Consider the following 1,153,433-nt stretch of genomic DNA (forward strand, 5'->3'; position numbering starts at 1 on the left):
GCAAATAGTACTCGAGAAGTATTTAACCTGAGTCAGTCTATCTCAGAGATATACTGGGTTTATATTCCGTAAGCATTTCTTTCATCTATTCAGGACCTAAATACTTTTGTGATTTAAAGACGAGTCGTAGAACTTTAAAATCTATTCTAAAGTTGATTGGAAGACTTTAGAATTGGAGTTATCGGCTTGACCACTTTGTCCTGGTCAGAACCCAATCTGCAGCATTCCGAATGAGCATCAGCTCTTTAATGTTCTTTTTGGGGAGCCTAGCCAGAAGACCATTACAATAATCAAGTCTACTTGAGATAAAAGCATGGATGAGCGTTTCCTTGACTGTTTGGCACATGCAAGTTTTCACTCTGGATATGTTCTTCAGGTGGTTGAAGCCTGTTTTTATGATTGATTTGATATGACTTGAAAGTCAGGTCGCAGTCTCTCAGATTTTAAACTTGGTGTTTGGTTTGATAGATAGTTAGTTCAGGTATTTACTAACAGCAATTCTCTTTTCTTTATTCACAAAAACTATTGCATCAGTTTTGTTGTAGTTTAGTTGAAGATAATTTTGGCTCCTCCAGTTATTTATCTGCTCCACGCCTGTTTCCCGACCAAACTCGTAAGCCTGCCGCTACTGCTACTTCTGCTTGTTTGGACTGACTCACTGATTACTGACCTTGGAATGAATAAAGGCTTCCTCTGTACTGCCTGCTTGCCTCTGGAGTCATGCATTTGGGTCCGCCCTCGAGCCTTGTTCGTGACAGAACGATCTGGCCACAACATGGATCCAGCCGACTCGGAAGTCATCTGTCGTTTGCTGCAAGTTCAGGGCAGACGCCTGGTCGAGCAGGAGGCTGCTCTCCAGGTTACTAATCAGAGGCTCCATGAGATTTGTGCCTGGCTGGAGCCTTGGCCAGCCTTCCAAGCTAGCGCGGCTGCCACGCCGACGGTGGCCACTCTGCCTGTTGTTCCGGTTCCTCCCATTCCGCCCGCCAAAGTGTTCCCCTGTGCCAGCATAACTCCGCTCTCCCGACCGGAACGATTCTCAGGCGACTCAGGGAACGTCACGCCCTTCCTCGCCCAGTACGACCTCCATTTTGAACTGCAGGCGTCCGCCTTCCCCAGGGGCCGCTCCCGGATCGCCTTCGTCATTTCCCACATGACAGGAAGGGCGGAGGCAGGGGCCACGGCAAAATGGAGTCGTAACTTGGAGACGTGTCGTTCCTGGACGGTATTCGTCTCTGCTCTTACCCAATTGTTCCAGTATGCGACGCCGGCACGCAAGGCGGCGGCTTTGCTCATGACGCTTCGCCAAGGACGTCGTCGGGTCTCGGAATGTGCAATCAAGTTTCAGATCCGGGCTGCCGAGAACCGATGGAACGAGGAAGCCCTCCACGTCGCCTTCTTCCAGGGACTCTCTCCACAGATCCGCGGCCTCCTCATCGCCGTGGACCTCCCTCCTTCGCTGGACGCACTCATTGCGTTGGCCCTCAAGGTCGACCAACGTCTGGTCATGCAGGGGCAAATGGACGCAATGACTGAGGGAGAGAGGGAGGTGCCCAGTCTGCCCACTCTTCCCTCCATGGCAGAACCCATGCAGGTGGAGCGTCTCGACGGGCCAGCGGAGGAGCGTCTGCGCCGCCGACGGGAGGGGCGCTGTTTCTACTGTGGTCATCTAGGTCACTTAATTGCCCACTGCCTGGTTCGACTGAGGTGCCCTGACCTCGGGATCTCCACTCGGGTGAGTGTGCGGTATACCGTGGTAGAGTCAGGGTGGTCGCTTCTTCACCTCACCTTGGGAACAGACTCCCGCCCATGTATTGTGACTGCGTTTGTCGACTCCGGTTCGAATGCAAACCTGATTAATCCCCGCGTGGTCAAGGCATTGGGTGCAGTGACCTTCCCTACGCAGCGGCTCCGTAACGCCTACGCCGCTAACGGCAAGTTCCTCTGCCAGGTAATGCACCGCACACAAACTTTGCGAATGGGCTTTCCGGACGCTCACACGGAGCACATTAGCTTTCACGTTTTCAATGCACATAGCAGTGACATTATCTTGGGGAGCCTGTGGCTCAAAGATCACAATCCGCACATTGATTGGGCCACGGGTCGGATAAAGGCACTGGGCAAAGATTGCTGCAGGCAGCGCTTCGCTGCCCAGGAGGACGGGAGGTTCCAAGTCGCGCCGGTACGGCTAGAAGAACTAAGTACCATCTCGAAGCTAACCGCAGTGCCCTCCTGCTATCATGACTTGAAGGAGGTGTTCTCGGAAACTAAGGCGAAATCCCTGCTGCCGCATCGGCTGTATGATTGTGTCATTGAGCTTCTCCCAGGCACTTCACCTCCTAGAGGGAAGTTATTTTCGTTAACGGGACCGGAGCACCAGGCCATTAGGGAGTACGTCGAGAAATCGTTGGCCACCGGTCTCATTCGCTCGTCGTCCTCTCCAGCCGGTGCAGGGTTCTTCTTCGTCAAGAAAAATCACACTACGCTAGGCCCTGCATCGACTACCGAGGACTTAATGACATCACAGTTAAAAACAGGTATCCTCTGCCTCTGATAGCTACGGCATTTGAACTTCTTCAGGGAGCCCGGATCTTCACCAAGTTGGACCTGCGCAGTGCTTACCATCTGGTGCGGATCCAGGAGGGAGACGAATGGAAGACAGCGTTCAACACCCCCACTGGACACTATGGGAATCTGGAGATGCCATTCGGACTAACGAATGCCCCAGCCGTCTTTCTTAACGTACTTCGGGAGTTTCTGAATAAAAATGTATTTGTGTACCTCCATGACATCCTGATCTTTTCGTCAGACCTGACCTCCCACATCCGACAGGTTAGAGAGGTGCTCCAGCGTCGGTTGCAGCATCAGCTGTTTGTTAAAATAGAAAAATGCGAATTCCATTGAGCTTCCGTGTCCTTCCTGGGCTTCATCCTGGCGGAGGGGGAGATACGAATGGATCCTGGGAAGGTCGACGCGGTGCTGCGGTGGCTCACTCCCGCCAGCAGGAAGGACGTGCAGAGGTTCATCGGCTTCGTGAACTTCTACAGGAAGTTTATACGAAACTTTAGTTCCATTGCCGCCCCTCTGCACGCTCTTACATCCCCACACAACACCTTCAAGTGGACCAGGACCTGCCAGGTGGCTTTCGACAAGCTCAAGGCAAGTTTCACCGCTGCGCCTATCCTCGTAGTGCCGGACCCGGATCACCAGTTCGTGGTCGAGGTAGACGCATCGGACTCAGGGATCGGAGCCATCTTATCGCAAAGGAGCCCTAAGGATGGAAGGATTCACCCGTGCGCCTTCCTGTCAAGGAAGCTAACCCCGGCAGAACTGAACTACGACGTAGGAGACTGAGAGCTGCTGCCGGTCAAGACGGCAATGGAGGAGTGGCAACACTGGCTGGAGGGTTCGCAACTCCCATTCGTGGTCCTCACCGATCATAAGAACCTCAAATACCTGAGGACCACGAAGCGGCTAAACGCCCGTCAGGCCAGGTGGGCCCTATTCTTCACGCGTTTCAATTTCATCTTGTCTTTCCACCTAGCCTCCAAGAATTGCAAGTCGGACGCCCACGAGGGGGATCGCACGGCATCTGCGGCCGCCTCGGTCCTACCAGAGGCGTGCTTCATGTCCGGCTTCACCTGAGCGGTCGAGACTCGGGTGAAGGAGGCCCTGAGGGAGACGCCGGGCCCCGCTCATTGTCGGTCCGATCGCCTCTTTGTCGTGCCGTCACTGCGGGGAGACATCAACTGGGCTCACGCCAACAAGGCGAAGACGAACTCTGTAGTCGAACAACGGTTCTGGTGGCCCAACCTAAGTAAGAACATGAGAGAGTTCGTCAACGCCTGCGGCCTTTTGGAGAGCTGTGGCCTCTGTCCATTCCCTCCTGCCCGTGGTCGCATATCGCACTGAACTTCGTCACCGGATTACCGCCCTCCCAAGGGAACACTGTGGTTCCGTCCATAGTTAACTGGATCTCGATAATGGTCCACTTCGTGCCGGTCCTGAAGATCCCATCGGCTAACCAGACTGCCCAGTTGTTGCTAGACGAGGTCGTTCGCTACCACGGGTTCCCACGGGACATCGTTTCGGACAGAGGTCCGCAATTCGTCACCCGGTTCTGGAAAGAATTCTGCGCCCTCATCGGCACCTCGGCGAGTCTGACATCTGGCCATCACCCGGAGTTCAACGGCCAGACAGAGAGGGTCAATCAAGACCTGGAGACTGGGCTTTGCTGCTTGGCATCCAGAGACAGACTGAAGTGAGCAATTAATTATTTGCTGCAAATCAACTAGCACTGACTTTACAATAGTTTTGAGAAAGTGAGATGGTATTGAGTCAAGACAACTCATTGATGGTTTCACCTGCTTCTCTGTTTTCTGTAGTTTTTTGGTCAACTGTATCAAATTCCGACATGGTAATAGTTTTCCCTGGGTGACTTCAGATGTAACATGTTATCATTTTGCTGATTTGTGCTATTTAACCTAATGGATTGTATTTAATGACTAAAATAACAGGCAAACTCATTGCAGCTATTTGAAATTGCGGAGCTATTTGATTTGGGAGGTTGTGAGCTGGTCAATAACAGCAACCAGAATGCAAGTATTATTGAAGTTCTTACTGATGATTTCTGAAAAGTCTTGCTGTCTTGCCCTGACTAACTCTTGATCAAAATTACAAAGAGGATGGTGTTAGTTTGAAGAGCAGCATGACATTTGAGATTTTTGAGGTGAAATTGACCAAAAGTTCTTCAACTGGCTCAGCATTCATAGTCTGTTGCACAGCTACAGTTTCCATAAACGTACTCTTATTTGTGTATCTTTTCTTAATAGACACTGAGGTTTTCTGAGCTTTTGGAAGAATCTGTAATTAAAAAAAAATACACAAAAAGGATCTTTTCTGGTTTGGATTAGGCCAAAATTTGAACTATGGAAACACATTCTTGGTTGTCAACATACTCTTGACACTCTCCAGTATATGTGCTTTGTGACAGCAGACACAAAAAGGAAAATTTCAAACATTTCCCACAAAAAGTGCGTTGCATCCTCAGTGGATTTGTGCGTCCATGCGCAGAGCTGTCAAGTGCGCAGGCCAGGATGAGTTCTTGGATCTATAAAAGATGCTCAGTGGGCGTCCACACATCTGCGCTACCCACGTAATGAGGGTCATACTGGGTGTGTAAATGTGTGTGTGTGTGTGTGTTTGTGAGAATGTGGCTCTGAGCCAACACGGAGTCAAGCAGGTGCTTTGATTAAACACATGACTAACACCTCGTCTGCGGGGAAGCATGTCTGGGAGACAAAGTTAAGGGGAAACTTTACCTCCTTAAAAGTTCATCCATTCATCCATTCTCTGTCACATTTGTATGCTGGCTGTATTTGTCCTCCTTACGAATGCAGTGAGCTGAAGCTTCTCCCAGCTGACTTTGAACGAGGAGGCCGGTACACCCTGGACTGGTCGCAAAATAAATGCAGTGGAGATTATAGCACGATAGCAACCTTGTGAAGTCTTTTCAAGTGTGGGTGTTTGAGACTTTTTTTTTGTGAGTTTACTCATAATAGACATACCCAACAAATTTCATGTTGCCAACTTACACTTGCTTGTGGGCTGAATTTTCAAAACTGTCAAAGAAACATTACAATGGTCAGATTCACTCCAAAATGGTTATTTCTAAGTAAAATAACAGCATTTCTGTGTATTTCCGGGAGCTGCTTCTTTGGCTTTTTTTTTTTTTTTTTTTGCAGTTCACCAAAATGTAATGTTGCTTGGTTCAACTACATTTGGCCACTGAATTTTGAAAACATTCAAAGAAACCCGATAGTGACACTAAAATGGAGGCTTAAATAAATAATCTGGTGTGTTTTTGAGCATAGAAAACTTTGGTTGTCTGCACAAAATCTACTTTTAGTGTGATGAAAACCATTTTTTTAATACTGAAAAGAAAGAAAAGCGATAAAGTACAAATGTACTATTACATTAAAAGTTACAGCTTTAATTTTTTTAGTAATGACATTGCCAGAAGTGATAATTTGATGAGAAAGTTTTAATTTTCTGATATTAAAAAATCATAATTTTACATTAAATCAAATCCATCCATCCATACATTTTCTACTGTTTTTCCGGGAAGGGTCGTGGGGAAGTAGCTTCAGCAGGGATACCCAGACTTCCCTTTCTGCAGCCAATTATTCAAGCTCTTCTGGAGTGATCCCGAGGGGTTCCCAAGCCAGCCGAGAGACATAGTCTCTCCAGTATGTCCTGGGTCATCCCCGGTGGGACATGCAGGGAACACCTCTCCCTGGAGACGTCTGGGGGCATCCGAATCAGATGCCCCAGCCACCTCATCTGGCTCCTTTCAATGTGGAGGAGTAGCAGGTCGACACTGAGTCCCTCCCGGATGACCGAGCTTCTCACCCTATCTCTCATTTTGGCCGCTTGTAAGGTAGATTGACTGGTAAGGGTTGAGAGCTCCACCTTTCGATATCGGTCCCTCATTACCACAACGGACCGACACAAAGTCCGCATCACTGCAGACGCTGCACCGATCCATCTGTCGATCTCCCGCTCCATTCTTCCCTCACTCGTGAACAAGACCCCAAGATACTTGAACTCCTCCACTTGGGGCAGGATCTCATCCTCAACACAAAGAGGGCACACCACCCTTTACCTACTGAGGACCGTGGTCTCAGATTTGGAGGTGCTGATTCTCATCCCAGCCGCTTCACACTCGGGTGTGAACCGCTCCAGCAAGAGTTGGAGATCACGGCTTGATGAAGCCAACAGAACTACATCATCTGCAAAGAGCAGAGATACGATGCTGAGGCCACCAAACAGGACACACTCAATGCCTCAGCTGCACATAGAAATTCTGTCCATAAAAGTTATGAACAAAATCAGTGACAATGGGCAGCCTTTGCAGAGTCCAAGTCTCACTGGAAATAAGTCCGACTGATTGCCGGCAATGTGGACCAAACTCTGACAAAGGTCGTACAGGAACCGAACAGCTCGTATCAGGAGGTTCGGCACCTTATAGTTCCGAAGAACCCCCCACAGGACTCCCCGAGGGACATGGTCAAACGCCTTCTCCAAGTCCACAAAACATGCACACTGTTTGGGGGAACTTCCTCGAGGATCCTGCCGAGGGTGCAGAGCTGGTCAATTGTTCCACGGCCAGGACGAAACCACATTGCTCCTCCTGAATCCGAGATTCGACTTCCTGATGGACCCTCCTCTTCAGTACCTCTGAATAGACCTTACCAGGGAGGCTGAGGAGTGTGATCCCCCTATAGTTGGAACACACCCTTCTGTCACCCTTCTTAAAAAGGGGGACACCACCCTAATCTTCCAATCCAGATGCACTGTCCCCGATGTTGCAGAGGCATGTCAACCAAGACAGACCCACAACATCCAGAACCTTCAGGAACTCCAGGCAAATCTCATAGAATCCCGGGGCCCTACCACCAAGGTGCCCTCAACTCCAGAGATAGAAGAGCCCGCCTCAGAGCACCCAGACTCAGCTTCCTCAAGGGGAGGCATGTTGGTGGAATTGAAGAGGTCTTCGAAGTATTCTCCTCACCGACTCACAACCTCCTGAGTTGTGGTCCGCATTGCCCATCCCCACTGTACACAGTGTTGGCAGTGCACTGCTTCTCCCTCCTGAGATGCTGGACGGTGGACCAGAATTTCCTCAAAGCCGTCTTGAAGTCCTTCTCCATGGCCTCACGGAACTCCTCCCACACCTGGGTTTTTGCCTCAGTGACCACCGAAGCTGCATTACACTTGGCCAGTCGGTACCTCTCAGCTTCCTTGGGTGTCCCACAGACCAAAAATGCCTGATAGGACTCCTTCTTCAACTTGAGAGCATCCCTCACTGTTGGTGTCCATCATGTTCGCGAGTTGAAGCCATGACAGGCACCGACCACCTTACGGCCACAACTCCGGTCGGCCACCTCATAAATGGAGGCGCGGAAAATCGTCCACTCGGACTCAATGTCCGCTGCCTCCTCTGGGACGTGAGCGAAGTTCTTTCAGAAGTGGGAGTTAAAATTCCTTCTGACAGGGGAATCTGCCATCCATTCCCAGCAGACCCTCATAATACGTTTGGGCCTGCCACATCAGACCGTTATCTTGCCCCAAATTGGAGCCAACCAGGTGGTTGTCTGTTGACACCTCTGCCCCTCTCTTCACCCGAGTGTCCTAGACATGCGGTTGCAAATCCAATGGCACCACCACAAAGTTGATCATCGAACTGCGACCTAGGGTGTCCTGGTGCCAGGAGGACATGTGGACACCCTTATGCCTGAACATGGTGCTCGTTATGGACAATCTTTGATGAGCACAGAAGTCCAGTAACAGAAGACCACTCGGGTTCTGATCGGGGGGAGGGGGGGGGGGCGTTCTTCCCAATCACACCCTTCCAGGGCTCACTGTCATTGCGAACATTGGCATTGAAGTCCCCAGCAGAATGATGGTGTCCCCAGAGGGGACGCTCTCCAGCACTCACTCTAAGGTCTCCAAAACGGTGGGTACTCTGAACTGTTGTTTGGTGCAGAAGCACAAACAACAGTCAGGATCAGTCCCACTACCTGAAGGCAGAGGGAGGCTAGCCTGTCATCCACTGGGGTAAAACAGGCCCCGAGCGCAGGAGCAATCAGTATACCCACACCTGCTCGGCGTCTCTCACCATGGGCAACTCCAGAGTGGAACAGAGTCCAACCCCTCTCAAGAGGAGTGGTGCCAGAGCCCAAGCGATGCATAGAGGAGAGTGTGACTCGTCGGAACTTCTCGAGCTCACGCACCAACTCGGGCTCCTTCCCTGCCAAAGAGGTGACATTCCATGTCCCTAGAGCTAGTTTCTGTAGCCGGGGTTTGGATCGCCTTTGGCCACCGCCCAGCTCACATCGCACTCGACCCCTATGGCCCCTCTCACAGGTGGTGAGCCCACAGGAAGAGTGACCAATGTTACCATTTTGGGCTGTGCCCAGCTGAGCCCCATGGGTGCAGCCCCGGCCACCAGGTGCTTGCCTTCGAGCCCCACCTCTAGGTCTGGTTCCAGCGGGGGTCCCGGTGACCCGCGTCCGGGCAAGGGAAACCAAAATCATATTTTTGTACTCATCATAGGGGTTTTGGAGTTGTATTTTGTCTGGTCCCTCACCTAGGACCTTTTTGACAGCTCGAGACAACTTAGCCCCGAGGATCATCGGGACACACAAACCCCTCCACCACAATAAGGTAACGGCTCGAGGAGGCGTAAATCAAAATCTAAGTAGAAAAAAAATCTTAATTTTAAGAGGAAGCTATAATTTTAAGTTGAAAAATGCAGTCATATCAGGAAAAGAAGAAGGAAAAAAGTTGTTCTATCACTAAAAAATTTCAACAGTAAAAGTCGGTTTTACGAGGAGAGCTTGAAAAATACAAGTCGTAGTTTGATAGAAAAAATTATGAGAAAACAATTGTAATTGTTGCTATATAAATATTTAAATTTGAAGTCATTATTAAATGTGGAAGTAATCTTAAGAGAATCAAAGAATATTACTTCACAAGAAGTGAAGGTAGAACAAAGCTGTCCATGGGTATTTTGGTAAAGGGTTATCATTCAGACACCTGTGAGTTGTTTTAAATTGTAAAAAAGGAAAAAAAAACAAGCATAAAATGCCTCCTTTAGTAAAAGCGTGTTCATGTGGACACTGAGACAGAGCAAGGACGTTGTTTATTAAAGGGCAGCGTAACATTGGAAATACACATTACACATTTTTATATACGTTCCCCTTTTGAGTGGAAGACTTGTCGATATAATAGTGATGGCAAAAAAATTGGCTGACTTAAAATAATTTTAGAAAAGTAAAAGAAAAACAAATGTTAAGTTATATAAAGTGTGTAAGGAAAGTATTCTGATCCCCTTACTTTTTTTTACAGTTATATTGGAGCCATTTGCTAAAATCATCTAAGTTAATTTTTTTCCTCATTAATGTACACACTGCACCCCATATTGGCAGAATAAAACTGAATTTTTGAAAATTTTGCAGATTTATTTAAAAAGAAAAACAGGAACTATCACACCGCCATAAATATTCAGCCCCTTAGCTCTGACATTCATATTTAACTCAGGTCCTTCTCCATTTCTTCTGGTCATCCTTGAGATGGTTCCACACCTTAATTGGGGTCCAGTTGTGTTTGATTATACTGATTGGACTTGATTAGGAAAGCCACACCCCTTTCTATGTAGGTCACAGAGCATATTAGAGCGAAAGAGAATCAGGAGATCAAGGAACTGCCTCAAGAGCTCAGTGACAAGATTGTGGTAAGGCACAGATCTCGCCAAGGTTATAATTCTGCTGCACATTTAGGTTTCCCAAGAGTACAGTGGCCTCCATCATACTTAAATGGAAGATGTATGGGATGACCAGAACCCTTCCTAGACTTGGCCGTCCAGCAAAACTGAGCAATTGGGGGGAATAGAGACGTAAAAGAATAATCCAAAGATCACCGTGGCTGAGCTCCACATTTGCAGTCGGGAGATGGGAGAAAGTTCTAGAAGATACTTCTCGGGCCGGATCTCCAATTCCAGGTGTGGAAAACGTATTGCATCATTCCCAAAAAAGCTCATGGCTGTATTAGCTAGAAAAGTTGGTTTTACAAAGTAATGAGCAAAGGGTCTGAAAAGTAGGAAATTTAGTTTTTCTTTTTAAATAAAGCTGCAAACATTTCCAAGTTTTTACATTGACCCTCCTTCTTTTTCTTTCAGCTTGTCCCATCAGGGGTCGCCACAGTGTGTCATCTTAGATGAACGCTCATATTTGTTTGGCACAGTTTCACACCAGATGCCCTTCCTGACCCAACCCCTCTGTATTTAGCCAGGGAGAGAAGCTTACAGTACACTGTATTCCCCTGGAGTCTCCCATCCAAGTACTAACCGGGCCAAACCCGCTTAGCTTACGAGATCTGCCGAGATCGGGCGTTCGCAGGGTAGCATGGCTGAAAGCCTAGTTTTTACATTGACCCTAACCCTTTGTTTATATTGATGAGTGTTAAAAAAAACTGACCTTAAATGCTTTTATCATATAGCTGAAACAACACAAAGAGTAAAAATTTTAAGGGGATCTGAATACTTTTCGTACCCACTGCATATTTATGTCCATCTATATATATATATATATATATATTTAAGTTTGTTTGTGTGTGTATATATATATATATATATATATATATATATATATATATATATACGCACACACACGCACACACACATATACACAGTGGTACCTTGACTTACTAGTTTCGTTGAATTCATAACTTACTTTGATATCAACTCAATTTTCTCCATTGAAATTCACATTCCATTAATTTTAACAAAGAAAGATAGCACTATTGCATAAATGCATACCAAAACATAATAATGTAAAGAAAGTGTGTTTATAAAAAAGTGTTATTTTTATTCGTACTATCGTATTTGTTTGTTGTCACTGTGGCTTTAAGGAGCGTGGCCTAATGTGTGACATCAGGAACTTTGGTCGGTTTTACATGTGAGCGTCAGGCTGTCACTCGTGGCCTGCAGTAGCGCCGTGTAGGCTTGTTTCATTCTGTATTTGACTGTCCCATTCAAGGAAAGTTTGTCATCAGCTGTGGACCTTAACTGCAAAAACAATTCCACCAGGCAAGTTTTTATAACCTGAAAAACATCTTCTGTCAGTCAAGGTACCACTGTGTCAGCATTTAAAAATGACAGAGGTTAACTTGTTGAATGCTTTTAAAGAGTTTGTTCCTGGTTTCTCCCAGTAGTGAGTCAATGTCTTGTGTTTTTATTGCACTGAGATCGGAGAGGCAACCTCTCAAAATACACTGGTGGTGGTCACTTTTATTCATTTTGTTTTTTTTCTTCACACCTCCGATTCCAGGCTAGAGACCCTCCCCCAGGGTTTTGGCACAAACGGACTGTTCACCCGGCGCGCAACCAACACCTGACGTCGTTCCCTGCCTGCCAAAATAGGCTCCTCCCGCTCGACCCCAAACATACTGTTCTGGTAAGCCACGGGCCGTGCAATGGCATGTTCCGGGCAGTGGGTGGCGCACGGGAACAGGTGGCACATGTCTTTGGGGCTGTTGTAGAACTGGGTCGGGGGCGGTGCAACGTAGACCGGAAGGTCTGAGTAAGAGTTCAGGTAGGTGGAGTATTGTCTGTGCACCAACGTGGACGATGACCGGCGCAAGCCGGCAGTGTTCTGCAGTATGGCCTCCCGATATGACGGCAGCCGGGTGGTGTCGGAGTACTTGAGTTTCTGCTTGTAAGGGTATGACCCCATGTGAGCCGGGTCCAAGTAGGCAGGTTCAGCAGCCAGAGGGTAGCAGGACAGGTTGTGCCCCAGGCTGCCATACAGCTTGTGGGACTTGGCATTGGCCGGCACCACTACCCGAGGAAATAGGTCGGGCATGTCGGTGCGGGGTGACGTGGAAGTGGACGGTTTGGTCTCATCCACCTGCCGGATGCGTTCATTGCCCCAGGTGGCTTTGAGGAAAGAGGCTCTGCGGTTGAGTTTATCTTTGCCCAACAGAGGAACGTCATCCATCTCGGGTTCAGGATATGACTTCATGCAGGAGTTACAGCTGGCAGCGGCACTTGGGTAATGTCCCGGTGTAGCACCCGGGTAGTGTCCTGTTGCTGCACAAGGATAGTGTCCCTGGGTGGTGTCTGGGGCATGGTTTTTCATTAGCTGGTTGGCCCGCAGCTCAGCCAGACAGGATCGCGGCTCATCATAGTCGGCCCTTGATCTCAGGTCCGGTGCGTCGAACACATAGCTGTGCCTCCTACGGCCCCCACAGTCAGGGGGGTAACTCAGCTTCCTCCTCAGGGGGAATTTATGCTCCATGTAGACATTGGGGACCTGGATTTCCCGGTAGGTGACAAACGGGGATGCTGGGTGCCGAACCGGGTTTCCCACGTAGAGACGATTAGCTTGGTGGGGCTGGACGGAAGGGCTGGGTGACACATCGGGAATGGCGAGGTGGGGGCTACTGAGGCTGGAGATAGGCAGTGTCCTCTCTAAGAGGTTATGGCGGGCGGGGAGTGTATAGCGCAGTGGCGTGGGCCGGGTGATCACCCGCGGTTTGTCCAATAGGGGCTGGGCAACAGCGTCTCCATAATGGACGGGGAACGTAGGAGTGCGGCTTCTGACAGGGTATGGGGAGTGGTTGTCGGTGATGCTGGCTATGTAGGGCAGGCGGCAGTGTGCCACATCTGCATTGGTGCCCACGCGGGGTGGGAGGCCTCCCCGGGTGTTGTCGGCTGTCCCCCGGCGGCTCCAGCTCTCCAAGGTCTTGGTGGCGCTGTCCAGAGAGTTCTCCACTCGGGCGGACGACACCATATCCTTGGCTGTCTTTAGCATCTTTAGCATGTTAGCCTGTGAGTAGTTGCTGGTGACGTCGGGACTCTGGATGCTGCCATTGCGATCTGTCTGCTCCACACCGTTGAAACAGCTGTAGATGCCCTGCATACACACAAAAACACACGACGCAGGAAAAACAAATCAATGACGTGCAGCGTCTGATATGAAATGAGCAGGATTGGGCAGGACAAGTTGATTAGATTACGTAAGTCACTCGTGGATAAGATTTAATAGGACAGAAAGGAGTGAAGAGGACTCGATAAAACGGGCATGGCGAGGATGGGTCAGGAAAGGATTGGGTAGGACTTTATTTGACAGGACAGCTAGGACAGGATTGGACAGTACAGAAAAGGGCAGGAGAGACCGGACAAGACTGTACAGATAGATGGAATCCGAACTAACGTCTGGTGAAACACGGACGGGACAGGATAGTATAGGACTTGACTTGGTTGGTACAGGAAAAAACTGGGCAGAAGAGCACAGAATGACACTGGGAAATAATACAGAAGGACTTCAAGGAATTGGATGGGACAGGACAGGAGTGATTTTAGGAAAGGATATACTTCAGATGTCATTTTCTATCCAGTCCTGTCTTGCAGTCTTTTATTGATTCATCCAAACTAGTGATGCAAAATGAAAATTCTTGACAGAAACCAAAAATCAAATTTGCAAAACCCAAGGCCCAAAACTAAAAACTGTAACACCGAAAGTTGTTAATCGATCTTTATTTGTCAGCACTTTTCATACAAAAAGACACAGCAGTTTACACGCATAGCAGAGCGGAAGTCTCTCTGTGACGAAAGCCGTCTTGGAAGAACACCTGAAAAATTCCTGCACAGATGACCGCTGTCATGAAGAAGTTATGCTCCCACCGGATATACCACCAATCGATCCATCAGAGCACGAGCTGGACATCAGTTCACCCAGGTGGTGTGAGGTAATCCATATTCTGCGTAGAGCAAGGTCTGCATCAGATCCTATTCCCAATGGACTTCCATATAGGCTGTACAAAAACACACCAGATGTCCTGCGATGCCTCTGGAAGCTGATGAGGGTCGTGTGGCAGAAGAGGGAGATACCAACTGCCTGGCGTTGAGCTGGAGAAATTCTTATCCCAAAGGAGAAGCACTCATCAGAGATTGGGCAGTTTCGACAGATCAGCCTCCTAAATGTCGGAGGGAAAATTTTCTTCAGTGTGCTTGCTCATAGGCTAGCAGAATACCTGCAAGGTAACAACCATATTGTCACGTCGATCCATAACGCAGGAATACCTGGCTTCTCCGGATGCATAGAATACACAAGTGTCATCTGGCATCAGATCCAAGTTGCTAAAAATGAGGGAAGAGAACGTCATGTGGTGTTCTGAGACCTAGCAAACACCTTTGGCTGAGTCCCTCATAATCTTCTATAGACAGTGCTTGACTATTTGAAGATACCAGCGGTGTTTACAACCTTGGTTAGGGCCGACTCCAAGGATATCCAGCTCTGTTTCACAACAGCAGGGTACACCACTGCATGGCAGGACCTGGAGATGGGAATCATGGCTGGGTGTACCATCTCCCCGCTGCTATTCACCCTGGCCATGGAGACCCTCCTCTGACCCTCTCGCTGGGTGGTTGGTCGGCAACGAATAAGACCTGGGGTGAGGCTGGTTCCAGTCAGAGGTCAGGTGAATGACCTCACCACACTTACCACAACCAAAGTCTATACTGCACGATTGTTAAAAAAGCTCCAGGAAAACATCGAGTTGGCTCGCATGAAGATCAAGCCGAGTAAATCTAGAAGCATCTCCATCATCAAGAGAAAACTGTCAAACCACCACTTTCACATTGGTGAGGAACCAATTCCAACTGTCTCCGAGAAGCCTGTGAAGACCTTGGGCGGGTGGTATTATGCCTCTCTTAAAGCCCAAGTGTCATCCCTATAAACATTCTAAAATCGATATTGTAATGAAAAATACATATAACATTATTCACTTCTATGTCTATACGAAAAAATAAATGTGAGCGGAGAGCATCCATGCGCAAAGTTGCAGAAGTGTCATTCTACGATATCCAAGTGGTCGCCATATTGGCTGCATCCTCCGTCGATGACGTCACCCGGACATTCGCCAATGAAAACACGCGGTGCACCATAACTATGGGAGACAAACACGCCCCTTCTGACACGGAAGCTCTTTTCGAAAAGGAGAACACCACACAACCGAGTGAAGTTACTGGGGCAATATTACACTATTGTTTTGAGCCCTCGGTGCAGTATTACACTATTGTTTCAAGCCATATTCAGATGATATGCAATCACGGCCAAAGTGCATCCCCGTCCGATCCATTTCCGCGGCGGAGATGAGCCATTGTGGCTCACCGCAGCTGGCCGGTGTGGCTTATGACAGAGCCGAGCCGTCCTGCTTTAGGGGGGTGTTCATAGACGCTGCAGTACGCGATGAACAACACAGTCGAGCCTTACTGTGCGCACACTGCTTAGTGAGGCATTCTCGGCTGGGTTCTTCAGAGCCGCCCCTGTCCGCAAACCCGACGGGCCTCTTTCGCAGAATATGTGACCGCCAAACGTGGTGCCTCAGCCAGTGTGGCTAATTTTCGGCGCTGTGGGGGATGTTCAAAGCCGCCGCAGTACTTGATGAACACCGTCGAGCCACAGCGCATTACTGCGCGCACGCGGCTGAGTGAGGCATTCTCGGCTGGGTTCTTCAGATTCGCCGCCGTCCGCGCAGCAAATACCAGTTATTTGGAACACACGAAGCTCTCGTTCTCTGCACCCGTACAATCCATTTTCCACAATGAACCGAGTCTCTTGCAAACTTATGAAGGTTAAATCCATTCTCCCAAGTGTTCAAGCAATGTCCAGCAATGCAATGAGCCGGCATTTTGGCTAACACGAAGGAAGAACGAGCTACCTTCCCGGAGGTAAAACTAATTGAAACAAACGAGTCCACTTGGGGGTGCCGCTGTCCTTTACGTCACTTCCTGCTTCTTCTCAAAAACAAATCCCTCGAGAGGATTTTCATGGCGGAGTGATAGGTCAAAATCATGTTTTGTGGTGAAAAAACCCATGGGCCCATATTGGCTGATGTTTTTTCATTAATAACATACTAAAAATCATCCATCATGACAGGAGCCCTTTAAGGACAAAGTACAAGTAGAGCAGCTCAGAAAGGACGTGGCCAGTGGCTTCGAAAGAATTGACAGAACCCTGCTTCCTGGGAATTTAAAGCTCTGGTGCTTGGAGTATGGGTTACTTCCTCGACTCCTCTGGCCACTAACCCTCTATGAGATCCCACTTTCAAAGGTAGAAAATCTGGAGAGACTGATCAGCTCATTTGTGAGGAAGTGGCTTGGACTTCCCAGGTGCCTCAGCAGCATTGGACTCTTTGGTAAAGGGATGTTACACCTGCCCATTTCCAGCCTGGCAGAGGAGTACAAATGTGCCAAAGTAAGACTGGAAATGAGGCTACTGGATTCCAGCGATCTGCTGGTATCCCAGACTACTCCCATTTTGGCCACTGGGAGGAAATGGACTCCCCTGGCTGCAACTGAACAGGAAAAGGCAGCACTTGGGCACAAGGACATCCTTGGCCGAGTGCAGGATGGGTGGAGTGGTCTTGGGCTCGGGGCCAGTAGACCATTGTGGAGCAAGGCCACTATTGCTAAGCGGCGCAAGCTGGTGGTCCAAGAGGTACGTCGGAAGCACAAAGGTGCGCCCAAGCTGTGTCGCAGGCCAAGCAATGGCCTGGCAGTGGTTGGCCTGGGAAGGAGTGGAGGCAAAAGATCACCTGTCATCTTGCCTTCTCCCTCAAACCTAAACCAATGGTATGCCAAAGATCCCAAATGCCTGTTATGGCCAAGTCTTGCAACACTGAAGCACATCCTGGTTGGTAGTAAGACCAGCCTTACTCAAGGCCGTTACACTTGGCGGCACAACCAAGTGCTGAAGTGTCTCACTGCTGTTCTGGAGAACCAGCGGATGAGGGTGAAAGCCCTCCCACCCTTGTCAGCCAACTGGTTCGGGAGGGGGTGAGTCAAACCAGCCACACCAACAAGCCACCAGACAACGGACAGCTGGGCAGTGCGCGAGTCTGGAAGCTGCTGCCAGACCTGGACAAGAAGCTCAGCTTTCCATCTGAAATTGCAGCTACCACCCTACGACCAGATCTAGTGTTTTGGTCCGCCTTTCTCAAGCTCATCTACATCATCGAGCTCACAGTGCCCTGGGATGGGGCAGTCGAGGTGGTGTATGAGCGGAAGTGGCTGAGGTATGCAGGACTTGCCAAAGTGCAACAGCAGGTTTTGAGAGCAAAGGTACGCCTGGTGGAAGTTGGCTGCAGAGGGTTTATAGCCTCCTCAAGATCCAGGCTCCTCAGAGAGTTTGGAGTCCAAGGGAAGGCCCATCGTCAGGCAGTCAGAGATCTCTCCAAGGCGGTGGAAAAGGCCAGCCAGTGGCTGTGGATAAAGAGGAAAGACCCCAGTTGACTCTTCAAGAGAATTGATGGCACCTAGGGGGTGAACCTTGGACGCTGGGATTCACTCCTGAACCCTCTTGAGAGTGTCGTGGGCCTATCAGCGAAACGCCTGATAATGGAAGGAAGCCCACTTGACAACCCGTAGGGTGCCATCACCTATTTGAACATCCCACAGAGCCTCATCGGAACCGAAATATGCATGAATAGAGCGATATTAACATCTAGTCCTACATAATACTTCTCTCATACAAAAATGAATCACCCCGATGATTGATTATCTGGACTTGGTCAATTATTAGGAAAATCACATTTTTGGTGAGGACTGCTAAACCTCCAACCTGTAGACATTCGCTTCCAGAAAAATTTTAATTTTCGTATTCTTATAATTATGTCAAGACATTGCTGCAGGACAGTTATTGCAATATATTATATAATGGGATAGAAGAAAACAGCACTTTAATTACTCTATACTACTTTAATTTCTCATAAATGTTGCTAAATTATGGCTCCAATATTTGTTATTTCAAAAGTATTTTTACATCAACATGGTAGAAGCATTTGCAGCCAACGTCTTCTCTTAAATGCTATTTTTGTATTTCCTATATCCACTAATGCGACTAAAATGTTTTCATCATTGTGCAACTCATAACCTTAATTTTATATCATAAATATTTATTATATAAAGCTAATGTTACAGTACACTATAGGTTAATTTTTGACATTCCAGCGGTACAAATTTTTCTTCTGGTATCCGATCCCTGTTATGGCTTTTTAACATTGTATAGTAGAGTATTTTCCTCTATTAACACATACTAATTTGCTTTCTATTTTGCCCTTCATACTTGGCTAATCTTTTCCATATTGCAGTTTCAACCAGACCAACATGACAAGTGTCCTGTACTACCCAATCATTTATTTCGGTGACTTGCAATTTTGTGTGATAGCTTAGCGTTTAGCACGATGCCCTCCCCGTGCCTGCGTGGGTTTTCTCCGGGCACTCCGGTTTCCTCCCACAACCCCAAAGACATCCATTCATTGGAGACTGTAAATTGCTTTTAGGTGTGACGTGCTCTGTGATTGGACGGCAACCAGTTCCGGGTGTACCTTTCTTTCTGCCTAAAGATCATAACCCTTATGAAGATAAGCGGCTCAGAGAATGGATCTGAATGGACCATCCAAGCGTGAGTTGACTTAGGCAATATCAGTATCCAGCTTGTGTGGGACAAAGTGAATTATTCAACTCTCACAGACATGATGTAAAAAGTAGTCAGGTTGAGCCATCAAAACACTAAAACAGAAAATGACAAAAAAGACGCTGTCAGGTGCTGATGGTTGCACTTCCTCCTATGAGCTCCTGGCTGCCTCGCGCGTAAACTCTCACACACACCCACACACACACGAGTCTGTTAATGGGGCAATTTAAATGCAGGTGCTGCTGGATCACAAGCGCACGCAATATTTCAGTTCAAGTTATTTTATTGCTTTCATCTGGCCTTACTCCACTTTGTTTGCTTTTTTTTTTTTTTGAGCATTGTTTGGCCTGCTATCAACTGCACTGCAACGCTCTAACCCTCTCAGTTGTGTTTTCTCCAACGAATAATTCATCACACATTTCATTTTACACTCTAAACGGTACCTACAATGATAAAGTTGCTTTTTGTCTCGTATACAAATAATGTCTGGAGTGCATTTCCACGGGAAGTGAAAAATTAAACCAGCAAATCTAGAGTTATCTCACTATTTCAGTTTATTTGCACAAGGCCTAAAATTTGATTGTTATGTGACAATTCAATGAATTTATACCATAAACATCCCCACAAAGTGTCTCCTCCCGTGACCTGGAAGCTAGGCTGGCCAAACACTCAGACCCACTTTCAAGCCAGAGCTGGATTGCACTGCATGAAACACAATTGTGTCAAAGCCAAAAGGTAAGCTGAGATGCATTCTGGGATGCCTACATTAGAATTCCAGGGTATTTTTTTTTTATACATCAATAATAATAATAATGTAATAAGTGTTTCCTCTATTTATATAAAGTCAAAGTACCTTAATTATCTTTGGAGGTGCTCAATTTTTTTTCACCACCTTCTTTATGGGGCTGTCATTCATTTGAATGAGGGTTGACAACCCCATTTAAGTTTTCCACCCAAATCATGAAAATAAAGATCAAAACATACCCTGCTGATGGCCAGGAGAAAGTCGAGGCGGTCAGACTTTCGCACCGAGTGTCGCAGCCTCCAGTAGAGCAGATGCTCCCAGGCAAAGACCAAGAGGCTGAGGCCCATGGCCACCAGCAGCATGTAGAATACGCCCGCCATGTTGTCGATGTCCAGCTTGCTGCTCATAACTTCCTTCTTCTCGTTGCGGCAGATGCCTGTCAGCCACACGGTCTGCAGCTTCTGAGTGTCGCCTGACAGACAAAACCACGGTCACACTCACAATTATCAAAATTGGCCAGGTACTTTTACAAAAGGAGGGATGCAACAGTTAAGAATTGACCAATTTTCATTCCATTATCAATAATGCTTAACATTCCCATTCCATATCGATTATCATACAGATTCTCATTGATTAAAAAATATTTGATAGCATCATATGTTCTGATGTGGTATTCCATGAAAATAATGACAATTTTCTCAAATCTTTTCCGTCTATTCATAACACATTTAATATAGAAAAGCAATGAAATGGACAGAAGAGTGATAAAAACAATACACGTGTATGACATCCCTCATTTCTGACTTAAGAGGAGTCGATAAGTGGAATCATGTGCCAAACAAATGATCGTTAGAAATTGAATTACAGGGATTTTTGACTCCCAGGGTTAGGGTTAGGGTTAACCCTAAAACCCTAACCCCTAACCTCCTAACCCTAACCCTATGAATTCACATTCACCATTGTTTCTAATCCTTCAAAGGGATCAAAAATGTAAATGGTTAGCACAGAATCAGTTGTCATTTTGGTTGCTGCTTTTTTAAGGATCCCTGTTTACTCCATTGGAACCAACCTCAGGAAAGTATTCCTCACAGAACCTGCTGACCGTGTAAAACTCGTGTTTTACGTTCACTTTCAAGCACAATGAAAGCTTAATTAACACCAATTAACGAGAAACTGTGCGACGTGTAATGATGTAAATAATTACGAGCTGGTGATTGGCTTCAATGGAGATGTTCCAAAATGCAGTAAAATGCATATGGCACTTAGCGGTTTCTGAAAAAAAAATTTTTCATCGTCTAAACAGCGCATGATGGCTTTGCGCTTGAACTCTTCAAATGCCTTTATTCAGAGATACCCCAATGACATTTTTTTTCCCTCAAGTCCGAGTCCAAGTCAGTTGATCTTGAGTGTCTGCTGAAAATGAGTCCTGATTCCCAAACTTGGAAATTCATTAAAAAGAAGAAGAAGAAAAAAGAGCGCATCCAGCTGTTGCAGCAATCTACCAGATGGATTAGGCGTGGCTTGATTGGTCATGCCTGCAGTGCAAGCCCCAAGGATGACATAATAGAAAAGCGACTTTGTTATGTTACACTCATGGAACAATCTTCAGCAACAGCTAAATCTGAAGGATCGGATCTCATTGAACACTTTCAAAGGATTTCTAAGCATCTTGAAGGCTGAAACCCAGGGCCATTGATTTGGTTTTAAAGAGTTTGAATGAGGTCACAGAAAACTGCTGATGGTTGTGTGATGAGATTGTCTTAATATTTTGGAATGTTTCTTGTAAAAGAGTCGTTTAAGCTCAATGAGTCCCCCCCCCCCCCCCTGGATAAATGAAGGTAACCTACTGTAAATTCTAAAGAAAACGCCATCCAAATAATGATGACATGGGGATATACTATACAACAGATATTTTTATGTTGCACCACATTATATGCTGTTCTAAAGTGTATGAGACCTTGAAAATGAAGATAATTAAAAAAAAAATTGGAATTTTCCAGAATCTCCAGATTCTGGATTTTACCGTCAGCCAGGAACTGTAGCAGGGCCAGGTCGATGGGTCTTTTCCATCGCGAGTCCTTCTGCAGGGCGATGCCGTATCCGGTGGTGGCGAACACTTTGCCGCTGCCAATGGTCACCAGTTTACAGCCCTCGTCTTTACCCGCCATGTAATTGAGCACTGCGGCGTCATAGATGAAGGCGTCCAGCTTCCTGCCAGGCACCAAATGAAAAATTTCAGTGCAGTTTTAGGGTTTCGCAGAGATTCTTTCGTGGGATGCCTACCCGGTCTTGAGGCTGTTTAGCGCATCCTCGACACCTTTCTGGTTGTATTTGACCATGTGCGAGTGCATCTCGGGGTAGTTGCTGCGGATGTTTCGCTCCGTGCTGCCGTTGGGCACCGTTCCGAAGCGAAATGGAGGGTATTGCTCTTGAGGCTTTTGGAACTGGAAGACAGAAGAGGTTGGATACACCTAACACGTGTCGGGTTACGGTTTCAAAGTAGGATTTCAAACAAGGGTTGAGTTTCAAAATAGACTTCCAAGCCAGGATAGGATTTAAAAGATAAGTCAGGGTTTTGAAACTGGAACCGTTGTTTGAAACCCTATCCCCAGTCACCTGAAATCCTGATTTAAAACCCAAACCCAGAACTGAAGCTGTAACCATTGCTTGAAACCCAGTATTGTAACACCAACCAGTGTTTAAAACTGCAATCCGTACTTAAAACCCTAATTTGAAAACTTAACCCTGGCTTGAACTGCAACTTTGAAACGATATCCCTTTTTTGCAATTGGATCCCAACCCTAGAGCAGTCTTTAAAATGTGATTCAAATTAGGATTTCAAACAGTAAGGGTTTGAGTTTTTAATATCAGGCAACAAAGGATTTCAAAGGTTAAAAGCTTTATGACAGCTGCAGTTTGGGAAAAAAATGTTAGTGCTCATCATTCCTTGAGGAAATCAGTCTGTCCGACAAAGAGTGGGTGAAAATGACTATTCCTATTCCCAAGATATTAGGGTGTTGATGTCATCCTCTCCTGTGATGATACAAGGTCAAATTGGCATAGATGATACCTGCACACACACACACACACACACACACACACACACACACACACCACACACACACACACACACACACACACACACACACACACACACACACACACACAGGTAAGGGGGCTGGCACAGGGGGAGAAATGGGTGAGGGGTGGGTGGGTTTGTGGTTGGGGGAGAACACAGCTGGAAAAACAGCTGCTCAGCCGTCTCCATTTCACGTCCAGCCTCAGACGAACAGGCTGCTCAAGTCTAAAACAGGTTCCAGAACTACTTTATCGGAACGCTAATGAGATGCGGTGGCCTGTTTGATCGCTGAAGTCTGCTAAGCTTGTTGGCGGTTGGGAAAACCTTTCACATGCATCATAGACTCAATCCACCAAGAAACGATTTCCTCAGGCCAATAAGCGTCAGCTTTTGCCTTCTTTTTGTATTCGTACAGTTTGTTTGTGCTTTTGTCTTCCAGTTGGAGGAATTTCTGCCTTACAAATACATGACAAACCAAAGTACAACAGTGCATGCTTAAAAACTCCACTGTGACACTGTGTTCCAGCATAGAAGGGATACAGATCTTCCTTCCTGTTTGACCAAACAGCCCAAGAGGACAAAAAAAGAATCCTAACCCTTATTTAAAATCAAAATTTTAAACACTAACCCTAACTATAAGACTCTGCAGAAACCTTGACCATTGTTCGAAACCCTAACCTCTGTTTTAAACTGTATCTGAAACCCCAACCTCGGCTTGAAATCCCAATTAGAATATCGAATCCTTACTCAAAACTTCTGTTTTCAACCCTGACCCACCCTCGGAAAACCTCAGCCTTGCTTCGAACCCTCCACTTTGATACTCGTGTAACAGGCGCGCTACCTTCTTGTCGCTCAGTCCGGACACGGTGTCAATGTACTGCTCCTGGATCATGAAGGCGGCCAGGTTGGCCGTGTAGGATGCCAGGAAGATGACGGCGAAGAAGGCCCACACCAGTACCATGATCTTACTGGTGGTCCCCTTGGGGTTTTCGATGGGTACTGAGTTGTTGAACACGATTCCCCACAGAAGCCAGACCGACTTCCCAATGGTGAAGGTGGGACCTCCGGGGTCTATGGAGGAGATTTAAACAAGAGCGAAATAGCCTGAGAAAGGTTTAGGCCTGAGATTATTAATGACTGGAGTGAAGGCTCCCTTAGTAGTATATGAAAGAATAACTGAATTAAATACAAAATACGAAAAGAATATTTCATCAAACAACTGCAAGAAAATGTACAAAAAAATGCATATTAAGTTAAGTCAACGTTTACAAGTGTGTTTAAAAACTGTAGATGCAGTTAAAGGAAGCTACCCAAGTCTAGTTCATAGTATTTTTAATGTTTGTTTTCAAACATTTATTTAGGTCTATTTTTATTCAACTTTTATGTGCAATGCATTTAAAATTTAATCCATATTTAAGTTCTGTACACTTGGCTTAATTCCAACATTTACATCCGTTTCACATGATTAAAATGAGCTAAATTGACATTTATTATTTCATTTTTTAGGGGTTTTGAGGAGAAGAGAGTTAAGTTCCATCATTTTGCCATATTTTAATCATGTGCAACTCATGTAAATGATCAAATTAAGGACTTGTATTTTTTTTTTTTTTTTTAGTTTTGTACATTTACTGGGAAGCATAATATTCATGTTCAAACTTGTCATATTGTCCCAATGAATTGCAAATTTTTTAAATATACTTTTGTGGTTGTTAAGCCCGACTTCCATTTTGATAAAGACTTAGGGTTACTGTGCTAATGTATTTTAATATTGGTCATGATTGTTGATACTTTGAGAATTACTATAAGTTATAAAAAGTTCCAAAACCTGTATTTAGGCCACTCAGAGCCAAGATTAAACTCGATTTCTTTTCTATTGATTTCCTATGTGACCTTGATTATTTGATAAAGAGGACGAAGAGGAAGAATAGGAGAAGGAGGAGGAGGGCCGTGCCCTACCTTTAGCCGTCACCAGACTGCGGTTGTACCCCACTGGGCTGCAGTATTCGAAGACGAATACGGTAATAGCCACCACGGTGAGACACATGACGAACATCATCACCCACACGGCCGGACTGTAGGGCTCTAGAAACGCACACAAAAACAACATCCATATGTATATGTGTTTAAAAAAAAATACCATGAGTTAAGCACTTAAGTATTCATTTAAAAACACTATCTATCTATCTATCTATCTATCTATCTATCTATCTATCTATCTATCTCTATCTATCTATCTATCTATCTATCTATCTATCTATCTATCTATCTATCTATCTATCTATCTATCTATCTATCTATCTATCTATCTATCTATCTATCTATCTATCTATCTATCTATCTATCTATCTATCTATCGCTTTATTAACAGCCAATAAAAAAAATCATCCATCTATTCTCGATACAGTATATCATCACTAGGATTGGTTAATACCAATACAATACAAATTATGTCTAAAATATTCAAAGGTGAACATTACACAAATGTATTTCTTGAAAAGTCTCCAAAGTATCTACTCAGGATTACATTGACATATACACGAAATGGATCCTTTATGTAAAATTATGGCGAAATGCATTGGAAAAATATCCCACAGTACATGCAATTTCCCTGACCTAGGAAGGCAGACGGCGAGACGGTGCCGTTACTCCTGGCCACCATGACACTGATGCCGGTCTCCACAAATGGCACTGAGAAGTCAATAATCTCTGAGCGTTCTTCGTTTATGGTCAGCGAGCCGATGGCCATGTCGGCACGTTTGTAGAAGACCTGTGGGAAAAAACAAAAACAAAAAAAAAAAAACAGAAAACAAGATTGTCCTCTTGACATGGATAAAATCATTCTTTGTGAGGCCCCATAGTGGTCCTGGAAGTCACTTTGGGTCCGGACCAACCTTTCTATCCTCATAGTTTTACTTTTTAACTTCTCCATTGTAAAGCAGCACTTATTCCCTAATCCAGGTTTTACAGGATGTGTCATATGTCATGTGTCACACTTTTGTCTTGGTTGCATAAAGCGTCTGACAGGCAAGTGTTAACACACAGGAAGTAGAAACTAATCATGTGCTTAGGAGGAGACAATGTCAAAGTAAGTAATTCCATCCATCTATCCATCCATTTTTAAAGCTGCCTATCCTCACAAGGGTTGCGCGAGTGCTGGAGCCAAGCCCAGCTGTCAACGGGCAGGAAGTGGGGTACACCCTGTACTGGTTGCCAACCAATCGCAGGGCACCTGGAGACAGACAACAGTCTCACTCACATTCACACCTAGTGGCAATGTAGACTGTCCAATTAACGCACGTTCTACAATACAACATTGTAAAATACTGTAAATCTTTTGTCCAAAATGTATTTGGGTTTAATTAATAGTACTTTCAGTGGTGGCAGGAATGTGCTGACTCCCATTTAACACAATGAATGTGATTGGTTCATTCTGAACATCCCTAATTAAGCGGGTACACACATTTCCTGTATTGTTTATTTTGATTGCCACTGTTGAAAAGTAAAAAAACAAACAAAAAAAAAAAACAAAAAAAAAAAGACTGGCCTTTGAGTTTTACAGGCGAGTTGTCAATTTAATGGTGGAAAAAGTTTTGAAATGATGAATTTGAAATGAAGGAGCTTTGTTTTGACAACATTGTACTTTGCCACCATCTTGTGGTATCTTGTGACCAAGCGGCTGTGTTAAAGTGAATAGAGGAGCTTCATTTAGAAAAAAGTAGTGCTTTGCCACTATATGGTGGGAGGATGGTGCCAAGGAACTCATTTAGAGCTTAATTTAGACAAAACTAGTGCTTTGACAACTGGATGTGGCATCTTGTCACCAAGAGACTACGGTGGAGTGAATTAAGGAAATTAATTTAGACAAAAGTGAAAGTGGCAAAGCACTATTTTGTGGTATGTTAATACCAAGAAACTATATTGGAGTGCAATGATTTTTATTTACACAAAGTAGCGCTTTGGCTCTATCTTGTAGCACGATTGGTTCCTAGGAACTTTGTTGAAGTGACTTGAGGAGTTTCATTTTGACAACATTTGGTTGCAATCATAGAACTTTTTTTGGAGTGGAGACATCAATTACTTGGCTCTTTTCACTCTTGGAAATGTTTATTAATAGATTTTGAAACGTTTAAAAAATAGTTTAATTAAAAAAAAAGTTAGAGGAAAAATCATCCTGACAAGCACACCAGAAGGAATGACTAAAATGACTGACTTGTGGGGCCCGAGTGGAAGGTGCCACTTACCTCGCCAATCATGCCATTCCAGATGCCACGCACCAGCTTGCCGTGCTTGCCGTTGGTGACCAGGTAGAGATCGTAGGAGAACTTGATATTGCGCGACAGCTTTTTGAGGATGTCGATGCAGAAGCCTTTGCAGCACAGCTTAGTGTACGGCTCGGTGTGGCCCACGATGCTGTGGCGGCACAACGGCTTAACGTGAGTGCCACTTGGGATGAATGGCGCTCGTTACAAGCGGGGGAAATCTTTATTTTCCGATCGATTGATTGCGGCACGTGCGGGTGGTTGGAATTATTGACCTCTGCTGGTCCCGGATCTCTCTTTTACTACTTTTGAAGTCCACATGGTGCATTTAGCTGACAAGCTAACAAATACAAACGTGAAACCCTAATGTTATGTCCTAACAATGGCTTGAAGACTTAAACCTGCCTTATGAATTATAACCCTACTTCAAAACACTAGACCCGTCTTGAAACACTATTTTGAAACCCTAATCCTGCCTTGAAACTGTGATTTCAAACGGATTGAAATCGAAATACATTACACATTCTGCTGTGAAACTTTCCTTTGAAACTCTTTCCCTGGCTTGAACTCTTTTCTAAAACTCCAAGCATGATTTGGAACCATAATTTCAAACCCAAAACTTGGATTGAAAACCTAATCCTGGCTCGCAACTCTACTTTGGAACTGTAACAAAAGATTGAAATCCTAACATTAGCTTGACATGGGTCAAAACCCAAACCGTGCCTTGAAACCCAAAACGTTAGCCCTTGGTTGAAACCTACTTAAAAACCTTAATCTTGAAACTGTACTTTAAAACATTAACACAAGAACCTTTGGGTCCAACTCTCAATTGAAACTCAAACTTTGACCTCAAACCTCAATTTTACAACTCTTACCCTGTTTGAAATCCCATTTCAGAACCCTAACCTGAAACCTTAATTTAAAACCCAAACCCTGCCTTAAAATCCCAATTTCAGTTCGAAAACCCGATCTCAAAACTAACCCTGACTTGAAAAACTAATTAGACACCCTTAGTCAGGTTTGAAATCCAAATTGTAAATGATAACTAGTTTGGCAACATAACAATCCCTCAGAACCCACCAGATTTTTGGGGGGAAAATTCATCCCTCAAATTGATTTTCACTTAGCTACGTGAAATATAGTTTGCATATCCATCTTGGGTAGACCCACATAAAAGTCCTGAGAAGACACGCTTGAAACGACATGTCTTCCATATTTATTCGAAGCAGCCATTTTGGCCATTTCCAGGGGGTCCCTTGATATTCAACTTTTCGAGATTTTGTCTCATTGTGACTAAATTTGAAGCTCTAATGCACAATGAATGAACAATTTAATTTTGCCTCCATTTAGATGAAAACAAGTTGACTTGCACCATGAAAAAAGGTGCTTGAAGCCTAAAGGTGTCTTTTTCGCAGATTGTTTGCATGAGCCACACGTCCTCGGAAATGACTCTTCAAACATGGACGCTTGGCCGGCGGCCCAAAAACTGCAGGCGCCTTCCCGCTTAGCGCCAGTCCTCCCAGAAAGCCATTTTAGCCTTCACCGCTCAGACCTTCTTCTCAAATGCATACACGCAAACCGCTCCACTGAGTCCTATCTACATCAGGCTTGTTTGACACGATATTGCCATTTTAAACCAGCGACCGCCTTCCAGAACAGTTCAGGAATGTGATCCCATTAATGGATAAAACCCCCTATGTTAATAAACAGTTGATCCTGTGATGCTCTGCGTGTGGCTGACAAATCTCACACATTTACGTTAATGATATGACACCAACGGCAGGGGTGGCGGTGCTTCATTTCGCACCCAATTGCACCTTCACATAGGATAAGAAATCAATTAAGATGGACATGTTAATGCACCGCAAAACTCGCGGGACCATGCGGTGATGCTCAAGAGCGATTTCATTTGGGCTTTTAATTAACTGACTGGCTCAAACAGCGGTTCATCATCACATTTCCCTTTTGGCGTTTTTGTCATCTGTTAGAGGATGTTGATCAGCATGTATCCAAACATCCCAAATTCTTCTGTGATCATTAAAGAATGTATTCCCTCTAGTTCCATCTCTTTGAGCGGGGGTATCACTAGGGTCCGGATAAACAAAACAATTGTGTTTTTCCATTTTATTATTTTATAGTCATGACCTAGAAGAATTTTCCCTTCCAATGCTTACTTTAATTTAGGGCTGGAACTAACAATTATTTTAATTTCCACCCCATTAAAAAACAGGACTTTCTTTTAAATTGACAATCATGAAAATCCACTAACATTTATTGACTTTAAAGGGACTGGTTTGATTTGTAACATGTCAAAAATTGACAAAAATGTTTATAAATGTTTTCCATCCATCCATTTTCTTAGCCGCTTATCCTCATGAGGGTCGTGGGAGTGCTGGAGTCTATCCCAGCTGTCAAAGGGCAGGAGGCAGGGTACACCCTGAACTGGTTGCCAGCCAATTGTAGGGCATGTGGAGACAGACAACAGTCACACTCACAATCACACATAGGGACAATTGAGAGTGTCCAATTAATGTTGCATGTTTTTGGGATGTGGGACGAAACCGGAGTGCCCGAAAAAAACCCACACAGGCACGGGGAGAACATGCCAACTCCACACAGGCAGGGCCGGGATTGAACTTGGGTCCTCAGAACTATGATGTCAACGCTTTACCAGCTGCTCCACCGTGCCACTAAATGTTTTCCAAAGTTTCCAAATCCTCAACATTTCTACCTCTCAAGAGAAACTATTCTCTGATTTCTGTGGTCCTCCATGAAAGCAGAAGTAGGCTGAAACTGTGAGGATTTGGACCACTTTAACCTAAACGCATTCTCAAAACCTGGGTGCCCACACTTTTTTGCCCCAAGATCTACTTTTCAAGTAGTCAGGCTCTCACATTTTCTCAATGGGAGGTTGCGCATCGCAGGGATTACAGTGACGAACACAAGGGAAAGAGTGTAAACCGGAAGCCATCTTGGTAGATCCCGGCTTTCTGTCCCATGAGCAATGACACATGTCAGAAGAGGCCAAGATTGGTGAAACCAAATGTCAATCAATCTACCCGTGCCATTGACGTACAGTATTGGCCACACCTGAATCAAGTGACGAATGAGATGGACTATGGGCTAACGTCTTTTCTTTTTTTTTTTGGCATGAGGTCACGCGATCGATTAAAACTGCTTCAGCGATCGACTGGTCAATCAATCAGTCAATCAAACCTTTATATCAGTAGCACCTTTCATATCTAAAAAGACATACACAGTGCTTCAGAAATTAAAGGATAACAGATACAAACCAAGATACCAGTCTCAGAAATTGAAATCTTGTGGGTACTTGTGGAATCCATGTGCAATGACAAACTCATTTTGGGTGCGGTACCAGTTATTTGTAGATTTTTGATTTTCAGGGTGTGGTCCCTACCCTCTATGAATCCCTACATAGTGATAAGGGAGTATGGAATGATTGAATGATTACGAACACAGTCACTGCATTTACAATCACTGACTCATTCCATCCTCCCTAAGATGTGTCGAGCATCGGTACTTACGCCTCGGTCTTGTTGGACTGTCGTCGGCACGGCACCGTGTTGCTGACGCAGGTTCCTGTCAGGGGGTCCACGGCTTCTACGATGACAAAGGGGCGCTCCTCCAGCGTGGCCACTGTCAGGTGCCTGTAGTCTGAAACGGGCTCCAGGTAGGAACCATAGCGGGGCCACACTGGGTACCTCATCTGGAGTATGCTCATCTCGTAAGTCCCCACCTGAAAAGGAACATGCTGGCTTGAAATCCTCATTTCAAACCACGCTTTAAAACCCAAATCCTGGCTTTTGAAAAGTACAACTTCAAACACTATTTCTGTCTGGAAACCCCAATTTGAAACTCTAATACCAAGTCAGAACCAGAGTTTGAAACCACAACGTTTGTATAAAATCACAACCCTATCTTCAAATTTCAATTTGAAGTGCTTACCCTGGATTTAAAAACTAGTTAGAAAGCTGAACCCTGCCAATGACACAAACCCTACGTTGAAACCTTAACTTAATTCCTTAAAGATGGCTATAGGCATTTTTTTCCAACTAGGAGTACAGCACCTCCTAAGAAAAAAAAGGGTGGTGGAGGGTGTACACTGTAAACTGACTTGTAAGGCAAATATTCACATTTTGACTAATTTTCACTGGATTACTGCTAAATACTTTGGAGGCCCCATAGCTCAGTGGTTAGAGCACTGGTTTGGTAAACCAGGGGTTGTTGGTTCGTATCCCACTGGGGCCTCCACTCCCTGAGATGGGTTGCGTCAGGAAGGGCATTCGGTGTAAAAATTGTGCCAAACGTATATATGCTGAGATGACACGCTGTGGGGACCCCGAAAGGGACAAGCCGAAAGAAACACACACACTGCTAAATACTTTGAAAATGAATGCAGTAACGACAGTTGTAAATTCACATTTAACTGTCCAATGTACGTCACACATGAACATTTATTCAGCTTAAATACTAAATACGTAAAGTTAATGACTAAGGGCAGCAGTGTCAGAATAGAGTTCAGGAACCGCTTTGCATTGTGGACTGTGGCAGCCATGACTGATGATACCCAGAATGTAAATAAAAGGCTTTGCAGACGCAGCTCTGGTGAAAGACATTATAATAAAAAAAAGAAGAGAATTTACAGACAAAAATTATAATGTGAAGGCAGAGATCGATACTTGGGAAAAGTAAACTTTATAACGGTTTAAATCTGTACCAAATAGAATAGAGTGAAGCAGTGATCCCAATCTCCTGTCTCCAATGTGAACAGTGAATATTTTCGCTTATTTTCTCTGCCTCCCCTGGCTCTCACCTCCACATTGCTTCGCCTCCATTTTTGGTGTGCATCTCCTTTCTTCTTGACTTCTTTGAGATCATAACCATAAATTGAAACCGTAACATGAAGCAATAATTATTGTTAGCAACCCCAAACAGGTAAGGTGATTTTCAACCTCCACTCAAATTTTAAATCCTTAGATAACTGCTCTGAACTCTTTATTTTAAAAGCTAACGCTTATTTGACACTCCATTACAGACTGGAAACCCAAATTCTGTTAAGAAACATTAACTTAACAACCAGGAACTGTGTTTTGAAACCATAACACTGGGTTTAAACCTCACTTTGAAACCCTGACACCGGGTTTTACCACTAGCGCTGTGTAAAAGTATTGTCTCTTTGGAAAAGGCCGCATCCAAATAGATAGATACAATCAATCTTTTTTTTTTAGTGCATTTTAGAGTCCAAATATAGTGGAGACACATGTGAGCAATGACGCCTTTTTGACCAGAATGCGCTAAATGAAACTGCTGACTATGCACCTGCATAACGGCGTTTTATCACAATCTCCCATCTTAGAGCTCCCGTCCACAATTTTCCGCCGTTATCGCTCATCGTAGCAAGGCTTGTGAGTCATGACCTAGCCACCCTTTGTGGACACTTCAGAGGAAATTGATCTTTGGGTCAGGCCGGAAGGCGACGTAGTAACAACCATTTAGCTAATTCTAATTGCTCGCAGTGGGGGAATTGAGCAGAATATCATATTTTAGTGCCCTCCCTCCCACCCACAATCCAAATTGAAATCAAACATTACAATGCATACACCTAAATGCTATAGGAAAAACTATTCAATCAACAAAATAGCCTAATCTTATCTGCTACTTGGATTTTACCTGAACATCTTGTAAACTGGGGAACTCAAGGTACCACTGTATTCTGATGAAACCCAGACCTTTTAATTAGCCAAAAGAAATTGGTCAATTGTCAAGAGCCAATGTGGAGGTATCCAATTTTGTAAATAATTCAACAATAATTTCTTACAAATAATTTTATTTACCCGCAAGCTAGGGGTCGTGGGACCCTATTTTGAGAACCAGCACACTGAAACAGTCTCGACGTGCCAGGCAGCGAGTAACCGAATGCCGTCACATTGAATTTAGTACTGAATAAGATGTCAACATGATGAATGTTGCAGTCTTAATTTAACCGTCTATTACATTTTTTTTTTTTTTCGCAAAGAGGGAAAGGGAGTGCTCAACCAACTCGATGAAGAGAAATCACGAGTAAGCTGCAGCAAAAGGGCGAGCAAACATGCGATTGTCTCTGGATGTTAGCCGTGAGTCAAGCCGATCGTCTCCGCTATTTACCTACGGGCCTCTCAATCGAGTGCAGCCGAATTTCAAACGACTGCAAAATACACTAAGATGAAGATAACAGCGTCCCTATGGTTTTTCCTCAGACATGTATCTGAATTGTGGATTCATCTTTGAAAAAGAAACCCTTGTGATAAGACTGAGCGACAACCAGAGCAGAAAGCCAGTCTAGCTATTGAAACGCTGCTGATGTATGAATTATATGGAATCCGTAGGGAATTTTTGTCTTTGGCAGAAAGGCTGAGTCTGTGCCTGGCTGGTTCTTTGGTTTCACTCTTTTTCTCGACTACCCCTGGTCAATTTAAAGCAGGACAAGTTGAGTCTTTAATACTGCATGGAACCAACACATTTTGCAGGTTACTGTTCACACAGGACAGGAAACCCTGCTTTGAAATCCAAATTTGTAATCTTATAACCCTTGTTGGGAACACTAACACAGACTTGAAACCATATTTTCAAACACTAACCTTGGCATTAAACTCTATTTTGAAAGTCTAACACGGGCTTGGGACCTGAATTTGACCCCTTCCCTCTATGACTTGTAACACTAACTTGAAGGTAAACAAGGTGTGAAACTTCATTTTGGAACACGAGCCATGGTTTGAAACCCTCATTTTAAAGCTAACTTGAAACCCTGATACGAAACCCAATCTTTCAGCAATAATCTGAAACTCTAACCCATCTCCTCCTAATTTGAAAGCCTAAATGAAATCCAAACCCTTGAGACCCTAATTTGAAAGCCTAACTCTTGCTTGACACCTTAACTTGCAACCCTAGTGTCAACACCACTTCCTGTAATCAAAGTTTAGAAACTTTGCTCCTCGTGTCAACTAAAAAATCTACTGCATTTCTCAACTTTTTATCAGTGATTTAAAGCCAAATATTGCATCAGTCGCCATAAGGGGCAATGCAATGATAGACCAGGACAGAGTAATTGAGCGAGGACTTTAACTTTTCCCTTTCTTCCTCCTGCAGGGTTTCCTTGTCTTCTCTTGTTCTTTCGTGTCCATATTCCCAAGTGTTTTTTTTCTACATGCCTGCTGAACGATGAGCGCTGTAACAAAGACATTCCGCTGATTTAAGGTTCATTAAAAAATGATGAACTATTCAACTCGGGATGGATCAGTCCATATTGTGTTAGGAACAGAGAGGTAACACTGCAACACTGTCCACACTGAAAGATAATCACTAAAATAAGTCAAGAAAAGGCAATCAAAAGGCACAGTCATGAAATACGTTACGAAAGAGGCGACCAAAAGGCCAAATCAATGTTCAGGTCTGAGAATAAAGAAGGCCTGAGGCAAGAAAGATAAGCTCATTAAGATGAGCCAACATTTGGTGAAAGTGGCGTTAAACTTTTGTTGAGAATCTTTGTGAACTCTTTCGCTGCCATGTGAGGTTAATGTAAAACGTCTTCATTGTGTGGCAGAAAGTTGAGCTTTTTCTTTTTAGACTTGGCTTGTGAGAAAATTGCGAAACGCAGCAATGCTGCTGACAGCAGGCAAATTTCGACAGTGCTAAAACCTGCTCGTAAATGTCGGGTAATTAATGTTACGATTAATGCAAATGTTGAACATTACTCGAATGTTAAGGAGAGGAACAAACAGATGGAGGATAGATAGATAGATAGATAGATAGATAGATAGATAGATAGATAGATAGATAGATAGATAGATAGATAGATAGATAGATAGATAGATAGATAGATAGATAGATAGATAGATAGATAGATAGATAGATAGATAGATAGATAGATAGATAGATAGATAGATAGATAGATAGATAGATAGATAGATAGACTATGGGACTATGACAGGAAAAGCTCAGGAGTTGGTTGACATGATGATTAGGAGAAAGGTTGATATTCTGTGCATCCAAGAGAGCAGGTGGAAAGGTAGTAAGGCTAGAAGTTTGGGAGCAGGGTTTAAATTATTCTACCACGGAGTAGATGGGAAGAGAAATGGAGTAGGGGTTATTTTAAAGGAAGAGCTGGCTAAGAATGTCTTGGAGGTGAAAAGAGTATCAGATCGAGTGATGAGACTAAAATTTGAAATTGAGGGTGTTATGTATAATGTGGTTAGCGGCTATGCACCACAGGTAGGATGTGACCTAGAGTTGAAAGAGAAATTCTGGAAGGAACTAGATGAAGTAGTTCTGAGCATCCCAGACAGCGAGAGAGTTGTGATTGGTGCAGATTGTAATGGACATATTGGTAAAGGAAACAGGGGCGATGAAGAAGTGATGGGTAAGTACGGCATCCATGAAAGGAACTTTGAAGGGCAGATGGTGGTGGACTTTGCAAAAAGGATGGAGATGGCTGTAGTGAACACTTATTTCCAGAAGAGGGAGGAACATATAGTGACCTACAAGAGCGGAGGTAGAACCACGCAGGTAGATTATATTTTGTGCAGACGATGTAATCTGAAGGAGGTTACTGACTGTAAAGTAGTGGTAGGAGAGAGTGTAGCTCGACAGCATAGGATGGTAGTATGTAGGATGATTTTGGTGGTGGGTAGGAAGATTAAGAAGACAAAGGTAGAGCAGAGAACCATGTGGTGGAAGCTGAGAAAGGAAGAATGTTGTGCGGCCTTCCGGAAAGAGGTGAGACAGGCCCTCGATGGACAACCGAAGCTCCCGGAAGACTGGACGACGACAGCCAAGGTGATCAGAGAGACAGGCAGGAGAGTACTTGGTGTGTCATCTGGTAGGAAAGGGGAGAAGGAGACTTGGTGGTGGAACCCCAAATACAGGGAGTTATACAAGGAAAGAGATTAGCGAAGAAGAAGTGGGATACTGAGAGGACTGAGGAGAGGCGAAAGGAGTACATCAAGATGCGACGTAGGGCAAAGGTAGAGGTGGCAAAGGCTAAACACGAGGCATATGAAGACATGTACACCAGGTTGGACACGAAAGAAGGAGAAAAGGATCTCTACAGGTTGGCCAGACAGAGGGATAGAGATGGGAAGGATGTGCAGAAGGTTAGGGTGATTAAGGATAGAGATGGAAATGTGTTGACTGGTGCCGGTAGTGTGCTAAATAGATGGAAAGAATACTTTGAGAAGTTGATGAATGAAGAAAATGAGAGAGAAGGAAGAGTTGAAGAGGCAAGAGTGAAGGACCAGGAAGTGGAAATGATTACTAAGGGGGAAGTCAGAAAGGCATTACAAAGGATGAAAAATGGGAAGGCAGTTGGTCCTGATGACATACCGGTAGAGGTATGGAAGCAATTTGGAGAGATGGCTGTGGAGTTTTTGACCAACTTATTCAACAGAATACTAGCGGGCGAAAAGATGCCTGAAGAATGGAGGAAAAGTGTTCTAGTTCCCATTTTTAAGAACAAAGGGGATGTTCAGAGCTGTGGGAACTACCGAGGAATAAAGTTGATGAGCCACACAATGAAGTTATGGGAATGAGTAGTGGAGGCTAGACTCAGGACAGAAGTAAGTATCTGCGAGCAACAGTATGGTTTCATGCCTAGAAAGAGTACCACAGATGCATTATTTGCCTTGAGGATGCTCGTGGAAAAGTACAGAGAAGGTCAGAAGGAGCTACATTGTGTCTTTGTGGATCTAGAGAAAGCCTCTGACAGAGTACCAAGAGAGGAACTGTGGTACTGCATGCGTAAGTCTGGTGTGGCAGAGAAGTATGTTAAAATAGTACAGGACATGTACGATGGCAGCAGAACAATGGTGAGGTGTGCCTTAGGTGTGACAGAGGAATTTAAGGTGGAGGTGGGACTGCATCAGAGATCAGCTCTGAGCCCCTTCCTATTTGCAGTGGTAATGGATAGGCTGACAGATGAGGTTAGACTGGAATCCCCTTGGACCATGATGTTCGCAGATGATATTGTGATATGCAGTGAAAGCAGGGAGGATGCAGAGGAACAATTAGAAAGATGGAGACATGCACTGGAAAGGAGAGGAATGAAGATTAGCCGAAGTAAAACAGTGTATATGTGCGTGAATGAGAAAAGTGGAGGGGGAAGAGTGAGGCTACAGGGAGAAGAGATAGCGAGGGTGGACGACTTCAAATACTTGGGGTCAACAATACAGAGCAATGGAGAGTGTGGTCAGGAAGTGAAGAAACGGGTCCAAGCAGGTTGGAACAGCTGGTGAAAGGTGTCTGGTGTGTTACGTGACAGAAGAGTCTCTGCTAGGATGAAGGGCAAAGTTTACAAAAGAGTGGTGAGGCCGGCCATGATGTACGGATTAGAGACGGTGGCACTGAAGAAACAACAGGAAGCAGAACTGGAGGTGGCAGAAATGAAGATGTTGAGGTTCTCGCTCGGAGTGACCAGGTTGGATAGGATTAGAAATGAGCTCATTAGAGGGACAGCCAAAGTTGGATGTTTTGCTGACAAGGTTCGAGAGAGCAGACTTCGATGATTTGGACATGTTCAGAGGCGAGAGAGTGAGTATATTGGTAGTAGGGTGCTGAGAATGGAGCTGCCAGGCAAAAGGGCGAGAGGAAGACCAAAGAGAAGGTTTATGGATGTGATGAGGAAAGACATGAGGGCAGTTGGGGTTAGAGAGGAAGATGCAGGAGATAGGCTAAGATGGCAAAAGATGACACGCTGTGGCGACCCCTAACGGGACAAGCCGAAAGGGAAAGAAGAAGAAGAACCTGTTTTCCATTTTTTTCTGAGTTCAATGCATTTTGTGTGTACAGTTCAGTTGAATTTAACTTTTATGTAAAGTATCCAATATTTACATTTAATCTTTAAGGTACAGTGTTGATACAACTTTAACGTGCAATACAATACAATTGGGGCGGCACGGTGGAGCAGCTGGAAAGCATTGGCCTCACAGTTCTGAGGTCCTGGGTTCAATCCCAGCCCTCCCTGTGTGGAGTTTGCATGTTCTCCCCGTGCCTGTGTGGGTTTTCTCCAGGCACTCCGGTTTCCTCCCACATCCCCAAAACATGCAACGTTAATTGAACACACTAAAATTGCCCTTAGGTGTGATTGTGTGTGCGACTGTTGTCTGTCTCCACATGCCCTACAATTGGCTGGCAACCAGTTCAGGATGTACCCCGCCTCCTGCCCGTTGACAGCTGGGATAGGCTCCAGCTCTCTCCGTGACCCGTGTGAGGATAAGCCGCTAAGAAAATGGATGGGTGGATGGATGGATGGACAATACAACTGAGTCATTATTTGAGATGCAGTGTTAATATTCAAACTGCATTATGCTACAGTGGCTTGTATTAATACATTATTCATGATACAGCATATATAATAATTTTCAGGAATGGAACTCCACCTGATTTTTGATGAATACTTAGGCCGGCTACAACTAATGTAGGTCTTTGCTGTGGTACTTGGAGTGCTAAGTATTTTTGAAGCGGTACTTGGTCTGAGATCCCTTGAGGCGCTGTAGCTCAGTGGTTAGAGCACTGGTTTGATAAACGAGGGGTTGTGGGTTCGTATCCCACTGGGGCCTCCACTCCCTGAGAAGGCTTGCGTCAGGAAGGGCATCCGGCGTAAAAATTGTGCCAAACATATGTGCGTTCATCTGAGATGACACGCTGTGGCGACGCTGAAAGAAACTTACTTACTTGGTTTGCGATCCCTGTTGATACTGGCCCATACCTAGTTTGTACTGTAGAGCTCAAAAACACAAGTAAAGGTGATGAGAAGCAAATATTGAATTGGTCGTGATTTAGCAAGATTTTATGACTTGACTTATTATTTGGTTAACCCAAGTCATGGCTTGACTTTAAATTTCTTCAGGCCTCGACTTGACTTGCTTGATTTTCACCACAGTAACTTAGGACTTGAATGTTAAGACTCGAGTTTTACTTATGACTTGCAAATACTGTATAGGATGTACTAACCCCACCTCTAAAAAGTTGGGATGGTGTTCCGAGGTGGAGTTGTGCGCGTGTCAGACGATCTTTCATTAAGTGCTTCAATGGCCTCTAACTAGCTTCAATAACGAGATTGCTGATGGATGAAATCACCGCCACAGCGGCTCACAAAAAAAAAAAAACCTCAGCAGACGTCGACTTGTTCTGAACTCGCCGGCCGTGAACAATCATTACCTTGTCCCACTGCCTCTCTCGGTCCAGAGTGATGATGTTCATTGCTGGGTTCACCAAGTAGCCGTTGGCGTTGAAGGAGAAGTCATTGTGCTCCCAGGTGACGTTCAGCATGTGCCTGCAAAATGACCGAAGAAAGCCCACAAGGGGAAGCCAAGTCAGTGACCCAAAAACTAAAGGAGTAATATTAGCTGCTTCATGTTTAGCATGCAGGAGGGGAGTAAGTGTCAGTCTTGTAAACCCGAGTTTAGGCCAAGGTTGGCCAAAGTATGACAATCTATTTTACAATCAGAACCACAGAGCACTTACATTATAGATATATAAAAACTATCTCAGTATATAGTGTTTATGCCACTGACAAATACATTTTATCAAGTAAATTTTTCAATTGGAAAGCATGGAAGAAGGTTTCAGCCAGCTTGTCTTGGAACGCTAATGTTCACAAGTGTGAAATGTAAATGTTCAGCTTCACTTCACTTTATTGTGATAAGTGTTGATCACTTTTGTGGAACTTTTCTAGAAATAAATCCGGAATCAGCACTTTGAATGCGTAAAAATTACCTCCATAAAAAATTAATTCATCAAAATAAAAAAAGATTACTGAAGTAGATTCCTTATTCTACCTCTCACTCTTTCCTTCTGATGAATAATGTTCCATTCGAGCTATTTAAGTTTTGAGAGCAAATGACGTTTGTCATGGTAATTTTGACGCATCGTCTTCAAAAGCCCCTGAAAATTTTGGCCTGCGAGAGCTTGTGGGTGGATAATTTTAACAGGGACAGAGATGAGTTTAAAAATAATTCAGTTAGACTCTTTTACTTGAGCAGATTTTCTCTGTGATATCACACAAACAAGGGCAATTAATTTCTGTGCTAAGAAACACCCCAAAATATGTTTAGTGAGCTTCTTACAAATGACAAGACGCATTAAACTGTGTAATTTCTGTGCTGTTATTTCTGCTAAGTCATTATTAAAAGAAATGAATCAGGCATTGACTAAATATATAGATAATCTAAAATTGAAAATACAGGAGCTGTTTAAACCTTGAGAACTCCGGACGAGATGGACCAGGGTCGCTTCAAAAAAATATTTTTTTGTCTATTCTGACATAAGGTTGTGCCAGTTATTTCCATCTGGATTCGGCAACAATATTGTGTTTTTTAATAACTTCACTTCCTCCGTTTCGTTAGCCTCCTTTGATCGCTTTTTTTCATCACTTCCATGGCCGTAAAATCAGACCCCCGGCGCTGCTCCTCCCATCCCTAAGCGTCGCTCCAGCGGAGGTGATGAAAGTGCGCATGCTTGGGTGAAAAATCGGATAATCTGTGATCATCCAATTGACAGGTTAACTGATTCATTATCCAAACAGGAATGGCGCCAGCACAATTGGGATTGCTACTGTTTGATGTGCAAGAATGCAAAGGCAGTAGCGAGAGCGTCCTTTTTTATGCTCAACCTTCAGTATGTAGCAGCCCAAATTGTGCCCGCGGGGTTATTTCAAAAGGGGATTGGTGCATAATCAAAGCCCGAGATAATGTTCTGTCGTTTCCACCCCCCCCCCCCCCACTGACACTTTGGCCTCACACAAGATCAAGTCGTCTCCCCTATGGAGATGACATCAGAGAAATGGCCCATTAGCAACATAACCCACCCCCAGTGTCCCCCAACAACCTTGTTTGAATACAAAATATGCTTTCTGCCGCATATGGTGACAACTGCTCGAGGCTGAAGAGCAAACATTCGCACATTGAAATATTCACATCAGTTGGGATTTCTGGGCAAGTGTCTTGTACACATTCACAGAATTATTGCTGTTCCAGAACTCATCCATCCGTTAAACTTTCCTTACCACTTACCCTCATTAGAAGAAAAAAATAAAAATAAATTCACTTCACATTCAACATTTCTCAAATTATTCAAAACCTTGATATTCAAAATATGAAGCATTCCGAGTATTTCAAATAACAATAAGAAAGACAAATTTACATTATTCCCTAGGGAAAAAAACACTGACAATTACTGGATAAATATTCATATTCAATAATTCAATATTTCTCCCATTCATGTCACATCAGTGTTGTAAATGCTAAACATTCCTAATTTTTCATTTCCACAATATTCAAATGATTTTCACTGATAAAATCCCCCAATTCAATTTTTTTAAATCAAATTCACCTCAAATATGCAATTTCACAGAAAATTCAAATCACTACATCTTAAAATGTTCAACAATATAAAGTACCTCTTTTTAACAAAAAAAAAATACTGTGCTGGAATTCCATGAGAAAATTCCAGAACAAACATTTCCCACAAGAAAATTCCCTCATCAATTGATTGGCTATATTTTTTAATCCCTCAAATTTAACATTTCTTTACTAAAAAAAATTCAGTTAAAAAATTTCAATATTAAAAGAATAAATGGACATGAATGGAGATTTTTTTCAAGAAAATTAATCTCAAATTCATGACTTCTTAACCGATTAAAATGTGTAAAAAAAAAATCTGTAGAAATTTATTCATCTAGCCAACATTTAATTTTCCACATCACAGTGGTATTACTGCAGCTTTATTTCTTTATGGTCAATCTTCTAACCAAAACTGGCTGTACTGCTACAATTATGTCTTTGCTACATACAAATTCCAACATCTTTTTTTAGGATTTCCAAGGACAGGCCACACCTGTCTGTCACCAGTGACACCCCGCCCCCTCACCACTCAACACTCAATCCCCCACCGCCTCAGACGTATAAAGGCGTGATGAGATGGATGGCAGCGGGTGAGGACACAGTTTAAGGGACACCAAACACGCGGCAAGAAGTGGTGGATAAGTAAAGGTAGCTCTTAGAATATGAAATTCTATTTCAAAAAATGTACTATGTACTGTAGTTACATTTGAACCATCTCAGACACAGTTGATGGGTTCCAAAACTGTGTGTTGATTACTGTATGCTGTAATATCATGATACCAGTATAAATATATATCATTTATAACAGTATAAAAGAGAAAAAAAATTGCAAAAATAATCTGCAGTGAAGGGAGACTGCGAAGCAAGAACTGTCATACAGCAGAGGGTTAGAGCATCTGTATTCCATTATGATAAATTGTTCCAGGATTGGGACTCATTGTTTCTATGAGATGTGCATCCCAGCACTCACATAATTTCAAGTGTAAAATGATTTATGTCAGAGTAGAGAATGGCAGACTCATGATGGGGACCCCAAGTAGTAAAAAAAAACAAAAAAACTTTACCCCCCCCCCACATATTACATACACATCTCCATATTCTGTAGTGGTATTGTTGTTAAATGAAGTGAAATACATTTTTATCCAACTACTCAACTAATAAATGGGATACTCGGGAGAATAATTTAAGATTATTTTATAGCTGCACCTCTACAAATGACTTCGCTTTTGTTGTCTAATTCTTAGTGGGGATCAACTTCCTAGTCACTTTTTTTAAAATAATTGTCACTTGAGCGGGAAAAACAGCTTTTGGTGTCACGACAGCTGAACACAAAAATGGCAGACCACCAAAAATAACGTAAGTAGATTTATCTCCTGCAATGTATGAAGAGCATGTCTGAGCAAATATAATTCCAACGAGGATTCCTCGTGGAGTTAATCAATTTCCTCTGTCCCTCCTTGACCCTTTCCAGGCCCCGATCCGTATCCCACAAACCAATTGGATGAGATTCTCACGCGCTCTGTGTGTGTGTGTGTGGGTGTGCACAGACCGACGCAATCCAAACATGCATATGAATGAGCCCTTGGCTGAGAGCATTCTTCACTAGAGCCTCACTTTCAAATTCATGAATGACTTGCCACATAAATAAACATCCTGACACAATTTCATTGGAAATTTATGATTTGGAGTTTGCACCCATTCACAGATAGTCCTTAGGTTTACCGCAGTCGAACAGTTTTAATGCTGCTGCACTCTTGACAATGAAAAGAGCACAGTAGTGTGTTTTCACTGCAGTTGGTGTTGATTTTATCAAGGCTTCTGTTGGCAAGTTAAGTGCAGTAGTGGAATTGGAATTACTGTGTCAGGGAGTCGGGAGAGACGAAACTGTGCAACTAGCGGGGAACGGATGTCTTTGAGGGGAACCTTAACATCCACTACTTTGTGCCGGCAATTGCTCGTCATATCCAGCCAAGGAAATGTCTTTACGACAAACTGTGAGTGTGTGACCAGGGGCAACAAGGGAGCAATCCAATGATAAATTGCAATATTTTTGCTGAAGACTTTTTTGGAATATTGTTAAATCTTTCTCACCAGCAATTATTTGATGTTGTATCATTCAATCGTGCTTAAAGTAATGCACAAAATTGGGGGTAAATCGAATGTTAACCTGCTGCTGAAACCGAAATGATGCATTTGTTATTATATTATTATTTGTTTAAATGGATGCAATTTTCATATATGTCTTTTTAAATGGATGCCATTTTTGGATAGCTGGATAATTAATATGGAACAAATGAAGGTTGGTCATCAGAACATAGTAAAACTAGTAAAAAACACAGCCCTGTCCAAATTCAAGGTTTTTGTGATATAAAAAAAATTACCAAGATAAATCATTTAAAAAAACGGTTTCAACCACTACTGTGACCAATCACCTGTAAAATTTAGTTGAGTACTTTCACGAATTTTGTTTCAAGACTGGAAATAAAATAAAACCACTGAAATAATATATCCGCAGAAGTGTGCACGTCTGGAAACTATATAATATAATGTAATATAATATCCATCCATCCATTTTCTTCGCCGCTTATCCTCACGGGGGTCACGGGGAGTGCTGAAGTTTATCCCAGCTGTCAATGGGCAGGAGATGCAGTACACACTGAACTGGTTGGCAGCCAATCGCAGGACACATTGAGACAAACATGCGCACTCACAATCACACCTCAGGGTAATTTAGTGTTAATGTTGCATGTTTTTGGAATGTGGGAGGAAACCGGACTGCTCGGAGGAAACCCATCCAGGCACGGGGAGAACATGCAAACTCCACACAGGTGGGTCCAGGATTGAACCCGGGACCTCAGAACTGAACTGTGTGGCCAATGCTTTACCAGCTGCTTCACCGTGCCACCATAATCTAATCTAATCTAATCTAATCTAATCTAATCTAATCTAATCTAATCTAATCTAATCTAATCTAATCTAATCTAATCTAATCTAATCTAATCTAATCATTATAATTGGGATGTGGTTGTGTTCAAATCAGAACTGACCAATCACATTCAAAGTCATGTTAAATATGAGTCACTGTTTTCGATGGTCTCTCAAAATTGCAGATGGGTGTGGTTATTCTAATGTTACTATTAATAATGAGCACAAGCCTGAAGGAGCGCTTTGCTGGCATCATCATGCTTCAGTAATGTTTTTCTTCAGATGGATATAGGGTGTTAGACAAGGTGGAAGGAATTATGGAACCGTTCCAAACAGCAAACAGCGTGAGCAGAAAAACCTCAAGGTTTCTGCCAAGTCTATTCCTTTTATTCGATCACACGTGGCAGCCTTTTCTGATATATTCCCATGGCACAATTCCGTCTTGTGCTTACCTGAAGAGCGTCTCATTGGTAGACATAGTCTTGACGGGATTGTGGCAGTCGTTTTGTCCCTCTGGAGAGAAGCCCCTCTGCTTGCGGTAACTCTGCACGCCTTTCACAACAATGGCCACGCCATCCCGTACTCTCTTTCTCAGGCTCATCCTCCAGCGGTCAGTGATGATGCTGATGAGCCCCACTGGGAAACTGTCGGGTGGCGACATGTCCGGGTTGCCCAGGGCCAAACTGGGAATAATCCAGATGTAGCCCGGCCCCACCAGTCCAGCATCGGCCGCCATGGTGAAGAGATACTGGGCCTCTTCATGGGAACAATAAACCAGGAGCACCTGGGCGTCGATCTGCTGCAGCAGACGTCGCGCTCGGATGTCATTGGTGGCGTCGGCTGACATATCGAATGTCAGAACATCCTGGAGCTCCCATATGAAGTAGCTGCTATCGATATAGGCCTTAACATAATCCACGTAGGTCTCGTAGCCTGGATACAGGCTGGTGATGACTACGAAGCTGTCCCAGTTGTATTCCTCCATTACCTTGAACATGCCATTTATTTGCTGCTCTATGGATGAGCCTAGCTGCAGGAAGTTGGAGCCCTCCGCCTGCGGGAAGAAAAACATGTTCAGTTCAGTGGTCACACTCAGTGACTCGATGGTATGTGGAATATGTGCAGCTACAAGGTGGTTAGGGTTCGGGTTTGTAAAGACATGCTACATGAAATGATTTTCTGTTGGCATCGTGACAGGTAACTCTTTAGAGTGTGTATGAGGAATGTGTGCCCCCTTTTGGAGACATTATAAAGGCTCTTCAAGGATTTTGCTTGTTTTAATAAATGAAGTGAAAGGAATTGAGGACAAGGAAGTATGACACTGCCTCGAATCATTGGGACGCACAAACCCTTCCACCACAATAGGGTAATGGCTTCCAGGAGGGGTTGTGGTGAACCCAAGATTGACAAACACAAAAACATAGAGAAAAACTCAGGTGGAGTACAGATATTTGAAAATCTACTTGGGTAAAGTAAGGAAGTATGTGTAGTTTATTATTTCCAATCAATAGTCTTGATAAAATGTAGTTGATCAGAGAGACAGGCAGGACAGTACTTGGTGTATTCTCTGGTAGTAACGGCGAGGAGACTTGGTGGTGGAACCGCAAAGTACAGGAAGACATACAAGGAAAGAGGTTAGTTAAGAAGTGGGACAATGAGAGGACCGAGGTGAGGAGAAAGGATTACATTGAGATGCAACGTAGGGTACAGGTAGAGGAGGCGAAGGCTAAATAAGAGGCATATGAGGACATGTACACCAGGCTGGACACGACAGAAGGAGAAAATGATCTCTGCAGATTCCCCAGATAGAGGGATGTAGATGGGAAGGATTTGCTGCAGGTAAGACTGATTAAGGATATAGATGGAAATGTGTTAACTGATGCAAGTAGTGTGCTAAATAGAATACTTTAGGGAGTTAACAAATGAAGAAAATGAGGCTAAAAGAGCCAGGTGTAGTGGACCACTAAGTGGCAATGATTAGTAAGGAGGTAGTTTGAAAGGCACTAAAGGATGAAAAACGCTCAGGCTGTTGGTACTGTTGACAATTGGACAAATGGCTGAGTTTTTCACCAACTTGATCAACACAATACTAGTGCATGAAAAGATGCCTTAAGAACAAAGGCGATGTGCAGAGCCGTGGGAACTATAGAGGAATAAAGTTTATGATCCATAAAATAAATCATGGGAAAGAGTAGACTCAGGACAGAAGTGAGTGTTTGTGAGCAACAGAAGAAAGAGAACCACAGACTCAGTACAGAAAAGATCAGAAGGAGCTACCTATGACTTTGTGTATCTAGAGAAAGCCTATGACAGAGAGTTGAGCGGAACTGTGGTACTTCATTCGGAAGTCTTAAAGTGGCAGAAAAGTACAGTAAAGCCTCAGTTCTCGAATGTCCCCGTTTTTGAACAAAACTTTGAGATTTTTTTGCTTCTGTTTTCGAATGAAAATCGGTACTCGATCGCCCCTGACAAAACCCGGAAATAACATATTGCGTGAGGCCAGAGCAGCTGACCCACGACGCACTTTTTGTGAATTCTTACGCCGCCGAAAAACACGGAAATAACATAATGCGTACGGCGCAAGCAGCCGACCCAACCACGATGCACTTTGTTATTGTTAATTCAAACACCCCGCCACCCAAAAGAACTGGAAATGACATCACGCGCACGGCGCAACCTGAGCACTTTTGTTATTCTGTATTCAACACATCCTCTGTACACAGACATGACCCGGTAGTGACTGTTGTTTTTCTTCTTATCGAGGACTACTGTATTAACCCCCAATCATTGCTCCAAAGAAGGCAAGTTGCTTGTTTAAAGTTATTCTGCATGTTTGTTCATAAAAATGAGTTTAGAAGACTGGGGGCTGAGTTGCTACAGATACGGCAATGCCTTCCCAGCCTAGCATACTCTACTACTAAAGCATACATTTAAAAAATAAAAAAATCTCAAATTATTTTATTATATAAAGTATTGAAACTATACAAGTATTTCTATGCAGTTTATCATCAGGAAAAGCTAAAAAAATGCTTTAAAAAGCCAAATGTTTTCGACTTGGAACACATTATTTCTTTTTCCATTCATTGTAATGAGAAACATTGATTCGGTTTTCGAACAAATCACTTCTCGAACCGTTTTCTGGAGCGATTGTGGTCCAGAACCGAGGCATCACTGTATGTTAAAATAGTACAGGACATGTATGAGGGCACCACAGTAGTGAGGTGTGTCGTAGGTGTGAAAAAAGAATTTAAGGTGGACGTGGGATTGCATTAGGGATCAGCTCAGAGCCCCCCCACATATGAGGTTAGATCTGAATCCCCTTGGACCATGATGTTAGCAGATGACATTGTGATCTGTAGAGAAAGCTTCGAGCAGGTGGAGGAACAGCTGTAAAGGTGGAGTCATGCATTGGAAAGGAGAAGAATGAAGATTAGCTGAAGTAAAACATAATATATGTGTGTGAATGAGAGGGGTGGAGGGGAAACAGTGAAGCTCCAGGGAGAAGAGATAGTGAGGGTGGATGACTTCAAATACTTGGGGTCAACAATACAGAGCAATGGTGAGTGTGGTCAGGAAGTGAAGAAACGGGTCTGAGCAGGTTGGAACAACTGGCAGAAGGTGTCTGGTGTGTTATATGACAGACGAGTCTCTGCTAGGATGGAGGACAAAGTTTATAAAACAGTAGTGAGGCTGGCCATGATGTATGGATTAGAGATGTTGGCACTGAAGAGACAACAGGAAGCAGAACTGGCGGTGGCAGACATGAAGATGTTGAGGTTCTGACTCGGAGTGACCAGGTTGGATAGGATTAGAAATGAGCTCATTAGAGGGACAGCCAAAGTTGGATGTTTTGCTGACAAGGTGAGAGAGAGCAGACTTTGATGTTTTGGACATGTCCAGACGCGAGAGAGTTAGTATCTTGGTAGAAGGGTGCTGAGGATGGAGCTGATTGGTAAAAGAGTTTGAGGAAGACCAAAGAGAATGTTGATAGATGTTGTGAGGGAAGACATGAGGGCAGTTTGTGTTAGAGAGGAAGATGCAGAAGAAATTCTCACATGGAAAAAGGTGATGTGCAGTGGTGACCCCTAACGGAACAAGTCGAAAGGAAAAAAAGAAGATTGATAAAATATTCATCCAGTAGTTATTGAAATTTCTGTTTCCCAACAAGCCAAATAAACACTCAATTTCTGCTCAGTAATGTTCAGCGAGAACCTCTCCGTCATCTTGTAAGTGACTCTTGGCCGTCCAGACATGGCTAAGTGCTCATGGAGCTCCAGACTTATTCATCACCTAAAGCACGTGTCTCTCTTTTGCCAGGACAACAAGAAGCAAAGTCCATATATTAGCAAATACAGAGGAAATACAAACCATCTCTTTGACAGGCTGTAGTTTTTTTTTCATCTGTGATCTTACGGTTTGACGATAATGTTATATTTTTTGCTGAAAATTATTTGACCGAAAACACAGAGACCGTCACGATCTGGAAGTCATGGTCTGATGCATGCAGTCATATGACTAATACAAATGCATTCTTTGCTGTATTCACAGTCCAAAGTGGCGGTAAATCGCCTAAACTGTTTGGCACCTGTGGAAACATGTCAAAGATGCTAATGCATACAAGGCGTCATCTAGATGTCCCGGTCAACACAGCCAGGCTATAGCCAGCACTTTGAAGACCATTGTTTCAACCTGGCCAGAAATCACCCCTGATTTGAAGCAGAAGTTGAAAGACAAACTGTTTGTCTACAGGGGAAAGGAGAACAATTCTTCCAAATCTGAAATTTTTGCCTGGCGGAAGGCTCATTATGTCTGGATATTCTAATCTGGCCATGTTGGTATCATGTTCACTGGTTATACTTTCCACCTAAGTACCCAGCAAGAAGGTTTTCTCAACAGTCCTGGATGACGTTAGATATCATAGTTGTGTTGGATCTTATCTTGTAAGTTTTATTCAGCTTTCTGGTTGAAAACAGACAGGATTTGTCAAGTTACGTAGCTCAAGTCAAAGTCAAGTCGAGACTCATGAATTCTCAGTTAAAGGCAAGTCAAGTCTTACAGTATTTTTGGTCAAGCAAGTCCCAAGTCCCACCTTTGGTAATGTCGGCAAAAAAATCCATCACCAATTTATATCACACCTATTTTGAGTAACAGAAATGCCACCACATCGGAAGTTGGACAAGATTAGAAACATCAAATAAATGAAAAAAAATAAATTTTGCCATCAAAAACAAGCATGCATTGTCTGAGGTCAAAGTCACTTGTGCTTGACATGTTTCATGTCACAAAAAGCAAATTTTCTCCCCTTTTGGAACAGACACCAGCATTTGTGTGTGTGTGAGTTTGTCTGTGTGCGTGTGTGTGTGTGTGTGTGTGTAAATCCAATCTATTTGTTTTCTAGTTAAAGAAGAGAGTCTTTCTTTTGGTAAGTTCTGTGCTTATATTGTCAGAGAACACAATAATCTGTTAGTCTTGAAAGGTAAATCGAATAACTCAAAAATATCTGCAATTGAAAAGCAAACCTGCCTTTTAAAAAATATCTACGTACATATGAATGTAGCCTAGGGACAGAAGATCAATTGTCTAAAGGAAGAGACTCGAGTTTCTGATTAAAAAAATAGCAGGCATGTACTATGAGTTATGAGTAGATTCCATGCACATCTTTCTCTTTAGTGTAAGACTTTCCTCACATCTCTTGAATGGTCGTGTTCTAAAAGCTACTGGCTGATCTTGACCTTCTCCTCTCTGGTGGGATAAAAGCACTCTGGTGAGCGGGAGTCCTCACAACTCAGGCGAGAGTGGGGTCAAGTACCCCGAGACCGTGAGTGGGTCTGTGATCTTGTTCCGCCTGGCTCCTCTGTGTCCTTGAGAGGCCGCTCGGTGATGTATGAGCATCTTATGAGTACCGACGTCACCGCTAAATCCACCCACTTTCTCGACTCTGCTCGGTCGCGGGAAAAAACGCTTATTTCCCCTTTCGCTCCCTTTCAATCACCATGAGAGGAAAATAGAAATAGAAATGTCTTCCAAGTACTATATACAGTACAGTGCTCCCTTGACTTGTGATTTTGAGTCAATCTGTAACTAAGTTGGCAACTTAAATGAATTGAGAATTGAAACCCTCTGGTGTGGCTGTTCTCGGTCCGTGTTTGAAGTTTTTATATCAGTTGGGTTTGAAAACCAAAATATTTTATTTTCCCTGGCCAAATAAGTGTAAAAGGGGACAATTTCCAAAAGTCAAGGTACCATGATATTCCAAAGTTCCTTTGTGTCTTAAAAGTTACAGCAAACTACAAAGTGGTTACAATACTTCATCTTTTCTTTCGAAAAGACTACATTTATATCTTTTAGGCATGCCAGTACAGTAAATTAATTTCAGTTATCAGTGAAATAGTTGAGTGCAAGTGTAAGGGAGGTGTCACTGGAGGCTGACTTGTGTCAGCGAGACTGCCACAGTCCACAATGCACTTTATTAGCCTCACAGGTCAGAAGACGACTCTTTGTCAGAGTCAAGCTTCTCACGCAGTCAGTCAGACTCAGTTAACACAGAGTTGACTGATGGCGCGTTACACAACAGCCCCGTGGCATCGCTGCAAGCTACACAATGTGCTTTTAATTTGACCGAAGATGTGTCACTAGCCACTTTTATGATGGCCATTTCGATTCAATTCATTCCAAATTTTTCATTATACGTTACAAACCCACAAAATGTAGATTACATCCAACAAAAAATGCATAATCAGTAATACAAACTTAATTACCGTAACATACTGTACAATATATACAGTGTGTGTAGGCATGAGATTGTATATAAATATATAAATGTATTTCCACAGGCACGGCTCTGTGTAACTAATTTTCATTGTTGCTGTGACAGTGACAGAAAAGCTATATTCTATTCTATTCTATTCTATTCTATTCTATTCTATTCTATTCTATTCTATTCTATTCTATATTGATGCCTATACAATATGATCACTATATATTTATATGTTTTAATTTATACAGTAGGTGGCACATGGCTGACTAGTTAGAAGAGGGGTGCTCAATGCGTCGATTGCGATCGACCAGTCAATCACGAGGCAGTTTTGGTCGATCGCAACGGCGTGCCATGAGGAGGAAAAAAAAAAAAAACGGGCATTTTTTCTGACCTTTAGCTCACCGTGCATGTGCAAACAACGACAGCCCTTGGTTAAGAAATCTCATCAAACATGAGTATGTTTACCTACTCTCCACCCCGTCTATCTTGTGGTAAAAAGTCTGGGGACCCCTGAGTTAGAACATCTGCCTCGCAGCTCTGACGACCGGTGTTTAAATCCTGGTCCCATTTGAATGGAGTTTGCATGTTCTCCTGTGCCACTGTGAGTTTTCAGCGTGTAGTGCTAGTTTCCTCCTACATCCCACAAACATGCATGGCAACTTAATTGTAGACTCTAAATTGCCCGTGGGTGGGAATGTGAGTGCTAGTAGTTGTTTCTTTATATGTCCTGCGGTTGACTGACAAACAGTTGAGTGTACCCCACCTCCTGCCCAAAGATAGCTGGGATAGGCTCCAGCACTCCTGTGATACTTGTGAGGCTAACAGGCTCAGAAAAGGGTGGATGGATTTATACCGTAGTGGGTCAATTTACAGTATGTACACAATTGCAGTATTCTTCTTCTTTTTCTTTCGGCTTGTCCCGTTAGGGGTCGCCACAGCGTGTCATCTTTTTCCATCTAAGACTGTCTCGTGCATCCTCCTCTCTAACACCCACTGTCCTCATGTCCTCCCTCACAACATCCATCAACCTTTTCTTTGGTCTTCCTCTCACTCTTTTGCCTAGCAGCTCCATCCTCAGCACACCTCTACCAACATACTCACTCTCACTCACTCACCTCTGAACATATCCAAACCATCGAAGTCTGCTCTCTCTCACCTTGTCTCCAAAACATTCAACTTTGGCTGTCCCTCTAATGAGCTCATTTCTAATCCCATCCAACCTGTTCACACCAAGCGAGAACCTCAACATCTTTATTTCCGTCATATTAATGATGAGCATTTCCCAGTTTGGTATCTTGCGTGCTAGGTACTGCTACGTAGTAGAGAATCGAAGATTATCACAAATTTCCAATTTCTCATCTTGTACCAGAGGCGGAATAGCCTGTGTTTTAGGGGATGTTGGGAAGCTGCAAGCAGGGTGTGAAGTTAACACCCGCTAATTATCTGAATGCGTGAAGTCGCAATGACTGCTGGACCACATACTACGGAAACTAGTTTTGTGTGACAGTCATAGATACTTCAAATATATGCTTTTCCTGTTATGCCTTCGTTGCACCAATCTGGCAGCAGTTTGAAAGAGTTGACTGATCACCCAGTTTTAGGAAGCAGATTCACCTAGTCCACATATAACAGCAAATTATAGTACAATGTTGATTACGGTACGATAGTTGGATTTTAGTCAAGCACATGTAATTTGCCAGACTCCATAACTACACTACGCAAATGCATGGTAAAGTCTTTATTGTTGTATGCAAAACAGGACATAAATAACAATAAAGAACAATCCCATGAAAAACAATAAATGCGCCACTAACTCTTAGCCTTTTTATGAGGCCGATGCGCATAATCTTGAATATACCAATGTATTCAGTGGTCTCAAAAGCTAGTTGGTATCTTTTTCCAGTGTGCTGTTCGACTATAATCAAACCCATCAGGATTCCCCTCGTAGTACGCATAAAAAATGCTACATTCTGAAGTCCAGTACAGCGTGATGGACTTCCACAGAAGCTCACAGTAATAGTCTACAGTCCTAAAGAAGATTAAACCCACTGAGTGGAGAGCTTAGTTCCTCCATGCTCAGATTACATTCAGAGGGGCAAAAATGTTCACAAGAACTCTTTACGTCCAATGGGCAAACTCAGCTCGTGCCCCACAGGAGACTTCTTCAGAGCCCACCTCTCGACATTTAGGGTGACTACTCCGTTTAGGAGCATCTGCTTGCGTGCCAAGTTCTGCCGGACTGAAGATTAGCGACCCTTGGACCTGATCAGGGTTAGACAAGAGCGGTGAAGCGGCGATTATCTGCAAACAGCTGTTTGTGGGGGAGCGAAACAGCGCTTTTATAAATCTTAACAGGGGCCATATGGAGTCACTACCTGAACTGAAACTTTAATTTGGCTGAAGGTGACTGCAATGACTCAGGTTGCTCTATTAATAGACTTGGGATTGCATCCAAAAGAGATAAAGGAAAGCGGAGATTGATATCAGTTAGCTTGGAGAGGCTTATAAGCACAATGAAAAAAAAAAAAACAGTGCAATGATTTGATGAAGCTATGACAACATGACTGAACCATCTCCATCCCTGCCTTGTTTTCTGTGAATTGGAACTTCTGGCTGCCGCTCTTTTGCCGTGACATATGGACCAACACCGGTGTCCTACTCGGCCCATGTCAGATAGATCCCGCCCGGCAACCAGGAGCAGACACATGATTCACTGATCCCTTGCAATGGCTGGAGCCAATCCAGACACCCTCGGAATTGGATGACAACAAGTTTATGTCATGACAATAAACACCGCAAAGGGTTTTAAAAATAACCATTTGTGTGCATTGAAATCATCCCTCTAGTGGGCCCCTTCTTGGCCTTACACAATGCCCGTGTATGCCTAATAATGTCATTAAAGATGATGTATTATTCACTGATAAATTAAGAAAAAAGGGTCCAAAAAGGTCCATTTTGCAAGGTTAACAAAAACCGTAAAAAAAGTTCCTCATGAAAATTTACTGGCTTCTTCTCCGGCCTGTGCCTCACCCTGGACAACCTTCTTTGGGAATCACTACAGAATCTAAGACGAATAAAAACATGGCCTGCGTGCAGGAAATAATCTTAAAAGTGTAACAATAAAAAAATTAAACTGGCAGACAGACTCATGACTCAGTGCCAGTTCTGCAACATCAATATCACAATTCTGCCACAATCTCGGCTTGTTTTTCAGGATTTTGCGTGGGACACGTTGCCCCTGGTACAAATATGAGCAAAAAAACCCATGAGAAATTCCTGCATAAATTGCAGAAGGGCTCAAGTGAGTGTCTCAAACTCAATTGTGAGAAATATTGGTGGGACACTGACAAGACCTAACCAGAAAAGACAGTCAGTGTGGGCAATCTTTCCTTAAGAAAGTGTGTGCAAAGATGGTGCCAAAACTTTTGCCATTTCCTCTTCCCAATCTTTGGATCAGAAGGTTTTAGATACTGGAAACGGGAATTCCAAGTGCATTCTTTTGTGAATGTTCCTCATAAAAGGCCTAAAAAGAGCACAAAGCAAGCCAAGTGAACAATTCAGGTGGAACTCAATAAATTCAAATGTCATGCCTTTGCTTATGGCTTGCTGATTGAAAAGAAGCAGTGCTGAAAAATTTCCTGCTAGCAAGAAATTTTTCTGCCCACGTTCTGTCCAGTTCAGCGTTAGTTCGAGAAGCTTAATAGCCATCACACTGCTCCAACATGCGGTGTCTACGGCAAATATCTTGAAATAGGATCTAGTCTTGAAAAAGAGAAGGGCCGCTACTGCCACCACGGACAAATACGCTAAACCCCGACAGCAGGCATTTGTGCAAAGATAGGTAAAATCTATCTGTAAAGCTGCACCGAGAATTCGGCATCAAGAAATCTTTAATACAACAAAATGATTCAAATAGTAATAATGCTCTACCCGTACCGACTTCATGCTCAGTCGGTGTGGCCTTCATGTTTAGCGCCAGGCAGCAATTTTGCACCACAGCTCTGCTGTCAATTGGTGTGCAATGAGCAAGCAAATGACGACTATGATTGTTTTATGTGTGAAAAGAGGCAGGTCTTGAGGTTATTGCTTAAACCTACAGATTTCCCATAACTCTTGTAAACAATGAACATGGAGAAATGGACAGTCACCTCCTACTCACTCCCCAACAATTCTAGAGTGCCTGAGGAGACAACCGTAAAAATGAGTCCCCCTCATCGTAATGACCTGCAAATTGTGCTGTCGATACCCACAACATGAAGGAACACGAAATTAGCTGATAATACTGACATTGCTGGCTTAATCATTAACTTGACACCTTTAGTATTACAACTTGTTGGGTGTGATTCAAAACTTGCACTGCAAAATGTGAATGTCAAACGTTGTAGTTTCTTCCTTGATTGTGGAAGTATTAATAAGTAAGAATGAAAATTAATGTAAATGATGTGATTATTTAATACAGTTTACAGTGTACTACATTTTCTACTTGCACACTTGACATTTTAATGTTAGGGCAGCGTCCTGCAGGGGCGCGGGGTTGAAGGGGTGGTGGCCCTTGGTGCCCATTTCTGGAGAGGATCCAAAGAAGTTTTGGTGTGCATCCCTGACCCCCCCCCCCCCCACACACACACACACACTTCACACTTCCCTTTACCCAATGTATTTTGATCAGGAAAATCTACCGCCGCCATAGAGTACACATTCCCCCCTTGGCGATTGGATTTCGAAGGGCATCCCATTTTTGCATGGCACTACACCAATGAGTTGGAGTCATACTGCTGTAAGGGATCCCTACACCCAAAACCTTTGACAAGTCACTTTAAATTTTCTGCTTGTGTCTCCAAAAAAAAAAATCTAATTAGTGGCCAGTGTGCTGCTATTCAAATACTTTGGACTCTTCTCCATGTAAGTCATCTGAAGGCCCAAAAAGTTTGGTAACTCGTGGTTTAATAAATGAAAAACCAGTAGAAGTAATGAAAATAAAAGGAACTTTTCTGCAATATCTGAGTTCATTGAGAGACACCTGAACATCAGCGAAAAGTCGCACAACACTACTGCAGTCTACACCTGAGTCAAACATGACACCTGCATTTCCACTCTGTTAGGAGCTCTTAAAATCTCACGACATGATGTATACACCCACAGATAGCGTTTCTCTCTGGGTAATTACTGCTGAACGCTCCTATTTCATCTTAACAGCCACCTTTCTCACAGCGTCCCCATTTCTTAATATGACCGTTTGCGCTAATGTATTCCACTGGGTCGCACCTGGAAGAGAGGCGTTAAGGACGGATGTGAGGAACGGGAGGCATTAGAGGCTACCTGGCATCACCTCCCCGAGGCCAGCGCGAGGACAAGGTCAACCCAATGTCAAACAGATTCACTGCTCCGTTCTGTGCGAAATAGATCGGCCAAGTGGTAATTGTATTTTTGTTAGAGAGGGACTCGCAACCTCACACTCTGAAAATGAGGTATTCTTGTTGAACGAGAGCGTACAAATGTGCATATCGGGGGTCCTGCACGGGTGAAGCAAACGCGAGCAAATCCGATCAGGACAATTTTATTCAAGCAAAGCAAGCAGATGCAGAAGTCTACAGCCATGCTTTACTTTTGCTTTACTTTTAATTATTCACTAGCTCATTTAACGCTTGAGTCGTAAATATGATGAGACTCAACAACACGACGACGACTCCACAGCCACAGGCGGCTCATTTCAGTGTGTGTGTGTGTGTTGCATTTAATGTACAATTAATTTGGGTTAGTAGCTTGTTTATGGAATGAATTCAACTCACAAGTCAAGATAAGACTGTAATGAGGATTTTGACTATTAATAAAGGCGGTTTGAGGGTCAATTACTTGCAGATTTCAAATATAAATAAGTACAAACTGGACGTACAAAAATTAATTTTTAAAGCAGATAGAGTGCTATACTGGGTTGACTCATAAATTAGAAGCACATTTTCCCCAGTGAAATGGCTTCAAATGCCATTAATCCATTCCACCAGAAAAAAGCTCTTTTAAAAAAATAATTATTTTATTTTTCATAAAGAAAATAGTCCTGTAATATTAAAATATGTAAAACCACTTTATTTATTTTTATTGTTTAGTTTTTTTTGTGCAATTACTGTATGTACAGCAGTATTCATGTGTAGCTGTATAACTTTAAGGGGTGTACCCAAGAGTCAGGAGCTGGAGTTAGGTTGGCCTATTTGTCTGTATGTGAGCGTCTGTACTTGAGTTGTGGCACACAGTAGCTCCTGGGGAGTCTTTTCGTGTTGTTGAATGTTTGCACTGTTCAATAAGCAGCTGAAAGTGCATCAACGATGGATTATTTTCACGTCACTTAAACAGCGGGTACCACATAGGCAGTGGCCGGAATTCAAACCCCAGTCCTCAGAACTGTGGGAAAGACGCTCTTGCTGCCATTTTTTAAAATATTTTTTTTCTTTTAAATTAAGTAAGTACAGTTTCTTGTACAATAAAGTACAAGAGGTACCACTATAGTGTATTTGTCATCAATTCTCAACCCCAAAACCACTTTAGGGGATGTGTTGAGAACCAGAAATGTTAGCAACACAGACGCCATTTTGAAAGGATTACATGTGAGTTGTGGTGCTGAGCCGCCTCACCTTTCCATCTAAACTTTAATAATTGCCAGTTTTTTGCACCTCTTAAAAGCATGATCCCAAGACTACATACAATATTTTTGGTGTTATTAAATTTATAAAGCAGGGTTTTGCAAAGTTTTGGTTTAGGGACCCCGTACAGAAGAAAACTTTTTCCAAGAACCTTCTCATAATCTAATATAATGTGTGTACCCCTTAAATGTCAAAGGAATTAAAAAGTTGTTCATGTTTGAAAAACAAGTTGTAATCACAATAATTATAACAATAACATATATGCTTTATTTTAAAGCTAAATAATTGTAATGTTATGAGAATAAAGTCTTAAAAGGATATTCTATTTTTCCAATGAAATATTATGACATTTAAATCAAAGAATATAATATTTAAAGAAGTTTATTTGAAATGAAAACTTTGTTTGCAATATTCCACCTGTTGATTTGAAAAAGATGAAGAAAGGACTTTATTCTAAAATAAATAAAATTTTGGTGTCTAATTAAACATATGACTTTACTCCTGTCATAGTACCCCTGTTTTATAAAAATAATTTTAATCATGCAAGATTTTTTCTTTATGTAAAAATAAATAAAATACATCGCAATCATATCAACTTTAATTTTAGCACAAAGGTAAGGACAGACAGTCAGTATGTCTGTTTTATTGGCGCATACGTAGTTTTTCACATTCAAATGATTTTGCTGACAATGCCACAGGTCGCAGAGCCCCAAAGGTGAGTAAACATCACCGTAGAGCACGTTGGTCCAAGAAACTTACTATATCGACTCTATAAAGTCAAGTGGTGTAACAAAGTCATGTAAAGATGACAGATTGTACTGGTCCAATGGCCATTTTGGCTGAGCTAATTAGCAATCAGAGCACTTGCCATGAGATAATTAGCTATTATTTCATCCTGTGTGAAGTTGATGTAATTATCCTTGACCGAGTCTTAAAGTACATCAAGAGAACACTGACTTTTACTTTCTTTGAGATTAAAAATGTCAATTTGAGAGATGTTTTTAATAGTTTTGCTCTCCAGAATCCCTGTGTTACGTAAAATGAATGTCGCCGATTGAACCACGATAGAGGAAACGAGCTTGACAGCGAGATTAATGGGACTTAGGTCTCGTCTGACAAAACAAAGGTCACAAGAACCTCAGCAAGCTTGTTCAGACCAAATAAACAGACCGCCAATCCACTGATGGGTGTCATGATGTGTCATTCAAGTTGAGTTTGCTTGGTTTTGCGTCAGAAAGGTCTTTGGTTTTGGTGATGAAAGGACGGCAGAGGATTGTAGGTTCAAACTTGGGCCTGGATCGAAAAGGACACAATCAGATGGGTTTTCAATAAGCCGAGGGTTAGCTTGATACTCTTAAAGTGGGCTTTCTACATTCTGTTGGGAATTTTGGAGAAGGTTCTTTATAGGCAGCACTGGAATTTACGTTCAAATTGGGCCTTGGACCCAAGCAGCATTAGTTTGACCCAAATATAACTATTCTAGTAGTTGTTATGGGTTGTTTCACTGATGTCACATTTTTTGCTGAACCACTGCAGGCCGCCATTTACCTAATGCGCACTTTTTGCGTTTCACGGGCGTCTCAGGACTCAAGTACACATGAGAGAACTTGCTAACCATCAGAGAGCCTTCTTCTGACTTTTCCTCTGACTTCTCGCCAATTTGCTGAAGCCTCGCGATCCGGTTCACAAGTCCGGTTGCATAAGCGGGGACATTGTCTAATGCTTCCGACGAAAGACTTTGGACGTTCTGGGGTTCTGTGCTTCACAGAAATTTGTCTTTGTGGACGATTGGCCGATGCTGCTATCCCGCTGCCCGGTCTCAACCTCCATCGCGCTGATCTGTCGCCGAACTAACCTAACAAGCTTAATCGATACTCTTTTCAGAAGGGCAACATTACAGTTAGGATCGTTTTTTGTTAGTCACTTGAAAGATTCGAGAATTTTGTGAAATACTGGATTTCTTTATTCTTTTGTGTTTCTGCCAGTATCAAATTTTAAACAAATAAACATTTTGCTTTGCTTGTGGTGAACTGATATACAGGTTTTACTTTTTGAAAAAAAAATGGAATAAATGGAGTTTGCCTCGATATTGAAAAAATAATATTCCACCGTTTCCCGTGTTAGCATAGAGGTAAGTGATCCTCCTTCATGATTTCTGTCACATAGAGTAAAAAATCAAGGGTACAATACTGCGCTTTTGTTACGCAGTCCTGAGTCCCATGATGTGTGTATGCCAGGTAGCCTAACAGTCAGTCTGGGCTTGATGTGCTGTTGGTCGTGTCGTCAATAAATGCGGTTTGAAACATAATGTCCTTCACCTTGCCTATGTATGAGTAACGGTAGCTCGGGGATCGAAAATGGCCACCGTTCGAGGCAGCCCAACGTGTGACGTCATGTGAAAACAACCCAATGTCATTTTAGGTTACAGTGATCAAAGGACAGCATTGGCACTGGTTTGAATATTTTTGGTGATAAAAGTTGGGTTTTGACATGGACACAAGACACAGTGTAGATAGTAGCTTGATTTTAACCTTGTACGGGAGGACGACGGCGGAGCCCCCGCTGATCCCCACGATGGGCACGCCGGTCTGAGTGGAAATGAAGTCCAGGATCTGGGCCACGGCCTCTGAGCCCACATTGTCCTCGAACACCACGCCGTGGACACGGTTGGTGGAGAGCGTGTCGCAAATCCGAGTGAGCAGCGCTCTGGGGTTGGTGTTGTTCACCAGCACAGTGATGGGGTTCACCTCCAGAGGCAGGTCCATGAAGTTCTCGCGACTGAGTCGCCCCTTAATCTCCGCCTGGTAAGCCGAGCCGCTGAAGACTACCGCCACGTTCACAGCGGGCGCCGGGATCCCGAAGGGCCGGCCGGAGCAGCAGGAGGTGGCGCTGTAAAGCAGCAGCAGCAGCAGCGGCCACCAGAGGGAGGCGCTCAGATGAACGCCCATCTCACTCACCTACAGCCTGCAGGAAAGGGTCAGCAAAGGGCACTGAATTTAGATATGCTATTTTTATGTATGCGTGTGTGTGTGTGTATTTAGTTCAGTGGTCCCCAAAATGCCGTCACACAAGGGTCTTAGCTTGGGGGTAAAAGTATAGTCTTATTTAAGATGTCATTTTCACAACTAAAAGGTAGACCGTTCTGAGAATGAAGTTTTATTTTTGCAATTTACTTCTTCAAAAATACGGTAACCTTTGTTACCTTTATTCTAATGTTAAACCACTTAAACAACAAGAAAAAAAAACACCCAACTATTTTCACAAGATTGACTTTTTATCCTGAAAAGATCTAACTTTTTAGATGTATTTTTTAAATTTTCCTTTGGGGTGGCACCCTGGTGGCAACTTTATTCACATGACATTACAACAGAAATCCTTGGGATTTCTTTAAAATGCAAAAATAGGCTAATTTTCATTATTGTGGCATTAAGAAGTACACAATATTTTTGAAATTGGCATTAGGATTATGAGGAGATCCTTGGAAAATTTTTCTCCCATCAGGGCTTCCTGGATCCATGAAGTTTGCGAAGAGCTGATTCAGTTTATTTGATAGAAGTTTCCATTCGTAGCCTCTCTTCCCCAAACTAGAAATGACGAGAAAAACACACAAGACTTCATACAAAGTTTTTTTGTCACAGCCCACTCAGAAATTTACCTTCGGACCCCAGTAATCATAAATGTCGTGTCTGATTTTTTTGGGGAAAAAATGTGTATTTTCCTTTTAACCTTTTTTTTTCTGTGCAGGTTTGGCATCCATTTGGGAGTTTGAATGAAAAATCTGTTTTTTGTTTTTTTTTGCACACTACCCGCTGGACGGAGTTGCCCTGCACACTAAAGTCAGTTTCACAGTAAAGCGGTCATTTCTTTGTTGGTGTTGTGCAAATACGCAGTAATCCACATCAGTGCTCTTGTCTTATTTTATCGGTCCGGCGCTGCTCGTTGCGCCGTAACCGAGAGGCCATTAACGGCAGCTCAAAGGGGGTATTTTTAGAGCGCCGGCCGGCATGCCGCGTGGGGCAGACGACCGGGCCTCTTAGGGTGGCATCTGCCGCCTCGGTGCTGTTGTGTTGTGCGCTCCAACACAACAGATGGTGGCCAGTGTTTAATGCAACAAATGGAGAACAAGAGGATTTGTCAACCCCCACCCGGCCTGCCCGCACCCCAGCACACTCTCTCTCGTGACATTACGCTAGAGGCTGTTGCTTAATTTTTCAGACTTAATCTGCCAACGGTCAACTTGGCACTTGTCATGAACTGACATCATTACCTCAAAATTTTTGGGTCCGGGGGAGAAATTCTTTCCAACGATACCCTGAGAATCAAAAGTCCAATCAGATATCATTCACATGTGTACCCCTAAATGCCATATGAATTAAAAAAGTTGTCTATTTTCAAGAAGAAAAAAATGTCATGTTGAAACTATTTCTTTATTTCTTTAAACTTTTCTCAAGGGAAAAAAAGTTGGAGCCTGTAATTAAATAAAATTCAATAAAAAATTAAACATGAAATAGTTGTATTTTTTTACAAGTGAAATTAAAATATTTACAAGGGTAAGTTTGTTTGTTTGTTGGGGTACAAAATTCTAACTGCATTTATTGCTTCCAAAACCTCCGATTCCTTCCCTCGCCACCCTCTGGAAGGTGACGGAAATGACGACCCCGGCAGAATGCCGACGTTGTGATGTTGTCACAGCCCTTTTGTCAAAAGTGTCAAAGTGCCGTTGGGAGGGAACTGGGGAGCATGGCACAGCGGTTCCCCTGTCAGCGAGATCTGATCCAGCATGTGATGAAGTCCCAGTGGGGTGAATATATTGTAATCCCTTGGTAATCCCGGTCAGGCACCGCAGTCCCTACGGCTTGATTGTAGCATATAAACTTATCAGGAGATTTGACGTGCGCATGAGACTCCATGGAGGCCACATGGTGTAGTTTCAAATTGTCTTAACATGCCGGACAGCACTATTGGAAGAGATGCAGCATAATTAAGAGCAAGAAGAAGGAGCGGAGAAGGTCTCCAACTAAACTCCAGTAATCGCTGATAAAATATACACTTTTGCCAGTGACTATTGTTTTATCTTCTGTTCGTGTTGCTGCTGTGTATTTGTGAAAGAAGCAGTTGTTTGAAGTTTGAGTTCTAATTTCCTTTCACTTGTCCGTGGTGTTAAAGCATGCGGAAGAGGTAAAACTATTTTAAAAACAAGTTTTATATGGTCTCTCTAAACTGCAGATGGGTGTGGAAAGTATCCTCCACGATAAACTGTAAGCGCCAATCTGTCAGTTATAGCCCAGCCCTCACCATCGAAAAAAATTGTCAACTAATTAGTCGACAGCATGTGCATCGCGACAATGAGCTCTTGTCACTGAGTTATTGATGACTCATTCCCTGTTTGGTTTAATCCCGCATCCACTGTCGTATTCGACCTTCACACATCTGCCCCAGCTGTTTGGCCGTCTTGATTGAGCATGTGCAAGGTCGGGAGCCTTTTCAGCATTTGGACCACGTACCAAAGGAATTAACCCCCGCACTATCCTGGTGCTGTTGCAATTGAAACATGGATAATGTCATCGCACAGAACCTTCTTGTTTCCTGCTGGTTCCACGTGGTCGCCAGAATGCTCATCTTCAAAAGCCAGAATGGCTAAAACACAGCAGACAAAAAAAAAAAAGTCTCAAGAGCCATGCCCACAACCAATGTTTAATATATATATAAATCTTGCATTCATTCACAATTGCTAAATCCCTTGACAACATGAAACTTGGCATTGACACAGTGAGTGACTTGTTAGCACATCTGCCTCACAGTCCTCAAGAACTGGGTTCAGATCCAGCTTCGTATGCCCAAAAAGGTTTCGGGTAGAAGTTTTATTTATTTAAAAAAAAAAAAGCAACAAAACTTTCATTTATAATCTGTCAACTAACATTGGCTCATTAGCTCTCCTGGGATGATGAGAAAATTCAGCCTCACAAACCAGTTTCACTGAGCAACGTAAAATTTAGCAAATAAAAATTCAGTCATAGACTGTCAACCAAATAGGTCTCATTATCAAATGTAGTTTTTATAACTACATTCTTGCATCTGCCTCAGCCGTTTTACACCGAGCAAGGTCACAGCATTTTATGCATTTTGACCACGCACATCATATTTCTTTCTTCTCGCCAAAGGCATTAACCCCAAACCATTCCAGTGCTGTCGCAGCTGAAACACGGTCTAATGTCATTGCGCTCGCTCGCTTGCTCTTGGTGGATTAATCATGTTAGCAGATAATTTAAGGGGTGACTTGGAGAATCACGTGTAAGGTGAGACACGTGTGACAGCTTTTATGTGGATGCGAGCATGTGACATGACTGCAAAGACAGAGATGGGAATTCTTGGGGTCACACTGACCAAAATGGTCTGGAATATTTTGGTAAACTGTCTTTTGCACTAAACTGGGGTGAATCATTTACTAGATTGCAGATTTTTAAAGTGATAGTCTTTAAAAGTTTACAAGCAAGTCCAACTTGAGAGTTGCACGCCGTCAGTGTAGGACTAGATTATGCTGCAACATGCAGGGCAGCACTGAGCACTAATGGATAAATTGCAATGGAATTAAGAGCAAGAAGGGGTGGCAGAGAAGGCCCCCAACTAAAAAAAAAATATATTCCCATGACTATTGTTGTATGCGCTGTATGTGTGCAACCTCCATATGTGTCAAAGTTGCAGTTGATTTCCAGCCTTGTATCCCCATCCTTCCAGTCTTCACACATATCTACAATAGTTCTCGAGAACTGAGTAAAGTACCATCCTGTTTCAAACACTCCACCATCATCCCAGTCCAAAAGAAACCTGCAACCTTGGGTCCGAATGACCACAGGCTTGTTGAGATTGGTGGTCATGAAATCCTTTGAACAGATCATGCCGGACCGTTTACACTTTGCCTTCGAGCAAACAGGTTTGTGAATGATGCAATCAACATGGGATGGCACTTCATCCTTGAACACCTTGATGACAATGGGGACCTACACAAGGATCCTGATCCTGGACTTCAGCACTGCCTCCAACATCGTCATCACTGAATTCCTCCCCTCCATGTTTTTTGTCGACATGGCTGTCTACTGCCATACTCGAGAGACAAATTCCTTGTGTGTTTTTGACAGACCTGCCAAATAAAGGGAATTCTGATTCTGACTTTCTTTTTAATAAAAAAAAGATGCAATCTTCACAAGAACAAAGACATTTTTTTAATAAATGAATGAATAAATACATAAAAATCTGTAATCTTATGAGAATAAAATTAGATTTTTAAAAAAAATCTTTGCATAATCAAAGATTTATTTTGTCAGTATAAGAAGTCATAATTTTACAAGAATAACTGTTGTACTTTTCTGATATTTATTTTGCTGGGCTAAAAAAAAACCCTAATCTTATGAGGATTGAGCATTTTTTAAGAAAAAAAATTGAATCTTTACATCAGCAAAGATATGCTGTATCACTTTAGGAACAAGTCATCTTTTTAAAAGAATAAAGTAATATTTTTCTCAGAAAAAAATATAGATTTTTTGCCAGGAACAAAGACATATTTTGTTGGGTTTGAAAATAATTGTATTGACAAAAACTCCAAATTAAGGTAAATTAGAAAAAGCAAACTCACTTGTAATAGTGTGCCTTTTTCTGGAAGACGCTTTATTGGCTAAAGAAATAGGATGACGTACTTGAAAAAAAAAGTATTTTGCTCTAAGAAAAAAGATTGGACTTCGTTGCTGAAATAATGTGCCTTTTGTCCTAAAGGAACCGCCAGACTTCATCATGGAGGCATGTCAGACAAGGTATGTTAATATTCCTATCATACCAGATTTTGTTTTAATTGTTTCAAAGCTAAAGTAGGAAAGAGTCACTGGTTTATTGTGTTTGTTTTATTAATGCAAAATAATTGTATTGGTAGTCTTTGGGGCTGATGCTAGCGCATCCCCAGTTGGAGAACCGCTGGCCTAAAAAACATTCATGAAGCCTGACGAGGGGATCAAAAGTCAGCAGGGACATCCCTTTTTAAAAAGCCAAGATGCATGACCACTGCCGGGCCGGCACGGACTCGCTATTTTGTCGAGCATGAACTCGGGACGGAAATAGATGGAAGTCGGCGTGTGCTTTCATCTAGTTCGCCCGACGCCGAAATTTCATGCTTTGACAGCAAGTGACACTTCATAAAAGTCAGCGCTGTTAAATGTACAAATTGGGGGGCAGTTCGGGTGAGGGAACATATTTGCTATTTATTTCCGCATTGAAGCCGTATTGGCAGTGACGCTGAAAACTGAAAAACAACAAGCTTGTGTCTCTTTCATAATGATAAAATAGTAAGGACAAAAGGTTATTTCCTTGAAGAGATGGAATCACTTGTAAGTTTCCTGTCACTTAACTGACACAAATGCAAATTTTTCTCTTCCCCCCCCCCATTAAATGATCTAATCCTTCTTGGTTGTAATTATATTTGGCTTATTTGATGTTGATCCAATCTGTCCTACAGGCAAAGTTAAACTGAGCGACAAGGGGGGAAAAAAGCAGACTTAGAAACAGCGTTTAAAAAAATGTTTTCAAGAAGTATATTTGGATGTCATATCAGTAATCAACATGTTCTTTTAAGGTCAAGTCCAAATCAAGGTCAAATTGGTACTCGTAACTCATCTTTAATTTTGATTATATCCAATCTAATACATTACATATTTCAAGTCTTATTTTGCCTCAGACTTTTATTGTCTGAAATTGTCACCCAGAAATACAACTTGGGAGCAATCAGACAAAATTTCGTTAAGTCAATTATTTTGTTATTTATTGTTTTGTATTGTGAATTGTTCATGTAATTTGTTAATTGTTAATCTAAGTTCAATTGCTGGAAATGGCTAAAATAACCCCGAAGTGGTTGCTTTGTACCAAAATGGCAGACTTGTGTCTTTTCGGGCGTGACTTTTTTTTTTTTATAGCCATGATATCCATTTATCCATTTTCTTAGCCCCTTTTCTTCACAAGGGTTGAGGAGAGTGCTGGAGCCTATCCCAGCTGTCAACGGGCAGGAGGCGGGGTACACCCTGAACTGGTTACCACCCAAACGCAGACAACAGACAACAGTCGCACTGACAATCAAACCTAGGTGCAATTTAGAGTGCCCAATTAATGTTCATGTTTTTGGGATGTGGGAGGAAACCAGAGTGCCCGGAGAAAACCCACACAGGCACGGGGAGAACGTGCAAACCCCACACAGGCAGGGCTGGGATTGAACCTGGGTCCTCAGAACTGTGAGGCCAACGCTTTCCAGCTGCTCCACCGTGCTGTTGCCATGATATACATGTCTACCAAATTTCATGTTGCTTAAGGAAACAAGCTTCTGTGACTGAATTATAAAGAATACCCTGGCGGTTGTACAGTGAAATTATTCCATTATCCAAATTTTCACCTGGATGAACAGTTTTAATATTATTTGTCCAAAACTACTAATGTTGCAGAAATTAAGCATTTTCAAGAATTAACCCAATAGTTGATTTTTTAAAAACTAAACGCACATTGCTATCGTTAATGTGTCTCCTGTGCACAAAATTACGACTATCTTAAGTCTTTGTTCAAATAACGCTTACATGTATCACATTGGCCACAGATTGGATGCTTTCCCCTGAGGTTGAAAAGTGACACGGGAAAGGTGCTTTGTGACATATCAGATTGAGTGCACTCCCGCTCCATTGGTGTGAATAAAAAAGGGGTGGGGGGAGAAATTGTAATCACAGGACATATTTCCTCACAATGCTTCCATTTAATGTCAGAGCGAGAGAGCAGCGATATCGTCTGGTCCATTCAAAGCGTGTCTATAAAGACTGAAGGGAAAATGACTCCAGGGATTTTATGCTGTTATTTATATTTATTGAGTTGGAGCGACTGAGCTACTGATACCTGGACCGTTTGATAAACTGGACAGGTGAAGTATCAGCTTGCATGTTATCTGCGAGCATGAATTGAATAATGTTGATAAGCAGGATGGAGTTTCATATGGAGAAAAGCTCGGCTATTTCCTCTGAAATGCAAGGAGATGATCAAAACGTAGCCTTCAGAATTGTCTTGCAACCTCAAACATGTTCATTTGGATTTGAGCACCAGGCAGTTTAAAGGTCATATATCAAACAGACACACATCCATTTCAGTTTGAAGCAGTCATTTTGAGCCAAATTGTATGGACAGAGTTGTTTTTGTCCTATACCATGAGCTATAACTGTGGGCATATTGTAGTGTGAACGTTTCAGGAATCATTTTGAGGATTCTCGGAATGTTTGAGACCCAAGATTCAGCATTAAGCATGAGATTGGTTGGGTGTATCAATCACAGCAGGGCACATGAAAAATCCTTAAGTATCCGTGCAGGAAATTCAACAAAAGATTGGTAGTTTTACTTTGAAGCAGCTTTTTATGTCGATATCCGAGCCAAACTCTTAGACAGATGGTTGATGCTATATTTCACAGATTACTTGACTATGCCATTTACTTTGACTACAATTTCCAAGATTGGGCAAAAAAAAAAAAAAAAATTGCTTTGCTTCAGTTCCCCTATTTGACAGAAGAGTACACGACTACTACCAGATATTCCGCTGTTACCCCACAGAGCTCAGCCCTCTATCATTGCGACTCACTCCATTCAGTTTGTCTATTTCATTATCTCACGCCGGCTACAAAACACAAGTGCCATCAGTCAAATCCCGATTCCAGATCGTTAAAGTGAAGCTACGGCGAGAAAGCAGGGTTTTTGCCGAGAACCCACATGTCATCACTGAAGCCCAGTGTTTAATGGCGTCTTTTATATTCCGGGCACCGGGCCTGCAGCACAGTTGTTTTAACAAAGCACACCTGTCGCCCCTTCTGCTACATGATCAATACGCCTGAGCATGAATCGGCAGCTGCTGGCGTTGTTCGTCGTCGATATCTCGTTGCCTTTTCATGATAACAACAACAAAACATCTTTACAACTAGCGCTTAAAAATGCCAGTTTACTACGGAATGCCGGTCAAGTCCAATTTGTTCAGATTTAAATTCAGTGTAATGGAGAATTAATAAACGGACCCTTGTTTCAAGGAAATCGGTTACTGCAAGTGTACATTTTTTTGCCATTTTGCGTTTTAGGACAAGTCATCAAACTTTGCTGCCATGCGTTCTGATAAAAACTCAAATTTCTCACAATTTAGCATGGCTCATCTGTTTATATCTAATTCAAATGAATATAAATTGGACACCATCTCTCTGAAGAGTTGCAGCTTTCATTGAAATGGTGTATGTTTTTTCAAATGAAGAATTAAAACAAAAGCAGGACTCCGTCTTAGATGTGCAAACAAAACACGGAACACAGTATGACAGGAACGACGGTGAAACCACATTAAAAACTTTGCATTCCTGGAAGCTCTGGCTGACTATATTGACAATATTTGATCTTATCTGTAAAAAACAAGTGTGATCCTACAGAGTTTTAACTAAAGTATTCTGAGACAAACAATTGTGAGCGTGTTCTCAGTTTAGGGACCCAAATAAAAAAAAAAGATACTAAAAGAAATATCTAAAATTGTATATATATATATATATATATATATATATATATATATAAACCTGTGCCAAATGGCATTTCTAGGCAAACTGTGACAAAATGCGTTTTTGGTGCAAAATATGCTGAGTCATGTGGAATCTTGTCTTGAGGCTCTTTATTGGCAATTTCTAAATAAATGTTCACATCAAGCATGTCAAGTTAGCCACAAACAACTAATAGTAAAAAACAATATGAACACCACATCAGCTTTCAAAAAACATTAGATGCCCTGCTTGTGATAAGATACAAAGCAACGATTGCTTGACTTCAGACAGAGGAACATCTTGCATTTTTCACACTTCCATCTGCTCTGACCCTTTAAACAGACCTCATACACCGACCTCTGGCATCACTGTGAACTGGCGAATGTCCCGTGTTGTCATATAACGGACATCCTGCAGTGCACGAGCGACTGCTTCTCCAGACTCCAGACATCTTCTCTTCAGTGGTGGTGGTGAGAGGGAGGAAGGTCGTCCAAACTTTACTGTTTTTTTAGCATTCAGGAAACAGTGAGGAACCTGAAGACTGAACTTTTTCAGAGGCATTGGCTTCTCTTTCAGCAGGCTGCAGTCTCTCTTGTACACCAGCCATGCGTTTGAGACAGACAGGTGCAGGGCATACCCCAAGAGTGGCCAGTACCACCGTTTTGATCTTGCAGGAGTCAAGAAGAGGTGGACAAGCATGTCTGACATGTCAATGCCACCCATGTGGTCATTGTAGGTTTGTGATCACGGCTGGACATGGTACATCTCCCGTCACTTTGGCGTCCTTGTCCCGGTGCTTGAACATTGTTAGAGGTTAAACTCCCACTGTCTTGCTAATTAGGGTCACATGCTTGATGTCATTCCATTTGACCCTGAAAATCTCCTCTGAAGATCTGAAGTCAAATGCTCCTCGGCCTTTCTTGTTCAGCTTATTTCCTGCCATCAAAGAATCTCCACCAGTGCGGTTTTCACGAGCTGTGCCCAATACAGTTTATGCCAAAATGTGAGTCCAGATCATTGAGCGGGCTGTTGCTGGAGAAGAAGTTGTTGCATAAGACGACAGACAGTCTTGGCTCAGGAATGGATTTGCAGATGGTCCGCACCACTTCTCTTCTTCCTCACTTAAGAGTGACATTAAAGAACATGGAGGCTCCTTGGTAGAGTAGCAGGTCATGGATGATTCCAGAGGTACTGGCCCATCTGTAGATTTTGAAGCCAAAACGATGAGGTTTGTTTTGAATAAACTGACGCAGATTTCCTTCTTTGCCACTCCTACTCTTCCATTAAATTGAATGGTGCAACAATCATGTCGCAATGTCTCTATTTTGCTAGTTTTGCATATTATTCAACAAGCTCCATCATCTTTTCTTTGTCTATCGAAAACAGTAGAGAGACAGTGCTGATTTACCAATGCCGGTCTGGTTACACAGGACGGTAAGGCTTTGCCCAAGGATGTATGATTGGTGTAAGAGAAGGTTTAATGAGTTAAAGTTCACTTCCAAGCAAATTTGTAAAATATAAAAGATTCTACAGTAAGTGTGCCAAACAAATAAAGTGGTTGTTAAAGGGTTAATGAAGTTTTGTTCATTAAACTCAATCAGCTACAACACTACAGTATGTAGGACTGATGGGAGGCACTCGAACCATGTAGGGAGTCAACGACAATCATGGCCCGTTTCTTAGTTTGTACATATATCTGTAAGTAAATGATCCTTTTGCAATCAAAAGACCTTTATCAGTCTTGTTTGTGCTGCTCTTTAGTTTAAGGAGTCACAAAAGCAAAGATAAAAATACTCACATCAAAGTCATAATTCTGCTTGACGTTTCTTTTGACAATAGTTTGTTTTATGGTCTATGGAAAACCAACCCATGTTCCCCTGCTGATTGCAAATGACTGAAAAAAAAATAGAAACAAACTTTCTTTTCTGGTGAACGAACGGGATGAACTCTTTCATTTGGCCGGTTTGGTTCTTCTATTGTCACGGAAAGCAATATTTTACGTGTGCTCAAAGATCTTTGAAAATACTCCCAAAAGGCTGGCAATATGGGGAAATCTGGCAGTGAATGATTGAATTGCTTCATTTTGTTTTTCTACTTCACTGAGGGGTGAAGCAGAAAGCCCTGGTCATTAACCAAATACCCCTCTTACACGTAACGGCAATCAAGTGCCCTTCATTCAGCCTGTGTTTACATGTTTAACTCTGCTCCTAATCTGTTTCAATCCGGACATAATTACCTAATCTGTGGAGCGCCTTGAGTACACGAGCGTGTGTTGCCACATATGCACAGCTGCGGCTTTTCTACCAGTGTAAATGTCCCCCAAAAAGTGTTGGTGGTGTCGTGCCATTGACTTCCAGTCACTTTGCCGTTTAACATGAGATCAACTGTCTTTACAAAGACCGCAAAAATCCTGCTGGGTTTGCCCCTGCGTCTCTCACTATGCTAATCATGGCCATTTAATCTTGTGCGTTCTTAATTCATTAGAACACCTCCTAACAGCAGCGAGGGTCCACTTTGCGCGTTTAATCAAACACATTAAGACGTCAACGGGGGTGCCTCGCCTGTGTGACATGGAAACGAGGACGTTTATTCGCCGTGCCTCTTCATTAACGAGACAAGACGCGATTTAGTGTTATTGGATGAAAGCCTGCCCTGGCGGAAATATCACCAAATATGATCTTTATGAGCACCAATAAAGGTTCGCGATGTGTGCATGTGCGGCGGTGGGGGTTTGCCCCTATAAATATTTATTTCATTCCTTTGAAGGGTGCTCTGGCCATTGCAGGGCTCCACAAGGTGTGTGTGTGTTTGGGGGCGGGGCGGGGGGGGGGGGTCGTTCTACATTTTCCACTGAAAGTAGCCACATGCTAAATGAGTTTAATAACGAATGCCACCAAAAAGGAAGGATCGTTTTTCTTCTTTTTTTTAAAAAAAGAAGTTAATATATATCTCTATCCCAGACATGATAGTGTTGATTTCTTTTTCTTGAAAAAAAAAACTGTAAATTTTTTTCATGGGTTCAAGAAACGTATATATTAGTCTTAACGAGGTAGCATTTGCTCAATCTTTTCAATCTTCTGCCCTCAATGACAGGAACACACCATCAGGGGCACTGAGCAGGGGTAAAAGAATGGTAGACAGTAACTGTCCATGGTCCCTGGGTGCATATGCGCTGGTATGTTCATGTGTGAAGATATTAAATCTCTGTAAAGCACTTTGTGTTGCATTCGAATCTATGAAAAATGCTATGTAAATACATTACACTTGAATAAACCTGATTTAATATATCAAAATCAAAATCCTCTTTATTATTATTATTTAGTATGGCATAAACATACGAGGAATTTGTCTCCGGTAGTTGGAGTAGGACAGTCAACAGCCATTTTGACTAAAAATACTCTTGAGACATAAAAACATGAAAAAAAAAAAACAACTACAGAGTCACTGAACCTCTCACAATTCAATGGCAGGAAGGAAGAAGCTGTTGAAGATCCACTTGTTTTAGTTTGCATTGATCAATAGCACCTACCACTTACTTTGTAAAGGTCATTTATTTGTATTTGTATTTTTTTGTATTTTTGGTTGTGGTTGGAGGGCGTCGTGGTCTATACTTTATGAGCCACAAATTTGCCATGACTAATCATTTATTTTTGCTTGGTAATACTTTTTTCTTGTTTTGTAAAAATGAGTGTGGACTGAATTATCTAAAAATGTTCCTACTTTGGCCACTAAAGAGATGCTTCTAGATATTTTAATGCACATGTATTCTATGTTAGGCTCCAAGTTTAATTTGTCGTGTTATCACCTCAAGGAAGATCTGCACCCATGCAGGGTTATTTTTTCTTGTTACCATAATGTCATAATTTTTGTCTTTGTCACATTCAATCCTATTTCTGTGAAACAAGTTTTGATTTTGATGAGTTTGAAATTAATCCTACCCAAGAATTCCCTAACCAGAGTTCCCAGAGAAAACCCACGCAGGCACGGGGATAACATGCAGACTCTACACAGCCAGTGCAGGGATTTCAACTTCAATCGTCAGAATTGTAAGGTACATGCTCTAACCAGTCTTCCACCAGGCTGCCACATTATTTTCAATATCATGAAATATACGTACAGTATATTTAAACATAGTTACTACCAGGTAATTCTTTTTAATGATACTTCTGATCGCGCATTTTGTTTCCAGGTGTGTACGTGTGTCCAGAGTCATGAGAATTGTTTCACGTATCAGTTTATTTGCCTTTTTTTTGTGTGAACGCCAAAAGCTCATTTTGTCTTCTGCCAGGTAAGCAATGCAAATGAGAATCTGTTCTCAATTGCCTTTCCTGAATAAATAAATTTTTCATGAACGCCCCCCCCCCCAATACTCTTAACATTCAAAATGGGTCATTTTGACTGGCAATGTAACAGGAAAGATAATTCCATGTTTTGCCTTCCTTGTACGAAGATTTTTATTTCTTTTATTTTAGTCACATACTTTGGAGTGTGGGTGTACAGTCTTGACACAATCAGCATCTTTTGAATGCCATGGCAGTTTGAGGGCTGTCATTCGGGTTTTCATTGTGATTCTGTCTCTGGAATCCCAATGGCATACCATCACACTACACATCTCAGTGGAGGAAGCCAAACATTATTAAACGTCTTCAATCAGGAACGTTGATTGTGTCACGTCGGCCATGTTTGTTTGGTCACCAATCGAACAGATTGCGCATCGACCCGTTTGTTGGCTGCAGATTACCACAATGTAATCATTTTTTTTCCCCCATAACACATTGGTTTGATGTTTACCTTAGGTTTAGAGGCCTCCACATGCCCGTCGTAACATGAATATTTCAACTTTGACCCCCCCCAGCCCCGACTGACAGGTGACTGGCGGATGGGCGGCCTCGGAGTGTCCCACTGTCAGCCATGTTGTCTATATGGAGCAGAGATAAGTGTAAGGCCACAGTTAATCTGATACGGTGGACGCTTGTGCGGAACCAGACCACCTCCCCACCCTGCCGTGCCTCCACCCCAGTTGCCGGTCCAGATGTCACTGTGTACTGGACGGCTTCCCACACACATGCAGCTGACCCCTGACACGCACACATGCATACACGGCCTGTAATCCACATATGAGCAGACCACTTTGGTCCTAATCTGTCTTGGAGGGGGGAAAGTGTATTTTTTTTTTTTTTACAATATTTCCCTGCAGCCACTGTTCATACAGCAGCCTGTGAAAATTTATTTTAATACGTAGCTCCTGTCTGAGGGATTTCCTCTCAAAATTTCAAAGCCGATTTCCACCTGACTTGGTGGAGTTGAATTTATTTTGGGACGAATCTGGTTGACGTCATACCATTTAAATATACGCTTTTCACACTTCGAAAAGGTAATTATGTGTTTGGAAAAAAATCTCTCAACAGCGAACCATAATTTACTTTGAAGGACTACTTGAGACATTTAGTCGTTGGCTGATGTGGTCGCAGTTCTTGTCAAAAAAAGTCAACAATAGACCTTTGCAGCCGATTGAATTTGGGAGCTGCACAATGGCTGAATGGCTCAAATTATAAAGTTGTCTGCCAACTCTGTTGGTGTTGGTGTAAAGCCTTATAATATTATACTTATAATAGTTGAGTTATTGTATTTATCATCCCACCCAAGACATTTGCTCAAACTCTGACTTATTAGTTTCATAGTTTATGGCAAGTACACTACATCATTATTGGGGGGTCCATCTAACTAATGAAAACAATTCCATCTGCCTTTGTGAAACTGGTTTCTGGGGTTGACATTTCCAAATGGCAGCCCCCCCCTCCAGTCCTGGCATCTTGACACTTTTATGTGGGTCTACTCACGATGGACATCCCTACCAAATTTCCAGTTGCTCAACGAAACTGCCTTCAAGGGGGTGCATTACACCCCCCCCCCAAAAAAAAGTTGACTTGTAATTAGGAAAGTTCTAGAAATAGCTACTTAATGAAGGAAAAAAATGAATCTTTTGAGGTTATCAAATATAAACAAAATCATCATGAGGCTTTCTGTTTGTCAAAGAACATTCTTCTCTAAACGTATTAAGGGACACACGCCATAAACCTGTTCCTGTGGGTTCCTATTCCATGTCGATCGGAGTATGTGTGAAACATTCCACCTTTCCACATCTCATAGCAATTAAGCTTGTCCGTTTCTCCCCAGTACAAAGCTCACATGGACCGAGCCGTGCCGCATGTGCACACATGCTTGCCTTCCAGAACAATGACAAGGAGGAAGATGCCTGCTGCCCCTGATCCTTCTCCTCCCTCTCCTTCCTTAGCCTGCGGCGTGTCAGTTTTCCTTCTCAGTAGGGACGATGCATTTGAGAGGTGCGAGCGATGCTGTGCTATGAATTTAAATGGGCCTGGTACTCTGCCGTGCCCGTGAGTGCAGCCATAAACTCTGGACTGGGGCCTGTGAGGAAGCTCAGCCTGAGACCTGACAACATAAGTTTTAGTGTCCCCCGACTCGTGATTTCATCAGCTCCTAACTCTAAACCTGCCCCCAACCGGCTAAACTATGGCAACATCCCAACTTGATAACATGTAATCTTCCACCTTCAGGTGTCCATAAATTATGGGAATACGCTTCATATGGCGACGTCTGCTGATTTAGCGTCCCCTGGTACCCTCTGACCTTGCAGAGATTGCACCGGGGTTCTCGCTCCCAACCATCCTCTGTAGATGTTTATTGTCTTGTTTGTTTATGACAGTCTTTCAGTCGTCCAAGTATCCAATTGAAGTGGAGCATTTGGAAGCGCTCATGTATTTGTGTTTTTATGTTTTTATGTTTTCCCTCTTGCGTCTTCCCTTCTGGCCTGCAAGTAGGTTCGTTATTGTTAACGTTTGATGGCGCATGCTCTGAAGATATCATCAGCACACTTGTTTTACAAACTGAATGTTATCCGGAGTTTAATTGACTAATCACCAACCCATCAGTTATCAAATGACAAAAAAACTACTATGTGAGCTAATGCTGTTGATCGCTCACCATCTTACTCATTAAACAAATTTTCTCCTCCTGAGTGATAAACACGGTAATATGGCCGCATGGGCGCAGTATGTGCGTGTGCTTGAAAATAAAGTTGTCTGCCAACTCTGTTGGTGTTGGTGTTAAGCCTTGTAAAATATGTGTTTGTGTTTGCACATCCACATTGCACAACATCTATTTACTCAAACAGCGACATGGTTGAAATAGCGTAATGAAGAGCCATTCATCACCTGCCGGACTGCCGTGCCACTGTTTACACGCCCCCTTCATACTCAGGTGAAAGAAGTCCCATTTTATTCCCATTCCATTATCATGGTGTCATTTAAGAGTTGTTGTTTCAGCAGTGTCCTCCTCGCTCCCCAAGTTCTCCTTTTATTTTTACTTGCAACCCAATTCCATGGAGGCCAGGGAGAATTTAGTTAATAATCCGTGCGGATTCTGCCAGGTCAATGATTTCAGGATTGAATATAGGACGTTAAATTGTTTCATAAACGGAAGGAAAAGGCTGCCAGCTTGAATTATTTTCCTTCTCACGTTTCTTAAAGCTTTTGGGGCATTGACCCCCGCGCCGGCCTTTAAAAATGTGTCTGCATTAAATTATATGATTAAAGCGGCTCGCGTTGCACTTGCAAACTTTGCATCAAATACTACAATGACACCTGAAATCCTCATATACCCGAAACAACTGCAACAAGTATGCTGAGGGGACAAAAGTGTTTGAATCCTTGAGTTCACTTTCCTTGAAACTAAATTTACAACTCAGTTTTTGTTTGTTGGATGAACTGAACTTTAATGTCCTATCTAATCCAAAGGCGTTGTTTCATAGCATCTGTCCAAAAACTACCGCGTACTCTTCTTCTTCTTCTTTTCCTTTCGGCTTGTCCCGTTAGGGGTCGCCACAGCGTGTCATCTTTTGCCATCTTAGCCTATCTCCTGCATCTTCCTCTGTAACCCCAACTGCCCTCATGTCTTCCCTCACCACATCCATAAACCTTCTCTTTGGTCTTCCTCTCGCTCTTTTGCCTGGGAGCTCCATCCTCAGCATCCTTCTACCAATATACTCACTCTCACGCCTCTGAACATGTCCAAACCATCGAAGTCTGCTCTCTCGAATCTTGTCTCCAAAACATCCAGCTTTGGCTGTCCCTCGAATGAGCTCATTTCTAATCCTATCCAACCTGGTCACTCCGAGCGAGAACCTCAACATCTTCATTTCTGCCACCTCCAGTTCAGCTTCCTGTTGTTTCTTCAGTGCCACCGTCTCTAATCCGTACATCATGGCCGGCCTCACCACTGTTTTGTAAACTTTGCCCTTCATCCTAGCAGAACTAAAAAACTACCGCGTACTCTATATCTACCATATATGCATATACACCTCTCTTTGAATTGATTAGCACATCTAATTAGTAATCAAATTCTAGTTTACTTTGTAGCAATCATTTGTTGTGACTTGTTTTTTTTTATATTCTTTTAGTTAGTACTCGAATTTATATTGAAACCCTTGCCTCTTATTTCTTTTGTGTTTAATAACACATTTGATTGAAAGATGACTTAAGCTGGTTCTCGACTAAATCAGTTCAAAGCCCGATTTCAAGTTGCACTTTTATTTCAGGCGATGTCGGTGGTAGTTAACTGTGCGATTGGTGGCTCCCGGGTCTTGACTTATTGTACGATTTTCAGAGGATTTTCTGGTCTGTTAGAAATTCAGTTGGTCGCCACAGCACAGTCAAAGCAAGACTTATGGCTGGATTTTCCTGATCTCGCAATGAAAAATTCTATCCCGTGTTTTATGGTCTGTCCCTTTTTCCTTGTTGCTAGCGTTGATTTTAGCAGTAGCATTCCCAATCCACAGATATATGTTTTTGTGCTTCAGTCGTCAGCAACCGTGGAAAACAGGCGCTGCCAACATATACAGGAGTTAAGTGCCACGGCAATTACTAAAATGCACAGTGTTAACGTGGAACTTGTGTTTTTGAGTCGGTTTCCCGAGTATGAACACTTGTTTGCCCTGACTTTTTGACGCAAGGGACTTATTTGTAAATTCCTACTCTGATCTTTGGAAGTTAGTTAACAAGTTGGGTCAGTCAATGTGATTTCTTTTTTCCTCCTTCACTTAGCCTTTAGTGTTTGGAGCGATCAGTCTGGTGACCAACAGGGCGACTTTAATATAAATTGCGGCTGCGTGCGCGTCAGCAGCTACAAGTGCTGGAGTGAAGCCTCCAGGATCCACGGGACACTCTCGCATCCTGTCAAAGTGCCTCTTGGCGGCGAGTGTGTGGACATCAACAAGCTGCTCCAACTGTTTACAATGAGTCATTGATCTACTGCCCCTCCTGCCTCACTGACAGCCCCACCGCCGAGCCCCCTGCCGAGTTAAAGCAACAGTTCTCGCGCGCATTTGAACACAGTCAGCGGGATATCTGACTCCTTTGTCAGGACTTGAATTCCTCTGGCAACTATTCGAATCAAACAACTGCAGAATTTCCAAGTGGCTGCCCAGCTCCTTTGTGAAATGCATCTTTCATACAGTAGTATAATGTACAAATTCCAAAAATCTTACCTGTGTTGGCGAGCCACGTCCAGTCCAGAACTATCAGCACTCATTCCTGTCCTTGATCCTCCTCTTCTCCCCTCTCTACTTCCCCCTTTTGTGCCTCCCCCCTTCTTCTTCTTCCTCTTTCTCCCCTTACACTTGTTTGAGTCTATTTCAGTAGCAGCAACAGAGGAGCCCGCTGCGACGGTGGCATGGTTTCCAGCGCTTTGGCAGAAGGTCACATTATCACTGGCTGGTGAGGAGGAGGGAAGGAGGTGGGAGAGGAGGAGGTGGGGGTTGATGATGCGACGTGATGGAGTGATATCAGAGCGAGCAAATTAACACATGGTGGCTCTTCACTCTTACTTTTGGCTAAATGTTACGCTTGGGAAGGTGAGACATTTGGCTCACGAAAGGGATTTCAGGTAAAATGTCTCGGGGTACTTTGAGCGCGCAAAGATCCCCCCCTCCTCCCCCTTTTTAAAGATGTTTGCTACCTCGCGGAGAATAATTATTCCAGTCTTGGCTTTGGCTCGATGCTTGGAAGGTAAACAACCCTCCAAAGAGCTGCCAGAAACTTAGCAAAACAAATCACTCTCCAAGTGGTACTCCATTATTTAGTGGGGACACCTGTCCTTCTGAGGCTGATCCTTCAGGGTGACCCCATTTTTTTTTTCCCCCAGTGTCTGCTCTTCACCTTGCCCGGCGCTCTTGTTCCATCAAAGCAAGAATTGGCGAGCGAGCTGGACAGATGGCAACGGCGCAGGGGACAGATGTGAGCAAGACCGCCGTTGCAGTTTGAAAGATTCCTCTTGACTGATTTTTTCTTTTTAATGTCTCGATGTTTCAGTCAATAACACTCACTTCCTGTCCTGTCTTTGGTCTCTCCCCTCGTCCCACCTGAGCCCGGCTGTCCACCATCACCGGGGCTCTCGCTGGCTGGTCGTAATCCCGACTGCAACACGGCGTGTCACAGGAAGGGCTTGTGAGCTCCAATGATTATGTAGTAAGGATTTATTCTTCGCCCTCCCTCCTCTACGCTTGCCTCCCTCCTTTCCGTGCATCAAACCTCCCTCCCTCCCGGACGCTGTGCAACTCCACTTTTTTTCCTCTTTTTTTTCTCCCCTCCCGTCCCCGTCTGATGCGTCATCACAATCTCTGAGTGGCATTCTGCTACAGGTCTCACTGTAGCACACATCAACAGGTTTGCCCTTGAGTCACTCTCTCCTGGGACTCTCTCAGAATTGTTCTCTCGGTCTGCGATCCATCAAGGTTGAACCGAAGGTAACTGTACTTATTCTGTCCGGTCGATTTTAACTGTCTGGCTAAGAATCTCAGATTTTGACCCACAAGGTTGGTGTGGTACTTTGCAGGGTGTCTGGTAAGTGATGTGCAGCCATCGACAAGAAACAAAAGGCTGGTTAGCGATCACATGAATCAAGAGAATAGTTCAAATACAGCAAAATATGTTAACACTAAGAACAGCGAGGATGTTTATTCGCTGCTTCCTAGAAGCATTGATGAGGAAAGGAAGTCTCAGGTTAAAATTTATCAGCCTGGTCTCGGCCTCCCACTATCCACTATGTCCTTCCTCTGCCAAGCCACTGACCAAATTATCCGGTCCACTTCACCACCCAGAAATCGAATGATGAAAAAGCCTCCTTTAAGTGACCTCATGAATTGGGCACTAAACCACACCCTGTGTGTTTTGCCTTCGGGAACCAGAAGGCCAGAGTTTAAAAAAACAAAAACAAAGTGTAAATGAAGTGTGAATACCCAAAATACCAGACAACTCACCATGGAAATATGACAGAAATATGGACAACTGACTATGAAACAAAGTAACTACATATAAACCTAAACTTAAACTGACTCCAAACATGAAATGAAATTAACTTCCAGCATAAAGTCAAACTCACCCTAAATATAAATTTAAAGTTATTCTAAAGCTAAAAGCAAAATCTAAAGGTAAACCTCATCCTTGCTGTAATTTCTAACAATTTTTTTTTCATTCTTCCCTTACACCGTCTTAGAGACATGGTTGTTCTGAAGCGATTGCCACTTGTCATCAAAATGAAAAGACCTACAAGTGCGTAACTGACAAAATGTGTGGCTTTTCATATTATGGGTTTGTCATTTTAGAGTTTCAGTCAAAGGCATCGAGGCCTTTTTAATCAAAGGCTTGACTGGTTTATTGACTTGCTTAAAAACATTGAACCCACAGGCTGTTGTTTGATTTCTTATTAGAAGGTGCATTCATGTGACTTGAAGACTCTAAACCAGTTTATAAATTTCTGTCACTTCACTGTCAATGAATGGAACAAGACTACATCGACTCCTAGTCCTCAAATCAAGTGTCAAGTCCTTGAAGAGTGTTATTGCCTGATAGTGAGAGCGAAAGTCGTAATGATGTGAGGCTCTCAAATATCTCAATGTCTTGATTGGTTTCTTCAACGGACCTGACCGTGGGCCATGCATCGGTCAACTGGGCCATCAGTGAGGACTTACACCATTTAATCCAACTCCAGGGGTCAAATCTGATCAAAAGTCAAAAAGTCCAACATGCACTGAAAGCAGAGCACCAAGGACTACTAAATGAGGAGAATAGACAGTTAATACAATTTCGCGGTGCACATCTTGTATAATTTAGACTGATGGACTGCAGGTCATTCCTTCACCTGCCGCTGAGTACACTTCACGTGAGACCTGACACTTCATTCTTCTCTCGACCAAGGTGCCAATTTAGGGTTTTCCATTTAAGTCGGAAAACAAACGGTGACTAAGTGATTCTCTCCTCGTTTCCACAAGGACTCGTTGAGTCTCCAAATGTCGTTAAGCCGCTTGTCTTCATAAGTGGAGGAGCTGGAAGCGTTCCAGCGGCTGGCCATCTTTGACAAAAATGATGACTAAAGGGAATTTCATCATGCTTCAAACAGCAGAGGACATCTAGTTGTCCACTATGAGGATGTTGTATTTGTTGAGACGTACAGTGAAGAAACTCACGAAACCCTTTAAGGGACCATTAAAAATCGTACTGTTTTTCATTCTGTTAGTTAGTGAACCACAGTCTACTTGTAGATCGTTTTTTACTGAATAATTTTGAATCATTATCGTGGGGGGTTCGTTCGAGACCCAAAGGGTGAAAAGCAGACTTTTTAAGTATTCCTTTGAACCAGGTCCCGCTCTCTTGCCATTTTAGTATTCAGTTGTTGCCACTTTACTAACAGTACTCAGTTGAGTATTGTCATACGATGTTTGTTTTGAGTTAAAGGTCAAGTGTCATGAAATGGATGATTTTTAGTATGTAATTAATGAAAAAACGGCAGCCGGTATGGACCCATCCGTTTTTTCACCACAAAACATGATTTTGACGTATATGACTTCTTGTAACTCCGGCCATGAAAATCCTCTCAAGGGATTTATTTTCGACAAGAAGCAGGAAATGATGTTGGAGGCAGGAGCGTGCTCAAGCGGACTTGTTTGTTTGTATTAGTTTTAGCTGCGGGAAGATAGCTCATTGTTCCTTCATGTTAGCCAAAATGCCGGCTTGTTGCATTGCTAGATATTGCTCGAACACTTGGGAGGATGGATTTACCCTTCATAAGTTTCCAAGAGACCTGATTCGTCGTGAAAAATGGATCCGTCTCTCATAACGTAACAAAATATCCACGTACGTATGACAGGGTGCTAAATGTGTCGATGAACGCGTTGAACGGCTGCCACTCGGACTCGGGGATGGCAACGGCTATGAACAACATTGCCGGCAATGGCACACTCAGCCGCGTGCGACGACAATGCTGTAAAGCGGTCCGGCTTGGTGGTGTTGTTCATCATGTTCGGCAGCTATGAACAACTCTGCAGATGGTGGCGGCTATGAACAACACTGCCGGCAATGCCGGACTCAGCCGCGTGCGACGACAACGCTGTAAAGCGGCCCGGCTCGACAAGGCCGGGGTGGCTCATTTTCGGCGCTGAGGTGGCTTATCTCGGCACCGAGCCGCTTTACGGCGTTGTCGTCGCACGCGGCTGAGTCCACCATTGCCGGCAGCGTTGTTCATAGCCGCCACCATCTGCGGCGTTGTTCATAGTTGCGCCGGGCAGCGATGGCTCATCTCTGCCGCAGAAGTGGATCGGACGGGGAGGCGGTTTGGCAGGTGATCCGCGCATCATCTAAATATGGCTCGAAACAATAGGGTAATATTGCCCCGGTAACTTCATTCGGTTGTGAGATGTTTTCTTCTTCGAAAAGAGCTCCCGTGTCAGAAGGGGCATGTTTGTCTCCCACAGTAGGGGCCACAGCGTGTTTTCTATGGTGAATGTCCGGGGTGACAGGAGATGCAGCCAGTGTGGCGACCACTTGGATGTCGAATGACACCTCCGCAACTTTGCGCATGGATGATGCACCCTCTGCTAATATTTATTTTTTCGTACAAACATTGAAGTGAATTAATGGTATTTGTATTTTTCATTACAATATCTATTTTATAGGGATGATACTTGACCTTTAAGGTAGGAGTTATTTGAAGGTGTAGAATTATTGTAACAGCCATGTCAATTTCTGTTCATCCATTGGCCATAGTTAGCCACGTTTAAACCAGCCACCTGTTAGTTGGTCCGGTTTTTGTTGTTGTCTGGTTCTTAAAGCTTTTCTTGTGTGTCCTGAAGGAACATATTTTATTTTTATTCACATTACTGTATATGTTAGCATTAAGTGAGCAGACTTTCTACACAATAAGATGTGGTTGGGTTGAACATTTTGGTGTCTGAGTATAGAATCATTAATTTTTTTCTGTCAGTTTACAGTAAACTGGCAAACAGCTTGAAGCAAGGACACTTGTCCCTTATTTGGAGTATCGTGAGAGAGTGCGAAAAGGTGCTACGGAGCACTTTAAAAAATATATATTAATGAATTAAAGTGTGTTTGATCAATTTAAATCTTGAAACGGATGCGAGGAATATACAAAAGATTGTTTATCAACCATCGACCAATAGCACAGGTTTTCACCTCTTGCGGGTAAGTCTGGAATGATAAACAGGGCTTTCACTGTACTGCATTCTCTTTACTCTATGCAATTTCTCCCCTCACTTGCACTTACGACAGATATACCAAAAGTCGCAAAGAGCTGTCTGAAAATCCTCCTGACATTTACTACCTGGTAATTGTCATTGTGCCATTCTGTCCTGCTCACCCAGAGCATCAATCCTCATTACTCCCCACACCTTGAGCGACCTTGCGGCACTTGTAGTTTTGACTCAGCACAACGTGTCAAGCGTATGTGTTGCGAAAGGTGGCGCAGATATTTTCGAGCAATATTCTGGTGCCTCTTTCATGCCTTTTTCCCTCAGAGGAGCAGTTTATTGCGTCTGCCGCTTCAGGTAGGTCAAGGCTTGAGCACCCTCTACACTTTGTCAAGAGATATACTGTACACTGGCTGCTCGCTAAACTGAGAAGAGATGATAAGATCATTCTGTAGAACAATAACTGACTGGACCTCTTTACTTAAAAAAAGTTAAAAAAAAACAACTCAAACTTTTTTGTCAATTACTGTCTATGCTTATACTTATTTATACTTACTATACCCCAAAGTCAGGCTTGTGAACCACTACAGCATCAGTGAAACGTCAGACCAAAAAAAAAAAGAAAAAAGTAAACATACCTAAAAATTTTTTAACTTGTTCACTTCCCACCACTCATTATGAGTTATGATGTTCTTCCGTGATTTTTTGTGTTTCTTTTTGTTTGTAATTTTGTCATAATTTTGTCACTGATGGCAAAATTATTTGATGAGTCAGTTTCTGCACGCCCCGCTTATGTTTGCATACGTTGTAATGTCAAAACCAAAAGACAATTTCAAACTGTAGCAGAGCACAAAAAGTCATTAATCTTCATTTTGTTTCTGCGGATAAGTGTGGGGTCGGGGGGGGGGCTCTTTCTTGGAAAGATGGAGGACATCAGGGCGCTCTGTGGATGCACCATGTGATCTGTATTGATCACGTGGCGTAATACATGCCCACAAAACCTCAGCATCTGATCAACGGCTTGCTGAGCTCTTCCATCCAAGAGGTGATCAATGCAGCAAACAAGTGGAGCTTCGAAATGCAAGATTAGGTATTGGCTTGCTGTCACGAATGCTGTCTTCCGTTTGCTGCTTTAAATGTAACGCTCTTTGGGTTTTGTTAAAAAAAAAAAATCATTGACTTGTTCTGCCTGCAAAGTTTTTATGTCGGTAAACACATTAAAATTTTTACTTGGAAATGAATCATTCACCATTCAAGAAAGGACACTTGTTTTCCCACACAAAAAGTTGGATTTGTACTGGACGGAGTTTGGAAGTACAGTAATCCGAGCAGATTTATTGCGTCTATAAATTTCCGCTAGTAGGAGGAGCCGATGAACTTTTTTAGGATGGGATCTCCATCACATACAAGATGCATGGTCAAGATCTGACTGAGCTGTCCGTGTTTTATGAGGAATCATTCAACTTTACTTCCATACTAGTGCTACACACAATGACAAAAAACCCAATTTTTTGCAGATCAGCGTCTGTCCATCTTTTTATGCGGTTCACATGGGAACTCTACAACAATTGAGCAAAATCTGAAGGAAAAGTTTGTGAAGGACTGCTCCAATTGACTAAAAATACACTACATACGACTTCAAACCAAAGTAGCAGACTTCTGTCTTTTCAGGCATAGCTTCATGAGACTGTCTATTCATGATTGACTTGCTGAACAAATTTCATTTTGCTTCGTCAAACTGGCTTATGGGGTGGAATTTTTAATCAATCCTGAACTGAGTTGTTAGTTTGTTGCTTCATGACAAATCAGGAAACTTTCCACCATACCACACCCACACGTGCTGACAAAACCTCAAATTATTCAAAGTTTAGTATCGCCCATTTTTCAAGTATATGGATTAAGTCAGGGGTACTCAATATGTCGATCGTGATGGACTGGTCGATCTGGAACTCTAGTTTTGGTCAATTGCGTGGCGGCATGCAAAAGACGTCAGCCTATCATGCATCGTGTCGCTTGATTCAGGGGTGGCCAATACGTCGATTGCACGTACATAACCCCGCGTTCTAACATGCTGGCCTCCTATTTACGGTCTCTCTTTGGTAGACATTCATACTACATTTCATACTGCTAAGTGAAACTGACTTGGAAACTACTTTTTTCCCAAAACAGACACTTTTGGGGTTGCAACCAAGATCATTTTTCCTGGATTATATCTGCCATTGGGCAACACGGAAAGCGATGGCCTCACAGCTCTGAGGACCTGGGTTCAATCCCAGCCCTCCCTGTGTGGAGTTTGCATGTTCTCCCCGTGTCTGTGTGGGTTTTCTCCAGCCACTCCGGTTTGCTCCCACATCACAAAAACATGCAACATTAATTGAACACACTAAAATTTCCCCTAGTTGTGATTGTGAGTGCGACTGTTTGTCTCAATGTGCCCTGCGATTGGCTGGAAACCAGTTCAGGGTGTACCCTGCCTCCTGCTCATTGACAGTTGGGATAGGCTCCAGCACTCTGCGACCCTTATGAGGATAAGCGGCTAAGAAAATGGATAGATGGCTATCTGCCATCAGCTACCAAATGTACATGTTCACCTGGAAGTGGGTGATCAATTTGGCTAGGTTGTGATCCTCTATGAATTTCAAGTTCCAAGCATTTCTGATACAAAGTACATTACATCAAACCCTCGTATGATATAGATGTGACAGTCACATGTCCGCTGCTCTGGTGGTCTGGCATTGCGCGTAATCTGCAAGTCTTGGGTCTGCACAGGTGGGCCGGTAGGAGAGGAAGTAACACATGTGAGTACCAGCAGCAGAAGGAAAGGCAAAAGGCAAACATATGCTCTCCCCTCTGTGGCCTGGCCTTCCTGTCGCTTCACAGGACAATATGGTAGAAGCGGGAGAAGGGAAAAAAAAAAAAAAACAGCTCCAGAATGAAAACCTCCTGCGCTGCGGTGGCCTTTGTGAACACCATTTGCTTCTTTTTATCTGGGTTTGCCCAGAGCTATTTTCAGAGGCAGTCCTGCGACTGAGGCGGTAGAGGATAAAAAAGGAGAGGTGATATTGGCCGTCATACATCCCGTGAGGGAGGCTGAATTTATCTCGGCCGTCTCGCAGCATTGAGCTGTCGCATCTCAGCTTTCACCTACGTAACTTCACGGTGACGCTAGAAAACGTGCTGGGTCTGAGATTTTCAGATGAGAAAACCTTGAATTTGAAGGACAGCAGTGATGTCAAATGTATGGCCTGAAAGCCAGAACTGGCTCGTCGGGGTGGTCCAATGAAGCCCCTGGGGTTAAATAACACATTAAGTGCAATTTTTCACACCACATGAGTAGTGACCAAATAAACGACATTCAGAAATCGACTGTTACTCAGGATTTCGTGTGAAGGTTAAAGATTAAAGTTTCAGGAGTGAAGAAATGCCCAAATTATTCAAAATGCTGTGCCGCCTTTGCAATACAGTTCTGTGAAAATGAATACCTCCTGTAAAAATATTTTAAAAAAATTCAATATTGCAAAATGTCACTCGCTACCTTCACTTCAAAGGAGATTGGTTTGGTGCAACCCTTCTGTGTCTTCTTTTTTATGCACTCCTATAAATGATATTTTCATTTATACATTAATAAGGCAGAGGGACAATGGAAACCTCTTTTTGAAAATTTACCACTTATGTTTGTGTGTTTCGATGAGACAGTCAATGTTGTCAAGATTTCCAGACAGATGAAGAAATTGATATAAATCTAAAATGAATTCTAGATTTTAATCAGTATTTATTTTTAAACATCACATCAGTACTACAGATCCAGAAGTTCCACATGTGTAAATGAAACAATGGACTCATTTTAAAAAAAAAATGAAATTACAATCATTTTTTTTCAGAAATTTTTGTATCGATCACATGATTTGCAACATTTGATAAATTTGATTTGATTCAATATAATAATCAATAAATGGGAATATTTTCTGAATATACTTGTAATAATTGGAACTAAAACATTGGGAACATATTTGTATTTTATCAAGCCATAAGTATACAGAATAGTTTTCTGGGTTAGGATTTGGGCAGGGTTATGGTTAGGGTTAGGGTAAAAGAAACGTGAGGGGTGGGGTTAAATTTAGGGATTATGGGGTAGTTAGGTCGAACTGGTGGACAGGTTTAAAATTAGTGTAAACAGTACTGTGTAGGATTATGTGTTAGGTAGTGTTAACAATTTTAATTTGAAATAGGTATTACAACTATGATAGGGTAAGGTTAGGTCAGGTGGTGATGCTCAACATTTGAATTACAAATGTAGGGGTGTCATTGGTCTTCCACTGCTTTTAAAAACCCTTCTGGATAAAAACATGAAGAAAAGACAGGAGAGAAAAAAAAACACTGATTGAAACAAAAGTTAAAAAAAAAAAACAATTTAAAAATACTTATAAGAGGATGACATATTCAAAACATAGGCGGGTTAATTAAGGTTATACAGGTTAGTGGAGTGGGGATGTTAAAGTAAGAGGGGTGATTAGGATAGTGGAGTGAGTGCACCTTTGAAAAGTTGGTAAGTAAGGTGGCGGGAGTACTCCCCCCCCAGATTTAGATAGCGTTAGGGTAATTCTTACAATTAAGGTTTGGTTCAGTCTGTGGGTTAGAGGTTAGGCTAGTGTCATAAGGAAGGTTAGGTTTTGGATTAAGGTAGGATAAATTTTAAGTTAAGGTTCAAACGGTTCCATTATTTGTTGAAGGCTAAGGTGGTTTTAGGTTATGTTGTAAGATTCAGCAATACAATCAGGACACTGCAGCATCACAGAGATGTTTGGCTAAAGGAGGGCGTGCTCCAGGAGCATGTAGAGGTCGCCCTCTACAGGCCACATACAGGCAAAGCAAGGGCTCTTTGGATGGAGAAGACAAGTGCAAATTGAAAGTGAGGCGAGGTGTCACCAATGATGAACTCGCATCACAGTTATTTATTTAGGCTTCTATCCCACCGTGGCAGCCTGGCCATAATCCTCAGGGTGAACAAAAAATGGATTTGGTCAGAGTAAACAACACTTGGTAAGCTGCCTTAAACCAACACGCAGGATTTTCCAAAGCGCAGTCTCACAGGCCAGCATACAAGCATGCAAACCCGGAGTCTAAATCTCTCTTGTCATGCAAACAAAAGGCAGCACAAGCTCTTGTCAGCCCTGAGGTCAGAGTGAAAACATCAGTTAACCGTCATCCGGCTCCAAAAGCTCACATTCTTCCATCCGGTGCACGTCACATAAATTTGTACTCGAAAAAAAAATATATAAAAAACACAGAGCAGAGGGAGAGCATGCAAACTCCACAAAGGTCAACCTGGATTTCAACCCAGATCCTCAGAACTGTGAGGCAGATGTGCTGACCAGCAAAATCACTTGTCCAACTTGTTTCATAGAGGACACTAAAAATTATGAAAATAAGCCGAAAATGGCCACTTCGTGCCAAAATAGCCAAGTTCCAGTTTTTCAGCAGGGTTGTGCTCGAGACAACACTATCACAGACCAAGACTTGCTCAAGGTCAGAACTGACCTAGACTAGAAAGTTCAGACTGAGTCAAGACCTCAAAAAAGGGTGAACAGTGAAGAAGAAAAAATTGAGTTTGTTTTAAAGATATTTGACAGCCAAAACAGTTTGCAACTCCTTCAAAGCAAAGCAAAGCAAAGCAAAGCAAAGCAAAGCAAAGCAAAGCAAAGCAAAGCAAAGCAAAGCATTCAAAAATCTCCAATTGTAATTTTTTCCCCCAAACTATATACTAACTTAAAATGGAATTAAATGTTTCTCCTTTCAGAAATATTAATCTCAGAAAGACAAAATTAGATTCACTGGCATTACTTACAGTAACAGTAACATTCGCGTACGTGTTTAAGTTTTCTGTCAAGATGGCGGTTGAAGTTCGAACCTGTCCCTCTGTTTCACTGAGTTCTAGATGGCATCATTTGTGTACCACCGAGTGTTTTGCGTCGCATGTTGTTTTCCATATGACGTCTTTGTGGTTGAGGAACGTTGCAGTCATTAGAGAGATGCTGGCGTTTAGTAACACATGAATTGAAGGTATTTGTTATTTTATCAGTTTCATATCAGCGAAGTTGAAGAAAAGCTGGTTTTGACCGGTCTTGCCAGAAAATCCCTAGTCCGCCTGACTGACACTGAAACGAAAGCAAGACATTTGGGAGGCAAGACTGAGACAAGTGGTGGTCTTGAGTGTTTACAACATTACTTTTCAGGCATGGCTTCTTGAGGCTTTGCTACCGAGCCAATTCTTTGCTCATCCTGCAAATGAAAAGCTCTCGCTTGGCCTTGTGACTTTTAGGTCAGACTTAAAACATCAGTTAGCGATGTCACTTGGCTCAAAAAGGTTACATTTTTTTTCCTGATCCACATTATCAGAGGCTGCCAAAATATTTCCTGTCCTGGCATGGACCTGTACTCCCCACCCCCGTCGCATCTCCAGAGGCTCCGGACAACAGACGGGTCGCAGCGAAGCCACATTTCAAATCCGGTGTGCAGATGGACACCAGTGGCGGTTCTGCTAAATCCCATGCCTTTTGGCAACCCGACGGCCACAGGCTGAGAGCACCGATGTATCATCATCATCATCATCATCATCATCATCTTCATCAATATCATAGGCCGCTATCAATCACACATTGGAGGTGAGTGCGACCTGCCGAGGTACCAGGTGACGGGGTTTGGTCTTTAGTAATGCGAACGTACTTGACAAATGAGTATTCATACAACATGATATTCTTGGGAAGAAAATGGAGGGATGAAAGATACAATATGAGGCATAGGAGGTTATGTTTGGGTTAAGTTCAGGTTTAGGTTGGTTTAGGATTTAGGAGTTGAAGTAGATTTAGAGTTAGTGCTTAATAATTTGGTGAAGGGGAACGGGTCCAGTGTCACAATAATGTGATCTGAGGAAGTAATCCACTTTCACTGAAGGAGTCTGAAAATTATTATTGAAAACCAACGAAAACAATAATGGCTTTTGTGTCCAACTAAAAGTGCATAGATTTCACCCTGAGTAAGTAAATTTATGTAAATTTATAGATCGTCATAATTTTAGTATGAGTATAGTGCCACCAATGTGTGAAGGCCGAGTGGACTAATTTTTGAGTGCTATGTAACTAGACTTATAATTAAAACAGCAAAGGGAAATGGAGACAATCATAAAGAGAAGTCTCCGTGTCCTGAGCTGTAGAAAAATAAAAATTAAAGAAAATACAGAGGTATATCTGCAGGAGGCTTCCAACTGCTCCCTGCTCTGCCTGAAATGCATCTTAAAGTGCTCTTTATGGGTCTGTAGTTAACAAACGGGCTTTAACTCTGTGCTTGTAGTCACGGTAGGGTATAGGCTTGGGTTTGATGCTGCCTAGAAATCAGCAAAAGATGAACTCATTCCCTTTTAACTGCTGCTCGTCTCCTCCTTGAAATAAGCAAAGAGCGCTTTTGTTTGCAAAAATGACAAATACATACAATTTGCTGAGGTGTGGTTTACTCATCTCCCAGTGAGGAAAGCCTCCCGACTCCCATGTAGGCGACCTTGTGAGGACTTTCAAATATGGACATGCTTACACTGGTGTCCTGTCATCCTTGTGCACTCCCATGTGGACCTTTCATACATGTGGAGTAACAAACCCTTTGGAGGTTAGATTAGCCCCAGTCAGGGTTGCGGTACGGATTTACGGCCATGCTACCCTGAGAACGCCCGATCTCGTCAGATCTCGGAAGCTAAGCGGGCTTGGCCCTGGTTAGTACTTGGATGGCAGACCGTTTGGAAATACCAGGTCCTGTAAGCTTCTCTCCCCGGCTAAATGCAGAGGGGTTGTGTCAGGAAAGGCATCTGGCATAAAAAAAAAAAAAACTGCCAAACAAATATGCGTTCATCTAAAATGACACGCTGTGGCGACCCCTAACGGGACAAGCCGAAAGGAAAAGAAGAAGAAAGCTTGCGGTATGGTAAGGTTGGGGTTAGGGTTAGGCGATAACGTAGGGTTTTGGGCTTGGGTTATAACAGGTTAGGATGAAAGGAGTTATTATTTTATGGTTAAGGTAGAGAATTAGGATAAAGTTAGGTTAGGTTTAAGGTAATACCAAAGGAGGGGAGTCATGGTGGCACGATCTAGCATGTTCCAAACTATAATTTAATATTTATAAGAATTCCAATTAAAAGTATGCCAATATCTAAAAAAGGGAACATCTACTGGATTAGTTGGATGAACTCTTTTTGGAACACACTTTTTTTCCATTGAAAGAAAAAAAAATTAAAACAAGTTCTAAGGGTTAAAGAACTAGGGATTAGGGTATGGTTATGTTAGGATTAGAGGTTTGCATGTTGGGGTTCAAGTCGGGTTGGTTAATCGATCTTGAATGAAGCTAGCTTCCATGTTCATCGCTCCACAAATCAGAGGTTTTTCCACCTGCCGGATGCCGCAAGAGGCCCCTCTCGTCACCCTGCCCTTGCGTTACCCTCAGAGTGATGCCCATAAACGGGAGCTCACCTCATTGCGCAAATGGCCATCCAACCATTCTGCCCACTCAGCATTTCGGCTTCTATTCTTAGCTCCTCTCAAGGCTCCTTATCATTATTTTACCTGATGCCCCAGTGACGGCAGCGAGGTGAACTCGAGGCCAGCTGCGAACTCCGATCACATGGAGCCGACACGTGACACACTTTGACCTTGCGGGGTGTGTGTATGGACTCCCCTTTTAAATGGGTGGCTTCTTTTTGGGCAGCATGGTGAGCCGGCGGTTAGCATGTGTGCTTCATAGTTCCACGGTTTGAATCCTTGAGTCAGGTCACCAGAAAACTCAACATGGAAACTCCACATGGAAATTAAAGTACAGCTTTTAGAACATTTTTCTTGTGGTTAACAAGCCTCACAGAGGAATGGCTCTGTATTTGAATGTGGGCTTTGGTCTTCCTGTCTGGCATTATGTGAATTTACTCTAAATTGTTCATAGGTGTGAATACTTATTTGTGTGCTCTGATGAGGCCAAGTCTGTAAGTGTTTGTCTGTAAGTGCCCTAGTATTTACCCGGGACCAATTAATTGTTTGTTTATAAAGTATGGACTCTGTAATTAACTAGCGACTAGTCTGTCTGGAATAGCCCTGCTAGTCTTTCATTGTCTATATTTGCACTGACAGTGACTGGCAACCAGAGTCCATTGTTTGTCTATAAATCAGATGGGAAAGTCCGCGCGCTTCATTGTGTCGTATAAAAACAATCACCATCGAAAATGCATCTGCGCTTATTTTTGCCTTTTGTTTGTGTTTGTCACCATCTGTTGCTCAGTCAAGGGATTACATCTTCTAAAATTCAAAAAGTAGAGGGTCACGTCCAGTGTTAACGTCAGCACCGTAATTAATCCACACAGTTTGAGCCCATCGATTAACAGATCAAATCCTTATGATGAAAAGCTTTTATACATGTTCCTCACTTTTCCTCCCAGAAGAGTGATAAAATCAGCAGTTTTTTTTAACGGACTATTGTATTCCTTAACCCTTTCCGGGCAGGGGTTGCAAATTTGCAACAGGTTTAATATAATCGAAAATTTCAAGTCCAAAGTATCATTTTGGGAAAGTAGCAGATTTTTTTCTTTGCAAAAATTTAATTTGGTCCAGAGAGGGTTAAAAAAAGAAAAGGAAAAAAAAAAAAGAAAATGAAAAAGCCTTATTTCAAGTAAAACTTCTCGGAGCGTTGTGACGTATTGTGGGGAGGGAAAGTGTGCTGCAGATGGCGCTAAGCAGGGCTGAGCGGGACGGGCGGCCGCCGCAGTAGAGCAGCAGATGGTGGAGCTGCGCACTGATGGATGTTCTGTCCAAAGCAGTCGACAAGGAACCTGCTGCTCTCACAAGCACACACACATACGCACACCCACACACGCACACACACGTACACACACACGCACACTGTGATGAATACCACGTAGGATGATTTATCCAGCTTCTTTTTTTTTTTCCTCTCAAGATTTTTTCCGTTTGTACTGGGAAAAATAATGTGGTTTCATCAATCAGGAAAATGTTCATCAATTAAAAAGTCTATGTAATCAAACTACAATCGCTGACTCCCACATTTAAGTCCTAGCTAATTCATCAAGTTTTATCCAAAAGTTTTGCAGAGTTATCGTGTACATAAAATGTGATGGTTCACAAAAAAAAAAAAAAAAAAAAAAGAGCCACAGTCTGGGTCAATTTGTGTCTGATTTAAGGCACTTCACTTGTGGGCCAACAATTCTAGCATGCCTGGGCCCTTCCTCAGTAGCTTCTCTGATCATCATGTAAGATTTGAAACTGCATTTGTCACACCATAACCTTCACACTAAAAATTAGACATAAACAGATTGGTTGAAATAATCCATAGAATTAATAATAGAGAGCAAAAAAAAAAAAAAAAAACAAATAACTCTCTTGGCATGTTTGTGAAATGTTACACATTAATCACAACACAATCATTCCATCACTATCGCATTTTCCTGGTATTTTACGGTTCATTATTGTTTTGTAATGATCTATCTGGGTTTTTGACTTAGTTTTTGATTAGATTAGACAGAAGGTTGGATCATTATGTTGCGTTGCATGGTATTGGAGGAAAAAAAAGGTGGATGAGACTGCAGAGACAATCAAGCAGTGTACGTCGGGAAAAAAGGATTTATTTTTTAAAGGGCAAAAAAGGCACACTGAGGAATGTAAACATTAAACACTAGAAAGAAAATTTAAAAAATGGAAAAAATAACATGGTTTAAAGTACCAAAGAAACTCAAGGTTACAAGAAATTTAACATGACGGTAAAAATACAAAATAAACACAACAACTCAAAATATGCCACACAGTCACAAAAGGTGACAGAAGGCACGTCATTATTTAACACAATCCATCCTCTCCAGTTTGACATAATGACTGTCTCTATGCAAAAAGTAAACACAATGAATCAAAATACAGTAATCCACATTTATTAGAGCGTATATGTTCTAGAGCTTCCCCACAAAGATCTGTTATCTGCACACAGTTGACGTCAGTATTTTACATACACTGTAAGAAAACACTAAACATTTCCTGTTTCAGGTCAGTTAGGATCACCAAAATGATTTTATTTTGTTATATACCACAATAATGACAGTGAGAATTTCTTAGAGAATTTAAAAATAAATCTTCGCGGTCAAAAGTTTACATACACAAAAGTACGATGACCTTAAAGAACACAGGGAAGCCCAGATCATTGTCGTTATGTCTTTCGTAGCCCCAAATAGGTCAACTGACAACATGTGAGTTAATTGAAGGCACACATGGGGAGCTGTATAAGGTCACAATCCAAACACTGTGCTTCCTTGTTTGAGATCATAAGAAAATCCAAAGAAATTGGCCAGGAAATTAGAGAAAGAATTGTGAAGCTCCACAAGTCTGGATCATCCATGGGTGGAATTTCCAAATGTTTGAAGGTCGCACGTTCATCTGTTCAAACAATTACACACAAGTATAAACACCATGGGAATGTCCAGCCATCACACACCTGAGGAAGGAGATGGGCTCAGTGTTCCAGAGATGGATGTGTTTCGGTCCAAAATATGCAAATCAACACCAGAACAAAAGCTAAAGACCTTGAAGATCCTATAAGAACCTGGAAAGAAAGTGTCATTGTCCACTGTGAAACAAGTCTTGTATCAACATGGACTGAAAAGCCACTCACTGAGAATGAAGCCATCACTCCTAAAGAAAAAAAGTTTGCAAAAAGACACCAAGACAAAGATCTTACCTTCTGGTTAAAGGTCTAATCCAGAGGAAATATATTTTATTTGTCTATCATACAAATATAGCTAAAATTTCAGTTTCAAAGTCAGTCTCAAGATTTTGTTTGAAATGTCACTGAGATTCGGCAAGTTCCATAATTTCCCAGAATGTGACGTCATGTTAAGGCATCATTTAGCCAGAGAGTGAAAAAGCTAGTATAGATGGCGAGGAAGTGTGTCGTATACAGCTGTTCTGCGTCAACTGCTGAGGGAGTCATTTTACATGAATGGCCCAAAAATGAACAGATAGGCAGGTTATGGACCACGTTTGAGAAGATAAAGTGGGCGCATTAGACATACAAATGAAAGTGGACAGTACTTTGTTCCAAGCATTTCACGGAGGACTGCTCTGAAAACCCGGTACAGCATTCACTTGGCTTTGGTAGCAAGTAAGTATATACGTGTTCAATTGTTTAGTACTGACAAGTATCTACCTCGTTTTAAATGTAAGTAAATACCGATACAGAGATATAAGTCAGCTAATAGCCGTATCCATGTAATGTTTAGGAGGTGATGAAATTTGGACACTGTATAAAGTTAGTGTACTGTTGATGCTGAGATCTTCCTGAAATTCGACTACGGCAGTGTGTGCTCTAAAGAGTTTGGTACATTATTTACAATACGGGCTAAATCTTTAAACGCAGAACGATACCGAATGTTTCGATTTTTGTTTTACGCCGACTCAGTTGCTAGTACAACAACAACAACAAACGACCCACTGTTGTGTGCAAGCAGCATCAGACGTTTAAACGTGTTTGAAATAGATTATTTCTTCCACAAGGTGTACGTATATTTCTTGAGGCACCTACCAGTTTTTGTTTTGGGTGCGAAGTTCCACGTCAACTTTGTCAGGTCTCCCCGAATCCTGTCCTTGTGTTACATTAGTCAACTCCGGTTGGGACATATATGGTTGAATTACACCTGCATGGGATGATTTTTGAACAATGGAAGAACAAGAAAATTCCTCCTCTTTAGTTCCTATCTCTTCCACAGAGCATTTCATAAAAACGTCTACATCATTGCTGTCCATCTCCTTGAGATCCCACTCTCAACATGTATGATTGTATGTGTAGGTGTGACGTCACATAGCAGCAGCTTCAACACAGCCTCGGTTTCAAACAGACAACATAGGCATTCGGATTACAAAAAAAAAGGGCACTTTGGCGCTAATTTATTTCATTTCTGTTGTGTTAAAAATGTTTAAAATATATTTTTTTAATGAAAAATTAGCTATGTTTGTGTGATATATACATACAATATAAATCCTCTGGATTAGACCTTTAAGATTCTGTGGTCTGATGAAACTAAAGTGGAGGTGTTTGGCCAAAATGACCAATGTTACATCTGGAGAAAAAAAGGGGGAACCTTGTAGACCTGAGAAAACTATACCAGCTGTGAAGCATGGAGGTGGAAGCATCATCTTGTGGGGTTGTATTATATCCATCCATCCATTTTCTTAGCCGCCTGTCCTCACAAGGGTCGTGGGGAGTGCTGGATCCCATCTCAGCTGTCAACGGGCAGGAGGCAGGGTACACCCTGAACTGGTTGTCAGCCAATCGCAGGGCACATGGAGACAAACTGCCACACTCACAATCATACCTAGGGAAAATTCAGAGTGTCCAATTAATGTTGTATGTTTTTGGGATGTGGGAGGAAATCGGTGAGCCCAGAGAAAACCCACGCAGGCACAGGGAGAACATGCAAACTCCATACAGGGAGGGCTGGGATTTAACCCGGGTCCTCAGAACTGTGAGGCCAACGCTTTCCAGCTGCTCCACCGTGCGCACACAGACACAAACACACACACACATTGCTCCTTGTCATCTTTTGTAAATAGGAAATGACCACAAACGTTACACGCTCTCTATCTTTTTGCAGTCTTTGTTTTGCATGCTTAGTGCTGGGTATAAATCTGCAAAAAACATTCCATGAGGATAAAATGTTCTCAACGAAATCCCACGTTATAGCGCCAAATCTGCGATCTAAATTTAGATATGCACAGTTTAAAAATCTGCATCCCGTGAAAAAGTCAACTTCCATATGGTGAGGGACAACCGTAACCATGAAAGACAGAAAAGTAGCCATAATGCAGTGTTGCATAATGATGTGAGCGCTGCCTTCAGTGGTCTAGCAGCATTTATTATGTAAGCGAGAGTACTGTTGTTCATATTTGCTCCACCAGAGGTCTCACGTTAAACCTGGAAATCAATCATCTCTCTCATCTCCTTTTTTTTCTGTTTCTCAAAGGGTCTCATTTTGTGACAATTAATCCAATTAGTGCAATTTCAACAAGTCAAAACAGACAAATGGATAATCAGCATTAGCAGCCTCTTATTCATCTTTTTCTACTTCCTTGCCTTCTCATGACTGGTAAGTGTGGCCTTTGAGAAAGCCTGCTCAGCTATTTTTTTCTCCCTCCGGCAGTGGCGGCTGAGATTAATTACGGTCGTATAAATACTTGAGTGAACTGACAAGCAAACTGGGTTGTAACCGGGTCGGATCCGCTCGTAATTTGCCTCATGAATCATCCACGTTCATTTTATTTGCTGCCAAAAAATGGACACTGGGGGAGTATGGAATATTTGCGCCGCTGCCGTTGGTTCCTTCCACATGCTGGTGCTTTTTGTCGGCCGGTGATGGGGTGATGTGATGATATAGGGTGTCTCTCTGCTTTGGCTCTTATCCAAGGCCCACATGAACTTGAAGTAATCCACAGAGTCGAAAAGAAGTCCACTGGCCCATTTAGGCAGACATATCATAGATTTGTCATAATCCTCCTCATTTCCTGTAATGCAATTGTTTCTTACCAACGGTTCCTTGCCATTCATTCTTGAGAACTGCCACTTTGCGAAATACAAATACAACCTTCACCCTACAACCACTGTAATGCCATGGTACTTTGCCAGTTATGCGTGGTAACTGCCACCTTGCATGGTATAAATATCCATCATGGCTAGAAATAATACACATAGTAAAATAAATAAATCAATAGCACACTGAGGGACTTTATGGGTGTCATTTCAATTATATAATGGTATGATTTCTTGCCAGTTATGCGGTCAGTCAACTTGTGCAGTAGAAATAAGCAGTATGACTAGAAATATTACATCTTTCCATCCATCCATTTTCCAAACAGTTTATTCTCACTAGGATCGTGGCCGTGCTGGCGCCTATCCCAGCGATCTTCGGGCAAGAGGCGGGGTACACCCTAAATTGGTCATCAGCTCATCGCAGGGCACAAACCGTATGAGCAAACCACCATTTGCACTCACATTCATATCTATGGGTAATTTAGAGTCTTCAATTTACCTACTTTGGATGTTTTGGGGATGTTGGAGGAAACCGGAGTGACAAGAGAAAACCCACGTAGGTACAAGGAGAACATGCAAACTGCACAAGCGGGGCTGGAATTTGAACCCTGGTCCTCGGAACTGTGACGCAGATGTGCTAGTCATCCTTCTAATGTTCTACCTATAAACAATCCACAGAGTAAAAAAAAAAAAAGTCCAAGAGCGCTGCGTCACACAGATTATTGTAATGTTGCAGTTCATGACCAGAAACCATCATGAGTCCCACGCTATGCAATAGAAAAACAGAATGACTAGAAATAATCCACAGCATAAAAAAAGACCAGTGAATGCTTGGCTATGCATCAACATGTCAAATAATTCCTATAATAAAACCATCCATCCATCTTCTTAGCTATTTATCCCCACAAGGGTCGTGGGGAGTACTGGAGCCTATCCCAGCTGACAACGGGCAGGAGGCAGGATACACCCTGAACTGGTTGCCAGCCAATCGCAGGGCACATAGAGACAAACAGCCACACTCACAAAGACACCAAGGGGCAATTTAGAGTGTCCAATTAATGTTGCATGTTTTTGGGATGTGGAAGGAAACCACAGAGCCTGGAGAAACCCTACGCAGGCATGGGGAGAACATGCAAACGCCACACAGGCAGATCCAAGATCAAACCTCAGAACTGTGAGGCACACGCTTCCTAGCTGATCCACCGGGCCGCTCTATAATCAAACCATTCTTTGTAAAATAATTAATGATATCATAACTACCACCATGCATCAAATAAATAAGCAGAATGACTAGAAATAATCCACAGTCTCCAAAATCTCCTTTGCACACTTCATCATGGATGTGTAAATACAGATTTTTACTGTCGCAATCAGTGTTTTATCAGTCTGCTCACTTTCCTCCACTTGATGCCATTCACTATTCATGATAACTGCACAATAGAAATGAACAAAAAAACTTGCAATTCATAAAATTAAAAAAAAAAACATGTCATGAATGTGTGCTTTTAAGCAGATGTGCACAGTGTCACATGATACATAAAAGTGCTCCCATCACCAAATTTTTCTGACAACCTCCACCTTGCCCAGTGAAAATAAACAAAAGGGAATTGAAATAATCCACAGATGTGAGGATGTATGGCATCCCATAGCCCCTGATTTTGGATCTCATCCAAGGCCCAGATGGACTTTTTTTTTTAAAACGCAAAGTACCCTCCCTATAAAGTCAGAGTGTCTCATGGCTTCATAATTGCGCGATTATGCTCGCCGGGGTGACACATTTTACAGGAGCTCGCCACATGCTTTCATCCCTTTTACATCCCCGCTTGACCTCAATAGATCAGTGAAGGTGGCGGTTGGAGAAATACTGCATATTTCACCCCAAACTGATGAGCGTCGCTTGTAGGGTAGTGGTTCACACGGTTGACATGATCGATAACTGTAAGCAGGAAGACGGTGACAATGAGAATTCCTGGACTTATAGACTATGATGTTGATATCATTTTATTATCTACTGTTAATGCCGAATCCCAAGTGTGAAATATGTGACTCACTGTCATTGATAACGTAGGGGTTCACATGACTGACTTTATCAGAATCAGAATTTGAATCAGCTTTAATGGTCAAGTATGTAACAACACATGAGGAATTTGTCTCCAGCAGTCAGTGCCGCCCTGGTATGACATTCGAAAGAAAAAACAAACAAAGTAACAAGAACAAAGAACAAGACATCCAGTTGCAGATGTTCAAAATGCTTTTCAGAATGATTTTTCATTTAGAACAATTAAGAGTGCGTCAGCACCCCACATTATGTTACGCTGGTACAGAGTGCCCTTACCCGTTAGCGGTTCCTGTTATAGACCAGTGCAATGACAATTGTGCAAAGGAAGCAGTTCAAAGTGACGAGTTGCTTGATAGTCTACAGAATATATAACTAATATTAATACCGATTGGACTAGCAGCATGTGAGGGTGTGTCCGAACAACGACACAAGGCAGAAAATAACAGGGTTGCTGATCAAGAATTTAATGACTTAATAGCCAGAGGGAAAAAAATGTTTGAATGCTTGCTAGTTTTGACTTGCATTGATTGGGAGTGATTACTTGCTGGAAGAAGCTAGAAGAGCTGGTGACCAGGATGTGGAGGGTCCAAAAGGATCCTGCCCACTATGGACCGAGTTCGAGTGGTGTGCAAGTCTTCAAGGGTGGTGCCGACAATCCATTCAGCAGTTTTGATTGCCTATTGCAGTTGGAGTTTGTCCTCTTTTGTGGCAGCCCCAAACCAGACTGTGATAGAGGTGCACAGTCCTTATTGGATGATTAGGAGTCATTAGCGCCAAGATGAATTTTCCAGGATGGTTGCATAGGCCCTCTTTGCAATGTTCATTTCTTTACTCAACTGGTTCTAGTGCGATTCTAGAGGGGCCTATCCCCACAACAATATGCAACTTGTGGCCTGGCGAAGTTGGGTTAGGGTTAGGGCGAAGTACGGCTGTAAACCACAGCTTGTTGTTATTGAACGTACGAAACGATTTTGTTGGTACACAGACTTCCTCACAGAAATTGACATACGATGTAGCAGCATCCATATATTCATCTACGCTGCTCACTGAATTTTTTTTTTTTTTTTTAACTTTCAGACAGTCCAATCTAATTTTGCCTTATTGGTCCATTTTTTAAATGATTTTACCAAAGGGCTTCACGCACTTAAGCGTTTGCCTGTATGTAGACATTAAGTAGATTAAGCACTGAAACGAGGAACCGAGGGGAATGCAATGAATTGCGTGATATTCATCATTGCAGCCAGTCCACAAACAGTACAGGAGACGAAGGTGATTCTTTTAAAGGTCAAGTGTCATCCCTATAACAATTCTAAAATAGATATTGTAATGAAAAATACATATAACATTATTCACTTCAATGTCTATATGAAAAAATAAATATGAGCGGAGAGCGCATCATCCATGCACAAAGTTGCAGAATTGTCATCCGACATCCAAGTGGTTGCCATATTGGCTGCATTTACTGTCCGTGACGTCACCCCGGACATTCGCCATTGAAAACACGCTGTAGCCCCTACTATGGGACACGCTCCATCAGACACAGAAGCTCTTTTCAAAGAAGAGAACACATCACAATCGAGTGAAATGACCAGGGCAATATTACCCTATTGTTTCCAAGCTATATTTAGATGATATGTGTACTACTTCTAACAAAAGATTCCCAGACAGTATATATGAGCCACCCCAGCCGAAGCCGTGGTCGTCCGCGTGGCACACGGCTTAGCCACCGGCTCCTCCGCAAGGCACACGTTCCACGGGGCACATGGCTTGGCCGCCGGTTCCTCCACTAAGCACACAGCTTGGTGCCGGCTCGTCCGCGAGGCACGGCTTTGGCGGCGGCTCGTGGTACACGGAAGCTCGGATGAAGCCGTGATCAGCGTGTCACCCTGTCATACGTACGTGGATCTTTTATTACATTATGAGAGACGGATCACTCCCCCCCCCAAAAAAAAAAAAAAAACAATTTAATTATTTATTTTTTTAGTCACTCTATACACACCTACCTGACATTTGGAACCCACAAACCTCTCGTCCTTTGGACCCGTGAAATTCATTTTTCATGACAAACCGGGTCTCTTGCAAACTTATAATGGATAAATCCATCCTCCTGAGTTTTCAAGCAATATGCAGCAATGCAACGAACCTGCATTTGGCTAACACCAAGGAAGAACGAGCTACCTTCTCGGAGTTAAAACTAATAGAAACAAACAAGTCCACTTGAGGGCGTTCCTGCCCTGTACGTCACTTCCAGATTTTCATGGCGGGAGTTACAAAACGTTATATACGTCAAACTCATGTTTTGTGGTGAAAAAAACGCATGGGTCCATATCGTCTGCCATTTTTTCATTAATAACATACTAAAAATCATACATTTCATGACAGTGGCCCTTTAAAGATGGTGTAAATTTTCTCACACAATAAGTACTATTACTATCTGAATGCAGGATTTGGAGACTACGCACACAGTCGCAAATAGTTGTGAATAATGTGTTGGTTGACATCGCTCACCTTAGGGTAGAAAGCTGTCACTGGTTTCATGGCTTTTTTAAGAAAAGCCGTTGACATCTAATTATCTTATTTGTGGGATTCTAAAATATCTATTAGTCTGATGTGGAAATTAATACATCACTTCCCTTCTTTCTTAAAGTAGTAGAATAACTGGTGAGGTTTCTTTGGCTCTTCAGGTCCTGGTTCAAACTCTCTGGGCACGTAAGCGCTGCCTCCTCTGAACCTACTTCTATCAGCTGAGAGATCTCAACTTCCCCGAGGTGATGCAGACCCATTGGAGAATAGTCTCAAAGGCCAGCATCCTTGCACCAGCTCTTTGCCGGCCTTTGTGGTGCTCCCAAAAAAATTAGATTTACAATGCTTAATCCAAAAGAAATGTGCCAAACTGGAAGTGACGCTGGCATCCCTCCCCGTGTAACTTCTAACCCTTCTAAATGAATAATATTTTTATTAAATCTGGTTTCATCGCTAAATCAGTAAGATGAAAATGGATTTTGAAGCTTACTTTGACACTAGGAAGCCGTCATACTCTCGGAGATATGCTAATACTGTGGCGAGGATTTCCAGGATCATGCGGGCTTTTGTGCAGGTGATGTTGTTGGCTGATTGATGACAGGTCCGGAGCCGAGGTGGAGCAGATTACAGAGAAGGGTGGGGAGTGGGGGGTGTAAAGCGCCACCCCCAGCTCCAACAAAAGACTGCAGGGCGCAACTCATGACATCTGTTCCCCTAAGTAATTGATAGTGTAGTGGTACACACGGCTGAGAGCCAGCATGGGCTTGGAAAACATAAGGGTAAAGTGAGGCATGACGCCCTCACTGAGATTCACAAGCCTCTGGTGGTATTAGTCGGAGCTACAGCTGTGTGAAAGTCACACTATACACAGATTAGCTGTATCAGTGAGTGATAGGGAAGTGGTACAGCTATTAACCATCCATTCTTCCATTTTTCGACACCCGCTTCCTCAGAAGGGGAAGTGCACTGTTGCGGGTCACTTATAGACACCATCACTGAGGGGAAACTGAACCCATGCTGCCTGCACCAACTGGTGTACCACCACGCTGTCAGTGACTATTTGCAGTATCTATTTAAATAATTCCAACTTTTCCAGTCTTTTGTTGCGCTTGTAAAGCTTTTTGGGTAGTATTGTGTGTGTGTTTCTTTCGGGGTCACCACAGCGTATCATCTCAGATGAACGCATATATACGTTTGGCACAATTTTTACGCCGGATGCCCTTCCTGACGCAACCCTCCTGAGGGAGTGGAGGCCCCAGTGGGATACCAACCCACAACCCCTGGTTTACCAAACCAGTGCTCTAACCACTGAGCTACGGGGCCTCCTTTTTGGGTAGTATTGCATGTACCAAATATTCAAATGAGAGAAAAAAAAAAAGTTCAGCTCTTTCAAGATTAAACATCTTGTCATTGTCGTGTTTTAAATGGAGTGTAGGTTGAAGACCCTTTGTTAGTGTAGTGGTTCATGCGGCTCTTTTGAACCCAGTCAGTAAAGGAGTGGACACGATTTTTTTTCAATTATAAACCAGTAAAGTCATTACAAATGGTTGTTTTGTTCAGTTAATCCAAAATTATGTACAATGCTTTTGTCCATTCACTATGTAAGCCCGAGGACATCATGTTGACATTTGTATGCGACATATTCCATCTTCTTGTTTTGTTTGCGTAGGCAGCGAGTCAACACGCAGGATGATCTTTTTTCTTTGGCGACTATTTACATTTGTGATTTTCTCTTTTTCCTCCTGTCTGGCAGTTTGTGTAAATGCCGGCTGACACGAAAGACAGACATCCTCCATCCCGAGAACCAGGGGGGAGTGGGTCTGAAGATAAATGGCTCGTAGACCACCTGGACACGCTTTCACCCCCGTAGTTAAGCGCAAAATGTCTACCTCAAATAAAAACGCCTGACTCCCTGTTCAATTTTGGGGATGGGTTATGACAGACATGTTCAGACAGAATGAGTGAAAATGGGGTCTGGAGCTATTTTTCAGTGGTCACAAATGAGTGATTTTGTCACAAATGGCTGACTTTCCCTTCAATTTCAGGCAAGAATCCTTGGCACTTTCCCATGCATCCTGTCACTATTGACATCTCCACCAAATTTCATGTGGATTTGAGAAACTGGTGTCGGGGGTCATTTTTTCCCAAATTTCCCATGGGTACTTTGAAATGAATGTATCCAAAATGGCCAACTTCCTGTTCAAGTTTCAGGCATGGGTTGTTGAGACTGTTCTGGGTCTCTTTTTGGACTCCATATGAATACCAAATGTCATGCTAATTGGTGAAACTTGTGCTGGGGGCTATTTTTTCTCTTTTTGCAGAGAACCCTATAAATAAAGTAAAGTAAAAAGTAAAGTAAGTAAATTTATCCCAAATGGCTGAGCTCCTCTTTAATATCAGGCATGGATCCTTGAGACTTTTTCATGTCTCCTGCCGTATTTGACATGTCTACCAAATTTCGAGTCCATTTTTTCCCCTAACTTTTCTATTGGGTAGTATTAGTTTTGGGGGGTTGGTGATATTTGTGGATGCCGAAATTACATGATTTTTTTTACCAGAATACACAAGTTTACAAAAATTGGCAAATTTCTGGCCGTTTAATTGAATGAATGCTAACTGCTAGCATGCTAAAGCAGACATAGCGTTCACCTCTACTGTTATTGCAAAAGCGCTACATGACAGACAGCAGCAGACATCGCCTTTAAGTAGACAAGTTTATTCATGGTCATAATGAATGATGATGATATTAATAATTAGCCATAATTATAATCATAATGTTAATGTCATAATAAATAGAACTCTTCATTTGAAGCACGTAAAGAGAAGCATACAGAAAGAGAAAGAAACAAAAACACAAGTAGAAGAAGAAGAAATACGGGCATAGGAAGGAAGGAAGGAAGGGAGTGGGAGACATTTTTTCAACCTTTCAATATACCCATTTAACATTTTTAAAACATTTTTTTACCTTGAACATTTACAAAACGCAGAAAGAGATAAAGTCTTTAAAAAATCCTTATAAATAAATTTGCTGTTTTTGAACAAAATACACCTTTGTTGGAGGAGGAAGTTTTGTTTTTTTCCCTTATGATGAAATGAGGTGGGGGCTAAGTATGTACAGAACAGCAGGAGTACAAAAACGGGGGCACACATACTGGGGTGGTGGTTTGGGGGAGGGGCCGGGCAGCGGTCATTTTGGGAAGGGGGCCCCACTTGTGTTCGGGATCAGCCACCCGGGGGCTGCGGAGATGAACAACCACCGGTTTGTTGTCGTGCTTGGTAAGTGGAGCAAGCTCGCTTGCGTGGCTACGAAAGGAGCGGAAGACCAGTCATCGTGGTTTTTATTTACAACCGTTACCATGTAAACAAACAGCAGAGGTGCTGCAATCGGAACGAGGGAAGACGAGGTCGACCCTCTTCAGCCCTGGAAGATGAACTTCCCGTCTTTTCCCAGTCAAAGACGAACCACTGGAGACAGAGTAATGGATTTTCTGACATCTAGTAAGTCTAGATTTAGCGAGCGTTAGACGATAATACTAATGACTGCGATTTGGATTTCAGGGCTTAAGAGGCTGTGAAATTGCTAAAAAGAATTAAAGCTGCTTTACCACCTAAAATTAAATTATGTACAACACAAAGAAGTCGGCATCACTTCACTTTTATATCAAATAAAGGGCTCTACGATGAAAACAGAACATTAATAATGGCATTTTGTCAAAAAAAGGTAGACCTACAACAGATTCTTTTTGTATTTTAACACCAGATAAATTTAATGAGATTTTTTTCATTTTATGTTCCTTTATTCAAAGCGGAACATTATTTCATTTGACACTGACAGAAAAGGCAACAATTAATAGATTCTAACTCAGTTGCTGTCTGACATCTGTCAGAAGAGGACTACAGAAATCTGTGAATAGTTATAGTTGAGATTTGACAATGGCAATTTTAAGTCTAATGAGATATCAAAATGATTATGCGACAACTAAAATAATTGTTGATTAATTAATCAATTCATTGTCGATCAATCAATTCACTGTTGCACCATGAAAAAAGGTACATCTAGATGCTTTTAATAAATGTTAGATAGAGATTTTAATACTGAGATTTACAGCATGTCAAAATTTTTATATGGATGCTATATGATACTATGGTACTCACATTTGAATTTCAGGGTTTACAAGGTTATGGAACAATAGAAAAAACTTAAAGATGCTTTACCCCCTTAAATTAAAGTATATTCTATTCAGTTCACTTGTATATGAATCAAAGGCTAAACAATGAAAAAAAACCAAGATTTTGATGCTATTTTTTTTCCATCACAAAAGGGTACATCTAGATGCTTTCAGTATTCATGCTGATGCAAAAACATACATCTATGCTATGCCCATGGCTAAGATTTGGATTTCAGGTGTGGTTTCAAGTGATTAAGAAATCATTAAAGCTGCATTACCATCTGAAATGAAAAACATAAACCAAAAAAAAAAAAAAATCTAGAACAGTGTGAAGCCATGCGTTGGTTACGCGGCTTTATTAGAAATCTTCGCGTCTACGCCACTCAAAGGCTAACTAGTGAAAAACGGCTGCTAAATTTCTGCTATAAAATGGTACGTTTCAACACTAATACTGTACAATAGTAAGTCATTTACGTCTCTGTAAAAGCACCGACATTTACACAATAAAGTACACACTTTTTTTTGTTTTTAATACATTTGCTACGTGAACACCTAGCTTAGCCTCGCAAATGCAGATTTTCGCGTGTTTTAATTTGATCAAGCATCATTGTTTGGTCTTTTGCTTTCTTTTTTTTTAAAAACAAAAACAACGGTACATTTTGTATCAGTTGCTAACAGTCTTGCTAACGTGAGCTTATGAGTGACATCATGGCGGTTGCGGGTTGTGCATAGATCTTTGTCAGAGGACGCACACGACAAGGAGGAGGGTGGCGGTTGTTCATCTCTGCCTGCCCCGTTTGTCACGCGATTGGAGGCCACACAGGAAGTCTTTGTACTTTACAGGCAGCATCAAAGGGGGGGATCCCTGCTTTTTGCTTAACCAATGGAAATCCATCAAGAGGAATCATGAGATTTTCCTGAACGGGGAAGCTGTGCCCATGGACTGAAACCTTTTGAAGCAATCATTCCGGCAGACTCATACCAAGGCATTTTTTTTCATTGAATCCTCAGCTTCTTAGATTGTTTATAATTGTTGTCTATCTGTAATGTGAAACATGGAAGTTATTGTGAATGACTTGAGGCAGAGAATTTACGTTAATTGTGAAATATGCATTGCACACATACCCAACTTTTTTTCAATTTATTTTTTGACTGTGTAGTATTTGTAGTCATTGTGTTGATTTCTATTGTACAGGTGGCGGTGATCATCAGTAATGGCCAGAGGCTCCCCTACGTTAATTATGCAATAAGGAAAACGCGATCTTGAGAGTGCTGTAGACTATTTATTTTAAACTGTATGAATTATTTGTCGTCCTTTTGTTGTTGTCTACTGTGCAATGTTGTTGATTTGTGTTGTGCAAACTGGCAAGAAGAACAATATGACATTATGACATGCTCACTAAACACATCAGCGTGTTATTTGACTGTGGATTATGTGAAAACATTTGCAAAATAGTACATTTAGTATTGGAACAATAATTTTATGTCAAACGCTTGACTATAGACGTGCCATGTATGAGGTTTTGGACTTGATGATTTCTGGTAGTTTATGTTCATTTCTATTGTGCAAGGTGTCGACTCCGATGAATAATTGTCACAGAATGTTGTAGGTTTTGGGCTTCACGTGGCCTGAAGCACATTTGGAAAAGCCTAGTGTGAGTCTACCTTGAGCCGGTTATCTCTACTCTGCTCCCCACCACTGTAAAATGCCTGGGGACTAGAATTAGCATTTGTGAGAAAAGCACCCCCCCCCCCACTGGTTCCTGATCAAAGACCTACGAGGCCGTGCGTTCACATCCCACAAAGGACAGACGGACGGGAGAAGCCATAAATTGGATGTAATTAATTCCAAAAGGAGGTGAGGTGGATGATTGTGTTGAGGAAGGAGGGGGCTAGGAGGTTAGGGGGCGGGGGTGAATTCACACAATCACCATCACACGTTGAATCATATAACACATGATCACATGTTACAGTAAATATCAGGGGCATATTTAGTCAGAGGCTGGGGGTAGGGTGGGCGAGGACTGAAATCTAAAGAGGGGCTCGCCTGGTGGCCCCCTCTACTCCCTGACATCAGCACAGCCCATAGAATAGATATGTCTATATATTTATGTACAGCAAAAAAAAAAAAGAAAATACACGCAGAGAAGAGTACATTCAAAGAACGCAACCGACATTCTCCTGTTTCAACACATTTGACAGCCACTCCTCATAGAAATAGTCAAAGTTTATAATCCTCCACCGCTAAAAACCAATTAAAGACCCGCTGGAAAAAAAAACAAAAAAAAGAGAAGCACGCAGATCAAAACTGGCGGGCCACGTCCACATGTATGCACCAAATATTTTTACAAGCGACAAATATTCACAGGTAAACAAAATAGAGAAGTATCAACACTGAAAAGAAAAATATACTTGAAGGTGTATATATGAGAAATATTTCTTATATTTTCGAGAAATTACGATAGGATAGTTTTGTTTCGATGTCTTTTTCAAAAAATAGAAAAATGTGTTACTTTCACTGAAAAAAAACTGCTTAAAAATGTTTAAATAAGTACTAACTTTGAAAAACAAGTCAAAATTTTCCTGTGAATGTAATCATTAAATCATTAACTATAATTTTTCCCAAATTATATTTTTCTTGAAACAAAAACATTTCTGTCAATAAAATCATAATTTTACTTCAAAAAATCTGTTTTGCCAACTGCTGTCCTCACAAATAATGACATTTTGTTTGTAATATTAAGACAATAAAGTCATAGTTTCATTCCCCCAAAAAATATCGTTTCAAAAAATACGTTGTCTAGCTTTGAGCATTTTCAGCTTTTTTGTAGAAAACATATTTTTTCAAGAAATGAAACATACTTTTCAAAAAAGATTTGAGAAGTAATTTATCCTGAAATATTTTGAATCAATAAGGTGAAGGAAGTCGTACTTTCAGTTGCTAAAACAAATTAAAAAAGAAAACTTGAAAAAAAATTATTAAAAAGAGGAGGAAAAACCCTTATTCGCCAAGACACAATTTGTACTTTTCAAAAAGTATATATTTTTCTTGGAAATTAAAAAAAAGAAAATTTAAAGAAAAATTATACTTTGTTCAGTGAAAATTTTTTTTTCAAGACAAGTTAATTTTTTTCAGGGTTTTGAAAATTAAAAATTTTTCAAAACAAGTTATGTTTTCAAGAAAACAAACATACTTTTTTCAAGACAATAATTTGTAATTTTACAAAAAAAACCATCACATTTTGAGAGCGGAAATGTTATGAGAATCAAGTAAAATTTAGTTTGTGACTGTTATCCGTTTTTTCTCGAAGAGGCTTACTTTTTGAGGAAATGTTTCATTTTTAAGCCAAAAAACCCAAGTGTGTATGCATGTGTAGGATCATATAAAATTTTTTTATTTTTTTTCCCTTAACATACGTGCGTGCGTGTGGACGTGGCCTTGGACTACGCGAGGGCGCCGCCAGTCAAGATGTCCTCCAGGTCCCAAGCGCCAGCCGACGGTGACAGCCGCCGACAGACTTTCCGGTCCTCGGTCCACCGAGGGGCGCTGTAAACCAAGGGGGGAGGGCACGGGGGCTGCTGCCAGCAGGAAGTGACATCACGACAGCGTCCACGGGGAGGAAGGAAGTAAAGGAGGAAGAAGAGGAGGAGGAGGAGAACGAGGAGGCCCGGGTTATCCCTCCTCCACCTGTTCTGAACTCGCCCGGAAAACATAAAAAGACATATTTGTACATATATATATTTATACGCCTTTATACACACGTGACAAAAGTATAAAAAAATAAAATGTTTTATAATAATGGGACGCCGCTCATCCTTTTGCTTTTCTTTCTGTCTTTTCTCCTCGCTGCTCCAAAGAAGACGGTCGGTCGGTCGGTCGGTCCCGGGTGGGGGAGGCGGCTGTGGATGCCGCCTGCCATTTTGTACACCTCCCTCCCATCTTGCGGCACTTCTTGTTGTTTGCTAAAGTTGCTCCGCCTCTTGTCTGTCCAACCGTGCCGAACGCTACTTCCTCTTCCTGACGTTTCTAATTTACTGGAAACGACACACAAGTCGGGACATGAAGAAGGTGAAGGCTAATAAAAGGTCAAATATGGACCATATATATATATATATATATATATATAAATATTTGTATATATATATCAGTGATGAAAGTCCTCCGAATTTTCCCGGAATTCCGGATTTAAAAATTTTCATGAAAATTGCTCCTGAAGATTGAGGAAAAGTTGCCTAAAATTAATCTGGATATTAGCTGACAACATTGAATGAACATGCGTTTGAGTTCGTTGTTTTCCTTTCACAGGCGTAGCCATGTTGAGGCACTAGCACTCGTAACAGTAACGCCGCTCCCCTCGAATTCTCTCAAGATGTCGCTTATTTTGTGTAGTCTTGACATTGATTTACGTGTTTATTTCATAAACGTTGTTAACTAAACAAGGCTGCTCCAAAACAACCGGTATTCACCTGGAAACAGGAAATGCAAGTTAACCGTACTGAGCATGCACGGAGCATGTACAAAAGCGCATGTTCAGAACTGCTTCATGTAATGTGAGCATCAACATCATGAGCCATGTCACAGGAAATTCAGTTACACCAGGGGTGCTCATTGGGTCGATTGCGAGGCAGTGTGAAGGTGTAAAAAACAAAACAAAAAAAACAAAACATTAGACTATCATCCACCTCGTCGCTTGATTCAGGTGTGGCCAATACGTTGATGTATATGCACATAAAGGCGCGTTCTAGCAAGCCAGCCTCCTATTTACGGCAGTCCAGTGGTGCTGATTGGGAGGCGCACACCTGCGCCTCATGCGGGCTGATTATCCTGTGTATTTATATGACCCCGATGACGACTGGTCCGCGCCAGATCGTTGAGGTTCATGTCCCGTTCGAGTACTCCCGTATCCCTGATCGACAACCTATGTGTACCGACCTTTGCCTGTTCTCCGACCAACCCCGTAAGCCTGACTCCTTTGATACTTCTGCCTGCTTTGATCGTTCTCCTGTGTACCGACTCCTGCCTGCCTGCTTACCTGCTCTCTTCGCCCGACGTCCCAACTACCGCTGCTGGACCTGACTGCCTGCCCGATCCGTGACCACTGAATAATAAATGTTTCTCCACGAACTACCTTCATCGTCCGAGTCCTGCATTTGGGTTCTACTCCTGTTCCGATGGGTCGGGACATTATTTAAACTTCAGAAAAATATAACAAATGTAAGATTTCATCTTAAAATTTCATATGGATAAAATACAATCAACCAAGATTTACATTTCAATCAGAAAAAGTTTGTTTCACTCAAATATTTAAAAAAATATTTAGGCATTTTTTTGGATCAACCATTGCAGGCTATTTTGTAAAAAGAAAAAGTCTCAAGTTTAAAAGAACAATTGTATTATTCCCCCCCACCCCAAAATGTCATGAAGTGATGTAGAGTGTCAAAGATACTTTTAGGAGTTGTGAGTCATGAGGAGTGCGCGACTCCAAGCCCCGAGTTCCCATCGTAGCTTTTTGCGCGTGTTGTCACGTGACCCACTTTTACAAGTTTTTGCGTGCGCAAACTGAAAAGTCTGCCACGTGGCTGCTAATTGGCGACGACAGGTGAGACACGTCTCTGTGCACCTCCCGTCTGGAACTAAATCAACACTTGGAAGTTTGGAGCTGATTTCTAGTGCCAACTTTCCACCACACCCACCAATTCTCTCTACCCGGAGCGAACGTGACACATTCAGTCAAGACACTCATATCTGCCCGTGAGTATCCCATAGCCTGCGGTGGGGAGTGTATTATATACAGTAAAAGAATTTTTGAAAAAAAAAAATATATATTTTTTTTAAACCGCCTGTTTGGCTGCTTGGTCCATCAAAATGGAACATTTGTCTTCTTTTTGTGCCAAAACAGTTTCTGTGTTACAGTCATTTTATGTTTTTTTTTTTTTTTTAATAATACTGCCAGTGCAGTTCTTTGTATTAATATATTAGGAATTAGAAATTTCCGTCGGACGGAATACGATTTTAAAGAGTGACAGTAAAGAAAAAAGTACAGTCTTCTTTGTTTTCTTCTTTTCCTTTCAGCTTGTCCCGTTAGGGGTCGCCACAGCGTGCCATCTTTTTTCCATCTAAGCCTATCTCCTGCATCTTCCTCTCTAACACCAAATGCCCTGATGTCTTCCCACCCAACATCCATCAACCTTTTTCTTGGTCTTTCATGTGCTCTTTTGCCTGGCAGCTCCATCCTCAACACCTTTCTACCAATATACTCACTCTTTCGCCTCTGGACATGTCCAAACCATCGAAGTCTACTCTCTCTAACCTTGTCTCCAAAACATTCAATTTTGGCTGTCCCTCAAAAGAGCTAATTTCTAATCCGATCCAACCTGCTCACTCCTAGCGAGAACCTCAACATATTAATTTCTGCCACCTCAAATTCTTCTTCCTGTTGTCTCTTCAGTGCCATCGTTTCTAATCCGTACATCATGGCTGGATTCACCACTTTTATAAACTTTGCCTTTCATCCTAGCAGAGACTCTTCTGTCACATAACAAAGCAGACACCTTCCGCCAGCTGTTCCAACCTGCTTGGACCCGTTTCTTCATTTCCTCACCACACTCACCATGCCTCTCCATTGTTGACCCCAGGTATTTGAAGTTGTCCACCCTCGCTATCTCTTCTCCCTGGAGCCTCACTGTTTCCCTTCCACCCCTCTCATTCACACACACACACACACACACACACACACACACACACCACACACACACACACACACACACACATATTCTATTTTACTTCGGCTAATCTTCATTCCTCTCCTTTCCAGTAGATGCCTCCATCTTTTTAATTGTTCCTCCACCTGCTCCCTGCTTTCACGGCATATCACAATATCATCTGCGAACATCATGGTCCAAGGGGATTCCATTCTAACCTCATCTGTCAGCCTATCCATTACCACAGCAAACAGGAAGAGGCTCAGAGCTGATCCCTGATGCAGTCCCACCTCCACCTTAAATTCTTCTGTCACACCTATGGCACCCTGCTCCATTGTTCTGCAGCCCTTGTACATGTCCTGTACTATTCTAACATATTTCTCCACCACACCAGACTTGCGCATGCAGTTCGAGAGTTCCTCCCTTAGTACTCTGTTATTGGCTTTCTCAAGATCCACAAAGACACAATCTAGCTCCTTTAGACCTTCTTTGTACTTTTCCACCCACATCCTCAAGGCAAATAACTCATCTGCAGTACTTTTTCTAGGCATGAACCCATACTGTTGCTTGCAGATACTTACTTCTGTCCTGAGTCTAGCCTCCATTACTCTTTCCCATAACTTCATTGTGTGGCTCATCAACTTTATTCCTTTGTAGTTCCCACAGCGCTGCACATCGCTTAATCCTATGATGTCGCATTGGGTTCAGGTTTTAATGTAAGGGACAGTAATGTGAGTAGTAGTAGTTGTTTTCTTCCCTGACACCATCTCCTACCGACTGGAATTGAAGTGGCAGCATGCTGGGGACGGAGGCGTTATGCGCTACATTAACTGGCAAAGCTAGAAATAAACTAAGAAGTGGTGATTAAATAAGTGTCAACATTTGGTCACAATTTAAAATCAGTTTCATAAAATTAAAAAACAAAAAAAAACACAACAAAAAATTAAAAAACGATGAACTTGAGTTAGCATGGTTAGCCAAGGTTAGCGAGCTAGCCGACAGTGCTAATAGATGGAAGTTTCCAATCAAGCTCATCTGGAAACAAATAATGTAAAGTGAATTTTGCAGATACAAACCCTGTCAGTGGAAAAAAATATACAAAAACCATATTAACGTTGAAACTAATCCTATGGATTAGCAGCACGTTTTTGAAAATTAACAATATGTATATCAACATTTCTTTGAACAAAAACCTGTTGAAACACTTCGCAAAAACTTCTTATAACTGCTTTATTCTAACACACTTTACTTTGTCATACTGTATATTGACAACAAAATATGAATAACGTAATTCTTTTTTAAAACTTGAAAATAAAATGTGACAGTATCTTCTCCTTGATGTACACACATACTTGTAAGCACACTTTATATAGGAATACATATATAAAACACGTCTCTGTGTATGTATTGTTTATATACAATTGTAGCTACATTGCTGTACATTGTAGCTGTTTTGCAAGTTATACATATTTTTTAATAAATACAAATCTTTAAGGTGGATTCATAAATGTTATCAGCTTATCAGGGCTGTGGAACACTGATCATAAATCAACGTGTGTACATGTAAACCATTGGGAACTAGATTGGGCCCCCTCTTTTTGTCATTAAGCTTTAGTTCTAACTTTGACATAGAGGGGTAGTCCTTTATTGCACTTTTACTGAAGCATCAGTGCAATACTGGACGACGCGCCTGAAAGAAGACTTCACCTTACGCAAATGCATCACAGAAAATAAACTTCAAATCAAAGACTTGGGCCAGCAATGCACCTAACACTAAAAAAAAAAAGGAAAATGTAGATTTAGAATGGCCAGGACACAACCTATAAAAGTAAAGATAACGAAAATACTTTAATTGTGGATAAAACTGCAAGTCATATTAACCAACATGAATATACAATATGGTCCAAGTCCAAAATCCATCCATCCATCCATTTTCTTTGCCACTTATCCTCACGAGTGTCGCGGTGAGTGCTGGAGCCTATCCCAGCTGTCAACGGGCAGGAGGCGGGGTAAACCCTAAACTGGTTGCCAGTCAATCGCAAGGCACATGGAGACAAACAGCCGCACTCACAATCACACCTAGGGGCAATTTAGGGTGTCCAATTAATGTTGGATGTTTTGGGATGTGGGAGGAAACCGAAGTGCCCGGAGAAAACCCACACAGGCACGGGGAGAACATGCAAACTCTACACAGGTGGGATTGGGATCGAAACCGGGACCTCAGAACTGTGAGGCCAACGTTTTACCAGCTTATCCACTGTGCCGCCTAAGTCCAAAATCATTCAATTTAACATATAAAATTTGTCTGTAAAAAGTATCCAGATGAGTTCATCATTGGCATAGCAGCCATAAAACTGAAAATCATGTTTCTGCAAAATGACAAAAATTAAATTAGTCCACTCCAGTTCTCAGTGGCAGATCTTTGCATATTAATTTACAAATGCAAAAGAAAGACAAAAAAATCTTTGTTCCATCATACATTATTCCAAGCACAATAAAAATGATCATTTATAGTCAAGCTATGTAGCGAACACTAGAATGTAAGCATTGTAAACAAAGAGCAACAACAATAAATAAAAAAACAGACAATAACTAATTCAGACAAGCGTGTGTTAAAAAGAAGGCGGTGGTAGAAAAGCCAGCTCATTTACGTTTGTCTCCTTTAAAAACATTTTTTGTAAGAGTTCTTTTTTGTGTGTTTGCGTGTTCTTTGGTTGTTTTAGTAGGGCGTGAAGCGACTGTAGCCTCCTCTGTAAAGGCTAGCCTGCAACATCAAAGATGAAAAAGGACCAATCAGTATTCACGTCAAGATTTGAATGATTTTTACTGACTTTTATGTTCTTCGTCCTCAAATTTCCTTCCAGGGAGTCCACTTGACAACATCGCGACACAACACGGAATTTGCCAGAGACGATGGATGGGAAAATCGTTGTGGGGGGGTAATTTAATGAATTTTATTTGGAGAAAAAGAGGACTTTGATCCAGGGAGAAAATTATATATTTTTTCAGGGTTCTTTTTCTCCTTTGTCTTTCTCGCTGTTTCTATTGTTCCTTCTCATATTTTCTTTATTTTACGATTTCTTGTCTTCCCTTCTGTCATTTTCCCGTTTTCTTTTCGTGTGATCCCTTTTTCTCTCTCTCACTTTCTATATTACCTCATCTTTCTGTCTTCATTGCCCTTTCACTCCATCTTTTCATTTTTTTCTTAAATGCTCTCTTTTAGTTTATCTCTTTCCCTCAATCATTCTCTCACTTTTCTTTGTCTTTCTCTGTTCTTTTCTCATTTCCTTCTTATTTTCCCTTTTTTGTTTGTCACTGTCTACTTCTCTATTGTTTCTTTCTCTACCTCTGACTTTGTGTCTGCCTTTCTTTATTTTGTTTTGTTTCTTTGTTATCTTTTTTCTTAGTCTTTTCTCGCCTATTTCTCCTCATTTTCCTCCTTTCTTTCTGTCATTCTTTGTACTTCTTTAGTTGTTTCTTAGTCCTTCTGTCTCTTTCTGTCTGTCGTTCTCTCTTTCAGGGCAGGAAGAAGCGAAGATGTCGGTGGAGTTTAACTGCGGATGCCTTTCATGTGGAAAAAAGCGGCGGAATCTTCCAGGAGCGCCGCGGGACCTCAGCCCCGAGTCGGGCTCACATTATCTAGGACACACACTCACACACACACACACACACACACACACACACACACACACACTTACACGAATGCGTGCACACACACACAAGAGTAGTCCTGCCGCAATTAGGAATCCAAAGCCAATGTCTTCAAAGGCTCCTTTCGCCGTGTGAAACTATCACGCGAAGTATTTTTCAAACCTCAGACGTAGTCATTATTATTAAAATGATCATTATTATTATTATTATTGCAGGAGCTTTTATATATATATAAAAAGTCGCCATTGTGATTAAAAAAAATGAAGCTCGCATGGATATTTTTAGTTGGGGATTAAAGCGTCATGGAAGGAAATTTGGAGGAAAAAGGACCCCAAAAAAAAAAAAAAATCACATGAGCAGCACATTTTTAATTAAATCAATGAAGAGAAAAAAATGTAATTAATGAAAGCTTTTAGCTAGCAGCTGCACTGGGGGAACCCCACGCTTTTACATTTTGGGAATAATGCATGCATGCAGTATGCCGCCGACCCCAACTAAAATCCCCCGCCAGAAAGCCCGTTTTTTTTTTTCCGTCCCTGAGCGCACCTGGTTTGATGAGCGCACAACCAAAAAAAGAAAGTCTCCACTTTTTCAAATGAAAAGAATATTTTGCTTTCATTTTGTTTTTGTGTGTATAACTTTTCATCTTTGATGTTTCAGGATAGCTGCAAACGCTAGCTAAAAACAGACATTAACGCTACAGCTTTGGTCAGCACGCCCTCAAAGGGCAAAAAGGCTGCCACAGTTTAGTACTGCTTGCACCAATAAATACCATGTTGGTCTTTATTAGTGTGTGTTTGTGTGTATGCTTTTACATGTAAGTTTATGGTAGTGTGATTGTGTGAATGTGTTTCATCCTTCTGTGAATAAGTAAGTGTGTGAATATACTGTATATGTATTTATGTTTGTGTGACAAAAACATTTGTATCAAGTATCTTATGTTTGCTCACAAAAATGCTTTGTGTGTGTGAATGAGTCTGTGAGTGTGAGATAGAGAGAAAGAAAAACAAAAATAAGTGTATAAAAGAAGTGGACTTAAAGTTCAGAAGGGTTGAAATATACTCAAATACAAAAAACATTTTTTTACTGGATTAATGCCGATTGCTTTCTAAATAAACGTAACCAGGAAAAGGAATTGCTTTAAATATGAGGATTTATTTTTTACCAAGTCCACATACCACAATGTTACGCCCACTTCTTTCACAGCGCATGTGTGTGTGTGTCTAATGCAGAGACACACAAAAGGCGGTGAGTCGGCACGTACGGTGGCGGTTTTGAGGGACTCACCATGGTTCCCACGCTGTACGTGGCGGCGGGGCCGATCGTGTGGTGGTAGGGGTCGGCCGTTGCATAGACTCTGCCGTAGCTGCATGTGAAAAGGGAAGATTTGGTTCAGGCTCGGTCAAGCTGCATCTCAACAATCGTATACGTGTCCTTACTAGGCAGGTAAATGATTTATTTACGGTGAGACAACACTCTAGCGGCTGTACTGGAAATTTTACCAGTACTCCATTTTACGTCTAATTAGGTAATGTTGTGGTGAAGCAGCATGTGGCTAAAAAATGTTTAGGTTTAGGTAGGTGGAACAACAGACAAGCTGCTGAAATAGAAATTTCTCAGAACCGGCTTTTACATGTGATATCTTGGTGAAGCAGCATTTGGCTCCAGATTATTAGACACAGTTCCAGGAGGGTAAAAGATGAGTTTAAGTGTGACAAGAGCTTCTGTAATTGATATTCATACCAACAGGACCCAAAAAGTGATCAGATAATGTCTTGGAGAAGCAGCATGTGGCTCCATGTTTGAGTGTCACAGTAACTGCCAACAATTGTACATTTGTGAAAATGAGCCAGCTTATGTTTACTGTCGTGGAACATCAGCTCCCATGTTAGAAGACTACTGGTTCACGCAGTTTCTCTTCCAGCTCATTGTAAAACAGAACAGGGAAGATTGGTCGCTTCCATTGATCTTTCTATCATTTTTGTGTTCTTGTTTAACTCTGACGCGTGGAAGACATGCCGCAGTTGTACTTGTGACGGGAGACAAAAGACGAGAGCGAGAGAACACAGTCACACCCGGAGGGGCACGCCGGACGTACGCCTCCCTCCCTCCCCGCGGCTTTTCATCATTGCCGGTTTGGAACTAATCCTCACGATTTCCCTGGCAGGCGGGACAGGATGCGTATTTATTTATTTACGTCACGTGTTTTCTCCTCCCGGTCTGCAGCGAGAAGATAAGACGGCTGAGGACCGAGGGCAGCAAATCATGCAAAACAAAACGGGGGAAGTCATCCTCAAGGAGACGACTTAAAGGAGGAGCTGGCCCTTTAAGAGCGTCAGGAGTGAAGGTCAGTGAGTCAGGAAGGCTATCAGGAGGACCGCTAGATGCTCTGCTGCTCTGCTCCTCTTATATCTTCAGAGAGAAGCCAAGACCCTCAGGCACTCTCACACCAAAACGTCTTTCGCGCAAGTTTGAGAGACATCCACCAGGGGGTCCCCTAGAGTGTCGGCGACCCGCAAGGAGTGAAACTCCTCAGTACGTCCTCACTGTGTCCTCATTGTTGATGGATTGCGTTTCACAACCTTAGTGATTGTATCCCTGCACACTTACAAGCATAGAATGTTCTCTAGACCAGCTCATGCGATGATTGCAGAAGAAGTAGTGGAAAGAAAATGTCAAAGGAAAGTGAGAACAACAACTGGAAAATGAAGTTTTGCTAGTGAATACTGACAATCTGAATTGAAATGATGTGGAATAAAACTTAGAATGGTTTGACTCAGTTGAGAAATGTAGAAGGGGAGATAATGCTCTAAAATAGCTCTTAAATTAGGACATTTTCATGTGAACATTAATGAATTTGGGAACGTGATAAATAGTTCGCAAGATGTCTTGAATGAGCTGAGAATTTTAAAAGTAAAATTCAATCATTCAAGAAACCTGGAAAGGGGATGAAAATTTGAAAAATAGTGTCTAATTGTTGAAGTATTGTTGGACTATTGTTGGAATGGTTTAAATTGATGGAGAAATGTGGAATGTGGGCATGAATATATAAAATATCTTAAAATTTGGGAATTTTGAAATGATGAACAGTAGTAATTTAATATTTTTATGTTGGAAGGGTTTGAATTTGTTAAGTGATGTGCAATTTCTTTTGTGGAAATGTGGAATTTCAGGAATCTAGAAACTAATGGAACATGGACAATATTTGCCCAGATGTTCTGAATGAGGTGAACATCTTGATGCTGAAATGATTTGACTTGGTGGAGGACAGTGGAAAGAGTAGATTGTTGAAAACTGATGGATTAATAGGAATAATAACAAGAATAATAATTTTTTTTGGGTGCCAAACTAACATATTTGCTCTTCCACATACATGGAATAAGAAGCGAGTCCTGTAGAAAAAAGATGAGCAGTAAAAAAAATTTGATTTAGGGAAGAAAAAGTAAAAAGGATAAAATCCTGCAAACGAGAATAATGAATATCTACTTCTACTTCTTGTTCTCTCACATGATTGGTTCATTTAGATTTTTGTGAATTTTGTTTGGATTTTTGGAAGCTCATTTCTCAGAAAATCTAGAAAACAAATGAGGGTGTTGGGAAGAAAAAGTCAATCCCCGAGAAATAAAGAGAGGAGGAAGAGAATAACCGAGTCCTAAATGTAATTCAGACCCTTATGTGCTACCCATGTCAAGAAAGCAAAGAGTATCTGTTGCAGAAAAGCACAGGTGCAGTCAGTGAATCGGGCGATCGGTCCTTGCCAACAGCCACGCTAACTGATGTGGTACAGCATACTGAATCTGGAGCCTTAAAAGCAGATAAAGAAGAGCAAAAAAGAACCAGTCTTGCAAAAGAAGAGTGAGAGGGAAAGAAGTACACCTGAGTTCCACAGAAGAAGAAGTCTTACGTTGTTCCTCAACACAAAAACGTGGTAGACTACTTATCATATTTTTTCATCTACCAAGCGGAATCAGACTGAGGTCAGATACTTTGTGGTCATTTGAATTTCTAGCTGTTTTCCTATCAGCTGCAAATCAAACAAAATAATCCAAACAAGCAAAGTACTCTGTAACAATTACAGAAAACATGCAGGAAAAGTCTGAAGAAAATTGAAAGAGGGAAAAAAAGCAGCAGTTGCACTCGTGTCCAATTTGTGATTTCTGCTTCCCCGTCTGATAAATGTTGACATTGTGGATATGATCTTCATCCTCTCAGGTGCAAACACACGGACACACACTTTATCAGCAAACACCGAGTGCATTCGAAACTTCAGCCTTCATGAACATCGACTCAAGTCCAGCAAGGTGACGGGTTTGCCCTTTTTTTCAACTCCAAAGTCAGAAAAGTTCAAAGAGCAAGTTGACATTGATCGCATTCATCCACTTGCAATCTTCTGCGGCCCGCGAGGCAGAAAAATGCCCTATCGCGCATTCACTATGTCGTCCAGCATGAAGTGAATTTGATCGTCTCTTGTGAGCAACATGATGAGGATGCCCCCCCCCCCCCCAAAAAAAGGAAAATGTGCTTTTCCTTTCAGCAGTTTATTTTTGTTCTCACCCAGTGCTTGGAGCATTATGTGATTTTATGGAATTAAAACTACAATTGGTTAGAGCCTTAGCCTCACAGTTCTGAGGACCAGGGTTGAAATCTCGTTACCGCCTGTGTGGAGTTTCAAGCCTGGTTTACAAATTCAGACAATCAGAATCAGCTTTATTGGCCAAGGGTGTGACGACACACAAGGAATTTGTGTACCACATACAGTACATGTTGAGTACAAAAAACAATAGACGGTCAATTGACATTTATTTTCTAATAAAAGTTGGGTTAATGTTGCAAAATGTTACTTGAAAGTGGTAATCAAGCAGCTTTGCTGTAAGTACATTTGACCCGCTTTGGGATGCAAGAGTGCTACGTTAGTTCGGCTACCCGTCATACCGTCGTCGACCAGGGAGAAGATGGCGGTGCTCACCTGTCACTGTAAGCGGCTGTGGTGGCGGGCTGGGCAAATCTGTATGTTGCATATCCCCCCTGAAAAGCACAAAAAACAAAACAAGAAAGCATTCACCATGAACATTGGCAGAGGGCGTATTTCGACATTTGGGGCCATTTGTACGTTTGCTGACTAGAACTTCTGCTGCAGTAAACACAATGCCACAAATCACCATCGGGTGAACATATTGTTGGTGGAGATGTTAGGAGGGTGACCCAAATAATGACATTTGTTTTTTGTACCTCCATATTTGGTTGCAATTTGTCCAGACAAAATGCAAAATGTTCTTTTAAATAAGGATTATAAATTTAGGACATTTCACAGGTGAAAAACCCAGATATGACAAGCCAGGCTGGGGCCACATTTGCTGTCCCTAATCAAGTGGCTAGCCCTTGCAGATCCAAATGTGAAAGAAAATTTTTGCTACTCTTTCTTCCTGGCTTGCGCTCATTGCTACTTGTGTTTGCAGTAACAGTCCTAGAGGAAAAATGACCACCGCGAAATCCTGGGAAATACAAGTAGTGACAAATCTCCAGCTCTGCAGACCAGCTCCACTTTGCAGTCAACACATTGCGATAAATCTTCTTTTATTAAGTGTGTAATGATCCCAAACTCCGGATATTCTCTGTCTTTAACACACTCTTTCCTGCGATTTAGTGTAACATCTGTGCTACTGTGACACTGGGAAAGTGCGTGTTTGTCTGTGGGGGTTGTGTTTGGGCTTCATCTGTGAGTCTGGGAGGGTCGAGAATCACTTTAAACTGACTGAGCTCCCAAATTCACTGCATTCTGAGAGAGAAACGGCACCTGCTGCATTATTAAACATCCTTTTCCTTTCCGCGACATGCCGCCGGCTGGCCAATCAAGTACAACGGGAGAAAGCGGCGGTGGCGGGGCGTGGTGGCGGCAGGCGAGTGTTCATTTGCCAGAGTGCGGAAGGAATTAAGGAGCTCATTGTTGGGGCGCCGTGCTAACTCTGTGAAAAATGGAGTGGGCCAACTTCTTTTTCTATTAGCCATCTGGGTCTCGCTCAGGTGCCGTTTAATAATGCAGCGACTGTTCATTTTCAAACTCACAGGGAGGTGGCATGAGAATTCAGGTCAGAGGTTCACAAAGGCCCATAACCACCCCACTGCCCACCCTTCCCTGCTTTCCCTTCGGGTTTGTTAGTTTTCCCGCAAGGGACAGGAAGTGGCGGACGGATGACTTCCTGTGGGACTGCCACGCCTCGGGACTGATTACAACTGTGGTCGGCGCAAACGTGGGGGCCATAAATCACCGCCGCCCATGTTGTCAAATCCTGCATACGACAGCGCAGCACATTTGTTATTGTGTCGCGGCAGGCGTGTACGTGAACGCTCATTAGCATAAGTGACATATGTGTGGCATATTTGCGCTAATTTGCTCGCAGGTCAGTAAAGGGAGACGATTGCAAGGATAGCGGGTGGCGATGATGTGATGGTGGGGTGCGATGGGTGATGGGGTTTGTATTCATGTGACTGAAGGTGGTGATGATGGCTGGCGGTAATGATTATGTTCACTCGTTCACTGCTGTGGACGCTGATATGCATCAAGTATATCCCACTGCTACCCACATACAGTATATATTCTTTAAGATATGTTTTCCAACAAGGTAGCTGTGGAAGAGAAGTCTATGAATATCAAGTTTGTAATCCACTTTAATGACAAACAGATCCTTGTAGATGGCGCCGTTGAATCGCTTAAAGAGGTGACTCTCGGCTTGTCACGTCAGAAATGTGGGAGAGAAATCCCAACACAATGGAAAACGGATAAGTTTGGGCACCTCACAGTCAAACAGATGAATGTTTTTAACCATTAAATTTTAACAAATTTTATTTATCATAAAAAATGCAAATACTCGTCATCTTAAATCCAACAAAAATATTTTTGGGCATAAAATTTTGAAATTCTGTGTAAAATGTGCCAATTTAAGTTGAAATTTTAAATTAAGATGGTGAATTTTTATTACCATTTTTTTTTTTTACAAAGAAATGTCTTATGGTAATTATAGAAAAATAGGATCTTTCAACTACCTAAACAACAACTTGAACCAGCAAATTTCTAAAATACAACACACCATTTCAATTAAAAAAATATTTTTTTTTTAACAACACATTTCAGCAATTCATTGTTAAAGTTCAAGCGCTTAAATTCAGTCAAATGATGTTAAAAAAAATCCTGTGTTATGTTGTGCTGTTTTTAAACCATCTGCATTTGAATTTGAATTTATGACAATTTTTCAAATTTCAAATTTTTAATTCTTCAAATCTTACATTTAATATTTGTAACTCAAATTTGACCTTTTTCATCACCCAAAAACTCTGTGTAAAACATTTCTAAATTAGATGGCACAGATCTGATCGTATTTTTGAATTTAAATGTAAGATATTCATTTGAAGACAATGATTTTTTTTTACTTTGATAGTAAGAAGAAATGGTTAGAAAATTGCTGGTAAAAAAAAATTGAGAGAAATTGTACTTTAAATTTGACAATGATTCTGAGAGATGTCCGGGTCTTGATCAAGTGAAAGCTTAACTTTTGGTATCTGAACAAGCCGGACAAAAATCCGTCATTCGCGGTGGGTGTCTCAGCAATAAACATTGGTGACATCTCAGCCCCATCACGATGGGCGGTCTGTGCGGGTGGAAGGTGGGGAGGGGGTCATAAATCTCTTTGGGGGAGGTGGGGTCATATAATTCTGGCTCTTCTCTATCAGACGCTTCCAGCATGAGTGAGTGAGAGCCGACTGTGTTATCTTGCGATCTTAACGAACGTGCTTGCTCGTGCATCCCTTCCCTGAAGTGGGGCATGGTGCTAATTTGGCTATTATTTCTCCCTACCCCCGTCAACGGTGGTGTTCGCCCCTGAAGCTACCCCTGCCTGCACGAACATCAGTGAGGGGACGGCTAATCCCCTTATCTGCCGCCCCCCCTCTTATCTCCGGGTAGCTCGTGTCAGCCAGGCTCCACACAGGTCTGCGCGAAACCCCCCCTGCCATAGGGACTGGACTTGGATACCCCATCTGGGCCCTCGGAAGTGCACAAAACAGGAGAATGAAGGACAGGAAGTTTAGGCGGTTGGAGCTGAGGGGGTTTTAAGTGTTCTTGTCAGGTTTCTTGGCGGAGGCAACCTGTGCCTAATTGACAACGAATTGGCAAGGAGACCGGGACACCGCCCAATGCTGCGGGGGATCACATTGTTCCCCGAGAGACACCCCCCCCACCCCCCCGGTTTACTCACGTAGATTTCAGCACCATAGAAGCCATCTTGGTACACCACCCTGTAAGGGATGAAAGGGGAAAGCATTAGAAAGCCTTTTGGAATTTAACTTCAATTCTTTAGACACCCTAAACTTGATCCATCAATCAACGATATCTTCTTTTCATATACAGCATAGTACAGTTTTTGAGAAAACACCTCACATCACATCACACCTTTCTGTTAAAGGTGCTAAGGCAGGAGTTGTCATTCCCACAGAACTCAAGGGACATACACAGGCTCGGTAGTGATACACTGAATTAAATTACACTGAAATAAACTACATTGTGTTAAATTATCTAAAACGTTTGTCTCTCTTTCTGGCTTAAAACTAGCACATTGTATTTGCAGTTTACAGTTAATTTGTATTCAACTTTGAGGACCAATACATTTTCACGTAATCTTTTGGAGCTATTAGTTATCAAAAAGTTACTGTACTTTGAGCCAATTTCTATTGAACTTATGTGGATAAGCTGCTTGCAATATGGATGGGTGAATGGAACATATTTTCATTAAGCAATTGTTTAAGTGCAGTTTTCCCATATTTAAGGGCACATCTTCACTTTTGATGGACAAGTGGCCGCCCTCAACAGGGAGGCAGGAGCTCTGTGGGAACTCTCCCTAGGCCACAAGCGATAAGAGTCCAGAGTGAGTGCAGGCGAGGCCACACAAAGCCAAGAGATCGCTACGTGGTGGGCGCTAATGCTAACGCTATCTCGGCTTCCTGAGGCTTTGTTAGCGCATGCACGTGCACGCACTTATGATAGCGGCAAGGACGCAGCATCCACTCAAGGACTCCTCAGCACTCACCCAACACACAACGTGAATGTTTTTGTACAGTACAGGCAAACAAAGACTACCTCAACTAAATCATTACAACATTTATTTTTATAAATTACAATAGTGCAGGTACAGTAGGAAGACCAAAATTAATAATTATAGAAAAAAACAAGTGGATGCTCTAAGAATTATAATAAATAAAATGCATATTGCACTGAAAAAAATACATAAAATTACATGTTTATAAAACTGTAAAGAATTAGTTTGGCATCCTATAACTATGAAATACATTATTTTTCCAATAATGAAATGAATATTGCTCTCACTTTTAAAAAGATAAATAAATTACAACACCAATGCTTGTTTCAGTAGCCCATCTATGGCGTTTTGTAATGTGTGTTGCAAAATTTTGTTGGGCTATGTTTTGTTGTTTGGATAAATATGTAACATTCTTTGTTTACTTTTCCAGTAAGCTTCAATTGGGAGTGAAAAACTTGAAGCAGGTATGCTTGGTCTCATTTTTTCAAGATCTTTTGGCTATCTGGTGGTGTTGTGACGTGAGTAGTCAAAAACCGATTAAGACATAGTACCACTCCACATAACTAGTTTTACGGTTACATAGTTCTTGTTGACAACACAATTAAAACACCAATTCATTAAAAACAACTTAGAATACGCAATTGAGATACTCACGCTCCGTAAGCCGGGATGGGCGGCGGCGGCGGGGCCGTGCGGAACGTGTTGTAAACCGCCCGCCCCCGACCTCGCAAGTGGGCACCCCTGTAGGCAACGGTGGCGCCTGTGGCGGGATATGGGAAACCTGTGACTACGGAAAGACAAAAAAAGAAAAAGGAGGTTAGAGAGAGAAAGAGAGAGAGAGGGGGACTTTCCTTAGCCACTAACAGACTGGAGGCATGCAGGGACACAAAATGAGGGATTTCGACTTTTTCCCCAGGTGTTCCTAAATGAGCACTCGTGTCGCCGCTTTGTCAGCAAGCGTCCACATTTTTGCGATTCACACTTGCCAGGGCAAAGGATGCGACGGCGCCACCAGGCTGGAAAGAAGGTGAAAGTGACGGGATGATCGGCAGCTCCCCGTGGGGGAAAAATGCAACATTTTATATTTCAGTCAACCATTCGGTCTTTAAAGAGTTTTTTTTACTATTGCAAATGACGTGAACAACAAATTTCGTTTGTTTAAAAGTGCCTTTTATATTGACTTTTTCATAGTCTAGGGCAATATTAATTTTATTAAGATGAATATTTATTTCAATGCACTTTTAAACAATTAATTTTATTGCCATACACATTAATTTTCTTTTTTGACTTTATTTCATTTATTGCATTTTAGTCTTTTTTCTGGATGTTTTATTCTTTTTCATTATAAATTTGGAGTTCCTTCATGGGGGTTGTTTTATTTGATCGTATTTTAATAGATTATTTTGGTTGGCTTTATTCAGTTTTTAATTGCATTTTGGGGGGGTTTATTACATAAAATTGTAGTTTTTATCATGTTTTTGGGTTGTTTCATTTTACTTTCAAGCATTTTATTTGCTTTGTTGTACCCTCTGTGATTGTATTTTTCTTTGGGGTTTTTGTTTATTTTTGGGTATGTTTTATTCTATTGCATTGTATTGGATTTTTTTGTGGTCTATTTATGTATTTGTATTTATTTTCATTTACAATTTATTTTGTATTGACTCATTTTATTGTGTACCACCTTTTAAATTTGTGCCATACAAATAAAGCTACAATTTTTCTGGTGATTGTTCTTATTATTAATATTTATTATTATACTTGTTGACTTTTGAGGCCCATGGCAGGGAGGAGTATGGAGCAACATTGGGCTGTCTGCACCCTCACAGGTAAGGGACGCAACGATACCACCGAAAAAGGTGAAGGTGACGAGATGTTCACAAGCTCCCTGCGGGGGAAATGAAGCAGATGGGCCGGGACGGCCGAGGCACCCCCCCCCCCCCCGGCCTCGTCGTGACCCTCATCTCCAAACCATCTGGGAGTGGCTTGGGCCAATGGCAAGCGGTCGGTAGCTATGTCGTTGCTCGGGGTGAAGGTCGAGGGACGGTCGCGTGCGAAGTGACGCTCAACGTTTGTAGTTAACCTTCAATCTGGGCGGCAGTCGTGTGCTTCAACTGGTACAAAATGAGAACTGCAACATATCTGACGGCAGCATCAGCGTGTATGAGCGTTAATAACGTTGTGGTGTAGAGCTGAGGTATACGGGCCTCTTGCGGGCACAAAAGCTTAAAATAAATAATAAATGAGTACGTTTTAGAAAGTATAGTTATTAAAATTAAAAAAAACAACATTCAAAAAGTTTTTTTTTATTGCATGAATTGTCACTGTAAGAAACGACAAATTATAATTAAACAATCTTCAAGTTTTTCAAAATCAAACATAAAAATTTAAAAAACATATTTCAGTACTTGGGAAAAATAAACTTAAGAACAAAAAATATATTTAAAAAAAATAAATTACATACGTAGCACAGCACAGTAATAATCCATCCATCGATTTTCTTTACTGCTTATCCTCACTATTCATGGACGTGTTGGCCAAGAGGCGGGCCATGTACAGATTGCCAGCCAATCGCAGGGAGAATGTAAACAAACAACAATTCACATCTCAGGACAATTTAGAGCAACTGTCTCAAGCCCAAGGCCTGCGGGCCAAATCTGGTCTACCACATCATTTCATGTGGCCCACGAAAGATTACACTGCAATGTCCATTACTCTTGCTAAAAATCCAAATTTAAAGCACTTTTTGCTTGCCAAACCCCTCTTTACTTGAATAGCTGAACAAACAATTATCCTTGAATTTTGATTTCAAAACTAGTTATCCATCAATTTGTGGACCTATGTAATAATATGAGGAGGTGCTCAAACATTTATATGGTTTCTAAGCGAAACTGTAACTAAAATATGGCCTGCAAGAAAAAAGAGTTTGACACAGATTTAGAGTATTCAATAAACCTTCCATGTATGTTTTTGGAATGTGGGAGGAAACTAACTAACTGGAGAAAACCCACGCAGGCATAGGGAGCACAGCCGAATTCCAGACAGGGGAGGCCATATTTGAACCCGGGCCCTAAGAACAAGTGAAGTAGAGGGTTGCCCCACATTAATAATAATAATAGTAATAATAATCATAATAACTGAATGAAATAAAATGAAATGAATGAAATATAAAAATTACTTATTTAACACCACTAAGAACAAACCATTTTAGTGTTTAGTGTTTTTTTCTCAATGTATTCAACAAGTACAGAAAAACATTTGATTCTATCTATCTATCTATCTATCTATCTATCTATCTATCTATCTATCTATCTATCTATCTATCTATCTATCTATCTATCTATCTATCTATCTATCTATCTATCTATCTATCTATCTATCTATCTATCTATCTATCTATCTATCCATTTTCTGAGACGCTCATGCTCACGATAATTTGCTTTTGTCCCATTATTATAAAAATGTAACTGTGAAGGGCTCCATTTGATGCACATGTACCAAATGCCTGACCCGCCACCGCAATCCCCAACCACTGCACCCTCGGTATCGCTCATCCTCCCACTCTATCGGTGTCGTTCCGCCACGTTCACTTTCTTAGTGAATTCTCAATGGGCCACTCAGGTGGCAGTAGTCCGGCACAGCGAGCGGGATCCGTGTTGGCTGACTTAATAACGTGTAACTGATGCATTTGGGATGAAGCGTCCGCTCGCTGTCCACGGTAAATGCTACTGTGATCAAGATCCATGGTGGGCCTCGAAGCAGTTCCTGTCAGGCAGGGACGCAGTCTTCACCTCCTCAGGTACTCTACCGATTAAAGGCAGTTTGAAAAACAAAAGAATGAGTTTTTTTGATGGCCATTAGCACTATGTCCCATTAGCTGATCCTTTGGCTAGTGTTAGCAGTTTCCCTAGCAACATACTGTATTGCAAACAGTCTGTTATGATTTTTGCTGACACCCATATCAGATTAAAGACAAGAGATCATAGCTGTAAAATGACGTGCTAATCCTAAAACTGTGGTTCTCTGAATCACTCACTGAGTTTTGGTAGACAGAACACATTGTTTTTTTGTTAGCATGTTGACACTAAAATTGCTGCATTAGCAAGTCTGCGCAATTTCACTCAGCTAAGGCGACTCCCACCTATTAATGTCTTTCCTGACAAGCCACAATCACTGTGAGATTTTTCTCACCATATCCACAACGTGTGCATTGTAATGCTCATGCTAACACATTTTCAACTCTGTGTACCACTGACTGAAGATTTGTTAGATAGCTCGAGTTAGTTTCTTTGCTTATTTGCTGTTCAGTTAGCAGGGTTTTCATGGATATTGACGTGTTATTTTGCTCAGGTGACACCAACACATTAGTGCGTGGGCTAAAAAAAAAAGCACCATGTCAAAGTTTTTGGTCAGCTCAACGTTGTATTTGTTCAGCAACATTGAGTGAGATGCAAACTAATATTTATGGTAATCCTAAAACTATCTCAGTTTGAGACTTTTTAGCTTGTCAAAATTGTGTTTATTTGCACGTTAAAAAGATTCTTCCTAAAGTGCAACATTAGCTGGTCTTCACACATGTTCACATTTTATCTGGGTCAAGCTACGTCTGCTAAGGTGTTCTGGCTAGCACAGTGCTAGCATCCTGAGGTGGTTGAGGTGAATCTCAGCATAACATTAGTGACATTGTGCGAGTTGTCCACTAATGCAAATACTGCCTCAGCTTTGTGAGGGTTTGTCAGCTTGCTGAAATGTTGTTGTTGTTGTTCTTTGTGTGTCAGCAGGGTTGAGCAACAACTGCTACATTGCACACACATTGCCTCATAGCTAACAAACAACTAGCAGCCTGTGGTGATTCATCCCAGCCTGGACACAGTGTTAGTCTTGTTGGTATTTGTAAGCGTGGTCTGAAAGAGGCTCTTGTTCTTTTATGTATTTGTTTACATCGATATGCGACATGCGTGCGCTGATGTATGCGAAGGTAAACTCATAACGAGGCGGCGATAGGCTACGCTGCCTCAATAATAAGCCATAAATCACGGCCAGTGCTGTCACACTTCGCTAGGCAACGATGGCCAGCGTGGACGTGGAGCAGACGCGAGAGTCAAGCATTCTCTGTTAACAAAGCAACGGGGAAAGACTGTACAAATGGACAGCAAAATTTGTGAATAGATATTTTTTTCACATTCAAAAAAATCAATTCACATAATTTCATAGTCATTTTCTGACATTCTCAAAAATAAATATCTTAAAAACGATTTAAGTTAGAAAAATGCACAATTTAAAAAAGAGATTTCATTTAATTAAAGATAATAATTACATTGTTGTCAAATAAAATCAGCCTTTTTACATTTAAATGTATTAGTACTTCAATTTGTAATTTTTGTTGTTATTGGTCCAATTAAATTATTACAATTTCACATTCATTTTAAATTAGAATCAGAAATGGCTTAATGTATTGAAACTCAGAAAAAAATTAATTTTTTTAATTGTTTTAATACATTTTTAAACTATATTTGGACTGTTTTTTTAAAATCAAAATGTTATTTTTTTATTTTAAGTAAGCAATCATTTTATGTAATTTCTATTATTTTTTTGTTTTGACAAGTTTTTAATTGTTAGTTGAAATGTCTGGGTTTGGGCCCTGGTGAACTGTTGTAAAATCTGAATTTTTTTTAAAATCATGTAATTTAACAACTTAAATGAAATAATTCATCAACTTAAATTACATTTTATATTAGTATTTTTTTTTCATCAGTCCAAATAAGTTTAACTTCAAAATCACCTTACATTATTAATACGTATACTAAGTAGGTTACAGATTGATTTAAAAAAATACAAATTAATCAATAAATACATTAAAAAAATATTTTGTTTTAATACATCCATCCATCCATTTTCTTTGCCGCTTATCCTCACACGGATCACGAGGAGTGCTGAAGCCTATTCCTGCTGTCAACAGGCAGGAGGCGGGGTACACTCTGAACTGGTTGCCAGCCAATCACAGGGCACATAAATTTGAATTAACTGAATGCAATGAACACTCGACGAATGTGGGGATTCACATCCAAGAACTTTCACCATTGCAATTAGCGACCCAGACCTTTTTTGGATCCGCTTTCCGTGGAATTTCCGATTTCTCTCCCCCCCCCTCCCCCCACCGCAAAAATGCATGGATCTGTGTGAATAACTTTAATTCTGAAGCAATAATTTTAGTTATGTTCTGGAGAAAAATTTACAAGTCAGTGAAAGTTGACTCTGAGTTTTATAGGGTAATAAGCGGCGGCTGGTGATGTTTTACAGAATCGATGCGGCCAACGCAAGCGTTTAATCCATGCTGAGACCCCAAACAGCTACATCTCATCAAGAGTTTGACGCTTAATTAGCCCCCAAACGTGCATGCTGACAATGAGTGGATCTGTCTACATTTATTAAGAGGCCAATTAGTCTTCTCTTCTTCTTTTCACAAGTCCTTCGGATGTATAAAAAAATAAATAAAAATAAAGGAGCCGCTCTCTGAGTTTTCCTTTTTGATAACGAGCCGAAAGGGAACAGCCGGTTCTGCATGGCAGCTGTCCGTGGTTCTGAAACACCACAAGCAGTATCCATGGATAGATTCCATTTTGCAAAGACTGAAGTACGACATGCAAGATTTTCATCCACCTGTTAAGATAGATGTGTCTATCCCATTTTGTGCTGATTGATGCTTTTTTTTTCTTTCTAGGGGGCGCTACTGAAGGACAAACAAAATTAGCAAACTTTCAGTTCAATTTCCGCCATTGGTTCATGAGACTTATTTGTGCATTTATTTATGATAGACCTGTCCACCCAATTTCATGATGATTGGTGAAATTGCTGTTGGGGGCGATTCATTTCTAACTTTTCCCATCTTCAAATAAAAATGGCCAACTTCCTGCTCAATTATGGCATGGGTCCATGAGACTTTTTCATGCGTTTTGTTATGATAAACAAGTTCACCCAAATTTGTGTTGACTGGTCGAACTGGTGTCAGAGCAGTTCTTTTTGCCCAAACTTTCCAGGGGGCAGTACTGAGGGCGATTTGTACTGGACAGGAGCGGTCGCTGCACTCTCATCTGTCATTCTCCGCAATGGCTTTTGAGGACAATAAACCTGTAGCGGCATCGTGGCTGCCGAATGGAGATGAAGTGCGCTGTCAGCCGGCAGCGATTTATGGTCCCCAATTTAGGTGATCTCCCGCCCGGAAATGAGCGCTGATAAAGCGTGATTAATCGCCATTGCCGACCCCGCAATGCACCCCAAAACTGCATCCGACCTCCTTTTTCAAAACATTTTTTTTAGGGAGTTGGGGCTGGGGGTGAGTTCCAGAAGCCCGTTGCTTTTACTTGCCCCTCGTAAAAAGCAGCTTCGTCATTTTTACACCACGTCCACCCCGGCGGGCGGAGTTGAGGGCACTTGAAAAATGATCCGCAAATAAATCAGACGGCCCCGCCTGGCTGGAGTAGAGGAGGGCACTCTTGTTGATTTATTACATCATTTGGGCATATGTGTGTGTGTGTGTCTGTGGGAATGTGTGTTTGATGCTGTGTCAACGGACGCTTCATTAAGTACATGGTCCAATCACATCCAATACAAGAGCTTCATCCCAAAGTCCACTCTAATGATTTAAGACCTCTCCTTTATTAAGTATGACCACTCTGCTCTGGAAATATTGGTTTAATATTGTATCGCCACATTTCGAAAATATTTTGTGATTACAGTGGTGTCTTGAAATACAAGTTTAGGGTTAGGGTTTTTAATTAATTACATGAATTAGTTCTGTGACAATCGTAAAAACACAAAATGTTTGTATCTTAAATGATAGTTTGTCATTGAAATGAATGGAAACACCACAAATCTGTTCCAGCCTCACCACACAAATGGGACAAAAACTTTTGGAAAGACTGCCAGCTATTTTCAAAGCAGAGTTCCGCTTATTGCCATCTGTTTTCCAATATTTTGACCTTCAAAGAAGACACACACGCACACACATATATATCCAAAACTGTGACAATGTCGGTAACAACTCTCCCAAATTAAGGTGTAGACTCTCTTCTTTCCACAGAAAAAAGTTAGTTTCTAGCTTTACGTAATCAGGAGAAGAATAACAGTTGGCTATCAAAAGGTAACTATACAACAGAAACAAGACTGAGATATGCCTTTTGATGGCAAAATAATCATGTATTTACAGATGTAGAACTAAGAAAGGCGCCATGAGCGACATTGACTCATCTCATGGCTTCAGTTGAATGTCAATGGCTTTTTTTTTTTCATGCCATTTTCCTTTCACTCCATTAAATGTGTCATCGTTTTTCATGATGGTGACACACACTTGCCCCTGTCTACTGTGAGAATACTCTTTTTGTGACATGTGAGAGCTTGAGGTGTCTAATCTTGTTGGACTCTCAACGTGTTGGCATTTGACTCCCTCATATTTGATGTGAGTAGACGAGATTCACCACTTAATCACTATTTCTTATTCCAAAGCTGTGTTGAGCTCAAATCATCTACTATGCTTGTTGCAGGCTGGCAAACTACTACACGTGAAGTTCACAGACAACAGCCAAACAGGCCCCTCCCCATCCAACACCGACTAGTTTGACTAGTTTTTTGATGTTTGTGGATTTTCATTATCAATCACCAAAATATTAGCAAAGGCATAGTAAAAGCACAATAATGTGAGATCAATGAAGCTAGCTTTGCATTGGATGTCATTAAATAGAGCACCTAAAAGAAGTGTCCGGTGTTTGTGTGGAATTGTCATTGTGCGATGGAGAGGCGGGACGGGTCAGGCAGATGTGGAGTGGGACATAAAAATGAGGGACGGGCTTGTTCCCGTCATACCCGCATATTTAGCGTAAGTGTAAAGCTGCGGAGGGAATGTACAGATTTTAGTCTAATGAGCAGAAAGAAAAGGAAGGTCATTAAAAAGCGCCCGCCACCGCTGACGCTGTCGCCATTGTGTGCTCAGCAGTTCCTGCAAATAAAATGGCGGTGTTTGGCCCTCATATAAATGCAAAGGCCTCATATAACGTACAGTCATAAAGATGGCGCCGGTGGAGTTGGGGGTGGGTGCTAGATAAGGGAAAGCCCACTGAGCTTATCCCACTTTCTTCACTTCCATGCTATCACTCACTGCATCTTTTGCCTTTCTAAAAATCAATCTTCCGCTCTGGGCCAATCTGTACGCAAGGGTTAGGGCTCCAAAAAGGGTGAGGAGTTCAAGTTGTAGTTGCAAACTAGGGTTCCATGTAAGGGTGACAGTTCTAAACAATGGTTATGGTTTCAAATTAGGGTTTTAAACCTTTGGTCACAGTTCTAACGGAGGATTTCAAGAGGTGATTAAAGTTTGAGTTGCTGGCCTTCATGTGGGTGGGTAGTAGGGGTTTCCAATTGGGTTTTAAGTGTTGGGGTTTCAAAGACACGTAAGATTAGGCTTTTAAATTAGGGCTTCAGCCTTGATTAGGTTTAAAAAACAGGGTTGCGGGTCAGCACTTCTTTGGTTAGATACAGTACTTATCAGAACAGTTCAGTTTGGGTCGATTCATTGCACTGGGAATGAAATGAACTGGATAAATGGGAATATTGTGTTTCTTTTCACTTGTCCCTTTTGGGGTTGCCACAGCGTGTAATCTCAGATGAAGGCACATATATGTTTGGCACTTTTTTTTTTTTTTAAAACACCTTCCTTCCTGACGCAACCCTTCTCAGGGAGTGGGGGCCCCAGTGGGATACGAACCCACAACCCCTGGCTTACCAAACCAGTGCTCTAACCACTGAGGTATGGGGCCTCAAGTGAAATTACTTGGCCTTCATTAAAATCCAAAAAGTCATGAAGCTTTAAGGTGGGATGGTTTTGGAGGGGGGGGGGTAGATAGGAAACTCCCCTCTCTGCCCCCGTTGCGCTGGTCCCAGCTCGTGTCGTTTTCCGTTCATCCAAACAGAATCTCGGTGTCGATCTCTCTCGTCTACTTGCTGTGTAAAAGTCAATCTGCCGCTGTGGGCAAATCCGTCCACATGCTCATCGTCGTCTGATAACACTCGCAAGTGCTCCTTCAATCTACTTTTTTCCCTCTTCCTCCTCTATGCTCGCAAACAACGACGCGGTGGCAGAGAGTCGGAGGGAGTTGGGGATCATCCGCGGCCGCTTATCGGGACACCACTCGTGTCTGCTTTGATTGTCGTGCAGCTTGATGTGGGATTGACTTTTGTGGGTGATTGATGGGAGCGAGTGAGCGAGCGGACTTACCAGCGTACAGTTCGGGACCGTAGACGGCGCCCACCACCGGGTTCAACTTCCACCCTGGTGAGAGCAGAACAAGTCAACAACTACAACTACAGCGCAAGATGCTATTTAGTCACAAAAATGAACCTGACTGGATTAGGTTTTAAACAAAGGGTAACGGTTTCAAATTCGGATTTCAAGATTCATATTGGGTTTTCAAAATAGGACCTGACCACCATTGTTTTGCCAATTAAAAGAAATACTGTATTATACATTACAAAATTATACATAGAATAATATTCAAACAAGGTAAAAACAAAATTTTTAAAAATAAATCTGACATTTTTTTTACATTTTTTTTCAGGTTGAACGTATAAAAAACAAAGTATTGTAAAAAAGTCAAGTGTTCTTCCTGTGATTCAAATAGTAATTGTTATAGGCCTTAAGCAGACAGAAAAGTTATTTTATTCATCATATATTTCTTTAAAAGAATCAAACGATTTGTCGGTTATAGGAAAATATATTCTGCAAATATCGGAATCGGCACTGACTTAAAACCCTTATTGGTCAGGCCCGAGTTGAAAACGAGCGTTCGGGTTTTAAAAATCTGTTTATGGTTTTAAATTTTAATTTCCATTAATTGTTGTTTCAAATTAGTGTTTGGACTTGGATTATTGGTTCAAACATGTGTTAGGGTTTCAAATGAGGGTTTTAAACAGAGTTTCCAATTTCCAATTAGGGTTTTAGGACTTGGATTAAGGTTTTAAACCAATGCTTGGGTTTCAACCTAGTTTTTAAAAAAATGCTTAGGTTTTCCAGTAAGGGTTCAAACAAGGGTTACTGTTTTAAACAATGTGGGTGAAATAAACGTTTGGGTTTTAAGATTCGGATTAATTTTTCAAAGAAGGGTTTTAAACAAGAGTTTAGGGTCTGAAATTGTGGTTTTCAAAAAGGTGTATGGTTTCCAACTAAGGTTTTAAGGTTTCAAGACTTAGTTATGGTTTAAAATTAAAGTTTCAAACAAGGGATGTGGTTAGAGTTAGTTTGACGTTTTGGTTTAGGATTACAAAATTGTGTTTAAAACTAAGGTTACAGTTTTACATTCCTCATTTCAACACTGAAAGCAGGGTTTTCACAAGGGTTGTCTTAAAAGCATGTTCATGGTTCCAAACTGGGTTAGGATTTCAAATTAGAGTTTTAGTTAAGCAATATGGTTTCAAACTAGCATTTGAAGTGTACATCAGGCTTTTCAATTTGGGTTTAAAACAAGGCTGAGAGTTTCCAACGAGGGTTTATAGACTGGTATTTGGGTTTAAAAAAAGATTGATGGTTAAAAACATGTTTTGAGTTTCAAGATGGGGTTGGGGTTTCAATTTAGAGTTTCATACAATGGTAACGGCTTCAAAATAGTAAAAAAAAATAGTTTTAAAAAAGGATTAAAGTTTCCATACAAGTTTTAAAAGCTGAATTTGGGTTTAAATCACGAGTTAAGGCTTCTAATTGTGCTTGTTTTAGGCCCTTAAATTTAAACTCTAAAATTTAGGGTTCCTAAATAGGGTTTTAAGACTAAGATTTGGATTTCGAACCAGGGATAGGGTTTCAAATAAGAGATTCCAACAAGAGTTGTTTAAATTTAGAGTTTGATGACTTCGATTAGCGTCTCAAACAAGAGTTACTGTTCAAAGTGAGGGTTAAAAACCTGGGCTAGTGTTTCAAAGGGTTTTGAAGGACGCATAATCTTTGAAATGATAGCTTTAAGCTTCAAGTTTAGGTTTCTAACGTGTGGTAGGGTTTCAAAGGAGGGAGCGCACATGACTATTAGGTTGGTATTGGTACTCACCGTTCGTGTACGGGTTTGCCACTTTCTTGTTTGTCATCACTCGCGCAGTGGCGTTGTTCACCTGAAGAACAACAAAAACAGAGGCCATTACACGAAAAGAAAAAAATGAAAAACACAAACACACCAATGAAAACAATAAAAAGTTTGTGGATGCAAAAGTGATGTGAAAAGAAGTTTCACCATGCACTAATTAGGAGCAAGCGGCGTACTGGAGGGAAAATATGACGAGCAAACAAAGATTTGATCAGGGCTGGGAAAACGAAACTGCCATGTACATTTGGAGCAACACTTCTGGAATTGATTGATTCATTTCATTTTTACTTTGCTCATTCAATATTTTTTACAATTGGTTTTACAATACTCTAGTACATATACATTTAACATTGAGTTTATCCTAATATGTTGATGCAATTACATTAATTGCAACTAACAAGCTTGAAAATTTTAATTATTTATTATGTTAAAATAAACTACTTTATTTGTTGCATTGATGAGAGCAAGTCGTTTTTGTAAATAAATAATTTTGCATTTGTTTTATTAAATAATTGATAAAATTATGTCAACAAGTGTACTTAACATGAAAACGTATGAATATTTATTATCAAAATAAGGAGTTATTTTTTTTTATTTTGTCATTTTAAAATTTGTTAAATAATATTTTATTTGAATTGAATTAAGAATTATTCGTAAAACAATTACAATAGAATTATTCAAATTAGGTACATTATAAATAATTTTAAAAATTCAAATCAGGAAACATAATTTATTTAAAAACACTTGTTTTAATTTAAATAATTAGTAAAAATGATCATGAAAAATAACTTGTTCATCATATACACATCATTATATTTTTAAACGTTGATACATTTTCAAATAACCTCCAAATGACCTGGCCGATCTGTCTGATTTAAAGAAACATTGCCAAAATATCGCCGTTTTCCCCAACCCCGAACTGTATGCACAAACCACAACAACTATCAACGTGCTTTGATTGACGGAGGATTTTCCCGCCAGGACCGGAGACGCCAACAAGCTCGCATCTGACGGCTGATAGCATGCACTCATCATGCACACCGCCATCGTCATCATCATCAGGATGCTGTCGCGCTGCGAAAAACAAGACCAGAAGGAAAAGAGAAAGCACCTCGATCTTGCGGCCCTCTACGATTGTACCGTTTAGTTTCTCCCGTGCACGGTCGGCATCTGTGCTCGTTTCAAAAGTTACAAAGCCAAAACCCTGATGGCGACGGAGGCAGCGAAGAAGAAAAGAAGAAGACACACAGAATAAGAGAACGTGAACAGCGATGATGGGAAATTGGGAGATTAATTTGCAGCAGTTAGCAATGAGCAAAACACGGAGAAAGGAGAACCCGGCTGACAAAACGGATCCGGCACGGCCCAATTAAAGAGGCGGAATGTCAGGAAAACAAGCGTAACGCTTGGCTAATTAACGACACCCCATAGTGGCAGGAAGAGGAGAAGAAGAAGAAGACGTCTCAAAGCGTTAAGTGTAAACATTGCGCTAGTGGAGGTGTTGCGCTCATTAACGTCAGCTTAAAGTCAACAAGGTGAAGTTTGTGTCGGGCAATGAGAATTCAGTTTGAGGTTACGACTTTTGGGTTTTACGGTCAATTGTCAAATTTTACCCACAGGCAATTATGAAAAACTGGAAACATTCCCAGTATAGTGTCAGACATTTCTTGGATGCACAACCAAGATCAAGAAAAAAACTTCACTAACATCCTCCACACACACAATGGAAAAAAAAACCTCTCCTTCTAAATGTCATCCGTTTGTCGAGTATATGCGTTAAAGTTGGTAGCAATCAGAAAAACATCTAGAATTACTCTAAAATCATTGTTTCAGTCATAAATCACAACTTATGTCCATGGTTGAGAGTAGAAACGTAGATTGACTTATAAATTAAGAGCTTTGCCTTTTGGCTTTGCTCCATCTTTAGCACAACGGACCAATACAAAGTCCGCATCACAGCAGACGCTGCACTGATTCGCCTGTCGATCTCACGTTCCATTCAGCCTTCACTTGTGAACAAGACCCCAAGATACTTGAACTCCTCCACTTGGGGCAGGATCTCATCCGCGACCCAGAGAGAGCATGCCACCCTTTTCCGACTGAGGACCATGGTCTCAGATTTGGAGGTGCTGATTCTCATCCCAGGCGCTTCACACTCGGGTGCGAAGCGCTTCAGTGAGCGTTGCAGATCACAACTTTATGAGGCCAACAGAACCACATCATCTACAAAGAACAGATATGCGATACTGAGGCCACCAAACCGGACACCCTCTATGCTTCGATTGCTCCAAGAGATTCTGTCCGTAGAAGTTAGGAACAAAATCGGTGACAAAGTCCAGCCTTGGCGGAGTCCAACTCTCACCAGAAACAATTCCGACTTATTGCCGGCAATGCGGACCAAACTCTGACAGTGGCCATACAGGGACCGTATAGCCTGTATCAGGGGGATCGGTAACCAATACTCCTGAAGAGCCCCCCGCAAGACTCCCTGAAGGACACAGTCGAACGCCCTCACAAAGTCAACAAAACACGTGTAGACTGGTTGGGTGAACTCCCATGCACCATCGAGGATCCTGCCGGGGGTGTAGACCTGGTCAACTGTTCCATGGCCAGGACGAAAACCACATTGCTCCTCCTGAATCTGAGATACGACTTCCCGACGGACCCTCGTCTCCAGCACCCCTGAATAGACTTTTACCAGGGAGGCTGAGGAATGTGATCCCCCTATTGTTGGAACACACCCTCCGGGGACCACTACCCCAGTCTACCAATCCAGAGCAACTGTCCCCAATGTCCATGCGATGTTGCATTGCCATGTCAAACACGACTGCCCCACAATATCCAGAGGAGGTTTGATTATCTGAAACCTTTTTGTGAGATAGATATGCTAAAACAAAAAAAAGATCAGGAAGTACTTTACACTCTATGTATGTATGCAAGTATATATATATATATATATATATATATATATATATATATATATATATATATATAATATATATATATTTATCTATATCTATATATAGATAGATATATATATAATTTTTTTTCACAAATGTCGTAGATCCAATTTCTAGTTGGCTGATATTTTCTGAGGAACGTAATACATGAGAATCGGCGAAAGGCACAATCTGCTACCTGTTGGCGAGTATACGCCATTACTACGATTGAGCACAAATAATGTGGCCCTGTCCTTGAGGGCTGGGGGTGAGGGGGCGGTGGGGGGGTGTGTCATGGATAAAGAAATGAATTCAAAAAGGAATTGAGGGCAAAAATGAATCCTTTGGACATCCACCCGACTGCTGTTATCCTCTCCATCTTTTTTCCCCCTTTCACACGCACACACACACGTGCACACGTGCACACACACACACACACACACACGTGCAAGCACGCACACGCGCACATGCACACACACACACACACACACACACACACACACACACACACACACAACAGGAATAATTAGCTTACAACAGGCCCAAGACGAGCGTCCATTTTTCAAAGCTGACAAACATATTGAATGCAAATGGCTTCATAGGAAATAGATTGTTTATTAATGTCCTGCTCAGTTCGTTATATCAGCGACCAAAGCATGTTGGGTAATGTGCTTTGTAGGCCACCAGTCATAAAAAAAACAAAACAAAACAAAAAAATCGTTATGACAGGTTGATGCTTGTACTCTGTCTTTTTGTCGGGATCGGATTGAGCCCAGAATGCAAGTCCTTATGTTCCCCAAAGAATGGAAAACGTTCACAATGCTAAAGGGCAAAAGTATTGGGACAATGAGAGAAAGTTAAGAAGGAAAAAACCTATTTGAAACATACTATTTGATTTTCTCATGTCTTTTTTTGTAAGCAAATAGAACATTTCATTATTGTATCCATTAGCCAAGCCGCTTATCCTCACAAGTGTCACGGGAAAGCTGGAGCCAATCCCAGCTAGGTTCGGGCGATAGGCGGACTGCACCCTGAAGTTCTCGCCAGTCAGTCGCAGGGCAGATATCAAGACCACCACTGAGCGGGAATCAATCCCATGCTGCCCGCACCAAAAGTAGACGTCTGTACCACTCCACCATCGGTGACAATCAAATAGAACATTTTAATGGAAAAATGTTCCGTTTCCGTGGATAGTACCACTTTCCTGGCGAAACGTTTTAATTTTTCCAGAAAAGTATTGTAGCTTTTCATAAAGTCCAATTATTGGAACGTGATTTAAGGCTAAATATAACACTTCCAAAGCTAAATGTAGTGTTTTTGTGAGCATTTATAATATTTCATGGCAAAATGTGGTAATTGTGTGGGGAGTTACCACTTCCCAAGCCAAACTCTTTCATTTCTGCCGCAAAGTATATAATATTTGTGACCAAATATAGCTGTTCAATCCGAAACTCAATGTTTAAATGTACATTTCTATCGGATACTACCACCTTCATGGCCAAATCTGGTACAAGCCGTTTTACAAGATGTCGATAATATTTTGGGGGATTTAGTTTACATTTATAGCTCATTTTATCATAAGCAAACATTTTGTGACATTGTACATTTTTCAAGTGGAATGTGTAAACCATTGTGTCAAAATAATATTTTTTGTTGCCCATTTCGGAACAAATAAACGAACAACAGCCACCGGCCTTCTTGCGCTTGACGGTAATAAACACAACGTGATCATGAGACCGTGAAGTACCTTGCGTTACGGAGGACTCACCTTGGACCCTCTTTCGTTAAAGATGATCTCCACGTCTAAGATCTTCCCAAATTGCTGCGAAAGAAAGAGGGTGCGGAGTTAGGAGATGGGTTGAACATTCAAATTTAAAACAAGCATTATAAACAAAAACATTATTTTACTTCATGTGCTACTGCATCCCAATTTGTGACCCAGCTTTGTCAACCTATCAACTCTTTCCGACCACTCATGTCTTGTCCAGGTGTTCCTCCTTGTCTTGTCACTTTGCTAAGATTCAGTGTCGGTTTGAATCTTGTTTTTTTTTTTTTTAACTATTTTTGAGTATTCCACACACTTTGTTTGCTTTATTTTTTCATTTTTTATTTTTTAAATACATACAAGTTTGAGATTCTCACACTCTGGCCATGTGTCCATGCTTCCCCGCAATTGGGTCCTCTAACTTCTCACCTTCAACGCCATAAAAAAAAAAATAAATAAATGAATAAAAATAAAAAACAAGACAAGATCATTCGGGGCGGCACACAGTTCTGAAGTTCCGGGTTTGATCCTGGCCCCGCCTGTGTTGAGTTTGCATGTTCTCCCCGAGTCTGCGTGGGTTTTCTCTGGGCACTCCAGTTTCCTCCCACATCCATAAAACGTGCAACATTAATTGGACACTAAATTTCCCCTAGATATGCCCTGCGGTTGGCTGGCCACCAGATCAGGGTGTAGTTCCCCTCCTGGCCGTTGACAGCTGGGAATAGGCTCCAGCACGCCCTGTGACCCTTGTGAGGATAAGTGGCAAAGAAAATGGATGAATGGAAGATTATTCCCTTGTCTTGCTCGTTTGTGGTCTGCAATGTGTCTCACTTAAATATGGGATAGTTCTTGGAGTTGAATGTATTTTGTGTGCCATAGTTTTCCTGTAAATTCTGGCATTTTCTTGGTATTCTTCCTTTCCTGTATTCCTGCCTCATTTAGTAGCTGTGTGTTTATACTTTGTTGAGTACTACTCTCCCCAGTTGTTAGTAGCTCTCTATGTTTACCTGTCATGTATTTTTGTACATTATGGAACATACTATACCTCCTTTTGGGGAGCACCTTTGTTTGTACTGTATTGGCATAAAGACTAGGGTTAGGCATCGGTGTCACAGTTCAGAGGACCGGGGTTCAAATCTCAAGTTTGCATGCCCTCCCCGTGCCTGCATGGGTTTTCTCCAGGCACTCTGGTTTCCTCCCACATCCCAAAAACGCGTGTTAATTGGACGTCCTAAATTGCCCCTAGGTGCGATTCTGAAAGCCCTATGATTGGCTGCCAACAAGTTCAAGGCGGACCCTGCCTCCTACCCGAAGGCAGCTGGGATAGGCTCCAGCACTCTCACGACCCTCGTGAGGATATGCGGCTCAGAAAATGAATGGATGGATGGATAATTGCAACTGTTTCATCGTGTAAAGTGGTTTATATTTACACATTTTAACTTGACTTCCTGTTTTAAGCTTGTTGCCTTTTACCTTGAAGGGTTCTGATTTTGTGACCGGCATGAATGACAGGTGGCATAAATCTGTGCAAAATCAGATTATACTGGGTTTAAGATGTCATTGTCTTAAAAGTTGGTGCAATGAGTCTTGCATGGCGAAATCTGTACAGAAAAGGGCGGAGAATGCATGACCGAAGCAGCCAATGTTCTTGGACAGTGCGGCACCGGGCAATATGAGCAGGTGGCCTTATTAAATATAGAATGAGCTGGTGATAACTGCTGGTGACTTAAATGTTCATGGACCTCATGTATCGATCCCCAGGCCTACTGCCATAGCCGAATGCCGGCCAGTGGGATGATCTAAAAAAAATGATGATAACCAGTTAAATGAATTTATTTCCACAATAATTCAGAGGGTTTAATGTGCGCTGTTCGCATGGAAACAAATTGAATACATCTGACACCTGTCCCTGGAGCTCACAAGACTGTATGTGCCTGGATCAAATTCACCAAAAATGAGTTAGACCAGCGGTCTACTTACTGTGCTGGGCTTAAACGCAGGACTGAAAATTCAGTTTCAAGCGACTTTCAGCCACCAAATTGTCACATGTGCTGGGTCAATGTCAACAGACATACTACAAAAATAGATCCCACAGTGTTCTGGTAACATTCTATTGCAAATATGTCGGGCTACCAATGTAGCACTGTTTCTAATGTCTGCTTGGTTACACTGCTAAAGCTAGCATTGTATTGCTAGTGCCGCTATGTTGTTGAAGCTGGATAGTGTCTTTTGTGAATATTGATCACACTTACACACCTTCATTATGCTTTTAAGACAGCAAATTTCCCCATATAAGTTGGACTCGACTCAAATCAGTGTTTGTGGTTACTTCGTAGAGTTCACCTGCACTGCAGCATTTTTGCTTGTCGAGTCGAGGAGAAGGCAAAAAAGACTGAAAGATTGTTCTTTTTATTCTTCTGAGCCTGTGGCAGACCTTGGACTTGTGAAGCGGCAACTACCTTTTCTCCGCTGTCATGTAGCCCCCCTCCCTGCTACCCCCTATTCTTGATCCTCTTTGTTGGGCGCCCGCACAGTCAACAGGGCCCGAGGCGCAGCCCCCCAGGGAGGGCTTTTTCCTCCGGCACGGCTCTTTCCGGCCTCACATGCTTAAAGAGGAGATGAATGAAAGTAAAGTGAGTTGCTATAATGAGGGGAGTCAGAGTGACTTTTAATTGCTGTCTGCGGCCCACTGAGTTACTTGCTTCTAAGTAATTATGCACGTCAAACTCGCCATCCCTGATGTTGCAACACATGGTGAGTTCATATCAAGTGACGCAAAAGGGTCATTGAAGTCGCAAATCCTTCTTGCTACACTCTTAGGTTTGTTTCAAGTGTGCGTTATGGAAGTTTATGGATGTGTACGGTTGATTGTGGAAGCGAATCATTTCCAGAAATGATAATTAACAAGGAACAAATAATTATCATGGACATAGAATATTTTGATATGGGTGGAATGTTGAATGACAGGTTAGCACATGTGCCTCAGTTTTGAGGACCGTGGTTAAAATCTGGCCTTGCCTGTGTGGAATTTGCATCATTTCTATATGCCCACCTGGGTTTTCTTCAGGTATTCCGGTTTCCTCCCACATCCCAAAAACATGCATGAGGACATTCTGAGGACCTAAAATTGTACAAAGGTGCAACTGTGATTGTTTATTTGTGCCCTGCGAATGGTGGTGACCAGTTCAGGGTGGAACCCATCAATAGAGAAAAACATGTAATAAAAGATAAAGCGTGATATCTTTTAGTTATTTTTGAGAAAACAACTTGTATTATCTAATTGAAGTCATGTTTTTCTGAAAAGAATTGCAAAATTACTTTGGGAAATAAAGATAGTTTTATTACTTTTACATATGTTATTGTTTACATATATTGTTTAAAGGAAAAGTTATGTTAGACAAAGTAGTATATTTTTCTTTTTTTTACATTACAAGATTACATTTATTTTTACAGAATTTAAAAAAATATATAATAAAATCATAATGTTGGAGTACATTTTAATCAAAGATAAAATATTACAATATATAAATGGTCATATTCCAAACAGAATACATCCTTAAAGTATGAGATTAAAATTACTAGGAAAAATCATTTTAATATTAGATTATAGTCAGAAAAAAACCTTTTGTGAGGTAAGGAAGGTTGTGGAATAGCAAAATTCTTTCATCTGGCTCCTCTGAAATGATCCAAACGTGGTAATATTGGTGTGTCCGTGATTTGGTATTCAGCTCCATTTTATCCTTTTGGCGTTTATGTGTAAGGATGACCCCCTCAACAACTCACACCATCTTTCACCGTGAAATGCTAACAGATGCTAATTGTTTGAGTTGAGCCTAAAAATATACGAGATCTATTAATTACTTGCACAGGAACTCGTCTTGTTGACTTTCCACACGGGACCGGCCCCACAAGTGCCCAACCACATATCTAACGTCTCGGGATTTTTGGAGAATAAACATCGATAGTTAGTGCCAAATGTTCAAAGAAATTCGCAAATGAGTCTTTGATTAATGAAAGAAGCTCAAAATAAATATTTGATTTTAATTGGTGCCAAAATACAACTTTTTGTGCCCAGCCTCATCTTGCATTTTGTGGCCAAATCTTTTGGTCGAATGGACCTATTCCTTAAGAATTCAGAGCCCCCCTTTTTTTTTCTTTATCTTTGCCATTCTCTGATTTTCTTCTTAAAATAAAGTTTAGTCTCTCAATTTCACGAGTTTTGCCTCAAATCCAAATTTAATCTGTAATATTAAGAATTTTTATCGTTTTTTTTTTTTCCTGGAATGGTTTACGTATGTATGTCTGTATGTATGTATTTATTTATTTATTAACTCTTAAAACAGTTTTTTCAAAGGAACTAAAAGACTTAAATCTGTAACATGAATAATTTTATTTTTAATTTCTAAAAACTATTTTTTCCTTGGGAACAATTTTTCCATTTGCTATTTAATTCTGATAGTTTTAAGACTTTTTGCAAACAAAAATGTTGCTTTAATCTAAGTATAAAAATATGAAGGCATTATTTAATTTTCATAAGACTTGAAAAAATACAATACTGGTAAATCATATTCAACCTAAAAATACGTTTAGTAGTTTTCCCGTCAAACGAATTAAATGTCATATTTCAACTTTTTTTCCTCCCGTCATTTTTATCTCATCTGATCTTTGTCTTTAACAATGTGACTTCAATCTTGTAATATTACAACTTCCTTCTTGAAAAAACCCCAATAAGTTTTCTTTCTTTAAAAATACACTACGGTATTTTGATGAAAAACACAACTTTTACATTTGTATTATTATACTTTTTTTTTCTCTTTTACTGCCATTGCCCATGAACGTTACATTCACAACAACATGTTTTTCTCCGCCTGATGGCGCAACATGGAGAGTAGATGCTAATAGTCAAAATTCAAATCTAGGTAGCCTAAGAAGAAAATCAAATGTTATCAATTGTATTATTCACAAAGAAGTGGAACAGTGTGACAGCTGTAAAGCGTTGCCCTCACAGTTCTGAGGACCCAGGTTCAATCCCAGCCCTGCCTGTGTGGGGTTTGCACGTTCTCCCCGTGCCTGTGTGGGTTTTCTCCGGGCACTCTGGTTTCCTCCCACATCCCAAAAACATGCAACATTAATTGGACACACTAAATTTCCCCTAGGTGTGATTGTGAGTGCGATTGTTGTCTCAATGTGCCTTGCAATTGGCTGGCAACCAGTTCAGGGTGTACCTCGTCTCCTGCCTGATAGCTGGGATAGGCTCCAGCACTCCCTGCAACCCTTGTGAGGATAAGCGGCTAAGAAAATGGATGGATGGATGGATATCCACAAACATGTGAGTAGTGTTCAAGCACCAGCTCCTCGGAAGGCTGTCAGGCGGGTCACGAGGTGAAGGATGAAGGATGTCGTGACTTAGTAGAGACATTGAATGAAGGCCTTGTTAAAATGACCTTAATCACTCATTAGGGACCAGGTTCTCGGAGAGTGACCACGTCCAAGTTGGCTAACTGGAGGCTGTGGGCCGCGTGCTCATGAACAGCGCCGTACCTTACCTTCTTACCCACTACCCCTACCCCGCTGTGACATAAGCAAGGCTGCTATTATGTCATTATCGAGCACTCAAGGGTGCTAAGATAGTGTAGCTAAGTCATTTCGTGGTTTCACAACAAGAAATCCTCTGTAAATGATCACCTTAATCTGCTGTTGAACATTAACATTAACATGTCGCTAAAATGGTTGTTTCTCAATAGAAATAATCATATCCCCACCCCCCAGCCCCAAAGGTGTTTTTCACTATTCCTTTCCAGATTGTTTAGGAAAAGGTTAAATTAGACCACAAAAAAAACCTACATTTTGTCATGATTCGTTTTAGCAATGATTTGATTTTGTATCAATATAGAAAAATATGATTGGAAACAATTTAGTGGCTGGAAATCAACTTAGTAACTTTTTAGCCCAAAGTTCATCATATGTTACTGTGAAATAAATATACGAATACTGGTCAGTCCAAGGGAATTTTCTCTTAAGGGAATCAAGTCAAAATAATTATGGTCATTAAATATAGAGATTTTCCGATGTACTTTCTTTTCGTGTCTTATTGTGTTCCATACTGTATGTATTTTCTAAAGGACTGTGAGTTGGCTTAATAAACGTTGATTGATTGTATTGCTCTGTAACAAAACAAAGGGGTAAACAGCAACTTATTATTTATATTATTTCAGCTATGATTTTACTTACTCGGCCTTTTGCTTTTCCTGGAAAAAATAAGATGTTTAATGGGTGTTAGAATTATGAGGGTGTTGTTGGAAAAATGTCTCCACTGTAAAGGAGTCTGTTACTGGAACCAGTTTGAAACCCTCGTTAAAACAGTTCAACATTAATGACCAAAAGAAAGTGCTGAAGTAGTCATGAAAAAACTATTTCAGGAATCAAGTTACTAATACATAGAGAGCTAAATAAATGAAGAAACCCACTCTTTCTAGCACAAACCTGTGTGTCGGGAAGGTTCAATTTGCCAAGCATAGATCAATCTAGTCTTTCAAAGGCTATGTTTGCTACAAAAACATGTTACATTTGACCATAAGGGCAAGATTTGGTTATGTGGTTGTCCGCGAAAATATGCTACAGTATTCTGCTCGATGCTCAATATTGTCAGTAAAATGCTGTACAAATTTCCCTTTGGAATACAAAATTTTTTTTTTATTAAAAGCCGATGGCGTTGAACTATTTATGCGGATACCGACCAGGCATGAGGGCCAAGGACGAAAATATGTGGGGCGTCGTGTTTGAATGAATAAAAAACAAACAAACAAAAAACAACTGAATGAATAACTGGGGTTTCCACGAAAAACAGGGAATAGGTTCTAAAAAAAACCCAATATAAGAATAGCTGAATCCACAAATGCGAATAAAACTGCATTGGGCTGTGGCATGAAATGCTTTAACAAAAATGAATGTAACACTAACCTTAACCATTTCTAATAAATAAATAAATAGAAGTTAGTAATAATAATAATCCTCCCAACATCCCAAAAACATGCCTTATTGGAGACTCTAAACTGCCCTTAGCTGTGATTATGAGTGCGACAGTTGTCTGCCTCCTTGTGCACTGCAACCAGTTGAGGGTGTACTTCACCTCTCATCCAAAGATAGCTGGGCTCTAGAACCCCTGTGAGCCTCGTGAGGATAAGCAGGAAGGAAACTGAATGAGAATAAAGTCATACTTCCCTTCCAGTTTCAGATGCCCATCGTGGCCTGCTGGTTAGCAGTGAGGCTGGATTCCCGAGTCTTGGCATACATAAGCGGTGTCAGGAGCCGCTGACAAGGAACTACAAGGGCCTTTTGTCATGGCTGTGTCACAAGGCAGTGGGGGCCCCTGTGGGGCTAATCAATCCGGGAATGAGAGGAACAGGGAAATTGGATTTCCGAATCAGTAAAGGTGATGCAAGAAGCGGGAGAGCAGTAATGTCGTCGGGTATTTAGATGGATAAATATAGCTTGTTCATGACAAAATATGGTGGGCTGATGTAGCTTTTGACTATGTATTTTGTCACCTCATGTAGCCTTATATAGCTATTTTTTAAAATGTTTTTTGTGACTGAATGTAGAGGGCAAAATGTGTTTTTTTGTGTCCTAATAGAGCATTTTGATAACCAAATGTATCCTATTAAGAAGAAATAGATTAATTGTGTGTGTGAGGGGGGGACAAAACATTACCATTTCACATTTCTTTTTGAGATAAAATACAGCCTATAAAACTTCTTTTTTTTTTTTGTCGGCCAAATATAGTCCAGACATCATTTTTCTGAAGCAAGATCTCAGGCGGGAGGCACTGTACAACCAGAACTGGTCCCCAGCCACCCACAGAGCACATACCGTACAGTATATATACACTGTACATACAACCATTCAACACTCACACTCACACCTTTGAACATTTTAGAGTCTGGGGAGAATATCCAAACTCAACGGGGGGCCTGGATTTGAATCCGGAACCTCAGAATGGTTTGGGAGATGTGTGAACCAGCCAGGTGTCTCCAAATATAAGAGGTGGAAGTAAGTAATGTATGTGCAAGTTACAAGCAAGTCAAGTCATAACCTTCAAGTCTCAGTCACTGTGAGAAAGAATCAAGTCAACTCAAGTTACAGCAACTCGCATTCACAACAAATGTATTGGAGTGGTCATAAAATGTTTTTTTTTTTTTTAAACAACCCCCCCAACACAAATCATAGCACTAAAAAAAGTATTCACACCTTAAAAAAGTAAAATGAACAAAAACTGAGACTTTGATTGATTGAATTTATTTATGTAGATTAGAAGTTGTATTTTGGCTGGAGTGGCTGGCAACCAGTTCAGGGTGTACCCCGCTCCTGCCTGTTGACATCTGAGATAGGCTCCAGCACACCCGCGACCCTAATGAGGATAAGCGGCTTAGAAAATGGATGTCTGGATGAAGTTGTATTTCAAACTGTATTTCATTTTCACTCAACTTTAGTTTCGAACAAACTATGCCGTGTACTTTCTGGTGACAACCTTGTAACTTATACAGTTCTTATGAGAACGAAAAAGCAAATGTTTTTTTTCATCCCTCCTGTGTCCTCTGCTTTAATTACTCAGTCAGGTTTTTTTAATTTATTTAGAAGAACTGACTCTGGACAATTGTCATGGTGATTAGACTACAGGTTAATTTTCATATCCTGTGTTCTCAACTTTAAAAACAGTCCAGACAGCTTAATCATAGAGCCGACACAACAGGTGACATTTTAATGGTGACAGTTCAATAAACAGGCAAATTGTATTCGCACGCACTTTTCTAATCGCCGTGATCGTTATGCAAAGTGATCTGATACAGCCGACGTATAATACAACTCAAGCACCGACTCTTTCTTCATGGCTCCAAATGCCTCGACACCTTTTTTTTTTTTTATCCACAATTGATCGCTAGCCGCTTAATTTCTTCTGCATTCAGTGGTTGCCGTATTATATTTTAGGCAGTACTTTCTTCTCTTCTCTCACCTCATTAGTAAAAGAGAGAGACTGATAGAGAAATAAAAAGTTTTGCATGACTATGAAATTAAATGAAAGCTTCGGGCAGTTATCATAAACCGTGCCACCCCTAGCTGTACTAAAACATTCACAATCACATCATTTTTATTTTTACTCATCTCAAGTAAACATAATGTTTGACCAGGTAGCTAAACTGTTAAATTAGATTACCCGCTGTCTTTGAGTTTTGCAGTGACAGATGAAGTCTGATGTCATTGTTATTGTGTCTTTAATGCCCGAGTTACAAAGCTTGCTGGTTGCTATCCTCTTTTTCCTTACTTCATTGACGACATAATCCTGGAATCCAAATTTGAATATTCATGGAGCTCCTTCCATCATTTTTCATGCAGTTGGCTACTTCAAACTGGAAAGTGTGCAAAAATGCATACCTTCTCAAGTCATGTAGTTCAAGTCAAAGTCAGGTCAAGTCTTTCTTAAATATTTGCCAAGCAAGTCAGAAATCAGCAAATTGGCAACTCCATTCAACTTGAGCTTGAGTCAGGCTATTAGACTCAAGCCACCTCATTTTTGCCAAATATAGCCTTTTAATGTAAGTTGTGTTTTATTGTGACCTACGACCTTGTGACGCCATATAGAGTCATCAAGGCAAAATACATTTTTTTGTGGTCTTGGTGACTGAATATAGCTTTTAAAAATAAAATTAGATTTTCTTTTAGCAAATGTGACCTATTTTGCAACCAAATACATTATAGCCTTTCAAAGAGAAATATTTTTTTTATATTTTCTAATTATAGCTTCTTCAGGTGAAATTTTTTTTTAAACTAAATTAATACTTTTTTTTAAAATACACAAAATTTCAAGGCAAAATGTGTTTTTTTTTTTTCCAGTTCTAGTGTTGACTTTTGTGAAAAAATATAACATTATAAAGTAAATTGCTCCTAATGTGACCAAATGTAGCCTCTCAAAGCAAAATATGGCCTTTTAATGTAAAATGTATTTTTCATCACCTCATGTAACCTTATGGTGACCAAATGTAGCCTTTTCCGGTACAATGTTTCAAATTACCCTCCTTGCAACTTATACATATATAGGGAGTTCTTGGGTTAAGATGGTCTCGACCTGAAACATTTTTACTTCACAACACTCGAGTCTTGTTCGCCATTGTGGCCACAGCACCATCGTGTTTCAGCTTTGCTCATGCATATTGCTTATCTGTGTTTGTGCGCTGGGAGTTTATATGCCCTTTTCGACCACCTTTTTACAGATTATGGCCCAAAAGAAGAAAGCTGTTTTTTTTCTTTTCTTTTTAGCAATGCTGATCCAGCCGTAGAAAATCAATGACCGGGGAACCAAAGCTTAACATCATAAATAAAAACGGAGAAAGGATTAACACCGACAGATATGACGCACATAAAGACTTGGGCTTCAGTTAGATGACCATGGCGATTATTAATTATTATTATTCAGGACAAAGCCTGTATTTTAGCGCACATGAAGGGTTTTACCCCTATGAGGGAGACAGTGATCGTGAAGCAACTTTTTCTGTGAAGAAAAAAAAACAAAGCAACATTCTTCGACCGTTGCTGAAATAGAAAGATTACTTACGTCATGGATCGAGGATTCGAATCAATGTAGGGTTAATATCAGCCACATGTTCATGAAGGGAAAAGGCACAGGGTATTTTCCTAGCTTTGAAAGAGCCGAGGAGGAATTTACCGCTAGCAACGGCTACCTGCACTTGCTTCCTTAGCAATAGCTGAGCGTAGCCTCCCTTCATTCTTCACCATCCCAGCCTCCCTTCCCTAATAGTAAGTGAAGCATATTTTTTACTTTAATCTGTCCATTTTTGAGCCAGTTATCCTCGCGAGGGTCATGGGAATACTGAAGCCAATCCTAGCGGTCATCGTAAATTTTGACTTTAACGGTGAAATCCGACTTAGGTCGAACTTCGAGTTCAGTCGCTACTGTATGAACGGATCACAGTCGTAGACCAAGGACTCCCTGTATTTATGCCAAAATCTAACTTTTTTTTTGTCTATCTTATGAATAAATCTGGAACTTTGTGGGGTAATGTGACATTTCCTTTCACCTAATGTAGCATTTTTATGAGCAAATATAATGTTTTTGGAGGTGGCACACAAAACACCTCCGAGCTTATTATGGAACCCATTTGGATTTGGGAAACAATAAAGATAACGTGAGAGGCGAGAGTTCGACCAGGTTGTCAACCATTTACAGTAAAAACCACAGACGGGGTCCCGGCCACGACCCAAAGCCGTCTTCTCCAGCACCTCAGCCCGCTAAAAGTCCAATTAGCTCTCGGCGCTTAAACGTCCATTTTTGGCTCCATTTGGAGCCGTCAGATGTTACCGTTCCATTCTTATGACAGTGTTTATCCAGGCATAAGATCATTTGCCTCATTAGCAGCCAGACAGACAGACATGGAACTGCTCGGATGTGAAATGAAACTTGCACGTGCAGGTAGGTGAACGCTTCTTCCACTTTTTGTAATTTCTCTCTAAAGTTGGAATCAATTCGCTTTTATTCTCATCTCTAATCGGGCCCAACCATCTCAGGTAACTCTTCGTGGCGCAAACATTTACAATAGGCACAGACCGATTATCAGTGCTCATATTCGGCATTTTGACATGTAGTGATCTGTTTGTTTATATCTTTATAATCTGACGCGTGATAAGAAATCCATTTAAAACTGGGTAGACGTCTTATTATTCATTCATGTCATGCCATTCATTAATGGCAATATATGATATTTTTATGTTCTCAGTTTTGGTTAGGTTGTTTTTGTTTTTCCCCGTGTTTCATAGCTTGTGTGCTGATTTTGTTGATTGTGTCCACCTGTTGGTGTTTGCCCTCCCTTGCATTGACCAATCAGCTCCCTCGAGCCACTCGTGAATTGTCCAGGTGTTTCTGGTTGTCTTGCAAAGCTCTGTGTATTTAAAGTGGAACTGTCATCCGTACAAACATTCTAAAATAGATATTGTAATGAAAAATACATATAACAGTATTCAGTTCAATGTCTATATGAAAAAAAAAGTGAGCGGAGAACGCATCATCCATTCACAAAGTTGCGCAATTGAGTGTCCCTCGATCATCCAAGTGGTTGCCATATTAGTCGCGTCCTCTGTCCGTGACGTCATCGTCACTTCCGCCGTTGAAAAAATGCAGTGCCTGCTACTACGGAAGCCGGACAACAGAGATATTCAGATTTTTCCGACACCCCTTCTGACACCGAAGCTCTTTTCGAAAAGGACAACATCACACAACCGAGTGAAGTTACCGGGGCAATATTACACTATTGTTATGAGTCATATTTAGATGATATCTGATCATGGCCAAACCACTTCCCGTCCCATCCATTTCCGCAGCGGAGATGAGCCATCGTGGCTCATCGCAGCCGGCCGGTGTGGCTTATGACAGAGCCGAGCGGTGCTGCTTTGGGGGGTGTTCACAGTCGAGCCGGGGTGCTTTATGCATGCACGCGACTGAGTAACGCATTCTCGGCTGGGTTCTTCAGAGCCGCCCCCGTAGCAAAGCCCGACGCGCAGCCTTCGCAGAAGCTGTGACCGCCGAACGCGGCGCCTCAGCTGGTGTGGCTGAGTTTCAGCGCCCGTGGTGGCATATAAGGAGGAGGTGGAGCTGAGCTATGCTGCTTTTAGGGGTATGTTCAAAGTCGCCGCAGTACGCGATGAACATATCGAGACGACGCTGAGTCCTTCCTGCTTCTTCTCGAAAACAAATCCCTGAGAGGATTTTCATGGCGGGAGTTACAAAAAGCTGTGCTTTGTGGTGAAAAAACATATGGGACCATATTGGCTGTGGGGTTTTCCTTAATAATATACCAAAAATCATCCGTTTGACGACACTTGACCTTTAACTCCCTGTTGTCTTTCATTTCTTGTCAATCTATTGTCCTTGTCACGGCTTGCTTGTTGCTTTGTTGAGTTTTTAAACTCATGTCAAGTTTGTAGTTTAGTTTTAAGTCATACTTTACTTTGAGTAGTTTTGGTTGTTATTTTGAATTGTTTTTAGAATGAAAGAGTTTTGAGATTCCTCTACTACTGCATTTGGGTCCTCCATGCCTTGCCGTGCCTTCCTCGCTCTTCATTAGCTTCGTCCGTGACAAATTTTATGTGAACTAATGTAGCCTTTTTCTGAAAAATCCCATTTTTTTTGTAGCCTTGTTGTGAGCAAGAATTGCCTTTAAATTGCAAAATATAGCATTTCAAAAAGGAAAATACAGTTTTTAGGCAAAATAGAAATAAAGGTTCAGCTTGGGGGCTTATTGACTTTGACTGTGGGGTGTCGTGGCAGTTCACCTTGGTCAGTAGAGAGTGTCGAGTTCCTTTCTTGTACTCACCCCAAACATTTGCCGAAGGTCGGGGTCCCGGAAGCGGAAGGGAATGTTGGACACGTGTAACCGTTTTGGCTGCTGCTTCTCCGATGAGTCCGAGTGCTGCGAGGTGTCCGTGTGCGTCACGTCGTCCGTCTGCTGGGGAAAATAAAAAACAGGAAAACATGCTCAATAGCCGTTGTGCTGTAGATCAGAGGATCTCAAAATCTGTGGGCGCGTGGACCTGCTACATTAAAACAAAAACAAAAATTCCCACCAGACCCTCACAATCTGATACCATTTCTTTGTGTATTTATAAATTCCAGAGGAATTTTTGAGAAAAAAAAATCTTAAAATAACAAATTCAGAAATATATTTTTCAAGAAAAAAAATTAATGCTATAGACAAGTCATAATCTGTGAGAACAAATAATTTTAAGAAGTTGTATTTGCATTTAAAAATTCACATTTATTTTGAGAAAAAAAATTATGAGAATGTTATATTATGGGAGTACTTTGTCAGGATAAAAAGTTTGTGACAAAGTTGTCTATTTCCAATAAAAAAAAGTCAGAGGTAATTTAAAAATTTGAACTTGTCACATAATGTTTGCCTTTGATTCTGCAACAGATTCTTTTATTCTCTAAAAAACGAAAAAACAGCAGCACAGTAATCACCCACAACTTCAGGAGATAGGCAAATCGTGAAAAACTGTCATTAGTTGACACCTAAATACATTTTATAAATTTTTTTAAAATGGTAAATATATCTCAAACTATGACCCTAAAACAGTTTTAAAGTCATCTTACATCATTATCCTTGAAAATATATGCATTTCAGATTTAGCTATTGCATTGTATTGTATATTGATTTAGCAAAACAGATTTATCTTCTACTAACAACCCGGGTTAAATTTAGCTCCTCCCCAGCATACATAGCTTGTCTTTTAGTGAAGATGAATCACTTCAATAAACTTTCTTTCACACAACAATATAATTCTGCTTTGTATTTTGCACCATCTTCTGGCATCTTGGAGCATTTCAGAGAGCACAAAAAACACAAATAGGCAAGAATAGCTCAGGAACGGTGCAACAGGAAAAACCCGTGAATAGCTGAATTTTTATATGTTGGTCCGCACTTAAAAAAAAGAAAATACAACAATCTTTTTTGAAAGTTACACTGCAGAAGCGCAAAGATAAGTCTCGGAGACCTCATGGAGTAGTAAACCTTCGTTTGAGAAGCACTCCTTTCCAGCGTCAGTCATTTTTCAGTCCAACGAGAAAAGCCCCTGCGATAAACAGCCGATGAGTTATAATGTCAATGTGGAGGTTGTGCGTCACAAATCCGCATATTAATCTCTCGCACTTAGCTCTTGAGCTACGGGGGAAGATTGAAGGCGCTGACAAAACACCGTGGATATAGATCCCAGAGCGGCTCTACACGGCCAGACCGGAGAAACATTAGCAGCGCCGTTTGCACGTGAGGGGACCCCAAGCCCGAAGCGTTGTTGTTTCCATCACTATGCGAATGCTATTCTGACATTTCTATATAAACGACGTGTCTGCCGTGGCTGACAAATCCCGCTCATTCCCCACCGTGACACCGCTGATGGATGTCAGCTGGCGTTCAGGTGGCCCTGCTTTCAGAGGATTTTACGCTTGGCTTTTTCTGAGATGAAAGTTGTTGGTCAAATATTTCAGGCTTTACTAATATACACCCGATACTACCAACATCTTGTTGAAGAATTTTTCCAGTTAGACTGTAAACTGACAGCACATATTTTTGGTTTGTGTAATGGGCACACTTTAGAGGTAAACGCCAGCACCCAAGTGAAGTAATAAAAAATAAATTATATTATATATATATATATATATATATATATATATATATAATAAGAAATAAAATCGTTTTTCATGTATTTATGGCAGCACAGATGATGACTGGTGAGCCGTGCCTGTATGACCTTTCTCCGGGTACTCCAGTTTCATCCCACATCCTCAAAACATGCATCAATTGGAGACCCGAAATTGCCCCTTGGTGTTATTGTGAGTGTGACTGTTGTCTTTCTCCATCTACCCTGCGATTGGCTGGCAACCAGTTCAGGATGTACCACGCCTCCCGCCCAATGACAGCTCACAGCACTCCCACAACATTTGTGAGGATAAGCGACTCAGAAAATAGATGGATGGATGGATCAATAAATAAATGCAATACAATAAAATAAAATAACATTGTGTAGGACATTTTTATTTTCTGCCCCCTTTCTTGTTCCTCAGTCAGGGTGTTTTCAGATTGATTACTTTCCGTTTCTAGTCACAGTTTACATCGCCATAACTCGGGGAGAAATTGGCTTTCCCCTTACACGGAGAAGTTTCGGTCATGACTATTAAATATTCACTTTCATAATTTAACATTGTTGGCTCAGACCTGTTTTTGACCCCATTATTGAGATAAATGCACTCTTTACACACCTCATACCAAAGGATAATGTTATAGAATCTCACATGACATAAGAATGTCAGCTGTTTGATGTCCTTAGCTGGGAAGAGGCAAAATCCAGGCAAAAACCGCCCTGATCACTGATCACCACCACCGACTTCAAGTCAAATAAAAATGTATTGCAGCTGTCAGTCGACAAGTTTACATACAGTAAGATCGAGTAACACCATACCAAATTGACAAGTTGACCTAAGAAATGATTGTACATTCATTCCTCATTCAGTTCAATGCTCCCCACCCCCTTGTCTACACATTTATTAAACAACTGATTACTTGGCCCTGTCGATACTTTTGGCCAACAACTGATCGAACCCCAATCTAGGAGCTCAAAAAAATGATTACACAGTTCCTTGACGACTTTGCGTAACTACTTTCGCACACCCCCACCTGTCTTGAGACCCCACAAAGACAATAAATTGACTCCTGTGAACAGCTGAGCTAGACAATGTGTTGACGTGCTTTTTGACTTCTCGTTTCTAGGTTTGCATATTAAAGATGCAAAGTGTCAAACTAGGCGGGGAGTTCCCAGTTATTTAAAAAAAAAAAAAACTTTCATCATAAATACATTTGCTCTCTTGAATCATTTTAACGTTCCATTTAGCTCTTCCTCGATTGTGGGTGGTTTGAGAGGTGCAAAGGTACACACCTAATGAGCTTGTGAAAGCAACACAAGCCAAAACAACAACACAGGCTGCTAATTAGCAGAGCCTTTGTAATTATAGCATTTAGTTGACTAAACGAGGCTGCGAGCACTGACTCACTTTTTCACACTCACTAATCGGTACACAATGAACATCCTGGCTCAGTGGTTGCTCTCCAAAGGTGTCTTGTTGGGCGGCAAACTGGCAACCTTAAGATGCCCCCTCAAGCACCAGCTGCACAGTGGGAACTGGTGTGTCCACTTTTGGAGTAGCTCTGAAAATGGGGTCCACAAACCCTAACTTGGGGGTCCACAACATAATTAGCAAAATGTGCATAGCTTCATATGATGACTGGCACACCAATATAAAACTGATACGATTGTGACAGTGGGCATGGTGACACGACTGGTTAGAGCAGGGGTCGGGAACCTATGGCTCGCGAGCCATACCTGGCTCTTTTGGTGGTTGCATATGGCTTGCCGAGCCCTCATAACGACATGCTGTCCATGTGATTTTTGTCGTGCAGAGAAGGTTTGTCCTAGTGGTGTTGCCGTAGTTATGTGTTGGAGGCAACGCAAATGATGTAGAGACAGTTTGCCATAGTTGGTTGCTGTAGTTTTTGCGTGGTAGTCGAAGTCCAGGAGTGCAGAAGGGTCTAATGGTGATCTTAACGAAAAAACTATTTATGGAAACGCTTTTGACAAAGGTCGCTCAAAGAAAAGAGTACCACCAAAGTTTTCAATAAGATTGGACAGCCATTGTGGAGATGGAGGGTTCTGCTGTGTGTTTAAATCCACAGATGGGGAGTATGCCAAAGCGTTCGTATTCGACGTTGCCAATCAACATTTTGCCAAGTTCGCATCAAGACAAGATAATCAAACGAATAAAAGACATACCTTTGTTGGCAAGAACTGTTCACCATCCTACCAGAATGATAAAAAATCAAATTGAATTACGTTCACGATTAATGGATGGAAATATCAACACCTGCGTGAAGATTAATCTGACACTGTATGAAACAGACTGTCAAGCCATTAGCAAAACCAGCAAGCACCTGAAGTCGGATTAATGGTAAGAAGTGGTTTTGTCATCATTGGTTAGCAACATCATAATGTTATTTAAAAGAATTCAGAGACTGTATTGTACTCTAAAAGTGTTGGTTCGACATAAATGTGCAAATACACCTGTATTTAGTTTTTTAAATATTGCATGGGTCTTTTGAAATTACGTTTTAAAATATTTGGCATTTATGGCTCTCTCAGTCAAAAAGGTTCCTGGCCGCTGGGTTAGAGCATCAGTCTTACAGGTCTGAGGACCCGGGTTCAATCCCGGCCTCGCCTGTGTGGAGTTTGGATGTGCTCCCCGTGCATGCGTGGTTTTTCTCTGGGCACTCTGGTTTCCTCTCCCATCCCAAAAACGTGCATTAAATGGAGACTCTAAATTGCCCTTATGTGTGATTGTGAGTGCAACTGGTTGTTTGTTTGTACGTGCCCTGCAATTGGTTGGCAACCAGACCAGAGTGTACTCCGCCCCCTGGGTGATGATTGCTGGGATAGGCTCCAGCACTGCTGCGATATTTGTGAGGATAAGGGGCTCAGATTATGGATGGATGGATGGGTGGATGGATGGATGATTTTGATGAAATCAAGCATGGATTAAAAAATTATTTTCATGTTTTTAGGGGGGAATGAAAGGCCTATTTAGTACAGGAATAAAGCCCATCCATCCAAGCCACTTATCCTCACAGGGGTCACAGGGGACCTGGAGCCTAAGTCAACCAGTTTTGGATGAAATGCAGACCACACCATGAACTGGTCACCAGTCAGTTGCAGGGCAGATATCAACACCATCACTGAGCAGGAATCGATCCCACACTCCCTCCACCAATGTCAGGCGCCTGTACCACTACACCATCAGTGGGAAAGAAGTCCCATTGTTTTAAAAAAACCCACAAGATTTCTTTCAAAAAAATACTGTGTACCCTTGCATCTTCACAATTTGTGGATTTAATGAAATGATTACTTCGGTGCTGTTTTTTGTTGTTGTTGCTGTCTTATTTGGTTGTTAGTTCAAGCAGAAAGTAGGATGCATTTCCTTCTATGACGGAAAAGCTTTGCCGTCCCAGATAGGTGTTTTTAAGATGCCACCGTGCTTTTTATTGAAAATTTTAGACAGAGAGAACAAAGTTTAAAAGGAGAGGGAAAGAAAGAACAAAAGAGAGAGATAACAAAATAATATATAAAAAGAAGAAAACGTAAAACATGACATTAAACATGAAAAGGTTAAATCATAAAAAGCCTTGTACAACGACACATTAGATTCAAGTGTTGTATGGGGAGGTAGTGCTACACCATGTGAAGGAAGGACAGGACAATATAGGATAGGACTGGACAGGACAAGTACAGGAGGGGAAGCATGTACCACAGAGGTAGTGAATCCAGATGTCCAATTGATGTGTTTGGGGAACATAAGTTCAAAACAAGTGAGGGGATACTCAGGAAATTCACATAGTTACAGCCAACTAACACTTCCCCACTTCCCCACTGCCCCACGCACTGCACCACTGCTGCTACACAACCTCCCACTTCCAGAAGAGCATGACGCTCCCCATCAACCCACATGGCCCGCCAATCTAGCCAGTCAAAGCCTAGCAAGAGGACAAGACAATGACCCCTATTTGGTGGAAATGAGAGTGGAAGAGGGACCCAACAGGGGGAATGATAAGCCGCTCACCCCAGAGTGCAGCCACAGGGCATGAGCAGGGAGCCCCTCACCCAAGGTTTAGGCTTAGGGTGCCCTCTTGTAACATTTTGTTGTCATAGAACTATGTTGAAGTGAGAAGAGGAAGTTAATTCAACCCTTTCGTATGGCTTTGCCACCATCTTGTGGCATTCAATAGGCAAATGTAAGTCATTTTATTGGTGCATCAATAATGCACAGATTTATGGGGAACACTGTAGTCATCTTTTAAAAGAGTAAATGCATCTTTTCAGAATAAAAGATTAATATTACTTGGATAAAAATGGAGCTTTGAATGTATAAAAATGTGACTTTCTACACTTGTTCAACTTTGATTCAATTTTATCTTGGAACAATACAACTATTCTTGGAAGATTACAACTTTTAAACCTAGATATATATATTTTTTATTCTTGTTAAATTTAAAACCATATGAGTTTGTTATGGTTGCGCAACTGGTTAGAGCGTTGGCACACAGTTCACATACTAGGGTTCAAATCCCGGCCCTACCTGTGTGGGTTTTTTTCCGGGCTCTCTGGTTTCCTCTCATATCCCAAAAGTATTAATTTATTTGAGACTAGATTTCTCTGAGATGTGATTGTGAGTTTGAATAGTTGGTTGCTTATAGCATATGTACCCTGCAAGTTCAGGGTGTACCCCGCCTCCTGCCCAATGAGATCTGCGATGGGCTCCAGGACTCCCGTGACCCTCGTGAGGATAAACAGCTCAGGGGTTCATTTAGGCGTTCATGTGATCGTTCCAAACAGTTATTGTTACGATTATGAGGAGGTCCTTGAAAAAAAAATCCTCCGCTGCATTCAAAACATGGAAGAACCAATGTGCTAGGGGGCACTAATCAGGAAGGATTTAGAGCTAGTTGTAAGTGTCGAACACTGGACCACTGAAGGTAAAGTGCAAAGCCTCCTGGGAGATTGCCATGTGAAATTCAAGTTACACTAAGGACACTCTCAGTGATACATTTCCAAGCATTGCAGAAATGAGCTGAGCGAAGTATTCATTCCAATTCATCATGGCAGTACCATCATTATCACGCTGATGGTGATGATGATCTCCTTTATTATTCTCATTATCATAATCACAATCTCCACGGCAATAGCTGTCATTTATTTGCCGTTTATGGCCCATTTCCAGTCGTTACCGACATCTATTGTGAGCATTGACAGCAGTTTGATTCAAGGTCCCACTCTGTCAATGTCCCCACCTCCCGCTACCAGGTGGGACACACCCCAGGCGTGAGTGTGCTGAACAAAGGATGGCAGAGGGCCTGTAGTGGATTTGTGTGCGAGAGAGTTGGCTGGTAGGGGTCTTAACTCTGCCGTTGAGGTTAATAACCTGAGTGGTCATGTTGGGCCCTGGGGGTGACACTGCAGACAGATGTCAGAATGGCAGAGGGCGGCGAGAATCTGGAGTACCCCGCCATTCACTCACACCACCAAGCCTTTAGCAGGCCACCGAGCGAATAGCATTCTACTGTGTTTGATCACACCGAGGCACCGTGTTTGCAAACATCCAGATTAACTTCTAGACTCGTTTGCAGCTTGTCACGCAGATCACCAATGATGAGGACACAGAAAGAACACAGTGACCTTATTTGACTACACGTTTATCAGGTCATTATATAAGATCCTGGTTGCTACCTAACTATTCATTTACTTCTCTGCTGAGCTGTTTATCTGGTCGCCATCCTCTCACATGTGTTAGTCTGGCTTCCTTCCCAAACCCTCGCACTTAACTGTTAATGGGATGTTCATAAACCAGCTTCCTAACTTACTGACAGACCAGTTTTCCATGGTCATAAACTGGCTTCCTAACTTGCCTACTGACCACTTTTCCTATGTCACTGCCTGGTGGCCTGCGCCCCTAACCCTGCTTACACACTGACCTGGTCCCCATCTTTTCTAAGAGCCTAGACACCCATAGTCCTGTCTACTAATATGCTTGAAATTCAAATTTCCAGCCTCTCTAATTTCACTCTTGTAAGGATTTCCACCAGCCTGTCTTCCTGTTTGCCTGGCTTGTCATATTCCTGTTAAATATCCTGGTTAACACTTAATGGTTGGTTGCTATACTTGCTGATCGGTTGCCAGCTGGACACATATTAGATTGCTTACCTACTCATGTGAATTCTTGCTCCCTTCCCTCCCTGACATGCTTACCCGTTTCATCAACATCTTCTCTGCTGGCCTGCGTTGGGATGAGACTAAAACAATAGTGCCTTCCTGCAAACCCTTTACCCTAGTTGCCCTCCACCTGCTTGCCCAGACACATATCATCCTGCCTAAGATCCGACTTTACTTACTGGTTGTTTCCCTCCATTTAAAATATCCACCTGTTGAGTTGTCATCCTCCATGATATCCTCCCTGCCCATTCATTGTCTCTCCATTGCTTCCCAGGCTCCCTGTTACCCTGGACATCGCAGCCCGTGTACAAATCCACATATTTGTTCACCATCCTCCCTTGTAGCCTTTCCCTTTTAACCTCTCCTACCTGCCAGCTCAACTTCCTGATTTCTGACCAGCCTGATCTACTTCGTTTGGTCCCTATCTTCTGCACTAGCTCGCACAGGGACTGACAGTCTATCAGCCTTCCAATGTGCCCGACTTCCCTGCTTGTTTGTTTTCTATCCTCCCTACCTGTGCAGACCTCTGGTTGTCTGCTCCCCTGACTTACCAAATTGTTTTCTTCCTACACTCCTTGACTTCCCCGTGAACTGGATGTTGATCAGGAATTGCCTCCCTACTTGCTTAACGTCCTGCTTACCTATTTATCTACCTCACCTTCCTCCCTGGTAACCAGCTAGCCTGCCTGCCTCGTAGAGGGTCTTCCTGATTTCCTAGCTCCCTGACTTCCCCACTCTTTTGGTTGTCATCCTCCTCATAAGCATGCCCGTTGTTCGGACATCCATCAGCTCACGTACCCACTTGCTTGCTTGTCTCCCTGCCTTTTCTACCAGTTTGTTTGCGATCCTCTTGACCCACTTTTCTTCTGTTCATGTTCAGCCATCCACATCCCCACTTTTCTGGGTAAGTAGCTACCTAGTTGAGAAATGGCATCGCCACAGAGGAAACTAATGACCTGCACAGCTCCGGGACGGGAGGCCACCATCAGCGCCACTTTGCTGTCCCGACAGCTGCTGTCAGAGGGAAGCGGTAGGAGGAGGAAGAGGAAGGAGGAGGCGGGATGCTGAATGCGGCGTCCGTGCCAACGCGAGCTGTCATCTCCGGCAGCTCGCTGGCTTCCTCTTCCGCCAGTTCTCTCAAAAGACTCCCTTCTCTGTTTTTTGCAAATCACCTGCAAAGTGCTGGCCTCAGCACTTTTCCCCACTCCTTGCAGATTGGCATTACAAGAGCATAATTGAAACTATCTGACTGGAACGTGGCCAGGCAGGTACAGTAGATTACATCTGATTAAAGAGTGTCAGCGCACATAGGGAGATTTAATTTATTCTTTTTTGTTTACTGTTGCTTGGACTGTTTGTTTGCTCTTTCGAAATAAGTTGTATCTACAGTGAGAGACTGTCAGGTGTGAACTGCGATACTGAACTAGATGCGTGCTAGAAGCTCAGAAAACAATGGCGTATTGCAACGAGAAGGCTAGCCAGGTGCTACCTGATATTTCCTGCTACAAACTAAAGAAATATTATGGGTTTAAAGGGGACATATTGTGTAAAAGTGAGTTCACGATGTAAATCCTTATTCTCAATAGCACTTATTCTCTGGGTTCTCTAGGGTTTTGGGTGATCTGCTGCCTATGCCAGCTGACTTTCGCCAAGAGGAGAAGTACGCCATGGAATGTCTGCCAGGCAATCACTTGGCACAAACGCACGCACACACATTCACACTTACATTAACATGTGAACAATTTAGAGTGCTAAATGAATCTATGATGCTTGTTTTGGGGATTTAGGAGGAAGCTGGAGTAGTTGGAGAAAACCCATGAAAATATGGCAAGATGTGGTAGTAACACATCCAACTAGCTGCCACTTTTTAATGTCTTGTGTACAGACTGTGTGTGTGGAGTTATATACTGTGAAATTAAACAAACTAGATCTTTTGTTATGTATTTCTAAAAATGTTTGTGTGACGAAGCCCTTCTGTATTTAGCTAAAATGTGACATTTCTAGTTGACAAATTCACTTAATGCTATTCCCACTGTTTGCTTCTCCAGCCATGACTTTGTAGGTAGGCTTAGGCCAAGATGCCTGAAGAATGGAGGAAATTTGTGCTAGTTCCCATTTTTAAGAACAAATGCAATGTGCAAAGCTGTGGGAACTATAGAGGAATAAAGTTTATGAGCCACACAATGAAGCTATGGGAAAGAGTAGTGGAGGCTAGACTCAGGACAGAAATAAGTATCTGCGAGGAACAGTATCGTTTCATGCCAGAAAGATGACCACAGATGCATTATTTGCCTTGAAGATGCTAGTGGAAAAGTACAGAAAAGGTCAGAAAGAGCTACATTGTGTCTTTGTGGCTCTAGAGAAAGCCTATGACAGAGTACCAAGATACGAACTGTGGTACTGCATGCGGAAGTCTGGTGTGGCGGAGAAATATGTTGGAATAGTACGGGGCATGTATGATGGCAGCAGAACAACGGTGAGGTGTGCCGTAGGTGTGACAGAAGAATTTATGGTGGAGGTGGGACTGCATCAAGGGTCAGCTCTGACCCCCTTCCTGTTTGCTGTGGTAATGGGCAGGCTGACAGATGAGATTAGACTTGAATCCCCTTGGACCATGATGTTTGCAGATGATATCGTGATTTGCAGTTGAAACCAGGGAGCTGGTTGAGGAACAATTAAAAAGATGGAGGCATGCACTGGAAAGGAGAGGAATGAAGATAAACTGAAATAAAACAGAATATATGTACATGAATGAGAGAGGTGGAGGGGGAAGAGTGAGGCTCCAGTGAGAAGAGATAGTGAGGGTGGATGACTTCAAATACTTAGGGTCAGCAATCCAGAGCAATGGTGAGTGTGGTAAGGAAGTGAAGAAACGGATCCAAGCAGGTTGGAACAGCTGGAGGAAGGTATCTGCTGTGTTGTGACAGAAGAGTCTCTGCTAGGATGAAAAGGAAAGTTTATAAAACAGTGGTGAGGCCATGACGTACGAATTAGAGATGGTGGCACTGAAGAGACAACAGGAAGCAGAACTGGAGTTGGCAGAAATGAATATGTTGAGGTTCTCGCTCGGAGTGAGTAGGTTGGATAAGATTAGAAATGAGCTCATTAGAGGGACAGCCAAAGTTGGATATTTTGGAGACAAGGTTTGAGAGTGCAGACTTCGATGGTTTGGACATGAGAGAGTGAGTATATTGATAGAAGGGTGCTAGGGATGGAGCTGCCAGGCAAAAGAGCGAGAGGAAGGCCAAAGAGAAGGTTGATGGCTGTTGTGAGGGAAGACATGAGGGCAGTTGGGGTTAGGGAGGAAGATGCAGGAGATAGGTTAAGATGGAAAAAGATGACACGCTGTGGCAACCCCTAATGGGACAAACCAAAAGGAAAAGAAGATTTATTTTTTTTATGAAGGCCCCTTTGGAACTCTAATGCCAATTCGACCTCACTACCATTCATACCCCTAAATGCCAATGGAATGAAACATTTTTTTTTTTTAAATAAGATTGCTCTCATATCATTATACTGATAGTACAAGTCATATATTTTTTTTTAAAACAAAAAATCTTAATGACAAGAATAATAATATTGGCTGGGGACCAGTTTAGGGTGTACCCTGCCTCCTGACTGAAGATAGCTGGAATAGGGTCCACCACTCCCGTGACCCTAATGAGGATTACAGATCTGGAAAAGGTTAAAGAATAACAATATATTTATCTTGGTCAAGTTAAAAAAAAAAAATAGAAATCGGACAACGGGATAAGTAAAAATAAAGTTAATAAGTAAAGTAAACCAGAATTGTAGGAAAATAAAGCCATATTTTTTTCAATAAAGAGCTGTGATATTATGACGTGAAAGTCATGGGAAGTACACACGTCTTTTTTAACAAGTACTTTCTAAAAAGCACAAGTTCATTTATGTAATATTACCAGTTTTATTCTCGGAAAGAATTGCTGCTTTGTTTAAAACGAGATTTTTTCCCCTGTAATACTACCCAAATTTCTCTCAACTGTACTCTTGAGAACCTCGTCCCAAAAACTGATCTCAAACAGTCTCAAAAATGTGCTGTCATTCTTTGTCCTTTTTTTTTTTTTTACAGAAAAAAGTTAGAGAAAGTAAGAATATTTTCTAAAGTGAAAATGTGAAGACTAGATAGCCTTGAAAATAACTCCTCCTTTCAAAAGTTCATCTCTCCTTTTTAGCCAAGCATCCATCTCTTCCACATCCTTCGTCTCATTTGCTCATTATTTTTGTCGTCCAGTGAGTCATCCTTGGCCGCTTTCTTTCAAGCATCTGGGGCCCCGTTGTTCCGTCATGTCACAACAAGAAGGTCGGATCAGAGGCTAAATGGTCCTTTTCAGCCGCTCTTCTTCAGACATTCAAGGATTTCTCTGTCTGTTTCCTAAAGAAATTAGAATCGATGAACTATCAGCGTGTCTTTCCACACGTCCACATCGAGCGTCCTTGGCGGCGCAGACGGAGAATTCTGCCGTTTGCATCGGAAGCCGACGGCTGATACAAACAAAGAGGCGAGGGAGCACCTCGGTTTGGACATCGCTGCATATTTTTCCTTTTCTCTTTTTTTTTTTTTGCGTTATCTCAGTCACCCAGAATCCCCTTTGGAGAGTCTTCTCGCTGCGGAAAAAAATGTGGAATTGAGTGCTGCCCTCATGCCGGCCGCCTTAATTTGTTATCTGAACACAGAGTGATTACTCATGAAATTCATGCCGACTTCGGACTATTTGAAGCCGGCCAGATAACGAGCCTGTCGCCGCTCGCTCGGCAGCCCCCTCTCTCTGCGACATCTCCCGGGATTGTCGCACAAGTGTCCCATCCCACCCCCACATGGAACACTGCTTTGCACCCTTTTTTGAGCCAAGGCACATATCTAACATTTGAAAAATCTCACCAGAAAACAATATTTTTTTTTTCATGGAAAACAATTGAAATGCCATTAATCCATTCAAGTCTCCCCCAACCCCAGCCCCTCCAAACACCACCGAATGGACCACTTTTTTATTACTACATGTTTGTCATGTAGAAAAGACACTGTATTGTATAAAAACAAAGACAAAAAAGACAATGTAAATGAACCAGTTTATGAAACTACAGAGTGACATGAGAAGCTGGAGAAGGTTTGTCTCTGTGTGATTGTCTGGGTGTGAGTTGTGTCCTAGAGCAGCTCCTTGTAACACTCCTTACTTCACAGTAAAGAAAATAAGTATTTGAACACCCTGCTATATTGCAAGTTCTCCCACTAAGAAATCATGGAGGGGTCTGAAATTTTCATCGTAGGTGCCTGTTCACTGTGGGAGAGATAATCTAAAAAAGAAATATCCAGAAATCACAATGTTTTATTTTTTTAACAATTTTTGTGATACAGCTGCAAATAAGTATTTGAACACCTGCTTATGAGCTACAATTTTGATCCTCAAAGACCTTTTAGTCCGCCTTTCAAAGTCCACCTCCACTCCATGTATTATCCTGAATCGGATGCGGATCGGTTTCCAAGGTGACTGTTGTTAATACACTAAGACATCATGGTTTGAAATCATGCAAGGCACGGAAGGCTCCCCTGCTTAAACCAGCAGATCCGTCTTAAGTCTGCCAATGACCATTTGGATGATACAGATGAGTCATGGGGAAACTTTTGTCATCATATGAGACCAAAATGAAAGTCCAAGTGTCATCCATATGAACATTCTAAAATAGATATTGTAATGAAAAATACATATAACATTATTCACTTCAATGTCTATACGAAAAAATAAATGTGAGCGGAGAGCGCAACATCCATGCGCAAAGTTGCAGAACTGTCATTCTACGATATCCAAGTGGTCGCCATATAGGCTGCATACTCCGTCCGTGACGTCACCCGGACATTCGGTAATGAAAACACGCAGTGCACCCGAACTATGGGAGACGAACGTGCCTCTTCTGACACGGAAGCTCTTTTCGAAAAGGAGAACAGCACACAACCGAGTGAAGTTACCGGGGCAATATTACACTATTGTTTTGAGCCCTTGGGGCAATATTACACAATTGTTTCAAGCCATATTGAGATGATATACGATCACGGCTAAACCGCATCCCCGTCAGATCCACTTTCGCAGCGGAGCTGATCCATCGCGGCACATCGCAGCCGGCGGGTGTGACTTATGAAGGAGTCGAGCTGTGCTGTTTAGGGGGTTGTTCACAGACGCTGCAGTTCGCGATGAGCAACACAGTCGAGCTGGGGCACTTTACTGCACCCACGCGGCTGAGTGAGGCATTCTCGGCTGGGTTCTTCAGAGCCACCCCTGTCCGCAAAGCCGGACGCGCGGTCTTCGCAGAAGCCGTGACCGCCAAACGCGGCACCTCAGCCGGTGTGGCTGATTTTTGGCGCCGTGGTGACATATAATAGAGGCGAGCCGTGCTGCTTTTAGGGGCATGTTCATAGCTGCCGCAGTACTCGATGAACACCGTTGAGCCGGGGCGCATTACTGCGCGGATGCGGCTGAGTGAAGCATTCTTGGCTGGGTTCTTCAGATTCGCTGCCGTCCGCGCAGCAGCCCGACGCCGTCCAACACGCACATCGACATATTTCGTACGCGGATCTTTTGTTATGTTATGAGAGACCGATTAAATGGTCCGCCCCAAACTATTATTTTTTTTAGTAGCTCTATACACACCTACCTGTCATTCGGAACCCACGAAGCTCTCGTCCTCTGCACCCGTGCAATCCATTTTTCACAACGAACCGGGTCTCTTGCAAACTTATGAAGGGTAAATCCATTCTCCCGAGTGTTCAAGCAATGTCCAGCAATGCAATGAGCCAGCATTTTGGCTAACACAAAGGAACAACGAGCTAGCTTCCTGGAGTTAAAACCAATGGAAACAAATGAGTTCACTGGGGGGTGCTTCTGTCCTTTACGTCACTTCCTGCTTCTTCTCGAAAACAAATCCCTCAAGAGGATTTTCATGGTGAGAGTTACAAAAAGCTGTATACGTCAAAATCATGTTTTGCGGTGAAAAAACACATAAGAACATACTAAAAATCATTCTTTTCATGACAGTAGCCCTTTAAATTTGCCAATGACCATTTGGATGATACAGAGGAGTCATGGGAGAAAGTTTTGCGGTCAGATGAGAGCAAAATTTAACTTTTTAGTCATAATTCCACTAACGGTATTTGAAGGATCACAAATGATGAGTTCCATCCCAAGAACCCTAACCCTACTGTGAAGGATGGAGTGGTAGCATCATGCTTTGGGGGTGTTTTTCTGCACATGGGAGAGGACGATTGCACTGTATTAAGGAGAGGATGACCACGGCCACGTATTGTGAAATTTTGGGGAACAACCTCTTTCCCTCTGTCAGAGCATTGAAGATGGGTCGTGGCTGGCTCTTTCAACATTACAATGACCCGAAGCACACAGCCAGGAAAACCAAGGAGTGGCTCCTTAAAGTGGGACTGTCATCCCTATAAACATTCTGAAAGAGATATTGTCATGAAAAATACATATAACAGTATTCACTTCAATGTCTATACGAAGAAAAATGTGAGCAGATTGTGCGTCATCCATGCGTAAAGTTGCGCAATTGAGTGTCCCTCGACATCCAAGTGGTCGCCATATTAGTCGCGTCCTCTGTCCTTGACGCCATCATCACTTCTGCCGTTGAAAACGCGCAGTGCCTGCTACTATGGAAGCCGAACAACAGAGATATTCGGATTTTTCCGACGCCCCTTGTGACACCGAAGCTCTTTCAGGGTTCATACTCAGTCTGACCAAAAAATTTAAGGGCTTTTTAGGGGCATTCTTAGGGGCTGACACGAAAAATTTAGGGCCGACACAGAAAAAATTTAGGGCCGACACGAAAAATTTAGGGCCATCGTGGGAAATCAAGAGTCAGGAAAAAAGACTCACCCAATGGTGCCATCAACCGTTCTTGGTTCATCAAAGGTTCCAGTACCTCAGTACCTGTGACAGTGATCACCTGTCGCCCCTTGTGGTAGTTCTCATTGATATGAGCATTGTCAACGTCCTCACATAACAGTATACAGAAAAACAGCTTCTAACTACAATTGCAACTATATATACAAATGTCTTCTACTGATGTTTGTTTCAGCACCCCTACTCTAGCTCCTTGAGCCTACCCAGTGCCTCCTATATTTGTTGCTGCAGAGGTGCTAAAGTGGCTCTCTTGTCCTTTGCTCTGCCTCTGAGTGCATTGGCCTCGGTGATAAACCTCAGATTCCTCTTTTCTTCTGCCTCCTCACACAGCCTGTCAGCCTTCTCAATAAGCGTAGATATGTCAGTCTCTATTCTGGCTTTTTTGGCTTTGAGGCAGTAGAGATGAAAAGTGGGTAGGTACGAAGTCTTCCTTTCCCCACAGTGGTAGTTTTTAGCAATGTCACTGTCTAGGAACATGACTGCAAACACTTTTGAATTATTTTCACAAGATTTGTAACTGTAATGGCTGCAGATCACTTTTAAAGTCCACAAGATCCCTGCCTTTAACGAGTCCGTCTTCGTGTATTGAACTACGTTCATGGAGCCTGACTTCTGGCTGGACAACTGTAGGTGCGCATTAGGGATCGCAACCGGTTACAAATAACCAGTTATAATCGGTTTTCGAAAACCAAAACTGTAATCGGACTTTCGAAATCGGTTAAAATTTCCAATCATTTCTTCCGGTTCCTGTACTCCACATTGCGCAATTTTTTCAACATCATTCCCACTTTTTTCAGGTTTCGCTGTTAGAGTAAAGTTGGACTCAAAAGAACATTCAGTTAAATCAAAGAAACATCAAACATGTCATTGAGGAAACGCTCGGTATACTTTCATGCCCTTTCTGAAAGTCCGAAAGAAGAATGTTAACATTAAAACATTTTTACAAAAAAAAATAACAAAAATTTAACTTACACGAGTGCGTTGTTGAAAGCCACATTCAACAAGCTTGTTTGTCAATATTGTATACAAACTACCCCATTACCGCGGAGCAAATTAACGATCGATGGTGTAGGGCCGGGGAAAAGGAGTCGGACACAGGAACAAAACTTGTTTTATTGGCAGACATCAAAACACTACTCGCATAACAGGGGGAACTCTGTGAACTCGTCACTCCAGAAGAGCAACAACAAAAACAGTCCGTGCGGAACCCCGCACCCCAACTGCTGATCTTTTGGATCTCGATGAACCCAGCTCCCAAACTCCTTACTTTCAACCCAAGCTTCTTGAAAAATGCACTTCCCCGTGATACAAGTTGGATCGATGAAAGAACAACGCTACGTCATAACGAAGACGAAGTGAAATGCCTACTCACGGAAACAAACAATGGAATATCGACAAGATGGCGACTAGTTGTAAACACAGTGACTTCCGTTGACAATTTCCGGCTGATTTGGACGCCAGACGGATCGCTATTTTTTTTTTTTTTTTTACATAAAAAATTAATTTATTTTTTAGGAAGAATTTTGACGGTAGAGGTCCTTCCTTTGATATTTTTTTAATTTAAGGCTTGACCGGTTTTCGCGGATTTTAAAGACTTTTAGCAGCCCCTAAATGTACCTTCGAAAATTTAGGGTTTTTTAGGGACTTTTAGGGCCGCTGCAAACCCTGTCTTTTCGAAAAGGACAACACCACACAACTGAATGAAGTTACCGGGGCAATATTACACTATTGTTTCAAGCCCTCAGGGCAATATTACACTATTGTTTCGAGCCATATTCAGATGATATGCGATCACGGCCAAACCGCATCGCTGTCCGATCCACTTCCGCGGTGGAGATAAGCCATCACGGCTCATCGCAGCCGGCCGGTGTGGCTTATGACAGAGCCGAGCGGTGCTGCTTTCGGGGGGTGCTCACAGATGTCGCTTTATGCGTGGATTCTCGGCTGGGTTCTTCATTTGCATTTTGGCTAACACGAAGGAACAACGAGCTCCCTTCCCGGAGGTAAAACTAATGGAAACAAATGAGTCCACTAGGGGGCACCACTGTCCTTTACATCACTTCCTGCTTCTTCTCGAAAACAAATCCCTGAGAAGATTTTCATGGCGAGAGTTACAAAAAGCTGGATACGTCAAAATCATGTTTTGTAGTGAAAAAACACATGTGATAAGATTGGATGTGGGTTTTTCATGAATAATATACCAAAAATCATCCATTTCATGACAAGCCCACTTTAAGAAGCATATCAAGGTTCTAAACCTAAACCAACTAGAAAATATTTGGAGGGAGTTGAAACTCCATGTTTCTCAGTCACAGCCCAAAAACCTGTCTGATCTAGAGAAAATTTGTGTGGAGGAGTGGGCCAAAATCCCTCCTGCAGTGTGTGCAAATCCGGTGAACAACTACAGGAAACGTTTGATCTCTGTAATTGGAAACAAAGGCTACTGTACCAAATATTAACATTAGTTTTCTAATAAATTGTTAAAAAAAATCAAACATTGTGATTTCTGGATTTTTCTTTTTAGATTATCTCTTTCACAGTGGACATGTACCTACGATGAAAATTTCAGACCCCTCCATAATGCCTAAGTGGGAGAAATTGCAATATAGCAGGGTGTTCAAATACTTGTTTACTTCATTGTATGTTTGGTGTGTTTGTCTGTCCCATTCAACAAACTGATAATAGTACATCCTTCCCCACACATGAGGACATTACAGTACCTTGGTACATTGGTGCATTTGTTTTAACTTAATACAAACTGCCGTGTATCTGTAACTCACGTAATTCAGCTTTTAGCAAAAAAGAGCAAAAAAAAAAATAAGTAAAGTGACTGAAATAGGTTTACTCAATCTTTTAGCTCATCTACGCTTCTGTATTTTGGCATTTGTCATTGCTGAGCCAAGTATTGTTTGAGGTGCTGCTTGGTGTAAAAAGTTTGAGAACAACTGACTTAAAACACCACAACATGCTGCTACTTAGCATCTCTGTCATTATGCTTTTTATTTTTTAAAATTTTAAACGACTGGACTTGTAAGGCAAAGCCATTCGTTGTTTTAAATATACAATCTCTAATACTGTTTCTTTTATTAATGGTTTGAACCTCTTTTTTTTTTTTAAAGAATTATGCACTAATGCTGTATCACAAATCTATTGCAGAGGGGTTGCGACAGGAAGGTCATCCGGCGTAAAACTGTGCCAAACAACTGTGCGTTCATCTGAAATGACACGCTGTGGCGACCCCTAACGGGACAAGCAAAAAGAAAGCTATATGACAAACTTATATATTGTGAAGTGAATTAAGTTAACTGCCACCATTCAACGCTTGTTCCTCAAATTCATGCTGGCAAGTAAAAGCATTAAATAAATAAATAATCATCCAAAAAAACGGCTTAAGCCTGTACAGTGCCATGCAAAGTATTGGCCCTAATCTCAAATTCTTAGATTTGTGCATAGTTTCCCCATTTTAATATTTAACATTACCCAACAAATGTAAATATCACACAATAACAACCAAAGAATACTTGAAATGTTGTTTTTAAATGGAAATTACATTCATTAAGGACAACAAAAATATTCAACAGACACTGATGGTGTAGCGGCACACATGCCTGAATTTGGTGCAGGCAGCGTGGGATTGATTCCTGCTCAGTGGTGGTGTTTCGATGTGGCCTGTGACTGACAGGCGACCAGTTCAGGGTGTAGTTTGCCTTTAGCTTGAACTTGGTTGGGATAGGTTCCAGCAGACCCGCGACCCTTGTGATGATAAGTCGCTAGGAAAGTGGATGGATTGTAAAAATATCAAAGTTACCTGACCATGTGTCAAAAAAGTAATTGCCGCCTTAACCTTATAGGGCCAACTTCAGCAGCAACAAACAAAATCAAGCATTTCTCTATCTGCCAATTAGATATTCACATCTCTTTGGAGATATTGTGGCAGACTCTTTTTCAAAGAATTGCTAGAAATGTGGCGGCACAGTGGAGCAAATGGTTAGAGCGTTGGCCTCACAGTTCTGAGGACCAGGGTTCAAATCCCTGCCCCGCCTCTATGTCGTTTGCATATTCCCCTCATACCTGCATGGGTTTCCTCTGGGCCCTATGGTTTCCTCCCACTTCCCCAAAAAAACATGCATTCATTGGAGACTAAATTGCCCCTAGGTGTGATTGTGAGTGCAGCTATTTGTCTCTATGTGCCCTGTGATTGGCTGGCAACCAGTTCAGGGTGTACCCTACCTCCTGCCCATTGATAGCCGGGATAGGCTCCAGCACTCCCATGACCCTTGTGAGGATAAGCAGCTAAAAAAAAATCAATGGCTGGAGTGTCTTTCAGTACTTTTTTTGTCGGAATTTGATACAGCTGACCAAAAAAACTGCAGCAAAAACTGTTCAGCAGTTGAAACCATCAAGAAGCTGTCTCGACTCAATACCATCTGACTTATCCAAAAGTATTGTGAAGTCAGTGCTACCCGATTTTCAGCAAATAAGCAATTGCTTACTTCAGTCTGGTGAGTTTCCCAAAGCTCTTAAAGTCGTTGCTGTTAAGCCACTTCTCAAATACAGAGCAATAGAAGAATCCATGTTAACAAGCTATAGACCCATCTCAAATCTCCCGTTCGTAGCCAAGATTCTTGAGAAAGTTAATTTTAATGAACTCAGCAATTTCTTGAATTTAAATGGACTTTTTGACAAATTTCAATCAGGTTTCTGAACTCATCAAAGTACAGAATCTGCTCTTATCAAAGTGCAAAATGATATAAGGTTGAATAATGACTCCAGAAAGGTGGCAATTTTGGTCTTGTTGGATCATAGCATGGCTTTTGATACGGTAGATCAAAATATAATGCTAAATAGGTGGGAAACGTGGGTAGGACGAAATGGAATGGTCCTTAAATGGTTTAGGTCCTACCTGGAGGAAAGGAGCTACTTTGTGACCTTTGGAGGTGCTCAGTCTGAGGAAATGGCAATGACCTGCAGGTCAAGGGCTCAAGGGTCAGTTCTTGGACCTCTCGGGTTCAGCCTGTATATGCTACCCTTGTGTCAAATTCTTCAAAACTTTAATTTTGCCTACCAGAGCTATGCAGATGACACACAGTTATATTTAGCAGTGTCTCCAGATGACTACAGTTCAATTGAGGTATTCTGCCACTGTCTAAATCAGATACAGTAAATAACTGGATGAGCCAAAATTTTCTTCAACTAAATCACAACAAAACGGAGACAATTGTTTTTGGTAATATAGAAGAGAGAATTGCTGTTAGTAAACACCTGGACTCTCTATCTTTAAAAACCAAGGACCAAGTCTAAAACCTTTTTATTCTGATTGATTCCGACCTAACTTTCAACAATCATATCAAATCAATCACAAAAACTGCCTTCAACCATCTGAAAAACATATCTAGAGTGAAGTCTTGTATGTGTCAAGCAGACCAGGAAAAGCTCATCCATGCTTTTATCTCAAGTAGACTTGATTACTGTAATGGTCTTCTGACTGGACTCCCCCCCCAAAAAAAATAGTATGAAACAGCTGCAGTTCATTCAGAATGCTGCCGGTCGCGTTCCGACCACAACAAGGCGGTTAGAATATATAACTCCAATCCTAAAGTCCTTGCACTGGCTTCCAGTTAGTTTTAGAATAGATTTTAAAGTTCTGCTACTAGTCTATCTATCTAATTGTCTTTTTTTAAAATATTTTGTCATTTTTATTGTTTTTATTCCATTTTAAATGTTTTATCTCTTTTTTTTTCAAATGCCTTTAATCATGTAAAGCACATTGGGTTACCTCGTGTATGAAATGCGCTATCCAAATAAATTTGCTTTGCTTTGCTTTTAGTTTTTCACAGCACTGTACATCAGGTCCCTTCTATCTCTCAGCACCATGGTAAAGTTAATATTTGTTCATCTATGCCAGTGATGTACAATGACGGGCAGAACAATTAAATAATATTCTGTGAAGTGGCAGAAGATGCAATTAACTGACTGTATGTATGTAGCTACTTGTTACCATTTATACAATGTCAAGTACTAATGTTGTGTATACACTGGCACAGATAAATGAAAGAAAATAATATTTTCCTTGGCACAGTGGTTGCAAATGACTGCCATCGGGGTCTGGTTCTGGAGGGCAAAGGAAGATATGCTGGTGGACGGCCAAGCAGCCAGGGAGGCAGGGAAGGGGGACTTGTTAAAACAAACGTCACAGAACCTTCTTGCTTCTTTTTAAGTCTTTATGTCGGGGAGCTGTGCAGAGTAAAGTGGCGTCAAGGGAGCAGCGAAGAGGGGAGGTGGTGGTGGTGGTGATGGGGGGGTCTCCATTGAGAATCTGCTCTTTCAATCTGTGCTTCGGCAATCAAAAGGCAGTTGGGCCTGTGCGGCGGCGGTGTTACCCGAGGCAAATGGGCAGCTTGTGCCATTAAAGCTGGTGCTACTCAGCGGTGGGTGACACCATGTCACCAGCCCCTGAGGATTAGACTCTCTGTTTACACCCCGATAATGTCACCCCCTCACCCCCGCCTCACTCTTGTGGGTGGATGTGTAGATGGAAGAGGAGGAGGAGGAGGAGGAAGGCCACCACCTCAAGGCTCTTTTCCCAGCAGGGACGCACAGGAATGGCTGCGCGACGGCGAAGGCGAGAGAGGACGTGTCCGGGTGGGGTGGGGGTTTAGGGGTCGATTTTGCCAGCTTTAAACTCGCTGGTGTAAACCAAACCGAGAAGGGGCTGCTGCTCTATGGAGATGTGCTGTATTAAAATGCACCATTAGCCTTGAAGCGTAAATGAGGATAGTTGAGGGATTTTTTAGTTTTTTTTTGTTTTGCTGTTTTATTGTCGTTTTGAGCATTTGTATTCCTAGATGGGTGAAATGTCATTTTGGGGCAATGGTGTACAGTATGTATTTATCATCAGAAGTCAAACAATTGTGGGATACACTTTCCAAAAATGAAAAAAAAAATGTTATGTCAAGAGGAGTGCAATTAATCTGATTTTGGTTTAAAAAATAACCTGTGATCATGATAGCATGATTTCAGAGGGTCTCATCAAAATGCAGATTTTTAGGTTTTGCAGGTTGGTCAAGAACGAATCGCTTGCAAACAATGGGATTTCACTGCATTCGCATTCTCATTTCGTCTTGAATTTCTTTGTATCATGGGATGATGCTTTGGTTCTTGAGCTCTTGCAGCCTACTTCACGTTCTCTGACAGATTCTATTTAAATGATTTCGTGATTCAGCAAGTAGGGTGGTAATTAGGTTTGTGTGTGGCTTGTGAAATTAAACTCGCTTTTCCCAAATTTGTGGTCAGTCATGGCGACTTTGTGATGTAACAACGTGGGGCAATCACTTTTTAACAGAGGGTCAGAAAGTTTTTTTTTTTTTTTTTTTTTTTTTTTTTAGAGCCACAATAAATCAGACATTAATTTGAAAACTGCATTTTGTATTTCTGTCATGGTCCAGCCCTGACTGTGCGGGCTCCCGCATGGCCATGCTGATTAGGAGGCGCACTCCTGCGCCTCATGCTGGCTGATTGGCCCCGGTTAATATAGGACCATGGGAACGACTGGTCCGGCGCCAGATCAGTGCGGTTCATGCCCCTTTCCAGCACTCCCGTATCTCCGATCGACAACCCGTGTGTACCTACCTCCGCCTGTTTGTTAACCGTAAGCCTGACTCCTTTGACACTTCTTCCGTGTACCGACTCCTGCCTGCCCGAGGACCTGCCCTCCATGCCCGACGTCCCAACTACCGCTGTTACACCTGACTGCCTGCCCGATCTCCGAACTTGGAATAGTAAACGTTTTTCCCGAATTACCTCTGGGTCTCGCGACACCTGCATTTGGGTCCTACCTCCGTTTCGATGGGTCGTGACAATTTCCCTGGTTTGTCTCTGAGTGAGATTAAAATTGGTTAGATGATTTGAACCTTGGTGCATCATAGATATGCAAAAAAAAAAAACTTTTTCACGGCATGGTATATACAGTGTGCGTGTGTGTGTGTGTATGTGAATTTAAGAGTACAGAATAAGCTTTAGCGCACCAAGCAACTGCGATTGCGTGAGAGGGCAGTTTATAGTTAACAATTTATAGTGTGTGTGGGGGGGAAGAGGGGTGGGTGACCCAGATAAAGGCAGCAGGCGAGCATTGACCTCTCCCGGCAGGTGTTTTCCCGCTATGAGAGAGACAAGAGCGGCCCGGAAGTCTTAGGTTCTCATCTCTGACGGCATTACTGGTCTTTACAGATGCATTGCTGAGCTTTAGCGGAGTGAAACATCTCAGCTTTTATCTCCATCTCTTCGCCATCTTCCTGCCATTGGGGGTGAGCCCAGGGTCAAAAGTATTTGAGAATGAAAATGCAGAATTGGAACTAATATGTTAACCCGGCAAGGAGTGCTTTTTTGTGGAAGCCCTGGGGTTCCACCACTGCTTAAAAAGGCAAGGGGGGGGGGGCACCATATGGCCCGCTATGTTTTTTAAACCAACCCACTGACCGTTAACATTATCAAGACTCTTGAAATACAGCAGTGCCTTAAGATAGGAGTAACCTAACTTGGGAGTTTTGAGACTTTCTGTGTTTTTGTATTTTTATATAACACAACCGCATTAGTCAGCATTGCAATCACCCAACTTCATGCTAACACAGCTTGGGAAATGCCAATGACGGGCTAACAAAACTTACATTTATCATTCAGTGCTCTAATCCTATAAACATACATGGTACTTTAACAAACTGTATGTACAGTAGCTATAAATACTCATTCAATATCAACAATTTTAATTTTTTTCCCAAGATACTGATCTTAAACTATTGGTGTATTTTATTATTAATTATATAATATATAGATAAAAAAATATTTAGCTAAAAAAAGTTACAAAAATTTACATTTGCTTAAATATTTACATACTGTAATTATTGTACAATTAATTCATTACACTGTTAATTACACTGTCTATTAATAAAAACAGTAAAGTAAATAATGAGAATTAATTACTAAATCCCTTAAAATGATGCAATATAGAATATATATCTAAAAAATAAGAAAAATATTATACAGTACATATTGTGTGTATCGCTAATTTATCATAGATAGACAGGTTGTCTGTCTCCAAAATGTATAAAAAATAATGTATATATGTATGATATATAATAACGTATATATATATATATAAATTATTGCTTTATCAATAAAAATATATATACAGTGTATAAAAATGTATTTATCATATATATAGTACTGTAAACATTATTCATTTTAAAAATCTAAAGTCAGTGCCGCTACCAAGCCCAAGATCCCAATAACGTCCGATGTTTGATAATATTTGCACACACAGAAACCCCCACCCTCCACCCGACCCCAGGCCCATGACGAGAAAGATAAGGTCTAAATCGTTAATGTGAACTGCAACACCCCCAATAACGCGGATGCACTCTTTAGTGTAACTCGCATTAATTCATATTTCTGCTTTATCATGCAAAAATCACAAGTCATGGAATTGCTGCAAGTAGTCATGTATGAATGCATAAGTGTGGTTCTGTTGCATACTGTTTATATATTGTACATACCGTTAAATGTTTAATGAACTGCTGCACTGGTGCAGGACAGTACACTTGGCATACTCGACGCAAAACAAGACCTGACGCAGCTCTTAGAAACTGCTGACGTAGACTGTTTTGCAGCTGTTGTGCCTCCCCGCATTCAAATAACGAGGAACGTAACGAGTAGCCGTCGCATATCTGTACCTTAAACTGACCCTGGGTTGGGAGTGCTGGTTGGCTGCTTATACAGATCTGTCTTAATTTATGAGTTTAAATTGCTCTGTGACCAAGTTCGTAACTTAAGTTACTTGCATAAGAAAATCAATCTTCTCCATTTAAATGAATTGAAAGGTAATCAATTTGTTGTCGCTCCTCCCTGAAATAATGTTGAAAATCAGTGCGAATATTAAAACAAACACAAATGTACACAAATGTGCAAATAAGCCAAAAGTCACACTGTCGTACACTTTAAGGGACTGATGCCGGGAAGCTGGATTCAGTCAATGTTAACATCTCATGCATGCTCTTTGGGAGTGATTTAATTTTTTTATTCATGTATTTGGCTCTTTGTCCTGTACAACAAACTCCTCAAATTGCGTCAATGACTGGAACTGTCCATTTTTATTCCTTCACTTGAGTATGTCTGAAGCCCCCCGTAAATTGAAAGCCTTGTATATTGAACCACTCGTAAGTCAAGGTACCACTGAAGTTTTTATAGTTCTCTCCCGTGGTGCGCATTAGTACAAGATCATTGCCCACTACAAGTCAAATGGAAACTACAGTCTAAGGAAGAAGCAGGAGTGAAAAATGACTTGGTTAAAGGTGGAGAAAGAAGAGTGAAAGGTGTTTACTTGCTGGCGGCCTGTGGAGAAGAGTGTTTGCAGGTGCTGAGCAACACTGACCGGTGCGGACGCAGGGGCGGCGATGCTGGGCGTGCTGCTATCGGTGCCCGGCGCCGGCTCACTGTGGGTGGGCGTGGGCGTGTACAGCGTCATGGCGTGCTCGGCCACGCGGCTCTGTCCACTGTAGTCAGGCGTGGAGAGCGGGTGAGGTGCGGCGAACTCAGCAGGGATGCCGTTCTGTGGGGGTGGGGGATACTGGGCCGCAGTGTAGGGCTGGGTCATGGCGTCCGCGGGGTTGGCGGCCTCTTGGTTACCCTGGGAGACACATACAGAAATGAATGAGTTAAAACAGCAATTCCCCACCCTGATTAAACCACAGAGCACACATTTAACCTACAAATCTAATCCCACGATTATAAGTGAATATACTTGTATAGTATTTCCTTGTTTATCGCAGAGGTTACATTCCACACCGACATGGAGATGAGTAACTACTGTAATGTACTTTGAAATAAGTAGCAATAAGTAAACCTTGATATAGCGAGGGATGACTTTGTATCAAATCAACCTTCCCAATTGAAATGACTGGAATGCCAAATGGATTCACCTTTGAATTTTAAGCAAGCAAAACAAAGACAGATAGATACATAAATGTCTGGAGTAGAAAAAAAAAATCTGACCAATTAAGTGAAATTGGATCGTTCCCGTGGCGGTTGGAAATCAAAGTGTCCACCATTAGAGATGTGCCAAGGCGACCCCGGGGCATCACGGGGGCACCGATGCAGCGGCAGCCGTCACGGTGCATCAGGCCTGCCGTTAGCGATCGCCTTGATCAGCACTAATGAACACGGAGGGTGTTGTAGATCACACAGTCCCCAAAGGGCCCCAAACCCTCCCCCCACCCCACTGAGTCTACAGTGATCGTTACAAAGCACCAGAAGAAAAAGAAGGCGATCAATTCATTGATCAGTCTCTGATAATTACAAACTTTGACCTCAACACTGGAGCTGATTCTTCTCGCGGTTACATTTTTTACTTGGCATATGTCACCTGCTGATTGAATGTCAACAGACCAAACAGCAACTTAGTTTACACTTGGAAGATAAAGTGGTAGGAGTCTAAAACAGCAGTAGGAATCTAAAGTACAGTTGTCCCTCCCCATACAGTGGTTCACTTTTCTCAGGCTCACTGTATCACTGATTTTTAAACTGTGTCTAATTTTATTTCACGGATATTTCACTATATCATGGGATTTTCAGATGTTCGTATTTCCACACGGACCAAGGTTATGGCAGAGTCACAAAGGAATAAGCATACACACATAGTTTCATTTTATTGAATAAGCAGTAAGGAGAAAGACGCGTAATAAGCACATTGATATGTTAGCTGCATAGAACCTGGGGCACTCAACCCGCAAACTGGATAAAAGTTAACTACTAGCCACTACACTGAGCAACAACAGATGACTTTCATTTGCTAACTCCCCAAGTCAATCACCAGGCCAGGCATGCTTTTTAAAGCCATACACATTGAAAGTCAGAGATACTGATCTGTAGAACTGGCGACCCAAAAATTACCTGCAATTCACACGAATATTTTGTGGTGGTATTGTTGTAAAATCAATTTTTCATACAATTAAACCAATCATTACTAGTATTATCGGTAGAATGATTGATTAAAAAAATATTTGATAGCCCTAGCCCAATCCTTAAAAGAACATGGGAAAGGTTTATAAGATTGCGGGTGTGTTTTAAATGTTTAAAATATTCAAAAACAAATATATGGTCTCTGCTTCATGGATTTTCATCTGTCGCGGGGGTTCTGGGATCTAACCCCACAATTATCTGTTTATTTCCATAACTTTAACTGTTCCTTTACATTTGTGTTGCATGGAGTCCATCACCTGTAAACTGCTATTCCAGCCAAGAAAATGTAAACTAAATTAGTGTCGTAAATCACTCTAAGAAACATAGATGTAAAGCAGTTCTCAGTAACAGTGGTTGTAAACTGAAAATGATTGCCAGTGAAACATCCATCCGTCCATTTTCTGAGCTGCTTATCCTCACAACCGTCGCAGGAGTAATGGTGCCTATCCCAGCTATCAACGGGCAGGAGACGGGGTACACCCTGAACTGGTTTGCAGGGCACATAGAGACAGAGAACAGTGAGACTCGCAATCACACCTATGGGCAATTTAGAGTCATCAATTAATGCATGTTTTTGGAATGTGGGAGGAAACCGCAGTGCCTGGAGAAAAGCCACGCAGGCATGGGGAAAACATGCAAACTCCACACGGGCAAGGCTGGAATTTGAACCCTGGTCCTCAGAACTGTGAGGCCAATTCTGTAACAACTTTGCATCATTCTGCCTCCCTCTGAAATACTGACCAAAAATTTTGGAACCACTGTTCTGAATAACTGCTTCACATGTCTGTTGAATGGAGTCCACCATTTGTAAACTGCCATCCCAGCCCAAAGATCCTACATTACATTCAACAAAATCACTGTTATTGCTCTGAACACACGCGTCTGTTTGTGGGATCTCATTCCTCTTCAAATATTGTACATGACATTGTCCATTCTAGCCATGTAGCAGTGCTGGATAAAAGAAGCGTATTTTGGGCTTCTCTTGCCTCGAATCTGGAGGCATCTTGTAGCTTTTAAAGTCAATAGTGTTCTGGCTCTAACAGATTGCTGCAGATGGACTAAGGTTGAGTTTTGCAAGTGTGCCTTTTAAGAGCTGACAAACAAGCAGACTCCAGACGAACATCATCTGCAAACATGCAGCCTGGCTCCCTGGTGCCAGGCCATGATGAGCCGCGTCGCTAATGCACTCGCGCAGCTTAACTGTTAGCGGGTGTGCCGTTGTTGCTGTTAGCGCTCGTGCTAACGAGCTGCCGGAGCGGACATCCAACTGTGCGAAGGTGGAACAATAACGGTGGATTCCAATAACAAGCAGACGCAATTTAAAGAAAGGAGTGTCGGACGTAACTCTTTGGACTAAGAGAGAAAAAGGCAGGCAAGCAGCTTTATGACAGCAGAGAAACAATAATGAGAGAAGCTGGCCTGCTTTACAAGGCGAGTGGGGACGGCGAGGCGGTAGATAAACGTGTTTTATTCCTCGCTGCAGCACGGCCAGTCAGGGAAGGTGCGTTAGCTTTAATGAGCGTGTGGAGGAACGCTGCGCTGTAAACGTAGTGGAAATAATTTCACGCAGACGTGTCTGCAAACAAAAGTCAGTTGGAAAAAAAAGCCCGCATTTGGCCAATTAAGGCGATGCTCCATTATGGAAATGAAAGGAGGGAAGCCTTGAGTGGTTGAAGCTACCATGCAGCCTGACCCCCCCTTCACACCACCCTTACCACCCCCCCTCTCTTTATGCAGGAACTTGTTTTTAATCTACCCCTGCGCTCTACTTTGCAGCTCCCTCCAGTCATGGCATTATATAAGACGCCTTCTTCATTTTAAGGAAGCTCTTGATGTTGGCAAATTTCCCGACTTGTTCTTTTCTTCAAGCACAAACGTGGTCGGAAAAAGGCCATCCTGCTCTGCTGGTCTGACAGCTTCTGGATTTTTTAAAGCAGCCTAATCATCATCATAATCATCATCATCATCAACAACAACAATAACAAGGCACAAGAAACAAAAAGCTCAGCAACACAAAAACAAGAAAACTTCTAATGCGCAAGGGGTGCTTTAGTTTACAAACAGATTCTTTTGCAAACTAACTGGGAAACGGATGATCAGCGAAAACCAACCCCCAGAAAGCTTAAAAAAATCGAAACGATATCATTTGTGGCCCGCAGTGACGTCTCTTAAAACCATGCATAATTTTAACAGGATCTGTATAAAACTGTCACCTGAGTAACATGGACAAAATAATCTTCTAGGCAGCAAACATGGTGGAAGGACGATATCAATCTGTAGTACCCCCTGGTGGTTTAAAATAATTGTCAAGGTCTTGGACATGCTGAAAGGACCATTTCTCAAAGTTTGTCTGCTAGAACTGGAGGAAGTCCAGAGACGAGACTGGGAAGTCTGGGCTTTCCTCACAACCTGAACCTAGAGGAGGACAAATGGAGTGGAGGAGGGGAGGACAATGTAGTATCAGAGGCAGGGACATCATAACTCCAGGGGAGATTTTTCACCCCCCCCCCTCCCCACCACCACCACCACACACACACACACACACACACACCTTTCCCACTGTTATCATCATCCCATTCCTGTTCTCCCCCTGGCAATTGACAGCTTGATGCCTTGTCCACAAATGCAGAATTTTCTGGTACAACTCCAAGTATCCTTCCACACTATTGCACAGCTTGTATTGCATCTGATTAGAAGCTGGATGACAGCTGCGTGAAAGGGAATAGCAGAAGGTTTGACCGCCCAACACTCTCTTCTCTTGTATTGAAAGCAACTGTAAAAATTTGTGAACAATCTTTTATGTTACAACAGGGATTGTCACTGCTTATTATTTTAATTATCTAAATGCAGGATGAGTCATAACAAATTCACATTTGGTCTGATGTAATTTAAAAAGTGTAAATTTTAAGAGATATTTAAGCATTTTATGATCAATCGATTTAATCATTTTCAGGCTTAATGTCCCGGGATCCAAACACAAACATTTTGAGGCTTGCTGGGCTAAAACTTATGAAAGACGCAACTTGACTTTGACTTGAACTTCATGACTTCACAAGTCTTGCCTTTGACATTGTTTACAAGCCCGTGTGCCATCTGTCTTGTTTTTGGAAAGAAGAGGTATTTTTTGAGCTGTGCAGAAAAAAAAAATGAGAAAAGAGAATGGCAAAAAGCAAGGCTTGCAATCCAAAGATAAGCGACATGGGAAGTATGACATAAATTCATCCGTCACAATAAAAATCATAAAGAAAAGTAAGCTTTATTAACTGGAGAGTTTAGTTCATCAATGCCCTTTCAAACATGAACAAAGCTTCATGTTTGATATCGATTTCATCAAGAATACACAACAATGTGTGTAAATAAACAATTGAGATTGGTTTGGAACTATTAAGCAAAAATAAATAACGTATGACTGTGTGTGTTAAACTAATGCAAGCACAGCTACATATGGCAAACTGACTAATCTACGGTTACATATTGTGACAAGGCAAGATAGTATGACTTGCTTAACCCAGGTAAAGTCTTGACTCTACTTGAAGGAAATTTCGCCGGACGTTGTCTATTTTTTTCCCCCAACAGCAAGTTGGTTTAAAATTTGAAAGACTTGAGACTTTATCACATGCACATTCGGTATTTGACCTACACCCACCTCTGGCCTTCACTTTTTCATCGTTAATAGTAGCGAGTTGCGCGTCTTCTCCTAAAGCAGCTACTGGTGCAAAAGAGGAACAGAAAATAAACGTTTGCTGACAGAGTGCCCAGGATGGCCTTGGGTGGCAGCTTTCTTTTGAATCAGACCCTCGAAGTGAGAACAATGCTTGGAGGAGGACGGGGAGGAGGAGGAGGAATTCCACTCAAGCAAGTCGGGAGCGACTTTTTAAGAGGGCAGCGAGGCAAAAGTGGCGAGGATGAAAAAAGGGGGGCACAACACTTGTTAGCTAAACACAAAGTAAGCGGAGGCTTTCGTGTGATCTTGGCTGTCCTCTGATGTACATGACAAACAAGTCATCCAACTGGAAGAAGAAGAAGGAAAAGGAGGCCGGTAGACTCGGACATGGGGGAGTTGCACTCATCCTCGCAGTTGTCAAGATAATAGAGCGCCCTGAAAACAATCCTGGCACAACTGATTATGTTGTATCACTGTTTGTAAAGCCACAACTAGCCAACTATACAATTGTGAATAAATTACAGTTGCTGCCTAACAGCCCTACCTCGTTATTGCAAAAAAAAAACAACAAACTGTGACCCCTAGCTTTTCTGGAAACAGCAGGGAACCTGGGTGCCAATCACAAAAAACCCCCCAAAAAACATACTGTACAGTAATTGATGCCCCCTCAAAATGTGTATAATTGCATATATTGATCCCTTAAACCATAAATATACAACAAACTATGGACAAAAACAGTTCTGTTTGTCAGATGACATTCTTTTATTATGTTGTCATAAGAATGTTTTTTTAAGTACATTTTTGGGGGGACTGGAAAGCATTCATGGCATTTCAATTAATGGGGGAAATTCATTTGAGATGAGTCACATGGACCGTATAAAGCTCATTAAGGTACCTTGGTAAGATATAGTATGTAGACTAGAATGTCCTTAATAGACTTGGAACTGACTGGATTTGTGTCCAGCTCAAAACTCAAATTCAAAACTTCCCCTTGCAACAGACAATGTTTGTTAGTTCCGGAATTGTTTACAGGCACCAAACTGGTGCAATCAACACACAGAGACTGGTACCCATGTTTCCAGTAATTGACACTGTTGTTTACTTGAGGTGTTCATCATGTAAATGTTTCTCCAACAAGCTACATTGATTTTGGTGTTGTATACAGCCCTTCATTATGACATCTAATTGTAACAAAGGTAAGAAAAGGAAGTGCACCATCCTCCTGGCTCCTGAAAGGGACACTGACTCTCTACGGTGCACTTGAAACCCGTTTCTCTCCCTCCTTCATTTTTCCGAGGTCCACCGTACAAACGCTCCCTCCAATCTTAGCAAGTGTAGCTTTTATCGATCTCGGATGAGGAGCAGGTATCAACCGGCGTCTCCTTGGCACATGGCCGGTGTCAAATTGGATTGGCAAGTGTTACTTAAGGAGATCACTTACAGAGTGGACTTTTTGTTCCTAGTGAGAGCCACAACATAGGTCAGGCGGGCACTGGGAGCTGCACGCAGGGAGGCTCCGCTAGTCGCTAACCCCCAGGTCCCTACACTAAACGCTCGTCTATCTCTCCAGGTGCGAGCGCTTGGCTGCCCGCCAGCCATTGGTGATCCTCTTTAGTGGCATCAGAAGGCCAAGAGGAGACGGGCAGCACAAATAGAGAAGCTCTTAGGGGGAACTCATATCGACAGAGTGCTGCTCTGACTCATGCGTGCAGTGGCGGGTCAGCGGTGAGGCGAAATACAGCGGGCGACTAATTGCGCCGCTTTGGATCCAGAGGGAAATCACTCAAATGGGAGCGCGCTGATCAATCTGCGGTGTTGCAGCAGGAGGGAAGGGATGAGGGAGGGCGGTAGAGGGTAAGGAGGGTGGCTCCTGATGGAGTGGGCAGCTTTATGGCTCGGGCTCCGCATTTCTCAGCAGAGCTTCTTTTGCCTGGTGTGCAGGAAGTGCTGCCGCAGATTGGATCTAATTCATGCAGATCTATGCCTTTACTTAATGGCCAAGCTGGTGTGCACTGGCAAACTGCTGTTCCTCAAGTAAAAGCTTCAAGTTTGTCGAAGCTAGAGGTTTTCATTGGGTGCACGTTGGAATTTTATTGTGAGGTCAGGTGTGTTCAATTGATTGCTGCCAACATTTTCTACTGGGGGTGGGATGTTTTTTTTCCAGGTACTTATCGACACAGTTGTTATTTAATATTGGGTCAGGTTTGCAGGGCCTTCAACAGTAAATCGAACCCTGTATGCTCTGTTCCAAAGCTTTCTGTGTGAATCCAGACTGAAATTTGCAGGCTAATCGAGTGGGCTGCTTTGCAAAATTTTCGATCTGGAGGCATGGTGGCTGATTGTTTGACATAAAGTTATTGTATTTAAGCTCTTTATGGGATCTTTGGTGTTTTTAGTGTGGGCTCCCAGTGGCTCCGACACAACTTGAATCCTCATTGATCATTTCCAAAGTGTTTCCTCTGTGAGTTCAAACCTGGCAGGGAGAGAATTGCAGGCTGATAGAGCAGCCAGCTTTGCATATAATTCACGCCGATCTATGCCTTTAACAGCCTGACTGGCATGCACTAACAGTTACCCGTGAACAAGGAAGAACTTTTGTTTCTTTCAGATGCGCTCTTATGATCAGTCTTTCACTGAAATCTTGTGGTGCCTCTGTCAGGTGTTGAATGGAGGATTTGTTTAGTTGATACAAAGTTGTCAACACCGTGGATATTTCATCTATTTGTGGGTGCCCGGGTGTGGTCCATGGGGGCTTCATCTGGCTCCAATGTAATGGATTGTTGGTCTTTGTGTTGAAGGCTTACCAAATCATCCAGGCTAAGAACCACAACACATTGGAATGGACAACTTTTAAGTGCCACGAATTGCCTCTATTCTATGCAGTTGTGCGTTGACTTAGCGGTCAGGCTGGCATGAACCAGCAAACTGGATTTTATAATCCAGATACGGTTACAATTTGTTTGCCTTTTGAGGGGGATACAATTGATTGTTCGTTATTGATTGCTCAGGTGCTTTTTGTGGGGGATCCCATTTGGCTCCCACTTTGGTTACTGTCCTCCAAAGTGTTCCTTTCTAAATCTGAACCTGACAGTTAAAGTGTGTTGTTGACACAACACAAGTGCAATGTGAAATTGTGTGAAAGCATCTTTTTGTTTTGCTTGGCTAATTGTTGCAGCGAGGAGTCCGTGGGTTAATTTCCATTGGCAAGCGGAGTTCATTCGGTCTCAAATAAAGACGCTCTGGCCTGTTGTAATTAGGCAAGCCGCGTGATCCTTTTGCAACTCACCCCCTGATAGCCACCAGAGGCAGCAGCTAATTACAAATGCCGTCGTTCCAAGGTGAGCCAGGACTGGAGTGGTAGTAAACAACAACAGAACACCTCAGGCGGGCTCTTCCTCATCCCCCATGCCCGCCAATTACAGCCCAGCGGGAAAAGGAGACGTGTAGAAAAAAAACAATTTGATGCAAATTCACAGCAGCGAAGAAGGAGCGAGGCTTCCGGCGAACATTCATGCTCAAAGGAGGAGCCCGTTATTGTTTGGTCTCGCGTTTCCTGCCTTCAAAAAAGTCCCGTCTTTCCATTTTCCACCTCATTTGTGTAGAAATCAATTCACGAAAAGAAACGCCGACTGTCTTTTCAGTCAATTTAGGCCGCTGCTGCTTGCCCTGCCACCGCCCTTCTCCTCGAGGCTTAATCGTTTTCACGTGTCACACGCGCTCCTTTCCCTCTAACCTGATTTGTCCTCGTTATGGCGAGCACTTATTTGCGCGCTGGCTTCAGACTGAGAGGTATTAGAAAGAGTTCATTTTCTCCCATCCCTTGCTGATTCCTTCATTACATGGCTTGCACGGAGACACGAGAGGCGCTCTTAGTGATGGGCCCTAGTCGCTTAATAAAGACTGGATCACTTTGAACCTGCATGACACACGTAATGAAGGCCCAGTGCATCACAGGGTGAAAAAATGAGGTGCATAATGAAATGAAACAAATACGCAAATAAGGCTGCCGACCTTGTGAGGAAGCCATCAGTTCCACGCCATCAGACCGTCGCAGCCCGAAGAGCTGATAATTGTCTCTTTTGTTGCATAGCGCATATTTACATCTGGGACTAATTAGCGCAGAGCCAGTGTTCACGTCTCAGCCAACATGCAGCTTGTTGTTTTTATTATTATTAGACAATACAGCTTGCTGTCAGACTAAGAATCTTTTATTTACTTTTTTTAAAAAATCAACTCACCCACATGTGGGAAAACATGTCGAGATCAAGGACTGACCAAGATAATTTTTTCCCTTTAGCAAAATATACTAGCCTTAAAATCATCAAATTTTACATCAAATTACATGGCAAAAAAGATACACAATTAAATATCATGTGGCTCATTTGTCTACAATACCTATGTCCGATTGTAGCTAATGTGGATGAATTCTAGTTCATCAAAGTAAAAGACTAAAAAACAGGATACTTTCAAAAAAAGAAAAATGAATTGCAGTGTAATTTCAGGCTTGGTCCTTGATACTTTTGTGTGTCCTGTTATGATCGAGACATCCACTACTCTTCGAACAATCGGTGAAACTGGTGTCAAAATTCGCCCTTAAATAGTTGCCCCCAATCAAAATTTCAGTTCAATATTGACCATGTCTCCTTGAGGCTTTTTTTGTATCACTGTTCACATGGCTGAATAAATATTGCAGGAAGTTGTATTGGAGGAGCCCAAACATACTTCACTAAGATTACATAGTGTACTGGTTAGCACATCTGCGTCACAGAAAAGGACAAGGGTTCAAATCCGCTCATCCCCATGTGCAGTTTACCTTTTCGCGCTGTGTGTTTTATCCAAGTACTCCGGTTGCCTCTCCCATTTCAAAAACTATTTATTTGTAGACTCCAAATTGGCTGCAGGTAAGACTTTGAGTGTGAATGGTTGTTTGTTGTTGTGTTCCCTGAAATTAGCTGGCAACCAGTTTAGAGAGTGTCCCACCTCTTAGCCAAAGCCAGCTGGGATAGGCTTGAGCATGGCTGCCACTTTAGTGAGGATAAGCAGTACAGAAAATAGGTGGATATTTTTCTAAAGAAAATACATTGGGATATTGGGTGAGCATGATGCAAATTGTGGCTCCCATTGGCAAGAACTTTATGAATTAATGAAATAATTTACCAACAGCTGTTGGTAAATTTAAGTGTTTGGAAAACTTTAAGGTTAAGTGTAAGTTTAACTTTAAACTTTAAGTGTTTGAAAAACTCATAAAGAAACAAAAAATAATTTATTGTTTGATTGTTAGTGCAAGGAAATGAGCATTACGCTTAATAGAAGGAACCAAAATAAAAAGATGCAGTGGATAACGTCACAGTTGTTACTTCGCCACTTGTCTAATATTATGCTGGGGACACCTAAAATACAGGACAAACACTTACAAGATTGGTTGAGTTTTTGGAAAAATGTGGGCCCCCCCAAAATGTGATTCTAATAATAATGTTTAGAAAAAAAGCCTGTGGGAGAATGGAAATGCTGGAACCACACACTACTGGCGATCTAAGATGTCTTCATATCGGAAATCGGATGGCATAATGCTAAATCGGAGTGGCTAGTTTCAGCACAATATTTGTGAGGAATTTCTTTTACGAACAGTTTTACACCTTTCGGAGAAAAAAATCTCATTAGAACAGATAGATTCATAAGATTAGCAACTTAACTTGCACTGAATAACAATGCCAACAAAAATACAAACGTGTTTCTGTTTTAACTGAAGTTATTTCTTCAGCATGCAAGATTCCCGACAGGACATCGTGTGCAAATGAGGGTGATGCCCCCATCATACCCAGCCACCCAACACGCCTGCCACCGCCAACGCGAGCATCCAGGATGGAGAACAGGTGCAACGGTTCATCATTCCTAACTATTGTGAGATGGGCGTTTTTTTTTTTTTTTTTTTTGCTGCGCCATCTGAACCGCATCTAATCAAATCTTGATTCCACTTATGAAGATTGGGGAGATAACTTTTGATTCATCATGATGGCTTAATCACTGTCGCCGGGCTCTCTCCCTACCGTCTTCCTCTTGTTTCAACTTCAGAGCCGCGAGATGGACGGGAAAGACGGAGAGAAGATATTAACAATATTAATGACCCGTAGTCCTCGTCTCCTTAATGAGAAGGGTTATTAACTGTGATTATCCGTGATGGAGGGCCGGTAATTCCCTGAAAGCTCAGGGAAAACTGGCGCGTAAATCGTCCCGTCTTGACGATCTGACGACGTTTGAAGAGATGGGAGTGGAGGGTAAGACGCCAAAAAGAGACAGAGGCGAAGGAAGGAAGTAAGCTCGTCAACCAAACTCTGGCAGGAAACAAGTGAGCTAACGCATTGATACTGCTGAAATCCTGAGGCAGCACTACTGCACACCTACGTCTGAATGCTGCAATTACAGGAAGAAGTAGCGGGATGGCTGAGTCCATGGTGTGTCCTGTGATTTTTGCAACACTTTGCCCCTACCACATACCGGTAGTACTGCCTAATTCAGAAACTCAGTACAGTCAAGTCCTGTCCCATCATGTCCTATTTGCTTTTTTTCCCACATTCCTACCACCCAGCAATAGCACTACTCCAGTCCTGTCCTGTCCTATTTTCTACGAGTCACATATTTAACATACACCGGTAACACTGTTTTGTACTCTACTTCCTTCCTATTCAATCCCGTCCAATCTTGGCTTATCCCATTGTGTACTCATTAGATCCCTACCCCATAGGGTGTAGCACTGCCAGACTCCGGTCCTCTCCCCTGTACTGTCCTGTCCTATGTGCTACTTGTCACATTGGTACCACCTGACTGATTACCCTTTTCCTGTCCAATTTTCTACTTGTCACTTCCCTAAATCACACTGGTAGCACTGCCCTGCTCACTATTTTATTCCAATCCTGTCCTCTCTTGGCATGTCACATTATGTGCACATTGTTTGCTTACCTCATAGAATGTACTACAACTGAGCTCATTACCCCTGTCCTTTACTGTGCCTGCCTCCTGGCGACTCGAAAGAGGCTGTCTGGTGACTCATTTACCGTATATGTGTGCACCTCAGTCCTGGTGTGTCCTTTTTGCTACTTGTGGTATCCCCAACACAGATTCATGCCTGACTGTCTCCCTCAGTCCCACGCAGTCGTATTACATCCTGTCTTGTCTATCCCTGTTTGGTACTTACCACATTCCAACCACACATCAGCACTGACTTGCTCTCTATCTCAGAACTGTCCTGTCATCTCATGTCGCATGCTACTTCATATCTCTATTCAACACACTGGTAATAGTACCTTGCTAACTAGCCATGTGTGACCTGTCTAATCCTGTTCTGTCCTGTCCTATTTACTATTCTTCATGTCCTAACCGCATGTCGACACTACTGCTTACCTTATTTGCCAAGTCTTGTCCTGTCCTGTATTACTTGTTCATATATGTTGTGCAGGGTATAGCACTAGTGTCTGGCTCGCAATCAGGAGTTGAAGGAATTTAGATTTTTCATTGTCAATGTTAAGATGATTATAGTTGGGTTAATGTCGAGTTGTCTGTTGCCAGTTTGTGACATTGAGCACCTATTCATTTCACCAAAGTGTCCTTGTTATTAATGCAGACATATGATGTCAGTAATCAAATTCAAGCAACTGTTATTGTAGAGTGTAAAACCGAAGGGTCACACGGTCCCACTAACTGGTTTAATTCCTACTCGTTGCCTCTGTCCTGTTCCATCCTGTACTGTCATTAGTTATGCTGCTTTAGTGGAAGTTGAAAACGTGAAACCGGTGCATAAAAGTCAGTCGCAGCAAGATGAATGACTCCCGACTGGAAGTTAAGGTGCCGATGACGCTAACGGGGCCATTTGCTCGTTAGATTCTGGCTTTAAAAGCATCTTTGGGAGTTGAGGCACCCCCGTCTGCTCTTCCTCCTTCTTCCATTTTTTTGAGATGACACTGTATCACGGCAACACCTGCCGGGCCCATTCCAGATAATAATCCCGTTCCAACATGCCGCCGCAGCGCTCACAGCGGCCAAATTGGATTGTTTGCATTAGTGGCCCCCTGAGCGCCGCTCACTCACTTGCTTTCTCTCTCTCTCTCTCACACACACACACGCGCTCTCTCCTTCTGCTTTTTCTCGGTCTCCTGCCTTGGGGGATTTATTAGATTCAAGTGCTCCTTCATAAACAAGCGCTCCTTGTGCCAAAAAAGGTAAACAAGAAAAGAGAAATAAGCTAAATGCGAACAGGCTGCCGCTTTGTGGTCACACTCCATTTATTTCCTCCAATCAAAGACCTTTAATTGGATTGAGGGCCGGCACCTGCTTTAGATGCTGTCGAGCACTCCATTGATGTTTGTGCGTGTGTGTAACACTAGGGGGAGGGGTTAAAAGCATGTCTGCAATGTCTCGATTTTTCACTGTGATCCATTTCAGATCAATAAGTGGATTCATCAGTGCCTCCTGCGGAGTTTCAAATTAAGATTTTACACTTCAAGATGTTTTGCCTTAATTTTGCTGTCCAAAAGGTCTTAAAAAATGACACAATCAAATAGTCTTTGGAAAGCTGCAATCATTATAAAATGTTTTATATGTATTTTATAGACTGCCGTGTGCAGGAAGGGCACCCGGTGTAAAAACTGTGCCTAACAAATATGAACGTTCATCTGAGACGACACACTGTGGCAAAAACCACTTTTTTTGCAGAAAAGCCGTTCAAGTTTTATTATATATATATATATATATATATATATATATATATATATATATATATATATATATATATGTTTTGTTTTTGATTAAAATTTGAAATTACATTTGAAAATGATTGCAGATCCAGATACAAATTGTGAAATTGTGTGAAATACAAGACAGTGATAGTTGAGGAATACTCAGAAATACCAATTTTGAAGATTTAACAGGTTAGCAGGTGCTGTGAATTAATAGGTGTTATGTGGAAAACAAGTGAGCCCCATAACTATGTAGAAAGGAGCATCCCTGAAAGCCTCAGTTGTTCACAAGCAAGGATGGGGTGAGTTTCATCATTTTGCGGACAACTGTGTAAGCCAATAGGCCAATATTTTAAGCAATGTTACTCAATGTACAACCGGAAGGAATATATAATATTTCCTCATCTATGGTCCATTATCCGGACATTAGATTCCGAGGATTTGGAGAGACCTTTGAATGTAAAGGGGAAACTTTGAAAATTAAAAGCCGTCGACATTGTGTAAATTATGTGGGCTAAATAACATCAGAAAACCACTGTAAAAAAGTACTTTGTCGCTCTATCTGCAAATGAGAGTTAAAACAGACGTTCAAAGGAAAACCCATGACTGCCCAAGCTCATCTGAGATGGACTGACACAAAGTGGAAAGGTGTCCCGTTGTTTGACAAGTCCACATTTAAATTTTTTTATTTATTTATTTTTTTAAATCATGTACATTATATACCTTAGGCCAAAGTGTTAAAAGTCCATCCATATTGTTATCGGTGCAAATTTCAACAGGTAGCATCTCTGATTGTATGGGTATGTGTGAGTACCCATGGCATACTGTAGGTAACATCTATGAAGGCACCATTAATGCGACATATGCTGGCATCAAACCAATGCATGTTTCAGGAAGATCTCCGCATATTTCAGCAAAACAATGCCAGGCCACACTCTGCACAAGATACAACCCAACCTCATCCCTTCATCGTACAATGGTGTGAGCGCTACACTGGCCTGCCAGCAGTCCAAACCTGTTTCTCATTGAAAATGTGCGGCATAATAGAACCCCCACCCCCCCACCCGTGCCACCCAGACTATTGAGAAACTTAATTTGTAAAGCTGCAAAAGTTCAACAATGTTTGTTCGGTTCCCAAATGGTTAAAGAGAGTTGGGAAAAGGGAAAGTGATGTAACATAGTTGTAAACATCCCCCTGTCCAATTTTTTTCTAAGGCATCAAAGTGTGTAGTGTACTCAGTTGAATATATGTTGAAAAGTACTATTTTTTTAATTCTATTTACATTTAATGCAATACCACTACTACTACTACGACAACAACCAACAATAATAATGGTAATAATAATAATAAGTAATAATAGAATACTGCGTGAGGAGAATTTTTTAAAATGTATTTTGGCATTTAAAAAGCTTCTGCAATGTCCCTTTTCCAATTTAAATTTGATAAAATACAAAAATATAAACCTACAGATACCCTCTATTGGTGTTCATGAACACTTAGCAGAATATTGAATTTATTATTCATTTCCTGGAACCTCACCTCGGTAGAATATTGCTTTCAAATAACCTTGTGCATAACCTGAAATATTTTGCATGATTTGAAAAATATTGAATTTTTCCATTTTTAATAATACTAATACAAATTCCTACAGAATTTTATTTAAAATATATATTTTAAAAATTTATCATTTTTGAAATTTAGATAAAAAGCACATTTACCCTTCAATATTCTACACCACCTCGAGTACTATTGTCAGAATATTAGGCCTGACCACTTTCAATATAAACATCATGAGTGCTTCTACAGTAACCTTCTTGCCCCAGTTATGTTTTCCATCACATGTGAGATGAATGTGAATCTGCAGCCCACTAGGGAATACAAATGCCCAGTGGGTGTACATTAAAAAAAAAAATAAAACCTTGAAAAAAAAAAAAAAGAAACAGCACAGCCACTGCACATGGAAGCGTGTGGCAATACAAACGCAGGAGATCCATCACGGTGCCGCTAGACAGCACCTTTAGGATGGCGGCAATGTAGGAGGGAGGCATGGAGGCCTGACATAGTAAATAAAAATACAATTTCCTCCAGTGACATGGCCATTCTGCTGCAACCCGGGCTCTAATTATTGCCGGCACTTTGAGCTATGGCTCCGCAATGGCTTCTCGTGATGCACGCGCCTGATATGCTTTTAACGAGGTGGCGGAGCCCCTGAACGAGTCCTCACCCAAACGTTCCCATGACAAGTGGCTTGACATCAGCCTAACTGTATGTGTACAACATTCCGGAAGATTCATAAACTCTTCTCATTTAAGGTATACAGTATGTGCATGTTATTGTATGCTTTTTTTATCCTTTGTAATTTGGCTTGAAAGGTAAGATGAAGTTGCAATGTTAAACAGAGCCCTTTATTTGATGAATCAATCAGCCAGGAACAACGTAAAACAATTAAGTCCACAAGCAGTCAGTAATCAGTTAAACAGGAGTTACAACCCAAGTAAAGAAACTATTCATAGTCTAAAATGAGTTTGAAAAGGGAAAAAATAAAAACAAATCAAGAACCATCAGTGCAGAACCAGGTCAAAAATCAAGTCAAGAATCCGGTCAAAAAAACATAAAAACTGTTAAATGTCATAAACAAAGTCTACAACCAAGTCAATATCCCATGTTGATCCCCCCCCTCAAAAAAAAAAAAAAAGTCACTAATAAGTCCCAAAACCAAGAATCATATTGAAAATACCATAGAACCAAGTCTAGAATCAAGTCAAGAACAGTCAGTGGTCAGGTCAAAAATGAATCAAAATCAAAGTACTTACTCAATAACCAGTTCAGAAGACATTTTAAAAAAAGTAAAAAAACAGGTAAAAAACAAGTCAAGGACAATTTAAAATACAACTCAAGAACCATGTCAAAATAAAGCGAAGAATAAATCAGTCAAAAACAAGTCAAAAACCAAGTAAAAAAATCAGGCAACTATCAGTCCGCAAAAGTTGAGAACCAGGTCAACAGCGAGTGATAAAACAACCACAGAACCATGTTGAGAACCACATTAAAAAATAATCAAACAGCAAGCCAAGAAAAAGTACACGCCCCCCCCAAAAAAAAACAACAACAACAAAACAAGAGCAAAGCAATGTCAAAAAACTCAATGTATGGCCACCAAAACAAACTATTTGTGAATCAAGAGAGAACTGATCAGTCAATAAATCAATGAGCCTCAGATGCCAGAGGCCAACTTGGCCGAGCCGCAGGTCAGAGGCAAATGGGCTTTAACATGATAGATGGCCACCAAACACCACAATTGATGCTGTTAGCACGTTGACAGAAGAACCCAACCCAAAAAGATAGTTTAAAAAAATAAAATAATAATAACTAATAACTCCTGTATTTTGCACAAACTTACTTAAGCAAAAAGTTCACATTTATGTTTTTTTATTTTGTATTTATTATTCATTTTTAAACTTATTTTAAACAAAAAAGTTGAAATTGTATTTCATTTAAAAACAAAATCAAAATTACATCGTTTTTATTGAATGTTACTTAATTGTCTCTTCCATATTTTGAGTCAGAAATTGTCACCCAAGCAGAAAAACCCGTTTTAAAGGTCCATTTTAAAGGACACTCTGTGCGGGCCGAGCACATCAGTCATGTCCAAGGGGAATATGATGAAAAGTCACGAGCAATCGCAAAGATTGAAAGTAGAGCCGCGACTAAACGCCTGTTCATCAGGGCTTCTTAATCACTGGGCCACAAATATCAATTGTCTCTTTTGATAGGCTCTTCACATCCTCCCGTCACACAACAAAGTAAGCAATTGCTCTGTGAATCATGCGAAAATGCCAGTCAAAAATCACTTGAACAATCAAGTCCATGCCCAACTGGGTCAAGTGAAAGTGAATTTAAAACTAAATCAAAATCAGTCCAGAACTCGAAGTCAATAATTAAGTCAAGAATCAAAAAAAAAAGTCAAGAACTACTTCACCAGTCATCAAATCTTCATTCTTGCCTTGCTTCCTATCTACCTTCCTTATTCCCCTCCTGTCTTTCTTCTATGCTTATTTCCTTTCTGTTTCAAGCCTTCCTCACTAACTTCCTCATCTTCCTTCCTGTCTTCCTTCCTTCCTGGTTTCGTTTTTGCGTTGCTAATGAGTGCGGTGGGATGTGAACAGGCCAAAACAATCGTCGGCGAAGCAATTGAGTGACCCCATCATTCGTCACACAAGCACTGACCTGTGAATATTGTATTACACCCAAGGCAGGAGGCTCATAGCAATCGGGGCAGAGTTGTGTGTGTGTGTGTGTGTGTGTGGGGGGGGGGGGTGTTTAAGCGTCAAGACGAAGAGGGCAGCCGAGGGCCAAACTTCTTGTCACATTGACATATTCGACAACAGGGATTCCCAAAGTCAAACTGGGTTTGCGCTACATGAAAGATCATTTACAGTTTGTCCCCGAAGCCTGGTTCTTTTTTCACATCAGAACGTTGAGTAAAAACCAAAATAAATTCTTGATCTCATTCCAGTCAGTCTGCTGCTGTCATTTTCTCTTCAATAAAATCAACGAGGGTTTTTGTCTCAAAATAAAAAATACACTATTAAATATGAGAAAGAGTAAAATTAACATGAAAAAATAAACAAGTACAAAATGTCTATTTTGGAGTAAAGTTTTTTTTAACTTTTTATTGTCATATATTTTTCCAACCAATTGGGGTGTTTTAGGCAATTTCATTTGATGATGATGTTTTGATGTTTATTTTTTCAATTATTTTTAATTAAACAGAAATTGTGTTGGTTAGTTTTTTTCTTATCATTTTGGGTAGATGTATCCTTTTTAACATTCCTTGAAATGTAATAAAATGAGGCTGTCTAGTGTGGAGCTATTCTCTTTTAGCTCAGCGTAACATCGGTCGGACACGGCAGAGCGGCAGAGCGGGAGAAAGAGAAGATCAGCAAAATGAAAGAAAATCAATCCTTCGGCAACCCTGATTGATGGGCGGAGTTTTGGACAATTTCACGCCGACAGCGACCTAAGCAGAGATGACAGCGGCCATATTGGCCGTCGCAGATTGATACCTGCATTAGAGGCATCAGGCTGGATCAAGGTGGTGGCCATCGCAGTAAATACCCCAACTGTGACCGCTTAATGCTAAACAAATCCCTGCCTGACGCACTTTTTACCAAACCAGACGGAATAATTGAGTCAATTAGGAGCGCTGTAATCCGCCAAAAGGATCATCAATTGAGGTTTCAGATGAAGTTTTTAGGGTGGAAAGAAAAAGATGCCAGCGATTGCCAGTGTTTGTCCCAAGACTGCAGGAAAAAGAGTGGCTGGATTAGTTGAGATTACAACACACGTTATGGTTAGGCAATAAAACAACAGTAAAGTATCACTCGGAAAAGTTAGAAAGAATTGTAATAATACTATAAGATCAATTATGATAATAAGTCATTTCAAAGCCAGGATACAGAACAGTTCCAATCACAGTGGAGAGGATCACGCTCTGAAGGCACGGAATTGTTGTCGTCGAAAGTGATGCAGTGTTCCATAATCCAGAGTGACCACGGCAGGAAATGCTGATACTTGACTGATGTTTTAGTGGACATTTCACAGAGAAAAACCTAAATCGGGAAGTGTAGCTGTCTGTGGCTGGTTTTCATGGAAGACTGTGATTGGCTGACAGATTGATTGTCTTTAATGGAAGACTGTGACAATGTCAGGAAGTATTCATTCATTCATCTTGCTTTACAGTTCTCTTCACTAGGTTCGCGGGCTTGCTTGAGCCTTTCCCAGCTATCTTCTGGTACGTCAATAAAAATTAAAAAAAAAAAAAAAACAAGTCAAGAACCATCCAAAAACAACCCCTCGAGAGCCACGTTAACATTTCCAGAACCAAGTTAAGAAACAATCAAAAAAGCTAAGAACCACAAAAACAAACACATCAATGAATTGAAAGCAAGTCAAGAACAGTTGAAAAAGGTCAAAACCAGTCCAAAACCGATCTAAGAACTATTCAAGAGTAAGCCAGAACCATGACAATAGCCAAGTCAAGCAACATGTGATAACTAGTAATTCAAGAACTACAGCATAGAAAAAAATCTGTCAAAATAACAACCCAAGAACCAATTGTGAAAGCAACTCAAGAAACAAGGTGGTCCAAATCCAAATTAAGACCCAGTCAAGAGTAAGTCAGAATGGCAAAAAAATTGTCCCAAATTATATAAGAAATCACATTCAAAACAAGAAAACAGGTAGGCAACACTTGAAAATGCACACATAGTCAAAAAAACAAGCCAAGAACTTGTGAAGTCCAAAACAAGAGTGAGTCAGAAAACATACAAACATTGTTTAAAATCCTTTGGAGCATTAAGAAGTACTTTGAAAACATTCAAATATCAAATCTAGAACCATGAAGCAAGTCCAGAATGAATCAGGAGCAAGTCAGAACCGTGTCAAACACCAGTGAAGAAACAAAATAATTACTCAAGTTGCAGTACAATAAATACATTGATTTAGTTAGCTTAAGGCACTACAAAATGATGCAATTTTGTGAACAAATTATGGGTTGCTTTCTAATATCACACATACTAGAACGTCTTTGAAGGGAGCGGCAACGCGTGCTCGATCCGAAGGCCCTGACCCCATGAGCCGTTCCGCTTTCTTTTTTACGGCACGTTTTCGTAGTTGTTGTCGTGGCAACAAGGCCGTCAGCTCGAGAGCGCGAGGGAGGTCACGCTTGTTGGCGGCAGATAGAAAAAGACGACGCCCTCGGAGTGGCGGCGCTGCGTTATCGAGTCATGCCAGACGCCGGGTCAGGGGACGTTAATGGACCAAATACGAGCGCCCCCGCTTTTTCGTCTTCTTCTTGGCTTTAATCAAAAACATAAACAGCTGAATGGGATTCGGGACCTTACACCGCACAAAAACATGAATATTAAAGATTCTGCTTGTACCGAGATACTGTAGCTGGAATACTAGCTGAAAAGAAATATTTGTACATGAATTATGGCATACCCAAATACAAGTCAAGACACACTCAAAAAAAGAAGTAAGAAAAAAAAAAAGCAAGAAACCAAGATAAGAACCTTGTCTAAAAATAGGCAAGAACAAGCAAAAAAATATATATACTTTTTTTTTCTAAGACAAAAAGTTAGTAGAAGTAGAAGTACGTATTTTCCAAAATGATTACATTGTACAAGAAAAGTCAAAACAACACAACATTCATTCATTTTTTTTAAGGAAGCAGTTATGTTATTATTTATCTTCTGATAAAAATAAGTTATGAGATTCAATTCGTATTTCTTTAAGGACAAAATCATAATTTCATGATGAAACGTGAGGGACAAGGGGGAAATAAAAGAAAAAAAACTAAGCCACAAGAGTTATACTCTTATGATATAATGTCAGATTTTTGTGAAAAATTGGCAACATAACTAAATTAGTTGAATTTATCAAGAAAAAAATGGTTATATCACAAAATCTGTTTTGCTAACAATAAATCCATAACTTTTCAGGAGAAAAATTGTATTTTTCAGGCAAAAAATATGTAGGATTTAAAGAAAAATAGATATACAAGTCTCAATATCACGTGATAAAAATTGTACTTTTTTCTAGGCAAGTCAGAATGTTACAAAAAATTGAAAAAAGGGGTGAATTATTAGTCATATTGTATAGAAAAAGTCAGAATATTAGTCAGATTTTTTTCTGTGACACGTAGTGTGTGATTGTGTATGGCAACAATCCAATTATTTTCAAGGAAAAAAAATCATTTTGTTTTTAGAAACTAGAGAAACTGTTGCTGCAACTTTATAAAATAAAAAAGTCAAAATATTACAAGGAAGTGAGCTAACAAATGACAAATGTAGAACTTGAAACACAATTCTGACCCAATTCGCAGCTAACCACTGATCATGCGAAAATCCCACAAACATTTGCGTCTTCGTTGTCATCCGACACGCACACAAACGTCAACATCACTCATTCATGGAGACGTTTTGTCACATCAGCGCAAGCAACTCGCCATTGTCGCTTTTTTCCGCTCACTGCTAATCACCGCGTGAATGGAAAGGAAGGTAAGAAGTAAAGCAGAGCGACTTATTGAGGGAGTGCCCTTCTCCAAATAGCCGGAGGCAGCCTGAGTGCGTCTTTGTTAGCGCGCCGCCGCCGAAACAAAACACTTGTTCTTAGTGGCCTCATCTGATTCCACTTCACAGGAATACAGCCACAATGCGCACGCACGCACACCTACACACACACACACACACAGACAAAAACAAGACACAGAATCAAACGTGGGGTTCATCACTGTCCAAGAGACTGCAGAAAGGCCAGGGCCCTTGCGTGATGTTTAACCTGGGATCTTGTTTCATACGGCTGAATCCATAGATTTCACAATGTGAGATTAAAGTCAGATTTTTTTTCCCCACAGAACCAAAAATGATAATTTTAAAAGAAAGAAAGCCCTTTTGGGCGGCTTGGTGGCTAACTGATCAGAACGTCTGCCTCAGGGTACTCCGGTTTCCTCCCACATAACAAAAAGATGCATGGTATGTTAATTAAGGACTCAAAATTGCCCGTAGGTGTGAATGTGAGTGCGTTTACTTGTGTGTGCCCTGCGATTAGCTGCCAACCAGTTCAGGGTGTCCCCTGCCCGATGATAGCTGGGACAGGGTCCACAGTACACCCCGACCCTTGTAAGGGGAAGAGGCTCACAAAATGGAAGGATGGATATTCCTGTAATCTTACAACTTGTATTTATTGTAATTGATATTATGATATAATTGATAATTGATGTGTTTAAAAAGATGACAGAAACCATCACATCAGACCCATTTTTATTACATTTGCATTAAACTGCTTTAAATAAATTAAATTAAAAAGCCAGCATGTAGCCCACGGCGTTAAAATTCCAGCTGTTTCAGGGGCAAAGCAAAAACTCACACAGTGCTTTTCTAGAAAAATCTAAATCTTACATTAATCTTTTTTCTGCGGAAAAATCAAATGTTAATTTAAAAACAGTGCCTGAATGCTGTGAAAGTGAGAACTTGAACTTGGTGCGGGTATCTTTGGGGCTTTTTGAGCAGATTTCTCTCTAATCAGCATTCATGTTCCCTCCCCTCCGGCCCGACATCAGTTGAGCTGCAGTGAGGCAGGATTGGGAAAAGAAAGGGGGGGGGACCCCAAAACATCATGGACTACAGTTTCATTTCATCTGACAAACGTCTGCCAGTTCCTGTTGTTGTAAAAATAATGCCATTCTTTCGTGTCTTTGTACATCTGGTGGCTGGATCATTTTAAAGTATAACGGGGGCAGTGGAAGGGAGCATGGCAAGTGCAGCGATGTTTACAACATCCACGTGATTTGACCAACCAGGAGCACAAAAGGAGCCTAAAGGAGTGCACATGATGATGCTCCCACCCCTTCCGCCATCATAGTCTAATTGCCACACCACGCCAAGTCAAAAGACACACATACTCAAGCCCATTAGACACACGTGACCGCACCACAAGCCCATGGCTAAGCTTGGCAAAAAAAACAAAAAACAAGAAAAAAAGCAACAACAACCGGGGGAGCGGCAACAGGAAAAAAAAAGGGTGTATAGTGAGTGGATAGATATAGTCGAAGCACAACTTTTCAAATGCCTGCTATTTGTGGAGACCAAGATGAAATAGCGCAAAAGCTTTTTGCCACCTTTTACATTCCTAATAAGGATATATTTTAACGTGTTAGTATAATGTCCACACCCTCTTGTGTCTTGGTATTAGGTGTGTTCAGAATTAACGTATCACATTCTAACTCAACCTAAATGGGAGTCAGCACACCTTCCACCTACTGAGGCACATCTGCTAAAAGTTCAGCTGTTGTAGTATTACAACTATTTATTTTCAAGAAAAAAATATCTTTTAATTTTTTCCCACTGGAATTACAATTACAATAAATATTATTAAATGTGTATTATTATTCTGAGAGAAAAATGTAATGAGAATAAGAAAAGTATGTTGTAACAAATGTCAATCATTCAATAATTTATTAAGAATAATATCAAGAAGTCTTTTTTTCAGGAATGAAGTCATTTTATAAGATCAAAGTGGTCGTTTTTGAGAGAGGAGTTGCAATCAGTGACATAACAATATTCTGTTAAATTTATAAGAAAAGATCAAAAGTGGTATTTTTTATTGAAAATTTGTAAACCTAAACTAATTCAAATTTTTTATCATGATAAAAATTCTTAACATAACGATACTGTATTTAAATGAGAAAAACAAAAATCAATTTTGTAAAATGAGCCCAGAGCGTGCCAGCCAGCGAAGGTTGGCAGGAACAAGCTGGGGCCCATTTGCAGCGGGAAGTAGGAACTCGGGAAGTGGCTCAGATGATCACTACCTTCACCGCAACAGCAAACACACCTGAGATCAGTGGCGAGGACAAATAGTAGATGAAGAAAAAGGAGTTGGGGTTGGTTGTGTGGGAGACGGGGCGGTCTTGGATATCACGGCAGTCCCCGACGAGGAAGCTAACGGTGGTGAGCTCCCACTTAACTGATGAGGAAACACGAGAGTCACTCGGGAAGACCAAGGACAGCTCGAGGATGTAAGGCTCTTACGCCTTTTATATCGTCAGCTTTCAGGCCATCCCAACTGTGCAACTGTTCTCATACAACAGTTCTCCAGAAATTCAAACGTGTACTAGGTCATTCCAACCATACTCAAGTATTAAACCTGGCTGTTCTAACAGTGCACTGCAATTCCAACTGTGCTCACTCAAATCCACCAACAGGTCATTCTAACAACGCTCAAACACACTTAACACTAAAAGTTAATTGTTGCTAGTATCAGTGTCATACACATAACCACAATCACGTATGATAGAATTAATACAACAACCTGACATAATTGAGTTAAAAAAACAAAACAACCCTTTGTACACCGGGTCTCATGCGCGATGTATGATAATGCAACGTCTCCTTGCAGCACTGCTGACTTGTCCCCCGCAAGTGGGACATGTTTTTTTAATCAATGTCTCAAGACGGACAATGCTGACGTGTCCCGCAGGTTTTCTCCCGCCTATTGGGAAACATTCCCGCTGCGTAAACAAGACAGAGAGACGAGCTGGACGCACTCCAGCCTCACGTCCACCACATTTTCACTGACCAAAGCTTTTTCTTTTACTCGCCTTTTAGCCGATTCAGCCACAAATATCGATCAGGCGGGAGAAGAGTGACAAGGGGAAAGAAAAAGGACTAAAATATTGGGCTGTAAAATGTGGAGTTTAGAAAAAATATTGCGACACCTATGGGAACACAGAGGGAGAAAATTTGATTTGGGAACGATAAACCGATGCGACCCCAATGTCCATGTATGTAGATGAGGCATATGACTATATTGGTAGTAGACTTCATTATCTATACAAAATGTGGCAAACATTCTTATGTACATCAGTTGTAGGGCTGTGTGAGGCTAGGGATCGGTTGCCTGAAGGTTAATGTTTTTCATCTCGTAAAACAAGCATAGGGGGTGTCCATCTGACAAAAGTCTGCCAGTTCCTGTTCTTGTAAAAATAATACCACTCTTTTGTGTCTTTGTACATCTGGTGGCTGGATCATTCCAAAGTATAACAGGGGCCGTGAAAGGGAGCATGGCAAGTGCAGTGATGTTTACAACATCCACGTTATGTTTATTGGATATTAGCGACTTTACTAGCTTAACTACATTTATCTGTAGCGTAATTATTTCAACATCAAATAGCTTTTCAGCAGTTAAGCTACTTTCACGGTCACGGCAATAACAAAGTAGCATTCGCCCAGGAATTGTAAACATTTCATGAAATGTCACGTTACCTACCTTATCTCAAGTCCGGCATTGATACCCAGGCCGGAAGTGAAATGAGTGCCGCAGGTTGTAAACCTCCAGAAAATAATGCAAAGGTAGATACATCTCGGCAATGTCCTGGGGCTGTAACTCAGGAAACGAATGTTTCTTCTCGAGTCCTCGTGGTGCACATATATGTTTGCAGCTTGAATTGAATGGTCTGCAGAGTTTATGCAGAGAAAATCTTCAAAATGTATTCTTGTATTGTTGTGGTCTAATTCCATCAGACAACATTTCAGTCTCTCAGTTGCTTTCATTGTCATTTTTATTTCCAGTTACCGCTGAAGTTGTCCTGTTCTCCTCATGTTGCAATCCAGCCTTTTAATCTGTTGGTGATAGTATATGCTTTCAGTCTGCTCCAAGCGTTTAAAATCCGCTGTCAGACTGCGGAAAAGTACGACTTTCACATGGGGCCACTTTTGGTGGAAGATTTTAAATACATCAATTTCAAAATATATATTTTTCATAAATGCATGTTATGCTCTCCTCCTCTTTTTGAGGGAACCAAAAATTAGAACCGTCTTCTTCTACACACGCTCGAGGGTGCTTTGTCTTCTTCTACGAGGAATTGAGATAGATTCTTCTTTCTCTATGCACAATTGAGGTAGATTCTTCTTCGACCCACAATTAAGGTAGACTGTTCTTTTTCCAGACATTCGATGCACCTATGCATGCCCGAAGCTGAGTGCATTATAGGGTACGGCCATGTTTTAACCATTTCGTTCAAACAAGTTTTTGTTGTACTTTTAAACTCATAGCCGCCAGAGAAAAAAATACTTTTAGCCGTAGCGTTGAATATACCACAGGGTTCACAGCGCTTGAAACAAGTGTGAGCTGTCAATCTGAAAATATGGTGTATAAGTTTTGCTTTTATACAGTCCCATAAAGCAACAATGCTTGGTGTTCAGTGGTCTTTAACTGTACGTTTGAAAATAAATTTAGACAGATGTCATTTTATAGAATTGAGTTACAGTGAAGAAAATAAGTATTTGAACACCCTGTTGTATTGCAAGTTCTCCCACTAAGAAATCATGGAAGGGTCTGAAATTTTAATCGTAGGGGCATGTCCACTGTGAGAGAGATAATCGAAAAAGAAAAATCCAGAAATCAAAATGAATGATTTTTTTAAAAATTTATTTGTGTGATACAGCTGCAAATAAGTATTTGAACACCTGAGAAAACCCATGTTAATATTTGGTACAATAGCCTTTGTTTGCATTTACAGAGGTCAAACATTTCCTGTGGTTGTTCACCAGGTTTGCACACACTGCAGGAGGGATTTTGGCCAACTCCTCCACACAGATGTTTTCCAAATCAGACAGGTTTCTGGGCTGTGGCTGAGAAAAATGGAGTTTCAGCTCTCTCCAAAGATTTTTTATTGGGTTTAGGTCTGGAGACTGGCTAGGCCACGCCAAAACCTTGATATACTTTTTACAGAGCCACTCCTTGGTTTTCCTAGCTGTGTGCTTCAGGTCATTGCCATGTTGAAAGATTCAGCCACGACCCATCTTCAATGCTCTGACTGAGGAAAAGAGGTTGTTCCCCAAAATCTCACAATACATGGCCGCGGTCATCCTCTCCTTAATACAGTGCAGTCGTCCTGTCCCATGTGAAAAAAAAAGTTCCCCAAAGCATGATGGTACCATCCCTATCCTTCACAGTAGGAATGCTGTTCTTGGGGTGGAACTCATCATTTTCCTCCAAACACGGTTAGTGGAATTATGACCAAAAAGTTCCATTTTGTTCTCATCTGATCACAAAACTTTCCCAATGACTCATCTGTATCATCCAAATGGTCATTGGCAGACTTAAGACGGGCCTTGTCATGTGCTGGTTTAAGCAGTGGAACCTTAAATGCCATGCATGATATCAAACCATGACATCTTAGTGTATTACCAACAGTCACCTTGGAAACGGTGGTCTCAGCTCTTTTCAGGTCATTGACCAAGTCCGGTCGTGTAGTCCTGGGCTGATTCCTCACCTTTATAAGGATCATTGAGACCCCACGAGGTGATATCTTGGATTGGGGCTCCACTCCAATTGAGATTGACTGTCATGTTTAGCTTCATCCATTTTCTAATGATTGCTCCAACAGTGGAGCTTTTTTCCACCAAGCTGCTTGGCAATTTCTCCATAGCCCTTTCCATCCATGTGGAGTTGTACAATTTTGTCTCTGGCGTCTTTGGACAGCTTTTTGGTCTCAAGTTTGAGTATTAATGATTGTATGGGGTGGACAGGTGTCTTTAATGCAGCTAAAAACCTCACACAGGTGCATCTGATTCAGGATAATACATGGAGTGGAGGTGGACTTTTAAAGGCGGACTAACAGGTCATTGAGGGTCAGAATTCTAACTGATACATGGGTGTTTAAATACTTATTTGGAGCTGTATCACACAAATAAATCATACATTGTGATTTCTAGATTTTTCTTTTGAGATTATCTCTCTCACAGTGGACATGCCTCGACGATGAAAAGTTCAGCCCATGATTTGTGAGTGGGAGAACTTGCAGTATAGCAGGATGATCAAATAATTATTTTCTTCACTGTAGATCAATTCAAGGTGCTTTAGGATTCACATATGTGCAAATGTTAATTATTAAATTATTTCTGCACTGAATCAAATGAATCCACTGCATTGAATCGTGAATCATTCCACGAGAAAAGATATCATTGTTGAATCCACTCACAGGATATGTATTTAGATCTTTATTGAATCGGCCTTGTGCCAAAGATTCCCAGCCCGAGAGTAAATGAGGTATTTCCAGAGAAGTACTGAGACACACAAAAGAGGTGAAAAGTTGAGCTGGGTCAAAGTATTGGAACACATTCCAGAAAATGATTCATCAAGGAAATGAGTTAGTCCAAAAGTATAAGCACACGAAATAAAAAATGCGTAATTTGGACAAAAGTACGGGGCCACCTAAAGGGTGTAGTAAGTGGAGAAAATGCAAGACACCAAAGTATTGGGATACTAACAAGAAGTGAACATTTGGAATTTGGTATTGGGACAGCTACAGAAAGAAAATGTGGAATTGGGTCAAAATTATGAATAAAAGGGGTGTGTGGCTAAAATGTAAAAGGCGCCTCCTGATTTCCTTTGTAGATGTCCTCCAGTACAAGAGTTCACAGGGAGGACAGTGTTTGATCTTCTTCTCTGTTAGCGCCACTCTAATGCTAATGCTAATGCTAAGGGAGGAGGACTTGATAGCAAAGCAGCCGCTGCGTCGTAATCAGATCATTAGCCCAAAGTTCAGTGACCTCACCAGGAAGCTCAACGATCCTTGAGCAAAAGGCGAAGCATTAAGGAAGCTTCCAGATGATTGCCTCGGAAGCATGGGAGCCACAATTCCAAGACACGTCACTCTCGGAAGACTCGGGAAGAGACGCCATCGCAAAATTAGAGCATGGAGTGGACAGGAGATGAACTATTACTGGGCAGGATTTGTCATCGGTATGAATTTACAAAAAAGTTTAAAAATTGTATTTCAAATATTTAAAGGCATATATGCATTTGGGTTCAAATCCCTGGCCTGCCTGTGTGGAGTTTGTATGTTCTCCCCATGCCTGTGTGGGTTTTCTCGGGGCACTCCGGTTTCCTCCCACATCCCAAAAACATGTACTGATTGGAGACCCTAAATTGTGCCCTGCGATTGGCTGGCAACCAGTTCAGGGTGTACCCCGCCTCCTGCTCGTTGACAGCTTGGATAGGCTCTGGCACTCCCCGCAACCCTTATGAGGATAAGCGGCTAAGAAAATGGATAGATGGATGGAATTATCACAATCGATCTGATTTTCTAAATATGCAAAATACTTTTAATATGATTCTTCATTCTCATTTTTAAATATAGTACACCAGAAATGTATTACGGATTTAATAGACTCAAAATATGTTATTACCAACAAATCAATTAATCTATTACTTATTAAAATCTAATTGGTACAGGTAGAACTGTTGATTTTCCACATTTCTATGTGACTAATTACAATAGGGACGGCACAGTGGCTCAGCTGGTAAACCGTTGGCCTCATAGTTCTGAGGTCCCCTGTTCAATCTCTGACCCGCCTGTGTGGAGTTTGCATGTTCTCCCTGTGCCTGCGTGGGTTACCTCCGGTCACTCCTGTTTCCTCCCACATCCGAAAAACATGCATTGATTGGAGGCTATAAATTGTGCCCTGCGATTGGCTGGCAACCAGTTCAGGGTGTACCCCACTTCCTACCCATTGAAAGCTGGGATACGCTCCAGCATTCCCCGTCACCCTTGTGAGGATACGCGGCGAAGAAAATGGATGGATAATTATAATAGACCAATCAAGAATCTGAGACAAATAGTAAATAAATCAAATATAATCTAAAAAATGCGTCCAATGAATAAGAGGGGAAAAAACAGACAAACCCTTTTTGGTAACGTGTATATGCTCTGTGGGCTGGATTGAAGCCCGCAGTTCATACTTTGCACACCACTGGTTTACATGCTATAAAATATTCATCTGCTAAGTGGCGCAGCCGTTTGCCATAGAGAGCTTCATGCATTGTTTAAACTGAACAGAGGAGGAAGAGGAGGAGAATGAAGAGGAGGCGGAGAAGGAGGAATATTGGGAGAAATCAAAGTAGGTGGAGGAGGAAAAAGAAAAAGAGCAATATGAGGATGAAGATGAAGAGGACAAGATGGTGTAAGGGAAGATGATGAGGAGGACTAGAATGAGGGAAAGAGGAAGAGAAACATTGGAGGAAAAAAACAGGAGGGGAAAAGTTGAGGAGGAACAGGAGGTGGGGGATAAACCAAAGGAAAGATTGAAGGAGGAGGAAGTTTAGAATGAGGAAGAGGAAGATGAGGGTTAGAAAGAAGGAGAATAATGAAGAGGGGGGAAGAGGAAGAAAGTATGAGGAAGAGAAGGAAGAGGACAATGAAGTGGAGGAGCGAGCGAGTATGAGAAAGAGGAGCCAGAGGTAGAGGGAGGAAGGAGAAAGAAAGAGGAGCATGAGGAAGACAGATTGGGAAAAGAGGAGGAAGATGAGGAGAAAGAAAGAGGAGCGGGACAAAGAGGATGATGATAAAGAGAGTTTCAGTTCGCAGGTTTGATTTATGTGCTGCCTCTCACTCACGTGGTTAAAAATGAGAACGTGGGCAAAGAAAAGAGGCCAAGCGGGCCAGCCAGAGTTGAGGCGCAACCCGCGCCAACAACAAGGCTGCTAAACTTTACCTGTTCTATTTTTTTAAATGTATTTTTAATTGCAAGCTGTAAATGACTTGTGGAACATACCTCTGGAGCTTCCTCTGGGAGGGAGCGCCGCTTTTAGCCAATGTGGCAGATGGCGAGCAGAATGCGATACCTCCTTCCAGGGATTTGCCAATGACAAGTGCACTCTTTTAAGAGACATGTTCAGGGGGAAATATTTTGCCGTGCTACTGTATTCGCCTTCAACTGAGTTTTAACACGATGTGGAGACGGTTGCTGTAAAATGCCGGTTTGTTGGCCCCTCCACTACAAAATGCAAACTAACATCCATGAAATGACAAATGTACTCTTTTTATCGTCTTAAGGGATTTTTGATTGTTTTTGTTCACGCCACCACTGTTTTCTTTTATTTTCACTTAGCTTTAGCAAAATGACAGCATTGCTAACAATAACCAAACTACAAGTGTACTCTTTTTACTTTGCTCGGGAAAAAAACTATTAGTGTTAAAAAAAAGTTGGATTAGATTTACTCATGGTTTAGCATTTTATTTTTTCCCCCATGTTTACTTCAGTCGTTTTCGCAAAATGTTAACATAAACCAAACAAGTTCATTTTTTTTACACAACCTAAGGGGTGTAAAAGTACATACGTTTTTACTATAAATAAATTGGTTAAAAAAACCCACCCCCGTTTTCATCAAGTTACACTTTGATAGTTTTCCCAAAATGCTTCTTAACTACAATGTTATGCAACACATCTGTGTTCAATTTACAGTTGGTTTGTTAACGTCTCCTCCTTTTGGGAAGGAAAAGATTTGTTTAAATAATTGTAAATAAATGTTTGAAATGTCCCACCACTATTTTCCTTCAAGTTAATTTTGGTCATTTTAACAACTTAGTAACACCGCGACCATTAACCAATTTACTATTGCTGATTGATTCATCCATATATGCATCCATCCATCCATTTTCTTTGCCGCTTATCCTCACGAGGTTCACAGGGGATGCTGGACCCTATCCCAGCTGACAACGGGTAGGAGGCGGGGTACACCCTGAACTGGTTGCCAGCCCTCGCATGGCACTTTGAGACAAACAGCCACACTCACAATCACACCTAGGGGCAATTTAGAGTGTCCAATTAATGTTGCATGTTTTTTGGGATCTGGGAGTAAACTGGAGTGCCCGGAGAAAACCCACGCAGACACGGGGATAACGTGCAAACTCCACACAGGTGGGGCTGGGATCGAACCCAGGTTCTCAGAACTGTGAGGCCAATGCTTTACCAGCTGTGCTGCCCTAATTGATTCAACTATTCAAAATTATGTTATGTTAAGTTTCTTTCTTTCTTTTTTATATGCTAACGTCCATCATATTCAATGCACAAAACGAGCTGTTCAATCTTTTCAACATCGAATATGTACTGTATGGAACGTCGTATAACGATGCTCTCTATGTCTCGCCATCGCCGTTTTGACCTTTTTACTGCATGCATGATATGGTTTTGCTAGAAGGGCGTGGCATGTCCACATGCATAATAAAGGCGACCAATATAACTGCAGGCATTATCAATGTATGAGCTTTAAGAAACACATGCCTCTGCTTCTTTCTCTACCACAAACTCACCACTTTCCGCGACCACACCCGGATCTGTCCACCTTCCTCTGATCGGGCGCATTCGTGTTTTCGAGGCGAGCCCACTGTAACTTTAATGACGCGAGGAAAACGTATGGATCTCATTGTATACGTCTGACATGAAGCCGTCACTTCAGCTCAAGATAAAGATTGTAAGTCAAACTCGCTGTACTCGCTTGTTAAGTTCTTCAAACATCGTCAGCCTTTGTTTCATCAAAGGCGCCCGCTCTGAGTCCACGGCCTTCATGTGTTCCCCCTCGGAGGATCACCTGCTGGGGGGACAACACGATTACAGAACTTCCCCGTGGAGCAGCGCGCTAGCAGCGAGGTTCACTGTGGGGCTTGGGAAAATCCACTCTGGCCCAGCACAAAGTCACTGAGCACAACACTCGGGGTTTCTAAACTGTTAAAAAATCTGGAGTGGACGCAATGTTATTTGTAGCATTCACAAAATAGCATCACAAAGACTATCCATCCATCCATTTTCAGAGCCACCTAGCCTCACGAGGGTGCGGGATTGCTGGAGCCAATCTCAGGTGTCTTCGGGAAGGCGTCAGCGCACACCCTGAACTGGTTGCCAGCCAATCGCAGATCAGAAAAACTAGTTTACTAATATTACCATCATGTACAAAATTGTAAACAGCAGGGGAAATTTGAATCCCCCCCCCCCCCATGATGCCTCGATGTACAAGTGCACTCATTTTAGCGCAACATATCTAAAACATTTTCGTTACAGTGAACAAACCAGCATTAAATTGATGGTAGGTTCTCTCTGACAATATTTTTTTTCATGTTGTTTTCTACCAAGCCACAAGTTTACGGATTTTACTGTAATAATATGTAAAAACCTGACTGTTTTGTTGTCATGGAGAAAATTCATACAAAACGCTAAGATCCAAAGTAAAAGTCTATTTTCTGTGCAAAGGAGAAAGACTTTTTATTACTGTCAAAAAAAAAATCTGCATTGTTTTGACAGTTTGTTTGTCTCTCGAATATTCTCTTTCATGTAAAAAGTAGTTTTCACAAAATGCTAATATTGCCACTAAACTACAAATGTATTGTTTTTTGAGAAAGTTGTGATAGAAACTTTTGTTACTGTTAATGAATCAGCGTTTAATTGACAGTTGGTAAATACCTCCGATATTCTCTTCGGTCTTTTTAAAATTGCTAACACAGCTAAGATCCACAGAAAATTTTGACTGTTTTTAGGACTATGTCAGAGCTCAACGTTTTTCTACTGTTTACAGTTCTTCAATAAACTGATGGTGTGTTGTACCAATTTATTCTTTACTCGTTTCTGAAAGACTACTCTTCTTTTTTGCAATGTCAAGGGAAAAAACTTTTTTTGTTAGTTGACAAATCTGCATTAAATTGACAGTTTGTGCCTTCGATTATTCTTTCTCATGTTGTGACAAAATGGTAACATCACTAGCATCTATTAAATCCAATGCAGTAAAGAAACACTGTATGTTGCACCACATTCTTTATTCTTACAAAAAATGCCTTCACAGTGGACAATAAAAAAAAAAAAATCCTCTGCACTTGTGGTCAGAAAGCGATTAAAGCCGTGGAGTGCTTCGTTCACGTTCAAAAGGAAATGAACACACACTGTCCAGCTTCGGCGAGCGAAGAATACAGCCCTCCCGGGCGGCAGCTATTATGACCGGAAGCGTCCACCGTGGGGGGGCGCTGTAAGGGGAGTCGGAAATCAATGGCGGGCCAATTGTTACGCGCCTCTGATCCGTGTGAGTGCAGAGAATCAGCGGCCCCCGTCGCTGTATCGGTTTCACAGCCCGAGAGGAAAAGGGGCCTCGAAAAGCTGAAATGTGAGGCAACTCATTCTGCTTGATAAGTAAATTGGCCAAATGCATTTTTATTTATGGGTCGTGTTCTTCCCTTCCAAAGCGAGTCAAATGCTCGTAGGCGGCGAGAGAATGAAGGGGGTTAAGGGGAGTGGGGGGGGGGGGGTTGGAGGCTGCGGGCTCCATTATTCCGTCTTCTCGCATGTGTCTGAGATGAAAAAAAAACGCTCCTCACACTCTCCTATTTCCCTCTCTCACACTAAGATTTCGCTCTAATGAACATTCAACTTCACCTAGCGTAGCAGCTATCAAACATTCTTGCAACAATTACCACCTCAAAAAATAATTAGCTCTTCAAGTATCATCATTATGATCAAAATAATAATACTGCATAGTATGGGTGTAAGTGTTCATCAAACACAAGATCGAGGTTTTAGTCTTACAAGTATTTGTATGTAAATGTATGTGACTGTACATAAAGCACATTTTGACAATTCACATTATGCCTTAATATGGGGGGGAAATGATTTAATTAAATGTATTGCAAACAGAAGTTGAACACAAATTTCACCTCAATTTTTACCGTCTTAAAAGAATGAATGCAAATGTATTGTAAATGTGAAAGACAACTGCGCTGTATTTATGCAGCGATTTTGTCTGACCACTCTTTGAGAATCACCGACCTAATGCACAGAAGCTTTACTGCGAGTGGTTGGGCCTGAACATAATGCCACTGAACTGCATATTGCATCTTCCTTTTAGGAAAAATGTGAGTGGTGAAATTAAAAATAGCGCGTAAGATTGACAATTGGTTCTTTTCCCACAAAACTCAACATCTAGCAAGGAATTGGGGAGTTTTAATGTTTTTTTACTGTAAACAAATCTGTAAAATTGGCAGGTTCATAATGCCAATCAAATTACATGTTTGGAGTCAGAACAATGACTTTTGTTATGGTCAGGTTGATGGTTTGCTTTGTCCTGCCAATAGTTTCATTCATTTAGTTTTCATAAAATGTTAATATTGCTAACATAAACCAACAAGACACCTACAAGAGTACTCATTTGAGTCACACATTTTTTTTATCTGTTAAATGGCTCAATGGTTTGCTGCTCCAATATAGTTTTTGCTCACAAACAAATATTTGTAAAAATCTTTTTGTTTTTTGGTATTAGCTAGCTGTTAGGTTGGCTCTACCACAGTTTGCTTTTAAGTACACTTTGGTAGTTTGCACAAAATGTTAACATCCACCAAACTTCAGTATGCTCATTCCATTTTGAATGGTAGGGAAAATAAAATGTTTGACTGTTATCAATTGATTGGTTCATTCTCCCATCCACTGTTTTTCCTAAACATTAACTTTGGTAGTTTGGGGAAAATGCTAGCATCCACAAAAAACTACAATGCTAAAGAAAAAAAAAAAGTTTCACTTTTATTCTTTACTTAACTACTAAACTGAGCATGGTGGTGTTAGCCTCACAGTTCTGAAGTTTAGAATATTAGCCTCACAGTTCTGAAGAACGAGGTTCAAATCCCGGCCCCGCCTGTGCAGAGTTTGCGAGTTCTCCCGTGCCTGCGTCCCTTTTCTCTGGGCACTCCGATTTCCTCGCACATCCCAAAAACATGAAACAATAATTGGGCACTCTAAATTGATTGTGAGGATAAGCGGCTCAGGAAATGGCTGACTGAATGAAGCGATGTTAAACTGACAAATGAACTAACAAATTGACAAAATGCTATTATTTCGCACAAAAGCATTAATCTCACACTGAGATTTCTCTCTAAAGAACGTTAAACTTCATGTATCACAAACACAAACACACACACACACACACACAAACTCCTGTCTCATCCAATCATGGTGTAGCTGTGGTGTAAAAATGGTGTCGGTGCTGCTCGGCCGGGCCTGAACACACTGGCACTGAGCGCACAGCTGCGTATGGCAACTTCCATTCGGATTAAATGGGAACAGAAGAGCCCATTAAAGTCATTTACATACATCGTTGGTGCATGTGGGGGGTAGAGGGCTGAGGCGGGTGCGCATGTGGTGCATACATTAGCACTTAAAAGTGCACATCCCCTTGCAGCCCGGGTATGTATTATGATATATTATTTATTAGATGCACATCAAAAGAGAGACTTTGAATGACGACGCAACGCTGGAAGCAGGAAGTCCGACAACTTTCCAGCGGATCCTCCCTGGCGACCATGTTGCGATCCTGGCCCATTTAGATGTACAAAAACAACAAAATGCACATTTAAAAACTGGAGCAACACATTTGCAGCCTACCATGTGAATGCCAAAGCAACAGGTGGCACTCGGGCCCTTAATTCTGTTGGGACTGATCTAGCCAATCAGAAAAGACTTGAAAATGACAATGGCCTTTTGAATAAATATAAAAGTCCAGAAGTACCTTGACTCATTACAGATTTTTCAAGTTATGATGTCGTAAGACAATATTTGACTTCCAAAACTATACAAAGAAAAGTAATGAATTTATAGTGTTCCAGGAGTGTACCAATTCCCAGATTCTTTGTGTGTGTGTGTGTGTGTGTGTGCGTGCGTGGGGGAAATCAATAAATCCAGAAATCAATAAATCGTTGTGTGAAGACAGACAAATATTTTCAATATTTTTGAAAGTGTAAAAAAGGTGAAATGTGTGTAACATTAGACTATTAGTATGGTAAAAAAAAAAAATGGAGGAATTCGTTGATGGTGATCAAAATGGTTGCATACACAGATCCACACACTAACTTGCAGAGTGCAATGTAGTGATGAAGTGCTGCTTCCACAAGTGAAAATTCAATCATGCTGTCACTGTGGCACTACATAGTTTGCATTGACCTTTTTAAACAAGGGGTTGAACATGCAACCATCTTAAGGCATCTTTATACCCTTGTGCGCGGCAACTGCGCTGACATCACTGCAGCTATCTCACGTGGAGTTTCTCTTTACACTCCAGCGCAACCCACACGTGCAGTTTTGAAAATTTGCTGCAATTCTTCTCCAAGTCAGACCTGTCTCTTCGGCCTTTACTGTTTGGGCTCACACAAGATGCAGTTTCCTTTGCACATTTTGGTCATTTCCGGTAGCCGTTTTTACTTTCCTTTCCGTAACAAAGAACAAAACAAGAAAAAATGGCCACCGTGGAAGAGTGTCTTCTTCAACAAATGACCATATGATATGTTTAATTATGTTGTGAAATTGATTGAGAAGGTGGCGGCATAGGTACTGTGTGGAGCAGTGAGGGTCAGTGAGTACGTCATCACAACATGTCATCAAAACGGGCCAATCCCGATGGATGACTGCTTCGGCTTTCCCCGTGCAGCAAATTATTTTGACGTGTGCGTGGTAAGCTATGCACAAGCTATGCAGAGGTGCTGCGTGGGGCAATGCGCAGGTCACTTGATGCAATGCGGGCATTGTCAACCGCAAGACCACCGGAGTATAAAGTGGCCTTCCCCTAAGCGTCATGGTAACGAAATCTGTTATCAGCTTTGTCCGTGCAGGAGATGGGGCGGGGTAAGTAGTCACTTGCACGAGACATGAGCAAATGAGAGAGACATAGAGAGAGAGAGAGAATGTAAAAGTAAAACAGTTGTGGGGGTGTAAGATGAAGACGTTCCTTAATCATCGTTGCCTCGCGTGTGCTGACACTTAGCTGCGGCGGGAGCCGGTGTGTCATTTGGAAATCAACGTGACATACCCAGCAAGGCATTCAGGTCGAACCCCACGCTGTGCATTTCTGTGTGTGGTTGTGTGTGTGTGTATAAGGGCGTTTTGTCACCAGTGATCCCCACGGACATTTTGGGTGTTTCATAAATTTAAAATATTTTAATCGCACGCTGCCCTTGATGGAACAAGCCCCTGTCTTTATCAATTAGGTGGGCCTAAAAAAAGTGCCTCAGACTGGATTTCCCCCTTTTTTTCCTCCCCCCACTTTATGGAACCCAATCACATTGAAAATAAGGCCTCTGGTCCTCCAATGGCAAAATCCAGTCAAGGACGTTTGCTCCATTATACGCACCTGTCCCAATATATAGCTTTAGCTTGTGTTCTATTTTATTGCGTATTTTTAAATGAACATATTTTATGGGGTTTCCTAGCATTCAGGCAAGTCCCAATTTGGAGTTGCGTACCTTCAGTGTAGTACCCCATTGCACCACAACATGCCGGGCAGCAATGAGCTCTCCTGTATCTAGATGCAACGTAATTACCAGTAACACAAGAGTTGAGAAAATGGGGGTTGTTTTTATCTAATCTGATTAATAATAGTAGAGACACTTAAAAAATATGCCTCTTTAGTTTTGACATAGACAAATATATCCACATACTGAAAAAGCCACAGATATAATACCATTTTAAAAATCTTATAGATTAAAAAAATTACGCCATCATAGTCATGCAATATTTTTGACAGAGTAAATGGCGGTGACCCATTGAAATACACTTTCTTAACATAGTGGCACGGGCAGACAGCTTTATCGAAATTATGTGATTTGCACAATTTACATGGGTTGTCAATCAAACACTATGGACAGAAGTGATGATCCTAATGACTCAATAAATCCATTCCACTTATTTTAATACAATCATAATAACAGTAAAGATATGCAATAATTACCACCTGGTCACACATGAATACATATTCATTCATATCTCAGAAATAACACCATTTGCTATGCTGTCTCCTGTTGTGTGAATTCAAAACAAATCCCTCTGGTGTATTGCAACACCATAATGAGGGTTTCGCTAGTGGCATTAGTGGTAAAGACAGTTTCGGTGACAAAAAAGCCCCCACCCAACATTAAATAAATAAATAAAGCCACTAAGGTGCATTTGTGTTAGTTATATTAGGCAATACGAAATAAAATTTTATAGATACAAAAATTAATTAGAATCTTCAGAAAACATGGAGCAAGTCATGAAACTTCATTTGGGATACTTAACGGTAAAGACGTCTAGGCATAAAAAGAAAAATGAAAAATATGATCGAGAATATTTGTTTTCATCAAGAAATATTTTTAAATGATACATAAATAAAATTGAGAGTTGAGTTGAACTCCAAAATGTTCAACTAAACCATATGTAGTAATGACTAAAGGCTGCAAGCAAAATGCTAATATATACTGTAATGGGAAATGCCATAGAAAGGTTCACAAATCTTACGATAAATACAACTTTAATACATACTTAATACACACACAGCAACAACACATCCAAACAGAGCATGCAAAATAATTACGGGAAGACATTTTCTGCTCTGTGGGAATAATAGCTGAAATTTATTAGAGGACCTTCTCTGCCTCTTCTTCTTGCTGTTAATTACATTGCACGGCTTCTCGTTTAGCTCAGGCATGTTGTGGCAAAATGTTGTTCTACATTGCATATTAAAAAAAAAATAATTAAAATCAGCAATATGGGAGGGATGCAAACCGTGAATTGAGATATAGCGGGGTTTCTCTGTAATAGGAATGATGGCACAACCAAACGGCGGTATAACGGGGGAGGAAGAGGATCTGAGGACGAAGGTGGATTTTCCCATCCATCTTTTCCACCATCCATAACCATTTTTGCCCAATCAATCCATAGAGAAACTAATCCCTCCCTTCTGCTGCTTGCCAAGTCAAACATTCCAAAGGTAGTGTAAACAAGTGTCTGACCGCTAATCTGGACGTGGGCGTCGCGTGTTTTGCTATTCACCGCGCCAGCATCGCATCCTGACAAGAATACGGCCGCCGCCACGGGATGCGGCGTCGGGGGATTTGGGGCTCGGCGGAAGAGATTTACAGACACCCTATTGTCAGCCAGGCGGGGATCTTAAAGGCGCTTGTTAATGTTTTACACAGTGGGTTTTAGTCGTAAAAAGACGCCGCAGTCGCCACTCCAGAGTGGGAGACGAGATGAGCGACGATACCTTGTTATGAGGGTGACAAGCCAAAGAAAAAGCAGGAGCTTGGTGGATATTAACAATTTGTCAAATCATGAAAAAAAATATTAAAATTCCTCAACCATGTGTCAATTTAACAGATTTGTAAAGACTAACAAAAGAGGTTTCCCTAAAGTTCTGTGAAAAATAGCACAAAAAAGAAAATATGCGCGCAATTCAACCGTCAAACAAAGATTTGACAGAAACTAGATGTTTTGAGGATGTGACTGATATTAGCATGGAGTGAAAAGAAAATGTTGTAAATATGACATTTAAGTCAAATTCATTAACTCTTTTTTTTTGACATTCCGGTGAAAATAAAACACTTTCCGTTTCCTAGATTTTACCAATATTAGCGTTTTGTGAAAACAAGAACAACTGTTGACGTTATGTAAAAATGTTATGGGGCAGATCTTTTGTGAATTTAAAACACATTTCAAGCACAAAAAACTGATATTTTATTTACAGTATTGTTGCGGGAGAAATAGTTCGTCCTACACTTTTATTGCTGGATTTAATCAATGTTATCATTTTGTTAAAATTACCAAACCAATGTTGAAGAAAAAATTGATGCAAAGGTCTCCAACTCATTTTTGTCACAGGACACAATGTAAAATACGGTTTCCCTGAGAGGGGCGTTATCATTGAAACCATAAAAATCTTTAATCGCCTAATCATATTTAAATATGAAATCTCGTTTTGGAATCAGAAGTCAAGGGTAAAGTGTTTTTCAACAGGTTTTTGGTAACATGAAAATGCTTTTAATATTTCAATGTTACAATTTATGAAATGACAATATGGAATTTTGTTGCAGATTTTCACAAGAATCATTGAAGTTGACACATGTGATTTCCCTTCGCTGGCAACATAAAATCATGTAGCGGGCCGGAATTGGCCCCCAGACCTTGACTTTGACACCGGTTATTTAGGGTGAAAAAAAAAAATCATCTACCATCCTGAAACAAGTTCACGTGTAGTCAGGTGGATGTAAGTGATTTTAGGATTTTGTGAAAACTAGAAGTGAACGTTAAGGACAGACTACATGTCCATTTCAATGAAGATTTTCCAACAGCAATGAAACTACACTTGTAGTTTGATGGATGTTTTATGACTGAATGTTAAGCGAACATCGTTTTACAATCTAATGTAGTAACAAAAATGTCTCTTCCCCAGCGCTGTGCTAAGAAGAGTACACTGGTAGTTTTGTGGTTATTTAAGTGAAGGCCACATTTTAATGTAATGCAGTTTTGTCCACATTTTAAAAAAACGAAACACAGTGCTAAAAAGACTACACTTTGAATTCTGGATGATATGAGTGATTTCAGGATTTGAAGAAAACCGTTTCTCCTTAATCAGGCCACCGCCGACCTTTAGGAGCAGTGCTCTTCAAACACCGGACCGTAGATTGACTTCGCCGTCAGCGACTACTCATGAGAGCGACCGCTCATGTGTGAACGCCGCCCGTCGCCACCACGGTGGGGGGCCCTCACCAGATCCTCCCAACCCCCCTTTCCCCTATCCCTGCAGCATTTTACAGTCTGTTTAACATCAAAAATCGCAATGTCCCACTTTTTCAGACCCCCCGCAAAGACATTTCCAACGCTTTGTGCCGATCTAGCTCGTTTTTTCATTTTTCATGTGGGCCTGCCGGAATGCAAACAGCTCAATGGGAAGTGGTGTCAAAATTACTCATACCCAGTACTTGAGTAAAAATAAAGATACTTGGGTAATATGACTGGTTAAATGGTAAAAGTGGATGTGCAGTGAACTCCCGGATACTGGTGGTTGGCTATATGTGAATTGGCCTATTCACCTATTTTCAGATTTGATTTGGAAAAACTTTTGCTCAGGCAAAACACATCGCTCATATAATAAGATTACTTGGGTACCATATGTGGTATCTTGGGAGCAAGGTATTATGATGACTTGAGGAGAGGAGCATCACTTAGTCAGGCCATAGCCTAGTCTAATTTTGTATAAAAAGCACTTGCTGCCAGTTTTTGTAGCATCAATAGGTAATTATAAACCTTTTTCAGGGGAGCCACCAGTTAAATGCAGAGTTTCGTTTGGTTTCACTGTATGGAATGAACAGGAGAACAAAAGTACAAATGCCCCCCCCCATAAATTAGATACAATACCATTGTGATAAGATGGCAGGATTATTTTTTTTCCAAAGGAGAAAGCTTGGCTTGACTGATGATTTCATGCTATTAAAACGTGTCTACGTACAATGATACAACCAATGGCATTTGAAATCATACTGATAATAGTAATAATAACATTATTTTCCTTATAAGTTTGGACATTTGGCTAAAATGAGTACACTTGTAGTTTGTTTGCTATTAGTAATTTTAGAAATTTAGTGGTAATTACTAAATTGAATGTGAAATAAAATGGAAGAAAGAATTTGTGCTTGGTTACTTCCCACCACTATCAATAGGCAGTGTTTCAACTCACTTCTTGGAGGAAGGGGGGATACTAGCTCGTCTCACTTTGGGAATCCGATTAAGCTATTCATTCTGACGGCGTGAGGCTAATCTTTGATGTGCTGATCTCACTGAGGTCTTATCGTTACAATGCGACAACAAAAACTGACTTTGGGAACACTGGGGGCGAAAAAAAGCTTCAGATTAAATGGCGTTTGAGTTGGAGGTGCACAGGGCAGATTGGTTGGAAAGACCTGAGGAGTCAGTGTCGGCGGTGTGCCGCCCCACCCCGCACCATGCCGCTCCTGCTCCCCACTACCCCACCCCCACCGCTTGGTACCGCAAATGTAACTGGCCGCAAAGTGCTGACTGGCTCACAGTCCATTGAGTTTGTGCTCCTTATCAAATTACAGCCACCTCAATAACCCGCGAGCTGCAGCACGCCGCCAGAAATGAGGTTTTCTCCACAGCCGCCCCGCTCCTTCTTTCTACTCTCGCATTTTTCTTTCCCAAAAAAATCAAGCGGGGGAGGGTTTGCGGATGTGAACCTTTTATAATTTTGAGCGGTGGAAGGGCAGTGGGTTTGGGTGGAAGAAGACGGTGGTGAGCTATACAACCAAGGAAATGGAAGGGTGGAGCCGAGCAAGGAATGGATAGGCTTCCAATGACGTCACCACCACCCTTAGACCAATCGGATAAATTAACGATAGAAAAAAACTTTACGCTTCATCTATCACCTGTGTTCTCTGACCTCTATGACACACGAGATGGCGTAATTGGAAACCTATCCATTTGCTAGATTCCGATGTAGTGTAAGGGCAGAGGCATAGCGCCCGTTTCGAAAGCAAATACAGAATATTTTGGTCCAAAAAGAACATTTTAACATCTGGCACTCACTGGCCACATCCTAATTATATCAAAAGCAGTTCCTGCTGTCCCAGACGCTGACGTCGTAACACACCCAAATATTAGGAAGCACACATTTGCAATGTCATATTTTATGTCGAAAGGAGTTGTCACTATGCCAGACACTTACGGCATCATGCATCTAATTAACTGAATGGGCAAAGTTGGAATCACTGTTTTAAAAAAGCATTTGTTTTTTTTCTGAGAAAGATGAGATTTAAAATAAAATAATTTTCTTTCATCTTTTCAAAAAGTACACTAAGAGGACAAAAGAGAATTCAAGTAAAATGCTACAAGACCAAAGTTCAATTTATGTACAGTATTGTCATGTCATGTCAGTTGCAAAAACTGTTTTAGAAGATTTTCTCTGAGCAAAGAAATAAGTACATCAGAGTAGTGGAAAAACAAACTATAGGATTTTACTTTTTGGGGAGAAAAGAGTTCTTGGAACCTTGCACTATGAAATTAAAGTCACATTTTTAAAGAAAGTAATCTTGAGAAAAAAAATCTTAAATTGTATTTACTTGTAAATTACAAATGTATTTTTGATTGAAATAATACATTTGAAAGGATAACATTCTAGTGTTGTTCTGAGTAGAAAAAAAATCGAACATTTTAGATTTAAAATATATTTTTGGGATGGGGAGGGGGTGATTAGAAGGGCGAAAGAGTTAATTTATTTTCAATGCTGTTCTATGAAATCACCCTGGAACTACCCTGGGAATGCCCCATCTCGGACGGCCAGGAGGGTCGGTCAGGCAGGCAGAGGAGCAATTAGAAAGATGGAGGCACGCACTGGAAAGGAGAGGAATGAAGTTTAGTCGAAGTAAAACAGTATATGTGCATGAACGAGAGGGGCGGTGGGGGAAGAGTGAAGCTCCAGGGAGAAGTGATAGCGAGGGTGGACGACTTCAAATACATGGGGTCCATAATCCAGAGCAATGGTGAGTGTGGTAAGTGGAGAAGCGGGGTGGAACAGTTGGCAGAAGGTGTCTGATGTTCAATGTAACACAATAGTCTCTGTTAAGATGAATGGCAAAGTTTATAAATCAGTGATGAGGCCGGCCATGATGTACGGATTAGAGACGGTGGCACTGAAGAAACAGGAAGCAGAACCTGAGGTAGCAGAAATGAAGATGTTGAGTTTCTCGCTTGGAGTGAGCAAGTTGGATAGGATTAGAAATTAGCTCTTTAAAGCGACAGCCAAAGTTGGATGTTTTGGAGACAAGGTTAGAGAGAAAAGACTTCGATGGTTTGGACATGTCCAGTGGCGAGAGAGTGAGTATATTGGTAGAAGCATGCTGAGGATGGAGCTGCCAGGCAAAAGAGTGAGAGGAAGACCAAATAAAAGGTTGATGGATGTTGGGAGGAAGGAAATGAGTACAGTGCATGTTAGAGAGGAAGATGCACAAGATAGGCTTAGATGGAAAAAGATGATCGGGACAATCCGAACAGATAAGAAGAAGAAGAATTGTTGACACATCTGCCCCATGACGCAGAAAGTTCTGAGAAAAAAAAATGCAAATTAAAATTCCGGGTCATTTTAGGAGAAACAAGTCTTGAAAAGATGAAGATCAAACCCATTTTTGAACAATTAAAGCAAATTTTTTGGGGGTGAAACAAGTTGTCATTTTTCAATTATAAACGAGCGTTTTTAAAGTAAAAATCAATATGTAATTTGAGATTGAAGATCAAATTTTGGGGGGGAAAAAGTTGCTGTATGACAAAAGCTTACTGTGTAATATTTTGTCATGAACTTTTTTGTGATTTAGTTTTGGGGGGGGGAATTTTTCAGCCACTAAATTAAACCAATCTGTGACCTTTAATCACCGAGTTGATTTAAACTGACCAACCAATTGGTTTATCCTACTTCTCTCACTGAAATTCAGCAGGGAAAGACTCCAGCTCACCCTTGACCGTCATGAGCATGGGCACCAGGGGAATGCGCCGGGGGGTGGGGGTGGGGGGTCGCACATTCCGATTTTACGGACACGGACTGACATCCAGATGGCCGTCATCTTCCGGGAGCATTTTTTCTTTTACTTCCAGTCCAGCAATTGCTCAGCCACCCGAGTCCACCTGGACCCGAGTCAACCGCGCCCCATCATGTGCCGCTGTCATCTTCCACTGCCACAGAAAATCACACTACCCCTTGCCCCCTCAGTCACCAGTGAAGCCCCCTACCCACGCCAGGTCATCCGTCTCATTTTGTTGCCGTTATTACACAGTCTGAATGAGAAGGCTCATCGCGAGTCATCCGGCCAGACGGCTGATGGATGTCACGTCGCTTTCCCAGTGGAACCCGCGCTCACTGAGGTTCCCAAGTGAATAACCCCTCCCCAATATATAAGTAATCTGTTTTCTCCTGGCAGGTAAGTTTACTCCCCTTTCAACGACTAATTGATTCATTTTCAGTTCTGCCTTTCAGGCCCAAGATACATAAGGGAAATATTGGCAGGGGGAATCAACCTTCAGTTATTTTTTTATGCAGATCTTTTTCCATAAAAAAGTTGAAGTTTACTGGATTTTAGTAATTTCTTAAAACAAACAAACCCAAAAAAAAAAGTACCACGGCGGTGAAACAACCACACATTTAAACAAAATTTTGTAACTGTAAAAAAAAAAATGTTTTTCCAGGATGATGTCCTAAAATGAGTCCAATTGTAAATTGGCGGATTTTTTGTGATCAAAGTATTTTCCCCAAAATTAATGGGTTAAGCCTCCAAAGTGAATGAGAACCCCAACCCCACCCCACCTCCCACATCTGCCACCATTCTTCCTGATGTGACGTTTCTAATTGCACCCCCATGAATGTATACAAATGCCTACTCGGGATGTCTTTAGGGAACTTGTACAAACGACCCTCACCCTCACCTCCCGTCACCTTCACCTCTCTCGCACTCTGCCCCCCTCGCGCACCTAGTGTGGAATAACAACTATATTTATCTTACTTCTACTATCCAATTCCTGCTTCATTGGCATGCTAAGTGCTGGAATTAGCATTAAATGTGGGTGTGGGCGGTGGGAAAGAAGCCGCTGCTGAGCACCCAAGTGGGCAGCATGTCACCTCGGTGCCCATACCAGGCACACAAGGGTTACGGCAGTGGAAGCATGGCAACAGCAAACCAAGATCGCCCTTGATTGGAAGTACATTTACAGCTAAGTGTCATTTGAACCCACGGCAATTCTGCTTCTGTTGCTCCCTGGTGGCCATTTGATTTTTTTTCCCCAGAATGATCGAGGAGTATGTTTGACATAAAATATTATTTTCCCTGAGTTTAGTGAGAAGATTAAGTCGAACATCATAAAAATAAATCACATTTAAAATACATTAATATTGAAATGTTTAATCAATTATTTTCAGATTAACAAAACTTCTGATTGTGTCACAAAAGGTTTAAAGAAGTAAATCATAGAACATACATTAATTATTTCTAAGAAATTAATTGTTAAAAATAACCGAGAATAGTTAAATATAAATTGAAAAATGTAAAAGTATTGTTAATGTACCAGTCGTATGTAACTATGTAATTAATATATTACCCTTGTATTTTTAAGGCTTTAAATCAAGCATACAACCTACTACTCATAGGACATCAATCAAATGTCAACTCCCCCCCACCCACCCCCAGGACTGCATTGCAAACTTCATTGGGTGCACTGTATGCCTTTTGTTTTTACAAGGCTATGGTTTTCCTGAAAACATAAAAGCAGGCTTCTTGCGGTCAACAGGAGAAACATTTTGCTCGTAAAGTGTCCAACATGCTTCATCCCATTTTTTTCTTTTATGTTCCAGAAAATACGGAAAAACAACAAAGTGGAAGAAGAATGGTGATTCCAGTAGAGGCTCTGGGAAGGAAGAAAACACTCCGATGGGAAAACAGAGAAGCTCTGCTGCAGTGGATTATATTGAACAAGAGTAAGAGCAATAGTAATAATTAAAGCTTGGACTTTTGTGTCAACACCTCCGTGCTTCCAACTTCCTCAAAACCTGCAGTCCTCCGTTAAGTAAACTAATTGTAAGAATAATAGTTGTTCAATAATAAGTAAAGCTGGTGTTTCATTATCGTTATCAGAGCGGTGTAGCAAACGTCCAATGTGTACAAAACTTCCTTATAATGCTGCTGAAATACACTAGTTATGATAATAATTTTAATGCTGTATTATAATACAGATTAAAGATGATGTTTGAGTTATAAGCAAGCGATCAAAGAACCCACGTGCACAAAACTTTCATTTAAATCATTTTGACTTCTGCTCCCAATAACAATCCATCAATCCATTTTCTTAGCCGCTTATCCTCTCGCGGGTTGCGGGAGTGCTGGAGCCTATCCCAACTGTCAACGGGCAGGAGGCAGGGTACAGCCTGAACTGGTTGGTAGACAATCGCAGGGCACATCGAGAAACAGCCGCACTCACAATCACACCTAGCGGCAATTTAGAGTGTTCAATTAAAGTTGTATGTTTTTGGTATTTGGGAGGAAACCGGAGTGTTCAGAGAAAACCCACGCAGGCACGGGGAGAACATGCAAACTCCACTCAGGCGGGTCTGGAATTGAACCCAGGACCTCAGAACTGTGAAGCCACCGCTTTCCAGCTGATCCACCGTGCCGCCTCCAATAACAATAATAATACCAATAATGAAATCCACTGGAACATTTGTTGTCCGAGATAACAGGTCAAAAACATGTACACAAATTTATTGTAAATAATAATTTACTGCAGTGCTTTTTGTACAATAATAATAAACATGACATTGATTACAAAATAGGAACTTGTACGCTTAAAAACAACACTGGTGAGGATTAGCGGAACGGAACATGAATTACCCATTCTTGAGCCATCATGGTGGGGGGGGGGGTGTCCCAATGATCTTCGGAGCCAAATTGTCGAGGGCCTCACACCCCTGGCAGGGCCACCGATGGTAAACAGGTCCTCGGTGAGAGACCAGACAAGGCATGGCTCCATAAACCCTTATGGTGATTAAGAACAGCAGATTTAGGTTTCCCTGCATCACTGGTAAAGTCTTTTCAGGGAGTGCTTTAGAGGAAGGTCCGTCAGGAAGTCGAATCTCAGATTCAGGAGGAGCAATATGGTTTTTGTCCTGGCCGTGGAACAGTGAAGCAGCTCCACACCCTTGCCAGGGTCCTCGAGGGTGCATGGGAGTTCATTGAACCAGTGTACATGTTTTTCGTAGACATGGAGAAGGTGTTCAACCGTATCCATCAAGGAGTCCTGAGGGGGGTCCTTCGGGAGTAGAGGGTACCGAATCCCATATACGAGCTGTTCGGCTCCTGTAAAACTGGTGTCAGTTTGGTCCAAAAAGTCGGACTCGTTTCTAGTGAGAGTTGGATTCTACTAAGGCTGGCCTTTGTCACTGATTATGTTCAAAATTTTTACGGACAGAATTTCTAGGCACAGCTGAATTGAAGAGGAGGTCGGTTTGGTAGCCACAGCATTGTATTGCTTTTTGCAATTGATGTGGTTCTGTTGGCTTCATCAAGACCTCCAGCACTTACTGGAGCAGTTCGCAGGCGAGTGTGAACCAGTCGGGATGACAATCAGCACCTCCAAATCTCGGAAAAGGGTGTTGTCCCCTCTCCAGGTCAGGGATGAGATCCTGCCCCAAGTGGAGGAGGTCAAATATTTTGGGGTGTTGCTCACGAGTGAGGGAAGGATGGAGCAGGAGATCAACAGGTAGATTGGTGCAGCATTTGCTGTATTTTGGACTCTGTATCGATTGATGATGGTAAAGAGGGAGCTAAGCCAAAAGGCGAAGCTTTCAATTTACCCGTCGATCTCCATTCCCACCCTCACCTATGGTTACGAGCTGTGGGTCGTGAATGAAAGAACAAGATCAAGGATACAAACGACCACAATGAGATCACTCCGCAGGTTGTCTGGGCTCTCCCTTAGAGACTGAGTGAGAAGCTTGGTCAGACCCAGATGAGGTAGCTGGGCATTTGATTCGTGACACCTGGTGAGGTGTTCCAGGCATTTTCTACCGAAAAGAAACCCTGGGGCGACCCAGGAAATGCTGGAGAGACTGAATTTCTTGGCTGGCCTGGGAATGCCTCAGGATCCCTCTGAAAGAGCTGGATGAAGTGGCTGGGAAACGGAATTCTGGTATCCCTGCTAAAGCTACTGCCCCCTGCTACCCAACCTAGAAAAGTGGTAGAAGATGGATGGATGGATGGATGGATGATGGAAGATGAATTACAAAAATAATAATCAAAGCTTGGTATTTGTCTTATCAGGTGTTAGAGAGCAAAACACCGATGTGCATGTAACTTCATTATGAATAAGATCTTGACTGATTGCGTTATATATGAAAAACAAGCAACAAAAGCAATAATAATAGTAATAATAATAATAAAAGTCCTGCAATTGGCTGGCAAACAATTCAGGGTGTACCCCGCCTCCTTCCTGTTGACAACTGAGATAGGCTCCAGCGCTCCTGAGACCTTTGTGAGGATAAGCAGCTAAGAAAATGGATGGATAATAAAAGTCAGTGTGACGTTTCTGGAATTGCCAACAGAGTGAAGCATATTTCTTGTAAATAATTTGATGCAGTGCATTATGTATAACAATAACTAACATTAAAACAATTACAGTAAACATTGTCATGATAACAAAAATAATGATTAAAGTATTTGTGTGTGTTGTCAGGTGAACAGAATCAAGCACCTGACTGACAAACACAAACATATTAATCCATTTGTTTGTGTATGACGATGAGAGGAGTGTTTGTGTGTGTGTTTATTAATTAGCATGCATTAATTGGTGTGTCTTAAAGAGAGTTAATTAATGAACAACATGACAGTGTGTGTTCATTAAAGAGTGTGTACTAAATGTGATTGTGTGTGTTAATTAATGAACAATGTGTGACATTGTGCAAGTGTCATGTCGTTCATGTTGAAATGTTTTAAAAGGGTTAGTGTATGGATAAATCAAAATTCTCAGTTTCTCATTTTTTTCTACATTGCAAGCTTGTACGTTAACACTTCTTTCCTCATTGAAAAGAAAGGAAATTTAATTCTTTTCCAGCCTCCCCCCAAAAATACAAAAAACTTTTTAAAAATTACATTCTATCATCTTAAATATATGAAATGCAAGAATTTTTCCTCACACCTTTTTCATTCAGATTCTGCTGTCTCCAGCCAGATCGGCATTGCAAATGAGAATATTTTCTCAATTGCCTAACCTGGATAAAGAAAGGCCCAATAAGCCAAATAAATACAATTTCAGGAGCATTTTTGTTCCAGGGTGTCGATCAGATAAATTTCAAGGTTGAAAATCTCACCCTTGAAAGTTTCAGGACATCTAAAAGTGCTCCCTGCTACTGGCAGGATTTTCTTTTGGCCTCCTGGAAATTCCACCTGAACTAAATTTGCATTTTAAATGTTTTTTTTTGGGGTTGTCAAAGAAAACCCATATGCTGTCTTCTGGGTAAGTGGTTAAACGCACTAATAACAGTCATTAAAAAAAAAGTGAGTCATTGGTGTGGTGTAAAGACACCCCCCCACCCAAATCCATTCCCCCCGTCGAGTGGCGAGCTCTTGAAGGACGGTGACGCCACATTCCAAACATAATCTTCACAGCTGTGCTGCCCAAGCAATAATTGGTCTCACGCTGTTCACGCCGCGCATTACCAATAGTAGCCTGCCGTTCCGCGAAATAGAAAACCTCAGGACGTGTCGTACTAAAAAGCGAGGGATGGACAAAAAAAACGTGTGAGGTTTCACTGTAAGTGTGTTTGTGAGCGTGTTGTCGTCGCGGTGTTGCCAATCCCGTCCCTCGCTACCTCGCCCGCGGCCCGCGAGGTACATTCAACCGCGACAAGGAAGAGGAGGATGAGGAAGAGGTGGACGTCCCCTGAGTTGCGTGAAATGAGCCGTAGGGGGGAAACAAATAAAACCAAAGCTGCGAGTGTTGATCGACGGGCCCTCGCGCCACATTTTTTCACAGCCAACAACAAACTTTGACGCTATGGTCCACCCACATGAGATAAAGCAGTCAAGAAAATTGGGGCTCATTTGGGTGAATGTTATAATCTGAAGGTACAAGATCTGGAATTTACCGCTTTTTACAAAAATATCTGACTTTCTGTTCAATTCCAGGCATGTAATTCTTTAGGCTTTTTTGTGCATGATAAATGTGTTCACCCAATTACATGTTAATTGGTTAAACTGGTGTCGAGGCAAAATGTATTTTTTGCAACTCTTCTAGGGAAGCCACCAAGTTCAGTTGAAATGGATGCTACAAACCAAAATGGCTGACTTCATACTTGTTCATGTCCATTAGTGAAATTGGTGTGTAGTGCAATTTATTTAAACACTGTATCTGGTGCGAATGACTGAATTTGCACTAACTGGACTACTTTCAACCAAAATGGCTGACTTCCTGTTCAATGGATATGTTTTCCAATGACGTCGTTACCACCCTTAGACCATTTGGATAAATTAACGCTTCACCTATCACCTCTGTTCTCTGACCTCTATGACACTCAAGATGGCATAATTGGAAACCTATCCATATCAGATAAATGTCCTTCAGACCTTTCCTGCATCCTGTTCAGATTGACTTTAGAATTGCAAGATATTGGAAAAAAAATGACATTGCTATTTTCTTGAACCTTGCGATATGTGTTGCACTATTAAAAAAGGATAACGTACACAGAACCTGAAAACCAGCACACATTAGTAAAACGATGCTGAGAAGAGCTCAAATTATATTATGTAGATCAAATAGATATGATCACCAAATTTTACTTTGGTAAAACTGGTGTTGGAATTTTTTTCAACTTTCCACGGACATTACATAATGAATTCACCCAAAATAAATTATTTAAACCAAAATAACCTACTTATTGTTCAATTCATAACTTTTAAGTTATGGGGCATAATATCGTAGATGCCTAAAATGAATAAATTCACATATATAAACTCACAGCAAGATACATACACTTGCAACAAGTCTTATATACAGTGTATTGATTGGGGCCTAAATAGAAATAAAACACAAGAGAACTGTAACTAGTTATCGATGATCCCATGCTGACAAGCCTTTTGTTGTTCACAAAGCCGGTTAAAGATGCGGCGCCGTCGCTGAATAAACAGTGAGGCATTTGCCGCTAATTGCCGCCTGGCGTGCACCAGTTTAGCAGGCATGCTAATTAAAACCTGGGCCAAGTGGAGGAAAAAGTCATTAAAGACGGAGGTGAGGACATTTGCACGAGTGGAAGTGTATTAGCGCGTCGCATGCTAATTGAGGCGATACCAGGCAGTTGGTGCAGCGCTCCAGGGGCTAGCGCACTATGGAGATGTTTAGCATTATCGGGTAAATGGAGATATACATGCATCGATGCGCCGAGTTGAGTCGCAACGTGGACGGATTGTAAAGTGAGCAGCCTTACGTTTACATCAGTTGTATCCCAAATGTGGCCCAGCGCAAATTTTTCCGCTGCTTATTATAATAAGAAAATGAAACAAGGCCCTTATCTGTAGGTTACAAGCACACTCTTTTTTGTGTACTAAAAATATAAAATAAAATAAAAAAATTATCATACTTTTTAGTGTAAATGTTTTAATATAAATATTTCCATGTTTTTATTTACATTGTAGACAAAGCTGAATGTCACACGATATTTTTCTACTACTTACAAGATAAAGCTTTATTAAAAATATTTTTTTAATGTGAAAAACATTATCCACGGTTAGCCAATTTTTTTTTCAAGTTGTGAATGTTCCAAGATACATCACCTATTTTAGTTGAATGTTGCAGCTATTTTCGATATGAAATTTCTTTCAATTAAAATTGTCAATGTATTTCATTGTGAAAAATATGTTCTTATTTCAGGAGATCACACTTTGGTTTTAATGTTAAAACAGGTTTAATGAAGATTTGTCACTCCTTTTTTAAAATTAAAATCCTAAATAAATTGTATTGTTACAAGCTATGATGTTTCATCTGTTGAACTTTACAAAATGGTTGAATGAAGAATTATTATAATTTTTCTTAATAAAAACTGTCATCAAATGTGAATGTTACATTATCACAATTATTTAAATTAAAAGTTTGAGGCCCCATAGCTCAGTGGTTAGAGCACTGGTTTGATAAACCAGGGGTTGTGGGTTCGTATCCCACTGGGGCCTCCACTCCCTGAGAAGGGTTGCGTCAGGAAGGGCATCCGGCGTAAAAATTGTGCCAAACATATGTGCGTTCATCTGAGATGACACGCTGTGGCGACCCCGAAAGGGACAAGCCGAAAGAAAGAATGAATGATTTAAATTAAAAGTTTCAGGGTTATTATCCCGGCTGTCAACGGGCAGGAGGCAGGGTACACTCTGAAATGGTGGCCAGTCAATCACAGGGCACATAGAGACAAACAGCCGCACTCACAAACACACCTAGAGGCAATTTAGAGTGTCCAACTAATGTCGCATGTTTTTGGGACGTGGGAGGAAACCAGAGTGCCCGGAGAGAACCCACGAAGTCACTGGGAGAACATGCACTCCACACAGGCAGGGCCGAGATTAAACCCGGGACCTCAGAACTGTAAGGCCAACGCTTTCTCGTTGATCCACCGTGCCGCCATACTGGCAAATACATTAGAAATTTATAAAAGACTAACACTTAATAACACTTTTTAGTATTTAAAGTAACACTTTTTATTCACAATGTTTTGTGAAGTTTAACAAATATGTATCATGATTTTTTTGAAAATTTGAATGTTGTAAAAAAAAGTAAAAAAAATAGTTTGGCATTATGCCAATTATTATTATTTTAATATAAATCATTAAATGAGAATCAGATTTTACTTTTTTTTATCTACATATTATGAACCGCTTGGTAATTTGCCCTTTATTAAATTACTTGTAGCACATTTCCGAAACTGAAGGTGAAGTGAGTGTCTTTTGCTTTTGTAATTTTAACATCCACCACCTACACACACAAATACAAATGTGTTTGTGGCATGGTCGTGCACAGGCAACTAATGTAATTCTGTTCAATTTGTAAAGATCTAGTGGGGTAAGACGGTGGTGGCGGCTGCAGAGGTGGCGGGTAGCCTTCGGGAACAAAAATAGAAAAAAAGGAACTCCGCTCACTCGCTTGCTCGCCCGCTCGCTCACATACCAAATGAAATTTCAAAATCCAAACGACTGAGCTGTGATTTACAATTCTCCCTCCGGGACGGCGACAAGCGAGAAAACATTTCAATCAGGCACACCGTTGCCTTTGTTGCACCGCTGCCGTGAATCAGCTGTTTAAGAGCACAAACTTAGTCAACCTGGTCTAAATACTTGATACAAGGTTTTCAAGGGGGATAAAATGTGTGAAAAAAATGTTCGAAAAGCTTATCCATGTTTTCAGACATTTAGGCTCAAGTAAAGCATCCTTCCATCCATCCATCCCTCCATCCATCCATCCATCCATTATCTGAGTCACTTATTCTCACAAGGATCACGGGAGTGCTGGAGCCAATCCCAACTGACAGCGGCCAGGAGTTGGGGTACACCCTGAACTGATTGCCAACCAATTGCAAGGCACATCAAGACAAACAACAGTCACTCTCACAATCGCACTTTAAAGCATTTTAGAGTTTCCAACGAATGCATGTTTTTGGGATGTGGGAGTTAACCGGAGAGCCCAGAGAAAACCCACGCAGGCACGTGGGGAACATACAAACTACACACAGGCAGGGCCAGGATTTGAACTATAGTCCTAAGAATTGCGAGGCCAACAGTCCAATCAGTTGCGCCACTGTGATGCTTCAAGTAAGGAAGATTCTTTTAAAGCTCTACTAAAAATGGCCTTTTGTTTGCTTTGGTCAAACAGGATGAAATCATTTTTCGGTGGTAGTAACAGTTAAGTGTTGCCCGTTTTGTATCTTTTTGGACAACAATATCTTTTAAAATTGAATTCATCGTGCTCGTTCAACAGCTATGCTCAGAATTTACTTTTTAATTTGGATTTATTTGCTTTTGTCAAATGACGGACAATAGAAGGGGAGCAGATTCACTTCTAAAAACAGTTATCAGGTTAGTTTTAAATGTTTGTTTTTATTTTAAAATTGTGTCTCACTCAAAGATACTCTTGGGTATAAGAATAATTGGTAAATCTCTTATTTAAAGCTCTTTCGAGAGGAATGCAATCAATCTTAATGCAGAAGTGTGTACTAGCTGGTATCTTAGCTTTAAAGTTGATCTATATTTTGGTAATTGGCTTCATAATGTGTTGTACTTTTACTCGTGTTTTACTGCTTTTTTTTAAATGATGCTGAAAACAAGGGATTTTTTTTTTTTTACTGTCAGCAACTGTTACCATGTTAGCTAGCGAAACAACAGTTAAAAAAGTACAAATGTTATTTTATGTGCACAAAACATTCCTACAGTTTTGCTAGAGGATGCTAAACTGAAGAAAACTATTTTCACTGCTAACACTTGTTAGCATGTCAGCTAGTGCAACAGAGCAGGTCATGTTTTCAAAGATTAGTTGTACAATTCTGAGCAGTGTGTCAAACTTCTCTAAAGGGATATTATTTCTCTACAATAGTTGGATGTAGAAATTTGACACATGGTTACGATAAAGGTTTTTTAGGTAATCTTAGTGTACATTTAGGAATTCACCTCATTCCAACAGTTAGTTTTTGTTGGCTGCTTTCTAAGCTTCTAAGGCTTAAAATTTGAACCAATTCTTACAGCTTGAATGTTATAAATGGTTTTTCATTCGCGCTAAACACTGCTCCATCATTGTTGGCGAGAAGGTAACGATTTTAAACAGCATCTCAGCTGGAGCAATGGAGCTTTTCAAAGATAATTGCTGGAATTATGAGAAGTGTGTCGAAAGCATCGAATGTATAGTCTGTCTCTATCTCCTGTGAGAATTTGACCGATGGTCATGGTTGAAGCTAATGCTATTAACCACCTTAGCATGCTTGTATAGAGAGATTCTAAAAGGCTCTATTAAGAATACACCTAATTGGAATGCAGAATGTTTGTTGCTTGCTTAAGTGACGTCTCTGCGCTGCTTTATCGGTATTTTCAGAAGTGAGAGTAGTGAGCGGGGACTTGCGCAGGGAGCAGGGGGTGGGTTGTGTATAGTGGTTAGGGTGGCGGCGGTGCGGTGCGCCTTTATTTGACACGTGGGCCTTTTGTTCAATAAGTAAAGTGTGCCACGTCTCGGCCGAGAATTGGACTCTCTGGCGGTAGATTGAAACAGAATCAACTGCAATGCGTTAACCCTTTTCCCAGGGGTCTGGTGAGAGGGTGGGGATGGGGGGCAGCCAGTCCCATTTGAGGGGCCAGCAAGGCTCGGGCTCATTCCTCAAACTCATCTCCAGCTCGGCCGGGCGACACTAACGAGAGCCTGCGTAACGACAAAAACCCATTAGGCCTCCCCCCGGATGCCGTGGCCATTTACTGCTGTCAGTAACCTAGCTTGGGCTGCTGTAATTACCCCCCAGGAAAGAAAGGATGCTGTGATTAGCGTTACCACGCCCTCACAAGACCGGCAACCCTTCCTCCTTTGGTATCTGAAGTCACCCTCTTCTCCTGGGGAAAGTGTGATCGTGGTCAGAACTCAATCAATAGATGCAGCGATGCAAATTCTGAATAGATAGATAAATAGAAAGAAGGCAAACCGACGATATGGATGTTTGGCAGGTTGTGTTACTGGTGACGGACATTTTTGATTTTGGATGTTACAAATTTAGGCTACAGAAAGAACAATTTCATGTTCTTGTTCATGTGCGCATTTGGGCAGGATAATGTATTTCCATGTCATGGTTTGTTAACGGATGTTGCAGATTACAGACGTTACGGTTAGAGACTACAAGCACAACGGTTTCACATCCTCAGCGTGTGCAGGATGACAACATATTTCTGCATCATGATTTGTAACACCAATGGATGTTTAGCAGGGTGCATAGGGGATCATACAACTTAAAGACGTAACACATGTTACACATCAAACATCCATCCGTCCATTTTCTTCGCCGCTTATCATCACGAGGGTCGTAGGGAGTGCTGGAGCCTATCCCAGCTGTCAACGGAAATGAGGCGGGGTACACCCTAAACTGGTTGCCAGCCAATTGCAGGGCACATAGACACAGACAACAGCCACACTCACAATCACACCTAGGGGCAATTTAGAGTGTCCAATTAATGTTGCATCTTTTTTGGATGTGGGAAGAAGTCGGAGTGCCCGGAAGAAACCCACGCAGGCACTGGGAGAGCATGCAAACTCCACATAGGCGGGTCCGGGATTGAACCCGGGACCTCAGAACTGTGAGGCTAACTCTTTACCAGCTGATGCACCGTGCCACACATCAAACAGTTTTATATTATGGATTTCCACTGTATGGCATCACATTTCCATGTCATGATTTGTTCAGGCACTAAATATTTGGTGGGAGTGTTCTAGATTACGTCTTTTACGGTTTGGAAACTCTGGATGCACGATGCAGATGGAAGTCTTCAACTTGTGCAGGACGACATCACCAGATCTTTGGCAGAGCCAATTACGATCTGTGAGGGCAAAAGATGCCTGTTGGGGCATGTGTTGTGGTTTATGAGAAAATACACATTACAGGTAATACGAACAACAAACTATGGATAAAGCCGAGATGTAACAGTTTGTGTTTTTCACCAGATGTTTGGTAGGTCACGTTAGATATTTACAGATGCATACTGTTAGTATAGGATACAGATTGAACATTTCCATGCCCTCGACTTGCATAGAATGACATCAAATTTGTGTGTCGTGGAGTGTTCATTACGGTTTATGATTGTTATGGATTATAAACACTTTAGGCTGTAGACTGAACAGTTTCACATCTTTGACATCCAATTGATAATGTCACATTTCCATATCATGGTTTGTCACGGCACTTAATGTTTAGCAAGGAATGTTTTGCATCATCTACTCTTGATGTTTGGTGGGCCATGTTTAGATTGGAGGTGTTCCACATTCTGGATGTTACCGTCATTAAATAATGGAGATAATGGTTTTAGGTAAGATTGTGGTTTTTTTTATGGCGGCATATTTTTTTGCTAGGGTGAGCACTTTACGGATTCCTCTAGTTACCAATTCTAGACAGTAATGATTCTGGATGTTATGGATTACAATTGAGATAAACATTAACAATAGTTCCTTCAAGGTAGAAGTAAACCCTCAATTTCCCACCAACATTTTCGTGAGTTATATGAGTGTCACCATATGTCAGCCCCACGCCTGCCAAACAGAAAATGCTACACGACTCACAGACAGCATCGAACTCCCAGCTGCAAAATTCCCATGCTGTCCTTTTTGTTACCGGTCAGCTCACAAAAAACATACCCAACGTGCAGAATTCCGGAAGAAGCTTACCACTCCAGAATCCGTAACATCTGTAACTTCTGTAATCTGTTATACTCCACAGCAAACTGGTAACAAACCATGACGTGGGAAAGCTGCACATGTCAAAAACATGTCTGGAGCCTCTTTCACCCAGTGTGTGCGAAATTGCCTTTCACAGTGAACCCACTGAGGTGGAATATTACAATATAGTTTCACACATCAACGAGATCACAGGTCAACAGATCAGTGACTGGTATGATGAATAAAATGATGACTGTGTGAAAGGTACAGGCAGGCAGTACACTTACAAACATTCTGACTCACCATTTTTACAAAATCTCTCTCTCTCTCTTCCTCTTTCTCTCTCTCTTGCTCTTTCACATAGTGTCCTGAAAAATGGTAACTTGAGAGGGGTAGACCAATATGTGTTTACTTGTGCCTTTCATATAGAAACCAACCAAGGCAGAAAAGTTTACACACCACAAACAACTTCAACCTTCCATAACGTTGGTACCGTTCAGACAGAAAATCAATCTCGCAAACGCCGGGAATAAGGTGCCTTAGAGTGACAGTGTGAACATACCAAGCAGTGTTAGCCAGAAAATTGTGCCCGCCCCCCAACACAGAAGGGTTGGTCCCTTTCACACAGAACACTGCAAGGTGTAATGTTACTGTACCCTTTCACGCACAAAGGACGACTTCAGCATTCCTTTGGTTTGGTAGCTTTCACACAGAAAAGTGACTCCCAATTGGTAATGCAAACTACTAGGCAGTGTTAGTAATTGTCCCTCCATTCTCTGTGAATACCTTTTACACAGAACCTAGCGACACTGCTTTTTCAGAGGGGGACAATTAGGCAGAGATTTGTGTTTTGGGTGTTAAACTTCATACCCCTACCAACGCATTCCTTTATTACTGTGTTTCTGATACTACCTCCAAAGCCAAAAAAATACCATCCCAAAATTCAGGGTTGGAGCCTTTCGTAAAAAACAGAATCACAGAGAGAAACCTAGGAAAATGCCACCTTGAGGAGTCGTCTGAAACATTTTATGGCCCTTAAACAAATAAAGCTGCATGAGCAGCATGAGCTGCCTTCGAAGACACAAAATTGTTGTCTTCTCCTTCTATGTTGGCATCTTGCACAAAGCCAGCTACAAAGAACATCAAAGATCATGCGATTAACCCAGTCCGGCCACCACATTTACACTAATAGAAACAGTAAGACATATACAGTAAATAGGCCTACTTCACACAAGGACGCATTTGGAATGAAAACAAACTGTGACGCAGCCAGGCTAGATAATGACAGAACCCCCCCCCCTTGTTACTGTACATTCTCCATGGATTCACGCCATTACATCGAGTGAGGGAGGGAGGGCAGTAGGGTGGGGGTTGGAGGGAGAGAGGAGGCGGTGGGGTTTGCACAGCAGACGGCATCCCAGGAATGAAAAGCGGTGAGGGTGGGGAGCGGTTGGGGAACGCCGAGTGTGACTCATAGGGTCGTTTCCCGTTTTGTGGTGCAGCAAGGATTCTCCGCTAGGAAAAAAAAAAAGAGAGGCGCCGCTAAAGAAGATGACGCATTGGAAGTTGGAGCTTTATTTCTTTTAAAAGGAAAAAGAAGGAAGGTGAACAGGGAATGATGATGTCAAAGAATTTTTTTGGTTTGCACATTTGATGCTGCTTTTAGAGTGCCATGAAAAAGTACATGCCCCCTCCTGATATAATTTTTTCTTTTGCATATCCATCCCACACAAAGGTTTCAAATCATCAAACCAATTTTAATATCACCCAGAGACAACACAAGTAAATACAAAATGTAGTTTTCAAATGACAATTCAATTAAGGCACAAAACAAATTATAAACATTTTCTGACCCTCTATGAAAAGGTAATTGCTCCCCCCCCTCCTCTTTGTCAAAGTCACTTGACTAACCACAAATTTGGGAAAGGTGAATGAATTTCATAACCCACACCCTAACCTGATTATCACCATACTTGTTGAATCAAGAAATCACTTAAATAGAATCTGTCAGAGAACATGAAGAAGGCTACAAGAGCTTAAGAACCAGCACATCATGCCACGATCCAAAGAAATTAAAGAGGAAATCAGAAAAAAAGTGATTGAAATCTATCAGTCTAAAAGAGGTTACAAAGCCTTTTACAAAGCTTTGGGTCTCCAGTGAACCACTGTAAGAATCATTATCCACAAATGGAGAAAACTGTAAACAGTGGTAAATCTTCCCAGGAGTTGACTGTCAATTGTGAAATGTGAAAGACTCATCACCTATTACCGCAAACACTTGATTTCAGTTATTGCTGCCCAGGACGGCACAACCCCTTATTAGGCAATTACATTTTCACAGAGGATCAGAAAGGTTTGGATTGTGTGCGTGCATTAATAAATTGTATTGTCATTTGAAAACTACATTTTGTATTTTCTTGGGTTATCTCTGAGTGATGTGAAAATTCGTTTGATGATTTGAAACGTTTGTGTGTGAGAGATATGCCAAAAATAAAAACAAAACAAAAAGCCTGAAAATAGGAATTGGCGAATACTTTTTCACAGCCCTGTAGCTAAATTTCATCAATGGAGAAAATGAAGATAGGGTGTGGTGGGCAGGGACAGCTCCCTGTTATGCCACTTTTGGGAACCTCCTGCAAAAAATAAATAAATAAAACATTGGATGGATATTGAGGAAGGTCGTGGGGTACACGGAGGAGGATAATCACAAATAACGAAGTAGCAACACAACCAGACAATAAGGCAACAATTCCAGGGCACCAAACTCCTTGATTGGTCAAACGAGGGGTTTAGTTTAGTCAAACACACAAAACACCCTGTGACAACACTTTTGGGAGTCTCCCAGTTCTATGAAACTAAAAGATTAGGTGAGAAATTAGGAACCAGAATGAACCAGAATCTCGAAATAGTGGAATAACAGTTGGAGAAATCAAAATTATGATTCAAACAAACTCCCCATTATATAATTTCTGGCAATTAACAAGTTAAGTAAAACTGAAAGTTTAGGTCCAAAATTAAGAATGAAAGCTGCTGCAGAATTACACACTGATCAAAAGCACGAAACTCCATGCTCGTTATGCTACTTTTGGGACTCTCCAGATTACACAAAACAAAAAGATTAGGCAGGGAAATTGAGAAATGAAGTGAGAGGGAAAACACTTTCATCTCTATAAGGCAATGACTCAAACAAATCAAACTTCCCGTTATCCATCGATGGAAATCTCATGGTTATAAAAAACTAAAAGATTAGGTGGGAAATTAAGAAAGTAGATGGGGCCAGAACAGAGGGAGAGAAGGAGACTTTCAAAATGAGGAAGTAGCAATGCACACTATCCACAGGGCTCCAATCAAAAGCGGCAAACTCTTCATCATATCAATTTTGGTATCTTCAAGTCACTCAAAGCCAAGAGATTAATTAGAGAATTGACAAAGTGGAAGGTTTGGAATGAGGAGATTGAGAGGACAAATTGCAAATGTTGAAACAGAAATGCATAATGTCAACAATCCAATAAATCAACCAAACTCCTAATCTGCCACCTTTGGGAATCGCAGTGTTATGGAAAACCAGAAAATACGATGGGAAACTATGAACCAAAGCAGGAGGAAAAATGTTTACAAGACAACAAATCAAAGACAGCAAATTCCCCATTATACTACCGTTGGGAAGGAGGAGGAGAATTCCAAATGAAGAAGAAGTAACAACACTCCGAGCCAATGAATCAAATGCAACAAACTTCCCATTATGTTATGTTACCTTTGAGAATCACCATGTTATGCAATACTCAAAAATTAAGTACGGAATCGAGAAAAACGGCCAGGAATTCCAACTGAGAAATCAACAACACGTCTTTATGGCAGAAAATCAAATCCCCTAAACTCCCTGTGATGCCAGCTTCAGTAATCCCGCCGACGCACAACTAAATGTTTTGGTGGGAAACCTGGAGGAGGAGGAGTTGGAGGTTGACTATTACAAATGATGACGCAGGAACGCACATGTCAACATACCAGCAAATGAAATGCATCAGACTCCCTTATATGGCACCTTTCCGAGTCTCCAGGTTGCATAAAATACTAATAATTACTACGAAATTCCGAAGCCCGAACCAGTGGAAGAAGGAGGAGAACTCCAAAATTAGGAAACAATGACGCATACAGACCTGCCAACAAACAGAACTCCTCATTATACCATCTTTGGGAATCTCCTGGTCACACAAAACTAAAAGATTAGGCAGGTAACTAAAAAAGGGGTTAAAGTGGAGAATTCCAAACGATGTACCAGCAACACATACTGTACATCGCCACCTTCACAGCTACCAACAATGTAACCAATGGAACACACCAAACTTCTCTTCTCATTGCACAACCCTAAAAGAATAAGCGGAACAAATGTGGACGACAAGGAGAAGGAGGAGCAAAACGATTATGAATGATGAATCCGCAATGCACAAGGACTACAAGGCAACCAATCAAAGCAAACTCCTCGTTGTGCCACCTTTTTGAATCTCCTGGTAACACAAAACTGAAAGATTGGGTAGGAAATTAAGGAGGGCGAAAGGTATATAACTGCATGGTTGAGGAGGAGGAGGAGGAGTCGCAGGAGCACAATGAAAAATGACAACGCCGGAGCATACACACAAAACCCAGAAATTAAACGCCGCAAACATCTCTTTATGACACTTTGAGGAACATCTCAGTTGCACAAAACGAAAAAATAATGTGGGAAATTCAAAACTAAAGCTGAAAACCCAAAACACACCCTCTCCTCAAGCCAATGAATCAAAGCATACAAAACTCCCTGCTATGCCGCCTTTGGGAATATAGTTGTCACACAAAACAAAAAAGATTAGGCAGGACATTCAGAAAGGTGAAAGTATGGAAAGATGACAAGAATCCCAAATGACAAAGGAGCAACGCATGTTATCTTTGTAATGCACCAAAACTCCACATTACGCCACCTTTGGGAATCGCCTTCTTACAAAATTAAAAAAAAAGACTGGAAATTTAGACCCAAAGCAGGGGGATGAAGTCAAATGTCTATATTTGTCAGTTTGTGAAGTCCTAACATGAGATATAAAGAATTTCGCCTTGCGGCGCCGACGGTATCAAAGCGAGAGCCTAAAGAGTTTTATCACTGGTGGGGTGTCCACTTGTAATTTAGCACAGGTGACGGGATCCCCGCTTGTAAATCCCTTGGAGGAGGTGTGTCATGTGAGGTAATGCAAAAACATCTCAACCTCACTCCGGGCAAGTTGGGGAAAAGTCTCCTGTCAGGATGACTTATGTGATAGATCTGATGTAATGATTCTTGCTGTCCCGCTACGCAGTTAAAGATTGGACGGGACAAAACCAGAGACTGGCTCCAAAAGGAAGGGTAAGGGAATCCTAGAGGGAATAGGAGGAAGAATTCTTACCTCTGGCAGGTAGAGGAAGGCGGGGGGACACTGAAGTGAGTGTGGTAGCATCCCGGAGCCGGAGAGCAGCAGACAGCCGGAGTTGGCCATGGAGCTCAGCGTGGGGTAACGGGATGCTTTGCGCATTTACACAGGAGATCCTTTGGCTCTCGTTCTCGCTCTGTGTCCTCAGATCACTTGCTTCTCGCCTTTTTCAATTTCCCTAGCCTGGCTTTTGTGCGTCTAGCGGAGCAGGACGACAATGTGCACTTACGTTCCGCCTTTATCGCCCGATCTCTCGCTTGCTCTCTTACTCACTGTGTCTTCTCTAGCTGGCTCGCTCGCTCTATTCCGTGCCGCGACTCTGTTTACTTTGAGTGCGATAAAAGGCAACAAAAGCATCGAGACACAGAAGGGGAGGCTCTGGCCGAGGAGGAGGGGTTGCCGTGCCGACAGGGGGTTGGCTCATTTGTGGGGAGGGGGTTGTAAGGGGTGGGGGGTGGTCTTACTGATGAAGTCCCTGGTGGATTCCAACATCAAACGGTCGGGGAATGGGAATGACATTAGAACAGCTGATCCAAGGCATGAGCTGCTCGCGAGACGCCACACGCTGCTTTTTAATTGCAGCCCTTCCCCCCACCCCCGATAACCCCAACACCGACAGCACCCCCAAAATACACACCTCTCATTGGATGCTATCAGCAGTTATTCCGCTGCTGCTCATAACATATGCGTGAAAATGTAAGCATAATGCCACAGCTGCCCTCTATGGACGGCATTCAAATGCTACTGAGAGCTGTACAGTATGGAAACGTGCTTGACAATTTGTGATACTTTGAAAATGCACAAGGGACATTATTACTGCTAGTAGTGCATTTTTAAATGAAGTGTTGAGAAAAAAAATGTTAATAGTAAAGAACGCTGTTTTTCAATGAATTTGTCAAGTGATAGTTATGCATCCATCCATCCATTATCTACCTCTCTTCCAGGTAGGGTCGCGGGGGAAGTAGCTTCAGCAGAGATACCCAGACTTTCCTTTCCCCAGCCACTTCTTTCAGCTCTTCCAGAGGGATCCCGAGGCGTTCCCAAGCCAGCCGAGAGACGTAGTCTCTCGAGCGTGTCCTGGGTCGTCCTCGGGCTTTCTTTCCGGTTGGACATGCCCGGAATACCTCACCAGGGAAGCGACCATGAGGCATCTGAATAAGATGCCTCAGCCACCTCATCTGGCTCCTCTCAATGCGGAGGAGTAGCGGCTCGACACTGAGTCCCTCCCGGATGACCGAGCTTCTCACCCTGTCTCTAAGGGAGAGCCCGGACACCCTGTGGAGGAAACTCATTTCGGATAGTGATACTGATAGTTATTAAGTTTACATTTATCTGTACATTTATTGTATTTTTTTTTTTTTTTTTTGGGGGGGAGTACAATTTTTAAGAGGAGGGCTTTCTTTGTAACACCAATACAAGCTTTTGTCTCATTGATTCTTTGGATCACTTTTTTTTCCCCTCGACAAATGTAGATTGTTTTTGTGTTGCAAAATTAATTTAACATCTTCCTTTTTGTGGGAATCCTACAATGACGATCAAAAATTATGACAAGTAATACATTTAAAATTCTGTTTTTCTTATAAAAATGTGTTCTTTTAACTTTTTGTTACATCCATCCCTTAATGTACAATTAAAATTCTTTCCCCTGGAATGTGTGACTGCAGATTAGATTAGATGCTCTCAGAAAGTTGCGAGGTTTTCTTATTTTGACTACATTTTCCTCACAAAAGTACAACTTTGTTCCTGTAAAATGAATTATTATTTGACTTTTTAGTAAACTTTGAAATTCCTGTTTTTGTCTGTCCTTTTTCATATAAAATGTTGGTATTTATTTCGTAAAACTCTGACTCCTATGAAATTTTGGTTTTTAAGGCTTGCTAAATTTAGACTTTTTTTCTTTTCATTTCTTGTCCTTCAGTAAAATTTCCTGTAAATTGGGATTTTTTTTTTCGAAATTGTGTTCTCTTACAATATGTTAATATTAGGTAATTATGACTTTCTGGATATCAATATTTTCCTGAAATAATTTTAAATTACAACAAATTGTCATATTTTCTCTGGTCAAATGCTGCCTTCATTCTAGTAAAATTTCACTTTTATTTTGCAAAATTCAGACTTTTGGGGAATTTATTTCCAATGACTTTTTTGTGGTTAATTAGTTTACAAGTTTTCAGACGAGCCCACTTATCAGCCTTGAACTGGATTATAAAAAAGGCAAATTCTGTTTAAAATTCCCCATTTTAAAACAGCAAAAGATGGAGAGCTCAGTGAAATTAGAAGCGTCTGTATCAAAGCACTTCACAACAATGGATAATCTATTTAATGGCAGTTAGTTTAATGAACGTGCTAATCAGTGGCCAATAGGCCACACATATACCACCAGCGAGTCATTGCAAAAACATAAAAAATTCCACCTGCATTTCTGTTGAGCAGCGCGCGCGCCATCGCCAAAACCCACCGGCAGTTTCCTTTGAGTGTGTCTCTTTCCTCATTCATTCCGTTTGATAGCGCTTTAAAGGCGGCACGCTGACAAAGAGAATGCACAAAGACATGCGCTTCCATCACACTTTTATGACCTCCAACATTGCAATCGGGTGACAACTTGGACTTGATTACGACCACGGCTCGCTTTAACTGGACCGTGCGTTCTCCGCCGACAGGAAGTGCTGGGAGATGGAAGCAAGGATCAGGATGGAGTCAAATAAAATATGATGCCCGCACAAATGTATAAGTGCAGTCATTGTGATCCAAGGCAGACAATAATTGTGTTAAACATGCCAAAGAATAACTAAAAAAAATAATAATAAAAAACATTGTCCGGCCATGTCTTTTGGGTTCACAAGTAATTCTTACTGGTGTTATTGAAGAACATTGAACGTTTCCATCTACGCCAAACAAGAATTGTTAAAAAATTATGCCCCCAGAGTCAACTTTACTTGGCAACATGGAATCCGATCGACATCAGTCATGAGTAGACACCAAAATGATGACTCAAAGGAGCCATGCCTGAGAACTGCCTGCCATTTTGGTTTGAAGTGGCCATTTTATGGCCATTTTGAGCATTTCTTTAATGTTTATTTGAATGCTTTGAAAATTCAGGCCCCAAATCCATTTCCCCTTGTCAAAATGAAATTTGGGCGGCATACCTCTTTTGAGTTGTCAGACAAAAAATCTTAGCAGAAAATCAAAGAAGAAGTTAGAATTTTGGTTTGGGGCAGCCATTTTATTCATTTAGAGGGCTTCTTTGAACGTTTTGAAAGTACAGTGTTATGAAATTTGGTATGGCTATCATGAGCAGACACAAAAAAAGTCTCAAAAAGACATAACTGACGAGACAGGAAGTCTTCCATTTTGCTTCGGATCAAATATTTTATAATCATTTTGACAATTTCAAGGGTTTCTTTGAAAGTTTTGAAAACTCAGCACTCAAAGCTAGTTCAATTTAGTAACATGAAATTTGTTGTACCTGTCATGAGCAAAGTCTCAAGAGATCATAACCCAAAAGTCTCAGGAAAATGTGCCATTTCCTTTGAAACAAGCATTTTAGGCTCATTGTTGTGACTTCCAGGAGTCCTTCAAGGATCAAACTCCTGCAGTTTGATTTAGTTGTTATTTCATTCACCCCCCCAAACAAAAATAATAAAACAAGTACAAAACATTACAATATATAAAAATAATCTGAAAGGGTGTTGGGGTGGTGGAGTATCGAAGCTGGATGTGCATTTTAATGTCGGACCATTTGGACTTTGGGGGTCTACATGTTTATATTTGTGGCTTGACATTGGATGAAACAAAGATCTGACGCGACTGCTGAAGATGACCCCTCCCGCGGCAAGCACGTGGCTGCCAAGCGTAACCAAGGCAACGCTTTTTGTGTGTCATAAACATGAGATCAATAAGTCGTAAAAATGTTGTTGCCAGTAAAACGTGGCATGGGAGTGCGCACTCAGTGGGGCCGCTCGGCCTTCAAGGACCCCCCCCCCCAAAAGAGGAGGTCAACGAAGAAGATAATAGCAATGAAAATGACTCGGTGAAGCAGCACGTGCTTCATTAAACTAGGATATTCTTGTCCGCTCGGTTACAAGTGCGGCAGTGCAACCTTCAAGTGAAAAAAATTAATTGAGCAAATTAAGGAATTACGATGGTGTCGCATTGGAAGCGGTTCTCGGAGCACTTTCGCCCATGAACTCAACAGTACTGTACACAAACACACAAGTACAAAATGAAAACATAAGGAGCGACTCCGACTCTGGATGTCACTCACTCGGCCACGACGTCCAACATGTAAATGCCGCAGTACATATAGCAGTTACACTTCATAAAACCAGATTTTGTAATATAGAATTGAATTCCTTGAAAATAAAAGAAAAAATAGAAATCCTGGAAATTCTGTTGTCTCTCAGACACATATGCTGTAGCCTTTTTGTCATATTAATGGATCTTTTGCTTATATAATTTCGCCTTTTTGTGAAAATGTGGAACTTTTGGTGGTAAAAATTCACATTTTACCTACTAAAATTGATTCTTTTTGTAAAATGAAAGTTTTTTCCTCAGTAATTTTTCACTGTTGATCAGATTTTTTTTAATTCTCCATTTTTTTCTTTAAAAATGTCTTTAAAACACACATACAAACAAAATACACATTTTGGTGAGTAAATCAGAGGCGTGTTTGCCATCAGAAGATTCACCACATTGCATTCTCTCTCCTCTGGCAGCCATGTTCTCCCCAATCCCATCGCTACCGTCTCGCCACCTCGCCGCCTTTTTCCCGCTCTTTTGCGTCTTGTCGGTGCAGTTAATAATTCAAATGAGCACAGCGAGATCGCCCGCTTCAAAGAGGGCTGCCGGCATGTTCTCCAAGCTGGCTTTTTTTTCTCCGCTCTCTTTTTGTCATGTGAAATCAAAGCCATCACACACACACACGCACACACACACACTGAAGCATCGCCAATTTAAAAATACGATCAACGACTGCTGGGCTTATCAGCACAACAAGTCCTCCGGTGAGCGCCACGGTAATATACCGATGATCCGCATCATCGTTATTGGCGTATGACTTACACGTCGCTGAATCCGTGGTAACAACACACGCACAAAACGTTGTCAATTAAAGAACAATTAACGACCGCTAGGTTCATCAGCACAGCAAGTCCTCATATTTAATACAGCACTTGTGATTGGCATGATAACCCTGTAATAAGGGGCATCGCTGCTTTTTGGGTCCGATTTAAACATCCCCAAATGTGTTACAATGACACACACACATGACTTTCACACATGCACATGTATTGGTAGTTAAACAACAAAAATTCAAATTCTTCATGTTTGTCATTCCTGGTGATTGCCATGGTGATCTGGCAATAATTGTCATCGCTGTTATTGGCACATGACTTCAACTTTGCTGATTGCATTTCCTGAATACACACGCACACATGCAAACGCAGTTTCGTGACCATTTCAAAAATGTTCAATAACCACTTGTGTTTATCGGGACAACAAGTCCTTCGCGATATTATGGTCCGAGATTGCCAACCATGGGATGATCGGCATTGCTGTTTTTGGCCTCCGACTCAAACGTGACAGATTGCGTTACAACAACACATACACACCGGTGTCTCAGCAATTAAAAAAATCAAATAATAACCACTGGTTTTAGCTTCATCTCTAATGTTGCTGGTGATCATCATGACAATTTTTCGAGATACAACTTGAACATTACTGATGATGTTGTGATGACCCACACAAACTGGTGCAAACCAAACGATTGTTTGGTTTATTGGCACAAGACCTTATCTCCATTAATTCAGTTCTTCGCCATGGAAAGGATCAGCCTTGCTGTAATTGGGGTTCGACTTTGTTGTTTGCGTTACGATGAATGCTTTTTCACTCCGCGTGATAGCGAATGTTTAGACTTTGTCAGCGATAACCCAAGCGACCCCGACTACTGTCAGCGTTTTACTGGTCAACGATGACTGGCATCGCTTCATTGGGGTGCTACAGTTTTGCTGATTGTGTCGCGATGACAGTTTTTGCAATTCCTGTGCCAGGAAGTGTTAAAATATTGTCAGCAATAATCCAAGTGACCTTAACATTGGCGGAACAATCCCAGTCAACGATCGATATGGTCCTTATCACCGTAAGTGACAACACTTCATCGACTCCTTTTGGGTTCTGAAACCACGCTGGAAAGATCACAGATAAAACATGCACCATGCCTTTGTATCCTAATTGGTATGGCAGCTTTTGTCTTCAATGTCTAAACTCACGCATTGCGTTACATAGATGTGAAATCCATACCAAGCAATTTATTTTTAATAAAGACGCGCCTCTATGAAAGAGCCTAAAGAGACTACTCTTAAATTCGACTGCCATAAATAATAATCACTAAGAATGGCTGAGCACAATAACACAAAAACAACAAAGTTCAGCAGTTTAAATGCATTTATTTATTTGTTTTCACCCTCTAAAGTATTGAAGTCAGTAGTTAATGTTGTTTAATTTTCTTGTTTCTTATTGACTTGTTCGTTTATGGTGCAAAGATGCGATAAGATACATTTACGAACCACTTAGTTAGGTACTAGGTACACAACATAATGAGATCCAATACACGATGCAATCAAACCTTATGCCTTTCCAAAACAATACAACTGCTATCTTTCTATTCCTAACTCAATGTTTATCATTGCAGTTGTAGTTTGTGGTGTACAACTTCACTGTCATACTGACAACTGCAAACATTTTGAACCACAAAACAAAGAAAATGGTTTTGAAATTGTGGTATTATTGTTAACTCATGCTAATTTGATCGATTACATTTTTTATCATACTATTACAAGATTTTTCTCTTATGGCTTGATATTCTTTTTCCATAACAAAACAACACAAATGTGTCTTACTGTCTTCAGAGTTTCTTCTTGCAGATGTTCCTTCTTTGTCCCTCAAGCTGTCTTCACCATTAATGCTAATAGAGTGCCTTATTATGTTGTTGCAATACATCAAAGGGATCTGAAATTCCAGGATGAGGCAGCCATTTTGCTTTCATAAAAATAAATGTATAATAAACAAAAATACAAAAATGTAGAAAACAAAAAATAAGTTATTTCTGAGATATCAATATTAATGAGTTTGTGAAAGTGTCAGAAGTAACGCGCGTTTTTCCCGTAATAATGGTATAAATAGAGGCGTGTCATGGGTTTAATAAGTAGTTAGTATCATTTTTGCCCATGTATCCAAAGACTTCGAAGGGCAACACGTGTAAATTGTGTAACTGAAATTATTTTATCGGTTGTCTATACATTATGCACTTTTGTCTTGACTATGATAAAATGCTTAAAACAATGTTACTTCTACAGGCCATCAATATTGCTTGTTTTTCTTTCCTATGAACGCACCAAATTTTAGCTTCATAACTTTTTGAAAATAGGACTGGCTGTTTCTGCAAGGGAGACATTTACCCATATAAAACCAAGTTAGCATAAATGTCTGTCTTCACTTTTATGCATTCAATTATGAAAACATTTATTTAGTTACCATTTTTAGGATGAGTCAAAATTTCAGAATTAGCTTATTAAAGATTTATACACAAAGGTTTAATTCCACAATCAATGATCTGGCAGGCACTGTAGACAAAAAAATTAAATGCAAGACATTAAAAAGTAAAATTTACATGTCTCCTTTTAAGATGTTTTTCAACATGTTGTCTTTTAGATGAAAATGTGTCGGTGAGTTTCCGAGGGGAGGGGCTTTGATTTTTCCAAAGTTTTCCAAGGAATCCCCAGACGTCGGTGTCGGGGAGAAGTAGAAGAAGATGGCGGTCTAGCGGAGTTGTGACATTAAAGTTGCACTCCCCCCCATCTGACAAGCCTGCTCATTATCTAGCATTTCAGCGGTGCCAAGAGGGGGCACTAGGATGCCCAGGGGTGGGGTGTAGCGGGTTGAGAGGCTACGTTTGAAAAGGGGAGGTTACGTTCTCGTTAAAGGTCCACTGATGAGATGTCACGGTGGACCCCTAATTAAAGCTTATGTCGTATTTCTTGCAGAGAACTAAGCTACACATGCGTGAGGACGTGAGTGAGGGGGGTAGGGCTTTTTAAATGTAGCTTGATACATTGCAGGATGGGGGACCATGACCCTGAGGACGACGTGAGGCACTGGGGATGTTTGTCTGAAGGAATAATAATTAAAGCTTCACTTTCTTTCTTTCTTCACTTTGAGCTCACGGGCAGAATAAGGAGGCAGCACGGTGGGCACCACGGGAAAGGGGTGGAAAGGGGTTACCATCATGAAAGCAAAAAGGAAAGCAAACCGTGTACATATTTAGACCCTCAATTTAACAATACAACCCCTAAAACAGCACTGCTTGTAATATTACTGTCTTACGACAATAGAACACATTACAAGCATTTTGTCCTCATTTCAGAAAATCCCAATAAGTGGGTGCAAAATTGCATGTTCACGCTGACAGATCGCGGGCATAGGTTTAAAAATAGTTGATTACTATATATTTAAGGGTTTTGAGCTTAAGGTTGTACTGATGGTTTTCAGGAAGGAACATTCTTTGATGAGCGCCACATGCGAAAAATTAAGTTTTAAATGATGGAACTGGAGGTGCTTGTGGACGCCAAACATGACTGACGGTTAAAAAAAATAAAATAATAATGTTGCGGTAATATTAGGGAACTGTTCAATCTGTTTCACATACCATGTCAAGAACACATAGAAATTGGATGCACTTTCAATTGTCACAGTGTGCTGAAATGACCCAAATTCAGAAAAACGCAGTGTTGATGCTGAGCTTTGTAAAAGTTGACATTGCATCCATCGCTCCTTCTTCTGGCTGGCTCCATTTCAGCCCTTTAGTTTTTTTCAAAAACTTGAAAATTGCATACCTGAATAGATGATATGTCGGTGTTGTTTTGTTTTTTCTTTCTGGCATTTATAAAATATTTGCATAACTGGAAAGGTTCTCCCTGCTTCCTCTCACCACATTCTGTGCTGATTCACTCCTGACTTTCAGATGCACTAATAAATAATGCAAAATCAGCAGTAATAATTTGTATAATGTTTGATAAATTTCATTGTGCCTGATACATTAATGCATTTGCATGAACTCTTTTCAAAATGTACAAAATAAATCATGCAACAATTTATTGTGTTTGGCAGACCTAATCCTGTGCATGCCTGGTATGGGTCCCGTTTTTGCGAGTGAAATCCTTTTGTAAATCAGGTTTTTAATGCACAAGGAGCTTACAGTCTCAATCCCATGATGCAGTGCAGTAGCCAGTTGTTGTTAAAACAAAATGTCAAACACATAAATGCAAGATGACAAAACAACACTCTCAAAGAACTGTTGTAGGCCCCAACTCATGCAACCCAACTCACTAGTCCACACCCCTTAAAGGTACACAGGCAACACACAAATACTGCGTTATGTACGGTAATTACATCTTTTAAAACAATTTTATTTTTCAAGCATTAACATTGTGTTTTTTCATAATTCATTCTGTTTTTGTAAAATACAGTGATTTAAAAAAACGTAGTTTTGAGGGGGCTGGAAAGCATAAGTAATTGTATTTCATCTCATTCAAATATAGAAAATTAATTTAATAAACAAATAAATAGAGTTAAAAGTTTGGTAACTGAACCAATTAATCACAAGTATAACTATTTGCTCATTTCAGCATCCGGTGGACTTCATTTTGTGATGAGCGGGAGAGTGCGTCTGAAGTTGAGATCATAAACAATGTGTACACAAAATGGCGGTGGCGTGGTTCGAGGTGCATTCATCTGCTCTTGCCAAAAGGAGGTGGGCGAGCTCCCTCATCGTCTGCTCCATTGATTAAAAATGTTGATTAAATGGACAACACAGGCAGGAAGTGCGAGCACAAGCCGGTATCCATTCCTCGCCTCAATGTCTCTCTTTTTCAGTATATGTCAGTGTCTCTCGCCCCACCGCTAATGGCTTTGGAAACAGAGCGTGGCTTTTATGTGGCGTCATTCATTCTCATATGTTTGATCCCGCCCCCGTCCCGCAATAGCGACTCCTTTTATGGCCGACTAATGCGACCACTGCTGCGATCAGCATCTCAGCCGTGGCCATCGCTCAACACCGCCAGGCCGCTAGTGTGTTAGGATGTTTTCAAATGCTTACAGCGTGATGCTCAAGCATCAGTGCACGGCCAAGTCAAGCTAGCACTGTTAGCATTAACCTCGCCAAGCTCGAGTTTAGTTGACTCAACATGGTTAGCATTTTACCAAAGTCGCTAACAGGTTCAGACTACACTGGAATTATGATTTTTTTTTTCATCCATTCATATTCTGAGCTGCTTATCCTCACAAAGGTCGTGGGAGTGCTAGAGCCTATCCCAGCTATCATCGAGCAGGGGGCGGGGTACACCCTGAACTAGTTGCCAGCCAATTGCTTGTGTGGACCACTGGAAGAGTGAATTACCTTTATGAAAAAATAAGCTATCCATACATTAATTCATCCATCCAGTCATCCATTCATCCATCCATGGCAAGCATCCTTGTCAGACGTTATGGCACCTAACAGAATGTTCCATTACACTCCAATAGTACAAACAAGTGATGATGTCAGCAGTAGATTCTATCTTGGCATCAAGCCCAAGTTCACTGCTGGTTGTTCCTACCTTGTGGGGGTAAATTACCTTCACATCAGCGGGAGCATAGTGTTGTAACATTCAAGACTGGTGTTGAGACTTGTCTTGAGACCACATTATTAATTTAACATCTTGGTCTTGCTTCAGATTTGGATATGGACTGACAAGACCCGTTAAGATGAGCACTGATTTGGTATTCTTCAACTTCATTAATGTGATAACACGGACTTTCAATTCATATATAAGTACTTTCAATTCATATATAAATGTCATTCCCAACCTACCCGCCATCCTTAGCCTTGTGACAGTGACATTATATAGGCTTTACATATTTCCACGTCAGGCAGAGCCAGAACCTTATTGGCCTTGACAGAACATTCCAGAACGCTCTATCAATACCAGCTATGATGTCATCAGATCTTGCTAGTAATCCCTCCATGTAGATCACGTGACTCGCGAATATGTCAGCGCCCCTGAAAATTCGTTATTGTTGATAAAAATCTTCTCAAAACACTGTTAAATGAGAGAGGATTTAACATCACATTGTCAAAATGGGGTACATATTACATAACCTATTGGATACACTGTTCATGCAAACCACTGGATTCCTCCTTTAAACAACAACAACAAAAATTCAAATTCTTCATGTTTGTCATTCCTGGTGATTGCCATGGTGATCTGGCAATAACTGTCATCGCTGTTATTGGCACATGACTTGAACTTCGCTGATTGCGTTTCCAGTATACACACGCACTTACACACACGCACACGCAGTTTTGTGACCAATTAAAAAATGTTCAATGACCACTTGCGTTTATCTGGGTAACAAGTCCTTCGCGGTATTATGTTCCGCGAATGCCAACCAAGAGATGATCGGCATTGCTGTTTTTGGCCTCCGACTCAAACGTGACAGATTGCGTTACAACAACACATACACACCGGTGTCTGAGCAATTAAAAAAATCAAATAATAATCACTGGTTTTAGCTTCATCTCTAATGTTGCTGGTGATCATCATGACAATTTTCGAGATACAACTTGAACATTACTGATGATGTTGTGATGACCCACACAAACTGGTGGAACACCAATTTCAAAAACACAATGAACGATTGTTTGGTTTATTGGCACAAGACCTTATCTCCATTATTTCAGTTCTTCACCATGGAAAGGATCAGTGTTGCCCGTGATTGGGGTTCGACTTTGTTGTTTGTGTTAGGATTAATGCTTTTTCACTCCGCATGACACCAAGTGTTTAGACTTTGTCAGCGATAACCCAAGCGACCCCAACTACTGTCAGCGTTATACTGGTCAACGATAACTGTAGTAATCCCTCCTGTATTGACTATCAATCATAAAGCTCGATTTTTCACTGATTCTTCAAACTTTAGGAAGGCTTAAAATATTCTCCATCGGAAGGAGCCTGAACGGTACAGTGCCAGAGAGAAAGCTTTGGAAGATGTCATCAAACTTTATATTAAGACCATGTTGTGAATCCTCCAGAGGTTCCTCCTAACTATGTGGGGCTAAAATGCTTTCAAATTGGTCTGAGTTTAAATGTTTGGGAACCTGACTAAATGCTCCAAAAAACTCTATCAACATAAATAGATGCTGTCATCAACTCAAGCCCATTTTCTCAAGAGACCATAAACTCCTAGTACCATGGGGCTAAAATGCTTCCACTCTAGAACATTCTCTCAACATGAATCGGTGACGATGTCATCAAAGTTTAACTCTATTCCGCAATAGTCAATCTTCCACTGGTTCTCCCTACCTGACGTGAAGCTACGACACTTCCACTTCGGGCGAAGCCATAACGTTCCAGCACCTGACAGAACGTTCCGGTTTAATGAGCACATGTCATGCTCATTCTTTACGGCCTAACTGCCCTACAATTCAAATCTATCGGCAGCAATCACCCTTTCATTCTGGCCACTGTGTGCATTTTAGATTTGAGTGACATTTTGTGAGGGAAAAAAAAAAGACAAAAAAATCAGCCTTAATCACGATGGTCGCGGTGGATGCCGCGAGCGAATTCCACTTCCTCCGATGGTCACCACTGACAAAGTATATTCCATTTGGGACTAGATTGGTCCTGGCCAGTAATGTTCCCTCACAGCAGCCCCCGCGTCCCACCATTAATCCAAACAGCAGTCGGAGGGAGGTGGGGTAGACACCATAGCGCTTCCGCCTCATACCCACTCGGCAGGGCTGTCCCTAGAGGGGTTGCGAGTTCAAGCTGCGGACCTTAGGAGAGGAATGGAACGTCGATTACAGGCGAGCAAGGCCGGCAGGTGTCAGCCGATGAGTGAGCGAAGGCGATGGCGGAGTTGCGCCAACAAGCGACATGGGAGTTGGCCAAGGTGTGGATGAGAACTTGAGAGGATGGACCAGAGTCTCAGGAGGGAAACACTTAGCGCCAAACAAGACAAATACGATCAACACAGCAAGATTGTTCGTCGTCTCACATAAAATGGTGGAAGTAAAAATACTTTGCACGTTCATGCTTTATTTATAGTGATTTCATATGTTTTTTTGACGCACGGGCAATACAGCTGTAAAGCGTTAGCCTCACAGTTCTGAGGACCAGGTGTCAAATCCCAGCCCTCCCTGTGTGGAGTTTGTGTGTTCTCCCCGTACCTGTGTGGGTTTCCTGCCACTTCCCAAAATCATTCAGACTCTAAATTGCCCCTAGGTGTGATTGTGAATACGACGGTTGTCTGTCTCCATGTGCCATGGAACTGGTTAGCAACCAGTTCAGGGTGTACCCTGCTTCCTGTCTGTTGAGAGCTGGTCAAGGCTCAAACACTCCCATGACCCTCAGAAGGATATGTGGCTCAGAAAATGGATGGATAGATTACATATTCTTTCAGTTCCAATATACTATCTCTGAATATTGATGAAATAATGAAATAAAGGATTTTTGTTGTTTGCATGAAAATATTTCTTACATTTTAGGTATTTTTTGTTTTTCACAGCTAAATAATACATTTAACAATTATTTTTGTTCATTAATAACAATCATAATTTCATTTTTTTTAAGAAAAAGATGGATTTTTAGTGAATTTAAGTTAGAGTCCCTTTCTATATTCTCATTTTATCAATAGAAAATGTATGTAAACATGAAATTATTGTCCGTGCATTTTGGATGAAGATTATTATTATTATTCTTATGAGGAGCAATTGTGATATTTAATGAAGACTATTTGTTTTAAAATACAATTGCTGAGATGGAGGCTATTTACATCATATCAACTTTATTTGTATAGCAACTTCACAACCACAGCTGTTAAAGTGCTTTGCACAAAAGATAAAAGACAATAACCAAAATCATACAATCATAAATTACTAAACAAAACAATTTGTCTAGTGAAAATATGCCACAGCTCACTTTAATTTAATTTACACATTTAATGATATATTAGATATTATAGGGCATGGTATGAGCATATTTCATTGACAAAATGTGAAAAATATTTGTGTTTTTGTGATGATCTATGGTATAATTTGCACCTTAAAAGTGTCATGAGAGGAGGGCCCATTCAAACCCGTGTCTTGTTCTTCTGCTTCTTCTCCTTCTTGTAAAAGTTTGTTTGGCCGGCAGTGTGCGCTGGCGTAAGCTAAGCTACGACCCTAACCGCGGGACCATGCCCCCCGCGGCTAGTAACAGCCACCTTTCTGCCGCCGCTTTCAATTCCGCGCGCCATCAAAACGTAGCCGGTGGGGACCACCGGCGCTCCGATACACAGCTACACATTTTCCACGGACATCTGCCCCCGGAACGACGACGAATACAGCGGCGGCCGTGGTGGCTTTGAGTGATTCCGCCCCAAGGGTGGTGGGAGAAATGTGAGCATAATTTTGCAGAGTACTCGTCATGAATGGAAAATGATGCGCTCAATATTTTAGAAGACGTCTGCTTTTAACACCGGCGGGTGCTTAAGGGAGGCAGTGAAGGGGGTTAGCGGATGTTGCGCAATTTCTGCGAGGAGATACCTGGTGAAATTTAAGGGATTGTGTAACAGCAAGAGTTACACAATACTGTAACTTATGCAATGCAATGGAATGATACATTGGTACGTTACGATGTCGCCTCACACTGAGAGACGTAATGGCGTGTTGTGCCAGAGTATTGTTGTTACGCATAAGGATATTAACTCTAATGTATGATTTTGTCACATTGTGGATGTAGTGTTAACAATTTATGTTATAGTACAGTATGTTTGTACATTGCAGTTCAGTGTTATATTGTTATATGGTATTTAGGGTTACATACATACATTATGTAAGCTGTGTAACCGAAAGTGTTATTTTACCATGGAGTAAGTAATGTTACGCTGTTATCAATGTTTTATGCAAAAGGATATTGTACTACCATAATGTATATAATAGCCCATTGAAACATTTCGGTAAGTTCAGTCAGTCTACATTAAGCATTACCTTACTGTAAAGTAATTAAGGTTATGCTTGATCAACCCCCCCCCCTCCCCATAAGTTCTGTAACTATGTTGTACTTGTACAATCTACGTAATTATGCACTAAATAATTATATCAGATCACAGTAAGTCTATGCAACGGTACATATATGGCATGTTATAGTAAGTAATGTGACACTGTGTTACAAAAACTGGCATTTCTGTCAGTTTGTTATGTTACCATAATATATGTAACAGTACTTCATTAGGTTGGGTAACGTCTTAGTAATGTTCATCATATAATAGGGTGTTTTGTTTCATTAAGTATTACATAAAAGATGTAACGCTATGCTGCGTAAGGTCAGTGTTCGTAATTAAGTTCCCGGTAGACATGCGGAGGCATCAAGCGGGAACGCCAGCTCGGCGGAGCACCCTCGGCTGAGCGCATCGGCGGTCATCCGTCATGCTAACGTCGCTGTGTTACTTCGTGTGACGTTCCTCCGCCGTTTTAATACATCTGCTCACTGCGGCCCGTAAACGTGGCGTGAAGGCTCATCTGTTGACTTCCTCATTAAAGCCGAAACCCCAGCGAGTGCCGTCACCTTTCACGGAGACAGGTGAGGGGGTATGGGGGTGGATGGTGAGGGGGCGGAGGGGTTTATTCACCCGGAGCCAGCACCTTCGTCTACTTGACACCGGCCCATTACCGCCTCCTTAATTTGTTGCGGCAGCGTGACAAGTCGCAGTCAAAGAAGCGCTTACAAGAAGGAGTGAACAAAAGCTGCATTGCATTATGGGGGAGGGTGGTTAGGTAGGGTATATAGCCATATTGGATCATCAGCATAGATCATCTGGAGGCAGGCTCCTGTTTTTCCTCGATGTGATTGATATTCAATACAGGGGGGAGTACAGTTAAAAAATAAAAATACAGCATACAGTAATACTATATGTAACAGTATGTTGCCTTAGGGATGTTCTTACCCTGTTTTTTTCCCACCAGATCAATACCAGTACAAATAGTCGGTCATGAGTACACACCAATCTTGCGTCCCAATGCCGCTAGTACTTTTGATCCATAAAAATTTAATTAACGCAAAAGCAGATAATTTTGCACAAAGGTATTCCTTTCTGGGGTACGTTGTGATTTGCTGATTTGTCAAATCGCTGCAGGGAAAGCATCAAAAATTGGCAAGTAGGACATAATGTTAGCAGCCTTCATTAATACTTGGAATGTTGCTATAAAACATCTGGAATTGGAACGCACCGGCACCTAGTTAACAATGTATTTAGAATTATAATTTGTACATTATTACAGAATGTTGAGGTCAACTTATGGAGTGCATAGTTTACAATAGTGCACATTACACACGAGAAATTATAAAGGTTGAAAATTCTGGAAATTCAATGACATTCTTTCCCTTCTCAGTTGCTGGAGGTGTATCCCGTGAATGCTCTGAAACCACGACCCACTCAATTGTTACCTGTCAATAAGATATCAATACTACAACCTAGAAAAAAAGATGCTGTCTTGGATGTTTGTCACTCCTTTACATAACTGGGGCTCAAGACTGCGACCAAATTGGTTGGATATATGACCTTTTTTCAGTGTGTGCGATTATAAATTTCGTCTTGTCGCACTTGCCTGATTGCATGTTTTAATGCTTGAAAGCAATCTCCTCCTCCAGCTCCAGCACACTCTCCGAGAGAGAGAGAGAGAGAGAGAGAGAGAGAGAGAGAGAGAGAGAGAGAGAGAGAGAGAGAGAGAGACCTCTCAATCATCATGAATTCCATTTGAGTTAAAATTGACCTGCTTCAATATGATTGGCTGCCTGCTGCAAAATAATTGACCGCTTCCTCCACATAGGGCATACTATTATCAAAAGCACTGTCACGTATATGTGCAGCATGTATTTGCATCAGAGACAGGCTAGTACATCTGTGAATCTGGCCAGTGGGCGTCATGTACATATCCTGACTGCTACTTATTGATTGTAAATGACAAGTGTGAGCCTTCAACGCTTCTCGACTACTGGTGAACAAGTAGCTCACTCGTACTTACCTTGTAAAGCATGATAAGACGCAAGTCACCTACAGGTTTTCCTTTTACACTCGAAAATGCTGCTACATTTGTTTCAGGAATAAAACCAAAAGTTGTTTCCACGAGTTACATCATGGATGTATGTCTCAAATTTATGAGGGTGTGTGCATACGCAAAGATTGGCCACCTAATTCATCTTTTGTTTTCATTTCACTCATAACAAACGAAGTCATGAGCAAACATTTTATTAACTTTGTTATAAGATAGCAAAGCAAAGAAATCTCTTTCTCTCTCTCTCTCTCTCTCTCTCTCTCTCTCTCTCTCTCTCTCTGGAGAGGGAGAACGATACAAAAAACATGATGTCGTGACGATGTTTAATATTTGCTCAAAAGTGGCTATGCTAGCTCCTGTCCACATGCTGGTTGTCACATCAGACATTTTTTCCCCCACTCTCTCTGTTGCTTGATCCTCTGCATGACAATAACACACTCACGGCTAACAATGAGGCACTCTAATGTGAGCACACAAGCAGATTAATCGAGGGGAAGTCGCGATTGCGACAAATAGCTGCTGATCCGTATGTAGGCGCTGCAGTTTTCATATATCGTGCTGGAGTAGTGACTCATGCCCGACATCCAAGTGCATCATTGGGTGTCGTTTGAGGAAAAATCAGAAAATACTCAAATGGTGGAAAACAGTTAATTACTCTATTCTCTACAATTCAGAACTCCATAGCTCAGAACGAACAATTCTATTCAAACATGTACAATGTATTTTGAAACTAATCTATGGACACAATCTTTACGTCACAATGAGATGTTACATCACGTTGTAATGTGGGTATTACATAACATTATGCTGTTTCAAAAACTGATATTTCTGTATGTAACATATCAAAATAAATGTAATGGGTCATTCGTGAATTTAGGTAAGTAATGAAATCATGTATAAATGATGTCATAATATGATTTGTTCTATAAATGATGCAACACTATGCTTTGTCAGGTCAGAGTAAGTAATTAAAGTGCTGGTTTATTCACCTGGAGCCAGTGCTACGGTCTACTTGACACCAGCCCATTACCGCCTCCTTAATTTGTTGCAGCACCACGATAAGTCGCAGACAAAAGCTGCATTGCATTACGGGCGAGGAAAGGCGGGATTCACAGCGATGCAGTCAGGATCATCAACACATAACGTCTGAAGGCGGGCCACTACTCTTGTTTTTCCTCCACGTGATTGACAGCCATTGGAGCAGGGGCAGCGGGGGGCGTCCATCCCCTCGGTTCCCGTCATGAGCAACCAGAGGGCATTTCTTACAAATTTGACACAGGCGTCCACGAGGAGCGGCGAATGATTTGACGTGATTGCGCCAGACAAAAAAGGTTCGAGTCGCTCTGACCTCACGTCATTCCCGAGCCAGTATCACCGGAACAATTTGGTCACGTCTCTCACACCCGGTCCAGCCAGGGACCGACACATTTGTCGACGACCTCACCTCAACAACACCCATCATTTCTGCAACCTTTTGATTTGACTCAACTTTTTTTCTTTTTTTTTAAGTCTCTGACTGCTCAAAAGAAGCTGAAACCACCGAAAAAGTTTATAACCTTTGAGGAAGATATTTTTGGTCGAATCTTGGAATTACCGTAACCAGCACACAAAATTCTAACCAAATCAAACTTTGACCCAGTTTGTTAGTACAATAAATCCAATGTTAGGTAATAGCACATTGTGGCAATCAATGTCACCGTAAGAAACAATATTTTGCATAAAAGTGTTACTCTTAGTTAAGTCAGATATGTAACAGTACATTGAAATACTACACTCTTGTAATATTTCACTTATACAGGACTGTAAGGTGCCAGTAAGCGTCAGTACTGTATATAACAGTAAGTTTTATGTTCCTGTTAAGTATGTCATGTTACGTTGTGTTACAAAAAAATTTATATTATATAATTATATTCACTCATGTAGTAGTATGTGACCATAATGTATCAAAGTTCAATGGCACATTACAGTAAAATTAAACTGTGACCTAGGTCCAAACAAAATAAATACACTTAAAAACACCCATTATATAGCTAAACTACAATGAACACATGAATAGTAAAATAGTATGGATATCGGCCATATTTAAGTTGTATTTGACATTGAATATGATGGAAAAACAATATGGAGATGTACCAATATAATACATTTTTGAGGCCCTGTAGCTCAGTGGTTAGAGCACTGGTTTGATAAACCAGGGGTTGTGGGTTCGTATCCCACTGGGGCCTCCACTCCCTGAGAAGGGTTGCGTCAGGAAGGGCATCCGGCATAAAAATTGTGCCAAATATATATGTGCGTTCATCTGAGATGACACGCTGTGGCGACCCCGAAAGGGACAAGCCGAAAGAAACTTACTTTTACCAATATAATACATTTTTGGTAAACATGCTACATAATGTGTACCCAACACTAAATATCTTCTTCTTTTCCTTTCGGCTTGTCCCCTTAGGGGTCACCAATGCATGTCATCTTTTTCCATCTAAGCCTATCTCGTGCATCTTCCTCTCTAACACCCACTGTCCTCATGTCCTCCCTCACAACATCCATCAACCTTTTCTTTGGTCTTCCTCTCGCTCTTTTGCCTTATCCAACACTAAATATAATGAACAATATTTTCCAGACGACAGCGTGGACATGTTAATAAGATGTGCCCACTCCGTGTAGCTTTTTTTAACCCCTCCATCCACTAGATTCAGAAAGACTTTGTAAATGTTATTTACATACCTTGTTTCCAAACAGGAAAACAAACAACACAAACAAATACAGTAATCCCTCATTTTTCACAGTTAATTGGTACCAGACCCAATGGCAAAAAATGAAAAATCGCAAAGTATGGGTAAATGGCATTTCTTTTTTTTTGTCCATGTCGTCATGCCAGGGATGGTGCATTGGCTTTCCCCGTAATATACAGTACAGTAGTGTACTCATGTATGCTGGCATTTTTTTTTTTTTTTTTTTTGTTTCTTTTGCTCCATTGGTCCATGTTGTCGTGCCGGGGATGTTGCATTAGTACGTAGCGGTCTGGGTTTTTTGGGGGGAGTGGGGGTGGGGTCCAGAAATCCGCGATGCACTGAATCCGCAATGCACTGAATCCGCGATAGGTGATCCATGATGTAGAGAGGGATTACTGTATATATCACCGTAAATAGGAACCAGGAAGTGTTGTGTGCTTACATGTATATATCCATCCATACATTTTCTCAGCCACACGCTAGTCGCAGGAATGCTGGAGCCTATCCCAACTGTCAACGGGCAGGAGGCAGGTTTACACACACACAGACATGGGGAGAACATGCAAACTCCACACACGGAAGTCCGGGTTTGAACAGCTGTGCCTCATAACGTATATTGTTGCTTTACCGTACCAGCACAAGAGGCTATTAACCAGTAATGATTAAATGCGTGAAAATTTCCTCGCTGATGAATGAGTCCTAACTCTGACAACCACAGCTTTATCCTGTCCGGATGACCCCACGGGAGGTTAAAGAAGGACTAATTTGGGTGTGTTTTCTCAGTTTTGGTGCAGAACAAGTCGCCATCTCGGCTTACCTAGACCGAATGGTCTGTAATGCTTAGCACCGGAGACGTCAAGGGCGGAGTCAAGGATGTTTCTTCCGCGTTTGGCTCTGAAAGCTGGCACATATCCAGATTTCAAATATGTTCTTTATTTTAAATTTTTATTTTCAATTAATGTCCAAAATATATGTAATAATAATATTACTTCATGTTTCTTGTACATATGATTATTGGGGAGAGTCTTCCTTTAAGTCAAAATGAAATGGCAGAGCTACTGTGAGTGAAAAGATGTCTGAGGGAGACTTTCTGAGGCTCTTTAACTCCGATACTGAAGATGACGACGACTTTAGTGGTATGAGTGAACTCGAGGAGGGGGGAAAATCCAATGACTTTTCTGTAATATTTGAGCCATTTAATTGCCAATGTTTTGCTATGAGCAATTGCTTCTACACACAATTGAAGTAGATTCTTCTTTTTCTGCACGTGCATGACGTAGTGTTCTTCTTGGCATGCTAAAGGTACAACCTTCTTCTTCTACTACACATTGGAGGGATCTATGCACGCCCAAACCCGAGTGCAATGCCCATGTTTTAACCATTATGTTTGAATGAGTTTTTATTGTACGGTTAAACTGACAGCCATCAGCCCCCCCCCCCACTCCCCCACAAAAATATTCCAGCCGTGCCATTAAATACGGCGCAGAGTTCACATCGCCGGAAAAGAGACGCAGCTTGTCATCTGGAAAATATGGTAAATATATGTTTATACTTAAGGTGTATAGAACATTAAATTGTATTGGTTTCTCCATTATGACTACTTCCATGTTGATGCTTATGTAATGTGCATTTATATAAATGAATTGAGGCAGTATTTCATGCATGTAAATATTAGATATGTCATTCAAAAATGTACGCAGAAATACACATTGGATTGAGGCATTAACTCAGAATTGAGTGTGTGGACTTGCAGTGTAAATCAGATTTAAAAGCAGTTGTATGCCTCATGCCATGTTTTGTCACCTCATGATCTTAGCTCTCTCTAAAATCTAAACACAAAATAAAGCTTCTCTGCATGAATAGCGTTGCTTAACTTTAACACTTCCACAAGTCAACAACGATATCATCACAGTGAGTAAAAACTCTCAGAGTTAATTAGCTCACAACAGAAGAAAAATCACATTTATTCCCAACTTAGGTTGCTGCCTGGTTGAATATGCACAAAGAGAGAGAAGAGAGAACAGGTTTGTTCTTCTTCTTTGTTTGATCAAAGCGTCGCCACCGGAGTGACTAAATGGCGGCAGCCGCGGTGAGCGGCAGCGTCAAAATGGCTGATAATGAGCACGGCGCACGTGCGAGCTGACTTGATGACAAACCTGACACTAAATCCGCTTGAGTAAACCCACACCAACTGAAAAACAAAAAAACAATAAGCAAAAGCTTTTGTGCACAAATTCCTTTGTTGTTGATTTCGGCAGCGTGACACACCTCATTCCAAGTGGAAAGATGTTTACATTTTAAAGCGGTTGACGGTCAAGAACACATGGTGGGATTTCTACAAGAAAGATTTCAGATTTTTCCTCAGCTGCCATTGCTTTTTTTCCAATACATGTAGAACAACGGATCTCCTTGGATCATAGATGGGATTTATGCTATCAATGCAAGTGTCAGGTTGATTGAATAAACCCATTGGTGAAACGTGTCCAATTTGCAAAATTTACATTACATCCAACCCTTTTCCAAGCTGCTTATCCTCACAAGGATCACTGGAGTGAGTTTTACTTGTGAGAGTTCACAGTTCAAGCGACATTTCAACATTGTGATTCCTTCATCTCTACAACCCCCCCACCCCCGACATTATTTTAAACGCTTATACATCTATCTGACAGCCTCATGAACATGCATGAGCACCGCTAGATCGATATGGTCGCTTTAATCCATCTACGGCTCCCACACGTTCTTCCCGTGGCTTCCGCTGTCAGGGTAAGAGTTCGGCATGTGAGCTCAGTCGCTGCCTGGTGGGTCATAGACTGCATGGTGACCCTGCCCACTGGCCCCCCCGGGGTGTCTACTGCAAGAGGCGCCAAAGCTCTCCAGTTTTGCCATATTGCTACACTGTCAGAGCCTACTGGACTGCGGCTAGACAGGGGGGGGGGAAATATTGTCAAGGAAATAGTGGCCTAATGTTCCTTTAAACTAGTCACCATTGTTCATTTGTTTCCATTGACTCATACCACTAGCCACTTTCACGCAGGCCATCCAAGCAGGCTTTTTCACGTCTCTCTCTCCTTTGTGGAAAGCCCGCCGCACAATCCACGACAAGCTCAAATCTGACTGGACCACAACATTGTATAAAAACAAGAGTTGCTGACACATCACTGCACATTGAGTGATTGTACATCTGGACACCTTGAGCAGCGATTCTGTATTGCCATTTGATGCTGCATTGACAGTAAATCAACATTTGATAATTTATCCATGCCGATTATTTGACTTAGAGCGGGGTGGCGAATTTTTGATGTCTCATTTGGACCAAAATCTAAAAATGTATTTTCAGCGTGAGGGGAAGCTTGTGTGCATTTTGATTGTTTGCACCAGAAATTCAAATTTTTTATTGCAGCAAAAACTCCGGCCGACTGATTGGCCACTCATGAAGCCAGTTGCCAAACTAAGCACGCTGCGCTTTGATTTCTCGACTTCAGATGTAGTATCAGATATGTATACAGTATGTGTACAAGGATGGTCATTGAACCAGTGTGTGAAATTCCCTAAAGTTATGTCACAGTATGTTGTGTTGTGTAAGACAAGTGATAGTATGTTCTGCTTTGCTGTATTATGGAAAAAAAAAAAAACATATTACCATTTGTTGTGTTATAATAATACATTAACAGTAACTGATGGAGTAGTTGTACACACGCCTGCCTTTGGTGTGGGCAGCGTGGGATTGATTCCAGCTCAGTCATGGTGTGGATATGTGCCCCGCGACTGACTGGTGACCAGTTCAGGGCATGCCCCGCCTTTCGCCCCAAGTTAGCTGGGATAGGCTCTAGCTCTCCCATAAGCTTTGTGAGGATGAGCAGCTTGAAAAAAAGATGGATGCATGGATAATGCATTAAGTACTGCTCCCTCGTTTTACCTTGAGATACCGTATGTAATAAAATGTCAACTTACAGTATGTGACATTACGCTGTGTTCCCCAAAAATATTTTTCCCAAACTTTTAAAAAGATTGTTGTGTTATAGCCAATTAAATTGCGCTGTATTACAAAAAACTATCTTACTACTGGTTCTAAAACAGTATGTTGTAGTTACAGCAGGCTGAATGAAGCTGTGTTACTACGAGTGTAATAGAATGTTGTATTACACCAAGTTCTGTCACACTATGTTGCGAAAACCTTATTTGGTTCCTTTGGATCAAATCATTCTCGGCTTGATGACAACTGTGGAAGGTACATATTTGCAAAACTTAACATTGACAACACAGATTTAGCAGCTTCCGCTGTCCTAACAGAGCAGGAAGGCCACATTAAAAAAAAAAAAAAAAAAAAAAGAACCCTTGTATGCGAAGAGGGGTGTTCTTGAGCTAACACATTTAGTTATGTTCTACCTACTCACAAAACGGCAGCGATTTAACTGTAATCCGACTTTTATACCTGCGATCCTCTGTGGACCGTCAACTCTGCTTGCATGCTGGCGGCAAGGTGCTGACGGTGAACTTGAAATGTGCAAAAACAAGAAGAAGGCGGGAGAATGGCTAATAGCGGGAGCAGGAGAATTCCCAAGCAGCATGTGAATTATTTAACATGTATGGTAAGAGTGCAGAGAATGAAGCCACGCTGCTTCACCTAGCGCCAGCCAGACTGGATGAGGAGAAGATTGGTCGCACAACAAACACTCAAAGTGTGAAAAAGAGCGAGCCGGGCTGGTGCTGTGCTTGCTCCTCAGAGCAAACTTTGCATCCCAGCGAGAATGAGAACCTTTCCTATTTACAACACTATGGTGCGCCCACAACCCATTTGTTCTTCTTTTCCTTTTGGCTTATCCCGTTAGGGGTCACCACACCGTGTCATCTCAGATGAATGCATATTTGTTTGGCACAGCTTTACACCCCCATTTAACGATCTAAATTTTCAAATCTGGTTGCTACAACACTATAAGTTACAGTTTACATAATTACAGTACATACTGTACATTGGTTTACCATGATATATGACAGAGTATGTTTTGTTACATTATCGTAACTTCAGCAATGTACTGTTAAAAAAACTGAAGTTACCACCAGTTATGTAACGGTACGCTGTTACAGTAAGATACGGTATATTACACTGTTACAAAAACCCACATTATCATCATATTATCAATACATATATATATATTATATCATGTAAGTTGTTCGCTACAGTACGTTACATTATATTGCTTTACAAAACCAATGCCAAACAGTTTGTTAGTGTATGGTAATGCATGTAATGATCTGCATGTAATTGTGCATTCATGCAAGAAGTAACATATCATGCAAGGTTGTTAAAGTGAATGTGACTTATTTGGGATTTGAACCCTGGTCCTCAGAACTGTAAGGCCAACCCTTGACAGCTGTGCCACCGTACCCGGCCTTTAAGATTATATTCTGATACAAATTCTGGTTGCCAGTTAAAAAAGTAATCAAGTACCACCATACTGAAGTAAAATATTTTGATTACTTTCAATTCCTTTTGGATTACTCCACCCATCTATGAGCTGAGCTGCTTATCCCCAAAAGGGTCGCAAGAGTGCTGGAGCCCATCTCAAATATCTTTGGCAAAATCAGATATGACAAAAGTAAATTCAATAATAATAAAATATATTCTTCTGTGTTCTGTAAATGTTTAATATGGAGGAGGAAGGTCTGGTCTGGTCTGAAGCCAAAGTAGAAAGTACAGGATGAGATGGTGTATATTGTTAAAATTCCACCTTGGCACAGCCTGATTGAGGATGAAAGCACAGACAATACAGTATACAAGAAGCTAATTCTGGATTTTAAATTTAGGAGGCAACATAACATTAACCTTAAATCTGTTTGGAAGCATCATTGAGCTTTCAACATGCATTGCTAAAGATATTCTGCAAGCAATAATTCAGTTTTACACCAAGAAAAACAGACAAGGATATCATTGTGGGTTAAAAAAAGAAAACCTTTCAAATTCATAGTTCATAGTTGGCTTGGTTTAGTTAGCCATGTATTTTTTTGTTTTTTGACATTTTCATTGTAAGTTTGCAAAAACACAAAATTGTTCTTTGAAATTTTCTGATGGGAATCTAAATGCTGTAATATGAATCTTTGAATGAGTACGTAACTTCAATGGATGACACTGATCTGACCACAGTGCACACGTCTGATGTTGCTCACAGTGGTCAAGGGCTTAGTGTGTTTGCTCAGGCACGTAAAAAATTAGAGGGAACGTTGGTCTTGACATTAATGTACGTGTTCATTTCATAAGTGTTGCTAACAAAAGAAGCCTGCTCCTAAACAATCAGTATTCACCTGGAAACAGGAAATGCTAGTTACTACTGAGCATCTTCCGAAGTGATGCCAGAAGCACACGTTCCGAGCTGCTTCACGTACTTTCACCGCATTTACGTCGAAAGTCAACAACACCATGAGCCATGCCAAAGAAAATTCAGGTACACTGAAAACATTTCTGGGGTATAACACAGATAATGTTTCAGTGTCTAACTATAATAAGTATGGGGTTGTGATTTACTTTGACTTGATCTAAACTCTAACATTAGACTAGTCTGTCCGTATATCTAAATGCGAACGGTGGTACCGTGGTACCACGCTATCTTGATGTTGAAAACGTTCCATGATTTAGGAAGATATAATCTATTGCTATCTTTTAATGGATTCACAATAGATAGTGCCATAAATTACGCGAGATAATACATTCTGATGAAATAAAATGATTTGATTATATGAATACTTAGTTTTCAAATCGAATGTCTATGGACCATCTCTAAAAATGTTTATCTGTAATGTCAATAAATTATGATTTTGGTATTAGGTAACAACCACATACTAGGGCATAACAACTCAATAAGTTATTTTAAGGTCCTGAAATTCCATCCCTAATCACACCCGCAACTTTATCTGCGGGCGTGACTGACCACACCCATACATTTTTCAAACGTGAATGACTGCTCTTCTTCACCAGGCTGCGTATCTTCATAACACACGTTTCAAAATCTATCGACATGACTCAGGGTGTGCGATTTATCGAGTGCAATGGAAAAACAGAGGTTTTATGAAATTTACGGAGGCAGCCTTTGCAGTTCGCGGTAGCTTAGTTTTCCCCTCACTGCCACACACATCTACCACTTTATGAGAGAATGATGCGCCGGTAACTCTGGAAAAGGGTGGGACTTCAAATCAACAACCCTATACATTTACCTTTTTTTTGTATTCTGGTTACAAAATCCTACATGTATGCTGTTACTCCCCACACAAGGCAATAGCATCCATCCATCCATTTTCTGAGCTGCTCATCCTCACAAGGGTCACGGGAGCCTGGCAATAACATAATACATTGTATCTCTGCTTGATAAATGTAACGTGTAACATTAGGCAAAAGCAACAAAGTAAATCGATGACTAACTCAGTTTTGACAAATGTGTGTTGTAATGCTTTGATACTATTATTTGATATTTCAGTGTGAGTCATCGTGTATAGATGACATCCCCATAGTGCGTATGCCGCGTATTGTAAAGAAGAAAACAGCATTTAAGTCTTCCTGTACACAAGCTTGATCTCGTTAATCTCCAAATGGCTTCCAGTTATTAAAGTGCTAATTCAGCGGATTAAAGGATCCATGAAAACACAATCCCCTTTTCCTTCCTCTGCCGGACACACTGAAGGTGGCGTAAATATTAATTAAGCACGTGTTGTGCGTATAGACGCGCATGTACTGTACTTTCCTGCCTTCTATCTCTGTTGTCTCCTAGCGTCCCCTCGGCATCCCCATGTGACATCCACGCCATTCGCACATTTGCTCTATGCGGAAGCTCATTCGCCATTCACAACAACACTCAATGTCGGTAAACAAACGTTAACGAACACAAAATTTCCATTTTTGCCGAGGAATAACAGCGTGGATCTTGTTTCCCAGGTTTAGATGTGTGTCCACTGAGCGATGTTTCCCGGCGTCTCTCGTTTAATCGTCTGATTCCGTCTTTTCATTTCCACCGTGTTGCGTGCTGCGCATCCGGCATTCTCCATACAACATTAAGTTTGCCGCTAATAACACTGGAGGCCGTGCAAACTGCTGATGGCAGGAGTTTGTTGCCGCGTCCTGCGCTCAGTGAAAACTTAAACGATGAAGCCGTCTATTCTCCATTTTAATAACATCCGGCCCCATATTTTAAGTCTTTAAAAAAGGAAGGAGCCATTAGGAAAATGAACCAATCATAACCAGAAATAGGAGATTGACACTGAGGATCACGTACTCACATAGTGTAACATACATAAATAAAACGTTTATTAAAATGAGATAGCATAATGTTACAATAATGTGCACTACATTACTGTGAGTTTTGGTGTCATAATGTAAGTAACAGTACATTTCGTTAAGTAAGGTCACATGTTCATATGTAGTTACAGTATGCTGTGTCATGAATTAAGTGAAGTTAAAATTCGTTATAAAAATGTATGTTACATTGAGTTTTGTCACAATATGTTGTTGCTGTTGCGATTATGCATGTAGTAGTAAATCATTGGATGTATGATTAAGGAGTACCGCATTTTCGACCAAAAGGTGCATTGTATTAAAAGGCGCAAAACCCGGAGTCTCTGCTGTGGTTGCAATTTCAGTATTTAACATGTATATAGTTATTATTATTGGGCGCAGACATAGTGGCACTCAGGAGACAGTGAGGCACAATTGTACTGTTATTTTTGTAAGCACAAGAGCAAGCTTATCCTTATTGTCCCTGCTACAACTGGTGCAAGGAAGTCACCAGTCAATATGCCATCCCCACCCATGGTGTCACACCAAACCAAAATCGTGACACCACAGCAAATAGAACAGCACAACCAGCAGCCAACAATAGAACCAAAATGATGACCGAAGAAATAATTGGCGCAAAACATGAACTTCAAACACTAATAACGTAAATGCTTAGCGCCGCAAAGCATATAGCTATATAGTGACACCATCTTAAAACATATGGTAGCTTGCATGCCGGGAGCAAAACTGAGTTTGGCTGTATATTATTGAAGTATCTTGTCATGTTATAATAAAGCCCACAGATGAAAACCATGTCATTGTTTTATAAATTGTTGTCAGTTATGTTACAGTTTGTTGTGTTATCATACGTTATATTAGCATCAATGATGTCACGTTAAGCTGTTACAAAAAAATCGACACTATCATAGGTGATGTAACAGTATTTTGTGTTAAAATTGGTTGTATAACAGAAAGTCACATTGTGATAGTCAACAATTGAGAACGTTTAAAACGTGGTTGGGCACTTGTAAAATAAATTCATGTTGTTTCCCATATGGACAGCCAATTTTGAACATAATATATGAATAATGTACATCTAAAGTGACAATATTGATTTGATTTTTCTGCCAAGTGATAGTCCAGAATGCACTTGCAAGGAGAAGGGGCGGAGTGAGGCCATTTGAGCGGGGACAAGTGTTGCAGGATTACAATTTAATTCCGGATAGCTTCTCTGGTAACGCTTTAATTCACTACCTGCGCCACATTGCTTCCATTCTAATCTCATTACACTGTGATGCTGGATGCCGTTCTCTAATTGAGCAATACCTCGCATTCATTATTGTGCCCATTATTAAATTAATGAACTTAATGGACTTCTTTTGCAAATTGCAAAAGACCCCAGGCAACACCTTTTTAAAGATGAAGAAAAGAGAAAAAAAAATCAGGAGAAAGCATGCGGCCAATTAAGACGACTGCTGCGACGCTTCATCAGCCGCTCGTCGTCATCGTTTTCCTACGAAAATCTCCAACAGGGCCGCACGCTGAAATGCTCTTTTCAATCAGCTCAGCATTAACAACATAATACAGGACGTAAAGATGGGGAAATTACATCAATGTAACAGAAATATGTGCTTGTAATCTGTATTACTCTAAATTTTAATTTTCATCCATCCATTTTATTTGCCGCTTATCCTCACAAGGGTCACGAGAGTGCTGGAGCCTATCCCAGCTATCAACGGGCAGGAGGTGGGGTACACCCTGAACTGGTTGCCAGCCAATCGCTGGGCACATAGAGACAAACAGTCGCACTCACAATCACACCTACGGGCAATTTAGAGTGTCCAATTAATGTTGGACATTTTTTAGGATGTGGGAGGAAATTGGAGTGCCAGAGAGGACCCACGCAGGCACGGAAAGAACATGCAAATTCCACACAGGGACGGCCAGGATTGAACCCAGAACTGTGAGGCCAACACTTTCCAACTGCGCCACAGAGCCGGCACCGTGCTGCCTAAAACTTAATCTACCTGAAATAATCATACACTTAAAATAAAGTGTAACATTTAAGTTATGTAATACAGCATTATGTATTACAATGGAACGGAATGACATATGGGAGTACATTACGGTAAGATATTTCAGTGTGTTGGGTTCAGTTACAGTCCATTTTAATGCTACGTGTTGCAACAGTTTTGTCAGTGATGTAACAGCATGCTCCATAACCATAATGTATGCAAAAGTACAGTGGTCAGTTACATTAAGCATAGCATAATGATGTTCTTTGGTTGTGTTATTGTAAATGATTTCACGCAAGTCTTCAGTATTTTTGTTCAATGTAAGATACTTAACAGGATGGTGTCAGAGTCACTGTTACATTAAGGTAAATACTGTCACGTTACCAAGTGAGCCCCATTATTACCATAATGCCATATTTGAGCAGTATAAAATATGTAATAGCACGTTATGTTACTGGAAGTGTCACGTTTCGCAAAATACGTCATTCCATAAATTGTTACAATACAGTAACGGTCTGTTACAGCAAGTGTTACAAGTGCATATCATATTATGCTGTTTCACAATCGTACATTTTTGTCCACTACGTAACAAAATGTAGTGTTAACATAATGCAGTGGATATTGCATATTTCACAAATTCCGTTTCATTTCGTTTCGTTTCAGTATTTTCTTTTTTTTCTCTGAACCTATCTACTATTATTGGAGGAGACCCGTACTTAATAGCTTTTTTTCTTCAGTGTATATCCAGGGAAGGCATTTAAGAAAAGATTGCAGACCTGGCTATAGATAAAATTGTGTAACAGTTATGTAACAGTGTGTTTTGTTAATTTATGTGATAGCATATTGGAACATTACGTTAAGTAAGGGTATGATCCTAAGTATGTGTTCCTTTTTACAGAAGAAGATAGGAAGGATGGGAACCACCTCGCCGTCACTGTCACCTTCGCATGAAAAGAAGCTAAAGGCTCCCATTTGAATGTGAAGTGAACCCTGGCTGAATAATATATGACATAGATTTGGTGAAAGCAGATCTTTGGCGCGGCACGCTTGCTCACTCACTCGCTCGCTCACAGATGAAAGCGCGGCATCTGCATAAGCGAGCGAGCCAGCGGCCGATCGATACGTCTCCGAGCTCAAATGGCGAGTCCTGATAAGGCTATTGAGTTTTCTTTTAATTAAAAAGCACACGAGAGCGCGCGCTGTCAAATAGTGTGAGCTCACTGAGGACCGAGACGAGGAAGACCAGCCCCCGCAGTTTTTTTTTTTTTTTTTGCATCGCAATGGCAGAAAACGCTTTGCATTTATCATACGCGCCATGACATTTATTTTCTTGTTGGGAGGTTTTTCTCTTTTTTCTTTTGCTTATAAAACCTGTAATTACGCGTCGTTAATCAGCTATAAACCTATCAGAAGCACCCGAGCAAGTGCATGAATATTTGATGGTCATCAATAAACAATGAGTTTGTTTTGCAAACTAACTTTCATCCTGACATTTAGCCAGTGCGCATCCGTAGGCGCTGGGGGGAGAGCGGAAGAAAAGTAGTTCCCACAGGACAGAAGGCGCAAGAGCGTTTTAACGTCATGGTGTGGCAGGCCAGATTATAAAAATGTTTTGTCACTTAGGCTGAATGACAGCTAAGCTTTGTCACTTTGTCTCTTTGACCACTCTGGATGTTCAAGCATGTTAAACCCTGAAGTGCAAAACCTTTAAACCCTTTTTAAAACCTCTACCCTTGTTCTAAATCTTAATGTGACCCTAATCCAGCCTTGAATCCCTAATTAAAAAAAAAAAAAAAAAACATCTAGTCTTTAAACACTATTTTGACACCCAAACTGTTGATTGAAACCTGTAAGGGTTGAACATCTAATTTGAAACACCAACTCTTGTTTGATGCTGTCATTTAAAAGTACAGTTTGAAACCCTAGCCCTGGATTGAAACTCTGAAAAACTCTTGAAATGCCAAACCTAGCCAGAAATCCTAATTAGAAACACTAAACCCTTGAAGCAGGCTTGAAACACTAACCCATGCTGGAAACCATAACATAATCTTGAAACTTTGCTTTGAAACCAAAACCTAGACTTTAAAACCCTAACCCTCACGTAAAAGCATAAACTAGGCTTGAAACACTACTTTGAATCCCTAAACCTTTCTTAAAACAATGTTTTAAAACAGGGGTGCTTAATGCGTCGAACACGATCAACCGATCGTGAGGCAGTCTTGGTCGACGGATGCGGGACAACGTGCCAAAAAAAAAAAAGACATCAGCCAATGTTCCCTCTAAATTGCGCACGTGTGCAATCGTGCACCGCTGATGCAGTTTCACAGATATTCTGTGTTGCGCGAAAAAAAAATTCAATGTAAATTGTAAGTATAATAAACAGCTATTCAGTTTGTGGCATTTTGCAATGTGATTTAATGAGTGAGGGATGATTGGTTGTTACAGCCAATGGCACAATTCACATACGTGCTGTAAAGGATGAAAAGAAGCCACAACATCTCGTGAGAGGCTGGCTGCTGGAAAAGTAGATCTTGGGGTAAAAAAAATCTGGGCACCCCTGTTCTAAAATCTTAGCCCCAGGCTTATAACACATATTTGTAACCACAACCAAGACTTTAAACCTTAACCCTGGTTTGAAACCATACAAAGAAAGCTCCCCCCATCTTAACTACTACTTACTTAACTTAATTTACGACTTATTTACCCACTACTTCAGGCTTGTACCCCTCATTTAAAACCCTTATGTTTGTGTGAATTGTTCATTTTAAACCCTAATCAAGATAAAATCCAAATATGACAGTCCAATCCTGGGTTGAAACCCCAACCCAGGGTTTCATGCCAGGGTTCACTTTCCAAATTGTAATTTCAAGACTCGGCTACTCTTTCAAAATGGGGCTTTAATCAAGGGGTAGATTAAATTTAGGATTCAGGCCAGTTTTATAAAGAACACATTTAGTGTTTGACTGTATTAGTTTGTTTGTTTGTTTGTTTTTTTCTAAAAGAGGAGTCAATGTCTTTTCTGATGTAATGAAGAATCAGTGACAAACATCAATCAGATAACAGGCCTGGATAACCTTAGATTGTCTTGTTGGATGGGGTTTTGGGAGGGCACAAGTCACGAAGGGGCACATTCCCCCAGCCCACCCCGGCCCCTCCATCCCGTGGATCAATCAGAGGCAGGCGTTGCATATGATGAGGAGGAACGTTGCACGTTTGTTATTGGGGGGCGCGCTGTTTGCTCTCATGCATGTTTCATGCTCAACCTGCTGCATGTTTGCCGGCGACCAGTCGGTCAGAGGGTCCTCTTGAAGGACAACTAGAAAGAGAAATATTCATCACAGGACCACTGAGGTCTGCTGTTAAATAATTCCCAGTGAAAAGGACGCAGAATGTCACTCTTGTCATTTTACACTCAAACACAGAAAAAAAGGGAAATACCAAAAGTTTTTGCTTTTTAACAAAAAGTAATGTGTTTTATTATTGCTTTTTGACAAACAAACAAAAACAAAATCAGCAAAGTATTGCCATTTTTTTTTCATTTTTAGCTACAAACAGGCACCCCGATGAAGAGAGTTCAGTAAATACAAATGCAACCAAATAAATATAAAATGTCACTGCTATTGTAATGTACTCTACGTCCATTCGGTCATTGCAGTTCCAATTATTCCAACGTGTTCTCTAAATACAAAGAAGAGGAAGTAGTTTTGAACTTCAAACAAGTGTGACCAAGGCATTGGTTTGATGTTTAATCCAAGTAAAGATGGCTGAGATAAGAAAACGCTCATTTAAAACACTAACGGAGGCTTGAAATGTATGTGTGAAACAATAACCCTGGCTTGAAACATTAACTTTAAACCTGAACCGAACTTGAAACATAGAGCATTGGAGACTCAAAACCAAGTTTTAAACCCAAATTGAATCCCCCAGGTGTTATTTAAACACCAACCTTATCTTGAAACTTGAATCAACCAGCCAGTGAGTCAGTTTGTCATTTTGTCTGACGGACTGTCAGTTAGTCAAACCGTCTGTCTGTCAATGGATGACTCAACGTCCATTTATCCATCTGCCAGTCAGTCCATCAGTCCATCCATTGATGTATAACATGCACCATCAGGCTATCCGTCTGTCAGTCAGTCGGACCGTCAATCCATCTGTCTTTTCTTCCACTCACGTGAACCATCCATCAGTCCGTCAATGTCCATGTGATTTATCCATCAACGTAAAGGCTAAAACCAAGCTTTAACCTCACTTTGAAACATCTAAGAAGATAGGAAGTAGCACAGCAGAATGTTCAACATAGCTGTTGGAGTGCTTCAAAACCAAACAACCAACAATCCAAACAAGAACCAACAAACGGAATAGACCACAATGAATCAAAACCTGTCTCCAAAACTGTGCAATCAATCACCATGCTCCCGTTCAGTCTATCTGATCCGAGGCTATGGTATCAAACACTCTGGTCCCGTTTAGTCTCTTTGATCTGAAGGTACGGCATCAAACTTCACTGTCCCATTCGGTCTATCTGATCTTTTCTGCCTGCTGCATTGGGATGCTCCAGTCATGTTAAGTTGGGACAGGAAGTATGTGAAATGAGCAAGAGCTGAGGCCAGCTGCTTGTTGTCTTGCGTCAGCTGAAGAAGAAGAAGATGAAGGACATTTTTAGGCCAGCACGGCTAAATTACAAACAAAACCAAAAACGTCTTTTCCAGCTTCGCAACACATACACCCACAAAAAATAAATAAAGAAAAAAGAAAAAAAAGCCTTGTCTTGTTTTTAGCTCTCAAAGGGCTATTTTTAGATGCCAGGCGTCAGGAATTCTGGGACAAAAAGTCTTGCTGCTCCACTTGAAGAGAGAGATATCCGTCACGGAACGCTGATGAAACAAAACAATCCAAAAAGATTTAAAACGATCATTTGAAATGATGGCTAATGCTAGCAATGCTCAAGGTCAACTTGAAACTGTAATTTAAAACTCAACTCCGTCTTTAAACCCCAATTGGAAAAACAACTTCAGGCTTCAAATCCAATCTTAAAACCCCACTTAAAAATGCTAACCCTGTCTTCAAACCCTCATTTGAAACATGAACTCAGCCTTGGTGCATTATTTCGAAACCCTAAATTAAAACCCAACCCTGGCATGAAAGCTTGGTTGTAGAACCAAAAGACTTCAGTCAGTGAATTCATCGAGTAGTTTCAAAATACATAGTACATAGTACAGGTCAAGATAATGACTAAAAAATATCAAAAGACTGAGAACGATGTAAGTAGCACTCAGTTAAAGGTAAAGCACAAAGAGGTAAAGCACAAAACCACTGCCTCTTTGTCAGCTGTGAGTGTATGCATATCAAACAGAGAACAGCTGTTGAGCAGAATTAAAAAAAAATAATAATAGTGAAATAATACGGAAAATCCCCATGATTGGCAGGTAGGAAATACCAGCCAGGCGTTGTAGTCATGTGCAGGTGTACGAAAGCTGATGGACGAACTACAGATAGCACCCATTTCTTTCAGGTTGTAGCAGTGGTCTTTGACTGACATTTGACAGCTGAACGGGGCATACTTTGACCCCATTTAGCAGACACTTCCACAGCGTTTAAAAGCGGCAACATTGACATGAATTTTGAATGATTTTGAAGACTCATTTCAATCATTAAAATTTGGCAGAAATGGTAACAACACCCTTTTCTGTTGTGTGTTAAATTACAGAAAACACCAAATGTGGTTTGATGCAGTTATTTACAAGCTTAAAAGATATTGTTAATCTTGTTAAAACCTTGATTTGAAAATATCAGCCCTGTTTGAATAAATTCTCGCTTTATACTATAGTACCACTTAAAAGCAAAGTCAGTCAGTCTTGAAACAAATCCATCTTGAAACCCGCACACCTGTTTGAAACCTGAATTGTGCTTCCGCAAAACAAACCAAAATACTAACCATAGCACGGATAAACTTTTCCTGCTGTAATGCTCTCGCTCTCTTTCTCTCTCTCTCTCTCTCTCTCTCTCTCTTTTTCTAGCTCCCGTCTCGCTACGTTTCACAGCACCGGGAACCCAGAACTTTGCTCAGCGGCGGTGGCAAACCGTCGGCCGTTAATGGCTCAGGAGCCCCGTGGACACGCTGCAGCGGTGCGGCTATTCAATCCCACATCATGATGGCGCAAAGGCCGTCCGAGCCAGCGTGATTACGGCACCGAGGCCTTTATTGTGTGGGAGGCGTTAAACGGCGGCCCTCAAGTCACATTTGGATAATGACTTCAGTCTGCAGGACTTTACGATGACTTTCCCCACCAGGCTGACCGTGTGTACACAGGCGCTAATGATAGCAGGTGCAATAAGCCTTTTACTGCTGGCGGACATGCACACACATACACACACACACACATTTCCCTGCGACAAACACATCCATGATTTCCCAAGCGGAAGTGTTGTTGTCCTTCTTGGCCCCAAACATAACCCAGGCTCGAAACTGTCCTTTCCTTCATTTAAAATCTTCATCCTGCTTTGGAAACCAAACCCTGACTTAAAACTGTAATTTGAAACCTTAACTTTGATCTCAGCCCCCAGACCAGGCATCAAACCCTAATTTGAAACTCTAAGACCCACCCTCTTGACTGAAACTACAATTTGAGACCTGAACCCTTTATGTGAAACCATAAACCACACTTCAAACCGTAAATTGAAGCGCTAATGTTTTTGTAAAACAATCAGTTGAAATCTCAACTCTACTTGAAACCTTAACCCTGGATTGAAACCCCAACCCTTAATGGAGCCTCAGCTTTGAAATCCTAAAGGAAAAGCTTTTCAAAAGTGAGTTTGAAACCCTGAGCTTTGGAATCCTATTTTCCAAGATACGAACACAGGACACCAATTATAATCTTTTATTTGCGCAACACAAACATTTATCAGTGAAACATCCCACGCGGGTTGTTCAAAGATTATCTGTACAAACGTTGAACATGAAACAATTAAAAAGATAAAATGAATAAAAGCATCAAAGATTTTAGACGGTGGATGTGAGGGTCACGCCTGCATCTGCGTAATTATGCATGCTTGTTTTTTTTTGTGTGTGTGTGTGATTTGCCAGGTTGCAAAATGTAATATTTACTCGAGAAAACTTCAAGCGTTAATATTTTACGACTGCCTTTGTTCATGTTAGCTTTGCACAATACCATCAATGCAATGTCTAAAAAACATAATACCATATACTGTACATGATGCAAAAATAAGAAGTTTGCTAAAATCAATAAAATTAAAACAAATATCTTGTAAATGCGGTTTAGCGATCGTTGCCGTGGTAACAGGAGCCCCACAGTTTGCCTGAAGGAAGTCGGGGAGTCACCATTAATGTGCCGTCATTTCCATTTTATTACGCAACACGAGATCAAACCTTGGTTTGAAACCCTAATTTCAAAACGATAAGCCTCGTTTTGAAAACTTAAACAAGGATTAAAACCCTAACCCCTTTTTGTAAAAATCTTGATACTTATTCAAAACGATACTTATTCACCAGCATACCAGCGTACCCGCGACCATAATGACGATTAGCATTCTGTAAAATTTATGAATGTCTATGTACGGTATGTGATGATACGTCACAATCATATCGGGGCTTTTAATTTATCCACAGCTAAGGTATAGGTACTGTATTTTCCGCACTATAAGGCCCACCTACAAGTCTTTAATTTTCTCAAAAACCGACAATGCGCCTTATAATCCGGTGCGCCTTATATATGGATCAATATTGAGCCTGTAGTGCAGATCCATCTTATAGATGCATAACGTAACCCCGGCCTCTACTGTAGCGTCTATTCTATCCGCCTTGTATATGAATAAATTTTTAAAATAGGCTATTCATTGAAGGTGCACTTTATAATCTGGTGCGCCTTATAGTGTGGAAAATACACTATGTACTTTTTAAAATTAGTAAGACATAATAATTGCAAATTGCAAAATTATCTTTTAGACCCTTAAACTATATTTTATAGGCCCAAGAGATTTGGGGATCCCAGCTTCTGCTCCACTGAACCATATGTTTGATGACGCGTCGGCCCGAAGCGACGTCCGCTAACGACCGCCACACCACTGCCGCCCTCAAAGTGGTAACTTCCTGTTCACCAACGGCTGCCAGTTTATGTCTTTCTAGCAACGAAACATTAACGCAGGTCCAAAGCGCTACACGACAGCCGCCCCGGGCAGACTGGCCATAAAAACCACCACTCCTCGCCACGCTGCTTGCATCCCGGTTCCCCATTACCCGCGGCTCCGCCACACTGCCTGCACCCAGCGCTCTTCAATTATTCATGACGCCGAGGACAGAGGCGCGTACTCTACTCTAAGCCTCTTCTTCTTCTTCCGTTGCGGTGATGATGTCCACAGACACACTGCCTGCACTTCCAACAATTACCACAAGGCCCTCTGGGTCAGGGAAGACCTGGGGGGAGGGCCACAGCCCATGTGAGTAACCTGTGATGTCTTCAAATGCTCATCCATCTCCATCAGCCAGCAACGGGGGGTCTTGTAAGCTAAAGCTAATGGCCCTGTGGAAGAACATCTGCTTGCTAAATAAATGTTCTAATGGGGTCCAGGTGATGCTAGCCACCTGCAGGAAACTCATATTTGTGTCTGTGGGTTAAAAATTAGCTCGATACAACTTCCTATAGTTTAATATTTAGTCGAGGAATCAACGTGTTATAAAGAAAAACACTTTGCCTGGGTTTTGGCTTTTCTTGGGGCCCCTTGACACTAACTCACGTTTTAGCTTAGCTCAAATTCTAAAGCCAATTGAAGTTAACAGGCCTCCTGGCTTGTCTTAAGAATCATCCATCCACCCATTTTCTTTTGCCGCTTATCCTCACACGGGTCGCGGGAAGTGCTGGAGCCTATCCCAGCTGTCAAACGACAGGAGCCGAGATACACCCTAAACTGGTTGCCAGCCAATTGCAGGGCACATACAGACAAACAGCTGCACTCACAATCACACCTAGGGGCAATTTAGTGTCCAATTAATGTTGCATGTTTTTGGGATGTGGGAGGAAACCGGAGTGCCCAGAGAAAACCCACACAGGCACAAGCAGAACATGCAAACACTGCGCAGGCGTAGCTGGCATCGAACCCAGGTCCTCAGAACTGTGAGGCCACTGCTTAACCAGCTGATCCACCGTGCCGCCTCTTAAGAATCAGTAATTTCAAAACTAGTTCAAGAATTGCATTTTGGAAGAAAAAAAAACCACATACACTTCCTCCGTTTACCTGTTTGTCTTTTAGCCCATTAGTGCTAACTGGCTTAACTACCTAAGGCAAATTCTAAGTGGTCAGAAGGTTCATGTTTGTATTACAAAATAGCCACTTAGTGTATCTTGGGCAAAATTTTAAATGATCAGAATATGTTTGATTTTTGATTGGATTAAAAAAAAATGCAATTTCTTGCATGACTGGAAAGTTTGATTTGCATTCCCACAACCCATTTGGATTGACTAGTGTGCCATATTGACTTGCATGCCGATTGAACAAAAAGTGATTTAAGTAATTTCCTTCGCCGTCACAAAAGAATGATGGAATTCTACTCAGGAAAGGCATGTTTGGTCCCCAGATTCCCCTGAACATTTGGAATCACTGGTGTAAAGAACTCACAAGCATGCCAGATTGGGCAGCAACCACTTTGGATTCAGTAAAACCCATTTAGACACCCAGAGAAGATAGTTTTAGGTATTTGTACATCCCCGATAAGGTCCAAATCCAGAATTTCTGTGGCTATGTTTAAGTGTATCTATGGAACACTTTGTTCCTGATCCAAATGGAGATTATTGGGCCTCGGTGGAGGCTTAAAAGTACATCGACAGGCCCACTTTGCAGGTACACAACCTACTACCAAAGGAGTCTAGGAAAAAAAAAATGCCTTTATCAACCTTCAAACAGTAACTTGGGAACACCATACAATCCTGGACTTGCCAATTTTAATATTACCACTGGCAAAATTCTTATAAACAACCATGACATGACATTACTTCAAGTCTTCACTGGCCTTAAATGCAAATACGTTTTGGAATTAAAAAGGTGTGGATCCAGAATTGTTGTGTATGCTGGAGTTTATATACTGCATAAGCAATTTGCTACTGATCCAAATAAAGAGTGGCTGTGCCTTGGTGGAGGCCAAACAGCACAACCCACAACCAACTTCTTTACATAGACATCAAATATTACCAGTCTTTACACTGCAGGAAGCTGCAAACAGTAACTTGGAATCGTGATTGGAGAAGGGTGCAGAGGTTCAATTTTAATGACTATATTAAAATGCACAGATAAAAGAGTTTGGTTCTGATCACGTTCTAGGCAGTTGTAGCTTTGTGGAGCCCTACAACTACAATGGCCGACTTATGAAGGTACACCACTTAATGCAAGAGCTGTATACCAAATTCTCCCTGTAAGAATCTTTACATTGCAGGAAACTGCTGACTGTAACTTGTGAGGAGGATCCACCAGGAAATTGCAGTGGTAAAGTTCTTATGAACAAATTTGATCACTTCAAGTTTCAACCGACTCAGAATGGCGTGCCACCCTTACTCGGAGTTGCCGTAAACGACTACTGATGCAGTCAGTGATGGTGCAAAACAACGATGATTAAAAACCAAGACAAGGAACCACAGAAGCAAATGGCGAACAGATCATCAAGCAGTTATCATACGTCTAATTAGCTGACAATAACGAAGTGAGGTGATCGGGGTGGTACGCCATCACATACACACTGCATGCTGGGGAAGTGTCCGCTATCATTGCGAGGCCTCATCACTCACCCAAAAGTACATCATCATGGCGAGCGGGATGGCAGATGCAGACGAGCAAGGGCCAAGCGGAAAGACCGGTGGTGCGGCCGGCGCGGCGCCTTGTTTTCAACTGGCGCTGATCCACTGAGGCAGCCCTCCCTCTCCCCGGCTCAGGGGGGGCTTGACTCAAGCTGTCCCCCTCTCCACCCCACCTCCTGCAAACTAACACTTCACCCCCCACCACCACCTAACTCTTCGACTGTTTCTCTCACTGCTTCTTCTTCACTTTTTAAGACCCCCTCCTCCCTGGCAGCTTCTTCTGAGGAGAAGGCATTGGAACCCCTTTTTTCTTTTGACGCTCCCCCCACCCGCCGCTACTATTCCCTCCTGGGCCGTCTCTTATTGAGGCTCAACCGGAGCACCCGCTTGACAGCTGCCTGCGAGCATCTCCGCCGCCTGCCGCCAAGAGCGCCTGACGAGCTAGAGAGACGGCGCTGAGAAATTTAACGTCCTGGGAAGGATTGAGAACGGTTGGGTTAGGAGATGGGTGGGGGGACTCTTTGAGGGGTAAGGTATATGTTGATGTTGGAGGATTAAGTTGAAGGAAAGAAGACGGCAGGGTCCCACGCGGTTGCCACAATCAGAGCCCAACAATGTGTTTGGGTATGCCATGATTCCAACACCGTACGCTTTGCCATCTTTTCCATTTACTCAGGAACAAGGGAGGGGGGTGCTTCTTCTTCTTGGCTGGAACAATACGCCTGCCTCAGCGATTCTCCAAACGTATCATCAATACACCACTGCGAAGGGGGTGGGGGCGGCAGAGCATTAACCCCGCGGCGAGCTCCAGCGGTTTCTGCGGCGTCCTCCCCACCTTCCCCCCTTCTCTCGTTCCTCCCACTTCCTCCAATCAGAGGCCTCCTGTAGGATGACCTCATTTTATCCCGGGAGGACGCCCCGACAACATTGGCCACCTTCGTTGAGAATGTGATGCCAGCTCAACGCTAATTTCTGCGTCAGAAGCAAAATCCCATGAAAAAGGGGGCAGGCCACTTGGGGGGTTGGTGGTTTGAAGTGTCATCGGGATCGTTCATACCCCTGAGTAGGCAACAAATGGTTGGCGGGCCACATACAGAGAGTTCCACTCTTCAAGAGTCCAAGATTATTTGTTGCATTTATTTAGTTCCGCCTGCCCTTGATGTGGTAAATTAAAATTTATGTATATTTGTTTTTTCTTCTTGTATCAAATAAAAAAAGGCTAATATACTGAATAAATAGGTTAAAAATTTGATTGTAGTGTATATTCCAATTTTTTAAAATGTTAAACTCTAAACATGATTTGATTAGTGTTCCATTCTTGTTACCAAAATATTTAACAAATTTACTTTAGATAATGAAACTAAAATATTTGTAAAACAAATAATGTTGTGTTGTTAATGAATTTTTTTTTCCAAAATATTTGGTTGAATAATTGACTGGAACTTGTAGATATATTGCGCATTGTACAACATTTCTTAATTATTTGCTCTAAATAAAATTGAATAACTTTTAGGTCAAATTAAACCCACCCATTCACTCATTTTCCACACTGCTTATCCTCACAAGGGTCACAGGAGTGCTGGAGCCTATTCCAGCTGACATCGGGCGAAATGTAATCTACACCCTGAACTGGTCACGAGTCAGTCAGAGGGCACATAGACACCATCACTAAGTGGGAATTGATCCCATGCTGCCTACACCAAAGTCAAGTTACATTGTTTCTCCCGTATTTTACAGATTATACGTCGCTCCGGAGTACAAGTCGCACCAGCCATAAAATGCTTAAAAAAGAAAAGTCGCATTTTTGGGGGAAATTTATTTGATAAAATCCAACACCAAAAACAGTTTAAATGATGAACAATTTAAAAGGAAAATAGAATAGAGGCAACAATATGCTGAACGGTACACTTACGTTACATGACACCACTGAGAACGTGGCTGGTATGGTGACATAACATAGTAAGAGTTATTCCAATAACTATAGCATAAATAACTTACGAAGAAGTTTACCAAAACCATCCGTGTCACTGCAAATACCCAGTAACTAAAATCCAATAAAATCTTCATCCTCTGTGTCACTTGTCATCAAATCTGCTAACTCCGGAGATTGAAGATACGTTGCTTACATCAGACTCATCATCAGTTGCAATTACAACTGGCCTATTCCAGCCTATCTGAATCCCGACAGGACGGTTTTGGCTGTTACGGAAGCCCATACTTTGTCGAGCCATCCAATCACTTCCTGGAAAGTTGCATGGCAGAGTCACCTGGAAGCTGTGCTCTTCATCCATCATCCACTGCCCCCACAGCAAGTGTTGGGAACCTATGGCTCCCGAGCAATACCTGGCACTTTTGGTGGTTGCATATGGCTCACGGAGCCCTCATACCAACATACTGTACATGTGATTTCTATCGTGCGGGCAACACAAATGATGCAGAGACGGTTTGTCCTAGTGTGGTTGCTGTAGTTCGGGGGAGGCAGAGAACGTAAGTGACGCAGAGACAGTTTGTCCTACTGGGGTTGTCATAATCCACAGGCTTCGGGTCGAACGCCAATAATGTCATAATTATGGAAATTCTTTTGACAAAGGTCGCTCAAAGAAAAAAATATGAGTACCACCAAAGTTTTCAAGAAAAATGGACAGCCTTTGTGAAGAGGGAGGGTTCTCCTGTGTCTACATTCACTGATGGGGAGTATGCCAAAACATTTGTCATCGATGTTTCCAATAAACATTTTGCCAACTTCGCATAAAAACAAGATAAACGAATAAAAGACATGCCTTTGTCGGTTAAAACTGTTCACCATCGCACTATCATGATAGCAAATCAAATTGAATTACGTTCACGATAAACAGACGGAAGTCTCAACACCTGCATGAAGCTTAATCTAACGACGTAAGAACCACCACAACTGGCATTCATGATTAGAAGTACTTTTGTCATCATTTGGTTAGCAACGTCATAATGTTATTTAAAATAATCACCAGAGTATGACTTTCTCTTCAATGGCATTTTTGTTCAGTCCTTCCCAGTTGTTATAAGTTACAGCAATGTTGAAATGCTGAATTTTCAGAAGTAAGAGGTACAGATGCATGGGCCTAGAGCCCCCTCTTACGGTTGTCAGTGTGAAAATAACCGATAAGCGACTCAGAAAATGGATGGGTGTATGTAATAATATGTTAATAATTCCACATATAAGTCGCTCTGGAGAATAAGTCGCACCCCCGGCCAAACTATCAAAAAAACTGTGACTTATAGTCCGAAAAATATGTTAAATATTTTTTGGGGGGAATAATGTTATTTTGTTGTTGAAATTATAATATGGTAATATTATAACAATTTAATGTAATATTTCCTCAAATACAAAAAATCATTTTAATGAGTAATTATTTAATTACATTATAATAAATTATAAAAATTTAAAAAGCATATTATAAGAGACAGTACATATTTATTCAATATTATTTTTAATTTTTTTAAATCAAATTATTCTGAATCATAAAATACAATCGGCAAACTAGGAAGGTTTAAGTGAAATGCAAATTTTCTTAGAAACTGATTTTCTTAAAAAATGAGACAAGTTATTGTAAAAAATATTTTAGTAAAATAAACAATTCCATAAATGTATTTATTTAATAAAACCTACTTTTAAAATACTTGTATTAAATAATTGGTTCTTCAAATTATGGTAAATAATGCAATACAAAATATTGCAAAATCAACAAATTTATGCATGCATTGGACATTTTTAAAATGTATTTCAATAAATAAGTAATTTATTGCAAATAACAAATGGAAAACTATTAGTAAAGTAAAGTAAAACATTTTACATGTACAGTATGTTTCATATTTTTATTTATTGCAATCAAATGAGTTAGTTGATGACAATTTTACTATCTTTTATGATTACAATTAAAATGAATAGCAATTATTTATGTACTGCATATTTTTATTAATTTATCTACCACACTTACAAATATTTGTTTTCAAAATCAAATATGGCCTTGAAGAACTAAAGTCTGGGCCATTGAACTCCAAAATGATGTCTGGAGAAAAAATAAATATCACAGTAATCTACTACGTTTGCAAAGATGATCATGTTTGGTTGGTTCCTGTCATTGTGAAAATCAATGTTAGCATTTGGATCTGAGGACTGATGGGCCTGTGCAGCACCACAACAATTCCACAAAGGGAAGCGCAACCGGGATGACATAACTCTCCTCAGCGCATCACAATGCCGCTTTAACATTTCATCCACAAAACGCACACAAACACACACATTCTGGTGCGAGTCCAGCCTGGATTTACATGAGCAATCAGCGAGTGGGAAGCGGCAGCGGGCGGCGTCGCGCCACCATCAATCTCTGATGGGAAAGAAAAATGAAATGCACTTTCTCGGGCACGCCAGATTAAGGTTGGCGCTTTTATCAAACACTGAAGTCTATTTCAAGTCGTGCTCATAAATAAGTGAGGCCGTGAAAGGGCGTGTGTTGAAAGGGGGGTTGGAAAACACGACAAGGTCTCGACACCGAGGACACTCCACACCGCGCAGGGATTAGGAAAAAATATCAATGTGAATATTGTACAGTCTCTGGGAATCGCCCTCAAATAAAGGAAATCTAATTCCATGTTGGAGTCAGTACATTCCCGGACTGTTTGGACTCAATAGGACAGTCTCGACTTTCTCTTGAGAGCAGCACATCCATTATGAAGAAAAAGCTTTCAAGCAGGAAGTGAGCTCTTCCTGCCTAAAATGTCCAACTGTCCCACAGGGGGGGCCCACACCGGATCATATTTTTCCTCGACATTTCACCACAATCTTCCGTCTACGTGGAAAACCACCTGCCAGTCGAGAATAAACTTTTACTAAAAGAGCCCTTGGAATCACACTGTAGTCGTAGTCCAGAAAAAAATAAAAAAGTTTTGAGTATGGTTTATATGTTCACATACACAGATGGGAAAGATTAATAAATCATAGGCTGCAGAACATTTTCGTAAAAATCCTAAACATGCACATCTACCAAAGGGATTTAAGAGCCATGACTGCTGGGAAGCCAGATACAAATCCTATTCCATAATTCCTGACAATATTCCATGTTTGTCTACAATGTCCGGTCATTTTGCTGTAGACGTGGCAAACTCACGTAATAGTCCTTGTATGCCAAGAGAACCAACTTCTCTTTTTCAAACATTTAAACTGCTCCTGGAGTTGAGGAGCCTAGTAACACACAAGTCCTTAATACCTAACGGTATAAACATATCCTGGGAGTATGAACACATTTAAATTCCATCTCTGATATCTGACACCAATCTTGACTTGTGATGGAATATTTCTGAACCTTTTTCCAACTGTAGTTGGAGTCGTCGACCAGGAAATGTTGCATTTTCACAGTTAGACATTCAGGAATGGCTTAAACAGGTTTGCAGGTAGGAATTAAGACTAATTTCTGTTGAGGAATCATCTGAAATCCTAATTCCTAATTATAACACTAGATTTGACCAAGAGGTGAACTCTTCCTGCCAGAAATGAATCTTCTGTCATCCCATACAGGATCTTTTTATTCTTTTTTTTTCACCTAAAATTTCATCTGGCTTCTCCTAATGAGCACTCTTATCATTCTAGCTACCTGCAGTAACAGCTGACTGTAAACTGTAAAGTCTGTAAATTTTTTTGGGGGGCGAAGCGAACTCTGTGTATCATGTATGCTACTGGAAAAAAAAACAAACAACATATTGCTTTTTACGCACTACCCCTGCAAGACATGATTAAACATCATTTGTAAGCATATCACTAAGCTATACGCAGCAAATTGCCCATCTGCTGATTTTTGGGCGGAGCGGCGCATAAATGTAGTGTATAGCTACGCAGCTCAGTGCCTGCCTGTGTGTATCTCTCACACACAAACATGAACACATATGCAAATGTGCAGTTAATAATGCAGGGTTTACATCTGGGCGATCTGAGCACCCAGCACGTGCTGCGCAACCACCCTCGGGTACCGAAGCGACGAGGTTGTTCGGTAATTAGCGGGTGGCGGGTGTGACACCACCAAAGGGTGCACCTGGTGTGCTAACATGAGGACTCAGCTCCTTCACGTTGGGGTGGTACCCTTTTCAGGGGCTCTGGTTTGTCTTCAATTTTAGCTGAGCAACTTCACAGCATATCAGGGGTGATCGCAACCTCACTAGCTTTCATTCGTAAGGCCTGTGATTTAAATTGACTTCATTTCACCCAGCATGAGCACTGTTTTGGGCTACATTGTATGAAACTATGACCACGGGAGTGAAAAGTTGAAGAATTGGAAACCCTCATCATAGCTTGGAAGAAATATTTTGAAATAACATCAACATGTCATTGAAGCGTACCATTTTGAGTGGAACCTAAATTGTATCCAAAATACTCAGTTCCAACATCTTTTACAGTTCAAAGAATCTTCCAGCAAATGGCCATAGCCTAACCATTTCAGCCTGTGTCATCCATGTTTTTTCTTACTTATTACTTGTTTTTATGGGACGTGAAAGGGACCAAAAAGTTGTACCGTTCATAGCTCAAGCTTAATTTTCATCAAAAACATGCCACCATGTTCAAAGAGTCAAAACAAGCCTGATATCGGTACAATTCACAGGACGTCATTTCATCTCGCATGATTTGCATCTACCCTTTGTTTTTTATTGAGACATTTTCTGAAAGTACGATGTTTGCAAATATATTTTTTTAATCAAAAACAAACGCTCTGGCGACCCCTAACGAGACAGGCCAAAAGAAACTTACTTACCCACTTTTAATCAAAAAGAAGGTACAGTTTTTGACATTGAAAGGCTTAATTTTCACCAGCATCATTTGCCTGTTCATGCTTTTTGAGATGTTTTCTCAGATAAATAAAATAAAGGGTTTAAAGTTGTAAAATGTAAGTTCAACCTAAATTTCTGATAAAAAATACAGCACAATTTTTAAGTTAAACGCATCAAGAAGCGTGACATGAGTTTCATCAGATCTCACTAGACTTTTTTTCAGTCAGCACCATCAGGTTTCAATCATTGACTTTATGAGGCACTTTCTGAAAGTACAACATTGGGCCACGAAACCTTTAATCCAAAATATGCCACATTTTTTTTTTTTTTTAGGTTAAAATCATCAGCCAGAAAAATGTCAGCGCACCTTGCTGGACTTTATTTCAGCCAGCACCATTTGCATTTTACCCCTTGGCTTTTTCAGACATTTCCGGAAAGAATAACCACTGGCACTTCCATCAAAAAATGTCATCATTTTTTGAATGATGTCAGATCATCACAATCCAATTCATTTTACCCAGCATCTAAGAATTCCTCTTTGTGAGACATTTCCTCAAAGTACAAGACAAGATCTGGAAGAATATCTAGTGGTAGGTTGGCCAGCCATTGTGAACAAATGACTCTGATTCCTATCATTGTGCATGTAGCTACTTGTGTATCCTCATGTTTGGGTGTTGACAGGGTGAAGACGTTGGCACCCTCTGACATGAAGTGCTCATCAAACAAGACTTCACATTGGACATTTATGTGATCACGGGAATGACCTGTTTAACATAACCCAATTAGATGCGACCCCAGCGCACCAATCAGCCTAATTCCCGCCTCGTAAACGTTCAAATCGATCGTAAACATTGATGCAAACGAGAGAGAGTGAGGGGAGGGTGTCGCAATTAACAGCTCTGGAAGCCATCCTAATCCGGAACCTTCTCTGCCACAGAAGCGTTATTTCTTCCAATGCTCCGGTTCTTAATTAGAACCTTGTCATCTTTTTCAGTGCTAAGCAACATTTAAATGTCAGCAATTATTGAGTCCCAACCACCGTGACGGTGTAACATGAGTTTTCCAAAGCACAGAGTTTCCTTCTCCTAAACATCGCAATTAGATCTCTGGCCTGCACATGCCACCGCTTCCCAGGGGCTGTTAGAAAATAAGGAAGGCGACTCACCAGTCTCGTGAAGAGCGGCACTCCCAGATGCCACAGGTGGTCGTTGAGCAGTCCGCTGTACACCACGTTCCCGAAGACGCCGATACTTCCCGACTTGCACAACGCGTTACCTGGCCACACAAAATACAAACATTTGGTGTCACAGACTCGGCATGGCTACACAATAAGCTTTGATTTCAACAATGTTCAGGGTTGAGAGTTTGGGTTTAGATCATTTTAAGGGATTGGTTCATTATTGGGATACCACAAAATTAGCGTATTATCACAGTCTTGGCAGGGCTACATCAGGAGTTCTACCAATGATGTAGTATGGTCAAGAATTGTGATTTTGATTGTCGCACAAAATACATCATAATAATTACACAAAGACAGGATTGTCTCAAAGATTTGTGATGGCTAATCATGAGTTCAGATTCACAGGCTGTGTCAGATTCGGGACTTGGTATTGATTGTCATTTGTAGGTGTTTTTTTTTTTTTTTTTCCACATGAAATTGAATGGTGCCAGAGATTTAGTGCAGGTGCACCATGAAATTTGATTTAAATGATATGCCAGGGCAAAAAAAATTATGATTTTGATTGTGGTCTGTTTGTTGTAAGGGTTACACAAAAATATAATTGTGCCACAGAAATTATTTGGCTACATCAGGAGTTTTGGTTTCTTAGATGCGCCTGGGGTGACAGTCATGTGTTTGATTGTTGTTCATGGGATTGTTTTTTTCTGGAGATTACAAAAAAAGGATGGTGCCACGTGTCTTCACCATAAATTCAGATTTTACTGACGCAGAAGGTTCAATATATATATATAGATTTTTTTTTTTTTTTTTTTTGGGGGGGGGGGTTGAGTGTGGTTCATGAGGTTGGATTATTGTGGAAATTACCCAAAAATAAGATGGTGCCAAAGACCTGCTTTGGGTTCATCAGGACAGTTTGTTTCAATGTTTGACAGGATCAAGAGTTGTGGTTTGTATTGTCATATTTGGGTTGATATATTGTTGGGATTGTCCCAAAACAAAGGACATCATGGACTACACTTTGAGTTCTGATTTCTGTATCAGGCAGGGCCAAGAGTTGTGATTTTGATCGTTGTACAGTATATGGGTTGATTTGTTCGGATTATACAAAAACGGGACAGTGCCACAGACTTGCCATGGTTATACATTCAGTTTTAATTTCCACAATGCAGCATGGTTGTGGGTCATGCTTTTTGTAATTGTCGTTTTTGTGTCAGTTTGTTGTTAGGACAATACAAAGTAGGATGGCATCATAAACATGGTGTGGCTGCATCCTGAGTTCTAATTTCCCATTGTAGAAATGTATTTCTCACTTTCAAATGGGAGCAAGTGAAGTGGGATGATCATGTTTCTGTTTGCAGTTCCACACAATTGATGTGAATTCCCACAATCAGATTAGAGGACGTCAGCGCCTACAGTCAAACAACTGCTTTCAACACAACTGGGCAGGAGAGGGGAGTGGAGTGTGTGCAATTTCACAATACAGTCTCGGCTTTTCCGCTATCCTCTTTCACACAGGCAGCACTCTCCCTTGGTTACACAAGAACACACAACTCATGCACACATAAACAGACACAAACTCACAGACTGACACACGTAAACACTAGAACACACACACACACGTAAACACTAGAACACACACACACACACACACACACACACCTACACTCACACGCACGCACACACAGAGCAGCACGTATGTGATGTAGTAAGCAGTTCAGCAGTCGAGACAAGGTATCGTAATTTGTGCACAAAGGCGCACAGAGGGGGGAGGAGCTAACAAGCAGCACATGCATTATTTACCAAGAAAAAAAGAAGAAGAGGGAAAGCGAAAGCCACCATTAAAATGTCAGCACTGCTGCGGGCAGAAGAGCCGAGGAGGCCGGGGTGTAGTGCTGCCGTTATTAATGGGCTAGACGGGCGCGGCGGAACCACGCGGCTGCCGCGCTGCTCGAGTGCGTGTCAAAGCAGGAGCCGGCGCCCCCTACTGGAACAAAGAAGACCGCGAAGGAAGGAACGGTGCAGAGATGAAGCACAAAAACGTGCAAATGTAGTAACCTCCAGGGCCCGCATATACAGTACATCTTACGAGTACAATTTCAAGCCTGGGAAAAAGTTGCAAACAATGATGAATAATAAAAGACCTCAAATTCAGGTTTAATGAACAAGAGTTGGTGATTGAAATAAAAATTTTGAACCAGGGTTAGGATTTGAAATTGGAGTTTAAACCCTGGGATTAGGTTTTAAGACATGGTTTTGTGTTTCAAATGATGGTTTCAAATAAGGGTTAGGATTCAAATTAAGATTTAGAGGCAGATTTAGGGTTTTAAAATGGGTGGCTTGGCACAGATGGTTAATGTACGCCCTGAAACCAGAGGGCCAACAGTTTGCTCATGTTGTTGGTGTGTCCCTGGGCAAGACACCTGCAGTGTCTACAGTGCCTATGAATTAATGAATGTGATTGGATGTTTGCTGGTGGTTGGAGGGACCGTAGGCTCAAAATGGCAGCTACACTTCATAAATTTACCCAGGGCAACACAATGAGTTTACCACCACGACAGCATGACTTTGAAGTGAATTAATAGTGTGTGGGACTGTAAAGTGTTTTTGAGCGGTTTGAACACTGCTATATAAGTAGTATACATTATTATTATTGCTATTATTATAATTATTATTATGAGTAGTAGTTGTTGTAGTAGTAACACTAGTAGTAATATTAGTAATATTATTATAATTATAATATAATATAATATAATATAATATAATATAATTATTATTAAGGTATGGTTTCTAGACAGGGTTAATGTTTAAAATTAGGTTTTCAAATTAGGGGTTCAATCCAGGGTTAGGCTTTCAAACTCAGGTTATTATCTCAAAATCAAGGTTAAAGCCTTAAAAAAATGGAAAAAAAAAAAAAAAAACGAGTGAATGATGTTCCATGCCTCTATTGCTGAGGCCACTGACCGAAGCTGTTGGCTGTAAGGTGCCTGTCAAGGCGGCAACCCCTGAACACGTTCCTGGTCACCAACAGTGAGGGATGCCGTCAAGCTAAAGTAGGATTTATCGGGGATTTCCGGCCTGTGGGACTCCTGAGGCAGCTGATAGGTACCAGCTGGTCATGCAGAATGCAGCGTTGGTGGTCACTGAGGCAAAACCCGCACATGGGAGAAGTTCATTGAGGCCATAGAGAACGACTTCAAGACAGCTTCAAGGAAATTTTCTTCAACCGTCCGCCGTCTCAGCAGGGTTCAAGAGGCTGTTGGCTTCATCAAGATCTTTAGCGTTCACTGGAGCAGTTCACAGCCAAAGTATGTAGCAGCTGGGATGAGAATCAGCACCTCCAAATCTGAGACCTTGGTCCCCAGTCGGAAAAGGGTTGCATGCCCTCTCCAGGTCAGGGATGAGATCTTGCCCCAAGTGGAGGAATTAAAGTATCTGGAGGCCTTGTTCACGAATGAGGGAAGAATGGAGCAGGAGATCGACAGGGAGATCGGTGCATCATCTGCAGTATCAGTCCGTTATGTTAAAGAGGGAATTGAACCCTCCGTAGAAATTCCGTCATCCGCGTCGCTGACCAATCAGAGCCCAGAGATCTGCATAAACCATGCCCCTTTTTTGCACCCGCCGTTCCCTCAGACAACGTTGCATGGTCCAGTATAGCTTTTGTTAGCGTTTTATCGTGTATTTGGGTTGTTTAACAATGGTTAAGAGGTGTAGTCACGGACTTTGTAATAGTGATGACAGGTATCCTGAAAGGCTAGCTGGTGGAGTTCAATTTGTACCCTTTCCAAAACCGAAGACCCAGTACGAAAAATGTCTTCGATGGATCAAACTTTGTGGAAGACCGCATGATCAACTGAATCCATCAACTGGAACAGATATGTTTGCACGAAGGTAAGCCCTATATTTGATTTTCAATACATGTCTCATATAAATGAATTAGCAGTTCTTCGCTTGCATAACATAGCTACGTGTGAATGATTGACACACTTGATCTGTGTTGAGCGATATTTTGCGATGATCTGACTGCACAAACGTGTCTCTGTTCGGCGCTCCTGAGCTAAGCTAAACTGGACTTTGTTTGCACGAAGGTATGCCCTATATTTGATTTTCAATACATGTCTCATATAAATGAATTAGCAGTTCTTCGCTTGCATAACATAGCTACGTGTGAATGATTGACACACTTGATCTGTGTTGAGCGATATTTTGCGATGATCTGACTGCACAAACGTGTCTCTGTTCGGCGCTCCTGAGCTAAGCTAAGATGAGAAATCTGATCTGGATACCTCCCGGACGCTCTCCTGGTGAGATGTTCTCGGCACATCCCACCGGAGAGAGACCTCAAGGACAACCCAGCACATCCTGGAAAGACTTTGTCTTTCAGCTGCCCTGGGAATGCTTCAGGATCCCTCCGTAAAAGATGGATTACGTGGCTAGGGAAAGGGAACTCTGGGCATCCCTCCTATGGCTACTGGCTATAGATAGGCTTTCAAATTATGGTTTTAAGATTGGGTTAAACATCCAGGGTAGGATTAGTGTTTCAAATTTCCATTTCAAGACAGAATTGAGGCATCACAATAATTTTTCAATATTATCTAATTAATTGGTACTTCAAGCAAAGTTTGGAATTTCAAACAAGAGTTTCAATCTTATTTTAGGGTTCAAAGTAGGGTTTTAAAACCAGATTACAGTTATGTTTAGTTTTGCAAATTAGGGTTTCCGCCTTAGGTTAGGGTTTCCACCAAATGTTGGGTTTTGAAATTTGGGTGTCAAAATAAGTTTAGGGTTTCAAATTGGTGCATTTAACAAAGCTTAGTGTTTTAAATTATGGTTTCAATCCACTAGCAAAAGTACGGTTCTAGCAAGGCTGAGAATTTCAACATAGTGTTTCAAACCTTAGTGATGAGCTTCAACCATGTTTTACATTTCAAAGTAGACTCTCAAGTCATGGTTACAGTTTTGAAGTTGGATTTCAACCTAAGTTAACATTTATGAACTTTTTTCTGCTGTCAGTTGTTCTCTTGTCTGCACACTTGACATCACCCAGCAGTTCAGCGCATTCATTATTCATTGTGTGATTAAAGTGTGCCTAAGTGCATATGTGTGTGTGTGTGTGTGTGTGGTGTGTGTGTGTGTGTGTGTGTGTGTGTGGTGTGTGTGTGTGTGGTTGTTGTAGAGTTGTAGACTGCAGTGGAACACGACCTGCTATACATAATCTAAACCCTTTGCTCTTTTTCTTTTTGTGTTCTCTTGGTCTGACCATTTTTTATTTGATAGGTAGGTTTCAATCAAGATGTCTACCCATCAAATTTTAGATTGCATTTAGCACATATATGAGCGCTCATCAAACGAATTCCATAACGGATAGGTCGTGGCCCGGGCTAACTATGCCCGCCCCCTCACTGTTAATCCGCAATGGATAGGTAGGAATTCAGATAATGTAGGTCGAAGACAAAAAAAGAGGGGGAAAGCATCTGAAACGGCAGAAGAAAAAGAGGCATGCACAGACCCTACAACTGTGTGTAGGGACTTTGAATGTTGGGACTATGACAGGAAACACTCAGGAGTTAGTTGACATGATGATTAGGAGAAAGGTTGATACATTGTGCATCAAAGAGAGCAAGTGGAAACGGAGTAAGGCTAGAATCTTAGGAGCAGGGTTTAAATTATTTTACCATGGAGTAGATGGGAAGAGAAATGGAGTAGGGGTTATTATAAAGGGAGAGCTGGCTAAGAATGTCATGGAGGTGAAAAGAGTGTCAGATCGAGTGATGAGGCTGAAATTTGAAATTGAGGGTATTGTAATTAATGTGATTAGTGGCTATGACCCACAGGTAGGATGTGACCAAGAGTTGAAAGAGAAATTCTGGAAGGAACTAGAGGAAGTAGTCCTGAGCATCCCAGAGAGAGAGAGTTGTGATTGGTGCAGATTTCAATGGAGATGTTGGCGAAGGAAACTGGGGCGATGAGGAAGTGATGGGTAAGTACGGCATTCAGCAAAGAAATTTTGAGGGTCAGATGATGGTGGACTACGCAAAAAGGATGGAAATGACTGTGGTGAACACTTATTTCCAGAAGAGAAAGGAACATATAGTGACTTACAAGAGCGGAGGTAGAAGCACGCAGGTGGATTATATTTTGTGCAGACGATGTTATCTGAAGGAGGCTACTGATTGTAAGGTAGTGGTGGGGGAGAGTGTAGCTCGATGGCATAGAATGGTGGTGTGTAGGGTGACTCTGCTAGTGGGTAACAAGATTAAGACGACAAAGGCAGAGCAGAGAATCAGGTGGTAGTATTTGAGAAAGGTAGATTGTTGTGTGGCCTTTCAGAAAAAGGTGTGACAGGCTCTAGATGGACAGGAAGAGCTCCCGGAAGACCGGAATACTACTGCCAAGGTTCTCAGAGAGGCAAGTAGGAGAGTACTTAGGGTGTCTTCTGGTGGGAAATGGGAGAAGGAAACTTTGTGATGGAACCCCAAAATAAAGGTAGTCATTTAAGGTAAGAGATTAGCAAAGAGGAAGTGGGACATGGAGAGGACAGAGGAGAGGCGTAAAGAATACATTGAGATGCATCATAGGACAAAGGTAGAGGTGGCAAAGGCTAAAAAAGAGTCATTTGATGACATGTACACCAGGTTGGATACAAAAGAAGGAGAAAAGGATCTCAACAGGTTGTCCAGACAGAGGGGTGGAGATGGGAAGGATGTGCAGCAAGTAAAGTTGATTAAGGATAACGATGGAAATGCATTGGCTAATGCCAGTCGTGCGCTAAGTAGATGGAAAGAGTACTTTGAAAAGTTGATGAATGAAGAAAATGAGAGAGTTGGAAGAGTAGAAGAGGGAAATATGATGGACCAAGAAGTGGCAATGATTAGTAAGATGGAAGTTAGAAAGGCGCTGAACAGGATGAAAAATGGAAAGACAATTGGTGCTGATGACATACCAGAGGATGTATGTAAGCAATTTGGAGAGGTGGCTGTGGAGTTTTTGACCAACTTATTCAATAGAATACTAGCGGGAGAGAAGATTCCAGAAGAATGGAGGAAAAGTGTACTAGTTCCCATTTTTAAGAACAAAGGAGATGTTCAGAACTATGGAAACTACAGACGAATAAAGATAATGAGCCACACAATGAAGTTATGTGAAAGGGAAGTGGAGGCTAGACTCAAGTCAGAAAAAAGTATATGCGAGCAACATATGGTTTCATGCCTAGAAAGAGTACCACAGATGCATTATTTGCCTTGAGGATGCTCGTGGGAAAGTACTGAGAAGATCAGAAGGAGCTACATTGTCTCTTTGTAGACCTAGAGAAAGCCTATGACAAGAGAGGAACTGTGGTACTGCGTGCGCAAGTCTGGTGTGGTGAGAAATATGTTAGAATAGTACAGGATATGTACAAGGGCAGCAGAACAGCAATGAGATGTGCCATAGGTGTGTCAGAAGAATTCAAGGTGAAGGTGGGAGTGCATCAAGGATCCGGGCTGAGCCCCTTGCTTTTTGCGGTAATAATGGATAGGCTAAAAATGAGGTTAGATTGGAATCCCCTTGGACCATAATGTTCACAGATGATATTGTGATCTGCAGTGAAAGCAGGGAGCAGCCAGAGGAACAATTAGAAAGATGGAGGGACTCACTGGAAAGGAGAGGAATGAAGATGAGAAGTAAAACAGAATATATGTGCATGAATGTGAGGGGCGGAGGCAGAAGCGTGAAGCGCCAGGGAGAAGAGATAGTGAGGGTGGACGACTTCAAATATTTAGGGTCAACAATCCAGAGCAATGGCGAGTGTGGTAAGGAAGTGAAGAAACCGGTCCAAGCGGGGTGGAACAGTTGGCGGAAGGTGTCTGGTGTTCTATGTGACACAATATTCTCTGTTAAGATGAATGGCAAAGTTTATAAATCAGTGGTGAGGCCGGCCATGATGTACGGATTAGAGACGGTGGCACTGAAGAAACAACAGGAAGCAGAACTGGAGGTAGCAAAAATGAAGATGCTGAGATTCACACTTGGAGTGAACAGGTTGGATAGGATTAGAAATGAGCTCATTAGAGGGACAGCCAAAGCTGGATGTTTTGGAGACAAGATTCGAGAGAGCAGACTTCGATGGTTTGGACATGTTCAGAGGCGAGAGAGTGAGTATATTGGTAGAAGGGTGGTGAGGATGGAGCTACCAGGCAAAAGAGCGAGAGGAAGACCAAAGAAAAGGTTGATAGATGTTGTGAGAGAGGACATGAGGACAGTGGGTGTTCGAGAGGAAGATGCACGAGATAGGCTTAGACGGAAAAAGATGACACACTGTGGCGACCCCTAACGGGACAAGCCAAAACGAAAAGAAAAATATTTAGCACAAGAAAAATGCTTACATGAGTACCTTTTGTCAAGTAAAAGCTTGGCCTGTCAAAAACACCATGCTATGAAAAAGAATTGGTATTATATTTCCTGAATTCAGATTAACAGTTTTGTTTATTTTATTCTATTTATTTTTTTGCAGTTTTACTACTTTAATTTTAAACCTAATCAAAAAATGTCAGAATCAGACAACCGTAAGTAAACATCAAATGTACCTTTTAAATTGTAATTTTATTCATTAAGGAGAAAAATAATAGCTACAGGTAAAAGCTACCTGGCCTGTGTGGAAAAAGTAATGACCCGTGTTAAAATTGTGAATTAACAGTGAGTCGTCATATATTTTGGAAAGCTCTGTTCATTTTCACTGATCACACACAAGCTTAATTACCACTACACTACAATTTACAAAAAAAAAAAAAAAAAACCCTAAGAGGACAGCAATGACTCAAAATGGAACCCAGTACAACATCTCAAGAAGTATAGGCCTCCCTTGCCCTACTTTAGGTCAGTGTTCATTTCAAGATTGGATAATAACATTTCAAAATAGCTTTTTCTGACTGGGTTAGGATTTCCAAAAGTGTTTACTGACTGTTTCAAATAAGAGCTGCTGTTCAAATTTAACGAGACAATGATTCACTTTTCAACATGAGTTAGGTTTTCAAATTAGGATTTCAGGACAGGGTTATGGTCTCATAGTAACGTTTTGAGTGTTGTTTGTTGGTGTTTATGGCCAAAAATGTTTAATGAATTCAACAGTGATTCCATCCGGACCAGGGGCCCAATCTAATTGCATATTTTTCAATCCGTCCATTATCTACCGCTTTTCCGGGTCGGGTCGTGGGGGAAGTAGCTTCAGCAGGGATTCTCAGTCTTCCCTTTCCCCAGCCACTTCTTCCAGCTCTTCCGCAGGGATGCCGAGCCATTCCCAAGCCAGCCGAGGGTCGTTCTTGGGGTGTCTTTCCGACATGCCCGGAACACCTCACCAGGAAGGCATTCAGGAGGCATCCAAATCAGATGCCCCAGGAGGGGCAGAGGAGTAGCGGCTCAACACTAAGGCCCTCCCGGATGACAGAGCTTCTCACCATGTCTTATATAATTCTGTGATGGTTAAAGGAGCATCACAGCTTTCTCTTGTACTTTTAATCAGAATCTGAAACAGCTTTAATGGCCAAGTGTGAAAAAACGCACAAGGAATATTTCAGTCGGTGGTGCCCTGGTATGACATTCAGAACAAAGAACAACAAAGTAACAACAACAAAAGAACAAGAGACATTTCTGTTTAAAGGAACTTAATGAAACTTTCTATTACTTTTTGATCTGGGTTGTATGAAGTTGTGTATAAACTGCTATAAAAATTGTAATTTCTAGCAGTGACTCTGTACAGTTTCCGTTGAATAACTGTAATAAATTACTTTTCTTTATTGATCTGAAGTTGATTCGCAACGAATTTTCCAAATTCATCTTCGTGCTCAAAGTTAGTGTACCTTAAATGTTGTTATCGAAAATCTAATTAGAGATAAAATGGTGCCTAATTGATGTTTTGCCTTTTGAAGTTGTTTTTCAGGTGAATCTGTTGGATGACTTGAATACTCTTCTGTGATGTATTTAATTTTTTCCTCAATTCCACTTTTGAGTTTGTTCTTGATTTTTCTTATAGGAAGAATTTGTTATCAAACATCTCAAAATAGATTTCCTGGTTTCCCACCACAGAGATGGGGATAAGGTTCGAGACTCGTTGAATTTCAGAAACTTATCCCATTCCTTGTACATGAAAGAATCAAAATCTGGGTCCTTATAGGGATGTGTTTTAAGTTTAGTGATATAATTCATAATCTTAATTCTGTTTGCCTGTGATTGAATGCTAATAACATTCTTTGGTGTTGGTTTTGTGACAGCTTTTCTGGAAATTTTTGTTATTGAATTTACAAATTTTATTTTGAGAAGGTGCTAAAGATGCTCCCTTAAAGTCCTGCGATGCCAGGGTACATTGGAGAATAACAAACGCTGAATATATTAAAAAAAAAAAAAAGTAACGAGGATAATACGATGTAACGTGGGGTGATGATGAAACGTGTTGCGCAAGGAACATTTTCACACACAAATACATAATACACATTCAACAGTTATTTCAAGAAAATATGTAGTCTTTGGTTGAAAGAGAACCTTGGGTAACAACCAACACAGTTTACACCCAATTCGGGTTACGTGGTCCGCTATGGGACCATAGAGGACAACAGGTTAGCACTTCTGCCTCACAGTTGTGAGGATCTGGGTTCAAAGCTGGCCTTGCCTGTGTGGAGTTTGCAGGCTCTCGCCATGTCTAGTTGAGTTTTCTCCTTGCACTCTGGTCTCCTTCCATATTACAAAAAGATTTGTGAGGAGAAGCGGCTAAGAAAATGGATGGCTATATACATAGATATCCCCATCCATTTTCTGAGACCCTTATCCTCATGAGGGTCGCAGGAGTGCTGGAGCCAATCCCAAGTGTCAATGGGCAGGAGTCAGTTTACACTCTGAACTGGTTGCCAGCCAATTGCAGGGCACATCGAGACAAATAGCTGTGCTCAAAATCACAACTAGGGACTATTTAGAGTGTCCAATTAATGTTGCATGTTTTTTGATGTGGGAGGAAACCAAACTGCCTGGAGAAAACCCACGCAGGCATGGGGAGAACATGCAAACTCCTCACAGGCGGGGCTGGTATCGAACCCTGGACCTCAGAACTGTGAGGTCAACGCTTTACAGCTGCTCCACCATGGCCCGCCCTATGTGTGCATGTGTGTGTGTTTATATCTTATATATATATATATATATAATATAGATAGATAGAGAGAGAGAGAGAGAGAGAGAGAGAGAGAGAGAGAGAGAGAGAGAGAGAGAGAAAATACATAGAAAATACATAATCTTATACACATGCATATACAAAATATACATATTACCGTACTACTTGACTGTTCTTTCAGCTTCTGTTTAAATTTTTTCTGTTGTATAAATAGCATCAATTTTATATATCGCTTTCATAGATTCGTTATTGATAGATGTAGAGTTGATGTTGCGGCAGTGCTGCTGAGTATTCTTGCGTGTTTTCATTCGCTTTCAAAAAAACCAAGAAAGTTTGATTTTTTTGCAACGAAAGAACAAATGTTTGTATGTGAAGCTGTGTTACTTTGCTGTAATGAAATCTACTTTTCAGTGGATGCTTGCAGAACTTTTTCTTTTTTTTTTATACAGCCGGTGGCGAGAACTTTTATCATAATTTATGATTCTTGCTTAGCTTGCACAATACGACAGAAATTGTAAAGTCCTATTAAAATGTCCATTAGGATACACAGTATATAAACCACAGTCGACAGTTTAAATGAAAGCTCAGGTCATAAAGAAACAAAGCTGATCATTTCAGATGACGCGATGGGCTCTGGTTGGCTCCTACTGTACACGATCAGATAACATCACAGCACAAAAAAGCTATTGTCAACAAGTAAAGGGCAACGTGAGCCAAAAATTGCCACTTCAAAAATGAATGCCAAACCATCTCTGTTTTTGGACATGGGTTCTGGAGAGTTTTTGTCCGCCTACTCATGAATGCATACCATAATACATATTGCTGAATCAAAGTGGCTTCAGGGGTTGATTTTTTTTTTTTGAATCCAAATGAACCAATTGTCACGTAAACGGGCACTTTAAACAAAAATCGCAGACTTTCTATTCAGGCTTTACTTCCCGACACATTTTTGTGGGTTTTTGCAAGGCAGACATGTCTACAAAATCTTAAGTCAAACAGTGAAGCTGGTTTCAGGGGTTGAATTTTCAAAAACTGCAGGATGTGTCTTTGTCAGTGTGTTCTTGAATGTTACACTACAGCACATTGTCTTCTCTTTTCAGTGGGTTTCGGTGATGTCGCTGCTGAGCCTGCAGGACGATTATAAGCAATTTCTTTGTGGCAAGAGTCAGCGCCGCAGCGTACACAACGGAGCGTTTCACACTCTCGGCGGTCTTCGTTTTCTAATAACGCTGTGGTGCTTTAATGGATCGCTCGTCGGATTTAACGTGAACACAAAGTGTATTTCTCTGCATTAACAATATGAAAGGATAAAAAAAGAGGGTGGGGAGATAATGACACTTGTGCTGCAAGGTGGATTTTTTTTTTTTACTTTTGTACTTTTTCCCCAAGTGTTTTCGTGGCTTTTTTAATAATAAAAGCTCATAAAAGAAATACAAGGAGGAGTGGTGGCTTCGAGGTAAGGCGTCAAACTGCAGACATGACCAAGGTGAGCTCATCATGGTGATAATGTCGCCACCAGGGAGTCGAGCTAAATAAAACATTCCATCTTATTGTCATTATCTCTTCGTTATCATTATCGACGCTACATACAGCCTCGGTGTTATTATGCTAATTGAGTGATGGTCTTGGATGCGTCCAATAACAACAATTGCATGCAACTAGAAAAACGACACTCCACTTTTGTCTTCTCACACTCTTGCAAACTACATTACTTTTCATCCATCTACAGTATTTTCTTGACTGCCCATTCTCAGTGAGATAAAATGTCCTCGGCAATAAACTTGAAGTAACTTAAACTAATCAATAAAATGGATTAATCGTCCACTCCTTGTGGTTAACTTAACCCTTAAGAACTCAAGAATATTTTTCTTCTGTGGAAAATTATGAAATATGCATTAAATGACTGCTATGAGTTCACCGAACACAAAAATATCCAATTTTTGAATTTCAACACTTGATTCCCTCTTTTATTTGATCCGTTGTAGTTGAGGTGTATAATTTCAAAGAATCACAAGAACAAACACAGTCAATGCAAGCTGATTTATGTTTAGGAAAATAATCCATCCATCGATCCATCCATTTTCTTCACCGCTTATCCTCACGAGGGTCGCGGGGAGTGCTGGAGCCTATCCCAGCTGTCAACGGGCAGGAGGTGGGGTGCACCCTCAACTGGTTGCCAACCAATCGTAGGGTACATTGGGACAAACAGTTGCACTCACAATCACACCTAGGGGCAATTTAGAGTATCCATCTAATGTTGGATGTTTTTGGAATGTGGGAGGAAACTGGAGTGCCCGGAGGAAACCCACACAGGCACGGGGAGAACATGCAAACTCCACACAGGCGGGTCCGGGATTGAACCCGGGACCTCAGAAATGTGAGGCCAACGCTTTACCAGCTGAACCACCATCCCGCCCCCAGGAAAATAATCAGTCTACAATTTTGTTGTTGTTGTTGAAATTGTTGAAAAACAATTACCTTTGATTTCTGATTCTCAAACTAGTTTATAAATTTGATGTGTAAATATCATGAGGCGATTAAAAAATGTTGGAGATTCAGTCAGAATGTCCCTCTGCAGTAAACTGTAATCAGAATGTGGCCCGTGACAAAAATGAATTTGACACCGCTGATCTACATGGTCCCTCAAAGAACCAAACGGTTATTTTTTCCCCCCATACAACTAGAGGATAATTCTTGGCCCATCATTTTTTTAACTGGCTTAGACTTGTTAATTTGTCCAAAAACAACATAAAACATACTTCTCGGCATTCCGCTAGCTAACTTTAATAAATTATCCAAAAATACACAATTTTACCAATCGCTGATTTGCCGACAAGATGATTTTGTTTGGCTGAGTTTCCAGCTCAACAGACAAAATGTGGTCAGCCATCTTATCACTACTACTCTGGTTCCTGCCAGTTCAATATTTCTCCACTAGCTGTTTCTATGAGGGAATAGAAGTGGCATGGTGTTTTTTTGTTTTTTTTTTTAAACTGAAATTACAATTTAGTTACTTCATTTTGGTTAACATCATATTATGGGTAGCAGAATTTAACAGCAGCTAAATTTTATTTTTTGGGGTTTCTAGGGTTTTCTTCCCATTAGAGGTGCAACAATAAGTACATTTATCCATCAATCAATTTTCTTCACCGCTCATCCTCACGAGAGTCGCATGGAGTGCTGGAGACTATCCCAGCTGGTAACAGGCACGAGGCGGGGTACACCCTGAACTGGTTGCCAGCCAATTGCAGGGCACATTGAGACAAACAGCCACTCTCACAATCATACCTAGGGGCAATTTAGAGTGTCCAATTAATGTTGCATGTTTTTGGAATGTGGGGGGAAACCGGAGTGCCTGGAGGAAACCCACGCAAGCACAGGGAGAACATCCAAACTCCACCCAGGCGCGTCCGGGATTGAACCTGAGACCTCAGAACTGTGAGGCCACCGCTTTTACCAGCTGAGCCACCATGCCGCCAAGTACATTTATTGAAAAGTAATTATCAATTTAACAGACAACTATTTGAAAATAATAATTTAGTGATCTTGTTTAACTTAAAAGTGTCTATTTTTTGCCTCTCTGTAAAAATTCTCGTATTTCTATGTCCTCCATTAAAGCAAACTTCTTGTTTAATCTCCAATTAATAATGTTTTGGATGATGACAATTTGACTTCCTAACAGATTGTTTCCATTATTTCCAGTTGGCCAAATATTCAAGTGCGAACAAACAGGTTTATGCTATTCACTTTTGCTGTTTCTCTGGTACAAGCAGCAGCTTTCCAAAACATCTCCAGGATAGTCGTTTCGTGCCTGACGAGTGCGCTGCCCCGTTCCGTAACGGGCCAGAGGGCTGTCAAATGCCCTCCTGGAGGCCGCCACCCACTGCTAAGTGGAGGGTAAAAGCAGGTCAAGCAGAATTGTTCTCGTTAATGTGCACATGTGAGTGTGTGCAGAGTTTTACAAAGCAATAAAGATAGTTCAAATTATTATTATTATCATGTAATGCTTGGAATTGATATAACTAATACATATCATTCAATATATTATTAATTTACTTAAATGTTATGTAATTACACAGTCACACATGCACTTTCAGACATCTACTGACAAACAGTCAAACAACAAATAGCAAAGGAGAACATTCGAAAGGTGCTCCTGTAGACCACGACTCACACCCAGATGCTCACACACAAAATAACTACAGCTCCTGATGTCACTCACTAGGCCACGCCCCTTAAAGGCACACATATTACACAGAAATGCTGCACAGACATATGAAACCTAATTATAAAACATAAAACCAGTATTATCATAGCATTCATTTTTTTTTTGTTTCTGTAACTTCCTGCAAAACACAGGTAATAGGAAATGAGCCTTGCTGCAGCTCAGCGAGTAATCTGTACTCTATTCCTAAGGGTTTCTAAATGCCTCTAAATATCACAAGATACCAGCAAAGCAATGCCTTTTCCAAAATGAGATTCCTCAACTCATTTGAACATTTTAGCACACTTTGTTTTTTTTTTTTGTGTGACTCAGATACGACTATATGGCGTAAAAGCAATATTTTTCATTCATTAATTTTTAAACTCCAACATCGTTCCTTGGCACCAAAAAGGCAGAAGATATCAAGAAATTACTATTTTTGTTGATATGAAGCTCCTCGGTTCATTTAACCACACTTCCTTGGTACCAAGCTGCCACAATATGCCCAAAAAGCACTGCTTCTGTTGAAATGAAATTCCTCAACTCACTTCAATGCCGTTTCTTGGCAACAAGACGCCAAGTATGGCATCCAAGTATGTACTACTTTCATCGAAATAAAAATGATTAAGTTCACTTCACTATAGTTCTTTCCCACTAATATGCTACAAGAAGACAGCAAAGGACAACTGTGATTTTGTCTAAATTGATTGACAGACTGAAGTCAAATAGTGGAGCACAGAGTCCAAAGCAAACATGGTGAAGCAACATTTGGCAAATATGCAGCAGATAAGTTCCCAACGAGAGGTGACATAGCCCCAAGTCTGAATGTTTTTAATTCCAGGTTAAAAACTTTTTTCTCATGCTTTTTAGAGTCCTTAATTTTTACATATTTTTTTAACTTCATGCTTTTAAATTCGATTTTTCTTGAATTATTTTGCTCTGTTTTAAATGTTTGTTTCTTTGTTTTTAAATGCTTTTAATCATGTGAAACAAATCGTGTTCCATTGTGTATGAAATGCGCTATATAAATACATTTGCTTTCCTTTGCTGAAATAAAGGTCCTCTCTTCACTCTAACATATTCCCTTTACACAAAAAAAAATACAATCCACCAGGTCAAATCTCAGCACAAATCAGCAAAAAGATAGAACGATCTCACATCTGAAGCCACCCAGAGAAAACTCTATTAACTTGTCAGAATTTGATACAGTTGACAAAAAAACTAGAGAAAACTGTTCAGCAGTTGAAACCATCAACGTGGTGTCTCGACTCAATACCATCTGACTTTTTCAAAACTATTATGAAGTCAGTCCTACCTGATTTGCAGCAAATAATCAATTGCTCACTTTGGTCTGGCGACTTTCCCATTGCTCTTAAAGTAGCTGCTGCTAAGCCTCTTCAAAAAAAAAAAACATTAAAAAAAAGATCACTGGATAATTCCATGTTAGCTAGCTAACCCTATTCTTGAGAAAGTTATTTTGAATCAACTCAGCAATTTCTTGAATTTAAATGGATTTTTGACAAATTTCAATCAGGTTTCTGAACTCATCACACTATAGAATCTGCTCAGATCAAAGTGGTAAATGATACAAAGTTGAATACTGACTCAGGGAAGGTGTCAATTTTGGTCTTGTTGGATCTCAGTGTGGCTTTTGATACGATAGATCACAATATACTGCTAAACAGGTTGGAAATGTAGGTAGGACTACATGGAACGGTCCTTAAAAGGTTTAGGTCCTACCTGGAGGAAAGGAGCTACTTTGTCACCACTGGAGGTGCTCGGTCTCAGTGAATAGCAATGACCTATGGGGTCCCTCAAGGGTCAGTTTTTGGACCTCTCCTGTTCTGCCTGTGTATGCTACCCTTGGGTCAAATTCTTCAAAACTTTAATTTTGACTACCACAGCTATGCAGATGACACACAGTTATATTTAGCAGTGTCTCCAGATGACTGCAGTTCAATTGAGGTATTGTGCCACGGTCTAAATCAGATAAATAAGTGGATGAGCCAAATTTTCTTCAACTAAATCACAACAAAACTGAGACAATTGTTTTTGGCAATAAAGCAAAGACATTTGCTGTTAGTAAACACCTGGACTCTCCATCTTTAAAAACCAAAGACCAAGTCCAAACCTTGGTGTTCTGATTGATTCTGACCTGACTTTCAACAATCATGTCAAATCAATCACAAAAACTGCCTTCTACCATCTGAAGAACATATCTAGAGTGAAATCTTGTATGTGTCAAGCAGACCAGGAAAAGCTCATCCATACTTTTATCTCAAGTAGACTTGACTACTTAAAGAGCTGCAGCTCATTCAGAATGCTCCAGCTCCCGTTCTGACCAAAGCAAACCGATCAGAGCATATCATTCCAATCCTTAAGTCCTTACTCTGGCTTCCAGTCAGCTTTAGAATAGATTTTAAAGTTCTGCTACTGGTCTATAAATCACTAAATCATTTAGGTCCTGAATACATGAAAGAAAGGCTTACGGAATACAAACCCAGTAGTGGTCTGAGATCGACTGACTCAGGTCAAATAGTGGAGCGCAGAGTCCAAAACAAACATGGTGAAGCAACATTTAGCCACTATGCAGCACAAAAATTGAATAAGTTGCCAACAGAGGTGAGGTCAGCAGTGTGAATGTTTTAAAATCCAGGTTGACAACACTTCTTTTTTCTCATGCTTTTTAGAATATATCCACTTTTTGATCATATTACTTGCACTGTATGAGGTTTTAATTGTCTTTTTTTTAAATATTTTGTTTGTCATTTTTATTGTTTTTATCCCATTTTAAATGTTTTATCTCTTTGTTTTCAAATGCCATTAATCATGTAAAGCACATTGAGTTACCTTGTGTACAAAATGCACTTTACAAATAAATGTGCTTTGCTTTGCTACACAGGGAGACAACAAGACTGTGCCAAATACTTTCATTTCTTGTTGCGAACTCGGTCACAGAATATGTTAAACTCGTAAGTCAAGGTTTTGCTGTGTAGAATTTTTTTTTTTTTTAGTTTTTTGTTTAAATGGTATCTAAGGCTTTTCTAATGTAAAAAAAAATGTGCCTGTGCTCAACAATGATGTGGAAACACATCCACACTAGACTACGTTCATCCATGCCGTGTTTACTAATGAGCTATCGGTAGCGGCGTGGCGCGGGCTGGCGAGATTTCATCTAGGAGGAAGTGAAAATGCCCCAGTCGACTTGACATCCCATTTAATTGTGTGTATGCGTTCACGTGTCAGCGTCGCACACTGTGTGTGTTATGCGTCCATCAGCAGGCGACAGATCGATACCCAACACAAAAGCTCATTGATGACGGACAGCTCCTGACAAACATACAGCATTTTTTTCTGTCGAGTTTAGCAATAATCTCCAAGGTCAGCGCCAGTCATTCCACCGCCTTCTCATTCCTCAACAGTCTGCTTGCCCCCCCACATCCCTCCCCACAAAAGGTCCCATGCATTTTAAAGTGCCAGTTTTATTGTTAGTGGTACAAATACTTAAGAAGAATTGGGGGGCGGGGGGGGGTGTTGACAAGAGGCCAGAGACGTCTTGACGGGATGTTGATTGGCAGCAGGAAAACTCCCTTATACCCCCCCCCTGTGTGGCTAACATGTTGCTAAGAAACTTGCTCTGCACCATTTACTGTATTCCGATGGTTCCTTCTTTGTTGTCCAACAGAGTCACATTGTACAATCATGGGAAACAACTTGAAATAACACATGCTTAAAACAGTGCAATACAGGTTTGCACATGCATCTGCAGTTGCAGTTGTGAAAGGAATTTATCATAACGAAACAAGTGGCATGTAGAAAAAAAATGGAAGTAATCCACAGAGTTTAAACAATGTCATTTGTTCATGGTAATGGCTGCCGTGCAAATAGAAATAAAAATAATGAATAGGGGAAAAAAAGTCTGCGTCATCCTTGGGTACATGCTTGGAGAATGAATGTATTGTAGTATAATTAATGACATGGGCGCAATGAACTATCACTTGGAATAACTGCCACCTGGCACAAAAATAACTGCAATCAATAGAAATAATCCTCAGAGATAAATATAGATAAAAGTGTGATACACTCAATCACAAACATGTCCGAGTCATATAAATATATTATACAAACTCAATTCCAATTAAGTGAGGAGATTGTATTACACAAAAAAACAGAATCCAAAGATTTGAAAATCATGTTCAACCTATATTTAATTGAACACACTACAAAGACAAGATATGTAATGTTAACTGATAAGATTTGCTTGTAGCAAATAATCAACTTTGAATTTTATGGCTCCAACGCATTCCAAAAAACCTGGGTGTGGTGGCAAAAAAGAATGAGAAAGTTGAGGAATGCTGATCAAATCCCTGTCTGAAACATTCCACAGGGTAACAGGCTAATTGGGAACAGAATGGCTACTCAAAAGCAAAGATTGGCCGAGGTGCTTCGTGAAGAAGTGCGTGAGAAAATAATCCAACAGTTGAAGGACAATGTTCCTAAACAGACAACTGACAGAAATTTAGGGATTTCATCATGTACGGTCTATAATATCATCAAAAGGTTCAGAGAATCTGGAGAAATCACTGCATGTAAGTGGCTGGAAGGCCAAAAACCAACATTAAATACCAGTGACCTTTCGATCGGAAATGCACTGCATCAAAAACCGAAATCATTGTGTAAAGTATATCACCACATGGGCTCAGTAAGAACTAAGAAAACCAATGTTCGTAGATACAGTTTGGCTCTAAATGTGTAAGTGCAAACTAAAACTCTACTATAAAGAGCAAAATCCATTTATCAAAACCACCCACAAATGCCGCCAGCTTCTCTGGGGCCAAGTACATCTAGGATGTACTGATGCAAAATGGAAAAGTGTTCTGTGGGCCAACGAGTCCACATTTCAAATTGTTTTTGGAAATTGGAGACGTTATGTCCTCTGGGCTGAAGAGGGAAACAACCATCCGGATGGACAGCGATGGATGCAAAGTTCAAGAGCCAGCACCTGTGATTGCATGGGGCTGTGTTAGCACCAATGGCATGGGTAACTTACACATCTGTGAAGGTCCCATTAATGCTGGAAGGAACATACAGATTTTGGAGGAATATATGCTGGCATCCAAGCAATGTCCTCTTCATGGACACCACTGCTTTTTCAGCAAGACGATGCCAAACCACATTCTGCACGGGTGACAACAGTGTACCTTTGTAGTAAGAGAGGGTGGGTACTACACTGGCCTCCCTGCGGTCCAGACCTGTCTCCCATTGAAAATGTGTGATGTATTAGAAATGTAAAATATGACAACGGAGACCCCGGACTGCTGAACAGCCAAAGCTATACATCAAGCAAGAATAGGAAAGAATTCCACCTACAAAGTTTCAACAATTAGTGTCCGACGTTCCCAAACATTTATTGAATGCTTTTAAAAGAAAATGTGGCAGTGGTAAACATAACCCTATCCCATATTTTTGGAACCTGGTGCAGCCATAAAATTCGACGTTAATGATTATTTGCATTTCTCCAAAATGGAGAGCACACTTTAAATGCACAGCAAGTTCCATAATCTGTAAAGGTTTTGTGACTAATGCTAACTAGTGCTCATATTAAAGTTCACTTTAACACACCGGTTCCATTATTGGCATGCCTGTTAGCATGTGTTTCAATGTATATGTAAACTACCATATGATAATGCTCTCTAAGAAGTGAAGAACAATTGAGCGTAAGAAGCTTCCATTGCCCCACACTGACAGTGTTGGCCGGTCATCACGATGTTGTACATACTCACGGTGTCACATCAAAACTAAAATCATCACCATAGCAAACAGAATATCATAATAAGCAAATAAAACAAAAAGGAATTAAGTAAAAATTGGAACAAAACATCCACTTTAAACGCTATTCACATCCTCCCAGAACAATCCCAGCATGCTTTGCAACACAGCAGACTTCCTTAGCACCTAAGACACACCACCTTATAATCTATCATCTATTTAGGAGAGCGTTTAAGACTTCTAAATGGACTGTAAGGTCATGAAAATACAGTACATTATGAAAAAACCTTTGAGAGCAAAATCCACGAATACGCGGGTCCTCGAACGGTGAACCATAAATGGGCAAGGGCAGACTGTATATGTGATTATAGTTGTGATGACTCCACTTTCAAATTACAGTTAAAAAAAATGTCCATTGGACGCTTGATAAAATGCACAATGCCTGATTATGTAATGGTTCCACACATCAATTATTCATGATAATTGCTACCTTTCACAATAATAATTAAAAACTACAACCACTAGCAATAACCCACAGAGCTCCCAAAATTAAGTCCCTCTCATGCAGAAACACAAGTAGAAGCTACTTGTTCTATATGATTTTGATGGCTTATCTGGCCATTTGTTAGATGGATTCCACTTGACACACTCGAAAAAAAAAACAAGAAAAAAAATAGTAGTCTGGTCTTGATGACTAGAAAAAAATCCACAAATCAGGAAAATTGCATTAATCCAGGGTCATATAATAAATACCGAATGGCCTCATGTGAGTAGCCCCTTGGTGACACGATGTCTACAGGTCTGAGTGAGTTATGACAAGGGGTGCAGATCCCCCTCCCTTACCAGGTCCCCAGTCGCCCTACCCCGCCCACTCTCCCCGCCCCACCTGAGGAGGCCGTGGTGCCAGCTGGCAGCGTGAGTGATGCGCCATTAGGGAAGTGCTGCTGGTGAGTGCAGGATCGCTCAGGTAATTAAAGGCAAAGCAAAACAGGCAGCCGGGCCGTGCATGCGGGTGGACGGCGGCTGCTCGTGGGGGTGTCGGGCAGGGGAGGGTGGGTGTTAGAGGTCGGCACCCAGATTTATGGGGCTGAGTAATGCACACTGCGAAGCCATTTTGCCATCCAGAGGCCTCATTCACTTCCAAATAGTCTCAGGAGGCGAAGGTTTCCTCTCCACTCGGATGCATCCTATTACCCGACCTCCCTCGCTTTCACTTCTTTTTCTTCCTCCTCTGTTTTGTTTTTCTACTTTCACCCTGCAGCATCACAACATAAATCAACCATATTAGCATATTAGCATATGGATGAAGAGCTCCACTCTGATTGGTCCTCGAGGCTCTTATGAGAGACACTTCTACGAATACTACAACAGGACAAAAACATGAGCCATGCATTTTGAATAGCTTATTCTATTGGAGGCCACAGAGTTTGGGCGGGTGCGTGTGTGTGTGAATATGCGTGTGTGTGTGTGCATGTGTGTGGTGCGGGTAATCTGGAATGGATCCCAGCAGACTTTTAGCGAGAGAAGTGGGGTTCAACAGATTTCCCCCACAAAGAGTACCAGAGCCTAAAAAACAATCTCAGCCTGAGGAGGCAACTCTGAACATCATGGGACAGGGAGACTACCAAATTTTAACATTTTACATATTTTCCGCCACATTTCTTGTAATTTTTTCGGGATTTGCCACTTGTTTGGATTCAAAGTGCTTCTCCGCCAGTTCACAGAATCTACTTCTACCCAGAAAGGTGCACCAGAAAAGTCACATGATCCAGAAAGATCTGACTGGAATGGCAGAAATTGTAAAAATACACCTGTTCATCAGATGAGACTCTCGTATTTTGCTGTGCTTACCATGTCAGTTCAGTTGACCTGATTTCTCTCCTGATTTGTGTAGATTTGCCAGTGTACCACTGTTTTCCATCTCAGACATCTTGAGGCTAAGACGTCATAGCATTCTGAAAGATCCAATTCAAACTATGATATGATTAAAATTAAAAGTTTTAAAACGCACCCCACAAAATCCCTCTGAAAACCGCCACTCAAATAACACCACTCAACCAACCCTGGCTTTTGCAAGTACCTCTGACCATACTTCTGGTTAGCCTGAGAAAATTACCATATTTTACTGTACTTTCACGGCGTCCCATTTCCCACGTATTTCACCATTTTTTTTTGGTAACCAGTAATTTGCATTTTAAATATAGCTACGTCAATGCGGAGCTACAATTTCTACCTAGAAAGCTTCACTAGATACGATTTAATGAGATCCCAGGAAATCCAATCTAATTCATACTGTGGAAATTATAGAACTACCATAATTTCTGGACTATAAACCGTACCTGATTATAAACCTCATCCAATACATTTTTAAAGGAAAAACCATTTTGTATGTACATATGCCGCACCTGTCTATAAGCCGCATGCACCCACATTGAAACATGAAATATATACAAAGACGGTACACAGAAAGAGTTTTCAAAGTTTCAATAATATAACCTTAGCTTTTCTTTCCAAACTGTGCCTGTGGCGTGGCAGTAACACAGCAGCAATACGGGAGTAACATAGCACTAACAGGGCTGGATAAAAAAACATACCGTTAAAAGTCACTGAGACGCGGCAGTAGCACAGCAGCAACACAGTTCAGGGTACCTGCTTTTATTACTTCTGAAAGTTTTTTCATCTTTTCGCATTGCTCTAGTTCTTCCCGCTACTGTTTCCAACATCTCGCCATCGATTTATTTATGCCAAGTTCATGTGCAGCAGCTCTGTTTCCTTCTTTATCAGCCAGCTCGATCATGTGCATTTCTTCTTCCATTTTCCATGGTGAGGGTCTGTTCATGCTAATTTTATTCATGCTCAAAACGCGACGTTACACTAAACTTGCGTCTTCCTCGACATATAGATTCCACCTGTCTCACTCTTGCCTTTTCTGCTTGAGCGTCCTGGGTAGCCGTTTGAAAAAAATCCATAATTTAGCCGCATCAGTGCATAAGGAGCAGGGTTGAAAGCATGTGACAAAAGTCACGGTTTATAGTCCAGAAATTACGGTAATTTTTCTTTTGTATTTGGCTGTTAAGATTTCAACCGATTCTCCACTACTTCGCCAGTATCTTTCTCCACACTCATAAAACAGCTAAGTCGAAAACATAACAAAATGGATCATTTGGGTTACCCAATGTGTTCCTACTATTGGACCAACCCAATAAGTGGTTATTTTAGACCATCGGCTCTGGCTTAGTGAGGACATCTCTCACTCAACAGATGGGTTAATCATTTACTCTAATTTTATCCAGTGATGGTTCAAATTGACCAAACTTTGGATCCAACTATGCCAAATAAATAGTTGAGTTACAAGTTTGACCAATAATTTTGTATGTGTATATCTATGAGATTTGATGTCACAGAATTCTGATCGGATCGTTCAAATTGTACAAGTCAATTTCATCAGAACAGAAAATTGGTAAGAATAGATAGATAGAATCAGTCTATCTAGTCTGGAGAAAAGCAAACAGGAGAGAGGCCGAAATGCTCCCAACTTTGAATATAATTTAGCTAACCAATTACAATATTTTATCAAATGGTCATATCACAATGAGGAGTGCAATTCTTGGCTAGAATTGGAACAAATATACTGTAAAAACATTCAACCCTCAACACCCTTGTTTATTTCTACTCGCCTTGAATGCCAACAATGTTTAACGAATCCAATCGTCACATCATTTGTTTGGTGGCAAAGTGTAAAATCGACAGAATCACAATTAGTTCCTAATATGTGCAACCCAATCTGTCATAATCCAGATTTAGAAATTAATAATATACTTCATTTTAGCATCTGGGAACAATATGGAATAGACCACCTACAACAGCTATTTAAAAACAATGCTTATAGGACGTGTGATGAACTGCTCCCTGAATTCCAAATAACAGACTGGAATTTTCTTCAATACGATCAATTGAAAGAAGTGTTAAAAAAATATAAATACCAACACTTCAGAGTACTCTTGAACAGCTGTAGTTTGTTAAGCAAATAGTAAAGATTCTCACGCAAAGTAACGGAAATCTTACAAGAGTTTATAAATTAATTTTATATACGAAATTAATACACCCACCAATCACCGATTGGGAAGATCTTTCCATGTCTGCAGACCGTAACTACTGGATACACATATGTAATAATACATTTAGAAGGGGAAAAAAAATAATACAAATCTACAGCTCATACAATATAAACTACTCCATGAAGTACACTTTAGTCAGTACACGATGCATAATTCTCATATTTTGAACTTTAGGATTCCACTTTCTCCTAGAGTATGTACACTTGGCGATTAAAGCTTAATCAACCTTCTTCATATCTACAATCATTACTTGTCACTTTAACTATTGGTAATAAAGTAATTCTATTCAATTGGAAAAGCAAACAAACAACAAACAATATTGATGACTGGCTAAAACTCATCATAGAATATATTGAGTAAGAACAAATGTCAGCAGAATGAAAAAAATCAATTACATATATTGATAGACAACTGGTCCTTAACATGTTAAATCTTGATTTCTTGGCCTGGGTAGGGTGCCTTCTAACTATACTAAGAATATTCTCCTCAGGGTGATTATAGACTTTTGACTTCTGTATTCTTTGTTATTATGGTTGTTGTCATTATCTGATTGTTTATTGTATTAGTTTATCTAGGTGGGTTCCTGTCCTCATCATTCTTTTGTTGGGGGCTCCTGTCGGCCCAGTTTCCAAACAAATAAGGGAATTCTCCCATCTCGGGCTGGGCTGGGACTGGCTGCATTCCGGGCCCTTCGGGTTGTGTGTGGGGGGGATTCATGTTCTCCTGGGGGTAGTGGGGCAGGTGGGGTGGGGGTGGAGCGTGTGGGCTTGTGGTGGAGGCAGCGTGGCCAGGGGGTTGCCTGCCCAGTGGCCAGTTACCGGTGGCACCTTGGAAGGGCTGGCGGATGACCCTGGGTCTCTCGGCGTAGGACGTGTCCTGTCCACAGGGTCGTTCTCAGGCGAATCACTGGTCCCGGTTTCTGTCCTCGATGATTAGGCAAGGTCCTTCGCCTCTGGGTTGCTTTTTGCATGCGAAATGGTGTAAATTCACTTGCATGTGCCTGTGCCACGCACCCCTCGGATTCTTTCATCGGGTGTGGGACTTCTCACTTACTGCAACAAATAACTCATGTATACATGAAGAGCGTATGTATCACGTCACTAATATTCTCGTTCTATAGACATCTATAATTGTGTTTGTCCCACCCCATTCTAGTGCATGATTCTTCTCCCGTCCTTTCCCTCTACTATCTTGTTTTGTTCTTCCTTCACAGGGTGTAGCACTACAGTCTAACACAACATCCAAATTAATTGTGTCTTTGTTGTAGATAGTGGTAGATCATTCTGCTTACAGTTAGCGCTATGTCTTTATTTTTTTTTTTTCTCTCTCTCACAGAAATTCTGTTCTGTTTGACTGATCGACCCTGATCCTCAATAAAACTTCAATTAAAACATGAAGAAATCCCAGAGGAAGCTTTCACTGTGACACAGTAAAACTGTTCTGGCATAAAGCGGATGCAAATTCACTATTTTGCTTGATTTAACAGAGGAGCAGGAGACAGGGAAAAAAAGAGGACGAGACTGGACAAAAATGCCATCCAGAATCAGAATAATCTTCATTGGCCAAGTACATTAAAAGACACACCAGGAATATATCTTCATGGATTATATGGTAGAGATCCATTTATCCATTTTCCTAGCCACTTATACTCACCGAGGTGAAAACCACTGCAGACCCCAAATGAAATAATAGTGACGGTGCGTCTTACTTTTGGGGGAAAAAAGAATTAAGTGATGTAAACTTTGATTATTTCTGCTTAATTACAAGAGAAAAGTGTCTGACGCTTAACTTTTAAATAAAGGAAATGTCAAAGTGTAAGAAACCCTTAGGGAGTCCCTTTAATTAAAACTTTGATGGTCCCTCATGTTAATCGTTTTACAATATGGGATAGGTCACTTGGATGTTGCCACAAAGGAAGTGATGTAAAACACAAAATCCCATGCCACATTGCTTGAGTAAACTATTCCGCTATTTTGCGAGCCGTGCCAGTGTCGTTTGTTTTGCTAATGGCTATTTTTTCCCTGCAGCCCACTTGGTGGGGAACATGAGCTAATAAGCTGCCCACCCGGAGAGGCCAGACAGGATGGATAGTTGGGTTGTGTGTCCGGGGTGTCCGTGCACCTGATCAATGAACGGAACTACACAAAAGCAGATGACCTCAAATCTTTAGCGACTCATATTAAAAACACACATGGTTTTAATATGTAGCCTCTTCACAGGTTAGCACACAATTTATCTGTTGTAATACAAAGAGAAATGGAGCGGAAAGTCAAGCTAAGATACGTTAGCGTTGCTTGGCTGCGCTCTGTCAGTTGTGCTAGTCTCAGTCTGATTAGCATTATCTTAGCAGGCTTAAGCAGAGTAAAGGAATGCCTGACACCAATACGTTTAGATTAGTGCGAAATGCTATAACATGTTTTGTGATTTGCTAACCATCTGCAGCAGGCAGTTACTGAATGTTACTTACAGACAAATTTCATTCATCAATTTAAACAAAATATTCTAGCTTTTGTAGTAGCTTTGAATTTTATTTTTTTTTTAGTTTTATAACCATCAACCAACTTCTGCATTTATCCATCTTGGTAACAAACCACACCCTACACATTAACCTACCACTGTAAATACTCTGCCTGCCTACCTACCTAACTACCTTCCTAATTTCAAGAGATGGGAAGATAATTTTCCCAAGTTTCAAAATAGAGATTACAAAGTCTATAAAGTAGAAGTAAAATGTCAACATGCACGTGCACCCAAGGAAAGGTTAATAAAAGTCATGAAGTCCTTTCATCACAACCACTGACTCTTCTTTTAGCTGGAAGCACAAATTAAATGGCGACCGTAAGTGCAACGTCCAACAACTAACAGTATACACCATCCAACCTACAGGATCCATTCTACACACTTCCATCCTCTATATTAATCCATCCACATCCGTCAAGTGAGAAGACATCAGAAGCTCATCAGCAAGCCAAGCTATGTGAAACCAAATGGCCTTTACGTCCTACGTGTCACGACCCATCGGAACGGAGGTAGGACCCAAATGCAGGAGGACACGGAAGATGCAAGGTAGTTCGGGGAAAAACGTTTATTATTAAATGGTCGGGGATCGGGCAGACAGTCAGGTGCAGCAGCGGTAGTTGGGACGTCGGGCGAAGAGAGCAGGTGAGCGGGCAGGCAGGAGTCGGTACATGGGAGATTGATCAAGGCAGGCAGAAGTCTCAAAGGAGTCAGGCTTACGGGGTCGGTCGGAGAACAGGCAAAGGTCGGTACACACGAGTTGACGATCAGGGATACGAGAGTGCTGGAACGGGACATGAACCTCAACGATCTGGCGGGCACCAGTCGTCATCGTGGTCCTATATATAAACAGGATAATCAGCCCGCATGGGGCGCAGGTGTGTGCCTCCCAATTAGCACGAGCGCGCAGGCACCCGTACAGCCCGGGCTGGAGCGGCAGGATCATGACACTATGAACCTGAGAGCTCTTCTACTCCGATACATGGGAGGGAAACAGGACCACCGTGAAAGGGACGGTTAACAAACAAACCTCCAAAACAACCAGGTGTAAAACTGCACAACAGATTTGCTCCACTATTGACGGAATCAGGCTTTCGATCGGATAACCATCGATCCCAATGTAGCAAGACAAGGACTGAAAACCTACGTATTAAAAAGTAAAAGGCCACAGGGAAAGCTAAAGGCTGGGCCTGAGACTCTTATTGTAGGTGACTGCGCTGTAAATGAAGTACAAAGGATGTGTGGTAAGAACACTAAAGTTTTCTCTGTTCCTCGGGACATGGTCACCAATCTCAAGGAGAACATTCTTAAAATTGCAGATGAATGGTGACAGTTGACAAACATCGTTTTGCATACAGGGTCAAATGATGTATCCAAGAAACAATCTCAATTATTCAGCGCACACAAACGTCTAAACAGGAGTGATCACAAAATGGTGTTTAACTGAAAACACCAGTGAGATCTTTAGATGTCATTAACACCTGCCCTGTCCAGGTGTTCAGTCAATGAGCGCGTCAGTAGGTTCAATGGTAAAATGATAAATATTATGGACACTATTAAGGTGAAGGGTACCTCTGGAAGGAAGAAGAGTCTTTGGTAAAATTCTACACTCACGAAAAATGGAAAAAGAGATTGTCGGAAGGCTGTACACAGATGGGAAAAAAAGAGACTGTCGGAAGGCTGAACGCAGATGGAGGAAAACAAATCTCCAGGTTCATCATGATAACGGCAAAGAAAAACTTCACTCTTATAATTTACAAATGCGAGGAAGTCTTACTTCTCTGATATCATCACCAAAAACAGTCATGACGCTCGAGCCTTATTTGCCCCAATTGACAGACTAACGAACCCTCACGTGTCAGTGGCAATTGAACTTCATTCCAACAAAGACCTGGAATGACTTTGCCACATTCTTTACAGACAAAATCCAAAACATTCGATAAGCAGTTGGTACACTAGTAGCAGGGTCAGTGGCGTGTCCACCAAAAACAGTTTAAACATCATTACACAGTTTCAACCCATTAACGGCAAAGACCTGGAGGACACTTTACATCAATAGGAGTCCCTATTTTGCTGTCTAGACATCCTGCTGATGACTTTTTTCAAAAATATCTCAAAGATTTTAAAGTCAGATTTGTTCCTGATTGTGAACATGTCCTTAATGTCAGCTGTGTTTCCAGAGCCACTGTAAACAGCTCAAATTAAACCTCAGCTGAAAGACAACAACCTTGATAAGAAGCAAATGAACAACTACAGGCCAACCTCAAATTTCCCATTTAAAAAAAAAAGATAGTTGAAAAAGTATTTTTTCAACAGATGTGAGTGCACCATATCACCGAGACTGCTCTGACCAAAGTGTTCAAAGATGTATGTGTAAATACAGATGATGGAAAAATAGTTTTACTAGATCTTAGATCCACATTTGATACAGTTGACCACAATATACTCCACAAATGACTGGAGAACTGGGCAGGTATTTCTATAACTGCACAAAACTGGTTCAAAACATACATGGAGAACAGGAAGTACTTTGTAACTTCACATGCGAGCAAACAAGAATGACGTGTGGAGTTCCCCAAGGTTCCATTCTGGAACCTCTTCTGTTAAACATCTACATGCTCTCACTGGTACCATAGCGCTATGTATATATATATATATATATGTATGTACAATGTTGAGCGAGGCCCTGTAAAGGCTCTTGGTAAATGCACTGGAGAGATCAATGACTGGACGTGTCACAACTTTCTCCAACTAGAGTATACAAAAACAAAACTGAGGTCATTGTTTTTGGAGCCAAAGGGAAACACATGATCACTGGTTACCACAGAGCTCCAATCTATACACCTTAGTACTACCAACCATGCCAGAAATCTGTCTGCAGTGATGGACCGAGATCTAAATTTCGAAAAACACATCATAGTTATAAGTCAGCCTACTTACATCTTAAGAACATATCAAAGTTAAAATACTTAATGTCTCAGCAGGACCTGGAAAAACTAGTCCATGCATTCATGTTCAATAGGTTTGAGTACTGTAACAGCATTTTACAGGTCTACCAAAAAAATCAATTAAACAACTGCAGCTCATTCAGAACTCTGCTGCTCGAGTCCTCACTAAGACCAAAAAAGTGGAAAACATTAGTCCAGCTCTGAGGTCTTTACACTGGCTGTCTGTCCATCATCGGATAGACTTCAAAGTTTTGATGCTGGTCTATATAGCTCTAAATGGTCTGGGACCAAAATACGTCAGTGACTTTCTGACCCATTATGAACCCTCCAGACCCCTCAGGTCATCTGGATCAATTTTCTTTTCTTTTTTTTTTTTTTTTTTTATCAGTTCGCAGAGTCAGAAGCATACATGGAGTAACTGCATTCAGTTTCTATGCCCCACAAGTCTGGAACAAACTCCCATAAAGTCTTAGATCATCTGAAATAATGCATTTAAATCCAGGTTGAAGACACACCTGTTCTCAGCTGCTTTTTAATAAAGATCCAAATCTATTCTACATTTAATCATATTTTAACTAGTGATTTTATCGATTGTTCTTCTCTTTTTGTATTAATCTTAAATCTTGTTTGTATTTATTTTTTGACGTCTTCGTAAAGCAATTTAAATCACTTTGCTGAATTGTGCCATACAAATAAACTTGCCTTGGCTTGCATCCTACAGTGGCTACCCAAGATGGTTCGCTCGTACAATTAAAATATAAAAGATCAAGTACCTTCATTATAACTTTATTGTAATTAACACACCTTTCCCTTTTGTAAGACAATGAATGTTAATTAAAGACTAATCACTAATTATGCAAAAAAAAAAAAAGAGTTTCCAAATTTCACAAAGTACTTTTTGTTGCATTTTGCTTTTGTCTTTCATCATTAAAATTCTAAGACTGTTTCTTTTGATCTTGGTAATATTAACAGTGGTTAACTGAACACTTGTAAGAGAGTCAAAAGTCTTAAAAAGTGAAAATCTTTGTTTGTATGACAGTACGCACCATTCACCATTAAATCCAAAAGAGTCACAGATTACTCTTTTACACACCATTTTGCATAATTTTCATTGTTTGACATCTATAAATAGTGTTTCATTTCTTTTCACATTATGTATATTTTTGTATGTCACTTCAAAGATTTATTGCACTGTTAATTGAGGTTCTGATTCTGATTTCCATTATTCTTATGGTGAAAAAAAGGATGTAAAGTCATCTATTGTACAGCTGTTGCATAGTGATAAATTCAAGTGGTTATTTCCTACTTCCTGTTAGATAAACCATGAGCAGAAGCAGGAGCGCGGTCATCGTTATCAAGATGTGCCCACGGTCTGGCCCGGTTTGGCCGAGATTAATGTGCGAGGGAAATCGGAGAAGGATGAACCACAAAAAAAGGAGGAAGAAAAAGAAGAAGATCAAGGTCGGCGGCCGCCTTATCGCTCGCCTCATTACGTGAAGGTGCCATCGTCAGCAAGCTGGCCAGGATCTTCCAGCAGAGAGGAAATGACTGAACGAGGAAGAGGAGGAGGAGGAGGAGGAGGAAGCCAAATCAAATAGCTGCCTTCATTGAGATCAATCAGCGATAAGTAGCTGCTAGTGCGGAGAAGACAACGTTTGTGTCTACAACAGCAAACTCTAGGACCACCTCGGACCTCAACTTTGTCCACATTTACATGCATTAATATTGGATGTCGTGTCAAGTTCAATTCATCAGTGCCAGAGTCAAACTAGCATCATCATAAAACTGTTCACTGTCAGTGAAGGTAGTCTGCAAAATGAGTTGAACTGGACTCTTCTTTTTGTTGAAATCCAAAAAAGTAAAAGTAAAAAAATCTTACACAATTCTGCTACGAGACTCCAAGGGTTGCGGGACTGCTGGAGCCTATCTCAGTTGTCAACAGGCAGGACCCTGAATTGGTTGCCAGCCAATCACCGGCACATAGAGACAAACAGCCACACTCACAATCGGAGTGCCCGGAGAAAACCCACACAGGCAAGGGGAGAACATGTAAACTCCACACAGGGAGGGCTGGGATTGAACCCAGGTTCTCAGAAGTGTGAGGCCAACACTTTCCAGCTGCGTCACCGTCCCACCGCTACTAGACTCAGGAATCCAAAAATCAATCAATCAAAAAATGTTTGCGATAAACTACAGTAGAAGTATTATCATTATTTTTTTCCCCCCCAGTTCTGTGGGAGGTCTCAAGGTCTGCAAAATAATATGACATGACCTTTTAACTTGCAGGAAAAAACACAAAGAACAAATTTGAGGATGAAGACGGTGAAGATGGAGCAACAAAAGTTTGTGGGGTGGAGTTGACACTGTGACTGGACAGGATGTTGCGAGCAAAAGGGAGAGAAACGTGACCTCAAGGCAAAGGGCTTCAACGTAGTTTACGTATGTACACACGATTGCTCATTAATAACTCCAAGGAGTGCAGGAGGAGGGGATGAGGGGGAAAAAAAGGAGATACAGAAACCAAGCCCGTCAGTCACGGTCAAACTAGAAAAAGAGGGAGAGTCATAATGGCAGCACATTTCACACCAAAAGCGCAACTGTCGTGAAATCAATATGTCATTATCTTTAATGGCATAAGCACCTCAAAAACTAATTGAAAACAGCTCCATTGACTGCAATGGAAGAAAAAAACTGACCACTACTCATGTTGTTGTTGTTGTAGCAAAGAAAACAACAACAACAACAACAAAGAAATGACCAGCATAAGCTAGCGTTTGTCTTGGAAATTCGCCACAATAGACATGTCAGCCTAAAAATGTCTTCGGGCTTTAGACTGGATGAAGCAGCATGTGACTCAATAGTGAAAGCTATACTTTTTTTATGCCTTGTTCCGAGTATACGGTAGTCACAGATTCAATAAATACCATATTTATTGGTTTACACAGATTTATACAGTATATCTAAATTATTTATATTCAGATACATGTACAGTTTTTTATATACATATAAACATACTATTATCCACTGCAATGTAAAGGTAAAACAACTTTATTGGTATTCATATCATATGAATATATAAATTAGACACATGGACTGATCAATATACAGATAGAGAAATTACACACATATTCAAGTTAGACCAAACCTTCAGAAAGTATTGGCAAACAATATTTTAAATATTCATGTAAACATGTACTCAGTATTTATTTCCCCCCAAAAAACACAGTAAGAACGGTGAGTGAAATGTGTTCCAGGAGACATAAGAAGACGGCGACCAAAGTCAATCTGGCAGGACTTCAGCTTGTTGACACTCGTCAAGCGTTGCGTTGGTAACATATTGATTTATGTTAGCCCAAAGTAGAAAAAAAAGAACACGCATCGTGACCAATCTCATTAAAAAAAAAAAAAAAGTCTGACTGGCCCTCAGCCAGTGTCTGTGTTAGCAGGTGAAGGAGTCGTTATTAAACACAAGGAAAATTGAATGCGCAAAAGCCAAATAGAACATTGGCACGCACGCTGGGCCACTAATCAGAGATGGATGAGATGGATTCTTATTGGTGCACAATGGAAAAGAGGACACGTCAGTGCTTCTTATCATATTACAAACACAAGGCACACGTTTTCATCTTAAGTCATCAATAACACCGAACAGATATAATATGGACTGCACTTTCCGCGGCCTTTAACATGAAAATGAATTAGTTGTTTCATGCTGGATGGTAACATTGCTAAGGTACAGCTAGTGTTAGCGGATAGCGAGTGAAAAAGCTTTTTTTCTGTTTTTGTTTGATCAACATCCTGAGGTAATGTAGGAATGTTTTCTATGAAGATCAAGAAGAAACTGAAAACTCCTGAAGGTTTGTTTGTTTGCTTTGGACATCTTTGGATAGATGGGAGCCTGTTATTTCACAAAAAACGTGTATGTAACTGTATTCCATTACATCATTGAGAGAAAATGTGTAATTGCAGTAAATCCTTGGTTTTGGAAATTTCTATGACTACAATTTTAGTCACATTTAAAAAAATAATTCCCGCAAAAGATCTTTTTTTTTTTTTACACATCACTTCCTCCCTCTGAAATCGGCATTGTGATTGGCTTGTGCTGGTCAAGTGCCATTATAGTGTAGTCTAAAACGTGAGATCCATCCATCCATCCATCCATCCAATTTTCAGAGTGGCTTATCCTCACGAGGGTCGTGGGAGTGCTGGACCCTATCCCAGAACTATCCATACCTCCATCCATCCATTCTCTTTGCCGCTTAGCCTCATAAGGGTTGCAGGGAGTGCTGGAGCCTATCCCAGCTGTCAAATGGCAGGAGGCAGGGTACACCCTGAACTGGTTGCCAGCCGCACTCACAATCACACCTAGGGGCAATTTAGAGTGTCCAATTAATGTTGCATGTTTTTGGAATGTGGGTGGAAACCGGAGTGCCCGGAGGAAACTCACGCAGACACGGGGAGAACATGCAAACTCCACACAGGCGGGTCCAGGATTGAACCCGGGACCTCAGAACTGAGGGCAACGCTTTACCAGCTGAACCACCGTGCTGCCCACCATGAACTACTTTTCAAAATATGACATCAAAGTCCCACCATATTGTGGGTCAATATATTAGCTTGTCTGAGATTTTGAAAAGGTTAGACGCAAAATTACATGTTTCAACATATAACTGTACAGTGAGTTTAGAACAGTTTGAGCTTGACAATGTTTTAATGGAATATTCACTGATCTTGGTTGACATATTCTATATTATATTTGTCTAAATTGTACACATTTGTCATAAGGTCAACATGGTATAGTATGGTAGCGTAATAAATTTTGAACATATAATGCAACAAACTAACTTTTCATTTTATTAATGTTATTTTTGTTATCTATGCATTTAATCCATTTTTTTTTTTTGGGGGGGGGCATCCAAGTTGAAGTTGTAACTGAATACATTTCTCGAGTAATCTTCCAAACACTAATGCTAAACTACAATAAATGACAGCAGCAACAAAGAAGAAGCTGAAATGTTCTTCTACATGTACGGTAGATACGGATTAGTCAGGAATGTTAAATGTTAAATTTTATCGTGTATCCTGCACTCACAATCAACACCCAGGGGCAATTTAAAGTGTCCAATTAAGTTTGGATGTGTTAGGAAACCGGAATGTCCGGAGAAACCCCACGCAGACAGGCCAGGAAAGAAACCCTGGATCTCAGAACAGTGAGGCCAACACTTTAAAGCTGTGCCACTGTGTCACCATGTTTAATTTAATATTTTATTTATTTAGACTATTTCAATGGTGAGAAAAAGTCTGCTAAAAATCAACATCTAAAAAAACTGTGTAAAAAGAAAGAAAAGAATCCAGTGTAAACAATAAGATTATTTTTTCATGTTGATTTTTTTCAAAAACTGAATATATCAAATGTTTGACTTCCAGACATCATGTCTGGAAAATCAAAAGTTTATTTTTCAGCCCATTCCCGTGATATCGCCAATATGGTGACTTTCCTGTGGATGAAATTCAAGTTGTAGTCAATGTCAGGGTGAAGTGGAACTCTAGTGAAAGCCGATTGTGAACACCCTGGAAAAAAAAATCTCACCCGGTGTCTTTTTGGCAATGATGAAGGGGTGGTCCGCCATTAAACACCCAACGGTGTTTACTCAATTTGGTGCTGCAATCAATCCGCTGGTTGCCACATTCACTGAGACGCTCACCATGGATTTTTTTTTTTTCTCGGGTGCCATGGGTGCTTCATCACAAAGTATCCAATCTTGAACTGTTGTACTAAGAAGGCTAATTAGCAATGTTGCGAACACATGTGGAAGCATTCATGAGGCTCAAACTTTTAAACACACACGACGACAAAGTGATGCAAAATGGCTCTTTCTTCGCCATTAAGTTGGAACGCCCTGATTAATTTCCATTCAGTTCTAAAAACATTTTGGCACTTCCTCACTGCCAAATAAGGGGTTCTTGTTTTTTATTTGTTCAAAGCAGAAATATTGAGTTTCTTCTGAATGGCATTATGAGATACATGCTGTCTTAAGCCCCCCACCCCATTTCTTTCCACCTTTACCTAAATGGCCTCTCTGACTCCTCTTTCAAACCATCACCCCAAAAGCTGGCACTGACATCATTTAATTATCTAATCTTGGCTATTTGACCGTGCACACACAGTCGTGGTAAAATGCCACCTTTGCCGTACTCTGCGGGAAAGGCTGAATCAATGATGGGTAAAAGTTGAAATTTTTCAAGGTAACATCTCTGAAGAGACCACAGGTGATCCGCCAAGGTGCTTTGCGTAAAGTGTGCCACTTTTTCCCGAAGACCTACCTGCCGGTCTTTCTGCAGCGCTAATTTGATTAGCAACTGATTAAGGCATCCCTAATGCAGTCAGCGCCACGCCACGCTAATGTAATCGAATCACTTACAGCTAAAACAGGTTAGCTTAATTGGCGGGAGGCGTGATGTAGGGATTTGCATTCAATTATTTATTTGCGACACGCGTGGGGTGGCTCGCAATACCATTACATGCATTAGCCTCTCCCGCACACAATTTAGCCGCCACACATTGTTCAAGGATACTAAAATAAGACACAAGTAACTCACATTTTTAGATATAGTAGTAGGAATGAATTTAAATCCAAATATCTTAAAGCACCAATACTTATTGCCCTTGCAGATGCTCAGAAGAGTTGGTCTGCTGTTTCTCATGTCACATTGGAAATACTGAAGTGTCTTAGTAGAAGGTCAACGTTGGCCTATTTTCAGTGTTACTATCATACTACAAACATGAAGCAGTAATTATATACTGGGAATTAAATATCCCAAAAATATTGGAAATAAATAACTGAACTAGAAAACAATGTGGGGAAAAATACACAAATATTGGACAAAAATACCTAATAAAATAAAAGACTTGACTGGAAAATCGAAAAACTTCATGAAAATTTCTAGAAATATGACAAAAAATAAAGATTATGAAAACAAATATCCATCCATCCATTTTCCTCTGCTTGGCTGAATTTGGGTTGCAGGGGCAGTAACTCTCCACAACCACTTCGTCCAGTTCTTCCTAAGGGATACCCGGGCATTCCCAGGTCAGGTGAGAGATGTAGTAGTGTGTTCCGGGTCATTCCCGGGGCTTCCTCACGGTGGGACGTGCCCAAAACAGTGCCCAGGTGCCCGTGCCCCAGTGCCGGAGGCATCTGGCTCCTCTTGAAATGGAGGCGAGGTAGCATGACTGTTTGCCCTTCCCAGATGACTGAGCTCTTCACCCTCTCTCTGCAGGAGACCCTGGCCACCTGTGTAGTAGGTAACTGGAATCTTGCTCTTTCAGTCATGACTCACAATTGTTAACCACAGGTGAAGGTAGAAATGTAGATCGACCGGTAAATTGAGAGCTGTCCCTTTCAATTGAGCTCCTTCTTCATACTGACAAACTGATACAGAGTCCTCATCACTGTAGACGCTGCAAAGATTTGCCTTTCAATCTCCCACTCTATTCGTCTCTCACTTATGAACAAGATCTGAGGATATTTGAATGCCTCCACTTAGGGCAGGATCCTCTCCCAGACCCAGAGAGGGCACTCATCCCAGCTGCCTGACACTCGGTTGTGAACCATTCCAGTGAGAATTGGAAATGATGGGTTGATGAAGCCAACAGAACCAGATCGTTTCCAAAAAGCAGCGATGTCATACTGCGCCCACAAATGCTGTCCATAAAAGTAATGAAGAGTATCTGTGACAAATGATAGCCTTGGGGGAGTCTAATTCTCACTGGAAATTCATCTGGCTTAATGCTAACAATGTGGACTAAACACTGGTCATGCAGGGATCTAATAGCCCATACCAGGGAGTCTGGTGCCCCATACAGTATTCCCAGAACAGCCCTACAGGACTCTTCAAGGGAGGAATACCTTCTCAATGTACACAAAATACATGTAGACTGTCTTGTTGGTCGAACTCCCATGCACTCTGGAGGACCCAGCTGATGGTGAAGGGCTTGTCTGCTATTTCACAGCCAGGAAGAAAAATCTCAAATCTGAGATTTGATGTCCTGATGGACCCACCACATTAGAACCCCTGAATGAAACTTACCAGGCATGTTGTGGTGTACTTGGAACAAACCCTCTGGTCCCCCTTCTAATAAAGGTCGTCTGGCCAATCCAAAGGCATTGTGTCAAGTTTCCACACAGTGTAACAGAGGTGCGTTAACTAGGCCTGCCCCACAACACCCAGGACGTTTATGAACTTAGAGCAGATCTCATCCTTTCCTGGGGCCATGCCACAGAGGAGGTTTTAGAAGAAACTGCCTTCCTCATGGGAAGGCATGTCGGTGGAATTGAGGAGGTATTCTGCCCAGTGACCCACAATACCCTGAGCTGAGTTCAGCAGTGCGCCCTCCTCACTATACACACTGCTGATGTGACGGGTGTTCCACTCCTGAGGCGCCAGATGGTGGACCATAATTTCGTCAAAGCCATTCAGAAGCATTCTCTATAGCTTCACCAGACTCCTTCCATGCACACGTTTTTATCAAGTTTCCACCAAAGTTGTGTTCTGTTTGGCCAGTTTGTACTCATCAGCTGCAGCTGCAGTCACACAGGTGATCAAAGGATCGATAGATTGAAAAGACCAGAAGTATTTGGTGTTCTTGCAGAAACTGAGAAATTTTACTTATCCCACATCACATCGGAAACACTGAAGTGTTTCAGCAGAAGCACCACATTAGCATTTTTTCATGGATGTTATCGTACTTATATCAGGAACCAGTATCGTACAGATAAGACAGATATCAAACATCTGCCAACATTGTCAAGCACTTTGCACTCAGGATCCTGAGGGATGCAGTGTGCTAGCTACTCAAACTAAAATAAAATAAAATAAAAAATAATAAAATAAAGAACAAAAATGTGTGTGTGTGAGGAATATTAAATTTTTGGAAAAAAAATATGGAAAAATACAATTATTTGTGAAAACCTAGCTAAGTGTTGAAAAAGAAAACTTTAAAAATGTTACGAGAATTAGATCTAAAAATATTGGGAAGAATACTTAAATAATTCTGAAATAAAATGTTTAAATAATTACAATTTTTATTAATTAAAAATTAATTACTTGGAAACAAAAATATTAAGGCAAATATTATGACTGAATAAAAACATTAGATGAAAATGAAATTATGAAAGCTACACAGACAAACAAACAGAATAATAAACATAATCATAATACCAACAGATTTAAAATAGCAAAATTATCAAAATATTTGGCAAATAAAAAAACAATGTTTAGGCAATAATTAAATATTTACAAGAAAATAAGAAAACCATTAAAAAATATTTGAATGGCAATTGAATATTAGGGTAAAACCAGGTTATTAGAAAATTATATTATATATTTTTACAAATAGTATTTGATTTTATAACAGATAAAATTACACAATAATAATTCTCAGATTATATATTTAGTACAAAGGTATAGCTTTAAAACACCAATTAATATTCATTAAAAATAGAAATAAGAAATAGGGAAAAGTACAAAAATATTCAATTAAATTTGTGAAAACCATTTTCACCATTAGTTATCAATAGGCCACATTCTTCCCTTCAGCCATTCATTTGTTCATTCACGAATGTTTTTGTTTCCCATTCATTCATTCATTCATTCATTCATTTATTCATGCATTCATTCATTGATATTAGTTACATAGCGGAGGGAGGACTGCAACCTGTTCACTAATCTTTGGCAGTGTCCTGTCAGCACGCATCTCCACCAGAGAAGCTAATGGCAAACTTCGTTATCAGACGCCACTGACACGCATCTACACTTAAATTAATGAATTCCTCCAGGTAGGAACCAGCGCTGTTTCCAGCACAAATGCCAGCACAACTCCTACCACTTTTTTTTTTTTTTTTGACAACACAAATGGTTTTAGGTGTCCCAAAAAACTTTACAGTATATCCAGTTGAGTTATTTTGCATTTGTGTTCTTTGTGCTAATTCAGTTTTGTTTTTGATGGGGTAAGTGTCTTCATCACATGAAACCAGTAAGAGTACATTTCAAACTGACTTTAATTTGCTCATCAAAAAGAACCCATTATTTAGCCCATATTCATGCACAGATGTAACATTTGCTTGTTAGTAATTCACCTCAAAGGTTTTCTTTTGTAACTCTACAACCAACAATTACTCCTATCGGGTACATAAGTGTAGATTGTGTTATCACAATCTGACAACTGTTGTTACTTTTGCTTCTGATAGATGCAGTCCCTACAATTAACTACAAGGCTCCTTTGGGGGCAGTGACAAATTATGCTCTCAAAAAGTGAACAGATGTTCTTATTGTTATTATTACTAATCCACTAATGGAGCTACCCACATATTTTGTACCGTAAGTGTGAACAGGGTTGGCAATGATTTGACAATACAAAGAGATGTAAGAATCATGAGGATTGAGGCGGCTTGACAGACAAGTAAAGCAAGTTGATCATTTCCATTGGACATCCTCCTCGCAGCGATATCTCATCTTCAAGCACAAGGTAATACTTCAGTTCAGATCAGATCAACCTGTGCAGGCTACCAAAACATATCACAGGACCGCAAGCTTTGTGAACTTCCACTGTTGGATACCAGGAGCCGCAATCGGGTTCCCTGCGCTTAAGATAGACAAGTCAAAGGTAAGGGTTCAGGGCAAAGGGTTAGGGTATCAAGTTAGGGTTTCAAGTAGGGTACAAAGCCAGGGTCAGGGCTGTGTTTATTTACTTTTTCTACATTTCATTTTCCACGATGTCTAACATTTCTGCTCTGTTTCTACTGTTTATTTACAATTGTTTCTGTTTCTATTTTTAGTTTTAATCACTTCAGGTGTTTCTGATGCAGATTTTTCTGATTCTACCCTGTTATTACATTTTCTTTCAATTATTTCTGTTTGTACCATTTCTGTTTGTATTTCTTTGTTTCTAAAGTTGCGATTGATTCTGCTTCTACTTATTACAGATTCTACATTTTGTGCTTCTACTGTTTCATGTGCAACGATTTTGAATTTTTCCCATTTCGGCTGTTTATGGGACTGTGAATAGTTGTTTATATGTGCCCTGCGATGGAACTTTCCGACTGGCGATCTTCAGCTCCGCCGCCCTTAGCTACTGTTGCCATGCCCCACAATCTTACAAAATGGCGACTGAACATAAGAGGTTTGAACTGGATCCTCTATCGCGTATTCCAGATAATACTGGGGTATATTTTTTTGCCAATTGCGACGGACTTGTCCAAGAGAGTTCTACAGAGAGGTCTCAACTATTTCACGCAAGGAAATGTACACGGAATTAAGATTTTGGACAGAGCACCGCGCAAAGTCAGAGTTACAGCGAAACGTTAGCGATCCATGCAAAAAAGTTTGACGCCTCACAAAGGTCATGTTGAAATCCATCAGGGTACAATTGTGGAATCGTGCTGAGCATGTAAAGCAGTGAGTACTTTTTACTTTTTAAAGATCACCAGTAATATAATTGTAGTCTTTATAAGTGAGTGGGTTTATTCATTTGACTTGGCTCATAATGGAACCCACTTTTCTGTCTTAAAAGTCCGATGTGATACAAATAGCCAAGTAAACTTTTGTCTTGCATTACACTGCGTATTTACGTATTACGACCCCAACTTGTCGGCATAAAATATTACACACTTCATTCAGCAGGTCAGTGATACACAAACAAAGTGGAAGTGGTTCTCCTGCAATGTATAAAGCACTGTTAATAATGAAATCAAAATCAGAGATGATACTTCTCCCTCACTTACAGTACCTTCAAACATACAGCCTTGTGTTTGTTATTGTCCACACACAAGTTGCACGCGCGCTCTTCCGCGAGCCTTAATCCATCGTAGACACTTCCTAAATTGTGTTTTAGGCTTTGGAAAATTAATCAACGGGCCCCTTGTAATATAATATCTTATCATCATCATCATCATCATCCATCATTACGGATATCTTTCATCAGAATTGCACGTTCCCCAAGTGCATCTGAGGACCATTTTATTCGTAACATTAACTTTTCCAACCGATAACCAGCATTGCTTGTGGGACATGATGACAAGAGGGGCGGGTCAAGCCAAGACAATGCGGCTATCTGATTGGCTATTATTGTACGAGTGATTGACAGGTCAGAAAGGTCCATTGGGTGCCAACCATAATGAATGTGTACTCCGCCTCTCACATGATTTCAGCTAAGTGAGCCGCCAGCACACCTACAACCGTAGTGAGGATAAATGATTCAGAAAATGGATGGATGGTTCTAGATTTTTTAAACAGTCATTGTTACTATTGTTTGCATTTCTATTACTACCATTTCATTTTTAATTGGGCGTTTCTCAGTAGCTACAGCGGGTAGTCCAGAAACCTAAGGGTATCCGTTTCAAATGGGGGCTCTGACTGTCCGCATGTCGATGTGTCCTTGGGCAAGGCACTGAAACCGAAATTGGTCCCAGTGGGCATGGCAGCACCTTTTATGGTAGCAGTCGCCCAATGTGTGCGTGAGTAGGTGAATGTGAGAGAATGTCAAGCTCTGGGCACTGTGATAGTGTAGATAAAGTGGTATATAAATGCAGTCCATTTGCCATTTCTTCTGTTTGTGTTGCTACCATCTCCTAATAGCTGTCAGCTTATTGCACTCACAATGGATGCCGGCCATGAGTGCACTTTCTCGCAGTGTCAGGAAAGCAAGCTGAGGTAGTCCAATCAAACATTCCCAAAGACGTAATGGAATAAGGGTGTGGCGGGGAGACTATCGAGGGAAGAAGGAAGAGAAATTTTGCACAGCTCGGATGTTCCCGGCAACCATCTGATTATTTACATACACCTAGTAAAGATTAAGCTTCATCTTCATCATTTCAGGAAATGAATTCATCACTCAAGCATCCCTTCAATGCATCTCAAAAATGTATATCATCACTGAATATTAACAGATATCATCAATGTATATTTCTTTGCAGCTCTCCTGCTTTGCAAATAAATATTTACATTTGTTTGGCTGTTTGTCCAGATGATGGAACTTAAATTAACATTTCTGTCACTTAGTTGCTGAATTATTAACTATATCATTGATTGCATCCATAAATACGCCACAGCTATACAGTATAAACCATTTTATATACATCAGGAATTTTGCCAGTAAGAGTGCCCATAAGTCTAAACAAAAGATATCCTAAAGTATTGGAAAAAAACATCTCAAAATACTAAACTACTTGTCAGAGAATGTCATGTGCATGGCCAAGCCCTGGGCGGTGCTGCCTGCGAAGGGGCCGGGCCAAACCACTGCCCTGGGCGGTACCGCCTCTGGCTGCTGGCACACAGCTCTTTTCCATTTGACTCTAATTAGAGCATGCATTTAAGTTTGGAATGTGTCATTGGCCTTTGCCAGTTCACTGCGTTGTTACTGTGTGTGGACACTGCTTTATAGTGTGTGAGTACGCAAGCGTTTTGTAGTGTTTCCTATAGTTACAGCGTGTCTGAGCCATCCAAGCCTAGTCTTGTTTTTGTTCTCTTGTTGCACTCTTAATATTATGTCCTCATCTTGGAGTCCTGCATTTGGGTCCGCAGGGTATGACAGAGAAAACAAAATACATTTAAAATATTTGACCAATACATATTCTAAATAAAGAGAATCTGAGAGAAGGGAACTATTAGAAAATCTGCTGTAAATTATCCATCCATCTATCCATTCATTTTCTGAGCAGTTTATCCTCACAAGGGTCGTAGGGGTGCTGGAGACTATCACAGCTGTCATCAGGCAGGAGGTGGGGTACAATTGGAACTGGTTGCCAGCCAATTGCAGGGCACATGGAGATAGACAGTCACTCACAATCACACCGAGAACATGCAAACGCCACACAGGCGGGGTCGGGATTTGAACCCCAGTCCTCAGAACTGTGAGGCCAACATTCCGCTGAATCACCGTGCCGCCCATTATTATTAGGATTTCTGTCATGGAAGCTGTGGAACCAAACCGATTTCAATCCCAATTTCATTTGTCAGAATTTTAACTCAACATTTTCAGATGTTTATCAGTTTGGATTTTTGTTTTGCTTCTACTGTATTATAAAACTGGATTGAATCAGACTTGATCCAGATTAGACATTTATTGAAGATAAATTTGGGGGTAAGTATTTATTTATTTATTCATATTTCACAGGTCGGTGATAATTTGAAAAATATCAAAAGTATTTATCATTATTTAAACACCAAAATTTTCAACCAAAACATGCTTTTTTGACAAAAGGTCAGCTAGCTTCATGCTAACATATAAGTCTAAATATGATAGACATGGTAATGTAAATTAGAAAGTAAAAGAAAGAAAAGAAAGTATAAACCCTCAAGCAACTATTACTTTAATACACTCAGAGCACAAGATCATACAAACGAAACATATTGAAATACGCTCAGCCATATATACTCTCTGTGGGAAAACCAACCAAACAAAAAAAATATTAAATATGCATATTATGTAATTTAGACCAGGGGGCCATACAAACTATATATCTGTATACAGTTGAGACGAAACACCGGTAATACTTCACAAAAACAAACAACTGCAGTCATGAGTGAATTAAAACTAGAAATTTGTACGTAGCCTATCTTCGTGGCTGACTAGTTCCTTTTGCACAGAAGCGTTTCAGCTATTTTTAACAAAAGGTCATACTCAAATGCATTTACCATAGCTATTTTCACAAGTTATTTATACTTAAAACACATCTAGACTTTCAATCTTGAGGCAACATAATGTGTAAAAATAACAGAAGATGTAGGATCAGACCAATACTATTGATTTATTAAAAGAAATTTACCATATTTAGATTTAGACAAGGTTTCTATCCCACAGCAACGATATTCCATAAAGTCGTTATCAAACCAATTCACACGTAGTAGTGGTCGTTTTAGCTGGAGTAAATGTCAAAGGCTGCAGACCAGTTTTTGACACTGACACTTTTCAGGCCGCGGGCTTCCAAAACCTTATTTATTTTTCATATCCATCCATCCATTTTCTTTGCCGCTTATTTTCACGAGGGTCGCGGGGAGTGCTGGAGCCTATCCCAGCTGTCAACGGGCAGGAGGGAGGGTTCAACCTGAACTGGTTGCCACCCAATTGCAGGGCACATGGAGACAAACAGCCATACTCACAATCATACCTAGGGGCAATTTAGACTGTCCAATGAATGTAATTTGTTGTAGTTGTGTCAAATGTTATTAAAAAAAATGCCCAGTGGCCCATAACTACGTATAAACTCTGTGAAACATAAAAAAAAATCAAATAAAATATTCTTTTGCCTCCATCTTCTTTACCTCCTGTAACCTGAACCAGGCTGGCACCCCAATGCACCCCTCAGTAATCACCCCACCCCCACCCGTCGCTGCTTCCTCGCCTGGCTGGCTGCGTCTCACCCAGCCAGAGTGCATAAATCCGCCCCTCTTGACACTTGCAATCAACAAGGGCCGAAGTGAAGCGTGCGTAATGGCCGCTTAAGACGGTGGCGCGGGTGTGCCACGATTTACGGCAACAATTATAGCCCCCACGCGAGGAGATGCCCAGAGGTGCCTGGGAGTTGATCAGGAAGACGAGTGAAACGAGAGGGGGTGCGGCACAGGTACGCTCCGGCTTCCATACGCTCCGTAAGGCGAAATGTGAGGGGCTACTCGGAGGGTTCAGTGGATGCAAAAAGAGTGTTGACAAATGAGGCTAAGGTATCCCCAGCCGTGTTACCAGTATATACGGGATGACGCCAGCATATCTTAATACCCTCCCTCCACATAGAGTATTGGCCTAACCGCTGACACGGATCCTGCTGCAGGACAGCCATAAAGTAATTTTAATCAACACGTGACCTTTTAAAACTCGTTAATTCTAGCTCCAGGAATGATAAATTCTCGTGATTTCCCTTCCCCAACAATTTTAAACATTTTGACCAATTAAATTCCTCATCATTGTATCATGATTCAAAACTTTGTTCAATCCCCCAATTTCAGCCAAATGTTTTAACCAATAGATTGTGTCCAAGAGTAGCACGAAGTTTAACTTCTCAAATGCTAATATCAAGTGACAATGTCTCTCATTTACCAACAATATAAAAAAAAATAAAAAATGATATTCCAATTCTTGCAACTTTCTCCAATCTCCCAAATAGCCCAGCAATGTTTCCAGTCACCATTTTGAAAGAGCTTCACCAATTAAATCAACAGTCTAGACAAAAGCTAAGCGTAAATGAGAATTGCCCCCCCCCAAAAAAAAATAATAATTCTGGGTGTTCTCAAAACTGTATACTCCCCAAACTTTCCCACAATAACCAGCAAACGTCACCATGTGCAACATGTTCAACCTATTAAATGTTTGCCAGAGTAGTAGCACAAATCAACAGTCCAACCAACCAAAGGGTAACAACAAATGAAACAAAAATCACCACAAAACAATTTTGGCCAATCTGGCAACTTCGTCCAATGCCCAAACTTTCCCACAATATTGAAATATGAAATGTTTTCAACCCGAGTAGAGTTCAAAAAGCCTATGGCAACTGTCTAGCCAGTCAAAAGCAAATTGAAAAGTTTTTTAGAAATAGAAATGGCCATAAATCAGTGTGAGTGATACTGCAACTGTGTCTGATACCCCCAACCCCCTGTCATTTTTGCTTGATTTAATTTCTCTACATAATTTGCCAATCAATTGTGGCCTTACTCAAAGATGATATTCAAAGACCATCAAATGATAATGTACATCTTTTACTGCACCACATTAATTGTATGAGATCACAAGTTTGTCCAAGTCCCCAAACTTTCCTAGTTTTGTCAACCAAATGCAGCTTTGCCAATAACTATTTACATTCTCTTATTGGCTTATCTGAATAGCCAAACAAAATTAACATTTATGACACTTGGGAAGCTGACTTGTTAATGACATGATTGCTTATTTGCTTGCAACCAAGCTTGACTGCCATAAATACGCCATCAAAACACATTTTATATGCATTTGGAAATTGCTAAAGGAAGGGGCACAAGTCAAAATATGAAGTCCACTTCTAGCCAAAGCCAAAGAATGCTAAAATATTCTTAAATAAATTGATTAAAAAAACAGCAATTGCCATACATGTATAATATGTATATGTAGATGTATAATGTATAAAATATGTAAATAAAACAAAAATAATTACAAAAATACACCTCTAAAATATGTAAGTATATTTGGGTAAAACACAAAATTAGGCAAAATATATATATCAATGTTGTATTGTACGAGAATGCTCCAAATATTCCAGAAAATCTAAATCTATAAAATGTAATCTATAAAAACTAAAATATATATACCTGTATTTGAAAAAACAATGCATGCCTTGTGATGTGAAAATATTGGGGTGGGGGTGGTTAATTAATTAATTATTCAGAACTAATGCAAATTATTACGAGCATTGTCATGTAAGAATTGAACCAAGGATGCACAAAAATAAATTTATACATTCAACTAATAAAAATCCAACATTACTAAAACAGACAAACAATATATAAATAATGGGGAGAAATTGTGCAAAATACACAACAATTTTAGATATTTTTATACTGTATTATATGAAAAATAAAAACTTTAAATCTTTCAAAATACAGTTCTAGACTTAGACAGTGGAATCTCATTTAATGATTTGAAATGTTGCCCATATATATCGTAACTCACAGCAAGTTAGCCCAATCAAATGTGTCCACTTGAAATGCCCAACTAATCAAATGATAGTATCTCTTATTTGGCCACAATTATCATCAGCAAACATCCCTGCACTGAGGGTCTGATTTGCAATTTGCGGCAAAGTGAAATCAAATTCCTTCCAATTAGCATTTCAATGAGCAAATTAATTTAGCGTCAATGAGAGCAAAAACAATATCACAGTTTCATAGCTCACCTATTTTTTTTTTAATTCCCTCATGCTACAAATTGAATTACTGCCCTGAAAGGTGTGCGTGCAAAGAGTCGACCATTAGTTCTTTCATCAGGATTCTCTGAAAGGAAAGTTAAGAAAACTTTACGGTGGTGAAGGGAAAGTGTAATTAGACATGAAAAATATTCCCAATAATCAAATCACATTTTGTACACCAGGCTTTGAAATTATATTAATTCAGTTCATATTCTCCAATATTCTCTCTTTCGCTCTCTTATGTGTGTGTGAAATGTGTTGCCGAAACACAGGTCCCCAGAGAGCGGATAGGAATCTAATTAAGTAAGATCAATACCAGTGTGAATTTTCTCTGTCTTTTGCAGCACTGCGGCGTCTCCCCATCTCATTTGTCTGACTCTTCAAATCTCTGCAAATGTTTCTCTTAGAAGATCGTTCGCTTCACTAAATACGCACTAAAAAAGAAAAATATACATGCTCGGTATGATGAGACCCCGACAAGCCTGGTTGAAGGCTTAGTGGCTAATTAATGCAAACCTATTTCGGGTGGTCATGTTTAACGTGCTGTCAACTTACAAGTTACCAGCTTTCCGGCAATTTTTTAATGTATTTATATATATATAATTTTTTTTAATATGATCACTACGCGTACACATTTGTAACAATAGCAACAGCAACATTGCTGACAAAAGGCTGACATTTTTGGACTGTCACGCCATGCTGCGCCTATGTTAGACAGTGTAGGAAACAAACATTCACCATTAAGCATCCCCCATCTGTTTAGGATACCTGCTTACGATTGGGGCCTTTGGAAAGGTTCCCTAATTGGGTTTTATTAAAGTAGGAGCCCTGGATTTCTAACTGTTTTTCAACAACTTTCACTAATTCGCTGAGTTTTTTCCCTGAGTTACTCACTGGGGCAGTGACTGCTGTGATCTTTGGTGAACCGTAGGCAATGTCACATAGGGCCACATGCAGGGATCCAAGTGAGGCTTTCCAAGAGAGGACACAGTTTGGCGTTCCTGTTGTCTCACCTCACGAATCTTTGCTACCTTCCCAATAAAATGGACAAGCTTCATTTTCTGATAAAGACCAGCAAACATTTCAGACATGCTGCTTCATGGAGACGTGGCTCTGTGCGACTGTACCCGACAGAACTGTTATACTCCCCGGCTTTGAACTTTAGAAGGCGGACTGCATCACGGAGTTGTCAGAAAAAACATAAGTCGGTGGGATATGCTTCTATATCAATGAAAAATGCTGCGTGGATGTCACACAACTCAGCAGACACTGAAGCCCGCTTTTAGAGTCACAGTTTATGAACTGTAAATCTAGTCATTGCCCGAGTTTGCCTCCTTTATTCTTGTAGGCGTGTATATTCCACCCCAAACTAACATGAACGCAGCACTGCAAACGATCATCAAACAAGTAAACGAGTGAGAAAAAAAACAACCAGACTCACCCCTCATGATTTTCGGAGACCTTAACAAAGCTAAACTCAACCGCGAACTCCCGAAATACAAGCAGCACATAAACTATCCGACCTGGGAAAATAACACTTTAAACCAAGGGTGCTCAATGCGTCGCTCGACTGGTCGATCGCGAGACGGCGTGGGGAAAAAAAAGAAAAACGTCAGCCAATGTTCCTTCTAAACTGTGGCTGTACGCAATTGTGCACCGCTGATTCAGTCTCTTCGCTGATGTTCTGCGTTGCACGCCAAAAAAAAAAAAGCCAATGCGAATTGAAAGTATAACATACAACTATTCAGTTTGTGGCATTTTGCAATGTGATTCAAAGAGTGAGGGATGACTGGTTGTTATATCCAATGGCACACTAGACATACGTATTGTAAAAAATGAAAAGAAGCAACTGGTTTCTTTTAGGCAGCAAAGGGGGCTTTCTCTAACAACGACTGCTGTTCCGCCACACATTCTTTTTCCTAGTTTACCTTACACCCGCTCCTCATCCCCGCTCTTAAAGACTTACACTCATAATTACAAATGTTAGAGTACTTACACAACCCACATATGTGTTTCATAATGACAGTGTCCACCACCGCTGCTTTAGTTCGCAACACAGTTTGGACAACGAAGAGCAAAGACGAGTTAGACATGCTGCTTATGTTTACGATATTACAATATTAATGGAGAAAGTTAAAGAAGAAATGCTGTTGTTTTAAGATGCAATGACTGTCTGTTAATAATTGAACAAAAAGTGGTTAAACTGGACGAGATTTTCTCTTTTCTGAGTGCGAAAGGTCTGGTCTGAAGCCAAAGTAGAAAGTGCAGAATGACATGGTGTGTAATTTTAAAATTTCACCTTGGCACAGCCTGTTCCAGGATGAAAGCACAGATAATACAGTGCACAAAAAGCTAATTCTGTATTTTAAATATATAATTTTATATATAGTATATTATATCACATAACATTATTAACATAATATTCGGAGCATCATCCCATCCACCCCCCAAGTCGTCGGTAGCTCGCGAGAGGCTGGCTGCTTGAAAAGTAGATCTTCGGGTAAAAACGTCTGGGCACCCCTGCTTTAAACCACTGCTACACCACAGTAGATAACACACATCATCCCATTCCCTGCACTGATCTAGGTTGCTCCAACTACTGCAAAAGCTGAAAAAAAATACCTGTCCAACCCATACAATCAGTAAGACTCAAACTTGTAACATGGCCAAGACCAAAGAGATGTCCAAAGACACCAGAGATGAAATTGTACAACTCCACATGGCTAGAAAGGGCTACCGAGAAATTGCCAGGCAGCTTGGTGAACAAAGGACCACTTTTGGAGCAATCATTACAAAATGGAAGAAGATAAACATGACGGTCAATCTCAATCGGAGTGGAGTCCCATGCAAGATCTCACCTCGTGGGGTCTCAATGATCCTTAGAAAGGTGTGGAATCGGCCCAGGACTACACGACAAGACTTGGTCAATGACCTGAAAAGAGCTGGGACCACCGTTTCCAAGGTGACTGTTGGTAATACAATAAGACGTCATAGTTTGAAATCATGGATGGCAAGGAAGGTTCCCCTGCTTAGTCCAGTGCATGTCAAGGCCTATCTTAAGTTTGCCAATGACCATCTGGATGATACAGAGGAGTCATGGCAGAAAGTTTTGTGGCCAGATGAGACCAAAATAGAACTTTTTGGTCATAATCCCACTAATCATATTTGGAGGAAGAGGAATGATGAATTCCATCTCAAGAACACCAGGCCTACTGTGAAGCATGGGAGTGGTAGCATCATGCTTTTGGGGTGTTTTTCTGCACATGGGACAGGACGACTGCAATGTATTAAGGAGAGAATGACCGCAGCTATGTATTGTGAGATTTTGGGGAACAACCTCTTTCCCTCAGTCAGAGTATTGAAATTGGGTCATGCCTGGGTCGTTCAACCACAATGACCCGAAGCACACAGTCATGAGAACCAAGGAGTGCCTCCTTAAGAATTACTACACGCCTCTCGTCTTGATGACTTTGTTCATGAAGTCCTTCGTAAATCTTCGTACACAGCGTGGGGCCCCAAACATGGATTCTGTTCGTGGACTTCAGATCTCCATTCAACACCATCATCTCTGAATTCCTCTCCTCCAAGCTTCTCCAGGTCACCGCATCCTCTGGCATCAGCCAGTGGATCTACATCTTCCTCATGGGCAGGACACAGCAGGAGAGCCTGGGGGAGATCACCTCATCCACAGACACCATCAGCACTGGGGCACCCAAAGGTTGTCTTCTCCCTCCTACCATTTTTTTTTTTTTTTAAACATGGCAGCACATTGCCTCTCACAAAGAGCTGCTGCTTGGCCACACCGGGCCACACACCCTACTTCCTAATTTACCTGACACCGCCCCCCCCTCCATTTTAAAGGGGTACGCTCATAATTACTAACCCCGGGCTATGTGAATAATTGAAAAAAAAGTGGGGAAACTGGACAAGATTCTCTTTTTTGAGTAAAAAAAGGTCTGGTCTGAAGCCAAAGTAGAAAGTGCAGGATGAGATTGTGTATAATGTTAAAATTCTACCTTGGCACAGCCTGACTGAGGACAAAAGCACAGACGATACATTCCCTAAAAAGCCAATTCTGGATTTTAAATATAGGAGCCAACATAACATTTACCCCAAAACTGTTTGGGAGCATCATTCAGGATTCAACATGCATTGTGAAAGATATTCTGCAAGCAATAACTCAGTTTTACACCAAGAAAAACAGACGGGGATATTATTGTGGGTTAAAAAAAATGAAACAAAGTTGGAAGTGACATTTCAAATTTATAGTTAAAGGGGAAATCCAGTGCTTTGCATGAATATTGTATCCAATAGGTCATGTAATATGTACCCTATTTTGATAATGTGATGTTAAATCCTCTCTCATTTAATAGTGTTTTGAGAAGATTTTTCTTGACAATTACGAATTTTCGGGGGCGCTGCCATTTTCGCGAGTCACATGACCTACATGCCCAGATGTGATGTGTACCATGCCGCAACAGAGGCTCGATTAAATGGGACACCATTTACGCCCAGCGCTGATTTCTCATATTTATCCTCATCTGATGAAGAAATCGCAGTATCGGTTGATCGGGAAGAGAGAGGAATACTTCCTTACAGATTTGAACTTGTGGCTGTAATTAATATTGAATACTTAGATGGTTCTTCGGGCGGAATGATGTAGAGTCTGACTACTCTGAGGCCTACGCGTAACCTAAGTACGTAAATAAAGGCCCCCGGAAGTTCCGGGCTGGCAACCGCGGATGGTTCTTCGGATGGGAATGATGCGGAGTCTGACGAGCGAGACCCGGCGGCGGGCTGCAAGCCGAGCTTCCAGGCGGCTCTGGACGCCAAAGCTGGGCTAAAGGCCTCCGCCGCCACCGAAGCCCGGCTAAAGGCCTCTGCTGCCGCAGAAGCCCGGCTAAAGGCCTCTGCTTCCGCCGAATCTCGGCTAAAGGCCACCGCCGCCACCGAAGGCGGCCCACAAGCTCCGGCGGACGGCCGCGAGCTGACCTTCGACATCCGGGGAGGCCATTAGCTGAGCTGCGGCAGCGGAGGCCTTTAGCTAATTTTATATTGACCACTAAAACAGGTGTTTGAGGCTACTTTTTTCCATACAGGAATGAATTTTCCCAAAATACCGCGCTGCACCTAAATTTCCCAATTCCTGTTCAATTTTGGATATGGTTCTTTCAGACTTTTTTGTGTATCCTCTCATGATTGACATGTGCATCAAATTTCACATTCATTGGTGAAATTGGAGGTGGTGGCTGATTTTTTTGCTTCTCTAATTTTCCACGAAGCACTATGACAGAATTTTCTCCAAATAGCCAATTCAAACCAAAATTGCCAGAGCTCTGCTTCGTTCCTGACATGTTCCCTTGAGATATTTTTGTACATGTTGTTAAACTTCACTATTTGTTACTCACTTTTTCATCAAGCATTTTTTGGAGTTTGCATGGATAGTGTCAGAGAAAGAAAGTACTAACACTCCAGTAATCAACGAGATTCCGGCTTGACTCACAGCCGGGAAATGTTGACTCTGCAAAAAGATGAAGATGAGCCAAATCTCCTACGTTTTTCCCACTACAGAGTTTTACATTAATTAGCACCATCACAGGTCGTAAATTCATCTGGCTTTAAAATAATGTACTAAAATCCTATTGGCATGTGCGATAAAACGATTCCTTGATGAAGTAACCTGTCATGTGAGGAGAGAGTGAAACAGGGACAATGTGAGTAAATCCTGCAGCACCTGAAGGCATTGCTGTCGTCTATCAGTCTGATGTGTTCAGGTCCCTGGACACAAATTCTCAGCGTCATAAATTTACACCAGGTGGGACAGCGCTACCACCCTTCCATCAAGAGTTGGTGACCGTGGCCTTCTACAGGTGGGACTCTGGGACTCATCTTAGCCACTAAGTCCACAGGGTTCTTACCGGTTTCGCTCTGGGATTTTAATGCTGAAATTTTATTGACGGCAGGCGCCACGCCAACTAAATTACAGTGGCCCCAAAGTCCCACAACATATATGTTGTTTTAATTCCGTATGTGCATGTGTGCTTCTCTTTGGCAGGGGGAACGCCACCCACCTGTTTCCCAAGGCTCCTGCCTGAGATCAAATATCTTTGGACGGTTATACTGTACCTGCCACAACACACACTCTCTTGGCAAATTCCAGCAGGCATATTGACAATAATCTGCACCTTTAAAATTTACATCAAGAACCCTAAATTTCCCGCAATTTTGGCCAATCAAAGTCATTTCGCCTGAATTGTGTTGAAATGTCAACTGTCTAAAAGGTACCAAATGATAAATATAATTCACCTATAAAGAGGGAGGGATAACAATTTTTTCCAGTTACTCCATATTTTCAGAATTCATTATCGAAAAATTTCCAAATTGCCAGATCAGGCCGGTTGACACATTCAATTTGGCGCACCAAAGATTGGTACAGAATTGTCCAAATCATCATCAGAATACTTTCTCACTGCACTATATACTTAGTAGATTGACAGGGCTCGGGAGATGATAGTTAAATCTACAATGCACAATGATGGGGCAATACTTTGAAAATGTACAGAAATGTGCAATTAAAATAAAAACAAATAAAAGTGTTTTTTTTTGTTAATTTTTTTAATCTACAAAATTTGTCAAATTTCAAACTTCAATCTGGCCCCTGAACCAAAATGTTTGCCCTCCCCTGGTCTAATGGCAATAAAATTATACCATCTGTTATTCAACAGAAAATCAGTCCTCCAACTTTGCCACAAATTTGTCAACCCCAAGCCTTTTCCTTCAGTTTCACAAATCGATCGTATCCTAGAGCAGGGGTGCCCAAACTTTTTCACCCAAAGATCTACTTTTCAAGACGCCAGCCTCTCCCGATCGACGAGGAGGTGTCTTTTTTTTTTTTTTTTTTTTAGAATGACCAATAATGACATAGAAAGACCGAGTCACAAAGATCTACCCACTACAAAAATACAAAGCATATTTATTTTAGAGTATATTGAGGATTCTTTATGTGTAAATGTATGTTTGTGTGCCTTGCATAACCGCATTAGCCAAAATTACACAACATAATTAACTTTAAACATTTTTTTGTAACTATCTGAGTTCACGTTGATGATCACTAAACACCATACGAATGAAAATGTACACCTGGCTGTGTCACTCACGTCAGTGGGTTCGTCCAACTGCAGTGAGAAACACTCACAATCTCCGATGTCCTTCCATACATCAGCCATGGCTTCACAGCGCCGTGTAACAGTTTTCCTTGACAGCAGTAGAGCTTGTTTTAAAGGTAATATTCCCGCCTTATTTTTAAAAGATCGGAACAATGAGTCAGCTATGCCTCTTTTACCACCTCTCCGTCTTGGAAGGACTTCTTGTTATTAACGATGATGTGACGAACCTGGAAAGATGCTTGTATGGTGGCTTTTGCTGTTGTTCTCTGATGTGTGAAAAGTGACTGCTGTGCGGCCAATTGGGATTTTAGTTTGTTCAGTTTTCTCATTCTCACCTCACTTTTTGGGGGAATGTCGGTGTCGTATTTGCCATAAAGTTAAAATAGTGGGGGAACTCGCTGAAGAGTGCGCTTTGCTGTACTCACTGTCATTGTTTGCACATGTGCAGTGAGCAACAGGTCAGAAAAATATGGCTGACGTCTCTTTTTTTTTTTTTTTTTGTCAGCACACGGTTGCGATCGACCAAGACTGTCTCACGATCGCGACGCATCGAGCACCCCTGTCCTAGAGTAGCACCCCAACGTATATGTCCAAACATGTCCAACTTTCCCTAACTTTTCCTGTTGCCATCATTTTCCCTGTGTTTCACCAATCAACGTAATCCCTTCATAATGCTCAAATAGGTTTGTCAAGTTTTTACCAACAAAAATGACCAAATTCTCAGAGAACTTCACAACCCCCCCTCCCCCCTCACACACACACACACACACACACACCTCTCTCTTCCCACCATCCATTGCCGTGGCCAACTGTCCCCACCTCCATTAAGAGGCTCTTGAGCAAGCGCTCGTGTAGATTCAGCACATTTGGGGCTGGGTGGATATTGGAAATGTCAGGACATTTACTCTTGCTTATGCGCACTGCCACTAAGCCACCGTAACATCGTAGCTCCTGGAACCCCGCATGTATTATTCATGGTGGGTGTACGTGGATGGGCCAAACTTGACATGGCCAGTGTTGCATAAACATGTGTTAAATTGCCACAATGCAGTGAACTGCACTCCCCTAAAGTCCTTCATAATGTTACCCAATCAACGTCTATTCCCACGAGTTTCCAGGCAAGGAAATGTGTCCTTGAGTAGGACTCAAGATGTGAGACAACTGTCGAAATGTTCTCAAATTATTGTTTTCTTAAGTTACATTCCACCAATTAACAACATGTTCAGCGACTCATACAAATTAAACATATCCCCCCGATTATGGAGAAAACACATCTAGGCTGTTTAAATACTAGCAAATAATAATGTCTTCAACGAAGATCACTCAATATATTTGCACTATATGAGCTGGGAACTTGGTCAAGCTTCCCAATTTTCCCCAAGTTTAATTTTAAATCATCATTCTCCCCAGGTTTTGCAGATCAAATCTCAAACAGGACTCAAACATCATCAGTCTAAATGCTATCAAAAGATAACATCTCTAATTTACCAACAAAAATCGTTCATTTCCTTCAACATATACATCTGGATGTATTATTCATGCGGGGCATTAAATTATGGAGATGTGTATCACTAAGATGCTGTGCAGGCTTGCAAGGGGCAGCCGACTATGTTGGTGTTAGTGGGTTAGGGAGAAGGGTTAAGGATTATGTTGGGTTAATTATTAGGCCTCAAAATTGGAATTTATAGTTTATGGTTCTGGGTTAAGGTTTCAAAGTAAGGGTTACGATTGGAGGTCAGGGTTAGAGAGTTGGGGTTCGGTAGTCTAAGCGCTATGATAGAGGCCTTGCGGTGTTTGCGTTAAAGGTGGTGTGACGTTTAATTTAGCTTGTCCTATCCTGCAATTAGTGTTTACCAACAGCATTTATTTAGGATAGGTAGAGGCTTTATAGAGCTAGGAGGGTTAGGGTTGTACCTGCATAATAGGGAATACCATAGGGAATACCAATAGTTGAGAGTAGTGTACCAACCCTTTGGCACGGTGGGGTAGCTGTAGCACACAGTTCTGAGGACCCAGGTTCAATCGCAGCTCTCTCGGTGTGGGCACTCCGGTTTCCTCTCACATCACAAAATATATGCAACATTAATTGGACACTCTAAATAGCCCCTAAGTGTGATTGTGAGTGCGATTGTTTATCTCGATGTGCCCTGCAATTGGCTGGCAACCAGTTCAGGGTGTACCCTGCCCGTTGACATCTGGGATAGGGTCCTCCTCTCCCATGAACCTTGTGAGAAAGAAAATGGATGGATGGATACAAGGTCAAGAGAATGTTTTGTTGCTATAGACAGAGATGTTGGTGAGGTCACAGGTATGCCTAAAGGTCTTGATGTGGCAGTTGATCCTGAGAAGGCAGAGATGAAGTGTCAGAGGGTGCCAAAAACAATATTTTGAGCAGGTCTTTTTAATCAACCAATTGATTGATTATTAAAATAATTACGAGTTCCACCCCTAAATTCAATAGAACAAAAACAGAAACTGGGGGTGTGAAGTTCACACCAGAACTCCATTATCCCACGCTGTCTCACAGTTGTTGCTTGCTGACAACTAGTTCATATATCATCCCCAATTGGTGGCAAAGGACTGCTGGATTCTGTGTTGGCTGAGTGAACCTACACTCGTGGTGTAATATGCCACCTGAGTGGTTTCTTTGTGAAAAGGAATTAACACTAGATTCGGAATTTGTATGTGAATCCTCTTATCCTTTTCATGTCAAAGTCAAGTGCCACTAGCTGTGGTCTTCAAGCAGAAGGCCCCCTTTCAGCCCCTAAGTAGCCCACCTCGGTGGCGTTGCAGGAAATGGGAGGACAACATCACAACAATGAGGAAAGCACATCCTTGACCTCCACAGCCAGCTACTAATAAAACACTATAGAATTTTCAAAGGACCAGTGAAGAGGCTGATATGTTGAAAGACAGCATACTGTACCTTCCATCCGCCTTCTGCTAACCCTAACGCGGAGTTCAGGTGGCACTGTTTGACTAGAAGTCACTATTGGGCTTAAAGAGTGAAGACATTTGCCTCTCAGACCCTTGCAAGCCAAAAGCAATTTGATGGATATCCATCAGAGTTAAGGGGCAGATGATCCATAGCCCATAAGGATGAGTCTCCAGGAGCTTTAAAGTCTGCTGGCAGAATAACGAAAACCTTAACATTCCACATGTAATATTAAGATGTCACACAAAATTTAAATATGCCAGATGTAACTCCCGTTTGTCACACTCAACTTTAAAATGCCTCACGTAGGCTTAAGATCTGTAATGTAACAAGTATGTTCACATATTTAGTTGATTTAGGTCCCGAATACATGAAAGAAATGCTTACGGAATACAAACCCAGGAGGGCTCTGAGATCGACTGACTCAGGTCAAATAGTGGAGAGCAGAGTCCAAAGCAAACATGGTGAAGCAGCATTTAGCTAATATGGAATAAGTTGCCAACAAAGGTGAGGTCAGCCCAAGTGTGAATGTTTTTAAATCCAGGTTGAAAACTCTTCTTTTTTCTCATGCTTTTTAGAATTTTTTGATCATTGATCATCACTTATTGATCATATTACTTATAATGTATGCGGTTTTAACTCTTTTTTAAAAAATATTTTGTTTGTCATTGGTATTGTTTTTATCCCATTTTAAATGTTTTATCTCTTTCTTTTTAAATGCCTTTAATCATGTAAAGCACATTGAGTTACCTTATGTATGAAGTGCGCTACACAAATAAATTAGCTTTGCTTTAATATTAATACCTTGAAAATAATATTCCATTCATCACCGTAATGTGACATGGTAACCTTAATATGGCACATGTAACATCTAATTTAACCATAATATTCCAGACATAACCTTAAAATGCTTCACAAGACAAACATGACACCATTAATATTAATACACCATTCTATATGGCACATATTGCCTTGACATATCACACAAAACTTTAATTCCAAATTTAAAGTCTTAATAAGTCTTGTGCATCCTTAATATGCCACAAGTAACATTATGTTCGTCATGTGACTGTCATATGCCAGACATAGCCTTAATATACCACCAATATTCTTCATATGCTGCACGTTGCTTGGAATAGCACCCAAAAGTTTAATATGCCACATGCAACAAAATGACTCACCCATCTTTAATATCCATCATGTAACCTTAATATGCCACAAGTAACAGCCCTAATGTTACCGTAATATTCCAGACATAACCTTAATATGCCACATGTAACTTGAGTATGTCACACATAAACTTAAAATGGGTCACTTAACCTTTATATGCCTCATGTTACCTTAATATGCCACATATAATATACCTCTTGCAATGGTAATATGCCTGACAACTTTAATATATCTCACACAAAGATTTGACACAGCACACAGAACTTTAATATGCCACACATAAAATTAAGATGCCACACATAGTCTCGACATGCCACGAGCATCTTTAATAGGCCGCACATACAGAATATTTAATATGCATCACATAACTAATATCCCATCCATAATTTTAATATGCCACATTTGGCCTTGACAAGCCTCAGAAAACCTTAATACACCACCCACAATCTCTGCCGATAGGTGGAGTGCAAAGTGTGCAGTCCCGGAGCGCAAGCATTTCCCAATCGCAGTGACGCTCGTCACATTAATGGAGAAATATGATGAACGGTGCCCATTTCGGCAAGATTTCGCCGAGTCAGGACTCCGAGATGAGGATCGGAGGCGGAGACCGGAGAAAATGTTTGAGGTCAACGGCGTTAACAAATGTCTTCTCATCAGAATTAAAAACCTTGCTGATGATTTCATTAGTGTGAAGTAGAGACACCGCATTTTTTATCTATTTTTGGGAGGCAGCACAGGATAGTTTTGGGATTTTTTTGTTGTTGTGAATTGTAATTCGTTTGACTTTTAATTAGCAGAACAAATACACCATAACAAACTCAAAGTACATCTGACAGGCACATTGATGAAAATCTCACTGTTCACATGTTCGTACTGTACTAAAATGCTTCATTCCTGTATGAAGTGCACCAAGGTTAAAAGGAACTCTGCACAAAGTTTTGTGTTCAAGCTGGCCCACAGAACAACCCACGTGGCTCCTTATGGAACCCTAATTTGAAAATGTAGCCCAGGCTTGAAACTCCCATTTGAAACCTGAACTATGGTTTGAAATCCTATCTTTAAACACCAACTCGAAACCCGAATTTGAAATGCTAGCACAAAGTTGAAACCAAATTTGAACTCTTCACACTAATTTGAAATCCGAATTTGAAACCATAATAAAAACCGAGAAACAAGCCTCAAACCCTACTTAAAATCTAAACAAACCTTAAAAACAACTAGTTGACTTTCCAACGCTGTCTTGAAATCCTAATTCAAAATCTGAAGTTAGTCTTGAAATTGTACTCTGAAAGCCTGACTTGAAACCTTAATTTGTAAATTATAAACATTGCTTGAAACCCAAATTTGAAACCCTAAACCTCTCTACAGATTTTGCATTGAAACCCTAACCCGGTCTTGAAATCCTAATTTGAAACCATAACCAAGGTCCAAAATCGAAAGAAAATAAGAAACACCATAACTTTATACTGCACTCTGAAGCTCTAAAAGAGGGTTGAAACCCTATTTTCTGAAACCCTAAACCTGGTTTCAGGTTAAATCCTCACCTCAAACCCTAACTTGGAACAAAAACCTGTGTTTCTAAACCCAAATTACAACTTTAACAAGAAACAGCTAGCTTTGACTTCCAAACTTGACTCGATACCCTAACCTGGGCATTCAATTCCATGAAGCCTCAATTTGAAACCCCAACAAGAAAAGTCTCTTGAAGGTCTAACCCACCCTTCTGTGACTTGAAACCCCGCTTAAAATTCTCAAACTTGTAACCCTACTTTGACACCCTAAAGTACTAAACAACATCACTTCCAATGTAAAAATCTTCCTCAAATCTTCGTTTGTTTTTCTTTTTGACAAGTGGCATCCGGGTCTTGATGAAGTTATCTCATGAAATTCCCCCTCCCACTCACGCGCAAGTCAGTGGTCCCATGAGCGACCCCGGCGGCATTCGCCGGGAGTTTGAAGCGTGTCGCTGCTAAGCGAGGCTGACACGCCAGCAGATGAAAGTCATTCATTTCCCACTGACAATCTGCGTATGCTAATGTCCGAGCACCTTTAGCTCAATTTGGAGGGCCGACGTGCATGTACGCACTCAAAGACCCGAGGGTCCATTTATTGGAGGTCTGGGAAGGAGGGAGAGGGTCTAGAGGTGCCCCGAGTCAGGCACCGAGCTCCAGGCTGGGCTTCCATGGTAATGTCTAATATTGAGCACAGATAGAAAGACCCAAAATAAAGTTGAACCTTATGCCTTAATATGGCGCACATAACCTTAATATGGTAAGCCCCAAAAGTAGTAGAATGTAGTATTCAAAATTTAAAAAGTCACAATCTGTCGGAAACCAATGGTGCGGGGGCGGACCCAAATGCAGGACTTCAAGGCAGAGGCATAATGTTCAATGTGGTTTATTCCGGAAACTGGGTCATACACAGTACAGCAGTGCGACAAGGCAGAGGCACAGAAACACTAGGCTAGGCGGGATCCAAAAGACATACAACAAGGGTTCGATGACTCTGAAGCAAACTAACTACTCAACAGGACAGGATCAAACAAAAGGGCACAGAATAGCTGTGACTAGGGTTACTCTAACTTACGCATAGAAGCGCAGCGTCCCACTGGCAGTGAATGCAACTCACTAACGCAAGGCAATGAACTGGCAAATGCCAGTGACAAAAAGTCCAACTTAAATGCCTAATTACAGTCCCAATGTGAAACAGCTGTGAGTGGTGAGAGGTGCCACGCCCCTCTTGACGGCCAAGCCTTGTTCATGGCACACATGACTTGAACATACCAAATGTAACCTTATTATGACACACATAGTAGCATATATGCCAAACATAACTTATACTGTATTGTATGTTATTACCCAAAAATGGTACAGTTTGGTGTTCAAACTTTGTCGCAAATAATCTTCAGATGCCATATATATAACCTTATTATGCCACATACAGTACAAGTATGCCCTGTGTATATGTCAGGTTCCAAAGTGTACTTGGTTTAGTGTTGAAATCTTAATCAGCTGCATGTAATCTTAGTATGGCAGAGTTAACCCTGTTGTCCCAAATAAAGCATCAATATGCCGCATATAACCTTGGTATGACACACATAACTGTAATTTCCTACCCCCCTCAAAATTGGTACTGTTCAAAGATTGGTAAAACAACATCTAACGTAAATATGCCATGGGTATTTTAACACATACAGCCTCAGCCCTTCTAAGCTTATCATGCCATATGTAGTATTACAACGCCACATGTACCCATGATTTGGCCATAGTCTAAAAGTGCTTAGTTTCCCGTTCAAACCTTCATTGATAAACCACATGTAATCTTGATATGGCACATTCAACTTTAACCTCATAGTGCATATGCCACATACACTATGACCCTAATGTGCCACTTCTCCAGAAGTGGTGGTGCTTGTCTTTCAAACCTTAATAAGCTACACGTAATATTAATATGCCCAGCTCCAAAAGTGGTATTGTTTAACATTCAAACTACGGTTTCTGGAAACATTTACCACAAAACATGGTGAATCACATGTGATTTTGAAAACATAAATGAGACTTTAGTTTTGTGAGCAACGACCATCACCAAGTTTCACCCAATGGAGAGAGAGAGTGTGCTGACAACCATAACCATAGAACAGTAAAATGAAACATATCAAGACAAATGAGAAGGTCGTGCAGGTAAGTTCAGTATGAGCAATACGAGCATGAAGAGCATGTAGCATAGCATATACATTAAACACTCTTAAAGTTATGAAAATACTAAATATTTGAAATATATTTGAAGACAAGAATAGAATGTATAGAAAGCACTGTACATGTCTGTGTACAGGCATGTACCTGTAAAAGTTGAGGCCTGGTGGGGGGGTATGTGAGTGTCTGAGCGTGAGTTGTGGGCGGCAGCTGGTCTGTGTGAGTACGTTCATGGTGTTGATGCATTTAACAGTTGTATCAACCATTGCTTTTCTTTCCCCAGACGTCTCGGCATTACAGCAAGTCTGTTGTAAAAATGCAATAAAACTGTAATCAAGTTTTTCTATCAACTGTTATTTTCTCATTGTTCTTCAAAAAGTTTCTATCCACTTGGTGAATCTTTTTTATGATGGTGAACCAACTTAGCGCTGAGGTTTGTATGGCGGCGGCGGTGGCGAGCATTGAATGCTGCCGCCAAGGTCGAGTGTGCGTCACCAGGCAACCAAGCGAAAAGTAGGAAACTCTTGAAATGCACCGCGTCAATAGAATCTGTCTGTAAGCGCTAGAGACATACCGTTAGCTTCTCAAGTATTCGCAGAGGCTCACCTTAGATGGATTTCACCGGGGTGATCCATACATTCAACAGTGGATGCGTTCATAAATCAATGCCAAATCAATCCAGCTCTGCATTTGGCTTATTAGTTGTTTTTTGTTGTTGTTTGTTTTTCAGCAAGAAGGGGAGAAAACATAGGGAACATCTGTTCGACCAAAATGACTCTCAACAGCAGAAACCTACCAAATATTGATAAAATTTGAACAAAACAAGGTCAGAAAATGTGTATGGACACAAGCAAAGCTGGCAAAGAACATAGTGATCAGGATAGACTGCAGCTAAAAAAAAAAAAAAAAAAAAGGATGTTTATTTCATTGATGACCAGTACTTGGAACAATCGAAATGTCCAAGGACCTTATTCAAGATCAAAAAGAGACAATTGTAGAATTGCATCATTTAAGAGTCTTTTCATCAATACAGCTTTGAACATCTACTTTAAAGTCCTTGTAAAGTGAAAATGAATGTCTTAAAATTTTCCACACCACAGAGAACAGTTTTGTTCACAACCCTCCCAAAATAGAATGTTTTTAAAAGGATGCAAAATGAGGCTTGAAAAACTGAGCCATTCTCTCTTCTCTCAGTGTGGATGTAATACGTTGACACCACGCCCTGCTCAAGTTTCAATCAAACACCTCTTTCATGACCTGGAAAATGGATGATCCTTCATCTAGCATTACATACGTGACCTGGAGAAAATATATCCACTAAAAATCTACAGCGGCTGGAATATATCCCACTGGGTCATCGCAACATGCTTTTCATACCGGGAAAATGAAGGACTCTAAAGGATCCAAGCCCTACAGAAGCATTGGTCCACAAAAAAAAAAGAGGCCTCCCTCCCTACTCTTCTGCCTTCCTCCCTGTCTCCCTGTGTCATGCAAACACTTACAGCCAACTACACAGCACTCTCAAGTAGCCATGTGACCAGAAAATCCGAAGGGGAGATGGATTTTTATGGTGTAGGCATAGCAAGCTAACTGCACATCACAAGTATGCCAGATGATCACTGATGAGACGGAAATGCTCGGGTTTTTATCCAGTGGAGAAGGGCAATACATGGTGGGGCCTAAGTGCATCAATGACCACTGTTTAAGCTACGCGCTAGGAAAAAAAAATCTGGGAAAGGGTGAAAAATAGTTTAATCCTATATATGCATAAGTACTACATTGATCTAAGCCATTTACAACAAATATTAAAATAAATAAATGGGATTTGCCCCATAGAGTGGATACCCAGGACCACAGCTCTGTTCCCCTACACCTAATCAGATCAAAGGAGCAACAATCGACCAATCAGCCAGCTTCACAAAAACCTGCAATGAAGCTGACGATGTGATCTACTGATGTAGTGTTTGGACATGACATTTGCATTATACCACCATAGAAGACACCAAACATGATGGATCACCATCTTGACTGGCAGCCACTTTGCATTTGATCGCTCACTGATGTTGGTGTGTCCTAGCAAACGAGCTAGCATGGATGTCAGACGTCACAGAGTGCCAGATAAAATTTTGCATGAAAATCACAGGTTGGACAGATGCCTCGCTGTAATAAAACTAATGCCTCTTAGATGCCTTTTATTTATGCCAGGATAGACTGACATCATGGCCGATGAAACTTTTTGGTGTGCTGGAAAAAGATCAGGAGAAAGGAACTGGCTAAAGCTCCAGAAGATGCAAAAGGATGGTGCCATGATGGCTGAAAGATGCTGTATTGTTTTGCCTCATTATTCTTTTCCACCCTCATTGGATGTAATGCAGATTTTCTCATCCGTGGTCTTCGTATTTGCTGCTGTGTAGTTTAGATTTAGTGTTTGTTTCTGGTTCAGTCTTCTAAACTTGATTGGTTTACAATAGAATTTACACTGATCTGAGTGGTAACGACCAATAATTTTACGCTGATCGGCTTTAATGTCACAATTTGCCGATCCGATCAATGATGGCATTGATCAGCTCCGCAAAAGACATTTTATTTTAGTGTATTTAAATCCAAAAGCTGGTTTATTTGTAGACTTCCCGCGTGTGGTCAAAATAGTGGAAAGATGCCAGAAAAAAAGAATAGTACTAGAAAGATGGTGGAATGATGGCAGAAAAAATGGGGTTATTATGGCAAAGATCTCAAGGAAATGTGGTGGGAAGTGAAAAGAATAGTGAAGCCGTCCGATAGAATTCCGAAAGCAGACTTAAAAACCAATTTTATAAAAAATGAAAAAAATGGAATTGATTAGATAAAGGAGAACATAGTGTGGATACAAATAAGAAGCACAAGTACAATGCTAGAAGATTTTTTAAAAATAATTAAAAAAAGCAATACAACAAATAAGGTTAGTGAAAAAATACATAATGGTAATCTAGAAACAAAAAGAACTCGAAAATTGAAACCAAACAAGATGAACTAAGAAAGTTGCTTACCGTTACAGGACACTAGAAAAAGAAAGCAAATAAATATCTGAAAAGAAAAATCGGACGAATAGCGAGAAGGAATCAGACAGCTATCAAGTGCATGGACATAGGCAAATAAATAGCCTGACGCCAGCACTCTGCAGTGACTGCACCTGTGAAGCTGTTGACTGAGATTTACAAGAGGTGTGTCAATTACAGCACCACCCACCAACACTCACCCAGACACTGAAACAGAAAAATAAGTACTGAAAACAGCGACATGTCACAAAGATGGTAAAAAGGGCGTGCTCAATGTGGGTAAGATGGCATTTTGATGATGGTATTTCACCGTGTCGCCGTTCCCTCCCCGCTGCCCTTTAAAACATTGACCCTCTCCGCACTACTGCCGCCTCGTCTGATTAATACCAGTAGACGCTTATTGGCACGTGCGACACTTTCACGATAGGTCGCCTGTTTGACCCCCACCATCTACACGCGCACACAATGCAAACTAACACACACCAGGATCGAAAAAGCCCTGCGGACAGGAAGTGTCACGCCTCAGGAGAAAGGAACTACTATGAAACACACACAATACGAGAAAAATACAATTCCACGACCTAAACCTGCAAAACCTCATACAACCCAGCCCAATGTCAAGACGCATTTCTACACACACAACATATCACAACTCATAAAACATAAACAATACAACACATTTAACACTCTGACAAAACCACATACGAGCACAAATACAAGACAACCACACACACAGACAACATACAGATGTGGCTTAGTTCCTCATGAAAGTTGTCAACTGACCAAAGGATCAACTGTCCAGATCCCAGCTTTGAATGTTGCCTCCAGGTCAGCATTGTAAATAAACTTTTCTTAATTTACTCATCTGGTTAAATATGAAATTTGAAACCCTAACATCGTTGTAACCAGAGTGGGCTGACTCCATCCATCCATCCATTTTTCTTCTTTTCCGCTTATCCTCACGAGGGTCACAGCAAGTCCTGGAGCCTATCCCAGCTGTCAACAGGCAGGAGGCGGGGTACACTGTGAACTGGTTGCCAGACAATCGCAGGGCACATTGAGACAAACAGTCTCACTCACAACCACACCTAGAGGCAATTTAGAGTGTCCAATTAATGTTGCATGTTTTTGGGATGTGGGCGGAAACCGGAGTGCCCGGAGAAAACCCACGCAGGCACGGGGAGAGCATGCAAACTCCACACAGGCGGGTCCAGGACTGAACCCGGGACCTCAGAACTGTGAGGCCAGCTTTACCAGCTGCTTCACCATGCCCCCCTCCATTTGGTCATTTTATTTTTAGTACAGAAAGAAATGGAAAAAAAGTTGATTTTTCAAGTTAAGTTTTGTATAAATAAGTTCAAATTTTGACGTAAAAAGGTGGTTCTGTATTGTACTATGCATTTTTCCAGATTAATCAATGCAAAACAAGGCACCCTCCCATTTCCATCCCTGAAAATGAAGTTCAGAGATTAATAGAAGACCAAAAAAAAGTGATACATCAAATACTAACAGATTTGACAGATTTTGGACTTGGACAAATATTGAATGAAACAAAATTTTCCAATTTGAGTTTCTTCTCTTTCAGGCAACCTGGATGATATTAACCTTTTATCTAACCTTTGAAAGAAAAGATGATGATGGTATCTCTGCTGAGAATAATGTGCATGCAATTTCAATATAAACTATGACCCGAGTCCAAAATCATGACATTTGGCCAAATGTCCAAATCTGAGGAAAAACGCATTTTCTCTATTAACAAGTATCCAGAAGAAGTAATTGGTGCATTATAAATGACCAAGCTATACATCCCCCTGACTTTATTGCACCCATAAAACTTGAAATCACTCTCCTGCAAAATGACAAAAACAGAGGTAGACCATTGTAGTTCTCAGGGGCTCAATTACAGCGCTGAAAAATATGAATGATGTCATCAGAGACATCAACATGACTTTAATCACATTATTGTTTACTTGTAAAAAACACCATCAAAAGTCAGATTACATGTGCAAGGGTGTGCGAAAACAAAAATATACACAGCAGTCTGGACTGTGGCTCACATTAAACAACACATATAGCCCAGGGCACAAAAGGCCACAACACAAACAAACTCATTTGTAACCCATCATGACACACACACACCCATACACATACAAACACACACACCTGCAAGGATAACACAACCCCTGGTTTGTTTATCGTTGTCCCTCCGGGAGAAGGATCATAATGTCAGTCGTGTAGTGTGCCGCGATCTATACGCATCCCCATTCAGATATCTATTGATGCCATTTAGCAGCCGTATTAGCTGCAGTTGAGGCTGGACCAGGTAAATGTCACGAATGGCGCTCTGTCGTTTCCGGGGCATAATTGGACACAAAGGTGTTGCCGTGCCATCGAACGCCGGCAGTGCCGTTCAATTCAAAACGGTGAAAAGCAAGTCTCCGGTGTGAACGTGACAATATCTAACAAATACAGTAAATCTACGCTGAGTCGAGCATTTACCGACATACTTTTTTCTTTTCTGTTGAAAATAACAAAAAAATATCAGTGGAAAGAAGCTCCAAGAGATGACTTTTTCCTCCAGAAATAAATAAAAAAAAAAAAACACATTTCCCAGAAATGTGACTTTTTCAGAAATGAAACACTTAAAAAAATAAGACTTTTTGAGAAACAGCTTTTGTCAGAAATATAGTACATATATGACTTTCTGAAATATATGACTCTTTCCAGAAATATGAATTTGTTTTAAACAAAAGGAACAACAACAACTTTTTCAGAACTATGTTTGACAGAAATATATCGCTTATTTTCAGTAGCATGTACATTCAGTCTCTCATATATGAAAAATGTACAGGTGTGGTCAGTCATGCTCGCAGATAAAATTGAGGGTGCGATTCGGGATGGAATCTCAAGACCTTAAAATAACTTACTGGATTAATATAACATAACTGTAAATTGAAAATAAAATAAATACATACCTGTAACTAAAATAGAAGAAAAAATATTAAAACTCAGAAATGATCACCGTCACACCGTCACACTGCCTCGCGGTCGACGCAATGAGCACCCCTGGTGTAACTGAATTTCCTTTGACACGGCTCATTATGTTGATGACTTTGAACGATAATGCGCTCGCAGTACGTGAAGAAGCTCTGAACATGCGCTGTTGGCATCATTTCCATACATTCTCAGTACGGTTAACTTGGATTTCCTGTTTCCGGGTCAAGACTGATAGGACTGTCTAGGAGTAGGCTTGTTTAGTTAACAACGTTTATGAAATAAACACGTGAATTAACGTCAAGACGACAAAAAATAAGAGACGGTCTTTCAATATCTATTTTTTCTACTCATAACAAATTTTACGCCCGTGATTTTTCGTGCTCGACTGTGCAGATTTGCAAGCGCAAAGGCAAATTGCCCATAAGTGCAAATGGTTGTTTCTATGTGCCCTATGATTGTTTCATAACCACTTTATGGTGTGCAACACCTTTCGCCTAAAGATAGCTGGGATAGGCTCCAGCACGCCCGCGACCCACGGAAGGATAAGCGGTTACAAAAATGGGAGCGGCTTTTTTTTGTAATTGTGAGGGGTTTCTTTGAGGGGGTGGGAAGCGGAGGGAATATGACTTTTACTGAGGCCGCACAGTGGAGGAAGTGGTTAAACTGTTGAGCTCAGAGTTCTGAGGACCGGAGGTTCAAATCCCGGCCCCATCTGTTCATCCATCATATGTTCTCCCCGTGCCTGCGTGGGTTTTCTCCAAGAACTCCGGTTTCCTCCCACATCCATAAAAACATGCAACATTGTTTGGACACTCTAAATTGCCCCTAGATGTGATTGTGAGTGCAGCTGTTTGTCTCTATGTGTCCTGCGATTGGCTGGCAACCAGTTCAGATTGCACTCTGCCTTCTGCCCATTGACAGCTGGGATACTCTCCAGTACTCCCAATAGTCTTGTGAGGATAGGCGGCTCAAAAAATGGATGGATGGAAGGATGGACTTTGCTGAAATAGAATGTTTTTTCTTGAATTATACAATCTTTTTCCATTTTTCAGAAATATGACCTTTTCGGAAATGTTGCTCATACATAAATAGTTCCTTTCTCAGAAATCAGACCTTTTTTTAAAAAAAGTTATTTTCCAGATAAATATGTTATTATTTTCGCCCAGAGTTTTACTATTTAATACCTCAAATTTACAGCTTGTTTTCCTCTGCATGACATTTTCTGGAACACGACTTTAAAGCCAATATCCTTTTTTATTTTCTTTCTGAAATTTGCAGCAAAATTAGATCACATTATTTGGAAAAGTGACTTTTACGAAAAACATTTTTCAAAATTGAATACTTTTTTCTGAAATGTGTCATTTTTTAAAACAGAATTATCTTACTTATTTTCTGAAATAAAAATTACTTTATGAAATACAACCTTCTTAGAAATAATGCTGTTCTAAAACATGACATGTTCAGAAATGTGACTTTTCAGACATTTTTTTTTCCAGAAATGTTCAACTTATTTTCAGACATTGTTGCAAATATGACTTTTAAGCCAATGTAGATTTCTTTCCCAAACATGTAAGACTTATTTAGAACTATGATTATTTTTTACTCTGTTAATGGTGTCAATAATAAACATTTTGATGGCATCCATTATTTGTGAAGTTTTGCTTCCCCCCCAAACCCACTCCTCCCACCGCAAATAATAAGGCTCTACTGGAACAAGAACACGCTTGGCTTTATTGCTAGAAAAGAGCTAACAGGCACACATACAGATAAACATACACACACACACATTCTATTGTGTACTTTGAAAGCTGAGGAAGCGCTGACTGCGACATTTTTCTACGTCTTCCAAAAAAATGTAGCCGCTGTCAGGATGACAAATGAGAGGAGGGCATGCATGCTCGGTCTCGACTGTGCGGTGGCGTTACTACAGTCCAATGTTGTATGCGGCCACTTACTCCCACCTTGCCAGCTAGCAACATACTAATCGCGCGATATTGATTATTGTCATCCAATCACTAGCGAAAACATTCGATCAGCCGTTAGTCCAATTCCTTATTCAAGTGTTCTCTGCCAAAAGACGTCGACGGTTAATTTCCAGCAAGTGAGCTCACAGATATGTGCTAACATTCACTGCTAATGCTAATGGAGTCGTCGCACTCTGGTTATTGAAAAAAAATTACCTCGCCTCTTTTTTGTGCTAAAATACTGTTAACAATATGATTGATATACTTTAGCTTGAAAACGTAATCATACCTTGAAACCCTAGCCTAACCTTAAAATCCTACATTGAAACCCGAGCCCAGGTTTTAAACTTAAAGGAAAAGAAAAAGATTAACCAAAAATGAATCCTCGAGGACACTTTTGGTGCGAGCAACGGCTTTAGAAGTCAAATATCCAAGTTAACTGGGAAGGCAGGCCATGAATGAGTTGTTTTTTTTAGAACAATATGTTTCTTTTTTATTGTCCATGTCTGAGTTTGAAGTTAGTTCATTCTGTGTTGTACAGATGGACAATTTTGTTCTGTGAAAATATGACCTTTTTAAAAGTATTATTTTTAATCTTTTTTTTAATTATATATACTTTTTGGGAACAACATTTGTATATATGCCTTTCTGGCAGAAATACAACTTTTTATCCAGAAATGTATGATTTTATTTTTCTTACAGGATATTTTTTTTCCCAGAACATATGTGACCTTAAAGAAAAAGTAATGGTAAAAAAGTTATATATTTCTTTTTCTTTTTACAGAAATATGGCCTTCTCCCTCCTCCCCACACACAGAGTAATATAAGACTTAGTGTTGCAGAAATGTGTTTTTCATAAATGTAGAACATTTTCAGAAATATGACTGGTGGAAATTCAGTTTTCATGAAAATGTACAACTTTTTCTCAGAAAACTGACTCTTTAAATCTGTTAAATCTGTAATAACGAGCATTATTTTGGGATGGGTGGACCACTGTACGTGAATTTTGGAATATACGACTTTTAGTAGTTTAATGTTGTAGAGTAATGAACCAATGTGACCAACGATGTGGTTATAGAAATTATGGCAGTATAGGTGGCTGTATTGTTGTTTGAATGGATCTTGTTTCTTTTTGTGTTTGAACTCTTCTTTTATTTGCCTTATATTTGTGATTTGTAGAAATTGTGGTGTGTGAAACTACTTCTACAACATAACTTAGTCATCACTGGCGACACCTGACAATGGACTTTGGCATTTTTGTCCTTCACGCGCTCACTTTCTCGTCCACTTTTGTTGCTCTTGAAGTTTTTGTTGACTTCTGCTAACGGCAATAATTCCCGCAGGCATCTGGCAGATAAGAGTTGCAAAAAGCCAGCGGGTAGGCGTCCAGTAAAGTTTACTCCATGTGCGGGATCAATTATAATGCAATTACAAAAGGACAGAAATACAAGCCAGGCAGAGTTTCTGTCTGCACCGATCCCAAAAGATAAGACATTGAGGGATGCACCCCCGTGAACGTCTCCCGTGTGTCAACAAACTGAGTCAGGGCAGGGCGACACCATCACACAGAACTGGAGGTGAAAGACAATTCAGTCGGTGGGGAAAAAGACAATCGGCAGTATCGAATTTCACGAAAAAGAAGTCAATCATTTCATAGGAAAACAACCAATTGAAACCTTAATTTGACAACCTAATCCTTGTTTGCAACACTAATCTGCGCTGTACACCAGAATTTGAGACTACACCCTGACCTTGAAACATTTACTTGAAACCTAAACCCTTATTTTAAACCCTAACATGGCCAATCTGGGCTCTAAACCCTGATTTAAATCCTCATCCCTCACTTGAAAGTGTAGCCCTTGTTTGAAACTCTAACTGAAACTTGAAACCCGACTCTCCCCCTGTGTAAAGTGAGCTCATGTGGCAAGAGGAAACAAAGAGATCTGGGGTAGTAGCGTGACGGCGGCATCGACTGCTGTCAGTTAGCACCATGCTAAAGAGTGTATTAGGGATTAGAGGGGATTAGTGATATCAGATCATTGGAGGGTTATCAGCAGTGGCGCCAACATAGACCTGGCAAACCTGTCCTCCACGACTTATCCTCCTTAGCACTTCACAACCGACTCCATATTTTCCTCCTTTGAGTTCACTTATTAACCAATTAAGATGTGCGATTTACGAGTTTGGAGAAACAATTAAAGCCTGTGATCTTTATTAGCGGCATCATCGAGTGCCTCCTCCCTCAACACTACCGACGTTAAACGCAGCCCCTACCAAACCCTCCCAAAAAGGCGGCTTCATTTGGAATATTACAATGATTTAGCACAGAAAAGCAGCACATATTAAAACAGCTCACAGCTATTGTTCTAAACGTACCTCTACACAAAACCAATTTAGCTGCCATTGATCGTTTTTTAAAGCAATTACATTTCCATTGATGGAAAAAAGTATAGGTCTGCTTGGATGAGTGTCCTAGATAATTTTTTTGAATTGTGGAATATTCCCTGTTTCTGAGTCCCACCACGTGAGTTGGACCCATGTCCAATCTGCCACCAAAGGAAGGTCGAGGGGCGCTTTCGTCTAAGTACGCTTGAGTCTCTTTTGATGGATCTCGACTTTGTTCCCTGCCTTGGTGTGGCTCGTTTGGAAAAGGGTCAACATGGAAAACCAATTCCAGTGCCAATCAAATATAGCGGAATTCCCAAAAAATGATGAAAACAGACTGCAGTGTGATTTGAATGTGACTAAAAAAAATCAACTAAGCCCAGCCTAAAAGCAGGTTATCAATATAGCTCACATTTTAACCTTAACTTGCCCTACAGGGTCTGTGGTAGGAAACTGGTATTCAAACCCCGGTCCTCAGAACTGTGAGGCCAACACTCTACAGCTGCTCCACCATGCCGCCTGATGCATTTTAATATGCTTGCAATTTTATCAAACCAGACATTACTTACATACATCAAATGAGGTATAGGAGCACCCTTCAGGCTATAGCCAAATGGTTCGATAACTAAAGTGTCAATCAATGGGCCGGAGCTGGCCCTTGCTTTTAAAGCCTGCTTTGATTCCCCCACATTCTCCAAGCAACTACTTCATTATTCTGAGTATGCGGCTTGGGTGAAAGGGCAGCAAGTGGATTCAAGGCATAAAAGGGGAACACGGAATGCCATTAATGCCAAAGTAGGGAGTAATTCTCACCGCGCTCCCCGAGGAAATCCACCGTGCGCCCAAAGCCTGAGGATTTTGACAAATGCCTTCCTCAACAGCGGCAAAGGAGACAAATGTTACATTTAAAGAGAAATACTTAATTTCCGCTTTTGGTGACTCACAGCAGATATCATTAATCAGTGAGGGTGGAAGGGTGGGAGTGCACGGCGAAGGGTTGGGTTGGGGTGCGTGGGTGGGGTGGCGGAGTATACTCAGTGAGCTCGCTAAGCGCCAGATGATCGCTTCCTTCCACTCAATCCATCAAGTGTGATTGGAGAACGAAAAGGTTCAAAAAAAGAGTAATTACTCGGGCGGCGGTGGCCCGTCGAAGGTGTTCCTAGGACAAGTTGAATCCCGTTTATCACAAGGGACTTGACTCCAGCCGTTCCGCGTATTCAAAAAAAGTGACATGAGAGCATCACTGATGCAAACTTGATTCTGAAATTAACAATTTAGATCTTGTCAAGAATGTGTTGTGCTAGGGCTTGATATTATTAATAGCAAGGATGAAAAAAAAAAGTGAACGTGTGGGGGTGTGGCCGCCATTCAAGGTGATGTATGATCCCCGTTGGCCCAGCCAGTTTGAAGCGTGACGGGTGATTGGAATGTGACGCCTCTTTAAATGGCGTAATGAGCCAGAGAGGACGCCACCCTATGGAAAAAAAAAAACGCCATCTCGACGCTCCACCACCCACCTCGGAACTCAATTGTCGCTACTTTGTTGAAGAACTCTAATGTAATGGCCTCAGAGTGACGAAGGTGGCAGCAATAATATATAACGAAATCTACAGTACTGTGCATAACCTAGACCTAGTGTAGGGTTGATCTACAGTGTTCGCAATGCCTTAATGTTTTCTGTATCTACATTAACCTTAATGCTACCAAGTAGAACACAGAATGTTTAAAAATTTGGGGGAAAAAAAATCTGTTTTGTATTTGGCCCATTCCACTGATTCAGTGCCATTTGCATCATAGGAAATAAAATGTAGAAATGCATGAGAATGCTAGCTGTATAGTAGAGCTACTCAATTCATGGAATTTTAATTGTGATCACTATTTTGGCTGTCACGATTAAAAGAGTTAAAAAAAAAAAAAAACACCCAGCATAAAAATAGAGGGAAATCCTTTAAGGACGACAACGGGAGATTTTACTGTCATTGAAAATTCACTGCATTGATGAGGAAATTACGGATGAAAAGTCGGTGGTAACCCCATAATGCTTTTGAATTTTATGCACAAAGTCCATCTTCTATTTCTATTTCTATTTGTTGCAATTTGTGATTGCTCTTTGTAATTGAATATTCATTAATTTAGCAACGCAAAGCAATATTATTTGTATAGCGCATTTCATCCACAAGGTAACACAATGTGCTTTACATGATGAAAAGCATTTGAATAGAAATAATTAAACATTTGAAAAACAGAAGGAAAAAAAATTAAAACCGGGAAGAAATGAAAGTGACTAAAAATCAATAAAAAATGAAAATATATTAAAAACAACGTATGGTATGAGAAATATTTAAAAGTGAAAATACTCTAAAAAGCATGACAAAAAAGAAGAGTTCTCAACCTGGATTAGTTAGCACAGAGTAAAGTAGAATTATTTGGGGACTTTCCATAAGCGTACAGAAAATACCACTTTGTGAGACCTTCCTGTTCAACCACATGCTCTCTTTCTTTCCTTCTTTTCTTGACCATCTCATTGTGTGTCTTTATAGTACAGTACGTGGCTCAATCAGCTCATTTCACATTGGAATGTACAGCATATAACTACAGCTTTGAGACACCCAGTTGCGATGGTGCACATTGAATCGTCTTACCCATTTCCAAAGATAATAAACTGCGCAAATTACATTGTCTGCAGGTATTTACTTTGGGTGTTCTCTCTCGAAACGAGTCATTTTTGGGGGCATCCATGAAGGAGCCTAGTCTCCACTTATCGTCAAACATCAACACTAATAGGCTCCATCTCACTTGCAACCCAAATCACGACAAGGCCAAAAGAAAATTGATGGCTACTTGATATCTGAAGTGGTCACATAAGGGATTGTGGTTGCCCTCGGAGGTACGTCTGTATTTGAGAAGAAAGACTGCACAGTCTTTGATATTTGGGGTGTTAAATCAAAGGCAAGGGGTCGCCAAGGGGTGGCCGCCATGTCAGTGACACGTTGGAGTGCAGCGGCATCGCAAGCAGGCTTCCGGCAAGGAGACCAAGACAATTAAATAGCGGCTCGCCAGCTCTCTCTTTCTTCTCGGTGGCGTTTAAAATCAATTCATTCAGCGGACTGCTGACACAGCCTGGCCCGGAGAGCCCAGGATTTATGGCTCCCTCTAATGGGCATGCTCCGAAGCAAAGCCCTGCCGTCAGCACTTTCCCACCAGCGCGACCAGCCAGCGAGCGGGCGACCGATAGTCCGCCTCGCTCCTCCGCTTCAAACGTCGCCGCATCCTGCTCTTAAAGGCACATGTGCATGTTTATGTCTGTTGAGAAGCTTACGAACACAGAAGTAGTTGACACAATGTGAAGCAAAACAACAAGAGAATGCAGCAATGTACCTCATTAAATTTCACTGCCGTGCACTGGCTGCAGTTTTTGAATGTTTTGTGTCATTGTTTAGGAAATATACATCCAATTTGTTGCAATTGGACTAAATCTCTCGGACAAGTCCAACTCTTGCAAGTACAGTATACCTGGAAATGAACCAAATTATGTTAAAATGGACACTTGAAACCAAGATTTCCGACTTTCTGTGTCTTTTTGGGCAGGGCTTTTTGAGACTTTTTGTGGAGGGTTTTCATTATAGTCAAGCTTTCAAATTGGTAAATTAAACTGGCTGAGGTGACTGGATTTTCAAAACAAAACAATGAGCTGAATTATTATATTATATTGAATTATTATAGTTTCATGTTTTATGGAAACTCTTCAAATGCAATGTCGAAATCTTCACAATCCCCCCCCCCAAAAAAATGAAAATAAAATAAAATAAACTGTGCTGTATGTTTCAAATCTGAGAGCAATCATACAAAATCTTGAAGGATCTCGATAATCACAATTTGGACTAAAACAGTCACTTCTGACTGAAAGGCTTCGAGAGTCTTTTTTGTAGGTCTACTTATGAAAGATATCCATCCATCCGTTACCTGAGCTGCTTATCCTCACAAAGGTTGCAGGAGTGCCGGAGCCAATCCCAGCTATCTTCGGGCATAAGACGGGTTACACCGTGAACGCCAGCCAATCGCAGAGCACATAGAAACAACCAATCATGCTCACAATCACATCTGCGGGCAATTTAGAGTCTTCAAATAATGCACGTTTTAGGGATTTAGGGAAACTGTAGTGTCCAAAGAAAGCTCACACAGTATGGGGAGAACATGCAAACTCCACACAGGGGGGGCTGGGATTTGAAGTCTGGTCCTCAGAACTGTGAGGCAGACGCTTTAACCAGTCACCCACTGTTCCCCCTCATGAAACTTATATCGACCAAATTTCATCTTGCAAAGTGAAACTTGCTTTGAGGCGTGAATTTTCTCCCCAAAATGAGCTGGATTACAGTTGAATGTTTTATGGCAGTTCTATTACACTTTTCCACAATGCTCAATACACACACAAAAAAGACTAATATTCAAATATTTCACAGTTAAGTGTCATCCATCTTCCCGGTTTGTGCGCTTCATATTTAGAAGCACTCAGACAAACTCTCCTTTATCTTTTAAGGAACCCTTGAAATGGCTGAATTGATCTTAAGACTGCAAGTTCAAACTGAAATTGCAGACTTCATCTTTCCTTTTATTTTTTTATTTTAACCCAAATTTTTATGTTGCATTAAAACTAGTACTGGGGACAGAATTTTCAAAACATTGCAATCAAGCTGTTACAGCTTACAGTACATCTTCCATTTTTGTTTTGCATTTAAAATAAAAATAAGGGGGAGGGGGGAAACTTTGACATTAAATCTTCATTCTCTTGAATATTTAAAGAAAACTTTGTCATAAAAATGCAAGAAAAATACGAAAATACTGTCGGGAGAATCAATAAACACTGGTCATATTTTTGTGAGGGGTCACAAAGAAATAACGTGACAACTTATAATGAGCGCATAAAATCAAAAAGAAAATATGCAAAATGTTTCGATTGATTTTAACTTGATGAAATGGTTATTCATGATGTCTTGACATTCAGGGTTGATGAGTGTGAATTTTACTTCAAAATATTACCATACATTTTATAGACTTTCAAACAGAGGACTTTTGAAGGTATAGTGCATTTCAGTGAGAAAAATGTGTGTGTGTGTGTTTTAACAGGTGTGACTAGATTGTGGCAGGAGCTCGTATTAAATGTAATCTACTATTCGTTGCATATGATGCAAAAACAGCTAATACTGTAAATGTGGTTGTTTCTCAACGTTCAGCAGTAAAAGGGAAAATGCGGGTGTTGAACCCTTGAACTGGTAAAAGTATGGGTGTGAAAAACCCAGGTGCAATGGGGTTATAATGGAGCTGATATTAAAGGCATGGTGTAAAATATGCAAAAATAAATAAATAAATAAAAATGGGGGTGTTGAATCGTTTCACTGGAATACATTTGGGTGTTGAATCTTTTCATGTTGAACTGTGTACTGTACTGATTGTTGATCAATGTACAATAACCATCAGTAAAACTTTGGTATTGAATCTTTGAAACATGTGGGCATGGAACTTTCACCAGGAAAAGTGTTGGTGTTTAACCCTTTCACAGGGGAAAAAAAGGGTACAAATGAAATGATTTTTGTGTAAGGCTTCCCTTTCTTCAAAGCAATAACATCGAAACAAGTGTGGGTGTTAAACAGTTTTACTGTTTTTTTTTTTTAAATTGACGTTACACAAAGTTAGTGTATTTTTAAAATTGTTAATTAGTGTTAAAAAAATAACTGCCTTGAAATTTCACTCAAGCAGGATTTATATCAGATGAACAAACTCACTCTATCAAGATTTTGATTGTGAAATGAACATTTTATTCTGTTATTTAAATAACAATATGCAAATATTTTATTTGACAATTATCTGTGATAACACAAAATAGTGGCGGCAACAAATACTGACCTATGTTTGAAAACAGCAGCATTGTGACTGTACATAGTTCCCATCATGCACTGCGCTATGCAATATTGAACCGCTACTGTAATAGCAACATTAACGCTTCATGTTCACGAAAAATAAGTATTAGTGTGATATGAATCGTGTGTTTACATGGTTTTTAATGTCTAATTTAACTGTCTGCAAGTTGCTGAAAAAAAAAAGTCTAACTGTGCAATAACGGTCACATAAATGTGGGTGTTGAAGTTAAAACCTTTCATTGGGAAAAGTGTGGGTGATGAACTCATTGGTGTTGAAAAGTGTAGGACACAGCTTTTCTTTTTATTTGTGCAATTACAGCAGGTAAGACGTAGGTTTCAAAATGTTTCACAAATGTAAATATGGGTTTTGAACTTTCATCCAGGACAAGTGTGAGCGTTCAAGCCTTTCACTTGGAAATGTCCAGGCTTTGATATTAAAGGTGTACCATAGTGCACTTTGTCTAATAAAACCCGGAAAATTGTGGGTGCTCAACCTTTTCATCAGGAAAAGTGCAGGTGTTGAAAGACCCAATAATTGTCAGGAAAGAAACATGGGGTAATTCTCCTAACACCTTAGAATGAAAGTGAACCCTCTTACTTGATGTAAGGATGTAAACGCGAGTGGGAGGAACTCAGCATACCGTAATTAGCATTTAATAGCTGAGTGATCTAATTTTCCCATTGGTTACTACGCAAACTCATTTCACAAGCACAGAAGCAGACAGGTTGTTGCAACTGGGCCTTGCATCGGCCATTTTGGAGCTAATTGACTGTTCAAATTAGCAGCACCTGTGGCGCTTGTGGAATAACCCCTTCCAAGTTTTACTTGGACAGTCCGAGTCAGATTGTTTATGTTTATCACCACACAAAATCTACTCACAATTTAAGATTTATCCCCTCTTGAAGTTTGTTAGAAAACATTAGAAATCCACTAGCAATTTTGGATTCACAAGTGCCCAAATCCCATTTAAAATTCATTACAGATCACAATCCACTCACAAGTTTAGATTAATCGCAGAGCAAAATTCAGTCACAATTTTAAACTGATAAATGATAAAGTCCTTTGGGAATTTGAGATTCTTCACAAACCAAAATCAAATTTTTTCAATTTTTTTTAAATCACCAGCAATACAACGGTCACAATTTAAAATTCAGTCCTGATCAAAACCCATTCACAATTTTCAATTAATCACCAGCCAAAGTCCAATCACATCAAAATTTAAGATTCATGACAGCCAAAATCCACTCCGTTTGAAATGAATCATGAAATAAAATTTACAAACAAATTTTGATTCTGCCTAAATCAATATACAATCACACATTTTTCCCCAGCCATAAGACGCTCACGATTTCAAATTCATCATTGACCGAAGTACAATCAGAATTCGAGCTTCATTACCAAACCAAAAGTGGCCCACCATCTATATGTGGTGCTGGTTGTCTGCCATTAGGGAGCCGCGGTGGTGACGGCGGCAATAACAGATAATTAGACTCATTTAAAATCGCTGTTCTGACCCGCTCCATCAGAGAAAGCGAGGAAATGGCAGTGGGCCCCTTCAACCTCGGCGCCACCTGGTCCATGGCTCCGTAGAGGCCTGGCAGCAGCAAGGTAGTGTTGCCAGCTGAGGGGAGTGTATGAGGGCACACCGCACATTAGCGACAATATGGGTGCAAGTGGAGGACGGCGAAGCGCAGCCGTAATGAGAGGAGAGAGCGAGCGCCTCCCACTTCTGAGAACGGGCAATGCCGTTTTGTCTACGTATGCGGCAAAAAAAAAAAAAAAAAAAAAATGCCACAGCAACATAAAAATTGGGATTTGTAACAATTTTGGATTCATCAATTTCAACTATGATCTATGGAACAAAGTCCACTCATAGTTTTGGATTTTCACAGAGCAAAATCCATGAATTGCTTACCCAAATGCGTTGAGAATTTTAGATTATTCCCCACTATTTCCATCATGTTGAAGAGTTCAAATGTAGCTTAGTGTGCTAATATTCAGTTTTGGATCCCTACCTGCCCAGCTGGGGGTCTCCATGTACGGGGAAAGATGGTCGGGCTAAGGCTGTTTCACGGGACTATCTGCTGATGCTTCAAATGGAATGAAGAAACCTGAGAAGAGGAAGGAGACTGCTTTAGTCAAGTTCACTTTTCAAAAACATGTTAGCGTACTAGCTTATTGAGCATTAGCGGCATGTGGCTCAGTACCCATGTTATCTTGCATTGTAAATGCATTGGTTGTTACAGTACTATCAGAATTATAGACACAAATGGCAGCCTTTCAAAAAAATTGAAAAATTAAAGTTAAGGAAGCTATTTTAAAGAAATTACTACTCAAAATTAAGAGTTAAATTTACTTAAAATCAGAATTCACTTAGAGTTGGTCGGATTAAAGAAAATCTAAAATCCGGCACAATTTTAGATCCATCACTGATCAAAATACGGTCATAATCAAACTCCACTCATAGTTTTGGAATCGTCACCAATCAAAATTCACTCACAACTTTGATCACCAATCAAAATCCACACAAAATAAGTTATTTCCGACCAATCAAAATCTGCTTAAACATTAAGAGTCAACAGCAACCAAAATACAATAAAAATTTTAGCGTCCTGATCGATCAAAATTCAGTGGCAATTTTAAAATAATCATTGGCCAAAACTCAAGAATTTAAATGGTTCACCAACCAAAGTCTACTCACAATTTTGTTGCTTTGTTTTGTTCTGCTTTCCTCATTAGGCTTCATGTGATTTTTGTTCTCAAGTGAAGATTCGATGAGGATATTATGAAATTGGAATTAGAGGGAAAAATCAAGTAAAATCAGATGTGGGTCTGTTAAAGATTCTATGTTGCTAGTTGTAGCACACGTTAATGTTCACGTGCATTCATGTGCACTCTGCTGGTGGTGTGTTTGTTTTTTTCTGCTGACTCGGGATATCAGCGGTCCGCAGCCTGGCTCCGGCCCAGAAGTCCGGCAGATGAACCACGACTAAAAGAGCAAGCGAGCGAGCATCGATTTCATCTCGCCAAAACTATATGCCACAAAAAAAGGTCCTGCGTGTACCACCAAAGCAGTTTGTCATTTATCAAAAGTAATGGAAAGCAATTTCTCTGCCTCTGGTTGATTGGGGATTGACTAATTGTCAAGTAGGCATGAGGGATAAATAAAAGAGGACCAGGATGAATTTTGCAGGAGGAGAAGCTATGTAAAAGGGGGGGGGCAGACATCTGCCTCAACATGATTAGCAAACACGTGTGCATACACCGAGCCGTGGGCGCTAAATAATATATTACCGCTAGCATATTGACTGGACCACTTAAAAGACTGCGTCAACATCAGAATGCAAGAAGAAGTCAGGAGCGGCGGGTGTGAGCAGATGCTCTGACCATGTGTCCCAAAAAAAGGAGCTCACCGCGCTTAAATACCATCAAAACCGCCTGGGAACGACCGATGTGAAGTCAGCGTCCAATGAAACCCGTCGGCAACGCATTCATTTTGTGGCCACTAACGAACTCCGGAATGCCCCACTGGCTTCCATGCGATGGGAATGAAAATGTCAGGATTGATTCTGAGGGGGTAAGTTGAAGTACACATGGTTTCACTTCTCTATATGTGATTCCACGTAATTGTTAGTGGATGCGGAATAAAAAGCAAGATGGAGGCGGCAGTCACTAGCGGGCGCGGTCCCATTTAGAGTTCTGCACAGACGGGATTTTGAACTCCATGATTAACTAGACTTTGATCTGCTGCTTCTGAATGACCCAAGGACAAATGGATGACCTTCAAACACAAACACCAAATGTAATTCAAATCCTTTCAAAACGTGTTAAAAATGTCCTCGTAACTAGGTTTAACTTGTGGGCAAGATCAGATAACAAGAAATGTCATCGACATGCCTCCAAAACCTTATCAATGTCCTCCTCACAAAAATGGTGTTCATAGATTCCAATGCATTGTGGTGTATCAGTTCCAGAACTTTCACCAACATTTCTTCAAAACTTACATTATGTCTTTGATGCTTAATTGTTCTGTATTTAACGATAAACTGTCAAAATGTTCCAGAATGTAAACAGATTCAATTTTTTTTCTTTTGGAATGGCCTGATGCATTCAATTTTAATTCCAAAGAAATTTATTTCACATCCCTTTTAACAATAATGAACCTGTAAAGTACATTTGTTTTGACTTGCTGAAAATGAGCAGTCTGAGAACTGTGCTGGACTCAAGGTGCCATTACTTTAACGGTCCCATATTTTAGTTATTGAAGACCTCCAGAGAGTGACTAACATGGATTTAGGATAAAAGTGTCACTTTCATTTCAAAACACATCTTGGTTTTGTCATTTCAATGTCCATAAAAACCCCTTCTGACAGTTTCTTGTTTGACCCAGTTTTGTGTCCACTTTGTCTACATTTGGCTAAGACCGCTTGCTTTTGTCTGAATACTGTAGTTACCTTTGTGTAGAAGACCTATTTGTGAGAGCATACATTTGTGATGTTAACAGCGCGGAATCAGAAGCGGAAAGGGGAAGGTGGAGATCATCTCTAGTGGCGTAGATAAGCTTGAGAATTTCAAATTACCTGATTACCGGCCTCTTCGCAAAAAACAAAAAACAAAAAAACATCTGGACGTCAGAAACGTTGAGACAATTCTAATTCATATTTCATGTTTACTGAGGCACCATAGGGACCATATAACACTCCAAACACTGGAAAAAGTTTTTCAAAATATGAATACAGGTTCTGTTAACTGTTTTTTACCATTTCAGCTTTCCTGATATTTTTGTGGTGCATGCGTGCACGTCACACACAAAGGTGGCAGAGGGAGGATTGCAAAAAATCATTTTTTTTTTAAAGCAGGACCTAACACACTGCCGTGTGGACAAAGGCTTTGGGTTAGTATGGCTGTTTTAGAGTGCCATGTTGTTGGCCGTGAGTGAGTGCACTTCATGCAGAGAAGAGAAGTAAGGGGGAAAAAAATACAATAAAGTCTTGGCTGACAGCAAACACGTGGAACGGGGCTTCAGGCTGGCGCCTTGTTGGCGGACTGGACAACAACAACAACCTGCTGGGACAGTTTATTCCAGCCAATGGAAAAAGTAGATTTGTTTGCTGGACTCAGTTATGTGTAAGCATAAAAAAAGATGATTGATGAAGAAGCATCCATTTCTTGAAGTTGTGCAAATATATAAGTGACAGTTGACATTTGAGCAGGGTGTGGTCAAAGCGCATTCAGCCTTTAAAAGTGAAGAGAATGGATTGATTTTTTTTCATCTTTCACCTTTGGCAAGGTCTTTAGCAACATTCTTCTCTGGTGTGGCAAATTTACAAGATATACAGTATTTATTTTCACTATGCTACAAAAACCAATTGATTTAAAAAAATGCAAAATTGGTCCAATCCAACAACAGATGAAATTAATTAATGTTCATTCCGAAGCCACACACAAATTTCCAACATAGTAGGGCCCTTTTGAAAGGCATTCCATCATATTTAAGTCCTTCTCTTTAATAAAGCCATAGAATATCTTAATCTTTTCCTTTCGACTTGTCCCATTAGGGGTCACCACAGTGTGTCATCTTTTGGCATCTTAGCCTATCTCATGCATCTTCCTCTCTAACCCCAACTGCCCTCATGTCTTCCCTCACCACATCCATAAACCTTCTCTTTGGTCTTCCTCTCGCTCTTTTGCCTGGGAGATCCATCCTCAGCATCCTTCTACCAATATACTCACTCTCTCGCCTCTGAACATGTCCAAACCATCGAAGTCTGCTCTCTCGAATCTTGTCTCCAAAACATCCAGCTTTGGCTGTCCCTCGAATGAGCTCATTTCTAATCCTATCCAACCTGGTCACTCCGAGCGAGAACCTCAACATCTTCATTTCTGCCACCTCCAGTTCAGCTTCCAGTTGTTTCTTCAGTGCCACCGTCTCTAATCCGTACATCATGGCCAGCCTCACCACTGTTTTGTAAACTTTGCCCTTCATCCTAGCAGACACTCTTCTGTCACATAACACACCAGACACCTTTCGCCAGCTGTTCCAACCTGCTTGGACCCGTTTCTTCACTTCCTGACCACACTCTCCATTGCTCTGTATTGTTGACCCCAAGTATTTGAAGTCGTCCACCCTCGCTATCTCTTCTCCCTGTAGCCTCACTCTTCCCCCTCTACTTTTCTCATTCACGCACATATATTCTGTTTTACTTTGGCTAATCTTCATTCCTCTCCTTTCCAGTGCGTACCTCCACCTTTCTAATTGTTCCTCTGCATGCTCCCTGCTTTCACTGCAGATCACAATATCATCTGCGAACATTATGGTCCAAGGGGATTCCAGTCTAACCTCATCTGTCAGCCTATACATTACTACCGGAAACAGGAAGGGGCTCAGAGGGGATCCCTGATGCAGTCCCACAACCACCTTGAATTCTTCTGACACACACACACACATATATGTATATATATATATATATATATATATATATGATTGGACTAGAAATGAATTATGTTTATTTTGTGTGTGTGGGGCATTTGAAGACCTTTGAACACTAGATTTAAGGTGTCACTTTTAAGAATAGTTAGGGCCCCGTTTTAAGGCAAGACAAATAAAAACTATTCAAAGATCAGCAGACACCCTGGTCCATATTTGCTGGCAACATTTGGCCTTGTGCAGGTAACAAACAAAAATAAGAAATATCATGTGTTAAATTGCAGCCCTTAGCCGAGGCCAACAAATGAGGAAAAAATCTGAAAAGGTTTGCGTAATGTCGAGGTATTTTAAGTAATGATGCTATAATTCAGGTAATTTTTGCTTCAAATAAGATAATTGTTCATTCATATTTCTACTTTATTTTTCATTGATTCATTTTATTAGTGTTTTGTGCTTGCTGTTGCGTGACTTCAGCTTGTAATGTTTTTGATTCTGCTTAATTTATAACTCTATAATTGTTTTTCACATGCTTTAATGCTGTTTCCAATTGAGTAAATACAGATTTTTAATGGGGAAATTGCGCTTATTGGTGCTGCTTTAATTCAGGTTATTAATGCTGATGATCTGCAATTTGCTTTTAATTCATTAAATCAATTTATAATGTAATTATGCTTATTAATGTTTTCATTCTGCTTATTACTTCATTTCAACTTGTAAAAGTTTGTAGTTCTGCTTATTAATGTTTTGGTTACCTTCTTAGATCTTTAATTTATCTTAATAATGGTTTATTTTTCCTTTATACTTTGTGCTTATTAATGATTTAATTGAAATTTTTATTGCTTTAATACAGTTTATGATGTAATTATGCTTAGTAATCCATCAGATGAAGTTATTAATGTTCTAATTCATCTTCTTAATGCTTCACCTGCACTTATTAATGAGCTAGTTCCGCTTATTGATGTTTCAATTCTTCTTATTGATTTGTTAATAACACCAATTAGCCCTTTATTTCTGATGATTAATGTGATAATTATTGATGATGATGAACATGACATTCATTTTGCCAATTAATGCTTTATTTCAACGTCAAATCATTTTGGATCAGTTCATTAAGTGGGCTTTTTGAGAATTTTATTGTGCATATTATGCCGCCCGTTATCGTTTCCACATGCGCGGGCGGTTTCATAGAGCCTTGAGGAGGCCCCGCAGAGCTCTGAGTGTTCCCTAAGACTCCTCAAAACCCCATCGGCACAAATGAAGTAAGTCGCTGAATGGCAGTGGTGGAGTGCATTGGTGAAACAGCCGCGAATGTGCCTCTTTTCCCAAACATTTACAGGGCCTCAAATATCCGATACCCCTTGTACCTTTTAATCTTTAATGTGCGAAATTAATCATCCCATTCATTATTTTAATAGCTGTCATTTTGGGTCCCCTATCCTCCTGAAGTGCTGATTTATGACAGCGGCGAGTGGTGAGTGCACGAGATTTATCGTAATGTTTGCACCAGGTACCCCGCTGCCATATTTCACCCTTTCACTGACACGCTATTAAAACGCACCGCTGATTAAACGACGACGAGGCGCTCGGTTGTCCAAAAAACTCACAACGCGTGTACAGGTGTGTGTGTTTAAGAATGGACACACACAATTATGTTTTTCACTGGTCCAAGTCGATTCGACCCATAATTTCATATGGATGCATTATGGATTACATTTTAAAATGTTGATGCGAAAAACAAAACAATGAAGCACAGATTTCTAACTTAACTTTTAGCTGGACTTTTCAAAAACCCCAAAATATCTTCATCAAAGTCATAATGTCAATTAAAAATCCTGTCTAGTCCCAGATGCCACACTCCGTAGTGGCCTGGCAGACTTCCTTTCGTGTAGTGTGACTGCAGTATTTCTGTCTTGCAGTTGGTTTGGCATTTGTGCGTATTTCAGTGTGTTTGAGCATTTTGCGGTGTGTTTTTTTTTCCCCAATTCCAACATTTTTTATCTTGCAACATTTTTCTTCTGCTGTTGTTTTCTGAAATTGCAGCCTTTTTTAAATCTTGCAGTATATTTCTTTTGCAGTTGTTCTACGTGCTTGTGTGATTTTCATCTTGCATTATGTATTCCTGCTCTGCAGCACATAGCTGTTGGCAGCTAGATTATTTGCCCTTATTGGCCACTGTACATGTGAGATCTTCCAATGGTTGTATAAGCAGGAGACTGAAGAGCCACTCACATCACATTTAAAATATTGGCGCTATATTAAGAGCCAATCTCAATTATACCCTATACCACTTCCACTTCATTGTACCCCTTACCCTTAGCTCTGTGTTTGGAGGACCAAAGTGAAGGGGTAAGATATGGATTTATCGGGACATCCAACAATGGTCCCCTGCTGGCTGTATCGTAGGCAAACGTACAGCTTTTTAAATTTCCGAGATGCCATCTTGTGTTAAATGAATGTTAATATTATAAATAGCTTGTCGTTGTCTGGCAATTCACATAGTTTCAATAGGTCACTGTTGTTTTGAAATTCTTTCTAATAAATTTTTCCAACCACATCCTGCCATGCATACATTTTTATATTTCATCTTTATCTTCTCTGGAATAAATAATAGCAAAAACAACAAGCACAAAACACACTAACCTCATCTCAAACAGAATAGAAGACAAAAAAAAACTTAATTGTCACTGTCAAAGCAACAAAAACAAATCCATTCAAAATCTCACATTTGGCAGTGTTGTACACAAAGTACACAATTAAATATCTTCATGTGTCTTGACTCAAACCTTGACAATGAAACCTTTTTGTGGACCATCAATTAGGACTGAATTATCTGATACTCATTTGCACTGACAACGGGCTGGATTGCCGTTTGATTATTGATAGATTTTTCAGTTTTCTTGGCTTTCTATGCTGTTTTTGCACCTCCCTTTCTTCATGTGTTAAATACTTTTTCCCTGTCATTTTACATTATTACATACAACTTAATTTCTACGTTTATTTGTTCTACTTTTTTTGTATCGTTGGATTATTTGGGTTGATCCCACATCTGGTGAAATTTTCTGTCAAAACCACCTCTGGGAACATATTTGAGAAAAATGGTGATGTGTGAAATACTTATATATAGCTACTCACTTATTTACACAGCATTTGGTGTGGTGATCATGTGATTATTTAAATTGAGGTATTATAGATTTTTTTTCTATAAATGTACAATAACGTACAATATGCATAAACTGGAAATGTATCAAACACATGTAATGTTTAGAGCCAACATAAATTAAATATACCGTCGACATTTTTGATGGAAAGTTCACTCTCAAGTTTTTTTTTTTTGTTCAGATTCCTTTACAAGGAACTCTAGAATTCGATTTTGTTTCCGTTTTTGGCCCTGGGCTTGTTGTTACAGAGTGTTGTGTGCTGTTGTAGAAGGCGCTTGTCGAGTCATTTCTCTGTGGAGGAAATGTGTCTGGTTATTTAGTGAGGTGACATCAAGTGTGTTTAGTAAAGCCCATGTCAGACGAGCATATTCACAGCGAATCAAAGCTAACAGCTTCACGACAATGAAATACAGCATTACATGAGTAATCATAGGCCGTAACAGAAAGTGAACGTCGCAGGATACTCGGAAGCGACACTACTGCAATGCTACATTAGCTATGTAGCTCCTGAATGTGACTTAGCTGTCTTAATGTTATCCGTATAATCATTCATAGAATGCACTACATTGTAGTGAAGTGTGTTTCCTGTTTATATTGCCGTCATCTCTCACTGTGACGAGCGCTCTGTGAGCTTGTTATTCAAAACACCATTTATGTATATAGATAAAAACTTGTCTCTCATTTTTATGACTATCAATAACTATGCTCACTTACTTTTATGTACATCCTTGTCCGTCCCGTCGTGTTATAAGCAAGCTTTTCGTCTTGTCAGGGAGGGCAGTTTCCCATTCCCTTTCCCTTTCAAGTGAGCTCTCGGACCTCACTTCGTTTCAAGGGCTATAAACCCCTTCGATTTAACTCTTCCTCTAGGAATTGGGATACCCCTCCATTCTTAGCCTCGTGCAAAACCATGGGCTGAGATGAAAGGGGAAGGGCTAAAGGGTAGAATTGGGATTAGCCCTTTGGGTCTGAGTACATCGCAATAATTGGCCCCCCTATCCCAGACGCTAGCTAGCAGTAGGATACTATTTTTTCTTGCAAGCAATAAACACCATTTTCCCCACATACGTTTAATTTTGCATTTGAATCTTAGATTACTATGGAACTTTGTATATTTTCATCAGAAAATGCATTCAGCCTGGGAGGATTAGAAACCCACACAGTATACAGGTTCATCCTGTGTGACGCCCAATCGGTACGATTGATCGAGTGACAGTGACGGACAGCGGGCGTAATTGCAAATGCTCGCCCCGGGAACGCCGCCAAATGACAACCCCCATGAACTTTTCTCAACCGCCCAACACACCACTCCTGAGCATTGACATCATCTGTTAATAGCATCATCACTGCTTCTTCAGCTGTTGACTGCACAAAATGAAATTAGGGAATTGTTCACATTTGATTTTTTTAAGATGGTAGATGGACCAAATCTTTGCAAGAAGAGGTAAATGTTCAAGTGTTATTTTAAAAATACTATAGCTAACAATTTTAATCATACTATTTATAATCAATTTAATTATAATTACTCATTTAATATTTTTTCATTTACAAAAATTGTATTTACTTTTATTCTTTGTCATGTTTAATAAAGCGCAGTCTATATTATTTTTATTAACATCACTATTGGGGGCACAGAATGGAATTAAATCAAAATTAAAGCACCACAATAGTGTATGTTTACGTGAACATTATATTTTATCTAATAAGAATTCAACTTTTTTTGTATAAAAGTAGTGCTCATTTGTTCCTGGCTCCATCAGCTGTGAATTGACGTTTTATGAGAAGAATCCAAACAAAAATCTGTTCTGCTTTCCACGGCGATAGCTAGTCCAAAAGGTTCATTAAAATGAATCCGATGAAATGTCGGTTGTTTTTGGCACCCGCCGTTTAGCATCCAGCGGCACGTCTTGATGCAAAACATTGGCGCCACTTCTAATTCACACTTTTGCTCTTTATTTATTTATTGCAACTTGGGAAGTTTTCACATTCATGGCCCGGCAGCGCATTAAATCTTAACTGGTTGTTGCGCACACGCCCGATGCTCACTTGTAAATGTGAGATTAAACAGTCCACTAGTGGCAATTAAATATACATGTGTGCACGTGAATAAACGCTGTATCATAATAAATACAGAGAAGTATATGGTATAAAATAAAAAAAAGTTTTAAGGAATATAGGGTTCCCTCACTACTTCGCATTTCACTTATTGCGGCCTCAGTTCTTCCAGTTTTGTTTTTCACCCCCCGACCACTCCAAAAAAAACCCTTGGAAAAATACAGCCATATTGGCATATTACGGGAAGATGCACTGATACAAGGTGCGTGATTGGTCCTTGTCACAACATCAACCAATGAGAGCATGTGTGGATTTACCTCATGAGCTAAAAATGTTAATGTGCAGCACAAGGGTTTAATAAATAAAGATTTAACTAGATACTTGTACAGTTGAAAATGTTTGTCTCAAAATTCAAAGTCTAAATACGTACTATAGACATATTTTAAACATTTTGGTACCCACATATACACACACACACATAAAATGACTCCTCATCTCAAAGGTAAAAAAAAACTCAGTTATGCACACCACCAGTCCCTCCAGCAAAAGATTTTCCAAGTGAGGAATGCTGTACTGCAATAAAAATGTAATTTGTTTAATTGTTATTGTTTAGCTCGTAGTTTAGCTAAGTAAGTGTTTTCTATTTGATATTTATATTAGAAATGTATAATACTGTATATATTATATGTATAAGTTTTTATAATAAATGATTTGCCTAAATACCTCTTTTTGTCTCAAATATGCAAAGTACAAATACTGTTTACACATTTTAAATATCCTGGTACCCACATAAACATAGATTCCCTCCCTACTTTGTCTATTTTTTTACTTTGCGCACGTGGTTCCGGGCCCAATTAACTGTGAAAAATTCAGGATTACTGTACTATTATTATTATTATAGCGCATACGTGAGAAACAACAGATGCACAGTCATGCATCTGTTTTCACACAGACCAATGATCGGGGCTATTTTTCATATTTTTACTTTCTTCCAATCAAAGTCAGCAATGATCAATTATCGGATGATCCTGAAAAAATATCCTAAAAGGCAGAATCTATTTGGAGTCATTTTTCCTTCCTAATCTTCTCGGAAAACAGGTGGTGCCGACAACCATGTTATTAAACCTGGAAAATATTTACAATACAAAAAACCAAATCATGTTCTACGACTGATTGCTGAAGAATGGAAAAAACCATAGAAACACTTTCCACAAGTGAAAATAGAGTATCTTTTCTTACTTTTGGTAGGTTAGTTGCATATATTGTCACAGAATGCAACATTTTGTGGGTCTTGAAAGATCAGTCAAAATGCTCACAAACGGCTGGCAATATGGGACATTATGCTTTGAAAATGGTTATCCTGAGTCATTATCCTGTGGTGTATTTAATGATATAGCAATCGTGATATACCGTATATAAACCGATATAGCTGGGGAACACTGTACCCTGCTTTAATGATGCACACCAAATGTTGCAGTTTCACTGCCAGAGTTTCGCAACCATGTTTCACCGAGTTAGTGCAAACCCCTACGAGAGGGTGCAGGACGTCTTTTTTTTTTTAATTTCAAAAAACACGCTGGAATTGAAGCGAGCTCGCCAGATGACTAATTGCAGCGATTTGAAACAAAGTCTCTGGCAGCAACAGAGATCGGTTGCCTCGCTCGTGGAGCTCAGCGGGGACCTGCGGGCTCGGCGCCGATTGGCCACTGGCTCTCCGAGGCTCTAATTGAGATGTTTTATGAGGCCGCATGCAATTGGACGAGTTCGCATCAGTCGGCGCATCAACCTCTGCTGCTCTGACGACCATTCTGCTTGCGTTTAATTGCTCGTGCTGCTAACAGTTGGCGGTCAGAATGCTCGCAGCAGCTGCGGTACGAGTCTTAAAAGCAAAAAATTACTAGGCTTTCTACTTCTTGGACTGGGAGGAAAGACAGAATTTCTTGCGTGTAGGGGGCATCTAGGAATCCCTTAAGCACAGGAACTTCATTACACGCACAGACGCGACGTTGAGATTTTTATTTTGTGACGTATGAAAACCTACCTTTATGCTCCACCCACACAAAGTGACAAAATTACAAAAAATATGCCATTCATGATGGTATATGTACAACCTACTTCCGCATTCAGCAAACCAGATAACTGGGGAAGGGAAGAATTTAGGACTTCACACGTCTACAATGGTGTTTTTTTAAACAAGAGGCTACCACAGAGGCGCCAAAGCTAATCGGTGGTATTTGGGCTTCGTTTATGTTTGTATTAATAAATAATATACATGTATTGAACATTTGTCTGAAGACACTATCCATAAAGAAAACAACATTTTCACAGGTTCTGCTTGCAATAACTGTCCTTGTAATCAGTCCTAGCTTTGCTTGTTAGCATAGCATGAACAGGAAGTCAGTTATACCTCTGTTCCGCGATGGTCATGTGACATTCTGCACACAGCGGGTACAGAAAGTATTCAGCCCCCTTTAAATTCTTCACTGTTATATTGCAGTCATTTCGTGAACACATTTCAGTTCTTTTTTTTTTTTGTTGATTTTATCATCAAAAACAATCAAAATGTGTAATGATTGATGGTCATTTAATGACCAAAAAAAGCATTCATTCATTCATTCATTTTCTGAGCTGCCTATCTGCACAGGGGTCACGGGAGTCTATCCCGGCTGTCAACGTGCAGGAGGCAGGGTACACCCCGAACTGGTTTCTAGCCAATCGCAGGGCACATGGAGACAGACAAGAGTCACACTCACAATCACAGACCTTGGGGCAATTTAGAGTGTCCAATTAATGTTGCACATTATTGGGATGTGGGAGGAAACTGGAGTGACCGGAGAAAAGACACGCAGGCATGGGGAGAACATGCAAACTCCACACAGGCAGGACTGGGATTTCAACCCCAGACTGCAGAACTGTGAGGCCAATGGTCTAACCAGTTGCTTCACCGTGCTTCACATAATAAGCATTTTAACCTATTTCTAATTACGCCATTCTTCCTTTAAAAAAAAATTATTAAAAAAACAAAACCCTTCTTTTGTAAAGAAAGGCTTTTAATTAAAAAAAATCTTAAAAAAAGTTTTCCTTAAAATTGCACTTCTTAATGTTGAGTATATTTTGATATATTTAATACATATAATATTTTTGTTTATTAAATATGAATTCTTTTCTCTTAAAAAATTGTAAAATTTCTTAAAAATATTACAATTTTCTTTCAAGATTATAATTTGGTTCAAAAGCCACCATGATGGGACTTTCCAGAAAAAAAAAAGCGCGTAATTTACATGTACAGGTATTTCAGCACTAAAGTCTCTTTTTATCAAAGTTTAAAATACCATCATAAAGCAAAATGTGGTATATTTGGCGCCTGTGATAAATGAATCAAAATGAATGAATCCAAATTTAAAAGGCCGATTATTCTGATAAGAAAATGTATCGATTGGCAGCCCTAATTTTCACCTAATCTGTATGACCCATAATTTATTACACCTATTTTTCTTGAAAAAAAAATGACTTTTTCATTTACACAAAAACACAAATTTATTTACAAAGGTTTGTCGTATATGGAGTATTTTTATGAAATAATTGACAATGAACGGTACAAGAGAGAAACGAGACTATAAATCCAATGGAACATGTTTTTGCTGCCATTATAAAAAAAATATACATACAACTGTCATATATTGCAAATATGGTGTAAATAAATATGGTGCCAAGCCAAAATCACCGTGCATCAACATGACATCTTTTCATGTCGTCCGCTTGTCGAATAAAAAGGCCACATCAGACAAGGCGGGTGAGGGGTGGAGAGCATCAAGAGCGGCATCGGCAAGCGGACGGTCAGCGAGAGCGATGGCGTTCCGACCGGCGTCGATACGGAAAGTCGGGCGTGAAAAAGTCTTTCATCAATTGGAATCATATTAACATGATAAAGGGCACATTGCAACGCTGGCTGGCACATTGATTCCGGCAGTGCCTTCGACATGTTAATGAATTGTACTACTCCTCCTTCCAACCCAGGACTTCATTCTGAGAAAATTACTCATAATATTGACATCATTCTTTCCTTGAAAACTAGCATTTTTTTGGTCAAAATAGAACAAATATTTTTTAATCATGATCATGTTGTACTTTTTAATTATTTTGACTCCTTTTCTTTGAAATATAACTTTATTCTTATACCAATATTTGCTTCTGAAAGAAAAAATACTACTCATGTTTAAAGAAGACTTTTTTTATTTTAAAAGTTTTTTTCTCATAAGATTACCATTGATATAAAAAGAATAAAAAAATAATGACTATTTCTTATTGGATTAACTATTTTTTTTATTTAAAAATAGACCATTGGATCTCTCACAAATAACGAATGGGAATTTAGAAGGCAAGTCTGAGCTTTAACCTTTAACAGAAAAAATATTTTTTTGGGAAAGTATTTTTTTTAAAGAAAATAGTCCACTATTACAATAAAACAAGGTGCAATCAAGTAATCAAGGAGGTACTTTTGAAGAATAAAGTTGATTTATTCATATCAATAAAAGTTTTATTTTGTAACTATTAAGGTGCTTATTAAAATGTGTTGGTATGTCAAACTTTCCAAAACTCTATTTCGTGTTTTGGTGCAAGAGACATGATACAAAGGAATAAACACACTTGTATTAAAGCAACTAATCACCTTGAAATTCCAGTAAGATGTAAAATGTAAGATACTGGGCATTTAAAAAAAAAAAAAAACAGAATGGTGCGCCGCACCTTGCTTAAATATGAACTAATTAGGTTGCAAAATGAAGGCGTTTCATCTTCATTAGCGTCCGACAAGCGGCCGACGAGGGAACATAATTGAGAAGAGCTGCGAGCTAATACAAGGAACACGTATTGCTCGCTATTCAAACGTGAAAACGCCGTTTAGGCTGAAGATAGTGTCTGATTATAGTTAATAGAAGACTGCAGCACGTGGCCAATGTCGGCGGTTGAATGCCTTCTGACCGCTGGGGTGCGATGGCGGCCCGGACTCAACTGCATCGGAACGACATCGATTCCGACGAGATGAAGCGTTTTTCACAACCGGATGTTTAGTCATAACAGCAACATGCAAACATCCTAACTAATGATGGTCATACTGAGAGTTATTTCCATATGCAGTATGACATTAAAAATGAGAAAATCTCAAATGTTTTCACAACCTCAAGTATCCACTTTATGTTGCCATACGAGGCATCAACTACTCATAATGGATTTCTATTCCTCAATTCAATCTCTGTAGGGTAGCTATTAAGTAGATAAGGTAGTTATGTGCTAGGTCGGTAAGAAGATAGATTTGAAATTTGAGTTGATAAAATTGGCGGGGAGGTATAGGTATATTTGGTATATTTGCTAGGTATGTACTTAAGGTTTGTAGAAAGATTATGTACAGTAAATCCAGCAGATTACATAAATTCAATAGATTAGGTTGGGAGGTAGGTAACTAGGAAGGAAGGAATGTAAATTACTTGAAGTCGACCTCGGGTCTCAGACTGATTTTAGTTTGTGGGCCACATTCACACCAATTAGATCTCAAATTGAGTGGACCACCATAGTTTTATCTTAGAAATCCTTAAATAACTGTTAAAAATTTTCCCAATTGATTTTATGCAAATGATTTTAAGTACTTTCAGAAAATATTCACATTTATTCATTATTATCTTGTTGCAAATTGTTACAAAACATGAGGAGTCTGTAATTTCAACAGTGATGAGTCAGTGAGCGTGCACCATTCAGTTATGGATCCTCTGGAAATATGTGCATTAAAAAAATTAAAGGGGAAATCCAGTGCTTGCATTAACACTGAAGTGAAAATAAATACCTCTCAAAGAAATGTTTTAAACGTTGTCTAGTCAAAAGCTTCACTTGAAGACATTTTTTTTTCATGCACTCCAGCAACTCAAAAGAAAATTCAGTGCTTTGGATAAACAGTGTATCCAGTAGGTCATGTAATATGTACCCTATTTTGACAATGTGATGTTAAATCCTCTCTCATTTAATAGTGTTTTGAGAAGATTTTTATCGACAATTATGAATTTTCAGGTGCGCTGGCCTTTTGAGAGTCACATGATCTATGTGGGCGTATGTGTACCGTGCCGTTCCAAATGCTGGATTACATGGGACACCATTATGACCACCGCTGATTTTTCAGATTTATCCTCATCCGATGAAGAAATAGTAGTATCGGTTGATCGGGAAGACAGAGGAATACTTCCAAACAGATTTGAACCTGTGGCTGTAATTAATGTTGAATATTCGGATGGTTCTTCGGGTGGAATGATGTGGGGTATGACTACTCGGAGGCCTACGCGTGACATAAGTGCGTAAGCAAAGGCCCAAGGGAGCTCCGGGTCGGGAGCCGCGGATGGTTCTTCGGGCTGCTAAGACGCGGAGTCTGATGAGTGAGCCACCGAAGGCGGGCCATGAGCTCCGGCGGCGGGCCGCGAGTCAAGCTTCAACGTCCGGGGAGGCCTTTAGCCGAGTTTCAGTGGCAGCGGAGGCCTTTAGCCTAGCTTCAGCGTCCGGGGCTAACGAAGCGGGCGGCAGCAGGCCACGAGCCAAGCTTCCAACCGATACTACTATTTCTTCATCAGATGAGGCTAAATCCGAGAAATCAGGGCTGGGCATAATGGTGTCCCATAAAATTGAGCGTTTGGAACGGCACAGTACACATCACATATGCCCACGTACATCATGTGACTCTCAAAATTGCAGCGGCCCTGAAAATTCGTAATTGTTCCCAAAAAAAATTCTCAAAACACTATTAAATGAGAGAGGATTTAGCATCACATTGTCAAAATAGGGTACATATTACCTGTCCTATTGGATACAATGTTCATGCAAAGCACTGAATTTCTCTTTTTAGTTGCTGGAGTGCATGAAAAAAAAAACGTCTTCAAGTGAAGCTTTTGACTGAAATTTTAGAATAGACAACGTTTAAAAAAATTCTATGAGAGGTATTTATTTTCACTCAATTGTAGTGTGAAGATAGCACACCTTTTTATATTAGTACACAGGTGTCAAACTCAAGGCCAGGGGGCCAGATCCGGCCCACCACAGGAGTTTATGTGGCCTGCGACTGCAAATCGTGTATCAACTTTCATGATTTTTGTTAAAATATGTAGCAAAATTTCAAACTATCTTATCGTAAATGATAACTGAGATATTGCAGGCATTTTTGTGTTACCAAACATCTGCAATCCTTGAAAAAAAAACATTACCCTTGAGTTCTGATTCCAAAACTAGTTTGTAAATATGATGAGGCAAAAGATTTTCATGGTTTCACAGTCATAACATCCCTGTGAGGGAAACTGTAACTACAATGTGGCCAGCGACAAAAATGAGTTTGACACCATCTATATCAAGTGCATCTGTCATTTAAGTGTTGTCAGTGCAGCCTCCAGTGGACAAAATTAGCAAAAGTTACTTTTTATTTAAAAATGGCAGGGAATGTGTTCTCGGTGGATTTGGTAGGTAAATTAGGGAGAGTAGAGCAGATCGGTCAATCATTCAATTTCATAAATTCAATTGATCAGGTATCTTGGTCGGCATGTAGGCAACTAGGTATGTTGGGTTGGTAGATTGTGTGAATTAGACACATAAAGTAGGTATGTTAGCAGGTAGGTAAATTAGGTAAACTGAGTATCTAGTTAGAATGTAAAATTAGAAAATCTAAAGAATCAAATTAGGTCAAATAAGTCAATCTGGTTGCCTAGAAATCATGAAATTAATTATCTCTCACATATTTGAATAAATTATTCATAAATGGCTAAAAAGGATGATTAACAGCAAAAGCAATCACATAATAACATACGCATTCAGTTACGAGCTGCACTCGAAGAACAACTATCATGAAAATGCTATATACAACATGGTCAGGACTTCATTTAACCCCAAAGTAAAGCATGCGCACATTTTATTGTTTATATCAGCAGGTGCTTATTTTGATTACGATTGACACACCTGCTGACCTACTCATTTGCAACTTGGACATTTTTCACTTTTTACCTCAAAACAATTTGAAAAAGAGCTGATAAGAGGACAAAAATATTGCAAGCAGCGAAAACCTGTGCCACTCAGCAGCCATCTTAAGGGAGACCCTCAGGGCACTGTATTAGGTCCCAACAATGTCAACAGAAAAAACATCATCATCAGCTTTTTTATACACAAACAATTTCAAGGGATGAGTTGGTCATTCCTCAACCAATTGGATGACAACTCAAATCTTCCGACTGAATCAAAAATTATAAACATACACTCGAAAAAGATGAATCGACTTTTTGACACACTAGAAAAACTGCAAAGTTGCATAGTTTGTGATTTGGTTCATTGACTTGAGTAAACATCCATTCATTATCTGAGCCCTCATGAGTCTCACGGGAGTGCTGGACCCCATCGCAGATATTCCCAGGCAGGAGGCAAGGTACATCCTGAACTGGTTTGCCAGCCAATCGCAAGGCACATAGAATCAAAATCATACCCAAGGGCAATTTAGAGTCTCCAGTTAATACATGTTTTTGGGATGTGGGAGGAAACCAGAGTGGCTGGAGAAAACCCACGCAGGCATGGGGAGGACATGCAAACTCTACACAGGCGGGGCCAGCATTTGAAACCTTGAACTGTGAGGTAGACACCCTAACCAGTCGATTACTATGCTGCCCTCGAGTAAACAGTTCACCAGAAACAGTGTAGACTTAATTGAGTCTCTTGACTCAGTGACTCAAGATCTAAAACTCTCTGGAAAAACTGTAGATTCTAATCATTTGTTTGGATCAGTTCATTCACTATCTCACACACAAGAAGATTAAACAGAAACTGCAGACTTGGAATTTTTTAGGCTGACTCAAATTAGCATTGACTGGAACAATGCAGACTTCCATCCATCGATTTTCTGAGCCACTTGTCCTCACAAGGGTCAAGGAAGTGCTGGAGCCTATCCCAGCTGTCATCAGCAGGAGGCGGGGTACACCCTGAACTGGTTTCCAGCCAATCACAGGGTACATGGAGACCAACAGGCGTACTCACAATCACAATTTAGAGTCTCAAATTAATGCATGTTTCTGGGATGTGGGAGGAAACTGAAGTGCCCAGAGAAAAGCCACGGAGCACCGGGAGAACATGCAAATTCCTCACAGCCGGAGCCGAATTTGAACCCCGATATTCAGAACTCTGAGGCCAATGCTCCAACCACTTATTCCAATGTTTCACCCAGTGTAGACTTGTTTCAGTGATTCAAGTTCAGAGATAGATAATTTGGTTTAAGTTAGCAGACTCCCAGGAAACACAGGAAACTCAGATAATTGAGTTGAATCAGTCCCCGGAATGGCTTGTTTGAAAGAGTGCAGATTTATATTTTTTGATTCACTAATTCAAGGTTATCGTATACACCAAACACCTTACAGACCCTGATCATTCTGATACACACACTTCTAAACAGAAGAACACCAGAACATTGTTAACTCCAGTGAGTCACCATTAACTTTCGCTAATTCATTTGAAACTCTCAACTCACCAACGCAAGCAGACACACTGAAATAAACGCAGAGTCGTTTTGGTTCACCGATTTGTGTTAGAGGACTGATTGGAAACGCCAAAGATTCAGATAATACAGTTGAATCAATTCAGTAATGACTCAAGTTAATAGACTCAGCACCAACAGCTCGAATTTAGATCATTTGGATGAATCGATTCACTTTCACACTCAATTTAGTAGACTGACTAGCTAAAAATACTATGGACTTGGATGTTTCTATTGAAGTGGTTGACTGACTGACGAAATTTAGTCAAATTTAGGCAAATGACAATCATAGTTCATCAGGTAATCAGATGATTCAGTTGAATCAGTTAATATACTAATTCAATTTAGTGGGCTGTTTTGCCACAAATGCCACACACTCAGATGATTCAGTTAAATACATTCACTCTGCCTCACTTTAGTGAACTGACTTAACAGAAATGCCATGGATGGGATGATTCAGTTGAAACCATTCAATCAATGACTCAAGTTAGACATTTAAGAAGATATGATAAACGGACTAAAGAGATAATCCATAAAACAAGTTCAGCAGGCCTTTTCAAGAGTCGAATTCACTTTAACCTAAATGCACACATGCTGCAGTGAGCACTTCACAAAGCATCAACACTTGTATCATTTCTATGTGTCTAACTAAAAGCAACACACAGAAAAAAAAAACATCACTTTTTGGCCTGTCGTTTATATCTCATGAATGCTGGAATCCAAAGAATTTCAAGCACAAAACAACAACACAGAGAGATGTTTTTGAAAGGCACTTTTCAGGCTTCAAAGGCCAACGAGCCCAGGGGCCACTCGGCTAAAACTCGGCCTGCCAAGTCCACGGCATAGAAAAACCAGCCACAACATTATCGCTCGACACGCAAACACAACACACATATGCGCTATTTTACATATTTAACGCCTCACTTTTTGGGGAAAGCAATACATTATGCATCCTCTCTCTGCTATTGAGGAAGGCATCACAAGCTCCACACTTAGGAAATAACATCAAAGACATAAAAAACATGGAGGGCTTTTATTGTTTGTTTGCCTGCTGCCATACATATACATGCACATTTTACACAGCATTTAGTCACTTCAACCTTGAAAGTGGAGGGCTTTTTTTTTATTTAGAAAACAACAAGTGAAAACAGATTAGATGAATTTCAGAAAGTCCATTTTGTTGAAAATAGTTCGCCGAAATGTGTGGGGGGGAGACTGAACTGCTATAAGACAAAACTAAATGCGTGTAGATTCATTTCTGACTCTAAATGGCTTAGTTAGTTCAACGGTTTGTATATTGCATCACTCATGGTTCTAAGACCATTTAGAAAGAGTTTGAGAAGATGACATAACTACAGTCATTGGTTTTCTTGATGTATTAAAGTCTCCTACAATTTGAATTTTTTAACACATTATTGATTAAATATGATTTTTTTGTTTTCAGTTGTGTTGATTCTGCTCTGTAATGGTTTTTGCAATAGAAGGTAAAATACAAGCTTGAATGGTGAAATCTTTATTAACTCAAACAAAAGGTTTTTTTTTTTATTTCTTGAAAAGTAGCCATTTTGGAGATTTCCTTGACTGTAAAAATACACATTTTGCTTTGAAATTAAATAAATCGTTTTAAATGTTTCATGAGAAAAAACTATACTGAGCTAAATGATAGGGTTAAAATATCAGATACAACCCCCCCACACGCACACACAAAATAAAATAAAGTAAACAGTAAATGAAGGCAAGCGTGGTGCACATTTGTAACCCCGTGCTGACTAAAATCACAATAATAATTGAAGCCACTAAGTAATGATAATCAGAAATAGAGTAATTGGCGAGTAAATAAAGTATGATTGCCGTGAAACTGTACACCACTGAAAACTACCACCACCAAGATATTAAAGCTGCACCCTCATCCCCAAATTACTTTCCTTTCAAGAATAAAGAGTCAATATATTTTGGGTCCATAAGCAAGAAAAAAAACGTAATCTATAAACCTTGTCCAGCAGGAGGCGCAATTAATGAGTTCCTCTATCATCTGTCTGCCCCGTACCTGCACGAACCCCACAACCCGGCACGGCCCCCTCCGGGCTACCTTCTCGGAGCGGCTAATGACGCGTATGATGGCCTAGCCCGCCGTCGTTTGGGCTACATTAGTGGGACAACAATCATTGGCGGTGTCACTTGATAATGGCCCCCCGAAAAAAAAAAAAAATGCATCTTGCAGACCCTTTGCTCTCGGCTTGGGTAATTAATTGGGGGCGCTCTGCCCCAAAGATTTCCAATGGCGGTGCGGACGATGGCTGCGGAAGCCCTACGACACCATCGATCGCTCCCAAAGTGAGAAATGCATCTGGGTCCGGCTTCACATCTTGATGGCGGCACTATTGATGCTACCTGCCAGAATGGTCACCTATTGATACCCGTGCACATCCACAATGAGCTCCGCGGGGGATAGCGCCCACCCTGTGTCGTAAATAACTGTGGCCGCCGGCAGGCAGGGGCGGGCGGGGTGCCCCTCATTCTGTGATGGCAGAGCGAGTCAGGGTCGGATCCATAATCCTCAGGGCCGCAGCACGTTGCAATTACGACGAGCGATTAGCTAAACGGGCCCGATTGGAGAAATTGGATTAGGCGTTGATGAAAAGCGGAACTGGCGAGGCTGCGGACCGGACCCGCGCCGGGGGTCATTAAAGCGATAAATCTGGTGACCCTCACTTTCATGCTGCAACAAAGTGGGAATTAGTCATGCATCAACCTATGCAGGTTGAGCGCAATCCTCAAAACCATCAAAACACTCCCCCAAAATAAAATTGTCAAAAAGAAAAAGTACAGCAAACAAACAAAAGGCAAAATTAATAGTAAAAGCCCATTTACCGGACTCGTAGTCTAATGACTTCTTCTTTTCCTTTCGGCTTAACCCTCTTTTACCATCTTAGCCTATCTCCTGCATCTTCCTCTCTAACCCCAACTGCCCTCATGTCTTCCCTCACCACATCCATAAACCTTCTCTTTGGTCTTCCTCTCGCTCTTTTGCCTGGGAGCTCCATCCTCAGCATCCTTCTACCAATATACTCACTCTCTCGCCTCTGAACATGTCCAAACCATCGAAGTCTGCTCTCTCGAACCTTGTCAGCAAAACATCCAACTTTGGCTGTCTCTCTAATGAGCTCATTTCTAATCCTATCCAACCTGGTCACTCTGAGCGAGAACCTCAACATCTTCATTTCTGCCACCTCCAGTTCTGCTTCCTGTTGTTTCTTCAGTGCCACCGTCTCTAATCCGTACATCATGGCCGGCCTCACCACTGTTTTGTAAACTTTGCCCTTCATCCTAGCAGACACTCTTCTGTCACATAACACACCAGACACCTTTCGCCAGCTGTTCCAACCTGCTTTGACCCGTTTCTTCACTTCCTGACCACACTCACCATTGCTCTGGATTGTTGACCCTAAATATTTGAAGTCGTCCACCCTCGCTATCTCTTCCTCCCTGTAGCTTCATTCTTCCCCTTCTGCCCCTCTCATTCACGCACATATATTCTGTTTTACTTTGGCTAATCTTCATTCCTCTCCTTTCCAGTGCATGTCTCCATCTTTCCAATTGTTCCTCTGCATGCTCCCTGCTTTCACTGCATATGACAATATCATCTGCGAACATCATGGTCCAAGGGGATTCCAGTCTAACCTCATCTGTCAGCCTATCCATTACCACTGCAAACAGGAAGGGGCTCAGAGCTGATCCCTGATGCAGTCCCACCTCCACCTTAAATTCCTCTGTCACACCTAAGGCACACCTCACCATTGTTCTGCTGCCATCATACATGTCCGGTACTATTTTAACATACTTCTCTGCCACACCAGACTTACGCATGCAGTACCACAGTTCCTCTCTTGGTACTCTGTCGTAGGCTTTCTCTATATCCACAAGGACACAATGTAGCTCCTTCTGACCTTCTCTGTACTTTTCCACTAGCATCCTCAAGGCAAATAATGTATCTGTGGTACTCTTTCTAGGCATGAAACCATACTGTTGCTCGCAGATACTTACTTCTGTCCTGAGTCTAGCCTCCACTACTCTTTCCCATAACTTCATTGTGTGGGTCATCAACTTTATTCCTCTATAGTTCCCACAGCTCTGAACATCCCCTTTGTTCTTAAAAATGGGAACTACAACACTTTTCCTTCATTCTTCAGGCATCTTTTCGCCCGCTAGTATACTGTTGAATAAGTTGGTCAAAAACTCCACAGCCATCTCTCCAAATTGCCTCCATACCTCTACCGGTATGTCATCAGGACCAACTGCCTTTCCATTTTTCATCCTTTGTAGTGCCTTTCTGACTTCCCCCTTAGTAATCATTGCCACTTCCTGGTCCTTCACACTTGCCACTTCAACTCTTCCTTCTCTCTCATTTTCTTCATTCATCAACTTCTCAAAGTATTCTTTCCATCTATTTAGCACACTACTGGCACCAGTCAACACATTTCCATTTCTATCCTTAATCACCCTTATCTGCTGCACATCCTTCCCATCACTATCCCTCTGTCTGGCCAACCTGTAGGGATCCTTTTCTCCTTCTTTCGTGTCCAACCTGGTGTACATATCTTCATATGCCTCTTGTTTAGCCTTTGCCACCTCTACCTTTCCCCTACGTCGCATCTCGATGTACTCCTTTCGCCTCTCCTCAATCCTCTCAGTATCCCAGTTCTTCTTCGCTAATCTCTTTCCTTGAATGACTCCTTGTATTTTGGGGTTCCAACACCAAGTCTCCTTCTCCCCTTTCCTACCAAAAGACACACCAAGTACTCTCCTGCCTGTCTCTCTGATTACCTTGGCTGTCGTTGTCCAGTCTTCCGGGAGCTTCTGCTGTCCATCGAGAGCCTGTCTCACCTCTTTCCGGAAGGCCGCACAACATTCTTCCTTTCTCAGCTTCCACCACATGGTTCTCTGCTCTACCTTTGTCTTCTTAATCTTCCTACCCACCACCAGAGTCATCCTACACACTACCATCCTATGCTGTCGAGCTACACTCTCCTCTACCACTACTTTACAGTCAGTAACCTCCTTCAGATTACATCGTCTGCACAAAATATAATCTACCTGCGTGGTTCTACCTCCGGTCTTGTAGTTCCTCCCTCTTCTGGAAATAAGTGTTCACTACAGCCATCTCCATCCTTTTTGCAAAGTCCACCACCATCTGTCCCTCAAAGTTCATTTCCTGGATGCCGTACTTAGCCATCCCTTCTTCATCGCCCATGTTTCCTTTACCAATATGTCCACTACAATCTGCACCAATCACAACTCTCTCGCTGTCTGGGATGCTCAGAACTACTTCATCTAGTTCCTTCCAGAATTTGTCTTTCAACTCTAGGTCACATCCTACCTGTGGGGCATAGCCGCTAACCACATTATACATAACACCCTCAATTTCAAATTTTAGTTTCATCACTCGATCTGATACTCTTTTCACCTCCAAGACATTCTTAGCCAGCTCTTCCTTTAAAATAACCCTTACTCCATTTCTTTTCCCATCTACTCCGTGGTAGAATAATTTAAACCCTGCTCCCAAACTTCTAGCCTTACTACCTTTCCACCTGCTCTCTTGGATGCACAGAATATCAACCTTTCTCCTAATCATCATGTCAACCAACTCCTGAGCTTTTCCTGTCATAGTCGCAACATTCAAAGTCCCTACACTCAGTTGTAGGCTCTGTGCATTCCTCTTTTTCTCTGATGATGGATCCGGTTTCTTCCTCTTCTTTCTCTTCGACCCACAGTAGCTGAATTTCCACCGACGCCCTGCAGGTTAGCAGTGCCGGAGGCGGGTGTTGTTAACCCGGGCCACGACCGATCCGGTATGGGATTCTTTAGATGAACACTCATTTTTGTTTGGCACAGTTTTTACGCCGGATGCCCTTCCTGACGCAACCCTCTGCATTTATCCGGGCTTGGGACCGGCCTACAGATTGCACTGGTTTGTGCCCCCAGAGGGCTGCATGAAGAAGAAGTAGAAGAAGAAGAAGTCTCATGACAATATACGTGAGACTGTGTAATTTGCACCACGTGGAAGTGGGTCCCTCCAAACTTGTCTGTGAAATTTAGGCCGGAATTGACTAACAGATCCCTGTAGATGGGAGCGTTGCATTACTTTGATTTTAAATCAGCACAATTTTTGAGTAAAGGATTAAACAGGGAAAGGGAAAGGGAGGGAAATTTTCAATTTGTTGGAAGTTGGACAAGTTTAGGCAATTGACAGAGTGTATACACTATATAAGGCTTGATCATAGTATGTGTGTGTATATGGTGGAAAGTGTGTGTCACTATCATTAGTTAAGATGATGCAGTTCATGGAGAGAATGAGTAACACCATGTATAAAAACTGTTCAGCAGAACCTAATCTAAAAAGCTCAACAACTGAAAAGAATGTGGTTTACACATATACCAAGCACACTAAAAGCGGAACCAAATTTATAAGAAATAGTAAGCTATAAATAGAAATGTGTCTTGTTCTTTGTTCTTGCTGCTTTGTTGTTCTTTGTTCTGTATGTCGTACCAGGGCAGCATTGTCTGCGGGAGAAAAAAATTCTTGGGTGTTTTTTTACTCACTTGGCCAAGTAAAGCTGATTCTGATTCTGAAATACTAGATGTCAAACCTTCCCGTCATAATGACAGTGTGCACAATTTCTTTAAATGTATCTGTGTCTGTTTTTTTTTTTTTAATTACATGTACTGAATTATGGCGGTCACCATTTTTAGTTCATTATGTGCTCAAAAATCATGAGAGCGTAATATGAATTTGTCCCTCCTTCTGGTGGAAGGGATGAGTGATGCCACAGCTAATTTAACTGCGAGCTCATTCCCTCATATTTGATCAATGATAGTTTGTTAAAAATGGATTGGTAAAAACTGTGAGGATCAATTTGTGGTGATTAATTTTCAACTATTAAACTTCTTTGGAAAAGTAGTCCACCAGCTGACACAAGCCTACCGGGCAGTCACCGAACAACTCCCTGGCAGCTGCTAACTCGCTTGTAAGCTAGCACCATATTCTAACATTTAATCAATGACAACGCAATAATTTAGCAATTTTTTTAACACATTAAAATTGCAAATAAACATGATTTTGAACGGTGTTGTGTTGATTTTTGGTAGCAACAGTGTTTGATGCTAATATGAACTGTGATAATGCCAGCCTCCTGTCAAAAACTCAAGAAGCCACAACAATTGTAAGCATTGTGGTAATACTGTCATGGTCATGGTCCAGCCCTGGCTGTGCGGGTTCCCGCACGGCCGCGCTGATTGGGAGACACACACCTGCGCCTCATGCTGGCTGATTGGCCCCGGTGTGTATAGGACCATGGGGACGACTGGTCCGGCGCCAGATCATTGCAACTATACCCCGTTCCAGCACTCCCATATCCCAGATCGTCAACCCTTGTGTACCGACCTCCGCCTGTTCTCCGACTGACCCCGTAAGCCTGACTCCTTTGAGACTCCTGGCTGCTTTGATCGATCTCCCGTGTACCGACCCCTGCCCGCGGACCTGCTCTCTACGCCCGACGTCCCAACTACCGCTGCTGTACCTGACTGCCTGCCCGATCCCCGACCGGAATAATAAACGTTTTTCCCGAATTACCTCTGCGTTTCCCGACTCCTGCATTTGGGTCCTACCTCCTTATCGATTGGTCGTGACAAATACAGACGCAACCTCACCAGTAATACATTGGACATCAATGCCCTTTATTTTGAAGCGGGAGGTCGACCTCTCCAACATTAACTAGTCATGTCAAGTTACAGCACTGTGGAGGGTAGTTGCAGCTACAGCGCAATTGTGGACTGCGACATGGAGTTATTGGGGAAAACATACCGTAGTGGTATGTACTTCTGTATCAATGAAAAAAATTGTGTACTGATGTCACGGAGCTAAGCACACATTGCAGTTTGATTTGGAGTTGTTTTTTTAACTATAAGCCATTCTACTGACCTTGTGAGTTTGAATCTTTCATTCTCACCAGTTTACATTTTTCAGGCTAACTTTCTCAATCTAACCTCGACTGCTTGCAATTGCTGAACAAGTAAACACAATGGGGTTATAAAAAAAACGGCAGACTCACCATTAATCTTGGAGACTGTAACAAAGTTAAACTCAGCCACAATCTTGAACACCTTTTACTGCAAATTTGAAAAGGACAATTACCAGTTAACTTACCGTTCCATTGCAATATGCTGTCAATTGTTGTCTTGAGTTTGTTGTCATATCTCTGTCAGGCCAATTATACATTACTCGTGAATTAATTGTTACCATATCGCCATGCTGCACTACAGTATTTGCATATCTGTTGTTGACCATATGAGCCATTCATGGGCCTAAATAGCATCTGTAACATTTGAACAATTGACAATGTCCCAGTTTGTTGCAGTACCAGTCACTTTAACTTGTGTAGATTTCTTGAAGTCTCTGCGCCCTTTGCACAATGGAAATTGTATTGTTCTGTTAGTTATTCAAACTCTAATTGAAGAGTTTGTTTTCAAAACGAGACATAGGCATTTTTTTCAGATTCACGAAACTCGCGCCAAAATTATCCAGCTCCGAATGGATAATTTTGGCGCGAGTTTCGTAAATCTGAAAAAAAATGGCCATGTCTCGTTTTGAAAACAAACTCTTCAATTGCTAGAGGATTCTGCATCTCTCTCCAAATTTGTCAATAATTAAATTGTACCAGCACGACCACATTACTGGTAACTCTTTATTGCTCAGTGACGGTCTTTTTTTAATGTCATTGTGTACTGAAAGTATTCTCTTTCAATTGGTTGTCTTGTCGTAGAGTGACTCAGACTACTAGCAACAAACTCCTTGTGTTTTTTTTCCATACTCCATACAAATATTCTGATCCTCCAAAGCTAAAACAATTTTAGTGTGATGCCATTTGTTGTACAACACAGCTAACAACAAAAAAAGATAATGGAAAAACTTCAAAAGCAATAAGGTATTAAGTAATATGTAAAAGATTTTCTATAATAATCACAATAATACAAAAAAAGGAAATGGTAAAGTATGTTGGCATCTGCACTCATTTAACCGATAAATATTGTGACTCTCACTTTCCCACCGCAACAAACTGAGTTAGTCATAGAGCAACCTTGCCAGCTTTTTCTCTCCCAACGGAGCCGGAAACGTGGAGCCCCCACCATCCACAGACCCACTACCCCGTCCTCGTCGCAAAGTTAGCAATAAATGAATGATCTCTGTGCCGGGCTATAACGGCCCCAGACAAGACAAATGCTTCAACATGAGAGTAGCTGAGCGCACCAATAACGCGATCAATGCTAACCCCATCCCAGCGGCCTCGCAGGCGCTGGCTTACCCTCTCTTGGGTCTGCAATGAAGAGGAGAAGGAGAAGAAGAAGAAGAGGAAGAAGAGGCTGCATGGCATAAATAAATAAACCTCAAAGCCGCCAGGATGGACGCCACGCGCTGGCAAAACTCTAAAACTGAAAATTTGGTTAAGGGAGCCAAGGATGACTCATCCCTGGAGAGTCACTGCCTGACATCCCAGAAGGGAGGACTTGGTCTTGGCATCTAAAGCTTTCAGGTTTGGATGTAGAGAGAAAATGTGGAAATCAAAACGTGGATGGTCAAAACTTTGTGTTGCCACATGAGTACCAAAAACTACCTGTTAAATCTCTGGGGATATGCTCAAGAGCCACCCACAGAAGGTGAAAATGTTCAACCAAATCATACATCATCTAACAAAAGATAACTCGCTTAATGCTAACATAGGATCTGAATGGCTACAGACAGAAAAAGGGAAATTAGCATTGATGTTCTGATAATTATGAACCTTTGAACAACTGCGATATTAATACAGAGATTAGCAACTCAACGATTGCAACATTCTCAACCCCCATAAGAATTCTACAAATCTGGAAAGATTTAAGATACCAAGAGCACTGAGTCGAAAAAGGGGTAACTAGTGTGTCCAAAGCAGCTCCCACCTACAACTAAAAGCTCGAACTGACACTTAAAAACACTCACACACAGCACGGTCCAGCCACAGTTCAGCCTCCGTAGTTCCAGTTCCACTAATACCCACTCAAATATAAACCAGTGCAACATCTTAATCTCTAGTGTGAAAAGGGGGCAGGGTACTTGAGTCCTTGTTGTCCCCCACGGATGTTATGGAAAGAATGTAGAAGAGTGAAGGGGGGAAAAATCCACTGGTAGATTATAAATTATAAATATCAGTAAGTATCATGGTAATCAACATAACATGTATACTTAATATAGTGTACCAACAGGGAATCACTAGCTCAAACAATGTGTAAAAGTTTATGTGCATTTTGATTGGCTGTAATTTTCAAGATGCTACATTGCACAACTGCGAGTCAAATTAATCCTGCGGAAAACAGTTGCCAAGTGATCAGCCACTAATGAAAATTGTTATTGAATCCCACACACTGCGTGAGAGTTTAGTAGGATTTGGCCGTATCACCCAATGTGCAGCAGGCTTTCGAGCGCCTTGTTGTCACACCATGGAAAAGGCTCGTGAAAACCTGTTGGGATATATTCCAACCACCAGACTTTAAACGGATAGATTTTTGTGGCTCAAACATGTACAGTGGGTGTGTGTAGATGTGGAAAAAAGAGAGAAAGATCTCAAACAAAGTAGCAGCCATTTTTCCAGGTTGTAGTTAATGATTTGATGGACAGTTGAAACTTGAGTGCGACTTCGCTTCAGTGGACGCGCTCACACGATTTGGTGGACACAGTACAATTTTGGTGCCTCATACTATTGACTTGGCGATTTTTTTCAAACATTCAAAAGTCAATACTAAAATTACCACCCAACGCTAGGTTACAATTTCATTAGTGTGTCGCTCAAATGTCAATGATTGCAGTCCTAATCTCTCGAGTGAATTTTGGTAGGGAATGGGGGAACCGTACATGGCTCAAACGAGGGGTGCCGCATGCTGAGGAATACATTACACTGGAGGAGTCTTGCTGAACTTTACATCTTTCTTGAATGCGTCACGTGACACGCTGCCATTTTGAACGATGCGCTGTGCCAACCCGCCCTCCCGCCAGCCTAAAAGGCTTACATGAAACTGAGGGGGTGGGGGAGAAAATAAATAAAGAACAACCCCCTCCTCCCTAGAAGGAACCCAAACTCCACTCAGTGGCACAACGTCACCAGCGGGAAGAAGCGGCGGACAGAGAAGTGCTGCATTTGGACGTTTTTAGTGAGTCCCGTTCAAACTTGATGACGCATTGGGCACCCTTTGCCTGCTCAATGGTCGTCACTGTCAAGAACTCTTGGGTCGAACGCAACTGCAGTGCTCAACGCGACCCGAAAGTTATTGGCAAAAACTTTCCAACAGATTCTGGACTGCTGTACGCCAAACACCTTCTAGTCGGTTTCACTATAGCATGTGCCCCTGAAGACACAGGTCTTCTGGTCACATATGGGGTCAAAGCTTTTGATGACGTTGCAATTGGGGACCAAACATCTTGAAGTACCTGCAATATCACTCTAAATTAGTTTTTGATAACTGAAGACATGTTCACCTAATTTTGTGTTGATCAGTGAAAATTCTGCCTGGGGCTGATATTTTTTCATTTCGTTTGATTCATTTTTGTATAACTTTCTAGAGGCCATGTTATGAGTAAGTTTTTGCTGAAAATAATGGGTTCAAAGCATAATGGCTGACATCCAGCTCTAATTCATGCATGGGCTTTCCTAACTTTTTCCTGTGATTGATTAATTCGACACGTATAACCAATTTGGTGAAGGTTACATGAAATACCTGCTCCAAACCAAAACAGCTGACTTCCTCTTGAGTATTCATTATGTCCCACTTTTGCTGCGTCCTTTTATGATGGAGACATCCACTCAATTTCATGATTATCGGTGAAACTGGTGTTGAGAGCTACTTTTGTAGGGATACATATGTTCCGGTGCAGTTATAAGATGGACCCGCCTTCATTTAACTGTCACTCAAGCTGACAATTACTTTTTAAACAGGGGCGTTGTATCCCGAATAAAAGAACTCACTTGCCGGGGTCATTGAGGCCCATTGTCCCCCTCTAGTCTTCTACAAGAGTGTTAATAAGGACCACTTCAGAAGTCCATTTTCTGTCTTTGATGAGGGAACAAACTGAGCGATTGCGCGGTCAAATCAAATTAGCCTCCGCCAAATGCTTTTTTTTTCCCCTGGAAGAAGTGCGTCCAGTGGAACACTTTGCACTCACAATGAGGCTAATACGATGGAAAGACTCCCTCACTCCCAGACAACTGTCACCGCACTTTGACGCTCATTTGTGCAGTCAATTCAAGTCAGTGTGTCATGAAGTCGAAAGAGACACGAACAAAGGATGTGTCACAAAGCTAAACTTTATTAATATTGTGGCTGTGTAGTAAAAACCTTATAATATATCACCAAAGATATCACACTGTATTCATTTTATTAAAATATTCAACAGAGCTATATTTTTAATTGAACAAAAATCCCCCCCTCTCTCGCTCTCTCTCTCTCCCTATATATATATATATATATATATATATATATATATATATATATATATTTATTATTTTGTGTGGACAGCGTGGGATCGATAACCGCTCAGTGATGGCGACCAGTTCAGGGTGTAGTCGGACTTTCGACTTTCTCCCTAGCTGGGATAGGCTCCGGCTCTCCCATGACCCTTGTGAGAATAATGGGCTTGGTGGAGGAACTGGTTAGAGCATTGGGCTCGCATAATTCTGAAGACCAGGGTTCAAATCCCAGCCCTGCCTGTGTGGCGTTTGGATGTCTGCATCAGTTTTCTCCAGGCATTCTGGTTTCCTCCCACATCCCAAAATGCATTGATTGGAGACTCATTGCCCATTGGTGTGATTGTGATTGCGAATGTTGTCTGTCTCTGTGTGCCCTACGATTGGAAGGCAATCAGTTCAGGGTGTACCCTGCCTCCTGACCCATGACAGCTTGGATACTCCTCTGACCATTGTGAGGATACGCGGCTAAGAAAATGGATGGATGGATGGATGGATGGATGGATGGATGGATGGATGGATGGATGGATGTCGTGTTTCTTTGTCACCCAAACTTGGAAAGAAAAAAAAAACATTATTCCATTGATAGTTCATTCTGTATTTTCTGGCATTGTTCTAATAAACTACCAGTAGATCAAATTGTCTTATCTTCACATTTCTGTTGCTTTATATACTTTTTTTTTTTTTTTAACAGGAAACCAAATGAGCACCTGGCAAGCTTTTATTTATTTTATTAAAGTGCTGTGTGCTGTTATCGGTATTATGATTATTGACATAACACACATGCCTTTACATGAAATGATGCGAGGGTCAAAACGTGCCACAGGATGTGTACTTGCACTCTCTTGATAGTAATATAAATAAAACATTTTGGTACGTAATTGTGCTTTTTTACTGGCAGTTTAATTCAAGTGTTTCCTGTTTTTGTCCCACTTGAATGTTGTTGTGCCTTCTACATAAAAACACTCGGCTCAACAATTTGCATTCAAATAAGATATTGTCGCTTGTCGAGGGGAAGCAAGCAAAATGTTTTATGAGTAAAAAATGTGGCACTGGGAGTAAATAAACGCTCATTGAAAGGAGGCAAAAAAAGCTGCTGGAAGGGAGGGAGGGGTGACACTGGGAAAATAAAAAATAAAAAGAGTCCATTGTCGTGTTTGCAGCAAGCAAGCAGTGTGAGAAGTGATAATTAACCGGTAATTAATTTGCAGGTCTTTATCTGAGAAAAATGTGTGCTACGCAAATGAGTACTACAGCTATTTAATAAGCGGCAGCAATAGAGGACGGGTTTGATTTTTCCTGTTTCCGCTCATAACAAATAAGACTGCTTGTTTATTCCATGAATGCAGCACTTCATCCAAATTACTGTCCAAATGAAATTAAGTACAATTTTGAGGGATTTTTCCGCACTCAAAAAAGCTCATCAAATTCCACAGCGGTGTTCCATCAACTTGTGGGCGTGTCATCAGGCATGTGGACATGACTTGGATATTTCAGTGAAGAGAGTGATAACCTGGTGGCGTGTTGGCTCCGATTGTGGTGGCAGTTGCCAGTCCGACCTGGCAGGCGCAAACATATAGTGAGGGTCTGCTGGAAACATCTGGGAGAATCCCCTGCCAGAAGAAGTTTCAACTCCTACCTCTGGCAGACCTTTAAAGACATCCCAGGGGGGAGGCGGGACATTGTCTCGGAGTGAACCATGTTCGGCATCTCCATTGTTGAAGCAGCCAATCAAACCTGTGGCCTTAAGGTGGTTGGTGCCTGTCATGGCAGCATGCCCTGAACTCATGTGAGAACACCAATGATAAGTGATGCCGTCGACCTGATAATGGGGTCCTATCAAGGCTTTTGTCCAGTGTGACTCTGGAGGCAGCTGACGGGTATCAGGTAGCCAGACAGAATGCAGCTCTGGTGCTTGCTGAGGGAAAAACCTGGGTGTGGGAGTTCTGTGAGATTTGGACAACTTCAAGGAAATTCTGGTCCACCCTCCGTCATCTCAGTGGTGGGAAGCAGTGGATCGACAACAGTGTATATAGTGGGGATGGGGTGCTGCTGACCTCAACTCGGAATGTTGTGAGTCGGGGGCTGGTTCAATTTCACCGATACACCTTCCTAAGAGGAAGCACAGTCAAAGGACTCTGAGGCATCTCTGGGGTTAAAGTCACCGAGGTGGTTAAAAAGCACCTCGGTGGCTTGGCCACGGGGGTGGATGACATCCGCCCAGAGTTCCTAAAGTTTCTAGATATTGTGGGGCTTTCTTGGCTAACACACCTCTGCAACATTGACCTCAAGGAGAGTGCTTTTGGATTGGCAGACCGGGGTGGTGTTTGCAGGGTGTGTTTCAACTATAGGGGGAATCACACACCTCAGCCTCCCTGCTAATCTCTATTCAGAGATTCTGGAAAGGAGGGTCCATCTGGAAGTCGAACGTCAGATTCAGAAGGAAAAGTATAGTTTTCGTCCTGGACGTGGAACAGTGGACCAGCTTAAACCCTCAACGTGATCCTCAAGGGGACATGAGAATTGGCCCACTTTGCACCTGCTTTGTGGACTTGGAAAAGGCATTGGATCAGGTCTCTGGGGGAGATCTTGGGGAGGTGACATTCTGGTTCCCTTGAAAAAGGCTGTTTTGTCCCTGCATAACCACTGTCAAAGTTTGGTTTGTATAGCCGTCAGATTAGTTTCCAGTTGAGCATTGGACATAACTGTCTTTTGTCACCAATTCTGTTCATTACCTTGATGTGTCCAGTTTGATGGCCACAGCTTTGCATAGCTGCTTTGTCCAGATGATGTAGTTCTGATAGCTTCATTAAACTGTGATCTTCAACCCTCACTGTAGCACTTTGCAGCTGAGTGTGATGTGGGAGAATGAAAAATAGCACCTCCAAATCTGAGGCCATGGTCCTCAGTTCCTAAAGGGTAGAATGCCATCCCTGGGTCAAGGAAGAGAACCTCCCTAAAGTTGGGGAGTTCAAGTTTCTTGTGGTGTTGCCCATGAGAGAAGTAAGAATGGAGAAGGAGATCAACAGGTGGATCGGTACTGTGTCTGCAGTGATGTGGGTAAGGAGGCATTAAAAAGGTCTGGGTTTACTGCTTGATATACATTTCTACTCTCACCAATGGGCACAAGAGGTGGGTTGTGATCGAAAGAACAAGATCATGGATACAAGAGGCCAAAATGTGTTTCTTCCATAGAGCGTTCAGGGTCTCCCTTAAAGATAGAGTGAGAAGCTTGGTCATCCAGGAGGCGCTCAGACTCGAGCAGATTTTCGTCTGCATCAAGAGGAATAGATATGCATGCGCTCTGAATGACTCCTTGGTGAGGTTTGTTGGTCCCATCCCACTGGGAAGATGACCCAGGACATGCTGGAGAGACTACGTCTATTGGACAAATTAGCTAGGGTGAGGGAAATCTGGACTTCACGACTTTGGCTGCCACCTGTGCTCCTTGACTCTTGATAAGCGGAAGAAATTAGATGGAAACAACAGTCCAAATGTTTTGTCATCACATTCGAAAGTCTCTGATTAGGGGAAAAAATAATCACACTGTCAGCATTCAGTTAAATTATGCTTCTGTTATAAGATGCTTGTGCCTTTCATGATCAAATTAGTAAATTTTCCAACAAAGATGCTAATCTGGGAGAGTGACTCATTTCATGGACTGCAAAGCCTCTCGGCCATCCACTCTGATTAAGAGAGGATGTGATCCCCCCCATTAAGTGTGTGACTGCCTTCCCAAGATTCTCACTCATGTATTTGTGTGTGCATTTGTGAGCGCACATGCATGTGATTAACTATCAAGTACAAATACATTTGAGCACGCACAAAAAAAGGCTTCAAACCAAAATGGCTGACTTTCTGCATGTTTTATAGCATGGCCACATGGCCACTTTTTTTATTTATTTTTTTTCAATTCTTCCAGTCACAATGAATATGCATGACGGATTTGGTGGCAAGCGGACGCATGGGTGGAGGGGGCTGATATTTCTTTTATACCTCCCGAGGGGGCACTTCTAAAGGTGCTTTGGAGATAAAATGCATGAATGTTAAACCCTTAAGAAGAAGCATTTCATTCTCCCACACACACAAACACACTTTTCTGCCGAAAAGTAATCTAGATCACTGCTCCCATCTTGTGGCCACTGATGAAAGCGCTGCACAGAGTGAAGGGAAAAAACAGTTTTTTGTTTTCTTTTCTTTTTGTTTGTTTGGTCTACTAGTTATTTATTGTGCAGACAGAACTAGTGGGTGGCAGGCATGTGAATGGGAAGAAAAAGGAAGGAGGAAGCTAAGAAAAAATGTAAAATTTTAGATTCAAAGGGGAGCATTATCAGACATTTTAAGACCCATTGAAATTTCAGACACCCATTGATAAGCTACAAGGAGTGGGCCATAAACCAATATACTTAAAGTATCGTAAGACATTTTTCAGAAATATGTGTGTATATATGTGTGTGTATATATATATATGTATATATGTGTATATATATATATATATATATATATATATATATATGTATATATATATATATATATATATATATATATATATATATATATATATATATATATATAGTAGTATATATATATATATATATATATATATAGAGAGAGAGAGAGAGCGATTTAGCAATGTTTAGTGATACTTAAGTGAAGTTCACCAATATTTATTGGTTTGGCAACATTTATTAAGTTTTAAACGATGTTTTGTTACATTTAGTAATGTCATAAAACATGCATTTAACTGTTTTTTGACATTTAGCGAGATTAAGCGATGTTGAGGGACTTATTTCGGACTATTGTCATTGTTGGGGATATGCAATGTAGTTACACTAAAAGATGTTAGTGACATCTAGTATCATTAATATTAATTATTTAACAATTATTATATTATTAATTTATATATATATATATATACATTTTTACACAGTGTGTGTGTATATATACAAACTCACCTCAAATTGGTGAACTTGTTTTTTTCTTTATTAATAAATAACTTTACATTTACTATTTAAAAAAAATTGGTTAGCTAATGATGGAATAATCAATCATTTGTAATCAAATTAAACTATTAGGATGAATCATCTTTCCATTTACATCCACAATTTTACATGAGTACTTTTTTTTCATCATCCATCCACTATAAAATGCAAACGTGTGTTTTATCGTTCTTGTTGATTTCATTTCATTTGGTCCAGAAATAATTTTTGATTACAACCAAATAATGCATCTTTGTTCATCATTGTCATCGACATAGAGTAATAGGCAAACTAATTTAATTCCCGTCCAATGTATGGCAAAGGATCCAATTAATCTATGGATCCACCGTTTGACATTCATTCAAAAGAGTAATAACTTTGTCTTACACACAACTCAATATTTCACACCAAATATATAAATATGAGTAAACTGAGATGAGATTATTATTTGGTAGTGTGTTGTGAGATTGTTTTGATGCAAAATATGGGCCTTGGCTAAAAAAAAATAAAAGGTTAGGAAGCCCCGGCCTGATAACTTTAGAGCCATTTGTTTCAATTGACATATAGTTGCGTATGCGTCCACTAGATGTCGCTGAACAGAAAGAAATGTCACGGGGCCTCCCTTTGTCCTCAGCCGAACCCATTTTCGACTGCCAGCCACCTACATACACACAACCACGCACACATGCAAGCGCGTGGCAGGCAAACGCACAAGCCAAGCACAGCCATCAGGCGTTCTATCAGCGGCAGCACCATGGCCACTTGGAATCCTGTAAATGGGCACCCCCTGGCGGCTTGAAATGGACTGAAAAGGCGGATTACTTGCGTGCTTTGTAAGGATAGTGAGGTTTGGTGACGTTTAGTAACGTTTTGTGACATTAAGTGGGGTTTAGTGACGCTTACCAATGTGACATTAGAGGGGTTTAGTGACGTTTACAAAGATGTTTAACAACATTTAATGTTTAGCAACACATCAAGCACCGTTTCATACCATCAACAACACTTAGCTATTCTTTTTACATCATTTAGCGACATCTAGATTTACTTTTACCCACGTTTTTAGTGTCATATATAGCAATGTTTAGTGATACTTAAGTGAAGTTCACCAATATTTATTGGTTTGGCAACATTTATTAAGTTTTAAATAATGTTTAGTAACATTTAGTAACGTCATAAGACATGGATTCAACTGTTTTTTTACATTTAGTGAGATTAAATGATGTTGAGGGACTTATTTAGGACTATTTGTCGTTGCAAAATGTGGCGATGTTCAGTGATGATACTTAGTGACATTTAGCAATTTTTAGTGCCAATGAGCATGTTTAGTAATGTTTGGCTGTGTTTGGTTGCATTTAGTGATGTCACATTTTAGTTTAGTGTCATGCCATTATACGTTAAATAAGTTAGTTTAGCGATAGTTATCAAAGTTTGTCAATTAAAACTTTTTTTGTCATGAACTGGCAAAGATTTTTAGTAATGTTTGATACTTAGTGACATTTAGCAGTTCTAGGTTTAGCAATGTAGTGACGTTTATTTATGCTTAGTCACATTTTGGTAACTTTTATGAAATTTACTGACATTTAGTAACCTTTAGTGATGCATAGCGACATTAGCCGTGTTCAGCAAGATTTAGAGAATGACGTTTAGCAATATCTACCAACATTTAGTGATATTTGTCCTCTTTTAGTTAATGTTCAACAATGCATACCATTTATTGACATTTGGCAACAGAATAGTGACACTGAAATAATAATTGATGTCATGTTAACATGGCGCGCCCCCTGACGGCATAAAGTTGAACGCCAAGGTGGAGGTTGGCGAAAATGTCATGGAGCGTCCTTCAGCAGCTGACCTACATCCATTGTCACGTCTCACCATAGGGGTGATAGCGCCCCCCGCTGGAGACTGACCTTAACACAAAAATGCTGGGGGGAAAACCCCAGCCACATGCATGCTGAATAATGAATTGATGTGTTCAACAATAAGGGCCCCCGAGGCCCCTGTGCAGCTGTTCATACGGCTCCCAGCAAGCAACTCACTCCTCCTGGGCAGGCGCCACTCACCATTTTTTACACACACACACCTGCTATCCCATGGCTACAGCACCACACACACAGCCAATAAAAGAAACATGAGCAGGATGGAGTGGGAGGGCGCGCACAAACACACGCACACAAACAAAATGACACAAGTGCACACAACTCCCACTTGCACGGTGAAGAAGAATGAGGATGTCCTGACGCGCAAAATCCAACTCTATTTGTCTCTACCGGGCCTACCACACACACACATACACACACACACACACACACATGCATGTTTCTAATGGAGCAGCCAAGCCAGCAGCAGGCTTGTACCATATCCACATAATTACAAGGTGTATCCAAAGACACAAAGACAACGACACAAAAATGCACACAGTGTCGGCGTCATGGAGGGGACATGCACGGGCAAGCCCCCCAAATGAGTGACTGTGCCACCCCTGCCGGGCTGCTCCCGCCCCCCATGTAACCTTTTTGTGGTAACCTTTAAATATATTAATCTGTGTAAGTCGACTTATTCTGCCCATGAACTCTCAGCTAAAGATAAAAAAACAAAAGACTAAACAAAATCAACATAAGGAATCCAGTGTTGATCACTTGTATATGAACACGTCACTTGCAGTCGAAGGACCGTTTATATGCATTTGATGGCCATTCCGAGTGTTCGGTGAGCCGCCTGCATTCAAACCCAGCCTGGCGTTTGGTCCCTCCGGGACTATCTGCGAGAATTCATTCACCGCTCTGAGCAATGCATGTACTGACCACAGGTGTACAATGCTCCAAAAAATAAAGGGCTCATTGATTCCGCTGATGTTTGAGAGGCATAACCAAAAAATACACAAACTCGTAGAAGGTAACTGTTGTAGGATGCAGAAAAATGAACATAAACCACCTCAACTCAATGAAAGCTAAACCATACGGTATGTTTAATTGACCCAATGCCTGCCTGCTTTTGAGGGGGAAATGTCTTGTGTGCGTGTGCATCTGTGTATTGCATTGAATGAGCAGTAAAATGTGACCCTAATGCCTCCCCGCCGGGTACATGAATACAGACACTCCACACAAGATATGAAGCAACCAAAATATCCATCACTCCATTTTCTCTACTGCATATAGCCACTCGGATCAACTGCAACCTATCCCAGAAAACTTCAGGCAAGAGCAGAGAGGAGAGAAACTAGTGACCAGCCAATCACAGGCCACACAGACAAGCGTTCACACTCATTTTCACACCAACTGACAATTTAGTCTATCATGCATGTTTTTGGAATGTGGGAGGAAACCGGAGCAACCCCGTACCAGGCAGGTACGGGGAGAACATGCAAACTCCACACAGGCAAGGCCAGATTTGAACTCGGGCCCTCAGAACTGGCAGATGTGCTAATGAGTCGGTCACTCTGCTGCCACAACCAAAATATCCATAAATTAAGGAGGTGTGCTGTGAAAGGGTTGGTCTGCAAAAATATAGAAAAACTCGAAAAACAAAACACTTTCTTTCGTAGAAATAACTGGTTGTACCACAAAAAGATAGACAGACTGGTAGATTATTTTGTTGTGTGGACTAGCCATAATGTCTTCACTCAGAAAGGTGGAATGTCAAGCATTATGTTGCACAAAACAAGAACCAACCACACATCCTCAACGAAATTCAGCATGACTTTCATCTGGGGGCCGAAGCTTGCTTAGCCACTTTAGACACCTGAAGTAACACTTTGGATAAATTGGAATTGTCAGACAAGTAATATTTGACATGTTTTTGAGTGTTTTTGTTGAGAAGAAACTCTACTTTTACTCTGTTAAATTGAGCTCTATTCCATTTGCCACTTGTGTTTTTATCTACTGTAGTCTATTTTAGTTTGTTGAAGAGACTTCCTGTCACGACTCTGCTGCACCAATAAGACATCTAGTGACGTTTAGCTATTTTGGCCAATTAGAATGAGCCAAGCAGTCACGTTACTTACTTTATTTCAGACAGTATATGTGAAAAAATGTGTGGAATAAAGTGATACTAATGGGCAAGAGGTTAAGGTGTTATATATATTGTAATGTTATTTTTGGGATGCTGTATTTGATGTTCATATGCTAATGATATTAATAAATCAGAAGTGAGCACTTGAGTAGTTTTTTTCACTGAATACATTACTATTCATATGGATATTTATTGGAGCCTTATCATTTGAAAGTAACAATGCTCTTTTTATTCCAAGTGTGGTTCTGCTTGTTTGATGGAAATTCCACCAACAGGAAAACGCCCCGAGAGCCGCGCTGCATGCCGGAGAAGATCTTTGTGTTGCTTTTGGAGTCCGGTGCGACTTTGTGGCGAGCGGAACTCGGCGCTACTATCGGGCGTGAAGAGGAACAGAAGGTCCGCAGGCGTCACGCTGATCCTGCTCGCTGCGGGCCGCAACTTCTTCTTCTCCAACCCCTCCCCCGATTCTATGGAAAGCCCTCTGATTATTTATTCAAGATCAGCTGAAGGTCCATAAACTAATATGCTCTATGTCCACTAATAACAAAATTCAGTGCACTAAGTAACTAAGGTTACTAGTACTGTAGAATGGCAGTCTTAGTAGTAATTTATGTTCCGCTACTAGTACACAGTTAAACCTTACTATTAAACTACTGTGCTGTACTAGTAAACACTGCTAGACCCAACAAGTAATTATGTGTCATGCACTAGTATTCTCCTTAATAAGGATATCAAAGAAATGCTTCAATGGCTTCTGCAGCCACCTTAAACTCCATGTATTAGTACCTCTTCAACCTCTCTAGGCAGTCATAGTAAAGTCAGGTTCAACTAGTATGCTGACTTCACCTTGATAACATCCTAGACATGTTTTTGTTTTGGCTAGTTGGACAACTTTGGAATACCAGTAGGACAAAATTGTGTCACTAGTCGACAACTGTGTGCTCCAAGTGCTACTTGTGACATTATGGGATTCTACTAGTTAAGAGCTACTGGTTCACTAGTAGTGCTATTGGCATGCAGATGTTAACTGGTGGACAGTTTTGCCCCACTACTAACATCTAGTTGTCCAACTAGTATGACTGACAGGTCCTACTTGTGTGCAGAAATGAGGGTGGGGGGATTACTATTAAGACACAGTTGCTCTAGTAGTACAGTTACAAGTGAGAACAAAGAGTGCACTAGACAGACCTGCAAAGTATCAGATTTTACAAAAGCAACCTTATCTAGTACTGTATGTGGGATGTAATATTGGTCCTATGATTCAGTAAATATCCATCCATCCACCCATCCATTTTCTTCACCACTTATCCTCACAAGGGTCACGGGGAGTGCTGGAGCCTATCCCAGTTGTCAACGGGCAAGAGGGAGGGGGGTGTGCACCCTGAACTGGTTGCCAGCCACTCGCAGGGCACCTTGAGACAATCACAATCATGAATCACACCAATGGGCAATTTAGAGTGTCAAATTAATGTTGCATGTCTTTGGAATGTGGTAGGAAACCGGAGTGCTCGTAGGTACGGGGAGAACATGCAAACTCCACACAGGCGGGTCTGGGATTGACCCGGGATCTCACAACTGTGAGGCCAACGCTTTACTAGCTGAGTCACTGTGCCACGTATCAGTAAATATGTAAAATTTCACTTCAAATCCTCCAAACGTTCCTTGAATTCCAGACATTTTTATCCCAAGAGGCTTGAAATCAGATCATTTGAATTTCTCAATTTTATCTACGTGACAAGAGAATATGTCCCAGCCAAGCTGGCAACAAAACAAACAACCAATCAGAGGAAAGGGTGCAGTCTTAGCCAAATATGGACAAAGCAGATCCAAAAATGGGTCAAACAGAAATAGGTCTCAGATGGGCTTTTTTTGGACACACATATGACGAAACCATGTTTGAGAATCACTCTACGGAAATTTAAATAGCAAAACTTCGGGAGCTTTAAATTGGCTGAATGAGGAATAAATGGTAAAAGCGTTTTCTTTCTATAGAATTTCTGGCACGCAACTTCATGACCTTCTCCCCATTGAGGTGAGCACGCCCGTCGTGCCCGTTCGGACGTTCAGCTGGCGGGGGGCGGGGGGCGTGGGCGAAGACGGAAGCTGAGAGGAAGAGGAAGAGCAGAGGACATTCCTTTGGCCTCGGGCGAAAGCTGCGCAGACGCCACACACTCCGAGAGCGGGAATGTTCGCACACGCTGACACGCAAGCTGCGTCTGCTGGCACGCACACACACAAACACACGCACACACAGCACACACAGCACATGAACACACAAACACGGGCCAACACAAATGCCCAGCATATTTTTACAGTATGGATCCAAGCAACACATATGAACACGCACACAAACACACACGGTCACTTGGACACAAACAGCGCACACACACAAACGCAGGCGCACTCTTATGCACATTCACACAAACTTTCGAAACAGTTTTCTAAGACTACAAGAGAATTTTAAAATTATGCAATGATGATGTTTAGTCACATCGCAGGTCATACTAATTTCGCTCAGAAGTGGTATGAGCGCTTGTGTCTTGCGGCAACAATGTCTTGTTTCAAATGCGAACATTTTCAGCGAGAGCGGCTATCAAAGAATCTAATTGTCGTGATATAATAGCTATGGTGGGGTTGTCTCACTTTCCCTTTTGTAAGCTTCACAGCAACAATCACAACCGCAAAAAAGGAAGCAGTGTTGATATTTTCCATCAACCAAATCAAGAGTGAAGGCAACACAGACTTTTTTTTTTTTTCCTTTTTCCTTCCTGGACAGGCTGCTGTTGACGGAACGGAGTGAATTATTCAGGGTTGCGGCAGAGACGTGGTGTGCATTTGCTTCGGGGCTCCGAGGAACAAGTTGGATGAGGAGTCTAGGAAACTCGAACACAAACTTGTTTTGTATTGATTTTTTTGACGCCAACACCAACGGCAATAGCATGTCATATAAAAAATAAATCACAGCTTTTACATAAAGACCATATAGGCAAGTCCTAGTAGGAATCTCTGTGTTCTGTTGTGAAGGAATTTGAATGCAAAGATAACCTGTAATGTGAACAAAACATCCTGCACTGACTTGATGAGACAAGCTCCTTGAAGCTGCTCAGAGCGCTACCAAAATAGCGACTTTTTAAAATAACATTTTTATACAACACGCACACACACAGGAGTCGGCCTCACAAAAGGTAACCTCTCCATGACCTGTCACCCAAATTGCGGCTGCGCTAACAGAGTCACTGCAGACGGAGACGCCGCTTTGATGCTTCGTGGCCTCGGGCAGGCAGGAATACGTCAGCGTACGCGCACACGCACACACACACACACACACTCACATACGCAGAAACATTGCAGCATGGCTGAGATAAAGATCGCAGCACTCGGGAATGAAAAGACGCTTTTAATCCCAAACTGTCGTCAGTTGAAATTAAATTTCCTCATCTTCCGCGACACTGTTCATCTTCCCGAGAGGCTGCTACATGTGATCAGATAATGGCTTTGGCTTGGTGAAGCAGCGTGTGGCTCCAGTGGAAACAAACTGTTCCGAGAAATGGTGAACATTTATATATTTGTCAGAGGGAGTGCGGCAACATTCCTGAATGAGCAAAAAGGTTGGAAATAATGTATAATACAATATTTTGAATAGAATGATTGTATTGCTCCCCCCCAAAAAAAAATATTTCCTTCAATATTGTGCACCAAAAATCACAAGTATGGTATAATCACACTACATTATATCATTTCTTACATGTCAAAAGTCTGTAGTGATTTGTGTATACATATTATTAAAACATTATGCAGTCTGGTTATAACCATACAGTATCCATATTACAGCATCATACTAACATACTGTACTATTTAAATATTACTTGGAACCTATACACTAGGTGACTTGGGCTAATCGATGCCCTCATTAGTGTTAGGAGATGCCTTTTCAGATGCGTGTTCATAGCACTTGTGCCTTTGTTACATTTTAGGATAGAGTTGCATATTTTGCAAGAGAGAGTCCAGCCGCTCTAATTTTTTTGTAAAATATTTCCACGTGCTTGAGGGGCCGCTACTATTATGCTGCGTCAACCAACCGTCTGTTGTCATCAGTGAGGCATCCTTAATGCAAAAACTTTGTCATTGTCAATTCGTTTTAACTGTAATTGTGGAGTGGTAAAGTCCTAATATAGACCCAATATTTACCTCTCCTTTCTATATACAGCACAAAAGGTTAAGTAATAAGTAATACTATCACCTATTTACTAGTATAAAAGTACATTTATTCTTCACATATATACAGTACAATCGTAAACTCAATTTGTGTACAAACATACTATTTATTCATATCATATACTATTTATTTACTATCTGCATATGACACTGTAAATAACACCTACTTTTTTACTTGTATGTACAAGAAAAACCATAACTGTTGACACAATATACAGCATTCATATATTTCTACAACGGAAGAAGTGCGTCTTGCCTATCTTTTTCATTGGTAAACAAAAAAAGCATGTTTGTGCAGATATGGCCTGTTTATTTACAGAGTCCGTTACAGTAACCATGGCGACCAATGGCCTTGGCGCTTGTTTTGTTCACAATCTAAGTGGTAAAATACATCAAGAGTGCCACGTCAAACAATGTTGATGATTAAAAAAAAAGGAGTCATCGTGTTCAAAGTGGCAGCGGGTCATGAGTGCATCATCTCACACGCACGCACACACATATGCATGCACACACACTAACACACACGCAGACACATGCGCACACACATATATATGCAGCCCGAATGCTATGATTGCAAGTTAATGTGAAGAAATATTAGATTTTCCTGGCGGCCAGGTTAAATCCTTCAGGCAGTCTGCTGGGTCACCCAAAAAAAAAAGTCCTGAGAGCAAATCTTCTTAAATTCAACAAAGCCGTGCTCCAACTCTCTCGGAAGGAGTTTGACCGTCGGCCTCACTAATCCACACGGATGCAGTTTTTCAAAAATGTTCACCACCAGATTCACTGACTGACCGAAAATATGCACTTTTTGTTTGGACTGCTGAGACATTTAGAAAGTAGTCAAAATGAGCACTACCGTGTAATTTTTTTTGGTGCAACTTTGTCGCCGGGATGCTCCCACAGACATTGAGGTTTTGATTAAAATGAAAAAATGTGTGCTATTAATTGTCTTTGAGCATCTGCCTGAACTCAGTTTCATTAACTCAACAGCGTACAGTCTCCAGAGCTCGCCTACACTGAAGAAAGGCTTCTAAAGTGACTAATTTATATGAAGCATGGACCAAACAACAGAATAAAGTCACAGCATTCTTGCCCCCACATTCCATGTATACATATATACTTTACAGACTATAAAAAAGACCAGCTACTGTTTGTCATGCGCTGTTATCTCTGTCTGCCTTAAAACGTCCACATTTAATTTTACAAGAACTCCACTTCCAATTTAAAGAAAATATGTTGTGGTTTTCTGTGTGATCTTTTTGATTTGCTGCCTGAGTGGAAAGAGACAAAAACATATTTTAACATGAGTTCTTGGATCTGACTTTCTCTTTATATAAGTTGTTATAAAGAGGTCATGTATTTCTTCACCCATCCATTTTCTACACCGCTTATGCTCCCGTGGGTCACAGGTATGTTGGAGACTATACCAGCTAACTGCTGGAAGCAAGCAGGGTACACCCTGAACTGGTTGCGAACCAATCGCAGGGCACATAAAAACATTTACATCTCGGGACAATTTACTGTATATTCTTCAATTAACCTACCATGAACATTTGTGGGATGTGAGAGGAAACCGAAGTACCCAGAAAAAATTCACACCGGCATTGGAGCACATGAAAACTCCACACCGTTAAGGCTAGATTTGAACCCGGGTCCTCAGAACTGTGAGTGATTCTTAAAAGGCCATGACAAACACAACTGTCAGATTTGCTGTGTCTATTCAGGCTTGGCTTCTTAACACTTTTATTCATGGGTCTTATCAGAATGTACATGTCTACCAGAACTTCATGCTGGTAAGTGAAAACGGATTCAGGGCTGAAGTTTCCAAACATTTTTACTGGAGATTTGTGTTGAATGATGAGCCATCAAAGTTCTGTGTCATGCTCCAGGTACACATTTTGACATCTGCGTTTTGTACAATATGCAAATTTAGTGGCAATCCGACAAAATTGAGTCCGCATTTAAAGGACACCTAGAAATGTTCAAATTGACCCATTGTTTGCCATCCAACTGACTGACTGACTGACTGAAAATGTGTACTTTTTATTGTTTTGTACTGGTGAGATAATTAGACAGTACTCGTAATGAGCACTCATTGTGCACCACTTTGTCCCAGGATAAAGCCTCAGCACGCTCCCACAGACCTTAAATCTTTAATTAAAATGAACGGATTTGTGCTATTTAACGTTTTTTTATTTAGGAAGGGGGGTGTTTTGGGGGTGGGGGGTTCCTTCACACAATCTTTCTGCTCATATGCAGACAGGAATTCAAATGGAAACAAAGCGCAGCACGGTCGAGTTAATCGTCTGAAGACGCTTTTGCGTGGTTCATTGACGCCGTCACTCTCCAGCAGTTGGCCCGGAACTTTCTTAGCTGATAACGCTTTTTGTTTTCATCCATTCATGTTGGGGGAGGAAAAAAACAAACAAACAAACTGGTGACAGTCATGTTTGTCCTGGAAAAAGACAACAAAGTATTTAAATATTTAAAATCTGCCGATAGCGCTTGCTAGAGCCTAGCCCAGTTATCTTTGGGCAAGACGCGGGGTACACCCTGAACAGGTTGACAGCCAATCGCAGGGCACATAAAAAACAGTCAACCACTCACCTTAGAGTCCTCAATCAACCTCCCACACATTGTTTTAAAGATAACGTACACAGGCCTGTCTAGAACATGGAAACTCCACACAGGTGAGGCAGGATGTGAACTTATTTGACCTAAGAGCTGTGAGGCGGATGTGCAAATAGTCTTTCACCGTGCTGCCCCTTCTCTAGTTGTGTCTGATTGCTGCCGGGTTTGGAGCATGTATACACTAATCAACACAACAAACACTACGCTGACAGCTGACATGCAGTTCCACAAGAATTAGCCATGTACCAGAGCCAGTGATTATATTCTGTTCTTACCATTATCAGTACCACTATTGCTTTTTGCATACTTCTCTCATCCCTGTACCCCTTCATTGCCAATAAAAGCTGAAGTTCCCCCAACTTTTTGGCTAGTGTAAAAGGGAATGACATGGAGTGGGGTCACAAAGTCAACCTGGCAAGTTCCCTGCTTCAGTAAAAGGAAGCATCAAGTGGCGGGAGAGAAGTTGTACGTAAACAAATTCCTTGTGTCCGATACAGTAGCATAACGTTTATCACCTGACGCTCACTTCCCCCCACGCACAGCTTCATGGTGCCCGCTTCCTCCTCCTTCTTTATGTTTAACAATCACACTAATAAAAAGCTTCCACATGCACCCCCCCTTCCTTCCACCCCTTTTTTTTTTCCTACAGGCTCTTCTAATGAGGTAAATTAGCAGCTTGCAACAGATGCATGGAATATACACTAATGGCCACCATCTGTCACTCAAGTCAGCACTGAATGGGGATGGCAAGCCCCCAACAGAGCCTCAGAAGACAAACAACGACTGTAAAAAGGTATGAACGATGGTAACAAAGGCAGAAATCTCCTATTTACTACGTTGAATACCCATAACTTATTTGTGATGGTCTGAGGGTTATTCTGACTGATACTTCAAATCTGATCACTATGGAAAAATTGAAGTGACGCGCCTCTGTTGCCTTTCAATCATCGTTTAATGACGTTGACATAAAAGGGTCTTTAAATATGATATTCAATTGAAGATGAAATAAAAAGCAACAGCCTTCATTCGTTCCTTGATACCAGAGAAAAAGCTGTCACAAAATGTTATAGCTGCTTGATAGCAAAAATGAACAAATCTCTGACAAGTTATTTGAAGGATCCCAAGAAATGGACAAAATGACCCTAAAATTGCCACTCTGAAACAAAATCGCAGACTTCCTGTATCTTTTTGGCACGGCTTTTTGGGACTGACAGTATCTGCGTTTACTCATGATAGATATTTCGACTGAATTTCACATTTCACCTAGAAAGTGCCTACAGGCGATATAGTTATTAAAGTTTCTTATTTTATAGCAAGTCCAACTTCGAGAGCTCAGCCAACATGCCATAACCTAAGCTAAAAATGATCACACTGTTGCATCAGACATCTGTCTAGTATACATCTATCAAATTTGATACATAAGCAATCAGACAAAATCATGTTGAAGGACACCTGGAATTGGGTAAAATGGGCTCGAGACGGGCCACTTCAAACCAAAAAGGCCAATGTTTTTAATATTCGGCTAGTGCGGGACGACTCATGATGGACACGTCTACCAAATTTCATGCTCCATGTTTTATAGCGATATTGTCAAAATTTGCCACTCTGTGCAGCACACAGACAATAATAAAGTTTCAAAATATTAATAATTAGTCCATTATCTGTGGTTCAAACTTGCTTGCAATGGGACAAAATCTCAAAGAGTACTGGGTAGTTTCTTTTTAAAGGACGTCTTGAAATGGCGAAAATTAAAACGGACTCTTCTTGATGAAACAAACATTCTTTTAATCGTTATTTACTACGGGTTGATTGCCACAAAACAAAACAGTACATATGAGAAATGAAAAAAAAAAGTAGTACATATAGTTCTTTTTTTAAATATCACAACAGCTTGTTTAAATTAGATTAGACCAGGACTACATATTCCAAACCATTGTGATATATAGGGGGCAGTCCAATAAGGCAAAACTCAAAATAATCAGGTCATGAAAACTTTCACAAGTAAAATCTGAGAAATTTACTACACTGAATTTACGGAAACTGAAATACACTGAAAACAAGCAGAGCCCATCTATCATTGTTGCATTGCATTCCGTTTCACTTTCATGAGCTTCCCAGCATTTGAAATATCTCCTGGCATTTATTTAAAAAAAAAAAATGACAGAACAAATTCCCAAACCTGCCTGTATGCATTTTCAGTAGTCACAAAGCATCCCTTGAAGCATATGTCAACAGCTCCAAGAAGTGATGGCTGCTACAAAGTGGTCCCAATAATGACCACAAAAGCTTTGGAACAGTCACACTCAAAAAACACAAAAGAAAGTGGATACCAGATAGTGTACATGAAGCACATGTAACCCATAATGTTGACCTAGGGCTCAAGACATACAGTACCCCTAGCAACTAATTTATCCAGAAATTTAGCCCCCCCTGTCCCTTATTCCCAACAAGGTGGATGAAAGATCCCAAGAAGTTTTCATCCAGCAGATCTGTTGAGCTGCAAGATACAACATGGCAGACACCTAAAATAGAGGGGGGGGGGGGTCTTAAACAAGACGCAAAATGAAAATATAGAATATATATAATATATAAACTTCTATGTGGGTCACAGATGGTGTGGTGGTACACACAACTGATTTCAGTGTGTGCAGTGTGGAATCAATTCCCGCTCAGTGATGGGTGAATAAATATATATATAAAAAAATAATTAGAATAAAAATGAGTAATTCCTGTTTTATTTAATTTATCAGTTCATTCAGTCAATAAAAAGAAAAAAAAACATGATGCCACTGATGAAAAAGACAGTGCCTGCTATTTTCAGACCATTTGCAATTACATTTAATGTGACAAGAAATTGTTCAAATCAAACTTACCAGAAAGTCATAACAGAAATATACTTTGCCCACTATTCTCCACGCAAAAAGGCAAATCAGCAATCCGGGCGTGGGGTGGGGGGGCTGAAGACATAGGTCTAAAAGTGGGCAACACAGTTCTGAGGACCAGCGTTCAAATCCTGGCCCCACCTATGTGGAGTTAGCATGTTCTCCCCCAAAACGACTGCGAACCTTGTGAGGAATGGCTCAGATGATGGATGGATAGCTGGATGGTCTGCCATACTTTTGACCTTATAGCACGAGTGTAAAACTGCCCTGCCACATGATTTTATGTGCCCCATGAAGGCAAATTATGTGTTCATTACCCTAACTCTTGTTAAAATCAGTACCAAAATTTCAAATTGTCATGTATAAATGATAACGAGATATTGCAAGCATTTTTGTAACCAAACATGAACAATAGTTGAAAAACCCATTAACCTTGATTTCTGATTCTGGAACTAGTTTATAAATTTCAACTGTAAATATGATGACGCAATTACAGATTTTGATGGTTTAAGAACAAAGTTATTTCCCATTTATAAACCTGTTATATGTGTTGACTGTCTCGTAGCATGGCTTTTGTAACACATGTAATGTACCACCAAAGCACTTATTATACAGTTTCGCTACACCTGCAACCCTTGTAAGGATAAGCAGCTCAGAAAATTAATGGATGGACGGATGGATGGATGGAAAGTCTTCAAGTGAAGTAAGCGAAGTATATGTTTTTTTAAGATAACCACAGCCGCAACCGCGACACAACCTACTGGGTACATTAACTTTTCAAACAGATGCAATAGATCTTCAACATGTTTTTTTCGTACCTTTTTTTACTTAATTCTCTGGAGAAGGACCTGCTGGGTCCAACCAGCTTCAACTGTTCAGCCTGCCCAAATCCAATCTTTAACCCAATCTGCTGCGAAAAAATAATGAACCCAACTATGGGTGATGGTATGTAACCCAATCTGCTCAAAATTCACAAACTGTCAAAGAGTGGGGTAGGAAAAAAAAATCTGCATTTTTGAGTGTGGGAAGGTGGTATGTTCATCTGATCAAACAAGATCTCAAGACATCAGCCAGGAAGTTAAAGATTGGATGCAAGTGGGGTCTTCCAAATGGACAATGATCCTGCAAAACTGGTAACAAAGTGTCTTAAGGACAGCAATGCCAATGTTTTGGAGGGGCCATCACAAAGCCCTGATCTCAATCCTACTGAAAATTTATGAACAGGCATATGTGAGCAAGGTGGCTTACAAACTTGGCTAAATTACACTGGTTCTGTCGGAAGTAATCAGTCAAAAATCCTTTCATGGATTGTGAGAAGCTTTCGGAAGAACATCCAGAACATTTGACACGTCTCGAGGTTTAAATGCAGTAGTAAGAAATACAAATGAAATGTATGTAAATTTGTGCCTTTGAACAAAGTCACGAAAAATTGTCTAAATTCATTCTCTCATTCTTGTGGTATTTAACATATAGAAATAATTGTGGTAATCCTAATGTACCTAAAAAAGGAAAGGTTTAGTCTCATTTCATGCCAGACAGTGACAAAAAAATGCAAATGTGTCTTTTTATCTAGTATATGCAAATGATTTGGTTTCAACTTGATATCAAATGGCTATGGGGGCTTAGTGTTCAAACATTTCATGAACAATTACTAGTTTTGTGTTTTATGGCAAGTCAAACTCAATAGGGAAAAGTCTTTATTTAAAGGACCAATGTCCAAATATGACTCAAAACTCAAATCAAAGTGGCTGACTTCCGTGTATTTTCAACCCCGGGCTTCATAAGACAATTTTGGATCTATTCATGTCTGGCGCTGCCATTTGTGCACCAACTCTCCTCAAATTGCGACGGCTGGGCGGAGCCGGAAGGGACCCGGCATGGCGGCAGGACGATGCGACATGATTCAGCCGGGCAGAACTTCCATTAGAACAAATGGAGCGCAGCCAGCCACAATTCATCACTATTTGCATCCAGATGAACCATAATTCTTCTTAACGGCTTTGGCTAATGACAAGCACAGCAAATTAATCACTTCGGGAGAGCCACGACCGGCCCGCCGCTGACAACAATAACTCACAACACAACAACCTGGGCCGGGGATGGAACCGACAAATGTGTAACACAACTTGGTCATGGGGAATATAACATTGCCTCAAACATAGCACATGGAGTCATAAAAAAATAATGGAAGCGTATAATAAAGCTTAATGCAACTGAAATAAAGTAGAAGTACCGCCTTATTAGCCTACTCTGAGATTGTTGGCGAGCTTACTGCTCATTTTCATGCTAATTGTTAGCTATTATGCTTTCAGCTACATGCTATTTATGTTAGCATCTGCTGGGAACAATCAATTAGTGTATTTAATTAAATAGAGTAATTGTGTTCTTGTCTCGCAGCCAGAAGGTCTTCTGATGTCAATGAAGCATTTTCATGTCAATATCACTGAAGTTTGTCAGTCATCCAGGTCATGGTAATCAACAAAGGTTGAATCAAGGCAACTGGACTATTCTTGTTCTTAAGGTATTACATGTTAAGAGCTTCCATCCAAGCTTCCAGGAATATTTAGCTCCTACTAGTATTTACGTATTTAGTTTTACAAAAAGGGTCCAGTCACATACTTTATGTTCAAGAACTGCCAAATGACTTCACACCAAATGTTCCTGGACCTCAAAAAAAAAAAAAAAAAAATATATATATATATATATATATATATAAAGGGTTAGTTATTCCAGTAGTCTCATTTCCCTCTAAAGTTCCAGAAAGTTTTAGTTTTTTGCAGTTGGATTTCATTTGCTTTTTCTTTGCAAAAACAAAGACAAAATAGATTCATATTTGGAAATATAATTTTTCATAAGGCCATATTGCCGAACTCTAGTGTAAATGATGTTTTATTTATTTTTGATCCTGGTGTGATCAGTATATCCGAGTGACTCCATTTTGCTAATCCCCACAACATTTAATCGTTGACCTAAAGGATCGCACTGTACTTGAATACATGTAAAGCATCCACTGCGTTATCATGGGGACGACAATTCCGCTACATCGTAACGGGTCCCCAGGCGACGGTCGGCGCGGCAAAATCTCGAGCACCAGCCGTGTCAACCGCTAACTCAGAGGCCAGCTGTTCGATCACAACCGCAGGCCCCAAGGATGCATGCGCCGCCTTAACTGAGAGGTGACGCCACCCCTGCACGCGCGCTAACACGCAAACAACTGCTGTCGGCATGTCTGAGAGCACAGATCTAAAAAATGATGGCTGATAAAAAATTCAGCTTGTAGAAAAGTTCTTCACAGGTAAAGACCTCCAAACTTGTTTTACTCTCAATTTCAACAACGAAGGAAATGACTACTGACGGCAGCTAAGTTCAGCAAGCATCAAAAGATTAACTGTGTATGCGGATTTAACATTTTCTGTGGCTTTTTCACTCAACTCATTTCAAAACAGGAAGACCAGCAATATGAAAATCAACCAAATAATCCCCCAAATTTACAGCATATACAACATATGTAAATTGGTTTGACTGGAATTCTGTCAAAATATAACAACACTGCTCATTGACAATATTACTTCTCACTCAATGTTAAAATTAGGTCAAACAGTCATCCGCCTCCCTGCTTTCCAGGATTGCAGAGAAATACCGGGCAACATCTAGCTCAGAACTGTTCCCGGATAGCAACCACAAGCTCAACACTGTCCTTCCATACTGGAGAGTCGCTCCTCTAAGTCACAAAGTTGCACTTCGATGGTGGAGCAAGAAGGAAGAGCTAGAAGGAGAATGCGGAGAAGCCATGTTAACCCTAAAGACATTGTTAAATGTTGAGTAGCGAAACTGTAGAATAAGTGCTTTGATTGTACAGTACATCGAATCTTGCTGGAGCCGCATCACAGCAGAGTGAAGTCATGTGAATAGAAAATAGGCAGCTACATTCAGAAGTGTCTAGAGTGAAAATAAAACAACATCGATACAGTCAGCACGTATAACAAGTCAGTAAATGGAAAATAACTTTGTAGGTAATCACGAACATCAGCATTGGGAAGGTTTCTATAAGGTCAAAACTATAGCATATACTCCATCCATCCATTATCTGAGCCACTGATCCTCACAATGGTCGCAGGAGTATTGGAGGCAGCTAACCTCAGTCAGGAGGCAGGGTACACCATGAAATGGTCGCCAGCCAGTCACAGGTCAAATAGAGACAAATAAAAGTCACATTCACAATCACACCTCGGGGCAATTTAGAGTATCCAATGAATGCATGTTTTTGGCATGTGGGAGGGAAGTGGAATACCTGGAGAAAACCCATGTGGGCATGGGGAGAATATGCAAATTCCACACAGGCGGGGCTGGTATTTGAACCCCGGTACTCAGAACAGTGAGGCTAATGCGCTACAGCTGCATCAATGTGCTGCCACTTTTATTGTGTATTTAGTTAAAAAAAAACTCAGGACCTCCATAGTGCCGAAAAGAATGCTGGGAGCATTTAAATAGGGTTTAAAGTGCATGTTTAGTGTCAATTATTTCGTGAGTCATTCTTTTATTTGTTTTACTATTTGCTAGTTATGCTATTCTGTTTATTGTTGTGTGAAAATTTTAGTTTCAATGTGACACCATGAGTGTGTACAACCTCCTCAGTAATGACCTGCCTACACAGGCAGCGTGTGGGCCAGTGCAAGTTTGTTCTGCTTCCAGATGTCAAATGCACTTGTGCTTCACTGACTTGTGGCACACTTCCTAGGGTGCATGCCAACAGTGTAACCAGTATGTTTAGGTGTACTTAGTTAAACAAGGGACCCAACAACATTTGTGAATGTCGCAATTCAATGTGTGCACCACATTGTCAGGTATCATATCTAATGTGGTGCCTTGTCTACTTAGAAGAGAATTTAAGACCTTTAAGGCTGTGAAAATAGCAAAGCAGATCTTGAGGTACCAGAAATGAAGATGCTGAGGTTCTCGCTTGGTATTAATAGCTCGGATAGGATTAGAAATCACCTCATTAGAGGGACAGCCAAAGTTGGATGTTTTGGAGACATGTTCAGAGGCGAGACAGTGAGAATGTTGGTAGAAGGGTTCTGAGGATGGCGCTGCCAGGCAAACGAGCGAGAGGAAGACCAAAGAAAAGGTTGATGGAAGTTGTGAGGGAGGACATGAGGACAGTGAGTGTTACAGAGGAGGTTGGCAAGATAGGCTTGGATGGAAACAGATGACACACTGTGGCGACAGCTGCGAAAATATGGTAAAAAAAGAAAACAAAATGGCCAAAATGTGGGAATATGTGGGCCCGCAAACAGTGAACTGCGAATGGGCAAGGGCAGACTATACACCAGCGGTCACCAACGCGGTGCCCGCGGGCGAATGGTAGCCCGCGAGGACCATATCAGGCGCCCGCGAGTTATGTTCTAAAAATACCATAGGCCACAAATTGTTACTATTATTTGTGCTTTAAATTCTGAATCTGACTTGCTTACGTGAATTAAAATTTTAAAATACCTGTAATGTGATTTACTACAATAAATTAAAACAAAAATATTTTATGTACGTGTAATGAACTGAGTCTGAAATTTGCCACAAACAGAGGTCACATAGACTTTCATACGATCGGTGCTCACGAAGTAGCCCTCAGCCTCAAAAAGGTTGATGAGCCATGGTATACACGAACAGGATTTTGTGTGTTTTGGCCTTTCTTTGACTTGGTAAAATGGATCCAATTTATTTTGAACTCTTCCAAAGTTTGCAGTAAAATTCCCCAAAAAGTAATGTCAACCCAAAATTTCTTTGGCTTTTGAGCCGCGTTTATTTCAAAGCAATCGGAAGCCTCAACAAAGGCAAAAAAAAACCTGCTTAAAATGTTGTATAGAACATAGAACACTAAATAATTTCTAAAGAACTATAGAACTTCAGGACCCAAGTCCTATAGAATTTCGAAATTCTATTGTTCTGGAGAAATTCTATTGAAAATCACACCCAAAATGCTATAGAACAAGTTGTTCTATACAAATTCTATGGAATTCTATAGATTCCTATAGAATTTCTATAGAATTTTTTTTAGCAGGGAACTGGAATTCAACCAAATTTCCTGCTATAAAAATACACCGAATCACCTCAAATCATCAAAAGATTAGCACATATTCTTTGTTTTGAGGTGTTTTTTTGGCGTTGAGTTCTTCTCGATGGCGATCTCGCAAGCCTACGGTTCGTAACGTTAACAAATATTTGTGATTAACTCAAACCAAAATGTGATCAACAAGATTCACCATATTTGGCTTGCCCCCCTTTGTTCCAAAAGGAGCAGCCACCTCAAAGGTTGTTAGCAAAGAATACAAAATGTGAGCACTCTTCCCGACTTCACGAGAGCGGAATTTGTAAACGTTAATTATTCCCAAAGTGCGACTGTAAGAAATAAATTTGTTAATTTAGTTCCTGTCTTTATTTCCCACTAGCTGCGGAAGGAAAACAAAAGGCCGCCGAGTGCAAAGAGCTGCGCGCGGGGCGTGGGTGGAAGGATGTGCAGCACTGGCGTAGCATCGGCCGGTTGTCACGGCAACATTCTGTCAGGGCAGCCATTTTGCCCTTCCGTCATCTCATCAACACCTCAACTACAAACTCAAACTCCAAACATTTTTTTTTCTGTTGGACTATTTCTGTGTGGGAGTCACTGATGGTGTAGCTTCCCGCTCAGTGATGATGTCGATATCTGCCCGACGACTGACAGGCTTTCGCCCAAAGCTACCTGGGATAGGCGCCCGCTCTCCTGTGACCCTTGTGAGGATAAGTGCCTCGGATAACGGATGGATGTTTGCGTGTGGTAATGAAAATGCTGGCTCATCAGCATGTTGGACACATCAGCATAATCACAAGCAGGTGTCAGACTCGATCAAATGATCAATACGACGTTTGCATGAATTCTTCATCTGAGAATGAGCTGTAGGATTTCTTGATGGGAACAGGAGCTCTTCGTGAGAATGTTGATGTGCAATCAATGCTGGTTTTCCCCAACCGGAGGGACAGCTTATGAATTGGCAGCAGGTTAAGGAGCACTACAATAAGACAATACAAATGTGATGGTAAGAATTAAAGGTACAGAAGTTAATACAAGGGGTCTAAAAATGGCAAGAATGGCTCCATGAAACATTTTTGTGTGTCTACACACCATAGAAATTTTATGTTTCTCAGTGATACTTTGGGGAGTGAATTTTCAAAAATATGGCCAAATAAATCCTTGGGTCTTTTGAACATAAAATGGCTGTTTCACATCAAAATAACTGACTTTTTTTGTCTTCTACGATATACTGTAACAATCAGATACTATCTGTTGTTATCTACTCATGATAGCCGTCTATCTATTTCCGTACTGCTTATCCTCACTAAGAGCCTGACTCTGGGAGAAAGACTGGTCGCTAGGCAGTCACAGGGAAAGTATAGACAAATAACCATTCACCCTCAGATTCACACCAACGGGCAATTTAGAGTGTCCAATTATTGTTGCATGCTTTTGGGATGTGGGATGAAACCAGAGTACCGCACAGCCACAGGGAGAACACAGCAACTCCACAGAGGTGAGGCCAAATTTGAATGAAAGTCCTCAGAACTGTGCAGTACAGATACGCTAACAAGAAAGCAGCCTTTCTGCCGCATGATAGACATCAAATTTTTTGGTGCCGAGCAAAACTCATGAAAGGCCTATCTACCAAATTTTACTATGCCAAGGAAGGCTCGGCTGAATTGTTAATTACAATATTGAATAGAGTTCCATTTTTATTTTGAGTCATCAAAATTGCCTGGCATGCTCCGTTTACAAACAGCAGCATAAACGTAGTGGTGTTCGTAATTCTAGCATATGTGCTTCAAGTTTGGAAGCAATGGGGAAAAGAAAAATCTCTAGGATATTCGGCTTTGAAGAACCCCTCGAAACCGCATAGGTGACCCAGACAGTGCTGATACAAAGCAACATTGGAGACTTCCTGTGTGTTTTTCGGGATAAGTTCTTGAGAAGTTTTTGTTGGTCTGCTCATTCTAGACAAGAACCAAATTTTATGCTGGTAACTTAAATTGGGCTTAGAAGGTGGATTTCTTTCTGAGCTACTTTAAACTTAGTTAATTACGAGAGGTGGGTAGTCATATCTTTACATTTACACTCTTATGTTCGCAACAAATAACACTTTTGATCAATTGTACTTGTCGGAGTACTTTAAATGCACTGCACTTTTTCTTTTTGATGTAGATGGGTTGATACTTTTCCTCTGTGACAATGATCGACATGCCGTTCTCTCCTTTTATTTATTCATCTAACCATTGTGTGCGCATCTATTTTTAGACTCCATCTCTGACTTCCAGATTGGGTACTTGTCAGTCCAATCCAACATTAGCACAGTGAAATGCCCACCAATCAAAAGACACAAAGCAGTCACTTGACGTTGCCATCCCGTACCAATCAAAAAGGACTCTATTTTTGTGGTGTGGGGGGTTGGGGTGGGGTTCAGTGTGTTTACTTTACAGCCTGCACAAACTAAAAGCTTTATCGTGGACCGCTTAAATTGTGACTGCCCAAATGTTGATATTTCAGTCCACCTCTATCTTGAGAAAACAACTCACGGTAAGTCGCAGATGTTTCTATTGTTTTTTTTCTTATTAGATACGGCAACATTTAGCCCTATCCAATGAAGTCGCTGTGTGTGTACAATATTTTGCTACTTTACTCACTCCTGTTTATTACTAGTATTTTGTATACACTACTCTTTGATTTATTCAACCATGAAAAAGTTTCATTCAGTTTGTGAAGGACCCCTGTAAATTAAACCTAAAATGGCTGCTTCAAACCAAACCACTTCCTCTAAATGTTCAACCATGGGTTCTCGGAAATTTTTTTGGCAGGACCAACTCATCATAGACAGGGCAACAAAATTTCATGCTGCTGCGTTAAACTGGTTTTGGGGAATGATTAAAAAAAAAAAATCTGGGGTGCGCTAGATGCTGTTGCCCCAAACAGAATAACGCTATGAGGACAATTAGCATGTGAGGAAAAGTATCACTGCTCGCTAATAAAAGGAGGACAAATCATCCGTGGCCGCTCAGAAAAAAAAAAAAAATGAAAAGGATTTAGCGTCTCAGGGGGAACATGTCTGGAAAATGAGGACAACATCTGCCAGACGCAAACTGCATCAAAGCAGAGGAGCAGCCAGGAAGTCGCCAGGCGCCATGTGAAAAAGGCAACGTGTCTGCTTTGCAACAATGATGCCGATGAGTTTCACGCCATTATCCGGATGCAAACTTTTTGTTCGCAATGGAGAGCAACCAACTAATCCCAGTCCAAGAATTGGTGAGAGGAGAGCACCAAAGGAAAAACTCTTGGCAATTTCAAACAAGATGCAGCAAAACTGGCAGACCGCAGCTGGAATGTATCAGTCTCAGTCTTTCAAACAATGAAACACGACAACACTGTCACCTCTTTCACGCAGTCACTTGGGTGTTTCAAACAGAGATCCTGCAAAATTGGCAGCAAGCTTTTAGAAGTCTGTCATTCACATAAAATTTAACAAAGCAGGACAACTTTTACAAATTTCAAACAGAGATTATGCAAAAAGTCATGCATTGAATCCAATATTTATCCGCCTGTCTCTTTCACACAAAACACATAGAACCCAAGAGAAGCCGGAAAATGACTGGAATCTTTTTCTCACTGAGATCCACCAAAATCAGTGCACTAGATGTAGGGTCAGCATTTACCTGTCTATCACACAGAACACAATGGAGCTGGAAAGTTGTTTTGTTGTTTCACAGGGAGATCCAATGAATTTTGTTAATTAATTATTATTTTTCTATTATTATATTATTTTTAATCACCTGATAATTTGAGGAATTTAGCCTTAGAAAATATAGAATTTTATATATTTTTGTAATTAATGGAAATGAATGGCATTCTGGCATACTTGGTTATATTGAGGGAATTCTGGAAATGTTTTGAAAAATGTAAATTTTCATGTGATTCAAAGGGAGTTTAACCGAGTTGAAATCCCTTAAAATTAAGCAATTTACTGGAAGGTGTTTTGAGTGCAGAGTTCCACATATTTTTCAGCCTTTTTGGGCCATTTTGACTGATCTTTAAAGACCTACGGAATATTGTCTTCTGTCACAATAAAAGCACCAACCCAAATAGACTCTCTTCTCCTAGTAAAAAAAAACCAAAAAACTTTGTAGCTTTTTTGTTCTTTAATAATCACCCTTAGAGCTTGGGTCACTTTCACCAGAAAGCTGAGACTTTTTGTGTAAAGAAACATCTTTGAGAAATGATTGAATTTTTTTTTTTCTCTTTCAAAATCTGAAAAACCCGCAGGTGGATCAGCATTTGTGAACAGATTCTGTTCGACCTTATGGTTTCACGCTGGAAGTCATTACGGTCAAGTATCCTGCCCCCTGGAGGATTGGAGGGGATGTAACAGCGAAAAGCTCCATCTGGAAGCCGCTTCCAAAATGTCTCCGTCAGACAAAAGGCGTCAGTGACAGTCACCTGGAATCTCGGCGACAACAACAATTAAGAAGAGAGGTCGCACATAAACGAACATATGTGCTGCTGAAGATGAGGAGACGACAGTAATTAGAGTACAGTAATTAAATCACCAGCAGACGGCGGAGAAGCACACAGCTCCGTTACGGACGCCGCGGACAAGCGGCGATGGCACTCGTGGGAGAGACACGCAAGCAAACGCGTGGACACACAAACTCACGCTAACAAATACACACAGACCCCCCCCAAAAAAACACACAAGCAACATAAAGTACACACAGATACATGCATGCACACAGAAGTATGTCACACATGGATGTACACACATTTTCAGACGAACCCTACACTTCCACAATCACACGCACACACACGCAGTCACACACATGCATGCAAACACACACAAGGACCTACATAGTGACAAATACCCACTTCCACACATGTACACAGGTACAAACACAAAAACACACTGGCAGCGAGGCATATACACACACCCACACAATCACAGATACACGATGTTGCAAGCGCAGACATGTACAAATGGATACAGACAGGCATGTGAACACACAAAAAGTGACACAAACGAACACCCACTCCCAATCAGACAGACATATACGTACACATACATCATGCTACAAGTTGCTCAACAAATGACTTCCCAGCCTCTGTTAAAGCGACACACTTAGTTGGTGTTTTTATTCATTTTTGATCCCAGCAGCTCCTCTCGCTCCACCTGAGGGACACACATGCGTTTGCCACCAAGGCCAACAAAGAAGATTTCCTGTGGTCACACGGCGGGGTTGGTCGTCTCATCTGAGGAACAGCATTGTCAGCTTTCGTGTTGCACGTTTGAAGGCCAAAGTTCGCACAGTTGAGCGCCAAAGCTTGCAAAAGGCCGCAAAATGGACATCGCTAACTTTTTACGAGGTATCATAACAGAACAACGAGTTTTACTTTTTTTCATGAGCTTTTAAACCTTTTTTTTCTTTTATCTAGTGTTTTTATTTATGTAATGGGAATTACCTGGATATTCAGTGAAATGTAATTTTGCAATTTTGTCAACAAGGAAAACCTTGAAATTCTAGCAACGTTTTTGTTTTTGTAGTCAGTATAGGAATGGAATCAATGAAAATTGAGCAGAAAGATATATTTTTTCCATAGTAAATGGACATTTAGGAAATAGACACCCTGCACTTTATCCAAACAACAAGAGACATGAAAACTAAGAAAATGTTCAAAAACGGCAATCTTGCACTTTGATTTCTAGTAGCTTTTAATTTGCAATCCAATTTTATTTACTTTGAGCATATTTAAAGCAGGAGAGCATTCCGCTTCCTGGGGGTTAAAACACAAATCAATGAACAAATATAACTAAAAAGCACAAATATGAATCTTAGCTAAGGCAGAAGCGGAACGAGGAAGCAATAAAAGAATCTAAAATACAGGAGGCTTAAAACAGTAACAAATTAACACTACAATACCAATATGAAAAAAGACAAGATCCTTCCTCAACTAAACTTAACCTTCCTGTTCCACTTACACACATTCCTTGTTAATCTCCTAAATTCCTGCCATTTCCCATTAATTCGAGTTGGCAGGTTCCCATGGAAACTTGCCAACATTTCCAGAAAACACAACATCCTGCTAATTTGTCCCACAGCTTCAACACACAACAACACAACAGCTTGCTGGAACATTCCACCTAAACTGAGAGGAAAGTGTGATTGCGGCACTTTTTAGGGGATGAAAACATGAAAAGCTAATCCAAAGGGCTGTTAATCCACCTGCTAATTCCATTTTTAGGAAAACAACCACAACAGTTGTGGGCAGCCTCTTTATAAGCATAATGTAATGAAACACTATGTTGATTGAGCTGGGGTGTTACAGCGTACCAAATGCACCAATTGAACAAATTAGTCACAGTAAATTAACATTAAATCCATTCACAAAAACTCCAGAGTGTATTTGTGATTATGTTATCACTCTATAATGTGACATATTAGCCTCACTAATCAATTACAGAAGACGTTTGTCATTGAAAGACTTCCGTAGCTTTGCCTCAGTTGAGCTCGTTGAAGTGAAAGAAAGGAAAAGCAGACAAAAGAATTGGGACACCTACAACAAGTGAGAATTTTAATTTTAGACCAAAGTGTTGGGACATTCTGTATTAAGAAAAGTGTGAATCTGGACAAAAGTATTGAGACACGAGTGCAGTAAAAATGGGGAATGGACCTTTCCAACTGGCGTTCTTAAACTCCACCCCCCGTAGCTACATTTGTCATGTCCCACAAGCTTCCAAAATGGTGACTGAACATATCAGGTTCGAAGTGGATTCTCTATTGCGTATTCCAGATAATATTGCGGTATGTTTTTTGCCAAATGCGTTAGACTTGTCCAAGAGAGTTCTACAGAGAGGTCTCAAGTATTTCACACAAGGATATGCACACAGAGTTAAGATTTTGGATGGAGCAGGACGCAATGTCAAGAGTTACAGCGAAATGTTGGCAATCAATGCAAAAAAGTTTGACACCTCACAAACATTATATTGAAATCCAACTGGATAAAATAGTGGAATCGTACTACACATGTAAAGCAGGGGGAGTACTTTTTACTTGAAAAGATCACAAGGAAAATCATTGTCCTCTTTATCAGTGAGTTTGGCTCGATTTTCTACAAGTGTATTTAAACAATGGTGATTAACTCAGTACCGTAGTCACCAAATGAAAAACTTTGATTCGGCTCGTAATGGAACCCAGTGCTCTGTCTTAAAAGTCTGATGTGATACAAATAGGCAAATAGACATCGCACATTTACGCATCACTAACCCGACTCTGCGGCATAAAACATTACACACTTCATTCAGCAGGTCAGTGATATACTAACAAAGTGAAAGTTGTTCTCCTGCAATGTATAGAGTACTGATAATAGGCACTGATAATAATAAAATCAAACTTACTTCTCCCTCACTTACCTTCGAATATACAGCCTTGTGTTTGTTGATATTGTTCACATTTAGTTGTATGTGCGGTCTTCTGCAACCTTAATCCGTCGTAGACACTTCGTCAACTGTGTTTTAGGCTATGGAAAATGATTCAACCGGGCCCCTTGTTACCTGGCAGGATATCTTTTGTCAGAATTGCACATTCCCCAAGCGCATCTGAGGATCATTTTCTTCATAACATTAACTTTTCCAAGCGCACACAGCTGACAACCAGCATTGTTTATGGGACAATATGACGAGAGAGGCGTGTCAAGCCAGAATTAAGACAATGTGACTATCTGATTGGCTATTATTGTATGAGTGATTGACAGGTCGGAAAGGTACATTTGGCCTCGGGTATTGGGATGTCTACAGGAAGTAAAATGAAGAGAAATGAGGCCACCGTTCCAAAATGTTCTGAGAAGACATTCACCAAGATATCAACGTGTGTCTGTGGCAACGGTTATCCATTTCTTCTGCACCAAACTCGTTGATCCTGGTATCTTGAACCATGACTTTGTGTTCCCTCAAATTTAATGCACATCTTGATAAAATGAAACAACATTCAAAAATAACTTGACCATAGAGAACTAGAGTGGCCTAATTCCATCCATTTAAACAACCATCCATCCATTTTCTGTCCTACTTATCCTCACTAGGTGTGCTTTTCTTCCACAGAATAAAATATGCAGTACATGGGGTGTACTTCAGGCCTGGTACACACGTTTTTGGGCCAAGTTTGCACCTTCCCGACCAGCACGTCAAACACCAGAAAATATATTGTTTTATAAGATTATCTTCCAAGATTATCTCAAAGACTGGGGTATGTTCGGGGTGGATTTGTCTATATTTTAAGACAATTGGAGCCGACAATATCAAATCATTAACGTGTTCATTATTTACAACCAAAGTCTTTATTTGTGTGAGGATAGCCGATGTCTCCTGAGTCATGATGATGCAGTCACTTGTGACGTGGAACGGAATCTAGAACTGAATAAAGACTCAGCAAAATGAAAAGACCATGAATAAAAATAAATGTGTTTTAGCCAATGTATTTTTTGTTGGAAAATAAGTTCCGCAGATGGCAAGAAGTATTTTCTAAAGCAAGTTCTTTTTGAGGTCAAACCCATTTTACAAGGTTCCTTCCTGACTCCAGCAACCTTCCGGAATGTACAGCAAAGATCGGGGCATATCTGGGGGGAAAGGTTGGGAGAAGGATTCTGCAAAACTTTGAGCTGTGGGAGGGAGCTGGAGCCAAAATCCACTATTGTTTCACCGTGTCTCTGAACCTCACATTGTGGGATGTACAGTACTTGTGGGAGCTGAAGCCAGGATGGAGTTGGCCCAGTGTTAAACTGAGGAATCAGGAAAAGTACCGAGAGCAATAAAGGGGTGCCCCTGTGAGTGAAAATTGTTACTAAACCTTAATTTTCGAATCTTGGTCATTTGAAAGAATCGCCATTTTTCTTATGCTTCAAAATGGCAAAAATGGAGTTATCCCACTCTAGGTCCCTGTACCCTCGACTAATCCAATTGAAATGATTGATTGTTGGGTCTCAATACGTTGAGGCGAAAAGTCCCAGCGATCTGGTGTCCCCCTTCCTCCAATGAGTCGTAAAGGACAGGGCGTCCTACTGGAGGATTTGCTTCCATCAAGTGAAGACTGATGCGGGCAACTTTTGACATTCCGTTTTCAGACGAGCACGCCAAAGGTCACCGGCAGAACGTCCTTCTCTCTTTCTCTCTGGTTTGCAAGGTTAAAAAAAAAAATCTCTTCAAAGCACCCCAATATTCACCCAAGCTTCTGCGACCCGCCGGCCGCGGCCTTCCTGAGCCCAATCAAAACATTTTGCACCAGGACTTGTTCTTGACATTTAAAAGACAGCTGGGATGAAAATGGGTCCCAATTAAACGACGAGGGGGACAAGACCTCCCTGCGTTCTTCTCGTTAGCAGCCACATTCCACGTTTGCCTCCCAGGAATGGCGGCAAAATTGACCTTCAGGCCCCACAGTGACCTCTGAACTTTGCTTGAGTGTTCAAGCTTGGAAATGTGAACGTGGGAGTGGTATGAGAAGAACACAGTGTGCCCTTGATAATTTTAATAATAAAAATTTTAAAATGAGCAAAATACTGCCCAAAAAACATCAGGTTGAAATTAATCTAAACTGCGTGTGTGTGTGTTTCTTTCGGCTTGTCCCTTTCGGGGTCGCCACAGCGTGTCATCTCAGATGAACGCACATATGTTTGGCACAATTTTTACGCCGGATGCCCTTCCTGACGCAACCCTTCTCAGGGATCTAAACTGCGTGTGCTTCTTAGAAAATCACAGTCATTTTCAGTATCTGCTTTAAAATCCTACATTTAGACTAATCCCGCCTTCAACCCCAAGGATTAAAACCCTAACCTTTGTTTGAAACAGTAAATTAGGGTTTCTAACTGAACCCTAAACCCAAACATTGAACCTGAACACCAATTTAAAAAAACACTTGCTAGAAATTCAACACTGTAAGACTATCTTGAAACCCTAATTTTAAACTCTAAAACATGTCTGAAACTCCAGTATGAAACCCTAGCACTAATTTAAACACCCTTGTTTACAATCAGACATTAGAAATATTAAGCCTGGCAACCCTAATACAAGCTTGAAACCCAAACTTCAAACTCCTGTACCACCAATTAAGATAAATTAGAAATTCTATCCCTGGTTTGAAACCCTGATTTGAGACTCCAAGCATAATTTGTAACCAAGTGGCCTGAAACCCTAATTTGCAACCCTAATAAAGGTTTGAAATCCTCATTTGCAACCCCAATACTGTGTGAACACTCTTGGCCTACGTGAGCTGTGGGTTAGTAAGCACTGAGTCAGAAGAAGTCCAAACGGCCGCCAGCGCCGCCACCGCCGGGCAGGGCACTCCCCTGCTTGTCAATCAAGATAGGTGACCTTTGCTCCGCTGTTGAAAGCAGCGCTCCACAACAGGTGACCTCAAGTTTAAATATAGCATGCACTGACAGCGGGCCATCGCTCGGCGGGGCGCCGGCTACCTGACACACCAGCATAGCGTGGCAAGGCCCAGGGGGCAAATCAGAACAATTGTGCCCCCAACCAACCATGAGCTAGCACATTCCTGGTATTTTAAAAAAATGTGGCTGAGTCATGAGTTTCCTCTTTTATAGCGCGGCATGAAAGTTCATCGCCATGCGCCGGCCACACACTATTGATGAAAACTCAAATGTTTAGCATCTGCCTGGTAGTGGTATGGTGGCTCTCTCTAGTGGCAGATTAAACAATCACCGAATGAAATGTTCAAATCATGCACAATGTTTGTTTTGTTGTTTAAATTCCAGTATACATGTCATTTGTGCAGTTGTATTTATCTTCAGTTTGCATTTGCTATTTAATAATCATTTGTTTATACGATTTCCATATTTTTTAATGTCTCTTTAATGTTAAATACATATGGAGTTATTACCCTTGCCTATATACGAATACAATGCAAATGTTCAGCCTGTGCGTATGGAACAGTGCCTTACAATAATATTACATGTAATTAATTATGGTACTGTGTTACTTAATTTAATATTGGTCACGGTGGCAATAAATGAGAGCCAAGTAATTGTTGGAAGTGGTATAAAAAGTTTGAGAACCGCTGGGCATTTATGTGGACTTCACATTTGCTAACCAGCTAAGAAAATCTCAAGGACAGTAAAAACACATTTTTTTTTTGTTTTTGTTTTTTTTAATACTCAACGTTTTACATGCAACATAAAACATAATTTTTTGGTAGCTTAATTTTTTTTTTAATTTATTAGAAAACCTTTTTATTTAGGGGTGTTGTGTGGAAAGGTTTACTTGTAAAATGTGAATTTAATCAATTTGAAATAAGGCTGTAGCAGTGCTGTTGTTGTACTGTGCATCAGGTTATTATTCTTAGTGCTGTGCTTTTGACACATGCATTTTTTTCAATGAAAACAAATTTTGAACACATGAAAGAAAATATTTTCACATTGTCATTATGGGGTGTCTTTGTGGTGGTGGGGGGAGCCACTCATTTCAGAATATGTGCAGTGAGGTTCGTGGCTGGTGAGTCATTAATACTGGATGAGTCCAAATTTAAAAATTTATGAGCCAAACAGAGTGCATATTTGTCATTAAATTAGGAGCCAGATATTTTTTTAAAAAAGCATGAAAAAAATCACACAATATTTGGTTATGAAGAATATTATTTCCAGCTGTTTAGAGAGTGTACAACTTATTGTAGTTTCTAACTTAGTATAGTGGTGCAATAAACTCTCCTTTATCACGGGGGTTATGATCCAAAAAAAAAAAATGTAATAAATGAAATCCAAAGTAGTGACCAATTATTGACTATATTATTATATAACATGATCAATTTATTTTCTTGGCATTAGCTATGTTACTTTCCTGTAAAAGAATTTCCCTTTTTGAGCTTCAAAAGTCCCTCCGTCTAAACAGAGGTTTTTCGCAATGAAGAAAGCTTTCCTTGGTTAGTCCTATTCCGAACAAATATTTTGAGAATTTTTAGAGGGAGAATGATCACTCCACATAAACTGTTGATTGCTGGACCAAGCTAGAATGACTATCTCACCTCTGGTAGAGTTTAGTAAACAAATGCTGTTTTGGGCCAGAAAAATGAGAAACTGACCAGGTATTCCGTCCTCACAGTATTCTGAGCCACCACAAAATCACCCTTCAGTCTCACAAAGTCAAACAACAGGTTCAATAGTTAGACGGAAATGCAGATTGGCACCAATATGAACCTATGTCCTCTCGTACGTTCCCTTGAATGTGGCCACCCCCACCCACACCGAAGGAGGCTGCTTGCTAAAGTATGGAAGCACAATCCTGTAGTCTTTAGTATTCTGCCTCATCTCACCCTATATCTGCGGTTTTGTGGAATCAGCAAAATTAAATACTGTATGTATCATCCATTTTCTTTGCCGCTTATGCTCACTACAGTCGCAGGGAGTACTGGAGCCTATCCCAGCTGTCAACGGGCTGGAGACGGTGTACACCCTCAACTGGTTGCCAACCAATCGCAGACTGTGTGTATCACACAAATATTAATTACCATGACAATGTACAATCTCAATATGATTTTTTTTTATTATTTTAACTTCACATGCAGGTGAGGCTCTGCTCTCCGTCCCTCCCCTGTCCATAACATCCTTTCTTGGGTGTGACATAAAATGTTAAAGTGTTGTGAATACTTTCTCACATTTACTGTAGATATTTAAGTACACAAAAAAAAAACATTTTTGGGGTGTTGTATAGAATATTCATGATTTTTTAAAATACATTTTGAAAGATGCTGTAACATAAAATGTGGAAAAAGCCCAGCGAAGTACATCTGGAAGTGCTAACGTCATTTTAGTTTTCCACTTCAGTTTCTTGAAATCTGGACAAGTTGCACAATGGTCATTGCACCAAATTATTATTCCATTATTTATTTTAAATGGTCTGTATCATTTTGCACAATTTAAAAAAAAATAAAATAAATTGTGCCAGCATTACCATTCTATTTGTAAACTTTTATTGCTCAGTGACTGTGTTCTTCTGTTATGTCTCAAAAGTGTCAATTGCTCTCTGTCTGTTGTCGTATTAGAGCAGCTCAAACTACCAGAGACAAATTCCCGGTGAGTTTTTGACATACTTGACAAATAAAGATGACTCTGATTTTATAATTATTATTTTTGTAATTAAAATATTTTTTTTTAATAAAGAAAAACGTTTCAGTTTTGTATGAAGAATGTCGATGAAAAAATCCATTTTGAAATCAGGCTGATGCACTGACTCAACATGAGGACAAAGTAAAGTGCTGTGAATACCTTTGGTGCACTTTTCTCATTAGTCCGTGCACGAACGAGTCTATGAGGCCCCATTGCTGATGCCAGCGTGTCTGCAGACCAACCTTTGAACGTGGCTTTTAGCTGGCAGGCAGATGCTCCGCGCCACACACAAACACACGCACGCACGGGCACTGACGACCACGTGCACACGCCACCCCCTCACACCGCATTGTGTGTGACGGCTGCATGTGAAATTGCTTCTCTTTCAAATTTCCCGGCGGTGAGGCAAGCAGGCAAGGCAGGTCGCGGCCAAACGTTCCAAACGTTCCGCCTCGTAATGATGGCTTATTGTTGTGCTTTCATCGTGCCGCTTTGACTCCTACACATCTTTCTCATCAATCCTTCTCTTCTTTTATTTTGTCTTCCTTGACATCTGTTAACCTTCCCCAAAAATGCATCAGTTCCTCATACTTATTAGCCAGGATGAAATCTTATAGGTACCTTATTTTAAACCTGAACCCGGGCTGAAAACCCCAGACTGAAATCCTAATACAGGCTTGGAAAGATAATTCTGAAACCCCAGACATTGTTTGAAACCTTAACTCTGTCTTGAAACCTGCCTTAAGGACTTGGAAACCCCTAAACCACGTTGAATCCCTACTTCAAAATCATAACTATAACAAACCCTCATTTGAAACAGAATCCTTGGTTTGACGCAAAACGTCAGAACCTTAATCCTGCACAGTAAATCAAGGGTCAGGGTTTCAAATATGGATTTCAAGACTTGTTTACTGTTTCAAAGTTGAGTTTCAAGCCATGCTTCATGTTTTAAAGTAGGGTTTTATACAAATGTTAGGGTTTCATATTAGAATTTTAACCTAGGTGTTCAAGAACTTGGGGGGAGGGGGTGGATTTTTAATCAGGCTTTGTTTCAAAGTTTTATGCCAGGGTTACGGTTTCAAAGTAGGGCTTCAAGTGTGAGTTATGATATCAAACAAGCTAAAATTTCAAATTTGGGTTTCAAACAAGTTTTGGTTTCAATTTAGGGATTTAAATTAAAGTTTGGATTTCCAAACTGAGTTTCAAACCTGAAGTTGCATTTCAAGCCATGCTTAGTGTGTCAAAAAAGGATTTTAAACACAGATTGAGCTTTAAATATTTGGGTTTCAAAGACTGATTTGGGTTTCAGAGCTGGGTTGCCAACAAAGTTTAGTGTTTTGAGACAAAATAAGGATTTCAAATAAGGTTGACAGTTTGAAGTTGGGTTTCAAGCCAGGGTTAACATTAAAATCAGGTCATAAACTTGGTTTAGGGTTTCAAGCCCACTGGCATTTAAAGTTATTTGAATGGGGGGAATGGCTTTGATATAATAATAAATTGATTTCCAACCTTAGACATGGAACCAAGTAAACTACATGGAACCAAGAAAACTTACAAGGCAAGGTACAACTGGACTTTTTGTACCATGTACTCTATTTAATAACTTCCCTTGCACTATTATCTACTGAAGGTGCCAAGCCAGTCCAGACAACAAGGAAATGCGTTCTAAAAATAACTAAACGCCTTATTTTTCACTCAGTTCTTGTCCCAGAAACATGCTGCTGCTTCTTCTTCTTCTTCTTCTTCTTGAAGTGCGTTAAGGACCAAATAAACTCCTTTTATAACAGCCCAGCTAATTAACGCACAGCCCCTTCTTGCCAAACTTGTTTTATTTTTCCTCCAGCCTGAAGCGGATTGAAGTGCTAACATTGGCGAAGGGGATGTTAATTGCCACCTAATTGGCCAACACTCATTATTGATGCCAGGACACTTTTAAGGCAATTTGAGCCACTGACAACTACCTTGGGCTAACTCAATTTTTGTAATTTGAATTGTAAAAGCAGAAACGTATCGACAAAAAGATAATCAGATCAACCAGCTCAGGGTGTCCCCGAGCTCCTGCTTGATGACAGCTGGGATTGGTTGCAACACACTGAAACCCTTGTGAGGATAAACGACGCAGAAAAGGGATGGATGGATGAATGTTTGAAATTACACCACTATTTTACTACATTATTTGTTATCCTGTTTTTTTTTTTGTTTGTTTTTTTTGTTAAGGCTACCTAGATGATACAATGATCCCACGCATGAAAATGAAGATAATGACAGTACAGGAGTTGCAGCTAAAACTACAAGCAATAAAATCAAATATGATCTGTGTTCAAAATGCCAAAAAACTGAGTGGGGAAAAATTTATTTCCTGTAAAAGGTTTATATATACATAAAGGATGTGTAGCATGTATGGAAGACAGGAGAAGGTGTCCCTCAATTTCAGTCATCATGATCTTTAATATTCGTAACTGCTTTAAAATGTTAAAAATAAGTACATGATTGAGTAGTAAAACTTGGTGTAGTATGAAGCACAAGTGAGGAAAAAGTGTGCCTTTCTTTTTAACATATAAATAAAACCATCAAAAGAAGTCAGGAGTCAAACTAAAGCATATGATGCATTTTTTTTAAGTTTTGTGACAGAGATGTAGCATATATGGAAAGTGCAGGAAAGGCTAGTCGACATCACCTGTCTTCTTTTTACATACAGTAATCCCTCTCTACTTCTCGGATCACCTATCGCGGATTGAGTGCATCGTGGATTTCCAGATCACCCCCCCACCGACCCAAAAAAGCCAGATCGCTACATACAAATGCGCTATCCCCGTCGCGATGACATCGACCAATGAAGCAATAAATAAATAAACGCCAGCATACATTAGTACAGTACTGTAGCGGGAAGCTGCATTGTTAGGGTTTTATGCAACATCTCTAGCAAGATGAAATGGACCAATGAAGCAAAAATAGATAGATAGATAGATAGATAGATAGATAGATAGATAGATAGATAGATAGATAGATAGATAGATAGATAGATAGATAGATAGATAGATAGATAGATAGATAGATAGATAGATAGATAGATAAAAACTGGGATACATTAGTACAGTACTGTACTGTATGTACAGTATATATTACGAGGGAAGGCAATGCGACAACATGGACCATAAATCCATAAATTAATTAATTTAAAAAAACGGCAGCATACATTAGTACAGTGCTGTAGCGGGAAGCCACATTGATATAATGTGCCATCATCAGCAAGACAACAAGGACCTATGAAACAAAAAAAAAAACATAAAAATTAAAATTAAAAAATGCTGGCATACATTAGTACAGTACTCTACTGTATTTTACGATGGAAGGCAATGTGCCATCCCTGGTGTGATGACATGGACCAATGGAGCAAAATAAATAAATAAATAACAATAACAAATACATTTTAAAAAATGGCAGCCTACATTAGGACAGTGCTGTCGCGGGAAGCCACATTGATAGGGTATAATGCGGCATCACCAGCAAGATGACAAGGACCTATGAAGCAAAAAAAAAAAAAAAATGCCATTTACCCTTACTTTGCGGTTTTTCACTTTTCTCAGATGGCTCTGGTACCAAATAACCATGAAAAACGAGGGATTTATGTTTTCTAACTTTCTTAAACGTGTGAAAAGAAGTTAAAGTGCTGTACAATATTACTGAAAGGAAGCAATACCACATACTTTGAAGAGTCATGACAGGGATTTAGCATGTGTGAAAAGGCAGACAGTAACTTAATGTCATACTTTGTAACTTTTTTAGATTAAAATAAATATAATTGCTGTAAATCAAAACTGAAAAAATGCAGAATCACAGAGTACCTTGATATGTGATGGACGTCATTTGTACGAGGAACGAAGATGAGTCAATTACATCTTGCTTTTTAACATTCTTACAATCGATCATACATGTGTAAAAAGAAGGTAACAACTCTGCAATAAAACTAAAGAAGAAAAACTTATTGTTCAAAATCCGCGACAAACATTTAGTGTGCCCAAAAAGTGCAGACAATATTGTGCTTTTCCTTTAAAAGAGTAACAACTGAAAAAATATGAAAATGAAGCAAAAAAATCCCATGTCGATGTGTGATGGACGTGAAGTGAGTACAGAAAGTGAATAAAAAGTGTCACCTTCTATTTAACTTGCTTCCGATCATTGAGTACAGTGGTACCTCTACTTACAAACATCTTTAGTAATGAAAAAGTCAGGTTATGAAACACCTCCTCGGAAAATTGTCTCTGATTCCGGAGGAAAATTCAGGATACGAAAGGAAAAAATAGCCACTGGAATTGCGGCCCCCAAGTTCCACCGAATATAAACAACCTGTAGCTTGGGTTTTGTAGCGCGATAGAGATGCTCTCCCATTGCCTATCACCATAGCACCTTCCTGGCACCCCACTGGCTAGGAGGGACGTTAATCTTTATCCATGGTGCACATTCTGTATCTTGCTTTGCGTGGCGCGATAGAGCTGCTCTTCCATTGGCTATCACGACAGAATCTTCCTGGCATCCCATTGGCTAGGGGGGATGTCAATCTTTACCCATAATGCTTTTTGTTTCCCTTTGACACAACTGTCACCAAATCCCGCTAGCGCTGTCACATGCTAGCACACATTGGTAAAGTACAACTTTTTCGCGTTTTTTTCATTTGCTTTTTGCAAGTTTATTCATCTTTATTGTCCTTGGGCCCCAAGAAACTTAAGTGGAATTAAGTGGTGTGTGTGTGTGTACTTTCGTACGTATGTTTTCACTCAGCTGTCAAACGTTAGTCTCCTCCTCTGTCCCCCACGTTGCTTTTTGCTTGTCACTCACCCTTCTCTTCGCATAGTCGCCCAATGCCATTTTTATTACACTTTTCATTATCCACGTAGAATGCTTATTTTTCATTTTTGGTGGGCGGTGGTCTTGGAACGGCTTCGGCTATTTACATGTAAAAAGCACTTCTACTTATGAAAAAGTCACATTACGAAACAACTCCCGGAACAGAAAAATTTTGTAAGTAGAGGTACCAGTGTATAAGAATGGTAATCACTGCAGACGAGAACCAAAATAAATGAACACCTTTTGATGACACGTGACAGCGGCGTAACATGTACGGAAAGTTAAAATAAGGCGAGTCGTCTTGATTCTTTGCATTTTTTTTCAACATCCTAGAGTTTCATTGAAATGTAAAAAGTGAAATAAAACAAAAATAAAGCAAAAGTGCACCTTTTGACGTCACAAGAGGTGTGTAGCCTTTACAGAAATCACAGACCATCTCAACCTTTCCCGATATTGATTATGAAACTCAAATAGCTCTGTTTGCCCTCTACCATTTGCGCCCATGTTTGTGTGTGTGTGCATGCGTTTGTGGATGTACAAGTATTTTGTCACGCTTCCTGACGTGTGAGGGTTCTTGTTTTGGCAACTGGGGGCACAGAGAGCGAAGGAGGTTGCGGTCGGGGTGACATATCAGTAACTTGCTGTGCCCACACACTCACGAAAACACGCACACACACACGGCACACAGACACATCGTGGGCGGGATAAACGAGGCCTTTTGACGGGGTCGCTGTGTGGGTCCGCGATGACTGCTGTCTGAACACGCACACACATATGAATGTATACACACACACACACATGCATCACTACACACATGAACACAAATCGTGCTGCCTTTTAAACGACACGCACACTGTGGTCGATGTTTGGCTACGACATTGTGCCACTAAATGAAACCCTTTTTTGGCATTCGAAGGAAAATATGCTGGTTTCAAGGGGGGTGTCTTGTTTTTAAATTTGCAATTTCAAAAATGTTATTAATTTTTTATTAGGGCCCGACCCATACTGACATTTTTAGATCGATGCCAATATTTTGCAGAATAATGCACTGACAACAGATTGTCAGATCGTTTAAAAAATGAAGAGCATAACTTGTTTTTGGTCCCTTTATGCTTACAACAGTAAAAATATGATTACAGACAGAACATTTGACTCCTTTACAATACCTTCTTCTTTAGTATTTAACTTCACAAAAAATAAAAATAAAAAATTGATTTTGTTTGATTGCTTGAATGTCATTATGTCTAACATTTGTAATATACAAAAGAAAAAATGGCCTAAAATACGCAAAGTAATGGGCAATTGTCAATTTGAAAAAAGCTCATAGTAAAGTAAAAGGACTGGTCAGGTCCTGATATTTCCATCCATCCATTATCCATACTGCTTATCCTCAATAGGCTCACAGGCATGCTGGAACCGATCCCAGTTGCCTCTGGGCAAGAGGAGGGATACATCCTGAACTGGTTACCAGCCAATCCCAGCGCTCATGGAAACAAACAAGCATTGGCACTCACATTCACGACTAGGGCCAATTTAGAGTTCTCAATTAATGTACCTTTCATGTTGCTGGGATGTGGAGGGAAAACCGGAGTAGTGTACTCAGAGAAAGGGCAGGCAGGCAACGGGAGAATACATAAAGTCGACACAGGTGAGAACTGTGAACCCTCGTCCTAAGAACTGTGAGGCAGATGTGCCCCCATCCCAATATTTATTAAATAAAAATAAACATTTGTTACATATTTTTAGATTGTTATTCAGTTTTTAAAGAATATCATGAGAATACTGCTCACAGAAATATGACTGTCATATGTTTTTTTCATACTGTTTAAATCAATTAAGTCCATTTTCACATCCAACAACATTGCCTCATGTCAAGCCTTTGTCTTGGAATTTACAGTTGTGCCTTGAGATTCGAGTGCCACAATCTATGAGTTGTTCGAAATACATTAAGTAGAGACATTTTGTTCAGTACAAGATTTTTATACTAAAAACTGTCAAAAATAATTGTTGGTCTTATTTTGTGGTGGCTGGCACAGATTAATGGCATTTTCATTAATTTCAATGCTTAATGATGATTTTCCAATGAGAGTGTGGTCCTGGGATGAATGTAACTTGTATCCTAAAACACCATTCCACATTTTCTTAACCAGAAAAAAATGCATTTTTTGCATCTATAGCTGGGTGGAGAAAATCAACATGGGGGCATGATTATGTAAATTAGCTCAACTGTGACATCACAGTATAGCACCATAAGGAATCTCTTTCACACACACATCAACAAAAAAATGCCCCCTTTAACACTAACACTGTCTTGGGGTTCATGATGGGAAAAAGCCAAATTGAGGTGGAAGAATGGGAAGCTGCAACACAAACTAACATTTATCACAACATCACTTGGCAAAATTGGATACAACTACACGCACGCACACACACAACACAACACAACACAACACAACACCGCTCTCAAACCCTCATAAAGAGAAATAAATAAATCACTTGAGGGCGGGATTATGTAAATGAACCCAACAGCGACATCGCAGCAGGGCCAAAATGTGAACGTCTGATTTACAGACACCGTGGCATACATTTCTCCACATCCAAAACGAGCAAAATATTCACATATTTGTCGATAGGAAGTGGTGTCATGACAAGCCAAAAAAAAAAAAAAAAAAAAAACTAGACGGTGCGACTGTGGGATTATGTAAATTAGTCTATTTATAATGTAATTTTAGGTCTATCATAGGAACAACTCATTCAAGGTACATTTTCATTCATAATTTCACAAACAGCGTAGGTAACATCCATATAATAAATTCAAACAGTAATTTTTCCATCAAATGACCTCTTAATCCACAAATTCCTCTTTCTAGATTCAGCTCCCCGGTGGGCAGGAAGTGATGTCATGATGGGAAAAAACTGAGCAAATCCATTTGGAGGATGGCGCAAGGGTGGGGTTATGCAAATCACCCCCACTGTGACATCACAGCAGTGCCCACAACTAATTCTTATTCATTATTATGACTTTTTGTGACTTTTGCACTAAATATCCTGTTAAGAGCAAACAGACACGTGGGATTCCGCTCCCAGGTGGACAGGAAGTGATGTCATGAGGCAGAAAAAGCCAATCGTGTGGAAAAAGTGGCGGATGAATGAACGAGAAGTTGGGCCACACACACGCCACTTGTCAACACCACAGCGCTTGTCACGGTCGCGCAACTACTCGCATAACGCCCCCTACATTCACACAGCGGCCGGAACAACAACAACAAATTTCCTGCGCCTACTCCTCTTGTTATTCCTTTTTTCCTTTCTTTTTTTTTCTTTTTTGTCTTCCCCGAGCTGCTGCGGCAAGAGAATCGACCGGGAAAAGAACATTGCCGCTCGATTAGCGCTGAGGATACTCACGGTGTCGGAGGGTCGCGGCACCGACGTGGAGACTCCCTCGCAAAAGAGATGCTGCGCACCCGATGGGAAGACGGGAGGAAAAAAAAAAGGGAAAGTCGGCAGAGAGAGAGCGAGAGAGCGAGAGAGAAAAGAGAGGAGGAGACAAGCTGGAGGAGGAGGATGAGGAGGAGGGAGCATCCAAAGCAGCACAAATAAAAAAATGAAGGAATCCTCCAGGAATGTGCGCGTGTGTAAGAATGGTGTGCGCTTGTGTTGGATGGGAAGGGAAGGAGATAGGCAACACGCGGACACACAAAGACACACCGCTATTATGTACACGTGGCTATTACACACACATAAACATCACTTTTGCAACACACACATGGAGACACCTGTCACCCCCATACAAACAAGCTATAGAATAGAATACACACTGTTGGTGTCCCTATCACTGGATAGATATCAATAGATCACAACTCCTTCAAACACACTATCACGCACACACGGCGAAGTGCGGTGTTGTGTGTTAGTTTCATACTGCTGACAGATTCCGACGCTGCAGGGTAGCAATCGCCCTACGAGTAACATGGAGGAGGGTGTGTTCACACGTATGTGTGTGTGTGTGTGTGTGTGTGTGTGGTGTGTGTGTGTGTGTGTGTGTGTGTGTGTGTGTTCAGTGACGGATCTCCCGTCCGCCCACACCAGCACCCCCCTCCCATCTCCTCTCAGCTCTTCACTTCTCCCCTCCCTCCATCCATGCTTTCACTCCACTGTAGCGAGAAAGAGCGAGTGAGAAGGTCTGAATTGAATGAAATAAGAAATCCCACAAGCATTCAGGAAATTACACAAGCTGCTCAAACTCCCCCCTCCCCCACCGACCCCCATCATCCAATCGTCTCTTACCCTCCCTCAGGCTAACAACTAGCGCAAGAACCCCACCCTCCCCATGAAGCCTTTCACCCCCTACACCTGAACATACACAATATTCATGCAGCGTTCATTCACATCACGCCTTGCTGCGCTAGGATGACAGAACCTTCCTCTGGTTTCCTGACAATGTGGTCACCTTCCATCCCAGTGGTGACATCTGAAACTGGTCGTGCACAAGTACACATTGCTCATGAGCTCTAAAGTTGGGAAGTACTGGTACGATGACTGGTTGCAATGGAGGGGTCACACACAGAAGAAGTTGACCTTATTTCCCCATTTGAAATCGATGAGTCCACATAAAATATGTAAATCAGCAACTTAACCCAAGTTAGAAAGGGGTGTGATGTTCAATACCCAATACTTTATTTGGCTAGTCTTTGACAATGTAAGCCTGCGATACACACAAGGATTTTAGAAAAAAAATATTTCAAAATATATATTCTTTTATTGAGCTACAGACATCTAAAGCATAAAAAAAATAGATAAAAATCTGACATTTAACACTTGTGATCGTATTGTGTGCGGCGGGCTCATAATTTTAACACAACCCACCACACACAAAGATTTTGTTCCACCACTGATCTAGAATCAAGAAATCTCACATGATCAAATGTGGTCCGGGCCTGGGAAACACAAGATGCAAAATGGAAGAGGGAATGGGTGTCTTGGGAATTTAAAGGAAAATCCCAAGCTAAAAATAAGAAATCACGGTGGAATTATGTCTAGCGACAGCACAATCGCAGACATTCTTGTTGAAACGTTAAATAAGCACCGAGGTGCTTCCCACAGATCTTACATTTCTGTGGTCAGGACATTTTTATTTTTATTTTCCCACCCCCTTCATTGTTCCTCAGTCAGGTCACTTCTTGATTGGCTACATTCAATTTCATGTCACAATTCACAGAGTCATGACTCACGTTGGCTTTATCCACCTGTGAGGATTTTTGATAGTAAATCAACAGATTTAGTAGGTGAGATTATTTGGACCCTATTTTCCAGACAAACGCCATCTTAGTATAATAGCAGATCATTTTAGAAGATGCAGCAGAATCTAGGCTTTGCTGTTCTTGGTTAAAAACTGGCAATATCAGGATCAAATTTGCACAAATACCATTGTCTGTACCAGGTCTTAAAAATAGAACTTCTTCCAGTATGCGCCCATTTTAGTAATACAATCAGACTTTGTTTCTGGGTAGACATTTCTTTCAACTCTGGGTAATGTCTGGATGACGTAATGAAACAAACTTGATTTTGAATCGAGGACATCGCGAAGGTTCTTCACTTAACTTTTCAATGTCAAACCACCTCATTCACTTTCAGACTTTTTCAAAAGAACAGCGAAAATCTTCTCGCGTGTTTCATCTTCATCTTCTCACCAGGCGCATTTGATGCGTGGCGTTCTAGTACTTTCCGCCTCGTCGTTTCAAAGCCCGGCGAGGGATTTATCAGCTGTCGTAATGCTGAAATGGAAGTCAAATACCTTCACTTCTAATCAGGTAGTCCACTCCAACTCCCCCTGCTCTTTATTGCCCCTCAATTAACATCTAACATGAACAAGGGGATATCAGAAAGTTAGAATTCTGTGTGTCAGGTTGGGTAAAAAAACTGAAAACCTTGGATTTAACACACTGCACTTGGCGTGTTGTGTGGAACACAATCATTCCTGTCCCACTATTATACAAATGTCACATCAGACAGTGACACTGATGTAATGGAAGCTGCCTCGATGTCCTCCTTCAATGAAGTCTGAGATATCTTCTTCATCTTGATTTATTTAGACAGTCTTCCCTTGCTTCTAAAGTACTAACAGAGCTGGGATGATGGCTGTGTGAAAGGGAATAGTGATCCCAACAAACTATCCTAATGAGGGAATCCATATCTGTTGTCTACGTACAAAGGAGATACAGTAACACTACGTTTACTGTCATGCCAATTTTGTAAAACTATGAAATATGTTGACAAGTTCAGTGAGTTGGTTTTGTTTTCAGCCCACAGGAGGTCAAAGGTGTATTTTGTTCTTGTTGGAATTGACAGTCACCAAATGATTGAATTGTGAACTTATGACAGCTGCGAAGATAAACAGCAACATCTCATTAGCATTCTATTCAACAACTCTGATGGGTTGTAGTACTTACGCTAGTATTAGCGGTGGAGTTGATGGGCCTCTCATTCTTCCATTGAATGAACATGGCAAACACGGGTGTGAGTTAAGGACAACGGGAAGCTTCCTTGCTCAACTTTTTCAGTAAGTGACTTCCGGACCCCAAAACCAACAAAAAACTTTCCGTGTGCTTCATCTTCGGCTCCTCGTCTGTCGTGTTTGACGGAACTTTTGAGCTCAGTGGTGGATTTATCAGCCGTCATGACTCTGAGATGGAAGCCAAACACCGCCTTTAATCAGGTTAGTCCACCCCCCACCCCCACTCCCAAGCCCCCACCGCCCTTTATCTTCCCTCAATTAACATCTACCTTGGCACCCTCTATTATCTTAACTGTGCAGAGCAAGGGGTCCTCAGAGGTGTGGCAGATCTGCGGACCGCCTGCGCCTAGCCCTCTTCAATCCGCTACCCTAATTAAAGCCCACGCCTGATGTGACAAACATTGCAGCAGGGGAAGGCGTCCGCCAACGTGCAAGGCGGGCACCCTGAAGGATCGTCTTTGTGCGGGATTATCTGGTGGAAAACAGCCACCCCAGCGTCACCTGGATGTCGTCTAAATCTCTCTCGCTTGCCAGTTTATCTGCCGACGTGTCCGCTATGACGGCGTCCTCATGGAGGATGGGTGGGGAAACAACCTCAGTGTGGCGATAAAGTACCTGCACTCTGATGCTTATTTATAGATCATTCCTGCATTTAATGCCTCCTGTGCCGGGTTTCATCTGTTTGCTTGCCCCGCCGGCTTCATGCTCGCCCCAAGAAGCCATCAAAGTGGCCATTAAGTCATCCGCGCGCTCTCTTTGTCCTTGCTTCCTGACAACAACAGCATCCCCAGCACACCGCTACTAAACCACTTGAAATGTACTTTAAGGTAATCATTTACCTCAAAGCTTTTGAATTACATGGGCAAGTAATCATCGGCATGACACAAATCTTTATTTGCAAACTTCTTTTAAGATGTCAAAATTGGGCTAAAAGGTCCCAGGGAGAAAACGGTTACTGTATCTTTGAAACTGGAAGATGGAGTTTCAGGACACAAACCAAAGAAACATAGGTTGCAAAGCTCAAGACAATTTCCTGACAAAAGCTACAGCTACAGAAAGAGGAAACAAAGCGGAAGTCTTGATTCTTGATTGCTGGACACTACAGGTTACCTTGGTTTGTGGAGCAGCATGTCAACAGCAGAGTGTACCCTACAGGGGGCAACGTATTGACTAAAAGCACAGAGAGCTGTCAGCCGATCGATCAGGAAAGAAGGGTGTCCTGCTCCAACCAATATCAGGGGAGTGGGAGTGTGCCTGCTTCTGGCGCTGCCAGACTTGACCAAAGTGCAAACTAAGCCCCCTAAGGTACCACTGCAGGTTTGGCGGGGTGTAGAATTGGACCCTGGAATTTGCAAACTGATGAATTCTTATCAAAGGCATCACGGAGGCGCAATGCCACCTAATTGTGAACAGATTGTAAAACTGAGCACCCCACACTAGCCAGCAATGATCCTCTTTGCATAGAAAGCCATTGTGGCTGTGGGTAGCCATGTTATTATGTTAAAATGAACGTCCTCACTAGTCTGCCAACCAAATGGGCGACTGTAGAAAAATAAATATAAGCAGAGAGTCAAGTGTGGAGCATCTTGAACAGAGGAAACACGTTGTTGTCAGTGTAAAAATACATTGTGTACAAGACAACGTGATGTAAAGTGAATGGCATGAGGTCCCCCTGGGCGGGTAAAGTTGGCACATGAATTTTTTTCTGTCTTGCGAGCATTTGTTTTCTTGCTGTAGATAAGAAGTCAGTCATGTTAACATATTTGTTTACAAAAACTAATACATTTAACCAAAGTATCTCAAATTCTGGGAACATATGATCATTTTCGGTAATATCTTCACTTTTACCTTTTCCAAAAAAATCTTAATCCAGTGGAAGAATTTATTGATATGACAAATTCTGAGTCTGTTTGATAATAGTTTTAAATTATAATAGGAAATTCACTCAAGAAAAAAAATTCTCTAAGTGCAGGTGGTGCTGTAACATTATATTAGATTTTGCAGGTTTTTGCAGCTAGCTATGCTGACTTGTTTTGAGAAATCTTGCCAAGTCAAATGTTTCCATTTCTATTGACAGGTCAACGTGCTTTGATTGGGTAATATATTAATGATTTCTTTACGTTCATTTCTTGCTTTCTTTAAGACCAGTTTCTCCCATGTGACGATGATCAGTGCCAAATAGGGATCGCAAAAAACACTTACTTTCATAATCGGTTTTAACCGAACACCTGTAGCAAAAAAACAATTAACCGGTTTAAAAGCCGGTACCATTGTGGTGTTTACATAATTCACCCGCGCGACCTCGAGTTAGGGTGCGGGGTTCCGCACGGACTGTTTTTGTTGTTGCTCTTCCGGAGTGACGAGTTCACAGAGTTCCCCCTTTTATGCGAGTAGTGTTTTGATGTCTGCCAATAAAACAAGTTTTGATCCTGTGTCCGACTCCTTTTCCCCGGCGCTACACCATCGATTGTTAATTTGCTCCGCGGTAATGGGGTAGTTTGTATACAATATTGACAAACAAGCTTATTGAATGTGGCTTTCAACAACGCACTCGCGTAAGTTAAATTTTTGTTCTTTTTTTTGTAAAAATGTTTTAATGTTAACATTCTTGAAAAAAGTGGAAATGATATTGAAAAAATAGCGCAATGTGGAATACCGGAACCGGAAGAAATTATTGGAAATTTTAACCGATTTCGAAAGTCCGATTATGGTTTCGGTTTTAAACAATCGAAAACCGGTTATAACCGATTAATTGTAACCGTTTGCGATCCCTAGTCCCAAACCTTAGACCTTTGTATTAAGTATATGATTCAGCTAATTAACTGCAATGTAAAAGCAAGGACCTGGTATGATAAATCAGTTATGCTCAATCCGGGCCCTCACCTCCTCCTACGAGCAGCAAACAGAAAATACGTCAAGGGAGGAGCGCAATTAAGTGCCTAATTTGATTAGGAGATAACGTGAGTGCCACATAATGGGAAGGACAAGGACTTCACAATGCCAGCAGATTAGTTTGCTGGACGCCCGATTATTAATTAAGACATTCTCCGTCACACTCACAGGAAGTCATGCACGGTATTCGTGTACAGTATTCATGCATGTGGACTATCACACGTGTTGATCATGGAGAACATGTACATTTGGACTCACAAATATGTCTGCAATGCCTGAAAATATACAGAAAATCTGACATTTTGGTTTGAAGTGCTCATTTTAGGGTCAATAGACCATTAGCCCCAATAATTGGCCAGGTAGGACCCCTGGAATTTATCTCCATCATGACTCAGTCCACAAAAAGGTCTCAAGAAACCCTGCATGACAGCGTGGCATCTTGCTTTAAAGAGAAAATTTTAGGATGGTTTGTCCATTTCCGAGTGTCTTTCAACTACAAATTACTGTAATTTCTCTAGTATAATGTGTCCTAAAGTATAATGCACACCCCCAAAGTTGACCTAAAAAAAAATCAGGAAAACCCTTCTATCAATGTACTATGCACACCACCAATTCGGTGCTACCCATATGCTCAAAATATTGGGAATTATCTGTATTTATATTTTGTTAGGTTTGTACTTGTATTTTTTTTTCTGTACAATAATCATTAATAATAATGATTGTGCACGTGCTGATGTAGGTATAATATAATCTCAGGACATGCCACATGACACACTTGTCCTGGACCCTGTAATTGTTAGAACAGAATCCCTCAACCAACTAAAATAAATGCTCAATGATGGCATAACATTTTATTAATACTGTTGAAAACATGTAATACAGTCTGAAATAATTTTTTAACACTGTCTGACTTAAACATTTTTTGCATGAAATATTTGTGCATAGCGCAGTTTATCCTCTACATTACACTTCCTCGGCCAAGACTTCAAAAGCAACATCTGGCTCATCTCCAATCTGAAAAATATCCATTGTAGCCACTTTTGGTAGACTTGGTCCAGTTCTGGTGCCTCCTGAATTCATGTACAGCGATCCCATTTTGCTCCCACAGCGTGTCATCCTCGGTGCCATCCATGGCCTTTGTGGGGAAATATTTTTTGAATCCCAAGAGATTTGATTCCGCAGCGCAGCCTCTCGTCCACCTGATGTCCTAGCTATTCTATGGCTTTAGGTGGGTACAAAAACAATGTGAGCTCCAACTACGTAGAAACGAGGGTAATGGGCACATTTAAAAAAAACAAACAAAAAAAACACAATTTCAATTGTGTACATGCTCCCGTTTTTTTTAATGTGCCCACGTTGTTTTTATACCCACCTAAAGCCATTGAGGCAAGATATCTTGTTTCGGACTGCAGCGCTACTTCCAGGTTGGCGGCGTCTCGGCACGAGTGATGACACATTTCTTTTAAACGCAGCTGCACAACTTGCCGTTGTAGACAACATTTTTTTGTCTTGGTATAAGTTAAAACAAACTCACGGGCAGTCTTTCCTGAACCTTGGTCCAGTAGCAACAAACATGCTATGCTAATGATCGTAAAATGCAAGCTCCCCGAGGAGGTCGAAGAGTTCAGGTTGGGGGCGCACATTACCGTAATAAATATAAATGTGTAACAAGACACCAAATATCATAGCGAAATGTATAGCTTTTTTTAACCACTCTACGTACCTGTATACAACTATACAATGTGATTGTATTTTTCATCCATGCCTAAATATAATGCACTCTATTAACCTTTTGAAAATATTTTGGGAAAAATTTGCACATTATTTTTGAGAAATTACAGTACTATTATTAGATTTTGCCTCATTGGTACGACATTTGAAGCACACTAACCAGATGGACCAAAGCTACATTGAAAAACAAAGTTTGATTTTGTGTAGGTAGAGCAAGGAGGCAAAGTCTGATGTCTTGATGATAAAAAATTAAACTAATCTGCTCATGATGTTAAAAAAAAAAAAAAAAAAAAAAAACTCCCGAGAGCAATGTTTGAAAAGAAGAGGCCATTTTAGAGTCATTGGACCATTACAACCCAAAGTTGGGACAGTGGTAGGTATCTTGGAACTCGAAAATTTTGATAACCCAAAGCCTGTTTCTCTTAGCAACATGAAATTTGGTAGGCATGTCTGTCAAGAGTAAATCCAAAAATAAGATGTCTGAAAAAACAAAGGGCTGCCATATTGCTTCGGAGTGGGAAATCAAGGGTCATTTTAATTTCCATGCGTGCTTCAAAGACAAATTTCTAAATATCTTGTCCAATTGCTATCAAATTTGAATATTGTATACTATACAGATGACCAATGAAATACGGGTTCTCATCATTATATGTGAGGAGAGCATGTCATCAAAATTTAATGACACCTAAGTCTCACATTTCCTTGTAACGCTATTGTCACATCAAGTCACCCATCTGATTTACTTCAAAGATTTTGTACAGACTATGGCCACAGCTGTGTGAGGGACCATTTGCCCAACCTAGGAGCATTAGTATCTCAATTTGTTTGTGTTTGTTAGCCAAAGGAGAACCAAGCAATCAGATTTTGCTTGCCATATTTGAATTGTGGCTGCCATTGTCATCCCACTCCACTCCACAAAGTTCTCTCTATTTAGGACTGCCCCGACTCGGAACGCAAAGGGTACAAAATCTCCCAGCGGCATTCCGGATGGTGCAGCCGCTGTTCTTCTGCATGCATACCAATGGCAACCTCACCTCTAGCAAAGCAGTTGTGATCTTTAAAGGGAAAAGAGCAGCCGCTGGATAATCCGCCAAGAGGATGGCAGGGAAGAGCCCCTCAGAGGAGAAATGGGAAGTCACATGACAACACCCACAGTGCATGCTTGCCAAATTTTTCGGGGAAGTGCCACTTGAATGGCGGCAGCTTAATCGCATGCACACGCTTGGACTCAATTCGCCATCAGGTGCTTGCCTGAAAGCTGTCTTGATGTTTCTTTGCCACGCTGACATTCGCATCAGACGCCACTTTTCACCTTTGAAACGCACACCAGATGATGCAGCTTAGACGCGCCCTGGCCGGGAGAGATTAGGTCGACTATATTCTCTGCAAATATCCAACATAGAGTCAACACACTGCAGAATGAAACCAACTTTGATTCTTTTAAGTCAGACTAAACCCTGGAAGGCTCATGGCAATGATTCCCAACAACATGCAAATGCCGAAGACATTCAAAATGGGAACATCTCAAGCGTGAGGGAGTTGTATTAACCACTATTCCATAGTTACAGGATGCCAACATCAATCAACATATAGAATATATAGACATCAGCCAGGAGGCTAAAACCTGGGCGCAAATGGGTCTTCCAAATGTACAATGACCCGAAGCATACTGCGCAAATGTTGCAAAAGTGGCTTCAGGATAACAGAGTCTTGCAGTGGACATCACAAACCTTTGATCTGAATCCTGTCGAAAATTTGTGGCCAGATCCGAAAAGCCATGTGAAAACAATGGAACTGGCAAAACCTGATTCAGTTACACCATTTCTGTCATGAGTCATGCGCCAGGATTGTCAGAACCTTGTGGAGGGTTATGCAAAATGTTTGACATGCAGTCGTGCAGTTCAAAGGAAATGCTACTCGATACTAAGGATATGTATGTAAACTTTTGACCTTGAAGAAAGTCAAATAAAATTCTCTAAGAAAGTCTCTCATTTTGTGGCATTTAATAAAATTAATTTGGGTGACCCTGACAGACCTGAAACAGGAGAGATTTAGTATGATTTGACTTCAGACAGTGAGACAAAAAAAATAAATGTGAGCTTTTGCACAGTGTATGTAAACTTCAGGCTCTAACTAGCTATCTAACTTAAAAACGTATCATTACTACGTGCCATTGGACGGGCACATTAGCGTATCCGTGCAGCAAGCTGGGCCAAAGCCTCGAGGAAGAAACTGAAGGCAAGCTTCCGAGGAGGGTCGCGTTTTCACAGCGGGGGGCATCCCAGATCATTTAGCGCCTCATGCAGATCAGCGCTAGTAGCAACTCAGCCCCGTGGGGCCGTGGCGGAATTAATGTAGCGAGCCAGGGAACGAGTGATTTATGGGAATACCGGCGGCTGATGAGAGCTGCGATCCTGACATCCCCGATGGAAGCAAAGCGGACAGCGCTGACACCAAAAGTGTCACTGCTTATTTATTTTGGCCGCCCTCCGCACGGGCCTCGCTATTAAACTGATCCCCGCCTCCGCGCTCGGCCTTGTCCAACAAGCGCAAAACCCCGTTAAGCGTCTGTGAAAGGCGGCTGATTGTGTTTGCCACCCGCCTGCCTCTATCTTTCCTGGACAGGCAGGATTAGAGGAGGGCAGAGTGGGCGCAACGACCCTCCGGGGGCAATGGAGGGACATAAAAAACCTCCCGACAAATGCCGGAACATTGCAACAAGCTCCAGCTACCAGAGCCCCCAGATGGATCTTCACTTACGAGCAAACCTACACTTGCTCTTATCCACTGGTTGTTATATCGTATTGCTGTATATTTGCATGACATGAGCAGCAAGGTGTAGGATTGCTTTACAAATGAGCAGTAAGGTACATACTGTAGTTGCTTTCAGTTAACGGTAAGGTGTATAGTTGTTTTACAGGATCTGTATTAAATGAAACATTAAGATGCATGTTTGCCCTTTGTACAGAGAAATAAGCTAAAAGGTTCTCAGTTGTTGCATGTTATGCAATAAAATATATAGTGTATCTGCGGTTTACATTAAGTCACAAGAAGCAGCAAGTACGTTAAACAAGACAACTCTTCTTTTTTTTTCGGCTTGTCCCGTTAGGGGTCGCCACAGCGTGTCATCTTCAATGAACGCATAAAACAACACTGCGTATATTTTCTTTGCAGTAGCCATAACAACCACTGTCCACGCGATTTACATTGCACAATAAGTTTTGTAGTTGTTTTATTTGAAGTCATAGCAACCAGTAATGTGTATTATTACTTTGCATTCAGTCACAAGCAGTAAGGTGAATAGCTGCTTTCCATTTGGTCATTACATTCAGGAAGGTGAGATTATGTTAGCCCATAATAAGATATAATGTACATAGTTGTATGATGTCACGTCATCGCAAGCTGCAAAATGTATGGTTGCTTTCAATTGGTCCAAAAACAAGCAGTCAGTATTTTTAGATTATGTCATGGCTTAACAAGAAGTGAGATTTGTACGTACTTCACATTAGGCTATCAGATACGTATTGCTTTATATTAGGTCATAATAAGTAACATGATGTGTTGTTGCCTGCCATTACACAATAGGTTCTTTACATTAAGTCGTAACAAGCAATATTGATGTGTAGTTGTAGCTTTACATTAGGCAATAAGGTGTGTAGTTGCTTTGTGTTAAGCCAAAGCAAGCAATGATCTTTCATTTCTCATCCAAAAGTCAGAACAAGGTAGTCAGGGTTACAGTGGCTTTACATTAAGAAGTGAGGTCTGTACAGTAGTTGCTTTGTGTTCAACCACACTAAGCAGAAGCTACACAGTTCTGAGTAGTTGCTTCACATCAAGGCAAAACAAGTCGCAAAGTCTCTTGTTGCCTGTCACTAAGCAATTCATTGGGAAGTTGATTTACATTCAGTTATAACAATGGGGTGTGCCGTTGCTTTACATTAAATAAGTGGTATACTGTAGTTGGTTTGTGTTGGGCTATAACAAGCAGAGCCTGAGCAGTTGCTTTGTGCTGCCACGTCCCAAGCTGTAAGCTGTGCATTGCTTCATGTGCGGTTGCATGACATCCATCCATCCATTCATTTTCTGAGCCGCTTATGCTCACAATGGTCGTGGGAGTCCTGGAGTCAACCCAGCTGTCAACAGGCAAGAGGCAGAGTACACCCTGAACTGGTTGCCAGCTAATCATAGGCCACATGAAGACAGAGAACTTACACTCACAATCACACCTACGGGCAATTTAGAGTCTCCAATGAATGCATGTCATTGGGATGTGGGAGGAAACCGCCATGCCTGGAGAAAACCCACGCAAACACGGGGAGAACATGGAAACTCCACACAACTGTGAAGCCAACGCTTTATAGCTGCGCAACCGTGACGCCCAGTTGCATGACATGAAGGCATGTGAAGCAATGAGATAGAGTGTGGCTTTCAGTAATGTTCTGTGAACCATAAGCCAGCACGTTATATTTATTTACGAGTTCTACAGGATAAATCGAAGGTCCTCACTGGAGATAATGCGCCACCAGACGTGAGGAAGCAAGTTTCCATTTACATAGTGTATATTTCCATCTTAGACATTTATCTAACGCTCTTATCCAGTGGCTTAAATTACATTATGAGCATGCCATCCTTTTCAGCCTTTGTAAACACGTCAAGCCCACGGTGAGGAAAAAAGACGAATGCACAAAGACATTTTTTTTTCCCCTTCAGGGGGGAATGGACCTGCAATAACGAGACGGGCTCTGCATCTCTGATCGTTTCCCAGTCAGCGGCCAACAAACCAAACTGGCGACGTGGCGTACATGCATGCAAAGGATTACACTGGGGTGCCACTCAGATGGGATGATTACGAGCACCTGGCTCGGAGCACTGATAAGAGGATTGGTTGCCGAATCACATTCTGCCTGTTTTTGGCCAAGTCAGTTTTCCAACCTTGCAGAAATGGAAAAATTTTGTTGATGTAGTACGACAGTTGATTACAACAAATAACTTGGTTGTTGTAAAGTTATTCAAAAACTAATACTAGAGTTTCATACATGGGTTTCCAAAAAGTGCCTCAGGTCAGAGTTGGTATTTCAAAAAAAGGGTTTAAAGACAAGGTTAGGGTGTGATTTCTTTTTTTTCAAAGTAGAAGTTTAAATAATGCTTAGGGTTCCAAATGAGGATTCAAAGCATGATTTATGGTTATTAGTACTGTAGTTCCAAACCAAGGTTAGTTGAGTTTTCAAAGTAGGGATTAAAGTTCAAATTGGAATCCTGATTTAGTGCTTTGAATTCAGGTTTCAAACTAAAGTGTAAGAATGTGTCATGAACAGGGCTCGAGGGTGGACTCAAGTGCACGACTCCAGAGACAAGCAGACAGTGCAGAGGAAACCTTTATTCGGTCCAAGGTCTGGGATCAGGCAGACAGTCCAAACAATCAGAAGTAATAGTACGGCAGGCTTACGAGGGTGGTCAGTGGACAGGCGTGGGTCGGTAAATGAAGAGCAGAAGTCAGGCAAACAGGATTGCGGGAACGAGGCATCAAGGACGACGATCTGGTGGAGGACAATTCGTCCCCCGGGTCCTATATATACTGGGAGGCATCAGCTGGGACAAGGTGCAGGTATGCGCTGACTAATTGGCTAGCCACGCCCAGCCTGGGCAGGAAGCCAGGAGCATGACAGAATGGTTAAGTCTTGAAATTAAGGTTTGAAGCCAGAGTTAGCATTTCAAGACAAAAAAAAAAGTGCAGTCGTCAAGCTTTTTTTTATTTTTAGCGTACTCTTTATTTGCCACCACTTAGCATCACTTCTGTGTGTGTGTGTGTGTGTGTTTGTGTATGCATGTCACAGCTGCCTTTAGTTTGAACTCAGTTGGCACAGATAAAAATGAGATAACGGGTTGCCATGGCAATAAAATAACTGTAGTATGAGAAATGGGTAACATCTCGTGGGGGATGGAGGGATCAGGGTGGGGGGGGCTATGTGTGTGTGTGTGTGTGTGGTGGTGGAGGGTGTATCTTTTTATGTGTCAGTCGCCATCCTGAGGCATCAAAGCTCTTCTCCACTTCGGGTGTGGCGACGACGGGAAAGTAAGAAAGACAGCCGTGTATCATTAGTCTCCAACAAGGAAATCGTTTATCTGTGTGGGGATCTCTTTCCAAAAGTTTTATTTCCACTATTAACGAAAAGTTTGAAATATTTGGCTGCGGGATCAAATTTTAAAATAAAATGCTGGACCTTGATTTTTTGAAACTTTTGAATGTACATCATATTCAAAATTTTATTTTCTGTGCTTTTTGCATTGCTTGTTGGCAAAGAGATGACTGGCAAAATTCACAACAAGTGTTTGATACATGTACATTTCCACCTATGCTTTTGTTTGAGTCTTACAGTCTCTCTGTATATCTGTTACCTGGTCTTCAAAGTTGTAGGTGTTAGTGGGAGATTTGCCCCTGTCCCTCAAACACCTTAAACCATTGAAGGCCCCATACTTTCAAAGTCCTGAGACTTAGGGTTAGTCCTCAGTCCTGGTCCTCAGTGACTTGAAAAATTGTCTCTCCAATAGCTGCAATGTGGCCCTCAAAGACACCAGACGGGTAATTACATCTGATTTTGAAATTATTTCGATTTGGGCTTAAAGACCTGAAAATTGGCTTTCGGAGAAGTTTTTACCAACACCTGACACATGACTGGATGTTGACTTCCGCTCCTTCTCATTCCTAAAGAGACTGATCCCACTCTCTCCCAATACAGAGTTTAAAAAAAAAAATTCTCCCAAACCTGCATGTTTAAAAAAGAAAAAAAAAAATACCACCCAGCGACCAAGGTTTAGCTCGATGCTCAAATGTTCAAATAACGAGTTGACTATAGTTAGAATAAAATAACTGCATCGCATTTTTCAATTCGGTCATGATTTCCACTCCCGTCAATTCTCAGTGACTTCACATTTTCCAAGACGTGACATTTTTACCCACTTCTTAAGCAGAAATTGCAAAGTTCAACATTGCGTGATTATGTGGTGGAAGCTGAGAAAGGAAGAATGTTGTGCGGCCTTCCGGAAAGAGGTGAGACAGGCTCTCGATGGACAACCGAAGCTCCCGGAAGACTGGACGACGACAGCCAAGGTGATCAGAGAGACAGGCAGGAGAGTATTGGTGTGTCATCTGGTAGGAAAGGGGAGAAGGAGACTTGGTGGTGGAACCCCAAAATACAGGGAGTCATACAAGGAAAGAGATTAGCGAAGAAGAAGTGGGATACTGAGAGGACTGAGGAGAGGCGAAAGGAGTACATCGAGATGCGACGTAGGGCAAAGGTAGAGATGGCAAAGGCTAAACAAGAGGCATATGAAGACATGTACACCAGGTTGGACACGAAAGAAGGAGAAAAGGATCTCTACAGGTTGGCCAGACAGAGGGATAGAGATGGGAAGGATGTGCAGAAGGTTAGGGTGATTAAGGATAGAGATGGAAATGTGTTGACTGGTGCCGGTAGTGTGCTAAATAGATGGAAAGAATACTTTGAGAAGTTGATGAATGAAGAAAATGAGAGAGAAGGAAGAGTTGAAGAGGCAAGAGTGAAGGACCAGGAAGTGGAAATGATTACTAAGGGGGAAGTCAGAAAGGCACTACAAAGGATGAAAACTGGGAAGGCAGTTGGTCCTGATGACATACCGGTAGAGGTATGGAAGCAATTTGGAGAGATGGCTGTGGAGTTTTTGACCAACTTATTCAACAGAATACTAGCGGGCGAAAAGATGCCTGAAGAATGGAGGAAAAGTGTTCTAGTTCCCATTTTTAAGAACAAAGGGGATGTTCAGAGCTGTGGGAACTATAGAGGAATAAAGTTGATGAGCCACACAATGAAGTTATGGGAAAGAGTAGTGGAGGCTAGACTCAGGACAGAAGTAAGTATCTGCGAGCAACAGTATGGTTTCATGCCTAGAAAGAGTACCACAGATGCATTATTTGCCTTGAGGATGCTCGTGGAAAAGTACAGAGAAGGTCAGAAGGAGCTACATTGTGTCTTTGTGGATCTAGAGAAAGCCTATGACAGAGTACCAAGAGAGGAACTGTGGTACTGCATGCGTAAGTCTGGTGTGGCAGAGAAGTATGTTAAAATAGTACAGGACATGTATGATGGTAGCAGAACAATGGTGAGGTGTGCCTTAGGTGTGACAGAGGAATTTAAGGTGGAGGTGGGACTGCATCAGGGATCAGCTCTGAGCCCCTTCCTGTTTGCAGTGGTAATGGATAGGCTGACAGATGAGGTTAGACTGGAATCCCCTTGGACCATGATGTTCGCAGATGATATTGTCATATGCAGTGAAAGCAGGGAGCATGCAGAGGAACAATTGGAAAGATGGAGACATGCACTGGAAAGGAGAGGAATGAAGATTAGCCGAAGTAAAACAGAATATATGTGCGTGAATGAGAAAAGTAGAGGGGGAAGAGTGAGGCTACAGGGAGAAGAGATAGCGAGGGTGGACGACTTCAAATACTTGGGGTCAACAATACAGAGCAATGGAGAGTGTGGTCAGGAAGTGAAGAAACGGGTCCAAGCAGGTTGGAACAGCTGGCGAAAGGTGTCAGGTGGTGTGTGTATGTGACAGAAGAGTGTCTGCTAGGATGAAGGGCAAAGTTTACAAAACAGTGGTGAGGCCGGCCATGATGTACGGATTAGAGACGGTGGCACTGAAGAAACAACTGGAAGCTGAACTGGAGGTGGCAGAAATGAAGATGTTGAGGTTCTCGCTCGGAGTGACCAGGTTGGATAGGATTAGAAATGAGCTCATTCGAGGGACGGCCAAAGCTGGATGTTTTGGAGACAAGATTCGAGAGAGCAGACTTCGATGGTTTGGACATGTTCAGAGGCGAGAGAGTGAGTATATTGGTAGAAGGATGCTGAGGATGGAGCTCCCAGGCAAAAGAGCGAGAGGAAGACCAAAGAGAAGGTTTATGGATGTGGTGAGGGAAGACATGAGGGCAGTTGGGGTTAGAGAGGAAGATGCAGGAGATAGGCTAAGATGGCAAAAGATGACACGCTGTGGCGACCCCTAACGGGACAAGCCGAAAGGAAAAGAAGAAGTTCATTTTATACCCGGAACTTGGTACTGACCTTGAAGTCTAAATACATTACATGTATTTCCTGGTATTCAAAATTGTGAGGCTTGCAAAGAGACTTGGAAAGGCATTTTCAAGAACCAAAGACCTGAAATGTGGCCCTAAAAGACCTGTAATCGGTTGAAACTTTTAATGTTGTTAGACTTCTCGTTTATCAAGCATGTTTACACACCTCAGTGAACATGAAGTATGCATATCAACACTCCTATACAAAAGATGAGATTTATGAAGTTTGACTAGAGATGACTGATGTGCATAAATTTAGGCAAATCTTCGACCATGTGCAAAGACAAAATCTCAAGGTAGAACAGTGAAACTACACCTAGAACGCATTAGGATGGTCACCAAAGCTATCTGAGTGCAGATCCAGCTTGTGTCTTCCCTGGGATTTTTCCCCGACAGGACATTTTAACAGGAGATTTTAAACATATATAATCATAAATCATACCGGCAGACTGTGTAGGACGCAATTATTTCCCTTTCCCCAACCTCCATCCAGTTCCCACACAGACATCACCAACAACCTAAAATTAAACAAAGGTTTCCCAAACAAGTGGAGCCATGGATTGCACCCACAACAAATTCAGGAAAATATTTCATTCAATCAGTGCACAGATAATCTGTGATCCACATGGCTTGGAGGAAAACATGATTCATTCATTCTACAGAATCGCTTGGTGGGTGTTCGCCTCCAAGCAGGAGCTGCGGAAGGCTGGCTGAGCATATACAGAAGTGACACGTCTCCAATAATGCTCCGTGTAACTTGTTTGTCCTCCTCGAGTTAATTAACGACAACTCTCGTCTGTGGGCCGTGACATGTTTTTTGGCATTGAATTTGTCTTGTTTTTTTTTTTTTTAATTATTATTACTGTGACTGCTCTTTTATTTAATCCAACAAAATTCATCCATCCAGCAGTGGTTCAATTCTCCCATGTCATCTTTTTCTTTTCTTTTGCATTAATTATTCCACAGTATTCTTTCCCCTCACACTTCTCAATGTCAATCGCAATGTCAGTCTGACATATTCCTTTTCTACACCATCTTCGTTATGATTTCATAGAGGGAGGGATTTCTGCCACAATACATGGTCAATTGGATGAGCTTCCCAATGGAAACAAAGCTAGATGGGTGTGAGCGTGGCAGTTTAGAACAAGTGGGATGTATCCACAAACATTACTTACAGGTATGTGTATGATAAGTGTCTACACTTTTGATATACTGTATACAGATTATTGTACTTGCATTTTATGTTTTCACTCCGACAACCAAACAAGCTGTTGTACACACTGAGATAAATGAGTCCCCAGAAACATGGCCTTTTGTCAGGTTTGTACTTTTGCGACCTCAATTTTGTATGGACCTGAGACAGACACTAGACTTTCACATGTCCTTAATAAAACAGAAACCTGGCCTATGAAATCTTTCAACATGGGCATCAAAGACAACAGACCAGTAATCACACAAGACCTGTTGATAAGTTAGATTAAGTCTTTGGCCTCACAGACTGGAAACCTGACCTTCATGAGGGTTTTTAGTCAGCCCTCAGACACACAATACTGGGGAGTACAATTTTTGTGGAGTTTGGTATGATAGATGTTATGAATTAAGTTTTGGATGCAGAATCCAAACTTTATCAGAGTTTTTCTGTATCAAGTCGAGTTTTTAATGAAGTGAGAACAAATTGGAAGAATATATACCCATGAAAATAAAACACATATGGAATAGTCAGATGTTTGAAAACAACAAAAACAGCACAAGACAAAATAAAATTTACAACCGTATGCCCATGGTTACGAGGTTAAGAGAAAAGCTAGCGAAAATCCTCTTAATTCCAACTGTACTAGCTTTCTGTTTGCAGATATTTCAACTGTGACTGCTCAAACAATTTTGTAAGTGGCTGTACATGAGTCCAATCATAATCAGCGGGCAAGTTCTACAACATCTAATCAATTGAATTTCGCTCACCTGGAGAAAAAGCTCTGGAGAAAAAAAAACCTTGACATGCTCGAAAAAAAAGTGGCTAGAATTTTGGAATCAGGGTGCCAATTTTAGTTCTAATCAGCAGGAAAATCTAACTAAAATGTTCCTTAGTGTAATTGCCCGAGACTTCTAAAGATTGTATATTTATAGTTGAATTTAAATACCAGACACTTGGCTTTTGTGAGGTTTGGACTTGGCCCTGTGAGACCCCAGTTTTGTAAACACCTGAGACATATTTTAGACCTCCATTTGTCTTTTGTCATTTGTCTCAGTAAAGATATTTTTATATCACAATTAGCGCAAAGCAGTAGCCCATCAACCAACCATTCATAGTGTACATTCTGTCGTGGCTGGGTGCCATGACACTGAGTTCCGCACCCCTTCAAAAAATGTTCGCGTCGGGCGCTCTGGTGACATCACAATACATCCACAAAAAGACATGGAGGTGGGCTGATTTCAAAGTGACAACAGGAAGAGGTCCACAATGAAAAAAAAATCTAAGAAAACTTGAGTCATGTTTTTTCATATTTGAATTTATAAGTGAACACTCCACCCCTAGGTAAATTTTAACTCTTGTGGCTTGGTGCCAACTCTCTCTAACATTGTCAAACTTATTCCTGCTCGGGATGAAGTCCACCTAGAAGGGGTTTTCATGGAGCTGTAGCTCACAGATGAGCCTAAACTCCCCTTGTTGCATCATCAGATAAACCATTCGTTTTTTTTTTTTTTAAGGTACTGATTATTTCCTCCCACCGACTCATTATCATGAGAAAAGCCTACTTTTCCCACCTACCTGTGGGAAAAGGCACCAGGCTACTTCCTGTTCAGTCGCTTAGCAACCGGCGCCAAGCATGCACAAACTTGCGCTGTGCCGCCGTTGTCCCTGTGCTGTCCTCTGCCGGACTCATCACCCAAACCACTTTGCAAGGCCTCAAGACCATGTCCGACTTCAGACTTGCCTCGGCCTTCACAGATCAGACAAGCAAGCACACGTTAGCCGCTGTGATGTATGATTGTGTGCGTCTGTGTTTAGTAAACAGGCCATCTATCATGCAGGGAGACGTGGCGCATGATGAGGGTCGTGAGGCAGGGGGATTGTTGGGCATCATTTAACGTTCCAAAATCCGCTGTCGCTGCTAGCTGAAACGTTTGACTGGTGACCGGTGGTCAAACTGAGAGAGCGCCACCTGTCTGCGTGATGGATAACCAGCTACTGGTGCAGCAACTTCATACGATTGGCAGTATTTAAAGCCGGGCAATGCCTTTCTGGACTTTAATTTTCACTGACTAGAAAACAAGAGAAAATGTTGTCTAACACATTGCCGTACATTCAAATTCATATGCAGTACATGAGTATACAACACATTGTTTGACTTGATTAAGATTTCAATTAAGTGTTTCAAGAAAGGTTTAGGTTTTACGTTATTGTTCTATGTCGGGGTCTGAAACAACAATTGAGTTCAAGATTTCAAGCCAGGGTTATGGTTTCAAAGCTTTTAGGTCTGAAAATTGGGTTTTATGCCTCACTTAGGGTTTTAAAATGGGCTTTGGTGCTTGGGTTGGCTTTCAAAATAGGGTTTCAAGAACAATTTGATGTTTCTAAGTACTGCTTGCACAAAGAGTTTCAAGAGAAGATTAGGTTTTCACGTTAGGGTGTCAAAAAGAGGTTAATGTTCCAAATTATGTTAGCGTTTCAAATACAACATTTTTCAGCTATTCTCAGTAAATATGAGCGTGATGAAATAAAGCACCGTACAGGCACATTGACTTGTTTGACATTGTCATTGATTTCTCATGATTTGATTTAGTGCAAATGAGCGTGTTTTTTTTACTGCAGCCATCAGCTTGATGATAAAATGTAACAGCTTCAGCTTCAAGATACACTTTTACACCAATTATCCTTCACAAGCTCTCGTCTTGGAAAAAAAGTGTTTGGAGTACACACACAGACACACATGCACACAAACACGCACACAACTTGTTAGCAGGATGAAGTGAGTGTTGACTGTGGCCTCAGTGGGGGATTTATTTACGAGGCATGATCCTTTAAAGCTGCAGTGTGTGTGTTTGTGTGTGTTATGCATGGATGTGCGTCACCTCATTAAATCCAAAGCAGGAAATGAGGCAGAAACAAAAACCTGCTCGCCTCCTAATTGCAAGGCAGCCAGCGAAGGCCCAAGACCCCAAACATGCAGCTTCGGTCTCAAAGTGCTTGCTAAACCGTAAAACGAGGCGTTCGCTGACCTGTTCCAAGTGTGGGAATTTTCAACTATATGGTGGAGACACCTGCTTCAAAAAACAGCTTACTGCTTGTTTTGAATTAACGTGAAGATTACCTTACAGCTTAATGTAATGGGAAACTACTGCTAAACAAACCAATAATACACCTTTGTGGTAACTGAAAGAAACAGTATAACTGACATGTCTTTACATGGAGCAACTACTGGACATACACTACTCCTTATGACATAATGTCAAGCAAAAATTTAACTTTATTGCTTGTTATGGCTTAACGTAAAGCAACCCTACACCGTACTGTTGACATAAAGTGACCATTCGGCATATTCTTAAAATAAAGCCAACAACACAACTAGCTCCTTAAGGTCAAGTGTCGTCAAACGGATGATTTTTGGTATATTATTAAGGAAAAACCCACAGCCAATATGGTCCCATGTGTTTTTTCGCCACAAAACATGATTTTGACGTATACAGCTTTTTGTAACTCCCGCCATGAATATCCTCTCAGGGATTTGTTTTCGAGAAGAAGCAGGAAGTGACGTAAAGGACAGCAGGGCCCCCTGATGGTCTCGTTTGTTTCCATTAGTTTTACCTCCGGGAAGGTAGCTCGTTGTTCCTTCGTATTAGCCAAAATGCCGGCTCATTGCATTGCTGGACATTGCTTGAACACTCTGGAGAATGCAATTACCCTTCATAAGTTTGAAAGAGACCCGGTTCATCGTGAAAAATGGATTGCACGGGTGCAGAGGACGAGAGCTTCATGGGTTCCAAATAACAGTGTGTATACAGCTACTAAGAAAAAAACAATAGTTTGGGGCGGACCACGTAATCGGTCTCTCTCATAACATAAAAGATCCACGTATGAAATGTGTCGATGTGCGCATATTGGTACTAAAAAAAATAGTTTGAGGCGGACCACGTAATCGGTCTCTCTCATAACGTAACAAAATATCCGTGTATGAAATGTGTCGACGTGCGCGTCGCCCAGCCAACAATGTCTCGATAGTGTTCATCGCGTACTGCGGCGAGTTTGATCATACCCCTAAAAGCAACATATCTCGGATCCACCTCCTTATATGCCACCACTGGGCGCAGAAACTCAGCCACACCGGCTGAGGCGCTGCGTTCGGTGGTCACAGCTTCTGCGAAGGCTGCGCGTCGGGCTTTGCAATGGCGGCGGCTCTGATGAACCCAGCCGAGAATGCGTTACTCAGACGCGTGCGTGCATAAACCACCCCGGCTCGACTGCGAGCACCCCCCTAAAGCAGCACCGCTCGGCTCTGTCATAAGACATACCGGCCGGCTGGGATGAGCCGCGATGGCTCATCTCCGCCGCGGGAGTGGATCGGACGGGATGCGGTTTAGCTGTGATCGGATATCATCTGAATATGGCTCGAAACAATAGTGTAATATTCCATTGAGGGCTCGAAACAATAGTGTAATATTGCCCCGGTAACTTCACTCGGTTGTGTGGTGTTGTCCTTTTCGAAAAGAGCTTCGGTGTCAGAAGGGGCGTCGGAAAAATGCGAATATCTCTGTTGTTCGGCTCCCATAGCAGCAGCCACTGCGCATTTTCAACGGCGGAAGTGACACTGCCGTCAAGGACAGATGACGCGGCTAATATGGCGACCACTTGGATGTCGAGGGACACTCAATTGTGCAACTTTGTGCATGGATGACGCGCTCTCCGCTCACTTTTTTTTTTCCGTATAGACATTGAAATGAATACTGTTATATGTATTTTTCATTACAATATCTATTTTAGAATGTTTATAGGGATGTCAGTCCCACTATTTATGACCCAATGTAAAGCAACCATATACGGTACCTTTAAGGCTTATTTATCCATATAAGGCAACCGTATGCCATATTCCTGACGTGAAGCAACTACAAAGCATGCTACTTAAGACGTAATGTAAAACAACTCCTCACAGCTTGTTATGGCTTAAAGGAGAGCAACACTACACTTTACAGCTAGTAAAGCAAATAAACACCTTATTGTTAACGTAAAGCGACTATATACTTTACTGCTTTTTATGACTTGACATGACGCATCTGCGGGAGGGAAGGAAGGATGGCAAGACACAGATGGAGGAGACGGAAATAGAGGAGCACTGATGAAGAGGAGGAGAGGATGAAGAGGTGGAGGAGGGGATGCAGCCAGCGGGACGTTGAAGGATGAGGCGGTCCTGCAAGTAGATGCCAGGCCTTAAAGAGTGTTCTCCTCAAATCCGAGACTCTCGGCACTCCTCACCGATAACATGGCTGACACCCGCCCATCCACACAGTTAATGTAAAGCAAATACGCATCTCACTGATGACTAAATGTAAATCAACTATATTCCCACCCTAGTATTTCAACTTAAAACACTTACACACCTTTCTGCTTTTTATGGCCTAATATACATAAACTTTACACAATACTATGAATGTAAATCAAATGTGCAACACGTGGTTAATGTAAAAAAAAAAAAAAAAACTGTACAACTTAGTGCTTATGCCTTAAACTAAAGCAAGTAAAGCTGGGAGGATGTAAATAGTTTAAAGTGCATGCTTTGTGTCAATTATTTTCTGAGTCATTCTTTTCTGTTTTATTATTTGCTTGTTATTCTGTTCTGTTTGTTGTCATATGATAATTTTAGTTTTAATGTGACACCGTGAGTGTGTACAACATCATCAGTATTGCCGGTGCGGGGAAATGTAAGCTTCTTCTGCTTACCAATGTGAAATGCAATTCTTCCTCACTGCCTCATGAGCACCATCATATGGTACCTTACGTGAACGCAAAAACATGCGCTAGCATACATTTTGAAAAGGTAACCAGTTTATTTAAGTGTTCTTTGTAGGACACGTCAGACAACAACATTTGCAAATATTACAACACTGTGTGCATAAGGTGCAATACATTGTCTAATGTGGCACCTTGTCTATTTAGAAGAGAATTTAAGACCTCTACGAGAGTGAAAATCTATTACATTAAAAAAAAAAAAAATACTTGGAGCGCAAAATCCGCAAATATGCGGGGCCGCGAATGGTGAACCGCAAATGGGCAAGGCACACTGTATACACTTTACTGTTTGTTCTGAACAGGCATAAACCCAACTCTGATGCAAAGAAATTACAGTATTTGCCATACTGCTTGTCATGACTGAGTATAAAACGAAAGATATAGCTTAAAATAAAGCAACTACACACCCTATGGCTTGTTATGACTTAAGGGGATCCTGCCATTATCATTGTGAAAATAGGGTGGTCATATCATGAGCATTGATTGAAGACTTTAAATTGCCCATAAGTGTGATTGTGTGTGCAAATTGCTGTTTCTATGTGCCCTGCGATTGGCTGGCAATCAGTTCATGGTGTAGCCCATCTCCCACCTGTAGATCGGTGGGATAGGCTCCAGCAGTCCTGCGACACTTGTGAGGATAAGCTGCTCAGATAGTGGACGGAAGGATGATATCGTGAGTTACTGGACGTTTCCCACCCGTGGTGATAATGACCCACAACTGTAGGTCATTTTTCTCGCTGCGTGCCCTTGATTCCCACCCGCTTATCAACTACCACGGACAAGGGAGGTGAATGCTTTGTGTAGAAACACCTCAATCCCCCTTAAGCAAAAACAGACCCTTTATTCGTCATCCCAGAGGGGGCCAGCCAGACGACAAGGTGTCCTGAGTTATGGCTGCCGAGTGTGCGGGCCTGAAAAATTGAAAAATGATGAACAACGGAACAAAAAAAAAAAAATCAAATCCGAGGCAAGGGAGTCTCGGCTGTAAATCTGCCGGCAGGTCGGTGCATGTGGGGGATGAGTGCGCACCGCGCCGGATTGTTTGCACAGCTTGTGTCTGCCACCACCAGAGGTTATACTATATACCTTAAAACTCAGTGGCAGGGCCATGAATATGGTACCCACACCCTTCAGTGGGGACTTTAGTCCAGCTTTTAATACTTGCACTCACTTCACAATTATAGAAATCATCAATACTAAACAAAAAAAACACAATATAGCCAACCTGTACCTACCACTGATAGATTTGTGAAGTAGGTTTTTCAACAGTTAGGTGAGGAAGAGGATCAGCTCTGTAAACCACTGTAATGAGTAACAACTCCATTTAGATAGTAATGTTGCTTTGTTTTGGACTTACCTGCCCAATCTCCTGCGCGTTGACAGCTGGGATAGGCTCTAGCACTCATGCACCCCTTGTGAGGATAAGTGGCTCAGAAAAATGGATGGATGGTTTGTCTCTCTAAGTCTTATTTTAGTTGTTTTATAGTATGAGGAGTCCGAAAGAATGTGTCTATTAATTTTATGGATGCTGTGTATGGAGCAGGAAGGGGAACAGAAAAAAATATTTACTGATCATTTGTAAGAAAGGTACATCCCCAATTGGACTCCTAACAACAGGTTAGCCTGTCACTGGCTTGGATTAGATTTTCTTCTCGGCTTTTCTTTTCTTTCCTTTCCAAACTCAATTTCAAAACAGCAAAGTACAGCTACTTTATCCAGAAGCATGTCAGGAGTGCGGCAAAGTGTGGACAGGAAGCATCCCCCGCGACCGCCATTATCTGATTCCGCTTGGGTGAATCTCATAGCAGGAGAGGTCTCTCTAATGACCAGTCGTCGACCCGATTGGGCCCGTAGGAGGCGACGGGGAAGCGGTAGAAAAGTCATGCAGCTCCCTCCTACTCGCTGATCCAACTTGCGGAGGAATGCCACCATGCAATCTTTCAGTACTTCTTGTGTAACACTGCTTTCAGCTTCACTCGGGCGAGCTGATTCGAGGGAAAAAAGTGTTTCCCACAGATTGGAACTTTTGACCTGAAAAATGTGGTCACCATGCCAAAGATTGAGGGCCTGTTTGGAAAATCCCAGTCTTCATTGCTGGCTCTCATGAAATTCAAGCGGTCAAAAAAGAAAATGTATGTTTGATTTAAGAAAAATATTTTTAATGTTGATGAAAAAGTAAATTAGGCTGGCGAAGAACTTCAAGATGTCTAAGGATTACAAAAAGAATCCATTCGACTCGTTTACGACACTAAATAGTCAAATATTTACCCAAAATGTGCTTTGTTGAATACTCCAAATAGTCATTCAAGTCTTCAAAATGCTTACCTGTCTTTATTGTTTCTAAAAAGTTGGGCTATATTTTAGTCAACAGCAAATCTGTAATAGGGGGAAAATGTTAAGGAATCTTGATTTTTTTCATGCAAGTGCTCAGCTAACTGCGCAGAACGATCTGCGACAAGTCCTTTGAGATAAGCCTGGTGGATGGACAATAATGTGGCAGAAAGTCGGTCTAAATTTATAGCTGCTTGGACAGTCTACGGTAAATCCATCAGAGCAGGGGTAATTTTGGTGAATTTGATCGGGGCAGGCAGCCTGGTTATGAATTGGTTAGAACGTTTGCCTCGCAGTTCTGAAGACCGGGATAAAACCCCATCCTCGCCTCTGTGGAGTTTTCATGTTCTCCTGTTGCCAGCGTGGGTTTGCTCCGGGTACTTCGGTTTCCTCTCGCATCCCAAAAACATGTATGGTAGGCTGTTTGGAGACTAAATTGCCTCTTGGTGTGTATGTGTGTGCCAATGGTTGTTTGTATCTATGTGCCCTGCAATTGGCTGGCAACCAGTTCAGGCTGTACCCCGTTTCCTGCCCGAAGATACTGTAGCTGGGATAGGCTCCAGCACTCTTGTGAGACCTTTGTGAGGACAAATGGCTCAGACAGCAGATGGATGGATGATCAGGGTACAGGCAGAAAAATAGTGAACTCCGCAGACGTGTGGTGGGTATCGAACATTTTCCATTTATAAATACATGAACAGCAAGCATCAAACCTTCATCGAGTCTCGGGATCAATACGCTATGTCCGCGGGCATATTTAAGTCACCACAAGTTATCACTAGTTCATTCTGCATTTATTGAGGGTCCGCTCACAATGTAAATAAATGACCACACCGGCTAGGAGTAGTTCATTGCTCCACTCATGCATGGATCGCTGCGATTACGCATTGTCCTCTTCCGCACACAGATATCGCCATGTAATACTGTGAGTGTGCTACATTTAAAGCGAATGAGAGGAGCTACTTAGATTAGATATTAGATAAAATTGACAGCGCAACCTCTCTTTTTTTTTTAATATGCTGATTTTGTGCGCATCTGTGAAAATTAAGAATACCCATTCTAAAACCTCCCAGAAGATTTACATCACCTACCTTGCCAGATTTATGCTGGTCATGAACATTCAGCCTTTTATGTTTGTTACTTACTCTTTAATGTTCCCAAATTGATGCATTTGGTTCAGTTAAGACTAAATTCCAATTGTTAACAAAAGCCTACGTACAAAAAGATTGTCAATGGTGTTCACAAAAAATTACATAGATTTGTTGGTGACTCTCAATTGTTGTTTATGTTTTCAAAAAGGTATTAGGATAGTTTGTAATTTTGAAAATGTAAATGCTTTATCTTGAAGGGACACTGTCATGAAATACATGATTTTTAGTATGTTATTAATGAAAAAAAACGGCAGCCGACATGGACCCATGCGTTTTTTCACCACAAAACATCATTTTGATGTATACAGCTTTTTGTTACTCCCGCCATGAAAATCCTCTCGAGGGATTGTTTTTGGGAACAAGCAGGAAGTGACGTACAGGACAGGACCGCCCTCATGTCGACTCGTTAGCTTCCATTAGTTTTACCTACGGCAAGGTAGCTCGTTGTTCCTTCGTGTTAGCCAAAATGCCGGCTCCTTGCATTGCTGGACATTGCTTGAACACTCGGGAGGATGGATTTACCCTTCATAAGTTTGCAAGAGACCCGGTTCATCGTGAAAAATGGATTGCACGGGTGCAGAGGACGAGAGCTTTGTGGGTTCCAAATGACAGGTAGATGTGTATACAGCTACTAAAAAAATAATAGTTTGGGGCGGACCACGTAATTGGTCTCTCATAACGTAACAAAAGATCCCGTATGTATGACAGGCGTGCTAAATGTGTCAATGTGCGCGTCGGACGGTGTCGGGCTGCTGCGCAGCTTCGCCAGCGAAGACTCCGCGTCACCATCTGAAGAGCGCAGCCGACAATGCCTCACTCTGCCGCGTGCGACGAATCGGCTTGACGGTGTTGTTCAACGCGTACTGCGGCGGCTCAGAACAACCCCCTAAAGCAGCCCGGCTCGGCTCCACGATAAGCCACCTCGGCGCCGAAAATGAGCCACACTGGCCGGCTGCGATGAGCCGCGATGGCTCATCTCCGCCGCGGAAGTGGATCGGACGGGGAGGCGGTTTGGCCGTGATTGCATATCATCTGAATATGGCTCGAAAAAATCGTGTAATATTGCCCTGGTAACTTAACTTGGTTGTGTGATGTTCTCCTTTTCGAAAAGAGGTTCCGTGTCAGAAGGGGCGTGTTTGTCTCCCATAGTAGGGTCCAACGCGTGTTTTCATTGGCGAATGTCCGGTGACGTCATGGACAGACGATGCAGCCAATATGGCGACCACTTGGATGTCGTTGAATGACACTTCTGCAACTTTGCGCATGGATGACGCGCTCTCCGCTCACATTTATTTTTTCGTATAAACATGTATGTATTTTTCATTACAATATCTATTTTAGAATATTTATAGGGATGACACTTGACCTTTAATTCTGTACATTGTTTTTTCAAGGGGCGGCACGCTGGTGCAACAGATTAGAGCATTGGCTTCATAGTTCTGAGGACCGGGTTCAAATCCCATCCCCACCTCTGTCGAGTTTGCGTGTTTTCCCCGTGCCTGCATGGGTTTTCTCTGGGCACTCCGGTTTCCTCCCACATTGCAAAAACATCCATTAATTGGAGACTCTACATTGCCCCTTAGGTGTGATTATGAGTGCGACTGTTGTCTGTCAATATGTGCCCTGCAATTGGCTGGCAACCTGTTCAGGGTGTACCCTGATTCCTGCACTCCCCCGACCCCTGTGAGGATAAGCGGTTCAGAAAATGGATGGATCGATGTTTGTTCAAGGTTAAATTGCAATTAAATTTACAAAATCCTGCAATTCCCTGGCAACCAGTTCAGGGTGTACCCCGCCACCTGCCAGAATATAGCCGGGATAGGCTCCAGTACTCCTTCGACCCTTGTGAGGATAAGCAGCTCAGGAAATGGATGGAGGGTTTACAAAAAACAAACAGTCTTTGTTTTATGTTAACATTATTCTCAGTACACTTCTCTAAAGACCCCAAAACAGATAGACGGACGGATGGACCAATACCAATTGTGCTCCATGAGGGCATCTGTGTGCATGCGTGAACAAAAACATGAAAGGAAGTGGCCGTTTGATATTGGGAGCATACAAACAGACATATACACATCGTTGCACTCACCAGCGTAAGTTTGATGTGAAGACCAAGTAAAAGTGACAAGATTACACAACTCTGTAACTACCAATACTGTGGGTGATTGAAGGTGGGGAGAAGCGTTTACCGAGGTGACATCAGCCATGCAGCGCATTACACCAGCTCATAGTCAGGACTGCAATGAAGTTGAAAGTTCTCACTTTGAATTGTAAATATTATTTAAGTACTGTAACTCCTACAGTGAGAAGGTCCTAAACCTGCATGACTAATATATGAGAGCACACATCGGGATGACAAACAATGCATTGCGGCCTTTAGTTAAATTTTATTTTTGGAAAAAAAGAAAGGAATATAAAAATCGTCTGGTGATCGTGAAATTGTGCATTTCTCTACACGTTCAATGTATTGCACAGTCACTGTGCATTGCAGATTTGAAAATCCCATACTTCCACAATACACAAAGTTTTAATGATTTGTGAGTGGTAGGGAAATGAATCTTTGTATCAGCAGCCTACTACCACGCTTGGCTGAACAAAACAACAACTGGTTACTCTGTCAAGGAAATAAATGCAATACTTTACTTGTTTCTTAAAATAGTAGAATCACGGCCTTGGATTCACTGTTGACATTTATTTTTCATCTACAACTAGTGGTAGAAGTGTTCAGAGCGGAAGCAGAGTAAGCAAAGCCAAGCAAAGTTATTTTTCATACACAAGGTAACTCAATGTGCTTTACGTGATTGAAAGCATTGAAACTGAACACCCAAGGTCAACTCAATGAACCACTGGACCAGACAAGGTCCAATGATTGTAGTCATGCTTTTGGTATGATTCAGGCAATTTTGTACCAATCTTTGGCAAGCTGAATTGAAATGTCAACAGCCGGATGTGGGCCACGGGCCATATTTTGCCCAAACCTGTTCTATACAATGCTTGTATGACATTCTGTAGAAAAACGATTTCTAATTGTAGCCTTCCACTGACTACCAAAACGATCAAAATTCTTCCCAATGTCGTATAATGACTCGGGTGAAAGTAAGCTCACCCCTACAAATGGTTGGGTAGAAGTTCAATTCCTCCTTCTGTTCAACGGTCATTCATAATGGCCCCAAGACCACCAAAATGGCCAAAATCCTGACCTTGTACAAGGATGAACTTCTAGGATCACATAATTGATACAGATGAATAGTCACCTCTCGGAATTTGGGGATTGAATTGTATCCATCCATGCATTATCTAAACTGCCTATCCTCACAAGTGTCGTGGGAGTGCTCAAGCCTATCTCCGATATCTTCGGGCATTTAGCAGGGTACACCCTAAACTTGTTGCGAGCAATCACAGGGCACATAGAAACATCCATTCACACTCACAATCAGGTCTAAGTGGAATTTCGATTCTCCAATCAATGCATGATTTGGGAATGTGGGAGGAAACTGGAGTGGAAAGGGACAACCTGCACAGGCACGGGGAGAACATAAAAACTCCACACAGGCAGGGCTGGGATTTGAAACATTGTCCTCAGAACTCAGACATAGAATTTAATTTTATCCTTTAATTACATTTGGTTTTAAAAGTCAGTTTACAACTGAAATAATCCCGAAATGGCTGAAATACTCAAAATCATTAAATTCCCAAGCGCTGGACTAATGAAATGAGTGAAATTCTGGCCCTGACACTTTGATCTCATTGAAGGACAAGGTTCATTGCAAAGCACACTCCTACAATTCAGCAGAAATTCAATACATCCTTGTTTGAACTTCTGATCTAAAGTAACTGTAATTGTAATTGTAATGATCACTGAACTGCCAAAAGCTGAAATCCCAACTCTTTTAGAAGGACGCCTGCGGTCCCGTCATGACAACATTAGCCTGGCGGCATGGGAAATGAGGGAGGAGTCGCTCTGTCGCAGGGTGAAAGCGACGGGACCGCAGAATTATTCAGTGAGTGTTGGTGTCAGGCTAGAAGTGATCGGCGCGGGCAGCTGGCGTTCAAGCTTTTGGGCGGGAATTAAAATGTTCCGCAGCTGTTTGGCCCAGCTTCCTACCTTCACTAATGAGTTGCAGAGCAGACCGACATCCCGACACTCGCTGCGACCGCTCGTCCATCGTTTCAAAATGTTCTCCTGCTTAGCGAGCAGCTGCGGCGCTCAGCTGTCGCGACACGCACTAGCGACATGTGGACTGCACTGTGCAATTATTCTCTGTGTACCTGCCAGCCCATTTTACCACTACCTTGTTTGAATGAACAAATTTAACTCGGCGAATGACTACTTTTTGTCTTGGTCTGTTTGCGGATGATGGAGCTGTTACACAGGCCTCTTAGTGGCCATGTTTAGTACTGCTAGCAAGATGATCTTACACCTGAATGTTCTTCCTACATTCAAGGTCAGTGGACAAAGGTGAGAATCATTTTCTTGACAAGTCCCTTTACAAACCACATCTGCCAATTATATAAAAGATTTACGGTAGCCATCCGGTGAGCACATCAACCTCACATTTTGTAGGTTGAAATCCGGGCTCGTCTGTGTGGAGGTGGCATGTTCTCCCGTTGCCAGCGTGGGTTTGCTCCAGGTACTTCGGTTTCCTCCCGCATCCCAAAAACATGCATGGTAGGCTGTTTGGAGACTAAATTGCCTCTTGGTGTGTATGTGTGTGCCAATGGTTGTCTGTCTCCATGTGCCCTGCGATTGGCTGGCAACCAGTTCAGGGTGTACCCCGACTCTTGCCTGATAAAAGCTGGGATTGGCTCCAGCAATCCTGTGACCGTTGTCAGGATAAGCGGGTCAGAAAATGGATGGATGAATGACTAGCAGATGGTGTAGGATTCTCTGTTTGAATTACGTGAACAACAGCCCATTGGCAATAGCATGAATGGGAAGTCTCCTGGCTTAAGCATTGGATCCATTCCTCACACTGTTGATCCTGGGAATTTGTCAGCTAAAAGCATTGTTGGAACCCAGAATTCATTGTGGTGATTTTTAACAACAGTACAATAGTTGTAGAAAATAGTAAGCTTAATGTTGCTCTTTACTTCCATTTGTTCCTGTCCAGTAGCAGTTCATCCGGCTAACAAGGTTTTTGTGAATTAGAAAAAAGCAAACTGACTGTGGTTTAAGTTTTGAAACACTGGCACGCTCAGCATTTTTTGTATCCTCAAGCAATTTTGTGTCTTACCAATTGTATGATTTGACAATCTGCAAAGTTTCCTTTTCTGCTAAGTATAAGAGGCCACTTGACCTTATGTGAGTCATTGGTGCTACATTAAAATTATGTAGCCAATAAAGCTAACTGTATCAGAGATGTGCAGGCGAGTAACTGCACGACACTGACCTATAAAAATGTGAATACGGTGAGGGATTACTGTAGTTAAATGGAAAACAGAATGAGTGAGAACAATTTAGAAGTCAACCAGGTCATTTCATCCTTTACATTTTGTCAATGGTTTTCTCCAATTCTCAAATTTTGAACAAAATGACGACTGGTTGGCCTTGGCTTAGGTCTGATCTCATTATTTAATCCTTTATTAAGATTTACTGGAAAGCGTGAACGAACACAGGAAACAATAAAATAGGAATAAAAGACAATGTTGAGTGTCAGCTCAATCACTTCCCCAATTAAAAGTGAGCATCCAGGCCCAACAGAAGACCTGTCTGACAGTTGAAGGTACTTGCCATTGCCAGACAACATCTTGACGCCACATTGACTGTCACGGATGACACTGATGCGTCGCATGGATCAACAAGTTCACCAGGATAATGTCACACGCAAAAATAAAGTTCTAATTTGCCCAATCTGCCCTCGTGTCTCGTTAACACTTACATGCTACGCTAGGCGTTGCATGATGTATGAGCTTTAACATTAGCGTTAGCTTCTATGATCGTCTCATAAGCAGATCTTAGTGCATTTCTTTGCTGAAGTATAGTATGGGGTGTAGGTCTCCTGTGTACATGATTGATGTGTTGTGGATAAGTAATGGAGACGCAAGGGTGATGGATTGGCTTAATATCGTCTTTGAACACACACACACACACACACACAGACATCGGTGTGTGCAGCTTAAGTAGCATTCATCATGGAATTTGTCAAAATAAGATATACTGTATTTTTACCCCCCCTTCTCTCCCATGTGGTAATCTGATTACTGAGAGATTTCTTTTATAACTTTCATATTTCCGAAAATTGTCTTCCCATGATGCCTGTCACACAAGCCAAGGAGGCAGGAGGTGGATGTTGGCATGGCAACCAACGCAGCAACGGTGCTTTTTTACAGGCTTGCTACAACACTGCAGAGGAACAATGTCAATGAGTTACAGTTTTTAAACATACTATTTGTGGAAATATTCAAGATAATGTTGTCATGTGCAGGGAGTGGGGGGAATCTGTTTCGGCTTTCTGAAGCAGAACACGGCTGGAAAAAGAGATGTTAAGTCTACCATAATTTCTTGTGTATAATGCGGACCCATGTATAATATGCACCCCCAAAGTTCACCTCAAAATTCTGGAAAACCCTTCAAGCTGTATAATGCATTTTCACAACAAGTGATTTTGCTTCTGGTAGCACTGTGACCCTCTGGTTACCACATACGCCTCAGAGTTCTGAGTACCGTAGTTCAAATCCCTGTCCCGCCTATGTAGAGTTTGCATGTCCTCCCTTTACCAGCTTCCTCACACATTTCAAGAACACATGGTAGGTTCAACGTTGTCTTCGGTGTGAATGTGAGTGTGAATAATTATTTGTTGATATGTGCCCAGCGATTGCCTGGCAACCAGTTCAGGGTGTACCCCGCCTCTTGCCCAAAGATAGCTAGGATAGGCTTTAGCACACCCACGACACTAGTTAGCGTAAGTGGAACAGAAAATGGATGAATGCTTGCACCATCAACTCCCATCACAACTCTGACTACTTCTCCTGCATTGACCATCCATAAACAGGATGTGAGACATATCTTCAAACAACAAAACATACCTTGTGTCCCCATCCTATCTTAAAGTCTGTGAAGTCCAGTCTTCATACAGATCTTCGATAGAGCTTCTAATCCGTGCGAGACATTATCCTGTTTCAAACACTTCACCATTATCCCAGCCTCCAAGTCCCTTGCAATCTCAGGTCTGAATGACTACAGGACTGTCGCCATGACATCTGTAGTCAGGAAGTCCTTTGAAGGCTTTGTGCTGGACCACATCAAGAGTCTCACACATCCCATGTGTGACCCCTGGAGTTTCAGTACAGAGCAGCGAGCCAGGATTTTCGTGTTCTTCTATGTTAGGACATGTTCAAGATTTAGGGGATTTAGGATCTGTTTGTTTTGGCATTCCTTGGATTGTTGTGATTGTAAATAATCAGCAGTCCTAATTAAAGTGTTTGTTTTGGCTGCCCTAGCATGTTTTGTCTGTTTGCGTAGGGGTCGATCCCAGAGAATTACGGAGGGCCAAAGCTCGTGTGAACTTTGAATGTAATCATGCTTCCCACGTCTGCGTTTGCCGGTGTCACTCTCGCCCTAATGAGGCCCCAGTCTGAGCGGCGGCCATTAGCAGGACTCAGCGGTGCTGGGATCTGAGCTGGGAGCTGCCTCCGCGCAACCTAATCCCCGGGCGCTCCCTGCGGACCTGCTGCCATGAAGCTGCTTGTAAAACCTCCAGCTGTGCCGAACACAGAGAAACATTTGAAAACAGACAGTCGGGATGAAAATGTTTCATTTAAACGAGCAGCAGGTGCAGCGGTGACATTTTCATGCATGTAACATTGCATCATATATTTATGGACCCCCAGATATCACATGGGAAAAATACTCACCAAATTATAAGATAGATATAAAGTGTACAAAAAATACTAACTTGAGATCATGAAATTCAATTGTTTTAAGATAACACTAATTTGTGGTCATGAAACAAACATTAATTTGTGTTAAATTAGGTATGACAAGAATAGGCTTCATTTAGAAAAAAAATGTGATGTGCTGCCACTTGTGTTGTCTCTGTGTTGTGAGCCAAATAACTTTGTTAAAGGGGAAATCCAGTACTTGCATGAACAGTGTATCCAATATGTCATGTAATATGTACCCTATTTTGACAATGCTTTGTTAAATCCTCTCTCATTTAATAGTGTTTTGAGAAGATTTTTATCGACAATTACGAACTTTAAAGGGCGCTGCGATTTTCGTGAGTCACATGATCTACGTGGGAATATGTGATGTGTACCGTGCCGTTCCAAGTGCTGGATTAGATGGGACACCATTATGCCCAGCTCTGATTTCTCGGATTTATCCTCATCTGATGAAGAAATAGCAGTATTGGTTGATCGGGAAGATGGAGGAATACTTCCATACAGATTTGAACCTGTGGCTGCAATTAATGTTGAATATTCGGATGGTTCTTCGGGCGGAAGATGCGCAGTCTGACTACTCGGAGGCCTACGCGCAACATAAGCCCGTAAACAAAGGCCCCCGGGAGCTAAGGGCCGGCAACCACGGATGGTTCTTCGGACGGGAATGACGCGGAGTCTGACGAGTGAGCTCCGGCGGCCGCCGTGTGCCGAGGTTCCAGGCAATCGCAGGGCACATAAAGACAGAACAGTCACTCTCACAATCACACTTGGAGGCAATTTAGAGTGTCCAATTAATGTTGCATGTTTTTGGGATGTAGGAGGAAACCAGAGTGCTCGGGGGAAACCCAGGCAGTCACGGGAAGAACATACAAACTCCACAGAGCCGGGGACGGGATTTGAAGCCAATCCTCGGAACTGTGATGCCAACGTTCTAACCAGTTGCATCCCTGTGTCACCTACAAATCATATGAAACCCCTAAATTAGTAATTCTTGTGCATGACAAACGCATTTCATGGCTACAAATTCACATTTCTGGCCATGAAATGAGTATATTGAATGTATGTTATTTATTTGGTGGCTACGGTGGATATTTGGTGGATACAGTGAAGAAAATTAGTATTTGAACACCCTGGTATATTGCAAGTTCTCCCACTTATGGAGCGGTCTGAAATTTCCATTGTAGGTGCATATCCACTGTGAGAGACAGATTTTTTTAACGATTTCTTTGTGTGATCCAGCTGCAAATAAGTATTTGAACACCTGAGAAAACCAATGTTAATATTTGGTACAGTAGCCCAATTACAGAAGTCAAACGTTTCTTGTATTTGTTCACCAGGTTTGCACACACTACATGAGGGATTTTGGCCCACTCCTCCACACAGATCTTCTCAAGATCAGATATGTTTCTGGGCTGTTCCTGAGAAACACGGAGTTTCAGCTCCCTCCAAAGATTTTCTAATGGTTTAGGTCTGGATACTGGCTAGAACCTTGATATGCTTGTTACGGAACCATTCCTTGGTTTTCCTGGCTGTGTAATTTGGGTCATTGTCATGTCGAAAGAACCAGCCACGACCCATCTTCAATGCTCTGACTGAGGGAAAGAGGTTGTTCCCCAGAAGAGGTTTTTCCCCAAAATCACACAATACATGGCCGCGGTCATCCTCTCCTTAATACAGTGGAGTCGTCCTGTCCCACGTGCAGAAAAACACCCCCAAAGCCTGACGCTACACCCCCATGCTTCACAGTAGGGATGATGTTCTTGGGGTGGAACTCATGATTCGTCTTCCTCCATACACAGTTAGTGGTAAAGTTCAATTTTGGTCTCATCTGACCACAAAAACCTTCTCCCATGACTCCTCTGTATAATCCAAATGGTCATTGGCAAACTTAAGACAGACCTTGGCATGTGGTGGTTTAAGCAGTGTAACCTTCCATGCCATACATGATTTCAAACCATGACATCTTAGTGTATTAGCAACAGTCACCTTGGAAACGATGGTCCTAGCTCTTTTCAGGTCATTGACAGTCCTGTCATGTAGTCCTGGGATTATTCCTCACCTTTCTAAGGATCATTGAGACCACACGAGAGGATATCTTGCATGGGGCTCCACTCCGATTGAGGTTGACCGTCATGTTTAGCTTCTTCCATTTTCTAATGATTGCATCAACAATGGACCTTTTTTCACCAAGCTGCTTGGCAATTTCTCCGTAGCCCTTTCCAGCCGTGTGGAGTTGTACAATTTTGTCTCTGGTGTCTTTGGACAGCTCTTTGGTCTTGGCCATGTTACAAGTTTGAGTCTTACTGATTGTACGGGGTAGACAAGTGTCTTTATGCAGCTAAGGACCTCACACAGGTGCATGTGATTCAGGATACCTGTAACACATGGAGTGGAGGTGGACTTTTAAAGGCGGACTAACAGGTCTTTGAGGGTCAGAATTCTAGCTGATAGACAGGTGTTCAAATACGTATTTGCAGCTGTATCACACAAATAAATCATTAAAAAAATCATACATTGTGATTTACTACTACTTTTTAGATTATCTCTCTCACAGTGGACATGCACCTACGATGAAAATTTCAGACCCCTCCAATATTTCTAAGTGGGAGAACTTGCAATATAGCAGGGTGTTCAAATACTTATTTTCTTCACTGTAATTTCCCCCCCCCCCTCATGTCAGGGACCATAATATAATGTATCCAACATTTAAAATTGTTTAATTGCAATTTAATTGTTTAATTTAATTATAATTACACCCCACAAACTATCCAGCAGCCGTAATAAGCACAGTGTTTGCACAAATGAGAAATCCTCTGAATTAAGATTTTTACTGTGTTCTGATGATTTGGCACATTAGACAAAACTGTCATTTGAACTCGAGTAAAAACAGAATGAAAGGATCATGTAAACAACAACAGTAATCATTCTGCACTCAGCAAACCATGATTACGATGATAAAAAGATCAGCAGGGCAGTAACTATTTTAGTTGACTAAATGTGAGTAAAACAAAACGGAATATATATTTTGTCCTAAATATAATTCAATCTGGAGTTACATACAGCAACAAAAGGAAGATTTTCACAAGGAGATAGGAGAGTTTAGCAGCTGTAGCCAATGAGTGTTTTCGTTAAAGCTATCCTTCCATGTTTTTAGAATGTGGGAGGAAAATGCTAAACTTCACAAAGAAAGTCATTAGAACCCTGAACCTCAGAACTGTGAGGCAGACATAACCACTCACTCATCATGCTGCCCCCTCTGCGCTTCCAGTTTTTTTTTTAATTCCGATGGAATTTAATACACATTTTTCCCCTCCCCATTTCCAGTTTCAAGTGCTTTGAATTCCACTCACTGTGTCATCAGCACACTCTGTGCCTGAATAATTCATAACAATATTTATTAGCACTCTGAGGTACAATTAGATGAATTGGGATTAGGAATTGGCTTGTCTGCGAGGAGGAAGCGGAGCAAAAAAAAAAAAAAATCAAAATAAAGAAGCCAAGCGGATTAATTCCCTTTTTGCTGTGCTTTTTTCCCTCCTTTTGAAAAAGAACATACTTAATATTCCATCTGCGCCAGTAAATTGTCGATGACAAGTTAAAATGGGGGCTGAACGCAGGTCTCATGCTTTAGCACACAAATCGGCTTCTTTTTCGTTTTTTTCCTCACTCCCTAAAGTACAAATGGATCTTTTCATTCCCGACAGAACCTTCACTTGTGTTGACCCGCTGCCCTCCGCAAAACTGATGAATAACAACCGCTTTTTTTCCCCTTCACATTTAGACTCAGGTTTTCTTCCCCCCGACAAAAAAAAAATCCTACCAGCTATAGAAAGAGCCAAAAGTGCACTTATCTTGACGTCAAAGTTGAGCATCAGTCACTACGGTAGACAACTGTACCGCTGCCATCCTATACTGTGCTGTTTAAGTGTAAAAGATGTAATGAAAATCTAAGGGAAAGACAAAACTTTTAGCCGTTATGTGCAGCTCGTCAGCAGTTATAAATGTAGATAATAAAAAAAAATCACCAAAAACACGATAGCAACTGGAAGTGTAAGTCTTGATGTCCAGGTTGCACATCAGTCACTACAGCGATCTAAGTGCAACAAAGTCTTGAAGTAAAAGATGCTACTTTAGCTGTCTACTGCAGTGATTGATAGGTAATGTTGACTCATGCATATAAAAGATATAAAGGAAAACATTTTAATGACTGCCCACTGTAGTGATTGATGCAAAACTTTTCATCATTCATATTGAAGAAATGAATTTGAATAGCTGTCATTTATAGTGACTGATGCACAACTTTGGCTCAAAAAAAATAGCTGTGCAGTGTAGTAACTGATGTGAAACTGATCCTTGCATGACAATTTTTTACTAGCTCCACAGTAGTGACTGATGTGCAACTTTTTCTTATTTGTATAGGAGCAAATTATTATGAATAGCTGAACACTGAGGAGGCCCATTTGAAACTTTGACTCATGCTTATGAGAGAAAAATTTGAATAGCTGTTCTCTGTAGTAACTGAGACACTACTTTGACTAAAGCGTTTACAAATGTTTGTAGAACAAAGCAGATTTTTTAATTGCTGTCCACTGTAGTGACTGATGCATTAATTTTATTCATGCACGGAGAAGAAACTGCATGGTGTCCCATAAGTCTCCATACAGGTAAAATAAAAAAGACTGATAGGACATCCTGTACTTTTGAATGCCTGTCGTCTGTTGTGATTGATGCACAGCATTAAATTCATTCAAATGGAAGAAAATACTCTTAAATAGCTGTAGTGTACTCCGTAGTGACTGATGCAAAACCTCAACATCAAGACCTGTTGGAGAAAAACGTTTTTGAAGAGCTGTCCACTGAAATGACTGATGACCATTCGAGTATCAGTTGATCCATGCTCCATTCATTTTCCCCGTTTTCTCGCCTCGTTATCTTGCCGCCAGGTATTCACGGTTTCTCCCGTGAAAAATGTGAACCTCATCACAACACCCACCTGCGAAACTCAATTGTCCCCCACCACACTCTACTCTCCACACCCACAAGAGCACCCAAGCTCGCCCACCATACCAATTAAGGGAGCTCCTGTCGGACTATCTCACTAACGGATGAAGCTGGCCTGCGCTTCTTGAAGCGTCCATTAATTAAACATAAGTGCACGTCTGGAGAAGAGCTTGTTGTTGCACTCGTCGTCTTCCTTACTCCGCTGGGTGAGCTTGTCATCTTAGCCGGACAATACTTTTCACACAACTCTTATTCCCCAAAAACATTTTGCTTCAATGAACAAATGTGAAGCTCAAAAGAAAGCCAGGAGGACATGAATATTATGTGGCTATTATTGAATTCATGGAAATGTCTATTCCAACTAGAAATAACTAACTGAAAATAAATAAATAAAACTAAACAATGGAATTAAACTGCCCACCAATAGCTGAAATATGCTCCAGCACTCCTCCGAACTTGTGAGGATAAGCAGCTCAGAAAATGGATGGATGATTTAAAGTTTGTGTGTTATAATTTATTGCGACTCCTATGTTTTTCAGTCATACAGACAAATGAAGATTGGAAGATGAAGACAACTGTGACTCATTAAGTGGCACTAATACAATTTGTTTTCTTCTGTTTACAGCTTGCTGCAGTGTTTGTGTTCAAATAGTTCTAATTTGAGGAGAGGAGGTATATTGTAAAAATCTAAGATAAGAACAAATGTAGGCGTGTCTCCCTCAGGAGTTAACTTGAAGATTATTACCAAACTGAAAATGTGCAGCTCCCGTATTCTGTTGAAAAAAAAAAAAAAGATGTTTAAAACAGGACGGCACGATGGATAAAGCGTTGGCCTCACAGTTCTGAGGTCCCGGGTTCAATCCCAGACCCGCCTGCATGTCCTCCCCGTGCCTGCGCGGGTTTCCTCCGGGTACTCCGGTTTCCTCCCAGATTCCAAAAACATTCAACATTAATTGGACACTCTAAATTGGTGCTAGGTGTGATTTTGAGTTTGTGAGTGTGACTGTTGTCTGTCTCCATGTTCCCTACAATTGGCTGGCAACCAGTTCAGGGTGGAGCCCGCTTCCTGCCCGTTGACAGCTGGGATAGGCTCCAGCACTCCCCGCGACCCTTGTGAGGATACAGTGGCTCAGAAAATGGATGGATGGATGTTTAAAACAAGAGGCATAAACAAAAAATGTCTATGGTGTTTTTCATTGTCTATGACCATTAAGCTTGAAGGCAAAGTTGAGAAATGGTTTTAAACACACAATGTGCAATCCTCGGTTTTTTGTTTATTTTTTTGGTTTGGTTTGCAGTGAACTTCAATGAAGTGGCAATACCCATCTTGAAGTCTCTATTTTGAAAAATTGTTGACTAATACCAGACAAGTGGAATTTCACTCAGTAATTTGTGTATTTGGTAAAGCAGTAAGTTGGGATTCGAGCTTAGGGCAAATAAACTCGCAAGACAAGGTACCACTGTACCTACCAAAATGTACTCTAGTAAACTAAGACGTATTGGAGCTTTAGTACTTCCCAACGCTGGAAAAATGGCTGCCGCAATGGAGGTTTGGGTGGCGCTCGTCAACACTGGCGTATGCTATGCGAGAGGCCCAGCGAGAGGAAAAAAACAATCATCGGCTGTTGTTACGGATGACACAATGAAGTGCTTTTGATTGCTTTGTTAAGGATGCTGTCTACAGCTGCCCTTTCCAACACGGGAAATATTTTACTCTGTGAAAGTCATCACTGGGGACACTCGTTTTGTTCGCCTGCACAATTGGTGGTTATGAGCCAAATCGCCCTCACCGCGACATCACAAATCGCACAAAAGAAGTTACATTCACAGGAAACAGAGGAGCATTCGTTCCCTGTAAAGTTATATACTGAACAGCACCAGAGTAACCTTGGCAGAGGTCAGAGAGCGGAGAGGGATTTAAGCGAGGCGCTGTTTATGGAGTGATATAATGACAGCATAATAGAGAGGATTCAATATTACTGTCATGAAATTGCACTGAAATGACTGCATGCTATAAATCAAGTTTTGTAAGTCATGTAACACCATTTCAAAGTTTAAAGCAAGTGGAAAAGTTGGCAACCGTTTTATTATAACCATTACTGCCACCTACAGGACTGGAAGCATTAAGCTGTAGTTGTGAAATTACCCCACATTTTTAAGAAAAATGCAATCCCCAATGCTAGTTTGACTGAGCAACTTGAAATTAGATTCAATATAGATTCTATCATGAGTAAATTCACAAAAAGGTTCTGCAAAAGCCGTGCCCTAAAATACTCAAAAAGGCCAATATTTTGGTTTGAAGCAAAATTTTAAGGTGTGTGTTTTTGGGCCCTCTGAAGACGAGAATATAAAACCCATAAAACAACTCGGGATTTTTGGCAGGTCAGCTCAGCAACATGAAATTTGGCACACATCTATCATGATTATACCTAGAAAAAAAATCTTGAGATACAACACAGATGACATATTCTGAATGCCAGAATGTTTTGTTTCCATCATGACGTGTAGGTGGAGGATAGCAGTGAAGTTAGATAGCAGGTACGAGCCTCAGAGCTCACCATGTTGCCACGGAGACACCTCCCCTCCCCCCATGACTCCCATGAGGCTCCTGTACTCAGTTGCGCTTTACAGCTAAAATCTTTCACCGCACCGTGACGAATGAAAAGAATGACAAACAGGGACTTTTAATCGGCAAAACAATCGAGGATAGGTCACCTCTCTGATTCGGGACACGTTTCCTCACTTTTTCAATCTGCCTTGTGAGCGGGGGACCCCGGCTGCCGACCCTCAGGGAAAATGTAATTTCCTTCCTACATTGGGTCTGGAGCATCCTGAGTGCTAGACGAGGAAACCACCAAGCTGATCAGCGAGGTGTGGTGCATGAAGCCAACGATATTAGCAAATGAGAAGTCGGAGATACAGTAAAGCAAACATCAAACAACACAAATACCCCAGCCTGGACTCCTGTCACCAGTTTGGGGGGGGGGAGTATGCCTTGCGTGATGGAGAAGGCGAGTTAAGGAAGAGTAAGCCCTAGCCCATTACTCACACATGTCCCGGTGTTTCCAATCGTCCTTCACAACAGGAAGTCGCCGGGATCACACACAACAACACTCGGGGCGCACACACAATTGATTATAGCTCTCCACCGGGGGTGATGGGAGACAGGTAGCGCAGCATCGCGCTAACCTTTCAAGTCACACTTTCCTGTCTGCCAGCTCAAAATACAACACACCCTCTGAGGTTGAACACAATCATTTCCAATCATTAGGCTATTGCAAAGAAATTTCATCAACGTACCCTCATACTCAAAGAACAGCTGTTAAAGAACCACATGCTGCTTCACCAAGTTGCAGGACAAGGATTATTTGACCGGCACAGTGATTTCTCGGGGGAAGTCCAACACAGTGTTGACAACCATAAGGATTTGAAAATGCTCAAATTATGATCACTGCAGCTCATTAATTAGCTATCGTTCAATCAGTGTATCAATATTGGACAGGTTTAACAATTACAATTGCTCCCCCGTGACGGCTATTGTAGCAGATTGGACAAGAAACATGACCCTGAACACACTACCCACTACAGGGTTAGGCTAATCCTCAGGATTGTCAGTACAGACATCTGATGATAGGGCTGTTGCTAACTGTGATCACGACGGCTAGAACATGCTTACATTGAGCCTTAATATTTGTATGTGTGCCCAACCTTATAATTTCAAAATAATTATCAACAAAAACTAAACAAGAACAGGCACTGATAAATATCAAAATGCCACACTTTATTTCTAGAAACCTGCATGAATTGTGTTTACATACTCAAATGATCGCATCTATGAAATCGTATTGCCTGTAGTTAACCACTGGTGAAGTATTTTTTTTTTTTAGAATAATACATTTTACAAAGGTTGGGAGAATGTCTTTTTATTCGAATGGGTTTTTCCTGCTGTAGTGTATTCATTTCTGGATAACAGTGTATTGTGTGCTTATGTGCATTTTATCAGAAACTCTGGGCTAATCTGGTCATCCACAAACACTGCAGCTCTAATTAGCCATGGACTTTCATGTTATTTTGTGTAGTCCAGACATGGGTTGTGAAAAAAGAAGATATCACATTACAAATTTGATTGTTACTATGTTATGGTTTGTATTGTTTATCAGAAGCTAATAGTATAATATCATTGATTCATTCATCCATTTTTCTTATCGCTGAGCCTGACTTGGCTTTCCCACACACACGCCTTTCCCAGCTATCTTCAGCGGGGTGTAGCCCGAACTGGTCTCCATGCAATTGCAGGGTACCTCTAAACAATACTTCACACTTACACCTACGGACAATTTAGAGTTCTCAATGAACCACCCATTTTTGGCATGTGGGTGGAAACCGGAATACCCAGATAAAACCCACACAGGCGCCAGGAAGAACACACAAACTCAACAAAGCCAAGGGCGCGTTTGAACCCAGGTCCTCAGAGCTGTGCAACATATGTGCTAACCCATCCATCCATTTTATGCACTGCTTATCCTCATGAGGGTCACGGGAGTGCTGGAGCCAATCCCAGCTGTCATCGGGCAGAAGGTGGGGTACACAATGAACTAGTTGCCAGCCAATCGCAGGGCACATGGAGACAGACAGTCACATTCACAATCACACCTAGGGGCAATTTAGAGTCTCCAATTAATGCATGTTTTGGGGATATGGGAGGAAACCGGAGTGGCCAGAGAAAACCCACGCAGGCACGGGGTGAACATGCAAATGCCAAACAGGCGGGGCCGAGATTTGAACCCCGCCCTCAGAACTGTGAGGCCAACACTCTACAGCTGCACCACTGTGCCACCAGATGTGCAAACCAATAAACCTAATGTAGAAAGCATTTTTCCTGAACCTTAAATTTACAATTTTTCATAAATACACTGCAGCACCTCATAGGTGTTAACTGTTAACACATGATGTTTTAGATTGTCTTCATCTGCCAATTATCAGAAACTATAGACACTGTGTGCGTGCGATTACATTCTGGTTCTGCTTCGTTTATAGCTTTGACATGAGAATGCTAACTGTACACTCACATTCGCCAGTTATTTCATGATTATTGGCACATAACAGCTACTTCTGCAATTATTTTAGGACAAAATTGATCAAATCCACAATGATGTCAACTTCTTAAACGTAGTGGCCAGCAGTCACGTCTCGGCATGTTCTTCCGCGCGGGATTCCCGGGAGGGCCAACGGCCGATTAATCCGACAGATTGCGCTTTAATACGGGGTGGCGGCAATACATTCTAATGCTGGCTAAAAAGTCCTTTTCTCCCTGAAGGCACGAAGCAAGGGGGCTCTTCTCCTTTCGTGCTGTAATTGAAAAAGATGGATCTGGCCGAGTGTTCCGGTGACGCAGTGGGGCAGGTGGGAGGGGAATTGGATACAGAAACCTGTGTCGGGGATGGTATCGCCTGTCGCACGCGGCGGGAAAACATTGGAGGGAGGCATTTGCAATTTTATGACTGCTTTAATGGCTTTCTCCATCATTCAGGGATTGCTCTGGCTAATGCACGATTCCCATAAACATGAGCTTCGGAGGACAGATGCTCGTTTTTCACGCCTTTGCGCCAATTACATCGCTGGGGCCGATCGAGCACAGTGTTCAATCGCGATGTGATATGCAGTCACGCGTCGACTTGCAAAACCTGCTCATTTATTGCACAAATGCGGTGGATATAGTGGACATTTTATATTGGAAACTGGACATAATATTGAATGGGCAATAGGTGTGATACATGATGATTAGTTTCTCTAGGGAGTCTGACCGTTTCGCACCCCCAACTAACCTTTGGTTTGATGTCCATTATTGTGTAAAGAATCCCTGTTGCCATTGCTAAACAAGGTATACAAACAAGCTTGATGAATATGTTCATCTGTGACAGTAAACAGTAAAGTTGGATTCAGATGAGTATGAATGACAAGAAATCCATTAATGTAGTGTCCGCCCTCGCAGGTTGGCGAGGAGAGCCACAGTCATGATGCACTTTCAGCCATTTGCTGAACACTAACAATCAAACACAAAAATATGAAATAAGAATACCGTTGAAGTTGGGAGGAACGCACTCCAAGAAACTCCCATGCAGACTAACCGGCTAATGTCACACCAGCTTTTGATATCACCTGCGAGGCTATGCCCCTTAAAGGCACACATCCAACACACTAATACTGCAGTACATATAGGAATTACATTTTTAAAAAGTTTCTTTCTGTTCTCTTATATTTTAATACCACACAGGACATGTCACAAATATCAAAAATCTGAATGAAATTGATGCCTCCCAAAAGGTTTACAACTGCTTACAGATGCCACAAAATCTCTTAATCTTCTATATTATGGCAAGGTACCACTGTGATCCTCTTTGGATAACTGTAACGTTTCAATGGCAACGAGGCACCAGAGTTTGAGATAGTTCCACAAAAGCCCCTTCCATACATTAAAATGTCATTCTGGGTTGTTGCTCGAAACAAGCTGATGGCCAAAGTCAACAAAGATGCCGCTAGTGGAACGCTGCTGTCTGTGTCAATGTTTTTTATATGACAATCTTATTTGACCAAAGAGCCTGGAAACACAGCCAAATGCAAATCAATGTTGTCTGACTTCAGATCTCCTGAGACGGAACCTGACCAAAACGTTACCAACCAAAATCGAAGCAACCAGTGGACAGTTTGACAGACTCTCAACTCTCACTTCATCTCAAGTATAACTAATTAGTTAGGCCTAACAACGTATGTCAACATTCATTCTAGGTGAAAATGTGCTTTCAGGCTGATATTGGCCTGCCACGGTTAGGTTTTCATGGACCCTGATCAATTTTGCCGCATTATATTTAGATTTTGCCTTACAACAGTAACATTTTGGCATGTCAGTCAGATTACAGCCCACCACAGTCGGGCCACAGATCATTCTGTCACAAAATGTGTCTTTTAATAAGTACTTCCAAATTCAACCCACCATACCAGATGTTGGCCAGTGACTGAGGCATCACAGTCAAAAGTGCTGTCAAAGAATTTGTCCTTACAGCAAGATGATTATGGTCACCATCAGATTACAGTCCACCCATCTATTTTGGTCTGTCACAATCAGATTTTGACCCTTCACAGTCAGGCTATAGTTCATCCTGTCATAAAATGTCTTTTAAGCAAGCTATTCAGATTTCAGCCTCTCACAGTCATCGGATTTTGGCCCATAATATCCAGATTTTTGCTTGTCACAAAGATTTTGAAGCATCACAGTTGCATTTCTCCTCAGGGTCAGATTTTGGCTTGTCACAGTTGAACCACAGTTCATTCTTTCAGAAAATGTGTCTTTAGGCAAGCTATTCAAATTTCAGGCTGTCATAGCAGACTTTGACCAGTCAGTCAGATTATGGTCTGTCACAGTCAGATTTTGGCCCATTACAGTTGAGAATTTCTGTCAGTGAATGTGTCCATCTCCAGGCTGATCAAATTTGGGCCCATAATGGTCAGATTTAGTTTCATCACAGGCTAATTTTAGTCGCCATAAGACTACAGTTAATTCTGTCAGAAAATGTGCCCTTAAGGAAGGTGTTCAGATTTTGGCCCATCACATTCAGGCCAGACAATGTGTGTCTAAAGGTATTTCAGACTTTAACCTGTCACAGCAAGACTTTGGACCATTGGGGTCTGAATTTTACCAATCACAGTCAGAACTTTTCCTGTCACAGTAAGATTCTGGCCTGTCACAGTCGGGTTATAGTTCATAAATACATTCCATAATCTATGTCCCGCCAGCTTCTCAAGAGTGTTGCGCTGGCTGTGGGAGTGGGAAAAGGGGAATCGTTACCTAATGAAATGACCAACCAATATGGCCTCCTTTCAAGTCAGAAGCCTTCTCTCCAAGAAGGAGAAGAAAAGGGAAAAGAGACTCGACAAGCATGAGGGATGTCAGAAGGGTAGCGGGGAAAAAACAGCAGGGATGTGGTGATAAAAGGGAAAAAGATCAAGTGCGGATGAAAGAGATCAGCATCTCGGTGAGACGGGAGAGCGAGAGGATACGAGGAAGGACGGGCCGTCAACAAAACAAATCTCAGTGTGGGCTCCATAAAAGATGGATGACACTTTGAACGACTCGGAGCGGAGTCGTAGTGCCTCTGCCACGGCTGCTGCATAAAATCTCGTTTTGGAATGAGGACATTTGCTCATTTAACTCTTTCATCTGCAGCTCCATGTCGGGAACGACGCTTTTTAGGGCCGAGGTGGTGCGATGGGACATGCTAATCAGATGACAAAGCCCACGTTTAATTATTCATTCGTCGCTCGGTAGTCAGTCTGCAAGTGAAACAATCGCAGAGAGTGTGCGGAGAACAGTTGGAGCATAAGGCAGCAACCTTTTTGAAAGAAAGCTATTGCTTGGTTACTGATTAATGCAAAAGACGACCGGTTTGATAAGTCATATGACCTTTAATCATATGCTATTGTTAATAATTAATATTCATTTATGTAAGGACTTTAATAACTCATGTTGAAAATACTCAAGATAGTCAGTTTTAATTGGCTGCAGCGGTAAGTTTGGCTGTTGATTTGTCAGTCAATTTGGGTTGTGGACATTGTCACAATCAATGATGTCTTTCCAGTGATAATCAAATTCCCTTTTCGTTTTGATAATGCATCAAGTTCTTCTAATGATATGTAAAATTATTGTAATAACACATTAAGTTGTTCGATGAGTTCTTTGCTACCTCCGACAGCGTTGTTGATGCACGACACTGGCAGCGTCTCAGCGCTGACACGCGTAGTCACAAGCAGTCTGAGCACAGCGGGAGATCATTACAGCAAACGTCTCGGCACTCTTTAGCATGTGTTGAGCGTGTTTGTCAGAAAAAGAGCAAGGACTTACACGACAATTTTCAAAACAAGAGGTGTGGCTTTATTTTTTTTCACCATGTTCTCGCCACTATATATTGGAGACTTATAATTGATTTTGAGTGGTGCCTTGACATACAAATTTAACTCATTCGGCGGTCACGCTATCTCAAAACATTTCTCAAATCATATTTCCCCATTGAAATGAATTGAAATCCAAGTAATCCACTCCAGCCCACTGGAAAAAAACACAATATACACTTTGTTTTAACATAAGAACATTGGCACTCAGCTTTTCACTGTCTGTATAATGAATTAATAAATATTCATATATCGAACGTCGATTTGAAATTAGTTAACGAGAGTCTCTTGCAGAGTTGTTAAAGGTTTATTCTGAATTACAACATCAAATTTAGGTTTATACTTCCTGAATGGTATCCTAGGATAGTCTCATACCTCACAGAAGTAGAATAGCTGAGAGATTGAGTCTTTTTTTTTTTTTTTGTTTTGTTCACATCAGTCAGAAATCAGGGGCAATGCCAGTAACATACTGTAAATTTATTTATATTTAGGTATTTTATTCCGAAATGTGACATCTGAGTTGAAATAAACTACCTGAGTGGGAGCCAGGGATTCTTTTTTTTTATTGTAGTGGACCTGTCTAGAGTCCCATTTTCTGTCAAGGGGGAGCTGCTATCATTACATCAACCATATCTTCAGACATGAAAGCTTGAAAAATAACATTACAAAACATGCAAATTATTATTGACTGTTTCTTCCCGTAAGGTACCAGAAACAGCTGTCACCATGATACGCCAGAGAGCAGCCATCCAAAGTGAAGCTGTTCATAACCTTTTTTCCAATTAAAAATAACTCATTAGCACAATGGTGTATTGGAATATGCTGTATACACTAGTATATTAGATCTCTTGGGGCAAAATTACAAAAAAATATATGGATAATTTCCTGTGTGCAATTACATCTATTATTAGCTATAAGTACTCATATTTCTGATGAACTTCAAGGACACATTTTAGAGAAACAGAAATGTATGTCAGATCAGTACTGTCTTTGACTTGGAGGTGAAGCATTGTGCAATCGAACAAAAAATTAACGATGAATTTAAATCTGGAAATATAGGATTAAACTAACTCTGCAATGCTGGCGTGCAAACGTTGTCATGGAAACAAAGGTGATTAAGATTAATGCCGTCGAGTTGGCACGCATGTTTTGCCACAGAGCAATTTAGCACAATATTTCTGTGCATTTGTGGCAAAAACGCTAATGCATAGACAAATAATATTTATAGTAATAACAATAATGCCATCATGCTCGCGCGGAAATAAACAGTGTTAAAGTAATGGAAGCGAAATAAAAGCACAAACACATTTGCCATCACACTGGGCAACAAAAATCTCGGATGGGTTACCACGGTAACAGCTTAACAGGAAGCGGGCATGATCAGAAGAGTCGCTGACCGCTCCCCATATCGTACCCGCTGACAAGGAGTCGCCGATTGATCATCGGTTGTCGTCACGTGACGGCAGCGAGCGTCTCATTTCCATCCGGCCACTCGGCTCATTTTGGAAAATAAAGCACTGCCACACATCCCCCACGCCCACCCCCGTCGGTGCCCTCATCATTCACACTGTTTACGGCGTAAATATTTTAGTGAGGCGCAGTGACCCCGCCGTGCTGTAAACGGCAATTAATAATCATGAAGAAAAGGAAAATGCCCCCACTATGATTAATTGCGAGCTTTTTGCATTAAGTTTTTCTTTTCTGTGCTAAATTTGAAGCGAGCAAGTCACGCATGGTAAGCGACCAATCACATGATCCCTCAGGCACTAATTAACACGCGGGAAGTTCTTTCTTAGGACGCTGGGATGAAGGAGCTCTATAACTGTAATTTAACTGCATTTTCAGAGTCACATTAAAAATAATCACAGTTTTATTCATGTCAAGTAATGAATACTGTAATCCTGGTATGACAAATGGGAGTATTCTGATGGAGTATTCCAAATTTAAAGCCCTTGTATGACTGTCATTATCCCCCTCCACCCACCCAATTGTCATTAAAAATAATCCCTGTTCTTCAAATATTTGACTTCTGTCAGGTATTAGACCATCTCATAATGTCAACTAGGAAGTTTCATAAAAATCAGTCATATGGTATCCGGACAAAACACTTTTGTGACTATCATTACCTCTTTTTTCCCCCCATTTGACATTAAAAAAAAATCCGAATTATGCTAACACTCCACTCCTACCAGGTACTAGTTCATCCTACAATGCTACCTAGGAAGTTTACAAAAAAAATGATGTGTAACATACAGTATAACAATAAAAGCTATTGTGTGACTCAAACGTTCAACTTTTTCCTGGTACTAGACCAGGGGTGTCAAACTAATTTTGTTCATGGGTTACATTAAAATGTTGCATGTTTTTGGAACGTGGGATGAAACCAGAGTGCCCAAAGAAAACCCACCCAGGCACAGGGAGAACATCCAAACCTCCACACAGGTGGGGCTGGGATTGAGCCCCAGGCCTCAGAACTGTGAGGCCAATACTTTACAGTTGCTCCACCGTGGAGCATTTAGGTTTCATACAGATGGAAATGATCCAAAGGACCAACACATCACTCCTTTATTTTTTTTTATAAATACTTCTTGTGTCTAAATGTTATAAAGTGGGGTTAATTAGAATTTTTGCTACAAAAGAACATCAAATACACACCATTTGTTTATGCGGGCCACATGAAATGATATGGCCAGCCAGATCAGACCCCCAGGTCTTGAGTTTGACACCTGTGTACTAGATGATCCCAACCTGCTGCCTAGGAAATTTCAGCTGCACAGTACCAGAACAAAAGTCTTTTTTTTTTTTTTTTTTTTTTTTTTACTGGCACTAGCTCTGATTTGAGTGAAGATGAAAATCCCCATAATTACTCAAATAGACCCATTCTTTTAAATACCAGATGATCAAAGGATGACAAGGCTGTAAGTCTAAAATCTGATGTACCTTTTCAGAATGACAACAGCTTTGTGACCGTCATTACATCTGATTTTATTTATTTATTTTTTTTAAATATCTTCATCATCACTCAAAAATTCAATTTCTGTCACGTACTAGATGATCAGACGATGCCACCCAGGAAGCTTCATGAAGATCTGATGTTGTATATTAGAATTAAACCCACTAATGCTGAAAGTCCTTTCTTCTGATTTCAGATGAACCATTACATTTCCATCAGGTGCCAGACTATCATTGATGACACTCGGGATTGGTCATGATCAAAATGTCAACCTGGAGCTAAACGAAACTATGCTGAAGAACATAAAGATGATTGAGGACTTCATGAAGCATTCTTCATCACAACTGCCCCTCACACTGTCTTACTGTATTGTGTCAACTGTCAAGACTTAACTTCTTGGGAATTACATTGTCTTAGGACCTTAAAGCCGGTGTAATGCCTATAAACATTCTAAAATAGATATTGTAATGAAAAATACATATCACATTATTTACTTTAATATCTATACAAAAAAATAAATATGAGCGGAGAGCACATCATTCATGCGCAAAGTTACGGATGTCTCATTCGACATCCAAGTGGTCACCAAATTGGCTGCATCTTCTGTCCGTGACATCACACTGGGACATTCGCCATTGAAAACACGCTGTGACCCCTACTATGGGAGACGAAGACGCCCCTTCTGACATGGCAGCTCTTTTCGAAGAAGAGAACATCTCACAACTGAGTGAAGTGACCGTGGCAATATTAACCTATCGTTTCGAGCCATATTTAGTGAATATGCGGAGCACAGCCAAACCGCATGCGGTCAAACCACCTCCTCGCCTGATCCACCTCCATGGAAATGATTAAAACAACGCCGCCTGCAAGCAACGACGACGCCACAGCCAAACCGCCTCCCCGCCCAATCCACCTCTGCGATGGAGATGGGCTACCATGGCCCGGCAGGGCAACGAGCCACCTGCCCGAAGACGTGTTTTCAAGGCCTGCAGCGATCCAAAAGACCTGCAGAGGCCGTCCTTCAGCGGCTGCTGCACGGAAGCCTTCCGATATACACATTTACACATTTAGCACCTCTGATTTACGGATTACGCCCCCCCCCAACTATTGTTTTTTTTACTAGCTGCATACACACCTACCTGTAATTTGGAACCCACAAAGGTCTCGTCCTTTGCACCTGTGCAATCCATTTTTCACGAAGAACCGGGTCTTTTGGTAACATATGAAGAGTGAATCCTTCCTCGCAAGTGTCCGAGCAACATCCAGCAATAAAACAAGCCGGCATTTTGGCTAACACGAAGGAAGACCGAGCCACCTTCCAGCTGGTAAAACTAGTACAAACATACGAGACCACTTGAGTGCACTACTGCCCTGTACATCACTTCTTGCTTGTTCTCTAAAACAAATCCCTCGAGGGACTCCTACACAGTCGTAATCGAATCAGTACTGTGTACCCCCATCACACGTCTGGTTTGGTGATGCCACAAAAATGGACATATTTCAACTTGCAATGGACAAAACTCCTGAAAGGATTGCCGGTACTCCTGCCCCCACCCACAAGGAATTGCAAGCTACCCAAACTAAGACAACCGAGTAGCATCTGCACGATTTGCACAATCAACATTTTCTCAGATTATCCCATGACTAGTCACTTTAAACTGCATACATTCCTTGAGATCTTGATCCCCTTTGCCCAATGGTCATTGTACTGGACTACTGCTCTATTAGGCATTCTAACGGCTCAAAATGCTCGAGGACATCCTTTACACAATTGTCCAAAAAATAAAAAAATCCATTATTGCCAGATTACTAACAACCTTGATTGCAGCTCCAACTACACGAGACAAATTCCTTTTATGTTTCTGACATACTAGGCGAATAAATGTCATTCTGACGACACTATTATTCTCATGCTCCTGGCTTCCTGCCCAGTCTGGGGGTGGCCAGCCAATTAGTCAGCGGACACCTGCATTTTGTCCCGGCTGATTACTCTCAGTATATATAGGACCCGGGGGACGACTAGTCCTCCGCCAGATCGTTGCCTTTGATGCCTCGTTCCTGCACTCCCGTTTGACTGACTTCTGCTCTCCGTGTAACGACCCACGCCTGTTCCTTGACTACCCTCGTAAGCCTGCCGTTACTATTACCTCTGCTTGTTTGGAATGTCTGCCTGATCCCTGACCTTGTACCGAAAAAAGGTTACCTCTGTACTGCCCACTTATCTCTGGAGTTGTGCATTTGGGTCTGCCCTCGAGCCCCATTCATGACAGAACGATCTGGTCAAAACATGGACGACTCAGAAGCTATCCGTTGCTCCCTGCAAGTCCAGGGCAAACGCCTGGTGTAGCAGGACACTGCTCTCCAGGTAACCAACCAGAGGCTCCATGAGATCTGCGCCCGACTGTAGCAGTGGCTAGCCTCCCAGGCTAGCGCAGCTGCCACGCCAACAGTGGCCACTCCGCCGGTGCTACCGGTTCCGGCCGCACCACTCTCCACGGAGCTCCCCCGTGCCAGTGTAACCCCGCTCTCCCGATGGGAACGATTCTCAGGCGACTCAGGGAACGTCAAGCCTTTCCTCGCTCAGTGCGATCTCCATTTTGAACTGCAGGGTTCAGCCTTTCCCACGGACCCCTCCAGGATTGCCTTTGTCATTTCTCACTTGACAGGAAGGGTGGAGGCATGGGCCACGGCTGAATGGAGTCGTAACTCAGAGACTTCCGTTCCTGGACATCATTCGTCTGTGCACTCACCCAACTGTTCCAGTATGCGGCGCCTAAGCGTAAAGCGGCGGCCTCTCTCATGACACTTTGCCAGGGCCGTGGTCGGACTACCCGATCGAGTTCCGGATCTGCGCCGCCGAAAGTCGATGGAACGAGGACGCCCTGCACAACGCCTTTTTCTAGGGACTCTCTCCCCAAATCCATGGTCTTCTCATCGCCGTGGATCTCCCTCCTTCCCTGGACGCGCTCATCGCGTTGGCCCTCAAAGTCAACCAGCAACTTGTAATGCAGGGGCAACTGGCCGCGATGACTGAAGGAGAGAGGGAGGGGTCCAGTCCGACTGCCACCCGGTTGCCCACACTGCCCCCCACGGCTGAACCCATGCAGGTGGAGGGTCTCGACAGGCCAGCGGGGAGCGTCTGTGCCGCCGACGGGAGGGTCGCTGTTTCTACTGTGGGTGTCTGGGACACTTGATTGCCCGCTGCCCGGTTCGACCAAAACACCCCGACATCAGGATCTCCACTCCGGTGAGTGTGCGGTATACCGCGGCAGGAGTCAGGGAGGTCACTTCTTCACATTCACCTTGGGAACGGACTCCCGTTCATGCACTGTGACTCCGTTCATTGACTCCGGGTCAGATGCAAACCTGATAAATCCCTGCGTTGCAACCTTCCCCATGCAACGGCTTTGTAACGCCTATGCCGCTAACGGCGAACTCCGTTGTTGGACTTTCCGGACGCTCACTCGGAGCGTATTAGCTTTCATGTCTTCGACGCACGTACCAGCGACATCATCTTGGGCAGCCCGTGGCTCAAAGAACATAACCCGCACATAGATTGGGCCACGGGTTGGATCAAGACATGGGGAGAGGACTGTCGCAGACGTTGTTTCGCTGTTCAGGAAAACTGGAAGATTCAAGTCGTGCCGGTATGGCTAACAGAACCTAGTACCGCCTCGGAGCTGACCGCGGTGCTCTCCTGCTACCACGATTTGCGGGAGGTTTTCTTTGAATCTAAGGCAAAATCTCTGCCGCCGCATCGGTCATACGACTGTGCGATTGAACTCCTGCCAGGCACCTCACCTCCCAGAGGGAGAATGTTACTAGAGCACCACACCATGAGGGACTACATCAAGGAGTCGCTGGCAGCCGGACTCATTAATGACGTACTCCGGGAGTTTCTGAACAAGAACGTATTTGTGTATCTCGACGATATTCTAATCTTTTCATCAGACCTGAACTCTCACATCCGACAGGTCAGAGAGGTGGTCCGGCATCTGTTGCAGCACCAGCTGTTCATAAAAATGGAAAATTGCGAGTTCCACTGAGTGTCCGTGTCCTTCCTGGGCTTCGTCCTGGCAGAGGGGGAGATACAAATGGATCCTGGGAAGGTCAACGTGGTGCTGTGGTGGCCCACCCCCGCCAGCAGGAAGGACGTACAGAGGTTCTTAGGATTCGCTAATTTCTACAGGAAGTTCATGTGGAACTTCAGCTCCGTGGCCGCTCCTCTGCACGCTCTCACCTCACCACACAATGTCTTCGAGTGGTCCAGGACCTCCCAGGAGGCCTTCGACAAGCTTAAGGCGAGTTTCACAGCTGCACCCGTCCTCATTGTTCCGGACCCAAATCACCAGTTCATGGTGGAGGTTGACGCATCAGACTCGGGAATCGGAGCCATCTTGTCTCAGAGGAGTCTCAAGGACGGAAGGATCCACCCGTGTGCGTTCCTGTCTAGGAACCTGACCCCGGCAGAGAGGAACTACGATGTAGGAGATCGCGAACTGCTGGCGGTCAAGACGGCGATGGAAGAGTGGCGGGACTGGCTGGAGGGCTCACAAGTCCCGTTCGTGGTCTTCACTGACCACAAGAACCTAGAGTACCTGAAGACCGCGAAGCGGCTGAATACCCGCCAAGTCAGGTATGCCCTATTCTTCACCCGCTTCCACTTTACTCTGTCCTTCCGCCCAGGCTCCAAGAACGGCAACCCGGACGCACTCTCACGGATCCACGACGGGGAGCACACGGAATCAGTGGCCGCTCCGATCCTGCCAGAGGCGTGCTTCGTGTCCGGCTTCCTGGGCAGTCAAGTCGCGGGTGAAGGACACCCTGGGAGAGACGCCGCCACCCGCGGGATGTCCGTCTGACCGCCTTTTCGTCGTTCCATCTCTGCGGGGAGACGTCGTCAACTGGGCACATACCAACAAAACGGTCTGCCACCCGGGTATGGCAAAAAGACATTCAGTGGTCGAACAAAGGTTCTGGTGGCCCAACCTCAGCAAGGACGTGAGGGAGTTCATCAACGCCTGCCCGGTGTGTGCGGCCAATAAGACTTCCCACCTACGGCCTGTTGGAGAATTGCGACCTCTGTCCATCCCCTTCCCCCCGTGGTCACACATCGCTCTGGACTTCGTCACCGCCCTGCCGCCCTCCCAAGGGAACACAGTGGTGCTGTCTGTAGTGGACCGATTCTCCAAGATGCTCCACTTCGTGCCGCTTCTGAAGATCCTGTCGGCCAAGCAGACAGCCCAGCTGGTGTTAGATGAGGACGTCAGTTACCATGGGCTACCCTGGGACATCGTTTCTGAGGAAGGTCCGCAATTCAGCGCCCGCTTCTGGAAGGAATTCTGCACCCTCATCGGCACTTCAGCTAGTCTGACATAGGGCCATCACCTGGAGTCTAACGGCCAGATGGAGAGGGTAAATTAGAATATGGAGACCGGACTTCGATGCCTAGCATCCAGGGACCAGAGCACGTGGAGCCAGCACATCAAGTGGGTAGAGTACGCCCACAATTCTCTACCCTCAGCCTCAACAAGTATGGCTCCACTCCACGTCGTGCATGGCTATCCTCCGTCCTTGTTTCCTTAACTGGCCACAGACTCCACGGTCCCGTCGGCCCTGGCGGTGGTACGACGGTGCAAACGAACCTGGGAGGCAGCTCGGTGGACACTGCTGTGCATGAGCAGCGCCTACAAGTCCGCAGAGGACCGCAAGAGGAGGGCTGCACCAGAACTCGGGGTGGGACAGCGAGTGTGGCTCTCCACCAAAGATCTCTCGCTGCGGACGGAATCCCGCAAACTTCCTCCCAGGTTCGTTGGCCCGTTTCCGATTACCAAGATCATTAACCCGGTCGCCGTCTCACTGAAGCTGCACAGGTCAATGAGGGTGCACCCTACGTTCCACGTCAGCAGACTATGCCCGAATCGCCCTTCACCGCTCTCTCCTCCGGTCAAGCCCCCCACCACCACCACCCCGCATGGTGGTAGGCGGGCCGGTGTATACTCTGCGCCGGCTGCTGTCTTCCTGCTGCAGGGGAAGGGGGGTCCAGTACCTGGTGGACTGGGAGGAATATGGACCAGAGGAGCGCTCCTGGATCCCCTCCTGTTCCATCGTCTGCCGCTCCCCCATCCTGATGCTCCGGGGCTGTCCGGAGCCGACCGTTGAGGGGGGGGATACAGTCATGCATCTGGCTCCCTGCCCAGGCTGGGCGTGGCCAGCCAATTAGTCAGCGGACACCTGCACCTTGTCCCGGCTGATTACTCTCAGTATATATAGTCCTCCGCCAGATACTCGCCTTTGATGCCTCGTTCCCGCACTCCCATTTGCCTGGCTTCTACTCTCCGAGTACCGACCCATGCCTGTTCCATGACTACCCTCGTAAGCCTGCCGTTACTATTACCGTTGCTTGTTTGGACCGTCTGCCTGATCCCTGACCTTGGACCAAATAAAGGTTACCTCTATACTGCCCGCTTGTCTCTGGAGTTGTGCATTTGGGTCCGCCCTCGAGCCCCATTCGTGACAATTATGACCTGTGATTTCAGTATGATATGAAAAACAGTTCCTGGTATCACTTTTCACTTGTGTCAAGTCCTAAACCATCCAAGTACAGCACTTGGGATGTTTCATGCAGATCTGAATAAAATCTGTGATGTGACTTTCATTACCTTTGATTTCAGCGTGACCGTTACAGAAGTGACACAAGGATTGGACTATCCCAGGGTAATGCCCAAAAGTCTTATGTCAAATATTCAACCATTCCTGGATGCCACCCAGGATATTTCTTAAGTTTAATGATATTCATTTAGTAGTTGTATTTTCCCCAACAAATACAAAAATGACAGGAACAAAAATTTCCGGATGGTTGCATTTGTACAAAAAATAAATAATCCATGTCCTTATTGTCCATTGGTGATGGTGGTGTCCTCTCCTTGTTTCCTATATTCAGTCCACTTGTCGTATTTATTTTCAAGTTGTGGCTCTTTTAGGTCTTATTTTATGTTTCTTGTTCCATTATGCACACCCATCGCTCCTTGGTCGATGGTCCCACTTCATACAAGTACTATAATTTTGTAGTTACTTTTTTGCTATCTGATAGCAGCACCAAAATACTCATTCTGTCACTCGGGAAGTTTAATAAAAATCTATAGAGTATATATAAATAAATACTGTGGCTTTTCATTACCTTTGAGTGACCGCTACACTAATGGCCAGTACTAGACTACCCCAGAATTCCGCCCAGTATGTTCTGTAACCAAAAAGCGTTTTCCCTCACAATAAAAGCCCTGCCTCCTGATTTAAAAGTTGTATTAACAAGTAATCTCCATTACTTAAACATTCCACTTCTATAAAATGTACTATCCTATGATGCCACCTAAGATTTTTTTTTTAATCAACATATGTGACAGTCATTATCTTTCATTTGAGAGACAAAATGTTGGAAAAGAGTTCCTAGAAGCTCTTGGAAGTGAGGATGAGCATATGCTTGGTGCAAAGAAGCACCTGAATGAAAGAAAATGAAACAAGATGTTTTTGAAAATGGAAATCATCCCCAGTGTTCGTTTTTGTTTGGATGAATTCATTTTGAAGGTGAATAGATGCTGCTGTTCCATATCCTTCATTGGCGAGAAAACCATCAGAACAGCGCAAAAAAGACAGGACGCTACCGCCTGTTGTTCCCCAACCTTGCCAAGCTCACGTTCGGCACGCCAGACACCATGCGGGGGAGCAGGCCGGCCGGAAAAGACGGAGTTTTTGGAAGCTTCGGCCCCGGCCGGAGCCAAAACAGTGCCAGTGCCAGTGCCAGGTGGGCAGTGTACCCCGGGGGCGGAGGGAAGGATGGGGACCGGCAGGGGTGTGCCGGTCCTTTCCTGCCCAGCTGGAGGATGGCGGCTATGTGATGAGATTTGAATTTAAATGTGCCGTTTGCCTCCAATTACACCTGGTGCGTGTTAGTCAGAGGGAGTCTTTTGGCGAATGAAGCGGGAGGCACCCTGGATTGGTCACTAGGAAATAGCAATGGCACAAATAGACAAAAGCATTCACACTCACATACTATATCAATTCATTTGGGTCACTGATGAGCTGAAGTGTATCCATATGAATTTAGGCAAGAGAAGTCGGCTACACCCAGTAGTAGTTGCCAGTCAATCACAAAACACATGTAGACAATCATTTACACTCACAGACATATTGAATAACAATGTTGACCTTATTATGGTTGTGGGGGAGCTGGAGTGTATCCCAGTTGACTTTTGGCAAGAGAAGCGGGTGACACTCTGCACAGCTCGCCTGTCAATGAGAGGGCCGACTAGACAACCAATCACATTTCCATTCATGCCTAAGGACAATTAAACTAAAATCCGCTAAAGTTGTGAGAAGTCTATGGTCATTACACTGCGATTGGATTGGTCTCTGTTATCGAGCACACTGCCTTTGTGAACCTCTGTGATGAACGAGAGCCTTAAACGAAGGAGGATTAAATTACAAGCAGGATTGATACGAACAGTCATTGTGGGCTCAGTGGTGTGAGGAAATCGCTTTGGCGTTCAATACATGCGTTTGTGCTCTTTGCTGTAGCGACTGATGCACAACCTTTGAAAATGACAGCTTGTGAATAGATGCCCACTTGTGTAGTCACTGATGAAAAACTCATGAAGAAAGAATTTATGAATTAGCCACTGCAGTTACTGATGCACGACAGTGAATCACGAACAACGGTAACCAGGTTTAAATTATCATTCAGTGTACTGACATTTTTGAACAAGTGTCCTCTGTAATGACTGATGTGCAATTTAGGTTTGAGCATCTAGAACATAAACATCTTATGAATAGTAATCCAATCTGGTGACTGATGCACAAATTTGACTTGTGTATATAGAGCTTTTGTATACCTCTCCACTGTAGTGACTGATTTTCAACTTCGAGTCTCACATACAGAAAAGCTTTTAATCATCATCCACTTTTGTGACTGATGTGCAACTTTGACTCACACAGAGAAATAAATTGCAATTGGAATAGTCACTCAATGTAGTGATTGTTGCTAATCTTTGGTTGCGGATTATAAGAATGTGCTTTTGAATAGTTTTCACTGCGTGATGCAACAAGACAGGAAGTCGTTCGCTGAGTTTCTGCTTGTGTTGATGGCGTCAGGTGCAGAGAGTCATTCGGTGCGATGATGGCAGCTGTTGATGCAAGCGTGGGATCAAGGCCTCGCCGGTGTGGGCGCTTGACAATTAGCATAACGGCTCGCTCGCCAACTACTGTCTGGACGTTTTAGCAAGCAGGTGCGTACAGCCTCTTACAGACCGTTTTGTTTGTCTGCATAATAGTTTCGGGAGCAGGTGAGTTCCAAGTCTGGTACGATTGCCAAGTCAAATGGTGTTTACGAACGCATCTACAGCACCAATGTCCATATTCACTTGTCAAATAGGTTGACACACTAGCGTCTACTGTAGTGACTGATGTGCAACTATTTTTACTAACTCAGCTGTAGTGATGGTTCCACTGTAGCAACTGATTTTGCCTCTTCTTCTTCTTCTTATCCTTCCGGCTTGTCCGATTAGGGGTTGCCACATCGTATCATATTTTTCCATGTGCACCGATCTCCTACATCTTCCTCTCTACCGACTGCCTTCATGTCTTCCCTCACAACATCCATCAACCTTCTCTTTGGTCTTCCTCTTACTCTTTAGCCTGGCAGCTCCATCCTCATCATCCTTCTACCAATATACTTACTCTCTCTACTGTGGATGTACCCAAACCTTCAAAGTCTGCTCTCTCTAAATTTGTCTCCAAAACACCAAACCTCGGCCATCCCTCTCATGAGCTCATTTGTAATTTTATCTAAACTGCTCACTACGAGAGAGAACCTAAACATCTTCATTTCCACCAACTTCAGCTCTGCTTCCTGTTGTCCCTTCAGTGCCATCCATCCACGGCGGAGTCCAACTCTCACTGGAAACGAGTCCAACTTATTGCCGGCAATGTGGACCAATCTCTGAAACAAGTCATACAGGGACCGAACAGCCCGTATCAGGGGGTTCGGTAGCCCATACTCCCGAAGAACTCCCCATGGGGACACGGTCGAACACTTTCTACAAGTCCACAAAGGACTGGTTGCGCGAACTCCTATGCAACCTTGATGATCCTGCTGAGGGTATAGAGCTGGTCCACTGTTCCACGGCCAGGACGAAAACCACAGTGCTCCTTTTGAATCCGAGATTCAATTTCAAAAACTTTTCAATAGCTCTTCACTGTGGTGACTAATAAGACCTAATGAATATAGAAAAATAGAGGGTTTAAAATAGTTGGCAACAATAACATCCGAATGACTGATGTACAATTTTGGCTCATACATCTAAAAAAAAAAAAAAAAATATATATATATATATATAATATATATATATATATATACACACACACACACACACACACACGCACGCACGCGTAATAAATCCATCAATTTTCTTTGGCACTTATCCTTACTAAGGTCATGCTGGAGGCTATCCCAGCTATCTTTGATGGGGTACACCATGAACTAGTCGCAAGTAAAGTGAAGGGCACCACTGTACCCAATGAAGCACAATTTTGACTCATGTATATACTGTATATTTAAAAGGGGAAAAAACAGCAAACACCGGAACTCGAACTTGTTAGTACGTTTGCAAAACAGTGTGAGGAGCAGGTGTTATACTAGTCCAGCATGGTTGCCAAAATAAACGTCATTTAAGAGCGCATCTGCAACACCAATCTCCATATTCAAATATCTCAAGCATTCGTGAGCCACCTTGCCAAAGACAGCTGTACAGTCTTGAATTTTTGTTTTTTGGGGGGTTGCGGGTTTATTCAGTTAAATAAGTCCAGCGAACCAAAGCGTTTAAAACCCTTCTCATGACTTTTCTCTGCTGCTTGTCCAGTGTACAACATCTTGTAATGTAAAATGTTATATTGTTTACCTAAATTCAGAGTTTTTTGTCCCTTCAATGGTGAATTACAAGACTTTGGGACACTCTACAAGATCAACTTCAAGAACAACAAAAATATGTGTGAGATCTCCCTTGAATCCAATGAAGCTGTTTTTCATCTAATCAACTGTCTGTCTGTCTTTGTTTTTTTTTTTTTTTTCATATGTTTTGCCTGTTTTTTTTGTATGAACGTTTTACAAATGAAAAGGTAGACACGTGTTTGAAACCCACGATTGGCCAAAAATACTGCATGTCTGTGTTGAATTGTCAGACTTGTCGCCAGAGATTAAAAACTGTCCTCAAATATTTATTGTTTCTGTATTGTTATAATATTGCAATTACTGTAAAACAATCAAAATGTTCGATCTGCAATTCATATCTTCATTGTTGTAAGAATTAAGATACCAAAATAGAAGTGATTTCTTTCATTATATATTTTTTAAATTAATAATACGATTAATCGGTTGTTTGAATTTTATTCTGCCATATCTTGGAATCAACTTATTCTTCTTCTTTTCCTTTCGGCTTGTCCCGTTAGGGGTCGCCACAGCGTGTCATCTTTTACCATCTTAGCCTATCTCCTGCATCTTCCTCTCTAACCCCAACTGCCCTCATGTCTTCCCTCACCACATCCATAAACCTTCTCTTTGGTCTTCCTCTCGCTCTGTTGCCTGGGAGCTCCATCCTCAGCACGCTTCTACCAATATACTCACTCTCTCTCTAGATCCACAAAGACACAATGTAGCTCCTTCTGACCTTCTCTGTACTTTTCCACTAGCATCCTCAAGGCAAATAATGCATCTGTGGTACTCTTTCTAGGCATGAAACCATACTGTTGCTCGCAGATACTTACTTCTGTCCTGAGTCTAGCCTCCACTACTCTTTCCCATAACTTCATTGTGTGGCTCATCAACTTAATTCCTCTATAGTTCCCACAGCTCTGAACATCCCCTTTGTTCTTAAAAATGGGAACTAGAAGACTTTTCCTCCATTCTTAAGGCATCTTTTCGCCCGCTAGTATTCTGTTGAATAAGTTGGTCAAAAACTCCGCAGCCATCTCTCCAAATTGCTTCCATACCTCTATTTGTATGTCATCAGGACCAACTGCCTTTCCATTTTTCATCCTTTGTAATGCCTTTCTGACTTCCCCCTTAGTAATCATTTCCACTTCCTGGTCCTTCACTCTTGCCTCTTCAACTCTTCCTTCTCTCTCATTTTCTTCATTCATCAACTTCTCAAAGTATTCTTTCCATCTATTTAGCACACTACCGGCACCAGTCAACACATTTCCATCTCTATCCCTAATCACCCTTACCTATTGCACATCCTTCCCATCTCTATCCCTCTGTCTGGCCAACCTGTAGAGATCCTTTTCTCCTTCTTTCATGTCCAACCTGGTGTACGTGTCTTCATATGCCTCTTGCTTAGCCTGTGCCACCTCTACCTTTGCCCTACGCCGCATCTCGATGTACTCCTTTGGCCTCTCCTCAGTCCTCCCTGTGTCCCACTCCTTCTTTGCTAATCTCTTTTCTTGTATGACTCCCTGTATTTTGGGGTTCCACCACCAAGTCTCCTTCCCCCCTTTCCCACCAGAAGACACACCAAGTACTCTCCTGCCTGTCTCTCTGATCACCTTGGCTGTCGTCGTCCAGTCTTCCGGGAGCTTCGGTTGTCCATCGAGAGCCTGTCTCACCTCTTTCCGGAAGGCCGCACAACATTCTTCCTTTCTCAGCTTCCACCACCTGGTTCTCTGCTCTACCTTGGTCTTCTTAATCTTCCTACCCACCACCAGAATCATCCTACATACTACCATCCTATGCTACACTCTCCTCTACCACTACTTTACAGTCAGTAACCTCCTTCAGATTACATCGTCTGCACAAAATATAATCTACCTGCGTGGTTCTACCTCCGGTCTTGTAGGTCACTATATGTTCCTCCCTCTTCTGGAAATAAGTGTTCACTACAGCAATCTCCATCCTTTTTGCAAAGTCCACCACCATCTGTCCCTCAAAGTTCATTTCCTGGATGCCGTACTTACCCATCACTTCTTCATCGCCCCTGTTTCCTTTACCAATATGTCCATTACAATCTGCACCAATCACAACTCTCTCGCTGTCTGGGATGCTCAGAACTACTTCATCTAGTTCCTTCCAGAATTTCTCTTTCAACTCTAGGTCACATCCTACCTGTGGGGCATAGCCGCTAACCACATTATACATAACACCCTCAATTTCAAATTTTAGTTTCATCACTCGATCTGATACTCTTTTCACCTCCAAGACATTCTTAGCCAGCTCTTCCTTTAAAATAACCCCTACTCCATTTCTCTTCCCATCTACTCCGTGGTAGAATAATTTAAACCCTGTTCCCAAACTTCTCGCCTTACTACCTTTCCACCTGCTCTCTTGGATGCACAGAATATCAACCTTTCTCCTAATCATCATGTCAACCAACTCCTGAGCTTTTCCTGTCATAGTCCCAACATTCAAAGTCCCTGCACTCAGTTGTAGGCTCTGTGCATTCCTCTTTTTCTTCTGACGCTGGATCCGGTTTCCTCCTCTTCTTTGTCTTCGACCCACAGTAGTTGAATTTCCACCGACGCCCTGCAGGTTAGCAGTGCCGGGGGCGGGAGTTGTTAACCCGGGCCACGACCGATCCGGTATGGGATTCTTTAGATGAACGCTCATATTTGTTTGGCACAGTTTTTACTCCGGATGCCCTTCCTGACGCAACCCTCTGCATTTATCCAGGCTTGGGACCGGCCTACAGATTGCACTGGTTTGTGCCCCCATAGGGCTGCATTTATCTTATATCTGGGAATCAACATCATCTTAAAAAAAATCCACATCAATTGGGCCAGATTTTAAAGTAGCAATACATAGTGGGGGATCAAAGATGACAAATTTCCCATCCTCTAAGGTATTTTCAGGGGCGCAAGAAAGGTTACACGACAGCTGTGGAAAAGGCGATCGTAAAAATCCACACACAGGGGTGTGACGTTTTATGCAGTTGCCGCTGTTGGACCATTTTATCTAGCTATCGAATTCACCCAAACATGGCAGTGTCCCGCTTTGCATAGTTGTGTGTAAAAGATCGAGACAAATACATTCCGGCTTTACTTTTATAGCTCTCATACGAAAACTGTGTGAAACTCTGTGAAAGAGGCAATCCAGGAATGAGCTAACTGGCAGTCTCGCAGGCTTGACTTGTGCGTGAGGAGATAATTAGTCGGGCCGGCCGCGTGGAGGGAAGCCTAATGACTTCCGATAAGAGCTCTCCACTGTGGAGGATGACCATCACGTGGAAAAACACACAGATTAGCAAACACCCCACAGGTTACACAGCGCCAATGAGTATAACGGGCCCACCAGTGGGTGGCAGTCCATTAGATGTGTTGTGACTGATGTGCAAATTGGACTTACGTATCTATCAAAAAATGCTTTTGAAACCCTCAACTGTTATAGATTGATGTGGAAAAACAGCTTTTGAGTAGCTGTTCAAGTGTAGTGAGTAATTCAGATGGACAACTTTTTGGTGCACAAATTTAAAACATATAGATCACAGGTTTCAAACTCAAGGCCCGGGTGCCAGATCTCGCCGTCCACAAGAAGTGAGGTCAAATCGTATGATCATGATTTTTGTTCAAATCAGTACCAAAATTTCAAATTGTCATATCATAAATGATAACGTTGAGATATTGAAAGCATTTGTGTTACCAAGCATCAACAATAGTTGAAAAACCACGACCGTTCATTCCAAAACTAGTTCATAAATTTCATGTGTTAATACATTTTCATGGTTTCACAATCTTAATGGCCCTTTGAAGAAAACCATAACTACAATGTGGCTCGCAACAAAAAATGAGTTTGACACCCTTGATAGAGGTGATAAATATCTTTGAATAGCTGTCCACTGTTTTGAATGATGCAGACCTTTTTGAATACTGGTCCAATGTGACTGCCCTGGCACTTTCACTCATTCCTAAAAAGAAAACTACTTTTGAATAATTTTGCACTGTCGTGACTAATATGCAATTGCATTCGGAGGAAAACTGATTTTGATTACGTATCCTTGTGTTGACTGATGCACAGCTGTAACTCATGCAAAGGGAAGCAAATAGCTTTTGAATAGCTGTCCACTGAACTCAACTCTGGCTGACACATACGCAGGACAACTACTGTTACTGATTCACAACTTTGACATGTTTATAGAAATACAAAGCTTTTGAATGATTCCCATCATAGTTATTGATTCATTCGCTAAATATCAACCAAGCTCTGACTAACACAAAAAGAAATGTGGAAAGTGAGCCTTTTCTCCTCCACCATGCGGATGAATGTTCGTCGTTTCCCACTGCTAAAGGCGATCGGGTATGAGTATTAGCCTCTCCCTCAAGAGACGTGAAGCTAATACCGACACTCATTAGCATGCACAGTCAACAACAACAACACGGCGCCGATATTTACAGTTACACGCCGGGGGAGCGAATAAATGGTATGATTAACAAGTTTTCCTGACGCCCGGTGCACGCAGAACGCCAGGCGCCACCTCGCCGATTTAATGGCTCTTAATGGGTTCTTAATGACTTCTTAACGACTTCATCAGGAAGATCCTACAACAGCACATTCTGACATGTGGGGGCCTCCCCTCTGTCCCTTCTCACCACAAAATAATATGCTCATCTGACACGGAACTCAACAAAAAGTGTATCACAAAGGCAAAATGGCAGCTTTGTGAAAGGGAAGACAGCAATCCCCCGCTATACTCTATCCTATACTCTAAAGCCTGTAGAGATGATTGTGGAATTCAGGAGGCATCCTTCACCACAGCTGCCCCTGAGGCTGCCAAACTGTCTTGTGTCAACTGTCGAGACCTTCAAGTTCTTAGGAATTACACTCTCAGAGGACCGGAAGTGAGGGACGAACATCAACTCCATCCTCAAAAAAGCCCAGCAAAGGATGTATTTCTTGCGGGTTCTGAGGAAGCTCGGCCTGACATAAGAGCTGCTGAGACAGTTCTACACAGCGGTCATCCCATCAGTATTGTGTACCTCCATCACAGTCTGGTTTGGGCCCACCATAAAAAAGGATAAACTCAGACTGCAATGGACAATAAAAACTGCTGAACGGATCGTCAGTACCACGCTACCCACACTTGAGGACTTGCAAGCAACGCTAGGTCCAGAGCAGGCAGGATTCTTTCGGATCCTCCACATCCTGGCCACCAGCTCGTCCAACTCCTTCCGTCAGGAAAGCGATAAAGATCAATGAACGTCAAAAGTACCAGGCATTGGAACAGTTTTTTCTCTCTAGCAATTAAGTCATTGACCCTGCTATTTTTCTGCCTTATGCCATGTTAGGACACTCACATCCTTCCAGTCCAACCAGTATTAGTATTATATATCTTCTTCTTCTTTTCCTTTCGGCTTGTCCCGTTAGGGGTCGCCACAGCGTGTCATCTTTTGCCATCTTAGCCTATCTCCTGCATCTTCCTCTCTAACCCCAACTGCCCTCATGTCTTCCCTCACCACATCCATAAACCTTCTCTTTGGTCTTCCTCTCGCTCTTTTGCCTGGCAGCTCCATCCTCAGCATCCTTCTACCAATATACTCACTCTCTCGCCTCTGAACATGTCCAAACCATCCAAGTCTGTTCTCTCGAATCTTGTCTCCAAAACATCCAGCTTTGGCTGTCCCTCTAATGAGCTCATTTCTAATCCTATCCAACCTGGTCACTCCGAGCGAGAACCTCAACATCTTCATTTCTGCCACCTCCAGTTCAGCTTCCTGTTGTTTCTTCAGTGCCACCGTCTCTAATCCGTACATCATGGCCGGCCTCACCACTGTTTTGTAAACTTTGCCCTTCATCCTAGCAGACACTCTTCTGTCACATGACACACCAGACACCTTTCGCCAGCTGTTCCAACCTGCTTGGACCCGTTTCTTCACTTCCTGACCACACTCTCCATTGCTCTGTATTGTTGACCCCAAGTATTTGAAGTCGTCCACCCTCGCTATCTCTTCTCCCTGTAGCCTCACTCTTCCCCCTCTACTTTTCTCATTCACGCACATATATTCTGTTTTACTTCGGCTAATCTTCATTCCTCTCCTTTCCAGTGCATGTCTCCATCTTTCCAATTGTTCCTCTGCATGCTCCCTGCTTTCACTGCATATGACAATATCATCTGCGAACATCATGGTCCAAGGGGATTCCAGTCTAACCTCATCTGTCAGCCTATCCATTACCACTGCAAACAGGAAGGGGCTCAGAGCTGATCCCTGATGCAGTCCCACCTCCACCTTAAATTCCTCTGTCACACCTAAGGCACACCTCACCATTGTTCTGCTGCCATCATACATGTCCTGTACTATTTTAACATACTTCTCTGCCACACCAGACCTACGCATGCAGTACCACAGTTCCTCTCTTGGTACTCTGTCATAGGCTTTCTCTAGATCCACAAAGACACAATGTAGCTCCTTCTGACCTTCTCTGTACTTTTCCACGAGCATCCTCAAGGCAAATAATGCATCTGTGGTACTCTTTCTAGGCATGAAACCATACTGTTGCTCGCAGATACTTACTTCTGTCCTGAGTCTAGCCTCCACTACTCTTTCCCATAACTTCATTGTGTGGCTCATCAACTTTATTCCTCTATAGTTCCCACAGCTCTGAACATCCCCTTTGTTCTTAAAAATGGGAACTAGAACACTTTTCCTCCATTCTTCAGGCATCTTTTCACCCGCTAGTATTCTGTTGAATAAGTTGGTCAAAAACTCCACAGCCATCTCTCCAAATTGCTTCCATACCTCTACCGGTATGTCATCAGGACCAACTGCCTTCCCATTTTTCATCCTTTGTAATGCCTTTCTGACTTCCCCCTTAGTAATCATTTCCACTTCCTGGTCCTTCACTCTTGCCTCTTCAACTCTTCCTTCTCTCTCATTTTCTTCATTCATCAACTTCTCAAAGTATTCTTTCCATCTATTTAGCACACTACCGGCACCAGTCAACACATTTCCATCTCTATCCCTAATCACCCTTACCTATTGCACATCCTTCCCATCTCTATCCCTCTGTCTGGCCAACCTGTAGAGATCCTTTTCTCCTTCTTTCATGTCCAACCTGGTGTACGTGTCTTCATATGCCTCTTGCTTAGCCTGTGCCACCTCTACCTTTGCCCTACGCCGCATTTCGATGTACTCCTTTGGCCTCTCCTCAGTCCTCTCAGTATCCCACTCCTTCTTTGCTAATCTCTTTTCTTGTATGACTCCCTGTATTTTGGGGTTCCACCACCAAGACTCCTTCCCCCCTTTCCCACCAGAAGACACACCAAGTACTCTCCTGCCTGTCTCTCTGATCACCTTGGCTGTCGTCGTCCAGTCTTCCGGGAGCTTCGGTTGTCCATCGAGAGCCTGTCTCACCTCTTTCCGGAAGGCCGCACAACATTCTTCCTTTCTCAGCTTCCACCACCTGGTTCTCTGCTCTACCTTGGTCTTCTTAATCTTCCTACCCACCACCAGAATCATCCTACATACTACCATCCTATGCTGTCGAGCTACACTCTCCCCTATTATTATATATATATATATAGTTATATATATATATATATATATATATATATATATATATATATATATAATATATATATATATATATATATATAGTTATATTTTATTTTTATTTTGTAGACCGCACGATTTGTCTCTTTAAACTGCTCCCTTTGCACAATTGACAACCGCAAATGGGCAAAGGCACTCTGTACAAGCTTAACACAATGTGGGACGTTAACACACTTAGCTCTTACCTGTTCTAAATGGAGGTTTTACATCTTATAAGGAATAGTTCCTATAAACATAATTTTTTCTTGTTCTTTGTTCTTGTTGTTATGTTGTTCTTTGTACTTTGTTCTGAATGAATGTCTTACCAGGGCAGAACTGACTGCCGGACAAAAATTCCTTATGTATTTTTATACACTTGGCCAATAAAGCTGATTCTGATATCACAGTTTATCATTGGCACACCAGCTACAGCAAAGATATTAAAGAGAAAGCTTTTATGGGGTTTCACAGTAAACATGGAAGTCAAAATTTAAAATTGTGTGCTGGTGATTTCTACAGACCAGAAAGAATATATCCCTGAGAGTATTTTTATATCCTCCATTTGTACATGTTTCCATTCAGTGTGTTTTAAAGGATCAGTCATTTGACAGATTAGAATTATCATAACATCTATGCTAGTTTCTACTCGTGCATCTATGGTATTCCACATTACATATTAGCATTAAGCTAGCAGAACAGTTAAAGACCCCAAGTGAATTTAGAACTTTGTTCCTAAATATATGATACATGTTACATGTACATGAGCAAAGATTGAGACTTGTGTTGTAATGAATTTGGGATATATAGCATCAAACTGTTTTTCGCCATTTCAGTTTTCCTGGTATTTGGGTGCTCCTTGTTCAGGTGGCACATCCAAGAAAGAGGGCAACAATGCTAAAAAAAAATAAACACACATCACTGATTTTCAATGACAGGAATGGGTGAATGTAAAATAAAGAAAACTTCACTCAGTACTATTTTTACTAGGCCAACGGTGGTGGTGGACGCATGATGTTAAAGTGAGAAAACATCTTAAAAGAAAATGCCTTTTTAAAGTATTGTTGCTCATGTTACTCTTTGATGTTTGCTCCATGAAATTGTGGTACTAATAAGCAACACCTGCTCAAATGGGCACCACACAGTGCAATAAATATGCGGTGTGAAAATAAGGCACAAAGGAGCAGATACAAGGCAAAAATGTGGGTGCCGCCATGGCTCAGCAGAGTCTGTGCGCAACCCTGACTCATCCTTACAAAGACGAACAACTTCATAAATAGCTGTACATGGTAGTGAATGATCCACTAATTTGACTTAATCGTATATGCAAGGGAACTGGTTAGCAAATGTGCCTCGCAATTCTGAGGACTTGGGTTCAACTTTGGCCTCTCCTTGTGTGGACCTTGCGTGTTCTCCCTGTGCCTGTGTGGGTTTTCTCTGAGTATTGTGCTTTCCTCCCACATCCCAAAAACATGAAAGGTAGGTTGATTGGAGACTAAATTGCCCGTAGGTGTGTATAGGAATATGAATGGTTGTCTGTTTATATGTGCAACCAGTTAAGGATGTACTATCCTCTGGCCCACAATTAGCTGAGACAGGCTCCAGCATACCTGCAACCTCGGTGAGAATAAACTGTGTAGAAAATGGATGGATGTGTATATTCAGAAAATGTAAATTGGTATCTACTCATGTGAATGAAGCATAACTTAGACTCCGACATTTTGAAGTAAACAGCTTTTGAATAGCTGTTCATTGCAGGGACTGATGCAGAACTGACTTAGAAAAATGGAAGAAAACTACTTGTGAATACCGGTTTAACATTAGCTCTCGCCTTCAGAAGAATATAGGATTTGCACAGCTGTCTATTGTATTGAATGAAGGAAAAACTCATCCATATGAACAGGAAAAATCCTTTTCAGTTGTTCACTGTAAAAACGGATGCACACCTTTTGTGAACTGCTGTCTACTGCAGTAACTGATGCAGAAAATTTGACTACTGCATATCAAAGAAAAGACCACTGTACTGACTGATTGACAACTCTTTTTAAAAGGAATTCTCTATAGTGACGGACGCAGAAGAGCTTATGGAGTATTTGCCCACTACAGAACACATGCTATGTGTCTAATGTTGTCCTGCAACAGCACATTCTGACATGTGAGGGGCCACCCCACTCAAAGGGGTTGGCATAATCCCACAGAAATCAGCTTGTTTGACAGTAGCAGTAAAAAAATGGAGCAGTAAAAATGTTGAACGGTGGTCGACGTCGGGCGAACGCGGCGGTGTCACGCTCCGGTGAGAACATCAGAGTGACACAGTGGTGCTGTTGCATAACCAGAAAGAGCAAGAGAGCTTGGAGGAAAACCCACTCTGAGCTGACGTAAGCGGGGAAGCACGCAGAGTTCAACGGCTCATTACAGACCTTTCCACAAGCGGCAAACGAAGCGGAACCTTCCGGGTCGTCTGGGTGTCACAGATGGTGTCGGGTTCAGCCGGTCACAAACAATCTCCGCGTCTGCACTGGTCCAAAAGCTCTTTTCATCTCTGCCTTGCTCGGATTAACACAAGGAGCTTTGAAGACATTTCTTAATTATGTGGATAACAAAATAAAGTTGATTAGGCAGCCAGACGAGCGATGGCGTCACTGAACTAAAATTAAACATTCTGATGAGAAAATGGAGCAAAGAGAGGAAGAGTTTGTTTATCAGACTAGAGACACAACGGCGGATGGATGTCTCCTTCCATGTCTCTTAAAACACCCAGTGGGGGATCACCGAGACCTACTTTAATTAAAAAAAAAAAAGACTAATCTTATAGTCCAACCTTAACTCCATAATCCTAAACTTGACCATACTCACCAACAAAAAAAGGTCTCTCTGCACACGTGCGATCTACGACCACACTGAAATCACTGCAGCACTTCCATGCGTAGTTTACCTTTACACTTGAACACAACCCACGTGTGGAGTTATGAAAATGTGCAGCAGTTCTTCTCCAAGTCAGCGGTGTCGCTATGGCTGGTATTGGCTAAAACAACGCAGCGTACATTTTCCTCAGCACATTTTGGTCATTTTCACAACCCGTTTTTACTTTCCTTTCTGTAACAAGGAAGAAAGCAACTATAATGGCAACTGTGGAAGTGCGTCTCGTGGAACAACTGGACCGAAATGACCAGATGATATGTTCAATTATGCTGAAAAAGGCGCCGGCGTAGGTGGTATGTGGAGCCGGGACAAGCGGTGATTATGTCATCACAACATGTGTCTAAAATGGGCCAATCATAAGAGATTAGCTCTGCAGCTCTGAGCACCAACTTTTTTTTTTTTTTTTTTTTTACGTGTGCACGCCAGGCTGCGCACAAACTACACAGAGGTGTTACACGGGGCAATGGGGAGGTCACGTGATGCAATTCGACCATTGTCAATTGTGTGACGGCGTGAGTATAAAGTGGCCTAAAAATACCAAATCCCCTAACCACTAATCTAACCTAACCTATAACACATTTATTATTAACCATTTAAAACTAACCCAGAATAAAATCTTCACCCTAACCCCCATAACCCTAAAAATCCAACTCCTCTACCTGCCACCATAACCCAAATTCCCTTGAATCCAATAAAACCCAATTGATCGTAACCATAGAACTAGCCATACCCCTTACTCCCCAACCTGAAACATTTACTCAAATCGCCCTAACAATAACCTAAAACCCTCATCCTACCCCATTAATACCAAGTATCACCACTCCATCCCAAGAAAAAGAACCCTAAACATGTTAACCCCAACTAGAGCTCTCTTAAAGATAACTCTACAACCTAAACACCATAACCCTCTTACCCCTATATGGCCCAAGTATAATCCATCAGAGCTAACGATAACAAGCCAAATTCAAACCCCAAAGATCCCCCAAATGGCTCATAACTAAAGAACCAAACCGAACCTTCCAAAATCAGAAGGAACCTTTAAGGAGCTGCAATGGAATATCCTAAAACTGCCTGGAATATTTTTACACAGACAAAGTGACTGGTCCATGTTTACCTATAAAATGCTCAATGAAAAGACCTTCGATCTCTGCTCACCATACCTAAACACTACCTGCATGTCCTGAATTGTCATGTGTGAGTAGGAGCATATCCCAGGAGCCTATTGGCCAGAGGCAGGGTATACCCTAAACTGGTCACCATCCTATCCCAGGACACATACATACAATCATTCATACTCACTTTTACATCTAAGAAGAATTTAGAGGCTTCAATGACCCTAACATGCATGATTTTAGAATGTGGGATGAAACATATAGGATCTGGAGAAAAAAAACACAAGCACAGGTCCCCGTGATTGCGTGGGTTTTCTTCAGATACTCCAAAAATCGTGCCAACTCCACACAGAAAGCCTGAGACTAGATTCGAACCATGAACCTTGGAATTATGAGGCTCGAATAGTAAAGCAAAGGGAAGCAACTTTATTTGTATAGCGCATTACATACACAAGGTAACAATGTGTTTGACGTGATTTAATGCGCTACATAAAAACATTTGAAAAACTACAAGAGCTCCATTATTAGACCTGAGTCAGTCAATCTCAGAACCCTACTGGCTTTGTATCCCATTAGCATTTCTTTCATGTATTCAGGACCTAAACCATTTAGTGATTTATAGACCAGTAGCAGAACTTTAAAATATATTATAAAACTGAATGGTAGCCAGTAAAAGTACTTTAGAATTGGAGTTATATCCTTTGATCGCTGTGTTCTGGTCACAACCCGAGCTGCAGCATTCTGAATGAGCTGCGTCTGTTTAATGCTCTTTTTGGAGAACCCAGTCAGAAGATCAGTACAACAGTCAAGTCTCGTTGAGATAAAAGCATAGATGAGTTTCTCCTGGCCAACTTAACACATGCAAGTCTTCAGTCTAGATATGGTCTTCAGATGGTAAAATGCAGTTTTAGTAATTGATTTGATATGACTGTTGAAGGTCAGGTCAGAATCCATCAGAACACCAAGGTTTCAGACTTGGTCTTTGGTTTTGAAAGACAGTGATTCCAGGTATTTGCGAACAGCAATGGCAGGTTTTCTCAAATAGCCACTTACTTTCACATTTTCATACACACATGCACAAACACATGGAGCACCATCAGCATCCATCTATGTAATGTATCCATCTATGAGTTAAGAGTCTTTAGAGAAGTATATTGCGAATAGTGTCTTTGTTTATATTTAGGTAATTACTGTACTTTGTTGTCATGTTAATTCTGCACTTAGTTCCTGCTTTAAACCCAAAATTTAAGTTACTGTTTCATATTGATATAGCTAACTTGTGAGGTGTACATTAGGTTTAGGGTTAATGGATACGGTTAACCTTATGCTTTTTGTTTGTAGTGGAGAAGTGATATTCCTGCCACAATAAAACTAATACCAAACTAATGCACTGGCAAAAAAAAAAAAAAAAAAAAAGTGATCAACAAAACAACACAGTTCACTTTATACTGTATTGTAAATCCAAGTACAAACTCTGCAATGTTCTTTTGGTTGCTTATTTTTTTATATGCAAGCATTTGCTTGTGACCGGATGTGCCTCTCAAATTTTAATTAATTTAATTTTAATTGTCAAGTTTGCCCACCCGAGATTTTGAGTTTTGGAATAAAATGTGGAAGAAAGTCAGAGTATTCAGAGAAATCTACTTCAACAAAACACAGGAAGGTGAAAGTTGAAGTTGGTGAAATTCATAGATGTGCTAACAACTAGCTCCCTGTGTTCTCAAAAATGATACAATGGTAAAAAAAAACAAAAAACTTTTTACTGAGAATGACAGAAGTTATGAGGAAAAGATTTCCTCAAAACAGTCTAATGATATTGGGGACATGATTGATGGCCCAATTGTTAAAAAAAAGAAACTGCAAATAAAATCTGATTCAGGGAACAGATTGTGGCTGGAGCTGTGCCGCAATTGCTGCAGTCCTGGCTTTCCTTGATGTGCAAATGAAATCTCCCCAAGCGGGACAATTATGGGATTTGTGACCCAAACACTTGTGCTAAATTTAGCTCCCCCGGGCGACCGTATTTTACTTGCTATGTTGCGGACGGATTTGTTTTGCTTTCTTTTGTCTGCTTCGGTCGTGTGCGCTTACATAACGTTGAAGCTTCCAGGCTTCCGCTGCGAGCGTGGGCTTGCGGGAAAAACTGCCAGTAGGAGCGAATGGAAGAACTACAGAGGAAGACAAAGCGACCCCCTCCCCTCTCCGCAACCTCCCCACAATGCTGCCCCCCTGCTCATTAGCTTAAGCGTGGTGTGCATTCGGCATGATAACATTTGAAGTTATAAAAAAAAAAAAAAAAACTCCACTCTTCCTTTCCCGCCATCTGTTCCACTTGGAGAGGAGTTTGCCATTTTAACAACAGTCTACCCCTATCCCTCCCTCCCGGAGCGTCACATTTCCCGCCTCTACATTCAGGAGCGCACCTTCTCCTGGATGTGTTTGCTTAGCATATCTAAATCCGGGGCACCAAACACAATGTGACACATCACAATTTGAGGTCGGAGTGGATACAAGAAAAAAAAAAAGGATTATGGCTGCGGTGATTGTCAGCACAGCATGGCATAATCGTTTCCCTGCTCGCAACTTGACCGCCGTGATTATCTCGTCTCTGGCTAAATAATACTGAGTAAAGAAATAAGAGCCTAAAGATGACTGTAACAAGTAAATCAAAGCTTGAAAAGAATTTTCTTTATTGAAGCGATAAAGGGTGCGGCAAATATCAGCTCATAACAGTAGTAACTGTTTTATAGACTGAAGGCCATGGATGATTAGCATAGCATTCTAGGGAAACCTTAATTTTTAACCATTAACCCCCCCCTTCCCTAAGTGTTAATAATATTTTGGAACCCATAATCCCTAACTAGAGCTTTCTCCCATTTAACCCTAACCTTAACACTAAACTTAAAACCTTGCCCACAGCCTTAACATGATTCATCACCTCACTAATCCCAGTGCGAAACCTAACCCCAAAGCCCTAACCACCATAAATCTGCCTTGAATTTACTTCCATCCCTATCACCCCAATCCTAAATGATACCCTTGAACCCTAATGAAACCCCTCCAACCCAACCTTAACTCTACCCATCAACATTATCCCTTAACCTTACCTTAATCGATAGTCATCCTATTGGTAAAACGTACCCCTAATACCCTAACTGCCCTAAAATAACTAATCCTACCCCTCAACCCTAATCTGAAACTGCTACCCTTCATCCAATTGGGCATTCATACACCAACTGTCCTGTCATCCAGAGAGAAATCATTCCTCACCAAAGCTGGCTTCCAGACAGTATGAGGTATTTTAACTGTTCAACATTGTTGTTCACTGTGGACTCTCCACCTCCCCAAAGGAAGCGGCCAAACTGATCCGCATATGTCCAACTAGCAAGCGTCACAAATGGAAGTCTCCCGGAGTAATTATTTATGCAGGAACGCCCTTGGGGAGTCCTTGCACTTGTTTGCAGAGTCTGCGAGTAAATGAGCCGCTTGCTTCCAATTTGTCCTGGACCAGCAACCCACCCTTCCTCCTTGTCCATGTGTCTTGATGTTTGTGTGTAAGAGAGTACTGTTAGGAATCCACCCAGAACTGAAGACACTGAGGTCCTCAGGGTGTTAGCAGGCAGAGACACAACTGCGAGGACGAAGACATTGTTACCAAGCAGTAACTTCACAATGGATGACAAATAGCACTGTCATCCCCGGTATAAAAAAATATATATATTGTGCATTTCCACTTCATGAATTTAACCCTGGAACCTTCGGAGGACTGCAGAGTGTTTAGAATGTAGGGAGTAGTATGTAAATGTATAGTAGGGTAATTAATCAGGGAAGAGCACTCATTTCTAAAGTGAAAAAGGCTGGAAAATGGTAAATAATGAGCCACAGATTTTGTTTCTGGGAATACAAGTTCCAAGAATTAAAGGTTCCTGTAATTTAAGGTGCCAAAGCAGCTGTGATGCAAAATAAAATCAAAACAAACTTTGTTTGGTAACCCTGTAACCCGAGCCCATACTTCCAACCCTCTAATCCTCTTATCCCAGGAAAATGATACACACAATGATCCACAGGTTTAGCTCAAGAAACAACAACTACCATGAACAAAATGTTTCTAGACATTTCAATGAGAGAACTTTTGAATGTGAAGTCAACTTTATTGGATGCTAACCCGAAACCAAATTCTTTACTCAAACACTAGCAATTAAAGACACCAGGGCTCGAAGTTTAGTTCCAGAAACTGAAAGTTCCAAGTAAAGAAATTTCCTGATAATTTAATTGAAAAGTCATGTTTAACACAAAATAACATTTAAATAAGGTCACTTTAATGGCTTTTAACCATAAACTATTTTCCCTAACGCAAACCATTAAAAAATGACAAAAAGGGCCAGACGTTCTAGTTCTAGGAACTACAAATACCGAGAGCTAAAAGTTCCTGGACAATTAGATGGAAAAGCAGGTTTATTGTAAAAATATTCAAATAAAAGTTGTTTCGTTAGACTAACCCAAAAAGATGACACGCTGTGGCGACCCCCAACGGGACATGCTGAAAGGAAAAGAAGAAGAAGACTGACCCATCAATTTTTTCAACCCATTTATCCTCACAAGGGTATGGGAATACTGCAGCCCATCACAGCTAAATTTGGACATATGGTGGACTGCACCCAGAACCAGTCGCAGGACACATAACTACACTGAGCGGGAAGTTAACCCACGTTGCCTGCACCAAAGTCAGACATGGAATCTAACCCTAGAGCCCAAAATTTCCCTAACCCCTGGCCCCTAATACCTCACCAAACAGTGCTCAAAATTGTCCACAAGTTTATTCAACTTAATAAAAAAAAGATTCCTGAAAATTTAAATGGAAGTTCATGTTCATGTGAATTAAAATTCTAATTCAATGTATAAAGTGGGCACAGGTTTAGTTCCTGGAACCACAAGTATCAAGGACTTAAGGTTCCTGGTAACCCCAAAACCTAACCCTCCAAAACCATAAGAAACAGGCACAATAGACCATTGGTTAAGCTCCAGAAACTAACAACAATGTACCAAGAATTTAATGAAGAGTTGAGACGCAAAGACAGCTAAATGACATAATTGAGATAGCAGACCCGAGCCTCTTCATAACATTTACAAGCTGGTCAAATCAAACCGCCCAAAAAACCCTATAGACCATGTATGACAAAACAGAATTTTTCATCAGAGTGGAATCACCAGCATTCTAGGATTTCCTCAAACGGTGTTACTTCCACTGCACCAATAGGAAATGCATTCCAGGTTACGTGCTAACAAAAGCCGCACTGCCGAGAAAGCGATCATCTACAACTCGTAACCCTTTGCTGCTTTGTTGTTCGTTTTGTGCTTCTTTGCTCCAAAGTCACGGAAATGTTCGATGAAATGAATGAATCAATCTTGGAAAGACAGACGTCCACCCATTTTAAGGAAAAACAAGCTCAATATAGCGGGTATGCTAAAACTCCCGAGGATTGCTTGTCGACAAGAAGACATCGTGTGCGGGCAAAACCTTGGCTGAAAAAGCAACAGATTTATTCAACAAAAGATAACGTGGAGCAGGATGCGAGAGTTTTATTGCATCTCATCATAATAAAAGTCAAGCTTCGTCGGGCAGAAGTTGCGGATGTATACCAACAACAAGAGAGGGGTCTCGTTGTGTGCGGGCGAAACCTTGACCGAAAAAGCAGCAGCTTTATTCAACAAACGAGGAGCAAGATGCGAGAATTTTTTTCCATCTCAACATAACAAAAGTCAAGCATTGTCGTGCAGAAGTTGCGGATGTGTACAAACAACGAGAGAGGGATCTCACGATCAAGTACGGTATGCTAAAGGAAGACAAGACAAAGGTTACATTTTTCTCGGCAACCTTCCCCAGAATTTTCTGTATTATGTTATGAGCACTTTCTATCATTCAATTATTATGCTCTTATTATGAAAGCTGGATATTTTGAAATCATCTCGATGTGAGCGATGATTTTCATCCCCCCAACAACTATTGTATCTTTGTAAAAAATCATTAACATTCTTGTATGTTGTTGAAAAAAAAAAAGCTATTACGATTAATAATAGGTCCGAAAATTGTGGTAGAGCTCGCAACACAGAACAACAGAATGCTAGAAAGGAAGCTGTGAGAAGTCACATCAAATCTTTTACGTTTCCCGGTCGGAGATCTCTCTCTTCGGACTTGAGCATTGCAAAAATACATAATTTGTTTGAGGGTGGCATGGTGTCCCACTGGTTAGAGCATCTGCTTTACAAGTCCCAGCCCCGCCAATGTGGAGTTTACATGTTCTCACCATGGATGCGTGGGTTTTCTCCCACATCCCAACTCTAAATTGCCCTTAGGGGTCATAGTGAGTGTGACCCATGGCCCTTCGACTGGATGGCAACCAGTTCAGGGTGTGTCCTGCCTCCTGCCCAATGACAGCTTGAATAGGCTCCAGCAATCCTGTGAACCTTGTGAGGATAAGCGACTCGGAAGATGGATAGATTTTTAAAGAGCAAAACCCTGTTGATATCTTGAACTTGCACAACTTTTCAAAACACAATGGACGAACTCAACTGGACATCTTTTTTTTTTTACGATTATTGGGTTTTCTTATTTCGCTGAACTTTAAAGTTGTACAGGGTATATTTCACCTTATTTGAATGTCTTCAACATAATTCATAGCCATCCATCCATTTTCTTAGGCTCTTATTCTCACAAGGATCGTGGTAGTGCTGGAACCTATCCTAGTTGTCAATGGGCAGAAGTCAGGGTACACCCTGAACTGGTTGCTAGCCAATCGCAGGCCACATAGAGACAAACAGCCACACTCACAATCACAACTAGGGGCAATTTAGAGTGTCTAATTAATGTTGCATGTTTTTGGGAGAATACCCACGCTGGCACAAGGAGAACATGCAAACTCCACACAGGCGGGGCCGGGATTGAACCCCGGACCTCAGAACTGTGAGGCCAGCAGGTAACAGCTGATCCACCGTGTTGCTGCTCAGTAGATTATTTACGCTAATTTGATGCAACAACACCATTTTTATTTTTAATTGTGATTTAGAGGTTTTTGTTAAATGGCAAAGATGGGATTAAGCAGATTTTGCACGTAAAAATGATACATTTGTTGGAAAATTGATTTCAGTATTAAATTTTGATTTGTGAAAATCTCATTTTATTCCCTGGCTCATCAGCTTCCATGAGTACTGAAATAGGAACCTCTTTGTACATCTCTCCAAATAAAAAAAATAATGATTTACCACAAAAGAACTCAATGGATTTAGCTGGTGTTGCATCTGAGCCCTTCAAATATTCCTTGAACCGTTGGTGGAAACACAGCTTTAGTTCATCTTTAACACGAAATAAAAAATAAAATAAAGTGTCTTTCATGGAGCTCTTTGGCCCAAGACAAAAGGTGGTGAAAAGTTTAATATATGTATGTAACATGGTTAGCAATGGCATTACTACTGTGTTGCACTGAACTAAGGTGGAAGAGTTTTGTAGGGCAAGTGAGTGACGAGACAGAATAAAAGGGAAGCTGTGCGATTAAGATGGAGGAAAAAACGACGAGATCCTCTAACGAGCTCTCCTGCTAAAGCGCACTAACACCTCTGGGGCTTAATTGCCTGGCAGGGAAAATTATCAGGTCTGCCCCTGTGCCAGGATTGGCCGACTACACCTGCCGGATGCGCTCACTCGCTTTCCTACATTGATCCGTGTAATCCCCTTGGGCCCGCCTCCTGCAGAGAACTTGGTCCTTCATCTTCTCTGGGAATGTCTCCCACTCGTTGAAGCTGTGCACCACAAATCCTCCAACTCAAAACTCGGGTCCAATCAGAAAAAGACAGTGCCATTGGGGGTTGAATGAAAAGATTTGATGCCCTACTTTCTGTAGGGGCTACCCCAGAGCCGGGCTTTTTTTTCTCAAGCGCTGAGTCATCACAACAGAAGAATAAATGCCTCCTTAAAATGCATCGAAGTCCCAAATTACATCATAGTTTTCAAAAATCATCATCATCATGATCACACTTGTCATTATCACCACTCATCACTGTCATCATGATCGTCCTTATCCAGTCATTGTGATTTCATGGGCACGATCGCGCTCGCATGCCATCGCACTCACAAATCTGCACAGTCGAGCACGAAAAATCGCGCGCATGAAATTAGTTACGAATAGAAAAACATAGACATTCTCAGCGCACATGAAAACCAATCCAGTGCAGTGAACCACAACCTGACTTTTTTTTTTTTCATCACGGAAGCACACCGTCTCCTGGTAGTTTACCTGACTCCGCCCTCCCTCGGATCTTAAAGGGTTACACTCATAATTACAAACATCATTCACAGTCTGGGCAATGTAGAGCAAAGAGTTAGACATGCTGCTTGTGTTTTCTCTCGATAATAATGGTAAAAGTAAAGAAAAAAAGAAGTGCTATTGGTTTAATGAATGTCGGGGTATGTGAATAATAGAAGAAGAAGTGGCAAAACTGGATGATCTTTTTTCTTCTTTGAGTAAAAAAGGTCTGGTATGAAGCCAAAGTAGAAAGTACAGTTTTACACCAAGAAAAACAGACAGGGATATCATTATGTGTTAAAAAAAAATGAAACAAAGTTGCAAGTGACCTTTTAAACTTATAGTTCATAGTTGGCTTGGTTTAGTGAGCAATGTATTTTTTTGTTTATTGACATTTTCATTGTAAGTTTGCAAAAACACAAAATTGTTCTTAGAAATGTTCTGATGGGAATGTAAATGCTCCAATCTGAATCTTTGAATGATGCATGTACAGTGAAGAAAATATGTATTTGAACACCCTGCTGTATTGCAAGTTCTCTCACTTATAAATCATGGAGGGGTCTGAAATTTCCATCATAGGTGCACATCCACTGTGAAAAAAGAAAAATCCAAAAATCACGATGTATGATATTTTAAACAATTTATTTGTGTGATACACCTGCAAATAAGTGTTTGATCACCTGAGAAAACCAATGTTAATATTTGGTACAGTAGATCTTTGCTTGCAATTACAGAGGTCAAAGTTTCCTTTAGTTGTTCACCAGGTTTGCACACACTGCAGGAGGGATTTTGGCCCACTCTTCCACACAGATCTTCTCTCGATCAGACAGGTTTCTGGCCTATCACTGAGAAACACAGCTCTAACCCTAACCCTTTCATTGTAGGTGCTGATCTAAAAAGAAAAATCCAGAAATCACAATCTATGATTTTTTTAATGATTTATTTGTGTAATATAGCTGCAAAAAAAGTATTTGAACACCTGTCCATCAGCTAGTTCTCTGACCCTCAAAGACCTGTTAGTCCGCCTTTAAAAGTCCACCTCCACTCAATGTATTATCCTGAACCAGATGCACTTGTGTGAGGTCATTAGCTGCATAAAGACACCTGTCCACCCCATACAATCAGTAAGACTCAAACTTGTAACATGGCCAAGACCAAACAGCTGTCCAAAGACACAAGAGACAAAATTGTACAACTCCCCACAGCTGGAAAGGGCTACGGAGAAATTTTCAAGCAGCTTGATGAAAAAATCTCCACTATTGGAGCAATCATTAGAAAATGGAGGAAGCTAAACATGATGGTCAATCTCAATCGGAGTGGAGCCAAATGCAAGATATAACCTCTTGATCCTTAGAAAGGTGAGGAATCAGCCCAGGACTACATGACAAGACTTGGTCAATGACCTGAAAAGAGCTGGGATCACCGTTTCCAAGGTGACTGTTGGTAATTCACTAAGACGTCATGGTTTGAAATCATGCATGGCACCGAAGGTTCCCCTGTTTAAACCAGGACATGTCAAGGCCCATCTAAAGTTTGGCAAGGACCATTTGGATGTTACAGAGGAGTCATGGGAGAAAGGTTTGTGGTCAGATGAGACCAAAATTGAACTTTTTGGTCATCATTGGCGGAAGATGAATGATGACTTTCATCCCAGAAACACCATCTCTACTGTGAAGCATGGGGGTGGTAGCATCATGCTTTGGGGGTCTTTTTCTTCACATGGAACAGGGCGACTGCACTGTATTAAGGAGAGGATGACCGCGGCCACTGCACTGTATTAAGGACAGGATGACCGCGGCCATGTATTGTGAGATTTTGGGGAACAACCTCTTTCCCTCAGTCAGAGCATTGAAGATGGGTCGTGGCTGGGTCTTTCAACATGACAATGACCCGAAGCACACAGCCATAAAAACCAAGGAGTGGCTTCGTAAGAAGCATATCAAGGCCTCGACAGTCTCCAGACCTAAACCCAATAGAAAATCTTTGGAGGGAGCTGAAACTCTGTGTTTCTCAGCGACAGCCCAGAAATCTGTCTGATCTAGAGAAGATCTGTGTGGAGGAGTGGGCCAAAATCCCTCCTGTCGTGTGTGTAAATCTGGTGAACAACTACAGGAAATGTTTGATTTCTGTAATTGCAAACAAAGGCTACTGTACCAAATAACATTGGTTTTCTCAGGTGTTCAAATACTTATTTGCAGCTGAATCACACAAATAAATTGTTAAAAAAAATCATACATTGTGATTTCGGGATTTTTCTTTTTTTAGATCACCTCTCTCACAGTGGACATGCACCTACGATGAAAATTTCAGACCCCTCCATGATTTCTTAATGGGAGAACTTCCAATATAGCAAGGTGTTCAAATATTTATTTTCTTCACTGTAACTTCAATGTATGACACTGATCTGACCACAGTGCATACATCTGATGTTGCTCACAATGGTCAAAGGGGCCGCTCACGGGCTGAGTGTGTTTGCTCAGACAGGTAAAAAATTAGAGGGAACATTGATCTTGACATTAATTTACGTGTTTATTTCATAAACCTTGGTAACAAAAGAAGCCTGATCGTAAACAATCAGTACTCACCCGAAAACAGGAAATGCAAGTTAACTGTACTGAGCCTCTTCCGAAGTGATGCCAAAAGCACAGTTTCCGAGCTCCTTCACTTACTTCATTTACTTTGAAAGTCATCAACATCATGAGCCATGTCAAAGGAAATTCAGTTACACTGAAAAGATTTCTGGGATATAACACAGGTAATTTTTCAGTATCTAACTATAATAAGTATGAGATTGTGATTTACTTTGACTGGTTCTAAATTCTAACGTTAGACTAGTCTGTCCATATATCTAAATGTGAATGGTCATTTTCTCCCGTAGTACCGTGTTATCTTGAAGTTGAAAACTTTTCCCCTCTCCATGCTTTTGGAAGATATAGATCATTTACTGCTAGCTTTCATCAATGGATTACAATGGATACCACCGTAATCTATCGTATCGTACCTGCGGGCATGACTGATAGACCACACCCATAACTTTATATCTGCGGGCATGACTGACCACACCCATACATTTTTCAAATGTGAGTGACTGCTTATCTCATTCTTGTCAATATCATCCCATACATGGTCATAATGTCATTTATTCTTGATCCAGACAGATTCTGATTGTCATTTTCCTCATCATTGTCATGGTCAGCTCCATCATCGTTATCATGATTTTCATCATCCCTATCATCATCATCGTCATCACCACATTCGTCATTATCATCTCCATAATTTCCATCTTTCAAATCATTGTCCTTATAATCGTCATTTCTGGCATCGGCATAATCGTCAGGTTTATCACCATTATCGTCAACATTTTCATAGATGTTGCTATCGTCATTATCTTGAGCTTCATAATTATTTGCTCCTATTGCTCCCAGAATTGTCATTATCATCATCAATGTTATCCTTCTAACAGTTATCATTATTTTGATCATCATTGTCTTTTTCATCAACTTCATCATCATCATCATCATCATCATTTCTATCGTCAACATCGTGGTACCCATCATCAACATGATCATGGTAACATTGCCATTATTATCTCCATCAACATCATCATCATCATCATGATTTTCAGCCTTATGCCAATCATCAGCACCGTAACCATTAACTGTGTTTTCATCACCTCCATCTGCATTCATCATCATTATTAGCACTTCTCTAAACACTTGATTTGACTTCCTACCTGTCTGAAGGTCCTCCTCTCAAATGTGTGGGACAGTACAGGAAGCAAGAAGTCGAATGCAGTTCTTTCTGTGAAGCACAAGATGATCAGATGGTAGCATTGTTGACGAAATGCACGGTGCTGCATGAAATGTTTTACTTGCGTGTGTAAGACCATCATGGATGTTATTCAAAAACATTTGTGCTCAGAACCATAATAGTTCCTCAAAGTTTACATCATCTGATTAAATGACATCTTAAAACCAACATATGACAACTTGTGATATTTTACCTCAGATATCTCAAGCATCGCATGGATAATGGGCAAAAATCAAGTGTTCTGGACAAAATGTTCGAAAACTAAAAAAAATGGTACAGTAGTTGTGACTTACGCACTTTTTTTTTACCTTTGGATTGTTTTTTTTCACCTCATCTCTCAAGTATCTCTTGTATAACATTTAAAAATCGATATGTTTCCTTCTCAGATATTACCTTACAAGCAATCCATATTTTTATTCATTTGTTGATGTGGTGAGGCTTTTTCAAGGTGACAGACCATTACAACCGCTCGCCTAGTGCTAAACAACACGCAGCACACTTATGCTTGTAAAAATTGTCAATAGCCATGTGTGTGTGCGTGTGGGTGTGTGAGACACAGAGGTTGAGAGGAAACATGGTGCGTAGACGCCTCGTAAAACATCCTGAGTGCGACTTAACGACCTTAACATGAGCAGGTACCCGAGGAAAGGGCCGTGAGGTTACGCGCACACACATGCACACAAGAAAGATGAGTAACAGGAAATGCGGACAGCTTACCGAGTACTACTGATAGACTGGAGATGTGCAAACAAATGCGGAAACACGCAAATACACACAAAACCAATGTAGACGTACATACACTAACAGATGCATACATGGACACACGCACACTAATGCATAGAATTGTACAAATAGAAACGTGTATACTGCACTGATGTATACACACAGAAGAATGTACAAAACAGGCACGCAGGCACAAAAATGTACTCACAGATGCACATATGTACAAACACACAAATGTACAGTCACACAGACCTAGACACATGGTCACATACACAAAAATGTATGCATACAAATGTACAAGTAGCAAGGACACACACACACACAAATGTACAGACACAAGCCCACGAAAACTGACACTAGGACAATTATGCCTTTTCATAGACAGATGCAAATAGTGACACATGCACACACTCGTATAGACAAACACACATTAACTCCAAGCATAAGAATATATACCGCATTACATATCCCAACATATCAAGATAACAAATAAAACTATGCCAGAACGGATTGATGAGGATTTTACATTACCCTCTAGTCAGACAATATTTTCGGTTTTCAAATGGTAAAGTACTAACATTCTGAACACTCGAACGCAGATTGCTAAAAAGTTTCCATGTTATGGTTCTGTGCGAGGACAAATGCTTGGCGACAGCTTGAATAGCACCATCATTAAGGGCATGTCTTCTGCCAGCTGCCGCCGACTCACCCTGCCAGATACAGACGCCCACCACTCCTTTGCACCTCCCCCACGTGGCATCATAACGGCATGTTTGTACTCCTGTGACATAATCCAGGTCCATTTATAGTTTAACAACCCTCTCATTGAGTTCTGCTCATTTTATTTCAGACTCCATACTCTCCATTTTGCTGCCGTATTCCCCTTTGCTCACTGCCCTCAGTCTCCTCATGAATAAAATGGGCTTCCACATGCCAAAAAGTAACTACGGGAGACTCTAGGTCTTAGCCTCTCTCTGGGCAGGTGCTGCAGTATGAACTCCAAAGTCTCCACTTGGCTGCAATGCTCTCTCTCTCTCTTTTTTTTTTTTTTTTTTTTTTACTGCCCTGAGTTTCCTTGTGCCTACAATGTGTCCTCTGTTGACCTATTCACCCGGTATGCGAACTGGTGGGAGTCGAAGTCGAGGAGGAGAAAGTCTCTGATGTGTTTGAGAACCAGCCTCTCAAAGCACTTCATGATGAAAGGTGTGAGAGCAACAGGGCGGTAGTCATTAAGGCGGGTTAACGATTTATTTTGGGGAATCGGAATGATTGTTCAAGATTTCAAGCAAGTGGTGATGACTGCTTGGGCCAATAAGAGGTTGAAGATCTTGCAGAAGATGATGCACAGCTCGGTGGGCACATGCTCCGAGCACCTTGCCTGGTACTCCATCCGGGTCAGCAGCCTTCCTGGAATTCATAGCCAGGAGCCTACTCCTCACACCGTGCTCCTATCCAGTTAGTGGAGAGCTACTGGAGCCTGGTGGGGAAGGGGGTGGGGGTTACTGCGGCAGCTGAGTGTCACTGGGGTGATTCAACGAAGAAGCTGTTGAGCTCCTCTACCGAAGATACGCTTTACTCCTGGTGTCACACCACAGGCTTTTAAGATTGTGAGGGTCTGCAGACCCTGCCAGAGCTCCCAATGTCTGTTGTTGGCAAAATGGGACTCCATCCTTCTCTTGTATGCCTTTTTGGCATTGTTGATCCCTTTTTAAAGTTCAGCTCGAGACATGTTGAAACAGCTCTATAACCTGACCTGAAGGCAGTGGTGCGTCCCTGAGGATTAAATGGACCTGGCTGGTCACCCAGGATTTCTGATTTGAGAAGCCCCTGATGCGTTTCTTCATACACACTGTTTCCAATATAATATATATAATCCATTACAGCCCCTGTGTCTCTGTCTGAGTCCTCGTGTTCAAATATGTTCCAGTCTTTGTCTTGGAAGCTGTCCTCAAGTTCACTGAGTAAAGACTTTGTAGAGGTTATTACATTGCTTGTGATGGGCCTGGATCTGCATTTGAGGGAGATGTAAGAAGGAATAAGCAACAGGGAAATGTGGGGGAGGGGTGGGGTTCTGTCGCTGTGCTTAATGTTAGTGGACACGTTGTCTAAAGTGTTTTGACCTCTTGTTGGACATTTAACATGCTGGTGGACCTTTGGGAGTACAGTATACAGTGTATAATATGAATGAACACTTTCGGGGTGGGCCCGCTGCTGTTCAATGACATTCACCAATACAGAAAGTGCAGCTTTAGCATTACCATCTGACGGAATGTTAACAACTCTGAGGATGGTTAATATTAGCTTAGGGTCTGGACACTGCAATGTTACACTTCACATTCACCATTTTTTTGCAGTGTTCCCTTTTTTTTACTGCCCTCAATCTACACATGAATACAATTTGCCACAAAACAGCAACAACTCTCCTTGTGATGCTAATACTAATGTTAGCTCAGGGGTGTTCAATGTGTTGTTGATGATCGATCAGTTGATGGCCGAGGCAGTTTTGGTCGATTGCGTGTCGCCAAAAAAAAAAAAAAAAGACATCCTATCATTCATCTCGTCGCTTGATTTAGCTGTGGCAGATACGTCGATTGCACACATATAAAGGCATGTTCTAGCAAGCTGGCCTCCTATTTACGGTCTTTCGCTTTCTCCACGGCAGTCACAGCAATGCGCATAAGACCCCCACCCCCCTGTCGGTAACCCTAAAAAAGCCTGGGCTACCCTGTGGTACGTCATCCTCTGGACACTGTAGTACAATCCACAATCTCCACTCTGTTGCAGTGATCCCCTTTTGCTGTTGTCCTTATAATACTCATGTATAAAAGATGCCCAACAGTAAGTCTAAAAAATACAACAAGGTTGCTGGTGATCAGTCTCTACTTTCATGCATCCTTTAGTCTCCTTGTGAAGAAAAAAAAAATATCTGTACATGCCATTAATCAAATCTGGCAGACCCTCTTCGGCTTCCAAACAATGCGTGCAACTACAAATTTTTTAATTTATTTTTTTAAAAATAGCGTCCTTGGGTCTTGCTTCCTTGTCACCTGCACAGGTGCACCATAAAAACCAGTTTGCTCACTTCCATGGTGACAAGGCTGGTAAGTGAACATTGAGGGATTACCATATTGTTTGCACCTCATCTTGTAGTGAGAACTTTTATGCAAATGAGACAATGAAATAGCTAAGAATTGTGTCCTTGTGTGTGTGCGTTTATGTGCGTGTGGGTGTGTTGTGTTTTCGTAGAGGAGACACAAATGCTAGATAAAGTCTGTGGATGGAAAAGTCAACCAAAGTGAGGCTTATGTGTGTGTCTGTGTCCATGCATATTAGAAACTCATTCTATCCCCTTTATTAGCATATCGAATGCTGACAATTAGTGAGCGCAAATGTAACTAGATAAACAAGATACATAAATGAAACCAGACCTTTGGCCATCTTAATGAGACAGAAGATAACCACCACCATCATCATCATCCGCATTATTTTTTATATAACTCGAATAGAGCCCAGTGGAAGGCAATCACGGCATCAATTTCCAGAGAGATTGTGCCTTATTATTGTTTTTACATGTCTGACGTACATTTTTCCAAGAGGAATATTCCACTCCTGAAAAAAATATTTTGGAAAAGAGCAACTATAGTTTAACAGACAGAAACAAATGGAAACTAAAAAAACAAAGTATAAATGAAATGGCTCAAGGAACTGAATTTTGACCCAACGTACATGTTTATGTAAACCAGTACTTAATTTGTTTTCAACCTTCCCACCCATAGGCCCGGAGAGTACGGCTTGATATACCGTTGTCTGTCTATTGTCCAAACCGCTTAGCCTCACAATGGTCTCAGGAGTGCCAAACTAACATTGGGCGAAAGGCGGGTTACACCCTGAACTGGTGGCCAGTTAGTCACAGGGCACATATCACCACCATCACCAAGCAGGGATTGATCCCACCCTGCCAGCACCACCAAAGACAGGCCACTACCACATCAGTGATGCTATATATCATTCTATATAAAGGATATTCTAATTTAATCCTGATAAACACTGAATATAAAAGAAAGATTGACTTACAATAAGGAATACTTGTATTATTTTTTCAGTCTTTAACAAAAGTGCATCAGAATCCCTGAAATGGAAAAAAATGGAAAATAGAAATGAATAAATAAATGATTTGCTTAGACTGTAAACCTTCTTGCCCGATGTATAAGAGCAACACACACTTTGTCAAACTTCCTTGTCTTAGCTTTCAAGTGACTTTCATGTGTTATACAGTCTTCATCTCTCTGCCTTTCTTTCCTTTCTTCTTCCGTGTTAAAAAAAATCCATGGTATTCTCCAAGTATGTTAATTGCCTTTAATGTTACAATAAACACTACTATGCCATAGAGGCAATACTCCGAGGGCAACATGAGCACCCCTGCAGCGGATGTGTAACTACAGTTCATTCTTGTACAGCAAATCATATTCTTCTGGGTCCCATCCCTACATTCCCTTGTATTCCTCTTTTTTATTGAATGCCTTGTTTGTTATACACAAAATGCCAAATTTAAACTGAAATCGTTAATTTTATATTTATTCATGCCTTGTCATATTATAAACAATATATAAAAATCTGGGACTGACTGGCAACCAGTTCAGGGTGTAGTCCGCCTAACGCCTGAAGTCAGATGGGATAGGTTCAAGCCTAGTGACCCTTGTGAGGATAAGTGGCTTGGAAAAGGAATGAATATATTTATTAAATTACTCAAAAGGACTGGAAATTTAAAGTGTAGGACTTGCCTGTTTTCAGCACAGTGGAGCAGCTGGAAAGTGTTGGCCTCACAGTTCTGAGGTCCCAGGTTCAATCCCGAAACCGCCTGTGTGGAGTTTGCATGTTCTCCCTGTGCCTGCATGGGTTTTCTCCTGGCACTCCGGTTTCCTCTCACATCCCAAAAACATGCAACCTTATTTGGACACTCTATATTATAATAGGTGTGATTGTGAGTGCAGTTGTTTGTCTCTATGTACCGTGCGATTGGCTGGCAATCAGTTCAGAAGTCCCCTGCCTTTGCCTGTTGATAGATGAGATAGGCTCCAGCACTCATGCGACCCTCGTGAGGATAAGCGGCTAAGAAAATGGATGGATGGATGGATGATGGATGGATGGATGGATGGATGGATGGATGGATGGACAGACGGACTTGCCTGTCTTAATTTAGGACTTGACATGCGACTTGAAGGCAAAGACTTGATTGCACCTCTGGTTTATGCTGTAGCTAAGCAGGAAATTAAAGTATGTTGTTCGGTCATCTGCTTCCCGTACACTATGTTTGCGCTCAATTCCAAGAAATCAGTGGTAAAAGCCAACGACAAAGCAAATAAGTTTGATTTGGACTATTTTAAAACTAACAATAACTCTGTGGATGTACAGAAAACTTTAAAGTTATGGCAATAAAAAGAGAAAGAAAACCAAACCTTATGAAACCTGGGGCATAAGAATACTGAGATTCTACTGTACTTCTGTGGAAGTTGATACAAGCCAAGGCTGAGGGGGTAAAAAAAAAAAAAAACTTGAAGATTGTTGGTATCAAGAGAAATACAGCAAATCCAAGGGAAAACAAAACTCAACTTGTCTGGTAAAATAAATTATTGAGCAATTGATACACAGCAAATGAAAAGTCAATTAAATCGGACTTTTTTGGACCTCCCATGATCTATTCCTGTTGCAGAAGCCTCGTGGCAACTCTCACTCACACTAACAACTTTATGCTTTGTGGCCGTTGCTGTGGCAATGAGCACCGAACACCATCACTTTCATTGCTGAGGTGAAAGGTCGCAGTGAGAATAACAACAATGAGCTATTTTAGCACTTGTCTACTTGGACGACAAACTTATTACCACACACACTCTCACGCCGTTGAATCCACCCAGCAATTAGCCTTCCCCCTCCAGAGAAAAGCAGCTCATATGCGCAGTTCTAAAGATGCTCTCATTAGATACATATATAGTTATAGAGGAGACAAAAAAAGGAAGTGAACAGTCAGTAATTCTAGCTCCAACTTCCACAAGCATATGGAAACATGCCAAATAGAACCAAAGCATACCACCACTGGCACTGAAACCCTGACAAAATGGTCATGAAAAATATACTATATGTCATCAGGTATTTACAGCAAAAACAAGTTCAAAAGTAAGGCGTACCAACCCAAACTAAACTGTACTGCTTGCTAGAAACTGCTACAAGATTTGGTGCAGTGGGGTAGCTCAAGATTGTCGTTAGCTCTATTGGCTGGTGTTTGTCAGTCTTAAACAGCATCATTAGGATAATTAGTTACCCTTCTTTGTTTTAAACAACACCGGAAAGCCCCGAGCGACAAAGCGACAGCAGAAAATGAGACAACGGGATTGGCTGTTAATTGTCTGCCTGCTGCGGCGCACACCCACGTAATGACACACATTAGTTAGTGTATGTTAGCACATGTTGACATCACGGGGTGGGGGGAGGGGCTCGAACAAATATCTATGGAGAACTGAAATCCATTATGATTTATTCTGAAATATTAGTGAGGAAAAGTGCTATTAAATCTCATGTATGCAGTGAAAGTATCTGGTATAAGTGATGTGTGGTCGCACAGGGCGGTTTTGGCAGGTGAGTGGGTGTCAAAGGGGAGCTTGGATGCCACAAGCAACACTGTGTACACATACACATTGACATGCACACACAAACACACACACACAGCCCAAAGAGGCGAGCGGGTTCAGTTCTATTCCTCCTGAAGTCCACAATGATCTCTCTCGATTGTTTTAGTGTTAAGTTTCAGATTGTTGTCTGAACACTAGGTCGTAAGCTTCTGTACATCTTCTCTGCAGGCTGCCTCATCTCCATTTCCAAATCAGCCAATTCATGTCATGTCATCAGCGAATTTGACAATATTATTTTTGTGGACATGGGTTGCAGGAGAAGCTATGAAGACAGTATGTAAATGGGCTGAGCACGCAGCCTTGTGGTGAGCCAATACTAAGCATAGGGATGGAGGAGCCATTTCTCACAGTCTGGGGTCTATTAGTCAAGGAGTCCTTGATCCCAAGATGTCCAGTTTAATCATCTGAATGATTGTGTTAAAAGGCCGAGCTATAATCCACAAAGAGCATCCGAGTGCAGCTCTGCGGGCGTTCCAGGTGACTCAACACAGCATGCGGAGCTATGCCGATGACGTCACTCTGTTGATGTATTCGCCTGGTACACAAACTGGCAAGAGTCGAAGTTTGGGTGGGTGGATGTTTGGGGGTGGGGCGGTAGTCTTTGATGTACTTGAGAACCAGCCTCTCAATGCACTTAATGATGACGCGTATGAGGCAACAGAGTGACAAGTCATTGACGCTAGATAAGGATTTCTTTTTGGGGATGGGACCGATTGTCGTGGATTTCAAGCAAATGGTGATGACTGCTTGGGCCAGTGAGAGGTTGAAGATCTTCTAGAAAATGCTGGACAGCTGGTGGACACAGGCTCTGAGCACCAGGTTGTTACAGTCTTTGTGGTGGGCCTGGTTTCGTGTCTGACACAAATATATGAAGGGATGAGGAGCAGGGAGATGTGATCTGACTCACCTATCTGGGAAAGGGGTGAGTTTCTCTAGTCATTCTTGATGTTGGAGTGCATATGGTCCTAAGACTTAGGACCCAAGTATTTCCACCCATGTTGGACATTTAACATGCTGGTGGAACTTCGAGAGTACAGTCTTCAGGTTGCTCATTTATCACGTTCAACAATACAGAGGGCGCAACTAGCGTTAGAGTCTGGTGGGATGTAAACAAACTGTGATGATGACTACAGTTAGCTCCCTCAGGATGTAAAAGGGTCAGCATTAAAAAGACGTACTCAATGACAGGTGAACAGTGTCTCTCAATAACCACGCTGTTGTTGCACCAGCCTTCATGCATGTACAAGGAGAGCTCCACACCTCTGCTTTTACCGGGGTTTTCAGCCTGATCCCAGTGGTGCAGGGTAAGGCCTGCTAGTTCAACGCTAGCATCGTGAATTTTTGGGGGGAAGCCTGGTCTCTGTTAAGGAGACAGTAGTCACCAACAAAGCCATTAGCTGCAAGTTGTAATTCAAGCTCGTCCACTTTGTTGCCAATGAATTGGCCATTGGTAAGGTACATGGTTGGAAGAGGTGCCCTGTGAGGGTCATTCGTAAGCCTGAAAAGGTAGCTAAACCAATGGCCCTGCTTTTTTTTCCTCTCCCTTTCCTGATGCACCACTTTGCTGGCCCGACAACAATCTACAGTGAGCCTGGCGGTCTCACTATCTTGTCTGGAATGTGTTTGTGGTGAAAGCGCTTGAATCTGCTTTGTGTTGGTATCCCAAGTCCAAATGTTCCTGGCAGGTGTAGCAGTGTAGCGGTGAGGCATACGTGAGCAAAGTGTAAAAAAAAAAAAAAAAAAAAAAAACAGGACAAAATACGAATACAAGCACTGATAGGGAGAGCCAAAAGTCGACGCATTTGTGCACACCATCATCATTGTGACGATCATCACCGGTTACCAGTTGTTACGGATCTTGGTAACTAGTAACATATGGCTAAGTAGACTAGCCTAAAGAATAAAAATGTAACAAAAAGCAGCTAGTGTGCCTAAAGGAATGACTAGCGTTACAAAGCAAAGGCCACAGATAGAAGAAATAGAGACGCTAGTGGAGAATTATTTAGCTGTGATTTCGGCACAAGACGACTTCTTCCTTCCCTCTCGAGTCCCTCTGATGCCATTGTCCCACAACCAAAAAGGGCAAATGATACACTTTAAAGTGTATGCATTTTTTAAATTGCTTAAATACAGGTTGTACATGTTATTACATAAATAGGAATTCAAATGTGAATTTACTGGGAAAGGATTAAACTCATTTACATTATTTCCTATGAAAAACATTTTTGAGGTTGAACAAATAAAAACTGAACACAGAATGAATTATGTTCGAACTCAGTGGTTCCACTTTGTGTGTGTGTGTGTGTGTGTGGTGTGTGTGTGTGTTTGTGCATGCTATAACAGAAAAAGGACATAGATGCAGAAATATATAAATACACTACACACACACAAAACATCCATTGAAATATAAACTTATGACACCATCTCGTAACATCAATGCAGTGTGTGTGCGCGAGTGTGTGCATGTGCGCGCGTGTATATTATAAATAATTGTCTTGGCCCACTAAAGCATGACAGGAACGGAATGGGCTGGCGGCTGGCGGCGACCATTCATCATGTGGCAGTGGCGTCATGCAAATGGCGCTAAGTGATTTTCTGTCTAATGACAAGTGGGCGTCACCTCAAACATTCCGACACCCGCCGTCAACCTGCGTTAGCTGCAAACATAGACGCGGGTCGCCAACACTTACAACCACAAATGTCAACAAGGCAGGGGGGGTGTTGTTCTGCTAAGCTAAATAGCATCAGCAGTACCATCGGGGCGTAATAATAGCAACTCTCCCACTGGTCCCCTGACTCTGACTAGCAACAACTCTTTGTCTACATTTGCTCTAATATCGAGTCAGTAGTTGCCATTTACAGGGAAGATCCAGTTAGTGAAGTAGAATTAGGATTTCACATTGGTACCCAGCCATTTTCAGTCTGTCACTTGTCAGTCTGCACAGACACCACGGGGCATTGCCAGCAGCGACGTACACTTGATTGACAGCTGTGTCTCGACAGGTATCAACATCATCTGCAACGGAGGTGATTCCACCCCTGCGACACTCCATAGTCTCCACTTTGCTGCAGAGCTCCCGTTTTCTCACTGGGTTATGAATAAAATGTGGCTTCACATGGAGTAAGTAAATCAACAAAAATAACTTCTCCTGTTGCCTCTGGATGCTGCATTTTTCTCCATAGTCAGCAATTTGCTGCTGTTTTGTTGCTGTGCTTAATTTCCTCATGAAAATCATCTACCCCTATGTTGTCCTATCACATTAAATTTTTGTGCAGAGCAATTTAAAGTCTGCAATTAATCCATGTTTTTGGGATGTGGGAGGAAACCGGAGTGCCCAGAGAAAACCCACACAGGCACGGGGAGAACATGGAAACTTCACACAGGCGGGGTCGGGATTTGAACCCCACTCCTCAGAACTGTGAGGGAGAGACTCTAACCTTTGGTTCCACTGTGCAAGCCCACATCAAATTTAGATGGCAAACTTGGACTTACAGCAATAGAGATCATTAACATGATACAGTATATATACGTTCTATATGGTGTATTTTATTCATTTCATGTATATTATATACATTTTGTTATATAGTTTATATATTGAACACATCTGGTATGATATACTGATATGCTGTATACTGATGTATTTTGAATATTTGATTTATTGGGCTGTTGTGGCAAAATCTTTTTCTGACCCCATAAGCACAGAGATCTTGTCTGTGGATTTTATTACAAAAACAAAGTAAAGGCTTTGTAAAGAGAGGAAAATGTACATCTTACGAGTTGTCACCCCTTCCTTAAGATCAGACTAAAATTGCTCTTATTTTATTAAAGTGAGTGAGAAAGATAAAGAAAAACATATGTCCAGCTGTATCCACACGGAGCAGTTAGGAACAATATCACATGAGGAACAGCCGGACCGGGAGAACTAGAATTCCACAACAGGACAAAACCTGTGAAAATTCTAGGTAGAACTCATATTAGGTAAATATGTAAAAGAAATCTGCCAACGCATGACATTCATTCATTTTCCGTACCAGTTACCCTCACTAGGGTCACAGGTGTGCTGGCAGCTATTCCAGCTGACTACGTGGGAGAGGCAGAGTACACCCCAAAATGGTCACCAGGCAATTACAGGGGACACAGACAACCATTCAAACTAACATTCACACCTACGGCCAAATTAAATTTTAGTTAAACTATCACACGTTTTTGGATGTGGGAAGAAACCAGAGCACCTGGAGAAAAGCCAGACTGACACGAGGAGAACATCCAAACTCCACACAAGTGAGGGCAGATTTGAACATTTACCTCACAGTTCTGAGGATCCATCTTCAAATCCAGCTTCGCCTGTGTGGAGTTTGTATCTTCATCGAGTGCCAGCGTGTGTTTTCTCTGGGTACTCCGGTTTCATTTTAAATAAATAACATCTTTTACATTTTGGATCTGATGCATATGAATGTTTATTTGACTTAATGTATTTAACTAATTGAACAATTTGTACAGTATATTTTTGTGTTGAACATTTGATTGACTGGATATCGTGGATGCTTCCACAAGGAGGTCAAGATGTTGGAACGCCAGGGACATGGCAGCTAAAACCAAACCCGCCAGAGCAATGCCCAACGGCGCCCTCTCTGATGGGACTTACGACGAGGGAACCACGCTCCGATATGGGGCGGGCAAATCTCAGCGCAGCACTGGCAGACAGGAAGACAAGCGCACGGCGAGAACCCGGAGGGCTCTCTCACTGTGTAGTTACCATGGAAACAGATGTGTGACCTACAGTATCAGTAACTTTAATTCCTTAACTGGTCTGATACACAAGGTGTATCACATCAAATATGAACTATATTTGAGCTGCTTCTGTGCTCCGGGCATGTCACTACAACAATTTATTTGCCTGTACCTTTTAAGCAGAAGTCGACCAAGTGAAAAATTGTCATGTTTCTCATATGCACTCTAATGACTTCTTTGTAGTCTATTTTCTGTATGAAAAAGAGAAAAAAAATGTACTGAGCACAGATGCACTAAATGTAGTAAACGTCATCTGACTTAAATGGCCACACGAAAGTTTCATTTTCATGGAAAGCAGAAGAAAGGTCAATTTGAAAGACCGGTCTGTGCCAAGATGGGCGTACCAGAGCAACAAGGGTGTGTCCTTCGACATCCGACCAGTGTATGTGACAATTTTGTGACTCATTTCAATTTATATGGCGAATCCTGTATGTAGACCACCATGGGGATGATGATACTAATAATAAATCATCAACATAGTAATAATACAGCCAATGAATTGATTTCAACAATGGTAATGGGGTACTGAACCCTCTGATCCAGGCTGTTCGGCCCCTGTATGACCTGTGTCAGAGGTTGGTCTGCATTGCCTGCAGTAAGTCGGACTTGTTCCCAGTGAGAGTTGGACTTCGCTAATGCTTCCTTTTGTCACAAATTCTGTTCATAACTTTTATGGACAGATTTTCTTGGTGGAGCTGAGGCATAGGGGGGTCGGGTTAATTGGCCTCAGATTGCATCTCTGCTCTTTGCATATGATGTGGTTCTCCTGGCTTCATCAAGCTGTGATCTCCAACTCCCACTGGAGTGTTTCGCAGCAGAGTCTGAAGCCGCAACAAGTGGATCGATGCAGCGTTTGCATTGATGCAGGCTTTGTATGGGTTCATTGTGGTGATAAAGGAGAGGAGTCGAAAGGAGAAGCTCTCAATTTATCGGTCAAGCTACATTCTTACCTTTATCTATAAGGTCACGAGCGATGGGTCATGACCGAAAGAACAAGATTCTGGATACAAACGGCTGAAATGAGATTCCTCAGTAGGGTATCCTGGCACTCTCTTAGTGATAGGGTGAGGAGCTTTTTCATTCGGGATGGGCTCAGAGTCGAGCCACTTGTCCTCCACATTGAGAGGAGCCAGATGAGGTGGCTGGGAAACTGATTCAGATGCCTTCCGAGACAACCCCGGAAACTCTGGAGAGACTGAGCCTCTAGGCTGTACTGGGAATGCCCCAGGATCCTTCGTGGAGAGTTGGATGAAGTGGCTGGGGAAAGAGAAGTTCAGGCGTTGCTGCTAAAGCTGTAACCTGACTCGGATAAGCAGTAGAAGACGGATGGATGGACGGATGGACAGATGGATGGCAAATGCTCTGAATCATTTCATTGAATGTATTACTCCTACTATGGTAATTATTTTTAGAAGGATCACCCCCCCCCCATGGTGGTTCGCTTGCAATTCTTTATAAACGTAATTTGCATATTTCGGCCTATTAGACTCATCTTTCAACTGCTCAAAGACTATCACTGCACCTTAACTACTCTACACCACAACACATCACGATAGACCATGACATATCCCAATACACAACCATACACTAAAACACTATATTTCACAATAAACCAGTGTTGACCGCAATAGACCGTGATAGACCACAATGCTCAACAGCAGACCATGTTACTCTAGGCTTCAAGCAGATGCTGGACCATGTGTATCACTGTATGAAATCCTCTGGTATCTCATTAAAATTGAAGTTGCTTTTTGATAAAATCAGATGGACCAGTGGACCAGTCTGATATACAATAAACCATTTGCCTCACAACCACAAGCACCAAGAGTCAATGAAATACCACCCTGCAACTAAGACATAGTAATAGTATCTCGCGCTTGGCTGTACTTGGAAGACAGCATCTTGGAATGAAGACATTTGTAGGACTCCCTCTGAAAGGGTTGGTGGATCCATACGACTGTTCTTGCTTACCATGATGCAAAAATTACTTGCGTGTGAGGAGCGCGTCATCAGTGACAGCGGATCAGAACACTCGCAGTGCCTGAGGTACCTGCCGGAATTTTGACACCCCCTCACCAGCACCCGCCTCCTCCTTCTCGCTCCTTCCATCTACCGCCTTGGCTCCTTCCCAAGCAACAGATTGGTGCTGTCGCTGGAGTAACGGCTCACAGATGGAGCGGCGCGGCTCGCCGAGGACGCCTGACAGGATCAATCCCGGGGCTCGTTCGCTCGCAGTCAATTAAGCCGTGTTAGTTTTGACAGGAGCCACGGGCCAAATAACAGCCGTCAGCGTCAGCATGCGAAAATATTGTGACCAAACACTGCGAGAAGGAGGGAAAAAAATAAAAACAGATGCTCCCATGTAGCGTTTGTGAGGAGGACGAGGAGGGAGGTTGATGCGGAGTGACTGGCCGACCTGTCCAACACTTTAATTAGTTGAACATAACGCGCCCTCAGGCCATTTTGTCCGAGCCCAAATGAGCTCTAATCACCAACTTCATCGATTGTGAAAGCCATATTTAGTCCATCTGCTGCCACATCAGGGGTGTGGAAACTTTTGGGCTCAAGGGTCATATCTGGTGTTCAACACTGGTGGAATGTAATTAAGAGCTAAAGTCTTATTAAACAAGGACATGCCTTGACTTACCAGTTAAAATTTGTTCTGTATTTGTTCTGTGACTGCACTCTTTCCTTGGTGTGATGTCAGTGCGGCTGAGTGTCTCTAGGTGCCCTGCGATTGGCTGGCAACCGGTTCAGGGTGTACCCCACCTGCTGCCCGCTGACAGCACTCTCCACGACCCTCATGAGAATAAGAGGCAAATAAAATGTATATATATATATTATATATATATATATATATATATATATATATATACACACATTCATGCATGATGTGACTTTTTTTTAACAGAAAAGTATACTTTTGTATTGTATTTTAGAAAAAATATACAGCTCTACCATTTATAGATAAATTACAGTAATCCCTCAGTGCATCGCATATTTCCGATATTTTCTTTTGGTAGCCAGTGCTTATATCACAGAACACTGTTTGTCATCGATGGTCAGTCAAAATACTCTATTATTCAGTATAGGTAACTCTACTTTTTAAAACAGGTGGTGAATGACCGAAACATAAATACTGGACAAAAGTATTTGGACAATTCTGATTCTTGTTTCCCCTAAGGTCTTTCATGTACCCTTTTATCAGTCTGCTCACTTGAACGTAAAACACATACAAATGGGTCCAAGACCATAAAGGAAGAGGACTTTTCAAAGAACAAAAGCTCAAGGCAAAGTCTGGGTTACAAAAACGAAGCACGGTTAACGCGCTGTGAGCAGCCCTAGTGTGTTTTCCTAATAAGACAAATGACTGTGAAGTGAAGACAATAGAAGCGTGGCGCCACCTACTGAGAGGAGAGGTGGAGACGAGTGGCTTTGAAGCCTTCGGAAAGACAACGTAACTCTTTGATTAGGATGCGAAGGTAGGATGCCGTGGGCGATGGACTGAAAACGCTTGGCATCTGCTCCCAGCACACACACGCACAAGACACATACGCACACACGCTTGTGTGTATCATTACACACGTTACACGTCCTGCTTTGAAGGGTTATCAAGGCCGCTCATTAATGATGTCTCGGGCTTTCTTAGCGACGAGCGCCTCCACGGGGCGGAATGGATCCCTTTAATTAGTTTGCAAACAGGGCAATTAAATGTTCTTCCTTACCAATCATTCGCAGCGGGACAAAAGCATCCTAAGGGCCAGTCCAGAGATGGCAGCGAAATCCACCATCATTGCCTCACAAAAATAGTTAAAGTTTTGCTGCTTTATTTCATATCTGCAGCCACAAATGATGTCATTTATCATCACTCTCGTGGGTGTGATTGAGTGGTTGGTCTGACACAGAATACAAAAGCAATACGCAGTTGGTGCATAAAATCTACAACATTGTGTAAGAAGCACCGCTGGAATTTAAAAAAAAAAAAAAAAACTGAAAACTAACCCTAACCCCTGAACGCAATTGGATTGCGCAAAATGATATTTGGTCGACAAGTCTAGAAAGGGTACATGTAGGGGGGAAAAGGACGTTGTACAATTTTGGTTTGAACCAGCAATTTTAAAGCCACAAAAATCTAAGTAATGATGACTGAATTTTCAATAATGCAGCACATGATGTCAATCATGTGTGGCATGGTGAAAAACTGGGTAAGACATCTGCCTGTTTTAAGGTACCGAGGTTCAAGTGCAGCCCTCCTGTGTGGAGTTTGTTTGTTGTCCCTGTGTGCTGTTGCGACCCCTAACGGGACAACCCAAAAGGAAAAGAAGAACTTAGGTTCCACATTCCAAAAAAATCCATGATTGTTCAATTGTTAAATGTTGTTTGTATATATGTAAGTGCCCTATGATTGGCTGACTCACCCACTCTGTTTGCTTCTATGCTTTTAAAGTGCATTGTTGTCATTATGATGAAGTCAAGAGTGTCTTTGAATCCATTTCATCATTTAGTTCCACGCTAGCAACTCGTTAGCAAAGAGCCGGCAGGACTCTCCGCATTGTGGCACTTTCCCCAAGCACAAAGAAGTCAATTTGTCATCCAGTGAAGAGGTTGAACCTTTAATTAAAGTGGAGAGCCACCACCCTAGCCACAGCTAGCTCCTCACCCCAACCACCACCGCCGCCACCACCACCACCACCGCCACCATCGGGGCCCAAGTTAAATGTCAGCTGATAAATAACGACGGTGTGAAGAGGAGCTCCCTTCACTCGGGGTATAAAGGTCACGCACATTAGCAGAGTAAGTGCATATCAATATGTTAAATAGGTTCAATTGTGTACATTGATGAAATGAGCTGATTATGTGCCGGACTGTTGAGGCTGGTAAGAATGTGACATCATTAAGCTGCCACGTGATTGGCTAAATCGATAGGAGTGACACTTTGCAACGGATGCTATATACCGTAAGTGGCTACTAGCGGCGACTGGCTAATGAGCAAACCACTGTGCCGTGCATTCCAGAAGCTTCCCATCAAGCGGACCTCCCTCTTTCGATCATACGTTTGTGTGCTCTCACCTCAACACAACTGAATGACAGTCAAGACAAAAAATGGCTTTTATTTGGATTCTGATAAGCAGTTCGCAGGTGACTCCATGCAACACAAATGTGAAGCAAATAAACAACTCCTATTCCTGCACAGGAACATTGGACTGAACCCAGGGTGAAGCATTAATGTGTCCAATTAGGGTTTCAAGATACGGTTGGGATGACCAATGAGTGCTTTAAACTTGGGTTAGGAAGTCAAAATTAGGCTTTCAAGTCAAACTAACAGTTCCAAAGTTGAGTTTCAAAACATGGTTTTGGTTACAAATTGTGATTAGGATTTAAAATTAAGATTTCTACCCAATGTTTGTTTCTCAAACTTTGATTGAGGTGCCAAATTGGGATTTAAAGGCATGGTTAGGAGTCAAAAGTTGGGAGTCAAGCCTGGGTTCATGTTTCAAATTAGTTTTTCAAGCTATGGTAAATGTAAGATAGGGGGGTAAAGATGGGGTTATGGCACAAGTGTCAAACTCAAGGGCAGCCCACCACATGATTTTATGTGGCCTGCAAAGGCAAATCATGTGTATCAACTCTCATGAGTTTTGTTAAAATATGTACCAAATTTCAAAGTTTCATATCATAAATGATAACTGAGATATTGCAAGCATTTTTGTGTTATCAAACATCAGCATGTCTTGACTTCCACTTCCTTTTTGCTTCAGTTTACTTCCTTTTGACTTCCAATTTATTTTGGGTTTGCTTTCAGTTTCCATCCAACTGATTTCTGTTTACAGACTTTAGGAAAGTGTGTCATTTGTTATTCACAGCATCTGTGTGGCGGCCATGTTTGCCACAGACCCCCGCTAAAGATGACGCTCAAAAGGAGGAGGAAAGCCGACTCCATCAATCTGCTCTCTTCCAGCAACGTTAATCAGTGCCATTAATTAGCGATAATTACTCAGGGCTGCCCCGGAGAGACCAAAGAGCCCCTCCCCACCCCCACATACACGGCCCCCTACCTAAAAGTATTACATCACCCTTTTTGTTCACTTGATTTAAGTTTAACGTGTTATTGGAGTCCACATGATTGATTTCTTTGTTATTGTCAGAGGTAGGTAGAGTTGCCAAAAAAATTGGACTCAAATAAGAGTAACATTACAACAATTTGAATCAAGTCCAAGTAAAAAGTAAACTTCCAAACAATTACTTGTGTAATTGAGTTCCCAGTGAAAAAACAAGTACTGCGTAGTAGTGAGATACTAATGAGGTTTTTATTTTTAATCGGGACATGAGTGGCAAAAGAAATAAAAATGTAATAAAATATCCTTCCATTTTCTGAGCCGCTTATCCTCACAAGGGTCGGAGGAGTGCTGGAGCCTATCCCTGCTGTCATCAGGCAGGAGGTGTGGTACACCATGAACTGGTTGCCAGCCAATCGCAGGGCACATGGAGACAAACGGACATGCAAACAAACCAAATGAATGACATCTAAAAAAATTTATAAAATAACTAATGAAATGCTACTTCAGCTCCCAAGAAATCCACGTACTATATATTTTTTTTATATTAAATAAAATAGACCCAAGCACATTACAAAAGCAGGAACAAGGGTGTAGTGAATATTAAAAAATGTATACACACTAAAATAATTCTGACCAAGATAAATCTTTTAAATACTTTTTTGCACCATTTATGTGATCGAGAATTTGAGGCCCCGTAGCTCAGTGGTTAGAGGTGGTTGTGGGTTCGTATCCCACTGGGGCCTCCACTCCCTGAGAAGGGTTGCGTCAGGAAGGGCATCCGGCGTAAAAATTGTGCCAAACATATATATGCGTTCATCTGAGATGATACGCTGTGGCGACGCCGAAAGGAAAACAACAACAACATGTGATCGAGAATTTGCACAACTAAATCTTTTTGGCAGTGGAGCTGAAAACAAATAACTGAAATAAACTTGAATGTGACTGACTGGCGACCAGTCACAGTGTTGTCCACCTTTCCCCCAAAGTTGGATGGGATAGGTTCCAGCACTCGGTGACCCTTGTGAGGATAAGCTGTTTGGAAAATGGATGGATGGATAAATGTGACGGACATGGACTTGACCTTTACCCTGCTGCCCACTTGGGCAGGTCACCATTTTAAAAGAGAAGTTCTGTTTAAATTGGTATTTTCCCTGGTTCTTTTGTAGCGCCGAAGAAAAGGAGTCAGAGGCGGAGTGTTGAACACAGGAGCAAACCTCGTTTTAATGCAGATATCAACAGAGTGAACCCATTACGGCGGGAACTCTCTAACCCCCTAACACCAGAAGTGTAACCACCAATCACGTCCATGCGGAACCTCGTAACCTAACTCAAGGTCCCATAGGTGAATTATGTAAAGGACCAAACAAGCCCCCGAGAGCACTGATGCAGGTGCAGGGAGGTGGCGCAAAGGGGGAGGGCGAACCCCAAAGGATGAGGAGATCAGTCCTTCCTTGGGGGCGCACCTGAGGCCGAGCATGACCCACAGAAGCTTATCCAACCAGTTGCCGTCCGTCAAGCTGGTGCGCGGGGCTGCTTTCATGGAGCGGTGGAACCGCTCGCAGAGACCGTTCGCCTGGGGGTGATAGGCGGTAGTGCGGTGCAGCTTGACCCCCAAATTGTCAGCGACTGCGTTCCAGAGTTCGGAGGTAAACTGAGGGCCAGGGTTGGAAGAGAGGTCGGACGGGGTCCCGAAGCGCGCAACCCACGTGCTGATGAACGCCCGAGCCACGTCCGACGACGTCGTCGAGGAGAGGGGAATGGCTTCGGCCCAGCGGGTCGTCCTGTCCACCATGGTGAGCAAGTAGGTAAAACCGTGCGAGGGAGGAAACAGACCCACCAAGTCGACGTTGACGTGGTCGAACCTCCTGTGAAGGACTCCAAGGGGCTTTTGCGTGGCGATGCACCTTAGCACGCTAACAGGCCACACACGAGTCGACCCAGGTCTGCACTCCGTGGTCCGAGACCTGGTCCGCGCTCATGCGGGAGTAGTCAAGATCCAGATGCACAATACCAATGACTGCCCTGGAGAAGCGGTCCGCGACCACATTGGATTTATCGGCGATGTGTTGGATGTCCATAGTGTACTCCGAGATGAACGACCGTTGGCGTTGCTGGCGGGCAGACCACGGCTCGGCCACCTTGGACATGGTGAAAGTGAGGGGTTCGTGGTCCACATATGCTATGAACACACAGCCTTCCAGTAGGGAACGGAAGTGGCGGATTGCCAGACCCAGACCGAGGAGCTCCCTAACGAATATGCTGTATTTGCGTTCCCTGAGGACCATCTGACGGCTGAAAAAGGCAAGCAATTGCCAAGCACCGCCGACCCACTGTTCGAATACAGCCCCAACGGCGTAGTCCGACGCGTCGGTGGTATGAGTGACCGGGGACCCCGGAGGACGGGTGGGCCAGCATAGCGGCCTGGCTCAGCACGGTCTTTGTGGCCCTGAAGGCTTCCACCCTCTCAGCCGTCCATTCAATGTCCTGGTTGGGGGCCTTGCCCTTAAGAGCCTCATACCGTGGGCGCATGGTGTGGGCCGCCCGGCGGATGAACCGGTGATAGAAAGTCACCATCCCCAGAAACTCCCGGAGCCCCCGAGCTGTGCGAGGTCAGGGAAAAGCGGAGATGGGCTCCACCTATGATGGAAAAGGGGGCGGCGCCGTTTTTGTCGATGAGGTGCCCGAGGAACTGGATGGAGGGCACCCCAAAAATACACTTCGCCGGGTTGATGATCAGGCCATGCCGCTCGAGTCTCGTGAAGCGGTCCCGGAGGTGCTTCAGATGTTTTTCCTCTGAGGAGCTGGCGACGAGTATGTCGTCCAAATAGACGAACACGAAGGGCAAATCTCTGAGCACCGAATCCATTAAACGTTGGAAAGACTGGGCCGCGTTTTTGAGTTCAAACGGTATCCTCAGAAACTCGAACAGGCCAAACGGTGTGACTACAGCCATCTTGGGAACGTCTGAGGGGTGAATGGCAACCTGGTGACAACCAGGTTGACCTTGGAGAACAGGATTTTGGCCGTCAGGTGGGCTGAGAAGTCCTGAATGTGGGGGACAGGGCTATCTGAGCGGCCAGGCGCTCAATGTTGGCAAACTCGGACTCAGCGACTGCTCGCGCCTCGGGGTCGAGCTGTCGGGCTCTAGCATGAATCGGGGGGCCCTTGGTCTCGATGTGGTGCTCGACCCCATGTTTAGTAGCAGCAGAGGAGAAAGTGGGCCGTGTCAAGCCAGGGAACTCACCAATGAGGAGCTGATACTTGGTGCCATCTGAGAGTGAACTGGAGAGACCGCCATAAGTCGCCTCGTTGCGGACACAGGCAACCGAGGAGAAAGTCAGTGCATCTGCCAGACAGCCCTTCTTCACGTCCACCAGCAGCCCGTGGGCACAAAAAAATCAGCACCGAGGAGAGAGAATGAGACATCGGCAGTGACAAAGTCCCATGTAAAGCGCCGACCCCCAAAATATAACTCCACAGTCTTTATGGCATACGTGCGGATAGGGGAGCCATTAGCGGCCCCTGAGTCCCGCCAACAGCGTCATCCACAGTGGCAGTCAGGACACTCCTCTGGGCGCCGGTGTCGCAAAGGAATTTGCACCCGGAAAGGGTGTCCATGACGAAGAGCAGCCGGTTCTTCCCGCCCACACTCACGGCGGGTACGGACCGCGGGCTTTGGCGTTTCCCCACCACGTCGTAGTTGCGAGGGGCACGGCACCGCTTCGCTTCCACCCCCTGCTGGATGGCACCCCTGCACCCGGGGGCGAGTAACTGCGCGCCGGGGCCAACACCTCAGGGGAGAAGCGCTGGGTGGCCAGGAAGAAACGGTTGGCCTCCTCAGCCAGGGCACAGGGATAGAAGTGTTATCGAGCGCAGTCTGAACATGCGGCGGCAAGTGTCTGAGAAACAGTTCCATGAAAAGGAAGTTGGGCTCCTCCGCGCCCAGCAGGTTTAGCATCATTTCCATGTGTTCGGAAGGTTTGCTGTCCCCTAGTCCATTAATAGCGAAAAGATGTCGGGCTCGCTCTGGCCGTGAAAGCTCGAAAACCTTGAGGAGGTGAGCCTTGAGCCCAGCATATTTATCTCGGGCCGGGGTAGATGTGATGTAACTCATTGCTTTCACCGCCATTGAGCTCCCAAGGGCTGAGACAACGTGGTAATAGCGGACGGTATCATCCGAGATCCCGTGGAGGGCGAATTGAGCCTCCGTCTGCACGAACCACACTGTCGCATCTCCCAAAACTCTGGCAATTTGAGGATGGCGGTTGCCATGTTCGGTTTAGTCTTCGAAACGCCGGGACTGACGTCGGGATCACCAGTGTAGCGCCGAAGAAAAGGAGTCGGAGGCAGAGTGTTGAACACAGGAGCAAACCTCGTAAATTTTTAAGTGGTAAAAAACAACACATGCATAGAGCCTTACATTAAAAATGCTTGAGCCACTAAGACAATTGAATGAAGAAGATGTTTGCTGAACAGACTTACTGACAGTGAGTGAGAGAGAGAACGGAATGTACTCCAGAAGATGCATGTTTAACAAGTAGTTGTGACTATAAAATAGTGACAACAGCAGCGAAGAAAAAAAAAAATCTGCAACTCACTGCAAGGTGTTTTCCCAAGTTTGAAGTGGGCTGAAATATCCAGGTTTTGGCAATGGTGACTTTCACAGTCGGAAATGTAATCACGAGTCGTTTGCAGGTGTTCTGACTCACGTTGATTGCGTGGACGTGACTTCCTTGGGTCTTTGGATTGGTGAATTTGAGTCAAACGTCACTCTGGTAATCACAATGAATTGGAGCAAGGGTGGCTGAAGCGGAAGTCAAAACCAAAAGTCTAAAAATAGATCAGGCGGACAAATATTGAAAGTAGTGGGCGGCATGTCAATTGTTAAAACAGAGTAAAAGTACCCTTTCTTTAGAACATAAATACTCAAGTAAGAGTGAATTTTATGCTTCATTATGAGTATTCTAACCAATACAATATACAGTGGTAATTCTGTTTTCGACGGTCTTGGTTTTCGTACAAATCAGAGGTTTTTTTTTTTTTTCTTTGGTTTAGAACAAAAATCGATATTCGAACACCCCGACCAGCTGATCCATGACGATGTGTTATTGTGGTTTTAAACGGACCCCCGAAAAAAAAAAACAGAAAAGAGTTAATGCCACATGCCGCAACCAAGTCACTCACACTTTCCTCTGCTCGTGGACGTTTCCCAGTACTGTAGTGATTTTGTTTTTGTTTTTGTTGTGTTTTTTTCTTCAAATTGAGCAACATTAACCCCGATCATGGCTCCAAAGAAGGCAAGTGCAACTGCTGGTGCTGAAAAAGGAAAGTGGTGCATAAAACTGTCGACTTGAAGGATTTGATAGCCGAGCACGAATCTGGTGTGCATGTTTTTGAGCTATTGAAGAAGTATGACATGGCGAAATCGACTATCAGCACCATTCTGAAACACAAGGATGCCCTCAAAGCAAGTGATGTAGCTAAAGGAACAACCGTGTTGACCAAAAAGAGGTCACAGATCTTGGAGGAAGTCAAAAAGTTGCTTCTTATTTACGTGAACGAGCAGCAGTTAGCTGGGGATAGTGTTGGCGAGGAAAGGAGATGTTGTCGGATGAGGCTGAAGGCAGGAAGGATGTCTCAAGTGCCGATATAAAAGCTATCTGCGTTAAATGGAACGACATCCATAATTTTGTACAACTTCATCACCCGAATAAAGCTGAATGCTGCAGAGCACTGCAAAATTTTAATGATGTTGTTATGAGCCATTTCAGAAAAGTGCTTAAAAGACGGCAGAAACAAACGACATTAGATTTCTTCTTTATGAAAAAGGGGCGAGTCACCCCCACCGAAGACATCTGAAACTGTGGTTTTGCATTGCTTTTTTCTTTTGTTCCATTAAACCTACTTCTAGTTGCAAGTTAAGATTCATTTTATGTTATGTACTTTCTGTTCAAATAAAAAACAATTTGTCTGCTCAGTTTTCAAATGCCTCGTTCAAAAACACACACTGGTTTGAAATCCTAATTTGATCTCTAACCTATGTTTGAAATTGTAACCATGTCTTGAAGTCCTAATTTGAACAGGTAACCCTTTTTGAAACACCAACCCCAATTTGAAACTGTACCCTGGAAACCACATTTTAAAAACCCCAACCTTGGCTTGAAACCCAAATTTGACCTCCTGATGCTTGACAGAAATCCAAACTTTTGCTTGAAAAGACATTTTAAAACCCTAACACTGGATGGAATCCATCATTTGAAACCCCGACCCGAGTTTCCAAATGCCACCCTGGCTTGAAACAATTCTTGTTGGAAACCTTAACCCCTGTTTGATACCCTAATTTGAGCAAATACAATTTTTTTTTTCTCATTTTGTGAAGGGCATTAAAAAAACAGTTTGAAAGAATTGGAATTGATCAATTATTTTAATAGCGCGAGTTACAGTTAAGGGTTTTGCCAGCCCCTGAAGCTTTGGCATGTACACGACACCCCCTTTTCGGCATTAAAATTCCATCCCCTCCCTCGTGTGTTGCCGTATGTTAATGCAGCTCATTAGCATCCGTGCTACATCAAAGCCACCTGTGTAGATTGCATGCATTAGCTGCTTGGCTCTGTCAGGCTTAATGAGGCAGTGCCTTGTTGCCCCATTTTAAATTTAATTTGCTTTTCATTGATTGGCTGCCTGTGTTTAGTCTGCTCAAGCATGGGAAGCGTTGTTAATATCTTTTCTCACCCAAAAAGTAAATTACTTTTGCTATTGACTGACTTATTATTTAAAACAAAAAAAAAAGGCATGAGGAACAACACTGACAACGTAGCTTAGCAGTTTCAAGCCACTCACTGAAACCCTAACTCTGGTTTCATACATTACTTCAAAACCATAACCTTTGTTTGGAAATTTAAACATTGCTTGAAACCATAATTTAAAGCCCTAATCGTTGTTTGAAACCCAATTGTGATTTGAAACCAAAAGCTTGAGTTGAAATCTACTAACTCGATTGACCTAAACCTGATTCCAAATAATTCTTTAAAACCTGTATTTGTCTTTGAAAGCCTATTAATGGCTTGAAACCATAATTTGAACACAATAGTTGTCATGATCTGTGCTTTTGTTGACTTGGCTCTGATTTGTTTTAGTTTGTTTCATGGCCCACATTGAGAGGAGACAGATGAGGTGGCTGGGGCATCTGATCTGGGTTCCTCCTGGACGCCTCCCTGTCTCCCCTCACTGTTGAACATTTATCACACCCGCCTCACCCGTAAGGCCACCAGAATGGCAGGTGACCCCATTCACCCATCCCACTGCCTCTTCAGACTGCTGCCAACAGGGAGGAGACTGCAGAGCCTTTAGGCCAAAACTTGCAGGCTCAAGGACTGTTTCTTCCACCAGGCAGTCAGGATGCTCAACTCCCTCTCTGCTTTGCCCAATTACCCATCCCTGGCACCTACCACCACACACCACCACTGACTCTAAGCCTATAAATTCAGCTCATGCACAAATCCCACTTTAAGCACTGTAATCTGTGTACATTACCCAACTCATTATTCTGCTACACTGTGTATAAATTATTTTATTTTTTATTTTAGTATTTTAATGTATTGTCCACGACACTCAACCGGGAACATATCTGCTCATCATGTCAATACCACAGGTATGTATATATGGGAAATGCCTTTCCTTTTGTTAACTTGGACAGATTGATCATATTGTATGTATTGTTTATAAGGTTTATAGTATAATGCATAATACAGAATGTGTTTTAACCTGAGCAGTAGTTTTAGACAGGACAGTATGTTTATTTATTCATTTATTTATTGAACCGTTTTAGTTATTTTATGGGCGGCACGATGGAGCGATTGGTTAGACTGTCTACCTCTCAGTTCTGAGGACCGGGGTTCAAATCCCGGCCACGCCTATGTGTAGTTTGCATGTTCTCCCCGTGCCTATGTGGGTTTTATCCGGGCACTCCGGTTTGCTTCCATATCCCCAAAACATACATTAATTGGAGACTCTAAATTGTCTTTAGGTGTGATTGCGAGGGCGACTGGTGACTGGTTTGTTTCTGTGCGCTCTACGATTGGCTGGCGACCACTCCAGAGTGTACCCTGCCTCCTGCCCAAAGATTGCTGGAATAGTATACAGCACTCACGCGACCTTTGTGAGCATAGGCGGCTCAGATAATGGATGGATGGATGGATAGTTATTTGTATTGCAGAACCGCGGGTCTGAGAGAAATGCTATTTCAGGTATGTTGCACATACATATATATGTATAAAAGATCTGACAATAATGTTACTTCAACTTGAACTTTCAGCTCCCTCCAGCTACTCGTGTCTTGTCCAGGTGTTCGTCGTTCTCTTTTTAGTATGCTTGTATTAGCTTCCCGGTTTCTTTCACCCGTCAATGGATCATGGTTGTATATTTTCTGTTGCTGTAAGTCGTTTCCCATGTCATGATTTTAGTTTTGGTGAGTTTATCCTGCTTGTTTCTTTGTTCGTCTGAACCTTGAATTTTGGACTTTGTTACTTTGTATTTTTTTGGCCTCCATGATACTTGTTTGCCTTTGCCTTGTTTGTGAAATTAAATATCTTGTTGACCTTCTTCCACTCCTGCCTTGTCTCCCTGCTTCTCTTCATTCCAGACCCCCTTTGTGCCACCAACACCACCAAACTTGAAAATAGCTTGATACACTACTATTTAAAACCCTAACCTCGACCAGAAATTTTTACCTTGATTTGAAGTACTTACTGAAGTATTTGAAGTGATATCAAACGGGTACACAAAAACTTAAAAAAAAATTCAATTCCCACATTTCTGAAACAAAAGCACAATAGTTTTGAGGAAAGTCTTGTGACCAATGTTCCCTCTAATTTTTCATGTGTCTGAGCAAACTCACTAACAGGCCTCAATGTAAGGCCCGCTGCTGTTTGTGGGTTCCATGTAAATTTGTGAGATTACGGAACAATGTTCTCTAAAATATTCTCTAAAATACAATACAGTTGACTCCATTCTTTTTCTGCAATTCAATCAGGTATTTGTAATCGGACATTGAATTCTCATGCATGACCACAGCTAAAGCTGTAGTCATATGATTCCTATAGTGTTTCTTGCTTGCTTTATCGAACATCCGTTGATTGGAGTTCTGTTTGCGAAAACCATGTGGTTATGTGGGGCCAGTTCTTGCTGTCACTGTACAGTTGGAATCTCCATTTCAAGGTTGGTCACTTGATGAGGACCCTTGATGACCAGTTTCAGGAGAGGGTTGTGAAAACTTTTTTTTTTGCCCATCATGGATGGAACCTGACTGTACATGTCTTGTTACATTGCTCTTGTGAATATACTTGACATAGGCCAACATTCCCTTCAGAACCTACAAATGAAAAGATAATTTCCTGTTTATTTTTAACAAATTATATGTACTAAATTAATTATGACATCCATTTTCATTAAACTGAAATTAGATCTCACAAATATCATTTATGTAATATAAATAATCCCCCAAATGTCAATGCAGTAAAAAGAAACAGAAAGCCATCAAATAATTATCAAATTGATTGGAAAGTTACGAAACTATTAAATTTATATCATTAAATCAATGCACTTATACTTAGAAATATTCAGTGAACATACATTGGGCTATCAGTCATACAGCAATTATTATTGATTCTTGAATAAATTAGATCTACTTAAAATCATTGTAATTAAAAATGATATAACAACTAGCCCTTTTAATTTCATATTTTATTTGACAGTTGATAAAATTAAACATTTTAACTGTTGCACTTATACTTTAACACAAAAAACGAAACATGTCGATGTCATGCTCGGAATCAGATTCACATACCCGACCAGACAATCCTCTCATTTTGACTTCTTTTCGTATTTCCGTAACATGATTTGAACATATTTTACACTGAAGTAGTTTTTATCGACCCCCTTCATTATCTGTCTCAGACACAAAATCTTCGTGAAAGTCCCATGATTGAAACGTTTTAACAGTAACAGTTTCCCCGTGTACAACATTTGAAACCGCGCCTTCTTACTGGGAGCTGCCATGTTTGTTTGATAATCGAGAAGTCTCGCGATATGGCCCTCGCGATATCGCGTGACATGAAACAACACGACATTAACCTGTTAATAACCATTTGTGAGTCGTCTGTCGTAAATTTCTATGGAGATGTACAAATTATTCGTATTAGTTTTCGTATGTCAACTGTCTGCACAACTTTTCATCGCGAACGGTCATTCGTTCGCGTTTTTTTTGCTATTGCGTAACCGATGCGTAACCTTCACGATCGTTCGCGGCTTACGTTGAGGCCTGCACGAAGGCCGTGAGCGCCCCCTTTGACCACTGTGAGCAACATCAGACGTATGCACTGTAGTCAATCAGTGTCATCCATTGAAGTTATATGGTTCATTACAAGGTTCAAATTACATTCCCATCAGAACATTTTTAAGAACAATTTTGTGTTTTTGCAGACTTACACTGAAAATGTCAACAAACAAAAAAATACATTACAATACAAATACATACAAACCCAACTATTAACTATAAATTTGAAATGTCGCTTCCAACTTTGTTCAATTTTTTTTTTTTAACCCACAATGACATCCCCGTCTGTTTTCCTTGGAGTAAAACTGAATTATTGCTTTCAGAATATCTTTGCTTGTTGAAAGCTGATTGATGCTCACAAGCAGTTTTGGGGTAATGTTATGTTGCCTCCTACATTTAAAATACAGAATTAGCTATTTGGGCAATGTATCGTCTGTGCTTTCATCTTCAATCAGGCTGTGCCAAGGTGGAAATTTAACATACACTGTCTTATCGTGTACTTTCTACTTTGGCTTCAGACCAGACCTTTTTTACTCAAAAAAGAGAAAATCTCATCCAGTTTCACCACTTTTTATTCACATACCCCGGTGTTAGTAATTATGAGTGTACATCTTTAAAATAGAGTGGTGCGGTGTCAGGTGAACTAGGAAGTAGAGTGTGTGTCTGAGCAGCAGGTCTTTGTGAGAGGCAGTTTGGTGCCATATTTAAAAAAAAAAAAGACGTCAGGCTGTAGCTCGCTGCGCTGGATCTGTTTTCCTCTGCGCTGAGAGAGTGCGACAAGTGCGCAAATGCGCAGTTGCGCAGTTTAGAGGAAGCATTGCTTGTGACTAAATCATGAAGTCTGATATTGGCCAGGGAAAATGAGGAATCGATTGGACTCGTAAAACAAACATATTGTAACCCTGGAAATTTCACATTAACAGATCTTGATTTGTGAATAGCTTGAATACTAATGTTTAACTACTAATTTATATGCTCCTCCCTGTGTCCAAATCAGTTCTCTCATACCGTCACTTGGCTTTAAGATATGACAACAAATGCACATGGCACAAGAGGTCAATTCTCTTATTCCAATTTACACAGAGGACAGTGGTGCTGTCTTTGACCACCTGCATTTTTTCTTACTCCAAAAACACTGCAGCTAACTCCGACCAAACAAAATAAACTGTGAGCTATGAATAAAGCTAGTAAAAAATCAATTATGCTAATGATAATAGTTTGTTGGTATTGAGTAATAGAAGTTGGGGCATGTTTCACATATGTAGTCTTAAAACAGGGACTTAAATAATGATTCTATATGCTTGTTACACAGTGTATTTATCTCTGCATATAGTTAACTCAGTTCCAGAGAGATGGAAGAGATCGGGTGGAACATTTTTAGGTTAAGTATTATGTTTCACGTAAGTACAGAATGGTTATGGTTTGTTTAAAAAGGAAAACCAGTAAAAAAAAAAAAAAAATGGGGTGGTGGGATTCAATTGAGAAGTCCTTGAGCACCCCCAAAAGTCCTCATGTTTCAAACCCTAATTTGAAATCCTAACCCTTCAACTTTAAAAATCTCACCTTTATCTGAAATCTAAACCCTGTTTTAAGAATCTAGTTGGAAACACAAAGCCTGATTTGAAATCCCATTTCAAAACCATATCCCTTATTTGAAACCCTAATCATAGACTGAAACCCTGAGTTGAAATGCTGGTCTTCATTTCAAAATTGATTGAAAGTGTCATTTAAAGCCATAACCCTGATTTGAAAACGGAATTAGGGTTTCGAGTCAGGGTATGGGTTTTAAATCTTGTCACTGTTTAAAACTGTTACCCTGATATGAAACCCTGCCTTAAAAACTGAACCCTGATTTCAAAGGCTACTTTAAAACCCTCACTTGAGTTTAAATTCTACTTCAAAAGTTCATTGAAACCTTAACCATGGCTTGAAACCATAATCACTTTTGAAATCCTAATTTTGATTTGAAAACCTACCATAAAACCATAACCCTGATTTCAAACCCTACTTCAAAGCCGTTGAAACCCTAACTCTTGAAATGCTAACGCAAGATCCCCATCATAATTTGAAACCTTAAAGCCTTGTTTGAAACCCTCATTTGAAACCCTACCAATGATTTGAAACTCTGATTTCAACAAGCAGGCATATACGATCATTCGATGCCCTGTAAGATTAGTCCTGCCTCACATTCCTCCGAGTTCCTCCAACATGACCCGCAACTGTCGCGTCCGTTTCAGGGTTTTGTGTTCCGATGCTATCGGCGGTGGCGGATTAGTGTTTGGCGATAAGACGATCCGCTGCAGTAATCGAGTGAGCGAGGCTCAGTAAAGAGCCAATGAGCTGAAGGGAGGATATGAAGACAAATGAAATTAGTGGCGAATGCTTTGAGGATGAGCATTACCTCGTTAACCCTGTTGCTGTCTTTAATCGGCAACCGAATTGCATCAACCCCTTAAAAGTAGGGAGGGAGTTTGACACAGGGGACACATGTGTGGTAGGGAAGGGTCATCAGGAGGGTCAGCATTTGATTCCTGGATGAGTTACTGAGCTGTTTTACTATCTTTATTTGAATCCTGTACATTTTTGTTTTGTTGACTTCAATGTTGTACCTTGTGTGGCTTGAATTGTGTTTATTATCTGAATCCTATATGTTTTAATAATGTTTATGTTGAAATACTTTACAACTTGTTGTGATGCTTTGATTTGAGTCCTGTATGTTCAAGTTCTCTTTATTTGAATCCTGCACCTGATACACTTTTCATTTTATTTGAATCCTGTACATTTTGGTCCTATCTTTATTTGAATCCTATTTTATTTTGATAAGTTTTTATATGGATTCTGTAACTTCCAGTTATATTTTTATCAGAATGTTCTACCTTTTAGTTTTCTTTTTATATGAATCATACAAATTATTAACTGTTCTGTTCTGGCTGCCTGCCTGTCTATCAGTAGCTAGACTTCAAAGTTTTGATGCTGGTACACAATTGTCATTTAAAAGATTAATTTCTCTAGTGGCCAGTTTAAACATTAACATCTAACACATAAACATTTCTTTTAATAGTTTTTATCATTTCTTGGCTTTGCCCCGCTCATGCCATCACAAGCAAGCACTTTCTCATTCTTTTGTCAGCCAAATAAAGAGCAAAAATACAAGAACAAGAACAACAAAAGATACAGTAGCCAAACCTGACTTGCTTTGTGTGACATGGCCAATGATGGTTCCTCAACGTGAGAAGAACAGCAGAGATATCCTGACCCCTTCCCCCTACCGCCAACCAATCTATGACAAGTGCTTCTTAATGTTATCTTTGGGATTTTCCATTTTCCCTTTCCCCATTCTGACTGTTTGGTCCTTTGTTGAATTGTTTAGCAAGTGTTCTGTGTGCCTACATTACACCTACATGATGGTCATTTTTTGACTCTGTGAGCCAGAAAGAAGTCTGCAGTCTTTCGGGTCTCTTTCTGTCTGGGGTCCAGTCATGTGGAATGCCCTAGCAATGGATATTTTAGCTGCAACCTTAGTAGAAATTTCTAAATCTCAACTTATTTTTATTCTTTAGCATTTAGTTAAAATAAGTAGGCCTGTTGTTATGACTGCTTCTTCTCTCTCATGCTTGGAGGTGGGACAACAGGCAGCATGGATTCTGCACCAACCAAGTGGCACAAAATGGATCAGTTCACAGGAGGCTTTGCTGTGGAGGATTCTGCTCCGATCAACCGGGCCAGGTCCTGAGACAGAACCACTTTCCTGAGGTATCCACTAATGGCACTTTATCTCTTTAAATGGATTATTCCATCTTAATTGACCCTTCCGTACAGGGCACTTAACCACGCCCCCTGAAGTGACGTCACGCCACGTGCGCTGACGTAAGACAAAGAGTAAAAATGGCTAATACAATACAATACATTCTGAACTGAGACAGACTCCATGCTTTTGATTTCATTCAAATCAACGATATATTATAGATTCTAAATACAATACATTCTTAACTGAGAGAGACGCCATGCTTCTGATTTCATTCAATCATTCACACGTAGCAATGTTATGCGAGCAGAGAACGTCTCAGTCATTTATACGAGACGTGGATTAAAAATCAAATTTAGGGCATATCTTCGTGCAAACACAGTCTGGTTAAGCTTCTGGCCGCGAGCCAGCAAGAAATCAATACGTTTGTACAGTGCGATCATCGCTAAATATCGCTCAACAAAGAATAAGTGTGTCAATCGTTCACAAGTTGCAGTTATATGCTAACGGCGAACGGCTCATTCATTTATATGAGACGTGGATTAAAAATCAAATTTAGGGCATATCTTCGTGCAAACACAGTCTGGTTATACTTCGGTCGCGAGCCAGCAAGAAATCAATACGTTTGTGCAGTCCGATCATCGCTAAATATCGCTCAACAAAGAACAAGTGTGTCAATCGTTCACACGCAGCAGTGTTATGCTAGCAAAGAACTTCGAATTCATTTATACAAGACATGTATTGAAAATCAAATATAGGGCATACCTTCGTGCAAACATATGTGTTCCGGTTGATATTAGATGGATTTAGTTGATGATGCGGTCTTCCACAAAGTTTGATCCATCGAAGGCATTTTTCGTACTGGGTCTTCGGTTTTGGAAAGGGTACGAATCGAACTCCACCAACTAGCCTTTCAGGATACCTGTCGTCACTATTACAAAGTCCGTGACTACACCTCTTAACCATATTTTTTGTTAAATAACCCAAATACGCGATAAAACGCTAACTAAACCTATACTGGACCATTCAATGTTGTCAGAGAAAATGGCGGGAGCAAAAACGGGCTTTGGTCTATGCAGATCTCTGGCCTCTGATTGGTCAGTGACACGGATTGCGCAATATCCACGGCGGGGTCAATTAACATTGTACAGCACCAGACTATGTGATAAATATTAAATACGAGACATCCATTGCAGCCTGGTGATCCTGAAAGGGGAATCTCTCAATCTGTGGTCCCTTCGCAAGGTTTCTTCCTTTCTCCCCAAATATTGTTTTGTTTTTTCCTTTCCTGATGGAAGGGTTTGTGATTAAGGGCTGGACATTGGTGTAGATGTAGGTAGAACATCCATGTAATAACAACTAGGGATGGAAATTGAGAATCAAGAACCAATTGTAACTTGGTCTAATGTTTCTTTTATCCTGGAATAATTAAAAAAAAAAAAGTCAGGTCCAAGTTTGGATACCTAGTCCGCCGACCCCGAAGAAGTAGCGAAAATCAATGAAGAAGCAGTGACAACCAGCAAAGAAGAACACGCACAAAGACTTGCTTGCTTGTGCCCAACAGCAGTGGCAGGGAACAAAAGCGTCTTAACTTTGTTAAAATTCACACACGACACCAACACACCATAGTTACTTTTGCATCATCAATGTCTCTCACCAAACAGTAATTTGTAGCTGGTAATTCAAACAAATTGCAGTTTATAATGTGCAGAAGCACTTAACCGAGACCTCCTTTTTTCCCAATATATGGAAGACAGCACCATAAAATTGCAAAGAAAGCCATGTTTTCACTGTTTTTAATTTCACTAGTAAAAAGTGTATTTGATATGTCTTCTTAGAACAGAGTTTTACTGACATGTTAGATTCACAACATTGTGGAGAAATTATTTGTACTCAGTGCATAATCATTAATTGGTCATGGAGGGTAAAGACTGACTCACTGCAGGACTTGCAATCCATCCATCCATCTTCTGAGCCGCTTATACTCACAAAGGTCGCGGGAGTGCTGGAGCCTATCCCAGCTATCTGCAGGCAGGAGCCGGCATACAGCCCGACCAGTGGCCGTAGTGATCTTAAAGGGAGACAGGGCACCCTACAGAGAGGAGGTCCAGAAGCTCACAACCTGGTGCACAGACAACAATCTGGCACTGAACACTATAAAAACAAAGGAGATCATTGTGGACTTCAGGGGAAACAGAAGTGAACCAGCTCCTCTCTTCATCAATGGCGAGCGTGTGGAGAGAGTCTACACATTCAGATTCCAGTGAGTCCTCATCTCTGAGGACCTCTCCTGGAGAATGTCAACAGCGTCTCCAACTCCTGAAACCTCAAGAAGAATAACCTGGACACAAAGTTGTGGCTGGCCTTCTACCGCTCATCTATCGAGAGGTTGCAGAGGACAATCAAAGCAGCACAGTCGATCATTAGCCCCCCACGCCCCGCCCCTCATAGCAGACATTTATTCCTCTCGGTGCTTCAGCGGAGCTCAGAACATCATTAAAGACATGAAAACTCATAACTTCGTCTGAGAGCTAGTTGAACGTGTTGCATGGCTGATGTCACATAGTAAGAAAAATGTTTTCTCGTTCTTGGCATCAACATTACTCTGGTGTGTTTGTGTGTGTGTGTGTGTGGTGTGTGTGTGTGTGTGTGTGTGTGTGTGTGTGAGAGAGAGACACACACACTTTCTTGTTCACGTACACACATGGACAAAGGCATGCACACTCACGCAATTCTTTTCATGGACCACAATCGTCAGTGTACTGAGAATGGTGTACTTCTTTATGTTTAGGAACTTACTGTACTGTGTTGGCATGTCAGGACTGCACTAAGTTACTGATTTAATGTGGCTTTAGCTAGACTCATGTTGATGACCTCATTCTGTAACTTGTGTGGTATTCCCATGTAATCGGTATGGTTAAGCTAACACTTTTTTTTTATACTGTGGAAAAGTGTTATTTGTGTGACTTGGTAGCTTCTGAAAGTAACTGGCTTCTTTTTTCAAACTTAGTTCTTTTTGAAATTGACAAATTAGCAAAGTAATTACATTACTTTAAGATCAAGTCGTCTGTGAGATAACTTGGCTACTTTTTCAAGGTAATTGTGGCAACATTGGGTGTATGTGGTATGTGCGCTTTAGTAGCTGAGTAACCCTGAGTAAGTGAGATTGTGTTGAAGTGTATCTTCCTCCACGGAGGCCAACAATGATGATGAATTATGACAGCTTATCACAAAATTTGCATACATTCCTATATAGCCAATCAGACTGGTAGAAGTACTTACAGGTGTCTCAAATATTTTTTTTCCATTGATTCCTGCACCTCTTCGCTATTTATTTTTTGTTTAAATCATGCATATATTCATATAACCATTTAATGAGGTTTTCATGAACATTGTAAATTTACGTTGTTTTTAATTGAATCTTGCATTTTTTAATCATGTTTATATTTGAATCCTGTACATTTTCTAAATTTTTGTTGTTGTTGGAATCCTGTGCATTCGATTCATGTCGGCCTTCTTCTTCTTTCTTTCCCTCAGGCGTACCGCTGAGCTCGCCAGGAGCGTTGCATTCACTCCATTTGAAGCCTTGACGTCTCGACTCCATTGCCACGACGACAAGCTCAACAAAGATTTCACTCACAGCTTTTCAAGCGCGCTCCACGCAAGGTCACGCAGAGATGCTTTTATTTTATTAGAATTTTTGCTTTTTTTTTGCTGTCATCTTTTGTGATGGTTCTCTGACGGTGCTACGTGTGGCGAACTCAATTATGAATGGTTGCTGTACCTCTCAGGTGTCGAAATGTGACTAGGACTCAAGGTCAGAAAGCTTCCTCAAGGGCGTTGCGTCGTCGTCGCGAAGTCATGGCGAACTTTGATAACGAGTCACAATGCTCTTGCTGTTCCTCTTGGAGTCTTCTTTTTTGAATGGCCCACTTTGAAGCTGCAGATGTTTAGTCAGGTTTATGCTTTACATTTTATTTAAATTCGGAGCATTTTGTTTTTATTTGAATACTGTACATTTTATGTGAATTTTGTATTTCATTTGCATTCCAGATATTGTTTTTTATTTTTATTTTAGACATTTTAAACAAACCGTATGTTTTACTCACGCTTAAACAAAATTTGAATGCTGTATTTGAATCCTGGCAGCACAGTGACGCGACTGACTGAAGTGTGGGCTTCACAGTTCTGAGGACCAGGGTTCAGATTCCGGCCCACCTGTGTGGAGTTTGCATGTTCTCCCCGTGCCTGTGTGGGTTTTCTCCGGGCACTCCGGTTTCCTCCCATACGCCTCCTGTCCGATGATAGCTGTGATAGGCTCCAGGACTCCCACGACCCTTGTGAGGATAAGCAGCTCAGAAAATGGATGGACGGATGGACGGATAGTTCAATCTTTTACATGTTGGTCAATGTTTTATTTGCACCGTGCACATTTTATTCAAATGCTAAAAATTTTATTCCTGTATTAGAATGCTGGACGTTATTAGAATCATCAAAACATTTTTTTAACCTTATACATTCTATCCATTTTCGTTTTTAATCCTGTATGTTTTGGTTGTTTTTATTTCAATCAGGGTTTGGTGTTTTATTTTAATTTAATTAAATAATTTAATGTAATTAATTTATTTTAATCACGTACCCATTTTACTCCTGAATCTGTATACACTTTGTTATGTTCTTTCTTGGAATATTTTTTCATGTTTTCAACTCTATGTTTTTGTTTGAATCATATGTTTTAATCCTGTTTGTTGTGGGATGCTGTAACAATATTGCACACATATGCCTGTGGAGTTTCCTGGCGATGAAGCCAGCAGGGCGTCACTTTGTCTGCTGAGTGTTTAATCAGCGAGAGCAAACACACAAAGTGGTGAAAAAAAGTGTGTTACCATGGAGACTAATATCCTCACAACTAAAGATGTGGCAAGTGGCATTTAGGAACAAGTCGGCCTCATTGTGGGGGCACCCAACACAACGAGCCGGGATATAACGAGATTCAGTGTCAACAAGGCGGCGTGAGTGTCAGCGACAAGTATTTAAGCCATCTCATGTGACGTAATGCCATTGTCGGAGGAAGACTTCCAGGGCTTCCATGGCCATCTGAGGCAGGAGCCTTCCTGGGATCAGGAAAACATCAAGCTGAACATAAGGGAATGACTCGAGATGTTTTTAAAATATTTTTCAAGATCCACTTCAAAGCAAAATGACAGAGTTCCTGTTTTTTCATAGATAGGCGTCCATCCCGGTGGAACAGTGGAGCATCTGCATCACAGTTCTGAGGTCCCAGCCTTGCCTGTGTGGACTTTGCATGCTCTCCCCGTGACTGCTTTGGTTTTCTCCGGGCATCCATCTATCAAATATCTGGGTATACCCTGAACTGGTCACCATCCAATCACACGACACGTACAGTAAAAACACCTACAGACAATTTAGAGTCTTCAATTAACCTACCACAGATGTTTTTAGCACGTGGGAGGAAACCGCAGAATATAGAAAAAAAACCCAGACACGTGAAGAACACACATACTCCAAACAGGTGGGACTGGGATTGGAACACATTTCTCAGAACTATCAGGCAGATGTGCTAATCAAATCAGTACTTGATCATTCCATCACGTCTACCAAATTTAATGTGCCTATGTCAAACTGGTTTTGCTGTAACAACACGGGTTCCCTGTGCAATGCCACGTCCAATCCAAAATACTGATCTGCACCTTCAGGGCCATCATTAACCTCGCCCCGCCATATCTTGTTGACCTTCACGTTGCCTTACCCCTCCACACTCTCTCAGATCTTCACCCTCCATCCACTTAACTGTCCTTTCTGCCGTCTGTCCACCCTGGGGGACAGCCTTTCAGACCCCCCCCCCCCCCCCCCGTCCCCCATCCCCCATCCCTCCTGTCTTTGGAGCTCACTGTCACCTGACCTCCAAAACACAGACTCATTAACCTTCTTCAAATACAAACTCGTCTCACACCTATTCTAGACTGCCTACTAACATTTAACATGTCCCATGTCATTTGCAATTTTAATTGATGTTTTTATTGTCTATAATTGTTATTGTATTGCTTGTGTTTTCATCTGCTTCCCGTGTATAAAGGACTCAAGTTTTTAAATCATTTACTGAACACCTGGCTAAATGTAGCCTGAAATGACTGCTTCAAACCAAAATGGCTGACTTCCTGTGCCTTTCCAGATATAGATTCTTGAGACATTTTTCGTGCTACTCATAATATAAATGTCTCCCAAATTTTCAACTATTGACTTTTTTTTTCTTTTTTTTTTTTTTTTTTTTAAACATTGAATAAACTCCAGAAAATGTCCAACAAACTAATAATAGTTGCTCTAAACCGGGATGGCTGACTGCTTTGGACTTTTCACATCCAGCTTTTTGAGACTTTTTTTTTTTTTATCAGTCTAGCTGTGTCATGTCAAATTTGTTTTTTGAAAGTGACTTCAAAGGCTGTATGTACATTCCTGAAAGTTTTTGTGTTTTGTGGGGAAACGCGAACTGTATGCTTTTGCTGTAATTGACCTGCACGTTTTATGTTCATGTTGAAACTTCCTGCAGAGAAGTGGCTATACTTGAGCAGCCTTCCTTTCCATCCCGCTGGTTGAAGGTGATGAACTTTATGTGACGAGGTTACTCTGCCATCTGATAATGTGTGGCAGTGAATCTGCAGTGTGGGCCGTAAACGCGAAATAAGCCGTAAAGCGCTGCTCAGAGGTGACCTTTTATTTTTGTGATGCCGCAAATTAGCCAACATCAACACTCTGAGAATTTACGCCGGCGGGTTCTCCGCTTGGAGGTCAAGCGGCTGCTCGTACGGTGAGCAGACGCTTGCCGGACTCGATGTGTATCGGGGAGCTTGGCTGCCGGCATCATTGAATGGCAGGTGACGCCCCCTCGTGCACCCGAGGGGGGCATCGATGGGATCGAGTGAGTATTCGTGCTTATCACCACAACATCGAGTCACCTTGTTCTCCTACTTTTGTTCTCATCAAGAGTCATCGAAAGCTATCTCGCCTGATATGCAGCCAATGAAAGTTTCCATCTATGGCACAGTGTCCAGCATGCTGATTAGCATCGCAACATAGACTGCTTCGGTGACCAAGTTCAGTCAAATTACATCGGATTACAATTTCAGGGCATCATAATTTGAGTGCATTATATCAGTAAATGCCACATATCATTTTCCAATGAGATGGATCATACCATATTTGTAGGGAATAATATTGTAATTGGTTAGCATTCGTATCGCATTGGAACTGGAGTGAATTAAATTGTATGTGGTGAATCGTTTTGCATCGTAATTGTCGTGATTCAGACTGTAATTGTTGTTCTTATTCTTGTAATTGTATTGCATGGTACTGTAATGCATCGTAATTGGAGTGAGTCATATTGTAACTGGAGTGAAGCATATAATAATTTGATAAAATCTTATTTAAAGTGAGAAGTATCTTAATTTGTGAAAATCACATCATCCATGATTGGAATAAATTATATACTCGTTTGGGTGATTTATATCCTAATTCAGTTTAGTCCGAGGTGAATTCTATCGGATCGTAATTCCAGTGAACCTTATCGTAGTTTGAGTGAATTTTATCAGATGGTAATTGAATTGAATCGGAGGAATTGTATCCTGGTTTCAGTGCTTAATATCATAATTCTGTTGAACCGTAGGTGAATCATATCAGATCATAATTCCAGTGAACTTTATTGTAATCTAAGTTAATTTTATCAGATGGTACTTGAATTGAATCATATTTTTACTCACTAACTCACACATGAATCGTATCATATCGTAATCACAGTGATAATGGCAGGAGGTTATTGTACATCACAACTGGAGTGAATCATATACTGTAGCAGGTGAAGTGCATCTTATCTGAACTGTGTCACATTCTCTCTAGAGTGAATTACAACCCCAATTGCAAAGAATTTGAGATGTGTTAAAAACAGAATAGAATGATTTTCAAATCATGTTCAACCTGTATGTAATTGAATACACTACAAAGACAAGATATCTAATGTTCAAACTGATAAATGTTAGTGTTTTTAGCAAATAATTATTTATTTGGAATTTTATGGCTGCAATACATTCCAAACAAGCTGGGAATAAAGGTAGCTTAAAAGACTAAGAAAGTTGAAGAATGCTCATCAACCACCTGTTTGGAACATCCCACAGGTGAACAGGCTAATTGGGAATAAGTGGATGCCATTGGTGGGTATAAAAATGCGTTTCCCTGAATTGTTCGGTCATTCACAAGCAAAGATGGGGTGAGATTCACCTCATTGTGAACAAGTGAGTAAGAAAATAGTCCAACAGTTCATGGACAATGTTCATCAACGTACAATTTCGAGGAATTTAGAAATTTCATCATCTTCGGTCCATAGTATCATCAAAAGGTTCAGATAATCTGGAGAAATCACTGCATGTAAGCGGGAAGGCCGAAAATCAACATTGAATAGCTATGACCTTCGATCCCGCAGGCAGCACTGCATCAAAAACTGACATCAATGTGTAAATGATATCATCACATGAGCTCACGAACACTCCAGAATACCAATGTCAGTAAAAACAGCTTAGGCGCTACATACGTAAGTGCAACTTAAAAGTACTCTGCAAAGAAATATCCATTTACGTATCAAAAACACTCAAAAAGGCACCCTGCTTTCCTGGGCCCGAGGTCATCTAAAATGGACTGATGCAAAGTGAAAAGTGTTCTTTGATCCAACGAGTCCACATTTCAAATTGTTTTTGGAAATTGCAGAGGTTGGGCCCTCCAGGCCAAAGTGGAAAAGAACCTGATAGATATGGATGCTAAGTTCATGGATGGCGATGGAATAGGGCTGTTTTAGTGGCAATGGGATGTGTAATTTATCGACGAAGGCACAATTAACATTGAAATTTACATACGGGTTTTGGATAAACATATGCTGCCATCCAAGCAATGTTTTTTGCATGGCGGCTCCTGCTCATTTCAGCAACACAATGCCAAACCAAATTCTGCGCGTTACAACAGCGTGGCTTCATAGTAAAAGCGTGTGGGTACTATACTGTCCTGACTGCAGTCCAGACCCATCTCCCATTGAAAATGTGTGGCGTAATATGAAGCATAAAATACGAGAACCCCGAACTGTTGAACAGCTGAAGATGTATATTAAGCCAGAATGTGAAAGAATTCTACCTACTAAGCGTCAACAATTTGTGTCCTCAATTCCAAAACATTTATTGAAAGTTGTAAAAAGAAAAGGTGATTGTATAGTGGTAAACATGACCCTGCCGCAGCTTTTTTGGAATGTGTGGCAGCCATAAAATAGAAATTTAAAGGGCCATTGTCATGAAATGCATGATTTTAAGTGTGTTATAAAGGAAAAAAACGGCAGCCAGCATGGACCCATGCGTTTTTTCACCACAAAACATGATTTTGAGGGATACAGCTTTTTGTAACTCCTGCCATAAAATCCTCTCGAGGGATTTGTTTTTTAGAAGAAGCAAGAAGTGACGTACATGGCAGGACCACCCTCAAGAGGACTCATTTGTTTCTATTAGTTTTACCTCCGGGAAGGTAGCTCGTTGTTCTGTCGTGTTAGCCAAAATACCAGCTCGTTGGATTGCTGGACATTGCTTGAACACTCAAGAGGATGGATTTACCCTTCATAAGTTTGCAAGAAACCTGGTTCGTCGTAAAAAATGGATTGCACAGGTGCAAAGGACGAGAGCTTCGTGGGTTCCAAATGACAGGTAGGTGTGTATGCAGCTACTAAAAAAAAAACAAAAGTTGTGGTGGGGTGTAATCCATAAATCAGGGATGCTAAATGTGTCGATGTGCGCATCAGAAGGCTTCCATGCCACTGAAGGACAGCCTCCGCAGGCCTTGTGGATTGCTACCGGCCTCGTCGACAAGGCCGAGCTGGCTGCGGCCTCGTTGACAAGGCCGAGCCAACCGCCGGGGTGGCTCGTCGCCGCGGTTACTCATGTCTGCCGCGGAAGTAGGCGCTTATATCCGCCGCGCGGAGGTGGATAGGGCAGGGAGGTGGTTTGGCCGTGATCCGCATGTCATCTAAATATGTCTCGAAACAATAGGGTAATATTGCCCCGGACACCTCACTCAGTTGTGAGATGTTTTCTTCGAAAAGAGCTTCCGTGTCTGAAGGGGCGTGTCCTACAGTAGACAGCGTCCTACAGCGTGTTTTCAGTGGTGAATGTCCGGGGTGACGTCACGGACAGTAAATGCAGCCAAGATGGCAACCACTTGGATGTCGAATGAGACTTCTGGAACTTTGCGTTTTCCGCTCATATTTATTTTTTTGTGTAGATGAAGTGAATAATCTTATATGTATTTTTCATTTCAATATCTATTTTAGAATATTTATAGGATGACACTAGACCTTTAAAGATTGCTAGAAACAAAGTTCATCAGTTTGACCATTAAATATGTTGTCTTTGTAGTGTGTTCACTTAAATATAGGTTGAGTGTGCAAAATCATTATATTCTGTTTTTATTTATGTTTAACACAACGTCCCAACTACATTGAAATTGAGAATGTATAAGTCAAATTGGATCACATCATAAATGGAAAAAATTGCATTGTTCAGTTTGCATTTGAAGTGAGCCATATTGGAAGTGTAAAGTCTTGTAATGTCTGAATCTAAAATGAGCTGTATTGCATGGAATTGGAACTGTAGTGAATGAGTTCAATTGGATAATTATGTAATTGTCGTGAAATGTAAGTGAATCATATCACATTTCAATTGACTCATGTTGGACTTAATTGTAATGGCCATCATAATTGTCATTGCAACCAATACCTGCAGTGAACGGCTTCCTGTTTGGTCAGAGAAGACAAATGACAAATGTGGACAGAAGGTAAGAACACAAGCTGGTGTGCGTGTGCGCGTCTAATCAGTTTGGAGTGAAAAGGTGATGCTATTGACACTGGGCTAAGCCACTTGACGCTACGATCGATAGCGGCTGCACTTCGGCTGTAAGAGCCTTGGTCCTGCCTGTGCTCCCGCTTGTGCTTACTTTCTGGGTCCAGACACCCGAGTGGACTTCATTTCATCTTCTTCAGTCCAAACGGCTCAACAAAACAATGAAATTCACCACCGCCAACTCAGCAAATAGGAGAAAAAAAAAAAAGAAAAAAAAAACCTCAAACTGACATTTAGGGGCTTTGTAGAGAAACAGCGTGAGGGGACACATGAGAAACCAAGAACAATTTTAAGTTTATCTTAATCAATTCTGAAGTGCAGTAAAAAAAAGCCACCCCCGCCCAAAAAAATAAATAATAATTTGGCCTATGACAGAACTAGTCTTGTCAACAAGCTGGACAATGAATGAATGGATAAAAATGTATGTGAAACAAGACTTCAAATGCTGAAGAAGTGAAACATTCGTGCAGCTTTTAGACGCTGAGCGAGTGCCGTTAAATGCTCTAAAAATCTTACCTCCCCAGGACTTTTAGCTGTCAATCAAACTCGTACCTCGTCTCACGGAGCCTCCTAAGCAAGGAGAAAAGAATTTGCAGCAATTGCACATGCTCTCACAGGCTGCAGAAAGACATTTTTTGTCGCCATTGAAATTCAACGGGCTGTGTAAAGGGTCATCAGAGGAAAATGAAAAAAGCGGACAAAAGTAATACAGGCAGGGAAATACGTGCGCACACACTGGATTTTTTCTCTTTCCATGTTGATGGCCCAAACCCCATTGTGCCAAATTTCTGGTGGCTTCTCCAGCCAGTGCCAGGCTTGCAAGGGGCCATGGAGCCCGTCTGGTTTTCCGCTGCCTTGCTACGTGCTTGGTGCTCGGTGGCAGAGACAATGTAGCCCATATAACACAAAACATTACACTTCACGGAAGATGTAATTTTTATTTCGAGTTGTGGGCATAGTTTAATGGCCAATTGGATGCTTTACTCGTGACAATGGGTCAAGTTAATGAATGAGGAAGTGTCAATTCAGATGAACGGCTACAAGATGGAATAAGAGGGATTGGTGTTTATAGACTGCGAGAGGGCCTCATGCTAGAAAGCAGAATGTCCCAGGCCATTCACTCCATGAGGATACTGTCATTTTTGGCCTCACTCAAAAAAATCGAGCCAAAATAGATGAAAAAAACTAAAATTATAGCTCAACAATTCCATACTAAATTGTTCCCAGTCTTTGCACATTTTAACCACTTACCTTTAACTACTATATGTAATGTATTTAGAAAGTATATGAGTTTGGTTGCAACTTAAATGAGCATTTTAGTTTGGCTTTGGGCTTGAGCCATGATTGCAAAACTTGACGAAGTAGATTTGCTGTTTATGCATTTTTCTTGAAAGGACTCATTCGGTCATTTAGCAAGACCATTTAGTTGTTTGTTCCACTGAATCATGTCATAATAGGACTGAATCATATCATAATTTGAGTGAACTGCAAGGTATTAAATTGACTGGTAATTGTGGTGAATAACATGATAACTCAAATCATACTACAATTGCTGTGAATCATTTTGTAATCTGAGTGAATGTGAAGCAATTTAAATTTACTGTATTGTTGCAGGTGTTGGCTCAACTGGAAAGAGTTGGCCTCACAGCTCTGATGTCCCGAGTTTAATCCCGGACCCGCCTGTGTGGAGTTTGTATGTTCTCGCCGTGTCTCCGTGGGTTTCCTCCGAGCACTCCGGTTTCCTTCCACATCCCAAAAACATGTGACATTAATTGGACACGCCAAATTGCCCCTAGGTGTGAGTGTACGTGTGGCTGGTTGTCTCTATGTGCCCTGTGATTGGCTGGCAACCAGTTCAGAGTGTACCCTGCCTCCTGCCCATTGACAGTTGGGATAGGCTCCAGCACTCCCCGCAACCCTTGTGAGGATAAGCGGCTAAGAAAATGGATGGATGGATTGTTGCATGGCATATAATCAGTCACATCACACTAGGTCGCAGTTTGATGATCGACTGTGGTCATGGTCGTGTCATTGGACTTGCAGCCGTATGTCTTGTGAAGAGAGGGGCGGAGCTGTCGACTGACCACTACCTGGTGTTGAGTTGACTCTGATTGTAGGGGAAAATGCCGGTCCGCCGTGGCAGGCACAAACGTATTATAAGGGTCTGCTGGGAAGACGAGGCAATCTGAAGGAGGTTACTGACTGTAAGGTTGTGGCGGGAGAGGGTGTAGCATAGGATGGTGGTGTGTAGGATGACTCTTGTAGCGGGTAGGAAGATTAAAAAGACAAAGGTGGAGCAGAGAACCATGTGGTGGAAGCTGAAAAAGGAAGAATGTTCTGAGGCCTTTCGGAAAGAGATGAGACAGGCTCTCGATGGACAGCAGAAGCTCCCGGAAGACTGGACAACGACAGCCAAGGTGATTGAGAAACAGGCAGGAGAGTACTTGGTGTGTCTGCTGGTAGGAAAGGGGAGAAAGGACTTTATGCTTGAACCCCAAAATACAGGAAGTCATCCAAGGAAAGATATTTGTGAAAAAGAAGTGGGACACTGAGTGGACGAAGGAGAAGCGAACGGAATATGTTGATATGCAACGTAGGCCAAAGGTGGGGGGGGGGGACGAAGGTTAAACAAGAGACATATGATGACATGTAAACCAGGTCAGACATGAAAGAACCAGAAAAGGATCTCTGTAGGTTGGCCACACAGAGGGATAGAAATGGGAAGGATGTGCAGCAGGTAAGGGGGATTAAGGATAGAGATGGAAATGTGTTAACTGGTGCCAGTAGTGTAGTGAATAGATCGAAAGAATACTTTGAGATGTGGATGAATGATGAAAATGAGAGAGAAGGAAGAGAGAAGAGGCAAGTGTGATGGACCAGGAAGTGACAATAATTAGTAAGAGGGAAGTTAGAAAGACACTAAAGAGGATGAAAAATGGAAAGGCAGTTGGTCCTGATGACATACCTGTGGAGGTATGGAAACAATTAGGAGAGGTGGCTGTGGAGTTTTTGTTATTCATCAGAATACTAGTGGGTGAGAAGATGCCTGAAGAATGGAGAAAAGTGTGCTAGTTCCCACTTTTAAAAACAAAATTGATGTTCAGAGCTGTGGGAATTATAGAGGAATAAAGTTGATGAGCCACACAATGAAGTTATGGGAAAAAGTAGTGGAGGCTAGACTCGGGACAGAAGTAAGTATCTGGGAGCAACAGTATGGTTTCATGCCAAGAAAGAGATGCCTTATTTACCTTGAGGATGCTAGTGGAAAAGTAGAAGGTCAGAAGGAGCTACATTGTGCCTTTGTGGATCTAGAGAAAGCCTATGACAGAGTACAAAGAGAGGAACTGTGGTACTGCATGCGTAAGTCTGCAGTGGCAGAGAAGTATGTTAAAATAGTACAGGACATGTATGATGGCAGCAGAACAATGGTGAGGTTTGCCTTAGGTGTGACAGAATAATTTAAGGTGGAGGTGGGACTGCATCAGGGATCACCTCTGAGCCCCTTCCTGTTTTCTGTGGTAATGGATAGGTGACAGATTGGTTAGACTGGAATCCCCTTAGACCATGATGTTCGCAGATTATATCGTGATATGCAGTGAAAGCAGGGAGCAGGTGGAGGAGCAATTAGAAAGATGGAGGCATGCACTGGAAAGGTGAGGAATAAAGATTAGCTGAAGTGAAACAGAATATATATGTGTGAATGAGAGGGGTGGTGGGGGAAGAGTGAGACTCCAGGGAGAAGAGATAGCGAGGGTGGACGACTTCAAATATTTAGGGTCAACAATCCAGAGCAATGGTGAGTGGAATAAGGAAGTGAAGAAACGGGTCCAAGCAGGTTGGAACAGCTGGCGGAAGGTGTCTGGTGTGTTATGTGACAGAAGAGTCTCTGCTAGGATAATGGGCAAAGTTTATAAAACAGTGGTGAGGCCGGCCATGATGTACGGTTTAGAGAGGGTGGCACTGAAGAAACAACAGGAAGCAGAACTGGAGGTACCAGAAATGAAGATGTTGAGGTTCTGTCTAGGGGTGAAGAGGATGGATAGGATGAGAAATGAGCTCATTAGAGGGACAGCCACAATGGGATGTTGTGGAGACAAGGTTAGAGAGAGCAGACTTTGACAGTTTGGGCATGTCCAGAGGCAAGAGAGTGGGTATATTGGTTGAAGGGTGCTGAGGATGGAGCTGCCAGGCAAAAGACCAAGAGGAAGACCAAGAAGAAGGTTGATGGATGTTGTGAGGGAAGACATGAGGGCAGTTGGTCTTAGAGAGGTAGATCCATGAGATAGGTTTAGATGGATAGAGATGACACACTGTCATGACCCCTAATGGGACAAGCCAAAAGAAAAAGAAGTCTAAAAAGTTTCACTACATGTCATCCTTTGTGTGTTTGAGTTTTATTGTGAAACTGCTATCATCTAGCACTCACATCTTGTAGCAGCCTTCTAAATTATTGGGATTAAAGGAAGACTTTCCCAAAAATTCATATGTGCAATAAACCCTCCAATGTGAAGTAATATTATTATTACATATATTTTGGACATTAATTGAAAAACAAATTGAAATTAAAGATCATTTTTGAAATCCAAGCAAAATCTGGATATGTGCCAACTTTCACAGCTAGACCCGGAAGTAACATCCTTGACCCCGCCCCTAATGTCACCAGTGCTTAGCATTACAGAGCATTCGTTCTAGCTAAGACAAGATGCCAACGTGTTGTGCACCAAAACTGAGAAAATGCACCCAAATTTGTCCTTCTTTAACCTCCTGTGCGGTCAACCGGCAGGATAAAGCTGTGGCTGTCACAGCTGAGGCTTGTTCATCAGGCGGGGAAATTTGCATACATCTAACCATTACTGGTTATTAGCCACTTAGTGATAGCCTCTCGTGCCGGTACTGTATAAGCAACAACATACTTTTTGTGGCGGCACGGTGGAGGTGTGTGGAGTTTGCATGTTCTATTCATGTCTGCATGTGTGTAACCTGCCTCCTGCCTGTTGACAGCTGGGATAGGCTCCAGCACACCCGCGACCCTCGTGCAGCTAAGAATATGGACGGATGGATATATACGTGTAATCACTTTAGGGAAGTCCCAATTTTTTTGCATTCTATTCTATTCCAGATATAAATAAACCATTAGATAATCCTATGCCGTACTCAGAAAATAAGATCACATTTTTGATAAACTTTGGACATAGCCCATAGCATTCATATAGCTCACATGGCATTCATGTAGCATTCACGTAGCATTTCAAGACCATTAAAACTGTGTACTCACTGATTTTCCACTGGATGTACAAGTGGTCCTTTCATCAAACAGTTCTGGATCATAAGTAAATTGATATGTAACGTGTCTTCGTCCAAACAAACAACTTCATATCTATTATCTAGTATCCAGTATCTATGTTGTGCAGACAAGTTGATTGTGATCCAAGTTCATTCCGATACGCTCCATTCTTTTGTTCGACCAATTCAAACTCACGACAACGCTGGTATTCCGCCACAGTTGGCATTAGGTCACAAAGAGAACACGAACACCAGTCTTTTGAAACAAGCCTGTCTGGAACATCTCCGAGGTCCATGTTATGTGAGTGTTGTGTTCCTTCTTCAGCATCATGCCCCCTCTCCAACACGTCAAGTTCCGCCTCTGTGTATTCTGGCTCAAATGCTTGAACATTGTACTTTGTTATTTTTGTTTTGTCTGCTCAATGGCGGAAGTAGTAATAACATGGAGCATCGACTCGCTGTCATTCTCGCTTTATTGGTTCTCAGCACACAACACATCCCGGCTCGTATTTACGGCAATGCCCGCATGCAAAAGTAGATCTTGGGGTTAAAAAAAAGTCTGGCTACCCTTGCTGTATATTCTCTACATCTAAATTAACTTCTCAGAAAAGCATCCAACAAATCTCTGCGGTCCATATAATGAGATTATTGTTCGTTGTCAGTGCTACACCCCTCTCCAACACGTCAAGTTCCGCCTGTGTGTATTCTGGCTCAAACCCACAGGCTTGAATATTGTACATTATACTATTTTTGTCTTGTCTGTTTGTAACTATTTTTCCCCAAAAATTGGCCACAAAATAACAGATAGTGGTTGTGATAGTTCTTTGTTCGGTGAAACGTATCCACGAGCAATGGGGGGACAGAACAAGATGCACGGCAGGCGTGTCAAACGCTGATTGGCTGTCAGTTTTCGAGCCAGGCTCATTGAAATGTCTGAGCGAGAGAGGAATTTCGATAATACTTTTCTAATTTCGAGATGTTTCTTGGTGAAATCTGTGGATAACTCTGGCATTAAAACAAACACTGAACCCTCATCTAGTAACTTTTAATGTGTGCTCCCATTCCTATATTTTTGGGGAGTCTTCCTTTAATCAAGATTTTTCATTAGTTTTCCTAAATTGTAGAGATATAAAAGAGAAAGCGACGTGGTGCGTGTTTTCGAGACAAAGATAGCTTGATTATAATGTTCAACGTACGGCGAACTAAACCAGAGGGAATGCAGGCATTCACTTCCGGTGTATCCTCTGTCCAAAATGTATTTTGTTTTTATCCAGAACTAGTATACGCTGCACGTTGCTTTTTGAGAGGGTACTGTGAGAGTTTCAATTCAGGTGAATTGTATTGAAATTCAACTGCATTATATCATGATATATTTGAGTGAATTGTAATGTGAGTGAACTATATCTTGTTGTTTGGCAGACGTTGTTTGTGTTTTGACGCTCTGTACGGCTTTACCTTTTTACCTTTTCTGGAGGAATTAATGGTATGCCGGAGTACCATCTTTCAGCAAGGCACTGAGCATTCCGCTCGCACCAGGTTGCGGTGTCACCAGGGGTGATGCGATCAGGACGTCCCGCATGACCATAGGTGGCCTATTAAAAATGCTCCTTCTAAAAGCCGTCAGCATCCATCCCGAAATCCATCTTTTCTTCCTTCTAAGTCAACCACACAAGTTGCAGTCAACGCAGATTCAAGGGCAAAATCAATCAGCCAGATATCCCTGAGACACCCCCTGTGGGGGTGATCACATGAACAGCCAGACTCATTACAGTAACAGCTGCCTGACAACATGAATCACTACTATGTCACACATCAATTCTTACAGTAACAGGACCAAATGCCAGCATGTAACGCTAGCATTGGCTAATGTTATCAGTTACTTTTTGCTTAATTAACGTACTACAAAAAGTTGCTCGAAAAAGTAGGCGTATAAAGCTAGTGGTTGTTAATATTACTTGGCAGGATTTGCTTTGTTAACATTAGGGCTGCAATGATGATTCACATCACTCAAACAATTTCATTATAAAATAAACTCAAAGCAAAATTATTTTCCAACACAGACTAAAGTTCTGCAATTGTACACATCACTTCTGTTTAGAAATAAATTGTTACTATAAGACACGTGAAGAGAGTGCGTAGACAAACTTTAGAATTTAATTTAAGATTAAGTGCAAAGAGAAGTGCAACAGCATGTCTACAATAACCAGCACAGAAGGTATTTGTGAATATATTAGCTCATTTAATACATACTACCATCACTAAATTGAATATAACAATGGCCAGCAATTTGTCAAAAAAAAAAACAAAAAACATTGCACTCCAAAAAGTTGATTAACGCTTCCCAGTAAGGGTTTGTTTGGTTACCGTATTAGAAATAACCTCTTGGGAAAAAGTTAGCATACAAAGATAGCATTGAATAATGCTGCCAGTCAGAGTATGCTCAATTAATGAAAATTAAAGAAAAAGGTTTGCAGGTGAGCTGGAGTGCAATACTACCACTGCCTATATTAAAGCTCAGGGTAGACAAGATCAGAGAACATTGTATATAACATGGGTGTAAAGTTAGGAAATAAATCTTTTGATTTGAACACTATATTGTTACCACTCAGGGTTTTCTTAATTAATATACAGTGTACTCCAAAATTCTTTAATAAAAAAATAATAATAATGAAGCTAATTTAGTCCAATGTCACTCAACAATGCAGGCTAGATTCATTAAGAGAAAATATTAGTGTTGAAAACAATGTCGGGATTTTCAACTCACATACTACAAAAAAATCAGGGTAGAAAGCGAGTGTTGGCTAATATTTCTGGTCATGATGCACAACACCAACATACAAAATAAACTGTAGAAAAGGCTAACAGGGGACTGTTACTCGTGTTGGATAAGTGAACAAACGAGAAAACATTGGTGAACAGCGCTAGCAAAAGCTAATGCGACAAGTCAGGAGAGGTAGTGAATGTGGTAGGCTCTGTGGGGGATAAAGACTTTTGTGGAGTTTCTCTTTCGCTCCCTCTCTCTCTGTCTCACACACACACACACCCAAACACACATAGACACACACATCTTGAATCTCAGTCTGTCCGCTGACCCTATGACTTCTGTTCTTCTCTTGTCAAATAAAGCAAAAATATAATCCACCCCTCGCTCCAGCCAGCCCTCCCAAAAAAAGTGTCTAAACCGCAAATGCGTCATGGCTACATGTCCTCCATTCTTTTGAGTTGCTGAGCCAGCTCTCACTGAATCAGCACTATTTGGAGATTCGCGAAAAGCTGAATATCGTCTATCTGACCTGCACCCCACGGTAACCTCCATCACACTGGGACCAGAGAATTCTCGAACTGTCCAATAATTTGGGAGATTCTCTAAACATTCTTTAAAAGATGAATCGCGTTTAATCCTTCATCCACTAACCATACCTGACACCCCTTTCCCACCAACACCTTACCCAACAAAATGCAAAACCTGGTGCACATTTCTCCCAAATCTCTTTCACCACACAGCCAGCACCGTCCCTAAACTAGCCTGACACCTCAGACGCCTTTCCAAAACCAGCAACCACCTCTCCACCACACAGGAACCTTTACCGAACTAGCACAGATTAGGAGAGATTTTTTGTTCAATCCTTTAAAACCTAAATCTCTCAAATATCCTCCCACCAAGATAACACCTCCACTTAAGCAATGTACAGGTATACCACAATGGCAAGAATTTGAAGTCTTGAAAAGACAAAACTATTCCACCAAGCCTTTTCACAAACCATCTCCTATGATTTCCCCATCAGGGACCTTTACCCCAACCACCCTCAATCCAGAAAGCAAGCACCTCACAGCTCCCATGCACCCATACCTAAGGCACCTTCCTCTAACCATCCCCCAGTTTGCTATCAAAATTTGGACATTCTATCAATATATTCTAGTATCTGAATTTGCTCTAAACTCTCGGCTGACACATTCTCCATACCAAATTTCCATACACTCACCCGAAAGGTATCTTAATCCAATCATTCCCTTGGTGGTAAGAATTTTTGAGATTCTCAAAAAGCCAGATCTCCTCTAACCTTTACCACACAGCTTGCACCTTCCACCATCCAAATTCCCACGCCCCAATCCCTCAAGCACCTTGCGCCAAGTAGCCCCCACCACATTGACACCAAGAGAATCCTTTCCAGTCTCGTACGGGAAGGTCAATAAAAGCAAACCATCCTGCATTCTGACTGACATCTAAATTTAGCAATTTGGACATGTCCTAGGGGTGCCCCCCACCCCCCACCTCCAGGCTAATCCCAGCCTTCAAGAGTGAGTTTGATGAAGCTTTGATTAGCAGGGATGTAGTGCAGCACCTTATCCTATCACCAGCATTCCACATTTGATGTCCCACCTGAAAAGTTGGTTCACTGTGACTTTTTTTTTTCCCTTTATATGTCTTTGTGCTGCTGTTGTTTTTGTGAATGTGGTCCCCCTGGCATCCAGAAAGGAATTAAACATCCCTATCTTGGAAGGAAGGGAGGAAGGAAGCGCATAGTGCCTCCTGTAAACTTTGAAGGCTGTAAAGCAGACTCGGGGGCTCTTTTGCTCTTTGCCAAGGACGAATAATCCAAGGAGCACTTGGACCGCTGTCATCTGATCCATGCACACTTGTTTCTTTAAACTTCAAGAGCACTTTAGCTAATCAGAAACCCATGGGAGTTATATGTGAAAAAGACATAAATAGCGGCACGCTACGGCAGCTGTAGAACGTTGGCCTCACAGTTCTCGAGGACCAGGTTACAAATCCCGGCCCCATCTCTGTGGAGTTTGCATGTTCTCTCCGTGCCTGCGTGGGTTTTCTCTGGGCACTGCGGTTTCCTCCCAGATCCCAAAAACATGCATTAATTGGAGTCTCTAAATTGCCCCTAGGTGTGATTGTGAGTTAGACTGTTGTCTGTCTCCATGTGCCCTGTGATTGACTGACAACCAGTTCAGGATGTACCCTGCCTCCTGCCTGTTGACAGCTGGGATAGGCTCCAGCTCTCTCGTGACCCTTGTGAGAATAAGTGGCTCATAAAATTAATGGATTGATGGATGGACATGATAAATGGTGAAAGGGGGAAATGAGGAAACAAAACGGTGAATTGAAATGAACCATACGTGATTGTAAAACTTACTTTCCAAAGTCAGTATTGGGTAATTTTACCTTGTTTGGGTTAGGTACCATACTAGAAAAAGCTAGCATTGGTTAATGACCACTTTAGCCAATCAGAAGCCCGCAAAAAAATGTTGAAACACCACACTGGTGAATGTGGACCAAAGTGAGCAATCTGGCTGGATTGAATCAAGAGGCAATTTATTAGGAACCCCGACGGAGCAACACTGCTCGCTTATCTGTGGCTGCCTTGTCGCCGGATGCCCTTTGGCTGAGCCAATCAGGATGAAGGTTGCGCATGGTCTTACTTTGTCAAAAGTAGACGAGCCGTTACAAACGGACGCCATCCATCCTTGGGCTCTCGCCTCGGCCTCCTCAGAGCGCACCCACCCAGAAGCGGGAGGGGAGCTTGTTATCCCGCTTTGTTATCCCGCAATCGCTCCATCACATCTGCTGTTATTTGCCACTTTGATCCATGGAGGAAAAAGCTGCAAAGGCAGCCCAGAAGGAAGGAGGCAGTGCATTTCTTCATGGTGGCGTCAAGGCCGCTATCGACTTTAGATCACTCTTATTTCACCTCGGTGGACCCCTGCAATTTACTGCTCCCTACTGGATGAACTACTAGCAACCATTACAACTGTGGTTCTCAAACTGGGGTTCCTGAGCTGCAGTGGCGGGGGTTCACTGGGGATTTTCTCAACTTAATCCACCACTTCATACCGCCACCACATGCTGACGTTTTTACCTCCGTGAGGAAAATTTGAAATGTGACGTGTAACATACAAAAGTCGGTAGTAACACACTACATTTACTGAGATTTCTTTTACTCAAGTAACATCCATTTTCTGAGCTGCTTATCCTCACACGGGTCACGGGAGTGCTGGAGCCTATCCCAGCTGTCAACGGGCAGGAGGCGGGGTACACCCTGAACTGGTTTTCAGCCAATCGCAGGGCACAGGAAACAGACAACAGCCGCACTCACAATCACACCTAGGGGCAATTCAGAGTGTCCAATTAATGTATGTCTTTGGGATGTGGGAGGAAACCGGAGTGCCCGGAGAATACTCACCCAGGCACAGGGAGAATATGCAAACTCCATACAGGCAGGGTCAGCATTTGAACTCCGGTCCTCAGTACTGTGAGGCCAACGTACTGCACCTGCGGCAGCATGCCGCCCACTCAAGTAACATGTTGGATAAATTAGACTTGTCACAGAAGTTTTAATGAAGCATACTTTTTACACTTTTTGTCTTTATATCAAGAAGTATCTGTACTTTTACATTACTTTGTAGACTTCTGTTTTCAACATTTGCATCAGATACCGGTGCTCCAATCCATTGTGATTACCACAGCGATGTTTGATTCAAGATGAACAATCAAACAACATAAGAAATTCACGTGTCTGCATAGAAACTCTTCTATTTAGCTTTGTGGGCAAACAAATGAAGTCATGATAGCCACACGAGACTCGTGTTTACGATAGAGACTATGAAAAACAGGTTTAACATGCAGAGAATTTTTATCATTGCCCAAATTTGGACATTTCACCTCACTCCTAACTTGAGAAAGCACCTAGAGGTACGTTACAAATGTTTTTACAGTTGTTTTGGCTGTGCATATGGCAACATTACCATTAGTTTAAAGGTATCTGGTCAGCAGGTTCTTTATTCAGCCATCTTACTGGGTAGAGCAAATGTCTGTGCTTTTTCTCCAAATCAATCACATTCAAGTTTATTTCAGTTGTTTATTTTTACTTCCCGGCAGCACAGTGACGCAGCTGTAGAACGTTGTTCTGAAGACCTGGGTTCAGTCCCGGCCCTCCCGGTGTGAAGTTTGTATGTTCTCCCCATGCCTGCGTGGGTTTTCTCTGGGTACTCCAGTTTCCTCCCACATCCCAAAAACATGCGTTAATTGGACACTCTAAAATGTCCTTAGGTGTGATTGTGAGTGTGACTGTTGTCTGACATGTGCCCTGCGATTGGCTGAAAACCATTTCAGGATGTACCCCGCCTACTGCCTGTTGACAGCTGGGGTTGGCTCCAGCTGTTCTGCAACCCTTGTGAGGATAAGCGGCTCAGAAAATTAATGGATGAATGGATGGATTTTCTTTCACTGAAGTAATAATTTGGAGCACTCCTTTTAACTTTTATGTGTCATATTATTCAAAAGTAACTCGTACATGAATACAATATTTAACTACTTTACACACCACTGGTATATGCAGGACTTGAAAAAGTCACTAATTTGACAATAATAACAATGCTTTTATAAACGAGCTTTCCCTTGTTCACAACCATGTTGGTCGTGGAAGCTATGCACATGAGGATTAAATCAAAGGGTCCTTGGAAAATATTTTTTCCTTAGACTCAGAAAGTTTGAAAACCTCAAATTTATTTTGCTATTCCAACCTCTTTTTGGAACGTCTTTTTAATATTCTCTTTCACTTTATACATCCAAAGTTTTGTACATTGTTCCTACTCATCCAGGAGGCATTAAGGATCCCTGGAATAAAGTTACATGAACATCTCAACATTATCTGAAGTCCTGATCTAAGAGCATTTGACAGATGGAATTCAGGTTGCTGCCAAATGTCGCAAAGTGGATGGGATCCAGAAGACAAAACAATAAAAAACGGACTTCACAATACTGCTTCTGAGCAGGTCTTTTTTTTACAGAGATTATTTTTGACTGGTGGACACCATCATGAATTATTATTCCCATTATGTGGGAACAAACATTGCCTTGGAATTATGATTAAAAACGTACTGTAGATTTAAAAAGTATAAGCAATGGGTTTCACACAAACAAGCCGAACATATAAAAATTCCTTGTTGAATGGAATGATAAAGATCCCCCATGTTATTGACCAACTTCCACCATAGGTTCATTGACTAAAAAAAGTCATGCCATATGAACAGCGGCCCGGTAATAGAGTGGTGAGCACGTCAGCCTCACAGATCCAAAGTTTGGGTTTGAACCTGGGCTCAGAATCGAATCAATCACATTAAATTGCCAACTTGTATCAGAAGGGAGGGAATCAGGCTCAAAATCTGACAGTTTATCGGGACGTGTGTACCCCTCCTAAGGGGCTCTCACTCCATTTTACATTTCAGTCTGTGTTGAAGCCTTGTAATTCCACAAGGAAGCGGATGGTGTTCCCCTTTGAACACCGTCCCCACTGTCTCATATGAACATAATTACTGTAGACTTTGTCTTTTTACTGTTTCAAAGCGGTACGGAAAATGGATGGATGGAGGATTCCTCCATGAACCTTCCCAGACCAGCAGGTGCATGTTTATCTCAGGATTTGTACTAGCATTTCAAGACTGTTTTAAGGTCCCTCTTTAAATATGTTTTAAAAGCTGAATCTCATCTTGCCACCCAATTGGCACCTTCCATCTTAATTTCTGATTGTCTCCACCTAAAGACATCTCAATCATATCAGTCCCCAATTTGAATCTGAATCGCTTCTGAACTCCAGCACACGCTGCACCTTCCACCAACTAAGCTCCCACGCCCCCACACCACAGCCACGTTTCCCTCAACCAGCCCCCACCACACAGAGATCCAAGGCTTCTTTGCGGATCAAGGCATGGGGAGGTCCCATAAAAAATACACACATTTACAGCATGTACAGTTTCTTAGTTTCAAGATTATTTACGGGTGAAAAAATGGCATTTAAGATATTTATATTGCTGTCAAATCCCACAGCTGGCCAAACAGTATGTCAGGTTTGAATTGTGCAGAACCTTAAACCTTTTTTTCTGCTTAGCAACGCAAGCACATATAAAGGCGGATATCAGCCTTGCGTCGTTCCCTAGAGAGGAAAGTCGGCGACGGGGGAGCGTCAAAAAGTGTCTCTGTATTTATTGGGGATGACGGCAGTGGGATTTAGAAGCCTTACCTTCACAATTCCATTCTTTTATGCCGCGTGCTTTATCCGCCATGATTTAACGCGGCTTGGGCAGCGCACGTGTGATGAATGAGCCCTCTCGGTGAAGTGTCAGGGCCAGGGCAGCGGCAGTGGGAGGCGACCACTCCTCCCCACTACCACTACTACTCTCACCACCCCCACATTCCATTCTTTACCTTCCTGCTCCTGCGTCACTGATTTATTAAGACTAGCCTTATTTATGAGGACCTAGCGGCTGGGAAGCTGAAACATAGCAACAATCGAACCTGTGACCAGATCGGATGCTCAGAAGTGGGGATTACTGGGGAAACGTCTCTCGTGGATCTTATTTTAACATACTGTGCAAGGCCCTTTGAGACTGCCAATTAAAGTAAAATGTCTCATTTCTGTGTCAAAGGTGCCAAATTTCCTAACCTCCTACTTTCCTAACCCTATCCCTAACCCTACTATCAAAAGTAGAATGATGGCTGTGTGAAAGTGTGCAATGCAAAGCTGAGCGAGAGGTATGACACCTGAAACTTACTTCTCTCGCCCTGTTGTGTTGAAAGCACTTATCCCCCTACCGAAACTGAAGAGGGGCTTGACCAGCAAATTTGATTTGAAACTAACAGCAAGAGGTTTGGGGATGGTGATCTGCTCCTCTACTCAGCACCCAGACTTTTATAAGTGCAAAGGACACAAACAATTCCAAGAAGTCCATTCTGATTTTTGGAAGTGTGAGAACAATTTTAAAAATGGCAGGAGATATTCCCTTAAAAGGAACTCACTGGTGTAAATATGTTTTAGTACAGTTGCACAGTGGGTTCTCTTTACTATGGGTATACTCTACCAAGTACTCTATTCCACCCTTTAGGGGTCACTGACCCCAAGCAAAACTACTGTTTCATGTTTCGTCACTCTGCCAATCTGAAAAAATAGTTGAGGTCGCATTTGATCGGTGGCTTGAATAAAGCCCAAAAAGATTCTTTCTTGCATTGCCGACAACATCAACGTGTCCAAGAAACTGTGTGATAAGTAATGCCGGAAAGCCGGGATGGTGGTGGAAGTTTTAAAACGCGAAACTAACTTTTGTGTTGCGTTTGAACTCTTCATTGGATTTTTTTTTCAAGTTGAGAACAAAGTCTCATCATAAAATGAAGAAAAAAGACAAACTGTAGGAAGTTATGTAAAAAAAAAAAAAAAAAACAACTCTGTCCTAAACTGCTCCAATCAAATGCTTGAAATATGAATATTTGATCAGAAATGTGCCTGTGGGCCTGCTAACAATATGCACTGTTGAACAACACCGAACTTTATTTAGGTTATGAAAAAGAGAATTAGCATTTTGTCTTTATTCTAGCAAATGTGACTGAGAGCAGTTGTCAGGCTGATTGCAGAAATCGTGTCACATATTTCCGGAAACGCCACGACAAGGCCTCAGGGGCTCGGGCGACTGACGACTAACATGGAAATCCCACTACAGTTTTTTACTAGCAAATATATGGAAAGCCATTTGAGCATTTAGTCAGTATGCTTTTTATCCAGCTTTAGGTCCATGTACTAGTAGGCTGTTTTTCCCCACTGTTAAAACAATAAAGTGCAATAGTACAAGTAATTTTCTAATTCCTAATGTATGACATTTCTACACACATGTAGGAATGAATGACATTTCTGCACACATGTAGGACAACTTTGGCATACTAGTAGGACAACTACATGTTACTAGAGAGGCAAATCTGTGCAATGCTAGCAGGTAGCTAGGGCCCTGTTTTTCTTCACTAGGAACATGTACTTGTTCTACTCGTATGCCGACATGGTCCTTCAGCTCACAGGTTAGACAAAAATAATAATACTACTAATAATAATAACAATAATAACAACAACAATAATCATAGACTAGCACTATTAGAAAGCAAAGCAAAGCAAATTTATTTGTATAGCGCATTTCATACATGAGGTAACTCAATGTGCTTTACATGATTAAAAGCATTTGAAAAGAAAAAGATAAAACATTTAAAATGGGATAAAACAATAAAAATGACAAAATATATATTAAAAAAATGACAAACCCGCGTACAGTGCAATTAACATGATCAAAAAGTGGATATGCTCTAAAAAGCATGAGAAAAAAAACAAGAATTTTCAACCCGGATTTAAAAACATTCCCACTTGGGGTTGACCTCACCTCTGTTGGCAACTTATTCCATTTGTGTGTAGCATAGTAGTTAAATCCTGCTTCACCATGTTTGCTTTGGACTCTGCACTCCACTATTTGACCTGAGTCAGTCGATCTCAGAGCTCTACTGGCTTTGTATTCCGTAAGCATTTCTTTCATGTATTCAGGACCTAAATCATTGAGTGATTTATAGACCAGTAGCAGGACTTTAAAATCTATTCTAAAGATGACTAGAAGCCAGTGCAAGGACTTTAGGATTGGCGTTATATGCCCTGACCGCTTTGTTTTGGTCAGAACGTGAGCTGCAGCATTCTGAATTAGCTGCAGGTGTTTAAAACTCTTTTTGGGGAGTCCAGTCACATCATTACAGTAGTCGAGTCTACTTGAGATAAAAGCATGGATGACCTTTTCCCTGTCTGCTTGACACATACAAGCCTCCACTCTAGATATGTTCTTCAGATGGTAGAAGGCAGTTTTTGTGATTGATTTGATATGATTGTTGAAAGTCAGGTCGTAATCAATCAGAACCCAAAGGTTTCGGACTTGGTCTTTGGTTTTTAAAGATAGAGAGTCCAGGGGTTTACTGTCAGCAATTCTCTTTTCTTTATTACCAAAAACAATTGTCTCAGTTTTGTTGTGATTTAGTTGAAGAAAGACTGTGCTACATGAGTAACACTACCAAGCACAACTATTAGCTACTGTCCATTACACTCCTAATAGCACAAAAATGCTCACTTCCAGTTTTGCTTAATGAGTAATATGCAGTGTACTAGTAGCACGTACTGCAGTTTTATCTCACTAGTATCATGCATTTGTCCTTCTAGTATACTATAGTTGTTCTTCAACTCACTAGGAAGCCAATTCAATGTACTAGTAGAACATAATTTGTAACAATATTCCCCCAATCAGCAACCTCTAAGATGCTTCAGACTTTGTATCCCCATCCTGCCTCAAAGTCTGGGAAGATCTCTATAGCTGTGCTAAGTACCATCCTGCTTCAAACACTCCACCATCATCCCAGTCCCCAAGAAACCTGCTATCTCGGGCCTGAATGACTACAGGCTTCTCACCTTGACATCTGTGGTCATGAAGTCCCTTGAACACCTCATGCTGGACAACATCAATAGGGTTACAGGTCCCCACCTGGACCAACTGCAGTTTGGCTACCAAGGATACATGTCAGCAGATGATCCAGTGAACATGGAACTCCACTTCACACTAGAACACCTCGACAGCACGGGCACCTATGTGAGGGTCTTGTTCATGAAGTTCAGCTCTGCGTTCAACACCAACATCCCCGAAACCTTCTCCTCCAAGCTTCTTCAGCTTGGCATCTTGCTTGCCATCTGCCAGTGGATTTACAACTTCCGAACAGGTAGGACAGAGCAAGTGAGGCTGGGGGAGACAACTTCATCCACACACCCTATCAGCACTGGGGCACGTCAAGGTTATGACCTCTCCCTGCTGCTCTTCTCTGTCTACACAAACGACTGCACCTCAACGTACCGGACTGTGAAACTCCTGAAGTTTGTAGATGACACCACAGTCATCGGTTTCATCAAAGACAGTGAAGAGTCTCCGTATTAACAGGGAGTGGAGAGGCTGGAGCTTTGATAGGGATCTAGAGCTGAATGTGAATTTCAGGAGGCATCCTTCCTTCACCACAGCTGCCCCTCATGCAGTCCAACTGTACTGTGTCAACAATCGAGACCTTTAAGTTCCTTGGAATTACAGTCTCGCAGGACCTGAAGTGGGAGACAAACATCAACTCCATCCTCAAAAAGTCCCAGGAGATGATGTACTTCCTGGGGTTCCAACTGAAGCACGGCCTGCTAAGACACTTCTACAAACTGGTAATCAAATCAGTACTGTGGACCTCTATCCCAAGTCTGGTTTGGTGCTGCCACAAGAAAGGACAAACTCTGACAGCAACGGAAAATCAAAACTGCTGAAAGGATTGTCAGTACCCCCCTTCCCAACCTTGGGGACTTGCATGCCACCTGAACTAGGGAAAGAGCAAATAAAATCCTGAAACATGCTGACAATTCTTTTTATTATTTATTTATTTTTTTAATTAATGTATGTCATACATTACTCGTCCACTCACTGCAGTAGTCTAATCACACTGCACCATTTACAAATCTGTTGTTGACCAGTACGTGTACCAGCCTCTCGCACCCGAATAGCATCTGGACCACTTGCACATCAATTGAGGAATGTCTGAAACACTTCCAGAATCAACATTGTCCCAGATAAGTGCACAACTAGTCCCTTTGAACTGCATACATTCCTCGAGGTCTTGACACCCTTTGCACAATGGTCATTGCACAGGACTATTGCTCTATTAGGCACTCTAACTGGTCTAAATGCTAGAGGACTCAACATCCTTTGCACAATTTAAAAAAATAAATAAATAAATTCCATCATCGCCAGATTATTACCAGCATTTATGTTACTGCAATGCCTTTATGTCTCAATTTACTGCCTGTCTGTTGTCGTCAAATTCCTTGTATGTTTCAGACGTACTTGGAAAATAAAGATGATTCTGATTCTAAAGGCAATTCATCACACTAGTAGGACGACTAGGGTGCACTACGAGAAAGACAAGTTGGGGACACTAGTAGCATGACTGTCTCCCTTAAAGCATTTATGCTACTAAGGCCACTTTTGGCCAATTTGTACATAAATTAAAATTATTGGTAAACTACTGTACTGCACAAGTAATTGCTAGGCCAGACTAGTCAGCATTTATCCAACACAAGGAGGGATCTTAACAAAGACATCAACTAATTGCTCAAATAATTTTCCATTAAGCCATTTGACCATTTATTTGACAAATTTGATATCCAATTTAGCGCACTAGTACTAAAGGACTAGGACAGTGCTCTAGTAGAACAACTGTGTCTTTCTAATAATGTTTTTTTCCACCACTGCCTTCCACTCCTCTATGAGATTTCGGAAGACTACTAAGAAAAAAAAATAGGATCCCAGTAGTGCAACTAATATTAACAACCACTACCTAATAGTGGGCAATTTAGTCCTACAATCAAGCTCCAGGATGCTACTAGTGCATGACATGTACAAGCTGAGCTGAGCTGAATTGTCTTTACTTGTTAGGACAAAATGTATGCTAGTCCATGGATGTTAAACTATATTGTAAGAATATGGTATAAATGATCAAAGGTCTTTCCATACAAACACGGCCCCGGAGACGGGTTTTAGGGCGTCGGCGAAGGACGTGTGAGAAGTGCTGCTGCTAAGTCGCGCCTCACTGCCTCTCCAAGTTTGTCCATTAAGACGAGATCAGTCGTGTGCAAACGCGCGCGAAGGACAAACGCGCCAAGGTCGCCTTGGCTTCACATTTTCTCTTTTTCAATTAGTTTTTTTCTTCTTCTTGGCAGTGACAAACCGTCCATTTAAAGTTTGGCTTGAATGCCAACATCAGCACACATCAACATCGCACATTCACACAAACCATGCTTTTAGTGACTAGTCCATTAGGCACAGCAATCTGGACGTGAAGAGCGGTAGGACGTGTCTGCAATATGAGTTGATTGTGTGAGTGGGAATATTCAGACTGGTGTTTACATGACGTGTATGTTAAAGGACACACTTAAAACTGCTGGGTCACTTTTGTAATTCAAACAACATCCATCAGAAAACTGTTGAGTTGACACGATGAGTTAGATATTACATATATTTCATCAAATATTGATTTGAATTATAAAAACATCTGATGGGAAAGAGATCCCCCTCCCACAACATAGACCAAAACACTGATTTCATAACCCAACTTCTGGTACAGGCAGAGATGATCCTGAACCGGGTGGCACATTGACTGATTTTGAAAGAATGCATCAACCGGACTTTTTTTTCTCTAGAAAATAAAAAATGGATTAAAACTATAGATTATTATTTTAAATGAACCACATATTTGTTCGCTATATCCATATATCCATTTTCTGAGCCGCTTATCCTCATATGGGTCGTGGGGGTGCTGGAGCCAATTCCAGCTATCATTGGGCAGGAACCCTGAACCGGTTGCCAGCCATTCACAGGGCACATATACATAAACAACAGCCACACTCACAATCCCACCTAAGAGCAATTTAGAGTCCAAAAGGAATGCATGTTTTTGGGGATGTGGGAGGAAATGAGAGCGCTTGGAGAAAACCCACACAGGCATGGGGAAAACAAGCAAACTCCATACAAGCGGGGCTGGGATTTGAACCCTGGTCCTCAGAACTGTGAGGCCAACACCCTGACCATTTGCTCCACTGTTCCTGTTCTTTCGAGAAATAGTAAATTGATGACAAACATACTGGAATCTGAACACTAAATACCACTGTGTACAGCATGTGGAAAACCACTCCATAGTACCACCTTGACCTAATGACAAATCAACAACAACTTAGACAATACTCGTCCTTGACAAATCATAAAAGTGACTTTTCCGTAAAATGTTTATGAATATAAAACTGTTCAAAAAGTTAATGTTGTTTTATGTGTAACACTAAGTAGGAATCAAACCTTTAAAAAAAAAAATCTCAGATAAACTAACAGATTGCACCACAAGGTGGCACTTTGAGGTTATATTTGAAGAAAAACAGAAAATTTTTCGCAGTATCCATCCATCTATTTTCTTTGCCGCTTATCCTCACGAGGGTCGCGGTGAGTGCTGGAGCCTATCCCAGCTGTCAACGGGTAGGAGGCAGGGTACACCCTGAACTGGTTGCCAGCCAATCGCAGGGCACATACAGACGAACAACCATTCCCACTCACAATCACACCTAGGGGCAATTTAGAGTGTCCAATTAATGTTGCATGTTTTTGGGATGTGGGAGGAAACTGGAGTGCCCGGAGAAAACCCACACAGGCATGGGGAGAACACGCAAACTCCACACAGGCGGCGCGGAGATTGAACCCGGGTCCTCAGAACTGTGAGGCCAGCGCTTTACCAGCTGACCCACCATGCCGCCTGTTTCGCTGTTATCTAATGAATTACAATTACATAAAATTTTTAACTTTAAAATTATTTACATATGACTAGTTGCTCTGCAACACTATGTATATAGTATATCTATATGGACAGACTTGTGGGAATGTGTTGTGTGTATGCAAATGAGGATAGTTGTTTACATGTGTTCATGAAAAGAGATGTTTATATCACATGTTTATGTCAATAAACTGGGAGCTTTTTCCTTTATTTGTCTTATGTGCATGGACAGGCTGATGTCTAAATATTGTTCAAGACAGATGTCTGCTGTTTATTGGTTAACATCTGTTGTGTCTGTTTATGATTATGTGACTGGACATACTGGTAATACATGGTAGTGTATGCAAATTAGTATATGCAAAAATTTTTTACGTGTATATGAAATAACATAGGCGGCACAGTGGATCAGCTGGTAAAGCGTTGGCCTCACAGTTCTGAGGACCCGGTTTCGATCCCGGTCCCACCTGTGTGGCGTTTGCATGTTCTCCCCGTGCCTGAGTGGGTTTCCTCCGGGGACTCCGGTTTCCTCCCACATTCCAAAAACATGCAACATAAATTGGATACTCTAAATTGCCCTTAGGTGTGATTGTAAGTGCGGCTGTTTGTCTCAATGTGCCCTGCGATTGGTTGGCAACCAGTTCAGGGTGCACCCCGCCTCCTTCCCGTTGACAGCTGGGATAGGCTCCAGCACTCCCCGCGACCCTCGTGAGGATAAGCAGCAAAGAAAATGGATGGACGGATTAAATAACATTCATGTGCATGTGAAAAGAAAGACAGAAAATATAAAGCACGTCCATGAAACCATTTGCTACCAGGGAATTCCAAATTTGTTCAAAGCTGATTCAACAGTGGAAAGGGAGTGGATCTAAAAGTGGGTTAAAAGTTGAATCAAAATTGAGTCAAGGCAGATTGCCCAGTTGATTCAAAATTGCTTCAATGCTGATTCAATAGTGGATTAAAATTGGAATGGTATTCGATTAAAAAAAAGACTCCGAAATTAATTAAAAATGGATACAAAGTGGAGTAAGACTGCATCAGAAGGGGATACAAAGTAGTTCAGGAAATGATTAAATAGAGGAATCAAATGATTTGAAAGATTGAAATTGGATTAAAAGTGCACAGGAGGGCAGAAGAAAGAACTATTTTTGTCTTCGAATTACTTTTTGCTAAACTAAGTAGCTAATCCATATTCTGGTTGAAAACTGTAAAATGTGGAGAGCTCACAGAAATCTAAAGAATCGACCAAAGTGCCTAAAATTGGTAGATGCTCTCTAGCAACCTTTGGTGCAAGTTTAGTGGTGCTGGAGAGTGTTCACATGGTTCTGCATAAAATGACATAACCACAAATATTCCAACAAAAAAGTCCAAATCTAAATACAAAGTTTAGTACCATCATTTCAGATCCACTATCGACATGGTACTGAAATTGCACAATAATTAATTGAACCAGCTGCAACACGTTCTGAAAGCAATGTCACTAAATAAAGGAAACATTCGTCTTGCACATCAAGCTTACAAAATATGGTATGATATTATTCCGCGTGTATAGGTACCATCTGATTAGAGAATCAGACACGTCGTGATACCGATTACTTCATAACCAGAAAGCAGCCGAGCTGACGTCCGCGCCAGGTCTTGCCGGGATTGACGGTAATGTGGAAGTAATCAGCCTGTTCTGACCCACCTTGTCCTCTGCCGGGATTTATAGCAGCCAATTACTGATCTCTATTACCCGCCGTGCCCAGGGGGATGGAAATCAGACACACGCTTTGTCCGTCTGTCTGTCAGGCCTTCGGTCCGTCCATCTGTGCCTCTCTCCTTCAGACTGACCAATGGACCAGATGAACTGTAAATCATTAAGTCATTCTGTCAGTCTGTCTGTGTCTGAGCAATGGACCAACAGACAGACTGTCAGTCAGTTAGTCTGACTGTTCATCCATCCATCCGTCAGTCAATCTGATTTACTGCAGATAGACAGTCTGTGTTTACGTCTGTCTTGCCATGTCTCCATCAGACCGACTAAAAGAGCAGACGCACTGTCAGTCACTGAATCATTTTGTCACTCTGTTTGTCCATGTCTGTCCGTGTTTGTGATCGAGGAATAGACAGTCTGTGCGATTGTCCTTCTTTCCATCTTCGTATCAATCGCATAAATATCAGTTTGTCTTTCTGTATCGCTTCATTATATCCTTCGACGGACTGAACCGTTATTTCCTTTGTCCATCTGTCCATCAATCAGTCCATCCATTGACTGTTAATCAATAAATCAGAGTGTCTGTGTGACAGTCTGTCTGTCCTTCTGTAAGTCCGTCTATCTGACAGACCCAATGGGCCAAGTGATAGATCAGTCTGACTATCCGTCTGTCTGTCTGTCAATAAGATGAAGATGGACTGACAAACAGGAAATCAGTCAGGGGTCTATCTATTCATCAGTCACGCCATCCGTCAGATTGACTATTAAGCATACTTGTAGTTTGAGAAACTAAAAAATATTTTAACAGGGACTCAAATGCTCCAAAAATGTAAAATAATGTCCTCCAAGTGGACCAAAATGTCCCCAAAGTAGACCAAAATGTTGTCGTGAGAACTAGAATGTTCCCAAAGGGTACCATTATTTTCTCAAAGTTGACGAGAATCTTCACAAAGTATTGGACGTCAGATATAAGCATCTGTGTTTACCGTAGCCAAGAAATATAAAGAATAAAGAAGACCGTTGACAAGTTGAATTCGTTCCCGTGAATCAAAGCGCTACCCTTTTGATGTTGGCATCACGTGAGTCACTGCTGCTAATTCCCAGGAAGATCACATGTTCCATGAGGGACTAAAAATAGCACAGTAATAGATCAGAGGGTTCTTCAAGACAGAAACAAGACGATGCTCTCCTCTGAAGCGCTTCTTTTCATACACACCCTCACCGACCATCAATAATTATTCACAATCATTTATGTGCACATTACTGTGTTGAGGGGAAGCCTTAAAACGTGTTTTTAGCCCCAAATGATAAAAAAACTGGAGAGAAATCCCATCACCGTTCACTAGAATGATCCCAAACTTGACCAGAACCTCCAAAAGTAGACCGTAATTTTCCAAAAATGTTCTCAATGTGGACAAGAATGCTTAACTTGGACTACACCTACTACAGTGGACCAGAGTGTTCCCAAAAAGGACTTCAATGGTTTCCAACATGGACTACAATGTTTCCAAAGTGGAAAATAATTCATAAAAGTGGAAAACGATTTTCCCAAAGCAGGCCATCTTGTTCAGAAAATACAGTGGATTACATGGTTTCCAAAATTGGAGAGGAAACCTCGACAGTGAACAACAGTGGAATAGAATACTCTAAGGTGGACTACAGCCTTCTCATATTGAAACAGAATGGAGTGAAGTAATATACATTTCACAAAATGGAATACAATGTACCCATGTTGGACATACTTTTTTTCAACATGGATAACAATGTTACAAAGCTGAATAAAATCTCCCTAAAGTGTACTCGAGAGTTTCTAAATTGGACCAGAATGCTCTAATGCGGATTGCAGTCGGCCCAAAGAAGAATAGAAAGCGCTTAAGTGGACTACAATGTTGATGAAGCAAATCATAATCATCTTTAACTGCCAACATTTCCAAACACAAACAAGAAATTTGTTTACGGTAGTTGGAGCAGATTCTGTTGATATATGAAAGACATAGACCAATAAAAGGTGACCAGTAATGCCGATACATTTTTTTTCACTATTGTGTAAAATGATGCAGACTCTTCTAGCAATTTAGAGCAGTTTGAAAGGGCACGGAAACTTTAAGAACTGTATACTCTTTAAAGTGACTACTCGTGTGATAATCTGGAACAATGTCAATTGTGCAAATGTAGCTACTTCTCAAGTAGATCGGTGGACAGTATTCGTCAACAACAGATATGGAAGTAATGCAGAGTGGCGAGACTATTACAGTGAGTCCACGAATAATGGATAATTGGCCTGACAGACATGTGATGATAATCTCAAAACAAAATTGGCGGCATGTTACAATGGAATTATAAATTAAGTGTTTAAGAAGTTAATGGTAGGGTTGAATATGCCAACAATTTCCTTTTACTGGACCAGATCGTTCATTAACTGGACCAGAGTGTTTCCAAAGTGGACTACAGTGTTCCCAAAGTGGACCCAAATGCTGTTAAATGGAATAGAAGGCCCCCAAAGTGGGCCACAATTATGGTTGGCCCCTAGGACTTACTTTCCATCTTTTTTTATTATAATTATTCAAATTTAAAAATTTCAGTTCTCAGTTTCGATGCATAATCCACCAAACCCGAAGAAGTGACTAAAACCAACAAAGAAGTGGTGAAAACCAATGAAGAAGAACCCTTGCAATCAGATTATATTGTGCAAAGGAAACTTTCACAGTGTAGCATCTGATGCCCTCCAAGCCTCGGCCTACAGTGCAAGGGGCTTCAGTGATGTCAACTGTCAACTGGATGAGTGAAACAAATACTGTATGTCTATGCCAACATTGAGACAGCTAACAAAGTAAACGGTTGGTTGCACTTTTGCATTTATTTTAGTCGTGGACACCACTGTATGAGCCTATGACAGAAAAAAGTGATGAACATTGAGCTAAAACTTCATAACTTTACATCAATGAATTGGGACAAAATTCTCATGAACGTCTCACAGTATCACAAACTAACGTTTTCCTCATCGGTGGTTCAGGAAAGGAATTAACCTATAATAGCATTTGGTTCCATCTATTAAAAAAAAAAAAAAGAGAAAAATAATCAATGGTGCCATGGCAAAATGCTGATTTCTTTAGCAGTCTTAAAGATAAAAGACTACACACTTAAATTTTGAAGTTAAGTAAAAACTTGCTCTTATAAACCATTTGACATAATAAAATAGTCCAAAATAATGATTTTAACAATGCTCTATTTAACTTTTAACTGATCATTAATAAATATTAAATCGATTGGGTTAGTTCCACACACATTGCCTTTTAGCTCATAGGTTTGATATTAATACTATTTGGAAAGAACCCCAAGTCAAATGTTCATTTCAGTCTAGGCTGAGGGCTATTTAGAAAATGCATGTTCATAATTGGGATACCCTTTATGAATATACTTTTTGCACCCTAAAAAAAAAAGAATCAAGAATCGTTTGGAACACAACCAAAATAAGGAAGCGGAATCACTCTAACTCAAATCATGCCCAACCCTTGCCACAATCTTACAAAAGAAGACCAGAATGCTCTAAAGTGGATTAAAAAAATTTCCAAAGTCGAAAATGCTCTAAAGGACCAATATAATGTTGATGATGTTGTGACGTTCCAGAATTAGTCCAAAATGGATCCAAATGTTCCCAACCAAGGTGGCCCAAAATGTAGCAAAGTGGTCTAGAATGCTCCCCAAATGAGTGAAAAAACATTGTGAAAGTCTGACATTGAATTGTACCAAACATGAGCAAAATCATAGTTAAAAATTTAGTTAATTATTTACAGTATTTGTCACTGCTGGATGTACTGAAAACATACAAATGCTCCACAATCTTCCATGTTTCTGCTTTGCCAAGGCCCTTTTTGCTGGAAAACCTGGCGTTTCTTTATGCCACGCAATCTTTATTTATGGCCAAGGCATCAGCGCCTCCTTGCCAATTTGCTTCCCTCTCGAAAGCGGAGCAGGGGTCTAAACAAGGGGGCTTTTGGATGGCCTCACTCAGGTTTCCGGGCGGCTGGGTCAGACGGGTTCATCGGCGCAATCACAACAGACTGCAGCATCTCATTGCAACGATATCCCATTCCGATGTGGTTCCGTCTGGACGGGAGAGATCTCACTACGCGTATTAGTTCCGAAAGGAGGCGGTTCGTTCGAATGGAGGCACAGAAGCACAGTCGGCAGCTTTGCCCAGAACATTACCTCTCGTGCCCCCCAGCCCCACCCTCCAACCTGCCGACAACAAAATGAAAGAAGATAATACATCATCATTCAGTTGTAATCTACTTAAACAGAGCACACAAACTCATATGTGGATAAAAGTGGACAACATTGGTCATTTGTGCACTTTCCAAAGCAACAGTAACAGACCGAGCAATATTGATGATTAAAATGCACTTAAATTGTTCACACATATGTCTTAAATGTCTTCAAAATGAACCAGAATGTCCAATAGCAGACTGAAATAATGTGGAAAACAAGACTGGAATATTTCCACAGTTAAATAGTTTTCCTGAAGTGGACAAAAATATACAAATGTAAACTACAGTCTACAATAAGTGGATGAGAAGATTTTAAAATGACAATTTTCCCAACATGCCCTCCAAAAAGCCTAGGATATTCTAAATTGGACTAGAACGATCCCAAAAATGGATATCTCCTAAAAAAGAAATTCATTTTTTACCAAGTGGCACAGGGTTTTTCTTTGTGAACCAAAATGCTCCAATAGTGGAGTAGATTACTGCAAAGTTGGACCAAAATGCCCCGAGCGTGGACAAGAGTGGGCTCAAAGTGGATTACAATCTTCCCCAATTTCACCATATTTCTCTAAAATGGAACAATCCAAAAGTGAACTAAATGGCCAAAGATTTTTTCAGTTTCAAAGTAGATTAAAATGACCACACCATGGACCAGGATGTTCCTGAAGTGAACCATAGTGTTATAAAGTGACAAGAAGGTTTCCAATGTAAAAACAGACAGAGAGAGAACAAAAACAACATGGTCGCCATCCCTTCAAGCTTGAAAAGACAGCCTGACCACACTTCCCATGGGCTTACCACCTGTGGCAGGGGCCATAGGGGCCGGTGCAGTGTGAGCTGGGTGGTGGCCAAAGGCAGGGATCTTGGGGATGTGATCCTTGGCTACAGAAACTGCCTCTCGGGATGTGGAATGCCACCTCTCTGGCATGGTAGGAGCCTGAGCCGGAGTGTGACGTTGAGAAATTCTGACTAGATATAACTTAGAGTGAGAGTTGGACTCTGTCAAGACTGGCCTGTCTCCTCACTTCTATGGACAAAATTTGTAGGCGTAGCCGAGGCCTAGAGGGACTCCAATTTGGAGGCCTCAGTATTGCATCTTTGCTTTTTGCATATGATGTGGTTCTGTTGGTTTCATTAAGCTGGGAACTCCAACTCTAACCGGAGCGCTTCGCTGCCGAGTGTTAAGCGGCTGGGTTGAGAATCAACACCTTCAAATTTTGGTACATGGTCCTCAGTTGCAAAAGGGTGGCGTGCCCTTTCCAAGTCGTGGATGAGATCCTGCCCCAAGTGGATAAGTTCAAATATATTAGGGCCGTGTCCACGAGTGAAGGAAGGACGGAACGGGATATCGATAGGCGGATCGATGCAGCGTCTGCAGTCATGTGGATTTTGTATCGGTTCATTGTAGTGAAGAACCTATTAAGCCGAAGGTTCCTACTCTTACCTATGGTTATGAGGAGTAGGTTGTGATTGAAAGAACAAAATCCCGGATACAAGCAGCCGAAATTAGTTTCCTCCCCAGGGTGTCTGGTGTATCTCCCTTGGACATATGGTCAAAGCACAGCCGCTACTCTTGATGAGGTGTCTGGTGCATCTGATTTGGATGCCTCCCTAATGAGGTGTTACAAGCACATCCCACCAGGGGCAGACCCCAGGGACAACCCCAGACACACTGCAGAGACACAACTCTCTCGGCTAGCCTTGGAACGCCTTTGTATCTCTCCAGAAGAGCTGGATGAAGTGGGTGGGGAGAGGGAAGTCTGGTCATCCGTACTAAAGCTACTGCCCCGGTTACCCGACCGAAATCATAGCAAATGGATGGATAGATTGATGGAAGTAAAACTACTTAGATGAGGTCTGGGAGAAATGTGATGAAGAGGGAACAGGAATAAAGACGTTCAGCAGGAGGTAGTGGAGCAGAATGTTTTTAAAGTGGACCAAAATGCCTAAAAATTATTCTGAAAAAAAATCCAGGGTGTTTAAAAATTTACCAAAATTTCTCCAACAGTGGACTAATATTTTCCCAAAGTATTACAGAGTCCTCTCAAAGCTGTCAAGAATGCTAAAGTTATAAATTGTTCTCGAAGTGGATCAAAATGCCCCCATACACACACACACACACACACACATACTCGCCCAGAGTTAGCTGAGATAGACCTCAAGCACACCCATGACCCAAGTGAGGATAAGTATGGAAAATGGATAATGGATGTTATAAAGTGACCTATCATGTTCAAAGAAGGGTGAAAAAGCCAAATGCACACAACATAGATTAGAATGTTCTCAAAGTGTCCAGAATCCTCTCAGTATTCTACAATGGTCTTGGGGGGGACTAGAATGTTCTGCTGTAATGTTTCCAGGGCAACGGCAATGCAAAGGCAAAGGTTGGACAGGATAGAGAAACAGTAAAGTCTGTGAGGAAGGTGAAGAAGGCCATAAAGAAAGATTTTATGCAAGGCAGCTCGAACGTCTTTTGTTCAGTCGTCTGCCACTTTGCTGCTTGGCTGCCTCGCCTACTTGGCGGCGTCATGAGTGGCCGCCTTCTCTGAATGAATAATGATGATTCATCAATAACACGGTCACCATACGGCATTTCAACACAGATGCTGACTTTGATTGACTCCAGAACTGTGGCGACTACAGCCTGAAAGAAAAATTGTGATATCATTGGTTCACACCAGGAATAGAAGCATGGACACTAAAAATAGAGACAATATACACTTTTTGACACCTGCATCAGAAAGTGGATAGGAATATCTAAAATGTAGGGCTGCATGTACTAAAAGTGTACCAATTTTTAGAACATGTGGACTATAATATTCTCAAAGCAGACTGGGATATTTCTAAAACAGACCACAATGTTTTCAAAGTGAACTAAAATGTTGTAGAATGGATATGAATTATAAATTTTAGAAATGCAGCCGTATTTGGGGCGGGGGTGGTCCCAAGTTGGGATGAATGCAGAGGGTTGCCTCAAGAAGGTCATATGGACTCTTCAGTTTTTAATACACTACACCACTCAGGGGGTTGTAACTGATACACGGGGTAGGGCCAATGATCGACAAATCTAGATATGTGAATTGCTTTGGTATCCCCTCACTCACACTCCCGTCCTATAGACTTTCAGAATTTACATAGTCAAACCCACCCTTGTCTTGCATGCGTCTACTCCTGTCCTTGTCCTGTTCTATATTGTCCTGTCCTACCCTCACTGTCAGGGGCGTTGTCATGCCACTTCCTCATGCACTTTTTCCTCTGGCTGGCACAGGACAGGGAAGAACATTGTGTAAGGATTGCTTGAGGTATGTTCACTTACTTTTCATATTATGCAGCTTGCCAGCAGACAACAAAACGTTACATACCCTAGAAAGATAGTGCTAGGATTAGTGGCTGTGTGTAAACATGATGACAACATGAATGGTTCACGCTGACTGTATTATAAGAAGAAAATTGGGAATAAAAGGTGTATTGGTGGTCACCGGTGCTCAGAACAGGAGAGGAATTTGTGTAAAGCTTGCTTGAGGTATGTTCACGTTCATTTAATACAATTCAGCTCGCAAGTAGGTAACAATACGTTATATAGCCTAGCAAGCTAGTGCTAGCACTAATGGCTGTGTGTAAACATGCTGCCATTCTGTTCAATAAATTATCTGACCAGAGCAGTACTTTTTGGAGCCATTGCAGAACTGGAAGTGGCAGAAATGAAGAGGCTGAAGTTCTCGCTCGGAGTGAGCAGGTTGGATAGGATTAGAAATGAGCTCATTAGAGGGACAGCCAAAGTTGGATGTTTCCGAGATAAGGTTCGAGAGTGCAGACTTTGATGGTTTTGACATGTCCTGAGGCGAGAGAGTGAGTATATTTGTAGAGGGTGGTGAGGATGGAGCTGCCAGGCAAACGAGCGAGAGGAAGACCAAAGAAAAGGTTGATGGATGTTGTGAGGGAAGACATGAGGACAGTTGGTGTTAGGGTTAGGGTGAATGTAGATGAAGCAACATTTCCAAAAAGGATTACGTTTTTCTTAGTGGACTGAGATGTTCTTAAGTGTTCTCAAAGTAGATCAAAATGTTCTGTACGTGGACAAAAGTGATGTCAATGTGGAGTAGAATGTCCTCAAAGTAGATGAAGGACTTCCTTCAAGTTGTAAAATTTTGGTAAAAGCCCTAGAAGCCTTTAATTAGTACAAATATCAGTTGATGAAAAAGGATCAGGTAATTAGACCATAAAACATAAAGTCATTAGACTGAAATGACATAAAACATTAAATTATGAGGGGAAAAATATCTAAAAATGAGTTGAATATGCAGTTTTAGTAAGAAGGTGAAGGCTATAAAATTAAACGCATCGACACTTTCAATCAGCTAACGAAGATGAAAGAAAAATAGCCATAAATTTGTTGGTCTGCTATTTGTTTTTAATCTCATTTTTCCAGATTTTTGTAGCCAAGTGTTTGCCAAGTCAAATTATGCCTGTCACACTTGAGTTTCTGGGCTCCTCTTTGGAGACAGCGGGAAGAGAAATACCTTTAAAACGTACTCAAGATGGACCAGAATGTTCCCAACATGTACTAAAATGTCCTCAAAGCAGAACAGAATGCTCTAAAGTTGATTGAAATGTCCTTAGATTGTTCCCAAAATGAACTATAATATCCTCAAAGTGAAGTGCAATGCTCCAAAATTGGATTAAGATGTCCATAAAGCAGGCCAGGATGTGCTAAAGTGGATTAGAATCCTCAAAGTGTGTGTTAACGTTCCCAAAATAAACTGAAATGCCCCCGAAGTGGGTCAGAACATTCACAGAGTGAATCCAAATGTCCCAGATGTGGACCGGAATGTTCCAAATTGAACTCGAATTTCTTCAAAATAGAAAAGAATGATGGTCTGTAAAAGTGCACCAAAATATCCAAAAGATGGGTTATCTTCAAAACAAAATTGACTTGAAATGTCCTCAACTTTGAACAAAATTTTTCAAAATGAAATTAATATCCCTGAAGTCAACCAGAATGTTCCTGAAGAAGACTGTTTTAAAAGTGAACCTAATGTCCAAAAAAAGTCATCATAAGGGACCAAAGAAACCAGCCTTGCGAAAATAGAGTAAAATGTTGTTGACGTCGACCAAAATGTTGTCCAAAGGGAACAAATATAGCAAAAATATAATCAGCATGTCCTTAAAGTGGATCAGAATGTTCTCCAAATCGGCTAAAATAAATACATTGTACAATGATTGCAATTAGTTTCTAATTCTATTCATTTGAATTTTGTTTGTCTCGTTAAAGGTCAAGTGTCATTAAATTGATGATTTTTAATACGTTATTAATGAAAACACAGCAGCCGGTATGGACCCACGCGTTTTTTCACCACAAAACATGATTTTGACGTATATGGCTTTTTGTAACTCCCGCCATGAAAATCCTATCGAGGGATTTGTTTTCGAGAAGAAGCAGGAAGTAACGTATGGGGCAGGAGCGCGCTCTAGCGTTCTCGTTTGTTTTTATTAGTTTTAGACGCAGGAAGGTACCTCGTTGTTCCTTCGTGTTAGCGTAAATGGCGGCTCGTTGCATTGCTGGACATTGCTTGAACACTCTGGAGATTGGATGTACCGGGCTCGGCGTTGTTGTTCATTGCAGACGGCGGCTATGAACAACGCTGCCGGCAACGGCGCACTCAGCTGCGTGTGACGACAATGCCGTAAATCATTTTCGACGCTGATGTGACTTATCATGGCACAGAGACCGACTGCTTTACGGGATTCTCGTCGCACGCAGCTGAGTGCGCCATTGCCGGCAGCGTTGTTCATAGCCGCCGATGCGGCGCTGGGCCACAATGGCTCATCTCCGCCGCAGAAGTGGATCAGACGGGGAGAATGTTTGGCTGTGATCCACACATCATCTAAATATAGCTCGAAACAATAGGATATTGACCCGTTAACTTCACTCGGTTATGAGATGTTTTCTTCTCCGAAAAGAGCTTCGTGTCAGAAGGGGCGTGTTTGTCTCCCACAGTAGGGGCCATAGCATGTTTTCAAAGACGAATGTCGAGGATGACGTCACGGACAGGAGATGCAGCCAATATGGCGACCACTTGGATGTCGAATGACACTTTCGCAACTTTGCGCATGGATCATATTGCAAAAGATAAATTAGCCATAAAATTAAATTGCTGTGTAGATTATGTTGGGTTGAAGATGATTTTTAATTAGTTACTTTCGTTTAACCTGGTAAGGCAATTGAGAGCAGTTTGCATGGATGATGCGCTCTCCGCTCATATTTATTTTTTCATATAGACATTGAAGTGAATAATATTATATGTATTTTTCATTTCACTATCTATTTTAGAATGTTCATAGGGATGACACTTGACCTTTAAGTGAACTTGTGGACTTTGTTCTTTTTTGTTTCTTGTCATGATTTCTTTTTTTTGTTGTTGCATTTTTTGACATCTCATGTGGTAAATTGTCTGTATTACACGAACATCAAACTGCCACCTCCCGTGTTAACACTGAGAATCTCTGATGAAAGTCCACTCTGTGACAATTAAAAAGACAAAATCAGGACTTAGACCTCAGAGTTAGTGGCCGGCGTGTTAGTGACAGGCTTGTCCAATCAGTGACGGGGATCAAACAAAGGACTTTTCAAGGAGAATGAAACACCCCCATTGATTGGTTGCACTACTTTAAACCACGGACCAACACACATATGGCGTGAGGACACGCATGCACACACCTACACACAGACAGACATGACGTCCAATCGATAGCCGCCAGATAAGCAGCTGTTGTGATAACTGGATGCTCTCACCTGAGCAGCTCACTTGGTCCAAAGCCATCCAGAAAGGAAGACGAAGAGACAGAAGAGAAGGAAGTGGAAAAAAGGAATGAAGAAGTGGAAGATGAAGAAAAAAAGGGATAAATAAAGAGCAAGTTGGAGAGGGGGACCAAGTGGAACACAAGTGAAAGACAAGACAACAGGATGGAGGAAAAAGAACAAGGGGAAGAAGAGAATAGAAAAAGAGGAGGAATACAAGAGGGGAAACAGAAGAGGAGGTGCAAGAGAATAAAGGAGGGTGAAGAGAGGATAAAGATGTTTTGATATTTAGAAAAGCGAAAAGGAGGAAAAGAAGAAATTAGCAGAAAGTGCTGGAAGAATATTAGAGGATAAGTAGAAAAATGAGAAAAAGAAGACAAGGAGAAAAGACAAGGAATAAAAAGAACAAAGAAAATGTAAGGTGGAGAAGAGGAGGCAAAGGAAATTAATATTTAGAAAACACCTTATTAACAAAAGAACAAGAAGATTAAGAAGAACAGAAAGCGTGGGCTCCTTATTATCTTGGCTTCTCTGAAGCCAGTCACGAAAGAGACCAAGAAAATGTTGCCGAGCATGGTTGTCGTGAAAACGCTTGCTGTCACAGCAAGAAAAAAATTCCAAAAAAGAAAACATCTCCGATGCGCGTGAAGCTAAAAATAAGTCACTTAGCGTGACAAGTGATGCTCATTAAGACATGTAAACAACAAACACAGTCAGGGAGGCAACAGATAATTGAGTCAATTAATAGTGTTTTATCACTCGTAAACAACTGTGCTATTAGTCCCTGGTCCATGCATCTATTTGTAAGTTTTATTATTTTTTTATTTTATTTATTAAAGTCAAAATAAATTTTAATTGTTCAAGTTTTTACTTTGGATGAGTCACTTAATGGTGTTTTATTCCTCATAAACAACTCTTGATTTTTACTTTTGTTATCTGTGCTATTACTCCCTGGTCCAGGGATCTATTTGTCATTTTTATTCTTGGTATTTTTTTCAGTTTATTTATTAAAGTCAAAATAAATGTTAATTGTTTAAGTTTTTACTTTTGACTGTCTTCAAGTCATCATAATAATTGGCCCCTTTTTTCTTTTTTACTCAATTTTAATTAAAACAACTGTGCATGTTTTTTCCTCATTTATATAACAATTATGCTGGTTTTCTTGTACACCAGGACCCTAATGTTCACCACAATCTGCTGTTGACCGAAATGCTCAAATAATTTTTTCAACCTTTACCAAGATGGAGCAAATGTTCTCAAAATAGACCAAAATGTCCCGCAATCTAGACCAGGATGTTATCAAAGTGGAGCAGAATTTCATCAAAGTAGATAAGAGGTCCACTTTGAGTACGTTTCTGCTTTGAAGCTGGCCAGAATTAACTCAAAGTGGGCCAGAATATTCGCTAAGTATTTCAAAATAGTCCAAAAGTGGACAAAAATAGATCCACAGTGGAAAAAAAATATGTCCTCATAGTGGACTAAATTGTTGTCTAAGTGGCCCAAAATTTACACTTAATTTTCTTTAAAAGAACCAGAATGTAAAAAGGGGAACAAAATGTCCACATGTAGACCATAATTTTCCAAAAGTGGTCCGAAATGTGGACTAATTTGACCTAAAAGTTGGACCAGGATGTTTCAAAATGGACCAGAATGTCAACGTGGAACAAAATGGTTTCAAAGAGAAGCCCGATATCTCCAAAGTGGATTAGCTGTGTACAGGAATGCCAAAATCAACCATAATTTCTAATAAAATATCCTTGAAATTAACACAAATGCTCTCATGTTGGATTAAAAAATAAACATAATCCTCAAATTAGACCTTAATGGCCCCAAACTAGACGAAAATGTTTTTAAAATGTAAGAGAATGCTATCAAATTTTACCAGAGTGTCCTCAAAGATAATTACAAGTGTGGCACGCAAGAATGTCAAAATCGACTAGAATGTCTTCAAATGTTCTCAAAATTGATAAGAATATCCCAAAAGTAGAGCAAAATATTTAAAAAAGTGGATTGAAATATCCTCAAAATTGATAATTTTCCCGAAATTGACCCAAATGCTGCTAAAATGAATGAAAATGTATTCAAAAAGGACCAGAACATTCTCAAATATTAGCATGATGCCCACAAAGACGAACATAAAACTGGATTAGAAGTGAACAAGAATCTGAAAGTGAATGAGAGAGTCAGAAAATGTCTTCAGAGCGGGACCAGAATATCCCTAAAGTGCAAAAGAATGTCCAGAATGTTCCCAAAATGTCCTGAAATTGGAGCAGAATGTTCTTTAAAGGGCTACTGTCATGAAATGGATGCTTTTTAGAATGTTATTCATGAAAAAAACGGCAGCCAATATGGGCCCATCCGTTTTTTGACCACAAAACATGATTTTGGCGCAAACAGCTTTTTGTAACTCCCCCCACGAAAATCCTCTCGAGGGATTTGTTTTTGAGAAGAAGCAGGAAGTGACATAAAGGACAGAGGCGCCCCCAAGTGGACTCGTTTGTTTCCATTAGTTTTACCTCCGGGAAGGTAGCTCGTTGTTCTTTCGTGTCAGCCAAAATGCCGGCTCGTTGCATTGCTGGACATTGCCTCAACACTCGGCAGAATGGATTTACCCTTCATAAGTTTGCAAGAGACACGGTTCGTCGTAAAAAAATGGATTGCACGGGTGCAGAGGACGAGGGCTTCGTGGGTTCCAAATAACAGGTAGATGTGTATACAGCTACTAAAAAAATAATAGTTTGGGCCAGACCACGTAATTGGTCTTTCATAATGTAACAAAAGATCCACGTACGAAATATGTTGATGTGCGCGAGGGATGGTGTCAGGCTGCTGCGTCGCTTCACCAGCGAAGGCTGCGCTTTGGGCTTGCGGATGGCGGTGGCTCTGAAGAACCCAGCCAAGAATGCCTCACTCAGCTGCGTGCACGCAGTAAAGCGCCCCGGCTTGACAGTGTTGTTCATCGCATTCTGCGGCGGCTATGAACAACTCCTTAAAACAGCATGGCTCGGCTCCATTATAAGCTACCATGGCGCCGAAAATGAGCCACACTGGCTGAGGCGCCGCATTCGGCGGTCACGACTCATGCGAAGACTGCGTGTCGGGCTTTGCGGACGGCGGCGGCTATGAACAACCCCCTAAAGCAGCACGGCTCGGCTCTGCCTCACTCAGACGCTTGTGACGACAATGCAGTAAAGCGCCCCGGCTCCACGGTGTTGTTCATCGCGTACTGCGGCGGCTCTGAACAACCCCCTAAAGCAGCACGGCTCCGCTCCGTCATTAGCCAGACTGGCCGGCTGCGATGAGCCGCGATGGCTCATCTCCGCCGCGGAAGTGGATCGGACAGGGATGCAGTTTGGCTGAGATCGCATATCATCTTAATATGGCTCGGAACAATAGTGTAATAATACCCCGAGGGCTGGAAACAATAGTGTAATATTGTCCCGGTAACTTCACTCAGTTCTGTGGTGTTCTCATTTTCGAAAAGAGCTTCCGCGTCAGAAGGGATGTGTTTGTCTCCCATAGTTACGGTGCACCACGGGTTTTCATTGCCAAATGTTCGGGTGATGTCACGTACAGAGGATGCAGCCAATATGGCGACCACTTGGATGTCGTAGAGTGACACTTCTGCAACTTTGTGCATGGATGACGCGCTCTCCACTCACATTTATTTTTTCATATAGACATTGAAGTGAACAATATTATATATACTTTTCATTACAATATCTATTTTAGAATGTTTATAGGGATGACTCTTGGGCTTTAAGTGAATCCAAATGCTTCCCCCATGGACGAGAATGTCTTCAATGTGATCCAAAATGTTTCCAAAGTGCACTAAAATGTCACCACAATGAAAAAAAATGTCGCTACAGTGGTGCAGTGATAAATTGAACTTTTTGTTATCTTTGTTAGACTAAGTGGTACAAAATTAAGAAAGATGACATGTGTTGGGACAGGAACTGAGCATCCATGCCTCTTCAAGCACTTCCTGAGTAAGGCGCAATGAGATATGCTGCATGGTCACTCCCTGGTCTATCATCTCACATCAGTCGTTCTCAAAGGCTGTTTTTTTTGTTTGTTTTTGTTTTTTTGTTTTTTTTTTTGGGGGGGGGGTGAAAGCAAACCGTACACTTGGATAGCTGTATTAGGCCATAAATAGTTGCGCAGCGAACAGCATTGAAATAATACGAGGCGGAGGCGCTTACCTATTTTGTATTGGTGAGCTTAAAGTGGCAGACAGGCTTACACACAAATGGACTTTGGGTACAAAATGGAGAGGCAAATGAAGCACAAATATCAGCCGCGATGTGCTAACGGATGCTTTAGACTTGAAAGAAATCTCCCAGCTTCTGCCAATGACTTGAAACATCTGAATGATTATATACACAAACGAAAACAAGATTTGAAACAGAAAGGTAACTACTTTCTAGGAACATAAGTTTCAGAAACAAACATCATGGGGAGGGGGGGACTTTTGGTCAGTCGGTCAAGCAGGTTGTAATGACCGAAGAGTGGACGGTTTGAATCCTGGCTTCAATTATCCACTATTTCTTTGGGAAAGACTACTCCCCAAGAAGGGTTGCGTCAAGAAGGGCAAGCGGCGTAAAAACTGTGCCAAACAGATATGAGCGTTCATCTGAGATGTCACACTGTGGTGACCCCTAACGGGACAAGTCAAGAGAAACTTACTTTTTCTTTGGGAGAGACTCTAAATCCTGAATTACGTCCAGTTCGGTATTGTAAACAAACTGCTCTCAATTGCCTTACCTGGTTAAACGAAAGTAACTAATTAAAAATCATCTTCAACCCAACATAATCTACACACCAATTTAATTTTATGGCTAATTTATCTTCTGCAATATGATAAAGTCCTGATATTTTTCACAAGAAAGTTTACACTTGAAAGAAAGCTCCCAGCTTCTGCAGTTAATTTGAAACATCTGAATAATTATCTAAAGACACAAAAGCAAGAATTGGAACAGAAAAGTAACTACTTTTTAGCAGCCTATGATCAAGTCCAGACATCTCTCACCCAAAAGTTCACTTCATTCAATGGAAAGGAAGAGTGGCTCCACACCTAAATATTTGAACTAAAGAAGCCTTTTGGGTTCAAGTTGAAGCAGCTGCAGCCAACAAGAAAAGCACAGATGCATTGATTCAATCTTTCCGGACTACCATGAGCAGGACAATTGAGCGTCTTCACAGATGGAAATTTTAAAGATAAGATTGTAATGTAGTTTTCAGGCGAACAAACTTTTTGATGCCTGGGTAAGGTATTTTTGAAGCTAACATGAGCTTCAGGCAAATATCTTCAAAGTAATATCACCTTCTCTCGAGCATAATGCTATAGATAACATCTAGATAATGTGAGGATTCAGATAATATTCTCATTAGCATCTTTGAGCTAATACAATTCAGAATACAGGTATACAAGCAAACATCTTCCAATCAACATAATCTTGAAACTATCATGCTGTTCAGGATAACAACTTCAAGCTAAAATAATCTCTGAAACAATGCTCTCGATAACATATTTCGAACAAATGTTTCCATCTAGTGGACATCTTCATGCTAAAAATCACCTTGTAGCCACCATAATTTTTCCGTACATATTTTCGAGCTAACATCTTCAGGCTGATGTAATGGTCATTCTCTTCCACCTGACATCACTTACTTATCCATTCATCCATTTTCTGCACCACTTATACTCACTGGGGTCTATCTTCGGGCGAGAGGCGGGGTACACCCTGAACTGTTTGCCAGTTGATCACAGGGCCATTTATTTATGTTATTAGGTTAACGATCCATCCATCCATTTTCTGAGGCGCTTATCCTCGCGAGGGTCGCGGGAGTGCTGGAGCCTAGCCCAGCTGTTATCGGTACACCCTGGACTGGTTGCCAGCCAATCGCAGGGGACATAAAGACAGACAACAATCAGACTCACAATCACATCTCGAGGCAATTTAGAAACTCCATTAATGCATGATTTTGGGACGTGGGGGGAAACCGGAGTGCCCGGAGAAAACCCACGCAGGCACGAAGAATATGCAAACTCCACGCAAGTGGGGCCGGGATTTGAACTCTGGTCCTCTAAACTGTGAGGTCAACACTCTAAAGTGGCAACACCTACATTAATGATGATAAATGTTTTCTTGTTTTTAAATCATTATCACGGTATTTTTATTGAGCTACTTATGGTATTTGTTATTTTATAAAATCCCACAATTAGAGGAAAAGCACGTTAAAATATATATATACATGCAGTAGATGCAATCATAAAATCTCAATTTTATTGCTGCTATAAAAATGCAAATTGCTGTCGTACAAAATGAAAAAAGTGGAGAGCCCACTCTATTTTGCATCATATAACTAAATGTAATCTCAGGCAAACTTCTAGGGAACATCTTTTATCTTTTTTCATCTTCTAGCTAATATAATCATTAGGCTAACATGAATTTATAGCAAACTTAATCTTATCATTAATATCGAGCCAACATCATTTTCAGGCTCACAATCTGTAAGATAAGGTGATTTTTTTTTTTTTTTTTTGGTGAATATCTTGGAGCTCAAGTCTTTCAGCCCAGGCAAGCGGTTCCCATCAGTAGACCTACACGAGCTTTTTCTCCTTCATGAACTGAGTGGTTATCCACAAGCGCCGTCATTAAACATTTAGCAGCCGTGTTAGCTCGCGAAAAAAAAAAAATATGTGAAGCCGACACCGTAGTTGACCTTGAGAAGGGCGTATAGAACGCGGCTGCTGTAATTGAGCCGGAGGGGACAGCGGCGGCCCGGCCTCGTCTCTTAAGCCGCTGTATTGATAATCAGCGCCGGTTACCCGCCGCCGCCCGATCGATTATGGCAGACAAGTAACTGGGGCTCGTGACTGCGTTGACATGAATAAAAAAAACCCTGCAAGAAACCATTGAAATTCCTCTAATTTCGCCTGAACAGAGTGCAAGACGCCCAACAAATTTGAGGACGAGTTGAGTTTGGAAAGATGTTTAATTTATGAAGCCTGAGCCAATCTTACCAACAAATGTTGCAGGGATGTTGTTTCCTTGCTTTATTATTGGTTTTGTATGGAGTGTCTTGAGCATTTAGACAAGTGCTATACATATCAAATTGCCATAGCACAATGATGTCATTGAGTAATTAGGTATAGAAGTGATTCCCAAACTAAAGTATTTTGAAATATTCCAAAATTGGGAAAAAATTGTCTCAGAGTACAACAATAATGACCAACGTAGAAATTAAGCAGCGTAGCAGGCTTAAGTGTAGATATTTGAATATTTGATACTGGAAGCCACTGTAACAGAGTTTGAAGATTAATTCTGCACTTAAATCTAGATAAAGATTTAGATAAAGAAAGTGCACTTTTTTAAAATTAAAATGTAACGTTAAAAAAAAACACTTCTTCATCCCCAAAGACCCTTGCATTTTCTTTTAGCATTAAATTTCACCTATCCACAATTTTTGTCCTCAGCTCATTCAAAAAAAATTACTAAATAAACTTTGATGACATACATTGTCACCATGGTGTCAAGGAAGTATTTTGAAGTGAGTTGAAGAGTTTCATTTAGACAAAGGTATCTTGTGGCATCTCAATCTACTCATCATGTCATTTGATGACACAAAAAATCTTTTCCATCGACTTTCCTCCAGTTATGCCTGAACGCAACAAAAGAAGACCAACATACCTGAGGTCAAGCTCGATAAGTACGCATGTTTGGGAAATGCAAGTTGAGCAAAAACGGACACCACGTGGCTCAGGGTGAGAAAGTGAAACCATGCCATTGCTACCACTTAATCACTAATAGTTTTAGGTAAACAAATGCTGATTATTATGACAAACAGATCGGTGGAAGCTGTAGCTGAAACTGCTGAAACGCAAAAGAATTGCAATGATAACAACAACGCAAATAAAAAATGTAAGAAAAAGAAAAAACGTTTTTCAAAATTATGCATATGATTATTTTACAAAAATAAAGTCGCCTAATTAAAATGGAATTAAATTGAAAAATAAAGGAAAATTTAAAAAAAACATTAAAATTTTAAATGCAATTGTTTTAATTAAAAAATAAAAACAGACACTAATAAATAATTAAAACATTTAACAATTAAATATGTAACACTTCAAAAATAAAAAATAATCAAAATAACATAATTTAGAAAATAAATGTCCATAAAGACATTTTAAATGAATAACAAAACCATCAGAATTCAATATTCAAACATTTATCTATTTATTCAATAATTAAAAAGAAAAAATATACTTTTTTAAATTGAAATATTTACTACAAAATGCAAAACAAGTGAACTTGAAAACATCCAAATAATAAGTAACAACTTGAAAAAAATAATGTAAATGTGATTTTAAAAAAAAGGCCCTGTCCACACAAAACCATTTGTGGAGACTCTGCAAAACAGATTTCAAACATCACCACCACTGTGTCATTTTATAGAAGTTGTGAGGCCCCCCCCCCCCCCCCAAAGCCCCCACCCCCCCCACCCCAAAAAAAAAAATGTTCCCAAAGTTAGCGAAAACAAATTTGGAAGACACTCCTGAGGGGTTTCATCTTCTCAAATAGGTGTTTGTGAAACAAAGATCACACGGTCACTGAGGGTATGTTCAGAAATTCTATTTGAGACTCTCACTGCGCTCTGGGAGTGCAGTGTTCAGAGAGGCACAGTGTGATCCATTTTCCATGACTTTACGATTGAGTGTGTTGGCCATTGGCACGGATACTGAATGTGTCAATTCTGCTTGTAAACATCTCGTCCTGCCTGACGCTCCAGCCACTCTGTCTCCTTAGTCAGAGAGTGGTGGGAGTGCGCTCCAACACTCCCAGAGTGTGGCGCTCTGAATATCCTAACAGGACACTCCAACAACACTCTGAATTTCCGAACGTACCCAAAAACACACCGTGTTCACCTCAATCATGGGAATGTCGGGAAAAATGTAATATTCCTTATTCTCAACTCCATTGCTAATCTGAAAAGTGATGTTGGACAAAATTATTGTAACAAAACTGTCTGAACATTAGAGGTCTTCATTCAACTTTGTTTGTAAACAAGTTTGACGTCACGATGCACCAAACTTGGCAACAAGCACATCCTTCACAACTTCAAAACACAATGCAGGGTATGTGCTCATGTGTGTATGTCCATGTATTTTCTACTCACAGTTGATTCTGGGAACTCGCCCGCGGTCACACTTCTTATATCTCCACGTTGCTCCCGCAAGAAAAGAAGTCCTCCTTGGACCACACGGTGTGAAGAAGAAGAGAAGTACGATGAGGGGATGCGCTGGTGGAATGTGAGAGAGAGAGAGAGAGAGAGAGAGAGAGCAAAAGAGCAGAGGAAGAGCAATGCGAACGTTGTCCTGTGATTGGTCAGTCAGTGACGTTGTACAGGGAGCATCCGTCTGGGCCCAGTCATTCCTTCACACTAGTTGGATGGAGACCGGAGAAATGGACGAACAAGAGGAGCTCACATTCCGACGTTTGCTCACTGGCGGACAGAGAGCAGGAGAGAGAGAGTGGGAGTGAGTGTGATGGACAAAAAAAGACGAGTACAGCTATAGAGAGACAGATAGAAAGAGGGGAAGTGGGAGAGAGAGAGAGAGAGAGATGCACAGTATACTATAGAGATATATGCAGAGGTGGAAATATATATACTGTACACAGAGCAATAGAAAAATATAAATAGATTTAAGGAGATTCAAAGAGAAACAAACGAGGGAACTAGAGGTGGAAACAAAGTCTGAAAGTGAGAAATATAAATTTGATATGAGATAGATTGGGAACTCCAGAAATAGAGACTGAAAGGGACTCATATGTCAAGCTAAAAAAAGGAGAGCAAAATGGATTGAAACCATGAGAGTTAAAAAGAAAGATAAAATTTGAAAGAGAAAGAAATAGAGATTGAAAGAGTATGAGGTAGAAAGAGATGCTACAAATATAACTTGATGGAGCAATACTGTAAAATAGAGATTGAAATAGAGGGACAGAGAGGTGGAAATAAAGACCAAGAGATTGAAAGAGGGGATAAGAGAACTAGAAACAGAGAAAATAAAAACAGAGACAAGAGGAACAGAGACAAATTGAGAGAAAATTGACTGAAAGATGGAATGAGACCAAGAGATAGTGAAAGGAAAAAAATCAAAAGTGTAAGAGTTACAATGAGAAATATCAATTGAAAGTGATATGGGGAAATAATGACATTGGAAGAGAAAGATGGAGCAAAATGGAAAAATAGTCAAAGGTTGAGAGAGACTGATGGATTGAAAGATAAACAGAAAAATAGAGTGAGAAGAAAGATGGAAAGCAGGGCAAGAGATTGTGAAATCGAGAGGAAAATAGATAGAGCAAGTGAAAAATTGAGAGATGACAAATAAGACGTACTTGGTTCTTCATCAATTACACTCCCTCCCACAAACACACACACACATAACAGAGACAAAACACAAGATTCCTGTCTGTGCCTGTCACACCGAACCCAGCAAAGTGAGATATTGGCATTACTATGCATTTTAAATTTTAAATCTTGGGACCCATCCAGGAACAGCCTGAAAGGATAATGTGGGTCCCACTTCCCATGGGCTCACCACCTGCGAGAGGGGCCAAAGCTGTAAGGTGCAGTATGGCGGTGGTCGAAGGCGGGGACCATAGCGGCTATCCCTAAAAGCAGAAGTTGGCTCAAGGAACATGGAACGTCTCCTCTCTGGCTCTAGCAGGTCAGTGAGGTCGAAAAGTTCCGACTAGAAATAATCAAGCTCGCAACCACACACAGCTGGTACCAATTCTCTCGAGAGGGGATCGACTCTCTTCTCTCGCAGGTGACTACCCTCTGGCTCTGCGCCTATATATTGAGGTTCACCGTGGTGGAAGAGAGGGTAGCCTATGCCGATCACCCAATCAGCATTTAATGCTTATTATCATCCAATACCAATCAAGCCGATTAGATTGGTGTAGAGTCTAATGGAGACCAGCGGTGAAGGATGCAATCAAGGTGAAGAAGGAGTCCTACTGAGCCTTTTAGGCCCAAACTCCTGAGGCAGCTGATGCGTACCGGCCGGATAAACGAGATGCAACCTCAGCAGTAGGAGGAGTTTGGTGAGGCCATGAAGAATGACTGTCATATGGCTTCAAGGAAATCCTGGTCCACCATCCACCGTCTCAGGAGGGGGAAGCAACCAACCACTATAATCACTGTGTACAGTGGGGATGGGGCGCTGCTGACCTCAACTGAACGGTGTGAGTTGGTGGAGAAAATATGTCAAAGACCTCCTTAATTCCATAATGAGAAAACACAGTTTGGCATCTCTGAGGCGAGGTCTCCCATCTCTGTGGTTGAGGTCCCTGGATGATATCCCTCTGTAACTATGCATGGCATTCAGGGACAGTGCCTCTAGCTTGGCAGACCTGAATGGTGGCCTCCCTTTTTAAAAAAGGGGGTCTGGAGGATGTGTTTCAACTACAGGGAGATCACACTCCTCAGGCTCCTTGGTAAAGTCTATTCAGCACCCCTGAAGAGACTATAAAAGAGGGTCTATTAGGAAGTCAAATCTCAGTGTAGTTTTCATCCTTGCCATGGAACAGTGAACCAGTTAAACACCCTGGGGAGGATCCTTGATGAAGTATGGGAGTTCCCCCACCCAATCTGTATGTGTTTACATGTATAGTCTACTTGTGTCTACATAAACAATCTACATGTGACAGTGTTTTGATTGTCTCCCTCTGGGGAGGTGCTTCAGGAGAATGGGGTACCCAATTCCCCGATACAGGCTCTTCTGTCCCTGTATGACCAGAATAAGAGTTTGGGCTGGAGCCCACAATGAGTTGTATTTGTTTCTTGGAAGGGTTTGACTGCGCCAAGGCAGATCTTTCTCAGCGATTCTTTACACAACTTTAATGGACAGAATTTCGAGGGACAGTCGAGCTGCACAGGGGTTTTGGTTCAGTGGCCTCAGTATTGCATCTCTGCTTTGTACACGCGATCTGGTTCTATTGGCTTCATCAAGCTGTGATCTTCAACTCTCACTGGAGAGCTTCACAACTGAGTGTGAAGCAGAACTCTGAGACCCTTGTCCTCAGTTTGAAAAGGTTGAAGGGTCATCTCTAATTCAGGAATCAGATCCTGTTCCAAGTGGAGGAGAAGAATCCAACAGGAGCCACATAGATGCAGTCTCTGCAGTGATGCAGACTTTGTATCAGTCCACGATAGTGAAGAAGGAAATAAGCCAATGGTGAAGCCTTCAATTTACTATTAAATCTATGTGCCTACCCTCACTGATGGTCAACAGCTGTGGGTTGTGACTGAAAGAACAAACCCAGTGCTCTCCTTTAGATTTAGGCTGAGAGTCTCTGTAATCTGGGAGTGGCTCAAAGTAGTGCGTCACTCCTCCACATTGAGAGGAGCCAGAGGAGCTGGCTCCCACATATGCTCTGGACACCCTCCTGGTGAGATGTTCCGTGCTTGACCCAACAGAATAGATGCAGGGGACAACCCAGGACAAGCTTGAGAGACTTTGTCTCCTGGAAAGCTGTAAACACAACAACACATTCTAAGCAAGGAAGTAAGACCAGAGTTTAAATGAAAGAAAATATTCTCATAGGCCATCTGTCTCATATTCAAGGTTTGAATTAATCGAGTCACATTCGGACAAAATCTCGAGGATGGGTTTATCGCCGATGAACTTTGGAAGTGTTCAATTTGGCTGCTTCAACCTAAAATAACTGAATCCTGAGTCTTTTCAGGGTCGGGGTTCCCAGACTTTGGGGGTATACTCATGCGCGACATGCCAAATTTCATGTAGCTAAGTGACAATGGCTTCATGAAATTACTTTTCAAAACACTCTGGCTGCAAAATCACTGGAACTTGCTTCTGTGTCAAGTGTTTACATTTTAGGATGAGATTTAAGGTGAGACAACAACATTTTATCAGAGGTGGCAAAATTACTTACACTGTGCTTAAGTAGAAGACACCAAGATCTCAATCAATCAAGATCCCAACTGCAGTTGACTTTCACTCTATTTAGATCTTTTTTCTTTGTTTAGTCATCCGCGAGGTAAAAAAAAAAAAAAAAGGAACAAGCTTATTTTTACAATGCAAGAAGAAACAGATACCAGTGTTCATATGTAGGGAGTACCAATTAAAAGTCAGCAGAAAAAGAAATGCAGTGGAACCTCAATTTCCTGGACTAATGAGGGGAAGAGGGGCAGAGGATTCATTCTACAGCCAATTGTCCGTCATATTGAAGCATTTTTTGTGGCCTAAAACTCACAATATACTACAGTATATAGTAATTGTTTGGGTTTTTTTTAAAAAAAAGCTTGAAAATACTTGAGCATTGCACCCAAACTTAACTCCTCCCACAGGTATTTGAACTCAGGCTTGCTATGTTCAACAGCACAGTGAGCCGATAACCACATAAGTGATTTGCATCCGTCCTGGAGAATGAGCACCAGTTCTTAAACAATATCTGTTAAGTTGGGGATCAATTAAAATGATATTCCACTGTAAAATGCCTTGAGATACAAGTTTAATTTGTTCCGTGACCAGGCTCGAAAAAAAAAATATGAACTCAAATCATCTTTCCATATTGAAATGAATGAGAAAGGTATTCATCCATTCCAGCCTGGCAAAAGCTGCAATTTGTTTTTAATGATGAAATGTTTGATGTTGTTATATATTACTTCATTCAAATTTATAAAACTCAAAAAATAAGTAGAAACTAAAAAATTGTTTTTGTCATTTTTTTTTTTGCTTCATTTCAGTGGCAATTGAGTGTAATGTTGGTCATTATGCGTAGAAGAAGATTTTCTGCTTGTGAATATTGTTGTATTATATTTTCACGTGTTGCATCACTGTCTGTGTTCAAATATCCATTGCATAAAGGGTTAGTAGTTGCTACATGCTACTTGTTATTGCAGCTATTGTGTTTCCCATTATGTGTTAGCATGAAGCTTGCAAACTTAAATGTGGTTGTAGTGTAATTCTCTTTGTTTACTTTAGAATAACAGGAATCTTCAACCAGGACTGTCAATAACTAGCATGAAGCCTCTTTTTTGAAGAATTGTTCACTATCTGCCAAGCCGCTGCTTGTTGTGAAAAGAGATTAGTCAGTCACGCCCACCTTACAGCACTTGTATCCCATGTTTACGCTCGCAAGTCAAAGCAAAACGAAATTTAAAAATAGGTAGAACAAACTCGACAAACTTGCATCGCAATCCACCTCTGAACTCAAATAAAAACTGATACATGAAAATCCACTAAAGTATAGAAACGAGGTGCTGTACTTGTGCTTCGTGAGTTCCTATCAATGCATTTTATCAAGATTGTAGCACCGTAATGATGCTCGGCCATGTCAAGATCTCCACCCTCAAAATGTCCTGAGAGGAAGTTTAGTTGGTGTGGGGAGGATGTCACGTGTCTGCAGACAACACCCAGTGTCATAGTTTCCCTTCATTAAGGGTCCTGCCCGGTCAACAGCTATCAACACACACACATGCACACACCCACCCACACACACACACACACACACACACACACACCACACACACACACAACCGCATACACACTCGCACACACGCGCAAACACACACAGTGGCAGGAATCCCATCTCTGTCCTCTTCACTCCAGCAAATTCAATTAAAAAGAGAAATTGCCAATTAGATGAGCATTATGATGGTGTAACAATCATTCATTGCTGATTCACTGGCTCTCCTTCCCCCGAGTGGGGTCTTTAGTGTGTGTGTGTGGGGGGGGGTGTTGGAGGTCGGAGGTGGCGGGGACGGGTGGGCTTGTTCTTCTTGACATTGGTCACGAAGTCATGTGACACACGTTAAATATGACAAACACTGTGCCTTTTTGATTGAATGAAGTCAATGCCATTTGGTTAATGAAGTGTTTGAAGAGGGCGGAGTTAAGATGAAAGTGACACGTGTCACACTGACAGAAGAGTTGGTGGTCAGGGTCACTTTGGCAGAATGTTAATGTAAATTAGTCACTGTACTAGACCTGGAATGTGGTAGGTGGTGCTAGAATAAAGACTGGCCAAAAGTGATTCCAATAAAGCCACAGATAACGCAGTATTCCATGACAACCATGCATCCATCTATTTTCTTAACCGCTTATCCTCACAAGAGTCACAGGTGTGCTGGAGCCTCACCCAGCTGTCAAAACTCAGCTGGTTGCCAGCCAATCGCAGGGCATATGGAGACAGACAAGAGTCACACTCACAATTACACCTTGGGGCAATTTAGAGTCCAATTAATTTGGCATGATTTGGGGATGTGGGAGGAAACTGAAGTGCCCGGAGGAAATCCACGCAGGCACGGTGAGAACATGCAAACTCCACAAAGGCGGGGCTGAGATTTGAACCGCGGCCCTCAGAACTGTGAGGCGAACACTTTCCAGCTGCAGCACCGTGCTGCCAGAAAATATATAGTTTGAACAGAAATATTGCGAAACAACAGGAAGTGGCACAAGAAAATATGACATTTAGACAAAAGTATTAAGTGACCTGAAAGGGAGGGGGGCATTTAAAGATGCCCAAAGTTATGAAGACACCCACGACACAGGAATTAAAAACTGAAATCAAAATGATTTCAACACGGAAGAAATATGAATTGTGGACAGAAATATTGGAATGTGGAAATAAGATGAAAAGTATTGTGACGCCTATTGGAACAGAAAATGTGGTGTTTGGACAAAAGTATTGAAATGCCTAAAGGAACATTAAAAAGTGAAGAAAATGCGTATCCTGGAGAAAATAAAAAGACAAAACAACAGGCTAAAAATGAAAGACTAAAATAATCTCTCGCGAGTTTGAGGTGTGCTTTTGTTAGTGAATCTTGCTCACACATATTCTAACTTCACTCGTCTCTTCACTTTAGGATTTTTGTCGTCTTTTGCGGAATTCTTACTCCTGCTGCGTCACCACATCTCTTTGTATTCATCTGCAAGTCTTGAGGCAAATGACCTCAGCAGGACTTCCTCCTCATCTTCATTGCTTGCACATCAAAGTTTCGTCTCACCTTTCTGAGATTCTACGTTAGTCACGCACAGAAGAGGTTTTTTTTTTTTATCATGAGCCTCTTTTTCCACATAATTGATTTGCACATTGACTTCCATGCGAGGATCCAGTGGCTTGAAAGCATCCTAGTGAGCCATCAGGTATGATTTTCCACTTCAAACATCTTTTTGGGGGGCAGGAATGGCCTAAAATTAGCCAGCTTGGCAGCTGGCAGCTCAACTCCCCAAAAATGAACAAAATGGAGCCCATCATTCTGGCAAGGGTTGGGACAAAAGGTTTGGGACCAATAGGAAGTGACGATGTGCAGTTTGAAGTAGAGTATTGGGACAAATGAAATACAGAGTGTGGAAAAAATGTGGAATTTGTCCGACAAAAGCATTGGACAGCTAAAAGAAGAGGAAAAAAATGGGGGACAAAAGAAGGAATTTTGGTCAAAAGCTTTGAGATGAAAAATACTGCCACGTACATAAGGTTGACGAGATTCGATGTAAGTATTGGAATGCGGAGGACGTGACCATGTGGATTGTGGACATAAATATTATATCTACAGATTGATTAACAGATTGACATGTTTCTTGATCGGTTGGATGATTGATTTCCACTAATCAGAGCCTCGGATAAAAGAGAACCCGCAACATTACTAACCATAGTCATCCTCTACCAATAAGTCCCATTTTTCTACATTTGTTGAAAATCTACAATGCAATATTTAAGTAATTTTGAGCGTTAATGGGAAGTCTTTGTACTCAGAAGATGTTTGTGGCAGAGGAAGTCAAATCGGAAGCCAGTGTGAAAGATTGAACAGTCTCTTTGTGTATTTTCTTTTAATTATCTGCCGTTCATTATGCTGCAAAGTCGCTCAACACCCTTTTGATATTCAAACATTTAAACGGGTGCAGCGTCACCACGGCAACCCCGCCGCCGAAGCGCGAAACCTTGACATCGCGCCGAGCAAAGAGGGCGCCGCGACACGTGAAAAGCATCTTTTGTTGCTCCTGCTCCCTCAGAATTACTTCAATTATTCACACTTTTCAAAACGGCCACTTCACTAACCTACTTAGCTGCAAAGTCGCGCCAACTTTTTATAATAAAATACAAAATTGCACAGTCACGCTTGCAGACAAGTTTTTAATTTATTTTTGTGCTTTTGAAAAAGTCAGGCCCAAAAGCTGACATTAAATTTAGTGTGCATATCTAGCAAGACAAAAAACATAAGTCTGCCGTTTTGGTTTGAAGTGACCATTTTAGCGTAATTTTGTCCTCCAAATATGAACTTGTCCTAAAGATTTTAGATAAGGTTAAGAAACGTACATTCGAGAACAGGGATGCTCAATGTCTCCATGGTCGATTATGAAGGAAGTGTTGATCGATCGTGTGACAAAAAGAAAAAAAAAAGACATCAGCCCATATCATCCATCCCTGTCGCTTGATTGACGGTTGGTTTGACCGATTCTGATCTTCTCTGACGTGTCACTGCACATGTACATAATGCTGCGATCTAGCAACCGAGCGAGTTGGTCTCTAATTTATGTCTCCTAAACTTAAGGGTATAAAAATGAATGGGAAAGCTGGATGAAGTAAAAAGACCTAAACTTATAATATGAGCTATAAGGAACTACTGAAACACAACGCAGTGAAGCCATGGTTGAGGATTTGACCAAGCAACTTTGGAAGCACATCGCAGACTTGCAAATGCATCTCACTGCAGCTGGATGAGTCTAAAGACAAGTGACACAGCCCAGTTGTCCAGTTTTACTGAATTAATATCTCTGTGCTTGACAAAGCAACACGGTGGCGCAGCTGTAGCGCATTGGCCTCATAGCTCTGAAGAGTGGCAATCAAATCCCGACCCTGCCTGTGTGGAGTTTGCATGTTCTCCCCATGCCTGTGTGGGTTTTTTCCGGGCACCCTGGTTTCCTCTCACATCCCCAAAACATGCATTAATTGGAGACTCTAAATTGCCCCGAGGTGTGATTGTGAGTGTGACTGTGGTCTGTCTCCATGTGCCTCGCGATTGGCTGACAACCAGTTCAGGGTGTACTTCGCCTCCTGCCCGATGACAGCTATGATTGGCTTTAGTACTCCCCCGACCCTCATGCGAATAAGCGGCTCAGAAAATGGATGTCCTTGACAAGCAGCTGGGAAAACAATATAAAGCGTGGAAGATAAATTATAGACCCACCCCACACCTCCGGTAGGTAGATCATGGGAGATTGGCTGATCGAAAGGTAGATCTTGGGCCAAAAAACGTTCGGGCAACCCTGGCCTACTGTAGACAAATTGTCTCTAAATTGCAGGAGGGCAAAAAAAAAAATGCAAAAATTAAAAAAGAAAAACGTTTTTAAGTTTTCATTATTGTGTGTGGACTGAGCATGCCACTAGAAATTGAGAACTCACCATAAGTCAGAATTTGTTACGGTGCATTTTTTCCATTGTACATCTGTAACTAAATCATTTTGCCTTTTGTCATTTTTGTTTTGGTTGTTTGTTTGAGGTGGCACAAAAGCAAAACAATATGAGCATCAAAGTCCCTGTTCTGCTTGATGTTTTTTTTTTTTTTTTTTTTAACTAAAATTTAATTTCCTTCCTTCTTTGGTCAGAAACAGATGTTTTTGGTGAAACAACCCGCGTTCTACCGCTGATTACCAAAGAACAGGACACACTAGAAACTGGTGAGTCTACTCTTTCTTTTTATAGGTTTGGTACTTTTCTTGTCACATAACATAATATTCTGTGGGTCTTGAAAGATCAGTCAAAATCGTCTAAAAAGCTGCATGTTGGAGAACTACTTTGAAAACAGCTGGCAGTGAATAAATTAAGGACAGATTTATCCAAACAACATTGTCTAACTGGTACCAAATTTGAACCACGAAATGATCGCAAAGTGATGCAAAACCGAAAATGCAGTTCATGGAAGACTGATGATTTGGTTTGAAGTGGACATTTTTCATGTCCTTGAGATTTTGTCCAATTGCAACCAGATCCATAGAATGTGAGAGATTACTTCTTTTACGTCATTGACACTTCTCATTTTCATTCCTGTTTGGTTTGTTATAATAGAACGGATGAGGAATGTTTTTTTGTTTTTTTTTTTATAACTACAAATGGACCGTAAAAAAGATTTACTGTGTGTTCAATTACATTTCTAATCAATCATTGTGCTTCTTTTCAGCTCATAAGAAACCCAAAGCTCCCACCGTTTCACTTTTGGATTACTTTGGCTTGGCCATTTCACACGCTTTACCCGCCAGAGAATTATTGATCAGGCTGTGGACCCTAACAAAAACAAGCAGGCCGAGTGTATGTAAAAGACAATGAGCGCATTTGATGGCCTTTGGATGGAATGCAACGTATTGTGAGGGCCATCAATCACTGTCAGCACTCCAAAGCCTCCACACGGGAGCCCCAGTCAACGTCAGATACAAGAAAAGTGGACTTCCCGTCCCAATGTCGGGAAGTGGACTGAAGGGTCTTGTCTTGGCTTATTATTTTCTTGAGTTGAACAATAGTGAGAGTCTTCAAACATAAGAAATGATATGCGAATTTATAGTCTGCATTATTGAAATCCGGGATCACAAAGTGTGGCTATTTCTTCACAATCCCCAAGCTGAGTGATGCTTAAAGGGCCACTGTCATGAAATGCACGATTTTTAGTATGTTATTCATGAAAAAACGGCAGCCGACATGCAACCATGCGTTTTTCCCACCAGAAAACATGATTTTGACGTATACAGCTTTTTGTCACTCCCGGCATGAAAATCCTCTTGAGGGATTTGTTTTCAAGAAGAAGCAGGAAGTAACGTACTTGTCAGGACCGCCCTCTAGTCGACTCGTTTGTTTTTATTAGTTTTACCTCTGGGAAGGTAACTCGTTGTTCCTTCGTGTTAGCCAAAATGCCGGCTCGTTGGATTGCTGGACATTGCTTGAACACACTCCCTCTAGTGGTGCATGAATGAATCACTGAATGAAATGCAAAAAAATTTACATGTGTATTTATATAATAAAGGTGGAATGAAAATATCATCCGATGATGAGAAAATCAAAAAATGCAGAAATTGAGATTTAGAAAGTTTGTAATTGAATTTAAAAGGTAGTGGATGAACCACAGCAGATGAAGCAGCGAGTTACAGTTTAGTTGTATTTAAGCAAAATACATTTGCATTTAACAAGTTTAATATAAATAATAGTGATAAGACAAGATATTGTGAAATGAAGATTCATATTTTATGGTATGGCATAGGCTTAACTGTATGTGTGGATGGATATATACGACTGTATTAAAATGTGGGTTATACACGCTGATAAAGTTGCCCAAGGTTTATAAAGGTTTCTGAAAACAAGAAAACAATTTTAAGTTAGCTCATTTGTATTTGTATGGATTTATTAACAGTCAGTTACAAATTACTTTGGCAGTTTTGGTTTTAGGCAAATAATATGTAGTTAGGTAGGGGTGAGCCAGAACCTCCTGTGTCCAAATTTGGTCAAATTTATATTTTAGACAAACTATTGATCAATCCCCAATCTTGTGTGTTGTTTTTACAAATTATAGACCAAACTTAAGTGTTGAAAATGCCATCTCTCTTGATGATGCAGTAGTATTGGCTCAACATTTCATGCAATGCCTCTGAATAGTAGGCACTATTATACAAATAATGGTGCCATACTTAAATGTATGGCACCATTATTTGTATATCTTTAATTTTTTGTTTTATTCTATTCATAAGTTTATGAACTTGTATGTTTATTGTAAAAGCTATTATTATATTAATGGCATCATAAGTCAAAAAGTTATTTCGAGACGACTGCTATTTACCCATGAGATGGGAAAGATCACTTGGCCTCATGTCTCTCGCTTGCATTTGATCGCATGACACCTTTGGACATGTTTCAGGCAAAGAAGGCATATTTGCGTGTGCCCGGTCTCATTTGGACCGCACGCTCAGATTTCTTCTATCTGCACAAACTGCATAGAATTTCAATGTAATCACGCTGCATGAAACAGCCATATTATACTTATTTTTATTCATGAATATTGCTTTTTTTCCATCATTTTTATTTACATTAAATTTAGCATTTTTTTACATGTTCAAATACAGCAAGCAATTATTAAGAACTGTTCACATACAGCAATAAATCTAAGAACATCCAGGGACAATATCTAATGCAAAGGCAAAGCATTTAAAAAAATGAGTCATTATTAAAATAGTTTTAATTTTATGTTTCTTGACTTTTGATGGTGACCACTCCATTATTTGTATTATGTGCCCTGACAGTGTTTGATAACCAGTGCAGGACGTATTCTACCTGTTGTCCAAAGACAGCTGGCATAGACTTCAGCCCCCCTGGGGCCCAACTGCATTAGCACCATAAAATTCCACTGAATGTTACAGCACTGTTGTTGTTCTTTGTTAGCGTTTGTTGCCTCTTTGGCCTCTTTTCACTCTTGCTGATGAAGTTTCCTGACGCTCCTCACAGGAAACAGAAGGAGGAGGAAGAGGGGGAGCACAGGGAGGTGTTGGGGGGCAAACAGACGACAGCCAGGAAGAGAAAGCTCTCATTATTTCTCTGTAATTGCCCACAAGTGACCCTCCTGATGCGGCCCTCTGCAAGCAGGTACGGCACCTCATTATGCTGCAGCCTTCTCTTCCTCCTCTTCTTCCATCTTTTCCTCTTCTTCCTCCTCTTCCCATGAGAACACCATGAAAAGGCCATGAAAGGCCTAGGCTGACAGCGGCCGACCAGACCGCACCAATTAACAGACGTTTCCTGGGCTGCCGTGCGCCAAACGGCCACACTGAACACGGCCCTTCACTGAGATTTGGCCAAAACACTGGCAAAAGCGATTCACGACAATATCACGGAATTGAAGCATTTGTTTTTCTTGTGTTCCGTATGCAGTACAGGCAAATCCCAATTTCAAGTTGCACACCTTTAGTGTAGTACCACGTTGTGCTACAACATGTCAAGCAGCACTGAGCTCGACTGGAAGTGATTTGGCTCAATTAAGAGAAAGAGAAGAGGCAGAGAAGGTCTCAAACTAAATTATGGCAACAGAGAATATATGCCTTTGTGTATGGTGTTTTCAGAATCACAAACAGAATTACTTGTATCTATCGAGTATGTCAAAAACACAAAGAATTTGTTATTGGTAGTTGGAACTGCTCTAATACGACAACAGGCAAACAGAAAATACTTTTGACGCATAAAAACATGAAACCCAGTAGGGAGAGTCACTGAGCATTGAAAGGTTACCGGTAATTGCTGTTTGATGTGTGTATGTGTTATATATATATATCTCCATCCATCCATCTTCTTTGCCGCTTATCCTCACAAGGGTCACGTCGCGGGGAGTGCTGGAGCCTATCCCAGCTGTCAAACGTCAGGAGGTGGGGTACACCCTGAACTGGTTGCCAGCCAATCGCGGGGCACATAGAGACAAACAGAAGCACTCTCAATCACACCTGGGGGCAATTTAGAGTGCCCAATTAATGTTGCATGTTTTTGGGATGTGGGAGGAAACCGGAATGCCCGGAGGAAACCCATACAGGCACAGGGAGAACTTGCAAACTCCACACAGGCGGGTCCGGGATTGAACCCGGGACCTCAGAACTGTGAGGCCAACGCTTTACCAGCTGATCTACCGTTCCGCCTATTTTGTATAATATTTAATTTAAATCATTTCACAGTCATATACGCCCTCTTAGGGAAACCATCTAGTAACTACAGTGCGGCTTGTCACAAAAATAAGTTTGAAATCCCAGGAAAATGGTTTTTAATGTGATGTTTTTAAGTTGGGCCATTCATTTCAGATTGTTTCATATTAGATTAAATTTAAAAAATGGATTTTATTGTCTGCCTTTTAGTTGAGAGAGAGCGAGACTATACTTTGTATTTTTTTCAAAACATACATATATATTTCTTTGTGCCGACAGTAAACGCTTTCCATAAGTACACGTGCACTGAACATAAAGTACTGTTAAGAACTTCATTCTTATCAGGACATCTCTATTCGAATCTCTTTTGATTTCAATATTGGTCCTAAAAAAGTTCAGTGTCCCAGTAGCCACCAACTCAAATTGTCACATGAAATAAAAAAAAGAGCCTTTCAAGCAGTCTGGTTAAAAAACTCAACATTTCTCTCTCTCTCCTCAAAAAATTCTGTTTTGAGTTTCATATGTTGGGTCTTTGCCAAGAGTGTCAAATATAATGCATTAATTTATGATGGAGTCAGTGATGCCTAGATCACACAAAAGGATTTTATCCCCGATAGTGGCTTGATAAGCTATCGCGAGCGATATCCCAGATCATGCCCGACGTATTTTGTCAGGAACGACAAAACGTCTTGCAGCGTTAGATAGTCCACACACAATGACTTGGCCTTACGATAGCCCTGCGACGCCAAAATTAAAAGTCTCAAATTTTATGTTTTTGGGATAGCTTTCATGTAGTGTGACATATCAAACAAAATTCTCCGACACCACCACTGGATATTGATCAATAGAATTGCGTATTGTAACCAGTGCTTGGCCTTCCATGCTTGCCGTTGTCAACATAGTTGTTCGTGTTTGTCAACATGTACTCTCACACACAAACCAATGTTTACAGAAGCTATAGTGCATGATTTGGCGGGTTGTTTACATACAAACACTAGCACTAGTTGGTTAGCCTACATTATGTTATGTTGCCTGCTCGTGAGCTGTATTGTATTAAAAGTATGTGAACAAAACACAAATACTTATTCAATGGACAGCCCATTTCCCAGCACCGGTGACAACAGCAAACTTTTCCATTTTTTCTTCTTGTTTCCACCCAAGACAATACAATACATCGGCATGATCCATTATGGTTATCATCACCATGATAACAGGTGTATCTTGTCACGCTGATCAGTGACATAGTTTCGGCTTCCGCCTCTCCGACAATCTTTGATGTGACAAGATAAAGCCCAATGGTTGTAAAAACAGGATACAGCGCTATCACAAATGTGGTATGGTCTTGCCACTGTCTGCCCGAGATATGGCAAGATTTTAATGGCAGTAATCTGACATACTGTAATCGTGAAAGACTGAATTTGTCTTGTAGTCTGATTCTAGCGCACCTGGTAAAGGAAATTAGGGTTATAATTGAATTTAAAATTACAATCCATTGCTCTTTTGCTGTGTTTCATCATTTAAATAACCTCTTAAACATGATGGTTACGTCATAGACTTCTCCCAAAAAATGATCATGCTCTGTGTTTGTCTTGACTTGGTTTTAATTAGCGGCACGGTGACTTAGCTGGTAAAGCGTTGGCCTCGCAGTTCTGAGGTGCCGGGTTCAATCCCGGACCCGCCTGTGTGGAGTGTGCATGTTCTCCCCGTGCCTGCGTGGGTTCCCTCCAGGCACTCTGGTTTCCTCCCACATTCCAAAAACCTGCAACATTAATTGAACACTCTAAATTGCCCCTTGGTGTGATTGTGAGTGTGGCTGTTGTCTCGATGTGCCCTGCGACTGGCTGGCAACCAGTTCACGGTGTACCCCGCCTCCTGCCCATTGACAGCTGGGATAGGCTCCAGCACTCCCCACTACTCTCGTGAGGATAAGCGGGGAAGAAAATGGATGGATGGATGGAAATGGGTGATTTTAATTACATTCACATAGTACATTCCATATTTTTTTGTTAATTTTCCTGTGGCACATCTTGATCTTATCTCATTTGATTTTCATCTCCACTTGTTCTCATCAACCAATCAGGTCCCTCTATTCACTCGTGTTTGTCCAGGTATGTCTCTGTCATGTCAGTATGCTTGTATTTAGTTGCCTGGTCCTTTAAGTGGTTGTCAGCTCATTGTTGCTCAAAGTCACATCTAGTTTTGTCACGTTTCCCATTGTTTTGAGTACTTTGTTTCATAGTGTTTCTTTGTTACTTCGTGTCTGTTTTTCGAGGTGGGGTTGGGGAAATTATTTATTCATCCATATGCCATGTTTGCATTTTGTGTTCTGCAAAATAGATCTTAAAAGCCATGACTTCCTGCTTCCACCAACTTATCAGGTGACAAAAATTCTGTTTCGGAAGCAAACCCAAGAAATATAAATGAAGTGTGGAACAGTTGAAAGGTGCCAGAAGTTGGTTGACTCCATGCCACATAAATGTGAAGCACTTATTGAAAAAAAAAAAGTGGTCATACAACCGAATTGTTTAATGATTCAAAGGATTGGTCAATACTAGAAACAAAAATGTTTGTACAAAGTAGTTTTGAGTTTGTAAAGTCAACAGCAGACTGCTATTTTTTTAACATATCCCTCTCAAGAAATTGCCCAATCGCACAGCCTTAAGAGTGTGCATATTATGAATGAATATGTCTTGTTTGTTTTCTGAAAATGTACTTCACCTATTGGTAACTTGTTTGACATGTAGCAATAAAAAATATTTTGAAAACATGGTTAGTCACATTGCACTGCTATCATTTTGCACACTACTGTAATGTACAACAGTTCAGTTTGTGCGATTTTCAATGAGTGAAGAGTGACTGGCTGCTACATCCAATGGCACATTTCACATGCAGTCTTGTTGACAATGACAGCGTCCTGATAAGCCGCCCACCCCGGGTGTTTAGATAGCAAAACGGTTTGGGCATGGTAGAGTGAAGACAAGCTAGACACACTGCTAATGTTTACCCTCAACAATAAATGCAAAAGTAAAAAAAGTAAATTAAAAAAAATGAAATACCGGTATGTTATGATTACAATATAAGTTTGTTGACCTTTTCAATGTAAGTTGGCAAAAACAAAACTTCATAAAAGTGTTCTGATGGGAATGTAAATGTTTTAATCTGATTCTTTTATAACACCAGGTAACTTCAATTGATGACACGACTGATGTTGCTCACAATGGACAGAGGGACCACTCACGGGCTTGGAGGGAGGGGGATGACTGTCGCAACCCCCCTGTCATGATGCCATTTTCCCCAGTTTGAAAACCACTGTCTTAACCTCTAATCCTCTAGAATCACCCCTGATGGGCTTTCAGAGGCTTCTCCCATGGTGCACTCAAGGTCACACTTTTGATTTGAGCAATTTATACTAATGACAATATAAAGAGTTCCACAAGGTTCCCACCATAGGACTACCATTATTCACCTGGGCTAAGTATGTTTAAAAATATATATATGGATCGGAATAATCTGGATTTCATTATTTTCCCTGGAGCTGGTGGTCCAAAACCATTATAAATGATGAAAGATGACAATCATTCAATTTGTACTACTAAAGGTAAAAGTTAAAAAAAATTGGATCCACAAGGTTGTGTCTCAAGACTTCTATGATTTATCTGGAAACAATTTTTGAAACAAGGACTGATGCGCTCAAGTCCAGTTGGATGGTTGGAACGTGCAGATTTAAAAAAAAAAAGGTAAGAAATACAAGAGTGCATTGAAAGGAATCGCTTGCCATATTGACTGATACTGCAACAAATATGGAAGATGCATTCTGCATTTGCCTCTGTGTGTGTGTGTGTAAGGGGGGTGGCGGGGAGTTAGTGGGGACAGGTGGGGGGCGTCCAGGGACCCCAGAAGCTGAGGACAGTGTCTCTGCTTACACTTTGTTACTTTAGTGACCTTTCGCAGTCGGGAGACTGTGAACCCCTCGAGAAAACAGACCAATCAGCTCGCTTTCTCACGTCGCGGCCGTCCTGGCTTAGTGGTTTCATCTTTATCGTTGTCCTCATCTTGCTTCAGCAAGCAGATTTGGGACTTTTGCATTTTAGTTTGCTGAAATCAAAGGCCTGACCTTGAATTCACACCTGAAAAGGAGTTTTAAAAGAACTGAAAAATGGAAGTCTTTGAACATCGCGTCTTTTACTTTTATATTCAACAGGATCTTTGTTCTTTCCTCTTTCACTCTTACAAAACAAAGCCAGAAGGTTTTGAAATTTTGGGGTAATTTTGATTAACCCTGTATGGTTCTGAGGAAAATGTATTTATAAAGCAATTTACACACAAGGATTTTTTTTCAGGGAAAATTTTCAGAAATAGACAAACTTGTCAAGAAAAATAACTTAGTTTAAATATTAAAATATTCCTAGGAAATATCGGGTTTTTCAAAAATTTTCTTCCATCCATTTTCTGAAGCACTTATCCTCACATGGGTTGCGGGAGTGATTGAACCTATACCAGCTATCATCAGGTAGGAGGCGGGGTACACCCTGAACTGGTTCCCAGCCAATTGCAGGGCACATCTAAATATACAACTATTTGCAGTCACATTCACACCTGTGGGTAATTAAAATTCTTCAGTAACCGTAATTTCTTGAAAATAATCCGCAATTTTTTCCAAAAATATTTTCAAAAAGTCAATAGAGTGCATCACAATTTACAGGTACATAGAGTGGTAAAAAAAAAGGTATACATATAAATGTCAATAAATTAAATGTCTCATATTACACATATATATTTGTTATAGTAATGTACGCCACCAACTTGTACTCTGAATTCTAACCTCCAGAGGGGGGAGAGTTTTGCGTTTAACGATCGTTAACGTAACATATTTGTTACAACTGGACCAAACATAAGAAACGACTGCCCGTGAGTTTGTTTTAGCTTAAACGAAGACAAAAAATGTCGACAAGGGCTAATTGTGCAGCCGCTTTTAAAAGAAGTGTTTCACCCCCTCCGTCTGATGACCCAGCCAAACCAGAAGGAGTGATGCACCGAAGGTAGCTACGATGGATATTTTTCAAATTGGCGATGAATCATATGCTTTTTTTTGAAGGCTTGGTCAAGGATGTGTAATGTAGTAGATAAACTGCACTCTGCACAAACGTTTTATGCACAAATATTTTATTTAGGACTGTAATATGTGTTAAGTATTAACACTACAGTTACAGTATTAATAAAATGTTATGCCATCTCTGAGCATTTTTTTAGTTCGTTGAGGGATGTTCTGACAGTTGCAGGGACCAGGACAAGCGGGTCCTGTGGCCTGTCCCAAGATATATATTACCGCTGCATCAGTACATGCACAAAGATTATTATTAATGATTGTTGTACAGACGATTTTTTTTGAAAAACATTACAAGTACAAAACAATAAAAGTTCAAACCTAGCAAAATAAAAAATACAGATTATTCCTAAATAATAATAATAGCAGCAAATTGGTGGTGCGCATTGTACATTGGAAGAAGGGTTTTCCTGATGTTTTGGGTCAACTTTGGTGGTGCGCATTATACTGGAGAAATTCCAGTAACCTACCATGCATGTTTTTGAGATGTGGGAAGAAAACAGAGTGCCCAGAGAAAGGCCATGCAGGCACATGGAGAACATGCAAACTCCACACAGCCGGGGCCAGGATTTGAATCCTCATTCCTCAGAACTCCGAGGCAGACACTAACCAGTCGTTCACCGCGTCACCCCAAAAAATTGTCTTTTTTGAAAAAAACATTTTTTTATCTGATCATTGCAATTATTTCCCCAAAATATTAGTTAAGAAATATATGCCTTTAGTTGAAAATTTACTTTTTTCTTGAAAATGCAGTGCTGTGAATAAGAACTTATATTTTTTGATAGTTTCGCCGCCGATGTTAGAGAGCCCCAAATAAATGTAAATATCAGACCAATATAACTCAAGTGAACTCAAAACTGTCTTTTAATTTGGTGGTTTCATTCAAGGGAAAAAAAAGTGTTCAAATTTACCTGGCCTTGTGTGAAAAAAATAATTAGCTCCTTTGTTAAATCCTTAAATAATTACGGATAATCACAATTTTTAGTTAATTTTCACTGATCACACTCAAGCCTGATTACCTCCAGACCTGCTCAGTCAAGAAATCATTTAAAGAGAGATTGTTCCAATAGAATCTAGTCGGACAAAAAGCTGCAAAAAAATGACACTGTTCAAGGAAATTCCAGAATAGTTGAGAACTAAAGTAACTGACATCTATCAGTCTGGAAAGGGCTGCAAAAGCCATTTTCAAAGCTCCAGGACTCAAGCGTAGCAAAGGGAAAGCCATTATCCTCCCATAGAGAAAACATGGGCAAGTGGTGAATTTACCTCGGAGTGGGCAGCCTACAAAGATTACCCCAAGAGACGACCAAAAACTCATCCAGGAGGCCACAAAGGAATCCAGGACAACTATTCAATATTTTTTTTCCAAAAACCATGTGGTAGGTTGATTGAAGACTCTAAATTTTCTCCTGGACAATGTGCAGCGGTTGATGAAACCATAAATTCTGCTCTATACCAGAAACACCTGAAGGAGAATGTTCAGCAATTAGTTTGTGACCTCAAGGTGAAGGGCATTGGGTTCTACAGCAGGATAATGATTCAAAACACACTAGCAAGGCAACTTCTGAATGGCTTAATAAAAACAAAATGAAGGCTTAAGAGGCCTAGTCAAAGTCCAGACTTGATTCCAATAGAAATGCTGTGGTATGACCTTACAAGGTTCATTCATGCTCGAAAAACCTCAATTTTTACTGAATTCAAACAGTTCTGCAAGGAAGAGTGCGGCAACATATATCCACAGAGATGTCAAATATTCATTGCCAGTTATTAAAAACGCTTGATTTCCGTGGTTGTTGCTGTTAACGACCCGACTACTTATTAGAACCAGAGGGCCATTACTTTTTCATGCAGGGCCAGGTAATTTTGAATTTCTTTTTTTCCTTAATAAATGAAATCAATTAAAAACAGCATTTTAAGTTCACGTTGGTAATATTTGTATAACGTACATTTGTTGGATGATCTTAAAGTGGGGAAGTTATGAAAAAAATATATAATTTGAGAAGGCGGACAATACTTCAGGCAGCACGGTGATTGAGTGGTTTGAGCATCGGCCTCACAGTTCTGAAAAACGGGGTTCAAATCCCGGATCGCCTCTGTGGAGTATGCATGTTCTCACCATGCCTACATGAGTTTTCTCCAGGCACTCCAGTTCCCTCTTCCATCCCCAAACTTGCATGGTAGGTTAATTGAAGACTTTAAACTACCCATAGATGTAAATGTGACTGCAAATGGTTGTATATTTAGATGTGCCCTGCGACTGGGTGGCAACCAGTTCAGGGTGTACCCCCCATCCTGCCCAAAGATAGCTGGGAAAGGTTACAGAACTCCTGTGACCCTTGTGACAATTAGTAGCTCAGATAAGTGGTACATCCGAATCCTAACTAGAGTCATGGGTGTGTTGGAGCCCAGCCACCCAATTAAGGGTCCACACAGACAACCATTCACAATTACGCTTACATTTACACCTACAGAAAATGTATTTTTCAATAAATGTTTTGGTAATGTGTTTGTTAAAAAAATATATTTTATTTCCAAATTATACAACTTTTTTTTCCCAAAACGTTATTAGTAGGGAGAAATATACAACGATATCTAAATTTGCAAAAAGCAGTCAAAGACATCATATGGAGCAAAATGTGACAATCGATGTGTTGTTCATAAAGGCGAGTGAGTGGCATCTTCCTGTTGTCATCCTCAGCACATTTGACAATGGAACAACGTATTTGTTAGTATAACAATTATTGTACTGTACGGTAAAGTGCTGCAAATGATCACCCTGAACACATTTAAATTGAACAGACTTGCTGAGCTGATTAAAGTTTTACCATTTAATAACATTCTGAGCTGTTGGGATTCTCCTTAATTGATGATGGAAGTTTTTTTACACATCGCTGAGGATGGAGTTTATTTTCTAGAAAAATTATGATTATTTGATCACACTTTTTAAAGCACATTTAAGAACTTTTGGGAAGTTATTAGGGCTTTTAAAAGATTTGACAACAGTATGAAGATCATTTCTGACTTTTTAGATTTATTAGGGCAATTTAAGACTTTGGGGGACAAGGCTCTTAAAGGAGGACTTCTTCCAAAATTTCCATGTACAATAAACCCTCCAATCTGAAGTAATATTATTATTACATATATTTTGGACATTAATTAAAAATAAAGACAATTTTTTAAATCCGAGCAAAATCTGGATATGTGCCAGCTTTCACAGCCAGACTTGGAAAAAACGTCCTTGACTCCACCCCCGTGATGTCACCGGTGTTTAGCATCTGTCTGCCTCAGAATATCCCGGAGAACATTGCATCAAACGAGTGACCAGAAAAGCACCTTGTTGTGCAAAACCATTTGTCCCAGTTCACTGAGAAAAATCAGTAATAGAACTAGCTTCTACTATTCTTTTCTTTCTTGTAACACAATAATGTTGTGACTTTTGGGGGTTGTTCCAACACAGACTTTATTTCACTCTCCCCCATTCATATACAATCTCAAATTAGGAAATGAAAAATGTAGTCCAGATAATGTGTCAAATTATTTCCGAAGTAGTCATGTGGTTGAAGAAGTGTTGAATGTTGGCCCCTAATGTAAATGTCATTATGTTGCCTCTGTACTTGTTTTTCACCAAACCAGCAAAGTATGGCAGTCATGCATGTCATGCCAATATTGTTTGGACATGAGTTGCATGTATGTAAAAGTTGGTTCATTCTAAATAAACTTCAGTCACGAGTGTATGAGTGTACAAATATCTAACTGGGTATTATTTTTCATGTTAATACATTATCAATATATGTGTTAACCGTTCCTGCTCCGGTCGCCTGACCGTGGTCGGGAGATGCAGGGAAAACTTCTTCTGCTTGGCCGAGGTTATCCTCCTCGGGGTTAACTCCCTTCTCGCGTTGCAACTCCAAAGCTCAAAGGCAGGAGTATTAATAACACGGAGCATCAAGTCACTGTTACACTCGCTTTATTGGCTCTTAGCACACAACACTTCCCGGTCGTCATTAATCAAACTTTTTTTCTCTCACACAAACCCATCTCCTCAAAGCCCGCAACATGTAGCTTCGTGATATCATTCGTAAACACCTTCTTCTTCAGGGAACCTTTTTTTTAATGCTATTCACCACACTAGATGGGATATACATTGTATATAAGGGGTGCTCAATGCCTGGAGCTTTGGTCGATTGGATGACGGGGTGCCAAAAAAAAAAAGACTTTAGACCAGGGGTCACCAACATGGTGCCTGCGGGCAAATGGTAGCCCATGAGGACCATATAAGGTGCCCGCGAGGTATGTTCTAAAAATACCATAGGCCACAAATTGTTACTATTATTTGTGCTTTAAATTCTGAATCTGACTTGCTTGCGTGGATTAAAATTTGATAATATCTGTAATGTCATTTACTACAATAAATTAAAAACAAAAATATTTTATGTACGTGTAATGAACTGAGTCTGAAGTTTGCCGCAAACAAGTCACATAGCCCTTCATACGATCGGTGTTCACAAAGTAGCCCTCAGCCTCATAAAGGTTGTTGAGACCTGCGTTAGACTATCATCTACCTCGTCGCTTGATTCAGGTGTGGCCAATATGTCAAGCGCACGCACATAAAGGTGCGTTCTAGCAAGCTGACCTCCTGTTAACGGCAGTCGGGGCGATGCACGCGTGCACCCCAGGGTGATTTAATTCAGGCAGAGGTTAAGCAGTCCAAAAAGGCAGAAGCACAAAAACATGTGGCAAAAAGGCATGGTCCAAAAATCGTGAAACAAGGGTGGACAGTGACAAGGAAAAAACTTGGAACATCAACAAATCAAGACTTTACTAAAATGGCACAGGGACACTGTAACAAGGGAAATACATTCACAAGACGTACTGCTTTTTACACCGTGATGCCCTCGTAGCCAATAACTTACCAGCAGACCCACTTCCTGTGTTGGATGATGTTGTGCACATGATGAACTTTGTAAAATCACGACCCATGAAAAGTCTCATATTTGCATGTTTATGTGAGGAAATGGGCCTTCTTGTTTCATACGGAGGTCTGTTTTTTTTCCCGTGTTTATGAACTGCTGAAGGAAACAAGTGTTTCTGACAAATGAGAGGCCTGATTACGCAAAACTGCTTGCAACTGATGAGTGGTGTGCAAACCTGGCATACCTGGCAGATATTTTTCATCACTTGAATGAATTGAACACAGCTAGGCTGAAATGAAAACCTGGTCACAAGCACAGATCAAATAAATGGATTCCGCTCAAAGCCGCATCTCTGGAAATAACATGGAAAATGAAAATCTTGAAATGTTCATACTCACCAAGCAATGGCAAAATGTCAACACAGCAGCACAGCAAAACAAACATTTAAAACCACTTGAGGAGAAGATATTTTATTTTTCTTCAGCCTCCATTCAATCCCGTGACTGGGTGAGGGACCCATATAGTTCAGCATCAGTTGGTGGAAAGGACATGACTTTACAGGAAGAGAAGGAACTAACTCAACCGAGACAAGATTGTAGCGTAAACCTATGCTTTGCTGATATACCTTTGGACAGTATTTGGTTGGCTACTGCCAAGGAGTACCATATTCTGTCAAACAAAGCTATTTTGACCTTGCTCCTATTTTTCCACAACATATTTCGGCGAGGTCGACTTTTTAAGACGGACTACTATAAAAAATAAAACCAGAGAGAGACTGAGAGCTTTGGAGGAAGAGCTTTGTGTTTGTTTTTCATCGATTCCTGCCAGAATATCAGATTTATGTTCATCCAAACAGGCTCGGGTGTCACATTGAGTGAGTAAAATATGATTATTAAATGTATTTTGTTAGATTTTTATTCTCTCTGCTTTGGCGAGAACGACTGTATGTCATGCTCCTGGTTTCCTGCCCAGGCTGGCGTGGCCAGCCAATCAGTCAGAGCACACCTGCACCGTGTTACAGTTGATGACGCCCAGTATAGATAGGACGTGGGGGACGACTTGTCCTTCGCTAGATCGTCGTCCTTGATGCCTCGTTCCCGCACTCCTGTTTGCCTGACTTCTGCTCTCCGTGCACCGACCCACGCCTGTCCACTGACCACCCTCGTAAGCCTGCCGTACTATTACTTCTGATTGTTTGGACTGTCTGCCTGATCTCAGACCTTGGACCGAATAAAGGTTTCCTCTGTACTGTCTGCTGTCTCTGGAGTCGTGCATTTGGGTCCACCCTCGAGCCCCGTTTCGTGACACTCTAGGCAACCAGAGATTCATTTCTATATTCTCTGCTGGTGGTGTGTGGTGGGATTTTTTTTGAATGAATAAAGTGTGCCTTGGCTCAAAAAAAGGTTGAAAAAAACTGCAGATTTAATGGCCAAATACCCCAATTTCTCAATTATAATGCGTCCTGAAGGATAATACGCACCCCCAAAGTTGACCTAAGAAAATCTGGAAAACTCATCTACCAATGTATGTAAGCACCAATTTGCTACTATCCATATGCTCATAACATTTATTAATACTATTGATAACATATATTACAGTCTTAAATAAATGAACTATTTAACACTGTGTAACTTTTAAAAAAATGTGCATTCAATATTTGTGCATACACGTTTGTGTATAGTGCAGTTTATCCAAGTTCAAGTTCAAATTAAAAAAGGAGATCCACTACATTACATATCCTTGGCCAAGACTTCAAAAGAAGCATCTGACTCATCTTCAATCTGAAAAATATCATTCATAGCTAACTTTGGTGTTTCACTGTCAAACTCATCATTGAGGACTTGTTCCAGTTCTGGTGCCTCCTGCATTCATGAACAGTGATCCCATCTTGCTCCCACAGCATGTCATCCTCTGTGCCATCCATGGTGTTTGTGAGGACATTTTTTTGGAAATCTTAAAAGTCTTGGTTCCCTTAATTCCTCATTATTGTCAGTGCTTTGAGGGGAAGGTCCACCGTGCTAACAGCCCAAGAGTCACAGTTGTGCAGAGATCCAGTCTTCTAGCATTTAGAGCAGGCAGAGTGGATGAAGCCCCACATTATGTTCAACCTTTTTTTACTGCAGCCTCTCCAAAAGGTTTGCTGCAAATGTCCTTTGTCGCAGGCAAAATCAGTTCTTCCTCAATAGTAGAGGGCTTCTTACATTAAGCAAAAACTTTCTATCCCTCGTGTTCCCATTTTCTTCTTTCAAAATATTTTAAGGTCTTTTCTTTCAACCCTGGGTCTTTTGTCTCCATCTGGCAGCACACATTTGATGGTTTCATGGTTTCATTAGTAAGTTGGTCACCATATATCACAAAGAGTGGGTGTGGGACTTGTGAATCACCTGCAGCGACGAATCAGTAACAAATAGGAATATTGGTATTTTCTTTCCTTTTGCAAGCAGTCTGTGACCCCACTGCTGTCTCATTGTTGTCTTGTTTACCCTTTCCAAAGAAACTCTCCAGTGAACTGTTTCTGTTTAATTTTATGAGGGCTAGCTTGGATTGCTGATGCAAGAAAAAGACATGGCAAAGAGTCAAGCAGGAAATGAGGCAAGGGCGGAAGTGGGTGTTTTCAAAATAAGACAGCAGGAAGAAAAAAAAAACATAGTTTAATCATTTATTATTCATTCTTTGCAGCCCGGTACAAAATGATCTACAGACGGGTACCAGTCTGGGCCCAGTAGTTGGGAAAACCCGCTTATTTTAGACATTTAAAATTGCTTAAGAAACTATATAGGCCATATAAGAGTTTCTAGGTTTCATTAAGGCAACTTTAACAACACCCTGCTATATTGCAAGTTCTCCCACTTAGAAATGATTTTGACTCTCAAAGACCTGTTAGTTCGCTTTTAAAAGTCTACCTCCACTCCATGTATTATCCTGAAACTATATAGGCCATATAAGAGTTTTTAGTTTTCATTAATGCAACTTTACGCTTGTAGGACATACAGTGAAGAAAATAAATATTTGAACACCCTGCTATATTGCAAGTTCTCCCACTTAGAAATGATTTTGACTCTCAAAGACCTGTTAGTCCGCCTTTAAAAGTCCACCTCCACTCCATGTATTATCCTGAATCAGATGTACCTGTGTGAGGTCGTTAGTTGCATAAAGACACCTGTCCACACCTTACAATCAGTAAGACTCAAACTTGTAACATGGCCAAGACCAAAGAGCTGTCCAAAGACACCAGAGACAAAATTGTACACCTCCACACGGCTGGAAAGGGCTACGGAGAAATTGCCAAGCAGGTTGGTGAAAAAAGGTCCACTGTTGGAGCAATCATTAGATTGCCCCTCCATGATTTCTAAGTGCGAGAACTTGCAATATAGCGCAGGGTGTTCAAATACTTATTTTCTTCACTGTACTTGGGGCCATTTTAAAAGGTTTTAGGAGATCTTTCGTTCTGAACAAAGACGTATAGACCCACTAAGTCACCTTCAGACTGGGTCTTGGCGAAGTCTCCTTGAGGAAGATCACAGAACCCCCTGTCCCATCTGTGCCACAATGAAAACAGTCAATGAATATACAGTATTTGATACATAATGAGGGGGGCACGTGGTCCATGTGCAGAGTGACGTCACTGGGAAGGTGCTTGCGTTGAAACATCAGACAGAAAATTATGATATGCGTTAAAGATTATGTTAGATTGCATGTTAAATCCTTCAGGCTCATGACCAGCATTATCAGAATGTGAATGTCCGTTTGTTAAACCATTTATTTTTGGGGTGTTATTCAAGCTCCAAAAAAAAAAAAAAAAACCTGCTCAATATTCAACAATATTTATTTTTGTATTTGTTTACTATGCGGTTAAATATGCAGAAGGTCACTTTGAACAGTTTGTGTGTAACAAAGAAAACAATACAACAGGAAGGTTAAGGTTTGAAAAGTTTGTTTTCAAGATTAAAAATATCTCATGTGGAATGTCATAACGACCGGTTAATATTTTACAAATATAAAAAAAGACAATGGACTTTTTCATTCATATTTTCTTTCATATATGTATTTTTAGTGTAGCACGGTGGGTCAGCTGGTAAAGCATTGCCCTCTGGCATTAAGTCATGAAGTAAACATATTTACACAATATCATCCAGGTGAATTTGACTCCACAATAATCCTCACGCTTGCTTCCATTTATCCCTGTCATACGTGGAAGTCAAACCCCCCACCCTCCATTGTCATCCATCTTTGACGCTAATAAAGATTTTATTCAAAGTCACACACATTTGTAGGAGATGCAGTCATAGATAAAACTCCTGCTGGTGTTAAAAAAAAGTGTTCCTCTCAGAAACAGCTCTGGTGCGGAATGCTTGTCATACCGCCGCAAAAGATGTTTGCCCTTGGACATTGGTCTTAATCTCCACATTTTTGCAAGCGCCACATGCGCAGAATTAGGCCGAGCCGAGTCTACGCACTGCGCTTCTCCATGCTAATATTGACCTGAAGGGGGCGCGGCAGTGGAGGGGTGGAACCTCCGGGAGTCGGAAGAGGACCAGAGAATATGTTTGATATGTGTCCTTTGTCTTGAAAGTCACAACTCTCACAGAATTTCAGTGTAGCTCAAGGAGCTCATTCGTCACGCTCTTATGCCCACCATCTTTACCGATCCAGGTACTTTTGGGACATCACTAAGATAATTTAAGAATTTTTGGGACATAAGGAAGGTTATCTATCCAAGATTTTTGGGACATGACCTTTTAGGACCTTGTTAAAGACAGTCAAGACATTTTGCGTCATAATTAAAGGGTAAGTAAACCAACAAAGTTTGGGGGGCAAAAAAATGTGGTATGTGCCACTGGTTAATATTGCATGAGTGGAATAAGAAATAAACAGAATAATTCATCTATTTCAAGCAATCTCATGATCTGGCCATTTCAAGAAATGTGACCTTCAGCTGACAACCTGAAATTAACACAACCATTACTTACTTACTATTAAACTAATACAACTACCCCCACGAACGTTTGACACGTGTCCAAACCTGGACGTATACACAACTCCTTCAAGATAACTGAAGACTTTTTAAAATATTATTAAGACATCTACATCCTCTTGATACAAAAACTAGCGAGCACCTAGCACAGAGAGAAGGAGCTGGAAGAGGTGGTGGTATTGGGACATGGAAGTATAAAAAGTGCTATTTGTCCAAAAGTATGGGCACTCCGACACGGCAAGAAAAGAGCAGGAACTTATTGACTTTGGTCAAAAGTATTGGGACACGTCAAAAGTGACAATGTATAAAAGTATTGGGACACATATTGGTCTTAAAAATGTCTTTTTTGCAGAGAAAAAAAAAGCGTCTTGTTGAAAGCTCCACAATGCTGATGTTACACTTTGCCCGGCGCCAAAGTTCACCAGCTTTACAAGCAGTGAAAACATCGTCAGACAGGAAGTGCAACTATGGAAACAACAATAAGGTCACGGGGCTCTGTTGACCACATCATTACAGATATGAGCACAACTTTGTGCAAGTTTACTTGGACAAACTCTGGATGGAAAATTAGACAAACACACACATGCGTGCGATGTGCTAACCTTGACTCATTCCAAACGGCACTTAGTAGAAAAAATTGGAAAATATTCATCTATTTATTCTCAGTAATTAAATTTTTTTTCCCGACCTTCGCAGAGATGTTTCAACCGTAATCGTTATCTAAATTAAACATTTGTGTGAGATGCTTCCACCATGGAACAGCTAAGGATACATTTTAAAAATAATAATTTCATGATTAAAGCTTGCGCAAAATTTCTGTGAAGCGTTCAGCTTTCAAGCTGGAATTTAACTCAACTGAAACAAGTTAATGTGGAGCACATTCACGATTTGGATGTTAATTAAAGACGAGTTTGCGTTGCTTGTTAGTAAAAATGAACCTCAATGATTTACATAAGGGGGTGCATGCAAGTCGAATCACAATTCTTATAAAGCGGATTAGGCCTTTGACACAAGGGTTAGGCCTTGTCTAGAGTAGTTAAAGCCAAGTTTAGGATTTGGAAGTGGGTTTGTTAAGAAAGGGCCACAGTTTCAAATATTCCTTAGGGTTTCAATGTAGGTTTTCACATCACAGTTGGGATTTGAAAGCAGGGTTTCAAGACAGGGTTACATATTTAAACAAGGGTTGGAGTTTCTGGGTTAGTTTTTTTTTAAAATCGGTTGCTTAGTTTTTTGTAAAAATAATTTAGGTTAGCCTTTTAAATGAAAGTTTCATGCCAGGGTTAGGGTTTTAGACATGGCTAAGGGTTTCAAATTTGGGTTAGTTGGTGAGGTTTTAAAAAAAAAAAGGGTTACATATTAAAAGTGTTTCATGCCACAGTTTACAGAAAAAAAAGGTTAGGATTTCTAATTTGGGTTTTGTAGGTTTCAAACCAGGCTTGGCATTTCAAATCAGGGTTTCGAGTCAAATTTAAGATTTCATGGATCCATCTTTTTTTCCAAGCCACTTATCCTCCGGTCACGGGCGTGCTGGAGCCTATCCCAGCGAGCTTTGAGGGAAAGGCAGACTACACGCCCAACTGGTCGGCAGTCAGTCAGTCACAGGGCGCATAGACACCATCACTGATAAGGAATCGATCCTCGCTGCCCGCACAAAAGTCAGGCTTGTGCACCATCAGTTACTCAAGTTTAGAATTTGAAGTCTGGATTGGGGGTTTAAGCAAGTCTTTGTCATTCACATTAGGTTTTCATGCCACAGATAGTGTTTTAAAGTAGGGTTAGGGTTTAAAAATTGGTTATAAATCTTTGTTGCAGATTTTAACAAGAGTTAGGGTTTCATATTTGGTGGGGTTAGGGATTCAAAGCAAAGTTTCAGGCCTGGGTTAAAGTTTGAAAGGAGGGTTAAAAATTATAGTTACAGATTTTCCACTGAGTAAGTAAAATTGGACAACGTCATTATTTCGGTACATTTTGTAGTATTTTTGTTTGTTGGTGTTTGGTGAAATACCTCAATTAAGGTTTGGAAAGAACCAAAGTGGCAAATCTGCATGTTGCGCAGAAAAAAAAATTAACACCAGGAAGAACTCAGTTCCGTAAATGAAGTCAACGTGTTAGTGAGCACCTGAACTTGTCACAACCAAAATGAATACCATCTCGTGAACACACCGTCCTTAACCCCTGAACTCTCTGCGAACGACACCACGGAGGACAAATTTGACTTGGGCTCCAGTTTCCATAGCAACAACTCTACCTGCACCATCTCCGCATTAGAGGACCGTTCTTAATGCTGGAGGATGGATGAGGAGGGCGGGATAGCTATGAAGTGGGGGTCATAACCAGATTAGATTGACTTCTTAGCTACTGATGAATAAGAGTACTACTACTCAGATGTATGTCTGAAAAAAAATATTTGCTATCTATATTTGGGGCTGTATCATTATTGCTGTACTCACAAGCTTGTCTTCATGAACCCTTGCCATGGCTTGGCCATGTCTTAGGATACTGACTGATGACTTTAACTGTGTATTAAAAATATTTTCAAATTTAAAAGATGTTTTACAGGCTTTCTTTAACAATTTAAAACTCTTCACAAGTGTCTTAATTAATCAGAGTATTTACTGACCAAGGTTGGCCATTTTCACATCCTCAACATATTTTTATTTTTCCACGAGGCGTTTCCTAAATTTTTCGTTACTAGAGACGTTCGTGAGTAGACGTACCGCTGTAATAGATTAATGCAGCACATGCTACATCATTACAGTAGTTTCACACATTGTATTGATGCATTAGAAACTCAAAATACATGCTAGTCAAGTAAACAACAAGAGACCTTTTAATAATTTGATCAGATATGAAATCCATCCATTCACCCATTTTCTGAGCAACTTATTCTCACGAGGGCCGCGGCAGTGCTGGAACCAATCCCAGCTGTCATCAGGCAGGAGTTAGGGTAGGACTGGTGAACTGGTTACCAGCAAATCACAGGGCACATGGAAACGGACAACAGTCACACTCACTATCACATCTAAGGATTATTTAGAGTCTCCAATGAATGCATGTTTTTGGGATGTGGGAGGAAACCAGAGTGCCCAGAGAAAACCCACGCAGGCACAGGAACAACATGCAAACTCCACACAGGCGGGGCAGGGATTTGAACCCCAGTCATCAGAAGTGTGAGGCTTTACAGCTGCGCCACCATGCCGCCCAGATATGAAATCTAAAACAAAAAATATATTTAAATCCTCAAGCAACACTTCTCATTTTTAAACAGTACGAAGTACAAAATGATACAATAAAACCAAATAATGGGCATTTGAAAACTAGTTATCCATGTCTTTGTAATATTGTTTATATGATCAAGCGATGAAACATTTACATGATTTCACAGTCATCATGAGTTTGACATCCATGCCTTACAGGACCATTATGACTGTAAAACCATTTGTGTGAAACGGTCTCTTCATATTATTACATTACATAAAAATGATGGATAATGGAATACAAAATCAAGGAAAGGAATATGTTCAAATAATAGTCAATTTATCCATAAAATTACTTTTGTAAGAAAATACTTCCAATCTCTCAAAAAGTGTAAATTTGAAGACATTTTGTAATTTTAGAAGAGATTTAGAAGAGACTTGTCTGATCTAGAGAAGATCTGTGTGGAGGAGTGGGCCAAAATCCCTCCTGCAGTATGTGCAAACCTGATGAACAACTACAGGAAACGTTTGACCTCTGTAGTTGCAAACAAAGGCTACTGTACCAAATATTACCACATTGGTTTTCTCAGGTGTTCAAATACTTATTTGCAGTTGTATCACACAAATAAATCCTTAAAATAATGATACATTGTGATTTCTGGATTTTTCTTTTTAGATTATCTCTCTCTCACAGTGGACATGCACCTACGATGAAAATTTCAGACCCCTGCATGATTTCTAAGTAGGAGAACTTGCAATATAGTAGAGTGTTCAAATACCTTTTTTCTTCACTGTAAATGATTTCAAGCCTGGGTTAGGGTGTCAAATAAGGTTTTTAAAGTTGGGTTACAGTTTTAAAGAAAAAAAAAGGGGGAAACAATATCAAATTAGTTTTAAGGCACGTTTAGGAGTTCAAGATTTTGTCATGGTCTGATTTCAGGTCAGCGGTAGTCTCTCACCCTGCTTATGGTTTCCGAACATTCTGAAACAGTCTTCCTGTATATCGACTTTCTGGTGACCTCTTCACGGCTGCTTGGTACCGACCTTGAGCGAGGCTGCGGGGGCCGAGGAGGGATTGCGACTGGTTATGGGGGGGAAGGGGTGCCCGGGAGGCGCGGGATGCATTGACATTGTGCCGTGTGGCCACCCGGGGGCAATAACCCAAACAATGTACAGGAGGTGAGCCAATGTCGTCATTAATATGGAGCAGTGGGCACACGCTAACCTTACATTGCTCATCTCTGGGGGGAGGGGCACAAAAAAAAAACGCTCGAACGACTTTCACAAGACATCTTTTATGCTACCCTGGCTCACCGTTTTTATTTCTGTTGTTACCGCCGGCAAGTTGGGAGAGACTTCGGAGAGCTGTGCACATCAAAGTGCCACCGTTTTCCACCGTATTTGATGCCGTTAGAGAACTCGTTCAAATAGATATTACCTTAAAGTGATATATCAAAAGTATTGACTTTCAAATTAAGGTTTCAAAAGGGGGTTAGATTTTCAATTCAAGGTTCTCTGGTTTAGGGTTTCAAATTAAGGTTTCAAGAATGAGTTAAAGTTTTTAAAAAAGGGTTCAGCATTAAAATTTGCATTACGGTTATGAAATAGGATTACAAGCCTGGGTTTGAGTTTTAGAATAAGGTTTTGAGATAAAGCTATGGTTTCAAATGAGCAATTCAAGCCTGGTTTGGTGTTTTCAAATTTTAAATTAAGGTTTTAAGGCGTGGTCAGGGTTTCAAACAAGGGGGAGTTTTTTATTTCAATGTGGAGTTGGATTTTTAGATCAGGGTTTCAACCCTGGGTTATGATTTCAAATAAATGTTAGGGATTTAGGCTGGGAGTTTTTTCTCTCCAAACTAGGGTTTCAAGACAATGACAGCATTATGGTATCACATTGGGGTTTCAATCCTAGTTTACCGTTAGGATTTTCAGGTAGGTTTGCAACCCTGGCTAAGGGTATTTCAAGTTTATATTAGGGTTTCAAACAAGTCTTTAGGTTCCACATTGGTATTTCGATCCTGCTTTGGGGTTTTAAAGTAGGGCTTCCTGACAATAGGGTTTTAAATTACAACTATGGTTTCAAATTTGGGTTCAAACAAGCAGGGTTACAATCAAATGGCATGTTTTTCTCCCTTGCATCATGACTACTTTCTCCAATTTTTTTGTTTCACCTTTTATTTTATTATTTGGATTATACTCACCTAATCTCAAAATTAAAATGGAACGAATAAATTGTTCCACACGACTTAGACAAGAAAATGATTTGGCGGGAAAAGCCGTTCAGTCGCATCATATGGCATGACATGAGTGTATGCGCAACAATCTTGTCAAGAGCTCTGTTGCATTTTGCATGGAGGCTGAATAAGTCTGTTTTACCCAGGCTGACGGGAATTTATGAATCCGAAACTACCAAGGGATAAAGATAACAAAAGCAAAATATGGGCTGCCTCAAAAATCTTTGTACTACACCATGGTGAAGTGAAGGTAAAACAGTGCTTCAGTTGAAATGTAGGGTTTCAAGTCACAGTTGGGAGACTTACACCAATTTGATAATTGGCATATTTTTGCTATATTTATATAATTAGATTATATTTATATTATATATATTTCACTATATTTGTTTTTATGTCATAATTCCCTGATATGATTAATGACGTCACTGGTTCAAAGAAATTTCCTGTTGTCCACATCGCCATCGTGCACAATAGATCTGAATCTAAAACCTAGTTTATTTTTTTATACATTAGTATTTATACAGTTTTCCATGTCTTTTGACGTAGTACTGTATTTATCTGCCATCCAATAAAGTTATAAAAATAAAAGTGGGCACACAGTATCCTTACATTTCTCATATCTGGAGCTGAGGGGCAAGGGGGCACAAAAAAAGGAAAAACAACACTCAAGAATTTTTTTCCTACCCTCATTTTTATGTCTGAGGTTACTGCCAGCGACAAGGATTAGACTTTTTAAACACTTGGACCAGGATTACACTGTAGCGTTACGTAATAATTTTGACTCATGACACACAAAAAGAAGACACGTGTTCCTTCACAGGGCTCCTCAACCATTGACCTTAACAAGAAGGAATTGCTTTGTTTTGTTTAAATACAGTGGAACCTTGCCGTTTAAGCAATGGTGGACGTGGACTTTGGCAGCGCACCTGTTGCAATTAGTAATCAAAAGCCTATTTAAGGGCGTACATAAGTGTGTGGGCATTAGTATAGTCACAAAATCTTTGCCCGGTCTTTGCCGCTGATGTTTGTCTTCAGTCTGAACATAGTAACTCGAAAGAGATATTGTTTACCACACGGGCTTTTTGTTGTATTGCCCTACTTTATCCATTTTTTTTTTTCAGTAGAGGTGCGACGTAGGCAATAGAGAACGGCTGGCCACTGTCCTGGCACTGCTGGAGGCCCCCAAGAATTTTTTTAAAGTCTTCACCGACTACAAGAATCCATCTTACCTCTGGACTGCAGGAAACCTAACGTGCTCAACTTGAGTCTAGCGCGTTAGTTAGTGTTCCTGACATGTTTGAATTTCATCATCACTTACTGCCCTGGGTCAAAGAATCGAAAACCTGAAGCCCAGTCTCAGCTGCATGGTCCGTATGCTGTTCAGCCTGTGGAGGAGACCACTCTACCTGTGACCTGGGTGGTGGTGAAGCTGTAGTGGGAGGTTGAGAAGATGGTGATGGATGTGGGAAGAGGAGGGAGGGCCAAGCTCCAGTTCCTGAGGCCAAGTTGTTTGTTCCAGCTGCTCTGTGCCAAAGATATTGAGCTGGGGACACACTTTTAGAGTCACTTTCCATCCTGGGGCCATCCATCCATTTTCTTTTGCCGCTTATCCTCACGAGGGTCGCGGGGAGGGGGAGTGCTGGAGCCTATCCCAGCTGTCAACGGGCGGGAGGCAGGGTACACCCTGAACTGGTTGCCAGCCAATCGCAAGGCACATAGAAAAAGACAAGAGTCATACTCATAATTAAACCGAGGGGCAATTTTGAGTGTCCAATTAATGTTACATGTTTTTGGGATGTGGGAGCAAACTGGAGTGCCTGGAAAAAACCCACGCAGGCACGGGGAGAACATGCAAACTCCACAAAGGCGGGGTCGGGATCCAACCCCGGTCTGCAGAATTGTGAGGCCAGCGCTTTACCAGCTGATCCACCGTGCTGCCATCCTGGGGTCGATCTGACATATTCTCTCATTACCTAGCTGTTCTAGTGGCAAGGGCTTCACAAGAACATCAAGGATTTTGTTGCGGCATACACAGTGTGTGCCTGTAGCAAGATGTCCCACCACCTTCTGACAGGTTTTCTTCATCCACTGCTCATTTTTTCCAACCCTGGTTCCACATCACCATGGACTTCATCACTGCTGTCCAGGGGGAACTATGTAATCTTGAGTGTGGTAGACAGGTTGTCCAAAATAGGCTGATATGTTACTCTGCTGAAGTTGCCTTCCCTTCCTTGTGATTGCTAATCTCCTTGTTCAACATGTCTTCTGACTTCATAGGAATTCTGTCAACCTGCTATGTGACAGGTTGTCTCTAGGGTCTGGAGATTGTTCTGCAAAGCACTAGGGGCTTCCTCGAGTCATTCGCCCGGTTTCCACCTTCAGACCAGCAGCCAGGCTGAGAGGGTGAGTCAAGATGTAGAGCCTGCTCTTCACTGTGTTTGCCATCAGCACCCATCCTCATCGTCTTCTCACCTGCCTTGGATGGAATATGCACACAACACCTTTGTTTGCTCTGCCAGTGGATGGTCGCTGTTCATGAAGGGGTACCGTTATCAACCGGCAATGTTTCCTACTCAGGAGAGGGCGGTGGTCATTCCATCTCTTTTGGGTCTATCTCCAAAGTGCTTATCGGGTGTGGTGAGATGCCAGAGTGTTCTTATACCGTGCTACAGTTCGCAACAAGCAGTTGGGGCATCGTTATCGGAGACTGGTTCCTCCCTATCATCCTGGTTAGAACGTTTGGTTGTCCGCACAAGATTTTCATCTGGCCAGGGATTCTAAGATGGATCCTCAGTAAAATGGTCCTTTCGAGATTGACTGTATTAACCCAGTGTCAGTTTAACTTGGGTATCCTCCATTCATCAAAGTTTACCGTGTATTCCATGTCTCCTTGTTCAAACCAGTTTTTTCCAGCCCTCTGTATCCTTCAATGGTCTCAATTCCTTCGTGCATGGTCAATGGCGAGCCAGTGTACATGCTGGCTGAGATCTTGGATTACGGTAGAAGGAGAAAGGGTGTGCAGCATTTGGTCGAGTTGGAAGGCTCTGAGGAGCGTTTCTCAATTCCCCACGCTTGGATCCTTCCACTCTGTCCACTCGCAGAAACTGGGTGGTCCACCAGGGGACGTACGTTGAGTGTGGGGGGAGTGGGTGCAAAACTCTCTTTGCCGTGGTTTTCAATAATTGTTTGTCTTTGTGTTGCAGCATCAGGGTGACCGAGTGTTGGCGTGGAGATTGGTGATGCACCTATCGCGAATAGTAATCATAGCCTGTTGAGGAGCCCCTGTGACAGCGTGCAGGCGTCAGATTATTCACCAGTCTTTGCTCTTTTCTCACCAGTGACATTTGCCTTCGGTCTAAATTTTGTAACTCTAAACAGATAGTTTACCCAATTGGCTTTTTGTCATTGCTCCCTGTGTTATCCATTTGTGATGCACTCCGGTGGTGAGTTCCTTTTTGTATCATGGGTCTCACCATCGCATTCTCCTTCCATTGAATAAAATTTTTTGGGGACTTTGGTTCTCGAGTCTTTTTGGGATCCGCTGTTACGGCATCGCCATCCCTGACAATAGTGGACCTCCGAGGGAAACCGTAACTACAATGTGGCCGGCGACAAAATAGAATTTGACACCCATTGATGTATCGACTGATCGTGTAGTGGTACACACGCCTGACTTCGGTGTGGGCAGCCTGGGGTTGATTCCTGCTCAGTAATGGTGTCGATATGTGCCCTGTGACTGGCAACAAGTTCAGGGTGTAGTCCACCTTTCGCTCAGAGTTAGGTGGGATAGGTTCCAGCACTCCCGCTATCCTTGTGATGATAATTTGCTTGGAAAATGGATGGACCCCTGATGTATATCATATACCGAATGCAGAAGTAGGTTGCGCATGTACAGACTTGATGCTTTCTGAGGTCCTTTCAAGTGTACAACAGTGGTATGAAGACAATAGCAGGATGGGGAGAGACAGGGGTTTGAAAATTGCCACAACACTTCCAAGTACACAGTCATGGAAAATATTTTCTGGTACAGTTTCTGCTACACCAACTTTGCAAATCAAGCTGAATTTGTGTGAAAGCACCCTCAAACATTCCACATTAAGAAAGCCAGGAACATCTCCACAGATACTATGTTTTGTCTCTAATTTTGTGGAGAAGGGGTCTTTTGTCGACCACATGAAGTGTGAGTCTACAGGAAGATTAGCCATGTGACCCAGTGGATTTTAAAGAACCAGAATAAAATATCTCAGTTCCAGCCTCTGCCCCCTGCCGCCTATATCCGACCCGCTACCACCTGGGAATTGCTTCACTTCCTGTATTGAGCACAAACATATTGATCACCACATCCTCGTCCCTTTTTCACCTCCTCTGTCCTCACAGTCCTTCTCACAACAACTCAAATTAAGGCTTCAAGCCTGGCTTTAGCTTTCAAATTAGTGCTTCAAGCCTCAATGACCATTTCATACAAGGGTTACGGTTTCAAGTTACACTTTCAAACCAGGGTTGTAATTTCATGTTAGAGTTATAAATTAACATTTCCAGACAGGGTTAGTCTTTTAAATTATTTCTTCAAATAAGGATTGCTGTTTCAAATAAGAGTTTTCGGATTGGGTTTGGGTTTCAAAAAGGAGTTTCAAAATATGGTTAAGGTTTCAAATTGGATTTTCAAGCAAGGGTTAGGGTTTCAAGTTGAATTTCAGAGTAAAGTTCCCATACAGTAAGGTTTCAACCATGGTTGAGGATTTTAAATCAGTTATGAATTAAAGTTTCAAACCAGGGTAAGGGGTCGGGGTCACAAATGCTCTTTAATCTGGGTTACGATTTAAAAAAAGGTTTCAAATTAGAGTCGGGTGTAAATCCTGGGTACAGATTTCAGGTTATGTTTATAAACTAAAGTTTTGAACCAAAATGAGGGTTTCAAAACAAGTGTTGGGATCTCAAATTTGGGTTTGAAGTTTGAGTCAGGGTGTCAAAGAGGGATTGGGATTTGTAAACAATTTTAGGGCAAGGTTTCAAACTAAGTCTAGAGTCTCAAATTACTGTTTAAGTCAGAGTTAGGGGTTCATGCCTAAAATAGAGTCTCAAAGAACAATTAAGGTTTAAAATTAGGGTCTCAAACCAGGGGTGGGGTTTCAAAGTGAGGTTTGAAATGTAAACTGCTAAAACCTTCTTTTCCGTTGTTTGCCTTACAAGGCCTGTCAGCTCTTTGCCGTCCTTGATGGAGTATGGTGTTCACTTAAAAAGCTCACAGTAGCGTTATTGGCTCCAGCGGAGCTCATAAAATCACCTTGGAAAAGTCTCGGCGTCTAATCAATAAAAAAGAAGCGCCGTCCAGTTGAGACGGGGTGGTCGCAGCCGTCAAGGTCCCCTCGCCTTTAAAGTCAGCGCCAGTCCCCGTATAAATGGAGGAAGTTTGCTCCATTGATGAAATCTTGGTGCACTCTTTCTTATCTTGTTGACGGGAATGCCAATAAGAAAACGCAGAGGTCGGCGGAAAGATATGGCTCCAAACTTCATGAGCTGCTCCGTGGCAGATAAAAAGCTGCAAAAAATTCCGTATTGCCGAATCGAGAAGAGAGCAGTCGCTACTTGTCATTTCATAATCATTTTTGTTATTATCAATGAATCAATGAACACAAGACAAATATGAAATGGTGTGTTTAATGACGCAGCAGTACACAACATTAGACTGTTAAGTACAAAAACTGAATAAACAAAATAAAATAAAGTGCAATTAGGACCAAATTCTCACACACTGAAGTATTTGTACCTCTATGTTCCTTGTGAGCGCTTTCATATTGTTTTCGAAAAAGTCATGGGATTCTTCTGCACAGTACACTACATAAAAATTATCAAACAGTAAAGCTCCTACTGGGAATGTGTCAACGATTCTGAATACAGCAACTACATTTGAAATCATTCCCTCGATCCCTACTCACTAAACGGTTTTTATATAGTGTAGTGGATAGTAAAAAAACAAAAACAATGGAAACGCAATAATACCCGCAGAGAAAAACAGCACATATAAACAACCATTCACACTCACTTTTACACTTACGGGTAATTTAGAGTTTTCAATTAACCTAGAATGCATGTTTTGGGGACGTGGGAGGAAACTCGAGTGCACAGGGAAATTCCACACAGGCACAGGCAAAACATGTCAACTCCACATAGGCGAGGCCAGGATTTGAACCTAAGTCCTCAGAGCAGTTAGGAACTGTAGAGGTGCTATCCAGTCGTCCATGGTTCTGGTATTTTAGAAAAACAATCATCCATTTTGGGAACATTCGTGTCCACTGAATATTTTCCAATCTATTTTGGGAACATTCTGGTCCACTCTATGAACATTCTAGTCCACTTTGAAATCATTTTCATCTACTTTGGGAAAATTCTGGTCCACTTTGGGAACATTCTAGTTCACTGTGAGAATATGGTAGTACATCCTGGAAACATTTTGGTCTATTTGAAGTAATTTATATTCCACAGTGAGCATTCTAGTCCACCACGGAAAATATTGGTTCCCTTGAAAGCTATTGTGGTCCTCTTTGGAAGCAGATGAAACCTTTTTTTTTTAACAAACCTAATGATCATTAAATTGGATTTTTATGGCTCCAACATGTTCAAAAAAAGGTGCGACAGGGTCATGTTTATGACTGTGTTGTGTTGTCTTAAAATTACAGTCAGTAAATATTTAGGAAGTAAGGACACAAATTGTTGAAACTTTGTAGGTGGAATTCTTCCCCTATTCTTACTTGTACCATACCCATCTGTAAATGTAGACATACAACAGAACCCTCCCTCTCCACAAAGGCTGTCCATGCTTGTTGAAAACTTCGCTGCTCATGCTTTTTTCTTTGAGCGACCTCTGTCAAAAGTGTTTCCATCATTAGTTGTTCCGACGTGATCAGCGTTTGACCCTTCTGGGCCTGTGGACATCGACTGCCACACTAAACTATGGTAACCCCACTAGGACAAACTATCTCTGTGTCATTTGCATTGCCTCCCACACCAAACTACGACAACCCCACACGGACAAACCTCTGATTTGCGTTGCCTGCATGACAGAAATCAAGTGTACAGTATGTCATTATGAGGGCTCTGCGAGCCATATGCAACCACCAAACGAACTAGGTATGGCTCGCGAGCCATAGGTTCCCGACCCCTGAGTTCGAACATTAAATATATTGTATTTGTAGTGTCTTTAAACATAAGTTGAAGATGATCAGCAAATTGTTGCATTCTGGTTTTATTTGTTTACCACAATGTACGACTGGAATTAGGTTTCTAAATGTGGGACCATTCCATTTAATTTAAGAAAAACCTGGTCCCGATAGCAACATTCTGCACCAGGATCTGTTCCACTTTATAACATTCTAGGTCACTTGGAGGTTGTTTTGGTCCACTTTAAGGGTAATTGGGTCCCTGTTTACAGGCAAACTGGTCAATTTTAGACAAAATGGGACTGTTTCAGTTTGGTAGCTTTCTAATCAATTTTTTTTTTAAATCATCCATTTTGGAAATGTAGTGGATTTTAGGAATATTCTATTACACTTTGGAAACATTTTGGGCCACTTTGGGAACATTCTAGTCCATATGGAGGACGTTCTGATCCCTGGGAGGGAGGATTGTAATCCACTTTGGGAAAATTCAAGACCATTTGAAAAACTGTTAGCCCCCTTTAAGGGCATTTTTGTCACATTTGGGGCCTTGTACTTCATTTTAGAAAATTAGGATGGAGAGGAAATCATGATACACTATGTGAGCATTCATGACCATTTTAGAAAATATCTGGTCCACTCTGGGAATATGGTATTCCACTTTTGAACACTCTGCACAACTTTCTAGTCTACTTTACAACAATCTAGTCCACTTGGAGGACATTTGGTCAACCCTGGGAGCATTCTAGTCCTTTTTAAAAAAGAAAAATGGTCCACCCAGGGAACATTCTTGTCCACTTGAGAACATGCTGATATTTTAGCTTTCCCCATTCTTGGGTCGTTCTTGCTGTCATATACAGAATTTGTGCTGTTCTAGTTTACAGGTGGTGTTCTGTGAAGGGTACTTAAACCTGGATGAAGCGCTAATATCATGAGCCATCCAGACCGAAGTAATCGCTCCCACTCACGGCATTCCACTATATGTGCTATTTGGCGTTCATCTGCGATGTCATGGACAATGAGCAAGGCCGTTGTGGTTAATAATAAGCGGCGACGGCACCTCCTTATGGTGTATTGATTTCCGATAGGCACTCTGATAGAGAGGCGCGGGGTAATTACGCTGTGCAAGCAGAGGTCATCCTGGACAAATATCATCAGCGTTAGATTAGAATGAAAGACAGTGCAAGGGTTATGGAGAAAAGACCAACAAGACCAATGGGGAAAGGCAAAAGGACGAGGAGGGTGAGGACCTCTGAATGTCGCCACCTTGTTCACAATTCCTCAAGTGATCACAACTGACAAACATCTAAAAGAGACAAACGTATCCCGCAGGAACAGAAAATTTCAAAAGAATTTTGGTTTTCTTTTTCAGGAGAACAATATTTGTTAATGTACAGTATGTATTCAACTTTTATTTATCCAGGGAAAGCAATTAAGAGCAAATTCTCATTTACATTCTTGACCAGGGTTCAGAGAGCAGAGAAAACAAAGCAAAATAAAAGTAAATACAAATTAATACAATCAAAACAAATAGATAAAGAAAACAACAATGTAATAGTTAAATGTATATTTATGTATTTACTTAAATCTTCATTTAGAAAACCTTTTTTAATATTTCCTGCAACAGTCGCTTGGCCGTGGTCGGGAAATGGAGGGGAGAAGCCTTGGTGACAGGAACAATAATGGTACGAAGCACCGGTTTGGTGCTTGGAAGGCATTATTAGAGCCTTTAAGCCCTCAATGTCAACATGTCCTCTCTTAAACATTAGTCCTCCCCGGTCACCCTCACTAAATTTGTAAACTCCCAACTCCTCGGGCTCCATTTCTATCCCTTCTCACTCTCACTCCACACCCCTGCACAGTCCCGTCTCACACACACCTACACACACACGCACACACACACACACAATGGCGAAGGAGAGGGTTTAAGTTAACTCACCTACACCATTGCCACATGATCGTAAACACGGTCCTTGGAAAAGTACACATAGGCGTCCTCTTAAATTTGCTGCCGCCATCCCTCACTGATGAGGTTAGGATAGTCTTCCTCCACATCACGACCAGCAGCACCATATAGAGGCACGTTTTTGAGGCTGTATCTTTTTTTTTTTTCGAACAGCCTTTGCTGACCAAAAAGCCTCGTCGTCAAGGGGGGGGGGGGGGGGGAAATCACAATGTAGGGTCTAACAAGGATAAAAGTGCCCTTTCCGGAGCCCTGGAGGACATCTCAGTAGGAGCCACTTTGCCCGTGCCATTTGCCACACAAAGTGGTTGATTCCTCCTGCCGGATCTCAAAAACGATAAAAGTGTTCCCATATAGGAGCCCATTACTCCCGCTAGACACCCCAAAGAATAAAAGTGCCTGTGGAGTTACCACTTCTTGGGCACTGCGGAGGAAGCTTTCGCTGGGGCACAATGCTGAGGTGGTATTGTAACAACATAATCAAAAAATGTTATCCCTTAAAAAAAAAAATCACTTCACACAACACTAAGATACAGTACATATGCGAGACGGTCAACAGCGTGGACGAGACGGCAGACAAAACATGGAAATGGGTAGGACAAGGGAAGTTGTTGGGTGAGGCTTCGATGATGTGCACCCAATCAGCACACGGGATATAGCCACTCATGCTCTCATTGGTTGATGTCGCACCAGGAACCAATCACACGCATTGTTATCAACGTGTCTTTCCGCAATATGCCGAATCTGGCCGTTTTTTTTTTCTTTTAATATAAACCCACGAAGCACTGAAGCCACAGAAACTGAAGCTCAAAGTCGCGAATGAACCCTGTATATGAGGTAATATGTAATAGAGTAGAAAATGAGTAACTTCCTACTTTCTGACTATTATTCAAGTCAAATCTGTACTCGGAACACTTTCCAGGTGAGCCACTGTGCTGCCCAGAATATATAACTACATAAAATGTGAATGTGCAAATTCAGATATTGGTGAACACTATCAAACAATAAAATCTTTAGATAATTTTGATGAAACAAAATCTTTGTATACTAAAGGCCAATTCATATCTAAGAAAATAACTGATAGCACAATACAATAGGCTCTGGCAGTTCCAAAAGCAGAACAATTGTTGTGAAAAATTGTGGTTAAGAAAATCATTTTAAAACTTTTTCCACCATTTATGGGGCCTAAAATTTGTTAAATATTCATTTTGTGAGGGGAGCTGAAAATAAACAAACCTGAAAGTGATTGACTTGGACTTGACGTTTAATCTACTGCAACCTTGGCCAGGTCAACTTTTGAAAAGAGATGTTCTGTTTAAAAGGGTCTTTTACCTGGTTCTATAAAGTTTGAATGAAGTAAATTAAAATAAATCTGGTTGTGCAAGGATGCAGTCCAGACATGTGACTTGATGCAATTTGATTGATGGCTCGGAAGTGGGAGGTTTGGGCTTCTCTGCTTAAGATGCAAACCCACGACCTGACTCCTGACAAGGGGAACAAAATGGATTGATGGTTTAATGGATATTGAATTAATATCTTTATTTCATACTGACTTTATTAGCTCCATGTACTATGTAAATAAATCATTTGATGCAAGCATTGGGCTTTGGAAAATGAATCAACCAGGCCCCTTGTAAGCTAGCAAGATATCTTTCATCAGAATTGCAGGTTCCCCAAGCGCATCTGAGGACCATTTTCTCCGTAACATTGACTTTTCCAAGCGCACGCTACTAACAACCAGTATTGCTTGTGGGACAGTACTAAGTCTTTATTAAAAAAAAGAAAATAAAAAAAAATACATGGTAGTTTTATTTAAACCATATCAACTTGGTTTTGATAGAGGGTCTCACACTCCCACTTGCGCCACACTAACAATAATGTGTTGGAATTTACATTGTAGGTATAAAGTTAAAGCAGAAATATTCAGGATTGACGCAGGTTGATGCACACACTGTAATGTAAGCATCTCCGTGGTCAGTGAAATGACACAATCGCATGCCCACAAATTTGCCAATACTAATGAATACAGTGACATATTTGACAAGGGCAGTTACAGGACAAACAAACTCAACAATAAATCAATGTCCTACCTTATGAATTCGATAGCATAGCAGTGTGAAGGTTGTTTAAATCATCATAACCTGTCGTAGTCCAGACTGTGTGTTCCGTAGGGGAAAAAAAAGGAGACAGGGCCAACAGAACAGGTTGCTAACTTGTGGGCAGCCAGCGAGCAATTTGTTTCTCGTACTTGCTGGCTTGAAAGTGATGGACGAAATGCTTCCCCGTTTTCGTGACGACTATTTCAGGAGTTGGTGGATCACTTGAAATGGACCTTTCCGACTTGTCAATCACTCATACAATAATAGCAAATCAGATAACCGCATTGTCTTAACCTCTGGCTTGACACGGCCCTCTCGCCATATTTTCCCACAAGCAATGCTGGTTATCAGTTGCGTGGGGTTGGAAAAGTTAGTGTTGCGAAGAAAATGGTCCTCAGATGCGCTTGGGGAACGTGCAATTTTGATGAAAGATATCTTGCTAGCTTACAAGGGGCCTGGTTGATTCATTTTCCAAAGCCTAAAACACAGTTGACGAAGTGTCTCCGATGGATGAAGGCTCGCGGAAGACCGCACGTACAACTAAATGTGGACAATATCAACAAACACAAGGCTGTATGTTCGACGGTAAGTGAGGGAGAAGTATCTTCTTGGAGTTTGATTGAATTTTTATCAGTGCATTATACATTGCAGGAGAACAACTTTCACTTTGTTTGTGTATCACTGACCTGCTGAATGAAGTGTGTAATGTTTTATGCCGACTAGTCGGGTTCGTAATACGTAAATGCGCGACGTCATGCAAGAGAAATGTCTACTTGCTTATTTGTATCACATTGAACTTTTAAGACATAGCACTGGGTTCCATTATGAGCCAAGTCAAATGAATACACCCACTCACCTATAAAGACTACAATGATATTACCATACCTGTCAACTCGTACGGTTTAGCCGTAGTTCATACGGATTTTGTGGTGAATCATACGTATACGGTCGTATATCACAAATCATACGGATTCTGACAGCATTATTGGAATGCAAAGTCGATATGGTTGGATGCTGTAATTTTAAGCAGTAGGGTCAGCATTTAGAGTTGGTGAAGAAAGTTACACATGAATACAATTCTGAAGACAGTAATGCCACTAAATAGACTTTGATAATTAGACATTAACTTCAGATATTATCATTATGGATCTCCAATAAAAATCATTGAAAAACTATGTTGTAAGGATTTTTTTGGTAGTTTACACAGGTTGCTCTGAAAACTTGACAGGTATGTATTACTCATGATCTTTCCAAGTAAAACGTTCTCACCCTGCTTTCATGCGCAGTATGATTTCACTGTTTTATCCTGTTGGATTTCACTTTGTCACGTGACTATTGTTTGTGAACGTGAGTCGTCCATCACCATGGTCACCACAGTGGATTGGAAAAGTCTAAAGAAAGATCATGCACACAATTATTAATAAATAAAAGTAGTAGAGAGCAGCATGTACATCATATATCGGAATGGAATAAAACTACAATTTCTTCTTAAATCAGTAAAAGTAAAAAGTATGACGTGATCGACACGCGGTTGACAAGTGGTTAGCACATCTGCCTCAAAGTTCTGAGGACCGGCGTTCAAATAACGGCCCCACCTATGTGGTGTTTGCATATTCTCTACATACCTGCATGGGTTTTCTTCAGGTACTTCCCGGGTACATCCCAAAATCACGCATGGTAGATTGATTGAAGACCTTAAATTCCCCATAGGTGGGAATCTGTGTATGGATAGGTTTCCAATGACATCACTACAGTCCCTGACACCAATCGGATCAATTAATGATAGAAAAAAACTTCACCTATCACCTGTGTTCTCGGACCTCTATGACACACAAGATGGCGTAGTTGGGAACCTATCCAATGTTAATATGTATGTGCCCTGCACCTGGCTGGCAATCAGTTGAGGGTGTACCCCGCCTCTAGCCCAGAGATAGCTGGGATCGACTACAGCACGCTCTTGACCCTAATGAGGATAAGTGGTACAGAAAAGGGATGGATAATACTTGTAAAAGTCACGGAGTAGTTCCTGCCCACCTGTGCGTGGGTGTGTGTGTATTTGTTTATGTATCCATCCATCCATTTTCTGAACCCCTTATCCTCACAAGGATCACGAGCGCAACTAGCTAAGACGTTGGCCTCACAGTTCTGAGGACTGGGGTTCAAATCCCGGCCCTGCTTGTGTGGAGTTTGCATGCTCTCCCTATGCCTGCGAGGGTTTTCTCCGGGCACTCCGGTTTCCTCCCACATCACAAAAAACATCCAACATTAATAATAATAACAATTACAGACTCTAAATTGCCCCTATGTGTGATTGTGAGTACGGCTGTTTGTCTGCATGTGCCCTGTGATTGGCTGGCAACCAGTTCATAGTGTACCCTGCCTCCTGCCCGATGACAGCTGGGATAGGCGCCAGCACTTGGCCCTTGTGAGGATAAGCAGCTCAGAAAATTGATATACAGTACAATAAAATAATATATAGCCATATGATTTTTTTATCTCCCACCCCTAATTGATACGTTGACTGAAGTGGTTAGTACGAGAAGCACATTGTCAGCAATCCAATTCCTCCACCTCATGCCGTGGTCCTCCTCACTCACACACACTTACACCCACCAAATCGGCCCCCAGCTGGTGACAGCAAGGTCCCACACGGCTGGTGACGAGCATGTGACATCCGTTTCGCCGCCACTGGGCTTGAGATGTGGCATGGGACGCCTGTATTAGCATAAAGACGATGCGATGCCAGGCTCGCCTGTCACAGGCAGCGACGACAGAGCCGCAAGAAGCCATGGTGGAGCTACGCCTGGGCATTAACTTGCCAGTTTAGCACGCTCTCCGTGAACCACTTGAAAGGCAGGATTAGTGGCACGCACAGGATTGCGCTGGGGCTCGGGTCACGCCCGCTTGACTGCTCATGTGTACTTCTCACCAAACTGCCACCTCAGGATGTTCTCTCAAATTGGAGCAAAAATGCCCTTATAGTGAACCAGAATGCCCTCAAAGAAAAACTGAATGTTTTAAAGTGCACTTGAATATTCCCAAAGAGGACCAGCATGTCTTAACAGGACAAGAATGATCTCAGAGCGGACCAGAACGTTACAAAAAGCAGAGCGGACCAAAATGTTTTCCAATTGGACTTGAGTGTTCCTAGTAGGACCTGAATGATTTCAAAGCAGACCAAAATCTTCTTAAGTGGCTTGGAATGTGCTTCCCAGATTGGAGCAAAATATTCTAAAGTGGACTCAGAATTTCCAAATCAGACTCCTCCCGAAATGGATAAGAAGGTACCTTAAGCGTACCAGAATTTCCTCCAAGTGGACACGATTTTTCCTAAAATGGACCATAATGTTCAACGTCAACCAGAATTTCATCCAATGCAGAATGTGTGTCTTGGTTGTATTCTTCATTTTCTTTGTTTTCTTCATGTTCCTCACGTCCTTTTTTGTTGTTCTTCATTCTCCTCATTTTGTTGTCTTCTCTGTCTTCTTCACCATCTTTGTCATTTTCTTCACCATTTTCATTAAGACCTCTGTTTACTTCTTTATCATCTTCATTATCTTGCCGTCTTTGTTCTGTCTGTCCTCTCTATTTTCTTCCATGTATCCTTCATTTCTTCTGAATTACTCACGAGTGCGGTGACAACAAGCATCCCACCTTTTTCCGTAACGACTTGAGGTGTCCCTCCTGCCTCCGAGCAAGACAGTGATTGTCATCTCTTCTCCCTGGCAGGTAGCAAGTGTTGGTGACCCGAGTTCTGGTGCGCTGGCTTGTTAACCCGGATTCGCCGTCGGCCAACCCAAATGAGCTTTCTCCACACTCTATTTAGTGTAATGACTGCAAATGAGGTAAATAGCAAACCCCCCCCAAACCCCCACCCCCCCATATTTGTTCGCCATTCAAGGTCCGTTATCACTTGTAGCTTAATTTCCCGACAAAGCCAGCGAGGATGTTTCCATGGAGAGGGAAGTCGTGCGTCTTGGCTCTCTTTTCATTTCAACGCAATTATCCCGCATGTAAACTCAGGGGGTTGGGGGGGGGGGTTAAGATGACTGCATTCACATGGAAATTGAAAAAAAAATTAAAGCTTCTTATGTCCAAATTATAAACTGGCACTAATCTTGTGTTTTGCTTCTATATTCTATATTAAAAATGTTTGACGTGTTGAAAACATATGCAAAGACTTATGATGATATATTGCTTACTTGTTGAGCTAGATCTTCACCATCTGTTTCACTATTTGAATTTCCTGATTTGGGGCTGGGGGGACTAAAACGGCATTTATTTTGTTGCACAACTACTCTCTCAAACTAAGCCCAAAGTAGCGTAGTTTGGTTTGACTATGCTGCTTGGTTGGGAGTTAGCTGCACTTAGCTTCCAGAACAGGCCCATTTACCTAATGATGGCTCAAGTCACAAATGCATTTTCGTTGGATGCATCAATTTACAGAACAGCTCAGTGATATTATTTAAGCAATGCAAAGACTTTTTGAAGAAGCACGCAAATGGCAAACTGAACATCAACCCTACCACCCGACTCTGCATGTGGATTTTACGATAGATCGTTTTGCACACTTTCATCAGAGACAAAATGCCTTTGGAGGTAACTTGATACAAGTGAATGGGGCAGTCTCAATTGTCTAACTACCTAAACTTTCTCCTATCGTCCCGCTTTTTTATGATTATAGTCACCAATAGCAATTCAATTTTGAAGTTGAGCCTCCTAACATGATTTTAGATGGCACAAGCTATCACTGCCTCATTTGTTTGATTCCTTTTGGTGCATCCATTCGACAGGCCCAAAGCATCTGCGATGTGAGAGATTGCCCTTATTCTTCAAGTTTTGAAGCCTGATTATATATACAGTACTTAGCATTCTTCTTTTTTTCTATTCATTCAGATTTGTAGGCGGTGGCACGGTGGTGCAGCTGGTAAAGATTTGTCCTCACAGTTCTGAGGTCCTGGGTTCAATCCCGGACCCTCCTGTGTGGAGTTTGCATGTTCTCCCCGTGCCTGTGTGGATTTCCTCAAGGCACTCCAGTTTCCTCCCACATTCCAAAAACATGCAACATTAATTGGACACTCTAAATTGCCCCTAGGTGTGATTGTCAGTGCGACTGTTGTCTGTCTCCATGTGCCCTTCGATTGGCTGGCAACCAGTTCAGGGTGTACCCCACCTCCTGCCCGTTGACAGCTGGGATAGGCCCAGGCACTCCCCGTAACCCTCGTGAGCGGTGAAGAAAATGGATGGATGGATGGATGGATGGATGGATGGATGGTGGATGGATGGATGATGGATGGATGGATGGATGGATGGATGGATGGATGGATGGATGATGGATGGATGGATGGATTTGATAGGCTTGTTGATATTTCACTTCTCTGTGGCGTACTAAATTTACAGGACAATTTTTTTTTGGTCCTGTTTTGTCCCACTTAAAAGACCGAACAATGTAAAACTTTCATAACCAGCTTCTTCCTCCTTCGGGATCAACTTGAGTTATTTCCATCCAACGTCACTCTTTTTTTTTTTGGCGCTTAGGATACCGGTCTCGCTGAACACCAGCACCCCCCGCAGGCATAGACCCTCCTCTCCCCATCATCATCTTCTGCCTCCATCATCCTGTGAACTCGCACAAGCTTCTGTGCACGGCCGTACTCAGTAAAAGTTAATCACTTAGTTCATCCCCTTCCTCCTCTACTGGATGCAGGAGGCAAAAGGAGAGATGAAAATGTAGGAGGGAATAGATGGAGGAAGGCGGGAGGAGGATGAAAAGCAGTAGGAGGAGGGACAAGGCAAAAAGACAAATTGGGATTCAGTAGGAGGCAAGTGATAGCAGAAGAAGAAAGATGGAGAAAGCCATCGGAGTCCACCATAAAAAACAGTGGAGGCATACGAAGCTAAGAGGAGACGGGAGGAGTAAACTGTGTAAAATGGGGAGATTCAGGATCGGAGGGGAGGATTCAGGAGTAGGCAGAAGAAAGTTGGTGGGGGAGATAGGACAAAGCGGGAGGCGGTAGATGATGTTGGTATGGAAGAGTAGAGGAAGGCCTCGGAGAGAGTAGGACGAGGAGGAGGAGGAGAGTGAGTCAGCGTGATGAGGAGGCGGCGGGATATTATTAGGGCCACGTTCCTGATGCCCTGCTATTATTAATACGAGTCAACATCTAAGCTTCAACAACATCACATGCAATTCACTGTTCATATAAAAAAAGAGCAACAGGAATTTTTCTAAAAGGCTTTTACTGGAGGTGTTTATGTTTTTGATCATGTGTTAGGATAATGCCATGAAACACACAGATACAGTATCACATTACAGGAACATCTCGGACTTTTCTTATTTAACCCAAAGGGACAAAAATGAGAAGCTTATTGAGGTGAGGCCTTTATTTCTCCAAGTGGATGGTGCAAACTGCAAATAACTGAGGGCTGAAAAGAAAGCGAGCACATTGCAATTGGCAAACGGGAGTGGAGATATCTCTTTCAGGCAGCAAGGGTCTCATTTTCTTTCTAGTCCTCTAATTTGCTGTGTGCATCATCCACTTGAACAAATAAACACCTCACAACAATAGACACCTCGCTTTGGTTGCTTCAGGATAAAACAAGAGCACTTGGAGACTCTACTTTAAAGTGATATCGCTCTGTGGAGACTTTGTTTTAGTACAAAATCGCCTTGTTTCATGGAATGAACCGAGCATATGATCAACTTGAAGAAATAAACACCTCAGCCCAATAAACACTTTCTTTGTCCCCTTCATTATAAATTTAGAGCTGTGAGAAACTTGCCATTACTCTGAGATCTGTTTTTTTTTCCATTATCTATATGCCATTGATATATACACTGAAAAACTCTTCATTCGCACCATAAAGAATGATTTTGACTTGCTGTCCTACCTAAGATATTTTACGTTCCTAAAATTGACTTGTACGTCTTTGGTGTTGCTCTACCCTGACGTTTGCCAATGAAAACAATAAATTCACCACTTGGATTCAATGGTGGTGGTATTGAGGGGGGCCATGACTAGTTAGACTTGTTAGCCTCACAGTTCTGAGGACTGGGTTTCAAATCCCAGCCTCGCCTGTGTGGAGTTTGCATGTTCAGGCCTGTGTGGGTTTTTCCCAGGGACTCGGTTTATCTCCCACATCCCCAAAACATGCATTAATTGGAGACTCTAAATTGCCCTGAGGTGTGATTGTGAGTGCAAAGGGTTGTTTTTGTTTCTGTGTGTCCTGTGATTGGTTAACAACCAATTCAGGTTGTACCCTGATGGTTGGTATTGGCTCTAGCACTCACGCGACCCTTGCGAGGATAAGCGACTCAGAAAATGGATGGATGGTATGGATGCTTTTCAGGGGTGAGGCTAGTTTCTGACTATGGTTTGCATCCGTGGTTATTTCCTGGCCAAGAAGCTAAAAAAAAACCATTATTTTTTTGTCATTGTGCAGCTAACTGGAGCTCCACAGGCGAGCTATTATCTCAAGTGAAGCAGCCTGTGCACCTAATCTGGGCTTTTAACACTCTTAAAGACAACCAAATACGACACATGAAGCAAAATGTCAGTGCCGAGCTGCTTTATGAAGCTTTGTGGTGAGCGCAAAAAAGCCAGAAAAAAGGAAATGTTAATGAATTGTCTGAGGAGAAGATCAGAAGAGCCGAACGAATTTCATATCACACCTAAAGACCCACTGTTTAATTAAAAGCGGTCTGAGGAAAGAAAAAAAAACTGCCGCTCGTGACGATGACAACAGCTTCCCTTCAACCAAATGAAAGAAATCAATTACCGAGACCCGCGGTGATTAGCAGTGAAGGCAAAAGGCCTAGAGACAAAGAGGCCTGAGAGGCGACTCAGTGGCTGAAGGGCCCACGCTCTGGAACTCGTCCCGATGCAGGCCTCCTCTTCGGCGCCCGCCGCGCTTACTCACGCCCTCAACCTCCGTTGTGCTTCCACTCTCACTTGCCAAAACAGAACATTACAGGATAGTCATGCACAGAGCAGGTTTCTCTGCACGTAACACAGTTCTCTGCTTGGCATTAAACCAATACTAATGGTTACCCTTTACTCATTAAACTGGTCTCATGCGAGAAGTCCTAAACTATAACTTTCTTTTTAGCCACTTATATAGTTCTTAAAGGGGAATTCCGGTGGTTTGATTTAACAATGTGTCGAATAAGTCATGTAATACGTACCCTATTTTGACAACGTGATGTTAAATCCTCTTTCTTTTAATAGTGTTTTGAGAAGATTTTTATCAACAATTACGAATTTTCAGGGGCGTTGCCATTTTCGCGAGTCACATGATCTACGTGGGTGTTTGTGACATGTACTGTACCATTCCAAACGCTGGATTACATGGGACTCCATTATGCCCAGCGCTGATTTCTCAGATTTATCCTCATCTGATGAAGAAATAGCAGTATCGGTTGATCGGGAAGCTGGAGGAATACTTCCATACAGATTTGAACCTCTGGCTGTATTTAAAATCTTCGGATGATTCTTCAGGCGGAATGACGCCGAAGTCTGACCACTCGGAGGCGTACGCGTGGGACGTAAGTGCATAAACAAAGGCCCCCGGAGCTCCAGGCCCGCAGCCGCGGATGGTCCTTCGGACAGGAATGACGCAGTCTGACGAGCGAGCTCCGGCGGCGGGCCGCGAGCCGTGCTCAAATGAGCAGATTTCTAAGAAAAATTGACATTTTCCGGTTCAATTTCTGGCATGGTTCCTACAGACTTGCGCAAATGTCAATTTACAAGTTGGCGAGTGAAACTTTCTAGTGGGGAATACTCAATGAATTTGCCCAAAATGGCCAGTTTGAAATGGCTGACTTCTTGTTCAAATTGGCATGGGTCATTGAGCCTTTTTCGTGCACCCTATATTATAGACATCTAGACCCATGTCATTGTTGAACTTTTTTTCCAGGGGTACTATTGAATGTATTTCTTTTGGGGGCAGGAGATATTGAGTATCTGCAGTGGGAGCACTTTGTCAGCAGGGTGCGCAAGAGTAAAAAAAAAAAATCCAGGCGGTTGGTTTCTGAGGTCAGATTAAGTTTACCCCGGCCACTCAAATTGAGCCCTTGAAGTTCTTTTGGCGGAGATGTGAGAGTCAGCAGTCCACCCTGGAGGGAAGAAAAAAAAAAAAAACTCAAAATCTTGCTGAGTGCGTCTGAGGAGTGGAGTTAGTAAGCGAGCATTAATATGAGCGCAGGAATGAATATGAATGAGGCAAATGAAAGCTGATGAATGTTATCCCTTATCTCCATAAAGATTAGACAATTCCCTTGAACCACAGCCAAGGACGCACACAATAAAAGGACACTTTTTTCGAGAGCTCATAACATCACATCGCAATGAGATGACAGATCATGTCCCGGCCTCGCTGCTCTTTTTTTTATCCTGTGCCCATTGCCCAATCCTGCCAAATGATCTTTTAACAAGAACCCTGGGTCAATGTATATTTTTGATTTATTAAAATTAATTCCTAGATTAGGCGATGCCCGAGGTCTCCCGCTGGTCGGCCAGGGTAGCGAACTAAATCCTGTTTGGCCACTCAAGATGAAACCATATCAAAGCAGTGTTATTGTTTCAAATTTGTTTTTTTATTTTATGCTAGGGTTAGGGGTTTAATCAAGGTTTAAAGAAGGGTTTCACAGCGGATGTCGCTCACAGTGTAGAGGTTCACCCCCTGACTTTGTTCCAGGGAGTGTAGGATCGATTCCTGATCAGAGATGGTGCTGATATGTGCGCTGCGACTGACCGGTGAGCAGTTAGGGCTGTAGTCTGCCTTTCACCCAATGCTAGCTGGGCTAGGCTCCGTCCGGTACTCCCGCACCCCATGTGAGGATAAGTGGCTTGAAAAATGGACATGGACATGGTTTCACACCGGTGGTAGTGTTCAAAGTAAGGTTTCACTCCTGGGTTTGTGTTTCAAACAATGGTTAGGTGTTCAACGTCGGGATTCAAGACAGTGTTAGTGTTTTAAACAAGGGTTAGGTTGTCAAAGGAGGGTTTAAAGGTAGCATAGACTTGTAAAGTAGGGTTTTCACACAGGGTTAGTGTTTTAACAAGGATGAAATTGTCAAAGTAGGTTTTAGGGGTTTAAAGTAAGGTTTCAACCGAGGGTTAGGGCTGGTTCAAAGAAATCGTTAAGTTTTCAAGCAGTGGTGACTGGTCTATCAAGGCGCGAGGGGCGCCGCCTTACCGATCAACTGAGTCACTACCTTGAATAAGAAAAACAGTTCATGAAGGCTAAAATTTAATTTTTTTTATTGCTCCTGTCACATTCTATAATGTAATTTCTGGCATCGGGACACTCAGACGTTTATTGGTACACTGTCATTAAATGTTTGACAAGCGTCCCAGTCCAATGCAAGAGATACTGCCGAGGAGCAACATCACATACCAGCATCAGTTTCACGTTTACTTGGTTCACTCGCTGTTTGTGTCACCTCTCTCGATGTTGTGGAGCGGAATAAAGTTTTGTGCAGACCCTGAAAAATGGCGGGAGAGACCTTAAATAACTCAGTGAAGTCTTTTAAAGTAGTACATTTTGAGAGAAGGTTAAGACAGTGGCCGTGTATCTCAGCAGGCCAACAAACACAGACTGGGCCCAGGTGATCTTCAGAGGAGATAAGGTGAAATGGAACCTAAATGTTATTAGCTGGCAACCAGTTCAGCGTGTACCCTGCTGTACCCTTCCCAAGGATAGCTGGAGCCCATCCCAGCTGTCAAACAGGCAGGAGGCGGGGTACACCCTTTACTGGTTGCCAACCAATCGCAGGACACATGGAGACAGGCAACAGTCGCACTCACAATCACACCTAGGGGCAATTTGGTGTCTCCAATTAATATCTTCACAACACATTTAATAATTATGGTACTTTATTGACAAAGCCTCAAAGTTATTAAAAGAGAGATGGATTGATATGATTGACATGGAGGATGGATACATATTTTATCCATTCCGTGAGCAAAATTTTATTGTCGCACCAGCAGTCAACGTATCCGCAATGCATCGAGTCACTATATATTATATTCCCACATTCCCTGGTATTGCGGGCCACCTAGTGGTAACAATGAATAGCACGCTTTAAACAGGATGGCCCTGCCAACAATTGTTTTCTTCCATGAATTCCATTTCATTATTTTGGCTTGTCCCGTTAGGGGTCGCCACAGCGTGACATCTCAGATCAACGCTCGTATTTGTTTCTTCAAAGTCATTGACGGTATGTCAAATTATTCATTTGTTTTTAGGTTCTGAGGTGTTGAGTTGTGGCACGGTTGATCAGCTGGTAAAGCGTTGGCCTCACAGTTCTGAGGACCTGGGTTCGATCCCCGCCCCGCCTGTGTGGAGTTTGCATGTTCTCCCTGTGCCTGCATGGGTTTTCTCCTGGCACTCCGGTTTCCTCCCACATCTCAAAAACATGCAACATTAATTGGACACTTTAAATTGCCCCTAGGCGTGATTGTGAGTGCGGCTTTTTGTCTCCATGTGCCCTGCAATTGGCTGGCAACCAGTTCAGGGTGTACCCCGCCTCCTGCCCGTTGATAGCTGGGATGGGCTCCAGCACTCCTGCAACCCTCATGAGGATAAGCGGCAAAAAAAATGATGAATGTGTGTTGAGGACTTTTTGGGGTATATTTGACCAACAGAATAGTTGAATACATTCAAAATTGTGTGTGTGTGTGTATAGATAGACACAGACAGATAAACAGAGGGCCCCTATAGAGAAAACCCCACGAGCCACCACTGTTATAAGGTTATGATTTAAAGGAGGGTTTCAAGCAAGGGTTAAGGTTTCAAATTAGGTTTTTGTTTCATGCCAGGGGTGGTGTTTCACACAAGATTTAGTTAGAGTTGGAGGTTCAAAGTACAGTTTCAAGAGAGTGCCAGGGTTTCAGACCAAACTTGACATTTTAAAACAGGGTTTCAAAGGCTTCAAAGGGTTAGGTTTCCAAAGGTTAGGTTAGGTTGTCAAGCCAACGAATAAGGCCTAGTGTTTTTTTAAAAGAAAAAAAAACCTGGGTTAGGTTTTCAATCGAGATTTGAAGATGGATGAGTTTTACTGACCAATTTTAGCGCAGGCCACAAGGCAACATGCAGGATGTCTGGAGAGATTAACGGCCTTCACAATCAAACAGCAACGACTGAAGAGAACTCGGGGGCCATAAACCTCAGGAGTGAAGTTGCAATAAAGTATCCTGATAAGATAAAGAGACAAACTTTGTTCGCAAACATAACGTCAGTCGGACACTTTGTTTGACTTGGCCAGACTGTGTGAAGAGGAGTAACGAAACCTTCTCGAGTAACAAAACCTGGCCATGCTGTGGACAGCCGCCATGTGCCTCCTGTGGGGGGTCTCGTGGACTACAGGGGCCCCCACCACCACCCCCACGCAGAAGGTCCTACTGGTGTCTTTCGATGGTTTCCGCTGGGATTATGACCGAGACGTGGACACGCCGAACCTGGACCGGATGGCCCGTGACGGCGTCAAAGCTGACTATGTGACGCCACCTTATCTCACCATCACCAGCCCTACGCACTTCACGCTTCTTACCGGTAAGACTCAGGTGTAAATTGTACTTCCTTTATGATAAAGTTGTTCTTTTTTTCTGTACATCAGTCGCACTTTAATACATTCAATGCAACTGTACTACATGTAATGTACTGTACTACAGGATCTTTATGTATTTAATTTGTTGATTCATTCACGTAGCACTACTGATACCCCCATAGCACACTTTAAAAATCACTGTTGCAACACATTCTGGTACTCTGTCTGGGTTTTTATGCCCTTGGACAGGTCGCTACATTGAAAATCACGGCGTGATCCACAACATGTGGTTCAACACCACCAGCACGGAGAAGAAACCGTACTACCAAACACAGTTTGTCAACGAGTGGTGGGACAATGGCACGCTCCCCATCTGGATCACGGCGCAGAAACAGGTCTGTTTCATCCAGAAAATTGTTTTGGGAGGACCGGGTAGGTCAGTGGCAATCTGGCAGAAACTGAAATTTGGCTGGAAAACTTCACGCGTGGATGGCATCCAGGTTCTTGGATGGTGAACTGACAAAGTGACTTAATGTATGCAACAGAGGTGACGTGACTTGACTTCTGTCAGGCATAAGTCGCCAATCTAAGAGTTTATGAATAACTTTACATGGAATCAAAAGTTTACTTTTGCTTAAATTTAATGACTTGAATCAGTATAGGTGCCGTGAGATAAGTGTGACCAGAGTTAAAAGTTTTAAGAGCCATCATTTTTAGATTTGACTAGCAAAAATTTGAGATTTTTCAGATTTAAACACGATGGAAGTGAACTCAACTCCCTTCACAACAAGCAATAGTTTGCCAAATTGTGAACGATTATTCCAAAAAGAGGCTTCAAGATGTTGATTGCCATGATCAATTAAAGATGACTGTCAAACTCAACATAAAACAAAGAAAAAAAAAACGTTTGATAACTTTGCTATGACTTAAAGATTGCGAGCTTATCCTAACACATTATGGGAAATGCAGTTAATGGGATAATAAATAGCATCTGTGTTGCAGGGTTACAATCCTTAAAAAAAAGACATTATCTTCTTCTACTTAAGTACATAGGATATTAGTAGTTTTAGCAGCTCTTGACATGCAGTATGTGACTTTGTTCCTTCTGTTGTGTGTATTTCTTGTGTCCAAACCTCGCAGGGCCTGAAGTCGGGTTCACTTCACTTCCCCGGCACAGCATCAAGCTATCAAGGCCAAACAGCGATGGTACGAGAGGTCGAGCCACTCCTTTACAACTACAAGAATGAGACGGCGTGGCGTCAGAACAGTGACAAGGTGATGGGCTGGTTCCGTGACCAGGATCTGGACTTCGTGTCACTGTACTTCGGCGAGCCGGACGGCACGGGGCACCGTTATGGCCCGGACTCCCCTCAACGTAGGGACATGGTTCGGCAAGTGGACCGGACCGTGGGCTACATCCGGCAATTGGCTGAGAACCACGGAATGAGCCACGTCTTGAATATCATCATCACCTCCGACCACGGTATGACCACCGTGTACCGGAACGGACTGGTAGAAGAAATCACGCTTTCCAAGATCCCAGGGTTTTCCTTCCGAGACGTGTCCTTCCACCTGGTGGACTTTGGGCCTTCGGGGATGCTTCTGCCCAAACCAGGTAAGCTGGAGAAAGTGTACCAGGCCCTGAAGGGGGCGCACCCACACCTCCACGTCTACAAGAAGGAGGAGATGCCCGCGCATCTCCACTTTGCCAACAACCAGCGCATCCTGCCCATCATTCTGCTTGCTGACGCCGGATATGTCATCAATGGGGTGAGTAAGGAAAATGTCACACTTTTGCGAAGTTCCAAAATCACAACTAAAAAGACATTTAATGCAGTTCAGCAAACTGATTGACAACAGTAAGTACGATACAGAGTACCATATGCTACGATCACAGTTTCTTTTGTGTTGAAGACTAAGGTTTCAAGCCAGGGTTAGGGTTTCAAATTGAGCCCACCCAATTATCCATCCATCCATTTTGCCGCGTATCCTCACGAGGGTCACGAGGAGTGTTGGAGCCTATCCCAGCTGTCAACGGGCAGGAGGCGGGGTACACCCTGAACCGGTTGCCAGCCAATCGCAGGGCACATAGAGACAAACAGCAGCACTCACAATCACACCTAGGGGCAATTTAGAGTGTCCAATTAATGTTGCATGTTTTTGAGATGTGGGAGGAAACCGGAGTGCCAGGAGAAAACTCACGCAGGCACAGGGAGAACATGCAAACTCCACACAGGCGGGGCGGGGATCGAACCCAGGTCCTCAGAACTGTGAGGCCAACACTTTACCAGCTGATCCACTGTGCCGCCCCCAGCCGTAATTAACCAAGATGTTTTTTAAATTTACAACACAAGCTGAAGACGATGACATTCAAACAAACATTCACCTCACCCAAAAAAGCTTTTGTTCTCTGTTGTAAACTTACTGATATTCAAAGGATAAAATATTGTTAAAAACAAGTCAAACGTTCTGCCTGTAATTCATATTTTTAGTGTTGTAAGCATAAAGGGACCAAAAAAAAAAAACAAGTTATTTTAGCATATACGCTTAAATCAATCAACCAATTATTCGGTATTCTTAATTTTACTCGACCAAATATTGACCTCAAAAATTCCATATTGGTTGCGCCCATGTTTCAAATTTGTTTTCAAGTCAGGGTTCAAGTTAACGTAAAGTCAAGGTAGCAAGGATTAAAACTTCAAATTAAGGTTTTAATCGGGGTTTTCAAGGAAATTCAAACTAAGACTAAGAAGGCAGATTTAGGGGTTTCAATGTAAGTCTCAAGCAAAAGTTAGAATTTTAAGAGGGTTTAAAGACAGGCTAGGATTTTAATTAAGGGTAGGGCCTCAAATTAGGGTTTAAATGCCAGTTTTGTGTTTAAAAAGTAAAGTATGTAAAAATTAAGTAACAACTAATAACACATTCTACGATATAGCAGGAGTGTAGAACGTAAACCGTCATATAGTGAGGATTGACTGTACGGAATATCGAGAGGACTAAGGTACAAGTACACATTTGCAACTGTATCTTGATGACCATCAAGACCCATTTATGACCACTTCAACTCTCTTCAACTATAATTACTGAATAAGGGACAATAAAGACAGCCACAGATGTGTTCAGATTTACTTGGAGATACTGGTAGACTGGACACAGATAATGACAACGTTCAGATAAGAAGAAATAACATAAGGTTAAATAAGAGTCAAAGCTAAACGACGGCTTCAACAGCAACTTCTGTTCAGATTTCAGTCACAAATAATAATAATAAAACAGAGGTCGTGGTTTAAAAGTAGGGTTATAAGCAGAGGTGAGGGTTTTAAATAAGGAGTAGGGATTCTAACAAGGGTTATGGTTTGGGGATTCAAGTTGGGGGTTTGAAGTTGGGGTTTCAAGGCTGCCAAAGAGTTTGAAACGGGGGTTAGGTTTCAAGGCCAGGTTGCTCTTTCAACTCGGGGTTTCAAATTACAGTATCAAGCGAGGATTTGGTTTTTGAGTGCTTTGGACTGGGTTAGTGTTCCAGATTAGGGTTTCAAAGATAGGTCCATGTTTCAAAGTAGTGTTTTAAAAAGATCAGAGGGTTTCAAACAGGGTATAGGGTGTCAAGAGTGGGTTACGTGTCGGAGTTTTAAAGTAGGCTTTTAGGTTTGTTTCTCAAGGGCAGGTTTCAAGTCTGAGTTAGGGTTCAAATCAATCAAAGGTTAGGGTTTCAAATTAGGGTTCAGGAGTTAGGGTTGCAAAGAAGCTATGTTTTTAAATTGGGGTTTCAAGACAGACCTCATTCAGAACAGGGGGGTGTGCCCTCTCAGGGTCAGGGATGAGATTCTGCCCCAAGTGGAGGACTTCAAGAGGGTGTCCCGGGGTTTCCCTTAGAGATGGGTTGAGAAGCTCTGTCAACCGGGAGGGACTCAGAGCTGAGACACTGCTTCTACGCATTGAGAGGAGCCAGACCAGACAAGGTGGCTGGAGCATCTGATTCAGATGCCTCTCGTGCGCCTCCCTGGTGAGGTCTGCTGGGAACATTCTACTGGAAAGAGAACCCAGGGACGTCCCAGGACTCACTGGAGGGATTATGTCCCTCGGCAGGTGTGAGAACAGATCCCCCTTGAAGAGCTTGATGAAGTGCCTGGAGAAAAGGGAGGCTGGGCGTCCTTGTGAAACCTACTGCCTCCATGACCAAACCTTGGACACGTGAATGGATGGATGTTTAAATACAGGCTGAGGTCTTCAAGGTTGGGTTTATCATTTAAAATTCATTTGAATCCTGTGATGGATTTTCAAACTTTTAAAAGTTGTAAGGTTTTAAGGAGGGTTTTAAGACAGGGCTTTCAGGTAAAGGCTTAATAGGGTTAACGTTTCAATCAAAGGTTAGGGTTCCATGACTGTGATCCAAGGGAAATTTTGCAAACAAGGATTAAGGTTTCATTGAGAATTCTTGTTTCAAATTAGAAGGTTCAAGACAGAGCTGGTTAAAGTAGGGTTTCAATCCTGTGGTGTGGTTTCGAATAAGGTTTAGGATTTAAATATAAGGTTTCAAGTGAGGATTAGGGTTTAAAAGTAGGGTGTTGGGCCACGGTTACAGTTTAAACCCTCAGTTGTGTTTTCAAAATCTGAATGGTTAGTCTACTCGTTTTTGATGTATCCAATAATTCTCTTTGCTGTCTACTGTGAGTACTACAAAGCATTGTCAGCACTTGTAGCATTTCATATTTGGGTTGTATATCAATGTTATTTTCTTGTTGTGTATTATTTTGTCATGTTGTAAGGTAGTTTGATTTCATATTCATGTTATGTTTGTCCATTTGCTTGTCTTCAGTACTTCCCCGTCCAGTTCAACAAGGGTGAGCATGGCTTTGACAACCACGAGATGGACATGAAGGCCTTCTTCAGGGCGGTGGGGCCGGCATTCCGCAAGGACCTGAAGGTGGGCCCCTTCGAGACGGTCCACATCTACCCGCTCATGTGCCACATTCTGGGCATCCGGCCCGAGATCAACGATGGGTGCCTGAATGCTACGAGGGACATGCTCATCACTTACCCCCGGGAGAACGACGGTCAGCCCCCCACGCAATAATTGTTGAAGACTTTCAAAATACCGTTTCAAGCCTTGGTGACACTTTCAAACAACAGTTTGAGTTTCAAATCAGGGTTTGAAGCCAAGGGTTTGGGGTTTCAAAGTAAGGTTTCATCCCAGGGTTAAAGCAACAATTACGATTTCATGGACAGGTTTGAGTTTCATTTCGATTTTAAGCCAGTGTTACAGTTTTAATACAGGGTTTAACATTTCAAAGTAGGGTTTTAAGCATGGGTTACATTTTCAAACAATAGATTTGGTTTCAAGCCAGGGTTAAGATTTTAAACATTTTAATACAGCAGGGTTTGGTTTGCAGGATCAAAGAAAATGGATGGATGTTTCAATTTAGTTTCATATCTGAGACTGGGTCAGGTTTCTAACAAGAGTTAGTGTTGCAAAGCAAGGTTTGAAACAAGGGTTAGAGTTTAAAAGTAGGCTTTTAGGCCAGGGTTAAGGCAACAAGTTAGGTTTTTCAAGCAGATAAAGGTTTTAATACATTATGTTTCAAATTGTGGTTTCAATACTGAGTTTGGGTTTCAAATTGGTGTTAGGGGGTTTGGGTTTTAAAGGTTTATCCCACTGAATTCCAAGGTTGGGTTGGGACTTCAAAGATGGGTTTTAAAATAAGGTTTCAATCCATGTGTGTGCATTTCTTTTCTTTTTTGTTCAAATTAAGATTGGTTTTCAAACAAAGCTTAGTGTTTAAAAGTAGGGTAGTAGGGAAAGGCGCTGAAGTTATGCTAATGGTTAATCAGATTTTTTTCTTCCCTATTTTTTCATAAAAATGTTAATAGTCAAAAAGGTTTTCTATTAAAAAAGACCAGCACGAAATTTCGTTCTGAATTGTGGTAGCATGTGGCGGCGCAGGGCTTTACCTTAGCTTAACTTTTACAAGAACACACATCTAGGACTGTTTTGTATAAATTTTTTAATTGGTTTTGTTTTGTAGAAGCAGGCAAGCGTGTAAACCTGTTTCCGAACGCCGTGACTGGCTTGGCTGCAACAGCTGGATTTCTTCTCGTGGTTTTTGTCATTATTTTGACTCGCAAAATAGTTACTGGCAGACAACGCGGAAGGTAAGCGCAAATCAAGCTCGTTTTTTGTTGTAATATGCAATTTATCTTGAATAAGTTAATGGCCGTTTTGTGTTTTTCAGATCAGCAACTTTCACAAATGATGCAAATGACATTCAACAAACCTCCTTTTGAGCTTAAGTGACATAGTTCAGTGTTTCATTTTGTAAATGTGTGTATATGTGACGAACAAATAAGTGCGTTAATAAATAGTATTTCAATATGTAAAATGTTTTGTTTTATTCATTGCTCCACTTTCACCTGATACCCATCATATGAATGGACCACGATGGTGAGTGCCGAGGGACAGTTTGTACGTTCTTGAGAACATCATTTTTTTAGTAACAAGCACATTAAACATCACGGTGTTTCCGCTCAAGGATTACAAAATAAACGCTAATTCAATCATTTATTTTGAAAATCAATAATAGAACGGAGAAAATCTGTTGTTTGAGCCAGAGATCGGGTTTCAAGTAAGAGTTGCAGAATTGTGGTTTCCAAAGTGAATGATATTATTTCAAATCATATTTCAAACAAAGGTTAGCGTTTCAAAGTAGAATTGGGGCTTTTCAAATGGGGTTTAAAGCCAGAGTTAGGTTGTCAAAATTGGATTTCAATGCTGGGTTAGAATTTCAACATAGAGTTTCAGGGCGGTGTTAGGATTTCATATTAGAGTAGAGTTCCAAACCTGGGTTACAATTTTAAAATGGGATTTGAAACCAGGGGTCGGGTTTTTAATTAAAGTTAAAATTCCAAATGAAAGTTTCAGCCTAGGGTAAATTAGGATTTCAAAGTAGAGTTGGGATTTCAAGACAAAATCTTCATCTTATGATGAATTAATAGCTAATTAAAACAGATGATCTCCCCAAAATCTATTAAAACTAAAAGCGTCTTTACCCAAATTGCACTGATATCTCCTTGTAATGCACTATTTTGACCAATAATATTGAAAATGATCGCTTGTGTGGTGTATATTATTCTGAAACGTCACGTTGTTGCTCCCTACGTTGCTGATGTTTTGTTGTGAAATGCGGACTCGTTTCCGGTGTTTAGCGGCGTCTGTGTTTTTGGGTGTTGTTATTGTTATCGTGTGGGTCCACCATGGAGGAGCTGAGCGCCGTCGGCGAGCAGGTTTTCGACGCCGAATGCATCCTCAACAAAAGACTCCGAAAGGTTCGAAAAGTCACAAGAACGCCAACTAAAACAGCTCAAGTCTTATTTTGTAGTATATTTTTTTGGGTGCGTGTTCGTTCGGCTCAGTGCGCTGAATCTTTTACCGCTCCTTTGTGTGCAGGGAAAGTTGGAGTTTCTGATCAAGTGGAGAGGGTGGTCGTCCAAGTAAGTCAGGAAGACCCCAAACAATGAACACCGCGGAAAAAAAAAAAAAAAAATATATATATACGTGTAATCGTAACACTTTTTTCGTTTTCGTCATGGATGCCTTTTGCAATTTCATCAACTAAGCGGATCTAGGTTTGGCTTTTATCAAGCTACTTTATAAATTCCACTTAAGGTTTGATTCCAATATTTATACTCAGACATTGATTGCTTTTAATTATTTTGTTTATATTTACAGTCACCAGGTTAGACGAGCAGTTCTTTTATGCCACATTAATGACACGCACTAATGGTTAAAATTGTAAAGTAGAAGAAAATAAGTAGCCTAGCTTGATTGAAGGCACACTTGAAGATTAAAACATCAACAAAAGGGCTTCATGACATTTAAGTTAAAAAAAAAAAAAAAAAAAAAGGAAACGAAACAGGATTCCCCCACCCGTAATAGTGTAAAATTTATAATTGATTGAAGGCAAACTTGACAAGTTCTACTGGAACAAAATGGCTATCTTTTAAAAAAAAAAATCTCCCTATAGTGTACAGTAGTTCCAGTAGTGTAAATTAAAAGAAGTTGCTTTAATCATTAAGTTTGCCTTTAATCAAGCGACATGTTTTGTTGTATCTTTCCATTTTTTATTCCACAAGACTGCTATTACATTTCTCATTTTACTTATACTTTTTCTATTGATACTGAGGGAAGATTCAACCTTCCATAAAGCATTTTCATTCATGTTTAAATAGTCAAATTTGTCTTCAATAAAATTGTTGTCTTAAATACCACACAACGAGAACTAACTCAGGTTCTCATAAAATAAGCACTTTTGTACATGTTTAACAATCAATTTGTTCAAAATCACATTAATTAATTGTCTTATTACACTTTTAACCAAGAAAGTATTTGTGTCCATTATTTACATTTGTAAAATTATAACTCATTTGGGGAAGCAATTAGATTTGTGCCATATGACTTTTATTTGAATTCCTCTCTACCTTTTTTGTTTGACTGTTATTCTCTGTGGGTGCACACTGTTGCCTGCCTTCTGTTAGGTCCACACGTCCTTTGTGTGTGTGTGCGTGTCTGTGTATTTGTGTGTAAAGGGTGGGGGGTGGGCTGACTGCTGGTCTGAGGGTCTTTTCCTTTTTCTTCAACAGGCTTCTAGCACATGTTGAACTTATTTTTGTGCCACATCCATTTTGTGGCATCTGCACTATTGCAAGTCAACATGATCAGGACAGTGCGAGTTAATCTTTTTAAAAGAAGGATCACTTGTTTTTTATGGGTTTTTTTTAAACAAACAATGCAGAGCACTTAGTCTCACATTCAGTATTTACTGGGGGGGTGCTTTTCTTTTTGTGCCTTTCACGCGGGGCTTCTAAGCCACGTTTTTCTCGGCTCACTTTCTTGTGTCTGGTTAACCGATGCGTGAAAGGGGGTGTTGAAATTGAAATGGGAATCTCGCGAGTCAACTTCGACCCAACCCCCCAATTTGGCATTGGAGCCTTTCACACATTGCGACAGGGGGAAAAGGTGTGAAATTCCGGCGTTAGCAGGTAGTGTGAAAGTGGGGAAAAAAATAAACAAGAGCAGTGCTATAACATGAGACTGATTTTTCGTAATTCTGACATTAGACTACTTTAATTATGGTAATTCCAATGATTAAACCACATATGTGAGAAAGTTTAAAAAAAAAATCACAGTTTAATTAAATACTTGGCTGGTTCAGCAAAGTTCATTACAGTACTAAACAATTATGTTAGTCATTGCTAAGTGCTGTCAATCATTCCCATAATACTTTGCCCATGCTAAAACATGGTGGCGATAGTGGATAAAATTTGAGAAAAAAAATTATAACCTGTAAGAATAAATTCTAAATGTATGCCACTGTATTTTAATAGTAGAGGTCAGTAGTTGTAAAATTAAATGTGTTTGTCATTCCATTTGGGGCTCACATGAACAACAATGCAGGTATAGAAATAGAGAAACAGCCAAGTAACAATAAAATAATTATAGGAATCTTTTTTTTTCTGTTTCGTGAAATGCTTAACTTCAGGGGGTCATTTCATCTTATCTGAGGTCAGAACTCTCCCCCATGTGCCTCTGGGCTCTGCGAAGCTGCGATCCACTGTCAGGCGTTCTTGCCCCAACACGCCCCCAGCCATCGGACAACCAAGCTTTGGTATGCTTGGAGAGGCAAAAGCCGCCACAAGGGGGGGCTTTGGGAAGGGATGCTCAGACCAGCAAGGCGCATTCAAAGTGATGATTAATGTGCCCTTCAATACACATTACTGTAGTTTTCACCAATATGAATTCATTTTAATTGGTCAATTACCTTTTTTCCGTCATTTGACCGCCATTTTGTAGACAGACATGACTGCCGCAGTCATCGCCGGATTTCTGTCACGTGGGCCAGTCAGCCAATGAGTGTATTTCTTGTGATGTCAGAACATCATCACATGGAGTACGGAGGCAATCAGGGTGCTTATATACTGTAACAAGAACGCGAGCGGTACCAGCCCAGCTGATCTACGTACCATATCATTTTATACCTAAACAAGACCAACATTTATAACGCATAATATTTAATACTTCAATATTAGAGGCAGTTCCTGTGGTATCATACATTCAACTACTGGGATAAAACATGAGAAAGTCTTTATTTTTATGTTCTTATGCCTTTATTCATTCCAGACACAACAGCTGGGAACCCCAAGAGAACATTCTTGATCCCAGACTTCTGGCAGCCTTCAACAAAAAGTGAGTTTCTTTAGATGTTTGTGCTCCGTGGAATGTCTGGATGGTTATAAATTGAATTCTGTGTACCTCAGGGAGCAAGAGAAGGAGCTTCTGATCCGGAAACGTGGGAAAAGGCCAAGAGGGCGACCACGGAAGATGCCCGTATGTTCAACATAGAAGACAAGTTTTCGTAGTTTTTTAGGATACATTTGAAATGCTCATCTTTCCTTCAGGAAAATGTACCAGAGGCCACCAAGTCCAACAGCTCTTCCTCAGGATCCTCATCTACATCCTCTGATTCCTCATCTTCGTGTTCCTCATCGTCCTCGTCCTCCTCGGAAGAAGACAACGTCGAGGAGCAGGCGAGCCCTAGAATCCGAACACGAGACCTCCACCCCCATCCTGTCCCCCAAAAGAAGGCGCAGATTGTGTTGGCCAAACAGGAGCCCCCCAAAAAACGTGGTCGCAAATCTCTGAGCCAAGGCCTTCAGAAAATCCTCAAGAAGGACTCCGATCTTCCTGGTTCCATTAAGAAGCCAGTTCACCTGGCCAGCTTTGCCTTTATGGGTTTTCATCGGGGTTCCGGCAGGGGTGCAGCAAGTGGTCCCAACCGCAGTTCCACCCCAGATGGAGGAACTTCAAGAAACTCCTTGAGCTCAGTGGGATCAGGCAGATCAATCCCGCCTTCTCCCATCCATCTGATGAAATCGAGCCCAGGCAGGAATATCACTGAGGGGAAACTGTCCATTTCCAGTCTGGATTCGTGCAAAACTAGAGGGGTGGCAGCTTTGAATTTGAATGCACCCAAACATCATGTCCAAGGATCCCCCCAGCGTACCACAAATTCCCCCAGTGTACAAAAGGCTCATGTGCTCCAGAGAATAACCAATGCAAAAGCCATGGCGGCCCAAGCAGAAAAGAACATCGCAACCAACCAACCTCTCAATCTTCACAACAAAGTAACTCAAGGCAACAAATCGCCTGGGCCCAGCCCTGGTTCAGCTTTGAGAAACGCCACACATCCTGAACGGAAAACTAACCAAAACCAGGAGTACAAACGCCCCCATAGTCCCACTCCCCCGGGAGGAACCCGCATACCTGCCCCAGTCAAAGACCTGACAGAAATTCAGACCTACAGAGGGAAGCTAGACAAAAGTGAGGTCCATATAACCGAGAACCACCTGGAAAGAGCGGCCTCCAAAGATGGCAAGATGAGCACGGGTGAGGACGAGAGTAGCTCTGACTCTGACCAGGACTCGTCAGATGCTGGTCAGGAGCGTGTGGCAGTGGTCCATACCCAAGACTGGAAGCCCACCCGCAGTCTGATAGAACACGTGTTTGTCACGGACGTCACTGCCAACCTAGTCACAGTCACGGTAAAAGAGTCACCCACCAGTGTGGGATTCTTCAGCATCCGGAACTACTGACTGGACCTCAAACACTTCACCTGACCATCGCATCAGGACACTTCATGATTGTAATTTATTTGCTCACGTTATTTGATACCATGATACTTTTACATGTGTTTTAATTCAAATCCATGGGAGTCCAATCAAACATCTAACGAACAAGGGTATATAAAGCCCACCAGGACAACCACAGGAATTTTGCGAGTGAATCCCTTGCTGCATGGGAGACAACCGGGAAGCCGGAAATATTTAACACGGAGTTTACAGGGTCCAAAATCAAACTATTCCATATAAATGTAAGAATTGGATTTGATTGTCGACTGTTGACGAAAAAGTCACGGGAGTCTAGACAAAAATCAAGGGTATTGAAAGCCCGTCTGAGCAAAAACCCAAAGTCAGGAGGTGAATTGCTTGCTGCATTTAAGATAACCGGGAAGTTGGAAATTGTCTCACTTGGAGCTTAAAGGGTCTAAGATCAAAAGGTTTCAGTCAAACAAACTTCAAATCCATTAAGACATTTCAAATCCATTAAGACATTTGACCATCTGCTGTTCTTCTGTCAAAATGTCCATCATACTTTATCTGTGTTTTCATCTAAGTTCACGGTAGATCACACAAACATTTGATGATACAAACAAAGATGATAATCTCTTGGTTCATTCACGACCACAGTGAAGTCTGAAATATCTCACACGGAGCTTACAGGGTCCAATGTCAAAACATATTGGTCAAACAAACCATAACAAAAAAATCTCAAGATTGTAGTTGAACTGATGATAAAACTGACTGCCTAAATTATTTTGGAAATGCAGTACAGTTTATTTCCAAAGGTATTTGCTCATCTGCCTTGACTCACAAACGATCCCATTCTAAATCCATCCAAAGTGCCACGGTAGATCAGATCAGATGGAAACCATTTGCTCAACATTTCTGAGGTCCCGGGTTCAATCCCAGACACGCCTGTGTGGAGTTTGCACGTTCTTCCCGTGTCTGCATTGGTTTTCTCCGGGCACTCCGGTTTCCTCCCACATCCCAAAAACATCCAACATTAATTGACACTCTAAATTGCTCCTAGATGTAATTGTGAGTGCGGCTGTTTGTCTCTATGTGCCCTGCGATTGGCTGGAAACCAAGTCAGGGTGTACCCCACCTCCTGCCCATTGACAGCTGGGATAGGCTCCAGTACTCCCGCGACCCTTGTGAGGATAAGTGGCCGCTTATCCTCACAAGGGTCGTGGGAGTACTGGAGCCTATCCCAGCTATCATCGGTCAGAAGGTGGGATACACACTAAACTGGTTGTCAGTCAGTTGCAGAGCAAAGAGACAGAGAACAGTCCCAATCTCAACTCGGGGCAATTTAGAGTGTCTAATTAATGTTGCATATTTTTGGGGATGTGGGCGGAAACCAGAGTACCCAGGGAAAACCCACGCAGATACAGGGAGAACATGCAAACTCCACACAGGAAGAGCTGGGATTGAACTCTGGAACTCAGAATTGTGAGGCAAACACTTTACAGCTGTTCCACCATCCCGCCCATTCTAAATCCATATGTTCAATATGATTTTAGGCTAACCCTTGCAGCAATAATATATTTAACTCTTACGGGAAAGTGGGAGTGAGTTTGTGGAAATCTTTGCCCATTCTTTGTGGGCACACACACACTGATCTCAAAATCAACCCAAAGGTTGACGACAGGACTCTGTCCGGACCAGTCAAGTTTATCCACACTAAATTCTCTCATCCATCTCTTTTTGACTTTCCTTTGTATACTAGTGGGCAGAAACAGTGGAAAAGTAAGGTGTAATCCCCAAACTTGTTGGTGTGTCCAAAATATCTTGGTTTGCTGAAGCATTCCGCGTTCCTTAAATGAAGCTCAGCGACATTTTCAATTTGTAGGAACAGTTTGGAGATGGCCCCTTCCTGTCTCGGTTTGCGGAATCTTTCAGTTTCTTTCAGTAAAACTCAGGGACTAATTAAGACGTTTCAACTTGTGGGAACAGTTTGGAGATATCCCCAACATGACTGCACCAGTGCACAAATCAAGGTTCATAAAGACATGGATGAGAGAGTTTGATGTGGATGAATGTGACTGGCCTTCTCAAACTTGAGCTCAACTCCATAGAGCACTTTTGGATGAAAAAGGTCATAAAGTCCCAGAAACGCACTGCTAAACTTTGTAAAAAGCTTTTCCAGAAGGGTTTAAGACGGGGGATAACTGCAGAGGGTAGACCGATGTCGTATTAAACCCTGTGTATTAAGAATAGGATGTTAAATCCATGAATGAGTCAAGGCATGTAAGGCAATAATTTTGGACATATAGTGTACATTCCACAAATCATTAGAGGGCATTGTACGCTAATTTTCATTGGTCCTGAAATGTGTTTTAAGATTACAAATGTGGTGCAATGAGCTAGTTTGCCAGTCGACAGAAGTACATGAGGTTGCTCATACCAAGAACACACGAGTACTGCAATACTTGGGTTTTTCATTTGATAGTTTTGTATTGATAGTCTGAAAGGTTTTTCGTTTGTTTTTTTTTTACACTAAGTGTAAGAACAAAACTCTTTGATAAACCAGAGGACCATCTAAATAGCGAATAAAAGGGGATACACGATAAATACTTTCCAAGTAAATTTTCTGTAGTGTTTTAGTGAATTTGTCGTGATTTTGCCAGCACAAACGTTTTCCAGACATGCACTTTTTTGTGTTGGAAATTTCCAACTGCCAACTTTCTGGAATGCAGCATTTGCAGCTTATTCATACGCTGTACCTAGTAACTCGACATTCCTGAGGGACTGCAGCACTGCGGTTTTAGTTGATCTCAGTCAATAGTTGGCCATGGCCTTGTTGTAGAACTATTTTGTAGTATGGCATTTAGAGTGTATTTTTATAATAGAAGCTACCTCTGTCTTATACAATGACTTTTTGCTGCATATAATCTTCCATCCAGGGTGAATTACCCTTCAAGTCTTACTGCTGAGTCCCGAAGCGTTAGAAAATTTCAGGAATTTTTGAATTTGGAATGGTTTCACGTGAATTAATTGAAACTCATGGTAACTGAATGAATATCATATATTGTCCGTTATACTCTGTACAATGACATTGGAGAGCTTATCCTGTCTCCATGCATAGATGAAAGCAAAGTAAAAATAGTGTATAGTCAAATGGAATGTGTAAAAACTATTGCTGAAGATGTTGAAATCTTTGTAATTACTCACAAGTGGGGCAACATGGTGGTGCGACTGGTGAGAGTGTCTGCCTCAAAGTTCTGACAACTGGGGTGTTCTCCCCGTGCCTGCGTGAGTTTTCTCCCGCATCCTAAAAACATCCATTAATTGGAGATTCTAAATTGCCCTTAAGTGTGATTGTGAGTGTGCGACTGTGGTCTGTCTCCGTGTGCCCTGCGATTCGCTGGCAACCAGTTCAGTGTACCCCGCCTCCTGCCCGATGACAGCTGGGACCCTAGTGAGGATAAGCGCCTCAGATAATTGACGGATGGATAATCACAAGTGGGGTTTTTTCCTGTTTGATTTGGCATGTTGTCATCTTCACGGGACAATGTGAAGCATGCTGAGAATGAGAGAGAGCGTCAGTCCGTCCTCAGATAACACCTTTCTACTCCCTCAGTGAGATATTCACCCAGAATTCTATTAGCAAGGTCCCAGGGGAGCGAGCTGGCAGACAATAAAGCACCAGATGTCGTTGGAGCCGCGAGGATTTTTTTCCCCTTTGTTTTGTTGCAGCTGCTGACCTCTTTGGGATCTTTTTCATGGTGTGACGTAAGACAAAATAATGCGAGGCCTCCCCAAGAGAGGGTCCGGCCACAATGCAATTTCACTCAATTTTGCAGACTGATCCGGTAACCGAGCGGCCTGTTTTGGATGGGGGTGAATGGTCCAGGTGGTATAGAAAGCAGTGGGAATGCTTGAATAGAAAAATACAAGATATTCAATTCTTCTTCATAGTTTTTAAAAGTTACAACAAATAAAGGTGCTCATGGAATTACTTTTCTTGATTGTTCTTTGGATGGTAAATAGATATTTATGTGCATTTAGATCTAAATCCCAAAACAAGTGAAATGGGATGAAGAAAAATGACTATTGGGACCAAACTTTTTTTTTTTTTTTTAAACAAGCAATTTTTCAATTACCGAAACAGCTCAAGAATTTAAGAAAATGTGGTATTGGACTTTTTTGGAGAGTCAAGTTTGAATTTCTCAAAATATTTGAAAAAAAAAAAAAAACAAATTTGAACAAAAAAAAAGAACGAAACAAACTATTCTCACGATATAGCAAATGCTTTGGTATATAATAATTTGAATATTGCATGCTTTTTCTCAAAGCAAAATAGTCACCTAAAATTACACAAAAACATTTACATAAAACTGCACCTTTTCACATATGACTTTAAGATCATAATGCTAGCCTTTCTTATTAAATACAACTTTATTCTCCTCAAAATGCACAATTTCTAATTAAATTACAATACTAGCATTCATATTAAGCCTTTTCTTCTCACATTACATTTTTAACAAAATAACTCATGATATTGGACTGTGTACTTTTTTATTTTGTAACATTACATTTTCTCAAAGAATAAAACAATCATGAAAAATTGCACAAACCCAAAAAAACTACCTTTATTTTTTTCAATCTATACTTTTGAGTTCTCAGTGATATGCCTCTTTTACAAAGCTTTTTCTCCCACAATGACTTTGTGAAATATATTTTGTTGTGTTTCTACTGTGACCCCAATGGTTGTTTTTAAAGGGTCGTTCTTCTATATAATATAATTATTGGAGGGTCAGTCTTAAATATTTGTATTGTCAAAATAAAATGTGTAGCCTCGTGTATGACTTGTAATGTTTGTGTTAGACGCAGTGGCACCGCACAGCAATTTGCACTTCCACTCAACTCCTTTGGCTAATCCGGTGACCAACAAAACTAATGTCCCGATTACAAAGCAGTGTGTGGGCCGCACAGAGTAAAAACAACTACAGTATATATATATATATATATATATATATATATATATATATCCATCCATTTTCTGAGCTGCTTATCCTCACAAAGAGTGCTGGAGTCAATCCCAGCGGTCAACGGGCAGGAGGCATTGTACACCCTAAACTGGTTGCCAGCCAGTTGCAGGGCACATGGAGACAGAACAGGCGCACTCACAATCACACCTCGGCGCAATTTAGAGTCTCCTATGAATGCATGTTGTTGGACCGTGGAAAGAAAGAGTGCTCAGAGAAAACTCACACAGAAGCCTGGCTAATCCTTGGGTGAAATTCCCAGGTGCTTGAAGGTGCCATGTTCCTCTGTTCAAACATTTATATAATTACAGTATAAAAACCATGGGAATGCCCAGCCTTCACACCGCCGAGGAAGGAGACGAGGGCTGTGACCCAGAGATGAACATGTTTTGGTCCCAAATGTGCAAATCAACCCAGACTACAACCTAAATACCTTGTGAAGATGCTGGATGAAGCTCGTAAGAAAGTGTCAATATCCACGGTGAAATGAGTCCTACGCCGACATGGGCTGAAAGGCCACTCACCGGAAATCAAACCATTACTCCTAAACAGACAAAAAGTCGGACTACAGATTGTAAAAAGAGGCTAAGACAAAGATCTTAACTTCTGCAGAAGTTCTGACTTCTAATTAAACTAAAGCAGAATTGTTTGGCCATAATGACCAACATCACAACTGGAGGAAAAAGGGGGAAGCTTGAAGATCTGAGAACACCATCCCAACTGTGAAGCGTGGAGGAGGCAGCATCATGTTGTGGGACTGTTTTGCTGCAACAGGAACTGGAGCTCTTCATATGGGTCTTCCAAATGGACGATGAACCTAAGCATACTGCTAAAATGGTTGAAATGTGGCTTGAGGATAACAAAGTCTATGTTTTGGAGTGCCCATCGCAAAGCCCTAATCTGAATCCCACCGAAGATTTGTGGGCAGATCTGAAAAAGTATATGCAAGGTAGGCAACCGACAAACTTGACTCAGTTATACCAGTTCAGACAGGGGCCATGGGCCAGGATTCCAGCATACTACTATCAAAAGCCTGTGAAAGGTTATCCAAAACGTTTCGACCCAAGTCATGTTGTTCAAAGGAAATGCTACTCAATACTAAAGAAATTTATGTAAACTTTTGACCTTGAAGAAAATTTTAAATTATTTTAGAAATCTCTCATTTTTGTAGCATTTAACAAAATTTCAGAATTTTAGTGTTCCTGACTGACCTGAAACAGGAGAGGTTTTGTCTGTTTTGAATTTAGACTGTGATATTAAAAATGAAATGTTTTTTGCAGTGTATGTAAACCTCTGGCTTCAACAATGTATCAAGAGAGCGAGCAAGAAAGAGGCAGAAAAAAAAACTCTGGAGCAAGTTTTCCTGGAGAATTTCTCTATTTTGGCAGCTGTCATCTTACCTGCTTTGCAGACTCATCTCACAGTTCCCGCAGGCAGCAGAAAAGCATCTTCACAGCATGATGCTGCCTGCCACCACCGTGCTTCACAGTGGTGATAGTCTTCGCCAGGTGATGAGCAATGCTTTTGCTTCTCCAGATATGACACTTGCAATTTAAGTTTTATTTTGGTTTCATCAGACCATCAGAAAACATTTCAGAAGGTTTGAGAATCCTTAAGGTGCCTTTTGGCAAACTCCAAACTGGCTGCCATGTGCCTTTTAATGAGATGTGGTGTCAGTCTGGCCACTGTACCAAAAAAAAAGGCGTTTTTGGTGGAGTAGTTGATCTTCTGGATGTTTCTTCTATCTCTGCATGTGGAACATTGGTGCTTCACCTTAGTGACCATAGGTTTCTTGTTCTGAACAAGGCCCTTCTTCACAGTTACTGAGCATGGTCGGACGGCCAGATCTAGAAAGGGTCCCGGACGGTGGATCCATACTTCCATTTCCGCATAATTGAGACCACAGTGCTTTTCAGGACCTTTAGTGCTACTGAACGTCTATTGAATCCTTCCCTAGAATTTGTGCCTTGTCTGCAGACAATTCCTTGGACTTTATTGTTTGGTTTGTGTTCTGACATGCAGCTCCAAGTATGAGAAATTACATACGTAGGCAAGTGTGTCATTCCAAAAATGTTCAATCAACTTGATTTACCACAAGTGGACTCCAAGTTGCGTAAGGGGAATCAGTGGAAATTAGATGCACCTGAGGTTAAAGAGCCACTGTTATGAAATGCATGATTTTTAGTATGTTATTAATGAAAAAACGGCAGCCGACATGGACCCATGTGCTTTTTCACCACAAAACATGAATTTGGCGTGCACAGTTTTTTGGAACTCCAGCCATGAAAATCCTCTCGAGGGACTTGTTTTTGAGAAGAAGCAGGAAGTGACGTACATGGCAGGACCGCCATCAAGTAGACTCGTTTGTTTCTATTAGTTTTACCTCTGGGAAGGTAGCTCGTTGTTCCTTCATGTTAGCCAAAATGCCGGCTCGTTGTGTTGCTGGACATTGCTTGAACACTCGGGAGGATGGATTTACCCTTCATAAGTTTGCAAGAGACCCGGTTCATCGTGAAAAATGGATTGCACGGGTGCAGAGGACAAGAGCTTTGTGGGTTCCAAATGACAGGTAGGTGTGTATACAACTATTAAAAAAAGTAATAGTTGGGGGGGGGGGGCATAATCAGTAAATCAGGGGTGCTAAATGTGTTTATGTGCCACCCCATCCGAATGCGTGATCGGGATACAGCTACTGAAAAAAATAATAGTTTGGGGTGGACCAGGTAATCGGTCTCTCATAACGTAACAAAAGATCTGCACACGTATGACAGGGGTGCTAAATGTGTCGATGTGTGCCTCAGACATCGTCAGGCTCGACGGCGAAGGCTGCTGCGTCGGCTCGCAGTAGGCAGCGGCTATGAAGAACGCTTCCGACAATGGCGCACTCAGCCGCATGCGACGACAACGCCGTAAAGCAGCCCGGCTCGGCTCCGTGATAAGCCACCTCGGCGCCGAAAATGAGCCACCCCGGCCAAGGCGCCGCGTCCGTTGGTCACGGCTTCAGCGAAGGCTGCCGCCTCAGGCTCGCGGACGGCGGAAGCTCTGAACAACGCTGCCAACAATGGCGCACTCAGCCACGTGCAACGACAATGCCGTAAAGCGCCCTGTCTCAGCGGTGTTGTTCATCGCGGACTGTGGCGGCTATGAACAACGCCGTAAAGCAGCCCGGCTCGGCTCCATGATAAGCCACCTGGGCACCAAAAATGAGCCACACCGGCCAGCTGTGATGAGCCGCGATGGCTCATCTCCGCCACGGAAGTGGATCGGACGGAGAGGGGGTTTGGCCGTGATTGCATATCATCTGAGTATGGCTCGAAACAATAGGGTAATATTGCCCCGGTAACTTCACTTGGTTGTGTGATGTTCTCTTTGAAAACAGCTTCTGTGTCTGAAGGGGCGTGTCCCATAGTAGGGGCCACAACGTGTTTTCAATGGCAATGACGTCACGGACAGGGGATCCAGCCAATATGGCGACCACTTGGATGTCGTCGAATGACACTTCCGCAACTTTGCGCATGGATGACGCGCACTCTTTGCTCATATTTATTTTTTTCATATAGAGATTGAAGTAAATAATGTTATATGCACTTTTCATTACAATATCTATTTTTGAATGTTTATAGTGATGACACTTGACCTTTAAGTTTGAGTGTCATAGCAAAGGGTGTAAATACTGTTTGGTCCTCTTATGTTTGACATTTACATTTTTATAAATTTACCCAAATGTCTGAAAATGTTTTTATTCAGTCATCATTGGATATTTTATGTAGTTTGTAAAAATCAACTAAACAGAAAATAAAGATGTATTCATAATAGCATTAGAATAAGTAACAGGAAAAGGTAGTAATATACTTTATAATAATAATAGGGATTTAATTTAAGTGAAACAGTTACCTGTCCTTGTGTGAAAATGTAATTACTGCCCTTGTAAAATCACAAGACTATAGTCCACTTACAACCATATTATTTATTACATTATATTACAACCAGTTATAATACAGTTGACACTGCATATTCGCAGTCCTTGTTGCTGATTTGTTTTACAAGTATTATTTTTTTTTTTTTTAAATAATTGGCGGGACGGTGGAAGACTAGTTCACACATGTATTTCACAATTCTCAGGACCGGGGTTCAAATCCAGCTCTCACCTGTGTGAAGTTTGCATTTTCCCCCTGTGGTTGTGCAGGTTTTTTTTTTGTTTTTTTTTTAATCGGGCACTCAGGTTTCCTGCCACATCCTTAAAACATGTATGGTAAGTTAATTGGGAACTCTAAAATGCCCGTAGGTGTGACTGAGTGCGAAAGATTGTTTTTATGTGCCCTGGAACTGGCTGGCGACTAGTTCACTGTGTGCCGTGGCTCTCACCAGATGATTGCTGGAATACCCTCCAGGACTACGGCGACACTAGTGTGGATATGCAGTATGGAAAATGAACGAATTGTTTTTTTTTTTAATTAGATTTTGTATTCATTGCAATGATAATGGTCGTCAATTATCTGAAAATTTTCGCCACCCTCGGTCCACTGTGACCTGAATGAAGCCATCTGATAGGGGAGTCTGTATCAACATCCGTGTACACAACGGGCTCCGTGAGTGTGTTCGGCCTCTGGATGGCGCTGTTATCATTGATGTCAAAGATCAGAGGAAATTTGACTAGTTGCATCATATTGCAACGTTGAGCGATCCTTATTGTCATAATTTCTGTTGTGAATTGGTGCTGGAGAAAATTTTCAATGAACATAGGGTGAATAAATGCATTTATTCCAGGTGCTGATGATGTAATTATGAAATATTATTTGTATATGAGCACCAACTTGGTGTTTTAGTATGTAAATTGGACGCGAACAACACGTTACCTCACGTTCCTTTCCATCTACAGTTTGCATTCATTTTGACTTTTCATTATAAATATTGCATACATTGCTCAAACAGCATCTAAAAATATTAACACAACAAAAAGTGTTTTTAGACATTGATGTGCCATTTTATTTGGATACTCTTGTGTGATTGGCGTTATGATAAAATAGTCTTTTTTACTTGAAAGACATTTTTACAATGAATGAAAAAAGTTGACAACTTTGGTGCTGCTTTGGCTTATAGCGACGCCCAGTGGGTTGGTCGCCAAACTACATCTTCATCTCACTCGACTATCATGGTATTATTAATAAATTACATTTATTATTAGATAACTTGAAAAGGGAGCTCATTCATCACCAACAATGTTTTAAACTGTGCTTGTAATAAACACAATCAACGAAAAATGTATACAGGTACATCTCAAATTTATATTATCCATCCATCCATCCATCAATTTTCTGAGCCGCTTATTCTCACGAGGATTGCGGGAGTGCTGGAGCCAATCCCAGCTGTCATCAGGCAGGAGGTAGGGTACACCCTGAATTGGTTGCCAGCCAATCGCAGGGCACATGGAGACAGACAACAGTTGCACTTACAGTCACACCTAGGGGCAAATTAAAGTGTTAATGCATGTTTTGGGGATGTGGGAGGAAACCGGAGTGCCCAGAGGAAACCCACGCAGGCAGGGCCAGGATTTGAACCCTGGCCCTCAGAACTGTGAGGCCAACGCTTTACAGCTGCTCCATCGTGCCGCCCAAATTTATATTTAATATAGTATTGATGAGCGGCAAGGTGATCAACTGGTTAACACATCTGTCTCATAGCTCTGAAAACTGGGGCTCAAATCCCGGTCTAACCCTAACCTCTCCCCTGTGTGGCGTTCACGTTTTCCCCAGGTTTGCGTTGGTTTTCTCTGGGCACTTTGGTTTTCTCCCGCTTCCCAAAAACACGCATGGTAGTTTGGTTGAAGACTAAATGGCCTGTAGGTGTGAATGTGAGTGTGAATGTTTTTTTTGTACATACTCTGCGATCGGTCAGGGACCAGTTCAGGGTGTACTCTGCCTCCCACTTGAAGATAACTGAGATAGGCTCTAGCACACCCACGACCCTAGTGAGGACAAGTGGAACGTAAGATGAATGAACAAGTAATATTGATGCCTCATCTGAATTTTTAAATAATTACTTGTAATCCCAGTTTTAAACCATAAAGGTGCTTCTTAACACTTTTTAAAAGATTACTCTTAAAAATCATACATGCATCGGAAATGTGTGTCCAGGCAGTGAAGGCTGTACTTCCACTAACTACCCAGACTAAACTTAGCATCTTCCCAACAATGCTTGTCTCTGAGCTGAAATACATCACTTCAACATACTTCCTTCATACCAATGACTACTTTCCTATTCAAGCTGGGCCATCTTTGGGTATTTCAGAAAGGACAAAAAAATACAAAACTGGGCAGTTTGCCGGTAGGCAGGAGTCCAGTGTAAAATTTATTGAAGTAATTTAACTTAAAAAGTGAACCTCTGTAAAGTAAAATGTAAAAAAAATAATCACCCTGTACATAGTTTTCAAAATTATTGAGACGCACCTGTATGTTGTTTTGAAGTGCACAGAAGTTAATTTTCCTACAAGAGTACAGTGCAGTTAGTTTAAAAAAAAGTCTTGAACTTAAAAGCAATGAAAGGGGTGTGTGTGTGTGTGTGTGTGTGTGTGTGTGTGAGTGTGTGTGCGCGCGCGTATGCGTGCGTGCATGCTTTAAAAGTCATGTCTATGATACATATCTGCATCGTAGTATTTGGTGACCACCACTCTGTTGGCAAACTTTCGACCGGTGAGGGCTTGCATGGCTTTCTCACAGTCGGCTGTGGACACGTACTCCACGAAGATCTATGCGAGAGAGCACATGACCCACACCGACCTCTTCTCACACACACGGCCATCTCAAAAGGCTCTCATAAAGACACATGGTTGCATGCAGTTGTCTCTTTTCACGCACACAAAAACACACTTATAATATACATCTCACACTAATACATCTTTCACAAATACTGTATACACTTCTCTCTTGCTCATACAAACACACACACGCACAGACACACACACGCATACACATCTCAAACAAACTTCTCAATAACATCCACTCACCTCAAAACTCATGTTAAGCCTTTGGCTTTTAACAGCTTGAGATTTTGTTCTTTTTGTATCTTATTTAGTTATATTATTTGACTGTTTAAACATTATTCCAGTGCATTCTCAATGAAACTGACCCGATATAATGGCTATTAGATAAAATGGAACGTTGGGACTGAACAATGCATCCAAAAATAGTTTCCATTTTTCACTTAAATTGCCACTGACAAAGTCTGTTCAGAGGTGGCCATGGATCTTTACAGACGATGTGACGCAATGTAGGCATAGAATGGGACTGACGTATTTTCAGGGTCACAGATATATAATATGAATAGATCCAATTCTCAAAAACAAAAAACAAATTCCCTAGTTTTGTGGCTCGTTTGAATTTCGGACATTTAAGTGGCAGCCATATGATGATGGTTCGGCGTATTGTGCAATGAGTTTGGCAGAGGGAGCGCAGCATGGCTCTGACCAATACAGAACAAGTCTTTAGAGTATAGTACATGGTATTTCTGCCACAACTCTTAGCGCACTCAGTTGTGACTGCACAAACAAGTTGCGACGTCGCTTTAGATGAGTCCAATTGTAATCAGATGTTAAGTCTTACTACAGCTAATCAGTGGAATTTTGCTTATATGTAGGGTAAACTGTGCAGACAAAACTTGACATGCTATAAAAAAAAAAAAAAACATTGCAATTTTGGAATCAGCATGCCAATTTTGCCACTCAGCATAAAAATGTAACTCAGAAAGATCAAAATAATTTATGACATAATTATTCCAAATTGTTCTCCAGGGTAATGTTAGCGACATGATCTACTTTTGAGTGAATCATTGTCCACAGCCTAAAATTGTTTTAAACAATTGGCTGCCACGCTTTTATTTCACTTATTTTTTGTGTGATGCTAATTGTTAGGCCTTGTGGTTGTGGTGCTTTCCATCGTATGTATGCTTGATGGGGGCTATGATTATTATCAAATTTTAACCCATTCATGGGCAAGGTTGCAATTTTTTGCCTTATTGAGATAAAAGTCTCCTAACAGGCCACAATCAAGGAAAGAACACTTCTTTTTCATTTATGGTTAAGTTATATGATAACTTTACTAATTTATAATCTCATCCCAAAAATGGGACGCTCCCCGCGAGAGGGTACTTGGGTTTTCTTAGATTGTCCCAAAAACCAGAATCAGATTAAAACACTTAAATATTTTGATATACTGAAGGATATAATGCGTAAAAATCATGATGTCCCAAAAATGGGACGCTGCCCAAGAAAAGGTTAACGGAGAGTTTTCAACCAAACTGCAACTGGTCGTGGCAATGTACATCCTGAAGCCTGTGTGTTGAAGAATATTTACTAATTATGTCAGCTAACGTGCTGCCTGTTGTGCTATACAGCACTCGTTTCTCAAATTTGGGCTTGCAAGTCAAGACATAAACGAAGCAAATTAACAGCTCGTATCTCGAAAAACCTGTAAATTGGATCACTCGTATCTCGAGCCACCACAATTTTATAACAGTTTTGGGTTAATCTGTTCACTGATTGGTTGTCAATAATTCATTGGTTGCACCCCAAACACACACACGCACTTTATCATACACACACCTTCTCACAAGCAGACACAAACGCAGACTTTTGTCCCACCTTCCCGCATCCCGGCACGTCCGCTCCATGAAGTGGTCTGGGTATCTGAATGGAACGGACGCTGCCGTATTTGCAGCACTCCTCCCGGATGTCGTCCAGGATCTCCTGGTAGTCGTCGTCGTCAACCAGCTCATCGGGCATGACCATGTTGAGCAGACACAGAACCTGGGTGGCGGCCCCACCGCAATTCTGCAAACCCTGCAGACCTGGCACCTGTAGCAGCACTGGCGTTTCGATGATGGATGACTGCGGTAACGCAACAGGACGGGGTTTACTACATTCAGGGAATTTGACTGTGTGAGTGAATGTATCATTAGCGTGTATGAGGTAAATTAATGAATAGAAAAAGTGAGCGCCTAGATGAGCAAGTGAACATATGGTGGCTGAATGTATGTTGTGAATCAATGAGTGACAGTCACAATCACTTTACCAGGTTGTTGTTTTTGGCACCCACACTGGCTCTTTGTACGATCAGCTTCTTGTCTCCCAGCTGCATGCCGTTGAGTCCAGACACCGCCTGGGTGAGGAGAGCGAGGCCGGCATCACAAACTCGGTGTCGTCATGTCACATTGATGGCTTATGCTTACCTGGTCCGTGGCACCCACGTCCACATACTCGCAGAAGGCATACCCTTTGGACAGTGAAGTGGCACTGTCCTTCACCAGGTTGAAGGCTTTCAGCGGGCCGAATGACGTCAGCAGCTCCTTCACCTCCAGACAACACCAATGTCTATTTAACATCAAACTGCCAGACACTTTCCATCAAGCTGCCATAGTGGTCTCGTGAACCTGCATGGACTTTTAAAATGTTAACTAAAAATCACTTTGTAGTAGCAAGGGAGTAGGGAATGAGTGAATGCTTTAGGGCTACTGCATAAATATCCCTATACAGTGGAACATTGATAAAACAGACCTCGCTTTGAAGGATATAGGTTAAAATGGGCGGTCAGGACTGAACATCCATCCATTTCCTTTGCGGCCTATCCTCATAAAATTTGCAGGGAGTGCTAGAGCTTATCCCAGCTGTCAACGGGCAGAAGGCGCGGTACACCCTGAATGATTCCCAGCCAATCGCAGGGCACATAGAGACAAACAGCCACACTCACAATCACACCTAGGGGCAATTTTGAGTGTCCAATTAATATTGCATGTTTGTGGGATGTGGGAGGAAACTGGAGTGCCCGGAGAAAACCCACACAGGGAAAGGGAGAACATGCAAACTCCACACGGGCTGGTCCAGGTTTGAACCTGGGCCCTCAGAACTGTGAGGACAACAATTTACCAGCTGATTGACCGTGCTGCCCGGGACTGAACAATGTGTCCAAAATAATTTTGATTTGCCACTTAGGCTGCTGTTGGCAAAGTCTGTTAGTTCCAGAATTGGAAACTGTTGTTTAACAGCGGCTTGGTGCAATGAAGGCAGAGAATGAGAGTGACCTATTGCTGGGTAACAGATATACAATAACAACAAAAATAGATCCAATTCCAAAAGACGTGCCTATGTGGTAGCCTTGTTGAATGTTGGACATTCAGGTGGCACTGACGGTCATGAAAACGACTCACATATGATTTGTATTGTATATGAAAGACGTCACCATGACCGAGAACACTGGCATCACAAGTGGATAAAATGTGAAAGTTTCAAAAATTTGAGGATTTTTATATTCATTTACAGTAACTTTGTAGTGTACTGGGTGCTTTATGCCATGAAAACACCCCTACAAAACAATACACTTACACAGTTAAAAAAAACAAAACAGTGCTTCAATAGAATAATGGACAGTTTGCTATATCAGACACCCCACGCACAATCAGTCCGTTCTATAGTGGTTCCAATGTACACTGTAGTGATTAGGGCACATGCCAACACTTCAGTTTGCACCCTAAATGTTCAAAAGCTCAAAAAATTAGAGGGGCAGAAATGAATTAAGGAGGCTTAAATTTATTTACCACTGCTGTCCTACATGACACATGACAATAATGACGACGACGACAATGATGATTTAGATGATGATGAATGATGACGATGATAGTCAAATATGACCACAGACTTAAGATGTTATGGGACCATCGCTGGAGGGAGAGAAAGAAATAGGGTGAATATTATGTGGGGTCGTAAGGGACATTATTCAAGATTAGTTCTCAGATTTATAATTCAAATGCTCTCAAAATCACAGATCTTTCTCAAGATGAGACAGGATTTTTACCCCAATTACAATTTTATAATGATATACCAATTGAATTGAGAAGGCTTCATTTTCCAATCTCAATTTGTTTTGCAATGAGCATCAACAAGTCACAAGGTCAGTCTCTGAAAGTTGCTGGATTGGATTTCTCCGGCGTTCTCTAAGTTTTTCTCATGTTCAGTTTGATTCTGGTTGCTCAAAGGTTGCCAGATCTAACGACTTCTGTATACTGGCAGAGAATAAGAGGACAACAATGTCAATCATGAGGCATTGTAATAAAACCTTGAACTTTTTTTTTTTTTTCATCTGTACAATATTATTGCATTTGAGCTATTCATGAGAATTGGAGACATTTCAAACAAAAACTAACCCCCCTGCCTCCATGCACACACAAAGTCAAGGCACCTCTGTAATTGACTAGATATGCATGTAATGTACTTTTGTACATAAGTATATAACCAGTCTGTACTTTTTTTTTTTACTTTTAGTTACGTACAGGAACTACTTTTAGTTAAGTACTGAAGATGAATCAGTATTTCTACTTTCAGCATCTTGGGACTGTATCTGCACTTTTGTTTAAGATACCTGGTCATCGTTCAGGTAGTTGGGCAGACCACCGATGAAAAGCTTGTGAGGAGAATCTGGAACCACTGTGGACACGACGCCTGAACCCAACAAAACAAAGCGTGTCAGCCGTGGTGACGTTATCGAGTGTGTTGTCCAGCGCAACCCACCTGGCACGTGGAACGCAGGCTGCTCTGAGATGCCAGGGAGCGGGCGGTAGTCGTGAGGCCTCCGAATCTTCAAGGACTGACCTTGGAAAACTATCCCGTCGAAGGCCATGGCCTGTGTGGTCTCGTCTACCGAGCGGAACTGCGACACAATAGTAAAAAAAGTTTCCACCGCTTTTACGCTAAGCTAACACAACAGTCTCTGTGCAGCATGTTACAAATGTAAACTCATTATTCACAAAAACCTCAAAAGTCAAACACAATTAATTTTATGCTGGTGGCTGAAATTTTGCTGTTGTACTGTATGTTCATTGTGTAAGTCAACAATAAATTATATTGCTTATATACAATTTCAATGTCATACACACGTCACACATGCAGTATATACTCATAACACAGGTTTTGAACATAGACACACACAATGAACAGAGAGTACAGAGTAAGTACAGACCTCAAGGAAGGCAAAGTTCTTGTCCTGGTTGATCTGCACAACCAGGACCGGATTGTTGGGGGCCTGCGAGAGGCCAGCCAGTCTCATTTGAGCATTGAAGAAGTTGGCCATGGACTCCTGCACAGGAACAAAAGCTACACTCAAGATGGCAGCCAACGCACTTCTTTGTCAAGATGGTAAAAGCGCGGTGACCTCGGTGACTCCGAAGGGAATGTTCCCGACGTAGAGGCGGCGGGCTTGTCTAGTCAACTGGTTTCCCACCGCGGCCACAGGAGTTGGCACCGAGGTCACACCGGGCACCACGGCGGCGGCGGCGGAGGACGTTGCTAAAAGGACCATGCTCGGGATCTGACCGGCGGCTGCAAAACAAGAAAAACACAATGTCAAATACGGTCTAGATCTTGGATAGAAAAAACAAGCCATTCAAAGATGCGTTTAAAAAGATTAAAAATAAATACATTTAATGATTTGAAAATTTAAACTGAACAATATATTCTCTTTTCATGGTATCCTTTGTATTCATTTAAATGATGATGAATTACCAGTACCTATTTCTTGATTAGATGTTTCCATGTTATTATTTAAATCAATACAACTATAATTACTTAATGATTTAATAAAATAAAATGTGTTTTTTATTTTTACCTTAATTAAATAATTGGTCGCCAGCCAATCCCAGTTGACATCTGCTGTAGTACAAATAACAGTTGGCACTGACAATCACACCTTCACACAAATTAGAGTCTTCAATTAACCTACAGTGCATATTTTGGGGACTTGGAGAAAGGCCACACAGGCACATGAAGAACATGCAAATTCCACACAGGTGAGGCCGGATTCAAACCTGGGACCTCAGAACTGTGAGGCAGATATGCAGATCACCATGACCCCATTCTATTAATAATTAATTGAATTACAATTATAATATTGAAACTATATATTAGATAAAACAATGTAATACCTATGTCAATTTTAAATAAATAATGCAATCAATTTTTACACTTTGATGAATACAATTAAAATCAACCAAGTATTTAGATTTTTTTTTTTTATAAATTACATGTAAAATCCTCTTAGTAATATTTATTTACAATAAAAACAATTCATTAATTAAAAAAATTAAATGTATGTAATTATTTAAATTGTAAAATTGTTAATTTTACCAATTTAATTTATTTTTAAAACCTCATTATCTGTAGTTAAAATAATTACCATTACCCAACATAATGAAATAAAAATGTAAACAAATGTACACTACACATTTATTTTACTACTTACAAATGGTAAAAATCAATGAGAATTTTTTAAAAAGCAACAAAATTGAACAGATGTTAATGAATTCTGGAACTAAAAAGTTACTTTCTGGTAAAATATTACAAGACACTTGATAATGTAAATTATTGGCGGGCTGAATTTAAGAACAGTGAGTTGTTTTTGTTGTCCACTGCCTATATTTAAACATACCTGCCCCTGTTTTACATATTTGTAAAGCCACATAGAGTATGTCACATCCTCTGCAACATGTCACCTACCTTGCATGGCTTTATACTGTAGAGGGGTGAGGTGCTGGAAGCCTGGAGGAGCCACATCCCAGTACTTGCATGTCTTTTTCTTTCTTGTTCTCCTCGGAGAACAATGGCTGCCAAAAGAAAACAATGGCTCACCAGCAGTGTCTTTTCCAGGAATGACTTTCTTCAGACATCTAATTGGCTCAAAGGGTCTTAAAGTGTCGACGAACAGCACAACATTTTGCTTTGGAACAAACTTTTTCCAAGCTAAAATCGATTTCTTACATTTGTTTTATTTATTTGGTTTTTTTTTGGTCTATTTTTTAGTGTCTTCTGTAGTACAAAATGTATACCCACTGATTTGCACCGCTTACACTACCAACATGTCTGCAAACAAAGAGTAGCTAGTATACAAAATAACGGTGGTGACAGCTCAGCCTTTTGATCGCTATACTTAGCCACTTTTCTGACCATTATCATAACTATTTTATAATATCACGATTAACAGTTTAATTCCAGCTATAAAACAGACAACACAAATCTAATAATTTTCACATTGTTTTATAAGTGACAAGAAAAGAGCTTGGTAGAGGGCAATAACACAAAAACATTTCCAAATGCAAGACAAAACCTGTGCTTCTTGTAGTCTCGCGATGAGCTTCTCCGATCCTGACTCTTTGGGTCTCGACTGCGACTCCGTTTGTCCCACCGCTCTTTGTTCCGGCTGTCGTGGTTGTCGCCACGACCAGTTGAGTCACTGCGACTCCTCTTTTTGCGTCTTTCTTTTTCCCTCTCTAGAAAGAAAAACATTTTTTTTTTGATCAGACACGCAAACATTTGCAAATTTTCTCACTAAGTTTTCACACTGAATTATTGGTATGTGTAGTGGGGCATCTTTTCTCCCAATAACGCCATTTCAGTAGCATCTGAATAAAAAAAATGGGTAACAACGCACCACAAACACACATCCTCTCTGAAATTAATTATTTACTTCATACAGAATTGATGATTCAACACTACGTTGTAAAAATGTCAGTCAATGTTTTTCAAAGTACTGTAGTTTGGCATCTCATTTTAGCATCTTGAAAATAAATGGGAAAATATGTCTCCTTTGAATTTTGTTGCGTTGGTGTAGCAGAATTGAAGATAAAACAATAGAAAGTCTGAATGTTTTTTTTCTCATATTTTCCAACCCATAGTGAGGAGAATGTTTAAATTAGATTTTTTTTTTTTAAATCTTGAATCTTTTGAGCAAAATTGAAACTAAGACCTAGGCAGTCTGCAACTCTCTTTGGTTTGTCTACAGTAGGGCTCTGACATCTGCCATCTCAGATCACATAATGGAGCACTATATAAAGCAAAGCAAAGCAAATTTATTCGTATAGCGCATTTCATACACAAGCTAACTCAATCTGCTTTTTATGATTAAAGGCATTTGAAAACAAAGATAAAACATTTAAAACGGGATTAAAACAATAAAAATGACAAAATATTAAAAAAAAGACAAAACCGCAAACACTGCAAGTAATATGATCAAAAAGTGGAAATATTAAAAAAAGCACGAGAAAAAAGAACTTTTCAACCTGGATTTAAAAACATTCACACTTGGGGCTGATCTCACCTCTGTTGGCAACTTATTCCATTTGTGCGCAGCATAATATCTAAATGCTGCTTCACAATGTTTGCTTTGGACTCTGCGCTCCCTTATTTCACCTGAGTCAGTCGATCTCAGAGCTCTACTGGGTGTGTATTCCGTAAGCATTTCTTTCATGTATTCAGGACCTAAATCATTGAGTGATTTATAAACCAGTAGCAGAAATTTAAAATCTATTCAAAAGCTGACTGGAAGCTAGTGCAAGTAGTTTAGCATTGGAGTTATATGCTCTGACTGCTTTGTTTTGGTCAGAATGCGAGGTGCAGCATTCTGAATGAACTGCAGCCCTTTAATACTCTTTTTGTGTGTGTGTGTGTGTGTGGGGGGGCGGGGGGTCCAGTCAGAAGACCATTACAGTAGTCAAGTCTACTTTAGATAAAAGCATGGATGACCTTTCCCTGGTCTGCTTGACACAGATTTCACTTTGGATATGTTCTTCAGATGGTAGAAGGCAGTTTTTGTGATTAATTTGATATGATTGTTGAAAGTCAGGTCGGAATCAATAAGAAAACACGAACGTTTCAGAGTTGGTCTTTGGTTTTTAAAGTTAGGGAGTCCAGGTGTTTCCTAACAGCAATTCTATTTTCTTTATTGCCAAAAACAATTGTCTCAGTTTTGTTGTGATTTAGTTGAAGAAAATTTTGGCTCATCCAGTTGTTTACTGTATCTGATTTAGACAGTGGCGCAATACCTAAATTGAACTGTAATCATCTGGAGACACTGCTAAATATAACTATGTGTCATCTGCATAGCTATGGTAGTCAAAATTAAAGTTTTGAAGAATTTGACCCTAGGGTAGCATACACAGGCTGAACAGGAGAGGTCCAAGAACTGACCCCTTGAGGGACCCCATAGGTCATTGCCATTCGCTGAGACCGAGCACCTCCAGTGGTCACAAAGTAGCTCCTTTCCTCCAGGTAGGACCTAAACCATTTAAGGACCGTTCCATGTAGTCCTACCTACATTTCCAACCTGTTTAGCAGTATATTGTGATCTACCGTATCAAAAGCCATGCTGAGATACAACAAGACCAAAATTGACACCTTTCCTGAGTCAGTATTCAACTTTATATCATTTAGCACTTTGATCTGAGCAGATTCTGTAGTGTGATGAGTTCAGAAACCTGATTGAAATTTGTCAAAAAGTCCATTTGAATTGAAGAAATTGTCGAGTTGTTTAAAAATAACTTTCTCAAGAATCTTGGCGATGAACGGGAGATTTGAGCTGGGTCTATAGCTTGCTAACATGGAATCATCCAGCGCTCTGTTTCTGAGAAAAGGCTCAACAGCAGCTACATTAAGAGCTTTGGGAAACTCGCCAGACTGAAGTGAGCAATTGATTGATGCAAATCAGGTAGCAGTGACTTCACAATGGTTTTGAAAAAGTCAGATGGTATTGAGTCGAGACAGCTCATTGATGATTTCAACTGCTGAACAGTTTTCTCTACAGTTTTTTGGTCAGCTGTATAAAATTTTGACAAGTTAAGAGTTTTCTCTGGGTGGATTCAGATGTGAGATCACTATCTTTTTGCTGACATTTGACCTGATGTATTGTATTTTTTCACTAAAATAACAGGCAAACTCATTGCCTTTGTCAGCTATTACGAGTTATGGATCTATCTGATTTGGGCGGGGATTGAAAGCTTGTCAACCACAGCAAATAGAGCACGAGTATTGTTGAGGTTCTTACTGATGATTTCAGAAAAGTGTTGCTGTCTAGCTCTAACTCACTCTTGGTTAAAATTACAAAGACATTGTCTGTAGAGGTCATAGTCAATTTGGAGTTTAGTTTTTTTCCACCGCTTTCCTGCACTCTGATTTAGATTACTTGACCATCATTGTGCTCCTCCACGGTGTTCCAGGTCACCTCAGGGTAGTCTTAGTTTTAACAGGAGCGACAACATTCACATGGCATTTGTGATTTTCGAGATGAAATTGTCAGGGTCAAGGTTCATCAACCGTGTCAGCATTCACAGTCTCCATAAACTTAGTGGCAGGACTCTCATTTATGTGCCTTTTCCTAATACAGGGTTCATACTCAGTCTGACCCAAAAAATTTAAGGGCATTCTTAGGGGCTGACACGAAAAATTTAGGGCCGACACGGAAAAAAATTAGGGCCGACACGAAAAATTTAGGGCCATCGTGGGAAATCAAGAGTCAGGAAAAAAGACTCACCCAATGGTGCCATCAACCGTTCTTGGTTCATCAAATGTTCCAGTACCTCAGTACCTGTGACAGTGATCACCTGTCGCCCCTTGTGGTAGTTCTCATTGATATGAGCATTGTCAACGTCCTCACATAACAGTATACAGAAAAACAGCTTCTAACTACAATTGCAACTATATACACAAATGTCTTCTACTGATGTCTGTTTCAGCACCCCTACTCTAGCTCCTTGAGCCTACCCAGTGCCTCCTATGTTTGTTGCTGCAGAGGTGCTAAAGTGGCTCTCTTGTCCTTTGCTCTGCCTCTGAGTGCATTGGCCTCTGTGATAAACCTCAGATTCCTCTTTTCTTCTGCCTCCTCACACAGCCTGTCAGCCTTCTCAATAAGCGTTGATATGTCAGTCTATTCTGGCTTTTTTGGCTTTGAGGCAGTAGAGATGAAAAGTGGGCAGGTACGAAGTCTTCCTTTTCCCACAGTGGCAGTTTTTTGCAATGTCACTGTCTAGGAACATGACTGCAAACACTTTTGAATTATTTTCACAAGATTTGTAACTGTAATGGCTGCAGATAACTTTTAAAGTCCACAAGATCCCTGCCTTTAACGAGTCCGTCTTCGTGTATTGAACTACGTTCATGGAGCCTGACTTCTGGCTGGACAACTGTAGGTGCGCATTAGGGATCGCAACCGTTACAAATAACCGGTTATAACCGGTTTTCTAAAACCGAAACCGTAATCAGACTTTCGAAATCGGTTAAAATTTCCAATCATTTCTTCCGGTTCCGGTACTCCACATTGCGCAATTTTTTCAACATCATTTCCACTTTTTTCAGGTTTCGCTGTTAGAGTAAAGTTGGACTCAAAAGAACATTCAGTTAAATCAAAGAAACATCAAACATGGCATTGAGGAAAAGCTCCAAAGTATGGGAGTAAACTTGTTTTATTGGCAGACATCAAAACACTACTCGCATAACAGGGGGAACTCTGTGAACTCGTCACTCCAGAAGACCAACAACAAAAACAGTCAGTGCGGAACCCCGCACCCCAACTCGAGGTCCCGCGGGTGAATTATGTAAACACCACAATGGTACCGGTTTTAAAACCAGTTAATCCTTTTTTTGCTACAGCTGTTCAGTTAAAACCGGTTATGGAAGTAAGCGTTTTTTTGCGATCCATAGTGCGCATGCACTGCTAGTACCACTGCCTGAAGTTGATGCTTCACTATCTTGATATTTTAGAAACAGATTCATACCAACGGAAGATGAGAGAGTCTTCGCCAAATCAGCGTGTCTCTTATTTTTCCGGTGCGATGCATCTTGTCAAGCTGGTAACCCTGGTTGCACAGATGGCAGTAAAACATGTGCCGATCTTTTGGATCTCGACGAACCCAGCTCCCAAACTCCTTACTTTCAACCCAAGCTTCTTGAAAAATGCACTTCCCCGTGATACAAGCTGGATGGATGAAAGAACTACGCTACGTCGTAACGAAGATGAAGTGAAATGTCTACTCATGGAAACAAACAATGGAATATCGACAAGATGGCGACTAGTTGTCAACACGGTGACTTCCGTTGACAATTTCCGGCTGTTTTGGACGCCAGACGGATTGCTATTTTTTTTTTTAAATAAAAGATTAATTTATTTTTTAGGGAGAATTTTGGCGGTAGAGGTCCTCCCTTTGATTTTTTTTAATTTAAGGCCTTTTAAGGGGCTTGACCGGTTTTCGCGGATTTTAAGGACTTTTAGGAGCTTTTAAATGCACCTTCAAAAATTTAGGGGTTTTTAGGGACTTTTAGGGCCCCGTGCGAACCCTGTAATAGAGATAGAGGTTGTTGGAACTTTTTGGAAGAATCTAATTCAACAAATACACAAAAATGGTCAGAAATAGCCATATACTTCATGTCATTCGATATAATTTCAATATCCTTAGAGATGACCAGGTCTAAGATGTGACCTTGAGTGTGAGTTGGACTCTTAATATGTTGAGAGAAGTCAAATGTGTCTAGTATTACAGAAAGTTCTTTGGATGTTTTTTTCCATGGTATTGTCAACATGAATGTTAAAAGTTCCCTGTTATGACAAAATACTTGTACTCAGTACAAATAACTGACAGCGGTTCTGAAAAATCCTCCATACATTTTCCATTGTATCCTGGAGGTCAATAGATTATTGAAATGATAACCTTGGGGTCACCCTTAACGAAAAAACAGATATTCAAAAGTGCTAAAACCACCCAGTATAATTTCTTTACATTGAAATAATAATTTAAAAATAAGAGGAATACCACCAACTTTTTTACCTGTGCGACACTTGTTCTAAAATTAAAATTTGCTGGTGTTGCCTCATTTAAAATGGTATTATAGCTACTTTCTGTTAACCACGTTTTATTTCATAACAAAAAGTCCAGTAAATTTGCTTTCCTTTACACGTCAGGAATCAGTGTGAAGGTCAAGGTTTTTAGGCTACCTTGTTATTCAATGGAGACTGATGCCTTGCTTTAACAGCACACTACTGAATAGTAAAAGTTGGTCTGCTTGGAATTGATGATGGATCACAGGGCACTCTGAAGCCATCTTATTATAACAGGAGGTGAAAATGAACAAAGTCATGATTCCAATTGGATCTTATTTGGTTGTACCATGTGAATGAATGGCACCAGTGTCCATTTTTCATTTTAATGAATTATTCGAGCAGAACTGAAGTTGCAACACTATGCAGTTGGAATCAGTATTACGTTTTATTTACATTATATATCACCAGTTACAGCGAGAGGGGGTGACATTCTTTTTTTTATCCAGTTTAGCACATTAATGATACAAGTTGTCAACTCAGATTTTCATTTTCTCGTTGGAGCCGAATTGAAAATGGATCACTCAGCAGTCAGAAACTATGTTGGGTTTTTAGCTAAATTTCAGCAACCACTTAAGAGAGGAGGTAGTGTTTAAATTGAATATTTTTTCTAGGTAGTTTGGCGTCGAACGCAGGTGAGTCAAGCAGCTGCGTTGCGTTCAGGAGCAGCGTGAAACAGATCACTTGACGACGTTGGCGGATTGGCAGCACTCATAGGAGCCAAAATGTCGCATTCAGAACATACAAAGGTGACTCACAGCCGTCCTTCACGTCACCTCGTCTAACTCCGGCCAACCCGTTAACGTAATGAAACAGCAGGCGGCGGGCATCGCTAACGTATTGATCCAAAAAGAAACAGCCGCCACACACCAGTGATTTTTTTTTTTTTACCTTGCCGGTTCTCGCTCAGCTGCTTCTCAAATTCTTCGAAATCCGACATTTTCCCAAGACACCAGCTGTAGACTTTGGGGGAATAATTAATTAACGACAGCCGAAGACGTAAAATAACGGGAAAGCCACCATCTGCTTGCTACAGGTAACCACCGCGCCATACTATGGACACGTGAGTTCCGGTCCTTTACTTCAAAATAAAAACACACGCAAACCAAAGTTGCTCAAATATTTGTAATATTTTCTCGAAATGGAAAATAAATGCAAATCAGCCAATTGTTATAATCATTAAATGACACCTTACATCCAACCATTGCACGGTTTATAACATACGTAACAACAACATACAATGTTACACATCTTCTGGGATAAGATAAAGACCAGGAGAAGAAACATGCAAGACAAGCATCGTGAACCCGGCAATATAACTGAAATGTATACTTCCCGTATCCATGTTTTATTTGTTCCAGTAAGTGAGTAGTCCCACATCCAGTAAAAGAATCCCAGGGCTTCACCTGAATGTGAATACACACTGTTTTGCATACAAAAGGACTGACAGAAATGTCCTAATTGTAACTGAGGCTAAGGACTCCACCCAATTAATCGAGGATACAACCGGACCAGGGGTCTGCAACCCTGCAGACAGGACACGTCTCACATCGAGGGACCCATTGTGGTCCGCTGGCTCCTCCGAGGCGGCCCGACAACCAACCACCAGGTGGTGGTCGCCCAAGACTCCTCCTGTCGGCAGGGGACCGCCTCCCACCAAGTCGTTAAAGTGGATGCGATTATTGGATTCTCACAGCATTTGTGGCATTTAAGATAAGTGGAAATAAATGGCATTTTGGGGAGTTTAATGTTCTTGCAATCTATTTGTTCCAATTCTCGCCAAGAATCTCATTCCTCATTGATAAGATATTGTAATTGGTTCGCTAAATAAGACCGTTTGGAATTGATAACATTTACTTTGTACTTGTGTGACTTTGTAAAAGTGACTTTTAATGTTTTGTTTACATATATTTTTGTATTGAGTTTCTGATACCTAAGGCAGGAGGTGCAATAGGCCATCAATCACATTTTCTTTTCTTCATGCCTGGTGTCTTAAGACAAATACTTGTGCAACTTTTTTTGATACAAATATGATGTGACAGGCATAACCACAAATGAAGTATGAACATCGGACATCACATTGATGTGCTGAACATTAAACATTGTAGACATTTAATAATCCTACGTGGTGTTCCGTCCTGCTCTCTTAGTATAGGGTTCTGACATTAACCAGAGCCAGAAGGAAGTGCTTCCACCTCTTTTTCTGAATGCAGAAGTTACACATATACCCATTTGGGAAAGAGCTACAAAACTTGTGTATGTTGTGTGCACTCCAAGTGCTTATAATTGCCGGGCAAGGAAGGCAGCCATTAAAGTAGGCTCTGACTGCTCCCTCTAAACATAACATACTGACAACACGTGTGAAAATAAAGTGTCAGCTGTGCTGCTATTAAAAGAGCGAGGCAGCAACAGCAGCAGCAGCAGCAGGCCTGCAGATCTCGGGAGTGTCGTGAATGAGCTGAGGTGAGCGCATTGCGATTCCGCGTTCATACACAAACGCACGCGCACACGATTGCATACACGATGACAAGGAGGTATGAGTATGTTCTGTGTGTGTTCTTTCAAAAAGTTGAGATTATGGTTTGCTGATGAAGAGCTGCTCTGCTTCTTCTTCATGCCTTTGCTGACTTTGTTTCAAGGTCATTGTAAAACTTGATAAGAAGGACAAAAAGGGCTCTTGGTAAATAAAAGAGTAATAAGTAATGGTTAAAATTCCCCATGTGGCTATTATTTCATCCAGAAGTGAAAAATTGAACAACTATTCAGGTTTGGCCCAAAAAGATTTATGTTTGATTGAACATTATTTCAAACGTACGTTCAACGAAAGTATGAGTCTTTCAAACAGGCAGTAGTGGGCCAGTCAACGAGTGAGTAGCATATACATAATACCCACAAAAATACCAACACAAAACATGCGTATTTGTATCTAAGATAATGTCCAAGATATATTTTTTCCTTAAAACGTTGTCATGTTGTCTGTGTTCCAGCTGTGTAGGAGTGTAAATTAGTAGTAAAAAAACAATGGATGCCAATAAAACTGAGGTGGACAACATTTGGGTAGGAAACTCTTGGAGTCCTTCACCGTTGCGGCTATCCAATCTGCACACAGAACTAAATGTGCTATTTTTTATGGCAATTCACTTATGATAATATCCCTTAACCGTTCAATTGTTTTCTATATGTGCCCTCATATTGCCTTATCACCAGTCCAAAGTTTGAGTACTGTTTAGTGTTTAAACACAGTTTTTATACAAATGTTGTTTTTACAATTATATATTTTGTCTTTTTTTTTTTTTAATTCAGTGACTGATGTATGCATTCTAAATCTGGATTGCAGCAGTTTTGGTTCTGTGTGCAATGTGGACGATGTCGCCCATCCCGTCGCCACTGCCGCAAACATGACATCACTGTGGAAAGCATGTCGAGTTATTCTTTTACGTTGTGATGTTGTGACGAGCTGGTCAGCTCAGAAGCGGCTTCAATGTTAGCAAGTAGACGTGCATGCCAGTGATTCCCAACCACCACCTGTTTATGCCAACGATGTATAGTGGCAGGCAGAACAATTCAATTCTCTTCCACAAGATGGGAGAAGTGGAATTAAACTGTTGCCATTCATACAATTGAATTCTAGCTTTTTATGCAACTGAACGTGGCCAGAGTTACCACGACATCCATCCATCCATTTTCTTAGCCGCTTATCCTCACACGGGTCACGGGCGTGCTGAAGCCTATCCCAGCTATCAACGGGCAGGAGGCACCGTACACCCTGAACTGGTTGCCAGCCAATCGCAGGGCACATCGAGACAAACAGCCGCACTCACAATCACACCTAGGGGCAATTTAGAGAGTCCAATCAATATTGCATGTGCTTGTGATGTGAGAGGAAACCAGAGTGCCCAGAGGAAACCCAGAACATGCAAAATCCACACATGGAGGGTCAGGGTTGAATCTAGGACCTCAGAACTGTGAGGCCAACGCTTTCCACCTGATCACCGTGTCAGCTAATAATATATATATATTATTTATTAATTATTTATAGGCATCACAGTGGCGCAGCTGGGTAGAGCGTTGGCCTCACAGTTCGGAGGACTGGGGTTTGAATCCCAGGGTTTACTGTGTGTGTGATTTATTTTTTCTTTCAGTAAATGAAATTAAAAAACATAGCCACAGAACAAGCTAAAGTCGTAAGTAAACAGACTACTGTGTATTCTTTTTGGAACAGTTTTTGTTTGGTACTTTGCGATGAATTATAATATGACGGAATAGAATTTATTTGCGTTTCTGTGCATGATTTTCTCCTCAGTAAAGGTTGGGAACCACTGCTCCATGTCCTCCACTCAACCAGTGCTGTCACTAGCAACATTTCATGTATTCAAAACAACACTTTTCTTTTTTAGGCGATCTTGAAGGAGATGGAGCCCGTTTGGACCACCACGGTTCTGCTCGTTCCATGCTCTGTGGTGCTCACAGCCGGATTCTTGTATGTTTATTCTTTGGTTTTGGGCCTGCTGTCCAAAAGTTCTATGCGCAACAAGGTTGTGGTGATCAGCGATGCTTTGTCTTCACTCGGGAATGGTAATAACTAAGTCATAACTTACAGTAGCTTGCTTGATTTTTTTTCCTCCAAAATAACTTAGGACTTTCTTGAAACTTGAAGGTTCAGATATAAAACTTTTTTTTCCTTTTTTCCCTTGCCTGGCGTATTTCTCCACTTCTGTTGGTCCAAAGAATGTTCTGGCATTTTCCACAAGGGCGGCGCCAGGTTGATCCTGTGTGGAAAAAGCTGGGAGAAACTCCAGGAGCTTTCGGACGACTTACTGGACACCTCCGACCCGAGCGTGGTGAACCTTATAGACAGTCATTCTACTAGTTCACATAAATAATTGTACTAGTGCACTGACTTGTCTTACAACTGAGGAGAAAGATCATATTGCTACATGGATGTCATGCTAGGTATTAGGAAATGGATCGAATCAAATCAATGATCGGCTTCGATCCGATCTTGATGATGAGACCACTAGTGCAATGAAACATGCCTACCAGTTGGGTGGAGTACTGCTACTAGTGCAGCACCGTCATTTCTAAATGCAATTTAATTGGATCTGTACTAGTAGGCCAAAAGTGGCACTAGTGGTAAAAAAAAATTTTACTGGTAAAACATGGTCATTCAAGTCATGCTTTGAATTGTCGTACGAGTGAGGAAAAAGGGCAAACACCACCCTGAATCAGATAACTCCAGAAATTGAAACAACTGATAAATGCAATGCGTTTGCCTGTTATTTTTGTGAAAAAAATAGAATCCGTCAAATTAAATATCGGATCAAATCAGCAAAATAATGCAGCCCTATGGGGGCACAAACCAGTGCAATCTGTAGGCCGGTCCCAAGCCCGGATAAATGCAGAGGGTTGCGTCAGGAAGGGCATCCGGCGTAAAAACTAGCAAACAAATATGAGCGTTCATCTAAAGAATCGTGGCCCGGGTTAACAACGCCCGCCCCCGGCACTGCTAACCTGCAGGGCGTCGGTGGAAATTCAGCTACTGTGGGTCGAAGACAAAGAAGAGGAGGAAACCGGATCCATCGTCAGAAGAAAAAGAGGAATGCACAGAGCCTACAACTGAGTGTTGGGACTTTGAATGTTGGGACTATGACAGGAAAAGCTCAGGAGTTGGTTGACATGATTAGGAGAAAGGTTGATATTCTGTGCATCCAAGAGAGCAGGTGGAAAGGTAGTAAGGCGAAATGTTTAGGAGCAGGGTTTCAATTATTTTACCATAGAGTAGGTGGGAAGAGAAATGGAGTAGGGGTTATTTTAAAGGAAGAGCTGGCTAAGAATGTCTTGGAGGTGAAAAGAGTATCAGATCGAGTGATGAGACTAAAATTTGAAATTGAGGGTGTTATGTATAATGTGGTTAGCGGCTATGCCCCACAGGTAGGATGTGACCTAGAGTTGAAAGAGAAATTCTGGAAGGAACTAGATGAAGTAGTTCTAAGCATCCCAGACAGCGAGAGAGTTGTGATTGGTGCAGATTGTAATGGACATATTGGTAAAGGAAACAGGGGCGATGAAGAAGTGATGGGTAAGTACGGCATCCATGAAAGGAACTTTGAAGGGCAGATGGTGGTGGACTTTGCAAAAAGGATGGAGATGGCTGTAGTGAACACTTATTTCCAGAAGAGGGAGGAACATATAGTGACCTACAAGAGCGGAGGTAGAACCACGCAGGTAGATTATATTTTGTGCAGACGATGTAATCTGAAGGAGGTTACTGACTGTAAAGTAGTGGTAGAGGAGAGTGTAGCTCGACAGCATAGGATTGTAGTGTGTAGGATGACTCTGGTGGTGGGTAGGAAGATTAAGAAGACAAAGGTAGAGCAGAGAACCATGTGGTGGAAGCTGAGAAAGGAAGAATGTTGTGCGGCCTTTCGGAAAGAGGTAAGACAGGCTCTCGATGGACAGCAGAAGCTCCCGGAAGACTGGACAACGACAGCCAAGGTAATCAGAGAGACAGACAGGAGAATACTTGGTGTGTCTTTTGGTAGGAAAGGGGAGAAGGAGACTTGGTGTTGGAACCCCAAAATACAGGGAGTCATTCAAGGAAAGAGATTAGCGAAGAAGAACTGGGATACTGAGAGGACTGAGGAGAGGCGAAAGGAGTACATCGAGATGCGACGTAGGGCAAAGGTAGAGGTGGCAAAGGCTAAACAAGAGGCATATGAAGATATGTACACCAGGTTGGACACAAAAGAAGGAGAAAAGAATCCCTACAAGTTGGCCAGACAGAGGGATAGAGATGGGAAGGATGTGCAGCAGATAAGGGTGATTAAGGATAGAAATGGAAATGTGTTGACTGGTGCCAGTAGTGTGCTAAATAGATGGAAAGAATACTTTGAGAAGTTGATGAATGAAGAAAATGAGAGAGAAGGAAGAGTTGAGGAGCCAAGAGTGAAGGACCAGGAAGTGGAAATGATTACTAAGGGGAAAGTCAGAAAGGCACTACAAAGGATGAAAAATGGAAAGGCAGTTGGTCCTGATGACATACCGGTAGAGGTATGGAAGCAATTTGGAGAGATGGCTGTGGAGTTTTTGACCAACTTATTTAACAGAATACTAGCAGACGAAAAGATACCTGAAGAATGGAGGAAAAGTGTTCTAGTTCCCATTTTTAAGAACAAAAGGGATGTTCAGAGCTGTGGGAACTATAGAGGAATAAAGTTGATGAGCCACACAATGAAGTTATGGGAAAGAGTAGTGGAGGCTAGACTCAGGACAGAAGTAAGTATCTGCGAGCAACAGTATGGTTTCATGCCTAGAAAGAGTACCACAGATGCATTATTTGCCTTGAGGATGCTAGTGGAAAAGTACAGAGAAGGTCAGAAGGAGCTACATTGTGTCTTTGTGGATCTAGAGAAAGCCTATGACAGAGTACCAAGAAAGAAACTGTGGTACTGCATGCATAAGTATGGTGTGGCAGAGAAGTATATTAAAATAGTACAGGACATGTATGATGGCAGCAGAACAGTGGTGAGGTGTGCCTTAGGTGTGACAGAGGAATTTAACGTGGAGGTGGGACTCTGAGCCCCTTCCTGTTTGCAGTGGTAATGGATAGGCTGACAGATGAGCTTAGACTGGAAATCCCTTGGACCATGATGTTCGCAGATGATATTGTGATATGCAGTGAAAGCAGGGAGCATGCAGAGGAACAATTAGAAAGATGGAGACATGCACTGGAAAGGAGAGGAATGAAGATTAGCCGAAGTAAACAGAATATATGTGTGTGAATGAGAAAGGTAGAGGGGGAAGAGTGAGGGTACAGGGAGAAGAGATAGCGAGGGTCGACGACTTCACATATTTAGGGTCAACAATCCAGAGCAATGGTGAGTGTGGTAAGGAAGTAAAGAAACGGGTCCAAGCAGGTTGGAACAGCTGGCGAAAGGGGTCTGGTGTGTTATGTGACAGAAGAGTCTCTGCTAGGATGAAGGTTAAAGTTTACAAAACAGTGGTGAGGCCGGGCATGATGTACGGTTTAGAGAGGGTGGCACTGAAGAAACAACAGGAAGCAGAACTGGAGGTGGCAGAAATGAAGATGTTGAGGTTCTCGCTCGGAATGACCAGATTGGATAGGATTAGAAATGAGCTCATTAGAAGGACAGCCAAAGTTGGATGTTTTGCTGACAAGGTTCGAGAGAGCAGACTTCGATGATTTGGAGATGTTCAGAGGTGAGAGAGTGAGTATATTGGTAGAAGCGTGCTGAGGATGGAGCACCCAGGCAACAGAGCGAGAGGAAGACCAAAGAGAAGGTTTATGGATGTGGTGAGGGAAGACATGAGGGCAGTTGGGGTTAGAGAGGAAGATGCGGGAAATAGGCTAAGATGGCAAAAGATGACACGCTGTGGCGACCCCTAACGGGACAAGCCGAAAGGAAAAGAAGAAGAAGATCAAATCAGCAAAATGATACAATGAAACTACATCTCAAGTCACCCCGGGATAGCTCTATTACCATGTCACAATTTGATACAGTTGACCAAAAAACGGTAGAGAAAACTATTCAGCAGCTGAAACCATCAAGGAGCTGTCTTGACTCAATACCATCTGACTTTTCAAAACTATTGTGAAATCAGTGCTAGCTGATTTGCAACAAATAATGAATTGCTCACTTCAGCGTGGTGAGTTTCCTAAGCTCTTAAAGTAGCTGCTGTTACGCTACTCCTAAAAAAGAGTACTGGACACTTCCCTGTTAGCAAGCTACAGACGCATTTTTAATCTCCCTCTCATAGTCAAGATTGTTGAGAAAGTTTTTTTTTCTTGAATTTCTTGAATCCAAATTAAAAAGTTTTTTTCCTCATGCATTTTAGAGTATTTCCACTTTTCAGTGATATTTCTTTCACTAAAAGCTGTTTCAGGTGTACTTTTTAAAATTTATTGTATGTATTTGAATGCTTTTAATTGTGTAAAGTGCTTTGAGTTACCTTGTGTATGAAATGCGCTATACAGATATATTTTCTTTGTTTCACATACTAGCCCATGCTTGGACCTTTATAAAAGGTCCCATATTTCTTTTTTTCAGACCTCCAGAGTTACTCGGCAACATGGAGTCAGTGTAAAGCTGTCACTTTCTTAAAAAACAAAAAGAACAACTTGATTTTGTCATTTGAGTGTCCAGACAAGGCCCCTCTGACTGCTACTTCTGGGTCAAAGACCCAGTTTTGTACCCGCTTCGTCCATATTCGGCTTAGACTGTCCCTTCCTCTGATTGGTTGCCTCCATGTAGAAGAGCTTCTGTGAGAGCACGCATTTGTTATGTTGGCAGTGCTCGCTTGGGAGTGGTGAGCTAGGTGGAGAGCTTCACTTCTGACGTAGATACTTTGAAGAAAATAAGTATTTGAACACCCTGGTATATTGCAAGTTCTCCCACTTAGAAATCATGGAGGGGTCTGAAATTTTCATTGTAGGTGCATGCCCACTATGAGAGAAATAATCTAAAAAGAAAAATCCTGAAATCACAATGTAGGATTTTTTAATGATTGAGTTTTCTTTTAATATCCTTGATATCCAGCTATGATTCCTCTACTAGTATATTCTTTATTGGCTTTCTCGTATCTAATTTTCCCCTTTTCATCTCTGGCGGTTAACGCCATGAACTAAGCCTCTTGCCAACCCCTTTGCAATATCCCCTATTGTGGAATTTGTAAAACTTGTTTTATCTTATCCTGTCTATGTTTGCCTGCAGACATTCCCTCCCAAGCTAGTGCTTCTCGATTTTGGGAACACTGAGGCACTTCCTGAGGCCATAAGGGAGATTCTGGAGAGTTATGGCTGCGTGGACGTGCTCATCCTCAACAGCAGCATGAAGCTCAAAGCTCCTGCGCACATTTTGTCCCTGGAGATGGACAAAAAACTAATGGACAACAATTACTTTGGTCCAGTCACACTGGCTAAAGGTAACACATATCACACCCACACATACACGCACACAAAGTGTGGATAATTTTGTGGTTTGTGTGTTCCAGGTCTGCTGCCCTCCATGATGTCCAGGCGCTCAGGTCACCTCGTGGTGGTCAACAGCATTCAGGGAAAACTGGCTCTGCCCTTTCGCACCTCATGTGAGTCAGATGTGGAAGGCCGGTTGAACATTTATTTAATAATCCATGACATCCAGTTTAAGGTCCATCTACTAGTACAGGAGTGGCTCTCGAGCCACATGCAGCCCTTCTCCCCTTCCATGCGGCTTTCGCGAAGGCACAAAAGCTATTGAAGTTTCGTTGTTTTTTTTTTTTTTAATGTGTGCATGTGCGCACTTTTCATGAAGTTATTACGGTTGTCACGGGTATTGTGACAACAAGCTCAGTGTGTGGGGGTGTGTGCGTTGAGGTGTGAGTGAGACAGGAATGGGCAGGTGTGTACAGCTGGAGGATGAGAAGTAAAAAAAAGCGCAACAGCAACTGGGGAAGAGTAGCTTTATTGTTCCTGACACCCAGCTCAGCTGTGCAACAAGAGAAGGAAGTTAATCCCGAGGAGGACGACCTAGGCCCCGGAGAAGACGTCTCCCCGGCATGTCCCGACCACGCTCAAGTGACTGTAGCAGGAAAGGTTAACATGGTATTTTTGCAAAACTGGCATGCACATTGAAGGAAAATAGCTCGAAGTTTAGCGGTCAGATGGTGATCTTTGGAGAGAATCATTTGTCAGTTTTGCGCTCAAAATGGAAGGGAAAAATGCAGCTAAACGAAAATATGTGGATGAACACAGGATGCTTTTATCAGAGAGGGAGAGGTCATATTTTTGTTGTGGAACACAACAGCAAGCCACTCTTCCTTTTGTGTCAAGCGTCTTTACTGCATTTAACAGCTTCAAATCTTCATTTCAGCTCGCTTCACACTAACATCGACCTAGAATTTCCAAAAGAAACTGAACTTTGCAGTAACAAGTTAGTAAAATAAGATAGAAAAGCAGATGCAGTTTTCAAAAAAATAATGAAGCATCCAGAGACTAAAGCTGATATCAATTGGCTTGGAACATTGCAAGGACTAAAAAGCCATACAACGTGAAGGGGCATTTTTTTTAAATGCCTCGGGGACATTGCTGAAATCTTGGGTCCTGAAAACAAAAATCTTAAACAAATGTTATCAGACCTTCAACTGTCCTGCTACACTGCTGAACGGAGAACATCAGACATTAGCAAGGCTACTGATTCACAATTGCACTCAGACCTCCAATCGTGTGAGTATTTTCCTGTTGCAGTCGACGATAATTGTGCCATGCAATTATGTATTGTTTGAAAGTTGTCATGTTTTGTACTGTATAATAATTTTCATTTTCCTCTCAACTTTGGAATTGAGATTTTCACTCTCAATAAGTTTTTATTTGGTTATCTGGATCAAGGATAATTAAAATGCAAAATAGTGGCGGCCTTCCAGCTGCATGACTGTGATGTGAGAACTTCACCTGTCAATCAAATGATGCTGAAAATTAGTTTGCTGAAGTCAACTACTCCTTGAATATTGATCACCTTTGCCGCTGTGGTTATGGTTTATAAACAGTTAACGTTGCCAAATGTGCGTGTATTTGAGTGTGTACGCGCGTGCTGACGTTTTAACCATGTTGCCACGACCGAGTGAGCTCTTTGGCTCCAGTCCTGAGCTTGGTAGCTGACTAGCTTGCAGCCGAGCACATGTAATAAAGTTATCTTAACTGTGTACATTTACGGTGAAAACACCTTTCTGCCAGCATCTTGCTGCGTTGTGAGCACACACACCCAAATAACACACACTCACACACACCTTCTCCAATCCTGCCCCCCACAGACGCTGCCTCCAAGCATGCGATACAAGCCTTCTTTGACTGCCTTCGTTCAGAAGTGGCGGGGTCGGGCATCTCCGTCAGCACCATCAACTTAACTTTCATCAGCTCAGGCGCGTCTGGGAAGCAGAAAGACATGACCTTCTTGTCATGTAAGTGTTCCCTTGCTGTAAATGTGCTTCATTGTTTAGCAACCTACAATATTACTGATTTTTAAGGAATCATTTACAGTACAGTATAGTGCAGTATAGTACCAGTACCACATACTGTATTTCTGTTCTAATAGTCTTTATTCCCACTGAACAAAGAAATGAGCCCTGTTGTGTGCTGTTTGTATGTGTTACTGCTGCATGTGTGTTAAAGTAGTAGTTGTTTGAAGGTTTAGAAGACGGGTGCCCAAACCTTTTTGACCTGATATCTACGTTTTAAGCAGCTGACATCTTGAGACCTCCCAGTTCAATTCACCATCAGAAACACACGCAACTTTTCCAATCTGCAGTAACTAACCTCGTAACACTTTTTATTTAGGCATACAACCACCATACATCAGATCTACATTGACATCTCTATCCTTACCTTGCAGCTCTACATTCAAGTCATTGAGATCACGTCACAGCCGTGCACGAAGGTCATGTGACTAGCGAAAATGGCAGCGCCCCTGAAAATTCATAACTGTCGATAAAAATCTTCTCAAAATAATATTAACTGAGAGAGGATTTAACATCACATAGTCAAAATGGGGTACATTTTACATGACCTATTGGATACACTTTTCATGCAAAGCACTGGATTTCCCCTTTGAACTTACCTGGGAGGGACAAAAACAGTAAGTAGCTTGACCCAAACACGCTTTGAGTCTTAGTTGTAGAATTGACCTAGGAGGAGAGTCTTCTTTTCCTTTCATCAAAATGATGTTATATGACAGTGAGAGCGTGAGAACAGGCACTGAAAAAAAAGTGTGTTTCAGGAAAATGTGTTACAAATGTGTGGGGAACATAAAACAACACATATAATAATTGTTGTGCCCTGCGATTGGCTGGCAACCAGTTCAGAGTGTACCCCATTTCCTGCCCATTGACAGGTGGGATAGGCTCCAGCACACCCGGCGACCCTTGTGAGGATAAGCGGGAAAGAAAATGGATGGATGGATAATAATTGTATTCTTTCATTGCACAGATTTGTACACAAAGAAGCCGCTTGGGATTTCTCCACACGAGGCAGCCAGTGAGGTGGCAAAGACTTTGGCCAACAAGAGGAAGGAAGTTCTGATGGTGTCCTCGCTCCCAAAGGTGGCGCTCTATGCACGCTCCTTTTTCCCCAATGTCTTCTTTGCTGTCATGGCAGCAGGCGTGAAGGACACCACCAACACTAAAATGTAGTACAGTACTGTACAGCTTTATTTTGGGAAAAAAAAGTTTCAAATAGAAAACTGAATTTTAAATTAAAAAGCAGAACATTGTTTTGTTAGTATCATCTGTGTTCACAGTTTTAATTTAAAATAAAGTTATTTTTGCACACTAGCCTGACTGTTAGCATATTTCTGAGGTTAGGGTTTTTTTCCCCTTATGGAGTTTGCATGTTGTCCCAGTACACAAGTGAGTTTCCCCTGTCACATTCCAAATGCATGTTAGTGTGCATGTTAGCTTTATTGAAGACTATTAATTGTTCATAGGTTAGAATGTGAAAGAAAATGCTTTTGACTTGTGCCCTGATACTGAATGGCGGTAGGTCCATTGCTTTCCTGGATGAAGTTTCACCGAAAATATCGAGTAAATAAAGCATTTGTGAGAAACTCTGGTCAGTGTTTAGTGTAATAGTGTATTGTACGTCGGCTAGCTATCGTTTGGCGTCATCTAATGGCGACTCGAAAACTACACGTCTATTTCTGCCTCTGGTCTGATTTTTCTCCGACAAAAATGTCCCTTAAAATATTATCCAGGTTTCGTGAAATAATGTCTGTGAGGGCGAAGTCCGATCAGATGGCTTACATGCTGAGTTCTCGCTACTGGCTGCCGGTGGAACACGACCGACAGAACCGACGCTTCACCGTTTCTAGGACCAGCGGGACCGGTAAGCTTGAAGCGCTGATGCCGGGTTTGAAGCTCCGTTGTATGGTTAGGCCATCCACGCAAGCCCGGCGTCCGGCAGCGGCTTACTTGAGGACTTGCGTGCGGACACGTCCAATTTTTTTTAGCACAGAAATCACCGATTTCACCTGCCCTTGTCTGAAACAAATACAGACGAGTCAAATTAGATTATTTTTACAAAGCTCATTTTTTGTTATATTTTTTATTGTTCGGCATAGGTTTTACTCATCTCAGTTTATGATTTTAAAATGTATTTGCCTGAATAAGCCTATGTCTGATGACGAGAGACGTGGCAGTGCGTCCTTGGAAAACAGTACTTTTCATAAAGAGGTTTGGTTATGTGTTTTATCCTTAATAGCGTTCAGATATGTCAACTAGGAGAGGGCTGACATTGAATGAATTAAGATTGGGTAAGGGTTTAACTACCATCGACAAGATTGCACTTAAAAACTGATCCAAAGTGCCATTGAACAAATCAATAGTGTTGTCAGATGGGAATTAGTTTTAGTATTGAACTAAACAAACAAACGAAAAAAATTGTATTGAATAGTTCAACATGGATTTGATTAACCAAAACTTCTCCTGTGACGAGAGACATAGCAGTGCTTGGAAGGGGAAAAAAAGCTCTTTTCATGAAGAGGGTTTAGTTTTTTAGTAATTGTCTCTTTTGATAAGAAGACCTAATCGTTTGACTGTAGATTCAGTATCTCCTGTCTGCTCAATGTTAACATTTCCAAAGAAAACTTTCAGTATTTATTCAAAGAAGTTGTACAGTTCTTGCTCTTTTGCTGTCTCAATGTGTACTTTGACCACAGGAGTCAACGAGACTGCGGTACTCAACTACCGATTCACGGCAGCCGACGAGGTGGATCTTGTTTCCACCTTTGTACCAGAGGCTTGTAGGGGTCAAGGTGTGGCCGCACTCCTGTCAAAGGTCACGCAACAACACTCACTAGCTGTGTTCTCCCATTCAAATGACAGCGAACGATATATATATATATATATATATATATATATATATATATATATATATATATATAGACGTGAAGTAAAATACTTGTATCTTGTTTTTGTTGACAGGCCGCCATTGACTTTGTGCTGGAGGAGAAGCTCAAGGCTCGTGTGTCTTGTTGGTACATCAGGAAGTACATGGAGGAACACCCTCACCACGATTATAAAGCTTTTCAAATCAGATGAAGCGGTGGAAAACTGGGGCCGAGCTGAGACATATAACAATAAAATTAAAGTTTTATTTGAATACATTAATATATGAGGAAAATTAGTACGCATAAAGTTATCTATTATACCACAGTAGATTCTTCAGTGCCTTTTGACAATGTTTCTCTTGTATGTACAAGTTTCCACAAATCCCTAGAAGTCTTGTTATATATTTCCATCCAAGCCATTTATCCTCACAAGGATCGCGGGAGTACCTGAGCCTATCTCAACTAATTTTGGGCGAAAAGTACCCTGAATGCACCACACCCTGAACTGGTCACCCATCAGTTGCAGGGCAGATATCAAAACAATCACTGAGCAGGAATCTATCCCACGCTTCCCGCACCAAAGTCAGGCATGTGTACCACTACGCCATCTGTGACCTGTTTTTACATATTTTTAAATAAATACATAAATAAATAAATTTGGTGTGCATTATTATTGTACAGCATTATTTATTTTATCTACAGTATCTGTTTTTCATATTACATCTGGAAATAATTAACTAAGGTAATTTTCATAGGTTTGAGCTTTCATCCAATCAGATCCCAACTCCAGGTTGCCAGATCAAAAGAAATCTGCACTTGCGGGATTTACCTTTACATTAGTTCTTCACTTATTGGAGTATCATTATGGAGCTAATTTCATTCATTATATAATGTTGTTCTCTAAATATTATGAATAAAAAGCTTTTTTTCCCTCAAGACTCAATTTTGTTTGGACAAAATACAGTAACTACAACAACAGATGTATGGCTTTTTTAGTATTTGGTGCGTAGTCAGACTTACCTGCTAAATGCTAATGCTAAGACTTGTGCACTGCTTTGCGATACATATGGATTTCTTTTGCAAAAAACAAAAAAAAAGGTACTTCTACATAAATGATTATTGAAAACAGATTTAACTAAATACGGTTTATGTGCAACCTACTTTGGTATATGGCAAACAAACGTTCTAAGCACTTCTTCCTGGCTCGGGTGAATGGTGACTGTGACAAAACAACTTTTGGAACTTTAAATGTCTTTTTTTTTTTTTTGTTTTACATAAAACATCACCACAGAGGCACCAAATATGATGATATAAAATATTAAATCTCTGTTCATGTTTACATCTATCATTTGGAAATATATATTACATGAATTTCACTTTTGCCTGAAGACATAAGCCATAAAGAAAATATCCATTTAAGCATATTCTCCTTCAAACAATTATGTTATCAAACCATAGTCATGCTTGCTAGCATAGCATACACAGGACGTCACCCAACCTGTTCGCTGGTTAATTGCAGATTAATTGAATGATTTTATGTACACCAGCCCTGTGGTTGGCTGGAAAAGTAATCAGTAACCAGTCAACGGATCTTATACCATTAGAAATGGACAGATGATTTAATGTATTTATTAGCATTTTGATGACTATCAACCAACCTATGTCACATTAGTTTCAGTAAAGTTTTAGTGATCATGTTGTTCTTCTCGATCAGGAAGTGAGTGGGGGTCTGGCATAGCACAGCCTGGCCTGGTATATTTACTACATTAGTTTAGCCCCTTTTCCCTAAAATCAATTGGTTAAAAATGCATTTAATCATTCAACTTATTACAATGTATTTACTTGGACTCCATTAATTTATTTTGTATTTTGAATGACATAGTAAAATAAAACATTCTTTATTGCTGCATGAGTATGTGGTGAAAATAATTGTGAATAATCCATGAACAACAATGGCAATTATGAGCATCAGTAATACTTCTTGCATTCTGCACGTCACACTTTATGTGTCATCGCGAGGCATGGATCACTTGAAGCTGCGACATTTCAGCTGCACAATGAACCAAAAATAATCTTTAACATCACGTCAATGTAAGAGGCAGAATGTTGTCCTCTGCAAAAAAAAAGAAAGAAAAAACATTTTCAGTCCCATCCTTCTCGAGACTTCCGTCATGTTCGTCCACCCCATGGAGAAGCATCCAAACAATCATTTGCACAAATCGAGATGAAAGAGGTGGCCGGCGGTAGCTTAGCATGAAGACAACCCCGGCCTTTACTCCTCCCCACCTCTTATGTGATCACATGATCACATGGGCAAGATTTGATGAGATGCATGTTGTCTCAAAGCCGAGCGGGTTACATTATTTCCACAAGGATACAAACACACACACACACACGAACACACAGGCAAATATATCCCTGTATTAAATTTTTAAATCCAACAGTCAATCGGGGTTGAGAAAAGCCTCCCATCAAAAAGTGTTCCAGTGGGCCAGCGGGTGATCTTCAAGCCAGAGGTGGGAGTAAGTCACAAATGTGTGAGTGAATGTTCAAGTCTTAACCAAGTCCAAAAGTTTTTCAAATGGTTCCAAACTAGTTGTTGGTCACCCTTGCATGTTACCATTCTCTTATTCCCAATTTGATCAAAATACAGTACTGTATAGCCTATTCCTTGAAATTAAATGGAATCATCTTTATTCCTACATGAGGTGGCCTTTTAATAGTATAGCATAACGTGCTGGTGGGTCGTTACCTTTTCAACATTCATGTGAATGAAATTCCTCAATTCACGTCAATGCAGTACCTTGGCACCAAGACTTCAGCAAAGCACTACTGTTGTCCAACTGAAGCTCCTCCAATTGCTGCAACATAGTTCCTTGGCATCAAGATGACACCAAAGCAATACTTTATATTAGACAGGGCTTTGGCTTGTGCAGAAAAACAGTTAATGGAGCAATTATATATTGTGCTAACATAGAAAAAGAATGTCTTTTTTTTCCCAATATTTTTTGAATACTTATTCGGGAAGGTCCACCATCTGACATTGACAGGGTATGTTGTAATTATACGAACTTCATGACGTGATTAACTGAACTCCATAGTGTTCCAAAACTATTTTTCAGGTGACGAATGAATACATTTCAGTAAATAGTCTAATTGATTAAAATCTCTATGTAATGATTGGGAAATATTGGATTCATCAACCATATAAAAAAATCCCATCAATGATTTGGGATTATACTTTTAGAATATTTTTTAAAAATTCCATTATTCCATCAATTCATTTTAGATCAATTATCAGATAAATATTCATTTTGTATCAATGTTAATCGTTCATTTTTTGTTGACTTTTTAGGGAACTAGGGAATTTGCGAATGATTCCGAACAGAGCCCATGCCAAGTCCCAAGTCCTAAAACTGGCGACTTAAATCAAAGTCTCTCCACCTCTGCTTCTAACAGTAGGCCTCTCCTTGCGGCTCAGCCACATGATCCAGTTCTAGGGTATATGTGGCCCCCGTGGGTGGTTTGTGGCCGTTGAGTGGCAACTCTGGCGGCACCTCTGCATCTGTCGTCAGGTACCACATGTGGTCAGGGAGATCGAGCTCCAGCAGCTTTTGCTTGACTAATAGGCTTTTCTCGATGTTCCTCCTCTTGAACTTGAACTCGATAATGGTCTTGGTGTAACGGTTTAGTGCCGTCACCGCTGAGCCCATGCAGGTGCCAAACGATCCCCATGCTAGTCTAGAGAGAGTCCAAGAAAGAGGTTAGCAATAGAAGCTAACGCTCATTACTATACACACACACACACACACACACACACCACACACACACACCACACACACACACACACACCACACACACACACACACACACATACACACACACACACACACACACACACACACACATAGATTATACAGATATATCCTATACATATATGCAGGGGGTAGGGGCAGACCCCTGCAATGAACAGCAAAAATGCAACAAATAGATACTGTTGGGGCAATCAGATCAAAATACCTCTTGATGGAGGCGTTTGCAATGCGGAAGTTCCACCCTGACACACATCCAGCCAATCAGATGTGTCCAGCAGCTTCCACGTAATGAATGAGGACTGAAAGAGGTACTCTATTGTCAAACTGTGGTGCTGATTGTCTGTATGGCCGGTGAACCTGTCAACAGGGTGGTGCGGTGATGGGGTGAACTTTGGCGCTATTCCCCCTGATGGCATCCGTGTTTTGGTTTGTCACAATCAACCACATAACTTTCAATGAAATACTCATATTAAGTGGAAGGGCTAGCACTCAATGAGTATTCATTGGAAAGACAGGTGGCACGGTGGAGCAACTGGTTAGAGCATTGGCCTCACAGTTCTGAGGACTGGAGTTCAAATCCTGGCCCCGCCTGTGTGAAATTTGCATGTTCTCCCCGTGCCTGTGTGGGTTTTCTTCAGGTACTCTGGTTTCCTCCCACATTCCAAAACATGCACGAACTGGAGACTCTAAATTGCCCACAGCTGTGATTGTGAATGCGACTCTTGTCTGTCTGTATGTGCCCTGCGATTGGTTGGCAACCAGTTCAGGGTGCACCCTGCCTCCTGTCCGATGTGAGCTGGGATAGGCTCCGGGGTTCTCCTGACCCTTGTGAAGATAAGCGGCTCAGAAAATGGATAAATGGATGGATGGAAAAGACAAAAATAGGAAAAAAAACTGTATCCGAAGAAGACATTTCTTCAGTGAGTACCTATGATTCTTCTCCTTCACCTTCTCAGTTAGAGTTAATACGCAATAAACTGCTGTTATATTTATTTAGCGTTTTTTTACTTTATAATAGTGTGTTTCTTAGGGCATTGAGAAGGAATTTATTACTATTTTAGTTATTGTTTGAATTGTTTTATCATGTATTTGTTTGTTAGTCTTGCTCTGAATCGTTTTACCTGTGAGACTTAAAGTGTGACCCAGCGACACCTGAGAGGCGATGACCCCCTGCCGACCTCAAGCAGATACTCCCGTACACTGGGAAGCAATGTCTCCTTGTGACCTCAGTGCGTTTCCCTGCTGACCTTAAGCAGATACTCCTCAACACGGGGAGGCAATGTTCCCCTTCCACCACAGGGAGATACTCCCAAAAGCCATATACATGTCTTTAAACAATGCCGTGTTTTCTCTCGTGGGTTTATCAGGACACTGTCCAACCTTGAAGAAACATGTACCTTAGTGTTTATGTTGGGGTGGGTGTAGCCATCTGTACTATGTAACCATGTAACCTGAGAAAGCAATAAAAAGAGGAACAACCACTTGGCTGGCTCAGAACCTTGCTTGGTGGTGGAGCTGTTCAGCCAAACCTGTTTTCCTTATGAGCCGATAAAGACCTCTTCATTGTCCCTAATTAATTTCATATTCAGTCCAGCGGTTAGATGTCGAACCTGACAGGTGTGCTTATTTTGATTTTATGATATTTTTTAATGACACACAGGTCAAAACAGGTTAGGTGTAATGTAACTTACTACAGTTTGGTGGTGACCAGTACACGGTGTGTCCTGCCTCTCACCCAAAGCTAGCTTGGATAGACTATACCATGCCCATAACCCTAGTGAGTATAAGTGGTTCACAAAATGGATGGATAATTTAATTTTGGGTCTGGAACTTTACATGAATTTCAGAGGAAAAAAATACTTCACTTAAAGAACATTTCAGGTTATAAATGGTGCCGACGATGATGCCAAGGCCAAACCACCTCCCCGTCAAATCCACCTCCGTGGCGGAGATGAGCCACCGCAGCCCGACGGCTCCGGACACGGTGCCACATCAATACATTTAGCACCCCTGACTTACGGATTGCACCCCCATCAACTATTATTTTTTTAGTAGTTGTATACACACTGTCATTTGGAGCCCACAAAGCTCTCGTCCTTTGCACCTGTGCAATCCATTTTTCACGACGAACCAGGTCTTTTGGAAAGGTATGACGAGCGAATCCATCCTCCTGAGTGTTCGAGGAATATCCAGCAATACAACGAGTTGGCATTTTGGCTAATACGAAGGAACAACAAGCTACCTTCCAGCAGGTAAAACCCGTATAAGCATATGAGACCGCTTGAGTGCGCTACTGCCCTGTACGTCACTTCCTGCATCTTCTCGAAAACAAATCCCTCGAGAGGATTTTCATGGTGGGAGTTACTAAAAGCCATATACGTCAAAATCATATTTTTGTGGTGAAAAAAACGGATGTGTCCATACCGGCTGCCATTTTTTTCCTTAATAACATACTAAAAATCATGCATTTCATGACAGTGGACCTTAAAATGTTTAAATTTCCCTCAGATGAAGCAGAAAGGTCCCATAGAACATTGCTAAAAAAGGTAAAAGATTTTGCCTGGTGTAAATGTGTACGAGCCCTGAAACACACTACTTTGCTTTTAAGCAAAACTAATTTGACAAGAGCTAACATTTTGGCTACCATTTATAATATTTGTTCTAGCATTCATATATGGTTTGCATAAAATGAGCATTTTCAGGTTCATCTTTCAAGATTTGAACATTTATTAAAAGTTGTACATTCAACTTTTAGTAATTAGCAGAACAAACACTATAAATAATGAACTGCTGTTATCAATAAATGTTACCATGTCATGTCCCAAGCCACTTATCCTCACAAGGGTCACAGGAAAGCTGGAGCCTATATTAGCTAGCAGGCAGATTACACCCTGAAATGGTTGCCAGTCAGTCTCAGGGTATATCAACACCCTCCTTGAACAGGAATCAAACACATGTTGCCCACACCAAAGGGAGGCGTGTGTACCACTGCACCATCAGTGACTCCTAATAAATGTTACCAATTATCCTAATTATCTTTTTCAGATTTCACTGATAGACTGCAATTGAAATATCATTGGCGCCAGACAGAACCGTCATACCTCCTCAACTATCACTTTTAAGGAAATAAAAAAAACCTGGCATGTATGTTGAAACATTAACCTTGCATCATAAAAGACAGCAAGTCATTATATAGACTTCAAAAAAGCATGGAATTGACCACATTTGGACATAGATTTTTGACCCAGTGCCAGCAATATGACATGGTTAATTGACTATTCGTATTGCAATAATCGGTGACGGGTTGACCAACAAAATAATTTTCTGCATTCAAAACTGGCAGCTAGCCATTACCGGTTCCACCTATCGATCGTGTTTTGGCAGCGTCTTGCGGCTTCTTAAAAAATACAAAATTACATGGATGGCATGGAGAGCTGAATTAATGTATGATGAACCAAGCAGATATAGGCAGAACTTCACTATACATCTAGCTAATGCTAACATTAGCATAATAGCAAACTGACCTAAAGCTACACAAAGGACATGAGTTGTCTTGTCTTACACATAAGACCAGCTGTAGTCCCATGTTTTGGGCCTCCAATCTTCCGGACCCATGGCCACAGCCAGCTGAAAAATGGTGGTGAACATCATATGGGCCACCATCCCACAAAGGCCTAAAACCAGAAAAGAAGAGACAACAGCAAAGGTTTTTGGGGGATTTTAGTATCCATGGCAACACTGATAGCCAACATTTAACATTTTAGACAAGACTTGCTGAAAATAAACCCATGCCCCAGAGCTTTGTTGAGATTTGGTTGGCTATAGGACCGCGTGGTGTAATGTAGTGAAGTAGAGTTGACTGCCTCACAAAAATATTGAGAATTGAATCTTGGCTTGGGCACATTCCAAAAAGTTATTAGCATGTTAGCTTCATTGAAGACTAATTGTCAATTGGTGTGAGAGTGAATGTTTCTTTGTCTACCATATATGTGCCCTGACTGACTGTGAATCAGTCGTGTTTTTTCTATAGGAACTTAAAAACCAGGAAACCAGTCAGTTGTTTGTCTCTAAGTGCTCTGACATTGACGGGTGGTCATTTCAGAATTGTACTCTGCCACTCTCCCAAATACAACTGGAAGAGGATCCAGTTCTCCCTAATGAGGACAAGCAGTATAGAAAATGTAATGAACGGTTGCCGCTATCTCAGATCTGTCGATTATATAATATGTTTTGAACAAAAGACGTCTCTGTGATAAAGTGAACATCCCAGAGACTAAAATATTTTTTATAATTTTGTCTGTTTTGAAGCAAGCACCAATCCGGTGGTCATGATCTCCCAGCGGGACACTGCTGGCTGTCCTTCTTTTGTGGAGGTCTGCCTCACAGCAGCTTTACTAGAGGATTAACTGCTAACAACAGTGCAGTTGAGGGGAGCAGCGTGGGTGGGAGAAGGAAGGGTAGGGGGTGGGGTGTCACTCCTCTGGGCAGGTCTTGGTCACGGCCCAAAAAAGAGCCGCCCGCCTCCAATCGGATTATTGCACAAACCAGAAAGCAAATCCTTAGAGTCAGCAAGTCAGCCGGTGTCATCGTCTAGTAACTAGTCTTAAACTCATACTCCATTAACAAGTCCGAAAGTCACAGTCAAGTAAGTCCTAAAGTTGTAGTCTGGTAACTAGTTCGAAAGTCAGCAAATAACTAGTGCTAAAGTCAGACTCCAATAATAAGGACTAAAGTCATAGTTTAGCAATTGGTCCCAAAGGCATACCCAAGCAACGGAGTGAAATCATTCTCTGGTCACTGATCTTTAAGTCATACTCACCGAACGAGTTTCTAATCATAGAGTCATAGTCAAGTCATAGTCTCGGAGCGAGTTTGAACTTTTCGTACATTCAAGTTTTCTGTTAATCAAGTTAACTAATCCTAAAGTCATACTTGGTATGAAGTCCTGAAGTCACACTCATGTAATGAATCTGAAAGTTATAGTCTCATGGCTCATCCTGAGGTCAAACTTGGGTACAGTTCTGATAGTCTGGCAACAATTCCTGAATTCATCCTCTATTAACTCTAGTAACGAGTCCTCAAGTCATACTCATGAAGTTATTCTGTTCCTGTCGAGTCAGGAATTTTAAAAATCATCATCTAGTAACCAGGCCCAATCCAAGTAGTGTAACTAGTGTTGTAACTAGTAAAAGTTATAATTTAACACCCCTCAAGTCATACTCAAGTAAGAAGTCTTAAAATCATGGACAAGAAACAAGTTGTGAAGTCATACAGGAGTTAGTAGTTGTAAAGTTTTAAAAGTAAGTCTGGTAAGACTTGCGTGACTTGTCCGAAAGCCTACTAACTAGTTGCAGTGCATTGGTAAATGAGCGGGACTCAATCACTTAGTGTGTGAGAATGATTCGTCAACTAATTCTGTCGTGACATTCAACTTCAATCATGTTTCACCAGTTTATTGTTTGGTGTGCTCAACCTCCCGCTAGGAGCTTCCATTCCTCACCTGATAATGCAGTGCACAAGGCGGCGAAGGCACTCAGCTTGAGTTTGTTCATGACGCTGAAACAAGGACACTGCTCCAAGGTCATCAGGGTGCCACCCGCAAACAGCAGCATCAAGTACAAGGTCTCAGCCACAATGCACAACCACAGCACCCCTGCATACACACAGCATATAGCAATGAGTGATAATAAATACAAATACACAAAAAAAAACCTACTACAAATGAACTCACAAAAGCCAAGACAAGAAAAGGTTAAACATCCATGTCCTTGCTTGTTAAAAACTCTAAATCACTCAATACATTCATTAAAAGTAAAGTTGTGCTCAGTTATGCAACTTGTGCCATCAGGGGGACTAATTTGCTAGTCACTATACGTCATAGGGGTTACCTGTAGATAAACAACATACATTATTTGTAGTAAATACTGATAAATAATCATTTTCAGACCATCCATCCATTCATTCTCAATACCGCTTCTCCTGTTCAGGGTCACGGGGTGCTTGAGCCTATCCAAGATGACTTTTGGCGGAAAAGCAGATTACATCCTGAACTGATCACCAGTCAGTTGCAGGTAACATGCAGACACGGACAAACATTCTCATTTTCACTTGGTGGGAACTGAACCCACGGAGCCTGGACGGAGGTCAGGGGAATGTACAGCTACAGCATCAATGACTTAATTTTCAGACCAACTAGCTCATAGATAATTTTCAGTCAGCTATTTAAATACAAACCTCGTTCATGTTCCGGGGCGATCTCAGAGAAGTCACGACAGTCAAAGCCTGCAATCGCACAACAACGATTAGAACTGTCTTCAGACTTAACACATTGAGTCAAAGAAATTTAAAATAAAGTGTGGTTGATTGTGTGGTCTTCATGGTCTTCAATGAAGTTTGGTTACATAAGTGGCAACGTGACATAGTCCCTCTCTAGCCTACACTAATGCAGTCATGAAGTTGTAATTACAGTAAATATTTTTTGAAAGGAAATACAAAATAATCAAACACAAAATACAGTGGTACCTCTACTTACAAAAATAATCCATTCCAGAAGTTGTTTCGTAATGTGAAATTTTCGTTAGTAGAAGAGCATTTAACATGTAAATAGCCTAATCCGTTACAACACACACATACCCCTGCCAAAAATAACCATTCAAAGTACATAATGTAAAAAATGAAAATGATCTTCATTTACCTTTGGTGTTGGGCGACTATGCGAACAGAAGGATGAGTGACAAACAAAAGACATTGTGGGGGATGAAGGAGGAGGAGGCAAACATTTGACAGTTGAGGGAAAAAATATGTACAAATGTTCACACGCACACCACTTAATTCCACTAAAGTTTCTTAGGCCCATGGTGAAAGAAAATAAATAAACAAAAGAAAAACTCACAAAAAAGTTGTACTTTTCAATGTGTGCTAGCGTGATTCGGTGACAGTTGAGTGTCCGAGGGAAAAGATAAGCATCATGGGTAAAGATTGATGTCCCTCCTAGCCAATGGGATGCCAGGAAGATGCTACAACAAAAGCCAATGGGAGACATGTACTGTACTAGACATCATAGTCGAGTACATGGGTGCATCGACAATCGACGGATTGGAGACACCTGAACCAAGTGATGGGATGGATTGTAGGCTGATGTCTTTCTTTTTTTGTCACATCAGCCTATCAATGTTGTGCCCAATACGCTAATCTCGTCGTGTTGATTGACTGACATTCGTTTTGACCAATCCTGGCCTTTTCTGATGTGTCACTGCGCATGTGCACATAAAGGTGCATTCTACCGAGGTGGCGCATTGTCCTTCTATAGAGCTTGTGCACCTACATCATCAAATCACGTCACTGGCTGGAACTGCCGGTCAAACGCCATTCTTCAATGCTAAGTCGCTAGGAGATGACGCGAAAATACGTCTTATAGCACAACGCCCAGAGTTTTGTCCAATAACGTTAAACATTTTGAAGGTGACAAAAAACAAAGGTACATGGAAAAATGAGAGACACTTGGAATAGAGGACCCATATTTAATGCCAAAGTCGATATTTTCGCCGATAATATATTCTTATTTTCTTCACTGTACAAGAGTCTAGTTACTCATCTTTATATTAGTATTGGACGATACTGTCATGGTCCCTGTCCTGGCTGTACTGGTCCTCTAAGCGGCACACACCTGCCGCAATCGACGGAGATGCACACCTGCGCCTCGTCTCTAGTAATTACGTCTCAGTTATATAGAACCACACGTACGGTCTGTCCTTTGCCAGATCGTTGCTTCATGCCTTTTTCCCGCACTCTCATTATCCCGTTACCTGTGTACCGACTCCTGCCTGGCCACTGACCTGCCTCCTACGCCTGACATTCTTGTTACTGCTGCTCCCGTTGACTGCCTGCCTGAGCCCCGACACTGCACCGAATAAACAGTTTTCCTGAACTGCCTCTGCGCCTCCCGAGTCGTGCATTTGGGTCGAACCCCGTGTTCTGGTCGTGACAAATACATTTATCATTTATGGAAACGTTCTCTACAAATCGCTAGCAACTAATTCAGGGTGTACCCCGCCTCTCTGCCAAAGTGAGCTGGACTAGGCTCCACCACCCCTGCGACCCTAGTAAGAATAAGGGGTTCAGAAGATGGATGGATACTTTTCCAGAAGAAACATTTTGGGCCGGTTATGTATGAAGCAGGAACATCCAAGTGGAGCCAAAAAAAGTGGCCTTAATATTATGTTTGTTATTTTATTGTTATGTTTCAGACCAATTTTTGTTTGATATTAGACCAATCCAACGGCAAGATCACATTCAATTCAACAACAGGGTCACAGACAACCCAACGGAAGTGTCGCGTTCGACCCAATGACAGGGGTCACATTTGAACCAACGACAGGGTTGCGTTCAACCCATTTTGGGTTCAAGTAAGTGGGCCCAACACAATACTCAGGGTCAACTCGTTGGGTCAGTCCAATTTTAGGAATGTACAGTGTTACCCAAAGAACCTATTTTGGGTTGTTTTTCATCCTGCCATTTTTAGAGTAGAGTAACAAGTAACTAACTTTCTAACTATGGTGCCTATTCCTAAAGTCAAACTCTTGTCACTAGTCTTAAATTAATAGTTTCACAACTACTCCCAAAGTTGAATTTGATCTAAAACAGTCTAGGAACTAATCCCAGAGTTATAGTCTCATAGCTATTCTTGAAGTCACACCCTAGTAACTAGCCCTAATAACATTGTCTATCAATTACCCTCGTGCTAAAGTCCTAATCTAATAACTAATCAACATGTCATAATCATGCTAGTCTTGAAGTAAAAAGGTTTCCAAAAGCCAGTTTATTAACTTGTCATGAAGTCATAAATATGTAGTAACTAATCCTGAAGCCAACCTCGAGTATCAAGTCGTATAATCATACTATCGTTGACTGAAAACCAGACTTGACACTTCCACGGGAAACAATGACTGTGCCTTGGTTCAGATACCATGAGCATGAAGGTAACTGTAGCTGTCAGAAGTCCAGACAGGACAGCAGACAAGGGATGAATGAGACAAAATTTCAGGATCAGAATAGGTTTCTTATCATCGATTCTCTATCTGATCTAGCTTACTTCTGGAGCAGTGAGTCCCCCGACTCTGCAGGCTCCCTTCATTTCTCCCTCCTTACCGTTCATGTCGGCTGCCTGCTCGCAGGAGAAGAAGATCCCAGTGTGAAACTTCTTGAGCAGGAACTTCTCCTCCCCAGTCTCAAAGATATATTGCACCAGGCGGCTGTCGTTGATGTTCGAGCTATTGAAGCGGATGCAGAAGAACTGCTTGATCTTGATGGGCGGCCCTGTGCAGAACGGCTTGGCCACCTTCCGTGTCCCTTCGCACCAGTAGCTGGTGGTGACGGCCGACAGGGCAAAGGCAAACGCCACAAAGTTGAGGGTGAGCGCCAGAGAAGCCCGCCGTCCGCGCTCCAGCCTCATGGTCCAGGCCAGAAACCGACAAGGGGGACTAATCCCGATTTTTGACACGCGGCCACCGTCTTTCGCCTCCCGTCAAATGCGTCAAATCTTCATAATCCTGTTGCCGTGGAGGCTCCGTGGTTGTCAAAAAATGCAAGCCGCCACTGTTACCGATCTTCCTTTTAAGTATTCATCCTCTCCTTTATGCCTCCTCATTGCTCTACGTCGCTCCACCTCTTGCCAGCCGTATCATCGGTCACAAATGGCAAATTATACGACAGACTTCTTTTCATCATATTCATAAAGGACAGATTACAGCAATCTGACATTATAATCCACAGCAAGGTTTTTTATACGCTGGCCGCCAGCAGCCACAAGATCAACCAATTGATTCAGACTTGAACACGGAATACCACAACATCATCCATCCATACATCATTTTTTTTTTTTTACAGAGATTAAACTTTACTTGGGATCCTCCATGTGGGTTGAATTGTCCGTGTACTCGTATGCTCTTTTGCTTCACTTGTAAAACAGTTCGGTGCACTCACAGGGCAAGAACACACTAATATAACGATTATGTTGTAAAAGTGATTATTCTTCCACAGCTTTCCACTCGTGTATGGCATTTTTGTCTTCCAGTAAAACTATTATGGTGAACTAGTTGGACAACCCTATTTGTTCTACTAATGCACTCAGTTGGCGTTGTGCTGGTATGCTCTTTGCCTTAACCTGTAGGAAATTCTCAACACACTTGTAGAAGGAGTAGCACACACTAGATGTCCAACTGGAGTGCAGAAACGTCATACAGTAATGGTAAAAACTTCATGTTACTAGTGAGGTAAATTGAACACGAGTTGACACCTGTCTGCAACTAGTAGTATGAGTGATGAAAAATTCTACTGGTTTACAGCTAGTGCTTCATTCAGAGCAGTAATAGCACAAATGTCAACTAGTACGTATGTAGTTTTTCCTCATCAGTAACATGACTTCATTGGAAAATCCAATTTGCTCCTAAGTGTGATTGTGAGTGCGACTGTTGTCTGTATCTATGTGCCCTGCGATTGGCTGCCAACCAGTCCAGGGTGTACCCTGCCTCTTGCCAGATGATAGCTAGGATAGTCTCCAGCACTCCTGCAACCCTGAGGATAAGCAGCTCAGAAAACAGATGGATGGATTGCAACATGGCCATGTTTGAATAATGGACCATCGGTGTTCTAATAGTGTTTAGAAATGCAATATAAACATAATTGTTACATCTGTGCATCCTAATCAATTTGCTAGTGTGACAAAAAGCATACTAGTACACTGACAATTCACCAAGCTCAATAAATCCTCAAACAGCTTGCCATACATTTCCCAGTTCAGTGTTAACGGTGTACTGGGCCCCTACGCTGCTGACTTTTGCAAGAGAAGTGTGCACTGGTTGCTTGTCAATTTTAGGATACATAAAGACGAACAATATCGGTCTAAAGCCAATCATAACGCACATTTAGAGAGAAAAACATTCATACCCACGTACACACCAATTGACAATTTAGAGTCTTGAATGGAAGAAACGAGCATGATTTTGGGTATGAAAAGTCCCAAACTCAGATTCTAACCCAGAAGCTCTCCAACCACATGGCAGGTGTAAGCACCACATGCACAAACGTTGATGCCCTCAGATGAGGAACAATTTTTTAAATAACATTTAATCTGATTCTGATTCTGATCAAGTCTTGTCATGTCTTTGAGCCAAGCTGACTTGGACTTTTACTGTACTAACAAGTGTGTGTGTTCACTGTGATGGGTAAAATGCAGAGAACTAATTTTGTGTCCATGCGTGCATGTTCGTGACAATAAAGATGATGATTCTTCTTCTTTTTCTACTTCTATTTCTATGATGACGTGCCATTGAAGTCAGTCTTGTTACATGAGTGAAAACCAGTTAAATGAGGCCAGGTGGTTAAATGTTATGTTTGGTTACATCAGATTTGTTTTCTACAAGCAACATCCACCTGTTGCTGAACTCTCATTTTCTGACAAAAGATTCAGAGCGTAATGTGATTACATAAAAAGTACATGATGGCATTTGGACATCCAAAGATTAAATTAATCTGGTTTGTTGAAAGTAGGCAGGATGAACAAGAAGGATTACACAGTAAAAAAAAAAAAAAAGCCTATTCAAAGATGGAGTTTTTTTGTTTAGTTATTTTCAATCAAGAGTTGACTTCAAGAACTGTCCTATTTTTACTTTATTTTTTTGACAAAGTACCCATGATTTTTGTGGTATCAGTTGAAATAGCAGACACACCACAAAGCACCTTTTTCGTGTTCAGTGTTTGTTTAGAGAAACCTATGGGCAAAAGAAGTAGAAAGGTATGGAGGTGGCCACGAAAGGGCGCTGGCAACCTTTCAGGAGAACACTCTGATCCACTTTCTGGGGAGAATTGGAACCACGAGGAGGTTACAGTATGGTAAATCAGGTCAGATTTCAGGTGAATTCATACATGGGCCTGCTCACTGTGCAGAACCACTAGAACTGAGACAAGAAAGACAAGAGACAAGAAAACTGTCAAATAACCTACTTATGTTTGTATTTCCATACCGCTTATTCGCATTCGGCTCATAAGTGACCTAGAGCCTATTCAGGAAACTTTAGGGGAGAGGTGGACTACACCCTGACTGGTCACCACAAGGCAGCTAAGGACAGACAATCATTCTCGCACACATTCAGAACGATTTACAATTGAGCCTTCTACGAAGACGAGTACCCAGAGAAAACCAATGCAAGCATGAGGAGGCTGGAGTCCAAATTTGAATGACAAATGTCATAACTATTTGGCATACACGATAACCCCAACCCCACTGTGCAAAGTTTGTAGCCTGGAATGAATTCCAAAGTCAAAAAGTGCTGGGGTTCTTTATTTCTGCACTGGTTTGTTGTTTCTGCAAAGAGCTTCCAAAGTGTAGCAGGTGTTGAGCACCTGCTGTGTTTTAATCCTCCACTAACTCCCCAGTGTATTTACAAAGGTGTCATAGCGTGGTGACGTGTCCCCCTTCTAAATCTGACACGGAGCTGTCTGGATTTAGGTGGTCATGACCATAATCTTCTCTGCTACCGTGAAAGCAGGCCAGAGTGAGTTCAAGCCAAGAAGAAGCTATGGGGAACACCAAGAGCAGCATGTTGTCCAAGGAACTTCTGGATGAACTAAAATCCAACACTAAGTACTCAGAAACTGAACTGTGCAGCTGGTACCAGTCCTTCCTCCGAGAATGTCCTGGCGGGAAGATTAGCAAAGAACAGTTTGAAGGCATTTATGCAAGCTTCTTCCCAGACGCTGACCCCACCGCCTATGCCCGCCACGTCTTCCGTAGCTTCGACACCAACTCTGATGGCACCCTGGACTTCAAGGAGTACATTGTGGCACTGCACCTGACCTCGGGCGGAAGGACTCGTCAGAAGCTTGAGTGGGCCTTCGCCCTCTATGACGTGGATGGCAACGGGACCATTAGCAAGAACGAGATCCTGGAGATCGTCAGGGTACTAACAGTTTCTGCTTTTTCTGTCCTGAAATCTTGTTAGCAGACTTTTTATGAATCCTGCTTAGTCATCAATGCATTTGTAGAAATACGGTAAATTAGTAAGTTGCAACCATGCCTTATGTTCTTAGTACCTCCAAGTTAGTAACACAGTGAAATTTACTAAGATAAAAGTAAGTAAGTTTCTTTTGGCTTGTCCCTTTTGGGGTCGCCACAGTGTGTCATCTCAGATGAACGCACATATATGTTTGGCACGATTTTTACACCGGATGCCCTTCCTGACGCAACCCTTCTCAGGGAGTGGCGGCCCCAGTGGGATACAAACCCACAACCCCTGGTTTACCAAACCAGTGCTATGACAAAAAGCAGAGGATCACAGATACAAGTAGCCAAATTGAGTTTACTCTGCAGGGTGTCTGGTTTTTACCCCGAGAAATAGGGTGGGAAGCTCGGTCATCCAATAAGGGCTCAGAGTTGACCTGCTGCTCCTCCACATCAAGAGGACCCAGATGAGGTGTGCATGGCTGGCCTGAGAACACCTCGGGATCTGCCTGGATGAAATACCTTGGAAGAGAGAACAAATTGTTCAACATCCACGCCTTACTTTTCTTACGACACACATGGTTGCCTTCTCGAATCTCTTGAGTGCAACTTAGTACGGTATGTAGAGTGGAACGGAATGTGATCCTGAAGATTGTCAGGGTACGATTGCCTTCTGCGTTTCCTCACTGACGTCTTAGCAAGGAAACAAAACAATCTATATATTCTTTAATTGTTCTCCTATTAATGTTCAGTTTTCAATGCATTTGCAGAAACATGTTAAGTGTTAAAAAGAATTGCATCTGACTTCCACGCAGTCCATCTTCAACATGATTCCAGCTGACGACCAGGAGAGGCTTTCCCAAGATGAGAACACACCAGAGAAGAGAGCAGAGAAGGTCTGGAGCTTCTTTGGGAAGAAGAACAATGGTAATTTCCTGTCAACCAGAATTTCTTTAAAAACGTTTTTGTATTTACACGCTGATTCGTGTTGGTCAGACAAAATCTCGGAGGGTGAGTTCATCCGAGGCGTTATGGACAACAAGGACATCCTGCGCCTCATCCAGTATGACGAACCTCAGAAGATTAAAGATAAACTGAAGGAGAAGAAACAGTAGGCCAGTGTGGTAGTGAGCAAACTGTTTGTTTCCCTTTTTGTTGCCATGGTAAATGCACTGCAAGTGTTTTTCAACAACTAATTTTGGGCCAAAACAAATCAAGAATGTTGTCACTATGTTTGGGAATCACAATGTGTAGTGATTACAATGAACCTTATATTCTTGTGATTCAGCATTTACAGATTTTTGGGAGGTAACCTATCCTCCGTTAGTCACATGAGCACCATCTGTTGGCATCTCGAGATCAAGGAATTATGTTGAAGTGAGTTGAGGCGTTTCATTTAGACATAAAATCATTGGACTGACAAGTCAAAAATATACTCCACTCGAGTCCTGTATATAGAAATTACTGAAACAGTAATAAATAAATAAACAGTAAATTCAGTCACTGAATTTGGAATCATGTACCCCAGGTATGCTCTTGAATCACTCCAAAGGGATTTTTTTTGTTGTTGACTTTGTAGGAAACTCTCTATATAGTGTTGAAAAATCTTACAGAATCTCTATGGAATCTTGATTAGGGAGTAGGAAATGAGAAAATGATTCCAAACATAGCCTCAATGAAGATGAACACAAATCATATTGTCAGCTCATGCTAAGGAAGTTGGCACTCCTTTGCGTTCTTGTTTCCACGCTGCCCCCTAGAGGTCTGGAGTGTAACAGCAAAAGGTTGTGAATAATTAGGAGCATGCTCGAGCTAATCTGCTTGTATGTGTTCACACACACTGTTGATTAAGTGCATGAGGATCCGAGCAGCGGGGGTGTGGGTTAGGAGACTCAGGTTAAGCGCATTAATCCTGTCATGTGAGCTGAAGCTGGACGCCAACTGCCCCAACAATCCAATCACACTAATTGCACATTTAAACTTTCATTTGGGCCTTTTTCAGTCAGCAGCATGATGATAGGCCAAAGGTTGAATCAGCCATGCCACACGCGTTAAATATATTGCGACACAGTTACATTGGCGCTGTAATACTTTTTACAACTAAGTATTCCTTAGTAGTATTTGTAATAATAAAGCTCTGTAGAAAATAAACAGAGAGGTATGTTTTAGAGTCAATTTTTTTATTTTAAAATGTAAACTACTGAAAAGATAACTCCCCAATTTCAACTACAAATACTGTTTTTAAATAACATTTACTGGCAATAATGAAAACTCGTTAAATTCCTCAAATTATTAAAAAAAAAATATTATTATAGGCGGCACGGTGGATCAGCTGGTAAAGCGTTGGCCTCACAGTTCTGAGGTCCCAGGTTCAATCCCAGACACGCGTGTGTGGAATTTGTATGTTCTTCCAGTGGCTGCGTGGGTTTCCTCTGGGCACTCCGGTTTCCTCCCACATTCCAAAAGCATGCAACATTAATTGGACACTCTAAATTTCCCTAAGGTATGATTATGAGTGCGGCTGTTTGTCTCCATGTCCTCTGCGATTGGCTGGCAACCAGTTCAGGGTGTACCCTGCCTCCTGCCCGTTGACAGCTGGGATGGGCTCCAGCACTCCCCGTGACCCTCGTGAGGATAGGCGGCGAAGGAAATGGATGGATGGATTATTATTATTTAGACAATCACAGTGCTTTGCTTCCATTTTGTGGCATTTTGGTTCTCAGTATTCACAGGAATTGTGAAAATCTGCCCAGAATGGTTCACGACAAGATGGTGATAAAGCACTACTTTTGTCTGAGTGAAGCCTCAACTTACTTCAGTATTGTTCTTTGGCACCAAGATGGCATCAAAGCACTACTTTGGTCTAAATGAAACCCTTCAACTCACTGAAATATAGTTCCATTGCATCCAGATGCCACAAGATGGCGCCAAAACAATACTTTTCCCCAAACAATCAACTATAACAAAGAAATAAAATATAAAAATGCCAACTGCAACTATACACAAATGTGGTGTGTATGTGTGTGTGTCTGTGTCTGGTGAGGATGGTGGAGTCAATGTAATATGGTGGGGTGTTAAGTGCTCCTACATAAAATATACTAGGTAAGGAACAGGAAGTGTAACACTGACATTCTCGCTTCATATCGTCTGTAGAGAAACACACTGCAGCTCAACTTCTGACTAGGTGATGTCATTGTTAACCCTGTGGTTAAAACAAAAATTCTCAGGTGAGTATGCAGTTTCAAGCTATAATATTTCACCACCCTGCAGAACTAACTGAATAATTCACACTGTTACTGTTTTGACTGTTTTTGTCATTTTATTGCACCCTTCATTTCCAAAGAAGAAAACAAACTATTGATACTTCCGTTTCCTAAAAACAAAAGAGTCAAGCTTTCCGTGTTTTGTTTTAAATGCTATTAAATCCATTCCTGTTTACACAAAAGATGCACAGTTTGTTTTGCATCTTGTTTTATCATTGTACCATGTGTGGAGATAAACCACCAACTTAACACCAAAACCATGATTTTTTTTGTCATACCATTACATCGCCAGTCCTTCAGGTGAGTACAACTACTGTTGTCGAAAAAAAATTGTTCCTTGTCTTTTATGTTCTTTTGTCAAAAACAAATTGATAAATAGGATTCAGTTTCCAATTTACCGTTTTACATTTATTTAAAATATTGAAATAATTTGACCAAATTACAGACATAATATGAAGGAGGGGATGCATTTGTTATAGAGTAATGGGTGTCATCGTGTGGTATGCGAGCTCTCTTTTGTGGTACCCACTGCATGGTACTTGGTGAGGTTTTTAGCAAAGAATGCGTGAAACCATCACATCTCCAATGCCATCTTACAACAAAGTGTTTTCGATAGTTTTGAAAAAGTCAGATTGTATGGAATCAAGACAGCTTGATAATGATTTCAGATGTTCAACCTTTTTCTCTTGACTCCTCTGGTCAATTGTATAAAATCATAGGTGGTTTTACATGTAGCTTCATTTTCTCATTTTGCTGACTTGCGCTGATATTTGACCTGATGCATTGTTGTTTTTTGTTTTCCTAAAAACAGGAAGAAATTTTAATTCAATTTATCTGTTGTGAGCAGTTCTGGAGATATCTGATTGTGGAGTTGGGGGTTCTCAACCACAGAAAAAAAGAGTGCGAACATTGTTGAGGATTGTACTCATAATGTCAGAAAAATGTCACTGTCCAGCTCAAACTACTCTAACTGCTTATAAGAAAAAATATTGATTTGACCCCAGTATGGAAGTAATAAAGGAGGCTTTTTTTTACATTCTGTTGTCATTTGAAGAGTTTCAAAAAATGATTAGTGTCTTAAGGAGCTGGGTTCTGTCGCGACCCATCGAAACGGAGGTAGGACCCAAATGGAAGAGTCGGGAGACGCAGAGGTAATTCGGGAAAATGTTTATTGTTCCACGGTCGGGGATCGGGCAGGCAGTCAGGTGCAGCAGCGGTAGTCAGGACGTCGGGCGTGGAGAGCAGGTCCGCGGCCAGGCAGGAGTCGGTACACGGGTGATCGATCAAAGCAGGCAGAAGTATCAAAAGAGTCAGGCTTACAGGGTCAGTCAGAGAACAGGCGAACGATCTGGGATACGGGAGTGCTGGAACGGGGCATGAACCGCAACGATCTGGCCCCGACCAGTCGTCCCCATGGTCCTATATACACCGTGACCAATCAGTCAGCATGGGGCGCAGGTGTGTGCTTCCCAATCAGCACGATCCCGCGGGCGCCTGCGCAGCCAGGGCTGGACCGGCAGGATTATGACAGGTTCAAATCCGGTTTCCCCTGTGTGTGGAGTTTGCACGTTCTCCCTATGACTGTATGAATTTTCTCTGGCTGGTCTGGTTTCCTCCCACATCCCAAAACCTTTCATGGCAAGTTGATTGAAGACTAACTTCCCAAGGAGTGAATGTGAATGCAAATGGTTGTTTGTTTCTCTGTGCACTGCGTTTGGCTGGCGACCAGTTTGGAGTGTACCTTGGCTCTCTGTCAGGTTTACCAATTAGAGAGCCATTAAACGGGACAAAAAAGGAAGTAAAGAGCCTAGTTATAGTCTGACAGCTTGAGAGGAGAGAGGAGAGGAACTGTCTCGTACAATTCACCACTGCACTCTCTGATTACCCTCTCCTCAGCACCTCTATTTATTTGGTTTCAAAATATCTCTTATTTAGATGGATGTTAAAAAAGGAGCAAAACATAGTTGGAAACAAAGTGTACTTGTTTGTTCATGTGTGTGGAAAATTGCTGAGTACATTTCTTTAACAGAAAACAGGTGCTCCTGGTTCTAATAGTTCTTATGTTTAGATGTTCCTGTTCTTGCGCTATCTCCTGTTAAGTGGCTGCCACATTATCTAAAGCAGAGCAAAACATTTCTTTATTGGAAACAGATGCATGATAATTATCCATCCATCCATTTCCTTGGCCACTTATCCTCACAAGGGTCGCGGGGAGTACCGTAGCCTGTCGAAGCTGTCAACGGGCAGGAGGCGGGGTACACCCTCTACGAGTTGCCAGCCAATCGCAGGACACATAGAGACAAACAGTTGCACTCACAATCACACCTATGGGCAATTTAGAGTGTCCAATTAATGTTGCATGGTTTTGGCATGTGGGAGGAAACCAGAGGGCCTGGAGAAAACCCACCCAGGCACGGGGAGAACATGCAAACTCCATACAGGCGGGGCCGGGATTGAACCTGGGTCTTCAGAACTGTGAGGCCAACGCTTTACCAACTGACCAACAACCACCGTGCCACCCATGATTATTATATTCACAACTATTCCTACACTCTTCCTGAGATTCAGCTGGAATAGACTCCAGCGAAGGATAGTGTGCTCGGACCTTCAGACCATGCTGAAATTCCGACCTCTATTTTATTTCTGTATGTAAATTATAATTAATCCAACAACTATGTTTAATATTTGGAACAGCTGCAGAGTGTTGGCCTCACAGTTCTGAGGATCAGGCTTCAAATCCTGGCCCCACCTTCTTCACACATCCGAAAAGCATGCATTCATTGGAAACTCTAAACTGCCCCGAGGTGAGATTGTGAGTTGTCTTTTGTCTGTCTCAACGTGCCCTGTGATTGGGTGGCAACCGGTTTCAGGGTGTACACCGCCTCCTGCCCAATGACAGCTGGGATAGGCTCCAGCACTCTCGCAACCCTCGTGAGGATAAGCGCCTCAGAAAATAGATGGATGCATCTTTATTTTTCCTTGTGTTTATTGTGTCTACTGATGGAACTCTGAATTTTCCCAGTGAATGAATGAAGTACTGTAATTAAAATGACAAATAAAGACTAGAATATCATCACAAATGTTTATTTTATCTTCCTTTCTTAAGATTTTCATGGTTCACGAATACATTTGCAAAACAAACAGTGATATGACGTTCTACCTGCGCAATGACTTTCCCAGCATGCTCCCTGGACCAAAAAAAAAAAAAAAATCCTTTGAGTTTTTTCTTCTTCATGTTTTGCTTACATAACCAAGAGCCCAAGTAGACTTTTCCAAGAGGTGCTTTATTATTCTTTTTAATTATTATTAATATGACAGGAAGCATTCCACAGTGTGCTCACAAAAAACATTCCTAAAAAGATGAGATGGCGAGCACACAAGGGTGGGAAACAGTTTTGAGACACTGAATACACAACAACAAAACAAACAAAACACAACAAGTGATCAGAAAGGACCATGAAATGGATTGAGCGGAATATAGCATCCAAATAAAACACACAAACCAAAATGTACACACAGACACACACACACACACAAACACACATACACGCAGACTACACATGCATTTAAAGTTAAGAATCTGCTAGGGTGTGGCACCGGACAGTATACATAGCAAAAATAAGACAGTTGAAAATGTTAGCGAACTATGGAGCCTGGAAAAGACCACATGAGTGTTTCATTTTATTGATTTATTTTTATGATGAAATGAATCTCTCACTTGTGAGATAAATGTCATGTGCGCAACTCGGACGTTCATCTTGCGCACTTGACACACATAATTTAGAAAGTCATTCCTGCTCGTTACGTATTTTGCACACACCAATTATTAAGTCGCACCTGTGGCTTTGTCGAATCTCACGTACGTAAAAGTTAGTGACACCCGTACCATTCGTACCTGCGCTTTATGTATATCTTATGCACGACTTTGTCGCACGCACAGCTTTTAAGAATGACGCATGCGCATGTTGCCGAGTCAGACAAGCGCCTTGGATTCTTGCTTGTCTGTATGGCTCAAGACGTGGTGCACAGGTTTTACAACTTGCGAGCCCAACATAAAAACTAAACCGGTTCATGTGGTCTCCCAGCTTCCTTACAAACACTTGAGGCACAAGAAGGTTTTCCAGTGTGACGCCTTCCTACGTTTTCCCGTCTCCCATCCAGGGTTTTGAAGCATGCGTGTCCATCTTTGAAAATGGTAAAATATTCCATCACAAGTTCCTCTTGGTAACCAAAAATAAAAGAGAATCATATCAAGACTTTATTTCTTTTTTTTTTAAACAAGACACTAAAACTTTCGTCACAACAACAGAAGTAGGATAGAAGAAGAAGCGAGCAGGGTTCACATGAAGTAGGAACATGCTTGTTCTGGTTCTCTCTATACATCAGATATCCAAGTCCACGGGCCTGACGTGGCCTGTCTTGTTGTCTTGGACCCAAAGCTCTCGGTCCTTAGCCGGGTCGACCTTCTGCAGTAGCTGGTCGACCGGCTCCACCGTCTGGACACAGGAAAGTAATGCAACCTTCTTAGTTTCCATCTTCTTGGCTTTTTTTTTTTTTTTTTTTTTTTTTTTTTTAATGGCCCAATCACAGTAAAAAAGGTGCTAAAATGATTATCACCTGGTTGGCTCCAAGACCCTCACTACTGGCATACAATGAAGAGTAGAGAAACACTTGCCAAATCTTAACTAACTAACTAACTAACTAACTAACTAACTAACTAACTAACTAACTAACTAACTAACTAACTAACTAACCATTTCACCAACACACACCATCTAACTACAACTATACTACCTATCACTAAACCAACTAAACTATTGAACAACCGACTAATTAACTAATCAACCACCAATCGAAGCATGATGAAGGGATTGAATGTAACTGGTTAAGTAACTAAAACCATGTCCATCCATCCATCGATCCATCCATACATTTTCTTAGCCGCTTATCCTCACAAGGGTCGCATGAGTACCAGAGCCCATCTGAGCTGTCACCGGGCAGGAAGCAATGTACACCCTGAACTGGTTGCCAGCCAATTGCAGGGCACATGAAGACAGACAATAGTCGCACTCAAAATCACACCTAAGGGCAATTTAGAGTGTTTAATTAATGTTGGATGTTTTTGGGATGGGGGGGGGGGGGGACCGGAGTGCATGGAGAAAACCCATCCAGGCCTGAGGAGAACATGCAAACTGCGCACAGGCAGGGCCGGGATTGAAGTCCTCAGAACTGTGAGTCCAACACTTTACAGCTCCGCCACAGTGCCATGCAGGGTAACGTTACAATACTTATTAGTAGAAGACATACAATAATAAAACCAGATCTGCTAGTGACATGGAACACAGGTTTAAGTGACCTAATAAATACTAGAGAGTTGAACCAATTATTTTATACATAAAGAGAGGATGTTCAAAATCAACCAACCAGTGTCTGAGCAAACAAAAACTAAATAACCTAAAATAAATAGCTACCCAACAGACCTACCTAACAATGAATGAACACATTAATGAAAAATTTCATTGACCAACTAGCTAATTAACTAAATAGTTCCAGTGTCAGTCTAACAAACAAACTAACTGGCTAACATGGTCAGTCACACACCGTATGTAATGATGAATTGCAGGGGTTCAATAAAATATTCTCTCACATGGAAATAGAGGTTAGGTTTTCTTGGGTATAAATCTTTTTTGTCAGCAAATGTGGAGCAACGAGAAAAGGCTTTGAACTCACGCCCTGGTTGAACATGTCCGTCTCGTGCCTCAACGTCGTGTACTGCCGCAGGTGTTGCTGGATCCACTCGATGCGATCCACCTCCAGCTTCTCCAGCACCTGATTGAACCACCACCACCACAGCAACAAAAACAAGAGTATCTTCGTCTGCTCCTTTTCATTATTATTACAGTGGAACATCAGTTAAGAAACTAAATTGGTAATTTTTTTTCCCCTATTGAAATGAACGGAAGTAGAATCAATTATTATTATTATTAGTTTACCATGCTGGTGGTTACCATCTCTTCAAACCACTTGGACTGAGCCTGGTTGTAAAGGTCAATGCAGCGCATAAGGTCATCTCCTGAAACATGAACACACACAGAAACATTATTATATGCCATGAAGTGTAGGCAAAGAGTTATTGGTCAGTACGGCAATATTATTGTATGGTGTGACCTGCTTGTGTGGATTTCCTGCGAGCCTTCTTGATGTCTTCTTCTGTCTTGTTACTGAGTTTGATTTCCAGCTGCTGCGTCTTGACGTCCAGATCCTTCTGACGCTCAGCCAAAGCTTTCCGGGCCTTAAACACAAACGATGCAGACGTTTCTCGAAAGGGCTGCTGCTGGGCTGAAGGAAGTTTCAGGAAGTAATAATAAGACAAGCACCTTCTCGACGCCGATGTATCGGCTGGCGAGTTGTTTCCTGAGGTCTGCGATGTGATGGTCGTACTTCTTCAGGTCCTTCTTGAAGTTGTCTGCTCTGAACGTCAGTAGAGGTTTCTCAACCTCTGAGTGAAGCTGAACAAGAACAACAAGAGAGTAGTGTGGGCAGTGTTTCACAATAAAAGACCAAACCCAAAGCCCAGCGCAAACTGCTGAACGCCAAATGTAATAATCAGTTGACGAACTGAAGAAATAACTAGATAACTAGCGGATGGACTAACATAAGAAATTACTGCTTGCCAAATTATCCAACCTAGTGATTAAATTAGCTGACTATACACAATTTACTGACTACATGCCTAAACAAACTAACTAACTGAATGTAGCAAAGAGAAAGACGTGTGTGCAGCATTTCACAATAAAAGGACACGGTAGTTTGCATTTACCCAATAACTACAATTCTTGACGAAAACGGAAAGCCAGAAATGAGGAACCCAAGGCCATAAACTAAAAGCTGAAACGCCAAAAGAAATTATGATGCCCATTATTAGCATTAATACGATTGCATTCATGATACAGTTGTACAATTAATCAAACTTGAATTATGATGCGGATTTTGCCTGCTACGATTAAATGAGCCTGATTGTATCCAATTTGTTTAGATTTAAATTGCAGACTATCTGAAGAACTACCCGTATGAATGATGGACTGCCCAACTATAAAACCAACTACCCAGCTATGTAGCTGACTAAATAACCAAACAACTAACCAACAACCACCCAACTAACGAGCTGATTAACCAACCAAAGTAACCAACCAGAACTACCTCAACACCCGAATGAAAGGCAGAATAACCAACCCAACTGTCTGCCTAACTAGCTGATGAACTAACTACTACTAATGACTGACTGCATCACTAACCCACCAACTGCAAAACAAAACAACCAATTAATCAACCAACCAAACTCCATCCATTTTCTTTACCGCTTATCCTCACGAGGGTCACGACAGACAACAGTCACACTCACAATCACACCTAGGGGCAATTTAGAGTGTCTAATTAATGTTGCATGTTTTTGGGATGTGGGAGGAAACCGCAGTGCCCGGAGAAAACCCACACAGGCACAGGAACAACATGCAAACTCCACACAGGCAGGTCTGGGATTCAACCTGGCACCACAGAACTGTGAGGCCTACGCTTTACCATCTGATCCACTGTGCTGCCCAACCAAACTCACCTATCATCAAAGGTAAATGTTACCTTGTTGGAGAACTTCAGGTGGACTTCAGCCTCGTCGTGTAGACTTTTTTTTAGTTGAGTCCAAGCCTCTCCCAGAGTTCTGAAAACAACCAAAAGACATTTCATTAGATACACCAACTAATCAGGCCACTTTGTTCCTCTTCATTAATCAGTCAGTTTTTATTGGCAACAGGTCGATTGTTGTTGTTCACCAGATATAGAAATTTAAAAGGTGTTCAACTTAATTTGACACATAATTGGTGTATGAGCTCGTTTACTTTTCACATTGTTATTTGTGTCGATTGTTAAAGGTTATCAAGCTGACCCAAACTGATTTTAGTTGGATTTTAACCAAATCTGAACCTGATCTGTACCTAATTTCAGCCCGACTCCAAAACCCCCCAAGGGGAATCCAAACAAGTTGCTCCCCTCTCACCCTTCTTCCTGCGCCGCTAGAGTGCTGAGGGACAATTTGGACAAGTTCTTGGCGTACTCCTCCTCAATCTTGATCCTGAAACACAGACAAAATGGCAACATGGGTTGTTGGGAATCACTAAATAGTGAGTTGGCAACACTGAAGTGCTGCTGTGGTGACGGCAAGTTATCGTTGTCGTGTTCTCACTGTATCCCACAATGCATCTTGAAAAATAGGCAACAACCTATTGTCATAAGAAAAGCAACACTTGCTTATCCTACTATGCATTGCAAGTTTCAATGAAAGGATAGTTTTATTAATAAAATTATTTAAAAATAAAACAACTAGAAAATCAGAATGTATTTTTATTTTATTATTGTAATAAGCTATTTGTCATCAATGTTGGGCAAAGTATATGACCAGCACTGCACTTCTATTCGGTCCTCATGAATTCGCTAACACTGCATTATTTTCAATTTTGTAGTCCAATTGGTCCCATCCATCCATCCATCCATCCATTTTCTTAGCAGTTTATCCTCACGAGGGTCGCGGGGGTGCTGGAGCCCAGCTGTCAACAAGCAGGAGGCGGTGTACACCCTCAACTGGTTGCCAGCCAATCGCAGGGCACACAGAGACGAACGGCCGCACTCACAATAACACCTTCGGGCAATTTAGATTGTCCAATTCATGTTGCATGTTTTTGGGATGTGGGAGGAAACCAGAGAGCCCGGAGAAAACCCACACAGGCACGGGGAGAACATGCAAACTCCACGCAGGTGAGTCCGCGATTGTACCCAGGACCTCGGAACTGTGAGGCCAAGGCTTTCCAACTGATCCACTGTGCCGCTTTAAATACATTTATATTAATTATAATTATGTGAATTTTAAATACTCCAATTTAAAAATGACAATAAAAGATCATTGGATTAAAATCAACAATTTTCTCCATTTTACATCCAAGTGCCTCCATGAATTAAACGGCCCATTTGACTATTTTAAAAATAAACCTGTTATGTGAAAGTGACGGTGGTACCTCTCGTGGACAAACTCGGCCATCTCCTTCTGCATCTGTTTGCCCTTCAGTTGCTTCTGCAGCAGCACCTCGAAGCCCCCCACCGACGTGCCCCCCTGAGGGTCCTTCTTGTCCGTCTACAAGACAGGAAGTGCGGCTTGCTCACAGGAAGTGCACCTTGTAGGTTTGGTTGAACATTTTGGTATTGATACATAAAATGTTTACTTCTCTTTTGTTAGGTGTGTCAGTTTTATAGTAAGATTCAACTAGTGATGACAAATAATCAGCTTGAACCAAGCATGCCTGGCCTCTTGTTTGGGTTTTCTCAAATTGTTGTTTTTCGAGGTGCAACAATTAATCCGTTAATTGACACCTTGTTTAACTCAAAGTTGTCCAAGTCCTCAGAATTTCAGCCTTTCAACAGTGAACATTAATCATTATAATTGTTAAAACAATAAAGGACAGTGCAAAATAAGTAAGTTGCAAAGTAATATTTTTGTGCATTTTCTGCATTAAATGTGGTACTGACCCAGAAGTAATCGCAGTAGCTCCATTCGTTGGGTTTGAGCAACTGCTGCTCAGGCCCTTCTCCGGGAAGCGGGAACGTCACGCCGTTGATCTGCGCACAGTGGAACCGAGTTAGAGTGGGGGCCATTCTCCTCACTGCTTATCCTCACTGGGGTCACAGGTGTGCTAGCAACTATCTCAGCTAATTTAATGTAGGGTGCACCTTGAACTGGTCGCAAACCAATCCCAGGGCACACACAGAATGAATAGACACCCATTCATGCTCACATTTACACCTACTGACAATTTTAGTCTCCAATTAAACTTTTTCATTCATTTTGGGAACGTGAGAAGAAACTGGAGTACCCTCACGCAGGCATGGGGGGAAGAGCCAAACTCCACGCAGGGGTGGTTGGATTTGAACCCATGTCCTCAGAACTGTGAAGCAGATGTGGGGCGCAGTTGTGAAGTCCGAGCAGGAAGAAGGAAAGTGTTGCTAACATTTGGGACGGAAAGCGGTAGTACGGAGGAGGAAAACAGGTCAAGCAGACAGTTGAAAATCTCTGTTGCCACGGCGACATGAAAGCCTTCGGGGAGGGGGATGGAGAGGGTGGACGTCGGGGTGGGGGGGCTTAACACGGTCAGTGTGGTTCATGTCAAGACTTTGGCGTACAGCTCTAATTAGTCTCACGTTTGAAATTATATAACACACAGACACACTCTCATATGCCATCTGTGTGATTGTGATCACACACACACACACACAAAACCACGCAAACAAACAAGTACAACCCTAACTAACCCTACACAAAATCATGACATGTGAAGGTCAGGTGATTTTATGCGATGGGCAGCACAGTCCTAGAGTGGTTAGCACATCTCCCTCACTGTTCTAAAGTCCAGGGTTTAAATATGGGATGCGACCCTCCTGTGTGGAGTTTTAGCTGGGATAGGCTACAGCGCACTCCACCTCAAATTGTGCTGGTCCAATAGAGAGTCAGAATTTTGTTACCATGAAGACCGGGAGTAGAGCTAAGATAACTGAATGAGAAAAGTGAGAAGTGGAGCCTAGAGCAGTGATGCCGGGGTACATTGGTGTCCCATGAGCGTTCTTCAGGTGTGCTGTGGGAAGTTATCCAATTTTATGTAATTGCTAAAAAAAAAAAATAAAAAAAAAAAATAAAAAACCATTCATTTCCAAGAAATAATTTATCTTTATTCATCTATTTATGCCAGTGAGGCAAAATGACAGACAGAACAAAAAAAATCCTCTTCAATTAGATGGCAGGAAGTACATACAGTAATTAATCTATTCATTTTTGGTGACATTTTCTTTTGTTGGTGTGCTCTGGGATTTTTCAATTGTAAAATATGTGCCTTGGCTCTATAAAGGTTGCAAATCACTGGCCTAGAATTTCCGCTCAAGACACAAAAGTGTTTTCCTTTGAGTACCACAAATACTACAGTACTGTAACTCCACTTAAAAAAATAATACTTAATATTTTCTTTCACAAAAACAGAAATGGTACTGCTTTTTGAGATGACTGTAATGGATGAATGGCATTTCAATGGAGACAATTGATTTCATACGCAAATAAATTGTTTATGAGCTTGATTAGGCGTCAAAGACTCAGAAGTCAATTTATTGATGCTTTGCTGGTGTTGAAATTTTGTACTGCAATGTATGCGATCCATTGTAACTAGCAACGTGACAATGTTGGGTTTAATCATCATTGTTTCACTCTCACCAACATCCATCCTCCATCCCATAATGTCCCAGTGGACCAGAAGCAGATGACTAACACAACCCGCTTACATAATCATGCACTTACACACACACACACACACATGATTGGCTTCAGGACACGTAGCAAAAAAAGTGGCCGATTTAGCAAGCGTCACTTTGTTCATTTTCTGGCTAGGAGATCAAAGTGACAGTTACCAGGACGACGGTTGCCATGAAGACGCACCCCCATCAGACACGATCGCACCGCGGCGATTAGACAGCAAAATCCGACACCGGTACGGGACTGGCCGCTCATGATGGCATGTTTGATACGGCCGTTGCTAGGCAACACATGACTTACGCTCTCGACCCGCCACAAAGAAAACAATCTGTTGCCTCATCTTCCATTTTCCACTGCCAGGTTCATACAAAACATTTTCCAGAACCAGGATCCAAATGCCCCACCCCCGCCCCCCTTGTCACCCCACCCACCATTAAGTCGCTCCATGTGAAGGTGAATGAAAGGTTAGGACTCCATCTTCTGTCTGAGGGTCAACCGTGCTTGTGTGCGCGTGCGTGTCTCTTCCATGACAACGGTGTCTGCGTAAGCGTAACCTGAGGCACTCAAAAACACATGATATCATATTGACGAATGAACTGTGCGTGGAAAGCTGTTTTATTCCTCCATAGCCTTGATTTCCAGCTCAAGAGTCACACACTAGTATGCTCGTTGTCCTAACTAGGAAGATAATTCATCGCACTAGTAGAACAATTGTATTTTACTGGTAATGCCCCCCCCCCCCACACTACTAGTACCACTTTAAGCCTATTCTAATTTAGGTTTAAAGCCAGTTTGAGATCCATGTACTCGTATCGTTTTGTCCTGCAGATGAATACCGTGTTATGACAACTTTCCCCGCAAAAAAAATCAATAGAAATTCTATATAAATCTATAGAATTCTATAGAATTTCTACAGAACAACTTCTTCTATAGAACTTTGGCTGTGATTTTCTATAGAAATTCTACAGAATAGAATTTTGTATAGAAATTCTATAGGACTTGGATCCTAAAGTTCTATAGTTCTTTAGAAATTCTTTACCAGGGTTGGTGTACTCGTGAATCAACTTCATGTCACTTGTGAGGCAAAACTGTCCACTTGTGACAACTATGCACTACTTGTGTTATCAGTGAATCACTAGACATTAACTAGTAGAATTTTACATCAACCATAGTACTGGTAACATTAAGTTATCATATAGTGTACAGATTTGTCGACTATTACTAGACAGTTGTCCCACTTATGAGGACAAAAAACATACGAGTACATGTGTAACAACGTTAAAAGTATATTTGTTATTATTTGTATTTTTAAATAGTTTCCTGACATATTAGCCTTGAGTGGAATGTTGTGATTAAGCCTTGCAAACCCACGTACACTAAGAGGGGACACACCCGTAATAAGTACCGCGACCGTCTTCACTCGTCACCTTTTTTTCTGATGTATGTTGTGGTAAGTTGCATGGTGGTTGAGGAGTATTCGCACTTTGTAGTATATATAGAAGATAATATATTCGTTTTGCTTGTCCAGGTCCTAGCTTGATGCTACATATACAATAAAGTGTTTGTTTCGCCTTGTTCACGGCACGTACATTTGTTAATATGTCAGGTATTGCCCTTTTTGCCGATGTACGTTGTGATCCGAGCTTGATGCTACATATACTACAAAGTGTTTGTTTCACCTTGTTCACGGCAGCTGTGTCAAATAAATGGAGATTGCCTCCGAGAAGAATCCTGTGTCGTGACGTGGTCTTTAAAACCACACAACCCAGAACTCTACCGGTCACACGTGGACCTATGGCTGGATATCAAGTACACAAATAAATGCTCAAAAGGATCTCCATACATGGCAACTGTTTGGGCCTAGTAGCATTACTAGTGGAGCACAGTAGTTTTACTGGTAAGGTGTAATTGTGGATTACCAATAAGACAATTGTGGCTCTACTAGTGCTACCCTAGTAGTTGAAAACGCTCACTAGTAAAATAGTTGCTTTACTAATGTGCTTTATTCTCTTACTCATGAGGACAATGTCCATAAAGGTATGCTAGTACTCTATCTATCTATCTATCTATCTATCTATCTATCTATCTATCTATCTATCTATCTATCTATCTATCTATCTATCTATCTATCTATCATCTATCTATCTATCTATCTATCTATCTATCTATCTATCTATCTATCTATCTATCTATCTATCTATCTATCTATCTATCTATCTATCTATCTATCTATCTATCTATCTATCTATCTATCTATCTATCTATCTATCTAGCTATCTATCTAGCTATCTATCCAATCTACACATATACAGTACGGCATATGTGACGCCTCAAAACCTATTAGTGGATATCCAGTGTGAAATCGTTTGCTGCATGGCGACGAATCAGTGACTGTAATTTTTACACGATTGTCCTCTTCAGTCACGTTCGGCCGCGTCCTCATATGGAATAAATGCTTAAAGGATTTTCCATCGTATTGTTGTTGTTTCATGCCACTGTGCGGCAAAAATGTAAAGCAAAGATGTTTGATTCTTTTTGCAACATGATTTCAGCCCAGTGTCAGTTTTGGCTTTTGTCGCCATGGAAACTGGACCTGCTGCATCTCGTTGGTCACACGACGGCCGCGGGTCACAAAACCTGCGGCACCCCCCCCCCCCCCCCACACACACACACACACTCTCCAACTCCCCTCATGTCGCTGTGCATCAAATAAAAAGACCTTTAAAGATGGTGACTTTAAGGAACATTAGAAGACGAGAAAAAAAATAGGGACTGAGCATCTTCTGTTTGGTGATTGCTTAACAGGGCGGCACGTTGGATGAGTGGTGACCACGTCTCCCTCACAGTTCAGTGGTTTGGGGTTCGAATTGCGTTTTAGAGAGCTGTCTGTGTACTCGGGCTTTCTCCTAAACTCCCAAACATCAATGTTAGATTCCCTAGAGGGAACGCTTCTTTATCTATATGGGTCTTGTTACTGGCTGGCTGGCGGTCATGTCTGTCGTTTGTGTCACAGGTGTTAACAACTCCAGCTTGACCCAAATCATAATAAGGAAAAGCACCACAGCAAATCAATGAGTAGACGCATTGTTTACAGACGAGAAGTCGACCACACACATACCTACAAACACCCAGAATGCCTTGAGGCAGCAGATGGATGAGGAAGTCAACTCACCGTGGTCTTGGTCTCCTTCACTTCATGGACTCGCCTGCGGGCGGGCGACACAGATCCGGGCGGCTGTGGAGCGAGACACGAAGGGTCGTCAAAACTCTCCTCGGTGTCAAAGCTGCCCTCCATGCTGCTCCGTCACGCCTCCTCCTGCTCCTGTTCCTGTTCCTGTTTCTTCCCTTGCCTGAACCTTCACTCGCCACTCTGGGATGTGAATATAGAGAAAGGGGCGGGGGGGTCGGAAGGCGCCACGGAGGTAAGGGGAAGGGGGTATGGGGAGTCGAGGGGGGGGGCAGCAAGTGTAGCCTCAGGTTACTCTGCTGCCCTGTGAGGGTGAAGGCAGTGAGGAGATGGATGCCAGCTGGGTAAGTGGGGGGTGAGGGCTGGGGGAGGGGGGCGGGGGGCGCAGACTGTAATAATCAGCACCAAGCCGCCTCACCTCGCCTCACGACAATGTGTGATAGGAAAAGAAAACGAGCATCGGTAGGATGAGGGATGAAGGGAAGGAGTGAGGGAGGGAGGCGGAGCGCTTATTTACACCCCCTCCCGAGAGACCGACGGTGGGGGCTCTGATGCATGATGGTCTTTAAATGCCTCATTACAACAATAGGTGGGGATGGGGGTGGGGGTGAGGGGCGGTGAAGAAAAAGAAGCAACCAATGACAGTCAGCCTCTGTTTGGTTAGGTGACAAAGAAAAAGTGAGAAAAGAGCAGGCAAATTTCTGCCTGGGTTGGGAATCACGACCACGGGGCTTTAAAGTGGCCTTTATGCAGTCTTGGGAAAATTACTCTGGAAAGGTAGTTGGTTACAATGACAACATACTCTGCTGAAAATGTAATAGTAGTGTATCTAATTTAATCACTAATTACCTTTGATTACATTTTGAATTAATGCATCATCAGGAGTCAGGACCCTTGGATGGTCACTTGAAAAGTGGATTAAAACCGTACACCATAACTTTGGAATTAACCACATATTTGTTCCTTGATCATTTAATCCTTTAAAAATCTCAGACAAATGAATACATTGCACCCCAAAGTGGCATTTCAACATCATATTTGGAAAAATGTCACGTTTGGCACATGCCCACAGAAAGCCAATTACAAGCCTCAGTTTTAAAGGAATGAAGTAAAAAAAAAAAGATTTTGCAGCTATTTTTCGGATACGCCTTGTAATTATTACATCACACATTTTCTGAGCTGGGTTTAGACCGTCATGAGACTCTTAATAATAACTTGAGTAATGTCAGTGCCTTGAGATATAAATGACACGACTTACGACGTAATCAAGATGCAAGCTGTCATTCGGCTGCTTATTTTATTTGCTTTCACTTGCAAGCAAAAATTTGAGATAGAAGTGCTACATGGTGGCAGTGAGCTCGAGTCAGCTCACGTTACAACAACCAGCAGTTTTGAAGACATTTCAACATTTTTTGAACAAAACAGTAACTTTGATCTCAATATTTTTTGCCTTAGGGGCACTTCGCATGATAAAAGAGCATATATAAGACGCACACACTCTGTTCAATCATGAGGTTCCTAAACTTGTATAACTTCCAATTTGTTGCCATTCCTCTCCCTGTATGACAAGTTAAGATTCAGTCATTAAGCTTTAATTTCTATTGAAAAACTACCCTTATCTCAGATCCACAGAGACGCATCATCGCCATCTATCGGGATCTGTTTGACATTACAGTTTTTGAAGAAGCTTGAATTTCACAGACGATCTCACCGAGACCCTCTTCCCTGCTCACTTGTTGAAAAATCTGTTTGACAAATATATTTATCGGTGACAAGTGACAGTAAGCAGTAGGATTCGAGCTGACTATTCTCAACATCTTTGGCAGTGAATGAGTTATTTCTCAAAGAACAGGCTTGGACATGAGGGAAAATGGGATGTCCACATACTCTGTATTGGCTAATGTTGTCTCATGGACCACATGCACTACCACGCCACCCGCCATCACACCTTCCTCCCAGCATGCACCTGCACCTCCTAACAGAGGTCTCGCAATAGCTCACCTTGGTGGCACACGACATGGCGGCGCTCCAAGCAGCGGCTGAAGACTGAGGCTTCCGAGACGAAATGTCGTCGTGTAAAACCTTGATGGTCCGTATGGGGCAATATGGGCATCTGTTGTCTGACTCATTTGGTCCACGTGGTCTGGCACCAGGCCACCAATCTGTGCCAACCTGGCTGCAGGCGGCGAGGTTATGCTGATGGCAGGAGGAGCTTCATTGGGATTGTGTCTGTCTTGCGTATACTTGATACTTGAGCTTGTTTTCTTTGGACTCTTGGGTAACCATGCCGATTGAGGTGTGGTAACCACAGCAATTAAGGTAGTGATCAAGTTGTGGTAATACTGTACATACAGGGAAACATTTCTCAAAGGCACAGGCGGAATCAAAGTTTTAGCAGAACAGGAAGTCTCCACTTGACCACAAGATGAAAAGCAGTATCTTCACACACATGAATCGATAAAGTTAATTCAACATCACTGACTTCCTATAACAGCGTGACAAATGGACTCCTTGAGAATGATTTCAAATCAATAAAATACCAACCACCACCAACCTGATTGTTGATGCCTGCTTTTCTTCTTCAAGGCCTCGGTACCATCCATCCCGGTCCCCATCTTCTGAACACATGGGCATGGAGAAGATTGACAGCTAGTTAGACACCAACCAGACTTCAGTGGAGGTTCTGATGTGAACTTTTGTGTTAGTGTGTGATTGTGTGTTTTAGTGTATGAGGAGTGTCACATGGTTTCACAATGAAATCTTCCCTTCACATGGAGGTTCCACTAGTTTATCTCACACCAATTGTGATGGCCTCTAATGTCAGTTTTGATTGTTTTTTTGGACTTTCAGTGCTCTTTCACTAGTTTTAAAAGTAGCAATTGTCAAAATCTCAACATTTCACTTTAGAGTGACGTGTAACATAAACACTTAGGCTTGTTGTGTTTGGTCCGGGTAGAAATAATGGAACGTGGGGTGTGGTAAACAACGTGATGTAGTTTGTTGGTGAAGGTGCGCTAACTATCAAGTTGGAACAAATATGCAGTCAAGGTTTGGTAACCTAGCAATTTAAGAGTAGTAGCCATAGCAATTAAGATGTGGTTACCATGGGGATAAATGTGTGGCATTTAACAATTTAGCCATCGCTATCAAGGTGCAGTTACCATAATGATCAAAATGTGATAACAATAAAGGTGTAGTAACCACACCGAGCAAGGTGTGATTATCATAGTGATGAAAACCATTTCTTTTCTTTTTTTTTCTCCAGCACGGTGCTATTTTACAGAAGCGTGTTGCAAACACACACACAAAAATCATTTTTTCAGGCAATTTTTTTTTATTTATTAGTGTTTATTGGGCTAATATTTTTTCCCCGCTGTTTGAAAAACAGGATTTTTGTGTGTGCGTGTGTCACAGCAATACACTTCCGTACTTTCGTGCTATTTTGCTTCATTAAAAACATTTAGAAAATTTGCGATGGTTTTTTGGAGGGGGCTTAAATTAAATAATAATTTCAATTACCATTTTGACATACAAGTAAATACAAGTAAATTGAGTCCCGCCCTCTGTCATGGGCAACCTTGTAAGTAAAAGTAGTACTATATTTCCTACAGTGCTCTGAACCTGGTCCGGGGCTGCACCTGTTGAAATTCATCACACATACTGTCAATCAATAAAAGCAGTATGTATGTAAAGTTTTTGTCTTCATAAATCTTCATATATTCGTCGTGCATGGAGAGAAAACGTGACTCAATCAAAGCCACATCATTAGTGAATTGTTCCTTCCGTCTTTTTGGCCATGCTTCTTCCACGCTGCCGTTGATTCTTGAGCGGTCTGTTTGCCAAGCATCACATCAGCACATCTGCTGCTAACCAGAAGAAGTATAGAAGAACATAGAGTCTGTGAAGCAGGAGCATAGGGAAACAAACCACGAGACTCAACAGAGGCAAGCCTTACTGGAAATACATCAAATAGACCAAATATCCAGCAGTCGATGGAAATTGAGCAACCTTTGACCAGCTGTGTTTGTTTGGTTTCGCGCAAATAAAATAAAAGCACACTAGTCTACTAAAATACTTTGGTGGTGACAATCAGGAAAGATATGTAAAACAAAAATGTTTTTTTTTTTCATAAAAAAATCTGAATCTCCATGACAGACAGTCAAACTATGTTCTACCAGAAGTCACCGTGATACGCCTCTTTGAGGAATTGCTGATTATGCGAACAGTGTCAATATCGGACATGTAAGACTCTCTTTGAAGAAGACATTAAGAAAATACTGAACTCTGTCAAGCCTGATACTCTTGATTGTAAAATTTGTATTCCAGATTGGAATTGACCTGTTACATTTGACCTTTATATTGATTATTAAAATCATTCCCAACTCTTCCAGTGGTTCAGTGTTTTGAACTTTGGTCCTTCACTACACTTGCCCTGTGAGTGTAATTGAATTTTAACATGCTAGCTAGATCCAAGGCTGCACGGTGGCGCAGCTATAAAGCATTGGCCTCACAGTTCTGAGGACCAGGGTTAAATCCCGGATTCTGCCTGTATGGAGTTTGCATGTTCTCCCCATGCCTGCGGGACTTTTCTCTGGACAATCCGTTTTCATCCCACATCCCCAAAACATGCAACATTAATTGGACACTCTAAATTGACCCTAGGTGTGATTGTGAGTGTGCCTGTTGTCTGTCTCCATGTGACCTGCGATTGGCGAGCAACCAGTTCAGGGTGTACCCTGCCTTCTCCCCAATGACAGCTGGAATTGGCTCCAGTAGTCCTGGAACCCTGATGAGAATGGATGGACGGATTGATAACTAGATCCATCCATCCATGCAGCCATCCGTTTTCCATACTGCTTATGCCCCCGTCACACCATGACATTCTGGCCAGCGTCCTATAGCGTTTGAGGAAACGTTGCTAGTCGCCCATGGTCGCCGGGATAGCCCCAGAGTAGCGTTGTTTCCACGCCAGTGAACGTCATTGATCGCTGGGAATCGGCGGAGAACGCCAAAAACCAAAAAGTTTTGAACACGCACAAAAGTTCTCACAGAGACCAGCGTTCATCAACGTTTAATTTTAAACACTGCAGAACGTTCAAGAACATCCGTGGAACGTTTTACTAAGTTTCACCGAGCGTTGCACGCGTTTGCCTATTGTTAGTCAGTCGTAACTCTAGCTTTACTTGGTTGTTACTTAATCGTTTGCTTCGCAGTGAACGACTCACTGGCAACCTGTCAATGCCCACTGGCGCACACACCGTGTAACCAAAGTGAAACGAACGTCGTTTGGTGTCCATTGAGCGTCATTCGAGCGTTTCCCGAACTTCCATGCATATGGGTAGATAAACCGATGCTTTGTAAAAGCAAGGTCCATTTAATACTAAGCTACAGTAGAGAGCACCTTCTATGGAAGATCCAGAAAGCAGCAGTTCGTTTTCGCGGAAAAACTCCAACAGACTATCCTCAACAGCCCGGTCCAGGATCCTGCAATCCTTTCTCTGCTTCTTTTGTCTCTTTGTCGGACCGTCCTCACTGAGGTTTGCAAGGTGTTTAGGGTGCCCAGGGGGTGTCACATGGTGCGTGACTTCGCGGACGTGCTCTTCCTCCTGCTGTTGTTTTTCCTCCAAACACATTGCTCGTGATGAAAGAGGCTTAGCTTTCTTACTAGCAGCACTAGTTGCTGAAGTCCGCGACCTAACATTTTTTCTTCTCGCCGGCATGATGCTCACTGTTCTAACTCACGACAACAACTGACTATGAACTTTCCAACGTTTTAGTGCTGGTTCCACTGTAAAAATTACACACCAGCAAAACGCTTTTCTGTCATTATTCACCCATTGGTCACATGCTCAACACACTCGTCTTACGTTGACAAATCGCTCGTTCCGCCACAATGACGCGATTGCACACGCTAATGGTTTTTAGGGGTATCTTATTTGGTCGCTGTTACACGCTTTTTGTGCATTAGACACGCTTTTCGTCCGTTAGACACACTATAAGTCATGTGTTAGACACACGTTAATCACACGCCACATGTGTCATCCGCGTTTGAGAACGCTGAAAAATAGAATGATTGAAATGTTCAGAGGACCTTGACCAGAACGTCATGGTGGTGTGATGGAGCCTTTACCCTCACTATGGTAACTGGAGTGCTGTAGCCTATCCCAGGTGTGTTTGGGCTAGAAGCAGGGTACACCGTGATCTGGTCGAGAGCCAATCACAGGGCACATAGAAACAAATAAAAATAGACACACATACACACACCTAAGGACAATTTAGAGTCTTCTATCAACTTACCGTGCATATTTTTGGATTTGTAAACCGGAGTCTTCTTCTTCTTCTTTTCCTTTCGACTTGTCTCGTTAAGGGGTCGCCACAGCGTGTCATCAATTTCCATTTGAGCTTATCTTCTGCATCTTCCTCTCTAATACCCACTGCCCGCTTATCTTCCCTTACAATAACCTAACCTCGTCTGTCAGGCTATCCATTACTACCGCAAACAGGAAGGTGCTCAGCGCGGATCCCTGATGCAGTCCCACCTTCACCTTAAATTCTTCTGACACACCTATGGCACATCTCACCGCTGTTCTGCTCTCCTCACACATATCCTGTACTGTTTTAACATATTTCTCCGCCACACCAGACTTACACATGCAGTACCACAGTTCCTCTCTTGGTACTCTGTCATAGGCTTTCTCTCGATCCACAAAGACACAATGTAGCTCCTTCTGACCTTCTCTGTACTTTCCACTAGCGTCCTCAAGGTTTGATTTGGAAACCGGAGTACAAGGAGAAAACCCATGGGGTCTGGAATTTGAACCACGGTCATCAAAATTGAAGCAGTTCAACACCAGCCAGACTGCAGATGAGATTTTGATGTGAACTTAATATATTAATCTAACATCCACCTTCATCTACATCAGCCAGTGGCCGAGACTAAATTTACCAAATGAACACAATCAACTGATGAGAATCAATGAAAGAAATGTCATGGTAATGTAATCAAGTGTAAGAATTTCAGTTGTAAATGTACTCAGTGATCCTGATGGGCCAGGAGAAAAGGCTTTCCTGGCCCTGACGTCTTACCACTGATGCTGACACACTTCCTCCAGCCGGACTGCTGGAGGAAAAAGAGGAGAAAAGGAGGACAATGCGAGGATCCCACTTGTCAGGCTGAATGCTGACAAAGTGGCCCGAGGCATCTCTGTGGCTTCGGGCCTGAAGCCAGCCCACCATCTGCTTTGTGCTCACATGTTAGCCGGCACCAAAACACAAGTAGCCTCAACATCACAACATGACACATCACATCACAACATTAAACAGTGTAGCATAACGCACAATACGATCCACAATAGAATACAAAATAATGCAATACAATGTGATACAACAGTCCACAACAACAACAGGACACAATACAATATTATAAAACAACACGAAAACACAACATAACGCAACACAACAAAACACGATACAACAATACCACCCGTTGCAATGTGTTATATTGCAACACATAACACTAAACGGCACAATATAACACAACACAACATGACACAAAGTAACACGACACAATACAACATGACACTAAACGATGTAACACAACACGCATAACATGACACATTGCAACATTACACAACGACGCAACACGAGACAAGACAATGTAACATAACACAACATGAAACCACAACACAATGTAGCATTACACAACACTATATAATATTACAGAACACTACACAGCATTACAAAATACAACACAGGACATTATCACACATAACATAACACGATACAACGTGGAATAAAACAATATAATATGACAAAACATAACCCAAAACAGCCTAACATGACACATAACAATAATGCAATACAATAGAATAACAATACAAAACACATCACACAACACAATGCAACATGATATAACACAACACTACATGACATGACAAAACGCAGTATTATGCAAAATTACATCACTGCACAGTACGACACAACATAATACAATAGGGTATAGCCAAACACAACACAATTTATTCAAACAACAGGGCACAACACAATACAATATAAATAACATTATAGTATTCATATGTCGGTTGTGTGCAATTAAGTCCTGCAGCCTCGTCAATAACATCAGGCGCTGGAGTTGGATTGGCTACTTAGTTCAGTGTGATTTTTTGAACGTGAGATGTGGCCTACAGCAGCTCCTAGCAAGTGTTATCCATTTGTATTTGTGTGATGGATTGTTAGCATCACAGCGCCTTAAAACACATTTTCTTTTCACTCAAGCAGGGCAAAGTGTTTTCAGCTTATTTGTTATCTCACATTTTTGATTGCAACACCAAGTAAAAAAACTGACCAAGCGACAGGTTGTAACAGGTAAGATGGTAAGCTGGGGTACTCCTCAATCAAAAGTACCAGTTTACTTTTACCTGTACAAATAGTTTTAAAATAAGAGCCCTTTTTGGAGCTGATGCAGTGTACGAGGGATGGCAGATTGTTCTTGATTAATGAGCTTCAAGGTGAGAGCCCAAAAGGTTTCTGGCCAGTTGACAACAAATGATGTGCCCGTCTGCCGTCACAATTGACTTTGCATAGCTGCCTCCTGAATCCCACTTTGATTTTTGTCCTTTGTTTACCGACCAGCTGCTGCCGCTAATCCCCACCAGGGACAATCTTCCGTCCTCTTCAGATCGTCAGCTGTTTGCCTGATCCAAAGAAACAGCTGGAGTAACACCTCCCTGCTGCGGGATAATCAGGGGAAGTCTTGCCTTTGACGTTTTAAATCTCGCTGGATTCACTTGCTTCAATATACGAGTATCGAGGTACAATCACACAACCGAAAAGTGTCTCTATAATCCTTTGGGCTCCATGTTGGCCATTTGCGTTTACCTCACATCATTTTTCTTCAACCATTTTTGCTGTGTGAAGGCAAATGTGATTACTCCAGAAAAAAGGTTGTTTCTACCCTTTTTTGGTGCTTTTGTTTTCACCAATAAAACACGGATTAGTTAGTTTCACCCAAAATATCTATATGACCGAAAGATAGTGGAGATAAAAAAAACATGTTAAGTAGAACAGTGACTTTATGAAACATTCCTGGCATTTGTGACATATCAAACAATAAAACTGTTACTTCTCTCTGCAATAGCAGAGTACAAATGTGCAATAATCTTACTAATGCCTGGACATGGGCAATAAGACTGTAGACACCTCGTTTTTTTAGTTCTTTTTAGCAATAACTGCGGCTTGATTGTAAATATTTCATCTGAGTTACTTTATCGTAGATCTAATACATTTTATTCTATTGTATTTATATTGGTTTAGAAAAACAACCATGAAACCTGTCATAGTGGATCCTGGAAAAGCTTTATCATGCAATAAGAGTGTGACTAAAAACACACAAAGGACTTCCTCAAAAGGGAAAAGTGTATGGTAAATTGGCCAAATCAATCACTGGACCTTAACCCAATAGAACATGCATTTTACCTCCTGAAGAGGAGACTAAATGGAGAAACTGTCAGAAACAACCACAAACTGAACAAGGTTGCAATAAAAGGCCTGGAAAAGTATTTCAAATGAAGAACGCAACAGTGTCGTGAAAATAATGTGTTGCAGGCTTGATGCAGGTATTGCAAATAAGGGTTATCCCACCAAATGTTAAATATTATTCACTTTAATTTCATTTATGAATGTCTGTTCCAAAACCATTGCTCGCTGGAGAACTCTGTGGTTTCAAAAAAAGGTGCTCTGTCCTGAGTTGTTTTACACACAAAGATGCCAGTTTGCCAGTGGTGCCAAAATGTATTTGGATGAATACGGATGCCATATCAAGAAATGAAAGCTGCAATTATGAACATTTGCCTCATATTAAATTTTTGATCTGAAACCCAATCGTCTTCATTATTGACCTTGCCTTTCCAATACGTTGGAGAGGACTGTAGGAGATGAGAACATACATGTTTGAATGTAAGGTGCCTGATCCTTTCCGACTTCCAATGTATTGGCATTTCTCTTGGTCATAATAGATATGACAAGCCAAGCTTCATCCCATAGTCTTTATCGTCAAATCCAAAGCAAAGCAACCTCGGAATCTACAAGGATCTGCCTGTCATTACAGAGAGAGAGGGAGAAAGTAAAGCAGAGCAACAGAGAAATTAAGGATATTCAAGGTAAAATTCTAGGATGAACATAAAACCTCTTAACGAATTGGACCTTCAGTAAACTTTTGAATGCACAAGTCCAACTGTTCATTCTTTAAGTGCTTTTTTGCACATTTTTTTGTGTTGTGTCATGTAGTGTAATGGGCTGTCATGTTATGGTGTATTGTGAGCGATTGTGTTGTGTTTCATTGTACAGTAGCATAAATGGCAAAATAGATGCTTTATGAATGAATATTTTCAAGCAAATCCTGTTACTCATATACTTTCTCTGTGTTGCAACCTGCTGATGACACCCTGTGACCTGTGTGCTTAGTTGCCACTTCCCTCTGGAAACTGAAGTACTGTTGATCAATTATTTAAGACCAAGAAAACAATCTTGGTCTCACAATTTCAAAGAGGACTGGTTAAAAAAAACAATTCTAAAAAAGCTCAGAAATGCATTCGTCCATTCATGAATCAAATAGCTGGTGTAAATTTTGATTTTCAGTTCTTCATTCATCCATCCATCCATATTCTTACCCGCTTATCCTCACGAGGGCCACGGGGAGTGCCGGAGCCTATCCCAGGTGTCAACGGGCAGGAGATGGGGTACACCCTGACCTGGTTGCCAGCCAATCGCAGAGCACATAGAGACAAACAGCCACACTCACAATCACCTACTGGCAAATTAGAGTGTCCAATTAATGTTGCATGTTTTTAGGATGTGGGAGCAAACCGAAGTGCCCGGAAAAAAACCCACGCAGGCATGGGAGAACATGCAAACTCCTCAGAGGCGGAGCCGGGATCGAACCCGGGTCTTCAGAATTGTGAGGCCAATGCTTTAGCAGCTGAACCACAGTGCTTCCCTGTCCGTAGTATGTTTGCTGTTAAATACAAATAACAACTCTGATCCACACTCATCCATGAGGAGCAGTATGTTCCGGAAACTAAAGATGGCACATAGTTTCGTACAGCACGCCCACCCAACCCAAGGACAACGCTGAAGTATAAAAGTTGCCATCCCACTGATCAGATGCTAGAACTGTCTCTACCAGGTTTACAGAGGGCAATTTCTTTTGGCAACCATGAGCACCGACAGCGAGATGGCGATCTTCGGGCCGGCTGCCCAGTATCTCCGGAAGTCAGAGTTGGAAAGGACGGAGGCGCAGGCCCGACCCTTTGACAGCAGAACGGCCTGTTTTGTCTGCGAGGAAAAGGAGGTGTATGTCAAGGCCACCATCCAGGACAAGGTGGACGGAAAAGTCAACGCTAAGACGGAAGATGACAGGGTGTGTGGACATTTTCTAGTTTCATCTTCAACTGTACTCTCACTGCCCCAGTTTTAGGATCTTTACATTGGTATTGATAGATAGATAGATAGATAGATAGATAGATAGATAGATAGATAGATAGATAGATAGATAGATAGATAGATAGATAGATAGATAGATAGATAGATAGATAGATAGATAGATAGATAGATAGATAGTCAAACTTTCACTGTTTTTGTGCTAGAGCCAACTGACTTATGAGTAAGTTATGACAGGTACCACGTGCCCCAATTTACAATTTTTTTGAGCTGTTCCTTGGTTGATTTTTTGTTTTTTTTTGTTGGCAAATTTTAAAGTATGAGCATGCTTCAGAAAAACGCAGCTGCAAAAGTTGAGTAAAAAAATGTAAGAATCTGCTGTGCAGCAATCTGGTGGCATCTTCTGGCCAAGGAACTTGGTGGAAGTGATGAAGGAGTTGAATTGAGAATAAAGAAGTGTTTTATTGTCATTTTGTGACATCTATATCCAATTACAAATTTTTTTAGGGGGGTCATAATTAATGGCGGAGTTTTCCCATTCGGGGCAGGGTTAAGTACTTTATCTTTTTAAAACTATTTATGTTGTTTTAACTGTACAAAGGAAATATGAAATTTAAGACAAACGTGGTGGTTGTTAATGTCTCAGTCCGAGGTGAGCTGACTTTGGGAGACGTATTATAATGATAAAATGAATACCCTGATTCATACCATGGCCATTTTTTAATCTCTTCACATAACTTAATATATATATTTTTAATGTAGAAGGAAGCTGGAGGCGGTGCTATACACATCAAATAATTACAATTATAATCATTTCTACTGTGTGCTGTTAGTCAGGTGGTTAATTCGTGTGACTTTCTTTTTACAGACATTAACTGTGAGGGAGGACCAAGTGTTCCCCATGAATCCCCCCAAGTTCGACAAGATCGAGGACATGGTCATGATGACACATCTCCACGAGCCAGCCGTGCTCTTCAACCTGAAGGAGCGCTACGCCGCCTGGATGATCTATGTAGGTCTCCAAAGACGGGGGTTGTCAAATTTTGTGGGTCAATTAAGAAATTTTGTGAGGGAAACTCATCTGATCTGCACGCCAATTAAACACAATTACCTTGTGTAACTCAAAATGCCATAATACCACATGGACCTTGAGATGGATGTCAATGATATCTAATATTTTGTTTAACCGTTTTTTAATCCAGACGTACTCCGGTCTTTTCTGTGTTACCGTCAACCCTTACAAATGGCTGCCGGTCTACAATCCTGAAGTGGTCCAGGCCTATCGAGGCAAGAAGAGGATGGAAGTTCCGCCTCACATCTTTGCTCTATCCGATAACGCCTACCAGTTCATGTTGACGGGTAATTTAGCACCACATAGGCCCAATTCAGGTCTTTTCTGAGTGCTATGGTCACCTGACTTGTTTTTGCTTCCACCCCAGATCGTGAAAACCAATCTATCCTCATCACGTAAGCAAACAACTAAGTTGTTTTCTTCACATTCATTACTCACAAAAACTTAAACGGATAATTGGTTTTCAAGTGAAATTTTGGGATCAGACACCCACATTTTTTGTGTGTAGCGCAAGAATGTCATCAGATGCTAATCTGTTCGTTGCTTCCAGTGGAGAATCCGGCGCTGGAAAGACAGTGAACACCAAGCGGGTCATTCAGTACTTTGCCACCATCGCTGTGTCTCCGGACAAGAAGAAGGACGCCAATAGCAAAATGAAGGTCGGTCCTCGATGCTTTACAGAGGACCACACGTCTAGTTGACCACCTTTCTGGTTCACAGGGAACATTAGAGGACCAGATCATCCAGGCCAACCCTCTGCTGGAAGCTTTTGGGAATGCCAAAACTGTGAGGAATGACAACTCTTCTCGCTTTGTGAGTCGCTTTTATTATTGATGAGGAAGCAACTAGTTGGTTTTTGATGTTATTCCGTACATTAATTTAAATCTTACAGGGTAAATTCATCCGAATACATTTTGGCACCACTGGCAAACTGGCATCAGCAGACATCGAAACATGTATGTTTACCAAATGAGCTTAATGAGATGAATCCAACCAAAAAACAGATTTCATTTTCCATCCTTAAAGATCTGCTGGAGAAGTCCAGAGTTTCATTCCAGCTGGCAGCTGAAAGGAGCTATCATATCTTCTATCAGCTGACCTGCAACAAGAAGCCGGAACTCATCGGTAAAATATGATCACCGCTGAATATCCTCTTTATATCACTTCCAAAAACGACATTATTATGTTCATCTTCAGACCTGCTCCTCATCACCACCAACCCTTATGACTTCGCCTTCATCAGTCAAGGCGAGATCAGCGTGAAAAGTATTGATGACACTGAGGAGTTGATGGCCACAGATGTGAGTGTGATCGTGGGTGGTTCGCAAAGATGATTCACTGAGAAACATTGTCCATCTGATATGTGGTCCAGGAGGCCTTCGACATTCTGGGCTTCGCCCCAGATGAAAAGATGTCTATCTACAAGTTGACAGGAGCCGTGATGCATTATGGGAACATGAAGTTCAAACAGAAACAGCGAGAGGAACAGGCAGAACCAGATGGCACTGAAGGTCAGGACGTTGATCATACTTCAAAATATACGTAATAATGATAGCATTTACATCAATGCACTTTTTTTCACTACACTTCACCCATTAGTGTACAAACTAGGATTACGTTGTGGGGAATTTGTTGCCGGGCTGCAAAGAGAGACTGAACAAAAAACACGTTATTGATTATCGGAGTAAATTCATGAAAATATTACTTTACATCAGCTTTGCCCTTATTCACAATACGGGAGTGCGTAACACCCGAAGAGCATTACATACAGCTATTCTTCTTCTTCTTTTTCTTTCAGCTTGTCCCGTTAGGGGTTGCCACACCGTGTCATCTTTTTCCATCTAAGCCTATCTCGTGCATCCTCCTCTGTAACCAACAGCCCTCATGTCTTCCCTTACAACATCCATCAACCTTCTCTGTGGTCTTCCTCTCGCTCTTTTGCCTGCCAGCTCCCTCCTCTGCACCCTTCTACCAATATACTCCCTCTCTCGTTGTATTTTAGTCTCGGTCACCAATGTTGAACAAAAATTCCGCTTCACAAATATTTCAAATGTGATTTTTTTTTTTGGTTGTTTAGAAGTTTGAAGATTTGTGTGTGTGTGTGTGTGTTCAAACTCTTATGTGATTAATGAATTCCACACCACCGCTTAAATGATTGAAATTTTGTCTCAAAACTCCAGAGGCTGACAAGGCAGCATATTTGATGGGTCTGAACTCTGCTGACCTTCTGAAGAACCTCTGTTACCCACGCGTGAAGGTGGGCAATGAGTATGTCACCAAAGGACAAAATGTGCAGCAGGTACGACTATCTGTCAGCACTTGCTGGAAATTAACAAGTGTCTTTGTTGTTAACAAAATGCAACACTTCACCTAAAAGTAGATGAAGGAATGGAGACTATGTAGCCTCATTTCACGCGTGGTGTGTTTGGCCTGCTGAAGGCACTGAAATATGACAGTTTATTTTAAATGTAAGAGGTTTATATGTCCTGTGAATGAAAAGAGATCTAATTCCTTAATCCCCCAAATCCACAAAGCAGCTGAACTGAGCCACTGTTCTTTTCTCACTCAAGGTGTATAACTCCATAGGCGCATTGGCCAAATCTGTCTATGAGAAGATGTTCTTGTGGATGGTGCAGCGCATCAACCAGCAGCTGGACACCAAGCAGCCCAGGCAACACTTCATCGGCGTTCTCGATATTGCTGGATTTGAAATCTTTGATGTAGGTCCTCCCATTTTGAAGATACTTGACTATTACCTTGCAGTTTGAGGCAGCTCAAGACGAATTAGTTTCTTGTTCCTTGACAAAGCTCTACCAGGCACAACTCTTGACTGATCTGCATCAAACGTTTCAGGAAGACTGTTCCAAGAACCCAAGTATAATTATATATATATATATGCACACACACACACACACACACACACATACAGTATATGCAAGGCAGCAGAGTGGCGCGGGAGTGGTGGAGCCAATCCCAGCTGTCATCAGGCTGGGGGCAGGGTACACCTTGTAGTGGTTATCACCCAATCGCAGGGCACATGCACAACAGTCGCACTCACAATCACACCTAAGGGGTAATTCAGTGTCCAATTAATGTATGTTTTTGGGAAGTGGGAGGAAACTAGAATGGAGAAAGCCCATGCAGGCACAAACAAAACATACAAACTCCACACAGGGAGAGCCGTGATTTGAAGCCCCGTCCTCAGAACTGTGAGGCCAGCGCTCTGCAGCTGTCCCACCATGCCGGCCTGCCACATATTGTTTGAAAACATTCTGAATTGGTCAAATGATTTTTTACAACTACTTGATCCATTATGCTTGAAGCAGCTGGGTTCATTTGACCGAGCCATTTCTTCACACTTAAATTTCCAAAGTTCAACAGCATGGAGCAGCTGTGTATCAACTTCACCAACGAGAAGCTGCAGCAGTTCTTCAACCACCACATGTTTGTGCTGGAGCAAGAAGAGTACAAGAAAGAAGGCATCGATTGGGAGTTCATTGATTTTGGCATGGACCTTGCAGCATGCATCGAGCTTATAGAAAAGGTAGATGGTCCATTTTTGTGTGAAGGAAAGTCAATTTTGGATGTCAGCTGGTGTGTGATTTTTTTTGTCAATCAGCCAATGGGTATCTTCTCGATCTTGGAGGAGGAGTGTATGTTCCCAAAGTCAAATGATGTGTCCTTCAAGAACAAACTTTATGATCAGCATCTGGGCAAGAACAGCTGCTTCCTCAAGCCTAAAATTGCCAAGGGTAAGCCAGAAGCTCACTTCTCACTGATGCACTACGCCGGCATGGTGGACTACAACATCAGCGGATGGCTGGAAAAGAACAAGGACCCTCTGAACGAGTCAGTGGTGCAGCTGTACCAGAAGTCATCTGTTAAGATCCTGGCAATGTTATACGTTACCTTCTCTGGAACAGATGGTAAGATTTCATTCCTTCTCCTTTTGTCTTGAAAGCTCAAAGAATCTGTGATAGAGAAGTAGCATAGTGCTTCATATATGCAGATGCACCAGCTGGGGGAGCCAAGAAAGTGTCAAAGAAGAAGGGGGCATCTTTCCAAACTGTGTCAGCTTTGTTCAGGGTAGGTTAAAAATCAGTTTGCAAGGCACCACCATGCATAAGTGGTTACCACTAACCTCACATTATTGAGGTTTGGGGTTCGAATCTTACCTCCAGCCTTTCTGTGCTTGTGTTTGTATGTGCGTCACATGCTTTCATGAGTTTTCTTGGGGTTCTTTAACTTTTCCCTGACATTCTATAGTTAATGGGTGATCATTCATAGGTGATTATTTCTTGCAGGAGAATCTCGGAAAGCTCATGACAAACCTAAGAACAACGCATCCACACTTTGTGAGATGCCTCATTCCGAATGAGACAAAAACTCCAGGTAGACTTCTCCAACTTTGTCCAATTATAATGCAGAAAAGCTGCCTGCCATGCTTGTGGGTTTCTTGGTTTTGTTGATCTATTGAACACGCTGCACAGGCACTATGGAGAATCATCTTGTCCTTCACCAGCTGCGCTGCAATGGTGTGCTGGAAGGCATTCGCATCTGCAGGAAAGGATTTCCTAGCAGGATTCTGTATGGAGACTTCAAGCAGAGGTGAACTAAAGAAAGTGTTCAAGCATACCAGTGTACAATAAAACATTTACATAATTATCTATGGAAAACTTTTGTTGTTTTGGCAGATACAGGATTCTAAATGCCAGTGCTGTTCCAGAGGGACAGTTCATGGATAACAAGAAGGCAGCAGAGAAACTTCTGGGATCCATAGATGTGGACCACACACAATACAAGTTTGGACACACAAAGGTTCTGTATGTTTGGGTGCTGGAGTTAAAATTACTTTCACTATGCTCTATCTGGCTACAAATGTATAATGTTTGTCTGGTCTGTTTTGATCATTTAATCAAACAGCAACCATAACCCCAACCATAAACATATTCAATACTTTAGTCATTAATCAGTAATAAATGAGTCATAAATGTGATTTGTACAGTTAAGTACTTATACACAAGAATCTACGATTATATACATTTTCCATCGTTAAGAGTGTTGATTTGGAAAGATACTTGAATGACAGTGATGTCACTTTCAGGTGTTCTTTAAAGCTGGCCTCCTCGGCGCTCTGGAAGAAATGAGGGATGAGCGGTTAGCTCAGGTTGTGAAGTCCACGCAGGCACTGTGTCGTGGGTTTCTGATTCGGCTGGAGTTTCAGAAAATGATGGCTAGGAAGTAATTATCCTCACAGTATCTTCACATTCTCAAGCAATTGATAAAATCTCCAATTATGGGGCCAACATGTTGTTGTTGACAGGGAGGCCATCTACACTATTCAGTACAACTTCCGTTCCTTCATGAACGTCAAACACTGGCCATGGATGAAGCTGTACTTTAAACTCAAGCCACTGCTCAAGAGTGCAGAAGCTGAGAAGGAAATGGCTCAGATGAAGGTGGACTTTACAAAGCTCAAAGAAGATTTAGCCAAGTCAGAAAACAGACGGCGGGAGATTGAAGAGAAAATGGTCTGTGTTGTTCAAGAACGAAATGATCTTCTTCTCCAAGTCCAGGCAGTAAGTCTTCATGAGTAACTTGTGCCCATGGTTGGCCATCAAGCTGTCGCCTACTTTTTCTTCTGTTTCAGATAATATTACTTAAATAACATCTAGGAGGAAAGCAGCACAGTGGAGCAAGTGGTTAGCACATCCACCACGCAGTGCGAAAGTTGGGGGTCCGAATCACAGGGTTCCTTCCCCTAACCGTGCACACATTCTTATCACCCATCCGTCAGTATTAAGGAAGTCGCATAACTATAACTTAATTGTGTAAGAATCTACTGAAAACAATATATGATCATATACTCTATTTTTTCCATTTGAGCGTGAACCTTGAGGGTAAAAGTCAGAACATTTTACACACGTTCCTTGTCTTTTTCAAACATGTCAGGAGTCGGACAACCTGCTGGATGCTGTGGAACGCTGTGAGGGACTCATCAAGAGCAAGATCCAACTGGAGGCCAAGCTAAATGAAATGACAGAGAGGCTTGAGGATGAGGAGGAACTGAACGCCGAGCTGACAGCAAAGAAGCGAAAGCTTGAAGATGAGTGTTCAGAGCTGAAGAGGGACATCGATGACCTAGAACTTACATTAGCCAAAATTGAAAAGGAGAAACATGCAGTAGAAAACAAAGTGAGTGGACGCAAGTATGGTGGCTCTCATCTTAGCATTGAATGTCACTTCTCACTATCCGTTAAAGGTGAAAAACTTGACGGACGAGATCTTGACTCAAGATGATACCATAACTAAACTATCCAAAGAGAAGAAAGCCCTGCAAGAATCCCATCAGCAGACACTGGATGACCTGCAAGCAGAGGAGGACAAGGTCAACATCCTCACCAAGGCCAAAACCAAGTTAGAGCAGCAGGTTGACGAGGTGAGACACTGCTCAGTCACAAAAACATTGATAGTGTAGCGCCTCTCTAGCATAAAATACTTCGACGAGGTAGCCACCTGAGTTCTTTTCTTACTCGAAAGTGCGAAACTAATAAATTAACTCAACGTTAATTACTCTAAATGTCTATTACAATTTTACTCTTTACTTGTGCATTTAATTCTCTATCAAAAGTCTCTGAAATAATATTTCCCCTCATGAGTTAATATTATCCTAATTTAAATAATCAAGCTACCAAATAAACTCACCACTATTTTAACTGTCTTGCAGATAGACAAATGATAAACATGGTTATGTACCAAAAAGTGTGAAGATTTAATAACAAAATAAAGGATGGAAAAATCAAACGTGTATATACAACAGTCAAATAAACAAAGTCAATTTAACAGGTACACAATGCACATGTGCTTAGGGCCCAAACAAATATAATTATAGCCAGCAAGCAAATGAAATTTAAACCTCAATGTCACTGCGGTGCTTCCCAAGCCAGGAGTGAAGAAAGGTGAAGGTGGTTTTTCCTCTGTCCGGCGTCCTCACAGTCGTCGTCCCTTTTTCTTCTTTGAAGTCCAAACACAGCCTCGCTAGCCGCATTAGCTCGACACTAGCGCCCTTGTCCTCTCCTTCGTGGTCCAACACACAGGCCTTGCTAGCTAGCGTTAGCTGGTTGCTAGCGCCCAAGCCAAGTCCCATGCATGCACTTAGCCCCTGTGGTAGCGGCTAATTCCACCACGTTATGGCGGGATTTGAGTAGTCCACTCAAACAACACACTATCCCAGTTGAACTTTCAACAGTCCTTGTCGAACACGTCGATCAACTTTTGATAAATGTCCACCGTTCATTTTCTTTGTCCTTTCGTTGCCCTCCAACAACCACTCATACCTTGCACTCCGTCTAGCCTTTTTTCTTCTTCTCTCTTTTTCCCACGTCTCGTCAACACGTCACTTCCTGTCCTTCTTAAACAATGGTTACAACAATAAAATGACAAACAAAAATATTTCTTTTTCACAAATGAATCAAACACATTTAAATACAAATCCCTCCAAAAGAAAATAAAGTCAGCACACACATTTTAACAGATATTCCACCACATTGCATAAAGAAAACCTATAACCTAATTACTACTCTATTATACTGAAACTTTACCTGTACCAACTTTTAACTGGGTTATAATAGCAATTGACATTGTACGTTTTTGTTGAAACCACTATTAATGTTGTAGTTGGAGGGTTGGCTGGAGCAGGAGAAAAAGATCCGGATGGACCAGGAGAGAGCCAAGAGGAAGTTAGAGGGTGATCTCAAACTTTCCCTTGAGTCTATTATGGATCTGGAAAATGAGAAGCAGCAGCTGGATGAGAAGCTAAAAAAGTATGCTAACAGAACATTAAAATACGATAACCTGTAAAGGTTGTAGTATATTTTAATTATAAAATACCACTCAAAAGTAAAATATTTGTAAAATTTTATGAATAGTGTATTTCTAAAGAATGATGCCTGTGAACTGAATCTAGTGTATTTGAAATTGAATTACTGTCATGCTGATGTATTCATCTGCTTTTCCTCTCACAGAAAAGACTTTGAGGCTTCACAGCTCCAGACAAAGGTTGAGGATGAACAAGCTCGAGGTTCACAGCTGCAGAAAAAAATCAAAGAGATCCAGGTGACAAGATATGGTCCAATGACATGATTGGGCCACCTTAACTTTACATCACTTCGGTTTATGAGCTTCCATTCATGCAAGCTCTCATTTGCAGGCCCGATCTGAAGAGCTGGAGGAGGAAGTAGAGGCTGAGCGTGCTGCTCGAGCCAAAGTGGAGAAGCAAAGGTCAGATATGTCCCGAGAACTGGAGGATGTCACTGAAAGGCTGGAGGAGGCTGGAGCGTCCACTGCCACTCAAGTAGAGGCCAACAAGAAGCAGGAGGTTGAGTTCCTCAGGCTGCGCAGGGAGCTGGAGGAGCGGTCGCTCCAGCACGAGGCCACGTCTGCCGCCCTGCGTAAAAAGCATGCCGACAGTGTGGCCGAGCTCGGGGAGCAACTGGATAACATCCAGAGGGTCCGGCAAAAGCTGGACAAGGAGAAGAGTGAGCTAAAACTGGAGCTGGATGACCTGTCCAGCAATCTGGAGAGTGTTGCCAAAGCCAAGGTGAGGGTGAAGCCTCATCAAAAGCAGTGAAATTGCTGTAGTGTTTCTAAAAGGATTTATCTTTTTCTGAGAAGATTAACTTCGAGAAAATGTGCCGGTCGCTTGAAGATCAACTAAGTGAGGAAAAAGCCAAAGAGGAGGAGCAGCAGAGGGTCCTGAATGATGTGTCCAGCCAAAACACTCGACTCCAGACAGAAAACGGTAATCAAGACGTGAGAATGTCTGCCTCACACCACATGTGTGCTTGTTTGGTATGTTGAAATTAATCATATGATCAATATATCAGCAATGGCCATGAATGAGTTTGCATTAATACAGTGGTACCTTAATCAATATATAATGAAATGACAATGCTTGTTGATTTTTGGTTCATGGCACAAAAATTCTTGTGCTCTGTCTATGGTGGATGTCAATGCGAGTCTCATACAGAACATTAAAAGGAGGTTTGCATAGCCAGCACAGCCAAGAATTCTCGATTTGTTAACAATCTTGACTAATTTAAAAACAACAAACGGAAGAAAAAAAACTGGCTTTGAGAACCTTTATAGGCAAGGATGAGAAACAAAACCATGGTAATATCGAAAATTTATGTGGCTCAGTTGTTGAAATGTCAATCATAATCGACTCAAATGATGGGACCTCTTTAGCTTCACAACTTTACTACTCCATTGTACTTTTTGATTGTGTTCTGCAGTTGAAATGGCTCGCCAGCTGGAGGAGAAAACAGCACTCCTGTCTCAGCTCACTCGGGGAAAGCAAGGCTTCCTCCAGCAGATTGAGGAGCTGAAAAGACTAAATGAGGAGGAAGTTAAGGTGAGCATGGATAATTAGAGGTCCACCACAGAAACAACGTGATATATGCTGACCATCATTTGTCTGAAGGCCAAGAACGCCCTAGCCCATGCCTTGCAGTCCACGCAACATGATTGTGAGCTACTTCGGGAGCAGTACGAGGAAGAGCAGGAGGCCAAGGCCGAACTACATCGCTGTCTCTCAAAGGCCAATAGCGATGTGGCCCAGTGGAGAAACAAATACGAGACAGATGCCATTCAGCGCAATGAGGAGCTGGAGGAAGCCAAGTGAGAAACACAAAATCACTTGCAGTGGGGAGGCTCGTCAAGGCCTTCTCTGCTGGTCTAACCACCATCAGAAGCACTGACCTACGTTATATTACAGTAAAAATTTGTTGGGACTGAGCCTAGCTGTGAATAACGAAAATCAGTGAGGAATTGATGCCAACTCATAAAAACATATTGTAACACATCATCCTCGTACCTTATTCTCCAGGCAGGCCTAGTACATTTTGACCTCATCTAAAGTCAATGGTTTTTGTGGCATTTGAGGGCATTAGCTCACGGCAGGTTCCACAGAAAAAAAGGGAACAGGCAAATTTCTAAACCGTGAATAGGCCGGGATTCACGGCACAACTTTTTTCTGACAGGAAGAAGTTGGCGCTGCGTCTGCAGGAAGCAGAAGAAGCTGTGGAGGCTGTCAACTGCAAGTGTTCATCTCTGGAGAAGACAAAACAACGACTTCAAGGAGAAGTGGAAGACCTAATGATGGACATGGAGAGGTCAAATGCTGCCGCTGCCACCTTGGACAAGAAACAGAGGAACTTTGATAAGGTTTTTCTTCCTATGCCTTTCTTAACACCTTATGAAGATTCACACCATAAAGTCACACTATTTCTTCCTGCAGGTTTTAGCTGAGTGGAAGCAGAAGTATGAGGAAGGTCAGACAGAATTGGAGTCGACTCTCAAAGAAGTGCGCTCTTTGGGCACTGAGAACTTTAAGATGAAGAATGCCTTTGAAGAATGTCTGGAACAACTGGAGACACTCAAACGAGAAAATAAGAACCTTCAACGTATGTCTCTATAGATTCTCTGTGCTCCTGGTCATGGTCATGTTGAATCGAAGCAACTAGACTCTTCTTGTTGGTTGAAAACATTGAACCTTTAATCCATTAGACCATCTTTTTGAAGACATGTCAGGTCTTTGTTGCTCAAATTCTGTACAGAGATGATAGCCAGTTTGAAAGTGGTGTGAAAGAAACCGTCCATGTCAAACTGGAAAGAGCCTCTCTTAACAGAGAAGGAAGTTTATGCTGTTTTGACTAAATCTTTTTCTGTAAGTGATTGTTCATTACACAGATTATTTATTTATTAATTTATTTATTTATTTGGGTTATACAGTGAAGAAAATGAGTATTTGAACACCCTGCACTATATTCCAAGTTCTCCCACTTGGAAATAATGGAGGGGTCTGAAATTTACATCGTAGGTACACGTCCACTGTGAGAGAGACAATCAAAAAAGAAAAATCCAGAAATCACAATGTATGACTTTTTTTTGTGTGATAAAGCTGCAAATAAGTATTTGAACACCTGAACAAACCAAAGTTAATATTTGGTACAGTAGCCTTTGTTTGCAATTACAAAGGTCAAATGTTTCCTGTAGTTGTTCACCAGGTTTGCACACACTGCAGGAAGGATTTTGGCCCACTCCTCCACACAGATCTTCTCTTGATCAGACAGGTTTCTGGGCTGTCGCTGAAAAACATGGAGTTTCAGCTCCCTCCAGAGATTTTCTATTTGGTTTAGGTCTGGAGACTGGCTAGCCTATGCCAGAACCTTGATATGCTTCTTACAGTTTACGGCTCCTTGGTTTTCCTGGCTGTGTGCTTCGGGTCATTGTCATGTTGAACGACCCAGCCACGACCCATCTTCAATGCTCTGACTGAGGGAAAGAGGTTGTTCCCCAAAATCTCAAAATACATGGCCTGGTCATCCTCTCCTTAATACAGTGCAGGTGTCCTGTCCCATGTGCAGAAAAACACCCACAAACCATGATGCTTCACAGTAGGGATGGTGTTCTTGGGATGGAACTCATCATTCGTCCTCCTCCAAACACGGTTAGTTGAATTGTGACCAAAAAAGTTCAATTTTGGTCTCATCTGACCATAAAACATTCTCCCATGACTCCTCTGTATCATCCAAATGGTCATTTGCAAACTTAAGACAGGCCTTGACTTGTGCTGGTTTAAGCAGGGGAACCTTCCGTGCCATGGATGATTTCAAACCATGACGTCTTTGTGTTTTACCAACAGTCACCTTGGAAATGGTGGTCCCATCTCTTTTCAGGTCATTGACCAAGTCCTGTCGTATAGTCTTGGGCTGATTACTCACATTTCTAAGGATCATTGAGACCTCACGAGGTGATATCTTGCATGGGCCTCCACTCCGATTGAGATTGACCGTCATGTTTAGCTTCTTTCATTTTGTAATGATTGCTCCAACAGTGGATCTTTTTTCACCAAGCTGGTTGGCAATTTCTCCGTAGCCCTTTCCAATCATGTGGAGTTTTGTTGTCTCTGGTGTCTTTGGACAGCTCTTTAGTCTGGGCCATGTTATAAGTTTGAGTCTTACTGATTGTGTCGGGTGGACAGGTGTCTAACGACCTCACACAGGTGCATCTGATTCAGGATAATACATGGAGTGGAGGTGGACTTTTAAAGGTGGTCTAACAGATCTTTGAATGTCAGAATTCTTGCTTATAGACAGGTGTACAAACACTTATTTAAAAAATCATACATTATGCTTTCTGGATTTTTCTTTTTAGATAATCTCACTCACAGTGAACATGTACCTATGATGAAAATTTCAGACCCGTCCATGATTTCCAAGTGGGAGAACATGCAATATAAGCAGGGTGTTCAAATACTGTGCACAGTTCAAAATTATTGTTTAATGTTTTTCACAGTCTAAAACACCCAGAAAAGTACAGCGACTCTAAATTTATATATAAAAGGTTGAAAATATTTTACATTTCGTCCAAAGTTACCATACTGGTCCGCTTGAGGGTGACACTGTTGACATAGTCATCATGGGCAAATCAAGGTTGCTGTTATGAGCTGTGAGGAATTAGTGTTCTACCTATTTGGAAAGCTCATGCCGTAGAAGAAAGACTCGAGAAAAAACTGTTACTGTACCAAAAATAGCATGTTCCAGACTTCGAGTTAAAACTGAAACAATGCCGCTACCTCTCTGCGCAGTGTTCGATGCAAAATAGACAATAAACAGATTCATCATCAGAATTGCCTCCTTATCACATACATGTCCTGAAAATGTGCCATATTCTACAGAGGGACAGGAGGGAATGTTATGGTTGGATCTATTCACATTGTTTATGGGTGACACTTTGTTCAGTCCCAACGGTTTGTTTTATCCGATATCCTTTATATTGGGCTCCGTTCTATTGCGGTTTCATTTTATGTCTTTTATTCTGCCAGATTTTGTTCAAAAACTTGTTAAAGTCAATAGCTGAAGCAAGGCCAATGTTCTTATTACAGAGGAGATTATGGATCTCACAGAGCAGGTGGGAGAAATGGGAAAAAACGTCCATGAGCTAGAGAAGTCCAAGAAACAAGCTGAACAGGAAAAGTTGGAGGCCCAAACATCTTTGGAGGAAGCTGAGGTGAATAGAGTAATGAGAGCAAGATGCAAAACTCCACATTTTAATCCACCTCTGTTCCTTGTGACCACTCTTGTGTCTCCATGCAGGCCTCCCTGGAACATGAGGAGTCCAAGATTTTGCGAGTCCAGCTGGAGCTCACCCAGGTGAAGAGTGAAGTGGACAAGAAGATAGCTGAAAAGGACGAAGAGCTTGATCAGATGAAGCGAAACAGCCAAAGGATAATTGACTCGATTCAAAACAACTTGGATGCCGAGGTGAGGAGCAGAAACGACGCTCTGAGAGTTAAAAAGAAAATGGAGGGAGACCTCAATGAGATGGAGATCCAACTGAGCCACGCCAATAGGCAGGCATCCGAGGCTCAGAAACAGCTGAGGAATGTGCAAGTTCAGTTGAAGGTGGGTGCTGTCTGCAAAATATGAATAAAACAACAAATCATAACAATCAGTGTGAGTTTTGCATCCTCGCTCAGGATGTCCAAATTCAGATGGACGATATCCTGAGGAACAATGAAGACATGAAGGAGCAGGTCACTATGGCTGAGCGCAGGAGCAACCTGGTGCAGGCGGAAATGGAGGAAGTCCGAGTTGCCCTGGAACAAACAGAGAGGAGCCGCAAGTTAGCTGAGCAGGAGCTGCTGGATGCCAGCGAAAGAGTTCAGCTGCTCCACTCGCAGGTTTGAACTTTCAAACATCAGCTGGATTCGGGCATCCAACACAACTTTCTGCCAAATTGTGATCTATTTTACAGAATACCAGTTTGCTTAACACCCGCAAAAAGTTGGAGGCAGACTTTTCTCAGATTCAAGGCGAGCTGGACGACAGCATCCAAACAGCCCGGAATGTTGAGGACAAGGCCAAGAAGGCCATCACTGATGTAAGTTGAATCTGCAACTTCAAATTTTCCCTTTGAAGGTAATGATGATGCAACATCATAGTATGGCCACATCATACAGGCCGCCATGATGGCAGAGGAGCTGAAGAAGGAGCAGGACACCTCCGCTCATCTGGAGAGGATGAAAAAAAACCTGGACACCACCGTCAAGGACCTGCAGCAGCGTCTGGACGAGGCAGAGAGCCTAGCCATGAAGGGTGGGAAGAAGCAGCTCCAGAAACTTGAAACGAGGGTAAATGAAAGAAGGAAATGTGTTGAAACAGTCTGCGTAGGGTGTCATTAAGTTAAGTCATGGCAATCAGGAAAAAGATATAAATAGGGAACATTTGCATCTAAGATCTACAACTGAAGAAACCTTCTGGATTTAAGGTGAAGTGTTTCAAAAAAACAAGGAAGAGTTCAGTTGCTGACAGGCAAGCTTTGCTGACTTTATATAATTAGTTCCAGAGAAATGTTCTCATGACACCACTTGCATGCTTTAAGGTGCGAGAGCTGGAAAACGAGCTGGAAGCAGAGCAAAGACACAGCTCTGAGACTGTGAAAGGGGCACGCAAGATGGAACGCAAGATTAAGGAACTCACCTATCAGGTCAAGTGGAAAGAATACTACACAGTGAACCCACCACTAGGCGGGATGGTCGTCACCTAGTTTGCACATCCATCTCACAGTTCAGAGATTGTGGGTTAAAATAACAGCAACAGCCCGCTGGTTTCCTCCCAAATTCCAAACACAAAGCACAAGCGTGATAGGTTTATTGAAGACAAAATTGTCCGTGGGTGAATGTGAGTGTGAATGGTTGGTGAAGAATCTCTGTTTCACTCTTTCACTTACAGTATATCCATCCATTGTCTGTATCACTTTACCTCACTAGCAAGCCAGGCTAAATCTAGCTCCACCCTGACATACAAAGATCTTACAACTCTTGAGATGCATCACTTCAACCTACTTTGAGAGCATATTATGGCTTATTTTAGACCTTTACTGTAGAAAGAAGACCAAAATATACCGATATCAGAGAATACATGTCTTTCAGCGAATAACTGTCACAAATGATGAAATACACTATAGCAGGTGAATCCATTCCTGACGGTTCACTCTACGTTAACATGTTTCTCTTCAATGAACTGACAAAGATGCTTCCTCCGTGCAGTCAGAGGAGGAAAAGAAGACATCAATGAGGCTCCAGGAGCTGGTGGACAAACTCCAGCTGAAGGTCAAAGTGTACAAGCGACAGGCTGAGGAAGCGGTGAGTGTATGGCATCTGGCCATGTCAACTTTGTTCCTGGTCTGATTAGTGAGTTGCTCTCTTGGCATCACACAGGAGGAGCAAGCCAATGGCCACATGACAAAATTAAGGAAGCTGCAGCACAATCTTGAGGAGGCCGAGGAGCGAGCTGACATCGCAGAGTCCCAGATCAACAAGATGAAAGTCAAAAGTCGAGACATGGCCACCAAGGTAGGATGACTGCAGTGTTTTATTCAGAAGCGCAGGGGTTCTCAAATTTTTTTGAATCCAATTTTTGGAAACCAAAAAATCCCCACATTGAAATGTTATAAGAACAAATTCTTTGGTGGCGCGAATCCCGCCCAGTGACTGTGTCGGTATCTGCCCTGCAACTGACTGGCGAACAGTTCAGGGTGTAGTCCGCCTTTCGCCCGAACTTAGCTGGGATAGGCTCCAGCTTTCCCGTGACCCTTATGAGGATAAGCGTCTTGGATAATGGATGGATGGATGGATGCATAATAGGTCACACTCTTTTGATTGGCTCAAAACTAGGAAGGGATGATTACTATACGGTGATTGGTTTATTTGTTTGTATTATCGGCATGCCATCTCTGTAGATATGCACTTTTGTAATATGACATGACACAATTTATTATGAGTTATTTTTTGGACCCCAAGTTTACAGATGAAGGGCCTCCGCTTTTGAAAACCACTGTGTTAGCATCTAACCGACTGTCTTTTGTGGAGTGTGTTCGATTCGGTCTGTCAATACGCTAATTGTAAATATGTTTTTAAAAGCGCTCTAGAAATAAAGTTATAATCATAACTATTACTATTTGGTCTTTTTTCAACAGGGCAAAGACAGTGGGGAGTAATCGGTCTTGGTCTTGAAGACGTGTGCTGTGAACCACTGTCATAGCCTGCAACATACTCTTAAAATAATATAGTGGTTATGTAAATGCTTAACGCCACTGCGTGGACAAACACCAGCAACATTGAATCGCCACTTCAAGTAGAAGCATACATTACTAGAGGTTCTCAGACTTTGAGGGTCCAGTAACCCCTCACAGAATATTAGCAATTAAACTAACTAACTAGCATGTGTAGGATAAGCCCGCCCTCAATGCCAATGGCATTGCTATTTTTTCATGTTTCAATCTAAATATTCATGAAGTTTGAAAAAAAGAGTAAACCAAATTAATCTTAATGAAATTAAATAGTCACCAATCTTCCCTAACTACGGTAGAAATTCCGCTGTAAAGTCAGATTTATGTGATAATAGGTCACAGTCATAAAAGGTGTTTATAGAGGTTGTTTTTTTTTTTTTTTTTAGATAAGGTGGGACATGTTGCACATGCAGTGGCTTTAAACATGATGCTTTAATTTTTTTCCCCTGTAGTGGATGTATGTTGCCTAACTGCAATAAAGTCAACATAAAAAAACCACTATTTGCCATTTATTGTACTACATGAACAGGAAGGCAGCATGACTGGTCATGATGCATTGTTTCTCGAGGCAGAAGGAAACCAACAACCCCAACACAGCGGATGAATTAATGCCACAATACTGTACCAAACCTGCCCGACTGATAGAGAAACAACCAAATTGAGTTTGAGTTTGCAGGTGTCTATGACATACTGTATATATTTCCGTGTCCTCTAACCGGACAATCAGAGTGCTGACCAATCGGTGTTGCAAATAGTTTGACTGGGTCCATAATTTGCATATTCGTACATACATTTTGTTGTCCATACTAGATGTAATTGGACAAATTAAAGAGTGATTGTGAGTGCGACTGTTGTCTGTCTCTATGTGCCCTCTGATTGGCTGGCAACCAGTTCAGGCTGTACCCTGACTCCTGCCCAATGATACCGGGGAGAGGCTCCAGCACTCCCACGACCCTCGTGAGGATAAGCGGCTCAGAAAATGGATTGATGGACAAGCTGTTCTCATGTGAATCAAATCAAAGGGTTATTCAGAAATTAGCTTGGACAACATACGCATCATGTTCACAGATGGAGGCACAAATAAACTAATATTTTGGGCTTTTATTGAGCATTAAGAAGAAGGATACAGATGAGCAGCAGATTCTGTGAGGGTTTGTATTTTGCTTATGATGCTTGATTGTGTGTATGTGGATGTGTGTGTGTTTTTGTGTCATTGTTTAGAAATACTGTTTTTTATGTATATGATATATTTATTCAGTATGAACTGACTTTGCATGCAATGATATTATAAAATGGTGGTGGCTGTGCTGGCCATCTGGATGTTCAGCTACTCCCCTTGTCCTTCGGCTGGCTAAAAATAAATAAATAAAAACATCAGAAGCAGAAGTCTTATGTACAGTGGAGAGAAGTCAGGGCTAGCAAGGCCTTCTATGTTGGCTTAAAAAATGTATGTGAAGCAGCAAGAACCTACAGTAAATTATATTTGTTCCATTAAATTGTCTTAATTACCAAGTGTCACCTAGTCTCACCGTTTAGTAGCGTTTCTCATGGTGTCACTGCTTTCAACACGTGGTTGTGAAAGTCATATTTCCTAAATTTATGGGTTCAAATAAGATTTCAGCCTCAATGTGTGGCCTTCAGAAACCTGGCATCTTTGCAGTTTAGCATTCACTAATTCAACTGTTTGCTGATTTTATGCTCATGTGAAAGCCATCTCTAATAATAATAATATTAAAATAATGCTTTGACACCATCCTGGGTCCAAGGAACTATGTTGAATTGACAGAAGCGCTACCTTTAGCCAAACCAAGGCTTTGTCTAAGAGAAAAAAGTCCTTTGCCACCGTCTTGTGGCATCAATGGATAATTATAGACCTTTTTGGGAGCACGTCAATTACTTGCGGATTTTTGTGATTCACAGCAGGGTTTGGTGCCTGTACTTGGGGAACACTGTTTATGAGCAATGGGATTCTTTCTCTGCTCAGGTACAAATACATAACGCGCTGCTGACAGCTTATAAGCACTGATAAAGAGATTGTGTTGTAATAGAAAACATAGAATATCTACTACCTTTGGCCCGATGTCACGGGTTTTGGCTCGCATCTTGTTGGCAAGCGATTCAGCCACGTCGGCTCTCTCTTCGGCCTCTTCCAACTCGTGCTGAGATTTCCTGAATCTGGCCATGTGCATGTTGGCCTGTTCCTCCTGGAGGACAGATGAAGGGAGAGAGCAGAGGCATAAAAGGCATCAAATCAATTTGAAATAAAAATGACTTGAAATGTCATGAATCTTTTCCAGCACACTACATCTTTTATTGTGTGTTTGTAATAAAGAAATATGTAGCTAGCTAAGATGACATGTTGCTGTACTAACAGCTTCTTCAGCGTGACGTTTGTAGGCCTTCATTTTGATCTGCAGCTTGTCCACCAGATCCTGAAGTCGAATGTTTGTTTTCTTGTCTTCATCAGCCTGATAGCAATAATCCCATTCAGTGAATAAAATCTTTGAGTAGAGTCTAGGTGCTAGAGGTTTAAGGTGGTGGTATACCTGGTAGCTCAGCTCTTTGACCTTCCTCTCGTATTTGCGTATTCCCTTGATGGATTCACTTGAGCGTTTTTGCTCGGCTTCCAGTTCAGTCTCCAGCTCACGAACCTGAGTAAGACAGTTCAAACGAGGGCAAAGCTGAGCTAACTGTTGGGCACTCATGTGTACAAGAAATATTTTGGGTGATATCAGATAGACATGGCCGTACCCTGGCCTCCAACTTCTGCAACTGTTTCTTCCCACCCTTCATGGCTAAGTTCTCTGCCTCGTCCAGGCGGTGTTGAAGGTCTTTGACCATCACATCCAGGTTCTTCTTCATCCTCTCCAGGTGGGCGCTGGTGTCTTGCTCCTTCCTGAGCTCCTCAGCCATCATGGCAGCCTACAAGAACCACACCAGTAGTGTTCAGATTGCAAGTCTAAAAACACTTCAGCATTCTGTGCAGAATAGCTAAAATCTGTGTATGTTTAGCTTTAGAGCTTAGTTTCATTCGTCAATATAAGTCTGCTGCATAGTATAGAAAAAAAAGGCTTTGGTATAGTATGGTCGGAGAATTGATATGATAATGTGAAAGTTGAACTCACTACCAAACAAGCTTAACAAACAGATGCTGCTGATCAAAAATAACAGGACCTCAAAGGAATGTAGTTTACTTTGTGTTTTTTTTTTTTTTTTGTAATGTGGTTAACATAGAAAGGTACAATTCTCACATGTTTAATGTCCCACTTGAGCTCTATCATGTTGGACATGTTAGCCAAACAGTTGGAAACGGTGAAGGCCTCAACTCAATTTGTATGTGAATGCAAGCTTAGACGTGATCATCAAAGTGTCCATCTGCTTTTGATACATTGAACTTTTGCCTGGAAGAGTTCAGACGTTCCATTGTGGCTATTGTTTACATCCCTCCATGTGACACAGTGAAAGCATCACATCACTACAACCACCATTAACGCTCCGTCCCACCATGACGTTCTGGTCAACGTCCTCTGAACATTTCAATCATTCTATTTTTCAGCGTTCTCAAACGCGGATGACACATCTGGCGTGTGATTAACGTGTGTCTAACGCATGACTTAATGTGTGTCTAACGCACGAAAAGCGTGTAACAGCGACCAAATAAGATACCCCTAAAAATCATTGGCGTGTGCAAACGTGTCATTGGGGCATGATGAGCGATTTGTCCATGTAAGACGAGTGTGTTGAGCGTGTGACCAATGGGTGAATAACGACAGAAAAGCGTTTTGCTGGCGTGTAATTTTTACAGTGGAACCGGCACTAAAACGTTGGAAAGTTCATTGTCAGTTGTTGTCGTGAGTTAGAACAGTGAGCATCATGCCGGCGAGAAGAAAAAATGTTAGGGCGCGGACTTCAGCAACTAGCGCTGCTAGTAAGAAAGCTAAGCCTCTTTCATCACGAGCAATGTGTTTGGAGGAAAAACAACAGCAGGAGGAAGAGCACGTCCGCGAAGTTACACACCATGTGACACCCCCTGGGGACCCTAAACACCTTGCAAACCCCAGTGAGGACGGTCCGACAAAGAGACAAAAGAAGCAGAGAAAGGATTGCAGGATCCTGGACCGGGCTGTTGAGGATAGTCTGGTGGAGTTTGTCCACTAAAACGAACTGCTGCTTTCTGGATCTTCCATAGTAGGTGCTCTCTACTGTAGCTTAATATTAAATGGACCTTGCTTTTACAAAGATTCGGTTTATATACCCATATCCATGGAAGTTTGGGAAACGCTCGAATGACGCTCAATGGACACCAAACGACGTTCGTTTCACTTTGGTTACAGGCTGTGTGCACGGATGTTCTTGAACGTTCTGCAGCGTTTACAATTAAACATTGATGAACGCTGGTCTCGGAAAGAACTTTTCTGCATGTTCAAAACTTTTTTTCCGGACTGGCGTTCTCCGGCAATTCCCAGCGATCAATGATGTTCACTGGTGTGGAAACAACGCTACTCTGGAGCTATCCCGGCGACCATGGGCGACAACCAACGTTTCCTCAAACGCTATAGGACGCTGGCCAGAACCTCATGGTGTAACGGAGCCATTAGGCTTTGGTTTTAATTTCAGAGAACTTAAATCACGTCATTGCATGGCGAATAATTAAATTAGTCATGTGGACAAATAAACTATCTACTTGCATCAGTGATTGCTTTCTTGGCTTTCTCCTCAGCATTCCTGGCCTCCTGAACAGCTTCCTCTATTTCAACATGAAGCTGGGTAACGTCCGTCTCCAGCTTTTTCTTGGTGTTCAGGAGACTGGTGTTCTGTCGGAGCCAAAGCAGATGCATTTGGAAAATACCTATAGGATACTACATTTGAGTGGTTCAAGACTTGTGATGAAAAACACCTGAGAATGAAGAAGTCCTGCACGCTCGCTGGCATCAATCAGTTCCTGTTCTGCCAATTTGCGGCTCCTCTCAGTCTGTTCCACGACTGCTCGAAGCTCCTCAATCTCAGCCTGCATCAAGCTGGTCCTACGCTCCATCATGGCTACCTGCTCCTTCATGTCATCTTGAACTCGAAGGGAGTCGTCCAGGTGGATTTGAGCATCCTGAAACACATTGGAGTTGGCACACGCACGCATTTTTCAGAACAGTGTTACCTCTGCCTCAAACCTTTAGTTGTGCCTGCACGTTCCTCAGCTGTTTCAGAACTTCAGAGGCTTGCCTGTTGGCATGGCCCAGTTGGATCTCCATCTCATTCAAGTCTCCATCCATTTTCTTTTTCACTCTCAGAGCATCATTCCTGCTACGGACCTCGGCATCCAGAGTGGCTTGCATAGATTCTATTACTCGCTGGTGGTTCTTCCTCAGCTGGTCAATCTCCTCATCTTTCTCTGCCACTTTCCGGTCTACATCAGCTTTAACTTGGTTGAGCTCCATTTGGATACAGAGGATCTTTGTTTCCTCTTGCTCTAAGGAGGCCTAAGCAAGCAAATGTTGTTGAAATAGTGTTTATTCTTTCAAACATTTGATAATAGAGTGTATGATGCTTACTTCAGCTTCTTCCAGCGCAGTTTGCATGTCATATTTTTCAGTCTCAACATTCTTCTTGAACTTCTCCAATTCATGGATCGTTTTCCCACTTTCTCCCAGCTGTTCTGTCAGGTCCGCGAGCTCCTCTAAGTTTGACAGTGAGACATTTAATAACTGATCTCAAAAGTTGATTCTTACATCTTGAGCTTACGTTGCAGGTTCTTGTTTTCCCTCTTCATTGTCTCCAGATGATCAAGGGCCTCCTCATATGAATTCTTCAGTTTGAAGAGCTCTGTACTGAGCGATCGAGATTCCTTCTGAGCACCTTCCAGCTCAGCCTGAGACTCTTCATACTTTTGCTTCCACTCAGCTAGAATCTGGACACAATAAAATATGATTATCGTTTCCTTTAACAACAGGAAGTTTCTAAATTGACCTTGAGTGTACGGTCAAAATACCTTGTCAAAGTTTCTCTGCTTCTTGTCCAGTGTGGCCGCTACGCTGTTCGACCTTTCCACGTCTACCATGAGATCTTCCATCTCATTGTGAAGTCGCTGTTTAGTTTTCTCCAGCGAGGCACACTTTGAGTTCACCGCCTCAATTTGTTCCTCTGCCTCTTGGAGACGCTGGGCCAGCTTTTTCCTGTGGCAGAAAACATTGCCAGAACTCAATAAGCTGAATCCTTCCGAGCACAATTCTGATCTTACTTGGCCTCCTCCAGCTCCTCAGTGCGTTGGATGGCATCCGTCTCATATTTGTTCCTCCAAAGAGCAACCTCAGTGTTGGCTTTGGACAATGCACGCTGAAGCTCCGCCTTGGCCTCCTGCTCCTCCTCGTATTGTTCACGGAGGAGGTCGCAGTCGTGCCGAGATGATTGGAGGCTGTGTGCCAGGGCATTCTTGGCCTGTGACAGTATATACGACAGATATGCATGGTGTCACACTTTAATCCGGGTGGAAAATGCTTATAGCACCACTCATAAGCAAACCCATCCATCCATCCATCCATCCATCAATTTTCATTGCTGCTTATCCTTATGAGGGTTGTGTGGAGTGCTGGAGTCTATCCCAGCTGTCAATGAGCAGGAGGCGGGGTACACCCTGAACTGATTGCCAGCCAATCACAGGGCACATAGAGACAAACAGACACACTCACAATCACACCTATGGGCAATTTAGAGTGTCCAATTAATGTTGCGTGCGTTTGTGATGTGGGAGGAAACCGGAGTGCCCGGAAAAGACCCACGCAAACTCCACACAGGCGGGGCCAGGATTGAACCCGGGTCCTCAGAACTGTGAAGCCAGCGCTTTACCAACTGATCCACCGTGCCGCCCCATAAGCAAACTCTTCTATGTAATTTGACCAAGACGAACTCAATGAGTAATCAGGGAAAATCATTTGAATGAATGATTTTCATCTTTTTGGGTGGTACGAGAAGTCTCCTATTCACAAGGGAACATGTCTCTGACTAGCAAGCCTTTCTCACTACTGCCATAATTTGAATGTGAGAAGTATCAGTGGAAAAGAAGATGCTAGCAGAGATAAAATGCCTATAGGGTGGACCCAATGTCAGCTATAATTTACATATCATTGGGTCAATTTGATTAAAAAACATATGAGGAAATCCAAATATGATTGAGCGAATGGGTAATTAATTCAGGAGACAGTCATAATGCCTGAGCATTCTCATGCTGGATATAGCCTTAAGGATAGAATGCAAGCATAATGTATAAAGGAGCCTAATAGATTATGACAGATAGTCTTTTTCCCTGTTTCTAAATAGGACAGCTAAGATGGTTTGTCCTTGATTTTTCTGATGCACAGATTAATGGCACATACGTTGAAGTGGATAACTCAATGTAGTTGACTCAGGCAGCAGTAATTCAAACTAAACTCGTGATGATAAAGAAGTCATATTTTGGGGGAATATCTGGTAGCGCAACCTTAAAAAAAAAATTTGTCATATCTGGCAGCGCAACTCTAAAGAAGGTTTTTGTCATATATTCAGCTTCAGATCTCCAACGGTGTTTTTGACCATCTCTTGAGGTCAACAGTAGTCACTCATGTTACCAAAGTATCCTGGCATTTATTGGTTACAAACATTATGAATTGGTCTATAGAATAGGGGCTACAGGTATCAATAAATTATAAGTCTCAGGAGCTGTGAGGTGTGATTACCTTTGTTTCTTCCTCCAGGAGTCGTTTGAGGTCATCAACTTGTGTGGTAAATCCCTGCTTTCCTCTGGTCAGCTGGGATATGACACTCTCTCGCTCTTCTAATTGACGGGATAACTCAGCTACGAAAGACAGATTTTGAATTAGTTTGACAGAATCCAGTTCATTTGGCTTTTTTGTGGAATCGGTGTACCATTCTCAGTTTGAAAGCGGGCCCTCTGATTGCTAAGATCTGCAATATTCCGACTGTTTTCATCATTCTTGGTCTTTAGCTCCACTAGCTGATCTTCCAGGGAGCGACAGGTCTTCTCCAGGTTGACCTGTTCAAATGCATTTAACAACAAATTAGGATGGAAGATGACCTCAGGATTCTGGAATCTTCCACTCTAACCTTGGTTTTAGCCACAGATTCCATGTTGGTGGCTAAATCATCAATCTCCATCTTGAGCTCACTTTTCTCCTTCTCAAGTTTCTGCTTGATTCTCTGCAAGTTGTCAATCTGTTCTCCAAGCTCAGCCATGCTGTCAGCATGCTTCTTGCGCAGTGCAGCAGACGTAGCCTCGTGGTGCAGTGTGGCCTCCTCAAGGTCGCGCCTGACTTTCAGGAACTCACCTTCGCGTTTCTTATTCAGCTCAATCTGAGAGGCAGTGGCTCCTCCTGCCTCCTCAAGCCTCTCACTGACCTCCTCAATCTCCCGGGACAAGTCAGACCTCTGCTTCTCTACTTTGGCCCTCATTGAGCGCTCAGCCTCCACTTCTTCCTCCAGCTCTTCAATTCGAGCCTTGAAATGGGAAGAGATGGATCACTATAGAGAAATCAAAGTGAATCTGGTTCATGCGTGACTAAAAGCGTCTTTTACATGGAGCTCTTTCAGCTTCTTCTGAAGCTGGTTGTTGGTTGTTTGTTCGTCAGCGATCTTGCCAACGAGCTGGTTGTTTTCAAAGTCTTTTCTATTGTGATAAAAAGAAATATATCAGATGCCGGTTTGCATAATTCCAAGTTTTAAAGTCAGGAACTTTCCATGGAAATTAACATTTATCAAAATGAAATAGGTGGCACGGTGGAGCAGCTGTACAGCATTCGCCTCACAGTTATGAGGACCAGGGTTCAAGTCCATACCCTACCTGTGTGGAGTTGGCATGTTCTCTCAGACATTTCACACATGCTCATGATTGAGGAAAGATTTTGTCTTTTTGGAAATATTGGTAAAATATAAATAAAATGAAAATTTCCTCAAGCCTTAAAACATGGAGCAGACATTAGCTGCACTCCAAGTTCGTCTAGAATCTGTATCTGCTGTATACTTCTTAATTCCCCATCATAACTTCCCGTGGAAATTTACTGGAAAATTTCCAACCCTTTCCCACCCTAGTCAAGTTGACACATGCAACCACCCACTCTTTTTTTTTACATCCACTCACTTCTTCATCCTTTCTTCAGACTGCTGTTTGTCATTTTCTGCATCCATCAGGGATTCTTGTGTAAGTTTAACATCTCCTTCCAGTTTGCGCTTCGCCCTTTCCAGGTCCATGCGTATCTTCTTTTCTTGCTCAAGTGAACCTTCAAGCTGGCGAGCAGTCAAGTGGTTTAGACCGGCTTGCTTGGGAGTAATTGAAGATTATGTTTAACTGCAACTTACATCATCCACTTGTTGCTCCAGCTTTGACTTGGCCTTCGTCAGCAAGTTGACTTTGTCTTCTTCGGCTTGAAGGTCATCCATGGTCTGCTGGTGGGCTTCTTGAAGGGCCTTCTTCTCTTTGCTCAGCTTGCTGATGCTTTCCTCCTGGCCGGCCAGCTCCTCTACAAGATTTTTAACCTACAAAAGGAATGACTTTTGTTCTGAACTCAATACACATAATGTCATCACGCATCAGTATGTTCAAACCTTGTTTTCGGTGGCGTGTTTTTCTTTCTCCACTTTAGCCAACGTAATCTCGAGGTCGTCAATGTCCTTCTTCAGCTCAGAACATTCGTCCTCAAGCTTTCTCTTCTTGGTGGTTAACTCAGCATTAATTTCCTCCTCATCCTCCATCCTTTCAGTCACCTCTTTGAGTTTGGCCTCCAGTTGGATTTTGCTTTTAATCAAACCCTCACACCGTTCCTCTGCATCACAGAGGGTCTCCGCATCCTGAAGAGAAGAGAACACAGTAAACAACGCACGTTTTAATCTGCTTTGAGGCATGGTGACACTCACAGATTGTACTTGAAGTTGGAGATTATTCTTCTCCTGCAGCAGAGAAACCATTTTCTCCTCCAGGTCCTTCCTCTTGGACTCTGACTTGGCCAGGTCCTCCTTGCATTTGATGAAGTCTTCTTTCATAGTGGCCATCTCCTTTTCTGTCTCTGCGCTCTTGAGCAGAGGCTTTATCTTGAAGAAAAGCTTCATCCATGGCCAGTGTTTGACATTCATGAAGGAGCGCAGGTTGTATTGTAGAATCCACACACAGTCTCTGCCAGATATGCACATCACACGTTTTGGTCTATATAGAAATAATTTCACTTTGATACTGAGAAAGGACGTTTGTCCTCATACTTTTGGGCAATAAGATTAGAATATTCCTTTCTCATGAGATAACCTCGACAAACAGCTTGCGTCTGTGTCACAAGAGATGCCAGCTTTTCATCTCGCAGTTCCTCCAGATTTCCCAGGAGACCTGCTTTGAAAAAGACCTGTAAAAAAAAAATTGCTTAGAACCAATTTGTGTTAGAAAATGTATGTCCAGAATTCCTGAAGGCATACCTTTGTGGAGCCAAAGCGGTACTGAGTGTGATCAACGTCAATGGACCCCAGAAGCTTCTCAGAAGCTTTCTTGCCATCAATAAACTGTCCCTCTGGGATTGCACTGGCGTTCAAGATTCGATATCTGATCATTTTGGATAAAGACCATTACAAGCTGTAGTGATTTAACACGACTGAAATTTTGACTTATTAATGACCTCTGCTTAAAATCAGCATAGAGAATCCTGCTTGGAAATCCTTTCCTACAGATGCGGATTCCTTCCAGCACACCATTACATCGCAGCTGGTGGATGACCAAGTGATTGTCCATGATACCTGCAGAAAAGGATAGCTAAAGTAATAACTGCATTATATATTTTATTTTTCAATCCTAAATTACATTAGTATGGTACCTGGTGTTTTGACCTCATTGGGAATCAAACAGCGTACAAAATGAGGATGAGTACTCCTCAAGTTAGTCATCAGTTTTCCAAGATTTTCCTGAAAAACATTAGATCTCTTGAGCATGAGGGTCTATGGAACATATTCTGGTCTGGTATGCTAATATGGTAATTTAAATTCTTGGTACCCTGAAAACTGCGGACACTGTCTGAAAGGAGCCACCTTTTTTCTTTCCCCCTTTTTTCCCACCTTTGTCACCACCGGAGTCTACAAGAAAGAAACAAAGTATTGTGATTTGTTTTAAAGACTCTCAGCTGGAACACAAATAACACTGTACAGATTTGGTACCTGCTTCACCCCCAGAAAAGGAGGCATAGAGGAAAGACAATAGTTTTAAAGAGGACTTCTGGTATAGCTGCACCACAGACTCATTGAGTGGATCTTTGTTCTTCTCCAGCCAGCCGGTAATGTTGTAGTCCACTATTCCAGCATAGTGCACCAGGGAGAAGTGAGCCTCCGGCTTTCCTTTGACAACCTTTGGCTTTTGGAAAGCATTGTTTTTCCCAAGATGTTGGTCATAGAGTTTGTTCTTGAAGGATGTGTCTGATGCCTTTGGGAACATGCACTCCTCTTCAAGAATGGAGAAGATACCCATTGGCTGGGGATTGGAGAAATAATTGGAATGCTGCTTGACAGAAGCTATTTTGTTGACTTGACCGCATGTACGCTACCTTTTCAATGAGCTCAATGCAAGCTGCGAGATCCATTCCAAAGTCGATGAACTCCCAGTCAATGCCTTCTTTCTTGTACTCTTCTTGTTCCAGTACAAACATGTGGTGGTTAAAAAACTGCTGTAGCTTCTCGTTGGTGAAGTTGATGCACAGCTGCTCCATGCTGTTGTACTATATCAAGAGGTTATCATAGGAGCGTAGGAGCCACAACATCAACAGACCAAATTAGGTAATAGTCCCAACTCACGTCAAAGATTTCAAATCCTGCAATGTCCAAGACTCCAATGAAAAACTGCCGTGGCTGTTTGGTGTCCAGCATCTCGTTGATGCGTATCACCATCCACAAGAACATCTTCTCATAGACAGACTTGGCCAGGGCACCAACTGAATTGGCCACCTGAAGGAACCATTGTTTACATTCACACTTTAGCAGAAGTCAATAGTAGGTAGCTAATTCTGTTATCGATCCTCCAAAAATGTAGCAGCATCAAGATGTGATCAACAGGGGACACACCATCTACTCTAGTGACAGTACTTCTTTCCATAATTAAATAGGGTTGGGTGAACTGTTTACGTGCTAGTTAGTTGATGGTCATTATGGGAATCATTGATCTGGGATGACACGATTGGCCATTTAAGTGGTACCTGGGGGACCGTCTGGCCCTTGGTGACATACTCATTGCCCACTTTGACACGGGGGTAGCAGAGCCCTTTCAGTAGGTCGGCAGAATTCAGACCCATGAGGAAGGCCACTTTGTCAGCCACTAAAAGACAAAATGTTTGTATGTCTGCATCTCTTCACTGGTAACACAGAATACAAAGCCTCACCCTCAGTCCCGTCGGGCTCTGCTTGCTCCTCTCTCTGCTTCTGCTTGAACTTCATGTTCCCATAATGCAGAACAGCTCCAGTCAGCTTGTAGATAGACATTTTCTCCTCATTGCTGAAGCCTAGGATGTCAGTGGCGGTCTGTTGGATCAAAAAGGAGTTTAGAGTGGATTTTGAAAGGCATTTGCGCACCAGTGAAGAGAGAGCTAGCTCACATCTGTCGCCACAAGCTCTTCTTTGTCATCTATGCTGGCCACGGTGATCTGCCCCTGACTTATCATGGGGAAGTCATATGGGTTCGTAGTTATAAGCAACATTTCTGCAGTGACAAACAAGTAAAACATTCCTTTAAGGGTCATTCATTATCATCATCATCATCATCCTCATCATTCTTATCATCAACCTATGAGTTCTGGTTTGTGCCCAGTCATGATCTGGTAGAAGATATGGTAGCTTCTCTCATCCGACAACTGGAATGTCACTCTCGACTTCTCCAGCAAGTCTGCACCAAAGAACAGTGTGAGATTTTTTTCCACAAAGTGATGGACTTTTACGTTCGGGAAGATATAATTACATGTTTCGATATCAGCTGAAGCCAGTTTGCCTGTTGTTCCGAAATGAATTCTGATGAATTTACCCTAAAAAAAGGTAAAGTTTCTCACAAAGAAAGCAACGTAAAATACCAATGTAGTATCCGTGTGCATCCCCAATGTAGTACCAACAAGGAACGTACAGAGATGAAAACAAAACAACAAACAAACAACAAAACAGCTCGGGTGGAACTTGACATGCATGTGACTGTGACTTTTATAGTTTATGAATAAAGTATTTTTTTGTCTAATCAAGCAGCAATTTGGTGTGGACTGGAATATTGGAACACTAAAGGAGTGACTGTACAATATCTCTCGTTCTGACATTTTGATCTGCCGGAAGTCCTTCGCAACAAGAAGACTGTCTTTGATCAACTTTACATTCCTGTTACTCACAAAACGTGAGGAGTTGTCATTCCTCACAGTCTTGGCATTTCCAAATGCCTCCAGCAAAGGATTTGCTGAGATGATTTGATCCTCCAGCGTTCCCTAGGAAACGAGTATCAAATCAAATTTTCTCCTCAATGTCTTGGTAAATTCGAGTCCTGTACCTGCATCTTTCCGGATGTCTGTTCCTTCTTATCACTGCCACCAGCCACTGCGATTGTCGCAAAGTACTGGATAACACGCTTGGTGTTGACTGTCTTTCCTGCACCGGATTCTCCACTGTGGGGGGAAGTGAGGCATTCATACTCAGATGGCACGACAGATGCTCAAAAGCTCAAAGTATAGTTCCTGCAGGTGACTCACGTGATAAGGACAGACTGGTTCTCACGGTCTAGTAGGAAAGGAGAAGGTTTCAGGTAGTGCACAAATAATGCTGTGCTATCCTAATTTCTGATTTTTGGGGGTTTGTAAAGATCTGTTCTTACCTGTGAGCATGTTTTGATAGGCGTTATCAGACACCGAGAAGATGTGAGGAGGAGCCTCCATGCGCTTCTTCCCCCTATAGGCCGACACCACTTGTGGGTCGTACACCGGCAACCACTTGTACGGATTCACTGTCACACAGAAGAGTCCGGAGTATGTCTGGGTGGGGGGGTGCAACGTGCATTAATTTGAGGGGAAACCCAAGGAATGCTGCAAGAATTGGCCTGGTTCCACACTCACGTATATCATCCACGCTGCATAACGATCTTTGAGGTTAAACAGCACAGATGGCTCATTGAGGTGCGTCATCATGGCCATGTCCTCTATCTTATCATACTTTGGAGGATTCATGGGGTGGCAGTCTTCTTCACGGACCGTAACAGTCTACAGTGGGCAAAGAACAACAAGTACATCCACTAGTTTGTGATATTGAGCTTTGAATAATGGTACAATGGTAAATTAAATAATGGTTTTATCTAGAGCTTTTCTGTATACGTATAATCTATTTGTCCCTCCGCCTCACCTCATTTGCGGATGTCTTCACAGTGACTTGGGTACCTTCTTTCTTCTGGATAACACCTCGGATGTAGAGTTCCTTGGGTTCTGGCACAAAGCAGGCAGTCCTGGCGTCAAATGGCCGGTTCTGCGCCTCGATGCGCTCCTTCTCAGGTTTGCGCAAATAGACGGAGGCCGGCCCGTACTGGGCCATCTCAGCATCACTGCTCATTGTGACACCTGCAGATCAACATGACAGCGTGTCAAAGCCCATCACAAAACAGAAATAAACAGTAAGGTTTCGCAAAGTATTCCAACTCTGTACTTAAGTTGAAGTACACAAACTTGTAAGAATTAATAAATACACGAATAAATAAATATAATAATGCTAGTAGAATTATGTCTTCCACTCCCAATTCAACTACTTTGGTTCAGTAAAACTTTTTTTTTTCCAAAAAGTACAGTTTGAAACGTACCTAACTTCAACAGTTAAAAAAGGACTGTCAATTATATACACAATACCTTTATAGCTTTGGCACATTAAACAGTTTCTCTTATTTATTTTTTAATAAACTTTAATGCGGCATTTTGCTATCGCTTTGCTGATGTTGTGATGTGAGGTGACTACCTAACCATGAACGAAAACTATCTCACCTCTCTGTATTTGTTGCATCATGGCCGTTAATGCGTTCTTGTTCACATTCCTCGGTCTCTGCTGTCTGTCTTTTTTCACTTTGTAAGACCGCAAGATCTAAAACTATAAAAGATCTCAACCTCTGTTGATTGTAACCTGTCTTTTATACATTCCTTCCATTTTCATTTGACAATGGAAAAACATAAATGTTTCAGTTTTTTCTAACAACAAAAAAAGATTTTATTTCACATTTAAATTTTGGACTGATGTTAAATATGAAATGTAAAAATTGGTCACAGGACTAGGGTTAGTTTATTATTATCAATTGGTGGAGTTTATGTGACCTTAAAATTTGCTAACAAGCATTTGTCAAGCCTGGTTATTTCTAAAATTGAAATGTGAAAAAGCAGGTATTTTTGTGTGTTGCAGATTTAGAAAAGAAGAAACAAAAACAGAAAAATATCACTTTCTATTTTTTTGTTCGCCAAATGAAAAAGAAAACGACGAATTTTACATGTATTCACTCAATCGTTCTCAATTTACGCCTTTTTTTTTTGCCATGTTATCATCTGAAGTTGAAAAAAATATCTCATTTTGACAAAGTAAGAAGTAGAAAGTACTGATATCTGTTTAAGAAATGGACTTTAAAAGTAAAAAGTCATCAGAAAAATAAAGACTCATGTGCAAATTACTTCCACTGAGGTTTTAAATCAACTCACCTAATTGTCCGCGTAACGCTGTCAACTGTGCTTTGGGTCAACGCTCTGTGTGAAAAGCTTCAGTGTGAATCAATGAGTAGACAGTAGGAGCTTCCTTTTATCAGCATCATGTCCATGACACACAAAGCAGACGTTCCAAAATTGGCAACGTGACTTTTCTAATGTCAATCCGGCCGCATTATCGATCTTGGCTGTCTTAAAATGGCTCTTGCGGGATCTTAACAGGAAGATGTCTTTGGCGACAGGTCAGATCCTTCAGCTCTATTTTTATGTCCAGTCGCCACTGTCACGGACTACTTCATTCACATCCCTGCTTCAACACTGACCCACTCGCAAAAATTGTGCTGCAAAAATGCAATGGCCTTTGAAAGTATCTAGTAGTTTACAGAAATGTGCTGCAGGAAAGGCCAGCAACAGTAACACAATAGAACCATGATTTACCAGTTTCATTTGTTCCGTGACCAAGCTTGTAAATGAACTAATTCTACTTCCTATCAAATCACTCTTCCCAAGTGAAATGCCATTAATCAAAAATACAGCACATTTTTTTCTTCAAAATTATGAGTAAAAAAAAAAGCACTGTATTGGAAAATTTAAGGGGACAATCTTGAAAAATGCTGCAAGTACAGAGGGAGATCCCAACAGTCGAGTTCTTTGCAGTTTTGACCGCGATGTACAGTACCTATTTTGGACTATTCAACATATTGACGGGGATTTTCAAATGAAAAGTCGATACTTGCAGCCTAATGTGAGTGTGTTTTATGTATTAACTGTATTTCCTTCAATCAAGTCGCAATCTGGTATTGCACTTTATAAAAAAAACATTTAGTCAGTCCTTGCCAAGGTGCAATTGTCGTTCATTTATTCTTATGTAAACATTTATTTTTGCAATGTGCAATTAATGAATGGAGAACTTCTCAGAGGTCATTTTTGTTATTGTGAAGAATAATAATGCATGCACTGACATGACAGTTTGGGCAATTTCATGAATCCCTGGCCATGTTGGAGGCATTCCAAAGCAAACATTGAATCAATGGGGAAAGAACCCAATGTAGAAGAATCGAGTTTGCCTCTTCACTCCACCTGTACTGAGAGCCTTCTGGCAAACCTGTGATTATCATCTGTTAAAGCCATTTGTCTGTTAATGTGAAGCACTTTTTTGTGGCCTAATAACACCTCCTGCAGTATGAAATGATTGTAAAGAAACGACGCTTTGAACATTGCTGTGATGGTCTAACTGCAATAAAGGTGATGTGGTTGCTGCTGCTTGGGTATTGTTATAATGGCATGCTGCTGGTGAGAGAAAGTGTTTTTCTCATGGTGGCAAGTCAGCATTGCTTTCATGAGCTGCAAGGAGAGTGGGCTTCCTTTTCTCACCTCTATTACAAATGTCATAGTGGATGGTTTGACTAGAAAATTAACTGTGTACTATACCAAAATCAGTATCGCATTCGCGTTCGAGACATGTACACAACGACCACCATTCCTGGAAATACGGCTAACAGTCCCTGCTGATTGTGCCAGTAAACAGTAGAGGCCAATTCTGGAACTAAGGTAATTATGTTCCAGAATTGACTTAACTGTATCATAACTCTATTTTCAGTCTCCATTACATTGACGGTCAAGTGTATTTAAATAGCTGGAGAATGAATTTAAACAAAAAAAATGTTAGATGGACAAATCCATCCATTATCCAAGCCGCTTATGTGAGGACAAGGGTCACGGGAGAGCTGGAGCATCTCCCTGCTAGCTTCAGGTGATAGGCGGACTACACCTTGAACTGGTCGCCAGTCAGTCGCAGAGCTGATATCGACACCATCACTGAGCGGGAATCAATCCCATGCTGCCCGCACCAAAGTTAGCCGTGTGTACCATTACACCATCAGTGGCACAATAAAATTGACAAATGCGTATCCCAATGCTTTGGAAGTTTTATTACATATGCATTAACACTACTTGAATGATTCAAAAGAGGGAGCAAGGTAGCCAGCAAACAGACCACATTTTTGTGTTTCCTGCAATGTCTTCACAAGAAGGATTCTTGTAAATTTTTTGTTAAGTGTTTCTGCCTGCTTTGTTGGCCACTAAAATCCACCTTGACGTGTGTCTTTGTGTCAGTACAAGTTGTTCACGTTTGTGTCCAAAAGTGGGACTTTGTGACATTAGTTGAGGGAGACCCATCATCATTTGTGACCCCTTCCAGAAGCTAAAGCCTCTAAATCCAAGAAAGCTGCCTAGAAGGAGACATGGCAGGTGGCTCTTGAAACCAAGGTAATAACCAAGGTCAGGTGTATTTCCAGGCTCCCTGGTGGAAGGATGATGGGAACCCCCGGTAACCACACGGATCAGCAAAAATAGTTTTTTAAATCCTTTGGTACCTTGGTTTATAAGTGTTCCAATTTAGGAGTGAACTGAGTTATGAGCTCTTACTTAGTAGATAGTTTTTTTTTTGGTTTGCATTGCGAGCCTTCAGGTATTGCTGCTGCTTGAGCGAAGTGGAAAGAAAAAATAAAGTCACCGTTGCGACAGCACTTTCAACCATTTATTAAAGCTGACAGTCAAACCAAAATACAAAATGGAGCTGCTGTAGCCCACAACTCATGTTGAGATGCTCACACGTAGACTTCTGGCTAATTGAACTCCAACTCCCGATGTCATTTATTTAGCCACACCCCTTAAGTCACACACCCAACACAACACAATATCACAGAACTGTACTTACACGAGATCAAACATTTTTTGTGTGTTTCACAAAGGTATTGAAACACGGTACTTCTGTTCCTCTTTAAAAAAAAAAACTTTTTTTTTTTTTGAGGGGTCTAGAATGAATGAACCGCACTTCAATTTATTTAAACGGGAAAAAATCATTAAATACATGAGGGAAAAAATGGAACAAATTGAACTATACTTTTGTTGACATTTTAGTTTGGTGTTGTGTTTTGAGATACTTTGTAAAACGTGTCTTGTCTCAATAAAGGTTGGGGAATATTTAGTGATGCCCCACTTGAATAAGTAATTGCAGCACCCACGTTGAGGCCAAGGTTAGCAGCCCACCTTGTTTCCAAGTAAGAGGGCGACATCGTGTCGTCAGGGAACACATGCGGGCCGCATTTAGCCGAAGGAGAGTGTGGGAAATCTAAGCTCCTGACACAAGAATCACAAGGTGTGGACCAGAGTGTGAACAGCAGTGTCGGGCCGTGCATTTGGTTCATGGGACTTCATTCGGGGATTAGCCGACTTTATCTCCCTGTTAATAGCACAATGATCATGCCGCAAGTTTAGAAATCATTAAAATTGTACAAAATGAGAGTTAATTAAATGTATTGATGTGTGCAGATCACTAGCAACATGTTTTGCTCATCAATATTGACTGTACCAAGATCTCTCTGACCAACCAATCCATGCCAGTGGTCTGACCCGAAACAAATTTGAAGGTCCATTCCTATTATAGAGTATTTTGTGTTGAAAATGACTCGGGCAGATTAGATTGACATGGTAATGCAGAAGCTGAAATTTGATTGGACAAAAATATCTGACATACACATACGGGAAGCGAACAACTGTTTCAAGTCCCTATCCCTAACCAGATAGGTGAGCCTGTTCTTGATCCTGGACAACCAATGCCAGAATCCCACAAGCAGGTTGTTTGTCCTCTACTTTTTCCATTTGGACATCGTTGACCTTCGCCACTCACTAGTCAGCTTCCTGCTGACAGACGCAGGCGCTCGGCCGTAACTTTAACTCATCTTCTGAGATTCCTCACACGTTTCACTTTGGTACTTGAGCTTTAGTGTTAATGATGCCAAGGTGGCAGATATGTACAACTTCACCTGGAGTGAACTCCCTTTTAAGCATTTTTACTGGTTTATGTACAAGCAAACCTGAATTTAGACTGCAGTACCCTGTTATTCCGTAAACATGCCACGAGCCACTGAGCTCTACTGGAAAAGTAAAATTAAGAGCAAGAACACGAGACAAAGAAGTTCCCCAACAGCATTCCAGTAATAGTGGTTGTTCCCAAATTAATGACAATATGTGCTTGTGAGTTTTGTTGGATGCTCATTTTGTATGTGTTGCTGCTCTGCGTGTTAAAGTAGCAGTTGTCTTGAGTTTTATAACCACCATTGCTATGGTTTATTTCTGTTAGCCCTCATTCAAATTTGATTTCACTACCAAAATTGTGGATTTTGGATGATCATTTTGGTCTTTAAATACACAGTGACTCATACTTTTGTTTTGGGTCAGAATTCAACTTGGAGTGACAAACATGGTTTGGCTTTGGAGGAATGAAGAGAAGAATCTGGCAGCGCTTATGTCAAGATTATTGATACAACGCCTGTAAATGTCTTTATTGAGATCAACATCAGCAAAATCTCACCGCCTCTGTGAAGAACACAATAATGGTGAACATATTTTGGATTGTAGTTTGGGAGGTTACAAATTATAACATCTATAAAGGATGACGCACAATACAATTGTACACCATTGCAAACTACAGCCTGTCACATCACAGCAAACAAATTACATCAAAACTATACGTTTGTAACCTGTGACAATCTCTCGTCAGATCATTTTTGGCATCGCAGGAGTACCTAATAAATTGAGATACCATTAATTACAATTTCACTAAAAACGCCTAAAGGAGACATTATTTAAAAGTGACTTCAGTATGTCTAATAAATTGTCTCAGGAGTGTGTCCAATTATCAACATTTAACAACATAGTAAATCTTAATTTGACCACTTCTGAAAAATGGTTCAGTGATTTGTCTACAAATTTTACTCATTTACATGACATCCACACACAGTGTTGTCTTCCATGATTTGTAGATTTCTTTTTCCAAGCCACAGATTTTGCTGTGGGAAAAACAAGTCAAAAGGTAAGCAGAGCTGCATTCAGCTTTGATTGATGCACAAATTAGTCTTAGTTAAATGGGTGTGAGTTATGGCCTACAAAAGCTTCTGTGCAAGTGCTCTTATTTTTTGTTTGTGTTTGATTAGTTGTAGCATTCAATAAACGACAGGACATGGCTTTCCGTGCCCACATGCGACGGCATTGCAGTACCTTGAGTGCTCCATTTTTTTTTTTGCAATTCACTCAAGCAGTGGCATATCTGAAGGTTGCTGGTTGCTTCTATTTTGGCTCACAACACCAACGAAAAAAAAAAACATCAAGCAACTGCTTGTATTTTGAAAAACTTGCTACTGTATTACACTACAGTTGCATTGTATGACTTGTACTCGGGGGAAGTAATACATCAGGCCTCATCCTACTCCACTTTCCCGAGTATGTCACGGCTCTTGGATCGTAGTTTATTTAGCTGCGATTCCGCAATGTCTGCTCGTTCCTCAGCAGCCTCCAGCTCGTGCTGAACCTTCCGGAACTTGGCGTGGTGAACGTTGGTTTGTTCCTCCTAAAGACCAAAGAGTTAAAAAAAATAAAATAAAATAAAATAAAAAATACGACTACCCTGGACTTTGCACAGAACATGTCTAAACAAAACAACAACTAGTAAAATTAGACGTACTCATTCAACTCCTGTACTTAAGTAAAAGTAAAAAGGTACACTTTGTAATGTACTGAAGTAATTTTAATTGCAACTTATATATTACAAGGTAAAGCAATGAAAGTACTACGATGGCACCATCTTGTATCGTTTTGCTGTCAAGGAACTACTGTATGTTGACGTGAATTGAGGATTTTCCTTTTGACAAAATAAGTGCTTTTCCACCATCTTTTGGCCTCACGTGTCAAGAAACTATGTTGAAATTACTTCAGATGCTTCATTTTGACAAAAAGTAGTGCTTTTCTCGCACCAAGACAACAAGAACCAAAGAAATACTTCTACTGCTTCGACCTGAGAATAAAAAAGGGAATCAGGGAAGCTAGATCCCCCATGACACCCACAAAAGGAAAAACAAATCTGACTTTGTGCCTGAAAGAACTACATGGAAGTAACTGGTTACCTCGCAGCATTCCTAAAAACAAAGTGGGACATCTTACCGCCGCCTCACTCTGGCACTTGTACGTTTTGACTTTCAGCTGTAGGTTCTCGACCAGATTCTGAAGTCTGGCCACGTTCTTCTTCTCCTCCTCTCCCTGGAATGCAAGAGCAGGATTGGGAGGATTAGTTTATTTCTTTGGCCCTGCCACTGGGCACCAGAATGACTTTCTGACCTGAAAAGTAAGCTCCTTAATTTTTCGCTCGCATTTGCGGACTCCTTTCACAGCATCAACGCCACGTTTCTGCTCCGCCTCCAATTCATTTTCCAGCTCACGCACCTGAAGAAAAAGTGATTGAAGTCATTTTTTGTTTCGGGGCTGTGAATACTTGGGTGTAAATATCCCCCCAAAATCTGTGAATAGGTTAATTTGTGTATGTTTCACCACAAATATGCAATGCTCAACTGTACTTGGTTCTTTTGTGCCATCTGTCCAGATATACTTCTTACCCGGTTTTCCATCTTCTGGAGTTCTTTCTTTCCACCCTTCATGGCGAGGCTCTCTGCCTCGTCCAGACGCTGCTGCAGGTCCTTGACTGTCACCTCCAGGTTTTTCTTCATCCTCTCCAGGTGAGTGCTGGTGTCCTGCTCCTTCTTCAGCTCCTTGGCCATCATGGCGGCCTGCAGACAGAGTCTGAAAATGGTAAACAACGTCCTGGTGTGAATGACAAAAGGATGGCAGCATTTACTTCTGTCATAGCTTTCTTAGCCTTCTCGTCAGTGTTCTTCGCCTCCTGGACTGTATCCTTCATCTCTACCTGCAACTGAGCCAACTCGCTCTCCATCTTCCTTTTAGAGTTTAGCAGGCCCGTGTTCTGCAGGATAAGATTGGTAAGACATTGTACAATACTTAAAGCCCAAGTGTCATCCCTATAAACATTCTAAAATAGATATTGTAATGAAAAATACATATAACATTACTCACTTCAATGTCCATACGAAAAAATAAATGTGAGAGGCGAGCCCGTCATCCATCCGCAAAGTTGCAAAAGTGTCATTCTACGATATCCAAGTGTTCCCCATATTGGCGAATGTCCATGACGTCACCCGGATATTCGCCAATAAAAACCCCCGGTGGACCCTAACTATGAGAGGCAAACGCGCCCCTTCTGACACGGAAGCTCTTTTCAAAAAGGAGAACACCACAGTGAAGTTACTGGGGCAATATTACACTATTATTTTGAGCCCTCGGGGCAATATTATACTATTGTTTCGAGCCATATTCAGATGATATGCGATCACGGCCAAACCGCATCCCCGTCCGATCCACTTGCGCGGCGGAGATGAGCCATCGCGGCTCATCGCAGCCGGCCGGTGTGACTTAAAACAAAGCCGAGCCTTCCTGCTTTTGGGGGGTGTTCATCGACGCCGCAGTACGCGATGAACAACACAGTCAAGCCGGGGCGCTTTACTGTGCGCATGCGGCTGAGTGAGGCATTCTCGGCTGGGTTCTTCAGAGCTGCCCCCGTCCGCAAAGCCTGACGCGTAGCCTTCGCAGAAGCCGTGACCGACGAACGCGACGCCTCAGCCGCTGTGGCTGATTTTCGGCGCCGTGGTGGCATATAATGGAGCCGAGCCGTGCTGCTTTTAGCGGGATGTTCAAAGCCGCCGCAGTACTTGATGAACACCGTCGGCCCGGGGCGCATTACTGCGCGCACGCGGCTGAGTCAGGCATTCTTGGCTGGGTACTTCAGATTCGCCGCCGTCCGCACAGCAGCCCGACACCGTCCGACACGCACATCAACATATTTTGGACACGGATCTTTTGTTACGTTATGAGAGACCGATTACGTGGTCCACCCCAAACTATAGTTTTTTTTTAGTAGCTGTATACACACCTACCTGTTATTTGGAACCCACGAAGCTCTCGTCCTCGGCACCCGTGCAATCCATTTTTCACAACGAACCGGGTCTCTTGCAAACTTGTGAAGGCTAAATCCATTCTCCCGAGTGTTCAAGCAATTCTCCAGCAATGCAATGAGCCGGCATTTTGGCTAACACGAAGGAACAACGAGCTACGTTCCCGGCTGTAAAATTAATGGAAACAAAGGAGTCCACTTGAGGGCGGTCCTGCCATGTACGTCACTTCCTGCTTCTTCTCAAAAACAAATCCCTTGAGAGGATTTTCATGGCAGAAGTGACAAAAAGCTGTATATGTCAAAATCATATTTTGTGGTGAAAAAAACGCATGGGCCCATATTGGCTGACATTTTTTCATTAATAAAATACTAAAAATCATCCATTTCGTGACAGTAGCCCTTTAATTACTCAGAGTTCTGTTTACTCTCTTTGAGGTGAAATTGTGTATAACCTCGAAATTTCCATTTCTCAAACAATCCTGAGTTAAGGCTCCTTACCCAGGACATCCACTCTCACCCTGAGAGCAATACTGGAAGGAGATTCTATTGTCAATAGAAATTTCTAGTTTTGAATATGGTCCATCCATTCTCCGAGCCACTTATCCTCACAAGAGTCGCTGGAGCGCTCAAACCCATCCCAGCTGGCGTCAGGACACCCTGAACTGGTTGCTCGCCAGTCGCAGGGCACGCAGAGACAATCAACCATATGTATTCACAATCACACCTACAGGCAATTTAGAGTCACCAATGAATGCATGTTTTTGGGATGTGGGAGGAAACCGGAGTTCCCAGAGAAAACCTATGCAGGCACGGGGAGAAAATGCAAACACCACACAGGCAGCGCCGGGATTGAACCCCTGTCCTCAGAACTGTGAGGCCAACGCTTTAACTAGTAGCTAGATATATTGTTTATTGTAAATGTATATTATTGAACAATTAAGTACACAAGCACCTGTATATACAAAGCCCCAAAAGTTCTAATCTTGTAACACACGGGTGTCAAGCTAAAGGCCCGTGGGCCAGATCGGGCCCACCACAGGATTTTATATATCCAGTATAGGTTTAGTTAGCGTTTTATCGCGTATTTGGGTTATTTAACAAAAAATATGGTTAAGAGGTGTAGTCACGGACTTTGTAATAGTGACGACAGGTATCCTGAAAGGCTAGTTGGTGGAGTTCGATTCGTACCCTTTCCAAAACCGAAGACCCAGTACGAAAAATGCCTTCGATGGGTCAAACTTTGTGGAAGACCGCATCATCAACTAAATCCATCTAATATCAATCGGAACACATGTTTGCACGAAGGTATGCCCTATATTTGATTTTCAATACATGTCTCGTATAAATGAATTCGAAGTTCTTCGCTAGCATAACACTGCTGCGTGTGAACGATTGACACACTTATTCTTTGTTGAGCGATATTTAGCGATGATCGGACTGCACAAACGTATTGATTTCTTGCTGGCTCGCGGCCAGAAGCTTAACCAGACTGTGTTTGCACGAAGATATGCCTTAAATTTGATTTTTAATACACGTCTCGTATAAATGAATGAGACGTTCTCCGCTAGCATAACATTGCTACGTGTGAACGATTGACACATTATTCTTTGTTGAGCGATATTTAGCGATGATCAGACTGCACAAACGTATCGATTTCTTGCTGGCTCGCGGCCAGAAGCTTAACCAGACTGTGTTTGCACGAAGATATGCCTTAAATTTGATTTTTAATACACGTCTCGTATAAATGAATGAGACGTTCTCCGCTAGCGTAACATTGCTACGTGTGAACGATTGACACACTTAATTCTTTGTTGAGCGATATTTAGCGATGATCGGACTGCACAAACGTATCGATTTCTTGCTGGCTCGCGGCCGAAGCTTAACCAGACTGTGTTTGCACGAAGATATGCCCTAAATTTGATTTTTAATACACGTCTCGTATAAATGAATGAGACGTTCTCCGCTAGCATAACATTGCTACGTGTGAATGATTGAATGAAATCAGAAGCATGGCGTCTCTCTCAGTTAAGAATGTATTGTATTGTATTTGCCATTTTTACTGTTTGTCTTACGTCAGCGCACGTGGCGTGACGTGACTTCAGGAGGCGTGGTTAAGTGCCCTGTACGGAGGGGTCAATTGGTATTTCAACTGCCATCTCTGTTATGCTGTCCATATTTTCACATCTTGTAAACAAGATAACACCTAATAATTGATCAAGATATTTTTATGAGCATTGTAGTATAGTGTGGTTCGACAGTGATTTATGTGCTGACCACAAGTATTGAACCCACCTGTCTAAAGTACTCACCTGCGAATGGAGCAGCTGAGTCCTTTCGCTGCTCTCCATCAGTTCCTGCTCAGCCAGTTTGCGACTTCGCTCCGCCTGCTCCAGAGACGCCCTTAGATCCTCAACTTCAGTCATCATCAGATTGTTCCGGCGTTCTGTGATGGCCAGTTGCTCCTTGGTGTCCTCCTGACTGTGGAGAGCTTCATGTAGATGGACTTGCGTGTCCTTGGGCACAAATGACATTTTACTTTAATGTGGGTTTTTTTTTTTGCTTTGTTTTGTGAGACAAAATTTAAGTTCCAAGTGAGTTTCAGATGCGCTGATTCTCAAATGCAGTGAAAAAAATGTAGCAATTAAGGTACTGTACTGCTTTTTCGTGTGAGTGAGCACTTTTGCCACAGCATTTTTAGCTGTTTTCAGCTCAGAGGACAAAAGGTCAAACACATAAATACAACATGAGAATAAAAGCAAGGAGTTACTGATGGCGACAACTCATGTTTAGACCCTCACATGCAGACTACCAGCCAATGAGATTACAGCTTCCGATGTCACCGACCAGGCAATGTCCCTTAGAGATACACAAACAATACATGAATATAGCAATACATGATTATTTCTTTAACGTTTCTCTTCTGTTTTTGAAAATACAAATTTAGGTGGGAGCTGTGACAGATTATGGTGAATCTCCACATATTTGTGGTTGGGCATTTCTAAATTCACCTATTCTTTTGGGGTGGATGAGAACTACCCACACATTTACACTATTCACAGAAGCTTTGTCCCTATCCCCTGTAAATCGCTAATTTCCATGGTGAAAATCCGTTTTATGTCAAATTAAATTGGGTTACGGGCACGGTCATGGAACTGATTTAATTCGAAAGTCAAGGTACCACTGAATTTGTGTTTCTGAAAGCAAACCTTTAACTGGGTTTGCAGGTTCCTCATTTGCTTTATGGCCTCAGAAGCTTGTCGATTGGCGTGGCTTAGCTGGATCTCCATCTCATTTAAGTCCCCTTCCATCTTCTTCTTCACACGGACGGCCTCGTTCCGGCTGCGCATCTCGGCTTCAAGTGTGTTCTGCAGGGTGTCAGTGGTTCTCTGGTGGTTCCTTTTCAGCTGGTCTATCTCTTCGTCTTTCTCAGCCACCTTTCTCGCCACCTCTGATTTTATCTGGGTCAGCTCCAGTTGAAGGTGAAGGATTTTGGCCTCTTCGTGTTCAAGTGACGACTGTAATAAGAACAGAGGTGGCAGAAGTAAACAGACTTTAGTCACTGGAGTTTTAAAAAAAAAGTGGCTAAATTCAAAGCATTAACTTTCTCGCTACTTTTACTGTTAATTACACACAAAATTATGTAGACATGGCACCCCGTGCAGGTGAGTAGATGCAATGTTCTGTTTTTTTTTTTTTATAAATAATCTGTAGATTTAAGTTGGTAGAATCATATATAGAATATGTGCCTGTTCGCAATATAACAGGTTTTACAATTAGGTTTTATTTCATCTTTATCTACCCTGGTGTCTTAATGTGGCCCATGTGCTTGAATCACCACCAACCTCAACCTCTTCAAGTGCAGTCTGAGTGTCTTTCTTGTCCTTCTCGGCTTGCTTTGTGAGTTTCTCCAGCTCGTGTATTAGTTTAGTCGACTGTCCGATGTTCTCGCTGGTGTCAAAGATCTCCTCTGAGTGATAGAATATGAATAAATGTCACTATATGGCCAAAGGACAAGAGAATGAGGTGATTTTGTGACTGAGTTTCACTCATACGCTGAAGGGTTTTATTTTCTCTCTTCATGGAGTCCAGGTGTTCCAAAGCTTCCTCGTATGAGTTCTTCAGTTTAAAGACTTCAGTGCTCAGAGCTCTGGATTCTTTCTGAGATGCCTCCAGATCCAACTGACTCTCCTCACACTTTTGCTTCCAGTCAGACAGGACCTACAACATCCGCACAGGTTGAATGAAGGCAAGTAGACACTTTCTTTTGTATGTTGAAGACATTTCAGCTTTAATCCAAAACACTTCTTCAACTCAAAATTTAGGTCTGGCGTCTCACTATTGCATCTCAAAATGAAGGGACATTCCTTTCAGAACAACAATGTTCCAACTGTGGACAGAGAGGACCTCTTTAAACAGAGGAGGGTGTTACAACATGACATGTCTCTCGTAAGGACTTCTTCAAAATGTAAATATAATAATAATTAATAGTGAAAATAAGAAGCACAATTGCACCCACAGGTTTGTGGCACTAACCCCTCTGAAGGCAACATACCTTGTCAAAGTTTCTCTGTTTCCTATCCAAGGTAGCATTGGCTGCATTTGCTCTTTCTAGCTCCACCATGAGGTCCTCCACCTCAGCCTGCAGCCTCTGTTTGGTGTTCTCCAGGGAGGCAGTCTTTGCATTAGCCATCTCTATCGACTCCTCGGATTCCTGGAGCCGCTGAGCAAGCCTCTTCCTGCGAATCACACAGGAAGAGATGGAAAGGAGCAACCAAGTTTTCACCCAACCTTCCCACCATTTCTATCCTCTTATCCGTGGTCAGGGTGCGGGAGCGATAGTCTAAACAGAAGTTGATCATTATTATTTTGGTCACCAGATGGGGATGCAGGGGAGACATTTCTTCTAAGGCCAAGCTTGTCCAGCTCGTGGTTAACTCACTTTCACAAGCTGCAACAGCTGAGTGGGAGGAAAGCGCTAAGAAAATACAGAGGCCACAGTCGCTCCTTAAAGGGGCTTTATTGGCTGAACTTGATTGCACGTTAGTTGATCTTTTTGCCTACTAAACTGGCCATGGTTGCCGTTTCTAAACCTCCACCAAAATACACACTTACACCTTATGCATGATCTCTCTCTGAGCAGTGCACCTCAGCATTCTGCACACGCAGTTACACAATCACTCACAGATACACACCTCACACACACATACATACACTGAGCTCCTTGTCACACTCATGTCCAACAATATCTGCAACACAGAAAAGCACAGACTTGCCCCTCTTTAGCAACTTGGCCTAATTCTTCCAGGGGGTCCTGAGGCGTTCCCATACCATCCAAGAGACATACTGTATTCTCACCAGTGTGTAGTGGGCCTCCTCCTGGTGAGATATTTCCTTAACACCTCATCGATGAGGGCTCCAGGAAGCCCAGGACCATTCTCACCAGATGCCTGAGCCACCATCTCTGGCACCCCACTACTTTGACTCCCTCAAAGATAGTCAAGCATCTTACCCTATTTTTTATGGAGAGCCCACACACCCAGCAGAGGAAATTCATTTCAGTCGCTTGTGTTCATGATCTTGCTCTTTCATTCACAACTCGTGAACATAGATGAGGGTGGGAACGTTGATTGATAAGTAAAATTGAGTTTTGCCTTTCATCTTAGCTCCTTCTTCAAGACAGATCAATGCAGAGTCTACATTACTGCAGAAGCTGCACTAATGCACCTGTCAAGCTCTTGTTCCATTCTTCCCTGATATTTAAACTCCATTACTTGGAGTAGGCTTTCATTAGCAACCCGATGAGTGCCCTCCTCCCTTTTCCGACTGAGGACCATAGCCTCCGATTTGGAGGTGCAGATTTTTTTCCCTCAGCTGCTTCAAAAACAACACTAGCAAAATATGAAGATCGCAGCTTGATGAAAGCAACAGAACCACATCATCTGCACAAGCAGTAATACCGAGGCCCCCAAATGGGACACCGGTTTGTCCATGAGGAGTTTGAACAGAATCAGTGAGAATGGGGAAAGTTTCAGAGAATCCTTCCATACTGGAAACAGATAAAACTTAATGCCAGTACTCCAGTATGAAAGTCAGGAAAATGAATTGTGTAAAAAAAAAAAAAACAAAGCCCAGTCCTCACTTGGCTTCCTCCAATTCCTCAGTCCGCTGGATGGCATCTGTCTCGTATTTGTTCCTCCACTGGGCCACATCACTGTTGGCCTTGGAGAGGCAGCGCTGCAGCTCAGCTTTGGTCTCTTGCTCTTCATCATATTGTTCCCTCAGAAGCTCCCAGTCATGACGGGAAAACTGACAACTATGTGCCAGGGCGTTTTTGGCCTGAAATAAAAACAAAGAGAACATTTGTACTCATAAGTCAAGGTACCACCGTATATAGAGCTCGTGCATCTACGTCATGAAATCACGTCGCCATATTGCCAGTCAAACAATGGATTGCTGCAATTAATTCCGTTGAGACGAAATGAAAATATGTCTTATGGCACAATGCCCAGGGTTATGTCCCGATACCGTTAAACATTTAGAAGGTGATAATAAACGAAGGTACGTGGAAAAATTAGAGACACTTGGCAGAGAGCATCCACATTTAATGCCGAAGTTGATGTTTTCGCCGATAAGAAATTTGACTGTTAATTCGCTTCCGCTTATCTTGTACAACTGGATATAGACATGTATGTGGTGAATAAGTCGTTGAGATTTACACAGAAGAGTTTGAAAGCGTAGAAAAGTCTGAGCGCTTACAAATACTTTGTTGCTGCATCTGTTCTCATTCTAGAATATATCCCACTTAGTGATGGACCCACTCAGATTTTTTTCAATACAAATACTAATATTTAAATGACACCTGGTTTTACGCAAACTCGCATTCATTAACTGTGATTGGGAAAAAATTTGGGGCGAGGAGTCATCTCCTCCATATGCGGAAATGTATTCCAGCCAAATGTGAACCTCCATAAACCTCTCTGCAACAGACGATTTATTTATCTATTCAAATGGGTCAACTTGGCATTGTGAATACTTCTTGGTAATTTGAGATTGAGAAGAATAATTCCTACTTGAAATGAAGTGATCACTACACAGGTGTGTGTATTTCGTTGGGCACCATCCATCATGTTAATTGACGAAATCCATCGATCTTTTCTCGTGTTTTCCACTGGTATTCTATAGAATTATCTCTTTGAAGAACTGTCTCGTCAATTGTGACAACCAACAGCACAACAAGTCTCGGGCATTGTGAAAAAACTGTTCCGGTTCAACGACTCCCGCACTCCAGAGTAGCTTTGTTTGACTGGCAATATGGCACCGTGAAAACGGTGAGGTCCCATGCACGATCTCTATAGTGCCAATTCACAACATAGTGTAAGTCAAGGCTTTTAACAAATTGAGCATATCTGGAAATAAACTTCCACACACGAAGAGAGTGACTAAACCCATGCATGACACAGACCTTAATTTCTTCATCCAGAAGCCACTTGAGTTGTTGGATCTCTTGACTGCTAGCTGCTTTGCTTCTTTTCATCTGGTTAATTGCAGCTTCCTTCTCCTCTAACAGACGTGAAAGTTCCCCTTCAAAAACATCAACATTCCTGATTCATGCTTCACCTCCAAAAACTAGTGGTGGCAAGTACCATGCCTAAATGCATTTATCAAGTAGCTATGTTTTACTTGAGTATTGATATTTTTACAGCTTTTTTTTACTTTTACTTCCTACATTTGAACAGTTAGCCATACATTCTACTCAAAATAGGTGTCACATCTTTAGTGAGAGAAAATCAACTGCAAGTACAGTGAATAAAATAAGTATTTGAACACCCTGCTATATTGCAAGTTTTCCCACTTAAAAATCATGGAGAGGCCTGAAATTTGTCCACTGTGAGAGAGAGAAAAACGAAAAATCCAGAAATCACAATGTATGATTTTTTTTAACTATTTATTTGTGTGATACAGCTGGAAATAAGTATTTGAACACCTGTCTGTCAAATAGAATTCTGACCCTCAAAGACCTGTTAGTCCACCTTTAAAAGAAAATCTTTGAAGGGAGCTGAAACTCTGTCTGATCTAGAGAAGATCTGTGTGGAGGAGTGGGCCAAAATCCCTCTTCCAGTGTGTGCAAAAACTGGTGAACAACTACAGGAAATGTTTGACCTCTAATTGCAAACAAACAGCCAAAGTTGGATGTTTTGGAGACAAGGTTCGAGAGAGCAGACCTCGATGGTTTGGACATGTTCAGAGGCGAGAGAGTGAGTATAGTGGTAGAAGGGTGCTGAGGATGGAGCTGCGGGCAAAAGAGCGAGAGGTAGACCAAAGAGAAGGTTGATGGATGCGCTGTGGGCAGACATGAGGGCAGTTGGGGTTGGAGAGGAAGATGCACAACCCCAACCCTAATGGAAAAACATGACGCACTGTGGAAACCCCTAAAGGGACAAGCCGAAAGGAAAAGAAGAAGAAGAATTGCAAACAAAGGCTACTGCACCAAATATTAACATTATCTCAGGTGTTCAAATACTTATTTGCAGCTGTATCACACAAATAAATCATTAAAAAAAATCCTACATTGTGAATTCTGGATTTTTATTTTTAGATGATCTCTCTCACAGTGGACATGCACCTACGATGAACATTTCAGACCCCTCCATAATTTCTAAGTGGGAGAACTTCCAATATAGCAGGGTGTTCAAATACTTATTTTCTTCACTGTAATTTAACCCCTCAAAAAGGTCTATATTCATTTATTAATGGCAAAAAAGAGCAGCAAGCCACTTTTTTTTTTTTTTAATCTAAATGAAACCCTTCATGTGACTTCAACATACTTCTGTGGCTTTGGCCTGAGCACAAAAACTGCAAATAAATAAAGGAGGTAAAGCAATACTTCTCCTTTTAATACTTTTTCGTTACACTTATTTGTAGTTTTCTGGTGTCACAGTGTCGCAGCTGGAAAGCGTTGCCCTCACAGTTCTGTGGACTGGGGTTCAATCCCGGCCCCGCCTGTGTGGAGTTTGCATGTTCTCCCCGTGCCTGCGTGGGTTTCCTCCCACATCCCAAAACCATGCAGCATTAATTGGACACTCTAAATTGCCCCTAGGTTTGATTCTTAGTGTGCAACTGTTCTCTGTCTCTTATGTGTCCTGCGATTGGCTGGCAACCAATTCAGGGTGTACCCTGCCGCCTGTCTGCTGAGGGCTGGGATAGGCTCCAGTACTCCCATGACCCTTGTAAGGATAAGCAGATGGATGTACTTTTCTTCGTACTTTTGACAGCTGTGCCATAAACTGACCATTCTCTGTGTGGAGTCGTGCGTTCATGGTTGCATAGTCGCTGAGTGCTCTCTGGGCTTCGTCTGCTTTGGTCTTGTACTCATTGGACTGTTCTTCCAGGCTGTGAAAGGCCTTCTCCATGTTGGACTGCAATGTTCCATTTTGAGATCAACTTGTAGCAAGGAAACTTCATATACAAATTGTCACTGTCTCTTACCTTGCTCTTAACAACATTCTCCATGTGACTCGCCATGTCCTCCATCTCCATCTTTAGTTCACTTTTTTCTTTCTCCAGCTTTTGCCTAATTCTCTGCAGATTGTCGATCTGCTCTCCGAGTTGTGCGACGCCGTCGGCCTGCTTCTTGCGCAGAGCCGCAGTGACGGCTTCGTGATGGAGTGAGCCGTCCTCCACCTCACGCCGCAACCTCTGGAATTCTGCCTCGCGTTTTTTGTTCATCTCCACCTGAGCGTTGGTCGCTCCTCCAGCTTCCTCCAGCCTCTCGCTGATCTCCTCCAGCTCCCTGCAGAGATCCGACCTTTGCTTCTCTAGTTTGGCTCTGGTGGAGCGTTCTGACTCTGTTTCTTCCTCCAGCTCCTCTATGCGAGCCTACAGAAAACAATGTCTACTTTGTGTATTACGAATGATAAACACTCAAAAGCCACTCCTCACATAAAGTTTGAGTTTAGGGCATTGACGTTATATTCTATGAATTTAATTTGGCCTTCTATCAACTTCTGAATATCCAACTGTTCAATATTTTACTTCTTTTGCACATCTTATCGTATGTATTCCACAAATGTCAAATTAAGTTCACATGTAAAGGTTATAGTGCACTTTAGGGTCATCCCAAAATTTCAGCCCAAATATCCCTAACTTTTTGTGTGTATGAAGGGCTGAAAATTTTCAGGGGAAATAAATGTAATGTGCATTTTTTTTAATATTTTGTGATTTCAGTTTGATTCATAATTTTCTTTAAATCATCATTCAATAACTGATAATGTACAATAACATTTACAAACATGACAGACTATTCCATCATATCATCAAAACTTTAAAAGCAATTACTCTAATAATGCAGGGACACGAAGGAGGCTGTATGAAGCAGTCCTTTTCCAAGGTTTTTAAATTGGTTCAGGAAACCAATAACTACCACATCCATTTGAGTACTTCCTGTCATACATATGTAGTCCTCTTCAAAAGTATTGGAATGGCAAGGTTAAATCCTTTGTTTTTCTTGCATATTGAAAATATTTGGGTTTCAGATCAAATGAGAATGAGATTAAAATTCATGTTTTCCAACTTATATTTCATGGTATTAACGTCTAGATGTGTTAAATAACATTTTGTTTGAAGGCACACCCTTTTGAGTAAAAGTATTGGAACAGACATTAAATTACGTTGGAATTAAAATGGATATTTGGTGGCATTGCCCTTACTTGCAATAAATGCATCAACCCTGCAGCCCATTGACTTTACCAGGCTATTGCATTCTCCATTTTAAATCATTTTTCCACACCTTTACTACAGCCTCTTTCAGTTCTTATTTGTTTCTGTATGCTTCTCCCTTGAAGTCTCCTCTTCAGTTGGTAAAATAGATCCTCTATTGGGTTAAGGTTCAGTGATTGACCTATCCTGTCTGTCATTTTACCATTTATCCCCCTAATGATGTCCATTGTTGTGTTGGCAGAGTGTTTTGGGTCATTGACTTGTTGGATGATGAAGCTTCTCCGAATTAGTTTGGATGCTTTTTTTTTTTCTGAAAATTGAAAGACAAAATGGTTTTTATGACTTCATAATTCATTCCACTGTTGCCATTATGAGTTACATAATAAAGACTAGTGAAGACATTCCAGAAACATCTATGCTAACCAATGCCATGACATTACCTCCACCATGATTCACAGAAAAAGTTGTGCATTTTGGATCCTTTCTCCATACTTTGGCCTTTCCATCACTTTGATAAACATTAATGTTGGTCTCATCCATTCATAAAACATCTCTGTACTCCTTTACAAAATCCAATCTCGCCTTCTGATTCTTTTTGCTAATATAAGTCTTCTTCAAACAGTGGATTGTGGTATCTTCACCCTTGCCCCTAAGGAGCTTGGCAGTGATGTGACTGACAGTTGTCTTTGGGTTTTCTTCACAGGTCTCACAGTGTTTTTGCCATTAACTGTTGTTGATACCCTTGGTCAACCCATTCAACGTCTGTTGCTCAGTTCCCCAGTACTTCTTTTTTAGTACATACCAAATTGTTGTATTGACCATGCCCAATATTTGTGCAATAACTCTTGATTGATTTTCCCTCTTCTTTCAGCTTCATAATGGTTTGTTTTTCTTCCATAGAGATTCTGTTCTTCATGTTAGCCTCACAGGAAATGCAGTTTCCACACATGAAACACAAAGCCAAAAATAGGGACTAGCTAATGTTTAAGCAATCATTCTAAATTGCAAAACCCGAGCAACTACAAATACCAGCAGTCATATGTTCCAAGGCCTTTGTTTACTCAAAAAAATGGTGTGTTCAAACAAATGGTGCTCTGTCTTGAGTTCTTTAACACATCTAGATGTAAATACCATGAATTAAAACCTGGAATTCTGAGCATTTGCCTCATATTCATCTTTTAATTTGAAGCTCAAATGTCTTCGGTATCCAACAAAAACAAAGGAATTGACTTTGTCATTCCAATACTTTTAGTACCGTAATCCCTCCACTACTGCTGGGGTGAGGTTCCAGACCGCCCCAACAATAAGTGGAATCCGTGACTTAGAAATACCCCCAGCATTTACGGCACTTGGTTTGTTTGACCTGTCCACAAATAGCATGCCACATTTGATTGATGAGCTTGGTGGGATACAAAAGTTGACACACAGATTCTGGGTCAGTTGAAAGTACTGCAAAAACATGCAGCTGTGGAGGTTACGACGTTATACCACTCGCAGTTTCGAAATGGAAAACACATTTTTCAGTCCAAAATGTATGCGTAGTGTCTGGAAGCAAACCTGAAGTTCTTTTATCTGCTTTTGCAGCTGAGTAGTGAACGCTTGCCCATCCTCAATTTTGTACTGCAGGTTGTGGATTTCCAAATCTTTTCTGAAAATAAACCACAGTCTCAATGACATTCTCTAGCAAGCAGCTGATTCTGGCCTCTTAGCAACTTGTCAAACCATGCTAGTAGCACACTCAGTTCATATACAGTAAGTCATGTGTTTATTGATATATCAAAATCATGTACCTGCAAATCTTAAATTTAGATAAAAAAGCAATTTTTACCTTTGAAAAAGGTGTACTTGTTAGATATAGCACCCCCACAACACCCTATGATCTGGGTGTCCCTGAATTGAAAAAGTGGTGTAAAAAAGACTGTCCCCTTTTTTTTTTTTTTGCTTTTGCTTTATTGTTGCTTTATTTTTATTTTTTACATTGTCTTGTTTTACTTGTTCATTTTAATTTATGTTTAAATTATTTTATTTATGTTCTACATTGTTATATGGAGGACCCTCTCAAAACTAAGAGCTTATCTAAAGATGTTACTTCAAATAATAAAGAATTGACATATTCATTGTATAAAAAAAATGCTGTACTTATTAATTTTGTACTCCATCTGTTGCCTCTCATTCTCTAAGTCCGTGACATTCTCTTGACTCAGCTTCAGGTCTCCCTCCAGCTTTCTTCTGGATCTCTCCAGGTCAACTCGAACTTTCTTCTCCTGCTCCCGGGCGCCTTCCAGCTGATGGAGACAAAGCATTTCGTACCTTATCAAGACAGTAACAAGGACCGCACCTTTACAACTTGTGTAATACCTACATCGTCGATCTGTTGTTCCAGCTTTATCCTTGTCTTTATCAGAACGTTGACTTTATCCTCCTCGGCCTGGAGGTCATCACACATCTGCTGGTGAACATCCTGCAAGGCTTTGTACTCCTTAGAGGAGTTCAAAACTTTGTCCTCCAGTGTGGCTACCTCCTCCATCAACCTCTTGACCTACAGAAAAGAAGAAACATGTAAGCTGCAAGCTTCATTTAATATGTCTATGATGTATTCTGCAGTGGTATTTCACAGTAACCTTGTTTTCTGAACTATGTTTCTCCTTCTCTACTTTGGTGATAATCAGCTCCAGATCATCGATGTCGCGTTTGAGCTCACAGGTTTCGTCTTCAAGCTTTCGCCTCTTTACCGTAATGTCTGCATTAATTTCCTCTTCCTCTTCCAACCGCTCTGAGAATTCCTTGACTTTGGCCTCCAGGTGAATCTTGCTCTTGATCAGACCTTCACACCGCTCTTCAGCATCACACAGGTTCTCTCGTTCCTGAGTGTGATATTTTGGTTGGAATTCTGTTTTATTGACTGCCTACCATAGGTGGGAGTAAGTCACATTCAGTTTGCGGATGTCACGAGTTCAATTGAGTGCAATTAAAAAAAACTCTCTTGTTACTCTGACAATAATCAAGCAAGTCAAGACCTCAATACAATAAATGTCAAGTATAAGTAAAGTCGTACAATCTTGCTCAGTCGCACATACCGTATTTTCCGGACAACAGGGCTGCGCCCATTCTGTGTAGCGTTTTTTTTTTCCCCAAAAAATTAGCCACTTTGAACTCAACATCTCAAGAATACCAAGGCAAAGTGAAGATTTAGTCAAGAAAGTCCTAAAATTGGCAACTCAAGTCATGTGACTGGAATCCCACACCTCTGTTGTCTCCCTACACTCAAGATTTTCATGTAAGATGTTTCCCAAAATGATCCATTTGTGTTGACATACTGCTTGGATTTGAAGGTGAAGGTCATTCTTCTCCTGGACGAGCCCCACGGTTTTCTCCTCCAGCTCTTTCCTACCAGCCTTCGATCTAGCCAGCTCCTTTTTGAGGCGCGACACCTCCTCTTTCATGCTCTGCATCTCTTTTTCAGCCTCAGCGCACCGCAGCAGAGGCTTGATCTTGAAAAAGAGTCTCATCCAAGGCCAGTTCTTCACATTCATGAATGAGCGGATGTTGTACTGGATGATGAAAATAGATTCTCTGGAGAATGGAGACCATCGACAACATTTTTAGCAGCAAATAATTGAAACTTTTTACAGTACATGACTAATGACTATTACATCAGTAAGGATGTGGTTTTATTGATTGTCACCGTTTGGAGTCAGCAGTCACACATGGTTTCAGTTGAAGTCACATGATAGTGTGACCATTACAGGATCACAAGGTTCTCATGTCACTTTTGGGTACCTAACAAATGGGAAAATAAGTATGTCTCTGAAAGACCTTTTCTTTGCCATCTCTTTGAGCTTCAGCCTGGTGACGTAACCTCTTGCTACAGCCTGGATGCGAGTCATCAACACCGCCAGACGCTCATCCCTCATCTCCTCAAGAAGACCCAGAAGGCCAGCTTTGAAGAAGACCTGCAGGGAGTCAGCGATGTCATCACTGGAGCAAAACAAAGACCTGAAATGCAGCTGTCCGAGAAATACCTTTGTGTTTCCAAATTTGTACTGGGCATGATCCACATCAATGGAGGAGAGCAGTTTCTCGGAAGCCTTCTTGCTGTCCATGAACTGTCCCTCGGGGATGGCGCTGGCATTCAGAATCCTGTACCTGCCAGGAAAAAAAAGAACCCTACCACTTTATCACATCGCAATTGTTTTCATGGGATTTTACATTAGGGTGTTCACTTATTTTTGGGTCATAGCAACCCAGCCTTGTTGCAAATGGCGAAAATCATATTTGTTTGTTTTGTTTGTGTTTTTGTTTTCAAGGATTTTTTTTTTTAATTGTCAGGGCTCTCATCTCAGGGCATTTAATTAAGAAAAAACTCAACTACTCTTGTTTTCTTAGGAGTCTTGCCTTTCATCTGCACATTTTTCCATCAGGTCTTGCACTTTGACTAGATAGGAGACCTCTAGCATGACTGTTGGCTTGGTTACCCAAGTATGCATCATCTAAATTAGAGACGCGTCACAACCACAAATGTTATAACCCTTTTTAGACACAAACCAAGAGTCTTTAAGATGAATTGAAGGGGCTCCTCTGCCTGCCAACATCAGTTATTTGGATATGGAATGTGTCCTCTGCAGGAAATGGAGATTCACTCTAGGATTCTTACACATGTGCTACCTCTGTCTGAAGTCTCCATAGAGGATCCTGCTGGGAAATCCCTTCCGGCAGATCCTGATTCCTTCCAGTACACCGTTACAGCGAAGCTGATGCAAAACCAGACGGTGATCCATCACCCCTGTGAGGACAAATACTTGTCATCTTTTTTTCATATGGGAAAACCTTACCTGGACCTTACCTGGAATCTTGGTCTCATTGGGGATAATGCATCTCACAAAGTGTGGATGTGTGGATCTGAGGTTGGCCATCAGCTTGTTGAGGTTCTCCTGTAGTATGTCAATAACGAAGAAAATGTCTAGTATCTGAAGAGGTCCACTAATCTGATTTTTAATTTACACTTTTCAGCACAGAAGACTCATTACCTGATTATCAACCTACTGTGGTACTTTAATTTATGGGCTTAATTTATTCTGTGACCAAGTTTGAACCCTGTTTAAACCTAACCCTGAACATGCATCGGTGACTGTGTCTCTCCTTGCCCACCAGCAAGTGTGTAAGAGAACCTAGATTGCTCCAATTTTCATTTCACCTTTCTCATGTGGTGGCCTATTTGAAACTCACTTGTAACTCAAATATGGACTTGCAACACAAAGCATATTAACCAGCTAAGCAACAGCTCATAACTCTGAATGGGACACTTGTAAATCATTGTGCCACCACATCAGTATTATTTTATCGTCTTGTTGCTGTCTTCTTAACTCTTATTACCTTGAAAAGTGCAGAGACCGTCTGGAAAGATGAAGCCTTTTTCTTTGAGCTTTTCTTGCTTCCATCAGCTACAATGACAAATATGATGACTGATAACCTGTTTTTGTTGGAATGATTTATTGTCAAATAACTGACCATCTGCTGAGGCATACGTTGCAAAGAGATGAGAGAGCAGCTTGACAGATGATTTTTGGTACAGCTGAACCACTGTGTCATTGAGCGGATCCTTATTCTTCTCCAGCCAGCCAATGAGATTGTAGTCCACGGTGCCAGCATAGTGCATCAATGAGAAGTGAGCCTCAGACTTTTCTTTGGAAGGTTTGGGCTTCTGGAAAATGCTGCTCTTGCTATGGTGTTGGTCATAAAGTTTGTTCTTTAAGGTCATGTCTGTGGCCATTGGAAACATGCACTCCTCCTCCAGAATGGAGAAAATGCCCAATGGCTAGAAGACACAAAAATTTAAAGGTTTGGAGATATTAATACAGTATTAGGTGATACTTTGGAGATTCCACATGTCCAGATGAGTTTGGTTTACAGTATTGGATGGCTCAATAGTAGCCCATCTCGCACAGAAGCTATAGATGAGGTGCATGCATGTAGTCATACGCCGTTTGTCTTTACTAGAAATAAAGTGCACTGGTAGCATTTTAGGAAGTCAGGAAATCAACAATGAATAAAACTGGTATGTGATGACAGTTACATAGAGAAATAATGACAACATACAGACCTTCTCAATGAGCTCAATGCAGGGTGCCAGGTCCATGCCAAAGTCGATGAATTCCCAGTCGATACCTTCCTTCTTGTACTCTTCTTGCTCGAGCACAAACATGTGGTGGTTGAAGAACTGCTGCAGCTTCTCATTGGTGAAGTTGATGCACAGCTGCTCCAAACTGTTCATCTAAATTCAACGGTAGCAATTCATTAATGCTATGAGTTACCCAATTCAGAGTGATTGTAAACGCTTGGCAGAGGGGGATATTTATGCGTGGTAGAACAAGATTTACTGGGGCTGACATGAAAAGATCCACATGGCTACTGTAGAAATCGGTGTCAAAAATATTCTTGGTGATCTGAAACTGAAACCATTGCAAAAAATGTTTTGGGCTCGGGTACCCAGATAAGGTTTTATCATTAATAGAAATACACAGAGGTTCAAATGAGCCAACTGAACTCTTCCGCTTTGTTGAATTAAAACTTTTATTCTATGAGGCTTCTTTAGTTGTAATATTTTAAGTCTGGAATCAATTTAGAATCCACTTATCCAAACTACGATTGTAGAGAAGAAGGCTTGCTAATCAGAAAGGGTTCCCCTTGACAATATGGGACTTCTTGCACCACCCAAAAAAAAACAAAAAACATCTCTTTCCTCAGTTTTTTCAATGGGTCTGCCTTGATCAAATGACCTGGAAAGGTTTAGCGTTTAGCAGTGTCATTTAAAAACCCTCTACCTTTTGCCACCCAGAAGAACCTGTGACGTCATGATAAATTTTTGTATTGGTTGTGTTACCCAGAAGATTGCATGTGGTTACCTCAAAAATTTCAAACCCTGCAATATCCAACACGCCAATAAAATGTTGCCTTGGGAGTTTAGTGTCAAGCTGCTGGTTGATCCTGGTGACCATCCACAAGAAGAGCTTCTCATACACGGCCTTGGACACGGCGCCCACGGCGTTGTTTACCTAAGGAGCCAAGCAGGATATCAATCCAGGTGGGGCAGCTGTAGTTTGACGTGGACATGGAGAAGCGTACCTGTTGAGGTGTCTGGCCTTTCGTGACAAACTCATTGCCAACCTTCACTCTGGGATTACACAGTGCCTTGAGTAGGTCGGCGGAGTTCAGCCCCATGAGGTAGGCAACTTTGTCAGCCACTGTGAGATGGGGATGATACACAGTAGTCCTGAAGTCATTTGGTGTTCTTCTGGTGGATGAACTCTTTGTCAAACCTTACCTTCGGTGCCGTCAGGTTCAGCTTGTTCTTCACGCTGCTTCAGCTTAAACTTCATGTTCCCACTGTGCATCACAGCGCCGGTCAGCTTGTAGATGCCAAGCTTCTCCTCCATGTTGAAGCCCAGGATGTCGATGGCACTCTGGGGTGGCAGCATCAAGTTTAGGCCACTCAATTGCACGAGTTAACATCTAGCACTCAAGTAGTGGAACATGTAAAAAAACTTTCCAAACTGACATCTGTGGCCACCAGCTCATCTGCATCGTTGATGCTCAGGACACTGATTTCGCCCTGGCTGATGAAGGGGTAGTCGAAAGGATTAGATGTGATCAATAGCATGTCTGGAAGAGGAAGAAGAGCAAATTCATCTCCATCTTCATGCAATCACATCTTATCAGCTCAAGTGAGTTTTACCAATTAGATCAGGCTTCTTGTTGGACATGATCTGGTAAAAGATGTGGTAGCTCCTCTCAGCCGGCAGCTGGAAGGTCACCCTGGATTTCTCCAAAAGATCTAAATGAGATAAATTCACTTGTTGCTCCACATGCACAGAAATGTGCACTATATTTTTCGGTTCAAGGTGTATTTTCAATTGCTTTACATGGATAAATAAGGGTTAAATGAAATCAATCCTTTTTTTATAGCTTATTTCATAATGGAAGGAAAACTCACATGTTTCGATATCAGCCGATCCCAACTTGCCCTTCGTTCCGAAGTGAATGCGAATAAATTTCCCCTGCACAATCATTTGAAATCATGATACAGCTTTGTTATAATTACTGATTTACACAGAATCTTTTCTGTTCTCTTTTCTGGGTTCAAAGCAGAATTTAAGTTTTGAATAATTTTTTTTCTTAATGTGGATTTTTATTTTCAACAATTTTTGGTGATTATTTTTTTTATGAATTTTGCGAGCTATGATTTGTTATTTGACAATTTCAGCAGCTGTTATTTGCAGTTATCCCTCCATTTTCTGAGCCACTTATCCTCACCTTTCATTGTGCAGGAGGCTCTGTACGCCCTGAACTGGCTGCAAGCCAATCGCAGGGCACATGGAGACAGACAACAGTCTCAGTCACAATCACACCCAGAGACAACTTAGAGTCTCCATTTAATGCATGTTTTTGGGATGTGGGAGGAAACCGGAGTGCCCAGAGGAAACCCACACAGTGTTGAGGAGAACATGGAAACAGGTGGGGCCAGAATTTGAAACCCTCTCTACAGAACTGTGAAGCCAATGCTGTAACCAGTAGTTTCACAGTGCTACCACTTCCAATTTTTTTAGACCTTTTTTGAGAAATGAAAAATATTTTTAGATGTTGGCTTTTTATGGACTTTCTCTACCACACTTTGTGAATTTTCAAATGATTTTTCATTATTGATTTTTTTAAGACAATCTTGTAAAATGTTATTTAAAAAATATTTTAATGATGAATATTCTTAGTTGAATTGTTTAATTTTTGGAAATGTTGAATTTTTATTTGACTGAGTTTTTGCAGGTTTACAGAATCTTTGAAAATGTAATTTATTCTGGATATTTTTTTCCCATCCAATGTTGAACAAATTTTTTAAAATTTGTGTTAAAAATGAAAATTCAAACTGATGGTACATATGCAATTTCAAAGTAATTGAATCTGTCATGAATTAATGTTGTGTTCATTATTGAAAATCAGAGTCATATTCTGACATGAACCAGATCATTCTGGTGGAGTTGGTACTCACAAATCGAGAAGAGTTGTCGTTCCTCACAGTCTTGGCATTCCCAAAAGCTTCCAGCAGAGGGTTAGCTTGGATGATTTGGTCCTCCAGCGTTCCCTGGTTGAAAGAACATCAAGTTCAGCTCTTGTTCTTCAACACACATGTTTTATGGATTACCGTATCTTTGAACGGGCTAAACCTGCACTCTGTCATGAAGTTGGTCCTTCTTGTTGGAGTCTCCCACCGATCCAATTGTGGCAAAGTACTGGATAACTCGCTTGGTGTTGACAGTCTTACCCGCACCGGACTCGCCACTGACACCACGGGGATACAATGAAGACACAATGAGGATGGCAACAAAAGTAAGAAAGTGGGACATTTGGTGAAAAGAGGCCTTATTAGGTCATGCAGAACTCACGTAATGAGGATGGATTGGTTCTCTCGATCTGTAAAAAGAAAACAAATACGGTGGTCAGTGATCAAGGCAGATGTTTACCACGCACCCAGCGTTCTTCCACTTGGAAGAGATCTTTTCCTTTGCCACACTGGACAAACTGCTTTCTTCTTTTCCTTTTGCCTTGTCCCGTTAGGGGTCATCACAGCGTGTCATCTTAGACGAACGCACATTTGTTTGGCACAGTTTTTATGCTGGATGCCCTTGCTGCATTTAGCCGGGGAGAGAAGCTTACAGCGCCTGGTATTCCCAGGGGGTCTCCCTTCCAAGTACTAACCAGGGTCAAACCCACTTAGTTTGAGAGAGCTGACGAGATCAAGTGTTCTCAGGGTAGCATGGCTGTAAGCCCATGGAAAAACTGCTTTATAATGCGCCTATCCCAACTAACCCTTGAGCAAGAGGCGTGGTACACCTTGAACTGGTCGTCAGTCAAATGCAGGGCATAGATAGACAAACAACCATTCACACTCTCATACAACAAAACAGAATTAAACATACCATCCATCCATTTTCTTAGCCGCTTATCCTCACAAGGGTCACGGAATTAAATATACCAGTACTTAATATTAAAACCGCAAAGTGTTCAACAAACCTTCATCTATCCAAAGTCTGATGTAATGCAAAATGCCAGAGCATAGATGTCACAAGAATGCTAAACTTTCAACAACAACAAAAAAACCTGGAACAGGACCACATACAGACCAAACAATTATTTCTCCCAGGTATATATTTGTGGGACACAGTACTAAACTGACTCTAAATTTGGATTTCTCTCTATACTCTAATAGCCCATTAAACATTTTTTTAAATCCACACTATTTTGAATATTGAAATGACGAACTGGGATCTATTGGGCGTTTATTATACAGTTATGGGTTTTACTCGAAAGTGTTTTGATGGACTTTACCTGTGAGCATGTACTGGTAAGCATTGTCAGAGATGGAGAAGATGTGCGGAGGCGCCTCTTGCCGCTTCCTGCCACGATATGCTGCCACCACTTCGGGGTTATAGACGGGCAACCACTTGTACGGGTTGATGGTCACACAGAAAAGACCAGAATATGTCTGCGGAAGAACGAGGACAAGCCAAAACAAGACATTCGTTCTCTGATAGTTGCTCATATAGAAAGCCGTTTGAGTATTCATTTTACATCTTTGACATCTTCAGGTGTATTACTAGCACACAGGATTCTCTTGACAAATTGTTGTGCTAAAGCACAGGTGTCAAACTATAGGTCCAGGGGCCAGATTCAGCTCACCACATGATTTTATGTGGCCCCGTGTAGGTAAATCATGTTTGTCATGTTTTTCATGATTTTTGTTATTTTTGTAATTGTCATATAATAAATGATGACATTGGGTATTGCAAGCATTTTTCTGTTGTTCTGTGATTACAAAACTAGCTCATATATTTCATGTGTAAATATGATGAGGGGATTAAAGATTTTTATGGTTTCACAGTCATAATGGCCCTCCTGAGGGAAACCATAACTACTATGTGGTCTACAACAACAAAAATGTTTGACACCCTTGAGCTTGAGGTTACTGAATGCTCAAATGAATTTTCTTAAGATGTTTGTCCTCACATAGATCATCCAGGCGGCGTATCGCTCCTTGAGGTTGAAGAGCACGGCTGGCTCGTGGAGGTGCGTGAGACGAGCCATGTCCTCTATCTTGTCAAACTTTGGTGGGTTCATAGGTTGGAGGTCGTCCTGATCCACCATAACAACCTGAACATAACAAGCATACATGCTGAGACACGCTGAGACAATCTCATTGAGTAAATAAAACTTACTCTAATAAATATCACAAGGATCTATATTGAAGAATAACGGCTTGGTCCCCAGCCAGGGTCAATGCGCAAATAGACAAACAAAAGACTGGTCGCCATCCAATTGCATGGCCCATGTAGACAACAACTTTATCGCAGCTTTTCGAATTATTTGAAAACGGATCATTTCCTCCGTCCTAGTGGTTGGAAATCACTACTGTACGTCATTAGCTTGTGGAGGCAACAAATTATTCAGTGAAACCATTTTGAAGTTTGACAATGTGGAACACTGTGAAGTTATGATTTGTTGAAGGGACAAAAATCCCATAATAAACCCACCTTGCCGCAATCCGTCTCCACGGTGACATTGCTGCCATTCTGGCTCTTGATCTTCCCCTTGACGTATTCTTGCTTGGGGTCAGGCACAAAGACGGCCACCTTAGCATCAAACGCCGAGTTCTGGGCTGCAATCCGTTCCCGCTCGCTTTTGCGCAAGTAGGGGGCAGCCACCCCGAACACTTCCATCTCTGCGTCGCTCATCTTGTCTCTCGGGATGCCTGCGTTTGGATCAGTGGGAGGGGAAATGTTATTCATACCCTACTCACAAGAAGTTTGTGATATTGGGGTAAAATTTCAGGATGAACCTTAAACGCACCACAATATTCCCCTTATTTGTTGCAAGGGTTAAATTCCAGAACCTCCTGAAAAGAGATTAATATCCACAAGGTAGTGACCATAGTGTATCCGTATTTTAAAAGTTTAGATGCGGTACTGATACAGACTATGCATCTGAAGTTCAGTTATTATTTTTGTCCACATGGTGTCTCCTTCATCACATTATACACTGTAGTATTTATGACTTTGAATGTGCGTGTCTTTAGGAGGCGGCGCTGGGCCGGGTGACTGATGTGGGAGACAGTTTGGGTGCAAAATGACTGGGCATCAGTTGTGGGCATGCGGGTAATACATGAATGTTTGTATTACGTGTCTCTTTTGTTACTTTTATTCAATTATAATTTGTTCTAAGCGGTGGTGATATTAATTTTACTGTATATGTGCAGTTGTGTAAGTAGTGACATTATATTTTATCTTATATTTGTGTGAAATATTCTCTCTTAAGGCTAGCTTTCCTCCAGGTTGACACTTAATGGTAAGTGAGTGTAAGCGTCACTGATGGTGTAGCAGTGTACACACGCCTCACTTTGGTGCAGGAAGTATGAGATCAATTCCCATTCAGTGGAGGTGTCGATATATGCCCTGTGGCTGACTGGCGACCAGTTCAGGGTGAAGTGAGCCTTTTCCCCAAAGTTGGCTGGGATAGGCTCCACCACTCCCGTGACCCTTGTGACCATTAGTGGCTTAGCAATCCGATGGATGGAGTCTCTGGTAAAATTCTTCCATGTGGAAAAATGATCACCACAAAATCCTGTGATATCAGGAAAAATCTGTACAATTAAAAAATTCACGAGACAGTGAAACAGTGAATGATGAATTGTGTGGCAGGGGATGACATTATTTCAAACCCACTTGTGCCACTTCTTCCAGAACATCAGGAAATATGACTTCATTCCAAAGCATCTGAAGCAAATGTTGTCATACTCACGTGAGTGCTGTCTTGAAGACCTTTAGAAGTTGTGGAAAAGGAAGTCATAAGCACAAGTAGCAGACAGTCCTGAACGAATCAGATACTGGGCTGCTTTTATGAGGCATCCTCGCCTCTTTGTCATTCTGCTTCTGCTATATTTGGATCTCAACTATGTGCATTTTCTCTATGTTTAGCTGGTGAGTGTCACTTTTAAATACTTTAACCCTCTGCACCCCCCATTAAATAGAAATGAATACACCAGGCTCCCCATCTTACAGGCCTCATTTGGGAGGATCACGAGAGATTAGAGCGTCGTTCTGGGCGTCATTGTAAAGACCAGACGGGCCGAGGGATGGCAGTTATGCTCATGGCGTTGGCTTCTGATCGGCTTAAGCAACCCAAAGACGACTGTCTGACCATGTTCATGTCGCGTGCGTGTCATATCAAACACACACACAACCAATTATTGACTGGTCAATCCCTGAGAAGCCATAAAGATTATAAATATTATATTATTATAAATTTGCTATTATTAGTAGTCAAGTGGTGCCTTGATTTATGAGTTTAAAATTGTTCTGTGCCCAGAGTTGTAATTCAATTTACATGTTTACTTGCTTCATTTCGACAAAATTAGTGCTTTGGTGGATTCTTGTTCCATCTTGGTGTCAAGGAACTATCTCGAAGTGAGATGAGGAGCTTCATTAAGACAAACTTAGTGCTTTGCTGCCATCGTGTAGCATCATGGATCCAACAAACTATATTGACGTAAATTGAGGTGTTTAATTTAGACAAATGCAGTGCTTTTCCCTCGTGGCACGTACAGACAACTATAAACTTGACTTTTGCTATTATATAGCAGTAGAAGGGTCTGTATAAAAAATCATTTATTGTGATTGTGGAGTAACGAATGAGTGCATGACAGGATGCTATATTACATGTTAGATCACATGACATGGGATACAGTAATTGTTAAAAGAATTGATGTTAGATGAAACAATGTTTTGTCACGTGATGTTTGCTAACATGATGTAAAATAATGTGAGATGACGTTAGATGACATGGAAAACGTTGTTAAATGACCTTAATGACGTGTAAAATGCCGAAATAAAATGTCATAATTTCAAATGTTATGATGTCCAGTGACGTTAGATGACGTGATGTTGAATGAAAACGTGTTAGGTGACATGTTGTTACATGACAGATGTGAAATGAAATGTTAGATGAAGTTAGATGGCATAATGTTGATGACTTGAAGTTAGATCTGTCCCAATGTTGTCATAGCTTCAGATATTAGGTGAAATGATGTAATGTTCTGTGATATGATGTTTGATGACATTAAATTACATAATGCCAGATTGATGACAGAGTTAGCTGTCGTGAATTTCAATAGCATGATGTTGGATGACAAGGTACAGTGGAAAAAAATGCATCATTTCAAGATGTCAGGTGACATGATGTTAGAGCTGTTAAATAGCAATGTTGGATGATATGATGTTAAGGGACACGATGTGTACTGAGTGTTGTCACAGCCTTAAGTGGTTGTCATTCAACTGGATGCTCAGGTCACTTGATGGTCTGGTGACAGCAGCAATGATTGTCTCTCTCGGGTCAGACCAGCCTTTACATTTTCATGATCCTGAAGTTGCTTTTTTTTCCCCACAGTCGAGGAAGGTCAGGTTTTTTAGACCCCTCAGCTTCTCCCTCCTTATCAGAAAGAAAAGCACATAACAACAGAAGCAAACATTCCTGAGTGATAGGTGGCAGTTAAGTTTTTGGGATCTGGGAGGAAACCAGAGTGCTTGGAGAAAACCCACACACGCACGGGGAGACCATGCAAACTCCACATAGGCAGGGTCGGGATTTGAACCCCAGTCCTCAGAACTGTGAGGTAGACGCTCTACAGCTGCTCCACCATGCCATTGTATGGTAAATATGAAATACTGTATAGGCAACAGGTATATTAAAGTTCCTTATTAAGAGGCACCCTTTTTAAAATCCTGGTTTGTACCGACAAATTTTACATTTATCCCCATGAAAAGTCTCCAACCTTGAAAATTTCCAGAATTTCAAAAACCTACTAAAAGGTCATCAGAAAAAAATAAGTACTGTACTCGAGTAGATTGCAGTTAAGTTGATGAACTAGCTGTATTTTGTTGGTTATTTGGCTTGCAGTACAAGGCAAAAATGCATTAAAAACAGACTAATCGATGGTTTGGAACTAAAAAAAAATCTGTTGAAATCGAGTTTATTCAGGATTATGCAAAAATATTTTAAAGTGTACTATTAATGCTAAATATTGAGCTCCTTGTTAAGAGCCAGCCTTAGATATAAAATCCTGGTTAATTCCCACAATTTCCTATTTGTATGAACTAAATTTCACAACAACAAAAATAAAATGGAAAAATTCACTCCAAAGCTAAAAGAAGAATACTGTATATACATGAAAAACAGATTTTGATCTAGTACCAAAGTACTGTATTTGTACTTGGTTACTTCCCTCTACTACTCTAAGTGGGTAACACCCCGAGTCCTCTGCTCCAACATTTCAAGCGACTTTGACACAGAGTCCCTGGCAGACAGTGGGAAGGACTTTTTGAAATGCGGCGATTAGTTCAGAAGTCGACGTGCTACATGTCAGGTCGTGGCCCAAAAGGAGAATGTTTGCATTACTAATCTGTTTTCTAAAGGAGGAACGCAGCAGCTGCGCAACCAGTCGGGTTATTTTAATACCTCAGCGCTGAAATGCTAATCGGGATTGGAAACTTTTTATTCCTCACCCAGCTGAATTGCTGGCTGAATAAAGACATCACATTCACTTTTCAGACTTTTCAAAGCAAGCAATGTCAATTTGCCTTCAACGCTACATTTTTGTGCAGCTAAATGTTTTACAAATAGACTACTGTATTACTTTGAAAAAAAAAAAAAACACACATGCCAAAAAAATTCAAGTGTCTTTAACAAACTAATCCCTCAACTAGCTTAAAACCAGTATTAAAAAGTAATAGGTTTCTGTCTGACATGAAATAATTACAGTGAAGAAAATAAGTATTTGAACACCCTGCTACTGTAAGCTTCAATGGCTCGAGAAATATAATATACAGTAGTACCTTAACTTAAAAGTTTCATGTGTAAGTAACCAAGCTTGCAGCTCAATTTTGTTGATCAAATAAATTTTCCTCATTAAAATTAATTTCTTCAGAAAACCCCCACATTCTTGCAGTCTGGCATTCAAATTCTCCTATTCGTGTATTGTTTTTGGAAGATAATTCTGTTATTCAGTGGTTTTGTGCTTAAGCCAAAGCAAAAAATGGAAAGGCTTTGTTTCTATCTTAGTGCTAAGAAATATGTTGAAGGCGTGACCAAACATGGAGAATGGTGCAATAACTAAACACAACTACATGCTACTGACATGATGGTTTGTAATCAAATATCAAATATGGGATATTGTTGTCTTTGGAGGCTTTTTGAAGATATTTTGTGTAAGATGACAGAGACTAGACATTTGAAAACGCTCACTGACCCTTTTTTTCCCCAGGTTCCTGCAATACGGTTCTGCCATTTCCTCAAGCCAGAGGCAAATGCTGCGACCTGTTTGATGGTAGTATCTGGAAATTGGTTACTGGATGTCCAAGCTGCCACTGGCTGACATCAAAATGCTTGAAGATTGTCGCCAGGTGACTCCCTCCTAGCCAGGAGTCTTCATCTATTCGTAGAGTTGTTTGTTGAGAAGCTTGCCAAGAGCATCCAGCATGCCACATATGCAAAGAAAGGTTTTGGACAATGTACTCAAGGAATTTTTATTTCTGGAAGACAAGTTATATTAAATATGCTTTGTAGTTTTACCAGTTTCACCATTTACACTGCGTCGTTCTCAAGCTAGTTAGCAACCTACTCCCTCAGCTAGTAGGCCGGATTCCATCCTGATGGCCCTGGCAGACGTCTCTCTACATCTGCCATGCTGGTTGATGCATCTGGTAGATCCTGGTCCATGTTCTCCCCTTTATCTGTCGTGGCCTCCTCCCACATTCAGTGTTAAGACTCTTGCTGGCCTCGATCAGGGTAATGTGCTTCACACACCTCTTCAGCTCCTCCGGCTGGGTCAACGGATGCTGCCTACTGCGGACCTCATCGCCTTGATGAAGGGCAAATGGTGAGAGGAAGAAGGATGACCTGAAGATGTCATCCGACCTGAATGTGTTTGAGTCCTCCCAAAAAAGTCAAGGGTCTGCCACTTGGCTAGCAATCCTAACCTAGTTATGATACCATCACATCACACAAGAAACCTGTTACCTCGGTGCTTGAGAGTTCAAAGCCAAACAGATTGGTCTTGTGAATGCTGTTCTCGCACATCAAAACATATTGTGCATCACCAACAGAGGGGATGTGTTTGTCTGTTTGTTGCACGCAAATTAGCTCAGTTTTTTTCGTCATGTTTGTTAGGCACAGCAAGAGGAACTTCTGCCAAATGTCAGAGTTGTCTATGGAGCACAAGTGTCACTGCTTTCAGCAAGTGTACAACGAGGTCTTTTCCAGCAAGTGCTACAGCTACAAGCTTTTACGTATTCCAGGAGGACGCTTCAGAGTAGTGGCCAAGTGCTTCAATTTGAACACAATGGACAGCATGGCTATCAAGCGCCTAAAAATATGCAACGTGAACAACTTCCACCAGGAGGAGCAGGTGCTCCAGAAGATTTGCTTCCTGGAAAGCAAAGCAAAGCAAATGTATTTGTATAGCACATTTTATACAGGGGGTAACTCAATGTGCTTTACATGATTAAAAGTATTTGAAAACAAAGACATAAAAACTTTTAAATGGGATAAAAACAATAAAAAAATGACAACAAAATATGTACAATATATTAAAATAAAAGAAAAAAAGGGGGAGTACAGTTAAAATCACATACAGTGCAAGAAATGCGATTAAAAAGTTTAAATACTCTAAAAAGCATCAGCAAAAAAGAAGACTTTTTAACCTGACTTTAAAAATATTCGCACTTGGGGCTGACCTCACCTCTGTTGGCAACTTATTCCATTTGTGTGCAGCATAACAACTACATGCTGCTTCACCATGTGTGCTTTGGACTCTGCGCTCCACTATTTGACCTGAGTCAGTCGATCGCAGAGCTCTACTGGGTTTATATTCTGCAAGCATTTATTTCATGTATTTATGAGCTTGGTTAATTTATTGCATTTAGTTCTTTATTTATTTCTTATCTTTATTTATAAATCACTAAACATTTAGTGATTTAAAGATCATTAGCAGAACTTTAAAATCTATTCTAAAGCTGGCTGGAAGTCACTGCAAGGACTTTAGGATTGGAGTTAAATGCTCTGACCGCTTTGTTCTGGTCAGAACGCGAGCTGCAGCATTCTGTATGAACTGCAGCTGTTCGATACTCTTTTTGGGGAGTCCAGTCAGAAGACCAGTAGTCAAGTCTACGTGATTTAAAAGCATAGATGAGCACAGGAATACCTTGGTGAGGTTCATTGAACAGTTCATTTTCCAGAACATCCTGTGTCTGGTTTTTGAGATGCTGGACAAGACCCTGAAGGACTTGATGACTAATACATGACACAACTCCTGATGGCATTTGAGGCCCTGCAAGCATTAAGAGTTACTCACACAGACTTAAAACCAGATAATGTCATGCTCATAGACCAAAAGAAGCTGGCCTTTCGAGTCAAGTGGCTCGATTTCGGCTTGACGCGACCAATCTCATCAGTACAAGTGGTGGTGACTCTCCAGGCTGAGGCCTACCGAGACCCTGGGCCTTCCTCTGTCCGAGCGTGGATACTGGAAGAAAAGCCACGCCCAGACAAGGTCTCAACCATCTTTTTGTGACCATGACTCAGCTGACATAACTCCCCGTACATAGACAACTCTTGCGAGCATGCCCATTGCGCCTGTCGATGACTACATCACCGCCAGAGACAGCGATGAAGGTTACGGTGATGAGGAAGGTATGGAGGAACTCTATGAAGATTAACCTTGCAAGGCCATGGATGGTGACGAGGCGCACGAATGAGCAGATGCTCAGATTGCTGGAAAAGTCTTAGGAGAGGTAGGGAGTCATGGACTTTGATGATGAACCTGGATGGTTGGATGAGGATGATCTTGAAAATGAACAAAGCCTTAAAGACTGGTGGTGATGTGGTAGTTCCTGATTTAGAAGCAAACATTTGTGAGGTGGTGAAAACTAGTGGTGAAGAACCTCAATAATAACTTTGATGAAGTGGCCAACATTGATGGTGAAGAAGAACCAGGTGGGGTAGTGGACCTCTATAGTGTGGATGTGGTTTGTGAAATTTTGGGCCCCAATGTTGAAGAACACCCTGGTGGATTAGTGGACCTCTGCAGTGTGAATAACCTTGGTGGGATTTGGGGCCTCAATGGTGAAGAAGAGCCTGGTGGGGTGACCAAACCAGATGATGCAGAAGTAGATGACAATGAATTAGCAAATGATAATGATGGAGACATCTGTGAATGTTTGAGAGAGAGGAGAGAAGCTTCATTTCTTGAATGATTTATTTTCATGAAACTTCGTTATTATAGCTCAAAAATGAGTCCCTTTGATCCAACTGATCGCTGGATTTAGACAGAAAAAAAAAAAACTACTAAATTAGTATACAAAGGTACACTACCGAGATTTCCAAGTGTCCCAACTTTAAAAGAAAAAAATACAGAACAGTCTTTTGGTTGAATTTTTTTGCTTATTAGCAAGTTAGGTACAACACCACTAATAAATTACTACATTACTGAAATGCCCTGGCGTGTGGGTAAGGAGAGCCAATGCAGTTTTAAGTGTAGTGAATCAAATATCTATCCATCCATCAATGATCTGGGCTGCTTATCCTCACAAGGCTTACACGAGCGCTGGAGCATATGCCAGCCATCTTTGGACACAAGGCGGGGTATACCCTTAACTGGTCACCAGCCAATCACAGGGCACATAGAAACAAACAACCGTCACACTCACGATCACATCAGAGGGCAATTTAGAGTCTCCAATTAATGCGCGTTTTTGGGATGTGGGAGGAAACGGGAATGCCTGGAGAAAATCCTCACAAGCACAGGGAGAACATCAAAATTCCACACAGGTGGCACCAAGAACCCAACCTGATCAAATTGTTCTCATTTTCCCTCTGAAACCAGCAATCAAGTTACACAGTTTACAAGGTATTATTACAGCTTCAGAGGAAGAAATATGCCAACACAATGGACGAAAGCGAAACAATGATTAAAGCAAAAGACGCATGCTTACCTCTCTCTTAACCCAACACAGGAGAAAAGGGTCTTAAAACAAAAACAGCTTCTCCCTCCTACCAACAAACAATGAAATGCACAGGTATGAAACCATTGGCCGGGCAGGTTGGAAATGGAAGAACAAGAACCCTGCAGTACTGCAACCATCTGCTGATTAAAAAGACCTTCAGCCAATCACGTGATGGCCAATCAGTAATGCAGCCAATCAGCATGTCCCAACTCTTCACAATAAGGCCACACACACACACACACACACACACACACACACACACACACACTTCTGTAACCACTTCCACACCAAAGGGTAACAACAACACAAAACAACCAAGCATGTTCGTAGCACATCTCATAACTCAAAAAACTCATTAATAAATGTACCACTGTGTTAAAAAAAACAACAGCGTTCTCCCTTAGAAAGTCTGGTTGAATAAAATCTCACAAAGAACATTCTGTCAGACATACGTAAGGCTTCAAAATCAATAGGGTCTTAACAGGAAGTTGGACAAGAGCCAAGTATTTGACAAGTATGGTAGGAATGTGATAAATACGTTTTAATTTTCAAAACAACAATCTTGCCACTTCTATTTGAATTTGTTTTGTTTGTTCAGGTGTTTGTTTCTCCTGTCTGGCATCCAATCATTTCTCTGGCTTGTACTTCCTCATGTGAGCCGCAATGGCGTTGGAGATCTCCACATTTCTTTTGTTCTGACCAAAGTAGTCAACAAAGTGTCCGTCGGGTCCAACCAGGTACATGATGATGGTATGGTCCACCTGACAAACACCATAAACACGACAAATATGACCTGGAGAACAGCTGATACGTAAGAACCCAGTTTTGGCCTATTAGTATGTAATTAAACTATGCTAGTACACTACTGTTCTACATTAGTAACACTGCTAGGGCAGGGTGATATGGGTATGTCATGCACTAGTATCTTACTATCAAATAAATGCTTGAAAGATCTAAGCATTTACTGTAATTAATATCTTTGATATCCACCGTAAGTTTCATGTACTACTTACTACACTCTTTGTCCTCATAGAAATACAATTAATCCAACTACTGAGGGTAAATACCCCACTAGTTGAGGTGCATCTCAATAAATTAAAATACTGCAGAAGAGTTTGTTTTATTACAACACTGCAATTACAAAAGTGAAAACTTAAATTCTTTCACAACAAGAAAATAATTTTCAGAAGGCCAATGCCAACCTTATTTCCATCTTAAAATCGTTTTGATTTTTATGTCACATACTAATTTCTTGAAGATCAGAAACGTTCACTCTGGAGTGACTATACATAAACAGTACATCAGTATTTGAACTGAACTATAGATGTACAGTTGAAGCCAGAATTTTACACACGCTGTGCAAAAAGACATTTCTTTTTTTTTGGGTCTTACTGTCTGAAGTCAAATCAGACTAAACGTCTCTAGTTTCACATCAGTCAGGATCACCAAAATTATGCAATTTTTTTAAAACACCACAATAATTAAAATTTTGTATTTTCTTCATGGTCCAACGTTTACATACATTTCCTGACCATTAATTACCATTTTCTTTGAACCGCATGTCTTGGGTCAAACGTTTTTGGTAACCTTCCATAAGCTTCTGACAGTACTCCGCTGGAGTCCGGGCCTATTCCTCCTGACAGAACTGGTACAACTGAGTCAGCTTTGTTGGTTGCCTTGCTCACACATGCTTTTTCAGATTTGCCCACAAATTTTCAATGGGATTTGGATCAGGACTTTGCAATGGGCACTCCAAAACATTGACTTTGTTGTCCTCAAATCACTTTGGAACTATTTTGCCAGTATGCTTAGAGTCATTGTCCATTTGGAAGACCTATTTGCGCCCAGGTTTTAGCTTCCTTGCTGATGTCTTGAGATGTTGCTTTAATAGCTCCATGTAATGTTCTTTCTTCATGATGGCATCTATTTTATGAAGAGCTCAAGTTCCTGTTGCAGCAAAGCCACACCACAACATGATGCTGCCACTTCCACGCTTCATACTTGGTATGGTGTTCTCAGATCTACAGGCTTCCCCTTTTTTCCTCTCGATGTAATGTCAGTCATGATGGCCAAACAACTGCACATCAGTTTCATCAGACCACAGGATAGGTCTCCAGAAGTCAAATCATTGTCTTTTGTCTTTTTGCAAACCGTAACCTATCTTTTTTACGTTTCTTTAGGAGTAATGGCTTCATTCTTGGTGAGTGGCCCTTCAGCCCATGTTGAAACGGGACTCGTATTGCTGTGGATAATGACACTTTCTTACCAGCTTCATCCAGCATCTTCACAAGGTCTTTAGTTTTTGTTCTGGGGTTGATTAATACATTTCGGACCAAAACACATTAATCTCTAGGACACAGAGCAAATCTCCTTCTTGAGCAGATGTCTGGACATTCCCATGACATTTATACAGGCGTATAATTGTTTGAACAGATGAACGTGGGACATTCACGCATCTAAAAAATGCACCCAAAGATGATCCAGACTTGTGGAGCTCCACGATTTTTTTCACTGATTTCGTGGCCAATTTTGATTTTCCCATGTTCAAACAAGGAAGCAGAATATTTGAGGTGTGGCTTTAAATACATCCCAATGTGTGCCATCCATTAACTCGTATCTTGGCAGTTAACCTATCAGGAGCTTCAAAAGCCATGACCTCATCATCTGGGCTTCCCCGTGTTTGTTAAAGAAAACAGTATACCAGTAAAATTCTCGAAGAAATTCTCTCTGTTATTATTGTGGCATTTAGTTCAATTAAATAATTTTGGTGATCCTGAATGACCTGAAATGAGAGGTTTAGTCTGATTTGACTTTAGAGAGTGAGAAAGAAAATTAAATGTGTGTTTGTACAGTGTATGTAAACTTCTGGCTTCAATTGTATATAAATGTCGTATACATACATACAGTATATACTGTGTGTGTGTGTATATATATATATATATATATATATATATATAGTTTTCTTATCCCAATTTATTAAAATGCAGTGTCGTGGACCTTAGGATGGTATGGAATAAATGTTTAAACAGCTTTCCATGATTGTTTGAGCTGACTCACAATGTAGTCATTGTCATCGTCTTTGGGTCCTTGACTGTAGTAAACTCTGTAAGCTCTAGACACTTGCTCTACTTGAGCTGCCGTTCCTGTCAGGCCAATCAGCTTTGGAGAGAACTCTGGAAAAACACAGGGAGGGAAAAAAAAAACGATGAAAACCTGAAAAGCCTCGTCCTGCAAAGATTCAGCAAAATCAGTGAATTGTAGGCACACTAGTAAAGATAACTGATCAGTTTTATTCAACTTTATCTGCATGTGTCTTCCGAACAGGGATATCGGTGTGATGTGATAATTGGTTTAAACCAGGGACTGAACAATACGACTTTTTTGAGGTTGAATCAAATATTGCATAATAAAATTAATTGGCCAATTACTTGAAAAATATTCAGTATTTAATGAACACAAATGTTGTTGTTTTTTTAATACGTGTCAAGCAGAGGTGTCAAACTCCTATTTATGGTGGACCAAAATTTTAAAATGGGACGTCATGGGCCAAACTCAATGTTTGATGACAAATCACTGCAATCTGCTTGTTTCCCTGATCTGAAGAAATGTCGTTTATCATATGACAAACTTAAGTTTTGCTTTAACACTGAATATGGAATAAACCTTATAATTATAAACATTTATGGCACAGTGAAACAAATGGAAAGCATTGGCCTCACAGTTCTGAGGTCCCAGATACAATCCCAAACCCGCCTGTGTGGAGTTTGCATGTACCCCCCGTGCCTGCGGGGGTTTTCTCCGGGCACGCTGGTTTCCTCCCACATCCCAAAAACATGCAACATTAATTGGACACTCTAAATTGCCCCTAGGTGTGATTGTCTGTGCGACTGTTGTCTGTCTCCATGTGCCCTTCGATTGGCTGGCAACCAGTTCAGTGTGTAGCCCGCCTCCTGCCCGTTGACAGCTCGGATAGACTCCCTTGTGAGGATAAGCGGCTAAGAAAATAGATGGATTATAAACATGATAAATCAAATTTGCGGTAAAGGACTGGTATTTGTTTGTTTTGTATTTAAATAAATATTAATTATTTTTCTATCTTCTATCTATTTCCAACTACCTTTGTTTTTCATGTTAATGTTTTTTCCAAAGGTCAGTCACAAAACAACCCACCACAAAATAAGAATGTTCTTCAATAAAAATACACACTCCAAACTATTTAGAGTCCCTGCCTAGGAGTTGATAAATGGCATTGAAAATACAAAACAATGGACTTATGTTACAGTTTTCATTATAGCCATGTTCCTCCCCACACGACAAACATATCTATATTTTTCTTGAGTGAAAAGATAATGTGCCTCCCACCAGTCTTAGACATTCACTGTTTTCCATCTTTTGTTTGGCTATTTTTTGGGAAGGGAAAATGTTAATTTGCCTGAGGAGACTGGTAGCAAAGTTGCTAACTATTGCATCACAAAGGGAAGGGGCGCTCGGCAGTCTCAACTGATGGCCCAGCACACTTGTAAAGCATTCTGGGATTTGGAGTAGTAAGCAAACCAAAGCAAATGAATTTCTACAGCGCATTACATACACAATGTGTAACATAATCAAAAGCATTCAAAAACAAACAAACATTTCAAAATAAAAGTACAATTAAAACAGCTCACAGTGGAAGAAATATCACTGAAAAGTAAAATATTCACACTTGGAGCTGATGTCACCTCAACTTTCTCCATTTGTGCACAGCATAATAGCTAAATGCTTCTTTACCATCTTTGCTTTGGACTCTGCGCTCTACTTTTTGAACCTTGTCTGTCGATCTCAGTCAGACTTGGGGGTTGGGTTTGTATTCCAGAAGCATTTATTTCATGTATTCATAACAAACCATTTAGTAATTTATAGACCAGTAGCAGAACTTAAAAATCTTTAAAAATTAGAGCAGCTCCTTTCTAAATCAAAGTAGCACTGTCGAAATCTTTTAACGAGGAGCATGTCACTTTCTCTTCGCTTCAGTTCAATTTCTCTTTTGCAGGTAACATTTTTTGCAATTTTATACCTTTGACATATGCCGCCATGGCCTCTGGTGTGTCCCTGTCAGGGTCGATGGTGATGAGGATTGGTGTCAGCTTGGGTAGAGACTTGATTTTGTCTGGAAGACAAAATAAAATATCACAGGCTTGAATTGGAACCTCCTGCAAGAGCTCCAGAAACATGAGTACGTGCAGTGAACTTATGGCTTTATCATGTATAGTCGAGGATCCACTTTCATCCGTGTTTTACTATTTAATATTGATCCTTTTTGCTGTCTTTTTATCTGATTTGCATGATAATTTTAGTTTAAAAAAAAAAAACCTCAAAAATCTTCTTTTTCATTCTACTACATTTGGACTTTTCTACTTGGTATTTGGAAATAGTCGGACTTCTCATGATTATGTTAAAAAAAATAAATGCGCTTTGCTCTGATAGCTCATCACCGATTGGAACGCTCACCTTCCCTCATTTAAGTCTGGAAAACAGAATAGATCTGATTGGTCCATGTCATTGACATTCAATTTTGAAATTTAAACACAGCATGTATGTCACAGATTTTCCTTTATGATGGGTAGGTCTGGAATGTAACCCAAATGATAAACAGAGGTTTACTGTTTATTGCGTAGCTTATTTTAATTATTTATTTACCAATTTCGTCCACCACTTCAATCATCTTCTCCAGCTCGTCAGGGCAGATATCAGGACAATGTGTGAAGCCGAAGTAGATGAGCACCCACTGGCCCAGGAAGTCGTCGCTGCTCACAGACTTCTTGTTGTGGTCCACCAATGAGAATGGGCCACCCAGCGCCGGACGCCCCATTGACTTGTTACGTTCTTTCTCGATCACTGTGACCAGTCGGATTGTTACAGACACATTAGTGAAAGGCTTGAATGCTCTTTTTAATAATGTGGTACCTTGACTTAAGAGTTGAAATTGTTGCGTGACCAGATGTCACATAACAAGTGTACTTCATAGCTTACTTTCTTCTTTTTCACTCTTGAAGTATTTCATCCCGCCAAGCAGAGCTCCCCCTATGGCGAATGTTACCGCTAAAGATTTCCATGTGACAGGCTTTACAGGAAACAATCACAAGATTATTACATTTCTAAGTTACTATTTGAATGCATTTAAGCAAACCTAGTGATATTGCGAATATTGCGGGTCAGTGACTCAATTATTTGTTGCACCTCTGGACCTGACTCACCCCAGACTTCTTGGGTTTGTTCTGTGACGAAGACGGTGGAGGAACTGTGGAAAAGTGCTTGGACCCCTGCAGATGTTGACATCGTGTTGCTAAGCTGGACTGCCACTGCCTCACATTCATCTGTCAATCAAATCATTTCTGAGTGACCATGATGGATTATTTGACATTTATCTCTCAATCAAATGACTTTTTATATTATTTTTTAATGACATTTTACAATTTACGCAGCTGCTGGTTGTTTCCATACTACAGTAGTCAACCAATAAACAAGGACACGGAGGCATTCAATAATTAAAATTGTGTTAAATACAGAGGAAACACATCTCTTCAAGGTGCCGTATAATTGTTGAAGCATAATAACATGTATATTAATGTGTTAGTATCGCTCCGACAGCATTAACCAATAGAAAAAAATAGGTTTGGTGTTAAATTAGCACATTCTAAAGTGGGCTTTGGTTGTGACCAACCCGGCAGCAGACGTCTCCAACAGGCGGTGGTGACAGCGTGCACGTCGGTCCAATGTCTCTCCGTACGAGACGGTAAATAACTCTGACGTTTTGTAAAACTCTAGCATCACAGCCAAACCGCCTACAACCCAGACGGCGAAACAAAACACTTAGCGACATCTTTTTGGACAATAAGTTTAGAAAAATGTGACATAAGAGAAACCGGAACTCATCGTGTTCATGCTGCTCTCAGATCAGGTCATTGAAACGTAAAAGGCAAAGTATGGCTGAGAATACATGCAATTGTCACTGCTCTCAAATCAGCAGAAATTCAGACGGAAGTTGGGTCTTCTTCGTGTCAGTCATGGGTTTACGGTTTTTTACTGCCGACTAAAGGTTAAATAAATAACTACATTATTCATTGACGGAATATGAAGTCAAAAAAGTTTTAATCAACAAAGGAAACGTGTTTTTTTCAACAATCATACAATTTTTACATGACTCATCAGAAAAAAAATCTGAAAAATCAGCATAAGTAAGATTTTCTCTTATTAACTTTCATAATGCCCATCCTAAAAATAAAACCACTGGACACTTTGAGTACATCTACAAAGAATTTGTATTTTATTACTTCCCACCACTGATGCTATAGAATTAAAAAATGTTGACTTATACATAAATTATAACGGGACAAAAACAACAATCGTGCGTCATGAAATACTATAATCAGTCCATAATTTTCAGTCATACAAAAATCACAATGTCCTTTTGCTGTCATTAAAGTGCAGTTTTGCAGTGCGATGGCCAGTTGGCGCGCAGCTCCTCATGGATGTGGAAGTAAAACCAGCAGACAAATGGAAAGAGGGTGACGACAATGGCAGCTGACACTCTGAGTTTGCCCACCGCCGACCTGGAGATCAACAAAACGTAGAACCTAAGTCACTCAAACCTGATTTTATATAATGAATCAAAAATTGACATGTTGAGGTGACTGCACCTTCCAGAGTGACGACACAGCAGAAGCCACATGATTGTCAATACCACACCGCCAAACTCTCTTAAAAAAAACAAAAAAGACTTTTATTCAATAGAGGTCAGAGGTCACGCCATATGTCTTAAATATATCTAAGCTAATAGAAGTAACCTACCTAAAAATATATCTTTATCCCACTAAAAAAATCTAATTTCGAAATTTCCATGGATGTAATGACTATGAGTAGTAAAATCATATATGTAAAAAGTGTTTTTATATGGCCTAAATGTTAGACTCCTACTAATACTAAAATATTTTCACATTGCACTACCGGGCCTCCTCTTCTTGGAAGACGCCCGTCATGTTTTGTCCGTATAGCTTCCATCCGATGATCAGGAGCATCCCAGTGCACAGCATCATGTGAAGGTCGGCAACACGTCTCCATGGCAACATCTCTGAAAACAATTGCAACACCTGCAGTGCATACTCTTGTTGAGATGTGACATTTTATGACTGATCATTGATTTTTCACTGTATTTGTCCATCAGCACAATACTTTCCCTATTAAACTTGCTGACATTTTGGCTAATACTATGGACCCTGGATAAAAATACTGTGAATTCCATGCGTGAAACCAGCTTCGCTAACTCTTTGTGAGTAGTGCCTGTTAATGAATGAGATAAATTAACGTTGTAGTTCATCTTTTGTTTCTGAAGTCTAACCATGCATGAGGTTTCAAGCACGAGAGCCCCATTCAAAATGGCAGACAAGCTGACGTTTCACCGAGGCAGCAATGGGTTTGCGTACCTGTCACGTGAGGTTTGAAGCCAATGAGCGCACAGAGGACGGCAGGAACGCCATAACCGAACTACAAAGTAAACATTGAACAAAACACCATTATTACTCATTGCAGTCAACTTAAAGGTGATATATTAACGCTCTGTGTTTTTATTATTTACCATCCACAGGGCTCCGTCCGGGTCGTTGATCTGACCAAAGTTCAGAATGTTGTTGTTTTGACGTGAATAACTCTGTAGTGACTGTTTAAAAGCTCACCTGAACGTACGTCGCCAAGCCAAAGAATAAAGACATCATCCCATTGCACGCTCGCCAAACAACATGCATCGCAGTGGTCGCCGTATACGCGCTGACTTGAAGTGCCACGCTCGCCTCTGGCCGCCCACCCGGGACGGCAAGGCAACCCTTTTCAAGCGTCCCCACAGAGTCCCTCGTAGGGATCTGACTGTAATTTGCCGATCTAGTTGTTTCACTGCATTCCATATTCGTTTGTTTCATTGATCAATACCACCCAACTCTACTGGAGCCGAATTTGTGCAATAGTGGACTTTGCCCCAATAAAGTTAGTTTAAACAATTACGGGAATTACGCAATTCTAGATTTATACATAATCCTTGGGCGTTGAGATTCCTTTGTGAAGGTGGAATTAATGCACGGACAAAATAAGCGTAGAAGCCAACGTGAACGTTTTCTTTTTTTCAATAAATAAACCTGACATGTTAACTTTGCCAAAAGTGGAGCGAGTCTTGGGTTCAAAGTGCAGTTTATTTTTAGCCTCACTTCCGGGTTTGTTTCGGCATGTGTGTGAGTGGAGACATCTCACACGTCAATCAAAAACTCGTCAAAATAAACACGTCTTACTGATTATTTTTTTTTATAAACATATGGTATAACAAGACCTAAATTTAAACAAGAGTAAAAAGACATGCACTCTTAAAAAGGAAACCACGCCAGTTTCAAACAATTGCAATATTTTTTAGCCTTGCTTCTGGGTATGTTATTGCTGTGGGAGGGTATATTGGAGTCATGACAGGTGTCAAATGAATACAAAAATAAATTGAACTGCACACATAAAAAAAAAACTAAATAGTCTCACAGAAAAACAATGTATTAAAAAGTGTAAAACAAAACAAAATACGCCAGGGTCAAAGGAAACAATACAAGTTGTTAATAAATAAATAAATAAATAATAAACAAGGTACTCCGGGGGGGGGGTGTAGGTGTAAAGATAAAGAAAAACCAAGAGGAGCGATGTCAGTGTCATGTCACTTGGTCAGCTGATCGCTGCTTGTTGGCTGCTGCTAGTTTCGTCGCGTAGCTTAGCCTGGCCGATGGGAGCAAGCGCCACCTTCACAGGTAGCTTTTCACACAAGCTGATTTTAAACCACAACCTCTCCATTTATACCCGCCACCTCACCCACCAACAACTTCCCGGGGCCTGCATGGTGCTGCTGAGTGGACATTATTGATCGTGGGCCGAGCAGGAGAAGCGTCTCCCAACAGCCAGCCCCGGCGCCGCTGATGGAATTTAAGCACACAACAATGGCGAACCCTGGTCCCAACAAGACGTCCGCGGCTAGCAGTAACAACGGTGCCTCGGCCGTCCACCACCAACCTCTGCAGCACATCAGCAGCGTGAGCAGCCTGCAGGGTGAGCGAGTGAACGGATGGATGAATAGCAGCGAAGGTGAAAACGAGCTCGGGTGTTAGCCGCGGGGGGCTCCGGCTGCTGGTTACTCCCTGGACGGGGAACACTCCTAAGGGGGAAGTAGCAGGGAGCTGCCATCGGATCGAATATCACGAACAATTATATTGATTATACCTTATTCCCTGAATATTTAATAGAGTGAGTAGGTTAGATATGACTTGAAATAGAAATATATGAAAGGACGCAAGCGACGCTACCAATCTCCATTCCAAAATTGGCCATTTTATTAACTCATTTACCAAATATTTTCTTAACGTATATTTACGTATGCGCTGCATCAACGTAAGAGAACTTCATCGCCGTTGAGTTGAGTAATCTCCCTTTAAACCGCAATGCACTTCCCGTTTGCAACGTGAATTGAGCTGTCTCCTCAATTTCTACAATTGCCAAGACAATAATGTCCTGTTTAAAAAAAAAAAAAAAAAAAAAAAGGGCGGGGGGTTATTGATCATCTTTTTTTTTTTTTTTTTTAAGAATCCCTTTTATGATCGAGGTGTCTACCCAATTCTGTGATCTATTGCAGGCATGTTGGCGCCTATCCCAGCTATCTTCTCAGGAGGGATGGGATACACCCTGAATTGGTCTCTACCCAATCGCAGGCAACACAACCTATTACCTAAATCAAGGGTGTTTCAAATTCAATTTATCTTTGTGCCGCTGGAGGCAGTGTCTGCCTGAGGCTGGGCCGCAGCCTCAGCGCACATGCATGTCGCAACTTAAATCAGAAATTTTCAAAAATCCATTCTTCTCAAAAAAAAATAAAAAATTAACACAAAATGAGACAAACAAGGGCGGCATGGTGGATCAGCTGGTAAAGCGTTGGGCTCACAGTCTGAGGTCCTGGGTTCAATCCCAACCCTCCATGTGTGGAGTTTGCATGTTCTCCCCGTGCCTGGGTGGGTTTTCTCCAGGCCCTCCGGTTTCCTCCTGCATCCCTAAAACATGCAACATCAATTGGAGACTCTAAATTGCTCCTAGGTTTGATTGTGAGTGTGGCTGTTTGTCTTGATGTGCCCTGTGATTGGCTGGGAATCAGTTCAGGGTGTACCCCGCCTCCTGCCTGTTGACAGCTAAGTTAGGCTCCAGCACTCACCGCGAGCGTTCTGAGGACAATCGGCTAAGGAAATGGATGGATGGATAAACAATTTGGCATCCTACAGAAAATGGGTGCATGGATATATAAATGTACATTTTATCCTATAGCTGGATGTAGCCAAGAACGAGATAGGTCGGTCCGGCAGCAAAAGTCTGTTCTCGATGTAGATTAACAGTGAGCAGCCCCACCCACAACCACACCCACACATCAGAAGTAGTGAGCGTGCAACCACACGCACACATTGAGGTTGGTCTTACTTGGGGGAGCTCCAGACAGGTTGACACCTGGGATAAGCTACAGCACTCCCCGCGACCTTTGTGAGGGTAAGCAGCAAAGAAAATGGATGGATGGAAGACAAAGAAGGAGACTTGTGAAACTCGAGGGGCGCAACTGGCCCGCGGGTCAATTTTTTAGACCCCTAACCTATCTTTTTCTTCAAAGGCCTGTATTTTGGCTATTTAGAACTCCCTAACATGTACTTAGTAGTGTAAAAATGTCAACTTTAAAAAAAAAAAGAAAAAAAACCCCACAATTTTTTCATATGAGTGCCCAGAAAAGCCCCCTCTGACAAGTACTTGTGTTTGACGCAGTTTTATCTCTCCTTTTTCTCTTTGGCTCCTTTTTCTTTGATTACCGGTAGTTATCTGAATCTAGAAGACCTGGTTGGGAGAGCACTCTGGCTTGGGAGGAGCAAGGGAAAGCGGAGATGTGGAAAAACGATACCAGAAAAATGTCTGGAATTTAGGAATGTGTGGACTACTTTTAATTCGTATTTCACATGTTTACCTAGGCACGATAGTGACAATATTACATTCCTAATACTAGAAAAAGTTGGTTTAGGAGAATATGCCCCCTTGAGATTTATTTTAGGTTGTTATAACTGTAATCTGTCTTCTTTATTCTTGATGAAAGCCAGCAGTACTTAACTCTATTGGAAAATTACACAATTTCAAAAAAATTCCTTTGCTAAATTTGCTATGAACATCCGTTTAAAATGAATCTGCTTACCGCAACATAAGGGTACCTAATCGGTGTTGAGTCATTCCCATTTAAACTGCAACACTCTTGACATGCACCACTCGGCATGTGTCTAAACTTGGCGTCATTCTCCCAGCACTCGAACACAATAAGGGACACAAGTGGACTTGATTTGGACTACAAGTCAATCTTGTACATGTCGAACTCATACAAAAACTCTTACTGTCACACCAGTCATTATTATGTCGAATGTATTTGGAAGCTATGAAGAGAGCTGATTTTGCACTTGACTTTAGAAAGTTCGCAATAGACAATTTGCAGCTCTTTTGATTATGTACAGTATTTCTGTTCATGCAATGAAATAAATAAATTGATGCTAAACTTTCCTCATTTTACCTTTCAGACCCCAACACCTGCTGGAGGTGTCAGAGTGAAACAGGTAAGACTCACATTGTCGATTTAGTGTAGATAATTAATGTCTTATTTATCTTATCATCTGTGCTTGATTTCACATGATTAACATGATTGGTTCATTCATCATATTTACTTGCATGTTAATTTTAAAAGGAAACTGAAGTAGAGAAGCTAACACTACTTGTGATTTTAATAGGTAAATAAGAAAAAGACTTAGTATGGAATTATCCAACGTACAGGATGCTCATTCAAAAAAAAAATGTGTACAGTTTTTGTTGTATACTGAAGAGATTTGTGTTTCAGATCAAAAGATAAATTTGAGACAAAAGTTCGGAATTCCAGCTTTTATGTCATGGTATGGCGGTGCGGTGGAGGAACTGTTTAGAGCAGTTTGCCTCAAACTCTCGTTCCGCTCTGTTCTCCCCTTGCCTGTGTGGGTTTTCTCCAGCACTCCTGCGACCCTTGTGAGGATAAGTGGCTCAGAAAATTGATGTATGGATGTCATGGTATTTTCAGCTACATGTGTTAAACAACTCAGGACACAGTACCTTTTTGTATGAACACAGTCAATTTTCAAGTGAGCAAATTATTGGAATAGACATTACATTAACTAAATGTGAAAACATTTGAGTTGGCATAACTCTTACTTACAAAAACTGGATCAAGCCTGTGACCCACTGACTTCCACAGACTATTGCATTTTTCATTTGAAATGCCTTTACTGCAGCCTTTTTCCAATTCTTGTTTCTGGAGGTTTCTACTGTCAGTCTAATCTTCAGGAGGTAAATGCATTCTCTATAGGGTTACGTTTCGGTAATTGACTTGGCTATTGTACGACCTTCCACTTTTTCCCCCCTGATGAAGTCCTTTGTTGTGTTGGCAGTATCATGCGGTCACTTCATTTTGGGGCATTGTATTGTATGACGAACCTTCTCTAGATTAGTTTGAATGCATTTGTTTTTTTGTAAACTGCCAGACAAAATGGTTTTGGAGACTTCAGAATTCATTCTGCTGTTACCATCATGGATTGCATCATCAATAAATACAAGTGAGCCCGTTTGAGAAGCAGCCATGCAAGCCCAAGCCATTACATTACCTTCACCTGACTTCACTGATGAGCTTCTGTGTTTTGGATCATAAGCAGATCCTTTCTTTCCGACGACTGTACTTGGGCCTTTCCATCACTTTGGTGGAGGTTAATCCTGGCCTCATCAGTCTATATAAAACTTTGCTCCAAATCTTTTGTGGCTCATTTTTATATTTCTTTGCTAGATCCAATCTGCCCTTCTGATTCAGTTTGGCAATGAATCCTTTGGTATAGCCTATACATTCCTTTTTCTCAAAGTGTTCTTCGAACAGTGAATTGTGATACCTTTCACCCCTGACCTGTGGAGTTTGGCAGTGATGTCACTGTCACGTTGAGTGTTTCTGTCATCAACTGCTGTTGATACCCTTGGCTGACCTGTTCAATGTCTTGTTGCTAAGTACAACCTACAAGTAGTCCTCTTTTCAGGACATTCCAGATTGTTGTATTTGCTATGCTGAGTGTTTCTACAGAATCTCTGATGGATTTTTCCCTCTTCTCTCAGCTACAAAATGGTTTGCCTTTCTCCCATACACTGCTCTTTGGTGTTCATGTTTGCTTAGCAACAAATGCAGTTTTTACAGGTGAAACCCAAACACAAAAACCTGCAGTAATATTTAAGCAGTCAGTCTAAAAGGGAACACCCGAGCAACTACAAACTCCCAAAAGTCGGATGTTCCATTTGCTCACTTTAAAAGTAGATAGCTTCAAGCGAAAGGTGGTTTGTGGCGAGTTAACACATCAAGATGTAAATACCACGAAATAAAACCTGGAATTCTGAACTTTGATATTATTTATCTTTTGATCTGAAACTCAAATGTCGTCAGTATGCAACAAAAACAAAGATATTGCCATTCTAGTGCTTTTGACAGGGACTAAATGATGGCCTTGTTAATTTGAACTGATAGCTTTTTGGTCAAATGTCAGTCGACATGCATCATGGAATGACTGCTTCGTCTTCTCTAACACGCTTCTTGATTGTACTCTGTTTGGATTGGAGGCCACAGGAAATGTCATTTAAAGACAATTTTGTGGCTAACAGTATAGAAGATGCATGAAACCCACACACAAATGTCTTTTTTTTTCTTTTCATGACCAAACTATGACACCCACATTAGATAGTGTAGACAAGAAAAAATCTCTTAGATATCTGCTTCCTACTGAGGAATTTTGGGGAAAATAATTCTAATCAGAGTCCTTTAAAGTATAAGCTCTGGAGTTCGCCCCAATGGCTGCTTCGAGCCAGAATGGATGACTTCTTGTTATTCTTGTCAGTCCAATTGTGTGGAATTATGAACCTTGTTGGGGGCTTAATTTTAAAAAAAATCTTTCCATGGGGGATTACTGAATGAATTTGCCCATAATATTCACTTCAAACCAAAATCGCTACTTTCCTGTTGAATTTTGGGCATGAGTCGCTGAGAGTTTTCCGTGTATCATTGTTTGACAATTTCATGTTGATCAATGAAACTGGTGTTGAGGCTCTCTCTTGTTTTTTTTTTTCCATAGTTTAACAAGTTAGTTAGGCCAAAAATGCGCAATTTAAAGCACAATCTCTGGCTTCCTTTTCAGTATCATTCTTGTGCCTTTTGATGCAATCCTTTTATGATAGACATGCTCCCCCAATTTCCATGAATGTAGCTGGTGTCTGGGCCTATTCTTTCTAGGGACGCAACTAAGTGAGTTTAGGGTGCTCGTATTGTGATTTGATTTCTTTCATTGTTCCTGTGTAAAGTGGTGATTCCATGTCTTCCCTTCTTTCTCTGACTTTTCTCTCCATGCTGCTAATTAACGCTCGATGGTGAGACTCCCGATAATTTGACTATGCTCCTAGTGTGTGTGTGTTTTTTATATATATATATATATATATATATATATATATATATATACGGACACAAAGTTGTTTCCCACTTCATTCACACTCCTGCCTGTCAAACATGTTGGGTGTTGCATGTGCATGTCGGTCCAAACAGGAAGTGTTGAACAGGAAGTAAACGTTTTTTCTCGCCTCCAGGCTTTCAGATAAACCTGTCTGGAGCTCCCCCAAGTAAGACCAACCTCAATGTGTGCGTGTGGTTGCACGCTCACTACTTCTGATGTGTGGGTGTGGTTGTGGGTGGGGCTGCTCACTGCTAATCTACATCGAGAACAGACTTTTGCTGCCGGACCGACCTATCTCGTTCTTGGCTACATCCAGCTATAGGATAAAATGTACATTTATATATCCATGTACCCATTTTCTGTAGGATGCCAAATTGTTTATCCATCCATCCATTTCCTTAGCCGATTGTCCTCAGAATGCTCGCGGTGAGTGCTGGAGCCTAACTTAGCTGTCAACAGGCAGGAGGTGGTGGACACCCTGAACTGGTTGCCAGCCAATCGCAGGGCGCATCGAAAGAAACAGCCACACTCACAATCACACCTATGAGCAATTTAGAGTGTCCAATTAATGTTGCATGTTTTTGGGATGTGGAGGGAAACTGGAGTGCCCGAAGAAAACAGAGAAGAACATGCAAACTCCACACAGGCTGGTCCGGATTGAACCCGGGACCTCAGAATTGTGAGCCCAACGCTTTCCCTTTGCTCCACCGTGCCGCTCCACATTGTTTATTTTAATGTAATTTTCACATTATAATCGCTACCTAATAAAACTATAATTAATTAAGCATCTATTCAATTTAGCAAAAGTAATTAATAAAATACAATTTGGAATAAATAAATGGACCAATTTCAGGGTTTTTCCCATCTCATGTTGAGGCAGAAGTGGTACCATCCTGATGATTTGCATAGGTCCTTTTTCCGGGTTTCCCGGTGTTGCTAGCAAAAACCTTTGCTCTTCTTCTCTAATTAAATTTTTTTTCAATATTAAATCAGTGAAATCCACGAAAATGTTGAACAGCGTATTCAGACGACCTTGTTTGCAAGAGAAGCAATGTTTACTTGAATGAAAATCCACAAAAATGGTCTGATGTATTTGCAAAAGGAAGAAAAACCTTATATGTTAATAACTAATAAACATTAGTACCATTACAAACGACTGGTCACATAACAGTTTTCATAATTTCAGAGGTATTAGAGCCAGATTTGGCCTGAAATTAGGTAGTGTACACCTCCAAATTTTGTATGAAAGAAACCCCCCTCAATTATTTAATGAGAAATAAATAAGCAACATTTAAAAAAGATATATATATTTTTAGAACACTTCTTAACCAATTTTAGAGAAACCTTTGATCATGTAAATGGCCTGGGGGCCATACTTTGCCCACCCAGTTTACACTCACTGTTTTCAATAACATAAATGAGCTTTAATATGTCCATCCTAGCCAGAACTAACGACTGGTTGGGGCATCTGCCTCAGAGTTCTGATGACCAGGGTTCGGATCCTGGCCCCGCCTGTGTGGATTTGGCATGTTCTCCCTGTGCCAGCGTGGGTTTTCTCCAAGTACTCCCACATCCCTAGAACATGCATGATAGGTTATTTGAGGACGATATTGTCTGTCGGTATGAATGTGAGTACAAATGGTTGTTTGTTTATAAGTGGCCTACGATTGGCTGGCGACCAATTCTGTGAGCACTTCGCTTCTCGGCTAAAGATAACTGGAAAAAACTCCAGCGTGAACGTAACCCTTGTGAGGATAAGCATTACAGAAAATGGATGGATCGATGGAAGCTGTACAAGCGAGACTCACTGGTCATTTTATTAGGCACACCACGTTATCAGATCCACATCACCTTTAAAAAGATATTGATGCTGTTAATCAACAATCTTCATAACAGTATGTTTGTCGCTTAGCGCACGGCAGAGAGATACACTATACAAATAGTATTATTATTATTAGACTGTAAACATGACATGTTAAGTGCCGCTGTGGCACATTCTGAGCAACAAAACTCTGTTCAGGCTAACAAACATGAGTTACATGAATTTACATGTTTACAAATTGTTAGGCAAACAGCTTTTCTCTGTAAAGAATATTTCTTTATATATATTTTTAGTAGGTCGGCACAAGTCCAAAGCTGAAATGTTGTTAAGGCACTTTTCTACGTTTTTCACATTCTAAAGTGAAATCAAACCATTTCCTCCTTAAAAACTTGTAGAACGTCCTGAATTGAAGTTTTGATCAGGAATAATAACAGTGATGGTGCCTGCACGCTTTCTCTGACTTTTCTTTTCGCATTTTTTTTGGGGGGGGGCACTTACACTCCACGCACGCACACAGACGCACACACAGGATGGGGTTATTTATCAGATTCATTAGGGGGAAGTCTATAATGTTGCTGTTTCAAATGTTTACTTATAGAGTACATATATTTAGATATATTTTAGTGTTCTGTCTTGAAAAAAGTTTGTTCACAAAAAAAAAAGTTGCGGCTGAGAGTCCATTCATGCCAACGGCAATGGGAACAAAACAGGAAGTACTGTAGGATTCTGCCAAAATAAAGTGGTAATAGTATTCGACAATTCATCCACATGACTACTGTCTGATCATTACACTCAAACACTGTGGACAAGTATTTGGATTCCAGTCGAGAGTGCTCTATTTTAAACAAAACCTATTCTCATTTTTATCGCAATTTAAATCAGTTCCCAGGTGGTATGCTTTTGTTGAAATACTACAAGGATCAAGAATTCGAGACCTATTTTTTTTGCCAAAGGAGAATTTGGTCATTTTAGTCATTGTATGTAAATTAGCCAAATTGTAATGCACAATTTAGAATGGAGCAGATCCATTTTAGGAAATAATCCAATATCTTTGACATTGACTTTATTTAATCATACACTTAACTCTTGGAAGGATCTCCAAAAACAATGTAAAAGGTCAATTTTACATAATAACCCTGATAGAATGTCACCAACGTTAACTTCTTGTCCATATTTTTGTTCTCCAAAGCCAAAGAAAAAGTCAAACTACACCGGCAGAAAGAATCCTTTGATGCTGGCTGAAATGAGGTGTTTTTTATTTTGGTGTCTTAGAACCTGAAAGCAGCATTGGAATCCTAACTTGAGTTGTTGTTTCCTCCCTGTAGATGGCGCTCATTTACTCTTGCATGTGTCAGCTTGGGCCAAAATGAAATTGTGATGTTGGTGTGTGGTCACTAACTTGTGTCTATTTGGCATGTAGCATCTTCTCACTCATCTTTTTTGTCACGTGTTCTTTGGTCTTGTTGGTGTGGTCAGGTTCCGTCCTGACAGTTTGTAACTTTGGTTCTCGTTGTCTTTGGTGCTTTTGTTGTCAGGTAAACGTAAAGCCCTGAAGCTGAACTTCGCCAACCCACCTATCAAACCCACTACCAGATTCACACTGAACACGGGCGGACAACCGTTCCAGAACCCGCACATGTGAGCCACCATTTTGCCCTGTTGCATCTCTATGGATTATCAGTCATTCAGAAGCACGATCATTCACCAGCTACACCTAACATTAAACATCTTAATAGTTACAAAAACATACAACTTGGGATAGCCTACTACTTAGAACTTACATAACATACTGCAATTCACAACTCAGAACAATGTACAACTTAGAAAAGCTTGCAACTTTCAACAAGTTACAATTTAGAAGAACATAACATTTAACACTTACTACAACACTCAACTTACAAAAACTTCAAACAACTTTCAACAATCCACAACCTATACCCATCTATGACAACAGCTACAATTTAGAAAAACCTACAGAAAGCTACAACATACTGCATACTGTACCAATTTACTATCAATAATTTAGAACAACCTAAATCTGATAAAAATTGACATTTTACAACAATCTAAAACGTACTAGATCCCACAACTTATAACCATCTTGGACTCACAACCTACACCTTCCAGCAACCAATAGAAACCTACTTCAACAAATTGCAGCAACCTACAATTTAGAACAACCCGCAGTTTACAACAATTTAAAACACCTTACAGATATTTACTACATACAATCTACAACAGGAGTGCTCAATGCGTGTGCCGAGAAAAAAAAAAAGACATAAGCTGTATTTTTTTTAACTTTAGCTCACTGCACGTGCAAACAACGGCAGTACAGGAAAACACGCTGTCAGTGAGTTCCCCCCTATTTTAAGCCCTCGCTTAAGAAATCTTAACAAACATGAGTATGGATACTGCAGTAAAGAAGACAAAAATCTATTACTTTCAAACGGAATGTGACTCGTACTTTTTTTTCCACGATGTCATTTTCGAAGTGTGTTTGCCTCATCTGCCAGTATAGTGAAATATATTTTCTAACTGTTTATAGAAAATACGACACCGACATTCCGCCGAAAAGCAAGCTGAGAATGTGAAAAGTGAACAAACTAAAATCCCAATTGGCTGCACAGCTGTCACTTTTCACACAATATAGTTCAACAGCGAAAGCCACCAGCAAGGCATCGTTTCCGGGTTCGTCACATCATCGTTAATAACAAGAAGTTCTTCCAAGACGATCTTTTAAAAATAAGGCGGGAATATTATCTTTAATAAAATCTGTGCAGCGTTGTGAAGCCATGGCTGATTTGTGGAATGATTGCGTTTCTCACTGCAGTTGAACAAACTCACTGACGTGAGTGACACAGCTCAGGTGTGCATTTTCATTCGTATGGCGCTTAGTGATCATCATGAACTCAGATAGGTACAAAAAAGTTTTAAGTTAATTATGTTGCGTAATATTGGCTCATGCGGTTGTGCAAGCCAAATAAACATTCATTTACACACAAAGACTCCTCGATATACTTGCATTTTCGTAGTGGGTAGATCTTTGTGACTTGGTCATTCTAAAAAAAAAAAAAAAAAACACACCCCCACCCGTCGATCGCGAGAGGCTGGATGCTTGAGAAGTAAATCTTGGGGTAAAAAAGTCTGGGCACCCCTGACTTACATCATACAACAACCAACAGCTTGCAACAACTTACAACAATCTAAAACTTATGACAACCAACAAGTTACAGCATATAGCAAAGTACAACTGACAGCAACATACAATTCACAATTGCAACTTAAAACAATCTATTGTTTACAATGAAAAACAACTTACAACAACAAAGCAAAATGCATCTTATAACAATCTACAACCTACATCAACTTCAAACTTACAACAATTTAAAATCTAACATATATACAAGAATTTACAACAACCGCCATCAAACTACAATTTACAATAACCTCCAACAGTTAGCAGCCACAAGCATCAACTTAGTGAGCGCCGATTGAAATGACATATAGCCGACGCTAGCCGCATACCTTCATCAGCCCACTTGAGCAGGAGCTATAAATACATCACTGAATATGGCCAGCTCGAGTTTCTTCACACCAGACATCTTCATCCATATTTCTTGTCTTCCTCACTCTCCTCATTTCCCTGATCACACTCTGTCTCAAACTGAAATAGCTCAACAGCGTTAATCACTGCCGGGGGCCTGCTACTGTGGCTACTGATTAAAAACACGGCATCCCCAATTTACGTCACTACCCAGTATGCACTATGACAAGAAAACAAAATGGCAACCCATATTGTTTTTTTTTTTTGTTTTAAAAAAATATAAATCTGGAAGTTATTTAAATGTTATATCTTATAATGTTCAAGTCGAAAGCAATTATAGATACCAAAACGTCAAAGCACACAACAATATAAGAAAACCTACAATATAACTTAGAACCAACTACAGGTCACAATGTCACATGACATGACATTGCTGTTGGTGCAACATAAAATGTCCTATCTGCTTACAACAGGTGACAACCACCATACACAAAATGTAGAACCGACAGAGCCTTTTTGAATCCAGGCAAAACGTTAACAACAGAGTAGAGTCCATTTGCCACCCTTCAACCTTGAAGAAGTTTGTCCTGTTGTGTATGTGTAACATGTTGTTTTAATCCACCACCACCCCACCTTAGCGAGAGGCTGAGGACGCACAGCATCGAGTCGTCCGGGAAGCTAAAGCTGTCTCCCGAACAGCTATGGGACTTCACAGCCGACGACCTCAAGGACTTGGGCGAGATCGGTCGCGGAGCGTATGGGTCTGTCAACAAAATGGTGCACAAGCCTAGCAATCAGATCATGGCCGTCAAGGTGGGCGCACCCAAAACACAGATTCCCCCTTAACCCTCAAATCAGAACCAGCTTTATTGGCCAAGTTTGTAAAAACACACAAAGAATTTGTCTCCGCCAGTCGTGGCCGTCCTGGTACGACATTAAGAACAGAGTAACAAGAACAAAGAACAAGAGATATTCTGTTAATAGGAATGATTCTTTATAAGAGTCACAGATGTGCAAGATAGAACAGATAAAAGATAAGAGTGTGTCAATGCCCTAAATTATGTGAAGCTTGTACAAAGTGCCCTTATCCGGAATGACAATTGTGTAAAGGCAGCAATTTAAAGTGCGACTGTCATGAAATGGACGATTTTTGGTATATTATTAATGAGAAACCCACAGCCAATATGGTCCCATGTGTTTTTTTCACCACAAAACATGATTTTGACGTATACAGCTTTTTGTAACTCCCGCCATGAAAATTCTCTCAGGGATTTGTTTTCGAGAAGAAGCAGGAAGTGACGTACATGACAGAGGTGCCCCCTAGTGGACTCGTTTGTTTCCATTAGTTTTACCTCTGGGAAGGTAGCTTGTTGTTCCTTCGTGTTAACCAAAATGCCGGCTCATTGCATTGCTTGACATTGCTTGAACACTCGGGAGAATGGATTTAGCCTTCATAAGTTTGCAAGAGACCCGTTGTGAAAAATGGATTGCACGGGTGCAGAGGACGAGAGCTTCATGGGTTCCAAATAACAAGTAGGCAGTAATGCCCCTAATACCCCTAAAAGCAGCACGGCTTGTCTCCATTATGTGCCACCACGGCGCAGAAAATCAGCCACACTGGCTGAGGCGCCGCGTTCGGGGGGTCACTGCTTCTGCGAAGGCTGCATGTCGGGCTTTGGGGACAGGGGTGGCTCTGAAGAACTCAGCCGCGTGCGGCATAAAGTGTCCCGGCTCGACTGTGTTGCTCATTACTGGGGCGTCTGTGAACAGCCCCCAAAAGCAGGCCGGCTCGGCTCCGTCATAAACCACACCGGGTGGCTGCGATGAGCCGCGATGGCTCATCTCCGCGGCGGAAGTGGAACGGATGGGGATGAGGTTTGGCCATGATTGCATATGATCTGAATATGGCTCGAAACAATGGTGTAATATTGCCCCGAGTGCTCGAAACAATAGTGTAATATTGCCCCGGTAACTTCACTCGGTTGTATGGTGTTCTCCTTTTCGAAAAGAGCTTCAGTGTCAGACGGGGCGCATTTGTCTCCCAGTTAGGGTGCACTACGTGTTTTCATTTGCGAATCTCCAGGTGACGTAACGGACGGAGGACGCAGCCAATATGGCGACCACTTGGATATCGTAGAATGACACTTCTGCAACTTTGCGGATGGATGACGCGCTCTCCGCTCACATTTATTTTTTCGTATAGACATTGAAGTGAATAATGTTATGTATTTTTCATTACATTATCTATTTTAGAATGTTTATAGGGATGACACCTGGGCTTTAAGGTGATGAATCATGTGATAGTCTACCGAATATATTACTAACACTAATACTGATTGAACCAGCAGGATGTGAGGGTGTGTCCCAACAACGGCACAAGGCAGAAAATAGTAGGGTAGCTGACCAAGAATTTAATGACTTCATTGCCAGAGGAAAAAAACAGTTTGAATGCCTGCTAGTTTTGACTTGCATTGATCGGTAGCGCTTACCAAACGGAAGGAGCTGGAAGAGCTGGTGGCCAGGATGTGGAGGATCCTGCCTGCTCTGGACCTAGTTCAGGTGGTGTGCAAGTGTTCACGGGCGGGAAGGGTAGTGCCAACAATCCTTTCAGCGGTTTTAATTCTCCGTTGTAGTCAGTTTGTTTTGCTTTTCCCACAATTCCACATTTTGCAGAGGATCCGCTCGACGGTAGACGAGAAGGAGCAGAAGCAGCTTCTCATGGACTTGGATGTGGTGGTACGCAGCAGTGACTGTCCTTACATCGTGCAGTTCTACGGTGCTCTTTTCAGAGAGGTAGGTATCATAGATGTACATATGTAGACCCCCGACTTCAGCACTGAATCCTTTGTGGAAAGTTTCCTCTCTATTGGAGTTAACAAAGTGAAAGATTTTGTATGCGCTGCTGGTGTTTGGTCTGAAGACAGAGAGGAGGTGCCTGGAGGAATGTTTTGATGTCACCAAATCAATAAATGAAATCAAAATGTATATGCCATGCATTTATTTTTTTGTTTTTATTGTTCATAACTACAGTTTTGTTGTTTGCAATTGGTTTAGGTTGTGTTGTTTTATTTAAATGCTTATGTAGAGCACTTTGTTTCAGCTGCCAAATTTTCTCCACTGATTGCCAATATTATTATTTAAATTGATATTGTCAATCACTGAAGATCAAAATGATTACTTAAAATCAATTAAGAAAAAAGATAACTTGATTTTTTTTTTTTTTTTTTTTTTGAAGATTTATTAAAAAAGAAAAACTGAAACATCACACAGCCACAAGTATTCAGACCCCTTGCCCATTATTTTTTTAGAAACACCAGAAGATTTTCATTGGACATATTGCAACAATAGGCCAAAAAAGTATTTAGACTGCCACCAATTGTGCTAGTTCTCCCACTTAAAAAGATGATAGAGGCCTGTAATTTTCACCGTGGGTATATTTCAAACAAAGACAAAATAAAAAAACACCCCACTCCACCCCCCCAAAAAAAACAGAAAACCACTGTCTGATTTTTAAAGGATTTATGAGCAAATTATGGTGGAAAATAAGGCTGGGCTACACAGAATTTCAACTCCCTCCAAAGACTTTCTATGGGGTTGAAATTTGGGGATGGGCTCGGCCACTTTAGGACCTTGAAATGCTTTTTATGAGGCCTCCCCCATGGTGCACGGGAGGTGTTTTTGTGATCATTGTCATGCTAAAGACGCAGTCAGGGAAGAAGGTTTTCACTCAAAATCTCACGATACATGGCCCTGTTCGTTCTTTCCTTTACACTGATCAGTTGTTTTGGTCCCTTTGCAGATAAACAGCCTCATAGTGTGTTGTTTCCACCACCGTGCTTCGCAGTAGGTACGATGTTCTTTGGATGCCACTCCTCGTTCATTCTCTTCCAAACACGACAAGAATTCTATTTTGGTTTCATCTGACCATATGACATCCTCCCAAGGGGAGGACACGTCTGGCACTGCAGGATTTGAGTCTCGAGCGGCATAGTGTGTTACTGATGCTGGCCTTTGTTACTTTGGTCTCAGCTCTCTGCAAGTCATTCACTAGGGCCCCCGCGTGGTTCCGGGATATTTTTTTTCTCACCGTTCTTGTGATCATTTTGACTGCATGGGGTGACATGGCATGGAGCCCCAGATTCAGGGAGATTATCATTGGTCTTGTATCTCGTCCATTTTCTAATTGGTTTCACAGTTGATTCATTTGCACCAAGATGCCTACCTATTGCAGATTCAATCTTTCAGCCTGGCACAGGTCTACAATTTTGTTTTTGGTGTCCTTAGACAGATTTTTGGTCTAGGCCATAGTGGACTTTGAAGTGTAACTCTTTGGGTTGAGGACAGATGTCTTTTATACTGATAACGAGTTTGAACACCTGACATTGATACAGTTAAAGAATCAAGCCCATAGGAGCCTCTTAAAGAAGATGTAATGAGGTTCTGAGAGCCAGAAATCTTGCTTATTTGTTGGTAATCAAATGCTCATTTTCTACCTTAATTTGCTCATAAATACTTTAAAAATCTGAAAATGTTATGATTTTTTTTTTCACATTTTGTCTCTCATTGGTGAGTTGCAGTGGTACCTTTACTTGCAGACGTCTCTAGTAACAAAAAATTAAGGTTACGAAACACCTCCTCTAAAAATATTGTCTCTAGTTAAGAAGGAAAATCCAGGATACGAAAGGAAAAAAATAGGTTCTGGATTCGCAGCCCCGAAACTCCACCAAACTTAAACATCCTGTATCTTGGTTTGTGGGGCGTGGGAGAGCTGCTCTCCAATTGGCTATCATAGTAGCAACTTCTTGGCATCCCATTGGCTAGGAGGGATGTCAATCTTTACCCATGATGCACTTTCTGTATCTCGGTTTGTGTGGCACGATAGAGTTGCTCTCCCATTGGCATTCGCCGTAGTATTTTCCTGGCATCCCATTGGCTAGGACGGATGTCAGTCTTTACCCATGAGGCTTTTCGTTTCCCATGGACACTCGACTGTCACCAAGTCACACTAACACTGTCACAGACTAGCACACATTGGTAAAGCACAACTTTTTTGAAAGTTTTTCATTTGATTTTTGCAAGTTGATGCATCTTTATTCACCATGGGCCCCAAGAAACTTTAGTGGAATTAAGTGGTGTGTGTGTGCATACATTCATACGTATGGTTTCTCTCCACTGTCAAATGTTTGCCTCCTCCCCCGTCCCCCACGATGCTTTTTGCTTGTCACTCACCCTTCTCTCCGCATAGTTGCCCAATGCCAAGGGTAAATGAACATAATCTTTATTTTTCTTCACATTATGTACTATGAATGCTTATTTTTGGCAGGGAGGCTAGAACAAATTAGGCTATTTCCATCTAAAATGCGCTTCTACTTGTGAAAAATTTACGTTACAAAACAAATTCCGAAAGATATTTTTGTAAGTAGAGGTAGCACTGTATACCTACGATGAAAATTATAGGCCTCACTCATCATTTTAAGTGGGAGAACTTGCACGAATGCTGGCTGACTAAATACTTTTTCACCCCATTGTAAATACATATATGTCTATGGTTAGGATGATCCAGCGTGTGTCAGATGTTCCAAAAGATTCTCAAAAAAAAAAATCAATATTGGTTTTGTGTGTGTGTTTTGCAGGGCGACTGCTGGATCTGCATGGAACTCATGGCTACCTCCTTAGACAAGTTCTACAAGTTTGTGTATTGCTCGCTAGATGATGTCATTCCTGAGGAAATCTTGGGGAAAATTACTTTAGCTGTGAGTTTTGACTCCCCATCATCGTCATTTACTTTCTCAACTAATTCCCTCTGTATTTAACTTTGACCTCTTCCTACTTTCAGACTGTGAAAGCACTTAACCACCTAAAAGAAAACTTGAAAATAATCCACAGAGGTAAGACACTTAATATGTACTATGTTTATCATCAGTATTTGACAAATTAAGGGGCCCTCTTGGAGGCCTCCACATAGCTGGAAAAAAAAATATATCACCAAATTTTGCAAGTGTGTGTATCCTTGTAAAAATGTGTTTTTGTGGTTCCTAAAACAATGCCCCAAAAGGAACTTGGTAGCATCCCTTGGAAAGTTTAAAAAAAAAAACCTCTGAAATAAATTTCACCGATCAACATTTCTATCGAGACAGGACTGAAAAAACCTCAAATATGTTAACAAAATTGAGCAAGAGGTCATCTATTTTGGTTTGAAACAGTGATTTTGGGTGAAATGTGCCTACAATTATCTAATCACGAAAGTTAATGTTTAATGGAAAGCGATGGCGCGATGTTATGTTTTGTCACAACACAGAATTAACTTGCCAATAAAACCAGGAAAATAATTGGTTTAATATTATCCTGGAGGATGCATTTTGGGATTAGCCTTTGAAGTTGATAAAAGTGGACAATAAGTGAAACAAAATAATTTGAGTCAATTCTTTTCCAAAATGAGACTGCTTAAAAAAGAGGATGCTATTCCTGAGATGAGCCTGACTGAGGTTGGAAGCCAAAAAAAAAAACAGATATTAGTCAGTTTTTTTTTTAATCTTAAAGGAATGCTCTGATCATTCATTGAAAAATGAAAAGACTTAATCCGATAGGTCATGTCGTACGTATTGTACCTTGAAAATTTGAGGTTAATCCGATATCATCTAACGGTGTTTTGAGAAGATTTTTATTGGCAATTATGATTTTTCATGGGCGCCGCCATTTTGGCAACTGACATGACCTACTTGCACGGCTGTGATGTATTCCATGCGCAAACAAAGAAGTCATGGCCGATTTGTACCGTCATCACATGCATTACCACCGCCATCGGACACATGAAAATGCCGTACTGTATTGCGAAATTTTGCCATAATTCAAATAGAAATAATCAATGGAAGGCTCGGTGGCATATTCTGCCCAGTAAGAAAAAGAAACATTTAAGGACCCAGTGGCTAGCGAAGTGGGGTCCCCCTGAGCTGTCTGACAAACACCGCTGTGATTTTGTAGGAATTGATCTGTGACCAAGCCTTTGCTTATGCACATGACGCGTCACTTCCTATTTTTTAGATCACGTGATCTCGGAAAAATAGTAAAAATGGCATTTTGTGATTACTTGGATAAAAGCGTGCATTAAAGTTACTATTTGCAATTTTTTTTTTTTACTAGAATTTATCTAGCTATGCTTATATTTATAATGGATTAACAAGATAATTGACATTTCATCGAGGTAAGCAATGACCGGAGCATTCCTTTAAATATGTACATATATTTGACCAGTCTAAGTAAATGTTTTTCAGCTAGAAGAAGATTGTGTCTTTTGCTTTATCGTACTCTTAATGGTTTTCCAGATTTGTTAATTTATGTTAAAATAATTTTATAAAAAATGTGTGTCACCCTTTTCATGCCTCTGATGTTGAAAAAGGAGTCAACTTTTTTTAAAAAGAGCATTTTTATGATGAATTACCTCAGCAGTTCGCTGTGTGTGTGTGTGTGGGGAGGGGTGCGAATCTCATTTATAATGTATATTTGATGTTTCTTCAGATATCAAGCCATCAAACATTCTCCTGGACAGAAACGGTAACATCAAACTTTGCGACTTTGGTATCAGTGGCCAGTTGGTGGACTCCATCGCTAAAACGCGAGACGCCGGATGCCGACCATACATGGCTGTATGTTCCGCTCAAATTCAGGACTCTTCTAGAGAGAGAGAGAGAGAGAGAGAGAGAGAGAGAGAGAGGAGAGAGAGAGAGAGAGAGAGAGAGAGAGAGAGAGAGAGAGAGAGAGAGAGGAGAGAGAGAGAGAGAGAGAGAGAGAGAGAGAGAGAGAGAGAGAGAGAGAGGAGAGAGAGAGAGAGAAGAGAGAGAGAGAGATATCATGGGAAAATCAAAGGAAATCAGACAAAGAATTGTCGAGCTCCACAAGTTTGTCTCATCCTTGGTTGCAGTTTTCAGATGCTCGATGATGCCACGTTCAGCTGATCAAACAATTATACACAAGTGTAAACATCATGAGAATCTCCAGCCATCATGCCACTCAGTAACCAGAAAGGCTCTGTGTCCCAGATGAACATGTTTTGGTCCAAAATATGCAAATCAACTCCAGAACAAAACCTAAAGACCTTGTAAAGATGCTGGATGAAACTGGTAAAGTGTCATTATCCACAGTGAAACGAGTCCTGTATGGACATGGGTTGAAAGGGCCCTCACCGAGAATGAAGCCATTACTCCTGAAAAAAAACATAAAAAAGACAGATGAGAGTTTGCAAAAAGACAAAGATTTTAACTTCTAGAGCCCTTTCTTGTGGTCTGATGAAACTCAACTGGAGCCGTTTGGCAATCATGACTGGCATTACATCGAGAGGACAACAGGCGAAGCTTGTAGATCTGAGAACACCATACCAACTGTGAAGCGTGGAAGTACGGTTAGTCTTATGTTGTGGGGTGGTTTTGCTGCAACAGGAACTGGAACTCTTCATAAAATAGATGGCATCATGAAGAAAGAACATTACATGGAGCTATTAAAGCAACATCTCAAGACATCACCAAGAAAGCTAAAACTTGGGCACAAATGGATCTTCCAAATGGACAATGACTCCAAGCATACTGGCAAAATGGTTAAAAAGTGGCATTAGGAAAACAAAGTCAAGGTCTGGGATTGGCCATCACAAAGCCCTGATCTGAATCCCATCTAAAATTTGTGGGGAAATCTGAAAAGGTGTGTGCAAGCAAACCAACTGAGAAACCTGATTTAATTCCATCAGTTCTGTCAAGAGAATTCCAGTAGAGTACTGTCAGAAGCTTGTGGAAGGTTACCTAAAATGCTTGACCCAAGGTCAAAGGAAATGCTACTCGATACTAAGGAAATGTATGTAAACTTTTGACCTCGATGAAATAACAAAAATCTCTCATATTATATATTTACTGCAACAAAATTAAATACTTGTACATTTGGTGATCCTAGATAACCTGAAACAGGAGAGGTTTAGTCTGATTTGACTTCAGACAGTGAGGAAAAAATTAAGTGTGTTGAAGTTAACTTCTGCTTTCAAGTGTATATACAGGGTTATTAATGTCAATAATATCAATATAAAAAGCTGTATATAGATTGTTTAAGAATTGCAAAATAAAATAATGTACAACGTAAAATGAATTATTAATTTCTCGTTCAATTATTTTTACCAATTTCATTTGTGGGATTTATGATTTCAGTTCAGTTATTTGGGGATGAGTGAAGTTCCAAGTTTTATGATAACAATAGTGTTCATATCATCCCAACAGAAGGGGACAGCCTAATGCCACAATGTAAGAAACTAGTAATAAATCATTAACTGGACTCTTGAAATTATCACATATTCCTGCCCAACCCCCAATTGTATTCATTTTTATTTTACTGTGGACTTACAATTTTTCCTACATGAGAACCTTGGCCTCAGTCAAGGACGTAATAATGTCATGGTGTCAAGTTTTTTTTTTTTTTACCTGGGGATGGTTAAGCAAGCATCAGCAACCGACAACCCCTCACCCCCTGACCGACACACTCTGCCTGCCCCCTGGAATTTTCCACTCTAAATTTGGCAATCAGGACCACCTTATAGATAGAGGCGCACATACTCCAGTCAGCAAAGTGAGGGAGTGCGGTACTTCAGTGTGGAATTTCTTATGGCGTGCCATGGTAAAGTTACGTGCACCCTGGCCCACTGTTTAAGTGGCGATGTCACTTTGACATGCCTAACATGCTAACACGCGTGTTCTGATTGACTGTTCCTCTGGGGTGATTTTTTTTTCTGATAGACTTAAGACTGCCTTCAGACACCAATTTGAAACCATAATTTGGACCTGTAATTTCAAATCCAACCTGTTTCAAGGCCTTGCCCAAGCTTGAAGCCCTCATTTCTAACGGTAAACCTTATTTGAACCCCCATGTTAACCTTATTTGGAACCCTAATCTAGAAGCTCCCAAATTTGATACCCTAACAAAGACTCCAAGGAGTACCCCTGTCTTAAAACCCTACCTTAGAACCCTAACCCTCGACTTAATGACTCAAGTTTGAAATCCCAAGTTTAACTCCCAACTCTTGTTTGAACCTCTAACCCAATTTTGAAACCTTAATTTGAAACCTTAATACATGCTTGTAGTCGTGCAAGCATGTCATGCACGTATTTTGAGTTTTTTTTTTTTTTGTAGGGTGTACTAATCGCATTTGTAATTTTTTTTTTTTTTTTCAGCCGGAGAGAATTGACCCTTGTGCGTCCAGGCAAGGTTACGACGTGCGCTCTGACGTTTGGAGTTTGGGAATCACGTTGGTGGGTTTCAACTCTTGGCTGGCATGATTGATATCTTTGTACAGTGGTACCTCTACTTACAAACATCTCTAGTAACGAAAAATACAGGTTACAAAATGCCTTCTCAAAAAAATATTCTCTCTAGTTACAAAGGAAAATTCAGAATACGAAAGGGAAAAAATAGGCGCTGGATTCACTGCACCAAACATAACCATTCTATATCTTGGTTTGTGTGGCGCGATAGAGCTGCTCTCCCATTGGGTATCGTCATAGCATCTTCCTGGCATCCCACTGGCTCGGAGGGATGTCAGTCTTTACCTATGATGTATTTCCTATATCTTGGCTCCTGTGGCGCAATAGAGCTGCTTTCCTATTAGCTATCACAGTAGCATCTTTCTGGCATCCCATTGGCTAGAAAGGACGTCAATCTTTACCCATGATGGTTTTCGTTTCTCTTGGACACTCATCACCGAGCGCTTTCACACGCTGTCACAGGCTTGCACACATTTTTGTGAGTTTTTGTTTGTGTTTATTCATCCTCCTTTACCATGGGCCCCAAGAGCCCCAAGAAACTTTAGTGGAATTAAGTTGTGTGCATGCGTACGTTCATACGTATGTTTACTCTCGGCTGTCGAACATCTGCCTCTTCCTCCCTCCCACAATGCCTTTTTGTTGTCACTTACCCTTCTCTTCGCATACTCTCCCAACAGCAAAAGTAAATGAACATCATTTTTATTAATCCTTACATTATGCACTTTGAATGCTTATTTTTGTTGGGTGAGGGGACTTGAAACAGATTAGCATATTTATATGTAAAAAAAAACAATTCTACTTACGAAAATTTGCATTACGAAATGACTTCCGGAACAAATTAATTTTGTAAGTAGAGGTACTACTGTTTCTTTCTGATATTTGGTTCGCATCTCGTTTCAGTATGAGCTAGCGACGGGGCGTTTTCCATACCCCAAATGGAACAGCGTGTTCGATCAGCTGACTCAGGTGGTCCGGGGAGACCCTCCGCAACTCACCAACTCTGACGAAAGACGCTTCTCACCAAAATTCATCTCCTTCGTCAATGTGTGGTGAGAATGCATTCTTCATTTTTGAAATTCTTTTATCAATGAAAAAAATATGCTCCCCAGTAAACACATCATATATTATGAAATGTTGTACTCCCATGATAAACTAATCCGACAGAAATGAATTTGTTGTTTTGAAGAAAAATGTATTTTATTCAGGAAATGCTTCTTTTGTAAATTATTTGATTTTTATTTTCTTGCAGAAAAATGCTGGCTTATTTCCAGAATTTTTTTTCAGAAAAAAATAGTTCAAGAATTCAAAAGAACATCTGCCTAAAATTAAATGCCAATAGAAAATAATGGAATTGTTTTATATTAGGGTCTTTCCCCCCCCCAGGGGAAAAAAAAAACTTTGGGGGGTATTTTTGCATGATAAAATCATCATAAGTCTTTTTCTAGGGAAATAGATATAAGTTTGTGTTTAACACTTTTAAATGATAATAATACTTGAATTTCTCCCATCAATGAAGCCTTACCAAGGACGAGTCCAAAAGGCCAAAGTACAAAGAGCTGCTGGTGAGCTGAGTTTTGGATCGATTTTTGTCATCATGTGACGGTATCTTTACTCCACTTTCTTAAAGTCATGTTTCTTGCCTGTTTTTTCCAGAAAGATCCGTTCATTCAAATGTACGAGGAGCGTCCGGTGGATGTGGCCGCTTATGTGTGCCGACTTCTGGATCAAATGCCGGCTTCTCCCAGCTCGCCTTCGTACATGGACTGATTACCACTAGAAAAATTAATGAACACATCTAGCTGCAACAATAAAGACTTCACCCCAAATGCAAAATAAAAAGCAAAGTTGCTAACAAGACATGCACGAGCACGTACACACAAACGAACATCCGTCGTGATTTAAAAAAAAAAAAAAAAAACTGGGTCTCAGCGATGCACTATCTTGACCAGATGTATGCTTATCATTATTTCATTTTGAAGAAAGAAGTTTTGCCTCCTACCGGAAACATGCTTTATGTGTGTGTGTGTGTGTGTGTGTGGTGTGTGTGTGTGTGCGCGCGCGCGCGCGCGCGTGTGTGTGAATTCAAAGCATCAGGTGTTTGGTCTCCTATCATACTTGTCATGTGAAAAGTGAGCAAAAAGTAAGCAGTGAGAAGCTGAAATTGTCTATGAGGTAAGCCAGGATATGCTGAATAAATAAATAAAGACTAGAAGAATATTTGATACAATGTGTCTTCTGCTTTAACATATGGAAAAGGAATGAATGGAATATTTTTAATGAACACAAGCGCCACACAAAAGACATGTATGCATGCGAAAGTATAATTGCATTGCTGTAACTTAAGTGCAGCTAGATCGATACGTCCTGTAAGATTTCATGATTCCATCCGTTTTCTGCAGCCAGTAGAGACATGCCTGAGGGTAGTTTATGTAATAATCATATTTTATATAAACAACCAACAAAGTGCAAACAAACACCAGCACAAAGGACAGATCGAGTTTGTACAAGGTGGCCTGGTGCCCAAGTGGTTAGAGGATTGGCCTCACGGTTATGAGGTCCAGGGTCAAATCCTGGCCCCACCTCTGTGGAGTTTGCATGTTCTCCCCGTGTCTGTGTGGGTTTCCTCTGGGCACTCCAATTTCCTCCAACATCCCACAAACATGCATTCATTGGAGACGCTAAATTGCCCCTCGGTGTGATTGTGAGTGTGACTGTTGTCTGTCTCCATGTGCCGTGCGATTGGCTGGTGACCAGATCAGGATGTAAGCCGCCTCCTGCCCTATGACAGCTGGGATAAGCTCTGGAACTCTGGTGACCCTTATGGGGATAAGGTGCTCATAAAATCGATGGATGGTGTTTGTACAGTATGAAATATCTAATAGGTATGCTTCAGTATACATAATGAAGTTATATTGAACACAACAGTTATCATTTATTGAATTAATGACATTCATTTAGTTTACCTCAAGGGATGACGAAAGGATAATCTCTATCTTGATTGCTAACTAGATAACTTGAACCCCCTTGAGGAAATTGGAATATTAATTTAGGTACTCAAGCAGTACAAATCTACGAGTAATAAAAATATGTTAATACTAAGTATTTTGTCGTTGTTAACTCTTTTTTTTAATGAAATGGATGTCGTTTCCGTCTTTTGTTTTAAATCTTTGGTTAAATTTGTCATACATGTGGTAAATAGAGATCAGTAGGTGTACAAAATATACAAAAGACACTGCAATAGAACTATTGATAAGGGCAAAATTGTCATCATTTATATTAGATCTTGGACAAGTTAAAGCCTTTGATAGTGTAGCGCCGGAGAAAAGGAGTCGGAGGCGGAGTGTCGGACACAGAAACAGAACTTGTTTTATTGTTCGACATCACCAAACTACACGCATCACGGCGGGAACTCTGTTAACCTTTTTGCTCCGGAAGCGCAACAACAAAAACAGTCCGTGCGGAACCCCGCACCCCAACTCGAGGTCCCGCGGGTGAATTATGTAAACACCACACAAGCCCCCCCAGAATTCACCCATAGTCAAAATCCTTGTGCCGTGGAGGGATGATGACCCGACCCCGGCGAGTGTGCACTGTAGGGGCCGATGGGGGCGGGGCCGCACTGTCCATTGAGTCACGGGACAAGGGGGGCGGAGAGGTCCACGGTGGGCGTCATGACGAACAAACACAAAATCCGCAGAGCGCAGGTGACGGGGCAGCCGGGCAGCTGGGGTGCCATGTTGCGACGTGGGAACCGGCGCAAACCCTTTTGCGGCCTCCAGCAGGGAGGACCGTTGCCTGGCTGCGGACCAGGGCGCTGTGGCATCCGGGATGAATTCGCCGGGGACCCGCAGTGGCTGGCCGTAGACGAGTTCGGCGGATGAGGACAACAGGTCCTCCTTGGGGGCGCACCTGAGGCCGAGCATGACCCACGGGAGCTTATCCAACCAGTTGCCGTCCGTCAAGCCGGCAATGTGAGGATGGCGGTTGCCATGTTCGTTTCAGTCTCGAAAACGCCGGGACTGACGTCGGGGTCACCAGTGTAGCGCCGGAGAAAAGGAGTCGGAGGCGGAGTGTCGGACACAGAAACAGAACTTGTTTTATTGTTCGACATCACCAAACTACACGCATCACGGCGGGAACTCTGTTAACCTTTTTGCTCCGGAAGCGCAACAACAAAAACAGTCCGTGCGGAACCCCGCACCCCAACTCGAGGTCCCGCGGGTGAATTATGTAAACACCACAATAGTAGTCTTTAATTACTGCAAAGTATTGGTTAATATGCTTTTAAAAAAACAAGGATTTTTTTTTTTTAAATAAAGTACTCTTGAAAATATGAGTTCGTGTATTCCCTGGGATATTTATGTAAGCGAAATACATTCCCCACACAGAATTCTTCCAATTGGACTGCCAAACCAGGCCCCCTCGATTCCCATTGGTCGAGAGGCCAGGACAAAGGTTCAACAGCCATTGGTCGCAGATATAATGGCGTCATCAACAAATGCCGGAAGCCAGGAATGGTGTTTCCTCACGTGCGTGTATCAACGCGCAAACAACAACCCTTGGTGTCTGCTTCTGTCGTCCACCCGGCAACTTTTATTCAGTAAAATTTCCTCAAATGGTGCCTGGAAAATGTTTGACCAAGAGTAGTCCACATGACGACCTTTGATTGACGCGTTTTGAATATTATGAACGTGCTGGGTGCTGTCGCCTTGTGCGTGTCCACCGCTCGTCCGCTGCTCCTCGCCCGGCGTCGTTGTCCTCTTTTCCGGCCTTCCTGGCAGCCGGATCGCTCCATGGCCCACAACAACATAATGGGCGACAATTTGGAGAAGAAAAGGCCAACAAAAGCGCAAGCGAAACCGCTGTTGCGGAGGCTGAAGGGCAAAGAGAGCCGCAGCAAACGCAGCGATGTGCACGGCCCCGCCAATGTGTACGTCCAAGTCGTCGGCGCCGGATGTAGGGACAACGCCGCCTCACTTTACGTATTCTCCGAGTACAACAGGTGAGTGTATGCATGGCTGCGCGCCCGTTTACGATCCCTCGTCATGACGTCCTCACTTATGTCCTGTCGCTTCTGCAGGTATTTGTTCAACTGTGGGGAAGGAACACAGAGACTCATGCATGAACACAAGTAAGTCATACATTTACACTACTCTGTAGTGGATATTATAGGCAGTATAGGCAATAGTGTGTGTGTGCCTGTGTGCTTCACATTTGTGAGGTTCAGTGTTTAAGTCTCCAATATTTAGTTTCATGTGTGCGCTGTCTAAGTGCGTAGCACCAGGTTATGGGCCCTCATCAGGGACGTCAAAATTTCTTGTCTTCAGGACTTGCTTAGAAATACTGATACTTATGCAAAAAACAAAAAAAGGTAAAAGTACTGAAGGCACTCCCTTACATGAAATACATACACCGTATGTAGTGAGATTTTTGTAATCTCCCAATGATTGACATGCATTATCTGGGGGCAACAATAAAACAAAAAAAAAAAAATCAAAACAAGTAGCTTTGATTTTGCAATTGTAAAGCTTCTTTGGGTGTCTTGAAAAAGCACTTTAAAGTCAAACTTATTATTATTATCGTTTGAAAAGATGAGCATTTATTCGTAGTATGGTTCCATCGATTTTCTAAGATGCTTATCCTCACAAGGGTCACGGGAGTGTTGGAGCCGATCCCAGCTAACTTTGGGCAGGAGAAGGGGTACACCCTAGCTGGTTGCCAGCCAATCGCAGGGCACATAGATTCAAACAACCATTCACATTCACACCTACGGGCAATTTACCATCTCCATACTATTTGTAATATTAAAAGTTATTCACAGTATAACATGGTTACATAAAAAGGCTACCTACAGAGGCGCAGTGGTGGCTGAATGAAACTAGTTGAAAATGAGAAAGATCATGTCTGTTTTTAGTTTAAGGTTTTGCACAGTTTCTTTTTGGCAGTTGGAAAATAAATGTTGGAATAATATGTCAATGACGTTCTGATTTTTATACCACATCATTACTCATTTGAAAAATAAGAAATAGAAAGTGCAGATACGAGGTGCAATCGTCTCCGGAGCCGCGAGGTGCTGACCCCTGATCTAGATGTAGTACTCTGAATTCTTGAATGATTCTGACTGTGTTTCCAGGCTGCGAGCATCCCGACTAGACAACATCTTCTTGACCAGGATGAGCTGGGAGAATGTTGGCGGTCTTTCCGGGATGATCCTCACTTTGAAGGACACTGGAGTACCAGACTGCGTCCTCTCGGGACCTCCTCAGCTGGTGAGACCATCAAAACATCACTTGGCAAAAGTATGGTAACACATATAGGTACTGAAGTAAAGAAAAAGTTGCGTTTTTGCCAAAAAAATGTGGACAACTAGAGATTGTATCCAGTTGCATTTGAGTGGCCCAGATAAAGCCCACTGATCTCAAAAAACAGGATGCAGTACAAGATCTGTGTCATCTCTCTCTGCTGTCTCCTCTCTCCCAAGCCGTCGACCAATTTTTTTTTTTTCTTCCTCTTAACGGGACAAGCCCAAAGGAAAAGAAGAAATATCTTACCTCCTGTGGTTGTGAACAAAGACCTTTCTTTCTGTCTCATGAACATGTTTGTTTGCCACTTTCAAACTGCTGCAGTCTACCAACAACAACTGGCGAGGAAGACTTAATGTCGGAATTCTTTTTTACTTACAATAAGTATCAATGGCTGGTATCGGCAGCCTTCACAAGTATCTAATACCTTAAAATAAGGCTGGTATCAGCCTGATAGCTGGCATTGGTACTCGCCCATCCCAAACTTCAAAAACTGAAAAAAAACCATGTTGCGTTTTGGAATAAGATTGGGATACATACAGAAATTGAAATGTGAAATTTGAAATGACCAACACAATTTATTAAGATGGCATTTGATAAACCTGAGGAAAAATGGAGGCATGGATATTACATTTGTTAAGTGTACAAATTTTGCTGACTGATCTTTTTTGTGGTTGAAGGAGAGCTACGTGAAAGCCATCAAAACTTTCTCTGGGCCGCTGGAGAGCATCAAACTTTGTAGGGCTTCTGCTTCCTCTCATCACGACGTCTTTCTATAGTATTTTCTTGTTTTAATTTCGCATCTTTTTCACCATCAGCTGTTCGTCCATACAGTGACCAGACATTCACGGACGACACCATGACCGTTGTGCAAGTTCCACTCTTTGGTGTGTTAGGAAAAAAAATCTTCTTCTGGGTGATGTGAAGATTCTACCATTACTATAACTTTTTTTTGGTCCATCTTTGTCCACTTTTGTCCTCCTCCCCTTCTCTTCTTCCATGCTTCCTCATCTTCTTCGTCCGTAGCATCACCAGGAAACTGCCACTTGGATTCTCCAAGAAGTCAACGTTCCCCAAGTCCGGCCTCCCCCAGGAGAGACGGCAATGGCCCGGGTGATGCCAAAGACCAACCAGGTAACTTATTACACGTCAAACATAATTAAGGTTCCTTCCTGGCAATTTGCATGTTTGTGTGGACATAAAATGTCATCAATATTTTTTTTTTCTTGTAGAAGACAAAATAAATGTAACGAGAGACTCATCACTGGTGGTTGCATTCATTTGCAAAGTAGGACAACTTTTTTCTAGTTATCTTAGCATGCGTGTGTTACCTCTTGAAGTAATGTGAAAGTTTATGTTGTCAGCTTCATCCCAAGAAAGGAAACTTCTTAGTGGCTGAGGCCAAGAAGCTTGGACTTCCTGTGTGAGTAAGGTTATTACCGCCACCAATTAAGTTATGTTTATTATTATTTCTATTATTATTGTTGTTGTTAATTGTAAGTTTGACTTTTTGAAATATCAACCTGGATTTCACTTTTGTATGACAGGATACATTTGTTTATTATTATTGCATTTATTATTATCATTACTACGTATATACAGTAAAACTTCGATTTAATGGCCTGGGGGCGGCGATCATCCGTTACAGACTATTTCTGATAAATTACGGTTAGTTAAAACGAGGTTCCACTTTATTTTTAAGTTTCAACACTGTGTCCTGCTTACTCCGTGTCAGACAATTTTGAGTGTATCATTAATCATTGTGGGACAATGTATGTATGGGTATTGGTGATTGCTAATCAGGTGTCGTTTTTGCTTGTGTAAACAGTAAAACTGTGTTGATTATCCCACAGTGGCACAGCAGCAATCGGCCCACTTATTGCCGCTCTGAAGTGCGGGAAAAGTGTCGTGTATGATGGAAAAGAGGTGTGTGTTTCTAAATGTCATTTTGCCAAATGTGACTCGGTCCACAATATAAAAATCCATATGCTGGAACTATTATTTTGAATACTACTACATAGGGATTTTGATACGGTGGAGAATATACTTGACTCGATAGTTGAAACGGGTACCGATAAGCAAATACTCTGTAATTGGTGTATGGCGATTTTTGAGTGGACTTTTTTAATCACTCTCCTTCAGATCCGACCAGAGCAGGTATGCACACCTACCGATCCGGGACCAGTGTTTATCATTGTGGAGTGTCCATCTGAGGAGTTTATCACACCCCTTTGTAACAGTCAGCACATCTCAAGGTCAGAAAAAGGTCATACACAAGCATACTGAATTAGTGCTGCAAGAGGGTTAAAAAAAACATTTTTTTTTCTCAATAACAGATTTACGGTTTTACTTTTTTCTCATTTGCTCAAAAAAGGCAAATGACAATGACATTACTCCAAACAAATTTCTTTCACCGACCTCTGGAATTTGTTTTGATTCCAAAATACAATTGGCTTTCCTGCATTTTTTTTTTCATCCAGCATTAACTTGGATCAACATCCAGAGCAATAATGTATTTTTTTTCCCCTTAGAATGATCTGAAAAACATCTTGAACAAGTGCTTCCTCTTTGAAAGATTTCCTCATATGTCAAAACATTTCTGTAAAGATTATCATCAAGAAATTAACATTTTATTTTATTCAATTATATACAAATTTTTTATGTAACCCAAGTTCGTATCTCTCTTTGTATATCAAATCCGTTTTGCCTGTTGAAATGCAATTAGTTCCGGGCCACCCAAGAACACTACAAGCCATTTAATACTTAATAATAACACATTATTGTGAAATATAAAAAGAAAAGTTCATGATACACAATGCAATAGGTACTAATTTTATCATTACTATTGTTGCTTTGTGAACAATGAACCTTTGTGATTTTTATTTTTTTAACTTTGTTTAACATTTCTAATTTATCGTAAATTACAGCTGCAAGTAACATAAACAGCTTGACGCAAGAACTCTTATTTGGAGTTATAATCGCGCTCTAAGTACCTGTCGCAAAGTACACACACACATCCACTATTTTGTGACCTACTGTGAAGTTGAGCTCACTTCCTCGTCTTCAATGACGCAAACTTTTTTTTTGTTTTATAAATCCAGGTAAGGCAATTGAGAACAGATTCTTCATTTATAAGGCCAACCTGACAGCAGAGTTAAAATGTGGTTTCAGTTCTCTCAAGTGCTGACTCTGTCCTTCTGGAGCATTTTACTGCAGAGTGCCTTGTGTGACGCAGCAGGTGTCTGATGTTGTAATTGCACGACACAGTGGGTGAAAGACGTAATAATCGGTGACACAATGAATCAGAACATTCTTGCCAACACTTTTCAGCAAACATTATATGGAAGTTGTCATTACATCCTGAAAAAAAATGATATAGAAAATCATACTGACAAATGAACTTGACTTAGGTGATAAAATGGATCAAACATGGAAGGTTCTTTCGTGCTTTTCCTCCTGGCTGCAGATACCACAGCGGGGGGGCGGAAGATGCTCCTGGACTGGTTGTGCATATAACTCCGGAGGCTCTTCTGAAAACGGATCGGTACCAAGATTGGATGAAAAGGTTTGCTCTCTCCTCGAACACTTGGTCTTCTCCATCCATCCATTTTCTTAGCCGCTTATCCTCACAAGGGTCGCGGGGAGTGATGGCGCCTATCCCAGCTGTCAACCATGACAGGGTACACCATGAACTGGTTGCTAGCCAATTGAAGGGCTCAAGGAGACATAGAACAGTCACACTCACAATCACACCTATGGGCAATTTAGAGTCTCCAATTAATGTTGCATGTTCAGATAAACCTGTCTGGAGCTCCCCCAAGTAAGACCAACCTCAATGTGTGCATGTGGTTGCACGCTCACTACTTCTGATGTGTGGGTGTGGTTGTGGCTCGGTCTGCTCACTGCTAATCCACGTCGAGAACAGACTTTTGCTGCCGGACCAACCTATCTCCTTCCTGGCTACATCCAGCTATAGGATAATATCTACATTTTATAAATCCATGTACCCATTTTCTGTAACATGCCAAATTGTTTATCCATCCATCCATGTCCTTAGGCAATTATCCTCAAGGGTTGCGGGGAGTGCTGGAGCCTATCTTAGCTGTCAACTGGCAGGGGGCGGTGGACACCCTGAACTGGTTGCCAGCCAATCGCAGGGCACATGGAGACAAACAGCCGCACTCACAATCACACCTAGGGGTAATTTAGAGTGTCCAATTAATGTTACATGGTTTTGGGATGTGGTAGGAAACCGGAGTGCCTGGATAAAACCCATGCAGGCACGGGGAGAACATGCAAACTCCACACAGGGCAGGCCGGGATCAAACTCGGGACCTCAGAACTATGAGGCCAATGCTTTCCCATTGCTCCACCGTGCCGCGACACTTGGTCTTCTTTGCCACATTATTATACGCTTTTTCAGCAATACAGTCCACCATATAAAAATTGTTTCTAGAGTAAGGAATAATGAATGATTTCGAATGCTGTAGCTGCAACCAAAATCGTTCGCTCATTCCCTGCTCCCCAATCACTACAGAGATTTTTAGTGGACTTTATGGGGAACTATCTTGGTCTAATTTATCAAAAGCCAATTGACAAATTATTTCACAGGTTCCCAGCCAGCACTGAGCACCTGATCCTCAATGAGCACGCTGGTTCCGCCCACAACGTCCGCAGCCACAGGCTCCAAGCGCAGCTCAACCAGATCCACCCTGACATCTTCCCGAACCTCCAGACCTACAAGCCAAATGTAACTTTGATTCACCCTATGGGTTCTGTGCTGGAAAGTTGTGTCCATCTGGTATCCAGTATTATAGCTGTGTTTGTACAAATGTAATGAAAGTTACCTAAGGTGTGGATTACTGTCATTACCAACTTCAGTGGTTTAAATATATCTATATATATAACATTATATATATATAACATTATATTGTTTACATCAAATTTTCTATTTGGCCTGTTTAAACCCATGAAAACGAATTTTTTTTAAATGCCTGATTCAACCCTACTACTTCTATTTGGGTAAAATGGGTTTTCAACACTTAAAAATGTTGACAAGGGAGCAATTTCTTCATTTAATAGCTGTTGGGGATAATAAATGGTAAGATTTTGATTTTAACAAGTGGCTATACCTTCTGCTGACCATGGAGAATTATGTTTTAATTTGACGAATGGAAGTACCCCGGAAGCTGCTACTCTTGCTACTCTTACCAATATCAGATAAAAAGATGTTACTTCGAATGTATTTAAAAAATAATTTTTTAATTGTCTGTCAGCCCCTCATCCAATAAAACTGGAGTTGGAAACAAAACATTCCAAAAAGAGAGATTCTATACTTGTGACATGAACTTATGTCAGTGCAAAACTTTATGCAGATAAATAAAAATAAGTAAAAAAAATAAAGAAAACTTAAAATCGAATTATCTATACATGGCCAAAAATGTCCACGACAAAGCAGAAAATTCACCAAAATGAAATAAGGTCTCCTTAATAACCAAGATAATTATTTTTGTGGTTAAAAGTTTATTGTTGTGGTGACAGGATCCTCAAGCGTGTTTGAACATGTCTGTGGTGAGAGCTGAGTGTCTCCTCAAATTTCAGCTGCGACCAGTCATCGAGTGGCAAAGGTTAGTCAGTGTATTGTTTACCTTAGATGAACAGCCATCTTTTTTTGCCCCTTTCACAGTATACAAAGCCACAAATCATTTTTACTGTGTGAAGGGTACCAAATCGGAATGGCGCATTGGTGTGCAAATTTTAACGTTTGCTACCTGCGTCAAAGCTTTCTTTATACTATATTGCCATCCGTGTGAAAACTACCATCACTAAATGAGGCGTGGAAGTCGACCCACAAATTTCTCACATTTAAGTTAGTGTAGTATCAGAGGGGGGTCAGCTACTTTATGTGAATGGGAATAGCAGAATGTAGGGAAAGGCAACCATTCTACTGAGTTCTGTGTGAAAGTTACAGGGGAATAAATGGACATTTTCTCTTTTGTGGAATCTCTGTACCCCGTTTCACTCTGCCCCATAGTAGAGAGATTTTGCCGGTGATGCAGTTCTGTGTGAAAGGTACCCTGGTGAAAAGCCGTAACAGGGGCTTGAATAGTGTACTGTCAGGACAAGGGCAGACAGACACGGTGATGTTCTACTTCGCCGGGTCCTGTGTGAAATTTGAAGGCAAATTGATCGGATCTTTTTTTTTCCCCAGGAGTATCTCTAAGTAAAATTCTCTTTTTTATGTATCATCTATTTAGAGATGCCATCCCCCCCTGCATCCATGAGGAGTTTGTCAAAGAGGCATTGGACGTCCCCAACTTTTTGCAGGAAGTCGGCAAATGTCAGCAGCTACGTTCCAGCCGCAGTGTAGCGCCTGCTGGTGAGTTCAAATCAAATATGAAAACTTGTCCATTGAATTCCCTAGATCACAGTTAATCTTTTGTGCCCACACTATATCTTGGATTTTTGGGTTTCTTATTTTGTTTGTGTTTAGTTTTTTACAATGTACAGCCTAGTCAGAATCTAGTTGCATGCCTTCATTGTTGTACCTCTTTGTCATCTGTGTGAAGGTTACAGTTGTAAAAAGGTTTAGAATGAATTTAACATCTATATTATCTTCTGCAAGACTATCTGTAGCATTTTGAGTTATATGTTAGTATTACGCTAGAAGACTTTTGGAACAAGAAATGATGGGGCTTGGCTGAACCCTTCAATCTTTAATTCTATACAATATTTGTCCCATGTTTTCTTTACTAAGTTTAAAGTGCCACTGACACCTAAAACATAAAAATTTAGTATGTCAACCAAAAAAAAAAAAAATCAGCCGAAATGGACTCACCCATTTGTTCACAGCACGTCAGAAATGTTGCCGTATATCAATTTTTTTTTTTCATCTCTTGCTCTGGAAAATCTCGAGGGTTTTGTGTTGAACAAGAACTAGGAAATTAGTTTTTTTGCAGACGACTTCAGTGGCGGGGTCGAGTTTTTATTCCTGTTACACCAGTGAGAAATTAGCTCTTTTTTTCTGCATGTTAGCCCAAATGCCAGCCCGTTGTATTGCTGGATTTTGCTCGAACACTCGGGAGGATGGATTCACTCTTCACTTGTTTCCAAAAGACCCGGTTCGTCGTGAAAAATGGATTGCACAAATCCTAAGCACAAGAGCTTTGTAGGTTCTGAATGACAGCTATTAAGAGCTATTAAATAAAATAAAATTAAAGAGGGCTGGGGGACTAATTTTTCTCGCTGTTTATTATATATGTTGCATGTGAATTTTGAATAAATCCAGCAAAACATAACAAAGCACTTGTATTGCGTTTAAGAGAATTTAATCACAGACAATACAATACAATAACAAATAGTAGTGCAAAGACAGTTTAGTAGTGTGTAACACAAGCCAACTAGCCAAACGACGTATAGTCACCAATCTCGAACGAATCTTCCTAATCTATCTGGGAAGTCAGTGTGATGTCCGTGTACTTCTGTACTTGTCCAAAAGCAGCAGTATTAATAAAAAGCTCCTGTGAAAGCCATCCTCATCCTTATAGAACATTCTAGAAATCCACATCCAACGACGTAATGGAGTCCTCTTAGAATGTGTCAATGTGTTGATGCGCACGGCGCACCGGTAGCGGTAGCGTTTCCCCCAACCCTGAGGTGGGTGGGTGGATCTGGCGTCAAAAAGATTGCTCTCGTTCATCTGCCATTTGCATCCGGCACAGCGTGTTTTCAATGTGAGGGATCCAGTGTGATGTCTGGACATGACATCACAGACAATATGGCCGCCACTGGGATGTTGAGTCATACTTTTGCGATTTTTCGCTTTAATAAAACATTCCCAGCTCACTTTTTCCGACTTGTATTATCATCAAAGTGATAAATATTATATGGAGTTTTGATAAGAGCAGCTATTTTAAAATGTATATTTTGGTGTCAGTGGCACTTTAAATGTTTATAGTGTTTCAGAGAAGTCAAACTTGAAAAGATGTCTCTCTATGTCATGCTTTTTCACCGACGGGAGGTGGATCTGAAGCATCTCACTAATACAGATAAACTTTGTATTATTGTGTAAAAATGATTTTTCTGTTTTTTTCATTTAATTATTTGGGAGATGGTGCAGGACAAGTAGAGTATCCAGAGTTTGTTTTCCTTGGAACTGGATCGGCTTTGCCCATGAAGATCCGAAACGTCAGCAGCACTTTAGTTAACATCAGGTTGGTAGGAACTAACGCACAACCTATTTAAAAAAAAAAAAAAAAAAAAAAAAAAGAAAGAAAGCTTTGTCAGAATGCAAGTGTTTTAATTTTGGTTTGAAGTCGAGCATGTCATGAGTCATTTTATTAAGTGTTTTGTTTTCTGCTTAGCCCAGGCCGTTCACTGTTGTTTGACTGTGGCGAAGGGACCTTCGGCCAGCTGTGCAGACACTACGGCAATGACGTAGATGAGGTTCTGTCCAACATCTCAGCCGTGTTTGTGTCCCACATGCATGCCGACCATCACACGGTGAGGCAGCTTCATCGCACGTCACAGAGAATTAAGGAAAAAGGTTTTTGTGAGCAACTTTTTTCTTCTCTTCTTGTCAGGGTTTGGTCCAGCTGCTCTACCAAAGACAACGTGCCCTGGTACATACAAAATATATAAACAGTGTTACTTTTCACAACCATATTACCTGGTTGGACAAATTTATGGAATATACAAAGCTATGGGTGATTTATAAAATGATGTTCATGCAGTAACTGATGGCAAACCACTAGTTTTTTGTGAAAATTCTCAAGTCAACAGTGTATAGAGCTCGTGTACATGACATCACCATTTTAACGGCGCCATATTGCCGGTCAAACAGAGCTCCTCGACATTGTGGGAGACACTGAACCGGAGGAGAATATTTACAATACCCGAGACCTGTTGGGCTGTTGGCTGTAACAACAGACGAGACAGATATTCAAAGAGATCATTCAATGCAATACCAGCTGAAAAGAGCAGAAAATATTGATGGATTTCGGCAATTAAACATGATGGATGGTGCCCAACTAAAATACACACGCCTGTATAGTGATCGCTTCATTTTAGATAGGAATTAGTTTTATTTTTAATGACAAGTTGGCTCATTTTAGAATAATGCATGTTAAAAAAAAAAAAACTTTCACAGAGGTCACATGTGGCCGCAATCGCTTCCATGTACGTTCCATGGAGACAACTCCATCCTCTTTTTTTTATTTTTTTTTAAATCATAGTTAATGAATGAGAGTTTGTGTAAAACCAGGGGTCATTTATTTAAACATCGGTATTTGTGTTGAATACTAGCGGAAAAGATCGATGGATTCTGGCAAAGGTCAACTTGTCGCCAAACACACTTCTCCATTCACGAGCCGTCAATCATCCTCTTTTTTTCAATCATACTTAATGAATGTGAGCTTGTGTAAAACCAGGGATAATTTATTTAAATATTGGTATTTGTATTGAATACTAGCTGAAAAGATTGATGGATTGCGGCAAAGGTTAACGTGTCGCCGAACACACTTCCGTGTTTACAAGCCGTCAAAACGGTGACTATGTGGGATTTATTCCTGATGAGAACAGATCCAGCAACAAAGTATTCATATGCATCCAGTCCAATTTCTTATCAGCGAAAACATCGACTTTGGCATTAAATACGGGTCCTCTATGCTGAGTTTATCAAATTTTTCCACATACCGTCGTTTATTTTCACCTTCTAAATGTCTGACGGTATCAGACAAGACTACAAGGGATACTTCCATGTCATCTCCAACCGACTTACCATTGAGCAATGCTTAGCTTGATCGGCAATATGTCGATGTAAAAAAATTTCACTTGGTTTTATCACGTAGGTGCACGAGCTCTATTTGCACCAAGATGGTAGAAAGGCACTGCTGTTGTATAAATGAAGCTCCTAAATTCACTTCAATGGAATTGCTTGATATTTAGACATCATAAGACAGTGTCAAATGAATGCTTTTATTGCTTTGGCACCCTCTTGTTATACATTAATTTATATCGTCATTCACATCACCGTGTGACGACAGGTCTAGTATTTAAAAGCTACTTTTAAAGGCTACATCTGCAGCCTCATTTGGATATTGCACTGATGTGATAGCGTCCCATGTGTGTCTCAGGCAACTTTAAAGAAGGCGTGGAATCCCATGTTCCTTCTGGCCCCCTGGGACATGATGAGCTGGCTGAGGCAGTATCACGACGGCTGCGAGGAGATCCTCCATCACATCAAGTATGACAGTTTCCTCTTGACTTTTTAAGCATGACATCACATGTGCTTCCAGGCAGTGGAAGATGTTTCTTTCCACTAATAAACCAGAATCATCTTTATTCGCCAAGTAAGTCAGAAACGTACAAGCAATTTGTCTCTGGTAGTTGGAGCCACTCGAGTACGACATACACGATGAAAACAGACTGAGTCTATTGAGACATAAAGACATTGCAGTAACAGTCACAGAGCAACAAAGGCTGTTGGTAGTGTGGCAGTGATGGAACTTTTTTTTTTTTTTTTTTTTTTTGACAATGGTGGAAAGCGTGCAGAATCCTCTAGAATTTAGAGCCGTTAAGAGTGCCTAACAGACCAATAGACCAGTGCAATGACCATTGTGCAATGGGCACCAGGACTTCAAGGAATGTATGCAGTTTAAAGTGGGATTGTCATCCCTGTAGATATTGTAATGACAAATACATATAACAGTATTCACTTCAATGTCTATACGAAAAAATAAATGTGAACAGATTGTGCGTCATCCATGCGCAAAGTTGCGCAATTGAGTGTCCCTCGACATCCAAGTGGTCGCCATATTAGTCGCGTCCTCTGTCCTTGACGTCATCGTCACTTCCGCCGTTGAAAACGCGCAGTGCCTGCTACTATGGAAGCCAAAAAACAGATATTCGGATTATTCCAATGCCCCTTCTGACACCGAAGCTCTTTTCAAAAAGGACAACACCACACAACTGAGTGAAGTTACCGGGGCAATATTACACTATTGTTTCGAGCCCTCAGGTTAATATTACACTATTGTTTCGAGCCATATTCAGATGATATGCGATCACAGCTAAACTGCATCCCCGTCTGATCCATTTCCGCGGCGGAGATGAGCCATCGCGGCTCATCGCAGCCGAGCGGTGCTGCTTTAGGGAGGGGCTCACAGACGCCGCAGTACTGAGCAACACAGTCGAGCCAGGGCGCTTTATGCGCGCACGAGATTGAGTAATGCATTCTCGGCTGGGTTCTTCAGAACCCTGTCGCAAAGCCCGACGCGCAGCCTTCGCAGAAGCTGTGACCGCCAAACGCGGCGCCTCAGCCGGTGTGGCTGATTTTTCTACACCGTGGTGGCATATAAGGAGGAGGTTAGCTGAGCCATGCTACTTTTAGGGTTATGTTCAAAGCCACCACAGTCCGCGATGAACATTATCGAGACGAGGCTGAGTGAGACATTTTTGGCTGGGCGACGCGCACATCAACACATTTCATACGCGGATCTTTTGTTATGTTATGAGAGAGACCGATTACGTGGTCCGCCCCAAACTCTAATTTTTTTTTTTTTACGTAGCTGTACAGACTGTTATTTGGAACTCACGAAGCTCTCGTCCTCAGCACCCGTGCAATCCATTTTTCACAACGAACAGGGTCTCTTTCAAACTTATGAAGGGTAATTCCATTCTCCCGAGTGTTCAAGCAATGTCCATCAATGCAATGAGCCGGCATTTTAGCTAACACGAAGGAACAAGCTACCTTCCAGGAGGTAAAACTCATGGAAACAAACGAGTCCACTAGGGGGCGCCGCTGTCCTTCACGTCACTTTCTGCTTCTTCTCGAAAACAAATCCCTGAGGATTTTCATGGCGGGAGTTACAAAAAGCAGTATACGTCAAAATCATGTTTTGTGGTGAAAAATCACATGGGACCATATTGGCTGTGGGTTTTTAATTAATAATATACCAAAAATCATCCATTTCATGACACGTCCACTTTAAACTCATTAGTCATGTGATAATCTCGGAAAATATCGGTCGTGCACGTATTTCAGTGCATGAGGTAAATTGCTTGAAAGGGAAATGGATTATTAAGAGACTTGCTATGATTGAAAACTCCAAGTCATTTTCCAAGTTGGAAACTTTTGATAGGAAAATCAGTAATTTATGTAAAGCCAGGGGTGCTCAATGCATCGATCGTAAGGCAGTCTTAGTCGATCGTGGGATGGCGTGCCAAAATAAATAAATTTTCCCTCTGAACTGCGCGCGTGTGCAATTATTCACTGCTGATGCAGGCTCTTCGCAGATATTCTGCATTGCGCCCAAAAAAAAAAAAAATCCAATGCAAATTGAAAGTATAATATACAGCTATTTAGTTTGTGGCATTTTGCAATGTGATTCAATGAGTGAGGAATGACTGGTTGTTACAACCAATAGCAGAAGAAGCCACTTTAGGCAGCGCATAGAACTTTCTCTAACAACGACGACCGCTGCTCCACCACACTTTTTCCTAGTTTACCTTACACCTGCCCCCCAACCCCGCTCTTAAAGACGTACACTCATAATTACAAATGTTACAGTACTTACGCAGCCCATCAATGTGTTTTATAATGACAGCGTCCGCCACCGCTGCTGTAGTTCGCAACACAGTCTGGGCAATGTAGACCAAAGACGAGCTAGTCATGCTGCTTATGTTTACTTTTGATATTAATGGAGAAAGTTAAAGAAGAAATGTTGTTTTAAGATGCAATCACTGTCGGAGTATGTGAATAATCGAAGAAAAAGTGGTTAAACTGGACGAGATTTTCTCTAAGGTTATTTCCTATTTATTTTTATTGTTGTTTTCTCTCGCAGGTTAATGGAAAAACACGCAAAACATTTTGGGTTTATCTGGTGGCCCAACCCCAAACTAAAGTTCTTGTAATGGTTTCATTTCTGGTCATCATTGTCCATCACATTCGGCCACCCGGAAGTACTTTGATCCCTTCATTTTACAAACCTTAGAAAAAGCTTTGTTTTTCTCTTGTTGCCTTTTTCAGCTTCATCCCAAACGACGTCCTGCGCCACAAAGCCGAAGCTCCCAAGCCGAGGACGCAGGCGTTTATCAGAGCACTACTGAAGAACAACGGCTTGGAAAAGGTATCGACTCCATTAACATTCTCCACACATTTTTGGACTGGCTTTCATAACTGCTCCTCTATTTTATCTGCAGTTTAAAAAAAGTCACATGCCACTTCTGGAATATTCCTTAATGTAGTTGTTGTTTTTGTGTTGTCAGTTCCAGACATGCACTGTGCGTCACTGTAAGAACGCCTTCGCCTGCAGCCTGACTCACACGTTGGGCTGGAAGGTGGTCTTCTCTGGAGACACGATGCCCTGTGACGCCCTGGTGCACATGGGTGAGTCAGTCGCATCACTAATAAAAAAAAAAAAAAATCCCTGTGGACCCCTGCTTCATGCTCACCACTATTTTCTTTTTCCCCCTCCAGGGAAGGAAGCCACACTGCTGATCCACGAGGCCACGCTTGAGGACGGCTTGGAGGAGGAAGCGATGGACAAACGGCACAGGTCAGGACAAGCTTGACAGGATCAAAAATCAACAGGGGTTTTTCACAATTTGAATTTTTATGGAGTGGACCTTAGTTCCTAAAATGTCCATAAAAACAAACTCTTATGGCATGATTAGGAAGTAGGGACTGAGTTAATCATTCCAAATGGAATCATTCACTTTTTCCCCGAGTCCCAAATTACTACATTTCTTTATTTATATTGATTACAAAATTAATCTGAGGTGGGTAAAATTACCAAATATTTTACTCCAATATGAGTGCTGCTAGTTTAGAATATGACTGGGGAAAGTAAAAAATTAGTCCTCCACAAGGTCCAAGGTGGGACACAGTTACTAGTTTGTCATTAGCTGGTGGAATTGGAAGTTTGTCACCGATCTGCTGCATGTACTCTGGTACGATGACTCGGGATGTACCAGCTTTTTCCGTTTCGACACGATACTAATGTTGCAGCCTTGTGTATTGGCTGATACCGGTATTGAGCTAATAAGATATCAGCATGAATGATTCAAACCTTTACTTATTGTATAGTGTGATATGTTCGAAATGGCTTTAAGTCTTATTCAAAAAAAGAACAGTAGTCAACAACAGTAGGGATGAGGAAAAACAGATCATTTGTTATTAACCAATGTGTTACATAGTTAAACATAAAAATAGACTACATTTGAATAATATAAGAATGAAATTAGAAAATCTTGAAAAATAACTGCAATGAAACTGTTAATATAATTAAATTGTAACATAACTACAGTTTAACACGAGCATATTCGGAATTTGAATAATTAAATACAATTATTAATAAAGTTGTGAAATATAGTCTCAGTAGATCCCAAAAATACAGGGCCGACAATTGATCTCCAAAGTAATAGTTCAAGTTTATTTTATATTGTCAATGTATGGTAGGAACAACATTTGCTTTCTCCACATGTAGCAATACACTTTTGAACTTTATGCGTCTGGGATATCGTTTTATCAACAATGACGTGGGAGATTGGAAAAATGTAGTTTGCTTGTGTGTGCATTGGTGTGAGTGCTGTTCCAGCTGTGTATGTCTTGACTGCTGAGTTGGTGTGTGGTGCATGCAATGAAATAAACCCTGTAACATAAAGAAAGTAGAAGAACAGTCACAGTCATATTGTTACTACAGCTATTTTTTTCTACAGTTTGAAGATGTCATGCCTGAGTATTGTTGTATATGTGACCATAGTATACCAGCTCTGTATTCGATGCTAATTTATGTTAGTTTGCAACAGTGCTTTTTTTTTGGTCATTGACATTGCGCAATTCCCCCCCCCCCCACCCCCACTCTAACAGCACAACTTCGCAAGCAATTGACATAGGCATGAGGATGCAGGCGGAGTTCATCATGCTGAATCACTTCAGCCAGCGCTATGCCAAGATCCCGCTCTTCAGTGAGGACTTCACTGAGCGAGTTGGCATCTCCTTTGACCACATGAGGGTGAGCTGACTGGTCATGGTATTTTTCTGAAAGATGATAGAGTGCTTCTCAGGTTATCTCCTCGTCTTTGTTGGACTTTGCTCGTTGTGGCATTGTCTCCCGTCTAGTCCTGTCTTGAAAGCCGTTTTCAAGTGAGTTTTAAAATTGAGTATGAACTCTGGGTTTAGCAATTTCAAAGTTGAAGAGCAGAGCGGGCGGAGGCTCTGGACCCAATGGTGGATTAGATGGGTTGGAGGGACAAAGAGCCTGATGGATGATGCAGACCTGAGAGTCAGAGTGGGATTGTTGAGGTGAAAGAGATCAGAGCGATGGATATAAAAGAGCGAGGTATTGTATGCGTAGAAATAATTTTCTTGTCGACATTTTGGTGCATCACTGATGAAGAGGGTGGAGTAGGAGTGTTTGCCAGCCATGGATTTGGAACCAATGAGGACAATCTTAGTTTTATCACTGTTGAGTTTGAGAAAAGAAAACCGGGATTTGATTTCGTCGGGACGGCCATGGATGGATGATTGTCTGAAGTTGGAGGTGTGTTTGGATGAAGGGTTTGGAAGGGTGTCTCTAATAGTTCGAGTGGATGTGGGTGGAAAAGAAATTAATTATGAACAGAATGGGACCAAGGACTGAGCCCAGGGGAACATCACAGGAGAGGGAAGGTGGATGGGGACGAAAAAGTGTTCTGCTGAATTTGCAGTTTAGGGGTATGTCAAGATGTTGAAGGCAGTGCTCGTGTCTGGGAAGGTGAGGATGGATAGTTGGGAATCCGCTGCTGTAAGGAGGTCATTAGGATAGAAAAGAGTATAATTTGCTTGACTGTGCTCGTAACTCAAAATACTTGTCTCTCAAATCATCTTATTGAAATGTTCAACTGTCATAGTTATAGGTCTGGAATCTAAACAGGGTTTTACTGTAGTAAGAATAATGCAGACGTCCTTCTTATGTCTTTCAGGTTTGTCTGAGGGACTTGAAGATCCTCCCGGGTCTGATCCCAGCACTCAAAACGCTCTTCGCCGAGGAGCTGGAGGAGATGGAGGAGAGGCGAGAGCGACGGGAGCTCAAGCAGCAGAAATTGGCAACCACCTCTGATGGCAACGCAGAGCTGATAGATGGCGATTCCAGCCGATGCGCCAAACGGGAGCAAGTGGATGATGCCTCGGCCCTCCACACCAAGAGACTGAAGAGCAGCTGATGACATTCAGTCCACATATCTGCTTCTAGAAAAAGACTTTGAATTACAGTGAACCCTCGCAATTTGCAGTGGCAAAGGACCGAACGAGCCCTGCCCCCAAAAATAGATGTACCTCGTGAAAATATTTAGAATTGCTAATAGGTGCCACATGATGATCAATGAAGGAAACACCTTAACTCACTTCTACATAGTTCTTTGAGACCAAGACAGTGGCAAAGAATTATGTTTGAGACCTCTGAACGCTCCTATAGCTATCCATAGCTCCTTCACACCAAATTGCTACAAGATGGTAGAAAGTCGTGACATATTTCTAAATATTCCTCAAGTCACTTCAATATGGGTCCTTGACACAAAAATGCCTATAAAATGGTTCCAAAGTACAGCTTTTGTCTTCTTCAACTGAGTTCTATATAGTTCATTGACACCAGATGTTGAAACTCATTTCGACATACGTTCCTTGATACCAAGAGGCCGCCAAAGCACAATATTAGTCTAAATGAGAATCAACTTAATGCATGTAGTATGTTGACACCAAGAAGGCACCAGATGGCGCCAAACCACGATTTAATCTACTCAACTGATTTCACTTGACTCAAAGATGGCACCAAAGTTGTGCTTTTATTTCTTGAGACCAAGTACAAAAACAATGAATGGTGAGTTTCTAACAGATGATAGGTCCACTCAAAATTAGGCAAGTTGGAGAAATACTGTAAAATACTACACTGCAAATATGCAGGGTTCACTGTATTTCATCTATACCGAAAACCTCGTTTGTTTTTTTTTTAATCTCAATGCAGTGGATTTGTTTGCTTGTCTTTAACCCACACCTTCTGGAAAAGCTTTGTTGATGATTATTTTTTTTTTTAAATCTTTGAATGAATGACATATTCTTAGTTTATTTATGTTTAATAGTTTTACCCTGTGCAATGGGAACATCTGGGGAAAACTAAAAAAAATGATGACTTAACATGACATTTTTTCAGTCTTTGCAGTCCCATTATTGGCCACATCCATGTTCTTCCAGGTTAACTTGAAATGAGAGATTTCAAGTTGCTGCAAATAAGCAAGTAGTTTGTCAGTTACTTATGTAGTCTGTCTGGTGAGTTTTTCAACAGTTTTAATTATGTTCACTTCTTTTAGACAAAAGCCTCGGTCCAAAATGACTTGAAACAGCACCAATGCAACAACAATGTGGACAGGACAGACTGAAATACAGCTAATTATTAATTTACTGTTCTTTTAGTTAATTCAGTCATCTACATTTGAATGGGTTCAAATTGATCCCAAAGCTAATAGGAGGTTTGAATTAACGGAAGCGGGGTCACGCAGTCAAGCTGGAACTAAAACACAAATACTCTGTTTATTGCTTTGTTTGTCACCCATGAATGGGAAACGCTAAGAATGAAGAGCAAAGTGCACTGAACGCTTTCAAGTCATTATTCATTTCAAAACAATCATGTAAATGAATTGTTAAACACAAACACTGGCTACTTGTACATTTATTGTGTGTTTAATTGTAGTGATGCTTTAATAGCCTCCACTCAAAACAATACAATTATTGCAAATGATTTGTCTCATTGTTGGGAAGTAAAGTATGGTGGTGTCCCTTATTTGGCAGTGTGTTAACAACATACGTTAAGCACGTCCATGTCCTATTTGTCATGTATTTTAGGTGTGCAATTTGGAGTCTTATGTGTAAAATGTGCAACATGAAGTTTAAAATTATAAGTGTGAATGTTTAAATTGTAATAAGTCGTAAAATGGGATGTGTGTGGCAAAACATCGGTAGATTAGCTATACAACGTACAGTGAGGAAAATAAGTGGTAACACTCTCTAAGGTCTGCCTAGGAATTTTTCTGGAAATCACAATGTCTGATTTTTTTATTTAATCATTTGATACTGCTGCAAATAAGTATTTGAACACCTGCCAATCTAAACATGTTGGCCTTCAAAGACCTGATAGTCTCCCTCTAAGAAGTCAAACTAAATTCCACCTATTCTTAATTAGAAGCACCTGTGTGAGGTCGTTAGCTGCATCAAGACACCTGTCCACCCCAAACAATCAGAAAGACTCCAGCTACGAACATGGCTAAGACCAAAGAACTGTCCAAAGACACCAGAGACAAAATTTTAGACCTCCACAAGGCTGGAAAGGGCTACGGAGAAATTGCCAAGCAGCATGGTGGAAAAAAAAACATCAACTGTTGGAGGAATTATTAGAAAATCAAAGAAGCTAAACATGGCTCCCAAGCTCCCTTGAACTGGGGCTCCAAGCAACATCTCACCTTGTGGCATATAAATGATTCTATGAAAGGCGAGAAATCACCTCAGGACTGCATGGGAGGAGCTGGTCAGTAACCTGAAGAGAGCTACCACTACTGTTTCCACGGTTACTGTGGATAATACACTAAGATGTCATGGTTTAAAATCATGCATGGGACAGAATGTTTCCCTGCTTAAATCAGCACACGTCCAGACCTGCCTTAAGTTTGCCCATGACCATTTGGATGATCCACAGGAGTCATGGGTGAATGTTAAGTTGTCAACATTGAAGCTTTTGGTGTTAATTCCACTCCCTATGTTTGGAGGCTGAAGAAGAAGGAATACCATCCCTACTGTGAAGCATGGGGCTGGAAGCATCATGCGGTGGGGGTGTTTTTCCTGCGCATGGGGCAGGATGACTGAACTGTATTAAGGAGAGGATGACCAGGACCGTGCATTGCGAGATTTTGGGGAGCAACTTCCTTCACCCTGTTTGAGGATTGAAGATGGGTCTAACCTGACAATGACACAAAGCACAACACTGCCAGGATAACCAAGGAGTGGCTCCGTAAGAAGCGTATCAAGGTTCAGGAGTGGCCTAGCCAGTCTTCAGACCTCAACCCAAGAGAAAATCTTTGGAGGTAGCGCAAAGTCTGTGTTTCTCAGTGAGAGCCCAGAAACCTGGCTTATCTAGAGAAGATCTGTGTGGAGGACTGGGCCAAAATCCCGAGTGCAGTATGTGCAAACCTGTTGAAAAACTACAGGAAACCTCAGTAATTCCAATAAAGGCTACCGTACTAAATATTAACATTGATTTTCACAGGTGTTCAAAGTCTTATATGCAGCAGTAACATCCATCCATTTTCTGGCCACTTATCCTCACAAGGGTCGCAGGAATCCCGGCTATCATCGGGCAGGAGGCGGGGTACACCCTGAACTGGATGCCAGCCAATCGCAGGGCACGTAGGGACAGACAACAGTCGCACTCAGGATAATTTAGAATCTCCATTGACGCATGTTTTGGAGATGTGGGAGGAAACCGGAGTGCCCAGAGAAAGCCCACACAGGCTTGAAAACAACATGCAAACTCCACACAGGTGGGGCCGGGATTCGAACCCCGGTCCTCAGAACTGTGCTCTAACCAGATGCTCCACTGCACCGCACAGCAGTAACATATAAATAAATTATTTAAAAAAAAAAAGATATATTGTGATTTCCGGATTTTTAAATTTTATGTTTTTTTTAGATTTAGTTCGGGGTGTACCCCACCTCCTGCCAGTTTACAGCTGGGATAGGCTCCAGCACTCCCTGCGATCCTTGTGAGGATAGGTGACGAAGAAAATGGATGGATGGATGGATGGATGGATGGATGGATGTTTTTCACATGCACCTCAAACAAGAATTTCAGACCCCTGCAATGATTTCAAAGTGGGAGAACTTGCAAAATCACAGGGAATTCAAATAATTATTTTCCTCACTTTCTATGTATTGTGTGTCGCTAACAACTATACTGATTTATTTGTTATTTGAAAAAGACTCACACGTGGGAAGGCAACTTTAACTCAATAAAATGTCGCGACCTATTATTTTACCCTCAAGATTGCGTTTCCTATCGCCGTTTTCATCGCTATCCACAGGAGAGCGTAAGAGCGTCGTTTTAGCTCCGGTCCTGCACCAACTGAAGATGAAAAGACAAAAAAAAATAACATCCAGCAAATAGGTAGTACAGTACTCTAAATGTTATTTAAATTCAATTTACAAAGTCCTTGGTATTTTTTAAATACAAAGTCAAATGGTGAAAAGAAAGCATAGAATGCTCTGGAAGAATGTCAGGAAAGCGTCATGGACACATTTTGGACTACTGTCAGAGAAACTATGTACAGTACCTATGTTACTCATTAACTCCTCTCGAAATACTTTGTATTTTCTTTAGTAGACGACATAGGTCACTAAAAGGTCAACTAAAAATGTGCCAAAGAGTGAGTGAGTGAATGGCTGCGTTTGGAATCATTCACTCACTCACTGTTTTTCACATTTTTACAGTTTTTAATCTTAATTGACCTTTTTTTTTCAAACCCAGTTTGTGACCTTGTTACAGGTACATCTGTGTAATTTCATCATTTTTACATTGGTATTGGACATATACCGATGTAAAAATCTCAATAGCGGCAAATTGTTACTCTAAAAAGTGTTATTTTTGTGTGAAACCTATGCGTGTTCAAGAAATATTAGTGTTTTAAACTACATCCAAAAATCTTCTCAACTGAGCTTGCGACTAGTCACGGTTCATACTCAAATTTACACTTGGTACCTGTACTTGTGCCCACACTCAGTCTGGGGGAAAAAAGAGATATGAGGACATTAGTAGCTTTTAAGTTATTTTTATTCATCAAAGTGACTTTATTTGGTCTTGCACGTCGTCATTGTTCTTCCTGTTGCAGTTTTTTTAAGATATAGATTATACTCAGCATCTCACTTAGTGAATTATCGCTTGGATTATTTATTTATTTGTTTGTTTGTTTATTAATAAATCAACCACCGGCAGCAGAGTAGAGAGCTGTAGAGAGTTGGCCTCACAGTTCTGAGGACTAGTGTTCGAATCCCGGCCCCGCCTGTGTGGAGTTTGCATGTTTTCCCCGTGCCTCCGTGGGTTTTCTCCAGGTCTTCCGGTTTCCTGCCACATCCCAAAAACATGCATTAATTGGACACTGTAAATTGCCCGTAGGTGTGATTTTGAGTGCGACTGATGTCTGTCTCCATGTGCCCTGCGATTGGCAGGCAACCAGTTCAGGACGTACCTGCCCGATAACAGCTGGGATTGGCTCCAGCACTCCCGCGACCCTCATGAAGATAAGCCGCTCAGAAAATGGATGGACGGACTTCTGTACTTGGCTTCCATTTGTTCCTCCATCACGGCCTCTCCGCAAGAGCACTGCTGATGTAAATGTGGCTTTTCCAAGATGAGCTGTTTTGTGAGGCGTGACGCCGTCAGATACTTGTGTTCTGAGGTGCCTCAAGAGCTCTACAAAGGTTGCTGGAATGATAATAAGCAGCTTTTGGTAGGCTTCAGCATACCGGCCGGCGTAAGGCGCTGGGCTAAGATAGGCTACGCATGTGCACACGTGTCAAAAAGCAGATGTGGCTTCGCTGCTCAGTGCTAAACCTGATGGATACGTGACACATGATCTGTTTGTCACCCTCGCAAGTGAGCCCGTTTAGTCTTATTAGACTAATCTTTTTTATGGGCTCCTACAGAAATATTACATAATTAGGCAACAAGAGGAAATGAAAAAGTTAAATAAAAGCATAATAGGTCACAGTGGAGTTTTTATGCTATACATGTATTTGACCTGTGTACAAAAAAAAAAAGAAAAGGTTTTTTTTTTTTTAAGCAAGTAACAGTCCTCCCCAAAAATCTGCAAATTGCCAAATTTACAAATGCCACATCCGCAAATGTGATGGGTTTAACACAATCACATTTGATGCATGTTTCCTCTGACAGAATAAGTTAAAATGGCCTTGGGACGGTGTCAAAACATGTGACTTCACAACTTGCTACTTTTGGACAGGCGATCCCAGGATCCTTAAATAATTATGAAGTTGACATTTCAAAATGATGGCTTTAATCATCCCTAAAAATGTCACTTACTTGCTATCCTAGGGCAGCTTTGGCTGCACAAGTAGCTTAAGACCACTAGGGGTGTGACTGTGACGTGAATGAATAATGTGTGCGCTTTGAAAGCCGACATGAGTGCCTTGACAAGTATTATATAAGTGCTATGCAGTACTCATTACTTAATCCTTCAATCTGCCATTCACAGATCTTAAAATGTCACATGCGTGTCGAATTGAATCAAAGCTGCTGACTTAAGGTGATAAAACGATGCGGTCAGGTAGATTTAGGTCATTTCGATAAATGAATGATGCTGCCCGCTGGAAAATGTTTCATATGCATTTAATGCAGTACGCTGGTACTTTCTACATACCTAAAATCAACTAAGGCAGTGTGATCCCAGAGTGGATTTTCAGACGTGTATCGAAAAGCATAAACAGGACAAAATGAGTGCGCTCACAAAGAGCTGATGTAGGTCACAGCTCATACCAAGATGCTCACGGAGACAAAACACCCAGGGAATAGTCCAACACATGATTACTGCAGTACATACAGAAATTAGACAACATATAACCATCTTATTTTTGTTACATTCACTTAGTGCTATTTTTCTTAATTGAGAACATATAACAAAGTCTAGAGTAGATTAATTGAATGACATATCATTTCACATTGATCTGATACATGACTCAGTGGAGTTACAAGCTTGGTCACGAAATTAAAGTTGTAAATCAATACTAATGCAAAAAAAAAATGTAGATTATTTGGCCATCATTTCAAGATGATCTTGCAGCACTCCGTGTTTTTAAGTCATTTTATGTGTTTATGAAAATTCAAATGCATTTCATAAAAACGTGAATTAAAAACACCTCCTGAAGATGAAATACAAATAAATTAATAAATTGTGTGTAAAACATTAAGTCCATGTGGACGTGAAGCATGTCACATTTAAGGGCACCAAATTTATGTGAGGGAATTGTTGAATATGTTTTTTCCCCTCTACATTAAAGCTGCACAGTTTGCTCTTATTGTGCGTTATTAGCTTGACAAATGTGCTACCCTTGCTTTGTTTGCTTGAGCACAAATAAGCCACATAGGAGACGTACCACATTTGTTTTTGTAAATGCTGTAGAGGCTCGCCATGTGTGTGTGTGCGTGTGTATGTGTGTGTGTGTGCGTGCGTGTGCATGTGTTTGTGTGTGCATGTGTGGCTCTGAAGTTAGATTGCTCAACAGGGAGACTTAAAAAAAGAGAGAAAAAGGCTTTTTTTCATATTTGTAAGAGTTCCCAGGTGTTTTAATAATTTGTCTGTGGCATACTTTCATCAAAATACCCCAGGGGTCAACAATTATAGACACATTTTGACAGCATGTTTCTCGGAATCTTGAAAATTAGCTTGTTTTAGGGGCGGATCTGTGGTGTAAGTGAGACCTCATCCCGTCCCACATGTTGCTGGGCCAACAGCGTGCCAGGCTTTCATTTGACTGAAAAAATAACAGTGGCCCGGATCCCAAGTATGGAAAACAGCGAGTGCCCAAGACAAATATCCCCAGACTCATTTGAACTAGTTAGTGGAATTCCACTTTATGTATTGATTTAAATATGGACAAACAAGTACGGCAGTTCACAAAGATGGGGCTTAACAAACTCAGTCCCGCCTCCACAACGACCACGGCCTCTGACATCCTTCATTCGTGAATAGTATTCGATTAGCAAAATGCATTCGCACACCACCACACTCCAAAACCCTTCGATGAATAGTTTCTCTTTTTCTTTTTTTTTTTTTTTTGTCACACATAGACGCCTCACCAAACACAATCCATTCAGTGGTAAAGCTCAGCATTGCCCAGCATGTGGTGGCACAACAAGGTACTACACTGAAACTCCAAACTACCTGGTGCCTTAATTTATGAGTGACACGAGTGATGGATTGTACAGACACGGGGTGTCATTCAGCAGAAAAATGAAAAGATGTGCCCCATTGGTGACAGGAAACCCAATTAAACTGACTTCACAGTTGGAGTTTGGCAAATAATGAAGAATTGAAAAAAAAAAAAAAAGTTTGCACTAACACAACTCCTGATTGAAGTTTATTGTCAAACTAAACACAAGTGAATTACATTTATATTTAAAACAACCAGATTGGTTTGACTTAGTCTGCTAACATAATGGTAACACCAGATGCAAAATGCAAGAGCTATACTTTAGCTAAATAACCTAGCATCAATAATTGTGAGATTTTTAAAGTTCAAAGCAACAGATATTTGAAAACAAATATTGCAGTAGCAATATGCCAACAGACAATACAACATGAAATATATTCTTCATACTCTGCTAAAACTGACTCCTATTACTGCAACATACGTAGCAGTTGTGACCACACAGTAACATAATCATGATCCACATATTGTTTACTTTGTTACATTCTTTTTAGTAATGTTTTTATAAAGTATAATCCTATAGAGTGCTATTTTTCTCATTTTTAGAACACCATAAAAACACACTTTTGTCATAGGCATGGTCATCCCACTGCCTTGGATGCACCTGCTCCTGGGAGCAGCCTCCCCACTTGTGCCTTGCCCATGTTAATTACTCAATTCATATATATACCTCCTGTCTGGTTCTGTTTATTGCCAGTTCGTTGTACTACTCACGTTCCATGTTCCTTGCTCTACGTTCTTGACTTACAATAAGATAGACCCTGGCTTGTTTTTTGATCTCACCTTTTGCCTCACGGATTGGATACTCTTGTCTTTTTGACTCCTTGCCTGTGTACCGAATTTAACTTCTTCATAAAATCCTCTTCTCGAGCTGTACCTCGTCTCTGGAGTATAGTATTTGGTTCCTATCCCGTGTGCTGCCCTTGATAGTTTTTTTTTTTTTTTAATGGGCAAGCTATAACAGATTAATAGCATTTCCATTCATCTAAATGACGGTCAGAGATGCAAGTGTTTGATTAAGAAGTGTGGTCATGGAACAAATTAAACCCGTAACTCAAGGCACCACTGTATACTGTAAAAACCCATAAAAAATATGGCTGCTGTCAGACATGTGGGTGTATTTGTGTGTGTGGTTTCGACGGAGCAACGGCAACTTCAGCTGCTAGAAAAGCATTTTCAAGCGAAATGACGTGAAATTAATGAAGAGCAGATGTTCTCATCAGTAGCTTTGCCGATCACTGGTGCAAGACCTTCAGTAACGGACTCCATTCAAGGTCATCACCGTATTTATTGGTTACATTATGGCCTCCAAAATCTCCCACCTGCTCCTCCCATGCTTTCATTTACTTTCAGGCCCACTGCTCGCAACTTCCCATTTGTCCTTGTTTGCGATAAACTGAACTTTTCCAAGAAAGTTATTGAGTATTGGCACATTTCTGCTGTCAGAATCACAAGATACAATGAGTTCAAATTAAAAGTGTCGTGAAGCCTTGTGTCTTTTGCGGGGATTACATTCCAAAAGACATTCTCAAAGACAGAATGCATATGCACCAAACACCATGCATCAGTTCTGAATCCTACTGTGTTACATCCTCGCTCTATGTCTAAGCTGTCTAAGCTTGTTCAATTTCCAACACCTTGTAATTTCTCACCGTCATAATCGACGTGACAAGCCCAGAATCACTGCCTAATTTTCATCTTCTACTTAGAAGCTGCGCTGATCAAAAATGCCATGCCACCATCTACACGGATCTGTTAGTCATTCCAGTGCTTTACAAACTTGTCACAGACAAGACGGGCGAGACACACTTCCAGTCCGACCTGTTGAAAAACGTACTTGATGGCACTGAAGTGTTGCATTTCAGCTGATGAATATAAAAAGTTCATTTGATAGCATGGTGGTCCTCTTTTTCTCTCTTAAAATATATTTTAAAAAATAAGGGGTTTTTTTTGGTAGGTAGTAACAAATTAATGGGATTTATATTCATTTAAATGGATAAAGATTATTGAGATTATTATGAGTATTTTAAGTTACCAACGTGGTCACAGAACAAATTAAACTCGTATCTCGATGCACCACTTAAAATAAAAACTGTTGACATTAGGCTTCGTTCACACTGCAGGGCACGATCCGCAATTCATATATTTTTTTAATTAATCTGATCTTTTTATGTAGTTGTTCACATTATAGAATCAAATGTGACTTCTACTGTAGATGGGGTGTGTCTGTGAATCAGATTTGTTCACATTGAAAAAAATCTGATATATCACATTGGGGAAAAAAAAAACACAAAAATGGAATTGGCCTGCAGTGTGAACATACTATAAGTCTTGAAGTCCACGATTCAAACCCTGCTATGGGATTGACTTGTAGCGAGGTGAGGTTGAGATGGACGGACACGAAAACTTGAGCAATGGCGCCCGAAGCCACACATTTGTGCACAAGAAAAGAAATTGAATAATCAGAGCGAGTGCAGATAAACTCCCCGAGGGAAGCCGGCAGACAAAGATGGATAGGCTTTATCGTACTAAACGGCAAACACGCGTGACAGCTTGATTTAAAAAGTCCTGAGATAATTAACACCTCGGTCGCCACGGTGGGCTGACAGTAAAGGACGAATCCCCCTCCGAATCGTGACAATTCACACAGTGGCGCCGGCCGGCTGCCACACAGTAACAAAAGCGCACAAAGACCTCGTTTTACCGCATTGTTTTCATTTCGAGGCTGTGTGTTTGTTTCAATGTCTGCACATTGTTATGCTGCACTAGTCCCTATTTTTGTCTGTCCAATTACGACTTGCGACGCAAAATGATTCCTCAAACAAGCTTACGACAGTTTTAACATTACAAATGCAAATCTATTTTCAGAACCATCAGTATACTGAAGTCCCTCGAATTATGAACTTCATTTGTTCCGTGACCAAGCTTATACACAAAGGCAGTTTTTATAAAGATAAAATCAATAGTCCCTTTTGAAATTCATTGAAATGCCATTAATCAGCCAGCCAATCCAGCCCCTAAAACAGGGGTGTGAAACATACGGCCGTGGGCCGAAACCAGCCCGCAAGGATGTTTGATCAGGCCCACCGCATAATTTAAACGTGGAAAAAAATGCATAAAAGACACGGAATAAATATTTTTAATACGATGCAATCTACTGATTATACGCTAGGGGCACACTGTTTTGATCAGAGGAGCATTGTTTTGATCAGAGAAGACAACAGCAGTCTCTGAGACAGACCTAACAGAGCAGATGGTGTCAATATCAATCTGCTGCTTGTTCCGACTTTTTTCTTTTCACCCTGGTCTCTACCCCTTCCCTTCACCCTCAAAATGTCATTATCCAAACGGAGAAAAGTAGATACCCAGTGTAGATTTTTTTAATGAAAAATGGACCACGTCCTATTTATTTATAGAAATGTACCGAAAACCTTTGTGCTTGGTGTGTTTGCAGCAAGTTTTGGTATTGAAGGAATATAATATTTGACGGCACTACGAGACTTCGCAGCGAAAAATATGATGACTTGCAAGGACAAGTGATAAGAGATAAGATCAACGAATTACAGGCGGGTCTGAAAAAACAGCAGTCAACTTTCTTCCAGAGCCGACAAGTCAGTGAGGCAACGGTAAAAGCCAGCTACCTTATTGCTAGCGAAATACCATTAGCATCAAAGCCATATTCCGACGGTGACTTTGGTAAACGATGCATGATGAAGGCGGCTGAACTTGTACTTGTACTGAACCGACAAGCTTTTGCCAATATTAGCCTGACAAAGAATACTATAGCAGAGAGGATTTCAGACCTATTTAATAGCACGCTCCTTATTTTGTTAGGTGTGGTGAGGTGAGCTGTGGGAATTTGGGAATTATAGACAATTGAATTTTGATTTTATTTGCACATGTGTAAATGGTTTAAAAAATCGTTTCTTTATAAATCTTATTTAATCTTAGTACATTACTATATTTTTCAATAACGAATACTTGTTAAAGTTTGGTGCCTTTGTACAATCAGTGGGATCATTAGCAATACTTATACTGTATATGAATAATAAAAGTAAATTGCACATTTGTCTAAAGAAATCTGACGTGTTTCATAAAATGTTTTGTAAGAGGAATGTTCATTCAATTTCAACATTTTCCTAATGTTCTTGTGCTTCTTTACACCAAAACAAAGGAAAGACTTGATATTTTGGTTATTTATAGAAGAGTATGGTTTAATTTTAATGGTCCGGCCCTCTTGACATCTACCGAGGCCGTATGTAGCCCACAATGTGAAATGAGTTTGACACTCCTGCCCTAAAACAAAACCACACATTTTTATTTCAAGTGTTTTAAATAAAGAAAAACTAGCACTGACACAATATGGGAAATTGTAAAGATATTTCTTTTTAAAAAGTAGTGCGGGGTTTTGTTAACCTCACTAGGTTACGATTCAGTTCAACGTTATGTCATATTGCTGCCACCTACTAATATTGTCTTTCTACTGCAATGTGACCAATGAAAATTGATGGTGGCCAGATTTGTGTAGTCCTTTTGATTGGGATAAAATTTAAATGCAAAGTTTCGGAACCATGAATATAATTTAATCAAAATTACTAAACTTATTAATTTTTTTTTCCATCCATCTATTTTTCGACGTGCTTATCTTAACCTGGGTTGCTGGTGCCTAAAAAAAATCAATCGAGAATCAAATTTTGTCAAAAAAAAATAACGGAAGTTTATTTTAAGGCATGAATGAAACATTCTTCACTTTTCTTTTGGGAAGTTCCTTCACCACAGGCAGATAAGCCGAGAAGATAAAGCACGAGAGAAAGAAAAGAAAGAAGAGGCGCAAAGAGATTTGAGCTGAGCTCGGGCTTCTGGTCGTCATGATGAATTGGCGGCGACTTATTACGGCATTGTGGCGTGGTGATATAATCTTGCCTCCTCCCACCCCCTCCCTTACATAAATCGCTGGCTGCGTCCTTGTTTTTAAATTTATTACATGCTACAAAAACCTTTAGTGCTATCTCGGACACTCTCTGATGTTTATTCAGGGGCAGGCCATCATTTACAAGTTTGCACATTGTTTGCTTGATGTGCCACTAATTGGATTACGGGTGGCGCGGACCTCTTCGGGGGTTCAGGTAAGCACGCCAAAGGATGGATTATTACATTTGTGTCTTCTACCTGCTGACCCGCCAGCAGAAACATTACTTGTGTGATTACAGTTCATCTTCAACGGAGCTACAGAGCTAATCTCCTCGAAATAACGTATTGCTGTTGCCAGTCTGCCGTAATAATAACGTAATAACTTGGAGGACCTTTGACACCTGAGGAAACTTCAGTAGCTTCAATGTTTCCGTAGTTCTACACATTCAAAAACTATTACATTAGCATACAGTGCAGTGGGGCATACAAACAGATCATAGAACAGTACTCAAAGTCTTATACAGGGAGTCCTTGGTCTACGAATGAGATCCGTTCCTACAGTCGCAACTTAACTCGAATTTTGACTTAAGTCAGATTCCATCATTAGAGTTGGAATTTACATCAAAATACTTTGTATAAAAAAACAAATCCATTGAAATAAACAAGATGATTTCCTTAGCATTACTGCTGAGAGGTGGATGGAGAAGAGGAAGGGGAACCTGGTCCTCAATTGTCTTCATGTCGACAAGTATCAAACAACCTTGTTTTGTGATCATTTATCCGACATAGGAACGGAGCCCTTCAAATGCACTAAAATATGGGCTTTATCTTTAATACTTGTCACCACTGTCGACTGACTGAAGCCTTGGTGGTGTTGGTGTCTCTCCTTTCTCCAATCTTTTTATGATCTTGAGCTTCGTTTCCATGGTAATGGATTTTCTTTTGGCTGCAGAAGCATTGCTAAAAGACACAGCTTTCTAGTTTGGGGCGATAATGTCTAAAAAGGATGGCAAAAATGCGAAGATACTCCCGGCGCACAAACACAGACAAGCATTAGCCAGACAAAATGGCTGACGGGGGACAGGCGTTGTAAAGTCGGAACATCTTAGGTCAAGACTGTCTTAATCCGAGGACTCCCTGTATCATTGTAATCGCTCTGTCTTGTTGGAGCATCTATTACTGTAATTCAGGTTACATTTCCTCTTAGCCTCTTCTTGGTTTCTTCAAATTTTTTTTATGTCTTCCAGTAGAGTCCGATGCTTCCATGCATCCATGTCTGTGTTGTGGCGCAACATGATCCTCCACAAAAGGCGCAAAACTCTAAATTCAGACTTCCTTCTAGGCTGTAAAAACATATAATAAGACAAACAACAACAAAATGAAAATGATCCTTTAAAATTTTGCGATATAGCAAGGTCATAAAAATTGAACCATGATTTTGTGAGGGTTCACGATACACCAACTGGACAACGTAAATTAGCCACGATTTTTCATCATGCTACCAGGGGACCACATAGGACCAGGCAATCAATCAATCAATCAATCAATCAATGCTTTTCATACAAAACAATGCAACACCGCATTTTACATGAATTAAAAATATAAAAATAAATCAAACCTACACGTCTACAAGAACAAAGTTATGCACATGCACATAGATCCAGGTTAGAAAAAAAATACTAACTAATATAATACTAATATAACCTCAGGCTGAGTACAAAGAATCCAGGTGAGGTTAAGACCACCTCAGGGACCTGTCTGCATCAGGACTGGACCATAGAGCACAGCCGCAGGCAACCATGCACGGAGCCCCCCTGGTGCGGTCATGAAGCAAGAGCATGCAACTATGGCGACTGGGGACCCAAAATGCAGGAACACAACCATGACCCATTTGATCTCCCATCAAAGCAGTATAAGTAAAGATACAATAAATATTGATGGAAAAAGTAGTGGTCAAATAATTTTAAATTAATGTTAATATAGATACTGTAAAAAAAAAAAAAAGTATGGTATTTTCCACACTATACGGCGCACATAAAAGCCTTTAATTTTCTCAAAAGCCGACGGTGCGCCTTATAATCCTTCAGCTAATGCATGCATAACGTAACCCCAGCCTTTACTGTAGCGTCTATTCTATGCGCCTTATAATGTGGTGCGCCTTATATATGAAAAAGGTTTTAAGATAAGTCATTCATTGAAGGTGCGCCTTATAATGCGGTGCGCCTTAGAGTGCAGAAAATACGGTAAGTAAAAGTAAAACGAATAAATATTAGTTAGGCTAAAGCAGGGTTGTCAAACTCATTCTAGCTCAGGGGCCGCATGGAGAAAAAACTATTACCAAGAGGGCCGGACTGGTTAATCATGGCCTATATGTACCAAGTTATATACTTCATATAAATGCAAGATCCTGCATCCATTCTGCGGAATGAAATTGTACCACTGGTTTTCCCCTTTCTTCCATGAATAGTGCAATTTTCTTCTCGTAAGTCAAAGAAACGCCTCAGCACGGAACCTCAGCTTAACCACCAAACCTCAGTGTAAGGTTTGCCATGCTCAAAGAGCCTCTCTTTCTCTTGAGGGACTCACCAGTACCACAAAACAATCATGTCTGTCTTTCAGCAAAGAAGATGCACAAGCTAGCGTTCATATTTATTGACCATAAACTGCTTCCTATTCTTGATTATATGACTGCTTCTGTAAGAACAGTCAAAGCACTTTTAAGAGCTGTCATTTTTAGTAGTAAATTGTGTTATTACAACTTACAACTGATTAGGTATAGTTTAGGAAACACACAGTGAAGAAAATAAGTATTTGAACACCCTGTTATTTTGCAAATTCTCTTACGTCTGAAATTTTCATCGTAGCTGCATGTCCACTGTGAGAGAGATAATCTAAAAAGAAAAATCCATAAATCACAATGTATTATTTTTTTAATGTTTTTTTGTGTCATACAGCTGCAAATAAGTATTTGAACACCTGAGAAAAACATTGTTAATATTTGGTACAGTAGCTTTTGTTTGCAATTACAGAGCTCAAGCGTTTCCTGTAGTTGTTCACCAGGTTTGCACACACTGCAGGAGGGATTTTGGCTCACTCCTCCACACAGATCTTCTCTAGATTAGACAGGTTTCTGGGCTGTTTCTGAGAAACAGGGAGTTTCAGATCCCTCCCTCCTGTCCTGGCTGTGTGCTTTGCATCGTCATGTTGAAAGACCCAGCCACGACCCATCTTCAATGCTCTAACTGAGGGAAAGAAGTTCTTCCCAAAAATCTCACAATAAATGGCCCCGGTCATCCTCTCCTTAATACAGTGCAGTTGTTCTATCCCATGTGCAGATAAACACCCCCAAAGCATGATGCTACCACCCCCATGCTTCACAGTAGGGATGGTGTTCTTGGGGTGGAACTCATCATTCGTATTCCTCCAAATACGGGTTGTGGAATTATTACTTAAAAGTTCCATTTTGGTCTCATCTGACCACAAAACTTTCTCCCATGACTCCTCTGTATCATCCAAATGGTCATTTGCAAACTTAAGACGGAACTTGACATGTGGTGGTTTAAGCAGGGGAACCTTCCGTGCCATGTATGATTTCAAACCGTGACATCTTAGTGTATTACCAACAGTCACCTTGGAAACGGTGGTCCCAGCTCTTTCTGACCAAGTTCTGTCGTGTAGTCCTGGGCTGATTCCTCACCTTTCTAAGGATCATTGTGACCCCACGAGGTGATATCTTGCATGGAGCTCCACTCCGATTGAGATTGACCGTCATGTTTAGCTTCTTCCATTTTGTAATGATTGCTGCTGAGTGGAGTTTTTTTCACCAAGATGCTTAGCAATTCCTCCGTAGCCCTTTGCAGTCTTGTGGAGTTGTACAATTTTGTCTCTAGTGTCTGTCACGAACGGGGCTCGAGGGCATGAGAATCAGCGATCTGGCGGAGGACTAGTTGTCCCCCGTGTCCTATAAGTACCGGGTGTAATAAGCCGAAACAGGGTGCAGGTGTGTGCCGACTAATTGGCTGGCCACACCCAGCCTGGGCAGGATGCCAGGGCCATGACAGTGTGTTTGGACAGGTCTTTGGTCTTGGCCATTTTACAAGTTTGAGTCTTACTGATTGTATGGGGTGGACAGGTGTCTTTATGCAGGTGGATCTGATTCAGGTTAAGACATGGAGTGGAGGTAGACTTTCAAAGGTGGACTAACAGGTCTTTTAGGGTCAGAATTCTAGTTGATAGACAGGTGTTCAAATACTTATTTTCAGCTGTATCACACAAATAAATCATTTTTAAAAAATCATACATTGTGATTTCTGGATTATTCTTATTAGATTATCTCTCTCACAGGGACATGTACCAACAATGAAAATTTCAGACCCCATTTTCTAAGTGTGAAACATGCAATACAGCAGGGTGTTCAAATACTTATTTTCTTCACTGTATACTTAACCCTCCAAAAATGTATGTGGGGGGAAAAGAAAATATGGGGTGAAAATTAATCGAGTGTGGGCATGGGCCACACGCGCTTCATGGGGCTGGCAGTTGCCCATCTCTGCAATACACTTTAAATTGAGACTTGAGAATCGTCGATTTGTACAAACCAATTTACCCTGTAGCTTATAATATAGAATTGTTTCAGCTTGTAAAGCTGTATTGAAATAAGTGTAACGGTCTCCTTCTACACAGCTGCTTCCTTCTCAGTTGCATTGTTTTGCATCAGGCCAGAGAGAGAAGAGATCGCAGCATCATTTTTCACCTCTTCTCAAATCCGACAGCTTTTATTAGCCTCCCACTACATAAGAGCGTGGAAAAGAAGGTGAGGAAGGGCTTTAGAGAAGAAGTCCATTACTGACTCCGTGTATCATTTCCCATCTCCAATAACAGCCTCTTTCTCCTGTGTCCTAATTTGCCGTGTTGGGGGATTGCTTGTTTTCTCAGCGTAATAGGCCATGTGGACGAGTAATGGCCGCATTGCTGCATAGTTGCATTCTTTCTCATCTCATTATTCTCTGCTGCCGCATGCCAGGCCATGTCCGCGCTTCACGCTGGTCAAATGGCTGCCGCCACCACTTCCTCCTGGCAGGAGTCAGGGATGAATGCTTCATCTCCAGGGAATCGGAATCTAGACCAAAGTCCTCCTCTGCACCCACCTCCTCGTTAAATTGGCACATTAAATGTCTCGTTTGTGTAGCGTTTCATGAATAGTCATCTGATTTGCTTTAGTCTGACCTCTTCAAACCTGGTGCAGACAGTGGGTGACATCCGGTGCACCTTTTAACTCACAAAACAACACTGGAGTGACCCGTCAGGGCTACTTTCAAGTTCATTTCTTCTTAGCTAATGCCATATAAGGAGGTGGGTACACCTTGAACTGGTTGCCAGCCAATTCCATTTTTTTTAAATTATGCTGCTCATCAAAACTTTTAGAGCATGCCTATGTTTTTCAGTTTAAATTTTTTATCTTATAGTATTGAAAGTCAAGTACGTCAAGTCCAATGGATGCTCACAAAGTTATTGAAACGTTGAGAAGAATATGTTTTATTCCATCGCCATTCAGATAATGCCACAGCGGTGTTCAGCTGTTGTACTGTATCAGCCCAAGGTGGCTTCTTTGAATTAAAGGTTTAGAATACATTTTCGATTGTAGGATTCCGTGATTTTTTTTTCTTGTCTCTTTTAGAATACTTTATTTATTCTGTGCTTTCATTTCAGAGTAAAATGAGAAATTGAACTGCCTAGAATTCACAGAAAATAAAAATTTAAAAAGCTAGAGAAATTGGGGTATTCTAAAACTTTTGACCAGGAGTTTCTCTATATGTCCATATGATAGGCCAAGGTGACAAGCCGGATAATGCCCATTTATTCATCCATCCATTTTCTGAGCTGCTTATCCTCACGAGTGTCACGGGAGTGCTGGAGCCAATACCAGCTGTCATCGGGCAGGAGGCAGGGTACACAGTGAACTGGTTGCCAGCCAATTGCAGGGCACATGGAAACAGACAACAGTCATACTCACAATCACACCAAGGGCAATTTAGGGTCTCCAATGAATGTATGTTTTTTGTTTGTGGGAGGAAACCGGAGTGCTTGAAGAAAACCCACACAGGCATGGGGAAAACATGTGAAACTCCACATAGGCGGAGGCGGGATTTGAACCCCGGTCCTCAGAACTGTGAGGCCAACACTATACAGCTGCTCCACCGTGTCACCATGCCCATTAAATTGAAGCAAAAAAATAAAAATGTTCCAAAAAAATAATTAGATTTAGTTATGTGACGTAGGGCAAAGGTAGAGATGGCGAAGGCTAAAAAAGAGGCATATGATGACATGTATACCAGGTTGGACACTAAAGGAGTAAAAAAGCTTGGCCAGACAGAGGAATTGTGAAGGGAAGGATGTGCAGCAGGTTATGATCGTTAAGGATAGAGATAGAAATATGTTGACCGGTGCCAGTAGTGTGCTAAATAGAGGGAAAGAATACTTTGAGAAGTTGATGAATGAAGAAAATAAGAGAGAAGGAGGAGTAGAAAAGGCAAGTGTGAAGGACCAGGAACTGGCAATGATTAGTAAGGGGGAAGTTAGAAAGGCACTAAAGAGGATGAGAAATGGAAAGGCAGTTGGTCCTGATGACATACCTGTGGAGGTATGGAAACAATTTGATGAGGTGGCTCTGGAGTTTTTGACCAACTTATTTAACAGAATACTAGCAGGAGAGAAGATGCCAGAAGAATGGCGAAAAAATGTGCGAGTCCCCATTTTTAAGCACAAAGGCAATGTACAGAGCTGTGAAAACTATAGAGGAATAAAGATGATGAGCCACACCATGAAGTTATGGGAAAGAGTAGTGGAGGCTAGACTCAGGAAAGAAGTAAGTATGCGAGCAACAGTATGGTTTCATGCCGAGAAAGAGTACCACAGATGCATTGTTTGCCTTGAGGATGCTCATGGAAAAGTACAGAGAAGGTCAGAAGGAGCTACATTGTGTCTTTGTAGACCGAGAGAAAGCCTATGACAGAGTACCAAGAGAGGAACTGTGGTACCGCATGCGCAAGTCTGGTGTGGCGGAGAAATATGTTAGAATAGTACAGGACATGTATGAGGCCACCAGAACAGCGGTGAGGTATGTTGTTGGTGTGTCAGAAGAATTTAAGGTGGAGGTGGGACTGCATCGGGAATCGTGCTGAGCCCCGTTTGTTTGCGCTCGTAATGGATAGGCTGACAGATGAGGTTAGACTGGAATTCCCTTGGACTATGATGTTTCCGGATAATATTGTGATCTGCAGTGAAAGCAGGGAGCAGCCAGAGGAACAATTAAAAAGATGGAGGGACTCACTGGAAAGGAGAGGAATGAAGATTAGCCGAAGTACAACAGAATATATGTGCATGAACGTGAGGGGCGGAGGAGGAAGAGTGAAGGTACAGGGAGAGTGGATGACTTCAAATAAATGGGGTCAACGATAGAGAGCAATGGAGAGTGTGGTAAAGAAGTGAAGAAACAGGTCCAAGCAGGGTGGAACAGTTGGCGGAAGGTGTCTGGTGTTCTATACGACAGAAGAGTCTCCACTAGGATGAAGGGCAAAGTTTATAAAAAAGTGGTGAGGCCAGTCATGATATATGAATTAGAAACGGTGGCACTGAAGAAACAACAGGAAGCAGAATTGGAGGTAGCAGAAATTAAGATGCTGAGGTTCTCGCTTGGAGTGAACAGGTTGGATAGGATGAGAAAACTTTAGGATAAGAAACGAGAAGGAAAGCCAAAGTTAGATGTTTTGGAGACGAAGTTAGAGAGAGCAGACTTCGATGGTTCTGACATGTTCAGACACAAGAAAATTAGTATATTGGTTGAAGGGTGCTGAGGATGGAGCTGCCAGGCAAAAGAGCGAGAGGAAGACCAAAGGAAAGGTTGATTGATGTTGTGAGGTAGCACATGAGGACAGTGGGTGGGAGAGAGGAGGATGCACGAGATTGGCTTAGATGGGAAAAGATGACATGCTGTGGTGACCCTAACGGGAAAAGCCAAAAGGAAAAGATTTGTTTTACTTTCTTAACCAAATCAATAGCACCTTTAGAAGTAGATTCACTGAGAAAAATAATAGTTTATTTCAGCTGCTATGTGTGTGTGTGTGCATGTGTGTGTACAGATATACTTAAACATGCGCAATATTAGGTCATAGCCTAACATTGTATTTCCAACAGTTTAGAGCTAAACTTGCTCAAGGACACTTTGACAAAGGTCACAAGGGCTGAGGGTAGAGCCCAGAACCTTTGGGTTGGGAGGTTACCACTCTATCACCTGAACCATGCCATCCTCAGATCTTGTTTCGGATTGTTAGTCCCATTTTTTCCACACAAAAAAAAATTGGGTTAGAAGTAATATCTTTCAATCTCCATCTGTGAATAGAAGAACATGGACCCAAGTACTCTCATATGCTCTCATCATTGTGGTAAAGTACTGCCTGATTTGTCTCTCAGTTATTTTAACAGCTGTTTTACGTGATCAGCAAAGTATGAAACAAAATATTCAACACAGAAGGCTGAATATGGAAAAGCAGGAGTGCATAATAAAGGTGTCTCATTTCTAATCCTATACAACATTCTCAATCTGAGCGAGAACATCAACGTCTTCATTTCTGCCACCGCCAGTTCTGCTTCCTGTTGTCTCTTCAGTGCCACTGTCTCTAATCTGTACGTCATGGCCGGCCTCACCACTGTTTTATAAACTTTGCCCTTCATCCTAGCAGAGACCTTTCTGTCACATAACACACCAGACACCTTCCGCCAGCCATTCCAACCTGCTTGGACCCGTTTCTTCACTTCCTTATCACCATTGCTCTGGATTGTTGACTCCAAGTATTTGAAGTCATCCACCCTCGCTATCTCTTCTCCCTTTCGACTCACTCACCTCGCTCCAAGGGAAGGATGTGCAGCAGGTAAGGGGAATTAAGGATTGAGATGGAAATGTGTTGACTGGTGCCAGTAGTGCGATGAATAGATGGAAAGAATACTTTGAAAAGTTGATGAAGAAAATGAGAAAGAAGGAAGAGTAGAAGAGGAAAGTATGGTGGACCAGGGAGTAGCAATGATTAGTAAGATGGAAGTTAGAAAGGCACTAAAGAGGATGAACAATTGTAAAGGCAGTTGTTCCTGATGAAATACTGGTGGAGGTATGGAAGCAGTTTGGAGAGGTGGCTGTGAAGTTTTTGGCCAAATTGTTCAACAGAATACTAGCAGGTGAGAAGATGTCTGAAGAATGGAGGAAAGGTGTCCTAGTTCTCAATTTTAAGAACAAAGCCAATGTGCAGAGCTGTGAGAAATATAGCGGAATAAAGTTGATGAGCAACACAGTAAAGTAATGGCAAAGAGTAGTGGAGGCTAGACTCAGGACTGAAGTAAGTATCTGCGAGCAACAGTATGGTTTCATGCGTAGAAAGAGTACCATAGATATAATATTTGTCTACATAGAAGGTCAGAAGGAGTTACATTGCATCTTTGTGGATCGAGAGAAAACCCACGGCATAGTACCAAGAGTATCAAGAGGAGAAAAAAAACAGTACGACAGACACAGGATCAAAGAAACAGACCAAACACTTGCAGCAAAGAGCAGTAAAATGTAAAAAAAAAAAAAAAAAAAAAAAAAGAGGGTAGGACAATCATTTACGTTTCTGCTCTTGAGACGGCCATGGCAGTCCAACGAATCCTCCCGTCAGACGACTGATTCTTGTTTTGGTGATGTTTTTCCATCAAGATCTCATTCTGCACTATAACCTGCAGGTTGGCCTGTGATACTGTGCAGTTTCCATGGCGACTATGTTATAAAGCATGCGGCCGACGCTCGTTCCGGTCCTGAAAGCACGCCGACGCAGTCGCCATGACCTTGATGCTTTGTCGAAATGACGCCAATTGGCCCTAATTGAGATTTGCCAGGGTAATTTTAGGCCGAACGGGGTGAAACGATGCGCTTCTCTCCACTAATTTATGTGGCGCATTCCCATGTGCTGCTGCTGCTTGTTAGCGAAGCCCGAAGGAAGTGCCTTATTCATGGGAACTACATGTTCGCCACTACCTTTCCGGCTGACGTCTTCATAATGAATTATCCCCTCGCCCGTTCATGCGGCGGCGGGGAAGCGCGGTGTTCTCGAAAAGTGCAGGAATCTGATGTTCCCACATAAATCACACGCTGGTGTACACCACACAAACTCAGCTCAAGTCTCAGCTAAATTAATCATTTATCAGCGCTGCTGCACTCACCACTATGTGTCTGTGAGTATCTTAAATGAGGGATTTAAGCCTAAAATGGGGTTTTAAGACAGGTTTAAGGTTTTGAAGCAGGTTTTCAAGTATGACTTGGTTTCAAATGAGGGTCAAGAGCCTGATGTGGGTTTTTGCAATTGGGATTACAAATCAGAGCTATGGTTTCAAAGTAGCATTTAAAGTCAGAATAATGGTTTCACAGTGGGGTTTCAAACCAGAGCTAGCGTTACAGGTTAGGGTTTCAACCCTGCATAAAGGTTACAAAATAGGGGTTGGAAGTGTATTTGGGTTTCAAACATGGGATATGGCTTCTCGATGCTGCTAGGGTTTCTGAAATTAGGGTTTTCAAACAGCTTCAGCATTTCAAAGTAACGTTTCAAGACTGGGTTAAGGCTTAATCACAGAGTTTGTGAATGTTAGCCTTGTGAAATTCTGTTTCAAAACAGGATTAGGGTTTCAATCAAGGGTTAGGGTTGGAAATTAGGGCTTCAAAATGAAGTTAGGCTTTCAAAGTAGGGTTTCATGACAAAATTAGTCTAAAAATAAGGGCTATGAAATACATGGGTGTTACAAAATTAAGGTTTCGATCACAACCTCGGCATTCCAAAGTAGTTATAGGGTTCTATGGTTTCAATTTAGTGTTTCAGATAAGGATTAGGGTTTCAAAACAGGGTTAAAGTTTGAAATTGTAACTTCAAAATTTTTTCGTTTGAACATAGGGTTTTATCGCAAAGGTGATTAAGGTGATTGTTTGGGTTCTGAAAGTATGGTTTCATCAAAGGATTACGGTTTGAAATTAGGTCTTCAGGGCAAGGTTACAATTTCAAAGTAGTGTTTATTGCATAATTTCAAGCATATGTTTGGTTTTTGAAAATGGGGTTCCAAAATGGGATTAGGGTATGAAGTTTCCAGACAGGGTTATGGTTTTAAATTAGAGTTTCAAGATTGGGTCAGGGTTTCAAGCCAAGGTTAGTGTTTCAAATTAAAGATTCAATGAAGGGTTAAGTTTCAAACCTGGGTAACTATTTAAGTAGGGTTTCTACTTGAGGTTTTACAACGGGGCTTTGGTTTCAAAGAAATGTTTAAAACCTGGGCTTGTTTTTTAAAGTTTGAGTTAGGTTTTCAAGTTAACATTTCTAGTGAGGGTTTTTAATGACATTTTCAAATAGGGGTTAAGATTTTTGAAATCAGGGATTTAAAACCAGATTATAATGGATAACTGCGATTGGCTGGTAACCAGTTCAGGGTGTTCCCCGCCTGCTCCCCGAAGATACCTGGGATAGGCTCCAGCATTACTGTGACCCTTGTAAGGATAAGCGGGCTCAGAAAATGGATGGAAGGATGGATGATAATGGGTAATTCTGGGTTAGGGTAGATAATTGCTTTGGTTTTTTTTTTAATAGTTTTTCTTTGCATCGTCACATTGTGATATTTCTTTCTTTTCAGGTTGACTGGATGAGAAAGTCTGACGGGAACTTAATGAACACATCACATTGTGTGTCACTTCACAGTCATTGTGCAAATGCAAAACGTGTCACCGTGCCAAGCTCACGGACATCAGCCCGCTTGCCAACTGCTTTTGTGTTCTGCGCTCAGCCCCAGGGCAGAAGGGATGCCGCGTGGGCGCCAGATGACACGGAAGCCTCCTTCAAGGACATCTCCAGGTAACCCAGGAGCCTAACGCTCCATTGTTTAACTTCAAAGCAACGCCCACGCGGGGCAAAAGACGAATGCTGCCTCGCGATTGGCTCTGTCCGCTGGCTCTGGTTGCTAGGTAGCGAGCAAGCTGTTAAAAAGATGATTTGGAGACTGGTGACAACTGGAGAGCTTAAATTAGAGGCTCGTTGCATGAAACTTTAATAACTTGTAACCATTGCGGGGAGCAGAATTGGGTCACTTTGGCAACAAATCGAAAACATGGCTGCTCTTAGCTGACGTTTGGGATGGCTGACGGGAACCCTTAGCGCTGTACTTCACAGAATGCCGTCCTGGGCGGGTTCCCATATCACCATGTCTGAAACTGCCCGTGTTTTGTACTCGAGTCCCAAACGTCTTGGACTGGTCGGAATTGGGATTTGCCGTTGAGATAGGAAAATGGAGTCATGCACCACTTCATCTCCCAACCTAAAATCATTCCATGTATTGAGCAATATTTACTCAGTATTTACTCATGTGATACTCTCTGAAAGCAGAAATTGGCACTTGTCTCTTGGACTGTACAATGAGCTTCTTCCCATAGATATAAATTGTGACTAGCACGTGTATGCAATAGAATGCAATCTGTGAAAATGTTGTGAGCAAACTCCCTGTGCCTGTTGCCGTTGCATTCATGGTTGTTTGAAAAATATTTTGGTTAATCCAGGTTAAAACGATCATGCCAGTGATCCGCAACATACACAGAGAGTCAACAAACCATTTTTGCGTAATTGGTAACGTGACGTAGTTGTGACATTAATTATGATCGCCAACAGAGGATGATACTGCCTAAAATGGTGGTACCCTGAATCTTCTGGAGATTCATTAATTATTCATTTTATTTATTTTTCCACCAATGCAATATTAACCACAATAGTATGCTTTGAATAGTAGTGGCTCGAACAATGCTTTTGTGCAATAAAAAAAAAAGATGGATTGTTTATTGTTCGTTGTCTGACACTGACAACCCAAACCGATTCCAAATGATGGCTTAAATACCACCTCTGGAGCAAACTTGCTTCTCACTGTTCACCACCCTGTCTGTGGTGCAAACAAAACATTGTACAAAAGTGTAAAACAAAAAAATAATGAATTTGATGTGACCCAAAAAATTATATTGATTAAAGCATTGCTTATCCCCTGTTCAGGTTTGCAGGAACCTGTAGTAGGTAATTTTGGGCGAAAGGCAGACTCCAGCCTGAATTGGTCGCCAGTCAGTCGCAGGGCACATATAGAGCTCGTTAACGTGACGTCACCATTTTCACGGCGGCATAATGCCGGTCAAAAAGAGCTGCTGGACAGTGTGGGAGACATTGAACCGAAAGCAGAATATTTACAATGCCCGAGACTTGTTGTGATGTTGGTTGTTACAACAGACGAGACAGATATTCAAAGAGATCATTCGATGGAATACCAGCTGAAAAGACCAAAAAAGATCGATGTATTTCGGCAATTAAACGCGATGGATGGTGCCCAACCAAATACACACGAATGTGTTGCAATCACATTTAAAATATTTAAAAAATAAAATAAACTGCTGGGACAGGCTTCAGCTCCCGTACACGGAAGCGCGTTGTGGCCACACCTTGAACTTCGGTAAATCTTGGTTTATTTTATTTTTTTAAATACTCATTGGACTCATTTGAGAAAGAGAGAGAAGAGAAGAAAAAAGTCTGTCGCGTTGAGGTTTACCAAAGTTTAATGTGTGGCTGCAACATGCTTCCGTGTACGTTGGAGACGACTCGACTATCGTTTTTTTTTTTTTTTTTTTAATGCATTGTTCTCAAATGAGCCAACTTGGCATTATAAATACTTCTTTAGAATTTGAGATTGAGAAGAATAATTCCTATCTGAAATGAAATGATTGCTATACAGTCGTGTGTAATTGGTTGGGCACCATCCATGACATTTAATTGCCAAAATCCATCAATCCTTTCTGGTCTTTTCAGATGGTATTCTATTGAATGACCTCTTTGAATATCTGTCTTGTCTGTTGTAACAACCAACAGCACAACAAGTCTCGGGCATTGTGAATATTCTGCTCCGGTTCAATGTCTGCCACACTCTCAAGCAGCTCATTTTGACCGGCATTATGGCGCCGTAAAAATGGTGACGTCATGTGCACGTGTGCTATAGGCATGGACAACCACTGTCACGCTCAAATTGGCACCATCACTGAGTGGCAAGTGAGCCCAGCCTGCCTCTATCATTGTCAGGCCAATGTACCACTACACCACCAGTGACCACTGCCAACTGTTTTTGAGCAAGTTGACTGATCTTTCAAGACTCACTGAATATTCTGTTCTGTGACAAGATGAGTCCAGAACTCACCAAAGTTTTGCAACTATAAGTGGCATTAAACGGATGGATTCCATTCGACAAATAGAAGTGTCCAGAGCCATTCGTGAGTTGAGGCCAAGCTTCAAATTAGGGTTTCTCGGACAGGGTTAGTTTAAGACTGTACGTTTCTTGTTGACAAAGGCAGCAGTGAATGTTGCAATAGCATGCACTTATCTCATCTTTCTTCCAAACACAAACTACTTAGCGAGCAACTAGTTTTGTCAGCAGCCTCAACTCAGCTCATGGCATCTGACTGGTTTCGCTTATCGTTTATTACAGTGCTCGCTTTGAGCGAGTATGGTGTTGGCAGCGGTACGATCAATAGCCAATCAGGAACATTTGCTTCTCCTCCGCTTGCTGATTACATCTTTTAATGTTCTCACACTGCAGTATAACACAACCGACAGCACGGGGGCATTTGTCCTCTTGGTTGTCCACAAAAAAAAACAAAACAATGCCACGCTACTCAATTTCAACCACTTTTCCGTATAAATATACCCACAAAAACTTCTCAGTTGAAACTAGTGCCAAGTGTGATGTCACAAGTGATCAGTTCAGTAAGAGTCGAATCATTAACTTTGCCTTTGTTTTGCTTTTTCTTTGGCTGTTGCACAACAAAGCAGGAGTTTTCCTGGCTTTACTGTACCAAAATAATTGTAATTTCAATTAGAAATATTATTTCATTATTTGCATGTTAATTTTAGTAATAAATTAAAACTCAATACATAATTAAATGTAATTAGATAAATCGGAAATTACAAATTGCATGTCGAAAAAATGTCAATAAATTACTGAATGAATAAATGAATGACTACAGAAATCAACTTTTTTCTTTTTTTCACCAAATCCTGTGGAAAAACACAAGGCCTTCCTAAAATAGTTTGTTGTTATTGAAAGTTGAAGGTTCTGCTACAATTTTTTTTTTTTATATATTTTACGGAATTGCCTCCTCCATCTCTTCACCTTGATGCCCTCACTTCTCATTAGCGGCAGCGCGGAATTCCAGGATAAAAAAAAAAGTGCTGCGACATATGCAGGCGTCCTCGTTGCATCTTTAACCCCTGACTGAAACTCCCCCCCGGGGGCGAGCGCATCTGCTGTGCATCCTTCACAAGGTCACAGCTTCAACCCACTTCAAACATTTGGGAGGAAAAAAATCTTTCATAACCGTTTCACATTTTACATTTCATACAAGCACAAGTCAGAGTTGAGTGGCGAGTGTGGGTTACGCTTGCATGAAATGAAATGTTTTATGTAAATTTGTGTGTATTTGTGTGCACGCAACAGGTGAAATGAGCTGAGCTGTGGTCACAGAGGGACTGAGGTGAAGGATAAACTGGAGGGTGATTTAACTTTCTCTCGCAAGCCGGCTGGCCTTCTTTGAATCAGCATTCAAAAGCTATCAAGGCCCACACATGCATGCACGTGAGTCGTAAGAACTGGCACAGTTCAGGCATTTGTTTCTGCGAATAAAAGAGCAGCACTTATACTTGACAACTGTGTGTGTGTGTGTGTGTATGTGTAGTTTATGACGTGTATGAAAACACACGTGTTTGAAAACGTGTTCTGATGATGATTTCTCATCACAGAGGCGTGTGTATGTGAGTGTATAAGCAAGTGTGTGTTTATGTGTGTGTGAGACTGAGAGAGGACGCTGCATCAGGTCAGGACTGCAGCGTCTGTTATCATGGGGATGAAAAATCTAAACAGTTCAGTTCGTTATGGAGATGAATATTTTAGGAACTTGATCTATTGAGTCACATCAGAATCAGAATCAGCTTTATTGGCCATGTGCGTGACAACACACAAGGAATTTGTTTCCGGCAGTCACTGCCGCCCTTGTACGGCGTTCCGTAAACATAAAATGAAATGACACGTTACCTTTAACGCCCGCTGAACTGAGGTGCGACGAGACACCATTCATTCTTTGAAAAGCTTCACGTCAAGGGGGCGGAGCTAGAAACAGTGCAGCATGCTGAACGGTTGGTCATCTGGTATAAGAGAAAGAAGTTATATGCTCTCCGTTACTGTGCAATATCTATTGTTTGAAGGTAATGAAGCAGCGTCTACCCCAACTGCTTCGCCTGAAAGCTAATGCTACAGTGCTAAAGCTACAATGCTACAAAATCACACGACGTTTGCACTTTGTGTCCTCATGAAGTATAGAGGGAGAAGGTAGACATTAGTGGCAGAGGCTGAACAACTTGATGATCATCAGAGGGATGTCTTTGCATATGTCACTCTGGGGGAGTCCTGTCTTCACAAGAAATAGCACTCTTAATTAAGTCAAGGCATACTGCACATAAACTTAAACTACAAATAAAAGCTTCTGCTGGGGAGGCACTTTGCTTTTTATGCCGTGTGGACACTTGACATGGACACAGTGCACAAGTGGAGTACTTGCGTAAGTACTCACAATCTGGACTTAAGTAGAAGTTTTAATACTAAAAAAAAGAAGACTGGTAAAAGTATTGATTCAACTCCTGTAGATAAATTAAACAAAATGTACGTATGTCCAAAGGTAAGAGTTTTTTTTTCTTCTCTACTGTCAATAATATACCAAATATCTTTTGATTGTTTGGCATACTGAAAAAAAGTCCCTCTTTTATTACCTAATAATTTTTTTAAAATCACATTACATGTTGCATGTTGTTATTTAAAACCAAGGGCTCACTTGCACTGTCTCTTGTTTTATGCCATTAAAATGTGTTCCCATAGCTTTGCTGATATAGGGAAATGATGAACAAAAAAAATGGCAAAGTTTAATAATAATAATGAAAACAACTTTTATATATTTTTTCCATTTGATGGCGACACAACAGTGTTTAATTATTTATATTGTATATAAATATGTCATAACTGTTTTTATTGACTTCAATGTTATAAATTGTATTTTTTTGCTCTTTTTGCAGAGGCTCAATAGATTAATTGTGTTTCCATTCATTTCAAAGGGGAGAGATGATTTGGGATATGTTATGACTTACAACCTTGGCCACAAAAAGAATTAAACTTCCATTTCAAGTCACACTATATCTGTTTTTAATGGTAAGAAGGGGAAGTAAAAGGTTGCTGGAAAAATAAGTGAAGTACCTGAAAAATCTACATGCATATACAGTAATGAAGTATTTGTGCTTTGTAAGTTCGCACCACTAATTCAGCAGACCGCTAGCGATGGGGGAAGGTTGGCGCTGATTAGCTCTAAAATGAAGACTCATTAAGGTTCCCTTCAGACCATCAAAGCAGTGCTTGTTGATGAAAATCCAAAGTGACACGTGTGTAATTGTCAGACACTTCACTATTGCCGCGTTGATCGCCTGTTCAAACCTGGATCACAACACGGAGACATTAGTTAGCCCCTTTCAGACAGCCAAAGGCAAATTTTTTCGTTTTTTTTTAATCACATTTGCCTGATTTGTAACAAGAGGGTTGAATTGCAAATACAGTGCAACGTTGACTTACTGTATCATTGGCAGGGGTTCACTGTCGGTGAGTTTCTGAAAAGCGATCTGATACCAGCTCCACTTTTACGCCAGCCTTCTATCCAGTGTTGGATGAAGCACGGAAGGTCGCCCATGCTGCGTTGACAAGTGAGTGAGACGGTAGGAAACCTCTCCAAGCCTCCCCCCGCCTCCTTCCACTCTTACTTGGTGCTCCCATGACCTTGTCATCGGCCGGCGTCCCTCGGCGCGCCGCCATGTCCCACTTTCACGCCACGCGTCATTTAGCACTTTGCCGCCGTTCAGGCTATTTATTTCCACACTCGGACGCTTGGCAGATTGAGAGCCGAATGCGTAGATCTGGGTTCCCTCCACTGAGGATCACGTCCTCTACGGCCAAATGGTGTGTGTGTGCATGTGTGCCTGATCACTGGAGTGCAAACACAAGTTGAGAATGAAAACTCACCATGAGGAGGAGATCCAGACGTCATCTTTCCTGTTTTTAAACATCTGTGGCATCCCTGTGGCATTAGATGTTTCTCCTGACAACTCCAGATGCCTCCAATTGGTCTCCAGTGTCTTCTCTTAGTGTACCCTGATACCACCTAACGGCTCATGAAACCTCCTGGTGTCTCCCGAAGCTTTTTCTTGTTTCCTTATGTTTCTGAATTGTTATGGAATTTGAAGGTATTGTCATGAATCAGGGTCAGGATGCGGGGAATTGGCATTGCTTGGCTCAACAAGACACAAAAAGTGACATCGTCATCATACATCATCCTTGCCTGTCGATCATTGAAAACCTTTTCAGCGAGTATCAAAGACAACAACTTTCCATCTGACGCTTTGAGTACACTGCTTTCGACAACTTTTGATCCATTTCTTCTCCCTGCTGTTGTGGAATTTCTAGAAAAAAGAAATCATTTCTTGATGACAGAAGTTGTCTTTTGTCATCTTTAGTCAAGGAGCAAAGCTCACCAGTATTCCATTTCTGAGTCACACAGTGACTCTTCCCCATTCTGCTCACACCATGACAATTTTCTCGGAACATAATTTATACATCACTTTTGTAAACAATTCATAGCGGGGTAGTTCTGGGTGGCAGAAAAGTAATTGATGTCCGCTGACCTGAACTGAAACTATGACAAAATGTTATGCTTGGGGTTGCAATAGCAGTTTCATTTTTTCAATTTCCTGCAAGAGAAATCTAAATCCAGTGGAATTTTTGGGTGAGGTCCATAAATTGAGTGGATGTTCTCAATAGTTGTACCGAGAAGATTGCAAGACTGCCTTCTTCATTTCATCACTGTTGTCTGTTTGTCGCACGTTTTTTTTTGTTGAACAATTATGACAGTTTTCACCTTTTAAAGATGGATAGGCGCAGCTGTAAAGCATTGGCTCTACAGTTCTGAGGACTAGAATTCAAATCTCGGCCCTGCCTGTGTGGATATGTAAACTGCTCCCTTTGCACAATTGACATTGCACTGGTCAATAACGAGAACCGCGAACGATTAAAGGCACTCCGTACTTGCTTAAAACAATGTGGGACATTAACACACTTATCTAAAGTATATAGATTTTACATCTTGTGCCTCATATAAGGAATAGTTCCTATAAACATAAATGTCTCTTGTTATTTGTTCTTGTTGCTATGTTGTTCATTGTTCTTTGTTCTGAGTGTTGTACTCGGGCAGTACCGACTGCCGGAGAAAAATTCTTTGTTTTTTTTGTACACTTGGCCACTAAAGCTGATTCTGATGCTGATGCGTGTGTGTGTGTGTGGGTGTGCGTGTGTGTTTGTGTGCGTGTGTGTGTGTGTGTGTGTGTGTGCGTGTGTGTGAGAGAGAGAAAAATGCCTACTCTGAACCGATCCACGATGCAAAGAAGGTTGGGGAACACTCACTTAACAGATAATAAATCAAACACTCAAAGAACCTCTTGATGTCTGGCAGGTTCATTTAGACATCATACTTTAATGCTGACCTTTAGGTGGCATCTACCAAGACCAAGGTTAAAGCATTTCCTTTATTTCACACCGCTTAATTAATTAGTTAGTCCCTCAGGGAACATGTTATAACTATTTTTGAATCAACTTATCTTTCGAAATGTGAATTATGGCCAACACTGGATCTGACTCCTTCAAAGCTTACCACACATAACATTTTCTTAACAAACGACACGCTTAATACTTTGAAACTATTTCTCAAGCAGATTAAAATCATCATTCAAGACATTTCCCCTTTTTCCCAGTTATTCAGCCTTGATCAGGGTTTGTTTATTGATGGTGTTATCAGAGAATGCCTTTTGTCAACTGGAAGTATGCGTGGCTTCATGGTGAAATTTCCTGTACAGAGATTCATGTTATCTCTGGGTGCCATCAAGGCAATGTGTACAGTTTATGCAAGACGAAACAACAGAGCCAACAGTCCTTCAGGACAACTGGGTATGTGGATGACAGAACCACCAGACACCTGGCTGGGTACCTGACCTTTTGAGACTCCAATCCGGAACACGGGGCAGTACCATCCATCCATCCATTATCTGAGTCGCTTATCCTCACATGAGGGGTGTGGAAAGACCCTTTTCAATTCTGCAGGAGAAGGTATTCAAGTCATCACCCATTCATTTATAGTTCTCCACTTGTGGGGATGGTCCCTTGTAGCTGGTCACTGATTGTAGTCCTTGTCAAACTGACGTAGTGTACAGTCATTGGCAGCAAACTGGTGTCCCAGCTTTTCTGCATTATTTCTCTGAGCAATGTTAGTATCCTTTTTCAGCTGATTTCTGGTTCAATTGTACAGGGATCTGCCCCCACTCTGGTGGTTTTCCTCTTTAGGCAGCCAGAGTTGGTAAACTTTGTCAGTGAACTACAGCTTGTTGTTATTGGGTTGCAAAATGTATAAGGTTCGCACATTTAGGGTTGTCATCATATGTTTGTATTAGGTGAATCAAACAATGATCAAATGAGCTCAAAGCTGCATGGGAAATAGCACAGTTTGAGTCCTTTTGTGTGGTACAGCAGTTGTCTCGAATCCCTGGTGGTAGAGTCAGTGCGTTGCTTGTATTTAGAAAACAGAATGATCTTTATTGCCAAGTAAGTCAAAAACACACAAGGAATTTTTCTCCAGTAGTTGGAGCCTTTGTCAAATGACAGAGAATACTATACTTTTGAGACATAAAGACATTGCGCGAAAAGTCACGGAGCAATAAAAGGTTGCTAGTAATATCGCAATGATGGTACTTTTTATTTTATTTTTTTGACAATTGTGCAAAAACATCCAGAGTCCTCCAGCAATTAGAACTGCTTGAACGCCTAATAGAGCAATAGCCCAGCGCAACAGCCATTATATAAAAGAGACCGAGACTATGAGAAATTAATGCAGTTTAGAGTGAGCGTCAACCTGGGAGAATTCCCCAATGGGAATGGGAGACAATTCCCCAATTGATATTTTTCCACATTTGCAGACAGGACAGTGTGAGGAGCAGCTGTGGAAAAGGATGCCTCCTGAAGTCCATCTTTAATTCATCTCTACAGCCTTTAGTGCGTTCCCCTCCAGGTTGTGTCAGCCACACCAAAGCTCTGGCCTCTCCATTTCCTGTCGATACGCATACTCGTCACCATCTTTGATGAGGCCAATGACTGTGGTGTCATCTGCAAACTTCAGCCAGGGTGACAGAAGGGTGCCTTGAGGTGCTAGAAGAACAGAGGGGGGAGGACACAACCTTGGGGTGCCCCGGTGTGACGGTCTGAGTGCTCCCCCGTGCTGAAAAGTCTCCTTGTGAATAATGCGCATGCGTTACTCACAGTGGAACTCTGGGTATGTAGCAGATGCTTACTGGGAAATCCCCTGGTCTCATAGTTCCCCTTCTTCTACATAGAGGGAGCTAACATATGTTACGTCCTAACCCTAACCTAACCTTAAGACAAACGTTGATATAAAAAGATATACACATATATGTAGATTCGCTGTGTTTGTCTTTCTTAGACGTCCATAGCAAACATGAACACTCGGCGACAAGTTGTCCAATGGCACATGTTGAAGCAATGGATGGGGATGTTTCAGAGTGGCCGGGAGTTTACAAAATACAGTATACGCGCATGGAAGGAGACTTTTCAGCACTGGGACCTCCCAGACCATCACACCGGTCCTGATAGTGCGTGTGGCTGAGGTGGTGCTCCCAAGCCTCACCTGCTGTCTTTTGCCCATTAGGAAAATGTAGATCCTCTCGCAGACAGCAGTCAAGATGCTGAGCTGGTGAAACATGGAGTAGAAGAGTTAGGTGGTGATGGTGTTGAACGCAGTGCTGAAGTCCTCAAACAGGAACTTCACGTTGGTCCCTGTGTTGTCAAGGTGTTCTCGGATGAAGTGCAGTCCCTTGGTGACTGTATCGTCCGCAGACCTGTTTGCTCGGTAGGCAAACTGCAAAGAGTCCAGCGGGGTGGTGGTCCAGCACGAGGCGTTCAAAGACTTCATGACTACAGAGCTCAAGGCGACAGGCCTGTACTCATTCAAACCTGAGAATGTAGGCTTCTTGGAGACCAGGATGATGGTGGATTGTGTGAAGCTGGATGGTACTTCGCACAGTTCCCAAAATACTGTACTGTATGTTGAAGATCTCTCTGAATACTGGAGAGAGCTGGTCCACGCAGACTTTTAGCCTGGTGGGATACAGTATAATCCAAACATGTGCATATCCATATTCATGTACATATATTGTACTTTTGTGGCTCAAACATAAAATATTGTGTCGGAATAAGAAAGGTCTTTGGTATTTGGCAGTGTCTGCAAATTCAGCTGATGAGCCCACACAACATTTGAGAATGGAGAGAAGGGCGTGAGATTTCACCAGTTTGAACCCTATTTTTTTATGCTGTGATTCATGTATTTTTTTTCTAATCATTCAAATTTGACACAGTTGTTAAACAGCACTCTTCTTTGTCATGTGTGAGATTTACAAGACATTTAAAGTGACTTGAAAGAGTTCCTTGCTTGGCTGTCAGTCACTGCGCTACTGTTTAGTCAAAAAAGCAGTATTTCTGGCAGTCGCTGTGTTGGACGGAGTCATTCTGAAGGGATTTTCCAGCCCAGTACTCTTGGAATAAACTCGCCAATTCCTCCTGTATTTCTGTCCGTGTGTTTTCTTCAGTATATGTTCTTGTTTTTGTCTCCCAAGTGCACAAAGCAAACACGTTATTAGAGCTCATCCAATGTGAGCCGGCCGACCTAATGAAAGCATGAAACCTCTTTTTGCTGCCATTTTCTCTCCCGGGATGGAGCAGCCGTCCACATCATCACTGTGAAATCTGGCCCGCAGGAATTATTGATCACACACACAAGAGCCAATCAGTATCTCGTGTGTGCGTGCGCGTGTGCTGCTTTGCGCTCATTGAACATAATCACGCTGGAACATCAGTAGCAGGCCTGAAAGGCATCTAAAGGTTTTCCCACACCTGTAATGGAGCACATTTTCCATGTGATTTTTTTTAAATCTGCAGGAGAGTGTGGAAAATACAAACATTATAAATTCACTGCATAAAACATTCAGTCTCATCTTTAATGTACACTGGGCAAGAACCAAGCTCATTCTCGAAATACTGTATTATTGAAAACGCTATAATAAAACCCCCAACTACATGATAGTATATTATGATTGTATGTTAAATTTAAATGCAGTGGTGGGGATTACAAGTAATTTGTTACTGTAATGAAGTAGATTTTTTTTTTTTGGTCTATGTACTTTACTTGAGTATTTGTTTTTTCTGGCAACTTCTGACTTTTTCTTCCTCCATTTGAACACATATGTGTTCTTTCTACTTCATACTTTTCCCCCCCGGGTCTCCGCAAATGACTTCGTCAAGGTCTGGTTTCGTACCAGAGAGAGCGAAAGTCATGGAGGAATCTGAACCAGGGTGTATTATTTTCAGAGGAGTAAGCTATTATATTTCCAATGCTTTGCCTTATTTAATGAACGTGTATCATGATTTCAATTTGTTTCTAAATACATTTTTGAAGATAAAATGTGATGCTGAAAATGTGCACACAAAAAAGGAGCTACAACCCCTGACCCAACTGTGGAGATCTAGTGTTCAACTATGTTTTATCTATTCAGATGTCCAGATTTTGGGGGGAATTAAATGGTTTTAAATGTGTTTTGAGCACCCCATCATTGTCCTTGTTTGTAAGTACATCAGGGAGCGAAAAATGGAAGGACAAAAAGGGGGACATAAAAAGTCTGACATGAAAGCCAGTGGGAGGACCGGGTCTTCACACCATGACTCTGCCACGTTCACAGTATACAGTATCTACATCGGTAATATTACTGAAATACGATGTACGTTCTTTTGCCACCACTGCTTAAATCACAGATAAAATCAGGTAATCTAATACTAACATCGTGTTGTTGTTGTTGTTTTTCTTGCCATTTTACTGCAACCACAAATCCTTTTTTTTATTCTATAAGATGAGTTGAATTAAAAAGTAAAAGTGACCTGCACTCATGAATATTAACCCGGTCCTTCAAGGTGGCGACCCGGATCAAATCTCATACGCTGCGAGTGTGTCCGAGGGGAAGATTAAATCTTCTTCAGGCGTATTAATGACTGACTTATTCATGAGACTCTTCCTCGGAGGACGCTTTGCTCATTTCTTTTCCACATTATACGAGGAACTGAGTGAAATAGTGACGGTAGAAAAGATGTACAAGTTCCAAGCGTCTGTACATTAGAAATGTGTTGTTGACGTTGAATCTGATGATTCAATTGTAGATAGTCTTCTGAATGAAGTGTTTCTTGTGTGGAATCCAGTCACCTGAATTGAGATTGGGCTCGGCAGTCAATCAATTTGATCAGATCATTAATGAATTTATTTTAGTAGTTTCCATAGTTCAAATCTTGCTCATTTGCTCTGCTTACATTATCAACATGGCTGCAAACAGAGCACAGTCAGTGTTGACAACTTCAGGATTTGGTCACAGTATTGAACCACTTTTCCCACCCACTGTTGTGGCTACTTTGTAAAAAAAATACAACAACAACAACAACAAAAAACTAGTGACTTTTATTTCCCTGAAGAAACAGACAACTTGAGTGATATCAAGTATCCCTGATCGAACCTATGTGTACCGACCTTCGCCTGTTCTCCGACCAACCTTGTAAGCCTGAGTCCTTCGTTACTTCTGCCTGCTTTGATTGTTCTCCTATGTACCGACTCCTGCCTGTCCGCTTACCTGCTCTCTTCGCCCGACGTCCCAACTACCGCTGCTGCACCGGACTGCCTGCTCGATCCCCTACCTCTGCATATAATAAACGTTTCTCCTTGAACTACCTTGCATCTTCCGAGTCCTGCATTTGGGTCCTACTCTCGTTCCGATGGGACTTGACAGAACAAACTGGCCCAACACAGGACCCAGCAGGGAAGACCCGGCGTTGCCGGGACCGACGCTAGGTAGACCGTCTGGCGGAGGACCAAGCCTAGCCGATCCGGGTAGGCTCCCTGATGTCCTCCGCTTCCGTGTCTTACGCTCCGCCAGTGAGGTATGAACACGACCCGTCCGGCTCCTCATATTCTTCTGGACTCTGACTTTTCGGAATATGAGGAGGACCGTGATTTGTATGACCGGCTGCCGGAGTACGACTCCGATTATTCTGATTATGAATCTGCTCGTCCGATCTTTTATCCCGGTCAGTTTGTTTCACCTCCCCGCGTTTCCAGCACCCGAGCGTCCTCGCCCGGTAGGTTTAAGTACACCATTCCGTATGAGGGAACCCGCTTGGCCATCTACCCGGGACCTCCGCGTGGCAGCCAGAGGACACGCCCTGGCCGGGCGTTCCCCGGTGCCTCCCGATACGCGGCAACTAAGACATCGTCCTCCCACTCCTCGCCGGCAACGGCGCAACCCGCAGACCCGCCGCTGGTGGCGAAGCATCAAGCCCAGAGGGAGGAGGAGCCGCCAAATCACGAGGCGTTCTGCCGCGAAATGCGGGCGCAGATAGAGCGGCAGAGCGCCGAATTGGCGGCTCTCACGGCCCAGGTCCGGCAAGGATTGGCGAACCAGCCGAGCTACGCTGACGTCACAACTGCGACGGACTCGCTGCTGATGCAGGTTCACGTGGCAGTTGGAACTGACCCGCTCCCGAGACACGCCCATGTGTCAGTTTTGACTGACTCTCTGCCTACTCTCGTTCACGTTGCCGTGGAAACCGACCCGCCACCTCGCCAAGTGCACGTCGCAGTGGGAACGGACTCGCCACCTCGCCAAGCGCACGTAGCTGTGGAAACTGACCCGCCTCCTCGCCATTCCCACGTCAAGGTTTTGGCTGTTCCGAGCAGAGCTCACGCGGCAGTTGGAACTGACCCGCTCCCGAGACACGCCCACATGTCAGTTTCGACTGACTCTCTGCCGACTCTCGTTCATGTTGCCCTGGAAACGGATTCTCCACGTTGCTGTTTCAACGGATGCACTGCAAGCTCACATGGCAGTGGGGACCGACCCAATGCCGCCTCACGTTGCTGTCCAGGAGGTGGCGACGTCTCCACTGCCGCTTCTCATCCGTGCTCTGGAGTACCATTGGCGACCGGCCCGCGGACGCTCCACGCTCCTGCTCTGTCGGCGACCGTCCCGCGGACGCTCCCCGTTCCTGCTCTGTTGGCGACCGGCCCGCGGTCGCTCCCCGTTCCTGCTCTGTCGGCGACCGGCCCGCCCATACGTTCCTGTCCAGGAGGTGGCGACGGTTCCCCAGCCGCCTCACGTTCCCGCCCAGGAGGAGGTGGAGTTGGTGATGCTGCCTCCCCCTTCTCACGTTCCTGTCCAGGAGGTGGCGACAGTTCCCCAGCCGCCTCACGTTGCTGTCCAGGAGGTGGCGATGGCGATGGTGTCGCCGCCGCCTCACATTGCTGTCCAGGAGGTGGCGATAGCGATGGTGTCGCCGCCGCTTCACGTTGCTGTCCAGGAGGTGGCGATGGCGATGGTGTCGCCGCCTTCTCACATTGCTGTCCAGGAGGTGGCGATGGCGATGGTGTCGCCGCCGCCTCACATTGCTGTCCAGGAGGTGGCGATAGCGATGGTGTCGCCGCCGCTTCACGTTGCTGTCCAGGAGGTGGCGATGGCGATGGTGTCGCCACCTTCTCACATTCCTGTCCAGGAGGAGCTGGTGAGTTCTGTGGAGCCACCCTGGAGCTGGAGAGACTTCGGGATGGTGGCGGTCATGGCTCTGGTCCTGCGCTCCATCATCGTCTTCGCTCCTGAGGGCGCCCAGCCCCTTCCGGACCTGGCCTCGTTGGTGACCAATCCACGGCTGCCTCCTGACCAAGCCTCGGTGGCGACCAGTCCCTGGTCGTTTCGCAACCACGGCGTGGGAGGTTCTCGTCCAAAGCACTTGCCTGCCTCGGCCTGGTTCCTGCTTCGTCATTTGGTTCCTCACAGAGGTCGTCCGCCCGAATCGTTCCGTGGGGACCCTGGTGCTTAGCGTCCGGGTCGTCCTCCTGACCTGTCCACCCGGACGCCTTGCGTTTGGTGGCCTGGATGGCCACCAGACTGGAATTCGGGGGGGGGGGGGGTGTGTAAATAAATTGAATTGAAAATAATTCAACAGTTTTGTCATGTGGGTTAGGGTTCTTGTTGATAGCTTCTGCATTAAAGCACAGACAGATATTATGATCATTAAGGCGTTATCATAAATGACACTTGGTGGCAGCTAATCATATTGCAGCAGAATACAAAATAATGTCTCAACTGCTGTCAGCAGTATGGCATTAATATGAGTTGTTCTCATAAGGGACAAATAATAATGTGAATACTGTTATATTTCCTGTGGGTATGTTTTTGCTGAAAAATGTATGTTCAATTAATTGCTTATATATGTATGCTATTTAGAACTGAAATTAGGGTAACGTGGCATTTTTAAATAAAAAAAAAATAATAATTTTAAATACACAAGGTGTATGTTTTCTGTTTAGTTCGAGAGAAAACTTTAAGTCACAGTGGGATTAAGTATCTTGAAGACGTTCACTACTTGCCAAATTGCTGCATAATGCCAAGTGAGGTGAGTTGCCTTCACTGCCACCTTATAATACTCGTATCTCAAAGCTGTGCCCTTACATCAAAGCAAAAAAGGGCAGCTCATGTCTCAAGACACTCCTAAGTCAGGTCACTCATATCTTAAAGCAGCACTGTATGGTAATATTTATTATTGCTTTTATTACTATTGTTATTACATATAATACAATAATAATTATTATTATGACTAAAACATTTTATTTCAAAGACTTAAAAAAAGGACACTGAACATTAAAATCAAACAGATTAGGGAGAAGAGAAAACTGAATCATTCACTCATTTCCTCCTCCCAAATCACTGAAATGGGATTCTCCCCGGACATTTTAGCATAATATCTAAGTCCATTTTATGAAAACAGTACATAGTAGATCTCAAGAATCTCTTGTCTATGCTTGTCTTTTGGTGTCTTTTATTGTCATTCAGTAGGCTGCGAAGAACATTTGCACTTGCTCCAGTTCACCATATAATAAATGAGAATGATTGGATATTCCCCTGTTGTCATGTCAACTATTATAGAACAAGACTGTTTTTGTATGTGTGTCTTTACTTTTGTCACAAGAAGACAAATGAGCAGATGCCAGAAGTTCACATTTGACATCTAGCAGGACAAATGTTCTGTTCTGTTCGGTTAGTGGACTTCCAGCCTGTCTTTGCTCCAGCAAACTCTACAAAGACGAATGGTCGCGTTCGGGCCGATGACGTTTTTCATAAGTCAACCGCCGACGTCTCGCCAGAATGCGGACGACGGCGGCCTGACAAGAACAAAATGACTTTACAAACGTCACAATCGAGTCTGCTACTTTCATCGCTCGTCAGTCCAGCCATGAAATCAATAATGGCAGTCCTTTTTTTTCTTTTAAGAAATAATGGAAATACAGTTGACCTTGTCTTATGAGTCGCTGCGTGACCACACTCGATTCAATCGTATCTCAAATTAACGTCTTTCAACTTTCCTCTCAAACTCAACCTACGAAAGAATTACATGCTGTGTATGTAGCCCATCCATCCATTTTCTGAAGCATTGGGCTCAAGGGTGTCCTGGCCCCTATCTAAGCCAACTTTGGGTGGCAGCCGAGGTACACCCTGGACTGGTTGCCAGCCAGTCGCAGGGCAGCAACCATTCGCACTCACATTCACATCTATGGACAATATAGAGTCTTCTATTACAGCAACCGTATACTGGTACAAAATCCGTGAATTGAGCTACAAGCTTGTTCACAGAAAGAACTTGTAAATCAAGTCACCATGTTGGATTGGAATTAATGAGAGTTGATCAATTCTTATTCCATTATCTTCTTCTTCTTTTTCTTTTCCTTTCGGCTTGTCCCGATTAGGGGTCGCCACAGCGTGTCACCTTTTTCCATCCAAGCCTATCTCGTGCGTCTTCCTCTCTAACACCCACTGTCTTCATGTCTTCCCTCACAACATCCATCAACCTTTTCTTTGGTCTTCCTCTCGCTCTTTTGCCTGGCAGCTCCATCCTCAGCACCCTATCACCAATATACTCACTCTCTCGCCTCTGAACATGTCCAAACCATCAAAGTCTGCTCTCTCTAAAATTTTCTCCAAAACATCCAACTTTGGCTGTCCCTCAAATGAGCATATATCGATACAGCTTAATTAATTGATATTTTATCTGTTCTATTTTATATTCTATACTCTATTCTGTTCTGTTCTATGGTATTCTGTTTCATTCGGTTTAATCAAATGGGATCACCAAAGCACTAAGAAGCTAATAAGTGTTGTTGACGTGATTGTTTGCATATTGACTTGCGGTTTAAGATGCTAAACTCTTTTTGTTGTCACAGTGTCAGACTCAGTAGAATCTGCTCGCACCCAGCTTACTGAATAGATTTAGAAATGGGTCACCATCATGATGCCCTCAGACCCCCATTAGTTGTAAGCTGCTCGAAAAATAGCTCAGTAAGGTAATGTCCAAGGAAATTTCAAAATGTAAACACTGGCAAAGATTTAAAGAAATAAATTGTTGCATACATGTATGTGTCTTTCCCACGACCCTCATGTGGATAAGTAGCTCAGAAAATGGATGGATGGATGGATGGATGGATAGATGGATGGTTATGTGTCTGTTTCCTACATATTGTGAGAAATCATGAACATGATCAGCGTCTTTACTTAATATAATCATTAATAATAACATAATAATAACAATATCAAATGTAATTTGAGTAAATGTGTTATTTCAGAAGTGTTTATGAAACTGAGAACCCTACGCATTAATCAGTACCCGAGATTGGCTCTCAATTTCAAAAAGATTGGTGTCTCCTGGTTTAGGATTTAATACTATGGTATGTGCGTTGGTTATGTGTGTGTGTAGCTTATATTTAGTTGAAGACTTTCCTCAGTCTTTGTCTTACCTCAAAAACAGCCAACAGGAATATTCAATGTTTGGGAGAAACAGCATATTTTCTTAATCTTTCATTCTTATTTTGGATTGGTTTCCAAGTCAGGTGTTTTAGCTCAGCTTTTTAAATTTAATGTTAATTAATGGGTGATTGAATAAGGTGTTTAAGTCGGGTGTTTATTGATATTAGGCCAGGTGTCTCAAGGCCGATGTCTATATCAATTGTTTCAGTCAGTTTTCCAGATTCATTACGGTGTTAAGTCATATCTCTAAACTGTGGTGTCATCATTGGGTGCCTTGGGTCAGTTGTCCAATTCTGGTGTTTAATTCGGTTGTCTAAGTCAAGCATCTTAGATCAGATGTTACGTCACTAGTCCATGTGGGCTGGGTTGTTTAAGTCAAGTGCCAAACTCAGGTGTGATGTTTAAATTTGTTTTAGTTGGTCATGTCTGAGTCAGCCGTTAAAGTCTGTTATTGAAGTCAGGTGTCGTAGGTTTGTCGTCAAAGTCAGGTGTGTCGGACTAAATTTTTTAGCCAGTTATCCAAGGTTTTCTTAGGTGTCTAATTCAGATGTCCATATCAGTTGTTTTAGGTCAGGTGTTTAAAGTCCTGGCGCTATGCCTATAAACATTTTAAATTAGATATTATAATGAAAATACATATAACATATAACAATTTTATGAAAAAATAAATATGAGCGGAGAGCGTGTCATCCATGCACAAAGTTGTAGAAATCTCACTCGACATCCAAGTGGTAGCCATATTGCCTGGAACGTCATCAGCAGACGTCACACTGGGACATTTGCCATAGAAAACATGTAGTGGGAACTGCTATGGGAGAGGAACAACAGAGATTTTTGGATTTTTCCGACGCCAACTTCTGACACGGAAGCTCTTTTCGAAGAAGAGAACATCTCACAGTCGAGTGAAGTGACCAGGGTAATCTTACCTTATCGTTTTGAGCCATATTTAGATATGCGGATCACTTCTAACTAACAACAGACTTCCCGCAAGCGACAACAACGCCGTAAAGCGGCCTGGCCCGGCCTCAATGAGCCACTGCGGCCCGGCGGCACGATGAGCCACCCCGGCCCGGCGCCACGATGAGACACCGTGGCCCACAGCGTCGTGAGCATTGTTGTCGCTCGCTGAAAGAAGGATTACATCTTCCCCCCAAACTATTTTTTTGATAGCTCTATACACACCTACCTGTCCTTTGGAACCCACGAAGCTCTCGTACTTTGCACCTGCGCAATCCATTTTTCACAACGAATCAGGTCTTGTGGAAAAGTATGAAGAGTGAATCCATCCTCCCAAGTGTTCGAGCAATATCCAGCAATACAACGAGCCGGCAATTTGGCTAACACAAAGGAACAAAGAGCTACCTTCCCCCAGGTAAAATTGGTACAAACACACGAACCCGCTTGAGTGGGTGTGTCTGCTCGTAATGTCACTTCCTGCTTCTTCTCCAAAACAAATCCCTCGAGAGGATTTTCATGACAGGTTTTACAAAAAGCCATATACATCAAAATCATTTTTGTGTGGTGAAAAAACGGTTGGGTCCATTCCGGAATCTTGTCGAGGTTTTAGCCAAACCAGTCTCAAGTCCTAAAAATGTTTGCTTGGGTCTACCTGGAGTCCCCCTGCATGAGTTCATAATTTGTTTTGTTCTGTGTGTCGATCGTTTGCAGATAAATGAAGAAGAACCAGTGTGATGTCGAAAATGTGTCCCGATATGATAAGCGGTTGTGTTGTTGTTGAGTACGAGTCAATGAAGTTGTGTAGTCATCAATTGTTTGGCATGCATGCTGAGCCATCACAAAGCTCTCTGAGAGATTTAGACCACCAACAAAGCCAGGTGTTGTTCATCACCTGATAAGACACACGCACACACACACACGCACATACACAAAATGAGCAGAGTAAATGAAGAGACAACATTGTCTCACCTCAGCAAGCACTAAATCAACTTTCTGTGGGGAGTTAAATCAGTTGACTTACCACATTAAAAATTCATTCAAAGCATTAAAACAAGTGTGGAGGAATGTTTTTGTTGAATAAATGTTTGTGTTTACTTTTTGTGGCATTTTTGTTTGTTGGTGTGCCGTGAGATTTTTTTAATTTGTAAAATGTGCCTTAGCTCCGTAAGGGTTGGAAATAACTGCTCCGGTCAGATCATGTGTTGTAATCAGTCAGGTCAAATCAACATTACAAGAAGACAGAAATAGAGTTGCTAATGTACTGTTATTAAATTACTTTATTGTAATTAAATTATCCTTTTAGAGCATGACTCGACAGAACGACAGCATGTTTACATACAACCGCTAGGAAGAGGGTTAGCACTTGCTAGGCATCATAATGGTTTGTTACCTGCTGCTATCCAGCCATATCATATTAAAAGTAGGTGAACGTCACCTCAAGCAAGCTTTGAACGAAAGTCCTTTCCTGACTACCAACACACGTTTTTCCCCATTTTCTCCTCATAATACAGTTGGCTCGATCCACTCGTGTTGTAAGTGTTTCCATTCGTATTTAAGAAGTAGAAGGTAAACTATATAGTAAAAAAAAAAAAAGGAACGCGGTCGTATGAGAATACAAGAGTGCAATTGTGAAAGAGCAAATTTGTCTTCTAGTCTGATTGACGAATTACGTGTCGTCTCGTCTCAGCGATTTAGTCTCTCCATGCGCTGATGTTTTTTTTTAACTTAACTTTATTGGCCGTCAGACATTTACAATTCTATGTCAAAAGACACTCGAGTAGGCTAAAAATAAAGTCACGTTTGTATCCAAATATACTGGGCACAATGTGGTAAAAGGTCTGACTGATATCAAATCGAATGAAAACAAACGCAATACTGTATATTCCATGGGTGAAAAAAAAAGTAAAAATAATCAGTTTCAGACACAAAAGTATTAACAAACACAATCTATATAAAACTGTATTAAATAATCTGATTGGGACATCCCTAACATTGACATCTGATCATTTTAGGAAACATCTTCTCAAGATCAGAACATCATGAAAAACATTGTCAAGTTCAAATCATTAAGGAAAACTTCATCCCAAGGTGCAATCACTGTGAAAAAACATCATGTTGTTGTGTCGTTATCATCCTGTCATGCAGTCGCACACGTTCTGTATTATGATTTAACAAGCGACTTGTTTTTCCACATTTTTCGCTCTCCGGTTCACGTCAGCTCAGCTCCCATGGCAAGATGCCGCCGCGCCGTTTTATTGATTGGTCATCGGAGGCAGACAGGCCGGACTTTTCCAGAGGCGATGGGCTGTGTTTACTGCTGCGATGTGGAACAACAACGACAACAAGAGCAAGTGAGGAACAGTTGCCATCCTCCCAGGACGCCGCGGGCCAAACAACAAATAATGGCTAAACGTGCTTAATGAGGACAAACGGAACGCCGTGCGGGATGTGACCTCTGGCTGGCACAGCTGCTAACACGCTAGCGTCTAATTGGTCACCATGAAAGGCGTCATTAGCCAGCCGTTGTTCTGCTTTCTTCCAAAAACAAACACCAAGGCCAAACGAAAAAAAAATTGCAATACTCTTATCCTGTGGAACCTTCATTGAATACATTTTTAAAATGATATAGTAAATGTCACATTTTAAAAAAAGCATCACAAAAAGCTATAAAGAAGGGGTAATAAAATACAAACAATGTATCAGCTATATAAAATTTTAATATAAGACAAAGAATTTTAAAAAGGGCTAAATAAGTGTATCTATAAATACAGTCAATCCCCAATACTGATGAAGGATAGAAATGGAAATGTGTTGACTGGTGCCAGTGGTGTGCTGAATAGATGGAAAGAATACTTTGAGAAGTTGATGAATGAACAATATGAGAGAGAAGGAAAAGGAGAAGAGGCAAGTGTGAAGGACCAGGATGTGTCAATGATTAGCAAGGTGGAAGTTGGTGGAGAAACAATTAGAAAGATGGAGGTACGCACTGGAAAGGAGAGGAATGAAGAATAGCTGAAGCAAAACAGAAAATATGTGCATGAATGTGAGAGGTGGAGGAGGAAGAGTGAAGCTCCAGGGAGAAGTGATAGCTAGGGTGGACGACTTCAAATACTTGCAGTCAATAATGCAGAGCAATGGAGAGTGTGGTAAAGAAGTGAAGAAACGGGTCCAAGAAGGTTGGAACAGCTGGCGGAAGGTGTCTGGTGTGTTATGTGACAGAAGAGTCTCTCCTAGGATGAACAGCAAAGTTTATAAAACAGTGGTGAGGCCGACCATGATGTACACATTAGAGACAGTGGCACTGAAGAGACAACAGGAAGCAGAACTGGAGGTGGCAGAAATGAAGATGTTGAGGTTCTCAGTCAGAGTGAGCAGGTTGGATAGGATTAAAAATGAGCTCATTAGAGGGACATCCAAAGTTGGATGTTGTGGAGACAAGGTTCGAGAGTGCAGACTTCAATGGTTTGGACATGTCCAGAGGCGAGAGAGTGAGTATATTGGTAGAAGGGTTCTGAGGATGGAGCTGCCAGGCAAACGAGCGAGAGGAAGACCAAAGAAAAGGTTGATGGATGTTGTGAGGGAAGACATGAGGGCAGTTGGACTGAGAGTGGAAGATGCACAAGATAGGCTTGGATGGAAAAAGATGACACGCTGTGACGACCCCGAACGGGACAAGCCGAAAAGAAAAGAAAACGAAGAAGTCAATCCCCAATACATAATAGACAACATAAATGTGATCTAGAGAGATTCAAATGTAATTTTAATTAAATTTAAATGTATTAAACAGGTTATAAACTGTTCTATACCTCATGTTCTCAGAGTCTCGCTGTCCAGAAATAGGAGACTTGTATAAATTACTTTGGGAAGAAAAAAAAACTCACTCACACAATACACATATAAGAGGTGTAGTGTGCTTGCTTCAAGTTGTCCCTCCCAGTTGAAGTTGACACGTAAAACAAAAGAAAATTAAGCATTATGTGTTTAAACACGAACATTTTCAAACAAACCAGATCATTGTGTTTAACGAAACTATACTTGCTTCATAGTAACATATACATAAATGCAATGTAGTTATTATACCATGAATGAATGAATGAAATGAAGATTTTTAGTATGTTATTAATGAAAAAAAAAAAGGCAGCCAGTATGGACCCATGCCTTTTTTCACCACAAAACATGATCTTGACGTATATGGCTTTTCATAACTCCCACCATGAAAATCCTCTCGAGGGATTTGTTTTCGAGAAGAAGAAGGAAGTGACATACGGGGCAGGAACGCCCTCAAGCGGACTTGTTTGTTTCTATTAGTTTTACCTGCGGGAAGGTAGCTCATTGTTCCTTCGTTTTAGCTAAAACGCCAGCTCGTTGCATTGCTGGATATTGTTCGACCACTCGGGAGGATGGATTTACCCTTCATAAGTTTCCAAGAGACCCGGTTCGTCGTGAAAAATGGATTGCACGGGTGGAAAGGACAAGAGCTTCGTGGGTTCCAAATGACAGGTAGGTGTGTGTACAGTTACTAAAAAACAAATAATAGTTGGGGGAGGGGGCGTAATCCATAAATCAGGGGTGCTAAATGTGTCGATGTGCGCATCGGAAGGCTTCCTTTGTAGCAGCCGCTGAAGGACGGCCTCCGTAGGCCTTGTGGATCGCCACCGGCCTTGTCGTCAATGCTGAGCCGGAGTGGCTTGTCACGGCGCCGGGCTTCAATGAGCCGGCCGCCAGCCTTGTCGGCCAAGGTGGCTCGTCGCAGTGCCGAGCCGCGGTGGCTCATCTCCTACGCGGAAGTGAATCAGACGGGAAGGCAGTTTGGCCACGGCGTCGTCGTTGCTTGCAGGCAGCGTTTATCACAAACGCGTGGTGGTGGATCGGGCGAGTAGGTGGTTTGACCGTGATCCGCATATCATCTAAATATGGCTCGAAACAATCAGGGTAATATTGCTCTGGTAACTTCACTCAGTTGTGAGATGTTCTCTTCTTCGAAAAGAGCTTCCGTGTCAGAAGGGGCATGTTCGTCTCCCACAGTCGGGGCCACTCCGTGTTTTCAATGCCAAATGTCCGGGGTGACGTCACGGGCAGGAGATGCAGCCAATATGGTGACCACTTGTTGAATGACACTTCCGCAACTTTGCACATGGATGACGCGCTCTCCGCTCATATTTATTTTTTTGTATAGACATTGAAGTGAATAATGTTATATGTATTTTTCATTACAATATATATTTTAGAATGTTTATAGGGATGGCACTTGACCTTGAAAGTTTCGACCGTTGACACAAGGCAGGTGGACAGCGTGAGGGGCAGCTGTGGGGAAGGATGCTTCCTGAAGTCCACAATCATCACTCAAGTCTTGAGCGTGTTCAGTTCCAGGTTCCAAAACTCTAGCCTCTCCACTTCCTGTCGAAACGCAGATTTACACGAGATCAGTTCAGGACCTTTTCTGCTTCTTCGGGATCCCTTCCGGTAGAGCTCAGTGCTGCCTCATATGCTGCAGCACAATGTGGTACTGTACTTAAAAAGTCTAAATTGGGACTCGCCTTATACCGTCAAAACTGATTAAAAAGATCGCTTGAAAATCAGTGTTAGGTTTTTTTTAGTTGTTTTTCAACACTTTGACAACATTATTGGTGCTTCAAAGAAAACCTTCAGCTACATCCATAATCACATACTAATTAAGCCTACAACAGCCTACAACATTGTGAAAGCATGTGCCATAAAAGGGCTGATGAGCAGACATACACAGACACACACTCACGTCGCTGCTGTTGTTGTTGCGTTGACTGTGCCTGTAGTCCCAGTTGGTTTTTGTTCAATTGCTGATTGGGTCCTCCTGCGCTTTTGTGTGCCGCGTTTCATCAAAGTGGAGTTTTAATTTCCCCCGACCGCACTTTGCATGCGTAACAATTGATTATTGCACACTTTTATTCATTTGGGCTGTACTCACACACTTTGGCTCTCATGAGGACTTTCACTGGCTCCTTGTTGCACTCAAGTGTGTGACGTTTAAAAAAAAAAAAAATCATGGCATGATTCCACAAAGCCAAAAATGTCTCCTTGTGCTTATTATTCAGAATAAAAACAAGACCAACGGGTAGTTTTTCTGATGACTGACCTCAGATCAGCTTTTCATGAATAAAACGCTTCATGATAACGCTCCTGTTATGGTAGCCACTGTGTACAATACCATAATACTTTACCACGTGAAAAATGTTACTGCCTGTACAATAATGCTCCTTCCTGTCTTCTTATGCTATTGTGACTACAAATGGTAAATAGCATTTAAGGCACTGAATGCACAAAGCAAGACTCACAGATTGATGAAACAGATCACAACATCGCAAACTAACAAAAACTAACTCAATGAATCAAAACTTTGCGTGATAATCAAAGGATCATAATATTAGGTTTGGGGCTATCGTGTATTTTTGGGGTTAGTTATTCAAGCAATTATCCCATCAATTAATCTATTAAACAGGTAAAAATGCATATCGTGTCATTAAACAACAATACAAATACAAGGTATTATTTTTATCTACTCTGGTTTGCCCTGTAGAAACCGTGACTTTAAATGTGTGTGGTTTTAAAAGGTGCGTCACGGAGGCGCAGCTGTACAGCGTTGGCATCACAGTTCTGAGAACTCGGGTTCAAATCCTGGGCCCGCTTGTCTGGAGTTTGCATGTTCTCTCCAGTTTCTTCCCACATCCCAAAAACATGCATTAATTGGAGACTCGAAATTGCCCCTAGGTGTGACTGCGAGTGTGACTGTTGTCTGTCTTTATGTGCCCTGTGATTGGCTGGCAACCACTTTAGGGTCTACCACGCCTCCTGCCCGAACTTAGCTGGGGTAGGCTCAAGTGCTCCCGTGACCCTTGTGAGGATAATCGGCTCAGATAATGGATGGATGGTTTTAAAAGGCAGGAGCTAACCTGGTGATTGACATGGGTGTCAGCAAATGGGAGCGTACAGTTGACTCTCTTGAGGTCAGAATAGTGCCTCGCTGTAAACTGTCTAACAAATCAACATGTTGAATCCTCCTTTTGTGTTTCGGTTGTTACTGTTTGTTCAATAAAGTGATGGAAGTGCATTGTCGGCTGTGTTTGTCCTTGACTACTATTACAATACCTTGGAACTAGCAGTGGTAGTGTGTAATGAATTGACTAGTGATATTTACGGTGTAGCACGTGGTTAGAGTTGGCCTCACAGTTCTGAGGACCGGGGTTCAAATCCTGGCCTGGCCTGTGTGGAGTTTGCATATTCTCCCCATGCCTGCATGGGTTTTCTCAAGGATCTCCGGTTTCCTCCCTCATCCCAAAAACATGCATTAATTGGAGACTCTAAATGGCCCTCAGGTGCAATTGTGAATCCGAATGTTGTCTGTCTCGATGTGCCCTGTGATTGCCTGGCAACCAGTTCAGGGTGTACCCCGCCTCCTGCCCTATGATAGCTTGGATAGCCTCCAGATTTTCTGTGACCCTTGTGAAGATAAGCGGCTCAGAAAATGGATGGATATTTACATGACCTCGTCTAGGGATTTGTAGACGTGCTGCTATTCTTTGCAGGAGACACATTCCGTAGGCTCCAGCACTCCTGCCACCCTTGTGGCTTGGAAAATTGATGGATGGACATTCCAAATTGTATTCCTTAAGTCTGCCACAGGGGTCTCATTTCATGTGCGTCCCACGGCCAAGACACAAAAATTGGCAGGGACTCATGAACCATATTAAATCTGAACCTATAGAATGGTGGTTTATTACTCACCCTGTGTGTGCGTATAGGAATGCATACTTGTGTGTTTGGTGAAGGGCTTCTACTTACAGCAGATCAAAAGTATGGCTCCTGCCTTGATGCTCGTCAATCAGAGGTAGAGTAGGGTAGGTCGTTGTTCATTACAATGGACACGTGAATTTTTTTCTGGATTTGACATATTTTGATTTTTGTAGTAATACCCGCTGTGCTGCTCATGATGCAGCAAGCCACTGGCAGAACACCGTTTTCTCCATAGATGAACACAACTGAGACACTTAAGGGAAAGTATCGGGCTAGTGAGCTAAGGGCTGGAGCTAAAAAGCTCACTCGACCATGGCAACATTGTTAAGGTATCAGCGCTCGGAGTTTTGTGTGTGTTCCCGACTTGACACACACACATAAAAGTTAACTGTTTATAAACCATAAATATAGTGGGAAACGTTATCAATAGTCAGGCTGTAATTGCAATTGTAATTGTACATTTTAGCATGATTTGACTGATAGGTGAAGGTCCAGCAGCCTGAAGTCAGGCCTTATTTTACATTTTATTTGTCCTGTATTCTACTGGATAAAAGCTAATTGACGGGTAAAATCTCTTTTTCAAGAGTGAAAAGGCAGGAGAAATGCATATGGGAATAAAACCCCATCAACGATAGTGTAATTTATTGTGATACATTTTGGGTAAAAAAACAAAAAACAAAATGCAGCCCTATGGGGGCACAAGCCAGAGCAATCTGTAGGCCGATCCCAAGCCTAGATGAATGACTCGGATTAACAAGGTCCGTCCCCGGCACTTTTGATCTGTAAGTCGGAGGAAATTCAGCTACTGTCGGTTAAAGACAAAGAGGAGGGAATACAGGGAAGGAAGAGCACAGAGCCTACAACTGAGTGTAGGGACTTTGAATGTTGGGACTATGACAGGAAAAGCTCAGGAGTTGGTTGACATGATGAGGTTGATATATTGTGCATCCAAGAGAGCAGGTGGAAAGGTAGTAAGGCGAGAAGTTTAGGAGCAGGGTTTAAATTATTTTACCATAGAGTAGGTGGGAAGAGAAATGGAGTAGGGGTATTTTTAAAGGAAGAGTTGGCTAAGAATACCTTGGAGGTGAAAAGAATATCAGATCGAGTGATGAGGCAAAAATTTGATATTGAGGGTGATTAGCGAGCAATTGTGCTCCTCTGGTAGGATGTGACCTAGAGTTGAAATAGAAATTCTGGAAGAAACTAAATGAAGTAGTTCTGAGCATCCCAGACAGAGAGAGTTGTCATTGGTGCAGATTGTAATGGACATGTTGGTGAAGGAAACAGGGACAATGAAGAAGTGATGGGTAAGTACGGTATCCAGGAACGGAAACTTGTGAAACTGGCAGATGGTGGTGGACTTTGCAAAAAGGATGGAAATGGCTGTAATGAACACATTTTTTCCAGAAGTTGAGATGCGACGTAAGGCAACGGGAGAGGTGGCAAAGGCTAAACAAGAGGAATATGATGACATGTACACCAGGTTAGACATGAAAGAAGCAGAAAAGGATTTCTGCAGGTTGGCCACACAGAGGGATAGAGATGGGAAGGATATGCAGCAGGTAAGGGGGATTAAGGATTGAGATGGAAATGTGTTGACTGGTGCCAGTAGTGCGCTGAATAGATGGAAAGAATACTTTGAAAAGTTGATGAAGAAAATGAGAAAGAAGGAAGAGTAGAAGAGTATGGTGGACCAGGGAGTAGCAATGATTAATAAGATGGAAGTTAGAAAGGCACTAAAGAGGATGAAAAATTGGAAAGGCAGTTGTTCCTGATAAAATACTGGTGGAGGTATGGAAGCAGTTTGGAGAGGTGGCTGTGGAGTTTTTGGCCAAATTGTTCAACAGTATTCTGTTATACTGTTCAGGTGAGAAGATGCCTGAAGAATGGAGGAAAAGTGTGCTAGTTCCCATTTTTAAGAACAAAGGCGATTTCCAGAGCTGTGGGAACTATAGAGGAATAAAGTTGATGAGCCACACAATGAAGTTATGGGAAAGAGTAGTGGTGGCTAGACTCAGGACAGAAATAAGTGACTGCAAGCAACAGGACCACTGCATTATTAACTTAAAGTGCGACTGTCATCCCTATAAACATTCAAAAATAGATATAACAGTATTCACTTCAATGTCAATACGAAAAAATAAATGTGTGCGGATCGTGCGTCATCCATGCGAAAGTTGTGCAATTGAGTGTCCCTCGACATCCAAGTGGTCGCCATATTAGTCGTGTCCTCTATCCTTGACGTCATCGTCACTTCCACCGTATATTAAACTATTGTTTCGAGCCATATTCAGATGATATGCGATCATGGCCAAACCGCATCCCCGTCCAATCCACTTCTGCCACGATGGCTCATCCCCGCCGGCCGGTGTGGCTTATGACAGAGCCTAGCGTGCTGCTTTAGGGGAGTGTTCACAGACGCTGCAGTACTGAGCAACACAGTCGAGCCGGGGCGCTTTATGCGCACATGCGACTGAGTAACGCATTCTCGGCTGGGTTCTTCAGAGCCGCCCCGTCACAAAACCCGACACGCAGCCTCCGCAGAAGCTGTGACCGCCGAACGCGGCGCCTCAGCTGGTGTGGCGCCATGGTGGCATATAATGGAGCCGAGGCGTGTGTCACGTCCCATCGGAAACGAGAGTAGGACCCAAATGCAGGAACTCGGAAGACGCAAGGTAGTTCAAGAAGAGACACGTTTATAATATGCAGAGGTCGGGGATCGAGCAGGCAGTCCGGTGCAGCAGCGGTAGTTGGGACGTCGAGCGACGAGAACAAATGAGCGGACAGGCAGGAGTCGGTACACGGGGAAACAATCAACGCAGGCAGAAGTATCAAAGGAGTCAGGCTTACAAGGTTGGTCGGAGAACGGACGAAGGTCGGTACACACAGGTTCGATCAGGGATACCGGAGCACACGAATGGAACATGAAGATCATACGAACTGGCGCCGGCCAGTTGTCATCGCGGTCATATAAATCCACAGCCTAATCAGGCTGCATGAGGCGCAGGTGTGCACCTTCCAATCAGAGCACCTGCGCGGACACCCGCACAGCTCGTGGTGGAACGGCAGGATATGTGCTGCTTTTAGAGGGTTGTTCACAGCCACCGCAGTAGGCGATGAACACAATCGAGACGAGGCTGAGTGAGACATTGTTGGCTGGGCGACGCGCACATCGACACATTTCATACGCGGATCTTTTGTTACGTTATGAGAGAGACTGAATACGTGGTCGGCTAAAAAATATTATTTTTTTTAGTAGCTGTATACACACCTACCTGTTATTTGGAACCCACGAAGCTCTCCTCCACTGCACCCGTGGAATCCATTTTTCACAACGAACAGGGTCTCTTTCAAACTTATGAAGGGTAATTCCATTCTCCCGAGTGTTCAAGCAATGTCCAGCAATGCAATGAGCCGGCACTTTGGCTAACACGAAGGAACAACGAGCTACCTTCCCGGAGGTAAAACTAATGGAAACAAACAAGTCCACTAGGGGGCGCCGCTGTCCTTTACGTCAATTCCTGCTTCTTCACGAAAACAAATCCCTCGAGAGGATTTTCATGGCAGGAATTATAAAGAGCAGTATACGTCAAAATCATGTTTTGTGGTGAAAAAACCCATGGGACCATATTGGCTGTGGGTTTTTCATTAATAATATACCAAAAATCATCCATTTCATGACAGTCGCACTTTAAGGATGCGAGTGGAAACGTACAGAGATGGTGAGAAGGAGCTACATTGTGTCTGTGTGGATCTAGGGAAAGCCTATGACAGAGTCCCAAGAGAGGAACTGTGGTACTGCATGCGTAAGGCTGGCGTGGCAAAGAAATATGTCATAATAGTATAGGACATGTATGAGGCCTGCAGAACAGTGGTGAGGTGTGCCGTAGGTGTGACAGAAGATTTTAAGGTGGAGGTGGGACTGCATCAGGGATCAGCTTTGAGCCCCTTGCTGTTTGCTGTGGTCATGGATAGGCTGACGGATGAGGTTAGTTAGACTGGAACTTTCTTGGTCCCATGATATTGTGATATGCAGTGAAGGCAGGGAGCACGTAGAGGAACAATTAGAACGATTGAGGCATGCACTGGAAAGGAGAGGAATGAAGATTAGCCGAAGTAATACAGAATATATGTGTGCGAATGCGAGGGGTGTAGGGGGAAGAGTAAGGCTCCAGGGAGAAGAGATAGCGAGGGTGTACGACTTCAAATACTTAGGGTCAACAATCCAGAGCAATGGTGACTGAGGTAAGCAAGTGAAGAAACAGGTCCACGCAGGTTGGAACAACTGACGGAAGGTGTCTGGTGTGTTATGTGACAGAAGAGTCTCCACTAGGATGAAGGGCAAAGTTTACAAAACAGTGGTGAGGCCGGCCATGATGTACGGATTAGAGACGGTGGCACTGAAGAAACAACAGGAAGCAGAACTGGAGGTGGCAGAAATGAAGATGTTGAGGTTTTCGGTCGGAGTGAGCAGGATGGATAGGATTAGAAATGAGCTCATTAGAGGGACAGACAAAGTTGGATGTTTTGGAGACAAGGTTAGAGAGAGCAGATTTAGATGGTTTGGACATGTCCAGAACCGAGAGAGTGACTATATTGGTTGAAGGGTGCTGAGGATGGAGCTCCCAGGCAAAAGAGCGAGAGGAAGACCAAAGAGGAGGTTGATGGATATTGTGAGGGAAGACATGAGGGCACTTGGTGTTAACGAGGAAGATGCACGAGATAAGACAGGTGCACATGGACATAGATGACACCCTGTGACGACCCCTAATAGGACAAGCCGAAAGGAAAAGAAGATGATGATATTGGTTAAAAATATTCTCCTAAAAAATTGGTATTGTGGCAGGCTGAAACCTAAAGAGAGTGCAATAGCATTGAATACAACAACACCAAATGTACAAATTGTACATATAAAAAGCTGCAATTGAACAGGACCTCAAAGCTACAACCGTACTGTAGTGGAGGATTACTGTATCTGTACTCCGTGACGATAAGTTGCAGGGACATTGCTCCAGGCTACGTACTCAAAGTTCCCAGACATGTGTATCCTGTGACTCACATCGTCTCAAGTGTAAAATGAACTACAGTAGGAGCCAGTTTGCGTCGATGGAAGTTCACAGAAAAAGAAGTTTCAAAGCAGACATTTTATGTAGAATTTTTTTGTATTAAAATGTTTGGAACAATTGGATTACGCTTACACACTTTCCCTAACATTCCCAACCTGCTCAATTAGAGCTGCAACTAATGATTATTTTAATACTCAAATATTCTATTAGTTCTGTTTTTTTTAATGAATTAATGAATCAGATTTAAAAAAAAAAAAAAACAGTTTCAAATTCTCATCGTTTTGTAAACAAACAGGACATTAGTCAAATTAACAGGGCCGAAAATGCGCAAACATGAATTGATTATAATTCAGTTCCTGGTTTGGGCTGTAACATATCGGAAAATGTACAAAAATTTTGATCATTCTTATCCATAAGTTAAGAGCAGAGGTTTGCGAATGTCTAAATTTGAATCAAATCAAACATATTTAATCTGCTTTCATGGCTGACTACAGAAATCTGAGAACATTTAATCAGTCATCAAAATAGTTGCTGATTAATTTGATGATTTATTAGTTGTTGATTAAACGATGAATTGTTGCACCTTAAATTGAATGCATCACTAACTCATGTTTGCTTTGGTGACATGACGAAAAAATTTTAAGACTCCATTTAACTTTCTGTGAATCCTTCTGCATATCATTTGAAGTCTTGTTGGATTCGTGTAAATGATGTAAATGTATTTATTTATTCCATTGACCACAAAAAAAACAAAAAAAAGAAAATGAGTCTCATCAAAATGTCAAAACGCTTTGCATGTGTGAGGAGTCTTTGCTTATTTGCATAATGTTTGGCTAAATAATTCATGCGCAGAAGCGGAGCTCACCGACAGGTGAGGCAGACGGACATTAAATCCGCTCACGCAATAAATACCGTGAAGTTAAAAAAGCGACTTTATTTAATCCACTGACACAAATGTGACTTGAACTCTGATTAATGGAGCAGAGAAATTAAAATCACGCAGGTGAGTACACTGACATCAACATAAACAAGGACTAATAATTATTCACAGAATAAAATAAATAAAATAGCACACTACTAGTGTGCAGAAATGTCATACACACGTTTTTTTCCCTAATAACATCTTATGTTCCATGTACTCCTACAGTCTTTGTCCTCACTAGTAATTCAGTACACCAGTAGGCCAACTGCCTTATTAATCGTGTTTTTTTCCACTCACTGTGGACCTCTTGTACTACTCGTGAACCCCTTGATGTTAACATGTAGAATTTTGACTGTCACTTGTATTACTAGTAGCATACAGATGTTAACTAGTACTGTACGCAGTTTGGCCTTGGTATTCATTAGAGCCCACTTGTTGAATGAATAAACAAACTCACGAACTGTATTGCAAATTATCTCAGTGCAACACCAACTAACTTGATGCATTACAAACTCACTCCCATACATAATACTGTCACAAACTAACTCCATTAGTGGAACAACTACAGTTGTCCTATCACTTCTTCCACAACTGCATTCCATTGTTGTATGACATATCTGCACACTAGTATAACAGCTGTGGCAGAGAAGTAGAATGACCAGGGCACACTAGCAAAGCAAAGCAAATAATTATTTACAGTGAAGAAAATAAGTATTTGAACACCCTGCTATATTGCAATTTCTCCCACTTAGAAATCATGGAGAGGTCTGAAATTTTCATCATAGGTCCATGTCCGCTGTGAGAGAGATAATCTAAAAAGAAAAATCCAGAAATCACAATGTATGATATTTAAATTTTTTATTTGTGTGATACAGCTGCAAATAAGTATTTGAACACCTGAGAAAACCAATGTTAATATTTGGTACAGTAGCCTTTGTTTGCAATTACAGAGGTCAAACGTTTCCTGTAGTTGTTCACCAGGTTTGCACACATTGCAGGAGGGATTTTGGCCCACTCCTCCACACAGATCTTCTCTAGATCAGACAGGTTTCTGGGCTGTCACTCAGAAACATGGAGGTTCAATTGGGTTTACATCTGGACACTGACTAGGTCACACCACAACCTTGATGTGCTTCTTACGGAGCCACTCCTTGGTTTTCCTGGCTGTGTGCTTTGGGTCATTGTCATGTTGAAAGACCCAGCCACGACCCATCTTCAAAACTCTGAATGAGGGAGGGAGGTTGTTCCCCAAAATATCACAATACATGGCCTCGGTCATCCTCTCTTTAATACAGTGCAGTCATCCTGTCCCGTGCGCAGAAAAACACCCACAAAGCATGATGCTACCACCCCCATGCTTCACAGTAGGGATGGTGTTCTTGGGATGGAACTCATCATTCGTCTTCCTCCAATCACGGCTTGTGGAATTATGACCGAAAAGTTCCATTTTGGTCTCATCTGACCACAAAACCTTCTCCCATGACTCTTCTGTATCATCCAAATGGTCATTGGCAAAACTTAAGAGGGGCCTTGATGTGCTGGTTTAAGCAGGGGAACCTTCTGTGTCATGCATGATTTCAAACCGTGACGTATTAGTGTACTACTAACGATCACCATGGAAACGGTGGTCCCAGCTCTTTTCAGGTCATTGACCAAGTCCTGTCTTCGTAGTCCTGGGCAGATTCCTCACCTTTCTAAGGATCGTTGAGACCCCACGAGGTAATATCTTGCATGGGGCGCCACTCCAATTGAGATTGACCGTCATGTTTAGCTTCTTCCATTTTCTAATGATTGCTCCAACAGTGGACCTTTTTTCACCAACCTGCTTGGCAATTTCTCCGTAGCCCTTTCCAGCCGTGTGGAGGTGTACAATTTTGTCTCTGGTGTCTTTGGACAGCTCTTTGGTCTTGGCTATGTTACAAGTTTGAGTCTTACTGATTGTATGGGGTAGACAGGTGTCTTTATGCAGCTAAGGACCTCATCTGATTCAGGATATTACATGGAGTGGAGGTAGACTTTTAAAGGCGGACTAACAGGTCTTTGAGGGTCAGAATTCTAGCTGATAGAGAGGTGTTCAAATACATATTTGCAGCTGTATCACACAAATAAATCATTAAAAAAAATCATACATTGTGATTTACTACTACTTTTTAGATTATCTCTCTCACAGTGGACATGCACCTACAATGAAAATTTCAGACCCCTCCAATATTTCTAAGTGGGAGAATTTGCATTATAGCCGGGTGTTCAAATGCTTATTTTCTTCACTGCATTTTTTATTATATTTATTTATATAGAACATTTTATACACGCGGTAACTCAATGTGCTTTACATGGTTGCATAGATTTTAATACAAATACATTAAACATTTAAAATGGGGAAAAAACAATAAAAATGACAAAATATATTTAAAAATGAAAAATAATTAAAAGCTGTGTACAATGCAAGCAATATTAAAATTGAAATACTCCACAAAGCATGAGAAAAAATAAGCATTTTCAACCTGGATTTAAAAACATTTACTTGGGGCTAGTCATCACCTCTGACCAGTAGTATCTGTTCTAAAGTGGATTGGAAGCCTGTGTAAGGACTTATATTACTTGGGACTTATAGGCATTATATGCTCTGACCTCTTCGTTCTGGTCAGAAGCAGAGCTGCAGCCTTCTGAACAAGGTGCAGCTGTTTAATGCTCTTTCTGGGGAATCCAGTCAGAAGACCATTACAATAGGCAAGTCGACTTGAGAGAAAGGCATGGATGAGCTTTTCCTGGTCTGCTTGACATATGAAAGCCTTCACTCTAGGTATGTTCTTCAGATGGTAAAAGGCAGTTTTGGTGATTGATTTGATATGACAGTTGAAGGGCAGGTCGCAATTCATCAGAACAGCCAGGTTTCTGAGTCCAGATATTTACTAACAGCAGTTCTCTTTTTTTTTATTGCCAAAAACAACTGTCTCAATTTTGTTGTAGTTTAGTTGAAGAAAATTTGGGCTCATCGAGTTATTTATCTGCTTCAGACAGTGAGAGAACACCTCAGTTGAACTGCAGTCATCTCGAGACACTGCTACATAAGACTGTGTGTCATCTGCAGAGCTATGATACTCAAAACTAAAGTTCTGGAAATTTTGATCTGAGGATCGCATATAGAGGCTGAACAGGAGGGGTCAACTACATGTTACTTGTGAGGCAAAACTATGCACGGGTTGATGTCCACAGAATGCTAGGAGTACTAGTGAAGTGCTAGTTATTAATAACCAGATTTTTATATCAGGTTATTTCTAGTACTGGTAGTGTTCAAATACTAGGAATATTTAGCTGCCCTAATAGTATACCAAAGTTGTTCTACTAGTGTGAAAACATGTAAAAACAGTAGTGGAAGACAGGAGTGGGAAATATATTACTTGTAAGGCACAGACATTTGACTCATGTGGACTAGTCATTTTACTGATGTGCTCAATTGTCTCACAAGTGTAAAGATAAAAAAGTATAAAAGTACAGACCCTGAGATGGATATCAAGGGTAGCAAATCAATGTTTTTACCATAAGTGTGTTGTTAAGTAGAACGAGTTACCAGTGTTACTGAGCAAAACAGCACATTAGTTGTGCATGCTACTGGTACTACTAGTGACATGCTTAAATTCTAAGGGTTAAAATTGTATGCTTTAAACACAGTATTAGTAGGAAGTTGAATGTCAAAGAGTTCAAAAAGGGGAAAAAAACATTCCCAGAAAACACTGACGTTCTACTACTGTGCCCCAGTAGTTGTCCTAGTGCAGTTATTTGTCTTACAAGTTTGAGTGTACTCATACACGGACCTCAAGTTGCTCCAGAATAAATGCTCAAAGAGCTTTCCATAGCGAGTTGTCCTCCTGAGTGACCTCTCGCTCAATTAATCTGCTTGCCGCTTCCCGCCAGACGCGAAGATAACAGCGTGAGTGAGTGGTCCCCTACGTAAAGATAACAAACAGCGAGCGCGTCTGTGGGCTCAAGTGCTCCTGGCGACCATTCAAGGCTCTTAAAGCAAACAAAGCAGAACGACGTCGTCAAGTCAGCAGCATAAAAAAGATGCCTTGCGCTCTGATGGCCCACACGGTAATGCAGTTCCCCCAACGGTATGACTTAAGATGACATGAAGCAAAGGATCCTGATCAAATTGGACCATGACGTCCCAAACAGACGTACTCACTGCATCACAAAGTAAGTTGATGCATTGCAAACTAACTCCATGGACCACATCCCAATTTAAGAGAATGACATCACAAACTAAGTCAGTGCATCACTCCATCACCAACTAACGGAATGTAGCATGGCATTGTCAACTAACTCCATGCTTCACATAGCACCTTCATTTATCTTAACGTAAAATTAACTCAGTGCATCACAAAATCAATCACTGCACCCTGAAATCACTGACTAACTCAAGGAATTGGAAACTAACTTAATGCATCAGAAACTGGTTCAATGTATCGCAACATTACAAACTAACTCCATACTAATTTAGGTGATTATCACATCAGAAGATAGCTCAATAATTCACTAATTGAATGCATTACCACAACAACAACTCAATGTATCATGACATCATCAATTAACATGAATCACTGAATAATGAGATCACAGACTAACTCAGTGCATCTTTACCTCACAAACTAACTCAGTAAACCACTCTGTCAAAGCTTCATAACATCCATTATGTATTACTTTACAGCATCACAAATAACTCAGTGCATCAACTCGTCATGGAGACAATACATTCAGTAGATCATAACATCCGAAACTAAGTAAATGCATCAGAACACCACAAAATAACTGTATATATCACAAAGTAACTCAAACCTTTTGATATCAATTACTGAATAGAACACATCATCAAAAATTAACTGGGTGGATCATGACATGACTAACCCAGTAGACACGATACAAACTAATTCAATGAGTCATAGCTAAGAACGCAATGGATCACGACTTTAAGAACTACAGTAACGCGCCACTTTACAAACCAACCATAGTCCATCACCAACTACCTCAGGACCTCAATTATTCATATCTCATACTAACTTGGTGTATTGTAAACAAAGTCATGACACCCCTAACTAACTGGATGCATCATGACATCACAAATGAATGAATCAATGAGTCATGATTCTTTAAATCAGTACATCAAAAATATTCAGTGGCTAATGAACTAGTGCACCACGACATCACAAAGCCAATTGATCATGCAGTCACAAAAAAATCTCTCTATAAATCAACCATAGCTTACTAACTCAAAGGATCATGACATAACAAATGACCTAAAAAAAGCGCCACATATGTCAGTGCATCATAAATTAATTCACAAGACCACCAACTTAATCCATTCATCATGACAATGCAAATGGACTCAACATGGAACCAAATAACTACTGTATTACTAAAACATTGGCCTTACAATTCTGAGAACCGAGGTTCAATGGCAGCCCCGCCTGTGTGGAGTTTGCATGTTCACTCTGTGCCTGCGTGAGTATTCTCAGAGCACTCTGGTTTCCTCCCACATACCAAAAACATGCACTGACTGAAGACTCGAAATTACCCTTATGTGTGATTGTGAGTGCGACTGTTGTCTGTCTCTATGTGCCCTGGAAACCAGTTCAGCGTGTACTCCACCTCCTCCCAGATGATAGTTGGGATAGTCTCCAGGACTCCTGCGACCCTTGTGCGGATAAGTGACTCAAAAAATGAATGAATTAATATTTCACACATTCTGCCAGGGCTCAGCTGGTAAAGTCTTGACCTCACAGTTCTGAGGACCATGTTCGATCCCAGCCCCGCCTGTGTGGAGTTTGCATGTCCTCCCCGTGCCTGCGTGGGTTTTCTCCGGGCACTCCGGTTTCCTCCCGCCTCCCAAAAACATGCAACATTAATTGGACACTCTAAATTGCCCCGAGGTGTGATTGTCAGTGCGACTGCTGTCTGTCTCCTGTGATTGAATGGCAAGCAGTTCAGGGTGTACCCCGCCTCCTGTCTGTTGACAGCTGGGATAGGCTACAGCACTCCCCGTGACCCTCGTGAGGATAAGCAGCAAAGAAAATGGATGAATGGATTCTGCCAGGGTATGTAAACGTTTAAGCACTGCACATACATGCAGTCATATGTAACCCTTTCATATTGGAATGAAAGTTTAGGCTACACTTAATTCATAATCTCAAGATGGCAGTGGCATAGTAGAATGAACATGTGCTGCTTTTTCATAATCTCAAAATGGCAGAATACATTCATAAAATGGCGGGGTTTAATTTTCCCCTATACCTGTGTAAAATATGCACCATTGACTTGACTTTTTTGGGGGGGCGGGGGTGCATTATACATGAGATATTATGGTAACAGCTACATGTATTGTGTGTATATTCTTATGTTGTGTGCGTGTATCTGTGTGTGTAAACATGCTTGGCCGCCAGCAACATCTCCGTTTGTCTTCTCTGTGTCCAGTCAGGAGGTGCAAAAACGAGAGGAGAGCCGGGCACGTCGCCAAGGGAGGAGCAAGGAGGAGGAGGAGGAAAGAGGCACCACCTGAATGATGACGTGGACGAGAGCAAGAGAAAGAGGGTGAGATAGAGAGAGGAAGGGAGGGGTCTCCTCTCTCCATCGCTTCTCATTCAGTTTGATCAGCAAAGCAGTCGAGCCTCTGGTAAGTTCTTCGTCTTCTTCTTCGGGTTCTTTGAAGGCGTTTAGGGAGGGGAAAATGACGTCATATTTTATTAACATCAACTTGCCCACATCACTAAGACATTTCAGCGCACCATGAGACAAAATATGTCTTAGTGACATTTTTTTTTTCCACAGCCATTCACTTCTGTATGACATTTCTTTGGAGAACAACTAAGCTGCACTAGTAGAAGGACTAAAAAAAAAAATACTACTGTCTTATACTACTACTACAACAAAATAACATTTCTGCGCACTGGTAGATTAACTAGGGAGTGCTAATAGAACAACTACGTCTTCAAACTAGTGATGTTTTTTTCCACCACTACTGCCTTCCACTACACTATGATGTTTCTGTGCAGAACAATTAAGGGCACACTAGTAAAGCGACTGTTTTCTTACTAGTGTAATTGTTTTACACTACTGCCTCCCAGTACTGTGTGACACTAGTACTACTACTGTATGAAATTTCTGTAGAATGAGTCTTGCGATATCGCGAACACTACTGCCTACTGTCTATGCCATTTCTTTCTCACATGGTGCACTAGTAAAACAACAATTTTCTCAAGAGTGATTAATAGTTTGTACGCTAATGTACAGTGGGACCTCGATTTCATGGGCTTCAGATTTCACAGAAAATACTGTGCAGTTAAAACTCACCATCACTCCCATCATGCAACAATGAGCTAAGTTTGAATTAGCTTGAAAACTTTTCAGACAAAAAACATATATTTGGCTACCGGTGGCGCAGCTGGTAAAGTGTTGGCCTCACAGTTCTGGGGTCCTGGGTTCAATCCCGGACCCGCCTGTGTGGAGTTTGCATGTTCTCCCTGTGCCTGTGTGGGTTTTCTCCGGACAATCCGGTTTCCTCCCACATCCCAAAAAACATGCAACATTAATTGGACACTCTAAATTGCCCCTAGGTGTGATTGTCAGTGTGGTTGTTTGTCTCGATGTGCCCTGCGATTGGCTGGCAACCAGTACAGGGTGTACCCCTTTTCCTGACCGTTGACAGCTGGGATAGGCTCCAGCACTCCTTGTAAAGGTAAGCGGCAATGAAGATGGAGGGATGGATGGATATTTGGCTACAGTAATCGCATACTGGCTATTTATGGCCGCACAAAAGCGCTTCTATTTAACAGACCTATTAGCCCGTTGAATCAAGGTTCCACTGTATGGCGTTTCTGCGCACTAGTAGAATGGCAAGGGAGCACTTGTGGAATGAATGTCATAATACTACTGAGAATTTTTCCAGTATTGTTTCTGTGCAGGACTAGAACATCATCTAACTTTTTAAGGTGCACTGGCTGAACGACTGTCTTACTCTGGATGTTGTTTCCATGATGTATTGCTGTCTGCAATAGTAGTACAACTGGACTGCGCTAGTAAAACGACCAGGGTGCAGTGTTTGATCATGAGGTGATTCAAGTTTTTTGTGTTTTAGCGTGAAGTGCTCATTGGAATTTCTCTGCGCCAGGAGCCCGAGCCCTAGTGTGTGTGCGTGTCAGAGAATGAGGTGGCGAGCGTACAGAGGTTTTGGCGCGGCGCGCGTGCTCGGACCCGCGCTCAAGACGCCCACAAGAATATCCCCAAAGTGAGGCCAGGCCAGGGGGTTCGGGGGGGCAGCATGAAGCCCCTCCTGCCGTTCCTGCCACTCCTGCTTCTGCTCAGCCCGGATGTGCGCTGCGCCCCCGCCAACAAGAGGCTCCCCAAAAGCGACGCAGGCCCGCCGGGACCCCGGAACCCCGCCAAGCCCAAGTGGGCAAACGGGAGCACAGCGGCACCGGTGTCGGGTGCGGTCACGCAGCTGCGCGCCCCTGCCCTCCAGCACGACACATGCCTGGGCTACTACGATGTGAGTGGACAGTTCGACAAAGAGTTCGGTTGCAACAACACAGACCACCGCTTCTGTTGCGGCAGCTGTTTCCTACGCTTCTGCTGTGCCGACCGCGCTAAGCGTCTGGAGCAGACGTTCTGCACTAATTACAACACGCCCGACTGGGTCAAGACGCAACCGCCCTCGCCCGCGCCCACCGGGGACACCTATGACCCCGAGTTGGACCGCACCAACACCACCGTGTACATCAGCTGCGGCGTGGTTGCGCTCGTGGTCGCCGTGGGGATCTCCGCCAAGGTGGCGTACGACAAGGCCACCAAAACTCCGCAGGAGATGAACGTGCACAGGTGGGTGTCCGCGCATGGGCAGGAACTTTACGTAGGCGTGGGAGTCTTAACTCTGGAAATTAGTGGTAGCTTTTTTTCATCATCTGTCACGAGTCGTGAAAAAAAGTAATAAATTGATAAAATAATTTAATAACATAATAAATATTACATTAAATATTATGCTAATGAGAAAATTGGTAACGTGTTAAAAGGTTCAATTGTAGCACCACATCACCGTACCCAGAATTGATCAAGTTATTGACAATTTTCCCGAAGTGATAATGATAGATTATGTTACTTCAAGTGAAAAAGAAAAAACTTTCAAATTAATTCAGAGGAAAATTAAATTGGGAAATTGAGAACAAGTACAAAAAAGTGACATCATATGGCAATTTTTGATTCAGTGGTGTCAACTATGTAAGCAACAATGTCACAATAACAATGAATGTGATCAAGCAAAAACCCATCCATCCAGCCATCCATTTTCTGAGCCGCTTATCCTCACAAGGGTCATGGCAGTGCTCAAGCCAATCCCAGCTGTCATCGGGCAGGCGTCAGGGTACACCCTGAACTGGTCACCAGCCAATCACACGGCACATGGAGACAAACAACAGTCGCGCTGACAATCACACCTAGGGGCAATATAAGTCTCCAATTAATTAATGTTGCATGTTTTTGGGATGTGGGAGGAAACCGGAGTGCCCGGAGAAAACCCACGCAGGCACGGGGAGGACATGCAAACTCCACACAGGCAGGGCTGGGATTTGAACCCCAGTCCTCAGAACTCTGAGGTAGACGCTCTAACCAGTCATTCCACTGTGCCGCCATCGAGATAGATAGATAGATAGATAGATAGATAGATAGATAGATAGATAGATAGATAGATAGATAGATAGATAGATAGATAGATAGATAGATAGATATAGATAGATAGATAGATAGATAGATAGATAGATAGATAGATAGATAGATAGATATAGATAGATAGATAGATGATAGATAGATAGATAGATAGATAGATAGATAGATAGATAGATAGATAGACAATCAGAAACAGGTTATTAAGAAGTCATGTGACAATCTACCATCATCACTAGATTACAATAATACAAGCTAACATTAACACTTTTGATGCAGAAGAGTTTGGATGAAAATGAAAAAGTAAAAATGGGATGACCATTGATTTCGGGCCTACATCTCCGAGCGTGATCACACGTGCACACACGCAATACCCGCAATGTGTGTGAGTGTGCATGTGTCCAGAGGCGTCGAGAATGGAAAATGTCACCGATAGTGTTGCTGATGCTGATGTTTCTATAATGACAAAGAGTGTTGAGTCCTGGGGCTGCCTCATCTTCTTCATGAGCACAGACATAAAAACACAAAGGACACGTCGACGACGTCTCCTTGGGAAGACACACACTTTGAACAACACACATACACACACACTTACATGCATGTGTAGTCGGTGTGTAATTGCATTGTAATGAAGAAAACCACAAAAGGAAATGACTTAGTCATGCCTTGTGTCACTGTGATTGGGGAGGAGAATTATATAAATCCCATTTTGGTTGATTCATTTGGTGAAGAAAATGACTTAGTCATGCTTTGTTTTATTGCTTGTTGGAGAAGAAAATGGCTCGGTCATGTTTTGGGCGACAGAAAGTAATGTAGTCATCTTTGAAGTTGTTGTTCAGGTGAAGAAGATGGCGGTCGTGGTAAATATCAGTGAAGAAGATTACTTAGTCATGCTTCGTTACATTGTGGATTGTTTCATTGGTGAAGCAAATCATATTTTAGTTTGATTGTCGCGGTGAGACGAAAACAACTTAGTCATGCTTTAGTTCAACGAAGAACGTGATTCAGTCATGCTTTTGTGTCATTGTTTCGGGGGAAGAAAATGACCCAGTCTTTTTCTTTAGTCATATTTTGTTTGCTTGTTGTGGTGGAGAAAAATATATAGTCATGTTTTTAGATATTGTAAGATATCCTTTATTGATCACCGGAAAGGAAATTCACAGCTGTTATATTGGCCAGGCCAACTGCTGTTCCACCAGCACCCTACTGATGGTCTTATTTAAGGTGTATTCATTTTTTAAATGTTATTATTATTTTTTGATTGTCAGGGGTATCAAACTCATTTTTTTCACAGTCCAGAATGATGATTGATGGTTAACTACTGATGAAATCTGAAGCCTGCATAAATGTTTTCAGCCATTTTATTACTTATAAAAGGGTGATTTGTAACCCAAAAAAAATGTTTGTGATGTCAAAACAATATTACAACAGAGAGCAATTTACAGTTTTTAGGTTTTTGCAAGAAATTTGAAGTCAATACACATCAGTTGCTTTTCCGGGGCCACATAAAATGATGTGATGAGCCAGATCTGGCCACCAGGCCATTAGTTTGACACCTGTGGTTTAAAGAAAGGGTACAATGACTTAATCATTTTCTGTTTTAATGTAGGCTAGAAAATGACACATGTATGGATTTTTTTTTTGTTTTTGTTGTTGTTGTTGTTGGGGGGCATCTTAGTCAATTTGTATCTTTGTTACAGTGAAAAAGAGGGACTTTGGTGTGCTTTTTTGTCTAGAAAACAAGTTGAGTATATTTTACTTGCTTTTTGTCGGGGAAGAAAGTCACGTTTTGTAATTTAAAAAAAAACACTTCTTAGTCAGTGTTGACTCAAGAGAAGCCATCGAGTTGAGCAGCAAACATTCACACTTGATGTCCCTCCCATGATGCATTGGTGCCAAATGACTTGCTAACTGAAGTTCATCTGAGTCACTCGCTGTGTGGCCACCATCAGACGCACGCAACGCACACTGTGTGAGCAAAGTTAGATCCAGTCTTGTCCGGCCTCTGATTAATTGGTTGGTTGGTTAATTGATTGATTGATCGCTGTGCATCCCAATGCTTTTGTCCATGATGTTACAGTGCATCCAAAAAGTATTGACAACCGTTCAAGCACCAACCTGTCCTGCATTTTGGCGTTATTACATCATGGATTTAAGTTGGTTTTCTTCCTCAAAATTTTACCTGCAACACCGCCTATCCATCCATCCATCCATTTTCTGAGCCTCTTATCCTCACGAGGGTAGAGCCACTCACAATCACACCTAGGGGCAATTTAAAGTCTCCAATGATGGCATGTTTTTGGGAGGTGCGAGGAAAACAGAGTGCCCGGAGAAAAGCCACTTACGCACGGGAGAACATGCAAACTCCACACAGGGTCAGGGATTTGAACCCCGGTCCTCAGAACTGTGACGCCAACGCTCTACACCTGCAACACCATTCTGCCACAACACTGCATAATAATCATGTCATTTATTTTTGGGGGGATTTTTAGGACTAAGGAAGTAACATACTTAATAAATTGGGAAAAACTCCCCCAAAACGTTTTTCTTCAAAACATGTAGAAAAAAAAGTAGAATGAATAATCTGTTCTGGAATAAAGCCGTAAATTCACAAAATGTAAATTAGGGAAATGCTGAGAATACTTTCCAGATGCATTGTAAACAAAAATTCCAATTAAATGAAAAATAAAAACATATACAGTCACCAATTTTGTGAATAAGGATGTAAAATAAATCCTACTAACGTTTTGATTTTTTTTAAGAAATTGGAAAAAAATGTCTCCAATTTTTTATTTTTAATCACATTGTTGTGTGGTGTCACGTGTAGAGGTTTAAGAAAAAATGTGAGTTTAATCCATTTTGGCATAAGGCTGTAACAAAATGTGCAAAGGTGAAGTACTGTTAATACTTTTAGTTATTTACCAAATTTATTGAGAAAATGGAAAAGTCAAACACTGAATAGTTGAGTATATCTGGAATTTACAGTGCCTTGGGAAAGTATTTGGACCCCTTGAACGTTTCAACCTTTCGCCACAGTTCAGGCTTCAAACATAAAGATATAAAATTTAAAATTTTTTGGGGAAATTTTATACTTTTTTAACAAATGAAAAACAGAAAAGTGGGGCATGCAATTTTATTCGGCCCCTTTACTTTCAGTGCAGCAAACTCACTCCAGAAGTTCAGTGAGGATCTTGAATAATCCAATGTTGACGGATGATGATAAATAGAATCTGCCTGTGTGTAATCAAGTCTTCGTATAAATGCACCTGCTTTGTGATAGTCTCGGGGTTCTGTTTAAAGAGCAGAGAGCATCATGAAGACCAAGGAACACACCAGGCAGGTTGAGATACTGTTGTGGAAAAGTTTAAAGCTGGATTTGGATACAAAAAGATTTCCCAAGCTTTAATCACCTCAAGGAGCACTGTGCAAGCAATCATATTGAAATGGAAGCAGTATCAGACCACTGCAAATCTACCAAGATCCGACTGTCCCTCCAAACTTTCACCTCGAACAAGGAGAAGACTAATCAGAGATGCAGCCAAGAGGCCCATGATTACTCTGGATGAACTGCAGAGATCTACAGTTGAGTTGGGAGAGTCTGTCCATAGGATAGCAATCAGTCGTACACTGCACAAATCTGGCCTTTACGGAAGAGTGGCAAGAAGAAAGCCATTTCTCAAAGATATCCATAAAAGGTCTAATTTAAAGTTTGCCACAAACCACCTGGGAGACACACCAAACATGTGGAAGAAGGTGCTCTGGTCAGATGAAACCAAAATTCAAACGTTTTGGCCACCATGCAAAATAATATGTTTGGCGTAAAAGCAACACAGCTCATCACCCTAAACACGCCACACACGGTGGTGGCACCCTCATAGTTTGGGGCTGCTTTTCTTCAGAAGGGACAGGAAAGATGGTTCAAATTGATGGGAAGATGAATGGAGCCAAATACAGGACCATTCTGGAAGAAAACCTGCTGGAGTCTGCAAAAGACCTGAGACTGGGACGGAGATTTATCTTCCAACAGGACAATGGTCCAAAACATAAGGCCAATTCTACAATGGAATTGTTAAAAAAATAAAAGTATCCAGGTGTTAGAATGGCCAACTCAAAAGGCCAGACCTGAGTCCAATCGAGAATCTGTGGGCAGAGCTGAAGACTGCTGTTCACAAACGCTCGCCATCCAACCTCACAGAGCTCGAGCTGTTTCGCAAGGAAGAATGGGCAAGAATTTCAGTCTCTCGATGTGCAAAACTGATAGAGATATACCCCAAGTGACTGCCAGCTGTAATTGCAGCAAAAGGTGGCGCTACAAAGTATTAATGCAAGGGGACCGAATAATATTGCAAGCCCCACTTTTCAGGTTTTTATTTGTTAAAAAAGTTTAAAATATCCAATAAATTTCATTCCACTTCACGATTGTGTCCCACTTGTTGTTGTTTCTTGACGAAAAATGTTTTTAATTTATATATCTTTATGTTTAAAGCCTGAAAAGTGGTGAAAGGTTGAAAAGTTCAAGGGGTCCGAATACTTTCACTAGGCACTGTAGTCACAGCACTTTTTAGAATTTTAGGGAAAATAACTGAATTCCCCCCACCAAAAAAAAAAAAAACAAATGTGAAAAGTTGAGTTTGTTGCTTGAAGCTCTTACTAAACCAAATGAGTACGGTTGTATTTCTTGAATTATGTTCCGCAGCGCTCAGTGAGCGATTGTGTGAGTGTTTTTGCAAGTCGGTGATTGTGTGAGCAAGCGAGAGGCTGAGCAGAATGTTGAGGCGCTGGCAGACCTTTTGCTTTGTGTGACCTTCAACGCACGACTAAACCGCTGAATTCTCTCCTTATTGATCAGGTTTTTGTATCCAGCAGAGAGCGAGGGAGATGCATTGCCTCCCTGGCTGAGTGCACACTATATGTGTGTGTGTGTGTGTGTGTGTGTGTGTGTGTGTGTGTGTGTGTGTGTGTGTCTCTCTCTCTCTCTTCTCATGTTTCACACACGTCACAGGGCAGACAGGCACAATTTGGCCAAAATAGAACCAGTACAAGAACAAGATGTGATCATGTGTCTCCCAGCCACTTCATCGGGTCCGCCATCTAATTATTTTGAATACAAAAAGATAATGACTGTATATGCCGTGATGCATCGCACGAAAATATCTTTAACTCATTCACTGGTGTGGAAGAAGTCAACTGGAATCTAACTGTTTGCTGCCATCTATTACTACATTTCTCAAGAACGTTTCTCAACGGGTCGGCTGGCAAAAGGGTCTCTCTGAGTTTGTCAGTCAATGTCAAGTTTCAAAACCATTGTAATGGCAAATGGCATTGGTCCAGATTTAAATTCAACACAGTTTTTGAGTAGAACATTAGGATTAGGGGGCGAATCTCGGCTCGTCACGTTGGTTATGAGGGAGAGAGATGCCAACACGTTAGAAGTCAGATAACTTTAGTTTAGGAACTTCAAACACGAACATAGTATGTATACATATATGTTATAAACAGGCCCTGACCGATCCATTAGTTGGCTGATTTAAGTTCTTTTCAAAATAAGGAAAAACAGGCAAGAGATTTGCCTGTTAAATACACAAGTAGGAGTCCCACTGAATGATGTCCTTGCACCGTTTTTTTTTATACTACATTGAGCTCTGTCTCCATTCCAATAAAGGCTTTTCTTGAGCTGATGGCAAGGTTGTTCCACTCCTAGTCTCAATATAAAGATACGTTCACCGGTTCACGTTTTTTTTTTTCTAATGCATGTGTATGTACTTGAAAATTCAATTCTCTCCTAAACTAAGGACAAAGTATTGTAAAACAGGCACCTTTTCTGATGGTGCGTCATTCCTTTGTCATCGTTAGGGTTAGGGTTAGGGTTAAGTTATTTTATCCATAGCATATTTTTTAAACAGCCATTAATCAACCATCCATTTTTTTTCCTCCCAAATATTGCCATTGGCCTCAAAAAAAAAAAAAATCCATATCGTTTGGTCCCGAGCACAGTATAAGCAGTATGTGTTGTGGTAGGTAGTAGAAAGTGTGTGTCGGCATCATGAGAAAAGATGAATGGTGAAAGCAGCCGACGTTCAGTTCAAGCCATGCTGTGAGTACGCATCGCTCACTGTGTATTTTCTGATGATTTTATGCATGGTTTTTTTCATTTTATCATCAAAAGCCTCATCTACGGCTATTCTTTCTTTGTTGTGCTATGCTTGTCATCTGCCATACACCGCACACAAAAAAAAAACCAAACAGTAAGCAAACAAATATTTTTAGTGTCCAGTGTAGAGACATTTGTATATATATTTTTTTTCAGATATTAAAAATTGATACATGTTTCCCCCTTCGGATATTGTGGTCTGCATGTGTGCTGCGATTTTTGCAGTTCTGACAACTTGTTGAGCTTTGTGTATCTATTTGGCATTCAAGGAACATGAAAGTAGGCCTGCGGTGTCTCTCAGGGCTTGCTTGGTTGCCCACTCTAGTTGACATTCATCCCCTAACTGGCATGTGGATTTGTGAACCATCAAACCACTACAACACAAAATATTGGGATGGGTTTTTTGTTTGTTTTTTTCAAATTTTGTACTCTGAGCCTTTCACAAATCTCCTGATTCGCTCGACATTGTGGCCAACTGGGACGTCGAGAATCAGGCCGCCTTTTCCAGCAAGGCGGACCTAGCTTTACTGTTCTCCTCCTGGAAGTGAAACGCTATTAATACTCACAAAGGCTCCCAAAGTCACACACACGCGTGGAAAAGTGGAGTACACGCTGGCTTTAGGTCCTCATTGACACACTTTCACAAAACATGCTGCTAATGACATACACTTCAGCAACTTCCAGGGCTTTCTACCTGGAACTTCATCTCAACACATCACCGCAGTCTTTACCAGGCATTATTGTGGCAAGGCATAAAGTATATGTAAAATGTAAAACGTGCAGTGGCTGGCCATGTGTTGGTGTATTACATCCCCTTGTAACCCTAAAATTGTCAAACCGAACCGAACCGAAATTGTCCTACCGAACAGAAAATAAAAACAACAACAAAATGCTGATATCAATGGCAAGTTTGAAGACTTAGAAATGTGATTATTTTGAGAAATTAAGAAATAAATCTAGTTGCCAATATAAGTGCCTTAAATAAACATTTAATTTGTTCTTTGAAAGCCTTCGTATCTCAAATCATTTTTCTCCATTAAAACGAATAGAAATGTGACCCCCCCCAAAAAAAAAAACAACAACTAAAAATGTAATGGGTTTTTTTTTTGTTTGTTTGTTTTTTTTTCACAAAATGGCACTGGATTAAAAACATACAGTAATAACTTAAATATAATGTAAAGAATAAAGACTGCATTGTTCATGTGGGCTCCTTCGCATCGTAATCCAGTCATGCAGATAAACAAAGTTTCACAAATCAAACAAGTCATACTGTAAATTCCTGTCATTTGAATCATTTTCAGAGAATAAAAAATATAACCAGAGTATTCTTATATTTTCTGCCTATGTGTTACTTCACTCTTTATGTTCAATAATCCAATGGTTAAACCGTTTTAACAATGCCCATTTGTTAGCCTGTCTATGGTATTTGCCATTATTTGTTAGGATTAAGCCAGTGGATTTATGTAGTTGTTAAATAGTTGGAATTATCTTTGTTTTATGTTTACTTTGAGAGTAAACTTTAATTCCAAATGGCAATAAACAATTTGAAGCCTCTTTTTGCAAGCAATTGTTCACAATCTTCCAAACTACTGCTTGTTGTGAAGTGAGTTGAGTTCACTGGCACCATAAAGTGCTTGTATGTCTCAAATTTTTGCTCGCCAGTCAGAGAAAAAAATCGTCTGAACGACAACTCCGATCTCGAAAAATTTCAAAGTTGAGTTGCTCGTCTGTCAAGGCGCCCCATTATAGTTGAAAGTTCCTGGGTCAGCGCTACTGATTGTGAAGTCACAGGGAAATGCACAGATTTATTTGTAGTAAATGAGAATTTTCCGGATAATTTAGCACAATGGGATCATTTCCCAGTGGAAGACGACGTTGCTAACCATGCCGGTTTGATTTCAGAGCACTGGCGGACATCTTGAGGCAGCAAGGCCCCGTTCCCATTTCGCAGTATGAGCAAGACAACTTGGACGCCATGATGAATGGGTCACCAAAAGACGAGACGCCAGTCCGGACCTGCAAGAACAACTACACGCCCGTGCATGCCAAGTCCTCCAACCATGGTAACTCGTTTTTGTAGTGCACTAAACTGCCCATTTACTTTTGCACACTCTTTTTATGGCTACTAGGACAAATTGGGCATATTAGGAGGATAAGTTCTACTATTACTACTAGCATTATGGCTATCACATGTAGGACATGTAACAGGCAGTTTTCAATCATTGCATATTTTCTTCATTAGTAATGTAGCTCTTCTACGAGTGCATCCCAATCATTCTACTAGTATGCAGGAATATCATATCCTATGACATTCCTGGTCAGGCAATCATTCCACTAGTGCACTTCAGTGGTGAAGACCCCTAGTGTGACTATCGTGGACTATTAGAACAAGTGTTTCTTACTTACTGGTGTCAACTACTGCACACTAATGAGATTTTGGCATATTAGTTGGGCAAATACATGTTGCTAGTAAGGCAAAACCATGTACTAGGTTGCATCTGTGTTCTTCTAGTTCTACTGGTGACATGATACAATTCTACTAGTTACTATGTATCCTGTGATTGGCTGGCAACCAGTTCAGGGTGTACCCAGCCTCCTGCCCAAAGTTAGTTGGGATAGGGTCCAGCACTCCTGGGACCCTTGTGAGGATAAGCATCTCAGATAATGGATGGATGGATGGAACATCAGTGGATCACTAGTAGTACAAGTAGAATGCAAATTTTAACAAGGCTTAAGCTGCATGGACTAGTACAGTCTTCGTCCTCAGTAGTAAGAGAATGTTAGCAAACTATGAGGACAACTATATATTGCTAGTGAGACAAAACTGTACAGTAGTTCACAACTGCACAGTACTAGTACTACTAAAACTTGGTAAAATTCTACTAGTTAACATTTTGCATTTAGAGCAATAATAGTCGTGCACAAATGTCGACTAGTGCACACAACTTCAAACATGTACCTGTACTTCTTTGACGTGTGTGCCAAATCTGTTGTACTCGAAAAGTCGAGTGTACTATTACAAAAACATTAAGCCAATATTGAATAAATAGAACATCTGTATGGCCCACCGGAGGAATTTATCGACCAATGACAACATTTTTGACATTTTCAAAATGATCATCATCAGCCAGAGGGTTTTTTTTTTTCCTGATGAAAGACTCATATAATCTTCATTTTTCTCACAAAAGAGTAAACGCTGTTAAGTGTTGCACATAGCGAGGACAAAGAGCATACAAGTACATATACCTTGAAGTGGATAGCAAAGTTATGGAATAAATGCTCAAATGGCTTCAAAGTTGTACTTGAAGGCCAAAGTGGCACTCATAATTGGGGAAAAATACATCTCTGTCATTTTACAAGTGGGCTGAATTGTTCTACTAGTGAGTACAAAGAGCATACTACTACATGATTCTTGAACTGTGTTTTTTTATTGACAGACACGGAAGAACAGTGTTCCTTTCGCTTTTCACTTCACTCTTTCCCAGCACACCAGGGATGAACGTGACATGTTCAACACGAATCGTACAGTCGATTTTTAAACCTACTCGGCGTGAACCCTCAAACTGGGGTGCCAATGATCTTTTTCACCTAAAACTACTTTTTCCACCGCCGCTCCGGGGATCAGCTCGCTCGCTAAGTGCCCTATAAGCATGTCCCAGTTTCAACGGTGTCACAACCCTGAAACGTGACACTTTCATTGCCACGTGCATGCTAATAGGCTAACGTGCTACAAAATGCCAATAGTGGTGTTACCATTTTGACAAAAATAACTGCGAAATGAAACAACCAAGACAGTCTTCAATTTTCTGACTTCTGATCATGTGCCTTCTAAATTTTGTTAATACAATGACAATATGAAATTAAATGTAAAGACATTAAACTTCTTTTCTCCACACACTTTTTTTTTTTTCACTTCAGTGGACATTGTGCTGCTCCACGTGTTGTGTGTGCCATTGTTTGGGGGCTCTATGATGCAGGCATATGAATATACTGTACACGAAGGAGGCAGTCACAATTGCCCAGTAAGCTTCAGTACTAGTCGTCGTTCACAGACAATACAGTGGAGTATCGGGAAATGTCTGTGAGTCTCATATTGTCTCTCATTGTTGTGACATGAATGGACTCCACTGCCAATATACAACGCCGATATCTCCAAATTTTGCTCACAAGTCAAAACAAAAATATAAGCAAAACAAAGGCTAGCAAATTTTTTTTAAAAAGTTATTCCAGTTTATTCCTATTCCTGCTTTGACTTTTGAGTGTCCCAGCTGGAGTTTTTCCAGTTACAAGCCGTCCCTAAGTCATTTTTTCTTCTTTGTTCCAAACGTTTAGTTGCAACTGAGCTTCAGCAAGGCTGCCATTCGTATTAAAATGACAATAAATGTAGGAATTAAAGTATATAAAGCCCCCATATATCAGGCAAAGACAGACAAAATCGGGACAGACATTCAAACACACAAATAAAAAATGAAAACAACCGATTCCAGTTCTTGATGTCACCCACGAGGCCACACCCCTCAAAGGCACATTGGAAACATGAATACTACAGAAAATACAGTAATTACACTTTAATTTCATTGGTTTAAAATATTAAAGTACAATTTCTTGTTGTTAAAAACAAAAACATAAATGATGTTTTTGGGTCTAGCACAGAATAATGGCTTTTCAATTCATTTCAATGGAAGAAACTGATTTGATATAAAAATTAATTTCTTGGGCGGCACGGTGGACCAGCTGGAAAGCGTTCACCTCACAATTCTGAGGACCCGGGTTCAATGCCAACCGTCCCTGTGTGAAGTTTGTATGTTCTCCCCGTGCCTGCGTGGGTTTTCTCCGAGCACTCCGGTTTCCTCCCACATCCCAAAAACATGCAACAATAATTGGACACTCTAAATTGCCCCCAGGTGTGATCGTGAGTGCGGCTCCTTGTCTCGATGTGCCCTGTGATTGGCTGGCAACCAGTTCAGGCTGTACCCCGCCTCCTGCCCAATGCCAGCTGGGATAGCTCCAGCACTCCCAGAACCCTTGTGAGGATAAGCGGCTGAGAAAATGGATGGATGGATGGATGGATGGATGGATGGATGGATGGATGGATGGATGGATGGATGGATGGATGGATGGATGGATGGATTAATTTTGTCAAATCAATGTATCATTCATTTGCAGTCTGGACGCTCTGGAGCGAGCAGCTCCTGCTCTGGAGTCTCAGAGCCTCCACAAGTATCAGATAATGGCACAAAAAATGTGGTTACATCTTTTTGGCCATCGATTGTTGCGAAAATACTTGCAAGTTGGAAAAGATGCTATGTTGGCAACAGAGCGGTATGAGACAGAAACGCCCCTCCAAAACAGCCTGATGAGTGGATTAATGAAGCGTTCAGCAATTTTGTTTCATTTGTGGATTTTTGAGGCAGAAATGTCAAACATTTTTTGGGCATGTCTTCTTTAACATTTCTAAATATGAAATAAACATTTGAAGGAAAAGCCTTGACTCATTTGCATAAATCCTTCACTTGAGCCTTTCTCGACTGCCTTCACTCTCGCGTGTGTGTGCAAATATGTGTGTGGTATTGATTAGTGCTGACTGGTCGAAGTCAAGTGTGTTTTTGGGGGGTATAATTGGTGTGCACCCCCACACAGCATGCCTTCTATGTCTGGCCGCTCAGTCTCTGAATGGCTAAAAGGTGGAAGGCGTCCAAAGTGACTCAGTTCCTTCATTAAAAAGCACAAAAAGCAAGCAAGAAAAAAATCTCCTCAACCTCCACCGCCACACTGTGATACGGAGCTCCTGTTATGCAGGTGTATGTAATGAAGTGATAGCATCATTCAGTTGCTATGGTTACCAGCTAATGTGTGTACGTGCGTTGTTTTGTGTGCGGGGATGCACGTGTCTGTCAGCAGGGCATTATGGGATGGAGACAATTCACAGCGGAGGTGCAGACATGCTCATTTCATCAGGCTTCGTAACGCTCGGAAGGGGACACCTCAAAGGTAACAAAAGTACAGCAACAATATTTTCTTATGCTCTTCTTATGCAGAGTCCTCAAATTTGAACACGGTGTTCCATCCTTGTTAAACGGCAAAGGCAGAGAAGCCTGTAAATTTTGCATCACCTGTTTGGGGTTAATTTGAGGAAATGCCATAGTCAGAGATTGTCAAAGTACAACCCATGGAATTCATCCAAAATAGCTGCTATAGATAAAGATGGCTGACTTCTGATTCAATTTTAGCCAGACTTTTTGGGTGTTTTCTCTTATAATAGATGTGTCCCATCAGTTCATTGTGGATTAGTGAAACAGGTGACTGGGACATAATTTTCTAACTTTCCACAGGGTGCAACTGGGAAAATTTGCTGAAAATGGCTACTTCAAACCCAAATTGCTGGTTTCCTGTTTAATATTAGTCATGAGGCAAGAGTCTTTTTTGTGCATCCTGTGATAATAGACACATCCGGCCACTGTCATCCAAAGCTTTGAAACTAGTTGTCCTGGGCTAATATATCCAAACCTTCCAGGGAAGTCTATTAACGCAATTTTCCTTAAGCTTCAGACTCAAAATGCTGACTTCCTGCTCAATACCAGTCCTGCATTCTTGAGACTTTTGGTGCGTCTAGTTATGATACACATGTCCACCTGTTTTTGTGTCAATCAGTGGAACTGGTGGCATGGGCAAAAAAAAAATTCAAGTATGTCAAATCTCTTGGTAACAGTCGTAAATTATTATAATTGGAGTACGGGTAGGTGTATATATGTACTGTATGTACTGAATATAAGGTATGTTTGTGAGTGTTGAGAGTATTTGTATGTTATGTCTGAGAGCAAAGTGGCTTGAAGTGGCATCTTGCCTGTGACAAAGTGACACTTCCTCAGTGGCTAGTGTGAATGCATCACAGTGCCTTTGTTCTCTGGTCTGATTCACTAGCTTCTCATCCACACTTCTTCTTTTTGTTCTCTCTTCTTTTTTCTTCTTACAGCGCAGCACTCCATCAACGATTCTGCCCAGATGCCCTGGCAGAATGAGCGTGACCTCCCCGTCTCGTACGGTAGGTCCAAAAATCGACCCTTAAATGTTAGCCCACTGTGCTGGAGCCCGAGTTCATGAATAGTGATGTTCATTCTAATACTGTCCAGTGGTGCCCTGAGTTACATGTGAACTGACCACATTTTTTGCCTTGACTTGCGGGCAAAAAAATTGAGATCCGACCGATGCATGGCAGCAGAAGTAGCCATTTGGCAGATAGTCAAAACTTATTCAAAAAGAGGCTTTAAACTGTTTGTTGCCACTCCCATTTAAAGTTGCAAAACTAACCACAAAACAATTACTCCTTGTGTATAAAAATAGCACATAGCTTCCAGTCTGCTTAAATTAATGCTTACAAACAATGCAAAATGCCATTGATGTGCTAAAGAGTACAGCGGCACATTTAGACAGACAATATAACAGTACCCCAAAGCTTATATTCTTTATCCTTTGCGAAGAAAAACTAATATTACTGCAGTTTACTGAGTTGTAAAAAATATCTGTGATTATATATTATATATATTATATGTCTCTGTAGCTTACGGCCATGCTACCGTGAGAACGCCCGATCTCGTTAGATCTCGGAAGCTAAGCGTGTTTGGCCCTGGTTAGTACTTGGATGGGCGTTCACTAGGGATTACCGGGTGCTGTAAGCTTCTATCCCCGACTAAAATGCAGAGGGGTTGAGTCAGGAAGGGCATCCGGCGTTGAACTGTGCCAAACAAACATGCGTTCATCTGTGTAGTGGTAGGAGTTGTAGTTTTAAAGGAGATAATGATGGTAGTAGTAGTAGTAGTAGTAGTAGTAGTAGTAGTAGTAGTAATTATAGTAGTGGTGGTGGTGTAGTAGTATAGCTGTGGTGGTAATACTTGTTGTAGTTGTAGTAGTGGTGATAGAAATTGGTGTATAGTATTAGAATAGTATTGGTGATCGTGGTGTAATATTGGTAGTAGTAGTGGCGTTGGTAGTTGTAGTTCTAATAATTCTGGGAGTACTCGTAGTAGTAGTGATGGTGGTGGTAGTAGTTGTAGTAGTAGTGGGGGTGGTACTAATACCTCAGAATCTGTGGATAATAAATATTGAACAGGTTTAACATTTACGATAGTCCATAACAACCATTCCCTGATCAGATAAAACAGCCAACAGTAGAAGATAATCTCTCAGAATGATCTTTCAAAGCATCTCATAATCGTGCATTTGTTAAGTTTGAATGCAGTTGTTGTTGTATGTGTTTTGTGTGGCGGACCAACAGAAGTCAATGATGTTGTGTAGAAGCTTCCAGAATCTTTTTGTGTATGCGAGGAGACTGCATGAATCCCAAGCAGCATCGTAAGCGGCACATGATAAGCAGGCAGGCGGCGAGAATGTAAACACGTTGCCATGACGACACCATGTGAGCCCTCACATTCGACGCATGTGCATTCATGTCCTAAGGTCTATGTTACAGCTGGATGAAAGTGCTCGCGTGGACCGGTCACCATTGTGAGTCCCAAGTGAGTGACGACTCAATGTCGTGTTTGACACGAAGGAATCTTGTTAGTGTGCACCACATCGATATTCATGACAAGAGACACCACCACAAGGACTTAACGTGCGTGTAGAACTACACAACTATACACTCCCGTAGTGACAGACAAGGACAACTATACATTGTGTGAACTGAATTGTTGTACTTGTGCACTGTACAAAGGTACATACGTGTTAGTTTTGCAATGTAAAGGCAAAGGCATTGGGAAACCTACAGGAAGTGAAAAATATTGAAATTGTGGCATCTGGGCAAAAACATTGGGATGCTGACCGTGACTGAAAATATAGTTTGGACAAAAGTATTGACACACATATTGAATGTGGCGTTTGAACTTGAGCTTTTTAGTGTTTTGAACTGTGGAGTTTAGACTAAAGTATAGGACAACGACAAAAGTGCCGAAAATGTGAGATATTGAAAAAGATATTGGGACACCATGAGAAAAAATGTGTCATTTGGACAATAGTATTGAAACACCTACAGAAAAAGAAAAAATTGAAAATGTGGTATCTGGACAAACTTAATTGGGACACTGACCGGAATTGAAAATATGGTTTGGAAAAAAAGTATTTGAATACCAACAGGAAGCGAAGGAAGGCTAAGTTTGCACAAAACTATTAGGACACCTACAAGTACTATAGATGTAGGAGGTCATGAGGGGAAAGCCAAACCATCTGACCCACCTTGTATTAGCCGTGGGGGAGTGACGAATGTCCATGAGCCGTTTATTCCTCTCAGCAGACTGAATTAAAGCCACCCAGATGTCCTTCCAAATGGACTGGTCCCTTCACAGGGGATCCCTCACTCTGGGAACCGCCATCATATGCTCCTGCTCCCTAAACAATGGAGGTTGGAAACTGTAACAGGCCACGAAAGAAGACATACCAGTAGTTAAACTGGTGTGGAAGTTGTGGGCATATTCACCCCAGGGGAGGATTGTACTGTAGGAGGAGGGGTTGTGTGGGGCGATGCAGTGAAGGGACAATACAGGAACTGATTTACCCGCTCTGTTTGGCCGTCGGACCCGGAAGACAGGCTCGCTGCTGTCCTCACCGCTTTACAGTACTCCTTCCATACTAGGTAAGAGAAATGAGGACCTCGCTCCGATGGGGATTCAGTGGAGTTTTAAGACATGGTTTCAAAGGCAGATGGTAGCTTGGGTAACAAAGTCCACGGTGATGTGGGACTAAGGGTTGCTCGGGATAGGTAAGGTGCGCAGGAAACCAGATAATGGCAGATTTGAAGTTTTTCCTCTGGCAGAGATGTTGCAGGCTTAGATGTACTCCCTGGTGTCTTTCACCAGCCGAGGCCACCAGAAGTGTTGTTGTACGAATTGGATGCTGCAGGTGATTCAAGGATGACAGGGGAGTTTTGAATTGTGGGCCCACTGAAGAATGACAGAGTAAGCGGAATCGGGTACAAAGAGTCGGTTGGTGGACTGGTCTTGGGATACGTGAGTTTTACCTATGTTCGATCTCCCAGAGGTGGATGCCTCAATGAAGCAAGAGTCAGGGAGGATGGTTTCTTGTTCTGCTGGGCAGAAGGGGGATAAGTACATGCCAGAAAGGGCATCAGGGCTGCTGTTGCGGAAACCAAGGCTGAAGTCAAATTGGCTCAGGAAGATTGCCTGGTGAGCTTCACGGTGAGGTTAGACATTTGGCGCAATGGATAAACACAAAGTTTTTGTGTTCAGTCCAAATGCCTTCACTCCTCTAATGCAAAGATGATGGCCAGCAGCTCTCAGTTACCATTGTCATAGTTTCGTTTGGAGGAGACAGACGACAGGGGGAAAAAAAAGCATAGAAATGTATTTTCTGGGAAGTGAGGTTCCGCAGCAAGAGAACAGGCCCCCAGCTCAGTGTTTGAGCCGTCAGCCTGTTCCACGAACTGGAAGGAAGGGTCAGGGTGTCGCAGGATGAGAGCACGAGTGAACAGGTTTATTTTTAGCTGTTCAAAGGCTTGGATTGGAGCCGGGTCCACTGGAATGGAGGAGTGATAGAGGTAAGACTAATGAGACGAACAATCGCTTTATTGTAATTGCGGTAAAGCAGCAGTAGGGATGGGAAAATCTCAGAAAAACTAGCTTGTGATTGGGAATTGGACCTCAGAGTTGAAATGGTGGGAAGTCAAGACAGAGGACATGGGGGTTGCGGTGGCGTGAGAAGGTCGTAGTGCTTGATGGCGTGATTGGAGGGATTGGCAAGGTGGGTAGCACAGAAGGAATACTGAGGATGAGAAAGAATATGGAGGTCAGAATAGTTGCGAGAACTGCCATACCTTACGTGCGAGTTGAAATCCGGTGTACCACTGGCGAATGTCAATACTCTGGCAGTGGAGTCCTGGATCTGGCAGGCTTATATATTTTTTTTTCACGCAAATCAATGCAAATTAAAACATACACCACTAGATATATATAAGTACATGAATTCACCTTTACAAGTACCTATATTATCACTTCCGAGTGAAAAAGTAGACATATATTTAAATATATATGCACACATACAGTATACATACATATGCGTTAAACCCACATATTCACAACAACCTTTTTCTGACAGAATACCATAAATGCTCCTGAACGATAACGATGGGGGTTGGCATCTGACGCCAAAGGGAAGTGAAAAGTGAAACGTTTGCACCAGAGTATCGGGACACCTTGAGGAAAGTGTGGTATTTTGACAAAAAAATATTCTGATATGGCGACAGGGTATGACTGGTTAGAGTGTTTGCTTCACAGTTCTGAGGACCATGGGTTCAAAATCCACCCCCACCCGTGTGGACTTTGTATGTTCTCCTCGTGCCTGCGTGGGTTTTCTCCAGGCACTCCGGTTTCCTCCCACATCCCAAACACATGCATTAATTGGAAACTCTAAATTGCCCTTAGCTGTGATTGTGAGGGCAACTGGTTGTTTGTGTTTATGTGCCCTGGGATTGGCTGGCAACCACTGCAGAATATACCCCACCTCTTGCCCGAAGATAGCTGGGATAGGCTCTGGGACTCCCGGGTCGCTTGTGAGGTTAAGTTGCTCTGATAATGGATGGATGCATATTGTGATACCTATTCTGGACAAAATGATTGGGAAAACTACAGGTACAAAATGTGTCATCTGGATGAAAATATGGGGATATATACAGGAGGTGGGTTTTTTTTCTTATGCTATTGGGATGTAGGCGGCACAGTGGAGCAGGTGGTAAAGCGTTGGCCTTACAGTTCTGAGGACCCGGGTTCAATACCAGCCCCGCCTGTGTGGAGTTTGCATGTTCTTCCCATGCCTGCTTGGGGTTCCTCCGGGCACTCTGGTTTCCTCCCATATCCCCAAAACATGCAACATTAATTGGACACTCTAAATTGCCCCCAGGTGAGAATGTGATTGCGGCTGTTTGTCTCAATGTGCTCTGCAACTGGCTCGCAACCAGTTCAGGGTGTACCCCGCATCCTGCCCGTTGACAGCTGGGATAGGCTCCAACACTCCCCGTGACCCTCGTGAGGATAGGCAGCAAGGAAAATGGATGGATGGATGGATGGATGGATGGATGGATGGATGGATGGATGGATGGATGGATGGATGGATATTGGGATGTGAAATATTTGTACCCCAGAATTGATATAAAATAAACAAATTTGGCATTTGAACAAAAATATTGGGACACCTATGAGGACAGTGCAAGGTTTTGGACAATGGACAGCAACAGGAAGTGATGAAAATATGGAGTTTGGGCACCTCCCAGGAAGTAAAGTGTGAACAATTGAAAATGGTGCGTGCAATCCCCCCACAATGCCATAAACCTAGGGCCATAAAAGAGGAAGAAGGAAATGCCGCAAGTGAGTTGCGCATTTTAAGAACCGACTTCCACTTTCCCCACCCCTTTATCTAAAAAAATAAATAAAATGAAAAAATAGCGCAGCCCAAAAACTATTTCATTTGTTGCAGCAGACGCTGGCGCTGATGTTATTATCTGAAAAGTTGGTTTCTGTGTGAAAGAAAAAGGCCAATAAATGCACCATTTTCCTTTCTGTCTTTGATGCACCAATTTTGCAGAACGTCTGCGTGAAAGGGTCTATTGTGAGTATGGCTATAATCAGACTGCACACACACATCATGCGGACACAAGGGATGCTACGAGTTATATGCACAGAAAGGATGCTGATGATTGCGTTCGAAGTTAAAGTCACCAGCAGGTTGGCGTCATTAGTCATTTTTGCTGTGAATGAAGGAAGCTGCTGCCCACTCGCTTCCTGTGACCCTTCATCCCACTCACACAGAACCAAGCTTCATTCATCCTAGCAGAACTAGAAGGAACATGACTCTCTGCGGTTTTCATGTTTATTTCATGAGCAATTGAGAGACATGAACACCTTTGACAATGGAACGCTCTGACGTCATCAGCCTGTGAGTTTGAGCCCTGCATTATTTTCACAGTTTCGCGTTATTCATCAGTCTCATTTGCAATTTACCAGCAATCTGACCAACTCTTAAGCATCAGTCTGTCTTTGTGGGATCCCTAGAAAAGGTCATAATGAATCTAACCCGCTTCAAACCAAAATGGCAGATTTCCTGTTTCTTTTCACTAATGGTTTTGTGGGTATCCTCATGATAAACATGACCTCTAAGTTTCTTGTTTTTAAGTTCTCGTAGTTCTAGAAAATGAAATTTTGAAATAATTCAAAGGTCTGCTCATACAAACAAATTGACCGTAAATAACCACTTCCAGGCAAAATCGCTTTATCTTTTCACACAGATCTTGAGACTGTCTACCAATTTTTGTTGTTCAGTCAAACTGGGCTCAGGGGCCATATTTTGCACACACAGAAATTCCCAAACAATTCAGCAAAGCAAAATAGTGGATTTCCCATATGTTTTTACACATGGCTGCTTGAGACCTTTGAGTAGATACACTCTTGATGGACGTATGTGAGAGGCTGAATTTGGGAAAAAAAAAAAAGACTCATGATAGATATGTGTACCAAATTTCAAGTCAAGGTGGCTTTGAGGGCTAAATTACCCCATCCAGACCAAAAGGCACAGAGAGAACATGTAAACTCTACACAAGAGGGGCTGGGATTTGAAACCCAGTCCTCAGAACTGTGAGGCAGACAGTCTAACCAGTTGTCCCACCGTGCTGCCCATAATAGAGCTATGGCTACCAAATTGCATGTTGCTCAGTCAAACTGGCTCCTGGGCCTGAATTATCTCAAAATTCCTTTTGTGCCGGGCTTCATGTTCCCTGTAGCCGTGCAGAAGCACATAACAACACACACACACAGTGAATGACTAAAACGACACACACAATGCTGCACAGTAAATCAGTGCTCGTGCCACTGACTGTGAAATTAATTGAAATTGTGATCCGGGGGCTGCAGCGTATCATCATCATCATCGTCGTCAGCCCGAGGAGACCAGCAAGTTAAACTCATGACAATAAAACAACATGACAAACAAAAAATAACATGTGCTTATGTTTTTTAACCACAAATTGTTAGAATTGTTACCACAAAGACATGGTAGCACATGGCCAAGGAAGCCAATTAATTTAGGTGCTTTTTATTATTTACAGTGCTGTGAAAAATTATTTAGCCCCTTCTCAGCCTATTGTTTTTTGCACTTTAGTGTTTCGGGGTATCAAACAAATGCACATCTAAGACAAAGATAACTGAAGGAAAAATGAACGGCAGCATTTAAATGGTGATTTAGAAAGTGGGGGGGGGGGGGACTATTCAAAGCTATCTGACCCTGTGTGAAATCAGGAATTAATTCTGGCTAATCAAATTTTGGGGAAGGGAGGGGTTCATTTTCACCGAGTACAACAAAGCCTGTTAATTTCAGACCTCTTCAATCAAGAAATCTCTTAAATACAAACTATAAGACATCATGAAGTCAGTCAAAAGAAATCTGTCCTTCTAAAAAGGGTTACAAAGCAATTTCAATAGCTTTAAGACTCCAGTGAACCACAGTGAGAATCATTATCCACAAATGGAGAAAACATGGAAGGGCATTGAATCTTCCACGGAGTGGCCAGCCTGCAAAAATTACCTCAATAGCACAGAGACCACCCATCCAGGAGGTCACAAAGGAACTCGTAATAACATGTGAGGAACTGCAGGTCCTCCCTTCCCTCAGTCAGGTCAATGTTATTCATGACCCAAGAATAAGGAAGAGAAACCACTGCTGACTGGGTTTTCCTTTTGCAACAAAAAAAAAAAATCTTTATGATTCCCAAGACTTTGGGGAAGATATTCTATGGACTGACAAGACAAAAGTTCAACTTTTTAGAGAACGTGTGTCTCTCTCGGTAAATGTAAAACAACATTTTAAAACAGAACATCGTGTGATGGTCTGGGGCTGCTTTAGAAATTCAAGATCTGGACGACTTGAAGGATCCATAAATTCCTGAAGGAGCATATTTGGCCATCATTTTTGTCAGATCAAGCTAAAGGGCAATGGGGTTCTGCAGCAGGACAATGATTCAAAACACACCAGCAAGTCAACTTCTGATTAATATTCAATCCAAAAAGAAGGTTTTGGAGTGGCCGAGTCACCTTCCAGACTTGAAGGGTGTTCGCATGACCTTAAAAAGGCCATTCTTCCTCAAAAACCCTCCAATGTTCCTAAATTAAAACAATTCTGCAAGAAGAGTGGGCCAATTGTTACGTTTAGAGGCATAATTCTCATGAAACTCTTTCACACAGGGCCAGGTGGCTTTGAAGCTTTTTTTTTTTCTTGGTAAATACAATCTGTATTTCAAAAAATCCTTTTAGATTTTATTTGAGTTTATCTTTGATATTTATACTTGTTAAATGACATCAAACAAAGTATGTTATGTTGTATGTTCTATGTTAAAAAAAAAAACCTGGATTTGAGCAGAGGGCCAAAACGTTTTCACAGCAATGTACAATCTGCTTCCGTTGCTTCCAAATTGAAGCCGGTTTTCAGCTCCTCGTGCCCCTGAATTTTAAAAAGTGAGTTTAAAAAATGTCTTGTGTGTATGTATGTGTGTGTCTCCCATGCAGCGAACCTCTTATTTGAGCCTGTGGTGTCCCTGAAGCACACAATCTGTGCTGGCCCACATGAGGACCCTTTTCTCTCCTTTCTCTTTCTTTTCGCTGTCCCACTGTTGCTCCCTTTTTGGGTCACACTGCATCAACAGCAGCATGAGTTCTACTTCAACTGTACTCGTACTCATGTCATTAGTGTAGCACTATGCTGTAGTCCCTTATATATTGCACAGCTTTTGTACTAGAACCAAAATTGGATGAGAATCTGCAAGATAATTATGTATTTATTTTGTTGCTTACACGTCCCGAGTGAGGAGAAGCAGTGCAGAAAATGAATGGATGGATGGATGGATGGATGGATGGATGGATGGATGGATGGATGGATGGATGGATGGATGATGGATGGATGGATGGATGGATATAGATGTTCAAGTTTTACGCATGATAGCAATACAATAAATGTATGAGGTAAAGGTATTTTGTCTGCCCACTTGGGGTCGCCACCCTCATATATCTGTGACTTTGAATACATGTGACCTTTAAAGGTGGGGTCTAGCCTGTTGAATGAAATGGGCATCAGCGAATGAGAGTATCGAGTTGGTCGTTCGAAAGGAGATTGGCGCTGGCTGTTAACTAGCTAACCATTATCTAGTAAGGGTGTTGAGTTATTCCACTTAATTCGACATTGGTGACGCCTTTCTTGCTCGAATTGCATTCTCATGGTGTATGTTTACATCGCCAGGGGCTTATATTCCATTTTGGGTGAATGTTGCAGTGCCCTTGGTGTAAAGATACTGCTGTACATCCATTTCCATTTGTTTTTTATTTTTTAATTTTTTTAAAGGACACACAGGCAACTAGAAGGAGACTAGAGCTGCAGTGTAGTATTACACACGTGTGTAGACAGGCACCGTCAAACATGTAAACACGCAACACGAAATCAAGATCAAAGTGTGGATTTCACTTTTGACTCGAGCCAAAATTTTGTTTTTTTTTCCTTTTATCTATTTTTTGACTTTTCGGTTTGTAATTCAGTCAAATCCCGTTTGACTGCCGGAGTGAGTCGCAATTAATTTACGGCCTTCACGTGTCGCAACACTCAGCTCCTCAGTTCCAATTGTGTCAAGTGAAGAGTGCGTTTGAATGTGCTGCGAAGATCAAGTCGGTGTTAAATGAAATTCATTACAAACTCCACAACTCTCCTTTGAGACACAAGTAAATTATGGTTTTGAAATATGAGGAAATTTTAATAAATTAATCAGAAAGCTGTGTCTCCTTACTCATGTAAACAAGTGTGCCCATCCATTCATTCCTAATATTGAAGAAAAAATATATATATTTTTTTTAATTAATTTATTTATTTTTTTAAATGCCATCTGTCCAATTTGACTCTGGGAACTGATTCAACTTAAGAATATGTTAAATGTATATGTATTTTTTTATTTTATTTTGCTAATTTTATTCATGATCTAAAATAAATCAAATCACTTAACCAATATATTCAACTAAAAAATAAAAATGCAGAATTATTTTACTATTATTCTTATTTTCTCATTCAACATCAATCAATTTACCAATTCATAAAATAAAAAGTATAGAAGTATATTTTAATATATTTTTTTATTATTTAGAGTAAATGGACAAGTTCACAATCAAATGAATATTTTAAATTTAAATTAATTAATTTTAAATTTATTCTATATTTTATTTTATTATTCAATTTAATGATTGAACATGATACATGTTAAATGTTACAATCAACCAAGAGACAAATTATTCATGAAAAATATACATTTTAAATCTAAAAGTATTTATCATTTTATTAATAGTTTTGATTTTATTATTTACAATGTACCAATAACATAACAATAACAGACCATACAGCTGTGTGTAGGGACTTTGAATGTTGGGATGATGACAGATAAAGCTCAGGAGTTGGTTGACATGATGATTAGGAGAAAGGTTGAAAGAGTGTGCATCCAAGAGAGCAAGTGGAAAGGTAGTAAGGCTAGAAGTTTATGAGCAGGGTTTAAATTATTTTACCATAGAGTAGGTGGGAAGAGAAATGGAGTAGGGGTATTTTTAAAGGAAGAGCTGGCTAAGAATAACTTGGAGGTTAAAAGAATATCGAGTGATGAGGCTGAAATTTGAAATTGAGGGTATTATGTACATTGTGTATACAGTAATATATATTTGTGGCTATGCCCCACAGGGAGGATGTGACCTAGAGTTGAAAAAGAAATTCTGGAAGGAACTAGATGAAGTAGTTCTGAGCATTCCAGGCACAGAGAGAGCTGTGATTGGTGAAGATTTCAGTGAACATGTTATTGAAGGAAACAGGGACGATGAAGAAGTGATGGGTAAGTCCGGCATTCAGCAAAGGAACTTTGAGGTTCAGATGGTGGTGGACTTTGCAAAAAAGGATGGAGATGGCTGTAGTGAACACTTATTTCCAGAAGAGGGAGAAACATAGAGTGACCTACAAGAGCAGAGGTAGAAGCATGCAGGTGGATTATATATTGTGCAGATGATGTAATCTGAAGGTTACTGATTGTAAGGTAGTGGTGGGGGAGAGTGTAGCTCGACAGTTTAGGATGGTGGTGTGTAGGATGACTGGTAGCGGGTAGGAAGATTAAGAAGACAAAGGTAGAGCAGAGAATCATGTGGTGGATGCTGAGAAAGGAAGAATGTTGTGCGGCCTTTCGGAAAGAGGTGAGACAGGCTTTCGATGGACAGCAGAAGCTCTCGGAAGACTGGACTACGACAGCCAAGGTAATCAGAGAGACAGGCAGGAGAGTACTTGGTGTGTCTTCTGGTAGGAAAGGGGTGTCAGAAGAATTTAAGGTGGAGGTGGGACTGCATCGGGGATTCGGGCTGAGCCCCTTCCTGTTTGCGGTAGTAATGGATAGGCTGACAGATGAGGTTAGACTGGATTCCCCTTGGAATACAATGTTCGCAGATATTGTGATCTGCAGAGAAAGCAGGGAGCAGGCAGAGGGAGAATTAGAAAGATGGAGGCACGCACTGGAAAGGAGAGGAATGAAGATTAGCCGAAATAAAACAGAATATATGTGCATGAATGTGAGGGGTGGAGGAGGAAGAGTGAAGCTCCAGGGAGAAGAGATAGCGAAGGTGGACGACTTCAAATACTTGGGGTCAACAATCCAGAGCAATGGAGAGTGTGGTGAGGAAGTGAAGAAACCAAGCAGGTTGGAACAGCTGGCGGAAGGTGTCTGGTGTGTTATGTGACAGAAGGGCAAAGTTTACAAAACAGTGGTGAGGCCGGCCATGATGTACGGATTAGAGACGGTGGCACTGAAGAAACAACAGGAAGCAGAACTGGAGGTGGCAGAAATGAAGATGTTGAGGTTCTCGCTTGGTGTGAACAGGTCGGATAGGATTAGAAATGAGCTCATTAGAGGGACAGCCAAAGTTGGATGTTGAGGAGATAAGATTCGAGAGAGCAGACTTCGATGGTTTGGACATGTTCAGAGGCGAGAGAGTGAGTATATTGGTGGAAGGGTCCTGAGGATGGAGCTGCCAGGCAAAAGAGCGCGAGGAAGACCAAAAAGAAGGTTTATGGATGTGGTGAGGGAAGACATAAGGGCAGTTGGGGCTAGAGAGGAACATGCAGAAGATAGGCTAAGATGGAAAAAGATGAAACGCTGTGGCGACCTAACGGGACAAGCCCAAAGGAAAAGAAGAAGTTGTTCATTTCCAAGCCTTTGATGCACATGGACGCAAAATATTGAATTTTGCGTATGTTACGGGCCTGAAGTTGTGAGGCCGGCGTCACAAAGTGGAATATTTTTTTTCTTTGAACGGACCTCTCCTACCTCCCCTCTTGAACCCTGGAAAGCAAAAGTGATGAGAAGGAGAGTGCCAGTTGTTACTTCTTCCCCGGAAAGCATATTCTTTATTTAAGTACTTTTGTACAATTGCAGACAAAGCATCACTTTACAGTCATCTTCTTACAATCAACTTCTCATCTCTAACAATTGTGCTTTACATGCAATTGTGCATTACAGTCAATTACATCCATATACATACATATCCACTCTTATTGTTACACAATCAAGGACTTCAAAGAATGACTCATGGCACTGCCCAAAGCCATGATGTCACAAAGTGAACGTTCTCGCTTTCAAAAACATCTCAACTTTACATTGGATCCCTCTGCTTTGAACTGGGGAGTTGCTTTTATTATAACTATACTGCTAAGCACTCCACGTTTATAAACTTAAAGCCCAAGTGTCATCCTTATAAACGTTCTAAAATAGATATTGTAATGAAAAATACATATAACATTATTCACTTCAATGTCCATACGAAAAAATAAATTTGAGCGGAGAGCGCGTCAACCATGCGCAAAGTTGCAGAAGACATCCAAGTGGTCGCCATATTGGCTGCATCCTCTGTCCGTGACGTCACCCGGACATTCGCCAATGAAAACACGCGGTCCGCCCTACTATGGGAGACGAACACACCCCTTCTGACACGGAAACTCTTTTCGAAAGGGAGAACACCACACAATATTACACTATTCTTTTGAGCCATATTCAGATGATATGCGATCACGACCAAACCACCTCCTCGTCCGATCCACTTCCGCGGTGGAGATGAGCCATTGCGACTCATCGCAGATGTTGAGGTTCGCGCTTGGAGTTAACAGGTTGGATAGGATAAGAAATGAGCTCATTAGAGGGACAGCCAAAGTTGGATGTTTTGGAGACAAGGTTCGAGAGAGCAGATTTAGATGGTTTGGACATGTCCAGAGCGGAGAGAGTGACTATATTGGTAGAACGGTGCTGAGGATGGAGCTGCCAGGCAAAAGAGGGAGAGGAAGACCAAAGAGGAGGTTGATGGATATTGTGAGGGAGGACATGAGGACAGTGGGTATTAAAGAAGAAGATGCACGAGATGGGCTTAGATGGAAAAAGATGACATGCTATGGCGACCCCTAACGGGACAAGCCGAAAGAAAAAGAAGAAGAAGAAGGTTGACTTTATATATATTTTGTGAACCAAATGTGGCAAATGTTTGATGACTCAATCTGTACGGGATGGTGGCAGTTTGACCTTGGATCAAATTGTTTCCATTTTTGCGTTGTGATTTATTTGACACAAGTTTGTTTCTTAACATTTCGAGTCTTCCTAAACATTAGTGACAGCCACACTTTGTAACTCGGAGTGTATGTGCGTTGTCACATTTTGAGCACTTGTTTTTTTTTTTTAACGCTTCTTCTTTGTTCTTCAAGGGGAAGGTTTTTCTTTCAAAAGGCCAACTCGCCTGCTCTTCACACACTCACCTTGGGCGAGCTCTTTTCTTCTTCCATGATCCGCGTCAACGCTCTTGAAGGTCCGCATGAAGAGCGCGTTTAATGATATGCATGTGAAAAGCGCCACGTGAGCTCACCATGTTTTCAAAGCGCCTTCACCTCTGTTGCTTTTTCCACCAAAGATTATTGAACACCTTTACACACTTCATAATCGCAAGCGGCACCGAGTCGGCTCGGGGGTGTTTTTCTTGTGTGGTGGGACGTCGACTGACGGCTCGGTACCTTCTAGAAGTACGGACGGATGGACGGATGCTTTTAAGAAGCTCATGTGGAGAGGGAGTGACGAGTGAGAACATTCTAGAAAAAGGTCAAGAAACTGTTCGCTTTGAAGAAACTAAAGCAAGAATAGACCTAAAGTGAGAAAGTCATTGATTGGCGATTGCAGAATTGACAGCCTCGGCTTCCATTATGGCCATAAATCTGTCAAGTATGAAAAGGGGATGTTGATAATGTGATGTGACGATAATGTCAGCCTTTTGAACATTGAAAATCTGGATTTCATTACATTATTAATGTACCTATTTGATATTTGCCACCATATTGTTTTATGACATTATAAATGTACCAATTTTGATACATTATGGCTTTATTCAATCATCCGTCCATCCATTTTCCGAACTGCTTATCCTCACTATTGGTCACTGGTGTGCTGGCGCCTATCTCAGCCGGCCTTGGGAGATAGGCGTGATCCACCCTGAACTGGTCACCACCCAATTGCAGGGCATCTATAAACAAAAAGCAGCATCGATGTTTTTTAGAGTGTGGAAGGAAACAGCAGTACCCAGAAAAAACCCAAGCGGGTACGGGAAGAACATGCAAAACTCCACACAGGGAACCCGAGACCTCAGAACTGCGAAGCAGATGTGCTTACGAGCCTTCCACAGTTTCACCTAGTCATAAATCATCCATCCATTCATTCTCTTAGCCGCTTATCCTCACAAGGGTAGTGGGAAGTGCTGTAGCCTATTCCAGCTGTCAACGGGCAGGAGGCGGGGTACACATTGAACCGGTTGGCGGCCAATCGCAGGGCATATAGCAGCAAACAGTCGCACTCATAATCACACCTAGGGGCAATTTAGAGTGTCCAATTAATGTTGCATGTTTTTGACATGTGGGAGGAAACAAGAGTGGCTGGAGAAAACCCACCCAAACACGAGGAGAACATGCAAACTCCACACAGGCGGGTCCGGTAGCGAACCCGGTAACTCAGAAATGTGAGCCCAACGCTTTCCACCTGATCCACCATGCTGCTTCATAAATCATTACATTAAAAAAAAAAAACTATTTAAAAAATGGTGTGTTTTAAATTATGACATTTGCTTTGATGGTTTTATTGGAAGACAGTGCTGTGAGTCAAGATTCATAAATCAATACCCTTTTATGTCTCACACGACAACTACAGTTTTTGCTTTTAGTGTGTTTCATAGAAAATGTTTCCAATGCAACCCATCATCCAATAAAGGCAAAAATCTGTCAATGGCTGAAGATTATTTAAATGTTGAAAATGTCATAAAAATAAAAATGCTTCTGAATCCCTTTGACTTTTTTTTTTTTTTTAATCTGTCTTGTTCAGCTGCATGGCCTTGCAGAATGGTGAATTTGTACACCTCTGTGCCATTAAGCCATGCAACAGTGAAGTTTGAAATACTCCCTTTGCTTATTTTCAAATCTTCGAAGTATTGTGATGATTATTGAAAACTCGGCCAGGCAGAAAACTGTTTTAGGTGACAGACAGAGGGGCAGCGTGGAGACGGGGAATGGAGGTGAAAACCACAGCAGAGCCAGTCAAGATCAGGGATGCCCAATCCGGTGCTTTTGGTCGATGGCGTGACCGTGTGCCAAGAAAAGATGTCAGCCTATCATTCATCATGTCAATTGATTCAGGTGTGGCCAATACGTCGATTGCACAGGTAGACTGATTGACATTCAGTTTGACCAATCCTGGCCTCCTCTGACAAGCGTCACTGCGCATGTGCACATAAAGGTGGCTTCTCTGAAGCTGGCTTCCTATTTACCGCCTGTCTCTTGCTTTCCCCACAGCAAGAAAAAAAAAATTCTTTGGACGTCAAAAACTTGTGAAATCCTTTTACCGTTTGACAGATTTATTGCTTTGTCGGAGGGCAAAGCTGCCAATCAAGTGTCGCTTTTTCAAAATGACAGGACATAGCACTTGTAGCTTTAGTGTGGCAGCTGTGGCTCATTGGTAGTGAGGGGTCATCCACTGATCGAAGGGTCTCTGGTTTGAATCCCAACTCTGTCTGTCCTTGCATGGGGACAGTTTCCAATGGTGTGCGTGTGTGTATGAGAAGCTCTGTAAAGTTGTTTGGCCATTGTGTGGTGTAGAGAGAAACTGAAGTCCATTTTCTAATTATATCTAACATACGTTGACAAAAATAGTAATTGATTTATGACCCTCATTTGACATTTCCACCCTCCAATACACACATACAACTTTTACATTTTGAATTTCCTCTTTTTTTTTTGACAGATTTATGGCTTTGTTGTAGTAAATGGAGTTGTCCATCAAATGTGATAAAGCTATCAAATGAACACATTTTTAAGAAGAAGAAAAACGCACAACTGTGAACATTAAAATTTGGGTTTTATTACATTAATCTAGCTGACAGATTTATGGCTTGATCAGTGAGCGGGTTTTTAACCATGGGCCGTAAATCAATCAAATCGACACATTTTTAAAACAATAAAAATGCACGTCTGTGGCCTTTGCAACCTTGGTTTTCTGGTGTTATTAATGTACCACATCAGCATGTGTGATTTATGAATTTATTGGATTGTGGGGCTCCTGATAAGGGTCATAAATCAGTTAAATCAACACATTTTTTAACAGTAGAAATGGACAGTGAATATTCAGGTCTAGGTTTTACGACCTTGCAAATGCAAGGTTTGGAGCTTTATTAGAGGATGGAGCTTCCAATTAGTTGCCATAAATCAGCCAATTCAAGCTTAAAGGTTGCATATTTTGGCTATTTAGGTCGCCATAGAGTGACCCTGTAACCTGGACGTAGTATAAAAGTGTAAATTTCATTTCAGAAAATAACAACAGAATTTCTAGAAAAGGCCCCTTGACAGCTACTTCGATTTCACCAAGTTTTGTATCCTCTTTGTCCAAATTTGGCTAAGACCTCCCCCATTCCTCTGATTGGTTCTCTCCATAGAGAGGACCCGCTTGTGAGAGCTTGGATTTGTTATATTGACAATGCTGGCTCGGGAGCAGAGAGGTAGACAAAGATCTTCGCTAGCGACATAACTTGAGAAATTCGAATGACCTGATTTCAGGAATTCAGGATTTCAGATTTTATGTTTACTGAGCCACCACAGAGACAATGTTACATTGAAAATTGTAGAAAAAGTTACTTTGGCAAAATCGAGGGTCATAAATCCATCAAATCAACTGCTTAGTGTGAACTGGATTTTTTTTTTCTGTAAAGAAAAACTGGACATTGACATGATGAACAGGAAGTGCGCCACTCGATGAACGATGTCATTCTTCTTCTTCTTTAGTGTGTCATTAAAAACACACACAGAGAAGTAGTGAGGAAGACGAGGAAGAGGACACGCTGCAGGGAGAAGCGAAGCAAATTAAATTCCCCATAAGAGCACTTGACCTCCTTACTGGTGGGGAGGAGGTGACGGGGGGCAGGGGGCGGGGCTTTGGCAGCCATCTTTGCCCCCCGTCGACTCCTGGCCCACTTTGGCACACCAAATTCAACTTCTTCTTCTTTTTTTTCTTGGAGGTGCTACTGACATCCATCAGAAGTGCTCGGTCTGCTTGTAGGAAGCAGCCCATCATCTTCTCCCCTCGTTTGCATCCTTCAAAGGTTTTGCATTCGACTTCTCATCACCGCAGGAGGCAGAAGCACCTTTCAAGAGACTATTTTGACCTGTGAATCATGGCGCGTTTCACATCTCTGCTTTCTGTTTCTTATTTCTACTTCCTTTGTTGTCCATTTCTACTTCCTGTTTCTGATGTCTACTTCCCATGTTGTTCATCTCTACTTCTATTGATGTCCATTCCTACTTCCTGTGTTTTTTTTGTCTACTTCCTTTTTGTCCATCTCTACTTTCTGATTTTCTGATGTCTACTTACCGTGTTGTTCATCTCTACTTCCTGTGTCCTCCATTCCTACTATCTACTTCCCGTGTTGTTAATCTCTACTTCCTGTGTTGTCCATTCGTACTTGCTGTGTTTTTTATGTCAACTTCTTGTTTGTCCATGTCGACTTCCGTTGTTTTCATTTCTATTTTCTGTTTCTGATGTCTATTTCCCGTGTTGTTCATCTCTACTTCCTGTGTTGTCCATTTCTACATCCTGTGTTTTTGATGTCTACTTCCAGTTTGTCCATCTGTACTTTCTGTGTTGTCCATTTCTACTTCATGTGTTTTGTGATGGCTCCTTCCCGTGTTGTTTATCTCTACTTCCTGTTTTGAGGTTTGCTTCCTGTATCATTACCCTATTGAAAATGTCTACTTCCTGTTGCAAATTTATACTTCTATCATCATCATCGCATTGCAGTTGTACTACTTGTTTTGTTCTCTCGTCACACATCTCATCTTCCCGTTTTCCATTTCCTGTGTGATTGCCTCTTGCCACTGTGGACAAGTGTGATGTCACTTTCCCTCATCATTAAATTACATTTTTAGCCATTATCTTCTGTTAAGACACATAATGTGACTAATTAGCTAACTGCTAACAAGAAGTTTGAGTTTTTTGTTTGTTTCTTTGTTTTTAGTTTTTGCGCTTGTAAGCATAAAAACATGAGGAACAGAACGTAAACTGACATCTGCATAGATCTTGGTGTCCTCCATGTTGACTCGAGTCACAGAGACGAGCAGGGCACTAAAGCAGAATAATCAGAAGAAGAAAACGAGGTGATTAGGTGCCAGCTATTTGGGTCGTTGAGTCCTCGCTGCAGAACAAAGTGCATGTGCTCCACTTCTGCGCGCCTCGGTCGTTTTTGCTTTTCAGCACATAAGCAGCGACGTGTGGTTTGCTCACTTTACTGTTGCATTGTGGGACACTGAAAATGAACATGAGTCGCTTTCATACAGACACAGGTGGCAAAAATACTCATCATCTTGACCTAATAGAAGCACAAATGTCAAGAAAAACTTACTACTGTGTAATGTAGTCAGTGTACAGTTACTGTCGCAACAAAAATAACACACAGCCTTTAAGGCCTAAAACACCGCAACAAAAAATCATTTGACCTCTAAATCGAAAACCCCAAATTGAGCCCAGTCATTCATTTCCTCTCTTTGGACCCTTTTCCTTTTTCTCCTTTTTTGGTGTCACCTAGCACATTTTAACCTACTGTTTTTCTGCTTAGTTAAACATTCTTCATTTCCCCTGTGGTTACTTCCTATGTCTGGATGTAGAGATGACAGGCGATCTGGTGATTGTTGGTGTACAATTTAATCAGAACCCAAGGAAGAATATTGCAGTGAAACTGACTTTGTTGACAAGGTGACCAAAAATGGACGTTAGGCGACTTTTTTTTTGTGCTGCATGCACTCAGCGCAGCCTCGTGCACGGCCACGTGCACTGCCCCACTTACACAAAAAGTATTTTGAGACGTCCCATGAGCTTTTGACCTAAGCTTCTTCATCACATCTTCATCATCACTCTGTCACTTTACTCTCCAGTTCACTCAGTTTCCCGATTTGTTTTCTCCTTACACTTTAGTACTTCCTGTAACATCAACCCATGCTAGCACGTGGAGAACATGCAAATGCCACACAGGCCAGGCTGGGATTTGAACTCCAGACCTCAGAAGTGAGAGGCAGATGTGCAAACCAGTCATCCTGGCAAATTTCTACTTTTAGTGGGTTTCCTGTTTTGGTGTCACACTTGTACTTCCTTTTTTTTTTTTTGTCTCATTTCACATTTCCATTTCATTTTTGTACTTCATGTTTATTGTGTTTGTGGACATTTTCATTTCCTGTGTTGCCTCCTTGCACATTTCTACGAGAAGATTTCTTCTAGGCATATTTGTAATTCCTTTTGTTGTTGTTGTTGTTGTCGTCACCTTGCACATTTCTACTTCCTGCTTTTCCCCATCATAACTCAACTTTTTGCACCCAAACATATTTTCACTTCCTGTGCTGCCTCTGGGGAACATTTGCATTTTCTGTTTTGCAGCACATTTTCACTTCCTGGGATATTTCCACTTCCTGTTTTGTTGTGTTCTTGCATACTTTTGCTTCCTGTTGCCCTGCCTCCTTGCACATTTCCACTTCCTGTTTTGCCTCCTTGCACACTTTGCTTCGTGTTTCCATGTCACCAAGCACATTTCCACTTCCTGTGCTGCCTCCTTGCACATTTCCACTTCCTCTTTTTCCTCCTTGCACACTTTCACTTCCTTTTTAAGTGTATCTGTGACTATTTTTACTATACTATACTTTACTATAATATATATTGACTTTTTCTTTTTGCAGCACATTTTCACTTCCTGTATACATGACATACATACAAGAGTATGCTTCCACACTTTGTCTTCCTATGTTGTGCCCTCGTTTTTCATGTTGAAATTAATGAGCTGGAGCGCAGTGAAAGACTTATTGTAAACTTTGATATGAATAGGCTTTGTGTTTATATTGTCTTTTTTCTGTGACCCCCTGCTGCTAAAGCACACAGCAAAGTGGCACTGCACAAGGAATCATGATGATTATTATGTAATGGGTTGTTCGAGGCTGTGAAGATGTTTTTGATAAATATTACAACCAATATTCTAATATTTTACAACCACAGAAGCCACTTCATGCACGTTGGGAACAAACAACAAAAAGATTTTGCATTATTACGGTGTCATTAATAAAGAACATTATGAATCATGTTCGGAAGGACATTTTGTTAATAATAACTTTAGAGCTCTAACAAGAGTGAAGCTGTGTGGCACCGAGGGCTCATTAGCTCATCACTTGAACCATTAACTTCCTCGCACCTTTGATTCCCTCGTGTGTGCATGTGTATGTCTGGCGTCCTCTAAGGCTCCATGATGTATTTTACATGAAAAAAAATGCCGCTGAGGAGCTAGCGAGCAAGAAACCGTCTAATTAGCAGTAAGACGGAAGACGGACAAATGGGAACAACATGAAAGTGAAAACTGCATGTTCAATGACAGCAGGAGACTTGGCATCAAAGACATAGCCGGTCACATTTATTTTTTACTTGTTTTCACTTGGAACATCAAGTCATGTACATTTCCTGCCTCAACATCTACATGTAATGTGTACATTCAGCCTCCTACAGCACATGTTTTTGTGTATAAGTAATTGGGCTTGTAAATGATCGGGAATGTAACACTCCTAACTTACATGGTTGATATGTCATTGGCGTCTTAACAAGAGGCCAACTGTGTAAATGTATTTGCGTACACCCTGAACTGGTTGGCGTGTAAATAAGACGTAGCTAATTCACGAAAAGGAGGTTCAATCAGATACTTCTGATCAACAGGGTAGCTGTGCGAGAGCCGATTGGACACTTTCAGCTCTGTTGCCATGCTACACTCGCACGTCGTGTGAATGTCAACGATTGGGCGCAGCGGGAGGGCCGCAAATGTCAGCACGGGCCCAAACGGCGTTTCAGTGTCACCGCACAAATAGCATGAGACTCATTATCATAAGTGTGAAAGAAGGAAACCGGATTGGCTGTCAGCAGGACACCTGAAAAGTTCCTCCCATGGGCACTCTGATTGGTTTAGTAGAGAGATCGACAGACGCATGCCAGATGTGAGGTGCCAATATGGTTCCTGAACAGTTTGGAAAGGTTTCCACTCCCTGTATCTTCATCATTTCAATTTCCTCTCTTGTTGTCCCACCAACTCGCGACAAGATGTCGATTTAATCGTAAAACTCGATCACTAGCAGTGTGGTTCTGCTTGCTCCCTGTGCCCGATGGACTTGTTGAGGCGTGGCTGTGGAGTCACATGACCCTCGGCGAGGATAGCGGCAGCTTTGTGTGATGTTCCTTCGGATATAAGAAAGAAGACATCAGATAAATCTGTGATTATCCTCGCTGGACGCGACAATATTCAAGCCCACCAAGAATGGCCTCAACTTCCTGTTACGTCCAAATAAGGAAGTGACCACCTGAATGAAAATATTAAAGGCCGAGTAAACCACCAAAAAAAAAAATGTAAACTTGACACACCAGAGAGAAGAATGTTGTTCACAAATCTGCCTTGTTTGAATAAATAAATGAAAATCTGCAAGTATAGAGCTTGTGCACCGACGTCACCGAAATCACATGCCTCGCCATATTGCTGGTCAAACAAACCATTGTTCAATGCTAAATCCATTGAGACGAAACGAAAATCTCTCTTATAGCACGACGCCCAGAGTTTTGTCCGATACCATTAAACATTTAGAAGTTGAAAATTAACGAAGGTACATAGAAAAATGAGAGACACTTGGCATAAAGGATGCATATTTAATGCCACATAACTATGGAGCCACTCAGATTTTTTCAATACAAATACCAATATTTTAAAAAATTACCCCTGGTTTAACTATGATTGGGAAAAAAAAGACAGCGAGTTGTTTCCTCTGTACACGAAGCGTGTTGCATCCACACGTTAAACTTTGGTAAACTTCTCCATGATCCATGTTTTTTTTAAACGCATTGTTCTCAAATGAGCCAACTTGGCATTATAAATACCTCTTGGGAATTTGAGATTGAGAAGAATAATTCCTTGCTGAAATGAAGTGATTGCTACACAGTCGTGTCTATTTGGTTGGGCACCATCAATCATATTTAATTGGCAAAATCCATCAATCTTTTCTCATCTTTTCAGCTGGTATTCCATACAATGATCTCTTTGAATAGCTGTCTCGTCTTTTGTAACAACCAACAACGCAACAAGTCTCCGGCATTGTGTATATTCTGCTCCAGTTCAATGTCTCCCACACTGTCGAGCAGCTCTTTTTGACCGGCAATATGGCGCAGTGAAAATGGTGAAATCACATGCACGAGCTCTATAGAGCATGAAGCTTCCAAATCTTTAAAAATAGAGCCCTCCAGAGCCCTGAATACGCTCCCTCAGCTGTCAATTGCATACCTGTCTGACTGCTTGTTGTAGTGTTGTTAACAAAAAAACGTTAATACAATGTTTAAGTACAGACTAGCTGGCATTTTTCAAAACAATACAAAAGAAATAATGTAAAATAATCAATCATGATCTGTTTTTTGCCAGATGGAACAGCTCCAGAACAAATACATAAAACAGGTTGGACAATGCAATTTAAAAAGATTCAGATATCAGAATACAATAATCCTCCGTTTCACTAAGCAAGATGCTAACTCTTTAAAACCAAAGAAATGTAACAAACGGCGACAGCGTGATATTTCAGCCTCCGAGCTGCTTGAAAGTCTTTTAAGTATTCAATGATGAAAAATTAAATGCACACGTCCCAATTAGTATGATCCCATGGAACCTGTAATGCTGTGGCACAAGGACTATGTCAGTCGCAGGAGGCCGGAGTTCATGGATAAGGTTGGCTTGAGAATAGAGAACCAATTGGAACCATGACTAACCGGGACTTGGCCAGTTAATTTCGAACACTGGTGGTTGTTATGTGGATTCACACACAACACACATCCAAGAGAGGCGGTGACGTATTTGACAATCTAATGCCGTACCGCTCAGCTCAATAGCTCGTTAGCCTGTTAGTTGATGGGCATAATTTTGTTCGATTCTTGGTTGATGTACAGCTTCAGCTGTTCAACATTCTCCATTGTTGTATTTCACGCATCAGAATGCAGCACACATTTTCAATTGGAGACAGGTCTGGACTGCAGGCAGGTCACTATAGTCGACTCTTTTACTATGAAGCCACGCTGTTGTAACACATGCAGAATGTGGTTTGGCATTTTCTTGCTGAAATTAGCAGGGGTGTCCATGTAAAAGACATTGCTTGGATGACAGCATATGTTTCTCCAAAACCTGCACATACCATTTAGCATTAATGGTGCCTTCACATATGTGTAAATTACCTGTGCCATTGGCACTAACCCAGCTCCATACCATCACAGATGCTGACTTTTGAACTTTACGTCCTGGTTCTTTTCCTTTTTGGCTGGAAGAACACAACGTCCACAAATTCCAAAAATATTTTAAATGTGGACTTGTCGGACCACAGAACCTTTTTTTCACTTTGCATCAATCCATCTTAAATGAACTCGGGCCCAGAAAAGCCAGCAGCATATCTGTCGCTAAAGGGCTTTTGCTTTGCATAGTAGAGTTTTAAGTTGCACTTACGGATGTTGTGCTGATTTACTGACATTGGTTTTCCTAAGCATTCCTTATGTGGTGATATCCTTTACACATTGATGTTGGTTTTTGATGCAGTGTGACCTGAGGGATCGAAGGTCACAGGCATTCAATGTTGGTTTTCGACCTTGCCGCTGACATCCAGTGATTTCTCCAGATTCTCTGAACCTTTTGATGATACTATGGACTGTAGATGATGAAATCCCTGAATTCTTGCAATTGTATATTGAGGAGGATTGTTCTTAAACTGTTGGACTACTTTTTCATGCACTTGTTCACAAAAAGGTGAACCTTGCCCCATCTTTGCTTGTGAATGACTGAGCAATTCAGGGACATTCTTTTTATACCCAATCACCTGTTCCCAATTAGCCCATTCACCTATGGGATGTTCCAAACAGGTGTTTAATGAACATTCTTCAACTTTCTTAATCTTTTTTGCCACCTGTCCCACTTTTTTTTAATGTGATGACACCATAACGTTACAAGTTAATGATTTGCTAAAAACAAAGTTTATCACCTGGAACATTAAATATATTGTCTTTGTAGTGTATTCACTTAAAAGTAGGTTGAACATTATTTGCAAATTATTGTATTCTGTTTTTATTTATATATATTTTTTTCAAGTTGTAGGCATACTGTACTTGGATAGCCAATTCCATGTTGTAGTAGTAGAAAAATGGCCCAAGTGACCCCAAATATTTAAATAAATAAATAATTATTGGCATCACCACATGAACATAGCGCCATATCATATCCTCTTACACACTGTTCATGTCATCTTACTGTATAGTTCAGCTTCCTCTACATTCTAATATGTAATATGTAATACAAACATTGTATTTTTTACTTTCTTTTGGACATTTTTCTTCACCATCCCATCTTACATTACAACTTCCCAACTGCACTGTTCCTCTAACAGTAGTCAATCAGATTAGTGAGTCACTGTGACATCATTGACACTCTTTTGGATTATTGTGATTGCTGCGTGAATGTGATTGATTTTACACGGTTTGTGTGTCCCGCAGGAAATCACCATCACCATGACTACCAGCACAGCCACGTGGATCTCACAGCTCTCACGCCAAAGCTGGGTGAGGACACTTTTACTTTTGAAAGCTGACAGACGACCCCTCGCACTTGACATACTTTGATGGAAAAAGATCAAAGTCATAAATAAGCAGTGACATCACAGCATGAACTGATGATTTTAGCAGTTCAGCATCCAATCAGATTGCTCTGTGGTCATCAACGAGGCTGCTGTTTATTTATTTATTTATTGTTTGTTGTTATTTTTGTAGCATGGGTCCTTATCGTCACCTTATCATGGTGGAGGGGTTTGTGTGTCCTGATGATCCTAGGAGCTAAGTTGTCTGGGGCTTCATGCGCCTGGTAGGGTCACCCATGGCAATAAGGTCCTAGGTGAGGGACCAAAGTTCGACTCCAAAACCCCTAGGACGAGTACAAAAATTGGATGTTTATTTCCCTTGCCCGGACGCGGGTCACCCCCCTCTGGAGATAAGCCTGGAGGTGGGGTTGGAAGGCGAGCGCCTGGAGGCCGGGCCTGCACCCATGGGGCTCGGCCAGACGCAGCCCGAAAGGGGAACATGGGTCCCCTTTCCCATGGGCTCACCACATGTGAGAGGGCCGGGTGCAATGTGAGCTGGGCGGCGGCCAAAGGCGATCCAATCCCCGGCTACAGAAACTAGCTCTAGGGACATGGAATGTCACCTCTTTGGCAGGGAAGGAGCCTGTGTTGGTGCGTGAGGTTGAGAAGTTTCAACTAGATATAGTTGGACTCACCTCTATGCACCACTTGGCCTTTGGCACCACTCCTCTTGAGAGGGGTTGGACTCTGTTCCTCTCTCAAGTTGCCCACGCTGAGAGACGCCAAGCAGGTGTGGGTATACTTATTGCCCCCCAGCTCGGGGCCTGTACGTTGGGGTTTACCCCAGTGGATGAGGAGATAGCTCCCTCCGCTTTGAGGTAGGGGGACAGATCCTGACTGTTGTTTGTGCTTATGCACCAAATGGAAGTTCAGAGTCCCCATCCTTTTTGGTGGCCTTGGAGGGAGTACTGCAGAGCGCCCCCTCTGGGGACTCAATTATTCTGCTGGGGGACTTCAATGCTCACGTGGGCAATGACAGTGAGACCTGGAAGGGCGTGATTGGCAAGAACGGCCCCCCCTGATCAGAACCCGAGTGGTGTTCAGTTATTGGACTTCTGTGCTCATCACGGATTATCCATTATGAACACCATGTTCAGGCATAAGGGTGCCACATGAGCATCTGGCATCAGGAAACCCAAGGTCGCAGTTTGATGATCGACTTTGTGGTCATGTCATCGGACTTGCAACCGCATGTCTTGGACAATCGGGTGAGGAGAGGGCCAGAGCTGTCGACCGATCAACACCTGGTGTTGAGTTGGTCCCGATGGTGGGGGAAGATGCCGGTCCGACGTGGCAGGCCGAAACGTGTCGTGAGGGTCTGCTGGGAACGCCTGGCAGATTCCCCTGTCAGAAGGAATTTCAACTCCCACCTCTGAAAGAGCTTTGCTCACGTCCCAGAGGAGGCGGGGGACATTGAGTCAGAGTGGACGATATTCCGCGCCTCCATTGCAGCGGTTGGTGCCTGTCGAACACGTTAGTGGACACCAACAGTGAAGGATACTGTCAAGCTGAAGGAGGAGTTTTATCAGGCATTTTTGGCCTGTGGGACTCCCGAGGCAGCTGATGGATACCAGCTGACCAAGCAGAATGGAGCTTCAGTAGTCACTGAGGCAAAAACCCAGGCGTGGGAGGAGTTCGGTGAGGTCATGGAGAGCGACTTGAAGACGGTTTCAAGGAAATTCTGGTCCACCATCCGGCATCTCAGGAAAGGGAAACAGTGCACCGTCAACATTGTGCATAGTGGGGATGGGGCACTGCTGACCTCAACTCGGGATGTTGGTGGGGAGAATACTTCGAAGACCTCCTCTGTTCCACCAACACGCCTTCCCATGAGGAAGCTGAGTCTGGGTGCTCTGAGGCGGGCTCTTTCTTTCTCTGTGTTCGAGGTGGTTAAAAAGCTCCTTGGTAGCACGGTGCCAGGATTGGATGGGATTCGCCCGGAGTTCCTAAAGACTCTGGATGTTGTGTGGCTGTCCAGGTTGACACGTCTCTCCAAGATCGCGTGGTCATTGGGGACAGTGCCTCTGGATTGGCAGACTGGGTGGTGGTCCCCCTTTTTAAGAAGGGGGACTGTAGGGTGTCTTCCAGCTATAGGCGGATCACAGTCCTCAGCCTCCCTGGTAAGGTCTATTCAGGGGTGCTGGAGAGAAGGGTCCATTGGGAAGTCGAATCTCAGATTCAGGAGGACAATTTGGTTTTCGTTCTGGCTGTGGAACAGTGGACCAGCTCAACACCCTCGGCAGGGTCCTTGAGGGTTCATGGGAGTTCGATCAACCAGTCAACATGTGTTTTGTGGACTTGGAGAAGGCATTCGACCCTGTCCCTCGGGGAGACTTGTGGGGGGTTCCTCAGGAGTATGGGTTACCGAACCCCCTAATACGAGCTGTTCGGTCCGTGTACGACTGCTGTCAGAGTTTGGTCCGCATTGCTGGCAATAAGTCGGACTCATTTCTGGTGAGAGTTGGACTCTGCCAAGGCTGCCCTTTGTTACCAATCTTGTTCATAACTTTTATGGACACAATCTCTAGGCGCAGCCGAGGCATAGAGTATGTCCAGTTTGGTGGCCTCAGCATCGTATCTCTACTCTTTGCAGATGATGTGGTTCTGTTGGCTTCATCAAGCCGTGATCTCCAACTCTCACTGGAGCGGTTCACAGCAGCTGGGGTGAGAATCAGCACCTCCAAATCTGAGACCACGGTCCTCAGTCGGAAAAGGGTGGCATGCCCTTTTCGGGTCGGGATGAGATCCTGCCCCAAGTGGAGGACTTCAAGTATCTTGGGGTCTTGTTCATGAGGGAGGGGAGAATGGAACGAGAGATCGACAGACAGATTGGTGCAGCATCTGCAGTGATGCGGACTTTGTATTGGTCCATTGTGGTAAAGAGGGAGGTAAGTCGAAAGTCGAAGTTCTCAATTTACCAGTCGATCTACATTCCTACCTTCACCTATGGTCAAGAGCTGTGGGTCATGACCGAAAGAACAAGATCCCTGATACAAGTTGCCGAAATGAGTTTCCTCCGCAGGGTGTCCGCGCTCTCCCTTTGAGATAAGGTGAGAAGTTTGGTCATCCGGATGGGGCTCAGTGTCGAGCCGCTGCCGTCTGTATTGAGAGGAGCCAGATGAGGTGGCTGGGGCATCTGATTCGGATGCTTCCTGGACGCCTCCCTGGTGAGGTGTTCGGGGCGTGTTCTCCCGGAAAGACACTCCGGGGACGACCCAAGACATGTTGGAGAGACTATGTCTCTCAGCTGGCTTGGGAACGCCTCGGGATCCCTCTGGAAGAGCTGAAAGAGGTGGCTGGAGAAACGGAAGTCTGGGCATCCCTGCTGAAACTACTTCCCCCGTGACCAGAGCCGGTAAAGCGGTAGAAAATGGATGGATGGTTTCACAACTGGATAGAATATCTGCTGCACAGTTATGAGGATCAGGGATCAAATCCCAGCCCCGCCTGTGTGGAGTTTGCATGTTTTCCCCGTGCCTGTGTGGGTTGCCTCCCACATTACCAAAAACATGCATTAATTTTCTCTAAATTGCCCATAGGTGTGACTGTGAGTGCAAATGATTGTTTCTATGTGCCCTTGGATTGGCTGGCAACCAGTTCAAGGTGTATCACTCCTCCTGCCCGTAGATATCTGCGGTAGTCTCCAGCACTCGACCCTCGTGAGGATAAGCGGTTCAGATAATGGGTGGATGGATGATTCATTTATTTTTCCACAATTTTCTCAGGATATTTTCTGTTTATTAGTATTTTTTAGGTCTTGGTGTTTGATGCTTGCTATGATGTGCTATGATCATTTTTTTTTTTTTTTTAAAAAACAGCGATGTCAGAGCATTGCCAGATGATCATAGGACTTAATTTCGCATCCGATCAGATTGCTCTGAGGTCATGTGGACACTGTTAAGCTTGCTCTACTGCAATGTATTGATGTGGCACAGCTGCATAAGTCCCTCTGGTGCTTGACGCTTCTTCTTTGGCTTTTGTCAGCAAACAGACACGGCCGACACGGTGAGTTTTCCTCGCCGCCAGCGCCGCCGTCTTGTCTTTGTGCGTCCTTGACCCTCACATTCCCCTCCGCCCCAAGCCAGCTCATTGGAGGAAAATGAGAGGGACCAATCTGTACGATTCATTTTTGCTTCTTTTTTTTTCATTTTGACAGATAAAAAGAAACTGAAACTTAACAATTCAAACTTAGATGGTACAAAATGTTTCAGATAATTTTTTAAAAATCATTTCATCTCATCAAATAATTGCTTGCTTCATGTATTGAAATTTGTATTTTTTAAAACATTAAACAAAACTAAAATATAATTCAAAATAAAACATAGACCATGACAGGATGGAGATATATTAATTCAGTTCTATTAATTCACTCATGGGTTAATTAACAACATTGATTATAAAAAGCATATTCATGAAACCATAATTTAAAAAACAAAAAAACAAAATGAAGTTCAAAGACAAAAAGACTTGTTTAAACATAAAAACAAAAATAAAATAAATAATAACTTCAAACAATTGACCTCGCTCGAAAGACTACATTCCAACTTCCAAACCCGAACTGAAATACGTTAAGTTCAAAAGAAAATAATCAAGAAAATGTACAGTTTAAAAATATACATAATGGAATTATTTTGTTGAGATTATATAATAATAACCAAGTTAATTAAAATGCAAAAGCCTACTTTAAAAGCAAAACTTTCTTGGACTTCGAAACACTAACTGAAACTCATAAAATTATATAAATGAATAAAAAAATAGAGAAACAGTAACTTATTTTTCCAATACGACATATGTTGTTGATGAAATTCCTTTTTGTAACATCTGTTTAGTTAATCATCCTTGCTCAGAAACTCTAATCCAATACTTTAAACCCTTTCAAAAATCAAAGCAATAAATAAATAGTCAAGTTAAAAAAAAAATAAATATATATATATATTTATATATATATATATATATACATGTCATTATTTTTTTTACTAATCGGTATAACAAAATGAATTGAAAAAGTTTGAAACCCTTGTTTCTGGCTATTTTAAAACCCCAACTAACTCTTCCTTTAAAAACTATTATGAAACACTAATTGAAAAAAAATACTCATTGAAAAGAATTACATATCCATAAATTGAATAATTGTTTTTTTTTTCTTTATGTTATCCACTTCCTTCATTTTTATTCAGTTTGAAATATCCTGACAGCTAACTGAGTTGCCCGCTAACAAGTGTAGGCAGAGCAGCGTAAGAACAAAAAAACAAAAATGGTGCACGTTTACGATATTTAAATGACATTTATTGACCCGATCTTTGTCATTGATTCGCAACAATGCGGCAAGCCTGATGCAGTATGTCAACATTTAACAATATTTTCAGTACTCTATTTGTTTTTTTTGTTTTTTTGTGACATTGTGATAATACCACTCTGATGATAATTTAGATCATAAAAAAGGGTGATCCAAAATGTTCATTTTCGCTCCCGTTTTTTCTGGGTTCCCCGCAGAGCGAGCGGCGCGCCACAACAACATCCTGACGGCGGCCACCGAGCCGTACGACCTGTCACTGTCCAGATCCTTTCAGAACCTCAGCCACATGCCACCCGCCTACGAGCTCGCCCTCTCGTCTGACTTGAGTAAATCTCCTCCGTACCACACCCACAAATCGTCACGAGGCCAATGCTGCGGATGGTGCACGCGATTGTTTGCGTAACAGAAAATAATGGACCGTAACGATATTTTCAGTCACGCTTAAAGCTCTTCTCTGTCAGCCGGGATAGGCTCCAGCACGCCTGGGACCCTTGTGAGGATAAGTGATACAGAAAATTAATGGATGGATGAAATTATTCAAAAATACTTTACTCACGAATATCTATTCATCCACTTTCTAAACCGCTTATCCGCACAAGAGTCACTGGAGTGCTGGAGCTTGTCCCAACTATCTTCGGGGATGAGGCGAGGTACATCCTGAACTGGTTGTAGCCAATCGCAGGGCACATGGAGACAGACAACCAGTCGCCCTCAGATTCATAGCTACGGGCAATTTAGACTTCAATAATGTTTCATATTGTCGCTCTGGTGTACTCCAGAGTTCAGGTTTGTTCCTGCAGCTTTGAGATGGAGGCTTGCACCTTCCATGTGAGCTAACTTGAGTGATGTGGTGTTAACTCGAGCTGACATGTTTATTTCAAAATAACTTTATTTTCAGTCAAATATTTACCGGTCTACATCGAAAGACACGACAGGGTTATTAAAGAGTTCAAATATGCTGTACATGATGGCGATGCAAAGCGTTTTCTGTGTCTTTTGCAGAGCCAATCAATTATGTCATTCATTGATCAGATTGGTGAATTATGACATTAAACCCGATCAGACCATCAGCATAAAATGCTAATTATTGCCCGATAGTGATCAAATTGGTGTAAATTTGAATCATAATCAAGTTAGGTGTGTGGATTTTCCCTACTGTCAATTTTAAATAATGTACTCTTGTTTTTCAGAAATGCAGCCCTATGGGGGCACAAACCAGTGCAATCTGTAGGCCCGTCCCAAGCCCGGATAAATGCAGAGGGTTGCGTCAGGAAGGGCATCCGGCGTAAAAACTGTGCCAAACAAATATGAGCGTTCATCTAAAGAATCCCATACCGGATCGGTCGTGGCCCGGGTTAACAACGCCCGCCCCCGGCACTGCTAACCTGCAGGGCGTCGGTGGAAATTCAGCTACTGTGGGTCGAAGACAAAGAAGAGGAGGAAACCGGATCCAGCGTCAGAAGAAAAAGAGGAATGCACAGAGCCTACAACTGAGTGTAGGGACTTTGAATGTTGGGACTATGACAGGAAAAGCTCAGGAGTTGGTTGACATGATGATTAGGAGAAAGGTTGATATTCTGTGCATCCAAGAGAGCAGGTGGAAAGGTAGTAAGGCTAGAAGTTTGGGAGCAGGGTTTAAATTATTCTACCATGGAGTAGATGGGAAGAGAAATGGAGTAGGGGTTATTTTAAAGGAAGAGCTGGCTAAGAATGTCTTGGAGGTGAAAAGAGTATCAGATCGAGTGATGAGACTAAAATTTGAAATTGAGGGTGTTATGTATAATGTGGTTAGCGGCTATGCACCACAGGTAGGATGTGACCTAGAGTTGAAAGAGAAATTCTGGAAGGAACTAGATGAAGTAGTTCTGAGCATCCCAGACAGCGAGAGAGTTGTGATTGGTGCAGATTGTAATGGACATATTGGTAAAGGAAACAGGGGCGATGAAGAAGTGATGGGTAAGTACGGCATCCAGGAAAGGAACTTTGAAGGGCAGATGGTGGTGGACTTTGCAAAAAGGATGGAGATGGCTGTAGTGAACACTTATTTCCAAAAGAGGGAGGAACATATAGTGACCTACAAGAGCGGCGGTAGAACCACGCAGGTAGATTATATTTTGTGCAGACGATGTAATCTGAAGGAGGTTACTGACTGTAAAGTAGTGGTAGGGGAGAGTGTAGCTCGACAGCATAGGATGGTAGTTTGTAGGATGATTCTGGTGGTGGGTAGGAAGATTAAGAAGACAAAGGTAGAGCAGAGAACCATGTGGTGGAAGCTGAGAAAGGAAGAATGTTGTGCGGCCTTCCGGAAAGAGGTGAGACAGGCTCTCGATGGACAACCGAAGCTCCCGGAAGACTGGACGACGACAGCCAAGGTGATCAGAGAGACAGGCAGGAGAGTACTTGGTGTGTCATCTGGTAGGAAAGGGGAGAAGGAGACTTGGTGGTGGAACCCCATAATACAGGGAGTCATACAAGGAAAGAGATTAGCGAAGAAGAAGTGGGATACTGAGAGGACTGAGGAGAGGCGAAAGGAGTACATCGAGATGCGACGTAGGGCAAAGGTAGAGGTGGCAAAGGCTAAACAAGAGGCATATGAAGACATGTACACCAGGTTGGACACGAAAGAAGGAGAAAAGGATCTCTACAGGTTGGCCAGACAGAGGGATAGAGATGGGAAGGATGTGCAGAAGGTTAGGGTGATTAAGGATAAGATGGAAATGTGTTGACTGGTGCCGGTAGTGTGCTAAATAGATGGAAAGAATACTTTGAGAAGTTGATGAATGAAGAAAATGAGAGAGAAGGAAGAGTTGAAGAGGCAAGAGTGAAGGACCAGGAAGTGGAAATGATTACTAAGGGGGAAGTCAGAAAGGCATTACAAAGGATGAAAAATGGGAAGGCAGTTGGTCCTGATGACATACCGGTAGAGGTATGGAAGCAATTTGGAGAAATGGCTGTGGAGTTTTTGACCAACTTATTCAACAGAATACTAGCGGGCGAAAAGATGCCTGAAGAATGGAGGAAAAGTGTTCTAGTTCCCATTTTTAAGAACAAAGGGGATGTTCAGAGCTGTGGGAACTATAGAGGAATAAAGTTGATGAGCCACACAATGAAGTTATGGGAAAGAGTAGTGGAGGCTAGACTCAGGACAGAAGTAAGTATCTGCGAGCAACAGTATGGTTTTATGCCTAGAAAGAGTACCACAGATGCATTATTTGCCTTGAGGATGCTCGTGGAAAAGTACAGAGAAGGTCAGAAGGAGCTACATTGTGTCTTTGTGGATCTAGAGAAAGCCTATGACAGAGTACCAAGAGAGGAACTGTGGTACTGCATGCGTAAGTCTGGTGTGGCAGAGAAGTATGTTAAAATAGTACAGGACATGTATGATGGCAGCAGAACAATGGTGAGGTGTGCCTTAGGTGTGACAGAGGAATTTAAGGTGGAGGTGGGACTGCATCAGGGATCAGCTCTGAGCCCCTTCCTGTTTGCAGTGGTAATGGATAGGCTGACAGATGAGGTTAGACTGGAATCCCCTTGGACCATGATGTTCGCAGATGATATTGTGATATGCAGTGAAAGCAGGGAGCATGCAGAGGAACAATTGGAAAGATGGAGACATGCACTGGAAAGGAGAGGAATGAAGATTAGCCGAAGTAAAACCGAATATCTGTGCGTGAATGAGAAAAGTGGAGGGGGAAGAGTGAGGCTACAGGGAGAAGAGATAGCGAGGGTGGACGACTTCAAATACTTGGAGTCAACAATACAGAGCAATGGAGAGTGTGGTCAGGAAGTGAAGAAACGGGTCCAAGCAGGTTGGAACAGCTGGCGAAAGGTGTCTGGTGTGTTATGTGACAGAAGAGTGTCTGCTAGGATGAAGGGCAAAGTTTACAAAACAGTGGTGAGGCCGGCCATGATGTACGGATTAGAGACGGTGGCACTGAAGAAACAACAGGAAGCAGAACTGGAGGTGGCAGAAATGAAGATGTTGAGGTTCTCGCTCGGAGTGACCAGGTTGGATAGGATTAGAAATGAGCTCATTCGAGGGACGGCCAAAGCTGGATGTTTTGGAGACAAGATTCGAGAGAGCAGACTTCGATGGTTTGGACATGTTCAGAGGCGAGAGAGTGAGTATATTGGTAGAAGGATGCTGAGGATGGAGCTGCCAGGCAAAAGAGCGAGAGGAAGACCAAAGAGAAGGTTTATGGATGTGGTGAGGGAAGACATGAGGGCAGTTGGGGTTAGAGAGGAAGATGCAGGAGATAGGCTAAGATGGCAAAAGATGACACGCTGTGGCGACCCCTAACGGGACAAGCCGAAAGGAAAAGAAGAAGACTCTTGTTTTTCAGAAAGACAATAATTGTTTTGTTTTTTTATCTGTATAATGAGTTGATTGAAAAAAAAAGTTTCTTAACCAATTGTTAAAATAATTGTCAGTTGCAGCCCTAGTGCCATGATATTGATGACCAATCGGTCCATCGTTAGCTAAGTGTTTCTCAACTTTTGCCCAAAGTTAGCTGGGATCCTTGTGAGGATAAGCGGCTTGGAAAATGCATGGATGGACTGTTACTCAACCTTTATTGAGCTAAAACACACATTTTGTAAATGTAAAATCTCACGGCACACAACTAAACAAAAATCTCACAAAAAATATACACAGTATAATAGACCTTTGTAGTACTATCGTGAAGTTCCCAACCAGTGTGCCGTGGCACATTAGTGTTTCAGGTGTGCCATGGGAAATTATTAAATATTACCTAATTGCTTAAAACGTGAATTTACAAGAACAATGCAGACAAAAAATTGATCAAGTACATACCTGATGGTGGAGAACTCATGTTACTTCTTTGTCGTTGTTACTCTAATGAAGCTAATCAACCCATATTGACAGAGTTCCTTACCCCACCAACCCCACCAGGTACTGACTCAGCATGTGACGTGACATGTTTTTGTGTGTCAGGTGACAAGGAAGTGGATGACTTCTATGCCAGGAAGCATCACCAAGCGGACTTTGGCGGCCGAGGCCACACCCATATGGCCATGCTAAACGATCCGCCGCCATTGCACCACCATCAACATCATCAACAGCAACATCAGCAACGTCAGCGCCCTCACCGCGTCCAGCGTGCTATGTCACAGGACCATGTCCTGTCCCCGCCGCGGACTCCCCGCCGCGGGGACTGTGGCCTCTCATCTTATGGCAATGCAGCTCCGACTTCCTACGGGGGCAATCGCCACCCGTCAGAAGAACTGCTACTGTCGGCAGAGCGCCTACGCTCCCAGGATCCTTTGCTGTCTCCCGCCGTTCGTCGCAACAAGTTTCGCCAAAAGGCCATGGCCCGTGCCATGTCTCACGCCGACATGCTGATGCCCACCACGCCCATGCATGAACGCCACCACATGGGCAAAATGCTGTCTGAGCCTGGCGATACCTACAACACACTCGGCGTCAACAACCTCAGCGTCAACACGCTCAGCGTCAATACGCTCGGCGTCAACACGCACGCCAGCACCGCCAAAAGGCAGGCCTTTGCCTCGCGCCGGACGCACACGGTGGACCACCTGCAGTTTGGCACAGGACATCATCATGGGACAAACGAGGTCACCGTTTGACTGCAGCAGACGAGACCGCTTCCTGTTGCTCCACTTCCTGTCGCCCACCGGCGAACAGCGTCACAAGGGCTTCACTGTGGCGACCAATCCTCCATTTTATAATATTAACACAATTGCGCATATAGTACTTCACATTAGCATTCAAATGTTCATGCAAATGTTAGAGGTGACACCATCATTTGGTAAACTGCTGAATTCTAAAATGACGCCATCTTCATTACTTTTTTCTTAGCGCTTGAACAAACACTAATGCTAGCGATGATGTCAAAATTTGGTAAAATGATAATGCTAAAATGACATAATCTTAACAAGGTTGTTCTTAACGTTATCATAGCCACACGAATTATTGTGATGATGTCTTCATTAAGTAAATCGTAAAATGATGACCCTAACCCTCAATTTTGTAGTTATTGGTGTTCCCGTGGCCCTGCAAATGCTGTAGTTGCTGACTAAAATCCTAAATGTTAAAATGCCAAACGTTAAAATTAAGTCGTTTTTTTGTGGCCACTCAAATCCTAGTGTGACAACATCATTAGCATGTTACAATGTGACGTCTTGGATAGCATTCACTCGCTAGGCTAAGATGACGTCAATCTATGTAAATACAACCAGCAAAGTGATTGTTTTATCACTTCCTGTTCTTGCTCCTACACTTCCTTTTGGCTTTTGGTGTAGAGACGAAGGTGTTTCTCACCTCATCGCAAGGGCTTCAAGCAGATCCTACATTTTGGAACCGAGGACATAAAGTATTTCATCTAGCACTGGAATTGGGTTAGGTTGCCGCCCCAATGTCAATTGTAAGGATTCATACAACTATGCTAATGCAATGTCGCTGCTAGCATGCTAAATGCTAACATGGTTAGTGCCCAAATCAAACTTTATTGTTAGCACTCTCTCTGCCATGCTACTGCTATCGATTGTCATTATGAGCCAAAATGATAATTGCCAAAACAGCATCGGAATCTGAATCATCTTTATTTGCCAAGTATGTCACAAGGATTTTTTTTTGGGGGGGGGGGAGGGGGCTGTTGTGCAAAAGATGGAGAGTCCTCTGACAATTTAGAGTAGTTTGAATTGACTAATAGGGCAATAATCTGCAACAGTGGCCATTCTGTAAATGGTGCAGACTTCAGTACGGATTGGTCAAGAACGGATATGCAAGTCGTGCAGGGTAGCGAGACAACTACAGTGAGTGTACAAATAATGTGTAATTGCCTTGGCAGAGATTTGAGAACAATTTGAAGACATAATTAAAAGCAAATTACAATGGAATTGTAAATTAACTAAGATGTGAGTGGCTAGAGGTAGATGTTGGAATGTCTGCTAGTTTTAGTTGGCCTTTAGTTTAGTAGTAGCGCCTACCTGAACAAATAGTGAAAAAGGTGGCGACCAGAATGTGACAGGTCCAAGAGGATTTTGCATGCTCTTGTTAGTTGTGGGAGTGTGCAAGTTCTTGATTTTTCTCAGCAGTTATAATTGTCTGTTGCAGTCAGACATAATGCTTTTTTTTTTTTTTTTTTTTTGTGGCAGCACTGTGATGAATGAACACAGGACTGATTCAATGATCGCTGTGTAGAACTCCCTCAACAGCTCCTGTGGTTGGCCATGCTTCCTCAGAAGCTGCAGGAAGGACATCCTCTGCTGGGCCTGTCTGAAGATGGAGTTGATGTTGGTATCTTACTTCAGGTCTGAGGAACTGTAATTGCCAGGAACTTCAAAGTCTCGATGGTTGACACAGAACAGTTGGACAGCGAGATGGGCAGCTGTAGTATTCATGTGGCCATACAAAGTCAATGTCGCCTTAGCATTCATACATCCACGGAAAATTTGATTGTGACATCTTGGTAGCTGTAATACTAAATGCTAAAATAACTCCTCATCTTTGCAACATTATTCTTAGCATTGCATTTAGCACAGCCACACAATTGCTAGCACTGACGTCATTGTTAGCTAAAATGGGACCATTGTTGCAACATTATTGTTATTTTTCACTCAGCCACTCAAAGATGACATCGTGTTACCATTTTCGTGTGATGAAATCCTCATCAACAGTAAAATGACATCTATGTTAGTGTTCGCACTAAAATGATGTCATGCCAATGTAATGACATAAATACGAGATGTCGTAGCAAATGACATAGCACGACATCATGTTAGCATTTATGCAGCCAACCAGATGCCAGTGATGACATCATCATGAACATTAGAATATCTTTGGTAATGTTCCCATGAAAATGAAGTAACATCAATGGAATCACATCAATATTAGAAAATGTAGCACACAACATCGCACGACATTTACTTCAGTGCTGACGACGACATCGTTGGGTGACTGCACAAGCGCCGAGTGATGAGGACTTCATCTTCGCCGAGCCACGTTATTTACCATTCATGCAGATGCGCCAATATGACATCATTGCTAACGTTTGCTGATCCCAAGAGCTGCGCAAAAACATCTTTCCCATTGTCATTAGCATTCATGCGACTATGCTTAAATACTGTAAATATGCTTCTGTAAATGCTCTCCCAGTCAAACTTTTTTTCTCTAACGTAGACCTTTTAATCTAGATAAGATTCATGTTATGTCACGTGTTACGCGTTTATTAGCACCTTTAGCTCAGCGCTGTTAACGTCCTCTGCATTTGAGGTCGCACCGCATCTGAGTGTTTGCAGGAAAAAAATCAAGACAATGGCCCGTCAAGCTCCTCCTTCCTGCCTCCTTTCCCTTCCACATTCAATTGGATAAATGCTTTTCTGGCAGCCATCACACGTTAAAAAAAAAAACGAATTAAAAGTTGTTTTTATACCAATTGTGTGTACGTGTGTTTAAGTGTGCGCGTGTGAGTGGCATCTCTTGACCCACCCTTTCCCCTTGTGTCCAGCCAATCAACAGCCATAGCATCCACCTGTTGTTTTACCTGATCTTAGTTCTCTAATAAACTTCAATAAATTCTACTTATTATGTTTTGTGAGTGTCAGATTGATTGATTGATAGCGATCCCTTGCACCTTTTTCATATTTTTATGGGACAAAACTTGAAAATGGTGTCAAGTGTTGCACATTAATTCCATATCATCGATACCAAACTTGAAGTCCATCCACCAGTACACTCTTTGTCGTCACTAGTAAGATTATTAAATGGACTAATAGAACTCTATGTCAAAAGTGGGGCAAAACTTCACAAGTTGCATGCCACTAGTACCAATATGTCAAAATTGTCCAACTAATGTGCATAAATGTCAGAGAAACATTACTAAAAATACACAGTCGTTCTACCAGTGCAGAGAAACGTCACACAGCAGTGGAAGGCAGTAGTACAATAAAACATTACAAGTAAGACAATCATCCTACTACATGTGTGCTAAATTGTCTTACTATTGAGGGCAAAGAGGTTACTAGTAAATGGACAATTCAGATTACTATTGAACAAATCCTTTCCATATTCAGTGCCCGGGAAGAATGCCCAGTACCTAGGGACAATTTCTCCAATGTCTTGAATGCATGTTTTGGGAACGTGGGCGGAAGCCAGAGTGCCCAGAGAAAACCCACACTAGCACGGGGACAACATGCAAAGCCCACACAGGCGGGGGCAGGATTTGAACGCCGGTCCTCACAACTGTAAGGCTAAGGTCCTAACCAGCCGTTCCGATATGCTGCCAGTTGTCCTACCAGTATGGCAAATTGTCCTATTAGTCTGCAGAAAAACTGCATCCCGTAAAAAGCATTACTAATACTACAGAGTCATTCTACTAGTGCACTGACATGTCATACAGTAGTGGAAGGCACCTGTGGAAAAATGTTTCTTGTAAAACAGTTCCTGGTGTATTTATTCATCTTACAAGTGAGGACAAAGCGCTGACTAGTACACAAACAATTTGGCACAATAGTATAAATCAAATGGCGATCCATATTCAGTGTTGTAGTAGAACCACTAAGAGCACTTGTAGAATAAATGTGTCTTATGATTCCGAAAACATTTTTCAAGACCCCAACAACTTCATCAGCCAGCCCATTAATTCAGACAGTATTAGTCCTTTTAACTAGTGTGATAAAAGATTACCTTTTATCTTATCTTTGTGGATTTCAGAAATATAACTGTTATATAAACTGCATGCAAGAGATGATGTATGATGAAGTACACCTATTGTCCATAAATCTTCTTCTTCTTTTCCTTTCTTTATTTGAGTGCTGCATTTTTGTTTATGTCATTTGAGATCTGACTAATTTACTTGTTTTGTTTTGTTTTGTTTTGTTTTGTTTTTTACCAGGATTGACAACAAAAATTCAAATTGATCCACAGACAGAGATATTTTTGATAACGGAACGTCAAAATCTCTTATGCAGTGCTGGTATTTTGATTGAGGCTGCAACTTACCAGGCTGATGTAATAAAAAAACATTCAAATGACAAATATTGAAGTTAACTTTGTTAATGATTATGACGGTCACAAGGAAGTGTTTAGAAAAAGGAAAGCCGTTTGAGGATTCATTTGATATCATACCATAGTGTAGTGAATCTTCTTGAAAAAGAAGTAGATAGTAGATGGACCCTAAAAGGGACAGAACACAAACATTGACATTCAGCTGCTACTGTATGATAACTAGCGGAGGATTTGGGATGAATGTTGGTCCTGATCCGTATCAGTGACATCTGGGAATTGTTTGACACTTCTGGATAAAAGCATTCGGACCTCCGCGATAGACAGAAGAACAACAAAAAGGACAAGTGTGAACTTTCAGGCCATTAGTGTTCTCTTTGTCAATTCCCGACAGAACAACTTCAAAGAATAAAAGCAACATGTAGCACTAAGATTTTATCTCACTTCACAACGAGCAGCAGTTTGGCAGAAGGTGAAGAACTGTTACAAAAAAAAGAGGCTTCAAGGTTGGATGTTGTCATTCCCAGGCCAAGTTTAATGTCAAACTAAACATCCAACAAAGAGAATTACTGTACACCTTGCGCATTTCAAGCAACCACATAACTTTGCCTGGCACATAACAGGAAAAGTTATTGACAGGCTAACAAAAAGCATCTGTATGGCAATTATAATACTTTCATCAACACATAACACATGGACAGAAACAGCTTATTGTTATTTAATCATCGCAGGCATATAAACTTTATCCTTTGTGAAAAATCATTTATTTTACTGCAAGTTACTGAGTGAGTTGTGAAAACTCTTCATCTGTCGCTATGTCTGGATTATGCCTGGCGGCAGGTGGCTAAGGGACGTGCATAAGAAGGAGCTGCACAATGTCTAATAAATTCAAGCAAAAAAGAAAAAAATGGTAAATTGTTCACATTTTATTTAAATATACATCAATAATCTTATTACATGGTAGATTCACATTGTTTTTCCCCCACCAAACTTTTCACACAACACCCATTATGATATTATTTTTTTTTTAGATTTTTTGCAATAGATTAATTAATTAATTCAAAGAAAACTCAGCTTTTGAGAGCTTTTCCAGGAAATTCAAAGCTCTGCGCAGGAGCTAAACCCATTTCCAGTTGTCAACTAATTTCAGTTGACATCATTTGGAAAGATACACACCTACATGTATACATGTATGTAAAGTTAACAAAGGAGCTAAGTGGGATGTTTTTGTGCGTCCGATAACGATGACATCCCAACACGCTAGCCTGAGGTTTTGGAGTCTGTTTATCATGGAAACCACAATTCCTCTGGTGAATTTTTCAAGAACAGCGCTGGAAGACCAAAACCACCAAACATGTCAAACAACTGAAACTTTTTAATAACACGCTAATCGGTGATAATATTGGAGCTCTTCTAACCACATGGAGTTGACGTGATAGTGCGAGGGCAAAATATTTTGCTCAGGTTTAGAAGATCTGTGGGTGGAATTATGTAAATTAAAAGAATTATGGCGGTACAGTGGGGTAACGCAGGCAAACATTTTTTTTTTTTTTAAAGTCCACAACTCCAGACATACATCAAACAATTTGGATACAGCACATTCAAATTGTATTTTTTACTCGCCCTGTAAAATAAAAAAAAAGGCAAACTGTACATGTGCTTTCTGATGAATGAGATTGTATTAACACATAATCTGTATTTCACTGAAGTGGCAGTGTTACCATCTACTGGATGTAATGTGTCATTACATAAGATTGGAATTTTAACCATTTTTACATTTACAATCTCAAGCACTCATTTTAAGTGTGTGTGTGTGTGTGTGTGTGTGTGTGTGTGTGTGTGTGTGTGTGTGTGTGTGTGTGTGTGTGTGTGAATTTTCCTAGCCGCTTATCCTCACAAGGGTCGCAGGAGTGCTCCATGGATGGATACAATAAAGAATTCTATAATAGTACGGTAGATATTGTATGATAATAATAAAATACAAAAACAACAAAATATCTACAGTATAAGTTTGTCGATTTTTCATCTGTGTTGTGGTGGTAGTACTTAAAATATACAAATTCAATAAAGAATACTCCAAAAAGTATACAAACTAATGACAGTCTAAAAGCATAACTGTTGTGTATGTAACTATGTTTTAAATGCATAAAAAAGTATGTAAAAGAATACAATACAAAACAAAGAGCAAAATATCTGGTCTAAAAGTATGGAATTTGTAAATACATTTTAATAAGTACCATCTAAATCTAAAAATAATAAAACAAAAAAGATGCAACATGTCTTCAGTCTCTCATCTCCCTGCCATGAAGAAGAAAATAAATGAATAGTTAATTTGGGTCATTTGTTTGTTTGTTGGTTGTTTTTTTAATGTATTTCTAAATTTGAAGATTTTGGTGTTCCTATAAAAAAAAAAAATGTCTTTTTTTTTGTCACACAAGTTATCCAATCACAAGCATCGGTAGGTCAATAATGGAAAAATCCAAGAAAGATTTCAGCAGAATTTAATGATGTTATACATTAACAATATTAAACGCAAACATGAAAGCGAAAATGAAGCCAATGTTGATGTTTCAGGGGCCAAAAAAAAAATCATATTAAACAAGTAAAATCAATGTTTATATATATATATATATATATATATATATATATATATATATATATATATATATATATACACACACACACATTTTATATACACTAGTGAATTGAAATAGGTTGGCTTTAATTTCACGAGTATGAAGACTCAAATTTACAGCGACTATTTTTATTTGAAAGTAAGCTTCAACTGAGCATCTTTTTTCATAGTTCAAAACAGTTTTACGCGCGGAAATGTTCACTTTAGCAGTTAATTGAAATAAATAAATGCAACACACTAGTTTATTTTAAGCATACAGGTTTTAAAAACAACTATGATACATATGCGCAGTGTTATCAAAAGTTTTGTGGCGCTAGATCTGTGTGCACGTGCGTGCGTGTGTGTGTGTGTGTGTACTACAACATAAAATCCATCCATCCATTTTCTTTTGCCGCTTATCCTCACATGGGTCAAGGGGAGTGCTGGAGTACAACATAAAATACCAAACCAAAAAGGATATACAGTATAAAAGTGTAGCTGTTGCATACTGTGTATTGAATCTGTGTCAGTGTGGCAAAGCCTCACACAAACACACATATTGACGATGGCTGAAGGCTGACTGAGGATCAATAATAATAATACTAATAATGTCGTTCTCAATACCACCCTGTCATTCCCACAGTCGACTCCTTCCCAGGAACATCTATGGAACCTCCTCCAGAGAGAGAAGCGCCAGAAGCTTTCAACCCAACCAGAAGGGACCAGGAGGAGGACGAGGAGGAGGAGGAGGAGGAGGTAAAGGAGGTGGAGGGCGGGATGCTGCCATGAACAGGAAGAAGCCTCTCGTCGCTTCCCAGTGCGTTCCTCCTCCTCTCGGGACCTTTGTTAAGATTTTCTAATGCTCCGTGAAGACTCTTCAGGACCCTTGAGAGCAACTTTTATTCAAAGGTAACACAATATTATTCCTTGACAAGGAAAGCGAAACTGGGATACAGCGCTAACGCTAAGTGATGCTAATGATGATGATGTCATGAGCTTCTTAAATTTTGCTTCGTCGTCGAGGAAAAGTTTGACCTGCTTTTGAATGAACTTTACGAGACGTCCATCACTTGTCCTATTTTGCAGGAATTTTGTTCATTTGCGTGTCGTACTTGTAGGGGAGTGATTCTAAAAAGTGTGGTACCCAATACCTAAACTCCCTTTAGTGTTACACAAAAAATATTGGAAATGATTTTTATTTGAATTACACTAGTTTTAGCATTCAGTCATTCCTTGATTATTATTTGCCGCTTATACTCACTAGGGTCGCAAGCATGCTGGATCGATCCTATCCCAACCACCTTTGGGCAAAAGACAGGGTACACGCTGAACTGGTCGCCAGCCACTCGTAGGGCACATAGAAGCAAACAACTATTTGCACTAACAACCCTAACCCTAACCCTATCACATCAATGGGCCGTTTTAGAGTCTCCAATTAATGTTTAAAAAAAATCCTGTTTTTGGGATGTGGGAGGAAACTGGAGTGTCCAAAAAAACCCATGCAGCCACGGGAAGAACATGAAAACTCCATACCGGCTGGGCCAGGATTTGAGCCCCAGACCTCAGAACTGTGAAGCAGACGTGCTAACCACTTGACACTGTTCCACCGTAGTTATAGCACATATTTGAATTTAAAATGTGAACTACAATAGCAGAATGGATGTTAAGATGAAAATTAAGAAAATAAAGGGAGATACAGTACAAGTTATGAGTAAATTAGGAGCAGTATTTGTATAAATATTCATCTACATGCTACTCATGCTATGCTGGTGGTATTTAATTCTGTGCAAAATATTCTGATGTAATCATTATTTAACCCATTCAGTACTTTATATTGGTAAACTGTCCATTTTTCAGTGTGTAGACACAGAAGACAGCCTTTCCCAGGTTATCAGTGAAAGTCAAGTTTGTAAACCGCTGTCATGACTAACGGACACCAGTATAGGGTGACGTTGCATCGCGTTGGATTTGAGATCAGCACAACTTTGAAGTAGATGATAAAGAGTAGTCAGTGAACTTCGGGTTTTCTTTATGAGAGAAATGCCAACAAGTTGGACGTTTAGTCACGTCATGTGTGTTCCGTACACGTATGGTATGGAGTATTTGTCACAAGAGTCAATAGAAAAAAAAAGAAAAGTGTTCATTTCCACCCATGCAGTGTTTCTTAGTTGTGTATCTGCAAATGAAATTAATCTTTTACTATTAAAAGCCCTGTATTAGTTTTGTAGTTTGATGCATCATAAAAGCAAGAAATATTTGTGTCAAAGTCACTGCTTTTTTTTTCCACAAAAAAGGCTCCTTTTTCTGCTTTTTGATCAGAAACCAGTGTTTGGGGGTGAAACCAACCCATGTTCTACTGCTGAAGAACAGAAAGAGGTAGAAAATCTTATTTTGGAAGGTACCATGCTTTTACCATCACAGTACAGAGTATTCAATGGTCGTGTAAGATTAGTTGAAATGCTCTAAAATGGCTGCCATTCAATGAGTTAAATTTCCTGATTTTTTTTTTTTTTTTTTTTTTTTTTTTTTTAGTTTCAGCCACTTTTAATATTATGGACAGTTTGGACAAATAATTCAGTCACACTGTAGCGTGCCACTAGGAGAAACCAGACCTAATGTACTAGACCATCTGACTTTCCAGCTTTCCAATAACTGTTTTTGTTCTTTCCCTGTGTAGGAAGTGATGCCAGGCAGCCCCGAAAACATCGCCCTGGGCGAGTGTACGCTGTCCCAGTCTCGCGACCATCTGACGCCGCCCAGCCGCACAGAGAGCACGGTGTTCAGCCTCTCCCGCAGTGAATCGCTGTGGACGGCCGAGACGCCACCAAGCCGCTGCAACGTCTTCTGGTTCCCCATCCACTTCATGTCGACGGGCGGCAGCTTCCTGGTGTGCGGCATCATCATCAGCGGCCTCTACTTTGCCGGACACAGCCGCAGGGTCAGCAACATTCTGGGCCCCGCCCTACTCTCCATCGGGCTGATGGTGTTCGTGGTGGGTGTGGTCCTCATCCCCATCACAAAGGAGAACAGACGGCGAGCCTTGAAGAAGCCTCTCGCTTTCCACCGCCATCCCGTCTTCAACATATGAACGCCAGGAAGCTTCTGGACCACAAGCATGAGTTGCTTTGAGAAGCCAAAGAAGGAAGTGGCCCACTATCTAGGGATTCTTATATAACGGACCGAGATAATTCCTTAAAGAGTCAATGAAAAATCCTTTTGGAGTGATTCGGTTGTAGGGAATGACTGAATGATTTGGAAACCAGGGACTGCGCCCAGAATAACTTTTTTTTTCATCCCCAAGTAAACGATCACTATAAAGGCATTTTGAGATAATGGCCTATATAGTTGACTCTAAGTGCTGAAACAATAAATCCAATACTCCCCAATCACTAAATTGTGATTTTTTTTTTTAATATAGTGCTTTATATAATTAGTTTTATTCAATTAATCAAATATTCCTTTGTCACATTACAGGGATTTTTTTATCCCTACATAGTTGATTTTAGGCCTGAAACAATTAATCAAATCCATAGCGGGATTTTGATGGAGACGATTACAACGTCTGTGCCGAGGGGAATCCTTATCGCCATAACGACGACTTGTCGGGAAATGAAAATGAAACCTTTATAGCCTTACACTGCCAACAGAACGTCACCCTCAAATCAAATGTTACAGAAATGCTATTTTATGTAGCTGCTGTTAACAAAACTGGTACTGACACGTTAACAGGACCTCGCCAGCGTCAACCATCCACATCAAAGTCTCCGCTCATCCTGACCGCCCTCCACCCCCAACCACACAAAAATATATCACTAAAAGCACAAAAGCAAACAATTGTGATTACATCATCCCGTAGCCAAGAATGATGCAATAAATAAAACGGTGAGCGGCTAAGCAGTTTAATCGAGCGGAGGTGGCTGCTTTCTTCTCACTGACGCATTACAGTGATCCATTTTGAACAAAACATGATTACTCAAACATGTCTAACATGACTATTATCTAAAAAAAAACATCTATACTGAGTGTTGCTTACAGAGAAACATGATACCCCCCATTAAAAATGTGAATTACTCCACTGGTCTTTCCATTGTAAGCCTAGTTTATATTCCAGATCTGGATCTGCAAACTGGTGGATGGTGTTTATCCACATTACCTGATCAAAAATGATCTACGGCTACACTGCCAGGTCGAGGCAAACCGCCGATGAAACCAGTGAAGAAGAACACTCAATGCAAGATTATTTCACTGTGCGTCCATGCAAGACTGTTCCAACAATTGTCGGTTGATTGCTCTTCCGTTGCACACCCTCTGACATTCCTGCATCATTGCTCTACTGGGTTCCCCTCCGATTTTTAAAGCCAACCACGTTTCTCTCCCTTGAAAGTTTGGGGCTTTGCTACACTGAATTTGAGTTTCGTTTTTGCGCTTGCTGTGGATTACAGAGCATTAAACGACTATTTCTTTGTTTTGACTTTTTTTTTACCCCCTTTTGTTATTTATTAGGGAGCAGGGAATGGGTAAATGATTCCAAATACACCAACTGTTTTACAAATAGTACATTCAACACACCTTCTATCCATTTTTACCGCAGTGTTTGTATCACTAATGAGTCATTCATGACACTAGAGTGGGAAAATGCTTTAACTGGGCCCAATTTGGACAGTTTCACTAAGGGTGTGTGCTCACTTTTGTTTCCCATGAATAAGAAAGTAATGGCTGTCTGTTCATTGTTGTAGGGGACGGTAAATGTACACTGACAACGGCACATTGTCGTAGTTACATTTCTTGTGTTAGCTCATAAAGGCAGAATTCAATTTTCCACAACAGGGGTGTGCTCACTTTTGTGATGTAGCGTATGTGACTTCTTCCCACCAATGTGGAAGGATGCCAGGGGGATACTCAGGAATGTTGATAATGGAAAAGCGCACTTGAGGGCAGGACTAATGCGATCTGATTGACTGCATGAATTATTAAACGCCGCTCGACTTTTCCTCTCGACTCTCTCGAGACTCGAGTGAGGGGCCGGCAGAACCCTTTGACAAGGAATGTCATGGCATATATTTAGGAAAAGTCATGTCTTTAAATCACAACAAACAACAATAAATCGCTCCACATTTACTTAAACCAAGTTGCACTTTTTAATGCACACACCAATGAAGAAAACGTGCAAAACTACAACATGGATTTGACTATCAAATCTGCTTTTAGAAGGCTGAAGGATTTGCATTGGGTGTGTGGAGTTGTACAAGTGTGTGTGTGTGTGTGTGTGTGTGTGTGTGTGTGTGTGTGTGTGTGTGTGTGTGTGTGTGTGTGTGTGTGTGGTGTGTGTGTGTGTGTGTGTGTTTGTGTACTAGAGGCACGACCAAGTGGAACCTCAGAGTTCGAATGTTTTGGTTGTTGTACAAGTCAGTGTTTGGTTAAAAAAAAAAAATCTGCGTTAAAAATGCCTCAATTTTTAACAAATTCCCAGCTTTGGCCTCACAGTTCAAAGGTCCCGGGTTCAATCTCGGCCCCGCCTGTGTTCCTCCCACATCCCAAAAACATGCAACATGAATTGGACACTCTAAATTGCCTCTAGGTGTGATTGTGAGTGTGACTAGTTTGTCTCCATGTGCCCTGCGATTGGCTGGCAACCAGTTCAGGGCTACCCCCCCCCCCCCGGCCCCCCACCCCCTCCTGCCCGTTGACAGCAGGGATCCCGTGGTCCTCGTGAGGATAAGTGGCTCAAAAAATGGATGGATGTTTAAAACGTGATTGCACAAGTCCCTGTATGTACGAGTGCGTGTATAAATGTGTGTATGCCATGTGCGTGAATGTATTTGCATACCAGTACAGGTGTGTGTGTGTGTGTGTGTGTGTGTGGTGTGTGTGTGTGTGTGTGTGTGTGTGTGTTGTGTGTGTGTGTGTGTGTGTGTGTGTGTGTGTGTGCCAGTGCCCCTCCTCCTCTACGCCCCTTATTGTTTACCGTGTGGGCGTGTCTCTCGTGTTGCAGGCGAGCATCGAGCATCTTCCCTTTTTTTTTTTTTCTTTCCTCCCAGTGATTGCCCGTTACTTTTTTTTAAATGTGATGTTTCCTCGCTCGTCGCTATGGACGTGAGGAGCCTGCTGGGCAAATGTTTGCCGCTCGTCGTCGTCGGCTTGTCGTTGGACGTCGTCGGCCTGACGCTCCTGCTGGTCGGCGTGTTCGCGGACGTGCGCGCGGCCGACGGACAGTTCTACGGCGACTTCTTGATCTTCACGGGCGCGCTCATCATCTTCATCAGTTTGGGCTTCTGGGTTATGTGGTACGCGGGCAACGCCCGCGTCGCGCCGGACGACGGACGCGACCTCCGCCGGGCGGCCGGCCTCGCTGAGCGCATCGTCCGCAAGCTGTCCGAGAGGCTCAGTCGGAAAATGGCCGCAACGGCGGGCGCGAGTACGGCCAGCGACACGCGCGCGCACGACGCTGAGCTCGCGGGAGACACGAAACCTCACCAAGCCAGCAGGGTCACTTGGGGAAAGGCCACCGTTCACAAGGAAGTGGACTTACAAAACTTTAACAGCAATCAAGAACAGCGCCACGTGAACAACAACAAAAGATACGGCCAGGAAAAATACCATAACGGATACGATAATGGCACGTACGCAAAGGAAAACTACGATGACAAGGTCGGTTACAACAAACAACAGTGCGAAGCGTACAGCCATGAAAAGTGTGCTGATAAAGAAGCACACAACCAGGAAAACTACAAAGAGGAAGGATATGACAATGAAGGTTATGAAGTCGTTGACTGTGACAACAAATATGAAGGTGAACATGTGTAATGCTAACAACAACCTTGAATAACTATTGTCGGCCTCTTTATCATTTCTTAATAAAAAAAAAAAAAACAAGGAATGAGCATTTCAAACGACTCGAAAATCATCATTATATCATCATCTTTAACAAATAAATTGGCCAAAAAGAAAGATTAATCTAATCCCAACAATTTTCTTCTCGGCAATAATAGTCGAATTTCAGAGCCCCTCACTCACAATTTTGGACCCTACGTGTCTAAATGTGGATATTTTCAACTGAAACTTCTCAGCCAATGGGAGAAGGCCTTTCCCAAGTTGCAAACAAAACCAAAGGGTTGAGGAAATATATTGAGAAATAATCCAGTTATACACTTTCAATCTAATTTGAGGGTGTTTTTTTTTTTGTTTGTTTTTTTACCATCCATCCACTTTCTGAGCCACTTATCCACACAATGGTCACGGGAGTGCTGGAGCCTATCCCAGCTGTCATGGAAACCACATGGGCGGGGCTGGGATTTGAACCCTTTTCCTCAGAAATGTCAGGCCAGCTGCATCACTGTCTTTTTTTTTTTTTTACAGGCGGTATCACCCAAAAAAAAAAAAAAAACAACAATGGCCATCATCTGATTTTTAACATTCTTGATGTGCTGGAGTCAAGTTGAAGTGATCATTCCAACCAGACTGAGGGTTTTGACAGACTGATTTTTGGCAAATCTTGTCTTGGAGCGACCCTAACACAACCACAAAAAAAAAAAAAAAAAAAAACTGATTGAATTTTTTTTAAACTATGAAAAGGAAGGATATAACAATGACAGACAACAAAGATGAAGGCAAGCAGCTGTGACGCTTAATTACCCTTTATAAACTACTACGACAAAACCACATAAACTATAACGATGGACAGAGGACATGATAATGAAGGATACAAGAATGATGAATACAACAATGAGGCATTCAACCGTAACAGCTACAGTTTTGGATAACAAAGATGAAGGTGGACAACACTGACACTATATGAACACAAACAACAACCTTTAATGACTATTTTTGCACATTATTACAATCATTGGAAATGTCTCCTTAATGTTATTTTAATCAGCCGTCAATAATAACCTTGTAACAAAACAGGTAACCTTGAATTGGAGCCCACACCTCCCAGGTTTCTGTGGCGCCCCACACAGCAAAACAGCCGAGTCATATTTGCTTTTTGATTTTCCATCATGGTCATGTGACACCCCGCCAACCGGTTGGGCGTTGTAAACTAAACAAACACCAGGTTCCTGGAACATGCGCACACACACACACAAAACGACAGCGTCAAACAGGCAAACCCGCACACTTCTTCCTTAATAAAGTGGTAACGTTCCTCACGTTTTATGGAATCCACTAATACCTTAACTTACAAGTGCTCCTGATTAAGGAGTTTTTCAAGTTATGTGCCGCCGCTTTTTTGCTTTGTGTTGCAAGCCAAAATTTTCGTGACGAATGAGCTTCAGATAGGCCACCGCTCAAGTGAAGCAACAAAAATGGAGAAGCAGAGGTATGCAAGGGGAGCCACAGCAGCCAGTGTAAAGTGATGGAGCGGAGTCAGCGGATGCTGAGGCACGCTGTGTGAGGAGGTCGCCGGCTTTCAGCTGACTCAATTGCTACAGAAATCCTAACTTTACTTGGCCTTCAGATTAGCTCAAGAACAGAACACAGAGGGCTTCATGGAATGGGCTGGAAAGGGGGGTTTATCGTGTGGGGTTGATTATCAGGAGCTGGGCTTGGGCCCTTAGTTCTACTGAAAGGAACTCTGAACACTCCAACATATCGAGAGAAACTGGACAATTCCATACTCCCAACTTTGTGGGAACAGTTTGGAGCTGGCACTTCCTCTTCCAACATGACAGCAACAGTGCACAAAGCAAAGATGAGCGAGTCTGGTCTGGATGAATCTGACTGACCTGCAGCACACTGTCCTGACCTCAACCCAAAAGAACACCTTTTGTTTTGAGTTTGAGCAGAGACTGGGAGCCAGGCCTTCTTGTCCAACATCAGTGTGTCACCTCAAAAATGTGCTTTGGGAAAAATGGTTAAAAAAAAAAAAAATCCTCAGCGCATTCTCCTAAACCTTGTGGAAAGGCTTCACAGAAGAGTCAAAGCTGTCCTACCTGACAAGAGTGTGGCAATATTGACAAGGAAGGGGAGGTCACTTAAATTCATACTTTAAAGAGAACCAAGTCTTGTTTTTCTTGACCAAGAAACGGTCTTATGCTAACGAAAATGGATTTTCCTTTATCCATTTTCTATCGCACCTGTCCTTATTAGAGTTTTGGGTAAAATGGAGTCTATTCCAGGTGACCTGCGACAAAAGTTGAGATAAACCCTGGACTGATCTCTCAACTTCCATCCATTTTCTGAGCTGCTTATCCTCACAAGGGTCATGGGAATGCTGAAGCATAACACAGCTATCATCGGGCAGTAGGTGGGGTACACCATGAACTGGTTGCCAGCCAATAGCAGGGCACATAGAGACAGACAACTAATCACACTCGCAATCACACCTAGGGGCAATTTAGAGTCTCCGATTATTGCATGATTTTTGGGACATAGGAGGAAACCGGAGTGCCCAGAGAAAACCCACGCTGGCACGGGGAGAACATGCAAACTCCACACAAGCGGAGCCGAGGTATGAACCCCGATCCTCAAAACTGCGAGGCCAACATTCTTAACTAGTTTCTCCATCGTGACGCCCTATATATCCCATTCATGGTTCACCACTCGCGCCCTGCATGTTCGCGGATGTTGGTCTCCCAAGGTTTTTTTGTTTTAATTTACCATATTTTCATGATCATAAAGGCCCTAAATTCTATTCTCAATAGATGAGGTACCACATTAGACATGGTGCCTTATTATGTGCACACTGAGTTCCAACATTTGCAATTGTCCAACAAAGTACATTTGAACACACTGGTTACACTGTTAGCATGCGTGCCAGCGTGTTGTAAGCTACCATCCCCATGAATAACGGGTAACACTCTATATATATCTTATATTGATTTGACAGACTTGTAAACAACACTCTTCTCCGGTATGCGTCAAATTGACCAGATGTTTCTTTGTTCAGTTTACTGGGCCTTTAATTTTTTTTCCTTGCCCCTGAAATTAAACGGTAATGTCACATCCAAGGTTGTCAATAGAAAGCTCCAAAACAAAATTTCCAACCCCCAAAAATAAAAACCTTGACAATGATAATCGGTCTGTGAAGGACATCATTTATACTTGTGGTCTTAATACTGCATTTATTTGTCAATATTAGATGAACATACTGGAACAGTTTGGTGAAGGTGAATGTTGAATAGAGCAGACATCCTTCCTCTATGTACTCCAAATCCAAAGCTGAAGTTGTTCCCGCTGTCACTGTCAGCGCTCTTAGCCTCAGGGGGTTCTGCTGCACTCCATTCTGAGGTGACGGTCTTCTTGTGACTCACATTTAGAAAGTCGCTGGCACATTTTGTCAGGCCCTGTAACTCTCTGCAACCTCAGTTTTTAAAAGACAGAAATACCCATGCAGCAATTTCTCCTTCTGACTTCCCTTTGAATTAATTGATTGAGAAAGGATTAGCAGAGAGTCATGTTTGTGTGTATACCTGCTTTAAAGTCATATGTGACAATAACCAGAGTGAAAAGAAGGGACTTTCGAGAGAGAAAGAGAGAGAATGGGTTGATGTGTTGGAGGAAAAGAACAACCTGAGGAGAAATGAGCCAGAAAGAGGAAGACGAGGGGCTGAGATTTGAACACCGGTCCTCAGAACTGTGAGGCCAACAATCTAACCACTTGCTCCACCGTTCCTCCCGGATTCTCGACACTGTCAGGAATTAATTTTTTTAAAAGGTAAAAATTCATAATACTTGAAGTACATTTCAATTTTTATTTACTTCTGTGTCTCTAAAACAATAGGCAATAAATGTTTGTTCTTTAAAGGGGGAGATTTTGGCTGCGATTTTATGTTGTTATGCTGACTGGCGGTGTGAGGCAGTCAAAAGTCATCAGGAAGGAGCGAAACAAGTCGGCCCAGCACAAGAATGAAGATGGACTTCTTCATGAACCGGTCCTTCCACTCCAGGATTCTTCAGGAGTCCCGTGAGGAGCGCTGCCAGTGTCAAAGCAGCCCGTTCGGCCTCGGCTCATCTCGCTTCGGCCATGGAGACCAACAAATGCACGTCTTTCTTCCTTGCTCTGGCCGTGTTCCTGGACGTGGTGGGCTTCCTGCTTTTCCTCGTCGGTATCTTCGCCCCGCTGAGCTACTGGGACTTCTTTGTGTTCTCGGGACCTTTGCTGATCTTCCTCAGCCTCTTCCTGTGGATCTTCTGGTACATGGGCGGCCTGGTGGTGCCTGAGGAGGAGCTCAACCTGCCCAAAAGTGACATCCTGTGAGCCTTCTGAATGGGGAGACACCCAGACGCTCGTCTCCTGGCTTCATCCGACGGCAGCATACGCATGCGACAATGTCACACCAAACGTCCACCAGACGGAAAAAAAAAATGGAGAATGAAGGATACAAGGAAAGGTTCCAAACCTTGTAATGAAGGAACATTTTGCCGGATCTCTTTTTGGCATTTATCACACTTGACTGATTATCAGGAACATTTTGAGATATCTTCAAGATAACAAGAAAAGATTCATTTTTGGAAATAACTGACAAAGGGAAGGAAGGGGAATCCCTCATTTTGTCATCCCCTCTCAAGTTTTCTTTTTTCACCTTAATTGGGTTGTGATTTTCCAGGCCCGGATGGGGGTCTAGTTCAAAGGAACTTGTTGATAAACTAGATTTGATATGAAATCACTAACTAACAACACCGAAAGATAACTTCACAGACAATGTATAAAGAACTGAAATGTCCACCATGTTAAGAATGATAAAAAGCACACCCGAGTTAAAAAAAAAAAAAAAAAAAGATTTATTTGCTGGTTTGCTATTCAACTGCTTTTAACTTTCTGAACTTTGGGGAAACTACATTGACTATTTTATTCAAGTAAAAGAAAGAAAGACAGGACCACTTAAACTACCATTAGTTATGATTTAATCCTCTGGTTTCCATGCCCTGATCAAAAAGGTCCCGACATGTCATTGCAGCATCAAAAGGGCTTTCCAGTTGTGTCATTGATAAAGACCGATTGCACCTGTCTCTCGAGGTCCGGGTCTCTGTATCTAGATGGTCAGGAAAGTGAAAATGAAGGACGTGAGAAGGAACATTTTGTTGGATCTCCCGTTGATGTTTGTCACACTTGACTTTTGAGATTGATCCACTTTGATGATCACGACAAGATGGAACCACCTAGACCAGTGATTTCCAGCCTTTATGGAGCCAAGGCACTTATTTTACAACTGAAATATTGCACGGGAAACCAACAAACAAAAATGCCACAAAAAAGTGGATAAACTGATTACAGTACTCTCTCCTATCTAAAAGAAACCCATTTATTTGTTGAAATCCCTCACTGGCACAAATAGATGAACAAAGACATTATTTCTTGTAAATATTTCTTACAGCAACTTCGTCAATTTTTATCAATTCCCACACCACACCTGAAGGGTGTCCATGGCACACTAATGTGCCCTAGTACACTGGTTGAGAATCACTGATTTAGCAAGACGCTAGTATCATCATCTTGCACTACACTTTTTCACACAGACAATTTCATGTTTTTTGTGAAAATGCACCTTACATTGTTGAAATGTTCAGGGGAACTTGGAAATGTTCTTACTTGTTGAAATAAAAGCTTCTTGACCAACTGTTTTTCATTGCAGGCTACATACTAGTAATGGAAAACTGATATAATACATTGTTGCCCCTGCATGTTGTTGCTCTTACATATTTTTTTTAACAAAGACATTGAGTTTGAAATCAGAAGTAATGGAACACAGCAAAAAACAAATATAAATATTATTGTTTGCATTATGTTGAGAAGGGATTTGTAGTATTTGTAAAAGAGAAATTGCACATTTTTGTACTGATTTTCAACAAAAAGTAAAATCAACAAATATATTTTGATTTTATTTTGTGTGCCATTTTTTTTATGAAGGTTGGTTTTTATAAAGGTAAATTGTAGTTTTCAGTTGTATAGAGAATTAAAAAAAAATCACACTTAGAAACACACATCAATGAACTGCAAAATTATAGAACTGATTATTTTGCAGGAGTCTAATTTTTCTCAGCGCCACATTAGAGATAACAGATAGGAAAATGAATGGAAAGATGGTTGGATAGATGGATGTAGTATATCCACTAATGCTTTTAAAAAAATCAATTTCTCAGTGACCCCTCCCAACTTAATATCAGCAGTTTTAGATCTACGTATACAGTATAGCTATAATGTCCTTTCTAAGTGAGCCAAACCTTGAACAGTAGCACATGGCAGGTGTTACTATTCACTTCTTGTATGCTTTTTAAAGCTTTCCACTCAATTCGCTTTGCGGCTGGAACACTGTAGTTGTTTCACATTTGTGACCTCGAAACCTGTCAGACCAGTAAAGCAATCTTTTACAGGAGGAACAAACACCCGGCTCAAAAAGAGGCAACACAAACACACCAATGTTTACACACCACTTCATTAAAACTACATTTGAGGTGGAAGTTCTAAAATCTTTCTTTTCCCCTCCCCAATGACAATATGCCAACTTCTGTTGTCAACGTGCACGTCAAAAGCCATCACTTCATAACAGATACAGCTCAATAAATTAGAATAAATATATTGACTTTATTGAGATGTTCATGTACAATGCTATGGATTGCAATTTTCCTGATTTTCGGCGATTATTTTGAGCATTTGTGTTTATTTCCATTGGGCAAGGTGCCAGTTATCATGAACAAGTGCTGACATGAGAAACGCCTACAGGAGTACAAGTTTGTGGGGTTTTTTAACTTTAGGGTTATTTCTAGTTGTTCATTTTTTTTCCACTGTATAATGTAGACTGTGGTAAAGAGGAAGCTAAATCGAAAGGCGAAGCTTTCAATTTACCAGTCCATCTACGTTCCTACCCTCACCTATGGTATGAGCTGTGGGTCGTGACCGAAAAAACAAGATCCCGGATACAAGCAGCCGAAATGAGTTTCCTCAGCAGGGTGTCCGGGCTCTCCCTTAGAGATAGGGTGAGAAGCTCGGGCATCCGGTCATCCGGGAGGGGCTCAGTGTCGAGCCGCTACTCCTCCGCATTGAGAGGAGCCAGATGAGGTGGGTGGGGCATCTGATTCGGATGCCTCCTGGACGCGTCCTTGGTGGGTTGTTCCAGGCATGTCCCACCAGAAAGAGACCCCGAGAACAACCCAGGACACGCTGGAGAGACTATGTCTCTCGGCTGTCTTGGGAACGCCTCAGGATCCCTCCGGAAGAGCTGGAAGATGTGGCTGGGGAAAGAGAAATCTGGGTATCCCTGCTGAAGCTACTTCCCCCGCAACCCGACCACGAAAAGTGGGAGATAATGGATCGATGGATAATGTAGACTAGCATACCTGGAGATAAACAAAGCAAGCATGGGGAGAACATACAGGCTCCAGGTAGGAAAGCCGTGGTCCAGGTGGAACCCTGAACTGCAATACTATACGAGGCAGACCACTTGAACAACACACTTCCTCAACAGTATACTTTTTCAATCAAAGTCTTGGAATCTCCCTCCATGATACTTGCTTTATGGGATGACCTTTGCCCTATGTGTCGTAAGACACTGGATCTCGTAAATATTTGCATCATAAGTGTCACTGCAACATTCAAAAACTTAGAAATCCACTTGTACCCAATGCCAATGCCGGTGAATTCGCAAATGTCGGACTGCAAATATGAAAATGCATCGCTGCATGGATGGATGAGTGGAGTTAGGAGCTTGATTACAGAAGAAATTCAACTCAAAGTCAAAGCACCTCTGTGTTTCCATTAATTTTATTGGGGTAAAATTCCTGTTGAGTATCAGAACGAATGAAGTTTGTGAATGGAGGTTCCACTTTATGGTAACTGGAGTCTGTTACCACCCCCTGAAATGATTAAAAACGCACTGGACATGTATTGACATGAACGCGCTGCCTGAGAGGACAGTGAAGGGAACGTGCCTGGCGACGTCTCAGCAGACACACAAGGCGTCTCAACATCTCTCAGACACGATGACTATTATTATTAATGGTATCCATGCGGCTTCCTGGCCACTGAAGGGGAAGCTTAGGAGTAATGCATCCATCCCTCGCTCTCTCTTATCACACTACTGCTGGCTACTCCCCCACTGAGGGACAAACCACCACCCGCCTCCTCTGTTTAGAGGCCTGCATGGTCACCAGGGTGTTGCTCATCATTATCTTCCTCAAATTTCAGATGATGATGGTTATGGACATGTGGTTCGTGAGAGCTTTGCGGTGTGCATTAGCGCTCATGCTAAGTGTGCTGCTGCCAGAGAACAACATAAAAAAGATTATATCAAGCGAGTCTAACTGAGACGAGGTCGCAATGTCGGCTTTCAAGGTGGCGCCAGCAGTGGGTGAAATGTCGCTGAAGTTTACCGTGGCCTCTCAGTCTTGCACCTTTACATCATGGATGGCAAACGTACGGCCCTGCAGAACGGTTTAATCCGCCTCGCGAGATGATTTTGTAAAGTATATAACGATGGCATAAACACAGACAAAAAAATGAGCTCGAATTTTTGAATAAAAGCAACTGCTGTTCTTATTGTCTCCACTGGAAGGCGCAAAAACAAACGTGTTCAGCAAGCAAACAGTTTTATACTAGGGCAGAGTAAGTAGGTCAATCGTCCAGTCTAGATGAGCTGCTTTGTCTAGTGGCCGCACTATTTATTATGGCCTTTATGATATTTTTAATGTGTGCTTTGGCACCCTCATTGCCCCAATGTGTCCTTCAAAACAGAAAAGACGCACAGTGCAGCGTGTTACGGAAAATGAATGGTTATCATCCTATTTGTTCACGGAAGTGAATGGGAAAGCTGTACACGTATCTTTGGTGTTTTTCACAGCATGTTGCAGCGCTGAAAGAATATTACCTTCATCACCACTATTTGAGTCTTCATGGTGAAAAATATGACAACTTTAAAGGACAGTGGAGAAGAAAGAAGGTGAATGAACTGTTGGCAGGTCTGAAGAAACAGCAGTTTGTGTTTACTCACGGCAGACATTTGTGACGCTGCTGCGAAGGCTAGCTAGCTACCTCGTTGCTAATGAAATCGCAGATCCTTCTAAACCATTTAATGAGGCTGAATTTGTAAAAATATGCTTGGTAAGGGGAGTGGAGATTTGTGTGCCCTGAAAGGCGCCAGGCTTTTACAAATATGGGATGAGCTTGACGAGAACACGCTTACAGACGGGTTTTCTGATTTTTTTATTGGATTTGGACAGCTAGTTAGATAGAGCAGAAAGTAAAGTTATTTATTACGTTTTCAGTTGCAATTGATAGATACGCGCAGGGCGCCTAAGCTATGCCTACTTATAGATACTGTTGTTATGCACCCCAAGCTACCGATCAAAATGGCGGACACAGTGCGGTCGAAGCAAGCCGAAGTTATGAGCGATTCATTAGAGCGGATTCTCGATAATATTTCTGTTTCCTTTCTGCCCATGTTATCAGAAATATCAACGAAGAGTGTACAGAAAGGCCTGAATTACTTTCAATAGGGATATATTTATAATGTCAAGGTTTCCCAGACGGGAACGCCAGTTAAAGTTTATGCAACGTATTAGCCGTCCATGCGAAAGAATCAACCACCTCAGAAACTAATGTTGGACATTGAATGCGATAAGATTTCTGATGCCTATTGTTCATGCAAAGCAGGGTAAGTGCATTTTTACGCTACGTCAATTCGAAATGATATCTACGTTAATAGTGGGTAATTAATTTACATAAATTATGGCAGCATGCGTGTCCTCTATCGGTCTGAACGTACGTACTGTAAACGTAAATGTAGGCCCAAAATATTGGTATTCACGTGATGTCATGGATAAAAACACTTGAGAGCAGAGCCGAGGTGCAGTCGGAAGCTTGAAGTTTCGCCCTGCTCAGGTAGAGCTTCCTCGTTCCTCTATAGGTGTTACATTGACTAATTGAATAACTTACCTTGGAAGAGACGCCTTTGTGCTGATTTATCTTCGATATGTTCAGGTGGTCGTGAGGTTGGCCACAAGCCTTAATCCACTGTTTCCATTTATCTAAATTACGCTTTGGGATGGGAAAGCGCACTAGCTATCGTCCCAGTAATTTCACTGGATAGCGCTCCTCCCCATTACACGTTCCCCAGCCACATCGAAGCACCATATTTCCGAATCGGATATAAGCAGGACTATACACTCGCAATTCAGAGACTTTAAGTATACACGCGCTCGCTTTTTTTGTGGGTAAAGGACAGCGGCTGTAGGCAGCATGGGCGGAGTTTAGAAAATGATGCTCACTGATTGGTCAAAAAGTAGCTGTCAATCATTTTCCGGGATCCATCCATTGATGAAAGCACGGACGTTCCAGATGTTGCACAAGAGGCCATTTTAATCCGCGGAATTGATGACACATTGATCATCACTGGAGAGTTTGTGGAGAAGCTGCCAATGATGAAAGCTACGACAAAAGCAGCTAATATTTTCACCGCACTCGTCGTAGCGCTGGTCCCGCGCTGTCTACCTGGCTACAGATGGTGCGCCTTCAATGATTGTGAAAAAAAGTGACATAGTTCAGGGAGAAAGTGCAATCTGCAAATGGAAAATGTTATTTTTGGACTTTTCACTGTATTTTGCACTATGAGTTGCAAGCCATTAAAGATGGATAACATCATGGAAGTGTTCATCAAAATTGTATCCAATCCAGAACTTAATCACCGTCAGTTTGACAGCTTCTCAGGGTTAAAGACCACATCTATGGGATTCCATACCACACTGAGGTTCGGTGGTTTAGCCGAGGTGCCATGCTGAGGTGCTTCTTTGATTTATGAAAAGAAATTGGTCAGTTTACGGAGGTAAAGGGCAAACCGGTATTAGAATTTCATCCCGCAGAATGGATGCAGGACCTTGGATTTATGGTGGATGTTACAGAACAAACAGTTGCGAGCGCACAACAAATTTTTTTATCCAGTATTATGAGAGTACTGTATAAACTCTTCTTGCACTTGTTTAGGGAACAGGGTTGTTATTTTTCTCTTCATGACATTTTTTTAAGCTTTGATGTCATTTGATTCAATGCTACTAACTTTTTATATATAAAATGTATAATTGTTAGAACAAAAAAGTGAATTATTCATGTTTCTTTAAGAACAAATCCCATCCATGCATTTTTTTTAAATTATATAATGACTACAAATAAACATAACTGATCATTTCTGTTTTTCCTCCCGATTGCCTGGCGACTGGCTCAAGGTGTGCCCCACCTCTCACCCAAAGATAGCTGGGATAAGCTTCAGCAGGCCCACGACCGTAGTGAGGATAAGCGATAGAGAAGATGAATGAATTTCTTTATTTTTATTAATTATATAAATTTCAAAAGATGTAAATTTCAATACTATAGAATAAAATATTGGATAATAACTACTTTTTCTAGATGTTAGGCAAGTTATTACTTTGCATAAATTATATAGCTTTAACAAATATTACAGGCGATTTCCTTACTCCTCATGATTTGAATAAAAAGTATTTCTTTTAAATTATTATTATTATTAAAATCTTATTTTCCCAATCATTGTTGGATTTCTTAAGTTCTGAATAAAATCTTAAATCTTTAATACTACATTACTGATTCAAAACGAATTTGTCAATTATATATAAAATGCTATTGATTAATAATATATTGCTTAAATTATTGTGTAATGAATAATTACTGGCTCAGTCTTTATTGTATTCTATAAATATATAACCACTTTAAAATTCATTAGAAATGTCACCCTCCCTTCATAACGAAAAATTAAAAACAAATCTGCCCATATGAAACTACTGTAAATAACATTCAATGTTTTAATTGATTCTGTTGAATTAACGTTTATTACAGCAGAAAAAAAAGATAAGCATGAAAAAATTATAAATGGTTCGGAGAAAGGGAACAGCTCAAGCTGGCGTCATGACGTCACCTCAGAGCATTCGGATATGTATGTACCTCCCTCCAGTGGCAGGTGGAATTCAAGCCTCTTTCCGCTCAGGGAACAACAAAATATATGCATCCATGTTCTGAGCCGCTTATCCTCATGAGGGTCGCAGAAATGTTGGAGTAGGCACGGCCGGAAGTGGAGCTCCCCGATCTGTGTCTCTCTCACTCTCTCTCTCTCTCTTCACTGCTTATCCTCACGGGTCGCGGAGAGGGCTGGAGCCTATCCCAGCTGTCAACGGGCAGGAGGCGGGGTACACCCTGAACTGGTTGCCAGCCAATCGCAGGGCACATTGAGACAAGCAGCTGCACTCACAATCACACCTAGGGGCAATTTACAGTTTCCAATGGACGTTGCATGTTTTTGGGATGTGGGAGGAAACCGAAGTGCCCGGAGGAAACCCAAGCAGGAACGGGGAGAACATGCAAACTTCTCACAGGCGGGTCCGGGATTGAACCGGGACCTCAGAACTGTGAGGCCAACACTTTACCAGCTGAGCCACCCTGCCCCCTATATATATTATATATATTTATATCCATCCATCACTTTTCTGGGTTGGGTCACAGGGGAAGTCGTTTCAGCAGGGATACCCAGACTTCCCTTTCCCCAGCGACTTCTTCCGGCTCCTCCGAATCAGATGCCACAGCCACCTCATCTGGCTCCTCTCAATGCAGAGGAGCAGCGGCTCGACACTGAGTCCCTCCCAGATGACCGAGTTTCTCACCCTATCTCTATATATATTCTCAGGGTAATCCGGTTTCCTCCCACACCCCAAAAACATGCAACATTAAATGGACACTCTAAATTGCCCCGAGGTGTGATTGTGAGTGCGACTGTTTGTCCCAATGTGCCCTGTGATTGACTGGCAACCAGTTCAGAGTGTACCCTGTTTCCTACCCAATGACAGCTGGGATAGGCCCTCGCACTCCCGTGACCCTTGTGAGGATAAGCGTACTCTCATGAAATTGATTCACATAAAAGGAAAATTGTCTTCACCTAATATTACAAATTTAGTATGAGCAAATAAGGATTTCTTTTTTTTCCATACTTAATGGATGTACTTCATGACTTCCACCATTGCTTAAATGACCCCTCCGTACAGGGCACTTAACCACGCCTCCTGAAGTGACGTCACACCACGTGCGCTGACGTAAGACAATCAGTAAAAATGGCAAATACAATACAATACATTCTGAACTGAGACAGACTCCATGCTTCTGATTTCATTCAAATCAACGATGTATTATAGATTCTAAATACAATACATTCTTAACTGAGAGAGACGCCATGCTTCTGATTTCATTCAATCATTCACACGTAGCAATGTTATGCTAGCGGAGAACGTCTCATTCATTTTTACGAGACGTGTATTAAAAATCAAATTTAGGGCATATCTTCGTGCAAAAACAGTCTGGTTAAGCTTCGGCCGCGAGCCAGCAAGAAAGCGACACGTTTGTGCAGTCCGATCATCACTAAATATCGCTCAACAAAGAATAAGTGTGCCAATCGTTCACACGCAGCAATGTTATGCTAGCGAAGAACGTCTCATTCATTTATACGAGACGTGTATTAAAAATCAAATTTAGGGCATATCTTCGTGCAAACACAGTCTGGTTAAGCTTTGGCCGCAAGCTAGCAAGAAATCAATACGTTTGTGCAGTCTGATCATCGCTAAATATCGCTCAACAAAGAATAATGTGTCAATCGTTCACACACAGCAGTGTTATGCTAGCGAAGAACTTCGAATTCATTTATACAAGACATCTATTGAAAATCAAATATAGGGCATACCTTCATGCAAACATATGTGTTCCGGTTGATATTAGATGGATTTAGTTGATGATGCGGTCTTCCACAAAGTTTGATCCATCGAAGGCATTTTTCGTACTGGGTCTTCGGTTTTGGAAAGGGTACGAATCGAACTCCACCAACTAGCCTTTCAGGATACCTGTCGTCACTATTGCAAAGTCCGTGACTATACCTCTTAACCATATTTTTTGTTAAATAACCCAAATACGCGATAAAACACTAACTAAACCTATACTGGACCATGCAATGTTGTCTGAGAAAATGGCGGGAGCAAAAACGGGCTTTGGTTTATGCAGATCTCTGGCCTCTGATTGGTCAGTGACGCGGATTGCGCAATATCCACGGAGGGGTCAATTGATGCAACGTAACAAACCTATTTTGATAAAGTAGGATTAGGGAAGTACAGATATATTTTTTTCAAGTGTTGGAACAAATGTCAAAAGTCATCAGGAAAAAAAAAATACTCATTTATTTGTTTAGCAGGTCTCATAAACGAGGAAACTCAATGTGCTTTACATGATTAAAAGCATTTGAAAACAAAGAGATAAAACATTTAAAACGGGATAAAAAAAAACAATAGAAATGACATTTAAAAAATACAATTAAAACCGTGTACAGTGCAAGTAAGATGATTAAAAAGTGAAAATACTCTAAAAAGCATGAGAAAAATAAGAAAAGTTTTCAACCTGGATATAAAAACATTCACACTCGGGGCTGACCTCACCTGTGTTGGCAATTTATTCCATTTGTGTGCAGCATAATAACTAAATGCTGCTTCACCATGTTTGCTTTGGACTCTAAAGGTCTACATTTGACCTGAGTCAGTCGATCTCAGAGCCCTCCTCGGTTTGTATTCATTAGCATTTCTAAAGTACACTTGCCTGAAATTTTTACTTTACTTACTTCAGTAACGAAGTATTACGAGACTTTTGTTTTGAAAAGGTATGGAGTAAAAAGTAAAGATACCTGTCTTTTCTGTATGTTTTCAATGTTGGGAGTAAATCTATAAAATGGTCAGAAAAATAAACACTTCCCCGGCACTCATATAAAGTACAGATACCTGAAAAAGAGTATTTTGTACTTGTAATTCCCCCTACCCTTGCTTTGTCGGATGTTGCATTAGACACTGAATGGATGCTGGTGTTTTAGTGTTTCTCGAATGTTTTAGTGTTGCCGCGTCGCCATAACTCCTGTGCCGCTTCACGTCCTCCCATATACGTAGAGCGTTCCACTGTTTCCCCCCCAACCGAGCTTGAACGTATCCGCGGATTACTACTTTCTTCCGATTGGTCGAGTACGCGCTCTCCATCACTGTCCTCAAATACGATTGGCGAAATGCGCAGTCAATCCGCATGCATTCACGCCCCCCTCCATCGGTTAGGCAGCATTGCCCTACACAAGCCTTTCTCTCCGCGGTGGGTCGGAGCCGCTGTCCCTGGCATCCTCCTCGCATGTTCCCCTCCAAATTCCGCTTATAAATTCAATGCCCCGTTTATTGCTTGGTTCGCTTTTGGCCTCCACCTTGTAACCTCCACTCGTGTCTAGTTTATTTACCCCCGCACCCCTTGCGTTGACCATGGCTGCTGTGGTGAGCGGCTCGTCGGGGCCGGTGGCTCGGCTCGAGGGCCGTGAGTTCGAGTACCTGATGAAGAAGCGCTCGGTGAGCATCGGCCGCAACTCGTCGCAGGGCTCCGTGGACGTCAGCATGGGCCACTCGAGCTTCATCTCACGGCGGCACCTGGAGATCTTCACTGCTAGCGACGATGGCTCCGGCGGCAGCGGAGACTTCTACCTGCGCTGCCTCGGCAAGAACGGAGTGTTTGTGGACGGGGTGTTCCTCCGCCGGGGCGCCGCTCCTCTCCAGCTGCCGCCGATGTAAGTAGTGCTTCGTCCCCTCGTTAGCCAAGCTGGCTAGCCGTCAAAAGGCAACAACCTTGGCGAGGTGGTTTCGTTTTTTTGTTGGCGGGGGGAGGGTGGGGGCAGCACGTGTTTTAGCTTGCTAGCCGTAATGTGTATGCTTCCTCCATCTTCTTTGTTGACATTCTTGTTAGCCACGTTAGCAGTTAGCCGCTTAGCCCGGCCTAGCTCACGCGTGTGTTTGCGCCTGTGGCCTCCGTCTATGTTGGCCCAGGGGTGCTTATTAATCCACTTGAGGAGATATTTTCGATGCCGCGTTGTTGTTATAGAGGCAAATGTGGTGACAAAAATGGTTCGCTTGCGGTTATCGTTAGCTGACTGTTGGTGTGTTTTTTGTGAATGGAGCCGCTGGAGGTAAACAAACCAAAGTCGTCTCCGCCCTCACTAAACCTCACGAACACACCGGACGCTTTTCGCATGGCCTCGATTCAATAAAAGCAAACGTTTATTAAAGGTAGTATTTTAAACAAACAAAAAGTAGCTGCTGTCACGGTTACTTTGGCTAGGTTAACTTGTTGATAACTGACCTTTTTATTCTTGTTTAAGGTCTCTAGAGATAAAAGTGCCTCCTTAAAGTGAATGATTTCTTACAAATAAATGTCAGAAATATCCGCGTCTTGAAAATAATTATTTAACTAACTGCTTTAATTGGGTTGTTTTCTGGAAAAAGTACATTAAAGTCTAATTTCTACATTGTTGTAGTGTCGTCTTGAAAGGTGTAACAATTCATTAATATTTAATCATTTATCAAACTGTTTTGTTAATTGATTAATTCTTGAGAGAGCCTGTTTAACTTGTCCAAACCTTCCTTTGAAATTTCAGCGTCACAACAGCAAATATTCTCCAATTTCTTTTGTCCTCCATGAATGAAGACTGTGCACCTTCTTTAAAATATTAATAAATAATAAATTATACACTTCTTCTTTCACTTTTAAAAAAATAAGAGCGATATTTTTGCCCATTTTATGACATGCAACAACCCAAACAAGTGGATGGGCTATAATCAATTTGTGCGTCTTTCTCCACTGTACTGTCAGTTAGAAATGTCCAGTTTTTTATTTTTTAAGGGATGGAAATTAAAAAATCTGCTTCATTAATGAAATGACACTATAACAGATTAATAGCTCAATGGAATAATCACTTGTTGCAGTGTATCTCTAGTACTACAACAAAGAATCCACTACTATAACTAACTTTATACAGACATGCACACGAGCTTCTTAAAGCGAGCTTTCCGATGGCGACCTTTAATGAAAATTTCAATGTGAAGTAAAACTATCCATTCTGTCAACTTACTTTCATGTACATTTGTTTGGATTTGGGCCAATAGACCCATGTTTGTTTAATTAAAAACGTTACAGAAATAGGTGTGATTATGGTGAGTTGTGGTGGAAAAGTAAAAAGAATTGTATTTTGTTGTAGTCTGCATTTTCCTCCTTAGTCCATCAAAAATGTTCCAATTATATTACACTTTTTTTTTTTTTTTTTTTTTTTTTTTTGAAAGCTAAATTGAAGCTGCTTTCACCTGTTAAACTTCTAGATTACTATGAGCCCAAACTTCAGGTAAATGACTCATAGCACAAAATCTAAAACGTGCCTGAAAAAAAAGAAGCCATTTTCCATGTAAAGTAAAACTTTCCGCTACATATCCAGTTAGTGTTTGGGTGTCAGCCATTTACATTGTGGATGCTTGAAGCATGACAAAATGATGATTGCTTTCTGAACGTAGTATTTACTGTTTTTGATGTTCTTTCAAGGGGAAAAAAGTGAATAGAAAGGCCTAGTATAATCATATTTCTACATAGCATTTTAATCTCAGTATGATGAAGTCTCAGTTATAGTTCAAAAAAATTTTTTTTTCCTGAGTAATCCATGCCTTTTTCTTTCATTTTTACAGTATTTCAAAGTATGCTAGAAACTTATTTTCATTGAAATTTCCAAAATAAAGTCCTTTATTAATTATTAAGATTGTCACCTAAAATGCCGCCAACACAAATAGCAACATTGCAATGTGTATTTTCTTTGGGAATTTTGGCAGTAATATGAACAAACTCAGTTGTATGTTTGCGTCAACTAGATGGATAGTATGATACTCTCCACAATAATTTATTTTCAAACATTTATTGTGTGAATATGTGTATGAACATTTTTTACCTTGCAGCATACAGATTTTGTGTGCATGTGTGGTGATGATATCCCGTCTTATATATTTATGTTTTTTTTCTGGGAATATATTAAGATCTTCAGCCAAATCACGTTTTTTTTTTTTTTTTTTTTTTTTTTGGGGGGGGGGGGGGCTTACTTTGCAACATGCATCCAAAATATTTTTCCTAAATGTCATAGAAATTCCAACTATTATGGTGTAAAATAATGTGCACTCCCACAGGTCACATTTAGTTGTTGTCAATGGGATCAAATTATCTTTAAAAGTTTTCAATTTGCCCCCTGTTAAAGCGGAACAGGGTTTCAAGCTACCCATCGATTTTCTTACCTGCTGATCCTCACGGGGGTCGCAGGAGTGCTGGAGCCTATCCCAGCTCTTAACGGCGTGAGGCGGGGTACACCCTGAACTGGTTGCCGGCCAATCGCAGGACACACGGAGACAGACAACAGTCACAATCACACCTAGGGCCAACTTAGAGTGTCCAGTTAATAATGTTGCATGTTTTTGGGATGTGGAAGGAAACCGGAGTGGCTGTAGAAAACCCACGCAGGCACAGGGAGAACATGGAAACTCCAAACAGGCGTGGCCGGGATTGAGCCCAGGACCTCAGAAAATGTGAATGTGTCCACAAAGTATTTGTCACAGAATGATGACATAATCACATTCACATGTATGCAATTCTTCACACTTGAAGAAACAACATTAAGTCTAGTTTAATATCGCTATGTAGCATGTCTTGAGCTCGGGTGACCAACTCATAGCGGGCCCCCGCCATGTTTTCTCGGCGCAATAGGTTAGATTGGCCGAGCCCCGAAGCTCAGTTTGTATTGCTTAGATTCCTCCATGCTGATGTAAACACCACACTGTTCTCCCACCCCCACACATTCCTTTCTCCCCTGTCCTCTTTTGTTGACATTCCACAAGGAAGTCGGGGGTGTCTGCCGAACCAGTGTTGGCACTACACATTAGTGATGTAAACATAATTGCATAGATTTATGCATTTGAAAAGGGAAAAAAATGTTTTCCCATGATTGGTCCTGTGAAGATAGAGACTTATGATAGTAGGCTGTTTAAAAAAAAAAATAGAATAGTCTAGAATAGAATAGGAGTCACTCAACAAGTATTGACTTGAACAATCACAGTTCTTGACAAGTGCTTTGCATCTGTGTTGCATGGAATCGCCTGTGAGTGGTTATTATTGCCAGGAATATTGAAATAGTTAGTTGTGATGTTTGTTTTTGCTTCACCAAAAATGTGGATGAATGACACCCGCTGCATGTTTAGTCAAAACAATTCTTTATAAAAAAAACATAGTAATTGTGTAGATATATGTAAATGATGAAGAGCAAACAATGATTTGTAATTTTGAGCAATCAATTAAAATGGAAAATATGAATGTAAAATGGGGGGAAAAATTGAATGGTGGAGGTAATCAAAAATATTTTAATGTGGGATATGTGTCATAAAATATATAGTTCACAAGATTCTCAAACAGTTTTGTAATTGGAATTATTTGAGAAAGGTGGATCGTTGCGGCAAATATGCGAAATGTCAGTGTTATTAGAGATTACTGTAAATTAAAGTTCCATTTATTTATTTAACCATTATGACATTAGGCTATTGCAAACAGTGCCATTTTCAAAGCTCTCCTGGCTGCAGACAGCACAGTAAAAGGAAGTTAGATAAAAGAGTGTATATACATAGACAACAAACTGTACAGTGTCAATGATGAACATACATTTTGGGATGAATGAGGTTTATCTTAAGTTTCTCATTTTTATTATTAGTAATATTATTATCATTTTATTCAAGGGGCCGGAAATTGAAAAGATTGTCGGTTAAAAACATTTCAGACATTGAAATCGAAGAGGTGAATGGAGCGGGAATCTACGGTGGGCTTCTGCTAATGAGGGTGGCAGAAGCCCACCGTAGCGAAACTAAATTTAGTTCGGTTATGTAGTCACGTGTGTAAAGGTACCCCTCTAGTACATCCATCTTCCAAGCGGCTTATCCTCTTAAGGGTCGTGGGAGTGCTGGAGCTTATCCCAGGTAACTTTGGGGGAAAGGCAGACTACACCCTGAACTGGTCACCATTTAAGAAGAATTAATGACTGTTGTTCACCCCCCCACACACACACACACGCACACACAATGCCAGCTAATTAACTTATAGCTATTTTTTATGCATCTAAACTAAAGCAGTCAACATTGTGGGTGATGATGTTTCTCTCCCTTCTCCTTAGGTGCACGTTTAGGTTCCCCAGCACCAACATCAAGATCACCTTCACTGCTCTTTCTAGCGGCAGGAAAACAAGGCGCGAAGCCCCCGAGTCTCCCGTCAAGCCAGTACAGCCCCACTTCGCCCCGCTCACCATCAACATTCCTGACAACCTGGCCCACCTCATGAGTCCCCTGCCCTCGCCCACCGGAACCATCAGGTAATTGGAACTTACAGTCTCTGCATCACCAGAAGCATCGCACTCTCCCCATGCAAGTGACCACGACACACTTGTACTACATCATGTCACCTTTGCAGCACGTCTCTATCAACACCTGTTATAAACACTGAAGCAGTAATACTTTTATTGCAAACTATGAGAATTTCTTGCTCTACAATGAAAAAAAATCCAACCATTAGTGAGACCTTAAAATTTGTCGTAATGTCTGACTTTGATCTTTGTCCGGTGAGCACTGTTGGACTCTGGGTTCTGGGTTGATGTGTTGTTGTCTCTCTGTCTTCTTATCAGCGCGGCCAACTCATGCCCTTCCAGCCCTCGGGGGGCCGGCTCGTCGGGATACCGCATGGGCCGCACGGTGAGCTCGGCCGAGTTGCAGCTGATCAACGATAACTCTCAGCCTGAGAACGACAAAGATGCATCAGGAGAGGACAGTCCCAAGGTGAGCGTCTCAATGACCGTGTACCAAAACGAGCGCAAAAACTAAACCGCTTATTATGATTACGGACCTTTCCGATGGTGACCTTAAGCTCCGCCACCTTAGCCATGTCCCATGAGCTTCCAAAATGGCGATTGAACATAACATCATTGAAGTCGACTCTCTATCGCCGATTCCAGATAATATCGGGACAAGCCGAAAGAAAAAGAATTGCGGTATGTTTTTTGCCAAATGTGTCAGACTTGTCCAAGAGAGTTCTACAGAGAGGTCTCAAATATTTCACGCAAGGATATATACATAGAATTAAGATTTTGGAGTGGGACGCAATGTCAGAGTTGCAGCGAAATGTTGGCGATCGATGCAAAAAAGTTTGACGCCTCACAAACATATTGAAATCCAACAGGATAAAATTGTGGAATCGTACTGCACATGTAAAGCAGTGTGAGTACTTTTTACTTGGAAAGATCACAAGTAATATCATTGTAGTCTTTATAAGTGAGTGGGTGTATTCATTTGACTTGGCTCGTAATCGAACCCAGTACCATGTCTTAAAAGTCCGATGTGATACAAATGGGCAAATAGACATTGCTCTTGCATGACATCACGCATTTAGTATCACTAACCCGACTCTTCGACATAAAACATTACATACTTCATTCAGCAGGTCAGTGATACGCTAACGAAGTGAAAATTGTTCTACAATGTATAAAGCACACTGATAATAATTCAATCAAACTCCGAGAAAATACTTCTCCCTCACTTACCGTCGAACATACAGCCTTGTGTTTGTTGATATTGTAAACATTTAATTGTACATGCGGTCTTCCGCGAGCCTTCATCCATCGTAGACACTTTGTCAACTTTGTTTTAGGCTTTGGAAAATGAATCAACCAGGCCCCTTGTAAGCTAGCAGGATATCTTTCATCAGAATTGCACATTACCCAAGCAGATCTTGAGGACCATTTTCTTCGTAACATTAACTTTTCCAAGCGCTCACTACTGACAACCAGCATTCCTTGTGGGACAATATGGCGAGAGGGGCGTGTCAAGATAGGATTTAAGACAATGCAGCTATCTGGTTGGCTGTTATTTTACAAGTGATTGACAGGTCGGAAAGGTCCATTGTTAAAGCAGTGCACAGAGATTATTTAAGCTTTTTGGGTGTTGGGGAGAAGCTACCAAAATTTAGGCTCGGTTGGCAGTGGTGGTCCAGAGCATCTTTGCTGCTTATTCTTGTGCACATGCACTTGCAATGCACGTTTCCCAATGAATAATCTGTAAATCATTTATTTTTAGGGGAAAAGAATTAGTTTGAAATGAATTTTTTGCCATTTAGTTGCTTCTTAGTAAACAGCAAATAGTGTAAAAATGACAAAAAATCGGCATTTGGTCATTTGTGTTCAAAACTTAAAAACAAAGATCAGATGAAGTCGACTCGCCCTTTCCTTTGTAAATAGTCTCTGAAGCTTAAGTGTTTCTTTGGTCAGGACGACTCCAAGCCACCGTACTCGTATGCTCAGCTGATCGTTCAGGCCATCACGCTGGCACAGGACAAGCAGTTGACGCTCAATGGGATCTACAATCACATCACCAAGAACTACCCTTACTACAGAACTGCAGACAAGGGCTGGCAGGTCAGTTTGATTCAGAACGTGCCACTTGATTGACTTGATTGATTGACTAACAGGCTTCCTGCTGCAGAACTCCATCCGCCACAACCTGTCGCTGAACCGCTACTTCATCAAGGTGGCGCGCTCGCAGGAGGAGCCGGGAAAAGGTTCCTTCTGGAGGATAGACCCGTGTTCAGAGGGCAAGCTCCTCGAGCAGGCCTTCAGGAAACGACGGCCCCGCGGCGTCCCCTGCTTCAGGACCCCGCATGGACCCCTCTCCTCCAGGTGGGCCAAGCACTCCCACCATAGTGACCTCGGCTGGAACGCTTCTCAATGTCACAGAAGGATGTGAATACCATTTTTTTGGGGGGGGGTTAGGGGATCACACCTGAAAATTTGGGGCTCGGACTTCAAATTCAAATTATTTCTGTGATCTTCCATTTATAATTTATTTCCAAGGAAACCGTGGACACTTACGTCTAAAATCCTTCCTCATCAACATGAGATCATTTTACACTTGAGACAATATGAATCCTGGGATGGAAACAATGAGTCCTAATCTGGGAACCATCAGTCGCTTCAATTTAAAATCTCAGAATACAGATACATTTAGTCCAATGCTTTATCACAGTTCTTGCTTAGGGATCTTGCTTTATTGCATATTTTTGATACAGGTGTTACACACACACACACTGAAAAACATGTTCTGGTTCTGATTTCCTACATTTCAGAACTAGGGTCAGTAGGTAGTTTTTTTTTTTTGACATCTTATTGTACTTTTTCATATATATATATATTACACAGTATACGTTTAGGGCTATCAAGGTTGCAATTTTTTTTTTTTTACGGGCAATAGTGTTTCTGAAAAAAATCAATAAATATCGTTGTTTTCATGCCATGGATGTGATAAAGGATGATAAAAATGTAACCAGACTCAGGCACATTTCCAAAAACTCACTTTTCCAAATATTGAAATTTGGAACGTTAAAGAATTAGCAACATTAATGACAACAGAAGTAGCTCAAACCAAACTGTTCTGATTCAAGATGTGTACAATTCTTTTCAAAGTCTGCAGCCTTTGTCAACATGTACAAAGCTACATCTCTTTACACGACTAGTATTGCTATAATGTGAACATGTGTACGCCATATTCAGGCAGGACATCGTATTCCAATATGACTGGCTTATAGAACATGTGCTGCTGCATTATGATTGGTTGTTGATTGGCTCCCATTAGAACACGCCCTACTGCTTCCAGTTGGGAAAAGTGGGAAGATGTGAATGGTACCCATGTAAAGATACACCACTAAGAACCTGAGGAGGGGATACGTTAAATATTATTTAATGGAAAGTTACACCAATGATGATCTATGGAAAACCAAAATTGCTAAAATCCTTACTTAGACTCTTCTGTATATCGTAGATTAGAAGGACACGGGTTTTACCGTTGAGAAGATCACTGGGACCTTCAATTCAAAAGTTATTTCCATCGGTGACAAAGATTGTGCACGACTTGTATCCTCAAACCATGGAGAGCTGAAATCAATACCGACTCAGACACACCCAATGTTGTCGAAGTATTGTATACATGTGGTACCGTCGGAAAGCTTACCACTAAGAATTTAGAGGTTGTAGTTAAATTTGACTCTGTGTGAGTTTCTGTTCAACTTATTTCCAACAGCGAATGATTTATGAACAAACCAAAATCCTGATGCAGGAAGGGCTTTTAAGCTTCTGGAAACTCTTACTCTATCTTGGAAAAGTTGAACAAGTTCCTATTACTCCTCCCTCAGGAGTGCCCCAGCCTCCCCAAATCACTCGGGGGTGCTGTCAGCCCACTCCAGTGGTGTGCAGACCCCTGACAGCTTGTCCCGGGAGGGATCCCCGGTCCCCCTAGAGATGGACAGCTCCTCCTCCTCTGTAGTCCCCGCTGCCCCCACCACGGTGGTCCAACCCAAACTGGCCGTGATCCAAGAAGCCCGCTTTGCACAGAACACGCCAGGTTGGTTTAGGGATTCTCCTCAAAGAGCAATGGATTGGTCGATTAATTGATTGGCTAATCTGTAGAGTAATTGACCCTATCTTGTAATATGATACCATTACAGGCTCTTCAGTTGGCAACCAGCCGGTCCTGATCGCCCTGCAGGGTCAGCTACCTCAAAGCATGAAGCCGGTTACCTACACCATGGCATCTCCGATCAGCACCAGCTCTTCCCAGCCGGTCCAGACGGTCCAGACGGTCCACGTGCTGCAACAGATTCCCGCCGGCGCCACTGCCGTCATCACACAGCCGGCCGCCGTCATCAGCAAGACTGAACTGCCATTGCAGGAGAACGGAGAGCATGCGGACAGCAAAGGTTGGGCAGTTGTCTCAAGTCGTTTCCTTCAAGGGACCCCCCCCCCCTCCATTAAAAAGGACAAAAAAGATCTATATCTGTTTTAAGATGAGCAGGATAATCATTTAAAAATGACCAAAGTTCTTTCATTCACCTGTCTGACTTTGTAATGCATTTTCTGTGTGGATCGAACAAATCGTTACCCGTTGACTGTTAAAAGTTTGACATTTGCAGTAATGTTTAACCCAAGCCATAAGCAACTTTACACTGATTTTAACTGTATTATCACATTCACAGTCACATTTTTAGAAATGGTCTCAACCTTGTCTTCTTTAGTTCATGATTGACCAACTACATTAGTGATTTAAAGGCCGAAGTTGTCTTTTTTGTATTTGTAGTGACAGTTTAAGTTAAATCTTGTAGTTAGGACTCTTAGAGTTGCTAACCAAGCATGTTGCCATTCTCTATTTTCTTATTCTACCAAGATCCTTCAAAAACCTGAGCTATTCCAATATCCAGACTCACATTGTATATTACCACAATTCAATTGGTGCAACTGCATTTTAGTTCAGTTTCAAGCGCTTTACGTTTAGATAATACAGAAATGACATTTTATAGTCTTAAAGTACTGCTTATGGAAAAAAGGGAAGCATAAATAGCTGTCAACGTTCAAAACGTGTGCTGGTGTCCCCTCAGTGAAAGTGGAGGCGGTGCCCACCATCACAGCCACAGGCGCAGTGGGCCGCATCATTCAGACTTCGGCGTCATCCAGCCCTCTGCAGACTGTCACCATCCTGGGTCAGCACCAGTTGCCCATCAAGACCATCACACAGAACGGAAACCACAGTATCACCACCGCCATACAGAGCAGCGGTCAGACCATACCCATAGTTTCCAATTTGATTTATTTCTATTTTGCAAGGTTGTGGAACGATCTTAAAAGATGTTTGTTTTTTTTATACAACCTCATTCAATGACAGAATCTGATTGTATCCCCCATGATAAACCTGGGGTTGATATACCTGAAATTGTGTTACACAATTGGACTGAATGCTTGTATTGGTTACCGTTTAGGTCTATCCGTGGCGAACCCACTTCACCTGCTCGCCGACCACGCCTCCGCCTCCGCGTCGCTGCCCACTGTGAAGCGCACGAACGGTGACCAGCAGGCGGGCGGCGTTGCACCCCCAGAAGCAAAACGGGCCAAAACAGAGGATGAGTCAAGGCCAGCGGACAACGGTAACAACTAAGCTCCTGAACGGAACCCCACAACACCCGCACACCACCCACCCCGGCACCACAGAGCGCCGCCCACCACAACCCATCTGTTTTTTTTATTTTTTTTTTTTTTTTTTTTTTTTTTTTTAATTTTTACTCCTCTCTAGGGCTCCAAAGGAATGGAAAATTCCCGGTAAATTTTTTGAAAAATTTCCAGTACATTTCTGAATCATATCCGGGGCATTTCAGAAAAAATTCTAGAAAGACTGTTTCTGGAAAATTACAAAAGGAAAAAAAATGTTCCAAAGAAATTAGAAGAGAAGTTAAGATGGAGAATTTTCAAACTATTCCACATTGTAAACTCCTCGTGGGAATTAACTGGGAATTTAGGCGGATCCATACAAAGTAGCTCTCCTTGCCAACATGTGAACGCAAGGCAACAGTGTTCTTCCACCAACTGAGCCCTGGTATGAATAGTAAAAAAGCCACTAGTAATTGATGGCCCCAAGAAATCTTCACTTATTCATTTACAAGATGGCAGTAAAGCGCGACATCGCAGGTGTCAAACTCAAGGCCCGGGGGCCAGATCCAGCCCGCCGCTTTATTTTATCTGGCCCACAAACATGAATCCAGTTCATCAGCTTGTATGATTCTTGTCAAAATCAGTACTAAATTCTCAAATTGTCATATTTAATATATGTGGAGGTGTCACAAAGCATTTTTTGTGACCAAGCTCCTTTTTTTACAGTAACATAAACAATAACAAACTATTTCTGCTTTCAAAACCAGTTATCCATCAATGTATTGTGTACTGCATATGTAATAGTACGATGTGTCAGTTAAACATTTCTCCCTTTTCGCGGTCATAACAAGAACCCTCTTAAGGAAACCGTTACAGTGTACAATGTGGCCCGTGACAAAAAGGAATTTGACACACCTGCAAAACCTGAAGTGCCTCTATAGGTCCTTTGCACCGGGATGTCACAACATGATGCCAAATATGAATAATAATGATTATATTGCTCTGAAAAACTATTTTAGCCAATAGCAGGAAGATATAATTGCAATCGGATTTTGACCTTTGGGTGAAATTTGCAGGATGAACCATGAAGGCTCTGTGTCCTTTCCTGATTAACCTAACAAGACCTTATGGAAACGTCTGAATTCACATTTTAATCCATGAATACACAAATACATTTCAAAGGGCAACCGCTTTTATGCCTTTCTGTGTTGGAACCTGCTGATGACACAACAGGAAAACTAATTGGCCAACGTTGCCATTGCAAGGTTTCAAACTCAATGTGGCCAATGAACTTAGCGTCATTGAGAGACTGGAAAACGCACAGAAAGGCACACCAGTGGACAGTCCCTGTTAGGACCTAACCTTCCAGTTATATTCCCCTTAATTCCCATGGAAAGTTGAGAAAATTCCAGGAATTTTGCAAGCCTACTTGTCTCGCCTGAGGTGCCAAAAAAGGAGCAATGGGAAAAAAAACAAGAGCGGTGTTGAATGGACAGGCCAAACACAACCGCCTTAAATCCACCTTTGCCACGCCCCTCTCGCTGTCGCATCTACCTCAGCAGATAGGAGACACGCCCCCCTCACCCCGGGGGAAAAAAAAAACCAACAAACAACAACCTCCCCTCTGAACTTTTTCATCCAGACCTGCCGGGCGGCGGCGAGGGTGGTAGACATTTCAGAAACACCCTCACAATCCCAAAAGGGGATTTCGTATTAATCCCTGATTTTTGGCAGCTAGCCGCTCAACTCGGAACTGCCTGTCCTGCAATAGCCCTGCCATGTAGAGCGGAGGACCCCCACCCCCTTACAAAATAAACGCGGCGAGCTCGGCTAAAGACCTCAATTCCACTCCTCAACCCTCTACGGAAAGCCGTTCGAGCATTCCTTCCATAGCACTGATATCAATGAACAGTAAGGTCCGCGTATTAGTACGCTCGTTATCCTAACAAGACAATTTAGTGCATTACTGTCTTACTGGTTAAGTTTTTATACTACTAGTGCTGCTTTGGCCAACTAGTATGCAATTAAACCTTACTGGTAAACTACTGTACTGCATTATTAACACTACTCGGCCCAACTAGGAGGCAGGTGTCGCACACTCGTAACCTCCTTATCAAATACATCCTCAATAAATGATCCAAGAACTTTCCAGAAAGCTCTTGGAACATTTATTCAATTTCCCGGAATAAATGCACGCTTTGTCCTCACTAGTAAGACAATTCAGTGCACTGATAGAATGACAAGGGTACACTAGAAAAAAGGTTGTGTTACAACTATTGCTTTTCTGCCACCGGTACCACTACTAGTACGCTATTTAAACATACTAGTAAATTACCGTCCTCCGCTTGTAACACTAGTAGGCCTAACTCGTAGGCATGTCACTTGTAAGACAAGTCCGCACACTAGTAGAATGATTAAGATTCACTCGTAGAGCATCTTAAATGTAATATTTTTTTCCTCACTACTGGTGGCGTTTTCTGTGAAAGTCGTTTGAAGCATCGATATCCCGGATGTCAAATAAATTCTAACAACTAAAATTATTATCCTACATAAAGTCCATCAGACTAGTAGAACAACTGTTATTTATGTTTTGTTTTTTTTAACATTTCTAGTCTCACGTTTGGCCTACACGTACTACCTTACACTGGATAACAAGGATATGTACATGCACTAGTGCACTTTGTCCTGACTCGTAGGACAACTTTGACATACTACATGTTACTATTAAAGCAAAACTCTGTACGAGTTTGACAGCTGTGGGCTACCAGTGCTGTAGTGGCAAGTAATGCTACTAGTTAACATCATGCGCTTTACGAGTTGTACTAGCAGCGCGCTGATGTCTACTTGTGGAGTTTTACTTCACTAGTAAATATGTAGTGGTCTTGTGTGCAAAAAGTAGTGAGGGGGAAAAATCTGCAGTGTGCACTAGACTACTAGTGTGCTGAATTGTCTTCCTCGTGAGAACAAGAAGTGTAATAGTACATGGACATGAAACTAATAAGGAATAAGTGCTTGAACAGATTTTCATAACTCTTCTCTCTCCCTCCAAATCTGTCTTGTGACTTCTTCACGCATAAACATCACTTGAGTTAAATAGAAAGGAATCCTGCATGTTGGAAGAAAGGAAAGAAGAAAGAAAGGAAGAAAAAAAACACCTGCACTTGATTCAGTGTTTGTCTTTTTTTTTTTTTTTTTTTTTTACACCTTGTCATCTCCTTGTTATCACTCTTAATCTCCCTCTGGTTGGCAGAAAGAAAAAAAAAAAAACAATCCAAGGAGACCCCCCCAGGTGTGCATAATAATTTGACTCGTTCGCAGTGCCCTATGACTTTCTGCTTGTACACGTTCTGAACCATAGCTAAAGAAGAAAAACGAAAGTTTGTCCAGCCACAGTGGAGAAATGCTTTTTTTTTTTTTTTAATAAATTAATTTAAAGTCTTTGCTGTGTCTGTCATTATTATATATTTTTTTCCCATTACAGGAAAGTGCAGTGGGTGGACTTCTGTATTTTCTTTTACTTGGTGGCACTCTAGGGGAACTTGTGTACAATCAACACCGCTTAGACTGATGAGGCTCGAGGAGGACTAGAGTGTATCCCAGCTGACTTCAGACAAAAGGCAGACTACATCCTGAACTGGTTGTCAGTCAATTGTAGGGCACCTATAGACAGACATACAGTGTAAACAACCATTCGCACTCACATTAACAACATCACTAAGTGGGAACTTAACTCGCGCTGCCCACACTAAAGTCGGACCAGTGTAGCACTACACCTTCCGTACCTTGAAAAAAGAATGGAGTCTCAACAATGTTTTCTCCGTTTTACCACTGTACGGATGAAATTAACCAATTATTTGATTATAATACCCTTCTTTTGTTTCATTTAACTCATTATTTAATTATTTGTGTAAAGAGTAAAAAGGATAATTATCCCATTTTGGGAATAAGTAGCTGTACAATAAAATCTAAAGTACAGTACGTGAATAATTCAATAACTTAGTGGGAACTTTTATTTAGTGCTTTTTTGTTTCATGATGTGGCAGTTTGCCAAGCAAAAATTTCAGCACAAAAAAATCCTTTCAAATGAAACAAAGGTTCATAAGCGAACGTTCTCCATCATGTAAGCGATTGTCAATTAGCCACATGAGGGCGCCAGAATATGTTTAATTACACTGAGTTGTTGACGCGCGACCAAAGGCCACTAAAATGAAGCAACCTTTTGTGAACTCTCTTCACGCTATAAATCATTAATTTGTCTTATGCCCAAAATTGGGGGTTCTCTGTGTGTAGCACCATCATCATGGGTTCTATTTGAGCTAAGAAATACACAAACGCTTATATAGCGTTGGGCTCACAGTTCTGAGGACCGGGATTCAAATCCGGGCCCGGCTGTGTGGAGTTTACATGTCCCCCTCTTGCCTGCGTGGGTTTTCTCCGGGCACTCCGGTTTCCTCCCACATTCCCAAAACATTACAACATTAATTGGAGACTCTAAATTGCCCCTCGATGTGATTGTGACTGGTTGGTTGTCTCCATATCCCCTGTGATTGGCTGGCGACCAGTTCATGGTGTACCCTTGCCTCCTGCCTGTTGATAGCTGGGATAGGCTTTAGCACTCCCGCGACCCTCGTGATGATAAGCAGCTCGGAAAATGGATGGCTATATATATATGTGTGTATGTGTATATATATATATATATATATATATATATTATATATATATATATATATATATATATGTGTGTATGTATGCAAAGTACTTGAATGACTGCTCCTAAAACCTCGGTAAATTAGTGTGGCTCATATTTTCAAGTGCGCATCTTTGTGCACTGCCTTTCAAGATACTTTAAGGTTTCATGTATTGACGACAAAAAAAATTGAGTTGTCCCACTCTGGTTCCAAGTAAATAATTTTCAAGTCTCATCACTTTTTTTTTTAACTGCTTTTCAAAATGCATTGAGTTTCTCGTTTTATGTTTACAATTTCTTTCCCTTATTGAGAGCTCATATAGTGAGCCGATAGCGATTCTAGAGTTATGGTTGTTACTGTATCTGCTACAGGAAGTAGCGGACACCACGCGGCAATGGCAATTGTCAACTGGGCTCATTAGAGCCTACGCAGTCATCATAACAACTAGTTGCAGAAGCGTTTGATTTTTCGTTTAATTTGCATCCTTCGACGCAACGATGCAAACACATTTATGTAGGCGGCGTCTCCATGGCTACTGCCTGAATGAAATGTGGGTACCAACCACATGCAGGGAAGGGAAAAAAAAAAAACAAACTTCATTCACAAAGAAGCACAACGGGTGGGCAAAACCCATATTTTTCAAATGTTACTACAAAAATACTTTTTTTTAAAATATGTTATACTGTGTTACTGTTTTTGAATACGAGAATATATTTTTAATTTATTTAAAGGTCCCACATTTTGGCTTTTTAGACTTCAATAGAGTGACTCTAATATGGATTTGGTATAAAAATGTATATTTCATTTCCAAAAACACCTTGGTTTTGTCATAAGAATGTCCAAAAAACAGGCCCTTTGACAGCTACTTCTGTTTGACCCAGTTTTGTATCCGCTTTGTCCACATTTGGCTAAAACTGCCCCCTTTTCTCTGATTGGTTACCCTACGAGTAGAGAGAAATGATTTTAGGCGTCTCGACAGAAAAACATCTGGAACTCTAGAACGTGGATGATTTGAATTTAAATTTCATATTTACAGAGGTATTACAGACAATCAATCAATCATCCTTTCTCAATACAATTTATCCCTATTGGAGCCTATCCCAACTAACTTCAGGAAAAAAGATGAGTCGTCAGCCAATCACAGGTCTCACATAAACAACTAGTCACACTCATTCGATGTAGGCATTCATACGTACGTCGTACGTACGGGCAATTTAAGAGTCTTAAATCAACCTACAATGCATGTTTTTGGAATGTGGGAGGAAACTTGAGTACCCGGAGAAAAGCCACGCAGGGACGGGTAGAATATACAGACTCCACATGCCCGCCCACGACCCAAACACAGGTCCTCCAAACTGCGAGGCAGGTGTGTTAACCAGTCATACACCAATCCGCCCCATTTTTTTTTTTCTGTTTATAAAAAAAAAAAGTTTAATCACAAGAATATTTTATTTTTAAAAATTATAAGATGAACGTAGTGTTTTTTAAAGAAAATACATTATAATATGAGGCCTTTTATTATGACCAAGTAATAAGAAAGTACCGTAATTTCCGGCCTACGACCTGCGATTTTTTTTCACACGCTTTAAACTCTGCGGTTGATGCGGCGATACGGCGCTAGCGTTAGTGCAGCGCGAGAATTTCCGCAGCGCTAGCGTTAGTGCACTTGGTTATAAACCTCGGTACACAGAAAGTTTAACGCTAGCGCGGCGCTTTCTATGCACCGAGGCTTTTAACCAGATGCACTCTGTAGGCCGGGAATTAAGGTAACACTTAATTTAAATAGTTAAATTTGTTTTGAGTTTTTTTGAAAGAAAGTTGTATGTTGAGATTAAAGTTGTATTTTTTCTTGGAACAAAAAGTTGAAATCTGAAAATAAGTATTTTTTTTTTACCAGAACAGAGCAGTATATTTTTGGGGGGTGTGGGTGGAGTTTGTGTTACAAAAACTAGAAATTGAAAGTAAAGTACCATTAAACAAGTGACAGTATTTAAACTAGTAACACTAATACTAGTTTGTTTGGAGGGTGGGGGAGGTGGGTTTCACCCATACTTCCAATTCTGGTGTACTTGTGCATGTACAAGGTGGCCATTAAAGATCTGGAATAGATGCTGGAGCAGCTTTGGTTTCAAAGCGGCACAACTATTCGTGGATGCAGGCGTGTCCTAATCCTCTGGAAATAAACTCGGCGGCTAAATCAGTTCTTGACACAAATAACGACCAAAAAAATAAATAAATAATAGAAGAAGAGGAAGACAGAAAGTGCCAATACAGTGGCATTTTTTTTTTTTTGTTCCATGGGATATTTTGTTGTATGTGTGATTAAAATTAAACTTGTAAGATGAGTTCAATGTACTATTTTTTAATGAACAAATTTGAAAATAATACTACTTCGAATACTGCAATATCAAATTTAAATTAACTATTATTACAAGATTAAAGTGTTTTATTGCAAGGTGTAAATAATAGAGACATTTCCAGATGATTTTTAAAGAAAGATGAAAGTAGTATTTCATCATTTTAAGTCATAGTCATGTTGGAAAAAAATATATATATATGTATAAGTGCAATTATTTAGTATTTAAATGTGTATAAATATTAACTGTACAAGATTATTTTTTTAAATAGTCGTTCTTCTGTGAGGTTCAAGTTTTATTTCCTGTAAAAATTACTTCAATATGATTTATTTTAAGAACTGTACAAGATTATTTTTTTAAATAGTCGTTCTTCTGTGAGGTTCAAGTTTTATTTCCTGTAAAAATTACTTCAATATGATTTATTTTAAGAATAAGGGTTTTTATATTACAAGAAAAAAGAAAAAAGTACACAGTACCATTGTGAGAAGCCCGACCTAACAGGATTTTCAAGTGTGGAACTCAACAACCTTTTCCTGCTCGTCGCTTTTTTTTTTGGGTGGGGGGGGAGAGTAGTCATCTTTGTATGCAACCTGCTGATGGAGAAGTTCCTCTGTTTCCATGGCAGCGCACAGCTCACGGTGGACAAAAGTATTAGGACATACAGTAGAAGACGATGTGAAATTTTGCTTGAATAATTTGGGCATGGTCAGGAAGTAAAAAAAAGAGGTTCGACTGGTCGCCGTTTGGTGTATTTTTAGAACTTTGGGTCTTTCATGCGAACACTCGCCCAACTGCATTTGCAACTTGTCCTCGAACCGTCGTCCACGTGGCCCCTGAGTTCCTGGAAGTACTTTCAGATAATTTGGTGACTATCATCGCCTTGTTGAACTTTGCTCTCAGATAACGAACATAATGTCATTGGTTGTCAGTCGCTCGTGTAGCCAAAGTTTCCTGTCAACATGTTTCCGTGTGCTGGTTCAGCACGTCTGTCTTGTAATTCGGAGGATCCTGGTTCAGGACTTTTTTTTTGTATGCCGTTTGCATGTTTAATTTGTTGGTCTACATTGTGCCCTGATATGAACTAGCAACCAGTTAAGGAAGTAGGCCTTTGACCCCACAATCAACTGGGATTGGCTCCAACTCATCCAGTGACTGTCGTTAGGACAAGTGCGCTTAAAAAAAAAAGAGAGATGGATGGAATTTTACGTCTAATAAAAATGTAAAGAGGTGAATGTAGGAATAAGGAACAATGGCTTTGCGATCATGGTCGTGGTCCAGATTGCTGTTGTGAAGTTTCAAACATGAGGCCCGGTCCGCTCGCAAGAACATTCCTGTTTAGGAGGCCTCAGGACCAGGGCCTCTCTGCAGTATTCCTGTGCCGGCCTGTTTAAGCACATTTGCGGAGCGCCGCAAACTGCGGAACGGATCTCTACAGACTGACGCGCTCCGCCGGTCCCCACACTGAGGCTGTTGCCGGAAACGACCGCAGTCCGGCCCGCAAGATCCGCATCCGGGCTTTGCGAGAGGTTTGTTCCCTGTGTGGAAAGTAGGTCACTGTTTGCTTTGTATTATTCAGCAAGTCAACCAAAACTCCAGCTCGCTGCCAGCCCACCGGCACTTGATGGGACTGTCACACGCACGCACACAACCCAATGCCAGACCCACCGAGATTTGGCGAGACGGTCACGCACATTATTTGCATACAACACACAGTACAAATGCATAACCCAAATACAGGAAACACTAAGACACATCATACACATGTATGTAGAATACACGAAAAGATAACACACAGACACTTCACACAAGCAGACACACAACACTCTAGACAAACATGGATACACAAACTACTTAAGTACACAGACGCTACACACACGCATGATACACTACAGAGAGATAATGAACACACATTACACTAACAACACACTACACACGTGCACAACACACAAACCGTATACACGTGTAATACACAATCACACTACTCATGTGGACTTATTACATGCGTGCACGTAACACTACACGAACATGTACGGACACTACAAACACGACATTCTCCATAGACACTCTGGACATGACACACACTAACGGAGATTTTAAAACATTTTGTCATGGGTCACATTGTAGTTATGGCTTCCCTCAAAGGGTCGTTATGATTGTGAATCCATCCATTTTCTTAGCTGCTTATCCTCACAAGGGTCGGAGGAGTGCTGGATCCTATCCCGGCTGTCAACGAGCAGGAGGCAGGGTACACCCTGAACTGGTTGCCAGCCAATCGCAGACTGTGAATCCATATAAATAAATTCTCGCCTCATATGATTACATACAGGCAACGATAAAAAAAACAGCTTTGGAATAAGCTATTAAAAAAGTTTGTTCAACTATTATTGCATTTCTTTTAAAAAGGGGGTTGCAATATCTCAACATTATTAGAAGACATTTGTAATTTGGGTATTTTCACAAGAAACATGAAGACAGCGCTCATAATTTGCTTCTGCAGGCCACACAAAATGATGCCACGGATCAGGTCAGGCCCCCAGACTACCAGTTTGATACCTGTGCACTCCGCACAAATTAACAGATACTACACCTGCAGACTCACTGCACGAATGCACACCACACTACACAAGCAAGTACTCAATACGCTCCACACAGGTACACTACTATACACACACAGAGAACAGATAACATATGCAGACACTAACATGTACACGAACACACAACACACTACTTTTACACACAAGATACAAGCCAGAGTTGAAGTCTCAATTTGGGTTTTCGAATCAGTGTTTGCGTTGGGGTTTCAAGTTGGGGCTTGAGATCAGACTTTCCAAACAAAGTTCGGGTTCAACATATCAATTTGGGTTTCAGACCAGATTTCAAATAAGGGCTTCTTCAAGAAGTTGTAAGGCTGGGTTATGGATTTGAAGACTAATTCAGGTCAGGGCTCAGATTTCAAAACCAAGATTTGAAGCCGGGGCTGACGTGAAGTCACGTGTCGCTGTCGTCATTAACCATCATACTTAATACTTTTTGGGAACCTTTTAGTTTTGTTTCTCTGTTTCAGTTTGTTTTTCCCCTCTTTCCTCATTTCATCTTTGTCTTCTGTCATTCCTTCTCTCTTTTTTTTTTTTTTGGTCACTCAGCTTTGGGTCAGGCTGGAATCCTACCTGGAATGTGAGCCTGTTACATAACCGGCAGCCAGGATAGTCGCAGACTTTTTTTGGAAGTCCCTTCATCTCAATGCACACACAATGCGAATCAACAATTTAAAAAAAAAAAAAAAGCTAGCTCAAACTTGTCAAAAGAAGAACCATTAGCAACCATTTTATTTTCTATTTATCATCAGATAAAGATTTGTTCTTTCACCAGTCAGTGGCCATGATGAGACGGAATTTGTCACTTTGAGTGACGGACATCCGCCGTCGAAATCTTCCTGTGTTTGCAGATAACGTGTTAGCGCTGGGCACAGTAACCTTTTCTTTGCCCTTTAAAGTCCGACGTGTTCTTGATTGAAATGCTAATCAACGCAAAGGTTAGCATGAGAAGTGACAAAAATCCAGCAGCCCCGCAAACAAATTATAGAATACGTGTGGCAAATTGTGACTCAGGCTAACAACACTTTTGTGGCTTTTTATTTAAATTTTGCCCAAAAAGACACCTGGCCAAGAAAACATTTGGCAAAGGGTAAGTTCACACTCCAGGTCGATTCCGTTTTTATTTCCCCCAGTGTGACATGTTTCAGATTTTTAAATGTGAACGTGCAATTCTGATTTGTACATATCCAGCCCAGGCCTCTTACGCATGTGACAGGAAATTATCTGAAGTGCGAAACTCCGACCTATTTTGTTATCAAAAGTGAAAAACTGTCACAATTGTTCAACAAAATACTCACGCCACAAAAACAACAGTCAATGTAGAAGCAGAAAATTAAAGGGAGATAAATACTGTATAAGAAAATGTCGGCTTCGGTTGCACAAATCTTTGAAATGTCCACAAATGCGTCATGACACCATCTACGGGAGGGGCCATGTTTACTTCCATAAACGCGTCACGTAATGTTGGTGCACATGTGCAATGTGCCGTCTGCTCACGGTAGAAGTCGCATTTGTGTTTGCAATGTGAACGGCTATATAAAAAGATGGGATTTTATTAAAAAAAAAAAAAAAAACGACTTGACATAGTGTGAACAGTGAAAACATAGCCAAAAAGACGCCATGTCATAAAAAGTATAGATAGGTAGTTAGGAATGATGCACCCGCTTTGGGCTGTGTCCCAATGGCAATACCAACCTTGGGAGGTTACGGTCACCAATGCATTCCATGTGTGGATGGCAGTAACTGAGAGCACATGCTTCGCTCTTGACCCAAAAAAGTAAACCTGTAAAAAGCAGTCGAGAAATGGAGAGGTTGTGACTTCATTTAAATGGCAAAGTGTTTGGTGCCTTTGATGAGACTTTAGCGGCATGCCCGCAATACAGTCACGTGATTTAGCTGGGCCGTTCAAGCACGCTAGGGTATCAAGTATTCATTCATTCATAAAACACCTCATCACAAAGAGAGCTAGTGAAGAAGACGCTTGGAAAAAATCTCAAAAGAAACCTAGCCAAGAGCACGGCAAGCTAAAAAGACACCTTGCCAAAAAGACGCCTAGTCGAAAAGACATTGAACAAATGGAAACCTAGCCAAAAAAGGTGCCTAGCAAAATGACACCTGGCAAATAGACACCTAGCCACCACCACACTTTTGTCAAAAAGACACCAAGCCAGATACGAGCTAGATACAGTAGATGAGGTGAGTTTGATTATTTCTTTGTAGAGCGTTCCAGTCCCTGCAGGCGGAAAATTGAAGAGAAACTCAACTAAAAATAGTGCCGATTTGGGGATTGAAGAGGTTAACAAAAAATGCTGCAACAGAGAGTGGTATGCATGATGAGTACTGAATCACAATAGGTTGGGGTCTTGCCAACTAGTATTTATTATGTAAACATGCAACTGAATTTATGTGTTTGAGTGAAGAGAGGGCGAATAAGGAGTTTTCCCATTTAGACTTTTGTAAATGAACAGAACTCAGTGAGGTTTTTTCTCTGAGAGTGAAGTGGGGTCCAGTCTGCCAGGGAGTACAGATGGCCATGGTGAGTCTCAGTCACAAAATATATGGCAGCATGGTACACATCTAGCGGATGACGGAGGGATTTCATGACACCCTGTAGATTATGTCACCATCATCAAAATTGGCTTCACTGGCAGTACTGTGGAATGTGCAAAAAAAAATACTAATGAAAATTGTTACAGCTGTAACCGGTAGACACCAGCCAATGAGGCAAACACGTAAGCTGGCATTCTAGTTGGTGTCGGACCCGACCACAGTGCTAACTAATGGTCCGGCACACGTGCTGCAGCGTTGCCATATTTGTTTGCTGCGAAAGCTTGGTGTGGATCCAAACAAGGATGCTTTGGTTTTGGCAGAGGTCTCACTGGCATACCTTTAACAAGGCAAGGCGATGACTGTTAATGAGAGCGTTACGTAAAGTGAGAGCATGTGTTCTTGTGATCTGGAGCTTCTAGCCAATTACAGAGTCAACCAGACAAGACTGAACGACGCCACACGAACCAATGCAAGCAAACACCAAATAAGCCATCGTGATACAAGAACAGACGCGTGGATGGAATTTGGCGTGGGCAACGCGGGCCCAGTATCCATGTCCCTCGCTTTGGGATTGGTCAAAGCTCTTTGGTTGGGGTAAGGGACTGCTCTGGGTCTTGAGTAGTGGGTGGCGTCCCAATGCCTGGGTCCCACATGGGATGGCCTCGCTGACTTGCACCCCTTTGTGAGCGGAGGGGGCCAGGCCCACCCTTCCTCCATGTGTTGATGTCGTACAGAAGTTGCCGAAGTGCATTTTCATCCACTAATAAATTCCATGGACACTGCTTTAATTTATGCCATAATTTGATCATTTATGCTTTAATTATTGGTGCTTGGACAACTAAAAGTAGCACAGTTTACATTAAGATAACAACTCACAAGGTGTTTAGACACGATAAAAAGGACCTCGCCGCACCACTCATCCATAGCATTGCCATATCCTGTCCCGTCCGGTCCTCTCTCATCTTGTTCTCTTGATTAGTTGTTACATTTCCCCATTGGGTTCCCCCCAACCCGCACCCCAACAGATGCCATATAAGAAAACAATTTGACTTTTTTAATGTTGCTTTTGGTCATATATCTAGACTGTAACTATTGTTCTGTTGTGGTGCTGTGGGCATTAGATAAAAATGCCTCCCGGCCTCCTCCCCAATAAGGTGACGGGGACGACCCAGGACACGCAGGAGAGACCGTTTGTCCTGGCTGGCCTTGCAACGCCTCAGGATTCACCCTGAAGAGCTGGATGAAATGTCTGGGGAGAGGGAAGTCTGGACTTCCCTGCTAAAGGTACTGCCCCTGACCCCCCACCTTGGATAAGCAGAAGAAAATGGATGGATAGTTAAGAAATTAAAAAATAACAGCTTTTGAGCACAAAAGACATACAACTGAAGACAAGTGAACAGAAGAAGTATATTAAAAAAAAACTACAATCTAATAATCAAGATGGTGGCTGTGGTTAAAGTGTAAAGAATTTTGGGTGTTGGTGGCACAGTTGGGCGTTGTACTTGCAGGAAAACGCAGCGTAGCAGACAAGTTCGGTGTCTTTGCTTGTAGCGATTGTGATCGTGGCAGGGTTTGTCATCAAGAGGTGCTGGAATGTCAGTGTAGCACCTGTTTGCGAGCCAAACAATTGTGCCTGTCCGACGTACTTTCCCGATGTCCAGATGGGACAAAAACACCAACATGTCACGTGACAAGGTCAGGCTATGTTGTCATGCTATGGACACATGCAATTTCTATAACCTGATGCGATGTTATGCTTTGATGCCATGTGTCATTTGTTGTCACTATGATGTCATGCTGTGGTCATGTTCTGTTTAAAAGCATATGGTTTTATACATTTTTAAAAGTAATTTCAGGCCTCTGTATGTTCCATATATTGAGGACCGACAATAAAATGCAACCGTGCCATAATACCATTCTATAATCTCACAGTTTCAAGCTAATTTCAGTCTGCTTTTTAAATCTTCTACTTAAAGCCCCACTGACACGAAAAACATGGTTTTTAGTACGTTTTTAATTTAAAAAAAAAAGACAGTCAGAAATGGACCCATCCGTTTTTTCACCACACAACATGATTTTGACATATATGGCTTTTTGTAACTCCCGCCATGAAAATCCTCTCGAGGGATTTGTTTTGGAGAAGTAGCAGGAAGTGACGTTGTCAGCAGGAGCCCACTCAGGCGGCCGTATGTGTTTATACCAGCTTTACCTGCGGGAAGGTAACTCTTTGTTCCTTCGTGTTAGCCAAAATGCTGGCTCGTTGTATTGCTGGATATTGCTCGCGGGAGTATGGATTTACCCTTCATAAGTTTCCAAGAGTCCCGGTTCGTCGTGAAAAATGGATTGCATGGGTGCAAGGGACGAGAGCTTTGTAGGTTCCAAATGACAGGTAGGTGTGTATCGATCTCGTGCACTTACATCATCAAATCACGACACTGGCCAGATGTGCCGGTCAAACAAACCACACTTCAATCCTAAATCGGTTGGAGATGATGCAAAAATACGGGAGCATAGATTCACTATTCACACTTTTCCAAAAGACTCGGTTTTTCGTGAAGAATTGATTGCACAGGTGCAAAGGACGAGAGCTTCATGGGTTCCAAATGACAGATACGGAAGTCAGGGGTGCTAAATGTGTCGATGTGCACGTCGGTGCTGTGGACCGCTGAAGCCGGGCACGGCTTCGGTCAGGCTCATACACATTGTCGGGGGGTCTGTTGTTAGTTAGAAGTGATCCGCATATCATCTAAATATGGCTTGACTCGATTGTGAGATATTCTCTTCTTCGAAAAGAGCTTCTGTGTCCCATAGTAGGTGGCACGGCGTGTTTTCAATGGCAAATGTCCTGGTTTAACATCTGCTGATGACGTTGCAGTCAATACGGCTACCACTTGGATGTCGAATGAGACTTCTGCAACTTTGCACATGTATGACACGGTCTCCCCTCATATTTATTTTTTCGTGAAGAGATTGAAGTGAAAAATGTTATATGTATTTTTCATTACAATATCTATTTTACAATGTAATAGGGATGTCAGTGGGGCTTTAAGGAGTTAAAGCAGCATCTTCATGTTAACCAAAGTCTCTTTTAAGTCAGGTATCAGTACTTGTTCTTGATTACAAAATGTGAGTACTTTTGCCACCTCTCAGGTTGAGATGAACCATCGCTGAGGACCCGAGTGCAGTCTCCATGGCAACAGGCCGATGCAGCAGAGGTTCAGTGTGTTAACGAGGTTGACTGGCGACAGGCGGCCTGCAAGCGTGTGCGTGTGAAAGTGGGTCGCGTTAAGCATGCAATAACCTCTCCTCTGCTTTGTCACACTTTTTTGTGTGTGGAGAAAACACATTCGAGCGCCCGTTTGGTCGACCAATCCGCTGTAGAGTCTCATTTGCTTGTGACATAAGTGTTACGACAACCGCAGCTAATCACTTTTCTTTTTCCTGTCGCGGATGACTCAAGCCATTTTTTTTTGGACCACTCAAACATCTCTCTGTCCATTCACTTACATCAGGTGACCATTCGAGTGAACGGTCTATCGATTGACTGAAAAAGGCTATAACGTATTTATTTCCTCCTCGACACTTCCTGTCAAGTTGTTGAAGATTTGCAAGGGTGTTCAGTACTTCCTGTCCTGTTGTTTGATCAAAAACTGAGCTCCAGAAGGAGAACAAAGTGTTTGTCGTCCGTGGCTCGTGATGGTCAAGTATCCCGAGCCTGCAGGTCACCTGGCGAGAGTCGCCGAGGTTTCCCTGACAACAATCAGTTAGCCAGAAGACACACATTGCACGTACACCCACACGATCCAGCATTTGCACTCAAGCTGATGTTGGCCTCCATGGTAAAAAGTGTACTCTGAAGACTTCAAATATATCATGATTGTATTGTTTGCTCAAGAGCCTTGAGTGTAGAATATTCTGGATCTCTTAAATCCTATTCACAGCTGCTGTTAAGGTCCAATCCACTATAAGAGCCAACTGCATGCGAGCAAACCCAGAAAACAGGCTCGTTCATTTCCTGCGTATGCTGTGATAACGAGAACATAAACGACGACACCCCAACACCCACATAATTAATGGCAGCACATTACAGCAACGTCGCGACCACAAAATCAACACCGTGAAGCCCATCGCAACATCAATATCGACATCATCATAACATCTCAATGGCCACGTCATCACAACATTAGATAATTAAAAAAATCAAAACTAACCTCCATTAACAATATCGTCAACATTAATCACATCAACATCACAATACTTCAATATCAACACCGTCAATCACATATCAACATCATCAACAACATCAATGACATCCAACACTCTCGTGAGCAGATTTTGCATTTTTGATTTTGGAAAAGCCAATCCAAATTCTTCCCGAAAGACAGAACTGTTTGTTAGGTCCGCGTACAGCAACGATCGCTTTTGTTGTTGTTTTTGTCTGGAGCAGAAAGCGCAGCAGGCGGCAGGCATGTGTTCGCAAACGTGTGGCTCCATGCTCACAGCATGTGACTCCATGGGTGTCGTGCGTGTTCACATAAGGGTGTGTGTGTGTGTGTGTGTGTGTGTGTGTGTGTGTGTGTGTGTGTGTGTGTGTGTGTGTGTGTGTATACCGCGGGGCGCCGCCCTCCCCGCACAGGCCGGGCGCCTGTGAATGAAACCTCAGCAGCCAGCCGCGCAACAGCGAGCACACGACGTGATATTGGCAACCGAGTCGTTCCCCCGTTCTTGTTTTGCCATCTTGCCGTATCACAGGGAACAACACTCACGGCCCCAGGACCCCCGAGGACCACCTCGTGCGCTACACACACAAACACTGCACACAGCACTGTGATGTTGATGCCAATTCCTCAGAGGCTGCCAATGGTGTTTTGCTTTGTATGTTAGCATGAAGCTAGCAGAATTTTCTTTTTAAACTTTATTTACATAATAATAATAAAAACTTAAAAAGTGGGCAGTGAATACTCTGAATTGGACAACCGAATGAAGTTACAGGGGAAATATTACCCTATTGTTTTGAGCCATATTCAGATGACGTGATCACGGCCAAACCGCCTCCCGTCCGATCCACTTCCACGGCGGAGATGAGCCATCGCGGCCCGGCGCCACGACGAGCCATTCATTCATTTTCGGCGTTGAGGTGGCTTATCATAGCGCCGAGCCGCTTTACGGCGTTGTTCATAGCCACCGCCATCCGCGATGAACAACACCGGTGAGCTTTGTCGTCGCACGCGGCTGAGTGTGCCATTGTCGGGTGCATTGTTCATAGCCGCTGCCGTCCATGAGCCGATGTGGCACCCTTCGCTGGCAAGGTGACGCAGCAGCCTTCTCCGGCGAGCCCAACGCTGTCCGACATGCACATCAACACATTTAGCATGCCTGTCACACGTACGCGGATCTTTTGTTAAGTTATGAGAGACTGATTACGTGGTCCACCCCAAACTATTATTTCTTTTAGTAGCTGTATACAGAACTACCTGTTATTTGGAACCCACGAAGCTCTCATCCATTGCACCCGTGCAATCCATTTTTCACGACAAACCGGGTCTCTTGCAAATTTATAAAGGGTAAATCCATCCTCCCGAGTGTACAAGCAATGTCCAGCAATGCAACGAGCCGGCATTTTGGCTAACACGAAGGAACAACGAGCTACCTTCCCGGAGGTAAAATTAATGGAAACAAAGGAGTCCACTTGAGGGCGGTCCTGCCATGTACGTCACTTCCTGCTTCTTCTCAAAAACAAATCCCTCGAGAATACTACATACTAAAAATCATGTATTTTGTGACACTGGCCCTTTAAACACTGTAGAGTCATGAATATTACAATGCATGCTAGGAACATATATTACAGTACACTGAGAAATTACAATTCCAGTTATTTGCTCTATACCATCCAATAAAAAATTGTAAAGTAGTTATACTTTGATTAAAAAGAGTTTCCATGGCATCATGTGATTTTGGTTGATGTCAAAACACGGTTACAAAATTACAGTCATAAACCAGGGTTAGGTTTTGAAGGTTGTGGTTTCAAAACTGGGTTTTTAGCATGGGTCAGGGTTTCAGAATAAGATTTTAGACCAGTGTTAGAGTTTCAAATTGGAGTTTCAAACCAGGGTTGGGGTTTCAAATTTAGGATTTTATGACTGCATTCGGGTTTGTAATAAGCAATTCAAGACAGGAGGGGGTTTCGAATTAGGGTACTGTATCAACCGCGTATCCACTAGGGTTTCAAATTAGGGTTTCAAGTCACAGTTAAACTTTCATATCATGGTTTTAAGACAGGGTTAGGGTTTTAAAGTGGGGTTTCAAACTCGCGTTAGCTATTCAGATTAGGGTATCAAACCAGGGTTGGGTTTAAGATTATGGTTTCCAGTCACTGTGAGGATTTTCAAATTAAGGTTTCATGTCAGGGTTGGGCCTCGAAAGTAGGGTTTGATATGGTGGCTTTTATGTGACCCAATTAGACTCGATGTGACGTCAAGACAGGACGTGAGCAGCAGGAAAACAAAGTGATCAGACAAACAGGAAGCACAAATTTGTTGGCGGGCGACCTTTCCTCTCCTCCTCGCTTGATGTTTTGGCTTCTGAATTTCAAATCAAAACAATGTGATGGCCTAAAGCCTTGAGGAAGGTTCTTTGATGAAGATAGCATCTGTGGGAGCAGATCATGAGGTCCGAACTGAATGGAACCTCCTGTGTGGCTTTACCACTCGGGACTGGTCGAAGGGCACTAAGTGGCTGATTGGCTGGAATTGTGGCGCATTACATAACACCAGCAGTGCTTCTAATGAGTTTTCTCCCCAAGGATTACTCACGAAGGATTAGTCCGCTGGGCCCGGACCGGCTCTTGTCCCGTCTGTCCATTCACATGCAGAGAAACGGCATGTGTACAAAATAAGTGAAGGACAGACTGCTCCTGTGTGGAAACAACATAGATGTCCAACATAGATGTTGTGACGTTGCCAAACACAGAAGGTCCCAGAATGCACCGCCAGCTAACCCCAAAATCAACTGGAGGAAGTGAAAATGAACTCAAGCTAGCGTCAATTTCACGTGAAGTTAGCATCACGTTCGAATGTTGAGAGAATGAATTTAGCGCGACTTTGGCAGGTCGGTAGCAAGAAGTTAGCACAATGTCACTATGACGTTTGAGTGAAGTTAGCAAGAAAATAGTGTGAAATCAGGATAATGTTAGAATGTAGTTAGCATGAAATTAGTGCATCATAGACATGTTGGGGCTATGACTGGGACGGGTCGGATTCAGGGGTGGGGAAAAATACCCCTTCCATTGTTCATCAATATTAACCGTTAATTTAATTGTTTTGTGAAACATTGGATCAATTGTATTTATCCATTGTATTTATTTTAGTTAAAATTAAAATGGTTACTTAATTGAATACAATTAAATACATATACATTTAACATTATTTTCTTTATTTTTCATTAATAATATTTTATTGAGGTTAATTTGTCTACATATACTGCACGTTTGAATTTTTTTTTTCATTAGTATTCATTAAAATAATTTGAAATAACATTTAAAATGGGAAAGAATAATTTTATTGGTTTTGACCAAGGGATAGGGTTAGAGTTAAAATTTTGGTTTTGTTTTTGCCAATAAATAACTGGTGAGTTAATTGTTTATGGATAAAATAAAACAATATTTTGAAAGAACCCAACATTATTTTCTTATTAGATTAAGTTGTTTTTAATGATGGCATGTATTTTAACCTTAAACTTGAATGAACTTATTCAGATCAGCTGTTCCTGGACCTAAATGACCCCAATAGGTGAGTTCAGGGTCAAGTCAGAACTCAGGTTTAGATTAAGAGTATTTTGAACCTGCTGGTTGGAATGCTCCCAGATGACCGCACGTAAACAACATCTGACATGGTGATCCACAATAGTTTTGCTGTTGTTGGTGATGGTAGCGCAGAGGTCCAGAGCAGCAAGCAGGTCACATGAAAACTGGGACTCCTGCGACATTGTCTCGGGAATGCTGCATATTCTTGCTTTTTAGGAAAAAAATACCATGATTGCCACACCATTAGCATTAGCAAGATTTTGGTCAATAAATTATATAGATAACATACCCACGTGGGGACCGAAATCGCGGTCACTTTGTTTGTACCTTAATGCCTCTGCTAATGGCATTGAGTTGTGGCGTTTACAGTGGTTCTGACCCATCTCAGCCACCGTACGTATATGGGGCTCCCGAAACGCAGGTTTTGTGAGTTTGAAAGGTAAAATGGTTGAAATAGATACAACAGATAATAATAAAAAAAAAAACTTTGCGTTTCAATACTCGACTTGTTGATCTGTATTTGGCACTATAAATGGATTTTGAGCATTTCAGATTTTGCTGCTGCTTTGTATTGCCTTTTTTCCAAGTTTACTTTGTTTATTTAGGTGCGAATTTTTAATGTATTTTCTTTCCATCATTATTTTGTGCAGCACCTCTGATAAACGATAAAAAAGATTTGGTACTTGGTTTGAAACATTGCTGCACAATGCACTGTCAATTTAAAGCCATATACAGTAAGAAGGAATCATATTAGGATACCTTTATTCAAATAAAAAAGAAAGAATTAAGACAACTGAGACAATTATGATGCACTCTTTTTCTTCTTCTTCCTCTTCCTAATGCATTGCCAAGGCATTGGATCGGTATTCGGTATCGGCTGATACTCTAAATCCAGAAACTCGGACTGGGGGGCAAAAAAAACAAACAAAAAAAAAAACAAACAAACAATGATTAGGGTTTTGAAAGTCACATTTTACAATCAGGTTTAAGCTTTCAAAGTAAGGTTTCAAGCAAAATTTAGAGTTTTAAGAGTTTCTCATCAGGATTTCAAATTATGGTTTCAAGGCAGTGTTAGGGCTTGAAATTAGGATTTCAAGACAGACAACTTCTTTTTAGGAGGATCTATTTTTCTGTCTGGTTGGCTGTTTTTCAGTGTCTGTCTACCCGTCTGTCCGTCAGTCTTTCCATCTGTCCGTCCAGCTGTGTCCGTTTACGTGCGAACACTGTTGACTTCCCGGCTCACGAGAACGAGTCCCCCTCAAGGGGCCTTGATACATTTGAAGCCTTTCAAACAGATGATCAGTTGCGCACAAGCGCTGGCTTTGTTGTTGTCGTCATGTGTCTTGGAAAATAAGCCTCAAGGCGCTAAGCTAAGCTAACCTCCTGCCAGGCCGCTCCCATGCGATCGAGCCCCCATGTGAATATTGAACCCTCTCAACAGTAGGCGACACATTGCGTGCGCTCATGATGAACTCACGTAGCTTCGGACTAACTGTCAGCATCTTAGCTTCATGCTCTTGTTAGCATCTTGCGCACGTCAACTTTTATGTGACCATAGAAGACAGAAACATTGACAGACTTAATAAACGCGCTTAGCTAGCATTTGACGAGTAGTACAGATAGCGTGCCAATGTCAGCAAGTGCACATTTTTTCCTCAGTAGTATGGATAGTTGTTCTATTAGCCCCCCCCCCCTAGATGTGCTACTAGTGATCTGATTTGTTGATGTACTATTACACTCACTCACAATGTCCGCACGAGAAAAACAATTCAGTACATGACTACTAGAACGACTAGGGTGCAGATTGTATTACTGTTGAAGTTTATTCCTGCGACTTCTGCTACTCATTTCTGATCACGTACAATGACTAGGGTGCACTAGTTGAACTGCAATCTAGGCGTGAGGCAAAACTGATTACTAGCTAACAGCTTGCTACTAATGCCACTAAATGTTACTAATGAGGCAAAATGGTGAATTAGTAAACAACAGTTTGCTACTAGTACAACCAGTGACATTATAAAATTAAACTGATATCTCAGACTTCACTAGTAGTACAAGTAGCACACAAACTACAAACTACTCGGAATTTCTCTTGCAGTAGTACACTTGTAACCAGCAGAATAGTACACTTGTTGTCAAAACTGGTCAAATATTCTCTTACAGAACAATTAGTGCGCACGAGTAAAAGTACAAATTACATGTAAGACAAAACCTTGCACTAGTTGAGAACTGCATATAACTAGTACAACTACTGACACAATACAATTCTACTCGTTAACATCCAGGACTTTGATTGTAGTACAAATCGCTTGCAGATGGACAGTTTTGCCTCACCAGTAATGTGTAGTTCTTCTACTACTGCTCTGCATTGCCCTGTACTAGTATTCTCTTGTTTAGGCTGTATGTGCTACCCTTGGGTCAAATTTTCCTTAATTTTAATTTATAGCTTCATAGATATGGAGATGACTCGCAGTAAGTTATATTTAGCAGTGTCTCCTGATGACTAGGGTTCAATTGAGGTGTTGTGCCACAGTCTAAAGCAGATAAATAACTGGATGAGCCAACATTTTCTTCAACTAAACCACAACAAAACTGAGACAATTGTTTTTGCCAATAAAGAAAAGAGAATTCCTGTTTGTAAATACCTGGAGTCAATATCTTTAACAAACAAAGACCAAGTCCGAAGCCTTGGTGTTCTGATAGATTCTGACCAGACCTTCAACGCATCAAATCAATTACTAAAACTGACTTTTACCACCTGAAGAACATATCGAGAGTGAAGGCTTGCATCTGTCAAGCAGACCTAGAGAAGCTCATCCATGCTTTTATCTCAGGTAGACTTGACTATTGTAATGGTCTTCTGACTGTGCTCACCGAAAAGAGCATTAAAGCTCATTCAAAATGCTGCAGCTTGGGTTCTGACCAGATTAAATAGGTCAGAGCATCTCACTCCTATTCTAAAGTACTTCCACTTGTCAGGAGCATGCCCAAGCCACTGTCGTGGGTGGAGCTTCCTGTGAGGGGCATGGCCAAACCACTGCCCTGGGTGGTACCATCTCTGACAGCTGTCACACAGCTGCGTTACATTTTGGACACTAATTGACCAGGCATTTAAGTTGTGATGTGTCATCGGCATTTGCCAGGTCTTTGGATATGCTTTACTGCATTCTGGGATACCCCTCTACTGTGTGTAAATTCGCAGGTTTTGTGTGGAGTATTCTTTTGTCACAGCGAGCACCTATTTAGTTTGACCACGTCTAGTCCATTTTTCACAGTTTGCTTAGTAGTTATCGGAGCTTGTGCACGTTTTTGGATCTTGCCTGTTACCTCACGTTTTTTGTGCTTCCACCTATTTTGGACTGCCTTTTTGTATTCGACCTCCTTCTGGAATGAAACCACTTTTAATATCATGTCCTCGCCTTGGAGTCCTGCATTTGTGTCCGCCCCCGTGCCACTTAACCATGACAACACTTGCTTCCAGTCAGCTTCAGAACAGATTTTAAAGTTCTGCTACTGGTCTATAAATCACTAAATAGTTTAGGTCCTGAATACATGAAACAAGTGCTTATGGAATACAAACCCAGTAGAGCTTTGAGATCGACAGACTCAGTTCAAATTGTGGAGCACAGAGTCCAAAGGAAATCGCCTTGAGTTACCAGTGTATGAAATGTGCTATATGTAGGACTTTACCAGTGCAATGAATTACACAAGCATATCAACTTGGGGGCATTTTGTCAAGCTAGTAACATAGTAGTTGTCTTTCTGTTTTCTACCTTAGTGTGAAGAAATTTCTTACAGTATACAGTACAATGTATCCTCAAGTGCCACCCACACGCACTCAGCAGCTAAATTGTGATCGTAAGCTGCCAAAATGATTCTTATGGTCTGACTCAGCAGTTTTCACATGCACAATCATTAGCCTTCACCTCAATGACCTAAAAGTAGGTCGCCTTCCTGACATTCATGTAGTTCACAACAGTAATAACTAGTGTCTTCCGTGTCAATCCAAAAGGCAAACACATACAAAAACATGCATCCATGCATCTTCTACTGATTATTCAACGTCGGGTCGTGGGGTAGTATCCTCAGCAGGGACGCATAGAATTCCCTCTCCCCTGCCACTTCATCCAGCTCTTCCTGGGAGATCCTGAGGCGGTCCCAGCCCAGCCCAGCCAAGAGACATAGTCTCTCCAGCGTGTCCTGGGTCGCCCCCTGGGTCTCCTTCTGGTGAGATATGACTGGATCACGTCATCAAGGAGGGGTCTGGGAAGCACCCGAATCAGATGCAGAGAAGGAGCGGCGCTACTCTGAGCTCCTCCCAGATGACCGACCCTCTGGCCCTATCTCTAAGGGAGAGCCCGGACACCCTGTGGAGGAAACTCATTTCGGCTGTTTGTTTCCGGGATCTTGTCCCATTGGTAATGATGCAGAGCTCGTGACCATAGGTGAGGGGAGGAACAAAGATCGACCGATAAACAGAGCGCTTCCGTTTTCCACTTAGCTCTTTATTTTTACCACAAAGAACCGATACAAAGTCTGCATCACTTCATGCGCTGTACTAATTTGCCTGTCGATCTCATGTTCAATTCTTACCTGACTCGTGAACAAGATCCCAAGATACTTGAAATCCTCCACTTGGAGGACCAGAAGACGACATGCAACCCTTTTCCGACTGAGAACCATGGTCTCGGATTTGGAAGTGCTGATTCTCATCCCAGCCACTACACACTTGGATGAACCTCTATAGTGAGAATTGGAGATCACGATTTGATGAAGCCAACAGAACCACATAATCTCCAAAAAGCAGGGATGCAATACTGAGGTCGCTGAAACTGAACCCCTATATGCCCTGACTTCGCCTAGAAATTCTGTCCATAAATGTTAGAAACAGAATGCCTGACAAAGGTCAGCCTTGGTGGAGTTCAACCCTCACCAGAAATGAGTCTCATTTACTGCCGGCAATGCGGAACAAAGTCTGATTCCAGTCGTACAGGGACTGAACACCCCTTAAAAGGGGATTCGGTAGCCAATACTCCCAAAGCACCCCCCAAACGACTCCTCAAGGGACACAGTCAAACACCTTCTTCAAGTCCACAAAACACATGGAGACTGTGGTAGGGCGAACTCCTACGCACCCTCGAGGACCCTGCTGAGACTGCAGAGCTGGTCCATTGTTCCACGGCCAGGACAAAATCCACATTGGTGCTCCTGAATCTGAGATTCGATTTCCTGTTGAACCTTCCTTTCCAGCACCCCTGAATAGACCTTACTGTGTGTGATCCCCCTGTAGATGGAACACACCCACCTGCCCCCCTTCTAAAGGGGAACTACCACCCAAGTCTGCCAATCCAGAGGCACTGTCCCTGATGTCCACGCAATGTCAAAGGTGTGTCAACCAGGACAGCCCCACAACATCAAGAGCCTTAAGGAAACCCTTAGCAGGGGGATGAAGCCGCTGACACCTTAGCTCCTAAAATCATTAGGACATACTGATCCCTCCACCACGTTACGGTGACTGCTTCCAGGAGGGGATATGGAAACACATTTGATACTTTTTGACATTGCTGCTTTCTGCTACTCTAAGGCGTTTATGCACACGAGTAGAAGGACCAGGTGGATCAAGTTGAACAACTACATTACCAGAGACCCAGAACTGTACCCTGATTGACAACTGTGGGCTACTAATACAACTTGTGACGATACAATATTCTGCTGGTTAACATTTAGGGCTTCACAAGTAGCAGATGACAACTAGTGCACAGTTTGGTTTAGTTGTTCTGCTAACGTGCTCTAGTCATTCTACCAGTGTACAGAATTGTCATATAGTAGAATAAGGCAATAGTGGAGAAAATGTCACTAGTAAGACAGTCAAGATACTGTATATACTAGTGTGCTACTAAGCACAATGTGCAAATTAGTACATGCAGAATTCAAGGCACTAGTAGGACAACTAGCAGACACTAGTAGAATTCCAGTCATACTAGTGACTTATTTTCCCACAACTGGTTTGCCTTACTGTATGATAATTCTGATCACTAGTACAACAGTGAGGTTTGTGCATATCCACAGTCCACGTCAGCTACTGGTGAAGCCCTATGCAGTATGTTAACTAGTAGATTTTAACTAGTCAGTAGTTGTCCCAGTACCATCCAGTTGTCCACCAGTGCACAGTTTTGACTCACGAACAACATCTCATTCTACTAATGTGCGAAAATGTCACGTAGAATAAGGCAATACTGGCAAAAAGGTAACTAGTTTGACAGTGATTCCACCCGAACCATTCTAGTGGTGTGCTGAGTTGTTTTACTCATGACAAACAGCATACTAGTGCATGAGTAGGATATAAACTAAATTGGTGACTTGGCTTTCCATAAACTCCCGTCGTGCTGTCGTTCACTGTAAGGTGTCGAGAGGAAAAGTCCGATAGGCGTTGGTCCTAAACGATAGTTGTACTTTATGACAGGCAGTGAGTGATTGATGCGTTTTGGCAGAGACCGGGGGAAATACAGGGAATGTACTAGTTCATGAAACATACCTTCTTCATCATATATAAACTATTAAAGTACATCTGAGCTTTACTGTGAACTTTTTGTCTACCTATCTTTATGTAAAGAATAAATTTATTGAGTTTATGAACAAAATTCACTGACAGTGTGGTAGCCTTGTGCTTGTTGCCAATTGCAAACATGAAGGGTTGAACACAAACAATCCCCAAAATGCTATAATTATTATCAATGTATTTCATGTCACAGATGCGTGGATTTTTAAAAAAAAAAATCCTACTTCAATTTTAAATACTGTACACATATCGCATATGGAGCGTCAATGAAACCCAAACATGTAGTTTGTTCAAAGCAGAAGAAAAGATGGCTCCAACACTCCCGTAACCCTTGTGAGGATAAGTGGCTCACAAAATGAATGGGTGGTTCTATGCAAACAGTAATTCAAAAAATACCATTAATAAAATATTTTAAATCCAAATACTTCTCCATAATATTTGAGCGAAAAGGCAATTCCGTGTTTGTGTATATTCCATCGCTTCACGGTATGACCTTTACATTTCGTATTGTTTGTGAATGCAACTTATCGTGCGTTTTCCCATGTCCCATGAAGGTGTCGCCCCTCGCCCCGCCCTCCTTGGTGGTGACGTCAGCGGCCTCGCTTTCCGCACATGGACGTCGTGTGAAGGTCTGAACGGAGCTGGGAGGGAGGGAGGAGTGGTGCGCTGTCTACCTCCGTCAAATCCGAGCTGCCTCCGCCCTCCGCCTCCAGTCCGCCGCCTGCCTGCCAACCTCTACGACAGCCAGCTAGCTCGCCTCCCCCCCACCCCCTTCCAGCGCCTGCGAGTCCCCCCCCCGGGCCGCACCACCGGGATTTCTTGGACGTTTCTGCGAACTTTGTTTCGGTCGACGACATTTGGAGAAAATGGCCAGACCTCTTCCCGTCAACACAACTTTCCTGCAGCCGACTCACGGCGTGCTAAAGTCACTGCTGGAGAACCCGCTCAAGTTGCCTTTCCACCACGACGACGGTATTTTTTGACTCTTTTTTTTTTTTTATCCACTTTTTTTTTTAAACCCTCGCTCGAAGCGTCGAGATTGTTCTCCAGTTTGAACTGGTTTGTGTGCTCGTTTGACAGCTCGCATGCACACACGTAACACATCTTCTGATTTGCTCCCATCTTCGGGCGAAGAAAATATTAGCAAGAATGCAATTCATGAGTTCAGGGCGACGCAAAGAAAAGAAAAACAAGAGGATGGTTTACTCGGCTCCGTGTTTGACGGGTGACGCGCGAGCTAAAAACGACACGTGTTTTGCTCCTTATTTTGATATAAATATGATTTTCATTAACAGTGCTCGTTACAAATGACACGCTTGTGCATGTGTTAGTACCGTTTTTTTTTTTAGGAAGTCGCTAACCTTTAAGCCGTCGTCTTAATGGCGATTACGTTGATTCTTCATGTCACCCATGGGTGGCGCATCACGCTCGAATCCTCAGAAGAAAAAAAACTTACAAAAGCAAAGTTTTCCACAATGTAACATTTGTATTCAATTAAAGCGTACACTATGTCTGAATTATACTGTGTAAGGAAGAAAGGTCAATTCAGTTTTTCAATTTTCCATTCCTCTGTTTTAGATATTATTATCAATTTGACATTTCTTCAAGTGATTGACGTGCAAGTCAGAAAAAGACTGAAATAATACTAAAATCTTTATTTTTCCCTAGAGCAATCCAATTTCATATTTTTATTCTTCAACTTCACCTTAAGAAAACGTAAATATTGACATCCAAAACAACTTTTGCTTAGTTCCTCCCCTTCTAGGTTTCACTTTATTTCTCCTGACGGCAAAAAAAATTCCCGATTTTTTTTTTTTCCTTTCCTCCCAGCATTTTCTCTGAAATAATTTTTACAAACTTTAAATTAATTGGATTTTTACCCCCCCCCCTTTTGTCAAAATATTTACAGTATGTGAACACGATCATGTATTGGCAATGTTCAGCACGATTGTGATTATCTTTCCTCCCATGTTGTCTTGTTTTCAAATTGTTTTGAGGAGAAAATTGTTGCTCGAGGGATTGGAAAAATAGCTAAATATAGACGGACAGGGAAAAGTTGATTTAAAATAAATAAATTAAATAAAAATATAATTAAAATGTATTTAATGAAAGCAAATGAAAAATTCATTGTCATGAGATATGAACTGTTCACACGTTCAAGATGTGGTAATGATCACATCTAATTGTGTGAGTTTGTAACACAGCACAATAGAGTGTCAACTTGCACTGTGACCCACTTTAAAGTTCTGCATTAATTTGGAATCCCCTCCCCCCTCCACACTCACAAAACAAAGCTTTCTGCAGGTTGGCATGGTCATCTTTCGTTTGTTAACACAAAGTTGCTGTGTCTAGCCAGTCATCATCCTTGTATTGTGTTGATGAAGCCTTTTGGGCTCCACTATATTGAAGCATAATTTTTTTTAGCAATTGATGTGTTTTATGGGTTTTCACAGTAAACGGGCAAATCTGAATTTAGAGTTGTGTGCCTTCAGTGTAATGCTACATTATGCCAATAATTACCAGTTGCGGTTATTCAAATAATCGACGACAAAGCTCGCAAATTATTCGACATCTTCTAATTTTGATAATCGATCCAGAGGTTGCAGGTTCAAATCCAATCTGGCCTGTGTGGAGTTTGCATCTTCTCTCTGTGCCCGTTTGTTTGTTTTTTTCTCGGGCACTTTGTAAGTTAATTGAAGTCTCAAAATTCCCCGCCGATGTAAATGTGAGTGCGAGCGATTGTTGATATGTGCCCTGTGATTGGCTGGCAATAAATTCAAGGTGTACCCTGCCTCTTGCCCAAAGATAGCTGCGACCCTTGTGAGGATAACCGACTCAGAAAATGGATGGATGGAATAATTATTTAGACACATTGTTTGATGTAAAGTTTCTATCTCTCAACATTTCTGTCCTCCATGAAAGCAGACTGATTTTTCAACGATATTGCAGCCAATAATTTTGTCCGATGCCGTTAACGGTCTGAGCCAATATCATCCATCCATTTCTTTGCCGCTTATCCTCACGAGGGTCGCGGGGAGTGCTGGACCCTATACCAGCTGTCAACAGGCAGGATGTGGGGTACAGCCTGAACTGGTTGCCAGCCAATCGCAGGGGACATAGAGACAGACACAGCCGCAGTCACAGTCACACCGAGGGGCAATTTAGAGCGTCCAATTAATGTTACAAGTTTTTGGGATGTGGGAGGAAAATGGAGTCCCCAGAGAAAACCCACACAGGCATAGGGAGAACGTGCAAACTACACTCAGACGGGTGCAGGATTGAACCCAGACCTCAGAACTGTGAGGCTAACATTTTACCAGCTGCTCTACCGTGCCGCCCACACGTAATTTGTGGTATGGAATTTTTACAAAAGATTTGATGAAGTTTTATTGCTCAAAGAATGATAAACAGTTATCAAGAGTTGGGATGAAAAACATTGACCCATTTATTATTAACCAATAAATTCAGTCATGTAATCTTAAATATACCATTGTACTACAGTTGACGAAAATAATCCTGAAAAATAACTTCAATAAATCCGATAACTAAATATATATTTAAATTGCAACATAACCACCACTTAACTAAAACGCAATCATATACTACATGTGAACTGATTAAATAGAAAATGAATTTTAAAAAACGTGTAAATGTTAAATACAAATAATATTTTAAAGTGCAAAATAAATTTCAATTCTGTTTATTTTTGCTGTCGTTATGTGGTGGGAACATTATTTTCTTTTTCCATGTGCAGCAATACACTTTTGAACTTGGGGTTTACATTTATTGACATTCGCCATTCCTGCTGTGCCTGTCTTGGCCTCTGAGGGGCAGTGTCATCCATGCAATGAGATACTGTGCATACAGCATCAAAGTTGAAGTAGGCACGATCTTGGACATTCTGATTATGACTCGGTTTTCAGAGTTTAAAGAATATATGCCGGAGTGGTGGTATTGTTGTATATGGTTATGTAGCCTTTATGTACCAATACTCATTGTTTTAAGAAGAGCCCCCATAGCTCAGTGGTTAGAGCACTGGTTTGGTAAACCAGGGGTTGTGGGTTCGTATCCCACTGGGGCCTCCACTCCTTGAGAAGGGTTGCGTCAGGAAGGTCATCCGGTGTAAAAATTGTGCCAAACGTATATGTGTGTTCATCTGAGATGACACACTGTGGCAACACCAAAAGTTCAATACTAATTTTCCTGAGCTAGTTTTGTCATTCATTGTGTATTGGCTTTGAGCTAGTGATTTTTTTTTTTTCTGCAAAGAAAAATGAAGAGGGAAACGAAGACTATGATATATTTCAACGTTCAATAGTTGTTATTCTTGTTACGTGAGTTTAGTTTAATAAACTGGTTTGAGCAAGCAACTTTCACTCTTACATGTTGGTACTACATTAGCACCTTAGCTAGCTGTTGTTGTCAAGCTATTCTAGTTAGAAGTGCTGGAGCAGAACATGCAATGGACCACTTGTATAAATCCGAGATTTTAGATCAAGATTGATACGATAGTATTTTGTTGACATCGGACAGATATCGGATCACGATACCCCTAGAAGAAAAATAACCGACAGATTAATTGATTTTTAAAATAATAGTTAGTTGCAGCCCCAGTTCCCAGAGTAGAGAGAATGAATACTTATGAGTTGTTGTATGTTCTGCTGTTAAAGTAGCAGTTGCATGAATATTTAGCATAACTGTAACATCGATTCTAATAACCCTGTCAGATTTTTCTCATTAAGTGTTAGCATTAAGGTAGCTGTCGTTTTTTCAGAGGAAGAAGTTTTTTTTGTTGTTGTTTCAATTCTTTTCTTGGTCTTTTGTGCTCACCATTATTGCCATGCCTCCATTTTTTACCATAACCTGTGTAATGTTTGCAGAAATCAATGGAAATCTATCAAACGTAGATCAACAGGATCTTTTTATTGGTGGTCCAAAGTAATTTAACACAGATTGTTTTTCCCCCCTCAACATGGATATTGTCATTTCTAGGAAAACAAATCAGAAAACAGGATGTTCGGCAATATCCTTAATATTTGGTTGCACACGCTTTTGACATTCTCCAAACGTTTCTTGAATGTCTCGATAACCTTTTTTATTTCCTCCCTTTTGCAGTTTGTTCAAGCTGTTAAACATTTGCAGGGTTCTCACCCCCATTGGCAGATTGTACCCCCAATCAGACTGAGATCAGGATTCATTCATGCCCCCCCAAACCACACCCCTTTCACTATTCTTTTGTGCTTGCTAGAGGACCCATGATCGCATTTTTTTTTTTGTTTTATTCTGGTTAAGACATTTTGCTGTCAAATCTCTTGATCATGTTCTTATTTCATTCTCCCCGTGATCTAATCAAGGGGTCCAGAAGTGGATGTCGCAGGATTAGAAATCCTCAACCACGCCGGTATTGGCAGGGTATCATCTTCCTTAAAAGTTTCGTTGCACCGTCTATATTTTTTTTTTGTGCAGTGCTTGAAAAGCTCTATTTTTGCTTCATCTGTTTATAAAATATTGTTGACCACTTGCTGTTTCATATCAAACATAAGTACTCTTAAGAATTTTTTTTCCCCTTTCTTGATTCATTTTCTTGTGGAGATTTAATATCCACATTTGGCACTTAAACTTTGTGGGTGGGAGTAATAGTGAGCACGAATGTATGGCTCAATTTTGCAGTCACCTTCAGCTGGGAGCGGTAGAGAGGTAGAACAGACACTAGGGAGTATTTCGAAAACTGCCTTTGATTGTTTTTTTTTTGTTTTTTTGTTTTTTTTTAACTAAATTGGAATCTGCAGGTGCATCGTTATGATTTAGATCACTGGAGGAGAGTTCATCATATTTCAGCATTGCAATTGCAAAAATGGTCCAGATTTATTTGACTTTGTCTTTCTTATGTAATGTTTTATTTTCTTGGAGATGTATTTGTTTTCGTCACCTGTAAAATGAAATAATCCAAATAATAAATACAATTGTAAGTTTAGTCCATTTACTACTAAATCTAGATACAGTATGAGTTTTCAACATTTTTTTTTAAATGCATTATTTTTTTAAAATGGGAGGGGTTAAACTCAATGATTTTTATGGTGTCATATCTGGAATGCATTCCTTTTTGGTCTTAAAGCAACAATATTTTTCTCGAAGAGACTCACAGTTGCTTGTTAAAATTTACGTGATAATCCTAATACTAAACCTGTCAAACCTGTCCACGACTTTCCGTTCTGTACCTCTTGTACTCTACTAAATGAAATTGGCAGGCGTCTTCGGAGAATTCCACATTTCCGCCATGTACGCGGGATTCAAATGTATCCTAGTTCATGAATTGAGAATTGTTTAGTGCAGAATTAGTGATTCTTTTTGCAAAGCCTGGAAAAAAAATCTTAAATGTGATTTGCCAAAATGAAGGCCTTCATTATGCATTGAAAAAAAATACACATAATCTTTAAATCTGCTGTTTAAAGCACACAGAAAACATTGTTCTGTTTGCTTTGGAAAATTAGTCTGCAGTCATGATAAAAATGTTTCCTTTTGTAGTGATGGATTGATCTAGAAACAGAGCGATACTTAATTCATCCCATGAGGGAAATTGAATATTTGCAGTCGCAATATTTACTAATACAGTCATTAATAAAATTAAACTGCTAACAATATAGTAGCAGTGTTGATGAATTGGATTGTAATTATAAAAACAAAAAAAATGGAAAATGAAGATGTTGTGTGTGTCAAGTAATAAATAGTCTAATTATACTACAGTTGTGATGTAATATTAATCCATACACCCCATTTTTAGCGGTTGATCAGTGAAACTCATGTTGGGGTCTAATTTGCCTTCATGCTCCAAGAGCTTGCAAGGCCCAAATGGTTGCTTCAACTGAAAATGGTGGACTTCCTGCTCCATTTGGTGCATGGGTCCTTGAGATTTTTTGACATCTTTACCAGAATCTGCATTGATCGTTGTAACTTTTTTTTCCTTGTAAGTTTCTATTAGGAACCACTCAGGAATTCGTTTTAAATGGCTTTTTTTTTTGTCTTTCAGACTTTGGCAAAGAGAAGGACAAGGAGAAGAAACTTGAGGATGAGAGCGGCGCAGCCAACCCTCCGCAGTCGGCCTTCCTGGGGCCGACTCTGTGGGACAAGACCCTGCCGTACGACGGCGACAACTTCCAGCTGGAGTACATGGACCTGGAGGAGTTCCTGTCCGAGAACGGCATTCCTGCCAACACGGCGCAAAGCGACCAGCAGCAGCAGCAGGTGGCGCCGCCTCCCTCCCAGGCCCCCCAGGCCCCCCAGCCCCCGGCTGCCCCCTCAGTGGTGGACCTGAGCAGCCGCGCCACCACCTCGGTGCACCCCGTCATGCCGCTGCAGCAACAGCAGCAGACGTGTTTGCGCAGCCCCAACTCCACAGGTAACGACCGCAAACACCTGTCCGGACTTCCTGCTTTATTGCAATTGGGCGCTGGCACGGCTTGATGCACTTTTGATGGAAACGGCAGCGGTTTAGTTCAGTGTGCCGGAGTCCGGTTGCGTGTGTGTGTGAGAGAAAATATTTGTGAGAGTGCACATGGAAGTGTCGTGTGAGAGTGTGCATCTGAGTATGCATTGATGAGATGAAGTTACTGAGTGTGTGGGCGTTTAACACAGCCACTACTCCATTTTAACACGGATTTCGGAATTCAACAGCCGTCACTGGGAGTGAAATTTAAAATTGTGTGTGTGTGTGTAGACTTTGACCTTGTGTGTTGATTATGAGTGTGAGAGGGAAAAAGTGTGAGCGAGAAGATGTGTTTGAGGCTCAGAGTGTCTGTGTGTGCATTTAACGTGTGTGTGTGTGTGTGTGTGGTGTGTGTGTGTGTGTGTGTGAGAGAGAGAGAGAGAGAGAGAGAGAGAGAGAGAGTGTTTGATTGACAGCTTATGGACTTTGGAGCTGTACCTCGGTCCCAAGTAGTCAGTGACCTTTTATGACACGTGTTGTCGCACGCTTGCGCAAATGAACGAGATTATCGAGTTTTTCCCACTTGAATTCTGACAGCTGAGCGCAACTTTCTTGTTGCTCAATACAAACTATGACTTAAAAAAGAAAAATCACAGAATACACTAATGTGTAGTTTTTTTGCATTCTGGAACTGTTTGTGTGTGCGAGTGTATGCGTGCGTGTTTGTGAGAGAGAGACACACAAACAGAATAAATTCATAGCAGGAATTTGAGTCATTGTTGGTGTTGCCATGGCGACTGAGACGTTTAAGTTACATAAAGAGCTCTTTTCGAAGAGGCTTGAAATCCATTTTGATGATGAAAAATGACTTTCTTAGAATTGGTGAAGACAGGCATGAATTTAATATCCTGATGAAAGATTTGATTATTTATGGACGTTTTGATTTTACGATTTTGATTTCAAAGCCCAATGCATTGTGGGTAGGCCTGTAATGAGTACTGTGGTATTTTGAGAACTTCGAGTAAGAAAAGAAAAATGTAATTGAATTGTATGTGCCTCAGTGAATCGTTTCTTTATGGAGCACAAGGGACGTATGGGCGACAACGGGTCCACGTCCAGGGAGTGACCTGAGAATATGGTAACGACGAATAGAGAAGAAAAATGTATGTGTGTGGGGGGGTCAAGAGTGCGACCCGAGACGAGGAAAAGGGTTCGCACAAATCAGTGGGATTGACGATGTAAATTCTTACCACATATCACTTAGTTATTACTACCCTGAAAATTTGTGGCTAGTTCAACTTTATAAGGGCAGTATAACCCATCATTACAACAGTGATGTTACTTCCCCAGTGTGGGCACTGTTGTGACATGGGCAGTCACGCTAGCATCTGCTCTGTAAGTGGCTCCATTTTGAGGCCTTTTAGGTGAAAAATGTGACAATGGTGGTCAAAGAGAGCCAAAAAATGAGTAAAGCGGTCCAGGTGAGTTTTGGTGGTCTAAAGGGTTCATCATTTTAGTTTGAACACTTCCAAAACTTGTTGTACCGTAAATAATATTTGTGCTATTTCTTGTCAGCTTGACCTTACTGCACAATAAATGGTTAGCAGCTCAAATGAAGTTGCACAAAGGCTGTTAATTGATATTATGTTAAGTTTTATTTTATTTTTGTAAACTGAAAGTTATTTGGGATTCAAATTGGCTCAGTAAAAATGTTTCTAGTTCGCTTACTATGTCAATTTATTCAACCAAAAGTATTGACTCTATAAAAATGGAAAGCAATCATTTTTTTTTTCATAATTGGACTTTATTCAAGAAAAAATGTAGTTTAGCCAAATACTTGATTATTCAATGTAATTTTCAGTAGGGTATTCACTGACGCTATATGAGGTTGCTCGGCAACAAAAACACAAGCACAGGGTTGAATATTAATATAATTGAAATTTGTAATTGCTAACGTTTTGAAAAGGACTGGTGTGTGTGTGTGTGTGTGTGAGTGAGGTGGGGGGGGGGTTGGTGGGGTTGCTATTTGTTTTTTAAAAAATACTTTAAATGTGAAAAGACAAGAAGATGACAGGAAGTGGCCGGAACAGCTTGTTGTGTTTTCACGGCGGGTGTCGTCTAACGCCAGGTGCTGGCGCATCTGACGCCCTGCGTGTATCGTGCGCGTATCGTGCGCTTTGCTTCCCTTGGGCGTGCTGCTCCATGTGAGCTACACATGCAGACGCCATGTGCGGCTGGCGGGACTCCGCCTCGTCCTCTCGCACACTTTCTTGCTTTTGCTTTCAGCCTTCTCTCTCTCTCTCTCTCTCTCGCTCTCTCTCTCTCTCTCTCTCTCTCTCTCTCTCTCGCTCGCCCAGCACAGCTTGTGCTTGCTCACATGGACTCGGGCGTGCGTGTGTCACGTGCACACCAATGTTTCTGTCTGACTCCACAACAACACCACTGTTTGTTTCTAGTAGTCATTAATCTCGCCGGAGGTACTGAACGGGTGCAATTTTCATGCAAGCATTCACGGAACATTTCAAATGTATACTAGAGGTTCTATTTAATTAGTACACAAAATGAAGCATGTGTCCATCAGTCGCACGAGAATCACAATTCAAAGAACAAAATCAACAAAACATATTTGGAACTATAGTACAACACTCACACAAACAACACATAGTACTCATATCGCGTATACACGGTGTACTGCATGGACACACACACACTATACTTAGGCACAACATGCGAAAACACACTCCTAAAAGACTGCAACATATACATGTGCCTACATGCGTTAAACACACCCACAAACACTCATGTTAAACACAAACAAGCATATTAATACACACACTAAACATACGGTACGTTCACGAAGACACACAACACAAACATACAGGCAGTATAGCGCAGGCATTCTCATAAATGCGCAACATGTGCTCACACACAACCTGCAGATGACACGCAATACACACGAAAACTAGATGGACACAATACACACGATGCAAACACAGCAGACACACACTTTGCACATACACGCTGCTTAGCAAGCACACAACAAACAAAAGCAGAAGCTGCTGTTTGTTTAAGTCGGTCAACTTCCTGAAACAAAACGAGTTTCGACCAACACTCAAGTCAAAACAAAAAATGGAGCGACGGCGCCGCCGTCTGGGCGCTCGAGGCACGGCTGTAATTTCCCATCCATTTCCACTTCCAGCTGCGGCATCGTCATCTTCGCGCGACACGCCCAGCCCCATCGACCCGGAGTCCATCCAGGTGGCGCTGAGCTACGAGCCCGACCCAGCTGACCTGGCGCTGTCGAGCGTGCCGGGACAGGCCGTGTTCGACCCGCGCAAACACAAGTTCTCGCCTGAGGAGCTCAAGCCGCAGCCCATGATCAAGAAGGCCCGAAAGGTCTTCATACCTGAAGACCTCAAGGTTGTTTTTTCTGTTCATTTATTCAAAATCAAACAGTACAAAATACCATTTCATCCTGAAGGAAAGCACTCGGGAATATTGACAGTCCCCCCCCCCCCCCCATTTGATATTGCAATGTACAGTACTGACACGCCGAATTGTGGTTATCTTTCGCCGCAGGATGACAAGTACTGGGCACGGCGCAGAAAGAACAACGTGGCGGCCAAGCGGTCGCGGGACGCGCGGCGGCTCAAAGAGAACCAGATCGCCATCCGCGCCGGATTCCTGGAGAAGGAGAACGCCGCGCTGCGCCTGGAGGTGGCCGACCTGCGCAAAGAGCTCGGACGCTGCAAGAACGTCGTGGCCAAATACCAGGCCAGGCACGGGCCCCTGTAATCAGACACCCTCTCCCCTCGGCCCCCAACCCCAGCCAGACCTCCCTTTAAGGACTATGTCGTCATCACCCTCCTGCCCCCCCCAACAGACACACACGTACACACATGAAAGCCCCTTTCACACTGCCTATGGAGTGTACGATTCTGAACTTTCACAGAAAACACGACAAAGCACGACATTATGTCTTTGCAAAGCTGCCCCGAAATTGCAATCAGGCTTGCAAAAAGACAGACATTTTTGGTAGCTTTCAGGGAATTTGGGGCTCATTTTCAGTGCATTTGGAGAAACTGTTCTGTAAGTTCCTGGGAAAATGTCAGCTACATGTCTGGAACTATTCCTTTAAAATTCTGGAAAATGTCTGGCAAATTTCAGGATAACGTTTGAGAGGAGTGAAGCTTGGAGATTTTGGAAATATTGCAAATTTGTCAATTAAAATAAGAGAGCTTTTATTGCCCAAATTTAGTTTCAGTTCACTCCAATGGGGTATAGCTGAAACTGGCTCAAAAACTCATTTTATTTTGGCAACGCAAGGCAAAAATACTGCCCCAACTGACGTCTCGTACCTCCAAAACATCCAACTAACTAATAAATGTTTATCCTGTTTGCAATCTGGATTATGCAAAAACTTTTTACAAGAGGCAACCTTCAATTTAGTCAATTGTTGGATCGTTGCGCTTTCTTTATGGATATGACGTTCCCGTGCAAAGTTTCCACCTGTGAAAATCCTGGAAATTTGCAACTCTCACTACATTTAATTCATGACAGCAAAAAAAAAAAAAAAGCAAAAGTGACTTTGCAGAGGAGCACATTGCTTTGGGGTTAGCATCATGTTGGCGTTAGCGGTCCGTATTGAGCAGAAACGTCATTTTTTTGATTTACCACAGTTTGAAAGTGTGCTAGTGACAACTACTGGACTTAAAGAAACGCACGCAAAAAGTTTGCGTATTTCACACAATATTGTGAACTATTAGTATTTATTTTTATCTTTCACGCACAAAGTCAGGCAGCCATCTTTGCTGTTCAGTGTGAAAGGAGCTTCATTTTTTTCCCACCCTCCCATTTTGACTCCAAAACCCAACCCCAGCGTTAAAGCCATCACGATGAGGACGTACCCCCTGACGACACTGTTTTGTTTTGTTTTTTAACCTTCTCTGGATGTTTTGTCACAATGATCTCAGTTTAGATTGTCCGACAACACACATCCTCCTCTTCCTCATCAATTTGTGCACTAAAGCGTAGTTCATAATCGTCTTTCTACATTGTTCTGCCCTCATTTCAATTGCCGTTTTTCCAGCATGATTTCATCCTTTACCCCTTTCTTTGATTTTTTTTATTTTTTTGCAGTTGATTTTTTTCTGCTTGTATTAAACATAGCATGGACCCCTCTGACCCCTGACCTTTCACCCCATCCCATGTGGTAGAGCCCCTCCCTCGACCCGTTAGTGTCTGCATAATTGCCGCCGCCACCGCCCGTCAGGCCAACAAGATGGTGGCATGAATGTAAAAGAAGGAAAGTTTTTTTTTTTTTTTTTTTTTTTTTGTTTTCTGTAGGGGTGGCCGACCGCGTCCAGTTTGTCGCAGACCAAACCAATCGCTTACAGAGATGATATATTGGTTACAAGAGATGCTTATATATAAAACCTATAAATCTATATGTTGTTGTTTTGTACAGTATTTTTCCTATACATTTACTTAATATGTATTTTAAAGGCACAAGAGATCCAGAATATTATTAAAGATTACAACAATACAAGGGTCTTTTTTTTTTTTTTTTTTCCTATGGGCACTGGGTAGGCAGCTATAGCACCACCTGTTGACTTTTAGTATATTACATCATTAGTCCAGTTCCATAACAAACCATCAATCCATCCATTTTCTCACCCGCTTATCCTCACAAGGGTTGCAGGGAGTGCTGGAGCCTATCCCAGCTGTTATCGGGCAGAAAGCGGGATACACCCAGAACTGATTCCAGTCAATTGCAGGGCACATCAAGACAAACAGCCGCACTCACAATCACACCTATTGGCAATTTAGAGTCTACAATTAATCCATGTTTTTGTCATATGGGACAAAAACTGGAGTGCCTGGAGGAAACCCACGCAGGCGCGGGGAGAACGTGCAAACGTCAAACAGGAGGGGCCAGGTTTGAACCCAGGTCCTCAGAATTGTGAGGTTAACGCTTTACAGCTGCACCACCGTGTCGCCTCTTATCTTATATCCAACTATTTTAACGCACTGTAGTAAACATGAGGGAAATATGTCATATTTTTCAATTAAAGAAAAGTCTAATTGAAAATGTACATTTTTTGTTGTTGTTGTTGGCATTGCATCATGACATGACGGTCATCTAAGAGACCGCATACTCGCCGCCGTGATGTCATCCAAGCAGACGGGCCACCACGTGACTTTCCCGAGGGAGAAAACAGGAAACATCTCATTTATTAATTTTGCAAGTGTGTTGAGGTTCATCTGCTCCTCGCCGTCCTTCCCGATGTGACATCATCATCGATGCCGTCGCCACGGAAATGGACCAAACATCAATGAGTGCTTCTATGGCAACAGCAGGGTGGACTCATTTTCTGCCTGCCAACACAACAGTGAAGCTTTTACAGACACACACAAAAAAAGGCTTCGCTTTTATTAGTGCAATGCTGCCTTTAAAAAAAAATGTTGAAACAAAGATGGTAACATTTTGGAATGTTTTTTTTTTTTTTAAATAATCTGGTCATTTACAGCTTCAGCTTTTTCAATATTTCAGTAATATACTGAATACCTTTTATTTACTCATTGACTCTTCTAATTTAAAAAAAGGGGGAATTTGCCATTTTGAAAGCGCCAATCAGATTTGATAAATTTTTGTTTTTCAATTTCAGTGGTGGAACACAGCAACATTGAAACTATTCAGACCCCCTAAATTTTTTCACTTTTTATATTACAGCCATTTGCTAAAATCATTCAAGTTGTTTTCTTCCCTACGATCTACTCACAGTGCCTAATATTGAAAAAAATATTTTGGGGAGTATTTAGTCGAATGTAATGTGGGCTACTATAACCATGAGTTTTGGGGGGAATGATGCAACACGTTTTTCACACCTGGATTTGAGGATCCTCTGCCAATCCTTGCAGATGTTCTTCAGTTCTGTCAGGTTGGATGGTGAACGTTGGTGGAAACCTATTTTCGGGTATCTTCTGAGCTTCTCAATTTGGTTTAAGTCAGGTCTTGATCTGGGCCATTCAAGAACAGTCAGAGTTGTTCTGAAGCCAAGCCGCTGTTATTTTAGTTATGAAAGATTTGTAAAATCAAACAAGGCCTGACAGTTAAGAATACCTGAGAACTCTTTAGATATCCATCCATCCATCCATTTTCATAGCTGCTGATCCCCACAGGGGGAGTGCCGGAGCCAATCCCAGCTGTCATTAGCCAGGTGGCACGGTACACCCTGAACTAGTTGCCAGCCAATCGCAGGGCACACGGAGACAGACAACAGTCGCACTCACAATCACACCTAGGGGCAATTTTAGAGTCTCCAATTAATGGATGTTTTTGGGGATGGATTGGGGAGGAAACGGGCGTGCTCAAAAACCCACGCAGGTGTTGGGAGAACATGTAAACTCTACACAGGCAGGGCCAGGATTGAATCCAAGTCCTCAGAACTGAGGCCAATGCTTTACAGCTGCGCCATCGTGCCACCACTCTTTAGATATTTTCCAAAAAAAAAAAAAAAAATAGCAGAGAATGAAAATAAAAGATGCTTGACCTGAGGTCTTGTTTGGTTGATATGCTTTTAATTTAGAGAAGAAAGTAGCACCACAGAGAGAATACGGCAGTGGGAAGGCCAGGAATTTAAAAAACACACACAACAAGTGACATCGATGTGACAAACTTGACCACTCATTAAATCTTAAAAACTCCTTGAGTGTTTATTCCACATCCTCCCAGCGCACTCAAATGCTTTTTGTGCTAACTGCCAAGAAAATTGAGCACACGAGCAGAACAACCACTTGACGAGTTGGGCAGAACTGGGCACTGGTTGCCATATGCACACCAGTGTGCACACTAGAGTGTGCAGATGGCAACACTAGTGCACACAAGTAGATATTGACCAGCTGAATACCATTGTATTAGTGTTCATTAACTCAGTTAACTAGTGCAGTTTTGCCCAACAAGGAACAAATGGTTTTTGTATACTAGTGCACCAAGTTGTCTATGTACTAGTATGGTCTTTCTCCTCACTAGTAAGACAATTAAGCACTCAATCAAGTTGACCAGTACATGGCCTTTAAGCTATTTTGAGCTGTATATAAAGGATACAAAATTAATGAGCTGTTTGAGTATCTAGTCCAGATCCTCGATAAGGAAGGCGCTAGCGTGTGACCCGTAGGGCTTTTTAACTTTTTGTAGCAAAGTAGTTCATCAGTAAGAATTACATACCATGACGTTCTACCAGTGCACAAAACTCCATTACCAGTGAGCATAAAGAGTGCACTAGTACATGGAGAATTCAGTGTATGAGCAGGATGTGGAATAAATTAAATATTCAACACTGATATCATTCTTCCAAAAGCCAGAAAACACCAACAGGAGGCGCCAACGCTTCAAATTTAACTCACACCCCCAAGAAAAAGTCTCCCCCCCCTCAACCCAAAGTCCTCTCAGGAAGTCCATTTTTCTGTGGGCAGTGGAATGGCCATTGGAATTTTTATTTTTTTTTTTTTAAACACAGCTCAGAAGGTTGGCACACCCTGCCAAGTGATGTGCTAGGCAACATTTCCCAGCAAGTGATTGGTCACTGTGATGCAGAATGGCCATTTTGAAACATCCAGACGAACAAAAGCCTCACGAGTTCAGCCTTCTTTTTGCTGCCCAGCGACAAGCCAAACTGCCACAGGGGAAGGACGTATGACTGGTCACCTGCCATTTAGAGATATCTAGAAAAACAATCAGCTCAGATATTGATTTTTTTTTTCCCCAAACTGTGCTGTGCTAACAAACCTTTCTTGATCATGTTTGATTGGTGGCCATTTTGAAATCTCCAGACAAAGAAATGACTAACAGGCTTTTTATTTTTTTAAACCCAATGTGATAACCAACCAAGCTCCCATGTGGGAATTGTTCATTGTTTTTCACAGCAGGTGATTGGTTGCCAGGGTGTGGAACGGCCATTTTGAAATATCCAGACAAAGAAACAGCTCGGAATGATCTTTTCTTTGCCCAGAGGTTAGCGCAACCCGCTATCAGGTGCGCTAACTTAGTGAAGTCCCACGTAGGTGTTTTTCCTCAGCATGATTGGTCACCTTGCCACGGAATGACAGAGTGTATAGAAAAGTCGGCGTTAATAACAATCGTGTAAGAAAGCGGTAAACATTTTTTCTCGTTTGAGGCAGTCGCAGGGGCCGTCGGCTCAGTATTGAACCAGTGCGTCGCGGTCGTCGCCGGCGAGCGGAGTGTAGAGGTACTTCCAGATGGCGTAGTAGTGCACGCCGGCCGCCATCGCCACGAAGATGTGCCAGATGGCGTGGGCGAACGGAATGACGCCGTCGCTCTTGAAGAAAAACACACCCACGCAGTAGAGGGCGCCGCCACACGCCAGCTCCGGGAAACCCTCCGTCGTGTTCTGCGGCCACAAATGCACAATCACCAGGTGACACTCATTATGATGCACTACGGCGCAGTGACAACCCACTTGAGACTGGGCAACAATTTCAAAACAAAAGCCTGCTTTAAAACGAGTTATGCAATAATTCATCCACAACTAATCAATTTGTTAATTAGTTAAGGAGTCCTGTGGGGGTGTTTCGGGAGTATGGGGTATTGAACCCTCTTCTACAGGCTGTTCGGTCCCTGTACGACTGGTGTCAGAGTTTGTTCCGCATTGCGGGATATAAGTTTCTGGTGAGAGTTGGACTTCCCTGATTCTGTTCATAATTTATGGGCAGAATCTCTTAGCGCAGCTGAATTGTAGAGGGGGTCCGGATTGGTGGCCTCAGTATTGCATCCCTGCTTCTGTTGGCTTCATCAAGCCATGATCTCCAACTCCCATTGGGGCGGTTCGCAGTGAGAATCAGCACCTCCAAATCTGAGACCATGGTCCTCAGTCAGAAAAGGGTTGGGGATAAGATCCTGCCCCAAGTGAATTAGTTCAAGTATTTTAGGGTCTTGTTCACAAGTGAGGGAAGAATCAAACAACAGGCGGATCGGTGAAGCGCATAAAGTAATCCGAACTTTGTATTGGTGCGGTTATTGTAAACGAAAAGCTAAGCAGAAAGGCAAACCTCTTGATTTAAGGATTGATTTACATTACTACCCTCACCTCAGAGCGAAAGAACAAGATCCCTGATACAGGTGGCGAAAATGAGTTTCCTCTGGATGATGTGCTGGCTCTCCCTTAGAAATAGGGCGGGAAGCTTTGTCATCCGGGAGGGGCTCAGAGTCCACAGCTGGTGCTCCTCCACATTGAGAGGAGCCAGATGAGGTGGTGGGGGCATCTCATCCAGACGCCTCACTGGTGAGGTGTTCCAGGCATGTTCCACCGGGAGGAGATCCCCGGGGATGACTCAGGAAACGATCGAGGGATTATGTCTCTCGGCAAGTGTGAAAACGCCTCAGGATCTCCCCCCCCCCCCCCAAGAGCTAGATGAAGTGCCCTAGGAAAGTGAAGTATGGACATAACTGCTAAAGCTACTACCCCCACGACCCTACCTCGGAAAAGCGGTAGAAAATTGATGGATGATTTAAACAAGTGCAATAAACAACCAATCTTCTTCTTTTCCTTTCTGCTTGTCCCGTTAGGGGTCACCACAGCGTGTCATCTTAGATGAACGCAGATTTGTTTGGCACAGTTTTACGCTGGATGCCCTTCCTGATGCAATCCCTCTGCATTTTAGCAGGGGAGAGAAGCTTACAGCACTTAGTATTCCCATGCGGTCTCCCATCCAAGTACTAACCAGGGCCAAACCCGCTTAGCTTCCGAGATCTGACGAGATCGGGTGTTCATATATCCCTTTCCGCAGTACTTTGCCTTTTAGTTCATAAGCTTGATATTGATTCTGGTTATAAATACCCCAGAGACAAATGTTCATTCGTTTTCGTCTCCGCTCTGGGCTGTTAAGAAACCTGAAGTTCCAAATTTGCACACACACTATTTAAACGATGCAGTGCTTTTGACCCAGCCTTCTACAAGAATTGGAATCAAGAATTGTTTGCAATCGGAAATGAAATGAAAAACTGGAATCAGAACTGCTCAAATTCAAATGGTGCTCAACCCTAGCATGCGCAAAGAATATATTCCATAATTTATAGGAGTATACTGCTTTCTATTGGTCAGTAGGGATGAAATAGAACTCTGATTTTGGGATCGTTGCGGAACTGACCATGGAGGTGACGACGGACGCCGGGAGGAAGCCCATAGTCAGGTAGAAGGTCAGCTCCACCACTTTGTACCTACAACACAATAGGCAATGTTCACAAGTCATTGATGACGAATGATCAAAGTTGTTTTGAGGAGAGTGCGCTTCATCTGACTTTTCGTGGTAGTTGAACACGTAGAACGTTCCGCCGGCTGCCATCAGCCACACAAACCAACGCATGTGACACGCCACGGGGCCCAGCTCGCGGAGGTTCAACCTAAACACGCGCCACGATAACACGTATTCGGTCAGAAGCGCAGGAGAAAGAGGAAGAAGAAGGTAAGAAAGAGGATCAAGATGAAGAGGAGGAGAAAATAAAAGGAAGAAGAAGGAAGTGAATAAGAGGAGAATGTACAGAAAGCAAAGTTGAGGGAATGAATGAGGAAGGAGAAAGGCAGGGAAAGGAGAGAAAGAGCGTAGGAAGACGAGAATGAAGGAAGAGGAATTGCAAGACGAGAAAGGTGAGGAGGAAAGAAAAGGTGGAGAAGAAGATAGAAGAGGAGGAGGAAAAAGAGGAAAAGGATGGGTGTGTGTGTGTGTGTGTGTGTGTGTGTGTGTGTGTGTGTGTGTGTGGCACCTCATGCATACCACGGCGTGTAGGAGGCAGCAATGAAGACGTAGATGACAACTCGGTCGCACATGTGGAAGCAGTGCTCCACCTCCCTGCAACACCAGTTCAAAATGACTTAACACCCCAATTTTAAAAATATACACCACAAGAAAATGTTCAAAAAAAAAAAAAAAAACAATATCTCAACGGCAGCCTCACCTCATGTGACTCTTCTTCCATGTGACAACATGGAAGACGGTGGAGATGAGGAACAGGGCGCTGAGGCCCAGGCCGTACACCCACGCCGTCACGCACTGCCAGTTGGTGGCTGACAGCCGGTGCAGCAGGGCCATCCCCAACAGGGCGGGCGCGATCAAGAACTATACAGTCACAAAAGATGGGGGGACCTTCAGATGTGACCTTGTATAGATGTCAGAATAAGTACACATGCTCAGCCAGCCAAGCTTTAAATAGCGTACATGCATGCTACCAGATGTTTTAAGCTAGTGTCGCTCTATAGCTGTATGTTTTGTGGCGCTAAACATATATGTAAATAGCGTTTGAAGTGCATGTTTTTGTAAATTATTTCTCTGCTCATCGTTTTGGTTGTTTTGTTGTCTGCTGGTTGTGCTGTCCTGTTTGCTGTGGTGTCAAGATTTTGGTTTGGTGTGACACCGTGGCTGAGGATGGCGTGTTGACCGGCGACTTGCTTCCACCGGTTGTAGTGGGGGCAAATAAAGCATTACCTTTTTTTTCTGTTTTCAAAAATAAAGGTACAATTGTACCTTACTGTCGCATGAGCATTACCATGCCTGCTCCTAATAATACGGTGCGCCTTTTATATGTGTTAAATATGGAAATTGCACCCACAACTGAGACTGTGCCTTTTAATATGGTGCGCCCTATGGCCACGAAAATACGGTACCTTTATTTTTGTTTGTTTGTTTATTTATTTTATAACACAGAATAATAATAATTTTCAAAAAAAATATAAAAAGACCAGGCCAAAACTTAAAAAAAAATAAAATTGGCAGAAAGTTACTCACTGCATGCGTGTAGCAGTTAGCGGCGTGCTCGTAGCAGGTGGGCTGGTAGCGACAGTTAGCGGAGGGCCGTCTGTTCATAAATCTGAACATCAAAAACATTCACAAAAGGATCATTCAAAAGATAGTCAGCAGTGTTGTATAAAGCCAAACAAAACTTGACATGTAAAGCAGTGCAGTGGAACCCTGAAAAAACAAACCCCGGATATCGGCTAAAACAGAACTCCGGGACTACGCCAAGTGTTCAAAAGTAGTTTTCATTCATCACTTAAACTGCTGAAGACAAAGTGTCAGCACCGGAATTGGCCGCCGTTGTTAACTGGCGTAAAGCAGGTAGAGAATGGGACTGAGACATTTCCGGGTCACACGTACAATCTGGCTACATCCAATTCCAAAAGACGTGCTTCCCATGTCTCTGTGGCGCCCATGTTGAATGTGGCAGCCATATCATGATGGTTCTATCCAAAAATGGCATGGCTGTGGCCTTAATACTGAGGAGAATAAAACAGTACAGCAACATGATATTTTTGGTTAAGCTGTTCGCCTTTGACAAGCAATATGGAACTACAAAGGACACTAATTTCTTGAAGAAAATGAAAGGGACTCAACTATGTGAGTACTGTGTGTCAAGAATGTCCCCATGACCAAGCACGCTGGTATGGGAAGTTTGGAGCAAATGTGAAACTTTCAAACAATTTAAAGATATTTAAAAAATACATACTTATAATAAGATACTGGATGTGTTAGAAAGTAAGAAAACATATAATGTAAAACATTGTACTTTAAAGTAATATTGGTGCGCATGGCCTCAAAAATAAGTACTTTGATGTAACAGACAATTGGCTATACCCCAAAAACCTGCATTAGTTCGTTCTATCGAGGTTCTAAACAATATATAAATAGGCAGTAATTGTGCAGAAGTGGAAGTGAAGAGCATTCACAATAATTAGCAGTACTGTATGTGGCAAAAACAACTACAGTTCTACTTAAGAATCTCTGAACTTTTGTGTCTGAGTTATGAGCTACTGCTCAGCAGTGGGTTTTTTTTTGTTTGTTTGTTTTTTTGGGCAAAAATCTCCAACTACTCCAACTCTAGATGATGAAAGCAAATTTCACAAGTGTATAAGGTAAAGGACACCATTGCGTTTTCACTCAAAGTTGAAGTTTACTGTAAAATTTTCTATTTAACATATCTTGTCTTCTAGCTTAATGGTAACACAATTTGGGGGAAAAACTATTGAGCTAACAAAACTAGCATTTATAATGCTGTGCTCATAAAACTTTAAACAACTCTAATTTGAACACACAAGTCAGGAACACAGACATACAAGATAACAATACTCACAGCCATATATTCTTTATCGTCTTTGTAGAACAACTAATACTAGTGTAGCTTACTGAGTAGTTGTGAGTGTCTCTATGTGTATCCGTATGTCTATATTGTAGTCTCACCTGCTGAACAAGACATTTGAAGGAGCGCCACAATGGCCATTGAATTAAAGCATGACATCATGATGCATAAACTGTTTGATTCTTTTAATCTATTTTTTGATGTTATTCTTTTATTGCTTCAAGGTAATGTCAATGTTTTAATGAAGCAATACTGCGACTGACTGGCAACCAGTTCTGGGTGTAATCCGCCTTTCGCCTAAAGTTAGCTCGGCACTCCTACGACCCTTGTGAGGATAAGCGGCTTGGAAAATAGAATGGCATTTCCATTCATTTCAATATTGAAAGATGATTTGATATACAAGTAATTTGAATTACGAGCGTGGTTGCAGAACAAGCCCGTATGTCAAGGTACCACTTTAAATCGGCACTCTATGTATGAACAGTCTATATAATCACTAATACATATTTTATATGCACTATAGAACAAAGTACAAATGGTGCGCCTCTTTGTATGGCAAACAACTGCATGTGAGGATGAGTAGTAACAAACTAATATACCATTACAATGAACTAAGCAATGTTTTGATGTGTGATTTATATTAATTATGTATTCAAATGAGAAAAGGAGGCACGCAGCCTTGAACCTCGACACACTTAATAGCTCAGTGACGTGTTTGGCTCAAGTACCAGCTGATACCGTGCGTGTGTGTGTGTGTGTGCGCGCGTGAGGGCGGGTGGACTTTCACCACACATTTCATGTGTTTTGGACCGATTAACCAATGCAAATAAATCACATTTCAAAACTTTAAACTGAAATAGCTGACTTTTAGTGTAAATTTGGCTTATTTGTAGGGCTGAATGAAATGTCTGGTTCAACCAAAAATGACAGGCTTCCCGTCTTTTTTCAATCATGACATTTTTTTTTTTTTTGGTAAACTTGTGTCAGACTTGCCAAATTTCAGATTGCTAAATCAAAATGAAAAAAATATTTGGTTCTGTCAACTTTTTGCTAGAGCATGCCATGCAGAGAAATCTTCGCATAACTGAAGCCAACCCTGACGGCGGCAAAGCACAACTTTAGTCTGAATGAAACCCTTCCACTCACTTTCTCGGTATTCGTCAAATATTTCCTGTTGCCTTCACGTAATTATCCAGTTGAGGTTTAATGACGTCAGCCAGAGAGATCGTGGGCATTTCATTTGGATGACAGCAGATCTGTCAATCTGATAGATGTTCACTTTTCTCACTCACCTGTGGAAACTGATCACCCTCTTCATGTCAGCGTCTAGTGTTCCATAGCAGCACACACACAAAAAAAGATGATTTCAGTTCATAAAAATGAGGTAGGAAACAATTATTCTGAACTGAAACCAAAACACTTCATTAGCATGAGCTCGCCGGCTACAGGCTACCTAGCCGCTAACTTTCACTGCAGCTTCAGGGCATCATTTTAGTCTTTTCCGCCATAACATCCTGGATCGAGATCACTGTTCACTGGCCGCTACGCCTCTGAGGTAGAAAGATCCATGATAAGAGAGCCTGAGGAAGGCAAAGAATCCCAGCGAGAGAGTAAAGGAGGCCGGCCAAGTCGCTTCGAAAGTCGAACCACGCCCGCCCAGACAGCCTCGTGCTTTACTACGCATGCGTACAGCGACAGTACCTTATCGACAGCACATTGAGCCAATCAACAGCCAGAAGGGAGCCAGACAGACAGACAGACAGACTGGATAGATAGATAGATAGATAGATAGATAGATAGATAGATAGATAGATAGATAGATAGATAGATAGATAGATAGATAGAGATAGATAGATAGATAGATAGATAGATAGATAGATAGATATAGATAGATAGATAGATAGATAGATGTTGGCCCCAAAGTTCTGAGGTCCCTGGTTCTACCCCAGTACTGCCTGTGTGGAGTTTGCATGTTGTCCCTGTGCCTGGGTGGGTTTTTTTCTCTGGGCACTCTGGTTTCCTCTCACATCACAAGCACATGCAATATTGATTTGGACTCTCTAAATTGCCCCTAGGTGTGATTGTGAGTGCGGCTGTTTGTCTCGATGTGCCTTTCGATTGGCTGGCACCCAGATCAGGATGTACCCCGCCTCCTCCCCGTTGACAGCTGAGATAGGCTCCAGCACTCCCTGTGACCCTCGTGAGGATAACCGGCTAAGAAAAATGGATGGATGGATTATTTTGTTCGACGGTGTATTCGGGTCAGATAGTGAGAGGAAAAAATATGAGATGAGATTTGAAGTCATCACGACAGCATTTAAAGACCCGAGGATGCAATTGACATTATCGTGATGAAATACAATATTATCATGATGAAAATAAGTCACTTCAAAGTAATTTCAAGTCGACTTCAAATATTGTCATGGCGACATTAAATCTCGTCTCACCTTTCTCTCACTGGCAGATTTATTACATCACAGTTTTGTTATTTTTACAGCTGGTTGTACGAGTTAGCCCAGAAATGTGCCTGTTGATATGCGATTGCTTAATAATATCTGGGGTGGGAAAGTTAAAGGTAACACGTATTGAATTTTATCTGCATTAATAGCAATAGTGACTGTTGCTTGGAAGTGACGTCATTCCCAGATGGTGCAATAACAATTATTATGTAAGCGCACTTAATAAGTGAAACAAGAGTGTTTATGTAAGCGTAATCCTCTGCTTTTGGCCAATGGAAGCCATTTCCTCACCAACTCATCCTTCTCAACTGTGAAATAAGCTTAGAATGACACATCAATAGCCTTTTGAAATTTTATGTGCGTATTTTAAGTCACGCCATAACGTCACAAGCTATTATAAAAGGGTAAAAACGCTTCAGTGCCACAAGATACCGGGACGTCTACTTGAAGACATGCAACGTAATTTACAGGAAGAAGAGCCTCCTGACACCTAATTGTAAAACTAAAAGTAATATTTGTGTGTGATGTTAAATCAAATGTCGGTGTTACCAAAAGATGGATGCTAATTTCAATCACCTGATCATTGCCGTTTGGCATTGTATGTTTCCATTAAGATAGCAAGACTTCCGTTAGTGATAAAGACAGGATTTAAAGAACTGCAAGCAAAGGAGTATTTCCATTTTCTCTAAGAGATTATTACATTTTGATAGTCTTCCATTTTTTTATGCATTGTTGTTATTCCATCGGGAAATAGTTGGACTCCCGTGAGAAGACAAATATCGGATCTTGTTCAGAGGCACTTATTACGAAGGCGGTCCGACCAGACTTAACCAAATGTTGGAGCCTAATCATTGAATGGCAGCCAGTCAGGAAGTAGAGATGGACTTGGAAAAACCACAACTAAAAACAACATCATCAGAAAATAGACAGTGACACTTACAGTATGTCAAAACAGTGATTGGTGACACTGCCAATTAAAGGTCCACTGTCATGAAATGCATGATTTTTAGTATGTTATTAATGAAAAAAAAAAGGCAGGAGGATTATTGAGGCCATTGTGGTCTTAGGTACCTTAAGTGCAGCAGATTTGTTTTAGAGGGGAGGGGGAACCTTGGCTAGATCTGTGCCTTGCCACATTTTTGTCTCTGAGCTCTTCAGGCAGCTCCTTTGACCTCCTTGATTCTCATTTGCTCTGACATGCACTGTAAACTGAAAGGACTTTTATAGATAGGGGTGCGGCTTTCAACTCCAATCCACAAATGGATTCCAATGAAGGTGTAGAACCATCTCCAGGATGATCATAAGAACTGGACAGCATCTTAGTTAAATATATGAGTGTCAAAGAGTGTGATATTTCAATTTGTCATTGTTAATTAGTCTCAAAAGATTTCAACACTTCTGTTCTTTGTGTCAATAGGGAGTGTTGTGTGTACATTAATAAGGGGGGGGGGGGGGGGGAGATGACGTTAAATGATTTTAGCAAATGGCTGCAATTATAACTGTCTGAATACGTTCTGTACCCACTGTAAACCCCTGGAATCGGCTGGCGACCAGTTCTGGGTGTAACCTGCCTTCTGCCTAGACTCTTCTACCACAGGCTCCAGCATGGCCGCTATCTTAGTGAGGACAAGCAGTGCGAAAATTGAATCAATGAATGGATAGATGTAGGATCCGTAAATTATTTATGACGGACGTCCAAAGCAAAATAGATTGATTTATCACCCTTTTATGACAAAGAAGTTGGAATAAAAATGCAACATCTGACGTCCATATAAATGGAGATAATAAAACTTACGGGGATCCCGTTGATGTCTAAAGCCACTTGATTCATGACCTTTCCACATCAAACAGTATGAATAAACTGGTTACCAGTGAAGTCTTTACATAAAAAAGGGGTTAAAATGTAGACCAAAGCGGCATTCCAGGTTGATTTATGATCTCAGAAATCTGAGGAGGGCTGTAAAATGTTGTTGTTCCTCATAACGAGTAATCTAGCAGAACAACTACTAAGTCAGAAACAAATTGATCTACGACGTTTGAATGATTAAAAATCTAAATCAAACAAGTACAGGAAAATTGACACTTGTAAGAAAAACGACATTATGGCCCTTTTCAATGATCAAATGGCTGACAATAATTTATGATTTCACATTGATTCATGCGTACACCAAAGCTTAAAGAGATTGATTTGTGACCCTAAAAGGTCCCTGTAGTAGACACCTGGAATCTTTAAACACACATAGATCACACATCTCAATCAGATTGTTTTACAACCCCTCTAAATCATAGATTTCTAATAAAATTGACACCTCTAACACATAAATTGGCTATAGCACTTTCTGCCCCATCACTCGTCAAATGCCCAACAAGCCTTGATGAACCTTAAGTGATTTATGACACACACACTTTTAAAGCCAAAACACATTAATTTTAGACCAATCTTAAACCTCAAGTGTCGTCAAACGGATGATTTTTGGTATATTATTAATGAAAAACCCACAGCCAATACGGTCCCATGTGTTTTTTCACCACAAAACATGATTTTGACGTATACAGCTTTTTTGAACTCCCGCCATGAAAATCCTCTCAGGAATTTGTTGTCGAGAAGAAGTAGGAAATGACGTAAAAGACAGTGGCGCCCCCTCGTGGACTCGTTTGTTTCCATTAGTTTTACCTCCGCGAAGGTAGCTCGTTGTTCCTTCATGTTAGCCAAAATGCCGGCTCATTGCATTGCTGGAGATTGCTTGAACACCCGGGAGAATTGAATTACCCTTCATAAGTTTGAAACAGACCCTGTTCGTTGTGAAAAATGGATTGCACACCCGTGCAGAGGACGAGAGCTTTGTGGGTTCCAAATAACAGGTAGGTGTGTATACAGCTACTAAAAAAAAATTGTTTGGGGCGGACCACGTAATCGGTCTCTCTCATAACGTAGCAAAAGATCCGCGTATGAAATGTGTTGATGTGCGCATACAGCTACTAAAAAAAAATAATAGTTTGGGGCGGACCACGTAATCGGTCTCTCTCATAACGTAACAAAAGATCCGCGTATGAAATGTGTCGATGTGCGCGTCGCCCAGCCAACAATGTCTCACTCAGCTTGCAGCATAGCTCGGCTCCACCCCCTACTTATATAGCACGGCGGGCCAAAACTCAGCCACACCGGCTGAGGCGCTGCATTCGGCGGTCACATCTTCCGCGAAGGCTGCGCGTCGGGCTTTGCGACGGGGGCGGCTCTGAAGAACCCAGCCGAGAATGCGTTACTCAGTCGCGTGCGACCATGAAGTGCGCCGGCTCAACTGTGAACACATAGCAGCACCGGCCAGCTGCGATGAGCCGCGATGGCTCATTTCTGCCACGGAAGTGGATCGGATGGGATGCGGTTTGGCCGTGATGGCATATCATCTGAATATGGCTCGGAACAATAGTGTAATATTGATCTGAGGGCTCGAAACAATAGTGTAATATTGCCCCGGTAACTTCACTCGGTTGTGTGGTGTTGTCCTTTTCGAAAAGAGCTTCCGTGTCAGAAGGGGCGTTGGAAAAATGCGAATCTCTCTGTTGTTCGGCTTCCATAGTCGCAGGCACTGCGCGTTTTCAACGGCGGAAGTGACGATGACGTCAAGGACAGATGACGAGACTAATATGGCGACCACTTGGATGTCGAGGGACACTCAATAGCGCAATTTTGTGCATGGATGACGCGCTCTCCGCTCACTTTTTTTTTGTATAGACATTGAAGTGAATTTTCCGAGTCCTGCATTTGGGTCCTACTCTCGCTCCGATGGGCCGTGACACATAATTTTGATGTATATGGCTTTTTGTAACTCCCGCCATGAAATTTCTCTCAAGGTATTTGTTTTGATGAAGAAGCAGGAAGCGGCGTTATCAGCAGGAGCCCACTCAGGCGGCCTTGTGTGTTTATACCAGTTTTACCTGCGGGAAGGTAGCTCTTTTTTCCTTCGTGTTAGCCAAAATGCCGGCTTGTTGTATTTGTGAATATTGTTCGGACACTCGGGAGTATGGATTTACCCTTCGTAAGTTTCCAAGAGACCCGGTTCGTCGTGAAAAATGGATTGCATGGGTGCAAAGGACGAGAGCTTTGTGGGTTCCAAATGACAGGTCGGTGTGTATCGATCTCGTGCACCTACGTCATCAAATCACGTCACTGGCCGGAAGTGCCGGCCGGTCAAACAAACCACTCTTCAATCCTTAGTCGGTTGGAGACGATGCAAAAATACGTCATATAGCACGTTAAATATTTAGAAGGTGATAATAAACGAAGGTACATGGAAAAATGAAAGACACTTGGCATAGAGGACCCATATTTAATGCTGAAGTCGATGTTTTCGCCGATAAGAAATTGGGCTGTGAGCCCGCTTCCGCTTGTCTTGGAGAAATGGATCTATACATGTATCTGGTGAGTAAGTCGTCGAGATTTACACGGAAAGGTTTGAAAGCGTAGAAAAGTCTGGACGCATACAAATACTTCGTTGCTGGATCTGTTCTCATTCAAGAATAAATCCCACATACTGATGGACCCACTCAGATTTTTTTCAATACAAATACCAATATTTAAATAATTGACCCCTTGTTTTACACAACTTCGCATTCATTAACTATGATTAAAAAAAAGACAGCTAGTTGGCTCCTCGTACGTTGAACTTCGGTAAACCTCTCTGTGACAGACTTTTGATTTAAATATGCATTGTTCTCAAATGAGTCCAATGCATATTTAAAAAAGAAAATAAACCGCTGGGAAAGGCTTCAGTGCCCATGGAAGCACTTTGCAGCCACACGAACTTCGGTAAACCTATGTGTGACCGACAGTTTATTTTATTTTTTTAATACGCATTGGACTCCTTTGAGAACAATACATGTTTAAAAAAAAATAGTGTCTGATTAACGTATGGCCACAACACACTTCGTGTACGTTGGAGACGACTCATGTCTTTTTTTTTTAATACGCATTGTTCTCAAATGAGCCAACTTGGCATTACAAATACTTCTTGGGGATTTAAGATTGAGAAGAATAATTCCTACCTGAAATGAAGTGATCGCTACACAGGTGTGTGGGTGTTTTAGTTGGGCACCATCCATCATGTGTAATTGCCGAAATCCATCGATCTTGTCTTTTCAGCTGGTATTTCATAAAATGATCTCTTTGAATATCTGTCTTGTCTGTTTTAACAACCAACAGCACAACAAGTCTCAGGCATTGTAAATATTCTGCTCCGGTTCAATGTTCACCACACTGTAGAGGAGCTCTGTTTGACAGGCAATATGGCGCCGTGAAAATGGTGACGTCACGTGCACGAGCTTTATAGAGCTACTAAAAAAATAAAAGTTGGGGGGTTGGGGCGTAATCATCTCAGAACATAATAAAAGATCCACGTACGTAAGTCAGGGGTACTAAATGTGTAGATGTGCGCGTCGGCGCCGGGTCAGCCGATCACGGCTTTGGGGAGCTGCGTCTGCCGATCACGGCTTCGGCTGGGGTGTCTCATCGCAGCGCCGAGGTAGGTCATTGGGGCGCCGAGCCGGGCCGCTTTACAAGGTTGTCAACGCTCGCGGCTGAGTACGCTACATATTGTCATACATACTGTCGGGGAGTCTGTTGTTTGTTAAAAGTGATTCGCATATCATCAAAATATGGCTCGAGACAATAGGGTAATATTGCCCCGGTCACTTTACTCGATTGTGAGATGTTCTCTTCTTCGAAAAGAGCTTCCGTATCAGAAGGGGCATCGGAAAAATCCTTAAGTGATTTACGACTCCCCCACTAACTAATTGATTTATGATCCTAAAGATCATATGTACATGATGTAAGAATTGAGAATTATGTGATGAACCCAAACTGATTGATTTATCACCCTAAGCGAAAGGACACCTGTAGAAGAATTGAATGCTTTCCCATTGTTAGGGTTTTCTGCCCTTCATCAGGGGTCAAAGACCCGACCAGAGCGGTGTCCAAGGATAAAGTTACTTCCTTCTCGAGTAAAACAAGTTTATCTTCAGCGGCTTTTATGGCCCACCTGGGCAACATTTCTCCGAATGTTTTCGCTCACCTTAATCCTCAGGCTGAGAGAGTCCGTCAAAACAGGCGTGCACCTTATCACTTGTGACATCTGACATTGGAGCAGACTGACGGCTTTGGCTCGGGGATCTTTGAGCGGGATTTCACGTGCGTGCACGCTTAGGCTGACACATGTCGCCCAACGGCGTCGAGTTCCAATGTAAAGCAAAAACGCCAAAGTGAGGAAAGTTACGGGAAGGCGTTCGGGAACACGACGTCGGCTCAAACCATCGTGCTCTTCTTCTCCCGGAATTCGGCATGCGAGGGCTCGTGGTAGGTGGCGATCATGTTGGCAGCGTCCCAGCGCGCCATAGGAGCCGGGGAGCTCTGCATGACCACCAGGCGGATGGGCGACTGCGTGGGCTGCGGGTCAGGCGCGTACTCCTTGGTGGGGTCCTTGCCGCGGCAGTCGTACATGATACACGAGATAAGGAAGACGAGGAGCAGGATGACGTAGCTGGCGATCAGGATGCACAAGTTGAGGGTGACCGGGTCGATCTCCTGGTAGTTTTCCAGAAAGCCCATGACTCTCGCCGCATGCTGCTTCACCTGTTGTGCCCGTTAGGAAGCTCAACCTCGTGAGACGGCTCCAGGGCCACAAGCCGTGGCGTTCTCCCGTCCTGCCGCCTCCATGTTCTTCGTATCTTACCGTAGCTAAGTTTAGTGACGCAAAGATGTTGATGGCCGCCGCTCCTCCCAACGCCCGATGGGTGGCTCACTTTAATAAGTTAAGCTGCAACTCCGTGACAGATTCTCACTTACATCATCCCTTGGGCTGCATTTGTGTGTGTGTGTGTGTGTGTGTGCGTGCGTGACGTTATCTTAATCTCGATTGTGAGCAGGGATTGGCGGGAGCGGCCATCTGGCAAAATTCCGTGTTAGGGAAGGGAGGGCAGGAAACTAGAAAGGAGCTAAGGTTACCATGCTAGCAAGTAAAGAAGGCCTCTGGAGTATCCATCCATTATCCTCACAAGGGTCGCGGGAGTGCTGTAGCCTATCCCAGCTGTCATTGGGCAGGAGGCAGGGTACACCCTCAACTGGTTGCCAGCCAATCGCAGGGACCACAGAGACAGACAACAGTCGCACTCACAATGACACCTAAAGATAATTTAGCATCCCCAATTAATGCATGTTTTAAGGATGTGGGATGAAACCAGAGTGCCTGGAGAAAACCCATGCAGGCACGGGAAGAATATGCAAACTCCACATAGGGGGAGGCCAGGATTTGAACCTCGGTCCTCAGAACTGTGAGGCCAACACTCTCCAGCTGTGCCACCTTGTTTTGGAGCGTTGCTATAATTAATCCTATGCGTCAAGGTATTTTTGCACCCCCCAAAAAAGTACCTGATAGCATTAGCAGTTAGCCAATGCAGACTATGGGCGGCAAGAAAAAATGTAGGCCGGTCCCAAGCCTGAATAAATGCAGTCAGGCCTTAGGAATGGCATAGTTTAAAGGTCAAGTGTCATCCTTATAAACATTCTAAAACAGATATTGAAATGAAAAATACATACAACATTATTCACTTCAATGTCTATATGAAAAAATAAATATGAGCAGAAGGAGCATCATCCATGCGCAAAGTTGCGGAAGTGTCGACGACATCCAAGTGGTCGCCATATTGGCTCCATCCCCCGTCCATGACTTCACCCTGGACATTCACCATTGAAAACACATTGTGGACCCTACTATGAGAGATGAACACGCCCCTTCTCAATCTTTTATTACGTTATGGGAGACGGATTACGTGGTCCGCCCCAAACTATTATTTTTTTTTAGTCGCTGTATACACACCTACCCTGTCATTTGGAACCCACAAAGCTCTCGTCCATTGGACCCGTGCAATCCGTTTTTCACAACGAACCGGGTCTCTCGGAAACTTATGAAGGGTAAATCCATCCTCCCGAGTGTCCAAGCAATATCCAGCAATGCAACGAGCATTTTGGCTAACACGAAGGAACAACGAGCTACCTTCCCGGAGGTAAAACTGTTAGAAACAAACGAGTCCACTTGAGCCATGTACGTCACTTCTTCACTGCTTCTTCTTGAAAACAAATCCTTCGAGAGGATTTTCATGGCGGGGGTTACAAAAAGATGTGTACGTCAAACTCATGTTTTGTGGTGAAAATACGAATGTTAGCTGCCGTTTTTTCACTAATAACATACTAAAAATCATGCATTTCATGACAGTGGCCCTTTAAAACTCTGCCAAACAAATATGAACGTACGTCTAAATATTATGTGACAGAAGAGTCTCAACTAGAATGAAGGGCCAAGTTTATAAAATAGGACCTTAAACGGCATACCAAGAGAATACAGTAAATGTTCCAACTACCCCCCATGATAAAGTACAATGAACAGATGTTGACCTATGCCATTTTTTCCCTATTTGGATATACTCAGTATTTGGAGGGATTAAAGGTTACTCATCGTGTATTTGGATGAAGCCTTCAAACACTCATTACGATAATCCGCTCATGTACAAGCCACCAAATATGTTAATGAGCGACAAGATAAAGGAAAAACTGCAAGATTAACACAAACAACTTTTTTTTCCAGCAGGATGTAGGGAAGTGGGAAGTACTCGAAAATGTGACGTCCTACTGATTTTGGTACCAGATTATCAAGGCCTATTCATTTTTTTTAAGGAGGCAAATGCGACTAATGGGCTGCAGGGAGCAGCATTGAGCAGCAACTCGCGCATCTCCTGTTTATTGACTACCTTGTATTGTGATTCAGCAACAGACTCCTGGACTCCTACTCCTATCTCGGATGTCCATCTCCCGTGGCCTTGCTTGCGAGCTTGCAACCTGAACAGGCAGTGGTAAATTAAATAATCACAAAATAACAATTGTGATTATTTCATTCAGCGGGTTGTGATTTTCGTCTGTGTGACTGTCATCTGAACTAAGCAAGGAGGCGCAAGTAATTGAGACGGGTGGCGCGCATTGTTGTGCTTGTCGGGGGGATTAAGGGCGGGCGTCAGGGTGGGCCCTCGTCCATCTTCCTGCTGCGTCACGGCCGAGACGTTCCATGAGGTCAGCCGTGTGCCACTTACGTAATATCGCACGCACTTGTCACTTCTTCCGCCGCAAAACAAAGCCTCTAAGCCTCCGAGCTCGCCAGGGGGGCGTCCCGGGAAGTTGAAGAAGAGCCCCCGTTAAGTTTCAACTTGACACGGGTGATTTGTGCTCCTCGGCTTCCCATATGATTATTTTAAACACAGCCGGAGCAAGACGTTCAAGCGCAATTCATACTGCACCCAGAGGTGTCGAGTTTTTAAATGTAACTTCATCCCGCTATTAATTGTTTGAATGGAAATATTCATAATACATGCAACCATCATCACACTGTGATAGTCATAAAATCATTCAACGTCTTAACGCAGCACAAAGTCCCATATTTTCACAATACACTATTTCACTACCAACATTTTAAGTCACATTACACAGTCCCAACTCCAACTTTTTTTTTGTTGCAGCCGCAGGTGTTGTTTCAACACCTCCACTTTTCCCACTGAAATATTTCAACACGGACACCGGACGTTTTGGGGGCATCCGAGGGAGATATTGCAACACTCACACTTTTCCCACACCCACATTTTGGATGATTCAACACCCACTTTCCCTAATTAAAAGACTTCAACATCCACACCCACCCACGGGGGATGTGGGTGCTTCTACTTTTCCCAGTGAAAGATTTTCAACACCCAAATTTTTGTCACAATCCCAATGTACAATCACACATTGAATCTTTTTTTTTTTTTGGGGGGGGGGTGTCACACCCTCATTAGATGTATTTCATCATCCAAACTTTCCCATTTCAACACACGTTTTTCTACACCCATACTTTTCTCAATCAAAGGATTCTACACCAATTTATTTTTTTGCCACGCCTGTGGAAGATGTCACTTTTAAATCAGTTGACCCAGTGAAACGTTTCAACACCCTCATTTTTATCATGCACTCATGGGAGTGGGAGCATGAGGGTGTCTCAACTCCCACACATTTCCCAATATAAAGGTTCATCGCTCAGACTTTTTACCACACCTCCGGAGATGTGATGGATCTTTCAACACTCTCGTTTTCCCTCACACTCACATTGGAACAAAATGTCTTGAACACCCATGCAGAAGCACTCTTAACAGTAAAAGGTAATAAAAGTAGTAAGTGAGTGTTAACTTTTTGTATTGCGTGCGATGAACTGGGGTCCCTAATGACGTGCCCAACTAGTGGTGAGTTACGAGTGATGTGCGAAATGTAGATGAAGCTCCGATTGGTCCAAAGAGCTTTTCCTTCCTGCTGGGCCCAAATGTTTGTGTTTGAATGTCTGTCCAAATCCGTCCTCGCCCATCTTCACCGTTTCCTCTCGCCATGGGCGCGTCACTTCGCCGACGCGTTCTCGTTCCCTTGTTTATGTGTATTAGTATTGATCGGCGGGAACGTTAGAGCAGAGCTTCTCAAACTGAGGTGCAAGAGCTGCAGTGTGCTCGTCTGCAAAGTAATTAACAGTGAATCAACATGTTGTGCAAGGCTGCAATTAAGCGGAGAGAAAAAAGGAGAAATAGTGAAAGTGTGGCAGCATTTCACAGTGAAATGCAAGGCCAGCTCCCCTTTGTTGCAGCCCAGACATTTCCCAAGATCTTTTAGTCAAGTAGATCAAAAAACCTAGCAAATGTGATTTTAAAAAATAAAAATAGGCTAATGATGATGTGTACAGTGATTCAGAGGTTGAACGTTTGCTTTTCACATATCTATGAATGGAATACGTCTCATGCACCCCACATATCCATGGAACTTGTGTATCTGTCAGGATTCTGGTAAGGAGCTGGACCCAAATGCACCCATCCATTATCTACCGCTTTTCCGGGTCGGGTCGCAGGGGAAGTAGCTTAAGCAGGGATACCCAGACTTCCCTTTCCCCAGCCACTTCTTCCAGCTCTTCCGGGGGGATCCCGAGGCGTTCCCAAGCCAGCCGAGAGACATAGTCTCTCCAGCGTGTCCTGGGTCGTCCTCGGGGTCTCTTTACGGCGGGACATGCCTGGAACACCTCAACCAGGGAGGTGTCCAGGAGGGATCCGAATCAGATGCCCCAGCCACCTCATCTGGCTACTCTCAATACCAGGGGCTAGAAGGCGAGCTCCTGGTGGACGGGCCTGCACCCATGGGCCTCGGCCGGCCACTGCTCCCACTTCAGTTCCTGAGAGACGGTAATTCCCAGGAACTTGAAGGTCACAGAGGTCGACGCAAGGCGGTTGGACAGCGTGAGTTGCAGCTGTGGTGAAGGATGCCTCCTAAAGTCCACGATCATCTCTGCATTCCTACTCTGGTTGTTTTACGTGGACTTCAACATCATAAGGTTACATCTTATCTGGAAACAATACAACTCTATTCTTACACGATTCCACCTTTCTATCCCAACAAAATACACAAATCGCAAAACATTCCAATTTGTTATTCCTCTCTAAAATATAAATGTATCATTGTAACTTAACAAGAAGCCCTACCCGGTAGCATAAGTGTATTTTGTGGATCTGGCTGTCTCCTGGGAGGAAATGAAAAGGTGGGTCCAATATCCGACAATGCTGATGATGTCTTCAAAAGTGGCTTCTTCATTGCGCTTTATTTCCTTTCCTCTCGAACTGCTTTACCGGTGTACAAATTCAACTCCTGTGTGTCAGTAAAAAGTACAGCCTCTGCCATGCACTACCTTATAAAGAGTAAAACATCCTTTTTACTGCCATCTATGTACAATTTTGTAATCGTGTATAGTCAAGGTTAGGGTAGGGGTTACGGTTTAGGACTGGGGTTAGGGGCAGTGGCAGCAGGTCAATACAGGCCACTCGGCACTACTATCCCACCACTGACAGTTGTACAACATAATTTCCTTAAAGACTGAGGAGGCCCGCCCGAGGGGAGACTGATGGGAGCCACGGATGAAGTTGAGGGCGTCTCCCATCAATGTGATTCCCACATGTGCTTCCAATGAGTTTCACTTACAGTACATCACAGTACTTACGTCTTTGCTAGCGTTAACGCATACTCATCTCTCCACAATACAACGGTCCCCAGTGTTGCATTGATGAAAAGTGTGAAATGACACGCCTCGGACGTCGAATGCAACAAGGTACTGCCTACTAGTACCTGATTTATATATTTTGTATCATGACTGACCTTGGAATGAAACAAATCAAATTGACCCATTGAAGTCATTTGAAATAAGATTCAACTCTTCAAGCCTCAATAAACGACACGTTTTTTTTGGGTTACTTTGTTATTGAAGTAAAAATAAGGACTGTGTTACATATTAAAATAAAAGAGGATTTAAAGAAATACAGTAAACTGTACCTACTGTTGTTGTGTTGGATGTGTGCCTTTAAGGGGAGTGGCCTTATGAGTGACAGCGGGATGTCGGACGGTTTATCTCCGTGTGAGCGTCTTTTGTATTTTTTTATTTTATATCGTAATATATGATGATGAATTAAAAATGGAAAAAATATAAAGTAAAAGTTTTTTTTTTTACTTTTAATGCTAAAATGTCCTTACCGCTAGGTGTCCAAAATAACATTGCATGATGAGCAATATGTTTTTTGAAGATGCCATTTACATTTTTGCTTATACTTTACAGTGAAACCAGGAAACTCATGGTTCAGAACCAAAATGTCAAATGTTTATTTTTTTCAAAGTTTTACCTTTTTTCAGTTTTAATATTTGTGTCTTTTTATGATTTTGTTTTTTCTATTTTTGTAGTTTTGCTTGTGTATGTGGGTGGGGGGGACTAATCCTGAATATGATCCCCATTTATTCAAGAATTCGGATGATAATATATTCTGTATACATGCATCCATCCATTATCCAAGCTGTTTATCCTCACAATGAGAATGAGAATCAGAGGTTAGTGTGTTCGGGCCAGGCCTAGTTTTGGAATTAGGGTTAGAGACTAGGGTTAGATTTGAGATGAGAGTCAGGGTTTATGGTTATGATTATCCAAATGAGTGAAGGGAATATGCAGGTAGGTGCTAGGTTTGGATGGTAAAGTGGTTTGGAGATTAAAGGGTTAAGGGGTTTAAAATGGGGGGGGGGTGTTGAAGTTTGGGTTTCAGTTTAGGATTAAGATTAGAGGATTAATGGATAAAATTAAACAGATAGGGTTAGGGTAAATGTTGGGGTTAGTGGATTCAAGGGTGCAGAATAGAGAGATATTGTGTTAGAGGATTTGGGTATTGGATCAGGGTGTGGGTGTAGGATTAGGGTTATTGTTTGGATTTCATGGTTGAGTTTCGGATTAGGGTTAGGATTAGGAATATGAGTTAGGATACATAGATTAGGATTTACAGTTTGGGTTTTGAGTATACACTTTAAATTGTTTTATTTGATTAGGCTTTAGAGCACTTCAATGTTTTTGGAGATAGGTTAAAGTTAAGGGTTAATTGAAACAAATTCAAAGATTTGAGTGCAACATCACCTCCTAGTGGCCTGGCATGCTTATTACACATTTTCACATTTTTTTTTTTAATCCATCCATCCACTTTCTCAGCTGCTTATCCTCACTGACCTATCCCAACTATCATTGGACAGGAGGCAGGGTACACTCTGAACTGGTTGTCAGCCAATCCCTGGGCACATGGAGACAGACAACAGCCACACTCACACCTAGGGTCAATTTAAAGTCTCCAATGAATGCATGTTTTTGGGACGTAGGAGGAAACCTGAGTGTGAACTAACATAATAAAGGATTAGTGCGTGTGAGATTTTGGAGGGTGGAGGTTGGTGGAGACAAGACAGCGAATGGTGCAACCAATCAAGTGGACGTCCTGTAATTCTTCTTACAACATCACGCCTTGCGTAACAAGTTCACTTTTCACTTCCAAACAAACAAGTCAGATTAATCTTTTAATTTGCAGCCCCCCCCCCACACCCCACACTCTCATTTTAGGGTGGGGGGTATGGGGTCGTCACTCTCACTTTAGGTGGGGGTGGGGCGGTGTCATTCACAGCAGGGGAGGGTTGTTGATGATCTTGGCTCGAGATTCTTTGGCATCCATCAGCAGCAAACATTCCTGCAGGGGCGGTCGCGATGACGTACGACACACAATGGCCAGGCATCACTTTTACGACTCCCCACTGGTTTGCGATCGCTGCCAATCAGCAAACACCTTACTCGATGATACACACTTACACAATTACAAATGTACACTGAACACATGCTTCATACTCATGTTAGCTTCTATTGGAGCTCACATGGAGTTAAGTGTTGTACTAGCAGCCTCTGTAGACAATTATGTTACTCACGTACCTTTATACGATTAATTAAGTAGCAAATAGACAGGTGTGTCTTTGCTTTCCACATGGTTAAACTAAGCCACAGAGTCGTGTAAGTTGTAAACAGACCATTGTGTCTTTGATGCCACTATAGTTAAGAAACAAAAAAAAAAAGTGCTTCAATGTCGCCCAGAAAAAACAAGCAGATAAATGTGTCTTGGATGTCCATATGATTGTGTTGGAAATACACAACTGTATTAGTAGCAAACAGACAATTGTGTATTTGTCACTTGATTCAGTAGCAAACAGTGAATTGTCTTTAATGTCTCTCTTAAAAAAGTAGCAATGGACAATCTGCATCTTTGACATCCATATCACTGAGGCGCACATAGGCAGATGTGTCTTTGAAATCTTCAGGACTAATCAAAGACCCAACCTGAAAATGTCTAACTCACAAGCAGACAGGGTCTTTGATTTCACTGTAATTGTGTCTTTAATGGCCCTCTGATGAAGTAGAAAACTAAAAATTGTCTCTTTGAAATCACGATGATGTTTTGTCTTTATCATTGCTACAATTTAGCCGAAAATGGACAGATGTGTCTTTAATGTCCCTACAATCAACATCCACAATTTTACCATCCCCTTCAGTTTGTCCACACGCACTGTTTGTTTGGAATGATACAACTTTATTTTTGCCGGCATAGGAGCAAAGAGCAAATATTATCGTCCCAATTTCTATATCAAAGACAAAACACAATACAGGCTTTTTAAAAATAATATATTATATATATATATATATATATATATATATAATATATATATATATATATTTACACGATGTTGACTTCAAAGCATCAGGAGTGTTTGACGTTTCATCACACTAATATATTAACCATTGTGAAAATGTTAGCCTTGACGGCTCATGCGTCATTCCAGTGACACTGGAGGCTGCTCGCCAGGCCGACATGTGGTCCCACACATGGATTTCATCATTCTGGAACCGACGTGCTGGGAACAAAAGAAAGAAGAAGAAGAAAGAAAGAGAGGTTTGGGTCCACCACGTGCAAGATGTTCTTCTCCAAACGACGTTCAGATGAAGTCCTTAGTAGACAGTTGTTCCTTTTCCACTTTGAATAAGTGGTAGATATTTGTGTCTTTAATGTCCCTTTGACAAGTAAAGAAAACAAGCCACTTTATCTGTTATCGTGACGATAAAGTCGTAAACAGATAAATGTCTGTCTTTGCTATGATTATGTTCAAAAGAGACAACTATGTTTTGTGTTGTTATGAATAGATCCAAAGAGACCGTTGAATCTTTGATGTTCTTTTAAAGAGATGGCAAACAGACAACTTTGTATTTGATGGCCCTATAAAAAAGGCCATTTGGTTTTTTACCAACCACAGGTCAAATCGGTGAAGTTTGTACCTTCTCGCTAGTAAAATGAAAAATGCAAATTGTGTCATCCGAGGAGGTCTCAAGTGAGCAGGATTGGGAGGTCCTGAAGAACTTTATGTCGGCGATGTGTCAGCATGAGGGCCAAGTGGGCCGGGACCACCTCGGGGAGCGAGCGTGGCCAACACTTGCAACTCTTGGCAGAACATCAAAGGGTCGCAGCCAGGGCGGAGAATAATTTGAAATTGCAGCGAAGCTAGTCCAGGAGAAAAACATGATCTCTTCTCCTCGTTGTAGTCATCACTTGTGCGTCAAGGTTCCATAAACGTTTAATCATGAGAGCTGTTGATGCTTGACCAAAGTTTTCAAATTTAAAATTCAAATAGAAGCTGGGAGATCACAGTGAGAAGGATTTGAGTTCTAATCAATTCCGTCAATGCAGCGACGCCAGTCTGGGAGGAAAATTATGTATTCTGAACTCCTGAACAGGAGAACTGATTGTGCTCAGTCACAGTGCGAAAGATTTTAAGGGAGGGAGACTTGGACAAACATCTGTTCTATAATTCTAGTCAGCGCTTAGTACATACAACAAGGTTGAATAAGAATTTTATAACTATGAGATCTGATGGTGCATATCAAAGTAAGACACATATTGAGTTCTAATCGGGAGAATGCAGGGACATTAATACAGGAGCTACATTATTTAGTCACCTACTGCTAGTCAGTTTTTTGAGCCTCTTAAATATGTTCAATGGTGTGCTTCATCAGAGTGAGAGCGAGATCGAGCGAGATCTACCCAGTGAGATATCTTCTCCTGTCGTTGTAGTCAGTGCTTGTGCAGCAAGGTTTCACGAGCCTCCTAAATACCGTTTCAGATCTTTGGTGCTTGAACATAGAAGAAGTGTGAGTTCTAATCAAGCCAATGGAGAGAAGCGAGTCCAGGTGAGAAAAGATCTCAGATCTCTACTTTTCGTTCTCGGCTGCACTCGCGCATCATGATTCCTGGACCTGCTCCTAAATACGAAATCTTATGCTGCACAGTCACAGTAAGAAAAATTTTGGGTTCCGAGTTAGCGAGTGAGACCTGGAGAAAAACAAATATTTTATCCCGTAGTAGTCAAAATTTACTATCTTGTGGGGTTTTTTTTTCAGTTATTCAATTTTTTTTGTGTGTGCATCAGAAAAACCTCTCCTGCACTGTACTTGTCCCTTAATGGGTTCTGGATTCTCCCTTAATGGGTCTGGATTCTAGGCACTCTCTGGTGGACAGGAAGTGGCTGCTGAGCGTGATACACAAGCGCACACACATATGGTTTGGCTCACCTTCACGCACGCCACTGACGTGACTTCCTTCCAGTGGGCGTAGGCGTCTCCTGTGAAGGTTTCGGTCGGCGTCAAGGAGATCCGCTCCCTTCAAACATCCTGCAGAGTCGCCGCCACCGTTGACACACATCTCAACAGATCATAGCGATCGTCCAGATACTGAACACATCATATAGGAAGGCTGATTGGCTGTTTAGGGGGGTAGAGGTTGAGAAGGAAGAAATCCGATTGGACAGTGAAGAAGCACAGTGAATCCCGGTTTACCGCCAGGCCTATCTGATAGAGACTATTTGTAAAACATTTTATATAATTGTACCTCTTCCTCAATCTTTTAACACATTTAAACAAGATAAATGAGACTTAAATGAGAGACTGAGAGGCATATTGTTTGTTCTCACTGACCCACACATTTCTCCAAAAGAGGCACAGCATGCTAGCTTCAAGCTGTCATGTAATTCCTAGTTGCGGTTTACTGCAAAAGTCACACATAAAAGAAAATGGTCATTCAATTTTGTACGTTGAAACCACAAAATTTTCAACCAAATCAAATTGTTTCACTTAACAAATGAATGCGACGTGCAATTTCATATTGCAAAGCGTTGAAGGTTGGGTTAACCGAAATTACAGAATACAGAAAGTACTGTAATTGTTCAATCTTCAGACAGCTGCTACACAGCAACACACAAAGAAAGCATCCAACAATGTGTCAAAGGCATACTCTGGTACCTTGACATATGTGTTTAACTGGTTCTGTGATTATGCTCATATCTCAAAACATCTGTCTCTCGAATCTATCCAATCCATTTTCTGAGCCGCTTATCCTCACAAGCGTCGCGGAGAGTGCTCGATCCTATCCCAGCTCTCAAGTAAATAAATATAAGTGCAAAAATTTCATTCCAGCCAAACTAAAAAAAAAAAGTCTAAATTTGTCTCTGATGTGTTTTATTCCTCAGAAAGAAAACCTGCGCTTACCTGTACTGCAGTGTATAAAAACGCACATTTCTACACATTCGCCAGGCCTCCAACTGCTGGAACCACTGGCAGGCTGGCAAGGGCCTCCGGGGCGGCGCATACCGTGGGGCCAGATGGCAAAGACCCCAACCCCAAAAAATCCAGAGAGTTGAGAAAGTGAAAAAAAAAAAAGTTTTAAGCAAGATCTCAAAAATTCAGTACCCTACTCTTCTCATTCTTAGCAAACGTTTTCAGCACTTACCTTCAGACACAAACATATTTAAAAACAAAACACGACAGTGACTTTGGGGGACTTTGAGTCAAGGCATTTGAGTATTACTGCATCTTATTTGGGGACCTTCTCCGCCTCTTTTTCGTCTCTGTTCAGTGCTCACCGGCCTGTTGCGACACCGAGTGGTGCTATACTTGAAATGGAGAATTTCCTGTCTTGAAAGGCCCATAAAAATGCTCAAATTTGATACGAAATGATAGATATTTGGGTATGGCTCTTCATTTTGAACGATCTGTGCGATAAAAGCTCTCGTGTGTGTCTGCATGCGTGTGTGTGTGTATTTTCATGTCCCCTTTGACGCAAGTCAGGCGTGGAGTTGTCGTGTCGAGTATCACGCGGATGCTTAGCAACGTCGAGGCTGTCCATAAATAAACTTCCACAGCCCGGTTATTTCCAACCGTGCTAGCCGCCCGGCGAGCGGGGTAATGCGGGAGACTTGGACTTTGTTTTGCCTCCATGAACAATTTGTATTTTTAATTGAGGGTAGGCCTTACTGTAATTAATTATCACCGTATGCAAGATAAATGAAAATGTTAATTTTTTAAAAAATGGTAATATATAGCATATTTTCAGCAGGACTTTGAAGGGGAAATCCAGTGCTTTGCATGAAAAGTGTATCCAATAGGTCATGTAATATCTACTCTATTTTGACAATGTGGTGTTAAATCCTCTCTCATTTAATAGTGTTTTGAGAAGATTTTTATCGACAATTACCAATTTTCAGGGGCACTGCCATTTTCGCGAGTCACATGACTTAACTGCGCGGATGTGACGTGTACCGTGCCACATCAAAGGCTCGATTACATTGTGCCCAGCGCTGATTTCTCGGCTTTATTATCATCTAACGAAGAAATAGCAGTATCAGTTGATCAGGAAGATGAAGGAATACTTCCATACAGATTTGAACCTATAGCTGTAAATAATGTTGAATATTCGGAAGGTTCTCCGGGCGGAATGACGCCGGAATCTGACTACTCGGAGGCGTACGCGCGGGACCTAAGTGCGTAAACAAAGGCTCCGGAGCTCCAGGCCGTTTCTTCAGACGGGAATGACGCGGAGTCTAACTAGCGAGCTCCTGCTGCGGGGCGCGAGCCGTGCTTCGGCTTCCGGTGGAGGCCGCGAGCCGAGCTTCGGCGTCCGAGCTTCAGCTAACGTAAATAAGTCATAATTAAAAAAAATAATAATGATCTGAGAACTCAGTGCTGGGGACAATGTAATCGAGCCTTTTGTGCTGCACCTTACACGTAAATCCGCGCACGTAAGTCATGTGGCTCACGAAAATGGCAGCGCCCCTGAAAATTCACAATTGTCAATAAAAATCTTCTCAAAACACTATTAAATGAGAGGATTTAACATCCAAATTATGAAAATAGAGTACATATTACATGACCTATTGGATACATTGTTCATGCAAAGCACTGGATTTCCACTTTAAATTGTCAAGTACCTAGTACAGGAGAAAGTCATGCCCCTGAGAACTACTACAAACATTGTAGTAAAACATTGGTTTCATATAGATATTTCATCAGCCGACTAGCATAATTGCTTCACTCATTTCTTCACGTTTTGTGATAATGATAAAAGTCAACAACAACTGTATTCAGGAAGGAGGTATTCTAGTGGGTTACAGGTCGTGGGGCCACCCTAAAAATGTATCTTACTTATCACCTGTAACAGAAAGATGTAGCGGTTTTTTTTTTCTAGGATAGCATATAATTGTTTTATCATGTTGAATGAATGCAAAGAATTTCATAATGGCCCTTACATAAATTGATATTTCTGTACGCGTCGCTCGCAAGAAAATGTTTCTCCCCCCCTAAATCTGAAATCTGATGGTGTTTGACCACATTGAGGATTTTAAAGAGTGGGGACTAGTAGGGGCACAAAAGGGTTCACAACTTTTGACTTTTACTCAGCAGTTTTACATCAAGGTTCATTATTAACATAATACTAAAATGAAGAAATAATGATTTCTATGTACTCCACTTTATTCAAATAAGCTTACATTTTCTTATACAAATATTGTCATTATAATTTAAATCATGATTGTCTTGAGAACTCATTCAAGATTACACTTAAGAGTTTGAGTCATTTGGATTGTTTTACATCATTTACAGTTTAGTACAACTAAATCTCAACTGAAGCCCACAACAATTGGTTGTGCAATCTTTAGATAATGTTGATGCAGTATCTTGAAGGTACATTTGGAGTAGTTAATAGGGATTAAATGTGGCTCGATCACAAAACATCTACTTGATTGAATTATGGATACATTTGTAGGAATTTTTTTTTCAGAGCAACGTTCCCATACCATTGTGACATATTTCATGGGATTTATATTTTCAGTCTATTATAAGACCAAAATGAGGTTTAAATGCGATGACGCAAAGTGCAGAAAGCTCCTTGGATCCAGTACCGTCGGTCCATGATGCAACCTGACATAAAAAAAAAGTCAGTAAGTCTTGCTGGACTTTCAGAATCTCGTTATCAATGTTGCCCGAATGCTTGAGTTGAGTTCTCTGGTGCCGTTGCCGGCAATCTCGGCATCTTCTTAAGGGTCGCTCAAGTCAAACTCAGTTTCATGAATCGCGAGACAAAATGGAGTTGTGCCTTCGACTGGTTCTCTGGTTCGTACAGTTTCCCGTCGTCCTTCTCCTGCCAGGTGGCGCTCACGTGAAAAGGTTCCTCTGATTGGTCACCAGTACCGTCTGGCTCTCGCGCCGTCGCTCCTTTTTGCGTTCCAGTCGGACCCTCCAGCAGACGGCACTGGACGCCAGCAGCACCAGTCCGGCTGAGAGCAGCACCAGTCCGAAGTAGGAGATGGTGGAGCCGTGCGAGTTGAAGCTGTAGGCCACGGCCGTCACCACCACGCCGGCAATCAGGACCACCACGCCGAACGGGACCGTGCAACGGTAGCACGACAGCTCGGCGCCGCCCGTCGCCGCCGTCAACTGGACCTCGTTGACCAGGGGAATGCTGACCGTCGTCGTGGCGACGGCGGGCCGCTCGCCACCACCGCCGGATTTCTCTATGCTAGCTGGGGTTTTCATGGCGTCCTGAACGGCGTCTTCCGGCATTGCAGACTCCGACGGTCTCAGATGGTTTTTAGGCTAGGCTACGTCTTCGGTCAGGTTCGCCTGCCTGTGTGGACCAAGATGTCATCCGTTAATTACTCATATATGGGATTTTGAGATTTCTGATGCATGAGTGCCAAATACAACTATGAGAAGAGATAATTTTTCTGCTTTGGTCAAACACCAGCAGATGTGAGGTGCGAGATCTCATTGAGGTTTAGCACCAGAGTAGAACCGCCCTACCAAAAGGCAAGAGAATGTTGATGAATTGGGTCTGGAAATGTTCCGGAAGCATGTCATAAACAATGAGCGGCCTCCCACAGATGTTTGTTGTCAGAATTCCCTCACAGGGGCGAACCCACGTAACCCCCCCCACCCCCGACACATTCCGGGCCGCCTCCTGACTCAAGCCCAATGACGCAGGAACCGTGAGCCCAGCACGAGCTGAGACATTCCCTGGAGAGCGCGGGAGATGACATTACTCGACCGGGGCTCAGAGCGAGCGGCCGACACGCCAAAGTTCAACTCCGCCGTCCAAGATGTTATTTTCTTTCTAAATACTGCGTTGCAAAATAGGCCCACTGAATTACTGCAGCTGGCTGCGATTTATGATCCAATTAGTTTCACAACATTTCCCCGCAGCACACTCGTTTTTCCACTTATTGTCATTGTTTGAGTACTTCCAGGATGAAAGTGCTAAGTTATTAAAAATTCTTTTCACTTGCACGAGAAGGAAAGATTCATTGATAGTCGTGATACTGATAGAGGATGTGCAGAAAATGTTGTTTCATGGCCAAGAAGCAGTACAACGTGCACAAAACATTCATTTGTGGGTTTAATATCATTTCTGAGAACAATTTACAGATTTGTGACTAATCAAATGAACCTCGGCTAGAAACTCGCATTGTGGTTAAATCAAATGTTCAAACGCTGCATAATGTTACAGTTACTCCAACGTAATTAATTACAGAATTAAAACATATCCAAAATTATTATTTAACTTGTGTGCGAATTCATTATTTTTGTTTTTATTTTCCTGCGTTTGCTAATGTTCAAACCCCATAATGTTTCAGTATTATGTACTACAGTATTAACTTTTTCTTTGTGTACACACGATAACTCAAATTTTTTTTTTTTCCAACATTTATTTTTTGACAACAGTAAATGTGATGTTTTCCATTGGCAACGGTTGTAGTTAACAATTTGAATGTGATTTAAAAAAAAAAAAAAATCAACGTATGATGATATCACGAAAGATGTACATTTACAGGTGACTTCAAGCAGGAGACTCACGGAATGTTTATTCTACTTTTTGCTATTTATACTGCACTTTAAATAGAATTGTAACACGTAAACATCCCACTTGGGTTCATGGGGAGGGGAAAATCATTTCGCAAGACAGCTTTTGTTTATTATTTTGTTTCAAAATGTCCCTCTGACCCCCCCCCATCCCCCAAAAAATACATTTACTGGACATTTTCACACTGACATATTAAATTGTGCTTGTGTTTAGTACTTAAATAAAGAGGAAACACAACTGAGGAAGAATTATTGCATCCGCCCTTGCAAAAAAAAGGGATTGTGAGAAAAAAATGAACTTTATGTGTACATTACCTACAGACGTGTACGGGATGGGCTAAACCATTCGTAGATCAGGTCAAATATGATCAAATAAAATGTGGATGATAAAACACGTTACTTTAATCACAAGTACAATGTTTAAGAGTTTTTGCAGGGGTATAAAAACAGAGCCTGAGCACAAAAAAATGAACATTTGAAAATAATGAAGGTCTGCTGGTTTTCAGATCATCAAGCTATTGATTTTAGCAACCATTTATGGTGGTGGGTGATTATTTTTAAACAGCAAATAAGCAAGGCTTCAGTTAAAAAAGTGACTAAATGGAGGTTTCCATAAATAAAGTGAGCGAGGGACCCCCAAAATGTATATGTTCAAAGTAATATCCAACAGGGTGGCATCCAAATATCTCACCTGGAGGCGAAATCCATGCCCACTGGTGAAGATTTCCTCTGTTGCCTCAAAGTCGAGCGGCGAGAACGGTTCGCTCGGCGTGTTAAAGCTGCACAGAATTTGCACCATCAACTCAGTTGCGTCCATTCATGAGCACGCTGGCTGCTCTCTCAAGGCACACTGACGTCACTGACGCGCTTCCATTCACAAGGCATTGGAGTGGTCAAGCTCGATGTACTAGACACTTATCTACTGTTTCCGGTATGGCATTGCATAATAAGAGCGCTTTCCGCGCGTGAAACTCACCGTAAATATCCATCAGTCCACTTTCACTGCCGTTGTATTCGAAATATTTTGATCATGCGATTTTGTTTTGAAAAATGTTCCAAATTGGTTTCAATTTATAGTTCGTTTTTTTGTCAGGCTGTTTTCAATCCAAAGTAATATTTTGTGAAATGTATTAAAAAGACATTTGGTTAATATTGCTTTGTATGATCATGTTTTCTAATTGAATTGACACATAAATATGAAATATGAAAAGATGTTCATGATTTCTTTTCACATGAAGTCAGAGAGACCTGATAACTCTTGTAGGTATGCAACAGTTTGCTTACCCGAGTAAAAGAATCTATCAAAATAATTTTGAAGATTACAGTAAATTTGCTGAAATAGGAGAAATATAATTGTGTGAAATGTAAATATCGCCTGTACATAGGAACAGAAAAGGCCAGATTCACCGTCTCTCTCAAATTCGAGTTTGAAGGCGTTTGATGAACTCAACTGAACCCATACGTCGCCAATGCCCTTATTTTGAAACCTGGATGTAATTTCCGTTTTTACAGAGGTCAATTAAGTACCCGCACTATATAGAACGACAGATACTCGATTGGTAAAAGTAGTACTAAGTACTAATGCAAATCATGTTCTTCAACCCCCCTCCCCCCAAAAAATAAAGTTCTTCAGTCAAAAATAAAAGAAAAATATACATACAGTACATAAATACAAATGTAGAAAGTACAAACGTTTTTTAATAGTCAATTATGTACAGAGTGGAAGTTATATGTCATTTGATGCAACACATCTGTTATTTCATATTACAGTAAGGTGTGGGGAGAACAAAAAACGTCATATACCAAACAAACCCATTCGTGTTTTGACCAGGAACCTGCGTCATATGAGTGAATGGAAAATTAATCACCGACAAGTACAAATACAGATGTAATAAAGTAAAAGGAGAGATTAAAATCCTGTTCTTCATCAGAAGCACAACGAGCACTGAAATATTGTTACATTCAAAATGCAAACTTTTTTTTACTGAAAATAGAAGAATAGTAGAAAATAGCAGAATTTTGAGGATTATTTCAACACAACAAGAGCAAGCTAACACTGTCTCAACTTTTTTTATGGCATGTTCCATAGCTTTTCCTAATAAGTAAATCGTCACAAAAAAAATTATATGAAAACCTTTTGTGAGTTTTTAGATTCGACCGAATGGATGGGGAATATCTTTCATCTCCACAGTTCCATCCTCCTAGTTGTGTTTTTGAGGGGCCGGAAAGCAAGTTTCTCACTTTTATTTTGAAGGTTGTTAGCGGACGTCTGAGGCGTTTCCACGCCACTGGAGCTGTCATGTCGTCGCTGCGGTTCTCGGAAAAAGAGTTCGAAGCCGCCTGGAAGGAGCTGGACGAGCCGCAGCTGGACGGAGGATGGCAGCTCTTCACCGAGACCATGGGGGTCAAAATTTACAGACTGCTCCAGCAGGTTCGACATTCGAAAAAGCAGCCAAAACAAAAACCACCTCGATCGTTCGTCGCATTATTGCCGGGTTCCAGCACAGCCAGCAGCACCATAAACACGTACAACGTCTCTAAATCAGAACTATTCAATGTTGTGTCGGTATTTTGTTATGTTTTTTTTGTTGTTATATGCTTGATTTAATTGGTTTTAATGGAGGGGATATATTCAAGTAGCGCCAAACTTTATTGAAAATACTTACACCTCTGCAAAAATAATAATGAAAAAAAAAACGCCTTCTGAAGCAGGTTGATTGCTTACATTCATCCATATAAATAATATTTTCAAATTAGCGTACAGCTAACACGTGAACATAACGCGTTTTAATTCTTTGGAAGCAAAATGTGACAGCCCCACTAGTTTCTGCACATGTGAATACTGTATTCAATAAAATGTTTGTCATTCACGTTTACAGCTCTTCCTGGGTCTCTACATAAAGCCGGCTAAAAAAAAAAAAGAAAAAAATCTCGGGTTTTAATCGCAGTCATGCACTTTGGGATTAGTTGCAGTACAGTGGGAATATGTCCCAGACCACCCGCATTAGATGAAAATCTGACATACAGAGGCCATATCAGAATTTCTCACACACCCTCGAAACTTGTCGAAAATTATTCTGACAAAATTGAAAAGGCATTTTTAAAGTACCTCTTGGCAGCTGTTCTTACACTTGCTGACAAGAAATGGAAGACAGTAGTATAACATCACTTTCAGGAAAAGAAGACTCACTGACTGTTCTCTCAATTACAAGCAAAGCCTGCTTGATTCAAGCAGGTTATTTGTCACTCCCGGTCAACATTTACTTTAAAACTGACACACAAACATTCCTGTACACTGATCCGATGGCAAGCCCAAACGTTTTTGTTTGTTTTCAGGAAACGGGCCTTTATGAGTACAAAGTGTTTGGTTCCTTGGACAGCTGTGAGGCAGCGCTGTGCGCCGACGTTTACATGGACCTGGCCTACCGCAAACACTGGGACTCCTACGTCAAAGGTAAGGCGACACCAAATCGCTCGTCTCCCTAATGCCGAAAAGCGTGCGCGGGATTTCAAATCAACCCTTGACATTCTCTGTCTTCATGCATATCTGCAGAAAGCAGCAGGTAAGCTGTAGAACGGGTGTAGTTGGTAACATAGCCTTGCTCCACTTTGTCCAAGTCGAGAAGTAGATGCCTAATTGTTGCTCCGCCTTCCTTACTAGCATCCTTTTGAGCTGGTGCAATTGATTGAATTCATTAAAATGCCAATAAAGTCGCATTTATAATATAGCAAACCCTGGGAGGAAAAAGTTGAAAGTCACTTTTTGTATTCATTAATTTTTTAAAAATGTATTTTTCCATATAATTAAGTAATAAAAATTAGTTGTTTCCCCCCCAAATTATTTTCCTTAAAATAATTAAAAGAGACAAATTGATCAAACATTAAAAAGAAACTATTTATTTGACTTAATTTTTTAAATTAAAAACTACTAATCAATCATATTATTTTACACAAAATATATTAAAAATTCATCATTTGCCAATTTTCTCAAAATGTATCAAAATAATTGATCAATGAGTCAAGTGCCAATTTCTATATAATGTAATATTTACAAAATAACAACAATGTTTCAATAATTATTTTTTTCCCTAAAATGCAATGCAAACAAAAATAATCATTTTTAGTTAATTGACCACAACATATTTAAAAACAAAAATAGTTGAGATAATTGATCATTCATTTTACTCAAAACAGGGAAAAAAAACCCCAACTCATTCTTGCTTAATTTTGACTACAACATATCAAGAAAACAATTCATTGATTAATCCTTTGTTTATTTTTCTCACAACAAAAATCTCAATGAATTTGTAATTTCCCCCCAAACATTCATGACTCGATCATTAGGTTTCCCCAAAACATAATCAATGAAAAACAAAACAAAACTACGGTCATCTGCCCTTCACTTTAGTGTCAAGCAGAAATTCGCGATAACTTCTGTTCTCACCAGAGCTGGTTGAGAAGGAGATTGACGGGGGGTCAGCCATCTACTGGGAAGTCAAGTACCCCTTTCCTCTGTCCAACAGAGACGTATCCTTCCTCTCAAAGTCCTAAACGTAGCTTCTCGTCCTCATTACATCTTCCTCAACGCCATGTTTTTTAGTATCTATACATCAGGGAGTGTTGCGTCCTGGACGTGGACGGCAGGAAGATCTGGGTCATCCTGGCCAGAAGCTCACCCGAGACGCCTTATCCCGAGAAGAACGGCGTGCTGAGAGTCAAAGACTACAAGCAGACAGTTGTCATGGAGGCCGACGGCGACAGTGGAACCAAGGGTAACTACGTATGCAGTCACTCACATTTGGAAAAATGTACGGGTGGGGTTAGTCATGCCCGGAGATATAAAGTTACAGGTGTGGTCCACTAGTCATGCCTGCAGATATAAATTTGCGGGTGTGTGTTCTGTTTGTAATTATGAGTTTACCCCTTTAAGAGCGGAAGGGGGCAGTGTCAGGTAAACTCGAATGTAGAAGTAGGCTAAGCAGCAGCTCTTTGTTAAAGGAGAAATTCACTGGTTCACATGAACAGAACACAAAAAAAGAGTGTATCCAATAGGTCATGTAATATGTACCCTTTTTGGACAATGTGATGTTAAATCCTCTCTCATTTAATCGTGCTTTGAGAAGATTTTTATCGAAAATTACGAATTTTCAGGGCCGCTGCCATTTTCGCGAGACACATGGCCTATGTGCATGGATGTGACGTGTACCGTGCCGCAACAAAGGCTCGATTACATGGGACGCCATTTATGCCCAGCGCTGATTTCTCGGATTTATCCGAATCTGATGAAGAAATAGCAGTATTGGTTGATCGGGAAAACGGAGGAATACTTCCAGACAGATTTGAACCTGTGGCTGTAATTAACGTTGAATATTCGGAAGGGCATCCGGCGTAAAAATTGTGCCAAACATATATGTGCGTTGGTCTGAGATGACACACTGTGGCGACCCCGAAAGGGACAAGCCGAAAGAAACTTTATTCGGATGGTTCTTCGGGCGGAATGATGCCGTAGTCTGACCAATCGGAGGCCTGAGCGCGGGAGGTAAGTGCGTAAACAAAGGCCCCCGGACCTCCAGGCCAGCAGCCACGGATGGCTTCTTCGGACAGGAATGACGCGGAATCTGACGAGCAAGCTCCGCGAGCCGAGCTTCCAGGCGGCGGAGGCCGTTAGCCCTGAATGCCGAAGCTAGGCTAAAGGCCTCCGCCACCACCAAAGCTCGGCGAAAAGCCTCCACCACCTGTAAGCTCGGCTCGTGGCCCGCCGCCAGAGCTCGCTCGTCAGGCACTGCGTTATTCCCGTCCGAAGAACCATCTGCAGCTGCCGGGGACCTTTTTTTACGCAGTTATGTCGTGAGTAGGCCTCCGAGTGGTCAGATTCCGGCGTCATTCCGCCCAAAGAACCATCCGAATATTCAACATTAATTACAGCCACAGGTTCAAATCTGTATGGAAGTATTCCTCCGTCTTCCCGTGCAACCGATACTGCTATTTCTTCATCAGATGGTATTCATAATTCATAATGGTGTCCAATGTCATCCAGCGTTTGGAACGGCACAGTACACGTCGCACACGCCCATGTACATCATGTGACTCGCGAAAATGGCAGCGCCCCTGAAAATTCGTAATTGTTGATAAAAAATCTTCTCAAAACACGATCAAATGAGAGATGATTTAGCATCACATCGTCCCAATAGGGTACATATTACATGACCTATTGGATACACTGTTCATGCAAAGCACTGGATTTCTTCTTTAAAGCTTCTGTGTTAAAAAAAAAAAAAAGAAAAAAAGACGTCAGGCTGTGGTTTACCGCGCTGGATTGGTTTTTCATGTGCGCCGAGAGTGTGCGACAAGTGCGCAATTGCGCAGTGGCGTAGCTTAGAGGGAACATTGGTCAAGACTACACAAAATAAGAGACGTCTTTCAATATCTATGTATTTCTACTCGTAACAAATTTTACGCTTGTGATTTTTTCATGCATGTGTGCCCGTCAAATCACAGTGACTCCATATGTATTCTTCAAATACATTTTTCAACATTTAGATGTGGGAGAGGTTGTTGTCCAGCTTTTCTGTCAAATTCAGGTTTGTAAACAACTGTAATGACAAACTAACGCCATCAGATAGTAGCGTCACGTCCCTTTTTTTTTTTTTTTTTTTGGTACAGCAGAGCTTCAGGAGAAAAAGATTTGGCCGTGAATCTCGGCTCAACGCATTCACCCAAACCCTTCTCATGACATCCTGAAGGAGATGAATATTTTAACGTTTCAATGGTTTTGAGTCAGTCAAGAATGTGGAACGGGGCATTCGATTTGATTATTTTTTTTTTTTTTAATGGAAAATGTGCAAATCTGGGGAGTGTTTTTTTTTTTGTATACATACGTGCAATCCCTCACATTCTGAATTTTGTGACTCTTATGAAGGTTGTATGGTTTTAATCGGTTGAAAAATGCAGAAGCAGTATAATGTTTTTTTTTGGGGGGGGGGCGCTGAATAGCCACAGTGTATTCTAATGGTCTCCAGTATTCTGATGAAAATGACGATGACGATGTGTCAGATGTGGTCTTCCACTTTGCAGTTTTCATGAATTACTTCGACAATCCTGGCGGGATGATTCCCACCTGGCTGGTCAACTGGGCGGCCAAGGTAAGAATTTTTTAACTATCATAACTTGACCAAATAGAATCTCAAAGAGGGGAACGCCGAGTTGTCGTGCTCAGTGCGTCCGCCTCCCGGTTTCGGGTGCATTTATTGCATAGTAGTATTGTGTGTATTAGTATATTGAAGACGAGCTCTTCTGTTTTAAGTTTCAAGGTGCCCGTATGAACTTTGATCCGCTTTCCAGCATGTCTGCCCTAACTGTTAATCGCAGATGGGTTTCAGTGTAATGTCATAACACTTTTGTTGCCTTCTTTTTGTTTTGCTGGCGACCAGAGCGGCGTTCCCGGCTTCCTCACGGACATGCGGAAGGCCTGCGCCAACTATCCGCTCTACTGCCAGAAGAAATGAAGACCATCAACAGCACTTTATTCATCAAATGGGGAGGGAGGCGAGGGGGCGGGGGGTACGGGTCTACCGTGTGCATGACTCGTGGCCTCCGTATTTTCCTGCTGTCTTTTATTACACACACTCCAATCTTGTCTGTGCAATCTGTGCGTCTTGAGTTGAAAGGCGTTATCATTTTAGCGGTTTAAAACATGTTGACTTTTTTAAATGACGTATTCAATGCACGATTGTTTTTAATTGTCATAAAAGAACTTTTGTGGTCTGGAAGATTTTTTGTAGTACAAATGTGGCTGTTATGATCTGCCTCCAGATGATCAAAAAGTCGGTGTCAAGTAAATATATATATATATATATATATATATATATAATATATATATATATATATATATATATATATATATATATGGATATGCAGGTCTTTGTTATATTCTCTCCTTTTTTTGAACAATGAATGTCACGGATATAAAAAAAAACCATGGTCTGTAAACTTTAGTGCTCAAGGGCCACATTTGATATTTAAAATGATCAAATAGGCAGCAAAAAAAAAAATAAAAGAAAACGCAGCTCAATTGTAAAAGAGAGAGAGTAAGCTACACTCAAGGAAATGTCAGAACTCTTCATTCCACGTCTGACACCTGGAAAAGTAGTCAGAAGAAATTGTTCGGAAATCAAAATAAACCCCAACACAGAACAATTAAGACGCTGAGTTAAAGAAAAGCATATGAGTAACATCCCTGCAACGTTTGCAAAATTTCTCAAGAAGGCAACACAGAGGTCATACGAGGTCGTCACAGAACCTCACAGCCCACGTGTTGAAAGTACGGTAGAAGTGCAATAAACAGAAAGATCAGAGACGCATTGTAAAACAAAGGGATTAAAAGAACAGATGAGACGGAAAAGGGGAAATGCTGTGTGCGGTTCTTACCACTAGGTGACAGTAATGCGTAAGGCATGAAGGAAAGCGGGAAACCGGGAATTAAACAATTCAGCGTGATACAGTCATATCGATAGAGATGTTAGGCTTAAAGTTCAATGTTAAAGTAGGTTTGAGACTGGTCAGGAGGCATCACGTGCACTACCACAAGTCCATTCAATGTTGTATATATTTCTTTAGACTGTTTATATCCTCGAGGCAGCACCGTGCAGCTGGTAAAGATTTTTCCTCACAGTTCTGAGGACCCGGGTTCAATCCCGGCCCTCCCTGTGTGGAGTTTGCATGTTCTCCCCGTACCTGCGTGAGTTTCCTCCGGCTTTCTTCTATAACCCCCCCCCCCCCAAAAAAAAAAAAAACAAACAAAACAAAAAAACCATGCAACATTAATTGGACACTCGAAATTGCCCATCGGTGTGATTGTGAGTGTTACTTTTATCTGTCTCCATGTGCCTTGCGAATGGCTGGCAACCAATTCAGGGTGTACACCGCCTCCTGCCCGTTGACAGCTGGGATAGGCTCCAGCACTCCCACGACCCCTGTGAGGATAAGCGGCTAAGAAAATGGATGAATGGATAGATATATTTCATGCCGTGTGTCAAGATGGAATGCCGGCGAGCAGTGACGCAAATTACAACTGAGGTGCAGCACAAGATTTAGCACTGTGGAATGTGGACTGGATGGTGTTCCCGGAGTCTTTCCGCCGTTTGGAAGACAAATATATTTCTTGGCCAGCTGCTGTGTTTGAGCGCAAGCCTTATGATTGGTCATCTACACTACTCACCTAATTGTGCACACATAGTGCACGGTGTTATTTGAGATTTTCTACCAAATTTTTCTCCCCCAGTTTTTTGACACACTTCTCTGACCACATTTCTCGAGTCATTCAAACCACTCAACATTCCAAAGATTCACAAAATTCAGGACAAGATAGGTAGCATTTTTTCATTTTCCAAAAATGACTAGTTTTCCCAGATTTCCACTGTTGAGAAAATAAAACTTGGGGCTACAACATTGAATCAATATAGTTGATACAAATCGCTAATATTATGGATTCATTGTGTCACACAATTATTATGTCAGTCATCCACTGCATCATACGATTATTTGGTCAGTTTTTTGTTTATTTTGGAAGCATGCTCTTCCTGGTATGTACACTTTGGCCTCTGGGGGCGATGTGGATACAACTATGAGAAGGTCTTGGGACAGAAGAAGAAAGTCACGCTCAAATGGCATAAAAAAATTGTTTTTTCACAGAATAGAAATAATACATGTTTATGATTATTGTAATTTTGTCTATATGTATGTGGGTTTGCAGAGTTTGTGTATGTATATTTATTTGGAGCTATATAAGTACAGCTACTTACTCTGTTAAGCTTGTCAGTAGGATTTTTCATTGAGACATTAGCATTAAAGGTCAAGTGTCATCCCTATAAACATTCTAAAATAGATATTGTAATGAAAAATACATATAACATTATTCACTTGAATGTCTGTACGAAAAAATAGCACGTCATCCATGCGCAAAGTTGCAGAAGTATCTTTCTTTGACATCCAAGTGGTCACCATATTGGCTGCATCCCCTGTCCGTGACGTCACCCGGACATTCGCCAATGAAAACACGCTGTGGACCCTACTATGGGAGATGAACACGCCCCTTCTGACACAGAAGCTCTTTTCGAAGAAAAGAACATCACACAACCGAGTGAAGTTACCAGGGGAAACATTACACTATTATTACGAGCCATATTCAGATGATATGCATCACGCCTCAACGTCCAACCCTCTTCCACGGCGGAGATGAGCCATCGCGGCTCATTTTCGGCGCCAAGGTGCCTTATCACGAAGCCTAGCCAGGCTGCGTTAGGGCGTTGTTCATAGCCGCCGCAGTACGGCATGAACACTATCGAGCCAGGGCGCTTTACGACGTTGTCGTCGCACGCGGCTGAGTGAGGCATTGTCGGCGGTGTTCTTCAGAGCCGCTGCCGTCTGCAAGCCCGACGCGCAGCCTTCGCCAAAGCCGTGACCGGCGAATGCGGTGCCTCGGCCGGTGTGACTCATTTTCGGCGCCGAGGTGGCTTGTCACGGAGCCGAGCCGGGCTGCTTTAGGGCATTGTTCATAGCCGCTGCCGTCCACGATGAACAACATCATCGAGCCGGGGCGCTTTACGGTGTTGTCGTCGCACGCAACTGAGTGCTGGACTGTCAGCAGCTTTGTTCAGAGCCCCTGCCGTCCACGAGGCTGACGCGCACCCTTCGCTGGTGAAGCGATGCAGCAGCCTTCGCCGGTAAGCCCGATGCCATCCGACGAGCACATCGACACTTGGGGGGGGTGGGGGGGTCCTCCTACGCCACTTATTGGGGGTGGCGGTGGCATGCGTTCTCCTCCAGGTGGCTGGTTTTGCGGCGTTTCAGCGGGATCCTTTGGTGTGGGGGGCATCGTGTCGGGAGGGCCGTTCTCAGGTGGGCCCCTGGGCCCACCCTCCCTCCCCTCTTGGCTGGGTGGGATTGTGTCACTGGTCCCCATCTTGCAGGCTGGCACATTACTACTGATGTTTATGCTGCATCAGAGACAGTTTCAATTCACTTGCATGCGTCCACAGATTTCAACTCAGGGGACTTAGTAGCTTAATGTGGACTCATTCCCTGATTACGGTTCACAACTCTTAGGACCTTGAGAACTATTGTACTGTACATTGCCAGTCCCACTACACTCCAGATGCACAGCCAGGTCCACTACTCCCTTTCCCTCCTGTCCCTGTCCAGTGTGGCTCTACTCCTGACCTTCCCTGACAGGATGGAACCATTTAAAATTCAAACACAATTACACAACTCAAACTCAAGTCATTCAAAGCATCCAAAGACTCACATTCTAAATCTCAACTATTCACTTCATTCACCAACGTTCCAGCATTCAAACTCAACTTCTCCACAAATTGCATTGTCTAGTTGTTGAACCCCCCCTCACTTGTCCTCCTCCTTAACCCCACCCCCCACCCCCCAATTGGGTGTCAGCTCAGATTTCCCAGGTGCCTCTCTGTCTGCCAGACGTAACAAAATAATGTCTCTGCTGGTGAGCTTATTTTTCAAGTGCTTTGCTCCCTTTTCGCTCATTTCTGCATGAAATGACCACAACAGATAGTGAGGGTGCGCTTCTTCTTCTTCTTCTTCTTTATTCCATACCTTTTTCCATCCGTTGAAATTGGTAAAAATTAAACAACTTCCAAACTCTATTTTGGAATGTTGGTTGACTACGTTCACCTTTGGAAAAAAATTTTTCCTCCATAGCAAATAGGTATTGGTACTGTTATTTAATATATATAAACTTAATTTGGAATAATCAGAGTTAAACTGTTGCTCAGCCAAAGGATCCAGAACACATCGTCTTTTGGAATAGAGGCATGACTCACAACAGCAATCTCTTGAAATCCGCAGGTATTAATTCACACAATCTTCATCTGTTCTGGAATGGTGATCAATAGTTTTCAGATTAGGAAAACATTTTTTTCCAATAGGAAATCCCCATCGGTATGTTTTCCAGAAGCTGGTCTGTAAAAAAATAAATAAATTCCATTGAGCCAAACGTCATTTGAAATTCATGTAATTTAACCCGCGGCACAGTGGAGCAGCTGTAAAGCGTTGGCCTCATGGTTCTGAGGACCGGGGTTCAAATCCAAGCCCCACTTGTGTGGAGTTTTCTCCAGGCACTCCGGTTTCCTCCCACATTCCAAAAACATGCATTCATTGGAGACACTAAATTGGCCATAGTTGTGATTGCAAGTGTGACTGTACCCCGCTTCATGCCCGATGACGGCTGGGTTTGGCTCCGGCACTCACTCGTGAGGATAAGCGGCTCAGAAAATGGATGGATGAATGTAATCTAACCTCCCACCTGTGGGATCCTCAGCACATCTTGCAGAATCTTCTTACAAAGAGATTTCAAAGGCAATCATTTGAAATCGGCAGGAATCTATTAAAAATACCTAATTGGACGCTGGGCTGGTGTGTTTGATTTGGGAATTATTTTTTTTTGTCAGAGGAAAAAATGGAAATACATCAACATAATGAGTTATCCAGGGTCAAACTAATCATTATAAAATAATTTAACTGCACAGGCAATGTTGTTGTCGACTTTTAAAATTCTTAATGGACATTTGAGCGTTTTAAGATGTTTTAACACATGAACAATTTTAACTATAAACAATGTTGTTATTTGATGGGTACATATTTTTCACAGCACTAACTATCCTACATGATAAAAATATAAGCTCTCAAGCTGCGAAGAAATCTAACAGTGCCGGCTGCTGCTATCTGTGATGTCTTTTTGTAAAGTTGGTCGGTGAAGCACCATGTGGCTCAACTTTGAACTGAACTTGTAACTTGTTTGTCATCTTGAGCGGGCTCAATGTTGACATGACGCTATCTTGTGCGATGTCCAGTATGTTGTTCATGTGACATTTGTGTTCACCTTTATTTTACACTGGCAATGAAATGTGCATTCATAACACAATTTGGTACTTAGAGGAGATTGTTGTACTTTTTTTTTTCTTGCCACGCACTCTCTGGCCGCCGTAGTCAAATTCCTGTGCGTCTATGAGACGAGCTGCGGCGCCAACATCTTGAAACAAAGCAGTGAGAAGACCCTCCAGCTCATTCTTGATGTTGTAAGAGGTCTTTTTTTTTTTTGTTTGTTTGTTTGTTTGTAATTTGCCTTTTTATAAACCACACTGCATTAATTGGACACTCTCAATTGCCCCTTAGGTGTGATTGTGAGTTTTTGAGATGTTTGTCTCCATGTGCGGCTGGCAACCAGTTCAGGGTGTACCCTGCCTCCTGCCCGTTAACACCTGGGATAGGCTCCAGCACTCTCTGCAACCCTCTTGAGGATCAGTGGCAAAGAAAATGGAATGATGGATGGATAACCACACTGAAAATCCCACATTTTAGCACTATTGTACAAATTCCACGTATAATTTGCCATTAACAGTAAACCCCTATTTATGGTTTTCTGGAGCCTCATGGCGATAGGTGAAAATTCATCATTTAG

The 1,153,433-nt window shown here is 41.6% G+C and overlaps 25 protein-coding genes, 7 long non-coding RNA genes, 1 other non-coding gene and 3 pseudogenes across 67 annotated transcripts; 23 read left to right on the plus strand and 13 right to left on the minus strand.

Annotated features, from left to right (window-relative positions):
- Positions 1-9,710: 9,710 nt before the first annotated feature.
- Positions 9,711-19,287, plus strand: LOC133515039 (uncharacterized). The gene is made up of 3 exons (XR_009798943.1): positions 9,711-10,564; positions 11,892-12,017; positions 18,910-19,287. It is a non-coding gene; the product is annotated as an uncharacterized LOC133515039 (long non-coding RNA).
- grin2ca (glutamate receptor, ionotropic, N-methyl D-aspartate 2Ca) lies at positions 11,271-60,784 on the minus strand. Its single transcript, XM_061847261.1, has 12 exons — positions 60,368-60,784; positions 44,897-45,498; positions 39,337-39,451; positions 30,672-30,883; positions 27,109-27,277; positions 25,481-25,634; positions 24,824-24,949; positions 23,709-23,938; positions 22,072-22,232; positions 21,812-21,999; positions 20,028-20,260; positions 11,271-13,478 (listed from the first exon to the last, which is right to left on the minus strand). Exons 1-12 carry the CDS (start codon positions 60,782-60,784, stop codon positions 11,874-11,876), a joined length of 4,212 nt encoding a protein of 1,403 aa, XP_061703245.1. The 3' UTR covers positions 11,271-11,873.
- Positions 60,785-91,649: 30,865 nt separating this feature from the next.
- Positions 91,650-91,768, plus strand: LOC133515171 (5S ribosomal RNA; annotated as a pseudogene).
- Positions 91,769-115,235: 23,467 nt separating this feature from the next.
- Positions 115,236-600,907, minus strand: LOC133514209 (RNA binding protein fox-1 homolog 3-like). 6 transcript variants are annotated; one of them, XM_061845706.1, is made up of 15 exons: positions 600,810-600,907; positions 587,014-587,067; positions 543,149-543,216; positions 378,579-378,674; positions 296,675-296,784; positions 183,289-183,543; positions 156,951-157,079; positions 143,575-143,628; positions 138,835-138,895; positions 137,019-137,072; positions 127,412-127,544; positions 125,921-125,960; positions 122,638-122,696; positions 118,959-119,037; positions 115,236-116,784 (listed from the first exon to the last, which is right to left on the minus strand). In XM_061845706.1, the coding sequence occupies exons 4-15, from the start codon at positions 378,598-378,600 to the stop codon at positions 116,740-116,742; spliced, it is 1,041 nt and encodes a 346-aa protein (XP_061701690.1). In that variant the 5' UTR covers positions 378,601-378,674; positions 543,149-543,216; positions 587,014-587,067; positions 600,810-600,907; the 3' UTR covers positions 115,236-116,739. The 6 variants fall into 6 exon arrangements, with proteins under 6 accessions (XP_061701690.1, XP_061701689.1, XP_061701687.1 ...); XM_061845705.1 differs by having other exon boundaries at positions 156,951-157,082; XM_061845703.1 differs by having other exon boundaries at positions 156,951-157,082; positions 183,238-183,543.
- Positions 116,793-118,806, plus strand: LOC133514214 (uncharacterized). Its single transcript, XR_009798745.1, has 2 exons — positions 116,793-116,959; positions 117,030-118,806. It is a non-coding gene; the product is annotated as an uncharacterized LOC133514214 (long non-coding RNA).
- On the plus strand, positions 118,899-127,405 carry LOC133514215 (uncharacterized). Of its 6 annotated transcripts, XR_009798747.1 has the most exons (6): positions 118,899-119,117; positions 119,685-119,805; positions 119,898-120,018; positions 120,090-120,206; positions 121,884-121,972; positions 126,489-127,405. It is a non-coding gene; the product is annotated as an uncharacterized LOC133514215 (long non-coding RNA). The 6 variants fall into 6 exon arrangements; XR_009798746.1 differs by having other exon boundaries at positions 118,899-119,805; XR_009798750.1 differs by lacking the exon at positions 126,489-127,405 and adding an exon at positions 123,128-125,894 and having other exon boundaries at positions 118,899-119,805.
- On the plus strand, positions 237,082-237,154 carry trnai-gau (transfer RNA isoleucine (anticodon GAU)). Its single transcript has one exon. It is a non-coding gene; the product is annotated as a tRNA-Ile (tRNA).
- Positions 437,460-440,583, plus strand: LOC133514421 (uncharacterized). Its single transcript, XR_009798800.1, has 2 exons — positions 437,460-437,594; positions 439,332-440,583. It is a non-coding gene; the product is annotated as an uncharacterized LOC133514421 (long non-coding RNA).
- LOC133514216 (uncharacterized) lies at positions 559,899-570,088 on the plus strand. Its single transcript, XR_009798752.1, has 2 exons — positions 559,899-560,217; positions 568,619-570,088. It is a non-coding gene; the product is annotated as an uncharacterized LOC133514216 (long non-coding RNA).
- Positions 600,908-686,261: 85,354 nt separating the features above from the next.
- Positions 686,262-693,954, plus strand: LOC133514947 (ectonucleotide pyrophosphatase/phosphodiesterase family member 7-like). The gene is made up of 7 exons (XM_061847069.1): positions 686,262-686,276; positions 687,324-687,610; positions 687,855-688,000; positions 688,746-689,375; positions 692,422-692,659; positions 693,629-693,755; positions 693,836-693,954. The coding sequence occupies exons 2-7, from the start codon at positions 687,373-687,375 to the stop codon at positions 693,885-693,887; spliced, it is 1,431 nt and encodes a 476-aa protein (XP_061703053.1). The 5' UTR covers positions 686,262-686,276; positions 687,324-687,372; the 3' UTR covers positions 693,888-693,954.
- A 320-nt stretch (positions 693,955-694,274) lies between these two features.
- cbx2 (chromobox homolog 2 (Drosophila Pc class)) lies at positions 694,275-700,400 on the plus strand. The gene is made up of 6 exons (XM_061847068.1): positions 694,275-694,291; positions 694,806-694,925; positions 695,047-695,090; positions 697,777-697,842; positions 697,914-697,983; positions 698,055-700,400. The coding sequence occupies exons 2-6, from the start codon at positions 694,854-694,856 to the stop codon at positions 699,246-699,248; spliced, it is 1,446 nt and encodes a 481-aa protein (XP_061703052.1). The 5' UTR covers positions 694,275-694,291; positions 694,806-694,853; the 3' UTR covers positions 699,249-700,400.
- An 8,074-nt stretch (positions 700,401-708,474) lies between these two features.
- On the minus strand, positions 708,475-725,027 carry LOC133514880 (splicing factor U2AF 65 kDa subunit-like). Of its 4 annotated transcripts, none has more exons than XM_061846946.1 (12): positions 724,834-725,026; positions 718,408-718,570; positions 717,801-717,907; positions 716,461-716,627; positions 716,269-716,385; positions 715,821-715,959; positions 715,672-715,751; positions 714,851-714,973; positions 713,489-713,605; positions 713,332-713,418; positions 712,902-713,147; positions 708,477-711,011 (listed from the first exon to the last, which is right to left on the minus strand). In XM_061846946.1, exons 1-12 carry the CDS (start codon positions 724,880-724,882, stop codon positions 710,880-710,882), a joined length of 1,527 nt encoding a protein of 508 aa, XP_061702930.1. In that variant the 5' UTR covers positions 724,883-725,026; the 3' UTR covers positions 708,477-710,879. The 4 variants fall into 4 exon arrangements, with proteins under 4 accessions (XP_061702931.1, XP_061702930.1, XP_061702929.1 ...); XM_061846945.1 differs by having other exon boundaries at positions 713,489-713,611; XM_061846948.1 differs by lacking the exon at positions 714,851-714,973 and having other exon boundaries at positions 713,489-713,611; positions 724,834-725,025.
- A 1,323-nt stretch (positions 725,028-726,350) lies between these two features.
- On the plus strand, positions 726,351-739,485 carry LOC133514451 (dehydrogenase/reductase SDR family member 7C-B-like). 4 transcript variants are annotated; one of them, XM_061846164.1, is made up of 11 exons: positions 726,351-726,405; positions 726,930-726,999; positions 728,340-728,517; positions 728,671-728,783; positions 733,674-733,884; positions 733,954-734,046; positions 735,748-735,894; positions 736,919-737,117; positions 737,682-737,812; positions 738,645-738,763; positions 738,910-739,485. In XM_061846164.1, the coding sequence occupies exons 2-11, from the start codon at positions 726,964-726,966 to the stop codon at positions 739,024-739,026; spliced, it is 1,344 nt and encodes a 447-aa protein (XP_061702148.1). In that variant the 5' UTR covers positions 726,351-726,405; positions 726,930-726,963; the 3' UTR covers positions 739,027-739,485. The 4 variants fall into 4 exon arrangements, with proteins under 4 accessions (XP_061702148.1, XP_061702151.1, XP_061702150.1 ...); XM_061846166.1 differs by lacking the exon at positions 726,930-726,999 and having other exon boundaries at positions 726,357-726,405; XM_061846165.1 differs by lacking the exon at positions 726,351-726,405 and having other exon boundaries at positions 726,919-726,999.
- A 2,782-nt stretch (positions 739,486-742,267) lies between these two features.
- On the minus strand, positions 742,268-752,081 carry LOC133514759 (germ cell-specific gene 1-like protein). The gene is made up of 5 exons (XM_061846691.1): positions 751,778-752,081; positions 748,865-748,912; positions 748,131-748,283; positions 746,193-746,304; positions 742,268-742,556 (listed from the first exon to the last, which is right to left on the minus strand). Exons 1-5 carry the CDS (start codon positions 752,079-752,081, stop codon positions 742,268-742,270), a joined length of 906 nt encoding a protein of 301 aa, XP_061702675.1.
- Positions 752,082-755,205: 3,124 nt separating this feature from the next.
- rcvrna (recoverin a) lies at positions 755,206-756,742 on the plus strand. Its single transcript, XM_061846380.1, has 3 exons — positions 755,206-755,586; positions 756,443-756,554; positions 756,624-756,742. The coding sequence occupies exons 1-3, from the start codon at positions 755,206-755,208 to the stop codon at positions 756,740-756,742; spliced, it is 612 nt and encodes a 203-aa protein (XP_061702364.1).
- Positions 756,743-762,164: 5,422 nt separating this feature from the next.
- gas7a (growth arrest-specific 7a) lies at positions 762,165-773,520 on the minus strand. The gene is made up of 10 exons (XM_061846326.1): positions 773,398-773,520; positions 768,461-768,550; positions 767,953-768,068; positions 766,941-767,015; positions 766,526-766,604; positions 765,268-765,399; positions 765,059-765,182; positions 764,884-764,963; positions 764,621-764,719; positions 762,165-763,386 (listed from the first exon to the last, which is right to left on the minus strand). The coding sequence occupies exons 1-10, from the start codon at positions 773,518-773,520 to the stop codon at positions 763,273-763,275; spliced, it is 1,032 nt and encodes a 343-aa protein (XP_061702310.1). The 3' UTR covers positions 762,165-763,272.
- An 11,077-nt stretch (positions 773,521-784,597) lies between these two features.
- Positions 784,598-802,444, plus strand: LOC133514119 (myosin-2-like). The gene is made up of 39 exons (XM_061845474.1): positions 784,598-784,828; positions 785,717-785,860; positions 786,051-786,207; positions 786,288-786,315; positions 786,471-786,583; positions 786,618-786,733; positions 786,813-786,876; positions 786,947-787,045; positions 787,118-787,221; positions 787,293-787,431; positions 788,101-788,219; positions 788,491-788,640; positions 789,294-789,464; positions 789,540-789,846; positions 789,930-790,006; positions 790,225-790,312; positions 790,411-790,528; positions 790,615-790,738; positions 791,025-791,161; positions 791,244-791,499; positions 791,873-792,115; positions 792,183-792,359; positions 793,598-793,743; positions 793,945-794,035; positions 794,130-794,519; positions 794,594-794,720; positions 795,214-795,332; positions 795,402-795,598; positions 795,961-796,144; positions 796,218-796,383; positions 798,867-798,991; positions 799,078-799,386; positions 799,461-799,664; positions 799,739-799,864; positions 799,944-800,114; positions 800,366-800,470; positions 801,033-801,128; positions 801,204-801,338; positions 801,962-802,444. The coding sequence occupies exons 1-39, from the start codon at positions 784,625-784,627 to the stop codon at positions 801,980-801,982; spliced, it is 5,847 nt and encodes a 1,948-aa protein (XP_061701458.1). The 5' UTR covers positions 784,598-784,624; the 3' UTR covers positions 801,983-802,444.
- A 912-nt stretch (positions 802,445-803,356) lies between these two features.
- LOC133514518 (myosin heavy chain, fast skeletal muscle-like) lies at positions 803,357-816,619 on the minus strand. The gene is made up of 40 exons (XM_061846281.1): positions 816,416-816,619; positions 816,133-816,276; positions 815,895-816,051; positions 815,773-815,800; positions 815,574-815,688; positions 815,419-815,511; positions 815,007-815,070; positions 814,836-814,934; positions 814,648-814,751; positions 814,435-814,573; positions 814,252-814,370; positions 813,854-814,003; positions 813,607-813,777; positions 813,224-813,533; positions 813,184-813,189; positions 813,063-813,142; positions 812,887-812,974; positions 812,692-812,809; positions 812,495-812,618; positions 812,288-812,424; positions 811,949-812,204; positions 811,640-811,882; positions 811,394-811,570; positions 811,176-811,321; positions 810,614-810,704; positions 810,146-810,535; positions 809,948-810,074; positions 809,758-809,876; positions 808,287-808,483; positions 808,038-808,221; positions 807,791-807,956; positions 807,601-807,725; positions 807,220-807,528; positions 806,952-807,155; positions 806,743-806,868; positions 804,806-804,976; positions 804,601-804,705; positions 804,427-804,522; positions 804,124-804,258; positions 803,357-803,405 (listed from the first exon to the last, which is right to left on the minus strand). Exons 1-40 carry the CDS (start codon positions 816,617-816,619, stop codon positions 803,382-803,384), a joined length of 5,841 nt encoding a protein of 1,946 aa, XP_061702265.1. The 3' UTR covers positions 803,357-803,381.
- A 5,968-nt stretch (positions 816,620-822,587) lies between these two features.
- LOC133514516 (myosin-1-like) lies at positions 822,588-848,097 on the minus strand. 4 transcript variants are annotated; one of them, XM_061846275.1, is made up of 38 exons: positions 847,897-848,097; positions 847,373-847,516; positions 846,695-846,851; positions 845,752-845,779; positions 845,539-845,647; positions 845,358-845,450; positions 844,308-844,371; positions 844,050-844,148; positions 843,873-843,976; positions 843,639-843,777; positions 843,440-843,558; positions 843,220-843,369; positions 842,418-842,588; positions 841,826-842,132; positions 841,691-841,758; positions 841,161-841,248; positions 840,983-841,100; positions 840,340-840,463; positions 840,134-840,270; positions 839,635-839,890; positions 838,939-839,181; positions 838,680-838,856; positions 838,457-838,602; positions 837,875-837,965; positions 835,088-835,477; positions 834,891-835,017; positions 833,064-833,182; positions 831,741-831,937; positions 830,154-830,337; positions 829,654-829,819; positions 829,444-829,568; positions 828,808-829,116; positions 827,911-828,114; positions 824,432-824,557; positions 824,193-824,363; positions 823,918-824,022; positions 823,744-823,839; positions 822,588-823,153 (listed from the first exon to the last, which is right to left on the minus strand). In XM_061846275.1, the coding sequence occupies exons 1-38, from the start codon at positions 848,095-848,097 to the stop codon at positions 823,010-823,012; spliced, it is 5,796 nt and encodes a 1,931-aa protein (XP_061702259.1). In that variant the 3' UTR covers positions 822,588-823,009. The 4 variants fall into 4 exon arrangements, with proteins under 4 accessions (XP_061702259.1, XP_061702261.1, XP_061702258.1 ...); XM_061846277.1 differs by having other exon boundaries at positions 841,691-841,732; positions 841,788-842,132; XM_061846274.1 differs by having other exon boundaries at positions 845,533-845,647.
- Positions 846,016-846,134, minus strand: LOC133515178 (5S ribosomal RNA; annotated as a pseudogene).
- A 7,414-nt stretch (positions 848,098-855,511) lies between the features above and the next one.
- On the minus strand, positions 855,512-863,435 carry LOC133515077 (protein SCO1 homolog, mitochondrial). 2 transcript variants are annotated; one of them, XM_061847335.1, is made up of 7 exons: positions 862,867-863,083; positions 862,650-862,769; positions 862,426-862,516; positions 862,093-862,290; positions 861,470-861,562; positions 859,474-859,589; positions 855,512-857,177 (listed from the first exon to the last, which is right to left on the minus strand). In XM_061847335.1, the coding sequence occupies exons 2-7, from the start codon at positions 862,767-862,769 to the stop codon at positions 857,043-857,045; spliced, it is 753 nt and encodes a 250-aa protein (XP_061703319.1). In that variant the 5' UTR covers positions 862,867-863,083; the 3' UTR covers positions 855,512-857,042. The 2 variants fall into 2 exon arrangements, with proteins under 2 accessions (XP_061703319.1, XP_061703318.1); XM_061847334.1 differs by lacking the exon at positions 862,867-863,083 and adding an exon at positions 863,117-863,435 and having other exon boundaries at positions 855,520-857,177.
- Positions 863,436-863,527: 92 nt separating this feature from the next.
- On the minus strand, positions 863,528-865,577 carry tmem220 (transmembrane protein 220). 2 transcript variants are annotated; one of them, XM_061845897.1, is made up of 6 exons: positions 865,125-865,577; positions 865,028-865,057; positions 864,876-864,936; positions 864,400-864,542; positions 864,093-864,152; positions 863,528-864,005 (listed from the first exon to the last, which is right to left on the minus strand). In XM_061845897.1, the coding sequence occupies exons 1-6, from the start codon at positions 865,362-865,364 to the stop codon at positions 863,919-863,921; spliced, it is 621 nt and encodes a 206-aa protein (XP_061701881.1). In that variant the 5' UTR covers positions 865,365-865,577; the 3' UTR covers positions 863,528-863,918. The 2 variants fall into 2 exon arrangements, with proteins under 2 accessions (XP_061701881.1, XP_061701880.1); XM_061845896.1 differs by having other exon boundaries at positions 864,400-864,523; positions 865,125-865,534.
- Positions 865,578-866,115: 538 nt separating this feature from the next.
- On the plus strand, positions 866,116-889,899 carry map2k4a (mitogen-activated protein kinase kinase 4a). 3 transcript variants are annotated; one of them, XM_061845892.1, is made up of 13 exons: positions 866,117-866,517; positions 869,052-869,087; positions 872,161-872,193; positions 875,385-875,487; positions 878,032-878,206; positions 880,067-880,186; positions 883,027-883,146; positions 883,230-883,281; positions 884,909-885,036; positions 887,593-887,670; positions 888,583-888,731; positions 889,199-889,244; positions 889,336-889,899. In XM_061845892.1, the coding sequence occupies exons 1-13, from the start codon at positions 866,388-866,390 to the stop codon at positions 889,447-889,449; spliced, it is 1,284 nt and encodes a 427-aa protein (XP_061701876.1). In that variant the 5' UTR covers positions 866,117-866,387; the 3' UTR covers positions 889,450-889,899. The 3 variants fall into 3 exon arrangements, with proteins under 3 accessions (XP_061701879.1, XP_061701876.1, XP_061701877.1); XM_061845895.1 differs by lacking the exon at positions 872,161-872,193 and having other exon boundaries at positions 866,116-866,517; positions 875,397-875,487; XM_061845893.1 differs by lacking the exon at positions 872,161-872,193 and having other exon boundaries at positions 866,118-866,517.
- Positions 889,900-892,159: 2,260 nt separating this feature from the next.
- On the plus strand, positions 892,160-911,172 carry elac2 (elaC ribonuclease Z 2). 3 transcript variants are annotated; one of them, XM_061846720.1, is made up of 23 exons: positions 892,160-892,684; positions 892,763-892,813; positions 893,816-893,951; positions 894,665-894,722; positions 894,803-894,871; positions 895,011-895,118; positions 895,217-895,272; positions 895,349-895,407; positions 895,838-895,910; positions 896,127-896,239; positions 897,451-897,549; positions 898,596-898,734; positions 899,526-899,611; positions 900,242-900,363; positions 902,095-902,197; positions 902,348-902,486; positions 902,567-902,605; positions 904,118-904,227; positions 907,012-907,111; positions 907,251-907,371; positions 907,462-907,540; positions 908,854-908,998; positions 909,948-911,172. In XM_061846720.1, exons 1-23 carry the CDS (start codon positions 892,368-892,370, stop codon positions 910,185-910,187), a joined length of 2,562 nt encoding a protein of 853 aa, XP_061702704.1. In that variant the 5' UTR covers positions 892,160-892,367; the 3' UTR covers positions 910,188-911,172. The 3 variants fall into 3 exon arrangements, with proteins under 3 accessions (XP_061702704.1, XP_061702705.1, XP_061702706.1); XM_061846721.1 differs by having other exon boundaries at positions 902,104-902,197; XM_061846722.1 differs by lacking the exon at positions 908,854-908,998 and having other exon boundaries at positions 909,948-910,091.
- A 27,680-nt stretch (positions 911,173-938,852) lies between these two features.
- On the plus strand, positions 938,853-975,202 carry LOC133514595 (uncharacterized). Its single transcript, XR_009798822.1, has 3 exons — positions 938,853-939,179; positions 940,671-940,796; positions 974,256-975,202. It is a non-coding gene; the product is annotated as an uncharacterized LOC133514595 (long non-coding RNA).
- Positions 975,203-975,979: 777 nt separating this feature from the next.
- Positions 975,980-1,029,763, plus strand: LOC133514925 (protein shisa-6-like). Its single transcript, XM_061847031.1, has 9 exons — positions 975,980-976,655; positions 985,546-985,706; positions 989,545-989,634; positions 990,617-990,685; positions 1,015,835-1,015,900; positions 1,019,959-1,019,979; positions 1,021,468-1,021,596; positions 1,026,225-1,027,674; positions 1,028,408-1,029,763. Exons 1-8 carry the CDS (start codon positions 976,099-976,101, stop codon positions 1,026,875-1,026,877), a joined length of 1,746 nt encoding a protein of 581 aa, XP_061703015.1. The 5' UTR covers positions 975,980-976,098; the 3' UTR covers positions 1,026,878-1,027,674; positions 1,028,408-1,029,763.
- LOC133515166 (5S ribosomal RNA) lies at positions 991,201-991,319 on the plus strand (annotated as a pseudogene).
- Positions 1,029,764-1,034,641: 4,878 nt separating the features above from the next.
- On the plus strand, positions 1,034,642-1,037,162 carry LOC133514820 (phosphoinositide-interacting protein-like). Of its 4 annotated transcripts, none has more exons than XM_061846810.1 (3): positions 1,034,642-1,034,778; positions 1,036,189-1,036,267; positions 1,036,547-1,037,162. In XM_061846810.1, exon 3 carries the CDS (start codon positions 1,036,553-1,036,555, stop codon positions 1,036,955-1,036,957), a length of 405 nt encoding a protein of 134 aa, XP_061702794.1. In that variant the 5' UTR covers positions 1,034,642-1,034,778; positions 1,036,189-1,036,267; positions 1,036,547-1,036,552; the 3' UTR covers positions 1,036,958-1,037,162. The 4 variants fall into 4 exon arrangements, with proteins under 4 accessions (XP_061702794.1, XP_061702793.1, XP_061702795.1 ...); XM_061846809.1 differs by having other exon boundaries at positions 1,036,189-1,036,245; XM_061846811.1 differs by lacking the exon at positions 1,036,189-1,036,267 and having other exon boundaries at positions 1,034,750-1,034,778.
- Positions 1,037,163-1,039,767: 2,605 nt separating this feature from the next.
- On the plus strand, positions 1,039,768-1,046,627 carry LOC133515019 (transmembrane protein 238-like). Its single transcript, XM_061847226.1, has 2 exons — positions 1,039,768-1,044,523; positions 1,044,614-1,046,627. Exon 1 carries the CDS (start codon positions 1,039,957-1,039,959, stop codon positions 1,040,671-1,040,673), a length of 717 nt encoding a protein of 238 aa, XP_061703210.1. The 5' UTR covers positions 1,039,768-1,039,956; the 3' UTR covers positions 1,040,674-1,044,523; positions 1,044,614-1,046,627.
- An 8,425-nt stretch (positions 1,046,628-1,055,052) lies between these two features.
- foxk2b (forkhead box K2b) lies at positions 1,055,053-1,070,147 on the plus strand. 3 transcript variants are annotated; one of them, XM_061846515.1, is made up of 10 exons: positions 1,055,053-1,056,422; positions 1,060,872-1,061,066; positions 1,061,376-1,061,526; positions 1,063,011-1,063,157; positions 1,063,225-1,063,418; positions 1,064,927-1,065,135; positions 1,065,239-1,065,490; positions 1,066,166-1,066,267; positions 1,066,544-1,066,708; positions 1,069,807-1,070,147. In XM_061846515.1, the coding sequence occupies exons 1-10, from the start codon at positions 1,056,124-1,056,126 to the stop codon at positions 1,069,872-1,069,874; spliced, it is 1,782 nt and encodes a 593-aa protein (XP_061702499.1). In that variant the 5' UTR covers positions 1,055,053-1,056,123; the 3' UTR covers positions 1,069,875-1,070,147. The 3 variants fall into 3 exon arrangements, with proteins under 3 accessions (XP_061702499.1, XP_061702497.1, XP_061702498.1); XM_061846513.1 differs by having other exon boundaries at positions 1,055,089-1,056,422; positions 1,066,166-1,066,342; XM_061846514.1 differs by having other exon boundaries at positions 1,055,092-1,056,422; positions 1,066,166-1,066,342; positions 1,066,544-1,070,147.
- A 23,716-nt stretch (positions 1,070,148-1,093,863) lies between these two features.
- Positions 1,093,864-1,106,248, plus strand: hlfa (HLF transcription factor, PAR bZIP family member a). Its single transcript, XM_061846986.1, has 4 exons — positions 1,093,864-1,094,230; positions 1,100,286-1,100,654; positions 1,103,881-1,104,101; positions 1,104,261-1,106,248. The coding sequence occupies exons 1-4, from the start codon at positions 1,094,125-1,094,127 to the stop codon at positions 1,104,474-1,104,476; spliced, it is 912 nt and encodes a 303-aa protein (XP_061702970.1). The 5' UTR covers positions 1,093,864-1,094,124; the 3' UTR covers positions 1,104,477-1,106,248.
- A 2,543-nt stretch (positions 1,106,249-1,108,791) lies between these two features.
- On the minus strand, positions 1,108,792-1,116,510 carry mmd (monocyte to macrophage differentiation-associated). Of its 5 annotated transcripts, none has more exons than XM_061847201.1 (7): positions 1,116,281-1,116,510; positions 1,116,120-1,116,153; positions 1,113,480-1,113,561; positions 1,112,653-1,112,813; positions 1,112,472-1,112,546; positions 1,111,848-1,112,100; positions 1,108,792-1,110,091 (listed from the first exon to the last, which is right to left on the minus strand). In XM_061847201.1, the coding sequence occupies exons 2-7, from the start codon at positions 1,116,143-1,116,145 to the stop codon at positions 1,109,879-1,109,881; spliced, it is 810 nt and encodes a 269-aa protein (XP_061703185.1). In that variant the 5' UTR covers positions 1,116,146-1,116,153; positions 1,116,281-1,116,510; the 3' UTR covers positions 1,108,792-1,109,878. The 5 variants fall into 5 exon arrangements, with proteins under 5 accessions (XP_061703185.1, XP_061703188.1, XP_061703184.1 ...); XM_061847204.1 differs by having other exon boundaries at positions 1,111,848-1,111,917; positions 1,111,999-1,112,100; positions 1,116,120-1,116,506; XM_061847200.1 differs by having other exon boundaries at positions 1,116,120-1,116,509.
- Positions 1,116,511-1,123,584: 7,074 nt separating this feature from the next.
- Positions 1,123,585-1,123,887, minus strand: LOC133514088 (small integral membrane protein 36-like). Its single transcript, XM_061845388.1, has one exon. The coding sequence runs from the start codon at positions 1,123,885-1,123,887 to the stop codon at positions 1,123,585-1,123,587; it is 303 nt and encodes a 100-aa protein (XP_061701372.1).
- An 8,648-nt stretch (positions 1,123,888-1,132,535) lies between these two features.
- LOC133515028 (uncharacterized) lies at positions 1,132,536-1,135,878 on the plus strand. The gene is made up of 3 exons (XR_009798942.1): positions 1,132,536-1,132,667; positions 1,133,890-1,133,956; positions 1,135,291-1,135,878. It is a non-coding gene; the product is annotated as an uncharacterized LOC133515028 (long non-coding RNA).
- A 1,614-nt stretch (positions 1,135,879-1,137,492) lies between these two features.
- tmem100a (transmembrane protein 100a) lies at positions 1,137,493-1,140,825 on the minus strand. Its single transcript, XM_061846242.1, has 2 exons — positions 1,140,645-1,140,825; positions 1,137,493-1,138,721 (listed from the first exon to the last, which is right to left on the minus strand). The coding sequence occupies exon 2, from the start codon at positions 1,138,655-1,138,657 to the stop codon at positions 1,138,250-1,138,252; it is 408 nt and encodes a 135-aa protein (XP_061702226.1). The 5' UTR covers positions 1,138,658-1,138,721; positions 1,140,645-1,140,825; the 3' UTR covers positions 1,137,493-1,138,249.
- Positions 1,140,826-1,142,099: 1,274 nt separating this feature from the next.
- On the plus strand, positions 1,142,100-1,147,534 carry pctp (phosphatidylcholine transfer protein). Its single transcript, XM_061846282.1, has 6 exons — positions 1,142,100-1,142,384; positions 1,143,290-1,143,407; positions 1,144,401-1,144,480; positions 1,144,554-1,144,725; positions 1,147,028-1,147,095; positions 1,147,384-1,147,534. The coding sequence occupies exons 1-6, from the start codon at positions 1,142,115-1,142,117 to the stop codon at positions 1,147,456-1,147,458; spliced, it is 783 nt and encodes a 260-aa protein (XP_061702266.1). The 5' UTR covers positions 1,142,100-1,142,114; the 3' UTR covers positions 1,147,459-1,147,534.
- Positions 1,147,535-1,153,433: the final 5,899 nt, after the last annotated feature.

Source organism: Syngnathoides biaculeatus, chromosome 16, assembly GCF_019802595.1.
Source record: "Syngnathoides biaculeatus isolate LvHL_M chromosome 16, ASM1980259v1, whole genome shotgun sequence".
Taxonomy (NCBI): Eukaryota; Metazoa; Chordata; class Actinopteri; order Syngnathiformes; family Syngnathidae; genus Syngnathoides; species Syngnathoides biaculeatus.

Excerpts from the sequence above, each read along its gene's own strand:
- grin2ca (XM_061847261.1), bottom strand. The coding sequence starts at position 60,784 with ATGGGCGTTCATCTGAGCGCCTCCCTCTGGTGGCCGCTGCTGCTGCTG. Across the intron at positions 30,884-39,336 it reads GAGAGAGGCAGTGGGACAAG|GTGGGGACTTACGAGATGAG; the intron begins GTAATGATTGTT and ends GTTCCTTTTCAG. Across the intron at positions 20,261-21,811 it reads GCTACAGTTCCTGGCTGACG|GCGACACTCAGAAGCTGCAG; the intron begins GTAAAATCCAGA and ends TTTGTCTGTCAG.
- LOC133514209 (XM_061845702.1), bottom strand. The coding sequence starts at position 378,600 with ATGGAGACCCCCAGCTGGGCAG. Across the intron at positions 296,785-378,578 it reads GGAGACCCCCAGCTGGGCAG|GTAACGCGTTGTGCAAGTCG; the intron begins GTAGGGATCCAA and ends TTGTGTGGCCAG. Across the intron at positions 183,544-296,674 it reads TGCCGCTCTTCACGAGACTG|GGTAACCAAGAGGCCGCCAA; the intron begins GTGAGTCGCCTT and ends TGTGTCTCCCAG.
- LOC133514947 (XM_061847069.1), top strand. The coding sequence starts at position 687,373 with ATGCTGTGGACAGCCGCCATGTGCCTCCTGTGGGGGGTCTCGTGGACT. Across the intron at positions 687,611-687,854 it reads GCACTTCACGCTTCTTACCG|GTCGCTACATTGAAAATCAC; the intron begins GTAAGACTCAGG and ends GCCCTTGGACAG. Across the intron at positions 689,376-692,421 it reads CCGGATATGTCATCAATGGG|TACTTCCCCGTCCAGTTCAA; the intron begins GTGAGTAAGGAA and ends GCTTGTCTTCAG.
- cbx2 (XM_061847068.1), top strand. The coding sequence starts at position 694,854 with ATGGAGGAGCTGAGCGCCGTCGGCGAGCAGGTTTTCGACGCCGAATGC. Across the intron at positions 695,091-697,776 it reads TGGAGAGGGTGGTCGTCCAA|ACACAACAGCTGGGAACCCC; the intron begins GTAAGTCAGGAA and ends TATTCATTCCAG. Across the intron at positions 697,843-697,913 it reads CTGGCAGCCTTCAACAAAAA|GGAGCAAGAGAAGGAGCTTC; the intron begins GTGAGTTTCTTT and ends TGTGTACCTCAG.
- LOC133514880 (XM_061846945.1), bottom strand. The coding sequence starts at position 724,882 with ATGTCGGATTTCGAAGAATTTGAGAAGCAGCTGAGCGAGAACCGGCAA. Across the intron at positions 718,571-724,833 it reads GCTGAGCGAGAACCGGCAAG|AGAGGGAAAAAGAAAGACGC; the intron begins GTAAAAAAAAAA and ends TTTTCTTTCTAG. Across the intron at positions 714,974-715,671 it reads ACTACCTGAACGATGACCAG|CGATGGTCCCATAACATCTT; the intron begins GTATCTTAAACA and ends CTCTCCCTCCAG.
- LOC133514451 (XM_061846164.1), top strand. The coding sequence starts at position 726,964 with ATGGATGCCAATAAAACTGAGGTGGACAACATTTGG. Across the intron at positions 728,518-728,670 it reads TTTGTCTTCACTCGGGAATG|AATGTTCTGGCATTTTCCAC; the intron begins GTAATAACTAAG and ends GTTGGTCCAAAG. Across the intron at positions 728,784-733,673 it reads ACACCTCCGACCCGAGCGTG|ACATTCCCTCCCAAGCTAGT; the intron begins GTGAACCTTATA and ends GTTTGCCTGCAG.
- LOC133514759 (XM_061846691.1), bottom strand. The coding sequence starts at position 752,081 with ATGAGGCTGGAGCGCGGACGGCGGGCTTCTCTGGCGCTCACCCTCAAC. Across the intron at positions 748,913-751,777 it reads GCAGGCAGCCGACATGAACG|GCTTTGACTGTCGTGACTTC; the intron begins GTAAGGAGGGAG and ends GTGCGATTGCAG. Across the intron at positions 742,557-746,192 it reads GACTACAGCTGGTCTTATGT|ACTAGCATGGGGATCGTTTG; the intron begins GTAAGACAAGAC and ends GACTCTCTCTAG.
- rcvrna (XM_061846380.1), top strand. The coding sequence starts at position 755,206 with ATGGGGAACACCAAGAGCAGCATGTTGTCCAAGGAACTTCTGGATGAA. Across the intron at positions 755,587-756,442 it reads AGATCCTGGAGATCGTCAGG|TCCATCTTCAACATGATTCC; the intron begins GTACTAACAGTT and ends ACTTCCACGCAG. Across the intron at positions 756,555-756,623 it reads CTTTGGGAAGAAGAACAATG|ACAAAATCTCGGAGGGTGAG; the intron begins GTAATTTCCTGT and ends CGTGTTGGTCAG.
- gas7a (XM_061846326.1), bottom strand. The coding sequence starts at position 773,520 with ATGGAGGGCAGCTTTGACACCGAGGAGAGTTTTGACGACCCTTCGTGT. Across the intron at positions 768,551-773,397 it reads TGAAGGAGACCAAGACCACG|ATCAACGGCGTGACGTTCCC; the intron begins GTGAGTTGACTT and ends CACTGTGCGCAG. Across the intron at positions 764,720-764,883 it reads AGATGGTAACCACCAGCATG|GTGCTGGAGAAGCTGGAGGT; the intron begins GTAAACTAATAA and ends TGGTTCAATCAG.
- LOC133514119 (XM_061845474.1), top strand. The coding sequence starts at position 784,625 with ATGAGCACCGACAGCGAGATGGCGATCTTCGGGCCGGCTGCCCAGTAT. Across the intron at positions 788,641-789,293 it reads CTGGATTTGAAATCTTTGAT|TTCAACAGCATGGAGCAGCT; the intron begins GTAGGTCCTCCC and ends AAATTTCCAAAG. Across the intron at positions 796,384-798,866 it reads AGAAAATAAGAACCTTCAAC|AGGAGATTATGGATCTCACA; the intron begins GTATGTCTCTAT and ends TTCTTATTACAG.
- LOC133514518 (XM_061846281.1), bottom strand. The coding sequence starts at position 816,619 with ATGAGCAGTGATGCTGAGATGGCCCAGTACGGGCCGGCCTCCGTCTAT. Across the intron at positions 816,277-816,415 it reads TGAAGACATCCGCAAATGAG|ACTGTTACGGTCCGTGAAGA; the intron begins GTGAGGCGGAGG and ends TGCCCACTGTAG. Across the intron at positions 807,156-807,219 it reads ACGTGCAGGCACAACTAAAG|GATGCTCAAATCCACCTGGA; the intron begins GTTTGAGGCAGA and ends AATGTGTTTCAG.
- LOC133514516 (XM_061846276.1), bottom strand. The coding sequence starts at position 848,097 with ATGAGCGACGCAGAGATGGAAGTGTTCGGGGTGGCTGCCCCCTACTTG. Across the intron at positions 839,182-839,634 it reads TTCACCTTCAAATCCAAGCA|GAACGAGAGAACCTGTGTGA; the intron begins GTATGTCAACAC and ends TATCACACTCAG. Across the intron at positions 838,603-838,679 it reads TGGAACAACAGATCGACGAT|CTGGAAGGCGCCCGGGAGCA; the intron begins GTAGGTATTACA and ends TGTCTCCATCAG.
- LOC133515077 (XM_061847334.1), bottom strand. The coding sequence starts at position 863,275 with ATGTCGCTAAGTGTTTTGTTTCGCCGTCTGGGTTGTAGGCGGTTTGGC. Across the intron at positions 862,770-863,116 it reads TTGGAGACGTCTGCTGCCGG|ATGAATGTGAGGCAGTGGCA; the intron begins GTTGGTCACAAC and ends TTTGATTGACAG. Across the intron at positions 861,563-862,092 it reads TGAAGTGGTGGACGAAATTG|ACAAAATCAAGTCTCTACCC; the intron begins GTAAATAAATAA and ends TTTGTCTTCCAG.
- tmem220 (XM_061845896.1), bottom strand. The coding sequence starts at position 865,364 with ATGAAACAAACGAATATGGAATGCAGTGAAACAACTAGATCGGCAAAT. Across the intron at positions 865,058-865,124 it reads GCTTGGCGACGTACGTTCAG|ATCAACGACCCGGACGGAGC; the intron begins GTGAGCTTTTAA and ends AACTTTGGTCAG. Across the intron at positions 864,006-864,092 it reads CTGTGTCGTCACTCTGGAAG|GTCGGCGGTGGGCAAACTCA; the intron begins GTGCAGTCACCT and ends GTTGATCTCCAG.
- map2k4a (XM_061845892.1), top strand. The coding sequence starts at position 866,388 with ATGGAATTTAAGCACACAACAATGGCGAACCCTGGTCCCAACAAGACG. Across the intron at positions 883,282-884,908 it reads CTTGAAAATAATCCACAGAG|ATATCAAGCCATCAAACATT; the intron begins GTAAGACACTTA and ends ATGTTTCTTCAG. Across the intron at positions 888,732-889,198 it reads ATCTCCTTCGTCAATGTGTG|CCTTACCAAGGACGAGTCCA; the intron begins GTGAGAATGCAT and ends CCATCAATGAAG.
- elac2 (XM_061846720.1), top strand. The coding sequence starts at position 892,368 with ATGAACGTGCTGGGTGCTGTCGCCTTGTGCGTGTCCACCGCTCGTCCG. Across the intron at positions 895,911-896,126 it reads TCGTGTATGATGGAAAAGAG|ATCCGACCAGAGCAGGTATG; the intron begins GTGTGTGTTTCT and ends ACTCTCCTTCAG. Across the intron at positions 897,550-898,595 it reads TACCAAGATTGGATGAAAAG|GTTCCCAGCCAGCACTGAGC; the intron begins GTTTGCTCTCTC and ends ATTATTTCACAG.
- LOC133514925 (XM_061847031.1), top strand. The coding sequence starts at position 976,099 with ATGAAGCCCCTCCTGCCGTTCCTGCCACTCCTGCTTCTGCTCAGCCCG. Across the intron at positions 976,656-985,545 it reads CAGGAGATGAACGTGCACAG|AGCACTGGCGGACATCTTGA; the intron begins GTGGGTGTCCGC and ends GTTTGATTTCAG. Across the intron at positions 990,686-1,015,834 it reads TGACCTCCCCGTCTCGTACG|GAAATCACCATCACCATGAC; the intron begins GTAGGTCCAAAA and ends TGTGTCCCGCAG.
- LOC133514820 (XM_061846808.1), top strand. The coding sequence starts at position 1,036,102 with ATGCATCATAAAAGCAAGAAATATTTGTGTCAAAGTCACTGCTTTTTT. Across the intron at positions 1,036,246-1,036,546 it reads CTGCTGAAGAACAGAAAGAG|GAAGTGATGCCAGGCAGCCC; the intron begins GTAGAAAATCTT and ends TTCCCTGTGTAG.
- LOC133515019 (XM_061847226.1), top strand. The coding sequence starts at position 1,039,957 with ATGGACGTGAGGAGCCTGCTGGGCAAATGTTTGCCGCTCGTCGTCGTC.
- foxk2b (XM_061846513.1), top strand. The coding sequence starts at position 1,056,124 with ATGGCTGCTGTGGTGAGCGGCTCGTCGGGGCCGGTGGCTCGGCTCGAG. Across the intron at positions 1,065,136-1,065,238 it reads CTTTGCACAGAACACGCCAG|GCTCTTCAGTTGGCAACCAG; the intron begins GTTGGTTTAGGG and ends ATACCATTACAG. Across the intron at positions 1,066,343-1,066,543 it reads CACCGCCATACAGAGCAGCG|GTCTATCCGTGGCGAACCCA; the intron begins GTCAGACCATAC and ends GTTACCGTTTAG.
- hlfa (XM_061846986.1), top strand. The coding sequence starts at position 1,094,125 with ATGGCCAGACCTCTTCCCGTCAACACAACTTTCCTGCAGCCGACTCAC. Across the intron at positions 1,094,231-1,100,285 it reads GCCTTTCCACCACGACGACG|ACTTTGGCAAAGAGAAGGAC; the intron begins GTATTTTTTGAC and ends TTTGTCTTTCAG. Across the intron at positions 1,104,102-1,104,260 it reads TCATACCTGAAGACCTCAAG|GATGACAAGTACTGGGCACG; the intron begins GTTGTTTTTTCT and ends CTTTCGCCGCAG.
- mmd (XM_061847201.1), bottom strand. The coding sequence starts at position 1,116,145 with ATGAAGAGGGTGATCAGTTTCCACAG. Across the intron at positions 1,112,547-1,112,652 it reads TGGAAGAAGAGTCACATGAG|GGAGGTGGAGCACTGCTTCC; the intron begins GTGAGGCTGCCG and ends CTGGTGTTGCAG. Across the intron at positions 1,112,101-1,112,471 it reads GCTGCCTCCTACACGCCGTG|GTTGAACCTCCGCGAGCTGG; the intron begins GTATGCATGAGG and ends GCGCGTGTTTAG.
- LOC133514088 (XM_061845388.1), bottom strand. The coding sequence starts at position 1,123,887 with ATGGGCTTTCTGGAAAACTACCAGGAGATCGACCCGGTCACCCTCAAC.
- tmem100a (XM_061846242.1), bottom strand. The coding sequence starts at position 1,138,657 with ATGCCGGAAGACGCCGTTCAGGACGCCATGAAAACCCCAGCTAGCATA.
- pctp (XM_061846282.1), top strand. The coding sequence starts at position 1,142,115 with ATGGATGGGGAATATCTTTCATCTCCACAGTTCCATCCTCCTAGTTGT. Across the intron at positions 1,142,385-1,143,289 it reads TTTACAGACTGCTCCAGCAG|GAAACGGGCCTTTATGAGTA; the intron begins GTTCGACATTCG and ends GTTTGTTTTCAG. Across the intron at positions 1,143,408-1,144,400 it reads CTGGGACTCCTACGTCAAAG|AGCTGGTTGAGAAGGAGATT; the intron begins GTAAGGCGACAC and ends TGTTCTCACCAG.